Source organism: Ischnura elegans, chromosome 7 (assembly GCF_921293095.1).
Source record: "Ischnura elegans chromosome 7, ioIscEleg1.1, whole genome shotgun sequence".
NCBI classification, from domain to species: domain Eukaryota; kingdom Metazoa; phylum Arthropoda; class Insecta; order Odonata; family Coenagrionidae; genus Ischnura; species Ischnura elegans.
The window spans coordinates 23,732,817-24,829,229 of record NC_060252.1 but is presented as its reverse complement, the minus strand read 5'-3'; the positions used below and the strand labels follow the sequence as shown (position 1 = coordinate 24,829,229).

Below are 1,096,413 nucleotides of genomic sequence, written 5' to 3'. Positions count from 1 at the left end.
ACCGCAACCTCCTAGTCCTTTCTGGATTCTTAGGAGTGTTTTCCTCAATCGTCCCTGTGATCTGATGGGCCTCAAATTCTGATGAGCAGAAACTGAAGGTTTGAAGAGGACCGTCTTGAGGACGGACAAGTTAGCAGGGCCGCCTTTTCGCGAGGAAAAGAGATCAGCCGGGGAGAGTATGTTTGAAAACTGACGTATGCACACATATGCTCTAGTTTGTGACACAAATGGCTCCAGGTGGCATGCCCTGAATATAAATTATTTCCAAAACCATATCTCATTGTTATACAATAAAACTTAGTTATTTTTGTACAAACTTCAAGTTGTTTAAAGGGGATGTAGGTAATAGAACATATTGAAATAATCGATCCTGTAAGAAAAAATTAAATGATTTGCGTACTACCATCACTTTGGCTGTTGGAAAATGCTTGGAAAACAGCAAATTTAACCAAGGATATTGCAACTATGGGCGTCTTTTCTTGATTTCAAACTATGTAGCACCGAAGTCTTGAACTACATCTTTCTCTTCTTTCTCCTGGAGAAGATTCCTCTCTTCTGACGTGGCCACTATTCTTGGAATGGTTGCTGAAACGTCGAGTTGAGAGACGTACTAATCTTCAAAGAGCTCTTAAGATTAAGTCGCCGGTGTGAGGGCATCCTCGACTGCAGAAGTAGTGAATGTTTGCAGTGTTAAGTGCAAATGTTAGAGCACTGACGAAAAGGGAAGAGTAAGGCAACGTTCGGAACGTATATAGCAGATTCAAGATGAATTTTGCGAGGTGTATTACTGATAATAAAAAATATGAAAGGGAGAGTGGTGGTCTAGTGGCTATCATTATTGCTAAAAATAAAATTATAAGCAGACCATTCGGTCGGGTGGTAACATAGATTGGTTTTCTTTATTAAATACTCGACTTTGCAATGAGAAAAAATATATACATGGAGAAACACATATAGAAGAAAATCAATATAAACTTTACCCCGAACATAATAATCATCCAAAATAAAATAGACCCTTATAAATCAATATTATTTAACCTTCTTATGAAGGTCTTTAGGTTACGCAGGAAGGCTCCAAAAACTCTATTTGGTAGGACGTTTCAATCTCATGTACCCCGAGGCAGGAAATAATATTTCACATAAAGGTTAGTTTAAAAGTTTAGCATAGAGTAGTTGGTTTGAAATGCCTTTTGTTGAAACCCAGTGCGAGGTGATAAAGAGAAAAAAAAAACCATCCCAATCCCTCATAAAGGCGTGATATGCACGTGATTGTACTGTATTCCGAAGTGCGTTCTATTCTCTCCAATCCAAGACTACCTTAGGGTCGAAGCGTTGAGTGACTAATGACTGATAAGTAGTGAAGTGCAATAAAAGGATTTGCTGATACGGATCTGGTGAAATCCCCCTCTGTGTTAAAAATATCCCCCGCAGTATTCCTGGATCAATGGAGACAAATCAATGATGCAAGCTTTTTCTTTCTCAGACAACTTTTTCATATTAAATTTACATCAAATCCAGTTGTCTCGATTAAATAACTTATATATATCACATAATCTAATTAACATTTCTTCATGATTGAGCTATCTTTCTCCTATCTTAAGAAATCAGTAATTTCACCTACTAGTCATTTGTGCTAATATTCTGGCTATTCCTTGAAAGTATGTTATAACGTGGAATTCAGTCACAAGAAGGTACAAAATTGTATTAAAACATTTGTAAAAAAACACCAGCTGTTTTCTGTTTTTATTTTTTAAGCTAAAGTTATCACTATACCTTGAAATTTTAATTTTTGTGAAGTTTTCATTCTATAATGCACCACGAAGAGGTAATACATAATTCCTTCCTAGTATGGTCGCACCTATTGACATATGACGATCATGCCTCAGTAAATTTATACAAAACAGTAAAATATCATTTTGCAAAAATTATACCCCTGAAATCTTTCCATCATAATGCTTCCTCTCATTATACTAAGCTGCAAATTTATTTTCGGCCGATACCTGCACATAATCTCATAATAATCTCAGAAAAAAATATCCAAACTCAATCAAATCATGATCATGCTGAAATGAAACTTCAAATTCTGTCACAGCGCACGATGCAATATTCTAAAACACCTGTTGCAGTTATTACCTAGTAATTACCTGCATCTTCGTGTTTACCTGCATAAAACCTTGTCCACAAAAGCATAACTTGGGGTGACTTCTGAGTTTGAAAGGAAAAAAAGAGCGTTTGTAGGTTCGCAACAACCGAAAATATTGTAATTCTACTCAGGAAAACTTTTTACCGAGAAAAAAATCAAATTCTTTTCAAATTCGTCAGTGGAAAGGAGGATAGCATTTTCTATAAAAACTTTCGTTAAGTCCTCTAAAATCGATATCACGATTGATTTACTGTTTCCACTGTATTTTAACGGATATACGAATATGTCATTACTTGGTGTGGTCCAAAATGAGTGAAGCTGCGCCAAGTTAAGTTGTAATAAATGAGGTTAAGTCATTATGAACGGTTCACGGCGGAGCGTTGTCCTTTGTCGTCGAGAGATTTTCAAGAATTGTAAGAGTAGAATAAATATGGACAGATGAGTTTATCCCTGGTGAGCAAAGTATCGATTGCGACGGTTATATTTTTTTATGAAGACTTGTCCAGGCGATAACGCGGGCGTGCACCTAGCGTCTATATCACAGAGTAATCACAAAACAATCATTCGGAGAGATATCCGGGATGGTGTTGGCTATGAGCGGGGCCTATCACATTCTCTCTTCATTCACCTTATATAACATTCAATTTGAAAATAAATTCACGGAGAACATTTCCCTCCTTCCTCACCAAAATACTAAGGACAATTTTTACACTAAATTTTCATTGACACAAGATATTTATTGTCTTTCGTAATTTATTGGGAGCGAGGTAGCTAATTGTTTAAGAGCCCTTTGCTGTAAGTGGAATGGAAGGCTCGGGTTAGTGTGTTGGCTGGAGTGTTGCCTTCCCACCCCGTGGGTCCTAGTTCGAATCCCGGCGGTGGCGGAGATTTTTCAGAGATTTCCTGCTCCCCACTCGAGTGCTTCGAGGAGGGCACTGGAAGTACAGCACTCCGTCCGTCGGATGGGACGCTAATCCGTGGTCTCTTTGGGCCCTTTCCGGCAATATCTCAACCTCCCACCAACGATGTTTCAAAATAACCCTGATGAAGAACAGTAAAATCTCGAAGCTTTGGTGTACTGAAGTGTTTGTTTGCAGACCTATACCCCAAGACAAATATCTACTGGTATAATAATATACATTTTTTCACACAAGCATTCAATACGTCAAAAAATTCGCTAAAACACAATACATAAAATTACTCACATGAAAATGAATACTGTGCTGGTACTTTCCTTATTATTATTTGCGTAATATAGGATTTATTTGGAATACCTTCATTATGAACTTCATTTTTCTTAAATTACGAGTCAAATCATTGCGATGCAACTCCAAACCAAGTTGAACTAAATAAAATCGTTCTGTTTTCAACACTAATATTTCTCGCCCAGGTCCTCACGAAATATCCATATCACCAGCAATTCTAAAGCCATTTCTAAAACACTCATACCACCATCTTTGAGTAGAATAAATATTGTGTTTGATAAAAAACCACGCCTTCAATTGGCGCGATATTCCTTACGGACAAATCTGCTCCTCGCTTCGATCTCTAAACTTATCATCCGAATCTACTGGCTGCTGCTGAGAATAGTGTATAGTGTAGAGAATAGTGTAGGGTGTTGGAGCGATTGGGCAAACATATTGTTAATATTTTATTTCTTTCCCAGCAGTCCGTTTTCTTTTTATTTTAGCAATTGAATTACGTGAATCGATGCTGATTTACAGTGTGAGCATAGTTTGTTGTAAAAAAACCTAAGATATTTATAGAAAATGTATCCATTGCATATGTGCTAGAGTGAATTTAACATATCTTGACTCATGAAACTCGTACTTCCGGCCGTATTTCTGTTAAGGTAGAGCTATAACTTCAACAATCGGCACGGAAGACTAACGCTCAAAAATTGTCATCTATCTACATCTACATAATACCCTGCGAGCCACCTCTAGGGTGTTTGGCAGGGGGTGATCAATCACCAGCATGCAGCATGCATTTGGACTCCCACATGCACACCACACCGTCCAAAAAACGTCCCGTATTCTAACAAACTATACTAGTATATGCTGTTAGAAATAATAATTGAATTAAGAAACGTGCATTAATTATTACATAGGTTAGTAGGCTACACTACAAGTCATGCAATCTATTTTCGAGTTCTATTGCTGCCGTTATCTTATATTAATCTCTTATTGATCGTGGAAAAAATGACATTCGGAATCTGTCTGTTCTACAATCTATCTCTCTTATTTTATTTCATTGTCTACCAACTAATCGCAATAATTAATAAACTATATTACGATAGTTTTTAGAGTTAAGGTATTTTCTTGTCGACTGCTTAAAATTTGGACGTAGTTTAACTCCTACCATCGTTTCAATGATACTTATTTTTCAAACGAGACTGATGATCTTGAACGCAAGCGTTCTCTTCAACGCAAATTACGCTGAACGTCCTTATAAAAAAATCAATAATATAAATATTTTTATGTCGGAAAACGCTGACTACTCGTGAATTTTGATTCTAAGATGCACTCATTGAAATGCTGGCCTCTGTCTTCGTGGACATTTCGGGTGAAGCACCAAACACCGGACACAGGTGGTCCGCGGTAAGGCTCATTCTTTAGATTTTATCATTTACTATGGAATGAAATGATATAATATGATGATTAGGAATAATACTTTAATTTGCTTGGTGCAATTTATGATTTACCTTATTACTCTCAGAAGTAATCTATATACGGATATTCTTCTCAATATTCTCCCCTGTTAACCAAACATCCTTCATTGACAACATTATTGACTCCATCATCCTCTCACTCCAAGTTCATTGTTCAACCGCGCACTCTTGCTCGGCGTAAAATGTACATTTCATTATGATTGGTGTTAATATGCCTTCTTTATGCTCAAAAGTAAAGGTTCAATTACATGGAAATGGTAGCTAATTTATCTTGAATTTTGACTGAACAAAGAATCGTAGAATGTAGAAATTAATACTGAGAAACTGATTGTGTCTATGCCATATGACAAAGAGGAACAAGAGGCAAAATTTTCCTGGGATGTGTTCAAGAAAAGGAGGTAATCTAGCATTAGGAAATTTGCGCGGAAAATAATTCATTCGAATATACTTGATGAATTGAAACAGTTTTTTCTTAGATAACTGGAATCATAGAAGTCCCAAAATATTTCTAATGAATTCCGTCTTATCACGTTAGGAAAATTCCCATATTTCATTGTTACGTAATGGTTCCTTTTTTCCTATGCTTGGGCACATGGCGTACTGCATTGATACATTATGACGCATGATACGAAAGCGAAACAGTACATTCAACAATCCATCACTAGAGTTTTATTACACTTCTACACAATATTTGGTTATATTATAATTATTGTTATAATTGTTTATTACCACGTCAATTGTTTCTGCTCTGCTTCGCTGTAATATCAATTGAACCAAAACTTGGCTAACAGATAATATTGAAATTCCACTGCTTTGGTTTTAGATTTGTTTCGGAGAATGAAAACATGAGTTTCCTGCTGAAACCTTCAAACTTTGTTTGTAACACTTTTAAACTACGCATTTAACTCACCTCTGTTTTAAATGCAGAATCAAGATGCACTCGTCTGCTTACGGTCAACCAGCTTATTTAACGTCCTCCAGCAAAATTCCAGGTATTGGGGATGGACCACAATACTTCTGGCCCAAAAAGCTTAGGTTTATCAAGTTGCACAGGTAGACAGCATCCAAAATGGCAGGTCACACTCACTGTCACAGGCCGCGGTGTTTTCAGCGAAGGAAAATAAGCAGGATAAAATACAGGTGTAGCTGGTTACGAGATGCGATAACGAATACGATGGAGCGCGTATCAAAATGCATCCAACTCTCCGATAGGACGTAGTTTTCGTCCCTCACGTCCGGAACTGGAGGCGCGAACGTGACTGATTGGCGTCCGAGGAGTGAATGTGAGTAACCGCATCTGGGGTCGACAACGAAAAGTGAGATGGGAAATCTGAGGAGATAGATGCTAAGCCGCGATTCCGAGAACTGGGAACTCTCAGCCGCCCCCAGCGCCACCTGCACTCTCCCAGACGCGTCACTCACCCGCCATTCATGCCTACGAAGACGGACAGTCACCTCATTCAGCTGGCTAGAGCTCTGCCGTTCGTGAGTGAGTCGTTCATTTTGAACGGTTCATTGCAATGCATCATGTGAATTGAATCAGAGTACGGTGGTCTCTCTCGGTAATCCGGCAGATTTCGGACCGGAGCACAGTGGTCTGAAATCGGAAAAAGCTGGACAAAAGTCCAAAATTGCGTTTTTTGAGGTAGAGACTTGAAACTTGGCGTATATACTCACTAATAGTTGGTGATCACGGTATAATAAGTTATTTCTCCTATATCTAATCCCTTACTGAGATACAGGGGATCAAACTTGACCAAATTTCCAAAAACACGCCCGATCTCGTTTTTCTCCGAAAAACTTCGGAGTTAAACTGCTGGTAGAGTTTTTGAAGGATTTTAATGCAGTAAAAAACGTTATATTCCAAACATATGGTACTTTATCTACATTTTCCATTATTTTTTAACTTTTTGGTTAGTATTGGTGCAGTATAATGCCGCAAAATGGCGGACCCTTTTTTCTGGCCAAATTTGACATAAAGTAGACAATATCTTTAGTTTAAGGAAAAACATATCTCCAATTTTTCCTCAGAGTATTTAATAGACATCATTTAAGAGAATGGAGCAAAAATCTTTGAAAAAAGTTTGCCCCTTCATTAATGAACGCGATTTTTCGATCGCGCTGCACGTCCCGGCTCCGCGACACGGGGGCCTAGAGACTCGGGGACACCGTTGGATATTTCACTTTGTTTGGAACTTAATTATTTAAAATCGTAATTTTAAGCACACTATACAGTCTCTATTGACCCAAAATACTTAACTGAAGACATTACTAGAATATTGGATCGATATACTTGGTTACTGAACGCCGTAACTCTGGTAAACATGCTTTGGTTTCGAAACCTAACTGAATCATTACACTTTTTCTTTCACTACGGAAGCACATTAGGAACACCCTTTGGGTAGGATGTAAGTTTTTTCGCGAAGCTTGCCATGCACAGTTACCAGGAAAGGCTGCAGCCCGGATTCTTTCACTAATTTTTTCCCTTTTCACCCACGCCGAGGAGGAGCGTGCGAAAAGGGACATTTTATGATACCGCGCGGCCGTTGAGGGAATTTCCGAAGGGGTTTTTCCAAAGGGGTATTTTTCTTTCCCCTTCAGAAATGCATCTTACAGTCCGGCCGTCGAGAGTTGTCCGATGAGAGTTCAAAAGGAGGGGCGGAGAACCCTGCACCTGCACGGAATGTAGCTTGCAGATCTATTTTGAACTTGGTGAAAGAGTGTTGTGCCTACAGTGACCTAGTGAAGTGGTATAATCTTCTGTGTGTCCAGTGAATTTGCGTGTACATCGTTGAATTAGTTTCGCTTTTTACTTCCGTGTTCGGGCCTCGGTTTCCCTTGTTGTTCTTCTGAGTAGAGCCATTTTTCCAGTTGAGTCTTTTTTATTTTTCTCTATCATGACTTATTTTTATACGTCATTCCGAAGCTTTTATTATTCCGTTTGACTAATTTGGCGATTTTTCTTTCGCTGCTCTGATATTCTGGCGTTATATATGAATGCTGGTCATCGTGTAACTTTTGTTACATATTTTTAACTTTCGGATCCATGCTCCGGTTTTTCGTGTTTTCCAGCGCTGACATGACATCATATGAGATCACACGTTTGGAGTTACACAAAAAGATATTGGTGATGAAGGGAATGTCATTTTGTGATTTTAAAAAATTCCTTCTGGATATTTTATCCCGAAGTTTGAATTTGGAGAATCATGTCGATGCCCGTGATAGTCTGGATGAATTTCTAAAGTGGTTCTTGTTACAATATCAGAAAAGGTGGGAAGAATCTCATCGTTTAAATAATCGATTTTTAGCTCGCAATAATGCATGGCTCACAAAGGAAATTATTTTCCCGGAGGTGGTCCGACAATACCTGCCAAGTACTTCTCCAACGACCGGTATGTATTTTCTGATTTTTATTTATAGCGCTATATTATGAACAAAGGTTTTTGCTTGGAATTTATATCTTCAACCTATTGTTTCATCAGGTTCATTGGGGCGCCCAAAAAAAGATTTTATCACTTCCTCAGATAGGTCAAAAAAAAGAAAAGTGCATGATATCATAAGTTCTTCCTCTTCTGCTGAGCTCGCGTTGGCTGCATCTCTTAGTCTAAAACATGAAGGGGACCGTGCTGCCGCTCAACTTATCACGGAAATAACGACAACCACTCCCACTAGAGCAAAAAGAGTTCTGACTAAGTGGAGGAAAAAAGACGAAATGTATTCGGAGATGTCACTTGAGGAGGCTCTATCTTTGATTATTTCCCTTGACCTGACAAAGAATCAGTATAATTCACTAAGACGCTCGGCTCTTAGTTACGGGCACAACCTTTATCCCAGTTATATGCGAGTATTAAACGCAAAACGTGCAGCTTACCCGGAGGAAATTCGCATTACAGAAAACTTGTGCGAAGTGAGATTACAAGCCCTTTTACACCATACAGCATCGCGGATACTGGCTTGCGTTTCCACTGCTCCATCATCCAGTAATGAAGCGAATTGCATTTTAATTTGCAAATATGGATTTGATGGAAGCTCAGGCCATTCCCAGTATAAACAGTTGTGGGAAGAGGCAGATATTTCGGATGAATACTCATTCATGAGTTCCATGGTTCCCCTTCGCTTGGTGAATAACGCAACCGGTATGAGTTAGAGGATTTTTGCGTTTCATATTTTGTTCTTTTGGGCGAAATGGTACAATTGAGTAGTAATGATATATGCCCTATTATAGATGAGATTATCTGGAAAAATCCTCGCCCTTCGTCAACCAGATTTTGCCGGCCCATTCGCCTTCAATGGTTAAAGGAAACCAAGGAGGTTGCAAAGGCGGAAAGGAATTATATACAAAGCCAGATAGACGTTTTGCAAATTTAAAATGGGGAAATTATTCTGTTAACTTTAGCTTAGTTCTATCCATGATAAATGGAAAGGTAACGCTCATGCTTTTTTGAAATTGTTGAAAAAATGGATAGTGTTATATATTGCTAAAAAAACATGAAATCCATTTTCAGATATGCAATGCGTTGACTGAAACTGCTACAATGAGGTGCTACATCTGCGGAGCGAGAGCTTCCCAAATGAATGATTTAAGAGCTATAAAAGATCTACCAGCAGATGTAACTAATTATTCCTTTGGACTCTCAATATTACACTCCTATATTCGGTTTTTCGAGTGCGTATTGCACATATCATATAGACTGGAGTTCAAACAGTGGCAGGTAATTAATAATCAAAACAGGCTGAAAAATAATTTTTTAGTAAAATATATTTCTGATTGCTAAATAAATAATAAGAATATTTTTCCAGGCCCGCGGAAAACTTAAAACACAGCTAAAAAAAACAAAAAAATAGTATTCAGAAGGTGTTTAGAGAAAGGATGGGGCTAATTGTGGATGTGCCAAGGCCTGGCTCAGGAAACACCAACGATGGCAATACGACAAGACGTTTTTTCGACTCTCCAGAACTGGCCGCTGATATAACAGGTAATTGTATTAAGTGAACATCACTTCAGAGTAATAGCCACGCATAGGAGAAGTAACGTTTGTTTATACGCACGAACTGTGATAAAAATATCAATTTCTTATGTTTTTCGAATATTCTATTGTGGTTAATGCGAGTTTATTCATATTTTCATTACAGGAGTTAATATTGACCTTATAAAAATTTTTTCAATAATTCTAAGGTCAATATCTAGTGGAATAAGTCTCAATCATGCAGTATTCTTGGATTACTGCCGGAGAACAGCGGAACTGTACGTGGACCTGTACCCATGGTATTATATGCCAACCACGGTCCATAAAGTGCTGATGCATGGAGGAGAAATTGCGAAGGAGGCAATTCTCCCACTAGGGCAACTATCCGAAGAGGCATTGGAAGCTAGAAATAAGGACTCCCGAAAATTTCTTCAAACGTTCACTAGAAAGCACTTAAGAGTGGCCACTAATCAGGATCTCATTCAAAGACTGTTGATTACGTCGGATCCATTTATTTCATCAACCCTAACAGTAAAACAGAAAATATCAAGGAAAATGCCTAAAGAATTGAGGGAACTACTAGATTTAGATGAAAGTGAAGGAGAAGAGTCAGATAGTGGTGATGACCAAGATTCTTCGGAGGACTGAAGTATTGATTTGATTGAAGTTTCAAACAATAATCATAATTACTAACACCCAGGGTGGTATTAGGCAACATCAAAATTGTACATTTTCTTATTCCTAGGTGTTTAAAATTAATTTTATTTCATTCGTAAGATTTATAGTTAGCATGTTTTGCTTATTTCATTGTACACATGTTTATTATGATTTCAAATTATTCCCTTCAGGAGTGTATATCCTGCTTTTTCTTCATCAAATTTGAAAAATATTTTTATTGGTCTGTCTTTTGATTTAGTATTAATTGAGGTATATTCTCTAGATAATTTACATTGGATGGGATGTTCAATAGTTAAACATGCAATGGAAGAATAAAAATGCTATTTCATAATTTCCATCTTTATATATAATACGCCATTTTATTAAAAAATAAGGTAAAAAAATCTATTTAACCATTTCATTATCCCATCATTACTAAAACTTCCTCGTGGTAATATTGCATGGTTAAAAAGGAAAGGGAGCGGAAAAAACCCTTTGGAAAAACCCCTTCGGAAATTCCCTCAACGGCCGCGCGGTATCATAAAATGTCCCTTTTCGCACGCTCCTCCTCGGCGTGGGTGAAAAGGGAAAGAATTAGTGAAAGAATCCGGGCTGCAGCCTTTCCTGGTAACTGTGCATGGCAAGCTTCGCGAGAAAACTTAAATCCTACCCAAAGGGTGTTCCTAATGTGCTTCCGTAATGAAAGAAAAAGTGTAATGATTCAGTTAGGTTTCGAAACCAAAGCATGTTTACCAGAGTTACGGCGTTCAGTAACCAAGTATATCGATCCAATATTCTAGTAATGTCTTCAGTTAAGTATTTTGGGTCAATAGAGACTGTATAGTGTGCTTAAAATTACGATTTTAAATAATTAAGTTCCAAACAAAGTGAAATATCCAACGGTGTCCCCGAGTCTCTAGGCCCCCGTGTCGCGGAGCCGGGACGTGCAGCGCGATCGAAAAATCGCGTTCATTAATGAAGGGGCAAACTTTTTTCAAAGATTTTTGCTCCATTCTCTTAAATGATGTCTATTAAATACTCTGAGGAAAAATTGGAGATATGTTTTTCCTTAAACTAAAGATATTGTCTACTTTATGTCAAATTTGGCCAGAAAAAAGGGTCCGCCATTTTGCGGCATTATACTGCACCAATACTAACCAAAAAGTTAAAAAATAATGGAAAATGTAGATAAAGTACCATATGTTTGGAATATAACGTTTTTTACTGCATTAAAATCCTTCAAAAACTCTACCAGCAGTTTAACTCCGAAGTTTTTCGGAGAAAAACGAGATCGGGCGTGTTTTTGGAAATTTGGTCAAGTTTGATCCCCTGTATCTCAGTAAGGGATTAGATATAGGAGAAATAACTTATTATACCGTGATCACCAACTATTAGTGAGTATATACGCCAAGTTTCAAGTCTCTACCTCAAAAAACGCAATTTTGGACTTTTGTCCAGCTTTTTCCGATTTCAGACCACTGTGCGGAGCACTGCTGGATTTACGAAAACGCCTAATTACTTGAAATCGCTAATAACGACGCAAATTTACGGCAAAAGCTATGTTATATATTGATATATATTTTATAATAAACTACATTAGTACGTACACGCTATATAAGTGTAAACGTAAAGAAAAGCTACAAGAAAATTCCAATCCAATTCCCCTATCTCCTTAGTACAGTTCTCAATAACGTTCTTACATCCCCAACTCTTTCCAGCACCTCCTCATTACACACTTTATTATCCACCCACTGCACTCTCTGCAGCCTTATCAATACCCACATCTCAAAAGCGTTGATCCTACCCCTATCTCTTTTACCCAAGGTCCACGTTTCGCATCCATACAACACAACACTCCACACACAACATTTCACCAGTCTCTTCCTCAGCTCTAGGCTCATGCTGTTACATAACACCTTTCTCTTCTTATTGAATGTTACTTTTCCCATAGCTATTCTTGTCTTTATCTCTGTCTCACTCCTCAAGTCCTCAATTAGTTTGCTTGCTAAATATCTGTACTTTCTAAATTTCTTTTTCGTTTTTCCCATTCATCATAACATTCACATTTATGCCATCATTACTTTCTTTTCCACATTTACTTTCATTCCATAGTCTTTCATTTCTTACTCTAAACTTTTTATCATTCCTTGAAGCAGTGGCGCAGCGAGGGGGGTTTTGGGGGATAACCCCCCCCCCCCCCCAGAGCTCGGAGAAATTTTTAAGTTTAATCGATTTTACTTAATTGAATTGATATTACTAATGGAATAGCGTAGTGATCAATAAAATATCCCTCAGAAAGCCGTAAAACTCACTATTTTGAACCATCTATCTTAAAATTCCGGAATTTATTAATATCGCACCTACCGATTATCCTGGAGGGAATTACACCCCGATATTAGTTGCACCTAACCCCCCCCCCCCCTAGCTTTAATTCCTAGCTGCGCCCCTGCCTTGAAGTGCCCGGTTGTCATCGGCAAGGATCACCATGTCATCAGCAAACCTGATGCATTTTATCTACCGTCTTCCAATCCCTATCCTTTTTTCACTTTTCATGGTTCTACTGACCGTCTCCTCTATGCATACATTAAAAAGGGTGGGTGAAAGGCAGAAGCCCTGCCTTACCCCCCTGCCAAGGTCCATCCATTCTGTCAATTTTTCATTAACTTTCATAGCCACCGTCTGGGGTTTTTACAATTCCCTAATCAGTCTCCCATCCTTTCAGTATACTTTCTTTATATTAAGTAAAACTTTAAGAAGTTCCACTGAAGTGGAAGGCATAAAATAGTTTTCTATTTTCGTCAGTTTTTATGCAGACAGCTACCCGTTCGGTAGCTACCTGTATAAAAACGTCGAATTAATGGCAGGGCCGGAGAAGTGAAGTGCCGGATTATAGAGGGAGTACTGTATTCGTTTTAAGTGGAAATGACATTTTTTAAATTTGCAGAATATCGTGTATCATTTATAACCCTAGTAGAAGGAGATTTTTATCACAATAGTGCTTCAAAAATTAATTTAGTCACTCTTCAGTCAGGATCATTTAATCTTCATGGCATTCAGTTTTACGAGCTTGAGACGCGGGGTACAATGGTTCATTAGGTACATGTGGATCACATGGTTAATGCCAATCATGTGGTTTGTGGTAATCACATGGTTAATGTCCATCATGTGGCTCATAAAGAATGGTCGTATGAGGAGAAATGGAATCGCACAGAATAGAATTTGGCCCATTGCAATACCTCACACTAAGGTTAATAAAATGAAAAAACTTTGTTTCATTCCACCAATTTATTTTTAAGGTATGTCTAGTTTCGACGCCGTGGTGTCATCATCAGATAGCATTTATATATAATACATTTTTCATATTAGGATTCTGTGCCTATCTTAGTGACACTTTATAAATAATAGCAGATATATCAATGTGATCTGGAGAATTTCAAGGATTTGGACACGGAGAAGGACAAGGATAAATGCTTGTCATATCATTTTAGATCGTGTTGTCATTTGGCTTGAAGTGTTCATTTTAATCACAGTAGTTCATTTAGTTTTCACGATTCATTGTGTGTTCATTGGTTTAAAGAATGATTCACAGCAATTAACCTAATCACACGAGCCGAATCATCGAAATGAATGCAAATGCCCATCTTTAAAGCTGAAGAAACGGCACCACATCTCCCTGTCGCCCCGATACTCTAACATCTGTCAAATGCAGATAGATATACAAGAGCGCTTCAATGACTCACATGGGACCAAGATTGTAATGGACCGAGATCACGTCATGGTCTTGATGGGTCGAATTGGCTGTTTGCGACGATATCCCTCGTTTTCATGCTATTCATTTCGATTGAAAATTCTACTCCCATTAACTTCAATATCTGGGAAGAAGTAAAATTTTGATGATATAAAAATATATTTATTTATAACTGTTTCATTTCCACAAAAATATCAAATAGCGAAGGCTTTGATAGATAGAATAACATCTATACTTCGTACTTGATCTTTACTTTCAACAGAGAGGACTATATTAATCACAGATCTATTAATATATTGTCCTCTCTGTGGAATCATATAATATGAAGAAATTCTACAAACGATAAGGGACCGCATCATACACTGAGCATAGTATATTTCAAACTATCTGGTAAAACATCATCTGAAAGCAAATCCTTAAGCTGCCGTGTTTGTATACATGATTGTAACAAAAAATTGTTCTCTAATCAGGGAATGATGGTCGTCATTTCATATTTTATAGGAATATATATGAATTATAATTCGATCATGCAATGATATTAAAAGTATTATTTTACCTTTGAAATGTAACCTACTTCTATCCAACCAGCATAGTAATGTAGTTCAAATGTTAGTATTATTTTACCTTTGAAATGTAACCTACTTCTATCCAACCAGCATAGTAATGTAGTTCAAATGCAGAGAGAACAAAATATGCAATGAAGTAAGAAAATCATGCAATTAAACGTCCTCGCCAGTGTAGAATTTAATTTTATGAATTGCGAAAATATCACGATCTCTTATAGTACAGGTAAAGAATGGCATCATACATACATATCTTCCGCAGTATATTTCCCTTATCTTTATGTCATGATTCATTCTAGCATAGCACGAAGGGAAGCGTTGAATATTTTTTGCAGCATCGGAGAAAAACTCACCTCCGAAATTGCTATTAAGATCAACTTATATTTCTGACTAGACGGTTGTAAATATTCGCAGATAACTCGCCTAAAGAGGCGTGAAAATTCCCGGCTAACTCGCATCGTTTTTCGTAGCTTTTTGCTTCTATAATTTTTACGAAATTATTTCTCTGTTAAAAAAAACCTTGGTAATTACCCAGAAGGGGACGTGGGTGGTTCCAGGATAGAGGCTTTGGCTGTGTTTGTTCCTTAATAAGTTCCTCCGTATCACTTATAAGACTCATGATTAGCAGAAATCATGAGCTTGGTGTGAGTGGTGACAGATTCTTATTTTCGCCTAAAAAGCTTTTCTTCGGTCATCTTGAAACAATTGAACTGAAGCCGTTGTGAGTCGCAAAATCGACTTACGTCAATGCGAACACACACTCATGATGACATAAGAAAAATTGCAGAATATCATGTTTCATGACCCGAGCAGAAGAAGATTACTATCGCAATCGGGGATTAAAAATCGATCTAGCCAATCTAATCAGGAATATATTCATTGGCATTCAGTTTTACAAGCTTGAGGCGCGAGGAAAAATTAAAAAAACGGCATTTTAATTCACATCGAATTCCAAATATAAACACTCAATCACACCAAGGTATGAGAAGTAAATATAAATCTTATGGATTAAAAAAATTATACACTTGCATGAAATTATTGGCCCATAAAAATACAGCACAACAGCCTACATTTCTAAATATTAGTTTACATTATAAGTCTCGCATTTATTGCATCGCAGCAATTGCAATGTGCCTGATATACATATTACAGTATTTATTATTATGAGACGATTATTTCAGTATTCTAAGTTCAGTAAAGGGCGACCGTTCAGTTATATCATTCTTCTATTTTCGCCAAAGCAAGCGTGTCATTGGTGTTCATAGATTTTATAAGGAAGTTATATATTTTAGTATATAATGTTTTAAGCTTTTACAAAATCAAATGAATCATCACAATTATGAAAAAAGGCGTTAATTCAAGTAAATGTGCATGTTTTTGTCATCTCGCTGGTATAACCTTAACTATTTCAGTTCTTCTTTCCCTAATGCCCTAAATGTATTGCACCAAAAAAGACTTAAACCTAAAGTTTATCAAGTCTTTATTGATTCAATATTCATTTTTTGAAATGTGCTTCATGCTTTCCTTAATTTTGTTTCGCTATTTTCGCCGTTAATGCCTAATTACCTCTGACGCATATTCAAATGGCGTGGAATGCCGTGATACACAGTTCTGTTTAAGGCTATATGAAAGATTTCTAGTAAATAATTATTGATGATATCCGATCAGCATGACACGCTTCGTTTCTGAGAACATATACTTCTCTTGGCTTTCGTTCTCTTTTTTTTAATAAGAGAATATCGCTGGAAGAGAGTTATTGCTCCTAGAATATCCACACAATATTTTAATGTTTTATTTTTATTAAATACTATTAAACGACATTCTAGTATGCGTGAGATGCTTTCGAAGTTTGCACTGGCTTAAGCGTCATTATTGACATCAGCCACTGCAGTAATCGAGTTATACCGATTAGTGCTGCGGTGTTAATTTCTAGCATAAGCCAAAGTTTCATCAGAGCTCTGCTTGAGAGACGGGTGGTCTTATCGTGCAGCCATACCCATTTTAAACTGATAATTCTGAATAGAGGCATTGTTCACGCAACACTCATTGATGAAGAGTGGTATGAATACTCGTTTTTACTGTAGGCATTAGTATCCAACGATTTGATCGATGGATTTTTCTTATTTACAGGAAAATTCACCAAAATCGTTGGCACATTAATATCTGAGCCAGATTTTTGCTAATAGTGGGCCCTGGTCGCTTCTATAGCGGCGAGGGTATACCCCGTCCCTCCCTTCCATTCTCATCCCAGAGGCGTCGTCGGGCTCCTATCGCGGCGGCGCCTCTTTCCTTTTTCCTTCCTTTCCAAACCCCTCCCCGGGAGCGCGGGCGTATAAGTCTCTGACTTGGTTCCCGGCCCCGGTCACGACCACCGAGAGATATGCATGAGATGTCTCTCTCGGTGGTCGTGCCCCGGTGCGTTGTAATCCTCAGAGGACCCCCCTTGGGTCCTGATCTCATTGTAAGCATTCGTGCATATAATCCGATTCCAGCAAAGATAACGGAGAAACTGATTTAATGGGTAACTCTAAAGCTATAATATAATACATGGGCTCAAAAAACTAGGTATACATATAATGAAAAATATCGATCATGTCATTACTGCAAAAATCCGAGACATATGTACTAGTAAACCTAGTGCATAAGTCACTAATGTAAGGGTTCTCAATTATTTTTCAGGGAGTTTTACTGAAATTTCCATTTTACTCTCATGGAAATCAAATATTTGCTAACATCAACTTCCATGCCTCACAGACCAGTAATGTAATGGTTACGAAAGCCGTCATCATCAATAGAGCCTTGCATTCTTCCTCACTATGCCACAGATTTGAGCGAACTTCAGTTATTAAATGCAATAAACTATGAGTACGGGTGCACCATCGACGATAGCTTATTTCTGCCGATTCATTGTGTTGTTAACGACCTATTCTAACGGACTGAGATCAAGATAAGTGAGTCTGAGCCATCATTAGGATATATGTCATCGTGATATATCGCTCGAAAAGTGCGATTGACATATCAGTTAGTGAGTTCGCTGAAAAGGTGTGTGATATTTCATTACGGCTTTTTGTAACCTGTAAATATCACATCTCCTGATGCAATGGCTGCTAACGTAAAAAGTTATCGCAAACAGAACTTACGCGCTGACCTTTAGTTATTTATAGGTACCCATTGGTACATTATTTAACTCCAATATCTTTGCGATAGTAATGCAAGCAAATTATATCAAAGGGTGTCTTCGCCCCTTCGCGGCACGCCGCGGTGAGGAGATGCTTCAGTCAACGCAAATAAAAACTGTAGAGCATGTTACAAGGGCAGACTGGTCTTCATGGGGGAAAAAAGCCTGAGCTCTTCATTAAAAGGACTTGTAGTTTTTTGGCCTTTTGAGCCCCGTTGCATAATTTAGCATAGAGTGATTACTAACGTAAGTATCAAGTTGATGTGGTAGCTATATTGTTGGCGTCTCATCCCAAACCCTAACTATTTGAATCCCAGCGGATGCCATTATATTATATAATAATAATAATAATATCGTTTATTTTCGTAGGCACTGGGGCCCATGAGAAAATATAAGTACAGTTTTCTACATTTCACATATAGGGAATCATGATCTCTTTTTTGATGATGTGTGCTTCAATTAAGTACAGCCATTGGCGCGTCAGATGTACCGCTAAAATTTAATACCCTATAACACTTAACAGCGACGAAAAATCGACACTGGGTTTGTCTCCATCATTTCTCACCTCCTTAAGTGAAAGAAACGATTTCAGCCGTCAGCTTCTCACAGATTCGCATGCATAAAGAAATGACACACCTGTGGCAATAGGTATAACCATGGACAAAGCACTTGCCCTTAAAATTTTAGGTCACTTTACTTAAAGTAGCCGTGCTAAGAGGCATTAACTTTCGTATTCATACAATAACTATGAAGTTGGAAAAAAAACTCCCACTTTCAGGAATGGAAAAGCACCGAACATTAAAATACCATTGCCGGCCTCGGTGGCGGCGGGGTAACGTTCTCGCCTGCCAAACAAGAGGTCGCGGGTTCGAGGTTTCCCCGGTCCAGGGCATGGTCGTTTGTGTACGTTTACTTGCGGTGTAAAATGGCCAAATAGAGCTGTATCCGGTGGTTTGAGAATAAAATAAAACTAAATAAAATAAAATAGTGATTCAATAATACAAAAGTGGATTTTGATAAGGAAATAACTTTTGGTTGACTTTCATGATGATTGGTCACTATAAGTGGAGAATCCTCATAACCATAGTTTTCCCAACAATTGTTGCAAAAATCATTTTCATCCCAAAAAGAAATTGAATTAGGGCAATAAGAGTGGAAAATGGAGCAATTAGAATTTCTCCTACATATGTAGATAATAAGTGTGTGTATTTCTCATATTAAAACAATGAAAAATGCCAAAATTTTGCAATATTTCATGCAACGAGTACATATATTTTTAATAACCTTGATTTGATTTTAAATAAAAACTTATATACTATGGTATAGTCACAGAGCAGCCTCACTTATTCCAAGCTGTAGGTAGAACATAAGTAGGAGCGCAATTGGCGTGATTTTGCAAATCGCCGCCAATACTTTGGCTGTCGTGAAGTAATACTGATTCCTTCCGCTAAAATCACATGTAGGCTGAGAGTAATTCTCAAATGATAAATAGGAAGAAACTAAAAAAGAACAAATTTGAATACTTGACTGAAATTGAACAGACATTCGGTGACGCTGAATATTTCAAGATAATATAATATCATTGCCGTTAATCAATGCAAAATAGATATCTGAGATCATAATTCATGCTCTGAAACGAGCTCATTAGATATCCATAGCTCCATAGTGTAGCACTTCGGCTGAGGCTCACTCAGCCATATGGTAAGTACCACAACGTTTTTGTTATCTTCCAGAGTCATTCAATGAAAAGGATGTACCGCAAATGGTTGAATTTTGTCCTCACTGATGTAACAACGTTTGGGAAATTTCTATGCAGCATTTTTCTCCTTTTTAGCTTCCTTTCGCTTGCGGTTCCGTCTACACACGACTTCCAAAATCCACACTATAATTGCACCGGCAGTGAAGAGGTCGATAGCGTAGAGAACTCCGACGAAGTTGTCACTATTGTCTCGCATGTAACCTGCGAAAGAAAGGAGAGAATCAATTTCATTATGAAGCTGAGTACATAGAGAATTTATTTTGGACCTAAGGGGTTGTGTTTGACACCGATGGGAATAACTACTTTTTTATCTGAATAATTGCTGTATTTTTTCCTTAAAGAAGAGAGGCTGCGCAGCACATGCAGTTGCTTTTGAAATATTCATTTAATTTCTGAAGCCTGGTTTATTTATTTTTTTAGTGGGATAATCTCACCTCGTCATGGGGTGGCACTGACCTACAGCATCAACTACATCTGATTATTGGGTGAGGATACTGGTTGGTCAAGATAACGCCAGTTTTTATATTCAACGATTGCTATAAGCATTAAAAATGTTATTCTTTAAATTATATTACATCGAATTATAGGAATATCTCCTGGAGTTTAGGTCAACGTATTTTATGAAAACAAGTTATAGCCAACGTTTCGATTTTAAACCATCATCAGGGCTATGAAAGAAAAAACACAAGAACAATATATATATGTATATTTATATTGCTCTTATGTTTTTTATTTCATAGCCCTGATCATGGTTTAAAATAAATCGAAACGTTGACTATAACTTGTTTTCATAAAATACGTTGACCTAAACTCCAGGAAATATTAAAACGTGTATTAAACGAGGTCAAGATAAGAAGAGGAAAAAAATAATTATTATATCGAATGATATTTAGCATTTCTTGAGCTGAAAATATTATCACATTTCAATTTCATCATATCGCAGCTAAGAGGAAGGAAATAGTTTCCGACTGGAGTGATCAAAAATGTATTCCACAGTAAAGTTTCTATAGAAAGGTCATAAAATCAGTCTATTTTAATTTTTTTAACAAAATAACCATTTTCTATCAAATCTAACGTGAATTCAATTTGATTGGATAAAAATCGTTGACAAAAGGTGAGTGAAAATTGCCTCTGTGTTCAATCTTATATTTTTAATTATTGACTGTAAATAAATCATGGACTATTTTAATTAAAATTGATCTGTTTCAGTTTGAAAAAAACCGTTTACCATTATTCTTTCAGAGATACTTCTACTTGATGCAATATAGAATATATAAGCGATACAAATCACACAAAATCTTAATCCACAAGAAAACGGCGATAGTTGCTCATTTAACAGAATGGAAACTCCGCCTGAGAATCATAATATAAGGTAATCTGAATATTTGAGCATTTTTATCAACTAGTAACCTCATCATAGAGAAGGAATCACTTTCATCTTTTTCCGAGTGGTGGAAAAAAGTCACCCGGTGCATAAACAGGAATTTTTGTATTACCGATATCAGAATTATTGTACTCCCAATCACCATGACAATTGGCATATTTATGCAGTTTTTCACGGAGAATATTATAACACTGTAAAACTTTTATCCACTTCAGGGGCATAGCTTTTAAGTCTGTGTATGCAGTTTGAGCTAAAAGTGATTCCATTCCCCGAGGACTGACATGTGGCAGTCTATGATTAATATATGATCATCTCGCGGTATAATTTCAGTCACTATATATATTTTTATTACATCTAATCAAGTCGTGGATATTTGGCTGATTTTCTGAAATATAAAAATAAAATATGGAATTTAAAAATCTCATTCTGCAATTGAAAATATCGAAGAGCATTTAAAATATACTTAATCAGTTGTCGGTAACAAAACAAGCTATTGAAATCTTGCATTTTGTAAACATTTACTATCATCGTCAGCGCAGATCTAATTACAAAACGCTGGATTTCAATTGGTGGTGTTTTATTCATTACAACTTATGGAGCGCGATAGTATAGTTTTGAAAAACAACTTGTGTGCAAAATACCCATTTACGCTTTTAATGTCTTACCCTTCTGTAGTTCGTATAACAAAATGCATTATATTATTTAAAATCGTAGCCATTATATGTCGTGAACTAAAAAACTTACCAAATAGAGGTCCAATGATGAGGAAGGAGATACCGTTCGCCATAGTCTGTAGCCCGGATGCAGAGGCTAATTTATCCAAGGGGACAATGGAGGGCATGACAAGGGCCATGTAGATTGTCCTGAAGCCTTTTCCAAGTCCAAGCCATGCAGACACGCAAAGGATGGTAATGTAACCGTCCAGGTGTGCCAACACTGGATGGAAAAAAAACTAATTGTGAGGCTGAAGTTTTACACATTAATGGCTGATTAATCACAGCTGGCTAAACTGTATTGAGCATTTTCATGTTTAAATTTATATATTACGATCGTATCGTCTCTGTAATTTAGCCAGCGCGTACTCTCATGACCACTTTTTTTACATTTAGCGATGACTTTGTGAACTAAATTATCAGAATGATGACTTTAGGTACAAAGGAAGTGATTTAAGGTACTATTAGACGAATTTGTGAAAAAAAGTTGTAAATAGCGCCATTGAATAATCAACAGTACTTACTTATCCTACCAGTTCCGAGGAAGATGAGTCCAATCGAATACATGACGAGGCTGTCCAATTTATAATGGTCGGAGAAAAATGGGACGCAGAACCTGGTCACCAAATCCACAAAAGCCAGAGTGGACATCAACATCGCAACCTTCTCGAGGGAGAAACCATAGTCTAGGAACACGAGTGACGCTAAAAGACTGAAGTTGATCTCTCCACAGTAAGCGAGGGTCATTCCGATGAAAATCATCAGGAACCTGAAGTCGTTCAAGAGGGCGAGGTCCAAATAATCAGCCACCCTCTTCATGCATGCACAAAAAAGATTCTTCCCCTCATCGGAATCATGCTTGGCTGCACTGATCTCCGGAATCACTTCGAGGGAAGGTTCCTGCTCGAGCTTGACCTCTTCCAGGGCCTCGACAAAGTCGCTATGCGCCACAGTTCGTCTCAAGTTAGTCGATCCCATCTTATCCAGAGACACTCTGGAGGAGTGAAGGCTGATCGGGGTGGCGATGTCCAAGCCTAGGGTGTCCTGAGTGTCGACAATGATGTCCCCGCCGGATACGTGGACGGCGTGGGGAAGCGAGTGACGCTTTCGGAAGCTGGAACGCCGGGACCCGAAGGCCTCCTCGCCCCCGAACACTTCGACGGGCCTCACAGCGCTCGCCTCCACGAGGTTTTTACACTCGTCCGCTTCCTCCGCCGCAGCTGATCCTGCCTTTTCCGGATCGTCCTCGTCGTCTCCGACCGATTTGAATTCTGCGTGCCGCTCAATAGGATGCAGCAACAATGAGGCCGGAATCGAGTGCATCATGATGCCGGCCGTGATCAGCACCGTTCCGTGGACGTCGAACTCTGTCCTCAGCCAGGTGAGAAACTGCGGGAATACCACGGGGGAGAGTCCGGTGGCGGCCCAGGCGATGCCCGTGGCGACGCCCCTGCGCTCCTTGAAGTAAGTGTTGATGGCGAGGGACGTGGAGCTCCAGACGAAACCAACCCCGGCGCCTGGAATTGGAGGAAAGTCGTGAATTGTGACCTGATACTCTCTTGGTGTATTGCTTCACGGGAGAATATCAGGGTTTTCCTCCGGAATAATCATATTGTATGCTATTTGTAGGAGGTGACCGGCCATCAAGGTCATTGGCATCAAAAGGAACAGTGCATTTGGAGCATTGACCGTCTGAGAGTGCAGATTATTCTCGATTCAAGTTTTGATGGCATTATTATTTAACATTCCAATTATATTTTACATTCAAATTTAAGGTATATAACAAGAATTATACGACCTTTTATGCACTTTGATTCAAATATTGCGAAAATCATGCATCTGGATATCTCCGTTAAAATTTAAAATATTCATTTGTAAGGCATTTGCATCAGAAATTTACGCAATCGGCATAGTTAGTGCCTCAAAATTCTAAGGAATCCATTCTGAGTAAAACTGTTTCAAGTTTTCACTATGTTATATCTTATCCAAGTAAAGGTGGACTATTAATTGGTGGTGGATAAATAGGCCGTCATTAGACAATCGTGTTACTTTTGTTTGCCATTTTTTCTCGTGTCTTTACAAAAACATCCACACTTATAAGTGTGTTAAGTACAAAACACCGTAACTCACCTCCGACAACAGAATATACGATGAGGAATAAATAGAACTCGTTCACTTGCGAAGTCAGTGCAGCTGAGACGCAGATCATTACAGAGCCCCAAAATGAGACCTTGCGGTACCCTTGAGCTCGCAGCAGTGGTCCCATTATTAATCCTAAGATGAAGAAATGCATTTCATTGATACGTTGTAAGTTATAAATTTCTAGTGAGCAAAGAAAATAACATAGGTGATATAAATGTTTCTCAAATATTTAAAATTAAAAATATGAATTAATAAATACATATAAATAAACAATTATTATATTACAATAGTATGGTAAGAATGAAAAAATGACATGAGTTTACATGAGCATAAGTTTTAGTGCAAATACTATAGCTATTTAACGCCGTTGCAAAAGCTTAAATCATAAATGTTAGAATTTACAAATTTTCAATATTATTTCCTTTTAGGTGAAATTAAATCCATAAGTTGGATACAAAATATCTAAATTAAGGTTTAATCAAAATCAATTCCAAGAGCTAGTTTAAAAATATAAACCATGTTCTTTAAGTAGAAATAATTTAAAGTAGCACTACTAAATATATTTTCTTTAACTTCCATGATCATGATATGCTTTTATAAAGCTAAAATTACGCCAAAAATATGTTTAAAAACAGGCTTATCGCAGCACAAGGGACCAAAAATAATTAATAAACTTGTTCAGCAACACAGCTTCAGTGAAATATTAGAAAGTAACAATAATAGTAAAGAAATTCTTAATATTTACCTAAGCAGTTACATATTGAAAACTGGAGGTTTAAAATCACGGAATATTGGGCGTTGTTGATGTCCCATTTCTTCAGGCTGTCTCTATATATGAGCCCAAAGTTCTGAACTAGAGCTAGAGTAAAAAACTGAAATGAAAATGTAAAAATTATTAATTAAAATAAAATTTTCCATGACCTTCAATTTCTGTCTCTTGTATCCATCGCTAGTTAAAAATAATAATTTTTCCAAATAAACAGGGTCTCTGTTATTACTTATATTCTTAAAAATCTACCCAAATATTTGGCGAAAATACTTTGCTTTATCAAGTTGTATTCACACCTCAATCAAAACAGATTTTCATTCTGATTCTAATTTAATTTCGAGGAAGTTCAACAAATTCTTATATTGTTAATATTAAAAATAAATGTACTTATTGACTTAAAAAATAAATTTACTTACTCGTAATAATTAAAATATAAATTAATTAAATAATATAAAAAATGAAGTCGTATTTAAGCCAATTACACTGTTATCTTGTATTCTCACCTTAACCTATTGAAACCAAATGCTTCTTCTAAACAACATCAAAAATGTATCAATTTTCTGCTCTATTTACTATATATCTAAACTACGCATTATTTTGTGATGTAAATTGTAGTGACGAAATATGCCTGCCACGATAAATATGACTGAGTGCAAAATTTTCATGTTTTCAAAATGAAAATTCTCCAAATTTGCTTTCTTCAAGAAGCAGCTGGGTTAGAAATGGTTAATAAGGTTAGTGGCAAGTCACCCATCTCTATCCCTGGTACATGAAAAACCAATCCATCCTAAAGTAAGTTCAAATCGGAATTATTAACAAGAATATTAAAAATTTGAATTCTTTCTCAATGTTTCATTTCCATAAAAGCCGAAATTTCGCAAATGCTCCACCAAAATGCATCTACATGGAGAAAGTTCGAGTTGGAATCCAGCTCTCATCATTGAATCTATTGATCTGAAAGCTGATTTTGATTATGAAAAATAACTCTGCTATGCGCATGAAATATCATATAACTCATGTTGCCTTGACACTGAGGAACATTCGGAAATCTAGACAGCCTAGAAAATAAAAAATGAACTTTTACTACAGTATTTTTCAATACAATAAATGGGTTAGTTGATGATAGCTATACTGTAGGGCCATGAAATTTATATAAGTATCTTACCTGACAAGAGTTGCCATTTCTTCCAATATTTCAAACAATGGCCTGAGATTTTATTCGATCCATGAAGCTGGATAGAAAATAATTTTCAGGAATGTTGGAGGATTAAGAGCTTCAGATCTGAGTGATATCATGAAGAGACTTTATATATACAATACAGTCGAAAAACCTCCGACGCTTCATTAGTTTAGAAATATTTAGAATTAAGTTTGGCCGCATAGTTATGGTAGCCCATTCTGAAGGTATATATGTGGTTCGATTTCGCACATAAGCTGAGATATTCGACCGAAAGATAAATAATATCAGGATGCTGGGAATTGGCAAAAGGAATCACATTATCTGACATCTGGTGGCCAATTTGAGAAACGAAATAGAGATGATCACCTGGTTTGTCTACTTTTGCTTCAGCCTGGAGGTAAACAAGGCGGGTGTGTTGTCCGCAATTTCGTGAAGCGAATACTGATGTATTTCTCTGTGGCGAATGATGAAGTAATTTCCTCCATATCCGACATTTTGGAGTTCAACAAAGACTTCAAGAGGCTCCTCGTTGAGGTCAATGATGTGGAATGCTATAATCACATATGGGAAATTGTCGTGGTTGAATCACTAGAGTATTCGGTATGAAAACAAACAAACAAGCAATATTAATGTCACAAGTCACAAGAAGTACACGCTTTCCGGAAGAAAATTGGCACTTCCTTTTCCGTATTCTTGAATAATGATTGATGATTTTATTAATCACCTATTGCAACACATCATTATTAAAACTATCAAACAATATTATAGGCATCTCCTCACATAAGGCATCAGACCTCTATAAGCTAACATCTTTTGAATTAACGTCTACTGTCCGATTGGAAAAGAAGGGTAATATCGTTCGTAAATAGTGGTCCAACTTGTATCACTTTCCACTCGGGAACCCTCATTGACTCAATAATTAACAATCTCCCTGTGTCCAGTTTCTCTTTTTTATTCCCTTATGTTAGACTATCTTGCTATCAATGTTAAAATTAAAAATTCATAAACAAGTTCTGTTACTTAGCCTATATTAAATATACAGATGCATGGCATACATGGTACTTCAGCATAGTATGCATGCTGGGTTTGGAATACTGCTACGAATTATTTCTTGCATCCAAACGCTTTCTATTAATCTAAGTTGTCAAGATTCTAATTATTTCCCCTACCATAACTTTCCTGGCTCATTGGTTATCTGCAAATTCATTGGCAGTTATTAAAAAGTTGATCAACCTTCCTCCTGTCTGCATCCCCTCCTCTGACAGTCCCATACTTTCGCGAACATCTTGTGAATAGTTATTAAAAAATGTATTGACATTGTCATGCCCTTCATATATTTCAGTCTTATCCATTTTTAACCCATTCGTATCTTAATTTTTCATCGAAGTTCGAACCTATATCCTTTTATATTTTTCCTAAAGTTTTCATTTATCTATCATTTTATTCAATATGACATTTTATTTTATAATTTATAATGGGATAATTTTAGTTGCTTTTTGTTTGGCGCATTATATTTGGTTTTGAGACAATATTCATTCAATAAACAATTTTCAAGGGCAACAATAACAGTCATGCTACTGGCAGCTCGCTGGCTCTTTTAAGGCAAATCGCATCAAACCGGCTTTTTACCCGAAGTACGCTAGTGAACTCTTGCCCATCCTCAAGACTTGCACTCACTTCTTTCTGAAATTAGGGTTTTTGGGGAGCCTATGAAGAAAGACGACATTTTTCTCACACGGTTTGGTACAATCATAAACGCCGCTCATTTTGTTGCTCATGAAGTTCCCCTTCTATGTTTTTTCCATCAGAACGCTATAGATATTCGGCTAAGAGAGTAATACTGGCATAGTGCTGGCTGGTTATCATTCCATACGAGCAAACGTACTAACGCAACCGATCATCTCTATTCGGCCATGGCACCTACTTTAATGATGCCTCCTGGATTTCCTTCCGGATGCCAATAGAGTCATCTAAATATAATTCCACTTGTCTTTTAGGACTTAAGATGATGCCCATATTGTAGATTGTATATCATGTAAGAGCTCAAATCTAAGCCAATGAGTCAGGGATCTTTAAATAAGTCCGAAAAAAAATCTCATCATCAGATCTCAACGTCCCACTTATTGTTAATCATTCGTCGCCATGCCAACCAACAGATATGCCTATTATGGCGCAAGTAATATTGAGTGTCTAGTAATCCTCACATAACCTGAATCAACGTAGAGAAATTCTTTAGATTGATAAGCGTCTGGTGTAACTATCTTTTTCAATCTCACATTCCACATCTGTTAACACCTCAATGAACGAACGATACGGTGTGAAACATTTATTCGGTGTAAAATATTGAGTAGAATTTAATGCCCGTCTTCATTTAAGGTGAATATCCCATCATAATATTTTATACCGATGTCATGGTCAGATACAATGAAAGTGCGTTTTGTACACAATGAATATATACACGAGATATATTTGTTTCTTATTTATCTCCATTGATTTAGGCGAAATCTTTAAGTTGATATAATAACCTTTTAATTTATATCACTTCTGTGTTGAAAAAAACCTCACTGTGCAAAATTCGCACTTTCATTATTTCTGACCATGATCTCGGTATAGCATATAATAATCATGGGAATACCTTATGAGAGTAAGTAATACCTTTGGCAAGTATAGTGGTTATTAGTCCAATTGCGAGAGATATTTAAAATGAACGAGTGGAGGAGGGGAAAAACGCTTCCTCTTTCTTGTTACCCCTCTTTTCCAATCGGACAGTATACATTTAGATGCTTATCAGATGAATATCACTTTGATTGGGACATCTTATGTGGAGACCACCGTGAGAAACAATGTGATTTTTATCGAGAGTCAATTTTATTGTCAAGGGGCCTTATTCCACTGATGAAGACGAACATTTACTTCCACTAGGCCCGAGCATACTTGCACATCTTTCAGTTATTTTTTTGCGTCCTTAGGAGAATTTTGAGGGATATATTTCACTGATGCAACGAAAGATAACCTTTAATTATGTCATCCAAATATGGGTCTTTAGAATGCGATATCATGATTCCTATTTCCAAAGCGACCTGATCTCCATGTTTTTTACCGAGTGAAAAGCATGCTTCACTCAGTGCGAAAGAATAGTCGACACACACCATCAGTGGCGTAGCTAGAGATATGCTTTGGGGGTATAGGGACCTGGGACCGACCCCATCCCCTCTAAGCTACAAATCCGGCGAAAACTTTTGAAAAATGACATGCCTGAAAATACATTTTAAAACATTTTATACTTAAAATTTGGGTTTCACTCTTGTTCCGCAGGGAATTATAACAACAATCCCAACAGGTAAAAGATTATATATATACTATAAAATTCTCTGAGGATTTTGGAGGGGATCTATCCCCCTCATTTCCCCTCCCCTTCCATAATTACTCCACTACACATCACGGATTAATGGGCACTTTATCATATGCACCAACTCACGTTAGTCATCCCACTTGCGAACACAATCACCCAACCGTATCCTCCATCCGGCGGTATGAATTCCCTCAGCCTCTCCATCGGCTCTCCTTTCGTGTTTTTCCCATTCTCTGCAGAAGCAGCACCGCTGCGAGCCATCGCGGGAACTTTAACGTACCTCTTCCGGTATCACATCACACTACAAAGGCTTTACTCGGTCGTTGAAATCACCAGCCACACACCACTTCCACCGCAGTAAACATTTCTCCTTGCAAGTATTCCGTTCTTCCTTTGTTTTCATCCGATGAGAAAGAGATGATCGCATGCGGGAGATGGGAAAGTAACTCTCGCTTCGTGCCTCTATCCGCGCTGAGCGCGGCGCCACCTCAGCCGACAACGATTAGGAATGGGGTGTAGGGGCGGGCGAGGGGTAGGGAAGCTGGTGGGAGGATGGTGATAACGGAAGAGGGGTTAGCGAAGCGAGATTAGCCTGTATGACGAGTATGCAACGGCCACTTTGACTGCCACCGCGATCAGCTGAGAAGTGGGGATTTTCACGGGGAATGATGAAATACGATAGATTAATGTTTGGGGTTGGGTCACTGAATGTATCCTTGGATTTTTTTTTCAAATTTATCGGAAAATAATATTGCTAGCACCTTCAATTTTAATCAACCATATGTCCAAATATCATTATTCATGACAAAAATAATTTTTTGTCCACAAAAATTCATTGCATCAAGATTTCAACACTTAGTGCAAATTTAACACAGTTATTTTCATTATGAGTATATATCTCACTTCCACAAAGTTAAGCCTGAATAAATGGAACATATGTCATTAACTATCCAGAATGGAATTATCTAAATAATTTAATTAAAAAGTTCTTTGTTTTGTAAAAAAGTAAAATTTACTATATAAAGCGGCAACAGCTGCATAGAGCACTATTAATTTTATAAAGAAAAGTAACACTTTCCACTGTCAATAAACGAAATCGCTGGTTTATTATGTGGCATATGCCATGGAAATAATGCATGGTATATTTTTTCTACTCTCAAAAATTCGGATCAACTAAGACAAGCCACCATCTGAAAAATTAAGTGCCCATATAGATGTATAAAGTTATGTAAAACGTATTTTATGTGAATACCGTATCGATGTTTTTACGTAGTACCCACAAAATACATTTACTTTTTACAAGTGGAACATTCCGCTCTTGGTCAGTTGTCAACCGGAATAAACTATCACCTCTCAAACAAACTCGCGATCTCCTGACGGATGACTAGAGGACAAATCAATCAAACTGTCTGATTTTTGAGCACTAGAAAAATATATGCCCAGCAGCCAGTAACAATCGAAAAAAATCAACTGTGTCTGACAATGATATGAAGCGCAAGTTTTTAGTAGCTTGTCGTAATCATTGCAAAAGGCTCATTTTCGATGTTTTTATCCTTAAATCCATTCGGATCGTAATACCTTGGTTAACTGATGATTTACCACAGTTTTAAAATAAAAATTATGGCGCTGGAAACACGCAAGCAAATTTGTTCCCAAAAAAATCTCTCAATCCACCTCGTAATGTTGGCGATACTGATCACTCACTGGGCCATGATTCTCATTTTGGTCTAGTGTTGCAACAAAGTCTCCGAGCCTAGACTCGTGCATTTCACATTAGTCATAGCCTTGTGGCAGTGAACGCGAGAGACCTTCAAAATGAAGCTCGTTATCATCGTGACGATAGCAGTTGCTCGTCTTTTTTCATGTCCACATGTGCGGAGTGACAAATCTGATAATTTCTTGAAATCACCATACAAAAAATATTTTAGGGTAGAAGAATAGTATTTATCTCTAGATCTAATCTTTAAATTATACACGCTAAAGCTTGCTTTTTTATCGAATTAATTAATCGTATTTTTTAACTCTTTTGCCGTTTCCAGTGATATTATTCCCCAAAAATGTTCCTCTTTGCTTCGCATTAAGTTTTCATCATATGGTATAAGTTAAACTGAGTAGAGATAATCACAGCTTCCACGCATGTTTTTTAATATTAGCATAAAAAAGTTGCGAGAAAAAAGAAGTATCAATTCGTTCAAAATTATTTTAATCCGCAATTTCTTTTTGATGATTTTGTAGCTAAATTCAAATATTTCTTCTTGATATAAAGTAAATTTATTGAATTTTTCCCCGAGCGCGTATCAGTTGTCATCTCTGTATCTTTAATTATTCACAATCATTTCGTTTACATTTCTCAGAGGCCAGGAACGTCAAATTCGCTATTGTCGACGGTAATCTCGTACGAAATCTCTCTGCATGTATGTCTGCGACACTTACCATGCATTTTTTCGGAGCAATAGTTTTGAGGAAAAGAAATTTTACGGAAATCATTTGAAATGAACTTGATAATACCGCGTAAAAAAGAATGATATTTCAGCTTTCATTTGTACAGGCAAACACTGATGACTTGAACCTTATCAGCCACAATTTTACCCTTTTTATGTGATATGAAGAGAAAAATCGGTCATACCGATCGTTGTCATAGGCAACTATCGGTTAACTCCTGTCTCTATGATAGAGCACTTTTGCGAAGAGAGAACTATGAGTTGGACAGGAAAAAACAATGGTAGAATTGACTGTTTCCTCGAATTCGCTCAAGCTGGACGTTGAACGAGAAGTAAGGTTGAGATCAATAGGTCGAGGACAAGGAATGAAGGGAACATATTGGGTCGTAATTGGGTAATTTATCGTCAGTATGCTATCACGAGAATACGCGCCGCAAGAAGACACAGCTGAACATCCATACATGCAAGACAAACCTCAATCGAAGATTCGTTCAAATTCAGTAGTGTAATTCCTTAAGCATTTATTTCCTAAGTCATCGGCGTAATGCTGATAAATAATTCTAAAGATTTTCAAACAAAATTTTACGCTTATACTATTGTTGATTTAAGGCCCGAATTTGCGTAATCGGCTGTAGGCATTCGTAGTAGCATGCAAGGTATGGAGATAGAATGATAATACAAATATAACGTAACGAAGCGAGAAAATCATGATACTAATGTCATGAAAGAAAAATAGTAATTACATGGAGAAGCAGCTTAAATGTAATAGAAGAACTTAGATAGGGTATGAAGGACTCTTTCTATCAAGGATATTCTAGTTGAGGTAGGTCGAAATATCAGTCTGTTCACGGAGTTTCAATCTCGCCGACAAACATGAAGGTCAAGAGATCTATTTCTGCCCCGAGCATGAACGCAGCGCAGTTGCCATCAAATAACGACGTTTGGAAAATTCTGCTCACGCAGAATGACGACAGGTGTACAGCCTCAAATAACAATCGCGTGCATGGTCAAGTATAGTGTTCGTATATTTGAATCACAGCTCCCTATGATCGGGGCCGGATTTAGATGAAAAGAGGTCCTATGAGGTCCTTATGCCTCCCATTTTAAGCGTGTAAATTACATGAGAGATAATAATCATTATAATCATCATGACTACGGCATATGTCAATATTTTAAATGAAGAATATTGTTTTTAGAATAGTCTCATAATATTTTTGCTATAAAATTGAATGTAGGCCCCTCTTGATCTTGAGGCCGTAGGCTATTGCCTGTTTAGCCCACACGAAAATCCGGCCATGCCAATGATATTTGCCATTTAATTTATTTTTTAACAAATAGAAGAAAATAGACACTCGTAAAAGAAGGAAAAGAAAGACCAGGAAAGAAACTAGTTGATGGTTTATGAAGAACAATGCATGAGGGCTCAGGGGAGCCCTTCGAGGTTGCAACACACCGGGGCCAGGAACCAAGCGCGTGGCTCATACGCCCGGTCACCCGGGGAGGGGGTGGAGAGGAAGGAAAAAGGATAGAGGCGCCGCCGCGATGGGAGCCCGCCGACGCCTCTGGGAAAGGATAGGAGCGGAAGGGAGGGACGGGGAAAAACACCTCAACGCTATAGAAGCGAAAAGGGCCCACTAAATAGCGAAACCAAGCATACGCAATTAATTTTCTACCAATTCTAGTAGATTTTCCTATGAGGAGGAAAAATCCCAGATAGGGACAGTGGGAACTTAGGAAGAACAATGGGATTCAAAGCAAACGCAAGATTACAAAAGAACAGCAATTTAGAAGAACGCATGGCGACAGCCTATAGAATTAATGGTAATGCCAGGAAATACTCTTCGAGAAATAATTTCTTGAAACGGAACACTCTTCCTTACTTCCAAATTTATTTAAAACTAGTACCAACGTTTGTCAATCGTTAATGATAGGGAAACAAATGTGACTACGCCAAACAAAGGCGTAAAGCCGTGTTTTCGCGATGCATTTATCATCCAAGTATGTGGCTGGGCAAATGCTCGGATGGATGCATGATATTAGAGCAGGGGCTATTTTCTGGACATGAATTCGTGCATTTGCGCAATTTTGGGCGTTTAAACGGTGAAATTTTGTTGATAAAAGTGTTTATGCAATTACCCACGCGAGTGAAATCATCGAGCATGATTTATATATGCTTTTTACAACGTTCCAACTCTTTTTTACGTACTATATAAGGATGAAATAGTTTGGAAAAGGTAGAGGTGATTTCCTGTTTGTCGACCACTTAGATCGTTAACGGTGCGTTTACATACATCTTTATATATTCTTGACCGTAAAATGAAGAAAAATGGGAAAATTTACGAATTTAACAGAAATAAAAAACTTTTAAAACCCAACGCCACAAGTTCGAGCAGATGAAAAGTTTTCGGGAACCACCAGCAATATCGTGGAAAGAGGAAGCATCAATGGAAAACCAGCAGTGGAGCAAGCCTGTTTCTTTTCGATTGCCTTTTTCTGCATAAATATTATGCCAATATTATCCATTTTGCAAATAAACATGAGTCAGAGTCAACAATCGGTTTTGTAGTAATGATGCCGTATCGTTTTAGTATATAAATAATTCTTTGACTCCATATTTTATTTTTTTGTTGCTGGGCGACATATTCATGGATAAAAAAGTTGCATTCAAGGGCACAAAACTTCAGTTTTAATAAAAAAAACAGGATCCAGTAAGTCGAAGATGCCTTCTGACCTATTTTATCGTACACCTAAGGCCTCTACGAGAAAGGCTGTGAAATAATCTTTCATTACGAAAGAAGAGATATCTTATCGAAACCGATCCATTTTTTACCTCATGATTGTGATTTGACCTTGGCAAAAGATGTTTTTAAATAGCAACATTTTTTGATTCATAAAATTCAAAGTATGGAGCATCTTCCTTGACTTCCAGGTCGAGATTAAATATTAGAATATCGTACCACTTACGGTCCGTGTTGAAATGGAAACAAGGAGGTATTTCGACAAATGTCTAAAAAAAACGGAATATATTCAGTTATCCAATTACCTTCTTTTTTATTTTAGTTGCCCATTGATAAGCTACGAGGCCAATTCCCTCTGTTTGGCCATAATCAATGAGTATTTCCAAATTTTAAGTTTCCTTCACTTCTTTTTATCAATAGCTCACCGAGAGCTTTATCTCGACTTTTCTCTGACATAAGTTATGCTTTTAAAAACTTACAGTTAACTTCGGCTCTCAACCAGTAAAGGAAGGCTAAAATTGAACCGATGCATTTGTATTTTTCTACTTACAAATTTCACTAAAAAAATATCCTAATGAACCTCTTGGCGAATCTAATTGTGTCATTTCCAAAGATCTCTCACAAACCAAGATACTAACGACACATTGGGACATACTAAGGTATCATCTCGAGTTATTCAAATGTTAAAATTGAGATTTATGGTTTTGAAAATGTATTGATACTTGTTTACAGATCAAAAAGCATTGACTAAAACCATGGAATTGAACAGTCTTTCGTCTACCACGCTGTGCGAGAGATAACGAAGCTGAGATAGCATAGCAATAGTGATAACCCACATAGGGTGATGAACCACCCGTACGACCGACGTCACTTTACGCTTAATAAAACAGCTCCGTCTGAAGTCAAACGAAATGAAAAAATAATTGCCTGGTAAAATATAAGTATCCATCGCATAAGACAAAGATTGAGCAGGCTCTGAATATTTGGGTAAGGAATGCCTTTTTGGTTGGAGGTATGAAGAGCATATAACGAATTTAGAGTCTTGGATAACGCTGCCGACGACAGCGTTCACTTCAGCTTAGTTAACCGCATTTGACCTCGGGTCACATTCCAATTCATTGTGAAGATAGGGTTGGAGGGCATAAAAAAGCGTTGACCCTTGTCTTATCAATTAGTCTTCTCAAGACAAAACAAACATATTGAAGGTCTCTACCACTCGCTCATGAAAGGTAAAAGGATCAGACACAAGTCTTCAAAGAGCGTTGATTTTGCCGGGGATGGCGTCTTGGGCGGGAGTAGTCATACTGCCTGAACTAGGGAACTTGAATAAAAGCATTGCTTGTTAAATAATGACTTCTCTTTAATAGATTGGTTCATTATATCTCAACAAACAAAATAAATAAATAACGCTTCAAAATTATTCCCTTCACTCATTCACCATTTTCCAGTTCATGTAATGTCTTCTGGCTTTTCTTTTTTTCTCCTCCTACAAAATCGCTCAAATAAGTATTCTGCGGACCACAGTGTGATCATTGTAAAATTTAAGGCGTTTAAACAATGAAGAGCTGAAGTGTAGTCATCACTGCTGTCTCGGAGATAGCCTAAAGAAAAAACGAACAAATTGTTAAGATCGTCCTTAAAGGGATTAATTTCAAGTATTCCCTACTTACTTTACAATATTAAAAGTAATATAAAAATACCGAATCTTCAAACACAACTGTATCATTAAAGCATTATACTAACCGAAAAGAGGTCCTATGCATATGAAAATTATTCCGTTGGCCATCATCTGCAAGCCCGATGCCGTTGGTAGTCGATGAAGAGGAACATACGAGGGTATCACCAGCGCCATGAAGACCGTTCTTAATCCTTTCCCAAATCCAAGCCACAAAGTTATTGCCATTATCGTCTTAAAACCGCTTAAGTGAGCCATTCCTGGGGATTCAGAAAAATTTATTATTAAACAGCGCCTATTTTCCAGTGTGCAGTAATCCTATGAATTCTTAAAATACCTCAGGTTTATTGGCTAAATCTATTCCGGGTAACGGCCGCGTTGATACGATTTGGCGGACGACAGTTTCGACCGCATTTTAGCTCCCGTCTTCGGGTCCTAACGTTCTCGGACTCAACGCGGCCTTAACCTGGAAAACATTTATCCATTTCATCGATACAGAAGCCTCCGTACCAATTTTACCAGCGGTTATTAATTTGAAGCTATAAAATGTCCTCTTGCAAGACATGAAACATCGATGAGAAGGGAAAAAAAAACAAAATTCAACCTACTCAAGTTTAACCATGTGGTATTCCATTTGAGGCTTCTTGTATGAGTATCTATTACTTGTACCACTTTTAAAAAAATAAATTGACCTGGGTTTCGATGAATAATAATTATTATTAGACGTAAATTATTAGCTATGAATTTATAGTTATTTTTTATTTATGAATTATAGTTAATAATTTATGCTGGATGATGATGATGACTATTTATCGAGATTTGGGTCACTTTATTTAAAAAATAAGTAGCATAAGTAATAGATATCCATCCTAGAAACCAGAAAAATAAACGTTTTGAGGTTAGGGAGTCTGAGTTTGTACCGATCAGGGTAATCAGGGAAATCATATTCTAGCCAGGGAAAAGCTTCAGAGACACACAATCAGTATAAAGGTAAAACATTAGTTTAACATACGAAGTATTGCTGCGTTTTAGTAGAGAAATGAGCGTTTTTTGTTTGTGTTAAAAAAAAAGAGTGAGAAGAAGCAAAAACATGGTGCATGGCGCAAAATTTGGTTGACCTGATTGCCAAAAATGCTTAGTTAGCTACTGAGAAGGCTGCGAAAATAAGTGCACACGATGACCAGATTGCTGCAGTAACAGCAAGCCATGGCTAATTTTCGTTTATTTTCTAAGAATTTATATGAATTTCAAGAATCTCAGATATTTAAGCATTGATTACACATTTTGTTTTTTTATTACGACAGGAATGTGTTACACTCCTGGAATGAATAAATTTTATTTCGCAATATAATAAGGTGCACTTTTTCCTCACGTCCCTGTATATGAGTGATTCGCAATTGAAGTAAGTCAGGAAAAGAACACTTTCGGACTGAATATCTCGTCTGTATGATGCATAAGATAATTCAGGAATTGAGACTCCCCTGAAGTTACTGTGGGTACCGTTTCACCATCAGTGCCCTGGTTTTCCCAGAAAGGTTTCCAAGAAAGGTTAGCCATCAATGCCAAATACTATAACAAAAAACTTGCTATCAAGAGCATTTTCGATAAAAGACTGCAATGACCTTGGGTGAAAAAAACATTGCTAAACGATAGCGCGATTGAAGCAAATTGAAAACAGAACAAAACGTTTGCGGACGCAACTATTTTAAAATCAAAACATTACGAGGACGCAAGAAAAATTTAACTAAATTACCATCACTTTCTTTCTCAGATACTCAATGTATGTTTCATTTACTTAGTGGCATCTTTAGCTACTTAATGATAAAATTTCGAAGACTTTCGTTTTAAATAGGAAATAATTCGGGTAAAATACAGTGAAAAAAATTGTATGAAAGTGATGGAGATGTATCAGTGTTGTAGCTTTGAATGATCAGCAAAAAGTCATAGGAAAAAGATTAATTAGACAAGAGGTACCTTAAAGCATTTAAATCAAGGTTCAACAAGGTTTAAATTAAGGTGAATTTCTAGGTTGATAATAAAAAAATAATTAATTTAAAAACTAATAAATAAATCAGAATTTTCACAAATATTATTCAATGAACTCTCCGGATCTTGGAAATGTCATGGATATTTAGTTCATTAACTTAATTATTCAGGTTTTTCTTTCAGTAGTTCATCTTAATACTTGTATGACGCATCGATAATCAATGATTGATTGGCACTAGTATCTGCAAGAACAAAAACATAGCTTAATAGGAGGCATCACTCCTGTTTGATCGCTCATTTTGTGTGACATATTACTCGTTTAGAGCTAATATTACTATCCTGAAGTTGTCAAGCCACAGATCAATATTTGGTCAATAGTAGCCTGCGCATTGGAATCTCAGTTGAACAACCTTTAGTTAGATTACTCTCTCAGTTCTAATACGAAAGTGGAATTGCCCGGGGTAAGTACATGCATTTCTCTGAGAAGTTCATCTCAATTGTACAAACTTTTGTAGCACGAAATAAAAATCCTAACCGCACTTATGTATCTGCTCAAAAATCAATCTTTGTTGTACTTAGCCGCTACTGGTGGTATAAATTCCGCGTGTCCGATGGAGTAGGCCAACGGTGAACTGCCTCAAGACTCGTTTCAAGGTAAGTCTTCAATCAAGGATTAATATTAGCAGCCTAGACGCACCTTTAATTTTCATTAAACCCAGTCCTTTTCTTCAGCACCGTTTTTGAAGAGAATACTTATTTTACTTCTTAAAAAGCGAAAGTTAAGGTTTATTTTCTGCATTTATACCAGAGAATCGCACAAACTATGATTCTTTTACTTTATTCGTATTTTTTAAGAAAACAATACTTATCAGTATTGCTCAAGACTGTAAAGTGGATTGTGTAATAGAAAGTATAATAAATTTTTTATTATTTGTTTTAATTCCGTAGATTTACTTATAAACCTCAGGTGACAAAAAATTGAATAAGATCGTCATTTCAGTATGTCTTTAAGTATGGTGCACAAGCTTTCTAAATCAAGACTTCTCATTTGTACGTCGTATTTTGGTAAAGATCTGGAGCGTCGTACGACTGAGTTTCGACTGTTCAGACAACTAGCATACCACCCAAGATAGCCCTGGAGCCACGTGCCGGGAGTGATTCATCTCCTTCAGTCTTCCTAATCCAGAGCTGCGTCTGGGAGAAATTAAATTTCAAGACTTCTCATTTTAAAAATGTGAAAATTTTAAAGGTTTAAACAAACGAAAAGCTCACCGATCCTTCCAGTGGCTAAAATCAGCAAACCAATCGAGTACATGAGTCTGGCATCCATGCGGTAACGATCCGTGATGAAGGGAACCGTGAACCGCGTCACGAGATCCATCCCAGCCAGCGTCGACATGCACAGAGCCACGACATCCTTGGAGAAGCCGTACTCGGCGTAAATGAATGGGACCAGCAGGGCGAAGTTGACCTCGGCCACGAAACCCAGCGTCATGCCGATGAAAATGGACACGAACTTGGGGTCTTTCATGAGGGTCAAGTCGAAGAAATCCACGACGGCGATGAGTGCCCTCTTCCAGATGGGTGTCCTCCTCTCGGCCTCCGTGGCGACATCCTCCGCGGCCGAAACCAACTTCTCGTCCGCCGACGGCTTCTTCTCGTCGTCGGTGACGGTCACCTCTGGCAACGGGCCCTCGCAAGCTCTGTGACAGTCCTCGCAGAGGCGGTCGTGGATGCAGGGGCGGCTCCTGGCGCTCACCAGCGACCAAACGCTGGATTGTCGACTGATGGGTGCCGCCACGTCCAGCCCGAGGGTCGACTGGGTATCAACTATGAAGTCGCCTTCCTCGTCTATGCCTCCAACCTGACCTCTCTTCAGCGAAGCCCTTCGTTCGCGAAGCTTAGGGCTGTCTACACCGCCCGGCACCTGAAAGAGTGGATATAATGATATTATTAATTCGTCTTTATTGGGTGAGATTGGGACTAGAAAGTCCTCTCTTCAATCTAATCCCTCCTCATACATTTAATAAATGCAGATTTTCACTGTCAAGTTACTCTTGAAATTAAAAGAACAAAAGAGACACAGTGAATGGCAGCATCTCTGGGGGTTTCAACCGTGTTCGTTGTTTTTAATGACAACAGTTTCGCCTGCATTCAAGCAGACGTCATCAAGTCGAAGTGATGATGATCCGGGTGGTCCACTATCGTCCCTCCTTCTGATTGGCTGGCGGGTTAAAATAGCCTCTTCTATGCAGTGTGGAGGTTATATCCGTCTTGTTATTGTCTTCTGTACCTGAAACTTGTCTTAAAAACAACGAACACGATTGAAAACCCCAGAGGATGCAGCCATTCACTACGCAGCATCATGGAAGAAAAACAAAATGAAGCAACAGGGGATAAGTTTTGAATCTTTCCTAGTGTTCTCATGATGCTACATGTCTCGCTGTTGATCTCGTAGAAGTTTTATGTGTTGTGCCTTTTTGAAGGAAATGAGTGATGATGATTTACGTAGCGGTAAGTCAATGTTGTTACACTGACGGCATGCAGTCATAATGAATGATTCATTGAATATGATTGTCCGGTTGTGACAGCTGCAGAAATCTACAGAAAAATCCGTGGAATATTTTTACTTATAGAATTTTCTTCCATTTCTGTAGGAACAGCAAATCACGGTTTCTCTAATGGGGTAGTTTCCTTCATCAAAGGAAACGAAAGGATTGCGATTTGTTACCCACCATTAGTGTATTCATAATTTACAAATTAGGTATTTGGTTTTAGAAATCCCAGTTTAGACGAATGGCAATGGTAAATTTTAACCGCATTTGAAAAAGGCCAGATTGGCGTCCATGCGATACCACTCCACGTGACGTCAAAGGGATGTAGTTTCTATACGAGTAGTCAGGAGTTTTACATCGTCTGAGATTACGGATGCATGCATGAGGCACAGAGCTCAGGGAAACATCTCTTAATAATCACCTATTAAAACTGCCTATGGTCGGAATGTTTCCTTCGTTTGATAAGGTATTAATGATCCTTATTTAAGTCAAGCGCTACCTGCTAGCAGGGTACTCTGCTACCTGCTAGCAGCCTGCATCGCAGCGGCACACATGTACTCGCCCCAAGGTCACCTTACACGGCGACAGCGGGAACCAGAATGACGTCACACGGGCTCCTCCCTTCTTTCATACTTAGCCGTCGCGTTTTCGCGCGATTGAAATTTTTTACTTTTCATTTAATCGCGAAAAAATAGCTATTGTCATTTAAAAATCTAAAAGCATGAAATGCGTACTCCAGGAGTAATAATCTTTCGATTTAGGCAATAAAAAAATAATAGGAAACCACCCTATTGTGGCCCACGTCGCCCCATTGGCGGCGCGCCGTCATTTGGGCGACGCCGCAGCGTTGGGATTTCCCTATGCTTTTCCTTCCATCTCTAACCTTCCCCTGAGGCGTCGTCGGGCTCTCATCGCGGCGGCGCATCCTATCATCTTTCCTTCCTCTGTACTTACCTATCCGAGGTGTGAGGGTGAAAAGTCTCAGACTCACAGACCTTCATGAGTAATACCTCGCGAGCTCGTCCTGGTTACTCGTTTCCGCTGTCGCTAGAATCGAGGAATCCTTTTTGTTTCTCACAGAGCCAAATATTATTATTAATATTTAAATGAAATTTAACTAGATATGGATAAAACATAAATGACTTTTTTTCATACTAAATTTATCATCCAACGAAGTGAATTCAATCGATTCGGCTTTTACTTGGTGAGAATCCATGTTGAAATGAAAATACACAACCCTGGTAACTTTTCACTGGAAAATAATTTATTGGTACGACGCGTTTCGACGCTGAGGCGTCATTCTCAAGTACCTGAGTACGCTGAGGTGTTATTCTCAAGTACCTGAGTACTTGAGTATGACGCCTCAGCGTCGAAACGCGTCGTACCAATAAATTATTTTCCAGTGAAAAGTTACCAGGGTTGTGCATTTTCATTCCACCCAACGAAGTCTTCAACTCAAACATTGTTCTTCTTTGACTGTTTCAACGACTAAATATTTGATTCATCATTACTCAAAATCTAAATATTTTACGCGAAATAATCAACATAAAAACTGCGATATTTTATTTAGTGTGATTTTTCTGCAAACCACTCCACAGCGTTTTGAGACTATTGGAGGGCAGTATATTTAAACGCATTGCCAGAAATTAGCATCTTGGGAGGTATGCTGGTTGCTTTTAATGATATTTTGTCGTCAATTTGTACACACCGGAAAATCATACTTTCCAATAAGTCAGCTATTGGAATATTTCGTTTGACGAGAGTCAAATTCCCCGTTCGCTATCGACGGCAATCATTAAATTTAAGTATATTCAAAAATGGATAGTCTGAGGATTGATGTCCCCAGACTTGGTGGCCTACTCATCCGACGTATCACAGTTAACCGCCACAAGGGAAAAATTTACGGGGGAGGTTGCTTGAAGACCCCAAAGCGTCCCACCCCCTTGGCTGCGTGCTTGCCTCACCGGCTGTACAAGTGACGTTAGTCTATCTTCAGCGAGAACAGCGAGCCATGGACCTTGCTTCATTTATTGCGCTGAGGGGCCTTATCCTCGTAAAGCGGTTAATATTCTGGGAAAGTTTGTGATAGAGCATATCGGCTTCGTGTTAAGCTTAATCAGTATTTCCTACCACACGCATTGTTTCTCAATCCAATTGCTACATCCATTGTCCTTCATGGTGAGACTTGATAGGAGCTGAAGATTGATAAAGAATGATGCGGAGGTTCTGGACAATTGGCATAGAGGAGGTTAGTTTCAAGTATTAATTAACCTTATCCTCACACCATGCAAGGGAACCGTATGATGAAAAATAACACAGCCCGTCCTATTTTCAAAAGGTTTAACCAGAAAAACTCAGGCAATCTAAAGCTATCGTGTAGCCTTGGAGTCTCCGCTGTCTCTCAAACACAATCCCTCCAAAGCTATTATGTATTCAAAAAAACTTTCGTGATCATGGATGAGAGTTGAGAAAACAAACATTTTCAAAAAGTGAAAAAAATGTTGTGCCCTTTTCCTCGGAGACCCATTTGAATAGACAAATAATACTCTGTGAAATCTTTCGAATTGGCAACGTGGCTGGCCGCGTATCCAAACTTCCTGCATGTCACCATGCGTATTGTTTTCTTCTCTTCCATCCTTGATTCAAACGTCGAGTTCTGAGTGTTAAAAAATACGACAGTTGATGACGAACGCCATTTCGCAACATGAGGGCAGCGAATCGAGATGTATTCTGGGAATGAAGCATGATGCTTACAAAAACATTCTGTTGTACAGCCATGGAGACTGCATAGAGGAGGCCCAATTTCATCCCAGAGTAGGCTTCTTTCTGTTGCTACTTCGGTCGCATTTTAATCGGTTTTCAAAAATGTCCGAGGCGCGGTGATAAGTGCAACGCGATCCATTTTTTTCCAGTATTTTGCAGCATGTTGTTTGTAATGCGAGGAATTGCATTGTAAAGTCATCATCATGTGTATAAATATCTGTTTACACCCCTAATTATACCTTATTTCTCCGTAAAACTCGGATCAATTTGTCCATCAGCGACGCCGGTGGCGGCTTTCGTAAACCCATTTAAATGCGCGGTCAGTGACAACACATTTAGGGGCTTCCTAGATGATCCCCTTTTGTAATATTCGTGTATACAACCCTCGGTAGCAAGGTCGCCATCATGAGGTAATGTTCTGAAGATATATATTTTGAAACTATGCTTAAAAATGTTGCGGTATGGATGGTGACAGGTCCTTAGACTAGGGGAGGGGGCATTGGGAGCATCAAATGCCAAAGAGAAAACTCCGTGTCACGTTAGCAATCTGACGTCACATGTCGACTAACATGGAAGTCGTGTTTCAGCGCCATTACAATTCCGCAGATTCTAATCAGTCATTTTTAAATTAACGATATCTCCTATGCAGTGGCGCAGCGAGGGTGGGGGTTTTCGGTGATAAACACTCCCCCCCAAAGCTCAGAGAAATTATTAAGTTTAATCCATTTTACTTATTTGGATCAGTATTACTTATAGAATAGTGTGAGGATTTATCAAATATCCCCTAGAAAGCTGTTAAATTCGCCATTTTGAACCATTATTCTAAAAACATTTCTGGAGTAGGGCCCCCACAACTCCTGCTTACCCTGTTGGGTACGCAATACCCCCACACCCGTAAGTATTAGTCACCCTAAACCCCCCCCCCCTAGCCTTAATTCCTAGCTGCGCCCCTGCTCCTATGGACGCAATATTAGAAATTTAGCATTTTTTGTCTGGCATGGATTTTTTCAACGCATTTTCCTAAAAGTAAGCGAATACTCTATTTCAGTTTCCCCATTCCGACCTCTAAACAACTGCTCACCTCGAGGAACGCCTTCTGCTCTTCGTGGATAGTGGGCTTGTCAGGGGCGGCGGCGTCTCCCTTTGGCACCCAGCGCCCGTGCCAGTGCGCCGGCTGCAGGAGCAGTGCCATGGGGATGCAGTGGAGCGTGATGCCGGCCAGGATGAGCACGGTGCCATGCACGTCCGTGTACCCCATGAGCAGCGTGATGAGCTGCGGCATGATGACGGGCGAGAGGCCGGTGGCCGTCCAAGAGAGGCCCGTGGCGATGCCGCGACGACGCTTGAAGTACGTGTTGAGGGCCAGGGCGTTGGCCGGCCACGCTATCCCCGAGCCGATGCCTGCTCCCGACAAGTGCGAGAAGATATAGAGAGGACATGCTACTATTAGCAGAGTAGGGTACACTTGTATTTTTGAGGGTAGGGTAAAGGCCGGTAATATAGGGTGCAGAAAAATTATGTCACGAAATTAACATTAAAAAGAAGAACTCTGTGCTTTCATATTAATAATGTTAATGTGAAAGCACAAAGTTCTTATTTTTAATGTTAATTATGAATCGCTTTCACCAAGTTACGACTCAAACAATCAATTATGTCACGAAATCTTAACCCTGGATAGCCGATGACAGTGGTAACTAGACTCCAAGGCGGGATCGCGAGGTTACACTCCCGGGGCAGGGTCTGCAAGCTCTCGCTTTTCACCCCCACCAAGGAAGGGGGAGGATATGGAAGGAGAAAAGAAGGAGGCGCCGCCGCGATAGGAGCCCGACGACGCCTCCAAGGAGAGATAGGATTGGAAGGGCAGGGATGAGGAATCCCGCACCGTCGCGGAAGCGGGCGGGTCCCACCACTAGCGAAACCACGATTTTATGTTTCTAGTTTTCTACAGATAAGAAAAAAAATTCCTATGAGGAAGGAAATGTCTGCGATTTTCCGTAGATTGGATAGCCGATAACAGTATGAACAAAAGTTACTAATAATATTTTGGTCGAAAACGCACCCATTTTAAAACACAGAAACTTTGAACCAAGCGCTCCGATTGGCCGCGAGCTAGCCCTGTTGCCGGACACCTACTTTGTAAAACTCATGACTTCGAATGCTTTGCCTGCCGAAGATCACGATGCATACAATGTATAGATTATTATCTGATACTGACCTGTAACTAATTTTATTTTAAATTTCAATAGCACAACTGTGACTGTGCGTGCGACCTTAGCTGGTTCTTTTTAAAATTGTATCTGAAGCTTGTAGAAGGATGTAAACTTAAAAAAAAATGACAGCAAGTAATCATAAGTACTTATTGGAAGTGGGATCGTAAGTTCCGCGGTCTTGATTATGACAAATTACAAAATGCCCAAATAGCCAAATTAACCTTTCACGCACTCACACACTAAGAGGGATTCTTTGCTATGTTTATTGAGTCCCTGTCGAATAAAAATTTTGCTGATTTGGTTATTTTGTATTAGTTTCTATACTTTAAAAAAATCTGACAAATGTGTATTTTATGCCGATCCAATATTTTTAAATTGTATGTTTCAATGAAAATATTTGCGGGACGATTGATCGTATTCTTCAAAGTTATATTTGATCGTGTAAATCAAGTATAGCATATAGTGAAGAGCGCTTGGCCGCTGATGTGATGTTCATTTTTGTCTGAGAGGAGTTCTTATCGAAGTTGTTTCAGTATATTCTTTTCCTCACACTTCTCCATTTACATAACATTCTCGATTTCATAACGGAGTATTGCTTCTTTGGTATCCGCTCATTATCTCATGCAATAGTTTCCTCTCCTTTATACTTATGTCAAGGACGCCTCTCCCTTTAACAGCTTCTCGATAAACTCACTGGAAAATCTGGGGAAAAAAATAGAAATTTTCCACGGTGTATTCCCTCTAAGCTGTCTAAACTGACTCCGAATTCCAAGTTGAGAACAAAATTATATCTATGTCCAAAAACGTTTTCCTTTCTCTAAAGCTTTTCATGACAAACTAGGTGCTTTTAATTTCGTTGTGACTTCCTCGCCATTCTCGATAGTTACACATATCTGGAATAGGTGACTGCTTTTGATAGGTTTCGTTAACTTTAAGTCACAATACGTTTGGTTGGTTACGATTGTGAAATAATATTTCACTTTCTAGCGTTTGACGAATCAACACACTCATTCCGGGAGACTGGGGTTTTGGAATGAATTAATTCACTGGGCATATTCTGTATATCATTGACGTTATGGGAAATAACGGTGACTATTTTTTTACTTTATTATAGCAAATCATTCACAAAGCATAAAAATGGTATTTTGAATACCTTTTTATTTTGAGTAGGCTTTTTCATAATCGTCCAAATGCCCTAACAGCGCACCTCGCTTATTTTACAATCTCTGACATTCTTTAATTAACTGATTTTGCAGACATATGTTTCCGGTAAATGGCATACTAATATCTTTTCATATAGTGCGTTCAATAATGTCGCTAATAATGCAGTTTCTCCAGCTTTTTTCAAATAATCTATTACATGATTACATTTTTCATTCAAGAACGCGTCACATTTTTCGTTTTATAATGACTGATATTTGTTTCTCTCATGCCTTTAAGCGTGGTAGCCGGCAAGGAAAAATGAAGTCCGTAAATAACCGTTCACAACAACTTTACTCGGCGTAACTAAGATATTATTCAATTTAGAAGCGCGGAAATTAGTTCTAAAATACTAAAAGAGGCGTAACACGCCTTGGAATGGTCATAAGCTGAAAAAAGGCCATATATATATACAGTAATTAGCCAGTAGCAAGGAAAATGGTAATATCAACACTTATTGACAGGGAGCTGAGTTTATTAAGTACCGAAAGCCATCATTTGCGCAGCAACCAATTTAATGCGATTTCAATGGGCATTTTTTACTAATCACGAGGCCAAGTGTTGATGAGTATTTCATCAATAGCAAAAATATGTTTGGGGAATAACTTTTAATGGAATACATACAGCTTGGCTTTAGGTGCTAAATTAAATAAGACTTTCTATAATTCCCATTGAAACAACATTTTAACGAAACTCTAGGTTAAAATGATGGGAAAGTAAACGATTAAATGTATGTAATACTTTTTAACAAATTTTCATTTAAAGAGAGAACTTTCAGCAAAGTAGAAATGCAGAAGAGTTGTTTGTTTCAAAATACTATACAGTCTCAAAATGTAATCGTCTTCACCTTAACCCTTTCTGACCCAAAGCTGCTTCTGGGAGAAATCAAATTTCAAAACTTTTCATTATGAAAACTTGAAAATTTTGCAGTCAATCATAATTATTGTTGCAGCTAAATATTTCGTCATTACAATTTACTTCACAAAATAATGCATGGTAAATACATTTCCTAAATAGAGCAGGGAATGCATACATTTTTGATGTTACTCAGGATGTAACATTGGGTTATAATGGGTTAACTCACCATTTATTCATCACAGCAAGAATAATTTGGGCACTAATGTCGTGCCACAGAAGGAATTACAGAACATTTTTCAATAATAATGTTTATATTAATTGAAATCAAAGATTTAACTACTAATTAGAAGTTTCACTCACTGGATATTTAAGTTTTTAGTAAATGCTGTAAGCTGCTCGTGAAAACATTTTCTCAAGATTTTTATTTTTTTGCTTAGAATTCTTTTTAACGCTTCACTAAAAATTCTTGAAAATTCTATTTATTCATTGCATTTTTTAAGGGCTATAAAATATAAAACTGACCTCCGAGAATACTGAAGAAAAGGGTGAAATTGGTGATGCTGGATACCTGGGAAGTGATCAAATATGACAGAGTGCAAAGGATGCCTCCCAAAAGAGACATTTTTCTATAGCCGTATTTCCTCAGTAAAGCACCTGCTAGTAGTCCTGTGAAGATAAAATAGAGTTTAGGGATGGAATACAAGTAATACTCAACGGGAAAAATTATCCAGGTTCATTACATACATATTGGTAATCAAAATAATTTTTTTTCGATAATTACCGCGGGTATTAAGTGAAGGTTTTGGTGTAGGAGTACAATTAATAATAGTCTCCAATATCAATGGCGTAACTAGGACTCGCTTTTATGGGGGAAGGGGGAGAATGGAATAGATTGAATAACACACCAGACCGGGTAATAATAGATGAAATTTTGTTTAGAAAATGAATATAACTCGGAAAAGGATGGCTAAATTAAAAGTTTGTTACAGAAATGTTTTAGCTTTTTTATTTATTTCCACTAAAACGAGGGCGAATTACCATAGCAGATAGGCAATAAGTGAGTTATGAGGGGGTTCTAGGGGACTAATATCCCCCATAGTTACGCCACTGCCTAATATTATAAATTTACAAGAATGCCATTCAATGAACTTACCCAGGGAACTAGATACGGAGAATTCGATATTACGCATGAAGGAGTATTCTGCTTGAGTAATTCCCCATTCCTCATACTTCTCCTTGTATATCAAGCCGAAGTTCTGGCCGAGGGGAAGAATTGAGAACTGTAAATAAAGAAACAACCGCACATTCAAAGTCTATGCATTTTCCTCAGATTGTGACTATGGTCATCGAACGTTACATCACCCAGCACTAAAGAGCATTTTTACTGTATAATAATGTTACTACCAGATTCAATAAGAGGGGAAAATGATTGATTTTGCATTTGAGATGGTAGTTTTACGATTCATTGACGACATCCACCGATGTTAAAAGCAAAACAAAGGTACATGGAATCAGGATGATTCAATACTAATATTCTTAAGTTAACAGTTTTTTTAGATTTAATTAGTCGACCGTGGAGCCATTATAATGTAAGTAATTTTATTTTATACTACTTACAGAATTAATTTGCTAAGTAAGTACTCAAAAAATAGACCAGTGGCCGGTCAGAGCTTCATTTTATCCGGCTTCTTGGGGTATAACGAAAATTGCATCAGCTTTTTTTGCAGGAAATATCATTTATATTCTAGCACTAATGTTTTTTTAGCAATTCTGATCTGCTTCGGTGTCGATAAGGAGTAGCTGACTAAAGTGTTTTATCTGCAGCGATTCAACGGCCAGTATCGTAGCGCAATGATTTGATGTGGGCATGTATTTCATTAGAATATTGAACCCTCTTTCTTGTTTCCCCAGAGTCTGAATGAGTCTTAAAAATGAACGTAATCGGAGTTATATAAATGAACAATATGAAAATAACCCACAGGAATAATCTACTTGGTATAAGGGTGAAAACAATGTAATGAATAGGTTTATTGACCTTTTATTTTCACCGGGAATCTTTTCTATTGAGATTTTAGATGTTTTTCATGTATACATCGATGATTACTGTGCTCCATTTTTTCACAGTAATGAAGACTGCATTGCTGTTAAACTTTTTGGAGAAGGAAAACGAACACAGCGGTATTGGCATCAGGAATTTAATTGCGTCATCAAAGGAGGGGTTCATGAATAGAAAAGAGGTGACGATTGTATGGTTATGTAAGATTATAAAAAAATAAGGCTAGCGAAGAGTCTCATCTGGAGTGTAGCGCTTTATGATGCGTAAACGTGGGCGATGAGGTAGGATGTCTGGAAAAGACTGGAGACGTTCGAGACGTGAGTGTGGAGACGAATGGAGAAGGTGATGAGGACGTAGAGGAGGAAGAGCGACGAAATGCTGGACATGGTGGGCGAGGAGAGAAAACTTTTAGAGGAGATTCGGAAGAGATTTTAGAGGGTCTGGATGGAAAGAATACTAAGCGGGAAAAGGATGCTAAGAACCGTTTTAGAGGGCAGATTCTTAAGGGATAGGGGAAGGCGGAGGAAGAGAAATTATTTAAAAAAGGAATGAAAAGGTTTGAAATTAATGGACAGAATGAAAGGGAGACAGGCTATTCGCAAAATTCTCAATTAAATCTAACTTCAACGACGGAATTCCTAAAAATAATACTAGGTATTAATTCCAAAGTTTCATGACTAAATATTACCTTCATCAAGACCCACATACACTTATTTTCATCGCGATATTACAATTACTTGTCCTCCTCTCTCACAGTCGGACATGGTGGCCTAGACTTATTTCACAAAAATTCAACGAATTTAGTGCGTACATTATTGAGAAGAAGCTCCGAACTGACTTAATTTAAGAGTGCGAATCATAGAAAGGTGGTACTGGTATTTGGAGGAGGCGACCCTCAGCTGAGGCCATGAGGGAAGGATAAGGAGGGAAGGGTGGAGAGAAACCCGGCGTCGGCATTAGCCTGCTCTTAACGAAAGGCGCCAAGGGGACCACGGCTTAACGTCCCATCCAACGGACAGATTGCACTTGAAATGTCCCCTACACAACATTCAAGCAGGGATAGGGCAGTCTGAAAATTCTCTGCCACCGCCGGGATTTGAACCCAAGCCTACGGGGTGGGAAGCCAACACTCTAGCCACCACACCAACCCGATCCCTACGAATCTTAGAATAGTATAATTTAAAATATTTCTATTAATTCCGAAGTTTCACAACTTTGTATTGCCTTCGTGAGGACTTACCAACATTTACTCGTGTCGCGATGTTACAATTACTCGTCCACCCCTTTTACGATGGCTGAGGTGAACAGAAGATGGAGTTTGTGGCCTTGAAATTTCTGTGAGGAATTCAACGCACAGAGTGCATACAGTAGTAAGAAGAAAGAAAGTTCGCAATGCATTAATTTAAGAGGGAGAATCACTCCCTCTCTACTAAGGGTGTTTTATCTTTTTCACGACTTATTATTCGTTCAAAACTTCCTCCATTAAGTTAAAATTGCCCGAGAATTTAGAGTAAACGGGCGAGCGTAGTGGCTCAATGGTTGGTACGTTTGGCAACTTATCGGAGGGCCCTGGGATCAATTCTTCGAAGTACAAGGTGGCTACTGGCTCCTTCCTGGAAATGTGTGATTTTCACGCATCTCCGACTGTCTAGGATGAGCTCTACCCTCACCTATCCAATCGAGCATTCTGCAGGAATCATAGGGTGAGACTGAGTGACAGAATAAACACGTCAAAAATAAGCATCTTTTTTCAATGAATTCCGCGTATTTTTCGTTATTTTAACTGACGTTTCTCACGTCGTGTTAGAGGCTTCTTTGAGAACTTCCTCTCCACACTCTGTAGAAGCCTCCAGCACGAAACGCCAGAGATAGTGATAGAGAAAGGCGCAAAATTCATAAATAAAAAGTTTAATTTTAACCAATTTTCCACGAAATCTTCAATTATTACAATAATGATAACACTTTGTCTTTATTCGGCGTGAATGGGACTAGAAAGTCTCATCTTCCATCTAATGCCTATTAGATTAAACCCTTGTTAACATTTACCTATGTCTCTGAAACAAAAGAATACAATCGAGAAAACACTGTGGTAAAAATATCAAATTTTAGATACAGGTACGGTATACTCCGTCCCCCTTAAATATTTAAGATGGTATCGTAAGTATTGTTCCAGTAACACAAAACGAAAAAAAAGATAGGTCAGGCGGAACTGATGAGTCCTCTACATAATAAATCTGTTCTACCGTATCGTGCGTCGGACAAGTATTTAGAAGTGGGTGTGTTTTCTCCGGTCAGATTTATTCAATATCATCTATGCATTAAAGTTTATTATGCCTCATACTTTGTTTTTCGCCTCAACCAATGCCAATTATTATCACGATTTCGGATATTTAAACTTTTATTTAAATATCATATGGCATTTATAAGCTAAGTTCGTCCGCAACATCGCACGAACCTCTTATGCAGAGCTAAGCTCGTTTGGACCATGCGTCGGAATTTTTGCGATCTCATTAAGTGATCGACATTCAGAACACGATAAGAAGAATCTTGCGAAATCACATTTCACTGCACCGGCAATATGCCCGAGGTCACAGCTCTCAAACGCGATAACTTCCGCGTTGTCTTTCCTTTATATTTATTTCAAGGCTACAAGTATATCGTCCATTCATCCCTGCTGTCTTTTTTTTCGTGACGTCCAGCGACTTCCTGATCGTCTCCATAATTCACAAATTTTCCTCTCTCACTCGAGCTTGTCTCTTCTGTAGTAATTTTTCATCAACAACTGGGCTCAAATTGCTTCCAAATTTTAATCGAATAAAAATGCTCTCACAGCTGCATTTCGTTAACAATTCTATCCTCGCATAGATCATTTCTTTTACAGTTATGTTTAAATTTCAGATTCCCATTTGAATCAAAAATCTGTAACAAGACGAGTGACTTGTCAAGTTTTTTTTTCTTTCACTCAATTCAATTATGGGTTCTAATTCGGATCTAATGTTGATACATATAACTTATTAAATCTCAATAATATAATGTCCCCTAAGTCATACGCATCCTCAGTTTTATCATGATTCTCCCTGCATTACTTTTACTTCATATATTTATATTTATTTTAACTGCTGAGCCTTTGTGCAGAGTTTATGGTCAGCAAGGCCATATTATTACATACGACTAACAATGAAAAAATTGTTATAGAAGCCAGATGATACCCACAATTAAGACAACTAGAGAAGCATAAGTAAGGGATTGTGAGGACTGAAATGAAATGTATGGCGTAAGTGTGGCTTGGTGAAATGCCTGTTTTTACTGAAGCCACTAATTGTAGGCGAATTGTCCCGGTGAATAATCCGGCCACGCCCCTAGGTCATATTCCGGAGATATAACTACGGCATTAAAGAATTTTAGGATTGCTATGCTGAGCCTCAGCTTATCCGCTTGTCATTAATGAGGCAGTTAACAAGTAAGCATTATAGTCAGCCGAAGATCCTCCAGGGAAGGCTACATACTATAACAGAGGTGGCTAACCAAAATAATCTGGCAAGTCACTGTGGAAATGCATCATAACTCCGCGGGCCGCATATGAAAGTTACATATTCGACTTATACCACATTTTCGGAGTGATATTATTAGAGAGTAAAAAATTTAACCATATTGCCATTAAAAAATAATGTGCTATTTCAAATAGCATGTATAGGTCCTTCAATAAAGTTACTATTCTCAGCCAATTTTTTTTATTTTAAAAATGATTACAACCAGGCGGTCATTACAGAACAAATGCATTAAGTAGCGTTCCGTTAATTCTAAAGTCATGTAAACTGTTCGTGCATGGTATTTTTGTTTATTTGCGTTGAATTTTTCATGAAAGTATATTTGTGTCATCAAATATTCTTCACGTGGCCCTGAGGATAGAACTTATTAAAGACCAAAGAGTTGGCTAAGAATTTATGCTAAAAAGGTGTCAAAAACAAGACGACTGTATGAAAAGCAAAGTTAACATATTAGGTAAAAGTTTGATGAATCACAAGGGCCGGAAAAATGTTCAAGGCGGGACGCGTGCCCCTCTCAGATTGTCCATTGTACCTTAACATCTGCTACGTGAAGGCGCTAGTCCTTGTCCACGGTAATTCCTAGCTTCTGAGCCATTAAAACCTGTCTCAATCCAATCTGTTTTCCGATAATTACCCCCGTTTAATAATGTTGAAAAACTTCCTCTTTTTCACGCTTGCTTCATTATTATTGCTCTTCCAATGACTCAACTAGATACGTAATCACAAACTAACTTGATGAATATAATCTCTATGTCACAAATTTCCACCACAAGCGTGATCAACCTGGCCAGGCTAATTAACTCTTAACCGGTGACGTGCGGTCTGAGAGACCGCTGCGTTTCTAAAATTATGAATATTTTCAAAATTAAGATTTCAAAATATCTATAATTCTCGTTAGCTTCATATTTTTGCTTAACAAGGACATCCCACTCTTAAAATTTAACGTTCCTTTTATTAATTTCTGTAAATTTGAAATTGAACTCCATTAGAGGTCTGTGAGACCGCAGGTCACTTACTAAGAATGCATCAAGAAAAGGAATAAGTGGGATACATTTCTTGGCTACTTACTACTTAGCCTTGCAACTTTAACATTTAAGGCCTTTTTTTAATCTGGCGAAATTTTGATACATAAATATAATAATTATAACTCAAGTGTTTTTGGCGTCAGTTTTTTGATCCTGCTTCAAATCACAATTTTTATGACAAATTGGTTCGTATTGGAAGTGTAAAAATTTTAACATAAGTTTTAAAATAGTTAAGCATTCAAAGAAAAATTAAACAAAACAATAAAAATGGCGTAGCAATATTTTATGAATTTTTGATTTATTGCGGTCTCCCAGACCGCACGTCACTGGTAGTGTAACAAGAATTGCACGTCACTGGTTAAGGGAACCATTTTAAAGAAAATTAATAAATTATTATCGACACAGCAGTTTGATCTAGCCAATAGAAACACTTATATCAATTACACCTTATTCACATCATTCTTCTTAAAATCTATGACTGAGAACGTATATACACGGAGCAGGTGATGAAGGATGTAAGACAGAATAATTATAATGCTGTTAAAAGGTTAGCTGACGGAGGAATTGAGAGAGTCAAACCAATCTTAGAATTGATGAGAACCTTAATCCAATCTTACCGTCAAACCAATCTTAATGATGAGAACCAATTTATCATCCTGTTTTTATACTTTATCCTTGTTTTTCCACGACCACGAAACTGAAAAGGGTTTAAAATCGCTTGGATCACTCAGATGATCGTCTTTGTTGGTCAGTTTGATAAGATTCAGTTAAAATCAGCAAATGAAAGTTTTAATTTTTTTTTGACCAAGAGTTTTTTGGTCTCGGTTATGGTGGGGTTAAGCTCTCACCTGCCAAACCGAAGGTAGCGGGTTCGAGTTCCGTCTGGTTAGGCTACGACAACGCAAGACGCGGGTTTTTTGATCTTATATTTTAAAACGTTAAATCCCCCATAATTTAAGCAATAGCGCCCTCTTTTTCTTGGCTGTAAGAAATAAATAAAACTCATCGGAGGATCGCAGATACTTCCGTTGCCCTTGAAATCACAAACGTAGGAGGTGTCACAACTCCAGTAGCGCGTTGACGCAGGAATAGAATCAATTTGAATCTTAGAATCATTTTGAAGTCTCATTCCCTTCTTATGAGTAATTCTCTTAATTGGTTGACCCCGTTGGTGTCAAGGTGCCGGAATTTCGCTCCAGCACGGGTTAAGAAAATACATATTAGTCAATTAACATTTTTATCAATTTTGCCGCCTCGAAATTTCTAATATATACATTCTTAACCAAAGCAAAAACTTTTGCAATAAAATTTTATTTATAACTTGTGATAAAAAGAACAGAATAATAATTCACTCGTAAAAAAGCTAAAGAAAAGTGCGGTCCGGATCTGCTAATATCGCCATGACACCACTGGTTAAGCACCGTCAACTTAAAGATAACACAAATATATTACACTTATGCTGGCAAGTTGCATCCGTCTGGTTAATTTTCCACTGAGTGTCATCAACCAAAAGTCATCTGCTACAACGGTTACGTCAATGAAAAAGGAAGAAGTAGTGTTCCGGTGTTTTGCTTATCAAAAATCCAGCAGGAAACGGTCCAAATCCAGGAAAACTGGACTCGGCTAAGATGCGTTTCGTGGGGCCATGGGAATTTCCTGGGAGTACCTGCTCCATGGCCCCACGAAATGCATCTTAACCCTGGACTCTTTTCACCTTTTGACGGCAAGAGAATTCATTTAGCACAATTGCATTAGTAAGGACTTTTAGTTTCAGTTTTCAATTGACAAATGAAATCGAAACTTGTCACTGTTAGATTTGGCCGAAAATATGTTTCTTCAAAAGGATTTCTTCATTATTACTATTACAATATTTTGCCTTCCATTCAGATTTTATGACTTTAAACTTCTGGATTTCTGATACATATGGTCGATAGTCAATAGGTTTACAAGGATCGTATCACTTGAGCTTACTTAAGATCTGGTGGATGTGGTGGCTAGGGTGTTGTCTTCCCACCATTTGGTTTCGGGTTCAAATCCCGACGGTGGCCTATATTTTTCACAAAATGCCCAATCCCTGCTTGAGTGTTTCGTGGAGTTGAAGCATTGCACTCCAACCGAAATCAAAATCGTAGGCGATATCACAACTCCAGTAGATCTATTCAGAACGCGTTGTAGCATGAACAGAATCAAATTGAATCCTGGAATCATCATGAAGTCACATTCTCTTCGTCCGTTGGATGTGACGTTACGTTATTTAAGTATACCGGGACTAGCCACGGTGATAACTTTTTACGGAGTCACCCGCAATGCACAAATAGTGCGAAAAATCCACAGAGGAAAAATCATTCGCCTTGACCGGGATTCGAACCCGGATCCCTCGATTTCCGGCCGAATTTCCACAGCGGAGAATGACGCCTCGGTAGCTTAACTGGCTAAAGCACTCGGCCGGAAATCGAATGATTTTTCCTCTGTGGATTTTTCGCACGTTACGTTATGGTGCTTTTGGCGTCTTTCGCTAAGAGCAGGCTAACGCCGACTCCGGGTTTCTCTCCACCTCTCCTACCCTACTCTTCCCTTATGGTGCAAATGCCCACAGCGTCGGTCCTCCCAGTACCACCCCATACCAATGCCTTATACAAACTGTAAAACTGACCATAACAACGTATTTACAAGTACCACTACCGCCACAATCACAACCTAACTGTATTATGTATGAAGGAGTAGATTAAGAGTTACTGGTTTTAATAATACATACAATTCTAGATAAATCAGATCTTTACCACAATGAGAAAGCATTGAAGTTAAAAATGCACTGTATTATCTCTTAAATTATCCGAACGCCTTATCTCTTAAAAAATACGGTCATGACTCAACTTTGTCGTCACAATCAGCGACATTTGCCGATACACTATCAATATCGCTCTCAAAAACGAACTATTGCCCTTTAATCAGAAACCATCTATGCCGTATAAATACAGTGGAAGGCAATCTACAGAGTTTTTCTTTGGACGATGAAAAGGCAATTATAGCCAGAGTGGTTGTAGTACCCATCCAAGTCTGATAAAAGCTTATTTCACAAGCTTAAAATTCCCGGATACTTCTCAGCAACATTTTGCAGAAGTCATCATGAGACTCCCTTTTACTCGTTTTTCATGACAAAACTGCCAGCTAACTTAGGGCATCATCCTAGATTATAGAAAAGAAGGTCATCGCCAACATTTCCTTTAGAATCATCAGCAATTTTTGGCTATTGAATCGTTGCCCGTCAACGAGCTCACCTATGGGAAAACATGAGAGGAATTCATTACAATCTACAACATGTGCTGGAAATACACTTAAGTACTACTAAGTTCAATGCTCTTTCAATATGCCCACAAGAAGATGAGTTAGAATTAAGAGAAAGATGACAAATGAAATCAAGACAACCGATAGAACATTTGAAAAGCATCGAACATTCTTGAAAGTTAAGCCGGAATTGAGTGGTGGAGGGAATCAACTATTCCCACTTAAATATCACACATTTCATGTAAGAATCAGTCATTGATAAATTATAATTCGAATGATCCTTTTGAATAATAGAAAGAAAAAAGAGCCGCTAACTGCCGATCTGTTGCAAAGAAAAATTAGCCATATTGACAGAATATAAAAATGTACTAGGATTTAAGTATATTTCCGGCGCATAGTGTGGATTGTAATGAATTCTTTTCGTGTTTTCCCACAGCTTAGCTTGTTGTTGGGGAACTATTCAATAGTCCAAAATTGTTGATTGTTCTTAAGGAAATGGTGGAGGTGGGTGTCGAAACTACTGCCTGCACAGTGTTTACCAGGTAAAAATGTACTAGGTATACCACCCACTTCGTTTAAATATTTTATCCGTTAGAAGGGATGATGATAGTTCTTGAATAGCCTTCATCATTCTATGACAGTGCTCATTTAGAGGGTTTAAAACTTAGCATTACGTATGCCACTCATAAAATTATTTTTTTTTCTGCCCTAGTAGAACATGTAATTAAGATTTAACTATCGCTCCAGTCCTTAAAGAAGATGAGCTATAGTTATGACAAGATGCCCAATACCATTCGTTGAATGTAAGCGACAGTTTTTTAATTAAATGAACACCAAAAAGCGAAGGCATCCTTGTAAAACAGGCCACCCTCATATCATTAAGGTTTTTTAAATGATAATTATCTTCCACTCGGATCATAATCCAGCCCCAGCGCATGGGAACCTAGTACTCTAACAACCTTGCTAATCCGACTTTCAATGATCTAATCTCTAGTCTGTGATGTAACCTAAACCTCCTCCTTTATGTTTCCTAGAGGGGAAAGTCGCGCCGCAACTGGTTTTTCGCCGACAGCCAAACAAGCAATTCCAACTCCTGGCTCTACCTTAGTGGGATTTGAAAAAATGACGGGAAAGAGTACAGAGGATAGCTCACAGAGGAAAGACCGCTGGCCGCGGCAACCACCCATCCCCAGCCTCCGTCTGGAGCCACGAATTCCATCTCCGCTAAATTTCCCTTCGGTTTCTTCTTCCTCCTCCTTTTCTCGGTGTCCTGGGAACCAGCGGGCTTCCCTCCCGCAGAGCCGGGAGGAACGACGACCGGTGTCTTCCGTGATGAAATCATTTTCGCCAATCTTCAATCACTGCACTCAAACATAAACACTTGCACCACGCCGAAAGATTATTTTTAAAATACACCCCACTGCGTGCGATATCAAGTGAACAAATCCACTGGATTAACACCTTCGTTGAAATTCACCCTCAATCTTCGTGGAACAGTACTAATCCGGACGCGCTCCCTCCAGACGAGGTTGAAATCTCCCGGGATTTATGAACGTAAAGGACTGTTAATGTAAGGCTTTGAGATCCCAAGAGTGTAGATCAGACAATTTAAATTAATCCTTACCAAACTTCACTCGACCCAAAAATTGAGCAGTCTCTGAAAAATACTTTGGTATTAAATACGCCACACGTCAACTTTTTCTTTTATTCTGTTGTATGAATTTGATTTTGAGCGTTGAAGCACAGATTACATCATAACCTTTACCGCACATCAATCTATCCGCTTTCAGCAGTAGGGACAAGATATTGTAAAGGTAATTTGGTTTAGTTTCCTTGTAGTGATACGGTAGAGGAAAAATCAAATTTTTCGTAGCCGAACGACAAAAATGCCACGGTGAACGGTATACTACACGCCTGGCGCCGATCCTATCACGAATTCTCCGCGAGCTCAAGATTCGCACGCTGAATGAAAAGAAATTGCGTCACCCCGCGATCAGCTTGCCTCTGGAATACAGAAGGATCGTGCTCCGCGGCCGATGCCGCCGACGGGAATGAAATACGTCGGCAGGGCGATCAGAGCCCGGCAACAGCGCCGCCTCCTGCCGGCACTTTCACCCCTTCCTCCCCGTATCGCGACTCCGCCGCCGAAGGCCTGACGATGCTCGCGCGCTCTTGGCATGACACAGGCATTCCCGCCTTCTGCCGTTTGCGCGACCCAGCGTCCTTGGGCGTGACGTTGAAGCACGCAGCCAATGGGAACGAGTGGGACCGCGGCAGTCTTCCGAGAGAATGATGTCGCCTCCCGTGTAGGAAATCCTGGGTGTTTCCCCATTTTCTCTCGCGTCCTTCAAAGCATCGCGTCACTGAAGAACATGCATCCCTCTCATGGGCGTACCCAGCGAGGGGCAGCAAGAAGGAACTGTCCCCCCTCCCCCCATTGAAGCAAAAGTAAATTTAGTTGTAAACAAAAGTTTTTTTTGCCCAAGAAAAGTGATATTAATATAAAACATATGATAAAAATAAAATTATTTTTTCGAGCAAATAATTTTAAAAACTAATAAAGCGCTGTTATAATTAATAATGAAAAACACTTTGTTACTTCCACAAAATTCACAGAGATTCTATTTTATTACAGGTTTCGGCTATTACACCATTTTAAAATACATTCACACACAAATACAGGTATGTATTTGAAAATGGTGTAATAGCCGAAACCGGTAATAAAGTAGAAACTCTGTGAATTTTGGGGAAGTAACAAAGTGTATTTCATTATTAATATGGAGCCCTTCCTCCTCGTAAAAGCTTCAAGTTTCGATTTAATTCGCTGTTATAATTTTCTTGGAATTTTAGTTTCCTTAACCTTTTCTATGTTACAGCTTGAACGACCACGGCTTGCCCCCCTCTAGTTTTGATCCTGGTTACGCCCTTGATCCCGCTAGCAAAGTCGCGATCGAGAATGCTCAGTGGATCATTTAAAGAAGATGGGGTGTTTTTGGTTTAAACCCCGTCAGAGCAACTACAAATTTGCTTTTATAAAGTCTTGTGCACACAATGAGAAGTAATATGAAATGGTTTTCGGCATGATCATCATCACTGGTCAAAAATCCATACGATAAAAAAAAACAAAACATACAACAAACAGAATGGTTTGGATTCTCCTGTCAGCAAATCTTTTCAAATCTACCTATTTCTTCTCTTCCGCATCATCCTCTACGTGTTTCGTATATTATTCGATGACTTCCTTTTTCGTTCATGCAGCCTGCTTGTCCCTCGACGATTGCCTTCATCAGGCCATTATTTCTCAATATATGGCCTATAAGGTTGTTCCGTTTTCTTGTCAAGGTTTTCAATAGTGTTCTCTCCCGCTCTTCAATGGACTTCATCAATACTTACTCGGTCGATCCATTTGATCCTCATCATTCCACAAAAGCACCAATTTCGAAAGCCTCCATTCTTGATTTCTCCGCCATTATCATTGCCCATACTTCCGTAGAGAAGCATTCTCCAAATGTAGGTTCTGATAAATTGTTTCCTTACTTTTATGCTTAACCCTTAACCAGCGACGTGCAATTCTTGTTACACTACCAGTGACGTGCGGTCTGGGAGACCGCAACAAATCAAAAATTCATAAAATATTGCTACGCCATTTTTATTGTTTTGTTTAATTTTTCTTTGAATGCTTAGCTATTTTAAAACTTACATTAAAATTTTTACACTCCCAATACGAACCAATTTGTCACAAAAAATTGTGATTTGAAGCAGGATCAAAAAATTGATGCCAAAAACACTTGAGTTATAATCATTATATTTATGTATCAATATTTCGCCAGATTCAAAAAAGGCCTTAAATGTTAAAGTTGGAAGGCTAAGTAGTAAGTAGCCATGAAATTTATCCCGCTTATTCCTTTTCTTGATGCATTCTTAGTAAGTGACGTGCGGTCTCATAGACCGCTAATCGAGTTCAATTGCAAATTTACAGAAATTAATAAAAGGAGCGTTAAATTTTAAGAGTGGGATGTCCTTGTTATGCAAAAATATGAAGCTAACGAGAATTATAGATATTTTGAAATCTAAATTTTGAAAATATTCATAATTTTAGAAACGCAGCGGTCTCTCAGACCGCACGTCACCGGTTAAGGGTTAAATTTTCCGCTATAAGAAAATCTTTCCTTAGGTGGAATTCTCTCTTCGCCTGAGCTGATACATAATTTCTTTCCTGCTTCTTCCATCGCTAGTTATTCTGAATTCCAAATAACAGGCATTCATCTCTTACAGTTTTTGTTAGCCTATCTAAATGTCCATCTTCACTTCATCTCCTCCACTGCATGCTAATGTCTGAGATTTCTTCCTTTAGGCTTAGCCCCAATTTCAGCATGATATGATTAGATATAATTTATATCTATGAAATAAAACATAATATTCTTGCCACTATATGTACCAGCGCACCGCATGATTCGTTTTAATACACAGCATTATCAAGTGAATTTTTAAAATTACAAATAAACGCGTCGTGCCTCAGTGAAGTAGTTGAAAAAAAATGTTGACTGTATTATTTGTACAAAGTTAGGAATCATTAAAATAGCATGAATTCGAGAAATTCTCTTTAATTCTTTTATTCTAATACAAATTTGGGGGCATCCATTAATTGTGGGGGATGGAGGTCAAGCCGATTCTCACCCAATCTCACGTGGGGGAGAGGGCAAGTATCAAATTTTTTTTTCCCGGAAGAGCGCAGCGTAAAATTGCGATCTCAGTAATCTTGAATACTAGTCTTAACCAATCTTAAATAAAAGTAATTAAAGAAATTTTGTTTTCGTAAATCTATCGCAATGTAAAGCATATATTAACGTATTTACACTGAAAATACGCATTTTGAGCGATCTCGCGTGAGAGTTAAGGGTTGGGGTCGGGCCAAATCTGAAGGTATCCCACTGAGGGGGAGGGGGAGTCCAAAATTTGTCAAAATCACCTCACGTAAATAATGTATGACCCCTCACTCACGTGAAAGGCATATTTTCAAGGGTGTCGATCCCTGCCGACTCGGCGGCTTACCTCCTGCCCATATCCCCTCCTTATTAGGTTACCCTATTGTGCGAAAGATCCACAGAGAAAAAACATCCGCCTTGACCGGGATTCGAACCCAAATGCCCCGATTTCCAGTCGAGTGCTTTAGCCAGTTAAGCTACCGAGGCGTCATTATTCCCTGTGGATATTTGTGGACACTACCGGACAAGGTGTTGCTGGACTGCAGAGCATATGATTCCACAAGCAGTCCAATTGTGCGCACAGCGCCACAGCCGGAGAGCAGGCCCGGACATAGAACACAAAGAGGTGTTCGCTCTTGACTAGTTTTGAAGTATACCGGGACTAGCCGCGGTAATAACTTTTAACGGGAGCCACCCGCAATGCACAATCGTGCGAAAGATCCAAAGAGAAAAAATGATCAATCCCGGTCAAGGGGGATGATTTTTTTCTCTGAGGATCTTTCACACGATTGTGCATTGCGGGTGACTCCCGTTAAAAGTTATTACCGCGGCTAGTCCCGGTATACTTTAAAAACTACCCTACTATTCTTACTTACTTAGATTAGCCCTCGTTGTTAAACCATAATGATTAAATCCCCCTAATGAGAAATACTTAATAATCTTCCAAATAAATGACTTACACCCCTCCCAAAACTTTTTTGAACATTTCTCCCGGCCACTTTTTCATTACTACTGGTATATTTTATTTATTATATTCCTTTTAAATTTGACTCTTCCAGATATAGTTTTACGTACACCCCTCCAAATTTCAATGGTGCATTGCTCGCCGTCAGCCAGGATACATCTTTGATGTATGGAATCATTAAACCTACTTTGAGGTCGGAAACGAGTATTAATTATTTCTTTGGTGGAGTAGATCAATTTATGGTTGCGTTAGTTAAATATAAATAACGACACTCGACTGTATTATTTATGCATAATAAATGTGAAATTTAAAAATAAGGAAGTACTGGTTAGGGAATAAGTAACCAGTGAGTACAGATAAATGATAGTTAACACCAGGATAGCTCACTGCGTCAGGCGGAGGTCAGCTTTGTAAACACTGAAAATTATCCTCATTTCGGGTAGGGGCCTGGGCCCCCCAGGCAGGGGCGCAGCTAAGAATTAAGGCTGGGGGGGGGTTTAGGCGCAACTAATACTTAGGGGTGTGGAAGTATTGCATACCGGCCAGGGTAAACGGGATTTTCGGGGGCCCTCCTCCAGAAAAATTTTAAGATGAATGGTTCAAAATGGCGAGTTTTGCGGCTTTCTGAGGGACATTTGATTAATTCTAATACTATTATATAAGTAATCCTAATCCAATTAAGTAAAATGGATTAAAATTAAATATTTCTCTGAGCTCTGGGGGGGGGGGAGGGGTTTATCCCCCAAAACCCCCCTCGCTGTGCCACTGCCCCCAGGGCCCTACCCTTGGATACGCCTCTGGTTGAAGAAGACCGCTAGACCCTAGTATTCAATCCATGAGAACCTGAATGATATTCCCGCCTGTTTCCCTGCGAAGTTCTTTTTTCGGTACCAACTTGCGTCATAGGCATGTCCGCATTTGCGCGGTATACAAGCTATCTGGACTGCAGCTGAAGTGTTCGCGCAGCAAAAAATTAACTAAGGTCTCCTCGGATCGGTACAAGAGACGAAACTCGTAATTCGGGACATCCTCCGCGTCGTGAATGCCGAGGTATGTGTATGTCCCGCGAGTCTCACCAGCATTTCAACTGGCGCCTTTTGGTGGGAAGTGCAGGTGCGCAAATCAATGGTCACTGTTCGCTCTGCGGGACATACGATTCCACGTCGTTTCGGTCTATCAGGGAAAGTCATTAAAATAATAATGTCGCAAAAAATATCATTATTTAGCAGATGCAATAAAACAAATGTGGAAAATGAAATGGGTCTCAGTATTGTCAAATTAAATTGTATTGTGTTTCTTAATCTGGCATGGTTTCATAGCAACAAAATGTAATTGAAAACTTGAGTATTTTTCAAGTACTAAAATTCACGCAATCAGAACTAAAAATGAATGTTACTTTTCAAAACCCCTTCCGTTTTAAATTTCTTAAACGGAGCCAATGATCAGAAGGTCCAAACCAACGTTTCAGTCGGGTGATTCTTTCCCTAATGAAAATGAACCTGGCGCAAGTATTAGAGAAAAGGAAGACATTAATAATTATATGGGTCAATCCACCTCAATTCCTCGAATGTTTGACCCTAACGTCTGACATAATCACCTTAATTTCCATATGATTTCATATTCACCCCACACTAAATACTCCAAGACCATTATGCGAAATGCAATTATGACTTACCGCATTCCAATTTTTCATTAAAGTTTGCCAAACATTTGTGCATATAATCATATAATTTAAGATACCTCTCGACACTTTAGCCATTGATCCATGATTTTTGACTGATTTTAAAGATTCTACTTGGCTCGAGACTGTTCAAATTAATGATTTGGTCAGATTCCAATTCTATCTTTGATAACTTTCAATTTTCAAAATATTATTGTTTAAATTTACTGAAATAGTCATTCACAGAATCGGCAATAAATTATGCTGGGTGGGAATGTTAAAAACCTTGTTGGAGCGAAGAATTTTTAGTGAGCGGAGTACGGGGAGGAAGATAATAGGATTTGTTGAACAATGAAATGGAATACGCCTTGTCAATGTATAATTTCGGCCGGAACACACTGAAACTGCATACCCGGCACCTCTCAGACAAAATTGGGTTAATTCAAAAAAGTCTTGGTTGTTTTTAATATTCGGTAAAACATGATTGCTCATTGTAGCTTTCATTACAAGTTTAAAAAATCGGAGGTTTTAGGGGGGTGCTGGATTATACTTGAAAATCATATGTGGATTGAATTTATGGGTATGCGTTCTGGTTCCTAAAATTTTAGAAATTAAGCTCTCGGCCTTATTGAGATCGGAAAAGGGAAGTCCAATTGGAGAAAGAGACAGGCCAGGAGAATTCACAAAATTCTACTAGTAAATATATTCTAACCAGCAATACTTAAATCATCATCACTGGTCAACAATCCTAGGATTGGTTTGACACAGCTCTCCACTCAATTCTCCTATCAGCTTATCTTTTCACACCTACTTATTTCTTCTCTTTCACATCTCTCTTTACTTGTTCCATATATTTTGTTCGAGGTCTTCCTTTTCCATTCTTGCCTTCCATCTGTCCTTCGACGATTGTCTTCATCAGGTCATCATGTCTCAAGATGTGGCCTATAGGGTTGTTCCGTCTTCTTATTAAGGTTTTCATGAGGCTTCTCTTCTCTCCTACTCTTCTTAGGACTTCCTCGTCACTAACTCGGTTGATCCATTTGATTTTCATCATTCTTCTGTTGCACCACATTTCGAAGGCCTCTATCCTTGCTTTCTCCGCTGCGGTCATTGTCCATGCCTCACTTCCGTATAGGAGCATACTCCAAATGTAGGTTCTTATAAATTGTTTCTTTACGTCTATATTTAAGTTTCCCTCTGTAAGCAGGCCTCTCTTTTGGTGGAATGCTCTCTTCGCCCGGGCTATTCTGCTGATAATTTCTTTCTTACTTCTCCCGTCACTAGTTATCTTGCTTCCCAGATAACCGAATTCATCCACCTCTATCAGTAGTTGCTTCCCTATTTTAATGTTAGTCTTGACTTCTTCTCTTCTGCTCCATACTAATATCTTGGTTTTCTTCGTACTTTAATAATAATAAATACTTAAATAATAGTAATAAAAGTGTTTAAACTGCGGAATAATTCGGACATTGGTTGTAAAAGTAAGAGATAACTAAAACGAGAAAAAGACAAAATATGAAAAACTATCATCTCGCTAAGGTGTCACTTAAACCTTTAAAGAATCAAGGCTCCACAGCCAAAAAAGAATCCGTCATTCCACGTGACATGGCGTAGTTTTAAGTTTTATTGAAGTCTATTTGGATCCCGGGGAAAGGGTTTCATGTCTGCCGAACTTTCTACGAGCGACGACCGTATCTGCAACCTGTTATCCTGAAGAACCCGAACACAAATTGAACGGCAGAAGCACCTGTAATTTGAGTTGCATACCTTTTAGGAAAGTTTCAATTTCTGGCAAGGGTACAGTAGAATTGAATTTTCCTGCACGTTGCAACCTCATTGTAACCAGCAGGCCTTATTCCAACTGAAGCGAATATAGTAATTGAGCAAATATTTACTTTGGCTTGAATGATATTTTCAAAATCAATATATTTGATTTTTATTTATAATTATGATAACGTTATCGTGATTTAATGGAACATGGACTTGATGGATGAAACCTTACCTATTATTTGTACTTAAATATTTTTTTAATTGGCAAATAAGTATTGATTAATATTTCTCAAATACTCCATCTCAGAGTTGGCCCATACTTTTGTTTCGTATAATTGTATTTCTTTAAATTTCTGTAAATAAATAATTCACTAGCGTAGGTGGTCTAATTTCTAACTTTCTGTACTCGCAATAACTGAATTACGTGCATATGTTTTAAAAATATTTTTTACCTATTTTCATTATATTAAACTGCCATAAATGTCACCAAATATGACGCATTTTGACGAATTGGCAAGGATCTTAAGTTGAGTAAACATTTCAGGTGCTTGAAAACGAAAATGGATGGAAGTTGTGGAAAATTTTCAGATGTAAATATTGCCAAAAAATCAAAAGTAAAGAATTTATTAAGTCGGCATAAATATCTTACAGGCATACTCCTAGTTGTAAACCTTGTGGCCAGCAAAATAAAAAGACATGGCGAGACGAAAATGTCTAATTTACTTAAAAAACCATGGTAACAGCCCTTTTCAAATATTTCTGATACTATAAATGTTTGGTATTACTTTTTCTATAAATGTTTGGTATTACTTTAATTTCAACTAGAGCAGAACGTTAATAATAGAACCATCGAATGGAAGCAAATGTAATTCAGGTTTTTGACTTGATTAAATACTATGGTGAAATTGTATAAACAATTGTAAGGAATAAAAATACCTTTTGCAATTACATAAAAATAAATTTAGAAATTCACTCCGCACCACTTTACACATTTTTCATCACTCAGGAAAACTTTAAATTTACAAGCATGATCAAATGACCATTAACAGTTAGATTGGGGACAAAATAATCACACGAATGCATACTCATTCTATCTAAATAAGCATCGACCAGGGCCATAAAAATGCAGAAAGGTTCCATACTAAGTGACTGAACTTAATTTTCAATTGGGTATAGAATACGGAATATCTACGATCCAGATCTATTTATACGAAGCAATCAATTTCAATGGAGCAAAAAGAATCGATAGAAATTTATTCCTAAGTTGGATCATTTACCTTAAAACATATTCCTCCCTTTTAGTATTTCCTATACTTTATTTTTTCTCAAAAAAATACCCGTTTTTGCGCGTAAAACTTAATTTTCAAAATATTGTGTAAAGCGCTCGTATATATCGTTCAAAAGCATGCGTAAAATCAAGCTGCCCAACTTTGAGCGCTTGGTATTCCCGTATTTTTTGTTCCAATAACTTGAAATTTTGATATAATGGAGCCAAATCTAGCACTAAAAGTTTGCAGGAAACAAATTTTTCATGCCATTAAAGTTGATGGATTTATTGTGAACAGCGCAAATATGTGCTAACGTCGAAACCAATGGGTCAATTGAAAATTGATTGGTACTTATGGATGCTGGGCGATGAATGCAAGGCTGGTACTACTAAGATCAGATGGCCAGCAAGGAAGACATTTAGCTAGAAATAGAATAAGGATTTCAATAAGGATGGAATCTGTAGCTAGAACTAATGAACATTTACTGTACATTGTACAATGTACAGCTGCATGGTTTGCGAACGACGATAATGCATCAGGGGCGGACTTGCGAGGGCGGGGCCCCTGGACCCTGCTAGTACGTGCACCGTAAAATTAATCAACACCCTGTACAACACAATTAAGACCCTGCGGTTGTTACGGCTGTTAGATTTTAAGGTAGACAAAATAAAAATTACGAGCGTGATGCGCCCGCTCCCAGCGGGCTTCCCCCGGTCTTTTCAATGCAGGTCCACAGAGGGATAGTCGCGTTTCTAATTTTAAAATGTAGGAAAAAAAGAAAGGGTCTTACGTACACATTTAATTGGAATGTTCATGTACAAATTGAGGTCAGAGAACCTCATTAAACACAACATTGGAAGTAATTACACCATCCTCTGTTAAACGCACATGATGACTCATACTTACGTATCAACAGGAGACTTGAATGTGGAATCAGCCGCATTTTGATAAAAGTTATTTAAAGAATGCGAGATTTTGTTGCAAATGTACAAATGTATCAGTTTGTGCGCCGTTAACGTCAGGAATATTTACCGTTTTTTTTATTTATTTAAAAACCAATTTTAGGAAACAATAGCAATATTTAGGAAGTAAGATATGCCGTCGCATGTTTTCTGATGAATTCTGTGCATTTTGGTACCTCATTTTTATAGTTTGGTTGCGTATAAGTTGAGAAAAAGGTATCTATACAGTAGAAATAATATAGAAGATTGGCATGTTTTCTCAGACCTCAGTAGAGCTGAATTGACTGTTACTTCGACTTTTAAATAAAATTGCTTTGTTTACTTGGTTTTTTTATCTCAAAAACATGCTCATCTGAGTCTCTTATTTGGGGGGAGAGGAGGATTTTTTCATTTGGGTCCTTAGACCACGTTGCCCCCGGGACCCTTGAGGAACTAGTCTGCCCCTGCGATGTACGTTTAATATGGAGAAGGAGAATAAAGGATGTAATAAAAAAATCAAATACATCAAGGTGAAGAAAACAGATATTATCACGATAAAATTTTCTCAATCCTCAGGGCCACCCTAGGAGTTATCGACGAACACAGCTGCTTATGGCATTGGAGAAATCGACCATGAAAAACGTCCCAGCACAACCTAAAATCGTAATGCCCCAAGCACACAGATTTTTTATAAAGCCAAGATTAAGAAAACTTAAATGATATTTATCGTGTGCAACTTGAAAAAAAAATAGTTTCTAAAAAATATTTTAAGCATATTTTTTAAGTACTGAACTAACCGCCAATTGTTACCATGATACACGTTCCATTCTCCCTATATTTTGTTAAGTGTAGTTCACGTTGCTAATGCCATATTCTTCTTGTGGTATGGCTAAAAAATCCAACAATTCAACACCTCTCATTGTTTTTTTCGTGACGAGAAAAGTAAGTAATATATTATAATAATATTAAATAATTTTATTACTCCACGCACAAATTAAATGACAATAGCAAAATTGAGTAATTTTCGGTAGCCGCGAAGGATAACCTGTTTGAGGCTACCACCCAAAATAATAATACATTGCGCTTTACTTATAGTGTAGCTCATTTTGTGTTACCTTGATAATCTATACTAACAAAGCTTAAGTGCGTACATAAAAAACAACTAAAATAGTATTTATAATTCATTTACATCAATATTTTATAACAATATTTGTTCTACACTTTCTTTAGTGGGAAGCCAAGAATGTGCATTTTGCAAAAACTTTTTCAGAGACGGAAATAAAGCATGACTGGGGTAACATATTAAAAACCTTTGGTCCTGCGTACAAAAAATATCTTTTATACAAAGTCAAATTTGGTTGTGGTAAGGGCACACTTATATTACTTATATTATATCAGTAATATGTAAATTTTATGTTTCTCAACTTGAAAGAATTGGTTTACTTAGTTAGGACCTATCACTTATTTCTTCTATAGAGTCTTTTAACCAGTTAATGAGAATATGTGCTTTAAAAGGTTGTACAGTAGGTACTAATCCTCAGAAACGATACAAGCAGATGAGTGGCAAGTAGCCAAAATCACGCTTTGGATCTAGACGACAGCCTTTCTTCATGTTAATCATAAGTCAGCAATCCTGAGATTAGTTCGACACAGCTCTTCATTCAATCCTCCTTAGGAGACGACTAGCTCAGGTGCACTTGTGACCCGCTGAATTTCTCTCAAATATAAATAAAAGGTGTGGCTTAATGCCAGATTCGGCATTTTATCGAAATCGGATATTTACCGCTGCCGCCAGACCCTAGAGGTTAAAATTTTATCCAAAATATCAGGCGGATTTTGGTGAAAAAAACGCCTATGGAGACCAAACCAAAATAACTTCGGTCACATCGGTAAAAACCCACGATGAATATAAACTTCAAAACAAATTTTGCAATTTTGCATTATGCAAACGAAATTTATTGTACATGAAATAAAATTTATGGTTTTTCGATACGTGGGATTTTACTATAAGTTACCATTGTAGGCACCCCACATCCTACCGAAGATATCCCCGAAGAAATTTTCTGCCTACGTATCTGCTTGCAAGCACCATCTCCGCGTTATTGAGAGAGACTTTCTCGACAAAAGGTGACGAAAAGTGCCCCATTGATTCTCCTGTCAAATCTAACTTGAACGTGTGAGTTTTATTATTTGATAAATGACTATGAATACACATTTCACCTTATATTCTATATCCCCACCATTTTTCCCGCATTTGATGCCTTTGTAGCCCTCTCTTCTCCGTACTCCTCTGAACCCAATTTTTTCATCTTTTCCTAGGTCTAATGATGTATTTATTCCATTATTCCCAGCAAACTGCGTACTAGGCTTATCCTTAGCAGAGCCTTTTAATATTCTCATATCATATAATTCCTGCTTATTTCACTCTTATCTTTTCAATATTTTTTGTTCAAGTCTTCCCTTATTTCTTACTAGTCTCCTCCTTTTGGAATATAATCCTGTTGTTGTAATATTTGTTTTGTTATAATAATTGTTTTTTCTCTTGTAGTCCGCATGCTGAAAGTGGAGAGGCCTTCAACTGTGAACGCCTCCAAAAGATCTTTCGGAAAGAGTCTAATCATTCTGAAGCTGACGTTTGGTTATCTTCTCCACACTCACCAGAACCGATTACCACCAGAAAAACCTCATTCCCGTAGTAGATGGTTGGATCTTAAAACCATCAGTCGTCGCATTGCGAATGGAGTAATCATAAATACGGGCTTTATTTATTAAATGAATACTCCATTCATATTGGCTTCTGGAGACAAATATAGGAGACATGGAGTAATCTTGCTGAATGGCGGAAGAGGGCTTCACGTCGGGGTGTGGATACAGCCATTTGTATCATGGCAAAATTAGCAGTACCTGAACGCACTTTCCTTAACTTTTTTATAGATGAAATTCTACTCTGTGTTTTTTATTACAAGTTACAACCGCATATTTTAAAATAAATTTTTGTTTTAGTTTTAGAATGTATATATATTATAAATTTTGAGGCATCAAAATTGATAAAAGTGTTATTTGACAATTATGTCTTTTCTGAACCATTGCCCAATTTTTTCCCAACAGCGCTCCGGCACCACAACTCTACTGGGCACAGCCTGAATCGCAAAAGAAGGATGAGGAGATATTGAAAAGAGGATGGAATTTTTTCACGTAAATGTTACTTTTACGATGGATTTAAAAAAATATACTTAGCCTTTCGCACGGACATCCGTCGGAAACATGCACAATTCAGACTTGTAGACAGAAGATGCGTTTTCATACACTCTAACTCCATTTTATTTTGGATAAATTAGACTCATTCAGAAAAAAATAAATTCTTATAAGATGAAAGTAATACAGATACAATAAAGTTCTCAGATCAGGGGAGTAGCCAGGAATTTCGTTTGGTAGGATCCAAAATCAGACAGAATTTTTTAAATAACAGGGTACTAAGTGAAGGGTTTCAAACTAATTTCAATATTTTTCATGATCAAAAAAGCTTCAGTTGCCAAAGACATCTTTTGTAAATTCATGATTTTTCAATATTTTGTTTTCTTTTGTGAAGGAATAATTGCGTTTTTACATTTCGGAAGGGTACGGACCCCTGGCTACGCCACTGTCTCAGATCCATCGGTATGAGGCCTTATGCAGTGGGGACTCCACCTAGTGGTGCAGTAGTTGGTGCAGTGTTCCAAGGATAGGGTTTAGGAGGCCATATGAGGGACAGAAATTTTTTATCTTTAGTGATCGTAATCACGAAAGGCTATTGTTTAAGTATGAACATTAATTGGTATTTAACAATTATATTTTTAAAGGGGTTTAACATGCGTATATGCGATTCCGGGGATTGGATCAGAGGGGTCCGCACCTTCACGGATGACAATATTTCATTTGTGGTCGGAAATGAAGAAATCTATCTAGTAGCGCGTGATCCAACGGTAAATAGGGCGCATATTGCTTTAAGCAGCCTTATAAAATGAAAACGTGATGAAATTGATGCATTCGTTTTTCCTATTTTTAAGAATAAAAACGAATCGAAGTTTTCTCTCGCCCTCGGTACACAAGTCCCCGCTCTCCCGCATTATTCTTTTCACAGCCATGCCCTATTCCGATATATTTTTTTATTTTCTTATTATTTTTTAGGATTTATTTAACACTATGAATAACTGCGGTCCAAACGTGTCCCAAATAAATATGCTCACTACTATAACCATGGCGAATTGTAATTGCCGCCTTCTCTCTGCACGTGATTAAAGCAATCGCCTCCATGAAGACTATGCTGCCACCTCTGAGTTACTGACTCATCTACGATGATTTACAGCTAGAAAGCGTGAATATGAATGAATTAGAATACGAAAACTGATCAACGACTCTCTATATTCCATTATCACTATATCCTGCCCAATTTGACTAAAAGAGTACACATTAAACATTTTATCATAGAATATTACTGGCACAGAATCAGGAACAGGGACGTCGTAGGAATCGCAATTCATCAAGATGAATTGCGATTTGTCATCGTCGCGTTATTTCCAGCGCAATTAAAAAAATAGCTCAAGAATAAGGAGTTAGTATTCTTCTTTCCATTCCTTGTACAATGAATCGTGCGCTAAAATAATACCTCCTCAATTGGTCAGATAGTTGTTGTGCAAATGAATTTTAATCATAAGACATCTTTCGAAGGCTTTACAAAGATTTTTGAGAATGTTTTCGAAGTGTGATTTTTTCTATTGTTCAGAATTTAAAGAGTGCCTCAAAAGAATATAGATGATAAAATTAACTTTTCGTGGATGATATTATCACCATTCTCAAATAATAGGTTAATGCTAATTATTTGAATTCCTCCCGCCAGCTATTGCAGCAGGGAAAACATTTTGCACGCTCAGCTGAAAGGATTCCCATCTGAAAACAAAACTTAACCCGCTTTCCGCTTCATGCGTGCCTCATCAGCTGATGATAACTGCGTTTTCTTCATTTGACATGACGCATGGAAGAAATCACGGAAAATGTAGATTCATATTAAATTCACTCACCACTGCCGTTGATAACAGCGCCAATGTATACCGAAAGTTCATGACATAGTGTTGCCCATAAAGCCACCTAAACGTCACCTGATGTATTTTCGACACCTCTAGTTTAAAAATTTCCTTTTATAAGAGTAATATTTATGATTTTTTAATGTAATTATCCTTTAAAACCTAATATAATCCAATATTTACAATTGTACCTGAATTCATTTTTATATCACTAGAGGCCACTAGCGGCGCTCTTCGCCAACAGAGTTTCTTTCTTACGTAAATGAAAAGCGTCTGCTGCTCAAAAGGAAAACAATGGTGATGTATCGCTCATGTTTGTCCTTGTGAATCAATTAGGTTGGAAGAATGAAGGAAAGTTGTAAGAATAGACTCAATAGAAATTCATGAGACTCTCCTGAATTATGGCCAACTGGAGGGGAATCATTTCTCTGAGGTTTAACCAGGATCAAGGTAAGATAGATCGGATTCGAATATACTGTTATTGTTTTGATGGATAAGTAACAATACGTGCAAGTCGATGTGTTGTTTCCTTTCTACGTGGCTGAATTTAAAGTAAGAGTACTACTATTGTATTCAACTTCTTTTTGTTTTTGGTAGTTTTCGTGCACATGTGCTCATAACTCGTCACGCCAATTTCATTTTTTAGGATGCTTCACGTGTTGTCTGGAAAATGGACTACGTATTTACAACGTAGAACCCCTTGTCGAAAAAGCACACTATGGTACATGCAATTCTTTTCCTTGTGTTTTTCAGCATAGTGTCAGTGTACATAAAATCACCGCATGGTTTCGCGTTGACTTCAACCCATTAATTCTAATATCTTATCAATTTACAGACGCCGAATTAATGGGAAGTGTGGTACACTGTGAAATGTTATTTCGCACCAATTTAATTGCCATTGTTGCTGGAGGCACGCGGCCAAAGTTTGCGGAGAACACTGTTTTAATTTATGATGCCATTTCTAAAAAATTTGTAATGGAATTGACATTCACCTCTCCTGTTTTGGCTGTAAGACTACGAAGAGATAAGTATGTAGTGCGCTGTTTACTACATTTCGTGTCTTTAAAACGTATAAAATAGAATTGAAAGATAGTTTTAATTATAATTTTTATCTTTCAGGATGGTTGTTGCCCTAATCAATCAAATACATGTATTTTCTTTCCCGACGCCTACTCAGAAGCTATTTACCCTTGAAACACGTCAAAATCTTCAAGGTTTATGTGAAGTGAGCCCTTTAACCTCATGTGAAAAGCAATTACTCGTTTTTCCTGGCCACAAGACAGGAAGTGTACAACTCGTTGTGAGTATATTTTCTTTTTTCTGCACGTAATACTGAGAATCATTCCTATATTTTTTCACTTCATTTCAATGATAAATTTTTGAAACAATATTCTACCATGACTGTATCTCTAAAATGCATAAATATTGATGATCTTTGATTCTAATATTATACATTAGTTATGATAGATCTTATATTTCATCCTGTTGAAAGGGTTGACTCTGCCAATATCATGTGATTGTTCCTCTAGGTGAGTATACTCACATTTTTTGCGAAACCTCTGTTATGGGAAAGGGGAAACAAGAATCCTATTGACTGAATAAAGTTTGAAAAGCTGTTTGGACATATAAGGATTCATGCCAAAATTGTTAGGTTGATATCACATTGGGAAGGGAAAAAGTCAGGTAGATCATGGCAGGCATTTCTTACATGGTGATACCCATGTAAGAAATTGATAGAGCTTCCTTAGAAAATGTATAACCAGTGTGATGCAGTTCAAAAACTTTGTTGATCAATTTCCTTATTAGAATCATGAAGTGATGATTTGGCTTTGGTGAAAGTGTCCTAAGACAGGAAAATCTGATCGCCATGTAAAATTGGAAAAGTGAATATCTCCAAAACAGGATCTCCAATAGACTCTGCTGGCACCTATGGAGAGGAGAATAGGAGAAATAGTTGTTAACCCGCCAAGGGCATATATAAGGTGCAGATGGATCAACAGTTCGCCTACTTGAGCTACACGTGTCCCACGGTCAAAGTTGCATCAAAATTTTTGGACGAAAATTTGTATGCAATGGTGGTGTCCCACGATGCATCTCATTTGGACCAAAAACAAACAAAAGACGGTATTTTTGTAAACAAATTTGGAAGCTTGTGGAAGTGAAGGATTCTGTCTTTATTAGCAGTCGAAATTGTCTGAACAGGCCTCTTGAACATTAAAGAGGGGAGTAAAAGAAAACAGAAGGAATGCTGAACTTGGCCTTGGCTGAAAAGGGGTAATGAAAGCGTTGGAATAAGCATGCTAAACATGTTGGAGATCTGCAAGGTTGAGGGCAGAATAAAATGCCAGGATACGAACGTGAGGCAGTTTATTCCTGCCAGGAAAATGTTATTAATAAATGATGGACATTGTAGTTGAGAAGATGTTATGAATAGAGCTGTAAACGTGCATTGAAATCACATTCTTTTCTCACCTAATCTAGCAGTTGCTAAAATAAGGTCCTTATCCTACAATCATAGTGATCGAAACGGGCAGGTGTCGTGTTTCACAAGTATAATCGTCATTTCATATTAGTCATTTCTCCAGCTGCTCGCTGGATCGGATTGCATGGGTAAAAATGCTACCTGACTGGGACATATATATACAGCGAAAATACAAAAAAGCAAACCACACAATACAGATTACGATATCATATGTTTTTATGATAGTCTTCAAGGTATTCAGTGACACTGTAATAGCACCTTTTGAATAGGAGATTTTTAACCCTCAATTTAAACATAGCAGGTGAAGAGATGGCTTTAATTTTATCTGGGATGTTATTAAAAATTGCTGAGGCAGAGTGGTAGTGGCCTTTCATGCAGAGAGAACTTGAGTAATATATAAAGAAGGCAGTGTGAGCATTTTAGCATTAGAAAAAAGAGGTTTGCCAGGGGTTCATATGGAGATTGGAAACATTGACTTGATGGCTTGCTTTTGGGCGGAAAAAGCTCTTCTTGAGGCAGTTGAATTTCCCCAGAACAGAATACCGTAGCATAAGTGATGCCATAGGATAGTAATAGTTTTATTGCTGTACATCTTTGAGGCTGAGTGATAGGTTCCTGTGTTAGAAGGGAGTATGGATGTTGACGTTGAAACAGCTGGAATTATAAGTGAAATGAAATATGGAGTTAGAATTTGAGCTAGATTTTCCTGGACAAAGCATTTTTGAAAAAAATAATATTACTTCCCCTATGAAGGGATTGTATGCAACGGATGCCATATTTACGTCATCATTAATAACATAAAATTTTCCCTTCTCTACCTTTTATAGGATCTTAGCAGCACTGAGGCTGGGATGTCGAGTGCTCCAGTAACTATTAATGCCCACCAAGGCGAGTTGGCGTGCTTAGCAGTGAATCAACAGGGGACCATGGTAGCCACTGCATCTAATAAGGGTACTCTTATCAGAGTATGGGACACAACTAAGAGGATTCTTTTAATTGAGCTTCGTAGAGGCTCTGATGCTGCTACACTCTATTGGTATTTGCTCATATACTGTTCTATAGCTTGCTTAAAGTTGGAATTAGGATATCCATAATATTTTCTTACTCTCTTTCCAGCATAAATTTCAGCAGGGATTCTGAGTTTTTATGTTGTTCCAGTGACAAGGGTACAGTGCATATATTTGCATTAAAGGATCCTCACTTAAATAGGCGGTCCACGTAAGTGATTAGTGAAACTTTTTGTCTGCTTTCATTGAATATCTGTAGTATATTCATTCATGTGTCCTTTAAATTTTGCATGCATTCCTTAGGTTTTCAAAAATGGGATTCCTAGGCAACTATGTTGAATCACAGTGGGCACTTGCTAATTTTACTTTACCTCCCGAATGTGCTTGCATATGTGCATTTGGATCCAGGAATTCAGTCATCGGTAAGTAGCCAAGTATTTCAGATTTCTTTCTTTCAAGATCTTTCAGATCTCATTGAATCAGGTCTTCAAAACATTCTAATTTTTTAATTTAGCATCCAACCAAAAAGTTTCAGGAAATTGTGAAAAAATCCTTTTACTCAACCCCTAGCATTCTAAAGTCGAGAGAAGTTTACTAATTGACAACAATGAATCCAAGAGCACCCAGTTTTTTCAGCTACCTGAAAATGCATCAACCCATTAATCCCCAGCGCCACGTAAACGCAGCGTTATTGAATCGTAATTATTAGAAAAAACCTTTGCGTCAGGATAATTTTTTCTCAGGTTTTCTGAATTTCTGAAATGCCAGTCGTTCTTATTATTTTATTTTTGTAAAAATTTTCATTAAATTAATAATTTTTATTTTACTTCGAAATTTGCCTATTTCAAAGCATTGAATTACTTCCAATTGTAAAAGATTTTGTACAAAGATTTATTGAGTAATCTATCTATAGGTAATGTTTTCTCTTAGTTCTAAGTGTATTTATTCATCATGTTTATTTTTGTCACAAACTTTCTTCGTTACTGGCATAACTATGGTAGTTGTAAATAATGTTGCATTTACGCGACAATGGGAAAACTGTGGTAGACCAGAGGGCTTTTCTCAAAGCATAAAGAAACTCGTCAGTGTAGCTTTTAATCGAGCGTAGTCTTTCGGAGGCAGTTTAGCTGCATTTTTTGGCACTCACAGGTTGTGAGTTAGCAAAGTAAAGGGTGAATGGCATTTTGAATTCCAATATGGCTATCTATATGAATTTTACATCGAGCACTCTAGTTACTTCGTAGTGTCAAACTGTTGCGCGCATACGTGGAACCGATACAGGGCAATGTCATTCCCATGTTGTTGAGTGGAAGTATTACTTAATAGACATTAAATTCAGCTTTCGATGCATTCAGTTTTAGAGACGGTAAAATGAGAGGCTGTTAGAGAGAACGTATTAGTTGAAGCAGTATTGTGATGGAAGGTGGAGTGTTCCTCTAGTCACTCTTTGGAATAGGGTAGTTTCCTTCATCAAAGAAAACGAAAGGCATTGACTGCGATTCATTACCCACCATTAGCGTATTCATAATATACAAATTATTTCGTTTTAGAAATACCGGTTTAGACGAATGGCAATGGTCCATTTTTATCCTCATTTGAAAAGGGCCAGATTGGCGCCCATGCGATGCCACTCCACGTGACGTCACAGGGACCTAGTTTCTATACGAGAAGATAGGAGTTATACATCATCTGAGGTTACCAATGCATGTATGAGGCGCAGAGCTCAGGGAAACATGTCTTAATAATCACTTATTAAAACTGGCTAAGGTCGGAAAGTTTTCTTCATTTGATAAGGTATTAATAATCCTTATTTAAGCCAAGCGCTACCAGCCAGCAGGGTACTCAGCTACCCGCTAGCAGCCTGCATCGTATCAGCGCTCAACTCGCCTCAAGGTAACCTCACAGGGTGGCTGCGGGAACCAGAAATACGTCACACGGAGAGATTTCCCGGCATTAATACTTACGCGTCGCGTTTTCGCGCGCTTGAAAATGTTCACTTTTCATTTAATCATGAAAAATAGATATCGTCATGTAAAAATCTAAAAGCGTGAAATACGTACTCCAAGAGTAATAATCTTTCGATTTAGGCAATAAAAAAATAATAGGAAACCACCCTATTTTCTCCGTGCAATCCTGAGTGACCTATTTTTTCTTCTATCGCTTAGGTGATGTAAGGCTAATAATCTCGCTTCAGTTGGGTTTGTATCACTTAAATAGTCCTCTGAAATGCATTTTTATTCATTTCATCCAGTAATTATATCAATAATACCGCAGTAGTTTTTGCTCGGCTTTTTGCAAAATAATTCATCCAGGGGTCTCATTCAGATTTGAAAGTGAAGAAAATTTTACCCGTTATTTTTACGCCTCAGACGTATACTCTAGAAGAAGGGTCAAGAAGGTAACTGGAGAATATAAATTAACAGGGGAGGCGATGTATAATATTTTCTGAACTTTGGAACTTCAATGGGGATCACATCTTCTCAGTATTTCAAATATGGATGATTGCAGGAGGTGCTGCAAGGAAAATCACAGTTTACACGAGTAGTATCTAAAGAAAAATCATCCAGTAAACGCGCACGCCCAGGTAAAAGATCCAGAGAACAAATAGGTTCATCTAAATGTGAAAATAGAATATACCTCCGTAGTAGTCCTGTATTTCTGCATGAAAAAAAGCAATAGAAACACTTATTAATCAGTATGTAGGCCACTTACCAATTGAGATCTGTCACTTATTTCTCAGTAGAAAATTACTAGAATTAATTTTGAGCTACTCAAATAACTACGCTGAGGAGATAAATAGCCATACATTTACTCAGAGTAAGGCAGATTTAAAAAAAAATAATTGGAATTGTAATGTTGTCGGGGTATCATATATTACAGCGCACTAAGTTGTACTGGACAAGCCAAGAGGAGATGTTTGTCGCAATTGTGAGGCAATGTATGACGCAGATTCGGTTTGATGAATTAAATAAATATCGACAGCTCTCCGATAATTCTCAACTACACAAAGTGATACATTTTTGAAAGTCTTAAAGAAATTATTCTCAATAGACTACACCATATAATTAAAAAAAGAAAGAAATTATTCTCAATAGACTACACCAAAATTCCATTCAGTTAGGAATTTTCCCAGCAAATGGTTCCATATTTCAGGTGGCACACAGCTAAAACGTTCATTCGTGGAGAACAATTTAGAGTAGGTTATACATTATGGTGTCTGGCCTCATCTACAGGCTATCTCTATCAATTTTTGCCATATGGAGGGGCGGAACTTGAAAGTGATATTTCTAGGATTTCTAAGTTTACTAGGAGAAAGGTTGTTCTAAATTGGCTGAATTTTTTGTAAGTCTCCAAATTTTCATGCCAAGTATTTTGATGATTTCTTCACCAGTTATAATCTATAAGCAGCTTTTAAGTGACAATTGTTATTTTGCAACGGGAACAGTAAGAGAAAATCGAACGGATAACTGCCCACTCATGTCTTCGACGCATTTGACAAAAAAAACCTAACAAGGATTTATACTATTCGTTTGTCAGGTCAAAAAATATTCTCTTAGTGCGATGTCATGATAACTCTATCATCGCTGTTGCTTCAAATTACGGGAATATGGAACCCATAGTAAGGACGGAAAGATATTCACGAAGATTCCCAAAGAATATCGAAATATCATCAACTATTATAATCAGGGAATGGAAGGGGTAGATTTACTCGATAATTATGTTGCATGTAACCGTATCCAGATTAAGGTAAAAACAACTCTATTCTGAAAAGGGGTTGATAGTGCAGTGGTGAATCTGGTGATTTTATGTCAAAGTCACGGGCACAGCAATTCCTTTTTTAGGATTTCGGTCCGAGATCGTAAAATTTTACTGAGGCGAGAAATCGTTTCCAATACCATTGCTGATGACATTTGGCATAAAAATCGCTGCCCACTGGCGGGACACCTTAGGCAAAATGACATACCCCAGCATGCCCATCAAGGGAGAATAGTGCATTTCATCCGCAGGCATACATATAATTCGTGGCAAAGATGTCGAGTGTGCAAATCAAAGATAATTTATGTTGTGAAAAGTGCTACGTTGAATTCCACGCAGAATATTGAACATCACATCAGAAAAGACGATGAAAAAAAAAATTGTGCAACCTAAGTTTTGAAAAGCTCTTTTTTGTTTTTATTTTCCGGAGTTTTCCCAGCGTTGCGTAAACACAACATTATGCAAATCATATATTATGATGAAGATAATAATTTTGTCTGCAAATTAATCTTAATTGGGCCAAATTAAACAGTAAAATATGAAATAACTGAAGATAAAAGCCCTATATGCCATCTGGGGAATAATGGGTTAAGTGAATATTTCAGTACGACCAGTTGTCTCTCAAAAAACTTGCAGCCTGGTTAAATTCTTGTTTTAAGAAATTGACTTATTTTCAGTCGAGTTTTGGAGTGAAAACCTTGATTGACTTTGGTGACCGGCTCTCGAAGAAAACTCCTCCCCCCCCCCCCCCCCCCCCCCCCACGAAATACATATGTATTACTACATATCTTTTGATGTTACAAACCTTTTCCCTTATTTTAATTTTTCTCATTTCAGCCATTTGCCTGGATGGTACGTTCCATAAGTATGTTTTTAATGCCGATGGTAACTGCAATAGAGAGGCATTTGATGTTTTTTTAGATGTTTGTGATGATGACGACTACTGATTCAAGAAATCTAATAAGATTAGAGAGGTGAATCATAGACAGCATTCATACACAAAAAAGATAACTGCCTCTTCCAGTGCAACTTTTTTCTTTTTGTATGTTCTGGTGCTTCATGTCTTTGTGATTATAAGAACAATTTTTCACAAACTTTTATACTGTAAATATATTACGCAATTTTTATAATAAAAATATGAAATTGTTTCAATTCATATCTACATCCATGAAAACTTATTCTTCATAATTCAACAATAATAGTATTTATGAATGTCATTGGGATAAAACATCCAAGAGTTTCATCAATACACAGTATAGAACATGAACAGATGATGAAATTCACACATGCTATACAAGTTACATTCTGGTCTCATATCATCATCATAAGGCAAATTTTTCTTTTAACTCCCAGCTACTAGGTGAAATTAAAATAAATATGTATCCATTGATTAATGCATCAGTTAAAATTCATTCAGGCAATTATAACGCTTATGGATTACTCATTCTTTTTTACCCTTGATTTGAATAGAGGTGGAAATGGAACATATGATGATGGGAATTTTATTGCACACAGTGGCAATGGAATGGTAAGTGTGTGTCGCAGGGGCACAGCTAGGAATTAAGGCTGGGGGGTTTTAGGTGCAACTAATGCCGGGGTGTGTGGGGGCATGGAATACCCACCAGGATAAGTGGTAGGTGCGAGATTAACAAATTGCGGAATTTTAAGATATATGGTGAGTATTGTGGCTTTCTGAGGGGCATTTTATTAGTATTATCATAGAATAAGTATAAAATATACTTACTCTATGGTATTATCAATCCAATTAAGTAAAATGGATTAAACTTAAAAATTTCTCTGAGCTCTGGGAGGGGTTTTATCCCCCAAAACCCCTCTCGCTGTGCCAATGGTGTGTTGTGATTATGTAGACTGGAGGTAAGAGTGAAAGGATAGTTTAAAAAATGGCACAAGGAAGTTAATAGGTTGAGGAGAGAGTTAAAATGCTGATAGAAACAAAATGTCTGCCTGGGGTGTGGATAGGGACTAAGCAGATATCTTTAACAGCTTCTATTGATGAGAGGTTTCCAATAAAAGTGGCATTTTCCCCAAAATATGCTGTAAGACACAAGTCGGCGTACTTTCATGTAATGCAGAGTTTTGAGGGTGTTGGTGGGCTGGGGAAGTTTTCTTATCATAAAAAACCCACAGAAAGCTTATTGCTTGGTTCAGAAACATGGGATGACCAGTCGTACGACCAAGTGTATGCAAAGACACTATACTGTGGAAGAAGAGTTAAATAGTGGATCATAGGGTAAATCTTAGTTTTGGTGCAGTTAAAGATCTCACAAAAGTTTTCAGTAGTCCAAATAACAACTTACCTTAAATATCATAAGTGGTTCTAAAGATAAGTAACGGAAGCAGCCATGTATTATGCTTTTCCTAGCAAGCTTTTGTGGCTATCACAGGTTGCACCGTCAGGCGACGAAGGAAAATTGGAAGTTGGATGTCATTAATATATAGTAGTCAACCCTCCACTGAAATGGTAGGTAGAAGGGTGACCCTACTGTCCGAGAATCTTTCAGCCCTGTCCTAGACCAGTACACGAACTCTGCCTCGTTGTGGTGTTGCAGGATGGTGAATCACTGTTGAACACATTCTGGAAACATCAAGGCCGTTGCTTCTTCTGGAAGATACTCTTCCACATCTGGCTACCATGACCTGGGTCTGCGGACTAAATAAAACTCCCCGAGGGAGAGGGGCATTCTCCCGTGTAATTCTTTTTAAAATGACCATCTTTTATGCATTTTGAAGCCTAAAATTTCATTTTTATTCTTAACAAAAGATGAAATTGAGCAATTGTAAACATTATAGTTTAACAATTGGAGAGGGAAATATCTTCCCAACTTGAAGTTAAAAATAATTAAATAAAGAACTTTCTGATAAATTTTGGGGAGGGGACGTGACTCCCCCCTAAATCTGACATTGTTCCGCACCACCCCCATTACGTTCTTTAGCCAGGTGTGAAGATAAAGATTTTGTTTGGACAGTGAAATAATAACTGTTATTACAAAAAAACTTTTTAATACTGTTCTTAATTGAAATATTTTCATTTCCTAAAATCTCTGTTCCTTTTCACATTCCAAAATCAGTCAGTACAGTCATTTCTCAACATTTTCATTAGCCAGGGTGGGTCCAAGTGCACCCCTCTCTCGGTAACTATGGCTCAGTAAAGTAAGGAAAGAACATAAGCTTTCACACGATGAACAGCAATTCCTGATAGTAAATTCGAAATAATGGGAGGTTAAACATTTGGTGTTTACTTACGAAGTTAAAATGTTCAATGAAATAACCAATTTTATGGATTTTTACTTATAAGACAAAATCATACAGAAGTATGGGCCAATTTATGCAAGTCAACTCAGTAGCAGATACAAAAAAAAACTCAAGTGGGGGAGCAGAAGATACCTTTACTTTGATTGTAATAAAAAATAATCAAGTCATATGCAAATTTGAAGAGGGTTTTCATTGAAGTGGCTACGTAAAAATACATGACAATGCCATTTTATGCTGTATCCGCCATTGAGTCAACTTCTTGAAAAATATGATAACAGCGATATGCACTTCATCAATTATCACACGTAGAGTATGTACACAACTACGTTCAAATTTATCTACCACCAACCAAGAGTAATTAAATATATATTAATAACGTCTTTAGGTAAAATAAGGGAAGAGGGGTATCATAGTCACCTAGAATTCCTTATTTGGACTACCGTGACTTGAATAGATAGAGAAATAGCCCATCTCTGAACTACTAGAAAAAATACCACAAACTAGGAAAACGGCAGGTATTTTTCATGACGGATTACTTTGAGAACAAAATTGCTTGCAGATGTTTTTTTTTATTCTTAAACCAATATCAACAACTTTTCAGCATACTAAACAATGCACACGATATATAACTATCAATCTTAGAATTTCTCCAAGAAATATAATACCTATGAATATGTTCAGTCGAAATCTGGGCCATTGTCTCTACATCTTGCACAAAACACGGCCCCGCACAAAATCACTCGTCCAACATAACAATATTAACTTAGTACAGCATACGTTAGCGAAGACACCCAGTTGTAGCTATTTTTCGACTTTCCTGTCAAAAGGGTCACTCCATATCTTCATATCTGCCAGTGAAATAAAGTTAAGATTAATTGATTCGGCTAGAGAAAATTTAGCTTGAAGAAAAACGTAGTTGAGTTAAACTTACTCCCAGGCTGAATTTTTTGTCTATCTATTCCCGCTCGAGCCTCCTCCTGCATCCTCCCTTCAATGAAGCATCCACATAAAATAAAAAAACATGTTACCAGGAAACGTTCACACAAGACCTTATGTAAAAAATATTATTGAAATCCTAACAACGCAATGATACTAACGATATTTCTCAGGATTCATCATAGGATATATAATTATTGGATATAAGGCTGCTCCAATAAAACCTACAATTCCACCTATAAAGAGGCCATACCTCCACCCCTTAAGAATCACCGCCATGAGATCTAAAACACAGGCTATACTCGGTGATTTCTAACAAGGAATGCTACTTTCAGTAATCTTAAAAAACACGCTAATATATTAATATCCTTCACAACACGTCAATATTGGCACTCTATGATAAAATTTGCTGTGAAGCATGGCGCACTAACACCTTCAACTGTTGAGATCGAAATATACGAGCAAGGAGGCTGTATACAGGATATCCAATTCCACCTCATTTATGGCTGATTTGTATTGCCACTTCGGTCGCATTTTAATTGGCTTTCAAAAATGTCCGCTACGTAGTGATGAGTGCAATGCAATCCACTTTTTTCCAATATTTTGCAGTAAAGAGCTTTTCATTGCAAGGAATAGCGTTGAAAAGTCATAAATTTGATATATCACATCATCATGCGCATGAATTTCGGTTTATAGCCTTAATTATACCTTATTTTGCCATGAAACTCAGATCAATTGTTCGTTAGCGACGCGAGTGGCGACTTTTATAAACCTATTAAAATGCGCGGTGGGACAACACATTTAGAGGCCAACTTAATAATCCTATTTTATAATTATCGCGGTGATTCAACGTGGGTACGGGTTTTGTTTTGGTATTTTGGTACAGGTTCAAAAATCTTTTTCCTTTCGTAACATGCAGGATATGTCTGAGAAACAGAAGAGGAAATGGGAAAGAAAGCAGAAAAGAATATCTCATATGCTACTTAAGGAAATTGGTGTTAAAACCTGCGAAGTTTCACGGGTAAATTATCCTCTGCCACACTTGCCAATTGGGCTTTACTTAATCTACAAAACAAAAGTCTTTCCCCCTTGAACCGGCCTTTTGTTTTCAGTTTCTTGTGATCTGTAATGCTGGCCTCGTTTCGGGTATGCAACGCGAAGAGGTTGTGGATTTGTTCTCCCCTTTTGGTGTTATAGAAAACGTAGTGATGTTGCCGGGTAAGTCTTACAGTTTCGTGGCATTTACGAACGAAGATGACTCGAAAAAGGCATTTGAGGCTATTCATGGGAAAGTGAAGATCCAGATATGCGATGCCACTTTATTCCTTGCCTACTGTGAGAGAGGTACGTGTGAATTGTTATTTTTTTCATTCATGATTATCATTTTCCCAGCGAATGTTTCATGTGAAGAAGCGTATAAATCATCTGTGAATTTGATCATTGTATATTTGAAGAAAAAATATCGATTTATACTATATTAATTGTCCATCTCATATCTTAAGTTTTATGGTATAAGGAAGTTTTTTTTCTTGCCGTCCTGGCATAGAAACTGAACGAATTCTTCTCTTGTATTCTTCATGGTTAAGCTGTCAATCTGTGTTTACATTTTAATTACGTGTGTTATAAGTTATCTGTAAGGCTATTTTGGAATTTATTTTTCTTTCTATAAAGTAATTTCTAATTAATTGGTACTTCGGGTATTAGGGACAGCAACTTATTAGGGGTAAATCTCCAAGATGCGAACCCAAATGAAAAATGAACTCCATTTTTCCCTGATAAAAATAAACTCCATTGTGGGGAGGTCTACCCTCTAATGAGGGTAAGGGAAGGGTAGGACTATCTTTCCTGTACCCTTCAGCAAGGGTAGACGGAGCGTATTTTAAAACATTGGTGGATAGGCCTTATCCTTCCTGGAGTGTAGGGAAGGGTAGAAGAAGGGTTTGGCTAGCCTCAAAGAATGGTAGGACTATAGGTAGGTAAGTTGGTGCTTCTCAACGGGGCTTATACTATAAAATCTTTAGATGAGAATATCTTTCGCACCCGGGCCTATGTGGAAGAAAGCTGTGATTTTTTTCTACCATACCTATTTCGTTTCAGAAAATAATATCGGCATCAAATACCGAACATTACTCTCGCAATATCTCATTGTCAGCCACACAGATCTAGGTTAAATCCTAAAAATGTGAATGAAAGATCTTCTAAATGAGCTTTTTTCAGACAATTATAGAAACTATTGTGTACAGTGGCGTAGCCAGGAATTTCGTTTGGGGGGGCGGGTCCAAAAACAGGGGGGTGAAATTTTTGAAAAACAGGATGCTAAGTAATGGGTTTTTAACTAATTTTAACACTTTTCATAATCGCAAAAATTTCAATTGTTAAAGAAATATTTTTTCAATTCATGATTTTTCAATATTTTGTTTTCTTTGAAGAAGGAAAATGATTGTTTTTATATTCCGCGGGGGGGGGGGGGGGGGGGGGGGCGGTCCGGACCCCACCCCTGGCTACGCGATTGTGTATATTATTGCTTTCTTTAGAGGACTTCTAAAGATTAGTTGTGCAGCCCATCTATCTTTGCTTTCAAAGACTGCTTATGTTCTCGTACGGAACTCAATGCTCTTTAGCAGGTGAAAGTAGCTGAGGAGACACTTTCAGGATATGTTTTCCTCAGCAGTAAATACCAAGTTCAAGGAAGGGTAGACGAAGGATATTCTTACACTTGCCATACCATTAATGGCGTGTAGAGGAAGGGTAGACGGATGGTAAGGGAAGGAGTTCCAAGGAAGAGTAGACGAAGGTTTTTTCTACCCTTTCCTTACCCTCCTTGGAGTGTAGGGCGTGGGTTGTGCAAGGGTTACTACCCACCATGATGGCTACTACCCTTCCTTTACCCATCATGGGGAAGTTTATTTTTATCAGGGTTCTCCAATTTATTGCTAACCACATTATTCCTATCCGTTTAACTAACTGAGGTGCACCTATACTCTTTTATTATTGCCTATCTAAATGCTGCTTAATCCACAGATGTGTACTCAAAAAAGCTTCAATAGATCCACCATATAAATTTAGTGTCATGTGGTGAAAGAATATTTTATTTTTATAATTGGTATGGTTTGTGCTATAGAAAAAATTGTTTTGACTCTTAGTATATTTTTAACTCTCATTTTAATTAGTCTCATTTGTTACATCTTATTGGTCAATTGGTCTGCAGGGGAACAAGAATCCTGACAATTTTTGTGCTGCAACCATCAGTCCCAGAGAAATTAACTTTTATTCATGTTGGTATAATTTTCTATGGTCAAATTCTGATATATGAGGGAATTGCTAACAAGTTCCAGCTGTGGGTTTGGCATTTAGCTTGTTGCATACAGGGAAAGAAAGAGTATATGGTGAATGTGAGGTTTTTGGAATAGGATGTGGCTGATTTGTAAGCCAAGAGGGCTAAGTTAGCTACAGACAAGACTGCAGAAGTGAGGCCAAACGATAACGGAATTACTTATATTATGCCAGGTCCAGGATAAGTATAGTTTTTTATGATTAGTGTGATTTTTTAAAATCATATTTTTAAATATCAGACTGTTTTGACTTTATATTTATTAGTTTTGGAATAATGACTGGAATATGTTACGACTCCTTGAATAAATAAATTAAAATGCAGGAAGGTACATTGTGAAATTAAATTTATTTTGCATTGCTATTGCCTTGCTGTATTTTTCTACAAAATCCCTTTGAACGGGTGCCATTGATATACATAAAGTCATGGAAATGAAAAATGGATAGTTCAGCCTTGAGCCCTAATTCACTTGCATATAGCCTTTCGGGAACCAGTGCAGATTGCGCTAGGAGCATGTAACCAAGCCTCATAGACTCGTATTATTCAATGAATGAAGGTAATGGGATGTGTTTTTATTCTGCTTGACTTAATTAGGCTAATAAATAATATGCCACCAAAAGGGAAACAGATTTTCCTTCAGACTGATGGTGACAAAACAAACTTAGTGAGGAATTTTTTTTCCACAACAGTGTGCGACTTTAAATTCTCCTGATAAATAGGTCAATTTCATAAATAGGGTAGTTTTCCTCCTCCCCTTGATAAATAAGGTAGTTTTGCTGGGACAAAGTATATCAGTACCAAAGCATCCAAATGAAGGGGAACCCCAATCCCATTCATATGGATACATTCATTTTCAATAGCACTCCTCTCAGAAAATTTGATCTAATTTTATTATTCATGCTGCAGTGCCAACTGATGAACCTGGGAGGACCAAGGTGACCTGGCCCAATGGACTCATTGTCCTCAATGACTTTGTCACTGAAGCGGAGGAGGATGAGCTATTAAAATGTGTTGAATGGGAAGTTGATGATGATCGCCAAGGTAGGCTGATGCTGGAAATAATGCCTCTGACCCAAAATTAGTTTAGAAGTAGTTATCTTAACAATTTTCAACGGAATTATCTTTATGAGCCAAATTATTGCTGCCCAATTGATAATGATAAGTATTAATTCGTAGGCAGGTGTTTGAAGCATCGGAGAGTTAAGCATTATGGATATGAGTTCAGGTACGATAACAACAATGTTGACAAAGACAAGCCTCTCAGTGAGGACATACCCAAACAATGCTCATTCTTCACGGAAAGGCTGCTGGAGAAAACTGGTCTCAAATTTGTGCCTAATCAGCTGACTGTCAACGAATACCAACCAGGGCAAGGTGACTAAACATATAGCACAGCTTTCAGTATTGATCATGTCGTACTCAAGTCTCAATGTGCTTCTTATTTGCATAAATATATATTCTATTTATATTATTTTCTTGAGTTTTAAATTGCAGTGCTAAGTCAACATATTTTCTCTCTATTTAGTTTGTGTTTTTACTTTTGTCTGAGTACTGTTTACTTTCATATTTAGTATATATATTTAGTACATATACTTAGAAAATATGAAATACACTATTATAATATTAACTAAATATAATATTATTTTCATATAAATACTTCTTATGAAAATAATTTGTATTTTCTAAGTATATATGTACATGGTTTATTTTAAACATTCTCTTTCACTGCATTTTTGCCATTGAGTTTATATTAGTATTTTTTCATTGAGCTTTTAAGTTTCATACTCTTTTAAACTATTCTTTCAAAGTACATATTTCCTCAAGTCGTAATCTTAGCATTATATTTACGTTGATGTCTTGTTAATTTTTCTTAAAAGAATGCAAATTGATTAGTTTTCCACAAAGAGCATTAAATTGCATTGCTACACCTAATTATCTCATGTGCTTAAATGTGTATGTTGTTGCAGGAATACCATCTCATGTGGACACGCATAGTGCATTTGAGGACACCATAGCTTCCCTTTCACTTGGCTCGTCTGTAGTAATGGAGTTCAGGCATGATGAAGAGCATGCATGCATTCCCCTTCCAAGGCGGTCATTGCTCGTCATGACAGGTGAATCCAGGTATGCTTTGGGATCACTGCAAGGGATCTACGTGCGGGTCGCTTGACTGTGAATCTGTCTCAGGCTCTGTGTAGTGTTGCCCAAAATTCACGGTGGCTGTTCGTTTTAGTGAATACCGCATATTGCAAGAATGTAGTTGTCACGAGTGATTGGTAATGCACCGTTGAAAGGCATATGATTAACATGTGAAAAAATATAGAATTAGTGAGGCCATGGAGTTCCTGCTATTGTATTTGCTTGATATCATGAGGTACATATTTCTCTTCAGAGCTGTGTGAAACTTGTTAACTTGAGAGTGAACGGTGGACACCTATTTTATCAGTGACAAAAAATAATTCCAAAAACAGGTTAATTTTGCCTGAAGCTAAATGTCTGTCATGTCACGAATGCAATAAACTTTGCCCCATGCATTAAATTGCTTGGCACAACTCCATTGAATGTTTGCTCAAGCATGTGGACACAAAGTGGTTAATGAAGATCGACGACATTACAGTCCAGCCGGCGAGAGTTGTTCGTTGACAGTTCAAAAGGAGGAGTGGATAACCATGCACCAGCATGCCCAAATGCATCTCACACCCTCGCCTTGTCATGCAACGTTGTCACGTGCATATGAAGCACTGGAACAAGCCTGAGCCACCAAAACAAGCCCTTTCTTCAAATCACCAAAAACCAAGGATTCTTCCTTTGGGTCCTTCACACTCGTCATCCCTTCTGGCTCATTTCTTTAGGGAAGCCTTTTGTTTTCATGTGTCTTACCTGGCAACCTTGCCCCCTACCCCTTCTGCCTGTCATTGGGCTCTCGGCGGCCAGACTGTAGGGCCAGCATTATAGTCATATGTGAGCGACGATGTTCACTAAATCATGTCATCTCTTGGGATTTGATTTTGTTTTCTACTTCTCATTTCTTGGAGTAAAATTCTTCAAACCTTCAACTCATCAATTACTAATGATGTGTATACAAGGTGTTACCAAAAGGCTTGAAAAATACATCAGGGTGCACTGGTGATTCAATTACAGAGTATTTATGGCGTTCCCTGATATATTTTTCGTGAGATTGCAGTGTTTTGCAGTTTGGCACTTTATAGCTTCTGAAACCCAGGTCGGTCAATAGTAAACCAAGTGTGGAGTTTAAGATTGTGTTTCATTGTGAAGATTAACGATTTCCACTAAGTAGTATTGCCTCAGAATATTTCTTATAGTTGAATTTCTTCAGTGTATTTAAAAGTAGATATGTACAATTCGTATATAATTTAGCGCATGTTATTATGTATTTAGTAGATATTTTGGTGTTTTCTGATATTATAAGACACCACTTGTAGGAAGCAGCTGATATTCTGACTCTTCATAGCTCATGTGTATGTGTACAACAAAATTAGGTTTCTCATAAATTTTTGTCCTTGATTCTCAGGTATCGTTGGACCCATGGAATCACCCCCAGGAAAATGGATGTTGTTTCAGTGACGGAAGAGAAGGATGGTGAAATTAAACAATATTTGAGTGTACGGCAGAGGGGAACCAGGACATCATTTACTTTCCGAAGAATTTTGTGTGGAGAATGTTTCTGTGATTTTCATAAGGAGTGCGATTCTTTTAAATTGAGAACGGCGAAGACGTCAAAGGATGAATTGAATCACATCAGTGGAGACATAGATTCAAGTTTGAGTGATGAATTGGCTGCTAGGCTGGAAAGTAAGCATGTGAGAGATGTAAGTAGAGAATTAGTAACAATGTTTCCTTGATAGGTATGGTCAAAACTTTGCATTTAATTGACATATTCAATGAGGATGGTTTATTCCTGAATGCTAATGAAGTGTCTGACACATGGCAGCCAAGAGTGCTTTGCAATGGTGATCACTTGAATAAAGCTGTTTCAACCCATATATGGTTATACATAGTATTCTGTGCATATGATCTTTCGGAGACTGTCCGAAACAACATGCATCAGGAAAAGTTTATGTCATGACATACGAATCGAAATAACTGCTATTCTGTTGGCTGGCAGAGAGCTTGCTTTTTTGGCACAGAAAGATGCAAAAAAATTTCTCAAGGAAATACATCTATTTCATAAAAAAAGGAATTTAAATACATTTAAAAGAATTCTGTATAATACAGTAGACTCTCGTTATTACGAAGTTCACGGGGCCGAAAAATCGGAGGTTCGTAATAACGAAGTTCGTAAGAACGTTTCTTTTAAGAATCGTCGAAAGAAATAGTGTATTATAAACGCTATTAAATTACGCGGAAATATATATAAACAAGAAAATTCGTTTCAGTTTTTCAACAGAAGACTGCGCCATGACGCAATCGAAGGTTGATATCTTCCCGAACACATGAACTCCGATGTTCAAACTAGATGCGCCCCAAGACCTTGTTCCAAGGTTGATAAAATTACAGTCCGGCCACCGAGAGTTGTCCAGTAACAGACAATGGGCTGGGTAGGGGGTATGGGAGCCAGGTAAGAAAGCGAAACGCTTGCAAAGTGTTCCATGAAGAAAATAACCGGAAGGGACGACGAGCGTGAAGGACCTAGAGATAATTACTTGTTCTTGTGATTCGAAGAATGGGCTTATTTTGGTTGGTCAGGCTTATTTCGGTGCTCGAATATGCATTTGACAACGTTGTATGACTAGACGAGGGTGTGAGGTGCGTTTGGGGGACAGCGATTGGCTTTAAACCGTGCTGACGCAGGATTATCCACCCCTCCTATTGTGCCGTAATCGGACACCCCTCGCCAGCCGGACTGCATGTAAGTTATCGAGGAGTACGGTTATCCTGCGGGATGCAACACTGCATTACACGTATGCGCTAACTCACGATTGTGGCGACCTGATCCATCGGGGCCTGCGATGCATCCGGAGCCGAGAAAATGTCTCCCCGCGGTAACGAAGAACGGGCGAAACGCTGAACAGTTCCTAAATTCACACCAGATTCAATGATACCTTATTCAGATGGTGATTACAGTGAGAGTTTCACAACGCCAAACCGCGTAGTATCGGCCAAATCGAAAGGCGCCAAATTTGAAATTTGAAAGTTTTGAATGCTCGTATCTCTGAAAATTCGTACATCGAATGTGCATAGGAAGAGGATTGACTGTACATCCAATTTACTAACGGTTATGAGTGGGTCACCACGACTTCACAGGAATGAAGGCTGTTATATGATGTAGCGCGTAAACTGAATAAAGAACCATAATTGACGCTCTTAAGCATAGTACACGAGAATAACGTGGCGCGATTATTAAAACTTAAGTGTTGTGAATATCCACCTAAATGCCGTGACTTGTGCGTGTAACTTCGTAATAAAGTTCATATTGTAACCGCCGGGACCGGGACTTAGGTTCGTAATTTCGTAAAAACGAAAATTTCGTAATAACGTTTCTTTTACTATAGCTTGGATAGGCCTTTTCGACGGGACCAACGATTTGCTTCGTAATAACGAGAACTTCGTAACAACGTTGTTCGTATTAACGAGAGTCTACTGTATCGACTCTTCTTTAAAAATGATAAGATTCAGATAATTAAGATTTTTGTACGGAAAAGAGTGGGAATTAGAATCGGTGTCTTGTAATAATCCAGTCATAGGCTTGCTACACATGAATTATGTGCTCAAAAGTGGCAAGAAACCTTTGTTCTCTGCTCTCATCTCTTCCAAAGCTATTGCTCTTGTTGGACTGTTATACAGTTTGATAGAAAATTTAAGTCCTCTGCCTCTGACGTACATCTTCTCTGGCTGTGTTCTACCATTAACAGAAAGCTGTTCGACTACATGTTCCTCTAAATCTCTCAGTAGTCCCCTTGGCTTCTTCATTAATATAGTAAAATATCGCTTTTCCACTCTTCACTATCTCCCCACTGAATATCTGGTTTCCCAACTTGAAATACATATGTACTTAGGTCCCTTCCAACATCAGTTTGCACCTAGAGATTTCAGATTTTTCCTCCAAATAATAAATGGTGGTTTGAAGTCAATTTAACATTCTCCCAATGTTCTTCCTCAAGTGTCCCTTTCTGTGACTCTTTCTCTCCCATCTACTTCACCACTGTTTTTCTGTGACCCAGAGATCTGTTACCTGCTGGCTACCTCTTAAGCACAATTCCCTCTGTTGCTTCTGTTGGCTTCATCTGTTTCACCATTCACTAATACCATCAGCAGATTTCCTCTCTAAACCAAATCTCTTCCTTTCCTCCTCCCTCCAACAATACCACTTTGGAGATAAGACTGTCATTTCATGGGCACCTTAAATAGTATCTTGTTTATAAGTTGTGTTGTTGTGGATGATATGTTATATTGTTTTTTCATAATTGTTTTAAAATCCGAATTATGTAAAGGCCTGCTTGGCTATTTTTCGATTTCATTCTCAATACATAAATATATTAAAATAGTTTTATTTAGAAGTTATTATGGAATATCCCTCACAGGCAGTATTCTATTATACAGTATCTTAATTAGTGTCCTTTGGTTGCATTTAACGCGTTGCCTGCCGCTGACTTCTAGACAAATTCACCCATTACGCCGACGTGTATTTTTTTTTCTTTTGTTTTAATACTTGGATCGAAAGGATTTTCGTCTGCATTCGGCTACATATGCCGTGTCGGTCACATCTGAAGTAGCTGTGACCAACGTCATGCTATGAGCGGCAAAAGAAAGGCTCATTCCTTGGTCATAATGACCGAAGCGGCATGAAGACAAAGTACATGTTTCAGTCATTATGCCCGAAGCAGCACTGAACGTGTTAAACTATGCACACTGTCACTTGTAAAAATCCAAATGTGCATCATAATTAACACTCATTGTGGAGAAGTTTCATAGCAGACTCCCGATTATCCGGCTGCGGTTTATCCCGGTTGCTAATTATCCATGCACGATTTTCACTCTTGCTCAGTTTTTTTCCGCGATCTTTATTATTAAAAATTTGGACGCAAAATCATTGGAATTACGCCATTAATGCTAGGATACAGCGGGCTTATTTTTTCCGTGAGAATCCCCTTTGTAAAACAGAAGTGATCATGTGCTAGCTGCATTCACGGGAGCACCATGTTCCTGTTTTCCAAGTTTCGCAGTGCGCGACCGTGCTCCTTGATCACGGATACACGGCGTGCAGCAGCTGCGCGAGATGCCACTACGTGGTGTGGTGCCTGTCAGTGTAGACGTCAAGCAGTGGTTTTGAAGCATGGAGCATTAATACTACAAGTACAACCATGCTATCGCCGTGTGAAAGATCCACAGAGAAAAAATCATTCGCCTTGACCGGGATTCGAACCCGGATCCGGATTTCCGGTCGAGTGCTTTAGCCAGTTAAGCTATCGAGGCGTCATTCTTCCCTCTGGATATTTTTCGGACACTACCGGACAAGGTGTTACTGGACTGCTGAGCATATGATGCCACAAGCAGTCCAAATCGTGCGCACAGCGCCACAGCCGGAGAGCAGGCCCGGACATAGAACACAAAGAGGTGTTCGCTCTAGACTAGTTTAAGTCTAGAGCGAAACTTAACCCGAAACTTAATCCGGGTTCGAATCCCGGTCGAATGGCGAATGATTTTTTCTCTGTGGATCTTTTGCACGATTGTGCATTGCGGATGACGCCCGTAAAAGTTATCACCGCGGCTAGTCCCGGTATACTTAAACTATGCTATTGCCGCTAAAAAGATCGCGAACTGGCGAAGAAAGTTCTCAATGAGTCCAGGAAGCACTCTTAAACAACAGAATAACTGCATAAATAATAATGTATTGTTTGTTTTACTTAAATTATGAATATGACAAGACATTAAAGTGTAAATTTGGGTTATCCGTTTTTTTCGATTATTCGTACCGTCTCTCCCAATCATTAGCCCGGATAATCGGGAGTGTACTGCATATCCATTTTTCTTAAAATAAATTCTACACGTGCCACAATTTTTCAGGTGTATGAAGAGATAGCATCCCACTTCAGTGAAACTCGCCATAAACCATGGCCAAACATTTCCAAGTTTGTGGAAGAATTGAGCGCTGGATCAATATTGCTGGATGTTGGTTGTGGGAATGGAAAGTACTTTGGCATCAACAAAGAAATTTTTGAAGTACGTGGTTTTATCTGAGGATTTTATATGAAGTATCAGCAAAGACTTTGTGCGCCAGTAAATAAGTACATAATCTATTTTTCTGCATTCAAGGTGGGATGTGATCAGAGCGCTGGCCTCTCTGCCGTGGCAAATGATCGAGGGTTCCAAGTGTTTACGTGCAATTGCCTCCACCTGCCCCTGAGGCCAGGGGCGGTTGATGCGGTCATTTGCATTGCTGTCATCCATCATCTTTCAACCAAGGTAATTTCATTTCATGAAATGAGTTGATTGGGTTGTAACAAGATTTCCAATTTAAAAAATTTAAATTCCTGGAATAAATCGTCTTTCAATCATTGCACAAAATACAGTGGAACTTGGTTAGTACGTTCCTCCTTAGTACGTTTTCCTCCTTAGTACGGCGATTTCCCTCGGTCCCGGTACCATCCGAACAAAATACAGGTAAAAGAATTTGGTTAGTACGTTTGAAAAAATTGCGCTTTCCTGGTTAGTACGCTCAATTGCTTGCCGTGACGCAACCCGCAATTCGTTCTCTAGTGTCTTCTTAAGGGTCGCAAACGTCTGAATTCATGATTTAATTTATTATCATTAGTCATTAACATTCTTCCATTCATTCCACATCTCTTTCTTCTACCGCAATTTATCCAAATGCATTTCTGAATTCTTGTGACGTGATGAAAAATAAAATGCGGCCATTTTTCGGGAATGTCTGACTATGAAAAACTACAACCAATTAGAAGCCCCAATTTTCCCCACCCCGAGCTCCTCACCTTCTGTTGCCTTTGGAGCGCTTGGGAGTGCCCACTGCTGCGCACAAAGTTCGTGAGTGGGCAATTGTTGCTATTGCACGAGTTATCATGATGAAGAAATGAGTCAGACAATTTCCACATTATCTAAAGCAGCACTGTTCCATAAACTCGACGTCGTGCGTATTTACTTGACTACTGTTGCGGGAGCAGACGATCCTCAGGATCTCCACGCGAAGCTTAGCTTAAAAATAATTGATCTCGGAACGAAAGCAGACGACATTAGACAAATTTTGAAAGTAAATTTCAACTGTTTAATATAAAATTTTCTTGTAATTACGTCGTAATCTAATAGTCTTGCGTGTCATCAGTCGATATATCGATCGATTTTACAATCGAAATGGTATCATTCCAGAAGCGAATGTCTACGGCTGTTGCCGTAATTTGAAAGTCAATATAATTTTGCCCAATTTTTATGATGTTTAAAAAACCAGTTGACTTACTCCGGGTTGTTGTTATATTCTCCGAGTACGCTGTGAGAAAGAAAAATGACTTGTCTTCGCTTGTCTGAGCTTCACTCGTCCTCGTTCTGTAAATATATATAGGATAAATCACGGGAGATAGACGCCGTAATCATGAAATCGTCTCCGGGATGTCCATGAAAAATTGCGATTTTTATTCACATGGTATTGTTTTTCATGGTAGCGCTCATTTTCTTGATTTTAAATGTGAAAAGAGTTCAGGAAGGCGATCCTATGAGAACTACCGATAGTAATTGTAATTATGACGACTTTTTCACTGATTGCAATAACCCCGACTGCTATTATTTACTTTCCTCGTTAGTACGTTTTCCTGGTTAGTACGTTCATTTTTCGTGGTCCCTTCAGAAACGTACTAACCAAGTTCCACTGTATTGCTAGGGTCAACCAATCACAAGCACTCATACATCTACTATCTCCTATTTCATGGAAAAATCATTTTCCCCCTCTAAATCATATTCATAGACATTATACGTACACGTAATGTTACATGTTTTGCCAGCCTCCGTGTCGGTAGGGTAAAGTCCTTGCCAGCCAAACCGAAGATTGCAGATTCGAGTCCCACCTGGGTAGGTTGTCCCCACTAAGGGCATGGTTGTATGTTTTACTGTATTTGTTATACGTAATTTCCCCCAATGTAAAAGGCCTTAAATGAGCTGTTTTCGGGGCGGTGAAGATAAAAAAGATAAAAATAAAATAAAATATATTTAATATCGAGATCATCAAAATCAATTATAGCCATGAGACTGGCTAATAATTAAAATATTTAACTGACTTTCTGACCATGTAAAGGAGTGCATGCCATTAAAGTTATACGTATTGGAAAAAAGTTTGTAACTGCTTGGTTCTACATCCATTCTACTATGAAACTGGTTTTAGTGAGTGCGGTATATATGTATCGAGAATTAATGAGTGATGGGGGAATTACATGGTCTTGAATATTTGATGGCAAATTTTTAAAGGTGCATGCTCTTAACATCCACCTGAGAAGAGCTGTTTGGGTCATAATATTTTGAGAATTATTCATATTCAGCTACAGTTGCCTGTGGGAAATTGCTCCCTTTACTCTTACTTGGAAAGTGACGTGGAGACGTTGGGTAATGATGGGTGCAGGACCAATCAGCTGAATATAGCCATGGTTTGCCATCTAGAGGACTGAATGGCCTTGCTGGATGCTAAAATATTTCAATCCTTGAAAATGGTTGCTTGGGCATTAAAAAGGAGAGAATTTCAATCCTATCCTAAAGGACTAAAACTTTTATTTTTTCTTCAGAAATAATGTTGCTGATGTGATAAAATTGTTACTTCATTTACCTCACTGACATTACTCACATTGACAACCTCTGTCTGTTAAATAATTGATGCGATTTTTTTTGCAAATTGTGAATTGGGAAAAATTCAAAAATCTTAAAATGACCTATTTGAACTAAAAAATTCAACACACTTAGAAGGGAAACCAAGATATTTTCTCTGCCGTGGCCAAATTTTCTTGTTCATTAAAATAAGACAAAATAAGCTACATTATCTAGACTTGGATTATTATGAGGACAAAAGGTTAAAGTATCTTATTTTATAAGTTATAAAGTATCTTTTTTTACTCTCACTCTCTTGTCTGCAAATTACTCATCTCATCATAATTTTACCCTCATTTTCGGAGTGGTTGCTAATGTTACCACCAGAATTTGTAATAGGAAATAAGCATGCACAAAGAATATGCCAAGACTGTTTTTGGTTACTTGAACAGCCTATGTAAGCAATATCGGGAATCTTATGGTCTGATGGTATCTATGCACTTGTTATTACTAGCTAGAAACATTAATCAACCCATTTTCTATGCTGCTGTTCAGGAGAGAAGACTGCAAGCTCTAATGAAGATACTTGAGGTGCTGCGATCTGGTGGACAAGCGCTAATCTACGTTTGGGCCAAAGAGCAAGAGTGGGGAAAGGTTAAATCAACTTACTTGTATCAGATGGGCAAGAAGACCACCGGTGAATCAAATTCCACACCACCTTTGGAACACCAGATTATTCCTGATCTGAACATATCACTTCCGGTGCACATGAATAGAACAGACTTCAAACACAGGGATCTTCTGGTGCCATGGAAATTGAATTCAAAGGGTGATCCCGAAGCCACACCCAAAAATGAGACTCGTCAAACATTTCTTAGGTTTTATCATGTGTTTGAAGAAGGGGAATTGGAGGCCCTCTGCTGTGAAGTAAGCGGTATGAAAGTGAGGAAAAGTTATTATGACCAAGGAAACTGGTGTGTACTAATCGAAAAAGAATAAAAAGAACAATTGTGATGTGTATTGTATAAAAGTTATTTTGAAAATGTATTTTTTACACAAGAAAAGAATGAGTAAAATACGTTCCTTGAGCCAACAGACAAGATTGAAGCACTTGATTTACAATAGCATAATGAAAATCCATCAGTGCTTAACAACAGTTGCACAGGATCACCCAAAAATAAGAATTCCATTTACTCAGAAGCACAAATCACACATGGTACAAATGATTCTCTAAACATTTAACCATTTCTTAACACCTCACACCATTGGATAAAATAGCCCTAATATTTTTGCTCCCTGATCAATACTTCAGCTTTAAAAATTTTCTGCACACACTCACACATATTCCAACTAGCTTTCCCCAGATATTATTATTATATAGCTGCAAAACAAATCCAACTGGCCCAATCAGCATACATCTGGGATTATTTTCCTGCATTAAATCGACTCCAAAGTGAACATGACCCAATAGCAGCCATCAATGTTGGCACAGCATGATTGTGAGGTCAGAATACCACACATTCAAGACAACCTGGAAATCGTTAGATACACATCACGTTCAAATGCAGAGTGGTCGCTGAGGTAGGCAAAGGTTATAGTAGGCAGTCTTGACCCAGAAGTTGGTGCCTTTCCAACCACACCATCCTTTACTCTGAATAACGCCCAAATCCTCCCCGCCGGTGTAATGAGGATCCAATATGAGAAACTTGAGTTCACCTGTGTCCGAGTTAAAGTGAACTCCCAATATTGTGTGAGCCAACACACCACCACCTGAAAATGAAACACAAGCGTATTAAGATTATTTGAGTGGAGGTGGCTTGATTGAAAGTCTTACTTTTAATGCAGGAAAATAAGCCAAGGAAGACAGCTTTTTTCTGCTTGGAGGGGCAGAGCAACTGAAAGACCCTTGCAATCTCCTCCCGATCATTTTCTCAAGGGTCTACAGGGAAGATTTCGCCCATTAAAGATTAGTGGAATATCTGACAACTAAATGAAATTATGTCATCAGCAAAAATCTAAAGAAAAAATATCCTACGAAGTTGTTTTTTTCCACATGAATACTTTCTGTTTAATTTGATACTAAGAACCAAGGAAATTGTTTCACTTTCCCACATGGTCTCGATTTTACATTCCCCCATTATACATTTTCCCTGATTTTGCAGCATTTTTATCAGGTCCCAAACAATACCGCCATTAAATAATGATACTCTATTATACAATATCCTCAATTTTGCACTTTTTGTAAGTGGTCCATTCAAAAGTGTAAAATAGAGGTTTCACTGTACAGTGAGTCCTCGTTCTACGTCACCCCGTTTAACGTCATTTCGCGATAACGTCACGAAAATTTTACGACCGTGATTTGTTTATCGTCCCTTCGCTTCGCGATAACGTCACGTATTTTAAATTTCGCACGAGAAAAAAGGCGGAGTGGCAGGCGTTACAGGTAGTTTGTTTCGTGGGCGGTAATACGGTCAGTCTATTCAAAGTGTAAAACGGTGTGTATATTGTTAATTGCGATTACGGTTTTGGCAAATTTTAGCATCAGAGACATTTCCACGGCAATGTCCAAGAGAACAATGTTCACAATAATTTTGGTTCCTGTTACTGTGACGATGTTTCAGCGATGATGATGCCCAGGCGACGCCTGCCCGCCTCAATTCGCAATTAAAACCATCTCTTCGATTTCATAATCCCAGTTCGCCCGCCCTCGCTCATTTCCGCCATTTTGATTTCGCTCCTTACCGGTCCGAAAAGAAATTCTCGTAGCGAGGGTAGGGCCTATGGACCGGATCCCCGGTCTGTAGCGTCTGGTAGCATTCATTGGACCGCACTATAGCGAAGCCAAAAAGCAAATGCGGGAAGATGCAAAAATGGAGAAGGATTTACGTCACTGCTGCTATTGTCGTCGATGAAGACAGGAACTCGTATATATGCCATAGTTTGGCATTCCCATCGTAAAAAATGCCCCAGATATGATACGCCAAAATTTTTTCGCATAGGAATTGTGAGGTCTAGGAATCGATATTCAATTTTTACATTGTTTTTATGGGATATTATGCTTCGATTAACGTCATTTCGTTTATCGTCACATTTTTCAGGAACGGTAGGTGACGTTAAACGAGGACTCACTGTACATGGTTTTACTGATGCATGCGAAATGACAGAAAATTACCACACATTATTGGGCAACCAGCATGACACCCAAGCTCCCCCATACCAAATTTATGGCTAATGCCCGCCTCTCGCACCTTCTTCAGCCCTTCCTCCGCGCCTGAAAAGAGCCACGTTTAATCGTTGCAAACATCATCACTTACCAATCATAATAGGCGTGCCCTGCGTCTTGAAATGATACGCCAACTCTCTCCCTTTGGCCTCCAGTTCTTCACCGGAAGAGACCGAAATGATCCTGGAGGACACTCCCAGCATGCTGTCCAGCACAAAACCCACTTCTGTGGAGCCTATCCATTGTTTGGTGCCAATGAATGAGCTTGGCTTATCTCCCAGGTCCACAAGGCACTTTTGGATCTGCTGGTGACTTGGAATCGGCTTGTCGGTGTATCCCTGAAACCTGGGAGACAAAGTTGGCAATTAGGTAATCGGTCACACTAAATTGGCACTTTTTGCTGAACAGTGAAGTATCACCACTTGTGTTAAGACTCTGTGGGCTTCCATAAAAACAATACTTAATTATTAAGGGAGCAACCAAATGATAATATATCGCCTGCCAACTTAATCTAAAATATAAATGCAAAATTAATCATAGCCTAAAATGTTCATCATCAACAGTCATAAATCCTAAGATTGGTTTCTTGCAGTTCTCCACTTAATTCGATTACATATCGACATTTTACACCAACATAAATATTCTGCTTTGGATCTTTTGCATATCTCATATCTGTGGTCTACCTTAGCCATTCTCCCCTTACACCAATCTCTTCTCTCCTACTGTTCTTAGAACTTCTGCATTGCTCACAGGATTTATCCATTTGATTTCCATTGACAAAAGTAATTAGAATAAAGATGGGTTCCAAGGGGAGCAGGGTCCTCAGAAAAACACGTAGGGATAATTACTAAGCGCAGATTAAGGACATCAGGAAACTGAAGAAACTAAGTACAGTGCAACCTCGATATAACGACACCCCACGGTGCACTAATAAACACTCGCTATAGCGAATAGGGTAGTTTCCTTCATCAAAGAAAACGAAAGGCATTGATTGCGATTCGTTACCCACAATTAGTGTATTCATAATACAGTGGAACTTGGTTAGTACGTTTCTGAAGGGACCACGAAAAATGAACGTACTAACCAGGAAAACGTACTAACGAGGAAAGTAAATAATAGCAGTCGGGGTTATTGCAATCAGTGAAAAAGTCGTCATAATTACAATTACTATCGGTAGTTCTCATAGGATCGCCTTCCTGAACTCTTTTCACATTTAAAATCAAGAAAATGAGCGCTACCATGAAAAACAATACCATGTGAATAAAAATCGCAATTTTTCATGGACATCCCGGAGACGATTTCATGATTACGGCGTCTATCTCCCGTGATTTATCCTATATATATTTACAGAACGAGGACGAGTGAAGCTCAGACAAGCGAAGACAAGTCATTTTTCTTTCTCACAGCGTACTCGGAGAATATAACAACAACCCGGAGTAAGTCAACTGGTTTTTTAAACATCATAAAAATTGGGCAAAATTATATTGACTTTCAAATTACGGCAACAGCCGTAGACATTCGCTTCTGGAATGATACCATTTCGATTGTAAATCGATCGATATATCGACTGATGACACGCAAGATTATTAGATTACGACGTAATTACAAGAAAATTTTATATTAAACAGTTGAAATTTACTTTCAAAATTTGTCTAATGTCGTCTGCTTTCGTTCCGAGATCAAGTTTTTTTAAGCTAAGCTTCGCGTGGAGATCCAGAGGATCGTCTGCTCCCGCAACAATAGTCAAGTAAATACGCACGACGTCGAGTTTATGGAGCAGTACTGCTTTAGATAATGTGGGAATTGTCTAATACCGTTAAGACCACGGCCGTCTTTAAACCGTGGTTAAGACTCATTTCTTCATCATGATAACTCGTGCAATAGCAACAATTGCCCACTCACGAACTTTGTGCGCAGCAGTGGGCACTCCCAAGCGCTCCAAAGGCAACAGAAGGTGAGGAGCTCGGGGTGGGGAAAATTGGGGCTTCTTATTGGCTGTAGTTTTTCATAGTCAGACATTCCCGAAAAATGGCCGCATTTTATTATTCAGCACGTCACAAGAATTCAGAAATGCATTTGGATAAATTACGGTACAAGAAAGAGATGTGGAATGAATGGAAGAATGTTAATGGCTAATAATAATAAATTAAATCATGAATTCAGACGTTTGCGACCCTTAAGAAGACACTTAAGAACGATTTGCGGGTTGCGTCACGGCAAGCAATTCAGCGTACTAACCAGGAAAGCGCAATTTTTTCAAACGTACTAACCAAATTCTTTTACCTGTATTTTGTTCGGATGGTACCGGGACCGAGGGAAATCGCCGTACTAAAGAGGAAAACGTACTAAGGAGGAACGTACTAACCAAGTTCCACTGTACACAAATTATTTGGTTTTTGAAATACCGGTTTTGACGAATGGCAAGGGTCAAATTTTATCCTCATTTGAAAAAGGCCAGATTGGCGCCCATGCGATTCCACTCCACGTGACGTCACAGGGACCTAGTTTCTACACGAGAGGATAGGAGTTATACATCGTCTGAGGTTACCAATGCATGCATGCATGAGGCACAGAGCTCAGGGAAACATGTCTTAATAATCACCTATTAAAACTGGCTAAGGTCGGAAAGTTTTCTTCGTTTGATAAGGTATTAATAAACCTTTTTTAGGTCAAGCGCTACCAGCCAGCAAGGTACTAGCTACCCGCTAGCATCCTGCGTCCTATCAGCGCTCAGAGCCTCGATCAAGGTCACCTCACAAGGCGGGAGGGGGAACCAGAAATGTGTCGCACGGACTTTTTCCCATCATTCCTACTTACGAGTCGCGTTTTCGCGTGCTTGAAAATTTTCACTTTTCATTTAATCGCGAGAAATAGATATCGTCATTTAAAAATCTAAAAGCGTGAAATACGTACTCCAGGAGTAATAATCTTTCGATTTAGGCAATAAAAAAATAATAGGAAACCACCCTATTGTCGCTTTACCGGAGGTGGAGCAAATAATAGCCAATATACCTGTTGCGAACAGATATACAGGAACAGGAGTGGTGCGGCGACAGATAAACATCTATCCTATAAACGTAAGCATAAATCCAGACGAAAGGCAATGTTTTTTTGCATCACTAAATTTCCTTACTCAAATAACGACTAACTATTCAAACAATTTATAAGCGCCGCACTGAATAAAAATCATGCAAAGCATTGTTTCGTCAATCATTATATTTATCGAACGACAGTTTACCACATAAATTTGAGACTGAGCACTCCATTAACTTCATTTCTAACAGATAGCTAGCAATTACAGAGGTTAAGGAGTCTTGATGAAAGTCTTCCGGCGGTGAAACCCTCGCTATGGCGAGAGCCAACACCGAAAGGGTCTCGTAAAAACAAATTTTTTAACACGCTTATTATAGGGTCAATTGACGGTGCATCGGCTATCTCTCGTAATAGCGGGGGTGTCGCTATAGCCCGTACTTGCTTGAACGAGGTTCCACTGTATGTAATAGAGGGCTGCAGTAAACATGTATAAACCAATCTTAGTATTGCCGTACTATGCAAAAAAAAGGTTATAACTTTTAGTTCCACTACACACTTTTGACCTGTAAGATGCCCTTAATTATAAAATAAAAAAGAGGATGACAAGCATCTTAAGTTCACTTACCTAAACCAAGAGATGATGGTTTGAAGTGATCGATAAGCACATCCCCATCCATTGTCATTGATATTGTCCTGCATGTAATGATGATAACTATAAAATCCTTGCACCAATGACTCATCGCCACCTTGAACTTGGGAGAGATTGAAAAATGCATTAGCTTAGGAAAGAAATGAATCCACTTAGAATTTGAAATTATATCAAGTTTGCCGGAGTTTAAGAGTGAAAAACATAAAAATATAAGTGGAGGGCTACATAGTGTAATTTATTTATTAAAAAAAAACAGAAATTGTGTGTCAAACACCTATCTCAGATCATCTTACTTCCCTTCATTTCACAGTACTAAACTGTATGGAATTACACTAACTACACTCTTGCTAAAGAGATGCACAAGAATAATGACTGGGTAACATAAGACCATCGCTACCACAATTTATCAATTTAATATTATGACAGTGGTAAGCTTACATATGTATCTACTGTCTCTTGAAATAAATACAAAATCATTGGCCTTCTCAAAAACTTCGTGGAAACAATATTTGTAACTACAATACATGGAGTAAACAACAAATTTACATTACATAACCTTGATAGTCATAATCAAATTTGACAACTTTAATACTTTAGACTACTTTGACTATAGATACAAGTTATTTATCCTAATTCCTTCTCATCTAGCAAATTAGAGCATACCATTGCATCTATACAAGAAAAAAATTATAACTGGTTGGTTCTACATCAGTTTATAATCATGTGGAGTTTTTAGGCTGCAATGGTGTTGCATATGTGTTATGTGCATAATAGTTTAGTTTTAATTCATGCATGAATTCAACTGATAAATATTCATTATTTGCTTTAACCATTGACTTTCTTCACGATTAATTAATTGGCCTGGTTAAAATAAAATTTATTGTTATGTATTACTATTCCCAAATTCAAATTTCTTGACTTTTACTAGACAAATGTCCTAGTGTAAGCTGACTTTTTTTCACACTCTCTTTCCAATCAATACATAACATTTCTGAAGAGTGAATAAAATATTACATTCTCTTGAAAATTAATCATTTAAAAAAATTTCTTCATATTGAACCAATAAGAAAACTAACTATTATTATAGTTTACTTCGTGATCAAATTTTTGATGAGAGAAACATGTTGAAGCTACGAGGAGCAGAGGAGTTTGCTCCTGGAATTTGTTGAAAGCAATAAGAAAATACTGTGGAGCCTCAGTTGTACAACATTCCAGATTCAAAGAAAAAATTGTTGCACAAATAAGAGCGTCGTGCAAGTGATAACTCTTGTGTAAGATAAACATAATCTTATGCTTTATGGTTATACAGTAAAACCTCTATGTAGTGAACCTCTTTACATCATAAACCTCCATACTTCATACCACCTCTATGGACCCGTCAGATTTACAAGTAAATTTATAGGCAAACCTCTTTGTAGTGAACCTCTTTACCTCATAAAACCTCCACTAATCATACCAAGGAGACACCCCCGAGATGGCCTAACTACCTACGCAAATTGTACCGAGACAGCTAGAGATCATTAACGCAGCTGTGATTACGTACATGGAATGACATTTTCAGCAATAAATGTTTCACATTTCTTTTTTTCTTTTACACTTTTAATATGCTGTAATTTTCACATTAACCATTAGTTATGGCCAGGGACATGCAAAAGGTGGGGTTATTTTGCCCTGAAATCGGTGTTATTTTAACGGCAAAATAATTGATGTTGATTGAGAGCCATCTTTCCAGTGGCCTACCCATTGCCCTAAATTTAGGATATTATTGACCAGGAATAATTTACGCAATAATATACATGGAGTATTGACTGAATTCACCTATTTTACATATTTTATCCTTCGCATATCCAGCTCACATAGAGAGAAATTACTTTTAAATGTCAGTAATTTCAAGCGAAATACTGCTACTGTGCTCAAGTTGTCATCTTTTAGATTTGTTCTCTTATCTGTTAACACACTGCTATAGCAGGAAAGAAATCTTTCTGACTCAATGTGCGCAGAGAGGGATCCAAATTACTCAAAGGCACTTAGATTCAAACGATGTCTCAGGCATTTGAGCTCCTGGATTGCTTTAATTATATCCACTGAACCCCGGGAATTTTGCTTTTGTAGTAATTTCTGTAATTCTCCCAACTCAAACATCAACTTCTCTGTCTCCATTGATTCCAGGCCATGAATTTTTCGTCTTTTTGTCAGGGTTCATGTCTGTAGTCAGAACTTCTTGGGGATCAAAAACTGAGATCTTTTCAAATACCTATTTTTCTGCTTAGGTCTTCTATCATAAGAGAACCAAGTTTGGTAATGCCTTTTCAGCCATCTGAATAGGTATTGACTTTACAGCAGCTTCTTTAGAAGTTGTCATGTTTTGCAGATGTGATAAGTGGTTTTATCAAAAAAGTACTCTTAAGAATATTCTCGAGGCTCATTTTTAACCTCCTTAAGCCTTTCAAAACAGTGGGGATTTCGCATTATCTTGGGCTCCGAGGGTAGTTGGTCTCCCTCCTTTTGCGGTTTATAACCCTACCAGTGGCACTGGTTCACTGTCAACTCATGCTTTGTTTATATGAATTAGCTATATGGATGATTGTTGCTTGCACGTAAATTGCAGACTTTGAATTGAATTCCTCGTTTTATTCTGAGAATTTTAAAATTTTGAAAGAAGCTCTACCATCAGCATTAATGAATTTAATGCATTAACAATTTCCATGCTGATTTTATAATGAAATCGAGATATAAGGTAATATTTATGGTAGAATTTCGCTTAAATATTGTAAATGCAGCTCAAAAGACAAAGGCCATTTTCCAATTCGCAATTATTCACCCTTTGTGCACTTTTCATTCGTCAACTTACGAATGTGACGACAGCAAGGGTGAATCCAATCGGCGAGGGCGTAAGGGAATGAAGGGTAAGTGAACAAGGGAAGGCGGATGCTCCCTCGATAACGTGCTCTGGTAGGAAGTGGAGGTGAAAATTGCGGCAATGGAAAACTCAAAAATCTTGAACTGGAGTTGTAAGTAATTTTGTGTTCATTATGTGCAAAGGGAGCGTACAATCGGTGCCAGAAAAGTCAAAATACTAAGCAGTCTAAATTACAAACGTAAACTGACCGAGAAGCAGGGTGAAATTGATTCTTAAATCAACTACCAGATGTCCTAACACTACCTTGCGCTTCACATTTCGTTACTGTCAATAGTTCGCATTATTTCCATTCACACTTTATGGCGCCAGTAGAGCATTAGTAAGGGAGCAGGGTGCAAGGGAGAAAGGGAACGAGGGAATGAATGTATACTACGTGGACTGAAAAACGGCCAATGAATTCAATTCTTAATTTATATTATTTGAGAAAGAAGCATATATTTATTTCGCAAACTAACTGAATACATAATTGTATGATTGCAGTCCCTTGCCACAAAGAGGGGTAATATAAGACGAGGGGTCTGGGTACATGCTCCTGGATTTCGGGGGTACGACCTGTGTTCCACTGTGTAGGGAACCAAAACTAAGACTTTGCAAACCCACGAATGTCATAAAAGGAGGAGAGCAAGGAAAGGTGTATTTTCAGCATTCGTTTGCCTACGTTGGAAAATCTCAGACGAAAATTTTCGCCTTTCGTATCCTGGGTCAAGAAACGTCCTGCCGCTTATTTTCATCATTAGTAGCGAAAGGGTTGACTCATTATAGAACGTGAGCATTGGGATAGTTTGAACCGTCCAGTAATTTGATTAAGTCAAGCCATCCGATTCCCATGGCATTTTGGCTACTTTGTAGACATTGTGTGAATGCGGTTTAGACATCCTCCCGACGAACAAGTCGCCTTATTTCCTCGAATGTGTTTCTTGGTGGAAATCATCAATTTTCTCCAATTCACAGGCGATGTTCAACAACTCAGATGCGATTTTCATTATTTTTTCCTTCTACTCATGCTTCTCCCTCGAAATTGTTTTTCGAGGCATATATTTAAGCCGTAATCCAGAGTCGTCTTGTCAGAAAGTGGCCTGAATTTCATGGCGCTGTGCCGGGAACAGCAGCCGACAATTAGTAATTTCGGCTGAAAGCTGCCTCAATGTAGCTCCGTGTGTATTTCACGGCATAGACGGCATACCGCCACTTTCAGACGAGCCGGCTTTGCTCCAGCCATCGTCAACCGCACAGCACCATGCTTTCGAATAACTATTGGTCTCAATGCATGTCTTCAAACGAGTCGAATCACACAGTTGACGGCACAGAGTTGTCGACGGTCAGCAAGGCAACGTTCAATCCGGCTTGGTGGTGCGCCGTATATGGCGTGAAATAAACACAGTGCTACCTTGAGGTTACTTTCAGATGCGACGACTTTTTGCTGGCGGCCGTTTACGGCATGGTGCCGTGAAATTCAGGACACTTTAAAACGAGACATCTCATGGTGCTGTGCTGTGAACGGCGGCCCATGGAAATTCGTTGAGTCGGAAAGCAGCCAATGCAGTAAAAAAATTATGGCTTAAATATTTGCCTCGAAAAACGATGCCGTGGGAGAAGCATGAGCTAAGGAAAAAAATGGTGGAAATCGCGTCTGAGTTGGTGAAGATCGCCCATGAATTGGAGAAAATCGCAATTAATATGGAATTTGCGTTAAAATTTGCATTATCGCATTTGCGACTTTAGCATGTCCCTAGTAATGGCCATTTTGTTCCATATGAGAGCATACCTAACAGTAAATAAGAAAAAAGATATCCAACTATCCTAATCATTTTAAGTGACTGTTGAATTATGAGGGATCACATCGTTTTCTCTTGAATCATGGTAAAAATCATGCAATAGCGCTCACTGTGTGTTATCATTAAATAATAAATATATGTATAAATGTAGTATGTGTAGTAATATACCAATGCATGCATGTTTAAACCCATAAATATAATGGTTTAAAAAACAGTAGTGCCTTTCATTTCCAAAGGATATGAAAAAATGGTGCATATCACTAAAACCTCTCTCAGAGTTCCCACTCTACCTAAATTATGATTCACCGTTTTTTCCAGGTAAATTTACGGCCGTAAATGTAAACGCAGCAATGAAAAGTGATATCTGTTAAGACGTCACCTATTGTTTGCAAAATTCAGGGCCGACTAAAGGCCCAACCCAATCGCACTCTAACCCCGGATGCCGAATACCATGACCTCCTTTAATACACGAATGCCCTTAGGACCTTCTTCCGTCTGGACAGCGGAAATCATTTTTTAATTCCTCGCCAAGAGATTGTTTTTTTCGCACGTTGTTATTACCGCACAGCAACCAAATTTCCCTTACCCAATCTTTCTGAGATCGCGGAAGATATTATATTAAAATTGTTTACAGAATGTAATAAATCAAAAAATCAATTTCATATAACATAATGCACTTGGTTTGAAATATATAAAGACAAAATAAATACCTGCTTAAATACGTAATTTTCACTTTCACTTTATTATTCACATAAACTCAAACGAGATGAGCTGTCTATTGAGAGCTATTGCCATAAATTGAAAGCCTATTTGCTGTAGAAATGTTTCTTTACGTAAAATTCTAATGGCAAACTCATATTTTGAAGCATATGGCATGTGCCCTCATTTTGTGTGGGAATCGAACTTCGAGTTACAATTCAAATAATTTTCGTACATGGTTCATTCTGGGTCTATTAGAAATGCAAGTTATTTCATTCGTCCTTTTTCAGATACAAGTCCATCCCAAGCTATCACTGAAATTGAAACGCGTAGACAAAATAACAGACTTCCGCAATTAAAATGAAAAATATCGGTCAATTTGTCGCCATATACTACGGACCAATTACTACACTTCGAATAATTGTGGGTAGATAAAAGCGTAGACTAAGAGTCTGCGCGTGCCTGACATTGACACATGATTAGCATCTCGAATTTGATCAGTCAATCGTAGTACTATTTTCAAGGTTGAGATATTTTTAAGGTGTCATGGCGAAATTCACGGTTTTGCACAATAGACGAAATTCACGGCTTATTCACGGTTTTAAGGTTTTCACGGTTGAGTGGGAACCCTGCTCTCTATAAAGAACCTCCATTTATCAAATTGCCCATATTTTGGTCCCCTCCATCGTCTATATTATTTCTACTGTATAGATACCTTTTCCTCAACTTATACGCAACGAAACTACAAATGAGGTACCAAAATGCACAGAATTTATCAGTAGAGGTCCGTGAAAGTGGTTTTATTTTTTGCTAAAATTCGTTTTAAAATCATGTGATTTCGGTGTTATAGAAAATCTTGGCGGTGTTATTATAATGCTACAATTTCCCACGTTTATAGGCATTTTATTATTTTATGGTTCACATTTCATGAATACTTATACTTATATTAAGCATTTTACATAACAGTTAACACAATTTCGATTGTTCAAAATTTCTGATAAAACTAAATGAAAGAAATGGTTCTACTTATATTCGTTCAAGGTATGTGAATGGTTCAAGTATATAGTCTTGGTGAATACGATCGGCAAACAGCATATTCCCACTACCTCGTATGTGTTTACTTATGTGTGTGTATAAGAGCCATTCCAGAATTTTTGGATTGTCAAGTTTCTCAACACTAAATAAAGCCTTTAAAAATTTCTATAGTAGCAGTAACAAGCTCCTCCTTTGTTTTCTTTGACTAAGTGACTGTGTGTTCAAATGATAGCTGTCATTTAGCGGGTCCCCTTTCTTTCGCCGGTTTATGTGTATTCCTACTGATGTGCTTTCACAAAACATCTAGAATGAGAAGCTTTCTCACTTGAAAACATAGATATCAGATTTGGCCAATGTTAAAATGATTTTTTTTTGCATTGTAGCTCAGTGGAGAGCCGAATATCTGATGATCCGTCTGCTAATAAGGAGAACCCCCTCTCCTCCTATCCTTTCTGTTCCTTCCTTCCCTTCCTCTCCTGCTAGCGCTTCGTGCTTTCAAATAACCATACGTGTCTATGGATGTCTTTAAACGAATCAAATGGCGCAGTTGACGGCATGGCGGCGTTGACGGCCGCCGTGATCACCACGGCGCCCATTTCAATCCGGCCCGGCGGTGCGCCGTCTACGGCGTGATATACAAGCAGTGCTACATTGAGGCCACTTTCAGACGAAACGACTTTTCGCCGGTTGCCGTTCACGTCATGACGCCATGAAATTCAGGCCGCTTTCAGACAAGACGGCTCTCTGCTACGCTGTGGGCCGTGCAGTGAACAGCGGCCCGGTCCCAGCCAGCGGCCCTGTTTAGGTCAACGAAATTGTTACATTAGACCCACACTCAAGGTTTTCCTGCAACAAGTTATCCAATAACGCTGTCTAATGCGTCGCGGTGAGTCACCGGAATTACTGCTCGGCATTGACGCGTCCCGGGCGCGTGAGCTTGTATTTCCGCTCTTCCGCGGCCACATTAAATTTCTTCCGCACATTTTTAATTCATAATATCTAATTCTTCAGGTGAGAAAGCGCCTCATTCTAAATATTTCAGGATTGATACATGGGAATCGAAGAGAGAGGCTGTGATAAATTTAACGGTAAATACTGGCGCAGAAGTCACTACAGTGAGCGATATTACGCGGGTGCGTTATGCGCGAGACTAAACGAGCCAATTGACCTTGGAATCGTAATGAGATAAAGCAAATGAACGTCAGCAGCGTTAAACAATGAAGGCTTAGGCTTTAATAGGTTGTGACTCATTAGATGTGATTTTTTTCGCTAATCCACCTAAAATCGCACAAAACGAGAAATTTCGTTTTTATTCACCGATTTCGCGTTATTTCGTTTTATTTCGCGATATCGCGTCTCGCGAAATTCACGGACCTCTATTTATCAGAGAACATGCGACGGCATATCTTACTTCATAAATATTACTTTTTTAAATAAATATAAAAAAATAATAAAATATAAAACCAAAAACCGGTGAATATTCCTGACGTTAACGGCGCACAAACTGATACATTTGTTCATTAGCAACAACATCTCGCACTCTTTAAATAACTTATATCAAAATGCGGCTGATTCCACATTCAAGTCTCCTGTTGATACGTAAGTATGAGTCATCATGTGCGTTTAACAGAGGATAGTGTAATTACTTCCAATGTTGTGTTTAAAGAGGTCCTCTGACCTCAATTTGTTCATGAACATTTCAATTAAATTTGTGTATAAGACCCTGCCTTTTTATTCTAATTTTAAAATTAGAAACGCGCCTATCCCTCTGTGGACCTGCATTGAAAAGAGCGGGGGAAGCCCGCTGAGAGCGGGCGCAGCACGCTTGTCACGATATAAAGAGGTTTTACTGTAGTATGTATTAGTGAATCCAAATTAAAATCGGTGGACTACTCACACACTTAATTGTTCAATTAAGATCAGATAAAAAGGAGCTCTCACCTCCAGATGGGGCGAGTGAGTCATGAGGGTTGACGAGGGGTGAATTTGGAGGTAGCTCATCACGGAAAACATACTGATTGCTCCGACGGAAGAGAGGCACGTTCCCAGGCAATGCGAGGTGAGTGTGGAGCTTTTTCCTTTCAGATTCTGCAGAAAGGAAGAAAATGCAGATATTGAGAGAAGCAAATGATAACCAAAGTATTAAAGAAGAATACATACATACATCTATAATAACCTATACACAGTGGTGTCACCCACCATTGAATCACATGCGATCTCACTCTGAGTGATGCCAAACTCAACATTTTTCATTATTTCATGGTCACTTAAATTACAGAAGAAGCCTAATGGCCAATTGTGAAACATGAATGCAACTAGCTTGATGGCTGATGCAGTAATGGCTACCTGTAGACCAGGATGCCAAACAAGCATATTTCAACGACATCACAGTTCCATTCAGAGGCATCATCACCCAATTTCCTTTGAATTGAAAGCAAGGTTAGAGTGCATTTCAAAAGAGCTGTTTTATGTGAAAAATCTGTCACAAGACAGTTATAAACAAGAATGGCAATGAATTGTAGCTAAATATTTAGAGGCAAAAATAAAATGCCATACAAACATAAATAGCTCTAATAAAAAACCCTCAACAAATGTTCAGTTCCAAGAATGTACAACACAACATACAGTTATGTTACAATTGAATACGACAATGCTATTGTGTGATGGTATTACCTGGCAGACTTGAATCAATGATTCAGTGGCAGAACTACCTAGCTTAATGTCGAGTTCCACATTCACAACTCCCAGGAATCCAAATAAATAATGATATAGGGACAAAATCATTAACAGCGTATTACATCATGGGCTATGGAAGGCTGCTATTCTTATGAATCAGAGAAAAACACTTCTTACCCATTTTGCTCACAGAAGTTGGAATTCAAATTGTCTCTGTGACTGTTTTATTACATCCATGCAAGCAGCCATTTCAGCACTGCTAAAATCCTCTATATCTCACATGGGTACTGAATTGGTTAATGGATCTCAATGGAAATAAATCAAACTTGCAAATTTCTCATACGATTTTTTTAAATTGAATTAAAATAAAATGAATTTTATTTCCAGCATAGCAAAATATCCATGAGACAGTTCAATTTGTTTTTCAGAAGGTATGAAGCAATTAAACATTTCAAACTCACAAGGGGAGACCACGAAACTTGCACCGCCATTTCAATGCCGTATTTTTTATGGCCTTCAGAATGGTGAACACATCCCTGAGCTAATAGTGGTTCCGTTGAATGGGTATTAGTTTGGCTGTAATTAATTAATTTTATGCGGTACTTTTTACAAGCCGCTTATAGTTTTATGATATCACATCACACTGCAGACGGGTCAGGTGGGGTAGTGGTAACGTTAAAGACTACCACCCGGGGGACCAGGGTTTGGGGCTTCGTAAGCGGCTTGTAAAAAGTACCGCATGAAAATTAATTAATTACAGCCAAACTAAGGCCCATTCAACAGAACCACTACTAGTTCAGGGATGTGTTCACCATTCCAAAGGCCATAAAAAATACGGCATTGAAAAAGGTGGAGCAAGTTTTGTGGTCTCCCCTTGTCAGAATGGATAATCATTATCTTTGAAAAACATTTTAAAATGCATACTTTTAGTTATTTTACACTGGCAAGTACAAAGAACCTCGATTGGACCAAACTTGGTAATCAGTCTCACCCCTGACGATGATGAGAGAGTCACTCATCAATACGTCAGCCTTCAACACCCTTATCCAGTGCAAAATCCAAGAAGATAAAGAAAAAGCACAATGATATACCAGTAAAATCAACTCCTTACCTAAATCAGTATCTTTCAAATCCTTTGGATAGAGTAGGGTGATGAAGTGTCCGCATGGAGAGGGTAGGAAGTGGTATGGAATGGGTTGACTGGGACATTTCAAACGGATGCGATCCGGCTCAGACTGGATCTGAGAGAGAACACACTCCTTGGAGACTCTCAGGTGATTGCATAGACTCTCGACGAGGATCGAATAGAGAAGAGGAGCCTTAGTGTCCCGATGGACCAAGGACAAAGCATCCACAGGCAAGACCATCTGGAGGCACTTGAAATTCCCTGCAAGAGGAGCAGAAATCAACAAATCAATATACTCTTCCCCCCCCTCGCCAAAGATTCTTCCCCAAAACATGAATTTTAAGCATCCCCTTTCCTATTCACAAATACCTCCTTTGCTCTTATACTCAAAGCATAATGACATAAAACAGTGGTGCCGATTCCATGGGGCCTGAGCTCCATCAAAAATTCGTTATGAATGTGAGGAAAAAAATGTGTCAGACTCGTCGATTTTCCTCAGTGTCCAGATATCGAGATTCAAGTTAACAGGGTTCTAATGTTGATCATATGACTCTTCTAAAATGCTTAAAAAACTTAAAACTCACTACTTATAAAATTTCCCAGGGCAAGAACCCCGGTTTGGGCCCCCCAATATTTTTTGTCAGTCGGCATCCCTGACGTAGAATGAGCAATAGAGATTTCTGTTCTATAGACCTCCACCAAAATCATGGTGAATAAAAGCATCCTGGTGCAACCAGTAGAGAATCCAAACAGCCATCGGAAGGTTCTGGGTTTGAGCCCCAGTCAAGCTGTATTTTCGCCCTCTAAATTTCTGGCTTCTATCATCAGTCACATACAAACCATTGTTGTTCATTTGCCCATTTTCTGTAGAGTGCTTCTACCCCTTTCTTTCCAATCAAGCATTTTCCAGACTTCTCTCCTGTTCTTCTTAGACCTTTCAAACTACTCAAATGATCTATCTATTTCATCTTCATCATTCCTTTGTAACACCTCATTCTGAAAGTTTCCACCCTTGATATCTCTGCTACTGTCATCATCCGAGCCACACAGAAGTCCTAATGAAATGGTTAAACCCTTCCACAATTGCATTTGCAGCTGTTAAGTAAATCTTTTATTTTTGAAGATGCCCTTGTTGCTCAGGCTATTCTACTGACTATTCCTTCTTCCTTCATCCACTGCTGGTCACTTTGCTACCTAATAAGCAGAACTCCTTCACCTTCTTAAGATTAAGGTTTCCTAGGTTCAGGTTGGTCTTTGCCTCTTCTCATGAACTCATCCAACACCTTTGTTTTATTTGCATTGGTTTTCAACTTATATTGCCTCCCATATAATTAATAGAATTTCCTTCAACTCTCTCTAAATGTCAGCTATATGACACAAAATCATATGTGTGTGTATTGCCTACAAGTTACTTTGTGAAGTTGAAAACTAATTGCAATGAGTTCCTTTTCATTCAAATTTTGAAATATGCTTTTCTTTGTCTGCACTGACACTACTGAGTTTCTACGTATGTACATACTATTTCTTCAAATTATTTCATCAAGTTGTGAATGCAGAGCTCACTCACCCAGTTCTACGCCACAGGCGTGCTATCATTACACATTCAGGGTAAAAGGGCCAGTTCCTTTTCCAGGGCCATCTCGCACTTTGAGGATTTTGCTTGAGGGTACAAAAAGGATTCACCTGGGATTTGAACAGGTAACCCCTCAATTGGTAGCCCAGCCCTAGGATGCCATTCTCCCCAAAACAGCATCTACATTTACATACATATTTATTTTACTCATTAGTCCTTTTCTCCAATTTACATGGCATTTTGTGCAGAGAAATATTAAGTTTTACTCCATAATACTTTGGTTCAACTCTCATTTCAAATTTAAGAGTTAGAATTTTATTTTTTTGTCTTCCTAAAAGAACTAACTTATATTGACGTATACCAAATTATCTCATGGCCTAGAAACAGCCCACAATAATAAACCATATTCTTACCATAAAATCAGCCATTTACACGGTCTAACACCAACATTGGAAACTAAATTGCTAAATGTTTGCTGATACCAACAAAACAAAGAATGATATATACCATATCCTGATCCCAAGAAAAAGTTAATTTCAGAATTCAAGCTTTAATTGATTGGTACTCGATCAGAATTAATACCACATTCTATTTCCCTGATTTACAGTCCATTGTGATCATAAACAAACTAAAAATCTTTATATTGATTTGACGCAGCTCTCAACTCCATTCTCCTGTCAGCTTATCTTTCCACACCTACATGCTTATTCTCTTTCACAACCATCTTTCATCAAATGTCTTTATTTTCCATTTTTTCCATCCACTTGTCCTTCTACAATTGTTTTCATCGGATCATCATGTCAAAAGTGATAAAATAAAAGAAAAAATGAGAGGAGTAGTTGAAACTCCTCCTGACAATAATGTGGTGGTTTCCCCTTGCCTTCCACATTGCAGCTATTAAAGTAAATATTTCCACGCCCGCATCTACTGCTGCCCTCTACCACTATAAATACGTGAGACAATAGTACAGTATCTTCACAGGTACTCATTATCATGTACATGGGTACAGCATACCCTGAGATACACCAATTTCCCTTTGAATGCAGTCCCTTATTGTCCAAAACTCCTCATTCAGCAAGTATTCTCCATTGAGGTCAACTCACCATCTGTAACTAAGTGGATACACTCAATGGTATTAAGCTTAGCTACAAGGGAATTTTCTTAAATGTCCCTAGCTATATCAATGGCAAAGAAGTCATATACATGTAATACCATATTTCTCTGAATATATTCCCCCTCTGAATATAGTCCCCCCTCAATTTTGAGGCTTCAGTTATGGGAAAAGTTAGAAAAATGTGTTTGACTATAGCCTCCCCCTTTACTTTTACCACCAGCATTTTTGGAAAAAAAGGGGGGACTATATTCAGACACATACAGTAACTTTGTAAAAAAATGCAGTAGAGTATGCTGTGAAATGTAGCCAAGCAGTAATCATAGTAGCACAATTAAAGTCAAGAAGTGCCAATTTGGTGTTACCACGTGCCTCAGAAAAAAACACATCTATCAAAAGCAACTTGGTTTGATTCTGTAGACTCACTAATTTTTTAAGAAATGTATTCAGAATTTTCTAGCAGGGAATGCATTAAGAATATGTATTACTTGAAAAAAAGGTATATAATGAGCTAACACTGCACAGATTTTTTCTCAAGACTGGATAGCAGGAATGAATGCTGCCACAGCCCAAAAGTTTAAAATTGTTCGTAAAGTCAGATGGATTCTGGGATCAAATGCCTACGGAGACCAATCCGTAATATCCACAGCCATTCCAGTAAAACTAAATGGTGACCTTCACCTTCAACATCATACAAATGAAATTTATGTCTTATTTAATAATATTAACGGATTTAGTATGCCAGAATTGACAATAAAAGATCAGGATATGCAGGCAACCTGCATAACACCCAAGCCCTCCAAGAAGTAAATTTCTGACAACGAGCCTGACCAGGGTAGCTAATAAAGCTCACACGCAGCAACACTGCATATTCTACTAAGACTTTCTTTCATATTTCTGTGATGCCTCTCGTTTTATGAGTTTTCCCAGACAATTCCATGACTTTCAGTTGTCATTTTTATTTCCCTAACATTATCAGACTTCCTTGGAGGGTAACCTTGGTGGATAACACTGTCAGTTAACAAAATGGGTGCATCCAGGGGGACTAAGCATTCAGAAATGTACCCTATAAGGAGTAAAACTGGCAGCATCGGTAATTTTGAGGTCTTCAATAAGTAAAATAATAAGATAGAACTATCAGATATTTTGAATTTTACCTTTTTGATGCTGGATCACTGGCGCACAAGCATATTTTTCTAATGAAAATCTCTCCCTTGTAGGTCTTATCATGAGTTGGACTGGAAGGACATCCTGAAATAAAGTGCCAAAATTTCTTCAGTTAAATGTGAGAGCAAATAACAATGTGCATAAAAAGTAAACACATACATCCGAATGAACTTACGAAATCCCTTGATGCCTTTTTCTTTTTCTTGCTACTGGTGTCAAAACATGCATTGTACAAATCTTTCAATGTCATATCTTCACCAGACACTCCAGGACCTTTCAGTCCCGTTTCAGCGTCTGAACTTGTTAAGAAGATAGATGGCTTGGGGAAATAAAATGCGGACGCGCCTGATGACAACTGTGGAGTGAAAATAGAAATTTATGGACATTAGGGACTAACATGCATAATCGTTAATTTATATTGACAAGTCTGAATTATAAACGCACAGGATATTTATGAATATAATCTAAATGGAAAGTGACTATTGCGTGAAACACGAGTAAAACAATATGGTAATTCCAGACGAACTATTATACCCACCTTCCTTTGAAGAAGTTCCATTGAATTCTTGACTTGCGCTGTTGAAAGTTCGGCGTCTAAACGCAGAGAAGCTTTCAGCCTAACTAGAATGAAGGATTCCACTAATTCTGACTCGGTAAAAACTTCGAAACTTTTTTCGGTGAATACTTCACTGATTACACATTCGGCTTTCAGGGAGTTTGGGTCATCGATTTTATACTTGAGTAATATAGGATTGTCAGTAACACTAACTTCCTGGAAATGAGATTATATTTCATGATAAAGGCAAAAATGTCATAAGTAAAAACAGAAATACACCAAAATTCCAAAACGAGTCGCCGGCATACCTCCAAGAGACTTGTGATTTTGCTATCCACTCCATCTTCGATATTACCCTCGTACCATCGAACAACTCCAACTACATCCACTTCAGTGGGAAAGTTTAATCCAACTACCTCATTTTTTGATCCCGTCGCTTGACTTCCACTAATTCGCCTGGTTTTTTCATTCACCTTTTTAGAAGCAGTATAGTGGTTTTCCACAGAGAAACTGAGCACAAATACTTCACCCTTATGAATAGCGCCATAGATGAACCCCACGCAAGGAGTTTTTACTTGATTAAAACGCTGAAAATAACAAGAGCAAGTAAAAAATTTCAAAAACAGTACACAGAATGACAACTGGAAGGGACCTTTCATTAAGTTTCAATCATCTGCTACTTCTTCAAAAACATCAATAAGTTTGTACACGAACGAAACATTATAAACTTACGATACTATCATTAATATATCTTAAAATTACCTCTATAACACATGATGATAGTTTCAAACGTGGAGACATATCTATTCCTATTACAGTTCAGTCCACAATACGTGCCCATGCGCTAACGTTGCTCATTTTTTTTCGTAAACACAAGTAGCAGTGGTGGCAGTTGAAAAGAAATATTTGGCGGGCTTATTGAAGTTACTTGAAATCGGTCACGATGGTAGGTAGTCTTATTCACTGGGCCCAATGATCACGTAGTGGATATCAGAAACGTGAGGGAAGTAAAACAAAAAACAGAATAATATATATTTAGCAGTGAATTTATAGAATAAATAAACAACGAATTTAGCTAGATTAAACTAAAATGTGCGCGTCCACGCGTAACTGACTTTTGACTTAACTGGATACATATTATTACATTTTTAACTCAAGAAGCAATTTTCTCGTAACGAATTGAAATGCTGCGATTCAAAGGTAATATTTACATCGTGTGATGAATTCTCTGTTGGCATGCATTAGAGAAAATGATGATTTTCATTGCACAAATTTTTGTTCCTCACCAGTTTCATGTCATTCATTTATTTTGGGGCGTTTTATTTTATCTGTAAAAGATTTTTTCGTCCACTTCCTCTTTTTTAAACCTCTATCTATCGTATCAAATGTTATTTTCAACCAACCATACGCGATGAGGTCCTTCAAATTTTTTTTCCTCACCCTTTTCTTACCTTGTCCCTCTTCAACTGAATTAAATGGATTTTTAAAAAAGAGATCCTCGTCATTTTCAAGTTATTTACGCGACTCGACATTATATCAAGGTTCAATAAGTAAAAATCAATGGCAATTAAAATTTATGGTTGACAATAAAACATGTATTTCATCGAAGACTAAATATGTAAAAATGTTTGCAGGTACGATACGATACTGGCCTCCCTCCCATTAAACTTCTTTTCTTGCTGAAATTTTTATTTAGGGAGTGTATAATTTTTTATTTGATCGCAAACTTCTCAGATTTTGTGTACGATCTAAAAATATATTGAATTACTGATCGATTTAGGTCGGGAGCCCAGATATAGTATGGTGGCTTAGGTCCATCTTGAAATTCCCTTGCCATGCCAATCTTTACATTGGCTCGCTTGATTCAAATTTGAATTTTCAGCCGCTTTCCTTTAGCCTAGTGAAATAGAAAAGTCAGCTCTGCGCTCGGGTCGCCAGTTCGCCCTTAGTATGAATTTTGGTACCTAATTAAAATGTCAATCTCAGTATATCAGAGATATTTGATTAATCCTAACACTATTCTATAAGTAACACTAATCCATTAAGTAAAATGGATTAAACTTAAAAATTTCTCTGAGCTCTGGGGGAGTTTTATCCCCCAAACTCCCCCCCCCCCTCGCTGCGTCACTGCTCTCCAATGCCAAATCTTTCTCCTCCCTCTAGGATCTTCTTCCCTGTAACCTTATTCATCCGTCCAAGATACGGGTCCCTTGTTGGTCTTCCTCTGGGGACTTTTCCATCAGTTTTACCTCCAATTGTTAACTCCTCCGTCTCACCACGTGTGAAGGGGCCATAGAAGGAAGTAAAAAGAAAGCACCTACTTATTAACCCTTAACCGGTGACGTGCGGTCTGAGAGACCGCTGCGTTTCTAAAATTATGAATATTTTTAAAATGCTATTTCAAAATATCTATAATCCTGGTGAGCGTCATAATTTTGTATATTAAGGACATAGCACTCTTAAAAATTCAACGTTTTTATTATTTATTTCTGAAAATTTGAAACTGAATTTTAGTAGCGGTCTGTGAGACCTCACGTCACTAAATTGGAGAAACCAATAAACGTAATGCTGGTGGAAATAATACAAAAAGTTGTTAAAAACAATTTCTAGTGATTTTTCAAGAATAATAATAATTAATAATCTGCAAGGAAGAATTTTTAGTTTCATAACGTGGATAATCAAGTATTTTATTACGAAATGTACGATAACAACAACAACTCAAGTGTTTTTATATCAGTTTTTTGATCCTCTTTCAAATAACAATTTTTACTGAAAAAGGTGGTTCGTATTGGGAATGCATAATATTATATTTAAGTTTTGTAATAGTTGAGAAGTCAAAGAAACATTAAACTAAGCAATAAAAATGACTTTGCAACGTTTTATGAATTTTTGTTTTACTGCGGTCTCCCAGACCGCACGTCATTGGTAGTGTAAGAAGAATTGCACGTTACTGGTTAGGGGTTAAGACAAAGCGACCTTCACTCCAAACCGCAGTAACCCATATGGCTGTCAACGATGTGATGTATTAAATTCATAACTTTTCCAATGCTATCTCTTGCGATTGCAAATACTCTCATGTAAATATTGAGAATAAATGGATCGCTATGCACTCGCCGTGGCGCTGTAAACAGTTTTGAAAATCTAATAAAATGTACCCGAAGCACAGACAGAGGGGACATTAGGTGGCTGTACCATAGGTTTCTCTGTAATGAAAAATCGCAAGGCGGCCATATTGAAAATAAGTAAAATTATGCGGTAAATTCAAACCAAATAGTGCTAACGACTTACCGTCCACCGAAAAAAGAGGGTTTAAAATTCAAAGTAGCCTAATTATTTCTTTACTAATGAAGGTAGAGCAAGGAGCGCCAAATCGTTCGCACAAATCCGGCGGCTATTATATAAATAACTGACAGTCTTGTTTCCTAAATCCGACCGACGACATCGAATCACCCACTCCTTGGACCTGCGCCAACACCACAAGTTCTTGTTAAACTTTTTCGACAATTTCATTTCGCATGCTAAATAATACTCGAATATAAGTTTAGTTTCTTCGATCAGCAATGTAACTCAGAAAAAATATGAAATTACTTGCCTCATAGGGTATTTAGAGAAACTGAAGAAACTCAACTTTGCTTCCGTCATGCCCGCATTGTTTTTGCAGTGACTGGCTGAACACAAAGCAAAACCTTTTCTTCTCGTCTTATTTTCCACGTTTCTTTAAAACACTAGCACACTACGTGAAAGCATTGAAGAGTGGAGGAATAAAAAAATATTTGTGCGACAACACTCCACGCCAAGCGCGAATGATAGCAACGGTAGCAACCAAATAGCAACTCAAGCCACGTTTCCTTATTTAGAACATGGTGAAATGCGCAATGAGCTGATTACCGCCTTCAGCCGTTTTGTCCTCTCTGTATATCCCTACTCTGTGCCCGAAGTGGCAACAATGAATCAAACAAGCTTCAACGGGACGGCCTCCTTTATGCAGCCTCCTTGGCTGGGGTACACCTCGACCCCAGCGCCACTCCGCCGCAGGCAAGGCGCTTGACCGAATCAAACGAGCAAAAAAAACATTCTCATGAATAAACAAAATTTACTCAGGTTATACTTCGTAGAACTTTTCATATAACCACGATGGACGAAAAACACTCCTAATTATCCAACTATCCACACTTTGAATTAAACACACACCGACACAGTTTTCGACTGGTGACCGTCATTTTCAAAGGGCCAAACACCAGAAAAGCACTAAAATGTACATATAACTCAGTTGGGGTGGAGGAAAGAATATTTTGGGGTAGGGAGAAGGAGTGGTGAAGGGTAGGCAATGAGGGATCTGTATATAAAAAAGACCAAGCCCGCCAGGCACCGATAGGTCAAACTAAACCAAACAACAATTGTCACCATGGCCATTATTGACAGCTATACGCTTAATACCAGAGACTAGAGAGTTCAATATTAAAGTTATATTATGACATGGATGTATTCACGAAAAAATTCATCAGATGCTTCTCTGTGGGAGCGAGGCTTGGACGTTGATATAGCAGCAGGGAAGTCAGGAGTGGAAGCATTCGAAATGTGGTCTTACCGAAGAATTATGAAGATAAAATGGATTGACCGTGCAAGTAACGAGGAAGTGCTAAGAAGAGTGGGAGAAGAGAGAAGATTCCTAAAAACCTTAAGCAGAAGACGGGACAACATAGTTGGCCACATTATGAGACATGATGGCCTGATAAAAACAGGACAGGTGGAAGGGAAGAAGGACAAGGGACGGCCCCGAATGAGTTACATAGGACCAAGGGTTATAAGGGATGCAAAAGAGAAGAAATACGTTGCTATGAAAAGGCTAGCGGATAGGAGAGAGGAATGGAGAGCTGCGTCAAACCAATCTCAGGATTTATGATAATGATGGTATTCTCACAAGAAGATGGAGCATTGAATGAAGGGCAGAAAGTTTATGTGAGTGGAAATGACGAAACACAAGACAAAAATGAGATTTTGTCTCGATTTTTGCAAAAAATCTGATTGAAATGGATTATCAGTGTCGCCGTCAATTATTAAGCCGTCCATTCCTCATGTAGGAAAATGAGGAGAAACATTTGATTTCTTGGAAATGTTTGAAATTGCGCTCCGAAAATAATTTTTTTAACGACCAACCTTTTGAATATTAGTCACCGATACTGTTTACCCCTCCGTCGTCTAAGGTGGAAAAAAAACTTATGCGGGAAGTGTTTGTTTTGACTCGTGTAGTCGCAAGACCTCAGTCTCTTAAAATATGCGCTATCCCTTCGCGTGCAAACCCACCTTCTTGCGAAAGGGTGGGTGGGTGGGTGTGGTGGGGGATGTACCCTTCCCGTGATGCGCGCCCCATCTGCTGTTCAAAAGGGGGAAGGGGGGGGAGGGGTTGGAGAAGCAATCCCGCTAATAGTCCCGTAGGATGAAGATGGAGGGGGGAGGAGTCGCCCGGGGAATTGTGGGAAGGTTGACACGGTGGCTGGGAGAGACAATGGGATGGATTGTTGCCCCTCCCCCTTTCCTCCCCGCCGCTCTGTCTGCATTGTCAGGAACCGACTGTGTACCCGGCCAGAGCCCAACAATGCGAAGGCGACATGTTCCGATCAGTCTCTTTTGAAGGCGTGTTTTTTTAAACTTTTATAGCCGGTTTTAAAATGTCTGGTTAGCGAAAACCATAAGAAGAGAGTCTTCCTCTTTGCCTGACGATGACTGAAAGTTCTATATAGCAGGAAGTCTGATCTTTTGCATAATCTAACAGCAAATTTCAAACACCTCTAGGTAAAGTTTAAGGCTGTATCATTTTATGGTTGGCGTATATTAGAAATAATAAAAACCACCGTTGATCTATTAAACTCGTTATTAAATTGTCTATCATCTAGAAATTTTCAAACTGGGAAAGGAAGACCTTGGTCGACATTTCCCTGCACCTCAAATTTGAAAGATTCCCCACAGTTTATTCTCAGATGAGATTTCTGTGGAACCAAATTACACACTTTTCTCTATATCAAAGAAAGAATGTTAGTAAGGTACAAGTTATATGAAAAGGGGAAATTAGGCCGCTGTCGAGTAGTTTCGGCTGAATCTCCAAATGAGGTCTCTTTATGAAAGTATTGTCATCAGAAAGAACGACCATCGAAGAACGATATCAAGCTCTCATTTGATTCAAACTGTATTCAACTAAAAAATAAAACGAATTTTGCAAGGAGTGAGATCTGTGATGAGTTAATTCCTCGTTTGATTATCCATTGAGCATCATAATTTCTGTTGATTTATATGATGTTAAAATATCTGGGAATTGATATCTCAGCCTCTAGGGATATAGATACGGAAGTCTGAGAGTAGACAAAGGCAACAGTACAGCTGGCTGTCTAAATCGCACTAACTATCAATTCATGATTAAACCCAAAAGTTTGCTTTGGATAGGAGAGGCTAGAGCTCGCCTCTAACTTATTTCACTAGCCACAGGCGTGAATTCCACACATTCAGGGTAGGGGAGGCAGTTCCTTTCCTTCGAAATTTGAGGATTTTGTTTGTTGTTCGGCGGCATCAACAAGGATCTGAACCCATGACCCTTAGATCAGCAGCCAAGGGCTCTACCCACTAGGATACCACGCTACCCCTGCGTCCCACAACCTCGGAAAATAAAAACACATTACCGCCGAATAAAGGGCAGAATATACAAGGCCGGTAAGAGAGTATTAATATATTGTACCGGGGGAATGAATCATCGAGAGCCTTGGCAACGGTGGCTATTGACAGTATTGACTGGGACATGAGAATCAACAAGGAGGGGACTGAGAAAATGTTTGTTAGGAGAGACTTTCATGTAACTGTGTATTTATTTTTAGGGAAAATGTGTTTTCTAGTTTTCTGGAATAAGGAATAGTTGTTTCTTACCCTGGCACGTAACGATATGTTGGCGAGACAAGACTAAATAATTCCAAAAGGATGAGGCCACAAGAAATCGCGGGGATGAGTATCGCTGAGGAAAAGTTGTAGGGCGGGTTGCAAGATATTAAAAGAGGTACCTGAATAAATTAGGACAATTACTTATTGTGGTTATCATTAAGGTGGCTTTCCAATGCAATTTTTCATTTCACCAGCCCAACAAACAATGCTTTAAGATAATTGGAAAATATCTTAAAGCCACTTCTATCAAAAGGCCGGCACCAAGAAAAACTTAGTATTAAATTAGAATTAAAGAAAAAATAATTAAATTTTCAACTTCGGAACGTTCTCAGAAGAATTACCAGCGTGGACTGGATGCAAGAATTTCAAGTATTTTTCTGTATAACTTATGGCTTTTATGAAGGACTGATTTTTCAACTTTCACAACTCTCCTTCCATGAACTTATAGTAAGAAAACGTTCGTTTGGGAAGAATTCTTGTGGTGTTTGCCGCAGTTTTGTGTTTGGCTTCATTGAGGGTGGTGGTGGTCGCTGGAAAAAATCCCATCATGGAGATATGAAGCATTTAAGAGATGGCTGATGGCCCAACAAGCCGTCCATTCTTAAAATCGGAGATTAAGAATTCAAATCGTTCGGGCGAAAGTGTTATGGTGATAAATTGGGAAAGAATATCGTAGTAAATCTTGATTGGATTGCAGAAATTATTTGCGCGTCTCTCCATGTAAGCGAGAGGAAGCGGAGCCGCGTTTAACCGCCAGATGGCAGGTTATTACGGATTGGAAGGACATCCCCAGGGAGAGAGGGTGGGTAGACGCCATCGCACATCAGAAGAATGAGATAAAAAGGGAATAAGTTTTAATAGGTTGAAACATGTGTCCGTTGCTTCATCAAAACAATATGCGGAAATATTAAAATTACTTAAAATATTTCTTCAAAAACTCACGTTATTATTTGCACTAATAAAGGAGAAATGAAAATCCTCCTGACTTAGGTCAATGTCTAACTTTAAATTTATATATAGATAAAAGACTACAAAAAACGTGGTACGCATTCGGTTTACATTTGACGTCCGTAAGAGTGGTATAAATTCATCATACATTTGAGATATTATAGAATTACTATTTTTATGAATTTTTGTAGAGGATGAATTTGATGGAAATCGATATGATGATGCGCACCACCTTTTTGGTTTTGAACATTAAGTATTTTATCTGAAAATTTTAAAAGTGGGACCTAGGGCCAAGGCAGGGTGATTAACCTTCTTCTTTTTAGTTAGAATATAAACGTGGTTTGACATTAATTTTTTAATTTATTCCAATATTTTCTTCTTTTTTTGATTACATAAAACGTATTTATAGATTAATTTTTAAAATTGATAAACTCTATTCTTTACGTTCGCTCAATACTGAATTGCCGGAAACAGTTTTGAATTAATGCAAATACATAGTTAAAACGTATGCTGTAGCTGAGCGATTAATACAAGTGTTAACTGTCGAAAATGGCGGCTCATTCAGCCTTTGAAGAACTAGAAATATCTTAAGAATGCATTTTCATATGGTTCTGATGTAAGTGAAGAAAATTTTAAGTCGATAGCTAATCGGGAAGTGACTTGAACTTGAATAGCAATATTTTGCCCAGAAGAACAGAAAAAACAAATATTCGAAGTTTGCTGTCTACTACTTCACCAATAGCATTGATATTGAGAAGGAAGAGAAGGGGCCTATGTCACTACCCTGAGGGACGCCAGAAGCGACTCTAGCCTCGTTCCGAGGCTGCGCCGTCTAATAATACTCTTTACACGCGATCGCTCAATTTTCTGATTCAAGAAATGACACCATCAATTCGGCCGTAAGATTATAGTTTAATGAATAATTTTCTGTGGGGAAATTTATAAAATTATGATTTTGAAACCAAGAAAAACCGCTTCTACTGGAATATTGTCTTCTCAGAAGACTAAAATATCATGGTCGAGCCGCGCTAACTGAATTTAGCATGATCCATTCCTGAATCCATATTGAGTTCTCATTAACAAGTTTTGAATCACCGGGTATTTCATTACTAAACTGACAGAAATGTTTTCAAGGAATTTGCATGAGATGAACGTTAAAGATTTCGGTCTGTAATAAAATGGTCTCCACTTTTGAGTATGGGCATTTCATTGGCAATTTTCCAGTCATTAGGTACTTCGTGTTGCTTCATGGATTTTCTAAATATTAGGTGCAGGGCAATTTCTGAGGCTAGTTCTTTATGCAAGCGAGAAGGGATATCGTCTGGACCAGGTGACCTATTCGGACTGAGTAATTTCAATAAATTTTCTATTCCGTGAGCACTAATGTCAAAAGGCGGTATCTTCCGTATGCTGTGATTATCAACCTTCACGGATTAGTTCTCAGGAGACTCGGTGGACTCGCTCTTGAATTAGGAATTAAATAAATAGTCTTTACCGCAACTCTTTGTTCACACCTCTTCATTATTCGAAAATGAAATGGGGACTTTGTTGATTTCCACTGATTTATTTAGTCCGTACGACATGTTTCGAACCACAGAGGTCATTATCAAATTCGAAATATATCGTACGGACGAAATAAATCAGTGGAAATAAATGAAATCTCCTTTTCATTTTTGGGTACTTGATGAAGACCTCTATTTTTCGAGTACTTGATAATGACTTCTATGGTTCGAAACATGTCGTGCGGGCGAAATAAACCAGTGGAAATCAACGAAGTCTCCTTTTCATTTTCGAGTATGAACTTCCACATAGTTGAGCCTAATACCATTGAGCGAACTCTTCATTATCGTTTCTTACGGAAATATGGTGGTGTAAGAGACAGAAACAGCAGACTCAACTTCCGTTCCCATCCTTTTCACGCCCCCAACCCATCACCTACACTCTCCTTCATATTCCTTCCCGAGTCATGAGTCTCTGTCTCTGCGAAGAGTCGGGTCGCTTTACTCCCTCGTATCCTGTGGCGGTTCCATCCTCCCGTGGGAAACTGCAGAGCTGGGTGAAAGAAAAAGACGATGGCTGAGGATGGAGAAGGAGGAGGAGGGGAGATCAGCGGAGGGGGCCGTTGGGAGGCGGACGTCGCGAAGTCAGAGGTGGGACGGCGAATAATGTAAACGGGTTCGAATAAAATCATCTCTCCGGAGTCTATGAGTTTCCTTCCTAAAATCCCTGCCAATTGATCAGCGACACCCCTTCGAGCATCGGGGGTCTTACAGTGGATCTATTACCTTGAACTTCCCTCACGTAAGACCAAAATGCTTTTGCGTTTTCCCGTAACTGCTTTAGAGTGCTCTATTCAGTGGGAAAACGTGCAGTACAACGGGAGCCAGGCATGTTGGACGATTGAAGACACTCTTCACCATCAAAAAGTTCGTCTTAGGAATTGTGGATTACGAAGACGATTTGCAGCGAAAATGCAGGAAATGCGAACAGATTTGCGATAAAATCATGGCGGATAAAGGTCTCCGGTCTCTCTGAAGTACTACAACACAACAATGCAAGGGCCAGGACGCTCAGGGTCATCACTGGTTTAGCAGCATTTCTGTTGGCGCATGCGCAGTAACTAATGAGGCAACTTTACACTCTAAGAACCTTGGTTTCGTTGAAGCTTGATTTATGTTGCCTCTTCGGGCACAACTCGATGCTCTATATCTAGAAGTGACCCTTCATCCGCAACCCACCCGGCGGCTTCAAGCTTCTAGCCCTGAGACCGTCGGATAAATGAATCTCATATTCCTAAGTCAATATTTTCGACATTATTTTGTGGGAAGAAAGTCATCTTGAAATGAAATTTCTGCGTTTTGTATCAATATACTACGAAAAACCTATATATGATATACCCCTACTATGTGCTAGTGGTTTCATTTGCATGTTATCATGTTTGTGTCATTAGCAATCTCCCAATTTTTTTGTCCAAACCCGTGTCGCTGTCAGTGTTTGACCTGTGTCCGGCGAACGAGGGCGTTTCTAATAAGGCTGGGCTGAGTGCTGCATGCCTATATGTGGAATCACTCCGTGCCGCAATCCCAGGCCTTGGCTTGCACGGTACCTCATTGATGTATATGAAGCTTGAGGTCAGCGTATGGCAAGCTTTCTAGTTCCCTTTGTCAAAACTTAGCACGACCTTATCAAGCCAACTTGAGAACACTAACGTTCCCATGCTTTGCAGAGGCTTAGCTTGGCGGGTAGTTTCAGGTGACGTGTGGTCGGATCGTTCCATCAAAGTGAGCGATATCTCTCAAGTGTCAGTTGAAAAATTCAATCACTACACGTTGCGTTCCGATGCCTTCGCATTATTTTTGAGTGTAGACAATCACTTGAAGATGATGTGAAATTATCGAAACGCAAAGTGATTAAAGTTTTCAATTGGGATTTGCAAGATCTCGTTCATTAATGAGAATGTAGCCCTACGGTTGGCAACACCCGGGTGACAATATGGCGCCGTGCACGCGTTAAATACGAAAAAGTTGGCATTGCACCCGGCTAAACAATAGACAAGAATAGGGAGACCAAAACAATAATATGGGAGAGTGAGTTTGGTAGTGATCGGACGTGCGCAAGGCGGAGCGGGCGGCGGAAAAGGAGAACGATGCAAGAGGAAGAGTCGGAGAGGGAGAAAAACGGATGCGAAAGAAGGAGAAGAAAGAAAGAGAGAGCAGGAAGATGTTAGCGGAGCAAGAAAGCAGGCAGAAGGAAATCGGGGAATTGAGAAAGGCATGCTGCTGGTCGGCTTCCACAGAGAGTAGAGAGATACCCAGACGAAATGGGAAGGACATCTCTGCGGATAGCCCTGACCAGTCCACCGTAAGTTCAAAAAGAAACCGAGAAATTTAACACAGAATTTAAATAATTTCCCCCCTCCTGTCAAATGATCAAAGAATATTTCAATCTGCTTATAAACATATGCACGTAATGCTGTTATCATTTATTGGAACGAATACAAATTTTATTTGTGCATGAATATGATACGCAGTGTTTGGTTGTTGAATTGTCCCAGTGCGCATATGTCGTCATCGAAAGACCATGATATTCAATTTGGGGGAGTCGACCGACAACTAAGGTCATCTGCGCCATGAGGGATAGGAGGGGAGGAAGGAGAGAAACCCGGCGTCGGCATTAAGCCTCCTCCTCGCGAAATTCACCAAGGGGACAACGGCTTAACGTCCCATGCGACGGATGGAGTACTGCACTTGAAATGTCCTCCACAGAGCACTCAAGCAGGGATCGAGCAGTTTCTGACATATTTGCTCCACCGCCGGGATTTGAACCCTGGCCCTATGGGTGTGAAGGCAACGCTAGCCACAAAACCAACCCGATCTCCCCAGACATAAAAATTTCATTCATTATTAAAGCTCAGCGATCACAATGCAATAATATAAGACCCGGTCTCCGGCGTTACATTGTGGAACTGCTTCATCATAAAATAAAAATACTTTGTTCTATTCCACACTTTATTTTTAATAGTACGACCCGGGTTTCTGCATATCATGCTATCATCAGAGTAATTGCTACATATTATAGGTGTACTGCAATGTCTATTTCACTCATTCCACTTCAGATCAATACCCCACTCAATCCTACCTTGTCCGATTCTCTCTATAAATTATTTGTAAAGCTTCTTCTTCCTTCCAGGATTAGGCTACTAAGCCTGTTCCAGCTCCACATCACCATCTTTTCCTTGATCTTCCTACACTTCTCTTGCGAAATGGTTGATATTCCACTGCTTGTTTTGGAATTCTTTCATTTGGCATTCGAAGAAAATGTTCCTTCCCTCTATGTTTGTAGTCTTGTAGTTTGTCAGTGACTGCCTGGACACCCAGTTCATCTCTTATTTGAGCGTTTCTTATTTTATCCAACCTTGTGCAGCCTTATACTGATCTTAAAAAGTTCATTTCCGATGGTTCTATCAGCCTTAATTCATTCTTTTTAGGTACCCAACATTCTGATCCGTAGAGTACAGTAGGGACTGCTATTACTTTGTAAAATTTTATTTGTGTTTCTTTTCTTGTTTTGTTTTTTATAATTCTTCTAATTGTGCCACATATTCTCTGGAAAGTGTTGACCTTATTTGTAATATCTTTTTCCTCGTCATATGTTATATCGCATCCTAAGTACTGGAAGTGCGACACTTGCTCCAGGACTTGATCCTCAGTAGCAATTTTTGTTCGTATTTGTAAAGCATTGCATGAAAAAAGTGACTTGAAAAGTCGCTGAAAATTTTCCTCCGATTCGAACCCGGCATAACGACGTGTGCAGCTCTCATTTCAGCCACCGCAACACCTCGATACTATCTGTAGAGTGAGTATAGGTTGGGATTAGCTGAAGTGGAGGGGTGAGGGAGTGGGGTGCAGAGGAAAAAGGGTTATCGGAAACCGTTGTGGTGTGCGTTTTCGGATCGGGAGCGAGTGAGTCTAATTGAACGAGGAGCGCCTGCTTTATTATTTCGAATCCCATCCCACGGTGTATATATATGGACGGTCAAACAGAAGAAGCGCGAGAGGCGAAAACAGAGAGGGAAAAATAATTGAAGGCGCGCGAGGCAAAGAAAAAAAAAGATGGAGGCCGGCCGCCATGGCGGGCAAGGAAGGAAGTGGTGCGAGTTTTGTGTATTTTAATTTTTTTGGAAGCGTTTCCCCAGTGGAGAACTGTGCGCGCGGCCGTTGGTTCGCTTTTGTTTGTGTGCGTTGCAACGGGCGCGCGGTAGAAGATAACATGAAATACAACGCTCCGGGCAACCAATTACCGGAAATAACAAAACGCAGGAGAGCGGTGAATTTTTAAACACTCCAAAACAGACGCAGGGATCCCCCCCACACTATTTCACACAACAATGCTAACCACTCCCCCTTCCACATGACCAGACCCCTCCCCCCTGACCACTCCCAGGACACCCCCCCTTCTCATACGAGTCAGAAACGAGTGTAATTAAAAATAAAATATGGATAAATCGTTGGCTTTCTATATCCTTTCTCCTCGTCAACCCCCCTTTCCACCATTACCCTGAACTACAGGCCACCCGCCGTGCCGTGGGCTCGCCAGGAGATACGATAAGGTCTGCAGACCCAACTCTTACACGAATAAAACGGAAAGGATATTGTGCGGATGAATATTTCAGATAATTATAATCGAGAGAATGACTGAGTGGATTCCGATTCGAAGAATATTTGAAAATGTATAGGTTGGCCATATCTACCTGTTGTACACACAGGTTCATACTTGCATTTTGGTACATGAAAATAAGGAAAAATTACTTTTGATTGTTACCTATATGTTAGTTATTTTAAGTTCTATTATGTCATTCAAACCGTTACTTTTATACTCTTTGATACAAGTTCTGAAATTCACTACACACTGACACGTGAACTTTTCAATGTTCACAGCCCATTATTAACTGTTTATTATTATTAGCCATAGTAAAAACGGGCCCAGAGCTCGCAGTAGCCTACCCATCAATCATGGAAATGAATATTAAAACATGCCATAGAGATGAATACGTGTATTCGGTATTAATATTGGCCAATATGTAACATAATATAAATGTAAATCAGATTCATTCGATAAAACACAGCAATTTAAATCTGGAAGTCCCTCCCCCGGCCAAATAACCTTCCCAGCCTTACCTTCCCAGAACTTATGTTAGTCAGGCAGCCCGACCACTTCTACTGCACCGCCACCTCTCCAGTTGCCTACTTTCTCTCTCTCTTACAACTTTCGAGTCGAGAATGACGGCGTCGAAACGCGTCTTACTAAATTAAAAATCTGTGAAAATTTACGAAGTTTGCATATCTTCATTCAAGATAAACTAAGATAAGTGAAATATGATAAGATTTAGTGTTTGAAAACCCGCCCATACACGAAGAAAACGACAATGATATTGTGCGGATGAATAGCTCAGGTAATTGTAATCGAGAGAATGACCGAGTCGAATACATTTCAGAGAAAAATTAAAAAAAAAATATGTGTTGGCATTTTGGTTAGTTGGTCGTCTTGGTCGTCCGTGTCTACTTTAAAATTTCTTTCGGCGTATTTATACGTCCCATTTAAGACATTGATTTTCCGTATTATTTTGACCATACCCAAACGGGGACGTATAAGCACGACGAAAAGTTGGCAAAGCGAATATAATCTTATCATTTCAATGGAGAGCAAAACCTCGGCACCCATAGAAATATAAAAAAATATACAGATATTTTAAAATTTGAAAGTAATTTTAGAAATTACTTACAAATTAAATTGTACGTCAACCTATTAGAGTAATACTGCGTCATTCAACAGTCAATATGGAAGGGAATACGTAAATGCCGAAAATATTCTGACGATAATATGATAAATTATAAATTCAATCCAGATTAGTTTGATAAGATTCAATTAGCATTTAGCTAGATAGCATAAACCAAGATATAATTAGGCTTACAGTGTGCATACCTGCTACTACAGGGAAAAACGGTAGGGATAATTTTCGGATGTATGTTTTACAACATAACCGAGAGGAAGAATTGGGGCCCTGGAAGACCCTAAAGTGAGCCCTTTCACAGCAAAAAAATTATGTCCATGGAAGACAATATTTGGGTCGCTCAGAGATTTCTTCACCCTTCTTTAAACCACTTAAAATTTAGATTGAGGGTTATAGTTTTGCACTTAAGTTAAAGGAAAGACAAGGCTGGCCAGAATATTATTCGTGACAAAAAAATTCACAACGAAGATGCTGAGTTGGTAGCAGACAGACGATTAGTGATTGCCAAAAGTGCAGTATTCCAGTTCTAGTTCCATTCATTTACTTCTACAATTATGATTTCCTGATAATGGCATTAATGAGGCTAAAATCACCAGATGTTTCTCTTTTCAACAATAGTGTCTTTGAATAGTAACCATTTACGGTGAATATATTTTCGTGCATTGGAATCTATGCTTGATAACCGACAAACAGAATGACGACTTTAATCCTGTGGCCATTCATGTACAGTCTTATGGATGATATTAACCTATTAAATCCCAAGCATGTTAATAACAAAAACATTCCAAATATTTTGATGCATTAGCAATAAAACAGACTTAAATAAGGCAAATTATCGATATCTATATTTTTATTGTTTTTAGTTAGCCGTTGGTGAAACGTTGCGTATACGCAACATTGGGAGTTCCCCGGGTCAAATGAGCCATTTTGTCTTTTTTCGGAACTCTTTCATTTTTGCAAAGAACTATTTTTTTATTATAACCGAAATGTATAATTAACCCAAAATATTGATTAACCTTTCTATTGTTCATGAAATTAGGAAGAGCAATCAGTATGTAAATGAATACTGCACTTTTGGCAATCACTAATCGTCTGTCTGCTACCAACTCAGCATCTTCGTTGTGAATTTTTTTTGTCACGAATAATATTCTGACCAGCCTTGTCTTTCCTAACTGCATTTCTCAAACTATTTATTCCATTATGCCCTATATTATGGCAATTTTTGTGACTCTAAGGGTAGATGCTCAAATTGTAACTTGACGCTTGTACGTGGTGGAAGGCTCCATATTATCACTAACAGACTCTTTGTTTCTTTCACAAAGTATTTATAAAAATTTATATTATTTGATCGGTTGCGGCTGTAACACCATTATAAAGTACAGAAAATATAAAGCAATCGGTCAAATAATAGGAATTTTTATTTTGCGGAAGTAACAAATTGTCTGTTATTGATATTCATCATTTACTTATCGAGACAGAGAAAACGATTTATTGGGATTCTATTCTCTGTCAACCATAGATATATAATATCGACGGGTACTCAAGCTAGCATATTATGAATTTATTCCAGATAAATTCAATCAGATTAAGCAAGCATTCAATCTAGGTAAGAAAAACAAGATAAAGGAGGAGTGATCAGGTTTGGAGGCGGCAAAGACTCTCTTAAGCAAATAAAACGGGAAGGATAGAAAAGTACGATGAAGGAAATAAGTCCCATTTGAAGAGGGAACATTTGGCATATTTTGTGTGTTGCAGACGGTAGAAAAGCGCACCGGGCAATCATATATAAAATATATGAATAAAATTGCTTAAATATGGATGAAGAGTGTCTTCAATCGTCCGACATGCCTGGCTCCCGTTTTACTGCACGTTTTCCCACTGTACAGTGCACTCTAAAGCAGTTACGGGAAACCGCAAAAGTATTTTGGTCTTATGTGAGGGAATTTCAAGGTGATAGATCCACCATATTTCCGTAAGAAACGATAATGAAGAGTTCGCTCAATGGTATTAGGGTCAACTATGTGGAAGTTAATACTCGAAAATGAAAAGGTGACTTCGTTGATTTCCACTGATTTATTTCATCCGTACGACATGTTTCGAATTTGATAATGACCTCTATGGTTCGAAACATGTCGTACGGACGAAATAAATCATTGGCAATCAACGAAGTCTCCTTTTCATTTTCGAATAATGAAGAGGCGTACACAAAGAGTTGCGGTAAAGCTTATTAATTTAATTTCTCATTCAAGAGCGAGTCCACCGAGTCTCCTGAGAACTAATCCGTGAAGGTTCATAATCACAGCATACGAAAGATATAAAATATATGAATAAAGTAACTTAAATATAAAATCACTCGCAAAGAGACCCTAAACAAACTCAATGGGAGAGAGTCTTCCTCTCCATGAATACAGAGGATATCCAACTGAAAGATCGGTTTTTTATTTATGCTTTATGGTTTTTGATTTTGACTGCGTTGATAGACGTTGCCTGTGGTCAATTAAAAGTATTTATGAAATTATATTATTAAGATTAATGTTTACTCGTCAGGCAATATTTTCCTTGCATTAGTTGTTTTTTTGGAAAAGTAATTTGAATTTCCTCTTAAATATGTCTTAACCAAGTAAATTACTTTTAGGTCATTTAACTCTCGGATGACGCAGGGATACCTGTGATTGCTCTTATGATGAATGTGACAACAAAAACTCGATATTTTATTTAATGATAATATGAAAATCCTTGTTCAACAAATGCTCGAAGAAGGTAATAGGATGCGTAACATATGCGCGTATTTAATTTCTTAAAATATACTACTAATCCATGTTGCTGGTGAAATGTTTAGCTACAACGCACCTTCTGAATGCTTCGCAAATATCGATTTTCAGCAGCCTTATTAATCGCGCATGCTTACGGGAAAAACTACAACCGTGGTAGAAGAAATGCGAATTGGTAAATAGGCTTCTGCTAGTTTTGAGTTTATCTATAAATTTGATCTGAATGCAATGCCGCCATTTTACCGAAATTATAAGAAGATTAATAAATTATAGAAAACTCAAAAACGACAAGATTTTTAATTAGCTGCAATCAATAAACACATGTAGGTCTACATAGGATATATGGGGGGAACTCCGAATAAATGAGAGAGGTGATGTAGAAGCTTTATAGTTTTCAAGCAGTCAAGATTTATGCGCAAAAGCTCTTTCCGGAGGCCTCTATGAAAATATTATAATTGATTCCCATTCCATTGTTTCAGTAACCAAGCAACCACTGTGTACAAGTATAAATACTTCGACATACTTTTTTGCTCCCCTCCCGCAAAAAAGTCTTTCCTCAATGGCAGCCCCCTTTCTGCACATACAGCATATATACTGCATACATGGATATATTTCCGCAAATATTCATGAGCGCCAGACAGCGGCGCCAATTTGCCAATCGGCGGCGTCGGTTGAAAATATTGGATCTTGAAAGGAAAAGGGTCCGCGAGGAAATTATTCCCTCTCTCATATCCACGTCCTATACTTTTTTATTGCCCCAATGAAACATTCAAAAGCGCAGAAAAATAAACACCGCTGCCTGTTTCTAATTCATTCGCCGTTGTAGCCTGAGTCCGAATGGGGCGGGTGGTCATTGCTACTGCCTCATATTTATATATGAGGCAGTAGCAATTATATATATAACCTGAAAGGGAAGAATGCTAATCGCAAACCATAATGACATGAAAAATATAGCGCTGAGAAATTTTAATATACATAAAAACTTTTGTTAGTATGACATCTAATTCAATGCTATTGTGCTATGATATTTTTCTAATTATAAGCACTTTTCTGTGAATTTGATGCTTTGATATTTTTGTTTTACTCATATTTTTGTTTGTTGTCAGTGCTGCCATTCCTCTGCATGGGATGGCAAACTACAGAAAGAGTACTCTTCCTTGGTCTCTAATTTCATTCTATTACTATAGCCAAGGGCTATTGTATATAATGAATTATGTTAATGAGTGAAATAAAGTCATATCATTACATTCTCTATGAAGATTTATTTTTTTATTCCTCGTCGGGAGTTTATTCGGTGTAATGATAAATGTGGGTATTAATTAATTATTAATTCGGGTATTATTGTTACAAGTCGACAAACATGACTCGGTTTTATCCAAGTAAATGCATGAAATTGCAATGGAAAATCACGTACAAATAGCATATGAGTGGGTTGGAAGCCAAGGGGTACAAGTGATTTCTTTATTCTATAATAGAGGTAGGTACAGAAATCAGGTATAGAAATAAACGAGATCATTAGATATTTAATATAGTGCATTTGATTTGCCACTCGATGTCAGCACAGAGCAGAGACTCACTCGTTTCCCTTGGCAACCAGACTTTTGTTTATTTATTCTGACAATTAGCTTTACCTAACTCTGTTGAGAAAAAAATCACTTGTACTCCTTGGCTTATATATATAGAGTAAACTTTACCCTTAGAATGGTAAAAATACAAAAAGAAAACAGACTCTTACGATTAATTTCTACTCCTGAGGGCCTTAAGGTTACGCGAGATGGGTTCAGAAGCTACCAATCGGGTAATCCGTTCCAATTCCATTTCCTCCCATGCAGGAAAGAATAATTCACATTGTTTGACCTCTGTCCCGGCTGGTCTATTTTGTGATTGTTATCTTTCCTGGAAAAATATTGCTGTTTTAGAAATCTATTTGTCATGCCTCTCCATCTTGATCACTAATATAATCCTAATAATTTTATGATCCACTTCAACCGCTCTTTTTTTGCCAATTGATGATCACCATCATCTTCCACTGGCCTTCCTTTTAACATTCTCACTATATTATTACTTTGGTTCTTATGGATTTTTTCCTGGACAATAAATATTTTTCTATACATCTATTTTCTGTCTATTACCAATCATAACAGGAGGATAACTTGGCGCCTAATCAATTAGCTAACACGCTCTGTGAAGGCGGAGAATGAAGTCTTGTTATTTCAAATTTTATTCTAAAGTCATAATTTCTAACGATTATTCAAAATGTAAATGAAAGACCAGTGACGTAACTATGGGGAGGGATGGGGGGATAGATTCCGCCCCCCCCAAAGCCTCAGAGAATTAAAAATAATATTCAAAACTATTGTCTAGTTTTGACTTATAGTAAATGTTAGCGTAAGATTTTAATGAAACCCAAATTTTATGTGCCAAAATTATATAAAATGTATTTGCAGGCATGTCAAGTTTCCAGAATTTTCCTAAGGGTGGGTGGGTGGTCGCCCTTTTCCAACCCCTCTCGTCCCCCCCCCCCCCCCCCAAAGCATATTTCTAGTGGAAGACCATATGAAGAGCGACAGCATTAAATCAGATTTAAAGTCTCATAAAACATCGACTCGGAAAATTTAAAGTGGAAAATTTGTAAATATGGTCTATGGAAAGTATCATTTTGAAAAATATCCCAGATAGTAAGCTCACACTTTTCCTACTGACCGGCAAGAATATGAATGGGATGGTCCCACAATAGAATATATCACGGAGCATACATTTATCAGTTAGTAATGGAATTACTCAAAGATCATGACAAAGGCAACTAATCACTATTCATTAAAATTCGAGTCATTTTGTTAGTGTTGGATAAAAGGACACTTTTATGAACTCCGTGAAATACAATAAAAATGTTCATTCGCTTCTTCAGATTTCAGCTGCTCTCGATATCTGTGTCATGTGAAGATAGCGTATTTATATGGTTTAATGTTAGGCCATAGAGACCTCACCATTAAGGCTTTGAAACCATAATCAGCTTAATGAGCTATAATCTGGAGTTAGTACCCATCTAAGCGGCCAGAATTATAAGCAGGGAGGCAACTTCCAATAATGTGCGACTTTTTTCAAAACGTGTGGTAGTGGAGAATTTTCATTGGCTATTTGCGGTGCCCCTGTGCCGCGGATTTCAACTTTATGACATCGTCGAGAGCTCCGTAAGGTTGCTTGAATTCCATAATTATCCTCGGGCACTACTATTTTCACCGATTAATACACTTTGGTGACGCAATTATGAGACAAATACGGCACAAAACCGCAATCAGGTTATAGGGAGACATAACCTACATTTAGTTGCGCATTAGAGACACAAAAATCATGAAAAACCTTTAGAATCTAGCAGTAGGGTAGGTGTATGCAATTAGTGGAATTCTGCAGCTGCCTATGGTCGCACGCAAGAATGAAATAAACATTAAGAATTGTAGAACAACATGGCGAGGTGCCCACATATATTCGGTGCTATGAATGCAAGAAAACTAATACACACGATTCAAAGGTACAGGCTAATTTAAAGTAATTCCGCAATGATGATCACGTCGTTGCTACGAGAATGGAGGATGTTAAAATCTAATGCAGTAATTTGTACCGAAACATTTTCGATTACAATGTTACACGTAAGCTGAAAATCGATTGAAGTGGTGTTGAAATATAAATAAAAACTGGAAAACGCATTGATCGCAGTAAATACAGAGTAAATAAATAGTGAGGATAAAGGGGGTGCTTAAGGAACTCGATGCGCATTCGGCCATGTTCTAAATAGGTTAATTGCGTTCGATAAGCAATAAAAAGCATTTAAGACATTTATTTTGGCGCTGATGTGTTTCAAATTGAAAGAATTTTTTAAAGGCAGTGATATTGGTTGCGCTACGGGGAAATTGTCGAGGAAAAGGAGGAAAAGAAGCGACTTAGTTAGGTGCTCTGCAATTAACTGTAAAAATAACTTGTGGATGAAAATTAAACTATGTTTTTCCTCATAAAATATTTATTACATCACTACCATGGTTTCCTCAGGCTGAGGATGACGCAGTGCGTTGAAACCATGGTAGTGATCTAATAAATGCTTTATGTGGAAAAACAGTTTAATTTTCATTTAATATGGATAAATTCCATAAAGTAACGCCTCAAACCATCGACTTTGTAAAAATAACTCCGAGATAAAAGATAAGCACAGCTTTCCGAAAAATCCAGCCAAGGGAGTGTATAAGTTTTCGTATATATATCGACGGGTTCGGCTGTTACAACAACATTTTCAAGTGTCTCATGTGCCGCCAAGTTCTTCCTTAAGACGGCTTAAGGAGAGTGGGTGGGGTAAGAGGAAAAAGGATGGGGTTTGGATATCAGGAAGTGCTGCGAATATTGGAAAGAACTTGTGGCATTTTTTTAGGGTTTCCGGAGAGGAAGGGAGAGGAATCCTCCTGGAGGATGCAACGCGTTGTGCCCTCGCTGTACCCTCATATATATATTTTTTGTCATATGGAAGTCATGTAGCTTAAGTTTTTCAGATTACTCGCCTAATTTCTATCTCTGTCTCATGTTGAAATCACTTAATTGTACAGAAAGCCAGTTTAAGGAAAAGTAATTAGCAATATATCAACTGTAGGGGATGCTTAGCATCAGAATACAATACCTATGTATGCTGTTGGTGTTATTAAAAGAAAGAATAAGCTTGGAACTTGGCTAAAATAACTGAATAATTAGCTAGGGCTTTTGTCCATTTTGAATTAACTGGACTATTCACAACACGCTGCAACGTGCGTCTTCATTGTTGTCTTGAACGTTTCGGTCGTAAGGATTTAGTCATCGATCCAGATGACCTTTTTCTCATGGTCGTTGACCCCGTGTACTTCTTCTTTGGTCTTCGATGGTGTGGGGGGGGGGGGGGGGGGGAGTAAGGAAGCTTTGTTTGAGCAAGGTTGGGTATGAAGGTTTGGTGGCGGTAGATAAATTTGTAAAACCCTTGTATCCTTTGGACTTTTTGGGAGTCAACGGGGTAGGTTGGAAAGTTAGGGTCCAGCATCACATGTCGGCAGGCAATTCGGCGGAAATATTGCAATGTCTTATTTAACTGATAATAATAACTTCCACAGTATCGTGCCACATACCATACAAGATATCCCCTTAAGAAAACTACTGGGTACGCGCCATTTGCGTAATATTTTTGTGTCAAACAGCAACACACATTTTGCATCAAAATGTGTGTTGCTGTTCTCCTGCCCGGAAGGAATATTAGCTGAAATTTTGGTCCCCCCATGATTAATTTCACAGGCTCCCATTGGAGAAGAATGGAAACATTTATTTTCATCGGAGGAATAAAAAAAAATTTCACGCCGATACGGAAAATTCCTGAAAATCCGTTCCATAAATAAAAAAAAACCCACGCATTCACGGCTTAATTATTCATCCAAGGTGTCGCGATAATATTTTTTTTATTCCGGGGGAAATATTAATCAACTCGCAAGCATTTTTTAATTTGATTAATAAGCGTTTTGGAAAAAAATACCGCCATTTTATTCCCCCATGAAGCAACCACAAAAAACTGTAACTAATCCATCCATTCTTTTCAATGCATTTTAAATACCATCACGAGAAGTAATTAAATTTCGATGCACGGCCGGAAATAAAAAAAAGAAATGATAAAATGGCCGTAAAAGTGTCATCAACTTGCCATACATTTCGATATCCCAGCGCGTTGAAGACTGACCTTTTTGAGCCCGCGTTATTAAAAATTTAATCGGACGACTGATTTGACGGGAGCGACATGTAGACAAAACATTTTCCGTCATTGCTGCCTTTTTCCCCTGCGACGAGTCAATTTACAATTCTTCAGTTATAATTCACAGCTGTTAAACTTAAAAAAAATTGACGATATATATTTAGCATGTTATCTTATAGCGTTTGGTCTCATAGCAACGGATTTATTTCACACGAATTTGTTTACCCTCCCACGTTTAGAAATGAGTGGTGATTTGCTTCTGTGAACATTTGATCAACACTGCAGAAATCCTTCGGGACGTGACCAACTCTTACCCCATGGCCTTTCGATGACAAAACATAAGTGATTCTAATTTACCAACCAGCACTCTTTTATCTCTTAATCAGACTCCAATAGAAGGAGAGGAAGTTTCAATAAATGCTTTTAGAAATACTTTGCTTCTTTATAACTTTATCCATCTCGGCATAAATCATATTTACAATAATTACGTGCTCAGGGGCTATAATGTGGTTACTACCAGCGTTCACCAACTCGAATTAGTAAAGGAATTATCGACTCTGTATAGCATAGTGGAGTTACCTTCTTATGGCTGGCAAATAGCAACAGTACCTAACCTTTCCTATACTTAGAAAAATTCGATATGCGAGTTTAAAGTTTTGTATCTTATTCCTAAGTCAACAATATTTTAATCCGACCCTAAATGAAAAAAGTACGGTTATTGACGTTCGGGTAACGTTAGCTTTAAATTGAATGCTATATTTTCAAGAACTGGGTAGGAGGAGGGGGTGACCGACAACTGAGGTCATTTACGCCAATGAAGGGTACGGGAAAAGTGGAGAGACTCCTGGCGTCGGCATTACCTTGCTCTTAACGTAAGGCGCCGAGGGGACCACGGATTAACGTCCCATCTGACGGACGTGGACGGAGCCCACAAATAACTCAAGGAGAGATCGGGAAATTTCTGAAAAATCTCTACCACCTCCAGGATTTGAACCCGAGCCCACGGGATGGGAAGCCAACCTTTAGCCACCACATTTTCAACAGCTTTAGAATCAATACAACGAAGGAACGGAATATCAGAAAATCCCCGAGAAGAAATTCATTTTAGTTCTATTAGTATCATAAATTCCTACAAAAGAAAACTCATTTATTTTCGATAGCTCAACACCTAAAAAAATTAAAAAGCACAGTTGACGAGCATTGGAATAATGATTATTGAAAAGCATTACTTCTTTCTATTTTCTTTAATAGGTGATTTTCTGGGAGTTCCATGTTGAATGGGTAAATTTAATATCACTCCTCCGAAAACGTCTGGGGGACATTGACCACCGTACCCGCTTGGTACGACCCTGTTCAAGCCACTTACCTTTTCAAGCCACTTACCAACTTTCCTTAGTTATTAAGGTAAATATAACACATCTGGTTTTTTTCTCTTTCAAGGCGACCTTCTTAAGAAATACTCCCTACCCAAACGCAATCTCTCACACTGTATACAGGACATGGCAAGATATTTGCTTCGGGGAGTGCTGTGGTGGTATGACTGCTCTCTAAGTTTGCTGCCAAATCGCACGCTTAATATATTTGACACACATTTATTCCATTAAGTTATTAAGCACATTCCTCCGATTAAGGTAGGATTCCATGGAATACTTAAGCATTATGGCATTATCCCCTCACTTCATGAACTTCTCTCTTAAGCTCACTATAGAGCCCTCCCCATCTTCATTCTACCTAAAAATCCCATTCTTTTCCTTCCCCTCCCTCGTTTCCCCAACATTCTACCCTCTAACACCGTTTTTAGCATCCTCTCCCCGCTTAGTACTCGCTCCATCCATACCTTCTGTCTCCTGCGTATCTCATCTAAAAGCTGTCTCTCCTCACCCACCATGTCCAGCACTTCGTCGTTTCTCCTCCTCTCCGTCCACTTCACCCTCTCCATTCTTCGCCACACCCCCATCTCGAATGCCTCCAATCTTCTCTCGTCTTCTTTCCTCATTGTACACGTTTACGCGCCGTAAAGCGCTATACTCCAGATCAGACTCTTCATTAGCCTTTTCTTTAAACTCTTACGTAACGATCCTCTCATAAGCTCCTTCCCGTACATGAACGTCTCCTTTGATAACGCAATTTAATTATATAAGTTATATGATGCTGAAAGTTAAAAGTCATCGTTTGTTACAACTGAAATAAGTAATGTTATAATTCATTGGTCCCCATGGAGGCCTTTGATCCCAAAATCCACCTGATTTTTCGAAAATTTTTAAACTTTAAGCCTACGAAGGGTATTCTGTCATACAATCCGAATTTAAAAAATGCTTTTGCTTCAATTTTCGATTAATCTATATCCTCTTAGTTGAATTAATATTTCTTTTGCATCCCTACTAGAAAATCCTAAAGAGATTACTTACTTTATTAATCTTTGTATCTTCAAAGACGAACCAAGTTGAACTAAAGATATAGCGTATTTTTTGCATAATTTTTATAACGAGGTTGTTAGGTTCTTGGCCGGAGGAAATGTTCCCTGGCCTTGTCGTCTTCTAGGTTTCAGGGGCCTTCAAATGCTCTGATGTGCGGTGAATAGCGGCCAGCATTCCAATTTTTAGTTTAGTGGGTTAAAACTGGTGAAAAAATGCCATAAACGGAGTTCTCGGTTGCTATGACGAACAACATGACGTTAGTGGTCCGTGTTGATGCCCAAAATAATCAACGTGAAGGAAATTCCGAATTTTGGGTAGACTCTGGTACTCGAATGACTCTGGCTCGAAAACTATTGAAACTACCTCGAATGTAAATTATTAATTCTTAAATACAAGATAGATGTACAGTTCGTACGACCTGCCATTGATTTTTAATGACGGTTCCGTAAAATTCCCGCCAAGTTTGGAACAATAATTTTCCGGAGACTTGAACGGGTGAATAGGCGTCTCCTAAAGTACGCAACCCGTCACACCCCTATTTTACAATTCAGTTTCTTTTCGATCACTTCCACAGGTTATTGGAACAGAATAACCAAAGAAGCAATTAAAATTCGGCATTATGACAAAAACATGAATAGAGATGAGGGGATCCATCTCAGCAGCACATGGAGGCGTAATTTTAAAAAGGCGGGAAATCCTGGAAAAAGAGAACCAACCGGGGAGGACCAGGGCGAAGGAGCAGGACCAGACTGCAGCAGACATCGGCGTAATAAACCCCGAGGATGTCGAAAAAATCTCTGACGAAACGTCGGCATCCATCATGTAGACACAAACCCGGTGGGAAACCCGAAAAGGAATGCCATCCCTTATGTTACCTTTAAGGTTAAATGAAAGCTAGGAAGTGAATAGAACAAGTTTTATTTGATACAATTGGTTACACAAAGAGAGCTTTTGATTTGATCCAGGTACGAAATTAAAACTGTGAATAAATTTCTGCACACCAAGCACATAAGAAACTGTCACCACAAAATGAGCATCTCTTTGAATGCAATAACAAAACAATAAATACACTCGTAATCGTTGTTCGTGATAAAAAATATATAGAGAGCAAGAAGAGGATAATGTTATTACTTCTTCACGTTAGTGACATTCTTTGGGACACATATACTATGTACAGGGCCTGGTTATTAAAATCAAAAAACACTTTTATATATTAAATTCGGGTTCCATCCACGTTCGTCAACATTCTCCGCTACATGTATGAGTAAGAACTCGCCTTTTAGTCTGTAGAAAGTTTACTCTGTAAAACTACTCGTGTTTTTTTACAACTTCAGTGAATTACAAACACACACATTTTGTAACACAAATTTGACATCCAGGAAATTGTTATTACCCTAAGTTGCTCTGAAAATATCAGGGTCCGATGGTGCTAGTCAAACAGAATGCGCTGGGATTACGAGTATTACTCGACGAAGGAAATTAAATGAAATCCGTGCCGGTGAAGGACAACGACAGAATAGTCGTCAGGTGGGTAGTAAGTACACGGGGGAAGAATGCTTTGTACACAATTTGTACACAAACAGTCATTTTAATTACAATTATTGGACGACAATGACGGCGCCTGCACGCACACACAAGTGGGACAGGAAACGAAACAAAGAGTTTGTTTGCTCACAGCGGCAGCGGTCGCCACGGGCGACGAGAGAGAGAAAAAATAAACACCCTCGGATATCACCACGTGCCAAATTAGGTGTTCTTCTTTTGCCCACCTTAATGGCGTCATTTTGATTTCCGTTCGCTTCCCAACATAGACAGATGAATAGCACGCCGCGCTTCGGGTAGCGGGAGACTAGGAAGTGAAGGCAGAGGAAATAAAAACTCTGCTGTGAAACAGATATTTCGTGGATCACTTCATTCAGCGTTCGCCTGCCACTTTATGAACTCGCTGAGTTGACTGCACGCTCACAGTTTGCTCGCCAAACGATTGTCGAAATCATCCGCGAGATGCAGGGACGACGTCACAATGGTTTCTACCTCGGCGGAATATTTGAGCCAACCGGAATATGTAGTCCTTTCGCTCCAATTCGCCGCACGCTCTCACCACACTCGCTGCTATCTATCTCGCATTTATAAATCATTTCTTTTGATTGGTGGACGGAAGCCATATCCTGGAAGGTTTGAAATGAATTGAGGGTCTGAACGATTCAAAGAGAGATTGAGGAGCAGAAATGGAGGAGAAGAATTTGACCAATGTCACCCCACACAAAACTGTGTTTTTTCAGTTGTATGAATTCACTCCGCGAGCTCCTTATTGCTCCCCAGTCCACTTGAAGTTTATCAAAAACTGGATAATAAAACCCCAGACAAGATGGTGAATCTTTTCTCAAGCTCAGAACATGTATTTCGTAAAAAGCAGCAAGGAGAGCCTCACCAATTTATCGGGATTGTCAACAAAGTGTACCTCTGAAGTCAGCCGCAACGAGAGCGGCTTTTGCTACAGTTACAAAATTCGGATTTATTCCACACGACTGGAAAGTTCTACTTCTCGGGGGCCACGCTAGTAAACGCAGATGTGGAGACACTTATGCAGGGTTGATGGATATCGATGTCGGTTATTTAATATCGAAGAGTCGAAGAATCGAGATATTGGGACGAATTAGACACTTTCGTGTTAAATTGTGTCTCTCTGCGAAACTTTCCCCGACAGTTCATGAATTATGAAATGCAAAGCCTCCATTTTAATGTCTACCTCATCGGCCACATTGATGCCATGAACCACGAGCTTAAGAAAACATTGGATGTTCTTTGAAAGAGGGCGCAACATATTATCCGCGGATTCCCGACCTTCTGCCACTTGAAGATGCTCTGCCAGATACTCCTTGAATCCACGCACTTCACTCCATTTATTCAAATCAAGCTTTAGCTGTATTATGAAGATAGCTCTGAAGTCCATTAACTTCTTTCAAGGTAACATAATCACAGCAGCCGACGTTTTAATGCACCAAATTGGCGGCGTGGATATCGAATAGAAATTATAAGGTTCACCACTGGTCGGGCGTCCTTGATGCTGTGCGTGTTCATCTATCAATATTCGTGGCCACTACCAGTGGTGAGCCTCCACTTCAGCGATTCCTTCACACGAGATAGTTGGCTTCCATGTAAGCGAGTTCCGGCGTCGTAAAAGATCCAGCCATAATCTACTTATATTCGAGGCCAGTGACTAGTTGAGCTGGACGTGCCGGGCAGTCCTGCAACGAAAAAGATGCAGCAAGTGTCTACCTACATGGAAATTCATGGCCAGTGGCTAGCGCTGTCCCCTTCAGAGGTACCTTCAAAACAGGTGGTCGGCCTTCATGTCGGCTAGAACGTGCCGTCGTTGGAGAAGATCCAGCGTGTATCTATTTCTATAATCGCGACCAGTGGCTATGAGTATCCCCTTCAATAGTACCTTCAGGAGAGATTTCGAAGAAGACTCAGCGCGTGTCCATCTCTATATTCGCGGTCGCTGGCTGTGTCCCTTCTAGCAGTCCTTTCAGAAGAGATAAGATCCAGCGAGCGTCTACATTTGTGGCTGTGTTGCCGTGGCGTCCCTCGTTACTCCCTTCAGAAGAGGTGGTCGGTCTTCATGTCTGCTAGAACGTGCCGTCCTCGAAGAAGATCCAGCGTGTGTCTATTTCTATAATCGCGACCAGTGGCTATGAGTATCCCCTTCAGTTGTACCTCCAGGAAAGATTTCGAAGAAGACTCAGCGCATGTCCATCTCTATATTCGCGGCCACTGGCTGTGTCCCTTCTGGCAGTCCCTTCAGAAGAGATAAGATCCAGCGAGCGTCTACATTCGTGGCGTCCCTCGTTATTCCCTTCAGAAGAGGTGGTTGGCCTTCATGTCCGCTAGTACGTATCCGGCGGCGTGCGTGGCGTGGAGCAGCGATGAGAAGCCGCCCCCGCCGCCCAGGCCGCCCTGGAGGCCGGGCGGGGGCGGGATCTGCTGCGCCTGGTGGTGGTGGTGGTGGTGCGGGTGGTGCTGGGGCTGGTTGTGGTGCTGGTGCTGCGGCTGGTGGTGGATGGAGTGGTGCTGGTGGTGGATCTGTGGCGGGGGTGAGAGGTGGAAGGGGGAGCAGGGGGGCAGGGGGGAGGGGGACTTGGAGAGCGCGGTGGGGGCGGAGGAGGAGGAGGCGGCCGAGATGGGCGACGGAGACCACTTATTGCTGCTCCCCATGTGATCCTGATCGTGCTGCTGCTGGTGGCTCAGCTTCCCTGCGGACAAGACAAGGAGTACAATTGATGAGTGCGCGACGCAGGACACAGCGATTTCTCGCAAATGATAATAGTGAAAATAATGAGTTTATTTTCTTTCTTTAGACCTCTAACGTTAAATAGTCTTGGAGTTTAGGTTTTGAAGAATTTCAATGCAAATTTTTGCCAACGTTTCGATATATTTAAATACCTTACTCGGGGCTTTTTTGCAATAAAATTTATTTATTGATGGTATTTACCATTGTATTTAAATTCTTCAAGACCTACACTCCAAGACACTTATCAACAAATATAATGAGGACATAAAATGTGTGTTGCAGCAGTTTTTAAACTTGTTATCAAAATTTAAAATACATTTAAAAAATGTCTTATTGGATATTATTCTTGCATTGTAAAATTAATTTATCAACAATTATTTTAAATATATTTGTTACAATGTCTTATTGGATATTATTTTTGCATTGTAAAATTAATTTTTAATACTTAAAGAACTCATTAAACGGGAAATTTCCTCTTTGAAACATTATAAAAAGCAGATGAATACAGCATGAGAGTAGAAAATTAGATGATTTCGATTAAAATAAAAAATTGAATATCTTTTGCGAGAAATATGAATTAGACGTTCATTCGTAAATCCGAATGTACTGTGCTCTCATTTTTATAATATTGACAGATGATACATAAAGTTAGTACACATATATGGGGTATAAAGGAGGTGATGAACTCTTCAAAGAATGGATGGAACCCATAAATTAATGAAATATTTTAGATAAAGACAACTAATGCCTAAATTTTTATAAATATTTGATGAGAATAATTGTTTAAAATTATTCTCATCAAATAACACCATTACCAGCATCTTTAAATAATCGCCGCTATCTCTTTAGCATGATCGTATGGAATGAGTTTTAAATCATACTCTATATTGTTTTTTCGTCATTATATTTCTTCTATAACGAACTTTCGAAAATTTTACACCCTTCAATGCAATTAAGAATAGGAATAGTCAGAGATAATAATTCTCATTATTTACTATATTCCTTTTGGAATCGAGAGAAATTAGATTGAATGATAATTAATTTGATACCTGATATCACTACGTATTATTTGAGAAATATATTTCGGCTAGCTCCTATGATTACAGCCTATTTCTTCGTGTCATTAGGATCGCTCTGTCCGTCAGCGACGCGATTTCACTTCCGTAAACCGTTCAAAAGCTCATTGGCCGAGAACGACAACTAGAGAGCGGGTGGGGAATCCTATACTGTAATATTCGTGATCGGGGGAGTGATGTGAAGTCGGAACTTGACACCGAGTCGCTAAAGTCGTGATAAAGATGAGAATCGGCCCGCGCAGTATCCAGCTCCTCGTACATTATGGAGGGAGGAAAAGTTTTCGAGAGAAGTAAAGTGGTAGTTAGAGAGTGGAAATGAGGAGGAAAATGGCCGAAAAGGGAGGATGCAGGGGAGGGGGAATTCAATGTCGGGAGGGGATTGGGGGGGGGGGGGGGCGTTGCCATGGCGTCCAAACGCGACAAGCGTCGCGAAATTGACGGCGCAGTGAAAAACTTATGATTCCCGCCCGTCAGACCAATGGAGGTGTTCCTGGAGAGAAAGAAAGAGAGAGAGAGAGAGGGGCTCCGCTATTGAACTTTAACGTGAATCCAGCAGAGACCTGTTTAACGGTGCGCATTGCTTCGTCCGCCATGTTAATCGGCTGTATTTTTAGTAATCCCATATCGTGCGTGTCAAATTAATAGTCAATTCTGCTTTAATTTGAGGCCATCGAAGTATTCTGCATCTCTCTTGAGTTCTCGCGTGCATATTTCAGGGCTCATACTAACAGCTTTCCATTTTAAATTTCCCTGAAGTTTCCCTGATTTCCAGACAGAATTTTTCAAAATTTCCTGACTTCACTCAAATAGAAAAGCAGTTCTAGTATATAAGGATTTAAGGAAAAATGCAATCAGGTATGTTGGGAATTGAAATCAAGCTATAGTGTTGGTAGCAAAGATAGGGTTAAGACAAATAAAGTAAAGTCAAATGCCGCCCAGCCAGGAGGAAAAAAACAAATGCCCGTCTCCATAGCAGCAACGCGTGACCGTGTGATCTACCACTCCATTTTTAGGTTTTCCCTCACCATCACTAACCAATTCGCATTTCCATGGCTTGCAGTTCCCATTATCCCTGCGGAAAAAACAATTTGCCATTATTTTTCTCTTTCGTACTCTAAATGATCATGCTAAATGCGCAAATGTATTATCTCTTGTATCCCTCTGAGTTGCCATAGTTTCAACCCGTAGCACTTCACTGTTCACTGTTCCATTTTCAAGAAACAACTGCCCTTTTTTCTTGTTTATTTTTCGTACTCTAAATAGAAATGCGTGCAATGCGTGACTAGGATTTTATTTCTACACCAATAAACACTTTAAGATTTTTGTTAAAACAGCAGTTAGATTAATGTACAATTGTATAATAATTATAGCTTTTTCCAAATTACCTTAAGAAGAGTCTAGGTGTATTTGTATTAAACGCCCACGCGACAACTCCATTCCTCCTCCCCACACACATCGCAAAAAATACTCCCGTCTCCATAGCTACGCGCTTCTTCGATCACGTAAGTAATAGACGCATCGCTAAGGCAACATGATGTTCCCGTGTAATTCCCACTCATCCTTCTGAATAGGACGTACACATTGCACGCGCAGTGAGCAATCTTTTTTTATCTCCCCAACTTCATAGAAATATAACATGAGTGATGAGTAATATAAAGGTGGGGCGGGGAGTGCGATGGTTGGGTATACGAGGGATATCTCTTTCTCGCGTCCATTTTTCAGTCGTGGGGATATTGGCAGGAAGATAGATAACATGATTATTTATTTCGACTGTAATATTAAACCAAATTTTACGACTATGAAGTCCTACAATCTACAATCAAAGCCATATAAAGCCTTAACACGTAAATACATCCAAGGACTGGATGGGGAGGAATTCCACCTGGTCGGGATTCGAACTCCTAGTCTGTCATGCGAGGAGTTTACCCCGCAGCCATCGAGGCTAGCGACGGAAGAAAGGATAGCGGAGGGGAGAATATATAAATTACAAAATTTAGTGTCAGTTTTATTTTTAATTGAACACAGAAATTTCTGGAGTACTACAGTGTAATGCATCATCTTTACTCCTGACAATATTTCCAGGTCCTACCTAAGCGATACCTTAAAATGCATGTTTTTTTCCGATCGGATAGATGTGGGAATTCGTTTCTTCCCCGAGAAATGAACAACTCTAACGAGTGCTAGTTGCCACTTCGTTCGCGCATTTTCTATTTTATTCTGATAATGGACGTTGTGCTAACATCCCCCGCCACACGCCTATTGCGGAGTAGTAGGTAGATCCTCATCATCTTCAACAGAGGGAGGTCGCACAGGAATTTCGTTCGCGCGTCCATTTTCCAGTGGTGAGGGGGTTGAAAGAGGTGGCGTGGCTGTCTCCCGCGCGAAGTTTAATCCCGGATCCAATGATCCCCACGGGTAATCATTAATGACTTCGGTTTGCGATCGGGAGGGTTGCCCCGTCCTTCCCAGGGTTTACTGATGGGTCCCGCCTATTGGTGTGTGTGGCGGAGGGGTAGGATATTACCCTGAGCGAAGAACCCTGTAGCCCTGAGAACGGCCCAGGTTGCGCTCGGGGAGAAAAAATATAAAAAAGGGGCCAAAGGATGGAGCACTAAAAATCCGAATACGTGGTTTTTTTACGCAAGGAAAAAAAATCAAAACTCCCCTCGTCATAATCAGAGGAGATTACGACGAATTCAACGATTCCGGGAGTAAATATGGGGATGGAAGGGCGCCGTGATTGTAATAAAACCAATAAACATACTTTTAAACATGCGCACAAAGATACAGTGTACCTATAAAGATAGAATATCGGCGATATCTTTGTGGAAATTAACGATATTTGATTAGTCTTTGTTCCCATGGTTTCAATTAATATCAATAATCACTAGTTACGCGAAGTCGTTTATCCGTCTGAGTTTTCTCTTTCAATAATTATCTGCACTTCAACTTATACTTGATCACGTACTATTACGTCGGTATAAATGCACGTCTAATTTTCACAGAGCATCGAATAATTATAGAACATCTCCTCTGATCCGGGACTAGCATAGCCCTTTCTCGAATCGGAGGAGATTACGACCAAATCGAATGATTCCTCGAGTAAATGTGGGGAAGTGTGTCGTAATTCAATGGAAGCAGTGCTCCCTTTTTAACCGGTTGTCACAAGATTTCCGAATTTAAATTACCTGTTGACAAAAAATGGAGAATAAGGGGAACTAAATTGTACAGAGCGAGATGGATCTGAATTTGAATGATTTGATACGTCATATCATTGCGGCCGATAAATTAATTTTAAGTGTGCACATTTACTATTCACACGAATTAGGTTGGGAGCCGAAGGAGGATAACAGCAAGGCTTAGATCGATCGAGCAATTAATAAGAGATCATATTATTGAAAGTCAATTATTTTATACTCTTAAATTGGAATTATCATATTATTAAGAACATTTAAGGTAATGAATTATGAATCCTTATACATTGATAATGGTATATGTGTACAAACCATAGTGGGTAATAAACTGCTTGTGTTGATGTATAAAGTAAATTTTCTTTTCCTATATCATAATTGACAGAATCTCACCATATTCCTAGGTCCGAAAGAAACGATAAAATATGAGAGATATTATGCTTGTTTGCTTTTTTGCCAACCGGCTAGTGTCCTAGCAACCCACGACTTAGCGGAGCGACGAGGAATTTTGAAAATGAAATGGGGAACCGAAGGTAGTTATTATTGCGCGCATCCTCCATCGAATTGTAATCTATCCATCACGTGAAAGAAACAACAAAATAATCTCTGGGACTTAAAATGTGGGCGCGGTAAAATGGCCGAAAAATGTGAACAAAATCGGTGAGGAATTTTGATATTTATTCATATTTCACGACTTCAAACGGTGTTCTGAATGGTTAGAAATCGGATCGAAGGTGAAGAAGAAGATGGATCGATCGATCGATGGAAAGCTTCAAAATATGGAGTCGGAGAGGAAAGATTCGCTTCTCCAAGCTATTTTATGAGTTTTTTTTACAGCGAAACTCATAATTTAAGTCTTCTTGTGCTTATAAATAAAACACAAATATACTCTTAAGTTAAATTATTTACTAAACGCGTTAGCAAAATAATATAAGCGGAACTGACGGAGAAGCAAAATCGGCATGGCTAAACAGAAATCTACTCAACAATTTTTTCCGCAGAAGATAATATTTTGGTGTTAAATTTCAGAATAGAACAAAAGTATCAGCAGCTCAAAGAAAGTGTGCTTCTAAAGGTAGTCCGTGGTCCGCCTTTGAGGGTCCCATCTGGTCCTCTGGTGAGACAGGGTGGAGGCAAAGCGGATGGGCCATCAGTCAACTGCAGAGTCACACAGGGAGAGGTGGGAAGGTGTCGCTTCTGCTCTCTCTAGGGTGGAGAGGGTGTCATTACAGATTTAAGACATCCCTCCCTCCCTCTCGTGAGATAGTGGATGAATAGGCAAACGCCCACTGCCCCCGCAAAAAAAGTTGAATTACTCGAGTTTTGAGATGCCATTTTTAACGTCGAGTTTGAAGTGCTGCAGGTTTTTTTTTTTCAGTGGTCGCTAAGAGAACTAACTATTGATAAAAATGAAGGGGGATTGTGTTGGAAACAGTAAGGTGGAAAGACAACGTGTCTTATGCTTTGTCTGAGCAAAAATAGCTAAGACAACACTCATTCCTCCACAGCAGTTCTGTATAAATCGTTCAAAACTCAGAAATGTCGATTATTTTTAATAGGAAAATTTGGTTTTTTCCGAAATTAACACATTTACACATTTCCGACATTAGCATTGAAAAAATAATATAAAAAATAAATTATTGGTTCCGCGAGATAAATCACACAGGTTAAGAAATTATCTCAAACATTCAAAAGTTAGTGCGAATCGGTCGGACCATCAACGTAATATGCTCTAAATATTTCTTGCGGCATTGCATTTGTTGGGATACAAACTCGAGTATTCTATTGGGGTGTGCCGATCGCTATTTCCTAAGAATGACCCAAAATGAAGAAGTATCGAATTTCTTCGAATGGAGTACTTTGGTTCATATGTGGCGTTGAAAATGAAAACGAAAGAATTAATTGCATTGGAGTGAAAATAAATATTGAATTGTTAGGAGGATTTACCCATGCAAAAAGAAATGATAAAAGAATCGGTAGAGCGTAACTTTGAAATAAAATTTGATATCTTCTATAAAAATTATCGTTAAGAATCACTTAAAGTACAAGAAGAATAATTTTATCGTAACATTTCATAAATTTTGGGAATGGACAGAGGACATTTTGCCTCTAAGAAAAAATATATATTACGCAAAAGTACACTAAAAGTTGTATTACGAAATATCATGTTTGGGTGGAGTACATCACAGCAATATCAAGCCTGCCTACCTCATACAGGCAAGGATAATATGACTAGTGGTACTTAAAAAAACTGCTAAGAGAACTCCCTTTCTTTGTCGATACTCCATCTGAGATATTTATTCTGTTTTCAATGCATCAATTTTACTTTACGCGGTGGATATACCCCAAAATATTACGGAAATATACATAATTTTCGTCGAGGTGTATGGGTCACTATACCTAAATCGACTTTAGCGATGAATAAAAGGCACAGCATTTGTACACTATTTCGTCATTAATAATTAAATAATCTTCCTGTTTTAATAAATATCTAAGTTTAATTCATAAATAGTCAATGACAATTGATAGCACTGCAGCTTTATCGAAAAGGATATGCATAATTTATTTTAAGCCATATTATTTGTGCAAATTATGTCCTAAAACTTGTTTTAAAGCCGCCGTGATAATAAATTTTCAACACACCCCATTTTATTTTGCATAAATTTTATGTGTCTAAATACCGGCGCTTATATTTACTCATTTCTACATACTGTTAATCTTAAGTTAGCCTAATCACACGATAATGCCTTATGGGCCAACTTACTTCCTGGATATTTAACATAATGAAAGCGCTTGTTTATTTCCACAATTCTTCTTTTTTTAATTATTATAATTAAAAAAATTAGGGGAGAGCTAACCCGAAGATTTGGGTTTGCAACCAATATATAGCATTTGATGCAAACCCTTACGGACGTTTTTATCAATACCTCACTCCTGAAAGGTAAACATTTGTTGAATTGAGGTGGAATGACACATAAGATAATCCGTAAGGCATTATTCATATTCGGGAAGTTTTTAAGGAGAGGGATGGGACGCCAGGGGGTTGATCAGAAAGGAGAGAGGCCTTCGAAGAAAAAACCGCATTTCTTTTCCACAATCGATCAAACCCTATTTTAATGTTTAATCTTGATGGATATCGTTTTTGATGTCCAAAATTTTTAAAGTAGCGCAGGAGAAAAGTGCACGCTATGCAACAAGCAGCCACGAACCTACTTCCTTTGAACTTTCCCTTCGTAACCTTGCAGTATTGCATTCCCTCCGAATAATAAGTCCCCAGGTACACAAACGAAAGCATTGAGGACACCCATGAGCTATACCCTCACAATCAAAATACAATCTTCTTCGGCACTGCACGGTCTCTATTCCTGATGTACTCTTCGATAAAGACCATTCTATTTCTTGTGTCATAGAAATGGTCATGAAATTTTCATCTTCTTTTCTTTGAAACAGTTAAAAACTTCGAATTATCCCGGCCAGTTTACTCGAAAGCCATTCCATTCAAAGACATGAAAGTCGTCCAAAAAATGGACACAAATTATGCGACTCGCGAAATTTCGTCGTAATTACACTTCTCACGGATTTCCCATTAAAAACTTTTGACATTTGCGACTCTTTTAGAGCTGAAATCCCTTTCCCGGGACATCATTTAAGTGTCTCTCAATGGCCAAAGTGGTAGAAATCAAGGGGGGGGGGGGGTTTGGGGATTAACCCCCCCCCCCCAGAGCTCAGAGAAATTTTTTAAGTTTAATCTATTTTACTTAATTGGATTGACATTACTAATACAATAGTGTAAGGATTAATAAAATATCCCTCAGAAAGCCGTAAAACTCACCATTTTGAACCGTTTATCTTAAAATTCCGCAATTTATTAATCTCGCACCTACCGCTTATCCTGGTGGGTATTCCATACCCCCACACACCCCGGTAGTATTTGCACCTAAACCCCCCCCACGCCACAGCCTTAATTCCTAGCTGCACCCCTGGCCTCTTCAATCATAGAGTTATATCCCTAAGATTGGCGCTCATACTCTGACCCTCCATTTATCCCTTTCCTCATTCAGTTCCCTCAAGTTCTTTTTCCCCGTCTCCTTCTTTATATGTCTAAAGTACTTATCTCAAGTCTTCGTCAAGGGACTTTTCCTTTAATTATCCCTCCCTTTCATTTATCACGCACGCACCGTGTCTTACGCCATGACCAATCCACCGGGTGGATTTATTGGAAATCCACAGGGTCTTCCCCTGGTGAAGGATTTCCAATAAATAAAGAGTGGAGAACAATATAGAGTTTATGATTTCAATATGGTCAGGGTTTACCTAAGAAGGAAGAGGTACCCGTTTCCTTCCACTCCCCCTCCCCCTTACCTTTCACCCATCCAACGCTCCTCCCCTCCTCTCCCCCCAACCCCTCACCCTCACTCCGTCCCTCGCCTCCTCTGACGTTTAATCTAGAAAATTGCGGAGCTGGGCCTCGTTTGTATCCATTACTGTCAACTCTTTTGCTTCGGGATGGCAACGTCGGGCAGGGTACAGGAGAGGAGAGAGGGCGCAAGTCAGGGTACGAGGGGGAGAGGGACCCTAGCAATGCCTTCTACCCCCCTCCACAAAACCCTCGACGGACCCCCCCCCCCTCTTCCCCTTCCGCTGAGAGGAGGGTGGGGAGATGCCACATGGGGCCCGAATCCCCCCCTTCCACTCCACCCCCGAAAGGATCAAAGGAGAACAGACAGCACCAGTATGTACCTCCCTCCTGCCCCATCGCCACTTGCAACACGAGCCAATGCACAGAATCAGGATAAACGTAAACAGAAGAGGAGTGCTCGAGGTGGCTGCGCACGAATGGAAAGACGAAGACCACGCAGAGAGCTGAATGATCTTAGGTTTTCCCGGCGTATCTGTTGCAGAAAAGTTTCTCGTGTTTTCCACCGGTTTATGTCGTCCATGTCTCCCGACGTTTCGATCCGCGACTTGCTGATCATCCTCAGGGGATCGAAACGTCGGGAGACATGTACGACATCAACCGGTGGAAAACCCGAGAAACTTTTCTGCACGCAGAGGGCGTTCTCGAAAGCGTCAATCATCAAGCTCACTTGTTCTTTTGAAGTAGGACAACATTCTCATATTACGAACTACCTTCAACGAAGGAGACATCTGGCGGTCTTCGCCGAGTTAAAAACCATCAGCATCGACTTTTCAACGCTTACAGGACAGTACAATATAATAATAATTTATTTACTTCCAAAATTTTGATTGCACAAACAGGTAATAGCAAAGGAGAGGGAGCTTTAGGTGGCCTCCAAGGTCATAAAACCAGAATTGAGCCAACAGCAAATAACAAAAAATGTATGCCAAAAATGATTGCAGTAACTATAAAATTAGTATTGTTAGAATGAAATAAAGCACTGCAGGAACAAGTGACTTTGTACGCAGTCACGCGCACGGGTGCAAGTGCACCAACGGATGAAGTTCGCCATGAAAAAATATTTGACGAGATACGAACCCGGATCTCCCGATTAGCGGTCAGGTGTGTTAGCCAGTTACACCACCAAGCCATTTTCTCAGAGCGAACTTCGGGATGGGTTTAACCGAACAAGATGTTGACGTCACAAGTCTACACTGTGGCACATGTGGCGAGGGTCGTGCTTACTAAGCCACTGTCGGGGTGAAAAACTCTTATTTTGTCGCTGGTCTGCGACGACGACTTTCAAAGCACTGCAAAGAAATTGGCTTGGTGGTGTAACTGGCTAACACACCTGACCGGCAATCGGGAGATCCGGGTTCGGATCCCAGCTGAGTCAAATATTATTTCATGGTGACCTTCATCCGTTGGTGTGTTGTTACACTGAAGTAACATCAAAATAAATGCTCAATATTTTTTTGAGAAAATACGTGACTCCTGCGTTACGTCGTCGCGTTAATTTATTTGAAAATTAGCGCTGCGATGACCGTTAGATGTAGAAATCCGTGGAAGATAATTCGTAAATTGCCGTATGTGAGATCTTACGGCATTAAGTGAACTAATATTTGCGCTTCAAAAGACGGCGTTGGAACCGCTATATATATCCAGGTCCGACAGAAACGATAAGAGATATTTTTAAAGATATAAAGTTTTTTATTTATTTATTAACCCTTAAAGTGGCAGCGGGCCTATCCATCGGCTCGGGGGTTATGTGCGAAAAGTGCCAAGGGCTGATCTACCGGCCGGGTTTTTTTACACTCACGCCTTTTATTTTTTTGTTTCATGTGGCTGTTGTAACTATTTTTAGTATCTGTCATGCTTTGTTATACCCTTAAGTTTTGGGAGCAAATAAATAAAATAATTTCTGAAAATGCGTAGGCTTTATTTAATTTTTTTAAGCGCAAGCCAGAAAAAGCCCTGACATTCTTCAGCATACCATAGGGAAAAATAGGCTGGCACTGAAATGGCTAAGAGAGAGATATTTTTAAAATGACAAGGGACAGCTCTATGAATATAAAAGTGATAACAACACATCTATTGACACTGTACCGAAGGAGAAAGATTTCATAAAAAAGGGAGCGATAAAGATAGCATTCATCAAGAAAATGTCGAAGAAGATTTATACGATAGAGCTCATGAAATGAAACACATTAAATTATGAAATTTTGGTAAATATAAAAAACTATTTGCTTTTAAAATAGTAAAATTTAAAACACTAACTTTTACACGAGTAAAATAATGAGAGAGCCTTAATATTTTTCAATTTAGCTAGTGAGTTTAATAGAGTAGAGACTTCGATTGGAGTCAAACTGAGCCAATTGTGAAGATTAACTATGCATCATCGATCGTAATAGACCTTAGAACTCGGTCGATGGGTGGTCCAATAATTCCTGCCTATCTATAGTGGCCGAAGATTGCCTAAGGCGGCCAATCCACATCCCCTTGCTTTCGATTGGACGTAATCGCCTGGGCCTATTCATTGCATTCTTCCATTACTACCCTGCTGCATTAAATTCTTACACGCCGATTTCTTTTCTCCTAACTCTGCTGGACAAGCTTCAGGCCCGACCTCGAACCGATCGACAATCACCAAAATTTAACGAATAAAAGTAATTAAAGATAGTTTTGAATCAGTAAAGATAAAAATTCCAACGGATATTAGTTTAGCATTAATTAGAAGCAGCGATTGAAATAAATGGTAGACTAAATTTTTAAAGATCAGTATTAATCGCTAGTTTCATAAATCGTTAATCCAAATATTTTTACACACTCACGATAAGAAAGAGAGTTATTTTAGAATAAAGAGGAATAAACTATGAATATAAAAATGTAAACAGTGTATTAATTTGCACCGCTATTGGCCACTATACTTATTGAAAAGACTTCATAAAAAAGGGAACGGTGATGAAGCTGGTGGAACCTTTACTCGTTACTTCAGCTTCATCGACGTGGTAGTATAGGTAGGAAAGGGATGGGAAGATAAAATGTAGACGACGCCGAAAGACTCGGAATTTCGGAGCCAAACCCTAAGTTCCCTACTCGCGAGGAAGGAGAGAGCTTACTAAAAAAAAGAAAACTATGACGGTTGAGAGGAAAAAAAGGTGACAGGGAGAGAAATTTCCGTATCAGGAGCAAAAGAGCTGGTTGCAGGAGGAAAGAGAGCGAGCAAAGAGACCAACACACACGTCTGCTAGGTCCGAATAAAAAAGAAGAAAAAACAAACAAATAAAGGGGACAGACAGACGGACGGACGGAGGCGGAAATGAAATAAGTCTCCAGCGGAAAAGAGGAGGCTGGATCCGACGCGCGCGCAAAAGGAACGGTGAGAGAGATCTAACGCCCTCGCGCGTGGTGGAGGCAAAAAAAAAGGAAAAACAAAAGACTGTTAGGGTGCGCACCGCTGATGAGCAAAGTGGAGCATAAAGAGAGTCAGAGGTGGTTGGGAAGAAGAATCTGGCCCGTTGGGAGAAGGGAAGAAAAACAAACGCTCTCGCATTATTTTTTTATGGGACACCGCCCCGAGGATCAAGGGATTCGTGCGTTCAGATGTTTCATTTTTATTTTCGAATCGTTGCTTTGCGAGTCGCTCCAACCTTACTAGCCAGCTCCCTCGTCATCGGAGCGGCTTCTCACTCTATCGAGGACAACGAATACGCTTCCTATCACGAAATTAGCTGTAATTCACTCTACACAAGGTCGTGATTGGAAGTAGGGAGAGAGCGTGCTTGTTGTAGGGTAGCGATCATAAGGGTAACTGGAAAACCATTCCACATTTTAATAACTGATTGATGCAATCAATAACAGTTAAATTTACACCAAAGAGTCTTGAAAAAGGGTTATCTTACCATATATATCCAAGGGATCATAGCGTAAATATCCCGAAATTTGATGTGGAGACTGCTTTTGAACCTAGACCATAATTAGCAGGTTATTTGAACTTAATTGAACAGAGATTGATAGTATGGATTTAAGAAAGCTAAAAATGCTCAATGCTTAACATTCCAAAGGGTTTCAGTCTAAGAACTTCTGGAAGTGCTTGACAGCACCCAAATTTTCCCGCCATTTCCATCACACGCTTTCTTTAGGTACAATTTTTTAAAGCTTTTAAACCTTCTATTGAGGTGAAGGTGGAGAAGTTTACACAAATTTGGAGTATTTTTTGTTTGTTTTACAATGCGTACCTTTTATTAATCCTACATTATTTTGGATAACAATTATCAATTTATATGCCATTGAAATAAAGTTATTAAATTTTATTTAAAAAATACAATTGCACAACATATCGCTAAAGATTTAAGCTCAGTTCAATTAAGCTTCTTCAAAACTTACCATCGGATAACACCATCAACAAAAAGTTAAAAAGAGTAATTCGTCTTTAGGATCGCATTAAATTCGTCACAAAATGGATCACTCAAGTATAAGCCTATTCCTAAAACCTAGGCCTTAAGGATTTTCGCTATTTTTGCACCAACAAATGGTATTGTATTTTTTTATGATTTTACTTGCACCTATTGCAATAAACATTTCCGCAGCAGCTGCAGTTCCACGGAGAAGCCTGCTATTTCTGGGCGCATCGCCGGTTATCCAAAGCGATTAGCCAAGAGAAGGGCTAAAAAAGCAGGAGCGCTGCGAATGCATAAAACAGGGATCTCGGACCTTGCAAGGCAAAAGCGCAGACGGCTGGCTCCCTTCTCTTGTTTTATTTTTTTCGCCTCGCCCGCTCTTTGGTCCGGCCAGAGATTGTTATATTTTTTCGCCGCTCCATCAAAGCAGAGAGCGGAGCAAATCACAAACGCGGACGAAAAGCAGGCTAGAAGACGCAAGCGGCATTTCCAGACTCCAAAGGGACGAAAAACAAATGAAGGCGTGGGAAGGTAAAAACAAAATGGAGAACCCAACATGGAGTCCATCCGTAACGAGATTGATGAATTCAAAAGATTGTGATAACATATAATTATTGAGGGTTCTCATAATAATTTTAGCACTTACTATAGCAGTTTCCATGAAAAATGACTTAGTTTTTACGACATAATAATGAAAGTTTATTTTTAATCTTGAAAACTCAAATGTTCCAGGAGCTTTAATAACTATTTATCATGTAATTCTATCGAACACACTGATTTAAGCCAGTTTGTCACAGAGATAAAATTTTCAAAGCCTTTTAAAAACCTTCGAAAATAGTAGCTTAACCAAATCCAATAACTGAGGAAAAACTTGGATGATGAAAATAAATCGTCGAAAAAAATCGTTCCATAAAATCGAAGAGGTGCACTTATTATTGTCGGAGAGGGAGCGAGAAGAAATCACGACGTTTGTGTGTGAAGGACGCTAGTGATTGGGCGAGGAAGAGAGGCAGATAGAGAGAGAGAGAGAGGTACTCAGCTTGTTTCTCCCGAAGGGGTTTATTATTCGTCTTCTCCCCGTTCCTGATTCTCAACTCAGTAGGTTCTGCCCACAAATGGACTGCGAACTTGTGTTTTATTCGGCGTTTTAATATGTATTTATCTAAAAAAAACGCTCTAAACCGAGGTGTAAATTATATTGTGCCATAAAATCATGCAAATATAACCCTTAACCAGTGAAGTAAAGTATTTGTTACACTACCAGTGGCGTGCGGTCTGTTAGACCGCAATAAAGCAAATATTCATACAAATGTTGCGACGGCATTTTTATTGATTAAGTTTATGTTTCTTTATCTTATACACTATTCCAAACTTTATATTTTATGTGTTACCAATTCTATTCAATTTTTCGATTAAAAAATCATTTGAAACATGATCCAAAAACTGACATAAAAACACTTGAGTTATTATTATCGTTTTTAAGCGTCAATACCTCGCCATAATTCAAAATAAGGCCTTAAATTTCAAAGAAAGATGGCTAACTGATAGGGTACAATTGAATTTACCTCGTTTATTCCATATCTTGATGCATTCTGCAGGCGTGACGTGAAGGTATCTCGCACCGTTAATCGAATTAATTTGTAAATTTACAGAATTATGTAATAAAAACATTTCATTTTAATAGTTTTATACCCTTATTATTCAAAAATATGAAGTTAAAGATTATTTTAGCTATTTAAAAACAAAAAATTTGAAAATATTCATCATTAAAAAAACGCAGAGGTCTCTAAGACCGCACGTCAACGGTTAACGGTTAAAGTTCTGTAAAATCAACGATTTATATATATGATTTTTCAGAGACGCGGAGAGATGAAATCACGATATTTGTGTGAAGTGATAGATAGGACGAGAGAGAGAAAAGGCAGATAGGGAGAGGAGGGAAGGATAAGAGAAGGATAAGGCACGCAACGCACAGCTTGTATCTCCCGAAGGTGTTATATATCTTGTGCTCATCCCTGATTCTCCTTTCAGTGGGTTCTGGCGAGAGATGGACTGCGACCCTGAGGAAAGGGGATAGGGGCCCACGGGGGTTCAAACCCTTTCCCACCCCCTCTCCTCTCTCACACACAACGCCCCTGTCTCTCGCAGACTTGCTCCTCTAAGCATTGGGGGGGAAGGATCAGGTGGGGGTGTGGTGGGGTTGCTATTTGCATCAATGGGATGGAGAGAGAGAGAGAGGAGGTGATCTGAGGGAGGGGAGAGGATATCTTGGGAGGCCAGTTTGGGCGAATCGGGAGCCAATAAATCTTAAGGAGAGAGATGCCCGAATGGGCCTTAATTTTTTTCTTTATTCTCGCTTCTCTTTTTTTTCTTTTGATTTTGGGATGCTTCCCACTCGGTTTTTGTGGAGGAGAGGACTCGCACTTCCGGTCGGGAGGGGAGAGCCAATAGCGAGACGGCAGGAATAAGTGGGGAGGGGAGGTAAAGAGGGATGGGGGTGGGAGGGGAGTAGGCCCTGGATGTTGGAGAAACGCATTCACAGACTTTCGCGAAACAACGACGCACTCTTAATTTCGTCAAATTTTTGCTACATACCAAAAGGTAGCACAGGAAGGTGACTTCATTTAATTTATATCATGATTACCCAGGCATAATTACAAAAGTTTTTTTGGAAAATTGGCTAATATTCAAACATTAAAACTATCTTGTTGTGTTTCACACTTGTTTTAATGCTTCAACGTTTCGTTCTTTAACGCGTACATAATCAGGGCTTCAGCTCCAAAAACTGAAAAGAAATTCGTGAAACTGAATACCTCAGGATGTTCGCATTAAAATAATTTGAGATGAATTTAATGCTTTCCAATATTACCAACGACCAAAACTCTATAACTATTCTGAAGCTGTAACACTAATAAACATTTTTCTTATAGAATTGCATGTAACGAGTGATTTTGTACGGAGTCACCCTCATAGGTGCAAAGATATATTGAATGCGAAGTTCTCCATGGAAAGAAATCATTTAGTTCATCCTGTGTTTCAACCAAATCCGATTTTTTTATTTGCTAAAAATAACTCATTAAGAAGTGACGTACATAAATTTAAATTTGACCACGATTCTTCAATCACTCTGAGATTCAACGCAAAGCTGGTTTGGATAATCGGGGGTAGAGGTCAACCCAGACTAGGCCTTTGGAGTGTGAAGTCCACACGTTGAGGGTGGCCAGTTCGTTTCCCTGGGACACCTCGCATTCATATGATTTATCTCAGTGATACGAAGATTTGTCAAGCGATTTGAACCAAATACCCTAGATCCACAGCCAAGCGCTCGAACCCGTACCCTGCCACACATTTTTTTCCAAAAACTCACAAAGTAGTGCAGTGACATGCCTAAAGTAATTTTAATGGGGTTTAACCCTATAAAAATGGCATCAGTTTTTTGTCAAAATACATATCGATGGCTAAGTTCTAACAACACGTATCTCAAAATTTGGCCGGTCTGTGTTAATATTGCTAATACTGCTAATAAAAAATAAAATTCAAGCAAAAACAACTCTTTTTTGCAAATGTATGCTTCTATTTCAGTTTTTTGTATTTTTGGTTTTTAATTTCAATTAAAATGATATACGATTAAAAAAAGAGAATCTTTTTTTTGTCCTCCTGAAAAGTTGCTAATTTTGGGATACGTGTTGTTAGAACTTAGCTAGCCTTCGATATAAACCATGATATATTCTCCTGGTCTTCTGGAACAGGTTAATTTAGACGTATTGGCTGTCGTTTCGGAAAACGGCAGTTTCGGAAAACGAAAGTTTCGGAGTGTGAAATTGGACGTTCAGATAGTAATACGCCTTGAGAATGGTAGACAAGTCTTTTTCCGAAACCTCGGCCAATATGACTGAATTGAACAGGTTGAGAATTCGAGAAGAATTCCTTAAAATTATTCAGTTGGAATAATAAAAACCGTTTACATCGAAAGCTATTCGTAGAGTAAGAAAAAAATTTTAGTCAAACGAAACGGCCTCATTGCGATTAGTCGATGAGATAGATCTAAAAGATTAAGCATTGAAATTATCATGAAAAGGAAAATATCTTCGGAGACCAATGTGAGGAAATCAGAAGAAGATAAATCTGAAGGAAAAAGAGAGGGAGTACCCGATAAGGAATTGATTTTTTTAATCCCTTTTAAAATTATTTTTTGCTTCCTATGCCTCCGTCACAGTTTTCAGGAACCAAACTTTCGGTGAGGAGCAGAGCGAGTCTTCGTGGGGAGGGAGGAATGGTGGGAGAGGGAAGGGAACGATGGATGGGGTGGCAAGAGAAGGGACAGATGGATTGAGACACATTTCCGCGATGCCACTGAGGCGTAAGGTTTTCGAAACGGATGTTAACAACAATTCGCCATCTAGAGAACGAGAACTCTTTCCTCCTGTAGCTGACCCAAATGAAGGAAAAATTCACAAAAGATAAACAAAACAGACTGATAAACTGACAATCACAACAAAAAGCACAAAACACTTCTCATCCAAATCTATCACAGAAGTTGGAATTCCAGTAGTCTCTGTGACTGTTTTATTTTAGCATCGTCAATATCCCCTGCGGTTCAACACGGTACTAATATTGGTTAATTGACAACGAATCCATATCAATAGTGTGAAGGAAAAAAGATTAATAGAGATCGTGGCGAAACGTTTTCGAAACGGGGGTTATTAGCTTACGCCCCGTCGAGAACAAGGTGTCTTTCCTCTAGTCGGTGACACAAATGAGGGAAAACTCCACAACAGACAAAAACAAATTGAAAATTCAACCAGGCAATATATTTCCAAATAAAAGCTCAACAACGAGTAATAAAAACCAACATAGAAAATAACGACCCTTACACTTGACAAATCGGCGATTTTAGCATCGTTAATATCCCCTGCGGTTCAACACGGTACTAATATTGGTTTATTGACAACGAATCCATAGAAATAGTGTGGAGGAAAAAAGCTTAATAGAGATTGTGGCGAAACGTTTCCGAAACGGGGGTTACTAGCTTACGCCCCGTGAAGCCCGACCGGTTTGCGGCAATTGTGGGCGAGGTCTTAACTCCACGTCGTCCGGTTGCAACGGAAGAGAAGAGACTTGCACTAGAGGGTGTTAGGTCGAGGAGGGGAAGTTCTCCGTCAAGGTGGGGAGATCAGGAGAGGGTGCTGCTTCCTAGAGGGTTGAAGGCGGTAGGGTGAGGTGGCAGGGAATCTTTAGCCCGTCAGACGATTTCTGGAGAATTGCTCTCGGCATTGTTCAGGTGTACTGGATCTCCAAGCACAACCGATAATTCACAAACATGGAGGGGAGGCAATAGAGCAGGCGTGTAAATACGTAGCTGCGTAATTCGCTACCCTTCTGACTCGTGTCTGCTCACCAGGATCTGGGTGGAATGAGGGCCTCATTCAGGTAAAAGATTGATAGCCGTGGAGCGGAAAGTAATGGGACGATGAGCACCAGGATGGAGAGATGATTGGAGAATGTAGACTAATTATACTTGGAATATACGGAATATCGATAGGTAAGTTCTAACAACAAGTATCCTAAAAATAGCAACTTTTCAGGGGAGTAAAAAAAATATTTATTTTTTAATTGTATATAATTTTAATTGAAATTAAAAGCCAAAAATACATCAAACTGAAAAAGAAGGCATACATTTGCAAAAAAAAGAGATGTTTTTTGCTTGAATTTTATTTTTTATTAACAGTTTCAACTCAGACTGGCCAAATTTTGAGATACGTGTTGTTAGAACTTAGCCATCGATACAGGTCGGAAAACAGCTCCCCTGGCAAGGGCGTACCTAGGATCAAAACTAGGGGGGGGGGGGGCAAGCCATGGTTGCTCAAGTTATAGGTGAGATACGTAAGACAAGATAGTTAAGATAAGCATGGAAAAGGTGAATGAAACCAAAATTTTAAGGAAACTTTAACAGCTCTTTATTAGTTTTTAAAATTATTTGCTTGAAAAAATATTATTTTCCTTAAAGAAATTTGCGATTTTTGCTTCTAGGGGGGAGGGGCAGCTGCCCCCTCCTGCCCCTCGCTTGGGTACGCCCCTGCTCCCTGGTCTTCCAAAAACCCATGTATTCATCCGCAGGACTGTAATTTAAGTGTCGTAATGCGGTTGAGCTGAATCGGAAGGCAGGATTGGAAGCGTGGACTGGAGCCTCGTTCCAGCATTAGAGTCTCCGAGAGGAGATATTTTGGCCGTCCTTAGCGCGAATGTCCTTTGGGCTACTTTCTTAAGCCTTAGTCCAGCAGCTTAGTCCGGAGGTAAAGATCTTCCGCGTCCATGGGGGTAAATGTCCAAGGAATAAATTTCTGCGGGTCTATTTATAAAACGCCAAAGCACGGTTGATTACATTATTCAATAGCTTTAAAATCAAAAATTACTAGAGTGGAAGGGACGATTGAATTCAATTTTTATCATAGTTATTGTGGTATTAAAAAATTACCTCACTTTTTATCAAAATGGTTATTATGCATTTTCTAAGAGCATTAAAACTTTTTCCTGCACTTTAAAAAGTACTGCCAAATGAGGCTTTCTAAAAATGCAGATTTTGTAAATGCAATTTCCAGGAAATATGGGGCGGCAAGCCTAATTTTTCGTGGTCAATAGTCGATGAAGTAGAATAAGAAGATACTATTAAATACAACAAAATAAAGGTAAGATTTTAATGGAAATGACATGCTTGATGTGTTCGAAGGCCAGTTTTGGCAAATCAGGAGATGATAAATCTCAAGGTAGGAGAGAGAGAGAGGCAATGCCCGAAGGGGACTCAATGTTCTCTCCTTATTCTTCTTTTTCAGTTTGGGATGCCTCGCACACGCTTTCCGTGGAGTAGAGGGACCAAACTTCCGATTGAGAGGAGAGAGCCAATGGCGAGGCAGCACCGGGAGGAGGAAAGGGGAGCCGTGTGTTCGCCAGGGTGGGGGGGGGGATGGAGACTCACAGACTCTTTCGCGACGGCTCCGTTAATTATTCAACTGGCGGAGATAGCGCTGGGAGGGAATTTCTCGTAGGCGGGAAAAGAGAGAAGGAAAACGAGGCATTTTCGGGGGGGGGGGAGGTGTGAGGGGGTATTAAAAGAACATAAGTCATTTTTCGGCAGACAGGAGGGACCCAGCGAACAGGAGGGCGTGGAATAAAATGAAAAAAAAACAAGAGAAAAAAAGGCAAGAGAAAAAAAGGCAAGAGGGATGTGGTCGTTTGAGAATCCGGAGGGAAAAGACAACCCGCCTCCCAGCTTACCCGTTAAATTGAGGCTTTATACGTCCCGGATTAAAAAATGGCTCAAGCGTACGACAAACTGGCTGTGAGAGAGAGAGAGAGCTCATATACGTGTCGAAACTGCTGAAAGATTGCTGCTAATACATTCGATCGGGAAGGTTACGGGGTACTCACTCAAGGAGCATTATATGCTATTTTTACATAAAAAGACATCAGTTTTCAATCACCAATATCATGTTGACATCTACGTTCCATAAGTAATATAAAAGCGATATCATTGAGGCATCACTAGGAACATTACAATTACATAAGACTACAAAGGAATAGAAGTGTGGTAAAAAAAATAACCGTGTTTATCAAAATCTGATATCACCACTATTAATGCAAAAATGATACCATTAAAACATCACACGCTAATTATCAACAGGACAAAGCTTTATGGTCAAAGCTTGGCTATTTAATATTTTCATTGCATCGTACCACAGGAATTGTCAGAAAATGATGATAAAAGATTTCTCCTTCGCATGTTTGTGGGATCGAAGATTTGATGCAAATAGGTTTCACTGAGTGATAACTTTTGCGAATCAAAATGACAATGCTGGTGAAATATCACTTAACTGATAACTTCGGGCTTTACTTTGTGAAACCTATCCATGTTGGAAATAAAGTAACACAAACTTTGTAAGGTTCACTGTTATTCAAATTATGGGCACTTGGCACGAGCCGGGTTTCGCAACTTGGTTACATCGTCACGTGACTGATCTTGCACGCATGCAATTTCAGTCACCTGACGATGTAACCAAGTTACGAAACCCGGCTCGTGCCCATAATTAAATAACAGTGAACCTTACAAAGTTTTTATTTCTTTATTTCCGAAATATCACTTTGGTTTTGAAAATTTTACCATTTTTTTACGCATAAAGGATATTACCGGTGATATATTTTTGACCTGAACCTGCGATATCAATAACATGTATGCCGCTCGGGGAAGGGTTTTTTGTTATCTATTCGCTTGGGCAGGTGGATGGGAATCCATGTGTGTCGATATTCGCGCCCCGTGAGCAATTCGCTAATTAAAGCGAAGACTGCTCGAGGAGACGGGGGGCGGAGCCATGAATTCGTAAAGCCATCGAGAGAGGGAGGGGAAGTGGATAGGTATGGGGGGGAGGGGAAAGAAGCTATTGACGATGCGCTGTCTAGTCGCATTTGACAGCGAGGCATTTTCATCGTGGCTGCAGATTTCGGAAAGAGGCAGCAAGGAGAACCAACATGAAATACGACGAACGATACGTCGCGGGGATATTTCACTCAAACGATGATACGTCCATTGTTGATGAGAACAACCAGCGAATCAATTTCCTTACAAGATTTTATCTCTCGTCACATAAATAAAATCCTTTTTTACGACCTAAACATACCAATTAATATACAATCAAGAAGGTACGAAATATAATAAATATTGGAAATCTGATGATATCTAAACTCTAATCGATCGAACCCACATAATTTGAGTGCCCTCCAATTCATTTGTTCATTGCCAGTAAAGATTTTGCCAGATTTACATCTTTTCAACTTCCACCACCTATCACTAGTCTAAACTCTAGCATTTTGATCTCAAACATGCAATACCTTTGACATCAGCTAACATGTAATGAAAGACAGAAATAAATAAAAAAGGTGACATTAAACAAGGGTTTTAACGTCCGCTATATTAAAATTTAAAAGGTGCACTATCTTTTGTAGGATAAAGATGTGCTGAAACACTTCATTTTAAAGCCAATTTTTTTCAAAGTCGTTTTTCACTTCGGAAATGGTAATTCTGTCTCAGGTACAGGAACATGGACTCTTTGACAAGGAAAAAACATTTATTGTACCGAATAAAGTTTCAACAGGATATTTGTTCATCACTTTTCAGACACGGTGATTAACATAAGACACAGTCCCAGGCGTTGCTTTGTTGAATTGCTTCATCATAGAATAAAATAAAATTACTTTAATGTATTCCACACTTTATTTTAAATAGCACGACCCGGGTTTCAGCATCTAATGCTATCATCAGGTTGCGATTGCGATTTACGATTGCGGTATCATTGCGATTTTCAGATGATAGCATTAGATGCTGAAACCCGGGTCTTGCTATTTAAATTAAAATGGGAAATACAGCAAAGTAATTTTATTTTATTCTACGGTGATTAATGACTCTCGGTTAATGGATAATTTCCGTTTAGGAGGCGCGCAGGTACGAAATTTCAAATGGAGCTGTTGGTATTTGGGGAGGGCAAGTGGAAACAGAGTTTGTCTAGTCATTTTGGACGGGGAGGAATTTTCATCGAAACTAAAACAGAGAAGCGAAACAGCAAAGGAAGAACAAAATGTACGAAAAAGTAAATATCGAGTGAATATTTCGTCAAGTTCTACGTTCATCAAAGATAAGAAAGAAGGAAATAATTCTAACTACAAGTTTTAATGCGGCTCATCATATAGGTACAAAATCCTGACTTAAATATGTTTTGGCCTAAACATTCCTATTAACGAAATATAACGGAGCCAGGAAATAAAATTTTAAAAATGAAAGTGTCACGCAATCTAAACACTCATGGATAAGGTCTTCTTTATTTAAATATCTAAAAATACTATGTTACCAACCAATCGCGATTTTCAGAAATTGCCAGAATTGGATTTTCTCAGTTTCCATCACTTATAATTTGAATAAGACCCATCAGTGGATTCTTACCGATAATATTTATCATTAACATCAATGGTCCACAATCCTAAATTTGGTTTACTGCAGCTCTCTACTCAATTCTCATGTCAGCTTATTTTTCCGTTCCATGCTTTTAATTCGAGGTCTTCCTTTTCCGCTCTTGCAATCTATTTGTCCCTCTACGATTATCTTCATGAGTTAGCTATCTTCAATTTAGCAAGCGCAATAGCACTGACAGCCTAATAATGCATTGGTTCATTTCCTTTCAGCGATGTTGCAACCTTTTTTCTTCTAAGAGAATAATAATCACTTGTAATCTTTAGAGCTTTATTTCATCCCCTCCATCCAAAATGGCTCTCTCTCTTACAATCCCCTGTTTACTCCCCATCACCATAGCCCCCTCAACTCCACAACACCAAAATTATGCATACAATAACAAAAATACAATTTAAACATCAATGCGTAATTAATTACGCCAAACATCATGGACATGACGTTACATTTCCAAGCAACTTCATTTTTTTGCTACTCGTAGTATATTATTTATACTAACCAATTGAAGTTTCTTCGTTTTTGGGGTTATTTCATATTTTACTATCTGATTTGATACCGGAAACCATGGAATTAGGGTTTTTCCCATATTAGTTAAAACATTTCTATGCATTTAATTTATCCAGTAACATCCAGTATCCAGAGCGCATTGTGAGGATACTGCAAGGACAGGCCACAAGGGAGTGGAATGCGACTGATGGAAAGTAGGGGAGGGTCTACTTTGGGCAATAAGGGCGGATTGCAAACATTACCTTCTATGAACGAAAAAGTGTGGGCAACGAAAATAAAAAAAGAACGCTCTTTGACGTATTTCCCGCACTAATCGGTACGCTCGTACATAAACGCTTCCCAGAGTTGAATGGTTTATAGATAATTATTACACATGCTGTTATTCCGCAGAAAAAAATCGAATCAGAACGTTTAGTAGTCCGAAACCTGCAGTTAAACTCGCTGATAACGATACGCATGTAACGAAATCCCGCGTACAACGAGGTGAGTTCCCGGTCGCTTGGACTTTCCTATGATCACCAATAATAATTTCCCCGCTTGTGATGAGAACGGATAATACGAAATCCCCGCTCCTAAGAACTATTCTTTGGTCCCTTGTGAAATTGTCACGGACCTGTTGCTTGAATAAAGACGATTTGAGGAATATTATCCAGGAATGCTGAGGTGTACTTAGTAAAATGCTTCATTATGATCATAACGAAATTCTGTTTATAAAAAAATAGAACGATGGTCCCCTGAAATTCTTAAAAAGCAAATTTTACTGTATGCATCGTAAATTGTATTCTGGATTACCATCAAGTGCTTCGTTTCATGGCTCCACTCTATTGATATCTACATCTACATAATACCCCGCAAGCCGGCTAAAAGGCGTATGGCAGGGGGTGTTAGGACACCAGCCGTCTACACATGAAGTGCTCTACGAAGTTGGGACTAGCATTTATTAAAGTCCTTTATGGTTCGGGGTAAAAACGAATTCCCATATCTATGCGTTCGACAAAACATCTCTCTTAATTTATCACTTCTTTCGGACCTGGAAATATAGTGTGGCTATAATATTATGCTCTCCGTGTCGCTCTTAAAGATATCCATTCTCAATTGTTCAAGCAATCTAAGCCTAGCGCGCAGCCTCCATGATGGGCACCAACTTACCGACGCCGATGACGCCTCCGTTGAGCGGCTTGACGTCCGTCCCCGTCGTAGTCTGGTGGTTGGGCGTCCCCGGCTTCGCCTCCTTCCCCCCTCCGCCCCCTTTGGGCTCCGTCTTCACAACGCCTCCAGCACCCTGATTGCCTCCTCCGGGGGCCGTTGCGGTCGTCACGACCCCATCGCCCCCGCCGCTGGCCGCCACCGCTCCTCCGCCTCCCGCATTGTTGGAGGACGGCGTGGAGGAGGAGGAGGAGGACGACGTGGAGGAGGGCGTGGAGGAGCCGGTGGAGGGCGCCGCGGTGGAGGACTGCGTCGCCTTCTGCTGAGCCAACCGCTCCTGCTTACGGAATTTAGCACGACGGTTCTGGAACCACACCTGGAAAACAAACGGAAAATAAATTCTATATATATACAAGAATAAGATTTTTTGTTTTTTAATAATAACTTTTGAAAATATCCCAAACATTCTTCGATGTCAGCAGGTTTACATGAAGGGAAATGAGCTCTACCGCCCCTATAAATTAACAGTCACAGAAAGGGCCTCCGATGGCCGTAAAATTTGCCACCACTCGTCAAACCAAAAACCAAAAGACCCTCCTGAGAAAATTTACGGGTATATTACCGACAATATTGTGCAACTAGTAAGCAATAAGTGCAACCACACTTATAACCTCGTGTTGCCTGTGAATTTCTTCTCTTCGGCTCGCTGAAGAGGACCTGATTGTGGGCACAATCGAGAGTAACAAAAACAGGTGAACGAGCAAATTGCAAGCTCGGCGTGGACGAGCATCTACAGCGCCAAAGTAGGCAACTAGCTGAACTTAAATGCATAGTGGGAGTTTTATCTCAAGGGGTTGATTTTCTTCCTCGCAGACCACATCGGTGTATCGGTTGATATCGGACAATCATACTCCGCACTGCACTCGCTATGAGGCTGTTGTTCATACCACATTTAAGCATAATTATTATTTTTCAGAATACAGCAGTGTAAGTGATCAAATTCTCTGCTACAAATTGATGCAAATATGTTAAACGGCAAAAATTATCCGTTTCGCATTTAAGCCATTAGCATAATTTCAAATAAGTATTCTACTGTGTCGTGAGAGCATTTATTGACTATTTAAATTGATCGTTTCTGATTGGTGACCAGCCAACAGGTAATGATCGAAGAATCCTAGGTAGTACGAAGGGAGATCTTTCATTTTTAATCACCCAGTTCTCCTCTCTAAGATTATCAAACCCACCTGCATCAGTTTAACCACAATTTACGCGCTAGTTGCTATTCAAAACAATTCACTTCATGCCATAAAAATGACTAAAACCCTTGCGGTGAACACAGCAGGATTTCTGTGGCCCTGAAGAGACGAATATAATTCCTGGGGTTAGTTACTTATTTTAAAAGCAGGAGACTTTAACGAAAGCTTCATTTCATCAAAATATATCCCTTTTAAAAATAAGTAGGAGATTTTCAATAATTGTTATTCTCGTTAATTGTTAATTTGGAGCCTCGCGAGGAAAATTCGAAAATCACTTACGTTTTCCACCGAAGACAACGCTTAAAATACATCAAAGAATGTTAAAAATGAGTCTTGATAAATGAAAATCTATTGCATTAAAATAAAAAAATACTAATTTGAATTTAAATAAAAATATATGCTTCTAATACTTAATAATAATTTTAGGTACTTAATTATAATTTTAGCCTAATGTTTCACAGAAATCACCACACAATCAATTAGTTCTTTTCTAGAGAGATAAATCTACGAGTAAAGTAAGTGTAGTAAGTAAGAGTTAGTAAAGTAAGCAAAATTACAAGCATGAATGGAAATAGGAAAATAAAAATAAACTCAGATGCTAGATGATTAAAACAGTTATTTTGATATTAATTTCAAGTCAACCTACTCATGTCTAATGATTTTTTTTTAACTATAAAGTCTCAATGCATTGTACGCTACAAAACACCATTTTATTCGCGCAGATGTAATGTAATGAGAGAAAAATCAACCTGATGTGTGAGATGGTGATTTGTGAAAAATTAGGGGGTGACACAAGGCAATTTTGGCTTTATTTTATTCGAATTAATGCTTCAATTGTAGTCAATAGTGTGAAAATTATCAATGAAGCATTCATAAAACGTGTGGAAAATGGCATTTATCTAATTCTTTTGGGGGTGAATCTTCTTGAATTAAAATTGTAGAACAGAAAGTAGCGCATGCGAAAAATTTTCTATGGGTGGAGGCACAAGAAGGGGATGAGATGAGCTGCTAGAGAATTATTCGCGGTATCTATTTGTCCCACTGAGAAAGTGATCGTAGAAAAAAGGAGAAGCAAGAAAGAGAGAGAGAGATAATATTTTATACATTAGGTACCTATTACGAGTGAGTGCGTTGAGGTTTGGAGGAGTCGGTCGCCATGGTTTCGTTTGTTTGGGAGGGCGGCCATTTCATCGACCACACGGCCAAGACGAATGAGATGGCGCCCCAACACACAGACAGTGCCCCCCTCTCCCCAATTGCCAAACGAAAACCTCCCCTATCCCACACTAATACGTCACACGTAATACCTACTTCTCACAATTCCCCACTCAACACACACTGCTCTTGCATTCCAACCCAAGCGGGGATCGGATCGGATTGGAGTGGTGGATGGAGTGTAAGCTTCCCACGCCCTGGGTCCGGGTTCAAATCCCGGAGGTGGCTTAGATTGCTCAAAGATTGTCCGATCTCTGCTTGAGAGTTTAGTGGAGAGCTCTTCAAGTACATCACCGCGTCCATCGGATGGGACGTTTAGCCATTGTCTCCTTGGCGCCTTTCGTAAACAGCAGACCAATACCAGCACCGGGTTTCTCTCCACTCTTATTTTCCCTCATGAAGCACTAGCAAACGGTCGCTTCCTTCAACTTCCATATCATATCTATACGGATACAAACAAAGTAAATATTCCAATGGTTAAGGTGAGTTTACAAGTAGCATTTTGCAGATTATCCCCTACCAACACGGACATTCATCTTCCGCTCACAATAAGACCCACTCCCGCTAATTATATCTATAAATGCTCTTCCGTTCTCTTCCTTCCCATCCTTCGCCTACTTGCCATTAAACCCCGTAACGTAGCACACAACGGGGTTGTAAAGAAAAATAAGATTGCACAGGATGTAGCGCAAATGCATTTGTCATAAAGTCTATATTAATTTCGTATGGATTAGTAATGTTTAAGTGATGACTTTTTTCGGCCTTCTGAGCAAACCATAGCTTCATTTTCACAAAACTTAAGTGACTATAATGACTATATTCTTTTGGTAAGAGCAGAACACAAACACCATACCGTAATTTTAAAGCAAATAATGTTTATATGTGCGGTTGAATCTATTTTCCATTCCTTTTCTTCTGATAGTTCAGGTGTGACGCAGTTTCAATATTACCATAATGTATGTGTTTTGGCAGTACAGAAGACACGTGGTTTCAGTGTTGACCTCATCTCACGACAACTACGCCACCTTTTTCACTGCTCTTTTGTTTATGTTTATTTGGCGTAAAAAAATATTTTGGCAATTTCAATAGGAATTAATGACTCTAATTGAAAACGATTATTTTAATTCCAATTTTCTTAATCCAATAAAATATTTTCATAAGCTGGCATTTATAAATATTGTTATTGGAGTAATACCACAAAATTCATAAGCAAGTATAGTGCCAATTATTCTTATTGCTATTTCCCATTACCTTTTTTACGGCGCGGGTGAGCGTGGTGCATAGGGGGCGCAGCCTCTGCCTTCTCCCCCGGTTCGTCGTCCCGACCACGAATATTACAAATGAGGATCCTCAAGTCTGCCTCTAAATGTGTTGTCCCCCACCGCACATTTAAATGGGTTTACAAAAGTCGCCAATCGTGTCGCTGACGGACAAATTGATGCGAGTTTCACGAGGAAATAAGGTATAATTAGCGATTTTAACCTGAAGTTATATACATGATGATGAGATATATCAATTTCAATACTTTTTAATTCTATTCCTCGCAATTACAAACATTATTATACAAAATATGGAAAAAAGTGGATCTTAATTCACTCATCACCGCGGGTATTTTTGAAAACCGATTAAAATGCGACCAAAGTGGCAACAGAAATCAGCCTTCTGTGGGATGAAATTGGGACTCATCTTTGCAGCCCCCTCGGTCCCGACTACGGGTTAGCTTGTCGCATCGCCGGCGGCATTTGTTTTCCTCCCCCTTCCCTCCCCCGATACCTCCGTAGTAATACGTGGCGTTCGTTAGACTTATGAGGCGAGTGTTTCGGGAATCTGGACTCATCAGATTCGGGTTTTCCAATGCCGCTTGGAGCAGAGAGAGATTTTCCGTGGTGGAGAGGGGATGCATGCCATTTGCGGTCCACGCTAATGTCCGATTCGCCTCGTCCACAGCCACCGGGTTATCGGAGGATCGAGTTTTCGGTGGGGTTATGGATTTTGATGTTATTGTACGAATGCTGAGAGCGTGGTCATTAATATCACGCTTGCTCCTTTCCGAGAAAGGTACTCGTCACTCTTGAAATGCATGAAAATAGTTCAAGGGTTAAGTAAATTCTGATGCTTTTCCGGCGAATATATTCAAAAAAGGCTATTCGGGCTTCCAGCCGGGTGGTCTCCCTCCATTCTGCCGACGTTTCGGAACACGAGTCGGGTTCCATCCTCAGGGCTAATGGTGAGTGGATGAAGTTTGCCAGCTTATTTACTTTTCAGTTGGTTGTTGGTTGGTTGGTTGTTGGTTGGTTGGTTGTTGGTTGGTTGGTTGTTGGTTGGTTGGTTGTTCAACCAACTGAAAAGTAAATAAGCTGGCAAACTTCATCCACTCACCATTAGCCCTGAGGATGGAACCCGACTCGTGTTCCGAAACGTCGGCAGAATGGAGGGAGACCACCCGGCTGGAAGCCCGAATAGCCTTTTTTGAATTAGTTCAAGGGTTCATTATAAATTCGTCCATACGCAAACACAAAGTAATACAAGCCTAAGATAGATATACACACGGCATCCCTCTTTTTCTCCATATCATTCACTCATTTATATTACAAAGGTTTTTGAGAAGTAGGTACCGTGTCGAGTGCTAATATCGTAAAAGTAACACAAGCAGGTGAAATGTTGTGGAATGACATCCTGTAAGTATTAAAAAATAATAGAGATGGAAATCCAACGAATGTTGGATTATTCTTGTACTTGATAATAACCTAACGGTTGAAACGCGTCGTACTCTAAATAAACCAGTGAAAAAATGCCATCCCTATTTTCTTTTAATACTTGCTAATATCGCAATAATGCGTCGACTTCTCTTTTTAATTCACCAGATTTAAAAAGGTAGCGAAGGAAGAGCGCGAGCATTGTTTCACAGGATCTACCCTTCCGAAAGTCGTGCTGACAGCCATGAAGGAAGTTTTGGCTGTCCAGAAAAATCATAATATTGCTAGCGACGATTATTTCGAGGATCTTGCCTGTAATCGGTGTTAATGAATTTGGTCGACAATTTCCTGGGCCATTCCTGCTTCCATTTTTGAACATCGCACAGTGGTCCGAAATCGGAAAAAGCCGGACAAAAGTCCAAAATGGCTTTTTTTGAGGTAGGGACCTGAAACTTGGCACAAATACTCACAAATGATGGTTGATTATGGATTTGTATGCCATTTTTCATAATTTTGATCCGTTGTTGAGATACAGCCGCTCAAACATGACCAATTTTCAAAAACTCGCGCGAACTCGCTTTTCTCCGAAAATCTTTGAACTTAAGCAGGTGGTGTTGCAGTTGTATGATTTTTATGGAATAAAAAACACAATATTCCTTTGATAAGATGCTTTGGCCATATTGTTCATGATTTTTGAAGATTTTGGTTCACATTTACATAGTTTTACAACACAAAATGGCGTACCCATTTTTCGCGTGAAATTTCAAATAAAGTAGACATTATCTTTCGTTTACGAAATATGGTAATCGGGAAATTTACATCACAGTGTGAAGTAGACATTTATTAAGAATACTGCGAAGAAATCTTGGAAAAAAGTTTGCGACCACGGAAATGAGAGCGATTTTTCGATCGCGCATCAAGTCTGAGCTACGCCACGCGGGACTCTGAGGCTTGGTAACTGCGGGCGATTTATCAAGTTTTTTTCAGAATTGCTTCGTAAAAATCGCCATTTGAAGCATGGCACATAGTCAATATTGACCTTAAACACTATTACCATGATAATGGATCGATCGATTAACGGTGTAACGCATTACTCTAGTGAAGATGGTAAGGATTAGATTTTTGTCCGTACCATTCTACGTTCACGAAGTATGCTTCGGATATTGACGTATTCTTAAGAGATTCGGTTGGCATGCGAAATAAAGAGAAGTAAACAGCTTCTGGGAAAGGCAACGACCTATATTCTTTGTCCTAACCAGTAGCTACCCTCCCTTTTCAACCCTCGCCGAGGAGGGTCGCGCGGATAGTGGCGTTTTATGACCACGCAAGGCCTTTAAAGGCAAAGGTATGTAAAGGGTCCTTCTACACGGGTTTTTACTTTTTGATGTCACCATACACTAGGAGAATGTTTGAAGGAGAAAGAAAAGATAACATCTTATCCTTGAATTCATAATTAAATATTATATTAAAATGGTAAATAAAGAGTTAAATTGATTTTGTCAAATTTCACTTTTCATCCATCGTTATACAGCATACAAGAAACACGTTTGATAAATGCAAAAATCATTATGAAATCAACACTTGCGTTTTTAAAGTTTGGAACCTGTTTTTTAAATTCGTAGTGGTATATTTCAATAAAAAAACAATGTAGCATTAATGGATTACCAATCGTTAGCTCTAAATCTTATGAATTAATTTAATGCGGAGTTATAAAAAGGAATATAAAGAGGATACATACTTCGAAATTCACCTTTTACTTCGCTTTTTTTATGAGATTTTACATTGTCTTTTTTCATTTACGGTAATTCAACTTTCAATCCCCGAATGAACTGTCGTCACTGATGTCCGAGTCCTCTTCTTCAACATTATCCAAAGTCTACCAGATCTCTTAAATCTTTAGCTAGGTCAGCTAATTTAGCTTGAGATACGGTATCTTCTAAGCTCAATGCCTTCTCTCTGTCTCCTCCTTGTTTGTCGTCACCTCGAGCCCCAAGTGTGTTTGGTCCGCCTCTTTAGTCCTTAGCGTCCTAAGCGAAGGGGCCATGTGCTTCGCTCTGCATTTATTTTTTATTATTTTTTTCTGGACAGCAATCAACGAATATAGGATTCCTTATAAACAGTCAGCGTATACCAGGACCCCTTCGAAATATTTTCTCGTCTCTTGAGGGACCTTCTAAACCACGAGCTTCAGTCCCTTAGAGTCATTCAAGCTATGTGGTGTATTTTCAGGCAGTGTGTTGATATTTTCATCGTGTGTACTTCCTGTGTGTGGTATTTTTTATAACTCGGGATCCTACGAAAAGGCAATAGTATTGAAAAGCAAAAAAGTGACTCGGAAGTCTGATTTTGTTTTAAGTTATTGGAAATTCATTGGTGGGGTTAATTTCAACGCAAAGACGTACGTCAACTTGCAGTTTTATTTTGGAATCGGTGAAGAAAGGTCGTGTTTGTTGCCCTAGTGACGTGTCGTGCTCTAGTGCAATTCTGAAATTCATCTAGCCCAGTGATTTAGTTCGACCTTTATTGAATTATCACTAATAATTACTATCTATTCTCGGAGTTGGACGGAACTGTGATTTTCCAGCTTGAAAATTTTTAAGGTAAGTTGTACCAATTTCCATACCAAATATACGTGTGTTTGCCTACTTCTTAAACAATGTGTTATATCACTTTTAGATTATCATCATGGCAATTATCATTTTGATTTGTTTTCTAGGGTAGCAATGGATTCATATAAAATAAATCGTTCTGAGTTGCATAATAAAATATTAGAAATGAATCGTAAAACATCAGGCGAGAAAAAAGTACTCTTACTGGATTTTTTGTCGCGGAGACTGAATGTCCAGAGCTATGAGGAAGCTGTTGATGGTCTCCGAGAGTTTCTTAGGTTGGAATTTTGGCTATATTACGAAAAATTATGGAACAAATGTTGCCGTAATAATAAACGATTTTTATTGCGAAGTAAGGAATGGCTCGCGGAGCCAATAATTATCCCTGAATCTGTCCGTCAATACTTTCCTGGTTCCTCAAAGGCAACAGGTATCTATTATATTTACGTTATGTTTTGAACTTTTAAAGTAAATTTAATTTCTGAATATCAATACTTATTTCATATGTAATGCATTCTATGTACCACTCTATATCCTACTATTATTTCTTTGTTAGGTTCATTAGGGCGGCCCGAGAAAGACTTTACTTCTTCGTGTTTCAGATCTAAGAGAAGAAAAGTTCAGAACATAAAAAGTACTTCTTCAGTAGCTGAGCTGGCATTAGCCACCACCCTTGGTTTAAGGGAGGAAGGAAATGCTGCAGCCGCGGATTTAATAACGGAAGTTACTACAACAACTCCAACGAGAGCTAAGAAAGTTCTTAGTAAGTGGAGGAAGAGTGATGAGGCGCAAAAGCAAATGTCTCCAGAGGAGGCATTATCTCTTATCATCACCATTGGACTGACCAAAAGTCAATATAATGTGTTACGATTCTCCGCTCGCACTCACAAGCATTTTTTGTATCCCAGCTACGCACGGGTGTTAACAGCAAAAATAGCTGCATACCCACAAGATATACGCATAACAGAGAACGAGTGCGAAGTTAGCCTACAATCCTTGCTAAACCACACAGTATCGAGGATATTGGAGTGCGAATCAACTGCTCCTGCGTCCAGCAAGGTGAACTGCACGATGATATGCAAATATGGATTTGACGGGAGTTCGGGCCATTCCCAATACAAACAGGGTTGGGTAAAGGCGGATTCTTCGGATGAATATTTATTCATGAGCTCCCTGGTACCACTTCGTTTGGTGAATGACGAAAATGGTATGAGTTTAAGGCGTTTCAAATTCCATATCTTGCTTATTAATGTTAAAATTGATAACTCAATTCCAACTCTGCTGTTTTAGATGAAATAATATGGAAAAATCCTCGCCCATCGTCAACAAGATTTTGCCGGCCTATCCGCCTACGGTGGTTGAAGGAAACAAAGGAAGTTGCTGTTGAGGAAAGCAAATACATACAAAGGCAGATTGACGGCCTGAAAAATTGGAGCAATAGAAATTACTCAGTCAACTTCAGCTTGTTGCTTACAATGATAAATGGAAAGGTAAGAAAAATTCATGCTTATATCGTGATAGTCTGGAATATTTTAAAGTTTATGGATTAAAATTAATGAATGACGATTATTTTAGGTATGCAATGCATTGACTGATAACCCGAGTATGAGGTGCTACATCTGCGGAGCAACAGCTGCAGAGATGAATAATTTGATGGCATTAAGGAATCGACCTGTAGATGTGACAAAATATTCCTTCGGATTGTCAACCTTGCATTGCTATATCCGGTTTTTTGAATGCTTGCTACACATATCGTACAGGCTGGAGTTCAGAAAGTGGCAGGTAAGAAAGAATGCAAACAAGCTTGAATCTAGTTCAACGGTGAAAATGCCTTTAAATTACGAGAAAAATTCTTTACAGGCTCGAGGTAATCTCAAAACGCTACTAACGCAGAGGAAAATAAGCATTCAGAAGGCTTTCAAGGAAAGGATGGGGTTAATCGTTGATGTTCCCAGACCTGGATCTGGTAACACAAATGACGGTAATTCGGCCAGGCGCTTCTTCGATTCCCCAGAATTGGCCGCTGATTTGACAGGTAATTGAGCAAACGTGCTCTGCATTAGGAAAACATATGTTTTAGCATAACTTCACGCATATATTTGAATATAAAAATAGGAAAGTAAAATGTGCCATTAGCAGTAAATTAATTATCTTCTTTTAATTACAGGTATCAATGTTGATCTAATAAAAAAAATTTCCATCATTCTGAGGGCAGTATCAAGTGGCATAACACTAAACTATATAGCTTTCTCGGACTACTGCCAGAGAACTGCAGAGCTGTATGTTAAACTCTATCCGTGGTATTATATGCCAACCACGGTGCATAAGGTACTGCTGCATGGAAGCGAAATTGCAAAAGAAGCGATTCTTCCCCTGGGGCAACTTTCAGAAGAGGCACTGGAAGCTCGGAATAAGGACACACGTACATTCCGCATGAGATTTAGTAGGAAGCACTCCAGAGAGGCCACAAACGACGACCTATTCAAAAGACTGCTGTTAACGTCTGATCCATTTCTTTCCTCTACACTGACATCAACTCGGAGAAGACCAAAGGAAATGCCGAAATATTTAAGAGATCTGCTGATTTTGGATGATGTTGAAGAAGAGGACTCGGACATCAGTGACGACAGTTCATTCGGGGATTGAAAGTTGAATTACCGTAAATGAAAAAAGACAATGTAAAATCTCATAAAAAAAGCGAAGTAAAAGGTGAATTCCGAAGTATGTATCCTCTTTATATTCCTTTTTATAACTCCGCATTAAATTAATTCATAAGATTTAGAGCTAACGATTGGTAATCCATTAATGCTACATTGTTTTTTTTATTGAAATATACCACTACGAATTTAAAAAACAGGTTCCAAACTTTAAAAACGCAAGTGTTTGATTTCATAATGATTTTTGCATTTATCAAACGTGTTTCTTGTATGCTGTATAACGATGGATGAAAAGTGAAATTTGACAAAATCAATTTAACTCTTTATTTACCATTTTAATATAATATTTAATTATGAATTCAAGGATAAGATGTTATCTTTTCTTTCTCCTTCAAACATTCTCCTAGTGTATGGTGACATCAAAAAGTAAAAACCCGTGTAGAAGGACCCTTTACATACCTTTGCCTTTAAAGGCCTTGCGTGGTCATAAAACGCCACTATCCGCGCGACCCTCCTCGGCGAGGGTTGAAAAGGGAGGGTAGCTACTGGTTAGGACAAAGAATATAGGTCGTTGCCTTTCCCAGAAGCTGTTTACTTCTCTTTATTTCGCATGCCAACCGAATCTCTTAAGAATACGTCAATATCCGAAGCATACTTCGTGAACGTAGAATGGTACGGACAAAAATCTAATCCTTACCATCTTCACTAGAGTAATGCGTTACACCGTTAATCGATCGATCCATTATCATGGTAATAGTGTTTAAGGTCAATATTGACTATGTGCCATGCTTCAAATGGCGATTTTTACGAAGCAATTCTGAAAAAAACTTGATAAATCGCCCGCAGTTACCAAGCCTCAGAGTCCCGCGTGGCGTAGCTCAGACTTGATGCGCGATCGAAAAATCGCTCTCATTTCCGTGGTCGCAAACTTTTTTCCAAGATTTCTTCGCAGTATTCTTAATAAATGTCTACTTCACACTGTGATGTAAATTTCCCGATTACCATATTTCGTAAACGAAAGATAATGTCTACTTTATTTGAAATTTCACGCGAAAAATGGGTACGCCATTTTGTGTTGTAAAACTATGTAAATGTGAACCAAAATCTTCAAAAATCATGAACAATATGGCCAAAGCATCTTATCAAAGGAATATTGTGTTTTTTATTCCATAAAAATCATACAACTGCAACACCACCTGCTTAAGTTCAAAGATTTTCGGAGAAAAGCGAGTTCGCGCGAGTTTTTGAAAATTGGTCATGTTTGAGCGGCTGTATCTCAACAACGGATCAAAATTATGAAAAATGGCATACAAATCCATAATCAACCATCATTTGTGAGTATTTGTGCCAAGTTTCAGGTCCCTACCTCAAAAAAAGCCATTTTGGACTTTTGTCCGGCTTTTTCCGATTTCGGACCACTGTGCATCGGTGTAGCGTTTGTAATTTTCCAATCCATAGGCATCTTTCCTTCAGGCAATGAATTCTTGAATATTATCTCTAAGAACGGTTCAATCTATGGCATACATTCTCTTAACGTTTTTCTCAATCTATCCCATGCCAGTTCTTCCACCTCCCTGAGCCTCCTCTTCCCCGTATCTTTCTTGATATGCCCTGAGAAATTCTCCTTTGGTCTTCATCTGGGGACTTTTTCTTGAAATTTTCCATCCATTACGTTTCCCACATAACTGCTGCGTCTCATTACATCCGACGTATTTTCTTCGTCGTATAGTGGTCCAAAGTGTCTTTCCTTCTCCCATTCTTCTTCTTACCTCTCCCTTTCTCAAAATAGTTCATTATTAAGAAATTGTTTATTATCATTGGTCACAGCCGCACAGAGCTCACTGTATGGCCATTCTCTTCATTAATAAATAATATTTATATGGAGGATAATATGGTAAATATAATGCTTTTACTCCATGATCCAATGAAATTCCGTGATCAAATTAATTCATGACTGTGCACAACGAACTAAAAAAACTTAACTTTTCATGAAAGTTGCCAACTCACTAAATATGGGCAAAAGTATGAAATTACAAGTAGCTGTTTTTGAAGTAAACCGATTATGCTTCCTATAGTCTGCCAAATAACTACAAAGATGTGAAGATAATTATCGAACTGCACGCTTAATACTACGAAAACTATAATGTGTTTTACCATTTAAATTCCTCGTCCGGAACCCCAACCCAACTGAAATAATAAGGCAACAATTGGTCAATTTTAATCCCATAACAAACATTAATGGCTATTTTATCCTTCTTTTAAGCATCCCAATGATCTCGATGAGTATTTGTTTTGGTTACCACAGCCAACCACATCCTCTTTAAATCGCCTGCCCATGGCGACGGACATCTCCGCAAGAAATAATCTCTCTCCATCATCCACTGGGCGTATCCTCGACATCACTGATTGCACGGCCACGAAGGAAGACTGAACGCGGATGATGTATGTACGCCCCACGTTTTCGCTTTTCGCAGATAGAGAGCGCACTAATTCCCTCCAGAAAGTGTCGTTGCCCCCCCGTAAACCATCGTCGCCCCTGTGATTATGTATGCCCAACGTGGATTTTTACAAATCGAGCGTTCGCCATTGGCCGAATTGCGACCGCGCTCCCACTAGACGACAGCAAAGGGAAAACTGCACGAGGCAATGTTTCGGCTGCGCCCTTGGTCTCGCATCCACGCACAGCAGAGAGGCTGCTAGTGGGTTTGATGCTTTGCTTAGATTATTTCTCGTATTCTGTAACGTGCCTGAGACCAAATGTAAGCAAGAGTGGGAATGATGGCGGCTTAGCAACCAAAAGCCGATGCCAACGATGGAACTCCGAAATCCGTAATATTAAAATAAATGGAAAAAGTTAGTAATTTAAATACTTATACTTTTATTTCTGCTTGAAGTTAGTAATTTGAACCCGAGAAACTTTTCTGCAACTTATAATTTTAATACTAATACTTGAACCCAAAATTCCGTTTTTATTATGGCCAGCGGAAACAGTTAGCAAATTAAATATTTATCAATATAATTCGTTCAAACCTGGATACAATCATTATTCCGGAGCGTTAAATTTAATAGGAATAAAAAATTCAACCGTAGCAAGAATAAAAGATGAAAACCAACGCTATCGTCGCAGTCAGTAAATCAGTCCCATCAGATCCATCACGTGATTAAGGCTAATCCAATTTCATTCTTGGCGCATACGCAGAGACCGTTGCACACTAAATGTATACATATTCCTCTGAGGCCTCTACTTCGATGTGCTATTCCAGAGATAAAATAATTTGCCGCCCGGAGAAGCGTTTATAACCGGCCGACAAACGAAATTGTACCCAAGATGAATGTTAGGCATTATTTTTACACGAGGGAAAAGGAGGAACAACCGAGTAGTGACTAGTTTTGGAAAATCAGTGCATATGATAAAGTGGATGTGAAAATATTTTATTTAAGATCATTCCATATTACATGAAAATAAGAAAACGATTAAACTCAACCAGAACTTATCCTCCTGCCTACACAAATTATCCTACGTAAACAAAAATCAAAAATTTTACGCTAGCGTATAATCTGTCTGACCGGTTTCGCTAACTATGCAACAGTGACTTCAATTTGGCAAACTTTAGTAAATTTGAGCTCGCGGATTTCTACCTGACATTTATGTTACTTTTCACAACGAGAGAGGTTGGGAAATACAACCGCAATTCATTCCAATCAGACGATGTATCAAATTATATATATTTCTCGGTTTGCCACCGAAACAGCCTCTGAAAACAGTCATCTATCGCCACTGAAGGCATTTGAAATACGTAGTTAATTAAACAGAGATAATGCGTGACAAGGGGTTTCATAAATGCACAATCATCCAATTCTCCCGACTCAGGTGTCATTCAAAACACAATTGAAACGAACTGAAAACGATTATGAAGAGAAAGGAAGGCTCGCTATAAACGGAAGAATGGAAAGATAATTGCATTTCAAACTGTTTAACGAAAGGGAAGTAAACCAATTATTAATTCACGCTCAAACCTCGCGAGCATGGCAACGTTGCTTAAAATCAGCTTTCGGTGTTACGGTCGAAATAAGCTAAGAGAGAAAAAACTTACTCATTGACATAAATGGGAAGCCTATCATTATCACAGTGACTAATTACCCACCACCATGACTGATTATTGCTCACCTTTTTCTGAAAAATTTATCGGGGGCGGTTAAAATAAATATCCGACAAATGCATTAGGAACGCATCGGCGTGTATGTGGTGAGTTCAGAACGCACCTAAATCATCTTAAATATTTTTGCACAGAAGAACTTGTTTGTTTACGTCTAAGTAACCAAGATCAAGAAGGATATTGTATCGGATAAATAAAAAAGTCTATTAAACTATGTGAATACTCAATTAACCATCTCCACACGTATTATCACAAAAGAGTACAGGAGATGAAAACGGAAATAAATTAACTATCAAACATACAGACGTAGTGCCTATGACAGAACCCTAAAATTCGTCCATATTTGATCAAAGAAAACAAATTACAGCGCGTAACTAGCGAAATAATATACACGCATATACTCATTACTAGTGTTAGTTAAGGTACGATGTACGATGAAAGAGTACGATGAACATGTTTGAGTTATGTGAGATACTTGTTCTTATTGATAGCGCTACTCAGCACCAAAAATGTTTCGCGCTAAAAAAGAAAAAAGCACAGCATTAAAGACAAATGGCCTTCAAGAATTCTGAATTCCGAGAATTGAAATAAAGTGTGGAGAGGCTCTCCAATGGTTAAGAGAGCGAACGTCCCAACATTAAAGTGATGCATAAGGCTGAGAAAGGAAAATCTGTGGTCTCCCGAATGCTCACAATTTTGAAAAACTCTTGACTTTAATATAATTTTGGTGGGGTAAGAGAGAATGCATCCGGGAATTCCTCAAAAGGTGTGGTATAACGATTTTTAGTCCGTGGAAAAGAGGAGACCTATCAACACAAGTAAAAGTGCTTGGAGAAAAGCTACGTGATATTGGTTGCAATTTGCCACTGAAACTCCCTTTCTTCCATTCCCACCTTGATTATTTACCTGAAAACTGTGGTTCTGTAAGCTATGTGTGCGGTGAAAGGATTAACCATCATTAATCTGCACTTCGATATAAAGGGTTGTTGTGCGGAATCAATGCTCATCGGCCACCAGGGGCGCAGCTAGGAATTAAGGTTGGGGGGGGGGGGGGTGTTCAGGTGCAACTAATACCGGGGTGTGTGGGGGTATTGAATACCCACCAGGATAAGCGGTAGGTGCGAGATTAATAGATTGCGGAATTTTAAGAAAAATTGTGAGTTTTACGTCTTTCTGAGGGATATTTTATTCATCCTTGCACTATTCTATTAGTAATATCAATCTAATTAGGTAAAATGGATTAAACTTAAAAATTTCTCTGAGCTCTGGGGAGGGGGGTAGGGTTCATCCCAAAAAACCACCCCCCTCGCTGCACCACTGTCGGCCACCGTCTTTTCTTCCCTATGACGATAATATCGACATTACTCTCCATAGTTTTCATTCCTTTGGTTCATGTTCTGTATATTCCCGTTTATTTATCACTAAATGTCATTCCGGCGCAAAGATTTTCTTCTTCAATATGATTCGATGGTAGCTATAATATAATGTAGCTATATTGAAAAGTGGAGAGTCAGAGGACAGATGACCCTGGGCCAGTGATCTTCTCAGCAGAGGTTTCGCCAGTAGTTATGGCAAGGGGAAAAAAAAGTCGGTGGGGCTGAAGCCCCTCTGTCAATCCCCCCTGGCTATGTAACTGGCAGCTAGTAGAATCTGTAACGTAAAACCATCTTGCATAAATGAACATGAACATGACGGTGACGCCATATTAATTTCCATTTTTAGAGGAATATTGCAACGGCGACATTTCATTTAGGAGTAAAAATGATCCTCAAATGTGCCTGATATTTATTATATAACTTAATTGAACATTTTTATAATGCATACGAGCACATAGCTGCTTAATTTAAATTGACAAGGTTAAAATTTTACCCCGATATCAAGAAAATACCACCGGACTTGAAAGGGTAGAATCAAAGCAGTGTTATTGTATTAATGATCTTGTTTACCTTTAAATACTTTAGGAATAAAATAAAATTTTAAATAAAAATCAAACAGTTTGCTAGAAAATCTCTGCTTGTAGGTAATTAAATTAAGATGCTGTCCATAAGCTGGCGTTAGAGGCAGGTTAAAATACTTTATTACAGCGTTAGTATCGATAGCTGATGGATGCAATTTTGAAAAAAACACGCAATATTTTGGGGCTTCTTTCGAAAAGCAAAAAATAATGGTCCATTCAATCACAACGAGAGATATTGAATGCCCCTGATCATGTCAAAACGACCAACAGCCAACTGAGTGCCAACCTTAACTGTTGGCGAAAGAGAAATAAAAACAGAGGAGATAAAACATTGTGTTGAGAACGTTGTAAAAAACAGCTCATTCGAGCGAAAAATTCATTTGCTTACAACACGCGATGCGATGCTCATCTGTGCCTCCGACGCTAATGCAACCTAACCGCCATAATCCCATTCGCACTCTCTCGCAATGTCCGCCATCTTTCTCAACCCGGCCGTGATTCCTCACTCCCTCACGGGCGGCGCTGATTGGAAACGACGGCGACGATTCATTTGGTGAGGAGGGAGGGGGTAAAAAAAAAGAACGACGCCCCGCACATGGAATAAAAAAGAGAGGGCGTGTTTTTTCAGGAGTGGGTTGGGGAAGGGAGGGGCGTGGGGAATATTATTCGGAAATGCAAAGGGGCAGATGCGAAGGGGTGGTTTGGTGGAAGAGATGAAGGGCGAAAAATGATCGCGAAATGAAAAACGCACTTCATTCCATTACGTCTGCTAGAGTATTCCTCTCCGCACTCCTCTTGAACGAAGGCACGGAAAAAATCCCCGATTTCGCTCGGTGAAACAGGGGAAAATACAAGTTGCTTCGGAAAGGTTCGGCTTACAGAAAAAACTAAGCAATAAATGTAAAGAAGAATTAATGAAAAATCAACCTCGCTAATAAATAGGGCGTTTATATGAAATAATAGCGCGTTTAAAAGTTTCACAGAAGCATTGGCAACTTACACACTAAGCAACCACTTTTCAGGAAAAAAATAAGAGACTATTTTTTGTTTTGAATCAGAGTTGAAAGTATGTGTAGCCTTAGTTCAATAGAAGTGTCAATGACAGCTTCAGGATGGAAAGGAAAAAGGAACGCGAGGCTAGTTATTAATCACACACTTGAAAAAATATAATTTCCTCTGGACTTACTTATCTCCATCTGCGCTCCTCCCAAATAGAATTTTATCGCTTCTACTTACGGGATCAACTGGCTCTGATTCGGGTGTCTTCGTTGAATAAAATATTCCTTTTACACCCCAGTTTATATCGATGAAATGAGCGAAAAATTTCTATTTTTTCAGAGTTTCATAACCAATAAAATAGTAGAAAATGCATTGATTACCTTAAATTCCTACTACTACGCTTTGGAAATGAAAATAGTAGATATTGTCTCTCAGCAAGTCACGAATCTGGTGTAAAGGCATATTCCGCTCACTGCGGTTGGGGAATGAACATCACTCTATTGTATTGTTGCGTTTGCCACCAGGTGGTGCCGTATTTAGCTGAAAATAATAGCTGGTGCGGGTTTGCAGCTATGACGAGGTGATTATTATGGCTACTCGATACATCCTTCAATGGGCATTAAAATAATCGCTCCTCCGCCAGCCCTGCGATGGAATCCATGAACAAAATGCCCTGAAATGTAATCCTTCTGTAGCGAGAAATAAATTTTGGAATTTGGGTTCTCACCCCGGGCAAAGACTTGGGTCACTCTTTATTGCAGAGTCATGGGTGGGGACTGGAACTAAATATCATCAAATGCATGGCTGTACCTACATCACTTGCGCAGGACGCCTAACTCATAACGTCTTATATATATTAAGGGCCAATTTCCTATTGGACTGAAATAGAAATTCGATAAAATGCCATAATGTGTGCATCTTATACCATTAATAAGTTCCTGTTATAGGTTGTAGTAAAAAAGCAAGGTAACTGAGGATGACGCCGCTGCGTCGAAATTAGTCGTACCGCGTAAATAAATTGGTGGTTTAATACAAAGTTTGTTCGTTTTTATTCATGATGCCCCTAATAAGGGAGTAAGTATAGGAGAGTGTAAGCATTAACATAATATCCCTCAGAAAGACATAAAACTAACAATTTTGAACCATTTATCTTTAAAAATTTCTGGGGGAGGGCTCTCGTACCTCCCGCTTATCCTAGCGGGTATACCACACACCCCAGGTCTAGTTGCACCTAAAACCTCCCCTAGCCTTAATTCCTAGCTGCGCCCCTGGGAAGGACATTATTTAATGTATACTAGATGAGCCCACCGGTACTTGTAAATAGTAAAGTGTTGTGCGAGTGAAACCAAGCGAGTGAAACCTTTTAAATTCTGTAACTTCAGTGGATGGGATAGCAATCTGCTCCTTAGCAAAACTTGGAAGAAACTTTTTCACGGAAATCATTCTTAAGCCCTTAACACAGCTTCAGCCAATCGGAACAAACACCACTACCAACAATGGGGAACATGCAAGAAATTTGTTCATCATGCTAGTAAGTCTTATTGAATAGACAATTTTCTCACGAGTCCAAATATATAAGCCAAAACTCTTCTAGAACTCCACAAACGTCATTAAATGCTTATTAAAAGTGATAGAATATCGCTTGATGTCACAAGGCCTTGAAACGCCCTCTGACGTCATCGCACGGTACACCGTTCACTTCACTAAGAGAGTAGAAGGGCAGACTCTTGATTGCAATGTATCGAAGTAAAAATCATCAACGAGCTTTCTAGTAGTTCCTCAAAGGACAAGTTGACTTAATAGGGATTTAAGAAATCACAATACGACAGTTTACTTTTGGTCGACTTCCATATGGCGGCTGATTTTCTGAAAAATAGTGATTGCTTCCAAATCTCACCAAATAATGATAATAATAATAAATCTCACCAAACCACCCTTCATTTGTTTCAATAACGCCTTGACAACCCAGCATATTCACAATCTGATGTTTGACGTTACAACAGCAATTATTTTCGCCAAATTTGCATTTGAGCCCTCGTAGATCAATTTTCTATCCACTTCCTCAGTCTGTCATCAGAGGATACCGTGCCGTGACGTCACGCTCCGATGACGTCGTGTTTTCAAGCAGCCGATCAAGATTAATTTTCAAAGACTCATAACTCAGCTGAAAAACATTATTCATCCGCGAAATTTTCGACGAGTACATTTGAGATAGGGAGCTTCTTATTCTAGTCCTTTGAGAAAATTGTGAATGTTCCCCATTCAGGGTATACAAGCTTGGCCCTAACCACATTGAATAAGGTGCCTCCTTAGCTCAGAGGTTAGAGCACTGGTCTTGTAAACCAGGGGTCGAGAGTTCAATTCTCTCAGGAGGCAAAAATTTTGCTTACATTTAACGGCTCTCGTGGGAATTACGTTTTCGTTAGTTTCACAAAAGAAACTCACTAGGACTCCTTCAACCTGCTTTTTGCTGACCCCAGTGGCGGCGGGGCACATTTCTCGCCTGCCAAACTGGAGGGGTCGCGGGTTCGAATTCTGCCTGTTTAGACTACCCCAACGCAGGGCGTGGTTGATTGTCGTCGTGTTACTTATAGTAACCCTCCCATTCCACTGTAAAGGCCATATAGTACTGTTTTCGAGGTCATGAATATAAATAAATTAGAGAAGAAAAGTATTTCCCCATAATATTAAAAGAGGCCATTGAGATCGTGAAAAGACTTGAACAGGGAAGATGGATAATAACTCGACAGCGCTTGGGAAAGAATTATTCCACGCAAATTTGAGGATGTAATCTGATTGGACGAAGAAATTTCCCGGTTTTGGCACTAAAGTTCCCTGCATAGGAAGAGAATCTAACGATTTGATCGTTGAATCATTCTTCCTCATGGAACGATTCTCCAAAGTTGTTAGAATAGCAATGGCTGATGCCTGGTTTCGTTAGTAGTAGGACCCGCCCGCCTCTGTGACGGTGCGGGATTCCTCGTCCCCTCCCTTCCTTCCCTATCTACTCCCAGGAGGCGTCGTCAGGCTCCTATCGCGGCGGCGCCTCCTTCCTTTCTCCTTCCCTTCCTCCCCCCTCCTGCGGTGCAGAGTTGATAAGCTTATAGCTTGAGATCTTGGCCCAGGTTGTAACCCCGCGAGGCCGCCCAAGGGTTTCGTATCCATTGCATAGGAAGAGAGGCCCACGAGCTTCTTGCCATCTTTCAGCTGAGGACGCCAGCAGGATAGCAGGAGAAACTGTTGTGTATTATTCAACAATATACACGGACGCAGCCCGAAAATGTTGACGTCATGTATGCATAAAATAAGAAGTACAAGTATAATTAACAGATCCATCTAGCATCACTTCAGGAACCAAGCCATCCGGGTGGAAACCGTGAAAGCTCCTACTACTCATCTCGGGTGCCTTCGCCAGAAATAAACCTTTTCACTCCCTCATTTTTCATAATTTATAATTCCACCATTAACCTATCAGGGTTGAAGGGGATAATTTTTTCTCCTCAGGCACGTCCGATCTATGCTCAATCATAATGATCATAGCGGCGGAATCGTGGAGTGCCACATTGGAGTTCATCATCGCAACAAATGAGCATAAAACGGCGATTTAATTGGAGGCGATCTTGTCAAGCAAATAAACCTTCGCTGCGAACGCGAGGCTGCCGCAATGGCGGGTTTCATCTCATTTCGACGACGACTCGAGGCTAGCAGCTCAGCTATCAGTCCAAAAATCGCCGCGGCGAAGTAATTATGACCCTTTCCCAACGGAATATCCCCTGCGTAGCCGTGGGACCTGATTTATGGGGCCCCGAGTTGATATTGGAAAATACTCGAACCTAAACGAAATGAAGCGACGCAATTCTGTCCGCTAGAAGTAAATGAAACCTGAGATATGAAGTGAAACACTTTGCACTTTCTACATAAAAATTTATTAAACTAGAGTCGATATGTTTCGCTGCACTGCAACATTATCAAGACTCTAGTTTAATAGTCTTGATATCTAGTTTAAATAAAATCTTGACATCTAGTTTAAAAGTCTTGATAATGCCGCAGTGCAGCGAAACATGTCGACTCTAGTTTAATAAATTTTTATGTGGAAAGTGCAGGGTTTCACTTAATATCTCACAATAGATCTCCACAAAGTATCTGCCTCATCCATCCAATTCATAAATGAAACCTATCGTGGGGCAGGGGCGCAGCTAGGAATTAAAGCTGGGGGGGGGGGTTTAGGTGCAACTAATACCAGATGTGTGAGGGTATGGAATACCCACCAGGATAAACGGTAGGTGCGAGATTAATAAATTGCGGAATTTTAAGATAAACGGTTCAAAATGGTGAGTTTTACGGCTTTCTAAGGGATATCGTATTAATTCTCACACTATTCTATTAGTAATATCAATCTAATTAAGTAAAATGGATTAAACTTAGAAATTTCTCTCTGCGAGGGGGGGGTTTTAGGGGTGTGCCTGTCAATTCTTACATTCACACCTATATAGGTAGAACAATTTTCGAATGATATTATGTGTGTCTCTCTGAAAAATCTGTCCTTCCTAAAGAGTTGATTGAATTGCAATTTATAATTTTAAAAACATTTGAATAGACGACTAGTTTAGAGTATCATTTTGGATGGACACAGTGTTTCGAAATTAAATAATTAAATTGTTTTTAAAATCGGGAAATTACAATTCACCCAACAGAACATGATGGAACTGATCTACCACATCGAAATTACTAACTTGAGTTATGTAAAAGCACATTTGTTCACGTAATTCAAATCTAGGGCGTAACTTCTGAGTCTCTAGCGGCTCCCAGAATTGTTATATGGTTGACATAATATTCGAGAAATTTCCCGATGGAAACTCGTAGCTACGTCGTATTTTGTTCTTCATTTCGGCGAAAACAAAAGCCGAATTTATTGATTTGCATTTGCGCGCGCGTGAGATGTGCCTGTCAAAGGGCTTTATTCTCTCATCTTACGCACGCCAATATGTCCGATTCGTTCGTGAAAGAGGACTTGACGCCGCTATATTCATATCCATTTGCGACCCCAAGCGAACACCCGAAGCTTCTCTATCTAATGAAAATGCATCCGCTGCGACCAAAATTAATATATTTATCGCGAGCAAAGGGAGAAATTAATCCGGAACGTTTTTCGGATCGTTCCAATCAGCATTCCAACCGATGATGCGTAGCCCTACAAGGATTTCGATCAAGCTGCCATCATTTCATCATCGAACTCTTCCACACCATCCCCCTGGTGACAGATTTATGAAATCAAAAAGACAAAAGGACATTAATGCGCGCACGCTCTGCCGGTTTTTTTTAGGCGGGAAGTGACGAGAGGAGACAAACGCTTGGCGCTCCTGACCCGTCATTTGTTTCTGCCCTTCCACACGCGGAGTGCTATATCACACACAAGCAACGCTTACGTAGTAGTAATCCACCTCACCCCCTGAATTCCCGTCGAATCCTTCGTCGAGAGCGATATATCGAATCAGCTTAATCAACTTTTCGCGGGGATTGAAAACTGTGACAGCCACCGAAGTAAACAATCATTCAATCAGCGCTGTACGCGAGGAAATGAGAAAAACATCTTCCGCCCACTCCAAAAATGTCCGCGAATGAAACGCTCTACACGCATACCCATCTATCCCTCTTCTCTCGTGTTAGACAAAGGAAGATCAAAATGCGTAACATCCATTTTCTTTTTATTCTTACCCTCTCCTTCGACTGTTCATGATGCGAACATTACAATAGAGGATATTCGGTGGAAAAACGAATTCCTCTGGCTATCCTTTCGACAAAATAGTATCTATCTCTCTTTATCGTTTCAGACGGACCACAAAACATGAGGTTCTAAGAATTGATAATAAGGTCCGAAGATGATGTTTTTGTGTCGAACTGGAATGTATTTATCCCTATTAGCTCAAGTCATCTAAGCCCAGCACGTAGCCTCCAGGTCTCTAGCGACTCCCAAACTAATTCTTGTGAAAAATTTAGGAATTTTTGACACAGCTCGTAGCTTTCTTTTTATTTCATTGTGCTCTTGCAAAATATTGGCGAATCTGTGACGAATGGTGTCGTCTTTCCTTTGAATGATATGCGGGGTATTAGAAATGTTGGGATATCCGTAGCCCTTCTCAATATCCATGCGTTGATATCTCCCGATTCGACTTTTACCTGACTTCCCCAATAAACATCGTAAAAATCGTGCTTTGCCAGAATTTTCCTTTGCCTTTGTCTCTCGAAATGTTTCTGCAGGTTAACATTTTGAGTTCCAACCGATTTTATAGGTACTATTCCAAAAGTGCCGAGGCATTTTTGCTGATTTTGCAGTAGGTTAGGGAAAAAAATTAGGTCTCCAAAACAAGTAAAGGTATGTGTTCAAAAACTTTAGGAAATCTTTATTGTATGTGGTTTCACCTTTTTACTATAGTATTTGACGAATTTTTGGTAATATGAGTTAATTTTTATAATTTAAAGAAAACAGTTAATGTTGAAATAAAATGAATATTGGAAATTGTATGATTAGTTAATTATCAGCATCTAAGAGTGACATTGCATGAGGAGCGCAAGAGCGCTCCTGGCACTTTACGCGAGAGATAGGAGGAGCATGACAGCGCTCTAAGGGTTAAAACGGGTTCGTTTTTGTCCTCAGCCTCATTACTACTTTTGGTTACTGCTGGCATTAGCTACCCGGGGTTAAAATGTCGTGACACAATGTTTCTCCACTCTACGTGGTGTGTCTATGAGTGAGTAGATGTCGCTAGATGGGGTGGGGAGAAGGGTTTGGGGGGAGTTTAAGTAAGGGAGAAGGGGATAGGAAGAGAGCATCACTAAGTAAAATTATTTCTTGCTGGTTTAAAATATTAAGAGTTCCGGCAGACTCTAGCGCGTTCAGCTATAGGTACCTCATTCTCCGCGTTTTCATAACACAGGCCAACGATGAAAAAACTTTTTTCACTGAAAATACCTTATTCTTATGTTTTTTAAGTTGCTGGATCCAAATGTGATGCTTAAAAAGTTGTATCACCCACCATTTATTCACATTTTACAGTTAAATTTATGAAATCAAGCAATGTATTTAGAATTTAACAGCTTTATTATAGTTAAAATAAAATTGAAAAGGTAGGTCTAATGAACAAAGATAATGTGGGATTACTGTTGGTACTTCACCGAGAACTTCAGCAGGCGATTCATCGCAGAAAAAGCTACACAAGAAGCTTCGAGGAAAAAAGGGGGAAAAAATGTAATCTATTCCAGTTGACTAGTGAACCCTGTATTATCACCCTACATTACTATTGTAAGTAATTTAACAGTAAATACAAACAATTTTATGATGTAACACAGTGTTTCAATGATTTCTCTACATAACGTATAGGGGTATTAGACTAAATATTAAAATACAAATTGCTTGGAAACTATGGGTGATACAAAAAACTAAGGCCAGGTTTGGATTCGGCACATAAAATCTATAAAGATCAGCTATTAAAATAAAAAAAATTTCAAACAAAATGTGGCCTTTTGCTGGCCTGTGTAATGTTTGTGTACAGAGCCTGACTCCTTGGGGACCTCCTCCAGGAAGCCCCGATTGCATTGGATAATGATACAGCCCTAGATCGAATGCGCGAAGAAAATACTGTCGAGGTAGCGCACGGAAAAGCCCGATTTGAGTTGTGGCTCAGTGGTGACTGAACAGCGTCAAACGACCCACTAATGGCGTCACACACGCACTCACCCCCAGCTCCTTCTGCGCCCCCTCCCCAACCCACTCATTCCCCCCCTCCCAAAACAACAATCCCAGACGCCCACCCTTTCGAGACTCGAATTCTGTGCAAATCCATTAACGCGAGGGTGACGAATGTTATTTATAGTCCTTCCCGCTGATTGCAATTGCCCGAAAGAGAGCGAGAAAAATATTCGAACATGCACGCCACATTTTTTTCGCCTCCATTCCGCTTTTTATTCCTCGATATTTTGGCACGAACGGAGAAGCGGGGAAAAAAAAGGAGATCGTGGAACATTCATATCTGCCTCGCTTGCGAAAAAAAGGCTGGTCGAGGAAAAAGTGGTTTGGGAGAGGAGTGAGGAGGAAACGCGATGGGAAAATTCCAATCAAACCGATGTGTTGAGGCATTAAAACTTTAAAAGTGGTATCGCAGATGTTTTTTCGGGAAGGTGGATTGATTTTCCATTCAACACCCTCTTACGGTAGATTTAGTGTGACGGGAATCAGGTCAAACATTAAAAAAACGCACTTAAAACATACATGCATATAAAAATGCACTCGTAATTTTTATTCTCGCAGCAATACATTGAAAATTTTGAGCCTTCTTACCCCCTATTTGTTAGTCTTAAGTTATTGCAATTAAGGTACATGTTTGTTTATAAAACTTTAAAGTTATTTTTTTTGCGAAGTGGTAGTTTTCCAGCAATTTCTGGAACCGAGCATGGTTATAACTTACGTAGGAATGTAAATTTTCTAGTTCCTAAGCCTAGTCTTTCTTTATTTAAAAGATCATTTCTTTATTTGGGGCCGAAGATTTTTAATAAATTACCTTGTTTGATCAAAGAGTTAAAGAGTATAAATAAGTTTTGTAAAAAGGCCAAAGATTGGTTGTTGTCCCATGGTGATATGGATGATCTTTTTGATGTTTGTGAATAATATACATATTATTATATATTATTTTTATATTTTTGTGAAAGGAGGAAAAATAAATTAATTTTGTTCTGTCCACATATTATACTTTATTATTGCTTATTGTAAGTTATTGTATCACATATATGTTTCATAGTGATAATGTTTCAAAAAAATTATATATACTTGCTTTTTGTTTCTGGTCTGCCGTGAAATTAATTTTTAAGATGGTAGCTCCCATGCTGGTTTTTTAACCATTACCTAAAGCTCCATTTGTGTTGCCCTGTTAAAAAAAGTGTACATTCAAGCTTGGAGTATTTTTTTCAAATTCAAATTCAATTGTTCTAATTACATATTAAAAAATTAGAATTATTTAGAAAAAAAGTTATTTCAGCAAAATTGAAGACTTCAGGATAAACTTCGCGGAAATGTTGAAATTTAATGATGGAATAATCAAAACATAGTATTCTTCTCACAAATTCATTTTATCTCGCGCAAGATGTCTTCAAACTGCTGCAGAGCTGTGACACGCGTTGTGCTAGCTGAAAAAACGCTGAACGAAAAAGGCGAACTTTTGATTATTTCGTCTCGAATTTTCTTCCTGATAAACAACTAGAGTCCACGATCCTCCGGTTATTATCGTAGTAAAATGCAAAAAACTAGATTCTAATAGCACAAGCTATTTCGTCATATTTACTTACATTAACTTAGGTAGTTACTGAGCTCCAAAATGAAGAATAATATCTATATATCTATTCTCGCATAAACAACACTAAACAGAAATCATATTTGAATACCGAAAGTTTTACATCGAAAATCTCGTACTCTTCATTGCATTGACTTAAGCACTGAGTTCTCGGGATCGCCACCGGGTCATGAACTGCATAACTGCCGACGTTTCGATTTCCGACTCGGTCATTGTCCTCAGGGCTATGAATTATTACTATTAACTATTATTTTTTTAATTGAAGAATGGAAACCAACAATACCAAGTTACTTTCTTAAATAACTGTGACCAATATAAGCTCATCCTAATTGATATAAGCTTAACATAAGGTTGTTCTATTTACCGAAATTTAAAGGCCTTGCGCAATAATGTTAAAAAGAAATATATCGAATATGACAGTAGCTGAGAATGCGGAGAGAATTCTTTCTTTTCTTCTAAGAGAAATGTAACAAAGAAAACCAAGATATTGGTATGCAGTAGAAGAGATGAAGTCAAAAATTACACTGAAATGGGAAAAGAAAGAAAGAGGTAGGTGAGTTGTTATTTGGGAAGCAGGTTAACTAGCGATGGAAAATGCAAGAAAGAAATTATCCGCAGATTATCGCAGGCAAAGTAAACATTGAGGAAGTATAAAGATAGGAAATATAAAGATAGGAAAGATAGGAAATATAAAGATAGAAATATTAAAATAAGAAAAAAAACCTTGATAAGAAGGTGAAATAAACCTAATCTGCCACATCTTCGTAGTTTGAACAATGACTGTCTTTGAATTGCAAGAATGGAAAGGGAAGACAGCGAATAAAATGTATGGAGCAGTTAAAAAACGATGAGAAAGAGAAGGAATACGTAGGTTTGAAAAGATTAGCTGATAGGAGAATTCAGTGGAGAGCTGCGTTAAACCAATCTTAATATTGTTGACAAGTGATGAAGATGATGTTGACTTATAAAAATGTCCAAAAACGCGGCAGATATGCCTGTGACGTGGGCATGGTCATTCGAGATACAATGCATAATATTCATTGCCTAACCTTTCGAAGAGTTTTCTACTTTCTTACGGACGGCTAGGTTTGCTCCTCAACGCTGTTACCTAAAATAGAGCGCTTTTAAAAGTTTCGAGAATGATTTTTCCCATATTTCATCCTTTCGCACGCGTTGCACTGTCACATACGGCACATTTAAAACGACCGATTTGAGATGAAATTGATTGAGAGATAGCGTTGGTGAGGGGCTCGGAGGATCGCTTTTTTCAATCAACACAATGGCGAGTGATGGGGCTTTCAAAAAACGCAGATTAAAATAACTGCATGATAAAGACACGCGTCACGATGATCATCCCACGCCACTCTTTCCGCAGCCAATCGAACCCGCGTTTTCATTCAAACACGCCAATAATTTCCGCGGACGCATCATGAGTGAAGTGAAACACAAGATTTGCGCGTATGCGTCATTCGATGAATGAAAAAAAATGCAATGAAGGGTACGCATGTAATGAGGCCAATCATTTTTGTGCATTCTGGAAATAACGAGGCGGTAAACGAAAGGCAAATCAACATGATTCGTCATCGACAATGCCAACATTGAAGTGACCACAGAGAAAGGACTAACCTAACATTGCATCGTGCAATATCGTATTTATTTTAGGTGACTATTATTGCCTTGTTAATGACAAAGCGTGTTGCAGAAACCTAGGTTGGTTAAGACATATAACCCATTGAAATGAAACAACTGTTTCATCTTTATCATACCGTGTAGATAAAGATTAGCCATGGACGAGTTACAATAGTCTTAAATCTAACTCGCAACTCGAGCAAAATCGGCTCCAATTTTCCTTCGGATGAACTGCCGTTGCTCTGATTCAAATCCCGGGATGTAGGGGGGGGGGGGGTAAGAGAGGGGATTGTGCGCAGGGGAGGGGGAGAAGAGAGAGAGAGAGAGTTTTAGACTCCGCCCCCCCGATTCGCGATTGATTTTGCCCGTTTGCCGCCAGGGGACCTCCACACCCCACCCCATCCTCCCACTTTTCTCCAACAGAACCCCTCACTACCCCCGCCCAACCTCGCATGGCGACAGATAAACCCTTCCCCATTTTCACGGCGGTCCACTCAGAATGCGTAACTCAGCGCCACCTATTCCCCCCCACTCCATTTGCACCCCTCCCCCTCACCATTCACCCTCGCCATCTACCTCGCCTAGGATCCATTTACACGCGGCGACAACGGCGCTGAAAGGTATTTCCCACCAACTCCTACATTCATTGAGTAGCAATGTGAAGCACTTGTTCATGCTATTAACTAGTCTTTGGATGCTTCTGTTTTTAGGATTATTACGTTCTAGGGTATCTCAGATTTTCTCAGATTTCACTCAGATTTTACTAGTTTTAATCACATTTTACTCAGATTTGCAAACCGCAAAAACAATCCTCCTATCTTACCCTTTCCCGGTGCTTCCTCCTCCTTCGTTTTTCCTAACCATCATCCCTCCACTCTTCTTTCTCCGGCCTTTCCTAATATTGATTCCCCTCCACTCGCCATGTAAAGTATAAATTTGCTCCGAGCATCATCATTTGTACCCTCAGGATGACACACCAGGGTCGAATTAAAAGTTATTTAGTGGAAAATTACATATTATAAATTAAAAGTTAGAAAGGGTATATTCCACTGTAATCATGTAATATTACATTGAACATACACGATTTACGGATTGTAAAGCATTTTACGCAGTTACATTCGACAGTTTTGTTTGTACTTTCAGAACATAATATGGGTATAATATTTCATTTAAATTCCCTTTTCGAGTACTAATGATTGATTGTGCGCTTTCGGTAAAATGAACAACAAAATCCATCAGTGACTAGTACCATCAATATTTCCGGTGCTCGGCGGTGAGGACATCAGGAAGAAAATGCGATAGGAAAGGAGGCGATTATAAATACGAAAAAGCTGAAGAAAGGAGAGTGATGTATGAGTGTAAAGGCTTGCTTAGAGTCTGGTCTGGAGTGTAGCGCTCCATGGTGCGGAAATGTGTACGCTTAGGAAGGAGGATGAGAGAAGACTGGAGGCATTCGAGATGTGGGTGTGGCGAGGAAAGGAGAAGGGGAAATGGACGGAGAGGAGGAGGAACGAGGAAGTGCTGGAAATTTTGGGAGAAGAGACGAAATTTTAAGACGCGATACGGTGGAGACAGAAGTCATTGATGGAGCCGGTTCTTTACGGGGATGGGATTTTAAAAACAATGTTGGAGGAAAGAATGTTGGGAAAACGAGGTAGGAAGACAAAGTGATCTATGGATAGATTGAAAGGGGGTTGGCCCTAAGGAAGTCCAAGTTAGGAGGTGAGATAGGCCGGAGTAAGGAACATTACCTCCATGGAAATCTAGCATAAGAATAATAATTTCAATAAGTACGCTCAGCAGTCCAAAAAAAGCAATTTACTCTTTATGAGTACCCATTTTGAAGACAAAATAACCTAAAATTACTTTTCAAATCCCTCGGAGAGATATATCTATCTTAATGTTTCTATTGTGGATCTCACCTTCTCTGCAAATACACCATCACTTACGCTAACCCTTTTACACGATTTTCGATATCTGCTAAACATTTGCAGCGCTGTTCCTATTGAAATATGAAAGCGACGTAATAACCACTCTTTGCATTCATTATGCTTTTATATTTTTAACTATTGGCGATTTTCTCTGAGGCAGAAAAAGCGAAACAATTCGTGATAGCATCAACCGATCATTTTTAAAAGGACCTAGAAACATAGAGAGGTTCTAATATGATGTTCTGCTCGTCACTCAGACAGATATCTCTTCTTACAGGTTCAATTGCTTGAGAGCGGAATTTTTGGAATTTCATCGTGGCTAATCATATAAGTTGTGAGCTTTTTAAATTCCACGCACTTAATTTGGTTCACATTGATAGGTTTCCACAATCCCACATCATTTTCTAGTGGAAATTCTTCTGCAATGTTCCACTACTCGATTGAATTTTCTAGATTTAGAAAATGACACGGGAGTGTTAAAACCCGAGTGTGCACGTAAATGTGTACCAAATAAAGCGAGTGGAATAGATAAAGCTATAAAAATACTTAATTAAGTATCTGTTCCTAATTGCTCAATTAACTCTTTCTATTAAATTTAAAGACTTCTCATTTTGAAAATGTGAAATTTGTCTGCTCAATCAAAATTGCGCCTGCTATATATTTCGCCATTAAACTTTACAGTAAAAAAACAAGTAGTTTAAATCTCTCCTGAACAGAGCTGAAAATGTATTCATTTTTGGTGGTACTTATAAGCAACATTGGGTTATAATGGGTTAATATGAGTCTATCACGTATCACTTCCCGGGGTGAATCAGTGGTGAGCCGTTCCCATCGCCGACCAACACCGCTGAGGCAGTGGACTTGCAAACCAACGCCCGCCTCGTCTCTGGGACCACTGACGCTTAAGCAGAAGGTGTCTGAATGGCGCGCTAGTGAAAACTGTTAAGTGGCGGGCTCCTTGTGAGGAATGTGTCGCCCAACCAACGAGAGGAACCCGACTGTGCATAAGCCCTAGCGGTACAAATCCTTGCCGTGAAAACAATTAGTCGTGGCTACTCCCACCACACCACTCAGCGGCCTTCATCATAACTTGGTTAAAGTCTTCTCATTATACGACTTCCAATACTATCCTTCAATGTACTCCTGGTGCCACGCCTCATGCACATTACCTAATTATTAGTAAAAATTAAATTCTATCGTCCAATCGAGCTTTCTCCTAGCCAACCTCCCTGCGAGATGTACTATTTCAGCAGACGAGAACTCTCCCCAGTAGACAAAAATCCTTCCTGCTACTCCCTGTTAATGTCTATTAGTTTTTTTTACTGAAACCTATCTGGTTCCATCATGAATGAAAGATCTTCAAAGTGTCAATAAGTGCTTCACGCATTCGATCAAAGCCGTCTGTCTCTCTGTGCCCGAAGGCATCTCGCTCCTCGAAGCGTCTAAAGGGTTCGATTTTTTTCAGTCGAACGAAGTTCCGCCTTGATGATGTATTAATGCACTACCGAAGAATCCGTTTGAGGATTCCAGACGGTTTAGCCTCGTTCGATGGACGAGTTCCTTCGCTTGAAATTGACAGGAGTCATTACCTCCCCCCCCCCCCTGCTTTAACACCCTCTGCCATTACTCTTTCAGTCAGCCGCCCGACGACATGACTTCCCGTCGCACAGCAAAGGACTCTTCTCCCTCTCTTTCGCTTTCATCTTCTTCTCCACCCCCTCTCGTCCTTTCCGATTCCTTTGCCGTCACATTCCCCGAAACTACCCCCTTCACCCTCCCCCTCACCCCTTTATTTTCCAGCCCCCCTTGCCGCTGGCCCATCACTCAAAATCCTCCAGCACCGCCCCTTCCACATAATGTCGAAGTCCCGCAGTCTCCAAGTCAAACATTCGACTATCGGGTTTTTGATTAACGTCCTTTTTCCCTCCTCCCCCGACACGGATCGTAGGCGGGGATTGGGGGTTGGAGGGGTGGGTGTTTTTATTACGCGGAGGGTGAGGGTGGGGTGGGGGGCGAGAGAGAGAGAATAGACGGCATATGGATTAGCGATCTCCATCCACATACTAGCACTCTAATAGGAGTGTGGTGGGGGGTGTTAAAGCAACAGCCGTGCACAAAATAAAGAAGAGATGAAGGAAACTGATTGCTGACGAGTTGACTTGGTGGAAGTCCATGGATAAAAATAATTGAAACAGCAGTAGTAATTTTCCACACAGTTTTTTTATTCTTTCTCGACCGGTTTCAATGCTTACGCATCATTATCAAAGAGCTGTCTAACCTAAGGAGCAGCAAGCCTGGTATTTATATTGAGGGTAGGTGTAGGTGGGGTAAAATATGGAAGCAGGAATGAGGAAGGGGTTGAAGTTGGATATTCACGGGTTGGGTTTGTATACCTGTGACCATTCATCCGATTTTAGCTTAAACATTTTACATTTATTTGACAAAGGTAAAGAACTGCATTTTGTGGAAAATTTTGAAATAGGTGTACATTCGAAGTTGTTTGGTGAATGTCTTGTCAATGAGGTGGTACCAACGATGACCTCACCTTTCCTTAACGTTCCTCCTCCTCCCTTGAAAACCTTTTCCGATGACCCTGAATGGACATACCGCAAATGAGTACCAAACCTCAACCCCTCCCCCATTCCTGCTTCTATATTTTACCCCATCTACACCTACCCTCAATATAAGTACCAGGCTTGCTGCTCCTTAGATTAGACAGCTCTTGATAATAATGCGTAAGCATTGAAACCGGTCTAGGAGGAATAAAAAGTGTAGAAAATTGCTACTGCTGTTTCAATTATCACTAAGAGATGAAGGCACGAGTTGGAGTGATTTCACTACTTATTTCACTACCTGGCATTTATTTAAGTCGTTCATTGTTCGTGGGGAAAACGAATTCCTACACCAATAAAACATCTCTAATAGCTAATATTTCTGTCGGTCCGAGAAAATATGGCGATGAACTACCGGAAAGATATCTTTTCCTTAATTGCTTAGGAAATCTAAGCCTGGCTCGTCTACTCCGAGTTTCTAGTGGCTACCAGCCAAATTGTTGTGACAAATCCCAGATCGCCAGCTTCGGTTGCTGACCAAACGCGCGTCTTTCCTTTCTATTTTATCTAGTTCACGGATTGAATCTTTATGCATCGGATCCCAAAATGCAATGTGGATGAGGTTGAGAGGTTATGGAACATGTGCAAATCCATTAGTAGAAGTGTCTGAATTCGGGATAAACCACCTAGACGCACGAGGTGCAAGAAACACCTCAATTTGAAACCGGGTTGATTGCAATTTCATCGACATTTACTGCTTAAAGCAACGTCCAAGTTTCAAATATGCCCAAAACCATAGCTCTAAGTCAATATAGAGCATAGATATACGAAAAAATATGTTTAATGGGCCGCACTTCTATAAAAATGCGAACGAATTAATATGTGCTCCACCTAATGATAAAGATACTATTTTACGCAAAAGTTCTTGTGGTATAGAGTTTGAGGTGATGATATGCCCATGAAAAAATTTCGATCAAGATCTGAGACACAGAGTCAAACACCTGCAGATTTGGAATAGGATGACCCACATTTTTATCGATATCACAGCATATCAGCTGAAATATGTAAGTAATAGAAATCACCCTGGTTTCTGACACGCTAAATCTACGGTTGAACGAGTCACATAATTTTATTTTATATCTTACGTAACTGAAACAAAGAATTTACCGACTATAACGTATCGTAATTCAAATATTTTGGTCTTGAAAAGTAAAAAAAATAAATTAAATTATGAGCGGCCTGGATAAGTTTTTGCTTAAACTACGACACAATATTTATGCAAGTATTTCTATCCATATTTTAGCTGATAGAAACTTTACAAATATTGTCAACGGATAAAAAGTTTTACTTTATATTTTATGGTGTATTGGTATAGCATATTTCACTGTATATTCGGTGTTTAAATTGTATACATTAATGGAATTGAGAATTGAATGGGTTGATCTTCATAAAAAATGGAAAACTTTGCAAAAAACAACATATTTTAATGATGTCATTAGCGTAAGTCCTTAACGACTCATCGGTGTATTACAGATTCCTTTTTATTTTATGAGTATGAGTATTTAATGTATTTTTTGGGGTAATAAAGACACAATAAGCTCTAAAAACACCAACGCCTTAAAGAATTGACACTCCACTGCCATTCTTTTCATATCACGTTCCCTCGTGGTTTGAGCTTGCTGGATGGGGAGTCAGGAGGAAGAAGTGATGACGCCCACGAGCAGTCACTTGTCTTTCGCCACCTCTCCAAACTTCCCTCACTTCCTTCGTTCACACACATTCCCCACCCGCGGGATTTGCATCGCAACTGTCAGCAGAAGAGGGCAAACAGAGAGAATGTGGAAAGCACACGAAGAACGAACGAGAATGTTCCGAAGGCTTGAGATCTTTGAATTAACGATGAAAACAGGTGCAGATCGGGAAAATCACAGACCTGGACAAATGAGAGAAAAAATAAACAAAAGACTTACAGCCGTTCCTCATTTATTCTCTTACTCCCATTACTACCGTCATGAGGATCATCTATATGATTGCAAGCGTAAATCGTAGTGTGTATACATGTCTGGACATTCATAATGTTCAGTACAGACCACTTTCGTGTTACCATGACACAGATATGTGGCGCCAGAGACAGAAGTGTAAAGGGAAGTGATAAATTTTTCCGGAGAATTTGTTTGAAAGAAAGAGTCAATATCAGCTGATTTTTCTCGTGAGATATATAATAAACTTTAACGTAAAAATACAATAAAATAACTGCAAGGTTACTGACGCCATCACGTATCGTGCTGATTTCCATCATCCACTGGAGAAACTTAAGAGTTCGGCCATTGGTCGCTCGGGAATAGCTTAGTTGTCATCATTGTAGAGTGGACAAACATTTTAATAGAATTGTAGAGTGGACAAAAATTTTAATTTTGCAGTCGGCCTCAAGACGCTTTGTCATCCACTCCGAATTTCAATGGGTAGGTATAGCTACTATAGTTGTCACTCGCGTCACTGACCATCCAACAGAAATTAGCCATCATTAGCAATATCATTCAACTTTGTATTTCGTCATGATTTTATCGATCAAGTTCGCTTTTAAATGCTATTTCCCGCGAATATAAATATAATTTTGCAAATATTGAGAATTATTGGATCGCTTTCGCTTCATTGCCGAGCTGCGGAAATTTCTGAAAACTGATTAAATAGCGCCCGAAGTGGTCCCTAAAATCTACATTCAACGGCACGAATTGACGCCTCCTTCACGGAGTCTCATTGGTAGTAGGAATGGATGCATGATTTGTAAGATTGTGCTGCGACGACAATAATGGTAGCGAATCATTAGGAATTCCGTTAGGCCGAAGGGGAACCTTGTCGTCACATTCATTACGACTTTGCTCGTTCACAAAGGAGCAGAGCGAAAATCCCTCCCGTGCTGGCTTACACGCTGGCCCGGGCAGAGGTTAAATCAACCCTTTGGAATAGAGACCTCGGGAACGTTCTCTTGCCACGAATTTCGTAGCAATCCAAGGGGTCATATAAAGGAAAAAATAAAAGACTGGCGAATTATATCGCGCTCCTTGTTTTCCCCCCCACCATTACTTTTCCCGTCTCACCCTACCCCACCCCCCAATCCTTCCCACCCCCTCCACAATCGCGGTCTGTTTCATTCTTTTCCACCTAGGGAGATGGAAAAAAGGGACCGGGAAAAATATTACACGGAGAGAGAAAGAGTAACCTATTCCGTCCTTTAAAAAAGCTTCTTCCCTTTCGTATAATTTTTTTAAAGGCTGACATATGTTTCGGTTTGGGACGCCATGGAAACTGGGAGTCAACAATCACGCGGGGGAGAAAAAAAGGGAAACTTTGAGTCGGCGCATGGGTGGGCGGCATTATCCTGGGGGAATTAAAGAAAGATGGAAGGAAATGGATACGTTACGTTGAATAGGGGAAAAATAACGAAGAGACGAACAAGCTGGTAGGATTCAGGAGGCCTAAAAATTGCATACTATACCGAATTTTTTTTTAATAGGAGTGTAGCGAGGTCTGTTAGGACACCAGCTGTCGACAAAAAAGAAAGGCAGGCGCATTTTTGAGTAATTTTACAACTGAATCCCACCTAGCCTTTATTTAAGTCCCGTGTAGCTCGGGAGAAAAAACTAATTCCTATTATAACTCTCCGTTCGGAAAAAGTCTCTCTTAACTTATTGTTCTAAAAATATAGTGAGGTTTGAAGATGAAGTTCTACGTGTCGCTCTGTAATACGGCAATTCTTAATCATGTAGCCTCCGAGTCTCTCGTGGACAAACATTTCATGCTTTCCCGGCGAATAGACTTACAATTAGTGAAGAGTTCTCGGGATCGCCACCGGGTCAGAAACTTCATAACTTCCGACGTTTCGATGCCCGACTCGGCCATCGTCCTCAGGGCTGTGAGTGTCGAGTGAGAAATTTAACTTGCTTACATATAGTCACTCTGTGGTCAGGTGACTGCTGATTGGCTGTCGTCAGCGGCGCGCTCTGATTGGATGGCGTGTTGGTGATGGTTTTACCTAGCCTTTTGGATAGTTTTGAGCACAGGTTTCCAAGTGTTGCTCAATGCATATCAGGAATCTCTATTGACGGTATTCTTGGCCAGTCTAATTTCAATGGACAAGTCGATGCCAAAAGCCATTGGATGGGCGGAGCATCTCGGTGTCATCAAACCTAACTGTATTTCTGCATTCCATCCAATGCTCTGCGATGGCTGACTTTTCGGACTGTCCTAACGTCGGCAGTTACGCAGTTTCTGACCCGCTGGCAATCCCGAGAACTCTTCACTAAATATCTCTAGCGGACACTTGCAACTTCCCATGAAAAAAACAGTCTTTGCTCCGAATGTTCCCACTGAGAAGGACGTCGAGCGCGACAATGGAAAGGTGAGGAAAGAAAAGATGTCGACCGTCCAGGAAAGGGAAACAACTAAATATGGGTTTTTACAATTGGGGATTTCCGTCACTCCTCTTTATGAACGATCACCCAAAATGTTGCCGTCACCTCTCGCGACGGTGAATATCCTTTGTTTAGCAGGATTTAATGCGCTAAACCACAAGGAATGCGCAATAGGTTGGTTGCCTATTTTTTTCCTAAATCGAAAGATTAGATGTACCTATGTAGACCTAGATGGTTTTGCCTGGCAAATCGCATGGGCGTCAATCTAACCTTTTTCAAATGCAGTTAAAATTGACCGTTGTCATTCGTCAAAAATGGGGTTTCTAAAACCAAATAATTTGTTATATTATGAATACATTAATGGTGGGTAACGAATCGCAATCAATGCCTTCCGTTTTCTTTGATGAAGGAAACTACCCTATTGCGGTCTTCGTGATAAAATGCGACCGTTGAAGTCTCCCTCGTCCTCGCGCGAGGGTAAAATGGCGAGAGAAAGAGGTAAGCCCTCGCAAATATAGCATCTTTAAATTCAAATAAACATGAAAATACTATATATACACTATATTATTATTCAAGCGTTCTACCGATTAAGGTAGGCTTCCATGGAGTACTAAAGAAGTGATCTGGGAGCCTCCCTTTCCTTCCAGCAATGCCTTCTTCAATTCACTGTAAGGCCTACTCTAATTAAATCTGTCTAAAAATCCTATCCTTTTCATTCTCCTCCCTCGTTTCCCTAACATTCTTCTCTCTAACACTGTTTTCAAAATCCCCTCCCCGTTAAGTACTCCTCCCATCCATACCTTCTGTCTCCCACGTATCTCATCTAAAAGCTGCCTTCCCTCACCAACCATATCCAGCACTTCGTCGTTCCTTTTCCTCGTTGTCCATTTCACCTTCTCCATTCTTCTCCATACCCACATCTCGAATGCCTCCAATCTTCTCTCGTCTTCTTTCCTCAGTGTCCACGTTTCCGCACCGTGGAGAGCTTCACTCCAGATCAAACTCTTCACTAATATTTTCTTTAAACTCTTAAATAACGATCCTCTCAGAAGCTCCTTCCTATCCATGAAAGTCTCCTTTGCTATAGGGTAGAGAAAAATTGTGTCCCGAAATTTTAACCTTGGATAGCTGATGCCAGTAGGAACGAAAATTACTAATCATGTTTCGGTCGAAAGCGCACCATTTTTAATAACTATGAGCCAAGCGCGCTTAAATGCTCCGATTGGCCGTGAGTTTGCTCTGTTACCGGATGCTATGGATAACTCATCACTCCGAATGCTTTGCCCCCCGGAGATCGCGATGCATCCAAGGTGTGCTTGACGTACCTACTTCCAGATATTTCCAACATGTGGGAGCAAAAGATTCCCAATAGATGTCTCCACGATCGCTCCCACCCCAATATTCTTCACTCCATCTTCTCCTTCAAAGAAGAGAAACACGCTGTCTTCTGTCACTTTCTCCGGCTGATGATGGCGGTTCGTTAAAACGGCTGAGACGTACCAAAATTAACGTCACCTGTGTCTGTGATTTAGTAATGTTTATATTTATTAATGTTCACCGCAACTATGTTGAGCGGATTTTTTTTTAGTACCATATTCCATTGAGAAAATATAATATTGCTTAAAGGGAGTTAAAATGAACAAAAAAGAAGAGCGGTTGTAATCTTCTGCGCAGGTAACCACGAATGAAATAGCTGAATCGTAAATTGCATAATGGGACTGATTATGAAGATAGCGAGTACATTCATTTTTATTTCGTCTGAAAATTATATTTCCAATAAATGTAAAACAATAAGGAAAAGAAAACGGAATTGAATAAAATAAATTAATAAGTATTTCATCTGCCAACCATTTCCAATTAAAATAACGAAGCTTATTCAATCTAGTCTGATTTTTGGCATAAACTTGAGGTTAGGTACTGTGAAGCAAACTATGGTTTGTATTTACCCTGAGCGCACAGCTTTAGAGGTTGATGGATCTATTACGTGACTACAAATTCTTTGAATCTAGACAGAATATGCAGAGGGCAATTGCCACGTTTTCCTTTCCTTACTTTTAGCCATCAAAACCACTTCCACATTAGGCAGACGCATGTTTCCGTAATGATCTCCTTCCTCTAATTAGTCAACCCTTTGAGGGAGGAGTGGGACTGCTTCGCATGGAACAAATGAGCAGCGGCGACATGAAAACAATTGCGGCCGATTAGCCGTGGCATCTCCACCGTGGGAGCTGCTTCCACCAAACCTTTCTCCGCCACCGTCATCAAAAATCCTCCAACGCTCACACTCATTAAAAAACGCACACCGAGCATATTTTTCAAAGCAAGAACAGGAGTCATCCTTGGTTAACCATTTCACTATACCACCCACCCCCGCCCACTCTCAGGGGTTCTTGAGACCGTAGGATAAATGCCCTGCGACATGGACTAACGGCTTAGAGGAGAGGGATACAAAGAGAAGATCGCAAAAAGGCTGTTGGCGGATTTTGGTGACATAAATTTTGGAGGCGCTGAAGCGAAGATGTGGGAGGATCTTTTGTGAAAGGAGTTTTTTCGGAGGAAAACGATGGCAAAATAAACAATCAGGACGATAGACTATGGATCTAGGTACATAAATTAATTATACTACATGCGGATTTCAACACAGCCTGAAACTTACGGGTATATGGGAACGGTGTAGATAGTATAAACACTGGATATTAATGGTTCCATATTCCACCCTGAAGAACATAGCGAATGTAATCCTCAAAAAATCGGTATCCAACGAAATTGCAAACAATATTCAGGGAAAAACTGAAGTTCTTCAACTTTTGCGGATAAATAATTCTTATTCTAATTATAATTTTTATGAGCTCCACAGCCCTGTCTTCAATTTGGCAAATGTTCGAGACAAATCACTGGACAGTATGCAAGAGTATGTATTTTCAGATAGAGAACATATTTCTGTGGAAAAACAAATGGTAAAATTTTAAAATTTAAAGAAAAATGAATTATGATACAATATTCGCTGCGGTCCGAAAGTGGAACGAGTTCAATGAGTAGCCTCATTTGACTACAATCATATGCAAGAAATGAAAATACTTCATATTTAGGGTCATTTAATTCATAATTAAATTACTAACTTAATAATTATTGGAAAAAAATATAAATACAACCGATATTCAGTGCATAAAAATATAAATTATTCAAAACGAATAAAAAAATGACATTTTAAACTTGAAATAATTGATATTTTATCGCTCAAAACTTTTGAACATAAGGGAGCAAGTAAGTCAGGCCATGAAAAGTAATTAAGTTTCTTGAAAAATGGAGGTGGTCATGTATAACGGGTGCTCCGTTTATCATACGAGTTATTCCGCGCTTTTGACCTTTCATCGCTTGGTCAATTTACGACCTCTAGTTCGTAAGAACCGTAAAGGGCTGTGGACAAATTAGCAAAGAGGGATCCTGAGGAAAAGAAGGGAGGAAGACGGATGTGTTGGTCTCTTCGGGGAAGAGAATCATAATTTCTACCCTTCCATCCCTTATCCTTCCCGGGATTTAGTGGGCAAATTGAAAATAAAGAATCGAGGGGGGATATGGAGAGGACAATAGGTTGCTGAGGGGGGGAGGTGCAGACCAGTTGCATGTCTCCCAGGAGAAGTCGAGGGATGAATGAAGAACGCGGAGTGGCGTGGTAATGAAGACTGAGATGGCAGCGGGGACTTCACTGAGCAAATCACCTCGCGGTCTCCGCGATGCCTCCAACGCTAACCACCCCTGAAAACGGCCCTGTTCTCAGTAATGAAGCCTGGTCGAAGGAAAAACGGGGTCTCATGACCACTTGCACTATTTTTCAGGAGGAGAATTGAGCACAGGACATGAAGATCTTTCACTGATTCAAAAGGGACCGTATTTATAGTCATCAACTAGGTGCTAACTATCCCCCAGAGCCCCATTTATACTGTCGCTGAGTTCACTACACCAGCTCCCTCGGAATTTTGTCCTTAAAACAGTTCAGGGAACAATTTACCGCTTTGAAATTGCCGTCATCCGTTCTGGAGATTTCGTCAGTTTATTCCGAGGGAACGCGGAAGAAACAGCTCTTTTGGCTATATATCTAATGCTACTCTAGTGATTTCAGAAAGCAGCAGAGATTCTCGAAAAATGGACGACGCGCTTTCCCATTTTGCAAAGTGAAAAAATTTCTTTAAATCTCAATTTCAGCTAGACTTTGTAGCATTATCACGAGGAAGTAATTCATCATCACATTAAACAAATCTTAGAAATATTGTTTTGCTAAAATTTGGGCTACAAAAGCGATTTGTTGAATGAAATGAGTACATTCTTTGATCACACGCACAACAGTCGACTTAGACCCGTATCCCACGAAACATCCAACCTTATCTTCGGCGAAGAGTGAAATAAGTCAAGCGATGAGTTTTAGAACAAATATTTCCTAAAATATCCGAAGAACAGTTCAGCAAATTTCATATTAGGTTTCAAGTTCATATTAGTCCCTAAACTTGTCCCGGGACTAAGTCCGATGTCCTGTGTAACTATAAGACGACTCATCCACGCGGATACTAAAAACACACTTCTTACAGACATTTGGAATTATGACCCAGAAGTTCCCACCACATACATACTGCCTCTGCAAATTACTCTTCTATGAGTCTATCCTATGTCTTTCCTTCTTCTAGATTTAGTTATTTCTTTATTTTTCAAATATATTTGTGCCAATCAATATTGTTACTGGAAAAAAATTATATATTCCGAAAAAAATAATCAAAGAAAAAAATGATAAAAAATGATAATAAAACAATGGGATAAAATAATAACAAAAAAAATGAAAATTAATAAAAAATAAGAAAAAATATTATCAAAATAATAAAAAATGTCTATAAATTTAAAGGTTACTTTCTGTAGACTTTTTATAAAAAATTCAACAAATATTTAATATGTAAGTTTCTGCTAACACAAATACCACACTACCCCAAACAAAACAAACAAATGAGCAAAATATAATTGTACTGTAATCTGGCTGGTTGTGGCAAACATGGTTTACCGGTACGGCGTAAACGCACCTTCGGCGCGACATTAAATGCGAGGTTAAACCAAATGAATATTCTCCAATCAATCATTACATGTATTGATACCTAACATATTCAAAATAACAAAAATAGTATCGAGTTAAAGTACGGATTAATTCAAAAAATATTTCCAACGAATAAAAAGTTTAATTTATATTTTATGGAGTATTGGTACTGCACACGCCATTGAATATTGGGTATTTAAATAATATATTTTATTGTGTATTGATTATTAGAATGGTGTAATGTTTATTTAAAAATGGAAAATAATGCTAAAATTATATATTTAAATAATGTCACTTGATGACAAGTCCTTTAGAACTTAGCGGTGAACTACAGATTCCTTTAATTTTATGTGTATGAGTATTTCGTAATTTTTCGTTAATGAAGACATATTATCAATATTATTATTGAATAAATGGGTTTACATAAATTATCACTCGCGCCAGCAGAGCGATCCGATTTTCACGGTGGAAGGAGCTTAAATCAAGACTGATCATGTTATGTTCGTAAAGCAGTGAAGTTTATCGGGTTTTTCACCAGATAAGGTCCCCCATATCCCCTTCCAACGTTTCCACAAGCTACTCACCCATCGTCTTCAGGGATTCAGGATTTCAAATCATTGGATCCAAATCATTGGAGTCCTGATTCCCTGAAAACGATGGGTGAGTTGCTTGTGGAAACGTTGGAAAGAGAAATGGAGGACCTTACCCGGTGCAAAACCAGAGATATATTCATTGCTATCGTTCGCAGCGTAAGAACCAGATATAACATATGCGTGAAGGTTTGATCAAGCAAACTCATAAATTCTAAATGCTATTCCTCGCGAGTGGAAATTAACCATTGATGAGAAAAAGGAGATCTTTGAGCCCCTCCGCGGGCATTTTCGAAAGGCGGTGGAAAAGCGAGCGAAGTAACAACATGGATAAAGTTAATATGGAACGGATTGGGGCCTCCCCCATGTAATACTCTTAGTCTCAACATCTAAAATCGAATTGATAGTAGCATTTAAGCCCATTTTGAGCCATTTCAGAATGCGCAGAGATGGCATTGCACGATGGGCACTCAGGGCTAAAGTATATAGTTTTTGAGGAAGATTACGAAACTTAATGTCAAGTACGTATGCGAAAATGTTCTATCATCGACATTTAAAATCTGCTAAAATAGTAAAATGACTTCAACTCAGCAGATGGATTACGATTACTTACTCAATAAAATACTTTCGTGTACTATATGAGTTTATTTTATCTTTGATTAAGGAGAATACATACAAGAGGTTATCCGTTATTGTAAAGGAATTATTATTGCTTATATATGTGGTTAAAGCAACATCATTTAGTGACTAATTATGGAAAATTGTTGCTAGGATTTCATATCAAGAGGAAAAAACTTTTAAATCTCCGAGAATCACCTTTTAATTAACACATTTGTTATTTACTCTTCAAAATTTGAAACCGTTCGTTATGTAGCGTGATTCTTTTTCGTGAAAACTGTGCCTCCCAATACGTGATTTCCTTAACTGTGGTTAAATGTAATTAAGCATTCTGTAATTCATAATATCACATCTCTTATACAATCATTCGTTTTATTTGTTTATTTTTTAACTGTACAACTCTTTTCTGCTGGGTATTACTACTGAATTTTGAAGTTTCTTAAGATTATCTTCGTTTTATTTCGAAACAGCTGTTCAATTATATTCAACGATGCCGGTTTCTAAAGGAAAATCACAGGATTTTCTAGCCTGAATTATCTTCGCTATAAAGCTTTAGCTTGTCATATGAGCCACAGTATTTTCCCGCCGGGAAAGGTTAACTAAAATTTGAGGCCTTCTCCCATCCCTTCCCTGCAAAGGCCTTTCCCTCTCTTGTCTCAAAATATTTTTCTGCCCCTGCTCGAAATCTAATTTCCCTTCCGTTCGAGACTGCTTGATCTGTGATGTCCGAGAAGAGAGAAGCCCAAAGGGTAAAAAGGCGAATGTGTCCCCACTACCAAATCCATCCATCCAAATCTCCAGCGCAAATGTTTTCTCTCGCACTCTTTATCCAACCGGAAGAGAGGGATCCTCCAAACGCGTTACATCCCTCCCAACCCACACAGAAACTTGAGAGACTTCCAGAGTAAAAGGGAGGAAGATGAAGCAGCGAAGAGACCTTTTACAAAAGGTCAGGAACCAATCAGCATTTCCCACCTGTCCCGCCAAGTCACTCGGAGAATCCTTTCCCGCCAGTCAAATGGAACGGAGGGGCAGTCAAATGGGACGGGGAATGGGCCAGAGAGTCAAATTGGTTTCGGGAAAAAAGAAATAATCTGGCGATTCGAACGAGGAGCCGAGCGAGGCTGAAGAGGAGGAAAAGAGCAGATAACATTCTCCATAAAGAGAGGGAAAAGGGTACAGAAGGATTATTGGAGGGGATAACAGGGACTCTCCCTCCTATAAACGCCTCTACAACACCTCTACACCTACATTAAAATCTACACACTACGTTGCAGGTGTGGCGGGGGTGTTTGGACACCCGTCGTAAATAAAAATAAGAAAAGAGGGAGTATGATGGAGATTTTTCACTGTTGAGTCCCAAAAAAGCCTTAAAATACCCGAAGGAAAAACAACCTTAGCTGCTCGGAATTTAAGTTTCTTAATTTATCGTTTTTGTAGAACCTAGAAAAATTGTGAGAATATATGAAGATGTAGTTCCTATCGTTTTGAAAGACAGATTTAGATGGAAGTGGCTCAAGCAACATTACCCAACAGCATGTAGCCTCTGAGTCCCAGCCATTAAAAGCTCCTAGCGAAATTCTCATGGAACCAACGCTAGTCTCTTTGTTCGCTCGAAGTAGTTTTTGACGAAATACATAATTTTTCTTTGTAATTTTTTTTTAAAGTTCACGCTTACAGATTTTCTGCTCCAGATCCATAAGCTCACCCAGTATCCAAGCGTGGTCAGACGAGTGCGAAGTAGTACCTTTATTTCATATTTTCACCCGAAAATCTTACCACAAAGCGATTGACGAATCTTAACTTTTTCAGGGCTAAGCCAAAAATGTAGTTAATACACATACCGTTGTATATGTATGGGGTTATACGTTCCCCGCGGTAGATTTGAGATTATCATCACCCCCACATATTTGATATCATCTCCCTCCTTTATGCTAATACCATCCATAATTTTACGCCGGTATTTGGACGACAAACCCAAGAAATTACTCAGAATTAGTTCTAGTACCCACTCTTGGCTCCACACATGAAAGTTGTTCAGATCTGACGATAGAATATCAAAGTCAGAGTAATCACAAATTTTGCGATGCATAACAGTGTGATTATAGTCGTCATCTAATAGACGCATTTCAATGCTAATTCGGGAGCAGAGGTCATTTATATGTATTCGAACTAATGGGGCTGCTCAGGATTCCTTGCGGTAAACCTGATGTCATTTAAACTACATCGGTGCCAATTATGTCAAGAACTACATTTTGCTCGCGATTACTCAGAAAGTCCAGTATCCAGTTTACTATGTTCCTTTAATTTTTAATGACATCCACAATGGGGATTAGGTACTGCATTTCCTACACACGAAATGTACTACAGATCATTTTCTCAAATTTATTTTTAGTTCCACGCCTGTATCCACGACTGAACACCAATTTAGAGGATAGTTAAGGGATTAATGGTTAAGGAAATAGGGGAGGACATAATTGAGACGTGGGTATCCTTTCCCTTCCCACTAGGGTACATCAAGGGAAGACCGGGGGATGGAGGAATTTAGTGAAGTCAGAAATGGACAGGAAAAAGGGTTTAAGGAGGATTTTTAGATGAATATCCATCCTCCCAGGAGGGTAAGGGCGTTAGATACGGGAATATTTCGGGGCATAAGAAGGGGATGACTGGGTGCGCGAATGAAGAAATACATGATAATTTATAGACCAAGGTTACCACTGAAGCTATTTATGTTTTTAGGCCAGGGTTACCGATGAAGTTATTTACCCAAAAAGGGTCAGTTCCTGGGGAAGCCATTAGGGTATTTTGCAAAGGAAAATAGAACCTTTTCAATCGCAAAGCAGTTGTACAAACTCATTCTAGAGCGCTGAGTGCACACGAAAGATAGTCTCGAATAAAATAAAAAATAGTACGGCCGCTTGCGCAGATGACTGAACGGAAAATGAAAAATTATCCGATTCCATATAGATTCGTGTTCAATGTCGAAAAGTATGAATTTGAATCATCCTACAGCAAGTTTAAGCCCTCACTGATGTTCATTCGAGAAACTCAGCACTATACTGAGAAATTTAAAAAAATCAGAGGTAAGGCCAGCTGAAGAGCAGGTAAGAAGAAATAAAACAAGAAGTTTTGGACAAGTAAAGGAGATCTAATTTTTATCACGAAGAAAGTTATGTAACATGGGTGAAGCTTTTGGGTACCCTTCAATAAAAATCATCGAAGTGGTTCAGGGAAAGGAATGTGTGATAAATACACGCCTCTGGCTTAGTATGGGGTCAGTTCTGCCCTCACTCATCCAAAATAACCTTCATATGAATCACTGAGTGAGCGTATATTGCGACCTCCTGAATTTCTTTCAGCATCATCAAAAATATCTTTCCCCTGTCACGGAATCTTAAGGTACATGAAAGCATTCAAAACCCGTTTAAATTAGCTTATTTGGCAGTACCTAATTTGCGGCATTTATTTTTAATTCCATACTTTATAACTGCAATATTGACAACCAGTTTCAGATGTAAATATATATTAAAGTTGTAAAATTTTAGGTTTTCCCGGCGTATAGATTGATGAAAAATTTCTCGGGATTCCCACCGGGTGTGGTATTGGGTTAATTCTCCCAACGTTTCAATGGCTGAGTCTGCCATCGTCTTCGGGGGTTTATTATAAATGGTACTTTTTGCGGTACCAGTAAACCCCTGAAGACGATGGAAGACTCAGCCAATGAAACGTTGGGAGAATTAGCCCAATACCACACCCGGTGGGAATCCCGAGAAATTTTTCATCAATATATTTTTTTGTTAAATTAAATTTTTTATTAAAGTTGTTATATACAAATTGGTTTGCATAATTTAATTTTTGTAATACCTGGATAATGGAATTGGTACGTAGCTGGAATGACAGCCGAAACCAAAATCCATTTCCAACAGTGGAATATTCGAGAGTGTACTTCATTGCAATCATGGAACGAGTGGAGGAGAGTGGGGTATTTCCAAAAAGAACGACAGCGCTGGGCTCAGGAGCAGTGCTCGCAATTTCCACGACAGACAAACGCTCCGTTCCCCAATTTTTAAACACCTCTTCCGCCCTCTTTCCGAACAGACCACCACCCTTACTTATTTCTTTCTCTCACATTATATCTCTCTCCACCCCTTTTCGCTGTACATGAGGGAAAATCCTCCAACACCGCCACATAACACACCAGCCTCCACTTCCTCCCCACTCCCTCTGCGTTCCCGTGGGATAGAATTCATTAATAAAAAAGCGCGCCTTAATTGGGACCTGCTAATTCGCTTAAGCCGAGCACGGGCGGGAAAAAGAGGGGGTGGGAGTCAGGGGATGGGGGGTGGGTTCTAAGGAGGAGAGGGTGGAGGAGGAGGAGACAGGGGAATGGGATGGGGAGGACAAGGAGAAAGAGTTATTTTTTCCGAAAAAAAGGACAAAGGAAGAAAGAGAGGAAGGTAGCACACGTAGTTGGACAGAAATGCTGCAGATGGCAGTGATGACGACGACTTTCGCAGAGTGAGATAATATACGTATTATGCGTAGTAGTTGCCTAACAACAGAAGGCAAAGCGATATCTTTAAAAACCAATTTCAATTCATGTCATTTTAATACACACAAGAACACCTTCCTGATTAACTCTTCCCGTGACGCATTACTACGTATTTTAGAAGTTTTTGGTTAAACTTTAAAGGAAAACTATTTCACCGAGAGTGTTTCTTGGGTTAAGATTTTGCGTTACACTACAGCTGCAGTTACTGTTGGCCAATAAAGTTGTAGCTACTGATTGGTGCAGCACAAGAGGTAAACACGGAAACCACAACTCCAGTGAAGTAGTTTGAAAATTATGATTTATATTCACTATCCAAATCATTTATATTCGTTCATTCAACATTAACAAGCATCACTTGGAAGTCTTTCAAATTCATAGCCATACTCGTGGGTTCCGCAATGTTTTTATTAAAATGTGCGCACTACTCCCCAGCACTTTTCGATAAGAACTTATTTATGGATAATTATGTGGGACACTAAAATATCATCGTGAGTATTATTTTAACTATATACATTTTGAGAGCATGGCATTCAATATTTGCAAGCAATTCCGACATTTTTTGAACGGGAGGATTATTGATTCTAGAAGTAAAATAAAATATGAGTGCTTATAAAATAAAAAGACAACTTATAAATTTCATTTTGAGTTAGGACATGTTTTTATAATCAAGGTATTCTAATTCCACCTTTAAAATGATAGCAGCTGGTAAGTCACTATGATTTCACCCTTTCAGATTAAGCAAAGCAAGCGCAATGCCTCGTAGTTCTTCAGTTTTCATTCAGTCTGACCTTCTAGCCTGAACGTATCACAGGACTAGATTGAATATTTGAAAGTGTATAGAAAGACTAAAAATTAAATTATTCATAAAATATCTCCAATCTTAAGAGTTCACAACGCCTCCTTTGACTTGACGTATTTTTTTTGTCTTTATGGTTTATACTTCAAAAAACATAAATATCTGCAATTACATAATTGAAATTATGAATTTAAGTAAAATTTATTACGTATAATCTGATACTCCAACACTAATTGTAACAAAGCAACAGAAAACAAATAACTACGATTTTTAAACAAAGTAAGTGAATCAAAGCACATGATTTTTGTTTACTATTTGAATTGTTATTTTATATTTTTATGATGTGTATGTAATTCTATTATTGTAATTAATCCAAAAAATTGTGTCCGGCTTGTCACGATTGAATGGACAGTTTAGATATCACTCATTTTAGCCAAATAATTAATTCGTTACCGAAAAATACCGGCTGGAGGTATGCGTTCTCTTTAAGATTTTCAGCCGGAAGAAAAGGGAATGTAATGATGAGAGTGGGATAATATAAGCCCAAAGTAGCTTTGCCCTTTGGATGCATGCGACACGAGCTCAACTGCACTTCCCTCATTCCCTGAGGGACCCTAGGGTGTGAGGATGCGGGGAAAAGGCAAAAAGGGTTCTCCATAGTGCATGAGAGGAGAAAAAAAACAAGCTGATGTCAAAGGGTTTGATTGTGAGCTTAGTATTTTCTGCGATCGTGGGAGGATTTGGAAACTACGTTTTGGGTTTTTTTCATTCTTTCATCTGTTTTTCATTTGGTTTTTTTTTTCATTCTTTCAAGATTTTCTGTAAGGTGGACACATCGGAGAATGAAAAAAGCAGTCAAAGAGTTGGAGAAGATAGAGATGAGGAAAGGAAGCAAATGGTAGCGTCTCAAAAAGAGAGAATTATTGTGCGATGAAATACGACCTATGCATCACAAACTGAATTGCGTCTTGAATATAAATATAAATCCTATTTCTAATACTGTCGTCACGTCTGTCTACCATTACGATGAGATAAGAGCTAGTAAAAATCTGTTGCTAATGCAAACGAATGTACGGCTCGGCCGTATCGATGAAACGTAAATCGAAGCCGGCGATTTGTTTCACGATTCGTTTTTCTGTTTGGAAAGAAAACGACTGAAAGATAACTAAAAAAGGAAAAAAATATGTCACTTGCAAGTTGTTTCTCTTAGGATAAGCGCTGAAAAGAACAATGTCTCAATGAAATTAACTGATTAGATCCGAATTTTTTTTCAAAATCGGATTCTATTCACTATAGCAGCCCGTCCCCTAAAGTTTAAAATTTTGTTCAAGCGGAATTAAGTGGCAAACATCGATGAAGAATCATTCACAGTAAATACGGCCCTTTAAATAAAATCCAACGATGACTATGGCTTCCAGCATTATAGTACTAAAAAATAAAGCTCACGAATCTAAGGGTATAGTATAAATATTAAAGAAGAAAATTGAAGAATTAAATAGATTAAGTGCCAAATCTAAAATTCACGAGAAGAGATACTATGAAGGTTTCCAGGAACGCTTTCTGTCGACGTAATGAATACCCTTAATGGAACGCATCACTGCCGCTGAAACAATCGTATTTTTGGCGGACTTTTTATCGATCTTAAAAAATTAGCCTATTATCTTTAAACTTATGAGTATTGAGAAGGTCCTTATGAGATTGGGAGAAAAGAGATATTGATTAAAACTGGACGTTGACAGCAGCAGAGAAGTCAAGAGTGGAAGAATTCGGAATGTGGTTCTGCCGAAGAATGATGAAGATAAAATGGATCGACCGTGTAAGTAACGAGGAAGTGCTAAGAAGAGTGGGAGAAAAGGAAAGCCTCCTAAAAACCTTAAGCAGAAGACGGGACGGGACGGGACAACTTAGTTGGCCACATTATGAGGTATGATGGCATGATGAAGACTATCGTAGAAGGACAGGTGGAAGGGAAGAAGGGCAAGGGACGGCCCCGAATGAGTTATATCGGACAGGTTATAAAGGATGTAAAAGAGAAGAAATATCACTATGAAAAGTATACTTTAGCATCCTCATTTAAAGGAACGCCGTCATTGCATGAGCTATTAAACTGGTTATTTGCTTCTTGTTTCGTCCATCGCTGGCTTGTCGGCTCCCCAAGTAGCAGAACTTCTTCGCCTTCTCAAGTAGGTGTGTGGTTTGCCAGTTTACAGATTGGACTTCGCCACTTCTCTTCAATTGCAGCAGTTTATAAACTCAATGCAGAAACCATGATTTATCCACCCTACTACTACCTCGTGGTCCTGTTGGTGACATCGATGGCATTGCAGTATTAGCAGAGACCCGAAGAAAATTCTGTTCATTATGGGAAAGGCAGTGTCTAGATGTAGATGTAGTGTAGATAAAATGGATCGACCTATTAAGTGATGAGGAAATGATGAGGAGAAAAGAGAAGTCTTCCAAAAACCCTATAGAGAGATAGACATAATGGACCACATTATGAGTCCTGATGGCCACATGAGGAGAATCGTCGAAGGACTGGTGGAAGTAAAGAAGAGCGAAGGAAGGCCCCGAAAGATTGGTTGGCGTAGTACAGGTAATTTAGGATGCAAAATAGTTGAAATACGCCACAATGAACATGAAAGCAGATGGGAGGGCGGAGTGGAGAGCTGATTCAAACCAATCTCAGGATTGTTGACTCACAATTATGATGGAGTGAATCCCTTCTCAAAAATGTGCCAAGAATCAAAGTTGTTCTTCGAAGCAAATATTGAAATGAAATTTTCATACTTGAACTTCCAACATCCATTGATACATTTTTGGGTAAACACTGTGTCACAGTTTAAGTGTCGCCTCTGCCTACCCAATAAACATGCCCAAATATCCTGTGAAAAGAAGTGGAGACGGGCGTGTTATTGAATTTAAATTCAAATTATGACTTGAATTTGGCACAATATAACGACGCTGGACTGGGTAGACAGCGAGGGTTAAAAGAAATGGAAGCGTAGACTCCGTATAAAATGTTCTGGGAATTTAAATATACTTAGTGAATATTTATAGAAAATAGAGTGAGTTATACGGTAGTAATTTTCCAGGAAAAAGGTCGTGCAGGAGTGATGCGCTTTCTTCAGTACCACCGTTCAAAATGAAGCGTAACTTGCTATTCTGTAACTTTTCGACCGTTTATCCTTTGGTGGACAAAAATGGAGGAGTATATTTTCCGTTTTTAATGTAGGCCTCTACACTATCCTTTTGCATTTTCAATTTGGCTGATTGTGACGAAAGGCGAGGAAAATAAGGTGTAATCACGTTTCGTGCTCGGTGGCTCGCGTGGCTCGACAGTCGTGACTGCGACGATGGCTTCATTTTGCTTTTTTTTTCTCCCTCTGTATCTGTTCAGCTTCGCTTCTCTCACGGCCCGCCTGAGATTAATTAATCGGATTTCTTCGTCGACCTCTTCTTCTTAGTTAAAGAGAGGGTGCACTGAAAAGGGTTTGACGGGGGGCTACAGGAAGAGAGCACTTCGCAGAGAAAAGTCTCCGATAAAAAAAGAATACTTCAATTTCGGGAATAAACACATTGATTTTACTTATCCGGAAAATGGGGTGTCGACTTAAAAAATTTACCACTTCATAATTTTTCTTCATCAGAGCGTTTAATTACGGGAGGCAAAGATCGCTTTATTTACTTTAAGGAAGGGCTGATTAGAGGCAATTAGCTTTGCAGTGTATCATTTTTTTATCAACCTAGCAACGCGAGGCAGACGTCCTCCCTGTCAATATTCCTTAACTTCAGCTTATCTCAGTACACATATCGAAAGTGGAATAAGTGTAAGAAAAAGATGGAATAGAGCTTGAGAGATGGTTTCACCTTCTCTTAATCTCTCATCCGACTGGAAATGGCATTAAATTTCAAACTCACAGCCTAACTAATATTACAGCCGAAATCGCTATTTAATTTTATGAAATCCGGTTGTCAAGGAATTATTTTATCCATATAACTCTTCCCGGCAAATAATTGGAGTGAATTTTTTTCGGGATCTCCACCGGTCTAAATCGATGTATATTACCAATGTGTCAAAGGAGTACTCGTCCATCGTCGATGAATAACTATAAATAATAGCAAATATTTTTATATATAAAGCCACCCAGGTTTCAATGTGCTATTATAATAATCAGGCGTCATTCTTATCTTATTGTTGTAACCTTAAAATGGAATAGGGAAAAAGATGGGTATAATATTCATTTATGAGAGTGCTTAGTTATTTATTCAAGAAACCCTTTGATGGAGTATGAATACACAAACAACGATTTAAACGGGTGGGAATCCCGAAAAGACTTTAGGCAAATTGAAATTAATTATTTCCGATTTCTAATTAAAATGTCAGATTTTCAGCTAAAAACCTAGTTATCAGGATAATATGAATCGCAAAATGAAATTGATTGAAGGTATCATAAACTTCACATATTCAGCCATGTTTTCATCACAGCTCTCTCTTAATTCTTAGTTGAAAGTACTTTTTTTATTTAAATTCAACCGCTTCATTGCGACTAATGCTTTGCTTGAGCACCACCAGAAAAGGGAATGTATTGGAAGCCCGGAGGACCAGAGGACAACTAATTTGATGGCACAAAAACCTCACTTAAGTGGGAATTATGTTTGGAGGATACTTGTTCATGGTAATGAATACTATATATGCGGTTTAATTCATGTCTATTTTAATCCAAATGGCTGTTTAACATAAAGTGTGGGCTTTACATGACAGCCTGGTTGAGAGCCCTGATATGGATAAAATTCATGAATTTTTTTGATGAAATTAATCATAAAAATATAGTTGTTTCACGCTTAATCTGACAGAAGTTTAACGTATTATAAAATTAAAGGTTAGTGGAAAATTTCCACTAACCTTTCCGCTAACCCACGACATTTTACGTTATTTCTGTGGCCCTGAATGAATGAAAAAGGTTAAGGAGTAGAATTACTGTGTTAGTGGAAAACTGCCAGTAAATTTTAATTTACTAGTCATCATTAAAATATTAGAAAATTAATTTGGAGAGGGCTTTATCGCATCTTCAATGCAGTTTCAAACGCCCGTCTTCCACCCGTACGACAAAGAACGTGATCCCGCATGAGGGATTGGAAAGCATTTACTTAACCATCTCATCGTCAACACGCACACAAAAGGTTTAGACCATTCATAATCCGTTAAAATTAGAATTTATCAAACATTCACACCTAGCTAAGAGACAGGTTTTCAAATGCATTGTACAGGGAAGGGGCTTAAAATGCTGATCTTCGCGTTGTTTAAATTTAAACATCCCCGATCCCCTGCAGGCACACATAGTTCACGCCCTACTCGTTCTGGGGTTTGGGGTACATTGACCACCGTAGGCGACAGGGATTTTTAGTTCTACCCACAAGCCACCCCACTCCTTTCCACCCTTCTCCTGCAATAATCCCTTACCCCATTTCGGATCCTGAGGGCCTCCTGATGGACCGAACATTCAGCTTACGCCCCACAGCGAAGCCTTGAGCACGCTACCGAACAGCGGAACGTCACGGGTTACTTAGCGCCTGTGCTGAACAACCGGTTTGCGGGAGTCCATGGATACGACATTATATTGCCATGGTGCCTCTAAAGGGAGATTTACTGAGGTGCGTATATGGTGGATGTATTCCACGCCACCTGCCACCTACCTCTCGCTTGTCTAAAGGGGCCCTGCTAAGGGGTGGACACAAATGTGGGGGGAGGGGGGGAGAGGAGGTCAGTGGCGTGGAACGAGGGATGGGACTGTCCCAACAATCGCAGAAATCCTCCCCTCCCCCGACCACCGCCCTTATTCTGGATCCCAACCCGTCTGCCGTGCAACGCGAGGACAACAATGCTGGGAAGGGGGATCTCGGGGGCACATCTCTATTTGCTTGTGAGGGGTGATCATCGTGGCCAATCACGAGGAAGGAAAGAAGAGGGCACTGCGCAGAATAATGAACGGGGCACGAACTGAATCACCAAGTTGGACGGTGCGGCGCGGACCAACGTGATATCTCTCTCTCTCTCTCTCTCTCTCTCCATCCACATCACCGTGAGTTTAAGAAATATCTAGAGTGAACCCAACAACAACTGCGGAGAAAATATTTTTCAATATTTGAAAACAATTTATTCTGAATAACTATGCTAAAACTACTATTCAGTAAATCCATCAAGCAACACCTAGTACATAATGACTGGAAAATCGCTAATGTAACGCCAATATTCAAAAGTGGAGACAGCCATCTAATTACAGGCGGATATCTTTAACGTCCTTCTCATGCAAAGTCCTTGAACACATCGTTGTCAGCTCGGTAATGAAGCACCTAGTCGCGCAAACCTTATTAATGAGAACTCAACATGGATTCAAGAAAAGCAGATCGTGCGAAACCCAGTTAGCTCTTTTCGCCCACGATATTTTAGTCTCCGGAGAAGACAAAATTCCAGTAAACGCGATTTTTCTTGATTTCAAAAAGGTAGTTGATAAAGTATCCCACGGGAAGTTAATAATAAAACTGAAATCTTATGGTCTAGATGAAGATGTCATTTCCTGGGTAAGAGAACTTTTGAGCGACCACGTCCAAAGAGTAGTATTAGACGGTGCAGTCTCCATTTAGGTTAGAGTCACTCCTGGCGTCCATAAGAGAAGTGCCATAGGCTCACACCTATTCCTTCTTTATATAAACGACATTGGCGAAGTAGTACACAGTAAGTTACGATTATTTGTAGACGACGCTGTAGTTTACAGAGAAATCCGTTCCAGCAAAGATATAGACGAACTAACGAATGACCTTTCTGCTATCCAAGCGTGGTGCGATGCATAGCAGCTAGACTTAAATTCGAAAAAATGCGTCGTAGTGAATTTCTGGAAGAAGAATAACTCACTACAACGTAGCTATATAATTCGGGGTACCTAACAGAGACTGTTGAATCCGTGAAATATCTAGGAGTTAGACTCAATAATGATCTATCGTGGAATAAACATATTCGAGAAATAACCGGTCAAGCTAATCGTAAAATGGGTTTTGTTAAAAGAATATTAGGAAAGTGCGGCGACAAAGTGAGAGAAATTAGCTGCTTTTCCCTCGTTAGACCACATTTGGAATACGCTGCCAGTGTTTGGGACCCTCATGAAAAAGGCTTAATAACAGAGTTAGAACGCTTGCAAAGAAGAGCTGCCAGGTATGTGAAAGGTCGTTACGATAGTCTTGTTAGTGTAACTGACCTCTTAGATAAACTCGGATGGGAATCTCTGTCGGACCGTAGATTGAAAAATAGAATAAACCTTTTAGATTAATTCAAGAGCAGTGTCTTTTCTAACGAAGTTAACCATATCTTACGGACGCCAACATTCTACGGAAGATCAGATCATATGAATAAAATAAGAGAGATAGATTGTAGAACATACAGATTCAGAATGTCTTTCTTTCCACAATCAATAAGAGATTATAACGGCAGCGTTAGAATTCACAAATAGATTGCATTACCTGTAGTGTAGCATTCTAACCTATGTAAAACTTAATGCATGTTTCTTAATTTTATTTTTATTTCTAACAGCATATGGTAGCATCATTTGTTAGTATACGTGACTTTTTTTGGACTATGTGGTGTGCATGTGGGAGTCCAATTGCATGCTGCATGCTAGTGATTGATCACCCCCTGCCAAACACCCTAGAGGTGGCTCGCTGGGTATCATGTAGATGTACCGATATCATGAGTTAAAGCCTTACGTAGGGAAAAAATTGTTGACTACTTATATCATTTCTTCTAATACGGCTCTCTTTGTTTTTCTTAGACTTGCTATAAACTTATTTCATAACACTTCATTTAATAAATTGCATAGCTTTTGAGTTGTTCGTAAAAAATAAACTGTTTGGAACGTAGTTTTTTCAGTAAAAATTCAAATTTTTCAATCGTGTATCGCTAAAAAATATTCATTTGTTAAGAAAACTTGATGCTCCATTTTTTGGTTAAAATTTGGTTTTCTTATAAATTTCTGGGATTATTTTGAGAATAACATTTTTCTGCCCGCCTGGAAACGGTGGAAACCACCCCTAAGGTGGAGGCGTCAACCGGCGTTACGTCACTAATTTTTGTTGTGACATTCTCGATTCTCATTCTTCAAGTCAATTGGTTACTTTACAAAAAATTTGGAGATTACATCCGATTTTCAGTTTAAATAAATGAACTATTAATCTGATATAACGCGATTTAAACAAAGAATCATGCGAATTTGTACTTTTTTAGATTTATAGCAAGATTATTGTATAAAATATGGTATTATGAAACAAAAGAGGAATGATGCCATTAATTAATTAAACGTTCAAGTCAGCCGTCATTTGCATCTCTAAAGAGTCCCTGTAGAATTGTCCAGAAAAATTATTGTTCTTCATTACATCCTTGCGAAATAACAACAATTTTTTCTCACCAACATTTTTCAGCAATGAGAGATGATTAAATAAATCCTAATTTTCACTTTTAACTTTTTCACTGCATAAGGAAGAATGCTCTACAATTACATGAAAAGAGCGGAGACGTATATGTAAAGATATGTCATTGGCATTTTGATAAATTTTCAGCGACAAAAATGATACTGGGTGCACTTCTGCATTGGAGTGTAATTGTCCGTCGGAAAGGTCTCTTTTGGAGGCAAATAATTTGACAAAGGTATTTGCTCAGAAACCACATATTTCGCTCATGTTTGTGCTGTATGTTTTCATAATACTATCCACCCACATTCTTGATGCGGGTGTGGAGAAGAATGGAGAAGGTGAAATGAAAGACGGAGAGGAAAAGGAACGACGAAGTGCTGGATATGGTTGGCGAGGAGAGGCAGCTTTTAGATGAAGTACGGAGGAGACAGAATGTATGGATGGAGCGAATCCTCAGCGGGGAGGGGATGTTGAAAATGGTGTTGGAGGGTAGAATGTTAGGGAAACGAGGGAGGGGAAGGAAAAGAATACGATTTTTAGATAGATTGAAAGGGAGTAGGCCTTACAGTGAATTGAAGAAGGTAGCGTTGGAAGGAAAGGGAGGCTTCCAGTTCATTTCTTTAGTACTCCATGGAAACCTACCTTAATCGGTAGAATACTGTAATAATAATAATCCACCCATCAGTTTCGGAGTCACATCGTCATTCCCACCGTCCCTTTTCCCATCGCTTACTCCCTCACTTTCCGTATTTACAACTTTCATTCAGCTTTAAACCAATCGTGGCGTTACAATCGTTGTTGGCGGCCGTCTATTCTGATTGGCCGAGGGACGGTACCAGCGATGGTTTCAGCGAAGGAAAAAAGGAACTTGCAAGAGACGGAGAAAGGGATCGGGTTTCCAACCCTCGCGCTTTCGCGGAAAATGATCGCGTGGAACGATCATTTTCTCCGCCATCATTGGAGCGATTGCTCGTGATATCGGTAGGGAGTGATGAAAAAAATCATCACGTGATTCAGGCTTGGTTGTGAATTGAATATTTCCAGGTGAAAGCATAAGTTTTTACAAAGAGTCTTACCCTTAACGCACCAAAACAGACAAGATACGTGCAGTGGAATTGGAGTGATGTCTTCTGTTGATAGGAACAGTCTGGGGAGATGAGGAAGTGGAGGTTGTGATGTACACATTGACCAATGGTAGGAGGAGGAATGAGGGGAGGGAGGGGAAGGAGGGGTAAGGAGAGGGGTAGGCATTGGGAGGGGGGATTTTGCGGGAGGAAGAAGAATCAACAAAAAGTGCGGATGGAATATAAAGAAAATAAATAGAGGGCGATGTTGACGCAGCTGATTAACAGCCTCACGGAACAGAGAGAGAGAGCCAACATGGGATGCTGCTCCTGAGCAGGGTTCGGGCCAAGGGTGCGCGTCAGGGTAAGGGGGGAGGGTGTGAGACCCTAGGGACACGGAGGGGAGGGGGGTGAGGGTTTGAAGGCGGTGGTGTAAGGGTAAAGAGGGGGACGAAAGGGCTAATCGGGGAGGGGAGGCGGACCCTGTGGGGAGACAGTGGAAATAGAGACATACACTACATGTCAATATTCCGAGCTTAGGGCTTACATTTCCGCTTTCTTCGGACTACCCAAATACTAATCAGAAAATGGAAGAGCACAAAACCTTAAAAAAATAGAATAATTCGACCATCGCAAGGGAATGAAATTGATATTTTTCATATTGAAGTAGCGACCAAAGTTGGGCAAACGAATTGAAATCGACTCGAAACAGGCGATTATTTGTTTAGGCATTTCGGCTTATTGCCATATTTCAATACCAAAGAGTGGCCTCGATAAATAATTCTCTTTTTTACTGCCGATTATGATCGAGTTAACATCACATAAAGGTACCCGCATATTTTCACTTCTTCGATCCTTTGCCTTCTTCTCGAGCTATTCGTGACGAAAATCGACGGCCATTTCTCACATAAGTTGGTGACGTCAATAACTCTCGCTGGGAGTATCGCCACTAAACGGCTCCTCCTCAGCCAAATGCACTCTTTATAATACCTCAGCACCATTAAATATTCTTCATTTGAAAATATCTCCTGTGTATTTGTGCTCTCGCAGAGTTTATTTCATTAAATCATGATCTAAGCCATTGACGCAGTGTGTACTTGCTGCTTGAGAGCTTTCCAATTTTGTATTCTCATCGCTTGTTTCCAGTGGTGCCGACTCCATGGGGCCTGAGGGGGCCTGAGCCCCCTCAAAAAGCGTTATAGGTGTGAGGAAAAAATGTGTCAGGCTTGTTGATTTTTCCCGGAGTGTCCAGATATCGATATTCGAGTTATTAGGGTTCTAATGTTGATCATATGACTCTTCTAAAATGCTTTGAAAACTTAAAACTCACTACTTTTAAAATTTCCCAGGGCAAGATCCCGGTTTCGGCCCCCCCAATATTTTTTGTAAGTCGGCGTCCCTGCTTGTTTCATACTCTTGTGAGCTATTTCCGTCCCTCAATAAAAGGTTCTCTCTACACAAGAAAATGGAAAAAACTCTAATGACGTCACCAACTCATGAAAAGTTTGCTTATAATTTTTTTTCGTCGTAATTTTTCTTTCCTATCAATATTTTTAACCATTATAATGCCTCGTTCTGCTATCTTTGGAATTCTCCAGTCTTGATCAGAAAAAGAAGTGAAGAAAAACGAAAGAAAAATAATAATTCGGTCATAATTGAACGATAACGTTGATCATGAAATTGATATTCTTCATGTTGAAATAGCGGCTACTGTGGCTGGGCAAACGCTCTGAAATCGAACGGATTCAGATTATATATGATTTGGGAATTCCAGTTTATTGGAATGTTTCATTACCAAAGGGTGTCACTCCCAATATACGTCAAAATTCGTAATTTCTCATGATAGTAGCTTAATTTGCATGACTACAGATATATTCTTTGTTTGTCCTTCCATCCAATATTATTCCAGAAGTATGCGAAATAGGACTTCTTACACTACCCATGCACCTAAAATATTATTTCATATTTTTCAACCTAAAGATAGTTACAAAGGGATATGTTGGGCGGTATGTTTGCGTGGGGAGCCTATGTACTAAAATTGGGAATGAGAAAATGGAAGGATGAGAAAATTCGAAATTTGAAGTGAAGTAGCAATAGGGAGGTTTTTTTAAGAAAAAAAGAAGACAGGCGTTATCTCTGTTGATTGCGTCTCCAGGGCATTGGGATGAGTTACGAATCGTCTAAAAACGTGACTCTACAGGAAATAAGGAATTTCTCATCCCTCAGCACAAACGTTTTCTAAACATTCTCCCGAGAAAAAACATTCAAATCCTACCTGCACTGCAATTTAGTATTCACATGGCAACAGTAAACATATTCTTCCACCGGAAAGAGAGATCGTATTAAATTATCAAGAAAGAACTCTCAACATGATAAATGTTTAAATTCCTAGAAATGTTACTTTACGTCATTTATTTATATTTTAAGCCTTCTGCACAAGTTTTTTTACACAAGTTATTTTCGGAATTGATTATTTATAAAAAAAATCACACGTAACTAGCATCACTCAATTATGTAACAAAAACAAACGAGAATTTCGTTATGCAAATGTACCTGGTGATACCGCTTAGTGGTGGAAAACGTTGTACCTACAAATATTAAATTTTAGTGGAAAAGTGCAAATATACGTAATGGTGAGTATGAAAGTGATGATAATGAAACAAATGATTTTATTTCAACGGGAACTGAACACTGAAATACGGAATCGTAACTATAAAATGGCCTCATTTATAATGGATTCCTATCCATAGGTGTTAGTAGTCAAATTTAGCCTGAATGTTTGCAAATTTTTAAACTGTATGGCTCTAACAGCAGTGCTAAATATTGCCCAATTTTGAAAAAAAATCGGATCTGTGACGCTGATATCAGTCGGAAAATTTGATCCTGAAAAAATTGAGTATGTGTATCTGTATGAGGTGTTTGAGAATAAAATTGTAATTATAAAAGAAGACATTTCGTATGAGAGGTCAATTAATAACGAATTTGTGTTAATAGGATAGATGGACCCAACTAATTATGTGCAAACCCGATTTTTTAAGAATGTAATCCTAAGCATTGTACGGAAATACCTGAATCAACTAAATTCTGACAAAGAATAACAACTGTTTTGTCATGCATTATGTCCGTAAATTTGCGCATACTCAACGTAGTTGAGAATTACATCATCATTTTAAACGCGGATAACTATTACGAGAGGTAAAATACGAATTTTAGGTTTAAGAATAAATAGACTCATCTAATTATGCACGCACACGACTTTTTAAGAATATAATCCCAAGCATTGCTCTGAAATACTAGTATTTCATAAATTCCGATAAGGAAAAATTATTCCAAGGTAAAGTCTAGGATTTTGTGCATGATTAAGGTGATTCAGAATTTCATCAACATTACACATTTATTGAGACGGGTGATGAAGCGAAATAAAGGTATTTGTGGAAAATTATCGATAGCTTTACAATTATGATATATTATTAAAAATCACCCGTGCAATTGCTAAGCGACGATAAGTTAAAGTATACGAGGAAAATTGCAAAACAATTTTAATTTATGAATACGTTAGAATTCCACCAGATTGAGCCTGAAATGACATTTCTTATTTGAGAATATAATCCGAAGTATTTCACTGAAATGGAAGTGTCGACTGAATTCTGACGCGAGGACTGGGAATAACTTGAGTTCATTCTTCGCCGGAGACCAAGATGGGACCGACAGGCACTAAAATATTCATGAAGGGTGATCGGGTGTATGGTGCATGTGGTGGGGGTTGGAAGATCCCTCTATTCGTACCCCTGCGAGCCTCCCCCCTCCTCAACGCCCCCGGGTAGTGGTCCGGGAGAGCGCGACCAAACTATGGGCGAGAGGACCGTGCCCAACATTTCAATGGCAAAGCCCAAACTCACACACAAACGCCCCTGCATAACTTTCGGGGCCCCTGACGACGACTTCCTCTGCTTTACCAAACTGTGCGGCGTCAACTTGGCCAGGGGATACGGAATGTGAGGGGATGAATGCAAAGTGTCTGAAGGGAGAAAATCGACGTTGCGGTCACCGCCAAAAACACGTGCTGTCCGTTTCAAAATTATGTCGCACGAGTTTGAATACCGATATCTCTAAAACGGCTCAATCGATTTTAAAGCAAAGTAAATCAAGTCAAAACCTTGTGCATTACTGCCTTTACCTATTGTATGCGAAATTATAACAGAACAGATTTTGCAGAGATTAGTATAAAATAAATTTAAGGCTGGAAGGCGATACTTAGTGGACTTGGTGACAGGAAACATAATGAAGATGCACTTTTGTATGTTCCACAGGAGTTTTAATTACCGATCCAGGTCTCGACAGTACACTATGTCATTATCAAGGTAATGACAAGGCAATGACCTTGATAATGGCATAGTGTACTGTGGAAACCTGGGTCGGTAATTAAAACTCCTGTGGAACATACAAAAGTGTATCTTCATTAGTATAAGATAGTGTATAGTTTCGGCTTGAGGCTTACAGTTCTCATAATTGTTTTCCGGTTAGCTGCGTCAAAGTTTTAGACGTGAAGATGGTATATATAGAGGGCCATTTACTTCTATCGACACTCAGAACTAATCTGAAGATGTGAATAGCACAGGACACGTCATCTGGATTCAACTTCGACGAAGCTAACCCGAAAAAAATGGAGAGAATTGTAGTACAGTATTAAGGATGAAATATATTAACACTACTGTACCTACTCTTAAGATATCATTTTTTACTCGCACTATTGAGTATTGCAGGTATTTTCTTTAATAATACCTGGCTGAGACTTTTCTGAAACCATTCTGACTGCAAACACAGCATTGGTTCTTCATCATTCATTTCCGTCCCTCGCACGGTTGGGTATTCAACTGGGCACGTGCCTCGGGCATTCTAAACACATATGTGCTGAAATACAAACAAACAAACATCATACGAACTATTTTCGCGTCCTCTTCCGATAAAAATCCTCTCTCCTGTGTTCCGTTTTATTCCAGTGGAACGTGTCCTGCCGGACGATGACGCATAAAGAGGACGGAAACGGAATCGGAAAGAAAAAACACGCACGATTCCGCGACGTGACTGTCGTTCTTCCGAAACAAGTGAACAGCGCGAAGCGAGGCTGAGGAGAGGGCTCTGTGCTCTGTTGTGTACGCGAGTTGGCCGGGCAACCATGTGCCAGAAAACTGCTTTGGTTTGATCTACATTAAAATGTTAATTTTCATTCAAATTTCTCAATCAGTACGATTTTAGAAAGCCTACGGACATCCTCTAAATTCACTTCCCTATTGCTTAATTATAAGTGAAATTAATCCTCGCCTACTCAAGCCAAAAGTTTGAATGTAATAATGCGGAGTGGAAGGAATGGATGCAGAAATGTTTCTAGGGTTTTCCAACGGGTAATTAGATCTGCCGACTTTTCGAAAAGTGACTTGCTCTTCATCCTCAGGAGGTCTTCGGAATAACATGGAGAATCTGAGATTTTACAAGAGACTGGATCATAGGATAGGATGATCATCGCAGCATTACGAAAGAAAGTAAGCTTTCCCGGAGGATTGCGATTGTGAATTTTTCACGGGGTAATGATGCCTTTGGGCACCAAAGTTCCATGGCGTAGTATGCCATTGTCATCAGGATGAAAAATAACCTGATGACCATGACAAATTCCGTTACTGAGGCTTTGGTGACCTAAACGCTAAGGTTAACATGTACGTTAACGCTAAAACCCGGTTGAAAACCCGTGAAACCGTCATCAAAACGAAAGGTTGTTAATTTTGTTTCTCATTTCGAAGAAAAATATTTCCGATGTTAATTCCAAAATGATTTCATTTTCATCCAAAACAGAAGAGTATCCGGTAGAAGTCGCTAACAATCTTTACAGACATGAAGCTGACGTGATAGTGAGAGTTACTGAGGACGAAGTCAACATGTGGGGAGTAATTCAGAGATTATAAATGGGGTATTTTTAATGGCAGCTGTCGCAAAATAGCACTAGGATATCCTTGAAGAGAGAGAACGGTAGTGTTTTGATGAAGCGAGCCAATGATTCCGCTCCGTTGGTCTGAGGAGTGAGTTAATACAGGGATATATTCATCATGGGTTGTCGGACATTCGGTATGACTTGCATCATTCAATGGCGAGAGGGGCGATTCTCAACACTATCATATTCAATCAATGGTTCGCGAGTTCAATTCGTGGCATGATAGGTTCAAAAGGAAATGTTGTTATATTCCACACTGTGTTTATTGATAACTCTGCCGATTTCCACCTTCCCTGGTCAAACAAGTAAGAAGAAGGTGAATGAAGAGGGAACATAACCTACCAAGAGTTTCTGTAATCTCTTGATTTTCTCTTAAATTCTGTGGTACACAAGCTCTCTTAAATTTCTCTTTCCGCTCTCTTTTCTTTATTAACTCTCTTTTTCAATCTAGCACTCTCTTAAATTTCACTATCAGGAGGTAACAGAACCTCTTGATGATGACCTGGAAAGGTCGAAACCGATAGATTTTTCAATAAATACTGCGTGCAATATAACAAAGTTTAGTTTTTAACCTACTCCTATCATATTTAACCTCAGTAAGTAGAAGCAGAAGAGAAATCGGAATTACATACATAATTTAGGGCAATAACTAAAAATGAATCATATTCTGTGTTCTCATTCGCGTTGGTTCATGAATACGGCTCTATTATTTTACCTAAGCAAGTAGAGAGTTGAATAAATGGAAATAACATACTCAATTCTGCGCAAACCCTAGTGGTGAATTTATTCTCCCGCTTTCTCTTCCACGTTGGTTCATGACGATGGTTCGTTTCTTGGGATTTAAAGACAGCACGTTCAGCACAAAATCGGTCTCAATAACTAACCATTTGTTTCCACATGTAATAAAAATTAAAAGTCCCGAAGAGGAAATTCAAACTTGGACTAATCCATCATTCCCTATCCTCGCAACAAATGGAGTTATTGATAAATGCAACTCAGTAGTTTCACGAAAGGTTTATTGAAACTCAAAAGCTCTAAATCTCGCACGTACGACGTTAGTAGACATTCGAGCAATTGATAAGTTTCATCACATAGCAAAGTTTCTCAAACAATTAAATAATTAGTAGGATGCATCATCATAGCTAGAATAATAAATGAGGGATTGGATAATGAGATTGAATAAAACCTACAAAATGGTCAATTTGGTTTCCAAAAAATACTACAGCCCATTTTTGCGTAATAGCTAATTATGGAAATAATAAGGCTTAATAAAAAGGTAGCCGTAGCGTTTACTCATTTTGAGAAAGTCTTCGATAATATTAGCTAGAAAATTTTATTCAAAGTCATAAAGGAAGCTATAATACTCAAACTTCACCAAAACCAGGAAGAGATACCTAATGGGTACTAACGAATGAAAAGCGAATATCTCCCGAAGAACTAGGGAGGGAAGCCGTCCATCCACAGTACTTTTAATTTCTGTAAGTCGATCGGGAAATGACGAAAATTACAGAAGCAAATAAAAGTGGATTAAAAGTGAATGAAAGCAATGAGCTAGAAGACACTACACGAAAATAGTGTTGCCAATTTACGCCGAAACGAACGCGATGAATTAGGAAATCTGTTTCATTGATTACACAGGCCAACAATTAAAAAAAACTTTTTACTAAAAATACCTTATTTTTATGTTTTTAAAGTTGTTGAATCCAAATATGATGGTTTTAAAGTCTTATCACCCACCATTTATTCACATTTTACAGTTAAATTTATGAAATCAAGCAATATTTTTAGAATTTAACTGCTTTTCTATAGTTATAATAAAATTGAAAAAGTAGGTCTAATGAACGAAGATAATGGGGATTACTGTTGGTACTTCACCGAGAAGTTCACCAAGTGATCGATTCATCGCAGAAAAGGCTACACAAGAAGCTTCAAGGAAAAAAGGGAAAGAAAATGTAGACCAATTCCAGTTGACAAGTGAACCCTGTATTATCACGCTGTAGTAAATATAAACAATTTTATGATGTAACACAGTGTTTCATTGATTTCCCTGTATACCGTATAGGGGTATTAGACTAAATATTAAACACATATTGCTTGAAAACTATGGGTAACACAAAAAAACTAAGGCCAGGTTTGGATTCGGCACATCAAAATCTATAAAGATCAGCTATTAAAATAAAAAAGGTTTTCAAACAAACTTTTTTGTTGGCCTGTGCTATCAGAGGAAATACGTCGGAAGCAACACGAATTGAAGGTAACACATATTCACTGAATAAATTGTGAAACGTCATTATTGAAATATTTGGGGCGTAAGGCGTCGTCGTACAAAGTCATAGCGTCGTGACGGAGCCTTCTGTCGTCCACCAGGAAATGACAAGTGAAGCCACCCGCAACACGGAGACACTCTTCTGCGCCAGAATAAATGGTCCAGATTCACGCGAGGGGGAGAAGGGATGGAGGGGCTGATGAATTAACGAGCGAAATGTAAGTGCCCCACTCCTCACCCCTCAGCCATTGGGCCGGAAGAGATCCCGTGTCCTCATTATGCGGGGGGACCGTGACAAGTGTCGCTGACTGGTGGGGAGTCTCCGCATCACCGACTACGGACACCGTGATAGATACATCTATATAGCATATTCAAAGGTTGTAGGGTGGAGAGGGAAAATGGTAGTATAAGAGAAAGGGGGTTGGAAATGCATTTACGGAAAGTGATTTCCTCTTGGGGGTGGAAACCCTCTGGAGGGTCATTCGATGGAAATTTCTGGATCGTTTTCCAACGCAAATAACACCTTTTCCATCCGATCACCGCAAGGAGATCAAAACACAGGTCAACGTAAATGATCTGGGAGCCAATTGAATTGTATGAAAGCACTAATCTCCTCATCAGTGCAAAATAATAAGGAGGTTCAAAAAGATTCAATTCATTTCAAAATTCAATTTCAATGATTATTTTTGAGAGTCGTTTCAGTATTAATCTGGTAGAATTCCCCAGGACGTTACTGGAGATTTTCCACAAGTAACTGCGGAGGTTTTTACATAATTCATATTCAATTTTAACTTTATTATAACGTTAATTTACTAATATGCTACTACTAAGCTGATTGCATGTCACCTCTATAGTACGGAGTTGGCTCAGGCTTGACCAGCAAGAATTCTGACATAATGGTAAATAAAAACGTATGGTCAATTTTCCTCAAACATTTCGATTTCATTTACATGATGGTATTCAATACATTTTGTATTATCTTCAGGTCCCAATTCAGAGTTATGATAGCCCGATCCCGGAATAGGTTAATAAATATATTTACGTTCGTGCATAAATAAATTAAAATCTTTACTCCGAGGATCACAAAAGTAAAATAAACAATAAATTTCATTCTCTCCTTTGCCATTAAGCAATTTAGAAACGGAAACAAACATCTTTCAGACCGACACGGAAAACGTCATCTTATAGCCTTACTATATTTATAGGTTCGACAATGAAATAAGAGGGATGTTTTCTGAACGGGTAGGCATTGGGACTCCTTTTTCTCCCAAAATAAAATACTTCAATAAATGCTGTGTCAAGTTCAGGCGAAGGAATCTCTCACTATGCGCACCTAATTTTTTCGTATTCTTTTACAGGTTAAAGGCTGGAGTTCCAACGCCTTCCGCTCCACTCCTATTGGGCCGACTCGCTAAATCCGAATAGAGGACTTTATGACAAATTGTAGTGGTCCGATGAATTTATTTTTCGAGTTTTATCATTTTTAAACGTCTGATGCCAAGTTATATGTAGTTCCGTCGGTAAAAACGCCGGCACTGATGCCTTATGCTAATTATTATGAATATCGAAGCTATTAGATGCACCACTTGAATTTATTTTCAGGTTTATTGCTCCGTAAAATGAACCTCAAATGCTTTACGTTTCGTCCCTCCTGCCGTGATGTCAATTTTTCACATAATTTTCATTCCACGCAGCAGTAAACACGAAAACGAATTACGCTACTGCATCTACTCCAAGCAAAAATCTAAGAACATATATTGTGTATTATAAGTATTTAATTTAAAAGAATTAATAGTCATTCATAATGATTAATTCTCTTTTTAAAAAATATGCATTAAAATAAAATTCTCCCCCAAAATGCAGCTGCACGCCTAATCGGTTTTTGAATTTTTTTCAATATCCACTAATATGTTTAAAAAAGGTCCGAATCATTTTTTCGAAAAACCATCACTTCATCCATGTTAAGAAGATTAAAGAATAACCGTTGGCAATATTTCATCGTCTTACTAATAAAATATAAATGAAAGGATAATTCATCAGCTTTTTCCGATTTTAGCCTGCAGTGGGCTGTGTAGGACCTGCGGGGTGGTATTTTGATGTAGGTAATCTCACTTCCAGAAAGAGAATTAAATAGAGACAATATCATTAGAGCTGTGCAACCAAAAAACTCTTGGCGATGACCGCAGGGTAGCAAGCTCATATTCCACAAACGTACGCTATGATAAAATATCCCGGACTAACAGAAAGCGTGGGCAAAGGCACTGTATGGCTCAGAAGTTTGGACAATTGGAAAAAGTGATTTAAAAAAATGGTGACCTTCGAGGCTTGGTGCTGGAGGGGGATAGACGAGGAGGCATATAGAAGAAAGGAGCACGATGGATCGACCACTGTGCGCCGAAGAAGATTACTAGTAGGTGGATTAGGCACGTAAAGAGAGACAGCATTTACGTGGGTAACATAATGGAAGGAAGAATTGGTGGAAGATTCCCGAGAGGAATATCTTCAATTCTTTTCGAGCCAACTTTTTGGAGCATGCGCACGGCTAAATAAATACATCGATAGCTTTTTTTAACCGCCACAGTAGGGTGTTGCTTATTTTTTATTTTTTTTTCTCGGATTTTTTATTTCTACCTCTTAAAATATGCTATGGGGTGCAGAATGGATATCCTAAAAATTTCAAGCGCGATTGTTTAACATTTAGAGGTAGCTCAAAGAGCATAAGTGCAATAACTTTCAATTTCCCCGATTTTTTAAAATAACATCATCAGGGGTACAATACTTTTCCGCGAGCTACAGCCGCGCGTCACTCCCCTGACGGCGAGCCGGTCGCTCGCGAGCCGCATTCACGGTCGGCGACCGTCATTGCCGTACGTGTGTGACGTGCGGCTGTAGTTCGCGAAAAAAGTTTTGTATTCCTGGTAAACAGTTGAGCGGACGTAAAAATGGAGCGAAGTTTGGTCCTAATGTTCTGTAAAATTGTGCGTTGCCCCTGAAAAAGATATTATTTTTTAAAATTTGGAAAACTAAATGTTATTGCATTTATGCTCTTTGAGCGATCTCTAAATGTTGAACAATCGAGCTGAAATTTTTAGGATATCCATCCTGCACTTCATAGCATATTTTAAGAGGTAGAAATCGAAAATCTGAGAAAAAAAGCAACACCTACGCCAAAGCTTAATTCAGTACAACTTGGACCGGTTTCAACAGTCCTGTGTCATTTACAAGAGGAAATACTAGTAGAAGAGGAAATGATGATACTAATGCTGATGGCATTTCCACTTGATGATGACACGGGAGTACTAAAACCAGTCGTAGTTGTACCGAATGAAACTGTGACGAATAGACAAGTTTTTAATATATTCATACATATGACATTCAGCAGACCTCGACTGTTATAGTATTTACTTGCACCATTAGTGTATTACGTTACTTGGTATTATGAATGCAATTATTATAAATTGTGAAAATAGTTAACCGTATCATTAGGTTTTCATGCTTGGTTAACTTAAAATTATTAAGTAAATACATTTATTTATCCCCAGGAGAAGACCAAGGGGCAAGTAACTGGTACAGATGAAGAAAGGATACGGGGAAGAAGAGCGTCAGGGAGCAAAAGAACTATGGCATTGGACGAATAGGGCACGGCACGGATTAGATTGGTAAACCTACTGCAGCACGGCAGGAGGGCTGCAGTAGGTTTACCAATCTATGGGGTGCAATGCTATGAATGAAACGAAGAGAGCGGTGTTTTGATGTGAATGTGTGTGAAACAGTTCATGTGGAATCCATCGCTGCTACCCTGCAGAAGATATGCTTTCATCATAAAGAAGGAGAGGCCATTGAGGAAGACCACGGGGGTATTATTGTGTGTGGGGGAGATGCGACAATGTGTGGGGTAGGGTCCTCTGCCAGGTGCAAGTGGGGGGCTGAAAAAAAGACGATCATATGGCGGGAGTTGACAAAAGACGGGCGAACTGGACGACATCTGAGAATCGCATACTTGTCAATGACACGACATGTTTTGATGAGCACATGCATGGTGGTCCTACATTGGGCTGCGGTGCACCATAACTCCACCACACGGATAATGTGATACGTGAACGAAATATACGACAAATTCATAATTAAATAAGCGGGAGGCACACAAACGAAAGGCGTAGGAGAGAAAAATAAATTTCAGTGAAATGTATTTTGCTCCCCAGAAGTTCTCAGAAGAAATACTCTGAATGAATTTCAGTAATGAGCATCCTCGAAAATGTTATCAAAAATGTTTCCACCATAGGCGACATTCACCGAGGTAAGGGAGGCAACAAAAAATAAAATAATGGAACAAGGACGAAGGATAATTATATGCCAACATTTTAGTGAACACTTTTCTCATCTAATTGAGCCAACCGTAACGTTATTACAGGTTAATGTTTTAATCTATCGATGAAATAATGCTAAAAGCACTAGCGCTTCTGTGCTCACCATCGTCCCTGTTGATCGCTTGGTGTGCACAAAGTATAGAGTACTGCATCGCTGTCGTCAGCCAGGTATGTGAACAGTGACAACTCGATGCGGCTTCACCCCGAAGACCGAGATAGTACAGGGTCCCTTCCGTGGAGTTAATATTTGGAGAGGAATATTGATGTTTGTTGCTGATGAATTGTATATTTCTCTTAATTTTCCACTTGAAAATTTAAAACAAACAAAATTCACGAATCTCAAAGCCTTTCCACACATTCCGCCATTAGTGATGTGCCAAACAATAACGGCCTACGACGGCTCTACTTCGAATTTATTATTAGGAAATCGAGAATACTGTGATGCGAGGCAGATTCCTCTAGATTGCCATTAATAACTACGAATACATGTTGAGGGAGTAGTGTTGAGATTGCCTCTAGAGGACTCTAGATGTGAGGCAGAGTCCTCTAGATTGCTCTCTCAACACTACTCTCTCATCATAGTTATTATATGGCAATATAGAGGACTCTGATGTGAGGCTGCTTTCAACCCCATCTATGAGCCGGCGAAGAACTTCTCCTCCAACACCTGCGAACGATGTACTTGGCCTTTTAATCCTCAAACGCATTCGTCATCCTTCCTCTTTCGTTTCATTCATGGGATTTAAACACTTCCTTCACCCGCTGTACCCTTGACACTCATGTAGCGCCCTTTCATTTGACTTGTTTTTCATTTAACTTGTTTTTCATTTTCCCCCGTGACCCTTCTTAACCCTTTGAGTGCCACGCAACGATATATCGTCGTTTGCAGAATATGCCAGAAGTGCCAACGACGATATATCGTTGTTGACAATGAACCCTGTTAAAACAATGTTTTTTTCATTCAATTGATACTTTTTATAGCATGTAACACCAGAACAGTTTATTTTTTACCATGTTGCATTATTATTTGAATTTTAAATTGCAATTATCAACATATTTGTAAATTTTTGTGACCATATGACAGATGGAAATTTCTGAGCGCCATTTTTGGTTCTTACGAAACAGCTTCCTGGTATTACACTTCATAAGCCGCATTGTTTGTCGCCTAAAATCAACTGGCTTTCATTTAATATACCTTGTACTTTGTATATCTATCAGTGGTGTTATTGTTGGCTAGTTCCTATTTCCTTTTAACTTATTTGAAACATTTTATCCACTGCGAAGCGCGTCTTATTTTTTTCAGAGCGCGAGCGATATATGATCGTTACTGGAAGACATGAGGTTTTTATCTATGCTCTATTACTTCGAAAGATATAATTTGTTGCTGAATGTGCCATTTCAATCATGTTTTTTATATTTAGCACCGAAAGAGAGAAGGTAAGGTACTAAGTATGTAATTGATACCGTGCAATCAATCACAGCTTGTGTACCGGTCAACTGGGGCACCGCGGAGGTTGGAAATCGGAGTCACATTGTCGACCCGGTGCACCGGGTCGTCAATTTGACTCCGATTTCCAACCTCGTTTTCATGGTATCAAAGGCAGTAGTAATTGAAATATGATGACGGTGAACATAAAAGAATTCGTTGTGTGCCGTCTTTAGCTGTCATTTACTCAATGAAATTACCCCACATATGTAAAGCTGAAAAGAATTCGTTGTGTGCCGTCTTTAGCTGTCATTTACTCAATGAAAATACCCCACATATGTAAAGCTGAAAAGAATTCGTTGTGTGCCGTCTTTTGCTGTCATTTACTCAATGAAATTACCCCACATATGTAAAGCTCACAGTTTTGTTTGCGTGGCCAGTTCCATCCTGCGACGAGCGGGATTGTAGTCGCAATTTACCTCTTCGAAATTGAAGTAGCCTTACGGTTTAGTAAATAGCGTCAACGTCGAGAACTGAGTTAGCGTCTGGTGTTGACGATGACAGATTAGTTGAATATATAAATTAGCTAAGTGATCATGACAACGGTTCTGTGCGAAGTGGGGACAGCGCCCATTCTCGTCGAAACAAGAGTGAAGGGGAATGTTATCAGACTCAGATGAAAGTGTGATACTCTTTGCTAAGAAGACACCGGTAATAATTGACTTTAGTGATGATAGTAATAGTTCTGATGAACTTTACAATGGAAGTGGATGCTGTGAACACACTCCAGAATTCGTTGAAGTTCAGGGCAATTGTGATTTACCCCAGACTCCAAATTTTGAATTCTTGAAAAACCCGGGCCCAAACGTCTACCGCCACCAAACTCTCCTCCAATTGTGTAATTCAACCTCTTCTTTGCCATCACATTCTGGAACATGGTTGTAAAGGAGGCCAACAGGTACTCTTTTAGGTCTAAACAGGTTTAGGCTTCACATAATAGACTCTCACCGAATTCGAGAATGCAAAAATTGTGTCCAGTTAGAGTGGAGGAAATGAGGTCTTTTATTACGGTGTTTATGGAAATCAAATCACTAGAAGACATACATTTTTTTCGGACTGGTCCGCTAATTCTCGCTCAATCCCTTGGTTTGGAAAGATGTTTTCAAGAAATACGATTCAATTACCCCTGAATTTTATGCAACTATCATTGGAAAAATAAAAAAGATATTTACTGAAAGTTTGAGTAATTTTCTTTGCGATTATGTGACTATTTTATAGAAAAACAATGGTATTTCATATTTATTTTTGTTTGGTTCATATTAAAAGGATTTTGTTTGTCCATTTTTGGGTCAAAAGTGAAAAATTAAATAATTCAATCTCGTTAAATTTCAAATTTAACAACAACAATTGAGCATTACGAAACAAAACTGCCAATATTTTTTTATTTTGATTTAGATGAATGAATTCACTGCCAAATACAAAAAGAATTGTGCAAAAACAGTAATAAATAAGCAAATTATTAAGTTTTTAATAAAGGTCTACAAAATTAGCAAAATACCCATGGCACTTCTGGGAGTACCCATCAAAAAACCCATGGCACTCAAAGGGTTAAAGTCCCTTTTTACACGGGGGATACACCACACACACTCACACACCAGCCACCCTTCCCCGCCGCCTCAGTCAACGCGAGTGGAAGGCCTTCTTCAATTTAATCCTCTCCCCCTTTGGCTCGCTTGCCAACTCGGCCAATCTGCAGACTATTAGCACGACGGCTTACATGCGTAAGGGAAGCAAGGACGACTAATCAAAGGACTAAAGATTCACTCACCCACTACGCCTCTTTTTTTTTTCATTTTATATTCTCTCGGGTGCCACACCGAGGGTTGCCCGTGTTTTTTAGGGGATGAATGGGCGGAACAAGGGGGTTGCGTCCCCCAAGTTTTATCCAATAGGGTGAGGGGTTGCATTTTTTCCTTCTTGATCTCTGTTAGGGTGGAGTTTGCGTGAGGGCCTTCAGGGTGTCAGCAGGGATGTTCCTCATTGCGATTCAAAAGGGGGATGCGTGTATGGACACCCTATTTAAAGGATCTCCTCCTCTTTACCCTCAGGGGCTTGAACGGAACAGTTTATCCTGTTTATCGGGACTGCATTGTGAGGATGGGAGGGAGGGATGATTAGCTATGACCGCAGGATTTTAACCCGTTATCCTGTTTCCTCATTAAATGGGTCACTTTAAATCTCCATGCCGAAAAATTAGGCTAATCGCGAATTCATTGGCACATTTAATAGTAGTTAAAAGGATATGAAACTTTCGGAGCAACCAGTCTGCTGGTTGCTGCTATAGATTCCATACGCTGGTTCGCCAATTTCAATTTTATTACCTATTGTCAATGGCAGAGGCGCCGACTTATAAAAAATATTGGGGGGGCCCATATCGGAGGTCTTGCTCCGGGAAGAGGTTAAATTCAAAGTGTATCGCAGCACCGAAACACTATCATGATTCATACCACTTGTTTTAAGTTAACCTGCGCACTACCTTATGATTTGTTTTAACACATTGTTGAATTTATTTTAAAAGGTAACTATCGTCAAGCATTAGAAATAATAAATACCAATATATTTTTGTGATTTCACAAAGCATGATATAACTAAATTATTTTCCTGAATTATTGAGGGGGCTCCGCCCCCCCAAACGAATCTTTGAGGGGGCTCGGGCCCCCTTAGGCCCCATGGAGTCGGCGCCACTGGTCAATGGTGACGGAGTTTGAAAAAAAAAAGATCCGTGCCTTTTCTGTTTTCAGATCCGTCGCGTCGTCTACTTTTCGAGATGTTCGACAGGTTTAACGTAGACAAGTTGTTAATGTCAAGTATTCTTGCCGAACAGGTTATCGCGTCTCTTCTACTTCTCAGGCTCACGTGGCTCGTCTTGAGGGTCGTAGGGAAGTTTTGCACACATATGTACGTCGAAAAACAAAGTTATTTTTTTTTAATTCTACAGTTGAATTTATCCGTAGAATTAGGAGTAGTTTGATTTTAAGTTGCACCGGCGGCTTTGGCTATTTGTACCACTTACTGATCGGAAAAGAAAAAGCATAATGCTTATAAAAAACAAGACTGATCAAAGAATAATGTAACATTTTCAAAAAAGTCGCTATTATGTTAAAAAAATAAGGTATTCTGTTAATCGTAAAAAAAAATCTGCTGAGTCGAGTAACATGTTTGTGGTTGTTTTCTGGCCTTCCCTCAATTTTTCCAGAGAATTTTCTCTCGAATTCATTCGCTATCTTGTATTTATTAGAGGAGGCCTCGATAAAGTCGTCGGATGATTCGATAGTTGCTCACTAGAGGACCAGCAGAATGAACAGAGAGATTGGAGCTGTCTTCCCGGCACCGAAGCACGCTCAGACACACACGAACGAGCAAACAAATGCCCAGCCCACCTCAGCAGGATCTCCCTCAGCCAGGGGCCATTGTCGGAGCTCATATCCCTAAGGGATGGGAGGGGGCAATCCTCTGTACCACACCCCCTCCTACTCCTAGTTCCCTGCTCCTACAACTACCCCGTTATCATTGCACGATCGAAGATTTCTCTCCAGAATAGCTGTCCTGCAATTCAAATAGGTTCCTCGCTAAACCATTCAGTTGGGCATTTTTTTTTACAGGACAGGACATTTTTTTGATAGACAGGCAGAAATTTCATTTGCCGAGTTTCTTCACTACACCTAATGCAAAATTAAAAACAAACAAAAAAAGTTACACTAATGCAATCAGTTTTTAAAATAAAACTGAATAAATCACTTCAATAAACAAAAAAATCAACTTTTAATATATTGTTCTATAAAGTACTTTGAAATATGATTGATTTTAGTCCTACTAAATTTAAGATTATTACTTAAAAGGTTTTATTAAAAACAGGCTCATTCTTTCAGTTTTAACCTGAAAAATAAATCATCAAAAAGAAGAGGGGAAATTTTAGGGCCAAATTAAATTAATTTCTTAAAACAAACTAGAGGCAAACCGCGTGAAAAATCAAATTTTAATTTAAAAAACTGAGGCATCAGCTTCATTTAAAATATTTCCTCTCACTTAAACTCTTATATTGAATTGAATAACTGATAATTATCTGCGCGTAAAGCTTTGCTTAAAACAAATCTAACTCGTCGAGTATAACTCCTCTTGTTATTCCATCTTTACATTATTTTATCGTCACGCGATTTTTTTGAGCAGGAAAAATTGGTATTCCTGAGGAATATGGTCAACAAACAAAATAAAACATTTTATTTGCAAGTTTGAGCCTTTTCGTATCTCGGAAAAACATGGAGATTCAAATTTTAAAGCTGTTACCAATAAAAAGACGCAAAAAATACAACGGAAACTCCAAAATAATATGTGAATTTAGCGTGCGAATTGTAATTTTTAAAAATAATTTTTGCGCAGTAGATGAACATGTATTTGACTACCAACATCCTTCTAAAGTTGATAAGATGAGAATAATAGATTTTCAAAAAACACAAAATAAGAAGGTAAACATAAGAAATGGTGCAAATAGCATAGGGATCAAGCTCCTAAACTCTTATCCTTTGAATTTTCTAAATTATTTCGAATATTTTCAACGTGAGAATTAGATAAATTTCAGACTTTAACTTCCTCCCACATAAGACCAAATGCTCGCGGACGCAGAAACTTGTTTCTGCACTGCTTTCCACCGAAGATCACCCAAAACACCCTGAAGGCCATCCCCACCAACCAAACCAGTAGCAGGTCCTCCCTTCCCTTGCGACCCCTGGCACGGTGGAAGGGATTACCAGGGAGGGTAGAAGGGAGAGAGAGAGAGATGACGTCATAATGCAAAAGGTATTTAAAAACTGACGCACGCAATAATCAAACAATTGAGTGCAAAATATATTTTTAATTAAAAAACTGAGTCTTTTCAACGCAGTTTCCCTCATTTCTACTCTTATGCTGGAACGAATAACTAAACAAGTATCTTCATGTAAAGCTTTGCTAAAAACTATTCGTCGAGTATAACTTTCCTTGTTATTCTATCTTTATAATGCTTTCTCGTTACTACACATGCACCAATACCCAAGAGATATTGACTGATAGATAGATACATAAGGTTATTGCTGATCGCTTAAAACACAGGAGCACTGAATACGATGAATAGTTACTACAATAATAAGGGCTAATTTACAATAAAAAGGACTGAGATTAACTTGAAAGTACAAGATAAAAACTATATTCAAAAATCTACATCCTGAAAAATGAAACTGAATAGCATACAAAATAAAATTTCAAACTCATAGAAATAAGTCCATTGATTTTCTTTGTTGCCCAATATTTTTGAAGTAAATATTTCATGCATTTTTCAAGGTGTATTTTCCTCCCACGATCGCTATAAAATGCTGATGGACGAATAAGCTTCTTTTCTACGCATCTTTCCTCCAACTACCCCCAAACCATTCCCACCACCTTGCAGCACCGGGCACCCTTTCTCCCCCTTGCTAAGTCCCTCACACCCTCTGGCACAGTGGGAGGGGGAGGTTGGTTGGGGGGTGGGGGGAGAGGGATCGAGAGATAGAGAGAGAGAGGACGTCCTAATGCACAAGATAAATACTGACTGAGAGAGAGGGACGAGCGGGGGGGGGGGTTGAGTTTTTGGAACGTAACTCCCCCCTTCGAGAGACAGAAGCCTGGCAGTTGGCATTGGGAGTGGAGGGGGGAAGCAAACGAGGCGAGGGGAGGGGGTTTGTGGGTTTCTATGGGGCGGGAGGGGGGTTTCGGTGAGCGGTGGCTTTTGAATACAAAATGGCGCACGGGGGGGGGAGGGAGAATGAGTGACTGTTGCGAGGGACGACGACGGTCGTTGTCAAGGGTCACTCCATTGTCGCAGATTTAACAATCGGGCTCTATGATATCTACTCAATTCAACACATTTTCATCACTAACTTATTTGTTTTGCGTTAATGAAGGAAACAATTCATCAGGTGCTACTTATGGAGCATGTTACTATATGGGTGGGTCGGAAGACAAGGGGTACAAGTTATTTTTTATAGACAGATTTAGGTAAAGTTAATAGTTAGAATAAATACACAAAAACCTGGTTGCCCAGGGAAACGAGTGAGTCTCTGATCTGTGCTGACATCCAGTGGAAAATCAAATGCACTACTGAGTATCTAATTGATCTCGTTTGTTTTCTATACCTAATTTCTGTACATAACACTGTGTAGAAGAAAGAAATCTCTTGTACCCCTTGGCTTCCAACCCACTCATATGAGAGTGAGGCTTTGACGTTGACAGTGGCAGAGAAGTCAAGAGTGGAAGTATTCGAAATGTGGTACTACCGAAGAATGATGAAGATAAAATGGATCGACCGAGCAAGTAATATGTAAGTACTATGCCGAGTGGGAGAAAACAGAAGACTTCTAAAAACCCTAGCCAGAGGACGAAACAACTTAGTGGGCCACATTCTGAGACATGATGGCCTGATGAAGACAGTCGTTGAAGGATAAGTGATAGGGAAGAAGGGAAAGGGACGGCCCCGAATGAGTTACATAAGACAGGTTATTAAGGATGAAAAAGAGAAGAAATATATCACTATGAAAAGTTTAATTCAACATCTTCATTTTAAGGAATGCCGTCATTGCATGAGCTATTTAACTGGCTATTTGCTTCTGGCTTCGTCCATCGCTGGTCTGTCGGCTCCCCAAGTAGAAGAACTTCTTCGCCTTCTCAAGTAGGTATGTGGTTTCCCAGTCACAGATTGGACTTCGCCACATCTCTTCTATTGCAGTAGTTTATGAACTCAATGCAGAAACTATGATTTATCCACCCTACTACTACCTCGTGGTCCTGTTGGTGACATCGATGACATTGCAGTATTAGCAGGCAGAGGGAGACCTGAAGAAAATTTTGTTCATTATGGGAAAGATAGTGTCTAGATGTAAGCCGAAAATGAAAAGCAAACGAAGGTATTCGTCTGCAATGGAAGAGAAGTGGCGAAGTCCAATCTATGACTGGCAAACCACATACCTACTTGACAAGGCGAAGGAGTTCTACTACTTGGGGAGCCGACAGACCAGCGATGGACGAAGCAAGAAGCAAATAGCCAGTTAAATAGCTCATGCAAAGACGGCAGTCCTTAGAACGAGGACGTTTAATTTTGAAATTTATCGAATTTTCACCTTAACATTTTTTTAAGATTTTTGTCGATATTTCCTGACCATTCCGTGACATCTCTGACCCATTTAAAATCCCCTGATTTTTCCCTGACCTGCAACAACCCTGCAACTTAAACCGGAACGAAAGTAGGAGGGGATTGTCGTGCTTGGTGGACAAGGGGAGGGAGGGTGGGTGGGGTTGAGGGGAAATGGAATTTTATTGAATCCGGGCGATTGATCACCTCTTAACAATCCCTTTCCCGGGGCGACCCCAACACAATTGACACCCTCTGCCACAGATTCACATCCCCCGGTCATGCCACACAGCCCACACCATAACCCCCGTCCATCCACGCCATTCGAAAGACCCTTTACCTCTCCCTCCAAACCGCTCGTCCCTGCCTGTCTGTCGACCCCTTGCCCTGCGCTGGTCCCTGGCTAAGAAAGGGTACCTACGTGCGTTTAGGATGCCACTCGTTGATAACCTCAAGACATGAACCCTCTCTTTATTCCGTCAACACCTGCCTCCCAACATGGCCTCCTCTTCATCCTCTTCATTTTCCACGAGGCAAAGGGAAGATCATTTCTCACGTCCTCCGAGCATGAGGCTCAGGCAAGGACATGGTGCATGGCGTAGTGGAAGTAGATTTAGGATATAAGTAAGGGCCGTATTCTTAGTCGACCTTACATATCCGTCCCTACATAACAAGAGGCCCCTACAATGTAGGGCCTACATGCTTTTCTCAGTCGGGCCTGGTGGGGGTTGATTGCGTCGTCAAGTTCTCTGAGATTACGTAGATGATGGCGCAGCGCCAATTTTCATCTCTGGTGGCGTAATGGGAACTAACTAAGAAAAGATAGTCCGATAATTTATTGTTAGGGAAACGGCTCAAGGTAAATAAAAAATCGGTCTCGTCCGCCAGGTCGTGTTGATACCTTAATTATCGCTACAAATACTCTCACATCGAGCCAAAAGTAGAACCTTATTGTCTTTAAATTACTTCTAATGCTGTCTGCACAAGATAGTAATAAGTACGGAGAAATTATGATCATTGACGTGGTAACTTATGTTGCATCATCAAGGTTCGTCATTCCCTTTCACCTTCCGAAGTTAAGTTTATTATGTGGTAAATAGTGGCATGAAAATACGTTTTCTATGGTTACACAAGAACGAAGTATTGGTTTCCCAAAAGTATACCAAGTGCCAAACGTGAAAAATATTATTATATATTCGTAGAAACAAGGTACATATATACCGCTATATTGTTCTTATTAGTTCAGTCAATTTTATAATTTATTTGACTTGGTGGCTATAAAGTGGTAGTATTATTACCTCTCCGCTGTGTTATTGTACATTTTAAAATGGTTTGTTTGAGCTCGTCTCCCTTAATATCCATTGTAACGTAGACTCTTTAATCGAAGTGATCAGCAGGCGATATTTGTCCGCCATGTTTTTGTAGGGTGTAGGGCTGGTTCGGGTGCCCTACATCAAGTAGGGCCCGTTTAGTTCCAAAAACGGCTATACGTAGGGTTTGATGTGGCGTATGTATGGCGAGATCGGTTTATGAAGGGGCTGATGACGTATCCAGGGTCGGTTGACCCTACAGGGTCGACTATGAATACGGGCCTAAAATTCTCACATTTACGCAGAATTTCATCTGGTGCTGAGTCCTCCTCTCTTTCCTTATCTAAGAGGCAGAACCTTGAATCTTTTGAAATCTTTCATTGTCTAATTAATCACCCTGCATTCTAAAATTGACTTGAGTGGACCCGTTTTACCAATAAATCCGTTAACCAAATGTTTTCCGGATCGGTAAATGCTAGAAAATCAGAACATTTATATGAAATACAGATGCAGAAGGATTATCAAATGAGTGTTTTCTCCTCTCAAGACATTCAGTGACATCTCGAGCGACGCCACATTCATCCGAGAAGGGCTCTCCGAGTATTTATATATATATCCTATTCTCGTGAGTGCGTTTTCTTTCTTAAAGTGGTTCCTCGCCATTTCTATTTGTCAGAGCTTCCATAAATTCTTCCAAAGAAAACCTCAGCGAGTGTCCCCTTGAAATATATAATAATAATAATAATAAAATGCCTTTATTCGGGCGAGGTTGAGACTAAGAAGTCCCCTCCTCCACCTAACCCCTCGATAGCGTCAATGCAAACAAATTAAAAAATGGTAGACAAACGTTTACAATACAAAGGATATGAAATATACACTGTTTGTGAAATGTCAAAAATACAAACAGCTATATGTGAAAATTTTGTGTAAAAATATTTCTGTTTGTGGGAAAAACATGAGGATTAGGGTGTAGTACTGTAGTATCCTTCAGCGAAAAAACCCACTGCAGGAAACCGCCCACACAAGAAGTGGGGCGTGAAAAACCTGCGAAAACCTACTGAGTGAAAGCTAAAATCGTGTTATTTGTAAAATACAACACAGTTAATGATGTACAAAGTATACACAAATATTACACATGCTATTAAGGCATAAAATATATAAAAGTATATATACAAGCATTCAGTGATGAACTATGACTTCAGATATGAACTATTTTGAAAAATACCTGCAAAATAAATATGTAAGTGCACAAGGAAATAAAAAAAACCATAGCTATCTGTAGAAATCTACTATGCTTGTATTCTCAGTTGTAATAAGATTCTTCTTTTAGTGGAATATCCTCTACTCCTGTGCCATTCTACTCACTATTTATTTCTTGCCTCGTCCGTCGCTGCTCCGAATTTCTCGGTGCAAAACCCTTTCACCTTTTCAATATTTTGAATTCCTACTTTAATGTTCGTCCTAGACTCCCCTATTTTACTGCATGCTGGCATCTTAGCTTCCTTCTTATCTATTTTCAGCTGATATTGGCCGCACTCCTTTCCGTATTCAATTAAGTTTACTTCAAATCTCGCTCTGTCTCCGCTACGACAGCTATGTAGTTCGCAAATCGCAACTTACTAGCTCTTCATCCATTGCTAACGACTCCTGAAGCTTTCTCTTTGCATTCATTGATGGCTTTGTCGACAAAATCATTAAAAGTGACGGAAAACAGTGCACACTGCACACTCGTCTTATTCCTTTTTTCCCATTTAGGCAAGATGTAGTGGAAGTTCGTCATATTATAAAGAACAACAACTGCACTCTCCCAACTGTGGAAATAAAAAAGGGAATATTTTGGAAAATGTGCGGCTGTTATTTTCACTTTAATACAATTCTGCATAATGTTGAAATTTTCTCGAACCCGTATGGGTGATCCTGGAGGGAAATTGAAAAGATTCAATTGGTGGGTGTGTCCAGCCTCTTGCATCGGGAGTGCTAAAGATAGGGGCGAGGGCGAGGGGGTGGGAGGTGGAGGAGAAGCTCAGGGTAACCATGTGTACCCTTGTGTCCCAGCGGGATCGCGACCCTTGTGTAGGGGAGGGTGGGCAGGGCCAGGGTTCAGTGCGTACACCCTTAAAGTCTCCAGGGAATCCGCAGCATACCTTATTCCTCGCACATCGGATGACTTCATGGGAAAGATCCCAATCGCACCCTGCGAATAATATGCTCCACATTCCCACCGTCAACGGTCCAAGGCAATGATTTCAGAGCAGCCTCTACAACTACCATTACATCGGCAGTTGTGAAGAAAACTTCAAAGAACCTCGTGCGGTAACTAAGTTGGGTATTTTAAAAAGATGCGAAGATTTCAGCGATAAGGAGTTGATCTTGTACATAAAAAATAATAGGTACAAAATCCACCATGAAGATGGTGTAGTTACTTTAAAATCCGCATGAGATCAACATTAATTTAGTGGAAAATTGGAAATTATTATTCCAGTAACTAAGATATTTCCCTTTACGAAAAAAGAAGGCATTTGCAAATACAAAACGGTTAGCAGATAAGATAGCGGGGTTTAGATCGAACTTAGGATTGATGACTTTTGATAATTTCTCTTTTAAGGCTAAACCAGTATTTATTTTTTCTTAATATTCATCAAAACCGCTCAGAGGTATTCTGAGAGTAATTAGGGAGAGCAATACTCTTTTCCCGCAGTGGAAGGTAAAATGTTACTTAAAATGGAAATGGAGTGGAATTTTTCCATCCTGAGATTATGCTATGCAATTACCCACGAAATAAATTTTAATCGAATCCGGCTTTCCATATAACATCATCAGGGTCATGACACGAGAAACGCGGTTTCCATAGCATTATGATGTCTACTTCACTGAAATAAATTGCATGATTTCACACTTCTCCGGCGAATAATATGAGTAGTGTCCCATCACCGCGCCGAAGGCGGGTTTGCAGTATCCATACCGGTGAATCCAATAGCTTTGTCGCATATGTTTTCGTGAGAGTGGTTCGTTGTGAAAAACGAAACTGAATTCTAAAAATTAGTCACTGAACAAAAAACAACTTGCTTAAAATATATTGACACTATTGAAACACAATGAAATATTTTTTCTCTATGAAATTAATTTTGATTATTGGCTATTTATATTTTTTTCCTTTCCAATGTCTTATTACATATTTTTTTAAATACCATTCCAACGAAATTCAAGATGTTTTCTCATTTATTTATTTTCAATGCATACGATTGAAGGAACGAATACTTTCGACTGATGGCGGCACAAATAGCACTAGAACATCCACGACTGCGATTGCGTGGGAGAAGTTCGGCAGAGCGAGAGAGAGAGGACGATACGAAAACAGTGGATTCGAAACCCTCGCGGCCCAGTCTGAAGCTATAAGCTTATCACCTCTGCACCACAGAAGGGGGAGGACAGGAGGGAAAAAGGAAGGAGGCGCCGCCGCGATAGGAGCCCGACGACGCTTCCTGGGATAGGATAGGATTGGAAGGATAGGGACGAGGAATCCCGCACCGTCACAAAGGCGGGCGGGCCCTACCACTAGCGAAACCAGGAAAACCAATGCCGTGCCAGCGATTTTAGAGGATTATTCTATGAGGAAGAATAATCCAACGATCAAATGGCTAGATGCGACACGAAAACAGTCACTTCAGGAACAGAGTGAATAAAATCGTTCCTCTAGAGGGTACGCTGCTCAGACGCACAGAATGGCAAAAGTAACACGACCGCCGTGAGAAACTCGCACGGATGGATATAAAGGGGTAATAGAGGGCACGAGAGTAGCGATCCCCTAGTGTATTCGGGGTGCTCTTCCTTTCCGCGATCTTCATTTGTTCCCTCTCCATGCAGATGACTATCGCACGCGCGACAATTGGAAAAGGGACTGCTCGTCACCTGCCTGCGCGTGCCATATATAACGCGCCCTCTGACACTGCAAAATGCGCTAGTAGCCATGCACGTGACAATCGGACGACACAGAGAGTGTGTGTGTATCACTAAGTGCTCTCACAATCACTATTGCATGACGCATCGGAATAAGAAATCACAACTTTTAGCAAAACTTTCTTGAAATCCGATCCGGCATTCAATGCTACCACATTAGCGCAGGGCAACATTGTGCTAACACTGAAATCCAAGTCAAATTAAAAGTTATTTCCGAGCAAAGTTGTGAAAAATGCTGTTCGCACCAGCGGCAGTGAATATTTCTCTGGTTTCACATTGGGTTAGATTCTCCTAATCTCCTTCGAAAGTTTCGATGAGCGACTGGCCTATCTTCAGAGGTCGCGTATCCTCAGGGATTCAGGAATGCAAATCTTCTTACATTGGGTTTATATACTATTCGACGCGCGTAAGGACGGTTAATCTCTCAGCGTCTCCTGGTTGGTTGCCAGTCTGCTCGAACTTACAGGAGATGGTCCCATACGGGACCTAAATATATTCTGCTTGTGACCAGAAACCAGATATGACATCACTGTTAGCGTCAAGCCCATATATTGTGGCACAGGTACGTACTACTTGTCGCTACTCTGTCATAGGACTTTGAAGTTGTTAGCACCTAGTCCATAAACCCAATCCGAGATTCGTCTAGGAAGAATATGACATGGTGGTGTATATTAACATAATAATAATAATAATAACATACCAAATCAGCAGTAGGTAATTGGGATACGGGTGTGAATACCGGGTAAATCAAATGATTTTTTACGGCACATTTCAACCTTGGAGCACTTTATTACATTATTGACGTCACTCGTAAAAAGGATGTTTTTCGCGGCAGGTAAATATCTATTTCTTAAAGTTAAATTAGGAGCTAAATTGAGTGAAGTATCCAAAATTCAACCGATTTAGTCAAGATGTAGTGGAAGTTCATCATTTAATAAAGATTAACAACTGCACTCTCCCAACGGTGGAAATAAAAGAGCGAATATTTTTGAAGAAGTGCGACTGCTATTTTTACCATAATAAGGTTCTGCATTATGTTGAAAAATACTCGAACCTGTAAGGGTGATCTATATTTATATTAAATTATTTATTATATTTTTATAAGATAATAATTTAAGCCTAAACATCCGCACCTTATTGTATTATTGACGAAATAAATTGGGGCATTGATTTCGCGGGAATTTACCTCTGTGAATAAAAGTAAATAGCTATAAAATTACGTTCTCCAAGTGGGCATGCTCTTACAAGGCGTTTACGTTTCGTCGCCGGAGAGGGGATCTCGGAGTTGGGGGAGGGGGGGGGAGGGAAATAGACACGTGATGTGCGCGCGCGCAGAGCAGGGCAGCACGCGTGAGCGACTGGAAGGCGGGGGAGGGGGGGCTCGCGGGATGAGCCAATCAAGGCGTGTTTGCGGCCAAATTCTCTCCACGCGAGAGCAGACAACGAAAGGGCGAGGCGATGAAAGATTAATGGCCGAAAGGTAAACTATATTCGTGTGAATGGGGACGGCGCTAATAACACTTGTTAATGAGGCTTCGGTGATTAAGTGCGTCATATCCCATCGAGAACATCGGAAATTGATCTCGAAGAGCGCTTGTTTTAAAATATGGGAGCGGGATTCGATCATTTCGCAGTCAATAAGAAGGCGGCTCAATTATCAGCAGTAACTTATTGCAATCGACTGTATTGATGCTTGCCCTCGGACGGAGAATCACGAAATAATTCAAACGTGAGCATAATCGGGGCAACTATTATCATATTGCAGCACGTGATGAAATAAAGTTCTTGAATATTGCTTCTTCGCATCGAGGTATAATTATAATATCACAATACAATCCAAGGGCGTACCCAGGATCAAAACTTGGGGGGGGGGGCAAGCCATGGTCGCTCAAGTTGTAGGTAAGATTTAAGCATGGAAAAGGTGAAAAAATCAACATTTTAAGGAAACTGTAACAGCTCTTTATTAGTTTCTAAAATTATTTGCTTGAAAAAATATTATTTTCCTTAAAGACATTTGCGATTTTTGCTTCTAGCTGCCCCTTCCTGCCCCTCGCTGGGTACGCCCATCATACAATCTGTTGCCTGATTTATACACAGACGATATCTCGCGAGTATTATCACCATAGACGTTTCCGTGGAGAGGGAATATGCTTCCTGACGTAGGGGTAGAAATACGAAAGAAATATTAACAAAGAGGAATATTATTATCACCATATCTTTTGCAAGAAAATATCGTGTATTATCTTCAGGTAAATTTTATTTTACAAAGTGAATTCAATGTTTAAAAATTCGAGTATAGTTGTTGATTGTATTGGCACCCTTCCGCCATTCATTTCTCATTTCCATCCATTCAAAAATCTCCACAGCGCAACCTCCCTCGCTAGACTTATTATTATTGAACTTAACATACTATTTAGGTTTAATTTCCTCGGGGAAATCTTAAGAAAATTAAAGTTGAGACTCTGATATTTATGGTCATTTGAGAGTTGGTAAAGTGAAGAGAATACGACCTTCTTTTGGAAACCGTATACCGGATATATTCCTGCTTCTTAGGTCCAACGGAGTCATCCCTCCATTTGAAGAGAGCGCTTCAATGAGGTGAAAACAATGGCATGTTAAGTAAGGATGGACACGTTGCTAGGCGACTCCCTGCGAGGAACTGAAGACGAATACATTAGTCCCTTCACAAGATACAGACCCCGCTATTCACCTGCAGGAGTGTGATTCAGGGAAACCACCCTTCCCGCTATTTTCTTCCACCCCACTCCTTCCCACCCAAAACAGTCCGTTCCCATGGTAACGACTCCGTGGGCCTCACTACCACTCTCTCTTCCTCCAGAAACGAACGAATATTTCATGTTCTCGCGGTGCATTGTGGGTCAGGGGTCCCTCAGTCTCACAGAGTGGCGGATTCGGCCTGACAAATTTTCGACAGTTATGATCAAGAATGCTTATTTTTAATAGTGTTTCTTCCTTCTTAGGCATATTTTATTTGTTTGTAATATAATAGAGCTTTCCTTGGCGTTCTGAAACTAAAAACTTTGCCATTGAATGCCTATTAGTCAATAAAATTTATTATATTCTATAATTGCTGAAAACGATTGATTTTCACCAGATACATTTAACGTCAAATTCGCACACATTATGAAAATATTTTGATAATATTCCCAAAATATCATTCAAGATAACTCCGAAATGTTTAGTCCAAATGAATGAAATAATGTTGGAATACGAGATTTCGTACGTATTGCAAATACTAGATGTATTAATTTCTTGTTAAAAGGAGTTGAACTAATAAATAATACATTTAATCGAAGTCACTAGGCCGCTGCCCCATTCTGCGTGCATCGTTTGGCGACTGCCTCACTTCCCGCTACTGTTTGGGCGACTGCCGGGCCTGAATGCTTTTTTCCCCTCATCCCCACGTACCGCCCCCTTTTTAAGTGTCCCTCACCACCCCTTCTCCCTCCCTTCACCCTCAGGGCGCTAAAGAAAACCACCAACCTGCCCTCCAACCCTCTTGAGTAAAATCTCACTCCCCATCTCTTAAGCAGCGTGCGTGATCTTCGCTCGCGTGAAAAAGCATTGAAGAGACCTCTTGTTTTGGGGATTATTATAGTAAACTACCGATTAAGGTAGGTTTCCATGGAGTGTTCAAGAAGTGATCTGGAAGCCTCCCTTTCCTTCCAGCACTGCCTTCTTTAATTCACTGTAAGGCCTAATCCCTTTCAATCTATTTAAAAATCCTGTTCTTTTCCTTCCCCTCCCTCGTTTCCCTAACATTCTACCCTCTAACACCTTTTTCAACATCCCCTCCCCGCTAAGCACTAACTCCATCCATACCTTCTGTCTCCTCCATATCTCATCTAAAAGCTGCCTCTCCTCGCCTACCATATACAGCACTTCGTCGTTCCTTTTCCTCTCCGTCCATTTCACCCTCTCCATTCTTCTCCATACCCACATCTCGAATGCCTACAATCTTCTCTCACCTTCTTTCCTCAGTGTCCACGTTTACGCACCGTAGAGAGCTACACACCAAATCAAACTCTTCACTAACCTTTTCTTTAAACTCTTACATAACGATCCTCTCAGAAGCTCCTTCCTGTTCATGAACGCCTCCTTTGCTAGTGCAATTCGCTTCCTGATGTCCTTGCTACTGTGTCCGTTTTCCTCTAATGTGCTGCCCAGATAGTTAAACTGCTCTACCTGGTACGGAATTATTCCCCAGCATGTAACATCGGAGGAATTCCCGAGAAGGCGGGTGAGGAGGCTATCCCTGAGGAGCAAATATCCGATTGTGAAGACGTCTCCGCACGAATGCTTTCCTGCCAGTCTGATTCGGAAAGATTCGTGGCGCATCTTGAAAGATGGCCCGCGTACTTTCCTCGTGACCACAACTTTTTTGACGCACAATCAGCTTCTAACTCATTCTATCACCTTGGAAGCTTCAGGTGAGATAAAGTATACTTAGGATAAAGCTTATCTGTTGGCATCTTAAATTTGAAAATTTAACCTCATCATATCATCATTCTTAAATATTTTATTATTACTTATAGAAACTGGAAAATGTTGATTAAGGCAGTGGCGTAACTACGGGGGGGGGAGAGGGGGGTAGATCCCCCCCAAGTTCTCAGAGAAAAAAAATTATTAAAAACATAATGCCTAGTTTTGATGCATAATAACTGAATCTACGTGAAGTTAAATTTTAAGTACCAAAATGATGTAAAATGCATTTCCAGGCATGTCATTTTTCAAAAATTTTCTCAGACCCCGATAGCTTGGGGGGGAGTCGCCCCCTAGGACCCTCATCCCCCCAAACATATTCCTAGTTACGCCGCTGGATTAAGGTGTTGTCTATATACTTAAAAACAATTCAGGATGGTAGCGCATTTTGTAAACCCTTACCGAGAATGCATCCCGAGAACAGGAAAAATTCGTACGTTTCAGAGAAAGTCGTGAGATGGAGTTAGCGAGGTTTATAGAGTCGTCGCCATGGGAACGACTGGTTGGGGAGGGAGGAGGTTTGGGAGGGAGGAGGTCGGGGAGGGGGTAGGAGGAAAGTATGGAAGTATAAATAGGCGGAAGATTCTAACAGATTGCGTTTGATCCTAAGTACGCACCAACTCTTTTTACAATTGAATCTAAATCCTTATGCCACGATTTCATTTGAGTCGATGGAATGGGATTTTATTTGAATTAATTCCCTTTGACGCTGTCTGGGATACTACAGGTACATTGTTGCCCACAGCATGCAGAAAAATAAATATAGTAAAATGAGGAGAATTTACCAGGAATAATAAAGGATAAAAAATAATTTTATATTTTCAATCTGTTCACATCCAGAGGCATTTTAAAGGAGTACAATTATTTCTTCATTCGCTTCATTCAAATTCACTATTTCTTCAGGCCACGAGTCCTATCATCTTTAAAAGTATTAGCCTCTGTTAATTATAAAATAATAATTAGTAGTCACTGACATAAATCGTAGCGATGTAACATAGCAACAAAAAATAATTACGACATTTTAACGAAGGTACGTGTATTTTTGTTCTGCTCGTAAATATTATTTAATACTCATATCTTTATCATATGCATGTAACTCTATTTCTGCAATATCGCTCGTTCTGACTACCCGCTTTTTCTTCATTTTTATGACAATGCAATATAGCCCTCAAGAAGAACATCTCACGGTCGAAACGCTGGCGAACTGAAGTATTTTATTTATAGACCTGCACCTCAAGACTGCTAATTGCCTGCTAATTAATTACATAGGCGTGAAGAAGACTTAACCGTTTATAATAATAGTTGTTTGATAAATTCCAGGACTTTTTAATACAAGCATAAGATCAATACGACTAAATGAAGTACATTCGTAATTATCACACTGCGGGAATTAACATTATTCAACTATATTAATTAGTTTATGGGAAAACGAATTCGCCAACAGAATAAAAACAATTTTGTATATGAGGTAATTCCACAGTTTTGATTTGAACATGAAGGAAGTATCATCGTGATTAAATCCGGAATACTTAAATTTTTTGAACATATTGACAGTTGGATGAGACGCACTCTCAGATGGCCTAATCTCCGTCGTGTATCACACTAATGAACATATTCGCTCGTCAATACAGAACCAATATTTAGTCTCATGACTATAATTGGATAAAAAAATATAAATAAAAGGGAGGGTAAAGAGTTTAATCTTCTCAAAAAGAGGCGTGCAACTGGATCTGATGTCCACTTGTGGAATAGCCCAGGGGATCCTTGTGGATGGGCCATTTTTGCAATTTGGAAAGTCATCCGGTGTGAGTGAAGGGAATGACACCAAGGCAGCGACACAATAGTTATGACAACTGTCCCTCTTTCCTTGCACCGACTGTGGTCTTCTTCCTCACCGCTATTCCTCTCCTATTTATGTCCACCAAACCCTCCGTTTTGAAACGTCGCACTATAAAGGATGTCTTGACTAAAGGATGACTGTATAAAGGATGTCTAACGTTGACTTAGAATACAATGCGATAAAATTAAGAACAGCTGTACTTTCGCAGGTCGTCATATAGGAGAGATTTGTTTTTATTATTGGCATTCTTTATCAGGCACACGGACATGTGTCTCCGGATTCATAAGTTAATGAAGGGATGCATTTTTTTTATGCGCAGTTTAAAATGACCGGCTGATTGACGATCCGGCTCGCGTGTTCATCGTTTCACATCTTTGTGATGGGTGGCGCGAGTGAAGATCGAATAGAATTGATGGATCGATTGATTGATCGACTGATGGATCGCCGCTATCGATCACGCGACGGTCGCCCCTCATCTACCATTGCCCCATTTCACTCTCCAGCTGCCTTACCATGCCCTCGGTCAAATGCCTCATCCCCATTCGATTATTCATTCAGCCTCCTCATTCCGAAAGCAACTCACACTCCCTCCCTCCGTCTACACTCTTGCCGAACCCTTTCACTCGTGCTTTCTTATTCATTCACTCGTATTAGAAGTGCGAACTGCTGCCGCAGAGTGAAAGAAACTGCGCCATCTTCCCCGTAACCGGCAAGAAAACAAGTCGAGTGACCAGGTTTATTTTTGGGATCCTTTGTTTTCCGCAAATATTGCTTACTTGATTTTCTAATTTGAAAAGTTGCGCAAGAGGAATGCTTCGATCCTTATCCAACGAAATGAAATAATTCATCTTAAATAAGCACAAATATTCTAAAACCTAAATAAAAAAACAAAACATGGATATAGTTAAAAAGATATCATGTTTTAGGAAAGTGACATTGGGTGTAGAGGAAGTAGAACGTGAGTGATATTTTTTGTGGTTATCGCCTTTGCTGTGAGTTTGTTCATCGTGTTTGCTAAGTAAAAGTCAGTGAAACGGTCATTTTTTAACACCATCACTGGTATGATCGCTGGAGCCGATGGTGAATAGGGTGGTTTCCTATTATTTTTTATTGCCTAGATCGAAAGATTATTACTTCTGGAGTACGCATTGCACGCTTTTAGATTTTTAAATGACGATATCTATTTTTCGCGATTAATTGAAAAATGAAAATGTTCAAGTGCGCGAAAACGCGACGGCTAAGTATGAATGATGGGAAGCGCACGTGTGACATCATTCTGGTTCCCGCTGTCAACGTGTGAGGTGACCTTGGGGCGAGGATATTGTGCGCCGCTGCGATGCTGGCTGCTAGCAGGTAGCAGATTACCCTGCTAGCAGGTAGCGCTTGGCCTAAATAAGGATTGTTAATACCTTATCAAACGAAGGAAACTTTCCGACCATAGGCAGTTTTAATAAGTGATTATTAAGATATGTTTCCCTGAACTCTGTGCCTCATGCATGCATTGGTAATCTCAGACGATCTACTCCTATAGAATCTAGGTCCCTGTGACGTCACGTGGAGTGGCATCGCAATGGCGCCAATATGGCCTTTTTCGAATGCTGTTAAAATTGACCATTACCATTCGTCTAAACCGGGATTTCTAAAACCAAATAATTTTTATATTATGAATATACTAATGTTGGGTAACGTATCGCAATCAATGCCTTTCGTTCTCTTTGATGAAGAAAACTACCCTATTGATTGCTTGTGTGATTGAGGCTTAAGCCATTCCGCGGAAGCCTTTCAAAGGATAACATGGATTTCTAATTTTGTTATGGGTCTGGGCATACCCTGTAAATGTTAATCAGGGATGGCGTGGATATAGCGAAGGAGTGAAAAGTAGGAGAAAATGGAGAGAGGGAGAGACGAAGGGATGTAGGGTAGGGAGTTGGGTGAAAGAGGGAGTGGAGGTGATAAGAAGGATAGTGATATGGAGAGAACCCCAAAGGAGGGGGAGAGGGTGGGAATGGTGTTCAGTGAGCCGCTGAGGTGTGCCCATAAAGATGAGGTGGGCGGATGTGCCTGAGAAGGAGGGGGATAGAAGGGCGGGTCCTTTTTGCTCCCAACAGACTAGCTAGAAGCACACGCTACAGAGTAGTGAGTGAGTGAGGCCTCCAGTGTCCCGTGAAGTGGAGGCGGCGTGTGTCGTGTGTGTGGAGAGGGTGGGATCCCAGCGGAGAAATGTGAAAAATAAACATGGCCCTCTCTGCGAGTAGGGCGGGAAGAGGGAAGGTGAGGGAAAGGAAAGGTTGCGGGGGAACCACCCTCAACAGTGGGTACATCTACATACTACGCCAATGCAAGCCACCCCAGAAGGTGTGTGGCGGGGAGTGTCAGGACACCAGCCGCCAGCAAAATACAAGTTGAAACGGAAACACGAGCACTGAGTCCCACCCAGTATTTGTATAAATACTTTATTGTACTGGGGGAAAACGAATTCCTATACTTGCCCGACAGGCAAAATATCTTTCTTAATTTATCGATTTCGTCGCACCTAAAAATAAGCGAGGCCCCAAGATAATATTCTCACTGTCTCTCTGAAAGGTATCTTCTCTTTTGATACTATGCAGCGTATTTTCGTCTTCGGCACTTACGGCTACATATGGAAAGGAAATCACCAAACAGTGATCTCTTTCATATTTTATCGCTGCTCTGAAAAAGTATAAGTTTTCAAACTAATAAAGCATCTTTCGGGCCTCAAACATTTGGCATAGAGACATGACTTCGTAATTTAAATCAGCTGTAAAGACAACGATGTATGAAATCCGTGTTAGAGGGAAGAATGTTGGGAGGGCGACGGAGGGGCTGGAATATGATGGAATCAATTGATGTAATACGGAAACGAACAATCCTCACTGTTTACTGAAAAAAGATACCATGCTGCAAGGGTAGACCAGATGGTATTCTTCGTAAAACGCTGCATTTTAACCTGAGTTAACTGGTAGAACACTTAAAAAATATTATGATAATAAATATAATAATTATTAAAAGTGTGTAGAACTTTCTGCTGAGGTGAAAGATGTGTTGAGAAATCACTCCGTACATGGGTGTACATCCCATTATACTAAACAAAACAATCAACTGAAAAACTCAATCCATAAGGACAACTGCCAAATTGTACGGCAGTCAGTGAATATTAAAGGAACACAACTTGAAAAGGTCTATTTAGGGGGGAAAATTGTAAAACGCAAAAATAAAAAGAAATAATAACAAATTCTAATATGGTCGGAGCTAATCGGTAGTTCTGTGGGGAAAGCGTAAGGCACCGTTCGCAACGACTAAATTTAACCTATATCTTTAACTGTAAGTGAAATATTCCTTCAATAAAAGATCAGATCATGTTTAAGACGTTAAATCGGTTAAAATGTGTGGTATCTCTGATAGTAATAAAGTGAATAATTATCATTCTTTGCTAATGTTACCATGAAAAAATATAGGCTTATTTTACAACATGCGAAATAAAGGTGTATATTATTTGCTTGAGATTAATTATAAAATTTATTAGAGAGCTTTAAATGGTTCATGCGGTTGTCGATGGTTATGATTATTTTTTGTTATCTTACGAGAAATATGTACTTGATCTTTTATGAAATGTTGACTATTCCAAGTCGAGCAACGCTACTCCAAGTCCCTATGACCCAGCAGCCGTTCTTCTCAAGTGTATATTTACGCCAAGTTAAGCTATTTTGCGCGGGCCATGATAAGTTAGGGTTGCTGCCACTTTCTTGAGCGTGGAGGGGACTTTCCTGTGGTTTGAAGGGGGGGGGGGAGGGATAGAAGGGGATAAAAGGAGGTGGTTTTTATGTTATGGTCACGGGCTGAGACTTCTTAAGGGCTATTCTTGCTCCTACTGCCTTCCTGCTTCTCCTTCGGACTGGCCAGCCGTGCTTTACTCCTCGCCAATAACCGTATAAGGGATGGACTTCCGCGGGGGCGAGGAACACTCCAAAGGGTTGCCGGGGAACGACCAGAGGAGGAAAGTGTATGTTTGCGCGTTTCCATGGGGACGGTGGGAAGGCGGCGGGGAGGGAGAAGACCCCTCCCCATCTTTCCCCTCCTCTTCCCCCCCCCCACTGGCGGATTAGTTGGAGCGACGAATGGTTCAAACGCTTGGACCAACTGTTCACGTGACTTTAATTTCAATTCATTAAGATGATAATTATTTACATAAATATGTATACTATAGCCCGTTGCCACAAGGATAAGGGGGGATCGGGTTTGTGTGGTTGCTAGAGTGTTGGCTTCCCACCCGGTGGGCCCGAGTTCAAATCCCGGCAGCGGCAGAGAATTTTCAGAGACTACCCGATCCCTGCTTGAGTGTTGTGTGGAGGACATTTCAAGCGCAACTCTCCGTCCGTCGGATGGGACGTTAAGCCGTGGTCCCCTTGGCGCCTTTCGTTAAGAGCAGGTTAATGCCGACGCCAGGTTTCTCTCCACCCTTCCTTACCTACCCCTACCCTCATGGCGCAAATGACCTCAGCTGTCGGTCGCCTCCTCCAAACACCATACCATACCTAACAAGGATAAGGGGCATGGTAGCCAATTGGGTTGTGCACACCTCGAATAAATCCTCAAAGTGTGAGGTGGTCCATGGGATATAAATGCCCCCCCAATCCTGAATTTGCTAAATTTACACGAATGTGGCTAACTTCAGGGAGAACTGTACTCTCACCTATCCAAATCAAAATGCGGGCTGAAGAACAGAGTGAGCGTGAAAATAAATTCTAATTGTATGCTATTAAAATAAATAAATAATAATCGGAGGGTAACAATGGTGCGGAAACCTCTACCCCCTTCGTCCTTTCCTCCCTTCTTATGTGCGCGCAATTCTTATCTCTCTCTTCCCCTCTCTCTCTCTCTCTATCTCTTTCTCTCTCCCCACTTGCTTGAGGAAGGGGTGGGGGGGGTCGTCGGTCTTTTTCCCTTCTATCTTTTTTCACCACTTTCCTTTTTTTTCCCTCCGAGGGGACAGCAGTGAAAACGCCTTTTTCCTTCCCTCCTTCTCAGAAGAAGACACTCCATCGCAGAGAACTCTGGGATCGCATAAATGTTCCCGCTTTACTCCAACCCTTCCTTCCCCGTCCACTTCCCTAATGGATTAAATGTTGACCTCGCAACACGAAGATTTCCCTCCCATACTCACTTCGCCCTCCTCAACAGCGCAAAGTAAAATCCTTTTATAGTCATTCCGATTGCGAATGAAACTCTGTTTGGCTCTAGCTTCCAATAGATATTCACCGCTCGTTCGATACTAGGCGCCGTATTCCATATCGCTAGTCAAGTCTTGATCCCCACTCAAACTCGGTATCCACGTTGCTATGACGACAAGTAACTCCACTACCAACAGGCTATTCTCCACAGTTGATAAATTGAGTCCAAACTCAAATTGAGTCACCAAATTCCAAGATGTCTCTCGCCGATGTAAAATTTTCGGACGGTTAACTTGGAGAGCGTGCACTTCAGAATCTAAATCTAGATACTACCCCGCAAGCAGCTACAATACGCGTGTAACGGGGGGAAGTTATAACTCCAGCCGTTTACAAATGAAAAGTAAATGAGTATATGAAGTTCCGCCCACCATTTATTTGAGTCCTTTATCGTTCGGGAGAAAAAAGAATTCCTCTACCTAACTGCTCGAAAAAATATCATTTTTAATGTATCGTTTCTTTCGGACTTGGGAATGCAACCGGGTTCTTAGATGTTTTTGTAATATGGTGTTCTTCGTGTCGATCTCATTTTCACTGGCCAAAAACCTAAGATTGGTTTGCCAAGGTTTCCACTTAATTCTCCTTTAAGCGATTTCATTCCTCATCTGTATATTTATTTTCTTTCACATCCTCATTTCCAAATTATTTAATTAAGATATTCCATTTCCGTTCTTGCCACCTGCTTGTCCCACGACGACGGAACAATTGTTTTCATTGGGCCATACATTCACAAGGCTTCTCTCCCCTCGTACTCATATTAGGATATCCTCATCGCTCATTTAGTGGACACAAAAAGTACTTAAAAGTAAGTTGGTACTAAGGTATTTTGATTTTTGTATGAGGTGACTAGTGAACTGCTTCTTGAACTGACTTCTTTTAAGAGAGGATCTTAATTCCTCCGGTAAAGAATTTCTCATCCAAGAAGAAGTGAGATACACTTACCTACCATACACAGTACTGAGGAAATCAAGGAGTAAAAGTACTTAAATATTCCTTACCAATCCATTTTGTACGTTGAAATCATAGATTATTTTACTATACAAGTATCCGGGACGCTTTGTGTTGATCAGTCCATATATTAGCTTTAATTAGTCAACATGGCTCCATCATTAATGTCTGATATCAAGGGAGAGTAGTGTTGCACCTTGCTGTTTAATAGCGTTATATTTTTAATTTCCAATCAAAATTTTCCTTTTGGTATATTTGCTATCCAATGGGGGAAGAAAAAAAGTTTCAACAGCACGAGTTTGATTGCTTTATAGCATTCTTTTTTTATTCCAGCCATTTCCATCGAAAAAAATCTTTTACTCCTTAAAAGCACCAAACAACTCACCTAAATTGAAGAAATAACAAAAAAAATTCCTGCTCATTACTCGTCACGCCACTGACGCGTTCAGAAGCTGTTCAGGGGAACCAAACTCACTCCGACCAGACAGCGGACAAAACAATATTTTTTACAAGCATTAGTCTGTGTTGTATGTTATTTGTATTGGCAGAAGCTTAAATACTAAGCATGTGAACATGCATCGAAGCAAATTTTGAACAATTGCATACATAATGTTATGTTATGCGGGGTATAATTTTTTATTTTACATTTCTACAATGTGATATGTTTTTGATAATTTCTTGCTGTAATTTTTAGGTAGATATTTTATATTTTATTGCATTGTGTTATTTTTTATTTCAAATATAATAAAAAATAAAGAAACTGGCAATATTATAACAAGATGAAGTAATAAAAATACACCCTCTTCTGTAAAAATACGTAAGTAACGAAGTAAGAAAGGAGTTTGGAGGAAAAGGAAGATGTTTGGAGGGAGAAATAGGCGTGGAGACGAAGGAACGAGGTGGAAGAGAAGGGAATGTAGTGAGAAACGGATGAGGGGGGCCGTGAGACCCCTTTCCCCCCTCTCTCAAGGGGGGAGGAGGCGGGAAAACCCCCACATTCCCTGAGTGTATCTTCCGCCTTCTTCGTCTTCTTGCGTTGCGAGGTGGCGCTCGTAAAGACAGAGCTATACGACCACCGCCAACGCTCAAACTGTCCCATCGCACACCCACCCTCCTTCCTCCACTCCCTTCCTTACGCTACTCCAGAAAAGCTTTTCCCCTTCCTTCTTGCTCCTCATTTCTTAAACCCTCCACCGCTATATCTCTTTCGATTCACGCCCCCGCGGAGTGTCTCTGAGAAACATGTGACTATCGTTTGCGCAATTCGCCCTCAGCATTACGAACTTTTCACTTTCACCCCAAATCCCCCCGCTTGTCCACTTTCTCCCCTATTTTAACATACTATCGCCTCTAATAGATCGTGTGTGCAATGTGGAAGTTCTAAGAAGGGAAGCAGAAAAAAGGATAAGTCTTACGAAAGCCTTGGGTGGATGAAGGAACGATGTAATCCGGCACATTATGAGACACTAACGTCATTGTTGAAGGAAAGGTATGACGAAAGAACGGCAGAGTTGGGCCACGGATGATAGACATGGTGTGTGTGATGATGGATACTAAGGTGATGTAATAATTAGGTGTTAAAAGATTAGCCAATAGGAGAATTTAGAAGTGAGTTGAGTGAGAAGTGAGCTGCGTCAAATTAATCTTCGAATATATGACTGTTGGTGATGAGCTAATGTATTGAAAAATTTGTATACAATGCTGAAATTTATAGTCTTTAAATAAGTGAAGTAAAAATGGGTAATAATACCATCTAAACTCATGCACCACTAAAAAAACTGCTTCATCCATGTGGCTATTAAGTCCAAAATGTGGGATTAACATGAAAGCGTGGTTGACGCGGATAAAATTGACCATTTTCCAATGAAAGAAATCATGAAAAAGGGAGTCAAACAAATCTTAGGATTGATGAAAGATCATGATGATTTTACCCCTTAAATTACCTAAGCCCTTATTTGAGAGCGTGAATAGTTACTGGCTGGCCAAAAAAGTGCCATATCTATTCTATTGCACTATACTACCAGCATAAATATGGGCCTCAAGCAACTTGTTTCAGTTGTACTTATTCAAGCTGAATTTTACAATTACACGTGTCAATCTAGCAATAAAGAAAATAAAAATTATTTATTCTCATTTTACATCGAAGAACCTTAGAAAATGGCAACAAAATACCAACATCGTTCGAGATTTATATAAATATGACGAAATAATACGCAGTTAATGCTCTTCAATACGTTAACTTTATTTTAAAATACGTCGCCAAGCCATATTAAGCCAATCTCAAGCCATATTATCAGGTCTCATTTAGGAACCTGAGCTAACTTAGGAAGGAAGGCTGTTGGTTGGTAAAAATTGAATATGATTTCCTTTCGTTTACTTTCGATAGAAAATTTAGGAAGGAATGATGATCAGTACTTCTATCAACACGGGAAGGCAATTTTTCATCAGCCCCCGCATCGCCTTATCATATCGCAGGCTTGCGAGCGAAGATTCAAATGTATTCATGAGCCAGCCGTCGAGACTGAACCCTGATTGGCTGGACCGAATCTCTCCCCTTTGTTCATTGGCGACGAAGGGACTATTTACCATCTCGCTAGGCTCGCGGGATTATTCCTGTGCAACGTCTGAAACATCTCTCGATTGAAGGAAATTTCGAGCATTCGTCGAATCTATTTGAGTTAGAATGAATTTTGATGAAAGCGCAACCATTCTTTTCCAACCATTGACTCGAAACTTATCGTTAAATTCCTCTCGTAATCACATTTCTTTCTTGGATTCATTCGCGTGAAATGAAATATTTTTTGTACACTTGTAAATGTTTCACTCTTTCCTACTTAAGTCCACAGTAATCGGCAGATTACACTTGCCGCTCATGTCGGCTGGAAAGAATGGAATCATTTTCGACTTATTTCTTTAGATTAGACGCGAGATATCTCATCATCAAAGGACCCCACTATACTAACAGGTCCGACAGAAAATATAAATCAAGAGAGATATTTGGCCGTAGGGATACACATAGGATAGATTTTCCCCTCGACAAAAGAGGGATTTTTAACAAATACAATGCCGAATTTCGTGCGCCCATTTCCTTTTTATTTTTTAACGGCTTTGAAGTAATAATATCCCTAGCCACACGCCGACTGACATGGTTTGCGGGTTAGTATGTAGATGAAGTTTTCTCAATAATTACAATGATATTGTGAAATGAACTATCATTTGAAAACTTAAAAAAATATATTTTATTGGTAGTAGTCTACAAGATATGCTTTTTCGTGATTTTTCAAATTCAATGGTAAAATTATTAAAATAGCAAAAGTAATAATAAATAATTAAAGCGTTAAAAATAGTAGGCTAACTAGAAAATAATGTGTAAAAAGAAGCTATGAGAAGGTTTTAGGATTTTCAAGGAATAAACAGGAAGAATTATAAATCAATAAACCAATCACCATGGCGGCAGACTAGAAAAACCTTCGACGCGTCGTTGCCCATCAACCGCTTCACCCGGAGGGGAACCCGAAAACTCTTCTCACTAGACCGTTTTCTGCTGAAAGAAACGCCGGTGATACCTCACAATTATATGTAACGAAAACCGACCTGAGTCACGACAATTCAGTACATTTTCTCACATAGCAATTGACACTGAATTGCGGAAGCAAGGGTGTTGGCACGAGTTCAAATCCAGACGATGGAAGAGAATTTTCACATAACGCCCGAACCCTGCATGAGTGCTTTGTGGAAGACACCTGAAGTGCAGCACTCCATCCGTCGGATGGGACGTGGAGCCGTGGTCTCCTTGGCACCTTTCGTCAAGAGCAGGCTAATGCCGACGCCGGGTTTCTCTCCACCCTTCACTTCGCATCCTTCCCTAATGGCTGGAATTACCTCAGCTGTCTTACCAATCACCCTGGCGGCAGACTAGAAAAACCTTCGACGCGTCGTTGCCCATCAATCGCTTCACCCGGAGGGGAACCCGAAAAATCTTCTCACTAGAACGTTTTCTGCTGAAAGAAACGCCGGTGAAACTTCACAATTATATACAACGAAAACCGGCCTGAGTTACGAATATTACTTCCTCAAATTATCATAACATACCAACTGGAATCGAATTTCCGAAACCATGGTGGATTTTTGTATTTGATGTGTGCGGAGTATTACATTTATTTTTTTTTCATCCTGAATATGCGATAATTCTATAAGGTGAAGCAAGTGAAAATCAAATATATACCTAGAAAAAAATCTTGTAATCACTTATGTAAACTATTGTTATATTTTTCTTAAGGAAAACGACCCGAGGAGAGGGCGGCATCTTGAATTCACTAGTGAGAATCGCGCACGAATAATCGTTTTTCGCACAGTCCGGAGAGAGAGAGATTTGATCTGGAGGTGTTGGGGAGAAAGGCGTGAATCGGAGAGAGAGAGAGCAACGCCTTCACAACTATTTGGACGCCCACAAACACGGACGCATCAATTGATTGAGAGCACTCAAAGCACACACCACGCCGACAATGGACCACATTGGACCACCCTCTTTTACGCGCACCGAAACATATTCGCCACGACTTCATCTCTCCCTCCATCCCTTTTCCACGCCATCACAGACACACGGGCGCGCCAATACTATACTCAAGACCTCTACTCCCCCCTCCCTAATATCCAATGGGGTCAGTTTCACTCATTCGATGGAAACGGTCCTTTCGCTCCAGCTCACGCCAAAGGAACAAGTTCATTGATTCGTTCCTTTTATAGATGAAACGTCTTTGATTCAGCAGAGTGAGCGAAGTTTCGGCAAAAACTAATCCCGGAGCAATAAAATTAACTACATCATCCCGTTTTATCCGAGTCTGTTAGTTATTTAAAACAAAATAAATTAATAATTAAACGCTATTTATTTTAGTAAGGTTTTTTTATTCCTATCATCATCAGGGCTATAATGTGAGCACCGCATTAACTAAAGATAATATGAAAGATGGCATATATTTTATTCATTACTTATCAAATATATCACCATTGAAAATAACGTCAACTCCCTCCAAAGTAATTACCCTCCAAATTCTGGAATTTTGGGCAAGAAAATACTGCTCAAGTGTAGTCCTCGGCAATAAATTAGATATTTTCGAAATATTTAAATTGCTTGTAACGGTTTTAGTCTAGTTTACCTCTTTTTCTTTAGATTTTAAATGGTATTAAGGAAGAAGAGTTCATTTGATTGTGAGCTTAACTGGCCTATCTAGCTGCTAGTTCATGAAGTCATAATGGTGACCGTAAATTGAAAACAAATCCTGTAAACAGGCAAAAATACACATTTCCCAAGCGGTGAGGTTTCATAAAGTGCCGTTTAGGTTTCCATGTACTCTCAATGGTCTCCATCTTGTTGAAAAATCACTTCTGGTCTCAAATGAAATAAAAGGATTTATAGAAATTGAATTTTTTTACCTTCAAATCTATTTTTTTTAATTTAAATTTATTTTTGTTAGATATTGAATAAATCATCAAGTATTTCTACGCCGTAATAATGTGGATAGAGAGGTTTCAATTTTGGATTCAACTTTTGATTCCAGCGCAGCCGGAATGAGCGTTCTTAAAATTATATTCTCCGTGATTGCCTCCTCACTTTGATAACATTTCAACCACGCGAAGGTTATACAGTAATGTCCTTTCTAGTTGCTGCAGTAGTATAGAAACAGGAGCTATTTTAACTCTTTTGTAATTGACCCTGTGCTGTTTATGGACTTCATTAGATAAATAAATAAACATATATAATATATTTATCAAATTGACCTGTGACTAAATGAGCGCATTTTTTAGGACAGACTTATGTTACCTCCGAGAAAAATCCATCCCTACACACATTCGACGTACAATGAGAGAGAGCTAATCAGCGGTCAGATTCGTCCTCCAAGTGGATCCCTTCGTTTGGAGAACGAATCCTCCGTGAGAGAGTCATCTCGACTCTACCTCCTTCCATCCTTATTCGCCATTTCCCTGCAGGGCACTTCACCTCCTTTATTTTCATTTTATTGGTCGTGACAAGAAACCCTTCCCTTTTTTTCCTTCCCGGCGGACGAAATCACACACTTTATCCTTCCCTCTCCGCCCGCAACAAAATGTGCGCTCCCGTACGTATGGATGTACTTTTTAGAGGGGGTTTGGGGTTTATTTGGGGGGTCCAATGGAGAGGCGTTCTCCCCCACGCACTTCAGCCTCACCCCCAGAAATCCTTCCTTCCTTCCCCCCCACCCTCCTCGGCCACACCTTTTTCTACGCCCACCCCCACCCCCCAGCCACTTTCTCCACCCCCTCCCAGCAGGAGACACGAATGACCCTTATCTCCTCTCGCCTTACTGCCGTCTTCCGCCCACACGACCTGGATGCGTGCTCAGGGCTGCCAACTGACAGCGTTGACATTCCGCCGCGGGTGAAAGAGGTTGTGAATATACTGGAAGCGCTGTTTCCGAGTTTTTGGCGTGGTCAAAGTTTCGCCATCTTGGTTAGACAATTTTGGGACTTAAGTCTCCGACTGATATTTTTAGGTATTTGATTAAACAAAAGGGGAGCATTTGCATATATTTTATTCATTACTTATCAAATATCGCCATTGAAAATAACGTCAACTTCTCCAAAGTAATTACCCTCCAAATTCTGGAATTTTGGGCAAGAAAATATTCTTCAGGTATAGTCCTCGGCAATAAATTAGATATTTTCGAAATATTTAATTACTTATAACGGTTTTAGTCTAGTTTTCTTCTTTTTCTTTAGATGTTAAATAATATTAAGGAAGAAGAGTTCATTTGATTGTGAGTTTAACTAGCCTATCTAGCAGCTAGTTCATGAAGTCATAATGGTGACCGTAAATTGAAAACAAATCCAAGATAGGTGGCGAAATCCAAGATAGATAGGTGGCCAAGGTTTGTTCTGAAAATGCAATACAATTATTTATTATACATTTCATCATTTATTCCCACACCACCGAATACAGCTCTAATAGGTGGCATTTTATATCGGAGTATTCAACAATTTCACGAACAACCTTGCCCTGGATATGGGAGACTTACCCAGGCAGGACTCGATCCCGTGACCTCTTGTTTGGCAGGCGAGGAGTTAACCCAACCAACCGAGGACGTGAAACATGCTACCATAATCATAAGTATATCACCGGTGATTGTCATCGGAGTTTTTCCATCATTCGCGATACTTCTATTAATCTATGAACTCAGTGTCTATTAGCCACTTTACTGTTGTGGATGCCCTTAAAAATATACCTAATTACTTTATTTGTTAATATACATTGCTTAAAATTAATTAAATACCAATAAAAAGGAAGGAAAATGATTATTTTACACTCGTAAAATTTTATCTTCAGCTGAGCTGGTTGATGAACATAACCGTGGTGATTGATGATAATTTTTCCCTGGGAAAAGATGTTTGAGTCATAACGTCGCGAATGCTACGAATGAAGCAATAAAAAAAGGTTTAAATTGTGCGTTCCATAGGTTATTGTAATGTATTAACGAGTTATGACCAAAAATTTCCCCAAATAGTAAGCATTGACCCCCTTAAGGGATTGTAAATGTTTTGGTCAAAGTGGGCGTGGCTTGTTCTACCCAAGAACCCCCATTCCTGCCACACTCCGCTACACGCTCGAAACCAGTGGTGCCCCCTCCAGATATGATGTATTTACAACATTCTTAGTCACAGGTACATCTTTGCAGGCGAATCGGGTAAAAAAGTCTTGGTAGATTTGAAACATTTTCCATATTTGTGTTTAGTCATTTCGAGATTTCCACCAGTTAAAATCGTTGTAAATCATTAATGTTTCAACGAACGACTCGCCCATCATCATGAGGTGAATGCATCAGTTAGAGTGAATAACACACGTTGAAATGTAAAGATAACGTTGCATGTTTTTATAGTCACATCTCAACATTTTATTATTATTTATTCACTTTGATGTGGGACGGATTAAACCGGTGGAAATTCCGAAAAGACTGAAGGATAATGATTCGCTGGGAAGTAATTACTTAATATTATTTTTCATTTCCACTGTGGTTACCCGCAACTACACTCAGAGGTGATATAAATAACAATTGTAATAATGAATCAATCATAATATTTTCGATCATATAAAAAACTAAATTACGAGAGGAAAACTTGGATGATTTCGATGAAACAAGGAAAAATAGGAGCTAATATCTTAAATACACTTTGAGTGAACTTCACCAAGAAAAAAAACAGTGGGCTCTTTGGGGATTCAATCCTAGATCTCCAGATTGCCGTCATGAAATTCAATTCGGAGGAGGATGATGGCATAACTAGGTAATGACATACCTAAACGGAAATGGGAGACACGGGTTTGATTCGAGGATAAGTATAAAGATTTTTTCATCGTGGATTTCACTCATGGTGTAAATAACTTTGCACATATTACGCGTGACTGTGTACATAGAAACTCGTTTCGTTTAGCAGTGGCGCAGCGAGGGGGGGGGGTTTGGGGGATAAAACCCCCCAGGGCTCAGAGAATTTTTAAAGTTTAATCCATTTCACTTAATTAGACTAATATTACTGATAGAATAAGCAAAAATATCCCTCAGAAGGCCACAAAACTTACCATTTTGAACCATTTATCTTAGCATTTTCTGGGGGAGGGCCCCCGCACCTCACGCTTCCCCTGGTGGGTATTCCACACCCCTGACTCCCCAGTATTAGTTGTGCCTAAAACCCCCCTAGCCTCAATTCCTAGCTGCGCCCCTGTCGTTTAGTACTTAAAGTCTTAAGACGACTCCGGATGGATGGGAGAGAAGAGACGCCGACCGAAAGAACTCACTCCTCCACGGCTTCCCATGGCGACCATCCTTTCTTTCTTAGCTAATACAGCGCAAGAGGACCCCCTTCCTTGTGTTTATATATGTGGATCCTCTTTTCCAACCCTTTGGCGCCTCTGCGTCTTTATGAACCAATTCCCAGATCGACACCGACCCACAGCTCTCGTGCAACCAGCTGCTGTTCCCTCTCCTCTCTTTATCCCTCTGCTTTATCCCTGCAATGCCCCCATCCGCTGTCTCTCTCCCAACATTTTCCAGCGAGTGTTAACACACAACATACGATCCAGTGCAGTCGGTGGCCCATACTTGGGGCTGTGATCTAACTTGGGACAAAATGGGACCTTTTACTTTTTCAGGTTGGCTACCATGGCGTAAACATTGTGAGTTCTCAGAGTGGCAACTGTTGCTGCGTACCCATACGGTATTCAAACAGCAATGTTGACTTACTGTATCTTTTCTTACGCTTATGTGTTTCTTGCAGTAAGTTTTATTACTGTTAAATGTAAATAAAAGCCTAGTACAGTGCCCCAAGTTTTAAGTATTTTAGTTTCAAAATGGTAAAAGAATTAAAAAAACAAAGGTGCCTCCGATACTCCAGATTACCGGTACGAAATTGACCTCGGTGAAGGATGACGGGTTTGTGGCATAACTTGGTAATGACATAGTTAAAAAAATAAAAACAAGAAAAAATGAAAGAAAAGAAAAAAATGAAAAAGAAACAAAAAATGAAAGAAGCAAAGCATGAAAAAAACAAAGAATCGGAGAGGTATTCCTAACTTGGAACAACACGAATAACAAAAATAAAATAAGTAAAGAAATGTTGGGATTACAATTCCTTCTTTTGGAATTGCTAGGGTTCTTCAGGGTTTTCGTCAGCATTTACAGTTTGTGGTTATTTCCAACAGAATTATACTAATGTCAAAACATACAATCTGTCCCAAGTATAGGCTACTGATTGCAATCCTGATTACCTCTCCTTACTATTATTTTCTTACAATGTACTCACAAGTAAAGCTGAATCATTGCCATTCGGAATCCGAAATTTAGACAAAAAAGGAAAGCTGTAACCGTATCGGTGGGCTGTTTAAGAATGCGGAAATCATTCATCGCAGTGATTCGCACTAAAAATGAATATTTACGATCAAGGATTTCACTAGGTACCATATTACTCAAATGAGGCTTACACATTACTCTCAGAGGGTGTCCACTTATTAAAACTTTCAAATTGTCCCAGCGATTTCCAATTTTCCAGGGTATTTCGATTGCCAGGAGGCAATCGAGTCCCAGACATAATTGTTGTGTTAATTATTTTTTATTCCTTATCTTGACCTCGTTTGATTCGTATTAAAATATTTCTTGGAGTGTAGGTCAACGTATGTTATGCAAAAAAGTTATAGCCAACGTTTCTGTTTATTTTAAACCATCATCAGTTGTTAAATCATTTTTGAGCTTAGATAAACATCTTTAGATGACAAAATGTTCTACACATGCGAGTAACCCACTTAGATGACGCTTAATAAATCGTCCAGATGTTCAATTAAACTTATAAGCCCACATATTAACACGTGAGCAGTGGCGCCGACTCCATGGGGCCCGAGGGGGCACGAGCACCCTCAAAAATTCGTTATGGGTGTGAGGAAAAAATGTGACAGGCTTGTCGATTTTCCCAGGAGTGTCCAGGTATCGATATTCGAGTTATCAGGGTTTTAATGTTGATCATATGACTCTTCTAAAAGGCTTAAAAAACTCAAAACTCACTACTTATAAAATTTCCCGGGGCAATATCCCCGGTTTGGCCCCCCCCCCAATATTTTTTGTAAGTCGGCATCCATGCACGTGAGGGAATTAACAGAACCGGTAATATCAGATTAAGTACACAGATTGATCTGCACTTACAAATAGGAACCGTAGTGTTAAGAACATGAATATCAAGTAAACATCTAAACTAACATTAAATCTTTAGATGGAAAGTTATTGAAGGAGGAACTTATGCTTTTTGCCGCCTTGCTCTCTCGGAGCCTACTTTGGGTGCGTCCCAAGAATTCAACGCATTGGGATCGTTTTCGTCGGACGCTCCACGGGACAAAAGCAGACTTTACGTCGACCTTTACCGAATTCCCAGTAATTTCCCTGAGGTTATCTAATGCAGAAGACCTAAATTCAATGAGTATTCCACGTTTTACCCTGTTTTACAGGTTAGCGGACAATGTTTTCCCCAAAATAAGCCTTTATTTGACGATTGGTGTCATCCAATGGTCACTATTGATGACGTTTATTAATGGATGAAACTGACCACCTAATGTTGAAAATTTTCAGAAAAAATTATAAAACAAATTTTATTTTTGAACGCGCCATCGCCGAAGGCGAAAGTTTTCATTTTTACAGTCATTATTAGGTTATTATGAAACTGCGTTTGCACGTTTAAACTTAAATGCAAATTAATGAGTTGAGTTCATTTCACATGATAATCCTTTGCATCATGAAATTCCAAGAAGTAACGCCAAGAACCAGAGTAAATAAATGTATCAAGCATTTGTAAATAGCTACCACATGACTTTATATTTGGTATACCCCGACAGATTTCAGCACCAATATGCCATTTTTTGGGAACATCCTCCAAAATGTCGCGTTTGAGTTGAAATCAGCAAAATTAGGTACAACTAAAGTATAGTTGGTGGAAAAAGTAAAATTTTAATCTGAAAATTGAGATTCCACAATTCGAGGTTTAAAAAAATTGTAGAAATCCACAATTCCAGGTTTTAAATTTTCATTCCGTGTTCCACATGATATGAGAAACATCATGGGAAGCACAGTTTTTTTCGATTTCAAAGCTCAAATAAATCCTATGATACGGGAGCATGATTTGAAATTTTTAATCCGGATAGGACATATTCTTCGCTCCTTGGAGGCAGCGCCTCGAGATCCACCGACTGTTATGTAAATGTCACACAGTGTACAAGCCCACTAAACGGTCCTTACCTCGCGTGTTTGCCTTGAACTATTGATATTCCAGGTTCCGAATAACATATATGAGTAGTGGGTTGGAAGCCAAGGGGTACAAGTGATTTCTCCTTTCTATACAGAGTTAGGTACAGAAATTAGGTATTGAAAAACAAACAAGATCGATTAGATACTTAGTAGAGCATTTGATTTTCCACTCGATGTCAGCACAACACAGAGATTCCCTCGTTTCCCTGGGCAACCAGGTTTTTGCGGATTTATTCTGACAATTAACCTTACCTAACTCTGTTAGAAAAAAATCACTTGTACCCCTTGGCTTCCAACCCACTCATATGTAATTGAAGATATGGGAAATGATAAGAGCTTCACTTAAAGACTGAATTATAGACACAAAATATAATAGCAACAAAAGGTAATTAAATGGTATTCGAAACGAATTAGCTATTTGGTGCCTTGTCTAAACCTCAAATTTCAGCAGAATCTCCTGAGGACCAAATTCAACGATTGAATATTATTAGGGCTGGTTTCCTGTCCGAAACCAATTTCTTAACACGATGACACCCCCTGCCTTTAACCAGACCGCCTTTCGCAAGGGAGACACAATCCACGCCACAGCTCCCCATGCAGAACGACCAACCAGCAGCCGCCTCTCCAAGTCGCTTCATCCAATTCCCTTTCACACACTCTGCGATTAGCCTCCTTCCTCTATCTCCGACCACATTCCCACGCTTACATCTGTTCCTAAGGAAACCATCCAGATGAGAATATCTCTCTCTCTCGGACCCTTACAAATTCAACTGCCTCCCCTTGCAGTCCAAACAAAAGCTTACACAATGGCGTTGCTCTGTAGACGAGATTAAGACGGTACGATTGTATTCCCTTAAAAGCCAGTAGTTGCAGGTGAAAGGGTAGTGCCAGCGGGACAATTTTTTACTACTTCTATTGTTATAAAATTTCTAAATTCTTCTAACTTCATTCTAAAATTTCTTATAGTATAATCATCTGGGGCAGTGCATACATGAGCACATTTAAGTGTGCACTCGTTTTGCAAAAAAAATAATTAGGGTAGTATTGTATAAAAATTATTATGTGCACTCATTTCCAATGTTTGTGGCCCTAAATTATCGCCTTTAAGGCATTTGTATTTATTCAAAGTGGTTGAATTGTTTTTTTTTTTGCTAGAAGTGGGAATATGTCGAGTGGATATGATAAATATAAATATAATTATAATTTAAGAAGTGAGCCATTTGTAGTAGCAAACAGACCTAAGTTAACATTATATAAACGCTGTTTTCTTTACATTTGGCCAAAATTATTTCATTTACTGCCCACTAGAATTAAAAAAAAATCCTCAAATGCAATGTAAATACTTGCTAAAGACTGTCTTTTCTCGCAAGAAATAATTGAAAATTTATATTGATGATATTTATTTAAAACGCTAATGTATTATTATTTTTTATTGGCATACATTTTGTTATTTGATGGCGGCTCAATTCTGGTCCCATGACCTTGGAGACCACCTAAAGCGCCTTCTCTCTTTTTGTTATTTTTGTATTCAGATGTAAAAACAAAATGTAGGAGTAAATAAATTATTATTATTAACCACTAAATTTATCACGTCCTGTTTGAAATGTAATTCTCTCCGGTTCATGCTCTTCAATGAACAATTAATGAAGGGGTTGTATAGGGAAGACTATGAAGTAAGTTATAACGCAAGATACGATAAGACTAGCATAGAGAATAAAAGAGCACACACACATACTCACGCTCTAACAAACCTCTCAGATTTGCCTGAGGAAGGAAACATTTCCGCAGATGTCTCATGTACGTACAAATCAGTGCTCCCTATCTCGCTTGCGGGATTGTTTTGTCCATTTCCATGCGGGGTGGGTTGGAGGTCACTTTGTGCATTGCTCTAAACATGCTCTTCCACTGATTCATCTTTTCTTTGGCCAAATATATTCGAACATGGTGAAATGATTTTCTGAAAATCGATAATTCTTTTCTTTCTTATGACACTAACATTGGATTTTTTTACCAGATTGCCATAATTGTATGACAAATTCCTTGAAACACAAAATACTGCATTATTTGCCTGTTTTTTTTTGGATTTCTTAGAATTTAAATAAGTTGAACCAGCTTCGAGGAATAAATCATTATCGCCATCATCGACATCTCTTCCCTTTTCCCATTTCATGTGTCATTTTCAACCCTTTTTTTCTCCCTTCCATTCCGTTTCTCGTGTGAAAGAGGGAAGTGGAAAGTTCTCCAATCACCCCAAGTGCTCCGGGGCATGCATTTATGAAGGCGGTGGACAGAAGGGATGGGGTGAGGGACTTGAGGAAGTAAGGAGAGGCGAAATAAGGGAGAGAAGATTCTGGGAGCATTTGAAGAGGGGAGGGGTTGGAGGCTGTGGCCAAGAATCGGAGATGGGAAACAAGATTGTTGGGGATCAGAGGGGAGGGGGGGGGGGGAGGATGGCATGTGGGGGTGAGTCCTCCTGAAAGGGGTTGCTTGATAAGTAAGGAGGCTCAGGTCAGAGGGTTGAGGGAAGAGGGAGGTGAAATTTACTGAAATAGCGAACGGAAGTCGACATTCAATTAATGAATTGAACTGTTCTCGTCCGAAAACTTTTACGACATTCCTTACCTTCCTCCTCCAGATCTCTTCTCTATTCTTCCATGACTCAACACCGCGTCCTAATTACCAACTAACGAGTGAAAATAATTGGGTAGTACTCAAAATAATTACTGAACCAGGCCTTCTCTAAAGAATAAGTGTATTATAATGTGCGACCAGATGCGATTTAGGTTGAATTAGGTCAATAGCATTCAGAATAAATTATAACGTGTAATTAACGATGGAGACTAGGCAGACAGAATCATAACATTCGCAGATGGTTATACATCAAATCGTTATCGTTAGTGAACAATCCGAAGAATCGTTGGTTGCATCTCCCCCATCCGCTAACCTTTTCATAGTCATATATTTCCTCGATGTGGAATATTTACTAACATGTCCCATTCGGGGACGTCCCCAGCCTCTCTTCCCTCCCAACTGTCCTTCTACGATTGTCTTTATCAAGGTATCATGCTTCATGCCAACTACAGTGCCTTCTTTTTGAGGATTTTACAAGACTTCTCTTTTCACCCACTCTTCTTAGCACCTCCTCGTTACTTACACGATCGATCCATTTTATCTTCATCATTCTTCGGTAGACCACATTTCGAATGTTTCCACTCGTGACTTCTCTGCTGCTGTCAACATCCTAGCATCACTTCCATAGAAAAAAATGCTCCATATGTAACGTCCGATGAATTGTTTCCTTGCTTCTATGCTCGAATTCTCAGCTGTAAGCAGATTCATCTTTTTCTAGATACCCCTTTTCGTCTGCGATTGTGCACTGGCTGTTTTGTTCTTGCTTCGACTGCTCCTCGCCTGCGCTATTCTGCTTGCGATTTCTTTCTTGCTTCGGTCAGCGTCGGTAACACGGCTTCCGAGGTAGCGGAACTGTTCCACCTCTTTAAGCTATGATTTTCCTCGCTCAATGTTTGTCCTAGCCTCCTATCTTTTGCCGCCTACTAATTCAAATAGATATGCAATTCGACGGCCGGACTTTTATTCATAAAGGTGGCTCACTGAGTAGACCGTCGAGCAACTATTCCAATAGTCCTCAATTCAAATCCCGGGTGATGTCTTCGGGCATCGCGAAGTAAATACTCGAATAGCAAGGTGCCCCTGGGGAGGGGGAGATATTCAAGGTTGGAAACCGCCCCTTTGCCGCGTCTCCGACATTCATACTCCTGTACCTTATTTACGGGTGAGCTCGGATTCACCTATAAAAACCGACCTATAGATTGAATCAATGTGTACGGCTACATTTAATTGTTTCAACCCAGATTTGCTTCCTTTCGGCCGTTTTCCTTATATATCCTGCGCTATGAATCTGCACAAAAAATATTTTCATTTGTAAAGAATAACTTCGGCGTAGCGAGCTTCCTACAATGTTTCTGAATTCAAGAAGAATTAAAGCGTTAATGATAATAATAAGGTTAACAGTAAAAGAACATGTGGTCTTACATGCTGAAATTATAGGTGTGTAAACAAATATAAGAAAATAGAATATTGAAAAATTACAAGGTTAAAAAAATATAAATGGTGAAATGAAAAAAAATCACAAACTCCAAGTAAAAATAATTCAAGGAGAATATATTAAAAATTAACTAACGCCAGAAAACTTTTTAAGGTTTACACATTAACAAAAACGGCATAATGGAATACCGGTCATTCAAAAATGCATTTCTACGAATTGAATCTCAAGCGAAAAGTATTTCTCTTTCTTCAGGAGGGGAAAATAGAAAGTTAAAATGTGGACCAGCGTGCCGAATGGATTCTTTATCCGTCAAATAACACGGATCAAGAGGCAAGCACGCTGCGAGCGTGGCTGGATCGCCACCGCTGCAGAAGATGAGAAGCGTGCAAAATCCTTTCGCTGTGGCTCCGAGACGCGTTCGTTTGGGACCGCTTTGGGACGCACGCGTGCGCAGCACAGCACGAGTCACGCCCACCCTGAGGGGGCGCGTGGGAACCTACCCTCAAGAGGGAACAAATCTCCAGTTAGTGAATTGGGACATTCATCGACACCCCGTCATACCACTGTATTATTTCTCTATTCTTCCGTTACTCAACACCGCGTCCTAATTACCAACTCGCGAGTAAAAATAATTGGGCAGTATTCGAAATAATGGGGAACATGCATGGAATTTGTTCATCATCCTAGTTAGTCTCATTGAATAGAAAATTTTCTCACGAGTCCAAATATATAAGCCAAAACTCTCCTGGTACTCCACAAACGTCAATAAATGCTAATTAAAAATGCTCGAATATCGCTTGAAGTCACGTGACCTGAAACACCTTCTGACCTCATCGCACGGAACACCATTCACTTCGCTAAGAGAGTAGAGTGTTAGAGGCTTGAATGCAAGATATTTAAAGTAAAAATTGCAAATATTATTGCCAAATTTGCATTTGAGCCCTCGTAGATCGATTTTCTATCCACTTCCTCAGTCTGTCATCAGTGGATGCCGTTCCGTGACGGCACGCTCCGATGACGTCGTATTTTCAATCAGCCGATGAAGATCAATTTTTAAAGACTCATGACTCAGCTAAAAAGCATTATTCATACGCGAAATATTCGACGAGTACATTTGAGGTAGAGGCCTTCTTATTCCAGTACTTTAAAAAAAGTGTGCATGTTCCCCATTACTGAACCAGGTCTTCTCTAAAACATAAGGATATTATAATATGCGGATAGATTCGATTTATTTACAACACAATATGGTGAGGAATTTAATTTCAAAATTATGAATTAGGTAAATCACATCATTAAGAATATAAATTTCGGTTATCAGTCCAAACTAAAGCTTATTTCTTTTTAGAATTTGGACCGCTGGAATTTCTATTCGAATTAGCGATTCACAAAATGGATCCCTAAGGAATTCCGGTGGTATATCTGCGAGAAGAAAAAATACGCCCTCAGACTAACGGTTGACGTTTGAAAAATTCTTCGACTGAATGTTTTACGCATTTTCAATCATTTTTATTTGAACATTTCGCTTGATTTTTCACCATTTTTCATAGTTTTGCTTGAAAGCTCCCGCAGAGGTTACGTAGGAGAATTTTAGCCGTGGAAAAAGGCAAAATACGACAGGCACATAGTGTGACTCTTCCCAAGAGAATGAACAATCATCGGGGGAATTTCAGCGTCAGGAATTTGAAAATGCATTTGGATCCGAAAATATCCGATCCGAAAGATCCGGCTCCGAAAATCAAGGATCCGATCCGAATCCGGATCCGAGAAAAATCCTGGATCCGTCCATCCCTAAAAAAAACACATTTATTAAAATAGCAGCACTTAATGCAATAATGCTAATTAAAAAGGTTCTTTGTTCCGATATAAGTCGATTTGACGTACGAAAGATTGCGCCAGTGGCGTAACTATGGAGGGTGGATGAGGGGATAGATCCCCCCCAAAGTATCACAGAAATAAAAAAGTTATTTAAAAATATTGCATAGTTTTGAAATATAAGAACTGCATCTGCTTAAATGTAAATTTTTAGTGTCAAAATGATGTAAAATGTATATTCAGGCATGCCATTTTTCAAAATTTTTACAGCCCCAGGCCATCTCATCCCCTCAAAGCATATCCCTAGTTACACCGCAGTATGTCGCTTTGCAATCGGTTCCGCGGAGCATTCAGCTTCAGCATTCAGGTTCAGCATTCAGGTTCAGCATTCAGCACCGAGCAGCGGATATATTTTAAAAACGATTGAATACGCCCTAATTGGTAACGTAAATTAAGCTTCAAGTGTACTCTCTTTGGCCTCCTATAAGCATTCCCTTCGCCACCCTAAATACAATGCAGTGGAAGGGCGTTGGGTCGCGCCGTGCGCGTGTCGACTTTCTTTTGTTCGGCTCTCTCTCTCGAGTGGCGGCAAATCGCTTCCGCTCCGCGGTATCACTCGGAGATATCAACGCACGAATGAGCGGGCGCACGGCGACGAATAAGGGGACACGCGCCGACGCACGGTCGGTCCTTTTGTCCCGCACTCGACGGGCACTTTGCCGCCACGGCTGGCTGTCGGACCAATGTTATTCCCGATTAGACTCGCCTCTGTTGACAGGGGTTCTCGAGATGCGACGGGGTGACACGTTCGCCCGAATGGAAAATGCGACGCCCGCTCGGCGTTTGTTACCCGTAAAACTCAATCGACAAGGACTGACAAGCAAGGAGCGATTAGCATCGCGATGAATCAAAACAATGCCATGAAGTTCAACTGTTGCACTGAATTATTCAGAACCTAACGTCGTAATAACCGAGAATAACCTTATAACGTTCATTTTAAGTTAGGATAAAAAAACTAACTTTTTTTGTTGCACTAGCAAGAGATTTGTATATGATACAGTGTATCGAAACTACGAAGTAGTCGACGTTTAAAGGTTAAGTTGTAGAAAGCAAAGCTTGTTACTTTTCCTAAAATAGGTTCAATTGTGATTGTTTGAATGTAATGGTAATTCTTAACACAACACACCTCTTTCTTTATTCAGGATGACTCCATTTCGAATTACTTAAGGAGAAACAACGTGTTTCTCTCAGTGTAATGAATATGCCATTAGATGAATCCACTTTGACATGGAAGTATTGACAAGAACAAGTGTCAGATGAATTACTCATCTCATCCCACTTAAGGTGCCTGATTCTAGAAAGGCAAACTCATAAAATTGTCTTATGAATATGCCTCCAAATAACTTACTGCCAAACAGAATTTTAGTGTTAAGTATGTTACGTGTAGGTGATTGGAGGTCCTATTTTGTGAATACGATTTCCCGTGGATTTTCTTCACTTCGGACCCAATGATCATCTTGGCGCGGCAGCCAGAATCATAAATACTATAATAAAAGATAAACGAACTTTATTCTCCGGCCTTGAAATTTTAACAGCGAATCAGGGAGTGTAATTCAAGATTATACTCGACCATTGACTCAATGTTTCACTCCTTATGACTGCCGGAGGAATGGAGTAATTCCGGTGTTCCACACGCGGTCAAGGCAAAAATACGTTCCGAAATGTATTCCCGAACTGAGCGTCGGTTGGACTTATGGCGTCTGAGGTGGCAGCGATGTCGATGGAGAAATATGGTCATTACGAGGCAGTTATCGCACCGGGAATCTCTCCCGCATCGATCTCATCCCTTGGGGAACTATTCCGGCCGGGAGGCAGTCCTTCACCTCGCAAAAACATCCGCCGCGATTTCGTGGGCACTAACTCGTCTCGCGGAAGGATATTACCGGAAGGCCTCTCTCGCGGAGCTAAAGAGGTTTTTTATATGCCGATCGGATTCGCCCGTTTTCGCGCGTCGACTTTCATCTTCTTCACCGCGCGCGCGCATTTGGATGGGGGATTTGGAACGGCGAAAGCTGAGCACATGAACCACGCAATGTAAATATAAAATGGAACTACGTTGGGGAGGCCTCAGTTCGTCTCGTTTAGGCTTCAATTTGGTTTCCACGCTGGGTGCATTTCGATTGTTTTTAAAAAAATGTCCGCAGAGTGGATATTAGTGAATAGAGATTACTAAATCATCAATTTTTTGTAGGGTAATATTTACACTCGCGAGAAACAGCACTGAACAGTTGTGAATTCAATAGATTATATCTTCACAAATGTAGATTTCCGTTATCATCCCTAACAACATAAATTATTACCCTTGCATGTGACTGCGTGCAAAGTCACTTGTTTCATGCAGCGCCTAGCCCTAACTATAGTTTATTTCTTTGTGAAGACACTGGATTGCCAACGCGTAGGCAGTTGAGGTGACCAGTTTCTTAACCTCATTCTCCTTGCAACGTAGAGATGTTGAGATGCAACTTGGAATCACTCGGTCGAAAACATAATAATACACCGAAAGCGAATAATCCACCCGCAAGTCAACCACGCTCCATCACACGTAATGCAATAAATAAATACAGATGTGCAATGCCTAAGCTTGCCAAGAGCTGACCTCAATTGAATCGAGGCGAAATTAAACCACAGTGATCGCTTCAAAGTCAACATTACAATGAAAAACACTCATCCGTGGGTTTTATGCTTCATGATAAATCGGTAGTTATAATTACAGGACCACCCAATCAACTAAATTACTTACTGGACAAGATGAGCAAATAAGATAGCCATAAATATTCCGACGCAGCTGAATTAATTATAACGCTAGTATCAACTTCCTGCGTAGGCATAGGTTAGCATAGTCAACAGTAAAACTGATTTAAACTTAGAAAGTGGAGTATTTGGTATTTACTTTGAGGTGCTTTCCAATTGACTGCCTATATTCTTTCCATTTTCGTGGCCAAGCAAATTACGCTCACAGCAATCGCATCAGAGGTGTTTCAGATGGATCTTTTTCGATCTGTATCCATCTGAGGGAGATTCTTATATCTTCCCACGTTAACTGTCCTCTCCCACCCCCGTATATTTTTCTCTCTCTCTCCAGTGCCGCCCTTTCGATCTATCGATATGCGCGCGGTCGACATCCCATTCGAGGATTAACGGTTATGTGAAATCGGAAATCCAGAATGCGGAGCAAATGCGGATGGATGATATCGGGCGGGCAGTTATCGGGACGGTGAAATTTATATCCGAATCAGCGATTCACAAAATGGATCCCAAAGGAACTCCGATCGCACATCTGCGAGAAGGAAAAGTACACTCTCAGGCTGTCGCCATTCACCATTCGAAAAACTCGTTGATTGAAATTTTTATGCATTTTCATTTGATTATTTTGATCGATTTTTCATAATTTTTCCTATGAATTCCACAAAATGAATTCCATGATTTTCTCCAGGCTTTAATTATTCTTTTTATAGAAATTTCAAATTAATTTCAATCCATATTCCCTCATCAAAAAGGTTCCATGAGTAAGGTTTTTTTTACTGAAAATTCATTTTTAATACTTGACTACTCTTGCATTTATTGCACCTACCATATTTTCATATAATTAGCCTCGAAAATGGATAGTAAATTTTCCAATGCGTCACAAAATATATTTTATAAATTGCCTAGCCCTCAAGTGTTCATATGTCAATATAAACAAGAGGTCAAGAGCACAAGGGATATATTTAGGTTACGTGAAACTCAAATAATCGGTGTAATTTGATTTTGTAGATAAGTTTGTCATAAGACGCTACGGATCCCGTTAAAATTATTTCATAACTGATATTTTCGTCGGTTATATCTTCCACCGCATGAGAAATATTTTGGTAAAAAATTGCTTATGCTAAGGATTGGACAGACCTCTGGAGAAGAAAGCGATTCCCCCGGAAAGCACCTAGAAATCTCCAGGAATTTCTCGATTGCTCTACGCATTTTGAACATACAGTGGTTTCGGGAGGGAATCTGCAAAGAACTTCACAGACATCTCCTCGTGAAGTAAAACAGATCAGGAGACAGGGTTGATGATGATTGAAAGCATGGCAAGACGAGTGGAAGCGAAAGATTGGCGGAAGTGGACAAAGAAATGAAATCAGAGCAGAATGAAGGATTCTTTCTCCCGACACCCCTGGTAATGAAGGAAAAAGTTGTACTGCTTACTTTTCCTCTCAGAACACAAAATCTTAATCGATTAAGGTGTAATAAGCACCTTGTGCCATTTCCGAGGACGCTAAACAACACTTAGTAAATTCAACACGTGAATGCAAGACCTCGCAAATCAAAAATTCAAAATTTACACTATGAACAAAAAAATGTTTATTTTCTTGTCATACAAAATTTTTTGTCTTTTTCGGTTTTTAAGTTCATGACATTCAATTTGAAATAGAATTTTTTTCAGCTGTATTATATGAAATATGATGTGTTACATTTGGTGGCATAAAAATCTAATTCTTATGAAAATTTTTATTTACGAGGTTTTACATTTTAGGCGACGAACAGTTTCAGGCGTGATATAATGGGAATGCGACTTAATAAAATAAAATGTTATTGTTCTTTTCCACGCTTATTTAATGCGTTCGATGTGTTTCGGCTCACATGGCCACTCTCTTGTCTTGTTCCATATTAAATTCCGTTTTTATCTTCAAATTATATCCCTAAATTTTGATTTCAAACCCTGTCGAAGGAAAATAAATTTCGTAAAAGGTCGGGGAAAATTGTATTTTAATTGTTTCAAATCAAGTCCTACATTCCAAAAAACATTTAAGTATTAACTAAATTAATCGAAAGCGTTTCCTTTGGAAATTTAACTTCTTCCTTCATAACAAGTGACAGCGGTCGCAAAAAAACCTGCAGCTACAACCGAATCAGAACACGAGATTCGCCCGAAAACCTTAAATAAAGCTGAGACTACCCGGGAAAGATTTAATCAAGAAAAATTGAACAAGAATCATATCGATACTTTCAGGATACATAGAATGGATTTAACATTCATCTTTCACATCCCATTTTAACATTCATCTGCACCTCATATTTGAACATTTTATCTCTTTATTCATATTTTGTAAAGGGAAATTGTCATATTTTCAGACGAGGGTATTATAATCTTCCTCGCAGTACTTTTCTCTTTGATACAGTCCCGTTAGTTTTGCTGTCTATGTTATCTGTGGAGAAATTTCTGGAAATCTCTCGGAGTAAAGTAGATAGGGTGATGGGGTTGATGATAATTGAAACCCGGGCAGAAATATTCGAAGGTTGGGGGTGGACGAAGAAAGCAGGGATGGGTTGGGTGCATTCCGACTGATTGCATTTCTATCCGCTACAGCACCCACTCACACAGAGGCAGAGGTGCAGGGGGTGCAGATCGGGGGTGACCCAATTTCCTTAAGTGCCTCGTCCCCTCCTTACATACGACCCCTCCTAATCCAACCCACCCTACTTCCCCCGTTTTCTAATTCCCACACATATGGATCTAATCCTGAACACCATCAAAAGCCTTGCGATCTCAAGCCAATATTCCATTTGCAATCATCGCTTTCTTAAATAATAATCCTTAAACCCTGAATCACGCGATCACTTTATCCGTCGTTTCCTAGTGATCACTATCGCGATCACTAGAGTGATCACTAGCAAATGATCGTCGCCGGCAATTGTTTTTCACGATCACGATCGCGATGAAGATTCCCATCACTATTTTTCATCGCTCACTGGTCGTTTTTTCCGTCGATGAAAACGTCACTAAAACCCCATATCAGCCAATCAGAACGCATGCCCGTAGGGGGCGATTGTAGCGCAACGTTTGACAGCCGTGGGAACGACATAGGTAAACAAACACGCTATTTATATTTTCGTTATACGGGTCCTATGACAACGAGCTGTGATACCGGAAGTGATGGGAAAAGCGACGGCGGGAGGGACCGTGTGATTCAGAAAAGTGATCAATCGAGCGATCACTTTTCCGGTTGCGAAAAGCGATCGCTCTAGTCTTTTCGCGACGAAAGGAAATCATCGCGTGATTCAGGCTTAAGACAGGAAACCTAAATGCCAATTTTAGTTGGCAAGAAAAATATTTCCGAAACCGGTTATTCGATTGTCGTTTACGATCATTATTAGGGAAGAGAAACAGGTGCTTCCTCGATGAGCTGTTGGCTGAAGGCTGGGCCAGAAAAGAAACAGCTGTACATTGACTGTACCTTATCATGAAATTCTAACAATAATTCGTACATTGAGGAAAGTATATAGAAAAAAAACTACGCGCGAGTAGACCAAATTAACTGGCAAATTAACTTGAAACTTAGGAGCGAGCAGTATCGCAGTAATTTTTTTCATCGGTTTTTTTTCTAATTGTTGCCGTGAATCGAAGATGGTAGGATTAGTCAGATTCGTAGGAAGATTTCCGGATGAAAAAGTAAAGAAGGGGCATTATGTCGCACTCGCGATGTGAGCAAATCTTTTGAATAATACAGAAATTTATCCGCCATAATTTTCTTTGATGTAGACTATAAAGAGTACTTGGATACCTTTAGTGCCGATATTTTCCGCGCATTCTGCCAATCCGGTTCTCCTGCATTGCATTTAAATGAACGCTCGTGGGCGACAGCTTGTTCGGGGCTTTCTAGGACGACTTCTAGCGCCTCTTCCAAGCTTTTCTCTTAATCTCACACTACGCCTTCCTTCCCCGGAGCTGACTAAATACTCCCAACCGACTCGGCTCCCTCGCCCTCCCCTTCAGTTGGAGAGGAAAATTAATAATTCATTTTGAAGCCGGCCCTGGCTGCTGCTCCCCCCCCTGCCGACTCCTACGACCTTTCACGGATTGCTCGCTGTATAAAAGGCAGGCAGATTGCGGGAGTGTACATGTGCAGGAAAAGCCATCCTCGCAATAGGACGCTTAGGTCTCCACCGATCGTGTTCTGTCTTGATTTGATGACGCATGACTCATTTACGCAGGGGTTTTCTATTAGACTCAATCAGTACTTACGAGATATTTAGATGCTATGTTGTCTTTACACATCCATAGTACGTCCGATTTTGGAGTACGTATCTGTTACCTGGTCTCCTTGTTACAAATGCCATGCTGTTGCATTAAGGCCATACTACACGGGGCACGCAATTGTACTACAATCTGTGTATACGAAGGTGCAGTCAACATTGCTTCGTATAGAGCGGCGAATTGCCAGAACGCATGCGATATTGCAAGTACGTGAGATGGCAAAAGAGCCTCTGTTGTAATTTAGTTCGTGCGTTTGTACAACTGCACGCATTAATAAGAAATTGATGCAGTTCTTATCTGCACAATTAAATGCCCTGTGTAAAACGGCCTTGAGGACGTGTGCTAAGAAATTTTCTTAGAATTATCAACTTTGATTCTGGATATACTTAAATATAATATACGTGATAATATTGTCAAGGCCTCCCCTCTCCTTTTATTATTCTATTTTGTTGTAATTATTCACATTCTCTCAGATTCTCAGAATAGGAAGGGACGAATTTTCGATTTATGCGCATGGGCAATATGTTAGAATGATCAAATCATCACAGTACAAGTTTCGGACAATTGCTATAATTACAGCTTATTTTTCCGGCGAGTGGCGACTTTTGTTAACCTACTTAAATGCACGATGAGTTATAACACGTCTAGTGGTCCACGAGATATTTCACGATTTTAATATTCGTGGTGCACGCAATGCTGGAGACCGCCGTATTTGTATGCCCCGAGGGGAGGGGAGAGGGGGTGGTTGGCCAATTAAGGTATTTCCTCTTGTCTCCCCTTTTTGATCTTTCGACCTACCTAACCCCTCCCCCCTTCCAAACACCAATCGCATGACTACTCACCCACAACCCTAGTCCCGAAGAGTTTTTCTCGCATTCAGCTCCCCTGGCCACGTTGAAGATTCCAGCAAAGACGAGGAAATTTTTCAAAAGAGGAGATTCTCATAAAGGCATGGAACATAAGCGTAAAGGTAACGAAGTAAATCATTAGAAATTACATTTGGAGCATGCTTAATTATGAAAGCGAGGCAAGGACGACGAAAGCAGAGGATAAATCAAGAATATGGTGTAGTATGGTATTAAGCGGAGGCGACCGACAGCTGAGGTCATTTGCGCCATGAGGGAAGTGCATGGAAGGAAGGGTAGAGAGAAACCCTGCGTCGACATTAGCCTGCTCTTAACGAAAGGCGCCGAGGGGACCTCAGCTTAACGTCCCATTCGAAGGGCGGAGTGTTGCTCTTGAAATGTCCTTCACGCTTTATTCAAGCAGGGATCGGGTAGTCCATGAAAAATTCTCTACTACCGCCGGGATTTAAACCCGAGCCCACGGAATGTGAAGCCAACATAAATCAAGAATATAAGCCTTCGAAATGCGGTATCATAGAAATAGAGATGAAGATCAAATTGTTAGAATTATTCAGTAATGCGAAAGTTCGGAGAAGAGTAGGAGAGAGGTGGTAAATTGAAAACTTTGAGTGAACGACGGAATAATTTAATCGGCCACAATATGATTCATGTCGGAATAATTGAAAATTATCGATGAAGGAAGGGAAGGAGGGTAGAGGTAGGAGCCTCGGAGGAGATGCATTGAGATAGTGATGAAGGGAGTGACACGGAAGAACTATGCAAGTGTCATGCGTCTAACTGATATAAGAATTGAGAGGAGAGCTACGACAAATCAATCTTCGGACCAATGACTGAGTAGAATCATGTCATTCGTAACACATTTGGACAATTATATTCATTAAAGTTCACTCATTAATAGAAGAAAATTGTTTCCTAATATCATAAACAACTTCAACGCATTCGAATATGTTTCTATTGTATTATTCTCACCAGTTTCTATTTCCAATCGACCACCGATTCGCTCATAGGATATAATTATTTTTGATGAATCTTCTTGGGAATTTTCAGACTCACGATACAGCCATAACACGTGGAGCAACAGATGCGCGCACAGTAATTCTGGCGCGTCGACGAGGCTCTTCTAATGAGGCTAAACACGCGCCATTTCCATTGTGACGCGCCTCCACCACAATCAACAACAATGCCCTCACAACAATCGACAACAATGCCTTCACATCTCTTTGTTTCCAGCGGAGGCAGTGCTGCCACCCAACGCCCACATATGACCCAAAACAAATATTTATCCGGGCGATTATCACGGCACTGCCCCAACGAGCAGACTCCAGCCTCTTCACGGGGAAAAACCCTCACACCCCAAATGGCGAAAAACTCGGGTGACGTGCTCGCAGACGAGGTTGGAAGGGATGCAAACATAACTCCTAAAAACCCAACGACTGAGAGGACAACTCGTCCATCGTCATGAGAATGAATGAATATGTTGGACTGAACAAAATATCCTTGAGATGTAATTCAATCTTTGGTCAAACATACTCCTTCACCCCGATGATGACGGACGAGTCGTATGTTGTAACGTTGGTGATATACAAAGGGTTAAGCGGGTGGAGATCCCGAGAAAACTTCACGGTAATATTTCGCCGGGAAAGAATTATATCATATTTTATGCTATCATTGTTATATCACCAGGGTTCACAGAAAAGATCTTTTTCATAAATCGCCAGTATTGAAAATATGAAAAGTTCATATCTAAGAAAATATCGAGGTATATTTTTCTATTCTGATATTGACAAATATTGACCTATGTAGCCTGGATATTCAGGGTCATGTCGTCCAAGCAAGTAATTAGACAGGATATAAAGGCGTAAGGCGCCTTTGAAACGAAGTAAACTACATAAAATCGCATGTAATCTAAGTGATACTAAAACCTAAGTGAATCAAAAACGGGAACTCCTAGCGTGGAGCATCAATGAGAAACAAAATTGAACAAAACAATTGTTGCAATTTGTCTATTGTTGTGTGCAGCGCATGGCTATGACTCGTTGCTACGTCGCCATCACCACTATAACAATTTATAATTGTTTTGTGTGGATGTTTACCGGGGCGGATCCAGGATTTCTTTCTGGGGTGAAACACAAGCAAGGCTGTATCCAGGATTTTGTTCTGGGGGGGGAGGACAAGGATACCCCGTAATACAAATCGAACGCCATGATTACGGGACCGTATTAAAAATTTTGCATATTTTTTAAGGGTCTGGGGGGGGGGCATGTGCCCCTGTGCCCCCCCCCCCACTAGATCACCCTATGGATGTTTATAGGCACCTGTGCTTAGTTTATACCTACAGCTACTGTTGCGTATCAATGCTCATCATTGCCAACATGCTGGTTTAGTTTCAGATATAAATTTTTTTGGTGTAACCACCAGTTTCATAAATATGCACGACCTTTCATTTCCTCTTTTTACGCCGGTTATCCTCGAATGCATTGTTTTTATCGCGCGCATAACTCCACACTGCCGCGCCGGTCCGCAGCACTGCCGTTCCGCTAATCGGGTTACGCGACAAGCAGCAGCGGCGAGAGTTCGCACCCTGGAATATCTGCCGTTTATGAAACACACAGTTGGAGAGAGATGTGTGTGAGTGTGTGTTGTGGCGTCCCTTGCATGTTCCGATGGAGGCGAGCGTGCAAACAGCGATGATGAAGGCCAGTCGACGGGAAAGCGATTGCTTTTGAAACGTGCAAATGCACAAACACGAGGCGACGCGCGCCCTCTGCATGTTTGCATCGGTGGCGCGCCCTCCCGCCTCCGTGTGCAAACAGCAGAGGGCTCATAATGCACGGATGGTGATGCTCACGGAGTGATGGGGAATACTCGGAATCCCAGTTCACGGGTGCATGGACGCTGAAACTCGCATTGTGACGTGGTATGTTGGGGAGGGGTATTGGGGCGAAACGTGTTTGGATTTGGAGGGAAGAATGCACGAATCAATTTTTCACGCGTTTCCGCTCCGTCGCGCGCCCTCTGTTTGCGCGCTCTCTCTCTCTCTCTCACTCCTCACTTGTTGAGTGCCGCCGCGATGATTTTGAATCTTTTAAGATTAGCGAAGCGTCGCAGTTTGCCTCTGATCCTCCCATTCCTGCTGTGTGCCTCCGGTGGAGGTTATTCGGCAAAACAATGACGATCTCCGGGCGCGCGCGCGCTCTGGTGGTCTGCGAGCGAATCAGCGACTGATTAATCAAATAATCGTTCCCTCTCGTATAGGTAAATTGCCAAGGTAGGCTTTTATGTACTTAGTGAGCAGTAGCAAGAAATCTCAACCCAAGTTATACCTTCCGTGAGACGCATCAGCGAAAGGTTTCGTGAAGTAAATTCCCAAATTGCCCTTATATACACGGTAATAGGGAAACATATTGACGCTAAAATCAAATACAACCTTTTCGTGAGGAGCTTGGCACGTATCATTCCCATCACGCTTGTACGTCAAGTAACACATATCAAAGGAGTTGTATCAGGATTTTCTATCGAATATGCAAATAAATTCTCTAATGCCTCGTTTCACGATGATTGATGTGCAAATTCATGGACGTGGAATAGCACCACATAACTCGTGCGAATACAAGAAGAGGAAACAGAACGCCGTCTAATTTGGTTCCTGCAATCGCAAATTTTCTATCCCTGTCCTTCAAAATTATTCATGAATGCAGATATTAAATTGTGCGGGTGAATGTATAAAGAAAAAAATCCTTTATAGGTCTTCATGTCCAGTTGATGGCAATTGGATGCTTTGGATATGGACTCCGAATCAATCACGTGATTTAGGGTTTTTGCCATTTTAACCTTGGTCCCGTGCGCTGAAACCGAACAGCGCTCTTGCTTAAATTACCTTTGAGATAATAAATGACGTTTATTTCTACTCTTTCGGACATGCATCATCTCAGATGTTGACAACAGCGCGTAAAATATCTGAGAATGCGTGGTACCCATACCATGGGGAATCATCATATTTAAAGTGATATTATTTGCTAACTAATTTGTTGATACAAATGATAGCGGCAAAAGCATGATGATATTCTTTATTTCATCGAAATGAATAATTTTGAAGAAAGTACCAACACTGTAGTCAGGCAATCGGACCCATCAGATCCTTCTATTTCATCCGGGTGAGCCCGCCGGCAAACAAACATCATTGAAGTAAAGCAATGGAAACGACATGATTATCGGCGTCGCACTCTGGTGAGCAAATCAAGCAACTGATCATCTTTCGCTCTCCAATTCCTCTCCACGGACTCCCAGCAGGGGAGAAATTTCCGAGACAGTTGCCAGTCAGCGCCCGTGCCATTATCGCACGCGTGACAGCAAACGCCGAACTCACTTCAGTTTTCGCGATCATCGTGACGTGATCGCTTGCGAGAAACGCCGTCCATTCTGCTGCGAATGCGAAGGATAAATAAACAAGGGGTTGGGGCAATGGACAGAGGACGACTGGCATCGCTCATCGCAAATAGCACTCGATAAAAACATTCCCGCAAGAGACGACGATGCAATCCAGCTTTTCCTCCGAAATGATCAACGACTTCTACAATGTGGGTGGTGATGGATAAATCGATTTCGTTTTAATCGAAAATCGTGTTTTCAAAGCCAAAGAAAATTTTTTTTCGCGGAAATCGAGATCGAGCTTTGATCTTCGAGTTTCGATCCAAACTCGATTTTTCCATTTATATCTAGACCATTTCGTGTGATCTCAGCAGCCTTTGTTGACCTATATCGTCCCATGTTGTATATCGTCCTATATGTCCGTATATTATCGGCCTATGTTGACGACATCCATCCCATGTGAAAGAATTATCTCTAAAGCCGATAAAATTAACGCCCTTGATCATCAAAAACATCGAAATCGATTGATTTTTTTTATTTTAGTGAAGGCATATGGGTCCAAGCGGTGATCTCAAAACTCAAATGTACTGGCATCTAAAAAGTTTTACAACCAATACTTCACGACGCATGCATTCTAATTTTATACTTCGGTATTTTTTTACACTTCTCACATTCGTATTTTGAGTGTTTTTAAAATGCATATTAGGCATGTTTTTGTAAAAAATTGTACTTTTTTAAAGAACCGTTGATCTTTTCGATTAGCGGAACTTTCGGTTAAATTTTCGATTTTTGTTGAAAAGCCGAGCTTTTCTTTTTGATTCAAAATCGACTGCTCGAAAAATAGATTAATGCCGACATACTTCCATAGCTAAATGTGGGCAACTAGGGGTGTGCATAAAAGAGCCCTTCCACCCCCGGAATCGGTAAGTCTTCCAGCACCTACATATTTCTTACGCTTGACGTCTTTTACCACATTCTCTTTGTTCGCAAATTGAATCTGATTTTTTCCTCAAATTCAATGCATTTATGAAAATAAAAAGAAATAGGAGCCATTTTCTAAATCGGACTTACTTCATCAAGAATTGCAGACCGAATTTAGAGTCAGCTCGTGTACCGTAAGAAAGCGCTACCAGGTTATTACCATAAATTAAAATTACAGATTCGAGCGAAATAGCGTGAAATGCCCAGAGATTAGTCACTATCTCAATTATGGAAATGGAAATTCATAAATGTTTTTTATTGTTTAGAAGTGCACTGTAGTTATCCATTCTAGCTACTTCAAGAATGATTTAGATCGTCATAAATTTTAAAGAGCTTTTAGCCAGCCTCGGTGGCGGCGTGTTAACGTCCTCGCCAAACAAGAGATCGCGGGTTCGAGTCCCACATCGGTAGGTTTTCCCTTTCCAGGATGTGGTTATCTGCGTACGTTAAATTATTTAACATGTTAATAGCCTCGATGTAAAATGGCCTACATTTAGCTTTAATCGGTGGTTTGAGGATAAAATAAAATAAATAAAACTTAAAATAAAAATCAATCAATCGTCATTCGATGCAGCCCAAGGTTCAATTATCCATTCAACTATTGTTTTCGCGCTGACATAATTCTTCTGCTTTACATCTTTATCACCTGCTATTATTCCACACTTTCCTTTGTCGTTTTCTTCCTCTAACCTGTCCTTCAGCGATAAGTGCCAATATTCGATCGTGCTTCAACGTGTGGCCAATAAAATTGTCCCATCTACTGGCGACTCTCCCCCACATTCATCTAAAACAATCGCCTATCCTATCCGTCTATTTCTAAGCACTATAGGCCCAGTATGCGTGAGAAATATAGAAAAAGGTTAACACGAAGATCCTAAGTAACCTGACACTGACTTGGACTACTCGTCCTGAAGTTTATTGATAGAAGGCGATGATAGCCTTTGGACCCGATGCGATCGCGTAAACAAGTCACATTAGGGCCAAAAAAATGTTTAGGCTAATTAATTTAATGATAGCAGTCCCTTTAGGAGTGAATGTAAGGGGAAATGGCCCATAATGGCTCAAATACAGTCTATTTATAAGAGTGGATTTCCGAACTTTTTCCATTCAACTTGTTAATATTGGACGCAGTGAGCGTTTAATTGTTAGCCTCAGCTTTCGTCTAATGCGTAGCCACCACGAGCGCTCCTGTTTTTAGCTAATCACAGTATTAACCAAGTGGAGTTATTCTATCTCTCTTTTACAGACCGTTGCTTGATCCAAAGGAATGAAACTTGTAAGGCTATTCGGGTGTCCCACCGGGTCAGTGTCGACATGGCTGCCGAAGTATCGGTAACGAAATCGGTTCTAATTTCTTGGGCTGATCAGCTGGGAAGCGACTGATTTAGAGTTGATGGGAAGCTACGCGGTTGCATAATTGAACCGGTGGGAAACTCGAGTAGCCTTCTAAAACGCTATCCGTTGGAAAAACAGCAGAGAAAGGAATTAATTATTGGATATCTACAGCTTTATTGAAATAAATGGGCCAGTTAGTATACTGAGGGACACCCTTTATGTGTCACCACCACCCATTCTAAGCATTTGGACCTTATAAAAGTGCTATCAATCAAAGAAATCGATCTCAGGGTAGAGACCAAAGGCAATTATACGCCCCCATTACAAGATATTTCTTTAGTGTCTAAGCAAGCGTAAAAGAGGGCTGATCGCTTAAAATTCCACAAGAATTACTTATTATATGTAATGCATGGACTTCAGCGAAAAATGTATCACAATGACTGAACAGATGCATTATTGCCTAACAATAAAGTAAAATTTTCTGAAACAATCATTGATCCAGGACAATCGAATTTTAAAGAGTCTGCGAAGGCGTTTTCGGCTGAGGTATTGAGTCGCATCAACAAATCATTCATTTTCGCCGCTCAGCATTCTGTTCCTTCCCCTTCTCCGGCTGTTCCATCCCTTCCCTTGCCCCCCCTCCTTCCTATCCCAGGGGGTTTAAGATGAGAATACCTCGTGGCGTGTTCAACCAGACGTGCAACGCGATCGCTTCATCCATCTAGCTCCCAGCTCACAAGATGGCGCGCGGGCGACGTCGAAACCAAAATCCTGGCTCCGGAGCGCAAGACAGATGGAGCTTATTAGCCTTCGAGGGGTCTATTGACGGAGTTAAGTTCTCCCCTTCTATAAAATGCGGCTTCATGAGAAAACAATCACGACGAATTAGCAAGTTGCCCACTGGTTGAGGTTTTCGCGTTCTGGCATTTTGACTCGACTCAACGGTCTCCAGTTTTCCGGGCCATTCCACTTGGCGGAGTCCTAGTCATATTGATGACGTTTCGATTCCTAGTTTGCAGCTACCATCCGGTCCGGAATGAAATCATAATAACCAGTCAATAATCCTAAAGCCTGAATTTCACACGATACTTATTTGAGCGTCCACAATTCTCAGAGGAATTTTAACGAGTACAGAATTTTTATGATGAAATCTGTAATGCTCTGATCGCCCTTGCCTAAATTAAGCCCCGCTCATGGAAAATAAAATTAGCAATAACTTTAAATCCGGGTTAACAAAAAGATTAGCTTCACAGAATTTTTTTTGAAAATTTAGAAGGGTCTCTCTTGTTGTCATGGATGAAAGTCTCGGGTTTTCAACCAAGTAACTCGGTCCATTATTACTGATTGTATATAGATACGAACCGTTCAAGGTGGATACGATTTAGAAATTCTGGAACTACTACTGTCCATTTCAAAAGCATGGATACCAGAAATTAAAGCTCTGTAATGAAGTGTCGGCTTGTTCAATTACAAAGCCATTTGTATCAGAATAAAAGCTTGTTTTAGTCTGCGTTGAATATTTGCAATGAAAATGTTGTAATAGCATATGAAATTCATGAAAACGCAAACCAATGAGCACATCAACTTCAAATTAATTAACAGAAGTAGATTGCACTCTAATAAAAGAACCTGATGCTTAAAGTTTAACTTTAAACCAATATTTTAGCTAAAGTTATTGTTAAATTTGAGAATTAAATTCCTCGGGAATGGGACGTCGGAGAAACTTGCGCGCATTCTCTGTAAAATATGTTAAAAAGAAACTGCTCGGTACTTGCCGTATAGTTATTTTTTTCCTACCCCGTTCGATTTAAACAACAATGTGTCCTTTTCATCGGGGGAGAGCCAATTCTCTCCTACCTTGGCTCTCCGTCTTAATAAAGGACGAATTGTTGCTGAAAACGAAGGGTAATAAAAAAAGCTGTTAGGAAATAACAAAGTAGTTTACAAAAGGTTACAAAGTTTATTTCAACATGTTTAACGTGCACAAATTCTTCGAAGTATGGCCTTCATCCATAAATTTAATCTTTGCCTTCGCCCAGACATTTTTATTGTTACAGTATTGCGCATTTTATAGTGGAAACAGTACTTTGATATGCATTGTATTATAATTATCTCCTATTTTTCGCTTAGCCATAATAGCCATATTGGCGAGCAAGCAATGGTCTCGTCGATAAAGCTTTCGCTTCCTTTCGAACCATCGCATAATAGGACCTCATCAAGTAAGTAGGCAATCCTTGAATAATTCATGCGCATGAAAATGCTAGAACTTTAAATTACAGATTCAGACTTCAATTGATGGAAGCTAGACATATCTAAATAAATAAAAGAGTGTAGCACTTTTCCTCAAACAATTTTGTGGAAAAGTGGTACAATCTTTCATTTACTTAAAAAATGCTATAACTCCGGATACAGCTTTCAAAAAAATCGGCAGTGGCAGATCTTGTTACCCCAGGATACGACACGTTGCGTAGACATCGAGAACTCCACTATCCTTGCAAGGGAGAACTATTACAAAAGCAGAATTATTAGAGAAACCGAGAGATCAAGAGAAATATTTTTCTATAAACAGTGGGCAAAGGATCATTGACTGGTGGCATCCAGTAACTACCAGAAGAATAGCACTATTAACAATATTCAAAATCCCCTCTCATAATCACATATACATTGTTGCGCAATATAGGCGAGGTTATTCATTAGCCCTGACGAGGTCTCGGGCAGGAGGGAAGAAACGAGAGCTGGTCTTTAATTGGCGCAGAGAAACCCGCAAAGACAATTCTGTTGTACATGAGGACACAACCTGTAAAAATTATAATACTCTCCCGAAAATTGCAGCGAGAGACACGAACGAGATGCAGTTTTGACGACTGGACTGACCTGCACCCTGGCTTCCGTGAGGTCGATCTTCATGGCGATCTCCTCCCGCGTGTAGATGTCCGGGTAGTGGGTCTCCTGGAACGCGCGCTCCAGCTCCTTCAACTGCGCAGATGTGAAAGTGGTCCTGATCCTGCGCTGCTTCCTCTTCTCCGTCAACACACCCTCGTGGCCAGGGTACACCTTGTACGGCAGGCCGGCCGTCAGCGACGCGAAGTTGTCTGCAAATATATATAACAAGAATGAAAAAAAATGAATGAGCTTTAAAAAAAATCCCCAAGATATTGCACGTAACAATCAACTTTGGGCGCAGGCAAGCGCACGGGTGTAAATGTGTTTACAGCAAGGGTGAAACTTGCTAGGAAAAGTATTAGGGAACAGTAACGACCCTAACAGAAGTTGAACCAGGAACCTTCTTTTCTGAAGGCCTAGAAATAGCGTCAGAATGCATGGTTATCCGGTCATGAGTGAAGTGTATTGGAAAGAGAGAGAAAAAATGATAAAAGAACTTGCATTGAAATATAGGCTCTGAATTACTTGCATATGTGTGAAACGAACCCGGACTAGAGTGTTCACCTAATATGCAAGGCCGCCAAATGCTAACTCATAAAAAATGATGATGAAAGCGTATGCAGAAATAATCGATCATTTACAAAGTTTGATAATATGACAAAATCAGCGGAACGGGTCGTCAAGCGCATGTCATATTTATGAGCTAAAACAAATTACATGCCTCAAAAATTAGTGGAAGAGATATTTCGACTAATTAGTGATTTTTCCAAAATATAGACACGCCTCTATTAATCCAACAAATTTATGTTCAGTGGAAATCTCATTTACTTCATTGATGGGCGAAATACGTACACACTCTACCTAATTGCTAAATGTGAAATATAGGCTGGTGTTCAAATTATCTGTCATCCTGGAATATGGATTAAGCCACGAATATCTATTTCCGTAAAAAAAATAATTCTACTGAATGCTCATACAAATAGTAAACGGACTTAAATTTCGATGATGGACTCAAATGGTTATAATGAGCTCATTTCAACATAACTTTATTTCAACAGCAAATAAAATTCAATCGAAATCAGGTGCTGAATAAAAGGGACGACTTATAATTGGCAAAGTTATGAGACATGATGGCCTGATGAAAACAATCGTTAAAGGACGGCCAAGGGAAGAAGGGCAAGTGACGGTCCCGAATAAGTTTATATAGGACATTTATTTAGGATGTAGAAGAGAAGAAACATTAGGCTAGCCGATGAGACAACGGATTGGAGAGCTGTGGCAATGCAACCTTCTGCATGTTCACTTAAGATGATGACGATGCGCAAAAGAGATTAGCGACAGCAAAATAAATAAATATGATATATTTACTCTCGACCAATAGCATTTAATATAATGAGTTCTTACTTCTCGTAGATAGCACGGTAATATTTTAATTGGAAATAAATAACTATCATTTATTTTTATCAAAGATTAGGTTAATTTACTCACCGTGATTTGGGGTTCAGAATAATTTTCTCCACTCAATACAATCGCGGGACTTACTTCTCTTTCATCAGTAGGAATTCTTTTTTTTAACCATTGAGCCCGTATCTTTGTTCGAGCCAAACTATATTAAGTAAAAAGATATTAAAAGTATAGTTTTTCAAATAAGCAGTAAATGGTTGGAACAACGAGCGAAAGAGCAATTTTGAGTTTAACAAAGAAATCGTTGAATATGATTGACCACATTACCCCATGATGTAATGGGCAAATAGCAATGAAAAGGCTTTCTTACTTCCACAGCATATTTAACACAGAACGACCGGTTACGGCTGTCACGACACCTTCGGGTATATTGAAAAACATGGAGAAGACAGATTTATATAAACTATGGGAAGATGCTAATTAATATTGTCTTCTCCATATTTTTTTATGTTTTGTAATATTTTCATCTATGAAAATGTTTTGACGGGCGCAACCGGTCGTTCTGTGTTATGGAAGTCACAAAGTCTCTTCATTGCTATTGTGGAGCTCATCCATCACGTCATAGCTTCCAATTTGGATTTAATAATGGGATAGTTCAAACATTATTTTCTTGCTGATTTTTATAGGGTTAAAAAAAATAGAGGCCCGTCATTTTACGTTCCTCGCTTCGTCGCCTAGTCCTCGAGATATTCACGACTTAATATTGATGGTCTTCAGCGTTATGCAGATAAGTTGATGACGTCACCTTCTCCCCTGGAGGGGATTACTGCGTCTCAGCAACGCCACTGTCTCTCGCTTCGGTCTCGCGTGGTTAGTTCGTTGTTCACAGTATTACATTCCTTCCCTAATGATAGATTCATTCAGAACCAATAAATATACCAGAACTCTAATAACGTCACAATCTCATGAGAAGTGGGCGCCAACTTTCGCGTCCTTTTATTTTAAAACTATGAGAGAATGGCTAAGTGAGAAAGATTTTATGCCTCACTCCCATGTATCATTCCTTCACATCTTTTGAATTTCTAAAACGAAACGCGATTTCGGGTCAGTGTGAACGACTGAATCATTTTATTGATGAGCCAAATGTATTCATCATTTAATTTAGCTACTCAGTCAGTAATCTATTATCGATGTTTATGATACAGTATTCATGTGTCCATGGATATGATTCACTTTTTTGTTTCGAAATGATGATAGCACAAGGGGACGGAGAAATCATAAGTGGAAATCATTCCATTTCGAGAGAATTTCGACTCGTTTAAAGGCACGGATTCCACCGTCGAAATAGCTATTTCGATTATCACCTGAATACAGGCATACGACAGGAAATGCGGACATCACTGCACGCGATATTCATTTATTTAATATTTCATCGACCACTGCCACGCCAAACTAATTAGTGTGTATGTTACAGAAGCAGAAATGCAGCGAGAGATTTACTCATTTCCATTTATTTTCTGACTGTATGAGCAAAAAGTCTTGATTTGGTCTTACTATATCCTCGAAAATACATATTAATATTAAGGTCAAATGAAATTTAAATTGAAACGCCAATAATTTTAAGGACTGGATATGTAAATTGGAACAGGATAATAGATTCATTTTCCATAATTACCTTATTACGGTCTAACTTAATGTTATATATTTAAGTAATCCAAATCACATAAATTATAAAATGTAGGTACATAATGCTTTTTAATCGAGAAAAAATTATCCACATTATTGATGGCAAAATGTTCCATTGATACCATTTTAATTATTGTATAATTTTTTTCAAAAGTGATGGTTTCTCTCTCCAAAATTTACAGCAGCAGCGTAGTTAGATAAAAGCATATTTTGAAAAGGTTACACTAGCAAGACTTACTATTGGTAATATTTCTTCACTGTGGGAATAAAGGTAACATATTTCCTTTTTTCTTTTAATTCATTATTCATCAATAAAATACGCGAAGAAATAGGTCTAAAAGTATAGTGGAAACGAAGATATTTGTGGTCAATGCCTGCTTTGGGTATTTTCATTTTTTAAATGAAAAGTAAATTTAAAAATTAAATGTAGCCATTTTAGCTAACCATTTAAAAATTGATATTTGATCTCGACAGTGATCATAAATTTAAATAAGGGAACAGAGTTGTAAAAGTAATTACTTTTTCTTGACCATCATCTTTTAAATCTAGTGATGCTGACGTATAAAAAACATAAAACGTTAAAGGCAAGAGGGCATCCGCGAATTGGGGTGGATTGCATGCGAACGGGCCAATCACAATCGAGGGCCGAACCTCGTGAAATGTATCGCAGGACGCGCCTCCCAAATTGTTTGGGCGCAGACCTCTGAATCGCAGCCACGCCAGCCGGGCTATACACGCTGACGGCTTATCCGTGCCATGCGTTTTAATTTACGTCATGGCTTATTCAGCCGCACCATATCGCATTTGCCGGCGGAACTCTGACCCGCCACACCAACCGAGAGGCAAAAAAAAGAACGCGTAAAAAAATCAAACTCGAGGGAGGAAAAAAATGGCTAAATAAAAATCCAATCATCCTCTCTCTAAGGTTACTCCTGCGGGCGCTGTTCCTTTTTTTATTTTGGAGAGTGGAATGTGGCTCCAAGACAATTTCCAATCATGAGGCTCCCTCCATAGGAAAATATCTATACATATAACATGTGAAAAGTGTGTCGAAGTGTGTGTTTCGGGGGCGGAAGGTAGATGGCAGCACCAAGCAATAGCGCGGAAACATCCCGGAAAGGAGTGGAGCGATAACGGCCCAATAAAAATTTCGCGGTCGAGCAGAGTTTTGTTTTTCGCTCGTTTTTTTTTTTAATACTATCCCCAACTTTCCTCTCCGCCTCTTTTCCGACCAGTTGCCGTATCCCTCCGCGCCCTCTGCTATCATCTTCCCCGAATACCCTCGCGAATAACCACAGGCAGAGCACACAGGCGGCCGAGAAAATAGTCGACACACGTATAACGCTGCGGAAGGGGCGCCATGTTCTTTAATGAATACCCACCTCCTTCCTTTCCCGCGTGTGGGGTCGTGAAAACGTTCGCTGCCGCCACAAAAACAACCGCCGAACGCCCGCCGCACTTCCTTTTTTTCCTCCCTTCAAAATTTTCCCTCTTCAGCTCACGTGAGTTCAGCGCGGGTGGTGGGGAAACATCAAAAGGGAGAAGAAATTGCGAAAACTGAAAACTGAAAAACGATACGGCGAAGAAGGAATATAAATTCACTGCATTTGCTTGACAAATAACAAATATGCAACGACGATAAAATTGAAGATTAAATTGACAGAAAAACATTGCTCTGATCATGAAGATACAGCATGTACTGAATTGGTTGAGACGCCGCTGTAGGGAGAAGAGTTTTCCTTCGGAATCTATGAAAATTTCGATTAAAACACAAAGTTTTCTTCCTCGGGGTTTGAGGAGGTTAAGACGACTCGATCCCCCGTCTGGATCTGCTTGGTCTCAGACCACCTTAAAAATTTACGCAATCATCTTGAAATGTTTATTGAGAATATAAATTGACTCTGGATTTATATCTACTGAATATGAAAAAGTAAAAATGAGAAAACATTTAGCTCAAATTTTCAAATTTGAGATGCAAGAAAATATTGATCGCGGTCTACTTGAAATATCCTGAATATTTCAAGATTATAGCGAAGCATTTATGCGAGTAATCCGTTCTAATAAAATGGAAGATAGGGCTGCATGAGTACGTCCTATTCAATTCCCGATTATAAAACAAAAAACAAGAACATCAATCCGTGGAAATCGTCAGTGAAGAGTGCGTATAGGATTCCTTTACCAACTTCAGTGAGCGTCTTTATATGGCTAGACGGCCTTGTCTCTCCGTGAAGCAGAAACAAAAGAAAAACTCTTCGTCCTGTGTGCAAGTTTATCGTTTACGACCCTTGGGCACTCGTCTCTCTTTTCTGGGCGGCAAGTGCAGTCACAACGGGCGTCTCATCGGTGCATACGGGGACACGACCACATCTTGAAGGAAAAACGACGCTGGAAGGAGGAGGAAAGGGGATCAAGGCAAAAGGTGGTTCTCTAAGTAGCGACCCATCCCTCTCAATTGATCGTGTTCCATCTTTCTTGATGACGGCCCGAGTAAAACTTACGCTTTTGCATTTAAAAATTCGGAGCGTATAAAGAGGGCCTTAACATCGCAGCAATAAGTCAACTTGACGTGTTGTAGGCTTTTGCTGCGAGGTGGTTTGAATTGAAATGTACAAATTCAGGATGCAATTTCAAAATATTTGCTATGTAGGAATTCAAGCTGCAATTTTAAAATCTTTTTGGTAGTACGCCGAAAAAAGGAGGTCCTACACTTTCCCATTTCACAAAATATTACGGTGGAGTTCCGCCAATTCGAACAAATTTGGAACGAACCCTGTTCTGATTACTTGACCGTTTGAATTGGCCGAAATGATTGCAAAAAAAACCGTTTTAAAGGGAAAGGCTAGCGTCAAGTGCATCCAAAGCGCAGGCAGTACAGAGGACTTACAGTACGTATAACTGCACTAGAGTGCACTCGTCCCGCCCATTCTTCGACGCATCACGCTCACGCTGCTAACTCAAAGGCAGGTTAAGCAATCCTCACCCCCCGTAAGCGGATGATCGCATTTAACATGTTCGGAAAGGCGGGATTACACTGTATATCTAGTGATCTCTCTACGTCTAACTGCTGCTGACGTGTGAAAAGAAAGGAAGGATGTGTTTGAGGAGGCGCAGATAGATGCTGGCGAGAGTAAGAAACTTTAAGAAGAGAAGATGGTCCACTTACAAGACGTGAACAGGCGCCAGCGATGATAATTCCACATACCGGCATTGTTGCACTAAAAGGTTTGGATCGTTTACGGGATTAGTTGCCAAATGGCTCGAAAATTCATGGATCCAGGCTACGATTTAAATGGTTCCAAATTTCTCGATACAGAAAACTAAAACTTGAGAGCCGCGTGGAAATTTGTTCCTGAGAGAAAGTATAATCTCTTTTCATATTGCTAGTAAGCGAATGTGATTTTTTTAGTACCTGCGAGGTCAATGGCGTGATTGAAGACTTCGCAATCCAAAGAGTATACACGCTTGACACCCACGTGGAACTTTGTTCCTTGGAGGAGATCCTCCAGATGACGGATTGGGATTGTATGCGCGAGTACTCCTCTGTTTTTCAGGACGATTTCGTAATACTTTGTGCACTACCTTACTCCATGGCATCCCTTCCAGCCAACCTCTTCCTTCCCGCATCTGTGCAATTGTCCGATTAAAAAGTATGACCTTGGAGGATTAAATTCCTCTCGACTCATCCCCCGTTGCATGAGAAAATAAATGAATACCAACATTTCTCCGTTCCGCAAAGTATCCTTCTCATCCTGTGGTTTCTTGGGATCCAGGGAATTTTGTGAGTTTCACAAATTAAGTAAATAATTGGCTTGAGTGGTTATGCCCGAAGACAGGAAATCCAAATGCTAAATAAAGTTGGCATGAAAAATATCTCCAGAACCGATTGTTCGATTGTCAGTGGCAATCATCAACACAGGACAGGTGTTATCCGCAGGGGGTGAGGGTAAAAGTAATTTCCTAACCCTCTCCGAGGGCTAGGCTTGGAGACCAATGCTCATAGCCCATTCCTCGGCTTGTTAACAACTGTTCTCTTCCCCTTTCATGATTGCCTTTGACAACCGGAAAACCGGTTACAGGGATATTTTCCATACAATTATCTTTGGTTGCATATTTATTATCTCAATTTATCACCATACCACCGCACAGTTACATATTTGCCTCAAAATTGGTATTTGTAACATTCTAAACATACCCCGGATAGGGTTGTAATACATTTTATAGTATATAATGCATTCGTGCCCTGGATAGGGTAAATCTACACAGGTGGGACGCGAGCCCACGACCTCTACGTTAACCACCACCACCCCCTTTATGTCCACGTGAAGAAAATGAATTCCAGCATCTATCAGTTCAAATAAGATTCATTCTTATCTTTGTGCTTTCGAAAGGAGTGTGGAATTGATACATTCCAAGGGCCAAGTGTCGGTTTGCGAAAAGACGACACGATGAGAAGAATAGGTGCGCCATACTTACGTATAACGAGGTAGCAGCGCCCCCAGTGGACATGTGGAGTGAGGAGAAGTCGTTGAGTCCGCCATTTTCAACCTTATCGATCGTCACTTCCGCCTCCACGCGGCCCCCCCCCCTCCCCTTCCCACCCCCCCTCCCACCCTTCCCGACATTCCCTCGCTACCACTCGTCTGCCAACACCATCCCCACCTCCGTTCGCGTCCAGATGGAGAGAGAGAGAGAGAGAGAGAGAGAGGGACTGCTTGCACTGTGGCTGCTGGTGCTGTACGCGGCGAGGGGGATGACGGGAAGGGATGGGGTGGGGTGGATGGAAGCCCCGTGTGATGGCGGACGACTAAAGGAAGCCCAAGCACACATCACGAAGGTAGAAAAGAGATCAGAGCGAAACAGCTTGGACTATTGCGACATTGGAAAGCGGGACACAAACGAACTCTCTCGTTGTTTCCAGTTGTAAAATTCATTCAGGGCCAACAACAGATGCATCCATTCTCTCCGTTTCATATTCGTGGAATTAATTTTTTTCCATGTATCACGAAAGAAAGTTCCACAATTGTGATAAGAAGCATTAAAATTTGATATAAACATGAGGCAAAGATATCGATGGCAGTAGACAATTCAATGGAAATGTGGCGAAGAACCATTATCCAGGATACCCAGGAACACAACTAGGGAGGGGTGAGGCATGAGGTTGTTCAAATTGTAGGCAAGATCTAAGCATGGAAAAGGTGAATGAAACCAACATTTTAAGGAAAATGTAACAGCTCTTTATTAGCTTTTAAAATTATTTGCTTGAAAAAATATTATTTTCCTTAAAGACATTTGGAATTTTTGTTTCTATGGGGAGGCAGCTGGCCCCTCCTGCCCCTCGCTGGGTACGCCCATGGCAAAGAACTAGAATGATGGAAATCAAATGGATCGGCCGAGTGAGGAATAAGGAAATCCTAAATAGGGTATTAGAGGGGAGGAGCCTCATGAAAACTCTTCGAGGAGGACGAAACAACCTATTGGGCCATTTATTGAGGCATGATAGCCGGATTGATGAATGCCGTAGCCGAGGAGCAAGTGGATGAGGTGAACGAACAAAGGAAGACCTCGGATACAATACGTGGAGCGGGTCAAGGAGCATACAATGAAGAAGAAATACGTAGATTTGAGAAGATTACCTGATACGAGAATTATTGAGTCCATAGCTAAATCTAGCCATTCTTTCGATGGTTGATCAGAGATGATGATACGTTTAAAAAAAAATCTGTTGAATTTTAGGTATCAATTTTTGGAGTCGAAAATAGCAAAAAATGGCATATAAAATCTGAGCTGAAAGAAAAATTATCGGAAGAGGTGTATAGCTGCATGAAGTGGCTACGTAATTATGTCATCGCAAACTGAACAGTGTTTCACGCAGAACCCCATGAAAGTCCAAGGCTAGATATCCGAGACTAGGCAAGAATACAGCAACAGAAAGGCAAGCAAAACGAGATGAGAAAGAGTGATGGCTGAATCAGTCAACAGGGTGGACACTGTCAAAGAAAGAAGAACCAGCTTAGGCGGTGATTCTAATACTAGGTCTATTGATTGATATAATTTAATCGTGTACTCCAAACAAACATTAAGATGAAAAATCTTTTGATCTGATCTGATATCATCTGATGAAAAAGTTTTCCCGACGTATCACCTTGATACATTGCTGTTGGGTTTGCAGTCAGGGTAGGCACTATTATTGACGACGTTTTGATGGCTGAGTCTTTCATCGAAACGTACGCAACAGCGGAGAGGTGTACAAGGCTATAAACCCAACAACAATTTTCAAGTATTAAGATGCCAATAAATCAAATGCAGAGATTTATAACTGCGCCTAGTGTAAGTAAAAAAAAGGACATAGTTAATAATAAAACAGGTAGGAAGCGTATTTATAAATCCTTTTCTCTTCCTTCCTCACCCTCGTTTACCTAACATTCTTCCCTCTAACACTGTTTTCAACATCCCCTCCCCGGTCAGAACTCGCTCCATACATACCCTCTGTAACCTTCGCATCTCATCTAAAATCTGCCTCTCCTCACCCACCATGCTATGTACTTCGTCGTTCCTCTTCCCTTCCGTCCACTTCACCTTATCCATTGTCCTCCACACCCATGCACCTCCAACAGAGCTTTCTTTTTTGCCTCTTCCACAACGCTCACCTAACTACACGCCCCGTAAATCGCAATACTAGGTAGATGGGCAGTAAGCACTACGACATCTCTGAGCGCAGGGCGGGAGGGAGCTACAAATCTACACAAATTTCGCTAATTTCGGGGGTGGAGGAAGATATCCTTCATGATAATCCCACCTTTACAGACGTCCCTGATTCGGTTAATGCCATGAGGTAACACAAGTGAGTTCTTAACTTTTTTTTGGAATAAGGGAATGCAAAATATTTCGAGAGCAGATTCGTCCGAATTTTCAAAAAGCAGAGATAGAGTATGAGCGTGTGGGATGGGGGTGGAGTGGAGTGGGGTAAGGGAGGGAGATTTAATCCCATTACGGATGGAAATGGAATGCTTCGACTTTAGTGCAAAGCCTTGGTGTTCGCCGCGGGCTTAAGCATTCGCCCCAAACTACCCCCACCCTCTTCTTCTACCCCCCTCCAGACACCTCCGCGGCCTCCAATCCCACAACCCCTTCCTTCCATCCCCCCCACCTCCGCCCGTGTCCTCACAAAATCCACGGAAGTCACTCCATCCTGACATAAATGTCATCCTCCGCAAAACTCTCGGCCTACCTATCGACTTAATATTTGCGAGCTCAATTAAATCATTATCGTGATCCTGAGCCTTCAGTCCGGTTCTTATGCGTCGTTACAAGGGTTTGCTAAAGATAACGCTCTCTAGCTACAAGACGACAATACAACAATCGGACAATACACTCGCTCAAAAACTGCAACTCAATCGTTGGTTGGATTTCAGAGGGCCTTCGAAAGTTTTTTGAGTTTTTCTCAATTAATGACAGACCGGAGTCAAGCTACGCCATTTTAAGTTATTTTGAACCTACAGGCTTACTTTTTCGCGTTTTCAACCATAAAATTTCACCGTGTTCAGTGAAGTTGTTGCGAACAAGATTCATCACTTCGAGCATTATCAACGGAGAGTAAGCGATCACTAATTGTATACCAGCAAAGACAACACCGTGGTATCGAGATTTTGATCATCGAAAGCCGCACGGCGAAATTTTGAGGGGAAAGAGAATCGCCGAAATACAATTTTCTCGGAAACTAAAATTAAATTAATGAAATAAAAAATATATATTCTTGAAAATAGTTGAGATATGCACCATTTTTTTAACGGGGCGTTAAAGAAGTACGAATTATTAGGTGGAGGCACGCGGAATATGATATAAATTGAAGTGTTTTAAAATTGTCGGCGGTCATAAAAAACACTTCCGAGAAAGAATATACTCTATTCTCTCCCTACTCCCCTCCCCCAGGCACCATGCACCACCCGGATCCCACCTGCCAAACTCTCAGGGTCCCCTTAACTCCCCCATTAAGTTACTCTTCACACTAACATACATGAGTGATCCTTGACACACTCTCGCCATATCGACCAATGGGTGAGAGTGGCTAAATCGTGATCAAAATCCTGTAAGTTTTCAACAGTTTTTTCATCGCTGAAGCTCAGCTACAGCTAAATCTCGCTAGCTATTAGACGAAAATCGTAGCGATAGTCGCGAATTAGAGTTAGTGACAGCTAATTAAACCTATAATAAACCCTGGCATTACAAAAAAATTGAATTTTCATCACTATGCTGCTCGTACGAGATCTGTGGAAAAGCCACGCTGAATCTATCCGGACCATGGCCGACACCAATGCAATTCAAATGAGCAAATGCCCAAAGTTCAATTGCAAGGAGTTCGTGCATTTTAAGGGAGTAAAAACTGAGGTGTGGAGTCTTTAAAAATCACCTTCTCATTCTCATCAGAAATGTTTGAGCTGAGGAAACAAAGTCCAAAGTATCGCGATTTCCCAAGTGATTAAATAGAGCGCAATTCTAGAGGCATTTCTCAAGATGGCCTGATGCGCAATTCCCTGGCTTCACTCGGGGAAGGGGTAGTAGCATACAATGGGGAAACATGCATGAAATTTGTTCATCATGCTAGTGCGTCTCACTGAGTAGACAATTTTCCCACGAGTCCAAATATGTGAGCCAAAACTCTCCTAGTATTCCACGAACGTCATTAAATGCTAATTAAAAGTTCTCGAATATCGCTTGAAGTCACGTCACCTGAAACGCCTTCTGCCGTCATCGGACGGTACACCATTCACTTCGCTAAGAGAGTAGAGCGGTAGAGCCTTGAATGCAAGCTATCGAAATAAAAATAGCAATTATTTTAGTTCGCGTTTGAGTCCTGCATAGACCGATTTTCTATTCACTTCCTCAGTCTGTCATCAGTGGTTACCGTACCGTGACGTCACTCTCCGATGACGTCATGTTTTCAAGCAGCCGATGAAGAAAATTTTTGAAGACACATAACTCAGCTAAAAACATAATTCATGCACCAGATTTTTGGCAAATACATTTGAGGTAGGGACCTTCATATTATAGTACTTTTAAAAAATTGTGCATGTTCCCCATTGTTAAGAGCTCAGTACTTGGCATCGAGAATTGGACAATCATATACCGTAAGGTGAAATCGTGGAGGGCCTCGTTAAAATCTAATCCAGGGCGAAACAAAAATTAAATCAATCAAATTCAATAATAAATGTAGCAGTGCAAATGAAGACAGAGGATCCCATTATTAACAGTGCGTTGAAAAAAGGTGGACCGCGAAGGCTGGCATGCGGAATATTGTAAATTTAATTACTGTAAAATACTCAGCTACCATAACATATACTCAATTATTTCAGGTGTATTCCGGAAGAGAAAGTATGTTATAATTTGGGAATGATAAACGAAAGGTATAGTGTCATTTATTATTCATGTTTTAGAGACAATATTAGCATTGAGATTTAAAACTTTGTTACTTTCTTATCTACAAGTTTTGGTTTAAAGTTACTAAATTTTGCAAAAGTTTCAATAAAAAAACATACGATATAAAAGTTGAAAGTGTAAAATCATAGCACACAAAAATGCGCACGATAAATGCAGTGTTTAATATTTCAATTTTTATGCATAATTTCGCTCCAGAAATGCCAAATTGATAAATTGTGTTCGACGAATCAGATATTTTGCGTTATCTTTATCTTATGTTACTTACCTGAGTCTAAAAATCATATAGTCAGCTTTTGATGGAATATACTCATATTTTGCAGTTTACGCCTGTTTATTACGCAAACCGTGTCACATAATCCAATGGTTTATATTTCAGTGTAATGAGCATGCCCATGTAACAATAAAATCTACATATATTCAACTATATTAGGCGTGACTTCGTGTTTCAATTATAAATACATTATACTCTTTTCCAAAAACATCGTCAATATGAAACACGAAAGATATGAAAGGAATATAATCAAAGAATAATATTCTTTTGCTTTTTGGCACGAAACTGGGAAAGAGAAACAAAAAAATTGATAGGAAATTATAATTAAAAGAGAAAAGGTTCTTTGTGTCCACAACAATCTTCAAAGTTTTAAGAGCCCATACAAAAAAAGCTCAAACTAATATGCGCCTTTCAATTGTTGCGTTGAAGGCTTGTCTGCGCTCTGGGCTCGTCGTCTGTTCGTTCCCGTGATCCAAAATGGCGGCCGAGGTGGTCCCTTTAAGTGTGAGCTTAAACTGCACGCACGTGATCCCTGTTAATTGGATTGATGGGATCATCTCATCGCACTGAGTGTTCCTCGCTTACCTCCGATTAAGTTGCCGAAGTGAGAACATCTCTCTCTTTCGCGCTATCCTCTTCCGTCTGTTCCTCTCACACATTCGAGCTTTGCTTTTTCGCCGCCCTCAGACTTTTAAGAGGACGCATCAATCCCGCTAGAGCGATTGCATTTCGTCTTTTTTCGTTTAAACGCAGGCTATTATCTTGAAATTTCAGAGCGTATGGAGATATTTTTCAATATATGCCTTGATCTTTCTCATTACAATTTTATATCTGAGAAATTAAGTAGGAAACATTTTCAAAAATGGAAATAAAGAAATATATACTGGCAAGGCTTTACATTGGTTACCATGGAATATACACCTTGGTTTCTATCTTCGTATGCCTCTATCGTAGAAAATAGTCGGACATATCAATGGATCTCATGGAATTGTACGAAACCTCTTAATACGATACTGTTTGGAACAATGAATTTTACAGCAATTTTTATACCTCAGAGAAACTCCCTGCCTATACGTCATGTCTTACAATATTCTTCCGGTATATATCTTAAGGTGAGACATTTTACGTAGGGAAAATTTGAAGGAAAGCTCCCCAAAAAGACCAGGAGATAAGTACATTCTCGGAACAGATAATGGAGGGCACAGGGAAGAAAAAATATAGTGAAATTAAAGAACTAGCTTTGGAAATTGAGGTGTGCAGCATAGCAACATTAATTATTAGAAGTAATCAATCCTAAGTTTGATTTGGCGCAGCTCTCCATTCCGCTCTCCTATCTGCTAGCTTTCTTAAAGAGACGGATTCATTCCCTTGCTTAATAACGCGTCCCATGTAACTCATTCGGTGCTGTCCTTTGCCCTTCTTCCCGTCAAACCTCAGAAGACTTCCCTTCCAATTTCTCTTAACAATTCCTCATTTGTTTAACTCGGTCGATCCATTGTATCTTCATCATTCTTCGGTAGCACCACATTTCGAATGCCTCCGCTCCTATCTTCTTTGCTGCTGTCAACTGCTTCCATTGAGGAATGTTCTCCATACCATATGTAGCCTCTGATGAATTTTTTATTTACTTCTGTGCTTGCTTCCTCAGCAGTGAGTTGATTCTACTTCTTATAGAATGCCCTCTTCGCCTGTGCTCTTTATATTGACTTAGTATTGATGAAAAATTTCTCGGGTGTCCCACCGGGTGTGGTATTGGGTTAATTCTCCCTTACGTTTCAACGGCTAAGTCTGCCATCGTCGTCAGAGTCAGGCTACCTTTTACGGTACTTATTTATTTATTTATTCATATCCTTGGTTGTCCTTATTGTTGTGTGTGGATGTAGCGATTGATTATGGCATTCCAGGCACTGCTTAATTGGAAGCCTTTATCTCTGTAAATGCTCTTCTCCTCCAGGCTAATTTCAATCGCCTCCTTTACCAGGCCCGGTGGGAAACCCGAGAAAATTTTCATCGATCTATACGCCGGGGAAACCTAAAATTTAACTTATTATTCTTTCTTGCTTCGCCCAACGCTGGTTATTCGGTTTCCTTGGCGATAAAACTCTTTCACCTCGTCATTTTTTTGTTTTCCTAGTTTAATGTTTGCCCTAGTCTCCTCCCTTTTACCGCAACTTAATTATCTATTTTCTGACTAACAGCCTTATCTATGCCGCTTAGGATTGCACTCAAATGAATGAATTACATATCCGCATAGGAATAAGGAAAATATTAATTTGACTTTTGAAGAAAATATGATATCCCAAATATTTTTGTAAATTTCCCTGGCAATCCTCAACTAACTGACATAACGGCTTTTTTTTTTACTACATTACACTCTAAATTTCACCTTAACTCAGCTCATCATTCAGAAGATGGTGGCGCCATCCATACTCTACTCACCAAAACGCAGTAGCGCCACGCACCAAAGTGTACGGCGAAAACAATGGAAACACGGAATTAGAAATGAAAGGAGGCTTATGAGGTAAGCCTCGCATAACCGCCACGGAGGTGGCGCGGATGCCATAAACAAAAAAAAAAGAATAACGTGGAAGTTATTGTTTCGAGAATTTTATTTTTCGTCGGGCCGACGGGCGTGGAATGAGGGAGGGAGGAGGAATGGAATTTTTTACTTTCGTTAAAATGCTCCGAGGGAAGGCCGTCGTAAATTTCGGAGGGGCGATTTTTTTATGACTGTATGATAATGGCGGCACAGCCCGCGTGACGCCACCGAGACAAAGATGGATGATGCCATTGTGACGTCATGAAAAATGATCGTTTGGCTAAATATGTTGCAATTTTCAACATGAAGTAGAGTTGAATCAATAAACAAATGAGTACTTCAATTACACTGGACGGCATGGAAATCGGCCCTGATACCATTCCTGCTGATTCTTATGTAAAATGACTTCCTAAATGCGAATATGAACTCCGTTTTTACCCATCACCCACCATTTTCGGGGGAGCTCCCCCCATTCAATTTTTATCACTTTTCGGTCATTTGGAGGAATTAAAAGGATTATTTTAGCATTTAAATCTTTTCTAGGGGTTTTGAGGGGATAAGAATCCTAAAAAATTAATATTTATGGTAAAGAGGTAGATTTGGGGGGAATAAGTCTCCGTAAATTGTGTAAAAACGAATTAAAAATGATCAATTTTGCATTTTTTAGTGCATATACTTGCTTATTTAAAAAAATTCCAGCTTCCATTTCACATCATCCTCCCCCAAATGATAAAAATATATAACTACAAGAAACATCAGTAATAATAAAAATATTTTGCTGCATAGGACTTGACGAAATTGACTTTCAACACGTAAAAAATTCTCAAAATTATCTAGAGACAAAGAGCTATTCAACCCCGAAGTTAGTGGGTTTAATGTCTTAGGCGATACCTTGTGGAAATCGAAAATAGATATCATGATAAAGATAACACAGTTGTTTTATATCCACAGACTTTATTTCTAACCGACCTTGGTTTCGATAATATATACTGATATTATCAAGTTGACATGGCACAAGAATCAACCTGCTTATATATTACGTTTCCACCCCTACTCTGTCCCATTCCCATCCCCCGTCAAGATCCGCTCTAAGCATATCTAAGCAGGTTGATTCTTGTGAGATGTTAACTTGATAATGACGGAGTATATTGCCGAAACCTAGACCGTTTAAGAAATAAAATCGGTGGATACAAAACAACTGTTTTACCTTTATAACGATACCGGAAGTTAGTGACGTGAATTTGAAGAACTTCGCTCTGGAGATACTCGGTTGAATAGGGTAGTCAGCACACATGCATTGCATAGATCTTTGAGGTGTTGTGTGTTTGGGGGTGATGAGAGTTGGTTAACGGGAGGGGCGGCGGGGGATGAAATGATGCGAGGCAATGGGGTTGAGAATGCCAAAGGGAAGAGAGAAAAGAAGGGAACGGTGGTTGAGGGATATCCCAAGACGCCGCGCGGCACAGGGGTGTGGAAATGATGCAAAGTGCCCGGGGGTGAGGATAAAGAGGGTGACGAAAGGCAGACAGATGAGGGGAGGGGGCGTTGAGGCCTTCCCTCTTCGAGCGCAGGGGAGGGAATATTTCTTCAGGGAGTATATCTCACGCGCGGAAGACAAAGATGCTTCAGCCTCGCGACGGGAAGGATTGTTGAAAACATTTCAATTTGGTCAACACACTGATTCTAAAAAAAATATTATTCCCGCTTTCGATTCATTGCTGTCGGATGGGCATTATTTACATATTCAAAGTAAAGAAAGATCGCGATTGTATCAGCAAAATACTTAATTACAGCAATTTAAAGTCAAGGCAAATGTTGAGAAAGATCTAGTCTACTCAGTCTGAATAATTAAAGATGAAGATTTAAAGTTCAAAATGAGTCATTATAATGCTGTTTTTGAACTGGGTTTCTGATGATGAAGCTATCATGAGGCTGGCAATCGTATCAAAATGACGTATTTTTTGGAAATTTTAATCATTAAATTGAAAATCTTCGTAAATTTTGTTTCTTAAAATTTTACGAGTAACGAAATTTATGCCCAGGAAACAGGTGAAAATACCTAATAGGGAATATTCCTTAAGTGGTCGGTCACAAAGACCTAGAATCACGGAATCATTAACGGAATTCAGTATCTGAAAGAGACAGATTTTTACAAAAAATCTTCCCCATACAGCCTTTCTATCATAAGATTTAAAATAAATAAACAACGCAGATATTTCCGCCCGCTTTTCATGAGTTGGTGACTGCATTAGAGTTCTGGTTCATTAATTCGTTCGGGATCCACTGCTCATTGAGAAAAGGAATCGCATAGAATAGTGTAAATAACATAGAACAAGCGAGGGGGAGCTTAGGATCGGCAAACCACTGGGAAAGAGTTCGTGTCGCTATCGATTTATCTGCGAAATGTTTTAAAGCGATACATTTTCGGCTCGAGAAATAGGTGACGGAACGAAAAAAGTGAAAATAAGAGTATCTTGATTGTTAAAAAAAACTCTATCGAAATCGATAATTAATATAATATATATATAATAATAATAATATAATTTTATTCCACTCATATTCAATACATTACATCGAGAAAAATAAAAAAACCCTGTCATAATTGTGGAATATATAGGTACCCCTTTGTGAAAAGGTTTTGGGGCTACCATCATACACTATTTAGAACATGACTGGTGCTAACATACATAAAAAATACATTTATTTCGTTCGTTTAATTGAGTGATTTATTTTCTTGACAATTGCATTCGATTGTCAATTTACAGTAATTTACACATGGATAACTTTTCTTAACACATACTTTTTCATAACGCACTTTCTCTCATAACGCATAAGAATTACGTACAATATACCTTTATTTGAAAACGTTTATAACACCTTTCTTAGCAGAAACTCTTTGCTTTTCTTAAAACAATTTACTGAATTCTATGGATAGAAAATGTCATTCAGGGAATAAATCTCTGTCAGCAAGAGTTTAATCAGTTTAACCACGCGAAACAAAGGAGTAGCTGAGAAGCGAGGAATTCTCCACGATAGACACTGAGATCGATCCATCATAGAGCAAGGCGTCCCTACCGGAAGGGGGCCGCATATATATATATTTCTGCGAGACACTCAAAACACCAGCAGCCAAGTCCATTCACGTCCATGCCGATACTAGACATCATTTCTTTCCTCCCTTTTTTTATATTAAGAATTGCCTCTCCCCTTCGTCCACACACTTCTTCCGAAAAGAATCACTTCTTCCCTTCCTTTTGTCTCGCTCGGACCCTTTCCCTCTCATCCGAGCCAAAAAAACAGCCACTCTCCATCATATGCAAAGTCGATACCCATACATATATGTGTGGAGCGGTGGTTCCCGTCGGTAGGGCTGTTATAAACGACCCTTTCGGACACGGAAGACGCGAGTCGTGGAGCACGAGGCCATGCTACACGAATACCAACCCGGCCATCGATGAGCGATCTTTCCTTCTGTTGGCACTCTCGCAAAAGGGGTTGGAATATTGGCACCGTGTTATTATCTTTGTCGAAAACTTCTACGGGTGAACATAAAGCGTCTCCACACAGCTTTTCCACGAATTGGACTGGGAGATCGTCAAGACTAGGAGGCTGCCCGCTCGGCTTAGATCGCTTGGGCACTTGAAAACGGATCTATTTTCCGGTGATATTTTATGCTAAGTTTTTCGCTCTTAATCTCCACACATTCAGTTTTTATTTTATTTTAAATTCCCTTTCCATAACTCCACAAAGGCCAAGGAAAACAACCGTAACTACCCCGAACAAAGATAACTGGCTCATAGCAATAACCGGAAAATTAATAATTCATTAAATATTTTTTTCTACTTTTGTCATAGACTTTGTCAAAAATTGCTACGAGCGAACTTAAAGTGTGAGTAAACATGTAAACGAATTGGACTGGGAGATGCTAGAGACTCGGAGACGTTGAAATACTATCATGGAATCTAAACAACCTTCATGCGTAAGGCTTGGAGCGGGAACTGGAACTGAATTCAGCATTTAGACGACAGTACCTTTCTTTCGTAAGACATCTCGATGGGGTTCTTCACAAGGTTATCAAACCTGGTGCATACAAAAGGCATTTCCATGGCTAATCTATGGATCTGGATTTTAAGAAAGCATTTTACACGGCACCTCATCACCCCACTCTTTACAAATTACAGTCATATCGGTTGAAAAAAACAGTAAATTGGATACGCGACTTTCTGAGTGATCGTAAGCAAAAAATAGTTCTTGACGCGATTAACTCTTGTGTATTTTAAGTGATACACGGTTTCCTACAAGGAAATTATTATCCATTATCGCCCCCTATTGTTGATTATATGCGTAATTTACCTCTACTCCTAAATTAGCAGTAAAATACGCTCATTTTGACGAATCTATAATCTATGACGAAGATGGTTAACAATACTTCTTTGAAATCTAAACATCGGATATAAACAGGGCTAATTTATAGAGCCATCAGTGGGAAATGGTGCTAAGTTTTCTTGGATAATAATTTGCACCTGAAGATGATGATAGTTCATCGAAACCCGGGTCGCGTTATGTAAAAAATAAGTAATATCCAAGAAAATTATAATGGAATACCACAAATTTCATTATTAATTAGTGAAATGGTACTAAACTAAACATAAACACGGCATAAGGTTTCTTGCGTAAGACGTGTAAGTATCAAGTTTGATAATTCCGGTTGCCCACTAACATTGCTGACCCTGTCATTGAAGACATGGGAATCGCGGCAGTTTTCAAACGAAATAATGGATAAATGCCCTTATAAAAGCTGATAAAATGCATTACTGCAATTAGTAATGTCTCAGTAGATCATTTTTATGAATATACACATTAGATATTGTTTAATTGATACCTACACACTTGAATATTTATAAATGTGTAATTTTGCATCAATCAACAGGACACGACATACAAAGTAAGCATACAAAAAATGCATACAAAGTATGCATTCTAACAAAAAACCATGCGTAGATTTCTTATCCGTAGGGTCAGAAAATTTGGAAAAATCCAATCCATCACAGAATAACCAATGTTATTTGGTGGTCACGTTACACACATGTAATATTGCATATTCACACTGCACTGATTAAATCAGTGAGGAATTAATTTCAAAGAAAACAACTTGTCAACGACGACAAGAGTTTATGGACGCGTGGTTTCTGTCCCTCACACTCACAGTAAAATCATTCAATTTTTTTACATATGGCGTCGTTAAAGATTCCAGAGATTTTTAAATTTGCTCCTTCCCTTAATTTTACTGGACATGAAAGGAAACTCAAGGCGATCGAAGTGTGAAGCGTAAAATATCCACTTAAGAGAAAAGTGTTTATTAATTTTAAAACCCAGTTTTGATCACCCTTCTGCTTTTAAAGCGAATCTTTTTACTCTGATATACTACAATCTTTCCACGCCAAGACATGTAAAATATAATTCCAGTTCTAATTTTACTGTGGCTAAGTTCTTCCAGTTCGGAGATTTCTTCACTTTCTCAATTGTTAAAAAAACTAATTATTGAGAAGTTTTTATTTAAAAAATTATAATTTTATTAAAAAGGACTACACCCATAAATAGGAAATTGCTTGATACGAATAAAGTATGAATTTACATAATACGAAAGGTACACCTTCCGCTGCGGATTCTCAAACGGACCTGTTTTTCGACCTTCGCGCAAGCACATTACCTCAGATTTTGAAGAAAATTGACATCAATATTTCGACGCATGCCGTAATAAGCTTTTAAATACAGCAAGTTATGTATTCATGCTATCACCTCTAATCAAGAGATATGTTCTTTCAAACTTGAGTCTCTTTAATTTTGAAATGGATCGGCAAGTCGCTCTACAACTTAAAAGCCCCGCGCTCCTCCGACTCGCATGCTCGTTACTCCAAAATAAAGCGAGTGTAGTATTGAAACTTTCTCATAAATTAATTCGTATCTAAATAAACAAATGACTTTCAGATACTATGCACATTTTTCCAAGGAAAGAAACTTGTTTCCACATTGAAAATTCCACCTCCCAGAAAATACATATACACTTGGTGGAAAGTTGATGTGAAGCGAAGATAATCATTCCCAAATCTGTTAAACACGTTTCCGCAAACATGTTTCGCTAACACGAGGTACAAGACTAATTAACAATTAATATTTGATAGACAATTAATTAAGGAAACATGAACTTTTTAAAAAACGCATTGCAAGACCTAAATTTGATTGTAGATACACGTTTATTTCTTTGAAAGAGCATTACATTGACTCAGTGATTCAACTCGTCGGTCGATTGGGAAAGGTGAGGTTAGAGCTTACCCCGGATTAAGCAAAAGGTAAGAGAATTCACACGCTAAGGTTTGGGGGGCTAGTTCTTTCCCCTTGGTCACCTAGTTTTGAGTGGGATAGCTTCACCCAGGCTTTGAACCCGGGAACCTTTGGGTCTGCAGTGAAGTGCTCTCCCAACTAGACTACCACACACCCCGAATAAACAAAGCTTTTCACATTTTGTGTCTCCTACCCATCTAAACTACCATTGTGGATCGATTCAACAAGAGTCACTCACGCTGACTTATTGCCGACGATTGAATTACTCTTCAAGTCAAGCATTACACCATAACACATTTGTTACGATTCCCAATCGAGCTGTGCTAGAAAACGGATATAATACACGGTCTCAGGCGTTATTTTGTGGAATTGCTTCATTATTGAATGAAATATTTTTTTTAAGTTATTTTATTTCATTCAATAATACAGAAAACGGATGTTCTTCAGCCAAACTAACGTTAAACCTTAGAACCTAAGTAACAATTCAAGAAAATGCCTTAAAAATACGTAAATAGAACTTGATTGGAACTTCAAGGGTTAAAATATCAATTAATATAATACAGAATTTAATTGATAACCGCACGAAAAAGACTCGAGAAGAGAGAGACCGAAGACCAGCTCAACAGAGCGATGAAATTCGGAGCGAGATGATTCATATGAATATATTACACTTCTCATCGATGAGCATTGATATAATTGATTAAATTTAAAGTTGTGATGAAGTGGAAGTTCGACATATTAAAATAAAGTATAATTGCACTTTTCCGTAATTATTTCAATGCGCACTACGCGTTTCGGCTAACAGAGCCAATTGTATTCAACCAGAAGATGGCTCTATCAGTCGAAACGCGACGTACGACTTAGAATAATTGTGGAAAAGTACAAGTTTATTTTAATATAATATAAATATCCTTACAAGGCTCAAGCTTTTGAATCAATTAAACCAAGACCCGGAGACTAAATACTAGACTTAGATTGCTTCCGCTATCTTTTCGGAAGATATCTTTTAGAGCGACACGGGAAGCATGATCACTATATTTACAGGTACGAAAGAAATGATAAGGTTAGAGGGATATCATATGTAACGAATATTTGATGCGGATTTTTATGACACTTCATCCAACGCCCTTCAAAATCGACTCTCTATACGAGCGAGAAGGAGTACTGTTACGTCCGAGCGAGAAAATTAAACGTAAGTGAATAAAGTAAGGGGCTGAACAGGCAAACATCATACTTTGTATGAGTGGAAAATAATATTTTTAACATTCTTCTATAATGGAGTACGATGAAATCTATCGGATGAATTCGCGGATGAAATAGCAAAGAAGCCGGTAATATACTATCACTTTTTCCGTCCCTCTGAGTGATAGCGGACGAAAAAAGTGATCCCTCGTCCCATCATTCTCTGAATCACACGGTCATTTTCCATCATATCCAACGCATCCTCCTTTGCTTTCCGTATTTAAATCTATCATTCTTTTGAAAGCCTAACGTGGCGTTACAATCGCTGTCTTCGGCCGCGCGATCTGATTGGCTGATAGACCGTTCCTGCGATTGTTTCGCTCCTCCATTACAAACCCCATGGTTTCAGCGATAAATAAAGGGACCTGCATATTCATGGAATGAGGGATAGGATTTTCATCCTTGGAGATATTGCGGCAAATGATCATCGCGTAAACCGGTCACCTTTTTCGCTTCATTTGGAGCGATCACTGGAACTATGGGTCGAAAATGGACGGAAAAAGTGTGATCCAGGCTCAATAACACAGATTTTCTTTTGCATTTATTTCTCTGGCTTGGAGCATGACTCCCAGTGGGGTAGCAGGAACAATATAGCTTTTAGTCTGGATAGGAAGGGTGGTTTAGGGGATATGGGGGGAGGGGGCAAAGACTCCATTAGCAGAAGTGGAATCTCTCCGTTTCGAGGGAGAGAGAGAGGAGAATAGAAAGAAAGAAAGATGTAAGACGGAGGAGGGAGTTGTCCTGGGGGACTAGGTCCAAGGAATAGGCGACTCCTTGTGTGCTGGAGGGAAGGGAAGATTGTTTTTCAGACGAGAAGATGGCGAGAATTCTTGATGTACGTGAGCAAGACCTAGTTAGGGGATTGGTTATATTTTAACCCTCTTTTTGTCGTCCACTTGGCATGGCTCTGGCGAGTAATGCTAAACGAAAACATATAAATTAAATGTATCATCTTCGGGAAAATTTTTCCGTCGCGTCATTTGTTGGTATACCAACATGCTTTTTTAAATTTAACTCTTATTGTATTACTTTTTAACTAGAGGATTAATGCTGGTTTTTAATAAAAAGTTTATGTGTTGCGCAGTTATTAATAATAAACAATTTACTATCTCAAAGCTGATATGTCGGCTCGTGGAACTAAGAGTTATTCAAGATATTGAATTTTGAAAGGGCAGTTATGTTCTAGTTTCTACACCACAACTTAAGAGCAAGGTAGCTAATTAAGAAAGAGAGGGTAGACCTGCTGAATTGGCTGATGACCTGGGTTCAAACCTCTTATATAGCCTTCGATAACCCACAAAAAAATCTTGGAAGGGTGAGGAGGCCCTTGAGAAGGAACTATGCCTCCTACCTATGATATTCACTCGCAAGCGGCTTAGTCTGGGGTGAGCCCTACCCTCACCGGCCCAACAGAACTGAGAGGTTGAAACACTGATTGAGGGACCACGCCTCATTTCCTCACGCATTGTGTTATCGTTATTAGAGCACTAAAAATTTAGGAATTCCGCGTGTTATTTTCACAAAATAATGGAGAGCATATTTGTTTTAAATTCATACGATACAGTATGCTATAAATGACACACAACAAAAGTTACTCAGGTAATACATTTACCTCGTCCTTTTTAAGGACCTTGTAATCAATTATATTGATTTCTCTCTGCCTGATATCATTGTCGATCGGTCTTCAAGGATTGATGACGACGCTGATGAAATATTATATGAAACGTCGATAATGAGTCCGTAAAAATCAGCTAAAGTTGATTCCGTTTAATGCGTCCACCGGTTACTTGGGGCAGCCGCTTAATTGGGGCAGATCTTGAAGAACAGAACCCAATAGAGAAGAACAGAACCCAGTCGTATTCTTACCCTATTTTGAAAGCTCTTATTGTTATACTATCCGCAAGAGGAGAGGACTTTTATTTAATAGGACTTAGTAAAAGGCATTCATTCGGCTTCGCCCGAGGTTGTGAAAAATATTTTTGACAAAAATGTTGTAATTCTTAAAAATGAAAATAAATTAACGAAAATCGCTTAATTTATTTTCATTTTTTTTGTTGTTTTGTTGAAAATTTATTAATCAAATTAATAGTTTAATAAACTTATGTTGCATTGTAAACATTCTTTAGTCTTCTTTCTACAATTTAAAAGTTTTTATGCCCATCTACAGGATAGTTCGCCTAATTGGGACAGCCACTTAATTGGGGCAAAGTGCACAAGTACCGATATGTCCCAATTAACCAGAATCTACTGTATTAAAAAAGCCAGCGATTGGCCTCCATATGTTTCCTGAATGTTATGCCATTTGGTACGCATACTGGACAACAAGTTGCATAAGTTACAGGAAAAACAGAAAAGGCTGTGCTATAGGCCAGTTGATACAAAAAAATTAGCAATGAATCTTTACACTATATTGGTATTCAGGGTGATGTCGGCTCGAGATGTCACTGTTCACATACCTGGCCGACGTTTCGGAGGCGATACAGCGCTCCATCTTCTGGGTAAACCAAGTGATCAAGAGCAAGATCATGATTGTTTAGTGATTAGTTAAGTTTAACCGCGGAACCCTGCCTTCTAGAATTGGTAACGAATGAAGATTAAGCCTTTCAAGAGGAATTGGCTTCAAACCTTCGGGACGTTTATAGGAAAAATCAGCATTGGGTGGACGCTATCTAGAATTTTTCTTTAGCACAAAAATCAAACTGCCACACATTAGGCATTGAAATTGAGTTTATCTCTTTCCATGGCTCGTCGATGTCTTATCTAGTTGTCCATTTCATATCATATCCACCTTATTTTTCATCCCACGATGTCTTCTTCGATGACATACGATTAAAATTCACAAAAAAAACGGGTGAAAAGTGCAACAAATAAATGACTACACCGCTCGTTCCTGAAATTTCTCTCTATTTCCCTTTTTAATTAAAAATTGATCAAACCCTTTCACGCTATTTCTCCCATTTATTTCACCAGGTTCAATTTTTTCTATAAACTTTCTTTCTGAGTGACCTCATGATTTTGCGACCAGGAGATAAATAGCAAGAAGTAATACGTCAAGTATTCATCACTACACCACACTAAAATTTTGCTGAGAATTGAACTTGTATGTACAGGAAAATCAAGCGGAGTGCTCCCTAAATATAATTTATAGTTATTGCTCTCTATAAACATGAAATTTCCACGTAGTTCTTTTTCCGAGTTTCGCCCTGAGAATACAGCATGGATAATCTCTGAGCAATTAAGATACTCGGCCATGACTTCATAGTGAGAGCACATTAACTACTCCTATGTTGATCCAGGCGTCAATGTTAATCCCTTCGACACGGCGTCCTTAGTCTATGAGTATATTGCTGTCAATGGTAATAATCTTCCCTGTCAATTACTTATGATTATATGTCACCAATGACAGTCCTAGGCTGATTGGCTGCGCACTGCACGGCACACGACCAAACATTGAACTAAACTATAATAGCTCATCATTGTAGAGCGTCGTTGAAGACTTTACTGCATAAGTTACTTTTTCAAGTCATACGTTGTTGTCTGCTCATAATTCAAATTACCATATCACTCATTTATTCCTACAGAGTGGAAATAACAATGTATCAATTCAAAGTTAAAATAAATGCTCTTGTCGTGTTACGTATGTTTTACTTTAAATTCTTAGTTCAACCCAAAACTTGTCCCTTCTCACACAGCATAGATAATGAAAATTAAAATCGAAATAAATAAATTTTCAACATATTTAGACCTTAAGAAGAGAGAACTCTCCTATTGATTCATCTATCAATAGAGGCCGTAGAACTCATTTACCCCGTTTCTATCTATTTGGACCTCGTTACTGTCCTTTTTTTAGGAATTCGATAGTCGATCGTTATCCCTTCGATCTTCAGAAAAGCCTTTAACGGTCTTTTACCAGGTGTATATTTCGATGAGTTTCATTACCTGACAAATGTTTACAAGCATGTCAAATTTCTTAAAATATTAACTAATAAGTGAGATTTTTGCAATTATGTATCATCGACTAAATATGCAAATTTGTGAAATGTTCACAATATTGAATTTCATTTGTAGAGGGCGGATGACGTAACTACATTAGTGCCTATATACCTCGAGCGTCTCAATAGTAACGCGTTATTTTGTCACGTGAATTGCATACGATTAGCAAAAGGTATATTATTACTGTGCATTTCAGTGCGAGAAAAATCATTTAAGGGAAGATCAATGACATTTTATGGCTGAGTATAAAGTTAAAAATATTTTAGTATATTGTATTTAATTTCGATACGTTCTTATTTTCCCTCGTGGGATCATTGACTTATAAATTTACCACGTCACATGATACACAAGATGGGTTCACGTGTCTACCGGAGACATTGCTAGATGCCCACCGTCTATTAATCCTTACTTTGAGATGGTGACCACCAACTTTTCATAAGAGCCTGCATGAGTTTGAATTTAGTCACCAAATAAAATTTAAAAAATGCGAAAATTAGCTTTAATAAATGGAAGTCATATTAATAATTAATTGGCATTTGGAGGAGTCGGCCGACAGCTGAGGTCATTTGCGCCATGAGGGAAGGGCGAGGAAGGAAGGGTGGAGAGAAACCCGGCGTCGGCGTTAGCCTGCTCTAAACGAAAGGCGCCAAGGGGACCACGGCTTAACGTCCCATCCGACGGACGGAGTGTTGCGCTTGAAATGTCCTCCACACAACATCCAAGCAGGGAGCGGGAATTCTCCAAAAACTCTTCCTGGATAAGAGTGGGAATTCGTTTTTTCTCCGAAAATTTATGGACTTAAATAAATGCTACGCGAAAATTCGTTGAAACATATTCTTTTCATTTGTTAAGGGCTGATGTCGTAACTCTCCCCACCATACGCCTACTGAGTCAGATTAGGGGATATTATATATATGTACATATGTATAAAAAAGTAAGTTCACAGTCTTATTGTGAACTTAAACAGCAATATAGGTAAGAAAAGGTTTATCTTAAAGCAGAAACATAGGTTAAACCATTGTCAATAAAGAGAATAGTGTTTTTTTTCTGAGTCGCATTCAAGAGAGTTGGAGAGGTCGGGTAGCGTAGGAGGTGTGCTGTCGGGTAGCGTGGTGGACATGTGGGGAAGGAGGGGGAAGTGCAAGCAAGCAGAGGCCTCCCCCACATCCCCCGAAAGAAAGGAAGAGAGAGAAGGGGGGGAGGGGTTGTCTGGCGCTGTGCGCTTGAGGGATTAGGCCTTCGATTGGATGTGAAGTCCGCATCCCTCGTGTGAGTGAGTCAGTCAGTCAGTCGCTGGACGAAGAAGAATCATTCCAACAATAGGGGGAGGAGAGACTCCACCCCCCAACCCTCACACGTACGTCGTGGCACGGGGGAGGGGTGGAAGAGAAAGACTAGAGGCTGATAGGGAGAGGGGGATGATTTTTTGTTTCGACCGATGCACTTGAGGAAGATCTGCAACCGGGGTGTTCATTGTGTAGCAACTGAAACACTCCTTCATATTTCCAGGTTTTCCACGGTAACCGATTTGTTTTTCCAAGGATCTGCAAATCCCAAAGCAATGCCTTAAAGGGTAAATAAGTAAACATACGCCTTAATGGGTAAATAAGGTATCTCATGGCGTAGAAATTCCTGACCATAGGAATATTTGTCAAGTCACTTTAATGCTGTGTGTAACATCTTGAGATGATACAAATTTAACTACATATCGATGGCTAAGTTCTAACAACGCGTATCTCAAAAATAGCAACTTTTCAGGAGAGCAATGAAACGATTTATTTTTTGTAATTGTACACTGAAATTAATAACCAAAAATTCATAAAACTAAAAAAAGAAGCATACATTTTCCAACAAAGAGTTGTTTTTTGCTCAGATTTTATTTTTTCATGTTATGACACATAGTTTAAGATACCCGTTTCAAACCGGCCATATTTTGAGACACGTGTTGTTAGAACTTAGCCATGTATAAGTAAGTTTCCTCAATAGCACAGTTTCCATGAACCGTTTATGTATTCTTTACAACTTGAGCACTTATAAATGCGGAAAAAAACAGATACCACCTCCCCTAAAAGCTGCATACCTAGCTAAAATATTTTCAATATCACCCAATATAAATAGATGAAATTGGTCAGAGAGAAAGGGCAATGACCTACCACTGATACCTAATAAACATACAGTTCTTGTCAATTATTCCCGAAAAAGATCTGTCACTCCTTGGGATCGTATTCCAAAGAAATCTAATTCCCTGAGTTTTTCCTGAGTTTTTTCAAAAGACACAAATTCCGTTAGTATTACAGGTTTTCCCGGATCTCCGGATAAGTGGACTCCCAGTAAACCTAAAGATGTGAGTTGAAGTTCTAGATGGCATAGTCAATAGCATGAGTGAGGCTGAATGTCCTTATCCGGATAATCCAATTCAGTGGTAAATATTCTGAGATTCATTTGTCATTTATCCAGCAGCTATGAAATATTTTTATATCTTAATGTATTTTTATATTCCCTAAGTATATTGCACAGCATTTTTCTAAATAAATTAATATTTGAAAATTGGGACGTAGCTCCAGGTACACAGAAGCATTGTAGGATTTCAAATATTATTACCGAATTTCATTCACCAGTATATTAGTCAATCAATTGAAAGCTGCCCAAATCACGTAATCATATTTTTGTTCATTCATGGTAATCGTAGATCTGAATTAAGGCCTTGGAGACTTCATCCACTGCCCGCCCCTGTTGTCACACCTTAAACACGTGCGTAGCGACAAAGCGTCAGGGCTGCAAGGATCTCCTACGGTGCCAAGACTTGAAAGTACACTGCCCTCCAAAATAAAAGCACGGCAGTGAGAACGGCACCAGTGGTACCTTGATGGCCATATTTGTATTACTTCCTCACAACTCATTGGAAGGGGTGGGGAGGGGTTCTAAAACCACGGAAGGAACTTGCCTGAGCAATGGAGGGATGGATGTATTGAGGACGATGAGGAGGGATGGAGAGGGCTGGAATGTACTGCTAATCTTGGAATTGTATGATCATCTACAATCATTCGAGAGGATCATCATTGTATCGCCAATAATGATCACCTCGAAGCCTGCTCGCTCAAGCCCGCGGCTGCCTTCGACTGTAAAGAGGTGATATGAAAATTCGTTATCTCTTGTGACAAGGGCCTTAACTTTCATGGTATCAGAAGTTAAAAACTTGACACATTGGCTGACTTTCCAGTCGTAATAAAAACATCGTTGGTAACTTTTTCTCTGCAATATATGCGCCATCAAATAATTAAACATTACCTTGACGTAGTGCTGAGGTTGATGATCAGATGGGTTCAAAAGATGATACTTATTATGAGACATTATGTAGTAAACCTTTCTTGCATATCCACATGATACCCTGCGAGACACCCCTGTGGTATGAGGGAGAGGGCACGCTTTACTCATGTCGTTAATTAAAGAGTCCTCCTACTTAAAATGAAGGGTAAGTAAATAGTCTGGATCAAATTATAAAGGCCTATGTCACAAGTTATAGTTAGTCACCCCGCGAAGATTATTCCGGAATAATCCGCATAATTATCACTGGTCAACAATCAATCTTAGGATTGGTTTGACGCAGCTCTCCACTCAATTCTCCTATCAGCTAATCTTTTCACACCAACGTATTTATTCTCTTTCACATCCTTCTTTACTTGTTCCATATATTTCATTCTGGTTCTTCCTTTTCTGTTCTTGCCTACCACTTGTCCCTCGACGATAGTCTTTATCAGGCCATCATGTCCCAATATGTGGCCTTTAAGGTTGTTCCGTCTTCTTGTTAAGGTTTTCATGAGGCTTCTCCTCTCTCCTACTCTTCTTAGGACTTCTTCGTTACTAACTTGGTCGATCCATTTGATCGACATCATTCTTCTGTAGCACCACATTTCGAATGCCTCTATCCTTGCTTTCTCCACTGCGGTCATTGTCCATGCATCACTTCCGTATAGGAGCATACTCCAAATGTAAGTTCTTATAAATTGTTTCTTTACTTCCATGCTTAAGTTTCCAACTTTGAGCAGGTCTTTCTTTTGATGGAACGCTCTCTTCGCCTTGGCTATTCAGCTGATAATTTCTTTCTTGCTTCTCCCGTCACTTGTTATCTTGCTTCCCAAATAACCGAATTCAAAGTTTTTTTTAATAAAGCATGAAGTTTTACAACGAAACCCTCGCACATTTCACGGAACATCAATGAAAAGAAAATAAAAAAGAAAAGAGGGTGATTAATGCTTTTTCAGCGTCAATACCTCTCTCTCCTTTGTTCGATGTGTGATGCGATGAATACGATCGAGAACTATCGCATCCAAACGATGATGGTGAGGGGTCCAGTCGTCCAACTCGTAGAGCGAGGGTTTTTGTTTCCAACTCAGAGCTCTTCGAACTGAAGACAACTCTCTACCAGCTGCAGTACCTTACTCCCCATTTGTTAAATAATATAGGTCGTTTATAAATGAATATCGCTTTATAATATTTATTACATTATACTTATAGTTATAAATTATATGTCAAATGAAAGAGCAACTCAAACAGTTTTGTTTTTTAGCTACAATACACATGTGTGTGAAATGTTTCCGCCGCGATCCGCTAGAAGGCGGTAGTAGCAAAGATGGCGACTGGTGAACAGAAAGAGTTTTGTGTTTTACAGTTTTCAAAGACTGAATCTGTAGTTATTTTGCAACGTGCGTTGCACAGTAACCCCAGATCCGCACATTATGAGTGTTTACATGTCCACTGAGGTGAAAGGTCGACTCATCATTGAAGACAACATGATCCAGAAAATTATCATCGTCATGAAGCAACATTTCCATGGTGAAGTTGGCAGGTTATCCATGGTATGTAGGCTTTAGAGCCTGTAATAACTGTGAACCTTAAGCGCGTAGTTGTAAGCGTTTCCTTAAAACTTTCCAAGCAGTCGACACAGGAATTTCTAATTCACGACTAGCATATCGGACTGATTTCTTTGGGCTACGAGTGAACGACTCTCTCACTCGCTCAACAGTCTCTTCGCTAACTCTTGGTCGTCCCGTGCTCTTCCCTTTACAAAGGCAGCCTGTATCTTCAAACTGATGATACCATCAACGGATGTTATTGTCACTTGGAGGATAACGACCGAATTTAATGCGGAATAACGTTGCACAGATTCAGTCTTTGCAAACTGTAAAACACAAAACGCTTTCTGTTCACTAGTCGCCATCTTTGCTACTGCCCTCTTCTAGTGGATCGCGGCGGAAACATTTCACGCACATGTGCATTGTTGCTGAAAAACAAAACTGTTTGAGTTCCTCTTTTATTTGACATTTAATTTATAACTATAAGTATAATGTAATAAATATCATAAAGAGTTAAAACACCGATATTCATTTATAAACACCCGGAATTATAGGTATAACACTAAGAAAATTTTGATGCAAATGTGAGGGTATTGTTGATAAGTTTAGGGAGATATAAGATATATCCCGCGGAATGAGCGAAACCGTTGGCTTTTCTGAATGAGGACGTTCGCCTAAATTCTTCGCTTTCCCCTCATCCGTATCAGCCGATCCATCCATTTTCTCCACCTCCCCCTCTCACCCACGACTCTTCTTTTCCCGATTCCCATCCATCTCTCCGTTTTTTCCCTCCGTTTTTTTCCGTTTCTTCCAACCACCACCATCCCTCATACCGCGGCAACCATTCATCCCTCTTGCACCCTCTGCATTTCCACCCCCGATGACCGACCGCAAGGGTTTTCTGGGGGATGAAAACACAGACAAGGGGTGCAGACGGTTCCTGTCCTGCAACACACTGACCCCCATTAACCACAACCGCACACCCTCGCCTTACATCATCCAAAACCCTTTCCATAACTTCGATCATAGCCGAGCACGATAAAAATTAAGAGTCGACATACTGATTAAGGTTTGAAAAAAATGACCGAGGTTTATGGAATCTCATGCGCTGATTGAGGTCGTTTCTAACTTATGCTCGCATGCTAGTTTAATATGAAAGATGGGCCAAAAAATTTGCGGGTCGAAAGCGCTCAAATATAAAGTTAAAAAATCCCTCGGGACATCCATGGCCTTCACAAACTCCTATCAACAACCAAACAATAGTTATTAACATGTTTCATTGATTTCCTACCGCTCTGCAAATATTCTAACAGTAATGCAATTTGTGAGAGCATTGGGATCTAGTTTGACGGATAATATTCGGCAGCTCTCCTTATAGCACGAGTGCCATGTTGCGTCCAAAATATAGCAATAGGAAAGCATCCAGGTTTGAAAGATCCAATTCCCATACATGATTCATGAACGCGGATATAGAGTGTGTTTCACCTGCCCTTTGCCATCCCATGCAAAATAATCGTTACTTCGCAACCCCGAGATGATAATTACAAAATGTACCGAAAACAATTCCTGGAAAGAGAGTTTCGGTGTCTCACCGGCACCAGACAGCGCAGTTTAACCCAAAACCTAACACTCGGAGAAAGGGGTCCTCATATGTTCAGTTTCACTGATTCCAAAATTTAAACACGCCATTGAAATTTATCAGTGAACACATTGAGTCATATTAAAAATGGTTCACCGACACTATTTACCATTACTTCAGACAATGTCAGAGTAAACAAAAGCTACAGGGAGGATTTATATCGGTTGAGGATTACATTGGAAATGATGCTCGCGAACATTAGGAAATTCGGAATCAATTTATGAGGACTTGCATTTTGAACATGGTTTCATAGGGTAGAGAGGCATGATGGGTGACAGCGGCGGAGAGTTCAAGGGTGGAAGCTCACGAAATGTGGTATAATAGAGGAATGAAGAAGATCAAATGGATAGATGTGTTTGAGTAATACGGAAAGTCTAAGAAGAGTAGGGGAGAAGAGAAGTCTTTTGAGAACCTTGGGCAGAAGATAATTTAAAGGGCCACATCATGCGACAATATGGTTTGATGAAAATAATCGTTGAAAGGCAGGTGGAAGGGAAGAATAGCAAAGATAGGCCTCGAATGAGAGCATTGGGTAGGTGATGACGGAAGCGAAGCAGAATAATTATGGAAGGGTAAAATGACTAGTTTATTGATAAATTGAGTGGATAGCTGCGTCGGATCTTAGGTTGAGAAAAACACTTGAAAATGCAGGAACATGTAACTAATTTTTGAGATAGCTAAAATTGGTAACTACTTGTGAACAGTAAAAATATTTATTAAGTTCTATTCCCATAATTGGTAAATTGCGTAATCTTGGCGCATTTACAGCCATTTCAATTGAACGTGTAACTTAGATCGATGGTAATTTCGTGGTAGCAATTTCGTACGATGGCTCTGCAATGCAGTCTAAAATAATCGAGAAAGTAAAGGCAAGGAAGCATATGACTCCTTTTTCTTTATCTTTATAAATGTATGAAAGATCCAGAAAATCAGATTCGGTTTGCGCGTTCAACCTTGTTCCGATGGGATTCCCCGTGCTTAGAGAAAATGTCGTCGCCTACACTTCCTTTAACAGCAAACGGGAATTCAAAAGAGCCTCTCTGCTCCGTATTTGAGCCCAAATCTCCCTTACCTCACACTGGCCACTCAGGGCTCCGAGAAACACACTTCAAAGAGAATGAGTGAATTAGCCGATTGGAATAATCTCGCAAACGTAAAAGGAGGGAGGAACCTCAGGTTTACGAACTACTCATACGAATGAAAGATCAGCTGCATTGGGAAATCACGCGGCCAACTCAAATATAACTTTATACAGCTGCAATTAAAAATCAAAAGTTAGCTTTTTAATATTTAATTGACGTTTAACATAATAATTTTCATTACGTGTCTTTAGGATGTTTTCAGAATACGCTATAAAATGGAGCTAAAATTTTAATAAAACTGGATGATAATTTTTTAGAAACAGTCATATCGCACAACCGGTGCTGATACAGAATCTATTGAAACAAGATGTCGGATGAAAGTGGAAAATTTTCCAGTCAGATTCATTGAATGTCCTGTCTCGTCTCGACGAATATCTTCTCCGCCTGAAAGCGAAGTCCAGACTCTTCTTACATCCATCCCTCCTCGCCTCATCCCCCTCATCTGTCCCCACTCCTCCTCCCCCTCCCACCAGCTGTACCGCCGCCAACTCCGCCGGAGGTCGACCGCTCCACTCTCTGGGCTAAAACCGCTCTGCTTCGCTTCCCGGGCCAAACTAGATTATTCACAATAAACTTTCGCCCGGTATTAAATTATTTAATTTCTGGGGGGGGGGTGGGGGTTGGGGTGGATGGGGCTGCCGAGTGTAGTGGTGGATAAGGTCGGGGCATAACCTTGTTAGCGTCCGGAGCACAACTGAGTTATGGTCTTATAATGCTTCGAATGAGAAAAAGAAGGCCGTCGTGGGGTGAGGGTGGAGGGAAGCTGTGGAGGGAGGGGGGAGACTGGTTCAAGGAGGTGCAGAGGGGGTGAGTGAGGGGTGGTGCGGAGGGTTAAAAGTGTACCTCGCGAGAGCAGCTGCGTCGGACGGTCGCCTGTTCCCTCACATCCTCCCTCGGGTGCGGAGCGACTTCTTGCGCTGCGCTCCAAGACGAAGACGATGGATAGAAGGAGTCATCAAGACGCACGGATAAGAAGCAGTTTCAGCATTCCTCGTACTCAATTCCTGAATATTTTTGCGTTTCACCACCTTGGGAGGACTTAGAGACTTCTGGAAACTCTCAAACTCTGAAGAAGACAAGTTCATCATCTACATTACGACTGAAAACCAAGGAGGAAAGAAACTTTAACGGATGGAGTATTCCTCTGCTTGCTTGAGTTCATGCGGCACTGATTTTTCGATTAGATTCAATTCAAGGCGTTCTTATTGCACGGACTTGATTCCAAACGTTGCCAAGTGCTCTTCATACATCTTAGCTGAAGGTCCCGAAAGTCCATCAGCAGTGAGAGGTTCTGCATGGTGAATTTGTGCCTTCAAGAAGCGCTTCATGAAGATCTCTCCCTCCCCGACGAAACTAGCTGCCACTACTGCCATCCATCTTCTTGTTTCTTTAGTGTTCTCAAGGATAAGGAGGAAGATATATATTATTCATTACCAGAAACTGAGGACTTACGTTGCACATTGCCTTGGAAGGAGGATGACCTTTTCGGAAATCTCTTAAAATCACCGGAGACGACTTTATCGTCAATATTACGCCTCCAAGTCAAGGAGGGAGAAACATCCCGGCGAATATCGCTTGCCTTGGCCGCTGACGTTGCCTGCTCAAATCTCTGAAGCAATTTTTTCTTAAAAAGGTACCCTTTGGAGCCTTTGTATCCGTTGTTTCTTCAATTCTGCCCACTATGTCTCCCAATAAACTTCACGGACTTGCCTCCTGTAATTATCATACGACAATCTTCATACATCATCCTATTACGTTTAAGATGTCGACCATCTATCAGCAGTCATTACGCGATTGAACATTGTGAACGTGTGTGCCTTTCAGCAGCGCTCCATGACGATGCTTATCGATACGATTTCTTCTTTCTTTTTCTTCTAGTGTTCTGAAGTATTAGGAAACAATTAGACAATCCTTCCGCTCAAATGCCACAGATTTTTGTATTGCATCGCCTTTAGAGGATATGGCCCGTTTTGAAAATCTCTACAAATCATTATAAAATAAGTTCACTGCCTGCATTACACCAGGGAGGACCGAAATGCAGACGAACTGTGCTTGCTTCAGTCGATCTCTTTGCCAGCTCAAGTCTCCGCATCGACGCTTTGAAATCTCTACCCGTCAGAGCCTTCGAATTCCTGGTGTCTTCAATTCCGCTCATTAGTTTCTTAGTATCTTCTCAATGGACTTGTTTCCTGAAGTTCCTATGTGGATACGCCCTTCACAAAAGTCTTCTGTCTAGTTTACAATGCCGATGTTATGTCTACAGTCAATCTGAGATTGTGCAAGATGTGTGTACGCGTGTCTCCCGGCGGCACTTCATCCCTCCACTGGTCGATTGTTTCATCCTGACTTTGACCGTCTCCACTGCCCTCCTCAAATTCTTTTCGCTCCTCCACAAGGGCATCTCTACATTCCCCTGTCTCAACTATGGAACATCTAAAATAGTCTAGGAAGGTGATAGAATCACTCTAAATAGCCGCAGAAGGATTTATCGTCCAAATTATGCCCAAAAGTTTAGGAAACGGTAAAAATTTAGGCGAATGGTGTCTGTTTTTTTTACTGCTGCCGTTGCCTGTCCAGACCTCGCAAGGATGGCTTGCTTGAAAAGGCACTCTTCGAAGCCTTCCTACCCCTTGCTTCTCCAATTCCCTTCCCTGTTGGCGTTAACTGCACCATCTCTACAACTCCACTCGGTGATTTCCTGAGGATTCCATAGGAATGCGGATACTCATCCGAATCGTATTTTTGGATGAACTTGTCAACTAATAATTTGCAGCCATTTTGAGACATATTATGGTAAATATTAGCCCTCAAGATGCGATCCATGATTGCGCAAAATTGGCCAGTTTCTCGGCTACCCTTCTCACATTATTATCATCTTCTTCTTCTTATGCTGATCTCAACGAGTATGGAGAAAAGTTAGACTCTCGACGAAGGTTAAAGTTGGTTCCCCTCGAATCCGGCAGAGGCGCCGCTACCGTGTTCGCAATTTCCCGGAGAAGCGAAAATCATAATGACCGTCTAGAATGCTACCTCGAGTAGAAGACCTCTTGGGATACAGTGTAAAGGATGAAGGATGCACAAACAAAAAAGAGTGAGACTGCGTGTTGTGAGAGTGAATATTCAGAATGTGGTGGTGAATTCTTTAGAAAAATATGGTGATTCGGTGCATTATAATATTTCGATCACGTCCAATTACTTTGTGCCTCAAAACCCTTGCGGAATTTTAAGTGACTGCAGGATGTGTCGAAATCAGAGTGATTTCACATGTGTGAGTGATAAAATTGCTGCGCATGTGATTTTAGTGTTCTGGAAATAAAATGCTAATTGAATTACGATTGGATTAGTACTTACAGTGACAGCAATGATTTATATGGATTCCATGTTTATCTTTGGTTAGTGTGAAATAATTCGTATGTTGCTAAATTTATTAGGAAAAGGTCAATATTAAAAAACATGTCGTTTCTCCAGGAAATAGTGTTTGTGACATATTATTGAAGTGCTAAATAAAACTACATAATTAAAATTTTTTAAGTGTAAATGAGCTCAAGCATTGGATAACATCCTGATGTTGGAATTAATTTTATCATTGGAAAGAGATGAGAGAGATATTTACATTCGCTATCACCACAGAAAAGGCGTCTCCCAATGACACTTAACGGTAATTAAATTGAGCAGGTATCCTTCTGTGAAGAAGCTTCACCAATGAAATGAAATAAGGAAATATTTATATGAGATATATTCTGAGATTACGGGGTCGCTGAATTTTCGAAATCACCAGGTATTTGAAGAAAATTCGACAGATGGACTGGAAATAAAAGTAACGTCGTGAAATATAATTTTCTCTCATTTATCTATTCTCCTGTAATTTTAAAGTTGAAAAAAATAACTTAAAAGTTACCACCCACTGCCCATGAGTTGGTGATGTCATTAGAATATCGACTCATCAACTCGTTCAAATGGAACCAATCATTGAAGGAAGGTATAACTCACTGGAGTGTAAACAACAACGAATCACTTCGAAGAAATGTTTTTTTATGAAAGAGATGACATCGTTAGCCCTTTTTTCAAATGGCCTAAACATTTTGCAAAATTTAAGCAAGAAATATTAACTACAGTGCTGGAACAAATGAAACTAAGGCAGGTGTATGAGTAACAAATGTAATAAAGGCAGGCCAGTTTTGGAAATGGTCTCCGTAAGAGTGGCAAGCAACCAGAGCTTTATTATGTGGTTATTAAAATTGACAAGGAACTTCGGGATTTTTCTTGGACTCTGCACCAGATTATTAGCTTCATTTCTACCGAAATTGATTATTGATATAGCTGGCTATTTAATTGGGAGGATATGAAGCCTAAGTGCAGAACCAGAGCAGAATCCGAAAATATTATTAGCAGAGAAGCACTTAATTCGTACAATGAGAAGGGATTTTTTAAATAATTTTTATATTGATTCTCATCATTTCAATTATGTAATTCCTAGTGGCTTAGCCAAGTGGGAACCCTCCTCCCCCCCCCCCCCCCCCCCCGAAATATAAAAACACAATCATTTTCCTTCATAAAAGAAAACAAAATATTGAAAAATCATCACAAATAATCATACAAAATATTTCGTTAACAAATCAAGTTTTTCGATTGTGAAAAGTGTTAAAATTAGTTTAAAATCAATTACTTTGTTGCCTGTTTTTCAAACATTTCCCCCCCTGGTTTTGGACCCTTTCCCCGAATGAAATTACCGGCTACGCCACTGGAAATTGCATCAGAATTTTCCATATTTCTTGCGAAATATCATTATAAGGTAAGCTTAAACTCTAAAGAGCTCAACTTGACCATAGTTCAAATTATGACTCTTCACTGGTGATTGTTTTTCGGGAGCTAGAGCTAGTCTTCTTCTTCTTTCGGGAGCTAGAACGCGCCCGAAATTGTCGTCCGCAAAATATGAGTCAACGCGGAAGAAACCCGAAAAGCAATCACCAATTCACTCACCGCGGAAGCCTCCGTAATTACAACTCTTAACTATTTTAAAGTGCTTGTATTTGAAACATGATGCTCTAGTTGTTGCGATTGAAAGAAATCGTCACTGATTCTCTCGTCAGGTCCTATTAAGTAGTGGCTACATTTTCCCTCGCTGCTCGTGGGACAGTGCTAAACCCTTCGAGGGGATGGAAAACGACGAGATATGCCTCGGAGGGTGGGTGGGCAGAGAGAGAGAGAGACAATTGAAGGCGGATTAAGTCGGCCTTGCGCGCGCGGCCATGACAGATTAACGTCTTAGGCGCCCTCGAGTCACTCACCGTGCGGTCTGGTTTTAATCGACATATGTCACATCTCCACTGACCGTTCGATCCCAAAACCACACTCACTGCCAATCCCCTTCCTCCCCCCCCCCCCCCGCACCGCAATCCGTCACACGTCACAGCTGTTGCTCCGAGATGAAAGCAACTCTGGATACTTCCTCAGCAAATCAAAGCGATTCACGAATATAAATTCCGATGGAAGTTTTCCTACTTGCCTATATTTTCCTCTGCGTGCGTGCAATAAACTGATCGAAATAGAAAATTTCATGTCATATAGACCGGTATTTAATCGAAATAAATTGGAAATGTTATTGAATTTTAACTTGCTACCAGCTATGAATCAAATCACAGCCGCATAGATCACATCATAGTTACTATCACTAGTGTTCTAGGAGTTGTAGTGAAGTTCATTACGTGAGAAATGAGATGTTTTATCACCTTGGAATTGGATTTTATGCACATGAGAAGTGTAAAAAAAAAGATCGAAAGAACTCCGTACTTAATTTATTCCTCCAAACCTTACAAATGTCACCCTTTTCTATTTAGTAAGAGCTTTTCAAAACAATAGTGAACTGAGACCGCTACATCGAATCCAATCCTTAGTTCGTGGGCCTTTGGAAGAATCGAGGGCGAATTACAACTAATTGTTCGCAGATTGCATTTAAGTCTTCTCCATGATAAACTAACTAAATACATATCGACACCTCCACTGCAAAAGAGCTCAAAAATCGCCCGTCGAATCAAATCCGCTCATCTAGATAGCCCTTACAGTACTAGATGAGTGGATTTGATTCCGTGGGCGATTGTTGAGCGTTTATGCAGTGGAAGTATCGAATATGAATTCGCTCAGCTGGCGGTCGGCATGGACCGGATTACATAGGGTAGAAACAAAAATCAAATAATTTTGGTTGCGGAATGTTATGGCATTAAACAGTATTTACTTTACTTTAGACAATACTTAATGTCATGTTTCCCTAAAAAATTAACCATTAAAAGAAGTTAATTGAATAATAAAACAAGGTTCCAGGAAACACTTTCGCAAACCATGATGAATGCTTGGCTGTTTGATGGATTTGGGTGCAGCAAGATGGAGAAATAGCTGCGGGAGCAATAGAAATACCACAAAGAAAACTCCCGGAGTTTAAAATTCAGCACTTAGCGGAAAAGGGTAATAATTATCGACACAATTTTATTTAAACTTACAACTTGAAAACAACTTGTTAGTGTTTTAATATAAATAATAATGCTGCGGGAACAAAAAAATTCTGCAGAACATTATAGAGTTAAGTCCTACATAATCTCCGTATTCCACAGTCACCCGGCATACACTTTTGTTCATGGAATTCTCGGTTCGACCTGAATACTATCACTGCGACCATTAAAAACGCGAGTGTAGGACGAGAAAGGGGTATCTACGGAAGAATGGATGCATTGTCGAGGGAACGAAATTAGTGGGGACTTGAGAAATATGCCTTTCGGTTGGGCGAGCCTTTCTGATGAATAGCGGAACGAATCATTGAGACATGTTCATTGGCCCTGATTTCGCTCTTCATTCATCTGACGATGTCAAGTGGAGTAATCACGTCCTCAAATTAATCACATATTTGAGGCCTGTCTGAGCGTGATAGCAATAAATTAGGAGAATAGACAATGGAGTGAATATGAATGTCAAATGCATCATTAGTTCAGGGATTAAACTGCTCTTTAGTAAAAAAAATGGAAAATACTGATACTACAAATTATGTCTCTAACATAAACTGCTAAGAATTTTATGTGGTCTGGGAATAAGACAAATTTTCAAGCAACACCAGTTGTATTCCAACATGTACCGAAGAAAAACCTCAAAATTGTTTATAAAATATCGTCAATCAATCCTTCCAAAACAATTAGAAGGGTTTATCATATCTATTTCCGGCACAGTTATATTTTTAATCGAGATTTATATGGAATATAAAATATTATGTCTGTTTGTAGTGAAATTGACATGAATATTATAGCATTCATCAAAACTTTTCACATACCCGGACAAGTATCACCACAAAAAAACAGTATAAAAATGCTTATTGTCGAGCGAAATTTCTAGACAACACAGGAAAATACTTGTGTCCCTCAGTCAGTGGGAGGAAATAAAACCTTTCTTAAAAATCTTCATGGAAATGGCATAGACTTAGTTTTTCCTTTTACCGCAAGGTAATTTACAATCTATATTTGATGATTGCTTGAGATTGAAGAATTGCATTAAGAAAATAAGCGCAATCGCTCCAAATGGAATGAGTGAAGAACTCACCGAACAAACGAACAAATATGGATCAGTGCACGAATTCAAGGTATTCCGGAGCACCGAATGCAGTTAAACTTCAAACTGGCAAGGCTAAACTTCAACCTTGATGCTGAATCAAAATTAAAAGCAAAACTATGTAAACTTCCACGGGATGCAGGGCTGACATAATGTGGCTGACGCTTGAAAAGATTTATTTTACTAATTAGTGCAACATGAATTAAAGATCGCACAAATTTGAGCCAATTAGTTTCTTATTTTTTCAGCGCTCATCTCAACAACTTCCGTAGAAGTCTTTCCTGGGTATACACAATTACTTATACCACTTTTTTATTTATAGAAGAGCGCGACCCGGGTTTCAATGAATAATCATCATCATCAGGCGCTAATTATGATTTGTTTATCTTATTGTTACCTAGTTACTTGATGAATTTTAAAACGGACGCCATAATAGGGGAAAAAGAAAGAATAGGGGAAGGGACACCAGAATAGAGGAATTTTTTCCCCTTTTCTGGCGTCCGTTTTAAAATTCATCAAGTAACTAGGTAACAATAAGATAAACAAACCATAATTAGCGCCTGATGATGATTATTCATTGAAACCCGGGTCGCACTCTTATATAAATAAAAAAGTGGTATATGTAATTGTGTATATCTAGGAAAAACTTATAATGGAATACCACAAGGTTAACCAAGAGTTAGTGAACTTCCGCAGAAACCTGAGTTTGCATATTAGAATGGGGAAGGCTTACAAGGTATTTCATTGGGAAGATATGTGTGTAATGAGATGATTTCCATTTAAACTGCTGAGAATCTGGCAAGTATATTAAAAGTTCTGACAGCCAGTGCGTGGAACACCGTGATGCATTACGAGTGTGTGGTATGACCACCATGAGTGTGCCTTGGTGCTGTGACGCACAGTCTCGTCAAAATTCCATTAGATTCTACAAACGGGGGAAGTGGATTTGATACAGTTAGAGACGATTTGCTGAGTAAACCAAGCCCGTGAATGAGTTCGCACATTTCAGTCAGGCACATTTTTAGCGACCTAATTTCCCAAACAAACTCTCTCGGCGAACATTTTTGATTGCACTGAAGGGCCAGCAACTTTCAATCTATCGGCAATTGAGGAATATTCCCTCTCAGCGGATGCATATTGTCTTGTTTACTGAAGACGGTGATAGTCATGGTGCTAAGTGAGACGTAATTGAAATGAAGTTAACTGCTCAATGTTGGTATTCTGATTGTAAAGTTGTCGATTCCCGAACAGGAGGGCGCCAAAGATTTCCAGGCTGAAGGGCGCAACGGGATATGTCCCGGTGTCCCAGCACGGGCCTGCTTACGAACAGAACAGGTCACAAATACATGGTCTTAGGTCGATTTGGGTGCAAATTGGAATTTATATTCACAGGTATTAAAATATCTTAAATCCATAATAAATAAATGTGATTCGATCAATTAAGTACTTTTTACGAACGATACATTGAGTGTTTGAAGAATATAACTCCAAACAGGCTACAAAAAATAGCAAAATCTAGAACTTACATAACAAAAAGTCGATATGGTATGAATTGATGGTAATGAACATTAAATGAACTCACTTTCACAGAAAATAGTAAACCAACTGACGTCTAAAAAGAAAATTTTGGGGATTTTTCAAAAGTTATTCTTACAAATAACAACAGTTCTGACAATATTGCTGTTACACTTGAATTGCTATAGAAGGAATTCAATAAATTCATAATAGACTAACAGTCTTAAATTGCATTCCAAGTGAAGGTTTAATCTTTTACGCTGGATTAGCCCCGAAAAAACGCCCCAAGCAAATTTCTGTATGCTTTACGGCTTCTGACGAGATTTAGAAGTTTTTCATAAGTGCGTTAGAAAACAAAGTAACTTATCGCTCAAGTTCAGCCAACGGAGGATAAACGTCTCGTCTTTTGGGCAGGCCGCAACGGTAAGTGGAACTCCGGAATACAGTGCATCGCTTTCGCGGCAACGAATGCCAAAATCTCGACTTGATCCCTCACAACAATATTTCAAGCAGCCTCAAAAACTTCCTCGACAGGAAAATTCATCGAGGGATACGTTCCGTATTGAAAATCAAAGGGCTCTCTTTGCATTTCAACATTTTCCGACCAGGGCATGAGAATGGTTACGATATTTAGCTGGCTTGTGCAGAGTGTGGTACTCACCCTGGAGGTTCATGGTGGCAGGGAACATGGCTGCCGCCGCGGCTGCCGCTGCCCTGTGGTGATGGTGGTGGTGATGGTGGTGGGGGTGGTGCATGTGGTCCTGGGGTCGGCCTCCCATCACGGCGCACTGCCCCCCGGGGGCCTGCATCGCCGCCGCCGCCGCTGCCGCCGCCGCCGCGTGGCCACCGCCCCCGGCGCCCCCGTGGTGCCCCATGGCGCCCATCGCGTGGTGGTGATGATGGTGCCCGTAGGAGCGCATGGCGGCGGCCGTGGAGTAGGCCGAGCGGTAAGCGGCCCCCATCTGCCCCCCCGTGGCGCACTGCGACGACACCACCAGGTCCCCGTGGTAGCCGGGGCCCGCCCCCGCGCCCGCTCCGCCCCCGACCACGGAGCCCCCGCCGCCGCCGGAGCCGCCCCCGGCCGAGGAGGCGGCCGCCGAGCCCGCGGCGGCGGCGGCCGCGGCGGCAGCGGCTGCGGCCGCCGCCATGTTGGCGCCCGCGGGATCGCCCATGCAGCCGGAGGCGTCGAAGGCGCCGGCCTGGTTGAGGTATGAGTAGTCCATGGCGGCCGCTGCCTCGATAGCAGACGCCACGGCGGAGTAGTCCACGTGCAGATCAATGGTTCCGGCGGTGCTGCGACCGGTGGCGGGAGAGAGAACTATTATGCAACGCCCTTAACAATAACAACAACGATTAAACTATCCAACACCCTTAAAACGCTGAAACCACTGGGTGCCGATTGTATTCAAGGATTAACTAATAATATAGTTATTGCTGGCCAGGGATTCACTCCCAATAGTTACTTATTGTGTACTATTGTTTATATTTCCTGGCAACTTTTAAGCACACCAAATCTATCGAACATCTGGAATTGGAAAGTGACCGTTATGCTATTTTTTTGAGCCTGGAAAAGGCCTTAGGGTCCACCGATATGCGTAATTTACATTTTCCCACCACTTTTCTTAAGGATATCACTCAATCTATGGAAATCTACAACACCTACGAACTCTTAAATACTTGATATTTGAGTTTCTCGATGGATCTCCTCAGGATCGATTGCACAAACTTTTACTGACCACGATTTTTATTTCCAAATTTAGTCATTTATTAAGGTTGCTTATTGGTTGAGCACAAACTGTTTCATTGAATGACCTCTGTCCTAACAACCTTTCAAGCGCTAAATAGCCTTGAATGTTCTTAAATATTTATTTTGTGTTTCCTTAGTGATTACACAATAATTTTACTCTCTCTTAAATTTAGACCAATTCCAGGCAGCTAATTTATCGATCAGTCCAACGTTAAACAACGTCAATCGTTCATGTTTTGGTAGCCTTTTAAAATTTGCAGTCATAAGGCATTTAAATCTAATTGCTAAATCAGTAATTGATTTTTCCTTACGCTTGCAATGTTATAGATATGTACTGCACCGATCAATCAGATTAAATTCAATTCCAATCTTACTCTCATAACGCGGTGATAAAATCACATCAAAATAAACACTCGATTCGTGAGAAAAAGAACAGCGTTAGGAATTAATTTTAGAGTTCTCATTGAGCCGCGCCTAATATTCAACAGCGCACTACAATTGTTCGTCCTGTTCATTGATAGTTTTTCACAAGTTCACTCACGATGGCTTGCACAAGACAGTTCTTTATATTTCTCGAATCATTTCTTCACTTTTATTCCTCAATAATGATGATGGCGACAACTAAAACATCGCTGGACCTTTTGATATTGGAAGTCGAGAAGAACAACACACGGATCTCATATCTGTTTTCCAAAGGCAAGCAAAATTCTAAAAAAAACAGGGTTTCCTTCGTGGGTGACCCTGGCAGGTGGTGTAGGGGAGGGAGGTGGTGAAGTGGGGTGGAGAAAAATTAAACGGAGAAGAAAGGAGGGAGATGAGAGAGATGATCGTCTTGGCGTTCGGCTGCAAAGGGGAGATGGATCCTAGAGCCGTGGGTTGAAAACGAGGTTATCGCTGAAGAGGCCCGTAATTGGCAATCTGCTCGTGTTTCCGTGGCCGGAGTATGTGAAGAGGAGGGTGTGGGGATAGGGGGGGGGAGAACACCGGAGGGTGGAAAAGGGTGCGAGGATATTGAGTGGGCGAAATGATTATGGGATTAACACACACTCGAGGGAAACGGCTGGGAGGATAGGTGTAACGGGAAAAGGCGGAAGGGGAGAATAAAACCAGCCCATCCACTGAAGGAACGAGGTGTTACGGAAGGCAGCGATCCAGCATGCCCTTGGAAATGGACTTCAAATGCTGGAGGAATAGGTGTACGGAAAAAGGCGGGAGGGGATGAAATCACACGATGAACGAACGATGCGTTAAGGAGGGCAGGAATCCGACACGTCCTTCAAAAATGAACATTAGTCTGCGCTATTTTTTTAGGATAGATTATTTAGGTTGATCGGGAACACTCGATATGATCGGTGCACCAACACAACAACTCGTTTAGCGTTTACAAGGAGCAGTCGGCACAACACGAGGATGATTCACAATCGCCGTGTCCGTCATTTCCACCCCTTCAGCCATCGCCCGTGCTATCCTTCAGCACTCCTTCCCCTTCTTCAGCAGCGGCGGCGGGGAAAGAGAGCGTGCAGCGAAGGAATCTCTTCAATAAACCCCCCGAGCGAGCGGGCGGGCAGAGTTATGTAATGAGATCAGGGCGAAGATAAGGAATCTATAAATGAGTTGGGAGTGGTGAGTGGGAGCTGTGTCGAGAACGGAATGAGATTTCGGGCCGAGGGTCAAATCGATGTGGGGGGTGGGGGGAGGGGGAGGAGGGGAGGGAGATGAGCGGTGTGGTGGGGGTGGGAGGGGGATGGAGGGTGGTGGGAAGAGAGGGGAGGTTGAGGGAAGCAGTAGAGGAAGGTGCCTTCGGGCGAGAAGGAGGGAGGTGGTCGCGGAGAGATGAACAGAAGGAGCAAGCACACATCGCACCCTATACTCCATTCGTTGAGGATAGCGGACGGAGCAGCCACGGCAGGTTTTATTTAAAAAACAGCAAACATAATGGAAAAATGTTGGAATGTAGGTTTCCGCGGCGATGGTCTGATCTATGCATTTCTTCAGGGTTTTCTTCCGCGTCAACTTGGTTATAGACAACAGTTTCGCTGGCTGGCAGGTTAGCCAGCAAAACTGTTGTCTATAAACAAGCTGACGCGGAAGAAAACCCTGAAGAAATGCGGAGATCATTATGGAAAAAGATATAATAAACTTTGATAGGTTCACTTATAAATTAAAATTTAATAATCCGCAATTTTGCGTATTTTCAAGTATGTTAGTTAACCCAATAAAGTTTTTTCTTTAATTTTCCATGGTGGAAAATGTTCACGCAGTTTAGCCTGAAATCGTCAGTTACAGCAAGAATTATGTTCAAATAGAGAGGAAAAATTAGCTTCACAGCTCTAGAACGTTCACAAAAAATTATTAACGAATGCTGGTGGCCATGACTTTTCTGGGAACTAATTAAAGACTACGAATGTATCAATCTCGGATTTTCAACCGAGTTACGATGGGCTACGAAATTTCTCGACGAAAGGACGACATCCACCCAGCAGTGACCCCATCCAAATGGAAAAACCAAAAAGAAATCATCCGAATCACTCACTGGGAAAACCGCAGCCTCTCCTTTATTAACATAGACCTACCACACGCTGCACCAATACTACGAGTATATTAAAATTGAGTTCAGTTGTCTCTTCACAACCTTTATACCTTCTCTGGAGCTTATTTTTTTGGACGGCCATGATATTCTTCACTGTCACATGGTCTGCGGCTTGAGTAATGAAATTCCTACGGAAATAATCACTAAAGAAATATCAAGCTACTTCAAAAGTGGTGAGTCGTGATTCAAAAAGAGACTAAGGATAATTGTTCTGGCGATTTACATGGGTTTGGCAGCAATTTTTTCATGATCGCTGATATTGATCTTAGAGGACCGTAATCTCAATCTTAGTAGAAATTGTATATGAATTGGTATATCTTTTTCCGTGGACGCTGACGTTAATCTGAGATGACCCTAATCTCAAGCCTAATGGGAATTATTACTGAGGATTCCGTGGTGATTAAATTGGTGATTGTTTTTCGGGTTAATTCCGCGTCGGCTCATTTTTCGGCGGACGACAGTTTCGGGCGCGTACCAGCTCCCGTCTTCGGGTCCAAAAATGACCTGATTCGTAAGGCCATAATCGTGGAATTCGTCGTATAATCGACGCGGCAGTAACCCGAAAAACAATCACCAACTTAATGGAAATCGTTAATAAATTTCTCATATTTTCTAAAAACCGGCCTTAACGTACCCAAAGCAACACTGTGCCCAATTGTAAAATGTTTACAGCCGTAAGTGGCCATGGTAAGAATAACGTCATAAAATTAGGCTTCCATGGTCACACAAAAGTTGGAAAGAGCTGAAAAGATACCTAATATTCCACTAATAAATGTGAAGAAAATAGATTATCACCATGTGATTTGGTACGCCGATGAGCGCATAAGGAAAACCCATTCAAAACAATTTTACAATTGAAACAATTCCTCCTCAAAGTTTCGCAACATCAACAATGAAATTTTATGAAGTGGAGCCGGTAAGTATTAATTTTATGTTGAAAACGAGGTAATGAAAAGAGCCGAATCTGAAGGAAGATCCAAACGTAGCGCAAAGTTGAGCGCTGAGAACAGAAGAAGGTTTTGTTGAGGTGAGCAAAGGGAGGAAATTCCAAAAGGCGATCCGGAGGGGACAAGAGGGTTTGCTGGATGGAGCGAGTACTGACGCTTGAAGGTTGAGTTGAGCGGAAGGGGACCAAAGTTCATGGATGGAATCAATGGAATAGAATCGAAGAAGTAATTTTCACCGGAGGAGCGAAAACCTTAGTCCAATTTTCTACCCAAATATAAGTTCATAATTAGAATAAATCAACATTCAGAAGGTTTATTCGGCGCAGATCTCCACCTCGATCTCATATAAATGGTTACCATTCCATATTTTCGTATTTATTCTCTTTCATATCCTTACTTAAACTGTCTTACCTAACTCATTCGGGGCCGTTCTTTGCCAATATTCCCTCCCACCTGTCCATTGTCTTCATCAGACCATCATGCCTCTTTTCGAGGTATTTACATGATTTTATTTGACCTGAATAAGGCATACTTTGTTGCTTCGTGTATTTTTCTTTGGGATTCCAGCAGGTTGAATTTATTCATAAGTGTTTCCAACCTTCAATCCAAACCAACCTTCAATCACTGAACTAGTGAATCAGTTCTTCCATGAAATGTGGACATTTTTACTTCTCGAAAACAACATAAGACAATATAGATAAGTATAAGATCCATTGTAAAAAATCTCAACCGATATCTTAGCAACAAAGGTCCGTGTTTCAATTCCCATTCCATTCGAATGCAGGGAAATTCATGCGAATTTTATCAACCTTCATGAGATAGATTGGAGAGAGACATACTTCCTAAGGATTTTTTGCATCCATTCGAATTTCATTTTTTCCTACGAAATACTTGAATACAGGACAGATTATTTCCAGAATCATTTCATTTGCCTCAGAAAGTGTATTAGATCCAATCGGTTTCCCAATTAAATGTTTATGGAGATCTGTTTCTGTTCATTTTATTTATTTTCATGCTCACAAAACTTCTGTAAACTTAAGATTAAAAGCAGCGCATATTATAAATATTAATTAATTTATAACGAACTGATAACTATAGAAATTACACAATAATTAACAGAATGGACAGTTTTTATGCAGATATATCTCGTCCATTTATTACCCAACCATATCAATTTTTGCTACACTTTATATGAAAATTCAAAGGTTAATATTGTGTTACCGGGATTAAATCAACCAAATTTACCGGTGATCCGGTATCATTTAATTTTTAGGATGTTATCAAACATATTTTCAACATGCACTTACAATTACATGCCATATTTTGCAGCAATTATTTTGCACAATAAAGTTTGAACAATGCAATTACAAATGACTTCCAAATAAATAGAAGCCACATTTTTAATGTCAACAGTGAACATATATTTTACATTTTTTTTAATGAATTGCGGAAAATCAGAAGATGTTACTAATCCATAAGTGTAGCGATCCCACGTAGTGACGCCCAGATAAGTTTAATAGAAGCATTTTACTATCCATGAGTATCAAGAGTTAATGAGCTCCAATATATGGAATTCCCTGACAAAAATTTTTTTCACTCTGTTCACCTGAGAGCAATTTTTTTTAAATATGTGGCCGAAGCAAGGAAATCAGTAGATGATACCAGAGTTGGCAATATTCTACGAAGTAAATTTATTACATTGGTGCACTCAATAATAGCTCTAGGTGTTTTACAAATATTATCGCTTCACAATATGATGAATAAATAAGACAGTAACTTAAAAACACCTTACGCGAAGGCATAGGTTAAGCAATAGTATAATAAGTTTGATTTAGTGTTTCGGACTGCACGAGAACGGTATAATACACATAATGACGCTTACGGAAAGATTTGTGAAAGAAAGTGAGAAGTTCAATTTTAGGTAGCATTTAATAACTAACTTACTAACCTCTGACAAGTGGCCGGAATTCAGGAACCACACCTGGTTCCGATCAGGATTCCTCAGGTCAGATGCCTTCCTATTTCCTCTTCCGTTTTGAACAATTTCTTGGATTCCTTGAGGTGACCTCGCAGTATTTATCTACCTCGACCCTCTCCTCTTTTCCTCACGACGATGATCTCAATATGAGCACCTCCCAAAGTCCGTCTTCAGATCTGCCTCCCCTCCGATTTCATCAGCAAGCGAAAGCAAACACACTCATCTTCCGACACGACAAACAGTCAGTCCAGTCAAAAACTCACGTGCACGAGATCACAGGAGCGAGGACGAGCCGCGGGATTCGTGCACACCGATCAAAGTCACGGAGCACGGGAACATTCTCACGGCCCTCTCCTTCCTCGAGTCACTTCTTTTGCGACGATCAGCAAATCACACCGACGAAAAAGAGTCCGACGATGAGGTATAAAGTCCTTCGGCACTCATGTAACGGCGTGGATAGTAAACAAACAAACGAAGGCGAAACCCCGTCCTTGGAACGGAGATACGCTCCCTCGCTCGCTGCTTATGAATATTTTTCCACTCACGTGTTCCGATGAGAAGAAGAGATGATATTATAGGGTGGTTATTTTTTTCCTCGATCCAAACCCGAAATGACGAAAGGGAAGATTGATAATTTCGTATGTTTTCTTTTTTTCCTTCGAAGTGGAGAGGAAGGGATAGGATAGGAGGAAGGAAGGGGATGATGATAAGTGCTTGGGGGTGTGGGTAGAGGGTGGCTTTGAGAATTGGGAAAGGGATGAAGTTTAGCTCCCTTATCTCGCCGCCGCTATGATCGTAATCAGATCACAGTTTGGGGGAGGGGAGAGTGTTCCGGCCTTGAGGAACACCTTCTTCTCCTCCCGATGCTGTTCCTTGCAAGGAGCCTTCCCCCTTCTCCCTCTCTGCGTGACGTATCGCCCTCACCCCCACACCTCTCAACGAGAGAATTCTCCTCAAAACACGCCTCTTTCGCTCACCGCTCTTCTTCTCCGCAGAGGAAGCTTCTCCACCCGAGGGACACGGGGCCGAAATACCCTGGAAGGGATCGCGGATAACGCCGTGCGATGTAAACGAGGAGGGACGGAGGGGATGAATGAAGTTAGCGCGAGCGATATTGAATTATCGCGATTACGGATATTATCCGAGGGTGACCAAGAGGAGGGAGGGGGAGGACTGGAGACTGACTGTGTTAAGAGGGAAGAATGGAGGGGTAGGTAATATTATTATTGAGAGGGGAAGGAGGTTAAGAGAGTGAGAGAGAGTTTGTGGGAAGGATGCTGAGGACACGGAGTAGGTTAGCGTGGAGAGGCGGAGAAGACAGTCGTCGGGGTCCAGGCCACCGCGAGACGAGCGACGTAAGGTCGACTTCGGCGGGATTATTTGGTGTGCTGAGGAAGGTGGATCAACAAAGGCGAAGCAATTGAAAGAAGAGAGAACCTAAAGATAGGAAAATATTATATTTGGAGCGTTGAGAGTGACTTGAAGACAGGAAAACGTTTTTCCCGTCTGAATCTTTTGTCGAGCGGGCGCACCGGACGTTAGCCGGGAAGCGAGACAGCCGCTGCCGGCAACGGCGTGGATCCGAGGGTCCGGGGAAAATAGGCGGGAACCTCCCACGACAACACTCCCGCGTGAGATAGATGCGACTATACACTGGACCAAAAAAGAGCGAATGCTTATTTCGTGGAAATAAATAAAGCGACTAAAGAAAGGAAATTGGGAGCTACTGTTCTCTTAGTTTCTTACTTTCGGCTCCTAGTTGATCGCAACCCTTTCTCTTAACTCTATATAAATACCTCGAGATCTGGAAGAAATCTCGCTGTCCTACAAAAAATGTGAAGATCACGAAAGAAGTCACCGATGAAAACACCGCAGAAAAATGGCAGATTAACAGGGTAGTATGAGGATAGATAACAGCGGATTAAAAGTAGGCCTGCAGCGTAAAAATGTCCAAATGAAGTGAGCGCACCTGACTCGTAAGATTGAAGAAAAAGGTCAAGTACAGCACGTGGCCGAAGGGGACTAAAAATTAACCGACTCAAACAGGTCCGGACTCCGTAAAAAAAAACTTGGGCACGCGACCTTCCTCTGTCTTATTTATAAGCCTTGAGCTTCCCAGCTGAGAGGGCAGGGGTTCGAGAGATGCACACGGTAACACGCGGAAGGAGGCGAGAGAAATTTAAGGTGAGAGAGGGGTGAAGAGGGTGGGTTATTAAGAGGGCGAGAGATAAAGATAAGGAGAGGAGGAGGAGTGGATGGGATGGGTGGATATGTGTTGAGACGGTATGCGCGTTGAAGAGAGATGGTTGGAGGGCGCGACCGTCCTCTTAGCCGAGCAGAAATCAAATGATGGGCCTAATCCAATAACGGGAGCGGGGAGAGGAGAAAAACGGAGGGGGGTCTGGTACCCCTGGCGGCAGGGGGACGAACCAGATGGGGGGGTGGAGGTTTGGATAGGCGAGGGTATACACACACAGGGTCCAGGGTCACCAAAGGGGGAAGGGTACACAATCTCTCCATCTCCCCTATGGAAAGGGGCGTGGTCGGAGAGTGGGTGGGGAAGTATAGCGGAAACAGAGGCAGGAAGGGGAGGGGGCGGGTGGGCGGAGGGGAACGGACCAATCGGGGCGCTCGGAGGGAGGGGTGGAGAAGGAAGGCGATTGGCTCGCGAGGGCGCGGGTGGCATCACGTGACCTGCCCCACCCCCTCTCCTCCCCTCCCATACCTTCACCTTGTCGTCGTTTTCCCTTCGGCAGCATCCCGGCGCTGCTTCGTCCGCCGCGGCGCTCACAGAGCTGCGCCGACGGACGTCGGAGTCTTTTTTTTGCGCGAAGCATCAGGGATGGAGGAAAAAAAAAGGAACATCGGGCTCTCATTGTTGAGGCATCGGGAGACAGCGTCGCTGCTTTTAAGTGTCCCATTGTTATGGGGGAAAGCGGGGGGGGGGGGGGTGCTTTTCTCAAATGGTCCGAAATTGAGGGGTCGTGGAGATTATAATCGGGAACAGATTCGTTTGACCGATGGAATCCTTATCCATTACATAAACGGCGACCCTTAAAAGGACCTATCCCTATCTATCGAATCTTTTTTTCAGTGCCGGAGTACTCGCGTAAAACTTATGCTATCATCTTGAAATTATCAGAGTCATAAGTCATAGATTATAGAATTAATAATAATATTTTATAATACTTGCACGTTTCCCTAATTACAAGCAATTAAGTAAAAGGCAATTACAAACAAGTAGATGAAACAAATTTGATTAATAGGCCATTTCATGGGGCATGATGTCCCGATGAAGACAATCGTCAAAGGATAAGTGAAAGGGAAGAAAATGTTAAGCAGAGCCAAGAATGGTTTACATAGGACAGGTTATAATAAAGGACTTTACCCGTTAACGCTTAGCGGTACGAAATGGTACCAGCTGGTAGTGCAGTGCTAAACGTAACTTTTTTGTCACTTATCGTAATTAATTATGGTTTTTGAGAGCTTCAAATTAATAAGAATATTTTCAATAACATTTTTCCGAAAAGTTTGCTATTATAAAGCTGTAGTTAACGTATTTAGAGCCGTTTGAAAATTGAGAATTATCAACAAGCCCAAAAAAAACGGAATTTTTAGAGCAAGCATTTCGATTTTCTTTACTTACGCCTTATGTACTATTAATATAAAAGTTTTATTATGTAATTATGATTTTTATAAAAATTTTATATCATATAAAGTATGGTTATTTGATGTGAGCCTAATATCTGGGGTGTTATGATGCAAAACATTTTGGTGGTACCATATGGTACCGCTAGGCGTAACTATTAGTGCTCAAAGAATAAATTTTCCACCTAATGACTCAGAATGCCATTGACATTTAGATAAATGATTATCACAAAAATCGCAGAAACTTCTTAATTCCGGCATTACCGGGTTAAAAGATAAGAAATACTGTGATACATAAAGGCTAGTGAATAGGACAGCTGCGTCAATATAAAATCTCAGGATCTTACTTATGATTGTGACACGACGTAGATCGGAGGTGGTTGAATGTGAAAGGGGCGCCTTTCTCAAATGATCCAAAATGAGGGGTGGCTGCGGTCGTAGAAATTACAATCGACGGCAGATTTGTGTGGCCAATGAATCCTTTTGTATTGTATCACGACCATTGAGCCTGCATATCATCTGCGCATATCACAAGCGCAGGGATGCTAGCGGGTAAAATAAACTATCAAGGACCAAATCTTAAAATAATCGACACGGCCCTTGCTTTAATCGCATGAAACCTGAATTTCCCAATGAGTGTTTCGGTTTGCAGCCATTTTTCCTTGGGAAGTTAAGTTTGTTTGCAAAACAAATTTGAAATACTCCCTCCTGTGATCAGTTCACACATTCAAGGTACACATAAGGTATAACTTAACTTAACCCCTGGTCTACGGCTCACTCATCTTGAACTGACAGTTACATGGGCATTCATTTCTCCTGTAAAAGTTTGATTGAGTATTTTGAGTGAACTATTGGGTATATAATTCCATATTGGGGTAATTCGAGAACATCTCCCAATGGATTATACCACCATAAAGTTGGATTGAATTCTGAGACCCGCTTTTCACATACACACTCCTTGTAAGCCTGAGGTGAGCTCTACCCTCTCATATTCATACCATACTCGGGAAAGAAACTCTGACAATGTGTGAGCGATTTGATATTAGCCAAGCTTAAGGGAATCTATCTTGTAAATTCCTTAAGGGAATCACCATCAAAAACATCAACAGATCTACTTCCCTTGACTTCCTCTATTATGTATATGCCTCCATTCACTTCTTCTTGCTTTCTCCCTCCATCTTTCAAACCCCTTCATTGCCTTCAAATCATATTCAACATCATGTAGCCATCTATTCTATGGTATCTGTACCTCTTTTTCTGCCTCTTCCATCTTGCTATTAAGTATAAGATTGGGCTTCATTGGGAATGATCGCTAAAAATTGAGGTCAAGGGAAATAAAAAACTCAATTTAAAAATTTAAATTGGAGAGCCACCTTAAATATTGCCATCTATGAAATTTCTCCATATCTTACTTGGGATTGGGTGGGTAGGGGGAAGGCCGGCCCCTCCACCTCCCTCCCCTTCTTCTATCACTGGTAATTATGGATACAATGACGTCATGGACAAATGAGGCGTTTTCAGAAACAAAAGCGTTTCCATTTTCAAAAGTTTAATTCAAAGCAAATGTTGCAAAAATCCTTATCTCTTTGCATTGCCTTATTTTGAGTAACATCAATATTTAAAAAATATTCAAAATAATTTTTTTAACGAGAAAATGTTCATGAGAATTTTTACATCCGCTCGAACTACGCACCTCGATGCGAGCATTGAAAAAAAAATCAAATTCCATCGCTATTTATTCGTGCGTGAGAGCACCTTCGCTTGCATGCGTGCGAACGAAGAGACAGAGAGGGACAGACGAAGAGAGAGATTCGAAAAAAATATATATAAATTCCTATTCCTCCATCCCTGCGCTCCCTTCTATTTCACTGCTCCGAAAAGAATTTTTGAGCCCGCCAGGGTTTTTAAACTCTGCGAATATAACTGGGGATGTGCTAATCAAATTTATCGCCTTTGGAGATACAGAGAGAGATAGATAGAGAGAGAGAGGCTGAGGGAGAGAGAACGAAGACTACTCGCATGAGAGAGAGCTAACTCACTTAAGAGCGAAACCAATTCTGCTCCACCTTCACTCCCACCCTCACACGTAGTCATAACAACCCTCTTATCACACCTCCATCACGCCTCTATCACCATGACAACCACCGATTCTTCACTTCGGAAATAAAGTGCACGAATAGCAGTACCAACTCTACGGTTAAAATAAGAGATCGATTATAATTTGTGTTCACGTTAAGCGGCACTTCATAACGGCTTCACTGATTCTTCACTTCTCTCATATTACGCAAGAAGGACTCTCTTGATAAAATGTCATTCTCAATTTGATTTCACACTGAGTGAAACTTTATTTGGACACTTGTGTTTTCCTTCTCTACGAGCAAGCTAAAAACCCTCTTGATGAGTATACCTATTGAAATGATTTCGTGAATGCGTGAATGCAGATTATCGTAACACTTTCATCATATTCGTGCAGGTGAGTGACGGTTCAATGCGGCAATGTGGGAACGAATGAAAAAGGAATTCAAATCTTGAAATCTTGATTTTATAAGGGCTCTTAACTTCGGATTTAGAACGAGCGATTCTTTGATAAAAATTAGTCTCTCAAATTATTTGTATGGCAAATCATCACGACAGCATTGCGGCCACCGAATCATCACTTATGGAATAAAACGCACGGCTATAAGTATTACTTCACTAACCTGAGTGCTTGAGACGTCCACGAAAACTCTTTTTTCGAAAATTAAAATCCGCGAGGTGCGTGTCTGTGGGTTCCTCGTGTTAATTTTCCAGTTTATCAAAGTTTGTATTGCACGAGTCTGGTCTCTTGTGTAAGAGAAATCTTCGCAAGCCCAAGAGCGTACCTGAGACCTCTTCTTTGCCCATCCTCCTTCAACTCACATGCATTCACACGCAATACACGTAGTCATAGCAACCTTCATCTCACTCCTCCATCACACATCGACGCGGCTATCACCATGACTGCCACCGATTCTTCACTTCGCATACACGTACAACGCCAGACCCTTACGTACTCTATGGAGAAAATAAGTCTGGTAATTTGTTTGAACGCGAAGTGACACTTCATTAAGGCACCATGGCAGTCACTGAATCTTCACTTCGAATCATATACAAGGTGTTTCAGGACGAATCTGCCGTACTTCAGTTGGTGGTAGGGGAGACAATTTTAAACATTTTTAGTCCATAAACTTATCGCGACTCCTTAGTTATTGAGCTAAAAATCCGTAGAATTCAATAAATATCAAATAGGCTGGATATCTGTTGCAATGAAAAACGGTTTTCATTGCAACAGAAAAGTGCATCCAAAAACATTTGCGTTGCCATAGCTCAGAAAATAAGGAGATGCGACCCCATGTTTACAGAAGAAAAAATGCTAATAATTGTCTCTCCTTATACCTCCTGAAGTTCTAAAGATTCCTCCTGAAACACCCTGTATAGCGCGGGACTCACTCACTCAGATTCAGGCGTGAGCTTGGTTTGGAAAGGTAGAGCTCACCTCAGACTTAGCCACAAGCGTGTGAATATCAGACATTCAGGGGGAGGAGGGGAACAGTTCCTTAGCCTGGGCCTTTTCGAGGATTTCATAAGGTAATATCCGAAGCCTTCACCCGGGATGTAAATCCGGGATCCCTCGATCAGCAGCTAAGCCACTAGGCTACCACGCTCACTCCATATTTGGCTAATTATGAAAAAAATGTAAATTCACAACACATTTCTCGTCGATTTTTGGTTATTTTTCTTAATTATTTACAAATACAAATTTCGTTACAACTTTAATAAAATTTCTAGATCTAGAAGTTAACAAAGGTACAGATTGTCTCCAAAACACTAAAACATTCATAATAAATTCTCATGTTTTAATATATCCATGGCTAAATTCTGACAACACGTATCTCTAAAATAGCAACTGTTCACGATAGCAAAGGAACGATTTATTTCTTTAATTGCAAATAATTTTAAATGAATTTACAAACGAAAAATACATAAAATTGAAAAAGAAGCTTACCTTTGGTAAGAAAGTGCTGTTTTTGCTTGAATGTTATTGCTTATTAACAGTATTAGCAGAATTAACTCTGACCGGCCAATTTTGAGATACGTGTTGTTAGAACTTAGCCATCGATATGTAACCGTGTCAAGGAATCTAAAAACCATATTTTTAAACGGAACAAGGCCACTCAATCTGGGTAACCTATTATAAATACTTACGAAATAAAATGTTGTACATGTATTTCATCACCACCGATTATCGATCATAGCCACCGTAGCCTTACCGTATTATTATAAACGACACTTGCAAATTCGGTGTATCATGGGTAGGTTAGAGGCCGTCGTGGTGGTGCGGTGGAATCGCACTTCATAGGCAGCCTTGTTCCCTCCCTTCACCTGTGCTGCACATTTACCGCCTCGCCTCCCACCCCAGTCCTGCGCCGCCTCGCCAAGCGGCACAAAATGGAATTAAACGCCGTCACACGGGTCGCAGGATGTAGGTGGCAGCACCCTTTTCCCCCCCAGAGAACGCGATACATGGAAAGCCTAACCTTTCCCATTGCCAGACTTCTTTGCTAACACCTCTCCAACCCCTTACTGCACTCGGATCTATAGATCTAGAAATTTGCCAAAATACCACCCCTGGAACACATTCAAATCCCCTCATATTCATATCCCTCCAGCTGCTTTCATTGACAATTCATTCATCGACAATGCCTACATGCATATCCGTAGACTAATAAATTGTTATACTTCTAGCCATATTCCTTGGCTATAAACTACAATATCTCCAGCTATATTAATTTTTTTTATCAGCTACAATACCCCCATTTGTTTCCGTTGATACTAGGCTACAATACGACTAGCAATATCCATTAGCTATCGGGTACAAAAAGCTAGTGAAGAATTTTATCTGATTTGTAGCGCTTTACGGTGCGGAAACATGGATACTAGTTGAGGTGTGGGTATGGAGGAGAATGAATAAGGTGAAGTGTACGAAGAGGAGAAGGAACGACGGAGTGCAGGACATAGTGGGTGAGGAGAGACAGCATCCAAATTTTTGAGATACGGAGAACATAGAATGTATGGATGGAGTGAGTACTTAGCGGGGAGGAGATGTTGGAAACATTGTTTGAGAGTAGAATGTTAGGTACACGAGGGAGAGGAAGGAAGAGAATAGGATTTTTAGACAGAATGAAAGGGAGTAGGCCTTACTGTGAATTGAAGAGGGAAGTCCATGAAGGGGGGGGGGGAGAGACTCCAGGAATGCTTCTTAAGTACTCCATGGAAATCTACCTTAAGCGGTAGAACACTAATAATTATAATCAGGTACAACATTAAAAATAATTTACCAACACAGCTATATTAGAATGGCCCTTCAGTTAAATCAATTGAGTACACACTGTAAAACCTCAAAAATTTTATAATTTACGCAAAAAAGAGGTAGGTATTTTTTATTAGAAACCCGATGAATACTATTGATAGTAGCTGATTAATTAATAATAATACCTCCGCTTATTTACATTGTTTGGAGGAAACTACCTCTGGCTGCATCATTATTTCTGTAGAATACGATAAAAGATCCATTTGCTGATCTTGTTAATCCAGCTACTGCTGCAATTAATTAGAACGTTATAGGAAGTATAATTCCCGCTTTATGTTGACCTAAAAATATAGAGTGTCCAGTCAAATTAACATTATGTCAAAATGTCTGATTTTGCCAGACTCTCCAGTCTAGATCCACAATAACCCAGGATATGAAATGGTATGTATATGATGGAATTATCACCTTTATATGCCATTAAAATTTGATTTATTTTAGCCAAAAAATCGTACCAACATTTTCACTTTGCCAAACATGCTAACATTGTTTAGGAATTGTGGATTACTACGAGATGGAGAAATGAAATTCAGTTTATACTTTCGAAACTGAATATTTATCAACAGCAACAATGGTTTCAAATCCGTCGGATCATAATCGAGGCTCTTCTTCCTTGATGATATTGTATAACAGTATCTTGGTCGATATTAATAAATATTCCGTAATAGCATCCTACACCCGGGAGGTAAGATATGAGGGCTTGAAAAACTTAGATATGTCAGCTAAACCGGAAAATATACATACTCTCCCAGAATCCATTCGATGATATGGGTTAAAAATTTGAAAACATGACTTGCTTTTAAGGATAATGCATGCTGACATAAGAAATAAATATCCACAAATATGATAGATTATTAACAATATGAATGTAAAAATAGTAATTTTTATGCCAGTTTAATGTTTCGCCGCAGGTAGTGATACCAAAATTGCCACGGCTGACGTGACTATATAATATCTGCCATCACGATTACAATTAAATGTATTTGCACTTCTTAGAGTCTCGACTTATTCATCAGTTATCACACAAAAATTTGGTTTAAATGAAGATCTCCCAGGAAATAATGGTGAGATATAATATTTAGGTGAATATATAAGTACACAAATAATAAATAATATCTCCTATTACACAGTGAATTTCACAGACACGGAGTCATAAGAAAGCTTAAGTAATCTGTTTCAGTCCTCAGTCAGAGGTTTAAAAATGTTATATTTTTAATGCATACATACTTTTAAAATTTTTCTTCTTCATGGCCTCATTCTACTCCGAAGAAAACGAAAGGGGGAAAATATTCGATGTGAACTTTTCTACGTGCATACGACTAGAATGTGAGTTTTATTCGTAACACACATCAATATGCACACGAAACCAAATTTTTGTTCGGTCGAAAATTTCCATTTCCTGCTCTCAAAAGGCGGGAGGATGGAACTACAGGAAGAAGAGTTGGCGGCTCGAATGACTGAGGTGGGCCAACAAATGTCAGAAACTATATGTGTATGCTCTCTCACTGAGACATCAATTCGACGATGGCTGAGGAATATATTTGCTCCGGGCTTAGTGACTGTGAAGAAACACCCGCTCAACCACCGCTCTCTCTCTATCTCCCCACCTATTCTCCCGCCATGCGTCTCCGCTTGCCTCTCTAGGAATCAAATATTCGGTGCGCAGGCGGTCGGGCAAACACGGGAAGCGAGCGTTGAGTTCGAGGCACGCCCTCACGCGGAACAGAGGTCGGGGGGAAATCCGAAAGGGACGCTGGGAAGGGAGAATATAATCGTACATCCTCGCGCACAGTGCATGAGAGGGGCATTGCTAAAAATATCCTGCTTACAACTATAGACAACTCTAATTGGGAAAGTATATCATAGAATGAATACGCTATACCAATTTTGTCATCTATTATAAGAACATTAAGATTGAGAAATTAAATCAAAGAATGTATATCTGACGAATATTTCTCGGGTTCTCAGCCAGGTTAATGCTTTTATATAAGCCGACGTTTCGGGAGACGATTTGTCTCCTACCCTCAAGGCTGTGTTACCTTATGGAAATCCAATTTCATTTGGAAGTACAATTTCAGTGTGAAATTGGATTTCCATAAAGTAACACAACCTTGAGGATGGGAGACAAGTCGTCTCCCGAAACGTCGGCTTATATAAAAGCATTAACCTGGCTGAGAACCCGAGAAATATTCGTCAGAAGTATTCACCAGTAGAAATTAAAATCGTTTATAGAATGTATATGATTGGTTCGGAAGCCAAGGGGTACAAGTGATTTATTTTTTCTATACACAGGTACAGAAATTAGGTGTAGAAAACAAACCATATCAATTAGATATATGATATAGTGCATTTGATTTTTCCACTCGATGTCAGCACAGAACTGAGGCTCACTCGCATCCCTTGGCAACCAAGTTTTGTGTATTTCTTCTAACGATTAACTTTACCGAACTCTGTTGAGAAAAAAATAACTTGTACCCCTTGGGTTCCAAACCACTCATATCTTATATTAATCGTAAATGTAAATAAAAACTTTGTTATATTGCACCAATTTATTTTCAGGTACTACTAGTTTCGACGCAGCGCTGTCATCTTCAGGCATAAAGAGTAAAATCAAAAACATGATCTTTATGTATCATCCAGGTTAGGGGGGAGGAAGAAGGTCGGTGGAAGGGGGTAAACGCCTCTAGGATGCAATGAGGTGTTGAATGCGGGGAGGGATGGGGATTCGAAGGGAGCGGAAGATCGTTTATGATTGAATATTTTATGATTTTACTCTTTCCACTTGAAGGTGACGTCACTGCGTCGAAACTAACTGCATCTGAAAATGAGTGGAGTATTACAACAAAGTTTCTCTTTTCGTTTAAGATAAAATACCATAAAACGAGGTTGATCCTAAGGAGATAATCTTATATCAATTTGTTCATCTTTCATAAGAAAATTAAGAATGGCAAAGTATATCATAGAATGGATACGTAATATCAAGTTTTAAATCAGTCATATAGATATCCAATCACATTTTAACATCGTTTGGTGTGAAGTTAAATACCATGGATCTTGGATCAAATGTATTTTAGAACACACATAAAAGTACCCCATAATTTATACGAGCTTGAATATTTTAATAAGAAATTTCCCAAAACAATAAAATATTTTGATCTTTAGAAACTAAATTATTTGAAAAGTTTCCACCAATAGGGGAATTTGCAGACTTGCACAGCGTTCTCAATACAATTAGGGAAGAGAATAGGGAAGAAAGCTTGTGTAAGTGCACCAATTTGTTTTTAAATGGTCGATAGAGCATCCGTATTGGTGCTTAGAGAGAAGAATCACTTCAAATTACAAGCATTTTAAACTCAAGAGATTAACGAATTGATACCGGCGCATGATGTGAAGAAAATGATGCATACTTTTTTTGGCGATAAGAAAAGGCTCTGAAGTGAATGAATTGGTGTGACAGAGGTATGTTCTGAAGGCTGGACGACGGGGAAAAGCCGAGAGGGATGCTGTAACGAAGTTAAGGGACTAGGAGGAGGAGAAATATGATCCTACATTATCCCGCACAAAATATGAGAAGTATTGTAAAGAATACCGGCTCAACACCATAGAAAACTATGATTGGGAAAGTAAATCACAGAAAATAATACCACACACTCAGTAGTCCTTGCAGCAAAAGTATCTCCCATTATACTACATCATAGCTTGCTTATAAACGAAGTAGTATTATCGAGAGCTAGATAAGTTTACTAAAATCCAATTTACAGAGCGCAAAATATAGATGATTCTAAAGATTTTCGTGAAAAGAATTCCGAAGTAAAATAAAATACGATTTTCATAAGCTATAGGCATAGAATAAAATGCAGTGCATGTAGAGGAAATTTAAGCTTAAAACGGTATTCCTAGTTCCAGGGGCGCAGCTAGGAATAAAGGCTAGGGGGGGTTCAGGTGCAACCAATACCGGGGTGTGTGGGGGTATGGAATACCCACCAGAATAAGCGGTAGGTGCGAGATTAATAAATTGCGGAAGTTTAAGATAAACGGTTCGAAATGGTGTGGCGGCTTCGCGGCTATCCGAGGGATATTATATTAATCCTTACACTATTCTATTAGTAATATCAATCCAATTAAGTAAAATGGATTAAACTAAAAAATTTCTCTGAGCCTTGGGGGGGGGGGGGGATTTATCCCCCAAAACCCCCCTCGCTGCGTCACTGCCTAGTTCAATGAAGGATGAAAAGTGGGAGCTGCCATCACGACAATGATGCATCATTTTCCTAGTGATTATGCAACCAGCGGATACAACACGTTGCGCTGTTGCCTGACATTCAGGAAGCATTAGTTAGCAGAGTTACTATGAATGCTACACTTTTCTTCGTAAAAATAACCTCTCTATAGCGACTTGTTGCGATGAAACGCAAGTTTCACAGAGAGAGAGAGAACGATGGTATAATTGAACCTGGTGTTTTTATCGAAGTAAAATGATGAAATGAGAGACATGAAATTTGATCGTCACCTATAGCACGAAATATTTTCACATTTTATCCATGGTGAAAAACATAGCTGGCAGCATTTTATTTTTTTCACGCGAAATGTACCAATCATACAGGAAGGTAAAGAATACAAACATCCCAATGAGAAAGACTACATAGCACATCACCAAACATATGCGATCGTGAAAGAAAAGGGATATTTAGTAAGAAGCATTCATTATGTTATGCTTAGGCGCAGAAACAGAAACCCTAACATTTGTGATAACATATTCTGAAGAAACACTTGGGATGCTGAAACAACTAATAACGGGAAGTAATATACTAACTTAACTAATTACAGGAAAAATATATTTTTTCTCTTCGCTAGTGCTAAGGGTATTTTTGAGAATATTAATAATTGGCTTTGAAAATATTCAAAATATTTAAAAGAAAATTAATAAGCAATCTTGTAAGGGGGAAAATATTGATAGGTACGTCTAGAAAAATTAGAGTCCACAAATAAAACGAGTGAAACATTTCGCTGTCAACTAAGTATTTAAATACAGTGCAAGAAGAGTAAGTGATTGCATCTTACAAATGCTGAATTCTCTTATTTTCAATGTGTAAATCCTTGGCGTCCAATTCTCACGAATATTCAAAATGATCCATTTACTCAGAAAGCATTTCAAAATTTGAGAAGAATTATATATTATGAATTGAAGTAAGTACGTACATGTAATACATGTACGTATTTACTTCAATTCAAATGCTGTGCCTAAAATTTTTATATGTCAGCATGACCCTATGTAGCCATATCTGGTAGATAGATGGTAGCCATAAAACAGGTTGTCCTTAATGGCTACCTAAAGTTACTTCGTTTTATGTGATTAATTCTATTCTGTAATTTTTATTTTTTTGGAGTAATAAACAATTTATTATTATTATATAAATAAGGGGTGTCAGACAAACTCTGAGCCAGAGTGGTTAGGCTGCGTATATATGTATTTGCGTATGTAGGTGGTGGTGGTGATGGTAGTGTGTGCCGTGGCGCGGGGAAAGAAGGCAGTCCGTCAGAGCGCCACCCCTAGGGGTGCACCAGGGGCGTCAATCCGCCAGGAGGTCCGATTTACGTCACTCAACCGTGCAGCGCCAAAATGGGATTATTGGGCCGTGGTCGGGAGCATGCAGTGCAGCCAGGGGTGCAGGGGGAAATATCGAGACGCGAAAAGGGAAAGGGAGCTGCAGGGGTCTCCCCTGGGCCCTGCTGTAAGGGACGGACGGACAGCGTTAAATGGCGTTCACTGCAGCGAATAGGATATGTGGCAGATTGATTATTAGTAAGGCGGTAAAATAGATGCACTTTTCGATCTCTTCAGAGCCTTCGTCTTTTTATACCTGTAACCGACGATAAGGTTTTGTTATGGTGTACAAAAATTTACCAGATGAGTAGGTATAATTTTTAACAATTCAATACACTTAAAATTAAATGAAGAAAGGCTCACAATATATATTAATACGCGTGGAAATATTACAACTAAAATATTGCACCCGTTGTTAAAAAGTGTAAATCTTAATTTATAGAGAACAATTTTGTTGTTATGATGGCGTCTTATTTCCTGGAACCCATGGAAAACTCTTTAAGTGTCATTGTTTCTTATCTTTCATCAGAGTCATCATCCACGCTAATTTGGTAATCCAGCTATGCTATAACGCTGCAGTTTCTAACATATAATCAGTATTCTCCTTCCTTTTTCCGAAAAATAATAAATTATATTCCACTTGACATAGAAAATGCCATTTGATTCACGGGCGTACCCAGAATCAAAAATGGGGGGGGAGGGGGGCAAAACTAGCTGTGGTTGTTCAAGTTGTAACTTTTTGGCTCAGAAAAGGTTAATGAATACAAATATTTAGGAAATTATAACAGAAATTTATTAGTTTTTATAATTATTTGCTTGAAAAAATAATGATTTTTATTTTAGTTCCATGTCTTATATTAATATCATTTTTCTTCATTTGGAAAATTTGTTCATTACTTTTGTTTTGAAATAAATTTATTTTCGTGTCTAGGCGGACGCAGTTGCCCCTCTCATGCCCCCCGCTGTGTACGCCCATGATTTGGTTCTCTAGAAAAGTAAAAATTACACTGGGATTTGAAAGTTGCAACATTATATACACCGGGGATGAAATTCACCATGAAACGCATTACTTTGGCATTATTAAAATTAGCCGAGATTCGACCCCGGATCTCTCGACTGTCGGTCAGGTACAAACATTTACCAGATGAGTAGATATGAATTTAACTGTAATATAGTACAATTCATTGGCATGGTAAAAGTTACACAACCATTTTACAATCACATATTTTTAGCATCTACACTTCCAACTCATACCACAGATAGAAGGAGTTTCCATGAAAGTGTCAAATATCTAGGTGTTAAGATAAGTTAAAAAGTAATCGAAGGGAGCACTTCTAAGAAATATTTGTTGCAGGACCCCCAAGAAGCTAAGATTCATTAATTATTTTGAGGGAAAATGTCGCTGAAACGTTAAACTTTTTATCGCAACAACTCCTCATGCATCTGAACCTACCGCGCTATTCTTTTTTAGCCAAAAACTGCTCCGGGCGTAGAGAAAGTGCTAAACAGATCTTAAGCGAATTAGGGTGGGAGCTGTTAGAGACTCGGAGGCGGTGCGATAGGCTTATGTTTGATTACTTGGGCGATTGAGAATGGATATCTTTCAAAGCGACACCCAGAAAATTATATCAGAACCTCACCATACTTCTAGCTGCGACAGAAACGATAAATTGAGAGAGATATTTTGCAGAACGGGTAGGTATAGGGATTAGTTTTCCCCTGAGAAATAAAGAATTTAAAAAAATACTAGTCGAAACTTCGCTAGATATCAGTTAGATCGGCAATTTTTATTTTTAAACGGCTGGTGTCCTAACACCTCCGCAACACGCCTATGTAGGCGGCTTGCGGGGTATTATGTAGATGTACTCTATTGGTCCTAGGATGTACATGAAGAATCTCAGTTCTGCGAACTGAATCGAAGGCGCATAGAAGGGCCGCAAAGTGGCGCTCCAATCGCGTGGGAGTTTTGACTATGGGAGGATCCGCTCCTGCGTCGCAGTTATAAAACAGTTGACGGACACGGGCCGCGCGCTGTCTGCGTCGCATCGATCACTGCAGGTCCCCACGGGCCTCGCCACTGGATACAACACGCTGATGGTCCCCATGGGGACCTAGGGCCATCTCACTCGGCAGGAGCCGTTATGATCCACTTTCCCATCGCCTCGTTAATACCCACACAGACATACACCACGACACATCCCGTGGTTTTCCCACGACTTCTCTTCTTCCATAATATCATGAACTCACTTTCCCAGGCCGTCTTGCGAAAGCCTTACGCTATGATTTACGTGGGATATTTCATTATCGTATGGCACCTGCGACATTTGGGGCCTGCAATGAAAAGGATGAGCGAAAAAATGAAGTTAGGCCAACTATTTCATATCAAATAAATACTCACTTAAGGCATATGCTTAGAGTAGCTCGGCTTCATTTAGGAAACGAATTTCCAAGAAATGAAATTGAACGTTTTGCGCAGAAATAATTGCAAGAATTCCCATTTCACAAATAGGGCACTATTATACATGGGCTACGTTGGCACGCAGGTCATTAAATAAAAAAGGCGTGAGGTGGAGAGCATCACAAGGCAGACTGTTTTATTGCTATTTCCAGTCGCGTCCTTTTCAACTTTTACAGCTCCATATTCACAATGAAATTAATTTGAAGAGATCATGTTCAATGTTCAGCCGAGAAAGTAAAGATTTTATTGAATTTATCGGAGTTTATAAGTAAGTCATAACCTCGAATATATACCTACCCGATTTAGAAATGATTCGATAGAGTGATCAATTCTTCATAATTGTTCATAATAAAATTAAAAGAATTGCAATCAACATAATTGTTTGAATTGAGGAGACAAAAATAACGATATGGAAGGTTTTCACAATGTAAAACTAAATTATTCTTGTACAGTGTAAATAAATTTAAAAAACTTTCTTCATGCGCATTGGTCACAACTTGCAAATTGCATTATTATTACTATTGATTATATTATTATTTTGAATAAAATGTATTAGAATTGCATCGCACGACATTGTTTTTCTAATAGATCAGAGAAAAAAACATTTATACACATGTACACTATTTTTATGCCTCCATGAGAGTCTGAATACACTACACCCACAATTAAGTGATCAATTTCTATCGTTTTAAGCTGAAATATGTTGTACCTATTTGATACCCTAAACCCAAATAATTAAGGTATGTGTAACCAAACCCCAGTGAAAGCTGACACACTTACTTGGGCCGACTAATTTTATTAGACAAATGATTATGCAAAGAAAAAAATTAAATAAGCCAGAAGATAGCCAAAAATTCTCCATATTGCGGTATGATTTTTCTTTTTACTGGTTGTTTGATAAAATTCTTTTGTAAATAAAACATCTATATTCTTGCAAATTTGCCCCGGCCTTCCGTAAACGATTTCTCCATACGATTTTCTCCACACTCAGTCCATCCATTCGTTACGCCAGAAAATTAATAGCGGGAGGAAATCATAAGCATTTAAAAAACCAAATATTTATTTATATGTTATTATATAAATAAATGTTCTTTTTTTTAATAATCTTGCAAAAACAAATTCCTTTCTATACTATAACTAAAAAAAGTCACTCTCAACGACCTCGTGGACACGGTGGTTGAAGCTAGGTATAAAAGTGGACTTTTACAGCTGTTGACCGTTAATATCGAATCGCTCGAGGGTCACTGCGAAAAGAGCACGAATCGATTGAGTTCTGAATTCTATCTATTGGCGAAGACGAATCAGTTCAACTTTGAACGCACTAGGTTTCCATGGCTATGGCTACATCATAAGCGGCATTCATTGATTTAAAAACGCGCGCAGATAACATAATGAGAGATTGATTTTTTTAAATTTCCAGTCGTTAAGAATCAACGATAAGCCAAAAATTAGTTTCATTTCCTATCAAGAAAGAGGAGATGAAACTAGCCGTCGTAACTGCCACTTTTTTGTTCATCCACTTATGCCATCTCCAATCGCATTTGCACTCTTGAGACACTTCTGTGTCTGTGATATTAGTGGTGGGATGTCGCTTTTAAGCCACTGCTACTGCAGTGTACTTCGACGGGAAAACCTGGCTTTAGGGAGTGAAAATCGAGTTATGATAGTGATTGATAACTTTTCGCGGTTTGTCTGTACCAGCACTTCCACATAAAATCTATCTGCGCGTCGATAATTCGATTGAAGTCGACCCGAATTCGATTTCTACCGCTGCTAGGGGATCATGAATAGTATCTAATAGAAGGGCATTCCACCTGCTGACAGAATGAATGAAAAGACGGAAGAATGATAGAGACGCACGCCATGGACACATATTTCACACCCTATCCGTGTACAAGAGGGCCCTCTCCATCTCATAATGATGCATGACGGACAGTCTCAATCGGCGTTTGGACCCTTACCACGCTAGATCAAAAGGAGGGAGGAGGGGCGCAGGGGGGTGGAGAACAGCCCGCCCAGGGTCGATGGTAAATATGCTGTCCCGCGTCACCGAAAGCATGCCACTATCAGAGCAAGGGATGCCGAGTGGATTAGGTATCGAGTGGCGACGTCATTGGAGTGTATTTACAACTTTGTATCAACAGACATACATCAACGGCTCGGTAGTCAAGGATTATTCTTGAATAACAAATGGAAAATGAGAGTTTTCTTATATTTCCCTTGGATCAATCTACGCCATTGATGGAACTGACGAAAATTTCAAAGTTAAATGTTATTCCACAAAGTTACTCCACAAGTTAGTACAAAGTTATTCCACATTATTTCGGATGCAGAACTGATATGCGAAGACAGATGCGAAAGCTGCTTTGAATACAATCGTCGGATATGCGAGAAAATATTATTATTTGTGTTAAGCCTGAATCACACGATCATTTTTTTTCGTAGCGAAAGTGATCACTATCGAGATCACTTATCCCGTCGCGAAAAGCAATCGCTCTAGTGATCATTTTTCTGAATCACACGGTCCCTCCCGCCGTCGCTTTTCGCATCATTTCCGATATCACAGTTCGTTGTCATAGGACCCACATCACCAAATTATATTGCCACTAACAAAGGTTCTGAAAATTTAATAAAAATATGATAACGAAATAAGAACGCCAAACTCAATGTAATTTTCACTGTATTTCCGTTGAAACCAGAATGATTGTTTATTTATTTCATACAAAATCCCTTTAATATCAACAATGCAAAAACAACCTGACACGACCAATTTCATTATAACTTGACGTAAAGGATGCATGACTGTATTGTATATTGCATGCCATGCATTGCCATGCATGCTATATTAATGTATTTTCCCAAAGTCTGTACGGTCGTGTGAGTAAATAGCTTTTAATTCAATAAACAGATTTTTTTAAATAGATTAAAATTCAATAAACAATTTTAATTCAATAAAAATAAATATGCGCTACATTGGAATTTTTTTTAGTTGTTTACGTTATTTTATTTGAGCAATTAAAGCGACTGAGTTTTAATTCAAATAATAAACGCGAAAGAATATATATACGAATTAGAAGTACCATATCCAAAAAGGTATAACATTCCATGCAAATATGAATTCTGAAAAGCGGAAAAAATATTTAGATCTTCAAAGGCCATTTCAGACGTATCATTGGCATGTATATGAGTGATTCAGCTACCTTAAAAGCGAGGAGAAAGTCTCAAACGATTTGGAATTCCTTTTTTTGTTTGTCTATACTTTACATACCATTTACATTATCATCCTCAGAAGTCAGCAATTATAAGATTGGTTTGACCTGGCTCTCCATTCCTATCTCCAATCCGCTAGCCTTTTCATACTGACGTATTTCTTCCCTTTTACATCCTTAATAACCTGTCATATGTAACTCATTCGGTGTCATCCCTTACCCTTCATCCCTTCCGCATGTCCTTCCAAGATTTACTTTAACGATTGTAGTACTGCGATGTGGAAGGCCAGGGGGACACACCAAATTATCATCCCGAGAAGTCGCCGCTGCTCTACTTTTAAATATATAGACATGATGAAAATCTCTCATGTGAAACATTTCGTAGATATAAAATTGGCCCCTTTCTGATCTCGGGTGCAGAATACCCAAGAGGGTAGATCGGTCAACTGTGATAAAGTTATGAGGATAAGAAAAAATCGTACACTTGTAGAAGGATTTAGGATTTAAGGAACAAAATAATAATTATTTTTAAACAGGCTATATTAAGGTCGGATAGAAGTAATAAAATACACTTCCGAACGAATTGGTTCGGAAATCGCTCATTCGCTCCGACAAATAAGAACCACAACAAAAAGGCATTACTATTCAGGCTTCAAGCAAGTTCCAGTGCACTATTTAGTTTCCTCTGACTTGATCAAAGAGATGAAATATCGAGTAATACAGACTGATATCAATTGAACGATAGGGACTTACATCCTGGCACCCCAAAGTCGTTCGGCCCCTTTCGCGTGAGGAGTTGATTATGGGCGGAAGGGGGTCGAAAAACACTCAGCGGAGTGGGTCCATATACCCTCTGGCCCTCTGGGGGCAGGGCCCTTGAAATGCAGCACACACACTTCCCATCACACGATAGAGCAGAGCAGGAACTTGGTAGCGTCATCATTAGTATTCCCGTATTTCTTCAAGTTCGTGTGAATTTACGAAAGATCCAGCTCACCGGGAAATTTCCTCGGGCGAGCGAAAAGTAAAGAAATTCCGAGAAATACATGACTGATTAAAAGAAAATAAAAATTACTCGAAATTCACAAAATTCTTAATCATACTACCGCTTCCAATACGTTTTATATTATTTTCAGTTTTTGTGGAATATTGCCGGCAATTTTTAATTTTATTAATACGTATTTTAGATTTCCACCAGAGGTAGCCTCAAAGGACCTCGTATTCTCAATGGCATAACATGTTAATCCAGGAAAACTTAATGATGATACTAAATGTATTGAAACCATTCGTTAAATTAATTTTTCTTCGCGGAAAATTGTTAGTAATTTTATTGTATAAATACGTTATATTATCACGGAATGGATACACTCTATGTAATGCAGGCTTAGCATAAATTCATCGATGGGGATTTTTCCGGGCGCTCGGCATCCCTCCTGTGGTGAGCCCCTGGCGATGGGAGTCGAAAAACACTCAACCCTTCCCCCCACCCCCTCCCCCAGGACGCTTAAAATGCACCAAACACACTTTCCGCCCCCCGCAACAATCGCCCGAGGACAGCAGAACACCCCTCACAGCACTGAGGGTTGAATGGGAGAAAAAGAAGAAGGGGTGGAAAGTACCATGCAATGACACGAGGAGAAGGCCACCAGAACACCCCGTGTGTGTACAGAGGGGTAGTGGGAGTGGGATCATCCCCAAACCTTCCAACCCCCGGCACTTGCTCCGGCTGCATCCAGCCGCCATCTGCGATGTCAAGCCAACCCCTCGTGGTCGGCCTAACAAGTGACTAACGCGGCCACCAGGCGAGAGGGAAGGAGTGGGGGGGGGGGGGTTTGGTACCCCCCTTCGCACCCCTGAAGGGTGTCGCAGGCGAGTGCGCACCATTTCCCAGCAGCCCCTCCGATGGGTTCTGCATCGAGGGTGGATATCTTTGGGGATGATGTTTTCGCGAGGATATGTAGCGGGGTCGGACGTTGGTCCGGATGATTTGCGCCCCCGTCTCTCGATGGCCGTAAAAGAAGGCCATCTGCAAGCGAGGACGGGCGGAAAGTGCAGGCAGGGAGTGTTCTCCTCATGCACATGACACAGTTATCTTCAGGAATACACAATTCTTAGTGAGAGCTCCTTCAAGTGCAAACTGCACCATTTGGATCATAATCACGACTACTAATTTTACGGTGCGCGGAGTCAATAACTGCACTGGGGTGTCTACATTTTTAATTTTTTGTAAAAATAAAAATACATCAGGATTTAGAATAAAATTTCCTATTAGATGACGTATTATTCATTATTTTAGCATGCACTGAAGCTCAGATATAAATTTTCAAAATATAGCGGTACGTCATTTTGACGGCGACAGCAGTAGACGCGACGAATCAAATTCAGAATATTTTGTTGGTAAATTTGAGTGGGTGTATCCATAAATAGAAACCTTTTATTCTATTTTGATATAGATTCAGAATTAAATAAACAATATTAGAAAAAAACTGTCACACTCCATTGTTAATCAACGCAATGCGCTGGTATTTATTTGCATACAAAAGCTAAATTACCTTGAATATCTCAAAACAACCCCCTCCAATGTTCTCAATTTCAGTCATAAATATTCTGGAAGTACCACAAGGTAAATTTGGTGACCTCATTTTTTAAACATTTACAATAACTTACAAAACCAGAAAAAATTGCAGAACTTTCGTTTACTGATGTGAACAACATGCGCTATTACACGTAATTTCGGAGTTTCGTTATCATAAATAGATGCTGAAAACTAATTTGGTGCATTCGTGAAGACAAAGAACCAATCTTTGATGCTATATCTGATTACATACATTAATACATTTAAATTAATGATAGTTAATATTTCTGTTTAAGTCCTTCCCCCCTCTATTCATCAAATATATAATTCAAGACGAAGACTATCTTGGCTGGATCAGCGCATGGCTCACAACGTTCATATCGCCAAATGCAAGTTGATTTAAAGTATTCAGGGTATGAGGATTATTTACTTTCCTTGGGTCATCTTGCGCTTTGAGGCACTTTCTATGGAGGCATCCGAACGCTTCAAAATCCGAATTTTTTCACTCAAGGAAGGTCTAACTTGGACTAAGTAAAATAGGCTCTGCATGTGTAGTTAATAACTTATTATATATGTCAATATTAACTACCTGTATTACATTTTTGGTATGCTATAATTGTTGCATGAATCACTTACTACGATAAATTTTCTTTTTCCTATGACCAACTAACTATTAGTTTTATTTTCATGGTAGCATGTTCGAGTCCTTATCACTCTCCTAGCCTCTGGTCTGACTGCGTGTCGTTGTCCGAGGTGTGCTTGACCTGTGTCCGGCGAACGAGCGCGTTTCTGATTGAGGCTTAAATGAGTACTGATAGCCTTGTATGGACACACCCTGGGGGTGGCTTGCACGGATTAAACGGGATTTGAACATGCCACTCTTAGATCAGTGACTCAACGCCCTACTTATTAGGCTTACATACTACCCTTTCCTCAACATCAACATTGAAAATTATGACACTCTAGAATGCTTCAATCGGGATTTGAATCTGCTACTCTCACAGTAGTAGCCCAATGCCCTACTTACTAGGTTGACACACCCTTCTTTCCTCAAAATCATCATCGAAATTGGTGATTGTCAACATCCAATCTTTCCTTAACCCATTCCCGAAAAAATGTCTGCTTACAATTTTGAAGATATTGTGTAAGCAACTTCCACGATCGATTTAATTTATCCTTTAAAAATATGTAGGCGATGTATTCATCAAACAGTTTCCTCAGAATGACCCCTGGCCACATGGTGGTAACCTAGTTAAAATCCAATGTGATCAACTTCCTACTCGCATAAAAAAGGATTCAATTTTCAGGAAAAGCATTGTTTGGTGAAGCAAACTGAAAATTATCTTTCCAATGTCCTTCTATTTTTAACTCTAACATACATTGCATCTCATTCATAAGCAGTAGGAGTCCGTATTGATACTCCAATTTACACCGGTCTCTTTCAGCGAGTGGGATTATTTTTACCAGGTTCAAAAATTGACTTATAGGCGGATTTTATTAATAAAACATTGAGCAAAATATAATGAAATAATTTGACAGCAAAATAGTGCACAATGTTTCATTGAGAGCCTCATTTTTCCGGCACCATAGGTTGTATACACATGGCCGGAAATAGATGGTAATAAATGAGTGACGACGACATGACGTTCAGCCGCGAATGATGCGAAGTGATAGCGGGCATTAACGATGCCTTCTAATAAGTCTGTTGTTCCTATTAATGGAACGGAATCGTGAATCGATGCCAAAGTGAGCGAGCGAGTCGCAGAAACTCAACCTGGAGGAATTCTCAGGCAAGGGCACGGATATTACAATGGAGGTTTTCCAATTGGCCTCCGGATAATAAGTCACCAAGCCATAGCACATTCAAATGGATTTACTCAAGTCGACACTCGCGTCGCTAGCGGGAAGATCGATCAGAAATTCACGAAGAAATCAGTTATAAATAGGGCGGTTCACTTAGTTGATATGAGTTCCTCACGGTTAAAAATGTTCATCATCATCATCTTGTGGTGTTCTGCCCGTCGGCAGGTCCCCGCGCCAATGCTGTCTCCATTCCCTCCTGTCATCGGCCATCTCCTTAAAGTCTCCATATCTTCCAATTTTTACGTTGTCGATAAACTTCATCCTTCTCCTTCCCCTTCTTCTGATCCCTTCCACTGCTCCCTCCAAAGCTACTTTCAAAATTCCATTCTCTCTCATCAAATGTCCCAGCCAGTCACCCTTCCTTAGATTTATTTTGCCCATCAAAGTTCTTTTCTCATCTACCCTATTTAACACTTGCTCATTACTAACTCGATCCGTCCACCGTATTACCTCCATCTTCCTCCAAACCCACATCTCAAACGCCCCAATCCTGTCCCTGTCTCTCTTCCCCATCGTCCAAGTCTCACATCCATACATAAACACTCTCCACACATAGCATTTCACCAATCTCTTCCTCAATTTTAATTCCAGTGCCTTGTTACACAAGGCTCTTTTCTTCATCTTGAAAACTTCTTTCGCCATTCCTATCCTTCTTTTTATTTCTCCTATACTTTTCCAGTCTTTAGTTATCAAAGTCCCCAAGTAGCTGTAGGTTCTCACATTCTGTATTTCACCTTCTTTTGTCTTCACCCTCATACCATCTACATTTCTCACTTTTATTACTTTAGTCTCCTTAACGTTTATTTTCATTCCATATGTTTCCATTCCTTCCTCCAACCCTGTTACTAATATCTGCAATGACTCGGTGACCTCAGCTAAACCCACCATATCATCAACAAATCTAATGCATCTCATTTTTACTCCACCAATGCTTCCCTCTTCTCTTTCATCCAATGTTACAATTATCATGTCTTCAACATACATATTGAACAGAGTTGGTGATAAACAACATCCTTGCCTAATCCCTCTACCTAGCTCCACCCATTCAGTCATGTTTTCATTTACTTTCACTGCTGCCTTTTGTCCCAAATACAATTCACTTATTAGTCTTCTTTCCTTCCAGTCTTCTTTCTTCATCTTCATAATTTCGATCAGTTACTTCCAATTTACCCTATCAAAAGCCTTTTCCAAGTCTATAAAACACTGACTTATTCCTTTTCCTCTTTACATATATATATCTCACCAACCATCCTCAGTAGTCTTTTGGCATCTCTCGTTCCTCTTCCTTGCCTGAAACCAAACTGCTCCTCACCAGCATTTTCTTCCATTATACTTTTTAACCTTCGATTTAGCACTCTTAACAGAATTTTAGCAGCATGTGAAATTAAGCTGATCTTTCTATACTCAGCACATTTTTTTGTTCCAGCCTTTTTTGGAATTGGTATCATAATCATAAAAATGTTATATATACTATGTACATTGGCAATAAATGGATCACTCTGCGCTCATTGCCGCCCTGCGGACAGTTTTGAAAACATTTTAAATGCGAGTGAAGTGGTAGCATTAATTAAGTTTCAACGAGACGGACTGTGGCCTCCTCTTACAGTGGATTCTCCTGGGCTGAGGGAAAGAGGGAGTGTGATATGACACCTCATATGTGCATGTATATCCGGCCGAAAGCGGGCGATTAGACCCCACTCCAGACTTCCCGCCGGAGAGGAAACGACAATAACAACAACAGCGCAACACAACTCGGAAAACATAATCGACGCCTCTTTTCCTATTGTCGGCTCGCTGGTAATGCGACCAGTCAGTGTATTGTGTACGTGCCCTGTGGAGGCGGCGGCTCCATTGTCTAACTCTATGGCAACAGGAAAAAATGGTGCTGCGAAGAACGGGGGGCTTATAATGGGGGTGCACTTGGGTTGCACGTGCCTCTGGTGACACGTGGCGGGGGTGCATGGCAGTGGGGGGCAATCCGCACCCGAGGACAGTGGTGGATGCAGCGATGCCGTCCCAGAAGTGGCACTCGCACTAAACCAGGAATATCTAGACTATCTACAGGGTTATTCTGTATGATGGACTCATTTCAAAACTTCGCATCTATTCAAGTACATATACAAACTAGCTTTATACCAATGTAAAGAGGAAGTTTTAATGTATTTCACAATTTATTATTAAATTTAATAATTTGTAATGAGTAGCTAATTTTTAATAATTATTAATTTGATAACTATACAAAGTGGCCACCGCTGGCTGCACGACAAACATCGACGCTGTTTCCACACAAACTTGTTCCAATCTCGCGAAAGCGTATCTGCTGTTGTTGAGTGCACGGCAGCAGTGATCCTGTCCCGCAGGTCGTTTAGAGTGGTTGTTAAGCCCCTTGCACACACACCGATTTTGGACGGCCGGTAAAATATCGGCCGTCCAAATTCCAATAGTGAACAATGGGAGAGCATTGGAGCTTGCACACACACCGACCACGCTGTTAGCTGCCGGCCATTGTCACTGTGGATCACCGGCGCAGGCTCAAAAACATAGCAACTTATCGTTTGCCCAGTAAAAATCCGGCCTGTGTGCAAGCATCGCTTCGCCGGTAAAATATCGGCCGATATTTTACCGGTTATCTCCTCCATGGCTGCCGACGTTTCGGGGTATGAGTCGTACTCCATCTTCAGAGTGTCATTTCTCGGAAGTTATTCGCCTTATATAGCGTGCCGGGATGTCAGGTTCCCTCTGATTGGCCCTTGGTAACGTCGGCATCCATGGAGGAGATTACCCGGTGGAGAACTCGAATAGCCTTCATTACCATATGTGCAAGGGGCCTTAGAGGGGCAGGCAGGTAAACTGCGTATTCTTTCACGTAACCCCATAGGAAATAGTCGCAGTATGAGATCCGGAGGTCTCAGTGGCCAGAAAATCAGAGCCAGGTCACATTTACAGTTATTAAATAATCATCAAAAACGAATTAATTATTAAATTTGTACGACAAGTTGTTTTTAAAAACTTTGAAACTTCCTCTTTTGATTGGTATAAAGTTAGTTAATTTTGGATTTTTACTTGACTAAGTAAAAAGTTTTGAAAGTGGGCTCATCATATAGGATAACCCTGAATGTTAAGTGACCAACGTCAGTGAGAAGGTTTAAATGTAACAGGTGGTTGTGGAAAAATATGACAAAGGTAGGATTCATCACAGATTTTTATATTTACCCCAATAGGGTAGTTTACTTCATCAAAGAAACAGAAAGGCATTGATTGCGATTCGTTACCCACCATTAGTGTATTCATAATGTACAAATTATTTTGTTTTAGAAATCCCAGTTTAGACGAATGTTAATGTTCAATTTTAACCTCATTTGAAAAAGGTCAGATTGGCGCCAATGCGATGCCACTCCACGTGACGTCAAAGGGACCTAGTTTCTATACGATAAGATGGGAGTTTTACATTGTCTGAGATTACCAATACATGCATGAGGCACAAAGTTCAGGGAAACATCTCTTAATAACCTCCCATTAAAATTGCCTACGTTCGGAAAGTTTTCTTCGTTTGATAGGGTAATAATGATCCTTATTTAAGCCAAGCGCTACCTACTAGCAGGGTACTCAGCCTCCTGCTAGCAGCCTGCGTCGTATGAACGCCCAAGGTCACCTCACTTTGCGGCAGCGGGAACAAGAAATACGTCACACGGGCTTTTCCCATCATTACTACTTAGCCGTCGCGTTTTCGCGCGCTTGAAAATTTTCACTTTTCATTTAATCGCGAAAAATAGATCTCGTCATTCGAAAATCTAAGAGCGTGAAATGCGTACTCCAGGAGTGATAATCTTTCGATTTAGGCAATAAAAAATAATAGGAAACCACCTTACTGATTTCAACGACAAACTATTGAGTTCCCCGTTTTAAGATGAGACGAAGTCGTTGAAATCGATCGGAGTACCTATAAAAAACAGTGTGGAAAGTACAAAGTAGTTTCATTGACCATTTTGAAACGTTTAGTATGTAGACTTTTACGACGTACCAGAGATGGAGATATACATCTGTAGATGAAACCAAAATAAATGCACCAGAAGAAGTAAAATATCTGAGAGTCGCTGTAACTTAAAAAACCTATGATCGTGGGAAACACATGCAAGGAATGCCTGCGGCAGATCCCTGAAGGAGCTACGATTCGTCGAGCATGTCGTGGGAGGAAGTTCGAATGAAAAAGCAAAAGAGAGAGAGAAAGAGCTATTTTGCTCTCTCGAGAGGGCTTCACATCGAATACGCGGCAAGCATATGAGATGACTTAATGCGCAGAAAGACTTGATCCGTTTACTTAAAAAAATATATATATATAAATGAAAGCCCTGGAATGAAGAAATTACATATTTTTTAGAGCAATCAGGGCCGAATTCCAATACAACTGTAACACCTTAGCATAAAGTATATTTTCTGTGCCTATTTAAGTACATCATTGAGAAATAATTGCCAGTGGCGTAGCCAGGAATTTCGTTCAGGGGGGGTCCAAAATCAGGGAGGAAAGTTTTTGAAAAACAGGGTACCAAGTAGAGGGTTTAAAACTAATTTTAACACTTTTTATATACTTACGTAAAAAAACTTCATTTGTTAAAGAAATATTTTTTAACATCATGATTTTTCAATGCTTTGTTTTCTTATGAAGGAAAATAATTATGTTTTTATATTTCGGGGGGGGGGGGATCCGGACCCCCCCGGACTACGCCACTGATAATAATAAACCGGAACGTACCTTCGTGCGGGTGAAGCACTCGTACAACAATGGGGCCAGCTGCGAACGATGAACCGAAACAAATCACTAACTGCTGCGTTGCTCATTAAGTTTAAGGATAAAAATGGCGATGAAATAATTAAACAACAAATGGTAATATCCACAATTAAATATTTATAACTCTAATCCACCTCTAATATATAACTATACACTATTGCCGACCATGGTTTCGACACCCTTAAGTAATTTTTAAAGTAGAGATTTAAAAAACAATGGTCGGCAGTGGGGTAGAGTTATATATAAAAGTTTAGAAATTGACATATTTTTTACTGTTCCATCATGGATATATCCAAATTTCAACACGTTAATCCTGACACGATTACATACGTTAAAAATGGCGATTTGTTTACAAATGACCATATTTGATAACTTGAGCGTTGCTCACGGAGTCACTGTGTCTATAAGGATGTTGGAGGAATTGATTCGGCAGTGGGATGGGGAGTGAAATGTGTCGAAGAATAGATTCTATATTACAGTACGTTGCATTCATTATTAATGCTTTAAAAATATAGGTACTGAATGAGATTATCCTTATTTTTATTTTTAAACGCTATTTCAAATTATCTACTGGGCGTGAACGTAAAATATTACATGGTATTCAACCAAAACATTACATCTCCAGTCAGAAATTTTGGTAGCTCACGCATTCACCAGGTGTAAGTTCATACGAGCAAAAAATAAGGCTGTAAATTTCCTAAATGAAGCATTCAAACATAAGTTCATTATGTTTCAAAATCAGTTTTAACCTACACGGGTTAAAATTGGTTTTTAAAACGTAAGGTCGGTATTATAGTATTTTAATAATAAATAATATGGTCATACGACTATATGTGGCCCGTGTCCGTCATGATTCTTTGGTAAGGCCGGTTCAGCTCCGCAGTATGCCTTCAGCTGTACTCTTTAGCCGCTTAACGTCTTGTTTTGGTCCCGCAAAATGCGACGTCACTTCCGGAAACTGGAAATTTATAATAAGTACGCCTAGTATGCCTAAATATAAATTGGAATTCGACACATACCGACAGAAAATTTGAAATAAGAGATACGAACGGATAGGTACGGGAATTCCTTTTTCCCTCGAACAATAAAGTACTTAAACTAATGTCAGGTGGCACTGAGTAGTCACATTACATCGACGCGCTCTTAGTAATTGGTAAATGGTTGCTGCCCTTACACCCCCCACCACACGCCCTTTTAAGGAGTCTCACAGGGTAGTATGTTGATGTAGATGAACTCAATCTTTCCTCCTATTATAATTCACTATCGAGTGTGCTTGAGGATAAAAAGTAAAATCAAGACGAGGGAATAAACGCTTTTTATCGAGTAAATTGCTTGTATTGCCTTCCAAACGTATTTTGAGGCGGATTAAGGGTCAATGTGTATATTTTAAAGTGAATGAAATACGAGTGATCGAGAATAGGACTGCAGTATCAATCAATTATTAAAAAGGAACTATTAGAAATAAAATTTAGGCAAAATAAATCATAACCGACAATCTATTTATTCTTAGCCGATTACTAGAATCCTGGGTTTATGTTACTCACTATCAGCGGTCACTAACACAAGTTACCGAATAAATAAGCGGCCCTTGCTTGGATGGTTGTACTCTATCCATATTAATAGCTAACTATGGCTTCATGTAGCACTTACACACGAAGGATAATAAACGCCCAGAGTAAACGCCATGCTTACAGTAGAATATCACATGTTTAGTATAAACAATTAGTTTTCCCAGCATTACATACAATTACTACTTTCAGTGACTGCTATTGTGTTGTATAGCCAATATTTTTCGATCGGTAGAAGCAGAATTTGCGAAAATGATTAAATATTTCCTTTCATACTTGTGCATTTATCCCTAAATTTTGAGCTTGATTTAGGAGATCGGTTGAACAAGACTTCTCACTTGGCCGGTCTTTTTTGATGACCGATTACGAGCTTACAACTAATGCTATAATATTGAAATTTTCTAGACATAGGTATAGCATAAATCATGGACAACATTCGCCCGATTCTTCCCAATTATTAAACTCTTGGGGATCGGGTTGGAGTGGTGGCTAGAGTGTTGGCTTCCCACCCGGCGGGCTCGGGTTCAAATCCCGGCAGTAGCAGAGAATTTTCAGAGACTGCCCGATCCCTGCTTGAGTGTTGTGTGGAGGACACTTCAAGTGCAACACTCCGTCCGTCGGATGGGACGTTAAGCCGTGGTCCCCTTGGCGCCTTTCGCTAAGAGCAGGCTAACGCCGACGCCGGGTTTCTCCCCATCCTTCCTTCCATACCCTTCCCTCATGGCGCAAATGACCTCAGCTGTCGGTCGCCTCCACCAAATACCATACCATTAAACTTTCAACTCGGTATTTCCACAGATGCAATTTGTAAATATATTTGAGATAACGGCAAGTGTTAAAAAAATTCTTCCGATAAATGTGCACCATTAATAATTTGAAATAGGTCGGGTAAGTTAAAATGTGTTATCCGCCACCAAAAAAATAGAGTAAATACGATTTTTCGATGGGGGAAGTACGAACGAAGGAGATACTTGCCCCACACGGGGCAGGAGGAGGAGGAAGACTGTTTTGGGAACGGAGGTAAAAAAAATAGGGGGTGACTGTGTGGGGGAGGGGGTTGATTCGGAGCAGTGATGAATCTGGAGGGGGTGGGTCGAGATAGAAAGAGAAGGGAGTGCGCTGTTAACTTATTTCTCCCTTGGGGGAATGCGAGTAAGTAAGTAAGGCCGGGGAGAGAGCGCGCCCGAGCTCCTTCAATTGTTTTCACTGTGGGAACGACCTCGACGGAGCGGTCCCAGTGTTTGCGCAGAGACAAGTGGCAGGGGGTGCAGGGGGAGAGGCGGGGGTGGAAATAAGAAAAGGGGGGAGGGGTGGATGACGAAAGGTGGCAGCAAGTGCCACCACGGCTCATGGATTCAATTGTGTGTGCGTGTGTGAGAGAGAGAATGCTATTTTTACGAAGGGTCATCAATTGTGCGCAGCTACGTTCTATCACCTATTTCACAGAGTTCCTCGGAAGCGCCGCACAGTATTGTTACAAAATTCTCCATATTAAATTCCCTGTTAAAAAACTTACTTTCCCTAACTTTTAGAATTAGCTGTCCTTTCAACAATGATATAACATTTTTCAAGAGCAATAACCGATATAAGATTAGCTGATAGGAGAATTAAGTGGAGAACTGCGTCAAATCAATCTTAGGATTATGCAAGATTTTACACTTTCCGCGGGTAAGATTTTGTAAGAGCGCCAAAAAATCTTACCCGCGCGGAATCCCGATAAAAGTTTAAGCAATCTTACGATTGTTTACCAATGGACAACAATACCGATTGTTTACCGATGAACCAATATAAGTAATTCAATATTCTTTCAGAAATATATACAACTTCTTTACGAAAAGTTTTTATTTAAAATAAACCCATTGAAAAACAGTAAGTAGTAAAATCGCTTTCCGTGGTTCAAAATGTCACAACAAGGGAAGCCGTGAGCTAGCCGACCTCACTGCAGTCGTTATGATTCGCGCGTAATGGAAAAATTTTCCCACGTCATGGTGGAGATTCCCTTGCCTATTTAAAATCTTCTGACTTTTTCCTCGTGATTTCACTTAAGTGAACGTTTCACTTGCAATAAGCGCAAAAATACGACAAAAACGCCTCGTTTATTGACTTTTTTCCTCCGAACTCTACAAAAGCGTTTAATAGGGCTGCGAAGAGAAATTTTTCTGAAAGTTGCTAAAAGGTTCAGACTTATAATAGCCTGAATTTTCCCAGACATTAATCGTTTTAATCACCCGACTTTTTTACACTCAACTTACGATTATCATTAACCCAAGCCAATGTATTTCATGGGATACATCATTCAACCTGGATAGCATATGAAATCTCCCCACGTATTTTTTATCACTTCGGGCGATGTATTTGGCTGGAGATGTGTTATAATGGCATAAAAAACTACCGCCAACTCTGGGAGTTTTCCCGATCTGTGTAGATGATTGATGAATTTAAACATGATATCAACCGCATCCTTACTTCGTGCATCGATGGTAAGTTTTGTTTGCGTAATTTATTTTTAGCGGACATGCGGAAGCCCATACCATTCTGTATAATGATAATTATGGAGTCTCTTTTGTGTTTATTATTCTCCAATGCAAATTAATTATTTAACCAAATTGGGCAATGCATATCTTAGGAGACATTTTTTGATAATTTATCAAAATTCTTGCAAATAAACAAACACTTTCATTCATGTTGTCCTTACTATGCTTAAACGAAAAAGATAAATATGTTCACCTAAAAATTTGAATGATTGACTAATTAAGGGCTAAATTTCACTTTCGCTAGAATCAGCCATTCACGGCGAACTTAACTGTGATTTAAGTTTTCCCGGGAATCAAGAACACGTCGCAGTTATTACCCGGGGTAGTCACAGCTGCCAAATTTTCTACGACGTAAGTATAGATGGCGACGATCAGAGGAATTCGCTTCTAGAATTAGCTGACGGTACGTAGGCATAAAAAATATCGGTCGATTAAATATAAAGTATCCAATACAAAAGGATGTTATTTGAATTCTCATTTTATTAAAACAACGGCTAAAATTGTTTTCTATGGAATTCATACATCCACTAAGGCATATTTACCGTCGCATCTTTCTGCGTCAATAATGCAAGCGCTCACCAAGACAACTGAATGGCGAATATTTTGATTCCCTAACCTTGGCATAAATTTACCCTGATGCCACGAAAGAAATTTCCTTATTTTTCTCTGGATTCTCTTTGCAGCAACATACCTGGTTTTATCATTTCATCGACAAATTTTTGGCAATTTTTCGATGTGATGGCGATGTAAGCCAAAATGAACATTTTCTTGAAGCCTCCCTGTACTTGCCTATTAAACATTTCTCAAATATATATATATTTCCATTCTATAATGAAAACCAAACATATTTTACCATTATTGAAGTATTTCAGTATCAATTTCGAATAATTAAAACACAGAAGCGTGCAATTACAGGACTTTAATAGTACTTATTATAATTTCAAATTCTTGGAATAAACATAAAAAACAACTCCAAAAACATTCAGTAGACAAAGCCACAATTTTTTATATATGCAAACTCTTAATGTTATTAAAATGCCTGTAATTTATACTTTGCCATATACCGCACCTAATTTACTAGCGACAACTAGAACTCAAAAATATTTGTAGAGTCATCTATATATAACTTTCATACTAATACATGACAAATCACTACGCAACAATATGGAGAGAGATTGGCCGAGACAGTTGAAATACGGCGATTGTTGGAAACGCGGATTATGCATTCCACTCCCTAAAATGAAACTAAAGAATAAGTTTCCCCGCGTGAAGTACGACGTCTCCGATTCTTTTCCACGGCATAAATTATACTCCACACCAGGAAGGATACTCCCCTGAAGGCACACAAGGGAAAGAGAAAACAAATGAGGTGCCATAAGCGAGGCAGAGAGAGGAAGAACCATGTCATCGAGGTTATCTCGCCTCGTGAATGCTAAAGAGGGAACGGGAAACAGACACAAAGAGAGAGGGCTTTGATTCTCTAGAAAGACAGGAGTTGCAGAAATGAGAATCGATTTTGAAGTGGCGTTTAGAGTTGATTGACAGAAGTTACACTTCTGCAAAAATATCCTGTAAAAAAAAGTGGAAATGCCCGATCTCACTTAGTGATGGAATATTGTCGGTCGAAATCGATTTTTCGAGCTGTCGATTTTTAATGGAAAATGAAAAGCTCGAATTTTAAGCAAAAGCAAAGTTAGAATGAAAAGGTTGATTATTAAGTTCATTAGACGTTTATACGGTGAAAACACACTATCATAAAAGGGAATACGGAAACAACCGACACGTCTGAAAAACTTGTCACTGCTCCTTTTTCTGTGTTACCTTATTTTTACTCATTTTTCATTGGTATGTGGTAAGCGCATGAGATACCTACTGTTTGATGCATGCTGATGATTTGAAAATATCTCTTGGAAATAGATGGCAATGTTGCTCATTAATGACATCTTAGGAAACTCAGCCTGGTAGCCACCGTCTATTGTCTTAATCTCCCCCTGACTACCAAGCATTCAATCCCCAACCCCTGTCAAACGCACTAGAGGTTCGTTAATTGTTATCAGACTATGCGACGGATAAGGCTGCTGAAGGCCAACGTTTCAACAAGTGACTCTGTTATCATCATCAGGGCGTATACTGAGCTGCCAACGAGTTATCTCGTGCGCTCTGACGACGATGAGAGAGAGTCAATCGTCGAAACGTCGGCATTCAACAGCCTTGTCCGACGCATAACCCGAGAGCAATGAACAAATATCATTCGCCGGGAAACCCCATGATCTTTGACCCTGCAAGTGACTCCCAGTATATGTATACACAAGGGTAGATGTGGTGGGAAGAGGGGATATTTGGGAGGGTGTGAGGGGGGTTGAAGGGAAAGAGGATGGTTTTGGGAAGAGGCTGGGGGTAGACGCATGACAGGCTGAATTTTTCATGGCGCATGAGAGCGCCTCGTAAGAAGAACACTATTCCGTGGAAAGGGCGATATTCGTGTGTGAGGGAAAATGAGCCGAGACTTCGGACTCCCCACTGGACAAGGGCGGGCGACACACACTGGGATTCATCTCTTCAACTGGTGCGCTCAGGAAAGTTATGAGAAATAAAAAATGAAGAAAGCAATAAGGGATGGGAGAGAGAGAGAAAACACTGGAGAAAATGTGGAGGAAGTCGTTTTTGTCACGTGCAAGAATCTAGTTAGGGTGTCCACTTTAAGGCGAAATCCGGGAGCGCCCACTTTGGAGATTGGTAGTCAGGGGGAGATTAAGACAAAAGACTGAGGCCATCCGCAAGCGTAAACAAAGACGACAACAATGGACGAAATTACCATCCGTTTCCAAGAAACAACAGCAAACAGAAGAGATGGCGTTCCGTTTGTTTCTTCCCGTGGTAATTCAAAAATTAAAGTTTGAATCATACGATAACATTTTCCGTCCCTTCAGAGACACAAGCATTCTATGATAGGTTTTCAGCGACAAAAAAAGAGTGATCGCTCGATCCATTATTTTCTGGATCACACGGTCACTCCCACCGTCCCTTTTACCGTCGCTTATTCCCTCACTTCCCGTATTTACAACGGTCTTTCAATTAAATGCCAAGCGTGGCGTCACAATCGCTGTTAGTGGCCATGAGGTCTGATTGGCCAAAGGACAGTGCTAGCGACGTTTCAGCAACGGAAAAAGGTACGGTCCGAGTGACGGAAAAATACCACTGCGGAAAATGATCGCGAGAAAGGGCAAATAATTAAGCCGGTCAAGTATTAAAAATTAATTTGACAGCACAAATATATTAAAAGATATTTATAATAACTGTGGATTGAGTTCAAAACGTCGTAGTGAGAAACATCTTCCATCTTGCTCTCATTAAATTCTAATTAATATATGCGTTTGAGTTTTTCGCCATATTTCAAAGATAACTTACTACAAAGGTTCCATTCCATAAGGGTTAGAGGCATATTTAAGGGGCGTGGCTCTTCGGATGAATTAGCCTGCTGATTCGATATGATATGGAACTCAGAAGGGTTGATTTCATTTTCCGGGCGAAAATGAGGAGTTAGGGTAGGAAAGGAAGAAAGTTGGAGGAATGATTGGAGAGTGACCCTCATCTCGAAAATTAACTTCTTCGGAATCCCAAGAGACTAAAAACGAATAGGTTCGCGAATCGAATTAAGAGTCGCAACTCTTATATTATTGAAATATATTTCGGAGCGGGTTTATTGATGCTTGCGTTACAATCCTGGTCTTAAATTCCTGCTTTCTTACACGAAAAATATGAAAAATCAACGCATTATAAGTGGGGGAAGTTAAGTATCGCAACGCATGAATTATTAATTCAATTAATTGCCGTTTACACATGATTTATTTCGTTAATGAAACGGAAACTTGCGATGGGTAATTTTAAAAAGGTTTCATGACCACCTGATCTATTTAGGCTGAACATTTTCTGAAATAATCTTAAAGTTTAATCACTTGAATATTAATAGCAACCATTTAATCACGATATTCTCAAGTATGGATGAATTTGTGCATTTAATACGAATGATTGTTAATTTTTAAGTCAAGCTCGAGGAAATATAGTTATAAACCATCGTTTTTTTCCGTTTGAGCCACATATTCATACAGTTTCAATGCAATGTATGAAGGCATCACGTAAAAGCTATAAATATTGGTACCTTTCCAACGAATATAAATGAATTTAATTGATTTATTGCGAATAATACACTTTATTATTTAAAATCCAAACTGATACTTATTTGAGATTTCTCACTGATTCATGAACAGCATTATGGGAAAAACTACAGATATACATTATTACATTCTACATTGCACAGCAATGGCATAACTGGCATCGGTGTATGAAGGTTTCACAGGAAAATGGAGGACCAATTACTGCAAACAATCATCGAGAATAAGTAAAGCTTTAGGCCGAGGCAGTGTGCCCGCTTAATCTTAAAATCACGGTTTTGGGCAATTAATTGGCAATTTTCTTCTCGTATATCCTTCGGTTGATGTGAAAATCAATGCAAACAAGACAACAGTGTCGGCCTGCTGCTGAAAAGAAGAACCAACTTAAATCTAGGAAATCAAAAAACTAAGGAGGTGATAGAGTTCCATCACTTTAGTTGCATGGTGACCGCAGACGGACGAAGCAAGATCGGAAATAGTCAGCAGAATAGCCAGAGCGAAGAGGACACACCTCAAAAAGAGGAGTCGACGTGCAGCTGAAAAAGTAAACGTTGAAGTAAGGAAGTTATGCATTGAGACTTATATTTAGAGCATGTTTCTTTATGATAGTGAGGCATAAAAGATGACAATAGCGAATAGATCAAGGTTAGAAGATTTCGATACGTGGTGAAACAGAAGAATGATGAAGATCAAACGGATATATCGCGTGAGCAATGAGGGAGTTCCAAGTATAAGTAGTATGAAAGAACTTTCTTGAAAACCTGGTGTTAAAGACGAATTTTAGCATGATTTAATTAGCATGAAACACGATCGAATTATGGACATTGTTGCTGAATGGCGTCAGATATAATTCAGAGAGCAGTTGATGAAGGATGAATAATTATGTAGGCTTGAAAAGATAATATTAATAATAATAAGTTCATTGCTCTAGGACCTTGTCCTATGGACCAGAACACATTTTACAAATAAGTCTCAGCAGTGAACAACAAAGCAAAAGTGAAAATACAATTATACAGTATTAATGATGCATAGTATTACAGTATTTTAATTACAATTATATTTTTTCAAGTAAATAAACAAAAATTTTCATTTTGAATCGATTTACAGTGATACAGTTAACAATGTCGTCCGGTATTTCATTCCATATTCTTATGGCAGAGTTTAAGGTTGACAATTGGTACACCGTAGTTCGGCAATTTGGAATTTTAAAACGTCTTCTGGCTCTTACTATTCTACAAGTTTCACACTCAGGTGACATATAATCATTTTATAAAGATAATCAGGTGTTTCGGATGACAAGATTTTATATACAAGCACAGATAGCAGGAATTTAGTTTTCTGTTGGGGTTTCAACCACTGCAACTTTCCATACACCTCTCCCCTTACCCCTTTTTTTCCCTCTTCCAACCCTCTCCTTTCCTCACCATTCATACTTCAGCTGACGAAGAAGCCTGAAGTGCTTACGATGATGATCCTGCATTTTTCCTCGATGTATCACATAATAACTGAGAGAAATACAACGCAGTAGAGCACATAAGAGAAGAAAAAATCAACTCATTTGCAAAGCATTATCTCATACCTTAGGGTGTCCCAAAAAAACCGAAAGTTTGAAAGTTGAGGGGGCATTTCCATTTTCCTATGCGAATGCATGAAAAAACATCCCATAGAAATTTTCAGCTCAATCGGACAATATTTGACCCTGCCGAAACGCATTCAAAGTTTGAATTTTTGAGTTTTCCAGATTTCATGCAATGTTGCCTAGCTCTAAGGGTCTTGGGGGATTTAAAATTAGAAACCTCTGTAAGAAAATGCTCTCTTATTATTATACTGTGATAATGCGGATACAAATGCACTGTGAACAACAATCAATATGAAAAACTAGAGTTTTTTGCCACTTTTTTCATGCATTTTCCTATGCCGCTTAACAACTAGTAACAGATGTTGCCTCTGAGCCTCATCATTTGTCAATTTTTTCTTGACTAGAAAATATTTTATTAATTGAACTCCTCTCTCTGCAGTATCATTAACAACCTTAAGGTGCTGAACTATAGATAGGCCCTTCTGATAGTCTACGTCACTTTTCCATGTGCACGGATCTCGCAGCACAAATGCCGGCGAAATACCAATAATTTTGAAAAACTTCACAGAATTTTTCGAAGCGAAGTCAGCGAGAGTCAGCTCACTAATAGGTCGATTAGGCGGAAGAGTAGCCCGAGGTGCGTCATCATCAGACCCCTCATTGTCTCTGATTGCTTCCGCAATGTCTCTTTTCTCGTCGTCAGAAACCATTTCATCGAAGAGGGCCATACAATTCAAGTTTTCGAAAGTTTTTACCATAGATGGTTACAAAACTTGGCCAAAGCTGCTGCGTAGTGAGGGTCTTTCTTCCGACCAAGGACTTTAAGTAGCTCAAGATCCATTCTCGGAGCGCTCACTGCCACAGGACAGGTGTACCAATGTTTCATAAATGCAATTGCAATGAAGCAACACAATTTGAATAAATTGTCACTGTCATGTGTCGACAAACGCAATTGCTTGCCAAAAATCCACGTTTTAAAAGCGTAGAGCTCCTTATTCATCCACCGTGATTTGTCAGTTGGGCCTGGGGGGGCGAACCACATACTTCTCTTTCTTGGGAACCACACCACCCAACCACACTATACACAACTCCAAAAGTTCTTTGTAGTCGTCTCGAGGATGGTGGTTCTAAAATAATATGGGGCATAATTTTAAATACTAATCCTGAGGATGGAGTTTAAATCACCCTGAACATCCTGACATTTACCATTTACGAACCTGCAGCTGAAGAATACAAAATTTGATAATGTCATCTACATTTGAAATATCCTTCAAACAGCCTCTTGTCGTCTTCATTGCTCGGAAGTAATTTCCCATCCCAGTGCACTGCTAAAGGAACTTGAGGGTGAAAGTCTTGCTTGATAAGCCTTAGTGTCTCGGACCTTTTATTCACTCTCATTCTATGTAGATGAGATTTGGAAAATACTAAATGGATTTCATCCCCTTTAAAACCCAATGCAGATGCTGTCGCATTGGCGACAGCCTGGACTATCATAGACCCAGCGGCAGAGGACGTCTTGAGTCCGATCTAGGGAAGCAGTCACAAGGATGTCGGACATTATACTTACTCTACGGCGCTTTCCGGACCTTGTCCGCATTTCAAATTCTGTAAAAGTAACAAAATGTTATTTCTCCCTTTCTTCCGCCATATTGGTCACCCTTCCCGCACCCGGAAAAAATTACTTTCTTCCGAATCCGACGAGCTCGTCGTACTCTCCGCAGACATCTGTCGAACGAGGTCCACTTTCTCATCCAATATTTTCTTTTCTTTCTCATGCCGTTTTTTCCTTTAAAAATCCTCTTCTTGAAGTCTCTTACGGTTTTCTAAACATTTACACCACTTTATATCAATACCCGCCATATATCCTTTTCAATAAGTTTTCATAGATATGTAAAACAACTTGTCCTCCTCCACAGTAATGTTTGAAAGGGCGTCTTTGCAGCCGATGTCAAACAGACGGTCGAGCACTTTGCTGAATTCCTCTCTTGCGGACACTGACTTCTCACTAGTTTTATTTTTGTCTTTCCCAAGGGCATGGTAGTTCTCGTAAGCTGTCAGGAGCTTCTTAATGGCTGCTCGAGCCTCCTGCGTAGGAATATTAGACTTTCCCCACACAGCAAGTAACTCTTTGATTGCAATCCTTGCTGCATCTGCCGCTGACATCGATCCTGGAGAACAGTGTAGGTTGTAAAAGAAAACTTTGAGAACTTCACGCAGCGTAGGGAGTTTACCATTGCCGGGCAAATGTTTGGACTCATTACCCACCAACCACGCACTTGTCGCACTTCGCATAACCGGCGTACTCTTCGATTTCACGCTCATTCTGGCCACCGCCGAAACAGCCTCGACCACGAAACACACGACAATACCTCACGTTCTCAGTTAGTGCACAACACTAAACTCCACGAGTGACTGATAGACTAAGCCGGGATACTTTTAACATAAACAGAGCGATGTTGCAAAAGCGCATAACTCGAATCTCAACACGACACGGCGGGGCAATATGCACTCGGCTGGCGCCTGGCGGCCGCAACGGCGAGCGGGACTTGTAAACACACCGAGTTGTGGATATGAAGCTCATTTTGACTCAAGTGTTGCTGTCAACGCCTATAGAGCTAGAGGAGATGGTTTGAACTTAAAATTGGTTGTTTTTTAACACTCGAGCCTCCTGCAGGGTAGGCAACATTGCATGAAATCTGGAAAACTCAAAAATTCAAACTTTGAATGCGTTTCGGCAGGGTCAAATATTGTCCGATTGAGCTGAAAATTTTTGTGGGATGTTTTTTCATGCATTCGCATAGGAAAATGGAAATGCCCCCTCAACTTTCAAACTTTCGGTTTTTTTGGGACACCCTACTCATACCTACACGCATTTTCGGCGGCCTTCACCCGTACTTTATCGGATTAGACTGCTGTGCAGAGGCTAACCTTGAGTATTTCTATTTTCCACCATTATTTATTTAAAAAGTAGCATTTATTCAAGGCGAAATAAACATTAAATGTAAGACAAACAATTTAATCTTCAAAGCGACACTTAAAAATGCATCGCACGGAGAAAAATTTTGCGATCCCTGCATGGTCATAAACGATGCAAGCAGTACTTAATCGCGCAATGAAAGTTTTTCATGATGAACAACACATTCCGCATTGACGTTAACACAATACCCCTATTATAATTTTAAAGCGCATGAGTAATTCTTAGATGAATTAAAGCAATTTTTATTCTCACAATACAGCTTCGAGCAACGATTCGCATAGTTTTTTTCGTAGTTTCCGAGTCGAGCCGGAGACCACAATTTATCATTCGTTATATATAATATTCGTAATTTTCATGAATATTCATACAAATTTAATCAATTTTTTAACAGCAATATTTTAGAGTTTTTAATTTTTTTTCAAAGCTTAAATTAGCACCTCATTACCAAATTTCCACCCACGAATTCTCTGAGCTGCTATTTTCCATGTCTCACTTCCAATATTATGATAATCCGTACGTAAAGATAATTGGATTTCTTTCCTTCTTCCTAGTTGTGACTTCTTTTTGTCCATTCTGATTACTTGCGAAGCAAATCCAGGAAAATACAGTGTGTCCCAAAAAGAATGTCTAGATTTTAAAAAAGATTATTTATTAGGAAGAAGGGCTTAACACCAACAAATTGCATACAAAATTATTCACAAAAGACAAAAGTTATATAAACCCATGATAAATGTTCAATATGTCCTCCATTGGCTGCGCGGACGACATCTAACCGATAGCTGAATACATCCCAAACTGAGCGCAAGGTGTCTTCTGTCACTGACGATACAGCAGCTGATATACTTTATTTCAGTTCATCAACTTCACGAGGTAAGGGAGGAACGTAAACATGCTGTTTAACGTATCCCCAAAGGAAAAAATCGCATGGTGTTATGTCAGGGGGCCAAGGAGGCCAAGAGTGTAAAGCCTGGTCTCGCGGTCCTGTACGCCCTATCCAACGTTGAGGCAAGTTTTCATTGAGGAAACTGCGCACGCTGTTGCGCCAGTGCGGTGGTGCTCCATCTTGCTGATAGATGAAATTGTCAAAGTCAATAAGTTGTGGGAATAACCAGTTCTGTAGCATTGCAAGGTATGAATCTCCTGTTACGGTTTGTTACCCAAAAAAGTAGGATCCATAAACCTCGTAGTGACATTCAGCGGATTTTTCTAAAACTAAACAATGCCGATCACATCTGGCGCTGTTTCGCTTGCCTAATGGCATTTGTTTCAATATTATTACAACTAAACATCGGGTCATTCTTTTTGGGACACGCTGTATTTTGAAGATAAACCTCCATTATTACCTAAATTCATTTCTTTATCATCGCAAGTTATGATGATGGCTTTGACGCAACTTTCTACTCTACTCTCCTATAATCTATACGTTTTCATACTTACAAATTTTTCTCTTTTAAGTCAGTAGACAAAAATTTCCACGAATTTCACCGCAGTCCAACTCTTAACCCCATCAATTTAACACATTCAGTGCGGATGACATATATATATGTCATGAGGGCTTTTCCACTCAGGCGGATGACATAAATGTATGTCTTCGGGAGTACGTTTTTCCGCTGGTCACTAGGGTGCTCCGAGCGCACCTAGCGTTACTTTTTCACCCTCCCGCAGTTCGGGATTGACCTTACACCATTGCGGAAGTGTCCGTTTCTAGTTCTACGTGTTCCTTCATTTTTAGTGTTTTTTTGTTTACTTTACTGCTGTTTTTGGAACAATTTTGCAGGTTGAGATTTTTCTTTTCATTTCCTTCGTCTCTTTTTCATCATTCTTATCGTAAATATCATAATCATGTCTTACATATGGATTATTCTTTTAAATTTGTTTTTTTTACCTTTATTTTTAATTTATTCATATTTTATGTGCTATCACAAAAATTATGATTAGACTAACTTTTTTATTGAAGATATTTATCCCCGTTTCATACTCACTACATTATAAAAAAATGATCTTAGTGCTTCAGTTAATGATGTTATATTTGAATTTCTTTTGCTAGGAACATTTTTTTATTAATGCAAATTACGTTTATCCTGGGTGATTTTTTTTGGGTCTTTTTCCTACTTTTACTGCATATTTTCTCATTCGTTTCCCTAGGTCAATTACCAATCCTCTATTCATTTCTATTTTATTTCATTTTCTGAGTTATTCATACGTGTTGGGTTAGTTGCAGATTTTCTTCCTTTTCATAAAAAAATAACATATTAATGGCGTATGCAACACTGCATTACATTATCTACAGTATTGGTCTGTATTTTTTTACTTGTTTATTTGTTTCCTTAGCTTTGTAAACGAAATTGCGGGAAAAAAATAGTCTCAGAGGTATTTTAAGCATTACGGCATTTAACCATTATTTATTCCCTTGAAATAGTATTTTTATCTTATTTTTTAATTTATTCATATCTTATGTACAACCACAAAAATTATTATCAGACTTAGTTTTTGTTAATAACGTGTATTCCCGTCTCAAAACTTACTATTTTATTCAAAAATGTTTCCATGCGGTCCAAAAGGTCGTATTTTATACTTTATTAATAATTTTAAAATAATTATTGCAAATTACGTTTTTTTACATAATTTGGGTTTTTTTCCTAATTTTACGGCATATTTTCTCAGTCATTGCTCCGCATCAATTACTTGTCCTCTGATCATTATGGTGTTTTCATTTTGTAGGTCATTAATACATTCTAGGGTAAGGTACAGATACAGTCTTAATTTTCATAAAAACTAAAGTATTAATCACATATGCAACACTCCATTACACAAATTGTACTATTTTGCTTGATAATTTTTAAGGCTCAAGGTTGGAGTCCCTCCCTACCAGCGGCACTCCCAGAGATTATTTCAACTTGCAAATGATATTTTCTTTGAAATAATCCTCTCATAGACGGAGAAAAATGCTGTAAGCATTTTCCTCCAAAATTCTTCACCAAGGGCCTTCACTAAGGGCATAATGGATTGGAAGCTGTAAGACAGGGAGAACTGGAAACTTGGCTGGGCCTTCTTCTCCACATGGGCGCAATTAGGGTTAACACGATTTTTAACGATTGGAGGTCAGAATTAGTGTGAGTACCGATATTCGGGAGAAAATGTGCCGTGATAGGTTTTTAGGAATGATGCAGGCTCTTCATTTCTCCGCTAACCGTGAAGGCATCCGAAGGACAGTGACTGCAATTTGCCCAGAATGTGAAGGTCAACCAGGGCTATAAGGCCTTGCTTTCAAATATATCATTAACATTTGTGAGAATTTTTATTGAAATGTTTCAATTTTGCAATAACTCTGGGGTAACATAGATTTAAAAAAATGTTTATCCCATAAATTTATATTTTTCTTGCCGTTCATTGTGTGTTCTACTTCTGTGACTTGAAAAAATTAAATCTACGGCCGTTGAAACAAAAAAAATACACGTAAAGACTAATTCCAAGATATTTCCGCAATTAACCTAAGGAATCAATGGTAGAAGAAGTATTATAAACGGAAATATGAAAAGTTCACTCCTTCATACAAGGAAAAATTGCATGTGTGTAATGCGGGTTGCGTGAATTGTCAATTACTGGTGACGGGTGGCATACATGTATGTCATTAGGGTTTTTTACTAATTGCTTGAAATAGAAACGAAAAAAATTGCAAATTCTGTTGTATTACTTCCAAGACCACCGTTATGAAGCAAAATCACCCATCCGTCACTGGAGGTTTCGGTGAAAATATCATCCGCATTGAATGTGTTAAGGGAAACTGAAAATATATGACGCCAATGCTAAAGGCAGTGCAGATATGAAAGAAAGTCGACAGAAAACAACCGTGAAATAGGAATGGAGGAAATTTATAACTCTGCCACCATACGTGCAAATCTTAATTCGGAAAACATTTAACGGGGCCGATCGATAACAAAGCAATTTAGCTAGATTGAATTTATGGTCGCGCTAAGCCGAGGGAAGCAATGTGCTTTTAAGCTCTCTCGGGAATGCACACGTATAAATAATTAAAGGCTATCCGTGTGCGAATCATCGCTAACCCGCTTACTCACGCCTCTTAATTACGCAGAATAATCAGGCAAAGTGAATAGATAGTTTCAATCAGAAAGACCTATAATTATCTCCTAACGACCCTTTTAACCTCAGAAAATCAACTAATGAAATAATTCAGCCCATACTTTCATCACTTAACTCGCGTATCTACTAAGTAATATGTTTAGATATTATAAGCCGAATAATTTTGCAGCGCATCGAAGGAAACTTCGATAATGATTCAATTAACTGAGTCGCAAAACGATATTGCATGGCGAACGTTAAATGCCAGTACCTACCATTCAGCAAAGCATAATGCTGTCGCACCTTGATTAAAAACATAACCTACGAACTTCAAATGCACTCTTTATCCAAATATACTTCCATGAGATTATTATCCAGAGCGAAATAAGTAATAAAGCTGTTTATATCGGTGGCCAATCGGATACGAGAGCCATAATTGATGGAATTACATTGGATTTAGTGATTAAATACAACTATAACTCTATAATTAAATGGAAACCCAACTCATTGAATTAACAATCTGGTCATTAAAAGGAGATCACTATTAATGAGCAAATCATTAATTTACCAGGAGGAAAGGGAAGTAATGCATTTTGGCAACGGAGTGTAAATTTTATGAAGGTCATAAAACAAAGAAGATTCGTAGAAAGATTAATGATTGCGTAAAAAACATATAATACACACCTCACCCCTTGAGTATTACTTCGAAAAAAACTAATTCTGGGTTAATCCACTACAGCTCAATAAAAGTTTGACATCAAGTGTCTCAGATTTTGATGAAAATTTTTGCATATGTTGGTAAGACAAATATGCATTCATCGCAAAATTGAAGAGCCAGCCAAAATTTAGTTGGAGTATTTGAAACTACCACATGAATAATTTTCTAAACAGAATTGAGCAATTACAGGAAATGGTATACTATCAATTTCATTGGCATAGATATATTAATACAAGTCTAAACTTAAAAAAACTCACAAACCACGTCTTTAAAACTACATCATTCTCGAAAGATATTTTTAATGCGAAAAACTATAATGTGCATAAATCGCGCCAATGCTACTATAGAAAACCGATCGTTGGAAATTAATTTAGAGGTGATTTAAGGCCAATACAGAAATTTTGAACAAATTCATAGAGTCAAGGATTTGAACGAAAGTTAAATTTAGGGCGAACGTCATAGTTAATATCGCGTGGTAGATAACATCAATCTAAACTTACTCGCAAGAGCGAAACGGTAAAAAAAATGAGGTTTAAAAAACGTATAAGAGGCCAACAAAATACCACCATTCGCACTCAAGCGTACAATATCTGATATCCGCCATTATCAACTGACCGCTGCTCTGAGGTGACGCATTACTAGTTTAAATATGAAGCAATCATGATGAAACTTGCAGTAAAGCCTTTTAAATATCTACCCACGGCTAAAATAAAACAAATGTTAACGTCGGTCATTTCTTGGGGTTAAGCACTCTACTATTTATATTAAGGAATGTTTTGACAGAGTTCCATGTATCTCGAAAATATTAGTCCTCATCGACCTTTTTATGCTTAACAGCAATGATGATGTATGATGTTATTCATTTTTTTCATTTGACGAATAAAAAACTGTATTTGCATATGGACCGTTAAATAGGGTAGTTTCCTTCATCAAAGAAAACGAAAGGCATTGATTGCGATTCGTTACCCACCATTAGTGTATTCATGATATACAAATTATTTGGTTTTAGAAATACCGGTTTAGACGAATGGCAAAGGTCAATTTTATCCTCATTTGAAAAAGGCCAGATTGGCGCCCATGCGATGCCACTCCACGTGACGTCACAGGGACCTAGTTTCTATACGAGTAGGTAGGAGTTTTACATCGTCTGAGATTACCAATGCATGCATGAGGCACAGAGCTCAGGGAAACGTCTGTTAATAATCACCTATTAAAACTACCTAAGGTCAGAAAGTTTCCTTCCTTTGTTAAGGTATTAATAATCCTTATTTAAGCCAAGCGCTACGTGATAGCAGGGTACTCTGCTACCTGCTAGCATCCTGCGTCGTATCAGCGCTCAAAGCCTCGCCCCAAGGTCACCTCACTTGCGGCAGCGGGAACCAGAACGACGTCACACGGAGTTTTCCCGGTATTCATACTTAGCCGTCGCGTTTTCGCGCGCTTGAAATTTTTCACTTTTCATTTAATCGCGAAAAATAGATATCGTCATTTAAAAATCTAAAAGCGTGAAATACGCACTCCAGGAGTAATAATCTTTTGATTTAGGCAATAAAAAAATAATAGGAAACCTCCCTATTCTATTCCATTCTTTTCCTGCGAATACACCATTCGGCGGCTAGCGGGGAGGAATGTACATATTTCTTCGTGTCGTTTTAGCAGCTGAACCCACAAGGCGTTAAACTAAATCGCACCGGGATCTTCCCTCTAATCATTCCAGTACTTGTAAATCCAGACGAAGTGTCTCACACCTGAAAGTCAAATATAGTAGCTTTGGAATGGTGATAATGGTGTATCAGGGAATGTGGTCTTCGTGATTTTACGACAGTGTCCTCCTATTGATACCCACCACCAACATTTTATGAGATGGCTCTCAAGAAATATGCTCAAATTTTAGTCAACTGAAGTTACGTCTCAATAGCATTCGACTTGCGCACACTTAAGGGGACCGTTAGGACAGTGGCGCAGCGAGGGGGGGGGGGTTTTGAGGGATAAATCCCCCCCCCCAGAGCTCAGAAAATTTTTAAAGTTTAATCCATTTTATTTAATTGGATTAATATTACTTACAGAATAGTGTAAATATATTAAAATATCCCTCCGGAAGCCGTAAAACTCACCATTTTGAACCCTTTATCTTGAAATTTTTCTAAAGGAGTGCCCCCGCACCTCCCGCTTACCCTGGCGGGTATTCAACACCTCCAGACACCCCAGTATTAGTTGTGCCTAAAACCCCCCCAAGCCTTAATTCCAAGCTGCGCCCCTGCGTCGGGATGCATCAAAATTCACACCTTTCCGAAACACGCGTGACGCTTCATTGGATTTTGCTTTGAAACTGGCATCTTCCGCTGATAAGATATAAAATTTAAACTTATGAAGTTTCATTTGGCATTTTCCTGCATAAAACCTGTCGACAAACTCCTGCAGGCAAACTATCACTTACTCCGTACGAAATTAATTTCTAGATCGGAATTGAATATCCTGACTTCAGTGATGGCCAACATCGATATGTTTAACAAGCTCGAAGGCCTCAAGTAGGGAGGCCATTGCCAAATGTTAACATAAATATAAAAATGAATAGCCAAGACGTACTCATACACATTGCTAGTTCCACTCGATCACCTCTCCGCCAAGTTTATCACACCCATGTCATGGCAGACTCCCACAATGCATCATGATTTCGCCATATTGAATCCAACGCAGTAGTTGTAGCTCTGTGGCGATGAAGCAACAACTTGCTGTGATGGTTGGTTGATTGCTCCTATTTCTTCAAAAAAGACAGAAAACTTTAGTTTATATAATGAATCATACCCCATTAAGGATTAAGAATCCAAAACTTTACTCGAAACACGCATTTGGTCATTTACAGTTGCAATATCGATACCTCCTCTGCATAAACGCTCAACAATCGCCCATCGAATCAAATCCGCTCATATCTAGTGCTATAAGTTCTGTCTAGACGAGCGGATTTGATTCGGTGGGCGATTGCTGAGCGTTCATGCAGTGGAGTTATCAATATATCTTCCTCATCACGCATATAGACAATCGTGTGACACGACCTGGTTTTGAGTACCATGCTCTCCGTCGATGATAGTGCTGCCACCATCGGCAGGATCAGGAATTACATTCGCGAATCGGGGGCACCAGAAGAGAGGGGTATCAGGACGAGGCAATCAACGTCTTCTCAACGGGTCGATCACTTTTTTTTGCGGCTCTTACAAACTAACACTTCTCTTTAACGGTGGTGCTGACGACCCTAATTCACTAAACAGCGTATTTTGCGCCTCGTTCGTGGACGCGTGGTTTGCGGAATCGCTGATTGAGGCTAACTGCAAAGAGTAAGTGAGCAAAGGTCGTCAGAGGTACTTTACCTCCTTGTGAGGAGACCTCCTTTCGGTCCAACACGAACCCACGAGAAAGTAACGGGGAAGAAATTGCGAGGCGTGGGAGATCATTCCGTCTCCAAAATTACACTCTCAGCATCCTCCAATCTTGGTCCACCTGGCACACAACTCGCTTTCCTTTCTACAGAGGCGGGGATGCAAAGGAGTCTCGCTAGGCGTGTCGGATTCTTTTCCTTCATTGAAATTCCAAGATATTTAATGGGTTAGAAACAAACTACATGGCCAAACATCTTAATTTCGGATATTCATAATAGGGACACTTTGAGCTTTCTCATAAATAAAAAGACGAATATCAAGAACCACTTGTTAAACAATAAACAAGTCAAGTCGAGACACGTCGCACATAAGATGTTATTTTCTGTGCCAGAAAACTTGCTCATTATGTCACAAAATGTTGCGGGGAGGTGTTTAATCAATAGTTTAATCCTCTAAAATCACAGATAACTCTAATCTGTGATTTTGCAATACATCCCTTTTTCAATAACACAAAATTTCGCCTCATATTTGATTTTTCTACCTTTTTCTTTCTTCTAGTTATTTTCCATCAACCAACAGGGAAAGACCGGATGAGATAGATAAGATGAAAAAGTGACGTAAAATATTCAAGCAGTACTACGGGCATATGTTAGCATGGATCTATTATATTTATTCTCTAGATTTCTAGACAATAGTTTTGGAATATTGCTATATAATGATGGTAACCTAAGCACACGTGCGCCTGTCGGTCACCTAAAGCTCCTTACATTTTTCATATGTCTTTGTTTGTGCTTAATATGGAGTGATAAACATTATGAGTATTCTTATAATTTTGTTTAGTTTACGAATTTTATCTTTCTTCGCCTGCAACCTAAACCATCGTAGGTTCACTGAGTATGATCCTTGAGCAATGGTATGGAGTAAGTTGGAAGTCCTCTGCCAGTGGCGCAGCGAGGGGGGGTTTTGGGGGATAAACCCCCCCCCCCCCAAGAGCTCAGAAATTTTTAAAGTTTAATCCATTTTACTTAATTGGATTAATATTACTTACAGAATAGTGTAAATATTAATAAAATATCCCTCCGAAAGCCGTAAAACTCACTATTTTGAACCATTTATCTTAAAAATTTTCTGAAGGAATGCCCCCGCTTACCCTGGCGGGTATTCCACACCCCCAGACACCCCTGTATTAGTTGTGCCTAAAACCCCCCTAGGCTAAATTTCTAGCTGCGCCCCTCTCCTCTGCAGACCCACACAGGTTCCGCAACGGCGATTAAAGCGAACAACCAGGCTGCTTCCACCAATCCACAATCATCGTTCGCCGCACCCCCTCCCCCGTTGACATCCCCCGGAACCATCACACACAGAGATATGCGAGCGATAAGGAAGTGTCGGTCGGCGGGACAGATGTTCGGCGGCCGCCGCGGCCTCACCCTCCGCCGGGCTCCAGCGTCCATGTCCCCGGACTGACTCCCCAGGGGCACGATTCGGGGGGGAAGGGTCTCTAATCGCAATAAAAGCGATCCTGGGAAGAGGAAGGGCAGGCACGCTTCTCACGCCTATAGGATGACCCTGCGACAAAACCAGATGAACCCTTATCGATGGATGGAGAGATAAGATCGATAAGGTTAGGTTAATGTACCGGATGCGCGATTAGAATAGCGATATCATCGGAAAAGGGGGAAGTATAAATACACCGAGCCTAAGAATGTGAAAATTGCTCTTTCCTTTTTATATTAATTTGAGGGGACGACGCACCCCCTTGACTTGGGGGTAACAAGATAAGAGTGGTAGAGGCGTCGGATCTGAATCCTCTGTTAAATTGAGCACATGATTTCTCCGCTTACCTACAAGTGATCCACTTGATTTTATCTTGGTAGCAGACTTAGTAATCGTTTGGGTCGCCTTATAGCAGAGCGCTACATAAGCCTTGGTCCTGAATCTCGCTCGACTCCGCCATTACGAGACCTCACTCGAGTCTCGCTCAAACTAAACTCAGTAGCTGATAATAAGTTGATTATAAAGTTCGCCTCTGAAATTTAATTTCTCTGGTGAACATAATGCCACGAGTGACATTGTACTTAAGGAATGCTAGTTTATGTTGAGCGGTACACCTTGAGTGACTAGAGTTTTGTTAAATGTACGAGGAGGTAGTGAAAAGTAAGGCCTCCTATTTAAAAAAAAATGGAAAATAAATTTATTCTCAACTTTTCTTACATCATTGGTAAGGCTGAGCATTTTTATATTTTTCTACGTAGACCCCTTGATGACCAATTGCTTTTTAATACCGGCGTCGCACCTCTCTCCCGCCGCGTCTCGAAGCCAACTGTCGACTGCGTCTTGCATTTCCTCGTCTGACTAGAATCTCTGTCCCCAAGGAGTTGAAAGTTGAAAGCGGAAAATAAGGTGTTAGTCGCTCGGGGCAATTTTTGGGCTGTAAGGATTGTGGTCGATGATATTCATTGAGTATGGCGATCGTTTGATGTGACACATGTGGACGCACTTTTTCTTATGTTTATCGGTGAGCTGCCTAGGGACCCACCTGGCAGACACTATGCTGTAACGGAGTACATCCGACACGATATTCTTCATGGAGAAGTTACCACACCCTACATTAAGACCTTCCTTTATCTCATGAAGGGTTATTTTTCGGCAATTGTGCACCATCTCGTCGATTCGAGCCGCAGTTGATTCTGGCAAACTCGGCCTACCCAACTGCTGCTCATCATGGACGTTTTCCCGTCCATCAAAAAACTCCCGACTTCATTTACGCACGTTTTCGATTCCCATACACTTCTCATCACATACTTTCACTAACTGGTGACGAATTTCAGTCGAAGAAAACTTTTTCGCTTTCAAAAATCGAATGACTTAGCGTGGTACGCAACTGGCGGGCGCGCTAAGCGGGAGCCTTATCCTTAAAGACTGCTACACAGCGACTAAGTGACCTAAGGTAACGTGAGTGGTTCTGAATTTTAGCGTAGGAATCAAGGAATGCAATGCTGTAGTCAAATTTTCCCAGCGGCTCGCGTTCGGAAATGGCGTCGTTGGAGACCTTACTTTTCAATACACCATCGTATTATCTTGTAAATTACACTACGATTCCTCTAACTGAAATGAGTTGACTTGAAGTTAGTTTCTAAAATATGAACTTTATACTCAAACTCAACTTGAGTCTGAGATTTGAACCACAAAAGTTAATTTAAAACTCAAAATTGAATCACGGTTCTAGAAAACGGCCCTTAGCATCCGAAGCACTGCTTTGTAAAAGTTAAGTGAAAGGAAAAATCAACATTTTCCGGGAAAAAAGCTTTTAACAATTATGAAGATTTGACTGGGGGGTGTGGTAGTCTGTTGGGTAAAACGCTGGGCTTCTCATCAAAGGGTCCCGGGTAATCCCATGTAAGGCCTGAGAACAAGGGCCCTCGTGCACTGGCAACCTTTACAAAGGAACTATTTAGAGAGTTTTTAGTTGCAGCAACTAAATAAATGCGTCCAGAGAGCCGTTTGAGACTAGGAGGCTGCGCGCTATTTCGTGAGCAATTAAGAATAGATATCTTTCAGAGCGACATCCTATTAGAACCTCACTGTATTTCCAGGTCCGACATAAACGATTTTACCGAACGAATGAATATGGGATTTCGTTTTCCCCAGAACCATAAGTGACTTAAATAAATCCTAAGCCGAACATTGTATGCGCAATTCCTTTTCATTTGTTAACGGCTTGTTTCTCTGACACATTAACACCCCCTGCTACACGCCCGTTGAAGCGGCTGGCGGGGTACTATGTAGATGTAGATGAACTATGCACACAGGGATGCTTAATTCGCCAAAATCGTTTTATCCAGGACTCTTGCCGATTTCCCAAAGTTTTTTTTTCAGAGAACTGAAATTCTCTGAGTATTCTAAACATTTCCGGTTTTTCGTGTTATCGGGCACCTTGAGAGAACATGATTTGAGAACAAAACACAAGCGATGAACGCTGCTGAGCGGAGGGCAAGGCATAGAGGTTACCTCTTGCCTTATAGAGGTAACCTCAAGGTAACCTCTGGCAAAGGCAATAACCTCTGATTCCGGGCGGAAAGCAGAAGGAGGGAAGATGAATGGTGGTGAATCCCCTAGGGTCTGCCCTCCCTCTCCTAACTGGGGACGAATCGGGGGTGGCTGGGGGTGGATGGAGCAACTTGCTCATTTCGTTAGAAGAGAGCAAGAGTTCGTGAGAATACGCGTCGGTAGGAAAGAAGAAGAAGGAAGACGCATAAGGAGTGAAAAAAATAAAAGAGCAGCGAAATGCGATCCCAAGAAGACGAACGCCCGAGCCACGCGGTCCGGACGCCATTTTGTCTTCCTCTGGTTGTAGTCATTCAAAATGTCAGCCCCCTCCCCCACCATCACGGCAACACGCTAATTTAACGAATTCTGCGCGTCCCAGGAGCTTCCTTTCTCGACCGGGAGGGAAGAAAGAAGTGCTTGTTATGTGTCCTCCAAGGCAAGGGAGGCACTGTAAATCTCAATGGAGTGAAAAAGGGACGGATTTTCCCAGTTTTAGGAAGAGACAGTTGAAAGAGGCACACCAGAGAGAGGCAGCGCAAAGTGATCTCTTCCTTCTGCTGAGAAACGGATTAAGTGATAGGATTGAGAGATAAAAAAGGCGAGTCATTATGTCTCACGGAATAAGGAAAGATTTATGCATCACGGTGTTGGTGTCCCCACTGAGCACTTCCAACTAGTGGACCGGACACGCACTTAAATTGAGCAAACTGACATTCATATCAATCTAAACTTTGACCGTAATTTGGAGTCGCATCGATTCTCGGATGATGAGTACATAATGATATTAAATGGAGTGATGGCGGACAAAAAACAACTGCTAGTCTTCTTCGCTTAGTCAATGGTGAGCTGGCCATGAAACTTTTCCTCGCCGATATAGGTCTATGAATCAATGGAACAACCTTCTTCGATAAAGCGACGAATATCGGTGAGGAAACGTTATGACTAGCTCAAAGCTGAAAAAGATAAAACCATTACAAAGCCAAAATTCTACCCACGACCCTATTCTTACGAACATAAAAATATGAAATAAATAGTAACGCATGTATATTAGAATGCACCGTATTGCTATCAGTTTTTTACTCGAATGCTGGCAATTTTCAGAATAATTTACTGTAAAAAGGTTAGAAACTTAAGAGAAACAGTCATTTATGACAAATATAAACGACAATAAATTAGAAGAATCAAACTTAAGTACCAAATCCCAATAAATATAAGATAACAATAAGGTATGATAGCTTTTTAAGTATCTCTTCATGATGTACAGGTGTTTTCTTCCTGGTATAAGCATTTGACCGATTCCAAAAAAAATACATTTCAGTTAAATACGTATATACTTCTATAATCACTCTACCACAGTTAATATTAACTTGGAAAGTAAAAAAATACGATCTGTTTTCGAGTGATAACATACAAATACTCATTACTTAACTATTTCTGGTGGCCATTGATTGTTATCACTGGAGGTATTTCCACATCACTAGCTTTTAACAAACACCTGTATCTCTCATCCCTTTCACTGCAAAATATACATTACCCAGAAAGTGAACGGAATTAATTGGTAAATCAATCAGCTGTAACCGCATGAAACCACGCGTTTTGGGTGGGCACGAAAATGACAGGCTAGAGCATCCATATTTAAAACAATTTGGGGGGAGAGGGAATGCCTTCATTATCTCACGCTTAGACATCAATGCAAATATCGGCTCAGTGAAGAGCGCTCGTAGCCCAGCTGTTGGCCGCATAATAATGGAATGCGGCATAATTCAAAGTCTTGGATGATGCAACAATGACCGCGCGCCGATAAACCGTTACTATGGGAACGATTCCAATTAGGGCGTAGCAACTGTTTTGAAACTGTTAAAAGTGACGGAATCCCTCCCCTTTCCCGTTTCGAATTTTCGACGAAAATATGAAGAACGCAACGCGTAACGCGCGCAGTTTTGGTTAGATGTCGCTTCAAAAGCGGACGGCTAGCAACTTTTGCAATTAGCGAGCAATCAAATGAGCCACGTGGGGGTGAGGTCAAACTGCGCAAATATATTATTCGATATGATTGGCTCATTATTTCCCCTCATTACGCTGATACATGTCGAGGTGCCTGTCACATGACTTCGCGTGGAGTGCGTGGCGGACTCCATAGGCGGTCATCGGAAACTCTGATCACAAAGAGTTGAAAACGTTGCGTGGAAACATGTTGAATTAGCATTCGAAGTGAAATTATTAATCTAATTAGTATCAACGGGGGTGGGGGAAGGGGTAGGGGGTGGAGAGCGAATGACGGTTGCGTGAAAAGGGAAGGGGGAGGTAGATAGATGTTATTCGCAGAGCGATGCTAAACTTTCACTCGTCGTTTACCCGTCGTCATGGAAACCAATTATTCATTGCATCCCCCTTCCCTTTGCCGCGAAATTTTTAAAAATACTACTCATGCCGTGACATACAGTCACGGTCGCGAAATACAAAAGGAAAAAATATTCGGAATTGGAAATAAAAGTCATCGAGAGGTCGATTTCCGATGCAAGCGAAATTCCGCCGCTGCATTAAATTGCATTGATTGGCGAATTTACAACTCCTGAACGACCAATATAAGGTTACGGCTTTTTTTGCAATTTCGCCCTTCACAAATAACGATGATGCATTTTTATATCAAAATCTGGATTTTTTCAAATTTATGACCTCCCTTTCCGAGGTTAATTTTTTTTTGAGGGAATCGAAAGAAAAAATTCATGATTTTTCGAAAGGATATAACGACTCGCGTTCAGTGAGTGTATAAATTTTTATCCCCACACAGTCAGTTATTCATGGTATTTTTAAAAATCTCATCCTGAATACGATAAAAAATATATCATTCGCGAACAACCATGATAGTTTACGTCATCAATCATTTGAGCTCATTGGTCGCAAGGAGTAACGAAACAAAGGAAATAATGAACCTGAAAAGATGGCCTATGGTCTTGGATGGTCTTATAGCCTATGCATGGGATGAAAATCATGAGTAAAAGATAAATAACATTCGCCAGAAGAAAAATAGTGCCAGGAAAATATGCTTTTATGAACAACGGTAAAATGTTAACGTCCGAAGGAGATATCTTATAAATTAGGAAAATTTTCCTAAAAGCCTAAGTATTGATAGTTGCATTACGTGAATGGGAAATCGTGGAGAATTAGCCGAGAGGAAAAGTAAATATTTTAGGTCTTGAAATGTGGTGTCATAGATAAGCTGAAAATTAAGAAACAGATAGGCTAGATAGAATTGGCAAAATATTGGATATAGGTTAGGATATCCAATATTTAGGAAGCCAATTTGATGGAACCTCAAATTCAATAACCTAAATAAATAGATCAAAATTCATGACAGTGATTCATTACGGAGGGTTTTGCCACATAATGGATTATCTCTCAAAGGATTGCAATATTGCGATAAAATCTGTGTGTGGATAAAAATAAAAGCGTCACATCAGAGTCCCTCAAGAATATGCTAATTCTGAATTCTCCAAATATTCCACATTCGATGCGTCTAATCTTTCAAATATCTGCCAAAGTAGTGCGAAGAAGAGGTAGCTCTAGTTCTTCCACACACTCGCCAATCTTCCAAATTAGATCGGAAGAGGTCTCAGCCACGATATTCCCTTGCTTCTTCGCAGTTTTTACACCATTCTCGCAATTTCCCCGACTGTTTGATAACTAATCAGTTACCGCATACAGCCTGCAATACATTTTAACCTTTAAGGATATGAATACGTAATTGAAATCAGTAAAATTACAAACTTTAAATAAATGGAGTAAAAAATCAGTATGTCAGAATGAGTTTGCGATGAATAACCATAGAATTCCACGTTCAAATTTCAGCGAAAGGGAGACCTTTAATTTCCACGGGTAATGAAGCCTACGATATAGCCTTAAAAATTTCTGAAGTACTGAAAGCATTTATGAATAATAAGCTCAGGTAGAAGGAGCTTCCCTTTTGTGTACCTTTTGAATGCTATTTAATTATTGTGCCTTTGCAAAGCACGGTATGCACAATGAACATGAAATTTTAGATTTGGAAAGTAATTTTAAAAAAGATTATTTGAAGAAATCATGCATATTTCGAAAAACAAAAACATTTGTAATAAAAGGTCAGACTTCGAAAATTTAATCAAAACTCATTTTTATTCAATTCATCGACATTGATTGGTAACTATAAATTGTATTAGCATAGTCACATTGCAAAAAAGGTATGTTAAAATTCTAGTATCTTCCTTTAATTTACAGCTTAATTATTTCTCTTTTTTATTTTATTGTTGTATAAAGTACTGAATAAACCATTTATGTCTTAATGTATAAAATAAATGTACTTATGTTCATTCATGGCCCTGTTGAAGGTGTATAAATGCACCAAAACGTTGGCAAAAATTTGCATTAAAATTCTTCAAGACCTATGCACCAAGATATTTAATAAACAACCCTAATTTTTATAGGTGAAATTGGAGAAAAATGCCCAAAAAGTTAGGACACAAAAAAAGAACAATTAGTATAAAAGGAAACGTACTGCGAAACTGAAGGAAACAGTAATTAAATCTCACCTTTTTCCGCAGTATGATACAAATTAACATCTCAGCTGTGAGTCACCTAAAAAAAGGAATAAAAAAAAGTTTGCGCCGAATTCAATACCCCTCTGATGGGAATCAAAAAGTTCAAATGTATGGGGTGAAAAAAATCTCAAAAAAAATGTTTCTCACACAAGTGCTTTCTTAGTGTCGATTAATGACAAAAGGGTCACCTTCTGCTAATGTCGTGGCTGTATCTTTGGAGGATATTGGGCTGTTCGTTGAAGAGTGAGTGAGTAAATCGGTCCGCTAGGATACGTTTTCATTTATAAAAGATCTTAGAAACACGAATGAGACATAGGAGGTCTATGTGTGACGGGAAACATCGCTATTTCCCCTTTTCTACAGCAACTACAAGGTATTGTCGATCTATTTTTCACTTTTCCTTGTATGCCACGAGTATCAAGATATAACGAACAAATTCCCTTTCAATGAGTATGACGTTTTGCAGAACTGAGGTGGAGGAGCGGGAGTGGAGGAGCGGAAGGAGATAGGGAAGAAAAGAAAGGGTGGTGAAAAAGAGAGGCTAAGGGTGGAAAGTTTTAGCTCCACCTGCAATCCCTAGAGGGTGTGCAATGAGAGGAGAATGGAAGTGGGCCCGCTGCAGAGGATAGGGGAGAGACTACTGGGAAGGTTAGGTTCGAAGAGAGGCATTAAATATAAAACTGGAGGCAAAAACAATCAAAGAGAGTATAAACACATATGCATTCGTAAAGCATGAGAAACTCTCGTAACTTAGCAACATATATATTATAGGGGATATTTCATAGTAGTATTTTCAAGCCACATGTTCTTCTTTTAATTTTGTTAATTTGATTACAAGCTCATTGTTTTTTCTTTTGTGTATCTTTACTATATTTTACTTACGTATCAATATCTCATTTGGAACAGATTTTCTGTTATTGAAGTAACATATCCAGTAATTCTTTTGTTTTCTGAAAGTGATCCCAACAACAGGCAATAGCATATGCGGTCACCTAAAGCTCCAATCTGGTTTTGTGTCTATAATATTTTAAAAGAGGGGCTTTAGAGGGGCAGTAAATATTATTACTATAACTAGACCAAAGAGAAAAGGAAGAATGGACTTGGAATACGGTAGCCTCTCGCCAAGCTGTGAGAGAGTTCTATCTGCTCGCATTCTTCTCGGGGTTCTCCACCGGATTAGTTTTTCCATGCCCGACATTTCAATGCTTGACTCACGCTTCATCATCATCAAGGCAGAGGAGTCTCCAACTGAGGTTCCTGATCGTCTTTCTGCTCTGATTAAGATGCGCGTAGCAACACGGTAACTCTACTCAGTGCCACCACTCATAATTCCATTTCCGTTGGAAGACGACAAAGGTCTCCCATGACAAAATCACAATCGCGTTAATACTACAAATGCAAGGTTGGGGAAGCCAGTTCATCTCCTTCCCTGGACCATCTTATATTATCGAGTTTTTTGTTTTTATTTTGGGGCGTCAGAAGACATCACTCCCATTTAACGCTAGCATGCCCGGCCAATCCTTACACCCTATTATGACCGAGTGGGTCAATTTGACCCAATATGACCTTGTTTGCATTACTCAAAATACTTAATTCCTTACCAGTTTATTTATTAAGATTGTTTATATATCATTTTGGAGGGTAGTAGAAAATTTAATTAGACGAAAAATATTAAAATTGTAGTTCTTTAACAATTTCTATGTTGTTATGGGAAACTAGCTTCCACAAATTTGTGAATACCTATAACTTTTCCTCTGGTGGGTTTGGGAGGTACAATGAATTTCAATGGTATCAGGTTAAAGAAAATACAGTAACATTTTTGACAAAAAATAATTATAAAACACACCGGTATATTGAATACAAAAGAAAAGTAGAAAGGCTTCAAATGGATTTGATAACCTGGGTCAAAATGAGCCATCCGGGCATAGGAGGTACATATAAGTGACGAGAAAAAATATTTATATTAGGCCTAAATTTTGCACAGAGGAGAACCAAAATAAATAATTAAAAGTCGTGAAATGCGAGTCTAAAATTTTCTTCCTTTCAAAATAATCAATATAAATATTCTCTTTTGGGTCAACTTGACTGAGACGGGCATTCTAGTGTTAAGCATTATAAGTACCGCAATGAAGATCCGCAAGAGCGATGGAATTCACCGCTATCAAATGAGGATGGGAGACTAGCGCAAACGTAAAAGCTGATAAGAATGCATTTAGAGCCTTCCAGCCAAGGCTCTGGCGGCGTCTTATAATGATCGCCGGCCTCGGTGGCGGCGGGGTAAAGTCCTCGCCAGCCAAACAAGAGGTCGCGGGTTCGAGTCCCGTTTGGGTAGGTTTCCGTCATCTAGGGCATGGTTGTTCGTGAACGTATGTTTGTTAAAAATTGTTGAAAACCCCCGATATAAAATGGTCAAAATGGGCTGTTTTCGATGGTATGAAAAATAAATAAAATAAATATAAATTAATTAAATGAACGGATGGGATAAGAAACGAGGTGTTGAACAAGTGAAAAAAAAGAAGAAGGTGAAATGTGGAAGTACACAAGTCATGGCAGGGCCCATAGGTGGATAACGGCCACATCGCATATTATTATTATTATTATTATTATTATTATGTTTTTTCTTAAATTTTCTTCAGTTTTCACTGAGTAGCTTTAGTGTTAAGAGCACGGGTTTTCACCAAGGTAACTCTTCACTATTGAATTGCGTTATTGAATTATTATTATTATTATTATTATTAAAGCTTTCCACCGACTTAGGTTGGTTTCATAGAGTATAAAAGATGCATTCTCGCAGTCTCTTCATGAACTCCCCCCTTACATTCACAATAAAGCTTTCTCATCTTCATTGTATCTAAAAACCCTATTCTCTTCCATCCTCTCCCTCGTTTACCCTAACATTCTACCATCTAACACTGTTCTCAACATTCCCTCCCTACTAAGCACTCTCTCCAACCATACCTCCTGTCTCCTTCGTGACTCATCTAGACGCTTCCTCCCCTTACCCACCATATCTAGCACTTCGTCGTTCCTCCTCCTCTCCTTCCACTTAAAGATCTCCATTTTTCTCCACACCCACTTCTCGATCGCCTCCAGTCATCTCTCACCCTTCCAAAGTTTCCCTGTTTCCGCACAGAGAAGTGCCACCCTGCAGATCAGACTCTTCACCGGCCTTTTCAAATAATTTCAATAGGGTGGTTTCCTATCATTTTTTTTCCTTAAATCGAAAGGTTATTACTCCTGGAGTACACATTTGACACTTTTAGATTTTTAAATGACGATATCTATTTTTCGCGATTAAATGAAAAGGGAAAATTTCCAAGCGCGCGAAAACGCGACGGCTAAGTATGAATGCTGGGAAAACTCCGTACGACGTCATTTGGTTCCCGCTGCCGCAAGTGAGGTGACCTTGGAGCGAGGCTCTGAGCGCTGATACGACGCAGGACGCTAGCAGGTAGCCGAGGACCCTGCTAGCTGGTAGCGCTTGGCTTAAATAAGGATTATTAATATCTTATCAAACGAATAAAACTTTCCGACCTTAGCCAGTTTTAATAGGTGATTATTAAGAGACGTTTCCCTGAGCTCTGTGCCTCATGCATGAATTGGTAATCTCAGACGATGTAAAACTCCTATCTACACGTATAGAAACTAGGTCCCTTTGACGACACGTGAGTGGCATCACATGGGCGCCAATCTGGCCTTTTTCAAATGAGGATAAAATTGACCATTGCCATTCGTCTAAACCGGTATTTATAAAACAAAAAAAATTGTATATTATGAATACACTAATGGTGGGTAGCGAATCGCAATCAATGCCTTTAGTTTTCTTTGATGAAGGAAACTACCCTATCTCAGGAGGAATATGTTGTGATAGAAATCGAAGGCATATTCTACTTTACTATCGACAAAATAAGATTTATCACAGTTGAATATTAACCAAAAAACAAGATGAGAAATAAAAACTGCACGAAAATGAATTCCATCCATGAAATAAAATGAAAATGAAGACCACCATTTAAATATCTGAAACATACCTTTAAGTATGAGAATAAGAGAAAAGTCACCCTTTATTTTACAAAAACATATGTTAGGCTTGAAAAGAACCCGGAGGATAGGTCATGCCATAATATATAGGGCAATTATGCGAGGAATGTAACGGCGGAAATAAGTCGTAAGGACTGATGTTTGTTTAATCCAGATATATGTCGTTAGGACTGATGAAGAGGAAGACAAGTGGGAAGATATAAGGAGAAGTGAAGGAACTAGTCTGGGATAGGAAATGAACGAAGGGCTGTAGAACACCAATATTACGATTTTGCTGCCATGACAATAAACACAGCCACATCCACTTCGTGTTCATGCAGAGAAGGCAGATCTTTCACTAATGATGCAGGGTCATTAGGTCCTCTTAATTAGCAGCAGTCAAACTATTATAAACTTTAAACTTCATTTGACGTCTGTAGAACGCGTATATGTACAGTCTCAATGTCAACACAAATGATTCGGTTGGAGTGGGAAACAGTTTGCGATGAAATTGTACGAAAAAGGTTTCAGCCATATTGAGCATCTAACTATCAATTCGCCTCCGCATGATATTTAATTATGGAAAATAGCAATAATGATCAATTTCAGTACTTCCAAAATTAGCATTTCAATAGGTCACTTGGATTTTAATTCTTCCCATTGAGCACTGATTTCTACTTGGTGATAAAAATGAAACATTTCATTGCACAATTATGAATTTACCTGTTACATTAACAATTGAATTTTGGTTTATCCAATTAATTGCGAATAGCACACTGCAGAGTAGGAAAACGATGTACGATAAAATAAGTTCAACCGATTTAGGCGTGATATAGTGTAGGTTCGAAACACTGAAATAAAAGGTAGTTGCACATTTCCACAATTATTTTATGTGCATGAATGCGAAACGCGTCGTACGCGTTAAATAATCATTTACTTTTGATTTCCATAGTTACGATAAAATGATTAAACTAAGCCACCATTCGTCAAAAGAGGCATACATCTACCGGATCACCCAAATAATCTGTAGGAATCATTTAATAGAATAAAGGCATAGTAGTAAAAGAGTTTGAGAATTACATAAATACCCTTGCTGTATAATACTTTTGGGAATTTAACGCATATGATTGCATAAGCTATCTATTGAGAATAAATTTGAGCAATGCTCCAGTTCATTAAAATAAAAACAGTTGATATCTTTGATGTTGAAAAAACTGAAATTAATCAATTAAACAAGTTTGTTTAAGATTCTGTTTCATCAACCAAACATAAACTTTTCACCGAAAGAACATAAAATACGATGTTAATAGTAAAAAATAGCATGTCAATTTATAAAATAAATCAAAATTAATGAGGTAATCATGTGGCACTAAATAATATCAACGACCTTAAAAAATTCTAAGCATTACTATCAACCATTTACAAAACCTTTTTTACGGCCTGTGTATTCTTTTATTCTCATACTCAGTTTGTAACATTATTTACGTTCTTCTCTGATTTTTGTCATCATTATTTTCACTGACTCACGTATCCAATCTCTACGAAGAAATTATGTGTTACAATACGTGGGTTTAGTAAAAAGTGCTTCACAAAAAGACGTAACAACTCCAGGAAGTAATAATTAACGGAGCTGCTTAGACAAAATAGAGCCAAAACAAATGAAGTTAAAAGTACTTAGATGAAATAATAGTCCTCACTCCCCTTATGTGTACATTTCTCCATTTATGGAGCGCAGGCTTTCCGCTCACACCATTAATCTAAAGTCTAATACTGGTCATGTGCGAGGGCACTGACGAATCAAGGCTCTTGACCTTGGCCTAAAGACCCTGGTTTTGGAGGCAGATGGCGCTTCTAACATGATTACGAGGATATCACCCTAATCTAGAAAGCCGAGGGATGCAACCAAACGCCCCTCAGCCTCTAAAGTGATTTCGTGGGGAAAGGGGCTTAGTGCGGGGGATTACCGCTTTGGAGCCACCGGCGCGCGGGGAATCGAAAATTCTCTCAGAAACCATAATGGCAGCGCCCAAGCACCTCTTAGAGCCGCTGTTTCCTACTCCGAAATTTGATTCTGCCTCGATTGATGCGTTGTCTTGTTTGGGCGAGTAAGAAGTTAAAAATCGTATATTTCCGATGTTGCCATCATAGATACGATGATATGAACATACTCATGGTACATTATTCACTCATAAAATACAGGAAATACCCCGTAAAGTAAATATTCCTCCTTAGGATTTGCCAATTGTTATTTTGAGTACATTTTTGTAGTAAATATGTAGAAGCGATTGTCAGGGGGGTTAGGACGGGTATTACATACTATTGCACCACTTTAATTCTGAGAGTCAAGGCAGTGTCTCTAAGGATCGGTATATTATTTAGTCGTCACATAGCTTTGGAAATCATTCCCAAAAAATGTCGCGATTCCCCAAAAATTTCCACAGACATGGTGGTAGAGGGAATATAAAGAGACGAATTCAGAGGAATCCAGATGACGATCGAGAAGCGATGTTCATTTGCCGAACGAAGTCAAACACTATTTCCCTCCTTCGCCATGATGGGAAGAGCAGAAGACTAACTGGAAAGCTTTTAAACACGGGATGGCAAGAAATTTCGAATGGAAATAAGAGAAAATACGCCCCATCGACATTTTTATGAAAGCAAACATTGAAAACATCTCACCGGAATAAAATACTAACGCAAAGTTGACAGATTAATTCAAATATTTCGGTGGCACCGTCGTTCAAATCTTAAAATTAATACTTCAAATAAGCTACGAGGTGAAATATTTTCAGATGACGTCAAGAAAATGTAAAAACCTTTATTAATACAATGGATTGAACGATGATGGATGGTATTAACACAAAGGCAACAGACGAAGTGAAGTACCTGGGAGTTACGATAACCACGAATCTCACGTGGGGATCACACATAAAGAATATTTGCGGCATAGCCCTGAAGAAATTAGGATTCGTCAAGCGTATTGTGGGAAGATTTTCGTATGAGAAAGTAAAATAAAGGTGCTATTTCGCTCTCGTCCGACCGCACCTTGAATATGCAGCGAGCGTATGGGATCCGGTGCAGAAAGACTTAATCCGCGAACTGAATAAAATACAAAGGAAGGCTGCGCGTTTCGTCAAAAACTGCTACGGGCGTACCGACAGTGTTACCCAGATATTAAGCGAATTAGGCTGGGAGCCGCTGGAGACTCGGAGGCTGCGCGATAGGCTTAGATTGCTTGAACAATTGAGAATGTATATCTTTAAGAGCGACACAGAGAACATAATATTAGAGCCACGCTATATTTCCAGGTCCCATAGAAGCGATAAATTAAGAGAGATTTTTTGCCGAACGGATAGATATGGGAATTCGTTTTTCCCCCGAACCATAAAGGACTTTAATAAACGCTAGTCCGAACCTCGTTACAGCACTTCATTTTTTTTTTGTAAATGGCTGGTGTCCTAACACCCCCTGCTACACGCCTTTTAGGTGGCTTGCGGGGTATTATATAGATGTAGATGATGATAAAAAATTTCAGGAAAGGATATCTATATACTATCCAGCAATTTCTCTGAATTACTACCAATGTATGTACTGTGGGTCAATAAAGTTTATCAACAAATGGAGTGGCATCACGTTCACTATCGTTGAAAATGCAGATTCATACATCATGTTCTAATATTCCTCCTTTTAGCTCAAGTTGCAATACAATATGGACGCCTGCGTTAGATTTATCTACGTCACTCATAAATAAGACTAATTTCTTGGAAATTACAAGGAAGTTAGATTCCTTAACGGTTAAATCAGAGGAACCAAATAATTTATTAAGTGATTCCGTGCGATTCAAATAACGAAGAAACTCCAATAATTTTATGAGAAATTTAAATACTCGAAGAATGAATGCAACAAATAGTTGTGCGCGCACCACATGATGACCTCTATCCGCCCAAACGTAGAATTACGGCATTCAAAAACTCATTCCTCGATCATGCAGCGCGTGTTTCGAATTGAGTACAGTCCAGCATCAGGGGGCCGATTGTGTAACTTTACGTTCGAACGTAACGATCCGGTTCCCGTGGATTTTAGATCAACATCTCGAAAACAATTGAAGGAGCGATTGTGTAACTTTACGTTCGAAAGTATTCCGGCTCTCGATCGAAAGCATCTCTTCGTCAACACATTACTTGACGATAAGGCTATCGAATCGTTCGCAGGTGAGGTTTGGGATGGAATTTTAATGTTTATTACCTTTCATGGCCACGTTGTTTGTCCTTTTTTGGGATTAAGTGAATTATGCAATCAATTATATTCATAAATCGCAGTGTTATGTTGTTGATTACGTGAATTTGTAGTGAATTGACATAAATAATTGCAATTTGTGCGTATTAGTTCACTATGGTATAAAGATGAGCAAGTTTACATTTGCTTCGCTGTGTAATGTGTGTGCATTTGAAATGAAATTAACTCATGTGGAATTAAGTGAATTAAACATTCTATTTAATTTATACATCATTGTGTTATGTTTTTAATAACGTGAATAAGTAGTGAAATTACATCGATAAATACAATTTGTACGTGTTAGTTTACTATACGATACAAAGATGAGGACGTTTACAATTGCTTCCCTATGTAATGTGTGTGCAATTCAAATGAAATTATCCTTTTTGTATGCTTGATTTAAACGTGGTTCCACTATAGTATATTAGGTAAATTATAGTTGTGCTATAATACATTGCCAAAATTATATTCTCTACAATTTTTAATTTAATTCGGATCATCGGGCAGTTATTGACAAGTAAATGATTTAATTTATGCATTCAAATAGTTTATTTTAACTTCTCAATGACGTCTTAAATTAAGTTGAATCTATATGGTTTATGTACTTCAATTAATGTCTCTGATGCGATATGGTTTCCTCAAAAAGGGTAAATTTTTTGAAGTGATATTCGGGTGTTTGAGACGAGAGGAGATATCAAAGATGACTCTGCATATTTGCTTTTTCTTTCAAGTAATAGGTGAAAGGTTTGTGATGATGAGAATGCATTTGATTGAGAATATTAACGTACTTATTTATTTTATGAGTTACGTGCTTTTTTAACTGTTTACCTTACGACTATTATTAAGACGTCGTACTAATTCACACTCGTCAGTTTTTATTTCTTGCAAATATTCAATATTCTGCGGCATTGCTCCTTACAGACACACAAAGGCGAAGACGAGAGCCTATCAATAACGAATATCCGCTCATGTATTTCCTCTAAATGAATTAAGTCAATTACAATTGATACAAGTTATTATTTAGCGAATTTCAAAAGTAACGAAATGGAGACTTACCGCGGCATTTCTAAATAGTCAGCGATATCTGAGTAAAAACTACTAATCCCAAATATCAGCTACGCTCCAACGGAAAGGAAGGTATTTAATACTGAATTGAGAAAGATTGATTTATACGCAAAGTTAAATTCTTTCAATAATATAAACTTAATTGGCCGATTGTATCTTAAACCAATATTGTTAACTTAGTTTCGCTATTCAAAACAAACACAGCCACTCTCGGCCTTACTGCGCATGCGCTCAAGGAAAACAATCGCGAAACTTATTCCCAATTCCAAGTAAATATGACAACGTCGTAACTTTCGATTGCTTGTTGACGATCGTCCATACACAATCGCACTTACAGCTAACGTTCGAATACTGGGAACTCAATCGAGAGTGAACGGATCTCTAACGAACGAAAGGTAGCCAAGTTACACAATCGGCCCCCAGATTTTTACGGAGTACTAGTTAACAACGGCAACAATGGCAACGATACTCATACCTGGCAAGTGAAACAAATTAATATGCTAGGTTATCAATGAAATTTAATAATAAAGATTAGTTTCACGGCAATGGCGATAAGTGACGAGGCTGGTAGGATTTTGTCAATCCGGCCAACCAACCACCTCAAGTATAAGTAGATCATGCCTAAATTTTATTAAATTTACATGAGCTATTTTGCATGTTATTTTTGATATGCCTACGTTCGAAATTAAAGTTCTGTACCTGAATATTTTCAAGTTTTTGTAAGCCATTTTCTTCTGCACACTTCGCATCAAAATTGCGAACGTTGGATATGTTGTGGGGAGAGAATTGTGGCATGGTTTCTTCCATTCTATGTACTGAATATTTGAGCTGAGAGTCCAATGTTCTCGGTTCTTTTAATAAAATCTTTAGATTTCCTAAGTCTTGTCGCGACTGAGGAATTTTAAGCAGCGCAGCACGTGAATGTATAGCGGTAGGCTAATAATTAGGTACAGTAGACAAATAGGATCAACTTACCCAGTTAATCGGCTTACAACATCCCGTGCGAGATAAATCAAAATGTTTTCGATCAAAATAACCTCTCAGCTCAATTATGATCACTTCACGGGTGCATAGAAACACGCGTATTAGTTTTCTGTTCACTTAAGTGTAGCAACTGAGAGATAAATGTTTTATCCTATGTGTGTATTCAAAGTGTGAACTTCTATAATCGCACAAATTCTTCATTGGAGGATAAAACGATTTCTGGGCGTCACATTCTTTATCGTGCTTCACGCTGAAATGATATAAATAACGAAAAAAACTCCAATACTTTTATAAGAATTTTAAACTCGAAGAAGAAATCCAACTAAGAGTTGTGCGCGCTCCACATGACGACCTCAATCTGCCCAAACGTAGAATCACGGAATTCAAAAACTCATTCCTTGATCAGCAATAGTGAATGCACATGTATGTGAGATACTAAAAAATAATGATGAAGATCAAAGCGTTGAATCGTGCGAGTAGTCTGGAAGTGTTAAGAAGAGAAGGAGAAAACTCTTATGAAAACTGTCTTAAAAGAGAGAACAGTTTCATTGGCCACATCATGGGAGACAATGGAGTTATGAAAATAAGCAACAGCAGAGGACGGAAGAGCGCATACCGCGTGATGCTGTGTGTACATATATATCTTTTTGCACGTAAAAATATCGATTTAAAATCTCGGGTCCTTGATAACGTTTATTTATGATATCGATACCTTATCGATGACGCGTTAAAACCATCGAGTACTGAGAATAGAAGAATGTAAAAATAAATAATGAAATGACTTTTCTTGCTACTTTATGCGTAAGAAATTTTTGTAAATGCTTGAATAAAAATTTTGAGTAAATTGCAAACTTTTTTCACAAAGGCTTTTTTTTTACAACCAAAATACTTTCCATGATAGATTTCACACATATCATATATTTAATAGGAGTTTAAATTTCTCCCTTGTGTCGTCAAGCACACTTGGTTATTATTTATAAATTTTATTTTTAATTCCATTTGTCTCAGCGGTGGATGTCAAATATCTCGGTTAAGGACATGTGGAATTATTGTGCTTGAAATTCGTCCTCGATGAAAGTGGCCGTGGAATATCATACTAAAACGTCATTTCCTACTATCGCGTCGGCGTCAAAATGGTGTGCCGCTTTACTTTGCAAATTTATATCTGGGCTTAAGTACATGCTAAAACAATGAATAACAGATTGTTTTAAAGACAATTTTATTTTTAATTTTTATTAATTTTTTGTTTTAGGAAACATTCAAAAATGTGGACACGCCAACGCAATGAATGAATCCGCGCACCGTAAAATTAGCCGTTTTGTCAACTCCAAGAACTTTGTAACTAAATCTAGGGAAAACTACTACTTCTTCAGTATTCATATTCACAAATAAGTTGCAAGCAAGCAAGTTGGGACAAATGAAAGGCTTTTTAGTACTTTTAGAACGCCTATTTTGTTGCTAATTAGCGAAAATGTTTAAACATTACCTAGTCCAACAGTTTACCCCGAAATAAAAAATAAAACTCATAAAAACACTTTTTAATTTATTTGTGATTTTTCTATGATCCATAACCTATAAAAATATTGATAGTAGGCTTATAGACATGGAAAACCCATATAACTTATTTAATTAGCAAATAATTCCAACCGTGACCCTTGCAAGGTCACAGTGGTGGTCTAAAGAGAGGTAAAACTCAAAGACGTGTCAAAAGAGAAGGATGGCTACCAAGGTGCCAAACCGAAGGTTTTCAAGGGAACCAAAGTCAATGATAAATTCCACAGAACCATACTGCCTACTTGTTGGCCTCCAGGGGTCTAATGCATGAGCCAAAAGTCACCAATGTCTGTTTCACATAATCTGGACAACTAGCATGCCCTACCATATAGTTTAAGGTTACTAAAGTCATTGTACATCTTAATACTACCCCGAAAGCCCACTTAAGAGGCGTGTGGCGGAAGGTGACTGGGCATCTGCCAGTAACAAGTGAGTGAACGGAAAAAAAGTTAAGGAGCGCCCTACGAGAGATTTTCACTGCGTGAGTGCCACCTTGCATTCAATGAAAAGAGAATTGTTTGTGAAAAAAGAAATCCAACTAGTATTCGTTCGAGAAAATATCTCTCTTATTTACATTAAGAGGTTTTATAATGATATTCTCCCTGTAACTCTGAAAAATGTCAGTTCTTAATTGCTCGATCAATAGAATCCTAGCACATAACCTCCGAGTCCTCTTTTCCTCTTAGAATGTTGAACTTCCTTTGAAAATTACTTGATTCACGGATTGAATCTCTCTGTCGCATATACTTGTCACGCATTCGAGTTGCGGCCCAAAGAGTGCGAAATAGCTCCTCCCATCCACACTGCCACCCGAGAGCCTACTCACACAACACTTTCCGAATCCAAGTTTCCTCAGGGCTCTACTACAAATATTTCTCATGAGCGTTCCCCACGATGAATTGGAATAATCATGACTCCCAGATGTTTACTTAATCAAAACCTTAATTTGAGATGCATCTACATAAATGCATCTCTTGTATATCCTGGGGGCAAAGAGAATGAAAATATCTCCGATAGCATAGCATCATGATTTGTAAGACTTTAATTTCTTAAGCGATCTAAGTCAATCAATTAGCCACTGAGTCTTTAGTAGCTCCCAGCAATATTTCTGTAATATCTAACTCTCTCTGTCTGCTCGCAACAATTTCTATCGAGTCACACCCATTTTCTATATATTCTTTTAGTTCATAGATAATGTAGATTCAAATGGTAAGCTAGTTCGTTTTTTTACCTTCCCCTAAAATCTTGCAATCGTTGGTTCGGATAAAATTCCCGAGGCCAATTTATTCCCTTGCGGAACACGGCAGACTTGGAACGGCAGGGGAGTGACAATGTAAAGAGAGCGGTTTAAATGGTTTCTTCGCCGGTGGAGGGACGACCCCGAGGGGTGCGGGAGGGGGTTGCGATCCCCAAGAGCCCCTGAATGAGCAGTAAGGTACCCTGAAGGGAGGTTTAGGGAGGGGGGCGGTGGAGGAGAAGTTGGCGACACACACGGGTGGAGATGAGAAGTAGAGCTGGTGAGAGGAGGGGAGCCCGAGGGTTCCAATGGATAAGGGTGCTCTCCGGGGGAGATCGGGGAATGTTGGGTTTGGGGGGGTTCCCAGAAGAGGGTGTATGGATGTGGGTTGCCTAGTTGTGTGCTCCCGATGGATGGGGACAGCTCATTAGTTCTTCAAACAGAGCGGCTGACAAGGGGGGACTCGCCAATGAATGAGTGTTTGAGGGGGGTGGCAGGGGGTGGGTGAGGGGGTTGAATGAGGGTTGGAACGGAGGCTGAGGAGAAGGATACGACATGGGACGACTCAAAGAGGAGAGACAAGGGTGGAGGGCCGAGGGAAAAAATGTTTCAATGAAGTGGTCCAAGAATGGGACCCTGTAGCACACCGTCGGAATTTCGATAATACCACAAGATGCTATAGTGCATTTCATACCACTGGACATGCCATGATTATTCAGCACAATCTATTTCCATATAGCAAATACGAAGCTTCATTATCAACATTATCAAGCCTAACATTGGAGTGATACAGCTCTCCACTCAATTTTCCTATCGGATAATCTTTTAAAGCCTAATTATTTCTTTTGCTTTACATCATTCAGCACCTGGTCTATGCATGCTATCGGTGGCCTACAACTACCTTCCTTCCCTTCCACCTGCCCTTCAACGGTATGGTCTATTACATATTTCCATTGCATTCCATTGAAGAGGCCGATTAAATTGATTCGACTTCTACCGAAGTAGGTTTTCAGAAGACTCCCACTCTTCACGTCGTTTCTAGCAGACGACTGGGGGCAATTAATGTGATTGGCAACGTCGCGTTGAGTAGCGTAGAATAGGTATAAGCAACATAACATAAACAGCAGAGATGATCTTCAACTTAAAATAAGAAAATTTATTATTTAATGCGTTAAGAAAAGATTCTCTTATTGAAGTTCTTTTTATACAATCATTACGTTATAGATAGGCCAACTGCAAAATTAAGAGACGGATTCTCCGACTGACTACCGAATAATAAATTTTCTCCTGTTCTTTATTCATTGTGGGCCAAAAACTTTCTCTGAAATTATCGAGCTTGTGTGAGAATATTATCGAAGAAATAATTAATATCAATTTACATTTGTTACCACAATTTGTGCAGCCTTAATGGAAGCTTCGTAATTTGCCATCGGAGACATAGAAAATACTGGCTTACCTCTGCCATACGCAATGGTTTTCCTTGATAAATTATAACTGTAGGTAAGGAGTTTATTTTTTAATCTGTTAATTAATGTGTTTCAAATTGCCCTACGATTATTACGTATGTGCTTGAAAACTTATATTCAATCGTGTTTCTAGAAGAAAATGACGAATGTGAGAGCTCGTTGAACTCACGATTAGGGCATTATTAATTGCGCTATAGGCGTATGTTCAGGTCCTTCCCTCATTAATGACAAAATAGTCTATCATGCTCGTTACCTGTAGTCGATTACTCAAAACTTCAGTCACTAAAACATTGCCATTACAGAAAAATACTTGACCCTTTCAATTCCGTATGACTTGATGCACAAAGGTTAAGAAAAGACTTAGCTGTTTCACAAAATAAAATATATTTGCGACCGGTTTCGATAGAGCGTATCATCATCTAGCAATTTCAAGTATCAGTACATAGAATATTGCTTATATGCTTCACAGATTATGATTGATTCCATTGTCGAATTACAACAGGATGAAGGAGCTAAACACAATCAAACTAATTGCATCCAATAATGGGTACTCCGAATGTCCCCCCTTTCTCCACCTCCACTCTACCACCCCTCTAACGCCTTCAAGGTATAAATTCTATGTACTGATACTTGTAATTGCCAGATGATGATACGCTGTATCGAAACCGGTCGCAAATATATTTTATTTTGTGAAACAGCTAAGTCTTTTCTTAACCTTTGTGCATCATGAAGGAGTTTCACCATGTTACGCCAACCACCATCGCATTTTTCCGTATGACTTGCCGTCGACTACTTCGACTTCGAAAGCTCTTTTTAAACATCAGCTTTCTAACGATTTCAGGAATTAATTTCATAATTTAAGAACTATTTCTCGCGTTTGAAAGACAAATTAATAAAGGTAGCCACGAAAAATTGTTTGCCTCTGCTGGCGGATCCAGTGGCAACGCCAACCCAAGAATTCTCGCTGTGTTGCCAAATTCAACCAAGATTTTGTTGATGTCTAATTGGATGGAAATGCTAGCAGAAATATAACAATTGAGATTAGCAAGAAAATAACATAAGGGTACTGAAGATGGTCAACGTATCTCATAAAGTTTACACATTGAAATAAAACAAAAAAAAACAATTTTTAACAGAGAAATATCTCGCTTAAACTACCTTAAGCCCAAAATTGAAGATACTTGTTAATAAGAAAGTGCTTTATTCCAAATTTTTCACCTTATTTCGGAAAATTACCATTCTCATTCAAGTACCCGTCACTCTCCACGTTCAAAAAGTGTAAAGATATGGCGCAAACATGAAATAGCACCGAATAAGAATCAAATTTAAGATAAAAATATTTTAAATAACAGTTGCGCTAAGCAATAAAAATAACATAAGGGTACTGAAGATGGTAAACGTATTTCATAAAGTTTACACATTGAAATAAAACAAAAATAAATCAATTTTTAACAGAGAAATATCTCGCTTTAACTACCTTAATCCAAAAATCTGATATGCATGTCCATGTAATGTTTCATGCAAAAATTTAATTCCATTGTTGGGTTTTATTTTATTTTTTACCTCTTGACTATAATTAGATATAAGCGACAATCGTAGGTTAATGATGGATTAGATTTAAAAGGGACAAACCAGTCACAACCTCCCCAGAACAAAGGCAAATCATTACTGCCACTATTATTTTATCATAAATCAAATACAGAGAAGAAAAGAAACTCGAATGGAGAGTTGAAACTTAAACTAGCCTCAGGATCACCTGAATGAGTAAAAACCGAAGGGCGATTTGCAGTAACTGCCAATTCATCGCTGGATTAACATTATCTGGCATTATTTTCTGAAGAAAAACAAGTATCAAATATTCGCCTAAAACTGAAAGTAATAATTCAAAACTTACACCAGGTAAAAAGAATGGTGCCTGCAAATGATTGTTACGGATTATTATTTTACAAATTAAAAAAATGAACTTAATTCATGGTTGATCTTCCTCCGCTCAGAAAATACAGCTTCCTCCACTCCCAAAATTGCACTTAATGTACAGTCCTAGAAAATGCTCACGGCATTTCACAGCAAAAGAAATTGAGACTAGTACAGGTTCTTAAAAAAAAACCGTTATTTCAGTTTTTGTTGCCAACTTAAAGATATGTCAAACACTCCTAATTAATTGGAATGTATGCAATGGCATTTGGAGGAGGCGACCGACGGCTGAGATAATTTTCGCCATGAGGGAAGGGTAAGGGAAGGATATGTATGTAGAGAAATCCGGCGTCAACGTTACCCTGCACTTAACGAGAGGTGCCAAGGGGACTATGGCTTAGCGTCCCATGCGACGGACGGAGTGTTATAAATGTGTTGTGCTCCATAATGCACTCGGGGAGGAATTGGGCTGTCTCTGTAAAACCTCCACCGCCGCCGGTATTTGAATCCGGACCCACAGGGTGGGAAGCTTACACTTCAGCCGCCATACTAACCCGATCTACTTAACCCTTTCTAACCCAGAGGTACTATTACGAGAAACCAAATTTCAAGATTTCTTATAATAAAAACTTGAAAAATTTGCACTCAATCATAATCATCGTGGCAGATAAATATTTCTTCATTAAAATTTACACCACAAAATAATACGAATTTTAGATATTTCCTGAATAGCGCTGAAAATTTATACATTTTTGGAGTTGCTTATAAGCACCATTGGGCTATAATGGATTAAGCATAAATGTCCCCAGTGATTTGCCCATTAGGAGGTTGTGAAGAGGCCGCAGTCCTTTCCGTATAGGGTGGGGAAGTGTGAATGATTCACGTTCCGCTACGAGTCAATTGCGCAGAAAGAATGGAATACCATTTATACGCTCGAGCTCTCTATCGGTGATTCAGCCCACCATCATCAACAGACAACAATCCTAATATTCATGTGACGCACTTAATTATATTTTCAGCTAGTATTATAATACCTATATAAATCTTCTTAATTTATTCATCACCTTATCTACTGCTGAGTCGAGAGGAAAGGGTCAGATTATCGCCCACCAAAATTCCCAGAAAACGTCTTCTTGAATATTTTCATAGAACTACTATAGTTGAATGATTTTCTGGAGACCTCATGATTTGAACCAACAGCATTATGTGTGTGCTGTCCACTACACCCCAAGGATTTTACATTGAGAGAAACTGTTGTCTCTCTCACCATTGGAGTCGAGTAAATAGGAGCAGATTATCTCCGTCCAATTTTCCCGGAAAATCTCTTCTTGAATGCTTTTTATAAAATTCGAAAATGATTTTCTGGTGGTCCCAGGATTAAGTAAAAGAGGTGCAAACCAATCACAATCTCTCTAGATATAATTAAATTAATTACTATTACTGTTATTATTTTTTTCATTATTTGAATCCAGACAGATAAGAAACTGCAGCGTAAAGTTGAAACTTGAAATCTTGAAATCTGGATCACCTGATCACACGAGCTACCGAGTAGAGTTCAATTTACATAATATTAATCTATACTTGCCAATATTAAATCGATAGATTTGTCTTTTCTTACATTATTTTCTGGTGAAAAACGTATCACATGTTCGGAAAAAACTGGCAGTAATGGTAAAAATTAAATTAATAAATTATAATTTATGGTCATCATTTGAGTCTGCTGAACACTGCGCCCACAGGGATCTTAATTTTTCTTAGGAGTTGAGGAAATTCATTCCTCCGTTTAATTTTTTCTCCCTTATTCTGCGCATTAAGAGGAGGTAAGCATTGGCCAAAATGCCCTCTTCTCCGTCTTCACAGCAGTACATTCCCCTCCGTACGTGGCGTGCGCGCATGTGTGTATAGCTGCATCCTTTTACAGCGAGGCCTTCGCAAACATCGCCACCGCACCGCTCCGATTCCTTTAATCCACCCCAAACCACCCCCTCATTCCTCCCCATTCGGATGAACACCCCCTCACTCACCACCTTTCCTCCCCCGACTCGTCAAGTATGGAAATCGGGGAAAGATTCTCGGCTGTGCGGTCCCAGGACGGGGGATGAAAAAAATAAGCAATTGCGAGAGAAGGAAGCGAAGGAGGGTATATGCGCAGCTCGGGGTCTCTCTCGAATGCTCTCCGTGAAAAAGAGAAGCAAGGCACACGAGTTTGAGGATCTTTTGTCCTCCAAACGAAGCAAACAATTCCAATGCCACAGCAACCGTTAGAGTGAGTGTTCATTCTTGAATATCGCACCATCAATCTACATTTCATCTCATGGCCTGCTGAAAGATTTATTCCGGCTGACTGTTTCCCAATTGGAAATATCGTAATCAGTCCATACATTCATGAATAGTTCTTCCTCATCATATCCTTCACACACACTTCTGGAAGTAATGACCGTCTAATTATTTAAGTTTTGGGAAATTGGCAATTTGACTTCGAGGCGCACGAATGGAAATTAATAGTATATGTACCTGCTCTCCAATTCATTCAATTCGCTGTCGTCTAATTATCTAAATTCAGTCTGGGAACAAGAAAGAGTCATATTCCGGGGGTCCTAAAGTGTTCATTTCTACGTTTAATGACATACGTAAGAAATTCCTGAACTCTTTATACATTTCTTGAGATGACTTTTTTTTAAAAAGTACTCATTTTTTTCGCGCGCAATTATTGTCACTATTCAATCTCAAATTCATTTTTCAATCATGCCAAAGTTTTTCTTCCAATTGCGAACATATGGATCAAGATTTCCCACATTTAAATTGATAGCAAATGGAACAAAATATAAGGGAAAAAATTGTACCAAGAATACGGTAGGGCTGTATAATTTTACACTCAGAAAACGGACATTGCTTTGAGAGAACATAATTGCAAGAAACTCTATGTTGTAGAGGGGTAATAAAGGGTCTAGCCGGTCTCTTTTCTGTCGACGTTCGCACTTACGAGTCGAGCCCAACAGTCGACAACCATAGCTGTCAACGTGGACGAGTAAACTCAGACTTAAAACCTGAGCCACACGGTCATTTTTTCCATCCCTTTCGAGGGACAGCTCCAGGGATCGCTCCAATGATTGCGGAAAATAATAATCGTTTCACGCGATCATTTTCCGTGATTGCTCCATATGGATGGAAATGATATCTCTTTTTTTCCAGCACTCAGTTCGTCCCTTTCTCCGTCGCTAAAACCATCGCTGGTACCTTATTTCAGCCAATCAGGACTCACGGCCGTAAACAGCGATTGTGACGCCACGCTATTAATTGAATGGCAGTTTCAAATACGGAAAGTGACGGAATGAGCGACGGAAAAAGGGACGTTGGGAATGACTGAGTGATTCATAAAATGATAGTTCAAGGGATCACTAGGTATACATACACAATTTAAAATCAAGAAAATGAGTTTACATAAATAAAAACTGGAGATATGGTTAAAAAACTAAAAATCGTGTTTCAATTTTTTCTGGGATTATTTTCCATTGTTGAGACCTGAAATTTTGATAAAACGCATAATTTTGGACGCACTTTAAGTGTATATTTTTTATTTTTCAAAATATCGGGGGCACTTTTCACCATCTTAACCGGCTAGACCCTTTATACGATCCGACAAGATATAAACTGTCCTTCTTATAATTCTTTTTGCTTTGGGATCAGCTTCTGCATTCGGACGTTAGAGCTTCTCAAATTCGGGGGATATAGTTTTATATATTTCCACACCACCTAAAACAGCTCTATGCGGCCTTTTACATCAGGATTATTAAAATTTTAACAGTTTTATCGTACCCAAATAACCATGCTCTGGATATGGGTAACATACCCAGGGCATGGTTACTTTACCCCGCCGCCACCGTTATTTCAGCGGCAGTAAGTAGTTCCCCTGGATACGAGGGAGGGGGAGGTTTTCGCCCCGGTCGTCGTCAGATAGGGATTTTCCCCCTTTGGGTGCAGATGAGGTGCCGAAAGGAGCGGGATTTGACGGATGTGGAGCCCTCTCGCGGATTCCCACAAGAGATACATATATATAGTATTATATGGAGAGGGAAGGAAGGATGCGGATCTCGTAGACTTACTCATGTTAGAGCTGAGTTTACACGATCTCTTTTTCATCACTCAAGAGTGATTTGACTTCGAGGCGCACGTGTGGAAATTAATAGTATTTTTACCTGCTCTCAAATTCATTCAATTCACTGTCGTCTTACTATCAAAATTAAATGTCCTAAAGTGTTCATTTCTGAGATGATTTTTTTCTAAAAAAATATTCGTTATTTTCGCGTAAAAATCATTTTCATCACTCAATTTGTAATTCATTTTTCAATCATGCTGTTTTCGGTGGAGTGGAAATAAATACAACTAGATTCGCTCAAATTTGAGAAGCTCTAACATCTGAACGCAGAAACCGATCCCGAAGCAAAAAGAATTATAAGGACAGTTTATTATCAATGTCGGATCGTAAAAATTTATTAATCCTCTAATCCATTGCACTAATTTTTCTCTCAAAACCAGAAGCGATAGGTTTTCAGTGACAAAAAAGAGTGATCCCTTGAACTATCATTTTATGAATCTCTCGGTCATTCCCAACGTTCCTTTTTCCGTCGCTCATTCCGTCACTTTCCGTATTTGAAACGGCCATTCAATTAAAAGTGTGGCGTCACAATCGCTGTTTGCGGCCGTGAGTCCTGATTGGCTTGGCTGAAATAACCTCCTGCGATGGTTTTAGCGACGGAGAAAGGGACGGACCGCGTGCTGGAAAAAAATAGATATGATTTCCATCCATGTGGAGCAATCACGGAAAATGATCGCGTGAAACGATTATTATTTTCCGCGATCATTGGAACGATCGCTGGAGCTGTCCCTCGAAAGGTATGAGAAAAAATGACCGTGTGACTCAGGTTTTAAGTCTGAGTTTACTCGTCTACGTTGAATGCTACGGCTGTCGACTATTGGGCTCGACTCGTAAGTGCGTACGTCTACTGAAAAGAGAGCACGGATCGACTAAGGTCGTCTTGCTTGATTCAATCTACATATTTGCCAATTGAAGCAGTTCGACAGTGGATGCAACGGGATTCAATGGGTAAGGCTATGCCAGAAGCTGAAATATTGATTTAATTGACTAACACAGTCAAATAGTATAATTAAAGATTGTTTGATTTAAATTTATTTTTGAAAAGAGATCAAAAGTAAGTCAATAATTGATTTAATTTTCTTGCAAGGAAGTAGAGAAGAAATTATTTCCCCTAAGCGATGCGAAACCAAAATTCACAAGGGCTGTGAGGATGGCCGTTGCCATTCATCGGAGCGATTCCAGAAGTCAGCATTTAACTTTTTTTATCTTTTAAATGGATCACCGCCATCGCCATCTTCGTGATCTTCGTGATGCTTCGACCATCAGTTTCATTTTTTGCCGTCCTCTGCTACACGAAACCCTCAGGGTGAATGAACACCCCTGCTTCACCAACGCTAGACATAACCCTTCCATTGTTCAATATTAGTTCCTGCTTTTTTCGGTGTTTTTTTCTACATTCATTGCTGTGATTGCTGTTTTGTTTCCTGCGTGCCATATTGAATAACGATACCTCCACTGCAAAAACGCTCTTCTGCTGCCTCACTGACGCCACCGCTAGGTGGCAGGCGCGACGACCTACGTCACTACAGAGCAGCGCCATGACAGTCTCGCCTGATCTTCCTTCTAAGAAGGACGCCTTTACCATCGCGCTGAATGGCAATCGTATATTTTCGCTGTATTGTACGAACCAATAAATAGTTTTCGTTTTCCAAATACTACGTTTTGTGTGTGGAAATGACCATGACCACCTAGATACTCAAGGCCTCCGCACTGAGTTGTGACGTCACAGCTTTGGGGCTGACGGACGGCCGGAGAACGACCACGGAACCCTGATCCCGTACCAGAGGACTGGGAGGGTAGGCGCCGGTGGAAAACATTGCGAAACGCTTCAAGAATAAACACGGAATGAATCTTTTGGCAAATGCACGGTACAATGCCTTCACTTATCTATTGGATTATTTGTTTGAGTTATCCTCCAATATCATATTCGCCTCAAAATAATTATCAATGCGCGGAATAATTGTCAATGATCATTATTAATGTATTGGAAGACTATATTTCTGTACCTGACGGCTCTAAACTAGAGACTAAAGAAGTGATTTAAGTACTTCAACTGCACTATTAGCGCTACAGTCATTCACCAAAATGAAACTTACGAATGAAGACGATAGCGGGATTCTTGCCAAATGACGAGAAGAATGAAGTTCTAGATATTGTTTATGAAGTTAATATCCATGACCATACCGTTAACGAAAAACATTAGAAAAGGGAAAATAAAGCATTAATCTCGGTATCAAGGCTAGCACTAAGAAACCGTAAGATTTTTTATGGATATTAAAATATCATTTTAAATTTTCCCAACCTCGAAAACGGATGAAAATCTGTTGATTAAGGGTACGGAAGAATCGCGACGGAGAAAAACAATGAGGTCTGTTTAACGAAACCAAAAGAGATAATATATAGACTACTTCCTGCGCTAATGATTTTAAATGGGTCAAAAAATACCTCGTTTAATCACATTGTTCAGTATCGAACGAATTATTGAACAGGTTCTGCGTAAAGGATACACAGAACACAACTGTCACAGGCTTGTGAAATTTTCAGAATAAGAACCCCTAAACTCATTACATTCAGACGCACTCTAGAAGGGGTTAGGAATATCTATCAGAGTGAAACCAATCATTAATCAGATTTAACGCCCCACAGAGCCAGACAACACTAGACCATTTGCTACCCAAATCATTTAAAAATGTGTGAAACATTTACCTCCATTTCTCACCACCAGCAGAGAGGACACCAAGAAACCAAATGTCACTTGCTTGTCTGTGAAATTTTCAGAGTGAATACCCCTAAACTCAGCCCATTCACAAGCACTCGAGAAGGGTTTGGGAAATTGCCTGATATCTATCAGGGTGAAAACAATCATTGATCAGATTTAACAGCACCTAAGTTGTATCTCAGTGCCTCTTTCTTCTTATGAAGTAATTGCAGTTGGATAGAAAAAAGTCATTAAATTTTTTATTGTTTTTAGCATTTATTTTAATGTCATCAAGAAGCTTACAAATCTTTGAACAGTAGTTTATGTGATCAGTTTTATCTGCCAAAGTTAACACTTTATCGAATGAGTTAAGTTCCTGTCGTGCCTCCCAAAGGATTTCATCTTAATGGCAACCCTGGAAAAAAGATTATCTTGTTAGTTTTTGACACTTATGAGCACTGTAAGAATAACAAATTTCTAAGCTTTCTGGCTGAGCAATGGATATCAGAGAAATAAATTGAAAGATTCGTGATGCTGTCATAAAATAAGGTAAATATTCTGAACAAATTACTAACTTATTGGACCGGCAAGTATCCATCCTTGTTACTAGGGGTCACAATAGACAGTCATCATGACTACCAAAAAAGTAAAAGCACCCTCTTTCTCATTTTTGACTATTTATGCAGCCTCTTAAGAATAGGGAGAACAAAGAGCATACATCAATTAAGTCATTGGAAACGACAGTTTTGAGAAAATGGAATTGATACCATTCGCCGCTCAATGCAACCCTATGGCGAGCAATCACCGAAGGACTCACACTAATGAATGAAATAAAACATTAATTGGTGAGGGAAGAAAATTGCTGATAAAATGGAGGTTGGAATGAAAAAAATTCTGATGATATGCTTGGTTGCGCATATTTTACGAGCACAAGTCCCAATATAGGCAAAGATAAGAAAACCCAATAAATGAAATCGGATGTGAGAAAACAGAAATGAAGCCAGATGTGAAAGATGCAAGAGTATGTGGATGTGGGGCATACATCCAAATTCGAGAGACATTAATTGGACAAAGGAAAAATGACGATTTTAAGTTATGTGAAAGGATAAATGTTTTGGGACCTAAAACCTGAAAATCTGTGAATGAGAGGAATTTGCATTTCTAATAGAAATAAGAAAGTGGATGGCAAGATGTCATTTGAGGATCAAGATAGCGAAGAAAAAAATGTGAAGCCACAAATATAAAATTTAAAAAATAGTAGCAAATTGATCACGATATGTATTTTGATGACATATTTAATTACTATTGACAATTCTTCAGGAGTAGCATTTAGTAATGAATGAGCACCAGTCATCATACGCAGGATCGAGATGATAATGGAATGTGGTTAGAACAGATTAAATACCCTTTAATACATAATATAACTTTATCAGTAAATAGCGCAAAGCCAACCACTTGCTAATGAACGGGATTACGAATACGGGACAAGAATAAGGAAATTTTATATAATTTTGATGATAATTTAATATGAATAGTATTTCCGAAGCTTTTTTTTACTTTGAGATACAAGAAATTGACGTAGACATAGCTGAAACAGTAGATTCTGATAGAGGGAGAGAGAGAGCGAATAATTCCAAGCCATTGAAATAAAGAAGAGTATGACAAGGTTAGATGATTCACATTTGAGGATCCATATGATGAAGAAAAAAAGAAGCGAAGACTAAATAAAAAGCAAACAAATAACCTATACACCCGCCTTATAGAGTAGCAGCTTACTTCACGGATTGCTTTCGCAGCTATTTTTCTGGAAAATATCGGTTAATAAATTGAAAATACATTAACACCTATCAATGCGATCAAATAAATAACCTTACCTTAATCACAACGGTACTTTTATGATGCTGGAAATATTTCTCGGCGTATAGTAATGATTCTAATCCATGATTTTGAACGACTAAAATTTATTAAAATTCACAACTTTTAAAATCCTTCTCTTGCAAATAGAACAGCAACAAATGCAGTAGGACATGGCCAATGTGACCATCGTTTTGACGATCAATGTAAAAATTAATCTTTGAATTCACGAAGGATAAGTTCAGGAAGCTGCAATAATTAATTGAGACCAACAGATGACCAATTCCTAACTCAAACGTTTCACTGCTTTCTATTCGTACAATCCCTGATGCTACATAGTTGATATTATAACTTTATTCGGTGCACATGTAACAATATAAGATCAAGCCCAGAAAGAATTTAACCCCAAAAAGTTTATGAGAAGAGAATGCATGTATCGATATGGCAGCAATTACCTCACGTTTAACTCCTCTAGTATAAAATATTTAATTCAATTATTAGAAAATATTCACCTTACTATGCTTAATTTTAATAGGGAAAAATAAATACTTACTCTTGAGTGCTTTGAAGGTTGATAATCCTTCCTTGGGATGGTATTCATCCACCTCCTTCTCAGTCCTTCCTTGGGAAACTGGAAAACACTCACTATCTCTCTCCCGTCGTAACTACAACTATATTGATGTACACAACACTTGCCTACTGTACTGAAAACTTTTTAAACACAGCAAATCGATAACTTCACCACAATAAAGGCTTGAAAACTCAAATCGCTTGCTCACACTACAACAACAAGGATCGCAACTGACGATACTCACTTGTGCTCTGTCGAATATCGAGAATCCAGACAAGGAAGACGCCAACTATCGGCCGAATTCGAAAGTAGAGCTCCGAGGGAACCATAGGTGGCTAGGCATTTACCGCAGGAACCCACTTTGATCAAGCATTGGTATTGTTCGGTATTCTCTGATTTCTGTAGTTATTTTGTTGACATGAAGCTATCATTACGTCGTAAGCAATATATTTTATCCATTGATAATGTGTTCGAGGCTTTTAAGTTGGTTTTCATTGCTACAATTCGTCACTCAACTGTGACGTTGGTAATATAGAAACCACGTTGCGAAATCATGGGCATTGTAGGGTATATTCAGTTTTCTCTGGATAAATTGTTAGTGTTAAGCTTCGATAACTTCGTAAGTAATGTATTTTATGCATTTATATATATATATGTGTGTGAGGTCTTTTAATTGATTTTGATCACTGCAATCCATCATTCCCCTTGACGGTAAACCCCGACGATGGGAAACCACGTTGAGAAATCTTTGGCATTGTTGGGTATGTTGAGTTTTCTCGAATTACACTGGACGGCAAAGACAATTTTGTTGAGCCCTGATACCATTCCTGCTAATTATTATGCAAAATGACTTCCTGAATCCGAACATGACATCCGCTTTCCTCCATCACCCACCATTTTCAAGGGGAAGCCCCCACTCTAATTTTCATCACTTTGATACGTCTTGGAGGAATGAAAAGGATTATATTAGAATTTATACTTCTTATTAGGTTTTTAAGAGGTAAGTTCTAAAACATGATAAATAATGGTAAGGTTTTAGATTTGGGGGGATTGGTTTCCGTTAATGATTTAAAAAACCCATTAAAATGATCAACCTTTCCTTTTTTCGCAATTTTTTCACTTATTTTCTTCATTTTTCAGCTCCCATTTTATTTTCCCATACCCCAAATATCCTACAATGATATAAAAATATACATATTAACAGATTATATCAGCAATAATAAAAATATTTAGGTACACGGCATAGAAAAAATAATGAAAATGTGTGCCAACAGTTGAGAAGGTACGCTACCATGCTGGCGCCCTCAATACCACACGCGCATCAACAAAGAGAAAAATAACCAGTGTGAAGTGAGGTAGAAGTTTCTCATGCAAAAACAGCAGTAAGCCTTATATATCAACATGCCCGCATTCAATTTCCCTGAAAATCTCCTCACAAATTTGGTGATGTCTTCATGGAAACATTCCCTGTGTTTATCTGAAACTGCTCCTAAATATTCTATGAAAAGATCCAGGTGTGAATGAAGGAAATGCATTTTTAGTGACACGTTAAACCCGATGGCCTAATACGCTGACAGCAATTCACACGTTTCTCAGCTCATTCTCACAGCTAACACACGTTTCAGAATCCAAGCCAAGCTCGATTTTATTTATAATTCAGGTGTTTCATGTACGTCGAATCTTGGAAAAGTTTCCTAATCTGGGGGTCCACGAGTTCCTTCCTTGGCTTTAGCCTCACTAATTGTAAGACGAGGAAATTAAGTTAAAAATTGAAATTCAGCTCCTGTCTTTTCGTTTGCCTTCACAAAGTATTTCATCTGTCTTAATTTGATGTGCAATGGTGGCAAGTGAATATTTTCTGTCGAAACCAGGGCAACATAAGCAACATTTTTATAACCATGAGTAAAGCTTTCTCGCAGAGGCCAATTCCGTACTATGTAATGTTTTTCACGGGCGCGGCTGTTGTATTCACAAAGAAAGCAGCAGTATTTCTATCAACAATGCATTTAATTACAGAAAAAAACCAAGCCTTTACCTTCCATAAAAAGTAATTTCAGTGCTGACTGTCTAGCCCCATAGGAAAAGATTTTTATGCCCTTTCTAAGAGATTGCCATTCATTTACGCGAAACTACGTGCCATATGCTACAGTGGTTTGACCAAGTATTTGGTTAAATTACTGTAACAAGTGGTGCAACAAACACTTGGAGCTTAATCCTACCCCTGACCGCCAACTTGGCAGCCAAAGTAAAATTTATAAGCAGTTTTAAAAATTAAAAGAAGAGGTTATTGCTGCGATGTTTAAGTCAATTCACCGCAAACACAGCAGAAGCGATGAGGATGATTTTTACACATGGTAACATAATTACACATTTAATCACGGTAATGATCACAACTCAAGCCCACATACTGACATTCGCTTGGAAAAAGCCGGAGTGAAACAACTGCTACTGTAATCCTTGTGTAGGCTTTCGCGGTGTGGTGAGGATTCAGCGTGGAGGTTTTCGGGGTTACTACCGCATAGATTTTGTAGATTGATTTGCGATCAGATTTGTCTGCAGAGATGAATCTATGCGGTAGTAACCCCGAAAACCTCCACGCTGAACTTCTACTGTTTTGCACAATTATAACTACTTGGAAAAAAGGATCATCCTTGTCCAAAACACCGAAAGAGTTGACTCTGCGATTGCTAGAGATACCGAGGGAAGATGACGACAACTTCAACACACACAATTGATTTGAGAGGCTGATACTTTGTGCAACTCCATTCTTAAGGAGAAAGAATACTTTTTAACTGATATTATTTAACTGGGTGATGGGGAAAAACGGAGTTCATATTCGGATTTAGGAGGTCATTTTACAGTAGAAGCAGCAGGAACGGTGTCAGGGCCGATAATCATGCCGTCCAGTGTTATTTTGTTAGTATTGTGATAACGTTGTAAGTACTTTATGTTATGCATTACCAATATTCAGTACTTTCCAAAGCCAATACTTTCAATTCACCGCCTTGCTGGCTAAGGCAACCAACGGAAATTAACAAGTCCCGCATTTAAAATACACTCTCCCTCCGTGGCACAGCCGCTATTCGTTGTTGCCCCTAGGTATCTATATACCTCTTCATAACCAAGAAAAATCTTCCTCGACATATTTCAATTGATACAGCAGGATGCCTCGACGATACTTCCTACCACAGAGTTGTGCTCCTACTACACCTCTGCTATTGTCATAACACTAACCTCGCTGCGTCGGCCATATTGCCAGCGCCTGCAGCGCCGCCATCGGTGATTTGAGTCTCGAATGTGCCTATGATTCCGGTTTTTTCGCCAGCCGCAATCCTGTGACGTCAGAGAAAAGAGAAAGTTCAGTGCGAAGGCCTTGAGTATTTAGGTGGTCATGAAATGACCCAATCCTCCAACAATAGCCCACCGAATCAAATCCGCTCATCTAGTAGCCCAACAATACGAATCCGCTCAGCTGGCAGTGTCCGGAGCATAAACGCTCACCTCTTATTCTCCAAGCTTGGAGGTGAGCGTATATGTTCCAGCTACTGCCAGCTGAGCGGATTCGGATTGTTGGGCTACTAGATGAGCGGATTTGATTCAGTGAGCGATTGTTGAGCGTTTTTGCAGTGGAGGTATCGATAAATGCCCAATATTTAGCCACAATTGGATTAAAATTCTTCTTTTTCATCGGCATTAGAATCGGTGTGAGAATTAATTGAAGTAGTACAGTTAATATGACAGCTACTCGGCTCAGACTCAAATCTTATGGCCGAAAATGTATTAGATAGGACCGACTGCAGTTGCTTACTGTGCACAATATCCGCCTGTTGCTTTTACGGCGTTTATGCTGAGCGATTGGTGTTGAAAAAAGAACTTCTCTCGTACGCAAATTTTCGAGGAGATAGGTAAAATAATTCGTTCTTTACACGGAATACCCTCACCCAGAGTTTGAACCTGATCGTTGGGTTGGACAGGTGCGGGTAGAGCTCTCTGCGTGCACATTGGGCGTGAGAATATCAAACATTCAGGGGTGGCAGGGGCCTTCCACTTGGACACTTCGCAGTTCAAGGGTTTTTTGATTTCGGTGTGTCCTCAGACTTCGTTCGGGTTTTGAGCTCGGGTCCCTTCGAGCAGCTGTCGAGAGCTCAACCCAAAAGGCTACCGTAGTAATGAGAATCAATAACTATCTACAATTCCTATAATTATATACCCACACCGAAATTCTGTTTTTAGTTTATTTATACGAAGAGCTGTTGTCCTAACATCCACAGGCAAATGAAAATTGATGCAATAAACGAGAGTGAAATTAGACATTTAGATAGCAATACGTCTTGAGAATAGGAGATAAGTCGTTTTCCGAAACGTCGGGCAATACGCAGGTTGAGAACCCGAGAATTCCTGATGACTATAGATACAGCTTGCTGAGTATCACAGATGGGATTAAACGAAATATTTGTAAACACCTTTCTTGGAGAATAGGATATTAAAATATTGCCGTCCTTTTATTCCACCACTTTCACAGACTCAAAAATACAACCACAAATAGCAATACAAACATCGAATAATCGAGTCAATATAACAACAAAACAAAAGAAGAACACAAATCGTGTGAATGCGAAACATTACTAATGTGACCAACACACATACAAATGAATCCATGTATTTAACATACGGCGTTGTGGCCTTCGCACCAAAATATAGGTAATAACCATGCCATGATTTATAAAACAATAAAATTTTAGATTACTAGCTTAAAGTACGTAAAAAAACAACTTTAGGAAATTTGCAAAATCAAGAAATATGATAAAAATATATTATATTTTAATACGTAAATGAAAACTTTTATGCCACCATGGAGTTTGTTGATGGTTAGTAGCCAAAAGAAACTCTTTAGATGAAATTCATGTGTCACCATTCTAATTAATTTTCTATTAAATAACATGTAAATTATTATTGGTCTATAATTTTTACACTTACAAATTGTGAGATCGTATAGTAACCTTTCATCTTTACATCAATAAAGTTTCATCAAATTTTCACTCAGCCATTGAGCGCTTTTGCCATGGAGGTATTACTGCTTTCAACTGATCTTGGAGAGATATTACCTGTGATCACTCTTGACACTTATTGACTAACTTTTACACCTGAGAAACCTTCCCATGTCGTCGCAAATGAACAGCTGAAGGTAAAGGTGGCAATTGAATGGTATTTGCATTAATTTGAATTAATTCTCTCATTACCTGACGCACGCGGAATGACTCTTTCTTGTTTCCAGACTGAATTTTGATAATTAGACGACAGCGAATTGAATGAATTGGAGAGCAGGTACAAATACTATTAATTTCCACTCGTGCGCCTCGAAGTCAAATTGCCAATTTCCCAAAACTTAAATAATTAGACGGTCATTACTTTCTGAAGTGTCATTACTTTCTGTTATGGTGAGGAAGAACTATCCAAGAATGTATGGACTGATTACGATATTTCCAATTGGGATGCAGTCAGCCTGAATCAATCTTTCAGTAGGCCATGAGATGAAATGTGGATTCATCGTGCGATATTCAAGAATGAAAACCATCGACTCGCTTCCAATCAAATACCACAAGTAATGACGCTGGAATACGCGAATGAATATAATGTCGCAAAATGGCGAAGAATAAATATAAATGTATCATCTCGGGTTTGGTCCAGAAATGTATTCATTGAATTGGTTACACGGAAGAGCATGATAAGTTATGATGGAAAGATACAATACTCCAAACTGAGACAATCTTTTGCAAGTTTAAAATGAGGAAAAATGAAATTTGCCGCTTTTTATGAGCAGTGTGTCGTCACTAGAGCTCTGATTCTTTTATTAATTTACGAAGAGGTTTCAATGAGAGTGAGAATCGCTAATAAGATTGTGCGACAGCAATAAACCACGCGAGTCCAACTCACAGGGCTGAGGAGTAGCGGGGACGAGCTCGACATGAGTTGGTGACGTCATAAATTTATTATCTGTTATAGGGTATGGCGGTCGATTTTCAATCCCGAACATCTCGAAAAGTTAGCGACCGATCGAAATAAGAAAAAAAACATGTGTTTCTTTATTTTACACACTGTCACCACAAGCGACAACACAAATGAGGAACAAGCCTATTATTTCAGAATACCCATTGAAAGCCTAAATTAACGAAGCATTTGTTAACTTAATATATTGTTACATATTTAACCGTTTACGGTGAACTTATTTCATAAATTTTTTCATAGGAAGTGATTTTTAACCATGAAGTATGTTCACGCACATAACTGTAAAATGAATTTTAAAAAATAAATTTTATAACAAAAAAACTGTTTAAGCAGATAATTAATCGATATGATTTTCGAAAAAATGCCCTTTTTTGGAATTGTGGTATTTTCGGCAACAGCCATTAACAATTAACTTCACATTCATTGAATGCCAATTGTTTGAGAGTAAAATAGTAAATTTTCAAGTTACAAATTCGAATAAGGTATTTCGTCATTTTTATTCGATTTCATCCCGTAATGGGACGCGAACTGTCTCACTGTGACTCCACCATGCAAAGGCACTTCGTATGCGTGTTTCATCCCCCTTAAGGGCAAAAAATATACAATTTAAACACTTTAACCTATTGTTATTTTAATATTTTTCCATCTTCCCATTTTAAATGATATTTTTCGCGCTGTAAAATTAGTTTTTAACCTTCGTCAACTTTGATATCTATTGTACCTCTCAATTGTTCGTACAATAAGCCTTCAAAAATGGAAATTAAATTGCCGAAGAGTAGGCAAATACGTTTTTTTTATAAGTGACTAAACCCTCAAGAGTTCATTTGAAGATATAAAAAAAGGTCAAAAACAAAATTGAAATAGTTATTAATGATGACAGCTTCTAATAAAGTCGGCTTGCACTCAATAAGGCATTCCTCTAGGGACAAACCTAAACAATGCAATCGTTTAATTCTGGATTTTTGGAGAGGCAGTATTTGTTAATTTGATCGAAATACCCTCGAGATTGTACTATCCTCGGTCAACCCTATCAGGCAGCTGAAGGTTTCAATCTAAAAATATCAATTATTTGCGAGTATGTGAAGTGAATTTTTGAAGCGTGAGATATTCGAAATTTTTCTTTATTTCCACGGGAAAAATGCCTGAATAACTTCTAATATGCTCATAAATTAAATTTGGAGTTTTATTATTACTCAGAAAGGTTTATTTGCTGAGGAAATTTCATATGCTTCAGTGTCGAGCTTATTATCAAGTGATTTTTTTTATTTCAATTCATAACCTGACAAATCGCTCTTTCGGAATCTGGTCATAATTTTCGATTTCAGCCCGCAATGGAACGTGAAGTAAATCACTATGAGTTCACCGTAGACAGGCGCTCCTTCGTGTCGCTTGTGTGAGAGATTTGTGCGAGCTACGGACGACGGAAAAAATATAAGAGCTTCCAGTATCGTCAGAGAGGTCTTCGGGCGGATTCATTTCGATTCAACGGCCGGGGGGTGAGAAAAGTCCAGTTTTTTCGCGACAATCAATGGTAGAGGGGGACAGGGGTCGTGGACACGAGGTGAGGCGACGGAGTGTCGGCCCCCCCAACCCTCAAAGCCCCCCCTTCCCCCCGAAGTGAATCATAAGGGCGACTGCAGAGTCGAAGAATTTAATCACAGTTGCCATTTCGCCGTCCTCTCGACAGGTAGAAATTTATTGCGATACAGAATCGCTCTTCCAGAAAACGAGTTTCGCTGTCAAACACGGGCGTTGCCAATGACAACACGATAGTTCATCGGACAACAACCAGGGTATCCCCCCCAACTCCGCTCAATTTCGCTAGAGCCACGTTCCTGTGCACAAGCCGTACTGTTTCATATCCAGCGGTGCAATCTCTTATTCATCGCGAGTTGTACTTCAAGCGTGACATACTTCCACTGAATTCTTAAAAATCGGATGCATATGCCCCCTCCCATAGTGAAGCCAAGAAATAACACGCCTGGCCATCTTGAGAAGGACCTTAACTATTACGCTCCATTAAAATAAATGACCTCTAAGAATTGCGCTCCATACAAAAATATGGGAAACAACGCACGTTTAAAATATTTTCTCAGCTCATATAAATCAGATGAGATTGACACTTGGAAGAACAGAATCCCTGCACCGTATCGCTTTATAATAAATATGTTAGGAAATCCCGATTCAACTGCGAATAAGTTAAATTAACTACGACACTTTCTGAACCTCAAAATACATAATCTTCGCATACGAAATCTGCGCATTTAAAGTAATGCATCGGAGTCGGCCGTATTTGGAGGCACCGGACGAGTTGTAACTTGGATTCAACTCCTCCCGTACGCGGAACGCATCGATCATCATTATATGTAGTTGTTTTAGAGTTAAAATCCTGACCGAAAAAATTAATGGGAATCGCTTCGTGGGAAATTTAGTCGGATGTTCTAGAATTCAAGCAAAATAAGTAATGCTCAGCATTAATACTGAGTAGTGGTGTATTGAGAGAGCGGAGGAAGAGATACGGCAGAATGCAAGATCGGCAGAAAGAAGAAAAGGACGCAGAGAAAAAGGAGGCGTCTACGAGAGGGAAAGAGACCGGAGGAAAGGAATACGGCAGAACTCAAGATCCCCACTGGTGCAGTTCATGGCAGTGGCTCAGTGAGTGGTAGTACGGGTAGTACAAATGGTATTGTAATAGTCATGGCGGCTTTTTGATGTTGTTTTTTTGCTCCCGAGTTTCAAATTATAGAGTTTGTTTATGAAGTGTAATAAAATTATTTGTTTAAGTTAGTAGTGGGTAATTGAAAACGTTACAATGCAATCCTATGAGTCTGCATTTAGTATGTTATTATAGAGGAGCATTCTTATAGTTTCTTTCAATACTAACAGAACTAAGTTCCAAGCTAGGTCTGTGTTACAGAAAAGTTTCTCGGGTTTTCCGCCGGTTGATGTTTTCCATGTTTCCCGACGTTTCGAGCAGCTACTTGCTGTTGATGAACAGCAAGTCGCCGCTCGAAACGTCGGGAGACATGGACTACATCAACCGGTGGAAAACCCGAGAAACTTTTCTGCAGCTGATACGCCGGGAAAACCTAAGATCATACATAGGTATGTGTTACTTTAATTCACAGTACTGTAATAAATGCTATAGTTTATAGATATCTTTATCATTTCATAGTGAGTAGAAATTATAGCACCTGATTTTTTGTAATCATCGTGCATCTTGCAGTTAAGGTGAGCACCAATTGGAGTGTACGAATTTTCATGACAATTCGGCTGCCAAAACAGAAGTGTAGAACAAGGGTGCAAATATTTCAAACCCCTTAGCTATTGCCACTAGTAGTAAGGTTGATTATATTCAACGAAGACCGAATAAGGAGAAACAAACCAGTTTTATGAAAGTGACAAGGTGTGAGGAGACAAATTTCGAAACGACTTCGCGAACTAAGATTTATTTCAGATTTTTCCATTGCAGATTTTTTTCGCTGTCTCAACCTGAACGATTTCCACCATTTTATTGGAACTCTATTAAATATTCTGAGGCTCAGACTCGAAACTCACGCATTTTTCCTTGGCTCAAAAACTTCAAACCTTCCTTGTAGACTTGGAAAGTTCTATAACATCTTAACTCATGAGTCTGATGTGCATCACTCAAATAATCTCGACGATACTCGATCATTGCTCTTTGACAACTGCGTTACACGCCCTCTCAACATTTAACTAAAATTCAGAATCCTTCAGATCACTTAATAGTAAAAAAAAATACGAAAAAGGACACATTCAACGAAATAATAGCTTCATAGATTTAGGGCACTCTTAAAAATATTAACTAATATATTTTCAAATGTATTGCGATTATCTTCTCTACAAACGTACACATTGACATTAAGGCACTGTAAGCATAAGCTTAGTTCTCCCAACGGATAATTTACTGCTAACTGATTCTAGAAACCAGCCTATATTTTCGTAAACTTGCTTCTCGCGTGCAGAGTAATTCTCTGTTCCGTAACACGACACATCTATGATTTTTTTGCGGACGAGTAGTGGTAAAAAAAGGTTAAAGGGATGAAGAGAAAAAGGGGTGGAAGCGACACGCACGGTGATGCTGGTCGGCTCCTTGGTTTTTGACTCTCCGTGAGCAGAGCAGGGATGACATGACGGATGCCTCGCAGGGCGACAACCAATTCTCTTTCGGTTTGCCAGGTGACGGACCGCGATGGATAGAGGGTGGGTAAGAGGAGGGGGAGCGAATTGAGAGTTCTTTTTTATTTCAATCGAGGGACGGAGTCGCTTTGGACCTGCATATTTCATCCGCGACCCGATTAAAATGTTCGGAATGACCCCTTTGCCACCGAAAAACGAAACTCAGAGCCTCGACTCCACTAGAAGAACGGCCTGAAGTAGGAGGATGTACGAGCGGATTCTAGCTCACCATTTCATCAAGAGGGTGAGCCCCAGGGAAGGCTGGAAATCAAATATCGAGGTGAAATCACACACATTTCAAAAGTGTACGACACCGTCTCTAAGAGTTACTCTGTGAAACTGCTTCATGATGTACAAAATATTCAATTATAATAATATTAAATTATACTAACACCATGAGCGACAAGTACTACAATATAAGTCTAAAATGTATTTGAATACTGCAACTGAGTAATCAGCATATCGTGCCATCATTACGGACTAAGTGTAAGTTTGCCTAATAATTGTATATTCACTAATCGTCGGGGGAAAGAGGATTTTGAAAAAAAAAACAGTAACTGAGAAGGCTTCCTTCCCGCTGAATACCATCTCCTTAACACTTGTTTTTCTTTTTATTCCGCCCATTACCCCGCTAATGAATGCAAATATAAGTAAGGATAAGCAAAGCAAATATAGATAAGGGTAAGGTAAGCAAATATAGGTATATAAATATAGGATTGTGACTGATTATAACATGCTACTCTGAAGGCCGCTACACACGGTGAATGATCATGCGAATGATCACCCTGAATGATCACGTGATCATGTACAGGATCATGCGAGCAAAATAGAACATGTTCTAATTTACACTGAATGATCATGCGCAAGACGGTTCATTCGCGAATTATTCCGTTCTACACGGCGAATGATTTGATTCGCATGATCATTCAGCATGATCATTCGCAAGATCATTCACCGTGTTTAGCGGCCTTGAAAGCTAATAAAGCATAAACCAATACAAAATAAGAGTACCATCAGATGTAAGTCCACAATTTATTTTAAGACAACAACCGATGATTGAGCATAGCATGCCATCATCAGATACGAACTGTGAGGTGGCCTTATAAATATACGTTCTCTCATTGCTGGGGTGAGGGGAGGAATTTGAAAATAGATAGCAATGGAGAAGGTTCCCTCCCGCCAAAGCAAACATGTCCGTAACTATTCTTCCTTTTTATTAATCCCGCCACTTCCCCAAACAATGAGTGTAATTATTTGTGAAGTTAAAGCCTGAATCACACGATCATTTCAGTCGCGAAAAGCGATCTCTCTAGTGATCATTTTTCTGAATCACACGGTCACTCCCGCCGTCGCTTTTCGCATCATTTCCGATAACACAGCTCGTTGTCATAGGACCCGCATCACGAAAATATACAGCGTGTTTGTTTATCTATGTCTTTCCCACAATTGCCAAACGCTGCGCTGCAATCACACCATAAACGGGAATGCGTTCTGATTGGCTGATATGGGGTTTTAGGGACGGTTTTAGCGACGGAAAAAGCGACCGGTGATGAAAAATAGCGATGGGAATCCTCATCGCGATCGTGAAAAACAATTGCCGGCGACGATCGTTTTGCGAGTGATTACTCTAGTGATCGCGATAGTGATCATTTTTGCGACGAAAAAAAATGATCCTGTGATTCAGCCTTAAGGGACGCAACAGATACTAACTTGTAATAGCCAGCTATCCTGAAACCTAGGTCCTACTTTATGAATGGAGTTATAACTCAATGATTTCCATTTCAATTCCTGGAGTAGGTACTTTTACTATTTTCAAGACTGCTTCACTAGTTCAAATGTTAATTTTATCAAGAAAGAGACATAGTTTGAAGATTATAACACTAGTTTTTTTTGCTATATTTGTTATAAAACTTTTAAGAAGCGCATTATTTCTGAAAGAAACTCAATTTTACAATTTAATAGGGATAATTTAACAGATCAATTCATAATACACGACGTTCTCTGATGAAAATAATCGTAAGCGGACAAGTGGAAGGGATGAATGGCAGGGGAAGGCACCAGATGAGATACGCAGGCAGGCAGGGGGCGAAGAATGGAAAGAAGAAGAAATAATTAGGCGTTAAAAAATAAGCCGTCAAAACAAATATTTTCGTCAAACCAATATTCGGACAGAAAACTGACAAAAAAGATGCACAATAACAATGCCTCTTCATAATTTCCGCAAAATAGTCATCAGAACCATAAAACTCTTTTCACATTTAGTTTTCTTACTGCGGAGGATTACAGCAGCAGAGATATCACGGGCGGAGACATTCGAAATGTGGTGTTACGGAAGAAAGATGAATTTAAATAGATCGATAGAGTGGGTAATTATGAGGTGAAGCCTCATGAAAACTCTAAGATGAAGAAGACCGATTAAGTAACTTTATCGGCCAGCTTCAATGAATGGCAAATAATGAAAAGAAAAACATCTGACGTATATTTCTCGGGTTCTCAGCCAGGTTAATGCTTTTATATAAGCCGACGTTTCGGGAGACGACTTGTCTCCCATCCTCAAGGCTGTGTTACTTTATGGAATTCCATTTTCACACTGAAATTGTACTTCGAAATGAAATTGGACTTCATAAAGTTACACAGCCTTGAGGATGGGAGACAAGTCGTCTCCCGAAACGTCGGCTTATATAAAAGCATTAACCTGGCTGAGAACCCGAGAATTATTCGTCAGAAGTATTCACCAGGAAAAATTAAAATCGTTTAAAAGAAAAACATATGTAAAATGAACATGAACCCTCAATTTAATCAGGCGATGGTATTAAATTCCTTAGCTGACTTAGCAGACACTTAGATAGAGGTGATGGTGAGGGAATGAGGTTTATTTTCATGCTTGAGGTCGTCAATTTGACGACCTTTCTGTTAGGTGAACAAGTGCACTTGGTGCTAACCTCATATGGCCAAGGTACACGTAACCATCGAAAATACTTCAAAACTTGACGTCAGTGCTTTAATTTAAACACAAAATCTCCCATTGGTGAGCTAAAATGTTTCCGCTGTCACAAAAACCTGACCTTCACAATTCCTAAGAGTTTTTTTTCTCTCTCTTTATCCGTCAGAGGGTGTAGCCTAAAACATTAACTCACACGTCACTCTACGTCATTTTTGGGCGCGTCAATCATGACGTGACTCACGAGAGACCAACGGATCCATGGCAACGCCTCAATCAACTTCCGCCACGCGCTGCAAAACGACCGATGCACTCCCGCCATCTCGTGCAACCATCAAAAAACAAAAGAAAAACGTGACAGCTGACGTTCCGCTCGCGTGCGGCGCTTTCTTTTTTTTTTAAACGTCCATTTTTTTCGTTTCATTCATTGATACGAGGCGCCTAGTTTGGCAATGCCCTATATTTCCAGGTTGTGGCGGTGGAGCCTATTGCATCAATAATATACCGTGCTCTATACTTGGGCTCCTGTGATTATAACGAAACAATGTATCTTTCTAAAATGCTGAATTCAGTCTTAAGGTACACTGGGGTAATCGGAAAAATAGGGTCTTAAGTATGGAATAGTTAAAATGTGGTTTTGGAGGCTTGAACCAAATAAGAGATTATATCTTTTGTGCTATTTTTTGCGCAAATTTGTTGCCTTTAGGATTGAGTCATGTGTAGTAGCAAACAGACCACGGTTGACATTATATAAACGTTGTTTTCTTTATATGGGGCAAAAATAATTTCATTTACTGCCCACTAAAATAAAAAAAAATATATCATCAAATAAAATGTTAAGACTTGCCAAAGAATGGCTTTTCTCACATGAAATAATTGAACATTTACTTTGCCGTTATTTCTTTAACCCTCTATGCCCCAGGGTGACTTTGAGGTAACATACCGTATTTATGCACTTTTTGTTATTTTTTTCATTTCTTGGCCTCTGTATACCATTGTGACTTCAAAGTAACACTTAGCCTACCCAATCCCCTCTCATGTATTACTTTTAGTTTGTTTTTTCCCCTCCTGAGGGCGTTCTCTGTCAGATCTCTGCACATGCACATGTAAAAAATTGGGGCATAGAGGGTTAAAACACTCACGTATTATTTACTGCATTATGATTTCTTTATATGCATACATTTTTGTTACTTGATGGTGGCTCAATTCTGGTCTTATGACCTTGGATACCACCTAAGGCTCCTTCTTTTTGTTACCTTGTATTCAGCTGTAAAATCAAAATGTAGGAGTGAATAAATTATTATTATAATAACGTTTATGAAATTAAACGTTAAGAAGACTAAAGTAATAAAAGTGCGAAATGTAGATGGTTTGAGGGTGAAGACAAAAGAAGGTGAAATACAGAATGTGAGAACCTACAGCTACTTGGGGACTTTGATAACTGAAGACTGGAAGAGTATAGGAGGAATAAAAAGAAGGATAGGAATGGCGAAAGAAGTTTTCAAGAAGAAAAGAGCCTTGTGTAACAAGGCACTGGAATTAAAATTGAGGAAGAGATTTGTGGAGTGTGTTTATGTATGGATGTGAGACTTGGACGATGGGGAAGAGAGGCAGGGACAGGATTGGGGCGTTTGAGATGTGGGTTTGGAGGAAGATGGAGGGAATACGGAGGACGGATCGAGTTAGGAATGAGCACGTGTTAAATAGGATAGATGAGAAAAGAACGTTGATGGACAAAATAAATCAAAGGAAGGGTGACTGGCTGGGACATTTGATGAGAGGGAATGGAATTTTGAAAGTAGCTTTGGAGGGAACGGTGGAAGGGATCAGAAGAAGAGGAAGGAGAAGGCTCAAATTTATCGACAATGTAAAAATTGGAAGGTATGGAGACTTTAAGGAGATGCATGGAGACAGGAGGGAATAGAGACAGCATTGGCGCGGGGGATCTGCCGACGGGGAGAACATCACGAGAAGAAGAAGAATTATCAAGATTGTAATATATCAACCACCAAACAAGTATTAACAAAAGTTATGATCATAACAGTGTGTCCACCGTGTATCTATCAATAAATTTCCCTAGTTTTCCCGTGTAATCGCCATATATCCCATCCAAAGCCATTTTAGGCAAATATTGCTCATTAGAAAGAAATTACTGACACCGGGAATAATTTTAATGTCATGTTAGTACTGCGTGCAACATCTTGAGACAAGCAAGCTACTTCCAATCAGATGAGATAAACCATTCTTATAATCTATAAGCCTGCAGGTATTATATATTAGCATGAGAGGTCAGCTTAGGGATTATTATATTATTGTGTTCTTTCCGTATAATACCACGGCAGATACTCTTTAATAACTCCTCCAGTGACCTTAAACGTTTTCAATATGACAGTGAACTCAACACGATGAAATACCCCAGGTAATAATAGGGTAGTTTTCTTCATCAAAGAAAACGAAAGGCATTTATTGCGATCCATTACCCACCATTAGTGTATTCATAATATACAAATTATTTTGTTTTAGAAGTCACAGTTTAGATGAATGGCAATGGTCAATTTTAACCGCATTTGAAAAAGGCCAGATTGGCGCCCATGCGATGCCACTCCTCGTGACGTCACAGGGACCTAGTTTATATACGAGTAGATAGAAGTTTTACATCGCCTGAGATTACCAATGCATGCATGAGGCACAGACCTCAGGGAAACATGTCTTAATAATCACCTATTAAAACTGCCTATGGTCGGAAAGTTTCCTTCGTTTGATAAGGTATTAATAATCAATAATTAAGCCAAGCGCTACCTGCAAGCATGGTACTCTGCTACGTGCTAGCAGCCTGCATCGCAGCGGCGCACATACCCTCGCCCCAAGGTCACCTTAAGGCAAGAGAAAGTTGACCATGTTCTTTATCTACTATCTTACATTTCAGTCTGCTTCGATTATAACGTGGTCATTCTTTCATCTGTTGTTCATTTAAGTAATATGTGCCTAATTTAGTCAAGTCACCGGTTTAATCTCTTCGGCATGGAGAAACAAACGCTAAACGAGGGAATAGCAACTAAGAAGCCTTAAAAATGCTGCTTCATTCCCAAGTGCACGAATACTTGCACATCAACGCCAGAGAAGACGTTCGTGAGCGTACCAACAGATCCAGTATTGAGGAGGAAATGGCTACTCGCAGCAAAGCGAGCCCTGAACAGGATCCACTCATTTGCGATGCTGTGAGGATCATTTCAACGTAACTCTTATTCTGGGTATTGACATGTTTTCCTAAATTATGTAAAAATACACAATCATTGTCTTGACTGTATTCATGCACTGAGATTTCATTTATTTTGTTTTCACCTAAAGTACTTTGGAATTATTATAAAATAAATATTAAGGGTCCAAGGATTGAGGGTTGAGGGACATCGCTTTTATTTCACAGTTTTTAAGCTAAATGAGAGAGTTTGAAGTATGATAGTATTGGTGTCATAGTGAGGAAGTTGTGTTGATTTCTGTTGATCGGATATGATTTCATCCAAGTGCGTGCAAGTCCAATTATACTATCGCTGGTTAAAGATACTAGAAGATGATTATGTCATACTTTCTCAAAGGCTTTCGTTAGGTCAATATACAGCCCCAAAGTATGATTATAGCAATAAATATTGTTTTAAGTGTCATTTAAGAACTCATACAGTGCATTTGTGGTTGACTTATTCTGCAGAAAGCCAAATTGGGAAGAAGTGCTGTATTTTAATTTAAGTAATCAAGAAGGCACTTTTGCATAGCTTATTTAGGAATCTTTGAAAAATCTGAGAGAAAACTAATGGGTCTGAAACTGCCAGAGTATTATGTTTTGCCTTTTAAAAAAGTAAATGGGCTTTACTTAATTTTTAGTGTTTTTAAAAATACCTTCAGATATTGATCAGCTGAATAAGTAGGTAAGTACGGATGTGATATAAGGTATAGATTACTTAATTATTTTATCTCAAATGCCAACATATCCAGATGATAATTTATTTTGGAGGGACTTTCCACCTTGAAGATTTTTCCGGTGTGGTAACAGGATGGATGAAATGGAAATTATAATGATTGGAAATGGTTGAAGAATTGTTAGCTATTTTAAAGCTTGTAACATTCTATGAGGTGTTTCAATGAAGTAGTTGTTAAAAATATCAGCTACCTTATTTGGGTTGCCTTCCAAGCCATTGGAATTGACGAATGAAATATTTGCAGGCTGTATTCCTAGCTTTTTGTTGCTTACCCCGTTTATATTTGACCATGTTGTTTGCATTATGCAGGACGAATTATCTTGGAGCTTATTGTTGAATGACGATTTGCAAAACCGAACTCTTTTATTGAAATATTTAGAAAAAATTTGGACTTGTCTCATACTTAACAATTGGAAGTTGATGTTGAACATTTTATGCAGTGGAAGATGATGGGCTGCAATCTTCGCATGAGGAAAGGTGTTCTGTCACACATTTTCTCTTGCCAAGATAGGCCTTCCATCCAGCCTGTAAGTGTGTAGAAGCGGCGACGTAGGTAAGGAAATGGTGGCGGCCATCGAAGAAATGTATGACACCCAAGAATCTGAGGATCTACCAGATTTCCCTCCTACTGATCCTTGTGATTGGGAAGAAAGGAAAAAGCCTCCTTGCCAACCGCTGTGCTTAAAGTTGACCGGGGCATTTAGGTACGGTCTAAGTTTGAATAAGTTTATTACGAAAAAAATAATAATGACACTTTAACAGCACTGATCCTAGGAATATTACAATCAATTACAATAGATGCGATGAAAATATTCGTAAGTGGCATGTATAATAACGACAGTTAAAAAAAATACATTTTTCTTTAACACAGCTTAATTTTTTTATTACTAACCAATTATTATCAGCTAATTTATTATCAATCAATGGCGGATGAGTCAGTGCGTATTATTTTCATCTTTGCTTGGAATGCTGTCAGTATCCTCAATAATTTTCTGACTTTCGCGTCATACCATACACATGTCTTCCATATCCCCCCTCCTAAACCCGCCTATGCTGTTAAGAAAGAAGTATCATTTTATTTTGTACTCTTTCCTCTCCCATTGAAAATGAACAGGTTTTTCAGCTAGAATATTATGAACACAATGTACTCTTTCAGTAATTCCTCATAACCTTCAGGGCTACCATCTTTACTTATCTCCATATTTTTAGTGAAAGCAAGCACCCAAATAATCAAAAAACGGCACAAGCAGCTCCTATCGGCGCACAATTTAGCGCTAACCATTGGACGACGCTGCCTAAAACTTCACCTAGAAGTGGCTTTAAGTTCTTTTTAGCTTAAATTATGGCCCAGAAGCTAACTAGAACTCACAGCCACCTCTTGGTAAAGGTAGAGGCTGCATCATCTTATGGTTAGCGTTAACCAGGCAGTCTAACCTCTCCTTACTTACCAATAGATGCTGCACAACCATGGCAGTTGGCCTTTTCCCCATCTAATGTGATAATAACCGTGTAAGGATTCACTTTTAGTCTGTGTTCTGATGTGATTTTGGCCTTAACACTGAATTTTCCACCATCCCGCTTTACTTGAACATAGCCAATGGGTGAATCTCCATAGCTCTTCCTTGCTGATCTAAAATAGACATAAAAACCTATGAATAAAACAGTTAATTACGAAAAAGTTAATAATGACACTTTAACAGTACTGATCCTAGGAATATTACAACTTATTCTTGGAAACGGAGTAACTTCGTTGCAGTACCTATACCTCTTTCGAGATATCACATCACAGATTACCTCGTATATAAGTATTTATCACATGGGTCATATAAACAAACGCAATTTTAAGATTCAATAGGAAACGCGAATAAAAACAAAAAATGAAGGCAGAAATACATGTATGAGGAATATAAGGTAGTCCATTTCTATAATTATTCACTAAGTTCACCGTTAAATGCTGATGTGAATTGGTGGCGAGTCGCAACAAAATATAGTAAAAACTTGTATCTTGAAAACCTATTAGCTTATACTGTGAAGAAATGCAGAAGAGACAAACCTACCTACGAATTGTTCTAAGAAATACTAAGAGAAGCTCATGAATACCGAATGAACGAAAAGTAATCGTCTGACCATATCTACAATAAACAATCAAACACTTAATTTCGAGCCTGAGAATTGATTTCCATCAAAAGTAACACCCGGCACGAATGTTCAACAACATTATTTCAAAATGTATCTCACATATGTTTTCATAAACCTCACTCAAACAAATGCATAGCTGACTGACATATCAATATTGGCCTAAGTAATTAACCTGGATAAGCTTTGAGATAATTAGAACTCTACTTATAATTATATTAATTCTAACGTAGAACCAATATTTCGATAAAAGTGCCTTATGTCAAAGAAATGAAGGTTATAATTAGTATGGACTTGGACTGAACCTAAATTTAACTCGTTCTTTTCCCTTAGGTGTCATACCTTAATAGCTCAAAAGTTGCGAAAATTATATGATGAAAAAGGATTCACTTGGGTGACATTCAGTCACTATGGGCCACATATCAACACGAAGAATTATTTTCTCGATGGCAAAGAGGTCAAATAATAATAGTAGGGAAACAATTTTTCATTTAAGTTAAGGCCTATATTTGAAATAATGATACAAATACCAATGGTAACTAACGCACCGGTATTTATGCTTGGGTAAACGTAGCCCTGAAGAAATAAGGATTCGTCAAGCGTATTGTGGGAAGATTTTCGGACGAGAAAGTAAAAGACAGGTCTATTTCGCACTCGTCCGCACGCACCTTGAATATGCAGCGAGCGTATGGGATCCGGTACAGAAATGATTAATTCGCGAACTGAATAAAATACAAAGAAAGGCTGAGCGATAAATTAAGAGAGATATTTTGCCGAACGGATAGATATGAGAATTCGTTTTTCCTCCGAAGCATAAACGACTTTAATTAATGCCAGTCTTAATTTCGTTATAGCATTTCCTTTTGAATGCGAATGGCTGGTGTCCTAACACCCCCTGCCACATGTCTTTTAGGCGGCTTGGGGGGTAGTATTTAGATGAAGATGGAACGTTCGAACCCTGCTTCCAGACAATTTTGGCCAATTACGATAACAAACACTCTTACTCCAGTCTCCATTACATAACTTCTGATCAGGTCTCCCGTACATTATGATTGATTATGAATGACGCCACACAACGGAAAAACTCCAATGCAACATTAAAACATAACTATTGGATGGATAAAAGACAAAAGTAAATGTCTAAGTCAACTCACCGTGCTAGTTTCACTCCTCGTCGCTCTGGTCCAACATAATCAGCGTGGCCACTAAGGAAATGGCCAATCATCAAAGCATCCACCTTCGGAAGATAAGCTGAAGAAGCCTTCACGAAACCTGATTCCATTTTATGCACTTTTCTCAACTTCGATCACATCTAACAATTTCTCTACAGCGCACACACAGATGATGACATAGAACCGATAGAACAGAATGGTGTCACATACATCTACATCTACATAATACCCTGCGAGCCACCTCTAGGGTGTTTGGCAGGGGGTGATCAATCACCAGCATGCAGCATGCATTTGGACTCCCACATGCACACCACACCGTCCAAGAAACGTCCCGTATAATAACAAACTATACTACTATATGCTGTTAGAAATAGAATATAGAATAGAAATTCAGAAACATGCAGTAAGTTTTACATAGGTTAGTAGGCTACACTACAAGTCATGCAATCTATTTACGCGTTCTATTGCTGCCGTTATAATCTCTTATTGATCGTGGAAAAAATGACATTCGGAATCTGTCTGTTCTGCAATCTATCTCTCTTACTTTATTTATATGATCTGATCTTCCGTAGTACGTTGGCGTCCGCAAGATATGGTTAACTTCGTCAGAAAAGACACTGCTCTTGAATTTATCTAAAAGGTTTAGTCTATTTTTCAATCTACGGTCCGACAGAGATTCCCATCCGAGTTTATGTAAGAGGTCAGTTACACTAACAAGACTATCGTAACGACCTTTCACATACCTGGCAGCTCTTCTTTGCACGCGTTCTAACTCTGTTATTAAGCCTTTTTCATGAGGGTCCCAAACACTGGCAGCGTATTCCAAATGTGGTCTAACGAGGGAAAAGTAGCAAATTTCTCTCACTTTGTCGTCGCACTTTCCTAATATTCTTTTAACAAAACCCATTTTACGATTAGCTTGACCGGTTATTTCTCGAATATGTTTATTCCACGATAGATCATTATTGAGTCTAACCCCTAGATATTTCACGGATTCAACTGCCTTTAACTGGGTTCCCCGAATGATATAGTTACGCTGTAGGGAGTTATTCTCCTTCCATAAATTCATTACGACGCATTTTTCCAAATACATAGGTACCGAGGAACCAATTGCTGAGCGTTTTGGTCTGCAAAATATCGATGTGAAATCAATCCGTATAAAATATTAATTAGTACAAAAATTAAGCTACAATTAATGCTGTTCATTGAAAGTAATGTTTTTTATGATGCACTTTATCGAATCAGTTACATTTCAACCGTAATCCTACCGAGTGAAAATACTCTATTCACTGAGAAGCGATCTCAGTCACCAACTGCTGAATAAAATAACAGTGCGCAGAGTATTTTCTTGACAACACGTGGTCATACATTGCCTAAACCAAATGCAGTGCTTGGCTTCAAGTCTGTACGGTGGGCTCCTCAACGCTAATCTTCTATAACATTACAATATTCTAGCTAAAAATGAGTGTAATCTGATGCCTTTTTTTATTTAAAAAAATAATTAATTTTATAGTCATTCAGAATTCAAAAAAATTTTAAGAAATGGGTAATGAAAGTGAAGAGGTAAACCTACTTAAAAAACACCAACTATGTTTTCCCAAATTTCATTTAAAGTGTGAAACATAAATGGGTTCTATTTATATAATTTATATAATAATAGGGGTGACTTTTCATCCATGGATTATGGCGCTTGGAGAAATACGAATTTCTGGTGTTTTAGAACAACATATCGACATGCTTAAAAAAGTGGGCTAGTTGTAAGCAATGTGTATCAATATTTACGACATTCTTGAACAATGGTACAGAGAGATACACTTTTTGGTCAATCCATTTATTTTTCGTTTCCGTAGTTAATCGTAGATAACTCCTTAGTTTTTGATCTTGTCAAATCGGATGAAATCGAAGAAACTATTACAACGCTGTTCATGAATGACAAACTGCACTAATAAAATTGGTATAACTAGGAAACCATGAGTTGTTTCAGTTCCAGAAAAAATTAGTTCTCCAATTGAAGCCATGAACTTCATAAAGGTGGTAAACGAAGTCCTTAAGTCCTTAACGAAATCCTCCCGGCGGGAATTAGGGATGAATAGTTTTTATGCACATTTTGAGGCTGCTACAGCTGTTGTTTCGATTAATTTCTATTAATAGATCATTTTCGTATATACAAATCTATTCGAGGGGAAAAGTCAAAGTGTCTTCAATTCCATTACAGATTTTAAGATGTGCAGTGAAGACGCCGACATAGACTCACTCAAACTAATGCAATAAGGAGATGCAGGGGACACAATACGACTTAGTCTCTCTTGGTTTTGATAAGTGTTTTATATCCATTTGTGGTACACAAATACCTGTGATCAGACTTCCTCATGATATTTTTCAAATGTAACTTAGGTCCAAATTCATGATTTGGAACTAATTTTAATGCTTAAAAAATCCATTGATCGAATTTCAAGATGTCAAATTAAGTGATTCAAGTTTTCCTTTCAAATTGAAAAAAGCTAAGAAACTGCTCTGTTTTTTCTTGAATTAATTTAGCTATGAAATTAAAAGTACCAGGGAATAAAATTCATATGAAAAGGATTTAAAGCAATGTAAATAATTCGATAGAGTAACTGAATGCACTCCTGCGTGTTCTAATATGCAATGATTTAGGAGTCCCAATAACAGGGTCGGAACAGTACCGGTCAATACTCAAAAATACCACTCAAGCCAATAATAATTTTATATTTTTATCATTAAATAACACCTTTCATGAGAAAACGTATATGTACATGTTAAAAGCGCTTCATGTTGAAGATGCAGAAACCATAGTTTTTCATATTGTTCATCGATAAAAGGTTTCGCCTTATAAATTTTTTGCTCTAAAATACCGAATTATTTGACACAATAGCAACTAAAAATGCAATTAGTAATGGAGCTTATTTTGATACAGTGCTTTACTCGCTTTTGCTCGCTGGAGTGTATCAGCCCCCCCCCCCCCCCCTCCAGACCCCTCCGGAAAAAGCCTGCGGCCTTGTCTGGTCACTATGCTAGTTCTTACAATTTTTGTCTGCCATTTGTATCTTAATGATAGCGTTTTCAGTGATATCTAAACTTAGCTTGATTAAAACGGGTAGGTGGAGAGTGTAAAATGTGAGGTGTTGAAATGACGGCTGTGTTCCCGATAGTTTTACAGGCATCTGCTGAAATTTGTTGTGAGGCATGAAGAGTAATGAGAGTTCTATGAGGCGTATCTCGGATGATATTTTTATTAGGTATGCGCCGATGTAAGGGAAGTTATTAAACTATTACATGTAATTTTTCTTCGATTTTAACAAATTTTCTGAAGAATGTGGTATTGTTTTTTGAATTTTTTTCCTGCAAACATTTTATCCCTCTAAGTAACGAAAATTGCGTAATCACGTAATCCTCTCCAAGAAAGATTTTTCTACGGCCATAACCGATCGAAATGGAAGCTACCGATCATTTGCTATTACCTGTTGGGCAATTTCGAGCAAGTTGTATCCTATGACGTCACACCCTATCTCACTCCGTTTTTGAGATAGCAATTTACGAAATGTGAAATTTGCACGATTTGGCCAAATGTAAAAGTGCTCCAAGCGGTCTGAAAAGTCCTCGACGTATCACGTAGTCTAGAGTCTAAAACTGACATTTTTGAGAAATGGAGTTTTGGACCCCACCAAAATGTCTAAACATGCCTTTCTGGGTAAAAATGTGATAAGAAAACAGTTTTCAAACTTTTTTAAATTGTAATTTTAAAGCGTTCACCTTAAACAAAAATAAACATTTTTCTATGCAATCACCACCTCTTGCGCAGAATAAACTGATAAAATATCAGCTACGATGAGGGATTTACATTTAATTAAAAACTCATGTAAACTTCCATGTTTTTATTTTCTTCGAACTTAAAAGAAAATAATGAACCACCTTGGTATTGCCTAAAATCACTTGTTTTAAATTTTACAGATAAAGTATTACATGACCAACACCAAAACGTGTGCACAATTGTTTAACACTTGACAGTGCTGCGATGCATTTAAATTTTTCATCATATATTTGAGATTTTAGTAGTAATTGTGCGTTGTAATGACTATTTACAAAGAGACTCTGATTTTAGGCGTTGATTTCGATGCAAATTTTTTGTTTTAAATGTGTAGACTTTTATCTGTAACATTAAACGTGGGACCATAAGCAAAGTAGAATGGTATATTTTCTTCCCTTTAGTTGGAATAAAAACGTGTTTCTAAACTGATTTTTTCCATTTAATTTATTATTTTCTAAATTAAATTTAATTAAAGTGAGGACTATAGGGCTACCAAAAATGTTCACTTCATAAAGTGCTAAAAAGCTAAGCCTAAAACGAAGGAATACGTGCAAGACAAATCTTTAGAAAGAATTTTAAAAAATTGTAAGGAGAAAGTTATGAATGTTTCCAGATTCGAACCAGTAACCTTCGTTATCCGTAGCGCCAGACGACATCTTAATTAGTTTCGTAGAATATTACCATTAAAACTAATCAAATTTTGTTTATAATAATCTCAATACAGCAATAATACATATATTCATTAATTTTAAAAAGGATCTTCCATTCTCTAAAACCAGTTTCTGGGTTATGCGAAATATACATATAACAAAATTGCCATTTAGAAAAAAAAGTTGCTATATAAAAAAAAAACAAATGCCCCCTCCAAACATATGTATTGCCGTGACCAGGATTCGAACCTGGGTTGCTGCGGCCACAACGCAGAGTACTGACCACTATACGATCACGGCTCTCATGAGGCCTTGTTACCACCAATTTGCCGAAGCACGATACCTTTCTTACGTTGACTGCCCGAATGGAACGAAAAGAGAATTTATTCTGACCATGGTATCCCGTGGCATCGGTCAGACCGTGAGTATTAGTTTTTATAGCCATGAAAAATGATGACGACTACCACGAATGCACACTATGATGGCAAATCGAAAGTCGAATTTGCACACTTGTCGCTACCACTACAGATGGAAACTTTGCGGCACATTCGATTCTTGAGCCCTCTCTTGAGATTTTTTATTGCGCTCAAGATCAAATACCGTCCTCGTAGAATTCTTATTAAACTATTTAGTGGTCATTAGCTGAATAATAGTCACTGGACGTAGCATGGAACTCATTGCGCTTTTTATGCCTAATATGCATATTTATTAGTAACCGATTCTTGAACAAGGCTCCTGCTTGCTAGCTGACGCTAATCTTAGTGAGATAGATACACCTCTAACATGGAAGGTGTCTTTTTCGAGTTGGCTCATCACTGGTAGCAAAATACAAGTTTATCCATTTCATGCTTAGTTTTAATGTAGAGGTGTAGAGCTGATGAATTTTGAGCGTGCGTGATTCGTTTCCGATCGAATTCTGATGCAACGTGCGTCACGGCTCAAGATCTGAAGTGCAGCTACAGCGATTAGAAATGATGTACTCGTACTACGGTAGTCATGTAGTATACGTATACGGTAGCATACCAAAGTAGTATGCTTACCTTAAATTGTCCATGAATAGTTTTTCACAGTAAGCGATTATGGACCAAGAGTTAATCGCACTCTTAGAAAAGCTTTTAATTCAAAATGCATAGATACGATCGTGAAAATCTATTCACCGACGCTTAATGTATTTAAAATATACCGCAAATCGATAGATGGCGAATTTAAGAATACCGGGAATAGCCGCGGTAAAAACGTTACGGAGTCACCTGCAATGCAAAAATTGTGCGATAATTCCATAGAGAAAAAATCATTCGCCTTGACCGGGGTCCCGCACGTTAGATGGCGATATGACCTCACCTTTCATTGGCAATCTAGAAATATATTCTTGCTCTGGTTTCTTTCGTAATTTTTTTCCTAGGAGGGATGTTCCAATCTGGTGCAATAGGAACACACTTTTCTTTGTTGGCGGAATTTTTGCTCTGCCATTTATTAGTCAAATTTTAAATATGGAACATGCTAAAAGAATAACAACTATTCCGTTTTTTAATAATAGGTTTAAGATATACTCACATCCATCAGCTTCCACGCATGGGAACGTGCGTTTATGACTTATGAAGCTGTAAGAAAATTGAGAATAAGATACGAGGTTTATATTCGTTCTAAGGAGAGGGAGAATTTAAAAGACCGGTTTCCAGAGTTTCCAGAAATTGAACCGTAGCAAACTGTAGAGCCGTAGAAAATGAACCGTAGAGCAAAATGTAGGCATGGAGAAAATAAAACCGATGTGTTTTATATGCAAAAAGGACGACTCTAACATGTAGTGGTGACCAAAATAATCGGAATCGATGAATATTTGAATATATGTATGACTATTTGAATATCTGTAATACACATGAATATCACTGATACCTAAGAATATGTGAATACAATATGCATGTATATGAATACATGTGATAGAGAAACTCACGTTTATCCTCAAAATTCATTCATTACAAAACGTATTTCGACTCACGGAGCCTTCAACAGTTGCAAAACAATTCTAGGACACGGGAAAAATACTACTTAATTCAAGAAGTGGGGTAGTATGTATACTTAATTATATCAGTGTTCTAGCACGATTTCACTGTCTTGCAGCTGATGATGGTTCTGTGTGTTGAAACACTTTGTGTAGTGAATAGCTTTTGTGAAAAAGTGCAACATCTATTATACTACGGATACCCTCGTTTACATAAAGCCCAATCCTGTCGATATTATGTACATCTGTGTTCGTGGTTGTATGTTTATTTTTATCGTGTGTTTGCCCGGGCGAATTGGTAGGCCTCTCGCTCGGATGCAATTGGAGAGGGCTTTTTCGGTTTGGCCTTCGCTTGCATTCACTAGCGATGCTCCTGCTGCTGTCAAAAGTACTCTCAGAGGAAAAAAAACTACGAAACGGAAAGGTGAGTGAGGTTTGGGAAGGGTAGATGGAACGGGAGTGAATGTCTCGTGAAGGTTGGAATGGACAGTGACACGCGTGCAGGAAAAATGCATCGGAGGGGAGGGGGGTACGCCAAAAAGCCAAAGAGAGGGAGTAAACCTTTTGCGAGTGTGGGCTGCACGATGATTATGCCAATGCGAACGAACGCACTTCGAATGAGACACGGCGCTGATGTAATGCGGCGGCAGAGAGGGAAGCGCACGTAATGAGGAACAATTGACACGAGAAAAAAATGGGGAAAAAATAGAGTAACGGAATGCGCATTTTCCACCACCACGCACAAACGCGGGAAAAATGCGTATAGCCGAAAAAGAAAGCGGGAGCGTAGTGTAGAACGCGAGAGAGCGCTCGGCTACCGTTGCGCTCGACAAAACGAGTGATAGCGGTGAAGGGCACTTGAATCGTTCACCGTTTGTCTATATTTATTTTCCGGAGATTTTTCATTTGCACGAACGCGTTGATAACATCACGAGGACAATTTTCTGGTTTAAATACTGAGTGATTCAGAGTAAACGTGCACATATTTAATTCTAGAACAAACATTTTGTGACGTTACGTCGTAAAATCTGGTTGATTTTTCACGTAAGTCCAGACAAGGGAAATACTCCAACCGTCGGTCACATGCTGGATCAGGGTAAGACTCCACAAACAGAAAAACAGCTCACAAGAAAAAGGTAGCCAAAAACAATTTACGAGTTATTACCGTACGATATCTATTCAAAGTAGAGTATTCAAAAAATCAGAAGTATTACAGAAAACAATGATAGTAAATTCATGATCCCAAAGGAAACATTACCAGCAGAAAATTGCTCTAAAAATCTCATGGCTCACAAGACATGTGACTCCCAGCAGGTCTCGACCAGAAAGAGGGCTTGCCTATACAAGGCGAGACAGCATTTGAGGGGAGGGCTTCTTCCAGGGAGTGGAGGGGTAGCCAGGCGAATTCAACAACCGCCCACTGATGCGTCACTGCCCCTGCAGAAACGGCCGCTCCACAAAACACCATTCCCTGGTTTTTAGACAACAGCCAGCACCCAGAATTTTCCCCTCAACTTCTGGGTTGAGACATCAGAGGAATCGTTCATTGGAACACATGGAGGGGAAGGAGATACTGGGGTGAGGTGTTGGAGGGAGAGAGAGTTTGTGATAGGACAATGGTAAAACTTCTCACTCCAAGTGCAATACTAAGGCCTTAGCACCGATTTCCCCTTGCTTGCCAAGGAGAAGTATTTCTCCGCAGTAGTCCTATATAAGTCTTGCATTGCAGGTAGGTTGGTTCGGGGTTGGTTCGGGGTTGTTTCGGGGCTGTTTCAGAGGCTGATTCCAGAGGCTGAGTTTCCAGAGGCAGGGTTTTCAGAGACAGGATTTTCCAGAGACAGGATTTTGCTACAGGCCTTTTGCGCGAAAAATCCTTTGCGCGAAAAAACCTTAGCGCGAAAAGTTCTTGGCGGGAGAAGTTCTGCGGATAAGTTCGGAGGAAGTTCGAGGAAGTTCGAAGGAATTTCTGGGGGGGGGGGGGGTACCAGAAATTTTTGGGGGGGGGGGGACACTAAAAAATGCCACATCCTCTGTGGGAAAATGACCACAAAAATTGCTTGAACTTGGGGACCAAGACACGTCCACCAAGAACTGATTAATGCCTAGAAAACTTATCGAGGCATCACAGGTCCACTGGTTTTCACTGGATGAACCCCCACTGTTTAACCCCCCATGGAATTTACAAAAAACCATTATTCAGTGGTTAGAATTGAACTGAATATTGAAAAGTTTATTGATTGAGGTAACAGTATTCAAGAAATATCACTCAAAAATAGTTTTGACAAGAACATACATTTTTATCACTCTGTAAATAATAACCTCAGAAGTGATGTTTGGAATTCAACAGAATTCTTAAGTGAGTAACATGACATAATTACAAGAGTGAGACAAGAAATATGCTGAATTGATATAGAGTAGATTAATTAGTATTACATAGCAAGAAAATGAAATTAATAATCAATATGTCATAATGTGATGCTTGTTTCGGTGAACAGTGAATCAAAATTACAAATAATTATCATCAGCGACCAGAAGGAACTGGGAAGATTTTTATTGGTATAACACCAGGATATCTTTACCAAACTCAAATGTTCCTTTTCTCATCAGAGATATTTTGTGGTTTTTTTTTAAAACCAAGTAAAGCAATACAATAACCAACCACTTAGTAAATGGGCAAGATTGGGTTGGTGAAGCAGTTGGGTTCATCAGAACCCTGGGTTGTCCCATTAGTTGGGTTCAACCACCTTATCAAAAATCAACGATTGACAAAAATGGGTTTTAACTTCTACCCAAAATTCATATTGCAACCCAAGAGAAAGTTAGGGTCGACCAACAAAATATATACCCCATATTATATAATCATTAAGTACAAGTTTATTCAAAAATACGGTTATTCACTAAATAATTATTAGTTATCAAAATACCAGCAAAAATATTCAGCATAATATGTGTCTCACTTAATTAATATACATTGGCATTAGTATTTCTCCCATTTAAACCCTCCATGTTTGTAAATATTATCAGTCCATAATTAATTATCAATAAAGAATCCTCCAAAATTCAACAAGATTACGTAAATGACAATAGATTGCACTAAATTCCTCGATTTTCCAATAATTATTAACAATTTATAAGGCATATGGTATTCATGTCAGCTATTGAACAAGTACTGACTAAATTTAATCAAGATGTGTATATATATCTCTCAGTATTAATTAAACAAGTCAAAAAAGAATCATAGGCGATGCTAACAAAATGAGAACTGCATATTGCATCAACAAAAGAAATCACTCTAAATTTCACTCTTCAATTAACAATAGAAATGAGAGCTACATGCTGGTTGCGACAAGATGAAAGTTCATACTTGTCGGGCGATGAAGGTCGCAACTCAACGCCAAAACCACACTAAAACACAGTAGGCAGTCTTAAGATCAGCTGATCAATTCAATCACTCAGCCATCGATAGAATATCGAACACTGCAAAATCACGACACTTATCACTGTCCAGAATTGTGAGAATGTCCATAAAGTCTTGGTGGAGGAAAGGTGACACAAAACACAATTGAATCTTAATAACTGGGGCCACCTCCACAGCTTATCTGGAAACGAGCCATCTCGGGGATTTCCCCCCAAGTTAATCTCCCGTCCTCTCCCTCCAAGCACCCATAATTCCTCCACCTTACCCCATCTCACAATCACAGTAGACCAACACTAAATTACATGAGTGAATTAAGCAGATGAGAATAAGCAAGTACAATACAATATTTCAGAACAATTTCAATTACAAGCATAGAAATAGACTTATTATTCATTAATCAAAACAATATTATTAGGAATCAAGAGAAATTCAACACCGAAATCAAGCATCAAATAGTATTTGAGAAAGCAAACATTAGCATTCATTGAAAAAAAAAAGAATAAAAAAAAATCAATGATATTTCTCTCCTTTTAATTACTGGAATTACCAATGCCATCATGATATGCCTTTAAATGAGAAACATGACAAATTTTCTCTTTCCCAGGAGAAACTTCCAGAATAACTGTTACAGGAGAGAGATACTTTTTAAGGACGAAAGGTCCATTCCACAGAGGTTCCAGTTTTGCCATTTTCTGTTCACCTTTAGAACTGATAGGATGGTTTTTGCAGAGAACAAGATCTCCCACACAGAAAGTGATTTGGGAGTGAGATTTATTATAGGATTCTTTATACCTATTTCTGGCCTTTTTTAAATTAGCAATAACATGATTCAGGAAAACTTGTCTGTCACTATCGCTGAGATCATTCTCGAATAAAGATTTTGGAATGTCCCACTGATTAATTAAAGGATGCTTTAGTTCTCTGCCGAAAATTATTTTGGCAGGAGAATAACCACTGCTCTCATGAGAGGCAGTGTTCAAGGCAAAATTTAAGTCAGCAAGCATAGAGTCCCACATATGGTGAGCATTATTGCACAAAATAGCAAGTGCAGATTTTAGATTTCTATGCAATCTCTCTACCTGATTAGAACAGGGATAGTATGGAGAAACAAAAATTTGCTTAACCCCCAGTTGCAAACACATCTCCTTAATGGCATGAGATTTGAAAACTTGTGCATTATCAGAAACCAAAAATTTTGGAAAACCGAATTTTGGAAACACTCTTTGAGTGAGTATTGAAACAACCGAACCGGCCGTAGCCTTGCGAACTGGCTCAAGAAAACAAAACTTAGAAAATCCATCAATAAGAGAAAGTACATATTGGTGTCCACCTTTAGTCAGAGGTAAAGGACCCACAAAGTCAATATAAAGTCTTTCCCAAACATCAGAAGGATTGTGCGACGATAGCATGCCAGGAGGTGGAGCATTTCTGGGTTTACAAGTTTGACACAGATGGCATTTTCTGACCATGTCATAAACCTCTCTTTTCATATCCTTCCACCAAAAGTGTCTGCTAATCTTATCATAAGTTTTAGCCATGCCCAAGTGAGCAGACATACTAGAGCAGTGAAAATATTGAAAAATCATAGGCCTCAAGACCGTAGGCAAAACAGCTCTTCCTCGCTTAATTTTAGAATTCCCATAACATAATAGCTGTCCCTTCAGAAAATAGTTTTTGTCGTTCAAGGAATTATTATTAATCTGATTGAAAATATCCTTTAGAACGAGATCAGTTTCTTGGTGTTTTCGAATGTCGACAAATGACAAAGGCAATTTATGTAACACACAAGAATAAGGAACAGCTGACTCCTTATGAGTGTTAGATTCCACATCTAAATGACTATTTGTAGATGAGGATGGCTCAATGCGAGAAAGACAATCTGCGACAGAATTAGATGCTCCTCGAACATGATGCACAGTGAATTTATAAGAGGATAATTTAAGAACCATCCTGCCTAGTTTGCCCAACTGCTTAGGATGAGAGAAAAGCCATGTCAAGGCACCATTATCAGTGTACAAGTGAAATGGTTTTACTTGTAAGTAAACACTGAATTTTTGAATTCCAAAATGAATTGCGTGACACTCCAATTCATAAGAAGAAAATTTACGTTCATGTTCCAAGAGTGCCTTACTAGCGAAAGCCACAGGGACAAAATCACCATTTACTTTGTGATTCAAAACGGCACCAACCGCCAAATTACTGGCATCGACAAATAAATGAAATTCCTCGTCAAATCGAGGGAAAGATAACACTGGTGGATTGGTGAGAGCTTTCTTCAACTGGCAGAAAGCCTCATTTTCAACGGCTGTCCATTGAAAAGGAACATTTTTACGTTTCAAGCGATTCAGTGGCATAGAGATTTCAGAATACCTTGGAATAAACTTGCAGTAAAACCCACAAAGTCCAATGAATCTGGCCACTTCCTTCACATTTCTGGGAACTGGGAATTGTTCAATTGGTCTCACTCTCTCAGGATCAACTTGCAAGGTTCCATTTGTGATGAGATGGCCCAGAAAAGTGAGTGATTCCACACCAAGCTTAACCTTGTCCTCGCACACCGTCAAACCGGCACTGCGTAGTTTGTTGAGGACAGCATTAACATGAGATACATGGTCTTCAGCAGACTTGGAATAGATACACAAGTCATCAATATATGGGTAAACACATGAATATTTCAAATCGCCCAATACTTCATTAATGAGACGAGTGAATATTTGAGGAGAATTTACAAAACCAAATGGCAATCTATTATACTGGTACACTCCGAACGGCGTCACAAAAGCAGTTAATTTCTTAGAATTCTCAGATAATGGTATTTGATGAAAGGCAGAATTGAGATCAAGAACAGTAAAATATTTTGCATCAGCAAGATATTGGAATGCATGTTCAACAGAAGGTGTAGGATAACCGTCCGATTTAACAACTTTGTTCAACTTACGGTAATCAACCACTAATCTTTCAGATCCATCCTTTTTAGGCACTAGAAAAGCTGGCGAACACCAGTTTGAATTGGAAACCTCAATCACTTTCTTATCAAGTAAAGATTGGATGTGCTTCTTCATTAAATTTGCCTTTGGAGGTGACAATGAATAAGGATGGGATCGAATCGGAGTAGAATCTAGCAGTTCAATTTCGTAGGTCATAACAGATGTGACCCCCAATTCTTGAGAAATCACATCAGGATACTTTGACAATAAACCCTTCAACTTATCACACAGCGTGAATTCAGTGGACGACAGAACATGTGATTCGGATGAGTTACTAACTGGCGCCGATTTAAACGCTTCGCAATTGTCCGTAAAAGAAAAAAGAGAATTCGGGGCAATTTCAAAACTGACGTTCGCCGGACGAATAATCATCTTTGAATTACAAATGAAATCCACACCCAGTAACACGGGAAACGGGATTTTAGCTAGATAAAACACGTGGTTCCAAGAAAACTTGCCTATTTGAACCTTGAGTGAGACAGAGGAATTAATATGAAAAGGCTGCCCCGACACAGTGATTAAATCGACGTCAACATTCTTACGAATAACCTTTCTCCGGCAACATTTCAGAGAAGCAAAGAAATCTTCATCACACAGTGAAACTGAACACCCAGTGTCAATTAAAGCCTGGCATGGCATAGAATGAAGATTAATAGATAATATTGGCAATCGAGTCGAACACTTGTCACGGACGCTCATCAAACTCACGGCAGGCTGAGTAAAGCGTCGTCTTTTGCGACACTCGTTCACTTTGTGGCCAGGTTTATGACAGTAAGAACAATTAATAGGAAAAGAAACTTCCCTAGGCGCACTGGAAGAGGCAACAGAAGACGGATTCCTAGAGATACGATGGAAAGTGTTGGAATATTCAGCACAGTCCATTAAATGTTTAGAAGCCTGCGTGATAACAGAGTCCAATTCTACAAATGTGTTAGGCTGATTTGAGAACATAATTGCAGATTTTGTTAAAGGATTTAACCCTTGAATAATGAGTCGCACAATAGAAGACTCGGAATACTGCAAACCCAGCACCTGAGTGGCATTACGCACAGAACACACGAAATCGTGGGGCGTTTCGCGAGGGAACTGAAATCTTTTAACTTTCGTAGTGATCAAACGATCAAACTCTCTGTCACTAACAATTCTAGCCCAAACTTTTTCTGTGATTTGAGACCATGCGAGATTCAAGTTTAACATAGACAACCAAAAATGACGAGAGCTGGCAGGTAGTTTAGATACTACAAGGTACAATAACGTTGACAGAGGAACCAAGGACAAAGAAACGATTTCATTAACTTTTAACATGAAATTAAACCAATTCTCACTGTTTGACACTTCAAATGGCGGAAAATCACTGAGTAATTGTTTGACAATCACTAACCCTTCAGAAACTGGCAATGTCTGAGAAGCAGACATTTCGTGAGAGACGTGAAAATCACTGCTTTCCTCGTGCGTTGGGCGAGGTGGAACCACTTCTAAAGAAGATTCCCGTTCATTATTAGAAACTTCACTTCCTACGGACACATTAGCCGTACCCCTGGCCTTACGATCCTCGCCCGTGGTTAAATAAGTTTTTTCGTACGGGTTGTCAGTATTACCTCCAGGCATTTTGAGAAGTGAAGTGACGACAACGAGAAAAAGAGAGAGAAAGAGCGAGATTTAAAACTATCTATCTCTGCTGGAAGAGTCCAATCACCAAAAATAGTGCGAGAATAACGAGCTGCTATCCAAATTATCAAGAACATTACGAGCATTACGAACATTAATGTCAAATGGCATATGACCACGAGGAAAAGTCGGCAACACTAGTCACGTAATCCCACACGAACCAAAAAGCACTTAATGGAACATAAAATAACTCACTTTTAAGAGAAGAAACAACCAGAAACTGCAAAAAGTGGAGAAATAGTGGAGAAATGTCACCATTGTCCAGCACTCGGGAGACCTCGACGAAAGGACAGGAAATCGAACCTCAACTCTGCTACCAAAATGTGACGTTACGTCGTAAAATCTGGTTGATTTTTCACGTAAGTCCAGACAAGGGAAATACTCCAACCGTCGGTCACATGCTGGATCAGGGTAAGACTCCACAAACAGAAAAACAGCTCACAAGAAAAAGGTAGCCAAAAACAATTTACGAGTTATTACCGTACGATATCTATTCAAAGTAGAGTATTCAAAAAATCAGAAGTATTACAGAAAACAATGATAGTAAATTCATGATCCCAAAGGAAACATTACCAGCAGAAAATTGCTCTAAAAATCTCATGGCTCACAAGACATGTGACTCCCAGCAGGTCTCGACCAGAAAGAGGGCTTGCCTATACAAGGCGAGACAGCATTTGAGGGGAGGGCTTCTTCCAGGGAGTGGAGGGGTAGCCAGGCGAATTCAACAACCGCCCACTGATGCGTCACTGCCCCTGCAGAAACGGCCGCTCCACAAAACACCATTCCCTGGTTTTTAGACAACAGCCAGCACCCAGAATTTTCCCCTCAACTTCTGGGTTGAGACATCAGAGGAATCGTTCATTGGAACACATGGAGGGGAAGGAGATACTGGGGTGAGGTGTTGGAGGGAGAGAGAGTTTGTGATAGGACAATGGTAAAACTTCTCACTCCAAGTGCAATACTAAGGCCTTAGCACCGATTTCCCCTTGCTTGCCAAGGAGAAGTATTTCTCCGCAGTAGTCCTATATAAGTCTTGCATTGCAGGTAGGTTGGTTCGGGGTTGGTTCGGGGTTGTTTCGGGGCTGTTTCAGAGGCTGATTCCAGAGGCTGAGTTTCCAGAGGCAGGGTTTTCAGAGACAGGATTTTGCTACAGGCCTTTTGCGCGAAAAATCCTTTGCGCGAAAAAACCTTTGCGCGAAAAGTTCTTGGCGGGAGAAGTTCTGCGGATAAGTTCGGAGGAAGTTCGAGGAAGTTCGAAGGAATTTCTGGGGGGGGGGGGTACCAGAATGTTTTGGGGGGGGGGGGGGGGGACACTAAAAAATGCCACAATTTTCATAACTTTTTCCGTCATCTTTAAAAATCACTCTCTGAGAATTGATTTTTGCAAAAAAAATCAATGGCTTAAAACAGTTTTACTTTCATTATTCTATCGTATAATGATGAAATTACATGGTACACCAAGTTAATGATTTTGCCCCGTCCCCCTTCCTAAATGAATTCTTTCTCTTCTTTCCTCTCCTTGTGTACCCAACATTCAACGCTCTAGCATTATGTTCAACATGCGGGTGAGATGGAAGGACACATATTCATAAATACGGGACGCAGGCAGAAGAATGATTAAAAAAACATGAACGGAATTCGGGGAAGCGTTTAAAGAAATTACAAAATAAGATATGCGAGTTCCGCCGCCAGGTGGCATCGAAAACCTTCGCACGGAGGAATCTGCCGCTAGATGGCGCAGGTCACCATCGTGGTTCCCTTCTTAGAGCCTTTAATAACTCTATGGTTCCCTTAGAGCAGGGGTCTCCAATTTACTAGGCCACGAGGGCCACACTCCAAGTTCCAAATCGCCCCGCGAGCCGGATAGCAAATTTACCGATGACTGAAGTATTCGATACCAACGTCTACTGAAGTATACGGTGTCGTATTTCTTATTTACCAACAGTTAAAGGCGAATTTGACGTGTAGTACAGCGCTGCAATGCTCCTAGCGGCGTCTCACAGAGTTAAACGAGCGAGAATTGCGCGCTACTTGAAACGAGTGCGCGGGCCGGATGACAGCCCTTCGCGGGCTGGGTCCGGCCCGCGGGCCGTATTTTGGAGACCCCTGCCTTAGAGTATATCGATGGCTAAGTTCTAACAACACTTATCTCAAAAATAGCAACTTTTCAGGAGAGCAAAAAAACGATTAGTTTCTTTTACTTGCACACTGAAATTAAAAACTCATAGAACTGAAAATGAAGCATTCATTTGAAAAAAAGTTGCTGTTTGCTTGTATTTTATTTTTTAATGTTATTACACTTTGTTTAAAATATCTGTCTCAAACCGGCCGAATTTGAGATACGTGTTGTTAGACCTCAGCCATCGAATTATCCATTATTAGTCATTAACCGAGGTGGAAGTGGTCTTTTAAATTCAATGATCGTCTTGAAAGCGTTGAATGATATATTGACTCAGTTTCATATTACTTCCGAGTATTTTTTTCGTTAAAGTTGCTATAGGTGACTGGCAGCGCCGCGAGTGACGATTTTGAAACCTGATTTCAATGCGCGCGTAGATATTCAATTCTAGCGGCGGACTTGAGAATCCGTAGTTCCAGCGTTACAAAATCACATTGAACCATGTGATATAAGTATTTGATCCCTTTAGAACTGACAAAACAAGCCACGTTATCGTCTGCAAGGGCACATGTTTAACTACCTCAACTCCATGAAATTCAAGTTATTTTCTCATTATTATTTTATCTCTGGTCGCCAGAAATGCCAAAATTAACGTCATACATGTCCGACACATGACAATTGATGCAGCCGTAATATGAGGACTAGTGTTGCCGCGAGACGAGGCGAAAACGGGTTTGGTATTTCTAATATGTATTCTTTTATTCTTATTTCTTATGAATGGTTACATAGATATTTCAATCTGTGACTGACGGGAGAGCAGAGCCTCAAAATGGACCTCTAGTGAGGAAGTGGAATCGCTTACCTACTACCCGATGAGTCAAAATGCCGCTCTGCTCAAACGGAGCCTAAATTTATTGGGCGGTTTTAAAAGGTCAGAAATATATATAAATTGCCATGACAAAAATTCCCCTGGACCAGGAATGGAACCATAACCTTTGGCTTTCCGGGTCACTGCGCAGACCACCAAGCTATCCAGGTTCCTAGAGAAAAAGGCGTCTTCCACGGTCTCAGATAATTCACGACGTTGGATTATTCAAGCTAGGTAATTCACGGCGAAAATTAGAGGGATAGGCACTGATAGAAGATATGAGAACAGTTCTTTCCTAATGTTTTTGTGTGGGATCGCCTCGCCTCGCCGGAATTTCTATTTTGATTATTATCACTAGCCCCAGCCTTCTGGCTGTCTCCAGTGGATTTCTGTAAATATGGTTTCTGCTATTTAAATAGTCATTTTCTTTTCAGTATTTCTGATTGTTTTTTTTTTTAATTATGGGGAAGGGATGTGGTTTGGGATTAGGGCCGAGATTGGCGTACGATGTCTGGAGCCTGGGTCCGGGGTATAGTCCCAGAGATCTACTATTTTTTCGTTTCCTGTGCGTGTCAGAGATTTCTTGAATACATGAATATTTGCTTTTAGTTCACTTAGTATAGGGGTAACCTTGAGGTCTTTCCGCAGATCCTTATTTCTTATGAACCATGGGGCGCCCTCGATCTTCCTTAGAAGCAGATTTTCTGTTTTTTGGATACGTGTTAGATGCGTTTTTGAGGCCATCAGCCAAACTGGGGAAGCATATGATAGCAGCGGTTTCAACATCGTCTTGTAGAGGAGGCATTTTGTTTTTAACGATAATTTTGATTTTTTCTGGAGCAATGGCCCCAGAGCTGCTGCAGCGGCTTTAGTTTTTCCTATTGCATTGTTTATTTGAAGATTCCATATGAGTTTTTTGTCTGAAGTTACGCCTAAAAATTTTGTAGATTCTGTCCTTTTGATTTCTTTGTTGCCATAGATGAGTAATGTAGCGAGCATAATTATTACGGAGGCTTCCGCGGTGAGTTGATTGGTGATAGTTTTCCGGGTTCATTCCGCGTTGATTCATGTTTTGCGGACGACAGTTTCGGGCGCGTTCCACCTCCCGTCCTCCCGACCCAAAGACCCGAAGACGGGAGCTGGAACGCGCCCGAAACTCTCGTCCACAAATACGAATCAACGCGGAATGAACCCGAAAAACTATCACCAATGTAGTAAGCAGTTTTGTGTGTGCCGGCTAATTAGGCCGATCGTCTTTGGAGGCTCGATGGCGGCCCCCGAAGGTGAAGAACGGGGCTCGAAGAAGTCATCAGCGATTAAGGCAGTCGAGATCCGAGCACCAGCAGCAGCAGGTGACGGACTCGATGACCGGCCCTGATTGCGCAATCTGATCTGGATGAATAAGCTTTGTTCTGAATGCGTGCGTACTACGAATTTTTAACCCCCTGAATCGTGGCTGCAAGCCTGAGGAGTGCGGTGGCGTTAAAAAGGTTAAATAAAACGATAATTCATTTACAAAAAAGAAAGATCATTAATAAATCTCTCCCGAATTGTGATCAGCTCAAGGAAGGCAACTAGACTGGGTGCTTTCCATTCATGCGACTCATGAGTCGACTTGTGTCGGCTCGAGGCATTTGTTTATAACTCTCCTATTCCTGTGCGTTACCGTTTGTTGACTTGTGTCACAACAGTCGGCGACACACACCGAATGGAACACGAAAACCGCGACGCAAGTCGACTTGTGTCGACGTGTGTCAATGAATGGAAAGCACCCACTAGAGATATAGGGAGTTTGGGTACGTTATTACCTTGGCTGCGGAGGTCTTCAAGAAGGTGCCGTCACTCAGGAGCAGCTCTTTTAGCATCGAGCACATGACGAGAACCTCACCAAAACTTATGTACACCGTGCTAGCGGAACAACGCCACTTTATATATCTTGGGCCCATTTGCCCTCAGGCATCATAGCTGCCCCTATTGACCGGTGTCTTGCCCAGTACTGTGGCGGAGGATTACACCACCCTCCAAGCTGCTCTCCCAGTAGACACCCTCGGAGTGAGCGACGGCTCACCGCGTTTTACTGATCGGGAACATTACTGGAGTCAAAAAGATACAGAATAGATCTTGTAAACAGGAAAATCTGGTTCTAATTAGATTAATGGAGGAATGAACTGCTCATAGGAGAGACAGCCATTGCTATACTGTGTATACCATAAGTTGGCGCACGGGCCCGCGAAGTACCTGAGCCGCAAGCAAAGGAGGGGAGGGAAGGACCGGCATAAAAAAACTGTATGGGACCGACACAGGTAGCTGGCGGGTCCGTTCGCCCATCCCTATCCTCCCCCCGACGAAAGTAACTAGCACCTCTAATAGAATTATTAACTTTTTTTACTTTCTCATAATATCTCAATCTAAATAGCATATTTGTAAAGTACTAAAAAAGCTAAGAAGAATAATACAAAACACGAAGTGCTCCAATCATAAATAACGAAATGGTCTAAAGTTATTTTTTAGCCGCTATTCTGTATGTTTTTCCCATACAGTTTTTTGTCGGTCCTTCCCTCCCCTCCTTTGCTCGCGGCTCAGGTACTTCGCATGGGCCCGTGCGCCAAATTGCAGTATACAGGCCATAATCATGGGAGGAATATACGCGAGGCCGTAGAGTACCTTAGCAGCGGCGATGCGGTCGGAACGAGCTCGTGACTTCATCAACTTGCATGCGAAAGAGTTGAAAAAGTCGATTTTTTTTCGTCGCCGATAACTCGAGAAGTAGATGAAGGATCGAAAAACGGAGAAATTCGGATCTTTTAAATTTTAAAGATGATTTTAAAGACCTCGACAATACAATAGCATCAGGGAACAACGACTGATCGCCAATCGGAAAAAAATATCCATCAAAGTTAAAAATTAAATGGTTAGCTACGTTGAAAGCCTATGTGCCAAAGATAATTCAATCAATAAAAAAACCTCGCAACACCTCATTCCAAGATGAATTGCCGTGAACCATGCAGAGTACTAACCACTATATGATCACGGCTCTCAGGAAAGCTTAATTCAAGTTTTTTTTAGCTTGAATAGGTTCTCCGAGAAACCAACTTTAACAATAGGGTGGTTTCCTATTATTTTTTATTGTCTTAATTGAAAGATTATTACTCCTGGAGTACGTATTTCACTCTATTAGATTTTTAAATGACGATATCTATTTTTGGCGATTAAATGAAAAGTGAAAATTTTCAAGCGCGCGAAAACGCGACGGCTAAGTATGAATGCCGGGAAAACGCCGTGTGGCGTCATTCTGGTTCCCGCTACCGTCGTGTGAGGTGACCTGGGGGCGAGGCTTTGAGCGCTGATACGATGCAGGACGCTAGCAGGTAGCAGAGAACCCTGCTAGCAGGTAGCGCTTGGCTTAAATAAGGATAATTAATGCCTTATCAAACGAAGAAAACTATCCGACCTTAGCCAGTTTAATAAGTGATTATTAAGACATGTTTCCCTGAGCTCTGTGCCTCATGCATGCATTGGTAATCTCAGACGATGTAAAACTCCTATCTACTCGTATAGAATCTAGGTCCCTGTGACATCACTTGGAGTGTATTGGCATGGGCGCCAATCTGGCCTTTTTTCAACGCGGTTAAAACTGACCATTGCCATTCGTCTAAACTGGGATTTCTAAAACAAAACAATTTTTATATATTATGAATACACTAATGGTGGGTAACGAATCGCAATCGTTTTCTTTGATGAAGGAAACTACCCTAATGTGTCACCTCAAGTGGAACTTTCGAAGGTTTAAAATCCAATCTGAGTTCTCATAATGCTTGATTGTAACATAGGATGAAAATTTATCGAAATTTTCACCCTAACTTCCTAAATTACAATTATTGCCATCACGAAGAATACTCTTATTCATTTAAAATTTTACGGTATATGGAGTTAGCATTTTATTATGTTAGCATGTATCTTAAAAAAAAAAACTGAACAATAGAGCCAGTAAATATGTCACTTTTATTTTAAAATTTTAATTAAATTTAAATCTTTAATAAGTCTTGACATAAAAAAAGCGAAAAAAGCCACTGGTTGCGCGACTGTGATGCTCTTACGAAAAGTGTACCGATAGAATTTCTGCATTTCTGTGAGAAAAATAGAGCAACGGTAAAAACATTTCTCTCATCCTCTTGTTACAGTGTATTGCTAAACTAAAAAAAACTAAGTAAATATAGGGTGAAACACTTACACCCACAGTATCATTTTGAGAAAAAACAGTGGTAACGGCAAAAATATGCCTCATCTACTCAGACAATTTGCCGTGACCAGGATTCGAACCTGGGTTGCTGCGGCCACAACGCAGAGTACTAACCACTATACGATCACGGCTAACACGAAGGCTTAATTATTACGTTCTAACTTAAGAAGGTTCTCCAAGAAATCAACTTCCACGCATGTAAGTGCCACTTCAAGCGGAACTTTTGAATTCCCTTATAGTCGAAGTCGTTATCGTAATGTTTGGTCGTAATGAAGGCCAAAAGAGTTTTCACCCCAACTTCCTAAATTATTGCCATCGAGTCGGATACTCTCGCTCAGTTAGTTTCCTAAATGGTAAATGGGATGGTGTTGAAGAGCGTATTGTCGGAAAATTTAATGGAAAAATCAATGAATGTATTCTCAGATGTACCGTACGAAGACTTAGGTCATCCCCTAACAAAATCATAGAAGCGCGAATTGGCCTAGGGAAAGTACCTGCCCTGTCTCCTACCATTCCAATGTGAAATTCACACTCTCGTACCTTAGTCTGAGGTGTCATCTACTGTCAATTATCAACACCAGCGTTCGGGTTGAAGATTCAGGTAGTTTTTTTTGGGGAGGGGGCATCGTTCTCCGTTTGCCCATATTTCTTTTCAGGAGATTTTTCATTTGCATGAACGCGCGGATAACATCATAAGGACAATTGCCGGGATAAAATACTGAGTGATTCAGAGTAAAATTGCACATAATTCTAGAACAAACATTTTCATAACTCTTTCCGTCACCTTCAAAACACACTGTCTGAGAATTGATTTTTGCTAAAAAAAATCAATGGCTTAAAACAGTTTTACTTTCATTATTCTATCGTATAATGATGGACTTACATGGCACACCTAGTTAATGATTTTGCCCCGTCCCCCTTCCCAAATGAATTCTTTCTCTTCTTCCCTATCCCTTATGTACTTAATATTCAACTTTCTATCATTATATTCAACATCCCCTCCCCGCTTAGCACTCGCTCCATCCATACCTTCAGTCTCCTCTACATCTCTTATAGAATCTCTCATCCACCATGTCCAGCACTTCATCATTCCTCGTCCTCTTCCTCCACTTCACCCTCTCCATTCTTCTCCACACCCTCATGTCCAAAGCCTCCTGTCGTATCTCGTCCTCCTTAAAAGTGTCCACGTTTCCGCACCGTAAACCGTTACACTAGATCAGACTCTCCACTAGCTATTCCTTCACACTCTATAACATTGCGATCCTGCCGTCAATTCTAACTCATTCAGAAATAACCACTTCGCTATCGATATTCTCTTCCTGATATTCTTACTCCGTCCATATTCCTCCAATGTTAAGCAAAAATACTTTAATTGTTGCGCGTACAACATTTTCATTGTTAGCTTTCTCGATGCCTTTCATTGATGGCTTTCTCAATGCAAACATTAAAAATTCAGGGGACAGTGCACACTGCACACCCTTGTTTCACTCCTTTCCTTATTATTGTAACTTTGCTGGGTTCGGATTTAGTATTATTAATCACCTTTTACTAGTTGCTTAGTTTTTAGTTTCTTTTATTACTTTGCTTAGTTTACTTAGTTTTATATACAAAACTGTGTATAACTCTTCGGTCATTGTGTAGCACTACAATTCTTTTCAGAATTCTAACCATTGAATTCCAATCCACGTTGTCAAAGACCTTCTTGAAATCGACAAATGAACGTCCGTTTCCTCTTATCAATTCTCTCCTCTATGAGCAGCCTGAGGTAATCTCTTTCGCCTGCCCTATTTCTAACTTCGAATCGACCCCCATTTGTGAATTTTTCTGCACTTCGTTCTATTTTCCTGAAGACGATTCTTGAGGCAAAGACCGATAGGAGGAATACAATATAATATCTGGTGGTAGACCACGTATATCGCGGGTATCATAAAGGGTTGGAGGATTGTTACATTGTACCTTCAACCCCTTTCTGTCTGTTCACGTGTAGGCAGTTGCGTTTTGCTGGTCTGGATGTCAGAGCACGATTGTGTTGTACGTATACTTGCGCGAATTGAGAGTGCTCGCTTCATCTTTCACGCCACCTGAAAATTTTATCGCCCAAGCTAACGCCCCCTGCCGGGTACTGTGCGAACGTACGTGGGGAGGCGGCAGCCCCCCCCCCTGCCGAGGCTGTCAAAACGCCAATGCGCGTCCATCAGGGCCGGCAAAAAGCATTTAGCGCGATGAAAAAGTCGCGGCTGCGGCAGAATAAATAAATGGTCGGCCGCATTAAGAGTTGATGGGAAAAATTGATGGGACGGTTGGTTTGAGGCCAGCGCCTCTCGTGGTGTGGTCGAGAATCAAAAGGACCCTAATCCATTTGTGCTCTTTTTATTTTCTCGGTGATACTTACTCCCAGTTTGGTAACTCAAGTATATTTAGAGTTTTTCCCTGACTTCTAGGCTTTTCCCACAGTTTATATAATATTTCAAACTGTAAAAAGATTTATTTGATGAAAAAATAGTGTTTATCTAAGATGATGAAGACATTACTGATAGCTGTAAGAATAAACAATAAAATCAAAAGAGTGTATTTCACAATTGTCACTGGTCAGAAATCCTAAGACTTGGTTTGACGCAGCTCTCCTCTCCATTCTCCTATTTCCAATTTTTTCACACCTACGTATTTCTTCTCTTTCACTTCCTTCTTTGCCTCTTCCTTAGATTTTATTCGAGGTTTTCCTTTCCCGTACTAGCCGTCTACTTGTCCTCCGATGGTTATCTTCATCAGGCCATCATGTCCCAAGATACGGCCGAGCATGTTGTATAAAATGAATTTTAATGAGGAGACAGATGAATCATCTCCATGCATAAAATTGGACATGTTTGCATTTTTCGGCCGCTGTACTAAAACCCCCAGCCACACGCCTTTTGAAAAGGTTTGTGGGATGCAGATGATGGTGAAGAAAAATTTGCCAATGACACTATGGCTGAGACTTGAGATTGCTAAGAAAATCCATGTGAACTCAGTGATAGTGTGACCACGAATGGATACGGAAAGCTGAGTGCCAAATAATCTTTTATAGAAGATCGATGTATATGTATGAGACAGTGGAAATATCACTATCAATGACTTTTGCAACGCACATAATTTTTCGAGATATATTTTTCAGTTGACCTGACATTCCATCAACTTGCTGGTTTTCCTGAACACAAGCTTCTCTGTTAATATTTTGGCTGTAACATAAGATAATACGAGGATTTCGATAACTTTTTTTACATGTAGTATTTTTTATTTTGCTAAGGAAATAACACTATTTAAAAAAGTAATTGAATTTCTCGTATTTTCTAAGAGTAGGTACAGCAGTACAGCAAAATTCAGCAGAAAATGATAACAGAGAAGGCAGTCCTCTGGAAATAACCATCAATGATAGGCGAAGGTTTATGTGAACGATAATACGATTTTGTTATTTCATGAATGAATTGATTTCTACATTCAATATTTTCTTCATTGAAGAAAAAATAAACAAAATGATAGTTGTAAGTAGCAAGCTCGTATTTCTGTTACGCTCAAAAGATTGTAATAGCTGCGTTTAGCTCCCGACGATAGTGGTAATTTGCGATGGATCTACATTACATTTAAACAACGTTATAGAAGCAACTCTGGAGTTGACGTCAATTGGAGCTGACTTGACTCAGAGAAGAAATTGACTGCATTGAAAACGAATTGTCTCAGGAACTCATTCATTCAGACGCGGCAAATATAAATTACATTGAAGTGGTAGGTGCCTTTCCGGCCATTCTTACGCAACCGCACCTAAGGTCGATTCGGTTTCAAAGAAAATGAATAATTTTCTCACTGTATATTAACGAGTAATGTTTCACCATTTATTGTGTCATTTTTGATATTTTTCAATAAAAATAAAGAATATCAGTTATTTTTATTTAACATACTTTTGTATTAAAACGTAAACCATATACGCACAATAACGCTTGATGAATCTCAATATTTTCGTATATCCCTTGGAATCGATGCTCCAAGTTCCAAACTCTTATACTACCTACAAATCTACCTAGAGTAGATACCTATTAACTTATATCATCGTCCATAAAAAAACTAGAGGAGCTAAATATCCGCCTTTCGAAAATGTGCCGATGAAATTCTATCTACTAAGAGAAAGCTCAAGTAAAGCTGGATACGACTGTTATGGAGAAACGATACTCCTTTTTAGCCCAAAATGTCATAAAGTACATCAACTGTATGGTAACTTATTATCTGCATGAAGTGTACTTGTATCAAGCCGTGGAATAGCGGAAAAGTACAGTTTACTTCAGCAACAGTGCCTTAGTACAGTGGCGCAGCGAGGGGGGGGGTTTTGGGGGATAAAACCCCCCCCAGACCTCACAGAAATTTTTAAGTTAAATCTATTTTACTTAATTGGATTAATATTGCTTATAGAATAGTGTGAGGATTAATAAAATATCCCTCAGAAGGCCGTAAAAATTACCATTTTGAACCATTTATCTTAATTTTTTTTCCGACGGAAGGCCCCTGCACCTCCCGCTTACCCTGGCGGGTATGCAATACCCCAAGCACCCCAGTATTATTTGCGCCTGAAAACCCCCCTTGCCTTAATTCCTAGCTGCGCCCCTGCCTTAGTAAGCACACTCTCCGTCTCCTTTCCTAAAATGTGGACTTGATGCGTCATCACCTTGTTCGGTAAAACCCACTCTGAGGTTCGCCTTGGAAGAAGATCACTTGGTTGAGGAACTCGTGGGACATCAGGCAGGGGCGTGGAACAAATGCCAAATGATTATTTTATGGCGAATTTTCTTGGAGTAAACTTGAATGAATCATCATCAGTGGTAAACAATCCGAGGATTGGTTTGACGCAGCTCTCCACTCAGTTCTCTTATCAGCAAATTTGAATTTTTGGTATTTTCTCAAGGAACAGCAAAAGTCAGCAAAAAATAATAACCAAACTGCAAATGAGAGATTGAAAATGTTCTTCTCTCGTACCATCAGGGATCACTGCGGTGTCTCCTTTGATAAAATCAATACCGTCACTCAATTAGACAACTCATCGCATGTTTTTATTTCTCCAGTGTTCTAACCTTGCATTGATTTCCAATAGAAATTTCTAGCGTTTGCAAAGTTGTGCTTCGCATGAATATGCACGTGTGTCTTATTATCATGCGCAATATTTTTACGACCGTGTGGTACACATGTGGGGATCCTCTTGCACGCTAGTGATTGATCACCCCCTGCCAAACACCTTAGAAATGGCTCGCGGGATAATATGTAGACGTGGGGAGAAATTGAAATAAAATAAAGAAATGACGGTGACGAGTCCCTGTCTCTCTCCTGAAACTTTTAACGCTGTGCGCCAATAAAAATTCTCATCCACACTCTTTGGACACCCCTGAATTTAAAATCGCCATAGTTGGTATGTGCATTAATACTTACTGACAGGAAGATGTCTGGTTCGTGTAAATACCACCGTAGTAAATGAATATGTGCACAACTATAGGTATACCAAACAACTAACTTTGGAATGATAAAAAATATTTAAACATTGAACGGCGTCTTATCGTCGTTTTCTCGTAATTGTCCTGTCTTAAAATTTCGCGTTTTAGTTAAGCTTGTGGCGCATACAGTCTAAAAAAAACGCCTCAAATACTCGAGAGAGTTCGATAAAGATTTAAAATGTAATTTCGCACGCTGTAGTTTTTTTTTGTCCTTTTCAAAAGGAATAACCGATGAAATTTTCATGGTCGAAAAAAAAAGTGGTGACACGGGAATAATTTTGGTGGCGCGCAAAAAAGGGTGGCGGGAGGGAACGAAACTAAAACTGGAACAGAAGAAGAGCGAATTTCACTCCGCGTTTTTTCGGTGCACCTTCATTGTTTCATGCATAGAGTTTAGAGTATTTATGGTTTCATGTCTGTATGCTTTTCTCTCCGATTGCAGTTATCCCAAGTTTAACGCGTATTTTTACATGTTAATGTACATTAGGAAAACATGGGCAATAATTTGAAATTCAGAATTACGCGAAAAATTGGCTCCGAGATTTGGGGCGTTTATTTAAAACAATTAGCGCGTACTTGGCGCCATCTATAATTCTTCCGAGGAACTGACGTTAAACTGCCGCACACAAGGTGTTGATATCAAGTTGTTTCTTAGCCGATATCGTTTCCGCAGTTTATTTCTCCATCCCATATCATATCGATGAATCCCGCCTGTCCCCTTGCTTCCTTAACAACGTCTAACAGTGTGATGACATTGAAAAACAGCGGAAACAAGTAATATCTCCGAAGACAAGTACTCATTGTGAATGAACGACTTAAACACCGTAAACGAAGACCAAGCTTTCACTTTTGTATTGTTATAATTACTTTCATGGATTATTTAGCCTCTACATGGAACCATGAAGACAAAGAGCACACTCAGCTGTTTATGCACGATGAGAATTGGTAAAAAAAAAACAAATCGACGGTCTAATATTTAGCCCTTTGGCACTACGCCAAAAGTGCCGAGGCATTTTTGCTGATTTTACAGTAGGTTAGGGAAAAAATTAGGTCTCAAAAACAAGTAAAGTTATATGTTCAAAAACTTTTGGAAATCTTTATTATATGTGGTTTCACTTTTTTATTATATTATATGACGAATTTTTGGTGATATTAGTTAATTATTATAATTTAAAGAAAGTAGTTAATGTGAAAATAAAATGAATATTGACAATTGCATGATTAGTTAATTATCAGCATCTAAGAGTGACATTGCATGAGGAGCTCGATAAAGCTTCCCGGCACCCTAAGGGTTAATAATGGCTCCAGGGGGGCGAAATTTAAAGAAAATAGAAAGCATGACGGTGACGAGTCTCTGTCTCTCTCCTGAAACTTTTGACGCATTACTGTGCGCCAATAAAAAAATCTCACCCTCAATCTTTGGGCACTCCTGAAATTAAAATCGCCATATTTGGTAAGTGCATCAATACTTACTGCCAGGAAAATGACCGGTTCGTGTAAATACCACCGTAGTAAATGAATTTGTGCACAGCTATAGGTATACCAAACAACTAACTTTAGAGTGGTATGAAAATATTTAAACATTAAACGGCGTCTTATAGTCGTTTTCTCGTGATTGTCTTGTCTGAAAATGTTGTATTTATTATTAGTAAATAATCATTCAAATAAATTCAGAGGTAAGGAAAGAAAGGGATAGGAACATATAATAGAAAAAGGACGAGGACAACGGTGCTGTGGTAGATGGAAAAAGCCAAAAATCAGAGGGTAAAAATGCTACCAGTTTCATGATCGCAATAGCACTTGAAATACACAGTTGGACACGTTGATGGTGCCTCTTTTTTATCATCATGTCAAAAATAGAAAATTTGTAACAGTAAGAACAGTAGTTGAGACTTTTTTAAGGAGTGGAATTTACTGGTGTAGTGAACAAAATTTCGTATGTCAACGAGGGATTTCGTTGCCAGCACCGCGGAGTTTCGGATTCAACAATGTCTCCTTCAATGCTCAAAGAATTTGACGGTGAAAGACACTATTGCACACATTTGCACATTTACCTGGTTTTTAGTTAAACTTGTGCGTGACTGCACGCGATTCGGGCCAACGCTGTCGCCCTAGCAGCGTCCACACGTGGACCCCCCCAACCCCCGTGGGCACCCACTCTCGCAAAGAATTAAAAAAAAACAGAAGAGGAGTAGGGGGCGTGGTGCGTTAAAAAAAAGGGAACAACGAAAGAAAAAAAAACGCTTGTGGGAGGAGAGAGGTGGGTGAAATTTTTTGATGAAATTGACAAATGGCCGTGTGGAGAGTTGTTCATTACTTAGAGCAGCATCGAAAAATCCCACGCGCGATCGAATTATTGGATCGGAACTTTCGATTCGAAAGAATAAAAAAAAACGGAGTGGAATGGGATGCGGAGAGAGAAAAATCATGATTTCCCACTCGTCTCGGGAGAATGGTTTTCATTGGTCGCGAACAGTGGTGCGCGATAAAAAAAAGAACATCGCGAAAGCCATTTGTCTCTGAGTGGCCGAAGCGAAGAGAGAGAGAACAAAAGTGTAACGAAATAACAAACGGTACCACCGCGTTGAGTTCTCTCTGTCGGTGGACATTGGAAATTAACGCTTTAACTATTAATGTACGGCAAAAAATTGAGATTCGGAGGCATTCACTGAGGCTTTGCATCATCCCGTTGACATTGCGATAGCGAAATATACCCACAACGCCATTTTCATTTTCTTCCACACTCGCGAGGGAGAGAAGGGAGAAAAATTATCATGCAAACCATTCCTACTCGAAAACGTGCGAAACGTAACAACGATGAAACCTCAAAAGTCGTCTGAAATAGTCATCCAAAGAGTTTTGTAAACCCTATCCTTGTAACATAGAGGCATTAAAATATGAAATTTGAGAAATAAATGCACAGACATAGATGAATATGTACACAATTTTATAGAAGATGTTAATATCTATGTTTGTGCTTCGCAATGATTTTCATTTCTTATGATATCAGTCATCTTACGACTCACATGGTATCTTTTGATGAAACTATACATGCCCATCTGACCTTAGTAAATTCGCGCTGATATATGTAAAAAAAAATACATAGATTAAAGATGAATAGTGAACAGATAGTTGCACAGAGAAATATATGATGGAGTATTCGCATTATTTTTTAAAACAAAGTAAAAATACTTGAGACATCGTGACCACATTTTTAATTTTTACCCATGAATATTTCGTACATGTTCAGCAATAACAGTTCAAAAGTCACATCTCAGGTTTTGCGCAGAAATAAAAACGGTGCTATCTTCCTTATTAGGTGACGTTAGTAAATCTTGCCGGCACTCATTCACATCGAAAAGAAAACGTTTCGTGACCAAGCCTTTGTTATTTTCGTTGCAATATTGACGATAATTGGAGATGCGTGAAAATCGCAAATGCGATAAATGCGATATAGATGCGATGTGCGCAAATAAATGCGACATAGGTGCGATGACTTGACTTTTATGATATTTTTACGCAAATTTGCCTTTTCCAGGGCAATAGTCGTACATTTTGTGCAGAGCGCAGTTTAAATGCTCCTCCGACACTCAACGCTTAAAGCATGTGAGCGACTGGCCATCTGCTAGTCGGCTGGGACTCTACGTGGCCGCGAACTACAAGTTAGCGCGCGCAAGCTACACCTCCGCCACTATACTTCTTATTCCTTATTTTATTATTGTTTTACAAAATAATTATTTAAAATGTTCCATATTTTGTCATATAACTGTGTTTTACTTAATTTTATCGTCATAATGAAAATGAAAAATAGACGCTACAAAATGCGATAAAATGTTATTGAAAGTGCGATAAAATAAAAGTGAAAGTGCGATTTTCACGTATCTCTAACCATAATGAACATAAAACACAAAATATTCAAATTGGGCCTGTGGCGTCTGAGCACGTTTTTGCTTTTTCAGCGTCCGTCGGAAAATCTACAACTCAAATCGCAAATCTATAATAAAACTTAAAACAAGAAAGCAAAACGCCGGGGTTGACTCCCGTCTGAAAATATAGTATTGCTGTTAAATTACTCACTGCCCAATTCTGACCCATGCAACTACTCATTCCGAACTATTATCATTTGAAATTTTATATTGTGCAAATTAACCTTGAATTATTAGCGCCTTCCATCCAATGTGCAGCAAAATATGATTACAATCAACGCCTACTCGGTAGGTCACATGGAACGTAATTTGAGCAAAGTAACTTTACACGGGAAATGACGTAATATTTATATAATGGGGGATTCCATCATATTCCCCTCAATTGAATGATTAAACAGAAAAAAGGGTCAATCCTACCCATTCATAAATTACCTTTCCAAGATAATGCAAAAAGCATGGTCATAATGCTTAAAACTATGCCAAAAGAAACTGACGAGGAAAGGAATACATTAATGTTAGCAAGTACCAATTGTTCAGGATTTTATTCCACATTATACGATAAAAATGCAAAAATAATATAATTTATGCCTGTAAAAAATGTATAATTTATTATTATCCTCGTTTATAAATTATTCATATATGTACCCGGGAAAATGATCTGGTCCCCTACCTGAATGTGTGAAGTTCATACGTCAGTCGGCGTGAGATCTACCCTCACCTAACCAAACCAAACTAACCTTAGGGTTGAATTACCACTGAGAGTGAGATATCATTCATTAAAAGACAATGGTGTATTAAGAAGACGTGTTATTTCCGCTTGACAGGCGGGTGTTACTAGCGCGCTATTAAACCTTCAAAAGCTGTCACAATGAAAATTTTAGATAATGATATGCCCCATTCAAAATTTACCATCATGTAATATTTTTAGTATTTTATAGCAAATAAATCACTGCATGGAATATTGACATAGTATTCTGGCATTGTCCTCTTCCTTCATTGACTTCCCCTTTTCAATTCACACTAAGACCTACTCCATCCTATTCTGTCTAAAAAAATCCTATTCTCTTCTTTCTTCTATCAGATTAAACTCTCTAGATAGAAAAAGTCTAAGTTTATGTGGAAAGATGATTTGCAACAAACTTGCGGATGACTTTGTGAAATAATACATGAAATTCATCGTTAATACCTGGTTAATTTATTCTCCATCGAATATTTTCGAGTATATTTGCATTATCGTCATACTGCACTATTTTTGGCATACCAAATTAATAAATGAGAAATCTATGCTAGGGCATAGTTTTCATTCCCTTTAAATTTTATATCGTAATAAGAGTTTTTACACGAGATATTTCTTAAGTTACATAATATTAAAATATATAATGCAAATATTTAAAAGGGTGAGTCTACAATAAGGTATGTCAAATGATCATCGATTAAGAAGTTATTTCACCATTAAAAAAAACACTGGAAACACCTCACCACATAAGCATTTCTATGACCAGGATTGGAACCAGGGTTACTGAGGGCAAGGGCACAATGGTGAGATTTTACCACCGTACGACCACTGCTCAAAATGAATGGCTAACTGACAGGAGTATTGAAAGGAGAGCTGCGTCTGTCTTCTAAATCTTCCGTTTGAAGAGCCACGATGATAATCATGATAATAATGATCATAATATATAATAAATACACGTATTGACCTCTTTTCAAAACGGTTGATACATTCATTGAAACGAGACGCTGGGTTATGCATAAGATAGTACTTATACCAAATCTGGCAATTTTAAAAAAGAAGCATTAGCCAAAAAACTATGCCTCCCCCACTTATATGTGTTGCCGTGACCAGGATTCGGACCTGGGTTGCTGCGGCCACAACGCAGAGTACTAACCACTATACGATCACGGCTAACATGAAGGCTTATAGAAATTAATTTGCCGAAGCAAGACGTCTCTCTCAAGTTGACTGCCCAAATGGAACGAAAAGAGAATCAATTCTGGTTTTGGTTTCCCGCGGCAACGCTCACGCCGCGATTATTGGTCTGTACTACAGCTAGAATGCGCCTAGCAAGTTGGCAGTGTACGTATTACCGTTTAATTTCAATTGAACCCATTCTAAGGCACAGTCAATGAGAAGGAATTGATGAAAGAAGAAGAAAATGGTAATTTTACTTAACTTGAATCACGAGAATGTGATAAGGAGACAATAAGATCGATTAATTGCTCTATTTATTCAATAATTCACCAAGTTATTATTCCCAGACTCAGACGGAAGTGGTGAATGATGTTAAAAAGAGATTGCCGTAGCATTTGTTTTTATATTCGTTTAAAGACCCAAAGAAAATTTACATTTATGAGATATATTATGGCGGGTCTGGAGATGTGAAAAAAAACATTAGCATCCAAAAATAAGAATTCCAGCGGTAGGAAAATCTGGATATGTGGGATGTGTTACATATGTGTAATAGAAAGTAAAAAGACGTACTGATGTATCCGTTCAGTACTTCGAAAAGTTACTTTCCCCGGAGCTTGACGTAAGTGGTGGGTAATATTATAAAGGAGACTCCCGAGCGATTCGTTCAGTCATACACTTAATAACCAAAGGAAATATACGTGAGGGTAACAGATATGTTACGCCGCGTTTTGAAAAACAGAATATATATTCATTAGGGTGGGCCGAAAAAAGGTTTTTTTTCCTGATCAAATTTGCCCTATGCGGGAAAGTTGCGAAATGATATAAGGATCTCGCACACAAAATTTTTTTCAAATCGGATAATATTAACCACTGCCGCCCGAGCTCTAAACTTTAAAATTTTGCGAAAAATCAGGCTGATTTCAGAATCAAACGGCTATTAAGACGAATTTTATGAAAATATGGGATAATGGATAATATCAAAGAGTGGATACATGTTTATAGTTTATGAAAATGAAATTTGAAGTTTTTTAGACAAAATCTATGGTTAAAAAAATGTCTATGAATTAACAACAAAAGTAGAGTATAGACCACCCGCACAACACAACTCATTTTTTCCTACATTTCTAAAACTCCATTTTGGGGGCTAAATTGCAGGTAAAATAATATTTATTTCGATTGAATTTCATTTCTTATCAAATAAGTCATCATATGGTAGTAAATAATCCCACAAAAAGTATTAATAAGGTAAATTATTTGAAATTAACATCAATCATAATGACGAATAACGTACCTGTGGAGCTGTTTTCAACAAGAAATTCAGCCAAGGCTGAGAAAAAACAGAACCTGAACACCAAGCATTTCACTAAGTAGTTCTCTGCTAGTTTCGTAAAGAAACTACCCAGAACTCACCACGAGGAAGAGGCTACCATCGAATTCCACCCGTGTCCCCCCAACCAACCCTTCAAAGGGTTACGGTAGGATTGACGCAATAGTTAAAATAGAGGAAAAGCGTACCAGGTGTGGAGTGGAGTGCGTGATATTTGTTGCACCCGAAAATTTCTTGGGTAATGATTTGCCCACTTATGAAGGGATGATGAAAATGTTTTTGTACTCTCGGTACATTGAAGAAGAAGAAGAATAAAGTTAAAATGCCATTACTTCTCTGCCAGGAATCGCGGAGACAGTGGCTTATGCCATTGAAGGCATTTGGCATAGATCCTCTATCCCAGTTGTTGGATATAGGCAAATTGTTTGACGAATTATTCAATATCATGGAAATAATCGCAATATTCTTCGATCTGTCAACAAGAATGCTTTCATTGATCTGAAGCAAGACTTCCTTCGTCACGCTCGTCAGCTTTTTGATGTTGCGGCATGTAAATTGCTTTAGTGAGACTGATTCTGTTTGTGATATTCTTTCGAAAATGCCTTGTTTAGAATGGGAATTCCCTAAGGACAGAGAAGTGGCAGGAAAATGAAGATAGGCGCCATTGATGTGCAGTAGACCAAAAATAGGAAGACGAGGCTTTGCAGGTTGGAAAGAAAAAAGGAACACCCGAATGTTCCACCCTATTTTGTCATAAGACTTCAGTTCGGAAGACTCAGGTGATGAAATGACATTGAACGGAGAGTTATGTAATGCAAGTGAAGGAGAGGATTTCATGGAAAAAGGTTAGTGTAAGTAATTTGAAATTACCAAGATTTGCATCATCCTGTGAATAATTCTGCATATCAAACCATACCTCTGCAGCGCTTGCATCTGCGCACCTAATAGATATCGGGTTGGTTACTCAAGGAGTCAATGTACTTTTTGTTGACAAGAACTAAGTTAGAAGGGAAAGAGAAAGATTGCGCACGTGTCTTCGGAGGAATGTGGGAACTGTTAAACTGCAAGCGCTTTACTTCGACGAGAGGAAAGACTCTGCTTTCGTTTATAGTCAATCAAAGTGAAAAACAATTGGTGAGGAGCATGTAACTCTCGTTCAAGAGCCCGGTTCACGCTACTTATGGAATGTCACCTCATGTGTCGGCAAAGCTATTGGACTCTAAGATTCCATCACGAATTTTCTAGGGGAGGAAATGATCATTACCGATGGACTCCAAACAATTGTGTGCGATGGAACTGAGGTTAACACCGGAAGCCATGCCGGAGTAATCAGGGGAATGGAAATGGCCCTAAGAAGACCTTTGCATTGGTTTGTTTGCCTCCTTCATTGCAATGAACTATCGTTCAGCACCGTCAAAAGAACTGATGACCCTGGCAAAATTTGTTATCGAACTTTACGCTCCAATGCGGTTTTCAATAAAATTGAGACAATATTGAACAGAAGGCCCGAAGCATAATATGAACATGATTCTTCTTATGAAATGTATAGATAGAGACATCAAGTTACGCCGCTACTCTATGATTCAGGGAAATGTAATTCTGCTTGCAATGTTAGCCGATGAACGCAGACAAATTCGTGCAATGGCCATCATAAACACATTGAAATCGAAAGAAACTCAGCAGGAGGAATCGAGGAAATTCGAATTTTCCAAAGCTAACCTTCGATGGAGTGAGTTCTCGGGATCGCCAACGGGTCAGGGAATCCATATCTGCCGACGTTTCGATGTCCCACTCGGTCATCGTCCTCAATGCAGTAAATGAACACTTCACAGCCCTGAGGACGATGACCGAGTCGGGCATCGAAACGTCGACAGATATGGATTTCCTGACCCGGTGGCGATCCCGAGAACTCTTCACTCAGTCCATTCGCCGGGAAAGCACAAAATCTTTCTAACCGCCGATGCTCAAAATTGTATTGAATTGGTTGACTGGGAATCAAATGAGGTAAATCAACCACCAATAGTAGCTGGGATGACAAACAAAAACTTGGAAGACCTTGTTACGGAAAGATCTGAATTAGAAGTACCTTTTCCCTGCCATACACAAGCAGTTGAAAGGATGGTACATATGATAATGTTAGCATCAAAATCCGTGTGCAGTATAGAACGCAGGCATGGATGGGCATTATCGTGTATAAGAGACCGAGAATTTCAGCCGAAATTTGAAAAAAATCACAAAATAATTTTGTCAGAGTAATTGATGTTCTTTCACAATCGTGTCCTTCGGAAGGTTGGCTGGGGGGGACACGGGTGGAATTCGATGGTAGCCTCTTCCTCGTGGTGAGTTCTGGGTAGTTTCTTTACGAAACTAGCAGAGAACTACTTAGTGAAATGCTTGGTGTTCAGGTTCTGTTTTTTCTCAGCCTTGGCTGAATTTCTTGTTGAAAACAGCTCCACAGGTACGTTATTCGTCATTATGATTGATGTTAATTTCAAATAATTTACCTTATTAATACTTTTTGTGGGATTATTTACTACCATATGATGACTTATTTGATAAGAAATGAAATTCAATCGAAATAAATATTATTTTACCTGCAATTTATCCCCCAAAATGGAGTTTTAGAAATGTAGGAAAAAATGAGTTGTGTTGTGCGGGTGGTCTATACTCTACTTTTGTTGTTAATTCATAGACATTTTTTTAACCATAGATTTTGTCTAAAAAACTTCAAATTTCATTTTCATAAACTATAAACATGTATCCACTCTTTGATATTATCCATTATCCCATATTTTCATAAAATTCGTCTTAATAGCCGTTTGATTCTGAAATCAGCCTGATTTTTCGCAAAATTTTAAAGTTTAGAGCTCGGGCGGCAGTGGTTAATATTATCCGATTTGAAAAAAATTTTGTGTGCGAGATCCTTATATCATTTCGCAACTTTCCCGCCTAGGGCAAATTTGATCAGGAAAAAAAACCTTTTTTCGGCCCACCCTAATATTCATAGCATCCCCAAGATACCTACGACATGGCAATAGGAAAAAAATTCTTCTTTAATGATAATTCGCACTTATTTTTTTATTAGAAATAGACACGCACAATAAGTAATTTTTCGACGGGTGACCGTCATTAAAATTTCATCCTTGAAAGTGACGGTCATGACTCGAAACGTGAGTCACTTAAAAAGGTTGCTTTAAAAAGTATGTATAATTGCTAAAGAAGTATTTTTATCTCATTTTCATGATATGATGAAATCTCTATAAAGAAAAATCTGAGTACATTTTTTTGTGAATCTAAACGAGAATAAATGAACGACATTTAAATATTGACTTGGCCAACTATACCTACAGTTGCAATACATCCAGATATGTTGGCAGTGTTTACAATCGTGAATAATGGACATAGCATAGCAACGGCTGCATCAAAGGCTATAAGATTTTCTTGATGCCATCCTTTTACTTTTCGTGCATGGGAAATAATTCACAGAACAGAGTATGTTAAAAGCAGTAAGGAGCAAAATGATAATAATCTTCCTCCCTCTTAATGATATAAATATTAAAAAACAAACGAGGAAAAAATATCCCAATTTCAGTTCGAATTACTTGGTTTGAAAACGTATTTCACGTTTTTTTTAACGGTAAAACGACGACAATAAAATGGATCGGCCGATATAGGATTCTTCAGTAGAGCAGGAGAGAAGCCATTTAAAAACCTTGAGGAGAAGACGAGACAGCTTACCGCTGGTTTTATAATATCTGGACCAGTTATTTTGGATCAATAAAGCCAGAGTAAATGACGTCTTCCACATCTTCACCTGTCTAACTAAACGATAGGTTTTCTGAGCAACTTTTCCATGCTTTAGCTAACAAATATTATCCAGGTAAGATTAAGACAGTGTCAAGTTCCAGTTAACGCTACATAAACAGACATTGTAAAACCGGCCCAAATCAACCATATATGGTTGTATGGTGACCACAATCGTCGAAGAACAAAGGAACGGAAAAAAGGCAAGGGCGATCCCGAATGGCATACATAACCCTTAACCGGTGACGTGCGGTCTGAGAGGCCGCTGCGTTTCTAAAATTATGAATATTTTCAAAATTGATATTAAAAAATATCTATAATTCTCGTTAGCTTCATATTTTTGCATAACAAGGACATCCCACTCTTAAAAATTAATCCTCCTGTTATTAAATTTTGTAAATTTGAATTTCAATTCGATTAGCGGTCTGTGAGACCATACGTCACTAGCATAAGAAAGCATCAAGAAAGGAATAAGCTGGATAAATTTCATAGCTACTTACTACTTAGCCTTCCAACTCTAATACTTAAGGCTTTTTTTAATCTGGCGATATATTGACGCATAAATAGAATAATTATAACTCAAGTGTTTTGGGCATCAGTTTTTTGAGCCTGCTTCAAATAACAATTTTAATGACAAAATGGTTCGCATTGGGAGTGTAAAAATTTTAATATAAGTTTAAGAATAGTTAAGCATTCAAACGAAAATTAAATAAAACAATAACAATGGCGTTGCAACCTTTTATGAATTTTTCATTTACTGCGGTCTCCAAGACCGCACGTCACTGGTAGTGCAACAAATATTTCACGTCACTCGTTAAGGGATAAGACAGGTTATAAAAGATGAATAAGAGAGGAATTACGTGCGAATCAAATGGCTTATCGGAGAATCATCGGAGGAGCTGCACCAACCACACCCAGGATTGTTGACAAATGATCACGATAATAATAATTCGCACTTCATTTTTTATTACAATTAGACACACACAATAAGACATTTTTCGACGGGTGACCGTCATTAAAATTTCATCCTTGAAAGTGACGGTCATGACTCGAAACGTGAGTCACTTAAAAATGTTGCTTAAAAAAGTATGCATAATTGCTAAAGAAGTATGATTTTTGATTTGGGGGATTTGAAAGCATTAGATCTTCGTAATTCCTGTGTACCACCATATTTCGAAAGCTTCCATCCCTGAATTGCCTTCCACTGTTATCGTCTAAGCATCATTAATGCAATGATTATAATCACCAATATAAAGCTTAATCCTTACAATGGTCGTGATATAAAGTCAATGAAGCTAAGGACCACTTTTAAAATGATATTCTATTAATAAAAACGAAGCGTAGGGTGATGCAGGAAACACATAGCAACTCTACCATTTGATAAAAAACAGAGACAATAGCAAAAAACAAACATCCTATTTCGACTTAGACAAAACCAATACCTCATCCACTACGATGTATTGCCGTGACCAGGATTCGAACCTGGGTTGCTGCGGCCACAACGCAGAGTACTAACCACTATACGATCACGGCTCTCATGAGGCCTTATTACCACCAATTTGCCGAAACGAAGACTTCTCTCTCTCGTTCACTGCCCAAATGGAACGAAAAGATAATTTACTATGGGCTAGGTATCCCGTGGCAACGTTTAGGCCGTGAGTGTGCCGCATAAGATATCTTGTACAATTTTTGAAATATAAAAAGATAAAGTCACTGACACGATTCCATGATCACTAGAGGCACCCAATCCAAGCGGATAGCAAAATATCCGAGTTCAACCAAAAGACTCTTCTTCACATGATTGTGAAATTGATGTATGTAAATTTTACACATACTATGTAGATAGAGATTTTTCGTTTTATTACAACTATGGATACGATTATTGTCGAAATAAAACTGTGCTAAAAAGTAGCATTTGCGAAAATTCGTTACCTCTGCTGATAATGCCTATCAATTTCCCTAAAAAAAAGTTATGTTAACAAAACAAGAGAACTAGCCAAATACGAAATCTTAGTCATTAATGAAATTTTAACGACTAGTCGTCCGGTGAAAAGAGGAAATGTATTAGAAATGATGAAGAAATAAACTATCTACGACACGCAATCTTACCATTCATCACAAGGACATGCACAACAAAATTACTTCGTCCAAATTCTAAAGAGCATCAACTTCCTCCTCTCTTTGCTACTCAAATCGGACGAGTGAAGCGCTAATCATATTTCATGACTCGTTTTCCAGTATTCTGGTTTCGTGATGAAGACAATCGTGGAAGGACAAGAGAAGGCAAGAAAGGCCCAGAATGAAATACACAGATCATGTTATTTAGGGCATAAAAGAGGACAAATACTAAGAGTTTCGCTGATGCATAAGTTTTAAAGTGCGGCAAGATCACCAAATATTCTCTTATGATAAATATTATCCCAGCGCAACTAGCTTTGTTGCATCTAAGAGTACCTCATGGGAATGAGATAAAAATTCGGAGGCCATAATTGTTGATTTCAAACCAAGCCAAGGGCGAACTTACATTGGCTAGAGTTTGGGCCACATATGAGGCAGGCCCCACTCCTAAAGGGGGATGGATATTGAAGAAAAAATTAAGTATCTCTGAATTAGTTTAATGAGTCATGAATTTCAACGGGTATTGAAGACTTCAGTATGGCTCTACAAATATTTATACCGTGGATCACCGATTATAGCACTAAGGGGAAGGAAGATTCACTATCGCATACGTTTTAAATGCATACCTACGCATGGTCGCAATTTTTATCACTAAAATTACATAAAGATGGATAAATTTGGGTTAAAAATTTGTATTGGTAGGTACATCAAAGTGGCGTTTCTCCTCCGAAACGAGTACCTATCCGTTTGGACCATATTCGTCTTGCCCGAAGCCACAATATTAGAAAGATGCGTAAAAATTTCTGATATCTTTGGCGGTCAGTGGAAGACTACAGTAATAAATTAAACTTAAATAAACGTGGCATCGAACGAATAGAAAGTATGATTGATCACTTGATAATTAGTGCAAAAAATATACGGACCAACTTCAGCGAAAATCGAAGGAAAACAGCTGCAATCGCTCTTTTTCACTTTGACGACAAACTCGCGTCTTTATTGTTTTGTTATAGCTGTTACAGCGCACAGTGGGACAGCGCACAGAAAAAAGCTGGCCAAAACCTCAAAATCGATTTTTTGAGGTAGGAAGTTGAAACTTCGCATACATATTCTCAAGTAAATTGTGCATTACTTGCCAGATTAATTATTTCCTGTGTCTTCACGTCAACAATAAAGTTGAGGTCAAAGTTGAGCAAATTTAGCGGAAAACGACCACCCTCGATTTCTTCTGAAAAATGCCAACTTAGTCCTCATGCGGTGGTTTTATGAATAGCTTAATCGACAAAAGTGTTATACCATCTTAATAAAAACCTCTTTTTCTTTCATTCGGATTGTTTTTTATATTTTCTTTTATCATCATTCATAGATATATAACAAAATGGCGGAGCCTGTTTTCAGCCAATTTTTACATAAATATAGAGAAAAAGTAGATACTTCCGCTGACTTCCACCAAGTAACTTATACCACGTCGTTCCATGAAGCTTCTACATTGTGAATCTAAAGTAAAATCCTGCACCAACTTGCAACCCCGAATTTTACATCGTTTTTTCGAGCGTGCGGTCGACCCCGGTTCTGGCCGGCGGCGGCTGAGAGTATGGCGACGCGGCTACCGTGTGGATGCAATATGGTCACATTCATTTTTATATCTGGATAATAGATATAAAAGTGATAGAAAATAATCATCAGAAATTTAAATTTATAAGTATTGCTACGCATGGCACTTACTATGCAATCGCTGGGCGCTGCAAGAGGTACACTGAAAGGAAAGAAAGTTCTTTGAGTGCATTGCATATACTACTACGGAGAATCGTGTGCTTAACGTGGGGAAACGGGCTCTTTTATTAACAAACAAACTATCTTTCTAGGCAAGACACGTCCATGACCAATTGCCACCACTTCCCAGCTCCCCATACCTATTTAAAGGTCTGCCGACAAGGCACACGCGAGTGGTTTTTGGCGATATTTTCGCAGGCTAATTCTCTTTTTTCTAATGTAATTTACTATCACTTTTAGTTGTGCTTCTGGTGCAATTACGAACAGTTTTATTATTTTGTCCCTTCTGGTTTTCTTGAAACCCGAATACTTCGATTGTTTCCGAGTTGGTTAGTTTCTTGTATCCAACAATAAAAGCATCTAATCTTGTGGAAGTAACATTGATATTACATTTTCTCTCACGCCGTAATATAGGTCCATTCCACGCCTTCTTCTTAAACTTCTCCACTAATTCCACTCTTCCTTTGCTACTCTCATAACTTATTCATTGGTCAATCTCCTCTCGTATTTTCCTCTCCGTTTTCCCAATCGCTTCCTTACACTCTCCACTAAAAGGTCTGAAACAAGCTTTTACCTCAGCAATATCTTGACTGCTTCGAAAGCGAAGAGTATTTATTTCTAAAAGCTATATTTGTTCAAAGTATTCTATTCCTTATTTCTTCTGTACTCATTCCATCGGATGTTTTTTTCTACCCAAGTAATCAAACTCTCTTACTTGTTTTAGCTAATTCCCATCGAACATAATCCTCGCATCCTTATCTCCACCTTTGTTAACAACTAGGTCTTTTTCCTTGTAACGATTCAGCCCGAGATTGAGCAGTCTGTTTAAAACATTTTGAAATAACCCAAAGGTATGCGTCAGCTCATCATACGAAAATTCCACAGAGAAAAAAACCATTCACCATTCACCGCGGCTAGCCACAAATCAGATCCGATCCACATCGTGAGAATATAGTGAACCGATTTTTACCCGACTTTGACGTTTTAGATTAATATTTTTTTAAATACACGCCGTAGCCGTTATCACCGTAGCTTATCCTGGTATACTTAAATGCGTCAGCTCATCTTCACTGCTGACTAAAACCATCATATCATCCGGCGGTTATAGTTGGTCTTAAAATACTTTCGGTTACAATATTGACGCAGCTAACGTATCAGTATCCATATTTGACTCGACCACTCACTCGGACCAATGGGTAACGCAGAAAGCCAGATGAAATCGCGTGAATAGGTGTTTTTTAAAACAATGAGAGATGCACCAGTGGTGATTGGGTGACTATAATGTCACGAGTGAATGATTACTGCACAAATGTATTTGAAACTCCCGACCTCCGATCCCAAAACGAGCGAATGCACTTCGAATGCATATAAAGCGACGCATGTCCATAGTCTGCTATTTTTTTGGCGATTCTCCCCCAAAAAGCTGCAATTTCACCTTCGCAATTGTGATGCACCGGGCGAAATTACACACAGCCGCAAACTTCAAAGCGGGGAAAGCAAGCAGGCAAAAATAAATATTCAGAGAAAAAAACAACGGCAGAAAAACGAAATGGCATATCATATGCAGTTTGGAGAACGGCGTAATTGGTAGAGATAATATCAGTGAGCGTGAGATTATATTAACACCAGTAGTATGATCAGATCTGATCCACAACGCGCGGATATAGCGAACCGATTTTTACCCAACTTAGACGTTATAATTCATATTTTTATAAAATACACCCTCGGGTAAGCGTCATAAATTGAAAAATTACCACTTTTCTGACTTTAGAGTTTGCATTTGACTCGTTCACCAATTTTATTTTATCGTCGATGATTTCAAGTGGTGATTAAGGTTTTGGAGGATGCGATGAAGGAATATGTTATAAAGATAAATCTAGGAAAGACAGAGGTAAACTGTCAGTAAACTGTGAAAATTACACGAATTTAAAAATAAAAGGTGATAGAGGATAAGTGAAAAGCTACCGTTATCAAGGGACTCGGTTAACAGACGACTGGAGAAGTATCAAAGAAATAAAGTCAAGGATAGCAATCGCAAAAGACATCTTCACCCAGAATAAAAACTTGCTGAGCAGTTAAAGCCTGGATCTGGAGCTGAGAAAGACACTAGCTTGCTCCTAACGGCAATATGGAAACTGGTTTGGCCATGGGCTATGATGAGGGGGGGATGTGTAATAGATGTGGTAGCTGTTGCAGTGGCCAGTTGGAGAAGAGAGGAAGGAGAAGAATGAAAATAATGGATCATGTGAAGGTCAAGAGCTATAAGGAAACAGAAGAAAGCTCGCAATAGAGGCGGGTGGAGATGGAAGTGGTATACGAGACCTATCGTCTGGGGGATCGGGTTGGTGTGGAGGCTAGAGTGTTGGCTTCCCACCCCGCAGGCTCGGGTTCAAATCCCGGCGGTGGCAGAAAATTTTCAGAGACTGACCGATCCCTACTTGAATGCTGTGCGGTGAACATTTCAAGCGCAACACTCCGTCCGTCTGATGGGACGTTCAGCCGTGGTCCCCTTTGCGCCTTTCGATAAAAGTAGACTAATGCCGACGCCGAGTTTCTCTCCATCCTTCCTTCCCTCATGGCGCCATTGACTTCAGCTGACGGTCGTCACCACCAAATACCATACCATACTTTTCAGCAACGTCTGCGGGCTCAGGGGCGCCCTTCGAGGATACAACGCACCGGGGCCAGGAACCAAGCCCATGGCTTATACGCCCGATCATCCGGGGAGGGGGAGGAGATGAAGGGAAAAGGAAAGAGGCGCCACCGCGATAGGAACCCGACGACGCCGCCGGGAGAGGAAAGGTGCGGAAGGGACGGGACGGGGGAAAACACTTCAACGCTATAGAAGCGAAGAAGGCCCACTAAATAGCGAAACCAAGCATAAGCAATTAATGTTCTAACGACCTTGGAGGATTATTCTATGAGGAAGAAAAATCCAACGATTAGATCGTTAGATATCAGCAGGCAGAACACTAGATAATAATGTCGATGCGATATTTTTTTTTAAATAAAGAGACCTTAATCATAATTTTTTCCGAAGCGCCGCGCCGCCAGATTTCCGTGTATTCGTGACAAAAATAGACGAACTCAACCCCTTCGCAAATAAGCCGTTGGCATCACAAACACATACCAAGCGGGTTACCATTATTCACATTCTTTGGGACCTAAAACATGGGCTCCGTTTGGTTCGCTGTTCATTGCACTCTTTTAAGCAATTCCTACCCTGAATCCCATTCCCTTTTGGCTACAGCCTCGTCGCGGAGGAAAGGTTTGCGCGGTCCTATTACCGCTAGAGCTGCACTTGCGGGATTGATTCTAAAGTACCTACTACCACTACGAAAGGTAGGCCCCGTGATGGTATCCCGTTAAAAAACACTGTAATTAATGATGAAGCCCTAAGGAGAATAAGAGAGAAGAGAAGCATCATAAAAATGTTGATAAGAAGACGGCACAACCTAAGACCATATCTTGAGAGATGGTGGCATGATGATGACAATCGTCGAGGAAAAGTGGATGTCATGAATGGAAACTCTCCTCAAAGTCCTCAAGTCTATCCTCAGGGTTGACCCAGTCCTGAGGATAATGGACGACTCGTTTGTCGAAACTTCGACAAAAATGAAGAGCTTGACCCGACTGCAAACCCAAAAACAATTTATCAACATCACACTGCGGAGATACTTCGAATTTTCCTAGAAAGAAAGTACCTACATACGTCGTGTAATGAAAAGTTATTCAAGAGCTTCGATGCTGGAGTAGTCCAATTTCGCCACTTCAATTGTGCAGGGAAAATTTGATAGTATAAAATATTATAATGTAGAAATTCTTTTTGAAAATTCAAACAAAATGGGAGACTAACGTCAAGTACCATAAAAGAACTAAATCGAATGAAATTTGCGAGGATTTTTGGGAGAAGAGATAATCTTTTTATGGGTTATTAAACACATTCTCAATTGCATGGCCTAATATTTGTTCACTGCACCAAATCACATGAAATATTAGCTTCGGTCGTGAAGGGGAGAGAGTCATCATGGCGGGTGGCGAAATGATCGCGAGGGTATCGTGGAAAGTGAGAGGCGGAAAGTGAGGTGACAAGCGAAACGTGCACGTCAGATCACAAAAAAGAAATTGATCACGGAAAAAGCGACGGAATAATTGTGTCCACAAATCCACGTGCATCCCACGTGCATCGGACGAAAAAATCACCGACGCTCTCGCACAGTCATTTTTTCCCCTCTCATCACACTCCCGCCCTTAAACCAAGCCAGCATTGCCATCGGGGTAATAACTCAACGAGGGTAACAGTAGCTATTTAATACATGCAGAAATGGTTACACAGCTTCTAAACTACGATTTTAAATTAGGCTGGGAGCCGCTAGAGACTCAGAGTCTGCGCGATTGGCTTATATTCCTTGGACAACCGAGAGAATATATCTTTCAGAGAAACAAGGAGAACATTATATTAGAACCCCACCATATTTCAAACTCCGAAAAAACGATAAATTAAGAGGGATATTATTAAGAGAAATATGTTCTTCTGGTTTAACCAATTATAAGTATATAAAACGCATCCCAAAATAAGATTATATATATAAATGCCCTAGATAAATCTAAAGCAGGCCTTCATAGTTCTTAGTAACCTGAGATTACAGGAAGAATATTATAACATGAGGTATGAATTGTACTGTTTTTTTTAAGCAAACGCAGTGACGCTTTGTTGAGAAACTTTTTAAATCCATAATATAAAGGTAGGAATTGAGAAATTACATCAGTAATTTTCAAAAATGAAAAAAAAACACCAGTTGTATAAAATCGTGGTGAGAACCAATCACAGGTAGAAAATAGTTATATATGAACCGAAAAAGAAAATAGGTTTGCCTTCCACGGGTGTTGACTGACTCAGGCTGGGAGCTGCTAGATGCTCGAAGGCTGCGCGCTAGGCTTAGATTGCTTGAGCAGTTGCGAATACATATCTTTCAGAGCGAAACTGTGAACACCATATTAGAACCCCACAATATTTCAAAGTCCGACAAATACGATAAATTAAGAGAGATATTTTGCCGAAAGGAAAGGTTTTGGAATTCGTTTTTTCCCCAAGCGATAAAGGACTTGAATAAATGCCAGGCGTAACTTCGGAGAGGTGATCGACTCATTAAAACTGCAGCGTGCGAACTGAAAGCGTGACGTATCTTTAGACGAGTTAGGCTAGGAGCCGCTGGACACTCGGAGGCTTATTTTTTTTCAAATTTACCTTAAATGCCCCATGTATTATTTTTGACTGCTTCGCATGCAACGAATTAGTGATAACCCCTTTGTTGTCACATACGAGCTTGATATTTAACGTATTTATGAGACTAGAAAACGCTCTAATGTACCTACTTTTGGAACAAATGAGTCGTACATTTAAACAAAAAAGTTAATATAAATTGCGGTGTTGAGTAATTGCTATTACGTCATTTTATAAAAATCCTTTTTTCGTGAGAAAGTGAGAAAGCGTGTGAAATAGTGATGAATAAGCGATAATCACTTTTTTCTTGGGACTTTCGATGGCCCTCCGAGACACTGTGAAGCTATCTTGTACGATGTTAGGCGTTAGTAGGATGTGGTGGAAGTTTTTAATATTAGTGAAATTGGAAATTGCAATATTTCCACAGTGGAAAGCTACTTCAGAAGCATTACGTGAAATGAGTTTTCTATAAGATTATTCGCACCGCAATCACTGACTTGGAAAATGATAAGACGCAGAGTCTACTGTCCTTTTGATGCCGAAACTTTATGTTAGTTAAATCTTGAGCCCATCAATCTCAAGAGAATGCAACGCTCCATTTTCGTTCCAGTTTTTCAGGGAATTAAAGTTAATGAAAGAAACGGTAGCCATTTTATACATATAAAGACGTTACACAGCAGTCACAATAGGCTTTCAGATTAGGCTGGGAGCCGATATAGCCTCCGAATCTATATGTATACATACCACCCCGCAAGCCCCCCCAATAGGCTTGTGACGGGGAGCATTAGGATATAAACCGCTGACAAATTGAAAAGAAATGCCCTTTTTTGTTATTGGGATGAACAAATTCTCATATTCACCCGTTCGGCAAAGTATCTCCTTAACTTATAGCTTATATGGGCCCTAGAAATATACTTAGTGGGGCTCTAATGTGATGTTTTCCGTGACATTCTGAAAGATATCTAATCTCCATTTACCAAGCAATCTAAGCCCTGCATTCAGCCTCCGAGTCCCTTTCGACTCCCAACCTTCTTCGTTTGAAATTTGTGTAACGCTTTCTGTTAGCCCGCATCAGTTTTTGACGAATCGTGCAGCTTTCCCTAGTATTTAATTAAGTTCACGGATTAAGTCTTTTTGCGCAGATATTTAATCTTTGAGCATTATTTTCATGTTCAGGAGGTCTAAATACACAAAGAACACCATCGCTTTCGAAAAGAAGTATTTGTGACCCGTTAATTTGTTGCATTATATGGTCGTAAACACCGTCAAACTTCACGTGCTCAAATGTTGGGACAAAGCCAATTAAGTCGCTGCATTGCATTTTAACCCAATAGAGGGATTTATTACGAGTATGCAATACCCACGTTAGTAAAATACTTAGGTAGTAGTTTTTACACAAATCAAACATTTTAATTTTCGATTGCTTTTATCTTCGTCCCAATGATGCAGCTTTATGATTGATGGAAATAAAATCCAACCATAAAAGCATTTCAGGATTTTAAAGGTAAATTAATCATAATATTTCTATTGCTTCCACGTTTTTAAGCAAAATTACCATTTTTAGCTAAAAAAAATTGAAATAGAAATGCAAAACATCTTAGCGCAATTGAATTCTGGTTTATACTTGTAGCAACATTAAATTTTGGAGAAAAAAGTTTCCGTGCGGCGTAATAATTTCTGAAAATGTTATCTTTTCACTTGCATTGCAATATGTGAGGGGCGAAATATTTGCAATCCGCCCCGGGCGACGGGGAGATGCACCACGCCCCACCCCCTTCGTTGCCACTCCTGTGTTTCCCCATCCTCCCACTGGATGGCGTTGTTTTCGAGGATTTTCTTAATCTCTGATTCGGATGATTAGCGGACGAGTGACGTATTCGAAATTGAAAGCGTTCCGTTTGATGCAGTGGTGTTCGTTATGCAGGCAACCGGAGGGGGCGGGAGGGAAACGCGAATATACGAGACTCTGGAAGGGGTTGGAGAGGGGTCGAGATGACATTTCGGACGGGGGTGAGGGGGAGGACTTGCATTTTCTGCAGCTGGAGGGAGAAAAACGAATTGAAAATCGAAATGCGTCATAATGAAAAAAGGAAACGGGCGAAATGCGCGGAATTTCGCTCTTTTGTTTTTAGCAGAGCGAGTGCATCGCGAAAGGCTTTAACCTTTCCTCCTACATATCATCGTGCACCCAGAGATTTCGTTAATGCGATATAAAAGTGCCGAAAGAAAATAACACAGCTGCATTGCAAATTTCACACTTATGCATTTTTTCAATCGATGTATAATGACAATAGGGTGGTTTCCTATTATTTTTTTATTGCCTAAATAGAAAGATTATTACCCCTGGAGTACGCATTTCACGCGATAAAATCAAAAGTGAAAATTTTCAAGCGCGCGAAAACGCGACGGCTAAGCGGGCATGCTGGGAAAAGCCCGTTTGACGTCATTCTGGTTCCCGCTGCCGCCGTGTGAGGTGACCTTGGGGCGAGGACATGTGCGCCCCTGCGATGCAGGCTGCTAGGAGGTAGCACAGTACCCTGCTAGCAGATATCACTTGGCTTAAATAAGGATTATAAATACCTTATCAAACGAAGGAAACTTTTCGACTTTAAACATTTTTAATAAGTGATTATTAAGAGATGTTTCCCTGAGCTCTGTGCCTCATCCATGCATTGTTAATCTCAGACGATGTAAAACTTCTATCTACTCGTATAGAAACTAGGTCCCTGAGACGTCACGTGGAGTGGACTTTCGATTTCTTTGATGAAGGAAACAACATTAGAACCCTGATCACTCGAATCTCGATATCTGGAAAGTCCGGGGAAAATCGACAAGCCTGACACATTTTTTCCTCACATCTGTAATGAATTTTTGGGGGGGCTCGGGCCCCCTCAGGTCCCATGGAGTCGGCGCCACTGTCGTTGGTTCATTTGGCCGTTCTCCTAATACATCCATAGACTCTGGGTCCAAGCCACTGGGGGCTACAGATCCTACAAGCCACATGTCTTTTACCATTCCTTTTTTTTCCACAGTTAAAATATCCACTGTACATAGAAGATGACAGTTAGCCCAAAAAGTGTTCCTAGTGACATGAGACTAATACCAGTAACCTCAATCTCTAGAAATATGGTTTGAATGAACAAAAACATCTAAACACAGTCGTAGGAAAAATGATAGAATGCATATGAGGTCACATGAATAGCCTACACAATTGATGCCTGCGATATGCCTTTTTACCAGCAAACCTCTGTCAAGTAACCGAGTTCAAATTTGGTGTTTTGTCAAAGTTTGTTAACCATGAATAATAGGGTAGTTTCCTACATCAAAGAAAACTAAAGGCATTGATTGGGATTCGCTCCCACCAATACTGTATTCATAATGCATAAATTATTCAGTTTTAGAATTGCCAGTGTAGACGAATGGTAATGGTCAATTTTAACTGCATTTGAAAAAGGCTAGAATGGCGCTTATGCGATGCCACTCCACGTGATGTCACAGGGACCTAGTTGCTATACGAGTACATAGGAGTTTTACATCGTCTGAGATTACCAATGCATGCATGAGAAACAGACCTCAGGGAAACATCTGTTAGTAATCACCTATTAAAATTGCCTAAGGTCGGAAAGTTTTCTTCTTTTGATAAGATATTAATAATCCTTATTTAAGCCAAGCACTACCTTCTAGCAGGGTACTCCGCTGCCTTCTTGCAGCGGCGCACATATCCTTGCCCCAAGGTCACCTCACACGCCGGCGGAGGGAACCAGAATGACGTCACACGGGGTTTTCCCAGCATTCACACTTAGCCGTCGCGTTTTCGCGCGTTTGAAAATTTTCACTTTTTCTTTGATCGCGAACAATGGATATTGTCATTTAAAATGTAGAAGCGTGAAATACATACTCCAGGAGTAATAATCTTTCGATTTAGACAATAAAAAAATAATAGTTTTTGGCCCACTCTAGCCAAATGCCATTTATTTAGGATGATTATTGTAATATTTACGATTATTTTTTTTAAATACTCCTGATTGTTTTGAACTTGAACTTGTCCTTCATCAAACTTCCCTGTGCTGTGATATTCGGAATCACATTATTATGTCCTCTGGTGCTGTTCTGTCTTCTCTCTTGCCTTGCCTAACCTCCATAACCTTAACACTTAAAATGGATACAAAATTACCTCTCAATACCCTTAACTGGGCAAATGGCAGCCTTGTACTGATTTCTCGATTCAACCTTAGCATACCAACTCTCTCCATCCGCTCATATTTCAGGCTTCATTTCCTTATTCTATCAACAGGACATTTCACAAAAAGCACTCTTTGCCTTTTTATCGCCTATCCTCCCTTCTAAATTCATCACTCCATCGATCCCTTTTATTTTTCATGCAACATTAACATACGAGCCACGTATTACATGCCAGCTGATCAAATGTTGTGCTCTCCCCTTCGCCCCCCGGTTAATTAGTTGTTGGTTTTTTTATATTGTTATTATATTTTGACCTAGTTCATCTTTCTGCTTAACGTTTCACTGAAAACAGGCGCTACTATTCTATAGGGAGAACGATTTTAATAAATAAAGGATACTCAATTATCGTCAAAAATCGGAGCCTGACTCCATTGCCCCAGTATACGCTTCGTCACAGATAGGTGGAACTATAATGAAATAAGGATGAAAAGTAGAGAGCGATTAACGCAACCAATTTGGTACCATTAAGCATGGAGCGTCTCAATGGCAACTTGGGTAATGTGTCACGTGACTTAGGTACGAATCGCGAAATGGTGGACTAACTGTGCATTTGGGTGTCAAGAAAAATCAGTCAAGAGAAGGGTCAAATCACTTTTGCCTTCCACAAAGTTAAAAATATTTTAATGTATAATGCACTTCATTTTGATGTGTGACTAATTTTTCTTCTCAGTCTCGCTGATGCTTATACTTCCTACATCACGTGATGCACATGATGGGTACACGTGTTAACCGAAGAGAGTGTTTACTACCCGTCCTCCACTAATCCTTGCTTTACAAGGGCGTAACGGGTGCAGTAACGTATGCCGCGACCAACAACGGATTTAGGGCGGTGCAGAGCGGATATTCAGGGTTTAAAAAGAGTCGGGATTACGAGGGATATTTCGGTAAAAGAAGCCGAAAAGCGCGCGCGGGTTATAATAAAACCCTTCGCGCTCTGGTGGTAGTGAGGACGAACGACTAATTACCGCGTGGCGATGCAAAAGACAACAATGAGTCCCCCACCCACCCCACCACTTGCATCCGCGCGCCTGCTTCCCTCTAGCGGCTAGCCCTCGAATTATTCGTTTCGTTCGACGGCGAAATAATGACAAAACCCTGAAGCAACGTAATTAGGACGATGTCCGCTTTTACCCTGACCCTTCCACTCATAACCTAACCCTCTCTCCCCCCCCTCCCCAGCGACCTGATTGTAATAATTTATCACCCCCTATACCGCGGGTGAAAAAAAAACAAAGTAGTGACGAAAACAACAAAGAGTTCATTCTATTGTTCCTATAATTTATATTCTTTACGCACACGAGGCTTTTAAGAAAGACGGCATATAAACATATTAATTATATCAAAATAGGGATTTGTTCGGTTCATCATTTCGTTACTCGGTTCAACCGATTCTTGCATTTATAACCGAAATCAGAAACAGGGACCAAAAATCCAGTTCCGAAAAACTGCGCAAAATCCTATTAAAAAGCGCCTCTGTTGCTAATAATAATAAGTATAATTTAATGTTATCAGATTATTACATCCGATTGTAACATTGATTATATACAGTTTACACTCTATGACATTATAGAGGGTGTTTTGTGAGGAATCTGCAGTACTTCAGGAGGTGGTAGGGTAGACTATTTCAAGCATTTTTGTCATATAAACATGGGTTCGCAACTCCTTAGTTACTGAGCCATGGTAACGCAAACATTATCTTGGATGCACTTGGCACTCGCCATAAAAACGGTTTTTCTTGGGTATCCATCCCTTTCTATATTTTATTTATTACTCCGGATATTAAAGGACATTAAATAATTAAGGTTGGACGAAAATGCGCGATTATAATTGTCTGAGACAATTAATCTCAAAACGCAATGAGGTGAGATTACGCAATCGTGTTGTTGAAACTTGCCCAATGCTCTCGTTTGATAAAACTCAAAGGTTTGACTTCTGATTTTCTCTCTTTTCGCATCGTGGCGTCAGCTTCCACACAACCTGATTCAATAAGCTATAATACTGCACTTAAGATGACATGATCTTCACCGTGTTGCAAATTCGAATATGGGGATGGCATCATCTTCAATTCCTTTCTTTCGGAAATCGGCCACTTTCATCTCAAAATTCACGCACTCTAGAACTCCATAGAAAATACTCTACAAAGTGAAATGTCCTATGGTAAAGTACTTATCTTCATCATAAATAATTTGCCACGGTAACCATTCCTTTACTCCAAGACGGTTTAATCGAATTGTCTAAATTAAAAATTGCTAGAGGATTCTAAAGAGAACTGAAAGAAATCCTTAGTTGCCGAGTACCATATATAACCGAATAAACGCAATCATCCAAAGCATTTTCAGCTAGTGTGCCCCGTTTTACGGCAAGCTTTCACGCGCGCAGCACACGGCCCGCGGTTTGCCGACCTCATCACATCCAAACATTCCCTCGAGTATCTCGACTACGCAACAGAATAAGCTGCATCGTTCGCACGCTGTTTTTTTCCTGAAAAAAAAAACGCGTGCGTGTGGTCATGTGAGGCGAACCTGTGACGAGGGAATTACGATTGTTGCGTCGACACGCGTCGCTTTGGTGCACGCTCGTGTTTGTATGTGTACGTATCAAAGTGCATTCTTTTTCGCCCAATGACAGCCCCACGCTGAATGAAAGGGGTCAAAAATGAGCTCTGGAGTTGCACCGCGCCCCTGACCAACCAGGGGTCAACGGGGGAGGGGAATGAGCTGAGTGTAAGGCATGCATCGGGTTGGAGGGGGTATAACTGACCCTCTTCCCCCCCCCCTCCATTACTATAGATTCAATGATTGAGCATGTTCAAATTTATCGTCAACGGTACTGCTCAAATTGTGTTCATCAACATCCACACCTTATGCGCCAATGTAATTGATTTTCACTCCAAATTTCCTTACAGCTGTTGATTTTCATAATATATTATCGGCTACCTTCTGAGCAACTGGGTCAAAATATCTATTACAGCCAAAAATGCTCAATATCAAACCATAAATCCATAGGAGATGTCGTTAACATGTTTTATTTTATTAAAATGTACGAAATTTGGGTTCCGCAGAAACACACGACCTATATGCTTTTCGATGCGAGGCTTTAGCATGCACATACATGATACAACGAGGTAACACAAAGTTTGCTCTTTGGCTTTTTTTTTTAACTTTATGTTGTTCGGTAACTAAGGAATTTCATTTCTCTATGGAATTTTAAAAGAATCTTTGGTGTAGATTTCGATTAAACCTCAATTCTGATCATCACCAATCAATTGCAGTCATTTGTGAAGATAATTTTATTGCAAGTGCAGTGTTTCAGCTGATTATTTAATTAGCCAGTAATTTGACGTCACAATGCGAAAATACAACGGCTGGGCTTTAAGACATAAATGTTAACAATGTGAAAATAGCGGAAATAAACATTAACGAGTCAAAATATGATCTGGATATTTTCATGGAGATCTTTTGAAGCCATATATCAGCCACTACTATAAATTTTATGGAAATACCTAGGGTACGCAAATTCTCTATTGCCTGTTATTTCTCTTGTTGATCTACTCCTGGCAATTGTGATGTTGTCCAGAGTTTTTCACCTATTAAATTTCTCAAAATTATGACTTTTCCAGTTATCTTACAATCTTTGTTGATGATCTAATTATTGCCACATCTGACGAGGAGCATACTGAAGCATTAGGTGCACTGAATGAAAACTTTGATGTGCAAGACTTGGGCGATTCGGGCCACCTCCTTGATGTACTTATGCTGCAAAATGGAGCTCCCACGATGCACCGCGATGCACAAACCAAACAGGGGTCGATTGGGGGGAGAGAAATGAGCTGAGTTGACATGCGAATTGCAAGGGGAACAGAGTGTAACTCACATTGGGCGTGCCCAGCGGGGGCAGAAGGGGACAGATGCCCCCTAGAGACAAACATCGCAAAAATTTTTAAGGAAAATCAAAACTGGATTAAAAAGAATGGTTTGAAAAAATTTCTTGAAACCCACGAAAAATGATATCAGTATAAGACATGTAACTAAAATAAAAATAAATATTTTCAAGCAAGTAATTTTAAAAACTAATAAAGCGCTGTTATAATTTTCTTAAAATGTTGGTTTCTTTCACCTTTTCCGTGCTTAAATGTTTGTAAAAAGTTGAGAAAGTAATAAAAAATGTAAAGCGCAAACGACCATTGTTTGCACACCCACCCCAAGTTTTGATCTTGTAACTTTTCTGAGTGCATCGTAGTAGTAGTAGTAGTAGTAGTATTTGGATTTAGGGTGCGTCGACGGCAAGGTCATTTTGCACCACTGCTGTGCTATTTAATTACAAAAGTTATGTATAAAGTAATCTACTGCATCTGATGTCTTCGTTGAAAGTGTACATAATTAGACTTTATTAAAAATGTTTATTTCTCTGAGAAACCGAAATGTGCAGATTAAGTTGGTAGGGTGGTCTCCTAAAAGGGTTTTTAGGTCTCCCCCTAGATTATTTCGTCTTCGCGCTTCGCGGTACTTAACACAATCTAGCATGATGTGTCTAATACTTAATGGACATTTACAATCCCCACATTGGGGAGGTTCCTTCTCTTCAGTAAAGAGATACGCATGGGTCAGGGGGCTGTGCCCTATCCTCAATCGTGTAAGTACTACTTCCTCTCTCCGATTACTACGAGCTGAGGAGGGCCACGCTGCTACCATGTCCTTGATGCCACGGAGCTTGTTATTATTTAGAATCCTCCATGACTCCCTCCATTTTCCAAATACCACGTTTCTTAGAGATGCTCGTAAGTCCTCGTGGGGAACCAGCGTTGAGACAAGAACTTCGTTATTCAGAGCTTCCTTGGCCATAGCGTCTGCTATCTCATTCCCGGCTATCCCCTCATGTCCCGGTACCCACAGAAAATGGATATTCAAACCCTTTCTCGAAAGGGTCAGCAGGAGAGAGTGTATTTCTTGCACGATCGGGTGCACGGGTGAGAAGCCAGAGATGGCTTGTAGCGAGCTCCTGGAGTCAGTGCATATGACAAAGGAGCCGCCGTGGTCACCTAGGGCTTCTAGAGCTGTCCTTATGGCATAAAGCTCCGCCGTGTACACACTGCACATCGGGTGAAGCTTTGCTCTGATGTTCCCGTGGATAGGGGAGAACACTGCACATGCACAAGCAGAGTTATCTTTCGAACCGTCAGTGTAAACGGGGGTAAGGTTGGGGTGATTCCATCGGAACATGGCAAACAAACGCTGGTACTCCGAGGGAGTTGTGGAAGACTTCGGTCGAGATCGTGAAAGAATATTCACCACCGGAGTGGGAGTGATCCAAGGGGGGTGTTCCGAGAATGAAACAGGATACACTTCAGGTAGCGTGAATTCGCATCCGCGAATAAAATCGTTAAAACGAACGCTTACTGGTCTGGTTGCTTTAGTCCTTCGGTTAAAAACATTAATAAAACGGGGTTTAAAAAGTAAACTATAACATGGGTGACTCGTCATTGCTAAAATTTTGGAAACGTAGCTACAAAGAAGCCAGGTCCTTCGGTAGCATAGAGGAGGCTCGCCTGCGTCGGTATATATACTGGGAATCGGGCTGGTCCTAAACGCCCCAGTGCATAGTCGCAGACCTGCGTTGTGCACTGAATTAAGTGCTTTCAAATACGTCTCGCGAGCGGACGCATACACGAATGAGCCGTAGTCTAATTTCGACCGCACCAGTGTGCGGTCGAAAGTGACCTGAGTGCATCGTATTTGAAAAAAATGGAAAAAGGCAAAAATGAAGGATTTCTGAGCGCGCTGACTTAAAAATATTACGCAGGGTCAACATGCACTGTCAATGTTTAATTTCACTTTTTCCTGACAACAAGTCAATGTTTACTTTCACTTTGTCCTGACTTCAATCTGTTTGAGTACTGATTGGTCGAAAATTTTCACTCTTAGTTCTGGCGGGTTATTCTGTATTTCCGAGTGAAAATGGCCGCATTCGGAGATCTATTGGATCTTCCACTGAATCGTTCAATGAGTCATTCACTCCTTTAGGCATAAACAATGGCACAATGGAAGTGAGCCATTCCCTCGCACTCAGCAGGCACTCACGCATTGAACTTCCAAACATTGCCCATATTTGGTTAAATATGTGACGCCATCCAAATTTTAGCTGCAATTTAGAAATGCGGGCTAACCACCACTTGGTGATATTAATTCAAGTCACCCAGAGTTTCTTTGTTGTCGATAGGGTTTAAAAAACGTAATCGCCCTAAGTTTCAACTGATGGGGACAACAATAGTTACCCATGAGTTCAAGTAATATTCACGGATACACTCCTTGCTGGGTGGTGACTAGTTCGTCTGCTTGAGTGATTGCTTGCAGAAGTTCCCAGTGACGATATATCTACTTCTATTTAGATAGAAATGGCAGTAAGGAAACGGAATTACACAGTTTTACACTGAATTTGACGATAGTTCGACGTTAAAATATTTCCATGGGGTAAAATAACCACTACGATGTTTCTTCTTGATGCTCAATTGATATGAGACATAGTTCGGTTTCAATGGGGGTGGTAGAGGAAAATTTATTGCGCTGTCTACAAATATATGCCCAGACGACTCACAGCAACCTTCATTTCATCATTATCCTGTGACGTTTACGTCATATTCTATGCATGCAAGAGAGTGGTCAGCAAGACTCAGAAGTCTTAACGACAAGCAATCCGGAATTTATTTATTTTTTAATTCGTAGAAATACAATTGCTCCCTCATCATCATCTGCCGCTTTACAACCCGATCGGTGTGGGCCTTGGCTTTCTCCATTATATTCCTCTATTATATTCTTCTTCTTGCTTCCTCCGTTCACCTTGGTACTCTGATTGCCTTCAAATCATTCCACGCACCAAGTAGCCATCTCCCGCGGGGTCCATCTTTCCTCCTGACCCCTTCCATCTTGCTATCAAGCATTAGCTTGTGCGTTCTGTCATTTCCAATCCTATTCACATGGCCCAAACATGCCAGCCGAAATGATTTGGTAAATCTAACAATATCCTACCCGTCTCGTACTCCATTTATCTCCACGTTAATAGGGTAGTTTCCTTCATCAAAGAAAAAGAAAGGCATTGATTGCAATTCGTTACCCACCATTATTGTATTCATAATATACAAATTATTTGGTTTTAGAAATCCCAGTTTAGACGAATTGCAATGGTCTATTTTAACCGCATTTGAAAAAGGCCAGTTTGGCGCCCATGCGATGCTACTCCACGTGACGTCACAGAAACCTAGTTTCGATATGAGTAGATAGGAGTTTTACATCGCCTAAGATTACCAATGCATGCACGAGGCACAGAGCTCAAGGAAACATCTCTTAATATTCACCTATTAACACTGCCTACGGTAGGAAAGTTTCCTTCCTTTGATAGGGCAATAATAAATCTTATTTAAGCCAGAGCTACCTGCTAGCAGGGTACCCTGCTACCTGCTAGCAGCCTGCATCGCAGCGACGCACATACCCTCGCCCTAAGGTCACCTCACACGGCGGAATCGGGAACCAGAATGACGTCACACCAGTTTTTCCCAGCATTCATACCTTGCCGTCGCGTTTTCGCACGCTTGAAATTTTTCACTTTTCATTTTATCGCAAAAAACAGATATCGTCATTTTAAAATCTAAAAGTGTGAAATTCGTACTCCAAGAGTAATAATCTTTCGATTTAGGCAATAAAAAATAATAGGAAACCACACTATTCTAATTCTCCATCTCTCTCCTCCTTCAATTGGGTCGTAGATTCTCATCATTATCTTCCTTTCAAATTTTACTAGGGGTTTTCTTCATTCTGACTTGACAGTGTCCATTTCTAATCTCTTCAAGTAAAGACTGCTCTAATAAGAGTTTTATAGATCTTCAGCTTTGTATTACTTGATAGCACAGTTGATTTGAGGAGTTTTAAATGTGTTACGCATATGCCTTGTTAAGGGCAAATAGCAAAACTAAATCATTTCCAACATATTGAAACTCACCTCGGAGCCACCTCTGAGTGGCATCGCATGGGCGCCAACCTGGACTTATTCAAATGCGGATAAAATTGACCATTGCCATTCGTCTAAACTGGGATTTCGGAAACCAAATAATTTGTATATTATGAATACGCTAATAATACGAATTGCACTCATTGTCTTTCATTTTATTTGATGAAGGAAACTACCCTATTACGAGGAGGATAAAAAATAAAAACACGGAACATTACAACGAGAACAAAATCACGGAGTTAATAAATGCTATCGGTCTTTTTGTGATATTGGTTCCCATTTGATCCAAAATAAAGCAATATATTTTTGTTCTCAATCGGGAAAGGTTTATAATTCGCGCATTTGCCAGGTATAATGAAAAATAGTTTTATTCTGGGCGAAAAAAGCACGCGTTTGCATACTATACAGGGGTATTCCGCTTCAAGAAATACCTAAGAAAGAAGATTAGTCTTTCAGAGGAATGCTCTCTTCACTTGGGCTATTCTACTGACTATATGTCGGGGCATCGCAAAATATGTATTCTGAATACACCAGTTTACCGAAATACACCTCGTATCTCTAAGATAGACAAAATATAAACAGATAACGAGCGCGTAAATAGATGTTATTGCCTTTGACTGGCGCAGTGGCGCAGCGAGGGGGGTTTGGGGGATAACCCCCCCCCCCCCCCCAAAGCTCGGAGAAATTTTTTTTAAGTTTAATACATTTTACTTGATTGGATTGATATTACTAATATAATAGTTTAAGGATTAATAAAACATCCCTCATAAATCCGCAAAACTCACCTGCACATTGAACCGTTTATCTTATAATTCCGCAATTTATTAATCTCGCACCTACCGCTTATCCTGGTGGTTATTCCATACTCCCACACACCCCGGTATTAGTTGCACCTGAATCCCCCCTCCCCTCCCCCAGCCTTTATTCCTACCTGCACCCCTGCGACTGCGTAAGTAACGAGAGAGTGCTAAGAGAGTGAAAGAAAAGAGAAATCTTCTAAAAACCTTAAGAAAAAGGCGGAACAACTTTTTTGGCCTTATTGTGAGACATGATGGCCTGATGAACACAATCATAGAAGGACAGGTGGAAGGGAAGAAGGGCAATGGGACGGCCCCGAATGAGTTACGCAGGACAGGATATGAAGGACAAGAGAAGAATGCGTCGCTAAGAGGAGGCTAGAGCATGGGTTTCCAAAATACGTCCCGCGGGCCGGGTCCGGCCCGCGCACTCTCGCGATAGGGTGGTCTCCTATTATTTTTTATCGCCTAAATCGAAAGATTATTACTCCTGAATTACGTATTTCAGGCTTTTAGATTTTTAAATGAGGATATCTATTTTTCGCGATTAAATGAAAAGTGAAAATTTTCAAGCGCGCGAAAACGCGACGGCTAAGAATGAATGATGGGAAAACACCGTGTGACGTCGTTCTGGTTCCCGCTGCCGCAAGTGAGGTGACCTTGGGGCGAGGCTTTAGCTCTGATACGATGCAGGCTGCTAGCACGTAGCAGAGCACCCTGCTAGCTGGTAGCGATTGGCTAAAATAAGGATTATTAATACCTTATCAAACGAAGAAAACTTTCCGACCTTAGCCAGTTTTAATAGGTGATTATTAAGACATGTTTCCCTGATCTCTGTGCCTCTTGCATGCATTGGTAATCTCAGACGATGTAAAACTCCTATCTACTCGTATTGAAACTAGGTCCCTGTGACGTCACGTGGAGTGGCATCACATGGGCGGCAATCTGGCCTTTTTCAAATGAGGATAAAACTGACAATTGCCATTCGTCTAAACCGGTATTTCTAAAACCAAATAATTAGTATATTATGAATACACTAATGGTGGGTAACGAATCGCAATCAATGCCTTTCGTTTTCTTTGATGAAGGAAACTACCCTATTCTCGCTCGTTTAACTCGAGAGACGCCGCTAGGAGCATTGCAGCGCTGTACTGCACGTCAAAGTCGCCTTCAACTGTTCATAAATAAGAAATATGCCACCGGATACTTCAGTAGACGTTGGAATTGAATACTTCAGTCATCGTCAAATTTGCTATCCGGCCCGCGGGGCGATTCGGAACTTGGAATGTGGCCCTCGTGGCCTAGTAAATTGGAGACCCCTGGGCTAGAGGATAGGAGAGAGGAATGGAGAACTGCGTCAAAGTCATATCATAAGATTGTTTGCTAATGATGATATATTATTTACGAAACACCCTTATATTTTACGCATAGTAATAGCTCTCTAGAGAGATAATATGATCCCGTTTATTTGGAATTCGTTGCCAGTTATATCCAGTTCTGCTTAAAAATGAATGAAAGCTTTAGTTAAAATAATATAAAAATGTATCACATTTTTCTCAATGATTGGAATCGAATAATGGAGTATAACCTCTTGTAAATTTTTGACTCATAAACAATACTTCCCGAAATGGAGTTTTGAATTTGAGAGTCATATATCAGTGGAGTTCGTCACGATGAAAATGTAACCCGTCAATTATTTTCATTACCCCAAATTCAGATTTCCTGACTCGAGCAAAAGTAGGCAACGTACTGGTTTGCCCCATACAATGTTTAGATAATTAATGCTGAGCATGGAATTCGATACGTGAACGCATAAATTATGGTAGAGAAATTCGAGATTTCAGGAATAATGATCGCGAAATGGGTCGCCATATTGTCGGAATAATTCAAAGCGTGTGAAATGCATATTGGATGAGAAATCCTACAGTAGTGGATCAATTTGCGTGAAAAGAAGGTGCTACTTCGAAACGGAAAGTCGACGCAGTCAAATGCCCAATGCAATGCAAAATTTATAATCAAAATGGATAGCTTTAGATTCATTAGATTTTATTAAACGGTAGTAATTAAAACGCTCGACTCGTTTAATTACTTCAGGGCTTGAGCGGTCATTATGATCGCGATAATTAAGTCGTTTTTAGTACCTGCGCTCAAAGCGAGCTCGTAATCTCATTTGGACGCCCGTTTTAGAAAACAATTACGCTCCGCGCTGTTCTTCTTCCTTTTCTTTTCCGCTCGCAAAACAATCGACGCTCGCAAAAGTCGCGACGATTAAAAGAGGTTCGATAATTCGCAAGCTTAACGCGCGGGCATTATTGTAGATTTGGAAAATCATTTGGGCTAATTATCGAACTTATGAATAATATCCATCGCCCTGCAACGGGCCGATAACTTAATTTTGATTGGAATCCACTTAATTATATCAATTAAGAGTTTTTTTGTAAAATGGCGTCCCGGGATAAGCGCATTGCACACGCAAAATGGCCGCTAACTCTCTCTCTCCCTTTCCTAACATTTTCGCATTTCATGAATTAATGGTTGAATTATCGGTGCTGCTATCTTTTCACAGGAATACGGGAATTCGAATTTTACCACGTCTCGATTGCGGGCTGAGGGAGTTAGTGTGCATGACTTATTTCCCACATTCCAAAGAAGAAATGAACATATCTTCGTGATATAATCAATATTTTGAGGCGTCACTCGGTTAAATTGTTTCATAATGAAGCAGCAGGAGTAATACATTTACCAATTAATTACCATAACATAGTACCAATAAATTTAAAATTGTGTAAATCGCTCCTGCTTCTTCATTATCTTCCGTTTCCACTCCATCTCGCCTGAAACCTCAGATTAAATTGTTTCATGTTTAATGAAAATAAGTTTGTAAGTTTAACATATGACTTTATAATTTTGGACGGCCGGTTTTGTCTAAGTGCGGCGTCATCAGGTAAAGCTTTTGCCACACTATAGTATACTATGGTGACATTCATCTTTGAATTAAGTGCGGCTCCATCTAATTGTTCACTATTCTTTTTTATTTGCAGCTTAGTTCCCGTTTGGGGTCGCTGTTCCTAGCTGGTCGCTTCCAAGTCACTCTAGTATATATCCTGAGCAGTTGTCCCTTTCACTAAAACCCTTATTTCTCCCTCAAATCCTTCTCCACACAATCTTCTCTTTGGTCTTCCCTTCTACCTACAAAGGGTCTAGCAGGTTAAGATGGTGAAAAGTGCCCCCATATATTTTGGTAAATAAAAAATATACACTTAAATTGCATCCAATATTATGTTTACCCAAAGTTTCAGGCCTCGACAATGCAAATGAACCCCAAAAATGGATTGGATTTAATTGCTCTACGCACCTTCTTCCTTTCCTGTGTCTCTCCGGTCCTAGAATACTGCAGCCAAATCTGGTCTTCGGCCCCACCTTCTTCATTAAAGCTCCTGGAACGTCCATTGAATTTTTTCCTTTCTGTTGTCCGCTACCGCCACTTGCCTTTTCGTAACTTTTCCCTCAATAAGATTAGATCCTCTCTTGGCATTTCTACTTTAGCTGATCGCCGTATCCTCAATGACCGGAGACTCTTTTTAAATATCATCAATGGCAAATACAGGTCATCAGACCTTCTTTCTTTTTTTCCGCTTCGTGTTCCTTCGCGCACGACGAGGTCGAGTGACCTATTTCATTGTTTCACCCCCCGCCTTTCTGTTTCTAAACGTTCTTTTCTATTCAGACTTCCTTCTTCCATTAACTCATATGCCAAATGTGTTCCAAATTTTGATCCTTTTTTTCATCCCACACCCAACTTGCACCATCACTATCGTAATTTTCCCCCTATTCCTCGCCCCACCTGATGACTATTCTTTGTTATTATTTGTAATTACTGTTGAATTTTTTTTGTTTTTGTTGGTTACGTTGCTTAATGTTATTTAATTATTTCTCCTGTTATTGTAGTCCTCTGTAATTGGCCTCGTGCTGTTTTTGGACTAAATAAATAAATAAATAAATTGAAACATGATTTTTAGTTTTTTAGCCATATCTCCAGTTTTTATTTTTGTAAAATCGTTTTCTTGATTTTAAAGTGTGCATACTGTTACGTTCTACCATCCTGATTTTTTTTCAAAATTTTTGACCGAAAACCAAACTCTTACATAAGTTTGAAATTTTCAAAATTAAATTAAAATTTTTAGGAAACAATAGACTCGCCGAAAAAAATAAATGTTCTTACCCTACCTTGAAGAATAATTCTATTTTTTCAGATTTTAAAAATTGGTGGAACACCGCCAAAAACACGAATAACTGCTTTGCGCCATTTGCATCTATGTATTCCAGGAGGATATTTGATTTGATTGTTGAGAGCAACGATTGTTGATCAGTTTTTAATATTATTTATTGAGAATAAACATTAAAATAAACAATGCCCAATGCACTTTAAGTGTATATTTTTTATTCTTCAAAATATCAGGCGGCACTTTTCACCATCTTAACCTGCTAGACCCTTTCGTATTCTGTTCTCCACATACTCCTCATCCCTCCTTAAAATATATTGCACCCTCCCCCGTGCACCTTTCTTGAGATCTCAACCACTCCTTCCATGTCCCACATCGTCTTATTCCTATTAGGGCGGTTTCCTATTATTTTTTATTGCCTAAATCGAAAGATTATTACTCCTGGAGTACGTATTTCACGCTTTTAGATTTTTAAATGACAATATATATTTTTCGCGATTTAATGAAAAGTGAAAAATTTCAAGCGCGCGAAAACGCGATGGCTAATTATGAATGCTGGGAAAAGCCCATGTGACGTCATTCTGGTTCCGACTGCTGCTGTGTGAGGCCATCTGGGTGCGAGGCAATGAACGCCGCTGCGATGCAATCTACTTGCCGCCGAGAATGGCGGTAGCGGAGAGTACAGGGGCGAATTCAGGATTTTGTTCTGGGGGGGAGGGGGTGGCAAAAGAATACCTCGTAATACAAAACGAACGCAATGATAATGGGACCCTGTTAAAAATCTTGCATATTTTTTAAGGGCCTGGGGGGGCATGTGCCACCGTGCCCCCTTCCTCCCCCTCCCCATAGATCCGCCTATGGTAGAGTTACCAGAAGTTAATGGTCAATTTTAACCTCATTTGAAAAGGCCAGATAGGCGCCCATGCGATGCTACTCCACGTGTCGTCACAGAGACCTAGATGCTATACGAGTAGATAGGAGTTTTACATCGTCTAAGATTACCAATGCATGCATGACGCATAGAGCTCAAGGAAACGTCTCTTAATAATCACATATTTAAATTGCCTATAGTCGGAAAGTTTCCTTCATTTGATAGGGTATTAATAATCCTTATTTAAGCCAAGCGCTACGTACTAGCAGGGTACTCTGCTACCTGCTAGCAGCCTGCATCGCAGCGGCGCAGAACCAGAATGACGTCACACGGGCTTTTCCCAGCATTCATACTTAAGCGTCACGTTTTCGCACGCTTGAAAATTTTCACTTTTCATTTAATCGCGAAAAATAGATATCGTCATTTAAAGGTCTAGAAGCGTGAAATGCGTACTCCAGGAGTAATAATCTTTCGATTTAGGCAATAAAAAAAAATAGGAAACCACCCTATTGTGGTTCTGCAATGTTCGGCAATTCGGGCGGCGCCATACAAGGAAGGGGGGAGGGTCGTGCACCCCCTGCGCCCCCCATATGCATCCGCCACTGTCCTATGCTCGTATGAGTAACTTTCAAATTTGGGAAGGTGGCTTGTGGATTTTCTCGATCGGGCTTAAACAGAATTCTCGGGATTTTTTTCTGAGATGCTATACACGTGGGGAAGATACGCTTTGGCCAGTGGCTTCTTCTTATCTTCTTGGTTAACCTTCGAGTTGGGTGATTTGGTGCAGAGGCGGATTCAGGGGGGGTCACAGGGGTCATGACCCCTTAAAATTTTGTAAAAGAAATTTTATTTTTATTACTTTAATAGTTTTCATATCTTTGTGAAGGAGTAAAGAGAGTATACATATATGGAAATTCATGGCTACAAGTCCCCAAGGTGAGAGAAGTTAGAGTTGTATTTATCATAAAGCGTAGCTCTTAAAAAAATTTTAGACCGGAGAACACCCCTCTCTCTCGGGGTGTATTTTATACCACCCGGACCCAGGTCATGATATGATCTTGAATCTGACCCAGGTTTGACGGTACTTCTCAGCTCCTTATAAGGTGGTCCTCATCGCAGCTCTGCCTATGAATGTTCTTTATGGGGGCAAATTCATCTGAGATGGCTGTGGCCCGATGAAAGAGCATAGACATCACAGCCCATCTTTGAGAAGGGTGGTGGTGTCTGCAGCCATACAGGTAGAGGCACGTAGGTATGCGTAGGCTGTTTGCGGTAGACACTGTGGCTGATTCTGCCACCTATGTGTCGATGATACAGAATGTCAAGCAAAGGGAGTCAGCAGTTATTTTCCACTTCCATCCTAAAGTCCATGCTTGGGCGCTGGTAAGTCATGTGCAGCACAAACAGGTGTAGCACTTCTATTGCATGAGGCCAATCAATGAACTTATCATCCACAAAGCAATAAAAATTTATGAAAAGGGGCTGTATTTAAGGCCCTTTCTTTGAAAAATGGATGTATCAAGGGCATAGACCGTGAAGGAAAAAAAAATTAGGTGAGGGGACTGTGAACCCTCCTCCTCCAGCTAAGTGCCTGCCTAAACTTCTCTGTGATATTTTTTAGGCCAGGTACGAGGGAGAACTCCTACTTTCTAGCAGCTGTAACCTGAATGATTTATATAAAATTAAAATTTATTTAATGCCAACTAATGATAATCACAAACCATGCCCTCTATTAAAAGCCTTAAAAATAGTGTCATAAAAGTATGCCTCTATTGTATCAAAATTTTTGATTGCAGCTGCATATATTGCATTGTCACTATAGCTTATGTTTCCATTACAGATCGCAATCCTTGTCATGAAATGTTTGGTTTCCGGATGCATACCTCCAAAATATCAGAATAGGCAACTTGCATAGCACCCAAGCTCGCCCAAAGCAAATTTCTGGCCTCGTGCCTGCTATATATATAGTGGGTAATAAATATAGGAACAAGATGTGTGAAGTACCCTGGTACATGCCTACTAGGGCGGATCGGAAAAATCGATTTTTTTCAAATCCATCTGGCCCAATGAAAAAAAGTTGTGGGACCGATCAAAAATAAGGCCTGAAAATTTTGAGACCCCTAGGTGAACCCCTGACCCTCGCTCAAATGCGATTTAGGGGGGGAGGGACAAAATTCTAAAAATGTAATATTTTATGGTCATTTACCTATAGATTTTGCCGAGTTACTGCCCTTTTAGAACAAAAATTTCGTGCATTTTGACGTATCTGCCTCCGTTTTGCCACAAAATGCCTAATTTGAGTCCGCGTCAGCGAAGAAAATATTCCAACGCCCACGCAGCGTCGCGGATACCAGAGCCGCAGGCCGATCCCTTCCCCTCCACGCTCGCTTCTCCCCCTCCCACGCCTCTAATACAGCTAAATTCATCCCGCGCATGCTGCTAGGAGATCGTTTATCTTTGATAATATAAATCAGAAGATGGTAGAAGGTAAAAAACGATGCGTAGTGAGACGACTTGTCCCTTATTTGGCGCCTCGTCGGCGTAAAAACAAATCGATGTTACCAACTTTTAGATAAGTGATGAAATATTTTTAGATCTCCGCACACAGGAAAGGAGACTACGGTCTATGAAGACGCCTCTCGAGTGGCTATGTAGGTGTGCGAACTATGGCGACGCGCTTCTCTTCCATTATGAATGTGACTAAATGGATTTAGCGGTACCACAGGAAGTACTAAAACTTACGGAAAATCGTAATTGGCCAAAAGTAGGGTTTTATTGAAGTATAAGACTCAAAAAATTTTAAAGGAACATTTTAAATTATGCGATATTTTTGCGTGTAAGTGCATGGAGGAGCATAAGGTTCCCCCAATGAAGAGACAAGCTGACGAAAAGAAAGATGATGGCTGCTGGATTGAACCCTGAAGAAACTCGACAACTGAGGAAAAAAGGGAATCGTAGGAGAGTGTTGAGTCATCATCGTCAATTCTTGTACGGGAAAATAGTATCAAAAATTTTCTTCATCAATTCATCCGAAGAAAATTAAACTGGCGAGAAATTAGCCGATTGGTATCTCTACTTTCCTCATAAAATAAACATTAAGGACTATAAGCTCAAATTGGAACTTCTTCGGGAAAAATGCGTCTGCCAACTGTGATAGAGGTATATGCAAGAACCAAGCAACCCCAATGATCGTTCCCGCAACTTTAGCTGACGCAAAAGTCATAACTTCGTAAGATACATCAAAGCTAGTGTACCAGAATTACTTACGTAGACAGAAAAAGATGCTAATTACTGTGAATAAGAAAAGAGAGGTGTCATCAAAGGGCCTTATTTTATTGGAATGAAAGACTATACTCTAGTCTGATGAAAAAAGGGAAGAGGACTTATCAATACAAGTTTAGAGGGGAATGTGTGGTGTTAGTTGAAGAAACAGGTTCCCACTTTTGGAGGTTTGCCTCCCCCGTCGGAGGATTAGCAAAAGTTACAAAATCTGCGATTATAGATTCCTTTCCCAGTGAAAATTAGATACACAGAATTAAAAAGGATTTGATTATGGTGGTACCAAGCGAATACCGCCCAAAAAGGAGGCATCATCCCTTTGCTATAAGCATAATTCCAACATCCCTTGCAGTGTGGGTAGACTCTTCTCGAAATTCCCACCGGATTAATTTTTCCATAATGGCCAACATTTCAAGCTCCGACTCGGGGCTCATCCTAAGGGATAAATTGTGTTGAACCCCGAAAAGAGTTCACCCACATCATTCGCCGGGAAAGCATCAATTCCTATTTCATCCCTTACAGTGGTCTATTTGCTAATTGCACTATGTTGACTTGGATTTGCGACATAAACGTTGGGAGGGTAATCTAGGGACCCAATTTGCGTTTCTGCAAGGATGCGTTTGGCGATCATCCCGAGATTTTTTAATTGCTGGATTTTAATATCGACGTAAAGTACTACCCGCTGATGATATATTGGAGAGAGACTCCGGTTCCTTCGGCTATATCTGAGCTTAGCGCTGTGGAATTTAAAAATCTATTGATGAAAGTTCAAATTTGAATTTCAATATTCCTTTTATTATACATACGGACGAGAGATTCGCGAAAAAAATTACAAAAACTATGTTGACAGCAGCAAAAGACGAGGAATGACACTAACATAAGAAATACAGACTGGAAAGCAGGCAATTGAGTAATTCTTTCGTGATTTTTCCTCACCGGACGATGCTGATACATAAAATAATAGTAAGACTAACGAAGAAAGACGCACTTGGTGTGAATTTTGGTGCATCTGGGGCGTTCGAGGGGGAGCGGGGAGGGGACGCCGGCGGCCTTCACCCAAAATCCATTTAGTCACAGCTGTCGGACAATACCGGAATAGAAGTGCATAACCTAAGTTACCAAACCTTCATAGCCACTCGAGAGGCGTCTTCATAGGCCGTAGTCTCCTTTCCTGCGTGCGGAGATCTAAAAATATTTCATCACTTTTCTAACAGTTGGTAACATCGATTTGTTTTTACGCCGACGAGGCGCCAAATAAGGGACAAGTCGTCTCACTACGCATCGTTTTTTACCTTCTACCATCTTCTGATTTATATTATCAAAGATAAACGATCTCCTAGCAGCATGCGCGGGATGAATTTAGCTGTATTAGAGGCGTGGGAGGGGGAGAAGCGAGCGTGGAGGGGAAGGGATCGGCCTGCGGCTCTGGTATCCGCGACGCTGCGTGGGCGTTGGAATATTTTCTTCGCGGACGCGGACTCAAATTAGGCATTTTGTGGCAAAATGGAGGCAGATATGTCAAAATGCACGAAATTTTTGTCTTAAAAGGGCAGTAACTCGGCAAAATCTATAGGGAATGACCATAAAATATTACATTTTTAGAATTTTGTCCCTCCCCCCCCTAAATCGCATTTGAGCGAGGGTCAGGGGTTCACCTAGGGGTCTCAAATTTTTCAGGCCTTATTTTTGATCGGTCCCACAACTTTTTTTCATTGGGCCAGATGGATTTGAAAAAAAATCGATTTTTGCGATCCGCCCTAATGCCTACTGCATGTTACTTTCACTGATCAGTAACATTTCTCAAAGTCAAGAGGTAAAAGAAATCTGGGAGCATAAAATATTCAATTTGCTGTTTCCCGAATTAATTGAACCAAATTGAATGCGATGCAAACTTATTAAAATCACAAATTATGCCCCCTCAAACAAGCCTTCGAATGAAAATTTGTTCCCATCCTGCATGACCCTTGGGCGTAACCTCTGGAGTTTGACTCATTACTCCTGAAAAAGCTCCCTGCAATGGCTGCAGAAGCTACAGAGAAAACTCCGCTATATCCAAATATTTTAAAACCAGATAGATTGCTCTTCAAAAACCCATGAACCAAATTCAAAGGTATGCCTGTCACTGCCTTTCCTATCCTTGAGGTGACTTGCAGGGTTTTATGTAGGTAGAAACATTCTTAGGAGAGGTACCCATTCCCTCAAACATGGTAAATCAAACAACTTTGTACTTTCCACATAGCTTTTAATATATACCGTGATCAATTTCAATGTCTCAGTCAGCGGAGAGATTTACTGGATATGAACTGTATGTGTCTATCTCTGTAGACAACAGCTTCAGCGGCATTGAAGCTGGCTTCTTCAGCTTGATGAAGTGCCAAGAGGTGGTATTGACTGTTGTTTATACACATCCATCATTGAAGTCAGGCACGAGAGAGAGAGGCACAACAGGCAGTTCTAGACATTTTCCTAGTGTAAGTGAAGAACCTCCCTTCCCCACTCAAAAAACACCTGAGAGGTAGTAAAGATTCTCTCTCAAGACATTTTAAAATAATCACAAATAGTTTAGGAATAAGGGTGGAGACTTAAATATCAGGGTGAACTTATAATGATATCTCCTTAATTGTATAATAATTTTGTGGAGTAAATCAACCCTCAACGTTTTATCTCCTTGATTGATTAGTACCTACTGAACATTGGACTGAGTGCCTATGCACCCCCTTTTGCTTGGTGCTCAACGAGGCCACGTACTTTGCTTACTGCTTAAACTGGCCCTGGTCGTGCATCCTCTCATTGGCCCAAAGACTTCTTATTTGTCTGTCTTTCCTGATGCTTTCATTTTTATTTTTCTCCCAAATTGGTTTGATCAATTGGTTTTTTGGGATAAACCCCCCCCAGAACTCAGAAATTTTTTTAAGTTTAATCTATTTTACTTAATTGGATTGATATTACTAATAGAGTAGTGTAGGAAAAAATAAAAATATCCCTCAGAAAGCCGTAAAACTCACATTTGAACCATTTATCTTAAAATTCCGCAATTTATTAGTCTTACACCTACCACTTATCCTGGTGGGTATTCCATACTCCCACACACCCCGGTATTAGTTGCACCCAAACCCCCCCAGCCTTAATTCCTAGCTGCGCCCCTGTCCCTTATGATGCATGGATAGTATATCTTCTCATTAACATTTATTTTTGCATTGCCAAAGTCAACATAGTGCATATTCCCACTCCAGGTGAGTTCAGCTATGGCTGAGATGCACAGTTGTTAATTTCTTGTGACTCTTTGGTATTCTTGGAGCCAGTGCCATAACTAGGCCTTGGGGGGGGGGGGATGGAATTGCCTGGGGTGGCGATCCCCTACCCCCGTTGGTGAAAATTTTGAAAATTAACATGCCTGGAAATACATTTCACATCAATTTTGCACAAAAAAATTAACTTTAAGCAGACACGGTTATTAAATGTCAAAACTTAACAAGAGTTTTAAATATTATTTTTATTTCTCTTAGGCTTTGAAGGGGATCTATACCCCTCATCCCTCCCCCCCCCCCCCCCCCCCATAGTTATGCCACTGCTTGGAGCCACATCTTTAGGACTCTGCATGTTTGCCCAATATATACACTGCTACACCTGCAAGTAACTTGGTTTATATTGCATTGGGTTGCTGTGGGAACTCAATCCTTTGCTAAACTTGTTTGCTTCTGGAGTAACTTTGTTAAAATCCATTGTAAACAATAAAAAGGTATGTAAAATATCTTCAGGTACAGAAATCGTTGTTTTTCTAATTATTTTGTTCCCCAACCAACAGGTAATAGCAACCAAATAAACAACAAAATAACTATAAAAACAATGATTTCTGTACCTGAAGATGTCGCCTCTGTCACGAAACCGGTCATCTTAAATAAATTCTGTGAAAAAGAACCATACCTTTTCATTGTTGTCAATCCTTTGCTCTGCATGGAAAGCTGGTGGTCTTTGTTACACAGTTGTCACTGTACCATGTTTTGCAAGCAACTAAGCCATATATTTCCTTGCTCCCTGAATATGTGGAAGGAAAGCGATTAAGGTAGGCTTCTTAGTATCTCCAGGGGCAGAGTTTTTGGTCCTTGCATAAAAGTATTTCACACAATTCCTATACATACTTCATTATATAATTCATTTCCATGAGGAGTGAGGGGAGGCTCAAGTTGAGAGGGAGCATTTGGAATAGGGAGAATTATAATAAGGGCGTTGGGTTCCATCAACAGTACATGAGCACAATGGGAATAAGGATACAAGTCAGTTTTTAAAATGGTTAAATACATCTGATTGGAAAGAAAAGCTATGTGGAAAGTAAAAAATGTCATTTACATTATTTAATATTCAGTATTTCCACCAACTGTTGCCTTCATAATCATTTTAATATTAATAGGTACCAATTGACCCCAGGGTGAAACAGCTGGGTGCCCATGCATTAAACATGTCATATTTCATTTTCTCTATCTTTCCCTTGAAACAGGAATCGTTGTTCAGGGGTGCCAACTTACAAAAAATATTGGGGGGGCCCAAACCAGGGACCTTGCCCTAGTAAATTTTATAGGTTGTGAATTTTAAGGTTTTTAAGCATTTTAGAAGAGTCATATGATCAACATTAGAACCCTGATCACTCGAATCTCGATACCTGGACAGTCCGGGGAAAATCGACAAGCCTGACACATTATTTCCTCACATCTGTAATGAATTTTTGGGGGGCTCGGGCCCCGTCAGGTCCCATGGAGTCACTGTCGTTGGTTCATTTGGCCGTTCTCCTAATACATCCATAGACTCTGGGTCCAAGCCACTGGGGGCTACAGATCCTACAAGCCACATGCCTTTTACCATTCCTTTTTTTTCAACAGTTAAAATATCCACTGTGCATAGAAGATGTTTGTTAGCCCAAAAAGTGTTCCTAGTGACATGAGACTATTATCAGTAACCTCAATCTCTATAAATATGGTTTGAATGAGCAAAAACATCTAAACACAGTCGTTGGAAAAATGATAGAATGCATATGAGGTCACATGAATAGCCCACACAATTGATGCCTGCGATATGCCTTTTTACCAGCAAACCTCTGTCAACTCACCGAGTTCACATTTGGTGTTTTGTCAAAGTTTGTTAACCATGAATAATAGGGTATTTTCCTACATCAAAGAAAACTAAAGGCATTGATTGGGATTCATTACCCACCATTAGTGCATTCATTATACACAAATTATTTGGTTTTAGAAATCCCAGTTTAGAAGAATGGCAATGGTCAATTTTAACCGCATTTGAAGAAGGCCAGATTGGCTCCCATGCGATGCAACTCCACGTGATGTCACAGGGACCTAGTTTCTATATGAGTAAATAGGAATTTTACATCGTCTGCATCGAGATTACCAATGCATGCATGAGGCACAGAGCTCAGGGAAACATGTCTTAATAATCACCTATTAAAACTGCCTATGGTCAGAAAGTTTCCTTCGTTTGATAGGGCATTAATAATCCTTATTTAAGCCAAGGGCTACCAGCTTGCAGGGTACTCTGCTACGTGCTAGCAGCCTGCATCGTATCAGAGCTCAAAGCCTTGCCCCAAGGTCACTTCACTTGCAGCAGCGGGAACCAGAATGACGTCACACAGTTTTCCCATCATTCATACTTAGTCGTCGCATTTTCGCACGCTTGAAAATTTTCCCTTTCCATTTATTCCCAAAAAATAGATATTGTCATTTAAAAATCTAAAGGTGTGGAAATCGTACTCCAGGAGTAATAATCTTTCAATTTAGTCAATAAAAAAATAATAGGAAGCCACCCTATTCCTCTGTATCCATGCTCTTTCCTCTCGTTCACATCCACCTCACCCCCATCAAATAATTTTCAAAGCATCACCTTCCTTCCCTCCCCTCTCCCCAAAAATTCCCCCACCACTCCCTCCAAAGCACAAATTTGCATAAATTGGCTACAGTGAACACCATTAGAATCCTGATGATGAAGCGGAAACTCTGAAACTGAATTAACACCATTGCTGAGGTATCACCTGCCAGTGGGTACACGCGATTTCCATTCTGCACGACAGCAAATTCACCACTATGGGTACTTCATTTTGCAAAAGCCAGCATTTTTAAAAAAGAAAAGTTAGAGACATAAAACTTGGAATGTCTGTACCACATTCTTGGGGCACTGTATTGATATGGCCTCCAAATAAAGGACCTCTAGCATGGTCCAAAGCTGAAAATTGGGCCCAGACGGTGGCTGCCCCATGATCCTCCACTTCCATTCCACCCACTCTCATTGGTGGATGCAGTTGAGTGTGGCACCATCCCTACATCTGCATACTACCCCTAAAATAAGTCACCTCAATAGGCATATAGCGAGGGGTGTTAGGACACCGGTCACAAAGAAAGGAAAAGGAAATGGTATTTTGAAGATCTGCCTAGCATTTATTAAAATCCTTCAATGTGCAGTGGAAAAACGAGTTCCCATGCCTATACGTTCGGCAAATAACTCTCCTAATACATATATCATTTCTTTTTGACATGGAAATATAGTGTGGTTTCGATATGATGTTCTCTGTTTCACTCTTAAAAATATCAATTCTCAATTGCTCTAGCAATCAAAGCCTACAGCACAGACTCCAAGTCTCTAGTGGCTCCAAGCCTAATTCAGTTCATATCTGCAGTGGCACAGCAAGGGAGGATTTTGGGGGATAAAACCCCCTTCCAGAGCTCAGAGAAATTTTTACGTTTAATCCATTTTATTTAATTAGATTGATATTACTACAAATAGAATAGTGTAAGGATTAATAAAATATCCCTCAGAAAGCAGTAAAACTCACCATTTTCAACCATTTACATTATAAATCCGCGATTTACTGATCTTGCACCTACCGCTTATCATGGTGGGTATACCAAACCCCCACACACCCTGGTATTAGTTGCACCAAAAACCTCCCCCAGCCTTAATTCCTGGCTGCGCCCCCAAATATATGTGTAACGCTTTTTGTATGCCTGTAGTAGTTTTTGACTAATCGCACAGATTTACTTTGTATTTTATTAAGTTCACAGATTAATCTTTGTGGAATGGATCCCATTTAATTGCTGCATATTCAAGGAGTGGCCAGACAAATGTGAAATAATAGCACAACTTTTAATTTTTCATACTGAAATCTCCCCGTAACACGCTTGACAAGCTTCCTCAGGGTCTGCCACAAATATTTCTTTTGTGTTTTCCCCACGATAGGTTTGAAGTTATCATAATTTCCAGATACTCTTGATAGTGGCAAGAAGATGGACTCAGGCAATACCCATCAGTGGGTCACCACTAACAGAATCAAATATGTACCCCTATGACCCACCGTTTGTTTCCACAGCAGCCCAAACCTGTGCAGGGAGACTCATCTCCGCAGCAAATGTGTTAAAATGGTATTAATTTAAACCTAATGCGTATTTCTGAAGAAAATTACAAATGCTTTTCCATTTTCAACTAATTCCACTTCATCTTGCGGAAATGTTAAGATTTTATGGTCTATGCACATTTGGTGCTTACCACTATCTCCATTATGAAACATAACCATTGTTGAGATAATAGTAGTAAGATGAATGAAGAATAAATGGGGCATTACGACTGACAGGATTAATGGTACGATAGAGTTTTCAGCAACTGTTTCATTCTTGCTGCCTGCAGTGCACAGCCTTCCACTGGTAGAAACACATTGATCAACAAAAAAGAACACCTCATACAATTTATACATGTTCACTTTCTGCATATTCAGTGGTGCCGACTCCATGGGGCCTGAAGGGGACCGAGCCCCCTCAAAAATTTGTTATGGGTGTGAGGAGAAAATGAGTCAGACTTGTCAATTTTCCCTGGAGTGTCGAGGTATCAAGAGGCGAGTTTTCATGGTTCTAATGTTGATCACATGACTCTTCTAAAATGCTTAAAAAACTTTAAAATTTATAAAACTTCCCGGGGCAAGACCCCAGTGTGGGCCCCCCCAATATTTTTTATTAGTCTGCAGCCCTGTGCATATTACATAAGTATATACATCTACTAAAGTACCTACACTCTTCCAGAAAATTCCAGTGTCGAAATCCACATTTTCCACATGATTGCAGAGCATTTCCCTTGCACTTGCTGCATATTTCCAAAAAACACCTTTAACCTCCCTGCATATTCTGTCATATGGAAATCTTAACCTGGGAAGCCATAAAACTCCTAGAAATAAGAAAGAGTAAATATTTCTCATATAAACCACACATCACACATGAAGATTGTGCCATAATGGGCACTTTTTCAATCCCTCTGAGACTCAATCCCTCTCAGACTTAATCCCTCTCAGACTTAATCCCTATCAGACTTAATCCCTCTCAGACTTCATCACGAGGAGACGATTCGCGAGCTCCTGAGTACCAATCTCGCGAAGCGCCAGAGTACGTCGTGCCTGCCTGATCCACGCGTGCCGCTGATCCTCGCGTCTTGTGAAATGCTCACAATTTATAGTGAATTCACCAACGGTGTCGGCCTCTTTATGCCATGTGTGAACTTCAATTACTTTCCGCCACCACCTAGCCAATTGTAAGGTGAAACGTCAGTGTGAAACCTGTTTCCCCTCCTCTGCCTTCACCTCCCCTCTCACGCCTGCTTCGAGCGCGGCCGCTATCCTGTAAGCCGCCTGGCTCGCTCTCTCTGCTACTGACCACGGACAAGGAAAGAACTCTCGTGCCCGGCATCTTCCCAACGGCAAGAGTACATTAACCTCAGGCAATTTAGTATTTTATGTATTGTGCTCCTAAAGCTTACTTTGGTTATTAAATGTATTAATACTGTTGGAAATGAACCATATTGTTTGTTATTTGTTTCACTCCTAACCACCTATTTCTCGTCAATTCATTCTCGCGACGTGTGTGCGTTGCAAGATGTGAGAATCTAAGAGGTACGAGTGATTTTTTTTTCTAAACAGTATTAGGTACAGAAAAAAGGTAAAGAAAATAAACACGATCTACTACATAGATATTTAGTAATACATTTTATTTTCCACTCGATATCAGCACTAAATAGGGACCAACTTGTATCCCAACCTCGTATCTCATATCATACGTTTTTGTATATTTTTTCTATCAATTTGACAAAGATGACAACAGGCATGATAACAGCAACCTTGCAATGCCAGAATAAAGCAAAATTCAGGCTTATGACTAAACTGAATTTCACTACCTAAAATTAGTTGCCCCCATCCAAAATTTAATCATTAATATTATGTCACACATAAATTATAAAGAATTGGAGCAATAGCCAGGACGTACGGGGGGTCCGTACGTTGGGGCGTACGGACCCCCCGCACCAAAATATAAAAACGCAATTATTTTCCTCCACAAAAGAATAAAAAAATATTGAAAACTCCTGAATTTATTAAATATTTATTCAGCAAATTAAGTTTTTTTTCGATTATGGAAAGTGTTACAATTAGTTTAAAACCCATTACTTAGTACCCTGTTTTGAAAATATTTTCCCCCCTGGAACGAAATTCCAGTCTATGCCTCTGAATTGGAGACTCTACAGCCCCCTTCCCCCTTACTCACTACCTCTTGATCGCTTCCTCTGTTGTTGAGTGCTAAAATCAACAGAGACGATATTTCTTTGCAGTGAGTGTTAGGTGTGAAGCCAATGGCTTTAGTTAAGGTACAATCTGATGGATTCTTACAAAGGTAACACAATTACTCCCATAATGTGTTGGCTGTAGCAATATCTTCATTCCACCAACGTACTTTGAATTCAATAATAGCATAAATTTTCCTACAATTTGGGGAGTAATGTGGTCACATGATTTTTATCACAGTCATTAATTTACAGATTTATTCATCAAAGCTTTATTGATATTTTACCTAACAATTACGTATCTTTCTACTCAGAGACAGGTATAAGTACAGTTAATACAAAATGCCCACTTTATATTCAATTTCCAAAAAAATTAGATTTGAAAGCAGATTATTATTAAGACTGACACTCAGTACAGAACAGTAACAAGAGCATATTTTTAAATCTGTGTTTAACATTGGTTCCTCTGAATTTGACAATAATAATTTACTCCAATCTCTGTCCATAGTATACTGTTAGTACTTTTAATATTAAGGGGGATAGAAAAATATTATAAATTATTTCCCATAAAGCTATGATTATAAACAATGTCATGCCTAATTTTTTGCTATTACGAGGAGGTACACAAATATATCTGTAGCGGATACTCCATTATGCTGAAGAAATGGCTTACTATTTTTAAAAAAATTTTTAGAAATCTTCAAATTTTGTTTTTCCTTCATCATCGCCTATTAAAAAGTTATTTTTTCCCACAGTGAACAATAAACATATTTCAATTGATATTTATGGGATAAAAGGCGAAAAATTTTTATTTTCACATATTTTTAGTAATGTTTTAGATTTTCAATTTAAAAACTCCAATATTCAGAATTCAGTCTACTATGCTTCGATTCAAAAGCTTCGTTTTAAAAATGACCTTTCATGGCACATTATAATGACGAAAATCTATTGATAAAAGAAAAAAAAACGTCCATCAGTAAACGTAAGGCTACCTTCTTTTAAGATTAAAAACCAGTTATCAATTTTTATGCATCCAATGCTAGAAGCAAAATTTCGTAAACACAAAAAACAGGCCTCACATTTTCCGTTGACGTATTTCCCCCCTGTAATGGATTTTCAATCATTTCAACCTAAAATGTATTTACTGAAATATTTTCTCAGTATAACCATGGTGGGAATAAATTTACTATAAACTTTTATCAACCAATGTGGATAAAACACTAAAACACTAAGGTTTTTTAGCGCATTTTTTTCAGTAGATATAGTAGAATATTGTTTAAAGTAAAAAGCCTCAATCATCCCCTCCCCTCGGTATGTGCTTTACGGCGTAATCCCTTTTTTTAAACGGTCGATCTATGCTTATAAAAAAACAAAAGGTATATGTGACACGGGTGGAATAAGACCATTCCATTTTTTGGGGGGTAGTCATTACTCATCATGGTGCGCGCGTTAGTGGCATGTAACCTCTCTCAGCGATTGATAATACGTTTTAGGTTTAATATCAGCTGGCAATTGCTTAAGTAACTTATAGGTATTCATAAATTATTTTAAATAATTGTTCGTAAAGATGATTAACTAAAAATTTCATTGATGAGCAACTTAAAAAATATTATGATTTAAAATCGTCCGGAAATTTCGGGGGGTGGCCGGTCCCCCGTCCTCGTCCTTTATTCGCCTCTGCCTTGCGCTTAGGAAAGTTCCTTTTAATTGCAGGCGACTGAGGGGTTATGGGACAGAGGGATAGATGAATGTCTTACGAGGAATTGAAACAAGGAAAGGATATTCAGGGGATTCCCTGAAGCTCTACCAGGAATATATCTACAGCGATCGAGTCAATATAAGAACGGAAGAAAGCGATTATTCACTTCTGCTACTCACGATCGAGGGCAAATGACGTTGAAAAATAAAAAAGATAAGAAATGAGACAGAGAGAATAATAGATTGACATATTTGCTGTCTGGTCCCTACGAAGCAATTTGAGCGCGTGATTCCCCTTCACCACTCGTGACACACTCCAAATGATGGCACGCGAATTGGTATTCACGACAGCACTCGGCGACCGTACACGTCTTCCCGTCATGACCACTCAGAAGGCTATTCGCGATCCCGTCAGGAACTCTTTTTGACTTCTAAGAAGACCTCTTCAACTTCAATAAGTGCGATGAGCTCTTTTATTGATAAGTCAGCTGAGCTCTTTTTAAAAGGCTATTGAAGAAAGGTTTGTGCGAATCACCAAGTATTCATACGTCATTTCGATGAAATAGGGTGGTTTCCTATTATTTTTTATTGCCTACATCAAGAGATTATTACTCCTGGAGTACTTATTTCACGCTCTTAGATTTTTAAATGACAATAAACATTTTTCGCGATTAAATGAAAAGTGAAAATTTTCAAGCGCGCGAAAACGCGACGTGTAAGTATGGATGCTGGGAAAAGCCCGTGTGACGTATTTCTGGCTCCCGCTGCCGCCCTGTGAGGTAGCCTTGGGGCGAGACTTTGAGCGCCGCTACGATGCAGGCTGCTAGCAGGTAGCAGAGTACCCTGCTAGCAGGATAGCGTTTGGCTTAAATAAGGGTTATTAATACCTTATCAAGCGAAGAAAACTTTCCGTCCTTAGGAAGTTTTAATAGGTGATTATTAAGAGATGTTTCCATGAGCTCTGTGCCTCATGCATGCATTGGTAATCTCAGAAGACGTAAAACTCCTATCTACTCGTATAAAAACTAGGTCTCTTTGACGTCACGTGGAGTGAAATCGCATGGGCGCCAATCTGGCATTTTTCATATGCAGTTAAAATTGACCACTGCCATTCGTCTAAACTGGGAATTGTAAAACCCCGTGTGACGTATTTCTGGTTCCAGCTGTTGCCGTGTGAGGTGACCTTGGGGCGAGGCTTGAGCGCTGATACGACGCTGGCTGCTAGCAGGTAGCATTTGGCTTAAATAAGGATTGTTAACACCCTATCAAACGAAGGAAACTTTTCGAACTTAGGTAATTTTAATGAATGGTTATTAAGGGATGTTACCCTGAGCTCTGTGACTCTGCATGCATTGGTAATCTCAGACAATGTAAAACTCCTATCTACTCGTAGAGAAACTAGATCCCTGTGACATCACGTGGAGTGGCATCGCATGGGAGCCAATCTGGCCTTTTTCAAATGCGGTTAAAATTAACCGTGGTAATTCGTCTACACTGGGATTTCTAAAACCAAATAATTTGTATATTATGAATACACTAATGATGGGTAACGAATCGCAATCAATGCCTTTCGTTTTCTTTGATGAAGGAAAGTATCCTATTGGGCTATATTTGTCTCGATGGGCTTAGTTAGGAATTAACCGAAAGATATTTTGGCTCTCTTCCGAATGTTAAATGCGTCAAGGAATAAGAATACTGGGTATATGTATACAGGGTAACAAACGATCACATCTGGAATGATATTATGCTGCCTTCGTCTCAGATTGAAACTGAAGTTAAAAATACAAATGCCGTAACAAGTCGGAAACCGCCTCAAATTATATTTAAAACATGCATTTTGATTTTTTTTGCGTGGAATTTCTGATGAAGTAGGTTTAAAAGCGCCAAAATTATTCCTTCTGCCCGATAGTTAAAAAAAAACTGCGTAAAACTTGTGTGTAATAAAAGACATTTTAAAAATAAATAACGGCTTACAACCGTTGATATGATAGCATAAAATGAATCAAAAATACTGTCAGGTATTAAAATACCTCCTCAGCACGCTCAATGAAAATGTGCTGAATATCTCTATACCTCGAATTCGCGAACGGATGCGTTAGGCCGAGTATGCGTTACTACTCTCTGGTTAAACGTAAAAAAACGTCAAAATTTGGTGACAAAAGTTTTTTTCGATATAATACAGCAAAAAATAGGTTTTCTGTGACGAATAACAGACCTTTTTTTACTTTTTTTGATAAGATAAGACCGGCGAAGGCGTCTTCGTAATATTTTTCGCGTACTGCCAATGCGCTTCATAGCTGCTAAGGGTACTTTGATTCGATCAGGTTCTAATTGTGAATTTATTTCTATAAAGTCCTCTTTATATTCGGAAATAAGAAAACGTCACCAGCAGGTATGTCTGGCTAGGAGGCTGGGGCCTCGTACCAGTATTGTTTTTGGCCAATATTCACGAGCAAGTAATGAAATGTTAGCCGAAAATTGCAGAGCTCATAAAACCACGTCTATCTATAGCGGCTGTCACGGACAAAGTAAACAATGAATTTTGCTGAAGAGAATTTGCCTCGTTTTAATTTGAAAATATTATTTGTACATTTGTGTCCGGAGACCTTTTTGCGAATTACAGAATTTTTGGGAAACCTAGGAATCAGTTTAAATACGTTGACAGTAGCAAAAAGCAGAGAAAAAATGTGTTCTAATAAAAAGAAATACCTGCACTGCCGTAATTTTCTCTCTAACTACTGGTTACATAGATTTACGTTACCAATTCTCACGCAACCGAGCAACATGTTGCAGATAAATTTTCATCTATACTTATATGCTACACCGCAAGAGAAGCATATAGATGACGCAACCCGTTAACAATTGAAAAAGAATTAATGATCTAACCTCAGAGTAAGGATGGGGGAGAGTGCGCTTTGGCTACTGCGCATGTAGTCAAGATCCCGCACTTACATCCCACACTACTTGCCGCAAGAAGAGTAAGGATTCCCGCACTTCTTCCCACGATCACGTGGTAACCATGTTGACCACAGAATCTGCTACTGCGCAGCCTGAAAGCGCCCTCTACCCCAATTCTTACTCTGAGGATCTAACGAAGTCCCGCCCTGACATTTATTAAAATCTTCATGGCTACTGCTATTTTTCAGCTTAATGATTGGTAATCTAATATCTTCCGCCAAACGCCTATTGAGATGGTAAGCAGGAGGTATATAGATTTAAAAAATTGTTATTCGAAAAAGATTGCGAATACCATATATAAATATAGTAAACCGCCATTTATAACAACCATTGGACGCTACTTATCTCCACTGATTTTGAGCTAAAATTCCAAAACGATTAGGTAGATATACCAAGGGCATTTTCTATTGCGTGGCACATGATCCTGGATTAAGGGAATTCAAAATACGTTCTCAATCTCACCTGCTGGAGTAAACCAAGTTCATATTTTGATCGTTAGGAGCCAGCACCGCCGGGCACTCGACTTCTCGACCCGTCGACAACGCGCCGCGTGTGCGAGAAAGCACAACTACGTGCAGCCACCGGAACGCGCCCTTGAAGACCACGAGCCAATCAGGGAAAATCGGCATGCAATTGTCCTTGACAAAATAAAAATTGAGCGAGATTCGGAAGGTAGTGGAAAGTTGTTATGAATTATTGTGTTTATTAATGAAAAGTATGTTACAAGATTATAAACTTAAGTGAGAGCACAAGGTGTATATTAACGTTGAAGGTTAATTCGCCGGAAATATGTACGTGATTGGAAACTAAAGAACACAGTGGGATAAAAACTTGTAAATAAGAGGAATTCGGCGTTATTATGCATTTGCTTAAGGTGCGTTTACACTGTGTAACATGTTATATATAGCAAGTTACTTTTAACATTTGTTTTATAACAAGAGTCCAGTGGGGCCAAAAATGCACAAATAACTTGGGTAACCTGCCCAGTAATGGGCACCCAGCCAGTAATGGACACGGGCGGACAAAAATGCTCTCAAAATTACTATTTTGACTGCTTTTGGTTTGAATTTTGCACCAAAATATACTGCAATATATGCGGTTGGTAAAATGATAGAATTTGATGAAGTTGGCACACACGTGACCAAAAATATTAAACATGGCCGTCACCGCGTGAATGGCCAGTTTGCTGTCTTACGTGTTTAGGTAGGTAGTTATTTAAGTCTGATGCTATCCATTAAGTTTGTTGTTTATTTTCATTCAAAATATAACCTCTACCTTAAATATGAACTCAACTTCCGTATTTTGTATTTACTTTTCCAAAGTTATGAATTTGAAGCACTTTATAGGGGGTGTCCACTACTGGCAGCCTAGTTTAACATGAATTCCAGTAATGGACCCTGGTGTGGCCATCTCTGGAAGACCAAATCCAGTAGTGGACACCCCCTATAAACCCTTGGAAAACCTTTTCATTCTGTTAATACCCTTCTGTGTTTAGTTTGACTTCAGAAAAAAATGGATAAAAATCACTCTAAAAGGGTTTTCTTTCTCTGGGTTTCTACTTTGTCCAAAGAATGGAAAAGTTATTGGGCCTAAAGGAAAAGGCGATTTTTACAGTGTGGTGCAAAACAACAGCAAGGAACAGTTAACAGTAATGGCTGCTTTTTCAGCTGCTGGTTGGATTGTTCCACCAATGGTGTTGTACCCATACGTGCGGATCCCCAATTCCATTGCCCAAAATCATCCACCAGCTTGGGGAATCGGTGCCACTCCATCCGGTTGGATGACAGGGGAGATTTTCTTTGAGTACCTAGGGAATCACTTTGTACCCTCTTTGAAAAAAGAAGGTGTTAAGTTTCCTGTCCTTTTCTTCATTGATGGACACCGTTCACATTTAACACTACACACTAGTGAACTGTGCCGAAGTTTGGGAGTGATTCTTGTGAGTCTCTACCCAAACAGCACCCACATTCTGCAACCTGCTGATGTAAGTGTATTCAAACCTCTCAAGGCAGGCTGGTCAAAGGTTGTGAAGGAGTGGCGAAGTATTTCAATTTCCCTCAAGAAGTTACCAGACACACTTTTGCTCATCTCTTGCACGGTTTTCCAAAAAACCACAAAGGAAAGCATTATAAATGGATTTAGGAAATGTGGACTTTGTCCATTTGATGCCAATGCAGTGGACTACACCAAATGCATTGAAGTTCGATGCCTTGAAGACTGCGTCCAGGGGCAAGTGGTAGAAGAGCAATTGGGTGTTTATTTCTTGACAGAAGTAGAGAAAAGTATCAACAATGAATTGCTGTGTAGTTAAAATGAGTGTTTTCCAAACAATTGGCAAGGAAAAGAAGATGCAATGTTACTGTACAACCTCTGGAGATTAAAAAAAAAGTGGACAGCAAACAACTAATGGTGCATCTGAAAGTGAGTGTGCTTCCGAGACTGATGGGCAAAAGGAAGTCTATCGGTTTCTGATTGTGCTGCTGAGACTAGTACTCAAACTACAATGAGTGAATCGGAGGAATTACAAAAATTCAAAGCCATTGGAACTCCCTCTCCATTTAAGAAATGCTTTTTCTACCCTAAAATTGAAGAAAAAAAGGTTAGAAGGAGACTAGGCCCAAACCTTCCTTCCGTTGTTACATCAGATTCATTCCAGATTTTCCTAGAGAAGAAAAGAAAAAAAAAAGAGGAAAGGGAATTAGAAAAACTGATGAGAAAGCAGGAAAGAGAAAATAGAAAGGCAGATAAATTTAAGGAAAAGAAGAAAATGATGATTGAAGAGAGTGACGAAGATGAATCTTTTTCAGTACATGATGAATCTGATACTTCCAAGCTTTGGAATAGCGAAGAAGAAGATGAAGTGGCATCTTCTAAACCCTTCAATGGACAGGTAGAGAAAGGCGATTTCATTGTAGCTAAATTTTTATACAATGAAAATACAAAAAGAGAAACCACGAAAGTGTTCATTGGAGAGGTGATGGATATTAAAGCAGGTCTAGTGACAGCAAAATTTTTGAAAAAGTCCACCAAGGTTGACAATGTTTATATTTTTCCAAACGTTGAAGATGTTCAACGTATTAAGTTAAGTCAAATTCTACAAATTATACAACCGTATCAGATTGTTAGAGGTCGGCACTACTTCCGCGGAATTCAATATTAATAAAATATAACTTGGAAGTTAACATGTACAGTATGTATTTTAGTAAGTACTTATCAGAGGACCTCGAGGTTGATAAAGTTTCTTTTTCCTTGTGTCATATCAGTTTTGAAAGTTAATAAAGCTACTATTTCTTCTATTAAAACTCTCTCTTATTTTCCTAACCAGTGTCCAAAATTGGGGTGTCCACCACTAGCTTTGCTGTGTCCATTACTGGCAATTCTGAGATGATTTTACAGATATGCAAGTACAGTAAAACCATGAACCTGCATGAATAACAGGATATGCAGACTTAATGAGAGAAGTCATTAGCTATCAATACTGATTATCAATTTTTTTCTAATGATAAAAGGAGACCTGCAAAAAATTATTTAAGTTAAAATTTTCTTAAGGGTGTCCATTACTGGGCAGGTTACCCTTGTTACAGATTAAGTCCTAGCCCACCCGTCAAGTGGCTATCCCCATCATTCGCCTTCCCTCTTTTCTGTTACAAGTTACACATTTTCCCACTTCGTACGGGAAACCAAAAAGTTGTTATTAAAGACGAATTTTTGTTTTGTAACACAATGTTGCATGTAACTTGTTACACGGATTTGTAACTTTTTTTTAAAACATGTTATATGTAACTTTTTTATATAACATATGTTACACAGCGTAAATGCACCTTTACGCTCGACACCTTTGATGGAACCGTGTTAATGGCCATGCAATTATTTTAGATTGAAGTAGTCAGTTTCCTCAAATTGTTTCTCGCAGAATTGGCTAGATAAGTCATGTCATAGTCATGGGCAATAAAAACAGTAATGTAAACGGTTGTCGTGAGTGTGGTAAAATGTTTTGAAAATTATTATTAATCGCCAGCGATATCCTAAGAATAGTTTGCTTAATTATTGGAATACTCAAGGCTATAAAGGATAAATAAACGGAATAAGAGCTGGTAACAGGGTGCTAAGAAGACGGAAAATAATAGAAGAACCAATTTCGAACAGACTGCCTATCATTACGTTTCAACCCAAACTTCAATATTCACAATATGAATTCCTGCATTAACATTTTTAGAGCTATATGCTACCCCCAAAATGCACCTAAACATTTGTTAATGCTAATGTATTATACACCGAAATTTTTAGAATAACAGTGACATTAATTACATATTTTCATTGAAGAAAAGGAAAATCTTCTTCATTTTTAAGTAGTTTCAATGTAAGAGATACAGTGGGAATTTTTTAATCATGTATAAAGTCATGTGATGGAGTATACTACCACATAATTTTGGATGCTTACAAATCAATCACACTATATAATATCATATAGGTAGCAAATTTGCAGCATCATAAGTCATTAGTACAGCTAAAAATATTTCTTTTACCATTTCTAAGCGAGAGGAAAGACTGCTATTAGTAGCAATTGAAATAAACTGAAATATACTAATGTCTGTTCTACTTTTACTCTGAAATACTTCACATTCAAGAAGGATAGAGAGTCAAACGGTGATAATTGTTAAGGGAAATTTCTATCAGGTGGAAGAAATTAGATGTTGTATGCAATGAACAGGAGAATCTATGGCAATGGTAGAGTATCACATAGTAATTTACCTATGCATTAGGTAACCTGTAAATAATTGTCTAATAGTTCTGGACTTGTTTAATATGCCTCTTTCATTAATTAGGGACTCTACAAGATCTGGGATCTCCATTATAATCAGCCTAATCTAGCAAGTGAAAACCAGCCTCTATGCACATAATATGAAGTGCAACGCAAGAATGGACAATCAATCCTGATTCTTTAGGTGTACACTCCAGCGCTCAATGTTTTAACAAACATCTAAATATCTGAACCTAAAGTTTAGAACCCCAATGCAACTCTCAATAGAATTTATAACCCCCTCATGGGCTTCAGTTTAATTAGTTTCAGGGGTAGGTACTTGGCCAGGCATATGGTATACTGTATACTGGAGTCTGGGCCCGGTGGTGGGTACTGGGTCTCTGGTGGCCCACATTAATCATTCATAACACTTTTTAATATATTGCTCTTAAGGATACATATGTATATGATATTAAAATTATTAATTTTCGATCCAAGGAGTATACTTTTAAAAAATCATGGTGATTTCTTCCAACATACAATTCATATCATCTAATGCATGCTAAATTATGCATCAAATCATAGGCGGATCCAGGGGGGGGGGGGGCACGGTGGCAAGTGCCCCCCCCCCAGACCCTCAAAAATATGCAAGATTTTTAATACGGTCCCATTATGATTGCGTTCGTTTTGTATTACGAGGTATCGTTGTGCCCCACCCAGAACAAAATCCTGGATACGGCCTTGCTTGTGCCCCTTCCGGAAAAAAATCCTGGATTCGCCCCTGTACCAAATAATTATTTTCCTAAATTAATACCCAAAAACCAACACTGATATCCACTATTCCAAGTATCTTTAATTTTTGTGCATACATAGCTGATTGATTCCATGTGTATCGACTTAACGAATTACCTGGAAATCTTGATGCTTGGAAACTTCCTGTTGAATAAAATGGGAATGACTAACAAATTATACTCTCTTACTTTATTTCCTTTGAGCTTCCCTGTATTTATTTAGTGACTACAAAGTAAAACTAAATGCAACTGTAGTTTTAGAGGTGGTATCAGTTACCATCATGTTTCAAATTTTTTAAGAGCTAGTTTCACAAGCATGTTAATAATATGCTACTGAGTGGGTGTTCGTAGCATATAGGATGATAGTAGTTGCAAGAGACTTCGGCTGTCAATGTAGAATGGGTCCCATGATATAGGCATCATGTACCATTAAATTAGAGGGGGTGAGGAGCTGCTAAAAGTTAATAATATGAATAGTGGAGTAGCATCATCACCAAATTTCTGCAGTGATAGGTTTCTGATCCCATAGTAATGGAATAAAATCTATTAATAAGTAAAGTTCATGAACATCCAGAGCAACATCTCTCGTTGCTTATATTACGTCATAAAAAAATGTTGAAAGTTTAACGAAAGAAATAGGATCCCTTACTGTGAATGCATAAATAAATTTTAGCTGTATAAGGCCTATTTCTAGCAATACCTCAACTGTCTCCAATTAATTTGCATTAAGAGAATGACTGGTACCTCAGGTAATGAAGCTTTAAGAACACAGAATAATTTTCAGAATCGTCTAATCCATGACAAATTATCAAAATGAACTATAATGTTGGTTTGATTATTCTCCAACAGCATAAATTTTTTGAAAGTGCTATGTAAACAGTATTGGGCTGATCAAAATTTGCTTTGGAATTCATGGGCATCAACATTCTTTGGCTGCAATTCACACTTACTTTAATATTACTCAGCTCAATTTCTATCGATGGAAATTATATACATTTGGTCAATATTGGAGGAGCATTCTATGCTTCTGTTACCGCCTAAACTGCTCTGCTGACAAAGGGATGGCTGGCTAAAACCCAAATTACTGTCACTGACGGTAGCTGCCATAAAATTGCGGTGCACACAATACATATATTTAAGTATTCCATGTACAATTTTCACTAATTTATCGAAGGGATAAAGGTTGACGTGGTTTAGTAATATACCTTCAAATGCATTGGTACTACAGGAGGTCTTTGAGCTTGAAATTTGTGGGGAAATAAAATATTTATTAGTTCCCAAGCCAAATCTTGAGATATCAAATATTTTCCCTGAAAGACCTCTTCTATTAATGCAAAAGAACCATGTAAACAGCAAATTTATTAGTTTCCTCAGACAAAGACTGTGTCTCTTTCATCTCTCTCGTGATCCTCTGTATTTCAAGGGCTCTCTTACCATCAATTTTCAATGAGATTCGATCGTCACATAAATTAATGGTACACATTCAATTGAAAATAGGTTAACCTCATCATAAACCTTATGAGGACATTAACACTGTAATGTCAGAAATAATATAAGCTCTCAAAATGTCTTATGGAACAACATATATCTGTTGCACATTATGAAGTAATAGGCTGTCTTATCACATAGGTTTACCATGAGACTTCTGTATATGACCTTGATTGTGTGTAGATATTGTGAGTTTGTAGTATTTTGTATTCTTGACTTGCCCTATATCCAATTTCTTGGATCAACAGGGCTAATAAAAAATTATTATTATTATGAGTCATTTCACATAAAAGCATAAATCCCTCAGCTTGGATTCAGAGTGACTAGAATGTGGGAGTCAATTCCTTTATGCTGATTATATTCCCTTATGCTACTGCAGCAGGTGCAAACTGGTATCTGTCCCTCAGACAATACCCCCTCCCCACTATCCATACAAATAAAATTAACGACTTTCCTCAATTCATTCATTGGAACCATCACACTAATGGCCACTGAATAAATACTCTTCACTCTCTCTTCCATAATAAAAATAATAGTCGCACCATAATCGAAAGGAAGCATCATGCATAATAGATATCACCAAAACAACACACCTTCATCTATGTATTTACTAGCCAATTTAAACAAAAAAAATATGTGACAAACTACATGCAGTCACCTTTTGTCACGAGACAGATGACACTGAAAACAGTATAGTGTACTCTCCATAATGACTACTAGGTAAAATAATTGAAGTTTTACCCAGTATGCAATGTACACGAAGAATATGCCTACAAACGTCTATCTGTAATGTAAGCATCTACCTTTCCACAGTTTAGACATGGAAAACTCCAGCCACAGCAGCTGCACATTTCATTTGCAAAAGGGAGCAAATATAAACATACAAAATCGAGTCACCTGTCAGCTATATCCTTTCACTTTCAATCACTTGTATTGGATTAGTGATAACAGTAGCCATCACAACAGAATGAAGATTCTATATCCACTCTATGGCAATAATTGTGAATGATTATACATCAGTATACATTTATTCATCAAAATAAATATTTATCAGCAGAGGAGCTGTCTTTCCGCAAGTAATGTCCCTCCAACTTCACCACCCAAAACTACATTACACAGCTATATATGCAGGCTGTAGAATTAAGTATTCATTCATTTTATTCTAACATTGACATTGCACCCGAGTCCTTTCAAACCACAAGAAAAAAATTGGGCTGATCAACATACAACAAGTTGTTTACATGTAAATCCTCTGTACATGTCTTTACATGATGCATCCTCTGTAAATATTAGAGGTGGTATTGGTACTGCATCCTAAGTCCTTGAATCCCGCTATAAACTCACCATTTGCATCTGCACTAACATTCATACAGTAACATTGCATGTATCCCTTACCAATCATGTTAATGCCTAATATGTATTATCAGTTGGATTATGCCGGAACTAAACAATCGATGAGGTTATAACATCGAGGTAAGTTTTTTTTGACACATTTGCAAAATACAACGGCTATCCTACGGCTGATAGAACACATTTAAACTTAATTTATATCGTACGAATTAACGAAAATTCTACCTTTCATACGTCCGAGATGAGAATGCAGACTTAACAACACATAACTGACTCGCAGTACTAGCGAATTTATTTATGGAACACAAGTTTCCTCTGAACCAGGAAATATCTTCTTAACTTTATAATCGTCCCGGGAATAAGTGGAAAAACTTATTAAAAATATCTACGCTCACGCATAATCTACACTCAATGAAACAGATGACGGGAAAATGTCTTGTAAACACGGATTACAAACAAGATGCATCTACACATTTTCAGCCTAAGTTTTCACTTTGATATATGGCTGAAAATAAGTTACGTACTACTGACATAAAGCATTAAGCAGGAGATAACGATAAATATGAAAAATATCAAAACATTTCCACAAAGACATGACATTACCTACAACTCCAATAAGTATGTTCCGAAAAGAGAATATGAGAAGCATGTAGGTACAAGACAAGGATAACTTAAATTACACGATTCAAACGTATGAATATGCATAGATATTACGTGCATGAAATAAATCTTCGTCCACAACTACAATGAAAACCCCTGCTTACACGGCAGTGAAAATACATGACATAAATTACAGCATGTGACTCCGTCGTCAACTGCGGTCTGCTGTTAAAGCGGCGGAAGCTGAGTTTCCGTTGGAAATTCTCGCCACGTAAATTGAAGTACGGAACTCTACGCCGCGGAATGTTCAAAACACGAATATTGCAATAGGAGTAATGGAGCCCCTTGCTTCAAAATGGCTTACAGAATAGCAACAATAGCGAGACCTTTCCTCTTCGCGACCGCGTAAACAGGCCTTCCGCAGGCCTTCGAAGGCATAACTGAGGCTAATCTTCCCCTATTTCAGTGGAATGCCCTCGATCTAAACAGCCAGCCAGACTCCAGAATGACTCAGCGTGCGTGTAGGTATGTATGCGTGGAATTAACGCTTCTGGTGTGAGTTTACTGCGAAGTAGGGTGCATTCAAGAAGGGGGGGGGGTTAAGTTGGATTTGGCGGACTTGGGCGGCTACAAGAGCATTCGGTGCGACGAAGGTGCCTTCTTCTGACCGTGGAAGGAAGAGAGAGCATCAAAAACTCGCCCGAAGAGAAGGGGGAGGGGAAGTGCTGGGAAGCGCTGAAGATTGGCTGTTTCTGATTGGCGGCGGAGAGGAGTTAAGTGAGGAGTTGAGGGGAAGTGGGAGTTTGCACTCGGGAGAAAAGGTGATTCCCTCTCGAGCTATTCCCCTCCACCACCACAACTACCTACCCACGGTCCAGCCGTAAAAACCGATCTTCGCCGCTCGTGCTCGCAGTTGAGTAACGCCTTCCCAAGTGACCACTACCACAAGCGGACGGATTAATAGTACCACAACCTTTCCCTGTCAACTGAGACAGCGTGGAACGCCATCAAGTTCCCACGGGGGCGTATCCCTAGTCGCTTTTAAGGGACAGGGAGCCGGTGTCGGAATAGTGTCCCTACTCGCTTGAGGGCGTCCTGACGGTTTTCTAACCACCCTACACCTAAAGACAGCATAGAATACCCTTTGGAGCTGTCGAGGGGATATTATCCCTAGTCGCTTTTAAAGGGTCCGACAGGATTGATCACAACACTGCAAGGAATACGACAGCAAAGCATATCCTACGAGCCTTAGCGGGGAAAGCATCCCTAGTCGATTTTAAGGGTCTGGAGGGATTCACAACACCACAACACATCACGACAGCAAGAAATACGCTTTGGAGGAATCTTACTCCCGTAACGGTTTTAAGGGACTCATTGTCAGTGTCCCAACGCTTGTCCCCCTTCCGTGAACCCAGTTCGCTAAGACGTACGGGTCGGAGAATTCGGACCCCCCTCCCCGACCCTCCGAGACCCCTCCGACCTCCGTGATGGGGGCCCTGATGAGCATGATATTCGGCAAGGCCCAAGTGGAGGTCTTCGTGACCACGGGAGACCGACAAGGCGCCGGCACGGACGCCAACGTGTGGCTATGCATCGTAGATGACCTGGGCAACGTAACGCCGGACGTGCTGCTGGACAATCTGCTCCAGAATGACCACGAGAGGGGTCAGACGTATTCGTATCCGATCTGGAAGCTGGGAGAGATGAAGGGCAAGGTGCACAAGGTGGTGGTGTGGAGAGACGAGGCAGGGATAGGCGACCACTGGTTCCTGGACAGGGTCGAAGTGGAGGACAGGAGGCGCAACACGAGACACGTGTTTCCGCTGCAGCGGTGGGTGAAGCCGCACGTCAGATACACGATGTACGAGCACCACTCATTCTTGCCACAACACGAACCTCAACTGGAGATGAGGAGGGAGGAACTGGAAGAGAAGAGGAAGACTTTCGAGTACGCCGCGAGGTTCAACAAAGGACCGCTACAGGTAAGATACCCCTTCTATAAAATCTTCTCAGGTTTATCGACGGGTAAGGCTCTTTAAGGCCAACGTTTCGATGAGAAACTCCCACATCATCATCAGGGCTAAGATTGACTGTCGAGTTTGGCCACGACCACCGAGAGACAAGGCCTGAGCGCTGAATCGTGACGTCACGAGTCGTAGGCGGACGGAGGGAGTGGCAAAGACTGCCATTGATAGCGCCGATTGGTGGGGAATGCGTAAGAAAACCAAACGATATGTGAACAGACATTTCTCCGGCTACAATTTTCCGTATATAATATCATATGTAATTACATGTAAATGATGTTAACAGTAAAGCCCTACCTCGGGAAACATAATTGTTTCGACTGGACCAACGCCTTCGCCGAAAAATCTTCTTTGAAGAGAAACAGCTTGCTTCCAAATGCATTCGAAACCTCGAGAATATCATTAAAAGTCTTATATTCAATAAAACATTTTTTACACATCAGTGGTTCTTATAACATAGAAGTCATAGGATATTTACATCCTTCACGGGGCTTCTATTTTTTCAGCATCGCTGCATTACACGATGATGAAATAAAAAAGTTATGTTCTTACACATGCGCAAGATTAGGATAAAACTAGATTGTGCTTCTGTTAAATTATATAGGGATTGTTTTGATTAGACCTATCTGCAAACTATAATTTCATGGCAATTTAATCACTTAATGGGGCGAATTGTAGCCTTTTAAGAAACGGTGAACTAGGATTTGCTGCTTTAAAGTACCTGGGGAAACTGTTTTGAATGGAAAAATACCATGTATTACCTGATAACACAGAAATGTAGCATATAATGTATTCAGTTGGGAAAATTATAGTTTTTCTTATTGATCCAGTTGTTGCGAATACATTTAAACATATGGACAGAGTCAAGCCTTTAGAATAATGGTCAAGAATGATGAGAAGGATGTAGATAAACTATACTCAGCCTTGGTGGATTGGTGAAGAGAGATACTGCCTTCCTATTGATGGATTTGTTTTCACTTATAATACAAACCTCATCCAGACCAACTTTTTCGAGACCAATGATGACTTGCTCAGAATATCTTTTAGAACACAGGCTGACAGAGTACTCACTGGCAAAATATGGACAATATATTTAAATGAATATAGTAAGTTCTCTACCGCGAACACATGAGCGCTAGAAGCTAAACTGCTGGAGTTATATGCAGGTTCTTCTATACATCTGCCCTTGTAGTCAAGAAAGGGTTTCAAATGAACTTCATCCATGATAAGGGTGATATAACGCTCGTGACTCTGTAATGAGATACTCGGTGCCTCACGTAAAATAGAAACCCATGCTCATTTTGCTCATTAATTGGACCAATTGTAAAAGAAGAGCAGAGCCGTTTGATAGTAACTAGATGTGGGAAAACCAAATGACCAGAATTGCGAGCAAATATATGAACTTCAGGAGATATTAAAAAAACATTGCAGCAAATACAAATATTTCACAGATGAACCTTGCTTACTTTCTTTTCTTGAACCTACTTACCTTTTTTTATGGAACAAGAGACATTTGTGATTTGATAAAGTTATTCAAAGATTGATTTGCATAGTCTTTAATTTTTCATTCTTCCAGTAGAGCTACAATATCGCTATAAATATTTATATTATTTGTGGAGTTTTTAAATTCTATCCAACACATCATAGGTACTTTTCATACATGAAATAGGCTTGAAAAAGTGGAGTGAATTTTCCTATTGCTTTCAATTCCCTTTTTCAGTGGTATACTTTGATATTATTATGAATGTATACTATTATAATGAGTAAGTAATAAGAGGTGTTGAACACTCTTCCAAATGCTTTAATATTATAGCACACGGCTTCACGACCACATCCCAAAATGCTGAATGCTTATTCATCTTCACCAGAGAATTTACGTTTCCGAAAGAGTCTAGCTTTTCTAAGCCCTATATGCTTCCTGAGTTTTCAAACTCTCAGCTAAAGCAGCTTCCACAGTAGCACTTTCAAGACGCTGTTCCCTCATTGATGGCGCAACCCTGGTCTGCTCTGAAGTGGTAAGGTACCCAGGGCAATTAGGGACGATCCTTGGCATGGCACCATCCCTCAGTTTTGGGCTGTTCAATGGTACAGCCAGCAGTTTTCTTGACTTCTCATCGAAGTAGGAGCTTTAATGAAGCACATCTTCAACCAGAAAATGCCGGATACACACCTTAAAAATGGAGATAATTTTATTGGTAGACGGAAAATCAACTGTATTTCAAGTGAAGAATACCTTCGTCTGATAAGGGTGTAGTAAACAAGATCTTAAGTCGACTTAAATAATTCGCTGTGCTTACAATGGTAGTTAGATTAACAATATTTGATCTAAAATGCAAACTTAGACATGGGCCATATTTATCTCGTTTGTAGGTAGCCCATTTATTCATCCCGAGCGTTTCACATGTTTCCATAATTTATTAACTACTGAAGAATCGTTCATTTAATACCCTCGAAGACTTTTAGATTTCGCTCTCCATACAATCGTTCTCAGATTAACACGATTAGTTAGTACATATCATCTATGTAAGAACTACTTAATGCAAAAAAATCTTCTTTTCTAAAACAGTAATACTACCCTATGCATGCGTAAACATACAAATAATGTAAAATGCCATCGTAGGCATGGGTCATATTTATTACACAAGTAGGTATCTCATTTATTCATCCCGAGTGTTTCACATGTTTCCACAATTTACTAATAACAAAACTATTCATAACACCCTCAAAAAATCAAGTTCTTCTTAATAACAACACCTTAGGACACGAGGATAAGCGCCGTATTCTATTTAGCGTTGATATTCGAGAATTTCAAAGACATTTAAGTACTATGAAATAGTTAAAACCATTAATTATTCAAGCGATAACGCAAATAATATTGAAATCAACCTGCAAATACACTCGAGAGTAGAATTGTTTCAAGAAACCATAAAAATTCGTCTACCGGTCAATGCTTATATCAAATATCTTTTTAATTCACTTTTAATGACGATCAACATTTACATTATACTAACATTTCCCTGAATAATCACGCCGTCCAAATAGAAAGAAAAAGATAGTAACTCACCTTGGAATATTTCGTCGGCTGGAAGTCTTTTCTTGGAATGGTAAGTATCCATTTCCTCTTCGTTTCTTCGTCCTTAGGAAATTTGAAAACGCACGCTTTCGTTTCCTCCGTGTATTTTCCTCTGCACAGAGGCAGACAACACTAGTACACTATTTGTTGAACACTTATATTCAATACTGTTGCCCACAAAACCATCGCAAAAGCTTTAAAACTCCAAATAACTTAGCGTTCAACAACCCAATCACCATTTTCACCGCAATGGCTTATGAATATAAACAACTGCAAGCATTGTCGTAAGGCGTGGTTGATAACCTACGGCTCGTGACGTCAGACAATTAGAAGGCATCAGCGCTCAGGCCTTGTCTCTCGGTGGTCGTGGTTTGGCCCACGCCGAGTTTTTACACTGAGCTAACCAAAGGATGGTTGAGACCCATTGTTGTCCAGCCGACTCAAATTGACTCAGGGGGATTGGAATTTGAATTGTGTCCGGGATCGTTGTATTTTATCAATCGACGGTCGTCGTATTTCGCTGATGTAATGCCCAGAGTCTCAATTAAGCATTTTCCCCTCGAAACATATTTCTATTGCCTCTTTCACTACTCGAACTCGGAAACCATAATATCGGTAAAGGATTTACTCATTTTTAACGAAAAAAATTAGTCGATTCTACGGTATAGAAAACCACCAACTAAAGAATGCAATATCGATTGAAAAGGAAACTGGATTCGCAATGGGATAGTATTGTAGTGGTGGGCCATTGTGTTGGCTTTCATTCTTTCAACCCGGGTTCAGATCCCGGACGGGTCAGAAAATTTATTTGTACCGAATAAAAGGGCTGAGTGCAGCGAATTCAAAACTTAACCTCGTTACTTTTATGAAGGCTACTCGAAATTTTAAGTTCGTTAATCGTTACCTTGAAAAAATAACACAATTTAAAGCTATCCGTTAACCTTAAAATGATAGTAGGTAATTTAAAGTATTACATGATACTTAAAATCTATTTTGAATATTATCCACCGTGATACTAATGGCGATAATGTAATACAGCCTAAAATATCGTAATGCGCGTATAACTAAGCAAATGCCTACCAGAACTTGTTTGCACTTCCTGGAATATTTTTTCGTATTCCAAATTTATTATTCCATAAATTTATCGTTTTGCATCGCTAACCTTAAAACATGTGAAAACTTCGCTGTTCCACAAAATAATTCCACAAAAAACATCTGTTATTTTGTGAATCAGCGAAGTCTTTTTCTTAACCTTTGTGCATCATGAAGGAGTTCCACCATGTTACGCCAAGCACCATTGCATTTATGTGAAAACTTCTCAAAATATTCGTAGCATTTCAAAATTTTCATCGTAACACTTTATAATTACCCGCAAAATAATTCATTTTTCATCATTTTTTAGGGTTAAGAACTAAGTTACTATTAAAAAAGACATTTTCAAAATAAAATACCATTTTCAAATAAAAATACCAATATGGAAACTTGTAATATTTAATTCATTAAGAGAAATTCATGAGCGAAAATAAATAATTAAGACCAAGATATTGCGATTGGTTGCTTTTTAAAATAGTTGGCGCAAACTCCAGTTGCCCTCTCTGACGATGTGACACAACTGGTGATATAATTCTGAACGTCACTACCTTAGCTTTACATCACGCTGAAATGGAAAGCAATTTTATAAATACTTGGAACAGATCCAGACATGTGGTTCTCGAGCTAAGGTGAACAGCCGTGCATTGCATAGCTCGCGAAATAGCGTTTTAATAATCTAGAATACCCGTTGACTAGGCGGATTTGGAGGTTTCGGGGCGAAAAGCTATTTGGCAAAGATTTCATCTGGTGATGTAAACCCACTTGAGTATCTAAAAATATCTGGCATGCTCTACCAACTTATAGTGGAAATAGAAGGCGTTTCTTGTGATCTGTTAGATGCTTAGTTTAAGTAAATAATTATCAATTCTTCAATAGTATTTTATGAATTTCATTCAGATATATTTAAGTTTTTTATAATGTAATTCACCGTTGTGGTTATTATGAAATTAAGTCTCCATTAAAATAGACAATGCCCTTGCCAACGTAGACACTTTTATTTGCACATATTCAGGGCAAGACAATTTTCAGCTATCATCACAAATACATTTTTATTACACTTCCAAGAGTGGTGAGGTGTTCGGATAATTTGGCTTTAATCACACTCTCCGGGATACTTTGTGACTGAGAATGAGGAAGTATCTGGTCACCAGGGAAAGAATTTTTCTCAATCACGAAAGATTAATTCCATCGTCAACAACCAGGAGAGGTAATTTAATTTTTTATCGTCATTCTGAATCCGATCCCGACGAAACTATTGTATATATTGCAACCATTGATAGATCACGGGTTCAAAATCCCGTTGATTATACCTACGGCTGATTTTTACGGTTGTAATAAAAAAAATGGGTAAATTTGCATCTAACAAATAGAATAATCAGCGGAAGACAAAGCGTATTGAAAATTAAATCTATGGAACAGGTAAATGATGATGCGAAAGAGAAGAAATACGTTACAGGTGTGAGAATATTAACTGATATGAGAATTTAGTGAAGAACTTCGACAAACCATTCTTAATCAAGTACTAATAATGATAATGTAGTATTGATAATGACCTCTATGGATCGAAACATGTCGTACCGAGGAAATCAATTAGTGGAAGTCAACGAATTCTTCTTCTCATTTTCGAATATCATCTTCCACATAGTTGAGCCTTATACCATTGAACACCTAAATTTTTTTTCGTCCTGTCCGAGGGATAGCTCCAGCGATGGCTCCATTGATGAAGGAAATCGTTCCTCGCGATCATTTTCCGCGAAGGCTCCAGGGATGGAAATATTACCCCTATTTCCAACATTCAGCACGTCCCTCTCTCTATGGTTGAAACCATGGCTTGTACTGTCCTTCAGCCAATCAGAATCACTACCAGTAACAAAAATTGTTGCGCCACGCTTAGCATTTAATGGAAGGAAAGTTGTAAAACTGGAAAGTGAGGGAATATTATTATTATTATAGTATTCTACCGATTAAGGTAGGTTTCCATGGAGTACTAAAGAGGTGATCTGGGAGCCTCCCTTTCCTTCCAGCACTGCCTTCTTTAATTCACTGTAAGGCCTACTCTCTTTCAATCTATCTAAAAATCCTATTCTTTTCCTTCCCCTCCCTCGTTTCCCCAACATTCTACCCTCCAACACCATTTTCAACATCCCCTCACCGCTAAGCACTAACTCCATCCAAACCTTCTGTCTCCTGCGTATCTCATCTAAAAGCTTTCTCTCCTCGCCAACCATATCCAGCACTTCGTCGTTCCTTTTCCTCTCCGTCCATTTCACCTTCTCCATTCTTCTCCATACCCACATCTTGAACGCCTCCAATCTTCTCTCGTCTTCTTTCCTCAGAGTCCACGTTTCCGCACCGTAGAGAGCTACACTCCAGATCAAACTCTTCACTAACCTTTTCTTTAAACTCTTACACAACGATCCTCTAAGAAGCTCCTTCCTGTTCATGAATGCCTCCTTCGCTAATGCGATTCTCTTCCTTATGTCCTTACTACTGTATCCGTTTTCCTCTAACGTACTGCCTAAATAGTTGAATTGCTCAACCTGCTCAAGTTTTTCACCACCCACCTTTATCTTGAGTCTCACATTCCTCGCTCGTGATGCTTTACAAAACCGCATTACCTTAGTTTTCTTGTGATTAATCCTCATCCCAAACTCCTCGCAACGTTCGTATAACGCATCCACTAGGGCCTGAAGCCCCCTTGCTGACTGACTGATCAACGCCTGGTCATCCGCGAATCTCACTGATTTGAACATCATTCCTCCCACTTTTATCCCAGCTTCTAACTCATCCCACGCTTCCCTTACCATCTCTTCAGCATACACGTTAAAGAGCAGTGGCGATAGAGGACAGCCTTGCCTCACACCTCGGCCAATGCTTGCCCACCCAGATTCTCCGTCCGCTATCCTCACTTGCGCAGTCTGGGCCATATACAGATTACAAATCAGTCGTCTATCCCTCCAGTCAACACCTATTCTCTTGAGAATATCCATTAACTTTACCCAGTTCACCCTATCAAACGCTTTTTCAAAATCCACGAAACACACATATACGTCCTGCTCATATTCTAGGTTCCTCTCCACGAGGGACCTCATTATTGCTATTGCATCACGAGTTGACTTCCCTTTTCTGAAACCAAACTGATCTTCGCCCAAATACTCGTTTGCCCTCGCCTCCATTCGTCTGTTCAATATCCTCAGCACTACTTTAGCCGCATGGGATATTAGGCTGATAGTCCTATAATCTCCGCATTCCACAGCTTTCTTCTTTTTCGGAAGCGGAATTAAAACCGTCTTCACGAAATCCTCCGGCCAAAATCCCTCCTCATAGATCTTGCGCACTAGTTCGAAAAACCTTTTCTTACCTTCCTTCCCTAGATTCTTCAGAAGCTCACACGGGATGTTGTCCACGCCTACTGCTTTCCTAGCCTTCATATCACGGAGTGCTCTCTCTATTTCTGAATCTATTATCTCCGGCCCAAGATTATCCTCCTCCACTGCACTTTCCTCCTCTAGAGTCAATCTCTCTGGTCTGTTCGTTTCGTCATACAGGTCCTCCACGTATTCCTTCCACCTACCCTGTACCTCTTCCCGCTCGGTTAGCATCCTCCCATCTTTAGCCTTAATTTTAGACATGGCTTGTCCTCTTTTGCCGCCCGATAGCGACTTAACTTTGGCGTACAACGCGCCTACTTCTCCATCCTTCTGGAACTTTTCCATTTCCTCGCACTGTCTTTTCCACCAAGCCTCCCTTGCCCTCTTAGTTTCACGTCGTAATCGATTATTCAATTCCCTATACATTCTTTTGCCCTGTTCTGTGTCCACGTTCTTCCACTTCCTCCTCTCCTCCATTTCATTAACCATTGCCTCCGTTATCCACGGCTTCTTTATCCTTCTACTGTCAACGTAACCAATTGACTTCTCCGCCGCTTTGACTATTCCCGTTTTTATATTATCCCATCTTTCCTCTACCGTCTTGGTACTTTCAATCTCCCGTATACTAACGTCCACTAGCTCCTGATATTCTCTCCTCATACTCCCCTTCAGGGCTTCTACGTTCCATTTCTTCGCCTTCCTAACTTTCATAAGTCTTTTGAATCTTACGTTGCATTTCATGAGCACTAGATTGTGGTCCGAATCCGCATCCGCTGCAGGGAAGCTGCGCGAGTTTTTCACACTGTTCCTAAACCTCTGTCTTACCATAATGTAGTCTATTTGATATCTCCCCGCATCCCCTGGACTTTTCCACGTGTACCTTCGCCCTTTATGATGATTGAACCACGTGTTTGTGATGAATAATTTGTTTCTCCTACAAAATTCTGCTGTTTTCTCTCCCCTGTCGTTCCGTATTCCTAGACCAAAATCTCCTATTTCGTTTCCATTCCTCCCTTCCCCGACTGAGGCGTTCCAGTCCCCCATCACTACCAGATTTTTCTTACCCGGTGTGTCTCTAATTATTTCCTCGAGCTGTTCATACACCTCGTCTACTTCTTCCTCCCTATGATTGCTAGTGGGCATGTAAACCTGGACCACCACAAGGTTGGTGGGCCGCGCCTCAATTTCTACCACCAGAATCCTATCGCTTACCTGGTCTATACCTACCACACGCTTACCCATCTTCCCGTTTAATACTAAAGCTACCCCTCGCTGGCTTTCTTCCCCTCCACTATATATAACCCTATACCCATCACTCCTATAATCCCCCCCATCCCTCCACCTCACCTCGCATAATCCTAAGATATCTATCCTCCCTTTATCCATTTCCCTTTTGATATTTTCTAACTTTCCCGCCCTCATCATAGTCCTCACATTCCACGTCCCCACATTTATAGCAGACTTCTTCTTCTCCATCTTCTTGGTCTTCTTTTCTTCTTTCTTCATTGCTGCTGCCACTGATGTTGATGATGATAAGTCTCTGCAAGGATTTCGCATGTTGGCGACCCCGAGGACCTTGCCGACCTCGTTGCCGTGCCCGACACCCGCCCTTTGCGGACGGGTCCCGGGCGATGAGATTCCGAGGCTCATTTGGTTGTACTCCATGTGTTCAGGGAAGAGATAGTTGGTAGGGTTTCCCACTTCCATTCCAACAGTGTTTTTTACGTGACACCATCACGCGGACTATCTTTCGTCTGGCTCCTACCCTTCGACCTATCTGGCATGGGTGGCCCTACCGGGAATAATTTAGAATTAATCCCGCCAGTGCAGCTCTAGGGGTCATAGGAGCGCGCAAGCCTTTCCACCGCGACAAGGTTGTAGCCCAAGGGAAAGGGTGAGGGAATAAACGACGGAAAAAGGGAAGGTGGGAATGACCGTGTGATTCAGAAAACGATGGGTGGAGCGATCTCTTCTTTGGTCCCTGAGAAGCTATCGCTATAAGTATCACTCTAAGGGCCGGAAAAATGATCGAGTGATTCAGGCTTTAGGAATTTTGACCAGTGAGAATGAATTTAATTTTTATCAACACGATTCTCTATCAAACCCAAAGGAAATGAATTGATAGAATCGATTCTGCAATGAATTTTTTTAACTTATGCATCCCGGTCACATTTACCTTTATCTACACTCCAAGAGGTCCAAGTCAGGGGATTTTGGTGGAAAGTGGGTTGGGGGATGATTCCGCCAAGTTTACAGATAGAACGTACGACTTATCTACCGATTGGGGGAATAAATACTCGAGTGTGGTAAGAGTCACGTAATTTTAAGAGGAGATAATTCACTCATAATCAGGGCTCGCACAGAGCAAAACTAATATTACAACAATTATGTCGCGGAATTTTACATCATATCGTTAAATATCCTGGAACCAGGGGTACAAAGATGACTTCAGGGATGCCGACTTACAAAAAATATTGGGGGGGCTCAAACCGGGGATTTTGCCCCGGGAAATGTTATAAGTAGCGAGTTTTAAGTTTTTTAAGAATTTTAGAAGAGTCATATGATCAACATTAGAACCCTGATAACCCGAATATCGATACCTGGACACTCCTGAGAAAATCGACAAGCCTGTCACATTTTTTTCCTCACACCCATAACGAATTTTTGAGGGGGATCGGGCCCCTTAAGGCCCCATGGAGTCGGCGCCACTGGATGACTCATTCCCTGTTTTTTTCTTGGTGTCGTTCTTCTACAGCTAATACTAGAGTTCTCCTTCTATCCTTGGTTTTTTCTTATCTCCTTGGATGTTTGTTTTCTCGCTGTCTCCCCACTGAGCGTATATTTCCCACCCCTTCCTCAAACTTGTCAAATCCTCGCCCATCCCTAACTAAAAAGTATAAATGTGATGTTCTAATGTACCTACTCTGATGCATTGTACCAGATGATGGTTCCTTGAGCCGATAAGCGTCGTATGCATTAAAGTAATTGTGGATACGTACATTTACATTTTATTTTAACATTTATCTCCAACTCAGATTTTCATTAATGCTTTTGGAGAGTGTCTCATAAATAATTCAAACAAACATTCGGGTTGAATAACCGCGTTAGTGATGGTTCATCGATGATCAATTTCCATCTATTGTTAGTATTTTTATCTGGCGTTTACTTTGCTAATACAAATGCCACAATCTTTTCGTCTGCTTTCATCCTTTCTCAGCTCTCTACCCGTAGTTATCTTTTCCCCTCACTTCAACACAGAGGCGCAGCTAGGAATTATGGCTAGGGGGGGGGGGGTTTAGGTGCAACTAATACCGGGGTGTATGGGGGTATGGAATACCCACCAGGATAAGTGGTAGGTGCGAGATTAATAAATTGCGGAATTTTATTATAAACGGTTCAAAATGGTGAGTTTTACGGCTTTCTGAGGGATATTTTATTAATCCTTACACTATATTATTAGTAATATCAATCCAATGAAGTAAAATGGATTAAATTTAAATATTTCTCTGAGCTCTGGGGGGGGGGGGGTTAACCCCCAAAACCTCCCCCTCGCTGCGCCACTGCTTCATCATGCAAGAAGGTCTTTGCTTTCGTTTTATTTCTTGAGATGCGGCCAGCCAGTGACGATGGATGCACGCTTTGAAGCTTCCTTTACTTCCGCTGGGATTAGCTTCAACCAGACGCGCTTCGCCGAGGAGGCGAGCAGCCGGAATGACGCTCCAACTGGGCCAAGGCAAAAATAGTGAACGTTCGACCTTGACTAGGCCAGCCCCGAAAACTATGCCGTGCTATTCGCCTCCATGATGTATTCTCATCCTCGGGTCCACGGACCCTTTGAGCAGCCACTAAACTACAAATACACCCAAACAGTGGCGGAAAGTCAACACGTTGGATGTTGGCATGATACCGCGCAAGCTCGGTTGTTTTGACCGGGCCAACCCCTCAGAAATTTTATGTGACCCCTGATGGCGACTGCCCGCGATACAGGAAGCCACTAACAACCAAGAAGCCACCATCTCTTCTCAGGTACTCCGCCTTTAGATAGTCAAGCTAATCGTAAAAGTCAAGCTAATCGTAAAATGGGTTTTGTTAAAAGAGTATAAGGAAAGTGCGACGACAAAGTGAGAGAAATTAGCTACTTTTCCCTCGTTAGACCACATTTAGAATACGCTGCCAGTGTTTGGGACCCTCATGAAAAAGGCTTAATAACAGAAGTAGAACGCATGCAAAGAAGAGCTGCCAGGTATGTGAAAGGTCGTTACGATAGTCTTGTTATTGCAACTGACCTCTAAGATAAACTCGGAATCTCTGTCGGACCGTAGATTGAAAAATAGACTGAACCTTTTAGATAAATTAACGAAGTTAACCATATGTTACGGACGCCTACGTACTACGGAAGATCGGATCATAAAAATAAAATAAGAGAGATGGATTTTAGAACGGACAGATTCAGAATGTATTTTTTCCACGATCAATAAGAGATTATAACGGCAGCGACAGAACTCATAAATAGATTGCATGACTTGTAGTGTAGCCTACTAACCTATGTAAAACTTAATGCATGTTTATTAATATTATTATTATTTCTAACAGCATATGGTAGTATAATTTGTTAGTATGCGTACCGTTTTGGACCGTGGGAGTCCAATAGGGTAGTTTCCTTCATCAAAGAAAACGATAGGCATTGATTGCGATTCGTTACCCACCATTAGTGTATTCATAATACACAAAGTATTTGGTTTTTGAAATACCGGTTTAGACGAATGGCAAGGGTCCATTTTTATCCTCATTTGAAAAAGGCCAGATTGGCGCCCATGCGATTCCACTCCACGTGACGTCACAGGGACCTAGTTTCTACGCGAAAGGATAGGAGTTATGCATAGTCTGAGGTTACCAATGCATGTATTAGGCACAGAGCTCAGGGAAACGTCTTCATAATCACCTACTAAAACTGGCTAAGGTCGGAAAGTTTTCTTCGTTTGATAAGGTATTAATAAACCTTGTTTAAGCCAAGCACTACCATTCAGCAAGGTACTCAGCTACCCGCTGGCAGCCTGCGACGTATCAGCGCTAAGCCTCGCCTCAAGGTCACCTCACCGGGCGGGAGGGGGAACCAGAAATACGACGTACGGAGATATTTCCCGGCATTCATACTTGAGCGTCGCGTTTTCGCGCGCTTGAAAATTTTCACTTTTCATTTAATCGCAAAAAATAGATATTGTCATTTAAAAATCTAAAAGCGTGAAATACGTACTCCAGGAGTAATAATCTTTCGATTTAGGCAATAAAAAAATAATAGGAAACCACCCTATTGCATGCTGCATGCTGGTGATTGATCACCTCTTGCCAAACACCCTAGAGGTGACTCGCAGGGTATTATGTAGATGTTTAGATATATATCGCAAGCCGCTTTAACAGGCGTATAGCAGGGGATGTTGGGACGCCAGCAGTTAACAAATAAAAATGAAATGCTTTAACATAATTTCGTCTTGCTTTTCTTGGAGTCCTTTATTTTTCGGGAAAAAACGAATTCCAATACCTATCCTTTTCAGCGAAATATCTTTCTTAATTTATCGTTTCTGTCGGACCTGGAAATATAGTGGGGTTCTAGTATGATGTCGATCTGAAATATAACCATTCTCAATTGCTCAAGCAACCAAAGCCTAGCGCGCAGCCTACGAGTCTTTCGCGGCTCGCAGCATAATTTCTTTAATATCCGTTTGACGCCTTCTGTACGCCCGCGGCAGTTTTTGACAAATCGCTCAGCTTTCCTATGTATTTCATTAAGTTCGCAGGTCTCTTTACATCGGACCACATACCTAGTTACATTTCATAGTGCCTGCCACCAAATCACCTTCAAGAAACATATCGATTATTCAAGCATAAAATTTGAACATATTTGCGAAATATCAGGCGGATTTCGGATACGAAAAAAACGTCCATGGAGACAAAGCTATAATAGCAACGTCCGTTTCGGTAGAAAGCAATGAATGATATGAAATTAGCACTACACGTACGACAAGTATAGCTTATTTAATGAAATCCTCCAATGCTTAGTCCTCTAAAGTTGAATGATCTCAAGGAAAACCATAAGTGCGAATATCTTGTCAAGCATTTATAATCAGGAGTGTAGGTCTAAGTATAGGCTTAACTTACGTAAGGAAATTCGAAGAAGATATTTTCTCAGACGACGTGAATCACATCCTTCGTTTACCATCGTACTATAGTGGACGTGATCATGAGAATAAAATAAAAGAAATGGACTGAAAAACAGAGAGATTTAAAATGTCATTCTTCCCTCGTACTATTAAGAATAGCAACGTTGTCTCAATTGATAGGATTAATGGCATCGCTCACTAGGATCACTCATTGCATGTTTTTTTTCATAGTTCTAACCTTGCATACATTTGCTCTAGGAATTAATAATAATTAGCAAGTTTTGTCTGATTAATAAGCATGTATATTTTGCTAGCATGCGTAATATTTCTATGACCGTGCGGTGTGCATGTGGCGGTCCTCTTGCATGCTGCATGTAGGTGATTTGTCACCCCCTGCCAAACAACCTAGAGGTGGCTCTCGGGGTATTATGTGGATGTAATCAAAGATAGGCCTACAACATTAGTGACCCGTCATCCATCCAATATTGGCCGTAGTGATTAAAATAGTTATAAATAAGAATGAATGAGTGGAATGGAGAGCTGCGAAAAACCAATCTCACGACTGCTGGCGTATGATTATGATGAGAGGCTAGAAATAAATCGAAACTGCCTATTTTAAGATGATAGCGTTAAGTTTTAAACAACTGATGCGTAATGAGACTAGAAGAAATTACGGGTCGAGGGGGAATGAGGCGCCTTCTAATAATGACCCCGAAATGTCTATATACTAGGCGGGTATGGCCGTGCGCAGTGATGCGTTTAATGAGCGGTTGGCCTTGGCTGCCAGTGACAGCACTGTCCTCGACATTCAGGGAGCCCGTCGACCCCGCCGCTGAAAGGCAAGTTTCCGTTGTGCAAACACCGATCTCGCAAGTGCGATATTATATTTTCGGGGCCGTGTGATCCGCTGTGCTCATGCAGTATATTCACACGCCATGAGGGCCCGCTGTACCACCTCTCTTTGGCAAAGTGATCCTCCCTATCTCTTTACGGCGCTTTTAAACCGTATAACGAATAATAAATAAATGGCTGCACTCACAGAAAACGCTAAATTTACTCAAGTGCATCTACATAATACCCTGCGAGCCACCTCAAGACTGTTTATCAGGGATTGACCAATCACCACCATGCAGCATGCAAGAGGAGTTCCACATTCACACCACCCACTCATAAAATATTACGCATGGCAACGAAAAATGCGTGCACATCCATGCAGAGGCGAAAGTTGCCAGCCAATAGCGATTCCTATGGTAAATCCATACAAGGTTTGGACTCTCGTTAAAAAGCCATAGAAAGGCCACTAACGACCTAGCATAGAAGAATTATACTTTAGATTTATTACATAATCAAAAATATAAATTTCGGTTACCAGAATTAATCATAGTTTAAATCCTCGTGAAATTCGATCGCTGTATCATGAGCGCTGCAAGTGGCGATTATAGTAAATCCCACGGTCCTTACGTGCGGACAATGGTAAATCCATGTAAGGGTGCGAAAAGTGACAGCCATTTTTTGGCCGACTGTATTGTATATCAGCTATTGGTGACTTGTCCCGGTAATGACGTATTCCCACGGCAGCCAAACAGCATTTCGCTTCCCTTTTCGCAACCCGTCCGGATGAGACGGCCGCTTTGGAATTCCCGAGGGGGGGGGGGAGGGCGAAAAGGGGCGAGGCCAGACCCCCGGAGTGAAAGTCGAAAGAGCGGTGCAGGTGAGCCACGGGTGACATTGACCTCTGGCGACCAAATTTAACGTTCCTCCCTTCACCATGGCAGTGCGTCCTGGGCAGAATTCGCTAGCGGAAGAGGCACCAATACATTACAATCCAGGAATGATTCTAGTATGACCTCACTTGGAGTATGCTGCTTGCGTGTATGACCCTTGTGAAGTAAATTAATAGAGTGCAGCGTAGGGCGGCCAGATTCTTGATGAGCTGTTACGATCAAAGGCAGAGCGTTCCCAATTGGGCATTAATTAGGAGTTAGGATGGAAATCTTTGCTGGGGCGTAGTGCAAAGCATAGGATAAAAATTACTTAGCAAATTTGTGGACGATTTTCTCTCAGACGACGAGAAAAATACCTTCTTTTACCGTCGCACTATGGAAGACATGATCACGAGGATAAAATAAATGAAATAGACTGCGAAACCGAGAGATTCGAAACGTCATTCTTCCGCCGTACTATCGACCTCGATGTTAACGATGGAAACGTTGTCTCGATTAATAAAATTAATAGCGTCACTCGCTATGGCGACTCATTGCATGTTTTTTTATTTTTCCACTGTTCTAACCTTCAATTGTTTGAAATTGGAATTACTAACCGTTGGCAAGTTTTGCCTCTGCATGAATTTGCACGTATTTTTTGTTAATATACGTAATATTATATTTTATAATTGTGTGGTGTGCATGAGGGGATCATCATGCATGGTGGTGGTTTTCAAACCCTGCAAAACACCGTAGATGTAGCTCACAGGGAATTTTGCAGATTTAGATGTAGGGAAGTGCGTCATAGTACAGTCACCAGTAGTCTGTCCCGTTGAAGGTTGATTAGTGCTAAGTATTCTCTCGCAGCGTAAAGCGTCTAGGAGGGCTTCTCAGGTTTTACACCGGATGATTGAAAACTGTTCCTCGTCCCCACGTCAACGTGCATAATTTTGACGCAAATATAGTAAAACAAAGCTAATTAGGGGAAATTCGGAATTTATTAACATCAATGACTACGTATTGCATTCATGTTCCCACGATAGCCGCATTGTTATCGGTTTTCAAAAATGTCCACCGATAAGTTCAGAGCGATCCATTTTAATCATAATATTTGCAATCGTGAGGACTAGTATTGAAAAGTTATGAATTTGATAGTTCATACCATAATAAGTATAAAATTCATGTCAACAGCCGTAATTGTGATTAATTTCTCCGCAATAATCGGATCGCTCTTCCTTACAGCCGGTCTAGCCCACCGTAAAATGGGTTTTGTCAAAAGAATATTAGGAAATTGCGACGACAAAGTGAGAGAAATTAGCTACTTTTCCCTCGTTAGACCACATTAAGATTACGCTGCCAGTGTTTGAGACCCTCATGAAAAAGGCTTAATAACAGAGTTAGAGCGCGTGCAAAGAAGAGCTGCCAGGTATGTGAAAGGTCGTTACGATAGTTTTGTTATTGTAACTGACCTCTTAGATAAACTCGGATGGGAATCTCTGTCGGACCGTAGATTGAAAAATAGACTAAACCTTTTAGATAAATTCAAGAGCAGTGTCTTTTCTAACGAAGTTAGCCATCTCTTACGGACGCCAACATACTACGGAAGATCGGGTCATATTAATAAAATAAGAGGGATAGATTGTAGAACGGACAGATTCAGAATGTCTTTTTTCCCACGATCAGTATGAGATTAGAACGGCAGCGATAAAACTCATAAATAAATTAGATGACCTGTAGTGTAGCCGAATAGCCTATGTTAAACTTAATGCAATTTTCTTAATTTTATTATTATTTCTAACAGTATATGATAGTATAATTTGTTAGTTAGCGTGACGTTTTTTGGGCTTTGTGGTGTACATGTGGGAGTCCAATTGCATGCTGCATGCTGGTGATTGATCACCCCCTGCCAAACACCCTAGAGGTGGCTCGCAGGGCAAGATGTAGATGTACAGCAGAGTGAGTGGCGATTTTTGTAAACCATTCCAATGCGCCGTGCGTGACAACAAATCGTGTGGTCAACTGTTGCATACTCCATTTTTGAAATAATCTCGATTGCAACAGGGAATTCTCAATTCGACCTCTGGATATGTTTTCGCTCACCTCGCATTTTTTATACGTTCCCCAAAGAAACTAATCGAATCACTGACAAATAAAGCGATCAGGAAACATAGTAAAGATGCACTGTTGTATGCTCCACAGAAGTTATAATAACCGACCCAATTTCGACAATACACTATGTCATATTCAAAGGTGACCTAGTGCATTGTCGAAACGTGGGACGGTTTGTAAAACTTCCGTGGAGCAAACAACAGTGTATCTTTACTATGTTTCCTGTCTCCAAGTTCCACAATGTATTGCCATCCTGCCTTAAGTTGAAAAGCGATCAGGATTTCTCGGAAAAATGAGCTATAATGATGGCTTGTAACTGAAATTTATACTCTCGACTTGTTATCATTAGAAAGTCCACGTATTACAAATACTAGAAAGTCACATATTATAAATGCAAGAAAGTCTACTTATTACGAATAACTTAAGATGTTTATAATGTTCGAATAAAGGCAGCAAAAACAGGTAGGTACAGCAAGAACATCGTGAGAGTAGGAATTGAAGTTACCTAAAGCCTGGGCGATCAGTGCCGCGACCAGAGGAATACAAATATTCATTAGCTGCCCGTAAAGTATTTATTGCAGCATGAAAAAGGAAATTTAATGGTGGTCATAAAATTATTCACCGTAATTTTATCGATCCGATTTCTATTCAAAGCATGATTGAACGCGAATAAATGTAATGACCGTAATCACATAACAATAACCTACTTATACACACTTCTTCTTGCCACTCTGGAAGTGTCACGCTTGACAAGAGAGTTGATATCGCTTCGAAAGACCGACAGTAAAACTCAACGCGGCCAGCCAAGAATACTTAAATTTGCCTAAAATACTCCCTGGTAACCTTCATTCAAAACCCACTGCATAGTTTTTGGTGTAATCGTAAGAGTAAATATAAATAAGTTTGAATGTCGGCTTCTCCGCCTGCCACTGAGATTACAATGGCAAAAATCTGAGATCACGTGACAGGTCTGATTCTGAATATTGGGTCTGTTTACGTGTTTTTAATTTACTTTGAAACGTTAATTACCTCAACGTTTAACACTCCCGAAGGAGGAGTAGTTCAGTCATTCGATAAAAATTTTTTATATTTCTTTGCATAAGTTTTCCTTTTTACCATCTTTTTGCTGAAATAAAGATGTGGGTTGCAGGGCAGTGTTTTCAAATGGACGATGAGCTTGAGGATGACGTTGAATCTCATTTGAAGTCATTGGTAGCAAATTTTACGGTCGTGTAAAACTTGTCGACAGGTACGACCAATGCCTCAATCACCGAGGGGATTATATCGAAAGTAACTGCAGTGTGCTCAAGTTTTAGCAATGAAATAATTTTTAATCTCTCTCTCTCAGCCTTATATTTATCCCACTCCCATAATAGCCCATTAGAGGTTGAAAAAAAATACCAACGATATAATTATCTCGAAATGTTTCCAGTATCTCACAGAAGCAGAAATTCGGATAGAATATGCAATTGCAAATGATGGTGGGGGGGTTAAATTTACGCTATCATCGTCCACATACGTCGGCTCAACAAAGGAAAAAAAATCCCTCGACTACCACCAATCAAAAGCAATTAAGCTCTCCGCTTGCTCGCTCTATGGCGTGAAATTGAAAGAAAGACATTATGATTACGGTGGAAAAACAACGAGAAGGAAGAAAAATGTCTTTCTCAATCTTCATAGTGCGAGCTATGAGGACTCCGTCGTAAAAATCAGCCCGTTTCCTTGTTCTATTCAACTTTCCTGGATCGTACGCCTCAATGGAGACGACGACCAATCACAAGCGGTGACACATAAATGAGCACATTGGAGACTCCCGCTCATACGAAAGCCGACGAGTGACATCACCAAAGCCGCCCGCCAATGGCATCTTGCCACGTGGCACAGTCATACAGCCATGAGGCTCCATCAGAGTTAAGGCCAATTTTATAGAAGCAATTGCCAATATTAACCATAGGAGGAGCACTTTACGCTATATCTCTGGACAGATTCGTCAATGACGGCATTGATGGAAAAAAAGCGCGGAAAGCGGGGTGAAAGCATCACGAAAATTGGATGTCGATTAATTGGTCGATTTTGCATCAGCGTTGAATTTTCGAAGTGCGCAGAGCCGTAACTATTCGTTTTATGCGGTTCTCTTCCTTTTGTACGTTCAAATACCTTTGTATGCATATGTTGCTTATCAGTGGCGTAAGAAGAGATATTCTATTCTTTCGGGGGGGGGGGGGGGGGGGGAGGCTTTGGATGAGGGGGGATGAAGGTGATATGTTCCACAGAATTAGTGTAACTGACCTCTTAGATAAACTCGGATGGGAATCTCTGTCGGACCGTAGATTGAAAAATAGACTAAACCTTTTAGATAAATTCAAGAGCAGTGTCTTTTCTGACGAAGTTAACCATATCTTGCGGACGCCAACGTACTACGGAAGATCAGATCATATAAATAAAATAAGAGAGATAGATTGCAGAACAGACAGATTCCGAATGTCATTTTTTCCACGATCAATAAGAGATTATAACGGCAGCAATAGAGCGCGTAAATAGATTGCATGACTTGTAGTGTAGCCTACTAACCTATGTAAAACTTACTGCATGTTTCTGAATTTCTATTCTATATTCTATTTCTAACAGCATATAGTAGTATAGTTTGTTATTATACGGGACGTTTCTTGGACGGTGTGGTGTGCATGTGGGAGTCCAAATGCATGCTGCATGCTGGTGATTGATCACCCCCTGCCAAACACCCTAGAGGTGGCTCGCAGGGTAATTTGTAGATGTAGATGTAGATGTGATTAGTGGAGGCAAACCCCCCAGGAAATGGAGAGTTCAGGAAAATTTTTGAAAAATAACATGCCTGAAAATGCATTTTACATCATTTTCACGCTCATAATTTAACTTTAAACAGTTATTACGTCAGAGGCAGTTAATATGTATCAAATCTAGACATGATTTTTAAATAAATTTTTGACTTCTCTAAGGCTTTGGGGGGGATACATACTCTTTTCCACCCTATTTTATACATAGTTACGCCACTGCTGCTTAGTAGCAAGGCGGCCGAATGGTTAAGAGTCATTAGCGCATCAGATACCGAGTTTAGATTCTAGTGAAGCCCTCGTCATCCCCTAAGAACATCCTTTAGGTGTGGAGTAACCCATAGAAAAATGTATTCCCTCTTCTCCATATGCACTGAGTCTGCGAACCTAACAAGCCTGTGGCTTAATCTGAGATGAGCGCTACTCTCACCTGTTAAATCCAAACTTAAGGTTCAAGTAGTTGAATAGCCTATTCGGATAGTGTGGGCAATAATTCCAGATACAGATACCATTTTCTATTTGTTCGTGAGAGCATATTTTGAATTTTCTCCCAAACACACTCTTGCGAATCTTTTAATGAAATAATTATTGTATGATTAAGAATTCAACATAGCGAAGTATTTGACATACATTGAGTCCAAGTGCACTGAAAATTTATGGATAAATGAGGAAAAAGAGTATAAGTAATTCTAACTCACCATTTCTTCGGAAAATAAGAGGATTCTGCACATTTCAGGCCATTAAAAAGTTACCATACATTTATTAACTTATCTATATTACTGTTAAATGAAAAGAATGCAAACCAAATACGTTTTATGATAGAACTATATTTTTCCTGTCAATTACGAGTGGAATGTAGGCATAAGAGTCTCCGTCACAAGCCGGAAATTGAGCAGTGCTCATTACGAGAAAAAAACGATAAAAACGAATGTTGATAGCGCCAGAGACAACAGTTATAGATCAACAGTGACAGGAAGTAAAGAATGCAGACATGAGTAGGAGGCGATAGAGGGTTAAATTACTCTTTCAGTGGTAGAATTTTTATAGAGTCACGCAGCAAAGCGAGACGTGGATAACAATGGGTTATTTTTTTGCTGAATAAAGAAGCATGACGAATTGGAAGTTGTCGAAAATGACAACTGCCAGAAGCCAATTGTTGGCCGTTCTCATTAAAAGTTTTTTAATGAGCTTATTATTAGAAAAAATTACTCCTTTCCGCGGCATTCATTACTTCCAATGAATGTGAACTGTTTTTTAAGTAATCCCAGTGTTTTCGGAATTCGATTGACTCTCTGATGAGACGGAATTTAAAGTTATTTTTACGCGATTCACCATCATTCCAATGCCTTCAGCTTCAAATACTCAGCTGCTCAGACGTGGTTGTACCAATACGATATTTTTCGATAAACTAACCTAAGGATGAATGCATAGAAATGGAATGGGTCCTTCTGTGCATATTCAGGAAATGACGATACTATACCTCAGATTTATAATCACCCTTAAATGAAACATACTCCTTCTAGGGTATAAAATTATCTTATATAACCACACTCCACAGATTTCGTGATAACGAGAAATGTATTTACTGGCCTTGCCAGACATATCAATGGTGGTTCAGACAAATCATGAATGGCTATTAGCAGCATAATTTAAAACCTTTCACGCCCAGTTCACGACGGTAATTTCTATAAGTAAAAGAAAATGTATTTTCGCTGTATTAATGCTAATAAAGAGTCAGTTGAAGAGGACGATTTCAATATCGAGTTTCATTCGAAAACGTTATTTTCCATTTCAATGTACTCAGTACTATAGCACTCACCCTATACCCTATACATAAGCCCTGAGAGAAGGGGCACATGTAAATTTTGTTTTCTTGAGCAAAGGAAATATTCCAGAACAGTGGGAGTGAGGTTAAAATGAAGAATGTAAAAGGTGGAAGAGAATAGGACTCAGAGATATGGAACGAAAGGGAGTAAATACCCCTTACAGTGAACTGAAAAGGGGAGTGCAAGTTGGGAGAGGAGTGATGCCGGAATATTCAGCAAAATCCTTCGTGCAAAGCTACCTTGACCTAATTTAATATAGAATGCTAAAGAGGAAGAATACTTTAACGAATAAGGCATCATTATTTTATCATTCATCATATTCCCTACCTTTGGTAGAACTTCAATACATGCCTGCCAATATTTTCCCATCCTTCGTCATTGAGCAGCTGAATAACTGCATTGGCCCTACCACATCCCTCTTTCAGCATCTCTTCTTTGAACTCCAGGATTAGGCCTGAAGAATATAGAACATGAAAATGCACAAGGTTAAAACACCTTTTATTTGGCAGAATGCAGTTTTTCTTGAACACTGAGTTAAAAGCATCCGTTTTTCAAGACTGACTTCTTCTCAGTTTTTCCCACCTTGCTATAATCTGCACATCTGGGAAATGATTCCCGAATGATTCATTGGGAATAATGCTGTTTTTCACCATTGTTTCTGCTCATATTTCGCTCATTGAGCATCCTCAGGGCCAAAAATACCGTATGAAACAACATTAGCCAAGATAATTAGTATATAAATATCAATACGTATATAAATTTATGATCATAACAATTAGGGTATCTGTAAATTCTTTTAAGATTGTTTGTTACACAATTTAAAAAAAATAGAAGAATTGATGATTTCAGCGTTAAAATTATGGTTTACACATTATAAAAATAAATAGTGTAAATCATCGTAGTTAAATAAAAAATTAATCATGAATCTATTAATAGAACATTTAATTACATGCATATTACTCATTTTAAGAACAAACACGACATACCTACTCGTGTAAATATAGTACTCAATTACGTATGAGTTGGATCCTAATCAATGTTTTTAGTTTTTAATAACAATTATAGCCGAAAATTAAAAATATTTCTTTAAAAAACACACACAATCGATTCTTGATGACATTTAAGCGATTATTAACGAACTTCTAGCGTTTATACTCAACATAAAAAGCAGTAAAAATTAAAATTCAATAATCAGTGTCGTACCTATGATATGCGATCAAGGAAGCTCGTTGTAAGAAACCATGAGAATAAATTCCATAGAAAGGGAAAGGAGGAAGAGATGTTGGATAATTCCAAAGGAAAACACGACAAAAGCTTCGGGAATAATATCGACTGTCATTTACCGCTAAAATAACTTACGCAAGGAATTTTATCCTCCTTGTTAGCGTCAACATAATAAGATATGGCCGAGGTGTGACTGAAAATTAAAGCGTTGTAAATACTTCATAATTCAGTTGTACGAATCAGGAAAAAATCACGACGGGTTACAAACAGACAGGAATGTACCTAATGGATACCTCATATTAGTGGGTAAACAATGGAATGCTAATACTCCCTCCCAAATTGAAAACAAGAGGTTGGACATCAGGCCACCTTGAGAAGGACCTCTCAAAATTGCACTCCATTAAAATACGTGTGAATGAGTTACATCTAACCAATATTTAGACACACAAAGATATGGAAGATAAATTAAGTGCGTAAAGAATTTATTACTATAGTGGCTTGCAAACATGATGTATTATTTAATTTGTTTGTTAACAAGATTTATTTAAATATATAGCAAATTGTATGGTCCTCTTACAACAGCGTTTCAAAATTATCAACGCTCACCAATCATTCATGAATTAAACTTAGATATTTTTTAAAACATGAAGATTATTTTATGGAATTCGACAGGAAATTGTGGTCCCGTGCACGAAAAACACCTTTTCTACATCGTAGGCAAAAGGACATCGGCAAAAGCTATGCAAGTAATACTTCCATGGAAGTTTGGACTCTATCCACCTTGAAAAGTAAAACATTTTTATTTCTTCGAAACAGAGTAAATATCTGAGCGAGGTCATTGTTAACTCATTGAACAAAGGAGGGGAGAGTTCGATTTTCTATCGGGAAACTTCTTTTTCAGCATTCTTCCATAGCACAGTATTGCGTTGACTTTTCTCAGGTTTCCTATCGGGTGAGTAACTCCATAACATCTCTTTTGAAGTTTCGATCACCGTCTCTTAGAACCATGGCTCAAATTGGCTCATGGCTCTCTTATTATTTTCCTGCCTAGAGTTCATGCTGCACACTACCATATAAAGTTACACTCCATACGTAAACTTGGAGAAATCTTTATAAATTTTATTGTACTCAAATACTCTAACCTCTGAGTAATTTCTCAGTCAAAATTATTAAATCTATGTTACAAGGATGACTTTTGAAACGTGGCTACATTATAGTCGGTGGCGAATATAACGCAGTCGCGGGAAAAGATGAAACTATCGGGAGACTGATATATCCAAATAAGGAAAGGCAAGGAAGTAAGTGAAAAAATAACCCACAGTCTCGTAAATATTATCAACTCCCCAAGAACACGTAATAATGTGGCGTAATAATTATATACGCATCGGGAAGGCATAGGTGGGACACCCACGTATGAAACCGCCAGTTATTTCCCTATACGCGACCTCGGTAATACCCACTGCAAGAATAAATGTAAAGACAGACTATTCCTTTATAATTCCAACTTCTTTTATTTTGAAATGAAACTTTCCTTCAGACATTATGACAACGCTTAAAATTACGTTGCCCACTATTATTCTAAAAATGCAGAGCTTGGAGTCGTGAATACGTAAAGACATGTTATACCCTGCGGCTTTTACACAAAATAGGTTGGGAGCCGCTGTTAGAGGTTCGGAGACTAGGCTTAGATCCCTTCAGCTTTTCAGAATAGATATCTTTAGGGCGACATGGGTGGTATAATTTAAGAAACTCGCTATATTTTCAGGTCATAAAGAAACGATAAAATAAGAGATATACTACACCGAACGTATTGGTGTAGAGATCAGTTTTTCCCCGAACAATATTTAAAGACATCAATGAATGCAAGGGAGGACTCGGCAGGCGAATGTCTACAGCGCACGCCTTTCTCTAGTAAAAGTCTGAAGAAGTAACACTCCCCGCTACATCTACATCTACATATACATAATACCCTGCGAGCCACCTCTAGGGTGTTTGGCAGGGGGTGATCAATCACCAGCATGGAGCATGCAATTGGACACCACACGGTCCAAAACGGTACGCATACTAACAAACTATACTACTATACTGTTAGAAATAATAATAAAATTAAGAAACTTGCATTAAGTTTTACATATAGGCTATTAGGCTACACTACAGGTCATCTAATTTATTTATGAGTTTTATCGCTGCCGTTATAATCTCACATTGATCGTGGGAAAAAAAGACATTCTGAACCTGTCCGTTCTACAATCTATCTCTCTTATTTTATTTATATGATCCGATCTTCCGTATTATGTTGGCGTCCGTAAGATATGGCTAACTTCGTTAGAAAAGACACTGCTCTTGAATTTATTTAAAAGGTTTAGTCTATTTTTCAATCTACGGTCTGACAGAGATTCCCATCCGTGTTTATCTAAGAGGTCAGTTACACTAACCAGACTATCGTAACGACCTTTCACGTACCTGGCAGCTCTTCTTTGCACGCGTTCTAACTCTGTTATTAAGCCTTTTTCATGAGGGTCCCAAACACTGGCAGCGTATTGCAGATGTGGCCTAACGAGGGAAAAGTAGCTAATTTCTCTCACTTTGTAGTCACACTTTCCTAATATAACGTAACGTGACTCGAGGGATAGTATAAAATCGTTTCAGGATTGGTTTTTGTGGAATATTGCTGTATTTTTTATCGAGGGATAGTACGTATATGTAACCATAGACATTCCATAATGTGTTTCACACATGATGGATATCTACAATAGTGACCAAGCAGTGAAAGCGACTCAAAATCTCGTCACGACCCCAAGCCGTTGTGTGTCGATTGGTGCTCCGCCTTCGTGCGTGACTCCCACCCACAGGCAGAGGGGAATCCCAACATGCTCCGATGCGAGCCGACCTTCCCACGATAATGATGACGGGGCCTTTGAAAGCGGGTCTAGCCACCACACCCAATGCGGGTCAACATTAAACACATCCTCAGAATCCTCTACATTAGCTCCCGAGTAGATAGATGCGCCACTAGTAGTAGCAGGTACTACTCGTAGTGTTCACCTCGTGCAAAACCACTGTCGGCGTCAAAATGATGTGCCGCTGTACTTTGCAAATTTATATCTGGACTTTATTGCATGCCATGATAATGGACTGTACGTCATTTTAAAGGAAATTTTATTTCCAATTCTATTTATTTATTTTTTTACATAAAAATTCAAAAATGTAGACACGCGAGTGCAAGAAATGACTCCGCGCACCATAAAATTAGCCGTTTTGTCAATTTCATGAACTTTGTAACTCAACCTTGGGAAAAGTACTGCGTCTACAACGTTCATCTTCCAGGATAAGTGGAAAACATTAATTTAGATTAATAAAATTGCTTTTGCGTATTTTAAGAACGCATTTTTTGTTGCAAAATAACGAAAATGTTTCAACATTATCTAGTCCTACAGTTTACCCCGAAAGAAAAAATAAAATTGATAAAAACACTCCTTAGTTTATTTGCAATTTTTATATGATCCATAATCTGTAAAAATATTGATATTTGTGAATATAAATAACTTCTATGAATGCCATGTTGCCAAACGGTGCCGGGCCAGTGCCGGTTACCAGGAAGCAAAGTTTCGCGTGCAAGACGTGGCAACGCAGCATTCGTTCGCTCCGGCGTATTCTTTTAATGCCCATATATAATCTATATTACATAAAAATCATGCATTTTCAGATCATAGAAAAATTAATAAAGAAAAATAAATAAAATCGAAATTAAAGTTTCCTTTAAAATGACGCATAGTTCATTATTATGGCATGCACTGAAGTCCAGATATAAATTTGCAATGTAGAGCGGCACATCAGTTTGACGCCGACAGTGGTAACTACTCACGAAGTAAACATTCAGGATTCTATGACCACGTAGAAGGCGCGTTTGCTATTGCCGTACTAGTGAGTGTAGTGACTTATGCAAAACATCCAGTTTACAGAAACAGTGAATTTTTGTCACATGTGTTTGCGTTGGCGTTGTTGAGTGCTGTTTTTTTGAAAAAGGAATTTTAAATCTAACAATCTGACTTATGAAAAAAACCTTTGCATAAAATATAGTGACATTATTAAATTTCAGGTAAATAATTTATTTTAGAAACTGGAAATGTTTGGCAAAATTTGGAAATTTTTAATGCTTTTTCTACTGAATTTCGTTTAAAAGAACTTTTCGTTTATAACCATTGACGTTGACCGTTTCCGCCGAGGCAGTGAACCTCATTAAGAAGACAGGTATCTCTCTCTTAATCGGTCTTTTTCTTGCCAAATGTATCACTTGTTAAAAACTCACGCTATCATTTTGAAATTTACAGAGATGCAAACACATGTGATATGTGAACTTTAGAGTAAATCCCACTCAACATTTCACTCCATCTCAAATGCGCAAGTTTCTCCTTGGTATTTTCTCAGATGTAACGTTTTTTAATTAGAGAAACAGGAATATGTTGTCAAATGTCGCATCAATGCTCTCTTGAAATTTTCAGCATGAAAGTGTAATGTTAACGCAAGCAATAGAATACCAAACAAAAGACAAAAAACCAAATGCCAAGAGGGAGTGGTGAGTCCTCTTGTAAATTTACCAATGTGAAATCACGAAGGATATCATTTCTACACTGTGTTATCACCTTGAAATTTTCAGGGAGTGAAGATCAACACCGATTTACCTTCATCTCGAGTATAACAATGTTTCATCAGAGAAAAGGTCTTTCAAATCAGTATTTGGAGTAGCTGCGACAGAGCTAAAAAGAGAGAAGAGGTCTTCCATAAGCCCTAAGAAGACGTCGTGACAATTCAGTTAGCCACACTATGAGGCATGATGACCTGATGAAGGCAATGGCTGAAGGGCAAGTGGACGGGAGGAATGGCAAGGGACGGCTCCGAATGAGTTGCACAGGATAGGTTGTAAAGGATGTAAAATGGATGCAATATACTCGACATGAAAAGCGGAGATGGAGAGGTTTGTCAAACCAATCTTAGGATTGTTGACTATTGACGACGGAGAAGGTAATGCAATAAAATTTTTGTGCTATAGATAAAGGTAAATGTTGACAAGGGGCTTACTCAACAGATGCCTGAAATTTTCAAATGATTTCGCATGTTTTGAACAAATGATACGTCGCGTTAAAAGAACGTGAGAGATGCATCTTGTTTTAACGGTGTGATGCAGGAGATTATGCTTCTGCGTTTCCTAGCAAATATTCGCGGAGGAATGTCGCGGCCGAGACCGCGTTTTTTTACGTCTTTAGGCGATAACCTCTGTTCTTTCCTCTGGAGAACCAGTTTCTCTCGAAAAAAGAATCACTCGCCTCATCCGAGTAATCGCCACACGTGCCTGAAATTCCAATTACAGAAAGCAGATCTACACCGGGGTCGAAAACCTACGGATCTTTTTTTTATATATGTATATACGAACGGATTGTCCCGCTGCGTCACGGGAATTTTGAAAGAGAAAATGGACAGTCACGTTACTACGTCACATTCACACCCGACCACATCGGCGTACATAGAACCTCATTTGAAGGAGAGGGGACCTCCCTTATAATCACCCCCAAGGGGACCACCCCTGCTTTTACACCAAATATTGGGTTGGCCCCAATGCAGAAAATTGACCTTAAGGTGCTGGCAACAGTGCCATAGAAACTGTTGTCATCGTCAAATCAACCGACGCGGTAGTAACCGGAAATGAAGAACTTCAAAGCATTTGATCTTTTTAGGAGGAGGAAAACAGAGAATCGTGTACGCCGGTTATTTTTCATTGTTGATAAATAAAGCTATTTACATATTGTATGTATTCTACCAGTTATGGTTTGTTTTCATGAATCATTTGCGAATTACTCCGGCCGTTTGTCCTCTCTGCGTATGCTTCTCTCTTAAATTCACAATAAGTCCTACTCCCTTTAAGCCAATTTAAAAGTCCTATTATTTTCCTTCTTAATTCTTCTTTCCTTCTTTCCTTCCTCCTATTATTCTCCCTCGCTTAATTAACATTCGACCCTCTACCACCGTTTTCAACATCCCTCCACACTAGCAATAAGTACTCGATTCATCCATACCATCTATCTCCTCCGTATCTCATCTAAAATCTTTCTTTCCTCACTTACTAATGATTTGTCAAAACTGTCTTTTCCGATATGTGGATCACCTTTCACCATTTACTTGAGTGAGTCAATCTGGAATGGTCGATCGTCTATCTCTACTTATGTTAATCACGACTGATTTCTAATGGTCAACGGCGATGTCGTATTGCCCACAATTTTGTTAACAGAGTCCTACTCGTGTTTATGTTGTTATACAATACACAAAAATAGTTTCTGTTAGTATCTGATGATTGTATAACAATTGAAACACGTGTTGTACTCTGTTAATAAAATTTTGGGCAATGCGATATATTCGTTGATAGTTAGTTATGCTGTTCTAAGACATCTCTCCAAAGAAACTTTACGATTTGTTCGCAACCGATGTCTATCGCGACCAATGTAACTGTAGTATCGACCAAGATCGATATCGAAATCATGAAGGGCTTCGGTCGCGAACGGCCCAAAAGATTGCTCAGTTTCTTCGGCGTGATCCCGTTCATTAATCGATCACACAAAAGATATTGATTGAACATTTCTATTGCTCATGATCCATCACTATCGCCTACTGTGCCTATCACCTCGTCATTCCTCATCCTACCCACCCACGGCGAGTTTAGTCATAATAATAATTTTATTCCTCCTAATATAAATAATACTTGAAGTATGTATAAACAAATATTTGAAATTGGACAAACTTTGAGACTTTCTCGACGCTTCAGGGTTGCCCATTCACCTATTCATGAATGAATTTTCAATTTACCTGTGCTGCATTCATTTTTTTAAATTGTACTTAACCGCTAAAGTGCAAAAACAAAGTACTTACCTACCTATATAACATAGGCAAAAAATATACATACAGATAATAGTGCCCAAAAATGGAAATTAAACCAAGAAAGACAAAAATTACGACATTCCACATTACCCCTGCATCACTCTTCCTGTATTGGCGGCAGCTCTTATTATATGTAAGTGAGAAAAAATTCAAGCTCTACAGTTGTAATAGAAATATTATTCGGTAAGGATTTAAAAGAAATTAAAAAAATGTTATTAAATGTTTCTTAAAGTCAACTACTAGACGGCGTAGAGATCATCAATTGTTTGGCGCCCTGAGCGTGCGTGCGACGTAATAATTCGTACAAACAAATAAGCAAAACAGACGCATGTTGACGCGCGGTGAGTCCCGAGGTCGCCCGGTCAATGGCGCGCCCATTTCGCCGGCTTCAGACGTGATGGACCGACTTCTCCTGTGGGGCCTTGAGGAGCATCGCGAGGAGAGGAACCTGTTCTTCCTCCAACGCTGGGAAACGCGGAAAAAGCGAACATCCAATATCCATCTCTTGCGCTTGGGGAAAACTTCTCGCTGTCGACTCGCGATGCCGGATATGTCTTGTAAGGATATCACTTGGAAGCGGAAAGGATATATCTTGCAAGAAACAAAGCTACTGGCAGTGCACACCGCATGTGCGAACGTTCACGAACATTTTAAAAGAGGATCGTCAAGTTTACCTCTAAGTGTTTTGTCACCTACCCCTCACCTTAATGGGTTTACAGAAGTCGCCACTCGCGTCGCCGACGGGCAAAGCGATCCCAGATTTGTTCAAGAGTTCTCGGGATCATAGTCCTGAGGAAAGTGGCCGAGTTGGATATCGAAAAGCTGGCAGTAATGCAGTTCCTGACGCGTCGGCCATCCCGAGAACTCTTCACCCAATTTATTCGCCGGGAAAGCACCAAATCTTATTTCCGATCGAAGTTTCTCGGGAAAGTAAGACATAATTAGGGGTGTTAAACGTACTTTTAAATTTATAATGATGTGATCCATTAGATTAGTAACTATTCAATGCTATCCCTCGCCACTGCAAACACAATGCTGCAAAATATTGGCAAAAAATTCAATCGCAAAACACTCATCACCGCGCTACGGACATTTGTGAAAACCGATTAAATATCGACCTCAGGAACAGAAATCAGCCTCCATCGAGATGGAATGGTCATCATTCCTCCATCCGAAGATCGGTTTGATGAACCTCTCCAATCAAATTCTCCCATGGGCTCACGATTTTCACCAGTATCTACATCTACATAATACCCTGCGAGCCACATCTAGGGTGTTGATTAAAAACTTTTGGGCTGTGTCGCCGCGTCAATTCTAGGGTGGCCCCAACGTTTACTGACCGATGCTGGTCGCTCTCTCAAGGGATTCTGGATTCGTTTTTATTCAACAGGACGAGTACCCGCGAAAGTTTTCACGAACACCTCTAGGGTGTTTGGCAGGGGATGATCAATCACCAGCATGCAATTGGACTCCCATATGCACACCACACAGTCCAAAAGACGTCACGCATACTAACAAATTATACTACCATATGCTGTTAGAAATAATAAAATTAAGAAAGATGCATTAATTTTTACATAGGTTAATAAGCTACACTGCAAGTCATCTAATCTATTTATGAGTTTTATCACTGCCGTTACAACCTCTCATTGATCGTGGAAAAAAAGACATTCTGAATCTGTCTGTTCTAGAGTCTCTTCGCCGCGAGGCCTATATTGAGGAAAGTGTGAGCACGATTAAGATCAGACTGAAGAAACGTAAACGCCATCTAAGGCTGTGATCATAGAGCTAATGACCATTGAGTTAGATTTTAGTAAACTTGATTGTTTCTAATTCGATATGGGGTGAACTTGATTGAGCGACTTTTGAAAACGCCCTACGTTGCCTTGCATTTTACTCGAACGGATTCCTATCCTCTTTTCTAAACACTGCTTGTAATACATCCATTCCTCACGAACTGCTAACATCCTCCTAGGAAATCAGACATCGAAGGCCTTCATTGAACTCTCATTTCCTCAAGTCGCTGTATTTACAATCGTTTCTATAAACGAACGAAGGGGAAAACAATTTGAACCGCATTCTAGAAAGTTGCATTGTTAACATTGTCTTCAACATTTTATAGTGGCTAGCATTGATATTTGTGGAATGCAGGAAAATTGAAACGATAATACTACTCACATGTATTCCGTAGAAGTTATCCTCATTTTGAGGAAACAACTGTCATATTCATGTCCTCCCCTATCGATGGAGATTGCTGAGCCCTTGCGACACATTTAATACAGCATAATTAATAGTTATGTTCCAGGCCAATACCATAGTAGTTACCGTATTTGCAAGTGAATAGGTAGAATTAAAGAAGAATTATAAATAGGTATGCTTAAGTCTGAGAAAGGAAGGTTACAAAAAATTAATCGATTAAAGTAAAAGTTAATTTTCTGAAAAAGTAACTGATAAAAGTTATGTTGAATAAAAACTTTTGGGCTATGTTGCCGCGTCAATTTTTGGATTTCCCCTACGTTTTCCGACCGATGCTGGTCGCTTTCTCAAGGGATTCTCGAATCTTCGAATCTCGAATTCTCATCGCGTCGATTCTCATTCAAGAATCCCTTGAGAAAGCGTCCAGCATCGGTCGGGAAACGATGGGGCCACCCAAGAATTGACGCGGCGACATAGCCCAAAAGTTTTTATTCAACATGACGAGTACCCGCGAAAGTTTTGACGAATGATAACAGTTATATTAAAAAAAACCTAACACTTATGTTTAGACTTATTTTTCCAGTTTTTCATTAGGCTTAATATAATATAACCTTTAAAATATTTTTTTAAATCTGCTATGACATAAATTCAAACCTGAAGTACAAGAATGAAATGGGTAACTTAAAAATTCATCATTTAGCTCTAAAAGCATTCTCACTTGAAATTTGGTATAAAATATGAGAGAGTCGTCTGCTGCCCGAAAAATACGAAGTCCTGCAGCAGTAAACATCGCCTGGGCCTATTCATTGCATTCCTCCACAGCTAGATACCTTGCTGTATTGCATTCTCTAATGACGTTTTACTTTCCCCTTCATCAATTGGACGCTCCTCTTGTCCAAATTCGAACAGATCAGTATTCATCAAAACTTAACCAAGAAATTGACGAGGTTAGCTTTGAATCAGCTGACGTTAAAGTATGAGGAATGAGATTAATAATTTAATAAATTTAAATTAAAATTTTTAAAATAAAAGTTTAAAGTTCATTTTTACACAAAATAGCTATTGAAATAAACAATTGAGTACAAATTCAATTATGAATTTTAGTAGTTAATATTAAATCGTTAATCCAAACAATAGCCTAGGCGCCATGTGATAGCCCTAAAAAAGATTAAGTTTATCACTATGTCCTGTATGATTGGCAAATCTTTTAAGAATAATAAATTTTGACAAATTATTAATTATATTTTTACTAAATTAATGTAATCAAGAAAAATTGTAGTACTTCTCATTCATATTCCAAAGAATAAATTGTAATCATTAATTCATGTACTCCCATGCTTTGTCCCAATGTATTTTGTTTTTAATTTAAGATAATAAGTGTGAGATTAAAAAAAATATTTTACACAGAGCAACGTTTCTTGGGGGTTTTTCTCTATTTCCGAATTTCAGCTCAAATTCGATATAACGTCAAAGATGTATTCAAAGACAATCATTATTTATATCTTCATTGACCACCTTTGGCGCTAACGCCCACTCTACGGCAGAGTCCTCTAGATTGCTCTCCTCTCAACACTACTCTCTCAGGTTATAATATAGAGGACTCTGCTCCAAGTTCTCATTTACATAGAAACGGTTCATTTCCATCGTGTAGTTGTTGTTTCCTCGAGCAAGGAATGGCTCTTTGAACGGTTCATCGGAAGAACCTATAGCTCTCAGACGGTTCATAGTTACGGTGCCCGGTGCTACGGTGCTCACAGAATATATTATGAATTACTGGCAATATGCTCTATTTTTCAATAGAACCCAAACCTCACTCTCTTAGAAAACTGTAGTACTTCAACATTTTTGAACACGCTACATTACTTCCATTGCAAAATCAAGTTTTCTGTTGTTTATACTAGGTATTTTACTATAAAAACAGCTTGTTTGAGTTGAGTGACGAAGTACTACTTTCTTCTTCCTAATGAGAAAAATTTTGAGGTAGAATTGAATTTAAAATACCGTGAACGAGACTAAATACTTTCCTCATATCTTATCGTAATGTCGGTGAAAAGTATTGACGTGTCGAGGTACATATTCCTAATGGCTTGTTGACTTTTAACCGGAAATATTGAGGAGTGGGGACAGGTTATCTTATCGTTACGAAGGCTCGCCTTCTTCATCTGGAGTTTCTATCCTCTTATACAATGTGGTTTTTAACTTAATTTCAAAGGCCGTAGGGAAATGCTCCTGCTAAAATAAATGGAAATAGGATTTAAAAGTTATGAATCTCTATAGACCACATTATCACGAATACAAATTTTGTAATTAAAAGATAACCTGTCGACTCGGCTTCAGATTTATGATTAAAAGTTAACAGCGTCGACATCGGAGAGGTTAGAGTAATTTATCTAGTCTCGTTCACGGTATTTCTAATATGAAGCTACCTATCCAGTAAAATGAGATTTGGGTTCTATTGAAAAATAAAACATCTATCCAGTAATCCATAGAATGGGTATATGATCCTTTGGCATTTTCCAGCACCCCCTCCATTAGGCTCTCATATGAACAATATGATCTTATTTAAGAATAAATGGTCTCTAAATGTGCGAAATGGAGATCAAAAATTATATAAAATCCCTAGGTCCGTGCAACGACGGGTAGCCGTGCCTAATGCGCCTGAAGGACCTTAATGAAGTTATGTTGAATGTCGAGGTTTTCAGCCGGGATAATACTTTTTCCCTGGTTTATATGATGTGTTAAAGATCTCTGGGCAAATATTTCACCCGTTTTGTCGTATCTCGATTCCTTGGTGCCAAAACGCTGCCTCAAAGATGCTCGCCGCACGCACCCCGCCTCCCTGCCGCCAGGCGCGGCGCGCGTCACGCGGGACACTCCTCAGTCCCGTGAATCTTCCCTCCTTCCCCTTACACGCTGGCAGAGTGGATCTAGAGAGAGAAATAATGGCATGCCGCGGACAATGTGATTGTGTACACTGAAAAATTTCTAATTTCAAATGTTTTAGAAGTACACTGCGAGCGAAAACGGGGAGGAAAACTAGGATTTCCAGAAAGTGTTAGGAAATAAGTACATTGAAACAACTGTATTTGATCTCGTTACTTTTCATGTCTAACATTCAAAGTTGAGTTTTAGTTTTCGGGAAAGCTATTGACCAAAAGGAAGCAACACCTCTTCTAATTACCCCTCAATATCCATGCTTCACGCAGAACCAACTTCCCCTCCTCGACCTAGCACCCACTCGAGCAAGTCTCTTCGCTTTCGTTGCAACCGGACGGCGTGGGGTTCAGACCTCGCCCGCAATTGCCTCAAACCGGTCGGGCTTCACTACCTATTTGTCATTTGTCAAGTGTTAAGGGTCGTCATTTTCTATGTTGGTTTGTATTACTCGTTGTTGAACTTTTATTTTGAAATATATTGCCTGGTTTATTTTTCAATTTGTTTTTATTTGTCTTTTGAGGAGTTTTGCCTCATTGGTGTCCACAATCTTACTAGCACCTTCGGTTGCCCAATACAGGAACATACGATTTATGACCTTAAAGCGAGTCCTATGAAAAAATCAAAAACAAAATACCCCAATGAAGAAATTCGCCACAGAAACAATCAGGGTTTTTGAAAAGGTTTATTTGGTGATGGCGACTTTTGTAAACCCATTGAATGCGCAATTGTTGATGCGTCTAGGTATCTACTAAAGTGCACATCAATAGCATATTTAGTGGCTAGCTGGAGAATCCTCTAATTCTGTTGTATTTGTGATGCCCAAATATTCACGTACACATCATGATCGCAAACAGTGGCGTAGCCAGGAATTTCGTTCGGTGGGTGGGGGTCCAAAACCAGGGGGGGGGGGGAATTTTTGAAAAACTCGGTACTAAGTAATGGGTTTTAAACTAATTTTAAAACTTTTCATTGCCGAAAAACTTAATTCGTTAAAGCAATATTTTTTTTAATTCATGGCTTTTTTAATATTTTGTTTTCTTCTATGAAGGAAAATGATTGTTTTTTTCATATTTCGGGGGGGGGGGGGGTCCGAACCCCCCGGACCTCCCCCCTGGCTACTCCACTGATCGCAAATGAACAGCACGGGACAGACAAAGCACGGGGGAGCTCAGTTAAGATACGCGGTTTACCAGCCGCACTTCACTTTGCTTTGGGTTATCTTATCAAGACTTCCCCACCTCCTGTCTCGTAAAATCCCATAGGGGAAATTATTGGTAGATGACACTCGTTGATGTGTCAGCCGCGGTGAGCTAACATGGTTAAATAATCTCACCGACGATAAGAAGTCGCATCGTGATAGCTGGCTTGATTGATGGCCGTGCGAGTCTCGAACGTAGGTGCATCGATCCCAAATAATTGTTTTCCTTCCTGATTTTTTCACCATTGTCAGGAATCAGGGCACATATTTCAGGAATTTAGATTTTTCTTTATTTTCTGATTTCTGATTGGTTTCTGATAGAAGAACCCTCTTAACTGCTGAACATGTTCAGTAGCTCATGTTTTTAAAAAAGAATTTCCTGTATTTAAAAATGTACGAGGGCTCAGAGTCTGAAATTTAATCCCAGTGATTAATTGTAAGAGTTGCAAAATAAAAGAGTTATCACTATGTCATTTCTCTCATTAATTTCTCTTATATCACACTTTGGATTACTGAGCTTAGTTCACGAGAAAGAAAGCACATATTAATTATTTTGGGAAAATAAGTAAGGTATCGGCAAATAATACTATCGATATCGGCCGCTGGTATCGAGGTATCGGTTTGGTGTCGGAAAAAGTGGTATCGGCCCAAGTCTAATTTTGAATCTTTGAATTTTTTCCCAAGTATTAAAAAAAATACTACACCACTATGCCAAAATAGTTGAGCCAATTATGCTAAAAAATATTATGCCACCAAAATTATCATGCCAATTCCTTGCTGAAATATTGTTGTACTTCACTTTTTTCATGTCAAACTTCGGTAGAAAACTATTAATAACATTTACTGGAAACGGTATCCATGAATAGTGATGAAAAGTGGGCAGAAAATTTCGCGTTTATTTACTTTGAACAAACGTGAGAATAGCTGAAGTGAGTGGGAATGGTTTATATAACTTTTATCGACTTTCACAGCCAATAAAACGAACTGATTCTGCAATATGCCAATAAAATACTGCCAATAAAACGAACTGCAATTTAGTGTAAGATTTATAAATATTTTCGAAAAAATGAGATTTTTGGAATCTCTTGTAACTGAAAACATATTTCGAAATTAATTTTAAAGTAAATCGCCAAGCACGCCCACTCAGATACCGGCAGCATTAAACGCCGATCATCAACTCAACAAAATCATCAACTATCAACCTCATTCGACGAGCACTCAAAACTATTACCTCAGAAACTTTAATTCCTTACCTGATACAATATATAAAAGATTCTTCTTTCACTCTCCCCAATGTGCGTAGCCGGTATTTGAACGGAGGACCCTTCGATGGGAGGCCCAAAGCTCTAGCCACTGCTCTCTCCTCAATCATTGATTCAATCCGGAGTTTGATAGGGTAGAGCTCACCCCATACTAAGCCACTAGCGTTCTGATATCCTCATGTTGTGGGACCGGTTCTTTTCACTGGGCTTCCTCGAACTTCTAGGATTTCGTTTGGGATGCCCGAAGACTTTACCCGGGACTTGAACCCGGTACCCTCCGATCAGGAGCAAAACCCTTCACCAACTGGGCCACAATAAAGTAAATGATTTATAAATGCTTCCAAAAACTCTTATGAGTGGAACATTATGTGAGCAACATTTTTGGAAGGCAAAGTTAAGGGCGCGCTTGTAAATGTCGTCTAGCGTATTGTGGGAAAATTTTCGGATGAGAAAGTAAAATGAAGGTGCTATTTCGCTCTCGTCCGACCGCACCTTGAATATGCAGCGAGCGTATGGGATCCGGTGCAGAAAGACTTAATCCGCGAACTGAACAAAATACAAAGGAAGGCTGCGCGGTTCCTCAAAAAAGCCTCGACGGTACAGACAGCGTTACTCAGATGTTAAGCGAATAAGGCTAGGAGCCGCTTGAGACTCGGAGGCTGCGCGCTAGGCTTAGATTGCTTGAACAATTGAGAATGGGTATCTTTAAGAACGACACAGAGAACATATTAATAGAGCCACACTATATTTCCAGGTCCGATAGAAGCGATAAATTAAGAGAGATGTTTTGCTGAACGGATAGATATGGGAATTCGTTTTTCCCCCCAACCATAAAGGACTTTAATAAACGCTAGTCCCAACTTCGTTAGAGCACTTCATTTTTTATATGCATATGGCTGGTGTCCTAACACCCCGTGCCACACGCCTTTTGGCGGCTTGCGGGGTATTATGTAGATGTAGATGACATTTCCCGGATTGAATTATCTCTTTGAAAGCTGCGGTCCATCAGTTTGGGAAGTCTTCGATTCGATTCTCTGGGTTAATTTAGGACGGAGACGTGATGCGTAATAATAGACCCCACTCATGCATGGGGCAGTCTGGCCGTGCTCAAGAATAGGCCGAGTGTTTTTCGCACGCTCGCTGCATCAACGCCTCTCGGTGGCGTAAAGCAGAATTTTATTCACTCCCATTGATGACGGGATCTTTATAAAAAGAGATTTCTGGCGATCGGTCTTTCAGTGCGTGATTTCAGATCTGGTGGAAATAAACTTTCACGAAAATTTACACATGTGCATTAATCTATGAGCCTAATTAAACGAGAGCTTTGAGCGATATCAACAATACTCAAGGGCGTACCCAGGATCAAAACTAGGGGGGGGGGGGGACAAGCCACGGTTGTTCAAGCTGTAGGTAAGATTTAAGCATGGAAAAGGTGAATGAAACCAACATTTTAAGGAAACCAAAACAGCCCTTTATTAGTTTTTAAAGATATTATTTTCCTTAAAGACATTTGCGATTTTTGCTTCTAGGGGGGCCTTTAGGGGGCAGCTGCCCCCTCCTGCCCCTCGCTGGGTACACCCATAACAATACTATTGCTCTATTGCACTCATTTAGACGCTAATTGTTTTCTACAATTACTATCGCATATTTTCGTTCAAACTTAATTATTTAGTATCTTAATAAACCCGGATTACTAAATAAATGCCGAAAAGAAGGGGTACCAAAGAAAAACCGTTTTCATGGCAACTGGCTCGTGCATCAAAAATAATGTGTGCGTTGCTATAAGTCAGTAACTAAGGAGTTGCGACCCCATTTTTATAGGGATTAAAAATGCCTAAAATTGTTTCGCCTACCACCTCCTGAAGTATCTCAGGTTACTTCTGAAGAATCCCATAGAGATTGATTTTATTAATAAACTTACATAATATCTTTCAAATAAATAATCCTAGTATCTCGGAAAAAGCTTAGATTCTTAAGTGAATTCATGTTCACGAAGGAAAGAAGTGTTCTATTCACAGTCACTGATAAAATCTATGTTAATACTTCAAGGAGAAGACGCGCGGATTCAAGGACTCTTTTCTTGGTCCCAGAATGACTCGGAAAAATCAACATTGGACATTCATCTTCCTCCTGACAATTACATTGATCACTGATAGGCAGTTTCCATATAGCTGGTGAAGAAATATGTAGTCCTAGATTGCAGCGTCATCCTTCAGATTATTAGATTACTTATTTCATTCTTGGAACCGAAACTGTTGCTTAAAGAGAACATACTTAATAAAAGCATCCATAATAGATAAATTTTCGGAATACATGAAATCGTCACTCAAATTGTGTTTAATAAACGAAATTTATAAATTGAAATGTGTGAAAGAATACAATATTCAACTAATTTTTTTTGCGATTTATTCGAAAATAAGTTTTCAGTACGTAAGCGTCTTCCCTTTATAGTCTTTTTCACAATTTGGCGATAAGAAGGCTAGCGCATGGTAACACTCTAATGCAAAATCAATAGAAGATACGCCTCGACTACTTTCAGAATTTGCGTGGATGATAAAATAATGGTACGAAAGAGTTCGGTGAAAAATAACTGCATTAATTCGATATGCTTGAGAGTTTGGTAACTTTCATCAGTGATGATTAATTTTACCAACGTGCTTGTTGCTTGGTTACAAATATCGAACACTCTATTATTTGATGTAATCGTAGTACATAATTAGTTTTATATCTAACCGATGCTTCCATATTGATAGTATTTATCGAACTGTATCTATCAAACTTGTTTCGTAAAAGTTACCGACATATTCAACGTTCCATAGGAATCCAAAATTTCGATGAATCTCGTCAGAAACTGGCGAAATTCTAACTTTTAGAACTTGCGTAGTTGATAATAGTTCGTTCGGTGAAAAACGATAAGTCTGGTAAAAATAACTGCATAAATTCTTTTTTTTTTTACTTTTTTTCCAGTCTTTCATTTTTTACACTTCAGTGAATGATGGTGTTTTTTTAAGTGAAAATTTCTTATGGCGCGTTGAGCACTTTTGTAGATGGGTAAAATACATTGAAATCGCGTCACCGTCACCGCTACTATATGTATAATTGTGTATATTCTGTATATACACAGTGTACTCGCTATATACACAGTACTTGTAGAGGGGTACAAACCATTAGACTCGCATCACCGTCACCGCAACCAGTCCATACTCGTGCAGGAGAGTGCATTCGATACAAGAATAGTGAAGATTAGTACAATATAACTCAATTTATTTTATCTATGCAAAATAATTGTGTGCAATATCCCAATAAATAAATATTTTACTTTATTATATACATGATCCTACTTTCTACTGATTAATAAAGCGGTTCATTAGAAATTATTCCTTACATTCAAAAATGCTCACGTTCATTTCAAATTTCCACTTCTGTCGGCACTCCCAGAGTTCAGCTTTTTTTTTTGACTACGTTTTACAATATTATCTTCGTTCCTCCCCCGATTATCACTCCTCATCCACTTGCACTCTCACTGTCAGCCGTAATTTTGTTCGTCGCTGCGAGAGAGAGTTCGGGTCCACTATGGCTGTGGCGTCCAAGGACAGAATGGTTAGCACTCAAGTTGTGTATGGGCGGCGGGAGGAAGACTTTAGAGGGATGGGTTGGGGAAGGAGCTTCTTCGCGGAACATTTAGACGCCGTGGAGATGGATTATTGGATAAATCTGCCGTGAAATCGTGAGGTCTCCGAAGGAAGAATTCTAGCGCCTGCAACGCCTCATCAGTCAAATCCCAGGGATTAAATTTTCTCGAGAACGGATGAAAAGACTGATCGAGTTACAGTGGAGGATCAAGAGGAGGACGACCCCCCCTCCCCCGCAATTATTACAAAAATCTGGAAAAACAGCAAAAGGTGGTAATTTATAAAGTGGCTCTCCAATGCAAGATTTTATTTCACCAGATCAACAAACGATGTTTAAAGATTATTGGAGACTCTCTAAAAGCCACTTACTTTTGGGTGAAAATATTCTTTTATATTTAACCATTGTAATTATGACATAAAGGACTGTACACATTCGTTTATTCGTAAACATTTTGATTAATTATAAAATAATTAAATGAATCTCCTGAAATGCGTTCTCCATTTTGGCCGAATCATTAATTGGTTTTGCATTCCGTGAAAGATCATTCAGTTGATTTTCATATTTCATTGACATGAAAATTCAGAAAGATACATGTGAACCTATCAAAATCCAAAACTTTAATCCTTGCTAACCTCCTTGAAAGAATCATTCATTCTTCGAACAAATTTCTCTAGTGCGACCACATGGGGAAGTCACTTTGAACTACATATCTCCTTCATTCTGAGATATACTGCTTCCTAACTCTGATATATTGATATCTTCCACAGATAATCATTTAATTACTTAATATAAATTAAATTTTATCATTGTTATCAAGTAAAATCAATTATTTCAACTAGGGATGGTCGGATTGGATACCTCGGATCCAAATGTCCGCAGATATTGCCCTTCATCGGATTCATCGGATCCAAAGTCGCGGAAGACATCGGATCTGGATCCGAAATTTTAAATAATAGCTTCAGTGAATGCAACGCCCATAAGGGTGGAAAGAGTTCCGATTCTCTCTTCGAATGTGCCGTCGCATGCGATTCTTGTCATACGCCATCCAAAATATCCGGCTCCAAAAATCTAGGATCCGATCCGAATCCGGATCCGAAAAAAATCCTGGATCCGTCCATCCCTAATTTCAACTCGTTAATGACTTAGCACAGTCGACATCCGGGTAGATTTCACATATACTGGATATGGATAATATATGTCATCAACGTAAGATAGGAAAAAATGTATACATAGAGGAAATTTTATATTTCATCCACCTGTATATATCTGTGTTCTTATAAGAAAGAAGATATGATAATTGTATGAGGTAAGCAATGCTTTTCTGAGGTAAAAATGGAACGTAACTACTTAGTAAGCAAAGGGAATCCATAAGAAGTTTATACCTGATGTCTTGGAGAGTATTTCTTTCAAAAAACCACCAAGGGACACTTTGGGTTTTCTGACACTGTAAAACGAACTGTGATATCGCAGGAAAGAGGTAAGTGCACTTTTCCGAAGCAGACACACGATTCACAAGCCGTAAAACATCGTGCGTATCACCACATCATCGATGACGATCCGATCTGCGTAGGAAAGCTGTCCCCTGCGCAATAGGCGCACTTGATATCGTGAATTATAATGCTACTGGGAGAACAGTACACGCGTCAGGAAGGTTCAGCAATCAATGCGATACACATATCATCTGTGGTCACGTCAAGCCATCTCAAATCGTCTCCAAGGCAACTGAGGCCCGATAGGAAACAAAACAGAGGCAGGCGCTGTAGTGGCCTCCTCGTTGGGTGCTTTCCATTCATTGACACACGTCGACACAAGTCAACTTGCGTCGCGGTTTCAGCGTTCCATTCTGTGTGTGTCGCCGACTGTTGTGACACAAGTCAACAAATGGTAACGCACAGGAATAGGAGAGTTATAAACAGTTACCGCGAGTCGACACAAGTCGACGCGTGAGTCGCATGAATGGAAAGCACCCGTTGAAGCGCGATTTTTGTTGCCATTTCATGGTGAAAACGCTCCTTTTTTGCCATTTTATGATGTAAACATTCCAAAATTCCACGCTAATTTTCCAATTCAAAATTAAACAAAATCCAATGAAAATTTTTGCGCTTAGCTCACCTGTTCCGCGCCATTTTTTCTATGAACGTTACCATTATGGTATGGATACTATGTGCACCTCATGGGTAATTTATAAAAAATTTTTTCAATAAACTGGGCTTAAGTTCATTTGAACTATGGCGATATGCGCGAATGATAAAAATGAAGTGCAACGATGGAATATCAAATGAAAAAAATACTAAATCAAGTGTAGGAAGAAAGAAGATTATGGCATAAATTCTACCGATTCAGGGATGATTTAGTGGGAGTTCGACGTATTAAAATAAAATATTTTGACCAATTTAAAGGTGGATGGCGATATTTGGTGAAACTATGTAACAGGAAACATAATCATAGATACACTACTATTGTATGCCTCACATTATTTTAATGGCCTGACTCATATTTCGACACTACACACTGAGGGACCTTTGAGAATGACATAGTGTAGAAACATGGATCCTACTATTAAAACATTTGCGGTACGTACAATATTAGTGTATCTGTGATTATGTTCCCAAAATATAGTTGCACTTATCCTCAATTATTATAATACCCACGACGCTTTTCGGCTTATAGAGCCCTAATCTGGCAAAAGATATCAAAGTACCTACTACTTGAGATGATCACATTTATGCATTTGAGGAAAAGGTTGGAGAGGATTTGACAAATTTGAGGAGGGAGTGGGAAACAGAAGTACAGAGGGGAGACAGTGAGAAAAAATATAACCAAGGGGATAAGAAAAAACCAAGGATAGAAGGAGAACTCTAGTAATAGCAGTGGCCATATCTTTCATAAATTTTGGTGAGTTAATTGACTAGATTCCCTATGCCTTCCGTTGAACATTATCGCGCGTTAGGTACTTTGTTAAATTTCCGTCGTCGTAACGAGGTCAAAGAATAGTATAACGCGAGAGGTTAAGCTGAAATTTCAATTGAAGTGGCAATGGAGTCACTCTATGTGCTGGGAAACTTTTCTGAAATATGGGTAAAATATTTTGATTTTTTTTGTTTTAGTTTTTTTTGACCGATGGACCGATTAAAACTTAAAATACGAGTACCGATTCCTTTTCACCGTGTACAGATACTTAACACATCTCCTGCTTGAAGTACACATTTTCCGCTTGAAGCTTGAAGGGAGAGGGGAAAAGGATATGGATTGTTTGGGGATGACGCCATTGAAGAGGGTATTCGGCAAATAGGAATCAACACAGGGACAATGGAGTTGGTCGCAATATGAGGGGAGATGAGCTCATCGCTGCTTACCAGCACTTGAGGCTTCCGTCTGAAGACATCTCTTAACATCAGGCGGAGGGCGTGAAGAAGGAATGAAAAAATGAACTGCGCGTGCGCAGCTCTGCAAACAGCGACTGCAACAACAAGTCTAACCCTACTCGTAGTCATTACCCTGTGAGACTCCAACGCAGACTACGAGCGGAATAAAGCACTTCAGTGTAACTCCCTTGCTCTCCACATAGAATTAATTTTTAATTTCAAAAGAAAAACGATTCAAAGAATCAAGTTCATTTTGGTGAAGTATTTCTGTCTACCTCGGAAAATTTCAGCTTTATATCTCAATGATGACATTTACCATGAAAAAAATCATTTTGCTTAACCGGAATACGAACCCGGATCGTCCAATCTATATCATACCTGCAGTGTACCTGACCGGCAATCGGGAGACTCGGGTTCGAATCCCGGCTAAGCCCAAGTGATTTCTTTTTTCAGGGCAAATTCCATCCTTGGTGTATATAACTTAGCACGCGTGCGCGTGACTGCGTGTAAAGTTACTTTTATCATACGGTTCTTCATAAAAATAAGTGCTTTCTTTCAGAATTGTTACGAAACACTTTCCTATCATCAACTGGTTTTCTCATTCAAAATGTTATGTTCTAATAACTTTGGGGCTTAATTGACCCCATATCGTTGCATTTTTGCGATAATGTAGTGTTTTTGTACATATTTGGTACAAGTATACTAGAAAGCTCAACCTCACCAGTTTTTTTAGTAAATTGGATGTATTTTTTATTAATTTGCTGCATTTCGTGTTGACATGGTAACTCAGTGTGTCGGTGCGCCATGAGCTCATCCTGGGAGCAGTGAGACAGTCAAGTGTCACGGGAGACTGTTTGCTTTTTTCTACGGCTTTAAGTGCTTCGAATCAAAGTGTAGAGTCAACACAGCTGCAGAGATCATGATTTACACTTTTCGTTGCAGCTCCCGAACTTACGCCCTCCATGATACGTACAATGAGGCTAAAATGTTTCCCAACAAATGAAGCTTATGTTTTTGGACGAATTTCGACTTCCTCTCGTGTTGAATGTTTTTCCAATCAAAATTGAAATTGTAGCACCGTGACGCCATATGCTCTTAATTGAGCCATATGACGTCTATCGCTTAAGTAATGATGTGTAATTGAAATAAAATGAAATAACTGAGTGCAAGAACCTGATAATGATCAATTTTTACATAAATGAGATCTCCACAAACACATGAAGCAAACATTGTAGTTTTCATCAATAAGTTCAGCAAACGCAGTTGAAAACTTAACGCTCTACTCTCTGAGGTCAAGGGTCATTACATTTTCTTATTTTTCTGGAAACTTCCCCTTTGACCATTTTCTAGTTCTTGCACTCATATATTCAAATAAAAAATACAGGAAATAAGTCCTCTCGTACAGTACAGTTCTAGTGAAAAGTAAACAAATACAAGTGCTGCTATGTTACCCGTCTGCGTAAACAAACTTATCGAAAATCCGTCGCAGAATGATCATTTTCAAGTTAAAACAGATATTTTGGTGGCTAACAAAGATCTTCATCTTGTACGAGATTTGTTTGGCCGATTTACTAGATCACATGGGTTGAATATTCGTTACTGTGTTACACCATAGTTTAGTCGACGCGAGGAGACCTAAGAAGACTATGGCTCCACTCTTTTTAGGGAAAGTATATCCACAGTACTTACTTCATCATTCCCCTTCATAGTCCTCCGTTTTCGGCCGAAAATCGAGAGAAAACTTGGATCACTTAAGTATTTGAGCTTGTATAATACTTTGATGTTGACCAGCAAACTTTGAATGAGGTCAGAAAATCGTTCTTTCCATATAACAAAATATTTAAAATACATTCGGCACAAGTGATAGGAGTCTCTGTTAACGGCTATGTGCCCCAGATGCGTTGATTCCATTCATAATCTCATGTGGTTGCATTTTCGATCTTGTCAGCGGAGAATGTACTTCATATCTCACTTAAAATTGCGAGCTTTTCTGGCTTTGGAAGGTGTAAACATTCGTTGATGTCCGCGGTACCCGAAAATGCACGCGTAACGAAATCGCAATATTTCCGGACATAGTGGAAAAAAAACTCGCAAAAACCAAATGCGCTCAAAAAGCGTTCAATTATTCAAGCGATTACCTTTTCAAAGTTTCGATTGTTGGGCGCCAGGTGTCAGACATATCGTTTGCATCCGCGAATATCCGGAGGTAAAGATATACAGACATCCAGGCCGTCGTCTTAAAATATTTATTGCTAGTACATTATAAACGGGTGCGTTACACTTACCAGACTCTCCGTGATCTCCAAACATCTATAATCTAGCACACGTCCATGTGTGGCAGCTTGCGGGGTAGATGCACCAACTGAAACGAAAGCTTAGCGTTAATTTCAAGCAAATGAATTGCCTACAAAATATCAATTAAAATTTCGAATAACAGACGAATAGTAATTTCATCTCGTTGTTTACATGAAGTGCACAAACTAAAGTATTTACATTAGCATTCTGAAGGTAGACAGAAATTTGCTTTGAGAGTGAAGGGGGAGTGGGTTGGCTTAAGTCATATGCGGGTTACCAATAATGGCCTTCCTTCCTTTTTTATTCCGACACATAGGTAAATAATACATTTCATTTACTAAGCTTAAATTTCGTTTAAATAATTGTGAAACTTATACTCATCGTTGAATTTTACCGGAACGGTCGTAATTATCGTAGCTTAGTCTCGGTAGAAGTTCATTTCCGAAATCCGCGTGATTGTTCGAAAAAAAATTAAACTCCATTAGGCCACAACGGCAGTAGTTAATATCATCCAATTTAGAGCAAATTTCGAATCTGAGACCCTGATCTCAGTCCATAACTTTTAATAGTCGAGAGAAATTCAGAGGATAAGTGCCCCTGGGCTTTATTTGTCACTTAAGGGTATGCATGGCGGGCGGTGGCCACAAAGGGAAATTTCGGGTTGTGGAGGGGGTGCTGAAGTCTCCCTCCCCCTGTCTACATGCCTGCATTGGCAGCACTGCAATACATTTTTATTATAAACCATAGTTCAACACTTGAAATCCAGCGAATATGGAAGAGTTCTCTAGATTGCGTTATGACAGCAACCAATTAAGTCGTCGCAGTTCACCATTGTTTGGCACGTCACTAATGGCGGACTGTGTTGAATCAAGGGCGTCGAGACACGTAAATCTAGTTTATTTTCAATTTTTCAATGTAAAATGAAGAGAAATGGACAATTCTTTAGCAGCAAACATTTCTAATAACTCCACAAATGAATTCCATTTATTTGCGACTCTCCAGTAGTTGTCACGCCTTAAGTGTTTGTAATAAGGTTCTTACAGGCTTCAAACACACCTCAACACTTTTTGAATGCCATGCGATCTTCATGCGCTCAATAAACCTATAAGAAATTGTATCTTCCCATTACCTCATAAGGCTCTAGGGGGTGTTTGGCCTAAAAATGGCAGACACTGGCTTTCCCGAATTGGAAGCGTGTACGACGAGTCGACTTGATGATGGAGTAGTGCTGAGGGTACAATATGACTCGGACTCTGGATTGTACTATATGACTCTGGATTAGAGCACATTTTAGAGCCATCTGACGATTACTTCCATCGCTACGATGAATACAAACATTAGGATCAATGAGAATAGTACTACCTCAGGTTTTCACTACTACATATGCAGTCAAAATAGCTGCACTTCGTTACGTGTGACGTCATGCGCACACTCTCAGTATGCCCTCTCAAACGCGTTGATCAAATATTGTTTTCATTAGCGCTTGGTTACCATAAGCTGAGTTACAGGGCGTCAATTGAGGAAGTTGTGGAGAAGCTATGTGACGCGTGAACAGATAATAGGAGGGAATGTTAGTACCAGCCGCAGATATTTCACGGTAAAATACGAGAACACGGGATGATTAAATGACCGGACACTTAACCAACAAGATAATACATTTGGGTGGTATTTACGAAAGTTTTTAACATTTTCGCCTCGATGGGAGTACATAATAACTTTGAAATATTCCACACGTATTTCGTTAGCCCAATTTGTTTCAGCGCTCATCGGCAACTCTGAAACTTATTGAGCAAATAGAAGTCGTGTGGAGCCTATCAAAGTTTTTTTAGTTCCATCATGACGAAATAGCATACCGACAATCCAGCAATTCTTGAATCCTTTCAGCTTCAATTTATTTGATTAACTGTCCATTTCCTTGACTACAGTATTTCTCGGATTCACACTCAGTGTTTTAACCTGAAGGTTGCTTTAGCCGGGTGAGGGTAGAGCTTACCTCGAAATTAGTCATATGCGTGTGAATAAAAGACGAGATTGATGCTTCACTTTATAAAAGTAGCTGCCATTCAATTGAGAATACATTTCATATTCTTTTATAGTATATTTGTTGGAGCTGATTGAAGAGAAGCTATTAGACGGGACTGTACTAAATGTTTTCAGAATAATTGGCTTTTCTAGTGCTACTTGTGTTAGTCCATCCCTCTCATACTTTTTAACGTCACTCAGTGATTCAACCAGAAGGTTGGTTATGGATGGGTGAGGTTAGAGCTCATCCCTGAATTGGCCACAGGTGTATTAATTTCGCACATTCAGGGCAAGTGGGCAAATTACTATCCCAGGGCCACCGCGCGCACCAAAAATTCTTTTCAGGGTTGTCCGAAGGCTGGGATGGGAACCCGGGACCCACTGATATGAAGCCAACACTCTTCCCACTAGGATACCACGGACCCTATTTCTTAGGGTATAGTCCACATATTTGATTGAATAAAAACATGTATGGCTGAGGTTTCGGAACTGTTTTGTTATGATATTTAAACAATTATTATAACCATTATACCATGCTATAATATACCATGTTATAACCAATACCATATTTTAACTATTTTGATATGACATTATGGTGCGACATTACCGTTATAGAAAATGTAAAAGGCTGTAAATATATCTCAAAATGAATGTCTTTGAAGGCAAAAAGTTATATTTTTAGAAAATTTACCAGTAATTTAAGGGAAAAGAACTTAAATTGCCTATATCAGTGAAACAGTTACATCTATTTTTGTTTTTGTAAATATGAACCCTTTCCCGAATTAATCGATTTAAATAAATCAAACCTTGAATGCACAATTTTGTTTTTCTTTTCCAAGATCAAAAGTGGGGTTATTTTGTATGCTGCGGTTTGCAAGGAGGCAAAATTTTATTTTATTTTCAATGGATTATTTTCATCAAGAAATTCTGTTCTTCAAATTCAGAGATGTTTTTACTTTAATAGGATCAACGTCTCAGAAGAACAGAAATTATCAGCGTAAAACAAATATAAAAAAATGAAAGAATTCGGAAGGGTTAGCTGTATAGCTTGGACGTTCTAGCCTAATGTTATTGTACGGAATACTTCGTACAAGCGAGGCAGCCGCTCATATGAGGCATATCATACTGATCCCGTAGTGTCCCAATAATACTGGTATGAACTGTAGCTATATCCATAACATCAGTCACGATTTCACAAAATTAACACGTATTCAATCATGTTCAGGGAAAAAACACAAGCCTCTCTTAGATATTTAAGCTTATGCGGCGATATTTTCCAGCAGCAAGAGATCGTTGCGATACCACACGAATTCCTGTGGCCAATATATAGCTGAAGACAGCTCCCTAATTTCCCATAACCTCGGTTCACAACTTCCGTCCGAATCGTAAACAGTTTGCAGCACCTCGTGAACGAGAGACCAGGAAACGATCCGTTCCTAGCGTCCAACGAGCTCCAGATGAAACAGGTGCAAGACACATCTCTGTTACCATCCACGGAATATAGGTCACTCGCAAATGGAGTGAACTGCTGAAATGATTTCTCCCAGAAAAGGCCATAAATAGGGTCTTCGCTTTCAAAATTTGTATGCGATTTTATCTAGTTTAGGCCTTCAGAGTCGAGTACTAGAGCTAAAACAGACCCTCTGAAACTTGTTAACACGTGACCCATCCAACAATAAGTACCTGAGAGACAGAGGTGTAAGCAAAGCGAAGGATATTGCCCCAACAACTGCGTGAAACAGGATCAAGTGCTATTTCTTGACCACATGGCCATGCATTTGTGCAAGAGAAGGTGTTAGCGTTGCCTGCTAGGGGAAAGAACTATAAAGACATTTACCAAAAGGCCCCGGGATCGAATCCAGGCCTTAGGACTTGGAAAGGAACTGGTCCCCGTGCCCGTTGAATTGTAAAGCCTTTGCCTCAGTCTGCGATGAGCTCTATCCTCACCTATGCAGACCAACCTTCCCGAATAAACCCCCCGCGTCTAGCTGGAAAATACCATTTCCAAAATTCAAATTCAATTCCATAAGTATTTCTGCTGTTCGTCAAAGTCAACCCACCTGAATGGAAGCTGTGATTGGTCGTACGCGATTGATTCGTTCCAAGTTATTAATCCGCTTAGAGACTAAAATTAGGGCTGAATTCAAATTAATCGGTAAAAGTTTTTTTCGATAAACTTGCCTTCACTCTAAACGCGCCATGTTAATCGGTATCATCTTATCTTTGAAGGTAAAAGTTATATTTTCAGAAAATTGACCAGTAATTTAAGAGAAAAAAACTTAAATTGCCGATATCAGTTAACCATTTACATCTATTTTTGTTTTTGTAAATGTGAACCTTTTCCCGAAATAATAGTTTTGATAAATCAAACTCTGAATGCACAATTTTGTTTTTTTTTTCGAAATCAAAAGTGGGGTTGTTTTATATGCTGCGGTTTGCAAGGAGGCAAAAACTCGATTATATTCTAGTAAAGTTAATCTCTATTAGTTAATCTCTAGTTAAGTTATCTCGATTAAGGTAGAATATATTAGAATATTATCCCTTAAGTGCGATTGTTCAAAAAAGTCTTTCGGCGAATATCGTCATTGGTCGTTCAATTCTGAGATTGGTTGACTGCAGTCCGCCATGGCACCCCATCTCATGCTAGTTGGCTTACTTCCTCGTATCTCTTTATTGAGTCACATGTATATAGTGCCACACGATGATAATCGAGCGTAGTTCGTCGACTAAAGAGATACCGCAATTGCGGTTTACATGCGGCCCAGGACCCGTGCTGCTATCTCTTAAAATGCCACTGATATAATATGTGAGTGAATCAGGGCTGGACAGATAAGGCGTTTCATACGTTAACCGTTCATTAAATAAGCTGACATTTTTCTTTACGATTTACCTTAAAGTTACTTAAAAGTGGTATTTTTTATCTTCCGTTAATTGAAGTCCGCGTAACTTCTGTACACATCTATCAGGAATGCCTTGAAATAACCTGGGGAGGGAATATTGTTGAGAAGGGATGCTTTCCACTCATCTACACAAGTTGACGCATGAACAACAAATAGGAATTTTTGACCACATAATCATCATCACATTCATTAATGGTTGAAGTAAATTTTATGTAACATATGTTATATTTATTTTTTTCTCGACCGCCTGTTTATATTTAAATAAGATCTCTCGAGGAATGAGGTTAATTATAAAAAAAACATTTTCTGGCATTTTGGAAATTTATTTTTTATTATTTCGGATATTTAGTTTCATGGTATATTATATGAAAATGTTAGTGGTAAAAAAATACAAAACTGATCAAGTACTAAATATTACTTTTGCAGTGCAAAAATTATCCAACGAATCATTTCAACAAATAGAATTAAAATGAAAAAAATTATTTTTTTAATAATTGATTTTAACAATTGACCAATTTTGCATTTGATGTACACATTTCCTATGCATAATCTGAAGATTCAAGCGTGAGAGAGTGGAATATTTCCATATTGAAATAAATAATTGCAAATGTCCATGATTATAAAATTTATTACGACCTAAGTTTCAATGTAACTACATCATCTACAAGGTTGATGTAATGACAACGAAAAGATCGGAATAAAAGTTTACAACCGAGGAAAATTGCAGGTATTTATTTCAATAATTTCCAATGTTTTGGCAAATACGAATTTTATAAATGATTTAAACCTCAAAACACCATATTTAAATGTAAATTTTAGAGCTAAACATTACCTATACCTTCTTTACATTTTTAACTTTAACGGATGACTTCATTTAGCGATTTATTTTTTCCATGTTGGTAGCGATTAAAGAAGTTGACATATTAAATTGCTGCCATAGGATTGTGAGTGAATTAAGGTTCAGATTTTTGTGTTTACTACCGTTTGGCCTTGTCTCCAAGGACACGCTCCTAAACGATGCGCAACTTCCGGCCGTGTAGCCAAAGCGCTGCGGAAGCCAGATAATAATATGTATACGGAGTGCGAACTGATATACCGTATAATTGACACGTGCCCTTTCCTACGGACTGATTATTAAAATTTTGTGGATTCGAGCGAATACTTAAAGGAAGCTTTACCTCCATCTACACCTGTAGGCCTCTTTTTGATGACCTGCGTAAAACTTATGATATTGTCTTGAAATTTGGTTAGTTCTTTGTTAGTTTTTATATTGTTATTGTATTTTGTCGACTTCATGTTATTGTTAAAAAATTTCACTGTGAATTGGCATCACAGCCGTATGTGAAAAATTACTCAAATAAAATTACGTTAAAAAATTAAATACGCATCATTTTAATGCAATACTATTTTATTGTATGAATTTCATTAAAAATGTCAACAGCCAAATAAACTTTTTATTTTTGTCTTCACAGGTGGCTACCCTTCCAGCCGATGAAGCATTTTCTGCGAAATATATGGTAAGTAATATCTTTTTCAAGAAAATATTGGTGAAGTATTCTTTCGCAATGTACCAAAGTATTTTAACCAAAATCTTTCACTAGATCTCTTGAAACGTTTTTCCGTGAAGTTTTCACGGGAATTACACAGTTTTTAATCATTGTATGCCTTCAACTTTCCTACGCTTGAGCTAGGGCTATCCGACGAGTCTTCTGAACATAGCGTCACTAAGGACCACACGATAAAATGGGTTAGTACCAGATTAATCTTCGGTCCCAGGAACTTCTGGGACAGGCTCGCTAAGGAGGTCCATGAGATTCAGCTTAATAAAATTATACTAATATCGAGACATGGGGTGTAAACTTAGCAATTCCTGAATTCGCGTTTGAAAGAGAAAAAAATGAGAGAACTCCTATTTTTTATCCGAATTCTCTCGGCCAATCAGGAGTGACCTGATTGTTGTGACTGTTTATAGTTACATCTCAACGCTTTTCTATTCACTGAAACTGATCCGCGATGACGATGATTGACGAGTCGTCCTTTGAAAAGTTGTTGATATACCTACAACGAATTAAACCGGTGGAAATCCCGAAAATCTGTCACGAAAATAGTTCGCGTGGTAAGAATCGGATCGGTTATAAATTTCATTACTATACTTTAAAGTGCGGTATCTCAAATCGCAAAATCGATATTTTATTCCCGTTCATAATTGCTAAACAAACATGCCCACGTTAAAATTATACTCTGAAAAGGTTATTCCCTTAACTTGGGCACTTAGGAAGGCGGATGAGATAAGACTGGAAGAGGCCTTAGAGATTAGGGTATGTAATGGAATGGAGAAGGCGAAGTAGATGGAAAGGGGGAGGAAATACGAAGTGCCGGATATGGCTGGCGAGGGGAGGCAGCTTTCAGATGAGATACGGAGAAGGCAGATGGTACGAATGAAGCGAGTACTTAGCGGGAAGGGGATGTTAAAAACAATGCTAAAGGGTAGAATGTTAGGTAAACGAGGGAGAGGAAGGAAAAGAATAGGTTTTTAGTTAAAATGAAACGGAGCTGGTCTTACTATGAATTGAAGAGGGAAGTTCATGAAGGAAGGAGAAACAGCCAGAATGCTTCTTCAGTACTCCATGGAAACCTGACTTAATCGGTAGAGTACTAGAATATGATCCCTTAACTGCGATTGTTTAAAAAAGTCTTTTGGTGAATATCGTCATTGGTCGTTCAATTCTGAAATTGGTTGACCTCAGACCGCCAAAGCACCCCATCTAATGCCAGTTGGCTTACTTCCTCGTATCGCTTCCTTTGAACTTTCTTCTTCATTTATACCATGTATTCGACCCGAATTCCTCCTGGGGCTTTTTCCTCTAGTTTTCTCTCGATTATATCCTTCGCGAATCCATTTTGACTCAGGGTGCGACCAATCCATCTGGTTTTTCTTTCCTCAATTGTGTTCCATTTGGTTCTTTCTTCTTCTACTCCTACGTACCCTTCTCCGTGTCTTATTTTATCCGTCCATTTGATCTTCAGCATCTCCCTCCAGCACTAGCTTTCGAAAGCTTCCGAAGGTTGAAGAAGTGCTATGAGAATGACAACGGCAGGTCGTCACATTTGCCTCCCGAAGAGATGCAGCCCCCCACTCACCCTAAATGTGACACGATCTCTTGGCGTTCTTCTCAGTAATGTATTCTGGAGATGTAATAGTTCCTCCATCGGATGTGATGGTGACAACTGCTGGGAGAGGAACATTGGTTTGGAAAGACAAGTGCAGAATAGGGATATGGAACGTAAGATCGTTTCCCTCTTTCGTGTAATTTTTATGTCTATCACCACTACATATAAGTATGGGTTGGCCATAAATCTGTGTCTCGAGGACAAAATATGAAAGCAGGTTTAATTACCCTGTATTATTATTTTTCAACTCTTCTTCTTTTCGGTTTCTTAAAAGATATAAGGCACAAATCCCAGCTTTAAGGAACGCTTAACAAGTACTGCCATACCATAGAGGTTAATTTTTTTAAGAGTGAGAGCAATAGCATTGATAAAGAATGGTGTCTTGAAACCCATGATACTCCAGGCACAAAGCCATCGGAATCATTATTTTTAAGGACGTCGCTCAGACTACAGCTGCATCCAAACCTTCTGTCTCCTCCGTATCCCATAAGTATAGGAGCTGCCTTTCCTCACCCACCATATCCAGTACTTCATTATTCCCCATTCCCTCACACCATTTCACCTTCTCCATTCTTCTCCACATCTCTAACGCCTCTGCAATTTCTTGATCTCCTTCCAACCATAAGATATTCGATCGACCAAACGATTTTCAATCGATCGCCATTGGTTTCAATAATAGCTGAGGTGTGCCATGCACTTGTGAACGAAAACTTAATTAATTTCAAAGGTATAAAAAATGAATATTCTAAAAAACAAGAATCAATACAGCTTCCTTGTGGAAAAACTAAAAGCCAATGGAACTAAAGACCTTTGGGAATACTAAGAGATCAAAGTTGGGCAACGTGAATTTAAGTGCAAAAAAGGGGGCACTTTTTAGAAAAAATTAAGTGTAAAACTTAATACGGAGTAGAATATTTTAAATGGAACACTATCCCGCAAATGAGTACCCAGACTAAAACCCTTCTCCATTCCTGCTTCTATAATTTACCCCACCTAAACCTACCCTCAATATAAATACCAGGCTTTATGCTCCTTAAGTTAGACAGCTTTTGATAATTATGCGTATGCATTGAAACCGGTCGAGAAATCTGGATAACTGAAATAGAATAGATCAATGATTCATTTGTCTGAAAGACATCCCGCGAAAGAGCACTCAACCTCAACCCTTTCTCCATTCCTGCTTCTATATTTTACCCCACCTAAACCTACCCTCAATATAAATACCAGGTTTATGCTCCTTAAGTTAGAGAGCTCTTGATAATTATGCGTATGCATTAATACCGGTGGAGAACTCTGGATAACTGAAATATACATGTATATATTTCAGTTATCCAGATCAATGATTCATTTGTCTGAAAGACATCCCGCGAAAGAGCACTCAACCACAACCGTTTCTCCATTCTTGCTTCTATATTTTACCCCACCTAAACCTACCCTCAATATAAATACCAGGTTTATGCTCCTTAAGTTAGAGAGCTCTTGATAATTATGCGTATGCATTGAAACCGGTCGAGAAAGAATAAAAAAGTGTGGAAAAATCGTAGGGAGACTGGGGCACAGTGGAACACGGGGTACAGTGGGAAATTGATTTATTTAAACAATTTACTCGGTCAAAGAGCAAATGTACTAAAATTATGGAAGTCATGTAACGGGAAATAATGCACAAAAATCTTATTTGATAATGTTAAGTAGTTTCGCATAAATGTTATAAAATGTGTTTTTTGCTATAATTTTCGTAACTTTCATGTTGTGAATATTAATGCAATTTTCCTAATTTTAACAATCTTCATAGAAGATGATTTGTCGAATACATAATTTAGAGACTGTATAATATTTTAAAAAACATATTTTCCGAAAGTAACATGTTTAAAATTTTTGCTGACAAATATAAGACTTCAGGACATGCGGGGCACAGTGGGACACCTCAAATTGGGGCACCGTGGGACAACTTGAATTGGGGCACAGTGGGACACCTCGGATTGGGTCATAGTTGGACGCCGACTTACAGCCCAAGTGCTTCGAACTATCAATCTCCGTAACCTAAAAGCACTCTAATTTCATGTCATGGTGACTTTATAGTGTTTTGGCTTTATATTCGTGCTTTAGGGTTTGAAGCAGTGCATTTCAATGCAGCAAATTGAGGACAAATGTATAGAATGGAAACAGCAATGCACATAAGATAAGTAAAGCCGAAGTGAATAATTTGTGTGAACCCAGATCGTATGCGACAATTTGTCTAAATTTCTTGAATCCCACAATTTTTATGTAGATAATGCTCTTAATACGGAACAATTCAGTCTTGGCCATAAGCGAGTTTTAGGTAGTGAGGATAGAGTCTCATAAATATTAAGTGCTGCGACATTTCTCCTTTTTATAGGCCTGCTCAGGGAACATTCAGTGATTTGCGTGAAAGGAAGAATAACAGGCAATTAAAATTTATTTTAAAGAGAATTTTGAGGCAAGAGTGTTTGTTACGTATTATCTATTTAATTGAAATTATTTATAAATTGAATTTTTGAGATTCATAGCTTATAAAATTAATTACCAACACAGTAAACTGTGGATAACAACTGCAGCACGACTTCACCACAGACCTTGTCCCCTGCACACGAAAAAATTAGCATACGAGTTTGCTCAGAACAATGGAAAGAAATACCTGCCATCCTGCGATCAGAAAGAAATCGCTGATGATGATTTGTTTAATGGATTTATGAAGCGGAATCCTTCGATTAACCATCGGAAACTTCACTGGCAAAAGCCATGGTCCTCTACAGGACTGTTGTGAGTGCATTTTTTTCGATCTGTCAGGTCTTTGTGTGAAACACGTATTTTCTGCTGGAAGTGTATACAATCATGATGAAAGTGGTTCCACTACCGTTCAACTCCAAGGAAAAGTGATAACCCCCAAAGGTGAAAAACAAGTAGGTGAAGTTACCTCCTTTGAAAGAGGCTCCTCGATGACATTGTGCTATAATATAAATGCTCAGGTTAATACAATTCCTCCATTTTTTGTGTTTTCTAGAGTGAAATTCCTACCAAAAATACTGTTTAGCTTATGAGATCAGTAGGTGCTGCAAACCCATCTGGATGGATGACTATCAATTTAATTTTACTGGTTTTAAAGCATTTCATCGATCATGCAAAGTGTTCTCAAGATAATAATCCATTGCTAATTTTACACAACCATGAATCGCATATTTCTGTTGATGCTATTGAGTTAGTAAAAATGAATGTTGTGGTAATGTTTACTTTGTCACCTCACTGGAGTCACAAACCGCAGCCATTAGATAACTGTGTGTTCGGCCCTTTGAAAAAATATTAAAATGACTGCGTATGGCCTATGAACAACTCAGTAGAGAAATACTAATTGCAAATTGGCAGAGTTAGTGGGTACAGCACATAAAAAAGAATTTACATCTAATATTATTATTTCTACATTTAGTTCAACCGTGATATGCCCTGTTAACCAAGGATTTTTAATGACAAACACCTTGCACAAGCAAATGTCGAAGATAAGTGTTGTCGAAGATCAGTCAGAATTTCATTTAGAACCCGAGGAGAATCTCGAAAGCCCAGGATATCCCGGGCTGAAACTTCGTTTTAGAGGGCAAAGTTGTCACCCCTGAGGAAATACGTCCAACGTATACCATGCTAAAATCATAGAGTAAGTATATATAGAGAGCTCACCACACGTACAAAAATCGTATACGTTTTTGGTGTAGTTCCAGAACAATTAACCAGATGGCTATGAAAAATTTTGGCAATTTTTTTAATTTTCTCGTTCCACAAGTCTAAAAATATATTCTGAAGCAGAAAGGGTTGCTACGTTAAGTAGAGACATTAATTATTCGATTTTGTTTATAACAATTGTTATAAAAATATTTTCTCGAATTTCGGCTAGTTACTTGACTTTTCCGAGTTTATATTCCTAATCCATTTTCCGGCAGACTGTTCTTAGAATAAAGTTGAAACTTGCAGGAAATGTTTATAGCACATTTATTTCCATACTGGTAAACTTTAATTTGTTCATAACTCAGTTTCAACGTTGTTATGTGTGTTTATACATCTTTCGGACGAAAAATCTGGAATTTTGCAGGGTAAAAATCAATCGCCTGCTAACTTTCGTATCTCACAATATAGGTCCATATATGCTGCGTATGAAATTTGGACAAAACTATAAATTTATTTTTGGTGAAAGAATTGTAACTTTATCTCGATTACAAGGGGAGTTATGAATTTTTGATGAACGCACCTCGTCAGGCTTTCCTTACTGGCCTGGGTCCACGCTGAAAGCTCCCGCCTCCCAAGGATATCGTTTTGCAATCAGATAGGTTGGCGAGGTGAGTTGTTGTTTTGACGAGGAAGAGATTTTCCGTGAGGGAAGATCTTTTCGCTTCAAGAGACATATAAATCTTATTGATGTTCATCGCTTCGTTGAACGATCAACATATCGAATGAAATACATTTCGAGTAGTGTGCTTCAGAACTTCAGTTATGAAATACCTCACTTTGGTGAAGTGTAAATGTTATTTACAACACCAAGTGCCGGAATATTGCAATAAAATAGGAACGCGAGATTGGATCCCTACACTGAAAAGCAATGCACTGTTTGCCTTTCGCTAACGGTCATAGCCTCTTCACCACAGTTGGTAACTAAAGCTTAAAAGTATTTGGTAATGAATTCTTAAGCGCGCAGCTGCAAACGAACACAAAGAGGTATGCATCAGCAGTAGCATTTTTGGGAATAGGGGTGGTCGGTGACCTTGATTTGTTTGCTCGATAGCGGGATGAGTAATGGCCCATTCTGTTACCACGTCGAAAATGGAAAGGTTTCTTTCGGCTCTACCAGTTTTCTACTTCGGGTCTTACGTATGGGGCCGGGGATCATCTAAAGGCCTGGTTACACGGTGCATTAACCCGTACGGGTTAATGTATGAATGCGTGTCTGTTTGCATGTCTGAATTCATGGACGTTTGCGTGAACGAGGAGCATGAATGAGCGGTTACACGGTACATGCGTTCGCACAAGTTTTCACACATTTTCTCGTAACGCGAGGCGTTTAGTTTTTGTTTATTCCCTTTACAGTGCGCAAAATTTAAATGTGAAAACAGTATCATTAGGTAGGAAGCAGACGATACCTACCAGAAAATAATTCCCTTTTCGTTGTTTCATGTAGGACCAGGAAATTTCACATACTGGTAATATATTTGCGCTGCCGTGTAAACAGTGGTTTTCATTGTAGTTGCCGAAGTTATTTCATTTCGTGCCAGTAATATTTATTTATATTTAATATTTATCGTTATCGCTCGCTTAATGCTATATCTCAATAGTACTCTATTTATTTCAAACCGTTATCAAAGTTAATACTTAGGCTGAAAATTTGTAGACGCATCTTGTTTTTAAGCCGTGTTTACTTGACATTTTTCTGTCATCTGTTTCACTGAGTGTAGATGATGTATGAGAGTAGATATTTTTAATACTTTGTTCTTCTTTTGTCCGGGACGGTTAATAGAGTTAAGAAGATATTTGCTGTTGATGGAAAAGATGTTGGTTTAGAGGTCTTGTCGATTTATGAACTTGCGTAATGTGAGTCGTATTTTTGTGGTGAGCCAGCGCATTCCCACCTCGGATGTATAAAAGGTAGAATTGTCGTTAATTCGTAAGATATAAATTATGTTTAAATGTGTTCTATAAGTCGTATGATAGCCGTTGTATTTCACAAATGTCGCGTTGAAAACTCTGTGACAACCTCATCGATTGTTTTGTTCCGGCATAATACAACCAATAAGATACCATAGGCATAAACTTGGTATGTCCGGCATACATACAGGGATAATCTACGCGAATATTAGTGTAGATGCAAATGGTGAGTTTGTGGTAGGATTCAAGCACTTACGATACAGTACAAATGAACAAATACGCGTAAAGAGTTACTGAATAGCCAAGACGGCCGTGGAATAGCCCTGCAGATGACAACTATATGTGTCGTTTCCCACCAGGTGGCTCTGTTATCAACTTGTGCGAATGCATGAACGAAATTAGAACAGGTTCTATTTTCCGTTCACGCGTTCATGCATTTGTACATTTTGGGGTGGTTACACGGTGAATTTTTCCGTTTATTCTCGCGTTCATACATTTAGACATTAACCCGTACGGGTTAATGCACCGTGTAACCAGGCCTTAATGCATGTTTTTGTCTTTCCTTGAGACCTTATTCTTATCATAGTTGTGATAATCGTCGTCTCGTCATAACAAGACGCATTGTCGTTTGAGGAAAGTTTTGTTTTAAGCGTTAGCATTTAGTTGAGGTTCTTAAAAGTAAAACAAATAGCGGCTGCAATTGGGCCCGGGTTCACTCATTGCTTAAATTCTTGCCTCATTATATGAATGATTCCCTTCTCCCAGGGGCCGAAAAACTAAATATCCAAAGATACATTTTACGCGGTAAGCATTTATACAGCAATATCGAATGGAGTATTTTTGGCGTATTCCTATTGTAAGTTGTTGCGGCACAAGAAAAATATGGCTATCCAAAACTATCCGCCCTCCCCTTTTTCGGAATTAAACCTCCTATTATGCAGTTTTGTGAATCGAAACTGCAAGCAAAATTTTTGCTTCGTAGGCCTCATGGGGAATCCTAATCCGTAGGCTAAAATATGTTATCGCGTTAGAATCTTGAGTTATCCATTCATTAATTGTTATAAAACATTTGATTCTATGTATATTAGATATTGATTGCTTTTTGTACACAATTTAACAATCCAAAACCTATTTTTTGTCTTTGATAACAATTTATTCATTTAAATACAGATTTTCAACACTAATACAGGATTTGTTATAATCATGCAACATAAAGTAGGTTCGAAGATTTTCGCGGCGTTGATCAGATTATCTCTGCATTCTCTTCGGGTTTCCACCGCGTCCGTTGCCTTTTGGCGAGAACAGTTTCGACAAAAGCCAACGGACGCGGTGGAAACCCGAAGAGAAGGCAGAGATCATGCAACATAAAGTTTTAAGTCCAAACTTCGTACTGCAACCGACCTGTTGACGAGCCTTTCCGGAGATACTTCCTCTGAGTGGCTGAAATGTCATCTATCAATGATTTTCCCGAGGTGTAATCCTCATTTTCCTCCATTGTTGGGGACTTATGTCCCGACGAGTAAAAACTAGAGATGTGTTTTTAGAAGGTTAAAAAACTTCCATCTGATGTAAAAAAATTTCGACGGATTCGACGTACAAGTAGCCCTCCGGCGCGAGAATGTAGGAAAACAAAATTGTGCGATGTATATAATTATATTACTTTTGCTAATCCAAGTACATCTAACCATATGAAAGTTAATCACAACCAAGTTGATTTTGATCAATCAATTAGAAGGTAAACGAAGAAGATTTGATTATTTCCAAAGCAGAAAAAAGGAACAGTGTGCTAATCCGTAATAAGGTCTCTTGCATCGCCAAATGTGATGATGTGTTGGAGGATACCTCATTCGTGATTCTCCCCCGTGATCCAACGGATAGATTCCAAAAAAGTGTTAAAAAAGCTTTATCCTCCTGCTCTAATTTTATAAATTAGCCCCTAAATTAAATATCATCTTTAGGCAATTGCCTGGTTTTTCACCAAAATATATTATTAATAGCCCCATCATTTTGCCACAGAAACTTCAACACCTCATACGTTACCATCCAACTCCAAGCTAGTTTCATTTGACGTAAAAAATCTATTTACTTCTGTACCTGCACAAACAACTTTGTTACTTATGAGAGACTTACTGAGAGACCACAACATTAATAACAGTGTGTCTTGTGAACTTCATTGTCTAATGGAACAGCGTGCCAGCCAAAATTATTTTTTGTACAATAAGAACATTTATCACCAAACAGACGGCCTTGCGATGTGGTATTCCCTTTCGCCTGTAATAGCCGAAATATTTACGGACAATTCAAAACGCCAATTATTTGATTCGGGCATTCTATCTCATCTAACATATTCTGGTACCGTTATGTTGACTACGTCATTTGCCGCTGGAGCTGAATTGTCAGACAATTAGATAATTTTCTGAATCTTTTAAATCCTCGACATCCTAATATTACCTTCGTAGTAGAAATAGAATCCAAAAAGCACCTAAAATTTCTCGATCTCTCCACGTCCATAGTTGATGACAACATGACTTTGGTATATACAGAAACCCTTGTTATGGGGATACAATCATTCCGAGTTACTGATGCCATCCAACCTCCCAAAATGTATCCTCCTTTCATTCTATGTTACATAGATTGGTCAATCTACCTTTAAATGCAGTCAATTTCAATTGTGAACTTTCCACAATGAAATAAATTGCAATTTCAAATGGCTACAACTTAAATACTTAAACTAAAATCCTTCAGAGAAAGTTGAAAACGCGAGCTATTACACAGCTTTGCTCCCTTCCCCCATCACAGAGAATTCTAAAAATTGGTGCCGGTCATTTTTTGTGGGAGACCTTTCCAAAAGGCTTGCAAACAAATTCCCCAAAAATAAATTCAATGTTTCTTTTTACAACCCTAGCACTCTCGGTGAACTTCTGTGTCGTAAAAAAGACAAAGTAGAACCTATCCATCAATCCGGCATTTACAAAGTTAATTGGGAATCGAGCAACTCGAGTTTCATTGGTGAAACAGGAAGAAGTTTTATTATCAGAATAAAATAACATAGAAGGTGCAGGCAATTGGGATGAAACATCACTTCTCGCCAAACATTTGGTACAGACTTTTCATTCTTGTCATTTTCAATCAGAATTTTCTCCACCCCTTCAGTAACGGCACAAGGTTTGATGTATTAGAGAAATTTTAAATAGTGCAAATTTATACAAATATTCTTATTAGATATTAGATGTTCCCGTGGACATACCCCGTTAAGACGGTCTAAGGCTCCGCTCCGCGGTGTCATAAAACGTCCGTTTTCGCAGTAAAATCCTGGGGGTGAGGGATCGGAGAGTAAAGAAGGTATTAGCATTATAGTATTGGTAGTAGTCTCAGCTGGTATCTTTCTGGTAGGTCTTTTGTATGAATCCCGGGAAAACAAGTCACTTTTTCGAAGTTTGAACGCTTTTAATAGAAGCATGGTCTTCGATCGTATCCAAAGAAAACGAAATGAACTTCAATGGAACGTGCACTTACCTCGGCTGAAAAATCTCCAACGTCTTCACCATAGACCATTTGAGAATCGGTGTCTTGAATAAAAACATAAAAGCGGTGAATGCTGTGCGTTAAAACCCATACAGTTTCAATAACATTACCGCGTCGCGGCTAATCCAACTCCCGACGCGCGCAGACGAACTCTGCCGCGCGATCGATAATCAATATAATTTTCGGCGTCGCAAACTTATTTCCAAGATAACTGCATAAACACCTCAAGAAATCTTCAAAAAATGCTCTCATATAAGTTACTTTGCGTGACTTTGCCGAAAAATCATTTGAAACTCTACCTCAATGTAGAACTTTGTCGCAAAACAGTATCCGCCATTTTGTAACTGCACAGTAAGAATTTATCGATGATATTCTTAAAGATTACGGAAAATTAAAGAAAGAACACCATTCCAACAGATTATGTGGTTTTTTATTCTGTAAGAATCCACCTACAACTTCACCTTCTACTTACTTTGGAAGATTTTCAGAGAAAATTGAAGACGGGCGTTTTTATGGAACATTGCTCACGTTTAAGCCTGTGTATCTCAGAATCGGGTAGGATCTTTGTCAAATGAAGTGCATATCCTTAAATTTCAATCAGTTTTGAGTATACCTGCGAAGTATCAAGTTTATAACTCAAAAAAAGTCATTTTGTAATTTTGTCCGTCTTTACGATTTCCGCCCACTGTGCGATATCCCACGGTCAAATTTGCATCAAAATATTTGCATTAAAATTTGATGCAACTAACGCGCACCCTGTCCCACGGTCAAAATTTCATCCAACTGGCTTTTGGTACTATCATTTGTACAAAACACCGTTTTGTCCAAATGGATAGGGCAGGTTCTAAATTTCCATCCAATAGGATGAAACCAACCATTCACAGGGCCCTTGACGAAAAAGCATCGCCAAGCGCTGACACAGAGGCCACATAGGTTAAGCCGGTGTCCCACGGTCAAATTTTTGGACAAAAATTTTGATGCACATTGCACATTGGACAAAAATTTTGATGCACATTGCAAATATTTTGATGCAACTGGACGGGGGTGTCCCACGATGCATATCATTTGGACGAAAAGGAAAAGGAAAAAGACGATATTTATGTAAACAAATTTGGAAGATTATGGAAGTGAAGGATTCTGTCTTTTTTAGCAGGCGAAATTGACTGAACAGGCCTCTTGAACATTAAAGAGGCGAAAAAAGAAAACAGAAGGAATGCTGAACTTGGCCTTGGCTGGAAAGGGGGTATGAAAGCGTTGGAATAAGCATGCTAAACATAATGGAGAAGGAGGTGGTCGCCGATGTTCCCGTATATTATCGATAATAATTGACGATAAGTGAGGATATTTGCATATCCCTTATCAGCAAGGTTGAGGGCAGAATAAAACGGCAGGATACAAACGTGAGGCAGTTCATTCCCGCAGTGAAAATTTTATTAATAATTAGATGGATATTGTGGATGAGAAGATGTCATGAATAGTGCTGTAAACGTGCATTTAAATCACATTTTTCCTCTCCTAATCCAGCAGTTGCTAAAATATGGTCCTTATCCTATAATAATAGTGATAGAAACGGGCAGCTGTAGTGTTTCACAGGTATAATCGTCATTTCATATTAGTAATTTCTCCAGCTGCTCGCTCGCTCGGATTGCATGCCCGCCACAAAGATAACCTGTAGAATTCGGTCTCGATACCTTAAGTAAATCCATTATTATTTCCAAAACACCCCTCCTTGTATTGCGATTCTAAAGATCGCTTCCTTCTTATTAAAGATCAACTCATTATTACGGATTTCCTAGTTGAGAGTTTCCATCGCCTATCGAGACCAATTTTCGCTCATTTTTACTATTAGGACCACACCAGGCGATGAAATAGACGATCACGAACGTATATATACATTTGAAATAATATATTGTGAATTCACTTCGCGGTATGGTGACATTATAAATTCAAAACTAAACCATTTAGTATTCAATACAGTACTAATGAAAAAACTCAACCGGTTTCGATATTTTCAGGTATTTATCTAGAGGTTTACGATAACGCTAATGACCTGAAAAGAAGGAAACCGGTTGGGTTTTTAATGCATACTGTGTGGAATACAACAAAGTTTGCAAATGAGCATTTTAATTAATAAAATATATATTATGGACACAAAAATAAACTTTGTTGTATTCCACACAGTATGCATTAAAAACCCAACCGGTTTCCTTCTTTTCAGGTCTTTAGCGTAAATTGTATTGTATTCGATCGCTTCTCAGAACGACTTCAATCGCGTTTTGGTAATCTATTGAAGTAAATACGATAGGCTACATGCACTGCTAATGGGAAAATCCACTACCGGCTTCCCTTTCTTTCAATCCGAAGTGGCAAGAGACCCGTTACCCGAACACATGCCGGACCTTAGGGACGTGGGAAGTGTTCCTTAGTCGGGACCTTTTGTTATCTTAACTTGGTGCACCACCCAACTTGAGTTTATTGCTTTCCTAGGGGGGGTCTGACCTGCAATTGAAGCTTCACGTGTTAATAGGTGAGGTCTTTACCCTCCACCCGCCTCCTTTTGGACGGGTTGTATTGCAGGTCCGCCGCTAGCATGCATTTTCGCACAAAATCTAAACATTTCACATTCTCTTTACGGGGTCCAACCCTACCCGTACAAGTTATGTGGGGAAATGGCCACATTTTCATGGCTCTTCTTTTTAACCCCGTCCAAATAGCGGTCAAAACATTTTGGTACCCTTCAGTTTCTCCTTTTCTGTCGATGTGAACACATACCCATTACTAATTGAGAAGTCCTATTTTGGCCACAGTTTTTTGTGTTTAAAAGTGATCTCACAAAGAAGTTATAGTGTTGTGATAACTAAAAAAATGTGATTCAGTGATTTATTAGTTCCTGACAACCACATAAATAAGGATTATTGAGCAGATATACCATGTTTCTTTATTTATGTTTCTAGTTTCCGTTTTTTTAAATTGGTCTGAGACGAGGCTATTTTTCAGATTTTCCCTTCTATTTTATATTTAAACTTTGTAGAAAGAAGACTGTTGTGTAGCTTTTTACAAACCTGTGTAATTATTGTTGACTGTCAAAAATTTCATGGACATTTACGCGGCGAGAACTGCACGGAAAAATGCTGGAGAAAAAAGAGAAAACCATAGTTGCTCGAAAAAGGAATTTGAATGCATATCTAGGGGGTTGTTTCAGATTACACGGAGATGAAAGGCAAAACTTGAGCTTATTAATGTTTTGAACATGAAATTTTTTTATTCCGACGAGAGAAGATGGCGAGTTAGTTCACGATCAATCTCTTTTTTTTAGAGGAATGGCAACTGGTTGGACAAAATTGTTGATTTCCCTGATGTATTTCGCAACCTTCCAAGTACCTCGGGTTCGTATTTTCCTATTATTTTAATGGTGACGTGGGGTCCCTTGGGATATTGTTCTAGTAGTCTTATTTTTTAACTTTCTAGGTACTTCCGATGTACAAAGGGGTAGGCCAAGTAAACAATTCACTGACGTTACTACGCGCTCCAAAATTAGGAAAACGAAGTTGCTTGAAGTCAATTAATTTGCAGGAGTAGAAGAAGAGTTAATCTTTCAATTCTCAACAATTTTGAGATCTCTGTCTTGCGGATTTTTGATTGATCCGGTAAAATTTAAGAAGTTCTGCTTAGATACAGCGGAAAATTTTGTGAGACATTATGGATGGTTTTACATGCCACCCACGGAGCACGAAGTATTTATACATGGTGCAGATGTTATCGAGTCGCTCTTCTTCCTATTGGAGAACTATCGGAGGAGGCCCAGGAATCTCGCAATAAAGATATTAGAAAATACCGCGAGCATTACGCGAGAAAAATATCTCGAATTCATACGAATGAGGATATTTTCCGGTTACTGATCCTGACATCGGACCCTTTATTAGCAAATTAGGAACTGACTGTACAAATGTCGGGGCCTTAAAGATCTTTCGCAGGAGGTTCGTGATCTCTTGGTCTTGCAAGAGTCTCAAAATTCTGCGAGCGAATGCGAAGAGGAGAGGGATGGGTGGGATTGAGAAGAATCTGATGATGAATAATTATAATACATAATTCGTAAAGTTATAAATCATTAACCATGCTTATATGAGAATAAAAGAATTATGGATTCAGCGAACCAATTTTTGTGTCGACACAAAATTCGTTCATTGTTTCGAGAACTCTCTGCCCACTTCTTAAGGTATGGCCATGAGATGCGTTTTGTCAGGAAGTCATTAAGAAATTTCATAGCATAAGGGTCTTCTCTTCAATTCTACCTCCGCGTTAAATAATGCAGAAAATATTTTTTTCTGAGTGAGTGATATTTTTCCCAATTTCAAAATTATTTTATAGATATCCAATCATGTAATAATGTGAGGAGACATTTTCTATTGAATGGCGGAAGGAGCCTATGTAAAATTTAAAAATAAACAATACCTTTGTAGACCCAATGGTTATCCAATGTCCTAATGAGTACTTTAAAAAAGCTAGAAGTTCCCGTGGAAATACCCCGCTAAGACGGCCAAAGGCTCCGCTCCGCGGTGTCATAAACGACCGTTTTCGCCGTAGAATCGCGGTAGAAGGTGGGGGTCAGGTATGGGATAGTACAGAAAGTGTAAGAGTCTCAGCTGGTATCTTTCTGGTAGGTATTTTTGTATGAGTCTCAGGAAAAAAACTCACTTTTTCGAGGTTTGAACGCTTTTAATAAAAGCATGGTCTTCGATCGTATCCAAAGAAAACGAAATGAACTTCAATGAAACGTGCACTAACCTCGGCTGAAAAACCTCCACTGTCTTCACCATCGGCCATTTGAGAATCGGTGTCTTGAAGCAAAATATAAAAACTGTGAATGTAGAGCGTTAAAACCCTTTCAGCTTCAATGACCTTACCGCGTCGCAGCCAATCCAACTCCCGTCGCGCGGAGACGAACAATGCTGCGCGATCGAATAATCAATGTGATTTCCGGCGACGCAAACTTATTTCAAAGATAACAGCATAAACACCTCAAGAAATCTTCAAAAAATGCTCTCATATAAGTTACTCCGCGTGACTTTGCCGAAAACCCATTTGAAACTCTACCTAAATGTAAACCTTTGTTGAAAAACAGTATCCGCCATTTTGTAACTGCACGGAAAGAATTTATCGCTAATAATCTTTATAATTACGGGAAATTAAATACAAAACCCTATTCCAATAGATTATGTGGTCTTTTATTCCGCAAGAATCCATCCATAACTTCAGGATCTACTTACTTTGGAAGATTTTCAGAGAAAATTGAAGACGGGCGTTTTTATGGAAATTCGCTCACGCTTGAGCCTCTGTCTCACAGTAACAGGTAGGATCAATGCCAAATATAGTACATATCCATAAATTTCAATCATTTTTGAGTATACCTGCGAAGTTTCAAGTCTATAACTCAAAAAAAGCCATATTGTAATTTTGCCCTGTTTTTTCCGATTTCCGCCCACGGTGCAGCGGTCGTATTTTTCCACACTTTTTTATTCTTTCTTGACCGGATTTAATGCTTACGCACAATTATCAAGAGCTATCTAACTTAAGGAGCATAAAGCCTGGTATTTATATTGAGGGTAGGTTTAGGTGGGGTAAAATATAGAAGCATTAATGGAGAAACGGTTGAGGTTGAGTACTCTTTCGCGGGATATCTTTCAGCATAGGCGGATCCAGGGGGGGGGGGGCACGGGGGCACGTGCCCCCCTCAGACCCTCAAAATATGCATGATTTTTAATACGGTCCCATTATCATTGCGTTCGTTTTGTATTACGAGGTATCCTTGTGCCCCTCCCAGAAAAAAATCCTGGATCCGCCCCTGTCTTTCAGACAAATGAATCATTGATCTGGATAACTGAAATATATAAACATGTATATTTCAGTTATCCAGATCAATGATTCATTTGTCTGAAAGACATCCCGCGAAAGAGTACTCAACCTCAACCGTTTCTCCATTAATGCTTCTATATTTTACCCCACCTAAACCTACCCTCAATATAAATACCAGGTTTATGCTCCTTAAGTTAGAGAGCTCTTGATAATTATGCGTATGCATTAATACCGGTGGAGAACTCTGGATAACTGAAATATACATGTATATATTTCAGTTATCCAGATCAATGATTCATTTGTCTGAAAGACATTCCGCGAAAGAGCACTCAACCTCAACCGTTTCTCCATTCTTGCTTCTATATTTTACCCCACCTAAACCTACCCTCAATATAAATACCAGGCTTTATGCTCCTTAAGTTAGACAGCTCTTGATAATTGTGCGTAAGCATTAAATCCGGTCAAGAAAGAATAAAAAAGTGTGGAAAAATACGACCGCTGCACAGTGGGCGGAAATCGGAAAAAACAGGGCAAAATTACAAAATGGCTTTTTTTGAGTTATAGACTTGAAACTTCGCAGGTATACTCATCTATCAAGATTTCTCGACCGGTTTCAATGCATACGCATAGTTATCAAGAGCTGTCTAACTTAAGGAGCATAAAGCCTGGTATTTATATTGAGGGCACGTGTAGTTGGGGTAAAATATAGAAGCAGGAATGGAGAAACGGTTGAGTTTGAGTGCTCTTTCGCGGGATGTCTTTCAGACAAATGAATCATTGATCTGTTCTATTTCAGTTATCCAGATTTCTCGACCGGAATTCAATGCATACGCATAATTATCAAGAGCTGTCTAACTTAAGGAGCATAAACCTGGTATTTATATTGAGGGTAGGTTTAGGTGGTGTAAAATATAGAAGCAAGAATGGAGAAACGGTTGAGGTTGAGTGCTCTTTCGCGGAATGTCTTTCAGACAAATGAATCATTGATCTGGATAACTGAAATATATACATGTATATTTCAGTTATCCAGAGTTCTCCACCGGTATTAATGCATACGCATAATTATCAAGAGCTCTCTAACTTAAGGAGCATAAACCTGGTATTTATATTGAGGGTAGGTTTAGGTGGGGTAAAATATAGAAGCATTAATGGAGAAACGGTTGAGGTTGAGTACTCTTTCGCGGGATGTCTTTCAAACAAATGAATCATTGATCTGTTCTATTTCAGTTATCCAGATTTCTCGACCGGAATTCAATGTATACGCATAATTATCAAGAGCTGTCTAACTTAAGGAGCATAAAGCCTGGTATTTATATTGAGGGTAGGTTTAGGTGGGGTAAATTATAGAAGCAGGAGTGGAGAAGGGTTTTAGTCTGGGTACTCATTTGCGGGATAGTGTTCCATTTAAAATATTTTACTCCGTATTAAGTTTTACACTTAATTTTTTCTAAAAAGTGCCCCCTTTTTTGCACTTAAATTCACGTTGCCCAACTTGGATCTCTCAGTATTCCCAAAGATCTTTAGTTCCATTGACTTTTAGTATTGCCATAAGGAAGCTGTATTGATTCTCGTTTTTTAGAATATTCATTTTTTATACCTTTGAAATTAATTAAGTTTTCGTTCACAAGTGCCTGGCACACCTCAGCTATTATTGAAACCAATGGCGATCGATTGAAAATCGTTAGGTCGATCGAATATCTTATGGTTGGAAGGAGATCAAGAAATTATAGAGGCGTTCGAGATGTGGAGAAGAATGGAGAAGGTGAAATGGTCTGAGGGAATGGGGAATAATGAATTACTTTATATGCATCTTGAAAATAGCCATTGTTACAATTTTTAACACTGTATGATTCGCAATAATATTCGTTTTACTTATGATGTATCAAATTTGAATACATTAGGATCCTACTTCTTGTTTCCAGCTGGACTTCCTGTCGCTCAAGGGAGCCCTCATGGCGCAAACCATGTACCTCAGGCTCACCACGGAGAGGTGGACTTCCCTCGAAGACCTCAAAAACGTTTACTTGGAGAACTCTCAGCTCTACATGCCGAAGGTAAGAAAGAATTCTACTTCTAATAATGAATTATAATTAATTGAAAACGTCATCAGATTAAGATCAATTGGTTAAAACTTCAGCAATAAAATACACGAGTACCTTGAATATTAAAGAATTCGAAATATTCGTTGTTCTGCCAGAAAGTTTTATCCAAAATTCTCCACTAATAATGAAAAAACTACTTTTTTTGATTCGAAGGAAAACCGCGCCGCCGCGGCGTGCGTAACCGCAAGAATTTGTGGAAGGAAATGAGGAAAGCAAGGAAGTAAGCCATAGGAAGAAAAGGAGACCTGGTTCTTTGTTTCCCAAAGAACTTGGTCCCTTAAAAAAAAAAAACTAGATAAGGCGTTTCCTTTCCGCCAAATAAGTTACTCAATCGGAACTGCTTATTTGTGCTTTACGCGTTTTCCCTGCGGCCTTGTGATGAGTATGTACCTACTAGGAAATTGCAACCTTGAAGTCGAGTGTACCTACACACCGCGGAAGACATTATGCCGTCATCGAAAAATGCGAGGTTGATACTTATGAATATATGCAAATCATAAGTATGACTGCTGTCCGTTTGTTTGATGTCTTCCATCCTGTTTATATAAGCGCGCCCCATGGCAACAACAATACTATTTTCGCATGGTTGAACCCTCCTTCTTGCATGTAAGTAAACTCTTATGTATTTCGGCCAATATTGGTGCAAATATCGATGCGTGTCGTACGGTACGTAACGCCCAATATTTTTAACAATATTGCGCGCCGATTAATTGGCCAATAAATTGGAAAGTTTCATACGGGCTTAAGAGTGATTCGACTAATGATTTATACCTGGAATTTATTTAAGTCCAAATTTAATTCATTTAAGACAAAATCAGTTCGGGCGATAAAAATTCCTTTCGACAACCAACCTGCATAGCAAACATCCAAGAATGGGCTAAACTATTACTTTCCGGTATCGATCACAACTGACACCCGTACTGCCTCTTTCAGATTACGATTGTTCCAGCAATCGTTTGAACAATCGTGCATTCACACAACGATGGCTAAAACCTGTTGAGTACCTTCTTGATAATTATCCCTACCTACTTTCTGGCTCAGTGCTGACACCTAAAGTGAGCGAGAAATTGGTGGTTAGCAAAGCTGTTGTGGCATGCAGGGTCAAGTGTTCACCGTGTATTTAACGAATAATTTTTCTTCCGCCCATAGCCTCCCTTGCTTGGACAAATTCATGAAAAAAATAGAGCGAAGGGAGCTTCACGAACTTTCCGTCTTTCTCTTGTCGCTCCCTTTTCCGGCATTTGTGGAAACGTTCGGAACTACGGTAACTATTGTCAGGATAAACATTCACACTGCTAGTCCGGCTAACTATCGTTAGGAAGATCGCTCGGGCAATCGTAATCTGAACGAGGCATACGATTTAGTATCATGTACCGAGTAGCGGTTACTCGCGATTCCTCGCTGTATCCACTTGCAGTCTCCATACCGTCCGAAATCGCGATTACTTTTCACTCGATACTTTTGGTTTGAAGTATCTAGGTAGTTTTGAAGAATCTTAAAAGTCGAGCATCGATTCCTTTGTAGCGATCCCTGTTCTCTTAATTGTAGAGAAATGTCTTTCAAAATGCACAACTCGTTGGAATGAACCGAATGAATTGATAGATATATTGATATGAATTGACGATTGAATCATGATTTTCTGATGAAATAGTTCGAAGCGAATCCGAATCCAGTTGACTTGGTAGTGGTTGGCTACGTTGCTATTTAATCAAATAATCCAGCTACTAGACGAATCCGTCGAACGCAGCTCATTCTAATTGATCCATTCACATTCAACAGATTCAGATTGGAGCAGATTTGGATTTTCTGAGAATCGTGAACAGAAAAGTATTAGGGTAACTAGATTTATCTATGTTTACCCCAAGGGTCTTGGATGTTTGCTATGCAGGTTGGTCGTCGAAAGGAATTTTTATCGCCCGAACTGATTTTGTCTTAAATAAATTAAATTTGGACTTAAATAAAATCCGGGTATAAATCATTAGTCAAATCACTCTTAAGCCCATATGAAACTTTCTAATTTATTGTCCAATTAATCGGCGCGCAATATTGTTCAAAATATTGGTCGTTACGACACGCATCGATATTTGCACCAATATTGGCCGAAATAGTGTTCTAATGTCCCGCTAGAGAACGCCACTGTATTACGATGTATTTACGTTTCATAAGCATCCGTGTGATTTGTACGCTTCAATAAATTGTGAAAAAACTTCTTTCGTCCACATATTAGAAAATTCAAGCGAATTATCGGGAATAAACAATGTTTTACCGCCAAACCTGATGTTTTGAAAAGAGATTTCGGCCACTAGGAGTCAACAACACTGACTTCAGATTGGAGTTTGGATGCGAGAAAATAGAACCTGTTCTAAATTCCAAATTGGGCAAGAAATTGTGCCCCATATTGTGAAAAGGATATTGAACTAGAAATTGGTGTTTGTCAGTTGGACCACACTCCAATATCCAATGGATTGGCCCAAGTCATACGGGTTTACTCACATTTATTGCAAACGGCTAGTATTCCAACACCCCCCTCGAGACTCAAATCACCGATGGCGGCGCTGCAGGCGCTGACAATATGGCCGACGCAGCGAGGTTAGGGTTCTGATAATAGCATAGGCGTAGTAGGAGCACAACTCTGTGGTATTAAGTATCGTCAAGGCATCCCGCTGTATCAATTGAAATATGTCGAGGAAGATTTTTCTTGGTTATGAAGAGGTATATAGATACCTAGGGGCAACAACGAATAGCGGCTGTGCCACGCAGGGAGAGTGTATTTTAAATGAGGGAATTGTTAATTTCCGTTGGTTGCCTTAGCCAGCAAGGCGGTGAATTGAAAGTATTGGCCTTGGAAAGTATTGGCTATTGGTAACGCATAACATATATTACTTACAACGTTATCATAATACTAACAAAATAACACTGGACGGCATGATTATCGGCCCTGACACCATTCCTGCTGCTTCTACTGTAAAATGACCTCCTAAATCCGAATATGAACTCCGTTTTTTCCCATCACCCACCATTTTCGGGGGAGCTCCCCCTCCATTTTTTATCACTTTTCAGTCATTTGAAGGAATTAAAACGATTACTTTAGCATTTAAATTTTTTCTAAGGGTTTTGAGGGGTGCAAATGTGGTAAGGAGGTAGATTCGGGGGGAATAAGTCTCCGTAAATTGTGTGAAAACGCATTAAGAATTATCAATTTTGCCATTTTTTCGCAAATTTTCACGTATTTTTTAAAATTTTCCTGCTCCCATTTCACGTCTTCCTCCACCGAATGATAAAAATATATATATAACAAGAAACAGCAGCAATAAAGAAATATTTTGCTGCATAGCAACAATGATTAAAATTTGTATCAATACCTCGGAAGGTTCACTTTACTACGCTGGCCCTCACAATGCCTCGCCCGCTTAGCCTTGGACGGCAATTCTCTTAGCTTTCGCAGCCAAAAAGGAAAAGTAATACTTCCTTATTCCACGAAAAATATAAGACTAAGATTTTATATTCTCATTTCAGTTAAAAAGTATTCTTTCTCCTTAAGAATGGAGTTGCACAAAGTATCAGCCTCTCTAATCAATTGTGTGTATTGAAGTTGTCGTAATCTTCCCTCGGTATCTCTAGCAATCGCAGAGTCAACATTTCTCGCTGTTTCGGACAAGGATGATCCTTTTTTTCCAAGTAGTTAAAATTGTGCAAAACAGTAGAAGTTCAGCGTGGAGGTTTTCGGGGTTACATAGATTCATCTCTGCAGACAAATCTGATCGCAAATCAATCTACAGAATCTACGCGGTAGTAACCCGGAAAACCTCCACGCTGAATCCTCACCACACCGCGAAAGCCTACACAAGGATTACAGTAGAAGTTGTTTCACTCCGGCTTTTTCCAAGTGAATGTCAGTATATGGGCTTGAGTTGTTATCATTACCGAGATTAAATGTGTAAAAATCATCCTCATCGCTTCTACTATGTTTGCGGTGAATTGACTTAAGCATCGCAACAATTACCTCTTCTTTTAATTTTTAAAAGTGCACTTATAAATTTTACTTTGGCGGCCAAGTTGGCGGTCAGGACTAGGATTAAGCTCCAAGTGTTTGTTGCACCACTTGTTACAGTAATTTAACCAAATATTTGGTCAAACCACTGTAGCATATGGCACATAGTTTCGCGTAAATGAATGACAATCCCTTAGAAAAGGGCATAAAAATCTTTTCCTGTCAGTCAGCACTGAAATTACTTTTTATGGAAGGTAAAGGCTTGTTTTTTTCTGTAATTAAATGCATTATTGATAGAACTGATGATGCCATGTGACCCAAAAAATGGAGACTGCTTATGGATTCGTCAAAGACAAGCTTTAAAGTGGACCTGTTGGCCAATGGGAATGAGTTACCTTCTGTCCTGTCTGCATACTCTGCTGATATGAAAGAGACGTACCGATATATCAGTTGAATCCTTGAAAGAATTAATTATCGTGATTATAATTGGTAAGTTTGCGCTGATCTGAAATTTGTCGCTCTACTCATGGGACTGCAATCAGGCTTCACGAAATAGTGCTGCTTTCTTTGTGAATACTGTTGACATTTGTAATTTTCAGTTGTGTTTTGTCTCTGTTGGTTGGTTACCAAGATTTTTTATTGATCTGTATTTGTTAACAATCCTTATGTGTGTGAAGTTAAAATACGGTACTACTAAAACTTTTAAAATATGAAGAGTTATTGCATTTAATTCATTTACAACTACCAGTGCTTTCCAATAAAATACCAACAGAGGTTATGGGCCCAGGACTGGTAAATTATAAGAAGTAAGTGAAGTCTTCATAATGTCGTCTGACGCATCCGGTATATCGTCTCACATTAAGCCGTTGTGTGGGCGTGAAGGATATCCAACTTGGAAATTTAAGCTGAAGGCGTATTTAATAGATCAAAACTTGTGGCATGCTGTTGATGGATACCCAAATGATGATCATACTGATGCTGCTTCAAAGTCCAGGAAGGATGAGCGTGCCCTAGCTAAGATTTGTTTGTGCGTGGACGATTCCGCTATCATACATGTAAGAAGATGCAAAACAGCTACTGAAGCATGGAAAGTTCTTGCCGATGCGTATGAAGATAAGGGTTTTGCCCGGAGACTTAACCTTCAAAAGACTTTGTACCGGTTATCCCTCGGAGATTATACGTCCATTGAAGAGTACCTAACTGCCGTAATGGATACCGCTCAGAAGCTTGCTGATATTGGGAAGGAGATTCCTGATGAGGATTTAGTTGCTATTTTGCTTGGAGGTCTTCCTTCACATTACGACCCCCTAGTAATGGCACTCGAGAATTCAGGAGTTGAAGTAACGGTGAACGTGGTGAAAACTAAACTCTTAAATGAAATGTCCAAAAATGATGGTGCAACTGAGACTGCATTTGCATCCAATGCGTCTCGAACTATTCCGAAGAAAAAGAAGTTCCCGAAACGCAACAACTCTCAAGATGGTATCGTCTGCTATGGATGCAACCAACCCGGCCATAAAAAACCAGACTGTCCAAACAAGACCAAGAAAACGGCACAGACATCGAGTTCAACCCACAAGCAGCTACACAAGAAACAATACACTTTATTCTCGGATTTAGGTGTTGGTGGTTGTGCTCAAAGCAATAAAAATGATTGGTTTGTGGATTCCGGGGCAACTGCCCATATGACTCCTCATAAAGATATTCTGTTCAATGTTAAAAGTAACTCTGGTTTGGAGATTGTGTGTGCTGATAAACGTAAGTTGCAGAGTGACAGTATAGGTGATGTCATGATTCACAAAAGTAATAACAACAACAGTATTAGTAGTATTTCTGAAGTTGTTCATGTGCCTAATCTTGCTACAAATCTTATATCTGTGTCAAAATGTGTTTCAAAAGGTTTTGTTGTAGTATTTACGAAAGAAGGTGCTAAATTTTTTCATGATAATGATTGTAGTATTTCAGGGAATGTTTTAATGACTGCTCTTCCCAGTAACGGGTTATATAAGATAGAGTCACAGGTAGCAGAAAAGTCCCTGGCTGCTACAACTAACCCTTCTCAGCAAACTCTTTGGCATTGGAGGTTGGGACATCTCTGCCGCTATGGTATGAATCTACTGAGAAATGGATTAGCTGATGGAGTTGATTACGCCCCTGAGGAAAATAGAACTGTATGTACTGCATGTCTAGAAGGGAAACAGAGTCGAGAACCTTTTCTTAAAATCAAAAGTAAAAGGGCGACTAAATGCCTAGAGTTGATTCATTCTGACCTCTGTGGACCATTCAGTGTAAAATCATTAGAAGGAAATAAGTATTTACTTGTATTTATAGACGATTACTCTAGAATGATATTTACCTATTTCATTAAAACAAAAGATCAAGTTAGAGTAAAGTTTCAAGAGTTTAAAAACCTCATGGAAAAGCAAACTGGCCAGAAAATTAAAATTTTACGATCAGATAATGGTTCTGAGTATGTTAATAGGGAATTCTCAGATTATCTTAAGTCAGAAGGAATTATTCACCAGACTTCCATACCCCGTACTCCTCAGCAAAATGGTGTTGCTGAAAGGGGAAACAGAAGCATTGTGGAGAAGGCTCGTTCCATGTTGCATAGTGCCAGACTACCTAAGTCATTTTGGGAAGAAGCTGTGAGAACTGCTACGTATCTCAAGAATAAATCACCTCATAGATCCGTTACAGGAATGACTCCAGAAGAAAAATGGACAGGTGAGCGTCCCAACTTGACACACTTAAGAGTATTTGGCTGCCGAGCTTTTGTACATATTCCAAAGGAGGAACGCAAGAAGTGGGATAGCAAAAGCAAGGAACATATATTTGTAGGATATAGTGAGAATAAGAAAGCTTACAAATTTAGGGATCTTTCTAATTATATGAAGGTAGTCCATGCTAGAGATGTTGTGTTTTTAGAAAATAATTTTTCCGGTGAGAGCAGTACTGATGCTCAAATTCCTTTGGATTCTTACAATGAAAATGCAGATTCAACAAAAGATGAAGCTGCGGCTGCTGTTAAAATTCTTTTGGATTCTCCTTGTGAAAATGCAGACTCAACAGAAGATAAAGCTGGGACTAATGTTCAAGAAACTGCTAAGAGTCCTAGATATCCTCAAAGGGTACGTAACAAGAAACAATTTCCTGATCATGTTGTTTTACAAGCAAAAAATTTCTTTGACAAAGAACCTACCACATTTGAAGAGGCTATGCAAAGTGAAGACAAAGAGCATTGGATGAAAGCAATGATGGAGGAATTAGAGTGTCTTAGAAAAAATGAAACTTGGAAGCTAGTGCGAGTTGCAAATAAAAGTGTAATACCATGTAAATGGGTTTACAAATTGAAAAGAGACAATGGTGGTAAGATCATCAAGTACAAAGCTCGTTTAGTTGCTAAAGGTTTTGCTCAAACTCATGGTATAGACTTTGAAGAAACTTTTTCTCCGGTAGTCAGAGGTTCAACTATCCGTTTGCTGTTGGCTATGGCAGCAGAACTGAATCTTGATGTTGAACATCTGGATGTCGAAACTGCTTTTTTAAATGCCACTTTAGATGAAACCATCTATATGACACAACCAGAAGGTTTCATAGCTGTAGGTGAAGAGAAGAAGGTTTGTCTATTACAGAAGTCTATTTATGGACTCAAGCAGGCTAGTCGTGCTTGGAACAAAACAGTTCACAAGTTATTGTATGAGATAGGGTATATTAAATCAAAACATGAACCCTGTGTCTACTTTAAACATATTGGAACTAAAATAGTTATTATTACATTATATGTTGATGATTTCTTTATATTCTCCAATGATGAGAAAGAAAAGAAGAAATTGAAGGAAGAATTGAAGAAGAGATTTGTCATTAAGGATCTTGGCAAGATCAAACATGCCCTGGGAATGAATTTTACAAGAGATGAGAAGAGGGGAGTATTCAAGATAGACCAGAAACAATACATTAAAGATGCTTTAAAGAGTTTTGGCATGGAAGATTGTAAGATTGTTTCGACCCCAGTTGACGTTAGTCAAATGAAAGAGAAGGGTAAGGATATCATAGATGTCCCGTACCAGTCATTAATTGGAACTCTCATGTATCTCTCCGTCAACACGCGGCCAGATATTTCCTTCATTACTAGCTATCTCTCCCAGTTTAATAAGAAGCATACAGATATACACTGGAAGATGGCCAAGCGGGTACTTCGTTATCTAAAAGGTACTATGGAAATGGGACTCACATACAAATGCACTGGGAAGCCTATTTTTGGTTTTTCTGATGCAGATTTTGCAAATGATCTAAATGATAGGCATTCATACTCTGGATATGTTTTCACTTGTGCAGGTGGACCAGTCTCCTGGAGTAGTAGAAAACAAAAATGTGTTGCCCAATCGTCTTGTGAGGCAGAATATATTGCTCTTTCCGAGGCTACTAGAGAGGCTATTCATCTAAAACATCTTATTTCCGAATTATTTCAGGAACAAGAAATTATTACTATTTTTGAGGACAATCAGAGCGCTCTCAAGTTAGCAGAAAATCCTGTTTTCCATGATAGAATGAAGCATGTAGATGTGAAATACCATTTTGTTAGAGAACAAGTAGAAAACGGTAATATAAACGTAGATTTTCTCTCCACTGAGGAAATGACAGCTGACATACTTACCAAGGGCTTAAATCGTATAAAACATGAAAAATGTATGAGAGGTTTAGGCATGGTTTAAAAATAATTAAAAAAAAAAAATTTGTAATTCATTTGATGGAAATGCTAAAGAGCTGTTTCAGCACATCTTCAATTACGGGGGGGTGTTGACATTTGTAATTTTCAGTTGTGTTTTGTCTCTGTTGGTTGGTTACCAAGATTGTTTATTGATCTGTATTTGTTAACAATCCTTATGTGTGTGAAGTTAAAATACGGTACTACTAAAACTTTTAAAATATGAAGAGTTATTGCATTTAATTCATTTACAACTACCAGTGCTTTCCAATAAAATACCAACAAATACAACAGCCGCGCCCGTGAAAATTCATTACATAGTACGGAATTGGCCTCTGCGAGAAAGCTTTACTCATGGTTATAAAAATGTTGCTTATGTTTCCCTGGTTTCGACAGAAAATATTCACTTGCCACCATTGCACATCAAATTAAGACAGATGAAATACTTTGTGAAGGCAATCGAAAAGACAGGAGCTGAATTTCAATTTCTAACTTAATTTCCTCGTCTTACAATTAGTGAGGCTAAAACCAAGGAAGGAACTCGTGGACCCCCAGATTAGGAAACTTTTCAAAGATTCGACGTACATGAAACACCTGAATTATAAATAAAATCGAGCTTGGCTTGGATTCTGAAACGTGTGTTAGCTGTGAGAATGAGCTCAGAAACGTGTGAACTGCTGTCAGCGTATTAGGCCACGGGGTTTAACGTGTCACTAAAAATGCATTTCCTTCATTCACACCTGGATATTTTCATAGAATATTTAGGAGCAGTTTCAGATTAACACAGGGAAAGGTTCTATAAAGACATCATCAAATTTGTGAGGAGATTTTCAGGGAAATTGAATGCGGGCATGTTGATATATTAGGCCTACTGCTGTTTTTGCATGAGAAACTTCTACTTCACTTCACACTGGTTATTTTTTTCTTTGTTGATGCGCGTGTGGTATTGAGGGCACCAGCATGGTAGCGTACCTTCTCAACTGTTGGCACACATTTTCATTATTTTTTCTATGCCGTGTACCTAAATATTTTTATTATTGCTCATATAATCTGTTGATATGTATATTTTTCCATCATTGTAGGATATTTGGGGTATGGGAAAATAAAATAGGAGCTGAAAAATGAAGAAAATAAGTGAAAAAATTGCGAAAAAAGGAAAGGTTCATCATTTTAATGGGTTTTTAAATCATTAACGGAAATCAATCCCCCCAAATCTACAACCTTACCATTAATTATCATGTTTTAGAACTTTTCACCTCTAAAAAACCTAATAAGAAATATAAATTCTAATATAATCCTTTTCATTCCTCCAAGACATATGAAAGTGATGAAAATTAGAGTGGGGGCTTCCCCCTGAAAATGGTAGGTGATGGATGAAAGCGGATGTCATGTTCGGATTCAGGAGGTCATTTTGCATAATAATTAGCAGGAATGGTATCAGGGCTCAAAATAATTGTTTTTGCCGTCGAGTGTAATTAGAGAAAACACAATAAACCCAACAATGCCAAAGATTTCTCAACGTGGTTTCCCACCGTCGGGGTTTACCGTCAAGGGGAATGATGAATTGCAGTGATCAAAATCAATTAAAAGACCTCACACACATTTATATAAATGCATAAAATACATTACTAACGAAGTTATCGAAGCTTAACACTAACAATTTATCCAGAGAAAACTGACTACCTACCCTACAATGCCTATGATTTCGCAACGTGTTTCTATATTACCAACGTTGTGTAGTTGAGTGACGAATTGTAGCAATAAAACCAAACTAAAAGCTTCAAGCACAATATCAATGGATAAAATATATTGCTTACGACGTAATGATAGCTTCATGTCAACAAAATAACTACAGAAATCAGAGAATACCGAACAATACCAATGCTTGATCAACGTGGCTTACTGCGGTAAATGCCTAGCCACCAAAGGTTCCCTCGAAGCTCTACTTTCGAATTCGGCCGATAGTTGGCGTCTCCCTTGTCTGGATTCTCGAGGCGGCTTGCGGGGTAGTATGATGTATATGTGCAGGATCACTCAGAATATCTTTCGTTGTTACTGGTTTAATAATGACATTCGGAGCAATCTCTTCTATAAATATCTTTTCAAGGGGAACCTTTGCGCAAATCTCCCACAGGTAATGCATCCATTTTCCCAGGCGTGAAATTAAAGCCGTCCTTGGAAAAAAGAACGCAGACGGACACACGGGCAGATAGAGGGCGCTGCTCACTGTTCCACGACAAGAAGCACCGCTTCATTAAGTGCACGCGTCTGTCTCAGTGCGAGAGGCACACATAAGTCGGGAGATTATCGACTGACTTAAGGGAGCAGATATCATAGGTGCACCATGTGGGAAGCTTCAACCGCAGGTGTACGAAAATTAAGAGTCAGCAGAGAGGAGCTGGAAGTAATAGCCCTCGATCCATCACTACACCACAACATTAACGAAAGAATGGCTGGAGAAATCATGGCAAACCTGGTACCAACTATGCGGACCTACAAATGCGAGGCCAAAAGATGTGGTTATACGGTACATTAATACGTACGAGTTAATGCATGAATGCATCAACGATTTTGGTGGACCGGAACGGAAATTTTTCGAATGCATGAATCAAAATGGAACAGGTTTCATTTTCTGCTCATGCGTTCGCACATGTTGGGTGGTTACACGGTGCATTTTCGTGTTTATACATTTAGAACATGAAAATAAAAATAAAAAAAGCATACGAGGTGTGTTCAGAAAATAATGGGAATTTTAGTTTTTTTTAATATTTATTATTCGTCAAGATCAACGCATCCGCCTTCATAAAAGCCCCCATTAGATATTCATTAGATTATAACAGTTCAATAGTTCATAAGCATTTCTTTTATTTTTTCATCGGTTGTTGATGTTTTGCTTCGTTATCTTCAACATCTTCACGGCCGTCTTGGAAACGGTGCGAACCGATGCGTGGTTCGCGCCGCTATGAATTTTATATTGTAATATTTTTTAAATAAATAATGGGGAGTTGCTTAATTACTTTTTATTTTCTTGCTTGTGATGTGGAAATTTGAATTGTCATCATCGTTATTCAATAATCCTAAGATTGGTTTGACGCAGCTCTTTATTCCTCTCTCCTATCCACTAACCTTTTTATAACAACGTATTTCTTTTCTTTTACATCCTTAATAACCTGAAAACAAGCTGGCAAACTTCATCCACTCACCATTAGCCCTGAGGATGGAACCCGACTCGTGTTCCGAAACGTCGGCAGAATGGAGGGAGACCACCCGGCTGGAAGCCCGAATAGCCTTTTTTGTCCTTAATAACCTGTTCAATGTAACTTATTCGGGGCCGTCCGTTGCCCTCCTTCCCTTTCGCCTTTCTTTCTACTACTGTTTTCATCAGGCTATTACCCCTAATGACGTGGTCAGCAAAGTTGCTCTCCCTGTCTTCTCCTTATGGTTTTTTGGAGGATTCTCTATATGCTATCAAGGTTTCACCATAATAGGGAAGTGCACTAATTTTTTTTTATTGCTGAATTTGAAAGTTTAGCCTAAAAAAGAAACATTAGTATAGTCACTTTTATTTCCTGCATCTGGGGTATGCACTTTAAAACGTTTTGAAAGTCGGAAAATTTCATGTTGCGCTGAAACACAGTGCCTCCATCTTGATTGAGATGTGACGTCACAAGGCAGTAGTCACCAGTGGAGTATCGCTGTATTCCGTCGCCTTCTTTAGCGCGGCGAGAGTTTCCGGGAATCGGTGGAGTTTGCTTCCTAAAAATGTCGTCTAGTACCGAAAACATGAATTCAAAATAGAATTATAAATGATTTTTTGTTCCAAATTTCATCTCGACGTCGAAACAAAAGCCTGGAGAAGATATTCATTCCCGTGCCTTAAGCACAAGCTATACGGAATAAATGGTTCAAGGCTGCTCCTGACTCTTACCTATCGATGATATTCTGTTTTGAAGATCATTTGAAGGTATTGTAAGATCAAATTGATACTTATATTATAATAATTTACTTAATAGGTACCTCAGTCACATCAGAAAGTGTGTTGAGTCAAAATATAGCATCTTCCGCGTAGACCTACGTAATTTATAAACTGAAAGTAGTTTGGTTAAAGAATTATGGCGCGACTGTTGTTTTACACGACCGGGCAAAATGCGTACTTTTCCCATGATATGTGCATATATGATAACAAACGATTTTTGCTAAAGTTAATCTTTATTTGTTGAAATTAGTACATTTATAGGCGATACAGATATAAAGGTACACGGCAGGTCGCGCGGCTTAATTTGTACTTCACTGGCGACGGGTTCATCTTGCTGATCTAAAAAATTAGCTACAATACCTCGAACTTTGAAAACTCGCAATATAGGCAGTCAAAGTACATTGTAGGAATGCACGAGACCATTCTAGCCCAGAATGTACGTACAATGCTGAAATCCTTGGTTTTCAAAGATTGACGTATTTTATACGCCAGCGCGCCCGGTCCAGGGTTATCAACTTTTATTTCATCCTATTTGTTAATTGAAATTATATTTCGGAATGGTTCTTTTAGCACTGCTACTGAGGTAAACTGGTAGGTACTGAGTACAAGGTACTGAGTAAGTAAACTCCCTATGGAGTAATGTGAATTACAAGTGTTCGAGATATATGGCATTTTATATTCGCTTTGTGTTCTTATTAATTATGTCTGTACGCATATTGTTGCTTGCCGCGAGCCTTTAATGATATTTGCTCTTACAAGAGTGGTTTTCATTTTTAATGTGGAAGTTGGTCAGTATAAGCAAAGAAAAAAATAACATTTTAGCGCACACCAACCCTTGTAGTCATCGTATCTCTGCGTTTGTAATGACACTGCTAAAATACCTAAACGCCATTATGATGATAAAAAAATTGTCTCATGTCAACGATTGCTGCAATTATAATTAATGATAAACTTGACGCCGTATGATCGCAATGAAGACAACAGAAAATTAAGCCATAACGTAGTCTTGAACCCTGGTCAATAACACGGTAATCTTTCCTTGATATCGTGCACGCTACCACTACCCCAACCGACCCATTAGATAACGGAGGATATTTTATATATATGACTTGTGAAAAGTAACGCATGAAAATTGATTAATTACAGCCTAACTAAGGCCCTAATTGAAAAAGATGGAGCAAGGTACGTGGTCTCCCCGTGTTAGCCTTAACGTTTCGCATTTCTATGGAGCGTTGAACCTGTCCTCCTTTTTCAAAAATTCAGTGTCCATAAATACATCAAAGTTTGGTGTACCATTTATAAATCGTTGGAATTTTCCTTCTCCCAATCAAGATTATCTTTTCTTGAACCCATCCTGGACAGCGAACCATTGCAACAACCAGCCAGCACGGAAATAAGGCTAACATCCCATGATTCTAGTTGCGAAGGGCGAACGTTCCGGCCGGCGTGAATACATTCGCAACGAATAAGTCTTGCAGCAAACGTCTGAAATAGGTTTATTAGTTTGACTCGGTTCTTACAAAAAAAGTTTTGGCATGAAAAACGGCATTGTGCCAAAATATATCCAGCGAAAAATAAATACCATCATCTATTTATTAAAGATTCAATGTGCTATTCGTACTACTCTTTCCAAACCTGAAGTTGACACATAAATGAATATTAATATATTACGCAATGATGAAGTCATTTACTCAAAAGAGAAGCAGCCACATATATATTCTGAAAATATTTTATGACAGCAAAAAACGGATACCCTCAAATTCTGTAATTTTTCTATGCAATAATAGCGGTAGAACTAAACGGCGTAGAAGCTGCCTTCTGCTACTGCCTTGTGACGTCACGCCCAATATTCAACATGGACACCCGTTTTAGCGGCCTTTGAAATTTTCCATATTTCGGACGGTCATCTCGAATCAAGTATTCACTATTAGGATTTAAACTGTGGTTTTACGACATTATGTTATTCTGAACTCTAATTTTAAAAATGTGTTTGGTGCATTTGAAACACTAGTGTACTTCCCTATTACGTCAGATTCGATTGAAATAATCAATGATCTAATCGTCCTCCTGCCAGCGCAGAGTTTTTTATATCAAACCAAACACAACGATGTCAGTTCGCACGTAACCGACGGAGGAAAGCCATGAAAATTAACGCCTTCCTTCCTGCCACGGTCAATAACAGTCAATAATATCCATAACCGGTTAAGAGTCTTCCTCCAACGCTGCGGCACTTGCAAAGAAAGTGATTAAAAGCCCATTACTTGCATATCTCGATCCAAAATTGAGTCTTTTTTATCAAAGAAAATAATGCGAAGAACTCTTCTTCGTCCTTTGCAGTTGTAGTTAAATAAGCATTGCCTAAGTGCCAGAACCTGTTCCACTGCTTGTATCCACCATAAAACAATGAAACTAAATTATTTCAATTAGCCTTTTCTTCTTCAATTAGTTTTAACTATTGTTGAGAATCTACGGGATAATAAAACAATCTGACGAGAAGGGAATGGTGTTGACCTATATGATGCAACGCGCCCTCAGAACCAAGTCCATCCTTCACAGCATTTTTTTAACAATTTTTAAAAACTATAGATTGTCATGCAGCTTTAAAAATAAATAGTGCCGCATCTTTCTCGAGCTATTCGCTGAGAAAAATCGACGGCCACAACCCTCTCGCAGACAAGTTGATGACGTCAAAAACTCGACCCGAACGGGCTATTCAGCTCCTTTGCCTAGAGCAACTGCCTCACGCTGTTCGATGCTGCTGTTTTACACTCAGGTGAGCGATTCCATGCCTCAATCAAGGGTTCTTCCTGAGCGACATAATGAAAGATCCGGAACCCTAATGACGCCACCAACTCACGAAAACAGGGCAGTGGCAACTTACGTTTCTTTATTATTTTAAACTCATCACAGAATCAGATAGACAACTTCAGGCGTCACTTTGTGTAAATCCACCGTACTGATTGTGAAAAAGAATATATTTTTGGCACCTTTCCACGGCAACATCTATTTTCTCTACCTGTTTCAGCACTCCTTGGACATTTTCTGCAGACGGGAAAGTAATTATGGAAAAGTACCAAATATATTCTTTTCCAGTCAGATATAGAATAGCTTAATGAGTAAGATTCTTTTATCCATGTACCTTATCTTTTGCTATCCTCCTCTGATTTTGAAATGAATCGGGTCTGCGTAAATTACCAATATATTTATCCGTTCACTGTATAGGTTCAACGAAAAAAAATACCACAACGCCATTTCGCACGCAGCCTTGGGAAAGAGAGCACGAAAATTCTTATTCCGTCGTTCGGAGCAAATGATTTCCATAACCGGTTACGAGTTTTACTCTCACGCCATGGCATTTGCAAAATAAAGTGATTAAAATCCCATTTATCGCATACCTCGCTCCGAAATTGAGATTGCGTTTCGAAAACAAAGCAAATGATGCTAATTCTTTTTACGGTGCGGCAGTTCAATAACCCTATTATCTTCGCATAAAGTGCCAGAATCAGTTTCACAGTTGTTATCCCCGAGAAAAAACGATTCTCTATTACACTATTAACCGTTACAACGTAAATTTGTTACACTATCGTTTGGGAGATCACGGAATTGCCAAAAATAAATCGACGTGAAGGAAATAGTAGGTACTCTCGTTACGAATACCTTACCTAGTCCAACCGTCACTGCAAGGGGAATGACAGCATGCTAAGGAGGCCCCAATCAGTCCCGCACGTAAAAGCCTGATTTATGCTCTTGCCACTTGAGAAGCTTTTCAATAGGTTTGCAAAAATGTCCGCAGCGAGGCGGTGAGTCCATAGCGATCCATTTTCAGTCTCAATATTAACGATTTTATGCTTGTGATTGGGAGGAATAGCAATGAAAAGTTATAAATTTGGTAGATCACATCACTACGAATATAAATTTCCGTCAGCATAGCCATACAACTCTAGTTCATTTCGCCGTTAAATTCGGATCGCTCTCCAGTCAGCGACGCGTGTGGCGAGTTTTGGGGTAATTTTGATTATCCTACAAGTATTTTGGACTGCTGAATACGAATCTGCTGTTTCTTCACAAAACTTCGTGACGTAACATTGTTAAAAATTGGAAAAGAGCGTCCGAAAATGATTTCATTTTAGCGTTTATGTTTATAACTCGGAATATTTCAATTTTTAAGGAAAAAAAGGCAAGTGCAAAATCAATGGAATAGGATAACAAATGCTATCCTTAAGGTTTTTTTCCGTTTCAACTATAGCGCCATTTGAAAACAGGCGTTTTTTGCTCACCTCCGCGGATAAAAACAATTTCTCCTCGAAATTAATTAAACGAATCGATGTTTGTTTTTTCAAGCGATGAATCTGAATATAGCTTTCATTTTCTTCTAAATTTTAAATATTTTGCTAACAATAAGTGGAATTTTAAAAATTTGCAAAAAGTAAAAAAAGTTTATAAACTATGGAAATTCCAAGAATCATGATTATTAATTGCAAAGAATTAGGTAGAATAGCTAAACGATATAATAGTACTTGAAACCATAAATGAAAAACTTATTAATTTTTATTCCTTGTTACTGTTTACAAATTTTTCTAAGTACCTGTGGCTTACCTTAGTTATATTTTTTGGAACTATACACATCTCTGCCGTACAGCAATCAACTTGGACGTGTAGTGAAGAATGCGAAACGCGTCTTTATGTGATACAGAGAGTCAACCAACGACATGTGAAGATACGGACCTGTCTGGAACGACTTGAGCAGTTTGCAAAAAGTGGTACCTACGCTGGCCGTGGGGTATTTTTTCCCATGATGCATATTGGCTCGCATTTCCCACGGCTATACGTCCGAAAAAGGAGACAGAGTCGATTTCCTTATGGCATTCTCGCCAATTTGCACGAACCACGCACTCCCGACTTCTCCGACGCTCGCAAGTGGGACAACATTCTCACTTTGTGCGATCCTTCCCATAATCACACAGATATCCTATTTTCCTTGGTTCAGCTCTAAAAAGGCGAATGACTTACACCTCCGCATATGCCAGCACAATTGGCTCCTTCGCTCCCACCCGTAGTCTCAATTCGGCGAATAAATTCGTTCGCCCTGAATCACGCGATCATTTTTTCCGTTCCAAAGATGCAGAGATCGCTCCAACAATGGCGGAATAAATTTTCGTTCCACGCGATAATTTTCCGATATTGCTCTAGGGATAAGAATCTCATCCATTTTTCAATCACTCGCCACGTCTTTATTTTCCATAGCACCGACACCGTCCTTCAGCCAATCAGAACGCGCGGCCCAGAACAGCAACTGCAGCGCCACATTTAGTTTTATAACGGAATGACTTGAGTAAATACGGAAAGCCACGGATAAAGCGATGGAAAAAGGGACTGTGGCCGCTTAATTCAGAGAACGATATGGGTGGAGCGATCACTTTTTTGGTCCCTCAAAAGCTATCGCTTGATCTATAACTCTGAGGGATGGAAAAAATGACCGCGCGAATCCGTCTTTCAATGGAAAATAAGACGAAATAGATATCTTCCACTATCAGCCATTCTATCGTAATTTTGAAAGAGTCTCGAGAAAATGCTGAAGTCGCGGACCACTTTTTATAAGTTGATGACGTCATAAAAGTTCCGGTCCTCCCTCTAATAGATCAGAATCAGATGAAAATGCATTCTTACACTATTTCTAGTTCTTCAGAGCCAGTATTAGCCGCCTTTTTTTCATCGCTCATCTACGGAGTAAATTTTCCCGACGGATAACGCCTGTGTCTACAGGTTTGGAGCCTAACAGCGACGTAACTTTTACCTTTTATGTTAAAGTGTATTTTTACGAGATGGCTTCGCGCGTCTTTTTAGGCTTTGATTTTTTGTCCCGATGTATGTAGGTATTGTTGGTAGTCTTATTTTCTTGCTTTTATGAATTAAAATTACGAAAACAATTTCACAGTGGATTAAAATTTAATGTAAAACACATTTTGATTTAAAAAAATGAGAATAAATAATTGAAATACATTAATATTAACTTATAATTTTTAAATGTTTTTATTGGAAGTAAAAAGAAGAAAATAAACCTCCCTGCCTAGGCCCAAGGCCCCGCGTTTAAATTTTATAAATGAAAGACGACATGCTACATGTTCAAAACCAAAAACGGGGTGCACATCAATTCTATTATCTTAAATAAAATTTCTTTCTCCGTAAACATTCATTTCAACGCAATAACTACTAACTCAATTGTATGATGATAAATTTATGTCACACCAGAGCCAAATGTAAAGTGAAAGATGACCACATTTTTGCTTTTGAAAATTGTATTCTTTTAATCTGCGGAAATCCAATGCGGACGTTGGGATAAGGCAGAGTGGTTTCTTTTCTTATTTTAAGTTCGAGTAAAAACGTGGGTATTTTACATATTTTTTAAATGTACTGTATAATTTTTCACTCTATTACAGGCGAAAATAAAATAAAATTGGTGATTGTTATCAAATATAAGAAATAAAGTGAGACAAATTATTTCTGTTTTCCGATCCGTCGCTAACTTCGAAAGAAATTCGCGGCGAAAAATCGATTTCTATTGCCCCCTCGTGGATAAGTTGGTGACGTCACGCCGTTAAACCGGATGTCTGCGTAATTTCTAAAAAGATGATAAATATGGTTATATCGCAAAAATAAAAAATTTAGTACGTTCAAGGAAGATATTTGACTTCAGAAAGGAAAAATGGGGGACCTTCTTTGATATTATTAATTCCCTTATAAGATCTCATGTTCTTAAAACTTAAGGGTAATTAACTCCTTGAGATTCCCTCATTCAAAATATTAAAGAGAACAAATGATCTTTCATTAGTTGATCTTCCAAATCTCATTGATTGATCACAGATTGATATACCTCATCGAGCCTATACGCTTATTGGACGAGACCAAATGACCAAATCGTGTGCGTAAAGCGGAAGATTTAAGATTAGTAGAAGTCTTTTAGAAGATGGGACAATGTCATGAAGAATGATGGGATCGTGAAAATTATCAATGAAGAACAGACGGAAGGGAAGAATGGCGATGGTAGACCTCAGATGAGATTCATTGAGCAGGTGATGAAGTACGTGAAGCAGAAGAATTATGAAGGTGTTAATAGATAGGAGAATTGAGTGGACGTCAAACCAGTCTTGGTATTGATGACGATGAAGCTGACCCAGCGTCTGTTGCTCTCAAAAATAACATAATGGCCTCTTCTGGATACCGCACCCACAGGTTGAAGATAAGACATTACAAAAAATAGGCTCGCGTAGCTAGGGATGCCACCAAGAATTTTTAAAATTCCTTTATTGTAATCGGGAAAAACAAATTCCTACAGTTACCTATCCGTTCGGAGATATTATTTCTCTTATTTTATTGTTTCTGTCGCACCTGAAAAACAAAGTGAAGTTTTAAGATGCTGTTCTCCTTTTTGCTCGGAAATAAAATCCGTATCTAAGAGCCCAAAGAAACAAAGCCTGGCACTTGGCCTCCGAAACTCTCTCTACCAGCTCCCAGGATAATTCGTGAATAAGGCTTACGTTTGCTCGTAGCAGTTTTCGACGAACCGCGATATAGATCGTAATGTGCTCCAATCATGTACTACATATAATTCAAAATTCCGACGCCCCAAGGTGAATGAATCCAATCTATCTTCGGCGGACCGGTAAATCGGCGAAATTCAAATAAACAGCACACGATGCTTTCAGTGTGTGCTGGGGTTGCCGTGGGCAACAGAGATAGCGATTGGGCCAGCTCATTCACTGGTGTTCGTATTCCCAGTCTTTCAGCAGAACTCAATTTTGGAACGACAATGAAAGAAGGTTTAGACGGTTCAGACGCAACCGATAAATACGTCAACTTCATCGTTCGCCTTAAAAATCGGGTTCATTTTCTACCATTCAAACAATATTATTAAACACGTATTTTCCACGAGATATTTTAAGTGAACGCCCCATTTAACTGCGACGCTATTTTTTTCGTTAATCCTAGTTTATATTCATCGTTATTTTTTTTGTTAACTGGCCTAAATTTAGTTAATTAATTGCAATCTTGAATGAACGACCGTTTTGGCATTGCTTTCAGAGCTGGTGAAATAAAAACTCTCATTGGAGAGCCGCCGTAATAATTGCCATCTTTTCAATTTCCTCAGCAACTACGTGGGTCGTGGGAGGGTGGCCTCCCCTACTTAATCCGCCCCAAGTTTATCCAACTCCGAATATACAGAGTGGGACCTGTTTGACCTTGTCTCATGAGATAAGAATGAGGAAATAATGAAAAAAATGATGGCAGAAACCTCAAGGAACAGGTTCTCAAGATATTCGAGAGTCAAAGGTCACGAGCGACCGAACATTCGCATCTTTTCCTCATCCACGGCGGATATCACGGCATCCATCTCACAGCGCTTTTCTCCAATGACTAACAAATGCATTCACGCAGGGCCGACTCAAAGCAAAATACTTACCCGGGCAAACTGCTGTTTTGTCGCCCCCCTACCTAGGTTAGGCACTGCAGGTATAGGCACGTTAGCTTAAATTTTTGAAGTTTGTAAAATGAAATTGACACAAGAAAGTTGAATTAAATTTATAAAATCGGAAGAAATATTCTTGTCTGCTGTTTGGGCGTTTGGTCGCCCCCCCTAGATACGTCGCCCCGGGCACTCGCCCGGGTTGCCCCCTCCTGCATTCACGACCCAAGGGACGGCATATTTATGAAGACAATTCTACAAAAAAAAAGATGGAAACTGCAGGGAAATTTGCGAAAGGGCATAATTTTTACTACAACCACGTCTGCATCCAATGAAGGTCGTCAAAGCCATCCAAACAGAAAATGGTACAAGTTGCATCCAAGGCTTCCACTGTTTAAACCTTCCTTTCCCTTATTCCATGAATTTCCACACACAATGAAGTTGCCTGATTTTCCCAAATATTCTACTAAAGCCAGGTCACTCCGGGAATTTAATCAACTTAACTCTTCCTTTTCAGGTCGCTAACATGTGGATGGACGACGAGTGGTTTGGGAGGCAAAGAGTTCAAGGTGTCAATCCAGTTCTCATCACTCTCTGCCAGGAAATCCCAGAAAAGTACGTGCACAGATTTACATTCTTAATAAAGCCTTCAATTACAGAGAACATGCATGTAACACAGGTATTTGCAGGAAAAGAGTTTCAGGACAAAATAAAAAAAATACCTCCGGTATTATCTGGTTGAATTTTTCAATGATGAAGATGGAAGAAAAATTCTTCTTTAGAAATTTTACACAATATATTGAAACATATTTCTCCCTTGGGCTACAACCTTGTCGCGGTGGAAAGGCTTGGATATTCATATGACCCTTAGAGCTGCACTGTTCATTCTTAATTACTCCCGGTAGGGCTACCCATGATAGGTTATAGGGTATGATCCAGACAAAAGGTAATGCATGTGATAGTGTCACGTAAAAAACACTGTTGAAATGCAAGTGACAAACCCTACCAAACATCTCTTCTCTGAAAACATGGAGTACGACCAAATTAGCCTCGGAAACTCAACAAACATCAACCACCCGCAAAGAGCAGGTGTTGCTCTCGGCAACGAGCTCTGCAAGGTCCTTGGGGCTGTCAACTAGCCAAATACTTGCCGGGACTTATCATCAGCAGCAGCATCCAGGAAAGAAGAAAAGAAGACCAAAAGATGGAGAAGAAGAATGCATCAATGAATGTAGGGATGTGGAATGTCCGGACAATTATGAGGGTGGGTAAGCTAGAAAATATAAATATGTAGGAAAATGGAAAAAGGGAGGATAGATATCTCGGGACTATCTGAAAAGAGGTGGAAGGATAGCAGGCACTACTGGAGTGATGGGTTCAGAGTTATACACAGTCGTGGGAAGGAAAGTCAATGAGGAGTGACTATGTTATTAAATAGGTATCTTGGTAAGAAAGTGGTAGGTATTAAAGAATAAGATTCTGGTGGTAGAAAATGAGGTGCGACCCACCAACTTTATGGTGGTTCAAATTTACATGCCCATTAGCAATCATAAGAAGGAAGAAGTAGGTGAGGTGTATGAATAGCTGGAGAAAACAATTAGGGAAATCCCAAGCAAGAAAACTCTAGGAGTAATGGGGGACTGGAACGCCTTGGAAGGGAGGGATAGAAACGAAATAGGAGAATTTTGATTAAGAATGCAGAACAATAGGGGAGAGAAAGAGGCAGAATTTTGCAGGAGAAGCAACTTACTCATAACAAACACATATGTAGTTCAACCATCATATAAGGGTAGAGGTACAGATGGAAGACTCCTAGGGGTACAGGCTGATATCAGGTAGACTACAACATGGTTATACTGGGTTGGGAATAGTATGAAAAACTAGCTCAGCTTTCCTCTGTCAGATGTAGATTCAGACGGCAACCTGGTGCTCATGAAATGCAACATAAGATTCAAAAGACTAATGATAATTAGAAAGGTGAAGAAATATAGAGGCACTGAAGGAGACTATGAAGAGAAAATATCAGGAACTAGTGGGAAACAGTATCCAGGAGATTGAAGATGCTCAGACAGTAGAGGAAGGGTGGGATAAGATAAAGCTTAATGCTTCTTAAACTTCAATGAAGCCACAACTGTTTGAGAGCCTATAGGTCTATTAGCCTAATATCGTAAGCACGGGAAGTTGTACTGAGGATATTAAACAAATGAATGCAGGGTTCCCACTCTACCTGAACAATGAAATTTACGGCTTTTTCCAGGTTTTCACGGTTATTTTTCACGTTTTCACGGTTTTTTTTAAGGTTTTCACGGTCTCAATTTTGCTATATTCACGGTCCGTTAATAAGCCAACAATACGAAAATCACTGGCCGTATATCAACAGAAAATTAACGTACGCGAAAAACGCCGTGAATGTTAACGCCGCACAGTGGGCTGAAATCGAAAAAAGCTGGACAAAAGTCCAAAATGACGTTTTTTGAGATAGAGACTTAAAACTTGGCTTAAATACGTATAAATGATTACCAACTATAGATGTATGTGCCATATTTACATCAATACGATCCGTTACTAAGATACAGTGGCCCAAACATGACCAACTTTTTAAAAACACGCGCGGTCTCGTTTTTCTTCGGAAACCTTTAAATTTAAGCGCCGCAATGAAAAGTGATATCTGTTATGACGTGATCTATCGTTTGCAAAATTCAGGGCCGACTAAAGGACCAGCCCAACCGCGCTCTTGCCCGGACGCCGAATACCCTTCGGACCTTCTTCCGTCCGGACACTCGAGGTCCTTTTTTAATTCCTCGCTGAGAGATTGTTTTTTGCACACGTTGTTATTACTGCACAGTAACCGAATTTCCCCCACCCCAATATTTCTTATTTAACGGAAAATATTTTATTTAAATTGTTTATAGAATATAATAAATTGAATCTTTCTTATTCAGCGGAAAATATTTTATGAAAATTGTTAATAGAACATAATAAATCGAAAAACAATTTCATACACCGTATTAGCACGAATCTAAGACGAACACGATTCTAAGACTACCCTCCTTTTTTGGAACTCCACTAGGGGACAATTTTTCTTTATTAATAACGATACGATTATAAAATGAATGCGGAAAAACGATCAATGCTTAATTTTTTTTGCTAGATTGCCTATGTCCCAGGAAATGCAGGATTTTGGCGAGTGATTAAGAAATTCATTAAAGGTTTCAAAACAATATTTTAGATAATAACAGGAATAGAAGTACTTTATCAAGACACATACGTCATATTGTTGATTCGACCCATATCTCTTTCAAAATTCTGAATGTTTCCTCTCCACTCGGCATTTACACTGCTATTATGGATTTCATTCAGATGTAAAAATTCTTATCCATCAAACACCATTTCCAGTACACGTATTCACGAGAGCAATGTGCATGTTGTGCCTATAGGCACAACATGCACATTGCTCTCGTGAACTGATGCTATCGCGTACGGGGGTACGCAGAGCACACTGCAGAGGGCGAAGCGTGACCATATGACTGCGCCATGAAATTTTTTACCCAAAAGATGCCCATTCTTTTCTAATTAGCGTAGCGCCAGATGATCAGATGAATTCGGATTGTTAGTAGGGAGAAACAAAAATCCTGAGAAGATATCCCTTATCGTCAGTAACTCTGACAAGTGAGACTACTAGTGGTAGTATAGCTCGTAAATTGATAACTGATAACAACCTGGTATCATGTTTCCGGGACAAAATGCCGAATTAACTGCCGAGAAGCTCAGCTACGACGATATCGCGTTTCGCCAAAAATCACCATCGTATTTTTCCATCTATTTCCTTGCTTAAAATACGTCATGTGTGGTCTCGTTTTTTTTAACGTGCAAATTACTAACATTTCAATCTAATAAAAGCATAATAGCAATTACTGAATATCATTGTTAGACACCTTTTGGGCTAATAGGTGATTCATGCAGCAGTTGACCTCCATAAACTGGGAACTTCGAAGCAGTTAAGCTGAAAAAGGTCAGTTGGTGAGAAGAGGGGGGAGCGCGAAACACGTTTCTATTGTTCTCGTGTAACTCGATATTTTTTTCGAAGCTAAGGTCTTCGTAATAAGATCCCTGCGCGAGTTGGGATCTGTCTTTATTTTGAAGAAGAGGAAAGCGTCAGAAGGGGGGAGGCGAATGGTGAATGGAGGGGGATAAAGGTTCTTGGGAAATGCGCTAATGTTACTTTCCCACGGCACTGAGATTCTCCCAATGGTAGTTCCATCTCTTGGGGAGGATTCCAACTACGTGCTTGTCGTTATTAGCCATAAATGACACACTGTATTTATTTCGTCTCATTTTCGTCAAACGATGGATGCGGGAAAATTCTGCGTCGGAACCGCGATCTTCAAACGATCAATGCGAGAAACGATACTTCGGGGAACGATAGATGCGGGAAAAAATTAAATTGTCTATAAGGAACTTTATTTGGGACCAGAAACGGCGAACGATCAATGCGGGAACGATAGATCGAGGTTCCACCGTATAACTTTCTTTTGAAAGCGGCAGTGTAATGACTTCTTTTCTCTGCTATCGTAATTCTCTGAAACCAAAACTGAATCGATCTCTCTAATCAGAGGCAAATCATGTTCCCGTCTTACCGTTGCTCTGGGAAAAATGGAACGACTATGTAGCATAATTAATCGTAGAGGGCGTTAACTTGGTGGAAATCCATAATATCACGAATACAAGGATCAAGGAAATAGCAAAGTTCTTGATCCTTGTATTCGTGAGACTATGTAGCAGTTTATATCGCGACGGCATTGAGGCTTTAACGTCACAAACAAACAGCATTACCTTAGATAGCACAAAGCGGAGGAACTGGATCACCACCGACAGTAAATAACTCCACACAAACTTTCCGGTTGCGACGTAAAACTGGCAAGTTCCAGGTCGACGCATGCGACAATCGTGTAATGCTGTGTTGCCATAAGCGGAAATCTTCTCTCGTTTTCAGGGCCGCAATGCGCGAGAATTAGTAACGTCACGCCGAAAGCTCGCTGTCACCCGGTTCAAACGCAGGGAGCGTAGTGTCAACAGCGCATGGCAGGTTGTCAAGGCTAGCGGTCTTCCAGTCATAGGATTGAGGGTGTTGAATAAACGTTCAAATTTTTCGACACAATGGCCATCTAGATTTAGTTTCGAAAGTGGTCGCTGCAGCCAGTGGGAAGGCTAATTGGGTGGAAGGGGGACTAAGCAGTGACCGAGGGAGGGGAAACCAAGCCATTTGAGGAAAGTAAACAAGCTGATGAGAAGTGGTGTCATATTTCAGGAGGGGGAGAGAAAAGGCCTGCGCTGGGGAAAGATGTTTTTTTCTTCAGGCAACATTCGTTCCCACGCTTTTCTGACCCATGCGGCCGCATGCGACGATGCTCGCCACAATGAATAGAAGTGCGCTAGCTACGAACGAAGATGAAACTTTCTGGGAAGGTATTATTATCAAGATTTAGAGATTTTTAAGGTTTTAAGACGAAATTCACGGCTATTTCCCGGTTTTTTCACGGTAGAGGAAATTCACGGCTAATTCACGGTTTCAAGGTTTTCACGGTTGAGTGGGAACCCTGGAATGGAGGTGAGGGCAAATGAGTAGTCGGGCGAAGATCAATTTTGGTTCAGAAAAGGAAAGTAAACTTGAGATGCAATAGTGGTAATGAGGTCCCTGGTGGAGAGGAACCTAGAATATAACCAGGATGTGAATGCCTGTTTAGTGCATTTTAAAACGCATTTGATAGAGTGGACTAGGTAAAGTTATTGGATATTCTCCAGAAAATATACGTAGATTGGAGAAATAGGCAACTCATTTGTAATCTGTACATATGGCCCAGACTGCACAAGTTAGGGTAGCGGACAGAGAAAGATGGTGAGTGAGGCAAGGCTGTCCACTATCACAGTTGCTTTTTAATGTGTATGCTGATGAGATGGTAAGAGAGGTGTGGGATGAATTGGAAGCTGGAATTAAAGTATGGAATGATGTTCAAATTGATGATCAGGTGTTGATAAGTCAGTCAGTAAGAGGGCTGCTGGCTCTAGTGGATGCATTAGATAAGCATTGTGAGGAGTATGGTATGAGGATAAACCACAAGAAAACAAAGGTTGAGGTTTTTGAAGCATCATGAGTTAGGAATGTTAGGCTCAAGGCCAAATTAATTGAGGAAAAACTTGAGAATGTAGAGCAATTCAACTACTTGAGCAGCACATTAGAAGAAAACGGATACAGCAGTAAGAACATCAGGTAAAGACATGAGAATTGCACTAGGGAAGGTGGTGTTCATGAACAGGAAGGAGCTTATGATAGGATCCTTATGTAAAATTTTAAAGAAAAGGTTAGTTAGTCTGATCTGGAGTGTAGTGCTTTACAGTGCAGAACATGGACACTTAGGAAGGAGGACAAGAGAAGACTTCTTGCCCTCCACAAAGCTCCTCCCATCTACCTAATTCTTTTAATGAATTGTGGTTACTTTTCTGAGAGCAAGCTGGTGGCATTTCCTAATGTGTCCTTCATAACTTCGTTTTTTATAGAGCTCTTTCTAAGTAATCATATCATGAAATAGAACAGAATTCTCTTCAAAATTTAATCAATGCTTAGTGATTTGCTATTCATACGCAAATTTTTAAAGCTGTAATACTTTAAGTGCCACTAAAAAAACAAGCGATCAAAAGTGACAACCACTATATTTATGATTTTAGATTTGGCGTCACAGACGAGATGGTTGAACCGTTCCTTGAGGGGCTTACCTTGGAGCAGGCATTGCAGAAAAACAAGATTTTCATCACTGATCTAGAAATGTTGGATGGCATTCTGTGCAAGGATTCAGGACTGGTAAGTGTCCAAAATCAAATGATAATAAGTAATCACTGTGCAGTACAAGCAATATTATTCCTCTCTTGACTTCATAAAGAGATTCATGGGTGTGAAGGGGGGATCCAGGATTTTTTTCTGGGGGGGGGCACAAGGACCTGACTGGCAAACGGTCTTCTCATATTTGAGATTAAAAACAATATATGTACAACCAATACTGAGAGAAATATTCTCTTCATTGTAATATGAAATTTACTTACATGAAATTAAATGATTGAGGCTCCGTAATTCACAAAACAAAACGAACGTAATGATAATCGTTATAAAAATCTTGTCTTTCTTTTAAATGTTATGGGGGGGCACATGCACCCGTGCCCCCACCTCCCTAAATCTGCCTATGATGGGTATGATGATTCATTTTCAAATGCATAATTTTTAAATATAACAGAGGAATTAAAAGCCAACAACTGCTATATTAACCCTTTTGCACTGATGTCACGTGGAGCCAATGAGCATATTCATATGGTGAAGACCTAACATCAGGAATAGCTGGTGTTTATTTTTCAATGCAAACGACCGGACATTGGCTATAGCTGGTGCGTGGGAAGGGAAGTGACAGCTGAGGTAGCAATGGTTGCATGCATTCAGGCCCTGCCTGAGACCCAGCTCAGCAAAACCTTAGGGCCACTCCTTGGCAATTAAGTCTGACCCTCACTATCATTTATGATCCTCCTTGCAGTAGGAATCGGTTGTGAAGTGGTGATATTTTCAATGGCTTTTGCAAAGAAACATTAAGTTGCATACGCCAATTTTATTTATACTTTTAAATGATCTTAGTACCTAGTGCTCACTTACTTTGTTATTGCGTATGAATACTAGAAATCCATTTCCATAATGCTTAAAAATGCCATTTACTCTATGGAAAAGTAAATTATGAAATTACATTATTGGTTGAAAAAAACACCGTGAAATGCAATAATTTGACAGTGGACTCATGCTAAGATAGGCTGAGAGGGTGAGGTCCAGTAGCTGGTGTAATGGTTCTGCACCCCACCCACTGCCCAGTGAGAAATGGGTGGTGGAATCCACGTGGAACCCACGTGGAATCCACGTTGAGTGGTGGATATTTGGTGGTGGTGGATATTGAGTGGTTGGACCCACGTGGAATCCACGTTGATTTCAAGTGGATTTGTGGTGATTATGATAAAATTTTAAACAGAATTTCTAATTTGTGGAACTTAACTCTCTGGTGACATTGGGTCATTTATCATCCTGAAACCACGCTAGTTATGTGAAAATGTATCGCACATTCTATTTTTATATAATTCGTGGAAAGGCTGCCATGAGAGCACATGAAAAATCGTAGACACATATATAGAAGGTTTAGATATAGAGTGGTTGAGGTTTTAATGGTTTTAGGACAGCACCAACTGCTGTTTTAATTTTTCCACCAAATTTCCACGTGGGTTCCACATTGATTCCACGACCAAAAACACGTGGTATCCACGTTAATTCTCCACGTGGGTTCCACGTGGATTCCACCACCCATTTCTCACTGGGTGGAGTTGGGTCGAAAATTGGAGGGGCAAGAATACCACGGCAACTCTTCCCCAAAAAAAAGAGCTCCATACAGAGAGGTTTGAAATATTCTCATGCTACTCATAGCGTGGAAAAAGTTTTCCCAACATAGGCACCAACATGAAAGGGTAAATGATTTCACATCATACCATTATGTACTGCAACTTTAGCTACTTGAAAATTAATACCTGTGGAGAAAACCATATGCTCATATTTATCACCATAAAACTTTTTCACTACACTCATAACCTAAAAATCTTTAATATCATAACTGTAAATAATTTAAAAAAGTCATCTTATGTTCTTGAAATAATTTTTTTCTCTCAAAATAAGTCCATTTTCAAGAATATTGATATTATGTTCTCTTCAGTCAACATCTTCAAAACTATTTTAGCACTTAATTACATATATGCACATATATATGTGTAATTACTGCCCAAAGCCTAATTTTTCATTTTCAGCATACGAGATTAGTAGCTAACAATATTTTTCTTGAAATTTCTAGCCGCTGGTGTCACCTATTGCCCTGTTCTACCTGAATAAGGCCGAAGACATTATGCCTCTTGCAATTCAACTATTTCAGCAAAAGGCTCCTGACAACCCTGTAAGTATCAAATATACATGCATGCATGGTTTGCCAAATTTGATCAAAATCAGTAACCTGAGGGGCCAAATCACGTGGCCAAATTTAGGTGGAATTACCCAGAGTTAGTTTACCCATTCCATGAGAAATTGTCTCCATGGAAGCTCATTCCTCTATTGAGATATCTACCAAATTATAATATGTATCTAGTAATCATGGCTCTTAAAATTGTGCAGCCGTGTCTGAATTGTCATAAAAATGCTTAGTTCATGCATTTGCCAATGCATGAAATAGCAATGATGTAGCAGAGAGTAATCTTGAAGAATCTTGGGATGACTAAATTGTTAGAATATTCCAATGTATGTATTTGCTTCAATGACAACACCACTGAGGAATAAGCTACTACATACTTAGATAGCCACTAGAAGATTTCAAGCCACCTCTACTGTTTTTTGGAGAATTAATATGATTGCAAGAGATTTTTAATAAAGTGGTGGCTGCAGTTGATACAATGGTATAAAATCATTTCATTAATTAACATAAAGTTTTTATGCTACCATATATTTGTCTAAATGCTAATTACACTATGTATTTGATTCACTTTGTTAAAAATGCAGTTTAAATAATTTTTTGCTGCCTTGTTTTGACGTCACATATGAAAATAACTTCACATCCTGAGTACCCATTAATTTAATCATGTGAATTCATCAACAATATAAAACTCTTTCTAGGTACATGTACAATTTTGCCTGTGAGTCTGTTAAAACCAAACACATTCATGTATGTAATATAAGCCTGCTGCAATTGTTGTGGGGTAGCCAGGTTAGATGATTGGGCAAACAGCACACAGCCCTCATGTGCGCTTCAAATCAAAAGAATGGCCTCATTCACATGGCTGATGTCTGTCATTTCCACAAAGCACAAAATGCAGATGCAGTTCATGTATCCACGCACTACATTCAGCATCCGTCAGGACTATTAAGGAATATTTGTCAAATTTAGCTAGACAATTTCGGATCTTTGGGTTTGCCTCCATCCATCTCTCACACATATCCAGACCAATAGTGCTGGGCCAATAATAATAATAATTATTATTATAATGCAGAACACTCCCGATTATCTGGGCTAACGATGGGGAGAGGCGGCACGAATAATCGGAAAACACGGATAGCCCAAACTTTCACTTAAACGTCTTGTAATGGCCACAATTTACATGAAACCAGAGTTCCCACTCAACCGAGAAAACCTTAAAATCGTGAATAAGCCGTGAATTTTGTGTGCCGTGAAAAAACCTGGAAATAGCCGTAAATTTCGTCATAAAACCTTAAAAATCCCTCAAAATTGATTTTATATCTACGATTGACGGATCAAAAGAAAAATGGATACGTCGATCATATTTCAAGGTCAAATGCAGACACTGCACACTTACATTATTAGTCCGTGTGCCATGAGGACACATTGACCTTAAGCCTGTACCTAAGCCGGAAGACTGGTAACCAAAGTGTTCACTAACATTTGCGAAAATCCAGACACCTCTTAACTTCCCTGGCACCCTGCTCCCTCTATTTTCCCACTCACAACTTTTAGCCGGAGCTGAATTTTGCAAACGATAGGTGACGTCAGGAGAGATAGCACTTTGATTGCAGCGTTTGCATTCACAGCTTCTGTTGCGTTTGTAAAATTTTAAGTGAATGTGCGACCGGTGATTGTCACATGTTCACTATTTCTGCTTAAAATGGCGTCTCAACAAACGGTGAATTTGACGACATTTAGACTGTGAAAACCTGGAAAAACCGTGAATTTTATAATTTACTTTGAGTGGAAACCCTGAAACCAAACAATATATTATTATTTATGCAATAATTCTGTTATTTAAGAGTGCTTCCCGGACTCAATGAGAGCTTTCTTCGCCAGTTTGCGATCTTATTAGCGGTGATAATATGGTTGTACTCGTACTATTAATGCTCCATGTAAGGGCTGGTTTCGAAAACCACACATCCGTGGCTGTGTGATCATGGATACAGAAAAGTGGTTCACGCGAATGCTTCAAAACCACTGCTCGACGTCGGAAACTACACTGTCAGGCACCACGACACGTAGTTGCGTCTCGCACAAGTTGCCCCGGTCGCAACTGCTGCGCGACGCGTATCCGTGATCGAGGAGCAAGGTCGTACACAGCGAGGCTTGGAAAACAGGAACACGGTGCATCCGTAAATGCAACTAGCGCATAATCGCTACCGTTTTACGAAGCGGATTCTAACGGAAATCCAGGTGTACCCTAGCATTAATCCCGTGAATCTGATGATTTTGCGTCCATTTTTAAAAATAAAGATCGCAGAAAAAAATTGAGCGAGACTGAAAATCATGCACGGTTAATCTGCAACCCGGATAAACCGCAGCCGGATAATAGGAAGTCTGCTGTAGTTCACATGACTGATCAAAAAATAGCAAGGTACCAAGAATAAGATAAGGTAAGATTTACTTGTTTAAAATAAAGACACTTAACAATATTTAATATTTGAAATAAATGTGAAATTTGAAAAAATTAATTATGGTGGAAATAGTAAATGAATTGGAAAAACTACGACAGCTCTAAGTGGCAGGCAGTAAACATGTTAAATGCTAAAATGAGAACTTACAATGCTAAGGGTATTACCTAAAAATTATTTTAGGTCATAACTACTCAGTAGCCAGAGTGGCACCTATTGACGTAGTCAGCCACTAGTGCATCTATAGTAAAAGAAATTCTGAAGAGGAAAAATCATTTATGTAGTTTGATCAGGGTGATTAAACATCTTGCTGATAATTGTTACCTCTGGAAGAGGCTAAATGCCAAATTCTGAATGGGTAGGGAAATTCATAAATCTCACTGATCAGGAAAGCATTTCATATTTATTTTCCTCTGAATTTTCTTTTTCCCTTTTCTCCTTCACTGCTAATTTAGAGAAGATTTTGAATGACACAGAGAAATTTTGTAAAATATACCCTCTCTAACCATCTTGCACTTAAAATGCAAACATTCCACAGAGGAAAAAATCGATTGTCTTAAACACAGATTGAAGAAAATGATATTTCCTCCAATGCATTTCCACTCTTTTTTGTGCACTTGGGGAGCGTGGCAGCTTAGAGCATTTGGCTACTGATTGAGGGGTCCTTTGTGCAAATCCTAAGTTGGACTCCCCCAAACAAAAATCCTCTGAGTGCACGGTGGCCCAGGGAAGGAACTGGCCCGCACCTACGTTGAATGCATGATATTCAATAGGGTGGTTTCCTATTATTTCTTTATTGCCTAAATCGAAAGATTATTACTCCTGGAGTAGGCATTTCACACTTTGAGATTTTTAAGTGCGATATCTATTTTTTGTGATTAAACGAAAAGTGAAAATTTTCAAGCACTCGAAAACGTGACGGCTAAGTATGAATGCTGGGAAAAGCCCATGTGACATCATTCTGGTTCCCGCTGTCTCCGTGTGAGGTGACCTTGGGGCGAGGGTATGTGCGCCGCTTCGATGCAGGGTGCTAGCAGGTAGCAGAGTACTCTGCTAGCAGGTATCGCTTGGCTTAAATAAGGATTATTATTCACCTATAAAACGAAAGAAACTTTCCGAACTTAGGTATTTTTAATGTGTGATTATTAAGAGATGTTTCCCTGAGCTCTTTGCCTCATGCATGCATTAGTTATCTCAGACAATGTAAAACTCCTATCTTCTCCTATAGAAACTAGGTCCCTGTGACGTCACGTGGAGTGGCATCGCATGGGCGCCAATCTGGCCATTTTCAACTGCGGTTAAAATTGACCATTGCCATTCGTCTAAACTGGGATTTATAAAACCAAATAATTTGTGTATTATGAATAAACTAATGGTGGGTAACGAATCGCAATCAATGCCTTCCGTTTTCTTTGATGAAGAAAACTACCCTATTCTGAACGGAGTAGGGAAATTCACAAATCTCACTGATCAGGAAAGCACTTCATCTTTATTTTCCTCCAAATTTTCTTTTTCCCTTTTCTTCTTCACCCCTAATTCAGAGAAGATTTTGAATGACACAGAGAGATTTTGTAAATTATGCCCGCTCTAACCAATTTGCACTTATAATGCAAAAATTCCACAGAGGAAAAATTGATAGTGTTTAATGCAGATTGAAGAAAATTATATTTCCTCCAATGCATTTTCACTCTTTTTCGTGCACTTGGGGAGCATGGTAGCTTAGAGCATTTGGCTACTGATTGAGGGGTCCTTTGCGCAAATCCTGAGTCGGACACCCCCAAACAAAAATCCTCAAGAGTGCATGGTGGCCCAGGGAAAGGATCTGGCCCCCACCTACGTAGAATATATGATATTCCATTGACTGTGGCTTAGTCAGGGGTGAGCTCTACCCTCACCTATCCAAAGCAACCTTCTGGTTGAACCACTGAGTGAGTGTGCGCTAGAGGTATGTCAGATACGGTATGCCACTGCCGAGTCCGTGATTATTTCCCTGAATAATGAAAAATGAAAAAGGAGAAACTTTGCTTTCACATGAAATACTTATTCACACATTTACACAACCATGTTTTCAACATAAGATGTCCTCAACAGGTGAACTACACAGAGGTCCATCAACAGAGTTCACCTGATGATGACGTTTTACTTTGAAACCTTGGTCGTGTAAATGTGCAAATAAATATTTCATGTGAAAGCCCTAAGTTTCTTCTTTTTTCATAATGAATCGCTTTCACAAAGTTATGCCTCAAACCATCAACTTCCCTGAATAATCTTCAGAGTAACAATATTAAGCAAAAATTCAAACCACGAAATGTCAGCAGTAACTAACGTTGAGGCATAATTTCTGATTCAAGGTGTTCCTGCCGAGTGATCCAAAGTACACATGGATTTTGGCGAAGATGTTCTACAACATGGCAGAAGCACAGCACCACCAGTCTTCAACGCACTTGGGACTCACGCACTTACTGATGGAAGGAATTTGCGTTTGCACGCACAGACATATATCGCCCTCACATCCCTTGTTCAAGCTCCTGGCTCCACATTTCCTCTACCTCTTGGCCATCAACTCGTAAGTACATATCATCAGCTAATTCACAACCAAAAGCAACTTAAGTTGCCAAACATTGCATTTCAGCACTGTTTTCGAGATACATATCTGCACTCATATTCCCGGCAATGAATCTTTCTTGGGCTTCCAACTGAGTCAGGCTCTTCAGTTCCAAGTGATGTCCATTCCAGGAAAGGTAGGAAAAATACTGCATACACACCATCCATATATGTACTAGCCAAAAAACTTCAGACTTGCTTGGTGGATGCAGTTGGATTGAATGCTCCTGGAGTTTACCAGATAACATGCGAATGCAGGGGAGGATTACAAATATCGGACAAACGAGCCAAATTGTTGAAATGAGAAGAAAGGAACACCAATGGCATTTCTGACTTTTCCACCCAACAAAGCCACCATTCCTCGTCATTAGTCGGGAATAAACCAAAGGGCTTTCCAGTGGATTCTGGGATAGAATCACCTAGGAGACCAGAGAAATTCTTCTAGCCACCAAAACCTTCAATAGAGACCAAGGGCTAAACCTCAGTCAATCACTAAATAAGTATCTGGTAATTAAGTATGCATTAACAGTGCTTGAGACCTTACTTTAGCTGAAAACAGGGTTTAGGGTTTTTGTCAAATCAGTGCATTAAACAATGCAAATTTATGCATTTCTTTGAGTCACAGACACAAGTCCTCAATAGCATTGTAGTAATCTTGGTTCACTTGTACCACAAACTCCAGCCTCTTCCCTGATACCTCTTAGAAAACTCCAGACTTTTCCTTTAAATCCCTGATCTGAAAAGAACCTGTGCATGCATTACAATTGACATCAAATAAGATGCTAACTATCTCATTAGTAGTGAGATTGGAGGTATGCAATTGTGTTCAGGATATACTCAAAGGAAGCCAACGAGGGGCAGAAGAGACGTAGAAAACCTATGCATTCACCTTATACGTTACTCTTTTATTTGGGTTCCTCCAGGAGCATGCAGGGATCCAGAAATTTACTTCCCCTGCACTCAGTTAACTCTCTTTAGAGGAGTATTTTTAGCAGGGCACCTCTGTATCTACTTCGAAAAACGGTCCTCTGATCTCGATTCACTCCCTGCAAAAACCATCGAGTTTCCTGAAAGTGCGTGCTTCTTAAACTCAAAGATATATTTGGAGAATCTTTGTGTTGTCTTCACAACCAGTATTGGCAGGCACATTCATGCATAAAAACTACCTACTCCTTAGCTCTCATGAGATTCCTGAAATCCACAGATGAAAGTTTTCTTGACACATGGCTTTCCATTTTCAGGAGGGGATTGGCAAAACTGATTCAGCCAGGAGGATGGGTTGATACTGGCATGACTGTTGGAATACGTGGAATGTTCAGTCTGATTGAAAAAAGGTGAGTAAAAGTGCTCCAATCATGTATTGTTCTCTTAAGTCCTGGTTGCAGAGAACATAGAAAATAGCATCCTTCTTACTTCCACAGATTTTGAGCTCAAAATTGATCACCTAAAGTTGATTCCAATTCCATTAACTCCAGGAAGATAAATATTTTGAACATATATTTTTTTAGCTTATCAGACTTCATGAAAATAAACCTGTGAGATATTTTTTTTGTGATATTCCCTGCCTAATCCTAGTTTTTATAAGTTTACTATGTACATATTACACTGGAAAGTACCTTCACGTATTCTTGCCACTTTTATTCATCTACTTAATAATTATAATGTACTGCAGACACAGGGTAGAAATAAGTTTTCTACTGTCATCACTTGAATTTCATGCATCAAAATAAAATATTTGTGTGTCATCCTTTAAACTGAAGGGGGGACGAAATAAACCCAGGGCACCAAAATTGCCAAAATGAATTTGACAATAATTCTTTCAGTGGCCCGATTGCCTTCTTGTCTTACGTAAGACGTGGTCACTCTATTGATAAACTGTACAGTTTATCAACAGAGTGACCAGAACATTTAAATTGATGAGGTTTTACATCATCTGGGTGTGAAGTACATAATTCCCATATAGAATTCCAGATACATTCATATTCTTTGTGAAACATGTCCTGGTAATAACAAATATATATCTGCAATATAGTGATTCTAGTTTATGTTTTTCCTCCTGACAGCTATCTAGCCTGGAGTTTCACAAAACATGGCATACTTCCCAATGAGGTCAAGTCGAGGGGAGTGTATGATGCAAGCATCCTTCCTTACTACCCGTACAGAGATGATGGAGAAGACCTCTTCTTGTGCATTAGAAAATACGTCTTCAACGTTGTGACACACTTCTATGGTAAGTAATTGTTTCATCATGGTTGTCTCTCAAGTATGAAGATAATTTTCTCTGACTTCTCCTGAACATTTCCGATTTTCCAGAATATTATGATAATATATATGTTTCATGAAATATTCATTATAATGGGAGATAAAAATTTGATCATGGGTAGAAAAGTAATAACGTCAACCAGGTAAGGGTTAGCCGCCCGAACTATAGGAGACTTAGGGGTAAGTGGGAAGAAAATCATCAACAAATGTATTGGCTGATGGCTTTTTTTATTAAAAAAATTAATACTCTTACGATGTTGCACAATATGTAAGGTATTACTGCTGTAATGGTTCAACGTCGGTTACCCGGATGAAAAACCGCAAAAACCACCCATAAATGATAAACCTCCTTAAGTTGCCAGTCAGGACGATTTATCGAAAGATTTAATTTAGCATTACAATATATATGGGGGATTCCTGTTCGCAGCTTATTTCGTGGTGAAAAGATCCTAATTGGGGTAAGACGCGTGACGGATCGGCGGCAGGTGAAGGAAAATAGGTTTCGTAGGAATACTCAAAGAAATGCAAGGACCCTTTCATTCAGCATTCACACAAATATATTCAAAAATAAGAAACATCTTACATGAGATATTTAACCAGATGTGTGAAAATGAGATGAATGGATGAAATAACAAATGATTTATGCACTTTTTGAAATTACCATGAAATAATAATAATAAAAAATATTTAACAAAAGTCAAAAATATATGCCGTTAAGCGGACTCGTTTCAATTATTAGACTTCGTTACACTTTTTAATATCTGGGAAGTAATTAAGTCTGTCCCAATTGCACATTTAAGTTCCGTTGCTGACTAAGTTTGAGAATCATGAGAAAAATCACTGAGGCGTCGATGAATTTCACAAGGTGCCTTAACAGTGGCGTATTGCTGCATATGGGGACAAGTACACGGACATAGGGGTGGTATCACTGGGGTCAGGGCAATGTAACTTTACGCGACCTGGATGACCACCGGATGACTCCGTTCCTTGGTGCCGTGGTTCGGGCTGGACGCAGGCTCGTCTATTTCTGTGCGGCCTCCTATTTTCTTGGAGACGGCAATGTGCGCGGCCTGGCTGCCCCTGGAACATCCTTGGCGACCACCTTCGGATTTCAGAGTGGATCCTCCGACTTGGCTTCCCGTCTTTTACACCGATCGCTGCCTTTCGCCTCACTTTTTCTCGTAGTGCACAGTCAGCAACACAATTTACAATTCTCTCTTTTTTCTTTGGTGCGTTCATCTTTTATACACTCCCATCGGGGAGTGAGGGGGTTCCGATGCACACGCAACACATACACAAAAAAATAGGGGGAAACCTTGGGCCATTCAACGGGGCTGACCTCCACTCACACCGACTCACTCATCCACTCCACCTTGCATACTTGGGTAGGAAAAAGGGGGGGAGGAGGATGGGAAACGGGTGAGGACGGTGACGAGGGAGTAAAGGCTAGGGTTGGGACGGCCGCAACCGTCACACTGCATAAGTGAACTTTTTATGCAAGGCATAAGTATCAAAAGTGTAAATAAAAAATTAGCTTTTTAACGTTGCTTTTAACAACAAGTTTGGTTTATGCGTATGTGTTTATTATATTGACTTTGAGAATATGTGACTTATGCACTATGGGGGGAAAAGTATTCCAACAGAATTTGTGCCTTTGCAGGAGAATGGATTCCCTTTCTGACGGTATATAATCCTTGGAACGAGACAACGGAAATTCAAATACGGTCTTTTTCAGCATCCAAGATTGTGACGATAAACTTGCCTGCCTCGAATGTATTTTGTACACAAACTGTTCACCAGAATGTTGGCGCTTTCGATATCCTAAGCAGTCATGCCTTCCTTTTTCTCACAATCTCATTCTCAAACTCCTTTTCTTCAATTTTTCGCTTTTACTCCGGCACTCGTTCTGATATTCACTTTAAACCCATCTCCACTCCTCATTCCTTTGTCTCTGAAATTTTAAGGCAGAAATATTTGCTACGCGTAATCTGGATGGCAGCAATGGCAAGGAATGATTTAGAGCGTCAGAAAGGATAAGGAATTACTCTAAATACATAAAAAATCATCACTATCAAAGGTTTTAGTGCGTCAATTGCGACTGAAAATATTAGCTTAATGCACATGATTGCTACACGTCAACATTGAGATTTAACTCTGAAGCTTAGATTCGAGAATGCAGTTTGCTTCTTATTCATCCAGATATTCTGTTGCTCATAGAAAATCTACTCATGCACCATGATGGCCTAATTTTCTTATAGAGTTGACATGAAAAATGTATTCTGGCAATGTGCTTGTCAGTCTCTCTGGCAAAGCTAAAACCTCTTCAAAAAAATTATTGCATTCAAACCTGCTCGTTGAATGTCCTGTTCACCTTAAGGAAAAGCTTACTGTGGCCCGTATGATATAGGTATTTGTCGTTTTGCTGAGACATACCAAGGAAAATTCAGAGTTGTCACCAAATACACCTCAATTCTACTGAGTTCATCGCGAGTCATACTCTGTATTGAGGGAGACTAGGCGATCGGTCACATATTTGGACGACTAAGAAAGGAGATTGATAGCCTTGTTTGAATTTCCGTCAATGACCAAAGAATAATATCCCACTGGAAAGGAAACCAATTTTTCCGTGGAGTGATTGTGGTGGCACAACATTTGTTGGGATACTTTTTCCCTGTTAGTACATTGGGTTGCAAGGGTTTTGCTTGGGACAGCAAAGTTATTGTGAGAAATGGAAAGCTACATTTTTGCCTTAAATTCCACTGCGTGAACGTTAAGGAAATAAATTGTTAAAAGATTGTGAAGCATTATAGATAAAACAGCTTCATCGCATTAATAAATAAAATTCTTAGAAAATTGAAAAAGTTGGTGTAAAATATTTTACAAAAATGAGTTTTAACAGTAATAGAGAATACTGAATGGCATATTGAGAATAGGATGATCAATTATCTTAGATATAGCAATGCACGTAAGAATGAGGAAAAATCACCACTTGACTTTTACACCATGTATGCAGAGTGATTTTTTCACTATTTGAGTATTTTTCATGACATTCTATGACTTTCCAGAACAATTATGAAATGGTGGTGGTTAGGTTCAGTTTATTATTTTTGTGAATGTGAATAAAGTCATCTGCATTAAGTACAGTTTCATACTATACATTGGATGTAGAGTTATTGATCATTGATCATATTGCTCATAAATGCAAAATAAAATGCCTAATTACTGATCCTCGAGGAACTCTATATTTCAATGTTGGGGGAAAGGAAAGATTGTTAATGTAGAACTATTTGGGGATTCCCTGTAAGTCCCCTAATACCTGGCTGATGAAAATGCCTTCCATTTTGACAATAATTTCTTTTTTTTGAGTGTGACAAAAGTAATTAGTCATTTATATTAATTCAAATTACATTTCATCTTTGTTCTATGTAGTATTGTAACATTCAAATACAAGTAAATATTCCATATGAAATTATATTGGCAAGGACTATTGCAAATTATCTTTTTTATGTCTAATGGAATGTTTAATTCATATAATGAAATTGCATGACATTCCTGGTTTCCTATACGAGTGGACACTCTTGTTCTTTCTTGATTTTTAAACATCATCACAAGTCAACAATCTTACCATTGGTTTGATGCAGCTCTCCATTCCTCTCTCCTATCTGCTCGCCTTTTCGTAGCAACTTATTTCTTCTCTAATAGATCCTTTATGACCTGTCCTATGTAACTCGTTCACGGCAGTTCCTTGCCTTCTTCCCTTCCACCAGTCCTTCTACGATTGTTTTCATCAGGCCATCATGTCTCATAATGTGGCCAACTAAGTTCTCCATCTTCTGCTAAAGGTTTTTAGCAGACTCCTCTTTTCTCCCACTCTTCTTAGTACTTCCTCATTACTTAAACGGTTGATCCATTTTATCTTCATCATTCTGCAGTAGTATGTATGTAACACATTTCGAATGCTTCCACTCTTGACTTCTCTGCTGCTCCAAGTCCAAGCCTCGCTTCCATAGAGAAACATGCTCCACATGTAGCATTTGATGAATTTTTTCCTTACTTCTATGCTTGTATTTCGGCTGTAGGAAGATTCTTCTTTCTGTAAACAGTCCTCGTTGCCTACGCTATTCTAAAGACTATTTATGTCTTACTTAGTCCATCGCTTGTAAATCAGCTTCCCAGGTAAGAAGACTCTTTCACCTCCATAAGCTTATGCTTCCCCAGGTTAATGCTTATCTCAGTCTCCTCTCTTTTGCTGCATATTAATATCTTAGTCTTCTTTTTGTTGATTTTTTTAGATGATTTCTGGCTATTGTCCTTTCCATATATGTCAAAGTCTTTTTCAAATCCTTCTCTGTCTCAACTATGAGTGATATGTCATCAGCAAATCCCAGCATGCTAATTTTTTCTCCATGGATATTGACACCCGAAGCTTTTTCCTTGATTTCATTAATGGCATTCTCGTAATGTAATCATTAAAAATCGTATAGTGTAAACATTAAAAATTAAAGGGGAAAGTGCACACCTTTGTCTCACCCGTTTTCCTATTCTTGCATCCGCACAGTTGGGTCCACATTAGACCACAGCTACTTGGTTTTTACACAAACTGAACCATTATACTATCATCATAGACCACTCTGATTTCTTCAGGATTCTACGCATTGATCTCATTCCATTTTATCAAATGCCTTCTCTAAATCGACAAATGCTATGGAAGTCGGTTTGTTTTTCTCTATTCTCTTCTCTATGAGCAGCCTAAGAGCCAAAATTGCTTCCCTTGTGCCATTGCTTTTCCTAAATATGTATGAATCGGTCCTCTTCCAGGAATTCTTCTGCTCTTCGTTCTATTCTCCTGTAAATGATTGTAGTCAGAATCTTTGATGCATGTGTCATGAGGATTTTCAAACATGCAATTCAACTGATTCTGGATAATACTGCAATTTGTATACACGGATCAAATGGAAAAATTATTTATTTCACAGATGACCCAGATAAGATTGCAAATGACTATGAACTGCAGGCATGGCGAGAAGAACTGGTGAGGCCACGCAGTGAGGGTGGACTAGAACTGCAAGACGTACCTGGATCGAACGGCCGATTTGAAACCGCAGACGAGGTAAGATGTTGACCTCAAATGTAACTTGTCTGTACATATTTATTTTGATGTGTTTTGTGATTTTAACGCAGTGGACATATTAGCTTTTTTTGCCATGCTCTTATGCTAATTTATTGGAAAAATAAAAAAAAAAATTGCACCATGGCTTTTTACATCTATATACATAGTACCCTGCAAGCTGCCTCAATAGGCATGTGGGGGGGGGGGGGGGGGTGAGTTAATATGTATATCCCAGTAATTGACAAAGAAAGTTAAAAAAGCAAATGTACAAGGGAAAGAAAGTTGAAAAGGAAAATGTTTGTACTGAGTCCTATGCAGCATTTATTAGTCCTTTGCCACTCGATAGAAGAACATGTGCCTACATGTGTTTATCATTTCTGTCGGATTCAGAAATATACATAGAGATTCTAAGATTGTGTTTTCTGTAGAACTCTGTTAAATATCTATTCTTAATTTCTGATGCAATTTAAGCCTAGAAAGCAGCCTCCAAGTCTTAAGTGGCTCCCATCCTAATTTTTGTTATAGCATCACTTTCTCTTACCCTGCAGCTGTTTTTGATGAATCCCACAGCTTTCTCTTGAATGTTATTAATTTACGAGGCAAGTGCGTGTGTCTTTCTATGCTGGATGCCATATTGGCCTGGACAAACAACCAAATAAAATATATGAAATACAAAATACTAACAAAATTCACAGAAATTACAAATATGTACATAGAATTGTGAAGAGGGAGGATTTGAAGAAGTGGACCTAACATTCCTCAAATACATACATTAGTGCACCAAACATTCCGTACCTCCTTCAGTAAGGTTGAATTTCATGAACAAATAACTTGTATCTGAGCTGCAAAGCCCTAGACCCATCAAAGTATTCATATTTTCAGATTGCTGAAACAATGACAGTATTAGTGAGCACATGCAGTTTGGGACATGCTGCAGCTAACTTCCAACAATATGAAGCCTACGGATTTATTCCAAATTTTCCTGGGAAACTCACAGGAGCACCACCCACCGACAAGGTGAGTAAAAAAAAACGAGGTCAATGACGCAAAGAAGTGATATGTACTACTGCCACTTTTTGCTCAAAGTAAATTTTACGTAACTGTTTAAAAATGCTTTTCTACGTTTTAATTCCTATGTTACTGCGGTAACTGTCAGGTCCTCCAAATGATCACATTCATTGAATGAAAACTTCATTTAGCTGCTCTGTAATGGCAACTACGAGGCATAAGGATAGAAAAATCACGGACATTGTTTTGGAAGATTGGATTTCAACAATGGCGAGGGTGGTTGAATGAACCCTTTCCCAGCTTCACATCCTTTCTAAGAGACACGAAAAAAGTGTACCTTCCCCGAAGGCCTCTAGGAATGAAAAAAAAAAAAAGATTCAACTGTCAGCTCCCAACTTCTTTGTATAGTTTTGATGGTTAAGTTTGCCCCAAGTCGAAAAAGTGACAGTATTTCTGGAAAATGGGGAAATTTAAGAACCCTCTGTACTCCATTAGGGATCGCAATTCGGCCTACACCCAAGATACATTTTTGCATTCGATTCGCCAATAAAATCTCACACAATTTATGCAAACGATAGTTATATTACACTTTTTATTGATAGATGACATGCAGTGTATGTCAAGGTGATCATTGTTCATACTGGGTAACCTGTGTTACATATCTGTCTTCAACAATTATCTGATCAGGTCTATTAAAAGTCATCAGCAAATTGACCTAATCACTTGCATTTCTCTTCTATTTCAACAGCAAGAGCTAGGTGAGGCTGACATTATGAAGTACTTGCCCAACAAGAAGGAAACCTTGGACATAATGGTCATCACTAAGCTGTTGAGCATGAAGGGGACCAAATCCTTGGGAGACTTTGAAGTGCAGTATCTGTACGACCCACATTCCATTCAAGCTGCTGAGGAGTAAGTACATGTATATTATGCACAACCATTATCACCCACCGACTGTATCATAAGTGCTCCACCCAAAATGATGAAAAATTATTAATTGTTGTTGGCCTCAACTTCCTTTTGCTCACGAGATGACAGTTCGTACGCACATAATATGGTATAAAATGCAACATCTATTAATTTTGACTTGTGCCCCATGTGATGATTATGCACCAGTGACTGAAATTAAGAAACATACATTTACTTGGAATTCGAAGGTTAAATTTAACCGTTGCTCTCATCTTAATGAAAAGTTAAGAAAAGTTTGTAATTATCCATAAGTAAAATAAAGTATTTATGATGAATTACAAAGTTTTCTTTACTTTTCATTATGTTATGTAGATTCCATACAGTCACCCCTGAAACAAATCCACTTATCCATTATGTTACATTCATGTAGGGAATAGTCTGCCAATTTCTTTTCCCCATCATTGTAGAAACCATATACTGAGACAACAATTGTTTACAAAATGAAAACATTATCATATTAGATGCTGATTTTATAACAGAAAGGTCAAATTAAGAGAGAATGAGTATTTCATGGCCTCAGAAATGCTACAGAATATCATTTCATCAGTCCAATTGATGTGATACAAGCTTCTAAGTTTACCCTAAGTTTATGTATTTACTTAACTACTATCACCCTCTAAGTAAGACTACATGACACACAACAGACTCTGCAGTTGCCTAGGTGGCCACTACAGTCTATAGTAGCATGGGGGTGAACTGCAATATCTACATCATGTAGAATCTTCCATGATGCTCCAGAAGAGCAAAGCCTTTTTGTGGCAATGAAAATTTCATTTAAAAAATAAATTTTACAAAGTATTACACTTGAATTTATACCTGAATGGTGAGAAGGCATCCACTGCAGACATTACAGGCTTTTGATAGAGACAAAAAAATTGCTTACAACCTAACTCTCTCTTTCACTATTTTGGTGATCTTAAGATTTTCACATATAGAACAGCAACTCCTGCAAAGACCACACAGCCTTTCATCTCATCATACTTAAACTCAACGCAAAGTTCATTAATGTGACCCTTTGATGAATTAAAAATTATGCAAATAGAGTTTCTGAAGCCTTACCAAGGGAAAAAGAAAATTTCATCCATTTGACCTCTCCACACACCCAATAATCAATCGCGAGATTCATTAATTCATATTCCCTGACTCAATTCTCCGATTTACCTAACCTATTTACACTCTCCTAGGGATAATTAGAATTAATTTCTGAAGAGTCAGTAAGACTAAATCCTGTCAAAAATATATCCAAATACTATTTTAACTTATTCTTTATGTTAAACACAGAAAACAGCAAATTGTGAAATTAATTTCAGTCAAATAAAAGCAACCATAATGCTAGCCAACAGCATGGGGGTTATGTTTGATTGATGCAAGATGACATCAATTTTCCTAGACAGTAATGGATAAGATTTCGAATTCCTTGAATTTTCCCTGAATACGTATCCTAATCTGTATCAATCCTGTCAATGCATTCACCTACATAAAAAATAATACAGTACTTCTTTTTACAGGTTTCGCCTGGATTTGAGGAGGCTCTCCCATGTCATTGAGGAGAGGAATTTGAAACGTAAACACATGTACGACTGGCTGAATCCAAAAATAGTGCCCAACTCCATCAGTATATAATGCCAGTGACCACATGTTTTGGACTCAAGAGATTGAATTTTCTACAATGGGATTCCATGAATTAATTTTGCCACAAGAGAGCTCCATTCAAACCATTTCCATCATGTGCTTTGTACCGCTGAAGTACCCTGAATTGAGTGAGCTTGTGTCGCAAATGCCTAACGCATCTCTTGCCAATCTTATCTTCAGTGCGGCATAGCAGAGGACGGAGGGTAAATGTCAGGCTACCGATTTATTACCAGCGTGTTTTCTGTTCGTGTCACAATGGAATATATGTGATGGATATGTGAGCCGGACAAATGAAATTAATGTATCCACGCTTTCACTGGTGAAAAGTATTATGCAGTGAACTGGAAAAGTTTAAATGAATGGAGATGGCAATCCACTATTTGCTGTTTCAAAACAAAATTGCTGTCAATGAATTCTTTGTTGAGGAATTTGTAACCACCACTAGGATTAGAATCAAAATTTAACAACAGAGTGAGACACTTCCACTCATTATTCCTATTCATTCCATTCTTCGTAACATTCAAAGGCCTCGTTACACAATACATTATTCTGTATAAGTTCATGCATGAATCATTTTGATGGACCTAAATGGAACCTGTAAAGATGTACGAACCAAATAATAAGTTCTATTTTCTGCTCATGCATTCGTACAAGTTGGAGTGGCTACACAGAGCATTTCTGCCATCATTTATTCGTGCGTGTTGTGTTGGCATGTTGTGCAATCAGGCCTTAAAACTTTTGACAATTTTTTTTACTACGCATTACCAAAACGAGCTTCTTGGACAATTCTGATACGTATTTGAATTATATGAATCAGTTTGTGGCTATCCTAAGTGGGCATCAAGAGGCTACCCTCAGCCAGATCAAATATATTGGAACAACAGAGCTCAAAAGGTCAGCAACTAAATTATTGCCATGTCCTGTATAAAGTTTTGTATCAATCAAAAAATGGTATCATAAAATTTATTTTTGATAAATATAGGGTAAAAAAATGAGTAATACTTATGTTTTTTTCTTTATTGTTCCCATAACATATTCATTGCAACTTTTAACATAGAAGGGTTAATAAGATTTCATTCTTACATATCCTCAAACAATAAATATAAAATGTTTTTTATAAATTTTTAAAATCTAAACATTAGATTTAGGACTACAATGGCAATATAAAACAATTTCACCATAAGCAGTTTCCATGTATTCAATGGTATTCTACTGTAAAAGCACTTTTTTTTGATCACATTATATCATTGATACAGTCAATAAGTTCTTAAATAAATAGTGGTGGAAATCTTGATTAAAAAAAGTTGACTGATGAATAGATATGGTTATACAATTAAATATGATAATGACCCCTTATACTTATTAAGCAGAATCTATAGGCAACCGTTAAGTGTCAATGCCATAGGGTACAATAACAAGGAAGACGTCAGTATCATCAATGACTTATAAAAGTAGGGGCTGCCAGTTCTGACTACCCTCCAAATCAAAGCGTTGAATAAAAAAAACAGCTCGTGGTGGCTCCATAAATGCAGCACGTACAGAGTGACTAGAGAGAATCGCAGTTATGTATTAAGCATTTGCTTTCAAGCAAAGACGATAAAAATTGAGGACCACACATTCTTTGCACATGAAAATTTGAAAGACATATCAACAAAAATACATATTCTTGTAAAAATTACAGCAAGTGCATTGGAAAAGAGTGAAACCCCAAAAAAATCACCCCCCACTCTTTGTGTTTCACTAAGCAACAACATTATAATGCATGTATGTATATCTCTTTTTTTTTATTTTGCCTCACTAATAAGCCTTTTTAAGTCCATCCTTTTGAGGGCCTTACGTTTGCAGCCTTACCATCAGTGCGTGTATCTCCACAAAGGAAAGAGATCTCGCTCCTTCAGAGAGAAAGATTCTTAAACGATTGCTGCACCATTGCTATCTACCACATGGACCCTGATACCTTACCAAAACTTCACCTCAATAAGTCTTCGAAATTTATTCCTCGGCAGCACCGTCAGCCGGGGTGGCCGCCTCCTCCCCTCCGTCCCCTGCGGCTCCCTCTGGCTTCCCACTGCCGCCCCCTTCACCTCCCTCCCCCTCACCAAAGGCTGGCCCAGGCTCTCCCTCTCCACCGTCGTCCACCACGATTTCCTCCGGATCGGGGGCGCGTGGGAGGAATTCACAGCCTGGATACATCTTCTCAAATATGTCCTTTGCCTGCAAACGGAAGAGACATACCATCAATTGGTAAAACTTTCACCATCCATCATGCCCACATTCTGTCACACTTTGATCAGTGATTAGTTGATCATAATGTCATGATCACTTGGTGAAGGCGCACCGAATTCAATGGAACGCAGTGTGACTGTCACTCGTCTCCTTCCCTTCCAACCCATGAACATCACTAGTAAGCAAATATATTCTAGCTCAATAAACTTGAGAGTGATCAGTGCCTAGAAGTCACATCACTCATTTCCATGACCTTACTCACTGATAAGAGGAGATCACTCAGTGTGGCTGAATGCAACCAACGCTCTCTTGAGTAAACACTCATTGCAACTCAAAATATTAGGGATGGTTCTGCCCTTTCTTTTGGTAAAGCCTGAAACTCAAGACCATTTTTTCAGTCCCTAAGAGCGATTGTTTCTCACTGATGAAAAAAGAAACAGCTCCATCCATCACATTTCTGAATCACGCAGTTATAACTTTTTCTGTCACTTTCTGCATTTAAAACTATCTATCATTTCATTAAAAAGCCACAAATGTATTATTATTATTAGGGATTAAAATTGCTGTCAGCAGCTGTGCATTCTGATTGACTGAAAGATGGTGCCAGCAATGGTCTCACCAACGGAGAAAGGGGCAAGCAGAGGGATGGAAAAATGGATGCAATTGCCATCCCTGTAGTCATAATGGAAAATGATCTTGTGAAATGGCCATTTCATCGCCATCATTGTAGTGATCACAAGAGCCATTGCTTTTAAGGATATTTCAACATTTCCTCCAAAATTTTGATAAAGGTACAGTAGAATCCTGATTTAAGGTTTTTCAGGGGGGACAAAATTTAAAACACTAAATGAGGACCTGCCATTTTTTTCAGGATTTAGGGTCTGCAATGATTGGAATGGCTTTTTATGAATAAAAAATATTATTTTAAGTAACTAATAGGTGCTGAATGCAGCAAAAATTTTTTTAATGAAATGTTCTCTGCCCTATGAAGTTTGGATAATACTTTTCAGGAATCAGCTAAAAAAAAATGAGTAGTAAAAATAAGTAACGAGAGGATGACAATTGTTTTAATGAAATATTTTAAGATATATGTTCTCTGCCCTATGAAGGTTGGATAATACTTTTCAGGAATCAGCTAAAGAAATGGGTAGTAAAAATAAGTAATGAGAGGATGACAATTGTTTTAATGAAATATTTTAAGAAAATTCGAATAAACATCAACTTAAAAGCATTCCCACACATTATTATTATGGACATTAGTGATTCCATTCTTATGCATATTTCAGTGGTCTCGATGAAATTTAGAATTTTTTCTGTAAAAGTGACATGTAGGTGACTATAGCATTTCTAATATAATAAGAGAAGATGTAAGTAGGTACTCGAAAAATCATGAGGAATGAGTGAAATAAAGGGACAGCAATAAAATTTGGTTGGACCTTGAATAACGATTAGCTAAACTCTGTTAAGTGAAAAGGTTTAATGTTCAACAGAACTGGATTTCATCCGAAAAATTGTCAGTGCCTCTGGAGTTTGGCAATTTCGTCAGGGTTATGATGTCGAAGTCAACCACCAAGGGATACCTGCCGTATTTTCGCATTTTTCCGCGCTCATCTATTCTACCGTGAGTATGCGGTGATTTTTTTTCCAGCATGAGCGATTTATTTAGAGTCATGGACCGTGATAGTTCGTCAAAACTCCGATTGTCATTCTCTTTTGACATTAATTAGCACCAGATAAATATTTTTGAATCGGCAGCGATATCAACCAGCCGCATGTCGATAAATTGGCTCCGGGATATCTAAATTACGATGTAAAATAATGTTGTTCCATTGGGAAAGAATGCTCTCACTCACGGTCATGACAGGGGAAACACTTCCTCTGTTCCTCCGTGGAAACTGACCTTGGAATGGATTATAGAAAGAATCTTCTAGTGAACTGCGCAATTGATATTGGGCCTCCTCTTTTGAAAAGAGAAAGTAGCCGACTGAAAAAATATTGGGCTAATAATCGACTGCCCGTAGGTAGTAGAGTTGAAAGGGGCATAAGCCATCAATTGAAAACATAACGAGAAAACCATTATTGTATCGGAGGATAACTCGTGTCATCAGTCGTCACGTATCATCGAAGTCAAGTTCAAGAAGTGAAGGATAAGGTAGTTCGAGGTTATTAAGGGATGACTTTGCTCCATTAGATCGGATCTGATACAAAAAGTGTCTGGTGTTTGGATCAGAAGGGGAGCGAAACGTTACGAGAAGACAAATCACCCAACTTGCGAGTTGAAGGTCGCAGCGCTGCGCTCGCGGAAGAAAGCAGTTGAAGAAGCGTTCCCCGGTAGATTCTATCGACTCTTGGTAAACTTTCATGAGACTGTACTTGTTGATGAGCATAAATTCGAAGTTTTGGATGAACCGTCATGAAAAAACGTTAAATCGGACAAAAAAATCTTGAGCGGGACAAATTTTTATGACCATAAATGCGGATAAACGCAAAATGCGGAAACACTAAATACGGATAATTTTTACATTGTCTTAATAGGGAATGAATCGGGACCCAAAAAAATAAACGCTAAATGCGGAAAAACGTTAAATGCGAAGACCTTAAATCCGGATCCGACTGTATTCCTAAAAATAATCTAAGAACTTTCTTTTACAACCCATTTACCTCAAAAAAGCTGCTTTGCCATACAAAAGATAAAATCTACCCTTTTTAACAGTCAGGCGATGTAGAATAAAATGCAATGATTGCCACAGAGCGCACATTGGACAGACAGGTCAGAGCTTTAGCATCTGGATGACGGAGCACAGGGAAATGCTGGGAAGGAGGAGACACCACCTCTCTTGAAGCGAAAAATCTCACTGTAGAGAAACATGGACGTGAATTTGACCCTAAGATTGTCCACATGCAGAGGAAAGTTTAAAGACTCAATGCACAAGAAAGATTGGAAATTAAGCGAAGAGGAGGCAATTCCTTAATTAATAAGCAGACATACATGGGCCATACCCCATTCTTTGCAATCCCATTCCCCAACCACATCTCCTAATGATGTATCTTTCCTGCATCCTAAATCTTCCCTTCCACTTCCCACACAACCAAATAAAGTGCAACTCCGATCTACCGTTCCCCCATTGATCTTTTTCCCGCATTCATTGTTCGCCGTTCTTGATCCCAAATAAAGTTCCATAAAGACAATGTAATTTTTTCCTGTATCCATCGTTCCCCGAAGTATCGTTTTCCTGCATTGATCGTTTGAAGATCGCAGTCCAGTCATATAATTTTCCCACATCCATCGTTTGACGAAAATGAGACTAAGTGTTTACAACATGTTATTTGTGGCTAATAACAACAGACACCCCCAGGAGATTGAACTACTATAGGGAGAAGCTAAGTACCGTGGGATAGTTACATTAGCGCATTTCCCAAGATCCGCTATCCCCCACCATTCAGCACTCGCCTCCCTCCTCTGAAGCTTTCCTCTTCTCCGAAATAAAAAAAAGGGTCCCAGCTCGTGCAGGGATTGTATTAAGAAGACCTTAGCTTCGAAAAAAATATCAAGTTACACAAGAAAAATGGAAATGTATTTTGTGCACCCCCCCTTTTCTCACCCACTGACCTTTTTCAACCTGCCTGCTTCAAAGTTCCCAGTTTCTGGAGGTCAACTGCTGCATGAATCACCTATTAGCCCAAAAGGTGTCTAACAATGAATTTCGGCAATTGGCATCATACTTTTATTAAATTGAAATAATTGTAAAGTGCACGTAATTCAAAAAATAATGAGACCAAACACAACGTATTTCTAATGTTATTTAAACATTTAAAGCAAGGAAATAGTCGGAAAAATACAATTGTGATTTCTGGCAAAACTCGATATCCTCATAGCTGAGCTTCACGGCAGTTAATGTGGCATTTTTCCGAAAACAGGATATCAGGTTATTATCAGTTATCAATTTACGAGTTGTACTATAAGTCTCATTTGTCAGAGTTACTGAGGAAGGGATATCTTCTCAGGAGATTTTGTTTCTCCCTACTAACAATCCGAATTCATCTACTCATCTGGTGCTACGCTAATTAGAAAAGAATGTGTAAGTTGCCTTCTCTTTAGGACAAAAGTTTAATTGCACAGTCATATGTTTATGCTTCACCCTCTGCAGTATGTTCTGCATAAGACGTACGCGATAGCATCAGTTCCAAACTTCACCTCGCACAAGTGGTTCCATACTTTCCAGGGTGGGTTGACTTCAAACTAGCGAGTGCTTTCCGTGTGGGTTTAATAAAGTAAGGTTTCTTCTTTATTAGTTTTATTTTTATCCGTCTTCAGACCATCGCCCTTCCGAAGAAACAAGTGAGTTCTTTAAAAGATGGACTGAAAATAATTGAATATAAAGAAAAGCATCCGGGATAGAAGCGTGTGAAAATTGGAGAATACCTCGCGCTGTCCGCTAGCACATGACGGTAGTGGTGGGGGTAGAGCGAGCTACATGGCGAAAAGAAGAAGTGGGATGAAGCCGAGGCTCAGGCGGGCGTGCCGCTGACGATTAACGCAACATTGTTCACGCTTTACACATTGCCTAAATTACATTAAAAATATATTAATTAGACAGGAACATTACAAATAATTGACTATTTTTGGCCTATATTATCCATCTCATAACCAATCACTGCGCCGGCGAAAGCGGTTGTTTTAGGCATAACATGCACATTGCTCTCGTGAATACGTGTACTGGAAATGGCGTTTCATGGATTTTTACATCAGAGAGAAATCCATAATAGCAGGGTAATGCCGAGTGGAGAGCAAACATTTTTTAGCAAGGTGGCATGTTCCTTTAGGATATTTGAAAGTGATATTATTCAAATCAACAATATGACCTAAGTGTCTCGAAGAAAAAATAGTACCGTACAAGCGCGTGTAAGAGGCGCACCTCTTTTCCCAGAAATTAGAGCCGAAAATGAGGGTGCGCCTCTTACACAAACTTCCTATCTTCCCCCCTCCCCTTCACCGGTCCCAAGTCCAAGGGGAACTGAGTGGCCTTGGTTTTCAGCGTGAGTCAGTCATCTGAAACCCTAGGTCAAAAACAAGCGGCAGGCAGGGGAGTTTCTCCCTTAGTGACGTATTTTTAAAATGCTCCTGTTTGCTTTTTTGTGAGCATAGCGCCGTCACGTCAGTACCCCAGAGGTGAACATGTAAAGATCGGGCAGGATTTTTCGCTCCGGAGGGTACGCTAAATTTACTGCCACGAGTGGGTATCCCGCGGCATTTATACTGCATATAGTAATCGCTTATCAAGCGTAGAGAAACACGTAGTTTTGAAGGACATACCTGGTTAATAGTCAATATCTGCCTTGCCAAGTAATTTCCATTACGCTGAGGACCTGATTTTTCAAAAATCATCTTCAGACGCTAATATGAGGAATATTGCAACAGAAAATTATATTGGTGTCAAAACCTGCACTTTAAAAAATTCGAACGAGTGTGTTCATTGTTGGACTAAATTGTGGATGTAAGAAATCAGGAATGCTTATAAGTGAAGAGCGCGGAAGGAGAGGTCGAGGGGAAGGAGCGCGATCCCTCTGTCTTAGAAGCAACGAGGCTACGAGCGAAGGAGCAAGGGACGAACACGTCCGATTTTGTATGTGACGTCGTTGCCTTCAAAATCGAAGGGGCGAAGGCGCAGCAATGTGCTATACGCAGTATGCGTTGCCTGAAGTTTCCAGTCCGTCTCGCCTTGTTTGAATGCGCTTATGCTACGCTTGTTTCCTCCGAAATTGTGCTGTTTGGACTATTTTGAATATTAGTAGCCTAGTTGTAACTATAAATGCTTGTGTCAAACAATTAGAGCTTAAAAAACTTAAATTCTGTCAGATATGCGTCGCGTTAGATCTCTTTCTTTTTGTGAACCTCGTGCATGTCATACAATTATTGAAAGCTATCGAGATATCTTCGAGCTCAGTAGATGACTCACCCAGCATATTTAGGCCTCAAGAAACTGGGAGATCGATCAAGGTCAGTTGCTGAGACGGGGCAGGGATGAAACATGTTTCCATTGTTCCCCTGAAACTTGATATTTTCCTATTTTCCTGTGGGGTCTCGGAAAGGAAAAAAAAACGGCGGAGGCATTGGCTGATGGAGGGCCGAGTGTGGCTCCATTAAATCTACGACACTGTTATTATCCTACGGCGCTGAGATTGCCCCGATTGTTGTCAAAGCTCTTGGGAAGGTTCGTGCTATGTGCCTGTCGTGTTTTGCCTTAAAATTTTCCACGGCTGCAATTCTATTGCAATACTCCTGCGAGAGCATTTAAACAAAATTGTTCGTGAATAGGACAAGCATCGTAGAGCAATGGCATATGCGAAGAGAGGATCGGAACTCTCTGTACTCCCTCTTATGCCGCTATTACCGCCGCAGTTATCTTCCTATTTCAATTAGTATTAAAAGAGGGAATTTCAAAAACGTTCGAAATTCCAGGCATACGTCTGCAACACCGCGCGATAGTATAAAAAATGCCGCAAATTTTTTTTCTTCATAGCTTCGATGCTCAAAATAGGGGTGCGCCTCTTACACACGCTTATACGGTATTTCTGTAATTCCATTAAAATCTTGTTTGAATCCATTAACGAACATCATAATTACGCGCCAAAATCCTGCATTTCCTGGGACATAGGCAACCTAGCCAAACATTCACGTTTCGATTTTTTTCCTGCATTCATCGTTTTTTTCGTCCATCCCCCTGAAAAATGATAGATTGAGGTTCCACTGTAGAATAAATACAGCTCCAGAAACTGACAATATCGCAGTGTACTTGAGAATGCCCTAATGGTCAAAAAATGTTATATGGTACACTATAAACTTGTGGAAAACTTTTGTTACACTAACTCAAGGTATAGCTCCTTGAGAGACATACCTGCTTGACGGCAAACTCAAAGTCAAGATCGTAGTCGGGGCCAGAGCAGAGGAAAACGTTGGCAGGTGCATCGGCAGCCAGGTCGAAGGAGGACGTCTCGGGGCTGTTGAAGAACATGGACCAGAGGACGCGTGGCTTGGCCACCTCCTTGGATGCATCCGCCTCCCCCCCCTCCTCCTCGCTCGTCTGCGTCCCCTGCTCACCAGTCTCTGCCTTCCCGCTCCACGCATCGTCCTCAAAGTCAGTCCGCAACAGCTTCTTCACCACGGGCATCAAGTCCTCCTTGGCATTTTGCTGCTGCTTGCAAGTCATGTGCATCACATCTACAACAACACCAACTCAACATCAGAGAAGCGTGCAAGCTAGTACATAAGCATTAAATGATGCAATGATTCTATCAAACATTCTTGAATGACCATGATATAAGTGACGAGGTCTTTCATGGTATAGAAAAAACCTACCATGCTTTAGATCCAAAGAAAGAAACATCCAACAAGGTAAAGTCATCAAGTAAAAGGACTAGCCTTTACGAAGCCAATTTTCCATAATTTCAAGAAAAACTCACATAAAAAAATATTGCTCCATTTTATGATGCCTAGGGTTAAAATACATATCTACAGAATGAAAACAAAAACTTTAATAAAAGAAAGATTTACTCCATTCTATTGCATTTATCAATAGGGTAGTTTCCTTCATCTAAGAAAACAAAAGGCATTGATTGCAATTCGTTACCCACCATTAGTGTATTCATAATATACAAATTATGTATTTGGTTTCAGAAATCCCAGTTTAGATGAATTTTAATGGTCAATTTTAACCTCATTTGAAAAAGGCCAGATTGGTGCCCATGCGATCCCACTCCACGTGACATCAGAGGGGCCTAGTTTCTATACGAGTAGTAGGAGTTTTACATTGTCTGAGATTACTAATGCATGCATGAGGCACAGAGCTCAGGGAAACATTTCTTAATAATCACCTATTAAAATTGCCAATGGTCGGAAAGTTTTCTTCATTTGATAGGGTATTAATAATCCTTATTTAAGCCAAGCGCTACCTGCTAGCAGGGTACTCTGCTGCCTACTAGCATCCTGCGTCGTATCAGCACTCAAAGCTTCGTCCCAAGGTCACCTCACTTGTGGCAGCAGGAACCAGAATGACGTCACACGGAGTTTTCCCCGCATTCATACTTAGCCATCGCGTTTTCGAGCGCTTGAAAATTTTCACTTTTCACTTAACCACGAAAAATAGATATCATTTAAAAATCTAAAAGCGTGAAAAGCGTGAAGCTACTGCCATGCTTGGCAGCAAGCAGCCTGCATCGTAGCAGCATTCATAGCCTCGCACCCAGGTGGCCTCACACAGCAGCAGCCAGATGTCATGCGGGCTTTGCCCAGCATTCATACTTAGTCGTCCCGTTTTTGTGCACTTGAAAATTTTCACTTTTCATTTAATTGCAAAAAATAGATATCGTCATTTAAAAATCTAAATATACTACAAAAGTAATAATCTTTCGATTTAGGCATTAAAAATAATAGGAAACCACCCTATTATGCAAAACATTTATCAACAATTTTGATGAATATTTATTCTCAAAAACAAAAAATAAACATAACATACCTCTTAGGCATAAATTAAGAAAATAAACCTACTTCTTGCACATTTTGGTAATAGAAATAAAGTATAAACTACCCTAAATCAATAAATGCAAAAAACAATCAAATACAATTATTACACTTAATTAAAACATAAGGGTCAGAATAGGATGTTTTAAATTATGCTTGACTGAAGGCCACTGGCTTTGGCTGGGGTGAATGCTATACACTACACGACCTCACTTGGTCACAAAGTACATGTCATCATCAGACAAGACTTAGGGGACATTAAGAAAGGTGTGGCTTGCTCTACGGGATGTGGGAAACTTCTGTCAGCAGATTATAGACATTGTAAAACTAAGACTGATTCACACGAAAATAGATTAGCGTGGTTAGGATTTTGGCGCCGTAAGAATGGGAAAGTTGTTCAATTGAGAGTGACTTACCATGGACATGCATGAATCTATGCCGCACAAACCCACTTTTGTTGTACAACTGTACGTCATTCATCACCTGAGGTTTCACTTTGACTCAGTGCTTTCATTCACACTTTTACAAATAAAAGTGAAGAAGGGAGTGATCTTTGCAGGCTAATTGAGGGCAGAAAGTGAAAAAAAGTGAAAAACAACAAGATAATTTATGAATTGAAACTTATTTTAACATTTCTATCAATAACTATGGCCCCCAATTTAAAATATATTAAGCTGAAACTGGTTTTGAAGAAGCAGCCACAGGGTAACACATATAATATAAAGAATTGAAGAATAGCAGCATAATGAAATATAGTCAGGAGAAGACCAGTGAAAATAGAAAAGAATAAGGTTCACAGTGAATTGTACATAAGGTGATAAAACCTAAAAAGCTATAATTAAAAAAAATAATACTTGAATAAATAACTCTTGGGATTAAAGATATGCAAGAATTTTTTGGATTGACATTTCAACAGAACATTTTCCACCACCCTCAGAACAATAATACTTGCACAAATTTCTTACTGCTATTGAAATAATAGAATTGGTGAGAATACTGAGTGTGTTTACACATAATTCGCTGAGAAAGGACTAAATCTTTTAATAAAAAAAATTTAGTCTAGATAGGGTACACCTGTACTTTGAACTTAGTATACCGTATATCTCCGAATATAGTCCCCCCTTTTTTTCCAAAAATGGCCGCGAAAAAGTAAGGGGGGGGACTATAATCGAGTGTAATCCAATTTAGCATACTAAAGGTGACCATAAAGTAATAAATAACGGCATAATGGCTAATGTTCTCGTAGTCTTTCTATTTGAGTATATTTATGAGGATTATAATCGGAGATATTAGTAAATACTGCCACGTTTTACCGGAAATTAAGACAATTTTTACCACAAATGTTGTACAGATACGATTATTCCGATTCAAATAGCATATCGAATATGCGTTTTCACGGAATCCATCGGGTAGCCGCTAATTTTTCTTGGAAAAGTATTGTTAGAATAATTCAATCGACACTGATCACTTAATGACGCAAAACAGTAAATAATTAAAATGAAAACTAAACACACACTATCATTACATTAATCGAACACTAGAATTGAATCAATAGTATATGTACCCGTCGCTCATTTAATAACTACACGATTTAAATAAATGCGAAAAATAAACAGATAAAGTGAACCTTTCGTGACGATTTAGCATTTCATTGCGTCCGTAGCTACTATACGTCCGTGCGGTTCGTGTTTACAACCACTGCCTTTACCGCCTTCACAGAACAAGAATGCGCAATAGGTGATGCATTTGTTTCTGAAAAGGCGCAATAATCGACGACTTTAAACCAGAAGCGCCGGCATTACTGCATTTGATCGAAATACAGCGACTCAGCATCGAAAGTGTAATCAATTTATTGAGGAATATCTTCAATTGGTCAGGGTAAATAGGATCGATAAATTACGTCGCATAACGTTTCGCAATTATTTCCGCGATATTTTCTTTATTAAAAATAATTTTACGTTCAACAGTGAGGTGATGGATCAAGTAGAAAGATGAGGATCAATCCTGCCGCAGATTAGAGGCCTTCAAAGACGGAGTTTCGATGCCAATTTAAAAATAGCCGTTGCAGAATACGCCGTAAATCATAGTATTTACAGCGCTAGCAAAGCGCTAATACATCGCGGAAGTCATTTCGGGGGTCTCGATGCGGCAGATTCAAAGAATTAGAGGAAAATATCGTCGAATTTGTGCGCAAATGCAGAGCAGAAGCTCTTTGTGTAACTTATGCAATGATTCGCGACGAGGCATTGAAAATTGATATAATTTTTTTTCAGTTTTAATGTTTGTTGGAAAAAGTTTATTTCTTAATTTTATTACTTTGATATTTGTAAGTCCTGTAGTTTAATTGTTTTGCTTAGCAGGCATTTGATAGCAATATTTTTATAATATTTATAATTTATTTAACACAATTTTATTTAGATTTCCTAAATTCTTCAGGTCACTTGGATTTGTGATGACTTGATGGGTGTGTTACACTGGATCTAAGGAAGTTTCAGGGCCAAATGCAATACTGTTTATGGGCTTTAAGTTAAAGCTTATATATTGACATTGTCTGTAGTCATTTGGAAATCAAAAATATTAATAATTTGTGAAGGTTTAAAAAATACAATAGCCTTGGATACTTAAAAAAATTTCTCATTTCTTCATTACATCTGGTTAAGGAACTATAAATTACTGATACATGCAATGGATCACAACATGTTTTAGGTATAGTTATTTTGTTGTGATGGAAAATATGTGAACAGATTTGTTCTTAATCTTCACAGAAAATAATAGTTTTCATCGAATCTAGAATCTTAACTTGCTAACCACAGAAAAATTGCCTTCCTTTACATTTTAAAATTTTTCCCAAAACTCAGGTCTCAAAATTGGGGGGGGGGACTATATTAGGAGATATACGGTACATAGCACACTGTCTCACAAGGAAACTAATGACCACAGTGGCTATCATTCCTCTGCATACCACCCCAAAAGCTGCTTCAATGTGTGTGGGGAAGGGGGTGTTAGGACATCAGCAATTGACATATAAAAGAAGAAGTAAAAGAAAGAAGAAGTACACGCTCCACCCAGCGTTTATTAGTCTTACGATGTCCAGTGGATAAACAAATTTCTATACGAATGTTCGGCAAGAAATATCTTTCTGCTACACCTAGAAATACAGTGATGCTCTACGATGATGTTTTCCAAGTACTCTGAAAAATCTCCATTCTTAATTGCTCAAGCAATCAAAGCCTAGCACATAGCCTCCATGTCTCTGGTGGCTCCCAGCCAAATTCGTTTAAAAGATGAGTAACGCCCTTTGTTTGCTTGTGAGCTCACCAGCATGCAACAACACAAACACAATGACATCCTTACCAGTGGCCCATTGACATCAGTGGAACAATCACAGTGGAACCCAATCAGTGAACTGTGGCACTAACACCAACTTCAAGAGCAAAGGTGACTGTTTACAGCTGAGGAGGATGGATATTGTTGACTGATACACTGATATTCACAAAAAATGAGAGTATTTATTTTAAAATAGAAAAGTCACCTGGTTTTAAAATATGTAACGGTAAGTGAGTCAGTGTTAGGTCTGCATTAGAGCAATTTGAGATTTGAAAAATACTACTGTAAAGCAATAAAGCTAGATGCAGCAGTACCTCTCCTTGCATGTACTTACATAATCCGGGAGGACAGGCACTAGTAGCAGAGCCCAGTTCAATAATTGTCACAGGTTCTGGATGTCCCTCGTGAGGAGGAAACTGCAACAAAGTGAGCTCCTCCTTCTCAGAGGGAAGAATTGACCTGGAGAAGAAATCTTAAGTCACTAACTCACTAACAAAGTTGGAAAAATATGGCCATTCACTCTGACCCAAAGCTGCAGTTAAATAAAAACAATTGGTACATGGACGGGAACGTTGCAATAATAAAAATTCTCGTCCATTCAACATTCTTATGTAAGTTAATAACAAGAAAATGCAGATCTGCCACCACTCTCCAAGCACTGTCAATGCCATGAGATTTCCCATTCATTTAGTTGCTCACGGATAACCTTTCATTGAATAAAAGATTAGCTCACAAGAGAGTAAACAATGAATTACATGAGGCCCGTGCACACGGCTGAGCAGACAGGCAGGGGTTTGGTGATACCCTTGGAGAGGGCAGACTGCCTCCACAGAGCAGTGAAAATGAAAATTGAGGAAACATTTCTGTTTCAGTTGGAACAGACCTCTCTCTTCATTATCCATTCTCGTAAGTTTTAAATTCCCCCCTTTCCCCGCCTGCCCTAGTTTTAGTGGATCTTTTGTTCATGAGCGAGCAGAGGGAGCTTTACAAGTTTAAGGGACAGAGTCCTTTCAGAATTCGCATTCTCTTGCCAGAAGCTCAGGCAAGAAGGACACATTTCGGACTGCGGAGGTAGGCGAAACAAAAAGGTAAGATGGGACTTCCCTTTCCTAATTTCTGCTTCATTTCTATAAACTGTTATTGAAAGTGCGATAAAATAAAAATGAAAGTGTGATTTTCACGTATCTCTATACATAATTGGTCATTAACTTCCATTGGGCCACAGCAGCTAAGGAATAACTGACCTGTCGGTTATGAATATGCCACGAGAGAGGCCTCCCTTGGGTGCAGATGCCAGGTATTGTGGCGGAGCATACTCCATGCCAAGAACCAAGTTCTCCGTTTCAAGCCTCTTGCCAGCGGATATCACTCCTTTACACTTGGAATCAGACCCAACCAAAACAGCCTCAGCAGACCTCTTCAAGTGATAAACACCGCCAAACACAGCACACAGCCTGCAAGCAAAAGCGTGATCAGATACACCTGGCACAAGAAGACAGAATGTTAAGAATGCTTTAAAATGAATTCGGCATTGTTGATTCAATCTAGAAATTGGAATTCATCAAAATAATTCAGTTTATGGAGGGAAAAAATAAGTTGAGATGAACAAAAAAAATGCTCCTAATTAAGAAATTATCTCATAAATTTAGAACTAGAAAATGTAGAAGTAGCTGCCTATTTTTCCTGAGCTGGTGACATCATTTTAATGACATCTAAGGTCCTAATTTAGGGAAAAACCATCATAGAAGGAAAGAATCACTCACAACCGTATGAACAAAAATGAACAATGCAAGCCCGATGCAATAACATTGCGAGTAGCTGCTACCTGCTTGGCACAAGCTCATGATGTCACCAACTCATCTGCAAAAGGGATAAGGCTGTCGATTTTTTTGCCATGAATAGCCTGGGAAGTACATGACAGACTAACAGAAATACACAGGCCTCTTAAATTCTCAAACCCTACTACAATCGGCAAGAAAAGAAAATTGCTGAACAAGCCCATACAAAAGTGAAATGAAAATACTTTAAAGAGAGCAAAAGATTCAACATAAAGGTGGCATCTGACTACTGTACACAACATATGTCACAAAGTCCTATGCACACAATAAAATCATGTCTGTTCTTTCATTGTCCCCATTATCCACAATATTTATGAATTTTCTTTCATTTGTACTGCCACAAATGGTGGGTAACAATCCTCACATCACTTACAACACCAACCTACCAATTTTATATCTTTTTCTCTTCCAGAGATGACTTCTTTGAACACAACTGTCTTGCTCAAAACAATTTCGACTGCTTACCCTTCTCCGTATGTCTCTAAAGTAAGACTCTTGTTAATATGAAAAGCGTTATTACGAAGTTCTCACTATTACGAAGCAAATCGTTGATCCTGACGAAACGGCCTATCCAATCTACAGTAAAAGAAACGTTATCACGAAATTAAAAACTTAATTCCCGGTCCTGCCGGCTACAAAAAGAACTTTATTACGAAGTTCCACGAATAAGGAACGGCATGTAGGTGGATATACACTACGCTATACATTATTGCTCTTTATATAGTTTTAAAAATAGTTGGTTCTTTCGCTGATTGAGCGAAAACTGCCAGGGGCCGATTTATCGGCCCGAATTATTTCACTTTTTTTTCGTGATTGTGGCCTTTTCAACGGCTGTAATTTATGTAAACCCCCATAATCTATCTGTGGTCATAAGATATAAATATATCTTAAGAATATGGAAATAAATCTAGACATATTAAATAAAATTAAGTAGCTGAAAATTTTTTAAATCTGAAGTGTTGCTAATTCCGGCAAATAGCCTTGGCAGTCTTAATACATCCCAGCTGAAATGGGCTGGCAGTAAAACGGTTAAGTCTGCAGATTTTTAGTCAGTTTTAGTCAAGGTAAAGGAGAAATTTGGCAGTTTATGATCAATTGGATTATATTAATACCTAAATGTACACACTCGATCCAAGAACAGAGACTTCCTTGGATTAATTGCACTGACCTGCAGAAGCACTGAGGCAACTCGCCGCTGCCATACATGGGCCAGAGGAAGGGAGTGTTTCCGTAACGCCCAAGGCTGTACAGGAAACGGTGCGTCCTCACCAAACCATCATTGAACGATGTCGAATCCGTGCCCATACAGATAGCATAGAGCACATAATGGATGAGATTGGGCGTTAGCTTCTTGGCCTTCAAAAACTCCAAGAATGTCTTCGTTTCAAATTCTGAAAGTTGCACAGAGAGGAAAAGAAAATTAATTGGGTCACTCACTCGGATGAGTAATTAAAACTCATTTAAAGAATCGGGTAGATAGAGAGGAAAGATACGTTTAACCCTTGGTTACACACTTTTTCTTGAGGGTTTTGCCACATTTCTCAAAAATTCAAAATAGTGCGTTTACTGCATATGGTTTGCTAGTGGCACACTTTGGTGTTACTTACTATTCTGTACTATTTCCTCGACCAAGAACATTATCATTTGCAATTCCTTAAGAAAAATTGTTCAAAGTACAGCACACTCCCGATTATCCGGGCTATACCATTTTTCTGAACTGACGGCGGCTGACCTTGAGCGTGCTCGAAACCCACCCACTCTTCTAGCCTATCACAGAAGAGCGACAGGAGAAAGTGTGGAAGAGCCCGCAGTCTCTCTCCAACTCCATGCAGTGCACATCGCTCTCCAGCTAGCAGTGTTGCCAAGCCGAATCTTTGGAGATCGCACAGTGCTCGTTCTGCCGCCCCCACAAGTACCGTTATTCCCAAGGCTGGCAACGCCGATCAGCCATATGGAGGGGAGCGGAGGGGAAAAGGGAAGGGGATAGAGGGGAACAGAGAGGTGGAAGGGGCAGCGCTTCTCATTGGCTAGTTTCTATTTTCCACCCAGCCGCCGTCAGTTCGGAAAAATGGTATAATGATGGGGAGCGGCGGCACGAATAACCGGAAAACACGGATAACTTTCACTTTAATGTCCTGTAATGTTCATAATTTACATAAGACAAACAATAACTTATTATATATGCAGATATACGACCATAAATGCGGAAAAACGCAAAATGCGGAAACACTAAATACGGATAATTTTTACATTGTCCTAATAGGGAATGAATCGGGACCCAAAAAAAAAAACACTAAATGCGGAAAAACGTTAAATGCGAAGACGTTAAATCCGGATCCGACTGTACTCATTTTATTACGGCTTCTTATAAGAAATGATTTCGAAAACCATGCATCTGGGCTGCGTGATCGCGGGTACAGATAATTGGTATGCACGAATGCTTGAAAATCACTGTGCGACGTCGGAAACAACACTTCCAGGCACCACGCCACGTAGTCGCATCTTGCACAGGTTGCAACTGCTGGGGGATGTGTATCCGTAATCACGGAGTGTGATTGTGCACTACGAGGCTTGGAAAATAGGAACACGGAGCTAAGGTGAATGAAGCTAGTGTGCGTTGCTTCCATTTCACGAAAAGGATTCTAATGGAAATATTAAGCCCAGTGTATCCTAGCATTCAAATGCAGTAATTCCGGTGATTTTGAGCCCGATTTTGTTTTTTATAAAGATCGCAGAAAAATTGTGCGAGTGAAAATCATGCACGGATATACCGCAGCCGGATAATCGGGAGTCTGTTGTATTTATCAAGAATTTGCATATTAATGTACTTTATTTTTGTTCATAAATGAAAGATAAAAATACTTAAAGAGCTTTTAATTATAAGAAGTTATCCAAATGCGCTAATATAACCTAAAATTCTAATGTATATTTAGGGAAACCAAAAACATTAAAGTATGGCAAAAAAAGCCACAAGCGTGCACTGGCGCTATCCACCCGGGCACGTGTAGCTAAGGGTTAAACAAAAAAAACTCTCCGCACTGATTCATTCTCTCAATGCATTATCTTCACATAATGTAGCTACTTTATAAAGCATCTTCAAAGCTTTACAAAGCAGCTAAAGGTGACATGACCCCAATTAAAAAATGATTTTGAGCAAAATATGTACACTAAACGATAAAAATACATATGTACTATCCGTCAATAGGATCACCATAGGATCATAGGATCTTATATAGGTGACCAATCTTGGTCCTTCAACCATTAGATAGTTTATTTATTTATTATCAACTTCCCCATAAACAGCACATGATGACCTTTTAACAACGAGGGTTTCCAATAATAACCAAGTGCAACACAAACAACCATGCCCTGGATAGGGATCACCTACCCAGGCGGGATTCGAACCCACGACCTACGGTTGGCAGGCGAGGACTTTACCCCACCGCCACCGAGGCCGGCAGTAACTATTGATACGAGGCTAGACAAAATGCCACACAATCACCTTCGAACTCTTCTGGATGGTTCTCCCGTTCCATGCAAGAGGTGAGAAGCTTCATGAGCATGCGCTTCTCGACGACGCTGACATTTCGGGTGGCAAACACGTCCGCACGAGAGCAAGGGACTGGCTCCAAGCGCCCTTCCCCCTCCTCCTGCAGCCACGTCACCACACGAGACACACTGCGGAACTCTGCATATCGAGCAATGTTCGAGGATATCAACAGCTCTACCAAGGAGCCCCTGGCAAACAGAAGCTGTGAAATACAACAAACACACACAATGATCAGGGAGGGAGGTTTTACCACGAATGTTTTGGGATACTGCTAATGAGACCAATGCAATACATGTTACGTACAAGGTTTTCACCTCAATGGTCTATTATCATGTTCCCCACTTAAGCTATTTACCCCACTCCAAAATCATGTCCAAAGTTTCTTAAACATATCTATATATTCTAAGGAGAGGCCCATTAATTTTAATATTTTGAATGCTTGATTTCACCCTCAAAAAAAGTTGGGAGAAATAATAAATAGTTTAAAAATCAGGTAAATGCTTAACACCCAGAGGTTGCTCAAGGGCATAAAATGCAATTATAATTAATTTTCTCCAATAATATTTCTAATCTTTATATTATTTCTACTGTATAGATACCTTTTTCTCAACTTATACACAACCAAACTCTACAAATGAGGTACCAAAATGCACAGAATTTATCAGGGATATCTTACTTCCTAAATATTGCTATTGTTTACTAAAATTGGTTTTTAAATAATAATAATATGTAATAAAAAAACGGTAAATATTCCCGACGTTAACGGCACACAAACTGATACATTTGTTCATTTGCAACAATATCTCGCATTCATTAAATAACTTTTATCAAAATGCGGCTGATTCCACATTCAAGTCTCCTGTTGATACGTAAGTATGAGTCATCATGTGCGTTTAACAGAGGATAGAGTAATTACTTCCAATGTTGTGTTTAAAGAGGTCCTCTGACCTCAATTTGTACATGAACATTCCAATTAAATTTGTACATAAGACCCTGCCTTTTTTCTCTACATTTTAAAATTAGAAACGCGCCTATCCCTCTGTGGACCTGCATTGAAAAGAGTGAGGGAAGCCTGCTGGGAGCAGGCGCAGCACGCTCGTACTACATAAAATTTACAGCCAGCTAGCACAAAAACTCAATCCACTTTTACACCAAAGGAACTGTTTTTGTGAAATACAATATTTAAGAGCCTAACATGGCTGGTTTCTCGCAAGATGAATCGGTCAGCTGATAGGTCTGGCACACACTATTGCCTTACACAAATCCCTCAAAAACCTTCCCCTGGCAAGGACTAAGGAAGCAATTCCTTGTATGCCTCAATGGTAGAATGTCAATTATGTACTTGCAAAACATTGGATACCAAAACAGCTCAAATTTACCCATGTGCATAATAGATTTTGAACATGAACAGTTACAACTTTGTCATCAACATAAATGATCAAAATAATTCACTGTAGGATGGGAAGTTTCAAAGAAGCATAATCTACTTATCGATAAACTTTCCTTATTTCACTTACTCCAAATAAATGCTTGAAGACTGCATTCTCAATTTGTACAAAGTTGTTTTGCCAGTAAAACCACTAACAAGGGATGTTCCTCAAATTCAGATTTTGATTTTATCCATCTATCATTGATTAAAATATTGATATTAAAATTGTAGCATTATAATAACACCGCCAAGATTTTCTACATCACCGAAATCACATGGTTTTGAAGACTAATTTTAGCAAAAAATAAAAACACTTTCACGGACCTCTAGTTATAAAACCGTAAAGTGGGAGGGAAATTATGAATTTCTGTTAAGAATGAAAACACAGTTATTGGTTGAAGCTGTCAAGATGTCACTTGAGTTCTTCTGTGCAAGTGAATACATGTGAGGAGTACTCCTCTCGGGTAGATGGGAGGGAAGCCTATACCCTCATTATTATTGGGATTCATGTAAATACGTACTTCTCTTAAGGTGTTCTTGTGAAGTTTTAGGATACCTTTTTTAGGAACTATTTATACAAATAGGAGAAAATGTTTGAGGAGGATCAACAAAGCTCTAGACTAGCAAATTACATATTCCACAATCCACCTTCAACTTTACTTGCAGAAAAAATGCGGAATATTTTTAAGAAATAAACATTTACGATTAATTGAGGCTAAACCATAGCAAAATAAGCAGAGTTAAAGAGAAAGTGAGTCTGTACTAATCATCAGTACTTTCCTTAGACAAGTTGTTTCCTCGTGCAAGTAGCAATGCGTTCACGTCATCTGCAATTCATTGGTTAGCAAATACATATGTACGTTAATTGGTAGCATATTCTAAATACGTAACGGTTGTAAATCACCGATGAACATCTTAACATAGTTGGTAGCCATTTAAATGAACCAAAAAAATGTAAGCACACAATTTAAATCTTACGTTTAATGCATGAAGCATTCAGCATACCAGAGAGTTCTCAAGCACAAATATGTGTAAGAACGATAATCTGGCAAAGTTAATGCTCTTGGGTACCCCTGTTGGTAGAGCCATACTAACTCTATATAAAAAAATATATTTTCTTCATTTTTCAGAATTTTTTAAAAACATATACTACATAGGAAGTAGATTGTGTGCATATTAAAATTTTGTGAAGTACGGCATGGATGTAAAATTTGCAGTACATGGTACAGTGAAACCTCTATACAACGAACCCCTATACAACGAAATTTTAAGAAAACCCCTCTATTTCGAAGTTAATGGCCCGGTCCCGGTTCCTTCCAATGGTTAATGCACGCAAAAAAACCTCGCGTAACGAACCTCTCTAACTACGAAAACTCCGTACAACGAAGTCCACACTTGGGCCCAAAACAGGAAAAGTGCCCCTCTAGAACGAATTATTGAGAATAAACGCAGTATTTTACATTTTATAATTTTTCCTTAGATATTTACGTAATAAGCAGGAAATAGAACTACAGCGGAGGGTGCCGTTGACGTGTCTGCTAAGGCAATGAAGATAGTATCGACGGCAACATCGGAAAAGGCGCAAGCTCAAACGAGCCCTTGGATTCACATGCATATTTTCTAAACGCGTGAGAGTGTAACACGGCCCAGATAAGTCATACTATGTAGAACTGGCTCGCCACCATCTGCTTGTCTCGTATCAACTCACTCTGCGACCCCTGTTCCGAAAGTACGTATCAAATGTCTCTTCGGAGTTGTTGCGAGCGAAGTTGGGAGGGGAGTTGCCTTTTTCTACGTATCAAATGTCTCTTCGGAGTTGTTGCGAGCGAAGTTGGGAGGGGAGTTGCCTTTTTCTCCCCCTCCCCCCCAGGTAGCTGGAGGGTGAGAGCGGGTCGGATGACTAATGGACCGAGAGGGGCGGGGGCGTAACAGTGGCAGCCGGCCAGCTGTAACCCAGTACAGAAAGGTAACCTGAGAAGATTTCTACGTAATGTGATCTTGCTCGGTGAAGGCCATAGTCAACTAAGATAACTACTGATTACTCATCCACTCCTCTATCACCCTTCTCAGCTAACGGGGAGCGAAGCATTGGCTTTATTTGTACCTACTTTTTCTTATGGTGGGAACCGTCGGAGTTGACAATGTATGTTTACTATGGCGAAGTATTCAAAACTTCATTGGTTGGTGTTCAACCAATGAGCGCAAATTTTTGTCTACTCTGTCCCCATCCCAGAGGAAAATCTGGAGAATCCCCTCCACCAAATATATATATATATATATATATATAACCGTCTTTTCCTTGATGGATGTAGTCTGTTAACCTGCAAGTGGTGCGTTTGCTCGAGATCGTACATATATTTGCTCGATTGCGTGAGGATACCATCTTCATTGTGTTTATGGAACGCCCATAATTCGACGGGGATCTGGTCCAACTGGAAGAATTTCGAAGCTGATTTGGATTCCACGCCGATCGCCAAGAAATTTAATACTTGTGACACGGATTGGGCGAATACGTTGCGGAAGACAGGTAAGACTGAAAGCATTTTATTTGATGATTCTCTACCAATTTTTCTATTACGTCATGAAATTATTTTGCCCTTTAAAATCACTGATGTTTTGAAGTATTGCATCTCGTAAAGTAATTCATCTGTTGCAATTGTATAATAATTAAAGGCAATTTATTTCACAATTTTGAATAAAATTATCAGTAATCCTTCAAGATATAGCATTTTAACTACGTTTTTGATAACAAAATATTGGTACTCAAAAACTGCATCTCCACTTTCACGGCTAATTATTACGTTCTAGCGCTTTATCCTATTCCCTTCCGTAAATTCCCATCACCTTTGGCAATAAACCTCTCCGTACCTTTACCCTACCCTTTCTCCTAGTGACATGGTATGACGAATGGCCTGAGGTGCCTTGCCTATCACATCATACCTTTCCTCTTCCCGTCCCCCCTTCCAACCCGCCACGTCCCTCCAGCGCACCCGTTCCCCACTTGACCAGTCACTAACTCCGACCAACCAAATTTTCATGCATGGTACATACCTGATGGCATCGCTAAGCAATGTCAAGTAACGTAAAAGAATTTATCTTTTACGTTACTTGACATCTTTTACGTTTTGCTCAAAACCAAATATTTTTTATCTATCGAGGAATCACTGATGATATAAAAAATTTGGCTAGTCTTCAACTTATTTTATCTTCATCGCAATGGATTCAGTAGTAACAAAGATGCGACTCTTCAGACTCGAATATCTTTCCTGTGTGCGAGGACAATTGAAGTCTGGAACTCATTCCCTGTTCGCTTTACTGATTATTAGGAGCTGAGAAAATATAGGAATAGTCTGTCCTAGTCTGCTTTAGTCATTACCTGTGGAAACGGCTGCACGAGTTGATTGTGACAACAGGACTTGCTTCTACGGTACGAACTGGAAAATATTTTGAGATTATTCTTTCTTAATTTTTCTATAAATTGAGTATTTTTCGGTTATTTTTATTCCTTCCTTATTATTATAATTATTCCTTTACAGTAAAATGGCCAATACCACCAAAAAACGCCGACAACTCTCCATTGAAACGAAGTTGCAAATTTTGGAATCGGTCGACACTGGAGAGAAAAAAACGGCAATTGCGGAGAGATTTAACATTCCGGCATCCACACTTTCCACAATTATTGCCAACAGGCACAAGATGGGAAATGGTATTGAGAAATTTGGTCCGGAAAGGAAGAGGTCTCGGTCATGCAAAAATGACGAATTAGACAGGAAAGTATTTGAGTGGTTTACGGAAGTGAGAAGTGCCAATATCCCGTTATCTGGGTCCATCCTACAGGACCGGGCGAAAACAATAGCCCTAAAATTAGGAATAGATGATTTCCACGCCTCTAATGGATGGCTCTCAAGATTTAAGCGTCGGTGGAATTTGACGACTCTCAGGGTATGTGGGGAGGAAGCAGCAGTCGACGTGGCCGTGGTGGAGGAGTGGAAGAAAAATTTGCCTTCCTTGTTGGCTGGGTATGACCCCAAAGACATTTTTAACGCCGATGAGTCTGGCTTCTTCTATAATCTCCTTCCGGACTCCACGTTAGCTACCAAGGGAGAAATTTGCCATGGGGGCAAACGAAGTAAAGAAAGATTGACCGTTCTTTTCTGCACTAACAGTGACGGGTCAGAAAAGTTGAAGCCTTTCGTGATTGGTAAATTTGCTAGTCCGAGGTGCTTCAAGCATGTTAAAAAATTGCCATGCCGTTATGGGAATAACAAAAGTGCGTGGATGACGGCAATTTTATTTAGAGAGTGGCTCGCATCACTTGACGCAGTCATGGGGGGTAAAAACAGAAAAATTCTTCTTTTCCTTGACGGCTGCACCGCTCACAAAACATCAGATATGAAACTGAGAAACGTGAAAGTCGTACATTTTCCCCCTAATTGCACGAGCAAAGTGCAACCACTCGATCAGGGGATTATTTCCCTCGTGAAGAGGGCATATAGAAGGCAGCTGGTTGAATATCTTCTACCTAGAATAGGAAACACGGAAGACATCAAGTCACTGAAGTGGAACATCCTGCAAGCCATTCAGCGTCTCTGTGTTGCATGGGATGGAGTAGAGAAGAGCGCAATCACGAATTGCTTAAGGAGGGCAGGCTTTCCCGGAGAGATGGACGTCCAAGACGACCCACAGCCGGAGGAGAGGGAGGAATGGGGCGAAGTCGCACAATTGCTAAACATTGAAGGGGTATCTTTCGAAGACTTTGCAAACATTGATGATGATCTCGCTGTTTTTGGCAAGAATGAGGATCCTGAAATAATCACAGAGACGCAGGATGTGAGCGATGAAGAGAGAGAAGAGTCCAGCAATTGCGTAGTACGCCCCAGTTGGAAGGAAGTGGTGGACGCAGTAGATGTTTTGGAGCGAGTTTTTATTACTTCAGAAGATGGAATAGAAAATTTGAAAATTCTGCGGCAGGTTGAGCAAGCAGCCAGTAAAGAAATGAGAAAAAGGATGAGGCAGACAACTTTGCAAAACTATTTTAAATAGAATAATTTTGGATTAAAAAACTTAAAAACAGATACCGTCTCTTATTTATTAAAAATATTATTTAAACCCATTTTTTTCGAAATTTGTTTAAACTTCCTAAAATGTACTCATTTGAAAAGAATATGGAATGTTTCGGCTGAGGTAAGTCTCAAGAGAGCTGTCTGTATATACAGCGAGGACAGTAGACGATGTTGTATTTATATTTGTGAGGAGGTAAGTGAAGGAGAGATAAATCGAAAGGCAGATTACTAATACATGAATTTTGTCCTCCTTCTGGGTGTGTGTCAAATAAGTTGGGTTACTTGAAGAGCGGCAGACCACAGGGTCACGCACTGTCGGAGACGCATGAGATTTTGGTTAGGGGAAGGGGAATCACTGAGGAGAGGGATGGCTCCCCGAAGAAACGTGGAAGGGGAGGGGAGATAACAGCAGCATTGTAGAGAAAGTCGCCTAAGTGCGTAGTTCTTCTTCCTTTCAGAGGGGAAATGTTATTGAATAATAGACATTTTGGTATGAAATGTTTGGGAGTGGTTAGTAGTAAATCCACTCCTTTCCTCCTCATTTCAGTGCGTGCGTGGGGTTAGACTTCTTGCTGTGTCCAACTGGAAACATCTCCATTCCAAATTGTTAGCATGAAATATTTTCAGTGCAACTAGAGTTTTCAGATTATCGATCTTCGCCTGGTTTGGGCAGAAGTCCTTCAAGTGTCATAAAAGACGCGAAAAGGAGTGGGATCAGGTTCTTTCACGTGTTTTTATTCTCTGCTAACGTAACGTAACTGATTGCTAACGTAAGTCGTATTGAATTGGTTAGATAGTGCTTTAGTGACTAATTATCCCAGTTTAATAGTTATGGCCTGCAAATGGCACATACGAGAAATACGTTCGGTAAAGGACTGAAAAACCACAAACCTCGCTTAAAATTGACTAACAATAAGTATGAAGAGGTGAACTGGATGAATTCCCAGCGATTCCAACTGTCCTTATACTCGGGGAATACTTAGTTGTTGTTTTTTGTCTATCAGTGGGTAAAGTAATTGCGTAAGCTTGGTTTCGCTGAGCGTATGACTGAAGACGGTTCCGGGATTTCCTTCCTTACCTTCCCATTCTATCCTCTCCCGAGGGCGTCGGCGGGCTCCTTTGTCGCGACGACCCCCTCCATTTCCCTACCTTTTTACCACCCCCTCCTTAGGTAACTCGGGCGTATAAGTCTCGGACTTGGTTCTCGGGCTAAAGTTGAAACCGTATGGAGATTTTTAGTCTCTCCTAAACACTGGATGAAAGGCGACAAAGCGTGGATTCAAATATTATCCTGGCTTACTCGAGGATAGTACTGCGTTTTGGCACCGAGGAATGGGTGTACCAGCGGAATACTGATCGTGTCCAGCTTCTATTAAGTTATACCTGAGAGGAGTATCGGTCATACTGAATGCATTATCATCTGAGATTGCCATTGTTACTTCGATTGCCGACTTCCACGATTTTACTCGTGGTAACTAACACGCCCCACCTAACTTCCATCGTCGTTTATAGATATTAGTACATACCGGTCACGAACATAGATATTTACCGGAATTTCAATAGGATGCCAACAATGCACTTTATTTCGTAAGTCTTTGGGCAATATTGCTCTTTCAGGCAAATTTGCTGCACAAAACTGCCATTTGATATCGACTTCAATTATTACACTCAAAGAATAATGCCGACTAGATACTCAGGAAAATTATGGATCACTCTTTAAGACGTGATCCTTTGACATTAATTTAAAAAAAATTGTTTATCATCACTCTAGGGAAGGTTTTAATGGCGAATGAAGCAAGATTGATAAATTTACTCGACTTGCATCGTAAAGCACACGGAACACTTTGTGCCCCTGCGAAGACGCAACCCGCTCGTTACCCCTATACAACGAAACCCTCTACAGCGAAGTCATGATTTTCCCGGTCCCCTCAAATTCGTTTTACGGAGGTTTTACTGTATATATGTCTTGATGGATGTCTGAGTTTGAGTCTTGCTTGCCTAGGAACACACGATGCTTACATAAACTATTTTATGTGATGATCATCCAATTATGAGGACATGTAGCTGCGATTTTTACAAGTCCAATCTTAGACGTTCATGTTAACAGCTTGAAATCACGTAAGAGGATGTACTAAAGCACATTTGAAAATAAAGTCAGGGTAAACTTCATTTCTATGTTCTGGCTGGGAAATGAAAGGCAAAACTATATAACAGAGATATTTCAAATATTCTTATGCTACTCTTAGCACAGAAAAGTTTTCATAGTGTACGTACTGGCAGGAAAGGATTAACGTGATGAAAATACACAATGACACTGTCACCAGGCAAGAGCTACTCAATGTGACAAATAATCTATGATGCTGCTCTTGTACTTATGGCTATAGGTCACAGGTAACTACAAATCCTAGATTTAAATGATTTTAAATTGTTCAGGCGTGCAATTATTATCATTATTATTACTATTATTATTTTAGATATGACTAACTGAATTTTACAAAATACTGTTTTCTTGCAAGATAAAGCTCATTAAAAGGTTCATGGTCACTAGTTTCTCTTAGCTTATCCCTGATCTCATTTTTCAGTATCCCATATGTTTACAAAAACAATTACGACCACTTAGGATTCATTATGTCAGCAGAAATCTAGTCTTATTCCTAAGTCTGGTCTTCATTAATGTATTTCTATAGGAATTGCTTTCATAGAAAAATAATCAATGACTACAGTTCCAAGTTTCGATGATTAAAGGAATTACAGAAGACTTCAAGCCTGATCTCAACTTAACACTGCTAGAAAATGGAATGTTGCAATTTGATCACATTCAAGTGTTAATCTCAAGTAATTCTATGCAGAGAAGTAAGCATAAGTCTTTCAAATGCATATAAAATTATAGTTGGTAACAATCACCTGTCAAAATATGCAAGTTCTTTCATCAATTGTTGGCATCTGACATGTCAATTTTATGAAGCAGCATGTGCCAATGCATTTTCCAAATACCTCATTTTCACGCATACATGGAGCTACTTAACAGTTATTTCTCTTTGATTGGTGAAATTATGAGAATCACTCACTGTCTGCAAGTATTGACCTAGGAAAATTACTCTCTCAGGTCTTGCGTGAGCTTTTAAAATTGTAATAAGCAAAAGCAATACGATTGTAGCCAGTATGGCTATGAGCGCTTGTTATGAATAACAGAAACAGAATGAATTTTTCAATGAGTAGGTAATGACTCTTTATGATTTCCCAATCAAAATACACGTGTACATAATATTGAGCACCCATCTTGATGGCATATTTAAAAAAGGGTATGACTTAAATAAGCTGCTGAGAAAATTAATTTTAATTGCACTTGGTGTTCTGGAGCGACCTCTAAATATAAAAAAAAAAATCAGCCAGATTTTTCAAGCAAATAGATAACCCAAATCTTATTTTGATGAGCTTCCAAGAATCTAGACTTGAAAAAATAAAAAAATATGAACCACACCCTAATGTCCTCCAGTTTCAGGAAGGATTGTTGTTATTGGCTACTGTTGGACAGAACACATAAGACAAGCCTTTGCCAAGCTGAAACTGAAGCTTTCCGTTTAAAACACCCTCAAGGCTGCAAAACATTCATTCTTATGCTCGCAAAACATCAATGAAAGAGTTGGTGGTTATTCATCAATCCAAACAAAGTGTCCAACACCTGGCAGCCTAAAGTCGAAGCTTTAGAAAGGTGATCATCCTATACAAGTCATTTGAGCACAGGTGCTTTGCATGATTTATTGACTTTGTTCATGCATATTGCAATTAATGTTATCAATATTTAACTAAATGGATTCCAAGAACCTTTAACCGGTGACGTGCGGTCTGAGAGACCACTGCGTTTCTAAAATTATGAATATTTTCAAAATATCTATAATTCTCGTTAGCTTCATATTTTTGCATAACAAGGACATCCCACTCTTAAAATTTAACGTTCCTTTTATTAATTTCTGTAAATTTGCAATTGAACTCGATTAGCGGTCTGAGAGACCGCATGTCACTTACTAAGAATGCATCAAGAAAAGGAATATGTGGGATAAATTTCATAGCTACTCACTACTCAGCCTTCCAAATTTAACATTTAAGGCCTTTTTTGAATCTGGCGAAATATTGATACATAACTATAATAATTATAGCTCAAGTGTTTTTGGCATCAGTTTTTTGATCCTGCTTCAAATCACAATTTTTATGACAAATTGGTTCGTATTGGGAGTGTAAAAATTTTAATATAAGTTTTAAAATAGTTGAGCATTCAAAGAAAAATTAAACAAAACAATAAAAATGGCGTAGCAATATTTTAGGAATTTTTGATTTATTGCGGTCTCCCAGACCGCATGTCACTGGTAGTGTAACAAGAATTGCACGTCGCTGGTTAAGGGTTAAAAATTAATTTCGGCTGAAATCAATACATACACAAATACTTGTCAAGTACAGTCAGATCAGCATATTAAAATAAATTGAAGACTGATTTCATTGACCTTCCACCTCTTTATGCATGCAACAGTTATTCATTCACTCAGCTGAATCAAATTCAGATACGACATCTCAATGTTCGGCCATCAGAGTCCCCTGCGTGCGAGCCAATGTCTCCGGGTATTTTCCCCTAAATAATATTGATGTGGCAATAATGAACATTAAAAATTAATTTTTTAATTTAAGTATACCTGGACTAGCCACTGTAATAACTTTACAGAGTCAATGCAATGCATAAATTGTGCAAAAAATCTACAGATCATCTACATAAAAAATCATTTGCCTTGACTGGGATTCGAACCCAGATCTCCCGATTTCCGGTCGAGTGCTTTCGCCACCGAGCTATAGAGATGTCATTCTCCTCTGTGGAAATTTGAGGACTATACCAGACAAAGTGGTCTGGACTTATGAGCATATTATGCGACTAGCAGCCCAAGTCGTGCGCACAGCGCCACAGCCGGAGAGCAAAGCCCGAACTTTGAATGCTAAGAGGTGTTCGCTCTTGACTGATTTGAGTATGCCGGGACTAGCCACGGTGATAACTTTTATAGGTGTCACCCGCAAAAAACAAGCATCAATTACAGCTGGTACAGAGATTTAGACAGAATTTTCGGAATTAATAACATTCCAGTCTTGTTAATCACTCAAGCAAATACTCCACTAGCATGACATAAAATACTCAGGTTTACAAAATTCTAGATAACCTTCTATTAAGTAACCTTCCGCAGAATACCAGGCCTGCTGATCTTCTACTCAATTTCACGTGTGCTGTAGGTTCGCTAATTCCTACTCTTTTTCTTCTTCACTACCTCCACAATCCTATATTTATTTCCCCCAAGCAGAAATGAGCAAAAATAGGCCATCAATGAAAACGGATTTGCTTGAGTAGGTTTTGGCAGGGTGATGCATGTGAAGGAGTAAATCTTACAAATCCATTCTCCTTCAGACGACAGTTTTTCTCGAATTGCAGTTGGCTCAGTAAAAGGATGCAGGCTCAATATTTAATATTAGTTTTGCAATTCTTAATTCTTGGAAGTGAATTTTAATCGTTAATGACCAATTCCCTCTCTATACACCATCGGATGCCACCACCAACAAATTTATTCTGTCCCTATGCAGGTCTAGTTCAGGCTGTCAGCAGTGGCTGACTATGACCGGTCTGATCCTGGCCATTCCTTAAATTTCTCAGGGACTACTTACACGAAAGAAGGAAGGATTGGTATGAACTTGCATTGTCCTGTAAAAGGGTGTTAATGGTAATCTTGGGAGGACACAAAAATAGCACAAGTCGCATAAAACTGCATGGCTGTAAACAAATCAGAAAAAATCTACTCCACAATAAATGTCAGTCTGAAGACATCTCCAAGATGGGATGAGGAATATGGGTAGCCAATCCAAAGAGCCATGAGGAGGTTTGCCAGAAGCAGAATGGAATATTAGGGTGGGAAACTCACTAAATAAAAGAGTCACACAAAAACCACACATTTGCAAGTGTTGTACGAAAGGCTGGCTCATACAAAATTTCAGGCCACGTCAGCATGAATAATAAAACTAGAATTATTGAGTGAAACTAAATGTGTAAATCATTCATTTTGCTGGCACAGATCAGCATTACAGTTAGTTTCCTTACGCTAAGGTAATGAGCAGTGACGTTATGGCAAAATTAACAGTGCCGGAACGCACTTTCCTTAACTTTCTTTAGAATGAAATATTACAGTTTTTTCAATTACCAGTTACATACCATTTACATTATATAACATTTCTTTGTTTTGGTTACAAATGTAAATATTAGAAATTATGATGCAAAAAAATTGATAAAAGTGTAACTAGACTATAATGTCATTTGATAACCAGTGCCGGAACGGTGTTCCAGTGGGTTCCGCCACCATGAAACTCCTGGTAATGAGCAAATGCCTCCTTGGCTATGTGAAAAAAATGCCAATGTCAACAATTTAAGCTGAGGCTTTTTGAGATTTGTGGATGAAACCATGTACCCACAAGAATAGGGTAGTTTCCTTCATCAAAGGAAACGAAAGACATTTATTGTGATTCATTACCCACAAGTGTATTCATAATATACTAATTATTTGGTTTCAGAAATCCCCGTTCACACGAATGTTAATGGTCAATTTTAACCTCATTTGAAAAAGGCCAGATTGGCGCCCATGCGATGCCACTCCACGTGACGTCACAGGGGCCCAGAATAGAAAGATCAAGCCAGAAATTTTCACATAGGAGAGAGAAAGAAGAGGTCACTATCCACCTTCTAAGGAGAGATAATGGAACAAGTTGAATCAACCACCTACCTTGGGAACATGATTACCAAGGATGTAAGAATCACAACAGACAGAGTATCATACAGCCAAAACTAAAAGACCTTTCAGGACACAGAGTCTGCTGCTATGCTCCAAGACCATTATAATGAGGCATGGAAGAATAATGAGTAAACAGTTGTTGGGTCTTTGGTACTCTATAGATAAGAGACTTTTGACAACTAGAAATGCAGGCCTTAATCAAATGGATAGATAGGGTGAGAAACACTGAGGTATACCTCAGGAGAAAAGAAAGGAAACTGTGGAGAAAAAAAATCACTAACTCATGATTAACTTTGTGATATTCCATTATAAGTTTTCTTGGATATCACACAATTACTTATACCACTTCTTTTTTACAGAACACGACCCGGGTTTCAATGAATTATCATTATCATCAAGCGCCAATAATGATAATTCATCAAAACACGGGTAGTGCTCTGTAAAAAAGAAGTGGTATAAGTAATTGTGAAATATCCGAGAAAACTTTAACTGTGGAGAGCCACACGCCACAGAGGGATTTGGTGGACAGGCCATGTCACCAAACACAGCTATTACATGAGGAATACACTCCATGGTGGGAAAATATAAGAAAATGTCCCCGAAGGAAGGTCTAGAGATAAGAACTTAGTAGTTAGTTTAAGACACAAGGAAATGGACATGACTGTATCAAAGGAAATAGCTATGGAATAGTAGAAATGGAGGGTTGAAGGATTCCAATCTTAAGATTGTAACATTCCAATTAATTAAGATTCCAATCTTCGATTTTTGAGATCTGGTGATCTCAAACATCGAAGGTCAGCTCCACCCATGAGTTCCTTGAATGATTGGGAAATTAAGCTGGTGAAAGTCATTACTGTACCTTTGGTGCCAGGTCGATGTTGAATTTTCGATAATTTTTCTTCACTTCCGTCTGACTCCACGACTTGTGCCTTTTGTCGGTTTTCTTGTGCTCTTCGGCCTGCTCCGCATTCTCTCCCTCTTCTGCGGTCGCACCCTCAGCTGGTGCCTCTTCTGATTTTGCTTCTTCGCCCGATTCTTTTGCCCCATCCGTCTGGGTGTCTTTTGTATCTTGCTCACTCAGTTCTGACGAGTCACTGCGGAACAACACAAACATCGAGTTACATAGAAATCCGTGTCTCCACTCAAAATACACCAAAAGCATTCGCCGAAGCTTCATGTACTTACTTGACAATATACCACTTCTCATCGACGTTAAACACAGTAGAAAGTTGATTATTTGCTTTGATTATTGACTCTCCTTCCTTCAGCAAGCTATTGAATTGCTCTATCGGTACATCACAGGTTGCTCCTCCAAGCTGACGGCATTCTTCGATCCAATTTTGAAGTCCCTCGAAATTGAAAGATGCCCAAAGTCCTCCGTAATATTCATTGCTGAAATCCAGGGAAGCAAGAAAAACATCAATTGGGAATTATTCATAGGAAAATCATACGTATAATTATCTTCATTTAACCCAAGACATACCTGTCAAGGTGAAGGACTCTTTTTCCAATTCGACTTGCGGCAGCCGCAACGATGGATTCTGTCATTCCTGATGGAAAGAATTGAATAAGTAACAGAAAACCTTATCGGGTAATCAAAACCTGGAGAATAATGAATCAACAGAAATTTAACGATAATAATTAAACTGTTAGTCTACATTTTTAAATTAGTGTGGATAAAATGAAAATATGCCAACAGAAAGTAATAAATAAAACTTAAGCGGTATATTCTACGGAGTGGGTGACGTTTACCTCATCCTTTTATGGATGACTCGCCACGGTGACAGATAGCCCAATATTCTTACATGAGAGAAAAATAAACGTTTTCTTACCTGTTCCAATGACAATAATGTCATATTCCGACGGTAGTTCATCACCCATTTTGGAATGTAGTATTTATTGACGAAAACCAAGGAGCCTTATGTCACCGAGCAGTTTGGTACTATTCCGTGCAATAGTACAGACTACGAGGTATAAAATGATTTAAATGCACTTTCAAGATGACTTATCGTCACCTCACGTTCGAAAACGTTTCATACGAAACATTCAATATTTTATTTCACCAAGAATTCCGAAGATGTCAAGCTCGAACAATCAGAAAATTCGAAGACATTCGACGGAAGTTCTTCGATCAACAAGAGTTCACCTAACGGGAAAAAGTAGGACTATGAAAAAAGAGACAAATGAAAATTGAATATTTATTGAAATGGCGGGTAATGGAAAAGGCACAGCTGAAATGGAATTGTCGTACAAAGATGACCCCCGAATGCCTTGTAAATACGGTGCAAAATGTTACCAAAAAAACAAGAATCATCACGAAAAATACAAACATCCTCCAAAGAAAACACCTGAGGTATGTATTTGGGTTAATCACCCTATCATTTAGCGTAAGATAATACTTTGTTTTTCATCTTTCTTAACATGTTGGCTCTCTATTGCAGGGAAGGGGAGTAATCAGAAAGGTAGTGGACAAAGATGAAAGCTGTGTTGCTTCCAGTGCACCTAGTCCAGAGAAATCCCCTGAAAAGAAGAAAATTAAGTTGGACACCTCTGATGAAGAAGCAGAGCAAATCACTTCCAGTCCTTCTCATTCTAATGCTAGTGAACCAGTTGTCGATGATCCTGAGAACGCCCTACCACCGTCCCCTGAAGATGTGAAAGAAAGTATCAAGCAAAAATTTCTCTGTGAAATGCCAGAGGACTTCTATCAGTTTTGGGACTTCTGTAAAAACTTATCCAGCGACAGCCCAGCTCGTGAGTGTGAATTCGGCAATTCAGTCATTATTTTTCTCCATTCTCTAAAATTAGACACGTGCATCTACAGTGGAACCTTCTTTTTCTTGTCAAAGCTATGATATCGTATCTTCTCTGTAATTTTTGTCACAATCCCCTCTTCCTTGTGTTGCCGACAAAATCCCTGAATCCTGTTGAAACTTTTTTAGTTTCAGATTCAGTGCTTTCATCTTGGGTTATTTTTTAAAAATGTCACCGTGCCAAATGCTTAAGTATAGGTTCATTTTTCACTCTTTGGTCTCGGGTTTGCGGCAGTAGTCTTTGGTTGTGACGAAAAAGCGCCAGCTGTAATTCTTTCCATTTGAAGCTCTATTTTTTTTAGTTTTAAGCCATATTCATACCCTTTTATAGCTTGATATCACCTTTTATAGGAGCCCATTTTCGTGTATCTCGTCCTAGCTTTACTGTAAGTGACAACTGTTTAGTTCCCTGTCCCGGAAATTATCTCAGGTCAATTCTCAGACAGGAATTTTTAAGGACAGGCAACTAAACTGTAATTCGACCTATGCTATGCTATGCTATGGGGTACACAGAAAATGGACTCCGAATACCTTGGTTCGTGCCATGTCAAACCAGATGATTTTTTTTCACAGCAGATTTCTGTCTCTATTTGTTGCTGTGTCCATTTTTTTTAGAAAATCCTTTCTGGAATTCAATTATTTAACCTATTTCAATTTTACATTGTGTACTTAAGAAATGTATATATGTTTGTTATCTGCTAATTGGCCTAGCAAAGCATGTAAAAAGCCATGAATTTTAGTCTTCTGGCACGGTTAGTTACATCTTTAAGATTATCAGAAGAAAAAAATAATTTAGATTGACATTCAGCCTCTAGTCCATATTTGATGTTTTGTGGAAACATTTTTTGGCATGAAATTTTCCAAAATGGATATCTTGAAAATTCCCACTATATCTAAAGGCCTGGTTACACAATATATAAAGACGTATGAGTTAATGTGTGAATGCATGAACTATTTTTGTGGACAGTAACGAAACATTTGCAAATGCATGAAGTGAATTAGAACAGGTTCTATTTTCTATACATGCATTCGCACAAATTGGGTGGTTTCACAGTGTATTTTCATGTTCATTCACATGCTCATACATTTAGACATCTACTCATATGCCTTATTGTACTGTGTAATAAGGCCTTGAGGATATGCTTCAATAAATATTTGGATTCCTCGTGCATCTATGATTTACCTGCTAAGTTCCACTTTGTATGGAAAATAAGATTTAGACTATTGTAGAATCTGAGTTTTTCCCGGCGTATGCTCTGCAGGAATATTTCTTGGGTTTCCCACCGGGTGTCGTATCGGGTTGTAGTTCCCAACGTTTCCATGACTAAGTCCGTCATTGTCATCAGGGGTTAATGTTGAGCCAAGTTTTTTCTCCAGTATTTATACTCATGAGGGCCGTTCAAGTGGGCCCTGATTGGTCCTTTCTGAATTGGGGTGATTTATAGTGATTGATCACTGACTTCCACGTATTACTTAACTGGAAACCTTTGTCTCTGTTTAGGTTCTTTTGGTGTATGTTGATTTGTATGACTTAGTCATGGAAACGTTGGGAACTACAACCTGATACGACACCCGGTGGGAAACCCGAGAAATATTCCTGCATTTAGACTATTTATTTTCCTCTGGAGATGCAAGTGCCCTTCGAGACCACAATCTTTCAAAAATTGAAGTTTCATCCAAACTTCAAATGGTTGTAAATAGCATTTAAATGAGTAGAGATAGCGGTATAAATTTTACAATGTCTTGATGAAATGAATGGATGACAAATAAAAAGTTTTGCCAACATCTGAGTAGGTGGGTGTCATGCTGGAGTATTATTCTGATTCCCGAATGAAAATTGCAATTTTTTGTAGGTGACTGCTTCTTGAACTTCCAAACAATGCCAGTATTTGAGTCCCCACTTTCGGGCGTTCTTCCGCATTGAGTTGTCTATAGGTGACGACAATTTCTCCAGCCATCCTGCTGGTGTCTTTAGCTCAGAAGCGGTAAGCCTGAGGTCAGCATCACTTCTGACTTGAAAACGTCAGCAGGATTGCTGGAGAAACTGTCGCCATCTATGGACAACTCAACACGGAGGAATGCCCGAAAGCCAAGACTCACATGGAGAAACGCTGGGGAAATCTTAGATCTAACTTGAAATGGTAGCTATGTAAAATGGCTCCATCTGTGAGATCATCCAAATTTGATCCCAATATACAGAATAGCCTCCCAGAATGAACTGATTGTGAGATGGAATGACTCCATTTCAACGTACAGATTTTCAACTTTAATGATCACTTCCATTTCGTACTTTCAGGTGCTTTGAAGGAAATTGGGCTCATGCTCGTTGGACCCTATGATGTGCTCTCTGGTGAGCTGAAAAAGGTGAAGCACCGGGATAGCTCGTCATATCTGAGACACTGGAGGTATTACTTTGATCCACCAGAATTCCAGGTGATCCCTTGCGGATGTGTATTGCTTTGCGACATAAAGATTTGCTTTTTAGTTTCTTAATTTTAAAGTCTGGTCTTTATTTTCAGACAATAATAAAAGGGGACGATAAGAAGCAGTATCACATGGGGTATTACCGTGATGATCCCCAGGAAATGCCTGTTTTTGTAGCCTGCAACTCTGCTGCTGTGAGCTGTACCATATCTCCTTTGGCAGGAAATGTTTTCGGAGCTGTCAAGTATGTCTTTTCCTTCTTGTCTACTCGAAACTTCATTCTTAAATGTAATTCTTAAGAAAAGCATGTGAACACTTATGTTGTAGAGATCGGTAGTTTGCGAACGAATGATTCAAAATGAACTATTCACTATATTATAACTGAATCGTTCATTTTCAGCCAAATTCAGTCATCTGTTTTAAGTATTTTTGCTAAAGAATGCATGCACTTTTAATCCATCCCTGAGACAATTTATACGCTTTACTATTAAAATATTATTTAGTAGCCAAATATTTTTGCCTTAATTTTAGACCGTATTTTTCCAAAAGTAGAAAAAGCTAGTTGGTCATGTTTCCAAGGTTGGATAGCTTTTAAGATCCAGAGATTTCCTCTAGATTGCACTCTCAACACTATTCCATCACCAAGGCGAGGACTCACATACACTTCCAATGTGGGAAAGGCAGTGTCTGCCATTGTTAGGCTTAACGTCTCTTAGTGTCTTTTGGGGAAATGGGCAGATATCATGTTTTTTTATAGTACTATTGAATGTATGAAGATCTTTGGGAATACGGGAAGAGTTGATGTGTTTTCCGTAGCCTAAGAAGCTAACTATGTTCTGTATTTGAAATTTCAATTTTATTTTCAATTGCGGGGGCCCTCCCCAGAAAAATTTTAAGATAAATGGTTCAAAATTGTGAGTTTTACGGCCTTCTGAGGGATATTTTATTAATCCTCGCGCTATTATATGAGCAATATTTATTTTATTTTATTTATTTATTTTAATAAAGGGTACACATACAGCAAGACTGCCAATTTAAAGTGCACTTATAGCAACAAATATAAAATGATTTAATAATTATTTATTACAAATTTAAATACAATAAAAAGAAAACAACAAAGATTTATCCGGCTATTTGGTCATATTGCGATAAATATGTTAATGCCTGATGAGTAAAATTTTTAAGTGTCAGACCAAACGGATCAATATCACTGGGGAGAGAATTTATTAAAAAGGAAAGTCTATGGAAAAGTGAGCGCTTAATTACAGATAGCCTGGGTGTAGGAATGTGGAGTAAAGAGGTAGATTGGGTGTGGTGGGAAGGTACTCTAATGTTGAGGAAGGAAACAATGTCAGGGCTGTCGAAGTGGGAGTTTAGGGTATGATAAATGAATTTGATGTCTGATTGAAGTCGGAGAAAGGAGAGACTAGGAAGGGATAAAGAGGATAAAACTGCACTAGTAGGTGACTCGCGGAGATTTGGGTTTCTAAATTTTACAATTTTTGCAAAAAAAGTTGTAACACTGTTAAGGGTGGCAAGATTAGTGGGAGCAGACATTGACCAAATTGGGGAGCAATAGTTGATCACCGGAAGAACAATGGTTGAGAAGTAGGATTGTAGTGCCTTAGTATTGGAGATATCCGTGAACCGGTAGAGTAGTCCTAAGAGTGACATGGCTTTAGATTTGATCGCATGAATGTGTTCAGAGAACAGAAGTTTTTGGTCCACAATAATTTCAAGATCTTTCATGGATGACACACGATTAAGAGGCAAGGAGTTAATTGCATAATCAAAATGGATCAATTATGTATCATAGATTTAACTTTAAAATTTCTGTGAGCTCGGGGGGTGGGGGGTTATCCCCCAAAACCCTCCCCTCGCTGCGCCACTGGTGCTACATAATGTTGGACTGCAACGACTCCACTTTGTAGTTATTGTGAATCAATGTAGAGGACAGTTCAGATCATCCTTGATCTACCGAAATCTAATCTAGGATCCTACCATAACAATATTCTCTGAATCCATAATCAGCTGATTCCATTGAGATGAAGGTTTTATACAATTTAAATATTACTATGAACCAATGCGATCGTGAAAACCCAATAAAAGTAAATAGTAAAAGATGAGGCCATCCAGTTAGCTAACAAGTGACAGCACGTTTCATTCATTCTCTGAACAACACAGGAATGATAAGACCATTCATTTTGCCAACAGGTGGCAGCTCTTTTTTTTGCTTTGATGCCTCACAGCGGTAAACTGAATGCAAGTGGTCAGCATATTTTGTATGCGAAGGGAGTGTCATAGCCCAAGAGGAATAATTGTGTTTCATGTAAGAGAAATACTAGATTTTTGGCAAACTCAAATCAAATGATAAATCAGAAGGTACACAATATCCATGAAACTGTCCAACACAAATGGAGGCCCTGCTCTATTGATGTTCTTAAATAGAAATGCATGCATATGGGTTCAAACTCTTTCTTGATTTTTATCATTAACTCTTGAACACATCACTGTTGAATATGAAGGTTGATTTGGATAGGTGAGGGTAGAACTCACCCCAGACTAAACCACAGGCAAGTGAAGACCTTCATTCAGGGTAGGTGGGTGGCAGCTCCTTTTCCTGGGCCACCTTGAACTTTCAGGATTATTGTTTAGGGGTATTTGAAGCCTTCACCCAGGATTTTAACACAGGACCCTCCAATCAGATGTGGATACCCACTGGGATACCACGATCTTTATTTTCTTAATGCTATATGCAGTAGTGGATATTGCAGTAGTTGAGGGAAATTATACGTAATTATATATTGTATATTGTGCATGTTTGGAATTAATTAACCTGAAGAGAGGGGAATAATTACCTGTATGACTTCTTCATTGAAGCATTTGCAGGTCATTATAGCTGTGGATGATTTTTTTTGGGTGTACTTAATATTATTGACATTAGTATGCAGGGCAAACCCAAAACACATTATCAACAGGTGTCTGCATGATGTTTAGTTAGTTTTGAATTGCAGAACTAGAGGAAAGTTTTACGTACATTGCAAATTTTTGATTTTACAAATGTGATTACATGGTCCTTAGCTGATGGAGTGGTGGAACTGTGGACTAGAGAACTAAACAACCCAGCCCTTATTATTTTTGATTTCATGTAATGCTGGCATTATCTTTGCAGTGCTTACTTGAATGGCATTTTGAAGTCTGGAGATCCCTTTACCAAGATCAAAGTGCCAAAGTATCAGAATGCTTTGAAGAAATGGGCCGAGAAGGAAGGGATTTCCCTGGAAGCCAAAACAGCAGAGATGAAAGCACGGTCAAAGAAAGTTGTGTCCACCACATTTCACAATGCTGGGATTGTGGTTCCTTGCGACAAGAAGTCTCAAGTTGGATACAGGGAACTGCTTGAGCCTGATGGTAAGTCGTTGTTATTAATGGTGTACCATTCATATGCTCAGACCCTATATCACAAGTCACTGAAATTATTTTTGCGGTGGTAAGATAAGTTTAGATGAAAAAAATTCCATATTTGTCCATTCTCTTTTTAACACATTATGGTCCGCACACGTGTTTTTACGTGTTTCCGCCGCCAGCGCTTATGTGCCGATCACGCGTTTTTACGTTTTCATGCAGTGCAGTCTCCTGCTGACCTCTACAGATTTATTTGGAACTATTTCGACCTAGTTCTGGTTTGTGCGTCTTCAGGTAGCTTTACTGTTTGTTTTTGTGAAAGTTTTTCTTATTGACGTCTTTTTTATCGACGTTATAATAGTTTGAACATATATTGAGGCCTACGGCATATAATATGACCGGGCCCAATGGCTAGTCTAGTTTAAAGGGTGCCGGACCAAGAGGTGTTAAGTTTAGGATTTAAGAAATCACAATAGTTGTCACAAACTTTTCATGAATTGGTGACATAAATTAGAGTAGTGGTTCACTAACTTGTTAAGGGAGAACTGGTCATAGAGTGAAGGAATTGCACACGAGATTGTAAACCACAATGAACCATGTGTGGCAAATTGGCAAGATCAAGGGGTATTGGAAAAGTGGTGAAGTTGTGCCTGGAAATTTAAGCTTAAAAACTAGAAAGAAGGTAATTTGTTCTTACTGGGGTAACTTTCTCACTTAATAGGGGTGACTGACTTTTATGGCTCTTTACATATACAGGAAAGTCTAGGGCTAGTCTACATGAAGTAATTGCATTAGCTCAGACTCACTAGAATGTACCTGATTTTCTGCAGTGATGCTTGTTTTAGGAACCAGCGTCACCACTTGAGGACTGACTGTGTGTGTGATAAAGAATCCGCTGGGGAAGAGAAATACATAGTTGGTGTGTGGTTGTGTTGTGTCGGCTTTTAGTGGATCAAAACAAAACAATGTGAAAATGTGTATCACCTATTGAGTGACTTAACCGTGGGGATATGCAAGCTTAAGGAGAAATACTAGACTAGACTAAGTATTAGCTCAGACTTAGCTACACACCCTGTGATGTCTTTATTGTTCTGGATCATTCTCATCCAGGCAGAATCATTCATTAGCCCTTTTGCTGCTGTGAACGTACCTGGTAAGATTGCACAGGCTGCTGTGAACGTCCCTTTTTGTTCTCCCTGTAGCGCACTGTTGACGAACTTTCCCTTTTCCATACCCTCATTTCTTCCTGGACCGATCGTCCTATCCCCAGGCCATTAGTGAGTCATACTTTTTCACCGCACTTATTTGGATAAGTATCTCTTTTTTAGGAAGTAATAGATCTTATTGTTCACTTTTCTGTTGCATGTGAGGAGTAGCTTTCCGGAGAGTGTCCTGAAGCAAAAGGGTTTAGGGAAGGAATGGCTCACAAGTTTATCAACGACAGTCAATGACTTGAGACCGATTACACGGTTATGGAATCAATTTTTAACTATTCTTTTGCCTTGAATTCAACCCTCATTATCACCCTGTAATTAGCACATTTCATTTTATTAAATATGCTGGTGTTCAGTTGCATGAGTTAATTGAAAAGTGCTAAATATGGTCCTTCTCAAGTCAATGGAGATACAAGGTAGCGAAAGGATTGCAAGGACCATGCTAAGGAAGTTAAGGCTTTTCCCTGTGTCTCAAATTTAATGTGGTCGTTTGTTATCAAAGAATCATTCCCTAAGTTTTTTTGTCAACTAGTATCATGCATCAAACCCTTATTCACTGAGTACTAGGTTGTAATTTCTTCTGATGCCTCTAAAGAGAGGTTCAGGTTTACCAATGATGGCACCAGGGGATAGACGGTAGGCTGGTCGCACCTCTTGCATGAACACAGCTAACAGAGCAAAATTCATGTTTTATGCATCTTTGACTGTGTATTTGCTCTAAAAGGCTGTAACTTGGCAAAATCTAATCTAAAATGATGTAGAGAAGTTACTGAATTTGATTGAAGAAGCATTCCAGGAATATCATGAGAAAATTGATGAGAAGGAAACCAAGATTATGGTATGCAGGAGAGAGGAAGCAGTGAATAATACCCACCTAATAGGAGAGACATATGAGACAGTGGAATCATTGAATTACCTCGGAAGTATCATTACCTGGAATCGATGGAGCACAGCAGACGTAGTGCATCATATAGCCCTGGTAAGGATGGCAATAATAGCTTAAAGGTCTGTACTCTGCTCATAGACCAATATATTTGGGACGCAAAACAGTGTGTGAATAGATTAGTGTCGGTTGTGGTACTAAACAGATTAGAGACTTGGATATGTGGAATAGCTGACCAGAAGAGACCATAAGCTTTCGAGACCTAGTGTTGGATGAAGATGGAATGGACAGATAAGGTGAGGAAAGAGGGTGTGTAGCAAAGAATTGGAGAAGGGAGGAAACTTTGGAGCACAATACACCTAGGAAGGAGCCACAGGTGGATAGGTCATGGAATAAGATATAGCAATTATGTGGTGAATGTAATGGAGGGAAAAATTGAAAGAGAGGTTCCCAAGGAAGACCTTGAGATGGGGACTTGTCGCAGATGAAGGAAGACATTTGGTGAGGGAAGTGAAGGAACTAGCGATGAAAGGAGAGAGATGGAGGGGTGTAGTATGTATAACAATCATGGGATATGGATAAATTATGACTGCTGAATTATTCATAAACAGTGTGGCAATGCAAATCTCTACTTATCAGGATTGGAGTAAGAAAAAAGTAGGCCTCAAATCCCACTCAATTTCGACCCCCAAACGCTCAAAAAGCATGTCATGAGATTCTCACTTCATGTTTTTTCTTTTTGCGCAGTCTGAAATTTTCTCTTTTCATTCCTCATGCAGTCAATACATGTACATATTTGTTTTCTGCTCTTATATATTTTTATGAAGCAGATAAAATATTTCCTCATGCTTTCCTTTTTCAGCTCAAATCAAGAAAATCCTAACATCAATCATGGATAGTGAAACAGAGGATAAGAGAAAGGCAGCATTCTCCAAGCTGCAGCCGATAGTAACGGCCGCCAATATAGCCAACGATGAATGTGATTTTGGTGCCAGCCTTGAGTTGGGACTGGATCTTTTTGCTTTCGGAGGAGAACCCCTCCACCCCATTATCCTTCAACTTTTGCAGGCTGCATACAAACTTTTGAATCGCCCAGAATTTGCTGTGATTATTAAGGTAAATATAATGGCTTCCATTCCTAACTGTAAACAAATATTGAAGAATAATAATGAAAGGGATCAGGTTGGTGTAGTGGCTACAGTCAAGCCGTCCAAAGTTATTCCATGGCAGAAGATGGCAGGGGGTGGAGAACCCTGGTGACTGTATCGCTGTCTCTTGTTCATAACCCACATCTTCACTTTCCTACACAATATTACATGTATGTGAATCATGAGGAATAACAGGAAATATCCTTTCTTTCGTTACCACGTTAAAGGGTGTATTGTGCCCTATCTTTGCTCAGCCTTATGTTCATCTCTGACCTGGGGCCGTATTCTGAAACTCCAAACCGATCGGTGCGGCACCGATTCGTCGGGTGCGACGTCACACCGACTCCCGGTAAGAAGTCGTGCGATTCTGTACGAACCCGGTCGGTGCGGCACCGACGAGAGGACGGGAGATCGTTGGTAGCCGTACCGACAGCAAAGAGGTGTCGGTACGGCCACCGACTAGTGGGTTTCATGAATTCCCCGGTGCGCATTGTACGTTTTATTTTGTTTTTACCTCATAACCGAGTAAATAATGAGGTTTTCTCCAATGTTATCTTTTTCTGCCCCTTCGAATACGCCTCTATAATTCACTGTGTCATCATCTATGTTAATTACCTTGACAGAAATATAAGATAATGGTTAATAAAAATGAGGTTTGCTAACATATAATGACTTTCTCTCATTTATGTTACCGCACTTTCACTCGCTTGTAATAGGCTTTATTTCTCTCTATCATCATTTACTTGCTCCTTTGACATAAAAAAGATATTTTTGATTAAATATGAGTTTTGCCGCAATGTTATCACTTTATATCACTCTGAATAGGCGACTGTTATTTCACTCAATCATCAATTTGGCGTTTCTCTCGGCATAGAAATAAGATCTTTTTATTTAAGTATGAAGTTTGCCACAACGGTATCAGTTTCTTTCATTTGTAACGGGCAACTATATTTCATTTCATCGTCAGCCATTGATTCCCTTGACGATAAAAGAAGATATTTGTTAATAAGTATGAGGTTTACCGCAATATTATCATTTTCTCTCACTTGGAATGCGCAACTTATACATATGTATTTCACCCAATCACAATTTATTTACTTCCTCGTCATTACACTTCTTTTAATTGCACCCAGCTCCATATTTTTATAACAATTTCCTAACTTGTTCCTCTAATATTACATTTGCATTTGAATCCTACGTTCACGTTCCATGGTATGCTATTTTCGTCTGCTACGGTGCCAATGGCATAACCTTCCGTTGATAACATTTATACGGAACTTACTTAATGACAACTATATTACCAAATCATGAATAAATAGCATTATACGGAACCAATATTTAAAAAAAGAAACTACGATCTCAAGGATAGTTTCAATAATTCATTCCAGCAACAACAATCTCCATCACATACAAACTTTATTGTGATGTTGTAATATTGTTTCCTTCGATTCTGTAGGTACAGCATTACTACCACACATTATATAAGCATTGTTAACAACTTATCCAATATCGTTTATCTTAATCTAGCAATAAGTCGTAATTTCCGCAAATAAAAAGATTGAGAATGACGACAACAAACCGTGCCAATGAGTCTTCACTTGTTTTTACCCTTCTTTCATTGGTGGAGACACGTGAAACTTCGGATATATTCGGATTTTCCCTGTTTGGGAAGGAAGGGGAACCGTACCGACTGGTTTGAAACCGACGACCTTACAGAATCGCTGAAAGTGTCGTCGTCGGTGCGGAATCCGTTGTCGGTACGGTTTGATGTCCAGTCGGTGGGCTTGAAAGGGAAACCGACCGGTGCGGCACCGACGAAATACAGAATACGGCCCCTGGTGTGTTTACATTTCTGACCAGGCAAATTTGGCTAGAGCCCTCTTTGAGCCCTTCTACCTGTATTGGGACAACTTTTGCTGGCTTGAGTATTGTTGTTTGAGCGTGTGTTTAAATCCTGGTAGTTGTGAGGATTTTTTCAAGACTGGCCGATCCCAATTTGAGTGTTTTGTGGAGGGGACCTCATGCTCATCACTCAGTCTGTTGAATGGGATGTGAAAATGTGGTCCCCTTGGTGTGTCTTTCGTTAAGAGCAGGCTAATACTGATTCCGAGTTTCTGACATCTCTTCTTCCCTAATGGTGCAAATTATCTCAGCCTTTGGTCGCCTCCTCCAAATTCCATATCATAAAATGAAGAAATATCATGTTCTGTACTTTTGCAAATCCAAGAACAAAATAGATGATTGGTTTTTGAAACTCTGCAATGAGAGAAAGCAATTTTCAGAGGTGAAAATTGTAAAAAATAACTGAGTAACTTCTCGGAATAACCTATGAAAGTACACAATAGGTATTTATCGATAATGCAATAAAAGTGGGGAACTTATGGGGAAAGGTCGTTTCTACAAATTTTCGATGGGATGCAGCCCATCTTTCTCAAGTGAGAAGAGGAGGGAAAGACACCTCGTCTCACTTGAGAAAGATGGGCTGCGTCCCATCGAAAATTTGTGGAAACAACCTTTCCCCGTAAGTTCCCCACTTTTATTTTATTTTTCGTTTTTCTATCAATCTCTAAGTTTTATTGTGTGCCCATCATAGGGCTAGAAGAAGTTCCTTTATATTATTTATAATGCTCGTGTGAGTTTATTTCAAACATGTGTATATATTTCAATAAATAGCGATTATGCGTTTATATAAGAAAGATAGTTATCCTTGTGTAAATATTTGAAATATCATATTATAATAATGAATGCAATCGGTGAGATAACAAATAACTGAATGCAAAGAAATAAATTTACTTTTCATGTATGTTTGCACCAGACCTGAGCAAAAAGTGTAAGATGGTAGTTCCATAACTATTCAATAAGGGGTACCTATATATTCCATAATTATTCAAGTGTTTTCCAATGTAATATATTTGAATGTAAATGGAATAAAGTCATATTATTATAATCAATTTCTTGGGAATAAATTTAAAAAACCAATAATAACTGAATCTAAGATAGATTCCTGCAAATTGTGGATGGAAATTCAATGCTGTAATTACCTCTGCCACAGTATCATTGTTAAGTATAATTTGTATTAATCTAAAAGAGTGGCTGTTTGTTTTATAATATTTTAATGTTTTCACTCATAATCCTATGTAAGGTGCTGACTATCTTTTAATACATAATATAGAATCTATTTACTGGTGCTTATTTAATTACTGGCTTAAAAACTTTAATCTCCATTGGCTGCTTGTTGGTTGTGTTTTTCCCTTTAGAGTGATGTCCCTTTAGATGCAAGAGTTAGGAAATGTTTATGAGTGTATTACTTTTTATGTGGCATTTTCAGATAAAAAGATTCAGTGTTGGGGTTGATGCAACAATGTGTTGGGGTGCCAAAAACCCACAAAGGTTTGGAATTTCAATGAAATCTCAAGTCGAGGTTAAACAATAGTTGATACTTGTGTGAAGTTTCACCACAGTCTATGCATTAGCATCGTCCCATGCAATTTTCCCTGTGTTGACTAGAGTGTGCTGAGCCCATTGCCTCTGGTGGTGACCGAATATAACTACAGCACATGTAGGCATCTATCATGTGTTAATTTGGGCTATTTTAAGCCAAACATTCTGAACCTTCCCACAACAGTTCAATTTTTGCTGGCTATGGTTTTTTGACACCGCACGCTTATCCTCTTTTAATTATGAAGATCTCGTGTGGATCACTAATTTATCAACAGGTGCTGGAGGATTGATGCATGATGCTTCATATTTTTAAAATATGCAAACCATCTGCCTTAACCCTTAGACTGTGGGAACTTTTGTATACGTTTTTTTTTGCTGACTGTGGAAATATGTTTTTAAACGTTTGACCATTGCTCGACTGCCTTCTTCTGTTTCCCAAAATTTTTATTGGTGACTGGGTTGAGCCCAAGTGCACTTTTCCACACTGTAGGGATTGCAGCTTAACTCTCCTTGACCATCCCAAAAATACAAAACGTTTAAAAATGTTCCCACAGCCTTAGGGTTAAGTATTTGCTTCTAAATATGCATTGGTTTTTATATTTTTTAATCAAATGCTGATTCATGTAGCATATTATTAATCAATTAACACCTTTAATCAAACGTTGACACATTAATTGAAACGTTAGCCATTATAAAAACATTAACCCGGTGGGAATCCCGAGAAAGGTTTACCCACATTAAATCAAAGCCTATTATTTTTGTTATACTAACTTTCAGCACTGCTAACCATCTACTGCACAAAAAGAGTCACACTTGTTGCCACTACGTAAACTATGGTATCTCAGAAAAATTTTCCAAAGTGCACTAAAATGCCATGACACCGACATTTTTTTTCACGTACGACTTTGGTGGCAATATTGCTGTGAACCTTTCTTGGCTTTCACCTTAGCGTGGATGTTGACTGGCCTATCCATGTTATGTAACAAAATTTGTTACGGAAAGTAGATGTGACCATCTCCGCAGAAACTTCACCATCAGCAATTCATTCCCACCTGTTCTATGGAATTGCCTTCTAGGGCACCAGCAGAGTATTTACGAAAGCTTTCTTTTCCCAAAAAAAATCATGGAAAGGCATTGACAGGATATCCATCTGAGTACATACCTGGAATGCTTCTCTTCAAAGTGCTAAATAAATTGTATGTTTTTCAGTGCTGCACCTTCGTAAAAAAAATGCATCCTTGTTTCCAACAAGTTCAGTCATCCATCAGCACTCCACTTGTTCCTAGAACAACATTCATTCTCATAGTGATAATCTGACCACAGCCCAACATGAAGAGTACCACATTGCATCCTTTTTATGCTGTTGCCCCAAGCAATTAAAGTAATTAAGTCTATTAACATATTTTAATGTCATTTGAAGGATATTTAACACAGCAAGGGTTACTGCACCATGAAAGAATGTATTTCTGTTAGAGTTTAATTTTGAGGTCTGGTTTATATGTGTACAACCTATTGATATCTTTCTCTTTGTTTACAGGCTCACCTCCAAGATAGGAAAAAAGGAGTGGACTTAAGTATTGTGAAATGAGTCTTTGAGAACAACTTACTCACTCTTTGATTTTAGCATTCTCATTGTTAACTGTAATTTTCTTTTTTAAGGTTTGCATGCATGATTTCAATAGCTTATGCAGCAATTCCATTAGTTTTGCTGTTTTTAAAGGTTTTCTGATGTTTAACTTCCTCCCTGATGACTTCTGCCAGTATTTTGAAAGCCTGTAAAGAAAGAGAATGGAATTTTGTAATTTTTTTATGAATCAAGTGCAACTTAATAAGCTGTTTACTCACTGATTTTATCATCAACACTTTGCCTTTCTAATTTAAAATAAAATTATTTTAAAACTAGCTGATGTGCTTATTTATTTACTTAGTTTAATCCTGCTAAAGATACCATCTTTATCTGTATCTACAATTTCGTTCTTACTACTCATACAAAACGGCATCATAAGGGTCCATAACATCTCTAAACATCCAAAGCAATACATATTAAAAATATGGATCATAAATGCAAAATTGACAGAAATTTAAAATGTGATTTCAACGGTAGTTATGTGAGGTACAGCTTCAAAGCTACCAAAGCAGATTTTCAAATCAAAACAACAATCAAATAATAAACAACAACGGATATAATTACATAAACATCACTTTACAAATATAAATTTACTAAATGAAATTGAATAAATGTAAGTACAACATTATCTGGACACGATCTAATCATGCATTACCCTCTGATGAAAGACCTGAGCCCTAAGTAGGTCAGGCTCACTCATTATCTGCAAAAAATTTGTTCCTTTAGTCTGGGGCACAGGTAATAATTAAGGCTAGGGGGGTTTTTATGTGCAACTAGTATTTAAGGGTGTGCGGGTATTGCACACCCACCAGGGTGAGCGGGAGTTGCGGGGGCCCTCCTCCAGAAAGATTTTAAGATTAATGGTTCAAAATGAGGAGTTTTACGGCCTTCTGAGGGATATTTTTATAATCCTTACATTATTCTATAAGTAATATTAATCTAATTACGTAAAATGGATTAAACTTAAAAATTCTCTGAGCTCAAGGGGGGGGATTATCCCCCTAAACCCCCTCCGTCGCTGCGCCACTGCCTTTAGTGTCCAATTGCTCTATCTGGATTAGTAACTAGAACCCCAGGACCTCAGGCCATACCGAGAACCCCAATTTTAGTCATGCCAGCCTTTCATTGTTTTTGAGAGATTTTCTATATATGTAATCCTCATGAATGTCTTCATTTAAATAAGAAACTTGCATTTAAAAAACTTGATTAGAGATTTTGTAATTTTCTGTTGGATTCATGTTTCATCTACATTCGACATGCTACCTTGCAAGCTGCTTCTATGCATGTGGCTAGGGATGCTAGGACACTAATCATTAATTAGATGAATTAATTTACATTGAATAAAAATAAATTTTTAAAGAAAATAAAATTTTTTGGATATACTTGAAATTTACTTTAGCAAAAACATGGGGGAGAAGAATTGTGTCATGAAATTTGAACCCTGGATAGCTGGTGCTTATGAAAACCAAAATTACTGATGATTTTTGCGTTGACAACACCTCATTTTAAAACTATAGAAACCTTGAGCCAATCGCACCGATTGGCCACAAGTTTTCCCTGTTGCTGGATGCTTTGGATACATGGTGATCTCCGGCAGGCAAGGCATTCAAAGTCATGAGTTTTCTAGAGTATGTGGCAAACTCGCAGCCAATTGTAGCGCATTGGTCTAACTTTCTGTAGTTTAAAGATTGTGTTTTCGACCTAAACATCAGTAGTAATTTTGGTTACTACTGGCACCAGCTATCCAGGGTTAAAATTTTGTGACAAATTTTTTCTACCCTGTACGTGGGCAACTTCCAATTATGAAAAAATTTAATTGCAGCGGGTTTTCCAATTTCCTTCCCTCCTCCCCATCATCTGCTCCCTCTCCTCAAACCCCCCCCCATCCACCCTCTAATCATAACCCCCTCCTTTTCTCTCTCTCCCTGCATTAACCTGTGGGCAAATGCTATTGCATCTCCACCAAATTTTTGAAATTTTAGCAATTAATTGTATTGGAAAAAATGGAAAAATACATGCAGAAATCTCTAAATGTAGTTTTAAAAAAGGTGATAAAACTTGGACTATATGGGAGACAAAAAATGGTTAAAAAGTAATTTTTCCGGACCGTCACAATCACTGGTCAGCAATCCTACGATTGCTTTGACACAGCTCTCCACTCAATTATTCAGTCAGCTAATATTTACACATCTATTTCTTCTTTTAACTTTACCTTTTCTATGTATTTTATTTGAAATTTTCCTTTTTTGTTCCTGCCATCTACTTGTCCCTCTATGATTGTCTTCATCAGGCCATCATGTCTCAAATATATAGATGATTAGGTTGTTCCGTATTACTATCAAGGTTTTCAATAGGCTTATCTTTTCTCCTACTCGTCTTAGGACTTCCTCGTGACTAAGTTGGTCGATCCATTTGATCCTAATCATTCTTCTGTTGCGCCACATTTCAAAAGCTTGATTTCTCCGATGCCATCCTTGGGGTAGCCAGGAATGTTGTTTGGTGGGTGGGGGGTTTAAAATCAGGGGGGAACATTTCTTAAAAACAGGGTACTAAGTAAAGGGTTTTAAACTAATTTTAACGCTTATCTTATTCGAAAAAACTTCATTTTTCAAATAAATCTTTTGTAAATTCTTGATTTTTCAATATTTTGTTTTCTTGTATGACGAGAAATAACTGTGTTTTTAAATTTCGAGGGGGACCGGATCCCCTGTCCCCCTCGCTACGCCACTGGCTGCTGTCATTGCCCATGTTTAACTTTCATAGATACGCTTACTCGAAATGCAAGTTACGATAAGTTATTTCCTTACTTCAATGCTTAAGCTACCCGCTAGAAATAGATATATCTTTTGAAGGAAAGCTCTTTTCCCACAGGCTATTCTGCTAATAATTTCTTTCTTTCTTCTTCCGTCGTTAGTTCACGATGGAATTTCCAGAGAATAGATAATTTCCCATTCGTTCCGGAACTTATCGATCTAATAACCAAACAAGCAGGGACGAAACAAAAGAGTCGACACGTGCGCCGCTGCAATTCTTTTCTGCGCGCTTCGGGACTAAGACGTTCTTCGGCTGGATCGAGGCCTCAATAGAGGAGGACCTCTTCAGTCAGGACCCCCACCGCCGTCATTCGTCGCGAGAAGGGCCCTAAGAAGAGATGAGAATCCGAAAAGGGCCCAGTGAATCTTACATTTGAAGATGAGGGGTGGCACCTATTGTCAGGTTCGCTGCCACGCTCGGTGGGCTTCTACGCCTCCCCCCCAAAATTCTTTTACATTGTGGTCAATATCCGCGATGCATCCACTGCAGAGGAGACCACTAGCCCAGGACCACCTATTCTCTGGCTCTCCATTTTTCTATATCGTTATGTTTTCATAGCGTTTGCCAATTGGCCAAGATGAATTTAAATTTCAAAATTTTGCAATCTCGATATTTATATTTTTTTTCTCGTATATACTTCGATGACTAATTGAAATGAGAAGAGGCTATGTAAGGACGAATATTAACGTAGGGGAATAAGAACTAGAATAGGTGGATGAATTCTGTTATTTAAGGAGCAAGAGAACTTGCGATGGGAGAAGCAAGAAATAAAGTTTCTGCAGGACAGAGTGTTGCTTTTATTTTAACGTCATTCCGCCTTTACAGGCACTATGATGTTGATTCTTGGTTAATTATCCTGTTCCAGGACTGGGAATTAATTCAGTGGTGGTGCTGGCGCTCCGGATCTCCCGTGGAAGATATCGGACGGCAGTAGCGATCCCAAGAATTTATGTTCGCTACTCCGAGAGCAGCAATGTCGTTGACTTAGAACGGTGTTGTTCTTTCGTAGAATGTCTTCGCTAGAATCTTCAGCTTCTCTTCTAATGGTGATTCTCCCGTTGTTAAATATAATGCGTCGTTTCCTGCCCGCTTTGGGAATTTGGTGATCATCCTCAACGCTCCCCTGATGGCATTGTCTAGTTTCCGTAGAGGGCCTTTTAGAGCAAGCCCAGACCAAATCGGTGATGCATTTGTAATTCCTGGGAGCAGGATCGCTTTGAATATTCGTAGCCTTAGATGCTGGGGTATATGATTGGAGCTGAGAAGTGGCTTGAGTAGCATGTTGTTTCTGGCAAACTTTCGTTGAGTTTTGAATCCAAACTCGTTATAAGCGTACCAGTTAAACTACCTTTAACATTTGTAAAAATAGCCCTACTGTAAATCGTCCAATGGATTTCAGAAAGAAAAATCGGAAATGATTATTTACTTGTTCAGAGTTATCTCGTGGCTCAATTTGGAACTAATATAAGAGTTTGAGTTTGACATTTCAATCGCGGCCGAATGTATAGTACCTACATGTTCAGCTATTGGCAATTTTTGGTGAGTACCGCCTAAATTTTTTCCGCAACTACAGCACTGCATATAAGTAAGGAAAAACTTATCAGAACATTTCGGGTGTGCTTCCCTATGGGAGCGAGGCTTGGACGTTGATAGGTGCATTGAAGTCACGATTGGAAGCATTAAAAATAAAGTGCTACTAAAGAATGATGAGGATCACATGATCGACCGAGTTAGTAATGAGGAAGTCCTAAGAAGAGCCAGGAGAGGAGAGAAACCTCATGAAAACCTTGAGAAGAAGACGGAATATTCTATTTAGCCCTATCGTGAGACATGATGGCCTGATGAAGACTATCGTCGACGTACAAGTGGATGGCAAGAACGGAAAAGGAATATATGCAATGGAATACATGGGACAGGTCAAGGGCGTTCCCAGGATCATATATGGAAATAATAGTTTTATTTTGGTTAAATATTCTATAATAATACGTATTATTTTTCGTGAGTTGTAAAAAAGTTTCGAGAGTTCGTAAAAAAAATTGTTGAATACTTTCGCTCCAATTCAGTGCTGATTTTTATTAAAGATTTTTGAGATTTTTGCTTCTGGAGGGGGGGCAGCTGCCCCCTCTGCCCCTCGCTGGATACGCCCATGGGACAGGTAAAGAAAGATGTGAAAGAGAAGAAATGCGTAGGTTTGAAAAGATTAGCTGATAGGAGTGAAGTTAAGTGGAGAGCTGCGTAAAAACCAATCTTAGGATTGTTGACCAGTGACGATGATGATTTCACGATGCGTGCGAATTGAAGAAAAAATCTGTAAAGGCAACCCGCTTGCCTCCCAAGAACCCCCAAAGTAAATGCCTCGCTATAGTGGCCTGTGGCTGCACGAGCCTGACTGTTAGCGTGGGTTAGACGATCCGTAGACCGGGAAAATAGACGAGATTGATTCAATAAGAAAAGCGGAACGAGACAGTGGCGCAGCGAGGGGGGGTTTTGGGGGATAAACCTCCCCCCCCCCAGAGCTCAGAGAAATTTTTAAGTTATTTCATTTTACTTAATTGGATTGATATTACCAATGTAACAGTGTAAGGATTAATAATAATATCCCTCAGAAAGCCGTAAAACTCACCATTTGAACCATTTATCTTAAAATTCCGCAATTTATTTATCTCGCAACTACCACTTATCCTGGTGGGTAGACCATAATCCCACACACCTTGGTATTAGTCGCACCTAATCCCCCCCCCCCCCAGCCTTAATTTCTAGCTGCGCCCCTGGAACGAGATACCGCAGCCAAGCGAAGTCATAAATGGCAATTTCGTAAAAATTTACTAAGAATACTTCCGAATCACTGCCGCCGTAAAACAGAGTTCTACAGTCTGTAATAAAAGCAAGACACCCGAGTTTGAGGAGCTCTATCGCCTAAACTAGGAAATCAATTTCAATGCAACAAAAAGCATACGAAGGAGAATTTATTTCTACGTTCGAGCATTTAATTTAACAAAATTTCCGTCCCATAGTATTTCCTGTTCTTAATTTTTTCTAAAAAAAGTACCCGTTTTTTTGCGCGTAAAATCAAGTTGCCCAACTTTGAGCGGTTTGCACTCCCGTGGTTTTCGTTCCAGTAACTTGGAATTTTTATGTATGAAAGCCAGATCTATTGAAAATTTGCAGAAAAAAAATTGTTTATACCACGAAAAATGATGGATTTCGTTGTAAATAACGCAAGTCTCTGCTAACTTCGAAACCAATGGGTTAATTGAAAATGTATTGGTACTGTTGTGTGCCGTAGAATGTAGATCATGCATGTACGTAGATCATGCACGTTAAATGTCAGCATAATATTCAATATCCTTTGATATTTATCGTGTTTTGAGCTCTACTTTTTTTTACAGACAGTAACTACTAAAATTGCGATAGAGGATTCTCTAGTCGACCACGAAATATTGTGTCGCCCATTGTGGTGAATCAGAGGAAAGAGAGGACCCAACGTAATTTCTGGAAAAAATTAAAATTTCTATTACGCATATCAGACCTGAAACGCTTTCTCACGTATCATTCATGCATTGCATACCACCAAGGCGCAGCGGAAATTAATGAACCCCGCGTCCCCCTCCTACAATAATTATCTAAATCCATCATAATTTAAATTAGTTTACAAAAGTAGCCCCTCGCGCCTTTCTTGCCCACGCACCGTATAATAAGCCGTTTTGGTCTACTTATTTATTTTTCTATGATCCATAATCTATAAAAATATTAATATTTCTGAGTGTTAATAACTTCTATTAATGCCATGTTGCCAAACGGGGCCGCGCCGGGCCAGTGCCGGTTACCAGGAAGCAAAGTTTCGCGCGCAAGACGTGGCAACGCAGCATTCGTTCGCTCCAGCGTATTTTTTAATGCCCATATATAATGTTTAATATGTATAACTCATGTATTTTGGACCATAGAAAATTTTCAAATAAATTAAGAAGTGTTTCTATCAATTTTACTTTTTCTTTCGGGGTAAACTGTAGGAATAGATAATGTTTTAAACATTTTCGTCATTTTACAAAAAAATATGCGTTTCAAAAAAACACAAAAGCCATTTTATTAATGTAAATTAATGTTTGCAACTTATTGTGGAAGACGAATGTTGTAGATGTAGTAGTTATCTCTAGGTTGTGCTAGTCCCACCCGTCGAGTTCATATCTTGTTTGTTAGTATGTACTACCAGAATGGCCAGCCGTTACAACAACGGAGTAACAACTGACTAATAAATCGATTTAGAGGTGGGCTTATCGATTACTTCCGGCATCGATTTTGACAAATTCTGGTATGTTTCAAACGCCGTATCCGTCTATGGTGCAGTGGATTGGCTCGGGTGGGCAGAGCTACTAAAGAGATTCTATAAAAAAAGCGATTCCATGGGTTGTATTCGATCTTTTTACATCGTTTCTACGGTAAAAAAGGAACAATTGCCAGCGTACCCTTACTTTGGATCGTTTTCTGGCCGTATAATTATTTTGATCCAGTCATGAGTAAATCCAGAGATGATCGGACGCTTCGCCACTGCTCACGAAATTTTATAAGTTTATTGAAATAATCACTTTAAAATTTCCACGATTATAAAAATTATTACCACCTAGGCTTCAATGTTACTACATCATCTTCAAGGTGGTAATATTGCAGTGCGGTAATAGATTTAGTGATATTGAAACCTAGGTCGTAATAAATTTTATAATAGTGGTAACATTGCAAGAATTTATTTCGACAAGGAAAAATTCCACCTCATATCTCTTGAATCTTCAGATTTTATTAAGAAGTTCAACTTAAATTTACTAACAAGAAGGAATTTCTTAAATTCGCAATCACTATTTTTATCTACTTCCAGAAATGATAACGTCTAAAATCGAAATATCGAAAATCGAAATCAACTTATATCATATTAGTCTATTCGTAAGATTCGAAGTATCGATGCATATCTGGAAAGGCAAAAACAGTTTCTTTTTAGCGATATACTTTTACAATTCCCTATACTTTGATTACTCAACAGATTACAATGGCGTGAATGGACCTTCAGAATGCTCGGCCCTTTGGAAGGTCGGAGGTGTTTGTAGGAGATGCGTCGAAGGTTGACGTCGTAATCACTTTTGTCGATCGGCGGAATAATTCGATTTCGGATGGAAAAGGGAAAGTCACTGGAGGGGGCGAGATTACATCCATCGATCGAAGCGAAGAAAGCGATTCAATTTCCTGCTCGAGGAGAACTTGTTTCTTGGAGGGAAATTCGCTGCAGATGATCCCAAACACCAGTTAAGCGCTCGGTTAGACCCCACTCCTTCGTAGAACTCCGCTAGGCCTCTAGGAAAGATCGACATGCTATGAGACTCCCCTAAGTCAGTGGAAACTCAGTTTCAGGAAGCCCAGGTCCAAAATAAAAACTTCGTACGAGTAAGAGCGTTGTACAAGTGAAAAGTCGTGCTTTACGAAGCCTATTAGCCATGACTTCCAAAAGTATCAGTAATTATTAACGATATCATTTGATTTTAAGATATCTTGGGGTTAGAAATAAGCCAATAGAATAAAAAAAATATTTATTTAAAAATTAGTACAATTTACCATGATACAAATTATGCAGTCTTTAAGAATACTACTAAATATTTTTCTAAACAAGCAAACTAAACAATAAAATAGTTTTCGCCCATATTTGGCATGAATACAAAAACTAAACGTATCTTGCGCTTATTTGGTAAAATGAATGCATTTATTCTATCCTAACTCAGTATATGAAAACATAATTAAATAACTTATCCAAATAAAAAATAAGGGTGAGGCTAGGCTGCTTAAAATATCGTTGACTGGCTTGAAACGGGATTTGAGCCGTTAACTGTTGACATACTCCATTGGGCGTGCATAATTTCCGCCAGCAGATTAGCGGCGTTGTACAAGTAAGATTGACTTACCGGTGAATAGATTAAAGTTTGTTAGGTTTCGTGCGTATTTCAACAGGGAAAGCTATACAACTGAAGGTAGTAGAATTTAGAGTGACTTCCCGTAAAAATGTTAGTTAAATTAACTTGCGTTGCACAGCAGAGAGAGAGAGTCGCACGACTGAAGTTTGTTCTCATATTGAAATAAATACTTGCAATTTTCCACAGTTATAAAATTTATTACGGTCTAAATTTCAACGTTACTGCATCATCTTCAAGGTACGAATGGTGTGTATTGCATTCAATTATTACAATTTTTAAGTGGGGTGGGGGAAGTAAGGGGAGAGTGGAGGGGGAAAACCTGAAAAAGAAAGTGAATGGAATAGAGGGGGGAGTAAAAGTTGTATTCCATTCCGCTCACTTTCTCCTTCGGATGGTTCCATCTCCTCCCCATCCTCTCTCTCCCTTTCTCCCATCACTACCCACAATTAAAAATTGTATCAATAGGGTGGTTTCCTATTATTTTTTATTGCCTAAATCGAAAGATTATTACTCCTGAAGTACGCATTTCAGACTTTTAAATGACGATATCTATTTTTCGCTATTAATTGAAAAGTGAAAATTTTCAAGCGCACGAAAACGCGACGAATAAGTATGAATGCTGGGAAAAGCCCGTGTGACGTCATTCTGGATCCCGCTTTCGCCGTGTGAGGTGACTTTGGGGCGAGGATATCGTGCGCCGCTGCGATGCTGGCTGCTAACAGGTAGCGCTTGCCTTAAATAAGGATTATTAATACCTTATCAAAGGAAGGAAACTTTCCGACCATAGGCAGTTTTAATAGGTGATCATTAAGAGATGTTTCCCTGACATCTGTGCCTCATGTAATTGGTAATCTCAGGCGATGCAAAACTCCTATCTACTCGTATAGAAACTAGGTCCCTGTGACGTCACGTGGAGTGGCATCGCATGGGCGCCAATCTGGCCTTTTTCAAATGCGGTTAAAATTGAACATTGCCACTCGTCTAAGCTGGGAATTCTAAAACCAAATAATTTGTATATTATGAATACAGTAATGGTGGGTAACGAATCGCAATCAATGGCTTTCGTTTTCTTTAATGAAGGAAACTACCCTATCCAATGCACTACTTACTATTTGTACCTTGAAGATGATGTAGGAGCATTGAAAACTAGGTCGTAATAAATTTTATAATCGAGGGAAATTGCAAGTATTTATTTCCACATTGAACAATTTCACTCCATCACGCACGTATCTTCGGCTTTCATTGTTGAAGTTTCTTTAAATGAGGTTCCCCCGTTAGTGGTAGGGTGTCACGCTTTACCACATTTCTCACCGGATCGAAACGTTATTATTATTAAATTCCTGTTACCTGCAGGTAATTTATTACCGTGATTGTTCAATTTTGTCATTGCCAATGGCAATTTTGTCATTGCCAATGATCTCTGCGGTCGGTCGCCTCCTCCAAATACAGTGCCATCTTGACATACGCGATCGCTTCTCGTCACCGAGGCTACGCTGACCATTGGGGCCAACAGTGGCAGTCCCCGTGGAGGGACGAATGCAAAAGATATCAATGTGGTAGTAAACTTATCTATTAGTTTAGATGATGACCCTCTTCCCCCGAAATGAGGGGCTATGCACGCCACTGCAAGGGGCAAATTTTGACTTTGATTTTCATGAAAATGACCGACGAAGTAGGGTAGACCGGCGCAATTTACGCAGAGCCACTTTTTCCGAACTGAGTCATAACTGGCGCGCCACCATTCATGAAATATTAATGCTGCTGCCTAGAGGGTATTCCCACAAGACTTTGCATTTCAGTCGAGAATCGGTCTAGCGTGCGGAATGATAGTATGTTTTCGGTTTAAGTGAGTAAATTTCGTGTTTTTACTTATTAAAACTTATTTTAGGATAAAATATGCATAAAAAATTCGAAACAGAATTTTTTCCTTTTTTGGGAACTTCATTTTTATGAACAAAAATTTTGAAATTTTCCTTGCATGTTAAAAATAAATCCAATCATGGCGACGGGGCACGTTTACGCATTGCGATTTTTCTTCGTACTGTCTCAAACTTTTTTTTTGGAATGCTCAGACTACTTAGTTTGAAAATCATCATTTACGGCTCAATTGAGCAACAGATTCGTCTCTTATAGCTTACAATAATATTTTTCTGTATTCATGCCTCCTTGGATTAGACTTGAAATTATGCCCATTGTATTTTTTTATTTTTACTGATGGTAAGATATTATGTTAAAGAAACTAATTTTCCAAAATTTAAAAACGAATTTAAGCCTGTTGCATTGACTTGCCCCGTGGACGTGAATGGGGCATGGCTTGAATCTAAAAACATTTTCTTTTACTGTGGAAAATAGAAATAGGCCGACTACAGAAATTTTGACTTTATAATCTAGTTAGTAAAATCACAATTTTTAAAATTTCTGAAGTCAAAACAGAAAAAAATATAAAATTCATCGAAAAAATCCGCGTAAACGCGGTCTACCTCATACTCCTTTTCTCAGAGCAAACTCGATAAGGCGGATAGTCATAGCCAAGAAATTAGCCAAGGGTTTGAGAGGGGGGAGTAGGGGTCCCCAGCCACCCCCTCCCGAAAGCCAATGCTTTGTGGCGACTGCCATCAAAACCTCCCCTGAGGAGACCACTTGCCTAAGGGCATCCATCCTCTGGCACTCCTTTTTCCGATATACCTACTTAGTCACATTTCATGATGTCTGGCTCCGCATCAAGTTAAAGAGAATAAACGTAATCTTCTTTGAAACAGGACGGCTAAATTTAGTGAATAATGCACGAAAAGATTGAAAACACAAAACCTCGGGAATGACAATTACAGAGAGAGCAATATTAGTATTATTTTTGTGGAGGAGAAAAAACGCAGGCGATGGAATGATTAGGTTGTCTTCCGGGCCTCCGGAAATGTAGATTGAGTGCAATCTGTGCCTCCGGTAAAAGCCAAGGATGACAATTAATTTCATAATCGCGTGAAAACGAAGTAACAAGGTTGTTTTATAAAAATTATGAATTACCAATGCGTGCGAATTGTAACGTTAGACGATTTTTTCCCAAAAATGTTTTTATTTTCCTCAAATTAGTTTTGTTTTTTTGTCTCACTTCTTCGAGAAACTTTCCCTTTTCCTCAACGATTACCCTTCTCCTTCCATCAAAAACTCCCTAACAACATTAAATAATAACATTAAATTTCAAAAGTCACAGAATAAACTGAAAATAACCAGTATAGGCAATGCGCTCGTCACTTTAGTACCCATAGAGCAAATTTATGGCTAGTTGTCTATTGATAGGTGACTAAGTATCGCAATTACGTAAATTTTAACGGTATGGCCTGGGTTTCGAGAGGGTAATGGTTACATGCTTTGCAAAAGTGAGTTGATCACTCTTGCAGCAGTCAATATGTTTCCCTCTTGTGGCAGGAACGTGTATGATAAAGCAGTCTCCTGAAATTCAACAGGTGGTTTGATGTTGTGAGCATCGTTTCAAATGGCTTCAAGGGCGGAAAAAGAAGTACCCCCTCTATTCAAGCCAATCTCTTACTTTCCTATCCTCTTGCATTGATTTGTTTTTGAAGAGTGGGCTGCGTCTTAGACGCAACAGATTAAGCTACCAACGAAATTGGCACGTATCAGTCAAATATCAGACTTCAAACCCCGTTCAAGGAACACTTTTTTCCTCTGTAGAATTCTCGCCGCTGAGCTTGTGGACATGACAACTGGTGTTGGCTCTGGAAAGGTCGTAAGGTACCTGATGGTGTTATTAATTAATCATTATCAGGGAACCTTGAATAACCAGCGGCCGGCTTATAGAAAAGAATTAGCTATCAGAATAAATCTCCCCTTAACGAAAAAATAGCTGAAAAGCTTCGGGACGTCCATTAAAAAATAGCATGCACCATTCGCCATCTATCATCCTTCTGTAGAAATATAACAGCAAAATACCGCACATAGAGCATTGAAAATGAGTTGCACTGTGTCTTATGTTAGCATCGATATCTTTTCCGGAGTAACTTTGGGCAGCTTTGTAACACAAAAGACAAAATAAGTGAAATTGAGGATTGAGGGTTGTTCTGGATGGAGTATCCTTGGATACTATTCAAGTTACCTCAGGTGTACCCCAAGGAAGTGTCATAGGCCCTCTTTTGTTCCTTCTTTATATTCATTCTATATTATATCCACTTAATTTTTAATCCTGCGATTCGCGATTAAAATTAGGTAACAAAACATGGTTACAAAACGCATGGAAAAAATTACTGCGACACTGAGTGTTCCAAAGTTCACGCCAATTTTCTCGTAAATTCAAATATTGACCAAGCCTCATACTAATTTTCGAGCTCATTTCACCAGGCAATATCCACTCTACTTTATTCTATGAACGCTGTCATTGCCTTACGGGTTGCGGTTTTCACGTTAAGTGCTCCCTAAGGATAATTTATGTCCTCTTTTTTCTATAAACAATTGGAATTTAAGTTCTCGAGAAATCAGTGTTCCTTGAAGTATCATTCCTTATTTCCGTTTACTCTCTAAATTGCAGTATTTTTCTCCTTCAAAATCATTTTCTTATTATGTTAGCACGTGCTTTGGAGTGTCCCTAAAAATTCAATTTTGGAATTTGAGATGACAATCTTTATAATATTTTTCCTTTTAGTAATGACAGCTTATCTGTGAAATTGTAGATTCCTCAAGTAATATGCACCCGTGTGTAAATTATTCTATTATTACTCGTTGATTAGTTAATAAATATTAATTTGGTGGATACTATTGCGTTAGTTGTTTACTTTTTATATGATTTTTATCGCTTCGGGGAAATTTAAAAAAAGGTTGCAATCAAAACTTCCTAAATTGCCTTTTTTAGGGTCACTCACAAAGTGCTTCTTAACCAATGCTAACGATGCTGAATAATTAGGTAAGTAACCGTATTTGGTTTCTACGAAAAGAGTGAAATCTGGGTTAATTTGATCCAATTCTCATTAAATTATTTTTGAAAATACCAGTTACGTTTCACATTAAGTTTAAACGGATGATACCTCAAGCAAAATATTTATGATAAATGACCAATTATTCTTAGGCTGTAGTGTGGAACAAAATCCTCAGGATTGAATTCAACTGGGACTCAAAAATAGCTTAAAATATTGTACGTAGAAAAAGATGAAAATACCATCTAGTTAAAGATTCATCAAAACTTTTTTTACTGTTCACTCGTAGTCATAAATAAAATTTCACAGTATAATACAAGACCTAAAGTTTACAAGTACTGTAGATTTTTTTTTACGATGTTTACAAATTGGCAAGTATCACATTTCGTTTCCGTGAATGCTTTCAAACCACCAGACGATAGCGATGGTTGAGAAACATCCTGCAAAAATAAGATTAGCTGATTGTTCTCCAAGTTGAGGCTGAAAGACATTCTTAGTTATCCAACCTATGAATAACCTTCAAGCATCAAAACTGCAAGAGTTCAAATGGGATGAGTGTTCACTCGAATTCTACCCCTCACGAGAAAGAAATTCCTAAAAACCAGATGCCTATTTTTTGAGCTTTTATGTGAGATTTATGAGCCTTTATAGAAGATAGCAAGGACTAGAGTGATCTAAATCCACTCTTCTCCTTATACATTGGTAATAAACGGTGATTTATTATTTCTATCTGAAACAGTACACTACACTTCTATCCAATGAAACCTGAGCACTTGGGTCACATAGGATTCATTCGGTGATTCATTTTAACTATTTGAGCACTCAAGAATCATTAATGTGCATACAAGTAATCATTCAGATTCTCGACCACCGATAGGTGATTTCTTACGGCTAATCCCGTGGTACGAGGCACGTTTCGTGAAGTAAGGTAGGAATTTTTCAGAGTAAATTTTCAATCTATCCTTTGTACTGTTTCAAAGACATAAACCCCTCATTTTACGGGTGCTCTAAAATCTGAACTTGGGCGTACACTGAGTTTGCAATAAAATTTTATCTTTTTAAACTTAATTGAAACCTGACGATTCTCTCCCTGGTCTATTTTTCCCTGGAATCCTGGAAAAATAGCCTGTGGTAAGGTTTTCCAGGGACAGGACCGGGAATAAGACCTAGAAAATGTTTCTGGAAAGTGTAAAAAATAAATATGAGCTAATCGAGCTTTCTCGGGCTTGAAAGAAGGTTAATGAGTTTCCAACGGCCAACATGTCATTGGCTGAGTCCGCGACCATCTCCATGGCACAAACTGACATTTATAAACACCTGAATTCAATTATTATTATGTAGTCATTACAAACTATTGGTCAGTGCTTAAGGTCAGTTTTATCTCTGGAATATTTGAAGTCAGTTGCGGGAACGGCTATGAAATAAGGCATTAATTACCATGAAAAGAATTACAATCTCCAGAACCGAGAATATAACCACAGACCGCTAGCTTTCTGAGACACAAAGCGTAATACCACATCATTCTGGTTCCTTGATAATTTTGGAAATTTTACCGAGTTTAATGGTTGAAACTGGTAATTCCAGGTGAAATTTGGTGGAAACGATCCGTCATAAATAAAAGAAATCTTGCGAGCCAAAACTTGCAAGATTTGTTTTATTTACAAGGGTCACGGGATAGATGTTAGACTCATCGCGGTCCATACGAGATGGCACCCCAAGGGAATAGGTATGGGCTTCCTAGAAGCTGCTAGCCAAAGGTGAAACGCAGTTCGTGGTTCGATTCCCGGTCGAGGGGAATTTTTTCCCCCGACAATTTAACGTGGAGTCATTTTTATCCCTGAAAACGGTGCACAGTGGGACGAAAACTCAAAAAGCAATAGTCATTTTAAAAGCATCAAAGAAAAATTCGATATCACTTGACACTATTTCATCTTCCTTTAACCCTTACATACCAATTTGGCTTCTCTTATAACAATCCCTCGCTTTTCTCTCAGTAACCAAAGCACCAACTCAACATAAAACACTAAAAATTCAAAAAGCAAATAGAACAGACAACAAGTTAACTTCAGAAAATGGAACGCATAAAAATAATGGAAATGTGTATGAAAACATATACCTATAGAAGTGATGTAGGCCCTTCAAAGTACACGCATCAATGTTACCTCATTAAAGTCCTCCGATCAACGACGAAAGTTAGGAATTTATATTTTTCGAGGCAGTCCATGACCCCTTCTTCTCCTTCCCCCCCCCCTGAACTTTTCCCACTCCTCCTCGTACCCTCTGGTCGGCGTGCGAATGGATTGCCCCCATATCGATCGGAAGACAACAAGGAGAGAGGGGTGGGGGCGAAGGGGAGGGGTGGAAGAGGGGAGGGGAAGAGAAAGGGTTGGACCGCGCAAGTGGAGGGGACTCACAATATGTGATTAATTTAGACGCGCTTTTATGACTCTCATCCTTCCATTCTCCGACTTTTATTCTCTGACTTTACACGACTATTTTTCCTTTTATTATTTTAGTATTCAACCGCTTTAGGTTAGTTTCCATGGGTTAAGATATATAGGTTTTCCAGTATTCTGGCAGCCTCCCTTTCCTTCACAGACTTCCCTCTTCAATTCGCAATAAGACCAACTCCCCTTCATGCTCTATATAAATAAATCCTTTTCTCTTTCCTCTCCTCCTTCGTTTACCCAACATTCTACCTCTTTACACTGTTCATTTACACTCTCTTTCACGACAGGTTTGTCCATCAACTTAGCCGTGCACCTATCTCGTTAACGTCATGGATGAAGTCACTCCAGGCGTCAAATTTACAGATTTAATTTTGGCCTCGTTCATTCAGCCGTGAAATCGCAACTCATTGAAAGGTTCGGAAGATGAATGGAAAAAATAACTGAGGAAGAAGAAAAATCTTCCCAATTCAGCCATTCTCTCGCGAGTTAAATGCGCCCATTGCTGTCAAAGTTATTCGTATAAAGCGTTCTTCCAGTTAAAGAAGTTTTACATGGAAATATATCAGATTACCCCGTTCTGTATTTTTCTTAGCATGAACATCCCTCTTCAATTCAAAGTAAGGCTACTCCCTTTCGTTCTATCTAAAATCCTATCTTCTTCCTTCTTCTCCTTCGTTTATATAACTTTCTACCGTCTAACACTTTTTTCAACATCCCCTCCCCGTTTAGTACTCGCACCATCCATACCATCTGTTTCCTCTGTATCTCATCTACAAGCTGCCTCTCCTTACCCACCATGTCCAGCACTTTATCGTTCCTCCTCCCCTCCGTCCACTTCACCATCTCCATTCTTCTCCGCACCCACATCTCGAACGCCGTCAGTCTTCTATTTTTCCTCACGAAATAATTTTTTTGCACGCTTTATGCGCATTTTAATTTTTTTCCAAAATGATCGTGGAGCGATTCAGAGAACATTGGAACAGTACAATATTATTTGGGTCAGACAGAAACGATAAATTAAAAGAGATATTTTGCTCAACGGAAAGGGGCGGAAATTTGTTTTTACCACGTACAATAAAGGACTTAAATAAATTCTTGGAGGGAATCAATGGTCCCAACACTCTAACGCTCATATTTAATGGCTAATATCTCAACGTACTCCCATTGAAGCCGAATGCGGGCTATTACATATAGATACCCAATCATTAAGAGCGTTTGTATTTGTTGATACAAAAAATCATACAGCAGCTATAATATCCACAGACACATGAATGCACAAACAATCACCCTGACTTCAATTGCCTATTACTGGAATGCGATTACGATAAGTATAATGCAGTATTCTCCTAATGGACTCACAAATGGGAATCGAAAAACTGAAGGTTTAAGTCAAAATATACACGATTAAAGCGATGTAATGATCGTTATGTCTATATGAGGATCGTGAATTTACTCCGGTGGATCGTTAGACAAAGGAAAGAGAAAGATTTAAATGAAATTACCGTCGCTTGGTTAGGCCCATTCGAGTCCATCCAAGTCAGCGAGTCGCCTTTCCTATTCACGGCACCGTCAGCGCTCATTATACGGAAGGACGGAGAGAAAAATGACATACTTTGAGCGAAAGTTTAACTCCAATGGGAAAAGCGTCAAGAAGCTGTGCATATCCTTATGAATGATCAGGTCTATTCATGGATGAGTTCTCAATAGCTTTTGTTCGCTATTGTATCCTTCGATTCAAAGAAATAAAAATAAATGAAAAACTAAAAAAGGGTACTGCTTAAGGTTTTGAAAATAGAAAAAGGGATAGGCTAAGGGATATGCTTAAGGTTTTGAAAATAGAAAACCCCTCCCATTTGTCTCATTAACTAATTCACATTTTAAATACACCAAAGGATGAACTCGAATCACCGAGATTTTTTCCATATTCACGAGGATGAATCTTTAATATTTAAGAAATGAGGGTATCCAACGCGAAATTAGTGATCACTCTGACTGTGAAATTCTATCATCGGACTTAGACAACGTTTATTTGTGGAGCCAAGAGTGGGGAATGGAACTTAATCTGAGCAAATGCATGACGATACATTTCTTGCGGAATTTGTTCAACTATAACCATGTTTATGCAGTGCATGGCATGGAACATGGTTATAGTTGGTCATAACATAAAGGCAAAAGACGAAGTGAAGTACCTAGGAGTTACGATAACCTCGAACCTCTCATGAGGAACACATGTAAGGAATATTTTCGGTATAGCCCTGAAGAAATTAGGATTTGTCAAGCGTATTGTGGGAATATTTTCGGATGAGAAAGTAAAAGAAAGGTGCTTTTTCAAACTCGTTTGACCGCATCTTGAATATGCAGCGAGCGTATGGGAACCGGTGCAGAAAGACTTAATCCGCGAACTGAATAAAATACAAAGGAAGGCTGTGCGTATCGTCAAAAACTGCTACGGGCGTACAGACAGTGTTACCCAGGTATTAAGCGAATTAGGCTGGGAGGCGTTGGAGACTCGGAGACTGCGCGCAAGGATTAGATTTTTTTTAACAATTGTGAATGGATATCTTTAGGAGCGACAAAGGGAACATAATATAAGAGCCACACAATATTTCCAGGAGCGATAGAAGCGATAAATTAAGAGAAATGTTTTTCCGAGAAATGGGAATTCCTTATTTCCCTGTACCATAAAGGACTTTAATAAACGCTAGTACCAACTTCGTTAGAGCACTTCTTTTTTTATCTGTAAACGGCTGGTGTCCTGACAAACCCTGCCACACGCCTTTTAGGCGGCTTGAGGGGTATTATGTGTATGTAAATGCAGATGAAGGAAAATGTAGGTCCTATAAGCGAGGGAGGGGCAAAGGAAAGTCCAATTTGGGAGGAGAGACCGGCCGGGATAATCTGCAAAATGCTCCATTTAATCTTGTTTCAAGCGGACGCGGCTTAACGTCCAACGAGACGGTCGGAGTTGGTGATAGAAAAATCGATTTCGATTAAAATCGAAAATCTAGTTCTAATAGTCAAAGATATTGGAAATCGAGATCGAGCTATGATCTTCGATTTGCGATTCAAACTCTATTTTCCAACTTCGATCTTCACCATTTCGTTTGATCTCAGCAGTATGTCTACCGGTCTGTGGTAACGTCATCGATACCGAGTGAAATTATTTTCTTTGAAGCCGGTAAAATTGGCAAGACACGCCCTCGATCATCAAGAAAGAATCTCATTCAGTTGATCTTTCTTAAAAATTTTAGAGCATCCGAATGGTTTTAAGCGGTTATCCCAAAACTCAAATGTGCGTGAACTTATATTTATTTGATACTGATAATTCGATCATGGATTCTGGATAGATTTCTTTGGGATTTTTTATCTACCACTCAAATGTGTATTTTGAGTGCTTTTTGAATGAATAATTTCCGTGCTTTTGTGAGAACTATTTTTTTTTTCAAAAGAGAACCATCGATTTTTTTCGATCAATCAATCTTTAGGTTTTACTTTCGATTTGTTTTAGACGTCGAGCTTTTCATTTCGGTTAAAAATCGATTCTGACCGACATTTTCCCATCATTAGACGGAGGGTAACACTACCCCTTATGAAGCACTCAAGCAGGGATCGGGAATTCTGTGAAAAATATCCGCTATCGCCGGTATTTGTACTCGGGTCTACAGAATGGGAAGCCAACAATCTTGCCACCACACTTACCGAATACCTCAAAGTATGATATAAAATACAAGCTATAGCCATATTCTTTGCCTGAGTAGATATATTATTGTTTTCCGCACAAAATATTTTCACTTTTACTTGATAGATTCAGGTAATTCTATGCAAACCTTATTTGTCATCGTGGCACAAATTTTATTCATGTATTCTTAAAATCATAAAACAGATTACCAATTATTTCAGAACCGATATTTTTACAACCTTAAAAATCACATATATCGATGGCTAAGTTATAACAAAACGTATCTCAGAAATAGCAACTTTTCAGGAGAGCAAAAGAAACGATTTATTTTTTTAATTGTACTACCCAGAAATTAAAAACCAAAAATTCATAAAACTGAAAAGGAAGCATACATTTGAAAACAAAGAGTTGTGTTTTGCTTGAATATTATTTTTTTAATGTCATCACACTTTATTTAAGATACCTGTCTCAAGCTGGCCAAGTTTTGAGATACGTGTTGTTAGAACTTAGCCATCGATATACACCTCTAATTTTCTACATCGAATGTTAATGAGAATGTCATGTCGTTCCTTTTTAGCAATCAAGTCGGACTGCGCTGCGTAAGTTTAACCGATTCAACTTCGTAAATGGATCGAATCGAAATCTTTAAGTGATTTCAGCTCTATTCGCTTGGCTTAACGGTCGATTTTCACTCGTACGAGTCAAGTTCATTTGTCGACCGCAATAGCAGACAACTTCTACTGGTAAATGAGGCTTAATTGAGATTTCTAGCTCCTGAGATGTCACAGATGATAGCGATAGATAGTTTGAAAAATATATACGAAAAATGGCATTGGCTTATCACACTTTCTATTTGCCGAGGCCTCCGCAGGCTCTATCATAGTTTCCGGGTTATCACCACCTTACTAGGTTTCAAAATACTACAACCACGACGCATAATAAACACAGCCGCCGCAGCATCAAACTTCTCTTCTGACCAGATACTGGCGGCATTGTCAGCGAAATTTTTAGTCATCAAATGATGAGGTGCAACTCGAAAAATCACGACAGAATTAAATTCAGCATACATTAAAACTGTGCTGAACACAATTGTCGCTTCTGCGTTACACAGATGTTAAAAGAGTTAGGCTGGGAGCCGTTAGAGAATCGGAGGCTGCGCGATAGGCTTGGATTGCTGGATGCAATTGAAAATAGATACCTTTCAGTGCAACACGGAGAATGCCATACTAGAATTAGCCAATTTTCCAGGTCTGAAAGAAACGTAAAATTAAGAGATATATTTTTCCGAACAGATAAGTTTGTGAATTAGTTTTTCCCCAGAACAATAAAGGACTTTATAAATGCTGTGCAGGACTTAATTAGAGAATTTCTTTCTTATTTCTAGATGGGTGATGTCCTAAAATCCCTCGCCATACGCCTATTCAGGCGGCTTGCATTGGGGTAGTATGTACATGTAGATGTGAGGCAGAAGTTCTCTTCTCTACTCGACTACATCCCGTATCACATGTTGATTGCCGTCGCCATGGCAACACACAGACGCCCAGATGCAAGCGCTAAGCGGTCCATACTCTCCCGTTGCCCCATTATTCTCCCTGCAGCCTCCCTTGCATTCCTCTGCCTGTCACTGAGCTGCTGCACCACCCTCGCTCGCCTCTTTCAAACTCTTCCTTCTTTAGCCGCGCCATACAATGGGCAGGGAAGCGGTTTGCTTGCTTGCTGGCCGTGTGTGTGTGTGTGTTTTGTAGGCTTTCATTCTCCTCCTCGTGGGGCTTGCTGGGAATTTTCCGATTGGCGGAGACCGCTTTGCAAGTGGGGGTGGGGTTGGCATGGAAACGGAGAGAGAGAATGAGTTGAGCCTTTGGCAGCAGCAGCAGAGATCCGCTCGAAGGAATGTCCCTCCTCCCCTCAAACTCTTCAAATTCCACCTCCTCAGCAGACGTCTTCATCGTCCTTCGATGGTCTTCGCTCTTCGATCCTCACTTATTTTTTCCCCATTCAGGAACCCTTTCTCAAATCCTTCGATCGACTGCCTCGAATCCCGTCCACATTCCATTTCCTTCATTTTTTTTCAAACTTAATTTCTAGCTTCAAATTGAAAATTCACCTGAGCCGGCTTCGGATATTTGGCCGATGGGTCATTTTAGGCTGCCCGCTGACACAATTCTATATCCTGATGGCCATATATACATATTTTTAGCAACAATGAACCCTCACCATCACACCAGCTTTTAAAATTTTGAGATTGGTCAGACGCAGCTCTCTTTTCCACTTTCCCAACGGTCAGCCTTTTCATAGGTTATATCTGGAGATAATCATCGAATGTAAAAGTGCTTTTAACCCAATTATTGACTGTTTAAATGGAAAGACGTTCGGAATCAGTTCCATTTCAAAATTGATGGGGATAATAAAATGTTATTATTGTCGAAATAATGAAAGGTAAATGGTTCGTTGTTTTCCCCTCATATCGAAATGAAATATTTAATTTGTAGAATCGAATTGAATATCAACGGCGGCCAAAGCTGCTGATGTAAGAAACTTCCAAGGAGACACTGATTCAGGAGGAAAATAGTGTATGAATGCGATTGAATGTGTTTATAAAATGTAAATGTATACTATAGTCTATTCGGTTAGTAGAGGCTATCCCGAAGCTTCAAGTGCTTTCCCCTTAAATCTCACGCTGCGAGATACCTTAACGACAATGAACGATTATATTATTAATACTATGAAATGATTTCGATGCAGTTCGTCATATGATTTTCGATCAACTTTCACTGATTCCATACAACAAAAAGAACAAATCCCTTCCCTTCATCCATTTCTTTTGTTTTCTTTCAGTATTCAACATTCAAAGGCGTATTTCACAGAGGTCATGAAAATGGCCGAGCAGATTCTGAAATGGATCATTTAAAGTATAATTATAAAATTCTTAATACAAGTCTGAAATGTTGGACATTTATAATCCTCGTTTTAAGAATATATTCCGTTTTATTATTTCAGCTAGATATGATCACTTAACGATGAAATGCTGATAAAAACAACTTATTTTCCTCAGTGGAGCCTAAAACTCAATGTATCAACGAATTTTATTTCCAATAACAAAAAATGAATATAATATTAATAAAAAATTAAAAATTACCAGGTTTTTTTAATTAGTACTCTCAGTTTACAGTAAATAGAAGACGACGGAAAAAACAAGTTTATTGAGCAAATGAAAGTCTAAAGACAACTCCCTTCGGTCTTAACAGTAAATTAAGCTGGCTCCTTCAGTTTTGCTGAGAATGAACTTTAACTTTATATATATATATATATATATATATATTATCAGACAGTAGTATATAGTAAATAGCATAATAATCCATATAATTACAATTTTTATTGATTACAAATATATTTTCCTTAAAATGAGTTCCACTGGATAATTTTTTAACATTTACTTTTTCAATATATTTCATCCACGATTCATTTTCCGAAATTCCGTCAACTGCACGACATCCGACATTCGATCAACTTTCACCGATTCCTCACAAAAAAACAGAAACCAATCGTTTGCCTCCGATTCTTTCTTCTTTTGTTTTCGACAATCGTCATTTTCCACTCGCGAATCCTTTCTTTTCCCCTCCTTTCAAAAAAAACCCTTTTCCCCCCTCTCCTTTCTTCCCCCTCCCCCTGTCCCCAAGTCGACGTTTTCCCACCCTTTCTTCTTTTTAATTTTTCCCAATACTCGCCCTTGTTTCCCACATCGGCCATGCGCGGCGCCACAATCGATTGTTCCTCCCCTTAATTATTGCGCCTCCGCACCGTCACGCGTCCGATTTAACCATCCGAATCTTAATTCAGCAGGAAACACTGTTTCATATTCATCCCTATTCCCTCCAAATATCCACTCTCTATCTCTCCACCCACTGAAGCTCTCAAATCAAATACTATGGTCTCGAAAAATAAATAAAGATTTTTTCAAAAAAGTAATCCACTCGAAAAAAAAACAAATATACTTTTCCTCCTGTCTCTCTCTTTGGACACTCTCGTTGCCCTGTGACGTGCGAAACTCGATTTACGAAAACGAATGCGGAGTAAATTAAGGGTGTTATTTTTTTTGTCGCCGTGACAAAGACTCCTTTCAGTGCATCAATTCTATTCTCCGAAATCAATAACGGGAAGAATGAAGCGTAAAAAGGTGCGTTTTTCGTTCGTTATATATCAACTGAACAGTGTTTTTGTCGTTAAACCCGAGAACGTAATTGCTTCAAAGTGTGCCATTTGAATAAATTCAATTTATTGTACTAGGAAGACTCATTTAATATAAGTGGTCATAGTTTGACCACAATAATGTCTTCGTTTCCCATTATAACGACCTTAAAATTGACGAATGGATGAAAATTTGGTAATGATTTTACTATCAGTAACAGATGAGCTATTTTCACCCTATTCAACTAATAGATAGATATCCGAAAGCATAGTTTTTCTACCTATGAAATTTTTGTTATGTTCCGTGTGTGGCATAGCTAAGTGCGACCTATGTGGTTCTCCAATTATCAAGGAATATTAATTTTTATTTAAAATTAGGCCCTGAATTTCCAGGTATATGTGAATGACTGAGTCCCATGGAGGTCTCCAATGACATTTGCCAGGTACTAGACATTTAACTCATAGAGTTAAGAGAAAAGATTTTCTGAACTATCTGGCACAAATAGTTATTTACACTCAAATATTTTTATTATTATTATGGCTGCCTTTTCTTAATTATTTCTTATTACTTTCATTATTACTCTTCTCTAAATAATTTATTAATTATTCCTACATTTCTTAATTAGATAAATGTTATCATTCAATTTATAAGTAAAGCATAGATTTTTTTTAAAGGAGATTCTGTTGGATTAAATGCGTTTGCCAAATTTTCAGCTATACGGTGACTACTCTATTCTTATCTCATAAATTTAAAATTTTTCCTCCGAAACGGTGGCATCTCAAAGAACCTGTTGGACTCCCAAGAAGTCTTTCTGAACGTTTTACTGAACGTAGTTCTTCTTCTAAGTGGAAAGGCGAACTACCCAAGGCAGAGTCAGGATATTCCGTTTTTTCCTTGAATCTTCCAAAAAGACCCGGAGGATATTCTGATGAACTCGCTGAAATATCTCGCCTTGAAATATGCCACGCCCGTCCAATGGAAGCCAAGGGATATTTAACAGACAGCTCTCGTTCACGGGATCCATGGACTAAAAGAGATAGATGAATCTATGGCGAAATTTAAAAATCGAATCGATATGGATTATAAATTCATTCCTTTGAGAATATACGCCATTGTAATGCCGGAGAGCTGGCATGGAATCCTTTTGTATTCCATCCGTATTCCATGTCGCCATGGTCAAACGAAGACATTAATAGCATTTTCATAAAGGAACATTCCTGTTTATTTAATAAATTTGTAGTTAAATTTTGATTTTTATTGTCCCTGCGATGTCTATTTATGGTCAAAGGGGTATCCATAGAGATCCTACGGATATCTCGCGTTCCTAGCAAAGTATCTCATAGATGCCCTGTAGATGCCATTGTTCTGTCTACGTCCGCATTTGGGAGGCCCTAATCTTTCAAGTACGGACTCCAACGCAGATTTAGAATAGCATCCCTCACCGCCCTTTAAAGAGGCTGTATTCTATTGAAAACAAATTTTTATTCATATCTCTACGAAAGATGAGTTTGATCTTTACAAACTTCCCTCCCGTGTGTTTATGCAACCGAAAATACTAGTCAAAATAGCATTTGCCTATACTAAAGGCGCTACTATACGTGCAAGATGTGAGTTCCAGGTTACAAGAGCTTTGGAAAATATATTACGTATAATGCGAATTTTACCACTGAACGTTAAGGAGACATAATCACACATACTCTGATATTCTATGTTCCACAATTGTTTGAATGATCTGACCCAGGTTACGATAATATACACCAAGCCATTCTCAAATACCTGACCGAAACTGTATAACACCATTAAAAAATTTGTGGAATATACAGTGTTAGTGTGCCTGTGATTATGTTTCCTGTTACACAATTCCATCAAATATTGCAGTCCACCCTTAACCTGGACTGAACGTTAAGACCAACGCAATGGCACTAGATGAAGTGAACTGAAATTCGTTTACAAAATACGAACTCCAAACTCAAATACAACACCGAGGTAGTGTGAATACCGAAGATTGAGACAAATACTGGAATGCGGTCCTAAATATGTAATGTATGGAGTGGAATATAATTTCAATTAAAGTTGAAATATATAAGATGTAAGAGATCTTTTTGAAACTCAATTCGGCTTTCCTATGTTCGCAGCTGCGTGCCGTTAAACTTACGTCAGCATTGTTAAAGGCCACGTGATATATCGAGGCGTGAGAGAATACCTTCGTGTCCGCATTGATGATACGCCACGCATTCAACTGCTATACACCGATTCACCAAACGGCAACTGACATTCCCTAGCCCACCGTACTGCTACTGGTAAGTTCCATTGGAGGAGCATTTCCATCTTTCGTAATGATTTGATGGATGCGGTATGTAGGTCAGGCATAGACGTATAGGAATCTGAAATGGCGTGTTCAGATGCGGGATTATACACAGGGGTTCGTATATAAAGGCGAGGAGGAACGATCGACGCCCAAATATGGGTCCTAGAGTAAGTAGCGCTCATCCGAAAAAAGCTACCGCCCCCCCAAAAAGAGGTTTTCTTTTTAAATCCTTCCTTCTAAAAAAGAATGAATACGTTGGCCTGCTTCTCCTCATAATGGCCTACCTTCTTTAGTTATGCACCGTACGGAACCACTGTTTCATTTTCGGCTATTTCATATATTTTTCCTCCTCTTCATACGTAGTCAGAGCCTCAGAGATGCAAGCACAGGCCGGAACACTACCGCCACTTTCATTTAGAAGGCCAACGCGAAGTGAGGGAAATACGCTTATTGCAATGATATTCTCAAGGCGGAAATAATTGAAGTTTAACTTTAAAATATTGACACACGCAAATTACGGAATGGAATTCCTAACGATATAAACACTTGTTTGACTGTGAAATCATTCTACAGTTGTACAAATGTAACGAATACGTGCTGCATCAGCAATCAAATCATTTATTTTTACTTTGCGTCACAGTTATTTTACGAATAATTTATTCTCTTTATTATACGCACTATATTATGTTTGCAGTGGTATTTTTACAAAATATAAACTCAAAATGTCATATAAATTTATGTATTCGTTGTTCTCAGGGATATGTACCCAGAACTTTGAATCGATTTTATTCGTTCATCATAATTCATTCCTCAATTTACGCGAAAATTAAAATTCATTCCAAAAAATAATGCTATAGAGAAATCAGAGTATTAAAGGTAGAAATTTAGACAATTATTACCAGGTTATAATAATAAGTGGAGTCGCTTCCAACGGTATTTTTATGGCAGAGCTCCAGAAACAAATGATTACATGTATCTGTAAGGCTTATTTAACGTGCCTTGTTGCCTTTAATTACAAAAATCAATGCAAAAAGAAACAGCAATAGCATTATTTTAGGCGGGTACTTAGGCCATTATTTAAAATTAATAAAACATTCTGTTCAACGTGTTTTGAGCAACGAACTTACGTATTGGATTTAATAAAACAAAAAGCTTCATATGCCATCGGTAGCGATTAATTAGTACAATTGGTGGTAGTTATGTGGAAATTACGATAAACCATATACTATAAGCCCAAATAATTTTATTCATGAAAAATTTCATTGTAATTAATCTAAGCACAATGAAACAAAAATTCAAACATCTGATTATTAAATATTTTATTATCAGCAGAAGCTACCAAAATTTCAAGCCGATTTGACAATAGGACGTTGTTTAAAAATCAACTACAAGAATGCATCGGTAAAATAGACGAAGCGAGTAAAAAAAGCGTCCAATAAAAAAAACTGAAAGAAAATCAACTACACTGAAATACTCAACAAAGGCATTGTTTTCAATATTTTTTCTTCTTGTGATCCAAATTTGTAAACAATATCGTGAGTGTAAGTAAATTAAAAAAGCAAAAGAAGGAAGGAAGCCTGCACGGAATACAATCATATTCTAATGGTAGTAATAAAATTAATTAGTTTTGCCCTTTCCTTGTCTTGACCCCTATGTTTTAATGATCATGAGTATCTTGGAGTTTTTGGTCAAAATAGATTGCAAAACTTTTATGCCGACGTTTCGGTTTATTTGTAAACCATCTTCAGGGCTTACTTTTGCACAGGGTTTTTTATTAAAGTAAGTACCTACGCCTATGCATGACACACGAAACATATCCTTTAAATTTCGTAGGCGCATCTTTTGAGTAGTCTGGGCTGGGCCGTATTGATGAGCGAGTTGAACAGTCAGAACGCGTTGCTTTACACAAGAGGAGAAGAGATGTAAATATTTCCTCCTCCATTTCCCTTAATAACTGGAAGAAGATGTATGGAAGCAAACATGCTTTTGTTTTTCTAGATTTCCTTCGCTCCATACGGATGGGTCGGAAAAAACGCGGGTGTTTCGGAGAGATAACTACGAGCAGTCAAGTTCCTTTTTCTTTTTCATACTTATTTTATGCTAACACATGCGGGAACTTGAAAAAAAAAGCGTTTGATAGAAGCTTAAGAATAATAAAGTTTGAAAATCTACAAATAGATTCGAACGAAATTGGCCGAAGATAGACTCCAAATTCCAAAATTTTGACGAAGATTCATAATTATTTGTTCAAGTTTCAACCTTTTTCGAGTATGGCATGAATCTGAAATGAATTAAAAATAAATTATCAACGGTTAATTAGAGAGGCAGTAGAGATATCTAATCCGCTTTTAAATTTTCATGGGGATGACTACTATGCGTTGAGCGGTTTTTGAAATAGAATATCTTTCCCAAAATATGGGTGTGACAATCACCACCCGGTATATTTTTTTATAAATACATACGATTTTTATGTAACTAGGTTTTATTTTTTCAGCACGGTTTTTCAGCATTTTATTTTTTTATGGTCCAACGGTCATATTTTGATCTATTTGTTAAATTATTGGTAAATTTCCATTTGTTTAGCTATTTTTTTACTCAAAATTATTGTGAGATGTGATAATAATCTTTGAAAAAATAGGCGAAAAATGTTTAAAAAAATATATTTTTATCATTATATAACTGAAGCTTCGACGATTGATCGATGAAGGTCCGATATTTTGAAATGAAATGATTTTTTTAATTAACTGATATGTACTAGACATTTCACTCGTACGCATCCCTAGCTATTATTTGAAAATATAATTTCCGTTACCAACAACTGGTTGCCATGAAAAAGTCACCAAGTTTTCATCATGCTGCTGGTTAAACTCCCTGGCTGTTTAAACTTGAAGGAGCGTGCGCGCATAAGCAGTCAGCGAGATATTCCACCTAAATAAAACACTGCCGAAACTTCCGTTTCTCAAACTCCGGCGAACAGAGAAATATTAATGTCCTCATCTTTCTCTCTCCCTCAGCGTGCGCTGCAAGCCGTTCATTTGTTTGTTTGAGCCGCTTCCCAAACATTTGAGCGCGTCGCTGAATCTTCCTTCATCACCACCCCACGGAGTTCCTCGAAAATATTTTCTAATTATTTCAAATATGTTTCCACAGACATTAAACATTCAAAAATTCTCTAACACCTTTTTTTCGTGAGATTAAGTTTAGAAAAATTCAATTGTATGTATATGGAATCGGTATCTGGATATATTTAAGGAATAGACTTAACATTATACTTGATTAGGGTCAAGGAGTTGAAAATGAAGGTATCTTCGGTAGTTCCTCGTGTAGTATTAGTGAGAAAGAGCAGAATTTTCACTATACTTAAGGCTACAGAATTAGGAATAAGATGCATCAAAATAAAAAAACACGAGATACATAATGTCATATCAACTGTAACTCAAATTAATAGTTGACATCAACAGTTGCTACGTGACTCATCATGGATATGAATGACTTAACACTTTTCCTTCGAATTAAGAGCGTGAATTAATATCAAATTACACTCAAAGACTGTTAAAGATGGCGTGACTTGATAATGAGAGCCGTAGCTCTCCAGATTGCCTTGTAATAACTACGGAGTAGAATCGTCGCAGCCCACAATTGGTTGGCGCATCACTAATGGCGGACTGTGATGAAGCACAGACGTCAAGACGTGTTGAGTTAACCTGTTGTCAATTCTCTTATGGATGGTCCGTCATCAAGTCCAATTCAGTATCGCTGGTGTTATTAGAGCCACAGTCCTAGCTTAAAAGCCGTCTCCTGCACTCTTCACTAAAAATCGTTTCTGGAGCGTTTATTTGTCACTTCAAATTAGAATCGAATGAAAAGTTGAATGAATAGGGTTGAATGATAGGGAAAAGGAATGGGTTTAGAGCACTTTTCGATAGGTGGTGCTTGGGTTTGAGTAGGGGTTGATAGTCCCAGAGTAGCAGCCAAGAATTAAGCCTGGGGGAGGTTTAGGTGCAACTAATACCGGGGTGTGCTAGCTTTTGGTATACCCACCAGGATAAGCGGTAGGTGCGAGATTAATAAATTGCGGAATTTTAAAGATAAATGGTTCAAAATGGTGAGTTTTACGGGTTTCTGAGGGATATTTTATTAATCCTTACGCTATTCTATCAGTTATATTAATCTAATTAAGTAAAATGGATTAAACTTAAAAATTTCTCTGAGCTCTAGGGGGGGGGGGTTTATCCCCCAAAACCCCTCCTCGCTGCGCCAGTGCCTGAGGATGCAATAGTGCATTATCAGTATTGGCAAATGAAGGGAGATTTTTTCGAGAGCAATTTTAAGTTTAGCCAGCATTGAAGTTATTTTTATATCTTTTTTATGCTTTAGTTGCGAATGAACCACGGTGCGCCTTATTTTTCTTATAATCTTGTTTTCTTTCGTTTGAATTTTTTGAATTGCGTTGCAGATGCGTGTAATAGGAGCGTAATTGAGCATTTTAGAGTGATAATTTTTTTTTGTTGGAAAAGGGCACTTGCTCTGTTTGAGGAGATTGAAAAGAGCGGCGTTGATTCCCGTCGCTTTCTTGATGGTGGTGTAGATGTGCTTTGCCCATGACAACAATCTATCCATTTCAACTTCGAGGTATTGGGCAGGTTGTCTTTTGCCTTTTCTCGTCAGCAAAAAACACTTCTAACTGCTTCATGATTGATTTTTCAGGGATTTCACTTGATTTCGACGTTGTCATTGTTTTCACGCTTTACTTTTTTTAATTTGGTTCTGAAAGTCTACAGAAATACCTCAATTTTTTATGAATTCCCGGTGACTTTCATACGCTCAATAAAACTAAAACTAACGTGATATCTGTTCATTTCCTCATAAGATTCTAGGGACGTTTAGCCTAATAATGGTGAATACTGCCTTTCAAATATTGGAAGCGGATTAGACGACTCGACTTGGGGAAGGAGTGGTGTTGACAGTGCAATGTAGAAGACTCTGACGGGAGGCTGCCAATAATTAGGCTTCTCATTGCCCGGGGTTGAGGGTAGTAGCTCTACTTCACATGGGTGAAGGTGGAGACTGCAGTTGTAAGTACAGCGATACTCATATCACTGCACGCGTCGTAACATTTTCTTTAAAGGCTGCAGTATTGTGATATGGAAGGCAAGGGGAAACCACTGTTACTATTATCGTGAGGAATCTCAGGAATTCCACTAAAAAATACATGATAAAATGAAAGTATCTCGAGCAAAATATTTCGTATGAATAGTCCCCTTTTCGGATTACCGGGCGGGAACTACTCGAGAGGGTACATCGGTTTATTGTGAAGAAATTTTAATTGTAATAACATGGAACGTAATATCACTTAAGATCTGCGGAAGGATAGAGACCCTGAAGGTGGAAATGTGATGATTAAAACTCGACGTACTGGGAAAAAGCAAAATGAAGCTGGCTGAACAAAGAAAAATGTTTCAGGAAAAGTAGCTTCATGCGGTGCAATGAAAGTATATGTATGGTAAAGATAGAGAGTAAAACGATAAATACCAAAGTGCTACAATGGTCCACGTACCACTTTTTACATGCCTTCGACAGCTCACGGGAATGAAGAAGTTGAGGACGTCTACGAAGGTATCGTGGAGTCAATGAAAGAGGTGAGAGGAAAAGAAAACATTATTGTGTTATGTACTAGGAACGCTGTCATTGGAAAAGACCAAGATGAAAGGATAACAGGAAAATATGGATAAGGAAATGAAGGTGAGGTACTCTTAGGAGAAAGGATCCTGGAATTCTACACAAAGCAAAAGTTAGTGGTTGCCAGCAAACTTTTTACAAATCTCATGCATAGGAAATCAAAGTTGAGAATGCCAGGGGTTTGTAGGTGCCTTCCACGGAGAACATCATTTCAAAACCTCTCGGGTGTTTGGCGAACAAAAGAAGAACATCAGGTGGTCCAACAGGAACTTCCTCTTTCTTTTTTTTCGAACGACTGGTGTTTAAATACCCCCACCACAAGCCTGTTGAGTTAGGTTAAGGGAACAGTATCTACATCTACATAAAAACCAGCGGCTCTCATAAGTAGTGTGACAGGGGAATGAACCTTTAATTTATCGAAGTCCTTTATTGTTAGAGGGAAAAAAGGAATTCCTTTACTTATCCGTTCAGCAAAACATCTATATTAACTAATCGTTTATTTCGGACTTTGAAATATAGCGGGGTTGCAATATGATGTTATATTTGCCACCCTGAAAGATGAATGTTCTTAATGAATGAATTCTTAATTGCTCGAGAAATGTTAGCCTAGTGCGTAGCCTCCAAGTTTTAGCGCCTCCCAGGCTAATACGTTTAAATATGCACTACGATATTTTTAATCTAACTCCCAATGTACAGTCCCGCATAAAAACATCTTACCTCCCAAGAGTCGAACATTTTCAAGTGCTGAATTGACGTCTGATTGGCAATGCCACTGAACCAAGCTGCGACGAGCAACGATCACGAGGTTTGTCGAGCCAGACCTAATAATACGAGACTGTCAGCCTAGTAGAAAATGTATTTTATTCCTATTAGTTTGCGATAAAAATGTTTTTTTTTTATAAAAATTTATTTTCATCATCATCGTTAGTCCCAGCTTTGTTAGAGCACTTCATTTTTATGTGTAAACGGCTGGTGTCCTAACACCCCCTGCCACACGCCTTTTAGGCGGCTTGCGGGATATTATGCAGATGCAGAGCAGTAAACAATCCTAAGATTGGTTTGACGCAACTCTCCATTCCTCTCTCCTATTTGCTAACCTTTTCATAGCTACGTATTGCTTCTCTTTTACATCCTTTATAACCTATCCTATGTAACTCATTCGGGGCCGTCCCTTGCCCTTCTTCTCTTTCCTACCATCTGTCCTTCTACGATTGTTTTCACATTTTTATTTAGTAATATTTTAATTGTGTGCAGGTGTGGAGAAATTCATCAGTCACTTCCTCACTCTATCCCGCGGTGAAACATCTACATTCTCGCGCAACAATGGAATCCATGGATTCCTCTCGGCTGTGTACCATGCCAACGGTCCACTTCAAACCCCGCCCACCGCACTCAAGGGAGACCGGCTACGTCACCGCGCGATCTTAAAGCTCCACTCTCCCCCGCGGGGACCTGTTTGCGTGAAAAGGAGGAGGGGAGGGAGAATTGAGGAGGGGTGGGAAGAGGGGGAGGGTCTTTTCGTGCCATTGATTCGACGGCGTGGATCTCCTCCCCCTCCCATGCATCCATCTCCCCCACCCCTCAACTCAACGCATGGCTGGGCCCTGCTCTCAGTGGTCCTTCTGATTCTGTGGCCCATGGATTTCTCGAACGTGAAAAGAAGATGTGTTTCCAAATCACGATGGAATTCGGTAATGTGTAATTGATTTTCAGGGCCGCATGAATACGATCACGATGACCAAACAATGGAATTTTTCCACTAAATGCTAAAAATTGCGTGTTTTGTTTTCTGCTATATTTGTGTGGCTAGATTTTATTCTGCAAAAATGGGGCCAGACCCTTGAAGATATTTAAAAATGCTTTTTTTAATTACTCCAAAACATATAATAAAATTCATATTTTTCTCGCATAAGGATTTATTGTTTTGAACCCCACCTAGTATAACATCGAATACTACGTAACTCGGAATCTTTTCAAATTCACAGGACCCATTAACACGAAAATAATGCACAAATAATACATTTTTGACATTGAGTGCGAAATATTTTCCGATGTAAAATAGTATAAGTAAGTAGCTCGATAAAGGTGTTCTTTTATATTTGCAGGGGAATAAAATGCAGATTTATAATTCCGAGAAAAAATTGTTAAAGTAAAGTTAATTTTCATTCCATCAAATTTAGCGACTGATCGTGGCCTAATTTTCAACCCAACGTCCCCTCCAACTAATAGCACGGCGCTGCCGGTTGGTGTACTTGAATCCGTGGGGCACTTGAATCCGCTCCACGGATTCAAGTGCCCCGTAGGAATTACGTAGAGGTATTTCAGGCTTAATCTGCAAGAATTCTAACATTTTAGTAAGCTAAAATTTACTCGCAATTATACAAAAATACTACGATATCACTTCACGTCTGGATTCAATACTTTTTAAAATTATCTGTGGCCTGGATAGGGTAAATAAATATTGAAATCTGCCTTTGAGTGAAATGGAAATATTATTGAAAATTGTTGCAAAAAAGAAACTGCTGGAAATTGCCAGACAACAATAAGATATTTGGCATGATAAAAATTCCTTGTTATTTAATGTAATCCAAATTCAATTCATTAAGTCAGGATGTTTGCCAGAGAATCGTTTTGTAACGATTAAATATATATATTCTCTGCTAGTCTTTATTCATTGAATGAGGGCCACAAAAATTTTTTCTTTCAAGCAATAATTTCTCAAAATTGTATTCATAAAATCCACATTTTCACACAGGCTGTAAATACTACATTTGTCTCTACGTGCGAAAAATGCTTATTTATGCTTTGGTATGAATTGTGTTTTGACAAAAACACAATTCATACCAAAGCATATATACCAAAGCGTGATACAACACTCGTCATATCCTAAGTTTCACGATAAAAAGGGTCTAATGTTATAATTAAAACGCATGATAAAAAGCTCTTTGCGTAACTAGCACATGAATGCTTCTTTCAGGTTCTACTTATTCTCTTATCAATAGTCATCGAGATAACTGAAGTTATATTTACCCACATATTCTGAAAATTTCATGTTTAAAAAGCCAGTTTTAAACGGATATTACGTAATGAACAAAAAAAAAAACACGACCCCTCTAAGGAAGTGATAAGTGATAGGGGTGATAAGTTTTCTTAAGGCACCGTTAAATTAAATTCTAAACTTGAGAAAAATCAGAAGATTTTTCCTGATGGGAGTACAAAATAAAGGGGACACCATTCCTTGCCGTTGAAGCTTGATATATTGGGCGCATTTCAATGGGTTCACAAAAATATCCGCAGCCAACCGCAGAGTAATTATATAGTCTCAAAATTTGCACTTATTATTTGCAATTGTGAGGAATAGCAGTGAAAAGAATGAATTTGATAGATTGGATCATCAGGAATACAGATTATGGTTGAAAGCCCAAACTATAGCTTGTTTCTCCGCGACATTAATATCACTCCGTCCATCAGCAGCATAAAAAACTTTTTCAACCCATGTGAACAAACGGCGAGTGACAACCGGCCGAATTCAGAATCCTACATCTATTTACGTCGACATAATACCCTGCGAGCCACCTATAAGGTGCTTGGCAGGGGGTGGCCAATCACTGGCATGCCGAATGCAACAGGATCCAATCATGTACACCACTCGGTCCTAAAAAAACACTCTCGATGACCAGAATATCACGCGCACATTCGTGCAGGTGGTGTGAGATCCCACCATGCGTGCGTGGCTACATGCAACACGAGACCGCAACACAGACTCACTCACATATAATGCAGAGACGTACCGACGGCGGGTAATATGTATAGTGTATCCTCGCAATGGTAGAAACAATGGAAAATAATAAAAATACAAAGAGCCATCACTCAAGTACGACCAACTTTGGAGTACGCATTTCTTGTCTGAGACCCACATTTTAAAGGAGAGGTAAAAAAATTGGAGAAGATGCATAAAAAGGCTGCTAGGTATGTTTTGGGAAAGCATAAAAAACGGAAAGTGTTTCAGAAATGCTCAGAGTTCTAAGGTGGTAAAGTTTACAAGAGAGGAGGAAAAGAAACAGGCTATATGGCATGTTTAGAATAATGAGTGGGGAAAAAGCATGGAAAGAATTTGGGAAGGACAAATCAAAACCCAACTTTGTTGGAAAAAATGATCACCAGTTCAAGATAATCTGCCGATCACAAATGACGAATACAAAGCAGTTCTCCTTCTTGAATAGGACCATAAGGGTCTGGAACGACCTACCAGCAAAACTATTTGAGCCCTTCCCGAAATATTTACATATTTTTAAAAAGCGGTTGAAGAAGTAGGGACTAAGGGCTTCTTATAATGTTTTCTATTGTTTTTTGCATCGTATGCACATGTTACCACCAGGCGAACGGTCTACTTGTAACCATTTAATAATAATAATAGCGATTGACGTCCATGGTCATCATCATCATAAATCAAAAATCCAACGAGTGGCGCAGCTCTCCATTTCTCTCTCCTATCCGCTAGCCTTTTCATAGCGATGTATTTCTTCTCTTTTACATCCTTTATAACCTGACCTATTTAACTCATTCGGTACCGCCCCTTGACCTTCTTCCCCTCCACCTGTCCTTCTACGATTGTTTTTATCAGGTCATCGTGTCTTAAAATGTGGCCAACTAAGTTGCCCCGTCTTCTGCTGAAGGTTTTTAGGAGGCTTCTCTTTTCTCACACTCTTCTTAGCACTTCCTCGTTACTTATCACGGTCAATCCATTTTATCTTCATAATTCTTCGGAGGTACCACATTTAGAATGCTTCGACTCTTGACATATCTATGCTGTCCATGTCCAAGCTTGCCTTCCATAGAGAAACATGCTCCGTTTATAGGATATGATGAATCGTTTCCTCACTTCTATGCTTGCATTCTCAGATGTAAGAAGATTATTCTTTTTTTATAGAGAGCCCACTTAGCTTGCGCTATTCTACTGTTTCTTTATTGCTTCATCAATAGTTTAATTAATGTAGAAAACGTATCTATCCCCGATAGAACAACGAGAGAATGATATTTTAAATCTCATCCATCGTAATATATATAATTGCTGCTTCCCGTCAAAGGAATTTTGGCCGGCGGACGATGCTAGCTATGCGTAAGGCAGGTACGTTGGGGGAATCAAGGCTGTGAAGCCGATTTAAGTGAGGGCCCTGCGGTTTCTGCCGCCCCTGGAGAGAAAGGCGAGAAGGAGGCCGCCCTCTTGTGGCCACCCCTGGCGAGAGAATTTTGAGGCGGTGGCCCTGGAGAGAACAGAGGAGGAATTTTCCCGCCAACGAAGCTGCAGCTAGCTTAATTCCAACCCTTCCTCCCTCCCTCACTCCCCAACTAATTGGAGAACTTCTGAGTGCTGAGGAGTCGATTTTACGCCAGAGCCGACCAGGAAACTACCACAGTATTCCACACAGTATTTATTAAAAATTATACCGGTACTCTAGAGGTAACAGAATGGTCCAGTTACGTCTTGACATGATCTGTAAAGGTCGAAACCGGTAGAGTTTTTAATAAATACTGTGTGGAATATTGCATAGTTTATTTTTGATTCTATCCTGTCACCATTCAACGAAGTGAATTTGCGAACCATTGCTTTTTTCACGCAGTATCATTTGGGCCCTTAAAACGCTAAGTTACTTCAATAATTTAAAAAGTAATTCATTGCAGATATGATTCTCGGTATTCGTAATTTAAATGATGGCTTACCCTCGTTGTGCATGCTTTATTTAATTTTTTATTTGTTTATTATGACGTCAAACTAAGAACAATTATTCATAATTGCTCTTAGTTTGACTTTTATTCTGCTGTGAAATAAGCCTTGATTTTAAAATGAATTGATAAAGTATGCAATGAGAACGAGTCTAAATTAGACAAGAGCTTTGTCACAATTAGTTGCTGTGGAGAAGAAAAGAATGAATTTCATTTTATTACGAATATAGAACCAGAAAACTAGATAAAGTTAACTCTATGAAACACTATATGAAAAATGTTTCACAGTGTGGAGATGGCATGGTGGAGATGGCGACCTAGAGACGTTTCTCATATTTTTAATAACCAACAAATCATTCATAGAATCCCATCACGAAATTGGGCTGAAAAACCAATTGTGACTCTTCCAGTCAGAACTAGCCTCAAATGACTCAGATTGTGTTTAAGTCTGTGACCTTAGCACCCCGCATCAACCAGCCCTGAGAACGATGAAGAAGTATTTCATCGCAACGTCGGCAGAGATGGAGTGCCAAACCCGATGGAAATCCCGAGAGACGTTCACACCCAAATCGACACCTTTGTCAGCATTTACCAGTGTCTGAATATTTAAAATTTGTATAGGTATTTTCACATTTTTACTTTATGGATGTATTTTTATGTCTATATTTTTGTCTATGATTTTCGAGGTTGCGGGCGACTCAGCACTCAATCAAGGAAGGAAAATGAAAATTGCCTGCCACTACCGGGATTTGAACTCATGTTGACTGGACGGGATGCCAATCTAATCCCCGAAGTTTTCAGATTTGAGAAACTGATAGATTCAAAAGGTCTGATCGACTTGCCCTAAAATTTCAAAATGATACTGTGGGTTTTAAATGAGATATTTGTCGCCGAAGAAGACAAAATGCAATCGGTATGCGTCCTACTAAGGTACCAGAATCCCATACAAGCTTCTCCGAACGGTGAATTTATATTCATTTTATATTTTTTAAGAGTTTTTATTTCTCTCTATTTTTAATCTCGATCTTTTAAGCGTTGATTAGTGTCTTGGATTGTAGGTCTTTAAAAATTGAATTTTGGCCAACGTTTCGGTACATATTTCGGTATATGTTCGGCATATATATGCAAAAAGAAATATTTTCCGACGCAAATTTCCACGTATAATTGTTTATCTCGTTTGACATTTCACCAACAGTGTATATTGTACATTTTTGTATTGTTAACTTTTATTCACCGTTTATAAATATGTTTGCATTGTCGCTATCGGGGGTTAGGTGGAAGAGGAGACTCATTAGTCTCAACCTCGTCCGAATAAAGACATCTTATTATTATTATTAATACCCTAATCAGGGCTTTTTGCAATGAATATGATTTGTTTTCGGTCTTTATAAACCGGCTTTTGCCGTTTTTCTGCATATTGCGAAATCCTTCTACCTCATCCAAAAATTTCTCAGGGCGTGAAAAGAAGCTTTCACTAGGAAAAAAAGACGACGCGGAGGGAGCGCATATCCACAGGTCTCCGAGGTAAGCAAAGACAAGAAGATTCCCAAATGTGGGACAGGCACGTTAAAAAAAAAAGACGGCGTAAATTGGCCACGATAAATTCCCGTGCGGATTTTAATGGCTTCTTGGGTCCCTCCAATTAACGGACGAAGCAAGCACGGGGCGAGAAGGACTTCTTTTTCATTTAAAGCGCCGCCGCGTGCTTTTTTAGGGGGGGGGAGAGGTGGGACCCCGATGTCAGAGGTAGGTATAGACAAGGGGGAGATGAGATTTTTATTTGGCGTGCCGCCAAGTGTGAATATTTATGTGCTTCGACCGCAACGGGATGCTCCGAATGCAAATGAGACTCTGCTTTATCCCTTTCTACGTCTCTCCCTCTCTCTTTCTCCCCATTCAATTTCACCGCGACTGCTTTCTCGCGGTGAAATGAGGAATCTCAAGTCGGTTGGAGCCAGATTTCATTACGCATAAAAATCGATTTTGCGATCTCATTTAGAAAAAGAGGTACCTATCATTTATGTCTTCTCATCGCTACCGCTAATGCTCTCTCTTCTGAATGAGTAGACAAGATGCAATGAAATACATTAGTCATGAAAAATGAGTCAATTTTTTAAATACTTGTGCTTCCCTGAGTCTTGACATGCATGCGTATTCAACACAATATCTATCCAAGTGCATAAAAAACTTGTATGATTGTATTTTTAAAAGAATAAATTTTTGTGTCGCATACTGTATAAGGCAGTGATGATTTATCGAGTTTCACAACGGGTAAAATTTTCCATACCTCTTTTCCATATTTCCTCTCGCAAGAGATATGGAGAATCCCACCCGCTATTTTTTTACTTTTAAATGACAATACCTTTCTCCTCGACTTCTTGGTTTTATTATATATGCATAAAAAGCATCAAATATTTTTTGTTCTGTTAGTAAATTTATTCCACTTACCATTCAGTATTGGAGAATTTATCTAAATATGAAGTTGCAATAAAGATATATCCACGTTAAATATTCTTACGTGATTATATCTCTTAAAATTGAATCTATTTTATGAATGCACGATGAGATGTAGGTGTTGTGCCTTCATAATATTCTTTCTGTATAGCCTAAGAATGTAAATTCTTGGAAGGTATTCTATAATTCTCGGGAGATGGAATTTTATTTAACTCCGTAACGTAGGCAAATAACGAACTTTTAATCACCCAAAATGGCGACATGCACTCTATATTTTTAATGGATCCATTTAAATGACGCATGGCATTAAGCCTCGAGATTACATTGGTGAACACTTCCAGAGTATTCTACACTTTGAAAAAAGTTTACGTCTCTAAGAAATGATATGCTCTTGGGATCAAGATCATATCTTTCCTTGGAATCGTTTTCCTCTGGCTCTCGTCACCGAGAATTTCCAACAATCAGGAAAGAAAGTACACATCTCCAGGTAAACTTGAGACGGCGGACAGGTGTCAATTCCTTTTCGCGGAATCAATGCTAAGCTTTCGCCTGGATATCTTTTTTCCCTTCACACGCATTCAGATCAAAAAGAAACAGGATAAAAATATTTCAAGAGAACGAAGCGTTGCGGGATTCCTCGCGACATTCGAGGTCATTTTATCGGTTTGAAAGGAAAAATATTCGCGACGCTTAAATGACTTCTTGAATCCCAGGAGACGGAGGGAGTGAAGGTGCCTTGAAATGCAGAGCGGTGGGGAGGGAGTTGGAGGATCGCTTCCGAGCCATATCCGTCGACATCCACCCTTCGTTAGGAGAGAAAAGTCATCAAGCCGTCATTCCAGACTCCACTCACAAGAGAAAATTTATTCAAGAAATTTTGAAAGCTGAAGGCCAAGGGCAAATACGGAACGACTCCAGCAATCGGAGAGCCATACTATGGTATTTACATTTGTTTAAACTGTGTTTATTTTCACATGAGTAGATTTTAATGAGTTACGCCTAACAGCATTTCATTATATGGTGATGAAGTTAGCCGTGATTTAGTGGTTATTCATATGATTTTGCTAAGAAATGGCTTATTTAGTTTATTTCAATGTATCTCACTCACATTTGCGCGAGATTTTAGTATGTTTGATATTATATTCATAGAGATGACAGTGTTCACATAAATAAGGCTAAAATAATTTAGGGATTAGTACAACAAAATATCTACCGTAGTTATTTTTGATATTTTTATTGCTATTATAATTTATTTTTTAAATTTACAGTGCCATAAATTGCCTGAAATCGTTGAACATATTTTTTTTACCATGGAACTCAGTTTTGCGTACATTGTGTTTATTTTAAAATGGCCATGGTCCCGCTGTAAAAGGCCAATGGTTCTGTTTTCGGTTGTAGATGATAAAATAAATAAATAAATAACTTTATTTATTAGCAGTAAGGCCAAAAAGGATACCAAAACTTTTACATAAATAAGTGAAAAATAGCTAAGTCTAAAATTTTGGAGGACGCAAAAAGCCAAACTGTTAAAAACACATTTTAAAATGTAATAAAAATTTCAACCCTCCCAGGATTCGAACATAAATTTTTCTGTTCTCAAGCCGTTATTTGTTGCACTACGGGCCACCTACATCCCCAACGATGAATTAAACCGTATACGAACCTTCAGCTGAGCGATTCCTTCTAGTGTTCATCGTCGACAATGGTGGCTCATATTGCCTATGAAGAGCCAGAGAGAGCGTCTGAATGGATGGTCATCTGATTCTGATTTTAGGTAAATATAGATCGGGGAGTGGATTAAAGTTGAATTGAAAAATCTTGCCCTGGATAACAAAAAATAGACATGAAAGTGTGACTTCATAGAAATATGATTAAAAAACTATCAATTAGACGTAGTGGAGATGTGAATCGGAAGGCGAATAGAAAGATTCAGGCTTAATATCGTGAATTCCTAACTTTTAGTAAATTGATAGTTACTTGCTATTGCCCACAAATACTGTTTCTGTGGAAAGTTGCCAGGAACTTTTAATGTACAAGTTTGGAGAAGGATGGTTAAGATGAACTATAGGCCAGTGTGTAATGAATCAAAATTTGATATTATACAAAGTACCTATTATTTATAGATTGAATTTTGATTTCAGTTAATGTTCCCTACTTAAGAGCATCTACGCCCGCATAAGTTGAAGCAATTTTATGTGGAAATGGTGAGTATGTCAATGACAGCACTGAGTAGGGCTTGAAGTTTCTAGATAATCGACGGAAATTTGGGTACACATTTACTTTCCCATTAAGGACGTTAAAGAAATTATTGCAAAGGGAATATGAGGAGGAAACATCTGTCTCCATGCATGCAGTTTGCTTTTTAAGCAACGAGCGTAAAATAAATAAAAAGAAAGAAGGATTTCGCTCATTGCAAATCTGTCCGTTTAAACTTGCGCACTAAAGCGATGTGTTTTTTTTTTTTTTTTTTTTTTTAGCGGCGACTCTCGTCCCGTCCGTCGTCCCCCTCGCGTCTAAATGTGGAACCATCGCTCTCTCTCTAAAGCCTAGCCCGGCGTGTAATTCACTGTTTCACAGCGGAACGCCCGCGCCGAGCCGCGGAGAAGAAAAAAAATGCAACCAAATAAAAACAAAAGCATCATTTCTCCTTCCTTTCCCCCCTTCCTGAATCTCCCTCGTTTTAAATGGCAGGCGTGAAGCGTGGCCGCGATCTTCCGTGAGCGTGTGCTCGGCGCGTTTATGCGGTCCGTTTCGAAGTTGGTCGACAGCGAATGAGTGTGAACAGGGAGAACGGGGATCAATGTTTAATCGCGGCTGTTGCACACACACGACATGGAGAGGGCGGAATGGCGCAGAGCGAATTCGGGAGGCCTCCTATGTCTCCCTCCGTCCATGACGAGAACGTCTGTTAGGCCGAGTTTAGACGTGGGCGCCGAGGGTAAAAAAATTCGATTGCGTCAGCACACAGTGGTCCAGAGACTCCGAAAATCCGGCACAGATATCATAGATAATTTACATTGCATTGGAAAAGGGCTTAAATTAGATTTTATGGAAAAATTTGAAATTTACCAATAACCCGGATTAGGAATTTGTAATAATGTTTTATTTTGTACTGACTCACCTTTGTTAAAGTTAAGCTTCCCCATGACGTCAAAACCCTGACCTTCACTCGCCCGAAGCAGTTTTTCGTTCGCCCACAGTTGTGAACTCAACACATACACATATACTGGGTAACAGTCTACCACCACCACCTCTTCAGCGGTTTTGATTGTGCGTTTAATGCGGACTAAGAGGACAAAGAACACAATAATATTAAGGAACCAGTGTATTACCCTTCCAGTGTAAGTGAAGAAGAAGTTGAAAGACAGGCTCACTAAACGTGAGCGCACACTAATCCATCAAGAACTAAAACTAACCGGTAACTGACATAGGAAAAATAGACAAAATGGACCACAAGATTTTTAACATACTATTTTTACTTTCTTCCTCGATTTATTTCGCTTTTTTTATAAAATAAATAAATATAATACGACTTTTTCGTATATTTTTTATCTTTTGCATTTTTGTTAAATTTTGTAATATTTTATAATTTTTTCGTTTTTTGCCATTTTTCATTTTTTTCTTTAAGTAATCGTTAAACAATTCTTTAGATTATCAGCAGTAGCTGATGGCCAACTGCGAGGACAAAACAAACAATGGCGGGCAGCGATGACTCTACTTGGTAGTTATTGTAAGGAAAAGTAGAGGACTGGTAGAGTTTAATACGAGAGACAGCTGTTCGAGCGCTTAGTTTTCACGTTTGAATTTGTCTGTGTCGCATGGGAACTGTGTTTAGCCTTGATAACGAGATTCTTGTCTGCATTTGCAAGCCGAAGAGGATGCTATAGCGTGTTCAGAGGATTACCAGGGCAAAAACTAGAATGTAATAAGCGTCCGAGCCCGAATCATGTGTTCAAAGGGTCGACATGGAGGAGGCTCATCCCTTAGAAGCTTTATTGATGCTCTAACTTCACCCGCTTTTTAATCGCTTTTCAAATATGTCTGCAGCACGAGTGCAAAGAGATTCTCAATGCTTCATTACCATTTTTTTAAAATTTTTGTTGTTAAAAAAAGTGTACATTCAAGGTTGGAGTAATAAATTCATTCATTCATCCATTCATTTGCATACAACCCCGAAAACCGTCTCAATACTTGTGTGGCGGCGGATGTTAGGACACCAGCGGTTAAAAAAATAAAAAGTAAATTGGCATACGAAGTTCCGCCCAGCATTTCTTAAAGTCCTTTGTTGTTCGGGGGAAAAACGAATACCCATGCTTATCTCTTCGGCAAAATATCTCTCTTATTTCATCGCTTAAGTCGGAGCTGCAATCACTATCATGTTCTCAGATAATGCTTTCCGTGGCGCTCTAAAAGATATCTATTCTTAATTAATCAAGCAAACTAAGACTAGCACTATTAAGGATAGCAACGTTGTCTCAATTGATAGAATCAATGGCGTCGCTCGCTAGGATCACTCATTGCATGTTTTTTCATAGTTCTAACCTTGCATGTATTTGCTCTTGGAATTACTAACCATTAGCAATTTTTATGAATAAGCATGTATATTTTGCTAGTGTGCGTAATATTTTTATGACTGTGCGGTGTGCATGTAGCCGTCCTCTTGCATGCTGCACGTTTGTGATTTGTCACCCCCTGCCAAACTCCCTAGAGGTGGCTCGCACGGTATTATGTAGATGTAGATGTAGCATCCGATCCTCCACCGGCCCCCAACGTAATTCAATAAAACAGCTGAGTAACGCTTTCTGTACGCCCGAAGCAGTTTTTGACGATTCGCTTAACTTTCCTTAGTATTTTATTAAGTTCAAGTCTTTATGCGCCAGATCTCATATCCTCACCGCGCATCCAAGATATGGCCGGACGCGTGCGAAATAGTAGGTACATCCGCTATACTTTCTCATCCGAAAATCTTCTCGCAACACGCTTGACGAATCCTAGTTTCCTCAGGTCTCCGCCACAAATCTTTCTTGTGTGAGCTCCTTACGATAGGTTCGAAGTCATCGCAATCCCTAGATACTTCGCTCCCTCCGTCAGTTTTATGTTTACACCATCCATGACAAATACATGGAGATTGTTTGACGACCTCCGCAAGAAATGCACCGGTGTGCATTTGCTCTAAGTTCTCGTCCCCACTCTTGACTACACGCTTGAACGTTGATAGAATGATTTGCAGGATAGAATATGCACTCGCGAAGAATAACATTGAAAAGTTATGCCTTATGCAGATAATATCTTCTAAAATTTACATTTAGGTTAACAACCCTAATAAAAGTTTTGTAAGAGTGCCGGCTTGCCGTTCTCGCGTCGGGTAACAGTAGAGTTGGTCGCCGAGTCAACGCTCAATTGTGGGTCTAATATCTGACACCTCGCAACCTCTTGGCCTGGGACCGGTCTCCGTGTTCAGGGATGGCTCTAATACCCTACGCCGTTAAACACGTTGCAGCATGTTGGCGTGGAAAGGTGCAGGTAATGCAAAATCTTGTGGCCATTTCCGGCCAATAGGAAGACGCTGAGAGGGTAGGAGACGACGCGATCGCGGTAGGCGGTTTGGAGGGCGAAGGCACTTGGGGATTCTCGTAATATGTGTCAGTGGGAAACAATATAGTGCCTGTACTTTTTGAATTAAAGGTGTTAAACCAGCCGCCCAACTGGTCATCTTAACAAGCTTTCTCCGAACCTGGACATTTTTATTAAGCTCAGCGCTTACAGTTTTCCTAAATATAAATATATTTCAAAGTGACTGAATTTTTAAAACTTGCATAGACTGAAGAAAATTCTCATGCTAATACTGGGTGGAAAAAATTGTATCACGAAAATTTAAGCCAGGATAACTGACGAAAGTGGGAATAAAAATTACCAATGATGCTTAGTTGAAAACGTAACATTTTTAAACTACAGAAACTTTGCACCATACGCTTCGATTGACCGTGAGTTTGCCCTGTTGCCGGATGCTCTGGACAACTCATGACTCCCAATGCTTTGCCTGCCGTAGGTCGTGATGTATCAGCAACAGGGCAACTAGCGGCTAATCAGAGCGCTTGGCACAAAGTTTCTGTTGTTTAAAAATGGTGCGTTTTCGCCCAACAAGCATTAGCTATCCAAGGCTAAAATTTCGTGACACAATTTTTCTCTACCCAGTAGAGTATTTCTGCGTAGGTGATCGAATTTCTTAGAGGGTTCTTTAAAATAGACCTGCACTCCTATCTTCACTCTCTCTTCAATCTCTTCACAATATTTTCGAATCTTGGCGATCATACTACCTATTAATAGCAAATTTGCTACGATGATTTCGTTTTCTCATTTTCATTGCTGTACATCGTCATTCATCACTGGTCAAAATTCAGCGGGCATTTTAATCCTCATCCATCCTAGTAGACATTTCTCGCATCCACTGGAGGTGTAACTCACGCTGTGCTTTATGACAGCTTGATTGCAATGTGTATTATTTTACCCTTACATTGGATTTATGTTAGTATTAAGTATTCATAAGGTATGACCATGATATGTTGAAGCTTAATTATTGAATGTTGACCATGATGTTTGATGATTTTTAATGCATAGAAAGAAACAACTCAATTATGCATCAAAACGCAGATACCATGAAATTGAATTTAATTATAGTTAAATTGGATGAAAAATAACAGAAGGTAATAGGCTACTTTTCCCATGGGGACCCAGTTACCTCGTCGTTTGCCCCAATCAAATATTCATTCTCATAATGAAAAATCGCGAAACTACGGAACTCAGGGCAACTAAATTTTCTGGAAAGCATTAAAGCAGTGGTTCCCAACCTTTTCTTGTTTGAGGCACCCTTGGAAAGCCTTTCAAAAGTTCCCGGCACCCTTATAAGGAAATAGATATTTAAAATCTCCGTAGCTTTTTTATCATTATTTATTTATTTGTTTCATTTCGAGAGTTTGCATGCAACAACACCTTATACCTAGTCCTAGATGATATGAGAATACTGTTTACACTGATTCTGCCTTAATAAAAAAAAATAGTATTACGATACAAATATGTAATGTGAAATTTTGGCGGCACCCTCAAAAGATCTCACGGCACCCCTTAGTGCCGCGGCACACCGGTTGGGAACCACTGCATTAAAGCATAGTCTATTTTAGATGCCAACAAAATTCAAGCGCGTAAACTCACGTTGGTGGACAAAAATGGGAATGTAAAATCAAAGTGGTGGATGGGTCGGATGTATGAGGCTAAATTACTGAGGCAACGAGAGAAACTCAACTTAGGTAACCTCGAAGAATAAAAAAAAAAAGATTCCGTATTTTCTTCCCTCTGCTGTGCATTTTAAATTAAATCTCCTAAGCCAGCCAACTGGCGACAAAACGTACGTCTCCCAACTTCCCTCGCGTAGAATGTGATGCATTAATTCCTGCCGTCTCGCGGAAAGGCAAACCGCTCCATTCTTTTCCTGAATCTCTTTCCTTCCTCTCTCTCTCTCCGCGCTTAAAGAAGCTGTCTGCTTCCCGTGTTGCATCGCGGGAGGAAGAACCGGTCTCCTTTCATTGTATCGATCTCGCGGTGGAAAATTCTGGACGATTTGAATTTCTGGAGTCGTACTTACCTACAATGTGTGGAATTTTCTTCCGCACTCCCCTTGAGTTGCTCAAGGCAACCAGAGGGCTGGGCGACCGATCGATCGGGAAAATTTCGCGGAGGCCATGAGGATGGCATTGAATGTAACTGGATGGTAGGGTGGGCACTGGGCCTGTTAAGGGTTCTGCATTAGACCTTAACATTGTAGCAAACAATGTATTTCACTTAAGCAAACATGACAACAGGGTAGTTTCCTTCATCAAAGAAAACGAAAGGCATGGATTGCGATTCCTTACCCACCATTAGTGTATTCATAATATACAAATTATTTTGTGTAACAAATCCCAGTTTAGACGCATGACAATGGTCAATTTTAACCGGATTTGAAAAAGGCCAGATTGGCGCCCATGTGATTCCACTCCACGTGACGTCACAGGGACCTAGTTTCTATACGAGTAGATAGGAGTTTTACATTGTCTGAGATTACTAATGCATGCATGAGGCACAGAGCTCAGAGAAACGTCTCTTAATAATCACACATTAAAAATACCTAAGATCGTAAAGTTTCCTTCGTTTTATAGGGGAATAATAATCCTTATTTAAGTTAAGCGCTACCTGCTAGCATGGCACTCAGCTACCTGCCAGCAGTCTTCGTCGTATCAGCGCTCAAATCTCGCCCCAAGGTCACCTCACACGCCGACAGCTGGAACCAGAAATACGCCCATACGCCCTTTTCCCATCATTCCTACTTAGCCGTCGCGTTTTCGCGCGCTCGAAAATTTTCACTTTTCGTTTAATCGCGAAAAATACACATCGTCATTCGAAAATCTAAGAGCGTGAAATGCGCACTCCAGGAGTAATAATCTTTTGATTTAGGCAGTAAAAAAATTATAGGAAACCACCCTATTTAAGCCTTATCTCAGCTTCGCTGCACTCCAAAATTGAAAGTTGCTATGAAGTTGGAAAGAATAGGCGCCAATCTACATCTATAAACTACCCCGCAATCCGCCTCAATGGACGCGTGGCGGGGGATGTCAGGACACCGGTTGTTAGAAAATAAAAGGGAAATGCTCTAAGGAAGTTCCGCCTAGGATTTATGTAAATCATTCATTGTTCGGGAGATAAAAAAATTCAAACATCTACCCGTGTGGCAAATACCTCTCTTAATTTATCGTTTATGTCGGACTTGGAAATATAGCGGGGTTCTTATATGATGCTCTATTTGCCACTCTGAAAGATATTCTCAGTTACCCAAGAAATCAATGTGCAGCGTGCATCCTCCTAGTCTCTAGCGGGTCCCTGTCTAATTCGTTTAGCATCAGTGTAAAGCTTTCTATGCGCCCGTAGCAGTGTGTGACGAATCATGCAGCCTTGCTTTGGACTATTATTAAGTTCAAGGATAAAATCTCAATCTCGGGTAATGCAACACTGAGACGGAAATTTCATTCAGAACTCATTTTAGCTCATTTTAGAAATTATGCTAGTCTATTTGAGAAAATTAATTTTTAATGCAATTGTACATGCAATGTTTTATTCTCGATGACTTCTGAACTTGAATCATTTCAAGAATTACACAGGCCAGCAATGGAAAAACTTTTTTACTGAAAATACCTTATTCTTATGTTTTTAAAGTAGCGGAATCCAAATATGATGGTTTTAAAGTTGCATCACCCACCATTTATTCACATTTTACAGTTACATTTATGAAATCAAGCAATATTTTTAGAATTTAACAGCTTTTTTATAGTTATAATAAAATTGAAAAAGTAGGTCTAATGAACGAAGATAATGGGGATTACTGTTGGTACTTCACCCAGGAGTTCAGCAAGCGATTCATCGCAGAAAAAGCTACACGAGAAGCTTCAAGGAAAAAAGGGAAAGAAAATGTAGACCAATTCCAGCTGACAAGTGAACCCTGTATTATCACGCTATGGTAAATACAAACAATTTTATCACGATGTAGTGAACAGTAAATACAAACAATTTTATGATGTATCACAGTGTTTCATTGATTTCCCTGTATACCGTATAGGGGTATTATACTAAATATTAAATACATATTGGTTGGAAACAAAGGTTGATACAAAAAAACTAAGGCCAGGTTTGGATTCGGCGCATCAAAATCTATAAAGATCAGATATTAAAATAAAAAAAATTTTCAAACAAATTTTTGTTGTTGGCCTGTGTTATTCATGTGACACGAGTATGTTTGAAAATGGCGCCTTCAGAAAAGGCACCGAGGGACCCAGTAGTCTATCCATTTTACTCAAGAAATAGCAGTTGAATATTGAAAATGTTTGAATAAGGAGCGAATCCCTATACAGTACTAATTCTCGAGAGATATATATAAGGTGCGTGTAGGTATCTCCTGCAGGCATGGCTTTGAGGTGAGGTAGGAATTCCTGTCACGCGTCTTCTAGCCGATGGAAGCCAATGCTTTGACAGAATGCAGCGGCGAGTCCATCATTTGCGCAAATGTGTGTCCCCGTCAACATCAGCAACGCAGCCATCAAAGTCACCTCGCCGCCGCCGCCGCCGAGGGGAAGCGATTAAATCTGCGACTGATCGGAATTTGCATGTGGCTTACGAGACGACCCACGTGCTACGACCACGCGAACAAGCAGATGGGAATCTCTCTCGCATTCCGCATTGCATCGAATAGCTGAGCTGCGGATTACATCCAGTTTATCTTCAACCCACTTCAAATTAAAATAAAACCCTGCAGAGAACGAATAAAATCGTTTCAGGCTTAATTTTGTGGAATTATGCTATATCCATGATTAAAACACAAATGGTAATGTCCACACTATTTAATTTAGCACTTAACGACCGACCATATGCTTTGTGTCATTTTTTCTCCCGAGAATTAATACCTTGAAAATGGCACAAAGTGTCGAAGCCATGGTCGGTCGTTAAGTGTTAAATTACATAGTGTGGTCATTATCATTTGTGTTTTAATCATTTTTCCTGCAGAGATGAATGTTTAAAATGAAATAATAATCATAAAATATTAATGGCTTGGTTACTGATCGTAGGGTCCTAGGTTCGACCCCTGGTGAACCCTTCACGCAACTCCAAAATAAAATCCTCAAAGTGCGTGCAAGGTGTTGCAAGGAAAGGAACTGGCCTCCTTGCCATTAATGTCTGAATGTCACACGCATGTGACTTTGTACGGAGTTAGCCAGTGGTGTAACTATGGCGGGGATCAGGTGATAGATCCCCCCTCCCAATAAAACAAATACTTAAAAATATTGTCTAGTTTTGATGCATTATATCTGCATCTCCTTAAAGTTAAATTTTAAGTGAAAAAATGTTGTAAAATGTATTTCCAGACGTCTCATTTTTCAAAAATTTTCCCGGACACCCGTAGCCTGGGGGGAAGACCCCTTTATGCCCCTCATCTCGCCCAAATTATATTCCTAGTTACGCCACTGGGATGAACTACAAAATAACCTATTCAAACCAACCTCCGAGTTGTGTAAGTAAGTGAAAATATTTTAAGGAAAATTATGGTCCATTCTATTAGCATGATCTTTATATTGGCGTCGTTGTTATATTTTTCGAAATATTTTGTAAATTTTAAACATGGGTATAATTTACACATTACCTCTTTTGCTAAAGCAAAATTATCATTTTTCATACTTCATTGCCGCATTTGATGGAAATTCAACAGTATTCCGGGTGTTAAAAATTAAGTAACCGCTAACATGCATAAAAGCTTCAGTGTAAAGATGATGTTTTATCTTATTTGACTTTTCATGGATGTAAAAATCTTTCGAAGTTGGCATGTATTTGTGTTTTAAAACGATCCTGAACGTTGTATTACGCTTCCTATTAAAATTAAAATTATTTTTCTTATAAATTAGTAAAAAAAAGAATTCGCTGCATAATAAACCAAATTCCAACATCATATATCTGTTATAGCCAAATTATTTACAATTGAAAATTGATTCTTCACTCGCTCGCAAAATTGGCAACGTATCGGTGATTTTTGCTGATTGTGAGAGACATTATGAAAAATTGAGGAGAATGAGGGATAGAAACATACGTTAACAGTATAGTTCAGAGTTTTTTTTACATATGTTTACTCGGTTTTGCTCGCTGGAGAGGCTCTGCGATCTCTGACCCCCCCAGAAAAAAATCTGCGACCTTTTCTAGTCACCCTGTTAGTTATTAAAATTTTCAATGAATTCCATGGCCCAACACCGCATCTTCCTCCGTTGTTGAGATAAGAGTTCACGAAATAGTGAAATCTCACGATTCGGCCCGAATGAAAAGTGCTCCTATTGGTCTGAAAATAGATTTGATGACGTATCAAGACGCGGTCTAGATTCGAAAATTTACATTCATGAAAAAATATATTTTTTTACCTACGAAAAACCCCAAAACGTAGAGGCGTTGAGCCATTTGGCAACGCTAATAGATAGAATGGAGGCGAGGGCAAACGAATATTTGGGCGAAGATCAATTTGGTTTCAGAAAAGGGAAGTCAACTCGTGATGCAATAGCAATAATGAGGTCCCTCGTCGAGAGGAACGTAGAATATGACCAGGACGTATATGCGTGTTTCGTGGATTTTGAGAAAGCGTTTGATAGGGTGAACTGGGTAAAGTTAATGGATATTCTGAAGAGAATAGGTGTGGATTGGAGGGATAGACGACTGATTCGTAATCTGTATATGGCCCAGACTGCACAAGTGAGGGTAGCGAGGAGAATCTGGGTGGGCAAGCATTGGCCGAGGTGTGAGGCAAGGCTGTCCTCTATCGCCGCTGCTCTTTAACGTGTACGCTGAGGAGATGGTAAGGGAAGCGTGGGATGAGTTAGAAGCTGGAATAAAAGTGGGAGGAATGATGTTCAAATCAGTGAGATTCGCGGATGATCAGGCGCTGATTAGCCAGTCAGCGAGGGGGCTTCAGGCTCTAGTGGATGCGTTATACGAGCGCTGCGAGGAGTATGGGATGAGGATTAATCACAAGAAAACTAAGGTTATGCGGTTTTGTAAAGCATCACGAGCGAGGAATGTGAGACTCAAGATAAAGGTGGGTGATGAAAAACTTGAGCAGGTTGAACAATTCAACTATTTAGGCAGTACGTTAGAGGAAAACGGATACAGTAGTAAGGACATCAGGAAGAGAATTGCATTAGCGAAGGAGGCGTTCATGAACAGGAAGGAGCTTCTAAGAGGATCGTTATGTAAGAGTTTAAAGAAAAGGTTAGTGAAGAGTTTGATCTGGAGTGTAGCTCTCTACGGTGCGGAAACGTGGACACTGAGGAAGGAAGACGAGAGAAGATTGGAGGCATTCGAGATGTGGGTATGGAGAAGAATGGAGAGGGTGAAATGGACGGAGAGGAAAAGGAATGACGAAGTGCTGGATATGGTTGGCGAGGAGAGACAGCTTTTAGATGAGATACGGAGGAGACAGAAGGTATGGATGGAGTTAGTGCTTAGCGGTGAGGGGATGTTGAAAATAGTGTTAGAGGGTAGAATGTTAGGGAAACGAGGGAGGGGAAGGAAAAGAATAGGATTTCTAGATAGATTGAAAGAGAGTAGGCCTTACTGTGAGTTAAAGAAGGCAGTGCTGGAAGGAAAGGGAGGCTCCCAGATCACTTCTTGCGTACTCCATGGAAACCTACCTTAATCGGTAGAATACTATAATAATAATAGATAGAACATTCAGAGCTATGACAGTTTCTCTTAAGATCTATGACTATTTTAGGGCGATAGATTCCATGAATTTCAGTCGTATCTCGTCTCGTTTATTCCAAAAACTTGTGTGAATCAGTCAGGCAGTGGTCGCAATTACGTTTTATGGCATATTGTATATTGAGTTCAGTGACAGTAATCTGTACTCTCTCAGTACTTTGGACTACTGTACTCTCTACCTTAAACTCTTAGTCATCATTTAAGAGCCCCACTATATTTCTCTATCCGACATAAACAATAAAAAGAGAGGTAATTTGCCGAACGGATAGATATATGGCAATTCATTTTTCTCCCGAACAATATAGGATTCAAAAAATACTAGGCGGGAGTCACAATCATTACTACGACCAATCCAACACTTCTTTTTCGTCTTCTTTTTTACGGGTGATTGCTGCTGCAAAAAGTTTGCTGCGCATAACGCACGTGTAAATTAGGTCAGCTGGGGTATCTACATATACAGTAAGCCACGCCCTTCTGTGTATCCATGTCGGGTGATATTTTCGCATATATTTACTTCGAGCGTGTAATGAAGAACTGAATGGATGCGTTGCGACACCTTTACCCACCATCAACCACTACACATCTTTCCTGCTCAATGCACCTTACTCTTCGATTTTTATCTCGACACCGAAATTCTATATCCCCTCCTGCCTCTATATCTTCAAGAACAACGGCCTATGCCGGCGCTGAGGCCCAGACCAAAGACAGGAAGGAAGTCAAAGAGAAAAAAATAGAGATCTTGGCAGCACATCTAATCAGTCTGTTTCCCACATTCTTGAATCGATTATTTCTACCCACAATAGGGTGGTTTCCTACTTTTTCTATTGCCTAAATCGAAAGATTATTACCATTGCGATTTTCCACCATTAATTTATTTTTCATTTCACATTTAAGTATTAATTAATATAAAGGAATACATATAAAAATTGAAATTATCAGTGTAAAATTATCGATAAATTTTACTTTATTTTATGTGTTAAAATGAGTCTGTGCTATTTAAATACAATGGCGAGTTTTTTTTCATCCTCCGATGGGTCATGATCAGAAGACGTAGTGATTTATTAAAAATTATTTCATTGCTAAATGTTGAGTGGTGTCGAAAAGACACTTGAGTTGTTCTTTAGACATAATCGCCTCGGCGATCGAGGAATTGGTCGGGCCTTTACTATACCTACTCCATGGAATGTTGTAGCCAATGACTTCCAATGATTAAAATTAAAAAGAACTCTGTACTTTCACTTCTTTCTTCACCTCTTTCAGTTCTTCTTTTTAATTTTAATAACGAATCGCTTTCACAAAGTTACGCCTCAAGCAATCGACTTCCAATGAATTTTGCCTTTGCCTTGAAGCTCATCGCCCGTTTGAAAACGCTTCCCTCCAAGCCATATCTTTATTTCAGCGTAAAAATGGAAATTCTACGCCACTATGTCGGCATTCTACTGAAGGTGGTCGAAAATTTTCAATTGAAATTGCTCAAGGAGCCGTTGGGCAGCATCAGCGCTGAGATAACGGGCGTTGCCATGGATCAGAATACTTCCAGAATACAGCCGGCCTCTTTTTTTGTTTATAATGGGGATGGACCTAATGTTTTACACTGTTTCACTTCCTAGCCATAGTGCATTTAAAAAATTCTCTTTTGTCGCCCTAAAGGTCATGACATGTCAATACGCAAGCCATTCGGCGAGTTTTTTGGCTGTCACTCCGCAGTGCACACCTGGCGAATCAATTGGGGTAGTGAAGTTAACGAGATTGCCACTAACCTCAAACTAACAACTTACGGATATAAATTACTCAAGCGTGAGGTACGGAGGACGCGAAATTGCCCTACCTGCGCAGTACCCCCAGTCGCTTTTATGATGTTTTTGCTGTGCGATCGGAGGTTTAAAAAAAATTCCCTCGTATTAGGAAAATAATAATTAAATTTCCACCAAAAAACTTCTTTCCGGCGATATGCCCCTGGAGAAAACTTTGATAGAATCTTAGTTTTATGCTAGAAGTAAGTGCAAAAGTTCCAAAGAAGAAAAATCATTTTCCTTATCTAGACTCAAAGCAGGATTACTTGAAAGTTTTTTGGAGAATCTCCTGAATCTGCGAATTTAGCGAATGCTTGTTCAGGTTTAATGGAGCGGAGGAAATGACTATCCCTCCGTGAGATATTCAAACTTCGTGTGCACGTGTTAGTTACTAATAGTCTGCATTTGTTTCTCTACAAAATTTGCAGTAAACCATCGTATATGTAAGTAATACAAATATTTGTAGCAAAAATTTCGTATTATCTCCTTCTTTGATAAAATATTCTCAACTCTGTCTTTACATAATTTCCTTTTGAGGTTAGAAGCATTATAAGTATCTCATCCCAAAGTTTGATTCTCTTGTTGAGAGAAAAGATCACTGTTTTTGCTTTGTGCTAGCGGATCAATAGAGCCTTCTTTCGCTTCACATTGTTTTTGGTCTATAGTTTGGTACTTTAAAATTAAGGATAGAGATATAGATGAAATTTGCATTTCTCCTTCCTCCTCGTAAGTCAATGTTAAAGAAACCAGCGTAAATAGCTCGCATTATAGTCTAACAATGGCTTTTTGTAAGTTTCCAGATGCATTAGGTAAAAGGTCAAATTTATTGTACATTTGGTCCTATTAAATTATAAAAGTTCATCTTTCTATCCTTGCATGTCCATTACATTGGTTTTGTACTTGTAACTCGAAATTGAAATACACACTTAACCTCCAACAATTTCATTTTCCATAAAATTTGCTTGATAGCAACTGATGGTTTTTATACCTTGCCAGAGGTCGGTATTTCCTCTAGTTTAACCATTCAACTGTTTCGTGGAAATCTTATATGCTACTGGAAAATGACAGGTTCTGAGCATAATCTCACTGATTATGAGACATACAAATGTTTAGTAATATCCCCTTATTTCTCCAAGGAGCTGCGATCAAAAGTTTTGCATGGAATTATATTGTGTTACTGAATTACATAAGATTAAGACTGAAACACGCTCCTGTCTATGTAAAATCTTCCCGTATGACTTTTTATAGGAAATAATAATTAAAGAGAGAATAATGAACATTTCAAATTCAACATTTAGTAGTCATAGTTCAACATTAGCTCTATCCATTGCCAAATCATGCCAAAAATCTTTCAGATTTTTTGTACCAAGCGTTGAAGGCATTTTTAATCTATAAATATTAGCATGAAGCGTATTATTAAGAATTTAGAATTACATAGGACCTTAATAATTATAATGATAGTGTAACCGGTTACGACATTACGGTTTCATCAGATGCAATTAGAGTATATGTAGCTAAAGATGATGCTGTTACGACGGTATCGTCAGGAACAGATCCGGGGAAAGGCCTCTAGTTTTTATGCAAGAAGCATTTCAAGAAGCAACAAGCAATCCAGAGGTAGCTTTCTCAAGCACTTGAGCCGCTGAATACGAAAACGTCGGTTACCAGCTCGAATTTTGGACTGGAAGTGAAATATTCAAGATGGCGGAGAAGTATACAATAATGCGTTTTATCTTTAATATTGCAGTAAATTGTACTCTTAAAAATGAAAGCCGTTTTAATATTATTTTCGAGATATTTGTAAATTCATGAAAAATGGTACCATATAGCCAAAATTTTGTTTTTCTGGAAATCGGCGCAGAAAATGAGGATAAAATTTCGCTAAAATGTTTTAGACATTTTATATTGTTTCATGGAAATGTGTGATAACCAAGATATGACCAATAGGGACCGTTTTACGCATTTTTGAAATGAATGCGATTGCTCGTATGTATTGAAAAATTTCTGACGAAGCAAAACGTATATACTGATAGGTATGCATGTCTACAACCAAGTAAAAATTGAAACTATTTTAGTAATTTTAATTCTGTAATCTTACTACAATTTCAGCAGCCAAAGTATGTTTCTGCAAAAAAGTAGCACTGAAAATTACATCAACGTAGAGCTACGCCAATGATAACCTAAAATAAATGGGCAAAGAAACTATAATCAACAGGCAAAGGGAAAAAAAAACGATTGTGTAATCAAGAAAATTTGGCCCCATTCCCCATTTTGTCTTTTTGTTCTCATTTATTCTATGAGAAGGCTCATCTCTCTCTCAGGTGATAACACACACAAAAAAAAGAACATACGGCGCCAAAATACGAGAGCCATTTATTTATCTTCCGGCATTTTTTCCTCCACCCTCCCCAATGAGTCATCCCCGTGGGCCCCAGTCTCTCCCCCATTCTACCCCCTCCCCTTTCTAACACGTCCCCACCACCTCCCCCAACCCTCACATATATATACGAGTAAGGAAGCTCACAATAACACGTTCTCTGTGTGGAGTTATTTCAGTCCAAGAGAGGAGACAGGAGGAGACGAGACGCATTGACTTCTCTTTCTTCCTTACGTGCGACTGATCTTTTCAAGGAAAAACCCCGGTGAATACTAGTACCATACCACACAGCAGAAGAAGAGATCAGTACGTATTTAAGTAGTTGAATTCGAAAACCGAAAATGTATCTTCGCAATGAAGCATTTGAAACAAACATGTAAAACTGGATATTTTAAACAACAATATAACGGGGGATATCGCGTAGAATGATTTACAAACCATGTCCCTATTTTTATATTACTTAATTTCAATTCCATTGGCTTTATTTACTGTATCATTTCTACTTGATATTATTTATGCATGAAATGCTCTATTAATGTTTCCAGAAAACCTTCTGTTATTCAAATAGACAATTTAATGTATTGCGATTGTTTTCTGAAGGTACCAACCATCGAGAAAAAAAGCCTCTGGAGCCGCCTAAAGCTCTAACCTGGTTATGTATCTATGATATTTAAATTTTTAAAGGAGCAATAAAAACTTATTATGTCATTATTCCTCCCTATGCTAGCATATCCTGTATAAATATCCTCCGTAGCTGGACATAAATATTTTTGGTTTAAATTTATATTGGATTGTTGATGATTGTTCGTAGTTAACTATATCATTGTGCCGCTATGCAGGTATACAAGAGGAACTCTCTTACGGGCTGTATGATTTAGAAGGATCATTGTTTTAATTTGAATTTGATTTGAATAAAGTACTTTAAAAAATTTTCCCAGTATTCTGGGAAAAGGCTTTCAGGAAAGAGTAAAAGTTTCCATAATTTAGGTTTGTAAAAGCAATATTTTAAAGTATAAATCCCGATTTATTAGCTCTGATGTCCTGCTGAAATGTGTAGGTCACAAGGAAGTTAGTGCCTTTCGGTGTAGCTCCGATGCAAATAAAGACTTTTGTTCTATGGCGAGGCGAATGCCTTTATGACGGTGGAGTACTTTGTCAAATGGCCGGTGGCCAATTTCTCAGCGGCGCTACAAATTCTTGCAAACACAATTTTAGTACTCAATACACCCACGCAGTCAGCATAAAGTGTCCAAGTTACAAATGTAATGGTGAAATCATAAGTAATACCATCGTTGAACTCAAACGCCTCAAAAAAAGACCTTAAATTTATCCACAATATCCTCAACTCGATCACAATCCCTGTCCCGAACTCCTTTCTTTTCTAAATTTTCGAGTACCCTCCCGCTCTACGCGCACCAAATCACTGCTCCACATACCAGATCCCAGTTTATCACTCATTCAACGTTCACTATTTTCCGCCTCTCTCAATTTTTAATTCACCTCCTCCGAGTATTGATTCCTTTTCCCTATCCCCGAACGTCTTTTCAAACTTGGCTCTATCTTACCTCTCTGAGCATCAATAGCAACATTTCCCATTTCTCACCACTGCTCCCATTCCCTTTAGTTTTATGTACTCGTATTCTTTAGTATCAAGGATTTGATTCTCGTCATATTTTATGTATCTGATTCCCGTAACATTATATGTATTTTGTTTTCTATTTATTAGGCCACTATAAATTGGCAATATTGCTGCATGTGGACTTTTGATATTAAAAAATAAACTGAAGACAATTTCGAAGTGCCTGTAGTAACATTTTGAGAGTTCTTAAAATCTAACATTGAATCACTTACTTCAGTTTCTTCTCTCCCAGAAGGTCAAAAAAATGAGCTAAGATAAAAACCATGTTTCAGTTTTCAGATCTTCTTCTTCTTTTATAACTAATAACTTCAGGCTTTACTTTGTGAAACCTCTCCATATTGGAAGTAAGGAAATAAAACTTTGTAAGGTTCACTGTTAATTAATTATGGGCACGACCCGGGTTTCGTAACTTGGTTACATCGTCAGGTGACTGATCTTGCATGCATCATACATTTATACACAAAGTACACAAGTGACTGTGAGGACATCTATTGGAAAGGAAAAGGACTGGTTGAAAGGGCGGGGGTGAGGGTTAAACACGGACTGAAATAGGGAGAGGGGGTGGGGGAAAGGGGGAAAGGGGCAGCCTTGATTTGGGACGAGGGTTTTTCTGTGAGGATCTGACCAGCCAGGGGAGGGCGGGGTTAAAGTGGGTGAGGAGACGAGAGCTAAAGTCTTTCCCTGCAGCTATTCCCGTTTGGGGTCGCTGTTCCTAACTAGTCTCCTCCAAGTAACTCCAGGTCAATCCATCCCTATCAATCAAACCCTTCTTTCTCCCTCAAATCATTCTCCACACAATTTGCTCTTCCCCTCCTTATCTTCTTCCATTCTACCTGAAAATATGGAAGATTTAGTGTAAAGAATGATAAACCCCGCGATTTAAATTTTTTGAGTGGTATCTAACTTTTCATTGCGGAAATTCACTCCTACAAAGTCCTCGGATTACTCTTAACGCTGATGATCAGTCTCATATTCTGATTTTACACTCCCTTCCTTCATTCCGCTATACCGCCTTCGCCTCGACTTTCCACCATGCTCATTAACCGAGTCAAGTCGTAAATCCTGCCTGGAACATAGCCCGCACAGCATCCTGGGAATTCCCTCCACGAATCTCCAACGAATCATTGCGAAATGTGAGATGGAATACCTCGAAATAAACTATTAATGCACATGGAAAACATCAAGAGCCACCGTAGCAACAGTTTAGTGGAAATATTAACTACGCTAGTCTCTAACGTTGATTAAATAATATATGTAAGTCAGGAAAAGAAAAATAATCTAAATTCAGAAAAAATCTCGTTGAATCTATCCTACCGACCTATAATAGGTTGTTGTAGCAATACAATATTACCTTGTCCAGTAATGTTCACTTACAATTAAAAAGTTCATTAAAAGTTACTAGTGTTCTTTAAAATTAATTAAAGTTTTGTATAGTAATAATTCAGTAATTATCTACCTTTTTGCGAAATTCTATCACATAATACAGTTTATGAATACTAATATGGTAGATATCTTTTAGGAATGTTCATCCCTCCTATCCCTCTAAATTCCATCTGCAACCCTTTCTCTAACGGCACGCCTCCCGATCTTCAATTATCCGGGCCGAAATGGTCGAGAGGGTGAACTGCTATGGCAACAAACAACAATGCCTCGGAGAGAAACGGGAAGGGATGGATGGAGATATTATACAGAGGTTTCCGGGAGTGTTTTTATTATTCCTTGAAGAGCAGATGGACGGGTGAAAATGGCCAGCCCCAGTGCGGTTCGCGAGAGTCTTCTGTCTGTATTTTACGAGCGGCGAAAGGGTAACATCGTAGCCGTTGAAATAAAACCGAACGCGCGGGGAAGAACGAGGCCCATTCTGAGGTGGAGAGTGAAATATTGAGGTACACGACGGCCAGAACAGGGAAATGTCTGAAAATGCCGAGAATTCTGCCTCTTTTCAAACGCTCCACACAACCTCGCTGGGCGTCCCATTTGCAACCACTGCGGTCGCCGATGATTTACCCCACGTGGACCTGCTTCCATTTTTGAATTGAGCCCATAAAATAGCCACAACGGCCAGGAAAAAGCCGCGAACCCACAATTTGCGAGCAAACATTTTGCCTGCCTGGCCAAGAGTCATCTATTTACCTGTAAATAAACAGCTCTTTTTTCGTTCGGGCCAAAGTTCTTCAATAGACTGATATAAAGCGTTAAACGGGCTAAGGTATAAACATTTTTCGCGGATAAACAACATATTTTCTGATACATTTGTCAATAGAAGTTTCAAAAATTAGTGGGAGTTTATTAATATACTTTTTTTACAGCATCCATTGCCTCTAAAAATATTATAAAAAAGGATATTTCTTTCACTAGTTAAAAACAATATTATTGCATTAGGAATTGATGAAAAGAAAATTAAATATTATGAGAATAGAGTTAAGGAAAGAAATACCACCGCCTCATCAGCATTAAAAATTGAAGGCTATTATAATATGGCTTTCACGCATAAAACCATAATTTCTAAAGTAATGATTTTCTAATCCCTGCGCGGGAAATTATTTCCTAAGCTTCCCACGCAAACATATTATTATAAAAAGTACTTCAAGTAGAACAACCCGAATAGAACCAAAATTAGTATCTTGAGTCTAAAATACACACATTGACCGTAATGAATAATAGGAAATAATACGTCATCACTTGAAGAGATGTTCAAAAATTAAATAACTCAATTCATTTGAGGACTTCGATGGGAGAGAGAGAGAAATGAAAAATCAAAAAGGGCTAAATAATGAAAAGTATTTTTTATTCCCTCCGAAAGAAATAGCACCTTCAGGAGATATTTTATTCTTCCAGTTTCGCGGATATACGCACACTGTGATTATTTTTTCGGGAATGTTTCCCTTTTAGACTCTTGGGTGCGGTTGCTCCTTGGAATAGGTAAGGTGTGGTGGAGGGACGCCTTTACACGGACGCAATTACAGGGACGCCTTTTGAATTTTTTGGCCCAGCTGAGGCATAGGGGTGAATTATATGAAGCAAGACTATTCTAAGGTTCTGTAATGGATACTTGACCATTTACAGAAAGTTCATTGCTATCCCTTTCCAGTTTATGCATTGTGCCAACAACCTCACACCAAGAAGTAATAGGGAACTTGCATATATTTCAGATATAATCAATAGCCCCAAAATTATATAAAAATATATGTTTGCATACCTCGGTGAAAGTTTTTTTATTATTTTATGACGTGGTTTGCGATATTTAATGCATCAAAGTTCACGAGAATTTTCAAATGCAAGTGAGAAGCGAAAACGCCCGATGATTGGCTGGTAGAAAAGTGACGTCATAGTTCAGTACGAGGCACGGCGGCACGACCATACTTGAATACATGCGACGGCGTGGTTATGATTCATTTATTGAAGTGCAGACTTATCGGAGTTGTTCATTGTGACTTCAGGGCTATTATTTGATCTATTTCTCCTCCATTGAAAGCGATAGATTGCGTAAAGATGAAGGCATATGGTTATTCTTAGGCTGATCCTAGCAAGCTTCCTGTTACTGATTCCATCATGATAACAGGGTATTTTAGTGAAACTGTAGACTTCGTCGGCTCAGAAAGTCGATGCCGAGAAATGGAAAGGTAGCTGATGTGCATCTGTAATGTTTTATAGTTCATAACAAAGTGAGACTTGCGTATAATATTGGCGAAAGCGTATACTCATGTGAAATGTGTATTCTTTTGGCAGTCCGGTAGAGTCTTATGGTGAACTTATTTCCACCTCGAAGCTGTCGATGATACTTTCAACTTAAAAATACCTTGCCTGGAGGGCGACAGGAAGCTCTGAGGAAGCCAGACTATTAATGTTTCAATTTAGTAGCGATAATATAGACGAACTTCCAACACAATCTACCGTCTTGTGACTAAAAACCCCGAAGCCACTTCCTATTCTGCAGAAAGAATCGGTCAATCGCACTTCGATCAATATAATAAACACAACGTCTTCAGGTGTTAATAAGTTACTTTTGAAATGAAATACTTCCTAAATTAGCATTAAAATGTGCATGTTTTCCAAACAGAGTCTTTAATACATTTTGGGAGCTTTTCTCACGATATATCTGAAGCCTACTCTAAAGGCGAGCTCATCGTCATTGCGATCGGTTGTCACTAAAAAAATCCGTATCGGAAATCCTAGAGGGATGACTTTCGACGATGACCATGATCACCTGCACTCTCACTATCACTGGAACCCGTGGTGAAAATAACATCCCAATCCAATTTCTATTTGGTTTTAACTGGGGAAAGAGCAACATATAGAACTGCACATTCTTTGGGCAACTTTGGGTTTGACTTTCCCTCAAACACCCCATTTCCCCTGTGGTACACATCAGTGCTATTTTTATACGATGGCCTGACAACCTTTAAATGGATCCTTGGTTTATCCTGACAGCCAACTAAATGGAAATTGCTGATCCACACATGTCCATTCTTATCTCCATAATTTCCAAATCAAAGGCCGCGGAACATTCCTCTCGTGACTCAACTTTTTTTGAAAAGCAAGCAACGGCGCAGAATAAAATCAAAGAATGCTGCGATTCATTTTTTGTGACCACCTCTGGATTCCATTCTTTTTCCATCTACAACTTCCTTTATCTTTCGGGGTAAACCATGGGACAAGATAATGTTTAAATATTTTCATTAATTTATAACAAAATATAAGTTCTAAAAATACCCAAAAGCCATTTTATTGATCCGCACTGATGAGTGTAAATTAATGTGGAAGATGAATGCTGTAGACGTAGTAGTTTTCCTTAGGTTGAGTTGCAAAGTTCATGAAGTTGACAAAACGGCTAATTTTTCGGTGCGCGGAGTCATTTATTGCACTGGCCGTGTCTACATTTTTGAATTTTTTTGTAATAAAATAAATCAGAATTTAGGATAAAATTTCCTTTAAAATGACGTATAGTTCATTATTATAGCATGCAGTGAATCCAGGATATAAATTTGCAAAGTACAGCGGCACATCATTTTGACGCCGACAGTAGAAGAAAACGCTGTCTTCTTGGCTGGCACTCGAATGCATGAGGATCAACGTTGCTCTATATTTTCATATTTCCTCCCTTGATTTTAAACATCATGGAATTTTCTGTCCTTCCGTAACTGAAATTGAACAAGTGCCATAAATAATTTGAGTCCATCGTAACCATCGAGAAACACCTATCTCGATTTTTGTTGTGAAGTTGAGTTTTTATTCTACGGCGGCCGAATTATCGAAAAATCTCAGTTTCAAGTTATTCAGTCAATGAAATATGGAAATATTATTTATATTAAAGTTATCTTCGCTCACATAGCACACGGGTTTATCATTCCGTTTATTATACTCTTATTTTTCCGTAACGCTCATCCCGACATACAGCTTGCATCGAGGCTTTTCTTCTAATTTCCTCCGTGGGAATGCAGACGAAAATTTTTTTCTGGGATGTTATTGCACAGAGGAACAATGCACCACTTGTAATTTTTCCTTATTTCACCCACGTTCTCCTTTAAACGCAACGTGGCTCTTCCAAACCTGCAGTTACTGGGCTTGGATCTTGGACTCGTACTGAACTATGACGTCACAGCCAAAGATTAGTGGGGGCGGTATTTTTTAGCCCGCGAAACTCGGGCGACTTTTGGGAGTCATTTTCTAGGGTATAAACTGAATTTTAAGCGGAAAAAAGTATATTGCGGTACTAAGTGTTTACTGTAGTATATCAGCATACTGTTTATAAAAAGTATGCAATTTCCCTATTGCTGGCCGGTTCGGATTTAAACTCATTCTATCGAAATATATTTCAACCAAAAGAGCCAATGTTGTCTCTAAATCCCAAAAATGATTATGATAAACGATATTTCTTTCAGTACTAAAACATCTCTTGTCCATACTACTGTTCAGCGAATTAATGAGCTGAATATAATGGGAATAATATAAGGGAAAAGAAACATCATTACCTGATCCACACGAAAAAAATAGGTTATTCAAAATTAGGCTTTTGCTATTATTAAATGGTAACCATGTGACGTCAGTGTTAGTACGGATTCTGGGACCAAAAGCCACTCCGGTGAAGAACAGCAGGTGGTGTCGTTTCTAAATGGTTTTATATTTTCCTGCAGAATGTAAAAAATACTCTCAGGATTTGTATCGGTTGATTCTTTATAAAAGCTTCAAGATTTCGATGAACGATTTGTATTCAAATAAAATAAAAACATATCGAAAGAATAGCCAGCGGGACTCACAAAAACCTATCGGATGGTGCCTGAAGCTCATCGCTGGAAATAAAAAAAACAATTATTTTTTACATCAATCGGAACCCTGACAGAACACGGAGAAAATATGCCTTGAAGATGACAAACAAATAGATTTTTTTTCGAAACTCTGACGCTATATTAAAAAACAGCCGTAATCAACAATAGGTGTGAATAATTAAGTTGACCTAGGGATTGGCTGAGCTGTGTAAGACAGGTAATCCAAATGCCAATTAAAGTTGGTGGGATAAATACCTCTGAAACTGGTTTTTCCATCGTCTTTGGCACTCATCGTTGTGGAGAAGAACAGCGTCTTGGAAGGCTACTCGTGATTCTAACCGAGTAATTGTTGATCTTGCTGCCGAACTGTAGTCACTGTTTCGGGAACAGAGTCGGCTTCCATCACCGATGTCAGATCAGTGTAGTCGTCCGGGAAACGTCGGTAGCAATGTCAACAATTACCCGTTGGGAAACCCGAGTAGAATTCCAAGACGCTAGGAAACACGAGAGAGAGGTGAACAGATATTATAAAACCTGCAAAACATAGACAATGCTAAGGCTTAGCTATGGTGAGTACTCATAGCTTGGCCCTCGGCGTGATCTCCTCCCTTTTGACGATCGCGAATGACAATCGAAAAACCGATTTCGGAGATATTTTTTCCAACCTACTTAAGCCGGAATTTGGATTACGTTTCTTCGGAATCTTTAACTCGATGTAACGCCCGAGAAATTTTTTAGGATGTTATACCTGATTATGGACAAAATTCGAGGAAGGTAGGAGGAAAGCGTGGGAATTACTCGAAAGTGAGGAAAAACGGCATAAAACATTCTGCTCGTCATATAAGTTATGACGTGGCGAAGGAGCCATAAAACTCCCTTTATGCACTCCATTTTTACGGCTACGGGGAAGGCCGACTCAAATTGGAAATCGCGCACTCTAAATATAAATTCCTGAAAAAGTATGTGGCGGTAAAAAAAAGTGTATAAGATAGCGTCTTAAGGAATGACATAGATTTTCGCATTAAGATAAATTTACTGCATTAAGTTTTCCCTGCGTATTGTAGAAATGAAGGTTTCGATTGTTTCCAAATGGGTAATTTTGCTTGTGGGCGTAGTCCATTTCACACCACTATCTTCATTTCACAGGCACTCTTTATCCCGTCCGAATGAATAATGTATGTGTAGTGATCCAGAAATGGAAGATTTCCAAAATATGTATAAATATGTTGTTGTGTGACGTCTCATAATAGCCAGCTATGGCAAACTATGCCTCGGTATTTGCACATTTTCACTTTCAAGAACGCCTAACCTTCCTTCTCCCCTTCCTATCCCCTTCCTCTTGGACGAAAACATCCTGGTTCCACTTCCTTATATAATGGCACGGTGGAGATGCCATTGGGGCGCACTCAGGGACTCAATCAGTAACTCATACTCAGTCACTGGTCAGTCAGCAATGTAGCCGTCAGTTGGAGTCGAAGCGCGGGGCCTTATGGCCCGTGCGAGCTAAGCGCCTCGCCATTCACCCGTGTCATCACTAGCATCTCCTTCCCGAGACTTTTGGTAATATTACAAATTTTGGCTATTCTGGACGCACAAATTCATCATTACTTTATGTTTATTCATTGAAAATATTGGTTAACTGGGATTTTCAAGGGAAATAAACTTTGGGATAAAAACTTTAAATACTTGTGTGTGATTATTCGCTTCCCGACACCAAGGGCAAGAACCCACACGATTCAAAGCATGCGAGCCGCGGCTTTTTTGAGGTGGAGGGCCGCACCCTTACATATGTGCAAAAGAGACCGAAGATAATGATGCCAAATCGATAGGCCAAAAACGTTATTAAGTGAATACACAAATGACTCAATATGTTTAAGTACTCAGGTATCTTCAAGCTGCTATTGTGAGGTACTTTGTAGGTATTGATTCGCATTGCTGCTTTGCGCCATAAATATATTATTGGGTATATTATTTTGGCTGGGAAAACTTATTCTACAGGATGCTTTTCAATGCCAAACGTCCGTGCTTCAGCGATAAGGAGCAAGAGCAAATTAGCCTCCGAAAAAGACTTATTCTTCACTTGTCTCTCCTCGAGATAGAATCTTAAAGTGAGACGGCCATGTCATCAAGACTGCTTGCTTTGAGTCGACGTCTTGTGGTGGGCTTAAAAAGCTTATCACGTCACGCAAACAGAGCGGCCTAATGAGCTGCAGGCTCCACTAAGATTATAACTCATTCTCAATTTCCCATTGGAATTGGAACAGCACCTGAAACGCCTCTTTGCTCCAGCGAGCTGTCCAATGAAACGAAGATTTGTTCACGCAGAGACTACTTCGTAAGCCGCTTCAACAGGCGCGTGACAGGGCGTATTAGGACACTAGCCGCTCACCAAAAAAAAATTAAAGAAAAGAAGGTTCATATTGGAGTAATTTGCCTACAGAATGAGTCCCGCCTAGTTTATTACCTGAGGCCCTGCATTGTTCGGGCTAAAATCGAATATCTGTATCAATCTCCCTTCGGCAAAACATATCTCTTAATAAACAATTAATCTAAAAATGGGTGAAATAGAGCAATCGTATCGATGGTACTCGCTCAAAGCTGCTGTTTAATTAAGCTAAAAGATAAATTATATCAGATAATAATAGTAATTGAACATTTTCGTCCTAACTTAATTATTTAATGTCCTTAAAAATCCAGAGTATTAAATTAAATGTCGAAAAGATTAGATATTCAAGAAAAAACTGAATTCATGGTAACAGCAAAATGCATCCAAAATAGTTTTTGCGTTACCATGGCTCAGTAACTAAGGTGCTGCGACCCCATGTTAATGGCCAAAAAACGTTTAAAATCGTCTCACCACCACCGCCTGAAGTATTGCAGATTCCTCTTGAAATACCCTGAATATTGAACAGAGTTAATAACTATGAACCATATCGTTGATTTAATATCGGTACTCCTACCTCTCCCCAACCTTTCGCTTCGGTGCACCAGTGGAAACAACCGTTCGCCCACTCTATGGACAACGAGTTAATGTGTCTCATGACTCTATGAATCTCCTATTTCACCCTCACTACATTCCCTCGCCAGTCGTAAAAGGAGCCTAACCCATTATCACTCCCCACTCGCCCCTGGCAATGTCTACTACCGTGTCAGTCACGTGACTACTGTGTAATTGTGTTGAAGGAAGTCTACATAGTTTTACTTGAAGATGAGGGGAATGTCGTAATGGGTCCTAAATAAATTTTACACGAGAAATCAAACGAATAAATTAGCGCTAATTTACAATCCATTGGTCACTGAACTCAATATAATGAAATGGTGATACCGAAGCAAAGAAATGGTGCATGTGATCATCTTGGGGGGGACCTCTAGCATTGAGCTCATGTGTATGCATGGAAAATTATTTAATTAATTTGGAAATACATTTACTTAGCTCGTATGATTTGAATTGAACTATAATCTGGATTATTAACTAGCTAGTTTACAAGAATTACAGATATTTAAAAAGCTTTATTGTCACATTCGAATTATTCACATTTTTTAATTCAAAATTCAAATGTTCACCTCTATCCATTGCTTACTTTGTCGCTGGAAGTCATAAAAGCAGACGCGTTTTTATGAGCTCGGCGATTTTAGATTGTTGAAAGAAATGGATAGAAGAATGATTATAAAGCAAAGATTGATCAGCAAATAAAGGGTGACAAACCATGTGCAATACAAAAAATGCCTATGGTGAGTCTGCTATGACTAAAATAAGAATTTACAAATGGTACAAGCGTATCTAAGATGGCTGCGAAGACGTTGAAGATGAAGAACACCCCATCACATCAAAAACCGATAAAAATTCCAAAGAGAAAAACCATTCCAATTGACCGGGATTTGAACCCATATCCCCCGCTTTCTAGTCGTGTACTTTATCCAGTTAAGCTACCGAAATCTGTGGCTCTCTGTCGGGAATGACGCCTTGGTAAATTAACTGAATAAAGCACTACTTGTGCATTGCGGGTGACTCCGTAAATTTATCAACGTAGCTAGGTATACTTAAATTATATACGTATATATACCCGGTCTACTTCAATCAACCGAATAAAACTTGAAAAAGTGAAAGAAATGGTAATGTACTTCTGCTCTAATGAATATCTAAAGAGCACTGTTTTGAAGGCGACATCATTATTGTAGACGAATGCATAAATATTTTTAAACTAAAATTCCCGTCAGTTTCTGAACGTACCTCGCACACACGAAAAAAAATGCAAATTGAAAATGTATATTCAGGTGAGGACGGAGCTCACCCCCTACGAAACCACACTCACAATCAAGGCAGAGTGGGGGGTTAAGTTCTCTCCCTTGCGCTTGGCTACAACTGAAGGGGTTGAAATCAGTTCCACTTCTTCACAGAGAGAGGGGCGGGTGGAGGGGAGGTGTCTGAAGAGGGGAGGGGAGAGGTGAGTTCGGCGCGCGCCGTAGGGTGGCGCCCCACTCGGGAGGGGAGGGAAGAAGGGGAGGCTGGGGGGGGGGGGGAGACCCCTTGTTCAGTTAGGAGCAGCGGCTCTCTGGATCCGGCAGGGGGCGGTCAGCTGCTCTCGAAAGTGTTGGAAAGTGAAGGGCCGGCCATCCGGGGAAACGTGACTCTGAGCGTGTGTAAAGGAAAAAGAAAAAAAAAACCGTCTCTTCAAGTGCGTTCCGCGGCTTGCGTCATCCGGAAAAAGGACAGTGCTACACTCATAAGAGGAGCAGCCCGCTAGCACACCACTCGCTAAACTACCACAGCTCTCCACGTATCCCGCGAACTATAATGCAAGCGACACACCCCTGATATCTTCATCCCCGCTGCAATCTCGATGTTTTCGCCGTCAACACTCTACTGACATCGCGGCAATGGGATAAAACGGTCGAAGGTGCAAATGAGACCGCTTCTTCTATGGGAATTATTAGGAACAGTGGCTGCAAGCGACACACCCCTGAATTTCCCTTCTCCCATTGCCATCCAGAATGTTATCACAGTCGGACTGACATCGCGCTGATGGAATAAAACTGTCGATGGTGCAAATTAGACCTCCTTTTCATACAAAACTGTAGTGGCAAGTTCAAAGGATAGATACGGGTATTATAAATCGAGGAAGGAAAAATCCACAAGTGCCCCCGGAACAGAGTGAAGTATCACGGGAAGGTTTCGTGAGGGATTGTAAGGCATCGAAAAGACAACGGCTTGATCCGGTTGCTGGCCGATTACTCCACCGCCTTACACACTGTTGTCTACCACGAGTTTCCCTTATCTACAGGTGTGGTCGGCAGAGGATATTGCGCGTGCTTCAAGTGCCAAGGTGATAATACAAAACGGGTATAAAGTTAGAGAAAGGAATGTGTCAAGTCTAGTTTAGAGCATCAAAACGTGGTGGAAAAGTATGGTGTGACTAAACGTCAGTGAAATTTGTTACGAGAGCTACTATTACAATGAAGAAGACCGGTTTACGAATGGTGTGATAGTGAACAGAGTCTGGATAATCTATACTTAACCAGAAAGTGTAAGTGGCCGGGTTTTCATCTTTGGATACCAAGTGCTCAACTTTATTTCCAAAATCAAGCGTGCGCACTCTCCCAGCTCAACCTTAGCCCCGAGGAGTGTGAGAAGTTCTTGATCTACCTTCTCTCGGCGACCACTTGTTCCTACACGGTCGGATTGGTCGCCCTGGTGGAAAGTAGAATAGTTCTATTTGAGCCATAGGACTCTAGCCAACGAGCCCACCTATTGGAGCGAGCCGGCAGATTCTGAGTGGATTTGAGTGCTTCTGTGTTTCCTACCGAGTGACCTTACGACCCATTTATTTAAATCGTTTGCTGAACAGAGCAAACCAAAACATCTAATCCATTCAAATTAGCAACCAAACCATCAAACTCCACCGAAAACATTCCCAAGAAAATAAATATTCCCAGCGATTCACCCGATTTTAAAAACCCGAGACAATAATTATACTCATTCATTCGCAAACCCATCACACGAAAGAGCTGTTCGATTGAGAAGATTATATCCTCCATGCCAATCCTCACCGCCAAGCATTTGCCTGTTGCGTGAGTGAGATAGGTGTTACAGACGGACTCAAGTCCCAGGGATCAGGGCGGGGTCCTTCGTCGAAAGACCAGACACCAACGGCCGCGATTTGGTAAAATAATCGTTTTTACATCACCTCCACATAAGATCACCACTCAATAACATCAGGAAGGGAGAGGAAAACAACCCCAAGCTCTTGGAATAAACCATCTGCAGGATAATACTTTCGAATATCAAAAATCAAAGAGGATCATTATTTTATTAAAAAAACCGCTGGAGCAAAATGAATAGCCCGAAAAAAAACGCGAAAACCTAGATGTGGAATCGTATCCTCTAGTGATCGATTTTTGCATTGAGGAAAGGGGTTGAGAGTCAAAGGCGGTTTATCTATTTTTCTTTAGATCCCGGTTAAGAGGTGGAGCGAAGTGTTCCGTTGCGGTGCCAAAATCAACCAGAAATACCGTCTTTGGAAAATTATATTAGAGTAATCACAAATTGCAGAAAATATTAGAAGGAAAAAAGTGGTTAGCGGTGGATATTCATACTTTAAAATCCTGACAATTATTTAAAGTGGAGTGAACTGCCCCGTGGATGTGCCGTAACCAAAAATATCAGTGAAATTTGGAGCAATCGTAGGGAAAAAATTGGAAAAACGTGGTTGAAATTAACGTTGTTGACTCCTATTGAATTTTGGAGAGTGTGTTCGGGGAACGCGTGTTGGCGTGCTATCGCGCATTGAAAAAAAGTTGATTCGACATATATTGCGCGGAGGGAGGTCTCGAGAGGCAAGCGAAAGGGCGACCTGGCAGGCAACATGTGGGTGATTTGATATCATCTCCGGGGCGCGCTATTCATTTGAGGGGAAGGAGGGGAAGAGGTAGGCGTGCTAGCGAGGTGTGCACGCGAATACGTCACACACAATCCCCCCTCTCTCGCGTGATAGGAAAACCCCCACCCCACTCCCGTCGCCAAGCAACAGATCGTCCCGTGCGCGCCTACTACAGGGCGTGATCTCGGTCCGCGTTCAAACACTATTCTAAGTGAAAAAAACACCCAAAAAAACTCGCGTTTTTTATCCTGAAAGCATAAAAAAAAAACCTAGATAAAAAAACTTCCCAGATCAATCTGTGATTCTCACCGCTGTAGTCTGATCTTAAAAATAAAAAAAGCACATGTCAGCCTTCTATTACCCCCTTTTCTGAGCACATTAAACCATGAAGCCCACCCTTTTATCCATAAAGCAACAATAAAATCCTCAGATCATGAGATACCTTCACGAATCTCCAATTTTTCTAAGCTACGCTAAAAATTTAAGAAAAAAGCGTGCCAGCCTTGAATTGAGTGATTCTCTGACTAGCCTCGACGTCAGCATGCCCCTTTTCTATCGAAATAACCCACAGGTTCAACATTTCGATATTTAAAGAAAAAAATCAATACCACATCAAACAATTCCCCGATCTAACTAATTCTTAACGCTCCAGGGTCTCAAAAAATTAAGAAAAAAGGGTATCAGCCTTCGCTGCATTGATTTCTTGAGTGGAAATATTTTAGGCGAGCTATGCCTGTTTGAAGTTATAATTCCTAACCAATTGTACTTTTTCACCTTTGGAGGTAAAATAAAAAAAAACTCCTCGATTTAATTCCGAAAATTAAAAAAAAACGTGCCATATTTTCCCACAACGTTTCTAAAAATGAATTATAGTGTGAATTCAATCGGGTGTGTGATGGTGGTGTCTTGAATATAAATGTCCTCTTTATTAAATCCACTCCTTTTTGTGCGGAAATGACTCGAGACGGTTCCCGTAATTGATTGACCCAATTCGAATTACACTTTGGTTGGGTCGTTGTGATCTGCAACTGAATTCAGGACACGCCTTTGGGTAGGTTCAAGTTATTAAAATAGTCCTCACATTAACGCTCGCAATATTCGATCTACAATCGAAGGCTTAACTGATTCGTTCATCTTAAGAGTTACCTCAATGAGCCTTCCGATTCAATCGAATATATATATCGCCTCATGAGGTGTGTTAAAAGAGTCCAGTCACATCACTAATAACCTTTTCACTAATCACTGCACAGTCATCTCATGTGATTAGTTGGCTCTTTTACTTTTATATTTATTTAAACCTTCACAGACAGCAGAAATTGGTGTTTACATTGAATATTAAGATAGAAATCGGCATCCCTAACGAGTATCAACTAGTAAAGAGGATTCGAAACTGAGAATCAGGAGCAGGAGGCTTATCGAAGCTGCCTCTGAAAAGTTCCCAAGGGAGCAGATAATCTCAGTAGGCTCTCGGAAGTTATGATCGTTGCCTCAATGTCATAGGGAGCTAATAAATTAAAGACAGAGCTTTCTGCGATCGACCGATGAATAAATCAGGTTCATATATCGCCTCGATAATCGTGTTAAACGAGAAGCATCGACGTTCGACTCATTGCGAACGAAACAGACATCCGAGGCGATTGAGTTAGTTGGCTCCATAGAGCTCTGGTGTGTCGTCAGAATGAGCCAACGCATTATATAGAGAGAGAGAGAGAGTGGTGAGGAAGGGTGAATTAGGAAGGACTACCCCGGTCGAAATGACGCCGAGGGGCGAGGGATCGCGTCTGGAGTCGACGTCGTGCGGTCGGGCGCGGTCTCGTCCCGCGGGCTGACTCCGCCACATCACAGGGGCTCGCATTACATTCTTTTCCCTCTTCTTCTTTCGCCCAATCGATCTCAATTCATTTTGGGGGGGAAGGGGGCAGTTGGTAGGAGTGTGGGGGATGCAGGCTGAGAAGAGAGAAAAAAAAAGAGAAGATCGAAAAGCGAAGGAGAGACTTGTTCGCGTGGGCGTTTTTGAGAGAGAGGTGGGGGAAGACAAGGTGGAGGAGGGGGACTTTATTTTGAAGGAGGAGGGGGGGTGGAAGGGTCCCTTTAATTTACTCCACGGACGTCACGCCCTCCTCGGATTAAAAAAAATCAAACAAAAGAAGATCGACGGGGCGCCATTGAATAAGGAACCGACGCACCTCACTCTATCCCAACCTCCACGTCGCTGCTAGGTGAAAACAAATTTATAAATACCCACCCAGGAGGAAGAAGGTTGAAGGGTGAAATAAAGGAAGGCGTGTAAAAGAGGAGAAGAATGATGTTCCACGTTCAACCTATTTCAAGATCCCATACGCTTAATTCTCTCCCAGCATCATCCAGCACAGCGGTTTAATGATACTGAGCTTATCGTTTTGAGCCTGCTACTACTTGGATTTAATCGCTGTCACGCTTTCTATGATAGAGAGAATAGATGGTATTAAATGTGCAATAACATCCTCCATCTCTGAATATTTACATTGAGAAGCGCTTTATTTTTTCTTGAACGGAAAGATCGACTCAATAATTACGAAGGCAAGCGACGTATTTGTTCGCAAAGCGCTTGGTGAGGAGTTAACTTCTCTGAAAAAGTGTGTTTATCAATATCCTACCCACCAGTGCCTACTGCAACCTGTTTTATTTTTCTCTGCCATTTTTTAAAAATAAGACGATATAGAAAAAGACATCGGTTGACCGCTCAATGAATCCACGCCCTTATTTAGTCCAAATCCTACTTCCCTGAATTTCTGGAGACGACCCGAGAGGAAAACCCTGTGCCATTTCGAGAGAGTACCCTTCCCTCGGAAGAAAGACATGATACTTGGAGAGACGACCTGCAACTGAGATCATTTGCACCATGAGGGAAGGGCAAGGAAGAAAGGGCGGAGAAAAGCCCGGCGTCGGCAGTACCCTGCTCTGAAGGAAGAACGGTGCCGAGGGGACAGCGGCTCAACGCCCCATCCGACGGACGGGGTGTCACGCTTGAAGTGTCCACATAGTACTCAAGTAGGGACTGAAGTTTTGGGATTTGAAGCCAGTCCCACGGGGTTGAGAAGCCAACAATCTAACCGCCACCAACCCGATCCCCACCTACTTTCTACCCCAAAAATCTCAGCCATGAGTTGTCCGCGGTCGGCTCCTCACAGCGCGCTGCCGTGTGAAATATCTGAGGCGTTTCTTCTGGAGGGGGTTTGGCTCTGAGGGTTTTGTGATCTGTGCAGTGGTGTTGTGTGAGTGTTTGGGGAGGGGGAGGATGGTGGCGGGGAGGGGTTAGGAGGGGGGAGAGGATAAAGTGTCCCCGGGGAAAGCAGCGGCGAAGGGGGCGTGGAGAGGGGGAGGTGGACCAGTGACGTATTTGGGCGGAGGGAAGTGACGTGGGTGGATAGGAGATAGGAGCCCAGGATAGGAGCGCGCGAGCGGGCGAGCTGCTGCTCACATTGTGATAAATTCATTTGGAATATTAAATGAAAAAAGAGACAGGGTGCACACAACAATACCCATACAAACACAAACAAGGGAACGCTTTAAAAAAATGCTCATTCCTCTCGATGCGAATTTGGGGGATCTCATGCGATTGAACTTCCAACGACGGATCATCCGTAAAGTGGGCGTTGTTTTATTATTATTATTTTCATCGGCACTTGTGTTCAGTTTGAGTTTTACTCGTAAAATCATTGATGTTAGTGTGATTTAGAAAAGTTGAAGGGGTTGTGAAAAGGAAGAGGAAGAAGAAAGGAGGAGGAAGTGAAGAAGGAGTAAATAGTGAGTGGGCGAGAGAGAGGAGGAAAGAAAGAGAGAGAGAGGACAGCAGAGAAGAAAGCGGAAAGGAGGGACGTCACGGCGCCAACTCTGCCCTCTTCCGGAGGTAAGGGACCATCCTCATTTATTCATATACATATATATTAAGCTAATGTCAACTGATTGGGGTTTGATATAAAGAAATACCGTTGCACTTTTCCACAAATGTATTCAGCGCAACAACTCGTTTTAATTCAGTGAGCCGTCTTCACATAGCCTCCCACCTGCTTGTGGCTCTGAGAATGAAAATCCTTCTTTTCTGTGGATAATTTTGTGGAAAACTGTAACAGTATTGCTGTAAATTTTATTATCGGCACCTTTCCGACATTCTGATTATGAATATCTCTTTACCACACTATATTTATATTCGCGGAAGCATTAGTAGAAAGGCCAGCAGTTACTTACAGAAACGCCCGGGGGCGAAGTGGTTAACAATGGGTCCCTGGGCGGCGCGGCGGTGACGTGATCAAGGGGCCCCAAAAGGCAAAGTACCCCCTTCAAAAAGTCAAAGAAAACGTTGATGGTTCGAGGCGTTACTTTATGGATTTATTCAAATTGTATGGAAATTAAACTATGTTTTTCCACATAAAATATTTATTAGATCACCTAATCTAATAAGTATTTTATGTGATAAATATTTTGATGATCTAATAAATATTTTAGGTGGAAAAACATAGTTTAATTTTCATTCAAAAGAAAACGTGTCCACGATCATGTTACAAAAATTTAATATATACGGTTCAATTTAAAATTTAAAGTATTCAGTTTTACTTGTGTGTGAGTATTCTTGCCTACCTTAAAACCTAACAGTCTTTAAGCACGTAAATAATTCTCAAAAATTTCTTGAGATGAAGATTAATGTGACCCGCAAGCTAGTATCTTGAATTTTTAGGAGAACTCCCTCACCAAGATACTCGTGGTAAGGGATGACCAACCTAAACAAATCACATCGGTACAGGCCTTGGGCCCTCGCAGGGCCAGGGCCCCTTGCGAAACCTAGAAGAGCGTCAGTGCGCCCCTACAAACGCCCAACACAAAACACAAGACGAATATAAATGGTTTTAAATTTCAAACTCGGATCACCAATTACTAATACTCTAGTCATAAACAGTGTTTCTTTACTATCGACATCAATGGTTATCGCGGAAATTTGCAACAAATGAATTCTGAGAAAAAGTGAGATTTTACACTTAAAATATTTTTTGACAAAGATGAAGAGCAAGGAAAAATCAACGGTAGTAATTAAAAACTTTCTCCATTGAGCCTTGTGGTAAAAGATCCAAGCCTACTAATTCAAGTGAAACTACTTGAATACGAAAGTAATGAACCAAATCCGGAGTTTACCATGGGTCATCAGTTTTTTAAGGCCTCGTAACGTGAGTTATGATAAATTAAATTGCATATATACCTTTGTCTTGAAATAATACATCATTGTGCCTAATTCCGTGATGATCGGTGGAACGGTGTCGAAGTCTATTGATCCCGGAGATTCAAATATCCATTTTAATAACTAAAGAAGATTAAATTAATAATAAAGATAATTCTTCAAATAACTCAGAACACTTCTCTGTGGAATCTTGAGAGCCCATTACCAATTGTGCGGAATTAGTTCGCCCCCATTCCAGCTGTACTGAAAGAAGTCAGGTTTGAAGCGAGACTTCTGTTCAATCTATTCACATGTGGAACACACCAGCTAAAACCCACTTCATTGTTGAGACCACAGAGTTGTTATTAAGCTTCAGTCAATAATAATAAATTAACAAATTTTCAAAGATAATTTTGCATAAAAGGATTGTGGATTTTTATTAGCAAGGAAATTTTCACCCGTCAAACTACGAGCTTATATTTCCCCAAAAAAGCCTATTTGCATTATAATACGCTGTCCCCAGCGCGAAAAATAAATCTTCTACAACTCTAGCTATGAAGAATAAATTTCAATTCGCTGTGGCTGAAGATTACCTACACAAGAGTTATGAGAGAACCTAGTCAAGAAAAAAACAAGTATGTATTAGTTTTTATTAACAAATTAAGAGACAGCCTAAATGTTTCTTTAAAGGCACTTATATGACGTTGAAATTACCTGAATATTTCATAAATAATTTTTGACCTGTGAATGCAATTCTTGAGTATCAGTCAATAACAATGAATTAAACTAACCAATGTTTGAAGATTATATTGGCATAGAAAGACTGTAAATTTCAATGAGTATCGAATTTTTTTTCCGTCAAACGATGAACTCATCTTTCCTTACAAAAGCCTTTTTGCCTTAACGAACGAGCTATAGGTCTACCCGCGCTAGCTGACTCTTGTGGTTCTGACGCAAATGGAGATAATTATATTCTGATTAGTGGTTGTGATGCAATAAATGTTGAATTCTGCCCTTGGTATTCTGTATGACTGTTCCTGATGTTTATCTTGATGTTCAAAACGATGATACACTGATGCCTTTAGTTATAGTACCTACAAGTAACTTCTAACGATATGTACGAATGATGATGCTTCTATTAATCCTCTTTCAAAATGTACTTGTGTCTACACCTACTAACTATTTCACGAGGAGCCTCAGTAGGAGATTGGCGGGGATGCTAGGATATCAGATGTTTATTTTTTTAAATAACAAAGAAAGGTACGCGTTGGAGATATTTGACTTTTGATACCCTCGGACCATTCATTAAAATTCTTCATAATTCTTTGTAATTGGGAGAAAAAAGGAAAGAATTCCTATTCGTGTCCGTTCGGAAAAATATATCTATAACTATATAGTTTTTGTAGGAACTTGAAAAATTGAGGCTTAAAATTATATGAGTGAGCTTGAATCGATCTTAAGACATTCACTCCGAATCCCGCCCTAATTCACTTGAAGTAACTGTACCTATATTTCCGCAGTATATGGGCAGGTTATAAAATCATTGAAATAGTTTAGCATCCAGCAAAAATATCAATTGAGAATTCAATCTCGCTGTGCTTCACCTTGAAAAATTCAATTTCTCGGCTTCCATTTCATGTGGAAATGAACGGACTATTCAAGGATCAACTCCGAAGTCCATGCGATGGGATCCAGCCAGAAGCGGAAAACGGAAATTCTATAACAGGGAGGGACGTATTCAATCGGGGTAGCGACTCGAGTTTCTACCGCAAAGTTCATGAAACAGTAGATCCACATCCTGTGGAAATAGTGCCTTGCATTGTATGTGCCAAATGAAAGTATGCTGGCTATATGAAATATCTTTTTACTTTTATAAAGAAGATTTTCTTTACATTCAAACGTTCCCATAAAATGTTGTGGAAACGAACAACATTAATTTCTTTCAGCGATTATACAAGGTGACTGGCAGGGGTGTCTATATGACGAGAAGGCATTGGACAGCGTTCACCGCAAATTTAAAGAATATATATGTCTGTGAAAATACGGAGGGAAAATTTTGATATCTGAGGTACAAGTAAATGTTAATTTATATTGCAATGAAATTCTCGGTTTTACTCTTAGCAAGGTAATATACAAAATGAATGGATTTATGAAATGTTTCACTTAAAATTTATCGGGAGGAATTATTGGACGAATTGTTTTCACCCGAGTTAAACGCACAAATATTATTACCTAGAGTCTTCTATGACTGTAGAATACATTAAAATGAAACAGCTACAGGGCGATTAATAAATAAGTCTGTAACATTATCGAGTCGATTATAAACTTCGTAAGCTTTCAATGGCCTGCTTTCTCATAACTTTGAGGCAACAATATATCATCCTTTAGAAGACTCATTAAAGTATACATTACCAAAATAATCAATTTAAATTCCGAAAATTGTGCGAAATATTTGAGTTCAAAATATGGTACTTATAAGCATTTACTTGAATCTCAAATATAAAAGATTTTCCCTCAGTATTTTCACGGATATATGCAAATTTTTTTTTATTGGCGGTGAACCTTGTCCAATGCCTTCTCGTCATTTAGGCACCTCTGCCAGTCACCTTGTGGAAGCGCTGAAAGAAATTAATTTTGTTCGTTTCCACAATAATTTCATTTTCTTAGCCTCATTCAGCACTTCTAATGTCATTATAAATAGGCTAATAATGCAAAGCATGGATATAAACTTATACAATGCTCCAGCATTGGAGGGAAATGTCAATTTCACTTTTACTTACAGTGTAAACGTAGCAATGATCTTCTACTATTCTATAGACATTTCCTTAGTGCCACATAAAGTCTCGATGAAGAGGCGGAATGTCATCACCGTTGCAGCAAACGGAAACTGATATAAATATCCGGAGCAAAGAGTGGCCACTCAGTCAGCGAGATTATACCTAGAAATCTGGTATTGTTGATATGTTGGGTGAAAGGTAAAAGTTAATCTTAATCATAACTTACATTTGAAGTTTGCTTTCATACAGAAGTGAGGCGTGGACATTGGGAACAGCGGAGACATTAAGAATAGTGGCTTTCGAAGGTACAGTAGAAGAAGAAAAAGGATGAAATGGATGGACAAATTGCATTCGAGGAAAAAGCTAGATGGTAATAATATCGAGTTTGAATTAGAGGAAAAGTTGAAGATAGTCTGCTTCACATTCCCGGAATATTTCAAGGTGATATTGCAAGTTTTAAGCATTTTAGGTTATACATCACGTCACCAAAAAAGACCAGCTAAGAGAGTCATGCGCTCTGTTAGTGATAGCTTGATTTTACCTTTTTAGGTTGTCCACGGTTGTTGTTGTATAAGATTTCATAAGGCTAAGGTTCTTGATTGATTATATTTACCTAACAAGACCAATTCAATGCTCTGAATAATTAGTGTGTGGGGAGTAGTGCAGAAGAGCTGGAATTGACTGGGAAAATTTAATTATCGTGGAAAAGAAGAGGGATAATTTTTTTAGTTTTACGTCTACCTAATGAGTACCCTTGAAAATGCTAATGAGTATTGTGAGCATCACTCTCTCTCGACCACTGTTTTAAAAATTACCAAACACAGTGACTTGCACAATGAAGTGAGCCAACAACGATTGGGTTATTGTGCGCATTCTTAGCTTTTCTGCGAACGGTTGCTTAGCAAGCAACTCCCGCCATACTCCTATTGAGCCGGCTGTGATGTGGCTCAGATGTAGATTTGCGCCCTGTCGTGCTCTATAAGTAATGATATATGGTGCAGCGCACACATTAATCTCCTTCGTGCATCGACTGAGGCGTAATTGACTGCCTCTATGGAGTGTCACGCAAACCCAGGAGGCACGCCGTGAGCATATAAAGGGCCTTTCTCCCTCTTTATAGCATAGATGGGCAGAGTGATGGAGAGAACGGCGATGATGATAAGAGCAGAAAAGAGAGGGATAAGTACAGGAGAGAGGACGCGGCGGCGAAGGAGGGCAAAAGCAACTTGTTGAGCCGTTCGCGTGATCTCCGTGTTTCTTTCTTTGTTCCTTCCTCCAACTCGCCCCATGTCACGTGATACCCGACCGATGGCGACGGGGTAAATTTCTCGTCTACCCTAGGTCTTTCAAAATCGAAACATCGTAGATATCAAAATCGAAAGCGTAGTTTTTTTTTCAATCAATTGATTTGCTAACAAGTTCACATACCGTTTCTTACTTGATATTTTTTACGCTATAGAGTTAACTTGTGTGTTAAGTATCACTATTAATCTTGAATGCTTAAAGAATACCTCCATCATATGCATTAAAAGGGAATCTAGCATATTTGGTAGGTTATTAACTCTTTTTATTTGCAAGAGAGGTATTAAGAAACGAGTAATTGACAGACAACGCTGAAGGTTCGAGTCCCATCTATCGAGAGCACGGGTGTCTGTGATCGTCCCAGGTTGTTTTTCCACGATAGATTCCTCCGTTGTAAAGGTCTTAAATGTGCTGTTTTCGGGGCTAGGTAGAAAATAAAGTAAATTAAAAAGCAAAATTCCTACCCTCTCCATCACGCATGCTCGTCCATCCACATGACCGCAGTAGATAGAAATGAGTTTTTTTAGTTCCCCTAATTACGATTGTATTCCAGGAATACGTGGAGTTTTTATTTTATTTTCAATTTCCATAAAAAATTAAGAGAAATTAAAGAGTTAGTAGACATGGAGAATTCGCCAGAGAAAACTGTTTCAACTACCTCTATATATGAGCATGTATTCGTTTTTTTACATAACTTTTAATTTGTACACCATATTTTTTTTAATTAGCAAACTTTTCTCGATTTGTTCTTTTGACTCCACTTAATTTCAAAACAGAGTTTCTATTAGTGGTTTTCGTTGAACCTTAGAGTTCTTTTTATTTTAGACTTATGAGGCATTAGCTCTAAGACGAGGACTTAATTTTTTTGTTTGTAGTTTATTCTTTCCCTCCCATCCATCGCAATCTTTTAATTTACAAATATGTGTATAATATTCTTTAAAATTATTTCGTTTAATTTAAGTTGTAATACAACATGGGTAAGATTTGAATCCGGATCTAACAATTGCAGGCCATTTATGCTGCTTATTTCACCATCAAGTTAAGAGGAGTTATGAATGCTTATGTTCAGTGCCTATCATAGTTAAGGCCAATGCTATGCTACTCCAGATCTCATTAAATTTTGCATAGCATTAGCCAATCAATTGCTTACGCTTGAATATTGCTTTTAATCTAAGTTAATATAGTTTTGAATTGTGCTACTCGGCCGTTGAACTCTCGATCGAACAGTTTTAATGAAAATAAAACTAGTGAAAAAATATATTGGTTGTGATTCCATACCTGTGGCATGATTATTTCAAAAAATGCTTGTTTCAACAAATTAATGGTCTAAAATGAACATGCGTAAAAATTAGCGTCAATCAAAAGGAAATATGGTCCATTTTAAATACAAATTTCCTCCATTCTGTATACGTGAGCACCACTCTGAATTATAGCTATAATTTCAAAACCCTTATTTTCCCACACCTGCGTGAGCTAAATGGAAAAAAGGAGAGAAAGTCACCTGTGGCTTTAGTTATGGGTTGCAGCGAAATTTATTTTTATCTTCGTAATGGTTGCCTCAACTACTCTCATCTCTAGAGGATATTAACCTTCGCCGCAAGGATTCCTGAAATTGGCACCTGTAGGAGTCTATGCTCTTGTAAGATCCTTCACGCGAAACACTTCAATCTACCGGTCGGTCTGCCCGATGAGAATAAAAGCGAATTTTATTACCCTAGCACCCCTGGCAAATGAAAACACAATAATTATGTCGAAGAATTGACTCTTGAGGTTTATATTATTGATAAAATCATATTTGGGGACGTTTTGAAAATTTAATTTCAATTTTTACGGCTTATAAAAATATGAGGGTCATAATAAACAAAAAAGTGGAAAAATATTAAATATTAATTTTACAGTAAATAATACATAATAAAATATTTTAAATCCAAAAAGACAATTAAGAAAACGGAGATCACATACTTTTTTCCAGCTGTTTAGTATGTTTTTAGTCAAAATATTATAATATTAAACATATAAATTTTATTTTTAATTAATTTTGATTAATTAGATTACAATACACATATTTTGCTTAAACTATTCATTTCGGTTATTTTATCACAATTTGTGTGTGTTTGCATATTTAAACTAATTATTTGCATAATCTTTTTGATATTTTATATTCTGCATCTAAAATATTTTCAATGATTAACAAGAGCAGAGAACGTTAATGCAAGTTTTAAGTGGATATACTTTGTTGAGCGAAATCAATTTTTATGTTAAACATTGTGGTTAAAATTGAATGTTTCAAGTATATCTCCAGAATAAAAGAGTACACATTAAAAGGGAATCTAGCATATTTGGAGGGGTATCAACTCTTTTTATTAGCAAAAAAAGTGCTTTGCAACATTAAAAATTAATTTTCCGCTGCAAAAAATATGTAATGAAACATTTTAAAAGATTTAAACTCTAAAAAGCAAATCAAGAGAATTGGGGTCACATACCTTTTATGTAGTTGTTTAGTATGTATGCTAGTCTCTATGTTACAATATTATACATATATTCTTTATATTCACATTGATTTTGATTAATTAGATTACAATACACATATTTTGCTTAAACCAGTTGACAGACAACGCAGAAACAAATGAAGATATCGATAATCCTCGGATGGAGGAACATACACATTCTTTTGGAATAGGACTTAGGTGGATATGTACAAGTACATATTACGAGAAAACGCTTTGGCTGATTCTGGAGTATTTGGGAATAATAATTACCAAATCAATAAAATGCAAGTCCAAAAACAACATCAATAATTCAATACCACGAAAACTTATATTCATTACGTGAAACAAAGACTAACCTTTGGACTAAAATACTGCTCTAAGACAGCTGTCAGCGGAAAAATGTATTTCATTAAAGAAGTACTGGCATTCAAACACGCTTTCGAATGAATTCAAATAAGATGAAGAATGATTTTAATAAGAGGTGAAGAAAACAAAAACTGATTGCTCTAATTGCGCACACGGATTTATATTTGCTTACGTTCAATCATGCTTTTTCGGTTGCAACTGTTTGAATTTTGATATCATTCGCTTCGTATTAAAACGATTACTTTCGAAGGTGTATTCGAGCAATAGTGCCAGGAAAGTCTATCTTCCCCCTAGAGAACAGTGTGCCTGCACTACACTTATGCACAATGGGTTGCGTTGTTTTCCAAGCTGGTTTACTTTTTCGCCATCGTAGCCTCCGGTATGAATCACTCTAAGGAAGAATTTCACACTGATAGCGGCAATATTTTCGCTTGTGTACATAATGCTACATTTTTAAAAATTCTGCCTATCTCTGGGAGGGTATTCTGTATTTCTGAATAAAAACGACCACATACGGAGAGCTGTTGGATCTTCAAATGAATCGTTCAGTGTCTCATTAATTGCCGTAGCTAACAAAGGTGACAATATGGAAATGAACCGTTCCCATAAGAGAGTAAAACTTTTAAGGAGTCGTCATTCGTGCGCCGTAGGTGGTCACTTATTGAACTTTCAAACAATTTCGATATTTAGCTAAATTTATGTCGTTATCCGAAGTTGAGAATAAATCGTTTTAACCTGACCCAAGCCAGTTTTCTCCATAGTTGCAATTAGTAGTTGAACGTAATGTTACTTCTTTCTATAGCTAAAACAGCACTGAATTGGCCTATTACGTAGGGGATCTGTAACCTAGCAATGTACTTTCGTAGGTCCTGGATAGGGTTAACATACCAAAGCGGGACTCAAAATAGCAAGATTCGGTATGGCAAGCAAGGACTTCATCCTACTGCCTTAGAGACAGGCATTTGGGGCGTTTTGGATCGATTCATCAAGCTCAACGATTTTTACCTCTATTAGATACGAATAAACTTTTATTTCCTGAAAGTAGGACCCAGAAGGATCATCCCTTCGAAGCACGTAGCTTCTTCCTAAAATCTGACGATAAATAAATTCTGCGGATCTCAATTCTTGGCTTTAGCCTCGAGGAAGTACAAAATATTTCCCTGAAATAGGAAAAAATATAATACCCTTACTTGATAAAAAAATCAGAGCTACTGGGCATTTGACCTGGTAGGACCGACCATGAAATAATATGAAGGGGAAAAAAAACAGATTTTTCGGAAACCATCTTGTAACAGTGATATTGGTTACCACATGGCTAACTATAACAATGTCAGAGAAAGAAGGAGGAATCTCAGCTGAAATGGGAAAAATTAGAATGCTATTCGGGCGTACTAAATGCATTTAACAAGCACAGTAAATTTTTAATTAGGGGTTTACAATCCTGATTTTGGTTTGAGGTAGCACTCCACTCAATCCTTCTTTCCGCTAATAATTCACACCTACGCCTTTCTTCTCTTTTGACATCCTTTTTTACGGGTTCACCTATTATTTATTCGCGGTATTCCTCTGATATTCTTGCCATCTACTTGTCCGTCGACAATTTTTTCATAAGGCCATCGTGTTTCGATATATAGCCCATAAGGTTTTTTCATCTCCTTGTCGAGGTTTCCACGAGGCTTCTCTTCTTGCCTACTCTTTTAAGGACTTGTTTATAACTTATTCGGCCGATCCATTTGATCCTAATTATTATTGGCACAATAAGTTATGAACTATTTAAAATTAACAATTAAACAAAATCATGATCACCAGTGAAAATTATTATGACTACTGTGACACAACTCTCTACCCAATTTCCTTGCCAGCTTATCTATTCACACTTACTTCCTTATTTTTTTGCATTCCCTTTACCTGGTCAATGTATTTTATTCACGTCCTTCTTTTTTTGCATTTCCAGATTTCGGTTCAGGAAATTTTGTTTCCTCAAATTTATACTTCAACCTCCTGATGTTAAGGGATCCTATTTTTTAGGAATTCTCCTATTTGCCAGGAATATTCTGCTGCTGAATTCTTTCCTCCTTCTTCTATTCTTGAACATTCTGCTTCCCAAGCGACAGAATTCATGATACTCTTCGAAGTCTTGTCTTAGTTTTTTGGTGACAGCCTTGACGTATTTTTATTGGTGCTTATACCCTCTCATATTTAATGGTAAATTCATCAAATTCATCTCAGATATCCCAGCGGCAAATCGTAGCATGCTTATTTTATTCTCATGACTCTTCACTCCTGAAGCTATTAATTTAGTTTCATCATTAACTTTCTCCATGAAAACGTTGAAAATAATGGGAAATAGAGCAAAGCCTTGTCTCACTTTTTTACTTATTGTTGCTTCTTTACAGTTACATCCTAATTTTATCACGACTAGTTGGTTTTCCCATTAACTATGGAATATATTCCTGTCGTTGTCAGCACTCATATCTCGAAAAAATAATAATAATTTTTTTGAAAACGTAAGTTGTGGGAGTGAATGATTTCAGGAATGTATATGCTTCCATCAATAGGGTAAGAATATAGCAGGTTATGGCATAAGAAAGATGGTGACTGAATATAAGCGGAGATAAATAGAGATCAAGACGGTAGTGGCTATAGAAAAAGGAAGCATTTAACAAGAATAGAAAGGTGCTATGAAGCGGTATGGACCAAGAACTGACTGGGAGACTAAAAAAATGGTGTATGTGGAGTTTATTACGTAGAAATGCGTAACCTGGACACTGGGAAGAGACAGATATAAGTTCAACGCTTTGAGAAGCGGTGGTGTAGGAAGAGGCTAGAGAGAGAGAGAGAGAGTAACATGGGAAATAGATAAAGTGAGAGATGATATTGAGGTTCTGGAAAGAGTTTGGGATGGAAGAGAAATATTAAAAACCATAAAAGAGATAGGAGATAGGAGAATTGGATTGGGTATATTCTAAGACGGATGTGCTTTTAAATGAAGCAGCCGAGGAAAAAGAGGGAAAGAGAAAAAAGAAAAGGAAGGCTGAAAATAACAGACAGAGAGAGAATGAACAGATGAAGAAGGGTAGGAGGACAAGAAGGGGTTGAGACAGCTATAGAGCCAGGGACTTACCAGTAGGTAGACAAACAGATGATGATGATGAATTTATTTATCTCTGGTACTCTTCGCAATAAAAAATACACAAGGTGCGTGGTTGGAAGGGAAGGAGAGATTTTTTTCTGCCCCGAGCTAGTTTGGAGGTGAGAGGTCACGGATGTCTCATCTGTAGATGCAGGGTGGGAAATGGGATGTCGTTCCCTTGGAGCAGATTGCAAGGGTCGTCTTTAGCTAAGCGTGGAGACCTTGTAGGCGAAGCAGGGCCGTCACCTTAGCAGAGGCAGTAAAGGATTAGTGGAGAGGGCGATATCAGTGGAGACACGTGCTGGCGTCGTAAATCCAGAGTCCTTTTAAGGGGTGGTCATTACTTAGGACGATTTCCTGGGCACAGACAGAGTCCCTCACTGCTGCTCCATCCCTGCGATTCCTACGAAGACACCGGCATACCCAGGGAGAGGAGTTAAAGGATTTAATCCTCCAGGAATTAAGTATTCTACGAATGTTAACATCCCTTTGCAGCGGCAAGGAGCTCCCTCCCCAATAAGTACTCCCTCAATCCAAACCTTCTGCCTCATATGTATGTCACCTAGAATCTACCTTTCTTTACCCACCGTAGTTATATTTAATCTGCCTCCTAATTTAGAAAGACATTTCGCCGAACGGATGGGTATGGGAATTCGTATTTCTCCCGAAAAATTAAGGGCTGCAATGAATACTAGGAGGAACTTTGGTTCTGCGTTTACCTTTTATTTGTTGATGGCTGATGACCTAATACCCCCGCTACACGCCTATTGAGGCGACTTGAGTGGTAGTATACAGATGTAGATGTAGGTATTAAGCACTCCCTCGCTCCTCTTCCGAACAGTCCACTTTCTCCATTCTCTTCCACACCCATATCTCGAACGATTCTTATTTCTTCTCGTCTTCTTTCCGAAGTGTCCACGTTATAGCCAATTATTACTATAATGGGTTATTGAATTATCTAGTACTCTACAGTCTTAGGTAGTTTTACATGGATAATTTTGCTAATTACCGTGTCGGTCTGGCCTCTCAATATCCGATGTCTTTGTTCAGTGTACATTAGGGTAACTCGTTTTACCACTATTTCTTAGGAGCGAGTCTTAATACCCAGCAAAAGTTGCGTACCTGTGTGGGTATTACAGATATGATTTTTTTTCGGTTAATATCTTATGCTCGCCATTTTGTCTTAAAATTTCGAATTTTTTTTAACGAAAAACGTTAAAAATGTAAACAATTTTAATTTGGTTTTAGCAAGCACTCATTTTTTCCAATGGGGTATACCATTGGTCTTTCCTTCATATTTTAGACAAAATAAGTAAGCTCTTTTGCTTTTAATTATAGAGAAAATCACATTTTATCGTATCCCCGAAAGCAGTTTTGTGGGTATACCAATTTGGAAGGTATTGAGGATAATCCCTTCGCATAAGCCCAGGACATTGCCAGCTAACTCCCTGAATGCGGTACCGTGGGTGAAAGGCATATTTAGGCGAGGTTTGGCAACACTGCTAGCAGATTCGCGATTTTAACAAAACTGGGTGCTTTCCATTCATGCGACTCACGCGTTGACTAGGGTCAACTCACGGAAACTGGTTAAAACACTAAAAATTCCTGCGCGTAAACGTTTGTTGACTTGTGCCACAACAGTCAGCGACACACATAGAATGGAACACGAAAACCTCGACTCAAGTCGACGTGTGTCGATAAATTGAAAGCATCCACTGAAGTTTATGAGCGACTGAATTTCCGAAGCGAAGGGCCACGCCTGCGGCCTTTTTATTGGCGAAGGGATACACAGCGTGTCGAGAAATGTTCCCCACCCTTAACCTTTCCACTCGCTTTAACCACACCCGCAAACACGGAGTGAACAGATTCTAATGCCCTCAATGAGCGGTTATCTTTGAACGAGCTTACAAAGCAGAATTCTAATGACGAAACTTACTCATAAAGATTGGGCGGGACTTCTTGAATGCCCGACGATCTTCACACGTTCAGTAAACCTTTTTTTAACCTGCCTTTTTACCCGTGACAATCCGCGAGGCGTTTAGCTTAACGATTGCGGAATCGCCTTACCCATAGAGGAAACTTTTGCAACTCTGTGAGTGAGCAGTTCGAGAGTAAAATCTAGAGGACTCTGGAACTTTGGTCTCTACTTTCAGATTGCACATAAGGTGTCCGTCAGCCATTTTCGTCCAGAGAGATACCTCGAAAGCCAATTTTTTACTCCCGTCATACTGGAGTTTACGACGTCCACGGCGGTGCAGAGAGGAGATACACGGGTTTATGGTTCAGCATACTCTCCGAGACCTCGGGACTCCCGCGTCAATTTCTGCTTCAACCGCGGGCTTCAGGGACCGAGAAGATTGGTGCTGTATGGAAAGCAGAAACTGAAAGGCGACTCGTCTAATATTCCACATGCATCGCGGTACGAACGGAAAGGAAATTCGAGAGACGAACACACACACGGGCTCACGAGACTGTGAATTTTCCTCGAGAGAGGAACCATCCCTGGTGGGCTCGGAGGGAACTAAAAACTTCGAAGAGGGAAGTGAAGAGAGAGAGGAAAAAAGGTACATGTACACCGAGGATACCCACGGCTTGTGGTATCCAGGGATGAGTGGGCGAGTCCAAACGGGGCAGAGAGGAGGGGGGGAAGGTTCGCAGAAAGTCGTGGAGCACACGGTGGAGAAAGAGGAACGCTTTTTAAAAATTTTTTTGAGGGTCCGTCGGGTTGGGAATTTTTCTGCCGAGGGGAAAGTGAAGAGATTGGATTCAAAAAAAGAGAGAGCGGAGGATTTCTGGAGAGGGGAGGGTGGGGGGTTGTGGGCAGATTGTAGAGGCCGAGTGTGGTAAGGGGGTTGGAATCGGTAGCGAGGAGGGGCAGGGGGGTAAGGATCCATTTGGAAAGGGGAAGAGGATCTTTCGGGAACCAAAGTCTGGAGTGGAAAACGTGCGCCCGGAGAAAAAGTTGAGAGGCCAGCCTGGATTCACATTTCTCATTCTTTTTTTTATTTCCGCAAGAGGCATCCCCCACGGTTAGATACTTTTTTTAACGAAGGAATCTACTGAACTTTTTCCTCCATTTTTTCTCGATCGGGAATAAAACTTTTCCACTCCAATATTTATGAGCTAGCTAGGATAACAAGATAAACGTCAAGACTCGGCTGTTGTGGAAGATTAAAAAGGCTAACACGCTGGATTCTTTTTGGCCGTCGCAAGGAAGATCACTACCCCTCCAAATATTATTTACATCGTTCGTCGAGAAAATTTTTCAATCGAAAATACTAAAATTTAAAACACTTTGCCGCGAAACTGAGTTGTGATGCTTAGCCATTTTAAGTAACTACTTTGAGATATCATGAACTTTCCGGGTAGAACTGTATAAAATACAATTTGTAGATGATTACTACAACAAGTTAATGTATAGATTTATCGGGCTTGGAAGAAACAAAGCTATGATATGCGGGTGTTGTACCCTCTTATATGTGATTCTTCCCCTGTAGCCCTGAAGATGGAATTCATATTATTCCGAAATGTTGAAATAAGTGAATATTTAATCACTCAAACTAACGATCTTAACTCCATATTCATCTACACCTACATACTACCCCGTAAGCCGCGTAAAAAGTTGTGTGGCAGGGCGTGTTAGGATACCAGCCGTTAACGAGTGGAAAGGGAATTCTCTAACGAAGTTCCCCCTAGAGTTTATTTAAGACCTTTATTGTCAACGGGGGAAAAACGAATTCCCACACATATACGGTCGGCATATTATTGATGTATATTTAATCAAGATATGGAGAAGGAAGATAAGGAATTTTTTAAATCTCCATTTCCAATTAATGAATAGATATTAATGACAGACCACCCTCGTAAAGAGATTATATTTAAGCCAGTTGCGAAAAAATCATCATAATCATTTTTTTTCGCTCAGAGAAGTGAGTGAATTGGGTAGACGCAGTGATGAAGCAAATACTCGTCTCTAAAAGACGGCAATATGCCTCCATCACTGGGAAATCACTGAGGATTCTGCATCGAATGAAAAAAAGGCTTATATATGGCCACCCGCGTATATATATGCAAATGAGCAGGATCACTCCCCTAGCTTTCCGCGACGGAGTAATCCAGCTCAGCCTGGCGGGAGTACGGAAAGGCATTTTGTGACTGGGGCAGCGATGACGACACACTTTCGTGCCGGAGACTTCCACGGATATATTAATGGACGGAAGTCCTTCTGAGGATATTACTAGGCAGAGTAATTCGATATTCTGCCCTATCCTATCTCTCCGTGAAAATTCTCTCGGCGGGGAAGTATGCAGGAATGATGAAACGGATAAAACATTTGCATAATTCCACTATGGATACAGACCTTTAGTTACTCATAAAAAAGTCATCAGATTCTCATCAACGATGGAAAAGTTTTGATACTTAACTCATTTCTTTTCCTCCTAAAACTAAGTCTCATCACATCCATCCAGAGAGACCTTAACCCTAAATACCCTGACCTTAAGGTATTAACTTTTGTTCATTAGTCATAGTTAACATATTACTGAGTTTGAACGGAGTCTGAGATGAGTACTTGTGAATTTTATTTGTCCTTGGGGAGTTACCAATTATCTTCAGGACAACGGTAACAATTTTCAAATTGAAAGACATTGGCGACATCATACCGTGAACAGGGTACTGTATAGCAAGCCCTAAGGTAATATCAATGTCTCAATCATTAAAATTAATATCGATGGCTAAGTTCTGACGACACCTACCTCAAAATTTGGCCGATTTGAGAAATGTGTCTTAAACAAAGGATAATGACATTAAAAAAAATTAAATTCAAGCAAAAAACAACTCTTTGTGTTGTAAATGTTTACTTCTTTTTCATTTTCATGAATTTTTGGTTTTTTAATTTCAGTGTGCAATTATAAAAATTTAAATCGTTTCCTTTGCTCTCCTGAAAACTTGCTATTTTTGAGATACGTATTGTTAGAACTTAGACATCGATAAGATGAAAATTAGTTTCATGAATTTTCGTTTTTTAATTTCAGTGTGGAGTTAAAAAATATAAATCGTTTCCTTTGCTCTCATGAAAAAGTTTCTATTCTTTAGATAAGTGTTGGTAGAACTTAGCCATCGATACGACGAAAATTAGTTTCATGAATTTTTTTTAAATTTCAGTGTGCAGTTAAAAATATAATCGTTTCCTTTGATCTCATGAAAAGTTGTTATTTATAGAAACGTGTTGTTAGAACTTAGCCATCGATACGACGAAAATTAGTTATATGAATTTTTGTTGTTTTTTTCATTTCAGTTAAAAATATAAATCGTTTCCTTTGCTCTCATGAAAAGTTGCTATTCTTTAAATACGTGTTGTTAAAACTTAGCCATCGATAGGACGAAAAGTAGCAAAAAGGACGCATCGTTTTTAACAATTAAATAATTAAAACCATTCAGTCCGCCTCCTGCTTATCGGAGAGTGAAATACTTCCTTGTCCCCACTCACTCCTGCGGCCAACCTCTCCCCAACCCTCTATCTGATCGTCGCCCCCTCCCCCTGTCGCCCGATTCCTTTCGAATCAATCCGAGATAATTCACTCGAATTTGGTTTCGCGGAATAAGAGGAGTGGACACGCGATCTCCCAAATGGATCGTCCTCATGCACTCCACAACACCACCCATTTCAAACCGGAACGCCCAACACCCAATCCAACAATTTTCAACCGCTTCCTCTGCACTGGCCTCTCTCGCTCCCGAATCACACGCTCCAGCCACTCGCATTTTATGAAATTTCAATCAAATCATCTGCATTCCACTCCAAAAAATCGCGTATTTTTGGCATTTCTTCTCTTTCGGCTCATACAAATTATATAGAGGCTGCGACTTGAAAGATCCCAGACGACAGTCATTTCACCTCAAAATGAAATATTCTTTAAATAGAATGTCACGCTCTTTCTCATTCACAAAATATACATAGGAATCATGTTTGGAGTTCCCGGACGGGATTCAACTGATCCCATACGCAACGCTTAGTGACCAGCATTCCATTGTTTTCAGATCAATGGAGCGGAAGCTTTGTTAGAATACTCTGGACGAAGAATTCGTACCATGTTTTGTTAAAATACTGTCTGTCGCATTGCGATGCATTTATCGAAATTCACCAGGCACATAGAGTAGCTAGTTTGAAAATTCCTGGTTGAATGAGAACCTAACATTCAATTTTGATCGATTATTCAACCCATGGTTGGTTAGAATAGGCGAGGGTAGAGCTCACGCCAGATTTGACCACAGAATGTTCAGGGTAGGGGTCAGCTCCCATCTTTCAGCCATATCACACTTGGAAGGTTTTGGTGTGATGGTGTTGTATGGCTTCGCCCTAGAATTGGACAAGAGATTCTTCGATCAGCCGGCAACTGCTCTATCTACTAGGGTACCGCGTTCCCTAAAGTGTTGGAAGACTTCGCCTCTTTTTTTAGCCAAGAATTTGTGAATATCACATTTTCAGGGCAGTTCCTTTTGCTGGGACACCTCTCTCTACGAGGACATTATTTGGGGATGCTCGAATGCTTCACCAGGGATACCCTTAAATCACCATCCAAGCCTTTTAATCCACAAGGCTTCCACACTCCCTGAGAGAGAACTTTACATAAGCCTATGTTTTCGGAAGATCCCGAGCCGGAAACATTCAGAGGCCAATAAGATTTAAATTATTTTTTTCCTACAAGTATATGAGAACATAGGCAAGTTTTTAACCAATAAGCCCTGAAACTTTTAAGATAACAGTGTAATTTTTTACCTTGTAGTATGCCAGGACATCATAACGGTCCAGTAATGTGATTAACTCTTATTTTTATTACGTTTGCAGTTCAATGTGAATAGGTATCTATTAAGGTATTTCAACTTGATGGAACTGTACGCTTACTATATTCAAAGAAGTAGTTGTTGTTGGGCTGGGAGTAGATTATTCAAAGCCAGTGGTGGTCTTTCATCATGTGCCAATTAATGCATCAAGGACTTCAGACATTAAAATACCAGTTGAACGAGGGTAAGCTCACATCCCTAAAGCTTTTGTGATTGAGCATTGGAAGCTTTAATTTGAAAGCCTCGCCGAGGAATCAATAGCGAACTGAGAGAGATTTGTCCTCGTCGTGTGTCGCGATGTTTTCTACGTCCATAACCGTTTCATAGCTGTTCATTACATTAAGAGTTGCTATTGGAGACGAGATACTTCGGCTGAAATATATAGAGACAAATATTTACGGGACCATAATACGTCTCGTTAATGGCCATTTGCTCCAATTTCTTTACGAAAAAAATTGTGGAACAGCTCCTATGAGAGAGACTTTCTGTACAGTATTAATAAACGTATTAATTATCTTAATATATATACGAATATATATAGCATAAAATGGATATACTATACAAAAAATGCAGCATTAGTAAACGAATATACTTTGAAATTTTCGATCGACTACCGAACCCAGCGCATGAAATAATTTAAAATCTGAAAATTCTAGCAAAACGGAGTGGAATTTGTCCATATTCGAGATGCCAAATGACTTTGTGTTTTCCCGGCAAATGACGTGTATGATCGAGCTCACTTGGCCAGCCGGGTCAATGTAACAATGACTTACAACGTTTCGACTTCCGTCTAGGGCACCTTCTTCAAAGATTCAGCGAAATGAACGAAAACACTGCCAGAGTCGGGAGTCGAAAAGTTGGAGCCATGCGCACATTTATACGGCTTTAGTTCCTGAATGACGAGGGGCAATTTTCCATAGAAGTAGCTCTTAATTCGGTTTCCAATGCTGCCATATCATCATCAGCGTGCAAAAGAGGCATAGCTAGGAAAATCTGAAGGAGGAGTTGGCAGGGTTAGGAGAGAGAAAGCAGCATTTTTCAGGACTGGAAAACTTTGATGAATCTCAAAATATTTATAAAACATTTTTGATTGGCTAAAGTCAACATAATTGCTCGGTGACAGTGATGCAGTAATAATGAAGTCCAAGTAGAGTCAAAAGTAGTTTTAGTGAAAAGTTGTACATTGCCATTCAATTTTGCGTGGATCCACTCGAAAAAAAAAAACGGAATGGTGAAAATTCTAAAATATAGTAGCAGGATAGGTGATTTTTTTCAACTGAGGTTATCGTAAACACTTTTATTTTGTGGATATACGCAGGAAAGTGCTCATGTTGTACATGGGCGAGTTATAGATGCAGGTCTTTATTAAGTTACTTGAATTGTAACATACTTAAGTTACAAGAGCCGAAGTACCTCTTCGATTCACTTCCTTAAGAATCTAAAAAAGTCGCAGTTTTCTTTTCCTGTTTCGAAGGTTTGGGAGTGGAAAACCCCCAGATTATTCTATCTCAAATCAATAGTCGTATTTTTAATCTGCGCTTTAGTTGTTTTAATGCATAATATCGATCATATCTCAACGTAGACAGCCCTGGCCTGATTTTATCGGCAGCTATCTCATTTTCATCTATTTCCTTCATCTAAACCCAGCCAGAGCCTTAACCTTCTGGAGGGTTGCATGAGTTATCGGCCAAGACCAAGCAACTCTTATTAAACGGACATCAGCATTGAGCAGACTAACGCGTGACTCTCACTCCAAATGAAGTTTCCAAATGACGTTATTCCACGTTCAATCGAGTGACTGGAGGTGATCATTATTATGATATTAGCGTTGAGAGTATTCAAATTTTAATTCAAAGCTAATTTTTTTCTATCATAACAATTTAGCCGCAAAATCAGCACTGAAATTTTTAAGAATGGAGGAAAAGGTCTGTGTCCTAGACGACGTTGGGGCAATTAGGCAGAAGTGTGGGTAATTAATGAAACAATGGGGAAGGACTAGTATGAAAGACTCGATGAGTGCGCGCAGAAGAAAGTGAGCATGGTTGAGAAAGTGCTATCACTTCTTGAGGGCTGATTGGTGTATAAAATGAGTCATCAAGAATCTGTAAGGTAAGAAATGTGGAATATGGGATTGTGTTGTGACTGCTTCGAATAACTAGCAAGTGACTCAAAAGAAAAAAAATGGGAAAATGCATGTGGCCCGTTAAATGCAAAGCTGAAGAGAAATGAAAATTGTTGATCCCTATGTACGTAATTACATGGAATATTTTTTAACCAAAGGGCTTTGGCGAACGCAATTTTGTTAAGCAAATTAGGCTGGGAGCCGCTGAAGACTCGGAGGCTGCGCGCTAGGCTTAGGTTGCTTGAACAATTGGGAATGGATATCTTTAAGAGCGACACGGAGAACATGATATTAGAGCCGCATTATATTTCCAGGTCCCACAGAAGCGATAAATTAAGAGAGATTTTTTGGGGAACGGATAGATATGGGAATTCTTTTTTCCCCCGAACCATAACGGACTTTAATAAATGCTATTCGTAATTTCCTTAAAGCAATTCCTTTTTATGCAAGAACGGCTGGTGTCCTAACACCCCCTGTCACGCGCCTTTTAGGCGGCTAGCGTGGAATTATTTAGGTGTAAAAAATGAGCTAAACAGTTAAATAATAATCATTATTTTGGGTTGGTGGTGAGCCTTCGCCTCCACATACAATATATTAATATTTATGTAATTTGTAGTTAATTTTTATGTAAATATTTTTGTTCGGTGTCTAGATAATTTTTACAAGCGGTAATTGAGAGAATTTTCTTATATTCATCACGTTTTGTATTAACCCTTAGCTTCACTCGCCCGCGAGGATAGCGCCAGTACACGCCTACGGCTTTTTTTGCCGCACTTTAATAGTTTTGGTTTACCTAAATAAACATTAAAATTTCAGGATATATTAACGCATTTGGATAACTTCTAATAACTGAAAGCACTTTAAATATTTTTATATTTCATTTACAAGAAAATAAAGAATATTAATACGTAAATTCATTGATAAATAATTTGAATAATTTTTCTTAAGGAATTGCAGACGATAATGTTCTTGGTCGACGAATAAGTGCAGAAATAGAATACCAATGAGTGTGTCACCAGTGATATACACGCAGTTGACGCGCTATTTCGAATTTTGAAAAAAGCGGCAAAATCCTCGCTTAACGTGTGACTAAGGGTTAATTAGCTTGAAGAGAAATGAAGTCTTTGTGATGTTTGGCTAAATTTGAATTGCAAAACGGGAGTAGTTTGAAAAAGATCTGAATTAATCCAATAATTATTATCTTTTACTTGTGCACAAAAGATTTGTATCTCTTGAACGGCTCTGGATAGCTCCAATGCCGTGCCAACGATGGAGATAGGTTATCAGATACAATTTATTGAAGGCAAAAATTTCCGATTAATCAAAAGTCGTATTTTGATGCAATCGATAACTTATTTTTTCTTCGTCGAGACACCGTCTGAATTGCGTTTTTCCTTCCATCATATTAACTGAATGATTGGCTATAATCCTGCTTCCGTCACTGCTGTCGATAAATTCGCGAAAAATTATAAATAACAAAAGTTAAAACATCTACGAGAACGATGAATGAACATTTCACTTCACATATAAATTATTGAAGGACTCTACTAAGATACAAAAGTTTCTCTAAATAGATAAACAAGCAAGGTAAGACTTTCGAATCACCGTTAGTTTTAGTCGAACATATTTTGTTATGAGTTTCAATTCATTTCATTGGGAATGTGAAGGTGAAGGTCCACAACCAATTTAACCCTCGATCGTGATTATTAATGAGCCTAAACTTATTCTGCGTTCCCCAACGTCCTTTTGGCTAAAAAAATATTCCATGCAATTACGCACACAAGCATCAACTATTGTATTGTATGCTTGCAGAAAAATAAAAAAAGCTGATGATTAACAGAATTTCTATGCACACATAATACTCTGGTTAAATATAGAAGGTGCTGAGGAACACACGATCAACTGTTTTCCATTGTAGTTCATAAAGAAATATTCTTCCCTCAATAGTGCTTTAAACGGAGATTATGTGAATTATTGAGTATCTATAGTTATGGCTCAAAGTTAATGTGTGGTGTGCATGCAAGGAAATATTGGTTGTTGGAGTTGAACGAATAAATTATTTGCTTTTTCCACATGCTGATTTACCATGATTTACCATTTTTGTCCGACCATGTTTTTGCTACAGCGTAACATTTACAAGGGTAATTAGACTATAAAGAAACCATGGTCGAACAAAACAAATCCCCATGTGGAAAAGGCAAAGAGTTTATTCGTTGAACTCCTCATATCTAAAGGCTTTCCACCTGGTCACGCGCGTACTAGTACCTTAATATTAATTTCGCTAATGAGAAGTCATTTTTATACACCTCAATTAGAATAATATCGATTAACATAGGTAAGGAGGGTAGCTCAAAATACAAAAATTAAATATCCATTTATTGATCTCTACCCAAGGGAAGCGTATCCCATAAGAAACAAGAGGAATAATTTCGGCGTACACAACTTCACTCTTTGAGTTCGATAGCTCTCCGGAAATCCATTCATCAAAGGGTAATTGAACTGGGCCATTAACCGACAATTCAACAAGAAGAATAGGAAGAATAGAATTAAGTCCCGAGTAATTAATAATTTGGGCCCGGTCTGCACTTTCATCTGAGTGCAATGATGCAACTCATATAACAAAAAAATAATTAAGGATAAAAGCTGGAATATTAAGGTATCAATGAGGAGGATCAAAGGCAAAAGCAATTAGCTGATTATATTATTGGGATAATTATGATCAGTGCACAGTTACAAATATTACAGCTGGGTCATTCCACCACTATTCGACATACGTTTGTCTCTTAGGGTCTCGGGTTTACATGAAAATGTCTGTATGGGTCTAAATCCACACGAAAGTAAATAGAACAGTTCTGAGATTGTTAAAATGTTCGTTTTACTCGCATTTATTTTTTTCGCATTTTCGACAAAGCAACTGCCTCGAATCATATATATCCCTTTATTTCACCACCAAATTGTCACACAGCTATGGTTCATAGCTTACTTCAAAGAGTAGACCTTTTGTAAGGCACAAGATATGTAAAAATCCATCAAATTACTTTTCCTACTTTTGTTATATTTAAGCGATCAATAAAATTTTAATTAGCCTTTCTCAAATACTGCATCTCAGAATTCACCTAAACTTTCAATTTATGATGCAGACACATTTATCTACCTTACTTTTCCAAAAAAATATCTCATTGGCAAGTTATAATGGATTTTTAGATATTATTTAAGCATTTACATTCTTCTCACGCGCGGGGTTTCAGCTACTATATTGGAGATACATATGAGTCGGTGGATGTCGGCTCTAGACCATAATAATATAATCTACATCATTTTCTATAGATTACATGGGCCAACAGTGGTTTTGGTGCCGGAGCTTTTAAAGCTGATTTCAAGTATAATTGGGGTGCTGAATCCAAACATGATATTAGTTTTTTCCTATCAGCTCTAGTATTTGCCTAGCGAGGCACAAGAAACATATTTTGTGTTGTCACTTTGCTGGCCAAGAAGAAAGTTCACCATTTTTAAATCTACAGAAGTCACCCAGCGATGTTCCTGGTATTTTATCATCTGTAAGACCAAAACTATTGTATCATATTCTTCTTTTATTTCAGTTGAATGAGCGATTGGTATTGAGCCAAACTTGTTACCATTGTGAAGAAGAACACATTTTAAACTACGCTTGGAGCTATCAATGAACCAACGCCAATCACTAGCTTCATATTGCGGTAGTCCCATTCCTTCCAGAAGGCCTCTAACGTCTAAAAAAACGTTAGATTGTATTTTTGAATAAAGATAGCCGATCATTTTCCTTTGTGCGATAAAAAGTAATTTTTGTACCTTGTTCCAGTAAATTCTTTTCATGCATCCTTGAAGCTAGTAGTTCAGATGCTTCCCTTGATAAGTTCAATTCTCTAACAAGGTCGCTTAGTTCATCTTGATTAAATAGTTGCGGATTAGTTGATACTGCGTCGTAGTCACTGTCACTATCGTCAATAGAATCAGGAATGTGTCCACACAGCTCATATTCGTCCTCACATACATCTGGTAATGTCTGAAATATTGGGATCGGGATTTCTTCTGAATGGAGTACCGGGCGTCTAGCTGAAGCAGGGATGCCGACTTATAAAAATATTGGGGGGGGGGCCAACCCGGGGATCTTTCCCCGGGAAAGGTTATAAGTAGTGAGTTTTAAGTTTTTTAAGCATTTTAGAAGAGCCATATGACCAACATTAGAACCCTGATAACTCGAATCTCGATATCTGGACACTCCGGGGAAAATCAACAAGCCTGACACATTTTTTCCTACCACCAATAACGAATTTTTGTGAGGGCTCGGGCCCCCTCAAGCCCCATGGAGTCGGCGCCACTGAGCTGAAGGCAAATCTGGATATGTCTACTTGTGGCGATTTTTTCGATTAATTCCCGAAACATTTACCATGCAAAAATAACAGTCGTCAATATGGTTTGTACGTTCTCTCCAAACCATTGACACACCAAACTTAAAACTTTTCCTTTTTCCTGTAGTCCACTGCCGCAGATGTTCTGTACATGTTTTACACACAACATGCGGTGCCCACGTTTTATCTTGGTCACCTAGCTGAACACCAAAATATCCCATGTATGCACGTTTTGCAAAGTCTGTGATGTTTTTCCCATTTTATTTTAACATACATTCCCCACAAATGTAACAAAACACATCACAATGATTTACACAGCTTCTTCAAATTGAGCTCATTTTTAGAGTTTGCTTTACAAAAACTTTGAGAATTTGACCATTTGTTTTCGGGAATCCCCTTACTCCTTACTTACTCCCGCCTCTCCATTTTCAAAGACACGCGGCCTCTCTTTCTACCCTACCCCCTTTTTTTTCACTCTGCTCTACCCCCCTCCCGTTTTCTGTGGTTCTTCCCACGTGTCGTTATTTCAGTTATGATAAGAGTCTTCCTTTCAACGTGGGTTCCCCACATCCCGTAGTAGTATCTTTTCCCACTGTCTCCACTCTGATTTTCAAAGTAACACTGCAGAGTGGTTATGAATTAGTTTATTTATAGATTGATTTAAATTTGAAAAATATTTTCTGAAATATATCAAATATTTAAAAAAAAAATCTGATCATAAAAGGCGCCGTATCTAAAAAAGTAGAGCTTTTACATAAAAACGGATATCATATTTGGATTCAGCACCTCACACATTGTTGGTATCAGCTCCAAAACTCCCGGCACCAAAAAAAATTTTGTTGGCCTGTGTTATCAGCGCCGCCCATATTTGTTATCTGTATTATTAACAATACCATCTAGACGAACATTATGCGAGAGCTGAGTACTGAAGAGTTGGATCAGACAAGCTGCTAGCATGACTTCATCTTTAAGTTTGCTCAGGCCATAAAGGTTAAGTGAGGTGATATTTATTGCTTTGTAACGATAAGATTAAAATAAATAAATTGTTTAATTCCAGCTTGCCGCAACAAAGAGAGACATACTCATTAATATTTATGTAATGCATATAACTGATAGCAAAGCGGCTACAGGTAGGGAGTGTCAGGCAGATAGCGAGCCCATTTAAGATATTTATGCTCACTGCCGGAGAGAGAGGCGAAGTAGGCACTCAGGCTAGTCGCGCCGTGACGTAGAAGGCCTCGGGGGAGAGGGGGGTCAAAGGTCCCTTGGGGGAATGGGTTGGTGGTAGACGGGCGTTATATTGCATGCTCATTGACACTATTGGTCCCCTAGGATATCAGTCGCCCTGGTTGCGATCTATGATCATCCGGGCGGCTGTACTCTACATCCGATATCCGAACTAACTGGTTGGTGGGGAATTTGCATCGTACGATCGATGTAACGGAAAGTAAGGAGACAATTATCAAAATGCAATCATGTCAAAGTTATATTCCCTCTAATTATAATTGAAATCTGAGGAAAAATCATTTTCTCTCAGGTTTAAATTACTTTGAGTGTTTGATGAAACAATTCGGGAAAAAATTCACATTCAGAGTAGAGTAAGGGAGTTACTTTCCTTGCGAAACCTATCTTATCAAAGATTTTTGTTTGAGGATATTCGAAGACCTCACCCGAGATAAGAGATACGCGTGTCTACATAAAACAACGGACATTACATGACGGCTATGATAATCGGCATGCAAATGTTTATGTTACTAAACAACGTTATATAAGAAAATTTTATTATATTCCCATGAGGGTCTAAAAAAAAGCAGGTCGACTAAATTCAAACAAAATCGGAATAAATATAAATTGTATAAAACAGATAAGGTGAGCTCTATCGCCTGCTAACTGCCTCAATCATAAAACAGAATTTAGACTCCAATGGCCGCAACGTAAAACTACGTTAGACTACGTTACGGCCATTGGTGATTATTTTCTGTTTATAAATTTTATGTCCTTTCGCACAAGTGAGAATAGGCTGTTCAGTTATCCCAATATAAACACCACTTCAATCTTTCATAATTAAGTGATTCATTAATTTATATTTAAAAAATAGCTTTCCTTCGAGTACAGTTAGAAAGTATTCCTAATACTCTCATCTAATGTGCCGGAGGTCGAATCCCGGCAGTAGTGGAGATCCACCAATGGCTTCCAAACCGTGTTTTCATTTTTTTGGAATTTTATAGTTTATGACTCCAGGACGTAAAAAATTAAAACAATCTTGAAATTGATCATTTTCAATCAAAAGAGCTACCGTCACCAGAAGTGCTCAGGCAGAAAATCTGCTACGAGCGTACGGAAAGCGTTACACAGATGTTAAAAAGAATCAGAATGGTAGCCTCTGGAGACTCGGAGGCTGCGCGTTAGGCTTAGGTTGTTTAAGAACTTGTAAATAGATTCCTTTAACGGAGATACGGAAAACATCATCTTAGAACTCCACCATATTTGCATATCAGAAAGAAACGATAGATTAAGAAAGGTATTGTTCCGCAAGGATATGTATGGGAATTCCTTTTTCCCCGTAACAATAAAGGACTTTAATAAATGCTGGCAAAACTTCGTTTGAACATTTATTTGTTATTGGTTAGCGGCTGATACCCTTGCAACCCGCACCAAACGCCTGTTGAGTGACTATACAGCTATTTTTATTTTTGCGCAGTACAGTTTTCAGGAGTTAGATTTATTTATTTTTCTCTTAATTGATTTACCTTTTCCGGCTCTTAATTCATCGTTTCTGTCAACCCTTAATTTACTCTGTCTGCTTCTGTAGTCATGTAAAGTGTTCATGTAGCGAGGTAATTACAGGGTAACCCCATTCTATGGCAAGCACAAAAAATGGTTGAAATAAATACAGTGTAAGCTCATTTACCTGTCACGCGTTAATGGTTGGTAATAGATTTAACCCACACCGGTGAGTCAGTATCATTTAAAGAAGCTATTGGAAAAAAACTATTACAATCACAAAATAACTTATGATCAAAGGGCTCCTTCACTAATAAATTATTGCTGATTCTTGTATTGTTTTGAAAACTAAAGAGACGAATAATCTTACCTAATTGAGCGAATAACGTAGGATTATTCTTCACCTAATTCTCATGCCATACATAGCGAAAAATCGGCGGCCTTGTTCTTTCCACAAAATAAGTTGATGACGCCACCAACTCCTGCTGAGCGGGTCACCGTGCTTCAGCTACTTCTGGGCCTCGTGGGGATCTTTCTTCTTTTCTCTCTCGATCACTTCCTTCAATGTGCGATTTTCAGAAATCAAGTAGATGAGCCGAAAATGTAATGATGTCACCAACTCAAGAAAAATGGGTAGCAGCTTTCGCGTTTTTCATCATAACAGCGTTTTCATTCATACCCCTTGGTGTTAGTTTGTCTGTAACAGTGGAATTTTTCAATCGAGTTTGAAATAACTTACCGGTAAGATAAAATGCGTAAATTTTAAAGAAAGATCAAATTCACTTGCAACTGCATGTTTAAAATAGTTTCAACTCAATCCGATCAATTATTCATCGATTTTACAACAAAATAATATGCAAACGGAGGCTATTTTAAAACGTTGCCACAAAATTAATCTTGGCACTGTAGTTGAAAATTTTAAAGCTAATTATGTGTAATTTAATAATGATTAGAGCTGTAAAGAAAATTATTAAGAATGTATATTTCAAGGGCTTCTATATGAAAAACGATGTTCAATGAAAATGTTTCATTTTATGATTTGATTAAATTTTAAATTATGAAAGAATGGATAAATGAGAAAGTTCTTTTTAGAGCAACTTTTTTTTCCTTTCAACGGAATTTTTTGATGGAATTGTGATACAGAATCATTGAACGATTCACAATTAATTAAGACGTACCTACCCTTGGTTTTTTAAAATTCATCTCCACCGTCACACCCTGACCTATCGTCCACCTAACTCCTCCTGACCCTTTACTAATTCCTACGCGGGATATATTCCGGCTGTTTTATTATACGGTGGAGCGGTCATGTGCAAGGCTGCAAATCCATCGTGGCAGCGACCGCGCGATCTGAATCTCTCCTTCGCTATTAAACGGGTGGCCAGCGGCTCTTTGCTCCGATGTGCCCATCCTGATTTATTCATCGGACGCAAAATTGAACGTGGCGGTCATCTCTGCGCATTTGTTTCGAGGCGACATCGGCGCACAGCACTCTGAGAAATATCGTTGGCAACAGAGACCAACCGCACCTAAAAAAATCACAAACTAAAACAGTAAAATACTGCGTAATAATTGATTCTCTATGAATTCGTGATTAATGTAAACTCAGTAGTACTCCGATTCTCTCATAAAACACCTAAAATCCAATGCTGAAACGGTTTTATATTTTAATTAGAATTCCATTGGAACTTTTTCCGACAGATTTGTCAGCGATTATGTACGTTTCTCGAAATAAAGCTGCAGACTAATTATGTAAAACAATATAGAACACAATTTTAATTTATATTAAACTGTATGCGAGCTAAGTTTGAGGAATTTACTCATGTTAAGTTAAATGAGCTGATCACAAACTTAAATGTGTTCTCCAAATCATAGCATACCACAATCGGTTTTAACACTCCCAATAGGATAAATACTACTGTAACTTACAACTTCTTTATTGTAATAAACTAATAACTGTAATTTTCTGCGGCTATCTCCTCTTAAAAACGACAAAATTGAGTCAAAACAGGCCGAGGTACATCAAGTAAAAGTGCGTAAAATCGACAAAATGATAAACTTATAAAATTTCCTCAATTTTTGTGACCGATGTGAAATTAGAATGAATAAATAATTCTAAATAAATTTCGAAATTTTATTCAATTTATATGAATGAGAATCGAGTTAGAATTAAAGATGCCAGTATCTCCTTTATCGGGGAGTATTTATCACAGCATTCAATTTTTTTTGTTGGTAAATTGTAGTTCACATTGAGTTTTTATCGAAACAGTACTTCTAAAAGTCCGAAATCTAATACAGTAATGATTTTAACTTTTTAATCACATTTCCATGAAAACGTTTACCCAAAGAATTTGCAAGCTACTTTGACTGCATATTTTACATAAGAAGTAATAAAAAAAATTGCACAAATCAATATAAAACATATTTTTAGATATTAATTCTCATGTTTCGACGAATTAATTATGTAGCCGATTATGTACAGAAATCGGGACAAGTATCATAAATGCTTGCATAATTTTCGTATGAAGATTTTCACAGCTTCTATTATAAATGTTGGTGGTTGTTTTCGGGAATTGCTGCGTAGATAAAATTTTCTTACTCAACGTTTCACTCCTGCTACTGGGAGCGTTATCAAGAGAAAAACACATTTAAACAGATCTGTGTTTTCTCTTGATAACGCTCCCAGTAGGAGGAGTGAGACGTTGAGTAAGAAAACGTTACCTACGCAGCAATAGGGTGGTTTCCTTCATCAAAGAAAACGAAAGGTATTGATTGCGATTCGTTACCCACCATAAGTGTATTCATAATATACAAATTATTTTGTTTTTGAAATACCGGGTTAGACGAATGGCAATGGTCCATTTTTATCCTCATTTGAAAAGGGCCAGATTGGCGCCCATGCGATGCCACTCCACGTGACGTCACAGGGACCTAGTTTCTATAGGAGAAGATAGGAGTTATACATCGTCTGAGGTTACCTATGCATGCATGAGGCACAGAGCTCAGGGAAACATGTCTTAATAATCACTTATTAAAACTGGCTAAGGTCGGAAAGTTTTCCTCGTTTGATAAGTTATTAATAATCCTTATTTAAGCCAACGCTACCATCCAGCAGGGTACTAGGCTACCCGCTAGCAGCCTGCGTCGTATCAGCGCTAAGCCTCGCCTCAAAGTCACCTCGCAGGGCGGTAACGGGAACCAGAAATACGTCACGCGGAGAGACTTCCCTGCATTCATACTTAAGCGTCGCGTGTTCGCGCGCTTGAAAATTTTCACTTTTCATTTAATCGCGAAAAATAGATATTGTCATTTAAAAATCTAAAAGCGTGAAATACGTACTCCAGGAGTAATAATCTTTCGATTTAGGCAATAAAAAAATAATAGGAAACCACCCTATTCCCGAAAATAAGCACCAACATCGCTTGCATAATTTGTTTCATAAAATATATAATTTGTTTCGTGCTTGTATACCTAAAAAAAAGGGAAAACCTCCAATTACTGACTTCAAATCACTTCAATTTTTTTATTTTCTATATTTCTCCATGGAGACTGCAACATAATTACGTCGGAATGTCACCCGCAAAGTTTTCTTCCTTCGCTGCAATCGGGAGTGGTCGTTAGAGAGCGCATTCTCAATTCTGCTCGCTTCCTGCACTCGCTGTAATTTCCTTTGGCACGTCTACATCAACTGCATGCTGTATGTCTCTCACCGTTGGAAATATCACCGGTAACAGACACCAACTACACACATAAATAATTACTTTACTAAAGAACTAAATCAACAAAATATTGCGTGATAAATGTTCTGCCTTGAATTTATTGTAAATACCAACGTAAGATTCACTTCATAAAGGCTGAATTATAATATTTATATGATTTAAGGCTTCAATAAAATTTACCATGTAACTTTTATACCGAATGTGTTCTGTCTTGTATATTTACTGATAGTAATACGCAAAATAAGTACACCAATCATGATAAAACATTTTTTTCGAATGGGCATGTTAAGGGTTTGTTCTATATGCATAATCACTTCGATAAAAAAGGGAAACTATCCAATCATTAACTAAAACACATTTTCAATGTGTTAATAATCAATATGCCTCCATGGAAACTGTACTACAATTACGTCGGTATGTCATGCACAGAGTTACCTTTCGTCATTTCAATCTCGAGTGGTTGTATAAAGAGATTGTTTTCAATTCTGTCTGCTTCGCCTGCAATTGCAGCAAATTCTCTCTTCCTGCGCCTGATCATTCACTGAATGAGTCGCGCGGAACGGAGGCCACGTCTTGATTAAAACTGGCGACCCGGAGAGGAGCCCGGAGAGAAACACACGCTCGCACGGCGTTTAATTGGGAACCATGTTGTCGGCGCCGTGTTCCACACCAGTACTCCACCGTTCTGCGGACAGCCGTCCCCTGGGCCACGGCGCGAGATGTTGCAACGCCGCCTCACCCGTCCTGCGGCGGCATTATGATCAATCCACTCATTATATCACTCTCTCGAGGGAGGACTCCATGAACACGCTCTGTTGTTAAGGCCACTAATAGTATTCGTGATGAAAATTTTTCGATTAAAATTATGTTAAGACTTTACTTTTGAAAGTTTAATTTGTGGTTTTTTAAGAGTTTGATTATGAACGGAGCCTCAGTTTATTCAAGAAATTCAATTTTTTACCGCTTCTATGTTTTCTACCACTAATGATATTCTTGTTGAACATTTTCTTTAATGTTGAGTCTATAATTTTGAGTTTTTATGCTTGGAAATTTCATTTTAAGTTTTTTAAAGCTTGATTTTGTACGGATCCTCAATTTATTCACAGCAATTTTTTCGTAAAATTGCTGGTAAGGTAGGATAGAGTAAGCCCTGAATATGGTGAACAGATCCGAATAAACGTCAGATTTGCTCAAAGAAAGGGAAATCCCTAAGGTGTCAGCATCAAATCTCGGTCTTAATTTGCGAGGCCACAGGGAATGGATTACAATGAGATGCGTTTTTTTTTTAGCCGCCAAAGCTCAACGTTTTAGAGATATTTTCGACGTAATGTACTAGTAAAAACGACTAAATGCATGCGACCCGCTCCAAAACAATACATCACCCTGCTCTATCTAGTGATCCTATTTTCCGCTATATTAACGAAGTAAAAGGATCCACGTAAGTAAACCATACATCCATAATAATTGCTTCAATGGTGGACATGCTTGTAATTCTCGCTCTTCAGTACATGCCTCTGGACCCAAGGGAAGCTTATATTGCCTACTGAACCTTTTAGTCACTTCTCTGGAAATAATGACCTCATCGAAAAGTAGCTTCAATTCCATTCGTGAATCGATGGGAATACGTTGCATATTTAATACAATAAACAACTATGGTCGGAGAGTATTTGGTAAGTGAGTGAGTGTACTGACTTGAGATTTCAGTATGTTTTTCCAAAATAATATCAAGTCCGATAAATATACTTATATTAAAACAGCATTAATTTTCTCCATCATATTAGAAATTAAATAAATTTTTGAAATTTTATAGCAGTAACTTATCCCACTTCTGAGGATTGTTGTTTGTGATCGGTGATGCTTGTATACTTCGACAAGGAATGAATATTTTCAGCCATGCCTCCACGTGATGCCTTTATAAAAACTCATGCTTCTCCTCTATTAATCACGCTGGAATAGGATTACTATGAAATTATTATTCGTGTTGCATTAATTTAACGACAGAAAATAAACTTCACAACTGGCGTCATTTTTTGCTTTTGCTTCAGCATACGTTTCCGTGTCACAGCAACGCTTTCCACGGATACACGGATTTAACTATACGGATGAAGGGCTGGGTGGCTGCGTTGCTATGTAAATAAAACATACGGGACCATTGACCTTTGTAAAAGCAACTTTTAACCATCTCGTAATATTTTCGAAATAATAATCAAGCAGTGAATCAATTGTGCGGTACCTTATCAGAATTGCAAATTTTATAATAAACAAAACACATTATCTCATTATGAATTTCATCTTCGACTTTATTGCATCAACACCAGTTTTATCTTAATTGTCTTTTGCATTTAGATTCTTAATTTCTCTATTCTGGCCTCGGTGGCCGTGGGTTATAGTACTAGCCCGCCAAACGGAAGGCCGCGTGTTCGAGTCTCGCTTGGGTAGGTGGTTTCCCTATTCAGAGTATGGCTGTTTGTGCTGTGCATTGTTAATGTTGTAAATGCCACTGTGCTGTTTACGGGGATATTTGAAATAAATAAAATTAAAAATTATAGTAACATAAATAAAAATAAATCTTTGACGTCTAACAGCTAATTTATGGGTTAGAACGCATATCAAAAGTTCTCCTACAGTTACTTTAATATACTTGGGCATTCGATCGCAAATACTTTCACCATTATCCCTGGCCCAAAATTCCTCCGATACGGGTTATGAGATTACTTTTACTCAATTACTGGGCATCACTAGAAAATAATGACTGTTAAAAACGCCCGACAGAGTGTATCGCCTCGTTAGACGGGACTCTAATCTCATTCGTTGTCGAGTAGGAAGGGTGAAATACAATCATCGCAAATTGGCGCCTTCGAAGAATTTATTAGCTTGAAAGTCACCATCGCAAGGAGCTTATATCGCTTACCGCAACTATTTGGCTTCACTAGACACCCTCGCTTCATTTGAAGAATTGAAGGAAAATGAACGGCCCATACTCACGGGCGATGCAATCTTCCTGATTCAGTTAAACCAATTTTTTATTTCGGAGGAACTATCCTTATATTATGTGGAATGCCCAATGAGTTACCCAAGTCTCATGGTAACCAAGTCAACAGCTTGGAAAACACCAAATAAAAAAATACTCGCAGCGCAAATGATGATTTAATGTTTTCCATAAGGAATGATGATATCAAATTTACCAGCAATTTGAAATTTTGAATTTAAGTACTAAAATGTGATATTGGTTTCCATAAACATTGTGGAAAAAGATTTATCTTTAGATGGGGATAGATGCTGGTAAAAATACCTTTCACATCGAAGAACAAGCCTTTTTTCATTCATAACAAATCTAGAAATATCGTACGAAGAGAAAAATTGGACATTTATCGGACATTTGCACAAACTACAATCCTAATTGGAGTGTCTGTCATCCTAACAATCTACGTCCAAGCATTAGTATTCCAGTTAATCACTTTATTATGAAAATTTTTTGAATTTGTTTAAATAGTGAATATTGTTTTGAATTTTTTTTTTGTTAATATAAGGCTAATTCCTTCGGGATAAAAAATTGGTTTCACGGTCGATAGTAGCGCCTAAATGGTCAGGAAGATAGTAGCGCCCGTAAGTATGGGCTGTTCATTTTTCTTCCAATATAATAGAGCAATTCCAATATAGAGGTTATATTTCGCGCATTCAGAGCCTTCTCCATCATTTATTTAATCTATCAATACAGTATTCCACCGGTTAGCCTGTCACGCCATCTCCGTCATTTGTTTTTGCGTGGATCTGTCCATTGGCCGGACGAGAGAGCCTCTTGGGCCGCATTTGACCAACGGGACTTAGTTTTTGGAGACTATGCTGATTTACACGCGTTGAGCACTAACTTTACCAGGTTCCACGCAATTTTTTTTTCACGAACGTTTCTTTTTCCAATTCCGCATTAATGTCACACATTACTCATTCTAATTTACTTTTTGAATTTATTAGGACTAAAAAAAATCTTGTTCGTCGATATAAAAGACATGTTTACTATTATCTAACCCGAGCTACAGAGTCTGAGAGAAAATATAGATAAAGCCCTGAATATGGTGAATGAATCCTCCGAAACATCGGTTTTGCTCTGATTATATATTTATTTCATCGACCATAATTTTTAAAAATTCAACAATTTCATAAATAAGTGGTTCATTGGAATACTACATTAATTGATGGTTAGAATTAAAAACACTCCAATTAGTACTGTAGTTAGTATCAATTTCGTATAAATGTCCAATTTTTTTCTCCTTACCTACTGTAGTTTTTGAATTTTCAAGGCTCAAAAAAGGCTTGTTCGTCATATGAAAGATATATTTACTGGTATCTAACCCCAGCTTAACATAAAAGTTGCGCCTATTTTTATTACAACCAATTTTATTTTTTATCAAATTCAACATTTCAAATTTTCGGTAATATTTTTTAAAATGAGATACGTGTAACGGTCTCAAGCTAAGTGCGCTAACCTGCGTTCAATAAGTAATTGCTTATTTGTTTTTGTCTTCTGTAAACGGGCCTTAACTCACGGCGACGCGGCGTGCGTGGTCGTGTTCTGCCTTCTTTCACTCCATGTGCGAGTGTGCGTGCTAAGGAGGGTGGAGGGGGGAGAGGAGGAGTGGTGTGGGGTGGGGTCGAAGAGGGGAGGGTAGGGGTAGAGAGAGAGAGAGAGAGAGAGAGACTCGCTCGAAATTACGGGGAGCTTTATTGATTTCGAAGCGACCCACACACACACTCACTCACGCACGCACACAGACATACTCACGTAAAAGAAGCGGAGGGGGAGGAGGGAGACGGAAGGGGAAGGGGGGATGAGGGAATGGAGGGGAGGGACAGAGAGAGAGATAAAGAAGAAGAAAGAGAGACAGAGAGAAATACATGTGGACCAACAGCAAAATAGAGAATTAGTTTTAGAGATGCTGGTTCATCACTCAGCATACACCCGTGTCAACATAATCGTCATCTAGCACACACACTCAGTGACTCAACCGGTAGAATACTTTGGGTAGGAGAGGTAGAGCTCAATAATACTTGTGTACGGGCATATGTGATCATCACACATTCAGGTAAGGGGGGGCACTTACTCCCTTCCAAGAAATACAAGTTTTTTTTAATGGGGGAGGTAGAAGGATCAACCGGCTGTACTAAAAAACTAGACCTAATACTTCCTCATAAATTCGACTTTTACCAGCACCGATATGCAATGTGAAATTTTAGTTTCTAAGTTATAAATGTTTAGCATGTGCAAGCAATTTTACATACAAAGGAGGAAGGATTAAGGGCAGATTTCCTTCAAACAAGATCCTCCTTGGGGTGGACCTGGTCACCCTAATCGATCTTTACCCCAACAATCGAAAAAAAGGTTAAGTGGTTCCACCACTATGATGATGTCACTAGTTGAGCTAATTCTCATTTATACCAATGTGCAAGTTAAATAATTCCATAATGTATGCTATCGTTGAATTTCTAAATTATTACACTTAAAACTATCACCTTTTTTGTTGATTAAGTTTTTGAGTGATTTTAACGATCCACAAACCTTATATTGTATCAGATGAAATATTTGATAGTGCTATTTAAAAAATATATATATTTAAGATGAGAGGCAAGAATTTCAGGCTTGTCGGAGTATATATTGTAATAGCATCCAAAAATTGAGAAAAACTCATCCTAGGAGAGGGAACTTCATTCCTTAATAGGGAAATAATTCTGTAAACTGTCCGCTTGGCAAAATATACATCTCATTTTACTATTTTCGGAGAGATATGGAAGCAATGCGGTTTAAAGATGATATTCTCCGTATCACCGTGTAAGGTGATCTGTTCTGACACCGAGAGGTCAAATAAGGGAGAAATGGGCAATGGATTGACCTCACCTTTCTCCATGACAATCTTGAGTGGGTGCTAAAAAATTGCATTCACATGTGCTTCGAAATCTCTACAACATAGCGGAGCGTAGGGTTTCTATGAAGTGGCCTCTTTAAACAATGTCTAATTTTTTAAATTGTTTTAAAGTACCATTGCTTCTTTGTGGTGCCAATTTTCGCCGACACCGATATGCACTCAATTTACTTCATTACTAGGAAAATTCCCTTTTCAAATATTTGCTTAGTATGGAGTCATACATTTTTTACACATGTAGTCAACGCTGTAATTTTGGTTTTAAAAGTGTTATTATATATCCCAGACCGTTAGAAAATAATTTCAATAGTAAAGGGTCTAGCAGGTTAAGATGGTGAAAAGTGCCCTCAGAGATTTAGAAAAATAAAAAATATACACTTAGAGTGCATCCAAAATAATACGCTTCCCCAAAGTTTCAGACCTCAACGATGGAAAATAACAAAAAAAAATTGAAACACGATTTTTAGTTTTTTAACCATATCTCCAATTTTAATTTTTATAAAATCGTTATCTTGATTTTAAAATGTAAATACAATTACGTTCTACCATCCTGATTTTTTTCAAAATTTTTTGACCGGAAACTCAACTTTTACATAAGTTTGCAAATTTCAAAATTAAATTTAAAAATTTAGAAAACAATAGACACGCCGATTGGGGTTATTTATTGGGGTTATCACCATATTAACCTGCTAGACCCTTTGATAAATACTACATTCATTTTTTATCAAATTTTTGCAATGATCATACGATTTTTATCTAGAAGACAAATTCGTTATATATCAGATCTCATTAGATTCAATCGATGATGACAAGGATATCTTTCAAATGAAAGAAAGCTTTAGGGTTGGAATATTTCTAATTGTGCAATTTCAAAAAGATATTGCTGTTGCGGTCCCGTCTCGGTTTATGGCATTACTGAGGAAGATGGTGTGGATGAAGAAAATGAAAGGTGTGAGAGGGAAATAAACTAAATGGAAAAATGTTGATGATAAAAACAGGAAAAGGGGAAACTTGTATTCTATGCCGCAAAGTCTGTGCGAAAGATCCACAGAGAAAAAATCATCCGCCTTGACCGCCTTCCCGATTGTGCATTGCGTGTGACTGCCGTATAAGTTATCACCGTGGCTAGTCCCGGTATACTTTAAAACCGCAAAGTCTGTGTACTGGTTAAACCACACCATTGACTTAATTTGCTATCTAGTGGCTTATATATAAGTTGCGATCGTGTTGTATGCCAGTGTTGCGCAATATTTTAAGTGTTCACGTTTTTCCATCTGTCCACAAATGCTTCACAAATTTCTTTTGCGGATGTGTATTCGGAGACGGCAATATAATCCTATATGAAATATTATTGGGTGATAGTTTATTTCTTGGAATGCGCTTAAAGATATAATTATTGTTCCGTTATCAATAATGATCCCTAATATTCCCATCTGACCAAAGAAGTCAAATACAGCAGGACATTGGAGAATTCCAACTCACTCACCAAGTAAGATCCCCGAAGTGCGAGGTGGCCCATGGTAAGTAACTGGTCTCCCTACACTTAATGAGTAAAATTAACTGGCCTGTGGCCAAGTCCGGGGTTACCTCTTCCCTAACCAATCAAAACCAACCTTCGGGTTGAATTGCTGAGAGAATGATCCGTTATGATCCTGAATAGGGCCAAATTTGAAAATAAAAATTTGCAAACTGACTAAATTTCCAAATTAGATAATTTATTTGGCAGAGGCTCACTGATAAAAGTAAACACCATTATGAATAAGCACACTCACCCCATATTATGGAACTGAGTTTTCAATCTTCGAAAGTAACTACCAAGGTACTGTAACTGTTTAGTTATAGTTTTGAATGAAGTCAACAAAAATGTCGATTTATTTTTTTCAACCATTTTGTTTTCCTTCAATCTGACATTAAAAATTACAAGTCCACTTCAAATGATGTTCATGCTCTCCATCCATCCAATTTTCATGATTAAAAAAAACAAATGGTAATTTCCACACTATTTAATTTAACACTTAACGACCGACCATGGTTTCGACACTTTCAAGTGTTATTTTCAATGGTTAAATTAAGTAGAATTGAAATTACCATTTGTGTTTTAATCATGGATATAGCAATATTCCACAAAATTAAGCCTGAAACGATTTTATACACTACAAAGTTGTCAAGAACACAGTTTTGGCACCTATTTAACGCTCTGTCCCGTTAGACGTAACATTGATGAACTATATAAATTTTACCTAAGTATATGGCACTAAAAAATATAAGCGTGGAAAAGAATAATTAGAAAATAAAATAAACTAGGCGATGGGACCTTTTGATTCGTACGGCATAATTTTCAACGCCTAGAGAAGAAATTATCATATTTTCCGCTGAAGACGTCGGAAATGATACTTCATGCATGGTAAGGCACCATCATTTATTTTATTTAGCAAGTGTTTATTCATATGTTCTCAATTTTTAAGTTGCTAGTGAAAATTATTTTGTGGGTGCTTTACACGAATCGCCTTTATGATGAATTGCGTAGTATAAAAAAGTCGTATGATAACGATGAGTTTTCCTGTTATTATAGAAGTAGTTTAAAAGCCAAGTTCTGGCTGGAAAGTTGTGATACGAGGGATTTGGTGAGGGTCGCTTGCGTCGTTAAATCCCAAATGGAAAGCAAGCACAAATTGGGGGTGTGGGTAGGTACGCACGCAAGCAGCCTCGCAAATTGAAATGGTTGGAGCCGAGAAAGTTGCTCGGGAGAGAGGAAGCCCACGGCCAAGACAGATGGGCGCGCATTAAATGTTCCAGGGAGAAATGAGTGGGAGCGCAAGAGTTCTAAGGGCAAGAGGAAGAAAAAGAGGGAGCCACCGAGCCAGAGATCAAATGTGGGCGAGTTCAAATTGTTATCGCTGCATTTTATACACAGTACAACAATTATTTAATTTACTATCAATCAATCTCTGAGAATTTTAATGTGAAATTAAGAAATGAATTACCTATTGTAAAATTTTTATTATGTTTGAATTTATATTCATAATCACTGGTCAACAATCCTAAGATTAATGTAGGTTCGAAGATTTGCGCGGCGTTGATTAGATGATCTCTCCATTCTATTCTGGTTTTCACCGCGTTTGTTGTGTTTTAGTGACAGCGGTTTCGCTGACATTCCAGTCAGCGTCTTCAGATCGAAGGTGAAACTCGGAAAATTTTTATAAATATGATATAAAAAAATATATATAATAACAGAATTAACAAAAAATTTTGACATATTAAAAAAGTGTCCAAATTTTTGTGTATTCTGTTCTTATATACTTTTTAAATATTATATTATTGTAAAAAAACACTATCGTAACATTTATTCATGTAAAAATATTGCATATCTTTGTTATCTTTGTATTTTATATTGTCCTTATGTTTTTCTTTCATAGCCCTGATGATAGTTTAAAACAAGCAGACACGTTGGCTAAGACTTTTTTGCATAACATACGTTAACCTAACCCTCTAAGACCTATTTTAACATGAATAAATATGTTCTGAGAAAAAAGGGGCATTACTTATTGAACGACCCTCGTACAATTAGAAGACGAGAACTCTCCGTACCTTAATTGCACGCACGAAGCGGTCCACATTGCATGTTCACGCGGGTGCGATATGCAGGCATCGACCTTTAATTCTACCCTTGCAAAATGCTATCGTCTAAAATGATTGAAACGCTTGTCAGCACGATCGTTCGGAAGCCCGTTCGTTTGAGAGCGCCTGCACTAACGAAACGGCTTCTAACTGGGTCACAGACATTGACCAGACTCCGATTCTCAATTTTATTCGCGATTTTTTGGCACTAAAATAGGTGGGCTTGGAGGAGGAAGATCGGGGGCACTATATCACATTTCTTATCCGCGACTTGGACTTTTTTTTCCTCGAGACTCCATTTTACCCCCTTCGTCGTCCCACGCCGTGGATTTCCGACAATTTGGCTGAAAAATGGAAACATTCTCTTCTGACAAAGATGATGGCGGGTTAAGAACTTTAAAAAATGAAAAAAAAAGCCGCACTGGAAACCACACTTGGTCTGAATTTGATTCTGCCGTCATTATCAACGTCAGTGGTCTAAAATTCTAAGTGGCTAAGATGACGCAGCTCTCCACTTAATTATCCAATCAGCTTATCTTTTAACACCTAATTTTTTCTTTCCTTTCACATCTGTTGCTATTTTTGTGTACATTCCTTATTACTTATTCGATGTCTTCCTTTTCCGTTCTTATCATCGACTTGTCCCTCCACGAATGCCCATCTCGAGACTTCCAGCCTCTAAATATGACCAATTAAGTCGGTTCGTGCTTATTATTATCGATAACAGACGATTTGCTACTTCCTTAAAATATTTATGAAAATTTTTATGATCGGTTTCAGCTACTACACCATTATCAAATACATAAAATATAAAAAATTATGTTCCCACCTGCCTATCCCCACCATATATTTTTATATTTTGTGTATTTGATATTGGTGTAATAGCCGAAACCGATCATAGAAATTATATAAATATATTTTGGAAGTAAAAAAGTGTCTGTTTTTGATAATATGGAGCCCATTCACCACTTACAAGTTTCGATTTAATTTCGAATCGTCCTCTTCTTATCACTTTCACTAGAATTCTTTTACCTCCTTTTTCTTCTTAGGACTTCTCCGTTGCTCAATCGGTAAATCAGTATCATCATTCTTCCGCAGCATCGCATTTTGAAAGTTTTTTTTCCGGTAAAGTCCTTTATTCTCCCATCGTCAATGCCTTACTGCAACACGGAAGCATGCAGGTATAGTATTTGGAGGACGAGACCGACAGCTGAGATCATTTCTTCCATGAGGGGAGGGTAGGTAAGTAAGGCTGGAGAGAAATCCGGCGTCGGCATTAACCTGCTCTTATGGAAAGGTGCCAAAGCGTCCCATCAGACGGGCGTAGTGTTGCGCTGGGAATGCCCTCCACAGGGATCGGGCAGTCTCAGAAAGTTCCCTGTCACCACCGCGCCTAGAACCCGGGCCCACGGGATGGGAAGCCAACTTTCTAGCCCCACTACACCAACCCGATCCCCCCCAGAAGAATGCTCATACACAAATGCTGACGAATAGCTCTCCGCCCACCCTCTCCCCTCCTGTGTGCGATTTGTGATTTTCCGTCATCGAACCGCTCCCCCAATATCATTCCACGAACCCCCGAAACCCAAATTCGAGATCACTTCGCAAGTCGCACTCCATTCCATACGCCCTTCTGTGTTCCACTGCCGCCATTCTCTTCCAAAGGAAGTCATCCACCCCACTCAAACATTTTTTGTGACGTACCTCTATCCCGAAAAGTCACGCTCGTTATCTCGTAAAAGCGACAGCCTACGTCAAGTGGGCACCTTGAATATGCCGCAGGCAAATGGTATCCGGCGCAGAAAGGATAAATCCGTGGACTCAGTAGGGTGGTTTTCTATTACGTTAATTACCTAAATCGAAATATTATATCCCTGGAGTAGGTATTTCAAGCTTTTAGATTTCTAAATGACGATATCTATTTTTTGCGATTAAATGAGAAGTGAAAAATTTCAAGCGCGCAAAAACGCGACGACTAAGTATGAATGCTCGGAAAAGCTCATTTGACGTCATTCTGGTTCCAGCTGCCGTCGTGTGAATCCAGCTTAGTGCGGAGCTACGAGCGCCGCTACGATACGAGCTGCTAGCAGGTAGCAGAGTACTCCTCTAGCAGGAAGCTCTTGGATTAAATAAGGATTATTAATTCCCTATCAAACGACGGAAACTTTCCAACCATAGGCAATTTTAATAGGTGATTATTAAGAGATGTTTCCCTGAGCTCTGAGCCTCAGGCATGCATTGGTTATCTCAGACGATATAAAACTCCGGACCACTCGTATAGCACCTAGGTCCCTGTGACGTCACGTGAAGTGGCATCACATGGGCGCCAATCTGGCCTTTTTCAAGTAACGTTAAAATTGACCATTAACATTCGTATAAACTGGGATTTCTAAAACCGAATAATTAGTATATTATGAATACACTAATGTTGGGTAACGATTCACAATCAATGCCTTTCGTTTTCTTTGGTGAAGGAAACTACCCTATTATATACAGATACAGAAGAAAGGCTGGTCATCCAAAACTGGTACGGACGAACAGACAGATGTTAAAGGAATTAGACTAGAAGCCGCTAGAGATTCGAAGGCTACGCACTAAGCTTAGATTGCTTGAGCAATTGAGAAGAGTTGCCTTTCAGAGATCACAGAGATAATCATCCTGGAACCTTGCCACACTTCTATGTCAGAGAGGAACGAAAAAATAAGAAAGATATTTTGCCGAATGGAAATGATTATAGGAATTCGTTTTTCCCCGAACAATAGATGTCTTGAATAAATGCCAATTGGGACTCAGTACGCTCTTCTACTGTTCTATTTTAGTTCCTTATTTGGTTCACGACTTGTGTCCTTCATTCCCATGCCACACGCCTATTAAGGCGGCTTATGGAATTGTATGTATATGTAGACACCGGGTACAATTTGCTTGTATTTCCAATTTCATAATTCTGCCTCGATATCTTCTCAGATGTGATTTTTCTTCTTTAAAATACTGTCGATAATGGTCAACGCTTCTCTTTAATGTGATGGCGTAAGTTTAAAATAGGTAATTCGTCGCCAAAAAGACAAAGTACAACCGGTAGAGATACGTCCTTTTTAAGTGCTGGTTTGACCGTTTGCTCCGTGGCGCCATCGTCGACGATTGATGTCTCATCTAGGGATATGTTATGGGGACTCGGGTTGGTTTCGTCTGAAATGAAATTAATTGCATCAAATATTGGCTCCATTTTTGCCGAATAACGTCCGATGGAACCGACAATTCACAGCCAAACACTCCACGACTTTCAACCAGGGACGTATACAAAGCGCCCGAACAATACCCACCCCAGAAATAATGGAAAATTTATGGCGTTTCAGCTGTGTATAAAGCGCACCGCTTACAGCTGTCGTCATCATTAAAAATTATTTTCCCCTTTAAATTATTTAAATTATTATAATTTAAAATTATTTTCCTGTAATATTACATTTTATAATTTCTATTCTCATTTTTTATATTAAATATAATTGGGTATCCTCATTTTAATTAACTTAACTAAAATTTTCTAATTAAATTACCATGCTGCCATACTCCCAATCCTCTAAAAAACTCACTTTAATTGAAGGTCCGAGGGAAGCGATAAAATGAGATAGGATAGGAATAGGAGTTAGTTTTTTCCCCAAACAATAATGAACTTATATAATCTCCATGTAGTACTCAGTTGTCAAATATCTCCAATGCCTACCTTATTAATTTTTTGTTAAAGGCTGATGTCCTAACAACAACAACAATTGAGGCAGCTGATGTGGTAATATGTTAGTGCAGCTAAGTTCCAATGAAAATTTAAAAACATGGCATATATATTCAACACAAATTCGATTATTTTTAATCCTAGCTTATTTAATGCGAACCAGATAAAAACTTAAAAGAACTTATAGCGACTTAAAAGATAAAATTTCTGGATATCATGCGATATTTTCGCATATCAAAATGCTCGATCAACTCATTCAATGTTGGCGCATTTTCGCATTTAAATACATTAATATTACGTTGGCAGGTCTGTCTGTCTGTTTTATTTCCAGATCGAAGTGAAATCACCTTACGGCACCATTGTTTCTACATATTTATTCACTGGTAAATACCCAGTGTAACAATATCCCTCCTGTTACCAGCCTATCAATGCGTCTTACGAAGTAACATGTAGGCATCGATGTACCTAATATCATTTCCGTCATTTGATAGGCCTTTGTTCTTTGCTCTGTGGCCACTCATGTTTTATTAATCTCCTCCAGCCGAGGTTTCCTTGCTTCGCATCAAGTCGTCTCGATTTCGCTCGGCTGCGTCCACGTAGAGAGCATTCTCCCCCAAATTGACCCCTCTTTTTTCCTCCCATCCCATCCCTCAACTCCTTCCTCGGGTTCCGCACTCTCTGCCTTTCTCCTCCCCCTCCTATTTCGACCCCTCCCCCTCTTCACCACCACCTTCCCCTCCACCTGTCGCTCTCCATTCTACTTCGTCCACTCTCTTTCTCCTTTCTATTGAGAATCCTCGTCCGCCATTGCGCAGATCGAAACTCACCATATTCAGTGCGAACGTTCCGCGGAGATATCATTTACCCTGATTAGGAGTCGAATCCTCATCTCCCCCATTCTCGCGTTGTGTTCTACCATTTGAAATGCGTACCGCGGCAATTTCTTCCTGTTACAGTATTTTGAAGAACAAAAAGACGTGTCTCGTCTTTCTTCACAAAATGGCATAGATGAATAAAATGGGCCGAATTTGTGTACATATATACTGTGTAGGGAAAATGTTTTGTTTAATTAAGTTTTTGTGTAACAAAACTAGCAATGGCATGTATTTATATACATATATGGAGGGCAGTCTCGGTGCACGTGCTTGTACCCTCGAGGCTACCTAAGCTCCGGTTTTTTTGTACTTTAAGAATATAAAACATGATGGAAAAAATATACATTATTATTATTATTATTATCTTTTTCCTTAACATTTCTTCAGTTTTTACTGAATTATTTTATTGTATAGAGCACGCGATTTCACAAAGGCAACTCTTTACTGTTCTATTGCGTAGAGGTATTTTCTTGTGATATGGCAGGTTGAAATTATTACAGCCTTATTATTATTATTATTGTTATTATTAAGAGACGGTGGAAAGCTGAGGTTATTGGCGCCATGAGGGAACGGTAAGGAAAAGAGGGTGGAGAGAAACTCGGCGTTGACATTAGCCTGCTAATAATGAAAGAGGTCAAAGGGACCACGGCTTAACGTCCCGTTTGACGGACGCAGTATTGTATGGACTGTAAATAATTTTCAATTAGTTTTCATTCATCAAAATTTATAAAAAGTAAAATAATGGGCATATACTAAGAAAGCCTGCTATGCCCGTTATCTTACCGTGTCTTCTCCGAACCTGGTGCTTCTGTTAACTCACCGCTCACAATAATTTTATTCCTATCACCGTCAAAAATATATTGTGCGAGGGATGCCATTATATAAGATTAAATATGAAAACCATGGATATGTTAACTCAGCGTACTTCTGAGGACAAGCGAATTTCTAAAGAGTCAACTTCAGCGCGTCAACCAAGTTCAAAACTAATTTCAGTATGCTAAGGACCGTATCATATAGGTTGTAACAATTCTTATAGATGATACGAAGAAACAATGAGAGTAACGTGATAATGGACAACAATTGCTGTTGACGATGGGAAACAAACAAAAAGGGAGTATTGTAATGAAAATAGTGGCGTTCGGTTGTACACGTCGCTCCCAATTTTTCGCCATAAGTACTTATTAATTTCGTTCACAATTTGTGTGTATTTTGATTTGTGAAGTAAGGTACGTGTCGTCGCTCTCGATTTTCTTCGTAAGTACTTTTCCTTGACAATTACACTTGCAAATATTGTTAATGAAATTTATGCGAAATAACGGTCGTCGCCCCAGATTTTCTTCACAATGACGTATACAGGGCTCCCGTGTTTAATGTATGCGAGTAAACTTGAGTAGTTTAGTAAAACGTGAACGTTATGAGGTGTTGTCGTTCGTGAGTAAAGTCGTTTCGTGCCCTGAAATCCTTTTTCGCGGTGGCCGTCTCAATTCTTCTCCCTTCGCAGCGTCGCTTACACGTACGTATGTATATTGGGAGAGCGAGTCGATATACGCGTCGGTCGAAATGGGCGCAATTGGGACGCGTATCCCTCCCTTCTGGCCCCTCCCTCCCTCCCGTAACCTCTTGACCTTTACAGCCTCCGCTGCTTCCCCCCCACATCCCTCACCTGTGGGAACACTTTGATGATGGCGGAAACCGTGAACTTCTACAAAACCCGCGAAAACAGTGAAAAGACATGCAAATTACTCATCCAGTTATTATTCGTTTCCTATTAAACTTCATTTCAGCATTATGTTTTCCCATATACATGGTTTTTTAAAATATATCTTTACAGTGAAGAATGTATGTTTATCATTCGTTGATCTCTTCATATTTCGGGTTTTCGCCGCGTTGTTTGTCGTAGGTTGACAACAGACTAGGATGCCATTGTTTTCCGTGAAAATATATATCGTAGAGCAACAGGGAGAGATTTTTGAAGAATATGAAAAATACTATATTCGATTAGTTATGATATTTTCCTGAATGATACGCTTAAGGATAGTAATTTGGTGACTGCGGCAGCACAAATGGATAAAACACATGGCTTCTGGCTTTGAAAGGATCCCAGGGTAAAAATGCCAGGAATTGAACTCCCCCAAAAGTTCCCGAAGTACGAAGTACGCCTTATGACAAGTATCTCGCTCTTATCCACTGAAGGTATCGCTTTTACACGCCTGCTACTTGGTCTGGGGTTATCTCCAACCTCGCCCATTCAAACCAACGTAAGGGTTAAATCACTGGTTGAATGAGATATTGATAATGAAATCGAAAAAGTGTATGCAATTTTATTTGTTTTACAATATTTTACAAATATAAATTTCTTTCCGTCCAACTTGTCGACCTCAATGGAATCTATTTTTTGTTTTATTGAGAGTTGTGTGATAGATTAAAAAAGTGTTTCCAACGTCTCCATTTATTCTTAAATCATCGTCAGGGCGATAATGATGGACATAGTAGGAAAAAAAAGAAATTTTCTCCATTTAACATCAGAAAACGTAAGACAAAAATAATTTTTTAATTTGAAAGTTTTTAGAAACTGTTTGTTGCTAAAAACAAAATTTTTGTAAGCTTTGATAAAAGATTATAAATACTTTAACCTTTTTTTTCCCTGAAACGGTGTGCCGTTAGTCCCTCATAAAATTCACACTAAAAAGTCCAATTGATAATGACATGAGAATGTTGAAACCGGTTGCGGTTGTACCGAATAAATGCTCTTTGGAATTGAAAAAGTCTTGCATGGGAAGGAGGGGCGGGATACTTGCCATCGGCCCCGGGCGGCAGAATCCCTTGCCCCCCCCCCCCCCCCCCCATAATACCCCATTCCCCTCGCCCTCCAACCCCCTTACACCCCTCTCCTGCTTCCACACTTTCCTGACTTTTTCGCAATTTTCCGTCATCACGGCATCATCCCAACCTCCCGATGCAATTCGACGACCCTCGCGGTCCAATTTCGAGCTCACTTGGCATTTCACACCCCCATCCCACCCTCCCTGACCCACCGCCACCCTCTTTCAAGAGGATGGCATCCACCCCTCCTATCAGCCATTCTCTTTTTTTCGGTAATTGCTTTAAACTAGTGCGCCTTCATTATCATCATCGCTGGTGAACAATGCTAACCCTGCAATGTTAGCAGTGATGCCAATATTGCGTGTTTTCTTGCAGCTCGTGGCTAAATTCTCCAGACAGCTAATCTTTTCTCAAAAAAATAATAGTTGGCATTTTCGGAAAAAAAAAAACAATTTGTCAATAAGAAAAAACCTGGATCTAGGAATTTTGGTCTTAATGACTACGTAGTATTCAATTGAAGACTACGTCTTAGTACTTCTTTACTACAGTATTCGTTCTTTTCCACATCCGTATTTAACGGTTCCTTATATTTCTTCTCAGTCTTCCGTTTAAATTCTTGCCATCCAACTGAACCTTAAATATTGTCTTCATCAGACCATCATGTCTCAAGAAATGGCCAAACATTGTTCCACCACCTCATTTAGGTTATTATAAGACTTTTCCTATCTCCTACTCTTTTTAGGACTCCTTCTTATTGCTTACTCGGTCGATCTAACCGTTTTCATTATGAAAATAGCCTTTACGCGCCAAATATATATTCTATGGTACTTGCATTTTACAATACAAATTTTTACATGGTATCGTAACGTGTATTAATAAAGTATTTTGCCAATTATGGTAGATTTCCAAGGAGTATTTAAGCATTATTCCGGGAGATTCCCCTCCCTTCATGGACTTCCCTCTTCAATTCACAATACAGCCCACTCCCTTTCATATTCTATCTAAAAATCCTATTCTGTTCCTCCCTACCCAACATTCTACCCTCTAACACTGTTTTCAACATCCCCTCCTCGCTAAGTACTCGCTTTATTCATACATTCTGTCTCCTCCGTATCCCATCTCTAAGCTGCCTCTCCTCACCCACCATGTCCAGCACTTCGTCCTTCCTCCTCCTCTCCGTCCACTTTACCTTCTCCATTCTCATCGACACCCACATCTCGAACACTTCCAGTCTTCTCTCGTCCTCCTTTCCAAGTGTCTACCGTAAAGCCCTACACTGCCAATCAGGCACTTCACTAGCCTTTTCTAGCATAGGTATTGTAACAAATTTAGCAATTAATTTTTCATTAAAAATTACGTGAGGGTCGCAATAACCCTCCGATGCATTGACTTAATGATCACAAAAAGTCAACACAGCAAATTAATAGTCCTACCGGAAAATCGATAGCAGTTTAGAGATAGCGGATAGATTGTTTAATATTTACACAGTAGGGCAGTTTCCATGATTTGGGAATGTCAATTTTATGTGTCGTTTTCCAATTATATATCAAATGAAATCAGGTAATTTTTGTCATAATCAGGAGTATTTATTTTAATATATGCTTATTAATGAACTAAATTGCTTCTATTGCTAAAAATTGACTGCCTAAATTTAATGTATATAATACAGGTTTTCTTTTTTTTAAATAAATGCATAGAAATATAGCTATAGTTAATTTTCTAAAATTTGATTAATATTTTTTTTTATTCCCATTCGTAAATAGTTTGTCGCCGTAATTAGACGTATTCATTTTCCAAAAATTGGTGATGAAATTAACTGCGGCAGTTTCATTAAATTAATTTGGTACCATTTATATTGGACAATGTTTCACAATTTTTTATTAAAGTAAATGAATATTTTGACGGGAAACCCCCCACTAGACTTTTCGCGGCACAAAATTCACCTGAGAAATCGGGAAAACCTTATCCACAGATACAGTCATTTGTTGATCGACTATAAATCGGATCATGTGACCATGGGATTACTCAGAGGGTATCCGGCTCCTGGATTGGGAAAATCTCCGGGGAAATAATATAAATCTACCCGAGCCTTTTGACGCCGGGAAATCGTTTGTTTGGAAATCGACTTTGGGAAATGACATTTCAGGGGCACGCAAATGATATAGGGGCGATGAGGAGAGGGAGGAGTCGGATTCCAATAAGTGAATGATCACCTACGGTTCTCCTCCTTCGGAACGGATTAAATCCGTTATTGAGCGTAAAAATACACGTAAATATCCACAGCCCATTCACTTGGTACTTATAAAAACTCGGATATGAGTCTACAAGTAAAAGACATATAGTTTTACGAAGAGCTTCTTGCCAACATTAGAGGCAGAAGCTAAATAAGGATATGTGTACCTGAGAAAACAGTAGGTGGATTAACACATCAGGTCATTAAAACCAAGTATTAAATTAAGAACGAATTCGGTAAATTTTCTTTTATGATTAATAAACGAGAAGTCTCACAATAATGTTCCGAAAAGTCTTTCTGTAAGGCATTCAACGGTTAATAAGATATTGAAATGTTAGTGCTGAAATTTTACAAAAGCCTCTTAACGTTGTGAGTCATATTTCTCAAAATGAAATGGCTCATTTAAAAGTTGTATCATAATAAACGATATTTAATGGCCTCTTTATGGAATTTAAACGCTTAAATACAGTGTTAAATAAATTAAATTTTCAAAACGATTTCCGACGATGTACGTACCCCTTCCATTGTTTATCACCGTGTTATTTAGAAGGAAAAAACCCTCCTTTTCATGTTGAGAGAAAGGTAAGGGTTATATTTCATTTAGAAGGAAAATTTTTGAGGAGTAACGCTGGCCTCCCGCTGTAGCGACGTCCGTCTCTACGTATAAAACGCCATCCCTCCATAAAGGGTGAAGATAAAAAATGCATTAAATGACTCATTTAAAATGCATTGAATTTAGAAAGAATTTTTATGTATAATTTTATAAAAAGCTTAAACAATTAATTACGTTTATCACGAAATGAAACTGTCCAATCAATTACTGACAATGCAATTATCTAGCCAGCTACTACCCCTTCAATTTCGAAATCATTTCTTCCATATATCCCGGTTTCTTCGCATATCCATCATTATGATCCGAGAATAATCTCCTCGCATATTGCGCCCAATATGTATGTATGTAAATGCAGTAGTGAAGTACTTAAATTTAACGTTCGTTGTTATGCTAGCGAGATAATGTCCTCCGCAAAGTATTAGCGTGCAGCAGCTGGGTTGAGCGATAAAGAACAGGGCACCTCTTATTGAGCGGGATAATGGATAAAAGACGAGGGAGAACCCAAATATAGTCTCGAGTGAGGCTCTTAAGGCAAAAGTAAAGAGGGAAAGACCCAAAAAATCCTAACGGAGCGACGAAAGATATGGATGGCAGGTCATTAGATACATGAGCTACATTTAACTCTGGATCACAAAATTCCGAAACCTGGTTTTCGATTGTCATAAGCGATCATTGACGGAGAGGATAACAGGTGTCAACCCACCGAGGACTAAAAGGAGAATGGGTAAAAAACGACACAAAATATACCATCAAATCCATTCTCCTCTTTTTTATCCTGTACAATCTGTCCTATGTAACTCATTTGGGGCCGTACTTTGCCTTTCTTTCTTTCTACAATTGTTTACATCACGCCATCATGCCTCAAAATGTGCCCAACTAGTTGTCCCGTCTTCTGCCAAAGGTTTTTAGGTGGTCTCTCTTTTCTACCGTCGATCCGTTTTATCATCATAGTTATTCGGCAGCGGAGGAGAGTTAGGATTGACTTATAAACATATCACATCAGGAATTGTAGCGTAGGCTGCGTGGAATGTAGAGAAGTTTCTTCGATGGAAATAGATCATTTATGGGAGTATTCCTCGCACAGAGTGCGAGGACCCTTCAGCCCCTCCCTCACCCTTGTTGCTGCTGCTGCAACGTCACTTTGGCCGCCCCCCCAGGGACCCTCATCACTGGACCTCCGCCCATCCCCCCTGCGGCCTGCGGGGACGACGGGGACGCCTCCTGGTGCTGCTGCTGCGAGGCCAGCCAGTCTCCGATGTCGTCGAACACCACCACGTCCGCACCGCCGCTCACCGGCGCCTCGTACACCACGGGGACCCTTTGGTGCTGCCTCATCGCCGATCCCGCCTTCTGCATAGACCTCCTCGCCTCCAGGATTTTCCGGTTCGAGTGCACTTCCGTAGAGAACACCGTCTACGTCACCAGCTGGTGCCCTCCCGCCCCACCAGACAGCGCCACCGTCGACGCCGCTTCCCTGCCGTTGCTTGCCGCCGGCCTGACGCCGATGTCGTCGTACACGACCACGTTTCTGGCCCCCTTGCGCGAGTTGACCACGTGTCCGCCACAGAGTGAGCGTGTGTGGCAAGAGAAGCGAGGCGAGAAAAGGGTGGTTTCCTATTATTTTTTTATTGCCTAAATCGAAAGATTATTACTCCTGGAGTGCGCATTTCACTCTATTAGATTTTTAAATGACCATATCTATTTTTCGCGATTAAACGAAAAGTGAAAATTTTCAAGCGCGCGAAAACGCGGCGGCTAAGTAGGAATGATGGGGAAAGTGCGTGTGACGTATTTCTGGTTCCCCATGCCGCCTTGTGAAGTGACCATGGGGCGAGGCTTGAGCGCTGATACGACGCAGGCTGCTAGCAGGTAGCTGAGTACCCTGCTAGCAGGTAGCTGAGTACCCTGCTAGCAGGTAGCGCTTGGCTTAATTAAGGATTATTATTCCCACATCAAACGAAGGAAACTTACCGAACTTAAGTGTTTTTAATGTGTGATTATTAAGAGATGTTTCCCTGAGCTCTGTGCCTCATGCATGCATTAGTAATCTCAGACGATGTAAAACTCCTATCTACTCGTATAGAAACTAGGTTCCTGTGACGTCACGTGGAGTGGAATCGCATTGGCGCCAATCTGACCTTTTTCAAATGAGGTTAAAATTGACCGCTGTCATTCGTCCAAACTGGGATTTCTAAAACAAAATACTTTGTATATTATGAATACTCTAATGGTGGGTAAGGAATCGCAATCAATGCATTTCGTTTTCTATTCTGAAGGAAACTACCCTATTGTCTGGGTCGCAACTGCAGGACCTTCATTCTGGTTCTTTCGTTGCTAACAGTTAACTCTAGTTTCCGCTAAGAAAATTTTATAAACATCGTAGCAAGACTCGACAATTTTTTTGCTAACTTGAACTAATGATCACAGATAAAAACCAGATTAAACCGCTTTAACTCAAGAGAACACTCATTGAATATCCCTTGGAAAAAACAGAATGATCCTCAGTTAGAAACAATAATAAAATTAAGTTATTTAATACTGACAGGTAACCCCGAGTGTTATAATAATATCGAGTACATAGTGCATAAATTAGCTGAATGGTAATATAAATAAAATAGGTAAACAAAAATGCAATAAATAAAGAGTCAGGCGAAATAAGCGGCCTACTCTTAAGACTTCTCAAAGAATCACAGAAGATATCGCCACATGAATTATTCTCTAGAAGACATTTGCAGCGCATTTCATCCGGTAAAGTGGCTCGAATCACGCGAATTCCCCCTTCCGAACATACATCGAAAAAGTAAAGTGTGTCTAGTTCTAGGGTTTGACATAGAAATGTTTGCAGAAAAATATTCGCCCACACTAATATTCGAACACAGGCCAATAGGATAGTTTCCTTCATCAAAGAAAACGAAAGGCATTGATTGCGATTCGTTACCTACCATTAGTGTATTCATAATATATAATTTTTTTTGTTTTAGAAATCCCAGTTTAGACTAATTTTAATAGTAAATTTTAAAGTTATTTGAAAAAGGCCAGATTTGGCGCCCATGCGATGCCACTCCACGTGACATCACAGGGACCTAGTTTCTATACGAGTAGTCAGGAGTTTTACATCGTCTGAGATTACCAATGCATGCATGAGGCACAGAGCTCAGGGAAACATCTCTTATATAATCACCTATTAAAATTGCCTATGGTCGGAAAGTTTCCTTCTTTTGATAGGGTATTATTAATCCTTATTTAAGCCAAGCGCTACCTGGTAGCTGGTTACTCTGCTACCTGCTAGCAGCCTGCATCGTAGCGGCGCTTTAAGCCTAGCCCCAAAGTCACCTCACACGGCGGGGGCTGGAACCATAATGACATCACACGAGCTTTTCCCTGCATTCATACTTAGCCGTCTCGTTTTCGCGCTTGAAATTTTTCACATTTCCTTTAATCGCGAAAAATAGATATCGTCATTTAAAAATCTAAAACTGTGAAATGCGTACTCCAGGAGTAATAATCTTTCGATTTAGGCAATAAAAAAATAATAGGAAACCACCCTATTGTCTTTAAGGAGAGCGGAGATCTGCTAGGCAAACGCAGCAGGAGTAATAATCTCTTGACTCAGAATAATAAATTGGAAAATGATTGATGTTTGCGGATCGGTGAGGGTAGTATGTAAAGAATCAACGTTGGGCATGAAACAGCGATTGTTTAGACATAGGTCCACAGTAAATTCTATCTATTGGCCTTGGATTCTTCTATTGGCTAAGCAGCGATCATTGCGTACGACTGCAATGCCAAAAAGCAGCCTCTCTCTTTTTCCTTGTCCCTTTGATGGTGGCTTTAATGCGCTTTCAATCACATTAAGGGCGATCGAAAATCGTTCCCATTTCCGCCGTTGCAGGCGCCACCGTCTCCTCTCTTTCTTTCTTCCTTCCTTTCGGCTCAGCGGCGACATTCACCGAAATGTCGTCAACCGTTGTTGCGAAAGGAAATGCGGGCTCTGTGTTTGTGTGTACGAGGATGAGGTAATACCGGGAAGGGGTATGCGGGAAGAGAGAGATAGAGAGAAAAAAGATAAATAAAAACGAAGAAAAAAGAGAAATAAAAGGGAGTGTTTGTCTCCGTCCACCTGTTACACAACACAAAAGGGGTCGCGGCGGAGGTTTCACAACTTCCATTGTTTTTTCGCTCCACATTCCTCCTCCCCCACCCCACCCAACACCCCTTTCTCCGTTGTCATTTTTTACAATCTCCACCACCCCCGATTCCTCTCATGCCTTCTGGATCATCTCTCGAAGTCATCTTTCCGTGGGGCCCAAGGTCAAATAAAGGAGTTTCCCGCACCTCATACATTAAACCACTTAAATTATTGGATGAAAGCGATACTTTGTGGAAATTCCGAGCGTTAAACGTGGTAAAAGAAACAACGCTGACTTATAAGTAACAACCTTGCATTCAAGCAAAAATAACGAGCAATCCCCCTCGGTCCTATAGGAAATTCTCATTCCCTCTCTGCTTGAGCCTACCCCTCTCCTCATGGAAATACTTAAAAGTCTTGCATGAAATATTTTTTTAATAGCTCCCCCCATCACATATTCCAAGGACCCCCTTCCTGCACGTGGCTACGTACATAGTTACTAGCAGTGGTGGATCTATGGGGGGCTACAGCCTCCCCTTGGGTATCTAATGGGGAACATGCATGAAATTTGTTCATCATGGTATTAAGTCTCATTGAATAGACAATTTTCTCACGAGTCCAAATATGTAAGACTAAATTCTCCTAGCCCTCCACAAACGTCATTAAATGCCTATTAAAAGTGCTCGAATATCGCTTAATGTCACGTGACCTGAAACGCCTTCTGACGTCATTGCACGGTACACCATTGTCTTCGCCAAGAGAGAAGAAGTGCAGAGTCTTGATTGCAAGATATCGAAGTAAAAATCATCAACGAGCTTTGTAGAAGTTCCTCAAAGGACAAATTGACTTAAGAGGGATATAAGAAAGCACAATACGACAGTTTTCTTTCGGCCGGCTCCCTTATGGTGGCTGATTTTATGAAAAATAGTGATTGCTTCCAAATCTCACCAAACAATCTCCTTCATTTGTTTCAATAGCGCCTTGGCAACAATCTGCTATTTGACGTTGGAGCAGCAATTGTTTTCGCCAAATTTGCTCTTGAGCCCCTGCATAGACCGATTTTCTATCCACTTCCTCAGCCTGTCATTAGTAGATACCGAGCCGTGACGTCACACTCCGATGACGTCGTGTTTTCACGCAGCCGATGAAGATTAATTTTCAAAGACTCATAACTCAGCTAAAAATCATTGTTCATCCGCGAAATTTTCGGCGAGTATATTTGAGGACCTTCTTATTCTAGTACTTTGAAAAAATTGTGCATGTTCCCCATTTACACTAGATAGAATTGTATTTTTTTTCAGACCCCCACTACTGCTGGTAGATTAATCCCCACTTAGCCCCCTTGTCCCTATTCTGGATCCGCCACTGGTTACTTGCTTCGTGCTGGGCATTGAAAAACGTCTGAACAGCGACAACTTAGGGCTTCCCTCTCCGACATTGCCTTATTGTTAGTAGCATGACATCCGTTCTACAGTGTGGACTTAGACGTCAACACATTGTTCGGTAAAACCCAGCCAAATATTCCACGTGGAAAAGATGACTAGGAGGTATAACTGGTAGATTACCTGACCGGCGATCGGGAGATTCGTGTTCGAAACCCGGTTAACCCAAATGATTTGTTCATGGCGTATTTCATTCTTAGTGTATGAAGTATAGTACCCAAGCGCATAATATCGGACTAGGTTTAATGTAGTGCTTTGATGGATTATAGTTGAAATCGATAGGGATGAAGAATTATAAAGCTGTGTGAAAACTTGTTTCGAAATATAAAGCTGTGTGAAAACTTGTTTCCAAAACCACATTCATTACTGAACTACCTTAAGTTACCCATTGAATATCAAAGGGTAGTGACGACAAAAACCTGACTACAACACTCAAAGCAGAAATAAACAGATAAGAGAAGGCTTTGGAAAAAACATTTTACCCTTTCTTGAATGTTTTGAATGAATTTTTATGCCTGGTTGCTACGGTAAATATTTTATCGTGGAAATGGAAAATAAATGGACAAATTTGGACCTAAAAGTACAATAATCAAAGTAAAAAGAAGCATTGTCAAATATTGAATGAGGGAAATAAGGTTCAGCACGCATTTTGCCGCCAATTGATTGAAATTACAAATCGGGACTATGAATACAAATTGCTTGAAAAACAAAAGAAAAAAATCAAATTGAAATACAATGCCTGTATTAGAGGATTATGTAAGTTAACGATAATAGTATAGAAAAAAACAAAGATTTTTTCTCGCAATTATTATTTCTTTGAGTGCCTACACTAAACAAAAACAATACCTTCTGAAAATCTCATGCCTGCATTCGGCATTAGTCTGCTCTCAACGAAAGGCGCCATGGGGACCAGGGATTAACGTCCCATCCGACGGACGGATTACTGTACATGAAGTGCCCTCCACAAAAGAGAAATCTCCAACGCTGGTATTTGAATCCGGACCCACAAGGTGGAAAACCAACACTAAAGCCACTACTCTAACCCGATCCCCCTTCATCTTAAGAGAGGATCAATTTACTGTTTATCTTCATCACTAACCACACATTGTCAGGAAGTAATTATGTTTTTAAATAACGAATTTATTGGATAAAACTATTATGCGGTAGTGATTTCTTTAACAAAAAGTATGCTTTTAACGCATTTACTCCTATATTAAATAAAGCTATATCCTCGTGGTGAAAAATACCCTTGAAAATTATGCGAATTTGTAATAGCTTTGTTAAAAAGTCTTTAGAAGAAGAAAGGCATGATTTTCATAAGGAAAAACACAATATGGTACAGTCACAGGTTTCTTTTTACAAGAGATTGTATTTTATTTGGTGGAGGTGGTAAATAAAAGGCGGAAAAGGCAGCCCTCGTTAGCACGGCGGATACGAAGGGAAGTGAGGGGACAGCAGAGGCGGAAGGAAACAACGGCAACCAAAAGCCGTAGAAGATAACGATGGATCTCACCGCATCCTGCAAACGAGACGAAAAAGTTGCAAGGGTTAACTTTTTCCTATCCGAAGTTGTCTTTTCGGAGGATAATACAAAAGTCAAGGGGGAACTGCAACCAAGGGATTTCCCGTTTCCTTTTCTTTCTTAAATTTCCGCGAAATTGCCCGTTATTCAAATCAACCCTTGAGAGAGTGGAAACTCGTTATGCGTGGCGAGAAAACGCCTGCTACGAAATGGTCCCCCGTTCTAAATTAATTGGATTCCTCGGAGAATCAGGAAGAGCTTCATTTTTTTTAATGGCGGTACGAGCCACGAAAACGGGACAACTTAGCCCCGCGACGACCCTCCCGTGAAATCTTTATCACCACGGATATTGGTCTAAACTACTGCGGCTTGTATTTGGTTTGTTGTGTGACATGTCATTTCGTATATTTTAATTTACCTTGTGAGAAATTGATGAAGAAGAAAAAGGAAAAATAATCGCTGCAGAGAGTGTGCGTACAAAAGGGATCACATTTGCTGTGAGGTTCCGGAGAGAGTGCGGATAAAATTTCAATGGTGCGGCGTGAACGTCGGTGACATTCGAATTGATTCCCATGGTAAACAAATCTCCTAGTCCGAGAATCGAGGCACGGACCTTTGGGAGTCCGAACCATTGTGCCATTATAACGTCAAAATACCGAGATTCATGAAAAAAGAAAATTCATTCAAATAAAAAATTTATAACAAGTGAAACAGCAAGCCAACTCAAATTCTAAATTGTAAATACCGATATAAATTTTGAATTTATCAATTAGTAGCCCTACTATTAGGAAATATAGCACATGAGCATTTGTTTAGCTATATTATGAAATCCTTATTCCATATAGTTGTATTTAATTTGCAATTGCATTCATATTTGGAATTTAGGGACAACAAAGTGAAAGAATGAAAGGTACACCGTAGTGACGAGTTTTCTCCGATGCTATCTCGGCGTCTTGGAAGTTTATTCAGGCTTCCCAACGGGTCAATGTTGACATTATGACGGCTGAAATTTCGGAACAGACTGAAATCTGGTATAAGGTGAATTTCTGTTCATGGGTCAAAAGCTTCATAGTAACTGTAAGTCAGTACTGAGAAGACAAAGACATGGGTGTTGTGAAAATAAATGCCAAGAAAAACATATTTGAGGAATAGCTATACACCATATGGCCAATATATGTGAATATGTTGCAACATCAAAGCAGGCAATTCCATCACCCATTAAGAAAATGATTGACTAAGTGTCTGCGATCCACAGTAGTTAATTTCTCTCTTTGGGGGTTTGGACCTATTTTCATTTCGGACGAAAAGACTACTGTGGACGCATTCACGCTTTCATGGAAAAAAGGGCGAAAGAATGAGTGGTGTCTTGTAGTGAGTAGGTACTACAAAGTAGAACAAGTTTTTAATTTCAACGAGTTTTTACTTCATTTTTTCTGTTGCATAAATTATAATAAACCTCATAATTTAAATACGACATTAAAAAATAGGATAATTTCACAAAAATAATTTATCTTTTCCTTAGGGATATGTTTTCAGGAGTTAGTAACACAGCAACAATTGATAAGTCCGTCAAAGCTACAAATTAAATTATTTTTTTGTTTTTACCAGTTTAATAACTGAATTTCGTAACAATATAACATTTTAATTACTAAATGTATTCAAAATATTGAAATTGTATTTAAAATTTAATTCGAGCTAATTGTAATCCTATCTCGAATTGACTCTTCACTACCGTGTTTGTAATCAAATCTCCATGCAATTGCTGACATTCGGTAATGCCCTTGTAATAAATATATTTAACCACAAGATGTAGCAGTTATGATGGCCGCAGTCGTATTAGTCTCGGCGTATGAATCGATGTGTTTTGTGACAATGCAGTTGGTTCCCTGAAGTCAGACGTCACGCGATGCCCTCAAGATTCGAATGCGGTCGGGAAAAAGAAACACGCGAAGCGGCTCATTTCATATTCATCTCCTTTTTAATCGTCGGATAAAAAAGGGAAGCGTTTTGGTGAATGCAGGCAGTTAACTCGCGACAGAGAAATTTATAAAGGAGCGTGAGTTAATGTGCGTGACTTTAACTGCGTGCAAACACGATATGGTGGGCAAGCTACCAAGTTCTATGGCTATTCATGGCCACGACTCAAGAGAAAATTGTATATGCTGTAAGTGCAGACCAAATCTATCCCTAGAAAACGCTGAAGAATAGTACAATATGGATTATTAGCGAAAATCGAGACAAAAAGGCGGTGGGTGGATAATATTTAGGCGAGGAAAGAGGAGGGCCACGCCTTGAATATGCAGCGAGCATATAGGACTCAGCACAGAAAGACTTAATCCGTGAACTTAATAAAATACAAAGGAAAGCTGGGTGATTCATCAAAAACTGCAACGGACGTGCAGAAAGCGTTATACAGATGCTAAACGAATCAGGCTGGGAAGCTTTAAAGACCCGGAGGCTGCGCTTAGATTGGTCCAGCAATTGAGAAAAGATATTATATTTTTCGGAGCGACACCAATGTTCACCGTTATAAATTAAATGCCATGATCTGGAAGAATTACTCCACATTGCAAAAATATAAGGAATGAGAGTGATAGTTGCCAGATATTCACGAAAACAGAAATACTTAAGGGCGTAGATACGAAAAAATTAATGTTGTGGAGGCACGCAACATAAGGAATGAGTGTGATAGATGCCAGATATTCACAAAACCAGAAATACTAAAGCGCGTACAAATGAAAAAAATTAATGTTGCGGAGGGACGCAACTGTTTTTGGAGAAAGAGTGGAGTAAAGAGATAAGGAAAGCAGAGTGAGAGAGAGAGTGACTAGGGGTGTGGGGAGTCGAAAGGGGAAATGAAGGAGCGAACAAGAGATGTGGCTCTTTCCGTGCGCTCCCTGGGGGGTTTTCGTGGGGAAATGTCGCACTAATTGACGGAGAGGGTTTTTTAAAGCGGAGTGGATGCGAAATGGGTGCTCGCAAAGGAGGCTAAGCCCTCTGGGACAACTGCGCCATTCAAAACAAATGCACCATAACCTTCATTTATACATTTCGTAAACATTGTTCAACTGTAGAAATAAACCAGGCATCTGTCGCATATCTATTTTGTCCGCTATCATAATAGTTGCAATCCCCATATTTTTAATAAAACGCTTTAATTTCTTCCATTCAAGTTTTTTTTTTAGAAATTGTACCGTCACGCACAAAATTTTAATTTAGGAAAATTCATATTCCTGTGCGCTGGGGCGATGAAGTTAAGAAGGATGTGAGAAATACGGGAGCCCAGCTGGATATGGCAGGCGACCGTAGAATGTGGAGGCGCCTAGCTGGTGAGGTCAAAGACCTTTTAGGTTTCGAATGGCCACAGAAGTAGAGTAGAGTTATATTCCTTTCGAAAAGGGTAGATAATATTTCAGAATACACATTTGTCAATCGCGCGCAACTACCTACTTTTAAAGCTCTATTAAAGCATAATGATTGTCCGTATGAATTAAATGCATTTATTTTTATCGTGAGTTGGAATTTGAAGAATTTTATAGTTTAAGAAAGTCCAAAATGGTTTATGCTATACAAGAATTCAACGACGTCACACTGGGCAAAAGCGCGTTGTCCTTAATTCTCCTAAATTCAAACTAAGACGGTGTTTATTCAATTTTCTGTAATACTTACCCTACAACATGGTAAACAATGAGTTGCTCTTTGAAATTAATGTACAATTTTCATGTTTTTCATTATGACTTAATAATTAACCTCGACAAATTTAACAATTTTTTCAGTATCTTGGCTGAAAATTGGAATTATTATTCTAAAATCTAACCCCTTTGAGCATGGCGCAGTAAGTTGAAAAAGAGCCCGACAGGAAAAAGCATTAAAAAGTTAGACTTGCAATCCGCACAAACTCACTTATTTGAACCATGAACACTATAAACTTAGCCGCGCGTAAGCGTCCCCCGTTATTCTCTCCTTTTTAGTTTCACCTAAGTAATTATGCTTCAGCGCCACTGATATTGATTACTCTTTAGTGGAATTTGCACTTTACCTGTACTCTACATTTTCCCTTAGATTTGGGTAGTATTGAAAATGTTTAGCTACAATTTTTGGGGAAAATATAATGCAATTCTCTGAAAGAAAGCCAATGGAACACTTATTAAAGGCTTATCTTCTTAAATACCTCTGAAAATTGGCTGTTACTTCGCTCTTCTTCTCAGCAAACAAATCAATGATTGGTCGGCAAAAGTGTTCCACTTAATCTAACCCTGGGCTAATATTTTCACTTCTCTGAACGATAGGTATCCAAGCTCCTTCACTGTCTCATACAGTCCTCTTTAAGTCTGATTTTGTGCTTTTTTTCCCTCCACTATACCTTCTAGCACGGTTTTAAGCCTGCTTTCGTACGGGAGAATATGGCCAATCCAGGTGTTTCTTATTTTATGTAACATCTTTAGGAAACCCCGCCTTTACCCTATTCTTTTTAATACCTCCTCGTTTGTGGCTCTTGCAAGAGATATTTCTAGTATTTTCCCATAGCACCACATTTCAAATGCCTCTATTCTTTCCTCATCTCTCCTATCAAGAGAACAGGTCTCATTAATACCTATATCTCCAGGCACTCCATACCTAAGTCCTCAGTAAAAAGTCAAACTAAATATTGCTGGCGGTAAATAAATTATTTTTCTCATTGAAGGCGATGTTGTCTCGTTAAATGAAGCTTATTATCTCAATATTAATCCTGTTATCTTATTATATTTTGATTCCCAGATAAACAAACTCCTTATTTCGTATTGGGTTGCAATTTTCATATATTTTGAGGAAATCGAGAAGAGGGCGATGTTCTTAGTGGTAGAAAAACGAAGAATATTCGAATAGTAGGATGAACGAAAATCAGCACCGTTGGATAGTGAGAAGCGGTGGTGACTGCTAAAAAAAAAGAAGATTTGATTAAAATTCGATCTTGGCGTACCCTCAACGTAATGCTGGGGCATACCGGCTGACTCGCTGGAAAAGTCAAAGGTCACCTGGGAGATAGGCTTGCATCCATTTGAAGCAGCAGCAGAAATAACAAGGACGAAGAGTTGATGCAAAAAAGATTAATAATTCAACAGGGAATGGCTGTTTTCATGACTACGGGACTCGAATTCACCAGCAAGGGTATTCTGCCATGGAATAACGCCGTGAAAAAAATCATCGCATATTTATGAAAGGAAAACGAACCGCAAGTGAAACTCAGAGTTAGTGAAGAGCTTGGCAAAACGTGTTCACAATTCATGTAATTGGTCAGAACGTTTCTTTATGCAAAGAAACGAAAGTTCTGTCATTTAGCTCCAACCAAATAAATGGCAATATTTCCAGAATAAAATTCACTCACTCTTGGTTAACTTTGTGGTATTCCATTATTTCCTGGATATAGACAGTTACTTATACCACTTATTTTATAAGAGCGCGACCCGGGTTTCAATGAGTAATCATCATCATCAGGCGCCTTATAATTAATCATCAATTATAATTAGCGCCTGATGATGATGATTACTCATTGAAACCCGGGTCGCGCTCTTATAAAATAAGTGGTATAAGTAACTGTCTATATCCAGGAAATTTCCAGAATAGCTTAATATTAAAATAATTATTAAGGTTCGTCTCTAATAATAATTAAGACTGATATTTCTTAATAATTAAGGCTCTGGCTGGAACTAAGTTAATCTGGAGAATAATTAGTCAAACCACCAACTGTTTTTTTATGATTAATTTCATTGAACAAAAACTTGTTGCGATTGTTGCACTGTAGACCCCTCTCTTTCCTTCTCCCAAGCTGATTCCGTCAACTCCAAGTTGCATTGTTCACCTGTACCAGTACCAAGTACACAGTACCTACCTCAAGGTATTTTTTGCGATTTCCGCAATTAAGTCAAATTAGTCACAATAAGACTACCAGCTGCTTTATTTTCCACGGAAATACATGGAAAGCCTCTTTTTTATTTAATTGATGTTGTAATTTTGAGTCTAATACGACCACATAACATCATGCTCGAATTTAATGCCAGTTAGAAAATTGTCGATCCAAAGAACGGACTGGTATTACTTCATGCAAAAAAAATCCTGTCAGATAACTGCCTTCAAATAGCTTACAGTTTTGCCAAAAGAGGTTAATATTGAAATCACCGTAAGTGATAAGGCTCTGGACCATTTTAGATTCGAGAAGAATGAGTTTAACCAGCCTCAGTTGTTACACGCTGGTAATGATTGTTCAACGATCAAAAAGTTTTATACAATTGCCCTTCATTTCTCTCTCATTTTTCATTCATTTCACTGATTTCCAAATTCCTCGAGTCCTTTTTCTCAGTTATAGGACACAGTACTTATCACTAATATCTGTTCATAAAAAATACGCGTATATAGACCCAAGAAATGTGTTCCGTAAAAATTAAATCAAATAAAGTAGAAAAATATAGCCAGATAATTTATTTACGACACAAGGGCAGGGAAAGTAACATTTTAATTTGCATTGTGCTGAAAATTAGAGAAATATACGACTATATTTTATCATCCTCGACCAAAATCCCAGTTAGAACCTTGTCGAAACAATGAAGCAAGAGTTCAACCCACAACTTTCTCAGTCATATATTCACATATTTCACTCGGTCACAATGCAGCAAGTTATTTTCAACCACATTACAACCAGTAAAATGGATTAAAAGGGGAAAATAATTAAAGTAATACCCATTTGTCAGATTTATAATTTAATTGAAAATGTCATTCGAAAATTTTAGGGAGATAGTAATGACAGCAAAGAGTAGATGAGACAGAATGATTTAATATCCCAATTCCTGTGTCTATATATTTCCACTTTAAGCGCCCTACGTTTTTTTCTGATCGATAAGGATCAAGGAATAAGAATAAAGGCAAGGAATTTAAGAATCCAAATCCAATCCGCGGGAAAAGAAAAATCCCTGAAGACGATGGATGCGAGTGTCGCTCGTGGAAACGATGGAGAAAAGAGAAATGGAGAACCTCACCCGGTGTGACACCCGAAGGATCTTAACTATTACTTTTCCTCAGTATACAATCAGACATTAGTTCAATTCCTATAATATCACGCTGCTGCCTCCATTCTCAAAGCAATGCCATTGATAATCTGGAATTATTTTTTTCCCAAAAAAATTACCACCACTTAATTAAGGACGAGCACAATGAAGCCCTTGTTATTCAACGCAGCAATTATTATCCTCGATTCGATCAATTGCAACCAATGAACACATACTCTGCTTGAATATTTACAGATTAATTTCGATGCCTTTAAACAGACAACTCGTGACTGGTTATTTATGCAAATGCCCACTTTATTCCGTAAAATTTGCATGCGAAAAATAACGTTCATCGTTTGGTCTTTATGATGCAAGTTTCAAATTAAAATGTCTCATATTTAAATTTTATCACACTACATGCGATTTCAAACGGCTTTAAATTGGTAACACAAAGAGCATAATAGTATCATAGCCCAAATATATATATATTTGTTTTTTAACGCAAAAAAATTACCAATTTCAGAGCGGATAATGTGCGTAACTCACGCAGATAATAACAAATATGTGACCCCCATTTCTTCCCGGCATTCTTAGTTTTCCAGGTTTCCGACCCTAAAGTTGATGAAAATAATTATCTCTATACAAACAATAGCCATGCACTTGACTTCGAACATATCAAAATTTTATTCTGAAAGTAAATTAAAAGAGATTATTTAAAGAATTTATACATATTTCAGAAAAAAACAGGTGTAATAAGTTTTCAGAAATCCACAATTTAAGCACAATTTATTTTTATTTAATAAAATAAATAAAAAAGGTTTAGGTAACTATGAACACTATTAATTTAATAACCATGAAAAAACAGCCAATTCATTGCAAAAAAGGTATTTTAATGTTCTAGTCTCCTCATTTTTAATCAATTTACAACGGAATTAGTTTTCTATATTTTTTTCTACTATTGCAAAAAACATTTGAACTACCTTTCATGTCCTTCATTATGGAGGAAGACGCTTAGAAAATCCAGATTTCCTAAAATTGTCGAAACTAGCCAATTTTTTTCCTCAAACTAGGACAAAAATATTTTCCCCCAATTTTGAGCTAATTATTAGCAATATAAGCCATTTTTTGACCCACCGTAATGTGTACCATCTCAACTCAGAATGCATGTGATAATTGTCTCCTATTCTCTCTCGCTAGAGTCTGAAAGAGGCTCTTATCTTTAAGCCAGCCTCCCTGACCTGCATTGCCCTTATCACCATCCCCCTCCCTCCTTGGACCACTTCCTTCCCCTCCCCCCTCTCCTAAAGTCTCGTCACCTAAAGCAGCGACGCGTGTCTTGCCATCTTTTGCGACAGTGGCGCCGACGCGCGGGAGAGATCTCCGGCTCTTAGTTCGGTGGGCGGACGGAAGGGGGCAGGGCGGTCGGGGGTGTGAAAGAGAGGGAGAGCTTCAAAGTGAAGGAGGGGAACTATGCAACCCCTCCGCCCCCCGCAGAAACTCCCGCAGGGGACAAGGGAGAATAATGAAGCCGTTAATGATGAAAGCAGGGGAGGATGCCGACCGCGACAGAGGTTCACTGCAAAAGGCGCCCCGCCGCTAATAAGCCCAGTGCCGCACAGGCTCTATCTCCAACACGCTACTCACTCACGCCTTAGGTATTCAGATAAGAATTTGAAGAGAAAAATGGATGATTGCCAAAGATAAATTAAATGCACCAATGTCTCTTGAAATTTATTTTATTGCTTATTGAGATTTTTTTCCATTACTGCAATTCATTTTTTTACCTCGTTTTATTTAACTCGCTTTCTTCTTTGTGATTTTTCCTGCAGGGCAAAATGTTTGAACTCAATATTTCGATCACTTCCTGATTAGCAAGAGAGCTGAAGTTTTCAGGATTCCTCGTAACTGGATGATAATGCAATGTTCTTACACTTAGGGCGCAAATTTACGGGAGTTTTAGAGAATAAAATGAAGTTTTTTTTAAGTATTCATGCATCCTTCTGAATAGTTTTAACAACTCAAAGTCCATTAAACTAGTTGCTCTTGCTGCCACCGAGAGCCGAAATAGTACTCATATTATTAATTTTTACCTCGTTCATGTCAAAATTCATGTCTTCTTACTCAACGACCCCTTCACAACCAAGTCATTACACGCTATATTTAAATTCAACATTCATTTCTTCTTCCTCAACAACTCCTTCACAACCAGTTTATTTATTATACGCAAGAATTAGCATAAATAAAGATCAAGTTGGTTTTGGAGGACAGAGTTGTGGCTTTCTCCGTCGTATACCTAGGTTTTCATCCCGATGTTGGTGGAGATTTTTTAAAGACTGCCCTATCCCTCTTCGAGGGTTTTATGATTGAAACATTAAGTACAGTACTCCGTCCGTCGGATGGGACGTTAAGCCGAGGTGCTCTTGTGGCCTTTTGTTAATAGCAGGCTTATACTGACGCCGAGTCTCTCTCTACCCTCCCTTCACTACGCATCAAAGTGGCAAAAACTAAGTCGGACATTAGCAATTGAGCCATCTCCCAAAGGCTGAAGGAACATAAGATAGCGATGCAACTTCAAAAATGGGACGTGGAAGCGGTCCACGAACGCTCTACCTCCAGCCCGAGGCATAAAGTTAAGTTCCAAGAAACTAGAATTTCGGCTGAGAAGGAGAATTATTATCCGCGCCAGATACGAAATAAAATAAGAATAGTTTAAAGGCCAAATAATTACAATAGAGAGGATGACTACAACCTGATTCATGTTTGGATAGTATTCCTGGCCCAATCTAATGAACACGTTTAACGTCTTCCACTTTCAACTTTCAAACTGGCCCAAAAATGGAACAACGGACGAATATACTCCGACGTAAGACCAAACCAATGTTCTCCCAGTCTCATGATAGCGCTCCCAGTTAGAGAAGTTTGAATGGAAAAGAAATCGGACGCACTATTTAACGGGAGAAACAAACACAGAATAATCGATTCGTTTGAATAGAGAACAGAGTGTTTTTCCGACGTTAAGAGGGGCTTTGACCCTTGAAAGGCGGATAAGTTGTGCACGGTCAACTTTTGGGAAACGTAGGCACTTAGTACGTCCAGCAGCCTCTTCTTATCTACTCCTCTTGTCCCTTCTTATCTTTATAGACCCAAACTCTCTCTCTTTTGAGAGGGCCATTTCATGACTGGCCCTTTTTACCTAAAGTTATCCCGCATCCCATCTGCATGAGCAAAGAACCTGATTTCTAACAGTAAGGTATTTTCCTTCTCGACAACTGAATGTTGTTTTCATATTGCACATGTTGGCTCATAGAGGTCTGTGTTGGTGGTGCCTAGAGATATCATGCAATTACTTTGTTCTATTATTTTATTTATTCCATTCACTATAGTTGTTGGAGGCTCAATTCAAATATGAAGCAGCAATAACGATGTACCCGCATAAAAAATTATAAAGTAATTATCCCTCATAAAATTATACCCATTTTGTTAAATAAACCATTAGGTTGTAAGTGTTGTACCCTCATGTAATTTTTTCTATGTTGTTACCCCTGAAGATGGAATTTTATTAAATTCCGAAACATTGGCAGAGAATGATTTTTAAATCACTTAAAATGGCGACCTACAGCCGATGTTTTAACCGACATACTTACCTCTAACTTTTGTATAAATACGAATTGCAAAGCGTTTAAAGTCACGGATATGGCCATAGTTTTATCTGAAACTTTCTGTCGAAAAAAGTCCCCGCAGTAAGTAGCAACTTTCCATTAAGGTGTCAAATATGTTACAGGTATGAAAGATGTGTATGAATTCGCGTAAATGCCGAGTCTCATTACGTGGAAAATCCACCGTAACCTTCTTTGGCTTATAGTGATCCAAAATGTCCTCTTAATTCCCATTCCTACACATATTTCTCCTCATTTCTCACGTTAGTTTGTTTTTTCGGGGTGCGTCGACAGCAAAGATCATTTCGCACCACAAACGTCCTTATGTAAAACAAATTTTAAGTATTTAATGACAAATTACTAAAGGTACTAATATTTAAAATAAAAAATACGCCTGCATCTGTTTAAATCAGTTTGTTAAAAACGTTTATTTCCTTTAAAAAGGATAACCGTTCCGGAGAATCACCGAGGGTATGATTTAAGATGCCGCTAACTTTGTGCTTGTCTCGAGGGAATGGATATTCATCGCACACCGTGATGATGTGTTTCAAATTCAAATGCTAATCGCATTCTTCACACCAAGGTGGGTTCCTCTCTTCAGTGAAGAGGCATGAGTGTGTGAGGGCAGTGTGCCCTATCTTCAGGCGTGTGCTTAGGACTACTTCTCTCCCGTTACTCCGGATGGAAGAGGGCCATACTGATACTGCCGCTTTTTTTTAGCTCGGAGCTTATTTTTATCAGTCTCACCCCACGAGTTTTGCCATGTATTGTCTAAGAGCCTTCTGTTCGAGTATAGTAGCGGCCTCTTAGCCATGAATGACGCCTTAGTGTACTCGCATAGTGAGGAGGTAAGAGGTGGAAATGGTGATAGAGTTAGGGTGCTCGCATAGTGAAGAGGTAAGAGGTGGAGGTGGAGGTAGAGGTAGAGGTCGCGGTACCTCGAGGTAACACAAATACATTGTGTGTTATGGGCGCGCGCATAGTGAGCAGGTCGAGGTAGAGGTGTACCTCGCGGTTCACCAGGAGGTAGCGCGGGACCGCTTTCAAAGACAAACGACTTTGTCTTTTCGAGCGGTGTACCGCGAGGTTCATCGGGAGGCTTCTCCGTGATTGGTGCGTTCCAGGCCCCCCCTACCACTCTACCCCTCCCCAACCGCTACCCTATTCCACTGGGCGCTACTCCGACACAGTACGCGACGACGTATGCCTACGGTTCTGTATTTTAAAAACCTTTTATAGTGTTGGTTAGTTTTTCTTAATAACTGTGAACGGCAGTAGTAGTGAAATGAAGGAGGAAATAATTATCGCAGTGCAAAGTCGTCCAGCTCTGTGGGACAAAAGAAACAAACACCACCACAACCGTCACGTGTGGGACAAAGAATGGAAGGCTGTAGCAGCCGAATTGAACTGTACAGGTATGTCTAGACTAAATTATACTGGGTGTCCAGCTCTGGCTGTCCGAAACTGTACGGGGTTATTTGTAAGCAAAAAATAAACAAATAAGACAATACAACATGAGATTTGTCTTAAAAAATAAGCCCTTTAAACTTTTCAACAGTCGAAGCTGGAGACCTAATATATTAGCAAATTTCCTGGGACGAGGGTATTTTAAACTATAATATATATGGTAATGTAACTATTTTATAATCCTTATATTATCTATTTTAAAGTACCGTATAAGGAAAAGGCCTGAGTCTATAACATAATAAATATTTAGACAGTGGCACTTCATTTTCATGCAAACACTTGAATGTACTGTAACAAATGTACAAAAAGAATTATTGTAATAGGTTAATATAAGCAAATCAATACAAAAAGTTAGGGTCCAAGATAATTATTTTTGTTAAAAAACAATTTTTACTTTCAATCTCCTTCAGTTTTTACACATTATTCACAAAGTATGCCTTAAAGCAATTTCTGACTTCTTTCGCACGGTTTGAAGCGGAATTTCTGGATCTCCCCAAAGGTTGTAGATTGGCTTCGGCAGGGACAGGCGGGATGTCGGACACACTTGGACCCCAGCCATCTTTATCAATTATGATATTGTGAAGAATGCACGCAGCCTTTATTTGTTGGTCTGCACTCTCCGGGGATGTTTCAATACACCCACTTAAAATCCGCCATTTAGCATATAAAATGCCAAACGCACATTCAATTGTCTTTCTCGCACTAGACAGCCGGGTGTTGTACACATCCTCAGCTTCACCAACTGTTTTTTGTGAGAACGGCTTCATCAAATATTCCCGCAAAGGATACGCCTCATCCGCAATAAAAACATGGGGCACCTTAACATCACTTCGGGGCAAACATTTTTCACCTGGAACGTTTAGTTCCTTCCGTTCCAACAACTTGCCCAAATCCGATGCTTTGAAAGTGCCCCCATCACTTTGCTTGCCATAACCACCTACATCAACAAATAGAAATTTGTAGTGGTCATCTGCCACTCCTTGCAGAACGATCGAAAATGTTTTTTTGTAATTGAAGTACATGGACCCAGAAAGCGCTGGACATTTTATTTTGCAGTGTTTCCCATCGATGGCACCAATGCAGTTTGGAAATTTCCAAACTTCTTCAAACCTCCTAGCCACAGTTTCAAAATCTGAAATTGTCGGAATGGGCATATGCTTTGGTTGAAAGGTGCCCCATAGTAGTTTGCATACATTCCTCACAATTTTTCCCACTGTATTATCCCCCATCCGGAATGAAAACCCAAGAGTCTTATAACTGCTTCCAGTTGCCAAGTACCTGCAATAGAACAACTCAATACAGTATATTTACATCAACACAATCAAAACGTAATAAACCAGTTATTATAAATATCCTATTGTCGATAGACTAATCAATAAACTATTGATATGTTTTGGTAATATGTGTATACTTTCACAGGGTGTCAATTGTGTCGCGGAACACCTCAAGATCTCCGAAATCATTGAAGATGTGGTAATAAAACTTAAGACATTACTAGATAGAAATATAATTTAATAAACTTTTCTTCATGATAAACCCTATGTCGGCTTACGATGAGGCAGCAGAAGATTTATTTATTTATTAAAATAAATTAATTAATAATTTCTGTTACTGTGTATTCCTTATGGAAGAATAGCTTACAGGTTTTTCTTATGTGTACAAGTTGTCACCTATATTCAATTCTTCAATTTGCCATGATTTTTATTTTGTATTTCAGATAAAGATGTGAAGCTAATCTGGAAAAATCTGCGAGATGAATTCCGGAAGCAATATAGCAAAACTCCTAGATCCGGAGATGCAGCTCCAGACTCAACATCATCGTGGAAATTTTTTGATTCTATGCTTTTCCTCCGGGACCAATTCGTTCCGAGGAAATCAACAGGGAACCTGACTGATTTGTCGAACGACACTAACTTTGATGAAGGGCAACTGAACGACGATTTCGTTGAGGAGCAGGTGGATAGCCTTTCCGTGATGGATAAGGAAGAATGGGATCGTGAACTTATACAAATTGACATTCCGGGCACACCTAATCAAAGTGGAAGCAACAATTCGTCGCCTACACCAACACTTACATCAAAGAGAACCACGGAGGAGTACACAAGAACAGGGTACAAAAAACGATTAACAAATCAGGCAAAAATTGGCCAGGAATTAGTAAACATCGAGAAAGAAAAACTAAAATTAAAATTGAACAAAGTGGATGAAGTTAACAAGAATGACGAAGATGTGGGTTTTTTTAACTCTCTACTACCACATGTAAAAACGTTGGACCCAAGAAAAAAAATGATGTTCAGGATGAAAGTTCAAGAATTATTATTCGACATGGCTTATTCACCGGAACAGGAACCATCGTACAAGAACCGTCCCTCAAACCCTGCCATGAGTCACCGGTATGAGTACTACCCTCACACTGAAACCAGTTCATTTGCCCACACTTCCTCTCATACACCGACTCCGCTAACATCACCAGATATTGAGGAACAACACAATGTCCAGAAATTTACTAACATGTAACAAAGTATTTTCAAATAACAAGGTTATCCTCAATTGTATAATGTAATTTCATTTATTACTTTCCTACTATCCTTTGTGTAAACTATTAAATAGTGTATTTCTTCACCTTGAACTAAACATTGTATTACTTAGCACCGAACAAGTATTTAACTGTTTGAAATCAACAATAAATTCATGACTTGATTATTATATATAATATACTTTTATACTGAATGATTAATTACTAATCTTACCTTATTGTTACCACAATCTGTTCTTCAGAGCAGATAGGGTTAATATGGAGGTTACAGTATTTTCTGCAATTATCCAGCTTTGGTGACACATTGGCGCAAATGTATGAAAACGTTTCAGGTGACATCCTCATGTACTCCTGGAATTTGTCAGGGTATTCTTTTATTTGGGAAAACAGATGGTGATATTCTCCCAGATCTTGTCGCACTTGATTAATTGGATGAGCACTGAATTCGCGATTACTAGAAGTACCAATCAGCCACCACTTACATGCTGACGACATTTCGTCGCTGTCATCACTGCTATCGCTAAACATTTAAAAAATGTTACTACTAACCAAATAACTTGTACACTGGATGCCACACAGTGGAAGACTGGCTTGTGTTCGAGGCTGTAGGAAAGCTGCGTGCGCAAACCTCTTTACTATGCGATACTACCTCTACCTCCACCTCCATCTCCACCTCTACCTCTACCTCCACCTCCACCTCTTACCTCTTCACTATGCGAGCACCCTTAGAGGTCGCGGTACCTCGAGGTAACACAAATACATTGTTTGTTACGGGCGCGCGCATATTGAGCAGGTCGAGATAGAGGTGTACCTCGCGGTTCACCAGGAGGTCGCGCGGGACCGCTTTCAAAGACAAACGAGTTTGTCTTTCGGGCGGTGTGTCGCGAGGTGTATCGGAAGGCTTCTCCGTGATTGGTGCGTTCAAGGCCCGTTTCATGTGACATCCTAGCGTTTTCCTGAAAATTTTCTGGGTAATACTTAAGTTGCAAATATAGATGGTGATATTCTCCCAGATCTTGTCGCGCTTGATACATGGGATGAGCATTGAAGTCGCGATTACTTAACGACCAATCAGCCACCATTTACATGCTGATGACATGTCGTCACCTTCACCGCGACTATCGCTTAACATAGTAAAAATGTTACAACTAACCAAATAACCATTATACTTGATGCCACGCGGTGAAATACTGGATTGTGGTCGAGGCTATGGGACAGCTGCGTGCGTAAACCTCTTTACTATGCGATACTACTCTACCTTCACCTCAATCTCCATCTCTACCTCTATCTCCACCTTTACCTCGACCTCCTCACTATGCGAGTACCTTTAGCAAGGGACTCAACCTGTATTATAGCTCAATGTAAGGGAAATAAATTTTCAATATTAATAAACAGCACATTTACTAGCTCACCAATGCATACGCAGCAATACGTTCGAAGTAATAGACCAATCAGCAATGAAACAAAGCGTTATGAGACGGAACGTAATGGGTTTATCCCTGTGCCCATTTTGAAAACGAAGTATCCCTATTTCTATGCGACATTCGAACATTAATGCCAAGTGTGCTGCATCTCCACAGGATACGCGTGGCATAAGAAATTATCGAAATCTGATCCAGAAATGAAGCAGTATCCGTAGCCCGAAATGCCCAAGTTATCAGCACGAATGTACGAACTAAATTATTTTGACTTGTAAGGCATTTTAATGAAATGCAGTTAATTAAATGTGAGAAAAATATTCTGTGTCTCTTACCACCTTTTTTTGGTCATCAAATTGTTATTATTATCTTGGGATACATGATAAAAAATTATCAAAAATAAAAAAAATATTTTTTCATATATTTATGCTTAATTTTTTCTCTAAAAGGTTTGATTCGAAGAATTATCCAGATCCATTTTGTTGAGATAGAAATATTTTTCTAAAGAGACTCGACTCTATAGTTATAAAATATTTTGTTCCTTTTTAAAATCACATAATTCCTGGATGTTGTGAGATAGTGTATTAGTAAACGCAAAACGGAATCCCGTAAATATTGCTCTTGTTCAGTTTCTTCAATATGCTTCCTTTTCGTCGACTTATTATATTTTTATTCTCAAATGTACCCATTTTCCTTTGACAGTAACTGTAGAATCCAGTTTTTCACAGGAAATCAAAGTACATGCACAATTGAAACTGCTGTTATCTCAATCTGCCACATCTAATAACGCACTGGCAGCACATTACTGCCTTAAAAAATTATACATATATATTTTAGCCTTAATTTCCCGAAGTAATTCAACTTTGGGTAACTTTCGCTATTTCATTTTCCCTCTTTATCGATCGCACACCTCAGCAATCACATAAGAAAAACAGAATTAAAATTAATTTACAGCTGATTGAAATCTATGATACACTGCCCTGAATTGCTTTCGCTAATTTATCTCAGAGCTTCCCTTAGACATAACCGTCTACATTTCATACTCCATACGCCTGTTCCTAGATTATCCCCTGATAATAAATTAATAGAATGCCGCATCTTTTCCCTACTTAACTTGTGCATCGGTAATAAGTCAACATTTATCCCTTATTTCTCTCTGCATACTCATTCATCATACTTGCAATGACTTCCTTTCTATGAGACAACTACATCTACGCAAAACATCTTACATTTCAACATAATTTACCCTTGGCGTTCCCTCAGCAATGCTGTACACTTGCTTGTGTATTTTGATGGTTTTAATATGCATACTTGTTGTATTTGTGTTTTGTTTAATTTATTTTAAGTTTATGGATAAATAAGAAACAATTTCTCAGGAAATTTCTAGGGACCTCCAAGAAATTGAAGGCTTGTGCGAAACTTCTGCGTAAATCTGGTTTCTGTTCTGGACAAAGGAGTCGGTCAGACATTTTCCCCATGTGCGTTGCATCACACCTTTCTCCTGGATCACTTTCCCTTCGGAGGCCATTTTTCTTCCCCACCCCCTCTCATTCCCCCACCCCACCTCCCCTCTCCCGATCGTTGAATGTGTTCACGGGGCAATAAAATGGGGCCGGGCCGCTCCATTCGAACGCACGATAGGTCGAGAGTGCTGGCGCTTCGAGAGGGCGCGGAGAAATCGAAAAGTCGAATGGGGAGGGGAATTCTTCGTTTTTTTCGTTTCACTTTTGTTTTTTTTTTGGGCAAGATAAACCACCACTGCGTGTGTACTTGTTCCTCAGATAGTAAATCACCAACGCGCGGTAAAAATGAATAAAAAAAAGTTTTTTTTCAGGAGGGATTACGCGGGTGGGGAAATAAATCTATCGTCGCCCCATAATTCTTCCCGGTCATAACTTTGCGATCGACAGAGGGAGCTCTCCATTTTTTTTCATTTTTTACTCACCTCCTATCCAATCCACATGACCAGCTTTGAATTGTTACGCCTGGTGGGCCAAAAAATACCTTTTCGCGGTGGATTTCTTGCCGACTAATAATATTCTGCTTGCTTACCTCCTCTCTCAGAAGAGCGAAAAACATTTTGCAGACGTGTATCCGATTCACAATAATTGCTGAGGGTAAAAATTCCCATCTACTGGGAATGAAGCCACGGAACTTTGACATTGTAATACCACAACCTTTTCATCATTTAGTACCAGGATACTCAGTAATGATGCGTTAAGGTGGTGTTATTTTCCGTGATTTCCTTAGAACACCATAAAGATTATGCACACTTGCAACTTTGAGGAAATTATATTTAGACAATTTTATCTTTTCCATGCCTTCCGAAGTTAATTATACCTTGTTTTTCCTGTGTACAGTAACCTTTTTGTCATCGGTTAGAGCGAAATAATTTAAACTATATCTTAAGGAAAATGTATTTTTGAGAAGCAACTGTGATGCTAATTCATAACCTTTAATTTAATATCTAGTTACTGCGATTGCTCAATAGGATAACAAGGATTGATAATGGAACATAAATATATTTTTTCACATTGTGCTCGCTGAGCCTAACCTGTCGTAGGCAATAAGTGGAAATTCAAATTGTTCTAGAATAGTATTGCGGTAAGTGGTATTTCTTCCTACAATATATAATCAGTTATCGATGATTTTTCAAAAAATATTTTCACAACAATTCACTGAAATAAGTTAACGAGCTTAAATAATTCAATCTCATCGTACCTCAACCACATAGGTCAACGAAAATATGTATAAAAAAGTTATGAAGCGGATTCTTTTAGAATATTCCAGTTGGATTGGCAATGGGATGGCCATATTCTAAAAATCCCAACTATCCCTTTAAATACATCTACATGCTACTTCTAAAGCTGTAATAATAGGAATTTGTGGCGGGGGATGTCAGGATATCAGCCGAATAAAAATAATTCTTACTTCTTAAATGGATAGATAAAAGGAATGAGATTATTACGTTTCTAAAAAAATGAAGAATTATTTCTTCAAGCCTGATGCAGCATTAAATTATTCGATAATCTATTCTGATATTCACGGGAGAAATTTTTATTCGCAGTCAAAATTAAAACTTTAAAATATAGGTGCTCGACCCATCTTTCATTTTTACCCTTCCTATTTGCATTCATTCTGCATTTCAAATAAATTTAATCGACTATGAGACATATTACACCATATTTTGGGGACAATGCTTGAATTTTTCATATTCCCTATATCGTGCCACGTATTCCCTAGGCTATAACTTAACTATTGCACAGAATGCCGGTTGCTAAGGTGATGGGCACCCGAGTGAACCCGTGACATTTGGCCCCACTCAATTGTGGTGGGTGGGGGGGTGCGTCTCCCATCCCCCTCCCAACATCGCTCGTTAATGTTCCACGAGAATTCCTCACCTGACCGCCGCCGCTTCATCCCATCATATCGATCCTTATCTCTGCTGACCTTCGCCCTCGACCGCGCCCTCCCTCACGCCCTGCACCAGCCAGTGTCCAATTCAATCCGAAGTCTCATCCTCCCTCAGTCAATCCACCAAGGGGACAGTTGGTAAAAATTATTAAAGGCTGTTCTACTAGGGTGGGCCGAAAAATTAATTTTTGCGGGATCGAACTGGCCCTATTTGGGAAAGTTGTCTACTTTTACCAGGATCTCAGATATAGATATTGAAATAATATATGATATTTACTACAGCTAAAAGTTTAATAGAGAAAAAATCATCCGCCTTGACCGGGATTCGAACCCGGATCCCCCGATTACTGGTCGAGTGCTTCAGCCAGTTAAGCCACGATTAAATTGCATTTATTTTCGAGATGGATATTCAGTGTTATTTAAAAGTTCATTTCGTTATTTTTAAAGGCTAAAAAGACATTAAAAAAAGACATTAGAACAATTGGAACATTTAGAAGGAAGCTGATGCCTTTCGGTAGTCTATTGCTCAAGGTCCTCTCTGCATACAGCTGTCACTGCCCTGGTATGCTCCCACATCAAGGGTACGTCGAGCAATCAGGGCGACGTCCAGTCACTTCACTCACTTCCTCGGCTCCAAGAGTCGCAGGAGCCAGGGTCGTGTCGACGGTGGAGCGCCGCTGAGCAGCATTGAGAGACCCCCGCCCACGTCCCCACCATGCAGTCTTAGATAAACAAATTTGGATATCAAGGTGGAAAGGATTTTATTTTTATAGGAAGGGAAAAGTCGAAAAGTCTCTCCTCTTGATGGAAAGGGCAGACGCCTCGGTCCATCTTCCATGATTATCTGCATTCTTTCTTCGGTATGTAGTTTCACAAAAACCATTCTTCTGTTAAAACCAAATTGGATTCCGTAGATATCTTCATCAACGAGGCCCAGGGTTTACGTTAATAAAATGTAGACATCCAGTGGTGAGGGAAAATCGTCCTTTTCCTCCGTCGTGAGAAGAAGGGTGCTTCGTCATTCGGTCGCCATGGTTAGGACTGGGCGCCTGAGCGGGGGCCGAAGGAGTGCCAGCGAAAGAGGTCTCGCTCGCCGGTCGAGCTTTCGCGGTCCCGTCAAACAAGAGCTCGTGAGCTGTTGTTTGACAAGAACTGTTGAGCATATGATGCCACAAGCAGTCCAAATCGTGCGCACAGCGCCACAGCCGGAGAGCAAGCAACGATATATTTTTTCTCTGTGGATCTTTCGCACGATTGTGCATTGCGGGTGACTCCCGTATAAGTTATCACCGTGGCTAGTCCCGGTATACCTACTTTAAAAAATGTTTAATAGTTTGAGAAAATTCAGGCTGAATTTGGATCTATATGAATAAGAAATCACTATAATAAAGCCCATTTTGGCAATGCTCAATCATTAGTGTAATTGTCAGCATTAGATTAATGAATACCAAAGTTTATATAAAGAATCTTAAGGCTTTACGTTGCGAGAGAATGATAAAACAATTTTGAATGATTGCAGCCCGCATATCTAAAATTGCACGTGGCATCGCTTCACCTTTTTCCTTTTGAAATCCGTACATGCGGTAAATTAACTACTTTTTTAAATATTTACCCTTTAAAAATGTCTCAACAATCCCTCAGAAGGAATTTATTTCCGTAATGAAACCTAAAACATCGTTAATTTTTAAATTAACTGACACCGATATATGTGCCCAAAGTTCTAGGCTCTGAAAACCGTTTTAAGGGTTGAAAACTATTTTAAGAATAGGCCAAGTGAGGAGACCATTCCTCAATAGGAGGAGACCCCTTATAGCTGAGAATATAACTGTAAATATCAGAAAGAAGTTTATTAGGACTAATAACATTTGGAGCATGCTTCCTTATGGCAGAGAGGCACGGACGATAACAGCAGCGGAGATGTCAAGGTTGGAAAAGTTACGATATTTGATGCTACATTAAAATTTTGAATACCAAATGGACACGTTGTGTGATTGTCGCGGAAATTATAAGAATAGTAGGAGAGAAGAGAAGTCTTTCGAAAAGCTTCGGTCGAAGATGGGACAAATTAATCGGCCATATTGTGAGAAACTATTGAATTATTGAAAAATATCGTGTAAGGACAGGTGGATGGGAAGGTAGACCACGGATGAAAAGCTGTTAAACAGGTGACGATGGATATAAAGCAGAATATTAACTAGGCGTTAAAAGATAAGCCGATGGGAGATTTGAGTGAAAAGCTGTGTCAAACCATTCTTGGGACTGATGACTCTTGATGATGACAGTGACCAAAGCCAATCATGCTGGTGCTGGAGATGTTTGGGTTGCTAACGCCCCCTCGAACCTTGCTCGGATTTTAGTTGAACTTTAACTTGGAGAATGATCGAAGCCAACAAGAAACATGTTGCGTAAACATTGTCGTTATCAAGATAGCGGGAAATGTGGCCATGTTAGTAGGCGGTTTCGATTTATTTACCGGGACCGGCCACGGTGATAACTTTCACGAAGTCACCCGCAATGCACAGTTTATGCAAAAAATACACTGAGGAAAAATCATTCGCCTTGACCGGGATTCGAACCCAGATCCCTCGATTTCCGACCGAGTGCTTTAGCCAGTTAAACTACCGAGGCGTAGTTTCCATATTTTTCCAATAAACTCCAAATGACATCATAAAATTAGGTGAAGGAATATCAAAGTCATATAATAAAGTAAAATAAAGTAAATTAAATAGTAAAGAGAGCTAATTTTAAAGCTACTGTCTGCGTCTACCCCGGTTACGGATGGTGCGTCGACCTCTACACATTGAGGTTTGCTGCGGTATGAGCGAGTTAATTTGTCGAATAAGCTGTCGGGGACAGAAAACGACGGTAATCCGAAGTGGTATGGATCTATCCCTGGAAAATGTAGGCCTTCTAAATGACACATTAAGCCTATGAAGATACCGTGACTTGGCGATGGGAGGCCGTCAACAATTATGCCTCTCGTCATACGGGAGAGAGGGCAGCAGCTCTTCTTCATACGAGTCAAGATGGAGACCACGGCAGTCAGTACAGCGACACTCATTTCACTTCAGGCGTGGCAACATAAACTTTAACGGCTGCAGTTGTGATGTGGAAGGCAAGGGGAAACCACCACATTATTATCCCTAGGGATCGAAAAATTTCTACTCATTTTCATGTTACTTTATGAGTGAAAGAGAAGAAATGCGTAGTTGGGAAGAGTGCAGCTGATGACAGAATTGGGTAAAAAGAGCTACGTAAAACCAACCTTCGGATTATTGACTTAGGATGAAAAAGACTGCAAAATCGATAAATACTTCAACTCAACTCCGTCTTTTTATTTTATTGGGTCTGAAGAGGTTAAAGTTATCTCGAAGCCCCCCTTAGAGAAAGGGAAGATATCTCCTGAACACAGCTGCGAAAGGACAGACGGGTTGAGTCTTCCCGGAGCAAAACAACTTTCCCTCACACACACACGGACACTTGCCTCAACTCTTACTAAAACAAGAACAATATCCTTCCTTCCTTCCTCCTTCAAGCCTTAATGACGTCCACTAGAGAAACAAAAGCACCCACGCCGAACAAGAGGCATTAAATGCGCTCTCCTAAACAAATTGATATATATTAAAAGTGATTACGATTTAATTCTTTCCATGTGAATATTCTGGTTGAATACACCTCGGGATTTCCACCGGATTAAACATTTATGCAGCGACAATGTTTCCACAGATGACTCGTTCATCACCACAAGGGTTAGTGAATTAACTTGGGTTATACAAAACCGTTGATTTGCATCCATAAACAGTCACAAAAATCAGGTTACTTCTGATTGGCTAGAACGATCTAGGAAATTTCGAAAGATTTCATTAAAATACGTTAAACGCTTAATTCAGTAAGTGTTACGTAATACAATTTATGCCTCAATTTTGGCACGAGACAAAATTATTTATATTCATATTCATGGTTCTTATTACATAATGTTATATCATAAAGGAAGATTTCATTTTTTCAGGAGCGGAGACGTCAAGATTGGAAATTTTGAAATGTATTGCTTTCGAAGAATGAAGGCGATAAAATGGATCTATAGAGAAAGTATGAGGAAGTGTTAAGAAGAGCGGGAGAAAAGAGAGCTCTTCTAAAAACCTTAAGCAGAAGACGGGACAACTTTGTTGGCCATATTTTGAGGTATGATGGCATGATGAAGACTATCGTAGAAAGACAGGTGGAAGGGAAGAAGGGCAAGGGACGGCCCCGAATGAGTTACACAGGACAGGTTATAAAGGATGTGAAAGAGAAGAAATACGTCGCTATGAAAAGGCTAGCGGATAGGAGAGAGGAATGGAGAGCTGCGTCAAACCAATCTTAATATTGCTGACCTTTGATAATGATATTACAAATATACGAATGGCAATGATTAAATAAACGCACAAACTATTGGATTTATTATCGAATGGAGGAAAATAGACACGTTCAATAGAATGAAGTTACAGTAAGATAATACTACATGCATTTTGAAAGATATAACCATATAACTGTTCGCACCTAGGTAATGACGGAATAGCGACTAATCCATGGTCTGAAATGCAGTGTCACTGTGGCACGCAACAAGTGAATTTTCATTTCCTATTCCGTGTTTCCGCAGAGGCGCGGACGTTTGAAAGGGTCACATTTATACAAGATGCAACAGAGTCCTTATTTTTCCTAGATTTTTTAACACTTTCTCCTCTAATCCCATCTACAGTATTCCATTCAAATCCATTCCACCATTGCTAGCATTTTCAAGTAAAATATTGAGAATAAATTTCGTTTTGACCAGTTACTAATAATAGGGAGGACGCAAGAGTCGTGGTAAAAATAAAACCGAAATACTTCACTATACTGCTCACTGCGTTATAATATAATTGATCGAACAATATGATACAAAATACTTAATTTAATCGTGTTAAATGCCTAAACAGTCGATATAGGCGCGGTTAAAAATATTGTTTAAGAAATACATATCCATGGAATGAAGAAGGATCGCTTGCACCGATAAATCTCTAAGGATGGTATATCAATCAAGGAGGGTATTTGCCATGATAATTAATTAATAGAAACCAGAGGGTGAATGATGTGAGTAAATGCTTCGTTCTACATATCCTGTAAGCATCCGTTCCCTCAGAAGATATTTCCATATTTTTTTGGCTTAAACTTAAATTGTACTTCAACAAATAGGTATGCTGTATAGGTACTAATTTGCCTACATATATATTCGACATTTGCGGAGAGTACGTTTTGTGCCGTAACTGAAGGTAATACTATAGACCTGTTGAGCATCATTTTTAAATTCAGGAGGCTGGAATTCATTAATAAAACCTTCTATGAAGAAAAATATTTAAATCAGTCATCTTTTGTTCTTTCGTGACTAACGCCACGGATTTTTACCGTATATTCTCAAAAAGTAGGAATGAAATACTTTTGTTTTGAATCGTGTTGCCACGGAGTCTTTAAATCTTTAAATCATTATCTGGGCACACCTTTCCCTGCCGGAATACAATATTCCTCGGCCCTGGCCACCGCACTAACTCACTCTGGCGGGCAGGCAGGCAGGTGGCCAGGGCTTCATAAATTTCAGATCCGCGCCGGATAAAAAGGAGCGTGCAATATTCAGCGAGGGAAGGAAGAAAAGGGTTTCCTTGTGAGGGAGCAGATTAGCCTTGTATGCAAGGGATTTGAGGAGGAGGGGCGAGCCAGCCACAGTGGAGGGATCGGGGAGGGAGGAGGGGGAGATGGGCTGCGGTTTGCGATGGAAAAAAAAGGACCGCAGAGCCGCAGGAGGAGCAGGTGGAAGGTGGGGTGGATGGAAAGGTTGGAAGGCGATCGACCAAGGGGTGAGAACTATCAAAGACGGTATGGGAAAGCGATTATTATCGCCCTCTGCACGTGGATTTAAGTACAGTAGATTCCGTTTAATGGGTCCACCGGTTACATGGGGCAGCCGCTTAATTGGGGCAGATCCTGAAGAACAGAACCCAATAGAGGAATATTCCAGAGTATTCTCCGCTTAATTGGGACAGCATGCCGCTTTGTTGGGTCATGAGTCGCTGACATAGACTCTATACTCGCGACGATATTAAAATTTTTTGTTACCAGGATACTATTTTTTTTTATTTTCATCCTTTGATTTACTCTTATTTTTCACAAATGTACCTATTCTTGCCCTATTTTGAAAGCTTTTGTTGTTTTACTATCAGCAAGAGGATAGGACTTTTCTTTAATGGGACTTACTATAAGACATTCATTCAGCGTCGCCCGAGGCTGTGGAAAATATTTTTAACAAAAATGTTACAATTCTTAAAAATGATAATAAATTAACTAAACTCGCTGGTTTATTGATTAAATTAATAGTTTAATAAACTTATGTTGCATTATAAACATTCTTTACTCTTCTTTCTACCTTTCCAAAGTTTTTTATGCCCATATACAAGAGAGTTCGCCTAATTGGAGCAGCCGCTTAATTGGGACAAAGTGCACAAGTCCCGATATGCCCCAATTAATCGGAGTCTACTGTACCTTGATATTCACTGCGACACCGATAAACCATTTGAAATCCTGAATCACACATTGATCCAATGTTATGACCGAATGGAGTAAAACAGACAAGTATATTAGAATAAAGGATCTTTAAAAATGTTATATATCCATAAAAATGATTCAGTATAGGTCGTCATTTTGGGTGATGAAAAACTCATTCTTTTCCGCCGTCCCAACGTTTATTTCGTTAAATAAGCTATGAGATGAAATCGTTGCACTCACATGTTCTCTATGCATTCCTGAAGATGAAATTCACTCAATTTTGAAACGCTGACCAAGAATGACTTTTTAATCGCCCAACCTGACGACCTCCATTCAATATTTTTAATGGATACATTAATCAAGTGATCGAAACGGACGATACCCTATTCAAAATATTTTATTATACAATTTTTCAAATTGAACATTAAAATTTTTTGTACGTAAATTACGAAAGAACAGTGTCGGTACCATGATAGGCAAACATGTCAGTATGACATTTTTTTAACCATTTTTCACTGTATTTACCTTAACGCAACTAGTGAAATTTCAAATCCCATTTCGTTACTCCGCAAATCAAAGCCGCAGACGTTAAAACGCGGGGAGCTTGGTATCCTGATAGGTAGAGCACTTGGCTCCTTGGGGCAGCCGCTTAATTGGGGCAGATGTTGAAGAACAGAACCCAATAGAGGAATATCCCAGAGTATTCTCTGCTTAATTGGGACAGCATGCCGCTTTGTTCAGGATTCAGGGTCCAGGATTCGAATCCCGGGTGGTACCTTCGGGCATCCCCGAATAAAATCCTTGAAGGGCAAGCTACGGGTTCCATCTGCTTCGTCTATTACGGAACGTAATTGTTTAAAAAAAACGCCCCTCGCTATTGATCTTAATAGAGATCTCAAAAATCCTTTCCTGGCAGAGGGAAAGGAACTGACCCCCACTTTCCTGAATGTGTGAAGTTCACACACCTCTGGCTAAGGCGTGAGCTCTACCCTCACCTCTCCAAAGCCAGCCTTGTGGTTAAATCACTGGGTGACGTTAAAACGTATGACAGGGTTTGATAAGTGTAATTTGCTCTAGAAGAGTCTATTTTTCCAAAATTATTTAGAACAGTCCGATCCAATTGCTTCTCCTCATCTGTAAGCATTAATTCCTATGACGGGTGTCTTCAATCAGCTCCAATAAATAATAAAAATGCAATGAAATAAAATTCTAAAAGAATGCTAGCTACTTCTTACTTACTTAAAGTGAATAATTAAGCCCTTAGTTGTATCGTCATGGGAAAGATTAGTGTTTCGTAAAAAACTAACTAAATTGAGAAAATCAACCATTAAGTAGCTGATAACCACTTATTTCTGTACAAATTACGGAGGTGGGCTATTGTTATGGGTTACATTAATATAATTGTTTAAGTCTTACTAGAGTTCTCATGAATCTAAAGCCTCCTTCATTATTCTACTATAATCGAATTTTCGAAGATGATTTTGACAAGTATTCCTACAGGATGCATTGAACAAGGTATCAGAGTGGTGCAAAACCTGTAAACTCCGCCTAAACACTAATAAATGCAACATAATTTCCATTTCGCTAAAAAAGTCCCCTTATGATTTCAAGAACAGTTTAAACTCCCTTTCCCTCAGACGAGTCTCCACCATCAAAGACTTAGGTGTTTTAATGGATCATAAATTAAATTACTGTGAGCATATTACAAAAATTAAAAACAAAGCTATGTCTTTTCTTGGCATCCTCTAACGCTTCTCAGAAATTTCAGACCCGATAGCATTACGCGCATATTTTCAACTATTGTCATTCCCGTTATAATGTATTGCTCCCCCATTTGGACCATCTCAGCCCCATCCAATATTTTGGCTCATAAAAGTGTGACACATTTTTTTCACTAATATAATTAAGTGCAGAGCCCCTCATCTTTGTAATATGTCCGCTGATACTGTTTTGCACACTCTCTATATCTAATATTCCAAATGTAATCCTCAAATCCGATTTAAAACTAATACATAGCATTCTAAACTCTGCCATAGACTGTACCGATCTCGTCTCCAATCTAACTTTTAAAGTTCCATGCAGACCCTTTCGAACGCATTCGCTCCTCCATATATTCGCCCATTCCCAGATTATCACTAACCAAACGTTCCATCCTCTCCCGCCTCTCTTCCCTCATAAATTCCCTTCCAGATCACATTCACCCGTTCTCCTTTCCAAACCGCGCTCTTTCCTACCTTAATAGAAACTCTTAAGGTCAATAAATTTACTTTCAATGTATTGTTATTTTTTTAAATTTATTATGTTTGATTGTGTTTGTACTTTTTAAGTTTGTTATACCGTGCCACTATAAAATGACAAACTATGCTGTATTTGGAAAATTTGATAAATAAATAAATAAATATACTTTTCAAGATTATGGAAACAATAAAATAACCTCTGAAAGCATAAAGTAAATAACTAAATAATAGAAAAATTTAACTATCTAAAGAAATTTACTATGGATTCCATCTGCTTTCTTCTGAACGTAATTGTCTTTGAAAAACACCCCTCGAAGATTAGGGTGTAGGGGTAAGGCGTGGATAGCCTACCTAGTCAAACATTCATTAATTTAGCGCCCAATTCACAGGAAAGAAAATGCATAAGGATGCTCTATCAATATTAACTCTCAGAGGAGCACCATTCCAGTGGAAATTCATATCTTTTAAGCACCCTGCCCTTCCTTTAACGGCACATTTTTTAGTAGGATCCAAGGATCTCTAAAGCATTCTGCAGTCTTTTATCGGCTAGATATCTCATAAAGCACACTTATACGCGATAAAAGTTCACGAAAGCGGTGGGTTCAATTTCACATGCCATTATGAAAGTCATTTTAGTAGAAAACAGAGGTTATAAACAGAGCATTGAGCTCCAATATCTTAGAACAGCATTGTAGATAGATGGCGAAAAATTTTTCACAGACACGCATTGTTTCAAACATGTGTAAAAGTAAATCCAATTCATAACGATATACTAGCAATCAAAATCATAACGAAACCATTTTTAAGTGGTATGAATCTATTTAGGAATAGATTTTCGTTAATGAAAAATATATGATAATATTATATCTGCAGTGCAGGGGAAAAAATGATGAAATAATGCTAAAGCTCATTTCTATGCGTTATCAAAGTTTAACGCTGCTACGGCGGCAAAAATTACGTCACGATTAATTTTGAATTTAAAACATAATTAATCTCTTAGAAGCAAAACTTGGATAAAAAAAGGAGTAAATGATTTTTTATTTAATTATGAAGCCAAATAATCTTCAAAAGAGTTTTTTGGAGAGCAAGCACAGTGTGATAATGTAGATAGAGCAGTTAAGATTATTAAAATTTAAATACTTTTAAACAGTAAATTCTTTGATGTCATTCGCATTCCTATTACATCTGCTGAGGCCAAGTAAACTACACTGCTTCATTTCCAACACATTTCGAGGATCATATCTCCATACTGCAATAAACTGACTTATTCGGATCCCAATGGACAGTAATTCTACTCAAATCTGCATGCTCATTACCTCCGCAGCCTGTGCTACGGATTATAACGGCTTTAAAGGAGTTGAGTTCCAATGAATAACGTGAAACAAGGTAAATGTAAAGAATAGTACAGCCACCCAAAATACAACACAAAACAGACTAGAATGCTACCAGAAGCTGATAACAATTAATACATACCTGCTGGCCATCATACACCTGCTATGTTCGAAATTCTACCTGAATTCGTAACATACTACCGAAAGGGGAATGAATCCAAAAGGGTTGCTTACCTAGAAAAAAGAAAATTCGTCCTTGAAATCACTAAAAAACACTTCTTAAAATTAAAATTAATAAACATTTAACCTTGAATTGGAAAAAATTCAAAATAATCATTTGGGAAAATGGTTTTAATGCAATCTAAAAAAAATTTACTCATTACCACCTGATTTTTAGAAACTATGAAAAATGGTATTTTTTAGTATATTGTCAAATTGCTAAAAGAATGCCTTAGATACAAAGGAAAGATGAATTACGATTTACGAAGAAAAAGTCTTTTCTAATCGGCTAATAAGTTTAAGTTCATAAGTTTAAAATTAAAATGTTACCGATACTATTTATGAGTTGGTGACGTAATTAGAGTTCCGGTTCATTAACTCGTTCCGTTCCGGTTCAGGGATTCGTTCTTACTGAGGTATGAAATCTCCCACAAGAGTATAAACAACGACGAGCCACGTGAGTTGCATTCACAACGGCGAGGAGGGGCGCGCGAAGACATGCTGAGCCAACGCTCAAGTTACCCGCGAAAGGGATCAGACTGCCGTGGATTTTTCGCAAGGGATTTTTCCTCGAGACGACCGATCGAAAGACGAAAAAATACAATTGTCATAATACGACGGGCGTTTTTTTTCAAGCTCCGATAGCTCAGCAAAAACACTATACAAGCGACAGGCGGGTACTGCGCAGGTAAGGCCATTGCGCATCCTCCGCACCACACGCTCAAGTCATTTCTGGTCTTAAATTTTTAGTTTAAGGATAGCAGCAATCTCATTAACCACACTGCCTCAATTGATTCTCCCGCCAAGTAAGCACTGCGGAGAGACAGCCAGAAAACTCGCCGAATGGCTTCAGCATTGACATGACTTGACCTCTATGCCGATAAAAGAGAAATTTTTAAATGCACTGTGGCTAGAGTGTAAAACAGAGTGAAACATTATGCCCATTCTCATTCAAAACAAAAGAAGAGGCATGCTGACTTTTGAAAGTGCCCTGATCCATGACAACGCCCATCATCATAGTGTTGATGCAGCCCAAGTGCTCTTGGAGCAATATCAATGGGACGTTTTCGATCACCCGCCGTGCAATGCCGACCTAGTGCCGGGGGACTTCCATCTTCACGCTGAAATGAAGAAGTGGCGAGGAGGGAAGCGTTTTCAAACGGACGATGAGCTTTAGGACAAAGGCAAAATTCATAGGAAGTTATTGGCGGCAACATTCCATGGAGAAGGTATAGTAAAACTTGTCCACAGGCACGACCAAGGCGATTATGTCGAAAGGAAACCACTAGAGTACTCAAGATTTACCTATGAAATTATTTTTAATCAATCATTTCGTCTTTTTTTCATGGCCCATCGGAGGTCGAAAAAAAACGTCGCTCGTATTTCAAATCCTATCTTAATCGAGAGTAATAAAGCATTACTAAACGAGTAAATTGTATCCATAAATACTACATTCTAAAACTGATTTTATTGTGCGTACGTACGCACTTCTATGCGTGCTGCCTTAGATATGATCATTCTGATATTTTACGTCAGAGGAACAAAATAGAGCAGAGTTTCACTTTTTTTCCTTCCGAACTGTGCTTGAACGGTGAAGGCCTCCTCTGTCTATCAACGAAGAAATGGAAGAATGAGTGTAGCAGAGGGAGGAGACAGAGGGGAGCGAGGGTGGGAAATCATCAACCCTGGATCCCTCTTCAACCCTTAGAAGGACGATGGGCCTCAGAGGAATAGGAAAGGCCGGTGAAATATAAGGGAGTCCTATTGGGAGGGCCTCTCTCCACTCAAAGGCAACTCCCTCCTTTCATACAATTCAATCGAGCTCTCGGCGCTGGGCAGGTAATCTTGCATTATCCCTTGAGGCCCAGGGACATCGAGAGAGAAAAAAAAAATAACGGCGAAGGAAAAAAGGGAGGCCCACTTCCTCGTAGTGGTAATAATGGCACTTATATCCATGCCGAGAAAAGAGCACTCCGGGTAGGGCGCAGGACGAGATCTCTTATTCGGGGCGAAGGTCGGCTTTCCACCCAGCCTCAGTCGAGTCTCAAGTCCAGAAATCCTCAAGAGCCAAAATAATAAGAATAAAAAAGAAGTTAAGGCTTAGCGGTGTAACTGGCAGGGTAAATACAAAAATAACTCAAACTTTTACCAGATGGACTTCAATTTCGACAAGAAAATATACGTAATGAAATGTAAAGAAAATATTATAATACATATACATTTGCATCGAAGACAAAGAAGTATTTTAAGTAGAAATCTTCGATGTAAATGTACCAGATGATCACGTGTCACGTAAAAAAACTAATCCGTACAGAATTACATTTTTGAGGAATTATAAAGTTTTTTTTTATCATTTCACCATGTAAATTCGATTCTATGAAGACACGCCCGAGACAAAAAATTATTAGCAAATATTCATTTTAATATTCAGTTTTAATTTTACAGTAAAAATAATGTATATCACAGCACTGATTTTACTTAACTAGCAAAATTAGACTAAAAAGTCTTGAAGCGTAATACTTGATTATCTTTGTGCCATTTTCAAATTTTCCCGTATATCTTTAGCACCTACACTCTCATATTTGCGAAGATTTCCCTAGCGCCTCTCAACACACACGTACTAATATAAATTCAGGCCATTTACACCACCAATATGGTTTATAAAATGTGCTTAATAAAATTTCACAGTGAAAATAAAATTGAATATTAGAAGTTGTATATACTTATCCAAAATGGGATTCCTACAAGTAAAGGGGAAAGTTATTTTAACCATCATGCTGCTAGTAACACCTATAAATCTTGATAGCATAAAAATGGAGGACTTGATGAACTTCGGACGCGCCAGAGAATATCTAAGAGCTCTCGGAGAGGTAAGGATGGGATGATGCCTCCTTTTAGTCGGGGCGACGTCAACTTTTCCGCCTAGTATCGAAGCCTCATTGCTAAGTTCCACCAGTATTCCTAAAAGTGGCGAATCTACTTCTAAGTATGGTTTGGTCACATTTCAAAAAAAAAGAAGAGCATGGAAAAATCTTTATAAAAATCTCCTTAATTTTTTAACACCAATGATAAGGTCTGAGGTGAAAAATGTTTTACTTCACATTACAATTCGATCACGAATCTTTCCATGGCAGGTCAGATATGCCACCAACATAGTTTTGTAAGCATGCGGGGCATTTGCACGGATTTTTATTTTTGAGTTTTGCATTTATTCTCGAGTATTATTTAAAAGCAAAAGTCATGCCATCACACTGAAAAATCAATTGCCAATTTTTCGTAATTTCAATTATTTCGTGAATTATACCTATTCATTAAAAAAATATAATTTTTTAACCCTAGTCAGTTGATATTAACTTGCCCCATGCATATTGCCACGTTGTATCTAGTTTGATAAGGATACCCAATCATCGCGCTCTTAATAGTCAATTAAAAAAGCTAAATGGTCGCCGATACGACGATAATTATAAAATATTTGCGAGGGATAGAGGCTGACTTAGAGGTCTTGAATGCTTTGTACCATGTTTTGAGTTAGTTACATAGCTTTTCTCAATCAGCTAAGTTTCCCCGAAAAGCGATTTTTCCGATCCGCCCGACACTTTATGTCTATTTTCACAAGTCAAACAAAGACGATATAAATATTACTATTATATATTACAGCATTAAGATTAAGCATAGCACAGACACCATTAAGTCTTCTATTCATTTTTTTCGACTAATTTAGGCCCACCGAAGAGGATGGTCTTGGGGAAATGAAACATTTTGATGGAGACGCGGCCGTAGTACGTTCACTATTTCTAATCATTAAGTCTTAAATTCGTAAATAAAAAGATTTGACAACCTTATGAAACAACTCACCCTTAGGAAAAAGACCTCCGTTCAATTTTGGGGCAATCAAAATGATTTTTTCCCGTAAGAATTTCATCCCTGGATATCTTGCCGAATAAATTTAACATTTTAAAATTTTCTGGTGGATAATGGCTAATATGCTACGATCGAATATAAAGATTTATACTGCTTATAATATGATCAACCTTGAAGCCGATAAAGATATGGAAGATACGTAGTAGGCTTAAATCCCTTGAGCCATTAAGAACAGTTTTCTTTCCGAATTATAAGGAGAACATCTTATTACAATTTCACTACATTTCAAGGTTCCACAGAATACATAATGATGGAGAAATATTTTACCCAACGGATAGGCATAGGAATTTTTTCCCCGAACAATAAAGGCCCTTTATAAAATATAGGTGTCGCTCAGTACGGGAATTACCTTTTTTCTAAATGGCTCACATCCGAACTTTCCCCGCCACGCGTTCATTGTGAGACGACTTGCCGGCCTGTATGCTATCAATAATATCAATGGATGGATAAGGTGTTGGTTCTGTGGGTATAGCACAGAAGTTGATCAATATCATCGGGAAATACTCGTGCGCCAGACTATATACGAGAAAGGGAGATGGTATTCGCATTATGAAAGCCTTATATAGGCCTAGGATTATGCGACGGATTTACACCGAGCTGAAGTTAATCCGACTCGTATTTATGAACTAATGACCCAAATCGCGCATCAAATCCGATCCAATTGAAATGAAAAGGACACTCAAAGCCCATAGCGACCGCGGATTTATGCCTTTTGAGCCAGACAAGTGTTTGGTACTCTCAAGCATTAATTAGAACAGCCGATTATGGGATGAAACCATTAAACAACACCAATCAAATATACCCATCAAATATATCCATATTGCGCAATGAAGTATCGTCATCAAAATATTTCCATAATAACTGAAACACTGTATTTGTACTCACCTCATCATATTCGTGATACGTTCTCTTATTGAAAGTTATTAAAATACCTCGACGAGACCATAAATATGTACTTGATCAGGCTCTATCGCATTCTAATTGACCCGAGCACCTAGATGTGGTATGCACTTACATAAATCACAAGTGCTGTGGTACAATGCGAAAATATGATTAAAGGTTGTATTCCCTTAACAGACTCCATCCTGAGTCCTCAATCTACTTTGGTGGTTTAGCTCTACGCTTCAAGTTGCTTGCGAGATAGAGTTTGTATTTAAAAAACTAGTTTTACTCACCTCACTTGAGGTAGAGGACTTGTTATAACATGTGGTAACAATTGTGGTAAGGAGTTCAATGACCAACATTTCCCAAGAATCTCGTCATTCACTGTCGCCTGCTCATCAAAAACTGGCTCTAGTGGAGTAAAATACTGCACGTGGAATTATTTTTACCATATGTGCTTCATTTTTGGGCGATGGGTGCGGAATTTCTCGAAATTAGCGATTGAATTTGAATTGGGACAAAACCCTATCACTATGGAGTATAGTCTGAGCGAGCTTTGGGACCAAGTAAGGCGTCGCCATAGCAACGTGGTAACCGAGGAAGGCTTGATACAGTGGAGACACGTTCAGGAATACGGCCCTAAATATGTGTCTCTGCAAAAAAAACGTTATTGATATCCAATAAAAAAATCTGCGGGCAAAAGAGTGTAGTCTCTGAGAAGCCTACGCGAACGGCAAGTTTTTAAACCCAGTCCCACGGGGTGGAAAGCTAACGCTATAGCCATCGTAAAAACACGATCCCCTTGATTTAAAAGAGCTGAAATGACCCAGATATCAACAAGTTACTATTTTGAAGGTAAAAACCTCGTTAAGCATATACCTCTGTATTTCTCTAAGTGGTATATCTTACAAGAATGCCCTAAATATCGCAAGCATGAATTCACGAAAGAAGATTCATGAAGCCATCGTTATAAGCCCAGATATTCTAGTGGCTTACAATTCGGAGAAAGCTCTGCCTCTTTCTGAGATTCGCTCCCCTAAGATACAGAGTCAGAATACACTTGGACTCGTTCCAAGCCCATATTAATTCTTCCTCGACATGGATCTCAAGAGCCGACTTTTGATTTACGTACTTGCAGTGATTTAAATGCCAAATTATTCCTAAGTGGAAGGTTTTAATGGAAAGCACAGTCTTAAACTATTTTTGGGGTTATCACTTGAAATACGACCAATATCTATCACATAGAGATAGAAAGAAAAGTTGTTCATTCCGTTACGGAGATAGATAATGGTAAAATATTAAGTATCTACATGTAAAATAGGGAAAAATTAAAATTTTATTCGTGGAAACTCAATTTTTCTAGAATGTATCATAATATAATGATTTAAAAGGTCTATAAAGAAAGGAATTCAATTTGGACAGAATCTAAGAATAATTTTAGGAAACAATCTCGCTTTTTTATTTTAGAAAAATACCGCCGCCTTTGCCACATCCTGTCGCCTATGAAACTGGTCGACGTAGAATAAAAATCAGGTTACTTAGAGGTGGCATGATAATTTACTAGTAGAAGTTTGGGAAATGAAAAATAGACGAGGTGGCACCGAGAATAAAACAAGGACTAGCCACTGATGGCAGACAAGTGATCTTCTGGATATCGCAACTTTGTGAAACTATTAAAACAATTATTCAAAGTCGTATATGGAGGCAGTTATACAATATTCCATCATTTGTCTTAGTTTGATTTATTTAAATGGTAAATAGCCCGCACGAACAATAGTTTTAATGTATCTACCGAGGATAATTATATTTTAAGTCGTGTAAAGTCACTCTGTAGCTGTCGCATCGTGTCCAAGCTGCCAGAAAAAATTTTGTTCGGCATTGCACACTTGATTAGCGAAGCCGATTTTATTACTCTAAATCACGAAAAATAATAGCGATTTCACGACTCTTTTATCAAAAAGATGCAAAATATATGGCCTAAATATATTTTAGCTTAAAGAATATTAGAATATATAAATAAAAACTGAATCTAAATTACTAAAAAAATGAAATTTCACCGGAGAAACACATCGGCTAATGGCTTGAAGTGGAAGCTCAGGATGCTTCGTTTTACAGCGCATATGGGGTTCAATTATTCAAGATATTGCGAAAGGATGGCTGTGTTAACGATTCCAGCCGCTATCAATATGAAATGAACGCGCTTTTGCATCAAGAAATGAAATTCGAACTGGCCTCCCAGAGATGAGATTTCTATTTCCGATGTGAAACGCCGTATTCAATCCTATTCGGAGCAAATAGCGGATTGAATTGCATGTTAAACTTATTCCTAAAAGAACAGCAATTTTTCATTTATTTGCCCTCAAGGCTTATCCATGTTGCACTCGCCCTGCTGCATAACTGAAGAGCTTCGATTGACTGCCATGACACAATTCCGCCGCTTACTGCGAGATGATATTTTCGCAAATTTTATCGCGGAATGCTAAAAATTAAATTATAATTAAAACCACTCAATTTAATACAATTGACTTTTTCAATTTTTTTATTAACGATCCATTAATGACTGTTTATTACTATCAGTCATCTTAACAAGGAGCCTAGAGTAGCACAAAGCTCCTGGTGGCCAACCGACCAATCACGCTAGAGGAAATGCATCTTAAAACACTCCTCCTCATTTTCTCAGTAGAAACAACGATAGACACAGGTGCTCAACAGTTCATTTAGATTCACACAAAACGCACAAATCACAGTAATTATTACATCCAGTTTCAAAGGAGATCCTCCCAAAAAACTTACTACAGGATAGAGAAGTGAAATATCAATAAAACTATTAATAGTTGTCCGAAACAAGTCTCTATAAATCATAACAATTATATCATTAAAATATTGGATAACTTAAAACGGAATGAGCCGTGTCGGTTGATTACATTCCTGCTGTCACTGGAGCGATCCCTGTAGCTATCGCTCGCAAGGGGTGGAGAAAAATATCGCGTGGTTCAGGCTTAACTCTCGCTGTGCTGCAACTAAGGGCACTACTGCTACTAACTACATACTACCTCAAAAAATGCACTAAATATATTAAAATTTATTCTTGTCAACATGGTATGAAGAATTATAGGGACTGAATAAGTATTTCTCGTTTTTGGGGGGTCTTTGTTCCAGAGTATCCGTGGGAGGTGAAAGGGTGGCGAGTGTAAGGAAAAAACGTGGTTTTTGGAAATGATTAATATTGTCATTTACAGCCGAAACCAAATGCATTTGTTTTAAATATCAACCTTATACATCTATGTCCATCTAATCTACCGCTAAACTTACTTCAACTCTATAATCCTGAAAATTTCCAGGTACATACAGAAGACAAGTGCTAAAAAGAGTGGGATTAAAGAGAAGTGTTCTAAAAATCTTAAAGGGAAGACAGGAAAACTTAGTTGTCCACATTATGAGGCATGGTGGCCTGATGAAAACAAACGTACAAGGAAAAGTGGAAGGGAAGAAGGGCAAGGGACGGCCCCGAATGAGTTACATAGGATAAGTTATAAAGAATGTAAAAGAGAAGAAATACGTTGGTGTGAAAAGGCTAGCGAATAGGAGAGAGGAATGGAGAGATGCGTCAAACCAATCCTAGGATTTTTGACAAATGATGATGATACAGAAGATCCTTATCAAGAACCAATTGTATCTAGAAAATAGTAATTTAGCCTCAGTACCTACTGCCTCTAAGGTAGAATTTTCATGCTTGTAAGCCTTCTACTCGCACGAGTTATCGGAGAAGGTCAAAACAGAGGAAAATTAAGTTGAAAAGTATTTAAAAAAACATTTTATGATATTTATTGGAGTTTAGGTCAATGTAAAACGAGTTATAGCCAACGTTTCGATTTATTTAAAATCATCCTCAGGGCTATGAAAGAGAAAACATGAACAATATAAAATACAAAGATGACAACCATATACAATATTTTTACATAAAAATGTTACGATCGCGTTTTTTATACACACTCTTTTTTAAATAAAAAATGTAATCTGCAGCATCTCCTTGATTCATTTGTTTAGAGCAAAAATACGCAACTTATCAAAGACTTATGTGTGCATTTCATTCAAGCAGCCCAGTCGTCATTGTCCGGGAACCTGCACTTCGGCCTATTGTTATCAATCTAGTTTCGATGTAAGCACAGCGTGAATTCGACCCAATCATCCGCGATTGAGATAGTCCAGATTTTTTGGAGAGCCAGACGACCGATCCAGACACTCGGGATATTTTTAGATTGCTCAATAATGGCCTTTCCTTCTGCCCACAACCTAACACACCCCACGGATGGAACGAAAGAAAAAGGGGAAGACGCAGTCTATAAGACATCTGGCTTCACTTTGTGGATACTATAAGGAAATTAATCTTAGAACGCGTGAACACCGACCATGGCTTCAACATTTTTACATCGCTATCAAGTTGGAGAAAGCTGTGCTTACACATTCACTTTGACTACCATTGCAGTTGACAATTTTTTCGAATCGTTTCTGTGGACAGCGATTACAAAGAGAGCAAGAGTTAATGTATAAATCCATCCCCATCATCAACGTCATGTGATTGTGTTCCTATCTCTTTGTTTCATATTGCATTTTTACGGATGTGTGATTATTCCAATGCACGGTATAGAAATGGTACAAAATATCGTGCACATCATTTCCTTACAGTAATTTCATTCACCTAGCCAACTATCTAATGATACATTTATTACAAGTAACACAGTTATTGTAGGACAAGAAGCGCGAAACACCATTTCTGCAACGCATATTTTGTTAGCTTTCATATAAGAGCCGTGGAAAATAATTCGAGCTTTGAATTCTTTGGTGATGTAACGAAGTTACTCTTCTTCTATTCACGTGAGTTAAGAATAAATAACACGATCTCCTTGATTGTCACCTTGATTGTATTTTAGCAGATCTCATGTAATCACAATGCCGAAGGTAAGTAGGTCAGATGGTATGGAGGTTCATTGACAAACTAGCAATAAAACTTGGAGCAGGGCATGGAGCATTTCTAGGAGAGTTTAGGACGCATAACGAGGTAATATAACGATCGGCTTATTCACACGTGAAAACCTTTCCCGGGGTATAAATACTTGTATTAGACTACCTACTGCGGAACAAAACAGTACTCTCTCCAGCACGGCTTGCGTGAATTACCTTTGATGACTTTGAGTGCTTCCCTTTATCATAAAGAATTTTTCAACCAAACTTTACCTTTACTCGAAAAAGCTTCAATAGGATAAAAAATTCTAAAGAAAACTGAGAATACCAGGTTTCCAAGCAACAAAAAAATAAACAAACAAATTCCAAAGAGCAAACTCCACATTAAGCATGCAAGCTGACGTTACTTATCGACAAACAAGGACGTCATGAGTTTTAGGGCAAATGCGATTTCATGGATTGTAATAATAAAAAAATATATGAACATGATATGGACGTAAGATTTGCAAATCAGCCACTTTGAATCGAATAGATTTGTTTGGTAGTTTCGCAAAAGCAAGCGAATGATCGTCTTACTTTCGGCATCTTAATTAGAAGTGAGGAGGGTGCCTATAATCACAGTCACGGGAGAATGTAGGTCAGGAAGTAATGAGGTTTCTGGTGGATGTGGAGCACAAGCAATAAGAAGTGTAGCAGGAGGAGATTATAAGGAGAGGCGAGAGACACGGGTTACGCTTTCAGACGCTGGATTAATCGGAAACAGAGACATCTGGAAGTCGTTAAGCGAAGCTTAAACACTTTATCACCTGCTTTCGAGCAGAAGCAGCCGTGGAGGGGGAGGGGGTTAGGGAGCGCAAGGAATAAAGGGTTTTTAGGGGTCTTTGGCGCATCCCTTATATCCGTATGCGAGCATCGTCTTCAAAAGGAAACTTCGCCTCTCCTGATGGCGCACGCCTTAAGCTCACTGCAAGAAGGAGGTGATGCAATATCCCCCCCGCGCTAATTTTGGATTCTTGAAGAGGAAAATGATCACCAACCATCATGTCTTGGGATGGATAAATGTAGGTCAAGATCGATTTTTCGAACAATCGATTTTTTATCGAAATGAAAAGCTCGAATTTTAAAATGAAATAGAAATTTGAACCAAAGATCGGTTAATGGAAAAAATTACGATTGTATTCTGAAATAAAAATTCAGTTCGCTCAAAACATTTTTATTACTCACTCGAAATAAAGTTTTGGGCAGTATAGAAAAATCTCCGGAAATCAACTTAGACTACATGTTTGAAATTTTCATAAAAAATTTATAAACACACGCGCACTAAAGATTTGGGATTACCGCTTGAAACCATTCCGCTCCATTAAAATATTTAAGACAGAGCAACTATTGAGATGCTATGTTGATGATTGAGGGTATGCCTTTCAAATTTTGCGAGCCTTAGATAAAAAGTCATTAATTGCATTCGGAACGGATGGCATTATCGTCTCAAGTGACGGTAGGTAGTGCAGATACTGAGGTCAAACGAAATGGCCAAGATCGAAATTGAAAAATCAAGTTAGAATCGAAACTCGAAGATCATAGCTCGATCTCGATTTTTATCAAAATTGCACACAGTTACATAAACCCGGTCGAATGATATTAAATGAGGAGAAAAACTGCTGTTATTCATTATGAGTATAATGGTCTTCTACTAACAAGTAAGCAAGACGCGCTCAAAACCATTTCTTAGCCTTCTAAGCTTTCGCATCCCCTTACTTGAGCTGTCTTGCTTCCGTTCCGATGCAAGTGAAGGAGAGGGCGGTGTCCTATTTCTGGTCCAGCACAAACATATTGCAGCAGCATGGTGATGGCCGGCACATGGCGTAGGGGGTGGGTGCTACTCTAGTCGCTTCGCTACAGCCTCTCATAAGGATTTTCCCAACATTACCAACACCGGTTCTGCTTTATTGCGATGGAATGGGAACGCACTACACGATGCTAGAGATAAAATGGACGAGCGAGAAATAAGGAGGTATGTACATGGCGGAGAAAAATTCACGTCACAAAATGTCACGAATTGTAACCCTGGATAGCTGATGCCAGTAGCAACCAAAATTATTTATGATCTTTCGGTCGAAAACGCGCCATTTTTATACAACAGAAACTTTGCACCATACGCTCCGATTGGTCCAGAGTTTGCCCTGTTTCCGGATGGTCTGGACAACTCAAGACTTCGAATCTACGTCTACATAATACCCTGCGAGCCACCTCTAAGGTGTTTGGCAGGGGGTGACCAATCACCAACATACATCATGCAAGAGGACCGCCACATGCACACAGCACGGCCATAGAAATATTACGCAAACTAGCGAAACTTGCATGCATATCAATTTAAAAAACTTGCTAATGGTTAGTATTTCCCAGAGAAAATACATGCAAGGTTAGAAATATGGAAAAACATGCAATGAGTCATCCTAGCGAGTGACGCCGTTAATCCTATCAATTGAGAGAACGCCTTTGCTTTGCCTGCCGGAGATTGCGATGCATCCAAGGCAACCAGCAACGGGCCAAAATCGGAGGCCGATCGGAGCGCTCAGCTGAAAGTTTCTTTAGTTTAAAAATGGTGTATTTTCGACCTAAAAATCATTATATTTTTTCTGGAAAATTTTTCCCCACTTGTATGTAAAGATATAGATGAACTAACGAATGACCTTGCTGCTATCCAAGCGTGGTGCAATGCTTGGCAGTTAGAATTAAATTTGAAAAAATACGTCGTAATGAATTTCTGGAAGAAGAATAACTCCCTACAACGTAGCTATATAATTCGGGGTACCCAATTAGAGACTGTTGAATCCGTGAAATATATAGGAGTTAGCCTCAATAATGATCTATCGTGGAATAAACATATTCGAGAAATAACCGGTCAAGCTAATCGTAAAATGGGTTTTGTTAAAAGATTATTAGGAAAGTGCGACGACAAAGTGAGAGAAATTAGCTACTTTTCCCTCGTTAGACCACATTTAAAATACGCTGCCAGTGTTTGAAACCCTCATGGAAAAGGCTTAATAACAGAGTTAGAACGCGTGCAAAGAAGAGCTGCCAGGTATGTGAAAGGCCGTTACGATAGTCTTGTTAGTGTAACTGACCTCTTAGATGAACTTGGATGGAAATCTCTGTCGGACCGCAGATTGAAAAGTAGACTAAACCTTTTGGATAAATTCAAGAGCAGTGTCTTTTCTAATGAAGTTAACCATATCTTACGGACGCCAACATACTACGGAAGATCGGATCGTGTAAATAACATAAGAGAGATACATCGTAGAACGGACAGATTCAGAATGTCTTTTTTTCCCACGATCAATATGAGATTATAACGGCAGCGTTAGAACTCATAAATACATTGCATGACTTGTAGTGTAGCCTACTAACCTACGTAAAACTTAATGCATGTTTCTAAATTTTATTTTTATTTCTTACTGCATATAGTAGTATAATTTGTTATTATACAAGACTTTTTTTGGACCGTGTGGTGTGCATGCGGGAGTCCAATTGCATGCTGCATGCTGGTGATTGATCACCCCCTGCCAAACACCCTAGAGGTGGCTCGCAGTGTATTATGTAGATGTATGTACGTATAAGAATAGGAGAAGAAAGGACAATATGCATCACTGTAGGCTAAAGAAGAAGAATCCGGGGCATTGGCACGAAATGAGACGCAGCAGTTATATGGAAAATATAATTGAAGGAAATATTGATTGAAAAGTCCACAGAGGGATACTGTGAGACAAGTACCAAGGACAGATTACGAAGGATACGGAAATGAGAAGGTTCATGGAGGTAAAAACTGGCATAGGAGAAGTAGAGAGAGAGAGAGTGCACACCAATCTTTGTACGTATGCCACGGATTGGAACGTCCTTGGAGAAAATATTCAAGGATAAATTTTCTGTAGGAAAGATACCTATGGATTGGAAAACTATAAACGTTACACCGGTATTCAAATACAAACATAAACGACCAATTTCATTCACACTAACAATAGGCAATATTCTCAAACATATCGTTACTACTAGCAATATTATGACTTCCCTGAACAATCTAGACTTCCATGTAGGAAGGAACCATGCCAAAATACACCATGCACTCAAAGCATCTAAACAAAAAGCGTCTGACTCCCGATCGATTGCTAGCATTCTATCATTTTTGTAACGTATCACTTGTTTATATCTACATAAGACATTTCAAGTTGCCTCAATGATAGGCGTGTGGCAGGGGAACATGTCTGCTTTCCATGTCTTGTCATGTAGGTAGTCAGCTGTCAGGGTAGATCATGCGAAGTACAGTTCGCGTTCTTCCTTCAATACGTTCTCAAATCTAGAAGCAACAAGTTGACACCTAATTCCAAAATTTAAGATAGCTTTCAACACAGCACTGCAGGAACAAGTGTCTTTGTACGAAGTCACGCGCACGGGTGCAAAGTTAAATACACCAAAGGATGAAGTTCGCCATGAAAAAATAATTGACTTAGCCGGGATTCGAACCCGGATCTACCGAAAAAGATGTTGACGTCACAAGTCCACACTGTGCCACATGTGGCGAGGGTAGTGCCACAGTGTGGACTTGTGACGTCAACATCTTGTTCGGTAAAACCCATCCCGAAGTTCGCTCTGAGAAAATGACTTGGTGGTGTAAACTGGTAGCACGCCTGACCGGCAATCAGGAGATCCGGGTTCGAATCCCGGCTAAGTCAAAAATTGTTTCATTACGAACTTCGTCCTTTGGTGAATTTAGCTTTCAACACGTTACCACATAAAAGCTTTGCTATGAATGAAAGATTCTTCAGCTTCCCTTCTCGCAGCGAGTGAGGCAGATGACATTACCCTCTTTCTGGTCCTGCCCAAACATGCTGTAACAGCAAGGCGTTGGAGAGGTTGGGTATTACTCTTTTTAATCAAGTATGGATCACACGATTATTTTACGCGGTGATACCTCTAGCAAGATAGCTTTTGAGGAAACCAAAAAAGGGATCGCTCCACCCATCGCTTTCTGAATCATGAGAACATTCCCGTCGTCCCTTTTTCCACCGATTATTCCCTCACTTTCCATATTTACAACTGTCATTCAATTTTGATCCAAGCGTAGCGTTGCAATGGCTGTTAGCGGCCGTGTATTCTGATTGGCTGAAAGAAAATACGAGCGATGGTATAAGGGATATGGAAAAAAGAAAAATTCATAGCAGATTGGATGCTTTCGATAGGATTACACGTTTCGCCTACTTGCAAAGTTATCACCTTGTCCATTTCGCTGACTTTGTTCTATTATTACCGTATCATTTCATATAGGTAATCACGTGCTAATGTTTCAAACGTCAATACGTGAATATTCAAATGATTTTACCTTAGAAAATCTGCTTTGCGTGACGTTATTTGAAGCAATACAAACATAATCTCACTGCACATTTTTCACACCAGTACACGCAGTCTCTTCATTTCCCATATTAGGCACAAACTGCGCACCTCCTTTGAGACTTTGATTTCTTCCCAGTTGCAGGAATTGTCCTTAGGAAATGTATTGGCTGAAATATGATACGAGCGATGGTTTCAGCAAAGGAAAAAAGGGATTGAATTCTGATCCCTGGAGAAAATATCTACATCTACATCACCATAATACCCTGCGAGCCACCTCTGGGGTGTTTGGCAGGGGGTGATCAATCACCAACATGCAGTATGCAATTGTACTCCCACATGCACATCACGCGGTACAAAAAACGTCACGTATACTAAAAAATTATGCCACCATATGCTGCTAAAAATAAAAATAAAATTAAGAAACATGCATTAAGTTTTACATAGGTTAGTAGACTACACTACAAGTCATGCAATCTATTTATGAGTTATATCGCTGCCGTTATAATCTGTTATTGATCGTGGAAAAAAGACATTCTGAATCTGTCCGTTCTACGATGTATCTCTCTTATGTTATTTACACGATCCGATCTTCCGTAGTATGTTGGCGTCCGTAAGATATGGTTAACTTCGTTAGAAAAGACACTGCTCTTGAATTTATCCAAAAGGTTCAGTCTACTTTTCAATCTACGGTCCGACAGAGATTTCCATCCGAGTTTATCTAAGACGTCAGTTACACTAAAAAGACTATCGTAACGACCTTTCACATACCTGGCAGCTCTTCTTTGCACGCGTTCTACTTCTGTTATTAAGCCTTTTTCATGAGGGTCCCAAACACTGGCAGCGTATTCTAAATGGGGTCTAACGAGGGAAAAGTAGCTCATTTCTCTTACTTTGTCGTTGCACTTTCGTAATATTCTTTTAGGAAAACCCATTTTACAATTATCACCTGGAACGGTCATTTTTTGCCATCATCGGAACGATCACTCTAGCTATCACTCGAAAGGGACTGAACAAATGACGGTGTGACTCAGGCTTTAGCGACGGACTTCGATTTCCACGGCATTAACTCCGTCCACCGATATCCTCCGTCCAGCAGACTGACTCCGCCTTAAGAGTCATCAATATGACAGCGCATCGTTTGACGTGGTTTAGACCCATGTTCCCCACGGGGGATCTCCAGCTCGAAATCTAGCGCCGGAAACGCTGCGGGAGCGAGATGCTCTTTTGTTAGTGTCGCGCACGTGTTAGCGGGAGCTATTGATGGACCGCCGTATGCATTTTGAGGCCCGATTCATGTGATATCTCTGGGAGCGTTTGAAGCTTACCGCACCCCCATGGGAGAATCATATCGACATCATAACAGACAGTGGTCCAAGGGAAGTTCGAAGGCTGCATCTCGCTTATTAGCCATGCATGCCATCCGTGCATTACGGTGGAGACAGCTTAGTGTGTGAAGTGATTGGCTACCTATCGAAGGGTCCCGGGTTCAAATCCTCGCCGAAGCCCTTTGAATCCCCCAAGGCAAATCATCGTGAAGCGAGATGACCCAGAGGAAGTAACCTACCCTGATTGTATAAAATTCACATGCCTGTGGATTGGTTCAGGGTGAACTCACCCTCACACGTTCAAACCAACTTTAGGGTTGACCCGCCTATATGATTCAGCTCAACCGACTCACGCTTTGTTGTGGCCACAAGATTGTAGGCTACCAATCTCATGAGCGGGAGTTCGAATCCCGACGGTGGCGAGAAAAGCGATTCCCGATCCATTATTTGCGCATGTTTTTTTTACAGTTTCATGGGTTGAGAGTGTAATCAAGTCACAAAATCTGATACCTTAAGTGGAGGAATTATAACTGTTGAGCTATTGATAAGCCGATCCGCGTAATTTGAGACCGGATTTATATTACTTCGGATCGCATTTAGCTTCCCGCACCCAACGAGAAATTGCATCAACGTCATCATAGGCAGAAGTTAATGGGAGTTTACAAGTTACTTGTTTGATACAGTGCTTTTAAAAATGTCCGTAGCAGATTAGCGACAAAACAGGATCTCTCCGAAAGTAGCACGCAATATGTACGACCCTCGTCTTCTATGCCATAGTGTAGACTTCGACACCTTGTTGTGTAAACTCAGTCTGACATTCGCATTGGAAGAAGATGGCTCGAAGTTTTTACTTGAAGCATAATTTATAGGCAAATTTCATCTCTCGTGCATATAACCATACAATAAGATGATTACCAACGTAAACCACGGTTAAGTAGCATTGCTTTAATTGTTAAAAATGTGCTTCCTGGTACAACCGATTGCATCCATTTAAGATCGATATTTTTGACTTGAATCAATAGGTCATGAGCAAATAAATCATACAATTTTCTTGGCATGAATTAAAAATAACATTTCGTAACATGTAGTGGTGGTTTTTTGCGGTGATTTCGCCTCTCCAAGAACTGAAAATCTTGCCAAATTTATTTCCCTCGTACGAAACTAGTATGAGATTAATACATGTCTCGTCAGTCAAAATCAATAGCATGATGTTAAAGTAAATCAACGAATTTTCTAAAGACTTCATATAGACGTTTACCAGCGACTTTGAAATCGCATTGAATAGAAATGAGCCCAACAGAAGCGCGCGGGAATCTCGGCCAAAGTAAGAGCGTTGGTCGGTTTGGAAACTTTGGAACACGTGTTATGGTCCACCGAATCAATTTCGACCACGAGTGGCTACACGTGTCCTGCACAGACAGTTGAAGAAAGATTTTTTCACTCAATCCAACTCCTATATCGAGCGACGAAGCAATATATGGTTACGTGAACACATTTCGCGTGGACCTTGACCTTTATTTGATCTTCATTTTAATATTTCCGTATAAATTATTTTGATAAGGTAACGTTATTTTGCACCTAACACAAAAAAATAACTATTTCAAAGCATATTTTATGCACGTGGGAAAATAAATCAATATACTTTTAAAAAACAGATATGCTTTGTACACTATACGTTACAAAGATTTTAAGCGAATTAGGCTGGGAGCCGCTGGAAACTCCGAGGCTATGCGTTAGGCCTAAATTACATGAGCAATTAATAATAGACATCTTTCAGCGCGTCTCGGAGAACATCAAATTACAATCCCACCGCATTTTTAGGTTCGACACAAGTGACAAATTAAGAGAGATATTATAGGTATTGGAATTCGTTTTTCCCCCGAACAACAAAGGACTTTAATAAATGCCAAGGGGAACTTACGTTAATTTCCTTTTTATTTTTTAACGGATGTTGTCCTTACAACCCCTGCCATGCTTCCATTGAGGCGGCTTGCGGTGTAGTATGTAGATATAGTATAAACACCAATGATGAAGTTCGCTATTAAAAAAAAAATTTGACTTAGCCAGGATTCGAACCCGGATGTTGAGATTGCCGATCAGGAAACTATCCTCAGAAGATGGCTTAGTGGTGTAGCTGGCTACCACGCTTGGCCGGCAAATGGGAAATCCGGGTTCGAATCCCGGCTACGTGAAATATATTTTCACGAAGAAGTTCATCCTTGGCGTTTATATATGTATATTCTCGTGCGCGTGACAGCGTACAAAGTCACTTGTTTCATGCAGCAGGGGCGCAGCTAGGAATTAAGGCTGGGGGGGGGGGGGCGGGGTTAAGGTGCAACTAATACTGGGGTGTGTGGGGGTATTGAATACCCACCAGGATAAGCGGTTGGTGCGAGATTAATAAATTGCGTAATTTTAAGATAAATGGTTCAAAATGCTGAATTTTACGGCTTTCTGGAGGATATATTATTTATCCTTACACTATTCTATTACGTGAAATGGATTAAAATTAAAAATTTCTCTGAGCTCTGGGGGTGGGGGTTTATTCCTCAAAACCCCTCCCACGCTGCGCCACTGTCATGCAGTGCATTGCTTTTTACGTAAATGTTGTGTTACAGTTATTCTCGGAGCTAAGGGGAATTTGGGATGCGGATGGATTTTATGCCCTTGTGCACACGTACGATGGGCGGGAGCACTCCAGCATGGAGGCGGTCGTCCGCGTGTGGCGTGGGCCATATTCCAGGCGGATTCCAATCAAGCGGGTTGAGGAGCGGGGCAACGGCGTTGTTTACGCGGAGATTTCGGGAGAAATAAAAGGCGCGCCATCCGCATTGGTCATTAAAGGGAGAAGAACACGCCCCCCGATCGTAAATCCCGTTGTTGGATTCCGCGCCTACAATTCTGGCCAATATCGAATGGCGAGTAGGCAAAAAAATAAACAACTGAGACTTTGCTTTTTACCCTGGGAATCAAATTTCGCCCCATTTTTGTATTTATAATTTATTATTTGTATTTAAATATGCAGTGATATTGGTATTTGCTTCAAAAATTGCGAACGATGCTTGGATATAATACTTTTATGATAGTAATCTCAATATTTTCCAACAAATTGAGAGTAGAACTCGTCGATAAAATTAATTTTCGATAACTTGTGCGCATAAGGGATCGTATCTTATTAATTTAAGTGATCAAAAAAACATGCGATTCTCCTGGTTTTTTATTTTATTTGGCATTTGAGCTGTTTCTGACTGTATTTTCTGTCGCGACCACGAGGTGATATCTTCGTCATTTAATGAGGTACAACTTCGGTGCTATAGTACTGTTGCAGATTCGCGTTTGATTTTATAGGTCAGGGGATTAAAATATTCACGATGCCAGTCGAAGAAACGTCTTAGGCCGCGTGTGCAAAAACTGCGTCTCTCAGTTGCCAGGCGTTATTGAAGCGATCTCTCCCGGTAGCAGTATTTCATAGCCCAATGTCGTAGCTAAGCGTAGTGACGTGTAAACAAGGATCCTGTGTTGTGCTTCGCGTCTGGTTTTTTCCCCCAATCCATGCCGGCTATTTTCCGCCGACATACAGCAGAGGCAGCGAGAGCTATAGAGCTAGCTATTCGCTAGTCGTGGTTATAGCATCCGGTCGTGTACTTTTTTTTCCTCCCGCCAGATTGCGCTCGTTAACGTGTGGCGCCTCCACCCCCCCCCCCCCACCTTCGCAACGTTGCCTTCGGACTATTTCTGCCGCCGGCCGCACTAATTGTGTGGCGCTTTGTGATGATTGAGTGAGAACTATTTTTTGAGTGGAGCGATAAACCAACCCATCAACCGACGCTCAATAAAAATTCCAAGATAACACCAGAGCGTAAAATTTGATTCGCTGTATCTGCCTACTCGAAACCGCGGCGTAGCAACCATCTGCGTACAAATCAGTTTTTCCTGTCCGCCAACGTATAAAATAAGTTATGGGTCATTGATGGAAGGAAACAAGGAACTAAACTAGAAAAAATGAAATTTATTTAGATAAAAATCTGATACCTCGGCCTACCATCGAAGTTCAATCTTCCCTACGTGAATAAGAGAAACTAATAGCTATACACTGATTCTCATTCCCCCGGTAATTCGCTTTTCAAATTATTTTTTACCTCTTTATTTGATAAACTTGTGTCTCTGGTGTTAAAAAGTAATTTCTCGATTCAAGAGGTTAAAGATCTCTTTGTACAACAAAGAATTGCATTGAGATTAGAGCCACAAATTGAAAAGAGAAGGGGTAAATAGTTGATTCAGCTATATTCTTAGAGGCATCTCATTGCCAAACGTCTTCGCCAACCAAAGGGTAAAAGGAATTGATATACCTAAAGCTAGGTCGTAATAAGTTGCAACAATCGCAGCGAGATTCGCTAGTTACTTCGCTAATCTGAGTCAGCTGCAGTTAATAATAATTTGAATAAACTGCCAGAACAAATGAATCTTTAATAAATTTTGAAAGCTAATGATTTACAATTTCTATGCATAATGCATAGCATTTTAAAGTAACGAAATTATAAACGTTAAAAAATAGCTTAAATGGATAAAAATATGAGGTTGGAAGAATTGGGCGCATACATTTTGATCTCATATTTATAGGAGGGATCCAAAAGTTATTTAAAGTGCCTACTATCCACAAAAAGGATTAAGAGGAGCGATATAACTTCGTTTTCAGTAAGTTTATGTGTTCAATGTAGCCATTTACTAACAGATACGAAATCGCAATCAATTTTTACATCAGCAAATATAAAGAGATAGACGTTTTTGGCGAAAAAAAATCCTCATTCCGCGATTCTCTTGTATGCTTACAATAATAAATAAAATAAAGGAACTTTTTATTTTGCACACTTATTTTAATATTCTTCAACCGGTTTCGACGTATTCTACGTGAGTTTCAAGATAGACTGCCATCTCCAAAACAAGCCAGAGTTCATTTTATGCTACAAGGTGGGGATCCTTCACCACTCAAACCACCAACCTTCACCTGATCTCCTCATCCATATAACCTACTTCCCCTCCCCCACCTTTTAGCAAAAAATGAACTCTGGCTTTTTAAAAGATGGCAGTGTACCTTGGAAATGACGTAGAACACGTCGAAAACGGTTGCAGAATGCTAAAATCAGAGTGGAAAGTACAAAAAGCTTTCATTTTATTATAGCGTATATAAATTACACAGAGTTAATTCACCCACCATATATCTTCATTGCAATAAGAAAAGGCGGATGTTGCCCAAACCACTTTCCATGACATTATTTATAACCTAGTGCATTTGCACATTCGGGAAGAACCGTTTACTGAGGTAAGGAATCACTCATTTGAGTGTAAAAAAACGACGAATAATGTGAAGTCGTCGTGGAGTCGCGAGGCCGAGGAGTAGCAGGAACGCTCTTCATGATACCGGCCGACAATTTTGTCTTGAATAATTGGAGAAGTAGGCCACGGATCGATGAATAATATGGGTTTCTTTATTTCTCAAATTATATTACAATCGTCAATTTAAAAATAATAGTTTTCGGTGGACGAGCCTTTTATGTCTCCTTACCTTAAAAAAAGATATAGATGGTCTCCTTCTATGAAAGAATCGTACGTGGATGCTCTCTTTTCCTATTTTTAATGGCAACATATTCGACAAAATTGAACCTTTTTTAAGCAAACGGTGGCTTGCGTTGTTCAAAACCACAATCGAGAGGATTTGACACAAAAGGCTTTCGTATTCCACGAATTCCCAGATGGGATATTCTTTTTCCTCTCTCTCTCTCAAGCTCTCATTTCGGGTGATAAAACACGTTCAATGCCATTCGCTTGTTTTTTTGCCAAGGCGCGCGCACACTATCACGTAGAAGTACATCCATTTATTAAGAATTCGGAATATTCTTTATGGAACGGAGTATTTTTTTCGCTCATGACCGAGAAACGGCATTCTTTTTGTGAATGAGAGAATTCAATGTCACCACGAATCATTGTTGTTCCGTCTTATTTCGATTAATATCAACGGTTGGACGCCTTATACAAGATTTGGAAACCTTGTCCGCGGAAAAACTCGACGAAATAAAAGATTGTTTCATGGGTTACATAATTTATTACATTCATGTTGGCTATAATTTATGTAACTGATCTAAGAGGGTCATTACGGCGAATATTTTCTACGAAAAATGTTTCTTTCATAATATAACCATGCGAAAGTTGCTGCACAGTAGGTAATCGCTACGGACTCGCAGTTCTGGTAAAGTGTTGCCTTACCAGTAAAATTATTATTTTTTGTGAAATTAATACGCCTTTGGCATATTCTGGGGTGACCTCTACTCTCACCATTAACTTGTGGGTGGTGTTATGAGTCACACACCAACACTTTACGAAGGTAACATTCAGCTTCATTCGAAAGACCATCCTCAAACATACGTCAATTTTTGTTTTGGATATAGATGCACTTAACAAGTTTTGTTGTAATTTGTATTTTCTGATAAGTTTAACTTCTTTAAAGATTTTTAGGCACTAGAACTCAACACATTTAGTTCTTTATTGTTACGCCAACACACGTACGCATAGTCTGGATATGAGTATTCATACTTCTTTTGCTGTTTTGCGTATAAGGAATTGCTCAGTATAACATGTATTATGGAGACATTTTTTTCCATGCTAAATTTAGTTGTGAAAGATATATCTGAGTTTTTTTTGGAATAAGCCTCGCACAATCGTACCAGAGGGAATAAATTTTCCGTCCGTTTTAAAGATTGCGAGTGCTTAGCGCTCACGGGTTTTGTTTGCCCTTCCAACATCATCAGCTCCCCCTATCTACGCACGAACAACAGACCACGTGGCCGAGACCAAACATGGCGTCATCGGAAGAGAGAAGCCCCATCGCGCCTCTGACGGCCGAGAGGAAAAACAAAGGCCGTTCAAAGTCTTTTTTCTTGCGCCTGTTCGTGCGTGGGGGGGCGTCAGGAAAGCGATTTGGAAAAGGCAGGTAAAATAAACCGTCTTTGCATCCCGCCCTGGCGCAGGCCGTGAGCACAAAGCTTTGGAAAGGCCTCGATCGTGGCGCTGTGAGCGAGGTAAGGTAAACACACGGCAAATGGGAGACGGGGGTGGAGGAAGGCAAAGATAATTTGCTTTTTGAGTTCGTGCGCACCCAAACGGTAGGCAGCATCCCCTGCAAGCGGTTTTGCTGTTTGCCAACCCAAAGGCGGAAGTGATAACACCCCCTGGGCAAGCTTCGGTGTTTCGGGAAGAGCGTTTGCCTCTTTTTTTTAATTTGGAAGGCTAAGCCTTGACGAGTACATCGCAGGGCGGCCAGATTCGTGATGAGTTGTTATGACAAAAATTCTAGCGTTTCCAATATGTTAGAGGAGTTAGGATAGGAAACTTTACATGAGTGTAGATAAAGGCTAAATTTACATGGTAAATTCGGAGAGGATTTTTCTCATACGACGTGAAACATACTCTTTGTTTGCCCTCGTACTATGGTTTACGTCATCGCGAGAAGAAAATAAAGAAAAGAGACTGCAAAACAGAGAGGTTTAAAATGTTATTCTTTTTCCCTAACATTAAGGACAGCAAAAATGTGTCGATTAAAGAATTCATCGCGTCACTCGCCACGTCGAGGCATTGGATGTAATTTTTATTTTTTCCTTTGTTGTAACCTTGCATGGATTTACTGTAGGAATTAACAATCGTCGAAAAGTAGATATTGCCTTTTCATGAATGTGCACTTATTTTTCTGTTCACAATGCGCAATATTTTTATAGGTGTGGTGTTCATGCATGCTGCTTGTTGGTGATTGATCACCTCCCTGCCAAACACCCTTGAGGTGGCTTGCAGGGTATTATGTAGATTTATATTTATTATCCAATTCACGCACGTGTTTGAAGAAGATAGGGCGACCGTATCGGCCACATGATGAAACACAATGAATTGATGATAATGATCGATGAAGGGCAGATGGCAGGGAAGGATAGCAGTGGAAGGACACGGATGAGATTCATTGTGGAATTGAAGGAGAATGGAGTAAAGCAAAAGAATAAGGCCGCTCGCCCAATTCTTTCAAAATTGTCGACTGAAAAAGGATTTTAAAAATAAGGACAACTATATTTGTTCGGTCCGTCGTCTACTTCTCAAGTTATCTCGAAAATTATGATGTGGGTCAGTGGGGTAGCCAGGGGGCTCCGGGGGGTTCGGACCCCCTTTTCCCCACCGGTTTTGGACCCTTCCCCCTACTCCCCGCCCCCCAGAACGAAATTCCTGGCTACGCCACTGATGCAGGTCAACAATAAATTGTTTCAAAGCTATTGTGGGGCGTAAATATAAGAAATACTAGCGATAGAACCCTAAATAAAGTAAGAATTGTTATGCATGTTTTGCGATGGTTTTTGTAAGGCAAAGTGAAAGATTTTATATAATGTCAAAGAAAAGCCTTGTACACATCGCGGTGTCCGCCAGGCGAAGCATTCTAAGTCATGAGTGGTTCAGAGCACTGGGAACACGGTAAACTCACGGAGCGCATCGCCCAAATTTTCATTAACCCTTTGCGCTGCAATGACGAGTCTAGGTCGTCATGAACTTCCGATGCCAAATCATGGAATGACGGGTGTAGCTCGTCATCGGATTTTCATAGTTTTAATGCAATTTTAGGGCAAAAATATCAATATTTTGAAAGTTTGACAATATTAATGAAGAACATGAAGAACTTACATTTCATGAAATATGATGCATTGGAAGTAATCAAATGATATTATGCGAGTAGCGATAGGTGTGTTCTCGATGCACGTAACTAGATACATCACCATATGAAATTTTTATCACTTTTTATTTCATTGTTCTACGTTGAATAAAAACCAAAACATATCATTTCAATGCCTAACATTCCTTTTAAAAATAATCAAAAATAATAAATTGAGGATAGGAGCACGATATTCAGAAAATAAATTTAAGTGGAAAGGGTTTATTTAAAAATGGTGAGTTTTCGACCCGAACATCATTTGTAGCTTTGGTTCTTACTGGCATCGGTAGTCCATGGTTAAAATTTCGTGACACAATATTTCTCCATCCCGTATCATAATGCTGGAGGACACCCTGCTTTCAACAATACACCGCCCCTCTTCCGTTTGCTTCAAATTTTTCCTCCCGTTCTCCTCTCAAGGGAGTGCTAACAGATTGACGAGCATCTCCTCTCCTTGCTTCCGCCTCCAACTTCTCCCTCTCCTCTCCCTTTGAAGCAACAAACGTATTACACCGAGTGCCCCTTCATTTTCTCTCTCGCGATCTGTTTAAGACGCTGAAATGTCGTCGCCTACATACTCCTCCCCCATCCTCACGACGCGACGCCGGATGTTCCTGTTTCTCCCGCCACTCTACTCCGGGGTACTGCGTAAAATCACTGCTTGAAGCCACGGTTCGAAATGAGGAGGCATTCAAAGCAGCCAGCTTCCTTAATAGTCTACAAGGAATCAGCTCGATTGTTTTATATTTAGAGGTCGCTTAAGAGCAATGCTTGCAATTTAAATTAATTTCCTCAAACGGGGCAAGTTACATAAGTCCATTGGGGATAAAGTTATATTCTGGTGCATTCCGAGAAAATTAAGAGGATGTAGTTTTTTCGGGTTTCCTCACGGGTGTCAAAATCCGTCTTTTCTAGCATTATAGGTAAAGGTCGATACCTTCAAGCTGCACAAACGCTCAACAATCGCCCACCGAATCAAAGGGTCTAGCAGGTTTAGATGGTGAAAAGTGCCCGATATTTTTAGAAATAAAAAATATGCACTCAAAGTGCATTCAAAATTATGTGTTTTCCCAAAGTTTCAGACCTCAACAATGGAAAATAACCCCCGAAAAAATTGATTCACGATTTTTAAGTTTTTTAACCATATCTCCAGTTTTTATTTTTATAAAATCGTTTTCTTGATTTTAAATTGTGTATACTATTATACTCTACCATCCTGATATTTTTCAAAATTTTTAAACCGAAAACTAAACTTTTACATAAGTTTGAAATTTTCAAAATTAATTTAAAATGTTAGGAAACAATGGACACGCCGAAAAAATATATGTTTTTACCCCTATCTGAAAGTATAATCCTAATTTTTTTAAGATTTTTAAAATTGGTGGAACATAGTCAAAAACGCGAATAACTGCACTCTGCCATTTGCATCTAGGTATGTATTCCAGGAGGATATTTGATTTGATTGTTGAGTTGTTTTTGATTTTGAGAAATAAAAAATATACACAAATAGTGTATATTTTTTATTTCTCAAAATATCGGGGGGCATTTTTCACCATCTTAACCTGCTAGACCCTTTGCTCATCTAGTACTACTAGGGCTACTAGATAAGCGGATTTGATTCGGTGGGTGATTGTTGAGCGTTTGTGCAATGAAGGTATCGAGGTGTTTTTCCGCAAATAGAATTTTCTTTTTGTACAATTTAGCATCAAGTTACTTAAGAGGACTTTGGACAGTTTCCATAACGACCGGTGTTTTGGTTTGGATGGATTACTTGAAACTTATCTTTTAATAATCAATGTGCATAGATTTTATCCCTGCTCGAAATGTTCCTGTGTCCCACATTTGAAACTTTCACCGCTGGACTTGCTCAGATGCAATTTAGTATCTATAATTGAGAAACAGGAAAGTGTTTTCAGTGGTGTTAGCGTTCCCTTGAGCCACCGTCTGGAAGGAGGGTTCTGGGCAGCCAGCCTCGCTAACGATCCAAGGAGATAGTTTGCCATCCTTTGCTTCTTGGCCTGGGGATGCCTAAAGTGTAGTCGGACTTTCGTAACTTTAAACGTATCGTTAAAGACTTCGTCATTCTTTCAACTCTGCCATTATCCGAGCATCAAACTTCAGTGCTTCGACCCGGAGGTTATTTCGTTGGGTGTGGGTAGAGCTCACCCCAGGCTTGGTGTGAGCAGAATCCAGGCTAACCACAGGTGTGTAAATTTTCGTATTAGGGTTGAGGCTATATTTAGATGCTTTTCCGTCAGATTTAATTAGATAAAAATTTCTCGGGTTTTCATTCGGGTGTGAAAATCCATTTTGTCCGACGCTTCGATATCCGTCACGTTCCTCGTTCTCTAGGATATATGAAAATTCTTATTAATTTTAATTAACTCATCAATTATTTAGCATTCAATTGCAATATCGCATTTGCATGAAAAATCCAAGACTGATTTCTCTCAGGTACCCCACCTAATCGCTGTAATGGAAGATTCACGAAGATAGCCCGCGATTGAATTATTCAAAACAAACGACTTCCTCATTGACCCTCGCGTAGACTCTGCAAAGACGTTTCATTATCGTTACTTGCACAACCACCGACTTATATTTTATTCTTAAGGCCTGGTTACACTGTACATTAACACGTACGAGTTAATGTCTGTTTGCGTGAATGATTTTGGTGGACCAGAACGGAACATGTACGAATTCAATTACCAAATTATAACAGGTTCTATTTTCTGTGCATGCCTTTGCACAAGTTGGGTGGTTACACGGTGAATATTGGCGTTCATTTTCCCGTTCATACATTTAGACATTAACCGATACATGGTACCCGTACCCGTCTAAACAGGCCATTAGATACCGCTTCATTTCCTCCTTTATCAGTTGAAAAATCTCTGTTTCGAAATACAAGCCGATCGTCAATCACCAAACTTTAAAAAATATAACCAACTTTATTTAATTACGAAACATTTATGATTTAAAGGATTAAAAATTAAAAATTTGATTTTTAATAAAAATCAGATTTTGAATTTTATAAAAAACCAAAAAACGGTTAATTTTTACATCAGTTTAAATTTTAAACGATTAATTTTAATCGTCCTTTTTTTGATCGTGAATCCCAGCCATGGTTCCCAATTTCCGAGTCCCCAATAACCCAACCTAAGCACCCAAATTATGACAGTCTGCACTACTACCAACACAAGGTGAAGTGTGTGTTTAGTGCAGCTAAAAGTGCATTCAATTCTATTTTGGAAAGGGCAGTCCGGGAATAGAACAATTTACCATTTTTCTGTGATTTCCCAATAGCAAACATTTAGCATTCATCGAGGATAAAAAAATCAAAAGTTAATTAGCTAAAAAAATGTACATATTTGAATCCGTATATTTTAATGAGTTAATACTTTCATCGGTTATGGAGCAGATCATTACGCCATTGTCGTAGAGATAAAAATATTTCACTCTGATGTTTATTTTCTCTTTTTGATAATTCAAACGGAATTCAGATGACGAGCCTTCGTTTAATTTGTATGATGATACCTATAATATGACTCACCTTCGGTTCTATAGCAGAACAGGAATGCGATTGATTAAAAATACAAGAACTGAGTTAATACTTTCAGTGTGTCCAAAAAGAGTATAGCTAACAGCATAATTTCAGAGTACCCAGCAGTAAGACGAACATAGGATTCAATCTTTAAAAATCCCTTTAATTTTCAATTCGAGTAAAATTCCAAGTCCTCTCCGGGAATTTCTGTTATGACGAATTTTTCTTTCGACGAATTTTCAGTCAAAACGACCTACATGTGTAGCATTAACCAATGTATTTCTTATTCTTAGAATTTATCACCATAGTATCGGCAGTAGCCGTGACGTTACTCAGTGATCGGGAGATAAGAGACAGACAACACGTGATAACAGCAAAAGGAATGAGATGAATTTAAATCATTCAGTTCATTGGCCTTATTACTAAAAGTTAAATAGGAGACATTTACCTAGGGTTATGACTTATCAGTAAGGAAATTTAACGGTATAATTAAAGAAAATACCACATTTTTAACTCAAAGAAATTTTTGCGACGCTCAAAATTACATAAAAGCAATAAAGGAAAGAATTTGTCCCGATGATCTCGGTATTCAGCGGAAGCTTATCTCCGGCGACTCAGATCTTCTAAATTGTTTCATAAAGACACAAAAGATGGAAGTTCAAGCTGAGATTAAAGGATGAAAGATATGAGGAGTTGGATGTATAAAGTGAGTTTAGGGGAGGGGAGATGTCCTTCCGAAACTTTTCAGCCTCCATCGTCTGCGCTCGCCGCCATCTGCCAGACACAGTGTCGCCATCACATCAACTCCCTCCCCCCTCTAACCCAGATAACATCTCAGTTGCCATGGAGACAAGTTTCCACACATTTTACCCCACATCTCAAAGGTATAAGGATACGAAAAGCCCGTTTACGTGAGTTTTGGATATTAGGGTTGTGAAAAAAATCCCGATTTCGTCAACTTGAAGTCACTTTTTTCCACAAATACTTTAATTTTACTTCCGTTTTAACGCCCGATTTTGTCAATATAAAATTTATTGGCCATTTTCCACAAATGCTATAATTTTTCTTCATTACCGATTACCACACATTTTGTATTATCTTTCGGAAATTCATTTTATGTCAGAGGTAATTGGACGACGTACCTCACTATTTACTATCCATAATTGGCTACTTTGCTAAAGCTTTTCCCTTCCAGAAAATATTATTCTCGTGTCCGTTTTCCTTCTTTAAAGTTTTCTACCGTATACTTTCGGGCATATCCTACAATTTTTTACTCTCGAGCAATTACAAAACTACATGACTTGTATCACATATCAAATTAATCATTCAACAAACGGTGAATGCATTAAAAATTTTCAATTTTTATTCTTTGAGGCCCCAAATTCAAGTTTACAAATTTTAAAGTAACTATAAACAACGTAGTCACCGTCTAAAATATCGACATAGGATAATAAAGGAAACATAATCGAACAAACTATATTTTTGGAGGCGATAGGTGATCCTGAGTATTTTTCTAATGCATATTTGAGCCATATTCCTCACCCTGTACCAATAAAACATCCACGACTACCTGAGTGCAACTAGCACTTCGCTGAATATCTATGCCTGTTGCTCCGCAAACCTCGCTGATTTGAACATTAATCCCTAACCTATAACAACAGAATATGATTTCTACCAGGCCTTCGTTATCATCTGCATACAAGTGTAATAATAAAACGTTAAACCAATTTTAAGATTCTACTTCACCCTTCCCCATCCCAATTATTCCTTCCTATTTTGATTGGTATATATATATACGGCTCACAGATCTTTCATAGATGTTTATGCCTGATGATGACTTAGCGGTTGCAACGGGTATTACCAAAGTAAGATTGGTGGAAAAAGTGCTATCAAGTTTTCGTAAACCAATCTTAAGATTGTTGACTAGCGATGATGATGAAGGAAGTTAAGCTATCATATTCAAACTCGTGACTGAATAAATAAATATAAAACTAGAAAAACTCGCTAAGAATCATTGATATGAGGAGAATAGTATTAATCCAGTTTGATGCGTTCCATTTGAAGCCTGAAAGTTATTATAAATCCGTAATTCTGGGATAGAATGACCGGAATATCCACTTCCGATTAATCCCGATTGATTATTTATCACCAAACATTGTATCCGGATTGGGGACGATATTAGAGGATTATCCTCATGCCGCATGGAGTGCTAGACAGATTTGAAGGATAAATGACCCATCAATGAACGATTCTGCGCTGCCAGCCGAATTATTATCGTCCACCATAAAACAAGAATTTGAATTGAGTATTTCTCGACCCCTAATACGACGCATCACTTCCTCTCGAGCGCTCGTCTTTTGTCTTAAATCGTGACGAATCGCTCACATGCAATTTATGCTACCACCTTTAAGAATTCAGAATATATTGAGTAGTCTACTGTTTAACATTGTCCCTTACTTAAATTATTATATTGTCAAGATTCTACGGAATATACCCTGAACATTTTGGGACATCTAGTATTAATTTTAGCAATAATGTATTTTTTAATTGCATACATCGCTAAGAGTATTTTTATTATGCCGTTAGAATGTTTTGAGGTGTCTGCATAAAGAGGATGTAAGGAGCAAGAGTGATGAGTCCCAGTGATGTCACAGCAAAATTAGCAGTGCCGGAACACACTTTACTTAACTTTTTTTAGAAGTGAAATATTACCCTGTGTTTTTTTATTACTAGTTATTATTTGCATTTCTTATAATTTTTTGTTTTGGTAACGAATGTATAAATCAGAAATTTTGTGGCAGCTAAATTGATAAAAATGTTATTTGACTATTGTCTTTTTATTAACCAGTGCCGGAACGGCATTCAGGCGCATTACGTCACCATGACAACACTGATGAGTCCCATACTTTTTTATGAATGTATTTCTGGATTACAACTAATTTTTATCTCAGCAATGGTAAAGTAAGCAATTGAGAGTGTATTCGGCGCTTCGGCACAATCTGTGGTGGGTTATTGAAGAAATGCTATCTTTCAATTTTTTAAATGTTGTAATGAAAATAATTCACTATTGCATATAACTAATTAAACATATCTCAACTGTTTTAAAAAAACTTATGAGATAAAAAATGAATAAGAGTCATTACTTCGAGGCAATTATGGGGGTAAATATAATATATCATATACATCCAGTAAATATTTTCTTCCGAAATATGAATTAAGTAAAACGCGCATAAATGGCACAATAATATATATTTCCCATACAATGATCCCGTGATGATTTTGTTAAGATTCTGAAATACTTATTAACAAACTTTGGACAAAATATGTGACCAAAGCAGTCATATTTTGTACCATTTTCGTACAATGACGTATACATATTCTAAATTATCGCTATAATTGTTTTCTAATCACAAAATATCCGGAATTTTATAAATTATTCCCTGAGACTATCCAGCCTTCCTCAGATTTGAGCATAAAATACAACAGTTTCCAAAATGAATTATCAACTGCAGTCCAAACGATAGCTTATGCATTCTAGGTAGGCAAGCAAGTTCTGGCTTTCTAGTGGTGAGGGCGTGTAGCTCCCCTAAAAACTTCCTTCCATTATTCAGGAAGTTTGGAAGTGCACAACAAAGTTCCAATCATCGCCGTATTCTTAAGTAGAGTCCAAAAAATAAAATTTTGGATGCATTCGAGAGAAAAGAGGGGGAAATAGCCTCGTCCTTGGGTTCAAAGCAAGGATATGGGAAGAGGAGGAGAAGAGTCTGATCCTGTGCCGCGGACGAACACTGTTTTCTCTGGCGAAGGCATTCCGGCCGCCTTCAATGGATTAAAAAGCGAAGCATAAACCCCGACTGCTGCGGAGAGAAAAAAGGATGAAACGCTCCCTTTTCCCTGTTGAATAAGCACGCGAGCGGAATGGAAGCGAGACGAGATTTGTGTCTGTCGGTCGAGCATCACGGTAGTAGCACAGGGTCGTGGTAGACGTGACGCGGTGAACCCGGAAAGATTGCAGACGCGGGGTTTCCGTCACTTCCAAGGGGTGGACGAAACCAGCTCACGCCCAGAGGAGACGTAACTCAGAATATGGCGAATCAAATCTATTCCAAAAGTCGCATTCTTTATCAATCAATTTTGTAGTGAGTCAGTCCGTCATTCTGTATCCATTTTCTTCCTCTCCCATGATTTGCACGAAAGAAATAAAATTTGATGTGTTTAATGCAAATGCTCCATCTCCATGTTTGAGTTGCAGATTTAAAATTGAAATAGTTAATGGTGTAGAGGTCTTGGCGTCTCAAATACCAAATACGCCCACCGATGCTGGTCGCTTTCTCAAGGAATTTTCTGAAGGGTTGGAAACTCGGATGAGGAGATGAAAGAATCAAAAATCGAGTTTGAAACTCGATTTTTGATTCTTTCATCGATAAACCCCAAAGTCCCTCCTAATTCTACAGCTGTGATTCTGTGCGTGCCTGAGTGTGTGTGTGTGTCAGAATGCACGCGTGTTTTGCGTCCCCCGTCGCTTGGCGACGCTCCAAAAGGAGCACAGATATCTCTCTCTCCCCCCCCCCCCCCCCTTTCCTCTTCCTCTTGTAGTCTCTCTCTTCTCTCAGTGAGACGTTTTTCAACGCTGTCAAGTCGAAACGCGGGCCAACAAACTCCGCCTGGATCACACAAAGGCGATCATTCGGCCGAGTTCGAATTACGGCACGCGTGCGATGGGATTTCTCCTTCGACCGCCGACACACACAAAAAAAAAGAAGCTCAGCCGACGAGTTTATTTTTTCAAAGTGAGGGATGAAATAATCTCGAAAAAGGATCAAACGTGTTAAGTTCAACCTCGACAGTAAATATAAACACAGCGGTCAAAGTGGCTGGGCGTGATATCTGGAAGTTTAGAATCAAGTTGTAGAACACATGACTTCGTAATAATAACGGTATTCTTCGAAGAATTTTCCGCTTTTTGAGATTTCCTTCGCGTTGAAAAATCGAAAATAGTAGTAATGAGAGATCCGATGTAGACTATTTAATTAATCGTAGAGGGCGTAACTTGGTGGAAATCCATAATAGCACGAATACAAGGATCAAGAACTTTGCTATTTCCACATAATATTTTATTAGCAAATGTACTAAATGTAAACTAAATGTACTTTATGGTAGCACTTGGCGGTGAGTATGATTTCTACCAAGCAGCTTAGTGACCATGAATAAATCTTTGCATGAAAGTGACATATATTTAAATAAGCTCTTTAACGTCAAATAATTGACGAATTGATTTTTGCTTGCTTGATATTTTTTTAATTTGATACTTTAAAATTATTTTTTCACCCAAAATTATTGCGAAAGACAATCATTACAATTTTCACTAAACGTCCATTATATTTTCATTCAAGCCTTAATAATGAGACAATAAATTACCGAAACCTTAGCCTAACATTTTTGTCAAAAAAAATAATAATAGGTACGAAACCTCTAAGCGATGAAATAGCATACAAGTAATTTCAAACAGTATCAGCGTTTTTCACAGCACCAATAAAATAATGAACGGAGAATAGCGACACAAAGAGCTTTCAAGAGGGTATAAAAAGAGGAGAAAAGTTGTTCTATATTTCTGGTAGATTGAAATGGGGCTGAGATATTTATAAATGACTCGGAAGGACTTGTTTCCACGGTGGTGATCAAGAAATATGACGGACAATAAAAAAGAGGCTATGATAGGGGGCGCGCTTTGTCATAGGCACCCTTTCGCCAGCCAGCCATTCTCAGTCGGAAATATTTCCGTCACCGAGAGGTCGGGAGAAAAAAATAACGATTCCGGCGCCTCCATCGGCACTCCGGAGAAACATAATGAAACCAGAGCGCGGGGATTATTCGTGGAGGCTATTCGCCACACCTGTCCGCATCGGTCACAATGATTGAGAATAACCCAACAATGGGCTCGTTAAACTGTCAGTTGTGATCACAGATATATACATTAGATTGGCAGTGCCTATGTTTTCCTCACGGTGGCGCTGAAGCCGGCCGGCAGAAGAATTTTGCGCAACTAGCCATCTTGCTTTCACCGACCGTTGCTCATGTGCCATTAACATACGTGTATTTGAGAGGCTACTTTTCCTGCTTTTGGAGCTTTTTAAAAGAAGAATGGTGAACCACTGCGTTATGTGGGGGTGCACATTTAAGTATACTACGAGGGTAAATTTTCCTGGGGGCGAAAATGTGTCTCTACACGCGTAAATAATAGATATAAGGAAAGCATGGTTTGCGTTCAGTAATGTCTCCGCTTCCATCTCACAGAGCATGAAAATATTTTCCAAAGCCTTTTTTTTGTACGTATCGCCACGAAATTTATATCACGTGAAGTGCAGGTTATGCTCTACCTTTTTAAATTTATTGTTGGCAAAATTCACATAGTTGTAGAAATAGCATCATGAAACTGTGACACGTTATTTTTGCTGAAATGCAAATTGCTCTCCAAAACAAATTCTAAAGGTGTGTGACGGAAGCGGATATTTACCGGAGTTTCTGAAAGCGATATCATTTCAAATGCAGTAGCTTCATATCTCTAGGATCGGTAATTAACCCCTCAAGCGCGGCGGGCATTTATTTAAATACCATCCCAGCGGCCGGATGAGATTAAAAAGACTTCACCTTATTGGCATACTATCATTCAATAATTTATATCGTTCATAATATACGATCATTATCATTAAAATTTTTTGTAAACTTGCATAATGTAGTGCGCTACTATATAATAATTTTTCAAGCGTTTGAATAAATATAGGCGTTGAGTTTTTCGACCGAAGTCGTCAATGTGCTGGTTTAAAACGGAATTTCATCGAATCATTTTAAAAATTTCCGAAGGCCTAAAGTCGTTATGAATATTTTATTGGAGAGGGAAAGCATTTCTTCAAAAGATAGAGCAATTTGTTTTAATCTAAAATACAATATCTGGCGGAGAAAAAAAAATATATACAGTAGGTCAGGAAGCGTACTGGGTACGCATGACGGCGTTGAGGGGTTAATAACATGTGCATTCTCTGTCTCGGTGTCTGTGTTTTGATGACGGAATCATCATGATGTTTTCAGTTGTGTTTTCTGTGTTTACCAAGAAAAGACTTTCTCCAGTTTCCATTATGTCATATACTTTCCGCTGTTGCATTATTACATTGTATCGGAATTTTATTTCCGTTGTAGTATTATTATTTATTTAGATATGTAGAGCGTGTATTATGCACCTTTAACTCTATCTGGAAACTTAACGAATTTCTTTCAAAAGCATAATTTTTGACTTTGTTAATATCTATTGAGTGAAATTCCGAGAAACCGATCGCTTAAATAATGGTTTGCATGTGCTCGCGGTGAAATGACGCGGTCACATTCATTATAATTCAACCTTTCCATGTAGCACTTATCAGGTATTTGATCATTTTGTGACTTCTATATAGAACATGGTGTCTGTTATAATCACTTATCCCGGTAAGATAGAAATTCTAATTAAAAATGTATTCACGATTGTAGGCTACCTTCCTACACTAGCAGACGACGTAGTTAACCATTTTCCCCATCTGCTACGCCCCTTCTACATTTGGGACACAATATTTTTTTTTTTCGAGATAACTCATGCATATGGATTCCAATTCCATAATATTGAGCAGGAACCGAATTAGTATTAATCTTAGCTCAGCTTATATTACCAATTTCATAACTTCGTCACGGTTATGTTCCGCTCAAAGATTGGTTAATTTACCACGTAAGTGTCAAGATCGGTCCCTTTCTTTTTAATTGGATACATCTTAAACGAAAATGACAACGTTTTCTATAGTTCATAGCCTTAATCAATGCGCCATTATCTTTCACAATGTAATTTTCCTCCAGTTCCCTACTTACGCAAACGCATAGGTCGGTGAAAGCAACATGGCCGCCAGCAGAAAGGCATGGCTTCACCCCCCCCACTCCCATTGCCAATCTATTGTATATATCTGTGGTTGTGATAGAATTTGAAAAATAAAGCGACCCTTTTTTCATTTCACGATATTTCGTCTACCTCAAGAGCTATTTACGGTGAAAAATAACCCCGTCAATACTGCCCTCAAATTTCTATTATTATTATATTGTACAAGTTACAAGTTGGCTATTTGCAAGGTGGTAACAGTTTATACAAAATGATAAAACAAAAATATTGCAAATGAAAAATACATCACCAAAATGAAACTAGATAGTGAATATTTAAAATGCAATGATATTAATTTTCCAATATAAATCCTTTATACCTCTTCTTGAAAATCCTTGCGTTGTTAGGGTAGGGCTTAAACAGTTCTGCAGGGAGTCTATGAATTACAATTTTTCAAATTGGGTTACTTGATGCACTAAGAATCAGATTCGCCATGAAAAATTCATTTTTCTTACCCGGGATACGATCCTGGATCTTCCGATTCAAGTATAGCCCGGTGTACGTCCGATTTTGCTACCACCGAGCTATCTTCCTCCATGGTGAATCTCAGACTGGAATCACCAAATAAAGAGCTGAAGTCTTAACAGTACTCAGCCTTGTCACCTTGGTGGTATGCCATACGCCTCAGCGGTAATGCGTCTGAGGTGTGATAGGTGAAGGAAAAGACTTTTAGATACTCATTAGTAATTTTTAAACAGTTTTGATGAAATAATAACTTAAATTACGGAGCCACTGTAAAAATTGCCACCTTCCCAATTTTTACAAACATTGCGGAGGGGGAGCTAATCGTCAACAAAGCATTTATCGTTTGCAAATCTAGTTTGACTTGAACGCCTGATTGTAAATATATGAATTATTCCAACGTATACAAGGTGATTTTTCTGTAAGCAACTAGGTTACTAATGGACTCTGTGGTGTAATAAAAGTTTAGAAACCTTGATTATTGTTTTCTAACTAATTAAAATTACAGATAAATTTAACATAGCAACTAACAACACTTGTCGGTCATCAACACACAACTAAATAAATGGAATGACAAATGCTTTTAAATGTTACCAATATGTTTTCAAAGTTATATCTATTGCTTAAAATGTTTTATTGGAAATATTTTGCTATCTCAATTCAACTTTTAATACTTGAACAGCTTTTGTACCTATTTTGTCTCTCATCTTCTCACAATAATAAGACTTGAAAATGGAAACAAAATTTATGAAACTTCGGAAAATATACTTTTTTTATGAAAGACCTAAACTCAAAGACCTTCAAATTTATAGGTAAAAACAACCTTAAACATTGCTTCAGTCAAAATTTTTTGCAAAGCGCGACAACGCATGTCACAAAAAATACATTCTTAAAACGTCGTGGCCGTGTCTTTAGAGTAGTTTGGGCTGTGCGCTGATGGGTGCATGAGATATTCAGCCGGGTAATATTCAGTCTGGACACGTTGCTTTCCATAAAAGTGTGCATGGGTGACAGAATAATAGCGAGAATTTCCTGGGAATGTTAGTGCACCACGAAAATAAAAGAAGTCCATCACGGAAGCTAGTGTTATCTGCATATCTGTTCTTAGTACCTTAAAATCTCTACCCCTAGCGCTCAGCCTCCGAGTCTCTAGCGGTTTCGAGTCTAAATTGTTTAGGATCCGAGCAGCGCTTCCTGTACCCTTGCAGCAGTATTTGACGAATCACGCGACTTTCTTTGTATTTTTATTAAATAGATGTATTAAGTCTTAGTGCTCCGGATAACGCATGTTAGTTATAATGGACCAATTTTTTTCTTTAGTTGGAAATGTGGGTGAATTCTTTGGTGCCGCTTCATAGCAAGAACATTAGGATACAGGCCAAGAACATAAAAATAGAAGAGAGAGAGAAAAACAGAGAAAAGGGGGTGCGCGAATCAAAATCTAGAGCTGGCATTTTTTTAAGTCCTATATTGTTCTGTGTGAAATCTAATTCCTATACCAATCCCCCCCACGGTGAGTAGTACATGTGCTCATTTCGGGGGAAGAACCGCGGAAAAAAAATCCAACTCGATCCCATTCATCAGAAACTTGCAAACGCACGAGGCGACCAAGTTTTCGTCAAAAATAAACCCCCTCCCCTCTCCTCTCGCCCGCTCCAGAAATAAAGAGAAAAACAGATGTCCTGACCCACCTGCGAAAAGCCTGAAAATTGGGACAAATTAATGCGGAAACAACCCAAGGAAAAAGCGCCCTTTGCTAATATGGAAAGGTGAGTTTTCGCAAAATGTAATACATATCCGCTTCCTGCTAGCCGGAACTCAGTAATCGAATCACTCCATCGCACACATTCTATTCTTTGTCTTGAAGATGGACCAATTTTTTCTTTAGTTGGAAATGTGGGTGAATTTTTTGGTGCCGTTTCATAGCTAGAAGATTAGGATAGGAGCCAAGAACATAAAAATAGAAGAAAGAAAAAGAAACAGGGAAAAGGAGATGCGCGAATCAAAATCTCACCTGGCATTTTTTTTAAGTCCTTCATTGTTCGGTGGGAAAACGAATTCCTATACCAATCCGCTTGGCAAAATATCTCCCTTAATTTAGGGTTTCTATCGGAAATAGAAATATAATTGGGTTCTAGCATGATATACTCCGTGATGCTCTGAAATATATCTGTTCATAGTACCTCAAACTATCTAAGCCTATCGCTCAGTCTCCGAGTCATTTGCGGTTTCCGGCCTAAATTGTTTAGGATCCGTTTAGCGCTTCCTGTACGCCCGTAGCAGTATTTGACGAATCACGCGACTTTCTTTGGTATTTTTATTAAATAGACGGATTAAGTCTTAGTGCTCCGGATCACATATGCTCACGATGTATTCGAAGTGTGGCCCTACTAGTACGACATAGCACCTCTGTTTGACTTTTGTATTCCAAAAACTTCTCTACGAACGTGACCAATCCTTGCTACTCCAGGGCTCTGCGACAAATATTTCTTGGATGCTCTCCCCACAATAGGTTCAAATTTATCATAATTCCCACATAATTATTTCATTGGTCGCCCTCGCCTTTTAATATCATCCACAATATAATACTGAGATAATTGGACGGCCTGCGCAAGAAATGTACTGCCTCGCATTAGATCAGATTATGTTCTAATTCCCTTCCTTGGATTTAAGATAGAACGTTGTCTAGATCCGATGATAGATTTCCAAGGTCAGAGTGTTCTATAATTATGCGATAGATTTCAGTGTCCTTGGAAAATAAACGCAATTCACTGCTATTTTGGGAGCATAGGTCATGCATAACATGAGATGAACAAAAGGTAGCCGATTACGCTTCTTTGTGAAATTTAAGGTGTAAGTCACCATTAGCCATTTTTGTTATCATTTTAACACCCTTTGGGAATGGAAAAATTAATTACCAAAAGTTGTTTTTGTAACCAAAGCTGTTTCACATCCTTCTTTACCTGTTACATATATATTTCATTCGAGGTCTTCCTTCTCCGTTATTGCCGTCTACTTGTCCCTAGAAGATTGTCTTTATCAAGTCATCATGTCTCAATATATGGCCTAATAGGTAGTACTGTCTTCTTGTCAAGGTTTTCATGAAGCTTTTCTCCCTCTTACTCTTCTCTGGACTTCCTCATAACTAACTCATTCAATCCATTTTATCCCCATCATTCCTTAATATCATCGCTATCGAAGACCTTAGATATCTCCGCTGCTGTCATTTCCATGCCTCACTTCCGTAGAGAAGCACACTCCAAAGTACTGATGCACTTTAAAGAACTTTCAAGCTCTGTATGAAACAAATGACTTTGTAAGCAGTCTCGCGCAAGGGTGCAAAGTTGAATACACTGAGGGTGAACACGAACTTCATTCTTTGGTGTATTTTTCTGATAAACTGTTTCCTTCCTCACTTCTATGCGTAAGTTTCCCGTCCTGAGTAGAACGTAAAAAATTCACTGGACATTCTAAGAAAAAAAAGAGACCCTGAGTCAGCTAGTGGAACAGCAGATGGAAGAACCTTGCCCACGGACAATTTGAAAAGCGAGAGAATGTATTCACGAGGAAAGATTTTCGCAAAAAAGCACGAAGGAGTTAGATGAGGAGAGAGCCAAATGAAGAGAGTGGAGAGAACGGAAAGAGGGGAAAAGACTAAGTTGAAGGGGATGAGGGCAGAGAAAGAGAAAACAGATGAGCGTCAACATGCGTTGATGGGCCGAGAGGATGAGAGAAAAGCGCGCGAAACGTAAAATTTTCAGGGTAGGAATGATGACAAATAAAAGTAGAGAAGAAGGAACTAAGCGGGACGCTGAGAGCATCTCGGAAAAATAACTGGAAAATGGGATGTATTTCCTTCTTGAACTATATTATTTGTTATATTTTTAAGTATTCCTCTTGAGGTTTTGGGCTGATAGATAAACACCTCAGTTCTCCAATGACTCGAGCATTTATTGTTCTTCCTCAGGGCTTCAACAATGGATCAATGTGTTTAATATTAAAATATGAGCATTTACATAAATCTGATGAATTAGTAGTACCTATTTTACTTAAAAAAAATTTTTAGCATCATACCTTATACACATGCCTTAATTTTGAGAATGATACTGCACGCCTTAATTGAAATATTGTTGAGTTGTTTTTGGTGCTATTATTTACGTTGCTTATAATACAAAAATGAAAATATTTTGCGTGAAGTTAATTTTTTGAGCGTGTGCGTGTCATCTCTTTGGAGTGTATGCCCATTTTTCCGTTGGATTCCGTTTTTTTTAAACTATTTTAGTTGCCCTGTGCCACACCACCCGAACTTCATCCCTATACCTCTCTCCTCCATCTAATTATCGATAATACCCCCCAAGACCATTTTGTTACTTTCTATAATCTTATTTCTGATTCCATTAAATACAGTGAAATTCTACTCACAGTGCATGACACCTATATTTATGTTCTTCCTTACGATACAGAATTGAAGATTAGCATTTATCTCTTAGTAACATTCAAGTAAATATAACTAATAACTTCAGGCTTAACTTTGTGAAACCTCTCCATATTGGGAGTAAGGAAATAAAACTTTGTAAGGTTCACTGTTATTTAATTATGGGCACGACCCGGGATTCGTAACTTGGTTACATCGTCAGGTGACTGATCTTGCATGCATCATACATTTATACACAAAGTACACAAGTGACAGTGAGGACATCTATCGGAAAGGAAACGGGCTGGTTGAAAGGGCGGGGGTGAGGGTTAAACACGGAATGGAATAGTGAAAGGGGGGGTACAATGTGCTTGGCGACTTTTCCTCCAACCATGTAGCTCTCATAATGAAATTTCATTCAGCTTCAATGTTAGACTGGATAGAGTATTAATTCCAAGTACACTTATAGTTCACAGAAACAGGTATTAAATAATTAAGGATTCCTAATACAATTCCAAGCACATTGTACTTGGAATTCATATTCTGTCCAGTCTAACATTGTAGCTGAATGAAATTTCATTATGAGAGCGACATGGTTGGAGGAAAAGTCGCCAAGCACATTGTACCTAATATACGATACCGGCCATTTTAAGAAGTTAATGGTGTGAGTTGAACTTTTCCGATTGCGGAGATGGTGGAAGTTTGATCTTCTAGCCTGATAATGGAAGAACAACCTCGAAAACGCATAAATTAATGCACGACCTTGAGACCCGAGATGACATAATCGTAATTCTAATGATCATAAGTATAAATTGAGAATTTTCATTTACATATGGACACAGTGATGAATTTTACGCGGATAAATTCACTCCATCTTCCCGCAGTACAAATGTTTCAAAGTATCTCAATAGTCGCCAAATTTAACCCGTAATAAAAAAATAAAGTGAATTCAACCCTTTCACACAACTTCCTATTTTTTTCTTTCTTTTATTTGCGTTTATTTCAATAATATTTTTGAGAACGCGCCTCCAGTATTTCTCGCTCAGCACCTTGGCAGCCAAGAATCCTTCATCCGGGGCGAGAGAGACGTCGAGGGCGTCGTCAGGACAACCGTCCATCCCCTCTCCTTCCCTCCCTGTCCAGAAAACGTGAAAATCAAGTTCACGTGGTTTAGTCCGGGGTGAACTCTACCCTCTCACAAAAACCACCCATTCCTCAGGTTGAAGCATGTGCTGATGAAAGTTGCAAGGTAATGCCAGGTTCAGAAAAACTACACCTATAAATGAGTAATTTCTTTAAATGCAGTTCGCAGTGCAACTCCATCACAAAGGAATCACGATAATGTATCCGACTCTTCCCCGGTCACGCAATCCCATGTATTGCATACACTTTTGATTCGATCTTCCGTTTCAAGACTGTTTTTTTTTTACTATTATTTCGGCTAATCATATATTCAAACTATTAAATAATCCAAACAGGGTTCGGCAGCAATTGTTTGGTTAAGTGGAACTCCACTGTTCGTCAACAAGGTTAAAGTCTTTTTCATGTTATCTATATGTACGACTTTACTTAACCATTTTAAGCCCATAAAGATTGCTGCCGTTAGATTGCATTAAAAATGCGTTCTTTGGCTAATATTGATGCGTAGATTCCAAAAACAATCATATGAAAGCAATATCTCTAATAGTTTCTGAGATTCAGTCTGGGACGCGAAATAAAACCAATTCTAGCTCCCTTGTGGTCCTTGGGGACATGTGTGTCCCATGACATGGAAAGACTAATTTTGTGAAAATTGAAGCACAAATGCGCAGTTTTTCGTACTAACTCCACAGGGTAGGAACACATAAAGGATTCACAAAAATTCATGTTACAATTGACCTTCTCATTGATTTTTTGTAAACAATCAAGTTTCCACTTCGTAAATAGCATTTCAAGTGAAAGTTCTTAACAATGTGGAAACTTCAATATCCAAAGGATATCACAAAATAATTTAGAACTAGAAGCCAATTCTTCAAAAGAATCAATTATTGCAATCACATATTTTCTCATTTAGTTTTGAGATAATTTTTAAAAATTGGGACATATATTTCCTTTGGACCTTAAAGAGTTAATAATAAAGAGATGGCAATTTTCAACGAGCCTTATAGACTAACGTATGACGCGTTTCGACCGTTAAGTCATCCTTAACAACACTTTAACGCATAATTCGTGCGTTACTCAATGAAATTTGTGGAAAAGTACAATCTCTTTATAATTATCAAGTCAGAATAAAGCCCTCCCACTACACCTCAACGCTCCTTCTCCGAACTCTCTCTCTCTCTCTTCCTCTCGCTGTGCACACCTTGACAACGCAGAGAATCCTTTTCCGGGAGATCCGGAGATGTTGAGGCCGTTGTCATGGCAACCCTTCCCCTCCCTCCCATCAACCCCTTCCCCTCCACTCTTGGGTCCGTCGTCTATCCTTCCTTCCTTTCTTACCCTGGACTGAGTGAGCCTCAACAGCCAGCCTCTCCCCCCCCCCCTACCTCCTCCTCGTGGATTCGACCTGAATAATTGAGACATCCCCCTTCGTCACTGTGCCCTTACGCCAACCTACCCACTCCCCTCTACGCCATTCCTTTCTTCTCTCTCCTTTGCCCTCCTTCCTTCCTTCACTTTCGCATTCCCTTCTTACCTTCCCCGACTCATCTTACTTATCTCTTTTCCCACGACACGAATGCGTGAAATTCTTTAAAATATGAGGAGTGTTGACAAAGTATTTTCATAATTATCATCCAATTGTGGAGCTAAGTGTATATTCACTTGTTTTGGTCTTACTCGCTTTTTGTTTTTCTTTTGTTTTTAGCAAGATTGGTAACGCTCTAGTTATACGTCGAAAATGGCGGTGCGTTATTTTAGTGCAGTCCTTCAAAAATGGTGTCCATGCCTCAATCGTCTTCATGTTATAGTTTAGGGAAACCAACAACATGTTATCTTACTATGATTTGAGTTGAATAAATCCGCAAGGCCGCACTCTTCAGTAGGCGAGAAAAGCGAACGGTAATAGAAAAGTAATACTGGGAAGGAATGAGAAAAGCATGAATTGATGTGCGAAGAACAGAAGGATCTAAAAAGGGGGTGATGAAATAGAAGTCGACAAAAGAAGGCACAAACACGCACTCACTCACCCGGAAGATTACCTCTGCTGGACAAATTTCCTCTGAGGTTTCTGGTGCACACGCAATCAGGTTTGCGAAGACCTCTCTTACGCCAGTAATCACAATCGCACAATAATATACGATAAATAAACTTTAAAATTCTCACACACGCTCAAAATAACAAGTGTATGGCCTTGGGAATTTATTTCACCCAGCACTCACCTTCGCGGCCGTAGACAGACTTGGACCTAAAAACATTTTTTTTACGGTTAATAACACAAATAGCCAACCACTGAATCCGTATAATTTTTATTTCATTAACTGCTTTATAAAACCACGATACCCAAAATTTCTTAAGCTAAAACGTAAGAAAATTCATTGAAAAAATCCGCGTAAAGGTGCTCCTATCCACACTATGTAGATTCAATAAAGAAAATGTCTTTCTGACAAGCAATTTTGATACTCATTTACGTAGTTTTATTGAATTTGTATCCTTATTTTATTATAATAGATTAAACACGATTAAAAACGATACAGCCACTTGATTTATAAATGGTGTAACTAAACTGTAGGTTCGTTGATTGTTAGGCGGTACGAAGTTCGCCGGGTCAGCTAGTATTATTAATAATTTGGATGAGAAACGCATATGCATGTTACATATAGTATTATTATCATTGGTCAACAATCCTAAGATTGGTTTAACGCATATTTCCATTCCTCTCTCCTATCCGCTAGCAGCTGACGTGTTAGCGACGTTTTTCTTCTCTTTTACATCACTTATTGCCTATCCTATAATCACAAATTACTCTTTGAAAAATTAATCAGCAGGATTGTAATTAATTTTCATGTTGTTCCTCTAAATGATGCAATTTCTGCCAAAGAGGGAGTACTAACATGAAAACCAGCATTTTGATGTCTAATGTAGGCATTATGGCACATATAAATTTGTATTACCAAATATTAACGCCTATGAATGAGGTTAATACAAAATTCACTAACTCATGAGGTTATTACAACTGGAATTGCGTTTCGATCTGCGCGCGTGTAATTCAAAAATTAAATTAAGTTAGTTTTTTCCGGTAAAAAAATGGAGAATCCGTACCTAGTCAAAGACCTGTGAAGAATTGGTGACAAATTTTAATTTTTGAAGAAAAGGTATGTTTCATTTTACAAATCTGAAGCATTGAGTTAGCATCATAGTTATTTAGTTCATTGCAATAAGCCATCAAGCCATTTCCGCTAAACAACATCTAAATCCATCAGACTGCCAAAAAAAAATGGTGCATGTCGCCCCAGAGTTTGTTGTGTATACCACAAATATTACATTAGGGAGTTTCCAAGTCCGCCGCTAGAAATTTTGTCACGCCGCGCGCATTATAATACGATTTAAAAATCGTTGTTCGCGGCGCCACCAGTCATATATATCCACCAAGGTCGGTTAAGGACAGGTCGTGTCACGCACTTGACTAATGTAATCCACCATCCGGAGCCTCTAGCGCGGCGGGAATTCAAATTTTATGTGCATTTAAATGGAAGACATAGGTAAAAAGAAACACGGTTTTCTCACAAGTTATTCAATGCAGCGAAGTGAAATTTTGGTTACAGATAGTTAATGAAATGAAAATTTATGATACTTCTGGATGTTGAGCCTACGGTCCTCGGTTCTACTCTAGAAAAATTGTCAACTCACAGGAAAAATAAATTTCGGACTACAGCGCTCCGGGTGAATGGGTTCTAAGGAACCATGTCTTACCTCCTTATTTAGGAAGTCAGGTACATGAAAATTTTCACGGTCATAGAATATTATAGTATACTTCCAAACACGGGCGGTTTTTGACATTGAGGACCTCGGTTCGACTCTGAAAATATTTCCAACCCACGCGACAAAAACTTTCGTACCACAGCGCACCGGGTGCATAGGTATGAGGAACTATGTCTCATTTCCTTATTTAGGAAGTCAGGTTAATGAAAGTCCTTTACGGACCTTAATATCCAATTTTCAATAGGAAATTTAAAAAAAAAAATCATATAAACGAAACATTAAACGCATGCGAGACTAAAGTCAAGTAAAAATTAGAACGAGATACATGTGCCCAGTGGGGCCGCCGAACAGAGTGCACGACTCTAGAGATATAACTCTAAACCGCCGCGTGTCTGGGTCTCCTTTTGTAGTGATCCGAAAATGGAAGATTTCCATCTCCAAAATATGCATAGGTATGTTGTTTTGTGGCGTCTCAGAATAGCCTGATTGGTCAAACTATGCCTCGGGATTTGTATATTTTCACTTTCGAGAACGCCTAAACGTTCCTATTCCTTTGCAGAAAAGTTTCTCGGGTTTTCCACCGGTTGATGTCGTCCATGTCTCCCGACGTTTCGATCCGCGACTTGCTGATCATCCTCAGAGGATATTCCGAATGATCAGGGGATCCATTCGGAAGATCCCCTTAGGATCCCCATTCCGAATGGATCCCCTGAGGATCATCAGCAAGTCGCGGATCGAAACGTCGGGAGACATGGACGAGATCAACCGGTGGAAAATCCGAGAAACTATTCTGCAACTGATACGCTGGAAATCCTAAGATTATACGTTTCTATTCCTATTCCTCTTCGTCAAAAACATCCTGGTTCCACTTCCCTAAATAATGGCATGATGTATATGCTATTGTCACTTACGGGACTCAGTTACTCATACTCAGTCACCGGCCACCCCTCTCTCGTCAGTCGCAATGTAGCCGTCGGCGGGAGTCGAACTGCGGGCCGTATGGCCCGTGCGACCTAAACGCCTCGATATCCACCCGTGCCATCACCAGCAGCTCCTCTCCTTCCCGAGTCTTGGTAATGTTCTAAATTTTGGCCATTCTAGACGCACAGATTCATTATTACTTTATATCTTTTAATTGAACTGATTTGGCAATTGGGATTTTACATGGAAATAAACTTGGGTCAAAAACTTTAAATACTTGTGTGTGATTATTCGCTTCCCGACACCAAGCGCAAGAACCCACACAATTTAAAGCGTGCGAACCGAGACTTTAAGGTGGCGGGCCGTACCCTAACACTTTAATAGCGTCCCTTAGGTGTATGCCGTGGATATTTCAAGGCAATTTCATAAGTTTTGAGAGGAGAAATTCTTTATAAGAGAGACAGATGCGACCGATCAAGTGGTACAGCGATGCGTCGACTTAAAGGAGACTCTCCACTTCTCTCCGTCAGACTCAATCTTCTCAGCCTCTCCACTCGGAGCACGATTCAAGATTAGACCGACCACACTTCCAAATCCCTCCGAAGGCCTACTTTCCCACGCTCACCCCTCGGACCCATTGATCAAACAACAATGGAAGGCAACGCACCCTCCTTCAACCCCTACTCTCCCACGCTACCCACTACCTATCACTCTATCATGTCGCAAGCTGACCTCCTTAAAGCTCAAACCATAAGTATTTCAATAGAGGGTTCTCTAGTCAGTTACGTGGCGTGACCCATTTAAATAGGTTTAATTAAGCCACCACTCGCGTCAATGGCGATAAAGTAATCTGAATTTCGAGGAGAAATTATCAGGACTGATCTTGTAAACTTGTACTGAAGTACGGCAGTGTGATATGGAATCTTCATCATGCGACTCATTTTGCTAACATTGAAAAGATACTAATTCAATTTGTTAAATGGCAATATTTGAGAAGAAATGGACTAATTTTTAGCGAAAGTGATTATCCCAAGATATGCCGGTATATCAAAATTTTAGCTCTTTATGCAACGAGAATTATATAGGTGACGTTATTTTTCACAGAAATATTTTGACTGGGGCAGTTAACTGTAGCTTTCTCTTAAGCTTAATAGAAATTAATGTCCCTACCCGTAGAACCAGACACACTCCACTTTTTCTATGTAAATTCGAAATAGTGGACGTCATACGGTTAGAGCCACTTAAAACCGGACGATTTGCGCGGCCAATGTCTCTCTAGAGAATAATCCAGGTAGCGATATCTTCTGATATTCGTTGGGAAGCCTTAATAGTAGACTGTATTACAACTACCACACTTGTATATTATAATGCTATCACATATTTAGAGCATACAAACACATTTTTAGGAGTGAGAAACTTCATAAAATGAATTCAACTGCAGTCTGAAAAAAGGCATTGCCTGATTTACATACGAAAAAACCAATAATTATAAAATAACATTTCATAATTAATTTGGAGCTAAGGGTAACATTAACAGACATAATCGATGGGGATGATGAATAAAATTAAAATAATTCAAATAGATAGCACTCGTCAAAATGGCGGGTTTTGGTCCTCCTCAGTATCTAACCGACCCCGGTCCTTCCAAGTGTTGGTTCCAGTGTTCTACTTTCCATGAGGCTGGTCTTTGCCTTGCCCTCCATATCCTCGTCCCTCGCCTTGACCTTTCTCTCGTTTGCCCGGACGAGAGGACACACTCACACGAGGGCTAAAACCCCTTCCATGTCAGTACTCGGCGACCCATTATTATCATGAGAGGCACTCCGTTGCGAAGGACGGGCGTCGTCGCTATAGAGACGACAGAGAGCAGCCTTTGTAAATTCATCTCCATTTTCAAAGCAGGAAGGAAGTGAAGATCGTAACTCTCATATGGCTTTCCTATGAGTAATCCTACGTTTCGTACTAACACGCATTTATATATACATATTTAGAGTGGAGAAATATTATGTCACGAAATTTTAACCATGGATAGCTGATGCCACTATGAACAAAAAATTAATGACTATGTAAAGGTCGAAAACCCACCATTTTAAAACTCTTGAATCTTTGAGCCAAGTAGTACAATTGGCCGCGAGTTTTTCGTGTTACCGGATGCTCTGGACATTTCAACACTTCGAATACTTTGCCTGCCGGCGATCGCGATGTATCCATGGCTACATGGTAAACTCGCAGCCAATCGGAGCGCTTGTCTCAAAGTTTCCGTAGTTCAGAAATGGTACGTTTTCGACCTAAAAACTTAAGTAATTTTGGCTCTTGTTGGCATTAGCTGTCCAGGGTTCAAATTTCATGAAAAATATTTTTTCCACCCCGTTTGTTTGGCGAGAGGTGTTTGCAAACTAGCAGTGGACAAAAAATTAATACATGATAAATTAAAGCAGTTAAAACAGAGGATGAAATTTCCTGTTTTATAAAAATTTATTTAATTTCTTCATTTAAATCAGGAAAAAAATAATTTCTGCACCTACCCCGAGGCTCAGGATATTTACTAATAGAATTAATTTTAATTGACAAAAAAATCTATATAAAAAGCCCGCTGATTGCCTCAACAGGCGCGTGGCGGCGGTGTTAGGACACCAGTCGTTAATATATAAAAGGGAAATGCTCTAACGAAATTACGCCCAGTATTTATTAAAGTTCGTTAGTGTTCAGGGGAAGAACGAATTCTTATACCTATTTGTTCGGAAAATTACATCTCTTAATTTATCGCTTCTGTCGAACCTGGACATGTAGTGGGGTTCTAATATAATTTCCTCATTTTCGCCCTGAATGATGTATATTCTTAAACGTTCAAGCAATCTAAGCCTATCGCATAGTATCCGAGTTTCCAACGGCTTCCTGACAAATTCGTTTAAACTCTGTATAACGCTTTCCGTTCGCTCTCAGAAATTTTTGACGAATCGTTTTTTTTTTTTTTGGACTCGGGTTATTTTATAAAGTTCATAAATTAAGTCTCTCTGTGCCAGTTACCATATGCTAGCTGCGTATTCAACTTGTGACCTGGTGAAAGCGAAATAGCACATCTATTTCACTTCCTAAATGAGATAATGGTCCACCCTTTTACTATAGTACTGTACCATTTTTTTATTTTTGAAATTGCTTCATAACGGAAATAATGAGCCCAAATACCAAGTGTAACGACAAGAAATAATCGACCTGATATCCTCCAAAAACCTGTATTTCGCATTTATAATAACTTTTATATGATTATAATCAATTTTATTGCCTCTGATGCCACCTTTATGCGTAGTTAATGACAGATTTTTTGTGCAAGATGGAGCCAAAACCAAGTTGGAAATCTTTAAGTTGTCTTTAGGTACATAATCTAAGCAGTAGAAACCTTATTTCTCGGAATAAATATGTTAAAACTAGATAATTTAATAATAAAATATCAAAAGACACGCTTGTAGGGCTCGCAGGTTATGTATTTTATTGAAATATTTTACTGCACAACGTTTAAAATTCTAATGTGCTTTTCTCGTAATAGTTAACTACGGTTATATATAGGTGAACGTAGTCTTATACTTGCCTTATACGTGAAGGTTATTACATCAAAAACAATCGATCCTCAGTGAATACTCATCTCCTGCCAAACACCAATCAAGCGCTGATGAATAAGTAAATTGGGACTAAAATTTCGTAATTGCCGGAACTTTTATTTTTTCCCTGAAAATATAACATATTATTGAAAACATTATTCATTCAGTCCCAAAAAAAATACTCCTAACAACTTCCGCTATTGTCTAGAGGTACTGCAGTCCTTCCATCGTTGCGAGAACGCAACACTTCGCCTATCCTTGAATATTTGGAATATTACGTAGTTAACTATTTACCATGAGGTGAAGACGTCATTGTGAAAAAAAAAACAAAAAAATATATGCATAAAAACACTCATGGAATTTTAATGATGCAATGAACAACTGGTGTGAAAAAAAATAAAAATCGCATTTTAAACCGATATTGAGGAAAAAATTCACAAAAGCTGCGTTGCGTAGGTAAGGTATGTTTTTAGGGAACGTAGGGAAGGTATGTTTTTAGAAGAGCAGGGCTTGATCTATTTCCCGAAAAAACACACTTGAGACATAACCAACGCGCTAATGAACTTCTTTGCCAATGCCTGCGTATACAGACCATGAAAAATTGACATTGTTATTAAAGAAAACTAGTATTTAGACCAATTGGAATGTATGCATTGTTCTAAATAGTTGTATCTTATTATTTTCCAGGTAAGGACATGGATGGAGGGAAAGCTCACGATTTTCGAGACCATTCACAAAACAGCCACTGGAAGCAAAAAGGTTTGAAGACAATAAAAATAGAAATGATTCGTAATGATAAAAATGGCTAGCAACTTCCTACAGCATTTAAAATAAACACTTCCATTCATATTTAGCCGGTGAAAGGTAGATTGCTTGACGTCAGTAATGCCTACTCTAAGGCAATGATATTGGATTTAATTCACCTTTTGCTCCATAAATAACTATTACCCACAGTATTAACATAAATAATGATCTTATTAATCCCAAATTAAACACGCCGTTGTTGCCTCTTTAACTGATTCATCTTATACTGTAACTAATCAACAACTCTTGACCCCTGACAACCCTTTTGATTATTTCTTTTCATTTAAATTAGCAATTGGTAAATTCTCTAAATTAACTTCAACAAATGATGATCCTGATAATGATGTAGTAACATGGAAATCCGTGTCGAATTAAAAGTAAACTGCCTTGGAAATGAATGACATGAGTTCAAGAATCAGATAATAACCAAGTCTCGAGAAAAAAGTAAGGGTTCTTGTACCCAGAGAGTACAATGTCTACTGAACTTATTTAAAACTTATTTTCGAAAAATGACAATGTTTGCTGGTAACGGGGAAAAATGGCTTTATATGTTTGTGGAAATCTCACTTATGCAAAAAAATGGTATTTTTTGCTTAGTATTTCTTCATTGCAATAACTACGAATTCCACTCCATTCCACAAACACCTTCGCATTTTACTTAAATATGCTTTTCTGCCGACCAGAATTTATTTTGTTTTAAATGAACAGAATTTACCATGACAAAGAATAGGAAGCCTTTAAAAAAACTATATTTTATTATTCTCTTGTCTCAAAACAAGGTCCATCATCAAAGCGAAAGTTGAAACTATATCATTACAATAATTACCCAACCTAATCTTTGAAAGAAGAATTTGCGCACATGATCATGGGATCAGTTATGGTAAACCTACAATTACTGATTTCATTCTCAGAAAAAAATATATTTTTCACTTGCAAAAAAGTAAATAACACCAAAATCTAAGCTAATATAAAACCTAATGAAGCAGTATTACAAACGTTACCTTAGCTAATTGTATTTCACCTAATACATTCTCTTATGAATATACAGTTACCGAAGTATATCCGAGGAAAATCGGAGATCCTTACAATTTTTCAACTACTATATCGCTTCGGGTAGCTGTGTCAGAAAAATTGGTAAGAAATTGGTAATTGGCTAGAAAATTGAGATTGCTAAATCCTTAAAGTTTATTAGGGAAAATAAAACCTATTAGAATTTAAGTGAAACCGATCAGCAGCTTTAAAACGGTCGGGTTTTAAATGATCACCAAAGATCACGAATGAAAACTCGAGTACTAAAGGGAGTAGAACTTATACTTAGACTAATACTATTTATTCTACTTGGGTGTCTCAGTGAATAAAATTGAATGCGACCAGTGCCTGAAATTATTATTGCGCACCTGCATGGTTGCTATGGAATTTCTTTCAGTGCTCATTAAATTCAATCGATAACCAATGAGTTCACGCACGTATATTCAGGTACATACGTACCTAATGTAAGTATGTACCTGAATTATCATGTATCTATTCCGGTACTTGATTCAAAATTTAAAATGCTGCATAAAAATTTTAACTGTACAACCGAATGTACCAATTACCGAATCAATACCCTAGAACTCACGTAAATAAGTGGAGGACATTAGAGATTGGAATAACAATCATTGTTTAAGTACCCTAGGGCACTGTGGTGTACCTATGATGAAACTACTACAGCTATGTTACTATTCCAAACAAAATAATAAAACTCTGCCTGTGTAAATCCTTTATGTATTCATTGAATTGATTAAGAAAGTTCATATGAGGAAAAGAAAAGTATTCTACACCACCAGCTTACTTAGTAGGTTCCAGATAAAAGCACGGCAGGTACAGAAGACGAGGCATTAGCATATCAAGGAATTAAAACCCGGCCACTGTCACGCGTTTAGACACCTCCCATGAATTCGCTGCAAAGCGGACCGCATTAAATTTTTATTCGTCCGTATTTTTGATGGTGGCAGCAGTCAAATGTCTAATCCACACGCTAACCGCAATCCCATTGAGGTATTTGTGGAGCCATTTCAAAATTTTCCCAACGCTTAATCGAAAGAACAAATGTCATCGGCATATTTCCAAACCGCTTTATTTTTTGATTAGGTTATAGACGAGAAGAATTACGGGATACGTAATAGGTACTTGGATACGATGAATTAAAATGAAAAAATTCCAAATTAACGACATCGCTTACGGTATTTATTTGCAATTACGACAGAAATGTTAGAGAAATTGGCAAAACGTCGTTAGTTTTAGAAACATTTAAACTTTTTCAGCACTGTGGCAGACTAACACAGTGAGAAGGTATACTTATAAGGTGATATCACGCTTTCATTATTGGAACAGCTGAAGGAAAATAAATGTTTGCAAATGTATACTCTTAAAAACACATGTATGTCTTTTGTTATAATTTTTAGCACCTTAAAGTACCACCCTCGGTATTTTTATATTTTTAGTTTTTGATAACCATCCTCAAAAGGCAATGATATTTAAAGACACAGTTTAGAATGTTTTATTCTACTTTTTGAGAATCAAGGGCAATTCAACGCAACTAGCTTTCTAGAGAACTGAGCTAAAATGTTAATATAATTCCGTTACCAATGAAGAAAAAGAGGTATTTTTATGAGTTAATTTTCCTTAGACCTGACACAGCTTACGAGTGGCATCACTATGCAACATCACTTAAATATAGCATCTGAAGAGGAAAAGACTACAAAATAATTTGCGAATTCGCATATCATTAAGTTTTCACAAATGATTCTGATACGCGAAATCATCAATTTCCTATGTCGATTGAAACTGAAAGTTACTATGTTTAACCCATATCAAAGTAGAAAAACGCTAAAAAGGGCATAAAATGTCTATTAAAACAATTTTTCCGCAAGTCACCCATTTCGCATGGAACCATTCACGATTTCAGTCTGCGTTTGGTTGAAAGATTTGTTTGAAAAGTTTGATTTGGCCTATTCCCGCACAAAAGTCAGTGAAATATCAAAATATACCATAATTTCCTACTTTTTCGACTTTAATGCGTTAAACTGTCGTCAACAAGTTCAATTTTACTCACAAAAATCCGCAGTAGAGGAAATTTACGACCGCAGGATATGGACCGTGAATTTCACTTACCTGAAAATAGAAAGAAATGACGTAGTTATTAGCGTGAAATATAACAAATGACAAACGGGAACCGTACATAAACCACGGCAAATGATTTTATGGGAGGATAAAATTCAAGAAAAAATTATGTTAAATTATTCCTTACAAAGAAATGTAGCTTTAAAAAACAATTAATGAAGGTATTTTGTGTCTATGAAGAAAAAAAGTTCAAGCCTCGCATTATTTACTCAGGCAAAAAATGAGCTACCTTAGTCCCTCCATTAGACTCTCATTGTTGGCAATAATTCACACATTCTATCAGTGCATGCATAGGCGGATTTAGGCGTGCCCCCCCCCCCCCCAGACGGTTAAAAATGGAAGACATTTTTATTACAAATATTAATAAATTTTATATTTTAATGTAAAAGTTATGAATGCATACATGTTAATAGCTTTTATTTTAAAATTTAAAGTGTGCTTGTTAGAGTATTTGTTGCATGTAGTTTTTTTTATCCCAAATATGAGAGGACTCAGACCCTGATGCCCCCCACCCCCAGAAAAAAATCCTGAATCCGCCCTTGAGTACATGGGAATTGAAAAATATTACAATAACATTACTATTGCCTAAAAACAATATTTCCAAGGAATATCTTAAAATGAATTGGTCACATCAAGCTTTCTACAAGTATTCTTAGTAACTGATTGTCTTCAGTGAGCAGTGTCTCATGTGAGTAGTTTCCACTCCATAATGATATCTATGTGCATAATGTTGTAGGTGCATTATTAAAATCAACTGTGGAAAAGTTATCAAATGTAAATTATAACTATTCGGCCTCAATAGGGTCTAAAGAGTTCGCTCTGTTTGATTTACAGTTAATGGCAATTTTACAAAAATACTTTAACTTCACTTCACGAACTTTTCAATAAATATTGCATTATCTTCAGAATCATTTTGTACCACCTTGAATGCCCTGGAAACGGTTAGAAAAATACATTAAAACCGATCGTGAAGTGAAGTAAAAGCAAAAATAAGTGCCATAATTTATTATTCGCCTACTTGATAGAGCCCTTCATTTTTATGGCTCGGCATGCTACCTTCATACGGACTAGTCTGTGCCGTCCGGACTGTCGACACGTGATTTATAGAAAGTCGAGAGAGGAAATATCACTTTGGTGTCAAGAGAAAGTAATGCTAAACGGATTGAGAAAAATACAGGCGTGCAAAAGACCACACAGGAACGTATATGGTGACATTCTGATGAATACAAAATATAGTTCGGGGCCTCCTTTCGTATAAACGAGCAAATTAATATTTTAAAAAACTTATCACCTCTTTAGCTTTATTCTGTGAAATGTAAATATCTGCCAACAGAATTTCCATCCTATCTTTTGTTACATATTGGACGAAGCAATTTTCACCCATTTCTGATTTACTGAATACATTTCGATGGCTAAGTTCTAACAACACGTATCCCGAATTCCGTCGGTTTGAGACAGGTATCTTAAACAAGGTGTAATAACATTAAAAAAATAAAATACAAGCAAAAAACAACTCTCTGCTTGCAAATGAATGCTTCTTTTTCAGTTTTGTGAACTTATGGTGTTTCATTTCAGTGTACAAGTAAAAATAATTAATCGTTTTTTTGCTCTCCTGAAAGGTTGCTATTTTTGAGGTACTTGTTGTTAGAACTTAGCCATCGATATGTTTCAGTGTTGCGCGAATGAATATCCATTAAATTATTTAAAACGTTGGTCGAATTTGAAGTGTTTTGAAATATAGCAACTCTCTCCTAGCTTAGTATAAAATTATTAGTATTTAGTAAATATTAGTCTTTTACATTTTAACTACGTAATTGCAGTATTGCAAATCAGTACCTTGCTCCTCGTTCGCCACATAAGTTTCCGGAGTTTCTGGAAGCATACCTACACTACGACTAAATGCAGTCGAGCGTGACGTGAGAAAAAAGCGCGACGTCATTTATCCGATTTACCTCATGCGTGCGCGGTGTGCCTATGGAAGTTCATGATCTCAAAAATGGAATGGAGGAAAGGCGATAAGTTAAGGGCAATCGATGAGTTATGAGTTATGTCGCGTTTAAAGTCGCCATCGTCTTGGACTTGTCGACCTTTTTACTGAGTGGTGATCTACGGAAGGACGGAGAAGGGATTAGAACTCGCCTCCACGCACAATATGAGGGAGCCCAAAATATATGGGACGGGAAGGAGAAATGATTTCTGGTTCCACCCACGGAAGAGAATACCATTTTGTTCGCCGCTGTGGGAGAGAATGCATGAGATAGGGGGGAGACTCCAACAATGCCACATTCGTTCAAGACGCATCGATTCAAAGCGGTGAAATATAACGTTATGAATGAATGGGGTTTGAAAAGAAGAGAAACTTTCTCCCAGCCAATTCTTTAGCTCCCCATCCGTCCCAAAGGTTAGGTCGTATAAAACCAAACTCAAGAACTGTCGCACACGAGAATGCGTTAGAGGTACGCTCAGAAAATAACCAGGGGCATGTTAACCCCATTTGCCGCCCTACGCTAGCCAATGTCTGCCACCCCTGGGAGTATGTTTCCTTGATCCGTTCTTGCCGAAATAGATTCATTCCTTTCGACGTTCACTACTTCTTGGATAGAATCTGCATTATCTGGAAAGCTGTCTCGTTTTTTTTTTTGAACCCAAGTCTCTAATTTTACAATTTTTTCGAGAACTTTCTTCTGAGTATGTTCTTTCGCTTAGTGTGCCTTCTTATATTGAGCTCCACTCTGTCTCTCACGTCGATAAGCCACATTCACGAAATCAAACACACAAATCTTGACACCCTCACAAAGACACACGATTCAAATCTTTTCACAAGTCAGAGCTTTTGTTTAAATAATGAGAACTAAATTCAATGTGTCCACAAGGTCCTCGCGCCAAACGATAGGAACTAGCGAAAAAAGGAATAGCGTGATCATTCGCAAGACAATGACTATAGTAAACAAAAGATTCGCGCTCCTGGCGGCAAATGGTGGAACTTTTTTTTTCTAAAATAAAACGCGAGGTTTTTGAATCAGTATGTTCGCATTATGGAAGGAAACTGTTTTTAAAAAATTGGAAAAACTGAAGAAATAAAAATTCCGGAACTTGTGCCGTCCCCTGGGAGCTGGTAAATACGCCCCTGAAAATAACAGGATGTTAATTTTTTTAAATCTTTATTTCTTCAACATTGACATTTTCGCCGTAAAGTATTCCCCATCAGATATCAATAAGATTATACATGCCTAACCATTTATAAAAATTTTTCCACGTTTTTATCGGTCGTTGAGGTGATGGGACGTTCGTCATATTCAACGTCTTCATAACTATTTTTGGAATCACCAAGGTTTCAAGAAGAGTATATTTTTGGATGATCTACATGATAACAACATGTATAGTGCGTGAAATTATGCACTTTCCCCCCGATTATTAGGCCTCTATGTTGTGATGTGATCCGCCAGGGACCGATTGATTATGAAATGGGTTTTTAAAAAATATCTCTGTAACAAATTAAGATATTCAAACAATTAAAAAATAAAACATTATGAGGCATATATAATTATGTAAAGATATAAAATTTATGTCCACAAATGATTAAAATTTTGGCAAGCATGATCAAATCAAAAATTCGCCGTTTCTTCAATTTTAGAGATAGAAAACGTGCAACATTTCCAAATGCTTAGCAAAGTATTCTAAACCACTCGGAATTTTTTCACACGTATCTTTAAGGTGGAATAACCTGCAAGGGGGGGAGTCATAAATGCCGATTGCCTGGCCTAAATTGATGGAATTGTCTTCTCATCTCAGATATTCTGGATAGCTAGAATAACAAGAGAGCAATAGTTTGTATTGAATTTCCATAACTAATGAAACTATGGGAAATAATTGTGGAAGGTTACGCGGGATTTCCACCGGGTCAGGTTCTCCAACTCCATCTCGGCCGACGTTTCGATGGGCGAGTTGTCCATCGTCTTCAGGGCATGTCGAGTCTTGAAAATCGTCCTCCTTATATATGGATGACGGCGATATCAACCAGGACAGGTGTTATGTGATTGGTCGACAGCTTCCCGCCTTTTTCCTCGTTCCTCACGAAAGCTCCTCAGCACTGGTTTCCATGAGGCGCTCAGAGTGTAGCCAGTGTCACGGTTCATAGTGGTGTTGAGACGAATTTCAATGGCCTCCCTTGCCAGTCTTTCCCAAAATTTTTCTATGCGACAAAGGACCTAGGTCTTCTCCCAACAGATGGCGTGGTCAGAGGAACAAAATGGGACATAATGCTTATGATACGGACATATATCATCATATTCATGCAGTGGGAGCCTGAAAGTTAATCAACCCTCAATTTAAGGCCAGCGGAAGTCTCCGACAAAAAAAACACACGCGGTTTTAAAGCTGACCCAAATCATGCCCCCAATAAAATATTTGTAAATAATAATGATGGAGCCGAGAAATCGGGATTGGAAATGCATAGGTTGACAGTGATTTACTTCGATGAATTACGTCCCATCTTAGAAAAGTGGAAAGAGAGTTGGCGCTCTCTGACCGGGAATAAACTACGCGCAATCAAGCCGGTAATCTCAGCGTGGCCCATGTCTGTCAGGAGGAATCGCAGGGAGGAGGTCGCAATTACGCGACTGAGAATTGGGCACTGCGCTCTCACCCACTAGTACCTCTTCACTGAAGAGAGAATTCCACCCCTATGTGATGATTGCGACTCTCCCATTACTGTGAGACATCTCCTGACAGAGTGTGAAAAATACCGTTCTGTGCGCCATCGGCTGAACATCGGAGGAGACCTTGGGCACATCCTAGGAGACGGCCCTGATAGTATCAGCCGAGTCATTAAGTTTTTAATAGAGACTGGGCTAATTAATAGTGTTTAAATTTAACCTTTTTATCATCTGACTACCCCTTTTATTTTGATGAATGTTTAAATACCTTTTTAATGTATCTTTTAAAATTTCGATTTTATAGATTTGTCGGTGGTGCAAATGACCTTAGTTGTCGAGGCACCCTAACACAAAATACTGCTACTACTACCCATCTTACCTCCGTTCAACGATCATGTACTACTCTAGCACCGACTCACTGGGTAATAATGCAATGAAGAACATTCAATCTTACGGCATACAAGTTGCCTCATTTCGTTTGAATAAGAAAAACGCTGAGTATAAGGAGAGGATAGCAAAAAGAGGATGTTACTGTAGAGATGGTAAAGAGCTCTCAATGGTTAGGTTCCGTTGGGGAAGAAATGATGGGATTTAAAGAATCGTTATTTTTCAAGAGGAAAGACCGACGATGCGAAACGTTTTGGAAGACCATTTCCACTAAATAATGATAGACTTGAAGTCAATTTAATATAAAATGTCATCCAATCATGAAGTTTATACCACCATGAATTTTTGTTACCCACAACGGTGCTGTTCGCTAAAATATTTATTGAATATAATAGATTACGCCAAAGTAGCTTACAAAATTCTTAATAAAACAACACCCAATGACCTCTGGAAGTAAGATAGACATAGCAATGTTTGTTTGGTGCTTAGGGTTGGGGTGAGTTGAGGTCGCGATGATGGATCTATGAGTGGAGGACTGGGTTAGGGGCCTTCGGTGGGGTCGGGGGTGGAGGCCCTGGGGTTACATGACTTAGTGCGAGGGCCGCACGCTCAGAGACAGAGACAAGGGGGCAGTGTTCGGCGTGACATCAACCGAGAAGCATCTATTCTATGATGTGAACCATTTCTATTTGTTAATACAGTCCACTAAGTATCTTTACGCGTTTTTCATTTCATTGAAGTTACCACCCTCGGACAAGTCGGTTTGAAGACGCGTACTAAGTATCGAACAATGTTTTCACAAAGTAGACAATACCTCTCATTTCAAGACATGCAAGACATTCTTTAAACACATTTCATGACATTCATCAAATATGATCCGCGATAGTAGTCCTCGTGAGCCAGTGCCTCGTCAGCAGGTGATTACATCAGCAGAACACAGAAAACTTTTGACTTCATACGGCTGCATTCAATGATTACAAAGTACTTGATTGAGAGGATAACATATGAGAGGATTTAGTATGTGTGTTGGCCAGAGTGATTGACGTTAATCCTCCTCGTGAGCCCAGGTTCAAATCTCGGAGGTGGATGAGAAATTTCAAAGAACTCCCCCCGTCAGACGTGGCGTTAAGCAGTAGTCCCTTTAGCGCCTCGAATGACTATGAAAGCGTATCTTGGTATCTTGAACTTCAGTATTAAACTTGAAGATAAAATGAAGCATAAATGCAAATATTGGAGCTATGCAAGCATGTCTAGGAACAGGGGCGCAGCTAGGAATTAAGGCTGGGGGATTTTAGGTGCAACTAATACCGGTATACATACTAATATGGTATAATACGATACTAATATGGTATACCCACCAAGATAAGAGGTAGGTGCGAGATTAATAAATTGCGGAAGTTCAAGATAAATGGTTCAAAATTGTGAGTTTTACGGCTTTCTGAGGGATATTTCATTAATCCTTACATTATTCTATTAGTAATATCAATTCATTCAATTAAAATTAATATCAATTCATTCAAGTAAAATGGATTAAACTTAAAAATTTCTGTGAGCCCCGGGGGGGTTTATCCCCCAAAACGGACAATGAATGCATGATCTTGTAAATAAAATGAAGCATAAAATCATATCTTAGAACTTAATCATTAAACTTAGATACGAAATTACGAAATTAAGTATTTATGGCGTTTTGAAAAGCACCAATATACAAGTTAACTTAATTTCCTGCTCCCTCGATGGCGAAGGATAACGATCACTATGAAAATATACGACCTACCTCCAACGGAGAAGACCTCTAGCGATCGCCGCCGTGAAATTCTTCGTTCACACACAGCCTCGGTCGTAACCGAGGTTCGCATCGCTGTAGCACTCAGCCATCATCTAAACGCGCGTTGGTTACCCTGATATCAGAAGTTCGTAATGCTGCCACTTAACCGTGGTCAGCGCTGCTAGCGCGGCCGAAACCGGGTATGAAGTATGAAGAGAAGGACGATTTGATCATTTCGAGACATTGAGATGGAAAATGGATCGGGGAATATTCTTCAGTGTAGTTGAACTGATTTTCAATAAATATAAGTGAATTTATTTACATTTGTTTTTTTTTTGCCTCTGGTGATTTGTATTTCGATGAGTTGCAGTCGGCTCATGAGGGCAGCACCGGGTTATCACGGTCGTGTGAATGTACGTTGGTTGGTTACCGAGGTCATGTGAACCGGGAATAAAATATGTCGGTATTCTGGTTAATATTGGAAATTCGATGATCATTTTTTTAAAGTCGGCGATGGCCTCCAGATATTTCCTCGATTGGAGGTATGGGCGTACCCAGCTAGGAGCAGGAGGGGGCAGCTGCCCACCCCCCACCCCCCTAGAAGCGAAAATAATTTAATTTCAAAACGAAAGTTTTGACCAAATTTTATTTTGAAGACAAATGATATAAGTTTAAGACAGGGATCTAAAATAAAAAGCATTATTTATCCAGGCATATAATAATACAAAATAATAAATTGTGGTAACAATTTTCTTGAAATTTTGGTTTCATTCACATTTCCTGTGCTAAAATGTTCCAACTTGTACGACCACGGCTTCCACCCTACCCTTAAGTTTTGATCCAGGCTACGCCCATGATTGGGGGTAGTTCGTAAATTGCCACATGAAATCGTTGCCTTACGTCATCAAGCTGACTTGATTATTACTACTTTAGAGAAGGCACTCAGCCAAACATTTTGCACTAGACAAATAATATAGTAATGGCGTAAAAACAAGTAAAATGTTATAAATAGCAAACAATATACAGTAAATCGTACAGAAGCCGGCCTCGGTGGCGGAGGGGCAAAGTCCTCGCCTGCCATACCGAAGGTCGCGGGTTCGAGTCCCGTCTGGGTAAGTTACCCTTATCCAGGGCATGGGCGTGTGTGAATGTCCTTCATTGTTGAATATTAATTCCCCATTGTAAAGGCCGTAAATGTTCTGTTTATTGGGTAATGGAAATAAATAAATAAACAGTAAGTTAGCGAGGACATACTGGGGAATTCCACTGAAAATGGATGATTATGCGATAAAAAATATCATTCAAACTGAAAATTACAATGAAAGCAGTTCTTCTCTAACTTGCGTATTATTCGTAAAATTTCAAGTTGAAAATTTTCTTTGAATCTTGCTCTCCAAACGACCCATCGCCATATTGGCTGATCGTGACGTAAGAGTCCAGGAAAACAATACTTTTACGTGATGCCAGTAGAGAGTAGACTATTTGTCCCAGTTTTAGAAAAACCTATGTATCTCTCTGTACAATTTATTTTTTATATGTCAATTTCATCATCAGTCTTGTGAAATATTTATCCTGAATAATTGACAGGTTTAAAGAATGTATGCATGCTAGAAGATCCAGCATAGTCTTGACAAATAGCGCTTATTACTTTTTCATCATCCTTATCTACGGCGATTTCCACAGTATTAGAAAATTACTAAATTAATCTACCTTCAGAATGTTCCCAGAATGCGTCTTTTCGAAGTCGAAGTCAACCATTGCGTAATACACGCGCCGTAAAACTAATAAACTATTCACAACTGTCTCCACGCACCCTTTAAGTTATGAATCAGTATCATCGTAAATGTTTGTTATCGTCGTTACTGTTTTGTTATTGCCATGGAGCGAGTCTGCTTACTCGCATTCTGACGTCACAGGGCGTTCTTGCAGCGCGAAAGAATTTAGTAATTTTTGCAAGCTTTGAAGCTCTCAAGCAGCAAAAGTATTGAGAATTATAAAGTCATATTTCGTATACGTTAATAAATTTAACTTGCTTATCTAGACATGTAAAAAAATTACCTTTTTAATTTTATGAGAGTACCCCACTATGCTTTGACAATAATCCACTCCCAATATAAACATCCTAAATACACTCCTAAAACCTTCCAATAAACTTCACGATCCAAAAATATGTGCATGAAATAATGGAGTGGAATTCCGTTCTCACTTTTTTCTGCACTCTCCGATCGCATAAGGCCTAGCGACTCTCTCCTTTTACCCCCATTATCTCTCTCTTCTCCGCACGCTCCCCTTGCGTTAGGCATTCGCCTATAATATGGAAATCTGCCCTCGAGATTTCTCATGGGACCCATTGCGCGTTATTTTACTGCTTCCCGACCCAACCGGGAGCCGTTCGACCCGAAGGAAACTTTAAAACTTTCCCTCTCTCCTGATGCATAATATTTCCGAGTACGCCCTCCATGTGGAACAAATGCATGAGGCGTGGGCCGCGGAAGTCATTTTCCGATCCGATCACGCTTGGAAGGGCGTTTCACTTCGTGGAAATGTTCTGAAAATAAAACAGCGAGATGCTAATGTCCAACTACTTCCTTACGCTTCATGAAACTCCACTCCGCTTCAGGAGAATTCTGTCACGGCTAAATGAAATATTTTATTAAACGCTTATTTCTGTGCATACAAAAATATAGAGGATTACTGATTGGTTGAAACTTAACTCGTATCTTGACGCAGCTCTCGGCTGGATTCTCCTACAAGTTGACCATCACAGTAATTCACACCGACGCGACGTATTTATTAAACATACTATTTAATTGTAATATTTATAAATTTAAATATACTAATTAAATATAATATTTGTGCATACTTTGCACCTCATTACCTATGTTGTATTTTGCATGTAGCATGACATTAGCTTTCACTCAATAGGTTTTCGTAGGTTTTTCAATCCCCCCTTTTTTTGTGGGCGTTTTCCTGCAGTAGGTTTTTTCGCTAAAGGATATTATACCCTTATCCACATGTTTTTTTCCACAAACAGAAATCTTTTTTTACACAAAATGTTCACATATACTTGTTTATCTTTTTTGATATTTCACAAATAGTGTATATTTGTATATCTTTTGTATTGCAAACGTTTATCAACCGTTTTTAATATGTTTGCATTGACGCTATCGAGGGGTTAGGTGGAAGAGGGGACATCTTAGTCTCAACCTCGCCCGAGTAAAGATATCTCATTATTATTATTACTATTATTATTATTGCTGTTATTATTATTGTTATTTAATCATATTCTCGAATTTCTTTCCTTGCACCATATATTTTACCCGTTTTTTGTTTATTTTCCTTTTCCGTTTGTTTTTGCCTCCCGTTTGTGCCCCGACGATTGTCTTCATCAGGCCATTATGTCTCAAGACATGACCGATTGAACTGCTCGACGCCTTCTAATTTTAGTTTTTTAACCGTTAAACTCAGAGGCAGCATCCACGCGAGAGGAAACGTCAGTCGAAGTAATAAAAGAAATACGCGGAAAACACTAAAAAAAAGAAGTTACAAAATAGCATTTTTCAGTCGGCCACAAGATGTTCTGTCACTTGTCATTCACTGAAATGGGTTTACTCAAGTCGCCACTCTCGACGCTGAAGTTAGAGCGATTCGAATTTCACTAAGGAAATAAGTGCACTACTAAGGATAGCAACGGTGTCTCGAATAATAAATGCAATGACTTCGGCCTCGAGGTTTTACTATTCTTCGCCGTTATTTCCACGGTAGGATTTTTATTTTTGAGGCGTGTGAAGGCCTCAGCCGGGATTTGAACCCAGAGTCCCTTCGATATGATTCAGAGCACTTAAACCATTAAGCCACCACGTGCCCCCAATTTTTCATATGAGTAGCGAATGTAATAAAATACCCTTAACCGTATATTTTATTAGTTTTAATTCAAACGATAAAGTCGTGGCAAATGGCTATATCCGCTGACTCACCCGGAAACAAATTATTACTATAAATAAAAAATCTTCTTAATTGGTCCACTATAATCCTAAGATTTGTTTGAATAAGCTTTACTCTATATTTTCCTTTCAGCGAATCTTTTCACACCTACGTATTTATTCTCTTTCACATCCTTCTTTGTCTGTTCCATATATTTTGTTCGAGGTCTCCCTTTTCTGGTCTTGCCATCTATTTGCCTGTAATGATTGCCCTCATCAAGCCATCAAGATAAGCATCTTAAGATATGGCCGATTAAGTTTCTTCGCCTTCTTATCGAAGTATTCACGAGGCTTCTCTTCTATCCTACTTCTCTTATGACTTCCTCATTACTAAATCGGTCGTTAAGTTAAATTTTCACCACTTTTCTGCAACAATAAATATCGAATGCCTGCTCCCATGATTACACCACCACTGATGGTATGGTCTTTGCTTCACTTTAGTGGAGAATCACTCTCAAAATTTAAATAAATTAATAGATATTAACACTGAAACTCTTTTTGAGCATGCTAACGATCGAATACTTCAACTATCGGTTCAGGTTATAACAAGTCAAGGTAAGTACAACAAGTTAAGCTGCTGCGAGCGGGCGTTAGTTTGTCCAGAATATGTAAATTGCATTTTAATTTTGGACATAATTGAGAATATAAGTAGTAGGCATATCTTGCCAGGACAACCCACCGTCACGTCTTGAAGTTTGACCTACATCTGGAGTGGAACGCAGCGGAAACAGCGGAAGCGACTGCGGATTTTTAATTTGCGTGTCTCTCCAGGCATGTTTCTGAGTGCGGTGAGGAAGAGAAAAGTCCTCGGAGAATGCACTCGACGCCTCGGAATGAATACAGGCGACACGGAAGAGAGATATGAACGCGACGCAGACGTCGGCGGAAGAAACATCAGAAGGCATGTAAACGAGCACGGAAGGAAATGGCGAGGTCTCAAAAGGTGGGAAAATGGAAAGAGCGAGAATATAAAGAGGAATTTGTAAAAGAAGAGATTCGGAATGCTCAGATACGATCATCAACGTAAGTCAAAAATGGTGAGATAGGTATGACGCAGCTCTCCATTCCGACAGCCTTTTCACGTCAACATATTTCTTCCCTTTTTCATCCTTGATAACTTGTCCTGTGCAACTCATTTGAGGGCGTCCTTTGCCCTTTTTGCCTTCCACCTGTCCTTCTACGGTAATTTTGATTATTCTATTCTATCAAGACTTCTCTTTTGATCATATTACACTTCACCACTACTCACAGTTGTTAATTACTACCACAGAAGTGAGAATTATAATTGAAGCGGCATGCCGTATATTAGCGAGCGTTAATCATAATCGTCATTAGTCAACAATCCTAAGATCGCTTTGACGTAGCTCTCCATTCCTCTCTCCTATCCGCTAGCCTCTTTATAGTGACGTATTTCTTCTCTTTTACATCCTTAATAACCTGTCCCATGGAAATCAGTCGGGGTCAATAACATGTCTCGTCTTCTGCTTAAGGTTTTTTAGGAAGGCTTTTCTTTCCTCCGACTCTTCTTGGCACTTCGTCGTTACTTGCACGGTCAATCTATTTTATCTTCATCATTCTTCGGTAAGACCACATTTCGAATGCTTCCACTCTTGACTTCTCTGCTGCTGTCAATGTCCAAGCCTCGCTCACATAGAGAAACATGCTCCATATGTAGCATCGGATGAATTGCTTCCTTATTTCTATGCTTGAATTCAGATACGATATCCAATGAAACAGCATATCGTATCTGGCGAGATCAGAGAGCATGCGTTGTCATCTGCGCATTGGATCATGATTGAAATATCGAGAAAACCTAAATCAGTTTAAAATCTACATTTTACCAAGCAAGCGTGTACCGAGAGGTGGTAATACACCAGCCGTTCAATAAAAATTAGGAAAACGAGAAAATAAAAGGAAAATAAGATGGCCGAACTGAGTTCGTACTAGCATTTACTAAAAATCCTTTATTGATCGGAAGAAAAACGAATTCCTTTACTTAACCGTTAGCTAAAATATTTCCCTTAATTTATCGCTTTTGTTGTTCCAGAAATGTTAGAGGTTCTGAGATGATACTCTACTCGATATATTTTCTTAATTGCAGACTTAGAAGATGGCCAAAAAATTAAGAATAGATGTAGAATAACAAAAAAAGTGACCATTGCTAATGCTAAATAATATCATACCCTATTTTTTTATGAGTGAGTTAAGCATAATTTTGCATTACTTTTCTTCTAAAAATAAACTCTTGACGTTAATTTTTCACAAACACTTTAAGTTTCTTTTCACGACCGGATTCATATCTTTGTACCATCTTGAGCAGAAGCGCCTGAGGAATGTAAAACGTATTTAGATAATATCAAATATATTTAGACCAAAGAGGATATATATATAACAGCGTGTATGGAACCTTGATAGAAATGATATAAGCCCACTCACGTGATGAATCCTGATGGGCTTCATTGGCTGCTTATTACGATAGTATTTTTTTATGTTACTTATTTCAACAGCGAAATTCGTAACTATTTACCTTAGCACTCAACTCGGAGACCAAGCCAGATTAACTGCAGTCACTTCGTTAAAATTCACGATTTCAATGAATTTCAATGTTTTACAAACAAAATTTATAGCGTATTCAATGATATGCATGTTTTTTCCGATGCATACGAATTTATAAAAAAATACCCATATTTGAAATCAGCATACCACGGAAGCACACGCCGAAGCAAACTTCTGGCTACGGGCCTGGATTAGTGCATAGGAATTTATTAATCAGGAAAATAAGAAGAAAGAATATTTCTACATCTGTGTAATACCACGCGAGTCACCTCTACGGTGTTTGTCAGGGGGCGATCAAGTAGCAGCATGCGGAATGCCATAGGATTCCCACATGCACACCACACGGACATAAAAATATTGCGCGTTACAACAAAATACATGCCCACACACATAACATTTGCAAAGGTAAAACTTATCAACGGTCAGACGTTCTCATAGCACATTCATTCAAGGTTAGAACAATGGAAAAAGATATATACCTATGCAATGCTTAGCCACCCGTGTCACCTCTGGAACGCCCTGTCTAAAAACTTAAAAACATTGTTCTTGTGTTGCTAGATTTAAGAAGAAATATTATACCATGTTACTCTCTGACCACTAAATGTATTTTTTATTTTTTATATTGTAGTAATTGCTTTTATTAGTTGTGTTTGCAATGTAATAATAGTATTTTAGCGCAGTTTTTCTATTGTTAGCTTTAAAAAAAAGTGTGCAGATGATTTGGTTAGATGATTTCCTAAATACTTTTCATTTAGTTTTTTCATTGTGAAAATTGTATTAATTTATATTTAATGCATATTCATGTTTCACTGCACTAGTTCCAAATTGTAGTTTGTCTATTTATGTTGCTCAAAATACGTATATTTTTTTGTTCATTGGGACCCCAGGATAATTAATGAATTTCACTCATTCATTCCTTCAATGAATTGTCCCAGCGAGTGGCATCATTGATTTAATTTTTTTAATGGTGTCACTCTATAATTAAATGGCTTTACTATACCTAATAGTAAACGGAAAGAATAAAATTTGAATTTTTGAGCGTTAGTGATGCGTCATTTTAAGGAGTGCCTTACTTTCACTCTTCAATGAGAGTAAAGTAGTCCTGGCCACGAGTTATCGGTTGCAAGCCGTCATGCCATTGGTTTTTCGGCCGTCAATTCGTCCAATTAGAAAGGAAATTGGATTCGACGTGTCCCCTGTCTCGTAAGTGGATTCTTCTCGCATGCCTCGCTTTCACCGACACCTGTGGCAGAATACTACATCCCATGCAGATGTACACCCCCCCTACACTATTCGCTCTCTTCCCTGGACCTCTTTTCCTCTGACACTAGTTACAAAGCCACCTTGAAACGCAATTTGAATAATTCACCACTGTCTAATCAATAGTGCGCCTTCTTATGTTTAATAATTTTGTTTTCTGTTAGTTTTTATTTTTTTGTGCTTTGTTTGTTATCCTTTAGGTATTATTTATTTAATGAACAGCCAATGTAAAAGCCTTTGTGCCGTTTTTGGTGATGGAATAAATAAATAAATAAATACGCAAAAGAAAAGGAGGAAGAGGCTCCACCCGATTTTAAAAGGCTAACCCTTAAAGACTCTGTGGGAGAACACACCCTGAAGAAGCCACAGGATTCGACAAACGTACCGAGGGAAAACTTTCGAGTGAAAAAGTGAAAGAGAGGTTATATTCCGCACTCGTTTGTCTACACAATGAATAAGCAGAGACCATAAGGGAATCGGCGAAGAAAGACAATATAAAAACTTAATAAAATATAGAGGAAAACGGCGAGATTCATCAAAAACTACTACGGGCGTACAGCAAGCGATACGCAGGCGTTGAACGAATTAGGTTAGCGGCAGCTAGAGACTCGGAGGCTGCGCGCTAGGTTTAGAGTGCTTGAGCAATGGAGAAATGGAGAATAGATATCTTTCAGAGCGACTTGGAGAACATCATATTAAAACAACCCCACTACATTTCCAGGTCCGATAGAAACAATAAATTAAGAAGCATATTTTACCGAAAGGATTGGTATGGGAGATCGTTTTTCCTCCGAACAATAAAGGACTTTATCAAATGCTAGGAGTAATGTCGTAAGAGCATCTTCTTTTTATATAAAAACGGCTGTTGTTCTAACACCCCTGCCACACGCTTATTGGGCGGCTTGCATTAGGGTAGTATGCAGATGTATAGGAAATCATAGAAGATATAAGGAGAGAAAATTTCCGAGTTGTGAACAATTTTTTCTACTACAGAAGATTTATAAGATTTTAACGATAAGATATTGTTTTCTGGTATGAGATAAATTAAATAGTTGCTGTAGGAAGACTTATAAATAAATAAATTGAAATGTGTGTGAATAATTTACGCGAATCCAAAATACATCGCCAGGTCCTCATCCATTTCCTCGATCGTAATATTTATCAATCGATGTAAATGATAACGAGTTTCAATGATGGATTTCTTAAGTTCATGTCTCTTTTTAAAGTTGAATTAGTGTGGGGATATGATATTCTTCTTGTATGAGAAAAATTGACGAAAATTTGTCAAATTTTCCCATTTTATGAAAAAACTTACGATGCGTGAACATTAAAAATACCTTCATTTTAACTAACACGGAAATTATACTGAAATTATGGATAACATCGATGTTGATATGCATCAAAAAGAGCGATTTTAGACCATTCGTTGACTGCGATGAGCCATTCTCTTGTTCTTTTCCCGATGGCACTAGTAATGAATGCAATGGGCGTTGAATATGCTTTGGGATTGGTTCGTTAGGGGACTTAGCGCGCTCAACGGCTGGTGTCGCATGCAGACAGGCGTCATTCTTTTCGCGCAGGTGCGCCTACATTCAGAGTTTGATCCGGCAATGGCTCGGTCGTTCCACGAATGTAATCACGGCCAATCTCAACGGAGGAGAATCACACGCTGACTGTCGGAGACCATTCGACGTCAATGAGCATTCAGTATTTCTAAAGGACCAGATACCGCTTCACCCTCTCTTTCCAAGCAAGTTTGGGCCTCCTGTTCAGGCGTTGCACGGTGCATTAATCCGAACTAGTTAATGCGTGAATTCATTGAGGAATTTTTGAATCGGAATGGAACATGTACGAACGTATGAGTAAAACTAAAACTGTTTCTTTTTTCTGTGCATGAATTCGGACATGTTGGGTAGTTAGTTACGCGGTTCATGTTTGCGTTTAATCACGCGTTCAAACATTTTGTCATTATCTTGAACAGGTTAACAATTTAGTATCAGATCTCATAAAATTACGATTATATCGTAGAAATATGTTCGACAACATTTTCGTGAAGTGGAATTTATCAGCTAATCCACACAAAAATTGATATTGATAAATAAAAGTCACAGATTTAGGAAATAGTAAATCAAACACTGCTAAACACATTAATAATGTAGCTAGATTTTTTGCGTCACGTCATTTTTTTATCCCCGCAAATCTTCATTTTAATAGTCTCCTCTATATCCTGCTTCCTGCGTCCGTTTCCGAAATTCCGAATTCTTCTTGTAAGAAATAAAATCGACGAAAATTTGTCAAATTTTCCCATTTTACGAAAAAAGTTACGATGCGTGAACATTTTATTCACATTCATTTTAACTAACACGGCAATTATACTGAAATTATGGATAACATCGAAGTATATATGCAACAAAAAGAGCGACTATGGCCCAATATTGAGGTTATTTGCGTACTAAAAATATTTTAGGCAGTGAGTTCAACAGGACTCCAGAGCGTGAGCCTGTGTGTTGGACGATGCTTTATTAGAATATTTTGCTTTCTTAGAATACGCTACTAATACTTAGTAACACCCTCAAAGGCTGAGGTAATATCACTCAGTTCCGTTCATTATATGGTTCGCCTTCGCCTGTGTCGTCGCCGCACGGCTATTGTTTCCTTGGTCACCAGCATGTTTTACACCCAGTAGAAATTATTCTACCAACCAAAATTCTCAATCAAGCGGTTTGTGAACTTTACTCATTTTCATTATTGGTATAGCTAAAGACAATTGAACTGTGTGCATGACATTTGGAATTTCGGGGTATTTCACATTGAATGCAACGCAAGGGCTATTTATCACTTTAACAAGTAGAACCATTTACGTTCCGAAAACCATTCTTATTGCACGGGATTGAGAGTGCAGTATACAAACTCTACATTTGCCTATTTTCGAAGACAGTAAATTATTCGGATGTCAAATTATTTTTAAAAATTCAAGCCGAAAACTTAAACGATAATGAACACAAAAAATATTGAAAGGTGCACACGAAATACTTGAACAGATTTTTATCCTATTTAATGGCATATTTACATTTTTATGCGCCTCTAATATTTATGCTCATGAATTTTTTAAAACAATTATCTCATCTACTTTCTAATTTTTATTAACACAATCGATGATAATTTTTAAAAAGAGAAGTAAAGGATAATCCTTGATTAAAGAATCGTTTTCGGATTAATTCAAAATTGGGATTAATCAAAATATCTAATGCAAACCCTTCTTCTGCCCCAGGGGACTCTAAAAGTTCATGCGGAAATTGCTAATGTGATTTTCCAATTTTTTCATGAAGTTTTCACTGTAAAAGTTATAACTTATAGTAATAGCTGGCCGCTAACCTAACTTTGCTGTTCGTAGACCGTTTGAGATATAATGGAATCTAACAGGGTAGGAGATAGGATAGCGATATCCTGGACAACTTCTTTCGACGCTGACATGACCGTCCGACGGTCATAATCCGTCTCAAGGCGGAATGCAAAGGACGGAAAGTGTCCAATTCAGTGATTTTCACGTTTTCGACTGAAAAAAATCTGTATTTCGCGTCATTTATCGCATGCATTGCCGGCCTCGGTGGCAGCGAGTATGAGTCCTCACCTGCCAAACTAAAGGTCGCGGGTTCGAGTCCCGCCTGGGTAGATTACCCCTGCCCAAGGCATGGATGTCAGCTATCGTCTATTATCGTTATGTTCTAATCCCACCGATGTAAAGGCCAAGAAGTGCTGTTTTCGGAGCTAAGAAAAATAAAATAAATAGAATGAGATTGTGTGCTGCGGGTTGCCTCCCCACAAAACTGCTTTCGGGGACACGATAAAAGGTCATTTTCTCGATAATTAAAAGGAATAGAGCTGACGTATTTGGTCTAAAATATCATGGAAAGACCAATGTTATACGATATTGGAATAAAATAGTGCTTGATAAAACCAAATTTAAATTATTTACATTTTTTACGTTTTTCGTTAAAAATTTCGAAATTTCAAGACAAAATGGCGAACAGAAGATATTAACCGATTTTGAAAAAAAATCATATATGTAATACCAACCCGGGTACGCAACTTTTGCCGGGAATTACGATTCGCTCCTAAAAAAAGTGGCAAAACGAGGCACCCTAACGGACACGTATGCCTTCATTGACGCGTGGAACGAGGGAATCAGCGGTGAGCACACCAGCGAACAGCAATTTGGACGATGGAAAAGGAAAAAAAAACTGGTTCCTAGCACTTGCCCCAGCTTTGATTGTACCAAAAATAACAAACATGACAAAAACTTAAAACCGACCCACAATTTCACAAGGTAGTCAATTTTTTAAAGACGCAGAATAAAATTTCCGCACAGAGAAGATTTTCCAAGGAGTGTCGATTTTCAAACGAAACGTTTTGGGTCGGTCACTTCAGAAATGCCAAAATAGTACGACGTTAAACAAAGGATATGTTTCACGCCGTCTGTGAAAAAAATCTCCGTGTTCACATATTTATCCTATACTTTTCTCTAATTTCTGCGCTTTTGGCCTCCCTCGTGCATGGGGAAATCATAGAATGTTCTATGAATCATCGACGGTTTTAGGGAATGGTCAAGGGAGCACCCTGAGACGCTTAAAATACGCAAGATTTTTAATAAGGTTATCATTTACGTTCGTTTTGTTTTTTGTATTAATGAGCCAAGTCAAGGAGAGAGATTTGCCGGTCACTGGTCAGCGCTCGAGAAAAACATCGTCAAAGTGGGAGTTGGGCTCGAAAACTGACGTTATTATATATGTGACTAATTAATATATTCATATTAAAATAAAGAGAATATTTCGTAGAGTAATTTATGTACGCTGTTTTTAATCTCAAATGTGGGAAGACTGTTTGCCTGTCAGACCCTTGCGCCCCCCTGAAAAAAAAACACCTGTATCCGCCTGTGCTATGAATGGTATTCCTTATAAGCTCGACAAATTTTCCTTCCCATTACTCCACCCTGGCCGCATAAGAGAGAGCTCCTTTGCCTCTGGGAGACCTGTTGCCCTTCGCCGCTATCGATGTTTTTTTTATTTCTTCTGCCCCTCTCTCCATTATGTGCGAAGCACGGAAGTCGTTTAGCGAGGTGGCGCGTGACTTTGCTCGCCTTCATATCTTGGAGGCGTTATTCGATTACGTACCTGCGCGTCGAATGGCGCCCTTTCTCACCGACGCCGTTATATCGAACTCCGTCCGCCGCGTAATGGATAACGAGTATGGGCGGCGCGACGCCCTATGTAACCAACCTTCTTTCGCACACAGTCATCGTTCATACGACTTCGGTCAATACCTCGGTAACAGCCAACGTCCGTTCACACGATCGTGGTAATCCAGTGCTGCCCTCATTAGCCGAAGTTTCGAAACTCGTCTAAATGTGGAAAGATAACTTGTGGAAAGATAACCAGTGGAAAAATAACTTGTTAAGCTGCAAATACCGTAACTACATGGACGCACCCAGAGAGGGGCAGGAGGAGGCAGCTGCCCCCTCTTCCCTGGATGCAAAAATCGCAAATGTCTTCAAGGAAAATAATATTTTTTCATGCAAATAATTTTAAAAACTAATAAGACTAAAGAGCTGTTACAGATTTCTTAAAATGTTGACTTCATTCTCCTTTTCCATGCTTAAATCTTACCTGCAACTTGAAAAAACAATGGCTTGCCCCCCCCCCTAGTTTTGATCCTGGGTACGCCCTTCTTAAATAATCTGTTTTGAAGTAAGTGCCAATAACCAAGTGAACTTGATTTCGTAGGACAACGGTCCATGTGAAAATTTACGAACTACCGCAAACGGAGGATACATCTAGTGGTCTCACGTCTATTTTCTATTCGAACAATGGCACTGAAGATTTCTCGGATCTCACACCGTTTGAGGTCCTCCATATCTCCGTCCGACTTTTCGATGTGTAACCCGCCCATATTCCTCTGGGATTCAGGAATACAATCAGAATCATGGACAACCTTACCCGTGAAATCTTCATGGTCATCTAGTCGTCAACACAGAGTTACAAAAATGAACATCGCATTTCCAATATTACCCATATTACCGAAATCACGTACGCTCATGATAAACCACAAAAAAGCTGGATTTGGATCTAAACTGTGTTCTATCAGTCCAGTCAGTACCACGGTAACCAACCAACGTGCATTCACATGACCATGGTAACTCGGTTCCGCCCGTCATGAGCCGATGTTCTGAAACACATCGGATTACAAATCACCGGTAGCAAAAAAAAGAAACAAATCCATTACACTGCAAATAAATTCAGCAAATCTTTTTCGAACACATCTCCACTACACTGAAAATTGTTCCCGATGAATCTTCGCTCTGAATGTCACGAAAATAACATGCCGTTCTTTAACGTATCACAGCGATTAAACTCAATGTAAATATCACTTGACACTATGTTTTATTCTCAATCCTATTTTAAATCCACTTCAAGATGGCGCTCTCCTTAACAATCCATTATTTATCTTGAATCACCATAGCATCGTCTCAAAGACAGAAATAAAAAAAATCAAAATAAAAACAAATATGCCCACAAATAAACAAAACAAACAACAAATGAACTTAAAAACAGAAAATAAACTAAACATATACAAAAGTAATATTTGTCATAAAGACACATGCATCATCTTCTCTTTCTGATTTCGGTCAAGCCAGTAGCGATGACCACGGTTAAGTGGCAGCGTTACCAACTGCTGATATCTGGGTAATCAACGCGCGTTCAACCGAAGCTTAAGGGCAATCGCGGTACGAATCTCGGACACGACCGAGGCTGTGTGTGAAGGGAGCATGTCGCCCTACGACCCTCATATTGATTTCCGCTCATGTTCCCACGCCGTGCACTAAGAATAGCGATTATTTATCAAGGAAATGCAAAGCCTGATTCTTTTCAGGCGAGCGAACAATGACATTGGAAATCTCTCGGGTGTCACACCGGCTAATATTCTTCACACCTCTTTACAACGTTTCGATGAGTGAACCGCCTATAGTCCTCAGCAAGCCAATGGAGAATCTTAACCGGTATGAAACCCGAGAAATCTTTAGTACCTCAATATTTTTAAGTGTGGCGGCACGGTAAAGTCCTCGTCTGCCAAACCGAAGTTCGTGGGTTCAAGTCCCGTCTGAGTAATCTGCATCTTTCTCAGGTATGTATGTTTGTATTGTCCTATGATGTTTTTCGTGATATTTCAGCATTTTAAAGGTACGAAATAAGCTTAAATATGAAATGAGTTAAGGGCGAATGATGATATTTGGTGGAACTGTACGACAGGAAGCATAATCACATATACACTAATATTGTATGGTACACAATTTTTTTATCTGGCACTTTGGTTTGGGAGAAAAGCAAGGGATTGCTGGGAGCAGGCGCGCAGCTAGGAATTAAGGCCAGGGGGGATTTTAGGCGCAAATAATGCTGGGAGGTATTGAATACCTGCCAGGGTAAGCGGGAGGTGCGGGGGCCCTCCCCTATAAAACATTGTCGGAAAAAATGATTCAAAATGGTGATTTTTACGGCTTCCTGAGGGATATTGTATTAATTCTTATCTATTCTATTAGTGATATTTATCCAATTAATAAATGATTTCATTTAAAAATTTCTCTGAGCTCTGGGGGAGGGGGGGGTTTAACCCTCAACCCCCCCCCCCATAGCTCAGAGAACCCCTCACCCCTTGCTGCGCCACTGGCTTCGAGAGAAGCCATATTGACAAGCAATGGGTAACAGAAATATAAAATAATGTCAAGTGATATTGAAGTTTTTCATTTATGTAATCGCTTTGATACATTAACTTCAATCGAGTTCATTGGAGTAATCTGTATACCTTCCACTGATAATTGCCGAGAATGATGTAAATTGTGGATGCAATATTAACACACTTTCAATTTAGCCCAAATTCCCATCAGATCACATACAATGCGCTTTAAGGGACGTATTGCTAAAGCACGGGCGGGCTGTATTTTTTTCTTTTTTCTTTACTCATTTCTAGCTTGAGAATTAGGGTTTCGTCTTGAAATTTTCGAGGCATATTAAATAGACATTTCTTTTTCGGGTTTCCGCGGAGCTAATGATGGTTCTCCATTTATTGGGTTGCATGTCGTCCAGCCTTGCCATAGACACAACAGTATTATGAAAGATTTTACATTTTTCCCGGCGAACAAAATGTAAAAACTCTTCTCGGGATACCGCGCGGGTAAGATTATATGAGAGCGCCGACGTTTCGGGTACCGACTCGCTACCCATTCTCACGGCTACTGACAGAAAATTTGAAGTGACCGTTGAAGCTCAGCAATAGGAGGGGCCGGATTGGTCGAGTCCCGATTGTTGTCGCGGACGACCGTGGACCAGCGTAGACTTAGCTCTGGCACGCTCTTTTAAGAGTTCTATTCCAAGAGCTGCTGATCGAATATCCGGTGTCTCTATTTACATTTTTATTCTCAAGTCTTATTTCAATTGCCTCTTTAGTTAAACGATCCCAAAATTGATTTGATCGCCATAAAACTCTGGTGTCATCCCACCTAATTATGAAATTCAGACCTTTTTTCTATCTCGATTTTTTTAACATTGAAACCCCATTAGGCGAATTAAAAATTTTAAAAATACCTGTTTTATCCGCTAATTTACCTATCTACAATTTTACTTCATTTAATCTTTGCAATTCTCTATGATTCTTCGCAAAAACTGTATGCCTATACGAAGCAAGTATTGCGCGTATTTTACAGCAGCCAAAACTCTCTATACCACGCGTTAACCACCACGCAATGCACTTTAGTGAGTAACAGATACTTCGGCGCCGGCAATGGATTAATTTTGGCGTGGAGGACAACGCGTCTTGGCGCGCAGAATCGTGGGTAATTAACTGGTGAGAGGTCCTCCCCTACCCCCGTTCACGAGCTCCTCTCACGGACGGAGCAGAAACATCTGACGGCCGAGAGAGCGCTAGCCACGGCTTTTATCAGTCTCCTGTTCTCTCTCGTAGGCACGCTATTCCTTATTCATAATGCCGTCTGCTTTCATCTTTTGTGCGCTATTGTGCGCTCTCCTATTATGTTCCAACTTTTAGCATTACGCTGTCAAATGACTGTTCCTTCATAATAATAGTACCCATTCCTGTCTCTTTCGACGTCTCCTTGAGTCTTCGAGGGGGAGAAAAAAAGATTGCTTCCTCTCGCTGACTACTCTGCTGCTGAATGAACTATTTCTAATGAGCTCTTAAAGCGTACGAAAAAAGTACGCGCTGCACGTTTCTTTTTTGTTTCGCTGTGCACTCATTTTCGTGAGTTTGCTTAATATCTTTCGCTCGTGACGACGACGTCCTCGTTGCATCCCTCTGCTTGTAAACGGCGTTCTCGTTTTTATTTTGCGAGCTACGATCATTTGTAGGAAACGTAACTAATGTTCACATCTCCTCGCGCAGTTAGTCACGGGCATTTTCGTATCCAAGGGGACTAAATAGAGGAAGCACAATCCCTTCCCGTTGAAGGTTGATTTCCGTTGCAACACTTACAGTTTGCAAGGATGCCCGCGGCGCGGCGATGAGGTGACAGCTATCCATTATTTCTCAATATTGACTGCATAATATTAATAGTAGTGAGTAATAGCAATGAAAATCACGTGATCCCTCCCCGCCTTCATTTCAATTCTGGGAATGTCCGTTCATGCCCATTTCTGAGTGGAGTCACTGATTGGTTCAAAACGTTAATATTAATTTTATCTGTATCTACATACTACCCCAAACAGTGCCTCAATAGGCGTGCAGCGGGGGATGTTAGGACACTAGCCTTCAACAAATAAATAGGAAATTCTTTAACTAAGTTAGGCCTAATATTTATTAAAGTTCATTATAACTCGGGGAAAAAGCGAATTACGCTACCTTTCCGTTCGGCAAAATACCTCTCTTAATTTATCGTATTTCTTGGGCCTTTACATGAAGTGTGGTTCTTTTATGATGTTCTACGAGTCACTCTGAGGGATGTCTGTTCTATACTGCTCAATGAATGTAATCCTAGCGCGTAGCCTCCGTGCCTCTAGCGGCCTCCAGCCAAATTCGTTTTACATTTGTGTAACACTTTCTGTACGTCCATAGCAATTTTCAGCGTATCTTTCCTTTGAATTTTATTAATTTTACGGATTAATTCGGATCCCATAAGAATGCTCGCTGCATATTCAAGGTGCGGTCAGACGAGTGTGAAATAGGAACTCTCATTACTCTCAAATCCGAAAATCTTCCCAAAACACGCTTGGCGAATCCTAGCTTCTTCAGTGCCCTGCCACAATTTTGTGACTTATTGATGTGAGTTAGTGGTAGCGTATTGTATTTTGATCCATATTTTTATTTATAAGGCTTAAAAATTTGCAAAGAAGATCAGGAATGATGATTTTAACTAAGTGAATGCCTTCGTCATCAGTACTCAAACCTAAGATTGGTTTGAAGCAGGTCTACACTCAATTCTCCCATCGACTAATATTTTCATACCCATGTATTTCTTCTGCTTCATACCCTTCATCTTCTGCTCTATGTATTTAATACAAGGACTCCCTTTGCCTTTTTTTATCTTCCACTTCTCCTTCAGCAATTGTTTTAATTTTACCATCGTGTCCCTATTAGCGCTAATGTCCTTTTATACCCTAAAACCTATTGCGTCCTTTAGTACTCTCCTAGTTTCTGGTCTGACCGCGTGTCGTTGTCCTGTGTCCTTGGCCTGTGTCCGGTGAACGACCGCGTATCTGATTAAGGCTAGTATCTTGCACGTCAACTCGTAGATGTAGATGCTTATGCATTACCATGGTATAGTATCCAAAAATTAAAAAAATAGTAGCACCATAATAAAGCGAATTCAGTTGCCGAAAAAATCAATGCATAAGTGTTTAATGCATTCAAATGTTCATATTTTCATGATTTCTAAAACTGGGTGTTTCATTTTTGGCCTCATTTTTAGTTACTTCGCAGCTATCTTGAGCGATATTACTTTTTTTTATTTTCTCTCTGGTTAAATCAGCCTTTCCCACACAACGCTCGGCTTCTATTGTCCCCTCTTTCTTAATTAAGAAGTAGTATGTGCTGCGGACATTGAGTAAATATCTCAAACAAGAGGGATGGAATGGTATGAGAGATAGAGGGGGAAAGCGCATACACCAGCTAATCGTTACCCATGATGCTGTGCGCCCGGACGGAGTTCACCGCGCCAAAATTTATCCATTTGTCGCTACCGTAATGTTCGCTTCTCTCAAGCTGCAAGTACATTGCAATAACCTTCCAGATTCGGTGGGCCTTAAATCCACCGAATTCTTTCAATGACTTCTGATTACGGGTGCGAGTCGGCTACCCCATAGAGCCTGATTCCTGTCGTTTCGTTTAAGAGGCAATCAAACGGTATAAAATATACTGAAAGCGAGCTAAAAATTTGATCACGAGTAATCTATTAATCAGGCTCCAGCAATAGATGTGGAGATCTGAAACACTTTATTATATGATACAGCTGAGATGTGGTTCACAAACAGTGTCAGCCAATGCTGTGTACTCAGACCTATTCAGTAACGGATGAAAATCATGCTATATCAAAATCTACCAGCCACCTCTGAGGTAATTAGCAGATTATCACAAATAATAACACACAATTTCTCTAGACCTTGTATTTTATTTTTATTTTGTCTTTTTATTAACAGAAGACGCCTACGCTAAGATCCATATTATATATTCTTACATACCGCTTTTAAATAACTTGGATAATCACGCTGAGATTTCCGAATCAGAGTGACGAGAAAAATTCCTGTACGTATAACAATGGTTGAAGAAAATTATCGACGGAATTCGAGGCATATTCACTGCTGCTTCCTCAATGATACGATATGAAGATTTGATTCACTTTTAAGCAACACGAATCTATGATGATGGATTCAACATGAATCCATTAACGAAAATAGCATGTTCGTATTGAAAATATGGCGAAGGTATATATATTTTTTAAATGAGCATTACAGAGGTGAAAATTACGTGAGAGTTGGGCATCGCAGAGGCTAAAAATTTAAAATAAAGCGCTAGCGGAATATGGTGGATTTTTTACTCGTAAAAAGCGGTCCATAATATCATTATGGGGTATAGTAATGGGTAAAGCTCCCTAAAACAGGAACAATACCCTCGAATGACGAGGTGGCCCAAGGGAATATATTGCCCAGTCAACAATGAATGCGAAGCACTCCCATGCCTTAGGCTTAGTACGAGGTGAGCTCAACCATCACCTATCCAAAAAACATTCAAGGTGAACCACTGAGTGAGAAATTGAGCTCAACGAAATTTCAAAGATGCTTAAAAATGTATTTATCGTTTAAAAAAGAATATTTTTTGCCACTGTAGAAGAAATTTGACTTCAAAAGCTTTGAACCTACATTCCAAAAGGCCGCTTTATACATAAAATAGGCAATGAGTATATATTATGATTAAAGATAAAATTAACTATACGGCTATACAGAAAAAAATAGCGTGGATAGCACGCCATATATCACACTTCTGCAGAAAAATTACGGCAAAATGCCCCTCGTATGGTATTGAAAATGAGTGAAGCTGTTTCTTCGGTGCATTGATTTCTTTTCTACGGTTTACTCTTCATTTCCATATTATATTCGTGTTATTTTTCATTCCAAGAAGTCTTCTTCCACAATCCACGGTTAGGAGTAACAGAATGCGGTTGCAATGTGCACAAAAAAGTGAATATGACACTGCGCATTCCAATATTTTAGCCAAGGGGACTGCATAGAGGAGACCCAATTCCATCCCATAGAAGGCCGATTTCCGTTGCCACTTCGGTCGCATTATAATCGGTTTTCAAAAATGTCCGCGGCGCGGTGATGAATGCAATGCGATCCACTTCTTTCCAATATGTTGCATTATAATGTTGTAATGGCAAGGAATAGCGCTGAAAAGTTATGAATTTGATGAATAACATCATCATGAATGTAAATTTCAGCTGACACCCCTAATCATACCTTATTTCTCCGTGAAACTCGGATCAATTTGTCCGTCAGCGACGCGAGTGGCGACTTCTGTAAACCCATTTAAATGTGCGGTGGGTGGAAACTAATTATGATGCCGACTTGAGGACCCTCTTTTGTAATATTCGTGGTTACACGCTAATTTTCCAGTTAATTCTAAATTGACCAAACCCCTTCACGATAATTTCACCCTGTGCCATCCGCGTAATTTATTTCTATTCAATAACGGAGGAAAATCATACTACATCAAAATCTACCGACCACCTCTGAGGTAATTGGCAGATTATCACGACGAATAAAATTTAAATTCCAATTATGATTCAAATTATCCATTGTTTACAAATTATCCATTGACTCACGGATACTGAAGTCTCACGTTAAGAGGATTCATTGCTATATTTAAATAAACCAGCATTAAGCAAGACAGCGTGTTTCAATACGCGTCATAACGTGAATGACGATCTTTACGACCGCCCCTGACTTGGAATGAAGTCCATTATTCTGTCGTCTGTCCCCTTTGGGTGTTTCCACGATGACTGCCTCTAGTTTGCATTCGACGCATTTCAAAAGTGGAGTGAAGTTAGGACAAGGGGCGTGGCCCACGATAAAAGGACGCACGAATTCCATTAGGCATGATTACCACGGAGCAAACACAAACGCACACATCGGAAGTCAAGGCACACAAAAGGGATGGCAATTATTCCATCTGTTAGCTCTACTACTCTAAAGGAGGGCGCGGAAGCTATGTGCTCGCACGCTACACCTATCCGATTAATAAAGGCTGCGGAAATTCTACCTCATCTACTTCTACGAGGTACCGTGCAAGCCACCACCAGGGCGTGTGGCACGGGGTGATTCCACACCAGGCACGCAACACTCATCCTAGACTTAATCAGAAATTCGCTCACTTGCTAGACAGGTCAAGCACTCAGGACAACGACACACACTTAGCCCAGAAACTAGGAGAGTTCTAAGGACGCAAACAAGCTACCATCAGGGGCGCAGCTAGGAATTAAGGCCTGGGGGGGGGGGAGGTTTAAGTGCAACTAATACCGGGGTATGTGGGGGTATAGAATACCCACCAGGATAAGCGTTAGGTGCGATATTAACAAATTGTGTAATTTTAAAGATAAATGGTTCAAAATGTTGAGTTTTAAGGCTCTCTGAGGGATATTATATTAATCCTTACGCTATTCTATTAGTAATATCTATCCAATTAAAAAAATGGATTAAACTTAAACATTTCTCTGAGCTCTGGGGGGGGGGGGGGAGTTTATCCCCCAAAACCCCGTCCTCGCTGCGCCACTGGCTACCATACAAATAAAATTATAAGTTAGCAATAGAAAACGAAAAGTTAACATAATAAGTGCTTCATGAATGAGTTATAACATGCCAAGGAATGCGTACAGATGGCTAGTATTTACAATAATGGCAGGTTATAAGCTATACCTGCATACCAAGATGTTTAACAAGTCCGAGTCAAGCTATCCTTGGGCTAAAGTATCGCAAGTATTATGATCCCTTGTTTTACGCGAAGAAAAACCATATCTTAAATCTTTTGGTTCTGCAGTCCACAGTCTTATCAGTCTAATTCGTCGCTCCCAAAGGAGACTCCATAGAAAAGGCACCAGACTGTCACGTTGAAGCTTGATCTTTGCCGTCAATTTTGGGCGCATCTTAATCGGTATTCAAATACGTACGTAGCGCGGCAATGAGATGAGAACTATGTATTTATTAAGAATATTTACCATATAATACCTACAATCTAAAGGAATAGCATTGAATAGTCATAAAATTTTATTAGAATACGAGGATCGGGTTAGTGTTATCAGTATAGTTATGACCAAGTAACACCTCCTCTTTCACCGTAAGAATTAAATTACAAATAAAAATTGCATTCGTTATAAGTTCAAACTACTGCGAAATTAATCGTTACAAGTTATCCTCGATCACTTGTAACGATTACTTTTACGATTATGATTATCGATTCCTCGAGTAAGGGCTCGATTCCTTACCAACAGTGAAAATTACCAGTTTTGCGATTAAAGTGATGCAAGTGTACAGCCAGTAACTGAAACAAAATTTATTGTTTTAATTTTATCTAAGAGACTGAAGGATGTCATTGTAAAAAAGTCACTTAATTTCAGCTCGCAGATTGAATGTAGTGGGTTTTTAACACGATAACATTTCCATGACTGGTCAGAATGGTTGGTTCCGTGTTCCTGGTGTTAATCCCCTGGGATTGGGATCGCCCTGAGGCCCTCAGCGTCTCCCTCATCGGCGTCTGGCCACTTTTTCCGGGATCTTTGTTGGCTCCTCAAATGACGTTCTGTTTACAATCTCCACGCTCCGAGGCACACAAGGCGCAAACATAATGACCCCTCCATCAAGACGTCAATTCACTCACCCTAGGAGGCTGCAGCACGTGGAGACAGGCTAGGACGCGCAGCTTAAATAGACCAACTCTATTTTTTTGTACCTATTTCTTCTTAAACAATGGAATGAATACAATAAAAGCATGCGCTACCATTAAAGAGAGAGAAAGATGCCATTAATGGAACAAAGAAGTCTAATATCCGGAATCGCTCGCGAGTTAACATTGTGGAACATGCTAATGGCTAAAGAGCTTGGGGGAATATTCCCCCAGGAAATCCGGGAATCGAACTACAGACTTTTCGCTTCCCGTTTCACCGCGCAGACCACTAAGCTATCCATATTTCTGTATTCCCAAGGCAATTGTAGCGAGGCTTGATAGCAATGTGACCGCTTTTGAGTTGAGAAACCGTGGCTATCCCGGATTGTGCGAAGGAAGAATGACATATTAAATCTCTCTTCTCTGTATATTGGATACGGATTTATTCCAGGGAGAATATGCACAAGAGGCAGATCTCAGAGAACGCCTGTGCATGTAATGAGAAGACCAGAGAACTCCCACAAAGTAAGTAGCTCGAAAAAAAATTTGTAGCCATAATTCTGGTGAAGGCAAACATAAAGGTCACTTATAGGTGGCAAAGAAAATTAATCCAAGCAATAGGTCATAAAAACAAACCCATTCGAATTTCGCCCAGCCAAAACTTCCAACCGGGTGAAACTTTGAAATGATGATGAGTCATCGACACGTACGTCGGTAACGATTACCCTTTGAAAACCGATTAAGGGAGAAGGTTAAGGATAGGATTAAGGTAAGAAATTATTAATCGATAAATATATTGAAATGGTTCTGCAATTTTTGCAGGTATTATAAATTCGTTTCGAGGTTAAAGTGGTTGATATAATTAAACCCTGTCAAAGTATCATATTACATGAATGTGATTCATCAGGTTGTTCACACGAGAAGGGTGTCGAACTTTCTCTTGCACCCAGCAGCAGCCGCCGCCGAGTGCCTTTTTCGCCCCCCTCCATTTCTCCTCCCCCCCTTTCCCCCTTCCAAGTCGGGAGTGCAGGTCAATATCCGTGCTCCGCCCGCCATCTCTCCGTGGTATTTCGAACGAGTGAAGGGCCCGGCGAGGGAGTGACACCTGTCGGTACATTCATGGGCGGCTGACCCTGCGTGTCGCTTGAGAAGAGCCCTCTGGTACGATTGGTTTGATTTGATTTTATTTATTTCTTTTACCTGGCCCAGATGAGGCCACAATCCGGCCCCCTCTTCCTCTGGACCAGGGCTCTCTTTACAATGTCATAGATACGAAAAATGAAGGAATACGGTCACCAGTAAAAGAAATTAATATGGTGGTAGATAATTTATATTATTATGTAGCTAGGCCACATTGTATTTTTTTGCCAGCTGTCGGATCACCTTCGTCCTTGACCAGTCGCGTCTCTGGTCATCCGACAGGTCGTTAAATGAGCAGGGAAATGTGCATATAATACATGATCCCGCCGTACGCGAGGACCTATGGATTGGGACCAGAAATTTGTTTCCTCCATTTAGCGTGTTCCACGTGTGGATATCGCTGGGCAGAGCCATGCTGTTGTGCATGAAGGATGGAACACGGTGCATCCAAATTTTCCACCCGGTTTGCAGCACTGCAAGTGTTCGACTCTCGTTGATTTTCAGCCACCCTTCACTAGCATAGAGGGGGGTCAGTAGGTCACCATTCAATCAGGCCAGAAAGTACATTAAAAAATTAATTCATTTAAAAAAATATCGATAGATTAAAAGTTCATTAAAAGTTCAAAAAAATCTATTTAAAAAAATATCGATAGACCGTTTATTCAGTGTTTTGGAGTATGAGTCTTGAAAAATTTTAATGAAAATTTGTGCCAACGTTTCGATATATCGATACTCTCCCATCAGGGCTTTCGCGCGATGAATTATATTTGTTTATTGATGGTATTCGTCACCATCTATTAATTATTAATCATAATTCCCATGGTATTTGTAACAATTAATATACAAATCCAGTTCATTGCAGAGAAATCCCTGATAAAAAAGTAAAAATACAGCAAAATGTTAGCCAAAATTTGCATTTAAATTCCTCAATACCTGTGCATCGAGATACTATTCCATGTTACACGTAGAGGCCAAGAGAAAGAAAAAGAGGTAAATGTATAAAAGGGATAAATGGAAGGAAAAGATTATTAAAAGCGAAAAAAATTTCCCCGTGCACCAATATTCTCTCCTAAGTTGAAATTTAAAAAAAAAGAACGCGAAAGTCGCAACCCAATATTTGTAAGTGACGTCATTGGCGTTCCGGTTCATTTATTTGCCAAGAATGAATCTTTAATGAGGGAATGAATACCTCACAAGAGTTGTAAAACCAACGAACCTCGCGAGACCCGTTCACAAGGACAAGCATCAGCTGAGAAACGGTGCTCCACTTGAGTAGAGCTCATGACGTCATCAACTTATCGAAGAAAGGATTTTTCGTCACCAATTGTTTGTGAAGTAAGCTGCGGATTGAGAATCGGAAAAAACAGGTCTCCTCATTGTTTAAATATTAAATTACAGTTGATAGTGAAATAAAATTGGCAAACGACGGAGAAAAAAACCACACAAATTGCGTGATCTGCTCAACAAGCATAACGCATGCATACAAAGAAAAAGTACGTTTGCATAATAACGAAAAATACTTTTATAAACCTAATTATGAAGTGAAGTTTCACAAATTTATTTTGGAGCAAATTAATTTGGATTTAAACGATTTTAGGGATGAAGAAGATTTGACACGTTGGGAGTAGAAAGGGTAGAAAATTTGAAAACACGAAATCAGTGGTTTGGAAAGAATTGAAGTAGATGTTAGTGTGATCTAGGGGAATGTGAGGGAAGGCAGGGATGGTAAATGGTGAAGTTTTTTTCTGGGGATAAATGTATCAGAGGTGTAGGCGGGATTACCACAGTGGAAGAGAGTGAAAAGGGAAGACCCTCGACAGTATTTTTTTCGGGGACCGAGAGGTAACTATTTTAGTTCAGCTTAATATTTTTACGCACGATTACCTAGCAACTGCGCAGGTCAACTTTAAGTGTCTAAAAACAGCAGTTTGTAATGCGCTAGGGACGCTGAATGGGATTTCAAAGAGAGAAAAGGGAATGAAGAGGGAGGAATGAAGATGGTGATGTCGAGTGTGAGATTGAGTGAGGAGGAGAAAGTGAAAGGCATGGACGAATGAGCGGGGACAACGAGAGAAAAAGGGGATGGGATGAAGGGTGCAGAGGGAGGGGCAGTGTCATGTTGGAGAATAAAAGGGACCACGGAGAGGATTGGGGGAGTACTCTTGAAGCATTCCATTCAAATTCTTGCTGTCCCACCGGGAAAAGGCCAGGGTAGCCCACGTGAATATTTCTCAAAAACTATATATATGTATATTATATATACTACTTCATTCATTCACACGGCGCACTAAGCGCAAACATATAAATTGACAGGTAAGGAAAGAAAGGGATAGGAACATATAATGGAAAAAGGACGAGGACATCGGTGCTGTGGTAGATGGAATTAAGCCAGAAATCAGAGGGTAAAAATTCGGCCTGACAGGGACTCGAAGCCAGAACCTCCTGATTGCCGGCCAGGTACTCTACCAGTTGCGCTACCGGGACGCTTAGATTTACCATGATTTCGGCGGGGGTTTATACAAAGAAAACATATATATGTGTATTATATATATTTTAAAATTGGAAATATGAAAATTTACTAAATTCCTTGAGGTCGGCAGATTGAAAATTTGGTATTTTTTCACAATGGCTGAAACTTAACGAGAAATTAACTGAACAAAAGTTAAATTGGCCAATTTGTAAGTCTTATATATAAGTCTACCAGTACTTATATCTACTTGTATACTTATAAATTGGCCAATTTTACTTTTGTTCAGTTAATTTCTTGTTAAATTGCAGCCATTGTAAAAATACCAAATTTCCAAACTGCCGACCTTAAGGAATTTAAAAATGTAAATTTTCAAATGCCTATAATTTGGACAATTAGAGTAGAAAAATGTTGATAATTTTGTTATTCATAAATTATTTCTTACCATATTTGATCCTTTGTGAGATTGAAAATTTAAACTGAATTTTTAGCGATATATAAAGTTTACAAAACTTTTAAAACGTCACACTATTGTGTCATCTTTGAAAATTAATCTCTCAGCCATGGAAACAATTTTAAGTACAACGATTAGCTTTACACGTGCTGTTTACGAATGTTAACGGCAGCGTATTTAATTTTTTAAATATGACTTGGAAGCATGGAATTTTGAATTTTTTCATAAACAAAGGGGGCTACACTTCAATAAAAAATACTCAAAATTTACCAAAATAGGCTACGGTAAACTTTGTCCCGCGGAAAGTGACGGCCCTTCGGACAAGACTTCGGACAAAGAGGACAATACAATTTGAAGAAATTAGATAGCCAGATCATTTGAAGTCCAGACAGTCAAAGCAATTTCTCAGCATAGATTAAATAAATATGTATATCGTCAAGACATTAACATAAGTGGATGATCTATCATTTCATCTTTCAATGTCTACTTTAAAAATCATACTTCTTGAGTAAAAATTCACTTTGGGTTCCGAATCGAATTTTTCCCTGAAAGAATGAAATAATTTTTCAATCATAGAATTGGAAGCTTATCTCCTGAGCTCAGCCGAGACTTTCTGCTTGGCTCAACAACATCAACTAAATGGCTCGGTTGTGACCGAACAACGGCCGAACACGAATGGTAACGAACAGAAATTGTATCTCTTTCAGGCGTAGAACGAGGCATGGGCCTACGGACGAGCACACAAAATCACACACTTTATTCCATGCACAACGTTAAAAATATGCTAATACTCGTTTCTTTTTATCTTCCAGCTGCGTTATCTGAAACCCCTAATAGGTGCTTCCTTTTCGAGAGGCAGTTACAACGTGTCTTATCATCCTCTTACCACTCGCATCGCATCTTTCCCCTTGACTCACCTGAAGTTCCATCCCAAAAACACTTTCCTTATCGTAGGATTACCATTCAATGAGCTCTGCGAACAATATAACCGGTATAGGGTTTTGGACCGAGACCATAAACCGTAACTGATTTAAAGAATTCGGTGCATGCAAGGGAAAAATAAAATTCGACAAATATAAAGTCTCCCTCATTCAGCGATTTTCTGTCGATGAAAATATTAGAAATTTGCCGCCCACTTTTCATGAGTTTGTGACGTCATCGAGCTCATTAACTCGTTCAGAGAGACGCAATCCTTGACGGAAAGAATCGCTCATAAGAGTGTAAATAATAACGAATCACGTCAGATATCTCAAGGTGGTGAAGAAATCAAGATAAAGTAAATGAAAAATAAATGTTGCGCTTATATATGCATGCTTTTATTCAATTCCTCTGCTGTAAAAGATTAACCTTCCAACATCCATCAAGTATGGTATTCCTCATGGTCAGCATCAAACTCCGGCCTGTACCGCACGGTCGAAAAGTCGATTCTAATTTCGGCATCGCCAGTGGTCGTACATCATCTCTTTGGATCACACTTCGCAGGCTTTGTTGTGCATGTGACGTAAATACATCAAGGTAACTCGGTGATCCTTTTTTTATAAACCTACATAAAAATTAAAATTCGAGTAAAGCAGGGTCCCACATTTTTATAGTTTCGGTCAAAAGTCCGATGTCATTGAATTGAAAGAGATAACATATTAATTGCTTAATAATATTTCGATTTTTTTGTTTCATTCAATTTCTTAAAAAAGTGTCCCATTCGTTTCAATTGGTTGAATTTTGGAGAAAAAAATTCAATACAGGCCATTTTTGCGAAATACATTCAACTTCGAGACCATGTATTTTGTTAAAAGAGGAATCAAAATAAAAAACGTTATGCTTCAAAACATGTACTTATGTATTGATAACAACTGTGCAATGTTTTAACTTCCACAAACAAGACAAAAAAACATTTTCCAGGTTTTGGCCAAATTATTTTTTATTTCAGCCTAATGTGCGCCGAGTTTAAGTAACTAAATTACCGATAACGATAACTTCTTTTAAAAATTGACTGTATGACAAATGATCCATCAAAATATGAAGATTTTCCAATAATTAGTTATTAAGTATCAGTAATAATTAGTTATAATTATTTTCCAATAATTAGTTAATAAGTATCCCGGCATCCCTATATATGGACTCTGACCTATGACCAGAAGATTATGACTGATACAGGTCAGCGGCTAAAATTTGCAAATCAACTTTAGGAATCGCTGACCCCATCTCGATAGGTTGCAGATAGAAACATGCCATGAAGGTAAATTAGTGTTTACATCAGCATTTAGTTATTCCTCGAGCAATCCTTGGTTGTTGATCCATTCTAAGACGCCCTTTGAATAAAATAAACTTTAATAATTCAACTTATTTCTCTTTCCAAGAAAATGTCGATATAATAGGGTAGTTTCCTTCATCAAAGAAAACGAAAGGCATTGATTGCGATTCGTTACCCACCATTAGTGTATTCATAATATACAAATTATTTGGTTTTAGAAATACCGGTTTAGACGAATGGCAATGGTCAATTTTTATCCTCATTTGAAAAAGGCCAGATTGGCGCCCATGCGATGCCACTCCAAGTGACGTCACAGGGTCCTAGTTTCTATACGAGGTGATAGGAGTTTTAAATTGTCTGATATAACCAATGCATGCATGAGGCACAGAGCTCAGGGAAACATGTCTTAATAATCACTGATTAAAACTGGCTAAGGCCGGAAAGTTTTCTTCGTTTGATAAGGTAATAATAATCCTTATTTAAGCCAAGCGCTACCAGCTAGCAGGGTACTCTGCTACCTGCTAGCATCCTGCGTCGTATCAGCGCTCAAAGCCTCGCCCCAAGGTCACCTCACTTGTGGGAGCGGGAACCAGAACGACGTCACACGGGGTTTTCCCGGCATTCATACTTAGCCGTCGCGTTTTCGCACCCTTGAAAATTTTCACTTTTCATTTTATCGCGAAAAATAGATATCGTCATTTAAAAATCTAAATGCGTGAAATACGTACTCAAGGAGTAAAACTCTTTCGATTTAGGCAATAAAAAATAATAGGAAACCACCGTATTGAAAATTCACGCGCTAACAATGTTTACCCTCAGATACTTCGTAGCCGCGCCGAGATCTCTTGTGAGTTCAACCACATACAGTCGATGGGTACGCGTGCGAAATTATACGATCCGTTTGATGGGAAATAAGGGGGAAATATTGCGGCAGCAGCGAAGCGACAACGCCCCTTGAACAATCATCCGGGTGGTGGCTGATGCGAGTGGAGGAATTAATATCTGGGGGGTACGAACACTGATGATGTGGGGTCGGTAGGCGGGGAGGAAGAGATGACATAATGATGGACTGCATATTATCAAGTAGCAAGCGCCAGGATAGTTAGAGAATTTGATCGATCCTGGAGTCACTTTGACAAATGATAAAAAATTCTTATAAACTCTAATGATTACATAATTAATATTATCTTCCGCCACATCTCTTATGTTGAAAACCAACTGAACTTAGTGCGGAATATTTAAGTCAATATGTCTTAATTGAAATAAAATGTTACGGGGAATTCCGACAAAGAGGATCCTAGAAAAGATAATAATATTTGTAAAAATTGAAACTTAACAATGATAGCTGCAATGTTACTTTCGTTTTGCTTTTTCTGCCTTAAATATTCGTTTTCTCCACCGAGCATCGTCATAATCAGTTGAATTTATTATTAGAAAGGTTTGACGGTGACGTTCTATGAGCATACAAAGACCAAAACTTATTTTAATTCCATAGCATTGAAAATAGTACGATGTTGGCCTTTAACATCGAGGTTCTGCACCAAGCTAACACTATGCATCCACGTACATACATCCGTGCCCTGGATAAGGGACAAACTAGCTGGGCGGGACTTCAACCCAAGACCTTTGGTTTTGCAGGTGAAGACCTTACCCCGCCGAAATGAGGCCGGTAAATTTGTACGAATAGGGAAAATTACATAAATTATCCCTTGATCTATAAGAAAGTGCCAACAGAGCTCTATGCTCGTATAGAAAATAATGCATTGGTGAAACGTGCAGATCTACGAAAGCTCGCCTCAAAGGAGGGAAAAAACTCTCCGCCATTGTGGAACTCAACTAGAGTGGACCTGGCCATAACACTAACTCACTAACCAACAACCCTTATTAAACAAAGTAAATAACATCCAAAACTAATAAAAGAGTCCATTAAAATAAGGATAAGTATTAAAAAATAGTATGAACAGAGAAGACAGCGTTGCACTTCAGTGTTCGCGGAAGAGGGTTCTAACTTTCGAACATAAGTATCCGGAAAAATAGAATAGTAAGACAGTCAGACTGTAATCAAGGCTGTTGTAGTTGGACTCACAGGTCAAATCATTCCGAATTGCAACTTCTTTTGTTGGTGTCCTAACACCCCCCAACACACGCTTTATGAGGCGGCTTGAGGATAAGTACGTATATGCCGATGATTTACCAAATTAGAAATTAATCGAAGGGTGTCGGGTTGAAAACGTTGCTTCTCTTTGCGTAATGGAAACGTTCAGTAAGCCGCCATAAAATAGAGATCAAAAGTTGACTATGATCTCTAGAGCGTTTCTTTTTACTCAGTAAATCCACGTTAGCAAATTAAAGCTTTCAGGGATTTTTCCGCAAATACTAAAATTTCACCTCACGACCGGTTTCAATTCATTTTGAATTACCTTCAGCTAAAAAAGTGAATTGAAACATATCCTAAAGCTAAACATAACTTTAATTTACTAATACGTGAGAATTAAACTTCATTAAAAGCATGAAACCGCTCTGTATATGAGTCACTCGTAAACCTTGGAGGATCGAGACAAATATAAACACGTGTTTGATGGCGAAAAAGATAGAAAACAGGGTTCATGACACGTAAATTTTGTAGTGAATTCGCAATGCATCATGGTGAAGCACGGTCGCTACTGCTGAGAGGGAAAGGCAACGTAAAATACGAATTAATCTGTTAAAATCATGTTTATATAGGTTAAAGAATAAGAGCATTGACTCAAATCTATCTATATTTAATTTTAAGTTTCCTGCGAACACCAACCACACGCTATACTCAAAACATATAGAAACGCGTACGAATTTAAACTCTTCTACAACTCTTCTCTTCTACTTCTTGTATAAACTGGCTGGTTAGGGTTAACATTGTAAAGGCGACCAATAATGTAATGACAGTTTAAAGCTTCAGTTCAAAACTTCTTTATTTTTAAACATAGAAGTTATAAACAATTTATTTATAGTGCTATTTATTTGTGATGTATCATTTAGAATCCTTCTTTCTATGAAGGATACATTCTAGATTTGAATTGGTGCTACGCGAACTTCAAATGCTGGGATACACTGCCTGGTGGTTACAATTGGAAAAGGGAAAATATTTATCCTAGTCGAGTTTCATCAAATGTTTTCGTTGGCTGGAATGAGTGGCATGCCATTGACAGGCACGTCGGGAATCGTTTCTGTCTGTCAGCGACACGCCATCCATTTCCTCAAGCCGTATTTAATCCGGGCGGTCTGTTTCCTTTCCCTTCTCGGCAGCAGCAGCGGTCGTGTTTCGGCGTGAATAATCGCGAATTGAGCTAACACGAGAGGTCGAACGTCACTCCGATATATATACGCGTGCGTTTCCTCTTTCAACAGCAAACGAGTTTTGGGTTTTCGTCTCAAATCCCCGAGTAAAGTGAATGAGTACCTACTTGGAACCGCGTTTGGAGTCAAAAATCAATTTTTAAGATGGCAGCTCAGTCGACGTTAACTTAAAGTAAAAATTAACGATGAGGTTACAGTTCTTCAAATTCGGTAAATTTTGTGAAGTTTGAACGAGTGCATCTACACATAAATATTCAAAACTCCATTCATAATTTTGTGTACAACATTTATTTTTTACTTTCCGTGAAGAAAAATAAATGGGGAAAAAAGAAATGTGAAAAACATTTGGTGGGATGAAAAGAAAGGTTAACCACAGAAATCAAGCAAGGTAGAGAAACTGGGGAAAAAAGTATCATGGGTTGTCGCGGGATAAAAGAGGAACGATTTTCATACAACTATAACCCGAAGGACCAGAGAAATACAACGCACTTTTTAAACATTCAAAAAATATATATTCATGTCCTTAACAATATTATGACAATAGTGAATAATAATGGGGGAAATTTTCCTTATCAGTCAGTCTTCAGTCAGTATGCCTCCTTGTCTTGAGCACACTTGGGGGGCGGAGGAGGGGCTGGGGTACCTGAGGCACCTAACATTCTCTTCTTCCGACAGTGGCGCAGCAATATCAACTATGTAGCAAGTTCAATATTACTTGTCAATCAACATTATATTTATTCCGAATGTGAGCTATGAATTATTATTATTATTACCGCGCTAGAATTGTACGGCGTGCCTTATATTCTGGGGATGAGCGCTACTTGACGACGTTTCCTTGTAAGATATGATGAGGACGACAGTAGGAGAGAGATAGAGAATAGAAGGAATAGGCAAGGAAGGAAGGGGGAGGGGGAATGGAGGCTGGAAGGATTTGAGAGAGAGAGAGATTCGAGTCGAACCCTTTTGTAAGGGATTAGGGTCGAGGGGTGGAGGGTGTGCATCAGGAGAAGAAGTGGAGGGAGGGGAGGGGGGATTATTTTTTGGAGTGACGATGTGCAGAGTGAAGGGGAGGAGGGGGCGGGGGGATGAGTGGGTGAAGGAGGGGGGGGTGAAAGTGATGACGATGACGCGTGAGATCGATTGGGAGGGGGAAGGGGGGGGACTTTGGGAGGGGGATATTGGGGGAGGGGATATTTGACAACAGAGAGGGATACAACAGTTGAGAATGGAAAATATAAACGTATTTAATTTCTTTGTTCTCCACTTACTTTTTACACTGGTTAATTGCCTCAAAGAAGTTACTTAGTCCGCAGTCACTCACAAGGGCGCAAATATACACCAAGGACGAAATTCACCAAGGAAAAAATCATTTTACTTAGCCAGCTTTCAAGGTTTCAAATCCGGGTCCGGTTCAAATCCCGATTGCCAATCAAGTATATTACTAGTTGACAGACAATCGGGAGACGCGGGTTCGAATCCCGGATATGCCAAACGATTTTTTTTTCGTGAGAAATTTCATCCTTGGTTAAAATCATTATTAGGAGTTAGCGGGTACGGCTCGGATTTCATAATTTAGCTGCATTTCCAGGTCGACTACGTTGAAAACTGGGATCGTATCCGTCAAACATAATGAATTACGAAGTGTAACACTATGATTTTCCAAAATGGAAAGGTTTCACAGAGTGAAGTATGGAGATCTTAAGCATGGAGTGTTTTCCTCAGTGGGAATATGGGGCTTAAGATAAAAGAAGGCGGTCGCAAAGTTGAGCATCAGTCAAATAAGACATTTCAATACGGCACTGAATTTATTTTAGCACAACGAGTTTCGTTGTTACAATAAAAATTCAGTGGAAATATTGCAAGATCTAATTTGACTATTATGAATAACTTCGTTCCGCATTCCCTACGAAATCAGCATGAGCAGGTAGATCAGTTCCACCATTTGGACAGTGCTTATGAAGGAAGAAAAACAGATATAGCGGTCACATGAATGCGTTAGAAAAAGAGACATCCATGAAAAGGAAAGAGCTGATGAGAGGACCGTTACGCAAGAGCTAAAAGAAAAGACTGGGAAAGAGTCTGATCTGGATTGAAGCGCTTTACGGTGAGAAAACATGGCCACCTAGTAAGGAGGACGAGGTAAGACTGGAGTGCGTTTATTAATTCATCTGCTGAATGGATTTCATTACCATTTTTTTATAATTAGACTAACCGAGTGACCAAGTTCTAAGAAGCGTACAAATGCAGAGAAGCCATATAAAAAGCTAATGATGAAAAACGGAACAGCCAGATCGGGTTTATTATGAGGATTTATGAAGACATGAGGGAGAAGGAAAAATGCAGGAACTGGCAAGGAAGACCTCGAATCAAATTCGTGGAACGGCTAATGAAGATTTTAAAGAGAAGGAATTTCTGTGTGAAAAGGTAAGCAGATGCGAAAATTGTGTGCAGAGCTGCGTGGAACCAATGTGTGAACCCAACCCAAACAATTGTCGACCAGTGATGCTGATGTTCGAGACCAGCTTCCTTAGCAATAATACAGCACCGTCATCAATCTGTGGTTATGGCTGCAACATCATATCATATCACAAAAGGAAAAAAGTCACTGGAATTTCCACCCACCGTGTTTCTGACCTTCAAATTACTCAAGCGCGCACCAATATATATTTCAAATCTTTTCATCTAACAGCATCTAGATTCTGGAACTCTCTACCGCCAAATATGAAGACGTCAAAAATCACTTCAGTCGTTTAAAGGAAGGCTGTACCCCTATTTGAAATCAAGGGCTTAAGTTAGTCTCCTCAACTTATTGAAGTAATCATCTTAAACTTGTGATGTTATCAAAACTTTCTACATAAATATACATACATGTATGTGTGTGTTCCTTATGATTTGTGTTAAAACTTATATTTTTGTGTTGTTAATATTAAATATTTCACATTTTTTGTCTAAACATCTACTACTTGTTAGCCTAGCAATAATCTCCATGATTACGATTCGCCATATTTTTGTCAAAATGTCATTTGTTAAGAGAAGAACATTTCCTGTATTTTCTATTTTTTTGCTCTCATAGGTTTTAACTAGAGCATAATAAAAATATTCATTCATTCATCACAGTCAGCGCAAGCTCTTAAAATTATGCTGCACTTTGGGCTTCCTCATTCACAGATATAAGTACGTAAGAATACATGTAACTTCATTGCAAAATTGTAAACAAAAATTGAAAAAAATCGAATTTAAACATAATCTACGCCAATCGCGAATCTTCCACATTAACCTCCTTGTGTAAGAAGTATCCCTCTTTCCCGGTCCATCAATCTCTTTTTGGTTTAAACGGATCACTCGCCTACCCTGTTTTACATTTTCTATCACCTTGATATTCTCAGGGCGTATAAAATGGACCATTTTCAAGATTTCCCTGTACCTCAAATATTAAAAAAAAAGACACCAAAAAATGAAATAATAGGCAAAACGATTATTATTGACAATTATTTAGTAAAATTATCACAAATTTCCGCGGCTGAGTTTCATTTATACGGTATAGTTCGGCTCATGAAAGGAAATGTGGGGCTGCAAAATGATGAGGTTCATTTATGCAAAGACTCGTTGAATTCGATTCATCCTCTCCACTAAACGCATTACTATCGCTCAAACGGCCTTATTGAGGACTGTTACTACTTCCTTATAACTATAAATATCATCTTGAAATTTCCAGGTTACGTAATTTAAAGCCTGTTCTACGGTGACGTGTATTTAAGATTTGATATATTTTCCTTTTATTCTCTTTAATGTAGTTTCTTTTGAGATAATGTTAAAAATGAATGGCCATACATGCCCTGAAACTTTCAAGATGATATCATAAGTTTCAATCTAATTAACTTAAATAAGAAACAAAATTTTCAACACAGTACGGTATGGCATCTTGGCAAACAACAGCGAAATATATACAAAGATTCAGACGTTGTGATGTCAATGCGTGAATCTCTTTCGACCGGTTGCAATATTTTTATTCTTTTTTCGTCAGCTATTGCTCATTTAAAAAGTTCGCTATCATCCTATGGAGAGTTTCAGAGTATAGCTTAGAATACAACCATAGAAGTGAGGAAACTATTCATCAGATGCTACATATGGAGTAGGTTTCTCTATGGAAGCGAGGCTTGGACGTTGACAGCAGCAGAGAAGTCAAGAAAGGGAGCATTCGAAATGTGGTGCTACCGAAGAATGATCAAGAAAAAATGGATTGATCGACTGAGTAACGAGGAAGTGCTAAGAAGAGTGGGAGAAAAGAGAAGATTCCTAAAAACCTTAAGCAGAAGAAGGGACAACTTAGTTGATCGCATTATGAGGCACGATGGCCTGATGAAAACAATCGTAGAAGGACAAGTGGAAGGGAAGAAGGGCAAGGGACGGCCCCGAATGAGTTACATAGGACAATGAGTTATAAAGGATGTAAAAGAGAAGAAATACGTCGCTACGATAAGGTTAGCGGATAGGAGAGAGGAATGGAGAGCTACGTCAAACCAATCTTAGGATTGTTGACTAATGATTATGACCAAGTAGTTATACTTCAAAACTTAAATGTCTCGACTTTTTGCAGGGGCAGCAAGTATATGAGTGAGAAGTGATCTTAAGAAGAAGACAGAATAACTTAATTGGTTACATTGCGAGCCATGATGGCCAGATGAAAACAATCGTAGAAGGAGAGGTGGAAGGAAAGAAAGGCAAGGAAAGGCCTGGAATGAATTACAATGGACATGTTGCAAAGGATTTGAAAGAGAAATAATACGTCACTCTTAAAAGTTTATCGGGTAAGAGATCTGTATCAAACCAATCTCACGACTCTTAGCTTATGATCATGATATACTATTATTCCATTTTCTAAAATTTTCTGTTCCTTGGATGGAAAATAAATTTCTCTGTGGCAGTACTCGGATAGAAATTTTAATGAAAATTTGAGATGAGGGAATAATGTGAAAACAGTCAATTTTATACACCGTGATTTATTAAAAACATTATAGTTTAAGTTTAACGCGAGTTGTCCATTACCGAATGGAGGGGCAGTTAAGTTTGCATCCCGTCAAAGATGGAAGTAATGAGGGGAAATTTCAATTTTGTGCCCACTCGGGAAATCTCTTCTGCATACTTGAAAGGCCCCGAGATGCACTCATGTCTGTTGACCAAAGTGCTTACTACGTACCTACTCAGTACTAATACGAGCAGAGTTTTCATCTCGGATTTGCAGCGAGTGGAGAGGTTGTGTTCTCGCCGTTACCAAAAACATTGGCCTCCTTTGCTCTGAATCCCAGAGGGTAGGTACCCTACACTCAAGCTCAAAGGAGAGGTTAGCAGAGTCGGATGATCTCTCAGACGCCGTTTAAGCACTTCCTCGTAAAAGGCATCCATTTTTAATTAGATCATTATCTTTCGGGAAATTTTAGCTAGCTCAATTCGGTGTAACATTTAGCCTCGGAGTATCACCGCAACAATATTTTTTCGCTATCCTCATTGTAAATTAAAATCTTTCTCCACATTCCTGTTCATTAAATATCCACTAGCTAGCCACCGACAGATGCATGCAAATTACTAAGAAAGCTAGGGGCAGACCTCAGATTAAATGAGCCCCTATATTACAAGAGAAGACAGAGCTTTAATTCCATTACTATTTCAATTGCGTAGCCTCAAGACCGGTTTCAGAAAAAAATGGCTGAGAAAATTAATAAAAAATAACGAAATAATTAGCCTCACAGCTCGCGATTATTATTTACGGAAAAGAAATCAGTGTGAACTGGACGCCATCTATTATTCTTCTGCACAACTATGACACCAAACTGCCGCACAATAAGTTTAAAAAAATGAGTTTAGCCGTTTTTTAGCCAGATTTATTATATATATATTAGCCGATTTATTTTCCGGAGTTTACTTCCCAATTTCTTATTGTATCCACGTCATTTTTCATTTCAAGGTGTTTTTTTTCAACGATTCACGGTTACTTACAACAAAAAAAAACGATTGCAAAGCGCAATAATAAAGTGAATGCGACAATGCGCTTTCCAAATTTTCACGCTAACTTTCCCATTAATTTTAAATCAATAGATAATTACGCTAATTTCATCCGCTTCTGCGCTAATTTATTCGATGATCGCCGCCGTAGACATAAGAGTACTGGAATATCATTCTAATTGTTGCCTACGGATAATTTATTGCAAATTATTATTTCTATAAACCGGCCTGTACTCCAGAATTTTTCTCCGTCTTGCGAGGGGAATGAAACAGAAATTTCACCGTCATTTTCACGCCATAGGTAGGCGAAGGTTCATTTTTGAAATCAGACCCTCTTGATGGAAATGTAGGTCACGTGGAGAGCTTGAATAATTTCGGATAACCCTTGCTTGGGGCGAAATGAAGGGGAAAAAATCCTCACGCTGCAAGGAAACGATGATGAGAATCGCTCGAGAGAGAAAGAGAGAAAAATGCATAAAAATTCCCATTCGAAATCAAGCGAAGTCTATTTAAACGAGTTTCCCGCCTCCCCCTCCCACACGACATCATCTGGCTGCATTCCTCGCGATACACGAGTCGGACCGGCGGCGGAAAAATTTAAGCGAGGAAAAAATTATCCCGAACACGGTGATATTACTAAAGTGAATTTTCACGCGCAGCTGACGACAGCATGAAGGGACATGTGGAGGCAACCGAAGGGTGGCGTTTTAAAAGAATGTTGAAGATCAAAAAACAGGCTTCCCTCAAATACTATAATGCTCGACCCAACACAATAACTTGCTAAAAACCATTTCTCTAGTACTGAGGGTAATTTTTCGTCGCTCTATCTTTGAATAGTCATGCACATTATGTATCAGTCAAAAAAAATAATATTTTCCAAATACTTGGGTGATATACCTCACCTGGAACTTTTCTATCCCCCTCCAATCATTATTCCAACCCCCAAACCCTATCATTCTTCCTCTTACCCCAACCACTCTCTTTTAGAAGTAGGAGGCATATTCAAGGATGAACTTGGCTGCACATGACGCCCTTGAAAATGCTGATTTAAAAACGAAACGCTTCGTGCAAGAGTAATTCAAGGAAATGATGCAATGCGTTATTTAACTAGTTTTCCGATTACTGATTGAAGATCAACGATTAGCATGTATGGAGTGTTGTTATTTATGGCAGAGGTGCATGGATAATGACAGCAGTACAGAAATCAGGGGTGAAGGTCTTCGAAATTTGATGCTGTAGCAGTATGATAAGGATCAAATTGGTCGACCGACTGAGCATTGAGAAAGTTCGTAAAAGATAGGGAGATCAAAAATATCTCGTAAGTACCATGGGGCAGGTTAATAAAGGACAAAAAAGAGAAGATATACGAATGCATGAAAAAGGTTAGTTAGATTAGAGGCGAGCAGAGTGGAGAGCTGCGTCAAACCAATGTTAATTTCACCCTGAAGATGATGGCAGACTTAGCCTTCGAAACGTTGGTGCTGAAAAACCCTTGGACCCGGCTGGATACCCGAGAACTCTTCCTCCCGTCTATTCGCCGGGAAAACCTTAGATCCTTCATTAGACTCGTAGACTTATGATGATGAGCATCGAAAGATGCCATAAAAGAGAATGTCATTAAGCCCTGCATTCAAGATTTGCTCACGGTGGAGGAAATAAAAAAAAGCATGGAAGTAAGGAATCGATTCATTGGAGCGTACATTTGGAGCATTCTTCTCTACGTAAGTGAGGCATATACGATCGCAGCAGCCGAGAAATCAAGGGCGAAGGTTTTCGAAATGCGGTGATACAGGAGAATGTGGGCGATGAAATGGGTCGACAGGGTGAATAATAAGAAGCCCTAAGATTAATAAGAGAAATGAGAAGCCTTATGAAAACTTTAAGGAGAAGACGGAACAAATTGATCGACCATGTGATGAGGAAAATGTTATCGTGCGACAGTGACAAACATATTTAAACAGTAATCAACATTTATTCTAAGTTTAGACACATGAATCCGTTAGAGACAGTATAGATATCGATGGCTAGATTCAAACAACACGTATCTATAATTCGGCCGATTTGAGACAGGTATCTTAAACTAAGAGTGATAACATCAATGTTATCGGGCGACAGTGACAAACATATTGAAACAGTAATCAACATTTATTCTAAGTTTAGACACATGAATCCGTTAGAGACAGTATAGATATCGATGGCTAGATTCAAACAACACGTATCTATAATTCGGCCGATTTGAGACAGGTATCTTAAACTAAGAGTGATAACATCAATGTTATCGGGCGACAGTGACAAACATATTGAAACAGTAATCAACATTTATCCTAAGTTTAGACACATGAATCCGTTAGAGACAGTATAGATATCGATGGCTAGATTCAAACAACACGTATCTATAATTCGGCCGATTTGAGACAGGTATCTTAAACTAAGAGTGATAACATCAAAAAAATAAAATACACGCAAGAAAAACAACTGTTTGTTTGCAAATGAATGCTTCTTTGCAGTTTTATGAACTTTTCGTCTTTAATTTCAAGATGCAATTAAAAAAGATTGATCTTTTTTTTGCTCCCCTGAGAAGTTGCTATTTTTTATATACCTATATGTTGTTAGAACTTAGCCAAAGTGAGATATGCAGATATTGAAATGCATTTTCCAGAAATTGTACCGAGGAGAGCCTAGTATCCGTGGCCGTCAGTCATTGATGTACATAAAGTAAAGCATACTTTGAAATGTCCATGAAAATAACATGTAGTTCGTTTTCCGTATTAGTTTCCTTGATCCCAACTATTGGTGGGCCCTCAGCCAAAATACTGTCAAGAATCGATCTCGCTGACTCACCTTTTTTTAATGTATCGCTTATGAAAGAGAAGTTGTGTAAAATCAGAAAACCCTGGCAGACCAAAGGTTGCAATTAAAGAACAGTCAGCGGAAAATATGCTCCGGTTTGTGTCAGCTGAACACAACCATTTCGTTTCAACATGGGCGCAGAAAGATTTAATAACTGAATTAACCCATTACAACCCAATGTTGCTTCTAATTGTAAGTAACATCAAATATATACACATTTTCGGCTCCATTCAGGTAAGATTTCTGCAACATGTTCTTTTGTGCCATAAATTTTAACGACGAAATCTATAGCTGCCACAATAATTATGAATGAATAGGCCTGCGAAATGTGGTGCAACAGAAGAATGATGAAGATCAAATGGATCGACCTAGTAAGTAACGAGGAAGTCCTAAGAAGAGTAGGAGAGAAGAGAAGCCTCATGAAAACCTTAACAAGAAGACGGAACAACCTTACAGGCCACATCTTGAGACATGATGGCCTGATGAAGACAATCGTCGAAGGACAAGTGGAAGGCAAGAACGGAAAAGGAAGACCTCGAACAAAATATATGGAAAAAGTAAAGTAGGATGTGAAAGAGAAAAATACGTAGGTGTGAAAAGATTAGCTTATTGGAGAACTGAGTGGAGAGCTGCGTCAAACCTATCCTAGGGTTGTTGACCAGTGCTGATGATGATGAGTAAATTTTCAAAATTTTCAAATGGTAAGTCTTGAAATTTAATTTCTCCCAGAAGCACCTCTGGTTTAGAAAGGGTCAAATAATAAATGCAAAGGAAATTTCCAAGCTTTGTCAAAAACTGCCACGAGTGGAAAGATGGCGTTACACAGGTTTTATACTAATTGAAACTCGAAGGATGTGCTACCTATATACTTAGATTGCTGGAAAAATTTAGAAAATATATCGTTCAGAGCGAAACGGAAAACACCATAAGAAAACCTCAATAGAGTATTAATAGGTCCGACAAAAACAATAGATTAACCATGACAATAAACTAAAATGGTAACCTTCCACACAATTTAATTTACTAAAGTACCGACCGGTTTCGACACGTACCATTTTAGTTTAATCTCATCAATAGATAAAGTTAGATGTTTGTTAGGAATTATGTTCGACACGTTGCCATTTTAGTTTATTCTCATCAATAGAAGTTAGATATTTGTCGTATTGATTTGTATGAGAATCCGTTTCCTGCCTTTCCCTGTGGTCAGATGAACAGTCAGGTGATATTTTGCCAGACGGATAGGTATGGCAATTCATTTTTTCCCCGGAACAAAAAAGGACTTAATAAATGCTACGCAGAACTTAGTTAAAGCATTTCATTTTAATTTTTTGAACGGCTATAGTGTCCTAGAAACGCCCACCTCACGCCTTTTGAGGCGGGTTGCAGGTTAGTATTGTCATATCGATGAGCATCTTTTGAAATCTTCATGAAAATGACGTACACTTCGTACCAAACCCACGTTTGTGATTGATCTCGTGTCGTCCCTTGGAGTCTTTCGGGGATTAAAACCAGTGCTGTGCTGCTCTTGTTGTTGGGCGAGAGGAGAAAGAGATTGTCGCCTCTCAAACAGGGTCGTCGCTTGGGGGAGAGATGGGGGCACGCAGAGAATGTTGATCGATTGAATTCAGGATCACTTCGGGGTGGGAGAGAAAGCGTCAACTTCGCCCAATTTCTCCTCCGGATCCATTCCCCTCCCAACGCTCACTATCTCACACTGACTCCTGAAACGTTTCCATTGTGAACATTTTTCATCGCCATGTCTGACGGTTTTGTAAAGCATCACGAGCGAGGAATGTGAGACTCAAGATAAAGGTGGGTGGGGAAAAACTTGAGCAGGTTGAGCAATTCAACTATTTAGGCAAGAATCATGAGGGTTCAAGGCGAACCCTCTTGAGAGTACAAAACACCGGGGCCGGGACCCAAGCCAGAGGCGTATACGCCCGATCACCCGGGGAGGGGCTGGAGAGGAAGGAAAAAGGATAGAGGCGCCGCCGCGATGGGAGCCCGCCGACGCCTCTGGGAAAGGATAGGAGCGGAAGGGAGGGACGGGGAAAACACCTTAACGCTACAGAGCGAAAAGGGCCCACTAAATAGCGAAACCAAGCGTACGCAATGAATTTTCTACCAATTCTAGTAGATTTTCCTATGAGGAAGAAAAATCTATCGATCGAATCGGTAGATCAACTATTTAGGCAGTACGTTAGAGGAAAACGGATATAGTAGTAAGGACATAAGGAAGAGAATCGCATTAGCGAAGGAAGCATTCATGAACAGGAAGGAGCTTCTGAGAGGATCGTAATGTAAGAGATTAAAGAAAAGGTTAGTGAAGAGTTTGATTTGGAATGTAGCTCTCTACGGTGCGGAAACGTGGACACTGAGGAAAGAAGACGAGAGAAGATTGGAGGCATTCGAGATGTGGGTATGGAGAAGAATGGAGAAGGTGAAATGGGCGGAGAGGAAAAGAAACGACGAAGTGCTGGATATGGTTGGCGAGGAGAGGCAGCTTTTAGATGAGATATGGAGGAGACAGAAGGTATGGATGGAGTCAGTGCTTAGCGGTGAGGGGATGTTGAAAATGGTGTTAGAGGGTAGAATGTTAGGGAAACGAGGGAAGGGAAGGAAAAGAATAGGATTTTCAGATAGATTGAAAGAGAGTAGGCCTTACAATGAATTGAAGAAGGTAGTGCTGGAAGGAAAGGGAGGCTCCCAGCTCACTTCTTGAATACTCCATGAAAACCTACCTTAATCGGTAGAATACAATAATAATAATGTCTGACGCTTACTGCTCTAACTACCATGCTTTCTTCTTAGCTCTGGCATCGAGACCGCACCCTATGAATGCGAGCCGGGTGTGCAATCACTTAGGCAAACAGACAAGGTCGATGCATACGATTTTTCCTCCGTGGGATTATCGAACATGAATCGATCCTTAAACACTATAATGGCAAAGGACGAGGGAAAAAATTAATCGGAGGGATGAACGATTTCAATTTTTCCTGGTGAATACTTCTGAGGAATATTTCTCGGGTTTGCAGCCAGGTTAGTTGCTTACATATTATTATTATTATATTGTACAAGTTGCAAGTTGGCTATTTGCCAGGTGGTAACAGTTTTTACAAATTAAAAAAAAATTGCAAATGAAAAATACATCACCAAAATGAAACTAGATAGTGAATATTTCAAATGCAATGATATTAATTTTCCAATATAAATCCTTTACACCTCTTCTTGAAAATCCTTACGTTGTTAGGATAGGGCTTAAGCAGTTCTGCAGGGAGTCTATTCCTTCCGTAATCGTACTGTTGAGGTACGGGAATTTCTTTACGTTAGTCCTTTGTGACCGGCATTTCATCTTGTATTCGTGGTCATTCCTGCCAATATAGCTGGGGTATTCAATCTTCTTCCGTAGCTCCCCCCATGCCCTTTCCCCTTTAAGTGTGCGGAAGAGTGCGCAAAGCCTATTTATTTTTCTACTCCATCCTAGTGTGTCTCATCCCAGTACTTTAATGCTTTAATGCTTTTATACAATCCGACGTTTCGGGAGACGACTTGTCTCCCATCCTCAAGGCTGTATTACTTTATGGAAGTCCAATTTCACACTCAAAATGAAATTCGACTTCCATAAAGTACCAAAAATATGTACAAAACGATCATAGGCAAAGGTTTTGGAAGAGAAGAACGGCATAGATAGGTCACGGATGAGATACAATAGCTCAGGTGATGATGGATATAAAGTAAAAAAAAAATATGTGGGCGTTAAAAGATTGGCCGATGGGAGGATTTAATTGAGAGCTGCGTCAGACGAATCTCAGGATTTACAAGGAATTCAAACGTGGCAACATGTCGATCGAAGACATTCAACGCCCGGACCGCCCCTTCCAGGTCCAGAACCGATGAAAATGCAGAAAAAAACTCTTACCCTTGTTTACGAGGATAAGAGGCCAACTATTGACGGACTCGCTGAACACTCTGGTTATTCGTTGAGATCTTTACAGCGAATTTTAGCTGAAGAATAGCAATAGGACAGTTTCCTTCATCAACGAAAACGAAAGGCATTGATTGCGATTCGTTACCCACCATTAGTGTATTCATAAGATACAAATTATTTGGTTTTAGAAATGCCGGTTTAGACGAATGGTAATGGTCAATTTTATCCTCATTTGAAAAAGGCCAGATTGGCGCCCATGCGATGCTACTCCACGTGACGTCACAAGGACCTAGTTTCTATACGAGTAGATAGGAGTTTTACATAGTCTGAGATAAGGTAAGTCCGGGTGAGATGCCCCACCGGGAGAGATGCCCCGATCGTGATAGTTTCAAAATAAACCATCAGATTGCTCTGCTGGTGGTGTCCGTCAATTAGTTGGACTACTAATATCAAGCTGCAAAAGTTTCACGGTGATTCGTTCATTTTAAGCTTGTTTAGAACATCATTTCAAGTGAGCACTCTGAATTCTCCGCTCTGTTATAAGGTATAGCATAATGGTTCTGGTCGGCATCAGTTAAAATGTTTGAATACTTTTAATTAACAGGTGAAAACTTCGAAACTTCTTTCGATTATTACTCCTGGATTACGCGACCTGAGTTGTTGGTAAAAAAAAAATTGCTTGATACTACTTCCTAACCCACCATATAATATCAGATCTCGCACCTTTTGAGTTCCTTTTGTTAAACCGGATGAAAATAGTGATGAAAGGGAAATGTTTTGGTCATATTACGGTGGTGATAAGAAAATAGAAGGTGGCTCTGCAAGGCATAGGAAACGACGAGTACCAAAGGTGCTTCGCGTAGTGGAAAAAAAACTTTTTAACCAATGTATCAGTGTAAATAAAGAGTACTTCGAAGGTGAATAGTGTTCGTAAAACAAAAAGTTAAACTTCGAATTTTTAAAAAATTCATCATCATCATCATTAGTCAACAATCCTAAGATTGGTTTGACGCAGCTCTCCATTTCTCTCTCCTATCCGCTAATCTCTTCATAGCTACATATTTATTCTCTTTTACATCCTTTATAACCTGTCCGATATAACTCATTCGGGGCCGTCCCTTGCCCTTTTTCCCTTCCACTTGTCCTTCAACGATTGTCTTCATCAGACCATCGTGGCTCAAAATGTGGCCAACTAAGTTGTCCCTTCTTCTGCTTAATGTTTTTAGGAGGCTTCTCTTTTCTCCCACTCTCCTTAGCACTTCCTGGTTACTCACACGGTCAATCCATTTTATCTTCATCATTCTTCTGTAGCACCACATTTCGAATGCTTCCACTCTTGACTCCTCTGCTGCTGTCAACGTCCAAGCCTCGCTTCCATAGAGAAACATACTCCATATGTAGCATCTGATGAATTGTTTCCTTACTTCTATACTGGTATTTTCAGCTGTAAGAAGATTCTTCTTTTTGTAGAAAGCCCTCTTCGCCTGCGCTATTCTACTGTGTATTTCTTTCTTGCTCCGTCCATCGCTGGTAATTCGGCTTCCCAGGTAAGAGAACTCGTTCACCTCTTCAAGGTTATGCTGTCCTAGGTTGATGTTTGTTTTAGCCTCCTCTCTTTTGCTGCAAACTACTATCTTAGTCTTTTTTTTGTTGATTTTCAGCCTATATCTGGCCATTGTCCTTTCCATGTTTGTCAACGTCTTCTTCAAATCCTTCTCTGTCTCGGCTATGACTGCTATGTCGTCAGCAAATCGCAGCATACTAATTTTTTCTCCGTGGATATTGACACCCGAAGCTTTCTGCTTGATTTCATCGCTTTCTCTATGTAAACATTTAAAATTACCGTGAAAAAACCTGGAAAAAGCCGTGAATTTCGCCATAAAACCTTAAAAATCTCTTAAACTTGATTTAAGAACGACGATCGAAAGAGCAAAAGAAAAATTGAAATGTCGATCACGTTTCAAAGTCAGTCATGCGCAGACACTGTCCACGCATTTATTTATCTGCACACGTATATTCAAAGCGCAATTGTTGGTCCGTGTGCCATGACGACACATTGACCTCCATATGTAGCATCTGATGAATTGTTCCTATGTATTCTAAGATTCGAGGAAAAAAGGAATGCTATATAGTGAGTTTTGCACTTTAAAGATAAATAATGTTTCAAGATATCCTGAAACCCAAAAAATATTAAGTAAAAGATAACGAAAGCAATGAGCCAAACCTAATGAAGGTCTCCTACATTTTCCCAATTCAATGAAAGAGGCATGAGAGGCTGGTTTTTTATCCATGGCTTATCGCGTTTGGAGGTTTAAAATTATGTGAAGTTTTTTTGATGTGGATGTGTAGTACACATCGGTATACTGAAAAATTAATTTTAAAAATAAAGCATATAATATATTTACGATACCACGAATACAAGGATCAAGAACTTTGCTATTTGATACTTGTATTCGTGCTATTATGGATTTCCACCAAGTTACGCCCTCTACGATTAATTATATTTACGATATTCTGCTAAAATTGTAAATTCGAAAAACCCATTAGTCAATCGATATATTATTTTACACCTAACTTAAATCCGTATTTTTTGTTATTGTCAAATGTGATCAAACCTTCCGGGAAGCAAATATACCGAAAATGCATTTTAAAAAACTGAAATTGGGATGATGAGGAAACCATTCGCGCCACTCTCCCTGTTGGGAAACTTTTTCCACCAATAGTACACTGTAGAGTCATCAAATTGCCCAAATTTCTCATTTGAAAATTAATAAACATGGGCATTTCATCTGAAATAAACTTATCTAATAGCCACACATGAGTTTAACTTTATTTCTGGCGTTCTCATAGTTGTCACGCTTCAAATTTTTGTAGTTTGTACTTACTTGCAGGCTCCGGAAAACATGTAATTTCTTCTCTAATTCCCGACGATCTTCATCTTATACATATAAAACAAAATCGAAAATCGTATTTGTTAGACCATTTATAACTCGAGAACGGTTGCACCGATTTTAATGATATTTGGTTTTGTGGATTCGTCTCAGCCCCGGATAATAAACATTAAAAAATAGTAAAAAATCACGAAAAAAATTGATCTTGACCTTAGGGTTATTTTTTAGGAGTTGTTAACACTGCAAACGCTATCAAGTTGGTCAAAACTACATGATTTGTTTTGTTTTAACCAATTTAATGACTCAGCTTCTAAGCAATTTATTAGCTAAAGCGTATTTAAAATATTAAAATAACATTAAAATCATTTCATTCAAACTAAACCCAGCTAGAGTTGAGATGTCAACAAACACATCTCTAACGCACGCGTAAAAAAATCTCCAAGCAATTGTTGACAAACATGTTGTTGTTGTAATGGCCGTGAAACGGTCGACTAATCGAGCGGATTAATTTCATTCCCTCGGAAGTTGTGCAGTTTCGTATCATCGAAAGATGAGCTTATCAAAAAAGTGTATAGGAGCATGATTGATAACCACAAAAAGCACAAATGGTTTGATTGAGCGAGAAATTTTGGCGGCTACGAACGGAGATGTGGATGACTGAAACTTCGTAAATCAGGATCAAAGAGTTTATGCTTAGCATTAATTGAAAACTATTGACAAAGGAAGACGAAGTCACGAAGTGGAAAACCATGGCATTTACCCAAACAATGGCCTAGCCTATCCCACAGTGGAAGCGTATGCAATGACAGAGTAGTGCTGAGAATACAATCCAGGGGACTCTGGTACAATGTATTCGGCATATATGCGAGAGTATTTGAGAGGAAGAGAGTAGAGTGGCTTTGAATTCATATTTCTCTCACCTTTCAGAATCCTGGTTCCCTACACAGTGAGAGAGGCAAGGCATACCTACAGCGTTCTCCCAAAAAGGAGGGCTACTTTAATCCAATCGATGCGTGCACTTTAATTCCCTTTATGCTTCGCTACACTTCAAAAGCTCCGTGGCCCCGAGATAAAGACAAAAATAGCCGAGCAAAGTGAGGGGGCAGAAGAACATTATTATTGGGGAAACATTATTATCTTCAGTACCGGGGGAAAGTTTATCGACGAAAAGTAATCGATCGAATCTCCTAAAATAAAATTACAATGGGCCATTGAAGGAGAAAATTTGTACAACGATGCGATACAAAACTTGCCAAAACAACAGAAAAATGTACGTGAAGAGTTGGAGCCATTAAGAAGACCGAAAACCGAACGTATCGTTATCTTTTTAGAGTATTTCTACTCATTTCAAACTTCAGCTACAATCTTCACATTTTGATGGTACATACAGCAGAAATTTTTCCTAAATGTTTTACTGTTTCTAAAGTGAAAATAATTGCATCCGAGAAAATAATGGGGAAAATTTTTCGAATATGAGGCATGAAAAACAAATATTGAACAGAGTCTCTTCTATAAATCCTGAAATTATACATCTATATATAACTGCACATGTGTTGCTTGAGCACCGTATTGCTCGTCACCCCAAAATAGATGTCGAGAGGAGAGGTAGTCGTATCAGATTTAATTTGGTGGATTAACAAAATTAAATAATGATAAAACTGAAAAATTTTCAAAAAATAAATTTCATACAAAGTGACCAAGGGGAGGTATTTAGGATTTTCTGGTTTCTAAAGAAAAGAATGCAAAGCAATGATTAATTTCATATTACTCTGATTATTAGCTTTAGCGTATTTTCTTATCATAAGCTAGTCTCATATCCTCGGTCGCCTTATCGTAGTTCCATTTAGATTCCTGAATGAATGGCTAAAATAATAATTTAACTTCAGTCACAGGTAAGAGAGATAAAATGTTATTCCTTCTCAGGAATAATGTTTATTGAGATTATAAACTTAAAATTTCTTTTTAGTTAACTTCGATCATTCTGATAAATAGAATTATATTATAAATGCGTAGCAGCTGGGCTGGAGTCAAAAATTTCGAACCGTTGTAGCAATAATTTATTTCGTGGTGAAATCGTAAGATGGTATCGTTTTTGGTGAGGGATTGCTCACGCATAACTCATGCTTCCATCTTGACATTCTGAGTGAAAGTGGAGAAGTTCTGCGTGACATTTACCTGTACATCAAATATTAAAAAAAAAGGTGCATCCGAGAATATTCCGGAGAGAAGTATTTAAATTTGGGACATGGTCGAATTCTCAAAAGGGAGCATTCTAAATGCCTTGAAAATTTCAAGATAATAAGTGTAAGAATTATGCGAATAATCTGTAACCAAAAGACACGTCGACAGGAAGGTGTGCATCCTCTAAGTAATATGTATATTCTATATTTTATACGAAAATGGTAATATCCAATGGGAAATAAGTATATCTAGCGATCAATTCATAAAATACCTCGAAAATACACGGTGAAATATGACAGCAGTCAATGATTTTAAAATTTTTAACTCTTAGTCTGCCAAGTTCCTACAGAGCATATAGATTTCTATAGATAAAGAAACTATATCAATAAATATTTAATAATTAGATTAGCATCAGGGATCTCTATGTAATGGAGGAACAAAAAATCATTAAGCGCGTTTTTCTTCTTGGTAACATTACATGTCTTATTTAGCGTCAGGAAACATCATAGAAAAGCATGTATACCATAAATAATCATCTATTACGGATGGTATTTAATAATTTTTGACAAAGATTAAATGGATCGTTCTTTAGTCAACCCTTAAGCCCATATTTTGAGACATGATGTCCTGATGAAGACAATCGTGGAGGGGCAAATGGATGGCAAGAACGGAAAAGGAAGCCTCGAAGGAAATGTATGGAACAGGTAAAGAAGGATTTCAACGAGAAGATATAGGTTGGTATGAAAAAATTTGCTGATGAGAGAATTGAGTGGAGAGCTGCGTCAAAGCAATCTTAGGATTGTAGAACATTTTTAATGAGGATCAAAATAAAATGAAGATTCGCACGTTTTCAACGTAAATATGCTGTGGCTAACATATTGGTCACATCACTAAGAGGTGAAATTAAAATCATGGCCCTTAATATTCCTAGACGAAAGAAGAAAGCTCTTTCAGGCTAAATCTGTTGGAACTCTAACATACTGTTCGATAAAAAAGCACTGCCAATTTACTTAAACGTTAGCATTCCATCGGATTATTAGCAACTTTCAATACTTGTGATCCAACACAATGACAATCTAATCAGAACTTTTGCTCAAATTTCATTTCATTCATAGTATTTCGTTCTTAGGAAATAAATTATGCGGCAAGTGTTTGGAGTTATTCTCTAAGTATTTGAGGAAACTATAAAGTAGCTTTTGTATTTTGTAATGCTTATACGACTTACTTTTTTAAAAACTCCACCCCATATATTACAAATATTAAACGCACGGAAGAAGTTACCAGTTAACTTGTATGTACATCATACAAAAGCGATTAATGTCCGTTGGGTCTTAATTTCCGAGGAGAACTTCAGCGGTCAGGCGTTGTCAGGCGGAGTGTCGCCTCTGAAGCGGAGAGCTCGGTTTGAAGCCATAAATCACGCGCAAGCAGCAGCCGATTTGACGTTAATAACAGTCCGAGAGGAGGAGGCGAGGGGAGCGACGGGTGGGACATCTATGATCGGAAACCGCAACTCCCTCCCGCGTAAATGACGATCTGGCTCGATTAAAAGGACTCGAGAAATTCATAAGGGACACGACACTCCATTAATATGCCCACGAAGCTAATCGGGGACAATTTCCTAGAGTAGAAAAGGGAAAACTGGAATGTAAGTTATTCTTCTACCGTTCGTTCAGGGTTCTTCATTTCAAGCATTTCGCGTCCAACCAGCATAGACGTCATCCGTACAGCAGCAATATGTTTCAAGCAGGGTCTTGATTTTGGTATATGACCTCAACGTTTCGAACGCAAAAAATGGTTTACAGAAATAATTAGCAATTAATTATTGGTAAGGAGAACTTAGCATGAGATTATAGCGATCAAAGAAAAAAGTAGTGAATAATCTGGTTAAATTAGCGTAATTATTGGTCGATTTTGAATTGACGGGAAAGTTAGCATGAAATTTTAGGAACGAGAAGTGTCGCGTTCATGCCGTCATCTTCCTTCTTAATGCTACTCCGTGGAAGCAACGATGGAGGGACCAGTTTGTGCTAGAATGGAGTATTTCCGATCGTCCAATTCATGAACGAAATAGTTTGGGCTCTGACATGGTTCCCACCCAAACTGAAATATAAAATTCACGGTTTTTTTCAGGTTTTCACGGTCTAGATGACGTCAAATTCACGGTTTTTAGATAAATTATTTTAGGCAGAAATATTGATCGCGTAACGATCATCGGCCGCAGGTTAACTAAAAATTTTACAAACGCGACAGACGCCGTGAGTGCAATCGCAGCAATGAAAATGCTATATCTCCTGACGTCGTTTGCAAAACTAAACTGCGACTTAAGTTTGTGAGCGGGAAAATGGAGGGAGTAGTGTGTCAAGGAAATTAAAGAAGTGTCTGAATTTTCGCAAGTGTTAATGAACACTTTGGTTACCAGTCTTCCGGCTTCGGTACAGCCTTAAGGTCAATGTGTCTTCATGGCACACTGACCAACAATTGCGCTTTGAATATACGTGTGCAGATAAATAAATGCGTGGACAGTGTCTGCGCATGACTGACTTTGAAACGTGATCGACATTTCAATTTTTCTTTTGCTCTTTCGATCGTAGTTCTTAAATCAAATTTAAGAGATTTTTAAGGTTTCATGGCGAAATTCACGGCTTTTTCCAGGTTTTTTCACGGTAATTTTAAATGTTTACATAGAGAAAGCGATGAAATCAAGCAGAAAGCTTCGGGTGTCAATATCCACGGAGAAAAAATTAGTATGCTGCGATTTGCTGACGACATAGCAGTCATAGCCGAGACAGAGAAGGATTTGAAGAAGACGTTGACAAACATGGAAAGGACAATGGCCAGATATAGGCTGAAAATCGACAAAAAAAAGATTAAGATAGTAGTTTGCAGCAAAAGAGAGGAGGCTAAAACAAACATCAACCTAGGACAGCATAACCTTGAAGAGGTGAACGAGTTCTCTTACCTGGGAAGCCGAATTACCAGCGATGGACGGAGCAAGAAAGAAATACACAGTAGAATAGCGCAGGCGAAGAGGGCTTTCTACAAAAAGAAGAATCTTCTTACAGCTGAAAATACCAGTATAGAAGTAAGGAAACAATTCATCAGATGCTACATATGGAGTATGTTTCTCTATGGAAGCGAGGCTTGGACGTTGACAGCAGCAGAGGAGTCAAGAGTGGAAGCATTCGAAATGTGGTGCTACAGAAGAATGATGAAGATAAAATGGATTGACCGTGTGAGTAACCAGGAAGTGCTAAGGAGAGTAGGAGAAAAGAGAAGCCTCCTAAAAACATTAAGCAGAAGAAGGGACAACTTAGTTGGCCACATTTTGAGCCACGATGGTCTGATGAAGACAATCGTTGAAGGACAAGTGGAAGGGAAAAAGGGCAAGGGACGGCCCCGAATGAGTTATATAGGACAGGTTATAAAGGATGTAAAAGAGAATAAATATGTAGCTATGAAGAGATTAGCGGATAGGAGAGAGAAATGGAGAGCTGCGTCAAACCAATCTAAGGATTGTTGACTAATGATGATGATGAAAAAAATTCACGGCTTATTCACGGTTTTAATGTTTTCGCGGTTGAGTGGGAACACTGTCTGAGGATAAGAAGTACCTGGCAGAGCAGGGAAGAAGAGATGGTCAAAATCACTTGTACGTTTCTCCTACAGTCACCGGTTCGCTCATAAACGTAAGTTTCTCACGGCTGAAAGTTTAAAAGCAGCGATTTTACTCACCAAAATGCACGCTTCATCTCGCGGCCTAGAATAGCACGATATCACGCGGGTAAACTCCTTTGACCCGATGTGTGCGCCGATGTGACCCTACGCTGACTCTGGCACCATTTTAGGCCGACGCGTCGAGCGGCGGTTGTTGCCGTGATAGTGGACTTCTTTTTTAAATTAATGATGGCCATAGTGCATAGACGACGGCGTCTGAGCGGAGGCGATAGCGGGAGAAAATGGCACGCGGTGAAATCCTTCTCTTTACGACGCAGTCACCACCCCCGACCCCACTGAGTAGCTGAGCTTTGTAATTTTTGCACCTACCTCATTTGGTCGCATTCGGATAGCAACTTAGTATGTACTTATAACGCTATATACAAACGAAAATAAAATATTACCATGATTTTTTAAATTAATTTTAAGCAAGCTTTTAAATTTTGACAGCAAAGAAGAAAATAGGGTAGTTTCCTTCATCAAAAAAAAAAAACAAAATGCAATGATTGTGATTCGTTACCCACCATTAGTGTATTCATAATATACAAATTATTTGGTTTTAGAAATCCCAGTTTAGACGAATGGCAACGGTCAATTTTAACCTCTTTTGAAAATGGCCACATTGGCGCCAGTGCGATTCCACTCCACGTGACGTCACAGGGACCTAGCTTCTATATGAGTAGATAGGAGCTTAACATCGTCTGAGATTACCAAAGCATGCATGAGTCACAGAGCTCAGGGAAACTTCTCTTACTAATCACTTATTAAAATCGTCTAAGTTCGGAAAGTTTCCTTCGTTTGATAGGGGAATAATAATCCTTATTTAAGCCAAGCGCTACCAGCCAGCAGGGTATTCAGCTACCTGCTATCAGCCTGCGTCGTCTCAGCGCTCAAGCCTCGCCCCAAGGTCACCTCACAAGGCGGCAGGGGGAACCAGAAATACGTCACACCGACTTTTTCTCATCATTCCTACCTAGCCGTCGCGTTTTCACGCACTTGAAATTTTTCACTTTTCAATTAATCGCGAAAAATAGATATCGTCATTCAAAAATCTAAATGCGTGAAATACGTACACCAGGAGTAATAATCTTTCGATTTAGGCAACAAAAAATAAGAGGAAACCACCCTATTAACCACCTTGCCTTGGCCCAAGGTTCCATGTTTACATTTCACAGGTTAATATACTGCATTTTCAACTAAGAACGTAATGCGTATTTGTTTTGCATTTGATTCTGGTGTAATGTAAATTTGTCACCACATGTTTGAGATTAAAGCTGTCCTATTTTAATGAATATTAATTGAAAAATATGTTGAAAATGATTGCAATTGAAAAGCCTCAAACAATGGCAGACGCGCACCTGTAAAAAATGTTTAAATGTAAAAAAATTACATTCCATTAAGGATTCGAACCAGAAATTATCAGCAGTCAGCCGCGTTGACGTTAAATTGACAGGACTCGTAATTCAGACGCAAAGAATAAAATTGATAAATATTTTGCTGCGTCTGAGCGATGAGTGATAGAGAATGAATTTTAAAAATTCGAAGAATCTATGCCACACGGACAGTTCCAGGGATACCATCGTAAAACAGGCGATGCGAATTAGCCTGGAAGGAAATACCATCAACAGGGACAGACGCTTCCAGCTAAGCAATACGACTGAATACGACATTTTTGGTTATAAATATGTAGTCTTCTATCTGCAAAATTTAAACGCGGGGTCTTTGGGACATGATAGGATATTTTTTCTTGTTTTTAGTTCGAGTAAAAACGTCTTTAAATTAATTTGTTATTTATTTTAATATTTTATTCTTTTTTTGTCTAAATAAAAACGTGGTTCTATGAATTACTGTATTATAAGATTATTTTCTCAAATTAATTTTGTAAACGCTCAATTTGAGCTATTTAAACCATGGAAATCATACAAAAGCATTGTTCCAAGCAAATCATTCAAAATCCTGGATGACAAAAAAGGTCACTGCACCCTCAACGAACGGTTTTTTCCTCCAAAGAATTTTCACACAAAGTATGCTGAGATAAGGGTACTGGTAGCTTCAGAGGGCTTAAGTCCTCAAGACATTAAAAGAACTCTTTTTCCATCGAACACTTGATTTTTGAAATAACAGAACCACAAAGCAGTAAACTCGAACGTGGGTGAAATATTACAGCTTCACGCAAACGAAATCAATTAAATGGATATACTTAATATTACGTCCATTGGCAATCCCCAGAAGGATTAGCAGGACGTAATAATACGCCCATGGCACGAAAAGTGTTAATCATTCGATTGATCCGGTGAAGCAGATATCAATTCGACGAAGAATACCGGCACAAGTTTTTAAACACAAATTTAGCAGGTAAAAATATTGAATATCTTTTCCCTTGGAATATCACACGTAAATAGTTCCGATGATATACCTTTAGGAATAATTTTGAAAACAATGTACCATTTATGATAGGCCTCAGTTGATTCTTCGCCGTTGGCTCTATCAAACATTAGTTTGAACCAAATTAAATACCGTAGGTACATGTTCTCAGATTTGTAACATAAGACTTACTTGTAGGCTATGCGAATGGCTCCAGTCAATCTGAAACATCCAAAATCCACCCGGCAAGCAACAGTACAGGTAGAATTAGGAGTACTCGATATTTGCACTTACCTAAAAAAAAGAAATAAAAAAAGGTTTATTACGATAACCTGAAAAGCCGTGCTTTTAACGATACGCATATTTGGATTGGTTTTAATTTGGCCTAAATAATAATAATAATAATAATAAATTTATGACACCAAAATTTCTTAAATATGCATTTTTGGTAACAAACAAATGAAAGATCTTTAGGTAGGTACAGTGGTAAAAACCAGTGCGGAAGCTACCATCCTCAAATTTGAATTAAAGTCAAAAAAATATTAATTTTTTTATACATAATAAATATGTCATTAAACATGACACGTGGAGAAAAAAAATCATTTGAATAAAATGTAACTACCATAACAGAAAAATAAGAGCATACAAGAAAATATAAAAAGTATAACTTTTAAGACAAATATATACTTTTTACGCAGAAAATGTGATACCACATTCATAAACAGAAAAATCTAAATTACCCTGCGATTTAAATAAGGGAATTTGGAAGGCTAGGTATGATGACTATAAAGTGATTCAGATGATTTCCATAAAAAGAGCACCAATCAACCCTTCTTGTAAAAACATCGTCAGACACGCAAATCAAAAATCATTTTTCAATCACATCAACGAAGATGGGTTTAATTACATCGATTTTCCTTCTAGTTGTTCCACAATTTAGGCTTGTTTAAAGGAAATTGGAAAAGTATGGTAACTGTTTATGGATACTGTGGTTTGCCAGGGCCCAAATTTTTATCTCATTTTGTATAGCTGATCAATAAGGATGTATTTCTTTCAGGCTTTACTACGCGTCCGTTCATATGTCTTCGTTTGGAAAAAATAGGGATGGACTCGGAGTAAAGCCCGGAAGAGCAGCTACTTCTTCATTTACATCAACCAGCAAGAGCCTTCATAGGAGATTAATGCTGAGAAATTCTTTTTTTTTTTGTTCAAATACTAATTCGTCCGATGTAATTACATTCTCATTCTTGCCATCATATTTTATATAATATATTTCCTTTTAGAGTATTGAAACTAAAAAGATAGGCCATTCGATATATTATGAAAATGCCAACATTAGATTCTGAAAATGCCAACGTAGATTCAGAGTTTAAATTATCTAAAAGATTATTTGAGGTAATGGGTTTTATTTGAAACATCAACAATTACTTTAACTAGAGATCTGATGCAGACAATTCAAACAGAATTTAATTTAATACAAGATATTCTTTTAAAAAATAAAATAGGATGCCTATATCGCAAAAAATACAAGTCTGCATATAGGTCAATTTTCATTCTATATTTTGGACGGTTATGGTTAAAGGCATGATTTTCTTGATTTAATACAACTTATTGCTACGGAGGTGCAACTCGTTCATTTAGGATTCCATTAGCTCTCTCAGTGGACGACTATTAGTGTATACTTGTAATTTTTCACTTTACACCATTGAGTATGAAAAATTAGGAGAGGTTTTCTAACTGGATCAGTGGCATTCATCCTGAAAGTAGTAGTGAGTAGGCAGAAGGTTCAGGTGGACACAGGAGTGGATGTCACACGTTGACTTGTTGTGTCATGAGTCAACGGGACGAGTGCGTGTGCTTGGAGAGGTCAGTGTCGACCCTAGATGACCTTTCGCCACGCGTTCTCGATTAATCATGAGTCGATCCTATCCGTTTGCTGACGCGTCGCTAATTGCCAGGTGGAATTGGACGGTTTTTTGCGTTGATGCAACCACAATTACAAAATCAATTCTCACTAAAGCCTACCGGCCTTTAAATTATTCCTTTTAAAAGTGCAAAATGACCGATTCGTGCCTGAATCCTTCATACACAACGGTAAAGCCTGAACTACACTTAAATCTGACCTTTTCATCAACTTTTTCCCGAATTTACAACCTAATGATACTATAAATAACCCATTAAAAGTATTAAAAACATAAATTCTATACTTATGATCATTTTTGGGGCATTTTATGCGGGGAAAACTATTTTTTCGATATTAAATTCTTCTCGCTGGGAACTTCATCAAGAGACTGAAGACGATGTTGTTCACTGCGTCCGTACCTCTAGGTGACTGACCAGAGATTAAAGTACGGATAAAACAAATAAAAACCATGCATGCAACTAAGCAACTATTTAGAAAAACGGAAATAATAACGATTTGCTATCATATCCAGATTTACCAATTGGTATTATTTTTCACGCAATGCTTTAGTGATACACAAAATCCATATTACCTGCCATTCAGAAGGCTTATAGCCATTAGCTCACTGTGTCTCAACCTGAAAGTTGGTTCGGATACGAAAGAGTAGCGCTCAGCTCAAAATCGTATCTGCGTACGAATGCCACATATTCACAATGGAGAACATTGCGTTACAAAAGGAGGTGGTCATGAACACGTAAGATCTAAAGAGAGGATCGCATTAAAACATTTTAAGAAAAGACTAGAGTAGTCTCTCGTAATGAATTTCTGGAAGAAGAATAACTCTCTACGACGTAGCTATATAATTCGGGGTACCCAAATAGAGACTGTTGAATCCGTGAAATATCTAGGAGTTAGACTCAATAATGATCTATCGTGGAATAAACATATCCGAGAAATAACCGGTCAAGCTAATCGTAAAATGGGTTTTGTAAAAAGAATATTAGGAAAGTGTGACGATAAAGTGAGAGAAATTAGCTACTTTCCCCTCGTTAGACCACATTTGGAATACGCTGCCAGTGTTTGGGACCCTCATGAAAAAGGCTTAATAACAGAGTTAGAACGCGTGCAAAGAAGAGCTGCCAGGTATGTGAAAGGTCGTTACGATAGTCTTGCTAATGTAACTGACCTCTTAGATAAACTCGGATGGGAATCTCTGTCGGACCGAAGGTTGAAAAGTAGACTAAACCTTTTAGATAAATTCAAGAGCAGTGTCTTTTCTAACGAAATTAACCATATCTTACGGACGCAACATACTACAGAAGATCAGATCATATAAATAAAATAAGAAAGATAGATTGTAGAACAGACAGGTACAGAATGTCATTTTTCCACGATCAATAAGAGATTATAACGGGAGCAATAGAACTCGTAAATAGATTGCATGACTTGTAGTGTAGCCTACTAACATATGTGAAAATTAATGCATGTTTCTTAATTCAATTATTGTTTCTAATAGCATGTAGTAGTATAATTTGTTAGTATACGTGACGTTTTTTGGACGGTGTGGTGTGCATGTGGGAGTCCAATGCATGCTGCATGCTGGTGATTGATCACCCCCTGCCAAACACCCTAGAGATGGCTCGCAGGGTATTATGTAGATGTAGATGTAGATCTCAAGCAAAGCGCTTCATGGTGCGGAAACGTGGATACTTAGGGAGGAGGACGAGAGAAGACTGGAGGCTTTTGAGATGTGGGAGTAAAGAAGGATGGAGAAGGTGAAATGGACGGAGAGGAGGAGGAACGATGAAGTGCTAGGCATGGTGGGTGAGGAGAAGCATATGTTAGATGGGGTACGTAGGGGACAGAAGGCATGGATTGAGCGAGTACTGAGCGGGGATGAGATGCTAAAAACGGTGTTAGAAGGAATAATGTTTGGCAAGCGAGGGAGAGGAAGGAAAAGAAAAGTATTTTTAAATAGAACGAAAGGGAGGTGCCCTTATTGTAAATTTTTAAGGGAGTCCCAGTACAAGGACACAGGCCGGAGTAAACTGAAAAATATTCCACACATGCGTACCTTAACCGGTATAATACAAGCATTAAGATTGCCATACCCTGTTTGGGTGTTGAATTATAGGGGACTGTATTAATTTAAAGCCCTGGTTTGCTATTAGGATTCTTTTAACGAAATTACACCAGTACGAAGAGCACAAAGTAAACTAAGGGATCTTGAAAGGATTGGGAACTGTCCCACACGTCCACCCGAGACAATTGCGCGAGGTTGACTGACTTCCTCAGCCGGCCGGAGTGAGCGCATGGATACACAAAAGAAATAGTTCCTCAACACCCATCAAAGGATTTTGTCAAGGATTGATCAAATTTCATTTCTAAATAACCTCAAGAGTCACCGGGAATCGAACCCAAATCTCCAAAAAGATGGCAAGAGTCGTTGCATCATTCATCAGTCAATGTTGGGTATTGGGTGAACTGAGTTCATATCCCAGCAATGTATTTATGTATTTTCCTACAGCGAAACCCTACGTCCTGTTTAAAGTACAAAACCTCAGCCCTCGAGAGTCGAATTGGGGATTGAGAATCTTTTCGCGAAGTCGTCAGCATGACAACTGCCTCCGGTGGTCCGCATCGATCGCAAAGGATATCTCGGAGCAGCGGATCAAGAGAGGTAGGATTAGAAACGGTTGTCTGGGGGGACGAGGACGAAGGGTATAGGTAAGGCATCCCTTTAGGAATTCAGCGAACCCAGCCGAGAGAGAGCCCGAGTCTAGGAGATTGGGGTGAATAGGGTAGTTTCTTTCATCAAAGAAAACGAAAGGCATTGATTGCGATTCCTTACTCACCATTAGTGTATTCATAATATACAAATTATTTGGTTTCAGAAATACCGGTTTAGACGAATGGCAATGGTCAATTTTTATCCTCAATTGAAAAAGGCCAGATTTGCGCGCCACTCCACGTGACGTCACAGGGACCTAGTTTATATACGAGTAGATAGGAGTTTTACATCGTCTGAGATTACCAATGCATGCATGAGGCACAGAGCTCAGGGAAACATGTCTTAATAATCACCTATTAAAACTGCATATGGTCGGAAAGTTTCCATCGTTTGATAAGGTATTAATAATCCTTATTTAAGCCAAGCGCTACCAGCTAACAGGGTACTCTGCTACCTGCTAGCATCCTGCGTCGTATCAGCGCTCAAAGCCTCGCCCCAAGGTCACCTCACTTGAGGCAGCTGGAACCAGACCGACATCACACGGGATTTTCCCGGCATTCATACTTAGCCGTCGCCTTTTCGCGCGCTTGAAATTTTTCACTTTTCATTTAATCGCGAAAAATAGATATCGTCATTTAAAAATCTAAGAGCGTGAAATACGTACTCCAGGAGTAATAATCTTTCAATTTAGGCAATAAAAAATAATGGGAAACCACCCTATTGAATCTATTTGGCACAGGAATGTACACTGTACAGGTTGGAGAAAAATTGTATCACGAACTTTAAGCCCTGGATAGCTGAAGCCAGAAAGTACCAAAATTACCAATGGTGGTTAGGTCGAGAACGAACCATTTTTAAACTTGAGATAACTTTGAGCCAAGCGCTCCGATTGGCCGCGAGTTTGTCTTGTTGGCAGATGCTTCGGAAAACTCAAGACTCACGAAATTTTAATCGTGGATAGCTGACTCAAGTATGAACCAAAAGGATCAATGGCGTTTAGGTCGATAATACACTCATTTATATTTCTGAAACTTTTAACCAAGCGCCCCGATTGGCTGCAAGTTTGCCCTGTTGCCAGATGCCATGGATACATCGGGATCTCCGGTATGAAAATCATTCGAGGTCATGAGTTGTCGAGAGCATCTGGCAACAGGAAAAACTCTCGGCCAAGCGGAGCGCTTGGCACAAAGCATATTTATTTTAAAAATAGTGGGTTTCCGATATCATCTTAATATCATAAATAATTTTGGTTCCTACTGGCATAAGCTATCTATGATTAAAACTTTGCGACATAATTTTCTCCACCTTGTACTAGGACATAAGAAGACGTCTCGAAATAAAAAATATATTCGTAGTAAATATATATATCCCTATAAAACATTTAGCATAAACTGATCTCAAAACCAGCCCCCCAAGCTCCTTGCGTTTTATTGTTTTCAGTTTCACTTTTTTGAAGCTGGACGTCAGATGGCAATAGAGAACAATCCGAGGCTGATGCGATTGTTGTATTGCTTAGCAGATATTTGTAGTTAGCTGAGTAATTAAGTAATATCTTGGTGAAAAATGAGTAAAAGCTCTCGTGTTTTTCCTTGGATGCTCCACGCGCTATAGAGCTAATAACATTAAGAAAAACTTTCCGAAGGTAAGGCTAAAAGTTTGTTCAAGGCTTATGTAAGTACCTCATGGTATTCGACGTTTATCGCATGGTAAAACATAATCTTTGTTGGTGAAAAACTTTTTTTAAATATATGCAGTGAATGATATATTTTTTAATACCGACTCATATTTTGACAATAAATTCTTTTTCAACTTTGAAAATACGTATTTTGTCTAAACCTAGATCGGGTCATAATAAATTTCTTCCGAACAAATGAATGTTTTCTGTCATTATGTTACACGGTTCCTCATAATAGTATGTCCATCAATTATTAAGTTGCACCTAGTTCACCTTCATCAAGTATCATGTTGAAAATTTCAAGCAAAAAAGAGTACTAAATTCTATAAGCGCATCGCGATCTAATTGTTTCACTTCACTTCGAATTCCCACTAAATATTGAATAAATTAAGAAAAATAGCATAATTTTTATATTTGTTGACAAATTTTCGAGAAAACTTAACCTAAATCCGTTTCTCTTTTATTTGCAGGTAAGTCAACACTAAAAGCAAATGAAATTCCACCTTCGACCCGAGCAGATGAATCATAAATGCATGAAATTTATTAGAATCAAACGCAAATCGGTAAAAAAAAACATAGCTGGCTCAGGGTGAGTAACTTTTTCAGTTTAGTTTTTTAATAATTTTCTATCTGTTGGCGATGGATCAAGTTGAAAATCAATGCATCCTAAATAAAGATATTGGTCGGCAGTTGAAGAGAAGAGGCGCAGACCGACCAGAGATTTTGAAACCTTAAACTTGAGGAGGAGAAAAAGTTGTTCTATTTGGGCATCTGAATGACTGGCGATGGACGAAGCAAGAAAAAAATAGTCAATAGAAATACCAAGGTAATAAGGGGAATCCTCAAAAAGAGGAGTATTCTTACAGCGGAGAATGTATACGTGAAGGGAAGCAATTCACAAGGACTTGTATTTGAAGCATGGTTGTTTAAGATAGTGAGGCAGGTACGCATGGAGGCATGCGAAGAAATCGAGGTTGCAAGCTTTTGCAACGCTGAGTTATGGGAAAATTATGAAGATCGGACAGATATTTAGTGTGAGTAATGTGAAAGTTCTATGAATAGTGGGATAGAAGTCTTTGGAAAACATTTGGTTGAAGACGGGACAATTTTAATCGGCCGTATCTTCAGACACGATAATCAGATAAAAATTATCGATGGAGGACAGGTGGAGGAGAATCACAGGAGAGGTGGGCCTCGGATGAATCATAAAGGACAGGTGATGAAAAATGTAAAGCAGATGAACTATGTGGGTGTTCAAAGATTAGCCGATAGGGGGAAAGAGTGGGAACTGAGGTCAAAATGTCAAACCAATCTTCGGACTTATAAACTGCAGGAGATGAACGATGATGATGATGACGCAATTGATCTAATGTTGTGAAAGTAATGCCCACATATTCAGTTCAATGCAATTAATTTATTATCGAGGGCCATTTGGCCCATGAGATAATTTACAAGTGCACAACAATTACGTAAAAATCATTTGGCAAAGAAAAAAAACTACAGCAAGACTCAGTAAATGCAAAAAATAGAGAAAAAAACAAAAACAAAATATAAATCTATACAAGCATACCTATACGTACAATTGCATCCCGAATGCGGATACCCGCGTATCTAGCTACACAACATTTTCAGACATATTAAATATATTTGAAACAGTATCACTATTTATTCAAAGAAAAATATTCAGATGTAGCATAAGAATGTAGGACAAATAGAAAATCACACAACATTTTCAGACATATTAAATACATTTGAAACAGTATCACTATTTATTCAAAGAAAAATATTCAGGTGTAACATAGAAACGTAGGACTAATAGAAAATTATGTCATGAATACAGAATATATACTCCCCTCATCCACATCAGTGCTCAAACTCGTCAGCATGGTTTGTTACACTGGGAATTTCCATGAACTAACATTAAACAACTTATATACTTTATTCTTAAATACATGTATAGATGGCAAGTTTCTTATTTTTTCGGTAGAGAGTTTCATATTCTGGCAGCTGTAACCACGAATGATTTATTGAGGTGAGATGCCCTATGGTGGGGGATATGAATGTCAAAGTTGTGATTTCTAGTGGGTATGAAATGAATATTTCTTTTCCAAATAAATCTTTCGTACAGATAAGGCGGGTTACCAGAACAAAGTATTTTGCATGTGAGGCAGGTGAGATGATAAAGGCGACGTTGTTTGAATTTCATCCACTTTAGGCGGGCATGCGAACTACTTATTCGATCCCACTTTTTGAGGTCAAAAATAAATCGTATTGTCGAGTTCATTTCCACTTGTAATTTGTTGCTGTTTTCTTCATCTATGTTTGTAAGCAAATAAGAGCAGTATTGCATATCTCAAGTATCAAGCTTGGCAGGAAAATGTACGATCTAGTGATTTTCGTGCATAGCAGGAATAGTTTGCATTCTAATCGCAGGGAAAGATGGCTATTGTTTGGGTATCCTACGATACCGACAGGATATGAATATTCCAAGATACAGGGTAACAATACGCAGTAATAAAATATATGCGGGTTTCTTGTCAAAATGGGACGCAACGCCACGTCGAAATTTCCTTGCTGATTTATTTGCTATTCCCAGCCTTTATGCTTTCTACATTGGGTTTCAAAACTTGTCATTTCAGCAATTGTAGTAATGGATAAGTCACGGTGTGGCAGATAATACTTTTAAGGGAAGGGATATGGCAGGGGAGGAGAGCATTTTTGGGGGTTATGTGCTTGTAATTTGGATTAGGGGTGTGTCGACTGAGATCTATAATGGAGCTATTGGTCGTAGCGGCCAGAGATTTTTCAAACTGCATTAGGTTTGCCTTTAATTCAATGAGGATAGGAGTAATCTTCAGATCCTTCCTAATATCTTTGTTTCTTATATACCAGGGGGCCTTAGCAACTTTCCGGATTAGTTTGTTTTCCGTTGTTTGAAATATATTCAGGTGGGTTTTTGCCGCCATGAGCCAGACTGATGATGCATAAGATAGCAGAGGTTTTAGCAAAAGGAAATACAACAACCTCTGATGAGATAGAAGTTAAGTAGTTGCCAATAGTAACAATTTTGTCCTTTTCAGAGCGGAATTATAATTATTAAATCCTCTCTTGGTACTATTAACGATCTCTGGTGTGATCTAATGGAGCCGATTCATCATGTTATTGGTAAGACTGACTTCGCTGTCCCACACAAAAAATCTTCATTTAAAATATTCAGGTTTCGCAGTAAAATGCCGTCTTAACATAGCCTAAGATTAAGTCAGGTTCTAAATTATTACCATCATCATCATTAGTCAAAAATCCTAAGGTAAGTTTGGCGCAGCTCTCCATTCCTCTCTCTCTTATCCGCTAACCTTTTCATAGCGACTTATTTATTCGCTATTACAACCTTCATAACACTTCCTATGTAACTCATTCGTGGCCGTTCCTTGCCCTTCTTCCCTTCCACCTGTCCTTCTGCGATTGTTTTCATCAGGCCGTCGTGTTTCAAAATGTAGCCAACTATGTTGTCCCATCTTGTCATTAAGATTTTTAGAAGAGTAATCTCTTCTCTCACTCTCCTCAGCACTTCCTCATTAATGACTTGGAAGATATATTTTATTATCTTCATTACTCTTCGGTAGCACCACATTTCGAATGCTTCCACTCTCGACTTCTCTGCACCTGCCAACCTCCATTCCTTGCTTCCATGAAGAAACACGCTTCATAACTATCTAATGAAATGAGAGTAAACGAAATTGAAAGCAAATTTATTTATACGTTTCTACAATTTCATTCAAAACTCATCATTACATTGATTATTTTTCTAAACTGCTTTGTATTAAAAAGATGCGGTTTAATAAGGTATCGTTTTCTTTACCTCAAAAATCGTGCCTTTTATCACACAAAGCAGGATCAAAATTATTTTTACGCATAGATGGGTTTACTGTTATGTTACTGTGCAGACAAAAACTCACTTTCATCTTCAGTTTATATCATTACAAACAGTGAAGTAATAACCGAGATGAATAGCTTTCAACTCAGTTCTCGAACTTTGAAATGAACAGTAACACTGATATACACTTCCTCCGTGGCGCACTTCATATTAAAGGGTGCTATGGAATTCCCGAATTGGGATAGTGAGTTATATAGTCCGCGACACGGTTGCTCGCGAGAGAAAAGCGAGGCCAGAGGTGCGGTAAATCACTTAGGACGACGGAGGCGCCGCGCGCGGAGGATAAGTGAACCCTCGAGGACCCTGGATACGGGAAAAGGGTTCTTGCTTGGAGAAAATAAAATTCTAGGGTCCTATGGGGAGGATAGTGTTAATGTCTAATGCGATGGGAGGCAGCTTTAAAATCGCCCCCCCCCCCCCCCGCCGGGATTTCTAGTGAAGGAGAACGAGTTGAAGGAGTCAGTCCTTACCAGGATATATCGTCTTCAATTCCGTTTTTTAACGCATTAATATCTGTTCATTATTAACTACCATCGGAAGAATGAGACAATCCTCAGTCCCTTCTCGAGGCCTAGTTACGCGAACTTTGATTGTAGCCCATAACTTTTACCGGCACAAATTCTTTTTCGGATCAGCCATTCCGTGAAAAAACAAATCTCAAATATATCCTGTGTGTACATCCATTTAAAAAACTAAACTTTTATTTGTTATTTCAGCAGATGCGCATAAAATCTGCAATTTTCAGCCGATTTCCATCGGATATTGTTAGTATCTTTAACGCAAGGTTCTAGAAGACACTGGTTTGGTGTAAGTGAAAAATGTAACTTCAACTCAAGACACTTCATTTAATTATTATCACATTAGAAGAGTATTGTTGCGTGGAGTAAACAAATACATTAGGTCGCTAACCAACGGACATCTGAAAATTACAATAACAACAATATGATCTGAAATCATTAATTTACGCATTCCTGACAAGTTTCATTGCATTATTCCTAGAATTTAGGAATCGACTCATAAATGTTCCCATACATTTTTTTTAAGGAATGAAACGAAAATCAAAGTTTTCGTAAAATTGAAAGGTCACATCTCGTTAAGGCAAATGAATTTTACTGAACCTAACTTCACTTATTTTGGGGAACGCATTGATAAGAAAAATATTTGAGACAAAGCCTTAAATAACCAAGAATTCGTGAAGTGATTTGTGAGGAGTTTTTTGGAAGGTGGAAGCTATTTCGCACCTGTTCGGCCGCACATCCGGCGCAGACAGATTTGATCCTTGAATTGAACAAAATACTAAGCTTCGCGATTGTAAAAGTCTCCAACGAGTGAAATATATACAGTGTTTTACATAGCTTTTACGTGGATTATACTGGGAGCCACAAGAGACTCGAAAAGTACGTGCCAGGCTTAGATTGAGCTATTAAGGATAGGTATCTTTCAAAGCGACAAGAACAACATAATTTTAGTATCTCATTATATTTCTAAATCCGACAGAAAGGAAAAATTAAGATAAATATTTTGATATTTTAGACGGAGAAGGAACGGATAGGTATTGCAATTCATATTTCCCCAACAATCAAGTTCTACGTAGGCCTCAGATACCCAAATAACTCGAATTCCCACCGTATTTTATTTTTTTGTCAATCACTGCTGTTCTAACACCTACCTACACGTTCCTATCGCGACGGCTTGCTTGGGTGGTAGTATGCACGTGTGAACTATGCTATTCCAAGCTCGCAGAACGGGTTGCCAAAGGGTTGTGTTAAACTGCGATAATAAGCAGACGCCGCCGAGCATGACTGATGCGTGAACCGCATGACGAGAACATATGCTCAGCAAATGCAGCTCCACCTGTTTCGGAAGATTTCTTGGACGTATATAGACGACGGAGTGCGTATTTCAAACACGCCGCCAATCACGATCGAAGGTGGAAACAGCAGCAGGCGGGTAAACAAACAAACGAATGCCGTAAATCAAAACGTTTGCATCGCCACGAAACGTTGGGTAAGAAGGAACGGTTTCGCAAACAAGTAATTTCGTCATGATCTCATGCATGTCTACGCTAGGTAAGAGCGATCTCTAAAGGTTGTTGATGTAGCCTTGAAAAAGAACTCAAACCGTCTAGTAAAAAAACGTAACCTCTAATCGTAAAAGCACCAAGAGTGAAATAGAAAATAGCTATGGCTTCTGATTTCATAATAATCAACAGTGATCAAAACTAAAGCCTGAATCACACGATCATCTTATCCGTCATTTCCGAGTGATCACTACAGCGATCACTAAAGTGATCACTCGCATATGATCGTCGCCGGCAATTGTTTTTCGCGATCGCTCCAATGATGAGGATTCCCATCACTTTTTTTCATAATTCGTCCGGTCGCTTTTTCCGTCGCTGAAACCGTCACTGAAACCCAATATCAGCCAATCAGAACGTATGCCCGTATGGAGCGATTGCAGCGCAGCGTTTGACAATCGTGGGAACGACATAGATAAACAAGCACGCTATATTTTTTCGTTATGTGGGTCCTATGACAACGAGCAGTGATATCGAAAGTGATGCGAAAGGCGACGGCGGGAGGGACCGTGTGATTCAGAAAAATAATCACTAAGTAGAGCGATCACTTTTCCCGTCGCGAAAAGCGATCGCTCGAGTGATCACTTAATGAAGAAGCAGGAGCAATTTCCACAATTTTAAATTTATTGGTACTACCGGTTTCGCTTTACAGCATCATCAGGTACAATATATAAAGTGTGCTACGTCTTAAATAGGAAAGGCAGGATGGGGGTGGCAAGACGGGAAGGCGGAGGAAGGGGAAGAAAGGAAGGGAAGGGTGTACAAACACAGGTGCTTGGAAAAACCGAGGGTAGAGTCAGTGACATCCACACGCGAGATGTGGAAGTTCGGGAATCAGCCGCATCTCCCTTTAGGCGCCCTCCACGCCCAACGACAGCATCTCTTCCATCAGAGGCCGAGGACTTTCGGGAGCAGCTGCGTATTGCAGTTGGTCACGCGAGCTTTCGCGGCCATTGCAGGTCGCAAAATCAGACGATGAATGAGAAATTGGAAAAAGGTTGTCAATAGGGTAGTTTCCTTCATCAAAGAAAACGAAAGGCATTGATTGTGATTCGTTACCCACCATTAGTGCATTCATAATATACAAATTATTTGGTTTTAGAAATCCCAGTTTAGACGAATGGCAACGGTCAATTTTAACCTCCTTTGAAAATGGCCACATTGGCGCCAATGCGATTCCACTCCACGTGACGTCACAGGGACCTAGCTTCTATATGAGTAGACAGGAGCTTAACATCGTCTGAGATTACCAAAGCATGCATGAGTCACAGAGCTCAGGTAAACTTCTCTTACTAATAACTTATTAAAATCGTCTAAGTTCGGAAAGTTTCCTTCGTTTGATAGGGGAATAATAATCCTTATTTAAGCCAAGCGCTACCTGCTAGCATCCTGCGTCGGATCAGCGCTCAAAGCTTCGCCCCATGGTTACCTCACAAGGCGGCAGGGGGAACCAGAAATACGTCACACGGACTTTTCCCATCATTCCTTCTTAGTCGTCGCGTTTTCGCGCGCTTGAAATTTTTTACTTTTCATTTAACAGCGAAAAATAGATATCGTCATTTAAAAATCTAAAAGCGTGAAATAAGTACTCCAGGAGTAATAATCTCTCGATTTAGGAAATAAAAAAATAATAGGAAACCACCCTATTAGTATACTCGTCAACCATCCTCGCTCCAGTAGTGGGGGAGAAGGTTGACGTTGACGCAAGAAGAACTCTCAAACCTATCCTTGAATCTCTGCGTAAGCCTACACGTTCCGAGATCTCCACTATCAGCATTAAATACGCCAAGAGTATCACGAATATTCTCAGAGAGGATTCTCCTGTTTGAATTTAAATGTCTTGTAACCCAACTCGTGTTTAACTTTCTTTACAATATTAGCCGCCAATTTACAGCAGTAGCCAATGGCAGAGAAATGAGCCGTAGTTAGGGCTGTTAACCGATATTTATATTCGTGATGATAAGATAAAATTAAATTCATAGTTTTTAATTAGAAAACGCCAGTGTTTCAATTTTATATAGTATGTAAATATTGTTCTGGCTGTTAACCGAAATAATATTCGTGATGATATGATAACATCAAATTCATAGGTTTTTAACACCAAAAGTCACGTGCGAAAAATCCCCAGAGAAAGAAAACAATCGCCTTGACCAGGATGGTTTTTGGCGAGTGATTTGTTTCTCTATGGATTTTTCGCTCAATTTGTGCATTGCTGGTGACACCGTAAAGATATCACAGTGGCTAGTCCCAGTATTCTTAAATTACCAAACGTCACGATTGTAATTTAATACAGTAATTATTGAGATCTAATTTATTAGTTCTAGCGGGTGAATCTTAGTGGAAATCTTTCATTGTAGGAACAGAAGAAATAAAAACTTGGCTCTCTCCAAATGGTAATTTATTGTGACCGATCATGGTTTCGATACAGCCTGACATTGCTGAAACACCTTGACAATATAATGCTCGGTGGTCACAATAAATTACTACGTGTAAATAGCCAAGGTTTCATTTCTCCTTTTCCTGCAATATTGAGATAGCCCTAAAATCATCGCCGCGCAACGGGCATTTCTGAAAATAAATTAAAACGCGGCCAACATAAAAGTGGCAACAAAAAAAAACAATCTTCAAAGGTACGCACCGCTGCCTCCACCATGCTATCATTTTGATCACTAAAGTGGAATCGGCCGCTAAATGTGCAGTCAACCACCGCCCATTCAAACGCATTCTCAGAAGTCGCAACGGTGGAGGTGGGGTAAAGTCCTCGTCTGCAAAGTAAGAGGTCGCGGGTTCGAATCCTACCTGGGTAGACTGCCTCTATCCAGGGGATGATTGTTCATGCACGTGTTATTGCTGACATTGTTGAAAACCCCGATGTAAAAGGCCATTATGCACTGTCTTCGGTGGCGTGAAAATAAATAAATATAAATAAAAACTTGCCATACAAACGGACAATGCGATCCCAATTTTACGGAGAAAAAAACTTTATTTAGGGCTATTGAGCGAAATTTTAATTTCTTTATAGGTGATCTATTAAATTTATAATTTTCTAAGCTCTCCCTCGCTATTTTTAAACATTTCACGGTAAATATTACATTAGATATATTGAGAGTTAATTTATCGCTTTGCACTCATGCTACGGATACTTTCGAAACAGTATTAAAATGCGCCCAAATTGCAACGTAAAACTTCAACTGCATAAAAAAAGCCGACCTGGAGCTATTTGGTTCCCTTTGGCTATTAGTTAGCGAAAGATCCTTACAGACATCTACATTTAAGAGGTGGACTGTTGGGAATCAGGCACTGTAAAGCGGCACTCATATCATCACAGAATACGCGAACAATATTTTTCCTGCGCTCTGTTCATGAACTCTAATAGTGCACTGCATGCGACCTAGGATGACATTTTTTCCTCTCCACGGCCAGAATGCACCTCAACCCCTGGGTCGGTTAAAGTCGCCTGCACATTAAACGAGGGGAGGAGATAACCCACTGGCAGCATGCCTTTTAAAAACTGCACTGCATTGCGCCAACCCCCGCTTATCAGCGCAAATAAATGACTCGAGGGCAAATGGCTTGCTGCCATCAAAGATATAGATGGCACATCCATTTCCCGCGCTGAAAATCTATGACTGTTCGCGTTTGAATTATGATTACAAACAGAAGCTCAATAAGTAATCATTAGAGTCTAGATATAATTGCTCTCCTTTGCTTCAAAACTCTTAATCATTCCCCGTTAAATTACTGATATCGATGGCTAAGTTATAACAACACGTATCTCAAAAATAGCTACTTTTGAGGAGAGCTAAAAAAAGATTAATTTTTCTTAATTGCATACTGAAATTAAAAAACCAAAAGAAGAACGGAAAAAGAAGCATTCCTTTGCAAACAAAGAGTTGTTTTTTCCTTTTATTTTATTTTTTAATTGTATTACACTTTGTTTAAGATACCTGTCTCAAACCGGCCGAATTTGAGATACGTGTTGTTCGAACTTAGCCATCGATATACTGATCGTGATCAAAAACGTTCTGAGCCATTTTGCCGCATCAATATTTTGTTGGCCCAACGCATCCCAGCCGATTCAGGTCGCTTTCTCAAGAGAACAAGACTCGACCAACCGCGAAATTTTTCATGAAAAATTACTCGCATATTGCTTTTTCCTTGTTACATTTGTTTTTTAATTTTATTTTTTTGTTATACTTGCACTCCAAATTATTTTAAAAGATCATAACAGCATTTAAGTTGTTATACAAATAAATTCATAATTACACTTTAAATCAAGATTTGATAATGTTAAAATAAAGCTTCGAAACGTTATTAAAGGCCTTACATGTTATTATATTTAAAATATTAAAAAATAAGAGATTTCTACTCCAAGAAATGGTCCACAGATATATATGCAGAGATATTGTAATACACCGAGCCTACAGATACCAATAAGCCCCATTCATTACAACGTCACTTGCCTTAACTCGATTAATATGAACCAGAATAGATACAGAAATATTCTCCCAATCAAAACTCAGACTATGCATCAATCTTGAATTTTATGCGATTTGCGATTGTTTTTAAATCTCTCGATAAGCATACCCATCTTCCATACTTTCGTTTCATTTTAGCCGAAATTTATCTTTTATCAAATTTTATCTCTTGTAGGTTAGGTATTGATATTACCTGAAAACAAACAAGGGAGAGATTTTATTAACCAACGAGCATAGAATATTATGGCACGACTTTTACAGTAATTATGCGGTTCTATCTTATTTTTTTATCTAAACTTGCTTTGTAACCATTGCTCTCTTTCCTACTACATCTACATACTACCCCGCAAGCCCCTTAAAACGACGTTTGGCAGGTGGCGCTGGAAACCAACCGTTTAAGGATAAAAAGTTAACGCTCAAACAAAATTATAACAAGCATTTATAAAAGTCTTTTATGGTCCACGGGAAAAACTAATTCTCATACCAATCCGTTCGGCATTATATCTCTCTCAACTTATCGCTTCTGTCGGACCTGAAAATATAGTGGGGTTATAATATTATTTTCTCCGTTTCGCTCTTAAAGATATATGTTCTCAAATGCTCTAGCAATCTAAGCCTAGTGCGCAGCGTCCGAACCTCTAGCGGCTCCCAACCTGATTCGTTTAAAATCTGCGTTAAGCTTTTTGTACGCCCGTAACAGTTTTTGAGGAATTGCGCCGTTTCCTTTGCATTTTATGAAGGTCAAGGGTTAAGTCTTTCAGCACCAGATCCCATATGCTCGCTGCATATTGAAAGTGTGTTTGAGCGAGTGCGAAATACCACCTCATTTTACTTTCCTATCCGAAAATCTTCCCACAAAACGCGTGACGAATTCTAACTTCTTCAGAGCTCTGCCACAAATATTTCTTGTACATGATCCCCACGATAGGTTCAAAGTTATCGTAACTCCCAGGAACTTCACTTAGCCCGTTGCTTTGAAGTTATTACCAGCCACAGCATCAACTTGGGAATAGTTGAAGAGATCTACCGCCGTGAATTCGCTCAGATTAAGCTGGAGTCCCCAATTTTGCGATAGATGACAGCACCGTCAAAAAATAAATGTATTTAACAACTTATTAGGGAGTAGAAGTAATTAATGTATACAATGAACAAAATAGGGTATATTACGCTTCCCTGCGGCACACCTGGTGATACTTTAACTCCAACAGAGCTAATTCCGTAAATAAGTATGTAATTATTTGTTAATTTCGTCAAGAACTATGTGATTCCTTAAAGTGATCAACGAGCCCACACCAGTGAGACCTAGAAATATTGTTCACGTCCTCATCTTGAGTCTGAAATCTGACGGGTGAGGACTCGCGCAAGATTTTTCAAATCAACTCCAGGACGAGGGAGTCTTATAATCACCGATATCGTTATCAATGGTCTTTCGTTGTGGTTTCGTTTTTTTTAACCCCTTTTGAAGCGCAAAAATGCAATTTTTCGTTGCACCGGTGAGTACTCGGTCGGATATCCACCGTCCCATCGCCGTAAACCCCTATCCCTTCACTTCTCTCTCTACATACGTATATAGAGTACACGTCCTTCATCACCGCACAGAATATCGATCCCGAGGCGCAACAAGTGAGTGTAGTAGTGGTCACTCCCTTCGCAACGGTGATGCGTATTTTTTTCTCCTGATTTTTTCCCACGGCCTCTTCATATCTCCCCCTACCACGGCACACATTATGAATAATTGAACTGCCTGATTTTTTTTTCGCCCGCGAGGACGAGTTGAGGGGTAATAATCGACTGGGTTGATGATAAAGCTGCTCTCGCTTTCCGATACTAGCCGACTCCCACGCCAACACTCGCAAATGGACGAAAATGGGATAGTGGAGGCGGGACCGATTATCATATTCGGAATACGATTATGAATTCCTCTTTCAATGACGAGATGAGGAGCATGCGATTATGGACAGATAGAAGACGGAAGGCCGGTGTAACGTGGACGTCGTGCCTAGTCCAATTCCATTTTTATTTAATTATACAACTTTATTCATTCTATTTAGTTCGTTATTTGGGTTTTTATTGTATTATGTTATATGTGAACGTATTTCTTGCTATGTTGATGTCTGATATTGTTTATTGTTTGTTTGAAAGAATTGCGCAGATATGTGTAGTTGATAAAAAGAAGGAGATGGTTGGGAAGAAATTGTAAGAGAGAAGACGTGCGACAAATAGGGGCAATGCCAAATTGAATGATTTAAAGTAAATTTGTATTATTTAAAGGATTCCGACGTCACGCCAGGTGATCTCGGAAATCGTGTCCGGTAAGAAAAGAGATGGCCACCCTTACGCGGATGGTTTCTCGATAAGAAAATTAGGAAGGATGATGTATTGCCGAGTAAATATTGTGCAATGCGTGCTCACCAGAAAGGGAATTTCGGATATAAATTAAAATCTGCATAAAGAAAAACATAAACACTTAGGTTTACAAGGAGAAGGATTCAAAGGTCAATATCTACTGAGAAATAATTAGTATGTAGAGATTTTTTGACGACACAGCAGTCATGGCCGAAACAGAAAATGATTTGAAGATATTACCAAAATACATTATCATCTTTATAGTCGATTTAGAAGCTGCAGATGCTAAATTGTACCATTTGATAAATATAGGTGATTACATCCCTCCAATAAAACCTTCTATTTGAAAAAGATATAATACATAACATAGTCTTCTTTATTTCGTATGCAATTGGAATAGCTCTTCATACTGAACAATTTGTGATCTAAACATTGAATTTAACCTTTAAGAAATAATAATACCAGTGATTTGTGTGATAGTTATTGAGAAAACATTTTGCCATAGCGTAAGGCGTTTCAGTAGCCAAGGACAACTTATTTTAGTCCCTGAATTTGGAATTTGAAAGGAATTCAGGCTCTAAGTTGCACAGAAAAGAGTAAAGAGTATTTTTTCATCAAATTGACCATCAAAAATTTTAGATATTGTTAAAACAAATCAAAATTAGATTAAATTTTTCGTGTAATTCCTAATGACATACAGTCTTACATAATAATAAGTCACTTTTAAGAGCTGCTGAAAAAACAAGCGCATTTTTGTGTCATAAAATTTTCTCTAATAACGGTTCAATACCTTTAAGATTTTAACAAATGCTGAAAAGAGCCTTTTCTATGTTACCTGAAAATTCTAAAATTGTATTGTAAATTTTAAATTAATTATACGCCACCAAAAAAGGTAAATTATGACTCGTCGAGTGCTAATAATGCGTCCTCTTTAAGTTGTGAAGTAGATAAGGTCGATTAATAGAGTAAATTAGCAATAAATTAAAATCCAACTCTTAATGAAAAATTAGCATCTCAGTATTGGGGCGTTTATAGCAAAAAATTAACGTGTGCTCAACACCATCTATCATTCTTCTGCAGAACTAAAAGCAAACTGCCGCAAATAAGATATTGGAATTCAGTGGATTCGTCTCTTAGCTACCTCGTTGACTTTCCCGTAGTTTACTTCTCATTCAGAGACGCCTGCTGACACAATTCACAGTTTGAGTCATCAAAACAAGGGTGAAAAGCGTACCAAACTAATGACTAGGACACTGCCCGCTAGAATACTAACACGATAATTATTTCGTCAATTCAAAATCGACCTCACACTAATTTTCGCCCTAACTTCACCAGGTTCTGCTCTAATGTTTTCTAACTTCAGTTTTTATTCAACCTCAGTTTTTAACGCTTCCCAGCGTCTTGGATTGTAGGTCTTTAAGAATTAAAAGCAAACTAATTGGCCAACGCTTCGATACATTTTTGCTTATATCTTCATCGGGGCTTTTCGCGATGAAATGATTTGTTTAAAATTTTAAATAAACCAATCATATTCATTGCAAAAAAAATCCCCGATTAAGGTATAAAAAATATACTGAAACGTCGGCCAAAAATTTTGCGTTTAATTCTTACAGACCTACACTCCAAGATATGAATCAATACTAATTTTTTTCTATGAACGTCACCTTTGTAGCATGGGTTCTGTATTGTTAAGTGTTCCGTACGGATAATCCATTGCTAATTTCATCTAAAAACGGCCTTATTACGTAAGGATAGAGAGACCGAATGAGCGTGAGTGACGCGTCCTCTTAATTGGCAAGGCACTCTTAAGCTCAGGAAATTAAACCCTAATTCCGGGCACATACCCACGCGGGATTCGTTCGCATTGAAAATTCAATCGAGAGCCACCGACGGCCTTGACCGCTTCGCCTCACATTAGAGACCCTCATTTCAATGCGTGGATCACCCCCAAGTGACCAGCGACCTACTTCCACCCCTCTGACCCTAACCCCCGCCCTTTTGTCCTTTGCAGCAGCCCGCGGCGGATGAAAGTCGCCGTGGCATGGCCAGTTAGCCAAGAACCCTATCAACAAAGGGAGTGGAAAATTTCACCTAGAGCGCAATGCAACCATCCCTACAATTAGATTGCTTGAGCATTAGTAACAGATATTTTTCACAGCGACTGTAAGAACTGTGCGAATATTTCACAGAGAAAACACCATTCGCTTTGACCGGAATTCGAACCCGGATCCCCCCATTTCCTCTCAGTGGAAATTGGTTAAAGTACTTGACCGGTAATCTACATCTACTTAATACCCCGCAAGCCGCCTAAAAAGCGTGTGGCAGGGGGTGTAAGGACACCAGCCGTATACACATAAAAATGAAGTGCTCTAACGAAGTTAGGACTAGCAATTATGGTTATTACTTTATGGTTCGGAGGAAAAACGAATTCCCACATCTATCTGTCCGGCAAAATATCTCTCTTAATTTATCGCTTCTGTCGGACCTGGAAATATAGTGCGGCTCTAATATTATGTTCTCCGTGTCACTCTTAAACATATCCATTCTCAATTGTTCAAGCAATCTAAGCCTAGCGCGCAGCCTCCGAGTCTCCAGCGGCTCCCAGCATAATTCGCTTAACATCTGAGTAACGCTGTCTGCACGCCCGGAGCGTTTTTGACGAACCACGCAACCTTCCTTTGTATTTTGTCCAATTCGCGAATTAAGTCTTTCTGCACCGGATCCCATACGCTCGCTGTACATTCTAGGTGCGGTCGGACGAGTGTGAAATAGTACCTTTCTTTTACTTTCTCATCCGAAAATCTTCCCGCAATGGGCTTCACAAATCCTAATTTCTTCAGGGCTATGCCGCAATTATTTCTTATATGTGTTCCCCACGAGAGGTTCGAGGTTATCGTAACTCCCAGGTACTTCACTTCGTCTGTTGCCTTTGTGTTAATACCATCCACAGGATAAACATGGTTATAGTTGTACGAACTCTGCAAAAAAGATTTTCCGGCATGCATTTTCTCAGATTAAGTTCGAGTCCCCACTCTTGGCTCTCCAGAAATCGGGGGATCCGGGTTCAAATCCCGGTCAAGGAGAATGATTTTTTTTTCTCTCACGCACAATTTGTGCATATCGGGTGGATCCTCAAAGATTTCATCGTGGCTAGTCCCGGTATACTTAAATTAATCATATTAGAACCCCACTACATGTCTATATCCAACAGATATGATAAATTAAGAGAGATATTTTGCCGAATGGATAGTTAGCGGAATTCGTTTTTCACCGCAACAGTAAACGATTTTAATAAATGCTATGCGTTACATCGTACGCAGATTTCCTTTTCATTTGTTGACGGCAGATGTCCTAACACCCCCGCCTTATGCCCACTGAGTCGGCTAGTGGGGTATTATGTAGATTTAAATTAACGTACTTTACCATTTAAGTATTAAATTAAAAGTTACTGTTAATTTTCAACAATTGCCTCCTTAAATTTCACTTCAAGAACCGGTTACAATACATTTGTATAATCTTTTGAACTCGTTGATTAAATAAAAAAGAAGTATTTGCGGAAAACTGCCAGTAAATAAATTCACTACATGTTGAAATTTCACCAAATTAAGCCAAAACAGCTCTCAATATTTCCAATTCCGTTACACCGTCCTGACATTGTGATTTTAATATCCAGGTAATTTGAACCACGTAAACTTCATTTTAACATAGAGAACTTGATAATTTAGAAAATGTACCTTATTTTTAAAAGTACTACAAACACACACACACACCTACCTCTCCAGTTTAGCTTTGTCAAAAACGGGGAGCATCATGATTATTTTCGTCACAAAAAGTATCGTATTGAAATATATCTGATGGTCTGAATCTGAATTAAAGTTTTAAATTGAATAACATATTTTTAGTATTGATGACACTTCAGGCTGATACTTCAAAACTTATCTCAATACTCATTTGTAATTTAATGACGAAAATTTTGGCTTAAAGATTAGCCATTTATAGGCACATTAATAATTCAAATATAAACGGCTTCTCTATAAAAACTCTTATATACTTTCCTTTTTCCCTGAATCAAATTAGATGCAATTATTGAAATAAAACCATAGAACACAATAGTTTTATGAAATTTCGAGAAATAGAATGGTTTCCTATTTTTTTGCCTAAATCGGAAGATTATTATTATGAATGCTGTGAAAAGCCCGTGTTACGTCACTACGGTTCCGGCTGCCTCTGTGAGAGGCCACCTTGGTGCGAGGCTATGAACGCCGACACGATGCAGGCTGCTTGCAGCCGAGCTTGGCGGTAGCGTAGAGTACCCTGCTAGCAGGTAGCGCTTGGCTTAAATAAGGATTATTAATACCCTCTCAAACGAAGGAAACTTTCCGACTATAGGCAATTTTAATAGGTGATTATTAAGAAATGTTACCCTGAGCTCTGCGCCACATGCACGCATCGGTAATCTCAGACGATGTAAAACTCCTGACTACTCGTATACGGTGCGGAAACGTAGACAATTAGGAAAGAGGACGAGAGACGTCTGGAGGCATTCGAGATGTGGGTGTGGAGAAGAATGGAGATGGTGAAGTGGACGGAGAGGAGATGGAACGACGAAGTGCTGGACATAGTGGGTGAGGAGAGGAAGCTCTTAGATAAGATAATAGGAAATCTTTTTTCCCCCGAACAATAAAGGACTTTACAATAAATTCCAAAGGTGAGACTTATGCAGTCTAATCACTCGTATTACCGGATACCTTTTAACCACTAATAATAAGTAAAATCGCATCCCTTGGCTGTATGCTTCATCGAAACAAGAGTAGAGAACCGTCTGATAACTATACCAATCCCTGTCAAAGCCATAAGATCGCAATAACAATAAGGTGAATTAGGTGACCATGTTGACTTTAAAGGTAACATTTTTCGCCTGTTCAGCGAGTATGTAAACCTTTTTACCTTGTTTTTCATAAGTCACTTTCTTGTCTATTTGATTGTCCCTCCTCGCGGAATCTTATCACTCAAATTTAACTTGCATTCCTATTAGCTATCTGCTCAAAAATTTCACTACAGATCATAATCAGATGACATTGCATTCTTACGCTTCTTTGGGTGCTGTTCAAACAGTTTGAGGCAATTAACACTTGCATTAATCGCTAGCCTTTAGCATAAATTTTAACGACTAACACATTCGCCGCTGAACGAAATGTAAGGATAAAACATTAGTGATTATTGAACAAGTGATTTTTCAATAATCACAAGAAACAAGTTTTTATTGAGGGAATCTAACAAATGAACGTAAGTGATAATGCTATATTGTATTAACAAATTAATTTTTTAACTAGTTTGTATTGAAACAAAAGGAAAACTGCATTACAATATTTTAAAATATTAAGCTAAATACCCACTTTTTATTCGAATGAGCAGAGGGAAATAGACATCAATTTCCGCATCTTAAGTCAAATTACTTCTCTGTAAATCACAGCACTAAAGCTGAAATCTCAAATCTATGATAATGAATTTCATTCAATCTTTCCAGTTTCAAATGTAAAGCGAATTAACGCCACATTTTTTTGAACGAGTAGTCTTTCATCGGTAAAATATAAACGTGAGAATTGGGTAAAGAAAGGGTGGTGTGCTTTCTTCTTTTTACTTCGTATAAAAACGTGGATTTTTAAAATTAATTTATCATATCATTATCTTCATTTTTTCTTAATAAAAACGTGGTTTAACTGATTAATCTACTGTAATATTACTTATTCACTTTTATTTTATAAACTCGAAACCTATACAGGTACCAAACACTTGAACATTAAAAATGCTTAAAAATAGCAAAGCCTAAAAAAACAGAAGACACGCTAATCCCACCCCCATAAAACCATTTAAAAACATAAGGAAACATTTACATCCCAGCAACGATTCGAGCATATAAAATAAAAACGTGGATTTTCAAACTTATCTTTTAATGCATTGAAATATTTACTTTTACGATCGGCTGCTGTATTTACAACCCTACCACACGCCTTTTGAGTCGTCATCCATTGCAGTGTGTTGACGAGCATTATCTTCCCCGCTTTCCTGAATTCCGTCACCTCCCCCGTCATCACAAGCATCGTAGCCACAGGAATCCGAGGAGGAAGGCGACCTTGTCCCCTTTGATAAGCCCTTTCTCTTCCCCTTGTTTAATGAAGTCGCCTCGTTCTCTTCATTTGTTCTTCCAGTGGGATGAGTTTTTTCTTTGATAAATACAAGTGTGTAAATATCTGGAGGCGTTGTATTCGAGTTTTAAGCGTGGTCAGAATTCCGCCATCTTGGTTTGACCATTTTCGGACATAGTCTCATACAGTGTACGTATACAGGGTGTCCCATTTATCTTGACCACCCGAAATAACTTTTTCTCCAGATGTAAATTCAAAAATGTGTCAATCAAATGTTCATTAGCCGTCAAGGGGAACATTAATCAGCATGATTGCCTTCCTTGTAGCTTTGTTATATAGTACAAAGATATGAGCAGCGGTATGTCTTTTTTAAATGGCACCTTATATTTTTTATTCGGCAATAGGGTGGTTTCCTATTATTTTTTTACTCTAGGGGTACTAAAGTGACAAGCGCATTGCCTATACTGGTTATTTCCAGTTTATTCTGTGACGTTTGAAATTTAATGTTGTTATTTAATGTTGTTTGGGAGTTTTTGATGGAAGGAGAAGGGGAATCGTTGAGGAAAAGGGAAAGTTTCTCGAAGAAGTGAGACAAAAAAACAAAACTAATTTGAGGAAAATAAAAACATTTTTGGGAAAAAATCGTCTAACGTTACAATTCGCACGCATCGGTAATTTATAATTTTTGTAAAACAACCTTGTTATTTCGTTTTCACGCGATTCTGAAATTAATTGTCATCCTTGGCTTTTACCGGAGGCACACATTGCAATCAATCTACATTTCCGGAGGCCCGGAAGACAACCTAATCATTCCATCGCCTGCGTTTTTTTCTCCGCCACAAAAATAATACATTGCTCTCTCTGTAATAGGGTGGTTTCCTATTATTTTTTATATTGCCTAAATCGAAAGATTATTACTCCTGGAGTACGTATTTCACGCTTTTATATTTTTAAATGACGATATCTATTTTTCGCGATTAAATGAAAAGTGAAAATTTTCAAGCGCGCGAAAACGCGACGCGTAAGTATGAATGCCGGGAAATCTCTCCGTCTGGCTCCCGCTGCCGTTTGTGAGGTGACCTTGAGGCGAGGCTTAGCGCTGATACGACGCAGGCTGCTAGCGGGTAGCTGAGTACCCTGCTGGCTGGTAGCGCTTGCCTTAAATAAGGATTATTAATACCTTATCAAACGAGGAAAACTTTCCGACCTTAGCCAGTTTTAATAAGTGATTATTAAGACATGTTTCCCTGAGCTCTGCGCCTCATGCATGCATTGGTAACCTCAGACGATGTATAACTCCTATCTTCTCGTATAGAAACTAGGTCCCTGTGACGTCACGTGGAGTGGCATCGCATGGGCGCCAATCTGGCCCCTTTCAAATGAGGATAAAAATGGACCGTTGCCATTCGTCTAAACCGGTATTTCTAAAACCAAATAATTTGTATATTATGAATGCACTAATGGTGGGTAACGAATCGCAATCAATGCCTTTCGTTTTCTTTGATGAAGGAAACTACCCTATTCATTTCCTCTCCTATAGACTTCTTCAAAAATGTAGCTCAGTGGACCATTAACATAAAGACAGTGTTTTGAAAAATAACTGACTCACTAGCGCTTAGTACAGGCACGCGGGTATTGGAACTACTCCACTTGCTGACGTTAACAGTGAACAAATGAAAACATAGTAAAATCCAGTCATTCAGTCAACCATCGTCCGTTGAACTGCCGAATATAAAATATAGGGTGCTATTTAAAAAAGACATACCGCTGTTCATATCTTTGTAAATAACAAAGCCACAAGGAAGGCAGCCATGCTGATTAATGTCCCCCTGACGGCTATTGAACATTTTGAATTTGCATCTGGACAAAAAGTTATTTCGGGTGGTCAAGATAAATGTGATACCCTGTTTAATCAAGTATTTTATTTCTTACATCGCCTCTGATTTATAAAATGAAAATGCTAGAATTACTTCTTGATTGTCGTCGGAGTTTTCCGACCGTTCGTCATACTACTGTGAATATTTAACTGTCCATAGAATCATATCGTGGTGATAAATATCGTCGTGAAGATACTTTCGTACTATTATTGCGACCGGTGCGCTATCGTAAGATATCCACTGCCTGTAATCTTATTAATTATTAGTAGAAGTGCAGGGGAATGGATACTTTAGACTTGTAAAATGCTATTTTCGGCTAAGATAGTTGCACAGCAGGTGGTGATTGACAATAATTTTTCCTTGGGAAAAGATATTCGAGGCATATTTTCACGAGGCCTTCTCATAATGATAGAAAAAAGGTTTACTGTGTTCGTTTGCGAAAATTTATTTTAACGGTACAACGATCACGACCGAGTATTTCATCAAATAGTTAGCATTGACTCTTATGGGATTATCAATTTTTTGGTCTCAATTCTAACTTCTATTCGCAATCTGTCAAACATCTCACGACTCCGGCTTTTCAGAATCGCTTGAACGTCTTTCACGGTGAGAGGCGTGAGAACTCCACTGTGGTTCGAACCACGCGAAACATAGATATCACATTTACATAATCGAGCTGGAGAAGGACTCAGAATGTCATATACTGAAATAAAGACTGATAAGTGGGGTCGGAGAAAGAAGTTTCAAGTTGCGCCAGGAGATTATGGTATTTCGCACATGAATAAGCAAATGTACTCTAGTTTATATTCCCGTGGGCATTGGGCCGACGGTAATGTCTCATTTCCGCGACTCATTCATCAGCGTTGACTTAGGATATCGCAAGATGAGGGAAAAATATCTCGGAATTTTTACTAGTCGACTATGCATAGGGACATATTAATGTATGTAGGGTCTTGCGTTGGCAGTCAAAGCGCGAAACTAGCGCAAAAAACTATCATTGGGTACCAATCGTCCGACGTTGCTACCGAGCCGGGGAAAAGTATTTCGGTCACGTAGGTACGCGATCGGGGAATGCTTTAACTCTTGCGGTCATCGACGCTTTCGCGAAATTCATTTTTATTATTCCCACGCGCAGCATGAGGGAAAACAATAAACACTTTAGAAGGCTCGGAAGCCACCACATCATCCCGAACCCCCGTAAATCTCTCACATTAGGTAACTGACTGACTGACGCAAACTATTATATGATTTTATACGAGAAACAATTTTTGGGGTTGGTCATAGGCCATTAATGAGATATTTTTTACTCTTTCGATTGTTTAAACTATACACACTCAAGACATTTGACGGATGTGCTCGTCATTTTATAGAAAAAGGAATATTATATTCAATTCTATTGATCAATTTTGTGTCATCTAGACAAAGACCAAGTTGTTTTACACGTTTGATTATTGTAATTCATAGCTCTCAGCCAGATGGCTCCATCCTAGGAGCTTTGATAGAATTACTTTAATTGGGAGTAGGAATATGGGAAGGGATTAGAACACATTTAGAGGTTCTATGTATGGGTTTGTCAGGAATCTGATAGACCCTATAATTATTTTTTTCTGTCATTCGTTTTATTCCGGTAATTGTGTTTTTGAATCCATGTTTATCAATTTTCAATCAATATCATACCATTTCAACAATATACATTAACCGTGGCAACCGTGAAGAACGCGAGAACAACTAGTTTAGAATACAATTCCAACAACTAGTTCGCTGGGATAGCCTGCGATCCAATTTGTGTCGTCTACTTTGCTTCACACCAGCTCCGTACCCTGAGGGACTTTTAAATGGTGTTCCTCATTACTGAATGCCATTAAGCATTCTCCTTCCTCAACCTTGACGACTCATACATTTAATCTAGTATTCCGTCAACGTCTATTCCACTGGACTGATGAATGGATAGTCTTTAAGTAGATGTCCGCTTAATTAAGAGAGGCTTCCTTCAATGAAAGGCTTTTTATCGTGGAAATGAACGCTCTTGACTGCAAGGAAACCTAATTCACCCGAAAAAATATTTAAATAAATTAAAAAATTAAGTTAAAAAACTCACGCCTTCATTCGAACTAAAAAATAATAAAATGGTCCTATGGTATTAGGTCCTAAGCTTAATTGTTACACATAATAGAGGACATGCTCAGAACAAAAAATGCTGTGTGCATTCCCTTTTTCATTCGAAACTGGAGTGATATAAATTCATCATCATATATTTTGGATTTCATTGGTAGTATTTAAATGAATATTTACAGAGAAATAATTTAAGATACTGAAATTGATTTTCCACACGTTTTTGGTTCTGAACATGTAGTCTTTTATCTATGGCATTTAAACTCTTGATCTTGGGCCAAGGCGTTTAATAAAATAAACCCAAAGGTTTATTGTATTGTTTTTACTTCCAATAAAAAATATGATTTGGTTAATTTTTAATATAAGATCGACATCATCACCCAATTCTCCTTATTAGCATGATGAACTTGTAGCTTCGGCAGGGATTGCTATAACTAATAGACAGTTTTTCTCCAGTTTCATAAAAGCATAACCTCAGCTGTTTGCGATTTTACTTTGTGAAACTTGGAAATCATGGCTAAGTACATACATAAGGAAAATTGTCTACTCCACGCAGTTATTTTCATATTTCCGCTGAAGAATGACACGGGGGCGTTGAAAACGGTTTAGGTTTTACAGAACAAGATGCCTGGAGTTGACAAAGATTCGCTACGTGAGAGTACACACAAATATATCGTACTGTCTACTCATTTTAATTTAAAGACTCTACAACACGTGATTCAACTGGTTCGCAGTCGTCAACAGACACAGAGATATTTTAATCGCATACAGATATATATTAACACTAGAATTGCCCGGCTGCGTTAATTTGACCCAAAAGAGAATATTTACGTTGATTATTTTGAAAGGAAGTCAAGTTTTAGACTCATATTTTATAACTTTTAATTATTTAGTTTGGTTTACCTCTGTGCAAAATTTAGGCCTGATATTGTTTTTTTTTCTACTTTTCTCATCACTAATGCCTGCCATGCCCGGATGGGTCATTTTGACCGAGAGCATAAAATCCATTTGAAGCCTTTCTACTGTTCCTTTGTATTCAATGTAACGGTGTGATTTATACTGATTTTTTGTCAAAATGTTATTGTAATTTTTTTAACCTGATACCATTGAAATTCATTGTACCTTTCAAACCCATCAGAGGAAAAGTGATAGGTATTCACAAATGTGTGGAAGTTATTCATGTAACACCATAGAAATTGTTTAACAACTACCATTTTAATATTTTTAATCAAATTTCATTTTCTACTACCCTCCCAAATGCTTTATAAACAATTTTAATAAATAAACTGCGAAGTAATTAAGTATTTTGAGTAAAATATGGAAACATGGTCATATTGGGTCAAATTGAGCCACTCGGACATAATAGGGTGTAAGCATTTGTCGGGCACGCTAGTGTTAAGTCTAAAAGTAGCTGGAGATGAGGAAAGGATCAGAAGGATGAAGAGTTGGAGGGAGAAGAGGGGAGAGAGGGAGTCACTGAAACATGGTTGGAAAATAATCCACCGTCACACACAAAAAATAAAATTCTCGAATTACGTAGTGATAAGAAATTTTTTAACACTTTACTCCGACTTTGTTTATACATTTTCCATCTGCATTGGTCATAATCTGAGCTTGTATCCTTTTTCATCTTACCTAGTGAATAATTATCTGTTGGGAGCACTTGGCATGTGATTCCATTAGTCTTACGTCAAAAGCAGCGTTTTTATAAAAAAATTTGCGCGAAACGTGATTTAATAATAAGCCGGGATATAAACGCGGCGGTTTGGTCGATTTTGAATAAACGGGAACATAAGCGTGAAAATTGGGAACGTTCGCTGTGGTAGTTTTTTTTTTAATGCGCTTTCATCCGTGTTTTGTTAGCTCAAACCGTGAATGACGGGAAAAGACACCGCGGGATGAAAAATAGCGAATAAGCAATCTGCAATCGAGAATAAAACCTCGACGGCACTCACTACTAGCTAATGCAAGCTTCTTTTTACATTTGTTTTGCATTTTAGTTACGGTATTCAATGTTGAAATACTCTTTCGTTGAAGCTTAACGCGTCTTTGATGAAATGTTCCTTACAACAAAAAGCATTTCAATTACCCACGCATATGACGAAATCAATCAAGAAGCGTACGTTCATCAAAGTCTCTTCAATAGTTAAGAATGCATATCACGTAACTACTGATTTATTTAAGTTTCATTGGCATTGTTTGTACGTCTTTTTTATCAGTCATTGGCATAGAAAAGAGATTAACTGATGTAGAGGGTAATAACGCAATTTCTATTGCACATAATTAATAATCAAAATGCAATAAAGGTGAAATAAGGGAGGCACATGTTGATACCACCAGTAATGTAAGCTGAAATGCGGCCCTCTGCATTACCTGCCTGTTAATTCATCAGAAAGTATAATAGGCCACGTACAGGCGTCGTGAATGTACTAAGGTACTTGTCAATACAATAATAAACATAAAAGTGCAATATTTTGACGAAGCATCATTGTTTTCTGAATAATGTGAGGGAAACTATATAACGTTGACACTACCACCTGATGCTAATAAAAGCTGCGACACTTGCTTTGCTCGGTACCTCACCAAGAGAAGAACACTTCGATGAAAGCGAAACGTTAAAAACGTTGGAAAAAAACTGTTTTTCATTCGGCACGAAAATACCGAGATAAAAGCGTTTTTTAGTAACTTGATAGATGGCGCTTTTCGCCATACATCGTATGAGCTTAGAACCAAGATTATAATGACAATATTTTTAGAATACTTTACGTGTAATTAGCCCTTTCATTGTTTTCTTAATTATTCGCGGGTACACAAGATAAACGTGTTATACATGTGATTTTACAGTACCCTTGCATCTCATCGAAAATACCCTTCGCAATATCGTCACATTTTATAATAAAACATTTCGACGCATAATGTAACCATAAGAAATGATAATGAATTTCAGTGTGTATTTCTAGGAAAAAATATGATCAAAATGCTGACGGGAAATGGCTTACCAGGTTAAAATTCAATTGAAGAAAGGAAAAATATGTGGGAATGACGTTTTTTGGAGTTTTAAAACGTCCAAGGGAAAATAAAAATTTTTTCCATCACTACCTCACCCCACCTAATCCAGTCGGCATCAAAGGATTTCACTAATTGGCTGAGTATCGACGGCAAATTCGAATGGTTATTCTACTCCATAGAATAATCTTTCGTTTCCGTCGGTACATTAAATCTGGTTTCGCTTGTGGTAGCTCGCGTCGCCTTTGTGACGGCGCGGCGTCGAGAGCCCTACCATCCCTTATCCCTGTTCTACGCGCTCGGCTCAGCGCCTGGGATCAGCCGTCCTGCCGAGTGATCTCGCCGTGTAGAGACGTTACCACGGCTCAACCGAGGGGGTCGGATCATCTCGCCTGGGACCCCCAGCTCGCCCCAGCTTAAGTTAAACGCTGCGTTGTTGTCATCACTTTTCTCTCACAGGGCGCGTGTATTTGGTTGCGTTCGGTTTTCTTCTGAGTGTGGTTCTTCTCACTGAGCTCAAAAATGACGAAGTTAGTGGTGCGTGCTCGAAATGGGATTCTGGATTAGACCAACGTCCTTACTGGAATTTTATAATACGTTCCCAGTGAACAAGAGGTTTGAAAGCCTTTACCGTCGTCGCCTTCTCGTCAGCATTCTTGCCATCTTCTCGCGGTCACCTTCATAACCATTCCATTGATGATCCAAAATAGTCGTAATATTTAATTAACGGAGTCATATAATATACCAAATATATATTTAGGATTTTTTCGATGTAAAAACTTCAAAATTCTCTTCTTAACCTGTAACAATACCTGAGTAAGTATTATCGTCCTAACCGACGAAAAATCATCTTAATTATTCTAAATTCCTCTCCTTCTGTAGAAGTTACTCATATATCAACTCGGGAATTCACTGATCTGCCAAAATAAATCCGGTAATTATCTGCTTTGCTAGAACCTTTTCCATAAAATGCTTCAGCGCTCACCGATTTTCAAGTATTCTTAGGCTTTAAGGTATTGCCATCAGATGGCGAGGGGTCTACTTAAGCTTCTCGTTAAGAATGGGTTCGTGCTGAGCCATTTGGCTGAGCTAAGCCGGATGAGCTGATCCGAGCGTGTAGAACAGGCATTAACCTTCTACCCTGGTGACGTCGTCGGAATGCGGGCGTAGAAGTCTCCGCATTGGTTCCCGCATCTCAGGAGTGTAACCCCGCGTGCCCATCCTAGTTGCTCGTTCCAATGATCGGCTGAGTGTTTTCCGGCAAAGTGCTAGTATATAATGGTCGGAAAGTAATCCTGCTTTATCTTTCCATCTTCAGACGGCTCGGGTGCTTCCCTTGCGGTGGTCATGGAAGACTCGGGCGTCGCCTCGTCGGTTGGGACGAGAAAAGCGACGCCAACGACGCCGACGGAGAGGCCAGGCGTCGCGACGCAGCTGCAGACGCTGAAGCCGACGGCCGGTCCCCCTGCTTGGGTTCCGGAGACGCCGAGGCCCACGAAAGACCCCGCGCTCATCGCGTTGGAGTACTACCGCACTTACGACGCCATGACGGGCATCCGCATCGCAGCCACCCTCGGAGGATTCTTCAGCCTCATGGTGTTCATGGTGGTGTACAAGAGCAAGTGCAGGTAAGTAACTACAACATCATAAATCATATTTGAGAAACAGTTTCAAAAGGTTGAGTTTCAAAAGGGCTTCCCTATACAGGGTGGAGGAATATTGTTTCAAGAAATTTTTACACAATTTTTCACCACCCTATACATCCTAAAAGCCTCAGGATAATTCCTCAAGGTTTAAATGAGCAATTTGCACCCAAAATAGACAAATTTCAACCTATTGTAATACTGAAGGTTAAAATCGTCCTATGTCACTATTTATATAGTCGCAATTATTATGGCTTGGTCTCCATAGACGTTTGTTACCGAAATCCTCCTGATTTGTCGAAATTTTTGAAAATTCAGGAATCGTTCAACTCGTTCGTTCGTTCAATATCTTTAAAAAAATACACATGATATCAGCCTATTTTCCCCAGCTGGACACTAGGAGGCGTTTAGCCTAACAATGGTAAGCAACGCCTTTGCTAAAGAGGAAGCTTATGCGACTGGTGGAAGCTCGACTTGGTGACGGAGTAGTGTCGAGAGTGCTATCTAGAGGACTCTGGGATTTAGAAAAAATAATAGCGATAAATAATGCGGACGGAGCACTTGGCGTGATACTACTGTACTTCCTAGTGATGTAAAAATCGAGTTTTAATGGTCCAAAATCGAGATCGAGCCATGATCTTCAATTTTCGATCCAAAATCGATATTTTCACTTCGATCCTGACCATTCGAGCATCGTCACTACCGGACTATTATAACGTCATCCGTCCCATGTGAAAGACGTTTCTCTAAATCCAGTAAAATTGGAGAGGCACGCCCTCTAACATCAAGAAAGCATCTCATTCAGTTGATATTGCTTAAAAAATTTTGTGCAGCCGAGTAGTTCCAAGCGGTGATCCCAAAAGTTTAATGTGCGTGCATTGGTCAATTTTTACTTATATTAATTTCAGAATGTGCTCGAAGTAGTTTTTTTCTATTGCCATTATGTGTATTATCAGTGTTTTTCGAATGAATAATAATCATGCCTCGGGAAAAAATTTTTTTTAAGAGCCATCAATTATTTCGATCTTTTGGTACAACTTTCGATTGTTGTTGAAAATTCGAGCTTTTCAATTGAACTAAATCTTCCAAATATCGTCGGCACGATCCTGAATGTATGTAAACGATTTTCACACCCATATTAAAAATTTATTACAATATAACTTTACTATTTCTCAAGGTAAACCATACAAGGTCTTTACATGCATAAAAATCAAAGTCTGTGAGTTTGTTTGCCTATTCGGAGAAACATTTATTGAGTTCTGTGGATTTTCAACTCAACTAAACTCTAATATTTGGGATAATGGAGATAAAATGTATAATCAACTAGTTTTGAGGCTAAATTCTATGATAAAGTCCTTAAGACGTCACCCGATATCGACTGGCACCTTTCCGTTCAGCTACAACCTTTTCGCAGTGGAAAGGTTTGCGCGTTCTTATGACCCCTAGAGCTGCACTGGCGGAATTAATTCTCCATTATTCCCTGTATAGCCACCCATACCAAATAGGTAGGAGGGTAGGGTAGGAGCCAGATGAAAGGAAGGCCAAGTAACACTAGGAATGGTAGTAGAAAACCCTACCTACAATCTATTCCCTAAAAACACTAAGCAAAACCAAATAAAGGTCGGAAACTCATCGAAAGGTCCGCAAAGAGCGGGTGTTATTCACAGCAGCGGGTCGGCAAGGTCCTCGATATTGTCAACATGAGAAACTTTTGCAGAAACTTACCTATAAGGGAGGTGAGAGAGCCAAGTTATTTCGTTAAATACCTTTAATAGTAATAATAATCGATTAGTAACAATAGTTCTGCGGTTTTCCCGTATGACAGAACGAAAAATAATTATAGCTCATCTAATACCACTTGTAAACAACATTTTCAGCAATATGTATAAATATAGCTGGGATTTAACACTTATAACGATTCGCGCCTTGGTATCCATCTCTGCATGATCGGACCGATATGTGATATCGATATTTTTAGTTTTCTGATAACAGGTCCCGATATTTGTTATTTCTCAATATCGCTCAAACTGACTTGCAGAACCCAGACTCCATTTACAACCAAGTGTGTAAGACTTGCCTTAAGCAGGTTATTTTCGATATGTTCCTCCGTGCCTCATAGAATGAAAGAAAGAAAGTGACGCTTAGAATCCTATTTACGCAGAATTTGAGCGGGATGCGTTTTTATAACACTATCAGGCCACGCGGCTTTACTCGGGAAGGATAGTGCCCAGAGAAGTGGGAAAATTTGAATTCATGTTCACATGGCAGGATTTTTAGGTCAAGGAGCATAGCATGTATGATGATGGTGAACATATCGATGGCTAAGTTCTAACAACACGTATCTCAAAATTTGGCCGGTTTGACACAGGTACCTTAAACAAAGTGTAATAACATTAAAAAATAAAAATTCAAGCAAAAAAACAACTCTTTGTTGGCAAATGTATGCTTCTTTTCAGTTTTATTAATTTTTGGTTTTTCATTTTAGCGTAAAATTAGAAAAAAATTAATCGTTTTTTTTTTGCTCCCCTGAAAAGTTGCTATTTTTGAGACACGTGTTGTTCGAACTTAGCCATCGATATGTAACAACAGCAAGCAATGGAAAAACGATTTCCGTGCACCGCGCACGGGATCAGCTAATACCCAGCTCCACAATATTGGTCGTTATGTGTCCGTATGTGCGTAGACCAAAAACTTCGTGTGAACGAATACCTTAGAAAAAGGTTTTCACCGATAGAATTAATAGCTAAGTGTAGAATCCTTTAAGTTATGCTTTCCCTTTGAGCGTGTCAAGAGGTTTGCCTGTCCAACAGAATGTCCAACCACAGAAGTTGTATGACGTGACGTTACAAACGGTAATGAGAAAACGACACAAAGAAGGCTTTGGACACCACTAAAGGTGGCGCTACGGGCTTTGGTGGCATGAGATGCACCTACGTACTAACTTTGATCGAAATCCGTGCAGCTGTATGGGAATGCATAGCGGACAAACAAACAGACATTCTCTTTTGTGCATTTCATTTTTGTTTCTATTGAATTACTACAGAAGGTGTGGCATTAGTTTTAACATGCTGAATTTCGAAACATATTCAATAAGGGCTTTTTTTGCGAAATTTGTTCAACTTTGAGGTCAAGTAATTTGTTTAAAAAATTTACCTATGAAAAGCGGTTTGCGTCAAACAATGCATTAAACTATTGACAACAACTGTGCAAAGTTTCAATTACAGCACTAAAAAAATCGATTTTGAGGTTTTGTCCAGCTTTTTTCGATTTCAGCCCACTGTGACCCGGTGGGAATCGCGAGAAATTCTTCATCAATCAATACGCCGGGAAAACCTAAAATTTTACGTTGAATGATTCATTTATAACAATCTTTTTCACAATTAAAGTGTATTTTAATGTAAAAAAAACAGCGAAAACTTAGTTGCGCAGCCAATAATTCCATAGCACTCCCATAATCATCTGCTTGTTTTGTTTGCGGGTGTTGCAGGTGCCGTTCGAGCCGCAAGAGTCACATCAGCGAGGAGGAGTTGGCGGAGGCGGTGGCGCGGATAGAGGCGGAGGAGCGGGCCGCGGCAGCGGAGGGTGCGGCCATCATGGCTGCGGTGGCTGCGGCGGCGCAGGAGCAGGGCGTGGAGGGCGAGGAGGCACCTCTGGAGGCCTACTACGCCCTCATGGCGCGGAGCGGCTTCTCTAGGCGAGCGGCTTCCTTCTCCATCCCCAGACACTCACTCGCCAGCTTCACCAACACTACGCCCCGCGCCTCGTGCGGCAACTGCGCCGCCGCCGCGTCCTCGTTCCGACAGAGGAGCCTACAGCAGCGAAGGTGAGCGACTATAGCCCATTCAATTTATGTCTGCGGGTGAGCTTTCGTGAGAGCCCGGACACTCTCGGATGTCTTCGCTGTTAGGGGAGGGGTAGTACCGAGAGAGAGAGGAGGAGTGAACATAACATTGCCAAATGTACATAGCCGCCCCACTTTGTCACTGAAAACGTGTGAGTCATAGATGGCCACAGGTATGTTGGCCCCGGCGCCGAGAAATATACCTACTCATTTGGAAGGCATTGGGGATAATCCTTTCACAGAAGCCCATGACATTGTCATCTACCGCGATGAATGAGGCACCGTTGGTGGAAGGCATACTAATTGTAAGTCACATACATGGAGGTGAGGTTTGCCACACTGCCCCACGAGCAGATTCACCATGTTCACTCGGCGGAGATCGTAGAGCGACTCACTGAGGCCACGCCTACTGTTTGCTGATTGGCAAAGCCAAAGTCACATGTCGAGAAACTTTCCCTCCCCTCATCTCCACTTGCTTTGGCCACACCAACTCACCCGCAGAGATATACGATAATGAACGGAGTATAACTATCCAAATCTAACACGACAATATTAAAAGTTCATCACAATAGGGTAGTTTCCTTCATCAAAGAAAACGACAGGCATTGAGTGCGATTCGTCTTTTCTGCGATTGCGATTCGTCTGCGTCTTTTGTTTACACTTTCTCACGTCGAACCTCTTATCACCTCTTTCCTCCTCTCCTATTCATAATTGTTTACTTTGTAACCGCAGTTCCCTTCCTCATCTCCTAGAACGCATTTGCCAATCTGCTACCTGTATGGTGGAACCGATCCAAATCAAGTTTGTGGCCTTCTACCTATGTGTGTATGCTCTCCTTGTGTGTTTTAGAAGCTTAAAAAACACCAGAATTTGCTCCTCTAGAGCATTAATGCCATCAATCTCCATGTCCTTGTGTTCTTACAGTTTACCAAACTTATGGTGCACTGCGTGCTATTCTTCGTGTCAATAAATTAACGAGCCGCAATTCCCTGACTTTAGTCTATTATTTTAAAAATTTTCTTGTCCATTAATAATATTTACCTAACGAAATACAATAACTCCTGCAGTCGATAAAAATATGATTTAGTGCTGCCATATATGAGCTGATAATTAAAATTTTGATACCAAATAACGCCATGGATCATTTTAATATGAAGTAATCATGAAGTAATATCGAAATACGCCATGCCATTCATGACTTTGACAACAGTACAATAATATATTGATGTAAGGAAAATACAATAGCACAGGAAACAAAAATCAACTCATTTTGAGTGATAATTTTGACTGAAATATCACTTAGTCAAGAAATAACATTGTGATTACATGAATGCATTGTATTAGCCATCACCAAAACCCAGTAAAATTATTCTTCGAGGATATGCTTACTACTCCGAGGTCGAGTAAATATAATTATTTGATATTTAAACTAAATACACTTTTTAGAATTATTTTAGAGGTTCCAAAACTTTTAAAATAAGAAAATATTTTGAATTTCCAAGGTTTCAAGAAAAGTACGAAATTGAAAAACGCAACCTACTCATTGCGGTGAAAATATCTTATAAACTTGACTTCATCACGAAATAAATTTTCCTGTACAAGTGAATGGAGGAGGGTTGGTACAGATATTCTGGGCAAGCAATGCAAATAGAAATTTAATTGAAATAAATTTGTAAGTGTAAGGCTCCAGTAAACTAACTTTATTGACGGCGTTCACAGGAAAAACAATCGAGGAATCTAGGGCAACGAACGCAAAATTAGCGTAATTTTTGGTAGATTTATGAATTAATGGGGAAATTAGAGTGCAATATTTGGAGCGCTCTGTTTCACAGTCACATTTTTATTCGTTAAATGCGCTTTTTCATTCATGCGTGTAATGACGATTGAAATCGTGAATCGTGGGAGAAGACATTTTAGGATGAAGATAGCAAGGTTTTGATATGGAATGGAGAAGTAAAACTCGGAAAATACACCGTTCATGAGCTAAGAAACAGCTCAACTCAGAAAGAGAAGCAGTTTACGGCTGGTTCTTCTGAAGAGTAACAGATGAAGTCTCTTTCCCATCAATTTTAGTGCAATAAACAACTTGTTTTCTGAAAAACGTTTATACCAGATCTGAATTCATTGAATCGAAATTGTAAGTTACTGAAACGAAAACTACGGGAATGCCAAGCGTTCAAATTTAGGCAACTTGTTTTTACGCGCAAAAAAACGGGACATTTTTGGAAAAAAATAAGTACAGAAAATACTGTGGTGCCGAAATTTTTAAAAGTAAATTATCCGACGTATAAATAAATTTAATCGTATGATTTTTTTTGTTTGACTGAAATGAATTGCTACTTTTATATAATAGAGCACCACAAATTAGCGTGTCTTGTTTTTTTTACAGACAGTAGCCAACGCAATTTTTTTCTATTGCCCAAAGCTGTGAAGCTAATTTTGCGTACAGAGCTTTATTTAAATTTATTGCTCATATTTTTAATAGTCCGAATTCAATAGTTAGAAACAGCAATTCCAGGCCTACTTCCGGCCTTAGCCTGCGATCTTTAAGTCCCCAACTTAACTCTTTCATTATTACACTCAAAGATTTCTAACTTTTTTCAGTCATTGTCGAAACCTTTGCAGTTGTACATTTATTCAAATATCGAATTTAAAGGCGCAATAAATCCTAATAAAGCATTTTTTTAAACCATATCTTTTACCATACCTGAATATCACTCACTTGCTTTAATTATTGAAGGCTTAACGTTTGGGAATAAAATTAAAATTATGTGCTTAATCAAGTCTTTCCATCTGTATAAGAAATTGAAAAACATGTTTAAGCTGTTTACAGGACTCCGACAACAGAGGTTTGATCGACGAAAAATAATTTTATGAATACGAGAACGCATTGAGAGGTGTTTCAAATCAAAATCACTAATTTCTGATTAAGCATTTTCATAAAATATTTGGGACCATTTTTGGACAATTCAACGCAAAGCAAAGCTCCTGAATGCGTTCCTAAAATCCACTCACTAAAGCAAGTTGTGGGAAATAAAAATTTCAAATCTTGATTGCACATTAACGCCTAATACTGCAATTTTTTTACGATGGAACGACGGTCAAATATAAGCGAAAAAGAAGTCTTCCAGGCCTGGAACCGACACCAAACCAAATGTAACTGGAAATAAGGAATAGGTTTTCTACCAACATATGTCTCCTTTATTACCGCGCCTATTTTCATTAAAGCATTATTTTTACCTTTTGATAACACATTCTAGTTATAAAATATAGTGGGAACAAAAGAGATCCTCAAAATATATAAATGAGAAAAATGATGCCAGGTTTCTATTTCAAAATCGTAGGTTCGCCAATAGAAGCTGTGATACCTAGAACGCGAGGCCACGCCCTTCGAGAATAAAATTTGGTATCCTCATTTCCTACGCAAAAAAACATTTGAACAGTTTAATCAATAAAATTAATTAATTTTCACTCAATGTTATTTTTAATCAGCAAGTTTTTTTCGTCATTTCTTTAAACCTGAAAATGAATTGAAAAGCCTGAATTACACGATAATTTTTTCCGTCCCTCAGAGTGATAGCTCAAGCTATAGGCATTCAGGGACCAAAAGATTGATCCCTCGAGCCATCAATTACTGAATCGCACTGTCATTCCCACAATTCCTTTTTCCATCGCTTTATCTGTCACTTTTCGCACCATATCCGATTTCCACGGCTAGCTGTCGCACGTCCAGCATTTCGAAAAATCTGTTCACTACTATCGGCGTCCAAATTATGTGCCGCTGTACTTGGAAAATTTATATCTGGACTTCAGTGCATTTCATAATAATTAATAATACGTTATATTAAAGGAAATATTATTCTCGACTCTGATTTATTTTTTGTGCCATGAAATTTTCAAAAATGTAGACACGCCAGTGCGATAAATGACTCCGCGCACCGTAAAATTAGCCGTTTTGTCATCTTCATGAAATTTGTAACTCAACCTAGGGAAAACTTCCACATTCATCTTCCACATTAAGTTGTAAATATAGATGCAGTATACTGAAATGGCTTTTGCTTATTTTTATAACGCCTATTTTGTTGTAAAACAACGAAAATACTTAAACATTATCTAGTCCCACAGTTTGGCCCAAAAGAAAAAATAAAATTGACGTATATACTTCTTTACTTATTTGCAATTTTTTTATGATCCGAAAATGCATGATTTATGTGTAGTAAAGATTATATATGGGCATTAAATAAATACGCCGTAGCGACCGAATGCTACGTTGTCACGTGTTGCACGCGAAACTTTGCTTCCCGATAACCAGCACTGGCCCGGCGCGGCCCAGTTTGGCAACATGGCATTCATAAAAGCTATAAACATTCACAAATATAAATATTTTTATACATTATGGATCATAGAAAATTTTCAAATGAGTTAAGAAGTGTTTCTATTAGTTTTATTTTCCTTTCGGGGTAAACTGTACGACTAGATAAAATTTTAGCATTTTCGTTATTTTATAACAAAATATGCATTATAAAAATAATCAAAAGCCATTTTACTAATATGCATAAATTTTTCCAACTTATTGTGGAAGATGAATATTGTAGACGTAGTAGTTTTCTATGGGTTGGGTTACAAAGTTCATGAAGCTGGCAAAACGGCTAATTTTACGGTGCGCGGAGTCATTTATTGCACTGGCGTTTCTATATTTTTAAATTTTTCGTAGTAAAGAAACTAAATCAGAATTGAGAATAAAATTACGTTTAATAGGACGTATTATTCATTATTATAAAATGAACTGAAGTCCAGATATAAATTGGCAAAGTGCAGTGGCACATCATTTTGTCGCCGACAGTATGTGTTGATTTGGTATTATCCGTATTTGGGACCGCCATTATGGATGCTCTACGTCATTTACAGTCTCATAGTCGGTATAGACAAATGTAATTCAATTATAAGCCAAACGTTGCGTAACAATATCACAACTAGCGGCCGTGCGTTTTGATTGGCTTGAAAGACGGTGACAGAGATGGTTTAAGAGACGGAAAATTGGACGTGTCGAGTGATGGAAAAATTGATGGAACTTCCCCTCCCTGGAGCCACTGCATGAAATGATTGCGGGGAACTGTAATTTTTTTCGCCAAAACCGGATCAGTCACTGGAGCTATCCCTCGAATGGGACGAAAAAATTATCGCATGATTCAGCCTTCAGAAGTAAAAATTTTGAAAAATGTGAATTATGATTTCCAGATAATTTATGTGATCCTTTTTCATTGTAACCGACCACTTATCGTCTGACGAAGCAGGGTTATCACAAGACTGTGGCGAATGCTCACCCAATGTGTGTATGCGAGGAAAGGTTATAGGTGAGACTTAAAACACTAAGCAAGCACTTCTTCTGCCTTCTAAATCACCGTCACTCAATTGCTTCACACTTCAATGCATCCTTCACTATTTCCTCCCAAAATGTCACCAATTCCTAGTCTTCACATTTTTTCCTAGCAAGAAGTCAATATTGCACCTACATTAATGCAAATTAATCACAACCCATTGTCAATGCAATTCGGTCTAGCAGAGCTGTCAAATTTATCACGGAAATGGAGAATAGAATAACACTAAGCTGAGTTAGAAGCTATGGCTGCATTAAAACGCACGGCTAATGCCTGGCGTAAGACGTAACGCAGCCAATATGCCTGAATAGATATAAGCCGCAAGACGTGTTCCATGATAAGGATGACCATGTACCGTCTGTACAGAAGGGTTAATTTTATCGTGCCTGCATCATTCTACGTAGTAGACGAGTGGTCACTTCAATGCGTGGACTTTTACACAAGAAAACACTATTATTTGGTTAACAGTGCATTTAAATAAACAAATGATGCTTTGCAATTGAAAATTCTCACAGGAGAGACATATTGCTATGCATTCCGTCTGTTTTAGCAGCATGATACAGAAAATGCACTTAGATATCCTTGAACAGAGCATAGAGAGCTTATCTTCAATTTCTACCTTGAAAAACGAGTGTACTCAGATAAATTTTCATGGGAACCAGTGGTAAGCGGGTCACACATGATCAAGATACCAGTGTATTCATTCATTTCAACTTTCTGCCGGGAAATTCATAGTATGAAATTTCTCGCACTTTACATCCGGCGCTCCGGGCTTAGGATGCTACCTACTTGGCCACATTATCGTGGTAGTGATCCCGCTGCTAAAATGCCCTCGTCGCTTCCCTTCCCTGTCCCTTGCTTTTCCTACTATCTATTTTTTTACTGCGGAAATGAACTTCGCGCTTCGACGCATAGCGTCATCATCAGGTCTAGTATACAGTAGTATATAATCTAGCCTAGAGATCCAATATCTTTCAAATAGACCTCGTGATGAAGCTAATGCAAAACCGAAATTACATTCAATTCTGTAATCATGCTATTCCATCACATCTTACCTTGTACTGTTGAAGTTACTAATATGGCGTCAAGAAATGTGCAAAAATGGTACGCCAAAACAGCTCTCTATGCTCTCATGAACTGATTGATGTGGTTCTCTCCTGGTGCACATAATCCACGCAATGCTCCTTCGTAGGTGGGGCAGTGGTAGCGGACCTCGGATGCCGCGCAGGAGACGGGGCAAGAGCTTGCCCGGATACCCAACCTTCGGGGAGGCGGGGGCACCCAGCGACGCGGCGGCAATCGCGGCCGCCGTGGAGGCCGCCGCCGCCCTCACGCCTTCCACGCGTCACAACAGTTTCAGCCGACAGAACAGCTTCAGCCAGCGCACCAGCTTCAGCCGACAGAACAGCTTCAGCCAGCGCATGAGCTTCAGTCGCCAGAACAGCATCAGCCGACACGACGACGACTCGTCGTGCTGCTACCTCGAGGTTCCTCGGCGGCTCAGCTCCGTCGGATCGGGCTCAGTGAGCTCGTACCTCGAGAAGCGTGGCTCCGTGGTTCTGCTTGGTCTGCCCCCGTTCCCGCCCCCTCCCCCGCCCCCGCGGAGGCCGCGCCTCGCCTCCCCGCCGCCCCTGGCATCCCATAAGCGCCGCCGGAAAAGGAGGGACTCCTCGCGGTCGTCCAACTCCGGGGGCACCTACCCCATCGACATCAACGTCATCCAACCCACGCCCGACGTGTCGCCGCGCGGCAGCGAGCGGCAACTGGCGGGCCCGAGGGGCGCGGCAGACACCCCTGCGCAAGCGGCGCGGGTGTTGGCTCCGCTGGCCTCGTACGGCACGGGCGGGAGCAGCAGCAGTGCGGCGTCCTCGCTGAGCAGTGACTGCGTCCCGCCGCCCGGCGGAGACTTCGACGCCCGCAACGGAGACTTCGACGCGCGGTCCGTGGGCTCCGACTCCGTCTTCTTCGACGAGTCGTCACTGGCGGGCAGCCGGAGGGCCTCTTCCGTGGCGCCCATCTCGTCGGACAGCGAGGAGGGGCCCATCCCGCAGCCCACCAACCTGCTGACGGTTCCGCAGGGGGCCGGAGGGCCCGTGTGGGAGCGGGCCCCGCACCCGTCCTCCATCAAGCAGTCCCCCAACTTCCTCATGGTGCCGTCGGCGAACCTGCGGCCCACGGCGTCCGCGCTTCCCCGACCCCCGCCACCAGCCTCGCCCAGGCCCCCAGGAAGGTGGACCGTGGACGGAGGCTTCTCGGTTGGGGGCAGGAAGGCCACCGCCCCCGTAAACAAGCCCTCCTGTGAGACTATCAGCGCGCAGGTAAGGGGCAAGGGCGACAATCATCACTGCACAATGGGTCCAAAAAGAATCCCAACAAATAAAATGGCACCACGATCACGTTGAAAAATCAGCGTTTTCTCCAGTGTTTCAAGGTCTCGTTTCAACGATGGGCATAATACGCAAGACTGTTAACGCAGTGATTATTGAATGTAGTTTAGACTTACCAATGCTTGTAACAGATGAAGCAGTTTTTCTGCCAACAGAATGTTCTCTCTGCAACTCACTTATGACCATTCTACGACGGGTTTTCCATAAGTTTATTTACGTAGCATGGTAACATAGTAAAAAGGAAGGCATTTTTTTACTATTTACTCTAAATTTAGGATACTAAGAGCGCATTTTTTCATATTTTATTTAAATTTTAATTTTTACATTCTTTTTATTTGGTGGTGGAGGTCAGGGATCTCAGTAAAGAGCATATTACATGGCGGTGTTCGAATTTTCATCTTTATACGAGTGGACTTGAAAAAGTATTGATCAGGCAATCATATTTGGCCCACAAATATGAGTGGTGGCACTACATTCGTTGGGATACTTTCATAGTGCAGTAATAACTAGACTGCCTCGACATATACTTCCACTTGATAATCAAATCAGCTAATCATTTCGCACTAGCGCAATTCATCTCTTTCACACTCTTCAGCACCTGTTCCATATATTTCATTCGAGCCCTTTCTTGGCATTCATTTCCATCCATTTGTTTTTCGGCAAAACAGTTCATGAGACCGCAATATTTCACGATAAGGCAGATCTTTCCCAGGACTTCTCTTCCTCTGTTACCATTTTCAAATCCTAACTAACGCGCCACTTAAAAAGTTACCGTTCCAAAAAACATCTATTCTTGTTATCTTAATTTCTAGCTATTTATGTTTACTTTTTTACACATTTCTATTTATTTATTTCCGCACCAACGAAAACAGCGCTACTTGGCCATTGTTTTATTTATTTATTTCAATACAACCGAAAACAGCTGTATGCGACCTTTTACATCGTGGTTATTAACAAGTTAACAGTTTGACGTACACAAAAAACCATGCTCTTGATAAAGGTAACTTACCCAGTTTGGACTCGCTCCCACGACCTCCAGTTTGGCAGGCGAGGACTTTGCTCCGCCGCCAACGAGGCCGACAAAATATAATAATTTACATGTTAATTTTATTGTTCAATCCATGTTAAAGGCACTGTGCCTTTTTGGGGGGTGAGTAATAAATATCTAACTGATCAAAACTCCTTGATATCATACCCATTCATTTGATCAAATTGGTCTAATGAATAGGTTGGTGATATATCATTGTTCTTTTTGCGTAGGTGTCCGCTTTGCCGCAGCTGGCGACCACCCCAGAGTCTCCCCCTCCGGCGCCCCTCCTGCAGAGCCCGGGCGAGGACGTGAGGAGCGCCTGCTTGTACCGGCCGTTCGAGGCGCAGCCGGCCGCCGAGAGGCCCACCATCCTCCGCCTGGACGCCACCTCCGCGTACCGCTCTTCGCTCACCTCCCCCAAGTCCCAGCCCACGCCGCCGCTGTGCCTGTCGTCGTCGCCGATCTCCGACCCCCTCGCCTTCCCAATGTTCGGATCCGGATCCTGCGAGCAACTCACGGTGCCCGACAAGGGATCCAGGGAGACGCTTTTCTAGCGGAAGGAGTTGAGGGCTTCTGCCATCCGTCTGAGGGGCGCTTGAGGACACGCTTGATGGGATGGTTTGCCTTTCCCGGTGAACTAAGAAGCTACGGGAATTCTTCTCCATCTTTCTCCATCAGGTCGGGTTTTCCACAGCCGTCGTTTCGATTCTCGACTTTCAAGACAGATGAGCGACTGGCCACTCATCCTCATCCGTGGACACTCATCTGTCCTGATGACGATGCACAATCCTGGCATTGAAACGTCGGCTATGGAAAACCTCACCCTGTGAAGAACCCGAGAATTATTCTTGCTGTTACCGAGGTCCCGACTAGACGCTGCTGTGAATCTGACTACGGCTCAGAAGTGTTGTCAAACACATCCAACAAACCGATTAAAAGATGCAATTTGTCCAGATTTAGTATAGATTTCAGCTTCAGAATTCACGCGGTTTTGCATTACTTGATGAATCTAGTAGCCTCAGGGGTGACTTCGTTGAATTTTAAAATGATTGTGATTGAAAATCGAAGACTTGGTAAGTCCACATAATGTATTTATACGATCATGATTTTGATGATGACGTTCTACGTCTGCGCAAGGGTAGTACATATATATGTTATGTGGCATTACCAAGTATTCCCTTTTCAATCACAGTCATGCGTTATCAATATTGTCCCCTTCTTTTGGTTACCGCGTGGTTAAGGTCAGTGCTATTCTTGATGATCTTGTGAGATTGGAATCGATGAGCACGGTGACTCTTACCATACAGTCGCCGCTAACTGGGAAATATCGGAATCTTCGCGGCGAATGATCGAAAAGTATTTAGATCTACGCGCTGACAGTTACACAAAAACTCTTCACGTTTTCCCAAGAAGAAATAAAATTTGTTTTAATTGAGTTTTCCATAGATCTATTACGTACGTACGAGTTAATTTATGGAATCTGGTTTAAAGAATTCAATTCATTAATTCTAAATACACACTAAGCTTCAATGTTACCGACCTTTAATTAAACTGCTGACAACCGCTGATCTTGGAAACGAGCGGACGACGGCTAAAACCAGGAAATTCTAATTTGGACAAATGATGTAAATTCATTCATCAAATAGAACTTTCCTAGCATATTGGTTAAATCGGGTGAACAGAATGTTTTAGCGACACTCTCAAACCGTAGTCAGATTCTCGGTATAGTGACAAGTTTCTGGGATTTCCTAGTTCAAATCAAAGAAATGCCTCATGGACATCTTGTGTCGATTCAGTGTTTTTTCTATAAAACAGTTTTCATTGGTTTCTCTACGAACACTTCGGTGGACGAAATTCAGTGATCCCTTAATAATCTTATGTGAATTCGGGTAGGAATATCTGTGAAGGGAATTTGTACTCGCGATGGAGACACGAAATTCTATTTCGGTGTCCTCCTTTTCCTAAAAGAGTTTTTTTTATATATTAACGAGAGAACTGAGATTGGTGAACTGTGCATTTCTATCGCTCTTCAAGGGCAGGCATATCTGCAAACCAGGACCACTGTTTCAGCAACGTGTTGAAGTGATGGAAACAATTGAACTGGCTTTTCGAAAGAACACCAATGGGGTAAAAGTTTACTGATGAATGAATGTACCTCGACAACAAGTTGGGTTGCTACAAACTTGGGTGAGACGAGAACGTCAGACCATTTGTTTCTTTTTTTTAGTGAGATTTGGGATTTCGGTGCGAAATAGATCTTCACCGCGCTTCGTAGTCGGACGAGAGAGGCTGCAATAGTGCCATAGATGGCATATTTTGATGTGAGAGAGACATACTTTGGCCTGAGAGGAAGAGAAAATTAGAAAAGTTTTTTTTTAAGTGTGTGAAAGTTGAGGAACATTTTTGCAGTCGCTCGCTAACACCCATAGAGAATTAAAAGTGGTATTTGAGGTTGAGAATCTCTGGTCGGTTTTACCCACGTTTGCGAGGATCATCTACCTCGGGAAGCGCACGCTGGACTCATGAAGATTGGGCGGATGGAAAAAAGACAGGTGGTGAGCGATGGCAAATCCCAAAGGATGCGCTAAAAATTGTAAGGAATTTGTGCATTGCGAAAATATGCGAGGGCAATCGTTATGAAATGTGATGTGGTGACGGACACTAAGATAATTTTATAACCAAGCGACTTTTCGATACTAGGAAGGGGAAATTTTTAAAGGCCATGTTTCAAAGCGATACGATTGATTTATCCGCTCTCTTTTTCACATTTCGAAGCGAATGCAACGTAATCAACAATCAGTCGCGGGAATGGGAGCTCCAAAAATTTATCTAAACCCATATTTTCTTAGGAATATCAGTGCTCTTGTACAATATTGGCCCAGAGGAAAAAAATATGATTCCTATCTCTCTGGGCCAAAATTGAAAGCAGAAGCCACTTTCGCCAGACACGATTCTATTCCCCTAGCCCTCTTTGAACAGATTAACTTTCAAAATCAAAACTAAATACAGGGTTTTCCAGAGCTATTTAAAGTGAGCAGAAAAACACCACTAGTTAAACTTAAGTCCAAATTCATGTATGGGTAAAGAAAAAAAAATGAATAACTGCGCTCATTACGAATTTCTATCTCGGAGGATCATGGCAGAATGCTATGAGTATATTTTAAGTTTTCTAGGAAGACTTTTAGGATATGGCAAGAAATTGTTTTGGGCTTTTTTAAAAAGATTTGAAAACGATACTAGAAAAAACGAGTGGGAGCTATCGCATCGTGTTTAGGAATGGCCCATTGTAAGGTGCTATTAAATTTGCTTAGAAAATAAATGGAGAGAAGTAGAGGGAGGAGTCATGTTAATGTGCTGAAAATTTAGATCTTGTTGGTATTTAACAAAAAAATAAATAAAACTAAAGACAGAAAAATCCTCCCAGAGACACCGATAGGTAGATAAAAGGTAAATGAGTGTTTTAACTGTCAACCACCAATGTCACTCCAGTTTGATGTTTCAAAGTATGGTTTAGTGGGAATTAGGTAGATGCAGAGACTACTACACGTCTTGAATTATATTTGTATCACTACTTCTGACAAAATGAAGGAAAAATAAAGAGATGTCACTGGCGGGATGCCGCCAAAGACTAAGATTAAGATGAAGTTTAGTAAGCAATGTATTCTTATCATTTATAAGCTGTTCCTTCGCTCTACGGAGAAAATAAAATTGCTAATTGTCAATGAAAGAGGTAAATTTACACAGTTTGAATGTCATTCGTATGCTTCCATATATTTTAAATGTTCTTAGCGTTATTTTAAGAAGATGAATTCGTGCTTGCGTGATTCGCGAAAAAATTTTCAAGGGGTGACTCGTTGCTTTAGTTACGCAATCGATGAAACACCAAATCACGAAAAAAAACACGAGCAAACCTGAAAACACAGGTTTCCAAAGTAACTTCTGTGGCCGTAAAAAAGTGGTCTTGTCATTGAAGACATTATTATCTTCATCAAGGGAATTCTCCTCGGACTCTGCACAAGGTCATTGACTTTACTTTCGCCGACGTTTCAGAGAAAGACTTCTCATCTTCAAGGAGTGTTTGTTATTACACCGTGTCATATTTCTCAATGAATTGAATTGACTGTTGGTCTGGCTGAGCAAATAATGATGGGTGTCGTCTGATTGGCAGATGGTCGTAATTTGCCATAAAATTATTTCCTACCCTCTTCCTTGTGTTTGAAGCAATTTTGTAGAGGTGTTCAAGTAATGCTAAGATGATATCGAATGTCCTGATTGAATTTTTTAACTTTGTTATTTGTTTCTGTCCTTTTCATTGTGTTTTAGGCAAATTTATCAAGGTTTCCAAGTATTACTTATAATAAATCCAATGTCACGATTGAATTTTTTTGATGAAGGCGGATTTTTTGGTATGGAATGAATTTTTTAGTGACATTCTTAGATATCGATGCGGGACCATTCGCACTCTGAACGACAAAGAGTTATGTCATCTCTCAATGGAATGGCTTCGTCTTTACTGATACAGTTTTCCGCCACTGCTGACTTCTGAAGCCAATACCCTGGTGCAGAGCCCAAGAATAATTCCTAAATATTATACACCGGAAAAACTTAAATCGTACATTATCTTCATGTTTATTAAACTAAACATTCAGTAAGTAATTTGCTGACATTTGATGATTCGCAGAACTTATCTACCTGCCGGGGCTTCAATTGCTTGGTTGTTAAGTTTTCCGAAAGGTGGTTCTCCTTGCGAGCGATATAATGGCAGTAGAACAAGTATTCTTTGTCCAAGCAATAAGAAATAAATCTTAGCACTCAATGCTTATCTTTCAAAGCAAGTACAATGGAAAAAATGCTCCAAACAATATTGTAAATCTACTGACAGCAGTAATTGAATTGCGGATACATTACTTTTTTATTCGTTTCATTACTTTGGGCTTATTATTTTGGCCGAATTCCAATCCACTTTTTGGTATGCCAGGCGTGAAAAAATGTCGGCATTTTCCGGAAATGACGTCATTTTTTGCCTCAGGGCGAACTTCACGACCAAAACGAGATTTAGTACATCTGAAGGAGCACCACGGAGCTGTACCGATCAGGCTAAAGAAACAAGGTCACACGAAAACAAGGGCCACAAACGTATGACCATATTATTTGTTCTCAAAAGATTATTTTCTCCACCCAAGCTACACTTTTAGGTTTAAAATGTTATTTTTTTAAACGATATTCAAATTTAAAAGCTTCGAGTAGAAATATTTTTAGCATATTTTTGACTCGTTTGCTTGGAATGTGCGTGGGCTTCCAAAATTTTCGGTTTGATATATGTTTTTGCTGATTTCCGTGCATTTGTTCATTTTCGCACCCAGCTGCTGATTTAAAAGCTTTGAAAAATTGAATTTGGGATAGCCTCTTTTAGCATTTATATTTTTAGTGCATTTAATTTTATGCAGCGTCGCATATTGCATCGAAATTGAAACTCTTCTTCGATACATTTCATCCTCCTTCTCGCCGCTGAATTAATTCCTAAAGACGCAATTATTCTCTAAGTAACGTTTAAATCTACTAATGCGGCCAGTTTTACAAGCAACCATTTTTTCCATAAATTTCATACATGCCCTTTAGCAAAACGCTGCGGAAAGCGATTTGCTTTGTTTCATAATTTCCTCGACGGCCGCTTCAGTTTGCGAGCACTTGGGTCGTCCGTAGATACGTTCCGGTTTTTATTGTTTCATTAATGTACTAGTACGCCATCGAAAACAGCCCCATTGGCCTTTAATGTTTGGGTTTTGCAATGTAGCAATCAAACTTACACGAACATCCATGTAGTGGATAGGGGACACCTACCCAGGCGGGACTCGAACCCGCTGTCAATTGTGTGGCAGGCAAGGACTTCACCCCGTCGCCAACGAGGCCGACATTTTTCGGGGTTGGCTAGTACACATACTTGTGTTGGTACATACTACATTGGTATACATGGATTGGATTTCGGCCTACGTAGCCTGATTAGACCAATTAAACCTGAGTTGCCCCATCTTTTGTTCGTTATTGACCAATCATTTTCGAGTGATAGTGACCACGGCGTAATAGCAAGTAGTCGACGACAATAGCTTCGGCAAACTTTATATTTTTTATTAACTGATATGAATACACATTTTTCCTGCCTTAATACAAGGAATTATTTTCTTAATTACTTACTGAGCTTATTTCGCAATAAATCTGAACTAGGGTAACTTCTTACATTTATACTCGTGAATTTGTGGTAGGTCTAGGATTTTTTCCGTGTTTTCGCTCCTATTTTGTTTTTTGTCAATTCTTACCGATTCGATTTCAACAATGAGACGACAAATACGTGTTGCTAAGAAATTTACAGGGCAATTTCTTTCGGTGCACAGGAATCGATGAAGGTGTATCGCCCGGTACGCATGCTGTACTCTTTTGAAATCTTTGTCGGGTGAGATTTTTTTATAAATTGGAAGTTATTTAAAAAATTCGCAAGTAAATGAAACACCAACACTATGGGATGGTGTAAAAATACGGGAAAATGTACATAAATATCTTGGAACTGTTATGAATAGGGTAAAAATTAGGTGGAAAACGAATACATAGATGGGTTGGCAAGGTGTGACAGTTGACAGAGAGCATGCGATGCGGAAGGAAACGGAGAGCCACTGCTAATTCTTCTGTTCATGAATCGGGTATAGCTTCGAAAAGAAGCGCTTCAAAACGGCACCACCAATAAAACAATATGTGAAAATTATGATTATAAACTTTTTCAGTCGACGACAAAGTGAAAAAATTATATAAGCGAGCTATATTTTCGTATAAAAAACGAGAATCTACTTGGACACAGACGTAAAACTGTTCTGAAATTATTAAAGTTTGTACGAACATACAAATAAATATTATTATTGTTAATATGAAAGAGAGTGAGATGGAACGGATTTCTTTTTGTGTGAGTGTTTTGGGATGACTGGTTAAGAACGTGTGAGAGTACAGGCCATTCATTGTTTTGGCCGCGTGGCCGCAAGCAGCGCCACTTGTGTCGAGAAGATGAAACAAACATGCAAACAAAATAGCAGCAAAAGGCGGACGAGTTGGAACTTGCCTGCACACCGTGTTACTCGTGCCGTTGCGAATAAATGCTACATGGTTGGCCTTGAATGTGCAAATTTTTTGTAGAAGAGACAAAATGCAGAACTCTAAAAATGTTGTGCGAATCGCAATAAATGTTAACATTATGTCAAACTATTTATTGAATTGTGTTTATTACTTTCCCTAGTGTTCGTGGTTGCTATTTAACTAAAATGTAAGTCTAATTTTTTGCTGATGTGATGCTACGCTATACACAATGCCAACTAATACAGGGAAAAAATATAAGGATGTACAACGAAACAAAAAGGATATGGTTACCGAGTACATGAAAAACCATCTTCACCATGATGTTTGGGTCTTAAAATTTTGAATTTGGCAAAAGGTATATCCTCATATTTTTTATGAACACGGACCGCGGTTTCAACGACGGAGCGCATAAATCACGGTTCACAAATAGTGGCCAATGTTACAGACTCAGACATGTTTCCCTTATTCTTAGGTGTAATTAAGCATCAAATTACTTAATATATGATTTTGACGCTCTTGACAATGATGCTCTGTCGTTGAAACTGAGTTCGGAGCTGAATTAAAATCTGTGGAAGATACAGCGTGTTATCAAATTCAATGTGAAAATTCAATTGAAAAAATGACGCCTGTAGGAGTTCCTTTCGGTCTTAAAATATCTGTCCAAAAGACACGCACGGTAAACAGCTATTCAAACGCAATAAATGCGGTTGGAAAGCCGTTCTAAACCAACGTGTCCGCTAGAGTCTAAAAGTCTCGATGTTGAGTGAGTCTCGAGAGTCAAATAACAATTGGAAATGGCATCTCTCCCGAAGACAATGCGGAATAAGTCTCGGAGACTCCAATTGTTGCCAGGGGACACGCATACTTTCCAACCCTCATTGGAGAAAATTTCTCAGAATTCAAAACAATCCCGTTCTTCTACGTCTCAGGGCTCAAAGTACTATTAGCGGCAAAATTTTCAGTAATTTCCCTTCTGTGGACATATTTCTGAGCTAAATCTTCGAGACTCGAGTCAAAGAGATCTCTCGTCCAACCTGTGAACTATGTCGATAGGAGGTTAGTCTACACTTGATAAAGTTCTGAGATAAGTCTCGAAATCAAGTCCCGATATTTGGTAGCACTGGATTCGTACATTAAGAAAGAGGGCTTATCAATCTGGCTCTGCAAATCGATTTTGGCCCTTTTTCGTGAAGTGTAAATTGTTTAAAACTCAAAATTACACCTTGTAATGATTGCTCAGTAAGTAAAGGAATGTCTATGGTCAAAATTGGCCTGTACCACAAGCAAAACATTTTTTTACAACAGAAAATGTTGAGGCAATACTCTGAGAGATTTCAGCATGGGAGCTGAAGTTGTGAGTGCAGAATAATTCTCAGAATTGCAGTGACGTTTGTCGACTATAGGAGACTACAGTTTCCAAATAATTTGACCAGAAGACGAAAGTTGGATGGCCTCCGAAACTGCGGTTACCTTAAGAGCTGGTCAACAATGAGATATCAGCTGTTCAAGAGCGAAAACATGCTGTTCTACAATGGACATAAACCATAAGACATTAGCCGAAAGAAAAATTTTTATCAACGCTCATCCTTACGGCTTACTTCCACTCAATTAGAGCATTTATTGAGCACATTAACTGTTATTACAGAGTACATTATCGCGCCGTACCGTAAGTGGGTCTTTGATTATTCGCTTGACTACAGACGTGTATCCAAGATAATGAAATCTGTAGCTTCCCCATTTAGGCGGAAGGTATTCGTACGTAACATTAAGAAACAAATATTCGAGAAAATATTATTTGTACGCATGAATGAGTAAAATGTTACATATCATATCAAATAATTAATTATTTTGATGTTGAATAGCACCTCGAATAAAAAAGACATGTAAACATTCTGAAATGGTAACACCGACAATACTAATATCAAATAGCTCGATGCGGTTATAAACATTGAAAAATAACGTTAACATTTTTAAATAGAAAAATAAGCGCATTTATAGTGCGAAAGAATACATTTTTTGATAAGCAGCTCGGGGAAACTTCAGTATTATGCGAAAAAAATAGGAAGAAAATACAAGTGCCAAATATGATATCGGAATTCAATTTTTTCCACCTGCACCTTCATTATGAACTTTTTCTTATAGCAAACAATCGGTAATAATTATAACGTACACTGAATAATATACGCTAATATTCGTATGAATTCGTGAAAACATGTGAATGGCGCGGTTATTATGAATGTAAACAAATAAATAACTCTTTAGGGCCCTAGAAATCGGTAATAGTCACGTGACCATACGTTGCGCCCTGTTCACACAATCTTGGTCGTAACCTAAGTTCGTACCGCGTCAGCTCGTAGCCAGTGTCGCGCGCAACGGTCCTCCATGGCGGATCCAAAGAGGGGCTAAAAAGGACTAAAGCCCCCTGGGTATCCAATTTACACTAGATAAAATGGTAATTTCGTTCAGTTATCGAATGTATTCAGGAGAGGAGAGATCCTCAGCCCTCCTTTGTCCCTGAAATGGAACCGCTGCTGACCGTAAACATCGTCTGATCGCGCGTTGTTACCGCAAAATATCAGTAGTTCCTAAAGTTGCCACTTAACTGTGGACCCAAACCCGAAGACGGTAGCTGGAACGCGTCCGAAACTGTCGTCCGCAAAAAATGAGTTGACGCGGAATTAACCCGAAAAATAATCATCTATCCAGTTATCAGTTAATTATCTAGTTTTTTCAGATGAAATAGAGGTGATTTTCAATAAAGATATTTGCAGTGTGACGCAATTTTGTTTGCCAATGGTAATTTATATTCCGATGAGTTTCAAAACATCGGCTCATGAGGGCAGCACTGCGTTACCGCGGTCACGTGAATGCAAGGTGGTTGTCACCGAGGCACTGAGCAAGGTTGTGTGAACAGGATAACTGTGTTGGGACCAAAAACCGCTCATACCCCATCCTTCCTCCATGAGTGCACTCACTATATGTTTCAACAAGAAATGCGCGACGATAAATGAAAGGCGTCGGGCGTGAGTGCAATGACGTAAGCAGAGAGCGCAACTCACCTTGTCGATCTTGTTTGGGTCGATGGTTCCGAATGAGACGCGGATGCAGTTTGCAGGAGGCCCTCCGGGGCGGGGCGCCATGAAGGCTGAGCCGGGAACAACCATCACGCCCCTGGCGGCCGCGCGGGTCATCACCAATTCGGTGACGTCATCAACGCCGACCACTTCCATCCAGATGAACATGCCCGCTTTGGGAACGTGGAATTTCACCAAACCTGGAGAAATGAAGAAGGATACTAATGATGCGGTCCAATAAACGCTACCAGTTCTCCCCAGCGGTCTGGTATTAATGATCAAGATATTATGAGAGAGCTTCATTATCATGATAGAAAAAATCCCATGGATAAGATTAAGGAACTAGATATACTGCAGAGCCGATATATGCATCATGCAGTTTTTCCGCTTACAATAAGGGACCATGATACTTGCGATAGCAAAGCTTTGTGATAGCTTAAAGACTCGGAGTAGGTAAAAATGGATCTGCATGTGCAGTTAATATCTTATTATATTTGTAAATACTAATTATCTGCATAAATTTGTGGTATGTTTTGACTGATGCATGAATCACTTACTATGCAGACTTTTCTTTCTTCCATTACCATCGCGTTTCTGATTGAGGATTGGATGAGTGACGCAAGCCTGCTATGGCAGGGGCGCAGCTAGGAATTTAGGCTAGGGGAGGTTTCAGGCCCAACAATTACTGGGGTGCTTGGGGTATTGCATACCCTCTAGGGTTAGCGGGAGTTGCGGAGGCCTTCCGCCGGAAATAATTAAGATAAATGGTTCAAAATGGTGATTTTTATGGCCTTCTGAGGGATATTTTATTAAACCTCTCACTATTCTATAAGCAATATTAATCCAATTAGGTAAAATAGATTTAACTTAAAAATTTCTGTGAGCGCTCTAGGGGGGGGGGGGGGTTTTATCCCCAAACCCCCCCCCCCTCTCTGCGCCACTGTGCTATGGAATCATACATATAGTGCCACACATCCTGGATGTGGCATGCACGATACAGGTACCTCGCAGGTGCAGTTCTCATTCGCTTCCGATAGATCGCTGACTATTCCAACCAGTGGCCCTGGATTCTAATCCCGAAGTTGCCAGAGATTTTCCAGAGACTGGCCGATCCCTGCTCATGGTGAGTACTTCAAGTTCAGCTACAGGTACTCCAGCTTCAAGTTACTACAGCTTCAGGTTCATTCCGTCCGTCTTTCAACGCCTTTCGTTAAAAAAAGTAGGCTAATACCGACGCCGAGTTTTCTCCACACTTCTTTCCCTAGTTGTGCTAATGAACTTAGATGCCAATCGCCTCCGCAAGATACCATAACAAAGGTAACCTCAACTATAGATGACGCTCGGTCTCAAAGTGTTAAGGATTCTCCTTTGGCTTATTCCCGAGCGTAATTACAATGTGGGGGAGACGCGAAGAAGAATCAAAATAACAGGAAAAGTGATGATCACGGAAAATCACTTACCAGTCAGATGTTTCTTTGCAGCGTTCACGGCTATTTCGCAAACAGAGCGATAGTAAGACCTCACAATTTCCACTTGCTTGATGAATCCCTGCATACCCCACGCATTTAGCATCTTATGAACGATCATCTGAAAGATTAAAAAAAAAAATACTAAAATGAGCCAAAGTATTTGAAAAAAAATAAATTTTAACTTATTCTTCATCTTAGCGGGAATGAAAATGGAATGGTATCCAAAAAGGTGTTAATAGCACACACAATAGTACACCAGCTTACGGATAACATTGCAATTGAAAGCAGAAATAAACAGAAAAATGAACGTAAACAAAATTAAAACGTTATCGCCATCACAACTACTGAAAACAAAAGCATTTCTACCAACTTTTTTATGTACTAAGGCCTGCTTAAGAATCTTTCAACTGCAAATGTGTATTGTAATATAAACAAAATAGGAACGACACACCGTTCGATAGATTACAAAACAATTAGTAAATTCTATCGAACCAAATTTGCATAACAATGTAGAGTTGGATAATTTTTACCAAACAAGCAAGCACCTTCGTAAAATTAATCATAACTTCGATAAAAGTTACCAAACCCTGAATCGTATTGAATTAATTCTATTATTTTTACCAAACTCTTTCGTACAATTGACCAAATTATGAAATATCAAAATGTTTTATGAAATATATCAAGAGCGTTTGGTAAAATAAATCAAGTTCTTAATAATTAACATCAAATTTTTAAGTATATTTAACAAAAATACTCCCTATCACCCCAGTTTGATAGTTTTAATTAAATCTTTTTTTCCGAGCATAGAAGGCAGATTTTTGTTGACTCTTCGGTCGCATTTTAACCGTTTTGTTTTAATAAATAATAACCGGTGATGAGTGCAATGCGATCCACTTTTTTTTTCAATATTTTGCCTTATAATGTCTGCCATTGCGAGGCATTGCATTGAGATTTTATAAAATTTGGTATATCACATCATCATGCGTATAAATATAGCTCAAAATCGCTAATTAAATCTTATTTCCCCGTGAAACTCGGATCAATTTGTCCGTCAGCGACGCGAGTCGCGACTTTTGTGAACCCAATTTAATGCGCGATGGTTGATAACACATTTAGAGGCCAACTTGAGGATCCTCTTTCGTAATACTCGTGTGCATACCAAACAACGGGTAGTGATTGAGTTTCTTTTTTCGGAAAACCACGGTATCACACACACACATTCAGGGGCGCTTGCAGTATGTCTTTCAATGGACGAAATCACGTTGAGTCGTTGGGCAATGCGTCATCTCCGCTACGTGGATGATGAAGACTTATTGATGTACATTCAATAGTTTTCGGCTCAACTTTGTGGAAATTAATACACGAAAATGAAGAAGAGACTTCGTTGCTTTCCACAGATTTATTTCGTTCGTACGACATGTTTCGACCATAGAGGTCATTATCAAGTACCTAATAATATCATATAATTAATAAGTAATAATTATCAAGTACTTGATAATGACCTCTATGGTCGAAACTTGTCGCACGGACGAAATAAATCTGTGGAAAGCGACGAAGTCTCTTCTTCATTTTCGTTTCACGTATTGATGTAGTACGACATTGGCTCCGACATTGACCGGTGGAATGGTACTGTGCAGGCATGCATGCCCTCTCTTTAAGGTGGCTTCAAGCCGTAGCATTGAATGGAGATTACGTTAAAAAATGGTGTTGCTTAGCTAAAAGATTGGGGAATGACATGATATATTTGAATGCTAAATAAAAAAACCCTGTTTCAGAAAATAAATGTGTCGCATTACTTATCGAACTCCCTTCATATTATCTTTACTACCCTTTTATATGCATCTGGTACCTTTCGCTAGGTTGCCATAATCATGAACGTATTGTATTCATACATGGAATACCTGGCTTATCGATGAGACGTGACCAACAGTAATTTGCATGTGGTACTCTATCTTCTGGATGAGAGGTTTTGGTCCAGTTGCCATGGCTATCCGGAATCCGGGCGTCATCAGCTTCGTTAAACCTGCCACTCTAATGACCCTCTGATCAGTGTCCATTGTTAGAAATGACACCGGCCTCTCCTGAATAAAAGCAAAGAGAGAAGGAGGTAATTATGGTTCCAAAAATGTGATACACATTACGTTCACCGTAGAGATGAATTAATCAAAGCCAAGTTTGCACATCGAAGTTCGCTGCCATGAATATTGAAAATTAAAGGATGTCAGACTTCGCACTTAGCCGTGATGCCTTTTCTGAGGCCCGCCGCGGCGCCGCCAGTCCACGTGAGGCCACAAACAAATGAATTCTATGAAAACTTACCGAGTTTCGTAATATTTTCGTGATATTAATCACCCATATTGACAAAGGCAGTCACTATCTGATACAATAAGGATCCATATAATCCTTGAGCATCACATATGATTTGCGAGAAGCAAACAAATAAAAATTCTGCATGATATACTGCTCTTAAGAAAACATAGATGGGCACACAATGGAATCACTAATAAACCCCACTCATAAAAGGAGACAATTAGCATTACTGGGTGTTATTCATAGAATGTGTAAAAAAAATTTACCAGTTAAGATGGTGCGTTACCATGCAGCAAGCATCGAATACCACGAGGTACTTAATTAGCACTGAACAAACTTTAAGTCTTCATTACGGAGAGTTTGTTCTTTTCCTTTGCATATCTCTAGCACGTGGATCATCCAGGGACAAAATTAGACCTTTTTTATCTATATTTCACCGAGATATTTCTAGAGTTCTCTTCCAACTACAAATATCCGCCATGCAACACAAGGCGATCACAGAAGTCTCGGTCTATTGTAGTAAATACAATACCGTATAATAGACGGTAGTTGTTTTCATTTTTGCAAAAAATGGCCATGTTTCTAACACTGAGGCATTATCATTGCTGTGAATGATCTTTTTTTTATTCTCACTTACTTGGTGAAAAATATAATCAGTGCGATGTCAGAGGTCTGAGTTGATGGTGGGACCATCTGCGTCGATGGTGATGCATAGTTACAAAGGAACAAACTGTTTACTTATATGCTCGTAGTTTTGGAACAGTTAAATCAAAGCTGTTTGAACGACATCATGAGAAAGGGCAATTGATGCTATTTCTATGATTAACTTGTAAACTTCATTGCAACACCACATCTGGCCTAACTTCTACTCAACTTTTAATTTCAGTTTATACCAGTGAAGGGCGATTAAATGCACCCTACTATGAAACGAATGTGTGCCGCGTGTATGATCGTGGATGCACATACCTCTGTGTAGTAATGGAAGAAATAGGGGTCATCTTCGAGGATGATGAGGTCGTAATCGCAGGCCAGTTTGTATATTTTCTTCAATCGTTCCTCCGGAATGCTAGTGCCGGCTGGGTTGCTCCCGTGTGGAACCAGGTACAAGAGCTGCAACGCAAGCAAAGGAGGAAAATACTATGACGATTAATGCACAAATAAAAAGGACACCGATTCAGACAAAAGTTGCCACCAATCTCATAAAAACACTTCATACATTTTTTTCTAATTATGATGGATGCGTCTGTTAATAACTTAAACAGAGAACTCCAATGCTACCAGCCAATAATGACGAAGTCGTGATAGCCTTTTACTTCTTCAAGCAGTTCTAAATTTACAATTACATAATACCATGCCACCACTAGGATGTTTGCCAATGAGTGACCATTAACCAGCACGCAGCATGCAAGAAAATAGCCCCACATACACACCAGGTGGTCATAAATATTACACTTAATAACAAAAAATACTGAGACATTCATGCGAAGGCAAAAGTTTCCAACAACTTTAAATCTCTATAGTACTTCTATGCAAGATTACAAAATTTATTTGCATATTCAATAGTTATTGGGTATTCCCAAAAAATGCTTAAATTTCTTCACACAACCGGTTACAATACAGTTTGTATTATATTCAGCTGTCTTCTTCTCAAAACATTTCGTTTACACGAACTGGCGGGAAAATATTACGGGAAGAGTTTCCACTCCGAGCGAAATGAAATGAAAGAAAACGTAATCGTAATTCTTTGAAATTATACGGAATACATGGATTAAAAAGATAAGTTGACGAATAAATGTACCATTCTCACGGAATTTTAAATTAATTGAGTAAATTTAAAATATAAATGCGCGAAAGTTGCCATCCTTTTCTAATGATTCGGTGACGTCATGCGAGTTCCAGTTCATTCGCTCATAAAGAGCGGCTCATTGAGGAATGTAATCGCTCAAAATATTGTTGATAGCAATGCAATGAACCACACGAGGCCCATCACGAGGACAGGATGTTGGCTCAGGGCGATTCCGAAAGCACCCACTATCACGTTATCTTGAATTCGATTTCCCATGATGACGAAGGACAACGATCTCAAATGACACTTACATATTCTTCAGAGATTGTGCAATACTCACATTTCCCATTTTGTTGTAGTCCCCACCGCTAGCGATGCGAACCTTTTCCAGTTCTTTGTGCAGCAACTCAGGAATAATGCCGTCTGCATCTTCAGCAATGGGACGGTAGTCAGGAACATATGGGCGCATCTGAAATGTCAACAATGTTTGATATTGAGAATTCATTTATTCATTTGAAAAGTATAAAAAGAGGCACAGGTAAAAAGCGCAAAAGTTTCTATTGCATATCAACCCTAAAATTTGTTAAGATTTGTAAAATTTGTAGTCCAACATTATTTAGTGAATAAAGTTGAACCATTTGTACGATAGCTGTATTTTTATTTACCTGATAGTAATCAGTTCTATTGTCTGACTGCTTAATCGACGACTGAGCTCGCTTATCTCGCAGCTAACCTCTATATCTAGAGGTCGACCCACAATCCGCAACCCGGAGGCTTTAAGCTCAGCCGCGAGGAAAAAATTAGCATGCCGCGATTTGCCGACAACAAAACCGCCATATCTTATCTAATAATCAATTTCATCAGAAAAATTATCCATGACCGTTACAGCGAAAGAGAGATTACTGAAAAAATTCCAATGATTATGGGAAAGACAAAGGCGAGGTAAGCTGAAGATGATAATCAGGTTTGCAGTGGAAAAGAAGACACAATTCTCTTTCTGATGTCCTAAAGTACTGTTGCGCCCGTTTTCCTATAAGGCACTACCAAAATAGTAAATTGATCCCCCTGCTCAATATTGTGACAATGGTTTGGTTTTGATGTTTCAACATAAAGGAAAAAATTTCCTATGAAGAAGGAAACTTCCAAGAATTTCCGTAGATGTACAAGGCAATGCCATCTTATGATAAAAAAAGTTACAATTGCGGTTCTGCAGTGTTAGGCAATGCGAACGACCCCGCAAGAGGGGGGGGGGCTGTCCCCCATATGTATCTGACTGGTAGAATGGACATGGGAAACCCAAACGACTAGTTCTCTCCTAAAAACTTATATGCATCAATAAAATGTGATTGTTTACTGTAAAGCAAAAGTAAGGCTATATGTCGATGACTAAGTTCTAACAACACGTATCTCGAAAATAGCAACTTTTCAGGAGAGCAAAAAAACGATTTATTTCTTTGATTGTGAATAATTTTAATTGAAATTAAAACCATAAAATACATCAAACTGAAAAAAGAAGCATGCATTTGCAAGCAAAGAGTTGTTTTTTGCTTGAATTTTATTGTTTATCAGCAGTATTGACTCAGACCGGCCAAATTTTGAGGTAGGTGTTGTTAGAAGATAGCCATCGATATGTGGTTACCATGTCGATGCCAGAGGCGTAGGAGGGGTCGGCCAGGAAAAGGGGTCTCCCGCGCTCCAACATCATTTCGAACACCTTGCAGATGCCATCTTGGTGTCCGCTGACGATAATGGTCTCCGCGTCGTACGGTGGTTTGTTGAAGTGATCTATGATTTCCTTCAATTGCTTCCTCAGCGGTGGAAACCTGTAAGTATAAGGTGCCGAAAACAGAGAGTATTAGGTGAAGGACTCAAGCCATTCAACTTCACACCCAGTGGCGCCGACTCCGTGGGGCCTGGGGGGGCCCGAGCCCCCTCAAAAATTCGTTATGGGTGTGAGGAAAATATGTGTCAGGCTTGTCGATTTTCCCCAGAGTATCCAGATATCGAGATTCGAGTTATCAGGGTTCTAATGTTGATCATATGACTCTTCAGACCGTTTAACACGGGGCACGGAATTGCGCAGGTTAGAGCTGCATTAATTTCTAAAATGGCGTGGAATTGCGCGAATGCATGAACGAAATTAGAACAGGGGCTATTTTGCCGTCTCGCATCCACGCATTCTCGCATGTGTTCTAGTAATCCACCGCTTTACACGACGCAATTTTGATTGCGCCTTCGCACGTACATCAGATTGCGCAATTGTACCGTGTAAAACGGCCTTTCTAAAATGCTTAAAAACTTAAAAGTCACTACTTATAAAATTTCCCGGGGCAAGATCCCCGGTTTGGCGCCGCCCCCCCAATATATTTTGTAAGTCGGCATCCCTGTTCACACCCATTCTTTAGGACGGTTTATTCATTTAAAAAAATTAGCGATTACCGCTGGTGAAAGGCATACATAGGCGTAACATTCTTATAAACGGGGAGTGCAAGGGACTTCGCGAGGATGAGGATGCAAAAAGAATGGAAAAAAGTAGCGCGACGGGTATTTTATTAAATAATTTATTTTGTAACTTATTGCTGGAGTGGTGTGGATAATAAATCAACCTCCTCTTCTTCCCTCCATTCAGTGTCTTCATTTTCTGAGTCACTTTCCATTTGTATAATTATCGGCTCCATAATAGCGTCCCTAGCAATTTCTTTTTTCAGATCTTTATCTTGCAGCTGTTCTGCGTGACGGACGGACACAGGCAGCCCAATTCCTTTCCCCGTTGAAAATAACGAAGAACATTAAACACAACGCTCTTCGCGCTACTGCGAAGCAGCATGTTGACTTCTTCCTCCATAGCGCCTTCAATAAACACCCAAGGTATCCAAAACTATATAGGTTGTAATACCCAAAAGTAAATACTGAGTTGAGGAAAAGGGTTAGGGTTTGGTAAGAAAGGGATCGGAAAAGTACTGAGAGGGAATAGGTGGAGGGAGGGAGTCGGTGCTGATGGGAATGCAAAAGATGAATAAAAATTTTCTGGAAAAGAGATGGAAAAGGATTGAAGTGGAAGAATAAGGAACAGTAAGTTATAATAAGTTGGATTTAAATGGAAGAATCGAAGAGCACCAAGAGAGCTCGCGAGATTTAGCAACACGGCTAGCAGATTCACAAAGTTGACACGACGGAGGTCTGAGAGCGACTGAAGTTCCGAAGTACTAGGCCACGCCTACTGTCTGCTGATTGGCAGAGGGAAAGTCACGTGAAGATAAACTTTCCCTCCTCTCACCCCAACTCGGTTAAGCCAAACCAGCTCACCCGCAAAGATAAAGTGAACAGACCTTAATTATCCGTGCAGAACACTTAGCGTGACATTCCAAAAATCCAGTACATCAATAGAAAAAAATTAGCGTGGAACAGAGAGAAATTAGCACGAAACCGTGGGGTCTGGTCGAATTGTTATCAACACAAAAGAGGATCCTCAAATCGGCCTCTAAAAGTGTTGTCGCCCTCCGCGCTAGCAGTCCAAGATGTGCGCACTTCCCAAAGCCGGATAGCAAAGCCCGAAATTTGAACACCAGGTGACAAGGCGAATGATTTTTTCTCTGTGAAATTTTCGCACAATAGGGTAGTTTCCTTCATCAAAGAAACCGAAAGGCATTGATTGCGATTTGTTACCCACAATTACTGTATTCATAATATACAAATTATTTCGTTTTAGAAATACCGGTTTAGACGAATGGCAATGGTCCATTTTTATCCTCATTTGAAAAGGGCCAGATTGGCGCCCATGCGATGCCACTCCACGTGACGTCACAGGGACCTAGTTTCTATAGGAGAAGATAGGAGTTATACATCGTCTGAGATTACCAATGCATGCATGAGGCGCAGAGCTCAGGGAAACATGTCTTAATAATCACCTATTAAAACTGGCTAAGGTCGGAAAGTTTTCTTCGTTTGATAAGGTATTAATAAACCTTTTTTAAGCCAAGCGCTACCAGACAGCAAGGTACTCAGCTACCCTCTAGCATCCTGCGTCCTATCAGCGCTCAGAGCCTCGATCAAGGTCACCTCACAAGGCGGGAGGGGGAACCAGAAATACGTCACACGGAGAGATTTCCTTACCCGTCGCGTTTTCGCGCGCTTGAAATTTTTCACTTTTCATTTAATCGCGAAAAATAGATATCGTCATTTAAAAATCTAAAAGCGTGAAATACGTACTCCAGGAGTAATAATCTTCCGATATAGGCAATAAAAAAATAATAGGAAACCACCCTATTATGCATTGCGAATGACTACGTAAAGTTATCACCTTGGCAAGTCCCGGTACACCAACTTAAATCAGTCAAGAGCGAACAACATGTTCAAAGTTCGATGCACGCAAATGCTTCAAAAGGTGTAACATTCACTCACGTCACGGATTTTGAAGAATTTTCTCATTTCAACACGTCAAAGGCGTGGAGCTCATACCCCTGATTTCATGAAACACCAGTGGTCAATACATAATGCATATGGCCGTTTACACCGGATCACCTGTTCGCTGCGATACCAACATCGGCTATTGTATTCCCGGATTACGAAGAGCTTACCCTCCGGTGGGTTGGTACTGCACAGCTTCCGTGAGATCATCTCCCTCGATTGAGAACGAAGTCCCGTCCTTCAGTTCCACGGAGATGTTCTTGAAGGGGAAGATGTTCGGGCTGCAGTACCCGCCAGCCATCTTCATCGTGTCCGGAGGGGCCACCGCATACTTGTCATCTGAAACACATTCAATGCGCCCGTTCACCATTTGCAAAATTTATATAATTCTACATCTACATACTACCCCGCTAGCCGCCTAAAAGGCGTGTGGCAGGGGGTGTTAGGACACCAGCCATTTGCGCATAAAAAGAACTGCTCTAACGAAATTACGATTGGCATTTATTAAAGTCCTTTATGGTTTGAGAGAAAAGGAATTCGCATATCTAACAGTTCGGCAAAACATCCCTCTTAATTTATCGCTTCTGTTGGGCCTGGAAATATATCGCGGCTCTAATATTATGTTCTCCATGTCGCTCAACAATCTTAAGCCTAGCGCGCAGCCTCCGAGTCTCCAGCAGCTCCCAGCCTGATTCCCTTAACATGTGGGTAACGCTCTTTGTACGCCCGTAGCAGTTTTTGACGAAACGCGCAGCCTTCCTTTGTATTTCATCCAGTTCGCGGATTAAGTCTTTCTGCACCGGATCCTATACGCTCGCTGCATATTCAAGGTTCGGACGGACGAGTGAGAAATAGCACCTTTCTTTCACTTTCCCATCCGAAAATCTTCCCACAATACGCTTGACGTATCCTGATTTCTTCAGGGCTATGCCGCAAATATTCCTTATATCTGTTCCCCACGATAGGTTCGAGGTTATCGTAACTCCCAGGTACATCACTTTGTTGCCTTCATGTTAATCCATAGCATAAGCATGATTGAAATTGAACAAACTCTGCAAAAAATGCTCCGACATGCACTTTCTCAGATTAAGATCGAGTCCCCATATTATTATATCCGAGTAATTATTCCATATTAGCATCGATTAAAAAAATTGACCTAATGGAAACCAAATATTAAAAAAACAAGCAACTTGGCACTTGGAGACTTCGTATGATCTCGCTTTCGGGCAGCCGAGTTATTTATAAAGAAATGTAAGAAAATCATTGAATGTAAATTTAGAAATTTTGTAGCGTTTCAGTAAATCACTCATTCTGCATCTATGAAGTCCTTTCTCTCCTATGATATGAGCTAGAGAAATGAGGTTTTCTGCGTTTAATTTGGATTCTCTGTTTCCATGTCAAAGTTGTTGATTTAGAGTTTAAACAGATGATAGGGCAGAGATAATTGTAAGAAAACGTTAGATAAAAAAAGAAAACATGTTTTTAAAGTAAGAGAGATTAAAATATCACGTATTTATACAAAAGTTTGGCAAGAAAAAAAGTGCAAAGGCATTGGATAATGGAGTGAGATACACTCCTTTAAATATTGATATTTAATTTCTCTCTCCACATGAAAAATTAGTACACAGAGAGAAAAACAATACTTTATTTTTGTTATGTGACCGTCAAAGGGATAAAGCGCATAGCACTAACATAAGCGGAGTTATTTCTTTCATTAAATGATAAGTGTTTAATCTCTTAAGAAGAATCTCTTAAATCTCTTAGGGAAGGCCGGTCCTTAGGGAAGTGGGAAGGGGTCCGTAGTCGGGACATTTTGCTATCTTAACTTGGCGCACCACCCAACTTGAGTTTATTGCTTTCCTAGAGGCGGTCTGACCTGCAAGTGAAGCTGCACCAGCTTAATAGATGAGGTCTTTACCCTCTACCCGCCTCCTTTTGGATGGGTTTTATTGCATATCCGCCGCTAGTGTGCATTTTTGCACAAAATCCAAACATTACACATTTCTCTTTACGATGTCCAGCCCTACCCCTACAAGGTATTCAGGGGAATACCCACATTTCTATGGGTAAAGATTACTCCTCTTTTTAACAAATCCAAATTTCGTTCGAAACATTTTGATACCCTTCAGTTTCTCCTTTCTTGTCGATGTGAACACATACCCATCACTAATTGAGAAGTCCTATTTTGACTACAGTTTTGTGATTTTTCAGTGATCTCGCAAAGAAATTATAATGTTGTTATAACAAAAAATTGTTATTCAGTGATTTATTCCTGACAACCACAGAAATAAGGATTATTGTGCAGGTGTACTCCGTTTCTAATTCCCGTTTTTTAAAATTGATGTGAGACGAGGCACCGCACTAATTTTTCATATTTTCCCTTCTATTTGATGTTTAAACATTTTAGAAAGAAGACTGTTGTGCAGCTTTTTGCAAACCTTTGTTTTTTATTGCTGTCTGTCAAAAATGGCATGGGCATTTACGCGGCGAGAACTGCACGGAAAAATGCTGGAGAAAAAAGAGAAAACCATGGATGCTCGAAAAAGGAATTTGAATGGATATCTGGAGAGTTGTTTCAGATTGCACGGAGATGAGGAGGCAAAACTTGAGCTTATTAATTTTTTGAACATGAAATTTTTCATTCCTACGAGAGAAGATAGCGAGCTAGTTCGCGATTAAACTCTTTTTTGGAGAGGAATGGCACTTGGTTGGACAAAATTGTTGATTTCCCTTACGTTGTATTTCGCAACCTTCATCTACATCTACATCTTCCTTCCTTCCAAGCACCTCAGATTCGAATTTTCCTAGTATTCTAATGGTGACATGGGGTCCCCTGGGATATCGTTCTAGTAGTCTCATTTTTTTAACAGGTACCTCCGCTATAAGAAGGGGTAGGCCAAGTGAACAAATTCACTGACGTCACTACGCGCTCCAAAATGAGGAAAACGAAGTTGCCTGAAGTCAATCAATTTTCAGGAGTAGAAGAAGAATTAATCTTTCAAATCTCAACAATTTTGAGATCACTGTCTTGGGGATTTTTGAATGATCCACTAAAATTTATAAAGGTCTGTATGGATACAGCGGAAAATTTTGTTAGACATTATGGATGATATTACATGCCACCCACAGTGCACAAAGTATTGATGCATGGTGCAGATGTCATCGAGTCGGCTCTTCTTCCTGTTGGAGAACTGTCGGATGAGGCCCAGGAATATCGCAATAATTTAATTAATAATTTGAAAATGACAGAATATATTCCTCTTTCATTTTTTTCGCTTCATATCCGACTGATCACTCCAGCAATGAGAATCGGAGACAACCAAGATCAAGGGTAAACAGTGTAGCGTGGCAATGTAGGGAATAAGTGGGACGCAGAAGAGAGCGTAGGAAGAGAACGGCAGGGCAAACACTGTTACATTCCTCAGCTGATTGATTGGATCGTAAATAAAGCAAATCGCATCATTTTTACGAGCGACCAACACTTATCGTTCCAATGCAGCGCAACGAGACATTACACAACCGCACCAAGGTCAGCTCCGTCCTTATCTTTCCACTGTCTACGCCCGTGAACTCAAAACAATGGAATGTCGGTCGCTATGCACGGGAGTAATTGAAGCCAGGCTCAAGCCCATCCATGTGAACTAGCCACCACAACAGGCGTGTGGCGGGGGGTGTTAGCACAATAGTCGTTAACAAAATAAAGGTAAAGCGCTTACAAAATTCCCCTGAGCGTTTATTTAAGCCCATTGCTGGGGGAAATTCGAATTGAAATCTAATTCACATACCAACCCGTTCTGCAAAATATCTCTCTTAATTTATCGCTCCTGTCGGACTTGTAAGCATAGTGGGGTTCTAATATTATGTTCTCCGTGTCGCTCTGAAAGATATCTATTCCCAATTGGTAAAGCAATCTAAGCCTAGCGCGCAGCCTACGAGTCTCTAAAGGCCGTTTTACACGGGGCACGGAATTGCGCAGGTTAGAACTGCATTAATTTCTAGAATGTCGTGGAATTGCGCGAATGCATGAACGAAATTAGAACAGGGGCCATTTTGCCATCTCACGTCCACGCATTCTCGCATGTGTTCTAGCAATTAACCGCTTTATTTGACTACGCCTTCGTACACACGTCTGATTGTACGTGCCCCGTGTAAAACGGCCTTAACAGCTCCCAGCCTAATTCGTTTAACATCTAAGCAACGCTTTCTGTATGCCCGTAGCAGTTTTTATGGTTCGCGCAGCTTTCCTTCGAATTTTGTTTACCTCGCGGGCTTAGTCTATCCGCACCAGATACTACATAATCGCTGCATATTCAAGGTGCGATCGGACGCGTGAGAAAAAGCACCTCGCTTTTACTTTTTTAATCCGACAATCCCGCAATTCTCACAACACGCTTGACGAATTCTAGATTCTTCACGGCTCTGTCAAAGATATTTTTTTATGTGTTCCCCGCGATGGGATCGAAGTGGTCCTAACTCCCTGATATTCCACTGCATTTTTCGCTTTTATAATAACATTACCTACAACGAATGTATATGTGAGGATATTTGAACGATCCATGCATGAAATATACCGCCGCACATTTTCTCAGGTTAAGTTTTTGTCCAAACTCTTGAACAATTGACTCGTCGGAAAAACGTTATTTAATTCCGACAAATGTAAAATACCTAGTTTGCGGACGAACCTGCTATCTGACGTGAAATTTGTGATCTCGCTTACTTTGAAATTCCATCATATTATATAAAATTTTATTTAAATAAAAGTTTTCTTGTGAGTTATTGTGACAAATTCTCAAAATCCAGAAATAATATGTCCACTTGTCTTTTCAAAACACAATATTTGAGAAATGCCGTGAAGAAAGAGTGCGAGCTGTGTTTCGCATGATCTGCCATTCCGGAATCCGTGCTGCAAACCATGTAGGAAGTTTAGATGGTCAAAGAAATTCATATTATTGCTTACAAGTTCGAGAATATTTCCCGAGGAAACATGGTTGAATTCAATGCATTTTACCAGCAAAACCACGGCAGAGCGCGCGCATTTTTATTTAATATTTTCACTTATATTGTTTAAAATATGAAATAGAATTTTTTATTTTCGTGAAAGTGTATTTTTACGAATTTTTTTTCCTCCTTTGACCAAGCATAAGCTTGAAGATGTGAACGAGTTCTCTTACCTGGGAAGCCGAATTACCAGCGATGGACGGAGCAAGAAAGAAATACACAGTAGAATAGCGCAGGCGAAGAGGGCTTTCTACAAAAAGAAGAATCTTCTTACAGCTGAAAATACCAGCATAGAAGTGAGGAAACAATTCATCAGATGCTACATATAGAGTATGTTTCTCTATGGAAGCGAGGCTTGGACGTTGACAGCAGCAGAGAAGTCAAGAGTGGAAGCATTCGAAATGTGGTGCTACCGAAGAATGATGAAGATAAAATGGATTGACCGTGTGAGTAACCATGAAGTGCTAAGGAGAGTAGGAGAAAAGAGAAGCCTCCTAGAAACATTAAGCAGAAGAAGGGACAACTTAGTTGGCCACATTTTGAGGCACGATGGTCTGATGAAGACAATCGTTGAAGGACAAGTGGAAGGGAAAAAGGGCAAGGGACGGCCCCGAATGAGTTATATCGGACAGGTTATAAAGGATGTAAAAGAGAATAAATATGTAGCTATGAAGAGATTAGCGGATAGGAGAGAGAAATGGAGAGCTGCGTCAAACCAATCTTAGGATTGTTGACTAATGATGATGATGACCACTGAATCGGATTTCATAAACACATCGCAAATATGGTTGAATTGTAACGGTCTTTGCTTTCTTTGTATACTTAATAAGTTCCCGTTGCACTTATTTCCCAATGTCTACTCTCGCATGTACCGAATTAGTTAACATGTGTTGAAAGAATAAAACCATTGTAGTTCAACAAACCACTTCCTGTGACAACAGATCAGAATATTCCAGTTGTTATCACACCCCACACCAGAGTCAAAATTTATTCCCTACACCCTCTTCTATATAAAATAATTTGGATACCCGTAAGGGCGACACGGAGAACATTATCTCAGAGCCTCACCGTATTTCCAGGTACGACAGGAAGTATAATATTTATTTCGCCGAATGGATAGATAATAGAATTCGTATCTTCCCTTAACAATAAAAATAAATGTAATAATGACTTCAATAAATGCCAGACGGGATTTCATACGCGCATTTCTTTTTTTTTAATAGCTGGGGTCCCCTCCCCTCGCTACACGCATATCAAGGCAACTTGCGAGATAGTATCGACCGCTCCTAGCCGCAAAGTAGAATCTCGAAAATCAGGCGTATCTTGAACTGATAGTCCAGAAACTCGTGAGTGTAAATTTAGAAGCATATAATCGTATCTGGAATTTCGTCCCTAAAAATTGCAATGCGGTCTGAATTTGAAATATCATCGTATTGATACTTTTCTCGCATATAGGGCTACCTTTTGAAATGGGTTTAGCAGTATGCTGAACAAACAAATACACAAGTTTCATCCGATTCGGTTGATTCGTTTTTTACAGACATTTCCGTCCGACCCCATAATCTTCTATTGCAACATTTTGCCTGCGCCAGAAAAACGAGTCAAACATCATTTGCGAAATCTATCTTCAGTGAACTGTTAAAATATTGAGATTTAACACGAATTTTTTTTCATTAAATAATAATTCAGAAACAAGAATGAGAATTGTGTTCACAAAACGAAAATCGGATTATTGGCCGAGATACAGATTTTTAGACTGATAATGTGACGTACGATTTTATGGACGATATTTCAGATACGGTTTTAAGGCTAATATTTTACACATACGATTTTATGGACAAGACATTGAAAATACGCCTGAATGGAATGAGATTATTGGATTCTACTTTGAGGCTAGGAACAGTTGGTATGTAGATGTAGATAACATCTAATCACATATTAATAAAAAAGAAAATAATTATTCCAATGTTAGGTGTAAAAAAAAAACTTTTCCAAAGTAACCCATATACTTCCTTAATGCGATAATCGTAACAACAGTCAAGTAAAGACCTTGGAAGGATGATATGACTTAATTGTCAGATTTCCGTCAGGGTAGTTATTTTTAGCAATACCTCATCGCCCCAAACTTCGGTTAAGTTCTCTGATTTATTCTAACGTATCTGAGATATAAATTTGCCAGGCAAATATCATAAAGATGTCATACATTTTTCACATAAACTCAAACTTAAAATTACGCACTTTTACGTAGGAAACTTGAAATACTCATCAAAATTTTGGTTAGCTATTGAATGTTGCTAGGCCACACGAGTATTATATTCTGACATTTTACTTGTACCTACGTAGATTCAACCTTAAAATCAAATTTCTGACATTTCAATGAAAAGTGTCTACAACCACAACCAACACATTCTGACGTTTCAGAAAACTTCACATTTAACTTTTCCTCGCTCAAATTTTGGGAATTTCGCTGAAAAACTTCCGAAATTTTATTTTTAATCAAATTTCAGTGATCTGCCAGGCTTTTGGCTAAAAAAATTATGCATTTAGAAATGTTTATTCGAATTTTCAGAAATGAATCCGGTTCTTTTTTTTCAAAAAATTGTCCGAATATAGTCAGATCCTACCATCAGGAAAGCGTGTAGAAAATATTATACCTACTCACCAAGGGTTCTCAGCAAGGCTGGCTTTCTCCTTCTTCCTAGGTCATTCAAGTACTTGTCGTAGTCCCTTTCGCCAGTGGAAGACATGATTATTACTTAATTGGACAAAGAAGTTGAAGAACTGCCGCAATGTTTCCGGAAAAAGACGCGTTCGAAATTGCCAGCCAATTTTGCACTGCACGAAAATCAGACAGCGGTCGGGCAACTTGCTGCAAAGAGAGCTTCTGCTTCGACGAAGACTCGCAAAGGAAGTGGCACAGCAAGAAGATGAGAAGTTTACTCCCGTCGGCTCCTCAGCTGATAACAAGTGACGCCTTCCCCGATTCGTCTCATTCATGATTTCAGACCTCCTGACGCCACGTATTGCTCTTGCGCCTTATCGCCGAGCACGTCAACTTATGATATTATACCAAGGAGGTTGTGAATATCTGGAGGCGCTGTGTCCGAGTTTTTAGCGTGGTCAAAAGTCCGCCATCTTGGTTTGACAATTTTTGGACTTAAGTCTCCGACTGATATTTTGCGGTGGCTAAGTTTTCTTCTGAAAATGCGCTACATCAAGTGAAAAATGATACCATAATCATCAGTATTTCGCCGGTGATTGTCATAGGATTTTTCCCATAATTCGGGATACTACTATTAATGTATAAACTCTATTTCTTTTAGCCACTTTACTGGTGGGGATATCCTAGAAAATATATTTTATCTGATTAAAAATAACTCACATTCGGGTGAATGCCGCGTGTCGTAGTGGAGATTGCCCCGACGTGCCCCGAGTGCCCACTACGACACGCGGCATACACCCGAATGTGAGTTATTTTTAATCATCATGAGCCGCGAAAGCTTCAATCAAGAAATATATTTTATCTATTACTGTAATTGTTAGATTTCCGTTGACTATAATAAAATAAAATACCGGTACAAGTGCTGGTAAATGACTATTTTACTCTCGTAAAATGTTATTTTCAGCCGAGCTGTTTGTAGAACGTAACCGTAATGATTGATAATAATTTTTCCCTGAGAAAACATGTTTGAGTTATAACCTCGCGAATGCTACGAATGAAGCAATAAAAAAAGGTTTAAATTGTGCGTTCCATAGGTTATTGTAATGTGTTAACGAGTTATGACCAAAAATTTCCCCAAATAGTAAGCATTGACCCCCTTAAGGGATTGTCATTGTTTTGGTCAAAGTGGGCGTGGCTTGTCCTACCCAAGCACCCCCATTCCGGCCACGCTTTGCTCCACGCTCGAAACCAGTGCTGCCCCCTCCAGTATATTGCAACCTCCTTGTATTATAAATAGATATTACGGGTCGGGCAAGTAAACAGAGGATGCGTTTCTATGGCATAAATCATGGTCATCCGAGAACAAAATCTTTTTCAAGAGCAATCAAGAGAACCTTGCGGTGAACCAATAGCGTCTCCTTATATAGAATGAAAGGGAGTAGGTCTTATTGTGAATAGAAGAGGGCTAGTGCATGATGTAAGGGGAGGCTCACGGAATTCTCCTTAAGCACTCCATGAAAACCTACCTTAATCATTAGAATACTTAAATAATAATAAGAAGAAAATCTAAGTCAGCCGACGTTTTGGGCTCCGTCTCGCCAGTGGCGCAGCGAGGGGGGGGCATAAAACCCCCCTCAGAGCTCAGAGAAATTTTTAAGTTCAATCCATTTTACTTAACTGGATCGGTATTACTTATAGCATAGTGTAAGGATTAATCAAATATCCCTCAGAAAGCCGTAAAACTCGCCATTTTGAACCATCATTCTTCAAGTTTTTCTGGAGGAGGGCCCGCGGAACTCCTGCTTACCCTGTCGGGTATGCAATACCCCACACTCCTAAGTATTAGTTGCGCCTAAAACCCTCCTAAGCCTTAATTCTTAGCTGCGCCCCTGCGTCTCGCTAACCGTTCTGCCTCAGGTTTTCTCACCCGCGCGCAAACCCGAGAGTAGTTTATTCATTCTATTCGCCGGGAAAGTGTTGAATCATACATAACAAGCGTCTCACGGTTCATTAGTCTCTCGCAGCGCAAGTGCAACCGTAAACAACCAACTAAAAAGCATGTTGTAGAGTGGACTCCTCAGGTGAAAATAAAAAGTGTGACGTCCGTAATTCGGGATGATCCTAAGACCAAGTGCCTCAGTGATGAAGGGGCTTATCTTCGCCAGTCTTACGTTCGAGGAGTTATGAATTTAAATTTCTTGAATTTCTACATTCTAGGCCACGGTGATTTCAAGAAAATCCACGCGTTATTGCTGAAATAATGGGCGTCTTGATATGTTTTTAATGGTCCTGTGATCAGCTCGGATACCGCAATTCATGAAGACAATGTTGGTTTCGCTTTCGCTATTATATATACCTATGTGGTGGTATTACAGTAACTGCGTCTCTACCATCACCTTTCACCTTAAAAAAGAAACAAATATGATTTATTGCTATTGCGAATGGCTATATAGAGTGTAAGGGTGATAGAAATAGTATCCTTAATTTCAAAGTTAATGGTATTGTCAGGCATTCAATAAGATCTTCATGTTTATCACATCCCAGACGGCACAGGAAGTTTTCGTACCTAAATACGAGGGTGGACAATCAAGATACAAAAATCGCGCTTAGGAAGTTACTTAGAAGGTTTTGTTTCTTTATTTCCTTTAATGACGAAAAAAGATGCAAGAGGACTGGCAAATTCATATGCATCGATAAAATTGTATCTCATCGATAAAACTGTATTCGGTCTGGGACTATTTTCTTTCGCGGGTGGTGCCATCTGGTGCCATCGTGCCATATCCTCCTAGAAAGATCACATGCCTTCACAAGCCGTTGGAGATGGCATGGTTTACGTCACGTCTCACCACGTTTCAGGGATTTTTGTGGTTAAGTTTGTGAAAAATAGAGTGTCTGGTAATGGTGAAGTTTCCCTTATTCTTTAATTTCATTCCCTGGGCTTCAGAAACGTGTTTGTGAGATATTTTTGTTAAAAATGCCTTCCGTGTGTGTGTTGTCGGGATGTAATGGAAACTCCGGGACATGGCTCAAGTTTTTAGCTTTCCAAAAGATCCTGAGTTGAAGAAGAAGTGCATTTGGGCGATAAGAAGAAAACATTTCACCCCTACGAAAAACTGTGAGGTATGTACTCTTTCTCGCTGTAATTATTTGGATGTAATTTTAAGTTAGAAGTGGCTTCGGGATGTTGATGCATCAACATCCCGAACTATTCAGTACTGAAGTACTATAGTACTATTCAGTACTAAAATTGGTGATTCAAAATATTGTAGCAGCAATTCTTTTGAAAATTCTTGCATTTTAGTTGTCTTTTTTGTATTAATTCATTCGATAAACGTGTGGTTAAAGGAGAAACTAGGAATAAGCTGCCAAGTTTATAGGATCGAATATTGCTTCTTAGCTTGCCCTATGGTGTATTACACGTCGGCTTTCATCATTTCAAATTATCTTATGCTATAGTTTAAAACAATAATAATATCAGGCATACAAATATTTACTATATTTACGAGCCTATAGTAATTTGATTTCTCATGCAGAAATACCAAAAATTGGAAATGATTTGACCTAATAAGTTACATGGTATTTTATTATTTATTAATTTTAGGTGTGTGAGCTTCACATCGCACCTTGTGATATCAGAAAATAATCTGTGGCCTTGGACGAGAAGACGAGGAGAAAATTCTTGCTGAATTGAAGGTGCCCAGATTGGAGGAAGGTACCATTGCTTCACTGTTACCTGTCGCCAAGAAGACAGACATTGTGGCAGAAGTGACATGTTTGTGGATGTGGATTTGATTTGTGCAAGTTGGTGCAGTGATAGTGGACGTTCATCGGAGAAAGTATTGACGATAGTTTGTATGTATCGACCAGTCCTCTTTTAAATAATTTTCTATTCGAAAGAGAATAAGAGTAATTGTTTTGCTAAATTAGATGTGGGATAGAAGAGAAAATTGGAAATATTATAGTGGTTGACAATAGAAAATACATTATATATGTATTGTATTTCTGTGGGTTTTTTCTTTCCTGCCTCTTTAAAATTTCTTGCGGTGGTGACTTCATGCAAAGTAAGTATAAAATCGGAGGTGTGATCTAAGAGATAATATGTTTTATTTTACAAGTGTTTATGCTGGTGATTTGGCAGGACTTTCATATTTTTAATAGGTTGATACATTTACTGCAGTGACCTAGGGACTTTTACTCATACCAAATAATTTTTCAAATACTTTAGCGCCTGATATGGGTAAGTTTTAGTAGCTGAGACTGAACTATACGTTAATTTTTGCTTGCATTTTGATGAATTCGTTCATACTAATAGCAGATGTGTCAGCAATCCTGTTTCATCGGCAATTTTTATTTAAAAATTTTATTTCGTCAGGCTTTAGGGTAAGCTTTTTAATGCTCGTGGGCTATGTGATGTCTTATTTAGTGTCAAAATTAATAAGAATTTACTCTCATTAACATCTCAAGGTTTCCAAGTAAGTACGAGCCACTTAACAATGCTGGATGCTGGGGGTGCGTGAATTAGCCGTGAGAATCTCATTTTTCGCAGAGTTACTTAAGTGGCCGAGTAAGTTTTGTAAGTTCTCAATGGGTAAATAATACTATATCATGAATTCTAATTACCATGAAAAACTCACAACCGACAAAAACTTTGTCGGTCGTGAGTCTTTCATGGTAATTAGAATTCATGATATGGTGTTATTTACCTATTGAGAACTTACAATTCATAATGATTCGTATCAAGGTTCTCGCTACGGTCGGTAGCTATCGATTGTGTTGCGTTCGATACATTTTTCGATCGTGCGAGTTACGATATATCTAATTTCGACCTAATCGATTGAGATTAGCCTGAGTGCCGTGTTCCTGCGCGCTTCGTATCCAATCGTACGTGCTTAGTAGCGGACATTCACATGCTGCGTACGCGCTTCGTCGACAGGCCGCGAACGGAAAATATCCATTGACGAAAAGCGACGGAGCGGCATAGTATGTATCCCCTTAGTCAATGGGTAATATGTACATACGAATTAGATACTGAGGGTTCTGTGCCGTCTGGGATTTTTTGCGATTAATATACATATTATAGCAACGGAAGTACTCACGCGTGAACTTGTACTCAGTTACACCATGTGACAATAGCTATGGTAAGTACTCCTGTACTCATGTATTGTGCATGGGAATTAGAACGAATAATCATTTTTGCCCCTTGGAGTTGCAGGGGCGCAGTTAGGAATTAAGGCTGGGGGAGGGTTTAGGTGCAACTAATACTTGGGTGTGTGGGGGTATGGAATACCCACCAGGATAAGCGGTAGGTGCGAGATTAATAAATTGCGGAATTTTAAGAAAAATGGTTCAAAATGGTGAGTTTTACGGCTTTCTAAGGGATATTTTATCAGTCAGTGCACTATTCTATTAGTAATATCAATTCAATTACGTAAAATTTATTAAACTTAATATTTCTCTGAGCTCTGGGGGGGGGGGGAGGGGGTTATCCCCCTTTATTAGTGTCTGAACAGATCATAAGTTGCCAGAACTGACCCCCGTGCATGGCGTCCAATATATCGGACGGTCAGTTTACAGTGTTGATAACACACAAAAAACAGTACAGAAAAACTTGAATAAATAGTAAATAAAAAGATTGAAATTTAGAACAAAAATGAGATAGAAATTACCATCATATTGAGTAAAATACTTCAATAAAAAAATCATTAAATAACCCCGTGTGGATGACTGAAAATTCTTTCAATGCCATGCCTCACATAAATGCTTCTTAGCACGATAAATTCAAGGAGACAACTAAAACATTAGCGCAGCAGTGAAGACAAATGTCCATTTGACTTAATATAGTGTCACAACGTAGTGGATGTCAACTGGTGCCCAGGGAAAAAAAAATACGCACATCCGATATATCAGATGCTATGCACTAACGGGTTAATGTGTATGGAAATTGAGTATCAAACAAGAATCTACACTTCTGTCATGACTCTTCCAATTCTTCACCTCAATGGAGTTAATATAATGATATCTGACAACCACAATTTCCTATTTCTCCTTTCTGCCCTCTGAAAAGAGAGTTTATCATTTGAACTTTAAATTCGATATTTTATATGCCATTTTTTTCTTACCTAATATCATGTTTAAAACATAAATTTCATTTCTGTTCTATCATTCCGTTACTTTCTTCCTTCCCAATATATCGTCATCCAATACATCAGGGAAAGACGTCAATTAGGCAATGCAGTTTCGACGGAAATGATCTTGATTTTATTTTTTCAGATTTTCATGTGATTTAATCCCTATTCGATCGCTTTTAAGTGGTTGACGCTAGGAAATTTTGCATTTCATATGCTTGCATTCCCACACGCCATGGCTTTCGGCAAAGATAGTTTATATAAATTGAATTCGGTTAAAAAGATCGTCCTCATAATGACTACAACTGATCCATTCAGTCCAAGTCCAAGTATATTTCTCGTTGTTGTTTTCCGCAGTTCCCAGCTTTGCAGCTGTCTCCTGGGCGTTTCGTTTAGTAATGTTGCAGGCAGATTAGTTGATCACGTTTTACAGATTAAAAGAGTCATGGCATAATAATACTGGACAGGGAATTAGGGGATAGGGATATGGGAAGGGTTGAGGGCACATTCGGGGAGGCGGTGTTTTGGTTTCAGCGGAGGTTCGTAGTCCCAAAGATTTTTTAACAGTGCATTATTTGTTTTATCCAATGTAAGGGCAATTCTTTCTAGAGCAGATTTTAGTTTCGCTAGAATAGGAGTAATTTTGAGATCCTTTCTGATGTTTTGGTTCCGGATAAACCAAGGCGCGCCAATGATTTTTCTGATGATTTTATTTTCTGTGGTTTGTATTTTCTTCAAGTGAGTTGCCGCTGCATGCAGCCAAACCGGTGATGCGTAGCTTAATAATGGTTTTATCGTAGCATTATACAGGAGTAATTTTGTCTTCGTGGGCAGCGGCGATTTGGAGCGCATTAGCAGAAACAGGGATGCATTTACTCCGATGGCTTTCTTGATACTATTTTGGATGTGGATCGCCCAAGTTAGTCGTTTGTCCATTTCAACTCCCAAGTATCGGGCAGACAGGCGTTTTGGGATTCTTTTATTTCCGTAGAAGAGTTGCGGGCCATCGCCGGCTTTTGGGCGTCTGGAAAAACACACATGTTCGCACTTGGTGGCATTGACGGAAAGTTTCCAATCGGTGGCCCAGTTTTCGTACTCGTCCCGGTGGTCTTGGATTAAATCTGCAGTCTTCTCCGGGTCTGAACCCTGGGCAAGGATTGTGGTATCGTCTGCATACAAAAATAGGCTGGTATAGGGGGAGGTAGGGGTATCGTTTACGTAAAGGTTAAATAGAGTCGGAGAAAGGATTGCGCCTTGTGGGACGCCGGAGGTGATAGGAAGGAATATTGATGCTGCGGTATTTACTTGGACAAAGAAGGAACGGCCGAAGGTAAAGGATTGGATGATTTTAAGAAGGTAGGCTGGTATCGGGAGAAAGGAGAGTTTGTGAACAAGGCCCAGGGTCCAGACTCGATCGAAAGCTGCTTCCAAATCGATGAAAACTGCATGCGAAACAAGCCTTGCATTGAATCCAGCGGTGATGTTCTCTGTGAGGCGGAGAATTTGATGGACCGTTGAAGTCTTGGGACAAAAACCAGTCTGTTCCGGGCGAATAATTTTCTCGTCGTGGAGAATGACTTTTAAACGGTAATGAATAATGGCTTCAAATAATTTTCCCAGAGTATTAAGCAGGCTAATTGGGCGATATGATGACGTTTGTGTTGGTGGCTTGTTTGGTTTGGGAAGCATGATGACTTTAGCGTGCTTCCATGAAGTAGGGAAATATGAGATTGACAAAAGAAAATTGTAGAATTCTGCAAGAATTTGAATTAAAGGTTTGGGCAAGTTCTTCAACAGGCGATTTGAGATTCCGTCGGGAACTGATCCATTTAGAAAATGAAAGGAAAACGGCATTAAAAATTAGAGATCGTTTTGACTGTTCGGCAATTATGAATTGCAGCGTGGCCAGACTTCCTTTAGTTCAATAAATATCGATTTCTCACCCATTCCAAAGTGTGATAAAAATTCTAAGGATCAAAAGATTAATAGTACAAGTGAATACGTCCTTATCTCCGCGCGCCATACGTGCGGTGTAAATTTAGCTGAAAATTCGCGCTCACAAATTTTTAGTTCAAAATTCCGCGTAAATATTTTCTTCAAAATTATCAAAAAAAGTTCACACGCTTATACGGCTCTACCCTCATTAGTTAAGTCTCATATTATCTTATTAATGAGTCTTCCTCATAACTTGAAATTATTAAAGTTCAAGAACTTGTTATTGTCGTTGTTATGCAAAGTCAAGGAGATAATATTTGTTTACTTAATCTTGCTAATAATAATAAAAATGGAATGTTAGCACTCTGTGTTAGGGCTCTGAATCAATCGGTTGATACTATAAATCCCTCTTTCGGGTAGGTAGAGTGGATTTTACATTTTTTGGTGGTTCCACCGAGATAAGTTTGCAGAGCATTATTTCGTGATAAGCACCGTAAGTGGGCAATCGTCAACGTCCAAGTGTGCAGCCAGAGCACGGAGAATCTTCAGACGGAGAAGACGCTAAACGTAAGGGTCACGCACCAGTTTGAGTGTCATTCACCATGTTAAAATTCCACATCTGAAGCGGAGTGGACAGCAGCGTCATTCCAGAGATCAGCGGATTATTATCGTGCGCAGTATAATTAAGTATTCCGGTTGCAAGAGTGCGCAGTTGCGAGAAAATGGAGCAGCTTATTATAGGAAGGAACTCGTTGATGATACAGCTTACCACGGCGACCGACAACGAGAAGCTTCTTACCCTCAAGGACGAAGAACCTGATCATCTTGCCTTGGAAGCCGAGCTCACCCTGAGGAACGACGCTGTGAGGGAATGGGAGGAGATATGCCATACCATCCGTAAGAAATTAGTGGAATCAGAGGCATCCGAAGAGATGGCTAATGAAATAAAAGCAACAATGAATGTGCGAAGACGATTCACCATAGTTCAACGGAAGTGTGAGAGGATAATCTATCTCATTCAGCCTTCAGCAACGAGCTTAACGGAAATGGACAACATCAGTAACGCAGGATCAATTAGCAAAAGAAGCTTCAAACACCCCAAGATTGAGCTCCAGAAGTTTGACGGGAAGTTGAAGTCATAGCTTGGATGGTGGTCTCATTTCCGAAAAAGATTCATGAGGACGAGTCACTCACAGATTCAGATAAGGTGAAGTATCTATCACAGGCTATGGAGAAAGGGACAAAAGCAAAGGAGTGGGTGGAAAGTTATCCAGCCGAAAAACTGTCATCAGTGCCTTAACCATTTAGCTGCGGGAGCGTCAAAATTTTGCTGCCACCGTCTGCGGGACATGAGAAGATATTTTTCCGTCGGGGAAGATATTTTTCCGTCGACCCCGGGCGTGTCTAGCAGGTAGTGGACCCTCATAATCCGGGACAGAGTCCTCTGGATGGCAGTTCTCTACACTACTACCTCTTGTAGTGTATTAGAAAGAGAGACCTATGCGTTCAAATAAGTTTCCCCGGCTAATGGACAACAGCAAGATAAATAAATTCCAAGGAAATGCCAGGATTCGTTGGAATTGTTTTCATCATGAATGCGCTGCGGAGAGAAGGGAGCTCTCTCTCGAAGAAGGGATAATCCTTGTAGCGCTCTCCATGGTGAGGGTGCCAAATCCTCGAAAGACGCCTTTGTGTTCTCTACCATTAGGTTTGGCCGAGTTCAAGCAACCGCGAAAAGGAAGGCAATAAAATCTTAAGGAAAGGCCGCCAGTGGTAAGAAAATCTGGTCAAACGTTGAAAAACGTTTTCCCCGAACTCACCACGGAGACCGTTTAAAAATGTTCCCGCAGCCTAAGGGTTAAAAGAACGTTTCGGAAGGAAAGATTTGTTGTTACAAGTTTACATTCGAGAGTTCTTGAATTTGGTCACCACGAATACATGTGGAAAGGAAGAAGTGACCCTTTCGTTTTACAACTTCAAACTCAAAGTTAGTCTTGATAATGACGGTATAAACGTCGAAACTAGTTGATAGCTAATAATAATTTTTGTGGAATAGCACTTGGTTTTGTTTCACCATGAATACTTAAAACTAAGTTCTCATCAACGATCAATGGAAGCGTTGGAGTTAGGGAAAGGGGATCCAGAGACGTTTATCTTCCCGCTTGTGGAGTCAGGCCTTAGTGATGAAATTCTTCGTGCTTGGCATAGAAGCTCATTTAGCAAAACTGAAGGCAAGCAACCCAAGGTGTTAATGGAATTTATGACAGTGGAGGTACGAAGTGTCCAGCAGACCGACCTGGCTAAAGCAGGATTCCACTCCACTGAACCTACTGCCTCTCAATCTACGAAAGGAGGAAGGACAATAAAGGGAAACTGGAAGTCCAAGAAGGAAGATGATGTTCCTACAGCAGCAGGTCTAGTAGTCGGTCCCGCTTCTTGACAGCATTCTTGTGGATTCTGTAATGGGGGACATGAAACTATGGCTTGCGTCAAGGCTCAGTCAATGACTTTGTATGAAAGAAAATAGAAATTGGGAGAAAAGAATCTATGTTACTCGTGTTTGCGGGGAAAGCATAAGAGCAGGGACTGTCGCAGTCATGTGAAGTGTATTGTGAGCCAAGGAACACACTATCCTCTTCTCTGCCCTTCAATCAACTCATCACAAGAGTCAAAGACTGGAAAAAAAGGAGAAACCACCACAGGATGTTCCCCTCACAGCTAACAATCTGAATCGTTGTGCCAAGGATGTACTACTGAACACTATACAAGTCCGAGTCGTGGGAGAAAAAGGCTCGACCATAGTAAGGCTCATGGGAGACACTGGTAATCAAAACAGCTACATAAAGGCTACATACATACAAAACAGCTACATACTCCAACTCCAATTCAGGCAAAAACAGTTGGAAGTGAATTGCTCAGGAACGCGTTGTTTGGAGATCAAGTTACCACCCCAGTCAAGCACCCGATAGTTGAAATACAAATGGAGTCTCTTCAAAGCAACAGACAGAAAACGTTCGAGCAACTACAACAGGAGAAGATCTGCGGAGATCTTCCCACGGTGCCCCATGGACAATGGATCATCTAGCTAATGAGGAGATTCATATCAATGATGTCGGTGACGGGTATGAAGAAATCCAAATACTCGCAATAACTATTGGGATTCCATTCTAACCGGGAATTGGTTCAAAATGGGCAGTATATTAACTGCAAGAGAAACAATCTTTGATTGGACGTTGGGAGAACCAGTTCCTGATGTGCCAATGATCGTTAGTTGTAACTTCTCCTGTACCATAGTCAGCAGCATGATGGCTACCAATCCGAGCATCATGGATTTGTGGAATCTCGAAACAATTGGGATATCAGATCCCATGGCGGTCAAGTCAGCAGCAAAGGAAGATGCCAAAGCGATTTCTTATTACAAGTCGACCATACAGAAGGACAAGATGAATAGGCGATACAATGTGGCCCTTCCTTGGAAAGAGGAAAAGGTTGGCTGGGATGATGCTGTCGGTGAAGATATAGAGAAAAATTTCCGGTCATGATATGCTACTCTCCACCTACTCAAGTCGATAAGGATTACACGCTACTGTCAACTTCTCCCCGGTTTCAAGAAATAGATTTGCGTTTTCTGC

General features: G+C 39.2%; 14 protein-coding genes, 1 long non-coding RNA gene and 4 other non-coding genes across 19 annotated transcripts; 7 read left to right on the top strand and 12 right to left on the bottom strand.

The window, feature by feature from the left end:
* Nucleotides 1–19,112: 19,112 nt before the first annotated feature.
* LOC124162564 (monocarboxylate transporter 9-like) lies at nucleotides 19,113–30,651 on the bottom strand. The gene is made up of 6 exons (XM_046539140.1): nucleotides 29,353–30,651; nucleotides 24,671–24,797; nucleotides 23,914–24,057; nucleotides 22,308–23,300; nucleotides 21,815–22,006; nucleotides 19,113–19,887 (listed from the first exon to the last, which is right to left on the bottom strand). The coding sequence occupies exons 1-6, from the start codon at nucleotides 29,485–29,487 to the stop codon at nucleotides 19,736–19,738; spliced, it is 1,743 nt and encodes a 580-aa protein (XP_046395096.1). The 5' UTR covers nucleotides 29,488–30,651; the 3' UTR covers nucleotides 19,113–19,735.
* Nucleotides 30,652–35,747: 5,096 nt separating this feature from the next.
* LOC124162361 (monocarboxylate transporter 14-like) lies at nucleotides 35,748–59,762 on the bottom strand. Its single transcript, XM_046538870.1, has 7 exons — nucleotides 58,720–59,762; nucleotides 48,806–48,932; nucleotides 48,175–48,318; nucleotides 44,466–44,785; nucleotides 39,339–39,993; nucleotides 36,149–36,340; nucleotides 35,748–36,006 (listed from the first exon to the last, which is right to left on the bottom strand). Exons 1-7 carry the CDS (start codon nucleotides 58,906–58,908, stop codon nucleotides 35,855–35,857), a joined length of 1,779 nt encoding a protein of 592 aa, XP_046394826.1. The 5' UTR covers nucleotides 58,909–59,762; the 3' UTR covers nucleotides 35,748–35,854.
* A 14,430-nt stretch (nucleotides 59,763–74,192) lies between these two features.
* LOC124162396 (WD repeat domain phosphoinositide-interacting protein 4-like) lies at nucleotides 74,193–82,342 on the top strand. The gene is made up of 8 exons (XM_046538920.1): nucleotides 74,193–74,385; nucleotides 74,582–74,656; nucleotides 74,771–74,963; nucleotides 75,055–75,235; nucleotides 77,245–77,453; nucleotides 77,534–77,635; nucleotides 77,728–77,846; nucleotides 82,018–82,342. The coding sequence occupies exons 1-8, from the start codon at nucleotides 74,337–74,339 to the stop codon at nucleotides 82,125–82,127; spliced, it is 1,038 nt and encodes a 345-aa protein (XP_046394876.1). The 5' UTR covers nucleotides 74,193–74,336; the 3' UTR covers nucleotides 82,128–82,342.
* Nucleotides 82,343–85,002: 2,660 nt separating this feature from the next.
* Nucleotides 85,003–85,836, bottom strand: LOC124162468 (small integral membrane protein 20). Its single transcript, XM_046539009.1, has 3 exons — nucleotides 85,551–85,836; nucleotides 85,385–85,441; nucleotides 85,003–85,301 (listed from the first exon to the last, which is right to left on the bottom strand). Exons 1-3 carry the CDS (start codon nucleotides 85,666–85,668, stop codon nucleotides 85,255–85,257), a joined length of 222 nt encoding a protein of 73 aa, XP_046394965.1. The 5' UTR covers nucleotides 85,669–85,836; the 3' UTR covers nucleotides 85,003–85,254.
* Nucleotides 85,837–86,208: 372 nt separating this feature from the next.
* LOC124162030 (alkylated DNA repair protein alkB homolog 8) lies at nucleotides 86,209–100,498 on the top strand. The gene is made up of 9 exons (XM_046538359.1): nucleotides 86,209–86,410; nucleotides 86,502–86,733; nucleotides 89,627–89,761; nucleotides 89,897–90,094; nucleotides 90,688–90,844; nucleotides 92,253–92,550; nucleotides 96,746–96,901; nucleotides 96,995–97,144; nucleotides 100,034–100,498. Exons 1-9 carry the CDS (start codon nucleotides 86,303–86,305, stop codon nucleotides 100,475–100,477), a joined length of 1,878 nt encoding a protein of 625 aa, XP_046394315.1. The 5' UTR covers nucleotides 86,209–86,302; the 3' UTR covers nucleotides 100,478–100,498.
* Nucleotides 100,495–121,874, bottom strand: LOC124162031 (ufm1-specific protease 2). The gene is made up of 10 exons (XM_046538360.1): nucleotides 121,784–121,874; nucleotides 121,330–121,608; nucleotides 121,004–121,237; nucleotides 120,641–120,820; nucleotides 120,456–120,549; nucleotides 116,600–116,875; nucleotides 114,754–114,900; nucleotides 106,360–106,486; nucleotides 102,793–103,046; nucleotides 100,495–101,248 (listed from the first exon to the last, which is right to left on the bottom strand). Exons 1-10 carry the CDS (start codon nucleotides 121,820–121,822, stop codon nucleotides 101,037–101,039), a joined length of 1,842 nt encoding a protein of 613 aa, XP_046394316.1. The 5' UTR covers nucleotides 121,823–121,874; the 3' UTR covers nucleotides 100,495–101,036.
* A 54,234-nt stretch (nucleotides 121,875–176,108) lies between these two features.
* Nucleotides 176,109–353,846, bottom strand: LOC124162571 (GS homeobox 2-like). The gene is made up of 3 exons (XM_046539150.1): nucleotides 353,240–353,846; nucleotides 308,922–309,139; nucleotides 176,109–176,516 (listed from the first exon to the last, which is right to left on the bottom strand). The coding sequence occupies exons 1-3, from the start codon at nucleotides 353,799–353,801 to the stop codon at nucleotides 176,109–176,111; spliced, it is 1,188 nt and encodes a 395-aa protein (XP_046395106.1). The 5' UTR covers nucleotides 353,802–353,846.
* Nucleotides 195,990–196,062, top strand: Trnat-ugu. Its single transcript has one exon. It is a non-coding gene; the product is annotated as a tRNA-Thr (tRNA).
* An 88,775-nt stretch (nucleotides 353,847–442,621) lies between the features above and the next one.
* Nucleotides 442,622–445,020, bottom strand: LOC124162679. The gene is made up of 2 exons (XR_006865647.1): nucleotides 444,773–445,020; nucleotides 442,622–442,780 (listed from the first exon to the last, which is right to left on the bottom strand). It is a non-coding gene; the product is annotated as an uncharacterized LOC124162679 (long non-coding RNA).
* Nucleotides 445,021–469,920: 24,900 nt separating this feature from the next.
* On the bottom strand, nucleotides 469,921–469,992 carry Trnah-gug. Its single transcript has one exon. It is a non-coding gene; the product is annotated as a tRNA-His (tRNA).
* A 17,058-nt stretch (nucleotides 469,993–487,050) lies between these two features.
* Nucleotides 487,051–487,122, bottom strand: Trnah-gug. Its single transcript has one exon. It is a non-coding gene; the product is annotated as a tRNA-His (tRNA).
* A 17,806-nt stretch (nucleotides 487,123–504,928) lies between these two features.
* On the bottom strand, nucleotides 504,929–505,000 carry Trnah-gug. Its single transcript has one exon. It is a non-coding gene; the product is annotated as a tRNA-His (tRNA).
* Nucleotides 505,001–557,600: 52,600 nt separating this feature from the next.
* LOC124162033 (polyunsaturated fatty acid 5-lipoxygenase-like) lies at nucleotides 557,601–678,829 on the top strand. The gene is made up of 13 exons (XM_046538362.1): nucleotides 557,601–559,188; nucleotides 612,804–612,848; nucleotides 631,443–631,574; nucleotides 653,276–653,373; nucleotides 659,482–659,614; nucleotides 661,677–661,775; nucleotides 666,595–666,809; nucleotides 668,089–668,181; nucleotides 668,911–669,077; nucleotides 674,086–674,219; nucleotides 675,102–675,236; nucleotides 675,976–676,139; nucleotides 677,705–678,829. Exons 1-13 carry the CDS (start codon nucleotides 558,694–558,696, stop codon nucleotides 677,817–677,819), a joined length of 2,025 nt encoding a protein of 674 aa, XP_046394318.1. The 5' UTR covers nucleotides 557,601–558,693; the 3' UTR covers nucleotides 677,820–678,829.
* Nucleotide 678,830: 1 nt separating this feature from the next.
* Nucleotides 678,831–712,702, bottom strand: LOC124162034 (rab proteins geranylgeranyltransferase component A). Its single transcript, XM_046538364.1, has 10 exons — nucleotides 712,421–712,702; nucleotides 712,072–712,138; nucleotides 711,774–711,980; nucleotides 711,448–711,682; nucleotides 697,240–697,489; nucleotides 694,906–695,128; nucleotides 693,144–693,353; nucleotides 692,234–692,358; nucleotides 686,951–687,273; nucleotides 678,831–680,042 (listed from the first exon to the last, which is right to left on the bottom strand). The coding sequence occupies exons 1-10, from the start codon at nucleotides 712,467–712,469 to the stop codon at nucleotides 679,821–679,823; spliced, it is 1,911 nt and encodes a 636-aa protein (XP_046394320.1). The 5' UTR covers nucleotides 712,470–712,702; the 3' UTR covers nucleotides 678,831–679,820.
* LOC124162035 (tigger transposable element-derived protein 6-like) lies at nucleotides 701,499–703,780 on the top strand. The gene is made up of 2 exons (XM_046538365.1): nucleotides 701,499–702,143; nucleotides 702,253–703,780. Exon 2 carries the CDS (start codon nucleotides 702,257–702,259, stop codon nucleotides 703,757–703,759), a length of 1,503 nt encoding a protein of 500 aa, XP_046394321.1. The 5' UTR covers nucleotides 701,499–702,143; nucleotides 702,253–702,256; the 3' UTR covers nucleotides 703,760–703,780.
* A 67-nt stretch (nucleotides 712,703–712,769) lies between the features above and the next one.
* Nucleotides 712,770–727,818, top strand: LOC124162037 (histone PARylation factor 1). Its single transcript, XM_046538367.1, has 7 exons — nucleotides 712,770–712,941; nucleotides 713,030–713,342; nucleotides 715,698–715,834; nucleotides 715,921–716,069; nucleotides 718,998–719,236; nucleotides 722,190–722,443; nucleotides 727,454–727,818. Exons 1-7 carry the CDS (start codon nucleotides 712,795–712,797, stop codon nucleotides 727,502–727,504), a joined length of 1,290 nt encoding a protein of 429 aa, XP_046394323.1. The 5' UTR covers nucleotides 712,770–712,794; the 3' UTR covers nucleotides 727,505–727,818.
* On the bottom strand, nucleotides 727,307–1,085,011 carry LOC124162036 (kynurenine/alpha-aminoadipate aminotransferase, mitochondrial-like). The gene is made up of 9 exons (XM_046538366.1): nucleotides 1,084,722–1,085,011; nucleotides 1,077,232–1,077,400; nucleotides 1,074,294–1,074,477; nucleotides 1,072,995–1,073,123; nucleotides 1,071,835–1,071,978; nucleotides 1,070,460–1,070,639; nucleotides 1,068,550–1,068,676; nucleotides 1,067,075–1,067,289; nucleotides 727,307–727,689 (listed from the first exon to the last, which is right to left on the bottom strand). The coding sequence occupies exons 1-9, from the start codon at nucleotides 1,084,804–1,084,806 to the stop codon at nucleotides 727,600–727,602; spliced, it is 1,323 nt and encodes a 440-aa protein (XP_046394322.1). The 5' UTR covers nucleotides 1,084,807–1,085,011; the 3' UTR covers nucleotides 727,307–727,599.
* On the bottom strand, nucleotides 874,461–877,275 carry LOC124162038 (protein ANTAGONIST OF LIKE HETEROCHROMATIN PROTEIN 1-like). The gene is made up of 3 exons (XM_046538368.1): nucleotides 877,141–877,275; nucleotides 876,806–877,010; nucleotides 874,461–875,333 (listed from the first exon to the last, which is right to left on the bottom strand). The coding sequence occupies exons 1-3, from the start codon at nucleotides 877,256–877,258 to the stop codon at nucleotides 874,469–874,471; spliced, it is 1,188 nt and encodes a 395-aa protein (XP_046394324.1). The 5' UTR covers nucleotides 877,259–877,275; the 3' UTR covers nucleotides 874,461–874,468.
* On the top strand, nucleotides 1,043,954–1,064,146 carry LOC124162032. Its single transcript, XM_046538361.1, has 4 exons — nucleotides 1,043,954–1,044,248; nucleotides 1,047,751–1,048,086; nucleotides 1,054,675–1,055,800; nucleotides 1,057,130–1,064,146. Exons 1-4 carry the CDS (start codon nucleotides 1,043,968–1,043,970, stop codon nucleotides 1,057,451–1,057,453), a joined length of 2,067 nt encoding a protein of 688 aa, XP_046394317.1. The 5' UTR covers nucleotides 1,043,954–1,043,967; the 3' UTR covers nucleotides 1,057,454–1,064,146.
* Nucleotides 1,085,012–1,096,413: the final 11,402 nt, after the last annotated feature.

Coding starts and splice junctions, on each gene's coding strand:
- LOC124162036 (XM_046538366.1), bottom strand. CDS start 1,084,806: ATGTCTTCCACTGGCGAAAGGGACTACGACAAGTACTTGAATGACCTA. Junction 1,073,124..1,074,293: donor ACGCCTCTGGCATCGACATG/GTAACCACATAT, acceptor TTGACATTTCAG/ATGCGCCCATATGTTCCTGA. Junction 1,067,290..1,068,549: donor TGCAAAGAAACATCTGACTG/GTAAGTGATTTT, acceptor TCATTTCTCCAG/GTTTGGTGAAATTCCACGTT.
- LOC124162468 (XM_046539009.1), bottom strand. CDS start 85,668: ATGGCGGTGATTCTTAAGGGGTGGAGGTATGGCCTCTTTATAGGTGGA. Junction 85,442..85,550: donor GATGAATCCTGAGAAATATC/GTTAGTATCATT, acceptor GCTTCATTGAAG/GGAGGATGCAGGAGGAGGCT. Junction 85,302..85,384: donor ACAAAAAATTCAGCCTGGGA/GTAAGTTTAACT, acceptor TTTCACTGGCAG/ATATGAAGATATGGAGTGAC.
- LOC124162038 (XM_046538368.1), bottom strand. CDS start 877,258: ATGGAGGTGGAGGTAGAGGTAGTATCGCATAGTAAAGAGGTTTGCGCA. Junction 877,011..877,140: donor TCCAGTGTACAAGTTATTTG/GTTAGTAGTAAC, acceptor CAATTAATCAAG/TGCGACAAGATCTGGGAGAA. Junction 875,334..876,805: donor CAGATTGTGGTAACAATAAG/GTAAGATTAGTA, acceptor GTTCTATTGCAG/GTACTTGGCAACTGGAAGCA.
- LOC124162035 (XM_046538365.1), top strand. CDS start 702,257: ATGGCCAATACCACCAAAAAACGCCGACAACTCTCCATTGAAACGAAG.
- LOC124162361 (XM_046538870.1), bottom strand. CDS start 58,908: ATGATTTCATCACGGAAGACACCGGTCGTCGTTCCTCCCGGCTCTGCG. Junction 44,786..48,174: donor TTTCTTCAGTATTCTCGGAG/GTCAGTTTTATA, acceptor TGTCGGGAGCAG/GCATCGGCTCGGGGATAGCG. Junction 39,994..44,465: donor AGCAGAAGGCGTTCCTCGAG/GTGAGCAGTTGT, acceptor CCACTCTTTCAG/GTGCCGGGCGGTGTAGACAG.
- LOC124162034 (XM_046538364.1), bottom strand. CDS start 712,469: ATGGGTGATGAACTACCGTCGGAATATGACATTATTGTCATTGGAACA. Junction 712,139..712,420: donor CATTATTGTCATTGGAACAG/GTAAGAAAACGT, acceptor TCTTTCCATCAG/GAATGACAGAATCCATCGTT. Junction 695,129..697,239: donor CCATCCAGAAGAGTTCGAAG/GTGATTGTGTGG, acceptor TGCAACTTTCAG/AATTTGAAACGAAGACATTC.
- LOC124162396 (XM_046538920.1), top strand. CDS start 74,337: ATGGCCAACTGGAGGGGAATCATTTCTCTGAGGTTTAACCAGGATCAA. Junction 77,636..77,727: donor CACTTAAATAGGCGGTCCAC/GTAAGTGATTAG, acceptor TGCATTCCTTAG/GTTTTCAAAAATGGGATTCC. Junction 77,847..82,017: donor ATCCAGGAATTCAGTCATCG/GTAAGTAGCCAA, acceptor TTCTCATTTCAG/CCATTTGCCTGGATGGTACG.
- LOC124162030 (XM_046538359.1), top strand. CDS start 86,303: ATGCAGGATATGTCTGAGAAACAGAAGAGGAAATGGGAAAGAAAGCAG. Junction 86,411..86,501: donor AAACCTGCGAAGTTTCACGG/GTAAATTATCCT, acceptor TTTTGTTTTCAG/TTTCTTGTGATCTGTAATGC. Junction 92,551..96,745: donor AAAGTAAGCATGTGAGAGAT/GTAAGTAGAGAA, acceptor ACAATTTTTCAG/GTGTATGAAGAGATAGCATC.
- LOC124162037 (XM_046538367.1), top strand. CDS start 712,795: ATGGCGGGTAATGGAAAAGGCACAGCTGAAATGGAATTGTCGTACAAA. Junction 719,237..722,189: donor GGAACTGCTTGAGCCTGATG/GTAAGTCGTTGT, acceptor TTCCTTTTTCAG/CTCAAATCAAGAAAATCCTA. Junction 722,444..727,453: donor AATTTGCTGTGATTATTAAG/GTAAATATAATG, acceptor CTTTGTTTACAG/GCTCACCTCCAAGATAGGAA.
- LOC124162571 (XM_046539150.1), bottom strand. CDS start 353,801: ATGGACTACTCATACCTCAACCAGGCCGGCGCCTTCGACGCCTCCGGC. Junction 309,140..353,239: donor TGCCACCATGAACCTCCAGG/GTGAGTACCACA, acceptor ATATATTTGCAG/ACAACTTCGCGTCGCTGACG. Junction 176,517..308,921: donor TCACGGAAGCCAGGGTGCAG/GTCAGTCCAGTC, acceptor TTTGTTTTCCAG/GTGTGGTTCCAGAACCGTCG.
- LOC124162033 (XM_046538362.1), top strand. CDS start 558,694: ATGGGGGCCCTGATGAGCATGATATTCGGCAAGGCCCAAGTGGAGGTC. Junction 559,189..612,803: donor TCAACAAAGGACCGCTACAG/GTAAGATACCCC, acceptor TTGTCTTCACAG/GTGGCTACCCTTCCAGCCGA. Junction 676,140..677,704: donor TCCATTCAAGCTGCTGAGGA/GTAAGTACATGT, acceptor TTCTTTTTACAG/GTTTCGCCTGGATTTGAGGA.
- LOC124162032 (XM_046538361.1), top strand. CDS start 1,043,968: ATGGAAGACTCGGGCGTCGCCTCGTCGGTTGGGACGAGAAAAGCGACG. Junction 1,044,249..1,047,750: donor GTGTACAAGAGCAAGTGCAG/GTAAGTAACTAC, acceptor CGGGTGTTGCAG/GTGCCGTTCGAGCCGCAAGA. Junction 1,048,087..1,054,674: donor AGGAGCCTACAGCAGCGAAG/GTGAGCGACTAT, acceptor GCTCCTTCGTAG/GTGGGGCAGTGGTAGCGGAC.
- LOC124162564 (XM_046539140.1), bottom strand. CDS start 29,487: ATGGCTCGCAGCGGTGCTGCTTCTGCAGAGAATGGGAAAAACACGAAA. Junction 23,301..23,913: donor CGTATATTCTGTTGTCGGAG/GTGAGTTACGGT, acceptor CTCCAATTCCAG/GCGCCGGGGTTGGTTTCGTC. Junction 22,007..22,307: donor CCTCGGAACTGGTAGGATAA/GTAAGTACTGTT, acceptor TTTTCCATCCAG/TGTTGGCACACCTGGACGGT.
- LOC124162031 (XM_046538360.1), bottom strand. CDS start 121,822: ATGTCTCCACGTTTGAAACTATCATCATGTGTTATAGAG. Junction 120,550..120,640: donor AAAAGGCATCAAGGGATTTC/GTAAGTTCATTC, acceptor ACTTTATTTCAG/GATGTCCTTCCAGTCCAACT. Junction 114,901..116,599: donor TTTGAAAGATACTGATTTAG/GTAAGGAGTTGA, acceptor TCCTTTCTGCAG/AATCTGAAAGGAAAAAGCTC.